Source organism: Triturus cristatus, chromosome 12 (assembly GCF_964204655.1).
Source record: "Triturus cristatus chromosome 12, aTriCri1.1, whole genome shotgun sequence".
NCBI lineage: Eukaryota > Metazoa > Chordata > Amphibia > Caudata > Salamandridae > Triturus > Triturus cristatus.
The window spans coordinates 517,509,327-518,662,759 of NC_140595.1; the positions used below are offsets into that span (position 1 = coordinate 517,509,327).

General features: G+C 44.3%; 1 protein-coding gene and 1 pseudogene across 2 annotated transcripts; both read right to left on the reverse strand.

Moving 5' to 3' along the window:
• Positions 1 to 209,086: 209,086 nt before the first annotated feature.
• ZNF423 (zinc finger protein 423) lies at positions 209,087 to 712,663 on the reverse strand. Of its 2 annotated transcripts, XM_085640111.1 has the most exons (8): positions 711,680 to 712,663; positions 641,271 to 641,327; positions 531,926 to 532,126; positions 386,246 to 389,475; positions 376,935 to 377,019; positions 269,128 to 269,259; positions 267,067 to 267,182; positions 209,087 to 209,721 (listed from the first exon to the last, which is right to left on the reverse strand). In XM_085640111.1, the coding sequence occupies exons 1-8, from the start codon at positions 711,717 to 711,719 to the stop codon at positions 209,692 to 209,694; spliced, it is 3,891 nt and encodes a 1,296-aa protein (XP_085496237.1). In that variant the 5' UTR covers positions 711,720 to 712,663; the 3' UTR covers positions 209,087 to 209,691. The 2 variants fall into 2 exon arrangements, with proteins under 2 accessions (XP_085496237.1, XP_085496238.1); XM_085640112.1 differs by lacking the exons at positions 531,926 to 532,126; positions 641,271 to 641,327; positions 711,680 to 712,663 and adding an exon at positions 391,688 to 391,999.
• Positions 712,664 to 1,126,632: 413,969 nt separating this feature from the next.
• LOC146776169 (18S ribosomal RNA) lies at positions 1,126,633 to 1,127,759 on the reverse strand (annotated as a pseudogene).
• Between the last annotated feature and the right edge of the window lie 25,674 nt (positions 1,127,760 to 1,153,433).

The window sequence follows — 1,153,433 nt, forward strand, 5'->3', positions numbered from 1 at the left end:
CAACAGAGGAACAGAAAGAGGCCTTGTTGCAAAGTCATCCTGTGCCCCCAGCTTTTTGCTGATGGGCACTGTCGGTAACTGACTGACTAACCAGGTCCGGAGCCAGTGCTATGTTGAAAGACACTTAGAATACAGTGAAAAGACCAACATACACTAGGGTACACTATGCGTTGAGGTACCCCTATGATTGGCATGACCTCCCCTGTATCGCCCTAGTAAATAATAGGGCAGGGGGATTAAAACTACCTCTAACTAAGAGGTGCAGAAGGAGGCAAGAGAAGTGTAAAAAGAAGAAACAGAGGTGCCGAAAGAGGCAAGAGAGGTGCAGAAAAAAGCAAGTGAAGTAGAGAAAGAGGCAAGTGATGTGCCGAAAGAAGCAAGAGCAGTGCAGAAAGAAGCAAGAGCAGTGCAGAAAGAACCAACAGAGGAGTAAAAGAGGCAAAAGGGGTAGGAGAGGTACACAAAGAGGCAAGAGAGGTACAGAAAGAGGCAGGAGGGGTGCAGAAAGAGGGAAGAGAAGTACAGAAAGAAGTAACAGAGGTGCTGAAAGAAGCGCAAAGGGTGCAAAAAGAGCAAGAGAAGTGCAGAAAGAGCCAACAGAGGTACAGGAAGAGGCAAGAGAGGTGCAGGAACAGGCAGGAAAGGTACAGAAAGAGGACACAGGTGTGCAGATAGAGGCAAGAGAGGTGCAGAAAGAGTCAAGAGATCTGCAGAAAAAAGCAACAGAGGTGCCGAAAGAGGCAAGTGAGGTACAGAAAGGGGCAAGAGATCTGCAAAAAAAAGCAACAACCGTGCTGAAAGAGACAATTGAGGTGCAGAAAGAAGCAAGAAAAGTACAGAAACAGGCATGAAAGGTGCAGAAAGAGCTAACAGGGGTGCAGAAAGAAGCTAGAGAGGTGTAGAAAGACAAAAGAGGGGTGCAGAAAGAGGCAAGAGATCTGCAGAAAAAAAGCAACAGATGTGCTGAAAGAGGCAAGTGAGGTGCAGAAAGAGGCAAGAGATCTGTAGAGGAAAGCAACAGAGGTGCTGAAAGAGGCGAGTGAGATGCAGAAGGTAGCAAGAGAGATGCAGAAAGAAGGTAGAGAAGATCAGAAAGAAGTAACAGAGGTGTTGAAAGCGTCAAGAGAGGTGCAGAAAAAAGCAACAGAGGTGCCAAAAGAGGCAAGTCAGCTGCAGAAAGAAGCAAGAGAGGTGCAGAAAGAGGCAATAGAAGTGCAGAAAGAAACAGAGGTGCACAAAGAGGCAGGAAATGTGCAGAAGAGGAGACAGAAGTACAGAAAGAAGCAAGAGAGGTGCACAAAGAGGCAATAGAAGTGCAGAAAGAAACAGAGGTGCACAAAGAGGCAGGAAATGTGCTGAAGAGGAGACAGAAGTACAGAAAGAAGCTAAAGAGGTGCTCAAAGAGGCAAGAGGGATACAGAAAGAAGCAAGAGAAGTGCAGAAAGAAGCAACAGAGGTGCAAAAGGAGGCACGAGGAGTGCAGAAAGAAGGAAAAGAAGTACAGAAAGAAGCAACAGAGGTGCTGAAAGAGAAACAGAGGGTGCAGATAGAGTTAAGAGAAGTGCAGTAAGAAGCAACAGAGGTACAAAAAAGGCAAGAGTGGTGCAGAAAGAGGGAAGAGAGGTGCAGAAAGAAGCTAGAGAGTTGCACAAAGTGGGAAGACGGGTACAGAAACAAGCAACAGAGGTGTAGAAAGGAGCAAAAAAAGTGCAGAAAGAAGCAAGTGAGATGCAGAAACAGGCAAGAAAGGTACAGAAAGAGGGAATACGAGAGCAGAAAGAGACAACAGGGGTGCAGAAAGAAGCAGATGAGGTGCAGAAAGAGGCAACAGACTTGCAGAAAGAGGGAAGAGAGGTGCAGATAAAGGCAAGAAAAGTGCGGAAAAAGGCAAAAGAGGTACATAAAGAGACAACAGGGGTGCAGAAAGAAGCAAGACAGGTGCTGAAAGAAGCATGTAAAGTGCAGAATGAAGCAATAGGGGTGCAGAAAGAGGCAAGAGAAGTGTTGAAAGGAGCAAGTGAGGTACAGTAAGAGCCAACAAAGGTGCAAAAAGAGGCAAGAGAGGTGCAGAAACATGCAAGAGAAGTGCACAAAGAGGCAGGAGAATTGCTGAAAGAAACAACAGAGGTGTAGAAAGAAGAAAGAAAAGTGCAGAAAGAGGCAAGTGAGATACAAAAACAGGCAGGAAAGGTACAGAAAGAGGGAAGACAAGTGCAGATAGAGACAACGGGGTACAGAAAGAAGCAAATGAGGTACAAAAAGAGGCAACAGACGTGCAGAAAGAGGGAAGAGAACTGCAGACAAAAGGCAAGAAAAGTGCAGAAAGAAGCAAAAGAGGTATATAAAGAGACAACAGGGGTGTAGAAAGAAGCAAGGCTGGTGCATAAAAAAGCACAGAAAGTGCAGAATGAAGTAACAGGGGTGCAGAAAGAGGCAAGAGAAGTGTAGAAAGGAGCAAGTGCGGTGCAGAAAGAGCCAACAGAGGTGCAAAAAGAGGCAAGAGAGGTGCAGAAACAGGCAAGAGAAGTGCACAAAGAGGCAAGAGAATTGCTGAAAGAAGCAACAGAGGTGTAGAAAGAAGCAAGAAAAGTGCATAAAGAGGCAAGTGAGATGCAAAAACAGGCAGGAAAGGTACAGAAAGAGGGAAGACGAGTGCAGAAAGAGACAACAGGGATGCAGAAATAAGCAAATGAGGTGCAGAAAGAGGCAACAGATGTGAAGAAAGAGGGAAGAGAGGTGCTGAAAAAGGCAAGAAAAGTGCAGAAAGAGGCAAAAGAGGTACATAAAGAGACAACAGGGGTGCAAAAAGAAGCAAGACAGGTGTAGAAAGAAGCATGGAAAGTACAGAATGAAGCAACAGGGGTGCAGAAAGAGGAAGCGAAGTGTAGAAAGGAGCAAGTGAGGTGCACAAAGAGCCAACAGAGGCGCAAAAGAGGCAAGAGAGGTGCAGAAACAGGCAAGAGAAGTGCACAAAGAGGCAAGAGAATTGCTGAAAGAAGCAACAGAGGTGTAGAAAGAAGCAAGAGAAGTGAATAAAGAGGCACGGGAGATGCAAAAACAGTCAGGAAAGGTACAGAAAGAGGGAAGACGAGTGCAGAAAGAGACAACAGGGGTGCAGAAAGAAGCAAATGAGGTGCAGAAAGAGGTAACAGATGTGCAGAAAGAGGGAAGAGAGGTGCAGAAAGAGGGAAGAGAGGTGCAGCAAAAGGCAAGAAAAGTGCAGAAAGAAGCAAAAGAGGTACATAAAGAGACAACAGGGGTGCAGAAAACAGCAAGACAGGTGCAGAAAGAAGCATGTAAAGTGCAGAGTGAAGCAACAGGGGTGCAGAAAGAGGCAAGAGAAGTGCAGAAACAGGCCAGAGAAGTGCAGAAACAGGCAAGAGAATTGCACAGAGGCAAGAGAATTGCTGGAAGATGCAGCACAGGTGTAGAAAGAAGCAAGAAAAGTGCAGAAAAAGGCAAGTGAGATGCAAAAACAGGCAGGAAAGGTACAGAAAGAGGGAAGACGAGTGCAGAGACAACAGGGGTGAAGAAATAAGCAAATGAGGTGCAGAAAGAGGCAACAGATGTGCAGAAAGAGGGAGGAGAGGTTCAGGTACATTAAGAGACAACAGGGAAGCAGAGAGAAGCAAGACAGGTGCAGAAAGAAGCATGGAAAGTGCAGAATGAAGCAACAGGGGCACAGAAAGAGGCAAGAGAGGTGTAGAAAGGAGCAAGTGAGGTGCAGAAAGAGCCAACAGAGGAACAAAAAGAGGCAAGAGAGGTGCAGAAACAGGCAAGACAAGTGCACAAAGAAGTAAGAGAATTGCTGAAAGAAGCAACAGAGGTGTAGAAAGAAGCAAGAAAAGTGCAGAAATAGGCAAGTGGGATGCAAAAACAGGCAGGAAAGGTACAGAAAGAGGGAAGACGAGCGCAGAAAGAGACAACAGGGTGCAGAAAGAAGCAGATGAGGTGCAGAAAGAGGCAACAGACGTGCAGAAGAGGGAAGAGAGGTGCCGAAAGTACAAGAGATTTGCAGAATTAGGTCTAGAGAAGAGTAGAAAAAGAAAGAAACGTGCAGAAAGAAGCAACAGAAATGCAGAAAGAGGCAAGAGAGGCACAGAGGAAAGCAAGAGTGGCTTGCACACCATTAGTACCAATTTAACACCCACGTTTGGCAATAAGTACCAGGTGACCATTCTAGGTTTGCAAGGGCTGTAACACTTGTCGCTGCATTTTTGGCAACATTTGACCCGTTTCAGCTAGAAAAAAGGATATTTTTGTTCATATCTGCAGATTAGGGTGCAGATGATGAATTATGTGGCTAATGCAGAAAATGTATAATTGTGCGAAAGTTGGTGCAGCCAAACAGTCACATAATTCCAGTGGCTCTGCTCATACCTCTGACTATGTCCACAAGTGCTCCTCAGTGATTCCATGTTTTTTTGTCTCACTGAGTTCATAGTTGAGCTTCTATAAAAACGAGGAAAACTAAACCTGAGGTTACCACTCCACAACACAGACTACCATACCACATAATTACTCTCCATAACACATAATCCCACTCTACATAATTCCTATACACTAAATACCACATACTTTCTATCCACATAATTTCACTGCACAACATACCACATAATTCCACTACACTCCAGTTCAAAAAATATTTTTCATAAAAAACTTTTGCATTTACAAATCCAATAGCTCTAATTCTCGCAAATGCGAAACCTATTACATTGCAAACACTTCTTTAACTAGTAGTCGAGTTTGATGAGCGGTGGAGAAAGGGTGCTGGGCCTCCGACCAGTGCTCAGGAATTCCAGTGCGTAGGGTTTCCAGGAGGTACCAGTAGGGCTTCTTGGCCCCCAAATTTCCTCAGGAGTAAATTGGACGATGCTTGTTCTTCTGTCAAGTTCCCTAAGGCCGCAGTTGTCTGACTGATCACTGCTTCCATTGTACGGGTGAGGCGACGGACCAGCTTACTGTTCTGTACTGGGCCAACAAAGAAGAAGAATCCTCTGTTAAAGTCTGTATATTGTTCCCATGTGGTCTCTGTCTGGCCCACTACAGAGACATTGATCGCACGTTTTCCCCTACTACCAGCATGGTGATCGAACAATTGCAAATCTTGGTGGTAGGTTGGGGGAGCTAAAAACACAGGTGGTAGAAGGAAGGCTATGTAACAGGTACCAGACCAGCCTGGAGGTAGGAAGCAGTATGCCTTAGTTCCACAAACAAAATAAGTGTGATGTGATGCAAGGAAGCTGCTTCGGCCTCTCGTAGACATCTGCAACACTGTAGTACAGTTACTGTGGCCCACTGGCACATCGCCTGTACTCTGTACACAAAGGGGGCCAGTGGTCATGGCAACAGAGATAACAGGGGGTCCATTTCCTTTAGCCGACTTAGAAGTTGGATACACATAGTTTGTTGCTGCACTTCCTTTACTGTATTCTTCCATTTCTAAAGCAGTCCCTTTTGCAGTGGGTCCCCATCTTCGTTGGGGTAACAGACTTTGTTCCGTTTGGCGTTGAAGTCACCCACATCCCATGTTTCTGAGAGATTAAATACTTTAGAGAAATATAGAAGTTTGAGCCAAGCTGGGCATGAGCCATTGTGAGAGAATGGCAGCGGTGACAACGGGATTCCTTTTATGTTCTGATGAGGAGGAATCTTGCCACAAACCCAACAGTTAGTAGCATTGCTTAGCTGGTGTGTCTGATGCAACATTTGAAGAAAGTATTATTGAGATATGACATTCGATGCTTCTTTTCATGATAGGGAAGAGTGAAGTAATAATGTTCTGTGGGGACAGGAGTAGAGGCAGACAGTAAGTTTTGAGCCGGAGCTACTTTCTCCACAACCCACATTATCACAGCAATGATGACAGCAGTCAAAGTTAGTCCAGTGATGAATATTGTGCATTTGCTTCAGACTTTTGCTACATCCGATTTCTTCTCCTCAAGCATGTTCATCTCGTCGGCAAAAAGCAAAACAGATGATGCCCTAAGGTCCTGGGCAGGCGTTGGTTTCTTCACGAACGTTGAGACAAGTAGTCACTAAAAGTCTAACCCCCTTTGTAGTCAGTCTTTAACCACCCAGGATAGTGGCTCAAACAGTCTCTTTCTGCGATTAAGTGTTTTTCTTCCTGGATTGAAAAAGATATCTAGATGCACCAGGGTTCGTGTGGTCCGGGAAGACTTCCTCAGGCCCTTCAGGTGACTCAGCTCGTCCTCTCTCGGTGACTAGAATGTCGCGGTGATCTGTCAGCACAGCAGGGCTCACGTCCGCACCTGCCGATAAATAGAAGACAAGCTGTCAGTTAACTGGGACAAATAGTCACTCATCTTGTGACTTAACCACATACATAGATGTGGTGCTTCGTTGCTTTGCGGTCTCACGAGCTGTGTGATTCGCAAAGGCGTTACCTGCTCCTATTTTATCAGTCACTTTCTTGTGTGCACTACACTTAACAATTGCCACTTTCTTAGGCTAGGTTAGGGCAGTAAGAAGATAATGCACTAATTCTCCATGCACTATCTGTGTCTCATGAGAGGTGAGGAAGCCCCTTTCTTTCCATAAGCGACCAAAATTGTGTGCCACCCCGAAAGCGTACTGGCGGTAGGTAAAAATGTTGACAAATAAGTCTGTACTAAGCTCACATGCTCTTGTCAATGCAATCAGTTCGGCCGCATGGGCAGACTTTTGTGAGATGCGAGTTGTCTCAACTACTGCCTTAAGTGTCGTAATAGCATAGGCAGCAGATGTAGCGCCATCAGGTAATTTTAAACATGAGCCATCAACCCATAACTCCAATCAATACTAGAGAGAGGTGTATCTTGTAGGTCAACACGGCCCTTTGTTTGCTCTTCAGTGAGGTGTATACAATCATGTAACTCTTGCGACTGAGACGGAGTAGATGGGAATGATAGTAGTGTAGAGGGTTTAGTGTCAAACATCTTTTCAATGTCATATGGGGGACCAAAAGTGTCAATTCATATCCCGTCAAGCGGTGTACCATATACTTGGGCCAACAGAACTTTTCTGTTTAAGTCTTTAACCTTCTTATCCTCCCTGCCTTTCGCTTCCTGTTCCTGTCGCTCATAATATTGGGCCATGGTCAAAAGGGAAACTGGGGAAGATGTGGTCCAAGAACTCTCACTGGCCTTAAGGCGACAAGCTATTTGCGGTAACATATTAGCGACACATTTGTCAACAAACAAATGCTTACCCATATCATCGGCCAATAACGGCCACTAAAATCATGGAATGTCTCCTCAAATCTTGAAAAGAAATCAGAAACTAACTCATCCTTTGTCTGTTTACAGGACGCTAACATAGTCCAATCTATTTTCTTTGGGGGTATGAGTGTCTTCAACTTAATCACAATAGCTTTAGGAAGGTCTAATATCTCCTTCTAAGGTTTCTGCCCAGGCTCCCTTTCCGCATCTATTTCTTCTAAATGTTCCCAGGTATCACCAAATGCCACATTATCATCTATTTTACGTATTGTTCTCCACATATCAGGGGGCAAAATAAGCCCAAAGAACATATCAATATCTGGCAAGGTCATAGTGCAGGAGCTGATGGCTCCTTCCACCTCCTCATAAAAGGCTGCAGGATTTTTCCGAGGGTCGGGCAAAGCAGCCTTAAGAGCCATAACATCAGACTACTCCAAGGAGTGTAAACCCAATTATATATAAAATATCCCTTTGCATCATCTGAAGTTGTATCATCATTTGTTCCCGCACCCTTCGGCGGAACATACAGGGGTGCAGCTTCACGCATTGGTATCATAGTAATTTCACTACTACTGGGTTAATTCTCATCCACCGAAGCATTTACTTTCTGTGCTTGGGATTGAACTGTTTCTACAACTTTATTTTTTCTAGCTAATTCTTGCTCCTTTTGTAAACCCAATGCGCCATTTCTTAGTGTAACTACTCGTCTAATCATGTCAGGTAGGTTCGAAAAAAGGAAAGTCCCATCTACTAACTGTTTATAATCAGTACTTATATCATCTGGCTCTGTTTCATTAGAAATGTGCCGCAAACCATATATTACCTCCCAAGAGAATGTTTTTACAAAGTAAAATTGGTCCAAATCTTTCCACTGTTGAACCATAGCTACGAGGATCGGTGCAGTGGTAGTCTGGCGAGCTTCCTCTCTAGCAGCGGTTTTCAATGTATCTTTTTCTGCTTTAGTCAAAGTAGAGCAAGTCTGTCGCTCAGCTTGCTTGTTTTTATCCTCTGAGTAAGAGACCTCTTCGTCAGAGGCATCCATCTCAGGAGCACTTGGAGCAGGAAATGTATACGGGGGTGGGGGTCGTTCTAATAGGATGCAATCATCCTGGGGTTTATTAAGTATGGGATAGATAGGGCGCCTAATAGGGTACTAGCCATTTACCTCTAATCGACTTTTCCTATCTTCCTTTTCTCTTCTTTCCTTCATTTCTTTGTCATTTAATTCCACCGCTTTTTGATATATCGTTTTCAGCTGCTCTTTCTCTGCTTTAGCTTCTGCTCTCTTCGCTCTCTCACACTTCTTTATCCCACATATGTACACAATCAAACATATCCTGTCTACTCTTTCTTTTAGATAAACACTGCTTTACATATTGAACCTTTTTAGAATCGAATGACCCATTCACTGGCCATTGTAAATCGGACTCTTTCTTTGTGTATTTGTTCCACAATGAACCGTACATTATGGGACAAATACCATATTTAATACACATCTCTCTATTGGACGTACCTTCTGGAGGAGCCGGCTGACTTTGCTCTAAATTTTTCTTGGTACCACAAGAGCAGCAACACCACTTACAGAGTGTGCTGAGAACAGGCAGGTTTTCACAAATATATGTAAAATATTACTACTCCAAACAAATATTCCAAAAGGAGAAAAATCTACACATTACCTGCCTTCAGTCTATGCAAAGAAAGAATACTAAAACCAAACCAAAAACCAAAACAAGCAAATCAAGAGTGCCACTTTAGCGACCTTACCAAACAGAAGTCTCCAACTCCCACCTGCCGATCTCTTGTTGACCTAATGGTCACTGAAAAAAGTATGCCAAAGAAAGCCCCATTCGAGACCGGCCACCACCTGGAGGGTCAGATCGGGAAACCGAAAAAGTCGCATTGGCCTGCAAAGACAAGGGTCTCCTCATGCAGTGCGCATCCTCAGTAATATTTAGATCCTCCGTCGAGACCACTCCTTTGGACGGCCGCGTCTCCGGTGGGGCCTCACGTGATGGGCCCCAACTGTGGAAATGTACCCAAAGTGAGCACACTGGTGCAGGGTCACCCTCTCGTCCACGGGTCCAAACACTAACAAAACAGAGATCGGCACTGGTGTAGAAATAAAATAACAAGTTTATTAATCACTCATGAGTGGGACTACGTCCACACAACACTCTCGAGTGCTGCAGGAGGAAGTACACTGGATTCACAAACCATCATCCTCTTATACAGGCTTGTTGCAATGTAGGCATGTGGACAGAAATGGAAAGAACACATTTAGAAATAGCTATCAGCAAACAAGGGCAGATAGATGACTACGTGGTCAGCAAAATAGGGAGGGGGAGCAGGAATGCTTATGGCAGCAGTAAACAGTCAACAGATAACATCTAAGACCAGGTGCACTGGCAGCTACAAACCCCAAGCACGTACATTGCTTAGCCATGTCAGGAGGTCAACTAAAATAGATGACACAAGCAGAGTGAAAAGGCAAACAGCAGGGGACGAAAGAATTACAAAGGAAACTAAATGGACACCACAGCCAAAATGGCTGTTGCTTATGCTAATGAAAATATTACACGTTTTGCCCAGTCCGAGGCCACGCCCATTTTTACACCACTCTGCAAACGCTGCTTCTGGCGTACTGCTGCTCAGAGTATATAGTCTACTTGACACAAGAGGACCTCATCAACCCACTAGCAGTGCGCTAGAAGCCATGATTGCAGAGTGGTGTAAAAAGGGGCAAGGCCTCGGACCACCTTTCTGCAACGCAGCTCTGTGGCGCTTACTAGAGGTACCTGGTGGGCTAGTTGGCCCCCAGGAACCCTCAGTATTCAAGGGGACCTATCCCCCAACTTACAACGCGTCAGGGGGAGTGTTTGCAGAGTGGTGCAGGGATGGGGCAGGGCCTCCGGCGAGATGCTGGCTTTTTTTTCTTTTTTTGTTAGAAGGGAGACTGTGTGGCCACCCTTTTTTTCATCTATTTTTGGGCCCTGGGGACCCAATCACCCAGGACCTGCCACATTTTTTAAAAAAAACTAAAAATATAATATGAAGGGGCTGCGGGGCCCCCCTTCTGAGGCCGATCTTGGCCCGGGGACCCCATCTCCCGGGGCATGGCCTTGTTTTTCTTTTATTGTTATATGGGAGGGGGGCCGTGTGACCGCCCTTCCCTGTGCCACTTTTGGCCCCGGGGACCCCATCCCCTGGGGCCTGGCCGCCTGTTTTTTAAATTTAATTATGGGAGGGGGGCTGCGGGGCACCCATTCCCTTGGTTACTTCTGGCCCCAGGGACCCCATCCCCAAAGTCTTGCCACCCTTCATTTTTAATTATAGAGGGGGGCCGCGTGACCCCACTCCTCAGGCCAGTAGTGGCCTAGGGATCCCATCCCCTGGTGCCCGGCCATTAAAAAAAAGGGGAGGGGGCCGCACGTCCCCCCTCCCAGACCACTTCTGGCCCTGGGGACCCCATCCCCGGGGCCGGCCCTTTGTGTTGGGGACCGTGGGGGAGAGCCTCAATGCCCCCACAGTCCCGATGGCTCCCTGCCTCCTGTGGGAGCCGGCATTGCTTTTGCACAAGGGGAACTGCAGAAATAAGCAAGAGAAGTGCAGAAAGAGGCAAGAGAGGTGCAGAAAGAGGAAGAAAGGTGCAGAAAGAAGCAAGATAAATGCAGAAAGAGGCAACAGAAGTCCAGAAAGAGGAAGAAAGGTGCAGAAAGAAGCGAGATGTGCAGAAAGAACCAACAGAGGTGCAGAAAGAAGCCTACTTTGACTGCACCTTACAACAGACACATACAAAGTACCCTAATCACTAATCCTTTTCTGAAGATGACTTAAACCTCACTAATCTCTTCAAGGTTCACTATTAAACGATTGCTTAGAATGTTAGGCCTACCAAATATAAAACAGCAATCCCAAGCATATCACTGTTGTAAGTCTCACCAGGTTTGTGAAGGTATACATGCATGTCTATGCTTTTACCTAGTGAAATGCTTATTGAAAATAAACAAACACTTAAATACCTGTGCTTCAAGCAGCATACTCTGTACATTTGTGTAAAAAAGGTGTATGCATTTCTTTCTGCTGACAATATAGGGCCCATGGGTATTCAATAGTATATTTGAGAGGCTCTATAACACATATATACATGAGACATGTCTGCCTATGCAACCGAATGACAGAGCAGAACTGAGAAGATTTGACCACCGATAGGAGTAGTTACTCACTTTTTAAGCTACCATCTTCAGATGCATAACACATGTAAGAATACATATACAAGTAGACATATACCTCCGTCAAAAGAGCATGCAGACCTTTAAACTTTACAGCTTGCATTTCTCATTTGAATACAGAAAGAGGCGAGAGAAGTTCAGAAAGAAGTTCAGTTGGCCCCCAGGAACCCTCAGTATTCAAGGGGACCTATCCCCCAACTTACAACGCGTCAGGGGGAGTGTTTGCAGAGTGGTGCAGGGATGGGGCAGGGCCTCCGGCGAGATGCTGGCTTTTTTTTCTTTTTTTGTTAGAAGGGAGACTGTGTGGCCACCCTTTTTTTCATCTATTTTTGGGCCCTGGGGACCCAATCACCCAGGACCTGCCACATTTTTAAAAAAAAACTAAAAATAAAATATGAAGGGGCTGCGGGGCCCCCCTTCTGAGGCCGATCTTGGCCCGGGGACCCCATCTCCCGGGGCATGGCCTTGTTTTTCTTTTATTGTTATATGGGAGGGGGGCCGTGTGACCGCCCTTCCCTGTGCCACTTTTGGCCCCGGGGACCCCATCCCCTGGGGCCTGGCCGCCTGTTTTTTAAATTTAATTATGGGAGGGGGGCTGCGGGGCACCCATTCCCTTGGTTACTTCTGGCCCCAGGGACCCCATCCCCAAAGTCTTGCCACCCTTCATTTTTAATTATAGAGGGGGGCCGCGTGACCCCACTCCTCAGGCTAGTAGTGGCCTAGGGATCCCATCCCCTGGTGCCCGGCCATTAAAAAAAAGGGGAGGGGGCCGCACGTCCCCCCTCCCAGACCACTTCTGGCCCTGGGGACCCCATCCCCGGGGCCGGCCCTTTGTGTTGGGGACCGTGGGGGAGAGCCTCAATGCCCCCACAGTCCCGATGGCTCCCTGCCTCCTGTGGGAGCCGGCATTGCTTTTGCACAAGGGGAACTGCAGAAATAAGCAAGAGAAGTGCAGAAAGAGGCAAGAGAGGTGCAGAAAGAGGAAGAAAGGTGCAGAAAGAAGCAAGATAAATGCAGAAAGAGGCAACAGAAGTCCAGAAAGAGGAAGAAAGGTGCAGAAAGAAGCGAGATGTGCAGAAAGAACCAACAGAGGTGCAGAAAGAAGCCTACTTTGACTGCACCTTACAACAGACACATACAAAGTACCCTAATCACTAATCCTTTTCTGAAGATGACTTAAACCTCACTAATCTCTTCAAGGTTCACTATTAAACGATTGCTTAGAATGTTAGGCCTACCAAATATAAAACAGCAATCCCAAGCATATCACTGTTGTAAGTCTGACCAGGTTTGTGAAGGTATACATGCATGTCTATGCTTTTACCTAGTGAAATGCTTATTGAAAATAAACAAACACTTAAATACCTGTGCTTCAAGCAGCATACTCTGTACATTTGTGTAAAAAAGGTGTATGCATTTCTTTCTGCTGACAATATAGGGCCATGGGTATTCAATAGTATATTTGAGAGGCTCTATAACACATATATACATGAGACATGTCTGCCTATGCAACCGAATGACAGAGCAGAACTGAGAAGATTTGACCACCGATAGGAGTAGTTACTCACTTTTTAAGCTACCATCTTCAGATGCATAACACATGTAAGAATACATATACAAGTAGACATATACCTCCGTCAAAAGAGCATGCAGACCTTTAAACTTTACAGCTTGCATTTCTCATTTGAATACAGAAAGAGGCGAGAGAAGTTCAGAAAGAAGCAAGAGAGTTGCAGAAACAGGCAAAAGGGGTGCAGAAAGAGGGAACAGGATGCAGACAGAGGCAAGAGAGGTACAGAAAGGGGGAAGACTGTTGCAGAAAGGGGCATGAGGATTGCAGAAAGAAGAAAGAGCGGTGCAGAAAGAAGCAAGAGAAGTGCAGAAAGAGGCAACAGATGTGCAGAAAGACGGAAGAGGGGTGGAGAAAGAGGCAAGAGAAGTGCAGAAAGAAGCAAAAGAGATAAAAAGGGGGAAGAGGGGTGGAGAAAGAGGCAAGAGGGGTGCAGAAAGAAGCAAAAGAAGTACAGAAAGAAGGAACAGAGGTGCAGAGAGAGGCAAGAGAGGTGCAGAAAGAGAGGCAAGAGAGGTGCAGAATGAGAGAAGAGGGGTGCAGAAAGAGAGAAGAGGGGTACAGAAAGAGAGAAGAGGGGTCCTGAAAGAGACACAAGGGGTGCAGAAAGAAGCAAGAAAAGTGCAGAAAGAAGCAACAGAGATGCAGAAAGGGGGTGTGGGGTGGAGAAAAAGGCAAGAGGGATACAGAAAGAAGCAAGAGAGGTGTAGAAAGAAACAAAAGAAGTGCGGAAAGAAGCAACAGAGGTGCAAAAAGAGGCAAGATGGGTGCGGCAAGAGGGGTGCAGAAAGAGGCAAGAGAAGTACAGAAAGACACAAGGGGTGCATAAAGAGAGAAGAGGAGTGCAGAAAGACACAAGGGGTGCAGAAAGAAGCAAGAGAAGTGCAGAAAGAAGCAACAGATGCAGAAAGGGGGATTGGGGTGGAGAAAGGGGCAAGGGGGTGCAGAAAGAAGCAAGAGAAGTTCATAAAGAAGCAACACAAATGCAAAAAGGGGGAAGTGGGCTGGAGAAAGAGCAAGAGGGATACAGAAAGAAACAACAGAGGTATATAAAGAGGGATGATCTGGTCAGAAATCATCCAACGTAGGAAATGGAATGGAGCTAGGCCAACTGCAGCAATTGAACTGCACAAGTGGATAATCAGTCTGACAATGCACAAATTCACAAAGCAAACTGGCTTGGTTTCATTAGACATTCCATTGAGCAGAAAACTGAACGTGGAACATTCTACCACATGGTATGTACCTCTCTGCTATTAGTATGGACATCTTCCTACTAATTACCCACAAGACATCTCTCCTTTTTCTTTGTGTTCCACTCCTACGTCAAGCCTCTCGGGACTTCCTCCAGTTTGCCAGGGCACCAGACCACTAGAAATTCCTCTTCGTTTGCCGTCTCAGGAATAATAAATCTGTTATAATAATAAAATGTCTCGTGAGTAACAGGATGGCGTTGAGAGGAAAAACGATGCATTGGGAGCCTTGATGAAGTTCAATGTAAATTGAATAAAACACATTGGCTGGAGCTTATGTACTGATACCATTAGAATAAAGGAGAAATAAACATAAAGGAACTTTTGTCCGTATATTATATCCTTTGGAAAGAAAGCTCAGTGGTGCACCATTCCAGAATAATCCATTTCTTGATCTGCGCTGCAGTTTGCACCCATCAACGGCAGGTGCAGGATTTGTTGTGCACACTCCAATTGATTACTGTAAGACACTTTCACACAAGGAACGTAGCAGTGAGGTGCGGCTATGTCCTTTTGCTGAATCCTACACCTTGTAGTTCTTTGTCTTATTTAACATTTCCTAGAGACTGATTTATGCATGTATGAATCATTGTCTAAGTATAATGTTTGTGTAATGTAAAGTGCTCCGACAACCTACACTGGTATGAGTAGCGCTATAAAACAAATGAAATGCATGCGATAGAAGGGCTATGGAGAGAAGAGAGGCACTGTTGGGGGGTAGTGAGGAAGTCGTGAAGGAGGATGTCATGGGGAGGGAATTATTGCACCAAGTGCCACCAACCTGGTGAAGATCGCCATGGTGCATTCTTCAGAAAGCATTGGTGAGGGATTACACCTAAAATAATGACTTTATATGCTGCCATGATGAGTAGGGAAACATTTGTGCTCTCGGTGACCCCAGGAGCAGGGAGGGGGATAAGGTACAGAAATACTCTGAGCTTTTGGCAGCCAAGCGTGCCTCACTGTATCATGAAAAATTAGGACTGCAGCACATCCAGAGCTCTAGAGGATAAAAGGGTGACGCTTCTATTTTTTAGGGTGAGGCAAAGCCAAAGCAGCACCGCCAATCCCCCACTCTCTGGGCTTAGCTGGGCTTAGCTAGGATCCCAGGTGGCTTTTGTTTATCTCAAATTACTTTAGCACCTTCAAGTTAACAATGGCTTGAGCGGCCTACCTTGAAGCTAGAGGACCAGGTTTGTGCTTCGGCCCAAGCCTTGCCACTCTAAAATTAACAAATAAGCAAATCTCTCCCAGTGCCTAACAAAATATAAATGTGTCCGTCTGTAATACAACAAGTGCTCCTGTAAAGTTCTCAGAGACCTTCGGGTCGAGCTTACACTTTATAAAACTGCCCAAAAAATGGGGTATTGTCGTGCCTAGTTACCGAGGCCTCACCTTGAGCATTGTGTGCAGTTCTGGGGAGAGGGGCGCATCTTGAGTGGGGCGTTCGGTTCTTTGGAGTAGCAAGGTTCGCCTCAAGACTGTGTCTGCTCGAGGGCAGATCCCCAGACAGAGAAGGACATCACATGGCAGACCTACCAACTTACAAAATATAACCTGTGACTTATTAAGTTTGAGAACATATTTTTACTTTGTAGGAGGGGGTCTATTGAATATATGTGTGTACGGGGGGCTGCAGGCGAAATGTTTTCAAGACCACTGCTGTAGGATAATGTGATGGACACGGCATGGACAGTCTTGACTCGTGAATTAATGTGTTTTGTGGGGGAAGTGAGGGGTGTTAGACAGGCACAATGAACATACCTGTTAAATCAATATAACCGTGAAACACAAACACAGTGCAGAATGTGTGACTACAGAAGCTGGCTCCAAGATGTTACAGGAGTGGAAGGAAGGCAAACTATTGTAGGGTTACATAAGTGTGGCAGAATGTGGGGTGCATAAGCTCCACAAACACACAACGATCCCCAACGCCACACCAAAGAAGCCCGAATGTCCATACTAACACGCATCTGAGCTGCCAGGCACTGGGCATCACAAAGTCTCTGTAGACTCTAATAAAACAAATACAAGAAATTAGTAACGGAACTGGCCTAAGTTCTCACCTGCAGTGGGAGCAAAGGGTATATTTCAGGCCAGGTAGCATAACAGGGGTCTACCCGGATCTGTGCCAGGCCTTCTGTGGAACACTTTGGAAAAGCCCTGTGGAGGAGTTACCCAGGACAAGGGGTGAGGTCAACAGAGGTCACTGGTGCAAAAAATATGGCTTTTAGATTCAGGCAACACCCAAGATTCCCCCCGCCCCCAACTCTAACACACACTCTCCTTACAACTAGGCCAGTTACCCCACCTCCTTCCCAAGGGAGGCCCTCAATGCAGGTCACCCATGGCTTTTACACCTCTCCTCTCGTGCTCAAAGCAATAGCATGCATCACCATTGCAGATCCATTGACCCCTCAGCAAGGCCTGTCCACCCACACTGCATGCCCACTCACCATCCCTCCTGCACCAGATAGCTCAATTTCCTTTCTGCATCATCTAAGTGGTTCATCTTAACCAAGGTATTTTATTTGTATTCAGGGACTTGTAACTGCTTTTCCAATTATAAGCCCTTGAACACAAAGAACAAGAGTGGACTGGATCAAAAAGAATAGAATTCGCTTCTCAAACAAGGACCTGGAGGCTCTCACCCCTGCCTCAGAGTATCCCTGTAAGACCAGTCACCCTGAGCTCCTTTACAGAGTGGGCCTCCACGCTGCGCATGCGCACACCACCTCTCCCACCTAAAACGTAGCAGCCCCCACTGAGACCAGCCACACACCTTGTTCTACCCACTCCAGGCATCCATGCACCAAATCCACAATCTGAGAATCACTCATGGGATGCCATCAGACCTGCTCTACACTCCTGCCCCCACAGAAGCAAACACTAACACTCCCAATAGTAACAATCCCACTCAGCCCAGGAGAGACCCTTTCATCACTTCCCGCTTTATTGCCAATACAAGGCCAGGAGGATTGGAACCTGTCAGCCCGAGGGTGGAATCACACCTCTTCAACCCTGCACGCCGGAGAGAAAGCATTCTACATGCCCACCCTACACGGTCCCTGCCTGGCCTATAGGACAATCAGGTAGTGTCTAATCGGCTGGTCTAGCATGTCAGTGGGGGCCAGTTTTTTGGGCTGTTTGTGGGCTGGATTTATAGCCTGCCGGGACAGTTTTTACAGTACCAAGCTCAAATCCACGCATTTTTCCATAGCTTGCAAAACACTTATATCGAGTCTTTAAAAGTTCAAAACTACCCTACTTTACAAACATGAGTTACTTTTTTCATATGTGATTCGCTAATGGGGGCCCCTTTTATTTTGGTGCCCGGGCCTATTTTCTATCCTAGCCCGAATCTGACCCTACAACTTCGACACCCTAATTTTTCGCGCCCTGCCATGCTTGAAGTGCTATGTAAACACACTTGCAAAACAATGCCATGCACATCCACCACCACCTTAGCCACGCCCTTGCCCATACAGGAGCACCCCAACCTGTCTCCCTAGCGACCCCCACCAATTCACCTCACAGTGAGCTGCTAATGGCCGCCCACCGACCATCCTTGAAAAGACCCTCGGGACCCCATCCCCCCAGGACACTCTCTGAGCCTTTATTGACCCCGGGGACCCAATCTCCTGAGGCCAGATCACTTCCTATGTCCCGAGGAGCTCACCCCTGGGACTAGCAGTTTCCCGGCCTGCACCAACCCCGGCTGGGAAACCTGTGTTTGCTCCAGCCTAGCTGGAGCATTTTTAAAACTACTACCAAACTGGAGCAAACACAGAGTCTACTCCTCAGCAGGCATGACTGCTGTGTCCTGAGGGTGGGTTCCCTTGGACACAGCAAGTGAGCCAGCCCACAGTAAAGGCTCAGGGGGTGGCCCGCATGCCGTCCTCCTTTTAAAAAAAAGGTTGTAGCAGTTAGGGAAAGTGTCCCCAGGGCCATTTTAAGGCTTGGAGAAGTTGGAAACATGACCCACTTCTCCTTTTGATGACATTTCTGCTCGGAGTTGGGCTCACTGCGCCTATAATGGCTGGGGGGTGCCGCACTGCTCCCTTGCCTTATTAAATGCAGCCCGGGTGTGAGCTCCTGTGGTCTATAATAGCTCAGAGAGGGGGGCTGCGTACCCCCTCACCTAATGAAAGAAAGCAATCCTGCTACCTTCAGTGCACAAACTAGGCAAAATTTGCAGTTTTTGGGAAAGTTTTGAGGATATTCATCAAATGGTGCCAAAGTCATTAGCAACACATAAAATGCACTTCCTAAGGAAATGCTTGCCTAACTAGAACTACCCAGTATATCTTTTTAAATCCAAGGGCAGGTTGAGCATCGCATCTGATGCCTCGAGAGGGGGCATGGGAAAGAGGCTAACTCCCTCTGTCATAGAGCTTATGGACATCAATTAAACCTGCCATTTTCCGGATCATGAACGTTTTACGATAAAGCCTTAAATATTTGTATCTATGTATCTGTAATAATTGGAAGTTATTTAAATGATTTGGAGTGGAGCCAAACTTATGTAACAAATAAATAAAGAAATTGATTATATAAACCAGGGAGCTCCAGCATGTTATAAAGAGGAGAATTTTTAAATAACCTCTATTCTGAGGATAACAAAATTGAAGTGCGCGTAATCAGACTAAGTCCAAGAAACATGGCAGACAGAGGGGTGAGAAGAGCCCAACGAGCCAGTGAAATCTTTAATGATGAAGGATTGTCCTGCAATCAATTTAACAGTAAACAAATGGAGGGACAAAAAAGAACCCTACTAAAAATAGTAAAAGAATTGGAAAATGCCTGTAAGATGGAAACTAATAAATGGTGGGAAATGACAACTTCACAGAAATACATCGAACATAAGAGTTCCAAGGGGACTGCGTATTTTAATAACGTCAATGAATTGGATGATGACCTGATAAAAAGTTGGCAGAATGATGCCAAGGAATGTTCTTTCAAACTAATGCATACTTTCATTAAACATGCAGAAATGAAGTTTGAGAAAATAATGGGAAAATGAAAAGACTTGGAACAGCAATTCAAAAATCCTAAAATAAATGAAGAAATAAAGAATGATGTAGAATTAATGGCGAAAAAAGTGGGCAAACGTGAGACTGAAGTGGAAGCCAGAAAATCAAAGAAATCCAACAGGGCTAGACTACACTATGCGAATGGAATGATTTATAATTTTGCAAGGAGATTTGACTCAATGAGGAACACAGAAACCATGGATATAGTCATTGGACGTAAAGAAATGCAGAAAAATACTTTACATACCTGTAAGAGAACACAAACAGGAGTATGATTCAGTGACTTCCATTTTCACAATGAAAGATACACAATGTTTAAAGTCTTTGGAAATCCTGGAATAGGAATCTCAAGAGATTTATAGTGGAGAACCCTCTCAGATGACATCGGAATTGCAATTTTGTCAAGAAATGGGTTTGTCTACTGGAAAATCTGACAAAAGTGACTGCAACCCTCTTTCTTTCCCCAAAAGCCCACAGGTAACAAAATCGATCTTTTCCAAGAAATGCTGGTAGAAGAAATTATTCAACAGCGAACAAAAGACTAATCAACAGGAAAAGCAATTTTGGCAAACAAGGACTGTCAGGCAGTAAGGGTTTTACAAGAGGATCAACAAATCATTATTAAGGCCTCTGATAAGGGAGGCAATATATTGATCCAGGATTACTCAAAGTGTCTTGGAGGCTGAAAAGCAACTCAAAATTGAACAACATTATGTCAAATTGAAAAGAAATCCAACCAATCATATTACTATTGAATACAATCAGGAACTGGATTTGATTGACCAAAAATAATGTAGGTATCTAAAGACAGATCATCCAATCACACCAACCATCTATTTTATTCCTAGAGTACATAAAAATATAAACAAAATACACCAGGTCGACGAATTGTCAGCTTTATGGTGTCCCTATAGAAAATACATCTTTCTCTTCCAGTATGTGACACTGCTTCCATCATATTTGAGGGACACAACTGACTTTCTGAATAAAATCCATGATATACCTTGGAAGGACAGCTATCTAATAGCGACTATAGACGTGGTATCATTATAGACATCAATCCAACACTCTGATGGTCTTAATGCTTGTAGAGATTTCCTTAGAGCAGATCTGGGAGGCAGTTAGTGTGAGGGCAAGATGGTGGCTGCATTGTCAGCCGAGTGAACACCCGAAGTCTGATCGACCCCCCTCCTCTTAGTTTTACGGAGCGCTATGGAGCGTTATTTCTAGCCATGAATCAAAGAACCAGCCTGTTTTGGTAAAAAGGAGGAAAGGTAAACCCCCTCCCGCACTACGAGAGATATGCTCTGGGAAATCTATTTCTTTTGGCGGTGTGTGGTCCCGCTTGCCTGACTGGCTCTGTGTCTCTCCCGCTGTCTTCACTCACTCTCTGCTGGAGCTGGGTGCAGCTCAGTCTCTCGTTTAACTGCAATGCCACCGAAGAACGCCAGAGGGGCTAAGGCGTGCGCCGCAGGAGATTCTACTGGGTCACGGAGAGCCCTGGAGAAAAAACAACAAACCAGAGCAGTGGCATTCGGGGAAGGTGCCTCGGCTTCTGAGAAGCCGTGAGCTGAGGGGTTACCTAATAAAACTACACCTGCGATGATCTTCCCCGCTAGAAAAGGTGATACCAAACATGAGGAGCAGTTACATGGAGAGGCTGCCTCGACTGGACAAAATAAGGAGCCGTGCTCTGATAAAAAGGGAGGCTTCAGTGCAAACCCTGTTTATGGCTTTGTTGTGGCTCAGGAGGAGGTATGGGGGATCTGATTTGGACACTGCAATAGCCTCATCTGTTTCTTCATCAGGGAAAACAGATCCACCTGGGGAGCAAACTGTGGGGCAAGATGATCAGATATCACCCGGAGAAAGTTGTCCTGCATTAACAGTTGCCATAATGTTATGTTATGTTATGTTAAAACGGGTCTTTTATAGCGCACAGCTACTACGAGGAGTGTCCCGGCGCTTTAGCAAAAACCCGTGAGGTAAAACAGGGTAGATGGAGCAGCCAAAGATTACTGAGAGAAAAGCCATGTTTTCAGCTCTTTTCGGAAGGTCAGCAAGTTATTGACTTTCCTCAAGGAGACGGGTAGAGCATTCCAACATTGGGGTGCCAGATGACGGAAAGAGCGACCTCCAATTCTAGCCCGTTTGATGGAAGGGACAGTGGCCATGGACAAAAAAGTAGATCTAAGAGTTCTGCTAGGAACATAGAAAGCCAAACGCTTCCTGATGTATATAGGCCCTATCAGATGGAGTGCCTTATAGGCAAGAGTTAATGCCTTAAAGGTGATCCTTTTGGACATCGGGAGCCAATGCAGCTTTCTCAGCAGCTCAGATGCCCTCGCTCTCCGCTGAAGACCATAAATGGCTCTAGCAGCGGAGTTCTGCACAATCTGCAGGCGTGAAAGAAGAAATTTAGGCAGCCCCAGATAGAGCACATTCGCATAATCAAGGCGAGAGCCTATCAGTGCCTGAACAGTTATCTTTCTGTGGTGAAAAGACAGCAGTGGTAGAAACTTGCGAAGCATCTTCAGGATACCAAAGCATTTACCCACGAGGCCAAGGATCTGAGGTCTGAAAGAGAGACCATCATCAATCTGAAAGCCTAGATTTTTTACAGTAGACGAAGCAGCTGCCGGAGGAAACATATCGGCAGGCCACCATGTCTTCCAATTGGGGTCCGGGGGGGCATCCAAAAAAGAGCAATTCCGATTTGTCGGACTTACATTTCAGACTGTGCTGCTGAAACCAGTCGAAAACGGCCCCCAGACAGTCTCTGATCCGTAAGCCGTCAAAGTCAGAGCCCTTTGCACAGGTAAAGAGGAGCTGGGTGTCGTCAGCATAAGATATAATCTGGGCACCGAAAGCCTCCGCCACTGCCGCCAGAGGAGCCATATAGACATTAAAAAGAGTGGGGCTTAAAATGGAACCCTGAGGCACTCCGACTTCCAAAGACGGCATCTCGGAGGAAAAGGGGGGTGCCCAGACTGTTTGCCGACGGCCGGTCAAAAATGATCTGAACCAATTTAGCACCGTTCCCCGAAGTCCAATCTCCCAGAGTCTTAAAAGGAGACCGTCGTGGGGAACGGTGTCAAAGGCCGCCGACAAATCCAGCAATACCAGGATGGCCTTTCCTCCAGTGTCTAATACCTCCCTAATGGCATCGGTGATTTCAAGAAGAGCGGTCTCCGTGCTCCTGTTCGCACGAAAACCCGATTGGGTATCATGCAGAATATTATTGCTCTCGATGAAGGTAGAAAGAGAGGCATGCACATGTTTCTCAACCACTTTTGCCAGAGCAGGGAGGAGGGAGATAGGCCTATAGTTGGAATGGATTAAAGGGTCCAAATTGGGCTTTTTGACTAGCGGCAGGATCAGGGCGTGCTTCCAAGCTTGGGGGACTACTCCAGTGCTCAAGGATCTATTTAGCACTGGATTGAGCAAGAAATTCAAGGCAGGCGCTACTCGTCCAAGACATTTAGCAGGACAGGGATCCTGCGGGGAGCCGGATTTCAGCTGGGAGAGGAGATCTAGAGAGGCTGCGGGTAGTAAAGGCAGGAATTCGGATAAAAAAAGACCTTCCACCCCCCCGGGTGGAGACAAAGCCGATCTAGTCTCGGGTGTAGATGCAAGGCTCACAGGGGGAAAAGTACCTTGAATGGATTTAATTTTAGTCGTAAAGAAGATTGCGAGTTGGGCAACCCAGGATTCAGTGTGAGAATGTGAGGGCAGGATAGAAGTAGGGGAGACAAACTCCTTAACGATGCGAAAGACTTCTTTACTTATGTTTTCAGCATCGTCTATCCTTTTTCCGAAATAGGCTTTTTTTTCAGCCATAATATGGCTGTGATACAGCTTGATAGCTTCCCTATATTTCATTTTGTCCCCGGGATCGTACAAGCGGCGCCATGCCCTTTCGGCTTTCTTACACTCACGTCGCATCTCACCAAGGGCCTCATGTAGGTAGCATACCAGTTACCACTTCTAAAATACCGAACGTTACCGAATCGGTATTTTAGAAGTGGTAACTCGTATGTAGGTAATGAGTCGGTATTTTTTACCGATTCGTTACAATTCGGTAATTACCGAATCGGTATTTACCGATTCGGTAATGAGGCATACCTTCCCATTGATGGGAAGGTATGCCTCATTACCGAATCGGTAAATACCGATTCGGTAATGGTGGAGAAAATGCAAGGGTGGCAGGGTGTCACATTGACACCCTGTTGCACCCCTGATTCGGCCATGTGTGCACATGTGGCACACATACATGCCCTAAGGGCATGTATGTATGCCACATTGCACACTGCTACGCGCTTCAAAATGCATACACACATACATTAATTATTTACCACCAACTATAAGTTGGTGGTAAATACCGACTCCTAAACACACCCACACACTCCCCCTACATATCATTTCTGGAATCGGAATTTACCGATTCGGTAAAATTACCGAATCGGTAAAATTACCACATCGGTAACGTTACCGATTCGGTAATTTTACCGATTCGGTAGTTTTACCGAATCGGTAAATTCCGATTCCAGAAATTGACCCCCTACATACCAATAGCCAAAATACCGGTCGGTAACGGTATAATTACCGAAAATCGGCCGTTACCGACCGGTATTTGGCTACCTACATGAGGCCCCAAGAGAGCTAGCTCCTCAAATCTGCCCACAAGCCACCTCTGTATCGAATCCAAATCTTCCTCTAAACTACCGGATGGCTGACAGGGGTGGAAAGATAGAGCGTGTGTCAGCATTTCAGAGGTCACCTGATGAAAAGGCCGTGTCATCCCTCTAGAGCATTTCAGCGGTCTTATGGAAGACGCGGTGGTAGAGGGGATATGAAAATTTATTAAATAGTGGTCAGACCACAGTACCGGGGCCAGGGGAAGCATATTAATCACACAGGTGGAAAAAACTTGATCAAGGGTATGGCCTTTGTTATGAGTTGGAACAGAGATATACGGTGACAAGCCCAGAGGGGCTGTAATATCCCACAATTTACCAACGTCTGCATTGTTGCTCGTATCCATATGAAGATTGAAGTCACCCAGCAGTATACAATGCTCAGATTTTACGCAAAGTACAGAGAGCGCAGCCTGCAATTCCTCAAAAAAAAGACCTAACGGACCCGGTGCTCTATATATTAAAAGCCCAACACAGGCTTGGTGTGGAGACAAGGAAAGAGTGAAACCAAGAGATTCACATCCCGCGATGTTATTAATCTGAAAAGTCGCACAGGCAAAACGCTTGTCGACCACCATAGCCACCCCACCACCTCTACCTGCGGCCCTGTCAGACCTGATGATGATATATTCTGCAGGAATAGCATTGACTAGATCAGGGCCGGAGTACTCTCCCAGCCAGGTCTCTGTTAGAAAGAGACAGAGCGGCTTAGACTCCGAAAGCAGATTGAAAACATCCAGAGAATGTCTGCTAAGGGATCTGGTATTGAGGAGGATGCAGGAGTGGTAAGTGGGCAGACTCGTGGGAGATGCTGCTGAGGGTTTGACCAGACGCCAGCCGCAACCTGGGCAGCTCTTCTTCAATGCCCGTCTAGCAGGGAAGACGCAGCGGCAGTGAGCCGCCTTACTTTGTAAAGAGAGAAGCTCAGCAGAGGAGTAGAGGCGCATATTGGCAGAACAATCTGAGAGCGCCGCAGGAAGGAAAGGGCTACGTCTGCCCCGTCCGCCGTCCGGGACGCGCGTCCACTGCGTGGAGAGAGAAGCCTCTAAATTTATAGTCGTGCAGGGGAGGTGTAAGGAGAGCCGCACCGCTGGTCCGCCGACCGGCGTGCTAAGACTCCTCCCAAGATGGCCGCTGTTTTTGTCCCCGAGAGCCCAACAGCACCTCATAAACCGGACAAGTGAGAGAATGGGAGAAATAGGCAGACCCCACCGTGGCGCTGTTGCCACCCAGCGACCACGGAGAAGAAACAAAAGAAAAAGCGCTTAGATAGCGAGAAGGATGCACCCGGCTTTCCGCCTCAGGTGTGGAAACAGAAAAGGACTCAGTCGGTAAGAAAACGCTGTCAAAGAGCACCAAACACCGCTAATAACAGTTGCACTTGCACACAAAAGAAACGGTGATGGCACTCACAATCAGCGCGTAAGTACACAGGCAGCGCCGAGAGAAAGATAGTGCCGCGCGCTAAGAGTCAGTGCACAATGAAATTTTTTAAAAATAGATACAGTACTCAAAACACACTGCGCTATATGCCACTGAATTAAAAATGCACAAAGTAATGGTATTTTTTTTAAAAAGTGCTAGAGCACATCTAACCCCTAGAATCTGAGGTGAATAAGACGGATGGATGTAAATATCAGATCACGGGTGGAGAGATGTTAGCCCCACAGACCAGGCAGAGATCGATATCAGTGAACACTTTTTTCATTATCAGATCCATCTAATTCATCGGGAGACAAGACATCCCAGCTGCTAGAACTGCGCTCAGGGGGAGAGTCATCAAACAATCAATGGAGCGAGCCTAGTAGTATACAATTGGAGGAAGAGGAGATGGGCAACATAAACACTGCATCCAGCACTGGCACTGTACGTAAGAAGAAAGTGATATGTAACCTCAGGGATCAGAAGGAATCGGCTGCGGTGCTCTCACAGGTTTATTCTTTCTCTTTCAATTTTGGGGCCAACCCATGGGATACAACGAGGCAGGCTGCTCTCAAGACACTGGAGAACTCGAAGGATATCTGTCTCTCTATTATATACCAAACCATAATGGCACACAGAGATGAAACTAGTACAGAAAGCTAAAAGATGCAGGGCGCCTGCCGATATGCGAAATCATGCTCGAATTCGTGGAAAGGATCACTGAAGCTGAAAATAGAATTTCCACACTAGAGGATGAGATCATAATACAAAAAGCTGTTACTGACACTTTGGAGCTTCAGAAGAATGACATGGCATGGAAACTTGGGACATGTAGAATCGTCTTCGTCATAATAACCTCAGAGTCCTCGGTCTACCTGAGAGTGTGGAAGGGTCCGCTCCCCAGAAATTCATTGTTGAACTCTTCTCAGAAGCATTCCCCGAATGTAATCAATGGGCCAGGGACTTGGAGGTCCAGTGAGCCCAACGGTTTCCTTTCAGGCAAAATATCCACTCAGGGTCAGGCCACTCAGCCATCAGACCTAGAGCAATTCTGATTTGTTTGAATAATTTTTTGTCTCAGCAGGCTTTTCACGATCTGGCACATGCAGACAGGAAAAGAAGGGGGAAAGGGAATGAGTTTTTTTCTGGCTGGACTTCTGTCACACTCCATTTCAGAACAAGGGGGCTCAAGCCTTTGTTCTCAATCCTGCCAAACTCAAAGTCATACACAAAGATCAAACTCAGTTTTTTACCTCTGAGGCAAAGGCCAAAGATTCCACAGGCCATTAAAGCCTAAAGGAACTTGATTATGTAGGGTAGAATGGGGGATCACATGAGATGCAAGGGGTTGTACTTGTTTAGATGGAAACTCCTTCTTTTTGCTCTTATTTCTTTTCTCTCTCTTTACTTTTGTATTTTTACTACACAATAGGGCTGGATGATTCAGGGGGGGGGGGGGTGATCGACCGGAGTAGAGAGGCTCTCCATCACATTAGACCTAAGGTTCTTTTTGCCTCTATGATTTGGGTGTAAGGGGGGGGGCTCTCATTTGCAGGGAAAGCTCCAGGGTGGGCCTGGGGGGCTTTCTGGGGGGATTGGGAGGTTGGAGAGCTATGTGGGGGTAAAATGAAAAATAAGCCTATTGATGAAGAAGCACGAGTAGAAACTACGGATTGTGTTTTTGTATTCATTGTTTTGAATTTGATTTAGGAGTGCTTTCATTTTGGGAAATTTGATATGGGTTGATGTTGTCTTTGTATATGTTTGTTTAATGTTTGTGGTCTTAACAGTAGGGCTAAACGACAAAGAGTTGCTCAGGAAAAAAGAGGAATGCGACCGGATGTGGTTTGCCTTCAAGAGACACACATACGCTGGGGGAAGCATAACTAAGACACACGAAGCAGAAGCACGCATATAGGTTTGCCCCAGAGTTACATCGTATCATAATCCTTTTGCTATTGGATCTCGCAGTACATGGTCTGATACAACCATGTGGGTCTTTCTCATTTGATAGGAGGCAATTGCTCAATGAGTCCTTTGTTAGTCACATTCGTCAGTGGCTAAATCAATTTTTGGCTATTAATCGGAACTTTCCCTCTCATATAGTAGTTTGGGAGTCTTTAAAGGCAGGGCTCCAGGGGGAAATCCTCAGCTTTCGTTTATATATTCAGAAACAGCAAAGGCAGTTAATGCAGGGTCTATATGAGGGTCTCCGGAAGGTAGAGCAGAGTTTTATACCATCTGTTCAAGGGAAACTAGATACTACCCAGGCGCAAACTGACGTTGTCCGCTGCAAGGCCAGAATTAACGTGCATTGGTCTAAAGAGAATGCTAATAAATATTACCTTTTTAAAAGGCAATGTTAGGAATTTGGTGAGGCAACTGGTAAATGTCTGGCAAAAAAGATTCGGTGTAAGGAGTCCAAAAGTGCAATTGCCGCTATTGAAGACTCAGCTGGGATGTTGGTTCAAACACCATCTGAGATTCTTAAAGTATTCAGGGCATTCTATGAAGATCTCTATACTGTGGGCCAGAAAGGTAATAAGAAACATGAGTCTTATTTGAAGGATCCATATAAAAGGATTCTTAGCCTAAAAGATTGTGAGTATTTGGAGGAGCCTGTTACACCAGAGGAGCTTGTGGAGGCCTTTAGCTCTCTGACAGCCGGTAAAGCTGCCGGTCCCAATAAGTTGCCTCTAGAATTTTACAAAACTTTTTTGCAAGAGCTAAAATCAGATATGCTCACAACTTTTCTGGAGGCACAAAAAGGGCAAGCTCCAGCATCATGGGACCTAGCTAATATAGTCATCTTTAAAAAGAAGGGTAAGTCTCCCATATTGCCCGGGTCGTAAAGACCAATTTTTTTATTAAATTGCGCTGGTAACATCTACGCAAAGATCATGGCCACACAGTTAGCGGGACTTATTTCTAGTTTTAGCCCATCAACATGGTTTCATCCCAGAAAGAGGCATGGTAAACCACATCAGCGGGGTTGTTACCCTGCTGGACCTGGCTAATATCCATCAAGCTCCACTTGGAATGGTGCTACTTGACGCTGAAAAGGAGTTTGACCGTGTTTGACTGTGTCTCTTGGGAATTTTCAGTGGGCAAATATGCTCTGGCAAGGTTTTGGCCCAGGTTTTATCAGTGCTCGAATCTGGGCGCTTGGGCTAGCATCTAATCCTATATTGCTATCTAGAGGGACCAGACAAGGTTGTCCCTGCCCCCCTTATTGGTTTCGCTATATATTAATCCATTTTTGAACTTGTTGGAAAATAGTCCAAATATTAAACCAGTGCAAGATGGACAGGAGCAGTTTAAGGTTCTAGCAGCTCAGTGTTTCCCAAACTGGGGTCCGAGGACCCCCAGGGGTCCGTGGCACATTCCCAGGGGGTCCGCAGGCAGCAGTTTTAAAAGCACTGCAAAGTTCCTTGTAAAATTAGCAGTTTTCGAGCAACTATAAAAGTGTCAAGAAAAGGCCAGCGATTAATGTACCTGCTGGAGAGAGATGAGAGTTTTGTCCAGTAGCAGCTTTGACTTATCTAATGTGACACAGAGGGTTAATATGCCTACTGCAAAGAACGTGTACAATGCATTTTAAAAAACAGAATTTTATGTGCATAGGTCAGTGGGTTACTGATTTTGTCACAGAGATTCTTTTGTCATTGTGCAATTCATATAAGGGACACTCGTAATCTAGCACAGTGTCCTATAAACTGTCATCAAAGAGCTGCTTGCAAACTGCATGGTAAAAATTAGCAACATATGTTTATTCCCAGTCTATCATTATCCTGATGCTGCTATGTTCCCACTTCCTGCACATGAACAATTTTGTAATGCCTTTTTGTCACTTCTATGTGTGCTGCCTAATGCAGCACACATGGAAGTTACAAAACGTTATTTTTTATTAAAGATTGTTTATGTGCAGAAAGGGTCACCTTCCTGAACATAAACAATCAAAGGCGTTTTGCTTTTTCTGTTGGAAAAAGCAAAAACGAGGAGAAATAAGGCATTCCTCCTCATTTCGCCAAGTTAAGACCAGGTTTTTCATGGTCTTAATTTCGGTGCGGTCTCCTATTTCAGCTGACCTTGTAAATAGAGGGCAGCGTCAAAATCAATGGGTGTTGAAGTGAAACGCCCACTGCAACTCCCACTGCCCACCTTTTTCACGCTAAGCATTGCGTGAAAGGGGGCCTTATATACAAGGCAGTGTTAAGTCACAATAAGTGGCTTAACGCTGCCTTGTAAATAAGGCGAAGCCCCTACTGCCACAGGAACATCACAAAAAGTGACGTACCCTTGGCGATAGGGACTTGTAAATATGCCCCTAAAATCCTTAGTAATTTGAGTATTTGTTTTGTGTGCACACGTGTGTTTCTTTTTTTCGAATTACTGTTTTAATGTTTGAAATTTAAATCCTACAAATTGCTTGGGGGTCCCCGGCTTCCAGTGGTGACTCAATGGGGGTCCTCAGGAGTCAAAAGTTTGGGAACCACTCTTCTAGCTTATGCTGATGGTATAGCTGTTGTCGCCCCTGAACCAGGCTCAGCATTATTAGAGATTGAATGGATGGCAGTTTAATTTGGGCAGGGTTAGGGCTATAAATGAAAAATAGCTAAAACTCACGTCATATGTACTAAACAAACTTATTTTAATTAACCTAGTGTCACTGAGGAAGCAGTGTATCTCGGTGTTTGAATTAAAACTTGTCTGGACAAAATGGTATCTGCTAACTGGGATTCCATGTTGTGAAAAATGTAAAGTAAGCTAGACAGAATGGAATGTTTACACCTTTCAATAGCTGGAAGATGTAATGTCCTAAAAATGAATGTACTACCTAGGGTACTTTTTGACTTTAGATCTGTACCCTTGGAGCTTAATACAAATCAACTTCAAAAACTACAGTCCATCTGTAGTAGCTTTATATGGGCAAAGGTAAACCATGCCGGGCAATGAAGTACATGAATCTACCTCAAAGCCGTGGGGGTTGGGCTGTACCTAACTTTACATTTTATTACTGGGCCTGACTTCTCCAACATATGTGAATTTTGCTTGTAGGTGAAGGAAATGCTGAGGTAGCCAAGGCTCCACCTATCTTCCAAATGCTGTTGGTCCCTGAGGCTCAGAGAAGTTTTTTTAACATCTAGAACCCAGCTACTATAAGAAAACTTGATTCAAGGTTGTCTAACCAGCCTGTAAAGCATGGCAGCAGGTTCGAAGACGTCTGCAGATTAGTCAGATTTGCCACTGTATGCCTACTTTTGCATCACTACTATTACCATCTATCTTTTTGCATACCACTATGGCCAGATGGAGACCAAAGTGTATAATTACACTGGGGAAACTTTTTGATGGAGATGGTATCCTGCCCTATTCGAACTTGGCAGTGGAATACTCTTTACCAAAAGAATTTTCAGATTCTGGACTTTCTACAGAGGAAACTAAATAAAGGAACATTAGCCCAAAAAAATAATCTGATTGAGGCAGTTAGAGGACACGGGAAGATTGTCACTCTTTATCAAGCCCTTACTGAGACGCAGCAGGATGATTTGGAGATACAAAATCACAAATGGAAGACTCGTTAATCTCAAGGAGGTGATATATTACAAGACTCCATTGCACTAGGTGAGAAGATTTTGATATACTCCAATCTTAAAGCACAGCATTATAGGACCATCTTCAATTTATATTAAACCCTGGCCAAAATCTCTCAATGGGGTGGGTCGAATGATGGCAAATGTACAGGATGTGGGGTTGATCAGGCAGATGGTCTCCATACGTTCTGCATATGTCCAAAGCTGAGACAGTTTATTGGGTGATCGAGACCTTCCGAGTGGGAATAATCGGGGTACAGATTTCTATTATACCAACGGTTATGATCTTGGGAGTGCTGGATGAGTCTATGACTAGCCGTGAGATATATCAATCCAGGTATTTAATTTTTATAGCAGTAGCAGTGGCCTGGTTATGCATAACCTCACTCCTGTGGCAGAAAGAACCCCTTCATTCGAAATATGGAGAGGAAGGTTATACGCCATATGTAATCTAGAGTACAGCCTGTATGCCATCAAAGAGTCCGATACATGTAGACTTGGTATAAAAATATGGGGAGCCATGTTAGATCATATAGCACATATCGAGGCGTGAACTTCTCCTGTGTTACTATTGGATTTCTAGATATCTTTTGTGATATTAGCCCGATCTTATGAAGTATGTGATATATGATTTTTATGTAGTAGTGATTATACACAATCCTGATCTTTTCTTCCTGTATTACTGATGTGCTTTCATTTCAAATATTTTATTTTGTATAATGGTGTTATATATTGGCTTACTAAAAAAAAAACTTAAATAAACAGGGCAGATCTGGGAGCTATATGTAACATTCAGATACGCTATTAGAAACGCTTCAATTTTCCCTAAGTCATAATGCTTTCATTTTCAATGGCACTCATTATTACCTGTAAAAACAAGAGATGGCAAAAGGGACTTCTTTTGCTATAACATAAGCAAATTTAATGATGGGTTGGTAGGAAGCAGAAGTTGTATGGACAGGGAGTAATGTAACCTCATTGGAACATGTCAAACTATGAACTTGCTCCATTGATGATTCGTTTGTCATTTGGGAAGGAGCTGTGGAAAGCTTAGATCATTTATTTTCTCCTTAAATGAAAATGATTACAACTTAAAATTCACTCATTCCATCAGTGCTGATAAAATTGACTTTTGGGACATTGAAGCGTACATTAAAAAACAATTTGCAGCAAAAATCTAGGCCGAGGAAATATTAGCAGAGAGGCTATCCATTTGATGTTCTTCAGAATGCTTTACTAGGAGCTTGATCTAAGAAGAGGAAGGAATTATTAATGATTTGAAACAAGAAATTGAATGGATCACAATGTAAAGTATTCTAAATTAAAGGCACTCACAAGGAAAAAGTGGAAAATCTTATTATTTTTTTAATTTTTTATTTTTTTAATGGATGAATATCTCAAATAAATCCTCACTGATCACCCACAAATTACCTATAGTACAGTGGCTTCTATTGGCGACATGCTAAGGCAAAGCTATAGGCCATCTTTAAAATCCACAAAATTGAATCAGCTAACTAAGGAAAAAATGGGCCTCTGGAAATGTGTAAAATGCAATGCTTGTTGCTATGAGGTAAACAAAACAACATATAAACTATGCAACAATGTAACAATAAGCAACAGAAAATCAGAAAATCAAAGAACACATTACATTTGAAACAGATCCCATTGTGTAAGTGTTGCAATGCACCTGCAATAAAAGCTATGTAGGTAGCACAACCAAGAAAGTCAAATTTAGGATTTTTCAGCACATCAGTGCAATAATGAACAGGGATTTTTTAGGCTTCGTAGCAAAGCCTTTCTGGGAGGAGCACAAAGGTAGCTCAAATGAATTAAGCTACTTTGGTTTTAAACACATCAAGTTAGAGGAATGAGGAGGCAATTGTGATTTAAAATTGAGAAGAATGGAATCAAGATTAATTATACTCCTGGAAACGGAGGCTTTTTTTAGTCACAACTTGGATGCATAACTACATGTTCATTTATAAGATAACAAAATGAGGTATATGGAATGGACACCCCTGTGCCTTCCTCTTTTGAAATGTGACTTTTGAGATTAATGGACAATGGCAAATGAAAAAACATTTTATGGTTATATCAATTGAGAATATCTGATGTATTATTATGTTTTAGGATGATTTCGTGAATTGGGATCTGATATGCACCTCATTGTCAAAAGCACTTCATTATCATATGAGATGAGATCTAACATGCACTTTGGCAACTAAGCACAGACTCCTTTAAATTATGCAAAATCATAATGCACTTTAGTGGTTCATAATACTTGTCCTTGTATGGCTTTTGCAATTGAGAATATCCGATGTATAATTGATAGATTGTAGGAGTGGGCGGAATTTGCGAAATTCACTTTCGCAAATTATCGCGAAAATGTTAAAAATCTCCGCAAACACGCGGAAATATCGCGAAGATGCGGAAGTTTTTTTCCCACCCGTTCGCGGTATTTTCTGCGCGGTCGCGGCTCGCCAACTTACCCATGCGGTTGCTCACGGGCGCGGCCATCTTGTTTTCACTTGTCTCGTGGTGCATGATCGCGAGAAGCAAGACGTGATCCACGACGAATGACGTTACTGCGGGCACGAACTGTCGCGAGACAACGCAAATGGCTACCAACAATCCAACATCTCGTGGAGAACGCGACCGGATTGGGAAAACTTGTCGCCGAACGCGGGGATTCAGGTTAGGCGATCGCACGCACGCGAGAATGTATTATTTTACAGCGCGAGCAAGCAAAAAATTTCCGGTAAAATGAGGATTGTGGAAATTTTGACATATTCACGCTCTCCACGGAACGCGAAAATGTCAAATTATTGCTATTTCCGCAAGCGGAACGGAATTTTAGCCCAGGTCTAATATATTGGATGCTTTAGGATAATTTCATGAAATGAGATTCAACATGTACTTTTTTGTTTAAATTCTTTAGCATCGTATAAGATGAGAACTAATATGCACTTTGGCAACCAAGCATTTTAACACAGGCACTTTTGAACTATGAGAAATCATAACGCACTTTAGTGCTTCATAATACTTCTGCATGGATGTGTTTAGACTAAAGCAAATAAATATTTGAAATGATACAAGTGGAACACGATGATTCCCTTAACCCCTCTGTAAAAAAGAAATTTCTCGGAAGTGCATGAAATTATAAGCATTATGTTTGCATTAGTATTTTATTAATTTCCAATACCTAAATGTATTCAATTTTAATTTCATTAGGTTCCTAATAATGAACTTTGAATAGAGATTAATGAGTGATATTAGATAACTCTATGATTCATGAACATGTACGGGGCATTTCCAAGTCAAAAAATGTTGGATATCATTATACACACTAAATGGGTCTTCTCACCTATATGTAATTAGTAGAAGAAGACATTCAGAAAATTGCTGAAGAGAATGTGAAAATAAATGGTATTGATAGACTGTCTGCCAAGTCTAAGCTACTTTCATTTGTTAATCTGTGCGGAGATGTGTAATTTTTTGGGGGTGACATATAAGGCATTCTTTGTAAATTACAGTGATCATATGAGTCTCCCTAATAGACGCTTATCTCAAACTCATTTTTGTTGGACATTTCTACATTTGTTATTGTGTTTGGGATGTCACACACAAAAATAAAAAGGAAAATGCAGGAATATTATTGTAAAAATTGTGGTACACCACAATAACAATGTGAGAGAGCAAGGTCAAACTAAATCATTGTGATGGAGCCTGAAGATGGACAATGCTCTGTATTTAGTCTAAGCATTTAGTTATTTTTAGAAATTGTGGACGAACTTTAATTCACTATGTCACTTTAAATAGAGTGTTTGTATCTAGAGACTCTGTGGTCCAGTTGAAGGTGAAATGCCTCGCCCCATCTAACGCACGCTTTGCACTTGTTGTGAAGATCCTGAAAATGAAATAAAAATTGTGGCTAACACCTATGTTAGTGCCGCCTGTCCTTTTGACAAAGACATGTAAAGGAGCTGAAGAGGGATATATATTCAACATGGTCAAATATTCACTTTTGCCAAAATATTTGATCACCTGAGAATGAAGGAGAAAGTAGAAAGACCTCGTAGAGAAAGACCAAGCGAAAGTGAAATGAGCTTGGATGCAGGCTTAAGTGCGGATGAAGTACCTGCAGAGCAACTGGATTTTAACTGGCAACTGCAAATACTACGGATGTCTGCGCATCAAGATGGGGGGAATCCCCGGAACAGGAAACCAAGAAAAAGATGGAGTAGAACAAGGAGGGGCAAGAGTCAGAGGAAAGGGCAAAGAGAGAGGGAGAACTTAACAACAGAGGAAGGAACAACTATTGAAAAGAATTATCCTTAAAGTATGAAATCTACAGTAATAAACTTATCAAAAGTCACCCTCAATCTGAACCAAGAAAGAATTCTGAACCTACTCCATACTTATTGCTGCACAGTAACTCCAGATTTTACCGTCACAAAAACTGAACTGTATAAATATATTAGGAAATTGAAATTGCAAGCGCACTTTCAATTGCAGCCGAAGAAGAACACAGGAAGATCAAGCAACAGAACCCCACATCCTTTAGAATAGAAAGCATAACCAAATTATTGGAAATCCAGGATCTAGCACATGGTCAGCTTCAGAATCAGAAAAAAAGAATTCCAATAAAAACATGATCTAGTACAAAAACAACTGAGAGAAGTAGTGAGACACATGGAGAATACATATGAAAAACAACCACTGATGTGAAGAAATTGAACCAGATGGGTTTCACCACAGATGAATAGCTCAAAGTGGATGCAAAAGAAAATTAAAATTCTGCCCACAGTTACCTCTGGGTAACAAAATCAAATTGGTTCATGAGTTAACAGTTGATGATTTGAATTAAATGAGAGGCAAGTTGTGCAACAGAAAGGACGGAAGATTTCTCCTGCAAAGATTGGCAGGATATTACAACTCTGAAAAAAGATCCATGCTTTATAAAACCTTCAGATAAGGGGGTAATACAGTTACAATGGCCAGGATTGTATTTAAAAGAGGCAAGAAGACAGCTTAATAATGCGACACATTGTCAAAGCTTCTTGTCAAATTCTTTAAAGAAAATGGAAAAAGAATTCCACATGAAGCTTCAAATTTGGAATGAAAAAACTTACTGGAATGGGAGGAATATATGTATCTAAAAATTGAACATACTAAAATGGCCACCTTTTATTTCTTACCAAAGGTCCACAAGTATGTAGAAGTTTCACCTGGCAGGCCAACACTGAGCTCAATAGGCTCACTAATGGAAAATTGCTCACAATTTCTTGATTTGCTTTTACAACCATATGTCACATCTCTACCCTCATATTTGATGGACTCAACTGACTTTCTGCAAAAGTTGGATCGAATACCATGGAGAACTGAGTATGTCATGCTAACTCTCAATGTAGTTTCTCTTTACGCATCTATTAATCACAAGGATGGCATCACAGTAATCAAACACTTTTTAAGAGCAAGACCAATTGAGCATTTGGAATTTTTTTATTTTTTTATTTAAAAACATTTGTATAGCGCATCTGTCACCTAGCAGGTATCCTGGCGCTGGGAAAGTTGCTCCTAAGGTGGAAAGTGATGGGAAACTGAGAACGGTTTGCCAGAGAAGTAGTTAAGGGAAAAGCCAGGTTTTAATCCGCTTTCTGAATGGAAGGAGTTGTGATGTTTGGCAGATGTCGACAGGCAAACTATTCCAAAGTTTTGCGGCTGACACTCTGAAGGATCTTCCCCCTGTCCTGACCTTGTTGAATCATGGTACCGTGACAAGGCAGGCTGAGGCTGAGCGGAGAGTTCTGGTAGGGGTGTACCAGGTGAACATGGTTTGCAGGGATCTAGGCCTGACTCCGTGTAGTGCTTTAAAAACAATACAGAGTGCTTTGAAAGCTACTCGCTGCTTCAGAGGGAGCCAGTGCAGCTCGGCTAAAGCTGCTGTGGCCGAGGATCTCCTGGTCCAGCCAAGGGCTAGTTTGGCGGCGGCCGTCTGGACTCTTTGGAGTCGGTCTAACAGTACAGCTGGGGACTCGAGCAGCAATGCGTTGCAATAGTGAAGGCGACTAAGAATGGTACACCTGACTATTAACGCTCGGGCCTGTGCGGGAAGAAGTGGCATGATCTTGCGTAAAGAACGCAGTAAGGCCGAGCAGATGGACACCCAAATGGTGATGAACATGTTGGAATATGGCCTTACTCATAATGTGTTCACCTTTAATGGACAGTTTTACCTCCAGTTACAGGGCACGGCCATGGGCACCTTCTTCATCCTACCTATGCAAATTAATTCATGGGCTGGTGGGAGAAGGAGTGAGGATAACAACGTCTATATGGAAAGGGTCATGCTCTGGTGTAGTTGCATAGATGTCTTATTTTTTGTGGGACAGAGAGATAACAGAAATGGAGAATTTTACTGTAACACTAAACAACAATGAGGTTAATATCAAATTCGCTTCGATCGTCAGCAAGACACATTGTGAACTTTTGGATGTAAATCTAGATGTTAAAGATGGAAGTCCACCGAAAAGCCACGATTACAAATTCGGTCTTGTAAGCCAACAGTGTGCATTCATTGGAATTAAAATGGAGTATTCCATATAGCCAAATACTATAAGCAAAAAGAATCTGCTCAACAGAAGTACAATTTGAAAAAGAATTGAAAAGGATGAGAGAAAGATTCATCCAACGAGGTTATCCGACAAGTGTATTGCACGATGTCACGATGCCAACATATTTACATTTCATTGTAAATAAACTGGAATTAAAGTAAAAATTAAGAGTTGCTGCATCATGTATCTTAATACAATTGATAATGGATTGAATGAACTCAGTGAGCTTAACCACTGGGTTTGAGTAAGCCTCGCCTCAGTTTCTCTTTCCTTCCTTTCTGTATCAACTCTTAATTTTTACTTTAATTCCAGTTTATTTACAATGAAATGTAAATATGTTGGCACTCTACCACCAGTGTTTAAATGTATTTTGCAGCAGCTACGGCAGTATTTAAGTTCCTTTAAAATTGTAAACCCCGTAGTAATGTATGCTCATAAATTTCCAACTATCTGCATACACCATAAGTAAACACGGCAGCTTCAAACCGTTTGTCGAAGCTTGACTAAATAAAGTTTGACGGCTACAGCGTCTGGTACCATGGTAACGAACGAGAACTACGTCACAAGAGAACCGCCCCTTGTCCCATCCCCAGTCTCAGAACCCGGAAATACTTAGTTGTTGGTTCTGGTGCGACCGCAAGAATGCCCTTGCTTAGAGCACAAATAAAAGAAGGGAGCATTGTAGGGCGGCACAGGACTAACTCTATGTCAGAAGCTCTAAGACTGAGACGCACCCTACCTAAAAAGAGTACGGCTTTCCTGCAGCCGGGCCGTTGGGGCTCGTCAAAAGACACCGTAGAAGCCGTTTTTCGGTAAATTAAGGTAAGGTTTGGATGCATTAACAATGGTTACCACACCTGGGTCTATATGGAAGACATGGTTTCTATCCGCATGTACACCGATTAGACGGCCGGTCCCCACACGGCTCTCGCTAATAAAAGGAAATAATAATATAGAATTACTGTGAGGCACAGATAACGAACGTTTCTCCTGTGCGCTCACATAACTAATTTTTCTGAACATCGTTCCAACATCCCTTGCCACCCCCCCCTAGCGATCTTTTTCACCCTGGGCACTCGCGGGTGTAGGATCGGGGGGTCTAACATTGGCAACACTTCTTTAACCCTTTTTTAAAAAAAAAAACATTAAAGAGACTAGCATGAAGACTTTTGATAGTAAACATGCTTTTGTCCATTTTTTTGTTATAGCCTAAAGATCCTTCCTCGACTAAGAGAGTTAAGGATTCTGAAATCCCCTAATCACAGACTAGGTACGTAATACTCTCATTTAAATTAAACTTTTCACCTGTAAATACTTCTCACATTTTCAAAAGTCCCGATTAGTAACTGTATTCTTTATATAAATAGATACCTTCAGTCCTTCGTATAAATACATCTACCCTGATGAAGACCTTTGAGATAAAAAGCGCCATGCAGAAGGTCGAAACGCGTTGGTTATTTTCGTGATGAGGCAAGCCTAAGAGAATCCAGGACAAATCGATGTCAAGTCGCTGTCACTACCTGTAAACTATACAATACGGTTTTGTAGACCTGGTTTCCAAACTCGGAGGCGACCTCGCCCTGGCATTTAAAAAGACTATTGTACCGTGAGGGCCTTACGAAAAGGAGTCCCTGTACTCTCGTTCAAAGAGCGTAGGACTTTTCTTTGTACATAAACTTCTAGAATTTGATGTTTGTAAATTGTATAAGAAGGTTTATGTGTTGACTATATTATTTATTTATATGTCAATGTGTTTACATGTAAGTTTGTTTTGTGCTTGCTCCTTATGAATGTATTGTAAAATTGCACTGAGCACTCATTTTTTGTTTAAGTGAGCGCTGCATAGGATCAACATGTCTTGATGGAATACAAAAAATAGATCTGCATTCAATTGCAAACCAGTGGAAAATAAAAATCCATCTGGTAAGCTAAAGTTTGTATTATTTATGGTGTCAGAGATAACATTTTTTTGACTATAGTATTGGGATTCCAACCTCTGTACTCCTTAATAGAATCAATCCCCTGTTTTTTATAAAGTGCTAGGTGGCTGGCACAATGTATACTACACAAATAGATGCATGTCTAGGATATTAGCTATCATTGAAGGCCAGTTGGTGGAGTTACATATATACTAGCGTGATAAAGCTCGCTAGTAAAGAAGAGCACCACTTCCATATAGGAGTGGGATATATACATACATGTATATCACAGATTCTGCCATGATGGTGTTAATACAACCTTGGATAAATAGGGGCATTTAGCACAGATCCCCAGGGAATGTTGTCATTCATGCCCTGTTTGTATGTAGAGAGGTGGTACACCCATCATTGTTCTTTTTCAAATAGTATTCTCTGTGTGTTGTCTCCTACTTGTATTTGTCCAGCGCAAATCATTTACAGTATGGTTGGCCTGCAGGAAATGCTCAGTCATCTTGGTTGGGCTTTTCTTGCACCGGATATTGCTCTGATGCTCACACAAACGCTGCTTGACTTTACGTGTGGTCATTCCTAATCCACATGGACACGTGATAAGGTATATCACATTGTTGGAATTACAGTTTGTATGTGATTTCTGTATCCATGTTTTGCCGTGTTCAAGGTTTAAGGTTTTAGTAGGTGTGGTGAGATGACAAACACTACATGTGCCACACGGAAAATGTCCCGTGACCTTCGGTAGGCCCCAGGCATTGAGTACAGACAGGTTGTCTTCGCTGTCTGTTTTCTTTGGGCGAGTATGTACCAGGGCATCCCTAAGGCTTCTCATCCTTTTAGAGGAAAATAAGGGCTTTTCCCATTTCATGTTGTTACTCGTCAGTACCTTCCAATGTTTGTTTATAGATTTCGTAATTGCATTGCTGGCGACACTGTATATCGTAACACAGGTCAAGGGGACTCCATCATTCTGCTTTGGGATGTCTGTAAAGGAGAACCTCCCTGGGTTGGTTTCTGGCCGGTTTACAACTTTTCTTAAGGATTTGATCCAGGTATCCGCGTTTGGGCACTTTCTCGGTTAACTCGACTGACTGAGTTCGGTAGTCCGTCACCTTGCTGTAATTCCGTCGGAGCCGTAAATATTGTCCATAGGAAAGGTTCTCTCGTAAAGGCCTAGGATGGAAGCTCGAAAATTCCAATAGATTATTCTTGGCTGTAGGTGTATGATATGTCTTTGTGAGTAGCTGGCCTTCAGTTTTTGAAATGACCACATCAAGAAAGACCATTTCATTGTGGTCAAAAGCTTGTGTGAACCTAAGATTAGGGTCACATGTGTTGATCCATTGAAGGAATTCTTCGAATGTTTGTTCCGGTCCTTGCCAAATTATCAAGACATCATCTATATACCTTTTACAAAAGGAAATATAGGACGAAAAAGGATTACTTGCCACCAAAATAAGTTTTTGTTCAAAATCATGTACGTAGAGGTCTGCTACGCTTGGGGCGAAGGTGCTGCCCATCCAAGTCCCTATTGTCTGCAGGAACAGGTCCTCTATGTACTTAAGAAAGTTTTGTTTTAAGGCCAGGGTCGCACAATCAATGATGAAATTTTTTGGGGTCTTGTAGTCCCTTGTGGCTTTATCCAGAGCCTCACCAAGGACCTTGATTGTATCATCCTGTAGCATACTTGTGTACAGGCTCTCGATGTCTAGTGACACCAGTGTCGTAGAGTCCTCATCCACTATTAGATTTTGTAAAAGTGCTAGGAGGCTCTTGGTGTCCTTAAGGTAAGTACATGTTTGTTTTATCAAGGGTTTAAGAAAGAAGTTGCAAAAGCGCGATAGTGGCTCCAAGAGGGAACTGATCTCCGAGACGATAGGACATCCCGGAGGAGGAGTTCTATTTTTGTGCGTTTTTGGTAAAGTGTAGAAGTATGGGATAATCTCATCACCTGTCGTCAAGAATTCAGCTTCGTGTTTAGAGATATGGCCATTTGATACTGCACCATCGACCAAGTCCTCGTGAGTTCATTCTTCATTTTTTGTAGCCCGAAAATCTGCACAGAATATATTGTGCCATTTAAATTGAGCCCATGATTTCACTATCATGAAAGTATATTGCTGGACAGACTTCTGGGAGTATTTTTACATCACTAGTATCGTCCGGTTTTAAGATCAAGAAAGATCGCTACAGTTGTCATATACTGAATTAAGTTATATCAATCTCAATACCACGCAGTGATGTCATCTGGTCCCGTGACACCGATCGTACGGCCAAACCTCCGTATAAATACGCTCAGTCCGAGGGCCCCGCTGTCGGCGGGGTCCTCGCGACAGGAGAGTCTAGGTGCCAAACGAGTGTCTGGCTTTGACGGAGTAAGTACCTGAATAGTCATTGGAACAGCTTTGGGTAATATGACAGCCATACTCATTTTAACACCGTGCCACTGATTCTCTCTGCCCGTAGTGGTGACTATAAGCCACCGCCGGACCTGTGATGTTAGGTTTGCATACATTGAAAGTAAGCGTATTCTCCATCTTGGATGTAATTTGCCGATCTTACTTTAAATATCACAAGCTTCACCATGCTTGTGTTTTAAATTAATCTATTCCATCGTTTGTTTTTTAAGTAGTCAAGTTCACCGCCTATACAGTAATATATGAATATATATATCTACTGGTAATGCCAGCATCAGCGAGCCAAAGTAAAAGCGCGCAAACGTCACAAACTATGGATGCTAATATTACATCTTAAGGGTAATCACTTAGTGCATTATCTCTGACACAAAATAATTGAGGTTCAGCATTTATGTGCCACTATCACGATTAATTACAAGTTGTGATTTGACATGGCAACACTATTATCAGCATGAGCCCAACTCTTGTGACTAGCACTATCATCAGCATGAGCCTGGTCACTCTTTGGGCGACATATGTGGTTACAGAAGTGTACGTAATGTTTATGTTTTGTCTGTCTCTCTGTCTGTTTGTTTTACAGATTGATTGGCCTTCTAACAAAGTTCCGAAGGTGGTACGAGAACCATATGTTATGCGGTACCTCTGTGTTTCTGCCTCAGGTTAGGGTGCGCATGCCACCGTGGCAGATTGGTCCTGACCAAAGCCTTGCGATTGGCACAAGGAGGCTGAAACATGTAGACCGTTGTTTTTGCTTTACCATAGGATGTAACTGGCCAATTTACCCAGTCCACAAAATCCACTATACTGCTTTTATCCTTTACCTTATTCCCCCATTATTGAACTATTATTGGGCGAATAAAGGTAATTTTAACACATAACTCTTTGCACCATCACTTTTTCACACTCAAAAAAACCCGCTTCGCTGTAACCAGGCATTGTAGCACACCAGTGGGGCACTCAGCCTCTCTGGTGGGAACCCTATGATGAAGCATGTCACCAACTAGGTTGGTGAGTGAGGGTTCTTTTACAAAATAAGAGTGACTTTTTCTATCTCGTTTATTGGCTCACGATTCCTTAGTTCCATTCCTTTGTTGTTTATGTATTGAGTATTAGGGGGACCAAGATTGGCTCCGCTTTCCCTTTCTCTCTTGTTGATTAATTACATTTTAGTATATATACACTTATATACAAGTTTTGAATTAATATATGGGATATTAGTGTGTTAGCCTGCCTCCATTGTTTTCTATTTGAACATGTTAACTGTTTTCTATTCAAGTATGTTACAGTACCATTGATTGTCCGTGTATAGCACTTGACTTACCCTAAGGCTGGCCCGAAGTACATTTAAGCCTGCTTTGTGATTAGTAGGGATTTTGTAGAATTAATAGTGTATTTTCTGGATAGCAATTGTCTTACTCTTATGTGTTTTGTGTTAGCATATTCTTCCCTTAACCTCATCCACTTGGCAGTAATTACTTCCCATTTCCCTACCACTATCTCTTGTCCCTCCCACATTTACTACTAAATCCTTTACTTACATGTGTGGAGAGCTCTGTCACCGAGGCAGAGTTCTCTGTACTGAAAAGACAAGAAGACAGAGATCTCTGACTGTATGTTTCTGAATTGCATTTAGTAGTAGGTGAAGTTGGAGTACTACTTTATGTAAATGGTTGTGAAGCAGGCCCAATGTGTTTACAGCTTTTGGTTTCTAACATTCTGGCTGATGTGCTACTGTATTACTTATATCAGTGATGCAAGGGATGTGGGTTTAAGTGACATGAGCTGTGGAGCGGATGGACAGTTTGTCAGAAGAATCAGAAGACAGAGGAAATAACAACACAGGACGCCAGTAATGATGCAACGAGCTCTGTATGAGAACAGACACACTGATCATACCTGCTTCTAGCTTGAAGGGAGGCTCTTGACTTTATCTCATACTCCCTGACACTTCTAAGCCAGGCAAAAATCTAGAGGCAGCATCCAAGATCCCGGACCTGCCATTTAACAGCGTGATGCTTCCTCGCCCGCTGAGAACAATAGTGGTAGAAAGAGTCAGTGCAGCACACAGGGTACCTTCTTTACCAAAGGTGAGAGTTTTATAGCAAATAAAAAAATGCACTAAAAAAAACAAATCGACAGAAATGTGCAATGAAAGAGGAACATTCTTGGTGAGGATCTAACAAATAGACAGTTCTGTGCAATGAAAAAGGAACATTCTGTACGATAAGCTACAAAACACAGGCCTGACAAAACCTATATCCCTTTCAATGTTTATTCTGATCCTAGGAAAAAGAGGAACTAGCATTCAATCGCATACATGTAGTATGTATGTGTGAAACACAAACAAGGCCTGGGGAATTAGGAGCTGGGTGTTATTGGGCAGTGGAGGGAAACACAAACGTATACATCGCGGACATCGAGTAAAAATGTCCATGCTTGAATTGTACAAATACACTAAATGTCACATATTTACAATTTCAGCTGCTTGCTGTGTACCAATTTTCTCCCTGTTACTACCCTACCATTAATCTTGCTAGTTACCACCAGTGTCCTTATGAAATCATCCGATTGCATTCCTAAAGTTAGTAAAAATCGCACAGAATATTTGTATGCTAATTTCCAATAGGACACTATTCTAAATATTTGGTTGTCTGGAAGAAACCGCTGGTTGCCTTCATATATAGTATTAAATATCTTCTAATAGGTATACCTCATACACAGAGCTCAATCTTGACGAAAGCAAACTAAATTATTTACATAAATGCAATAGTACCGGACAGGCGCTTCCTAGGAGGAAGGAGTGCTTCGAAAAGGTATATAAATCATTTTTAATTTTAACGCTGACCACTCCCACCCCCTTGAAAGCCCCACTATGTATGCATATTTGCAGGTATTTGTATCTCTATAATTTCACTAGATGAGGCTGGCGAGAGATCTATAACGGTCTCTAGGCTACACTTAAAAAACACTTCTTTAACAAATGTCACGGTCTCCAATATCATGTTTCTGGAGACTATATGATACATTTTTAAAACGCTTCTGTGGCGCTTATAAAAATGTAATATTTATTTGCATGACAAGCCTTTTAGCGTCTTCATTTTGGAGTTAAATTCATTGTTGAGCAGCTGTTGTGGGAGTGATGTTCATGGGAACGTTTGTTTTCTCCTAAGAGGGCAGTTTTTTAGCTGCAATGCCTGCAACAAAAGACCTGAATGCATTTCTTGCATTATCCTTTGACTGAGTAGTGGGTGTTTGGCATGTAGCAGGGAGTGATTGGCCCAGTTTGGATCAGCCAATCGGAGCCGTGGATAGGAAATGGAATAAATTGAAGATAATTAAGATCAGGGGTTGGTTATCTTAACTCTCTCTCAATCTCCCATCTGCTTGGGGCACTTGACCAACTCCCTCTTGCCCCTTCCTTCAGTACTCCACTTCAAGAAGACATTCACTACTTTAGACCGCGAATCACTCTCTCTCCAATTCTCCTACCCTGCTCCGGGGGCAGTCAAACTCATTCGCTTTCACCTGCACCCCGACAAACACTTCCTGGCATTCCTGTACATGAGTAAATGCCTTCCCTCAGTGTGGGCTCTCCCGAATAAGTCACACCTCACATGCCAGCAGTGCAGCCGGACCTTACACTTCTCTACTCTTGCTTCTTTCATTTTGAAAAGTCTCAGAACCCTGATGGATGGGCATCCCCAAGGCTTAGGGTCCTCTTTCTTGGGCGAGTCAACAAATTAACAGGGAGAGCCAAGAGTCTGTTAGACCATGCATGAGCCGAGCCCTGAAAATGTTTGCTATGTAAATCATACAGCAAGCATCACGTAAAATATGATAAAGTCTCTTCAAAATTCAATAACATAGAAACTTTGACATTACTATGTCACATTATAGCACTGCACTGAGTTCTTCTTAAAAATGATAGTTTTTAAACATGCTAAAAATCATAAAGGGGGGAATGAACCATGTGTCTTGATACCAGAGTCTCTAAAAAAACCTGGTTTTGAGACCCTCAACCACGCTGTCACGACCTGCAGTGTATGTTTATCTCTGCTTGCGTGATCTGGTGGATAGAGTCATCATCGGGTCTTTATCACTTGAGTGTCCCGTTCTCCAAGTGATACTACATCCTCCACCATGAGAGAGACTGTTTAATGACAGTGGCATATATTTAAAATGTTCTCTTGTCCAGTAAGAGACGTTTTAATAAAAACAGTATAAGGTTAACCCCTTCAGCGCTGGGCGAATTCCGCCGCGGTGCTGAAGGGTTCGAGCGCGGGCGGGCTCATGACGGAACGGTTCCGTCATGAGCACAGCTCAACCGTGGCTCATGACGGAACCGTTCCGTCATGAGCATGGAAGGGGTTAAAAGCTGTTCGGTGTTGATATGGGCAATTTATTAGTCCACAAAACCTGGTGATAAGATTGACATGTTTCTGCCAATTTAAGCCCTTGCGAGTCTCGTGGCTTTCATCAGGACCATTGTTGTTGAAGGCCTAAACCTAAGATTACTTCAATGTTGTGTATAAGTGAGAGCGAGTGTGGTCAATCACGCATCTTCTTCTTGGAGCACACTGTGCTCTGAATACGATAAAGTTACAGGTTTAACCATAGACCTACAGCTGAAAGGGAATAACAAAAGAAATTTGTGGTATTTATGGTGATCCCTTTTGCAATCGGTGTGACCCTAAAAAACGAAATTGTTATTGGGTTCTGCTTGTGATTTTTTAAATTTCTAATTTGACTCCATTTTGCAGCAGACCTCCTTGTTTACAAGGTATAAAGCAGAGGTCTTCAAACTGTGGGGTGCAACCCCCTTGGGGTCCGTGGATGGTTTCCAAGGGGGGGGCAAATGCCTCTGCAATTACATGTAAATAAAGATAGCCTGGAACTGCGGCCTTATTCATTTGCTGCATTTCTTGGCTGTCTTCATTTACACGCAGCCCAAAGTGCTGTGAAGGGAGGTCACTGAGTGTCAAGAAGTTGGCTAAAAGAAAAGAACTAACTAGTCTGAGTATTTTGTTTTTGTTGTCAGCTAACCGCATATAAAATAATGAGCAAACAGATTAACTGAATAATAAACTCTAGTTAAACTAACCCTTAGTACATGTACTCTTTTGAGTTATGAAACTTCAGTTGGCACATACCATCACTGAGAGTCTGAAACCTGAGCAACACATGATAGAACCCTAATTGACACATTGGGGAATAGTGACCTTTGTACTAATAGCGCTGTGAGGTCCCAGCGTGTGACAGAAAGCACTGTGAATATATTATGTTATTATTTTAACCTTGCATCACACAGTCTAACGTAGGCTGCTACAAAATGATGCAGTGTTTGAAATAAAAACACATTCCTAAAAAATATAGCTTTTATTAATAAGTGATCAGACTGTACCTAATGAAAGCATTTTTATAAGTATAAGATAACACCCCTACATTACCTCTAAAAAAAATCTTTGACACATTAAGCAGGGCCACTGGAATTATGTGGCAAGAGAGGACCAAATTATGCAACAAGGATGATTAAATTATGCAAGAAGAAAAGATAAATTATGCAGCATAATCTGATACATTTTGTGGCTAGCTTTATGTCATTTTTTTTTACATTTTTAGTCATGGTAATACTGTCAGGTGAAATATTATACCCAAATACATCAATAAGCAACTGCAAGATGACCAATCAACCTTTATGACGGACCTTCTACTGCTCTGGAACACTTCACCAGTCACGTTTTAAGTAACTTTCGATCCGTTTGAACTAGAATCCCATTTTTTTTGTTAAAAATTTGCAGATTATCAACAGATAATGGATTATGTAGCAAATGCGGTAAATCCATAAAAATGCAGAAAACGCTTCTGTTTCAGAAAGTCATAATTCCAGTGGCCATGGCTTTAAGTGACTAATCAATTAATGGCTGGTAAGAGTGGTAGTGTAATGGCCATAGTGTCCAACCTTGAAGATGGGGAACAAGGTTCCAGTCTTGACAGGAGGTTCAAGCATCCTGTGATTCTGGGTAAATCACTTAGGGGCATATGTATCAAACTCCCGTTTAGCGAATCATAATTTGCGATATCTTGCGATTCGCAAATTGAGATTCGCTAAACGGGATGTAACAAATTAATCGCAAATCGATTGCGATTTCTTAAAAATCGCAAATTATTCTCAGACACCCGTTTTGCGATTTCTTAATAGCGAAATTCGCTAATTAAGAAATCGCAAAAACGGGAATCTGCTATCCAGGTGCAGCCTGATGACATCACAAACAGGAAACTGGAGTGATTTCCTGCACATGCTCACCTGAGCCACACCCAGAGGCTGCTTGGGGAGTGTGAGGAGGCATCCCAGGAGAGTGCAACCAGCAATGGATTCCACCAAACAACAGCTGGGCAAGGATGCAGAGAAAACGAAGAGAAAACATAAGTTCTCTGAAAAGGAGCAGGAGGTCCTCATTGAGGAGATGGTCTGCAGCCATGAGCTCCTCTTCGGCAAGAAGGCACTGCGTGTCCCAGAGGCGAGGAAGAGGAAAATCTGACTGGAAATACAGAATAAGGTGAATGCAGTGGGAGTCACCACACGTACCATCAAAGAGCTGCACAAGCGGTGGTACGACATGCACCAGAGGTCCAAGGAGAGGGTGGCAGCCAGACTGAAGGACGCAAATCAGACTGGAGGAGGACCATCCACTGCAGAGCAGCCAACCCCCCATGAGGAGCTCGTGGAGTCTACTCTCCTGCCTGAGAGCGTTGGTGGTGTGGCTGACATAGACAGCTCCGACCCTGCATCCAGCAGTAAAGGTAAGATGCATGCAAAATCAATCTGCACTCCTCCCCATCCCATGCATACTTCCCCAAATGCGCATAGTAAACTCCCAAAATGTCAATCCAGGCCAGGTCTTACAGCACACCCAACAATGCATCATGGGACTCGTAGTACTGTGTCTGACTGTGTGTCCATGAGACTAAGGAAATTAAATGCAACATGTGGGTTGGGGATAAGTGAATGATACAGTGTCAGAGGTTAGCCAAAAAAACTGTAGGAACTTTATTAATTGCCACATGCAGACAATAACACAAACTTATGTAGTCCCCTTTACATCCGCAGCCCATGGCATGGCACAAGAAGACAGCGCAGAGGGAGAGGAGCCTACACAACCTGCAGACACCAGCGATGACACTGAGCAGCAGCCAATCCAGCGCAGGAAGCGCGCACATGTGCCCCCACTGCCTCCATTTGAAGACGAGTTACCTGCCACAGGGGATGACACCGACAGGAAAGAGGGGAGTCAGGGTGTGTCACACATGCCCATTCGTGACACACAAACGCCAATGAGTAGACCACAGGAGACATCCAGATCAAGGCCCAGGAGCAGCACTGCGACTGAAGCAGAAGGGTCCGTGTTCTCAGGCCTGGAACAGAGCATGCTGCAGGAACAGCGCCTGCAAAGCAAAGCACTGCGGTCAATTAATCGGCAGCTATGCCGCATACACAAGGACCAGAAGAACATGGGGGAGGGCTTCGTGGCCATGGCAGGGGCGATCCATGAGCTATGTGACACTTTGAGGGACACCCAAGCCGCCAATGACAGGGCTGGCCGACGTGCCAATGCACGCCTACACAATTACACAAAGGCCGTGAACCGCCTCTGCACCACCACCAGCACCCTCACACGCAGAAGCGTAACAATGCAGGTCGAGATGGCACACTGCTGCCAGGATATTGCCCGAGGACTTGCGCAGGTGACCACTGCTGTGGAGCAGCTGCAGACAGCCAAAGCTGGTGGCAGCGCACTCATGGCCTCTGCCGAGAGTGAGGACACCTCAAGTCGGAGCAGCCTCACTCCCACCTTGCTGAGGGAATGGTAGCATTTCCGATTTCTGTAGACATATTCAGTTGCTGATGGGGGTGTGATGGCCACATGGGTCCCATCGATGCAGCCAATGACGTGGGGGAAACGTGCAATATAGTAGCAGTCCAGTTTTGTTTGCTGTAATGCCTGTTGGGTGGTGGGGAAGTAAATGTGATGTGAGAGCCTCTGTAGCATTGCATCTAGGAAGGCATGGAAGAAGCGCGAAAGTGCACTCTGTGACACCCCACCAACCTCCGCTATTACCCGTTGAAAACTCCCTGACGCAAGGAGGTGCAGGGAGCACAGGACCTGCACATGTGTGGGAATTGTTTGTGTCCTGCGTGTAGGGTGTTCCAAGTACGGTTTCAGCTCCTCAATCAGGTCCATTATGGTATGTGGGTGCAGTCTGTACTTGTCATAGATGTCCTCTTCAGTGTGCTGGAACAGAGTGATGCGCAGCCTGACTATACACTCCTGTCTCATTCTCCTCAGTGCAAGAGCCCGAATACGCAGCCTCCTGGCTATCACGAACATTCCTATTATTGTGGGTGGGTTTGTTGCATTGTGGGGTGGTTTAAGTACCTTGCACCAGTTTACCACCTGCATGCAATTGGTGTTAATAGCGATTTCTTAATTTGCGAATTTTGTGAGTTCGCAATTTGCGATTTTTTCTTACATGTGTCAGCGATTTCTTATTTTGTGATATCCTTCTTGCGAATTTCACAATATTAGGAAATCGCAATTTAAGTAATAGCAAGGATAATCGCAGATTTCTTGTTTCGCAGACTAAGAAATCGCTAATTTAGCGATTTCTTAATTTTCTCTTAAAATGTGTGTCATACATGTGGTTTAGCGAAAAATCAGTCGCAAACGCTGCTTTTTGCGATTCGCAGCATTTGCGAATGATTTTTGCTTTCATACATATGGCCCTTAATCTTCCTTCACCTGAAAAATAATTATACATGTCCGTCTGTAATACAACTGGTGCTCATGTAAAGTGCTCTGATACCTTTGGGTCAAGTATGCGCTATATAAAAATGCACACACAAAAAAAGCCTTGGTTCTTCCTTAACTGTTTGCACTATTACCCCACCCTTGCTTTCAAGCAGAGGCACCTCAAAGTCAGCACTAACCATTCAGGGGCAGTCGTTTTTGGAAAAGTTGAGTCCAGGGAGTAGCAGGGAGGAAGGCAGCGGGGTTCCATTCGGATGCAGAGCTCTGGTCCTGTTGACCCCTAGGGCCTCAGAGTAATGGTCCAGGAGAAAGAGGAAAAGAGCGAAGTTCATAAATCTCCTATGAGATGGCCCAGAAGAGAAAGCACTGTGTGGGGGGCTAATATTTATGGTTACAAAAATGACCAAAGACTGCTTCCTCAGAGAGATAACCCAAGGAAGGGGCCGCTATAAGGGAGCCTTTTTTATATATAAAAAAGGGCCATTCATTAGTTCAACAGGTAATACTGCCAGGTGTGTAAGTGGCCACTGCTGCTCAATTATGGAGTGGATGCCCATTTTCCTTGCTAGTATCAGAGCCCAGGTTACCCTTTCAGCTTTTTAACATAAAGGGGCAGAAAGAATCACTGATATTGCAGGTACAGTGGCACCAGGTACCAGGGGTATGAGGAGCCAGCTAAACCTTAATTATGGCTGTTTACTATCCTTCCTTCCTTAACATTAGGGACCACTGCACACTTGCCAGTGCTGATTTGGGCCTCAGCGCAATAGCCCACGGGAGGGGGGGAATTAAAGCAGTGGAGACACCTTTGTTTGGCCTCAAAGAGGTGGCAGAGAAGGGTGTGTGGCTAGACAGGAGTCCATGTTTTTAACAAAGGGCAGAGGAGACTGCCCTCTTTGCAAGGCAGTAGCTACGATTAGTGAAGCAGTTTCAGCAGCACTGGGGCCCAGGAGTCAGAGGGACCCACTGCATCACAATTATGTTTTCTAACATTAGGACCAAGGGCACCATTGTAGATAAAGGAGGACAACATGTGGAAGCTCTTTTTTTCTGAAAGGGCCTGTTTCAAGATTAGAGTGATGGTCCGCATGGTGGCAAAGGGGTATAAGAGGCAGATGAGATAGCTTGCTACTCAGGACTTAAGTTATCATTTGTGCAACAAGTGTAGTTGCATTAAGGACCAGGAGTGTGAGGGGCTCACAACACCTCAAATATAGGGGGCAATATTTTTGGGTCAATAACTGTTTTTGTTTGATTCATTTGCTATTTTATAAGTCTCATATTTAGTGTGCTTTATGAGCTATAGACAAAGTACTCCTGAAATGATCTCATGAGCCATGCGTCTTGCGCTCAGCCCTTTCCCTCCCACTCACCCAATCCTTGCTGTAAAATTTTGGAGGGGGGCCTAACCTTAAACATTTTTGCTTAGGGGGGTCAGAGCAAAAATGTTTGAAGACCTCTGGTATAAAGTGATAGATACAATATATAAAGTAACTGCTCTCTTTTGTGCCGGTTGAAATATACGGATATTGCCATGCTTAAGATTAGATCATTTTTTTTCTTTAAATATTATGTAACGTTTAGGAGAAGAAGTTAAAAAGATTGTACCTGTTAAGGGAATTAGTATAACTCCCTGGACATGGAAAACGCTCAATACATTATTATGCAGTCTCTAAAGGTAAAAGAACCGAATGAGAAAAATGAAAAAATGAGGACGGGCTTAGAGACTCAGCAAATTGTCTGTCTGATAGACCTGGAACAGCAATCAGATGGCGGAAGCACTCTAGACATAGTAAAGATGGGACTCAACATAGACACCAGTGGATGTGCCCACTAAATATGGATTAAGTGACAATTTCAAATGGGACTACTCTGCTACACAGAAGATCTACTTGGAACCTCTAAGACAAGTGCACCCCAATATGGAAGACAGGGATACACAGGCAATTGGAAAAGACCTAGATGAACCCTCATTAATATTAATTTATAAATTAATTAAGCAGCATCAGAAGGAGACCTGTGTTGATGGTAAAAAGACCAGGCTAGCCACTAAAAAGTTGCAAGGGGTAATAAGGAAGATCGACAAACCCTGTTCTGAGATCAGGAAGAGGCTAACAGCAGTTGAAGATCAGACTGTGGCTCTGCAAACTGATATAGCTATGATTCAAATGCATAGAGGGGCACAAGGCTCTCAAATTAACGATATTCAGTGGAAGCTGGAGGACTATGAAAATAGACAGCAACACAATAATTTGTGAGTTCTTGGCATTGAAGAAGGGGTGGAAGACAACGACATTGGGGCTTTTATGGTTAATCTGATGAAGGGGGCTTTTCCCGAGCTACAAGCTTGGAACTGGGAGATGGAAATCCAGAGAGTGCACCTATTTCCACTTATGTTGAGAACACTGAAATCCTCACAGGCAGGAGACTCTTACAAAACAAGGGCTATTATTGTCTATTTTGGGAACTATTTGCTACGGCAAGCAGTTTTTGAAAAGGCTGCCCAGACGCCAAGCGTGCTTTAGAAGGACAATCCTTTTTCACCAGACCTGACTTCTGTCATGTGACAGTTGAGATGCAGTGGAGTCTGAGGCAGTAAATTTAGCCAGGTCAGGCACTAGGTGCTGAAGCTTATTTAATGAATTCTGCTCGCATCAAAATTGGTTTTAACAATAGAACCAGGGTGTTTACCACTGAGATAAAGTCTAAAGAATATATGGACGTACTGGTTAAAGGGACATAATTGGACCAAATGGTCTTTAGTTTTCACTGCTGCTTATTGTCAGTCACTAAGGAGGTTGATGTTGAATCATTATTGGGGGTTGGTTTGAATGGCGGTTTCTCTTGGAGGGGGACAGTCTTGTGTGAGAGTATCACTAGGATTTTCATTAGAGGGGGTGTTGTTTGATTGTGGGGTTTTTTGATATATGTTTATGGGTATGGTGTGGGTTGGTGGCTCGGAGCTGGGGAGGAGGGGAGCACAGTTTCCATTATTCAGGCCAGCGGTGGTCTATTTGCCTTTTGATTTTGGTGGGAGGTGATGAGGGGGGAGGCGAGGCTAGGGGAGGTGGGTTGGAGAGAAGATGACGGGGAAGAGGGGGGTGAGGGGATTATAGAGGAGGAAAGGTGCACTTTCCAAGAGGAGATTCAAACAATTTTGGTGTTTAAAGGACGGAGGTATGATCCCAATAGCTTGCCCGATTTGCAAGAGGTTTTGAATCAGGTGGATATAGGGGCATGGAGAGTGATAAGATAGCTGTTATTATGCAATTTTGGGTCGCAACTGTGAATATATGTGGCTTAAATCATGATGCCAAAAGATGGAAATTGTGCGGGCCGATATCCTCGGTCTACAAGAAACTCGTGTGGAGTGCTCTACGAAAAAATTGTTAGAGTCTCCTGGATTGACTCATAGCATACAGTACACAAGAAGAAGAGGGGTGGGTATTCTGGGGCGTGAAAACAGATGTAGTTTTTTTTAGAAGCGCTTGGTTGATAAATATGGTAGACGAGCGATCACTGAATGTCACTACGCTATGGTTTTTTTTTATGCTATGTTCGGTCTACGGGTCTACAGTGGATTTCTTGAATATTGAATTGGGTGTCTGTCCTACCCTAATAATAATATGGCGTGACCTCAATATCAATAGGATTGATGGGCTTTGGAATAATAGCATGTAAAATTACACTGGCTGCAAACCCAGAGTTTTTAAACCGCTGTTACATCTGAAAGAGGACCATGGGCTAGTGGATGTATGGCATCAGGTTAAAGCGCCCGGGGATTACATTCTTTTCAGCTGCCAATAGGTCACATGCCTGGTTGGATTTCTTTTTGGTATCCCATATCTTGCTATCAGAATGTAAAATAGAAAACATTTCCAGGATTATGTCAGATGACAATCCATTGGTTCTGGAGTTATCTATTCCAGGGGATGGAAGAATATCAAAAGTTGGTCATTCAAAAGAGGTTTGTTGGCTGACCAAGATTATATTGCTCACACGAGCAAGTGGATCTCAGATTTTTGGAGTGCAACAGAGGAAGTACAGCTATGGGTGTGGTGTTGGAAGCCTTCAAGACTGGTGTGAGGGGAGAAACACTCAGTTTTAGTTCGAATCAGCAGAAAATATAACACCATCGTTTGATTGAGCTCTATGGAGGATTGGGGGATATTGAGGAGGAGCTTATGGGCACTGTCTCCATGGGATCAACTATCGAAAACATACAATATAAACTTGCATTAGCTAAGGCAGCTATCAGTAACATTTCAATGGTAAGAGCTGCAGACAAGTTTCTTGAATGCAGTAGAGAATGTCACAAGTATAGTGCGGGAGTGAGGCACTTGCTGGTGGTTCTCGTAAGACAGAACGCGGTCTGGTGGGGATATCACGGAGGTTAGAAAGAGCAATGGAGATCTTGTTACTGATTCAGATTAGGGTTTGTGAGCAGTTTCAAGCATTTTATGAGAGACTTTATAGTGCTAAGAGGCCACATAATGAAAGTGGTGGGAACCGATAGGATCCCGCTAATTGATACTGTTAGAACTGGGGTCACCAATTCTGACACGGTAGCTTGGCGCGGCAGGAAGGCACCCGAAGGCAATGTGTAAGCAGTGGTACAGCACACACTCACACTGACTCAGCGAAGCGCACGCAAGAAAGAGAAACAACACCAGGCTGTTTTATAAAACAGACTCTTTATCTACTTTTGGTTCAGGTAGGTAGCGCTGGGCTCTCACCTAAGACAGGGTAACCCGTTCTCATAACCATAAATCAATGCAAGTACACTTCCTGGGCATAAATTCAATCCAGGTAATATTTCTTAAATGCATGGTCATAGAATGCAACACTTTGTGAGCAGGAATGCAACATCAATAACATTTCCTATGCATGTGGGTCATCCAAGAAACATTTCTTAGGCATGGGGATCATATAGGCAACAAGCACAACATTTCCTAGATTCACATTCACTAAAGTCAACGTTTCCTATGGAGGTGTCTTCTAGGAATAACAGTCCCTATGCACAGGGTAATTCAGGGGGCCTACTTCAGAGGCAATGTGAACACAACTGGGCAACACTTCCAACCCACCAGGCTCTTACTCAGGGTGGACGTGTAGACTCCTTCAGGCCCAGTTCAGCATCAATCAGGGCAGTTCTGCGCTTACTTTAGGCCCAGTTCATATCAGCTCCAAGAGGGGGTTAACCAGGGCCTTCGCTGCTCGTTTTAAGTCTCCCAGAGTGAGGGGCGGTCACGGGGCTGCCATTCCGAACTAATTGGGCTCCTCGGCAGCCCCACTATTAACACTGGAATTGCCGCCCTCCCGGGGTGATTACCTGGAGGCTTTGTACGCTCTTAGGCCCGCGCAGGCTCGGCCAGGCACCGGCTGCTCCCACGCTCCCACCTTCCGGGCCTTCACGCTACTTCAGACCCGGCCTGGGGAGGTGGGGGGGCTCCTGCTCTCCTCGGAGCCCCCGCGCAGATGCCTGGATGGGCTTCGGGCCTTCCCGCGCCTCCCCCGGCCCGGGAACCAATCAGGGCGCGGGCTTAAGGGGTGCGGCAGCCTCAACCAATAGCAGCGTGGCTCACCGGGGGCGCGGCCTATGACGCTGCCGGCGCCCCGGTTGCCCCGCAACGCTGCTCGGTCGCTCCCAAGGCCTGGCGCGGCCTACCCAGCACCCGCAGTGACCCTCCCTTCGCTTCGGGGGCCGCGGCGGGGAAGGACTGCCCGCTCTTCTCCTGTGGCGGCCCAGGGCCGCGGCGGTGATTTCTGGGCCCAAGGTGCGTTCGGCGGCAGCGCCCCAGTTGCAGGCACACACAGGCTCGAGGCGCATGCAGCGCTTTGGGGTCTTCACGGCGCCTGGGCCGCGGCTGTGATTTCTGGGCTCAAGGCGCGTTCCTTGAACACAGCGCGGGATGGCAGGTACCGGGGCATTAACAACACGCTACCACAGTGCTTAGAGAGTCACAGCACGCAGGGGGCACAGTTCTGTCAATATAGCGCTTGGTTGGCACAGCGCTTTACCTGGTGATCCCCCAGCAGCAGCGCTCACAGGGTGCCCAGCGCTTCAGTCCCAGCTCTAGTTGTTAGCAGGTCTTAGTTGCAGATTCTTGGGGGAAAGATGAGGGTTGGGTTGGCAGGCGTAAAAGGTAGGATGGTTCCCTGCAGCACACTGGAGTTGGTCTCCTGGGTTTCCCCCTCACTGGGCAAGGTCAGCAGGCTGGCAGAGCCCCTCAGCTATCTTGGGTACAGCAGGGCCTAAGCTCAATCAGTCTCAGTAGTGTAGGTTCCCCCCTAGGCCCAACCGCCTATACTCCGGCAGAGGTTCCCCCAGGTCCAGTGGTGCCCCAACTAACTAGAATCAACAAAGCCAGTGTACAGTAATTCAAAACAAGGGGCACTGTAGTCAGTACAATACTGTAATCAAAAGAGCACAGAGCCACAGATTCCATATGAACCGTTATGTTCATGGAAAGAGAGTGGGCCACTATGGAACCATACCCAATAGGTATAAAAAGCCCTCACTCGCCAACCTGGTTGGTGACATGCTTCATCATTGGGCTTCCACTGGGACGACCGAATGTCATCCCAGTGTGCTGCGACGCCAGGTTACTGCGGAGCGGGGTTTTGTTGTGTGGGGAAAGTGAATTTAAAATATCGAATTGAGTCAAAAATAAAACTTTAATGATTTTGCTTAATTGGAAAGGAGTAAAAAGGAGTGAGGGTCAAAAAAATAAAAGACCTGGTTCACTCCGCGGCGGTCAACATGTTTCTGCCTCTAAGAGTGTTAATCGGGCATTCTTCAGGACCAGAGTGGGATGTGCGGAGCCCCGGTGGTGTGAACTCACTAAGGTCCACCCTACCGTGGGCTGCTTATGTGAAAATCAAAAAAACACTAAATAGTGTAAACTCCGCCAGTTAAAGTAATTAATTAAGGGGAGAGGAACGAGTTTACTAGAGAGGCCAGTCCGTTAAATGCCTCATGGATCCCGGGAGGGGGGTGGGAGCAAATTGGCACACCGCCCTTGCTGCTCTGCACCCGTGAAAAGCCTACACAGCCTCTTGCTGCCGGGTCCGGATGGTGATGCCCCAACTAACTAGTCAGGTTTCCCTCCTTTCCTCTTATACCCCTAGGTCAGGTGACCCTCCTGAAGGGCGGCAAAGCATATCTCCTCCCTGAGCTGGAAGGTTCCAGGAGCTTCTACATGTCTGTCTATGGGACAAAAAGGCAGGACGGCAAAGATACAGTAGCACTATGTCCCAGCCTGCTCCTGACTACTGGTGCGTGTGTTTTCAATGGCCACTCCGCAGTAGCAGGGGCCTGTGGCAACCATGTTATTAGGAGAGAGCACCTGCACCTCAGCACTGTTTGGCAGTGGTAAGGCGCCCAGAGGCGTAGGTCCAACAAAAAGATGGTGGCAAAAAATGAGACGCAAAGGGGAAAAAACGGGGTAAGACCACCCTAGTGCTTACAGGTCTAACACGCGTCTCCCTAGCCGAAAGTTGGGAGAGATACCCAACCTCTAGGGAGTTCTCATCACTAAGGCAGAAGAACCGAGAGAGACCGTCAGCGTTGGCGTGGTCTACTCCGGGTCAATGTTCTACCCTAAAGTCCATACCCTGGAGGGAAATGGACCATCTCAACAATTTGGGGTTTTCGCCTCTCATCTGCATGAGCCAGCGAAGGGGTCGTCGGTCGGTCTGAATAAGGAAGTGAGAGCCAAAGAGGTATGGCCTCAGCTTCTTCAGGGCCCAAACCACGGCGAAAGCTTCGCGTTCAATAGTACTCCACTGCTGTTCCCGGGGGAGTAGCCTTCGAGAAATAAAGGCCACTGACTGGTCTTGTCCTTCCTCAGTTGAGAGAGCACAGCTCCAATGCCATGCTCAGAGGCGTCTGTCTGCACAATGAATTATTTTCCAAAGTCCGGAGTCCTAAGCACCGGAGCGGTGCACATCGCGTGCTTGAGGGTGTCGAAAGCTTCTTGACAGGCAGCAGTCCAAATGACTTTACGTGGTTGCTTCTTGGATGACAGTTCAGTCAGGGGGGCACGATGGTTCCATAGCCCTTGACAAACCGGCGGTAGTAACCTGTGAGGCCAAGGAAAGCCCTGACCTCCGTTTGGGTTTTGGGGGGCTCCCAGGCCAAGATGGTCTCGATTTTGGCCTGGAGGGGTTGCACCTTACCCCTGCCCACTAGGTGTCCCGGGTAGACGACAGATCCCTGTCCAATCTGGCACATGCTGGCCTTGACGGTTAGGCCAGCCCACTATAGAGCCTGCAGCACCTCCTGGAGATGCTCCAGATGGTCCTCCCAGCTGCTGCTGAAGACAGCTATGTCATCCAGGTAGGCAGCCGAGAAGGCCTCTAGGCCAGAAAGTACCTGGTTGACCAACCGCTGGAAAGTGTCCGGAGCATTTTTCAGCCCAAAGGGCATCACTCGGAATTGGAAGTGGCCCTCGGGGGTGAAGAATGCGGTCTTCTCCTTCGCTCCGTCTGCCATGGCAATCTCCCTATACCCTGACGTAAGGTCAATCGTACTCAAGTACCGAGCTGCTCCCAGTCGGTCAATGAGCTCATCCGCCCGAGGGATCGGATGAGCATCCGTCTTGGTCACGGAGTTCAACCCACTGTAGTCCACACAGAACCAAAGTTCTGGTGTGGTGCCCGGTGGGGCCGCTTTCGGCACCAACACCACCGGACTAGCCCAAGGGCTGCTGGAAGGCTGAATTAATTAATTGATTGATTAATTGTAAAATATTTATAGAGCACATGGTTACCAAAGGCATCCCCGCACTAGAGGCCAAGAGCTAGTGAATAGTATCGATTTATGGAAACAAGAAAGTTTTTAAACATTTCCGAAAGCCCGGATGGTTAGTTACATCGAATATCTAGGGGAAGTGAATTCCAGAGCCTGGCTGCATTATAAGAAAAGGATCGGCCCCCGGCACGTACTTTCCTAATTCTGGGAACAACTGCAAAGGAACCAATGATAGAAGGGGCAGAACCTGACAGAATCTTATGTAAAATGCAGAGAGCCTTAAACTGCACTATCTGCTGAATGGGCAACCAGTGCAAAGTGGTCAATGCTTGCCGTGCTGACTGTCGCTTGGGAGTGTTCAGAAGTTGGCGTGCCGCACAATTCTGAACAACTTGCAGTGTCTTGACCGTGGAGCAAGGTGCTCCTAGGTAAAGAAAATTGGTATAATCAAGCCTTGATAAAATAAGGGCCTGAATCACCACTTTCCTTGCACTGAGAGGGAGGAGAGAAATAATTTTCCGTGTCATCCTCAGTAATCCATAGCAGCTGCCAGCAACCTTCCTTGCTTGTTCCCCGAAATCAAGCTTGCGATCTAGCCACACCCCCAAGCTTTTAATATGATCTTTAGGAAGTGGGTGGGGGCAAAACTATTTGGCCAAAATTATATTAAATTAGGTACAGTAGAGTTACCCAAAAACATCAGCTCTGTTTTGGATCCATTCAGCTTCAGGAAAGAGCGATCCATCCACGCTGATATTCCTTCCAGACACAATGCGAAGTCCGAGGTAGAGTTATTCATCTGATTGAAGGAAACAATCAGCTGTGTATCATCGGCATAAGTGACTATTTGAATGCCAAAAGGTTCCACAACCCCTGCCAAGGGGCTCATATATACGTTAAAAAGCTTGGGGGACAGGGAAGATCCCAGAGGGACCCCACACCGAAGCGGTTGAGGATCAGAAATACAGTCTCCATAAAACACTTGAAAAGACCGGTCCTACGGGAATGAATAAATCCACTTAAGAGCCAAGTTAGTTACTCCTACCTGTTTGAGCCTGTGGATGAGCACTCAACTGGTGGTTGACTGTATCGAAGGCTGCGCTGAGATCTAAAAGAATAATAGCAGCGCAGCCTCCGTTATCTAAAAATTTTCTCGTGGCCTCAGCTACCGTGAAAAGGGCCGTCTCTGTACCCTGCAACGGTCTAAAACCGGACTGGGACGGATGAAAGCAATTATTGGTTTCCAGAAACCTAGACAAAACACAGTTTACATGTTTTTCAGCAATTTTGCTGATCCCTGGTAACGGAGATAGGGCGATAATTTCCCAGTACCTCCGGGTCCAGGTTTGCTTTTTTTAACAATGCTTTCAACATAGCTTGCTTCCAGGAAAGGGGAACTATGCCTTTCTGAAATGAAGCATTAATCATATCCAGGATAACAGTAACAACTGTGTCAAAAATTCGATTTAAAATAAGGGGCGAAACTGAATCTTTAGGGGAGCCTGATTTCAATTGGCCAAGTATAACTTGAAGTGACGAATGGTTCAGGATAGGAAAGGCGGTTAAAGTGCAATTATCAGTGCATCCTTTATTATTAAATGATGGAGCGTCAATAAAAACTGTTTGGTGAAAAGATGTGTAAATCTCTTGAATTTTATTAGAGAAAAAAGAGGCTAACTGATTACAGCGAGATAACATGTCCTCACACAAGGTGGGTGGGGGAGGGGGTTTAATAAGAGAGTTTACTATACGAAATATTTCACGGGAAGAATTAGAGGCTGACAATATTTGATTTTCATAATTAAGGGATTGAGCATGCTTAATTTCTTCCTTATACTTTCTAATGTTCTCCCTATAATTTGCTTTATGAAAAATGGAGTAATCCTTTCTCTATTTCCTTTCAGATCTCTTACAAGCCTGCTTAAGTTTACGTAGTTTAGGAGTGTACCAATCATTCTTATTCGCTCCATTTTTATCCTTGATACATTTCTTTGGGAGCACTATATCTAAAGAGGAGCTCAACCAATTTTCAAAATTGAGACTGGCAGTAGTTGGATTAGGCTCTGGTGCCGGTCTAGTATCATTAAGTATTGATACCCAACGTTCTAATGGAAGTTGTGACCATGCCCGAAGCAGTTTAGTAGATGTAGTTACTGATCTACTACTCGCCTGTTGAGTCCAGGTGAAAGAAATAAGGTAGTGGTCCGTCCAGGGTAACGGAGTGGAATTTCCAACCTGGAGATCAATGGCATTAGTAAAAATAGGGTCAAGTAAATGACCCAAAGAGTGAGTGTGGCCTTTAACCGTTTGGAATAACTGGAAAGATTCCATGCTGTTCACAAATTCCCGAATAACTGGTAGAGCATAGTCATCAAAGTGCAGGTTAAAATCTCCCAACATCGAGAAATTGGACAAGGACCGTGCTAAATCAGCTATAATCTCGGGAAGATCAGTACAAAACTTTCCCAGAGGCCCTGGGGGACGATAAATTAAAATCCCTGAGAAGGTGCAGGTATGGGAAAAACCAATAGAGAAGACTAAACTCTCGCAATCTGGTATAGTATTCTCGGATATGCGACAGTTAAATTCGGTTTTATAAACAATGACTATGCCCCCTCCTCTACTATGCTCTCTATCAAGTCTTTGAATGGTATATCCAGAGGAAAGAGCTTGCGTAAGAGTCATATCGGATTCATTTGTCAACCATGTTTCTGTTAAAAACAGCACATCTGGGCTCTCGTCCTATAATAATAATCTAATCTCAGTAGAATGTCTGGACAATGACCGACAATTAAGCAACAACATATTAAAAACCGCCGCCGGGGCCAGGGTACTTTCCCGGTTAAGAGCAGGCCAGAAGTGGAATGGACAATGCATACATTGGGTTGTTTTCACCTCTGGGTGCATACCGTGAATACATTTCCTTCCTTCCACTCTTCTATAGTGCTGAAGCTGTTCGGTGGTATACGCAATCAAGGTCCTCGTTCCACCGGCAGGGGTACTGGCACCTGGGACCGTCCGGGCGCGGACGGGCGCAGACGGGCTTGCCTTAAGCGCGCCTTTGGTGCGCCCGCTGCGCGCGTCCGCTGCGCGGTCGCGTCATAAGCCCTTTTTATAACTGGGCGTGCGCGACGACGTCAGCGTCAACACTAGACTGCTGACCTTGAAAAATTAATTTACAAAATGGCCCAGAACTTTCAGCAGCTCCTACAACTTTAAAAAGGGTTAAAATACAAAGTGCAGTGTGCGAGAAAATGTGCAAGATGATTCTTTAAAAGTCCCCCCAATTTGGTAGCATCATAATTCAATACACAGTAACAGGCAAAATCACTATTCCGGTAAGCAGCGCCTCAGCGCGGTCGCGACATAAGCCCTTTTTATAACTGGGCGTGTGCGACGACGTCAGCGTCAACACTAGACTGCTGACCTTGAAAAATTAAGTTACAAAATGATCCAGAACTTTCAGCAGCTCCTACAACTTTAAAAAGGGTTAAAATACAAAGTGCAGTGTGCGAGAAAATGTGCAAGATGATTCGTTAAAAGTCCCCCCAATTTGGCAGCATCATAATTCAATACACGGTAACAGGCAAAATCACTATTCCGGTGATTCAGACCAAGCTCCAACATCTTGGCAACCTCACTCTGAATACTGTTCTTGACTTTGTCCTACAGCCGGTAAGACTTGGTTTTTACTGGTGGGCTGTCCCCTGTGTCCACATCATGGGTACACATTTGCGTGATCCCAGGAGTGAGGGAGAACAACGAGGAGTACTGCTCCAATACCTGCCGGCAGTCCCTCTGTTGCTCAGGGTTCAAGGATGGGGAGAGGACCACTCCCTCCACTGATCCATCCTTCTCTTGGGCTGCCAGCAGGTCCAGAAGAGGCTCGCTCTCTTCCTCTTCGCTCCCATCCGTCACCATAAGGAGAGCAAGCTCCGATCGCTCATGGTGTGGCTTCAGGCGGTTGATGTGGAACACCCTGTGGGGTTGTCGGGGGTCTTCAGGTCTACTACGTAAGTGGTCTGGCCTCTTTTCTCCAAAATTTCATATGGTCCAGTCCACCTGTCCTGGAGGGCGCTAAGCTCTCCGGGCTCCATGACCCACACCTTCTGTCCAGCATCCAACTCCACCGTCCAAGCATTCAGGTCGTACCACTCCTTCATGACGGCTTGACTGGCCTCCAGATTGTCTGATGCTTCCTTCCACAGCTTGGCTATCTGGCTGCGGAATGCCAGCATGTAGCTGACCACATCATGGTGAAGCTTCTTGGAAGACTTCTCCCACCCCTCTTTCACAAGACTGAGGGGCCCCCTAACGGGGTGTCCATAGAGCAGCTGAAAGGGGCTGAAACCGACCCCCTTTTGCGGCACCTCTCGATAGGAGAACAGCAGACAGGGTAAGAGGACGTCCCACTTCCATCTCAAGTCCTCTGGCAGGCTCCGGATCATCCCCTTCAGGGTCTTGTTGAAGCGCTCTACGAACCCGTTAGTCTGGGGGTGGTAAGGAGTGAAGAACCGGTAGGTCACTCCGCACTCCTTCCACATGGCCTGCATGCAGGCCGACATGAAATTCGTGCCCCTATCTGACACCACGACCATGGGGAATCCCACTTGGGTAATAATCCCCATCAAGGCCCGCGCCACCGCAGGTGCAGTGATGGTCCTCAGAGGGATTGCCTTCGGGTACCGGGTGGCGTGGTCCACCAGAACCAAGATGAACCGGTGTCCCGAAGAAGTCGGCGGGTCCATTGGCCCGACAATATCAATGCATACCCGCTCAAAAGGGGTACCGACAACAGGGAGCGGTTCCAAGGGGACCTTCAACTTAGTCCCAGTCTTGCCACTCGCCTGACAAGTCATACAAGTCTTACAAAAGGTGTCAGAGGCAACTCGCATTCTGGGCCAGTAAAAGTGTGGGACCAAACGAGCAAATGTCTTATCCTGGCCCAGGTGTCCCGCCAGTGGTATCTCATGTGCCAATTCCAGCAGGACGGCTCTGTAGCATAGGGGGACCACTAAGGCCCTTGATGACCCATGCACCGGAGCCTTCGGCTCACTGTAGAGGAGGCCATCCTCCCAGTAAATATGATAATTGCCGGTTTCCTTACCAGTCGCTTGGGCTTCGGCCTGCTGCCGCATGCCTTCAAGCGTGGGACACTATCTGCGCCCGACAAAATTCCTCCCGGGTAGGCCCTCCTTCCCCCTGCCACTCTGCAGGGGTTGGCAAGTTCCCCACGGGAACAACATCCACCTCCGCGGACTCCGCGGTCACCTCCGCGGTCTCCCCATCCATCTAGCAGGGTGTATCCTCCAAGACGGCTTCTTGTCCAACAGTGGGCTGGGCCAATGTTCCAGGCTCCAACCCGGGTTGAGTTCCTGGCTGGGCAGCCATGGACCGCGTGACCACGCAGGTCCACCCTGGTAATCCCAGCATCTCAGCGTGGGCGTTGAACTCCACCTCCTTCCAAGCGGTATGTTCCAAGTTGTATCCGAGCAGACAATCAACTGGCATGGCAGGGCTCACCGCTACGCTCAACAGGCCTGAGACTCCTCCCCACTCAAAGGGAACTTGGGCCACGGGGTAATGACCCAGGCTGTTGTCAGCCATTACAACCGGGTGGACTACTTCAGGAATCACCTGCTCTGGGGACACCAGCTGACGTCTTACCATCGTCATGCTGGCACCCGTGTCCCTCAGAGCCTCCACCTCCTCCCCTTTAACCAGGACCCTCTGATGGTACTTGGCAGTATTCGAGGGTAACTGCATCTCTGGGACCATCTCTCTATCCCCCAGGGGAAACTATGGTCAAGCCTGTCCACTCACCCCCCTCATCTAGGGACAACTCCTCACCCAGCGCTACACTAGCCACCCCAGGGCTCTTACCTCCTGTGGGGGCTGGGGTCCTTTTGCGACACTGGGGATCCCCCTTTTAGTGTCCAACCTCCCCGCACTCGTAGCACCGGACAGCTCTGGGCTGCTGACTCTTGTCAGGGTAAGTGGGTTTCTGGAATCCAGATTGGGGTGGGGAACCTACCCCTTTCCCTTGCGGTCTATTTTGGGGGCCTTTAAAGAACTCCTTCTTTTTATCTCCCCCCTCTCTCTTCTGGGGAAAACCCTGTGCACCTTTCGGGAAGTCTCCCCTGGATCCCTTGTGGGACACCCGAGTGCTGACCCAGTTATCCGCCTCCTCTGCAAGCTCCCGAGGATCAGTCAGCTTGCGGTCCACCAGGTGTTGGAACAGCTCTGGAAAACTCTTATCAAGAAGGTGCTCCCTTAAAAACAGATTGTACAGCCCTTCATAGTCACTCACTTTGCTGCCACGCACCCAACCCTCTAATGCCTTGCGAGCAAAATCAAAAAAATCCACCCAGTTCTGTGTGGGGAGCTTATGGCTGTTGCGGAATCTCTGGCAATACTTCTCTGGAGTGAGGCCAAACTTTTTAAGTAGCACCTCCTTCATGACAGGATAATTTGTCTGATCTCCTTTGTCTAAAGTCAAGAGTGTGTCCCTTTCCACCGGAGGTATATACCTATACAGGCTACCCTCCCAGTAACTCTCAGGCACCCCCATGGGCTACCAAAGACACCTCATACGCTGCCAACCACTTATCAATGTCATTCCCTACACTGAAACTGGCCACCACCTCCTTAGGTAGGTAAAACTTAGGCTCTCGTGGAGCCTCAGCGGGTATGCTGCCACCATTCCTGTTGCCTTGCTCCCCTAGCTGCAATGCTCGGACCTCCAATTCCTTCAGGCTAAGCTCATGCGCAAACTTCCTCTCTTCCATAGCTTGTCTCTATTCTTCTCGCTCCTTCTCCATTCTAGCAAGCTCTAGCCTCAATTGCCTCTCCTCCCTCCTGTCCTCGTACTCCTCCACAGACACACTCCTCGCTGACACACTACTGCCTGCCCTGAAATGTCTCCCTGGCAACACATTCTCACTGGTGTCTACGTGCAGTAGGTCTAGCTCTCCTGGAATGTCCGGCTCCCCCTGTTCCTCATCCACTCTACCTCCCAGGTGGGCCACTACCCATGCCCTCAAGGCTTTCTGAAGCTTCTCTCTCTTGGCGCCTCACTTGACGGACACCCCCATCCCCTGACAGAACTCCCTCAGCTGCGCCACCGTATACATTTCTAGGTTGGCCAACTCGAACTCCATCCTGACAGGTGGGGCCCCAGACAACTTAAGGGAAGAACACTAGGACGTAGGCAACAGGTTTGACACAGGAGCTTGTACAATCAATCAGGCAGTAAAGGACGAATTGTTAGGCTTGCGTTACCATAGGTGTTCTGTTGCGGCACACACTGAATCACAGGAGGGTGCTGCACAACCCCAAGTCCTTATCCCACCGCTGAACACCAATGTTAGAACTGGGGTCACCAATTCCGACACGGTAGCTTGGCGCGAGGCAGGAAGGCACCCGAAGGCAATGTGTAAAGCAGTGGTACAGCACGCACTCACACTGACTCAGTGAAGCGCATGCAAGAAAGAGACACCACACCAGGCTGTTTTATAAAACAAGACTCTTTATCTACTTTTGGTTCAGGTAGGTAGCGCTGGGCTCTCACCTAAGACAGGGTAACCCGTTCTCATAACAATAAATCAATGCAAGTACACTTCCTGGGCATAAATTCAATACAGGTAACATTTCTTAAGTGCATGGTCATAGAATGCAACACTTCGTGGGCAGGAATGCAACATCAATATTATTTCCTATGCATGTGGGTCATCCAAGTAACATTTCTTAGGCATGGGGATCATAAAGGCAACGGGCACAACATTTCCTAGATTCACATTCACTAAAGTCAACGTTTCCTATGCAGGTGTCTTCTAGGAATAACAGTCCCTCTGCACAGGGTAATTCAGGGCCTACTTCGGAGGCAATGTGAACACAACTGGGCAACACTTCCAACCCACCAGGCTCTTACTCAGGGTGGGCGTGTAGACTCCTTCAGGCCCAGTTCAGCATTAATCAGGGCAGTTCTGCGCTTACTTTAGGCCCAGTTCATATCATCTCCAAGAGGGGGTTAACCAGGGCCTTCGCTGCTCGTTATAAGTCTCCCAGAATGAGGGTCGGTCACGGGGCTGCCATTCCGAACTAATTGGGCTCCTCGGCAGCCCCACTATTAACACTGGAATTGCCGCCCTCCCGGGGTGTAACCTGGAGGCTTCGTTCACTCGGCCAGGCACCGGCTGCTCCCATGCTCCCCCCCCTTTCGGGCCTTCACGCTACTTCAGACCTGGCCTGGGGAGGTAGGGGGGGCTCCCGCTCTCCTCGGAGCCCCCGTGCGGAGGCCTGGATGGGCTTCGGGCCTCCCCCGGCCCGGGAACCAATCAGGGCGCGGGCTTTAGGGACGCGGCAGCCTCAACCAATAGCAGCGCGGCTCACCGGGGGCGCAGCCTATGACGCTGCCGGCACCCCGGTTGCCCCGCAACGCTCCTCAGCTGCTCCCAAGGCCTGGCGCGGCCTACCCAGCACCCGCGGCGGCCCTCCCTTTGCTTCGGGGCCGCGGAGGTGCGAAGGACTGCCTGCTCTTCTCCTGTGGTAGCCCAGAGCCGCTGCGGTGATTTCTGGGCCCAAGGCGCGTTCGGCGGCAGCACCCCAGTTCCAGGCACACACAGGCTTGAGGCGCATGTAGCGCTTTGGGGTCTTCACTGATTTCTGGGCCCAAGGCGCGTTCCTTGAACACAGCGCGGGATGGCAGGTACCGGGGACATTAACAATGCGCTACCACCTTAGAGAGTCAGAGCGTGCAGGGGGAGCACAGTTCTGTCAATATAGCGCTTGGTTGGCACAGCGCTTTACCTGGTGATCCCCCAGCAGCAGTGCTCACAGGGTCCCCAGCGCTTCAGTCCCAGCGCTAGTTGTTAGCAGGTCTTAGCTGCAGATTCTTGGGGGAAAGATGGGGGTTGAGTTGGCAGGCGTAAAAGGTAGGATGGTTCCCTGCAGCACACTGGAGTTGGTCTCCTGGGTTTCCCCCTCACTGGGCAAGGTCAGCAGGCTGGCAGAGCCCCTCAGCTATCTTCGGTACAGCAGGGCCTAAGCTTAGTCAGTCTCAGTAGTATAGGTTCCCCCTTAGGCCCAACCGCCTATACTCTGGCAGAGGTTCCCCCAGGTCCAGTTGTGCCCCAACTAACTAGTCAGGTTTCCCTCCTTTCCTCTTATACCCCTAGGTCAGGTGACCCTCCTGAAGGGCGGCAAAGCATAACTCCTCCCTGGGCTGGAAGGTTCCAGGAGCTTCTACATGTCTGTCTATGGGACAAAAAGGCGGGACGGCAAAGATACAGTAGCACTATGTCCCAGCCTGCTCCTGACTACTGGTGCGTGTGTTTTCAATGGCCACTCCGCAGTAGCAGTGGCCTGTGGCAGCCATGTTATTAGTAGAGAACACCTGCACTTCAGCACTGTTTGGCAGTGGTAAGGCACCCAGAGGCCTAGGTCCAACAAAAAGATGTTGGCAAAAAATGAGGCGCAAAGGGAAAAAAACGGGGTATGACCACCCTAGGGCTGACAGGTCCAACAGATACAATATGACAGGTGCAGAAAGGGCAACGGGCACCAGAGTAATTGTCTACTGTCAGTATAATTGCATTTTCGAAAAATGGAAAGCCCTCGACGGATCCCGGGTCTTATAGACAAATCACACTGATTAATAGTGATCACAAAATGTATTCTAAAGTTTTAGCCACTCGGCTGAGCCAGGTTATAGGGAAGGTGATCTTCCCCAGACAGCACAATTTTTTTCAAGGAAGAGGAACCACTGACCATATTAGGAGACTTATTTTTTTTTTTAAGTTCAAAAGGTTTTTATTGGATAGGTAAAGGTGTCAATACACAAGAAAAAATAAAAACATAACTTCAGTATGAGAAAAAAGTAAAACATGGTGATGAAAATATACAATTAATCAGAGGATAACAAAGATTTGAGGTTATATAACAAAAAACAGCGCTGGCAATAATGAGCAATAAAATAGCTTATATAAAAAGAGAAATGCAAATGAAAAACAGTGTCAATCAAGGAGGCTTAGAGACCTCTTGCTGAATAGGAGACACATGAGAGGAACGTTTGGCACAGATACCTAGATACAGGGTTATAGGAAGCCATAGAGCGTGTCGTTTAGCAGCTAAGCTAAGGGGGTGCACGAAGACAGTATCTAGCCTGTGATTGTGGCAAACATTGTACCACCATGCTTTGAAAGAAATGTTCGTAAAGTTTTTCCAATTGACAGTGATTTGCTGGAATGCAACAGCTAACAACAAATCAACAATCTGCGTATTGAGATCAATGTCATCCCAGCAAGGAGAGAGGCTCCCTAAAAAAATATTGACATAAGAGAAGGGGAATGCAGTGTGGAATATGGCATTGATTTGGGCCCAAACTTGTTTCCAAAAGTTGTGCGTAAGAGTGCAAGAGAAAAGCATGTGAAAAAGAGTGGCCTTGGGAGTCGAACAGGACCAACAAAGATCCGGGATAGAAGAAAACCTCTTATTCAGCACCTGGGGAGAAAAGAGAAGTCTATTGTAAATAAAGAAAAGAGTTTGTGTGAGAGAAGCAGCCCTAGATGTCTTGCGAAGTTTGGTCCATAGTTTATCCCAAAAAGAGGCGGGCCAAGAGATGGCAAAATCAGATTCCCATTGTTCCTCAACCTTGGATTTTGGTCTAGGTGTGAGAATCGTATGAAATGAGTGGTATATTGAGGAGGCTGTAGGATGGGTACGCAGGAAGGAATGAAGCTGTAAGGTAGGATTGGGAGGGTGAGGGTGTATGGGGGAGTTAGAAAGAAGAACATAAGTGGACATAACTGCATTTTTAAGCGTAAGATATTTACAAGCAAAAGAACGAGGGAGATGGAAGTTTTGGCTAAGAACAGAGAAGGATAAGAAATCAGATTTAGAAAAGAGTTGAGAAACCCAGATCAAACCCCTTTGTCTCCAAGTTTTCCAGTAAAAGGGCTTACGGTTGATAGATATACTGTTATTGTACCAAATAGTGGAATTGAGAAACTCGGCTACAGAGGAAGGGGGACCTGGAGAAGTGGAAAGAAGCAATTTGGTTGTAAACTTGTGGATAGGAATGGAGGTAAACTGGGGCTTACGAGAAAATGAAAGGTATTCAGCGAAAGTAAAAGGGGATAAAGAAAGACGTTCAATGACAGCCCATAAGGGGGATGGCTCATCAGGGTCTTGCAACCAAAGGGAAGCTTGTCGCAAAAGGAATGCCTTGTGGTAAGCGGGAAAATCCGGAAAGTTAACATATTAGGAGACTTATCACAATATTTGATGCAGCCGTTATCTAAGGGGACCCTATGGCGTTAATTTTGCTGGTCGCAGAGAAGGAGTTTGATAGGATCTCCAGGGGTTATTTATGGGCAGTGTGGAATTGGTTTGGTGTGGATAAGGGCTTCATTAAAGCAGTAGAGGCAGTCTGTAATAGTCCTACAGCCAGGTTTCAGGTAATAGGGAGGCAAACGGATCACATACAGATTCAAAGAGGTACAAGGCTCCCCGTTATTTGCCTGTGATATTGACCCCCGATCCCCCAAAAACTTTAAGCCAGTATCAGAATCAAAGCTATGTGTTTTCACGGATGGAATACAAAAAGTTGGGGTTATGCAAACAAGTTACCAGTCATAACCCCTGATCCAAGGTTGGCTCTAGCAGAGAATGAAAGGAAAGCCCTGGTATTCGGGGAAATTTCCAGATATGCGTTAAATCGGCATAAAACACAAATAATTGTAAACTGGCAGGCACATCTAGATGATACACAGGTAGTGAACTCGGCTGTATATCTGGAGGTAAATATAGCGGCAGAGGTGGATCAAATGGTAGAATTGAATCTTGCTCCAGACTTTTGGTAAGATGGATAATTTACATTTATCTTTTGTGGGCCACTGTAATATAGTGACAATGATTTTTTTACCTAAAGTCCTGTATTTTGCTTTTAGAGTGATTCCATTGGAGTTTGAAAAGCGCTGGTTTAAACAATAGATGATATGATTCATAGGTTTATTTGGGCATATGACAAGACAAGAAGGGCATTGAAATTCATGATCCTTCCCATGGAGAGTGGGGTGTCTAAGTCAGACCCAAATCTGAAACTTTATGAATGGGTTGCAGTGCTTCAATATTATGTGCTCCTTATTGGGGGGGAGACTTGGCTGATCGATGGGATTGTGGTGGTACACCTGCCGTTTATGAGCTCCTACTTGGGAAAGAGGCTAAAATCTGCTTCCTTAGGCATTTTGAACCAAGTTACTATAAGAAGCTCCATTTTAAGACCCTTTGGGCAGCATGTGGGATTTGGTCCTCTCTGAAGAAAAATATTGAACTGGGGAGATTGAATTACTATACTCCACTGCTGAGGAACCCTGCACTTCCTGCAATTTTTAATGATCCGCTGTTGTCACGTTGGGAAGATCTAGGTGAATTTCTCCATAAGAAAGGTGGGGTGCCAAGAGGTCTTACCAAAGATGCTGTTATGGTGGTGAGTAAAGGGAGTTGCTCAATCAGTCAGATATGCAGGCACTTGAATCTGATATCGCAAGATGACCTTGAGAAACACAGTGATAAATGGCAATTGAAATTAGGCCTAACCAGCTGGAGTTTTTTTAATCTCTTGAACTGGGTTGTACTCTTTTGTGTTCGGCTGGGCTGCAGGCTCAACAGTATAAGACAATCTTTGATCTTTATTATACGTCAGCCAAAATTGCCAAATGGGGGGGCATTGTTAGTGTTCAATGTCTTCGCTGTCAAAGCCTAGAGGTGGATATTATTCATATGTTTTGCACTTGTCCAACCTTAGAAACTCCTAAGAGGGATATTACCAAGTTTGTGGAATGCTCCTTTAATTTAAATGTTACGCTGACCCCACAACAAATGTTGTTGGGTGTGTGCAGCGAAGGGACTATGAGAGCTGATCGTTATTTCTTTCTTTTGGCCATGACAGTGGCTGGAATCTGTATTTCATCATTTCATCAGCTTGGCTTGATCCGTTAGCCCCCTTATTTCAACAATAGCTTGCTCGACTAGTGTCAATATTTATTCTACAAAAAGCGATTTCTGGTTGGAGAGCCAGAAAAATGGGAAATTGTATCTGGCCACCAATTCAGTGATGGAAGGGGGATATGCAGATAGGCCACTCGGGCTGTTCATGTCCAAATATTAAGTGTGAGCATCTAGTTGCTGTGATTAAAGTGGGTGTCAGAAGGTTGTATGAAGGTTGTATGACCCTGGGGAGCATCAAGCTGTTGGTTTTTTCATAGATAAAATGTGAACCAAAGCATGGCCTGTTTGTTATCCAACTATACGTACAGAGAGGTGGAATGCACTGTTACAGCACTTTACTCAAAGGAGGGGGTTTCTATGATCTCTTTGATGTGCCATATATATGGTATTCCACTAAAGTTGGTATGGACCTTTGCAAATAAAGTTTTTGTTTTGTTTAGATGGTAAATTAGCAATAAAGATGTCTTTAAATTTAGTTTTTATTTTGTCATATTTGCTGTGTGTTCAAAAATTGAGGTCAAGTGTCAAGCTATGTCTTCTATCAAATTGCTTCTTATTCTTTTCTTTTAACATGGAGACTGGTGTTTACTTTTCTTTTTCTGACTACAAAGCTAAATGATTTTGTGAAGCCAATATCGCCGCCAACACTGCTGTTTTCCCCTTGCTGGGGGTGGAGGAAAGCCTTGCTGAACACCGGGTGACTGGGAGGAAGTGGACTACACCTCCCAGCACCCCCTATGGCCCCGCGAGCCAGCCGCCAATGCCATCAGCCCCAGAAGCACCAGGAGGCACCTACTAAAGCTCACTGGTGCTCCCGCAGCGCGGGAATCCAATATCGCCGCCAACATTGCTGTTTACCCCTTGCTGGGGTGGAGGAAAGCCTTGCTGGACACCGGGTGACTGGGAGGAAGTGGACTACACCTCCCAGCCCCCCCTGTGGCCCCGCGAGCCAGCCGCCAACGCCGTTAGCCCCTGAAGCGCCAGGAGATGCCTACAAAAGCTCACTGGTGCTCCCACAGCGCGGGAAGCCAATATCGCCCTCAACATTGCTGTGTCCCCCTTGCTGGGGGTGGAGGAAAGCCTTGCTGGGCACCAGGTGACTGGGAGGAAGTGGACTACACCTCCCAGCAATCCCTGTTTAGTTCCGTTTTTCTTTTACACCTAATTTAGTATTTTTACTTTAACGAAAGTATTCTACCAGTAGAGATAATTTTTAAGGGCTCGGTTATGTATTATATTGGTGGGATTTTTAAAAACAAAAGATACAGGTCTTTTTAATCTTTGCAATTTGCACTTTGACCATAGATTGGTGTTCCCTACGTATAGCAGATTGTATTGTGTACTTTATACCCCAAAAAAGCCCTAGCACTTAACACTTTGTATTTGCACTTGACACTTTACATTGAAATTGTGTGTGTTCCAGACCATAGACCACAGTAGATTACATCCCATACACAAAGACTGTTTAAGAAGTCACCATGACTAGGCGCAAAATCCCAAAAGCTGTAATTGATAAGCCTTGCACCACAATTGACTCTTTTCTAGTGCGAGCAGTTAGTGCAATTTCTGATGAAATTGACAGTACAGAACCCCATTTATCCCTGGGCCCTAGCATGATGGTTGGGGACATTTAGGTAACAATAGTGGGCTCCACCAGGGCGAACCTATGCAATCTGCAGTAGCTGCCCCCAATGCACCCCATGGAAATGCATCAGAATCTGAACATGACTTGCTTATCCAACCTGATTCTCCCCCCTTGCATACACCTGATAGATCGCTGTTAGAAATGGGGGTCTCTAGTTGGCCATGGCTGGTGCCAATGTCCAAATAGGGACCCTTCTTCCTAAGTCAGGGCAAGTGGGCTACCCCCTTTGATAACCCCTACTCAACCCTGTGGTAACGTAGCACGAGCAGTTAGGCCTATCTCAGAGGCAGTGTGTGAAGCGTTTATGGCCACATACAATAAAGCAGTAATGGTCACAAAAGGACACAACTCAGGTAGATATAGAAAAATAATATCTTTATCCAACAGTTTAACTCAAAGACTCTCAAAGCGTTTCAACACCTACAATTCACGTCAACCCGTAGAGACTAAAAGAGACAACAACGTATTCACCCAAAGCGGGATACAGACTGAGTTCAGGGCCGGGGCCTACACGACCCGTTGTGCACCAGGTACCTGTCATTGGAAGAGACTACAGCACGCAGCTTCTGGAAGAAGCGGAGACGGTGACAGGCGGACTCCCAGCGACCACAGGTCTTGGAGGCTGAGGTCCGCAGCGTGCACTCACAGAGGTTCAGGCACTCAGGGGCAGGCGGGCGCTCAGTGGCTGCAGCGCGCGGCTGCGGCGGCCCGTGCTGGTGGTGGCGATGACTCGCGTCGTGCAGCTCCGTGGAGGGCTCACATCGGCAGCAGCTCTCTCTTAGCTGCGGCGGCCCACAGAACAAATCCCAAGGATGCAAACTTGTCAATGGTGCGGGCGCTCAGCGGCCACAGCTCTCACTTAGCTGCGGCGGCCCACAGAACAAATCCTGAGGATGCAAAGTTGTCAATGGTGCGGGCGCTCAGCGGCCACAGCTCTCTCTTAGCTGCAGCGGCCCGTGGGGCAAATTACGAGGATGAAAAATAACACAAGGGGTGGGCACTCAGCGGCTACAGCTCTCTCCTGGCTGTGGCTGCCTGCGGGACAAATCACGATGGTGCACAGTAGCAAAGGGTGCGGGCACTCAGCGGCAGCAGCTCTCTCTAGGCTGGGGAGGCCCATGGGATGAATCACAATGGTGCACACTAGCAAAGGGTGCGGGCACTCATCGGCAGCAGCTCTCTCTTGGCTGCGGCGGCCCACGGGACTGATCACGATGGTGCACAGTAGCAAAGGGTGCAGGCTCTCAGCGGCAGCAGCTCTCTCTTGGCTGCAGCGGCCCACCGGATGGATCACGATAGTGCACAGCAGCAAAGGGTGCGGGCACTCAGAGGCAGCAGCTCTCTCTTGGCTGCGGTGGCCCCCGAGACAGATCACAATGGTGCACCGTATCAAAGGGTGTGGGCACTAAGTGGCAGCAGCTCTCTCTTAGCTGCGGCAGCCCACGGGACGAATCACGATGGTGCACAGTAGCAAAGGGTGCGGGCACTCAACGGCAGCAGCTCTCTCTTGGCTGTGGCGGCCCATGGGACAGATCACGATGGTGCACAGTAGCAAAGGGTGCGGGCACTCAGCGGCAGCAGCTCTCTTGGCTGCGGCGGCATATGGGACAGATCACGATGGTGCACCGTAGCAAAGGGTGTGGGCACTCAGCGGCAGCAGCTCTCTTAGCTGCGGCGGCCCATGGGACGAATCATGATGGTGCACAGTAGCAAAGGGTGCGGGCACTCAGCGGCAGCAGCTCTCTTAGCTGCGGCGGCCCATGGGACGAATCATGATGGTGCACAGTAGCAAAGGGTGCGGGCACTCAGCGGCAGCAGCTCTCTCTTGGCTGCGGCGGCCCACGGGACAGATCACGATGGTGCACAGTAGCAAAGGGTGCGGGCACTCAGCGGCAGCAGTTCTCTCTTGGCTGCGGCGGCCCACGGGACAGATCACAATGGTGCACCGTAGCAAAGGGTGTGGGCACTCAGCGGCAGCAGCTCTCTCTTAGCGGCGGCGGCCCGTGGGACAATTTAGGGTCTCGACCAGGTGGTCACCAAGGTGGAGGCTGAGCGGCCACAGCGCTCTCTTGACTGCAGAGGTCCAGGCAGATTCAGCAGAAGGTCCGAAGGTGACGATTCAGGCGGGCTCTCAGAGGCGGCAGCTCTCTCTTAGCTGCAGCGACCCACACGGATCCAGCAAAAGGTTGGAAGATACAGATTTAGGTAGACTCTCAGCGGCGGCAGCTCTCTCTTAGCTGCAGCGGCCCACACAGGCTTAGCAAGAAGGTTCAAAGGTTCAGAGTCAGGCGGGCACTCAGCGGCGGCAGCGCTCCCTTAGCTGCAGCGGCCCACACAGGTTTAGCAAAAGTTCAGAAGCGCCCAGTCCGTGGTCCTCACAGTAGAACTAGAGGCTCCGGATTACTCGACGGAGGCCTCACCTGCAAGCAGAACTCCTCGCACAGGACTTCCAACGGCGGACAGGGTGAAGTCTAATATCCCTGAGAATCCTGCAGGAGGCGCTCTCGATTAAGGCCCTCGGGTAGTTTCTTCGGCAAGCTTGATGTAAGTTGCAAAGTCCTTTCTTCTGTTCACTTGGACAGAGTTTCGTCTTGACATTCAGAAGGAACACACTTGGCCAAAGTTCCAGTGGAGCCATCATTCACCTTGCCAGGCACGGCCCGCTCGGATCAAAGAGTCCCCATGCTCGAACACCGATCTCTCTCTCCAGCCAGACCCAAACCAGCTGGCCCCGCTGCTCCAAAACCAGACGGCCAACACACATCTGGGCAACAGCCTACAGTAAAGCTTAGGCAAGAAACTACCACGTTTTCAGGAAAGGTATTTCAACACATGCAATATATAAACGGTCCTTGCTAAAAGATGCCCCTCAATGTCCTGAGCATATAAATATCAAACTCGAGGGTCCTATCAGGTTCCTAGGGCCCGATAGGATGATAGAAAGCAATCTTTAACCGGCCCATCCTGGCCTATGAGAATGGATCGTTTCGCAGTAGCAACAGTGAAATGGAAGGTAACTCACTATTGAAACAGGCTACGCCGATGTAGGTATTATAGTTATCCTTATTCATACAGTCATTTATATAAAGGGAGCATTTGCGCTGTGGAACTGAGTAGCAGTGGCACGGCGCCCAGAACATCTAAATCCAACCAATATAAAAGATAGGGAGAGTAGAGAGGAAGGGAGACACACACCAATGATGCCAGGTCTAACAATCGCCATCCTCGAAGAGGAAGAAAGGTTGCAAGAAGAGACAAACAGGGGTGGACAACTCCAAAGGTAAGAAATACCCTTCACAGATCTCTAAAGACCTGATATGTAATATTCAAGACGGCCGAAACAATACCACGAACTCACAAACTACATCCATTATAGCCACAATGTTATCCAAGCGAGTTATTTAAGCCGGTCCATGAGAAAATTGATAAACTATCTAGTGAGGTGACTAAGATCTGCGGCTTACTGAGGGACACTAACACCAGTGAAGGGACAAAGAGGGATGTAACTAGGGGAGAAATAGATGAGCCTGCGCTGAAGACAACTACCTCTAGTGTTCATAGAAAAAACAATGGAATAGGTAGTGGACTTCCTGGGGGCCGAAATGATATGGCAAGCGCAGGGTTCACTAGTAGAACTAATGAACTAACAACCCATAGTCCATCAAGACAGCATGCCTTGATTAACCACTCCCGATCTATCAAAGGGGCCAGGATGGGGGGGATGGATGTAGATCATCCAATTGCTACCTTAAATAAGCCAGGCTATAATTTAATCCAAGAGAGGAGAGTAGACGTCCCTATCAACCTGTTCCCAGAGTGCAGCCCGTACGTCACCATACTGGTGAATGTGCCACCCTTACAACCAGGACAAACAGAGAGTCATGATACCCTAAAGAATAGAACAGTACACTGGCTTGACAAGAATTGTGACTTTCCCATGACAGGATCTAATCAGATTCTCCTGACACGAAGAGTGGGATGGATTTGCCCCTTACAAAAGTGTCTCAAAGGAGACTGTATAATTATCAAAAACAAGGGGGCGTTAACGTCCTCATTGAGGCAATAAGAAATCTCTGGGTCGCATTTAATAACAATTTCTTTAAAACTTTTGCGGGGTCAACACCAACCCATTTGATGCGTGTCCCATTAGGCCTGATAGGGGTAATACCAGTTATATAGTCTTGACTTACTGTCATTTTTGAGACCCAGCATAATGTTGACATGGAAATACTATTATGCTCACTCGATACCTGCTCAGTGATCCATGGAGTAGAACACAAATAGCCGCTGCTAGTTGAAATAAACATATGATCCATAATAGAAGCAGCATTTCTATCAGTAAATGTGGGAATTGTGGCACCATTGGTATCCCATGCGCAATGTAACAGTTCAAGGTCATATTTGGCCATCAGTAAATTTAGGGCTCCACCATAGTTGTTATGTGTAAAATGCATACTTTTGTCTTCCTCGCCATGAATGTTCCCACATACCTTGGTCATCGACAATGGACAAGGTCGAATGTTAAAATCCCCTACCCAAATTATAATAATAGATATCCTGATAAAGCTTAACAGTTTGTCGAGCTCATTGTCCAATTCGGATACATTACTAAGGGATGAATCAAACACATTATTGTAATAATTAACCACAACCATATCTCTACCATCTTTGCAATGTAACCATAACATCTGAGAGTGTGTTCCTACAGTAATAATTATTTTGACAATAAAAACAGATAGCTTATTTGAAATAAGGGTCAGAAGCCCCCCTTTGGCTCTACCTGCTGGTGAAGGCACAGCATGGAGCCAATACGATGCAAATCCTTCTACATAAATAGGCTAAGTACACCACATCTCTTGTAGACATATGTCTTGGTCGGTAGTACTAAAATCCTGCCAAGGTGGTAAATCCTGTTTTTTCCTTAGAGCTGCGCCGTTCCAGGTGGTAATAATATAACCATTCTAAAATGTTTTCCCTGAATTGCCTCCGGTGGGCTTGCTGTTACTTTCTTTATCTGTATTTTTCAGATGAAACCTCGGAAGAGGAACACTCTGTGTCAGTAGTGTCTGTGGTGACTATAGACTCAATCTGAGGTAAATCAATTATAGAAAAGCCCCCTACGTCTTTGTCATCAACCCGATCTCCATTAGTGGGTGACTCCAGTCTAAAATGGTTAATACCCTTATGTCAATCGCTTGATTCGAGGGAACTCAGGGCTTGGTATCTGTTAGAAACTGGTAAATCTGGATGAGATGGGGTTGGTAAAATTAAATTCGTACTCAGGGGGTTTTGGTCATCATCCCTAAATTGTCTAAACCTTAGGTGCCTATAGAAGAAACCAAGTGGTAAAAGTGTCATGATCGAATCAAATTGAGGCAATGGGGGTGCTCTAACTAATGTGTTTCTAGCCCAGCTAGGGGTTTTGATAATTATACAGTCTCCTTTGAGACACTTTTGTAAGGGGCTAATCCATCCCACTCTTCGTGTCAGGAGAATCTGATTAAATCCCGTCATGGGAAAGTCACAATTCTTGTCAAGCCAGTGTACTGTTCTATTCTTTAGGGTATCATGACTCTCCGTTTGTCCTGGTTGTAAGAGTAAACTAGTGGAAAAATTGGCCAACAAACAACTTAATGATTTCCTTTTGAAGGAAAATATCCTTCACCCAAAACAATCTGGTTTGAGACCCGGCCATTTTACAGAATCAGTGCTGCTTCACACTACGGAAACGCTAAAGCTTGCCTTAGATCAGGGCAAGGATGCAGTACTGGTTCTGTTGGATTTATCGGCCGCGTTTGACACGGTCTTTAACGACATTCTACTAGATAGACTTGCGACCAGCGGCGTTGCCAATAAGGCGCTAGCCTGGTTTTCTTCTTTTTTAGAAGATAGATGCAACATAGTTACCCTCGGCCACCACAAGTCTGTAGAAAAACAGCTACTATCGGGGTTCCACAGGGCTCTTCCCTAAGCCCAACGCTTTTTAATCTCTATATGACCCCACTGCTTGTCCTGATAGACTCATTCGATGCCGAAGCTATTGAATATGCAGATGACACACAGATCATCCTCACCCTTGACAAAAACTCCACCATAGCGGAAGACAAATTCTATCACTACCTAACGGCAGTCATGAACTGGATGAAACTCAACCCTCTGAAATGTAACAGCCAAAAAACTGAAATCATGCTGTTCAGGAAAACAAATCTCTTCACGCTCAGTCAATGGTGGCCTGAAAACGTGGTTCCACCTCCAAACACTGCAGACACAGTACGGAACCTAGGGATTAAGTTTGATCCCTCCCTATCTTTCCACAGCCAAGCACTAGCTGTAGCAGGCATGTGCTTCCATACCATAAAAATCTTGAGAAAGTTTCTGGACCTACTGCCCATGAATGCTAGGAAAACAGTTGCTGTGGCACTAGTTCTTTCGCGTTTGGACTACTGTAACAGCCTGTATGCAGGAGTAAATAAAGCTGTTTTAAAAAAGTTACAGGTGGTCCAGAACGCAGCGGCCAGCTTGGTGCTTAGGCTACCCAGAGGATCCCCTTCTATAGCAGCACTTCAACGACTGCATTGGTTACCAATTGTTAGATCTGGGGGTCTCTAGTTGGCAGGGTAGGTACCACTGTCCAAGTAGGGACCCTTGCTTCTAGTCAGGGAAAGGGGGATACACTGTTAAGATAACCCCTGCTCACCCTCTAGGTAGCTTGACCTGAGCAGTCTAGGCTATCAAAGGCAATGTGTAAAGTATTTGTACCAACACTCACAGTAACACAGTGAAAACACCACAGATTTACTCCACACCAGTTTTAGAAAAATAAGATATCTTTACTAAAAACTTCACAAGTCCAAATACTTCAGAAAAACCAACATACAATTAAAAAGGTTACTTCAAAGATAGTTCAAGAGTTTGCAGAAAGTACTCCAGGATGTAAAAATCAGTGTCCTGCACAATGCGACTCTCAATGCACAAAATGCGACACTCTCGTGCCCAACAGTACCTGTAGTTGCAATAAGGTTCCCAAAAGCTATCACAAGGAAGATGGCAAAGGTGATGCGATACTCCTGAGATCTTGGGGAGGCTTTGCAGCAGCCCTGCTTCACGCAGCAGAGGTGGATGCGCCAGCTCCGATCTGTAGGGGGAGGATGCGATGACTTTGGCTTTCGTTGCGTAGGTTTCTTAGGGGGAAGCTTCACGCACAGGTACGATGCGACGATCTTCGGTGTGGCGCGATGCGCGGCGTTGACTTCTGGCGCCGCAACCCTCGATGCATCGCAGTGCGCGGCGCAGCGTTGACTTCGGGCGCCGCAACCCTCGATGCGTCACGGGACGGGACTCTGCGTCGACACACGCAGCGACTGGATACTTTCACACACCGGCAGTGGTGCGGCCCGCAAACTGGTTCTGCGACGACCCTCGCAGCGTCAGGAATCTTCTCGCACCGGGACGATGCTCGACGCACTCGGGTGCTGCGATGACGCCGCGATGAAATTCTCCTCGCACTCTCGTTCTTGCGACACGCAATCGGATGATGCGTTGGGTACCAGTTACTCTTTTTCACGCTTCTGCTTCCCAGCTCCCAAACACAGCAAAACGACCTCCTGAGGCCCCAAGACTGGGCAAGCACTCCAAGGCAGGTCAGAACTCCTTCAGCAGAGTTCCAGGGGAGCTGGTGGTGAAGTCCTTTTGTTCCTGGGACTTCTTAACAGGGAGCCAGCTCTTCTCAGGCCCTTGGAGATCAGAATCAAAAGAAGGGGACACAGCAAAGTCCTTCCCCTCTCCTTGGCAGCAAAGCAAAACAGCAAGCAGGCAGTCTTCTTCTCTTCAGTTCTTTCCAGCTTTCTCCTTGGCAGAGGTTTCTTCTTAGTTCCAAAGTGATCTAAAATTTAGGTGTCTGGGGTCCTCTTCTTATACCCCTCCAAGTCTGTGTCTCTCTTTGTTCCAGTGGGGGGATTCCCCTGCTCAAACCGGTTCCTGGGTGTGCTCTGCTCTGGATCACCTGGTTCCTTTCAGAGTGAGGGGCAGGGTCGTTAGACGCTCAGCAGGAGGTGGAGCCTTCTTTGTGCCAGCAGAGGCAGAGTCCTCAGCCTGGCCAGCAGGGGGTGGAGCCAGCATTGTGCTGGCAGGGGCAGCCCTATTCAAACCCAGGGTCTACTCCTCCCACCCATCTAAAGCAGATCTCCCTATTCACCCTGCTGCTGACTCATCCAGGCTCCTGGAGCCACCTAGCCCATCACATGACACCAGTCAGCCAACCAGCACACAGGCACACAGGAAGGTTAAACAGGAGAATAGCTACTTTCTAAAAAGTGCTATTCTCACACAGTGAATTTAAAAACCATCTTGCTAAAAAGATGTATAATTAAATTCTGAACACAAAGATACCAAACTTGGATTTTCTATCTTGCCCTTATGGGAAGATAGGCATGTAAACAGCCTTCCGCATTCTATGCTATGGGCAAGATAGCCTCTCAGCAGTGAAAAATGAAAGTGGCTGTAATTCACTACCAGGGCATGTTACACACCTCAGTACATGCCCTACCTTTCAGATACACTGCACCCAGCCCAGGGGGGTACCTAGGGCCACCATAGGGATGCCTTTCATGTACAGAAAGGGAAGGATAAGGCCTGGTCAGTGGGTGCACTGGCCAGGTCGACATGGCAGTCCTGGACTGCACATAGGCACTGCAAGCAGGCCTAAGACATTATTTTAGGGCTACTCCTGTGGGTGGCACAATCAGTGCTGCAGCCCACTAGTAGCATTTGAATCACCAGCCCTGGCACACGCAGTGCACTTTACTAGGGGCTAACAGGTGAAACAAATATACCAATCATGGATAACCAATCAATATAACAATTTACCAAGGGAGCACTTGCACTTTGACACTGATCAGCAGTGGCAAAGTGCCCAAAGCATCTAAACCAGCAAAAACGAAATCCAGCATAGCATCAAAAATACAGGAGGTAGAGGCAAAAAGTCAGGGGTAACCACGCCAAAGATGCCAGGTCTAACACCAATCCACAAAAGAATCTTGTTTAAAGTTTTAACGATCACCTATAAAGCAATAAAAGCATCAGGGCAGACATATCTCAGGTCCAGAATACGCCCTTATACCACACAACGCCTTTTGCGATCATCTTTGGGTAACTATTTAGCAGTCCCCAGCTACCGACTGAAAAAAAAAGGAGGCAAAACCATAGCCGTTCTAGGAACAAGAGCCTGGAACAGTCTGCCGCTCCAGTTGAGATTGGCTCAATCAGAATGTCTCTTCAGGAAGCTATTAAAAACATGGATTTTTTCTGCTCCCAACAGTATTGTGCTCTCCCTCATATGACACTAGGCATGAGTGCAAGCCCTCATATCTATCCTCTCATCTCACTTGCTGCTGCAATCTCGATCTACTCTCTGTTAGCGCCAAGATGCTCCTTGGAGTGAATGTAGCGCTCCTGAAATAAATGCATTCATTCATTGTTATTAGCCAACTTCCCAAAAATTAATGTCATAATTGAGGGGATATTGACTGCACCCTTTAAATAACTGTACACAGGCCATAAACCAACTTAAACAAGCCTTGGGTAGCAGACCTAGAAATATTGAGATCATTTAAAACTCACGTCATAACTACAAATTGGTTCATAAGGCCAGAAGAAACAAGCTCCAAGAGTTAGCGTGGTATAAGTTATCCATGGCAGCTGATAGAGCGAATAGTAAATTATTCTGGAAAACTGTTAACTCACCGTTCCTAAAGAATGATTCATTTCCTGAATCATTCTTGCATGTAAATTGTGACGCATGGGTAAAACACTTCTCTAGCATTTTTAATCCATCTGAGCACGATGTATTTTATTTGCCAAGTATAGTAGGAAGCCAGTGGCGCCACTAGATATCACTATTGGGGAAGTCCATGCTGGATTGACTGGCAGCAGGGGTGGTAAAGCACCAGGCGCAAATGGGGTTCCCATTGATGTTTACAAAAATGAAATAGCCCTATGGAGCCCCATTTTAACCAGAGTTTTTAACTTTGCAGCAAAGGAGTTCATACCGCCGTCATAGGGTCAATCTGTGATAATCCCCATTTTTAAAAAAGGTATTGAAACTGAAGCAAAAAATTATCGTCCTATTTCGCTCTTGGATTCTTCAGTTAAAGTGATGAGCAGAATATTATTGGTGAGACTCGAAGACTGGGTTACTGAAAATGAAATCCTATCTCCAGTTCAATATGGTTTTAGAAGAGGGCTGGGAACCCTTGAGCAATGTATTGACTTAGAACTCTTGATAGGTATACGCACGCTAAAGAGGGAAGATTATATCTGTGTTTTGCAGATCTTAGCAGTGCGTTTGACCTTGTCGACCACTCTATTTTATGGCCAACCTTGCTTAATCTAGGTGCCCCTAAAGAAATAATTTTTTTCTTAGCAAGGTTGTATGAGAAACTCTCCAGTAAGGTGCGATATGGTCAGCGGGGGGAGTGTACACCACACTTTGAGGTTAAAAGAGGCATCCGCCAGGGCTGTGTTTTGGCACCGTTACTTTTTTCCCTCTTCATAAATGAAGTAGACAAAGCCCTTAGGCCAGTACAGGCAGATGCACCACAAATAGCAGGCAACCCCATACCCATTTTACTCTATGCAGACGCTGTGGTGCTGCTCTCCAGAACCCCAGTTGGCTTACAGCGATTAATGGATAATTTTAGCCTTTTTATCAAGAATAGGAAACTGTTAATAAATAAGACCAAAACTTTTGTAATGGCTTGTGGTCAGAAAACCAAGAAATGTAAAACTTTTTATATAGAGAATTCCCCTGTGGAGCTGGTCAATGCCATTTGCTATCTGGGTGTAACGTACTCAGGAAATGGGAAATGGGTGAATGAATTTGCTAATGTACGCTCAAAGATGGTCTAGAGTGCTCATGGGATTTTTATATTTGTAGCCAAGCTAGACAACCGTCGTATCAAGGATATGGTTGACATATACAAGGCCAGATGTTTCGCCATAGCCCCTTACGGCGCAGGGGTTTGGGCCCATAGTCATATACAGGCACTCCAGCTTAAAGAAAACTCCTTTTTAAAATGCCACTGTGTTTACCCTCATCAGCATCCACAGAAATTACACACTGGAAGTAGACATTAATTACTTATTGGATCTTATTACCTTGTGGCCATTACTCCTTTGGAGATCCATTTGGGCTAAAGAGGAGACCAAATTTACCAAAACCGTCATAAAAGACTGTCTACTCTTGGATAAAAGTTACCGTATCCCCTGGCTTAAATATATTCTGGATTGGTTTAGTAATTTATTCAACCTTCCAATCCAGGGTGACCCTGGCTGTGTGACATCTATATCTAAACATAAGATTAAAAACACCTTTTTAACTCATCAAAAAGAGGTTCGCAAGAGAGTGATTGGGAAACAACCCACTCTCGTATTTTATCAACAGCTGGAGGTCAGAAGAGGTTTCCAAGATTACTTGACTATAGTCATCACTTCGCTTTCTTTTGACTCGTTTGAGATTAGGCATAGTACACCATTTAGTTGCCATCCCCATGATGAAAATGTGTCTGTCGACTTTATGTCCCTGCGATGGGATATCTAAACAAAGCATCACCCATTTTTTGCTATTTTGTAAGTTTTATTCTTTTTTAAGACGATTTTAGCTGAAGCCTATATTCTTAAACTTTAAGGTGAGAACAACCCATGCTGCTATGAACGTATTGGTTACCCTTAATGACCCCAGATTATGTTTCCATGTTGCCTCTTATATTTTAAAATCAATTGCTGCTAGGAAATCTATTATACTTGTTAATTAATTGGACTGTCTTATGCACTGGATATTTTTATAAACAAATTGCTGCTAGGAAATGTATTACGCATTACAATTATTTGGACTGTCATACGCATTGGATGTTTTATATAAGTGTGTTTTAATATTTTGTTTTTGCTTTAATGGTTGTTGCACAAACCGAATAAAGCGCTTTTTGACTTGACTTGACTTGATTTTGTTAAGCAAACTATCTGACAATCTTTCTAGGACACAGATAGTGTGAAAGGAAAATCTATAGGATGTGCTTTTTTCTTAGAACTTTTATAGCACAACATTTACCAGCATATGAACTAAGCACATATTTCAAAACATCAGCAGTTAGGAAAGCACACATGTAATTCTGTGACTTTTGTAATCTGAAGTGTGCTGAAAAGAAAGATTTAATAGGATCAAAGAAAACCAATCAATTTTATTTTGTGATGCACAAATGATAAATATTTTCTGAAACTCGATTTCCACACATTATTGTTTGTGTGCTATATACTTTTATCAGTAAAACTGCATGTCAATGCAAATGTTGTTGTCATTTCAATGGAAAAATGACTTTCTGTAAATGACAATTCACTACCACACCCAGAGGTCGAAGTGGGCAGTGGAATGCCGCTCCCAAGCTTTATCAATTTGATCAAACAGTTCCCATATTATTTATTTAACAAATAAACCCTTTGTAAATGGTTGAGTTGCTGCAGGTTGAAATGGGAGAAGAAGGGTCTCCTTCACCATGAAGTGCGAGAAAGATGAAGCAGCTAGAGAAGAAACAAGCCTGCTCTCCAGAGTCACTGCTCCTGTAAGAGATGTAAAAGTGTGTAGTTGGTTAATTTGAAAATTTGAAGGCTGCTTGTGGGCCAGTATAGGTTTTAATTGGTTGATAGAATCTGGAATTTGTCCTTGTAAAGGAAGCCTATAAAAAAGGTTTGCACTAGCTACAATTAGCATGCTGCTAAAAGCATAACTTTTGAGAACACTGTAAACATTTAAACTAAATCTTTTTGCCACATTTTGCGACAGACTGTGTGCAACCTATTTTATACTGTAATACATGTTTTAAACGAATGACACTTATTTCACTGTGCATTCTGTCATATACTTAGACCTATGAGCGCTATAAATACACATCACTATTTCCCCAGGGCACCGGCCAGTATGCAAATCAGTGACAATCAGGGTACGCCCACAGATATCTAATGTGAAAGCATCAAGTAACCAAACCGTCCTACAAGAAAAATGCATTTCCCATAGATGAACTTAAGTTGCATTTATTTTTCATTTGAGTTGTGCTCATTCTATTGTATATGCAGTTGCCTGTAGATCAAAAGCTAACAAAATATTTACAGAATATTCTGTTCTTTTAGGCACATCTCTGACCCCCCTACACTCACTTGCCACACCCTACACTCACTTGCCACACTCCCATTGAACTTAGGATCACAGTTACCATACTTTTCTTTATGCACTTTGACAACTGAGAACACTATGTTTTAGTAATATATATACAGTGCACTCCAAAATGCACCACTTGATACATACAACACCTTCACCACTCTTCTGTTGAACTGGTGCGGCTCATTTGCTATACTTGTTCTTAGCGTGACGTGGATTTTTCGCAATCCCTATAACTTCGAAGATGTAACTTTCAGGCCAGCACCCCAACTCTGAAAATCGTTCCAGCACCACTGGTGCAAGTTTCCAATTACTATAGTAACTTTAAACTAAGAGTTTAATTTTACTCCTAGTAAAATGTCTAGTGGTAAAATTTCATTCGTACTTTGTGAATACCAAAACGTTGTAAATTTACTAGAGCAAGTATAAACTTTCACAAAAACGTAAGTTTGCCTGTGTGAATAAAACCCAAACTCTTTTTTGATGTAGACAAGAGCAAATATTTCAACTGTAGCCGACAAAATGGAAAATACTTTTTTTTAACCTCTCTGCACAGTTAATTGTTTTTACCTCTAAAGTTTAATGAAAATACTGAATACATTTTCTTTGTTTCATCATTCATCAATTTTCATGTCATGAGCAAAAAACAAAGGGCCCATTGATCATGCATAGTTAGGTATATTTCCATTAGTGTTCGTCAAGATTACAAAGTTTAAAAAATAGATTAAAAAATTAGCATATTTAATCTCATGTCAGGTTCTGTATGACAGTTCCGTCACAAGAATCAGCCCAAGTGGCGGTCACCTGTAGAGTGGTTCAGATGCTGCTTCGTGACCAAGAACTAATATCAGTTCAGATTTATATAGAGCTAAAGGTCCAAAAAATGGAACTAAATTCTTGCTAGAAGGCAAACCAATTGAAAAGTGTCTAAAGCTCTCTGGCAAAGACTTCTGTAGCGAGGTCACAATCAGGGCCGGACTGACCAAAGCGGGCACCGGGCTTTCCCAGGGGGGACGCCAGGGTGGTTCTAGACCCCTGGGGGCTGTTTTTGTTACTGGGGCCAGTTTTGCAGTATAGCTGGAATATTGGGCCCCAGTACCAAAAGCAGCAGTGCTGAGACGGGAGTGGTGCTTCCAACTATCTGCCCCCGATCCCCCCCCAGACCTCCTCGGAGGCCGGCCGAGCTGTTTGCCAGGGTTGGTTTCGGTTCCCAATCCGGCCGTGATCACAATAGTCGAGAATGGTTTACACCTCTGCGACGTTTAGGTGGTGCTAACAAAATATTACCATCAGATCTCAGTGCTGTGTTGAGACATTGCTTCATATAATCAGAAGAACCAACTAGCATTCTCGTGGAGGGTTTCAACTTGATTTCTGAGGCCACTGGAAGCCAACATAGATTTCGGGCAACCCTCAGAGTTATGATCTCATTCAGACATATTTAAGATTGGTCTTTCTCTACAGTTGTGTAAGATTATTAAATTATTCACATTTGCTTGGGGGTATTCCGCTAGAAGCGCAGTGTCAAAATCAACTGTGGATCAGATAAACTCTCTGGCAATGGTTGATGGACGTTTTTGCAACAAACGTTGTTGGATTTTCTGCACAAATTTAGATGATAGTTAGATTTTCATATACCTTCATTAGCCTGGCTATCCATCCTTCCTTAAAAAAACTCCATTTGAGGAGGGTTTTATTACCTAATTTGTAACTACTTTGAAGATACTTTGTCCAACAAAGCAATATTTCAACCAGCGATAAGAACCATCAACCAAACAGTCTGATTTTGAAGCACTTAAATTCGACCATTACTGATTACTCCACTCCTGAATAATAATAAACACCAAATGTCACATTATTTGCACTCGAATGCTTGGACAGTTGAAACACCACTTGAGTGTCACTGATATTGCTACTCTGTTGTTCTCCCCTCACCGCATGCACCACGCACCAGAGCTCCCTGGTGGTCTGGTGAAAGGTGCACAATGGGGGTGGATGCAGGAGACTTCTTTGTCAGTATTCATCTCTCTCTATGTAGACGAGGGCAAGTAAAGAGGCAAAACACCATCACTCATGGTGGCCAAGCAATATCTTAAGTGAGTGACCCCTTGTAACTCTCTATGCATGTTTTCCTATGCGCTAATCCAAAATGTGAGTAAAACTTCCTGCAACCAGTGCCTGAAGTTGGCAGTCTCAAAGCCCTTCTATATGTATTACTATTTTCTTTATCACATGCGCTGTCGGACAGTTAAAGCTGTATGTACGCCAGACCAAAAAACAAGATCATTTTTACATATGTACTTTGTATTGTTAAACCTGGTCACACTGTACCTTCTTTTGGATGTTTCGTCAGGTAGGGAAATAGGCAGACTAGATGGGCCCAGTGTCCTTAATCCAGCATAATCTATAATATAAAAAGAAAATCTAGTTTAGCACAACCTGATGTCATACAAAAAGGGCTTGCCCATGTTAGCCCCACAGGTAAGCTCAAATACCTTCTTGTAATGCTACATTTTATGGGCTGAATACCTAAAAATAGCAAATGCACTTGCAACCTACAGTGGCCCTGATTGGATGAGTGGCAACACATCCCCAACTAGCTGGGACAGCTATGCCTTTTTAAAATGTTGAAGTGAACACATTTTGAATCTGACATGAGAGGATTGTTGTGCTTATTATATGGAGGCCCTCTGCCCAGAGCCACTGTAGAAAGAGCCAAACGGACTGAGTGGGGGATAGCGGGGATTTAGAGGGGACACCAGTCAGCACTGCTCTTTGTCTCCAATTTTGCTTGCTTAGACACTTAATCTATTTGTTTGTTTGACCAGGAAAAGCAGTTTAATAAAGGCGATACACCTGGGCAGGAATACTCCCTTCATCGTCCTACATGCAGATGATATATTACTAAATAATAAGAATCTTCTGTGGGCGGTGAGCTAAAAAAAAGTAGACAAAAGCTCAGCTGAACTGCTCAATGCATCAGGGACTCATGCAAATACTAGGAGGAAATTCAAGTATTCAGTTCTGAAGAACATGCAATGGGCCACAGCAAGCACATTGGAGTACTATGTGGAGATCTGGATAACATTGCATTGTCTGACAGCGGGGCGAGGATTAAATAAATGGCTGTCTTCAAAGTATGTGTCTGCTTTCAGTGTATTCCAGAGGTCTTTAATATCCTTTTCTAAGAACAGGACAAAATGCTAATAGATTATTTAGGGATGATGGTAGAAATGTGGTAATCCTAGTTAAACTGAAAAAACCCTCTGGAAAGATGGATTAAGGTATCCTTGCTGTGGAGCTTCAGGACAGGTCAGCACATCTCCAGCCTGCTGTGCACATGAGTGCATTATAAGTAACAGCTGAGAAGAGCCAGCCCACCCACAAGTTACCCCTGTTAATACTGACAATTTACAGATAGTGAAACTATGCTGTGACTTGTGTCTGCCCCTAGTGGTATTGGTGATCAAACAGGCTAATACTAATGGTTTTAACAAGTCTATGTGGACGAGGTGCTTTGTGGGTTTACAATCTCTTTGCAAGTGGCTCAAAAAACGAAAAGATGACATTGAGGGAATGCCAAGGATATAACTTTTGCAGAGATTAGGGAAGGACTGGTATTCTACCAGGCCAAATCTCAGAGTAGGGAAGATTAGCCTGAACATCAATACGCAGTTCAAATTTATACTGCAGGAAAGAGGATGCATCTTACCTTAACGCTATAAATAAAGTGCAAGTGTGTGGCTAATTTGTTACCACACTAAACCATCACTACAGTTTAGAACTATATATAATTGAACCACTCCACACTTCTTAATAAGATCAGGGACCTAGGGTGTTGGCACTTATCCATCAAGTGGATTAGGTAATTTCTCACCATTTGGGCCAGAACATTTTTCTCTCTCCGTTCAAGTCTGGCACGAAACCCATCTGCTGTGGTGTCCAGTAGGGCTCAATTTTTTATAACATTTGTTTATGATCTACATGACATCATTGGCCCAACTCTGTAATTCAACAGGATTTTATGTTACATGTATTCAGATGACACACCGATTACATTTATGCTTTTGACCATACAAAACAATGAGTTAAGCTCAGCCTGAGTTTAGACTTCCCTCTTCAGTGCTCTAATCACAGTATGTCACTGAATGCAGGCACATTTTCTAAAGCTTGATCTAGCAAAAACTGTGTTCTTTGTCACCAAAAATACTACCTACATATGGAACTTCACTCTTCGTGCAACCCTACCTCGATTAAGGCATCTCTTGCTACCTGGAACTCGTAGATAATTCATGAGACTGCTTCAACTGGTGCGAAATATGCTAGCATGGATTATTATTGGCACTCATTGCTTAGGACATATTTCACCCATTTTGAAAAACCTTCATTCACTACTTATCAGCAAAGAGTTCTGTTTAAAGCTTTAGTAATTCTCCATCGAGCTTTTAATGGAAAGGCACCCCACTTAAAAGTCTCTAAATTCCATGTTCATGAGCCGCAGTGCAGTCTACTATCCACAGCTCAGTTTCTCCTGAATATTTCTAAAATCAGACCGGTAACGTTTGATGGCAAAGCCATCCCTGTAGTTGCTGGAAGTAAATGTAACAAAGTCCGTGGCGGCTCCACCGCTAAGACAGAGGAGCATCGCCCCACTGCTCCAAAGGAAAAATACAATGATAATAATGTATCGTTATTATCATTGTATTTTTCCTATGAAAGTCAGTGGCTCATGGGGTGGGGCTGGCCAGAACAGGAGAGGAGTGGTTTGCACTCCCTAAGTGCAAATAAACTGTTTGGCCCGCCCTCCTCGGCCAGCCAAGCAGTCCTGCATACTTTGCATGTTCCCCACCAGGCTGCATTTCACAGCCTGGTGAGGAACATGCAAAGCCTCCCTGTATCCGTCTGATCGCCAAACCATGGTGCTCTGACCAATCAGAGCGCTGCATTTTAGGGTTGTGATTGGCTCAGAAGACCCTGCTGCATGGGTGCTTCCTTCTGCTGCTGCCGGCCAATACTGGGACCGGAAGATGAAGAGGACGGAGAAGAGGTGGTCGTTGTCCATTTCAAGTAAGTTATTTTTTTTGTTCTCCATTCGATCGACCCCTCCCCAACCCGCCACCCCCATCTGGTAACAGCCGCTATTGACTTCGAAAAACAATGAAGACTTTGCTTCATTACTAATCTGATTAAATGTTAATAGTTTATCTGTATATCTATGTTTTATGTTCCTCTACAGTGCCCAGAGACTTTGGTGAATGTGTGCTTGATATATATATATATATATATATATATATATATATCCTAAAATATAACATAAAGAAGACTGTCTTTGGACTTGTGCGTTGACGGCTTCTATGAGGTCTGGACCATGACACGCCCTACATGTAGCCAGGATCTAGGAATGCCACACTAAAATTGATACAATTCAGCTACCCCCTTAGGATGCATCCAATGCTGATCATGTTCCATAAAATCAGTCTAGGTGTATTTGTTAAGAAATTGTCTCTAACGATGCCATGCACCATACCTATCAGGCCAGCAATGACAAGGACCCTCTGACTCGACTGGCCAGTTATGACAATGGCCCTCACATTGCTCAATTCACTAGTTACTGCAACCAACTGGTTTGGTAATCATTTTCCCTCCTTTACTCAGTCTCGTCTCAAAGCACTCTGTGACAACCATATGGTATAGTAAATTGCTTTGAAAAAGCTCAAATACATGAAGCTAACGCATAGAAACTGTTCCTATATAGTTATGAGGCATAGTCATCGGGATCCCGAATGAGGAACTAATAGGTTCGTATACAGGTGGCCAGCCTTGACACAAGTGTGACAATAGGCGCCACCTCCCTCCGGGATCCATGTCACGAAAAATTCTGGTGATAAAGGTACAGAAACTTTGACAGTAAATCACCGTTAGTTACATCACTATGTGCACCTTAGCGTGTGCCCATAGTTCTACGTGAGCTCAGTGTTCACTCTGAGCTACGGGTCCTGAAGGAAGCCATTCTAATTGATACTTATGGCTGAAACATGTAGACCACCTCACAAAAAATTCACTTTTGCACAGTAGTTGGGGAGACTGCGAGACCAGTGGCTCATTCACGTCCATCACAAACTGTAATTTTTAATCCTACTCCAGGAACCATATATTAAAGGACCAGGTATCCTGTTGATAGTTTTACCTTACCACTATCACAAAATCCACCTTGCAAAAAAATGAAAAAAACAGCTGTGATGTAATCAGACGTCGAAGCACACCTGGTAGGCATTCGTCCTTCCGGGTGGGAACCCAATGATGAAGCATGCCACCTACTAGGTTGGTGGGTGAGTGTTCTTCTAACAAACCAAAGGGTTCCCCCACCAAGGAGACTTTAAACAAATAAATGCATAGCAAATTTGATCGTGCATCATTTCACTGAATCCTTGAAAAAATGTGTTCTAGAAACATAGCTCTGTGCTCGTTCTCTTTATTATGTACATTTCCAGGAGAGATGAACAGGCCTTCTAGTTTCCTCCTCTTTCTCCTCATTTGTTTTTGGCATAGTCCAAAACGCTTGAGAATCACCACAGAGCAGAATGCTAGATGTTGTGTGTACCTTCATTTAATCTTTAAGTATTGCAATGACCACTAGGTAGCTAAGAGTCAAGAACTTATTGAGTGCATAGTGTTCTGCACTGTCCCTCTGTGCACTTTCATCAGCCGAGCACAACAGACTGAATTTCAAACAATTACAATTTCTGTTCTTAAAGGACAAGTAAGTCAACTCACCTGATATAGCCTCAAAGTGGAAAGTCATCTGCCTTCATATTACAAAATAGAAAGTAGAGAGACAAACCTACCATAGAGAAGGAAATTAAACTCTTCTATAGTACATCACCTGAGAAGGATGTAGGCGGTTCTGCTAGCTGCACAATGAATCCAGAAGTCGACAAGGACAGTGAGGCTTTTGGATTTTCCAGGTTTTTGTAATTCTATCCAATTTGGTTTCCGAAATACTTGTTAAACATTTAATTAAAATTATAATAAATCTCCTAATATATGTAGAAAATAATTTAAAAAAAGATCTATGCCTATCCTATCAAACAGATTACAATTCCTACTGGTTAAAACCTGACTATGTGCTAAATGAATAAGATAAACACTCTCCAACTTGTGTATAAAGTATAACTGCGTTCTTTGTCTCCCAAGACTCCCAATGGAAGCACGATGCTGCATCTCAAGAGCAAATGCTCAATTAAACAACAAATCGATGGTGGTGTTAAGGTTTTATAAAAGAAACATTTTACTGTCCAGATTCTGATTAATGACGTTTTCATCCGTCTCATCTCAATATTGTTTTAATTTTACATTCTTCTCTAGGGGATGGGATTGCAGCTAATCAATAATTCATTATAATTCCTATATGACTGGTGCTTTACAGTGTGCATGCAGTCCAGTGCAATCTCTCTGAGAGTCTGCGCGCACAAAGAGACGACATTAGGAGGCCTTTTGAGGGAGGAGGCTGCCCAGCTCTAAGGGCAGAGCAAAGGCATGGGCTCTCTTCTGTGGAGGGGACAGGGCTCCAGCATCTAAATTATATGGGGCAGAATCATACAGATGCAGTTTATCAAAACATGGCAATCGGTGGTTAATTTGTAAAATGAAAATAAGTGCAGGGTCTCTAATCAGGAGGCAGCATGTACCAGCCCATTTCTCCTGTTAGTGCCACCTAACACAGAACCAACTACTAACCATGAAAGCGGGGAGAGGATATGGCGTAATGGCAACAGCTGCCGACTTCGGAGCTGGGGAGCCAGGTTCTACTGTCAATGTTCTGGGCAAATCACTCAATATCCCTGTGCCTACCATTGATGAATATCTTCTTAACTGGTGCTCATAAAAAGCACTAGTGTTGTAGATTAAGTGCCGATGCTGAGCACCGCAAAACACCAGCTCAAATTAAGCAATGATGGCAAGGCTAGACTGGGGAACCAAAAGCAGCCCTGGCACAAAGGCTCAAACAAGCCATCTTCCATATTGTATACACTCATATCTCTCTCTTTCCCCTCATCCTATGTCGCTCCGATGCTTCTTTCGCTCTCTCTGAAATCTCTATCTTGCTTGAAACCCCCTGTACCAGCTACAATTACTCTCAGGAAGCTGTGGGAAGTGACAGAGGCAACTGCAGCAGTCCTGAGCTTTCAGAGCCACCCTCCAATGGCCCCAGCCCACCATGGAAATGGGCAATGGAAACCAAGGCTAGTCTGGTCCTGTCCTGATGGGATAGGAGACGACTCTGTCATATACGTCAGGATTCTGTTTGATTGACAGCACAACACCATACTCAGGCACCTTCTCCTCCCTGTCACATTGGTCCCAGAAATTCCTCCACCAGGAAAGTAGACTTTGAGTTTGTGAGCACATCTTGTGAACTGCCCACGCGGATATTGTAGTAAGCTCTTGCATCATCGCAGCCACCGTGCTGGGGTGTTAGGGCTGGTGTGGGGTTAGGATAGTGCAAGATATTGGGTCTTTTGGGTTTGGGTGGGGATGAATGCAGCTATTAGGTCACAGTGTGGCAAGGGAAGAGTACATTTACTTTTGTGATTAAAATTGCAAATCATCAATATTTCATGCTATCCTGAAACGGGTGGTGAAGCCAACTTTACAAATGTAAATTACTACAGCCAAAAAGGAGCCGTAGTAAGTCCAGCACTACACGTGGCCAACCAATGATACTGCAACAGTACACAATCTTTCTCTCCTTCAAGTAGGCCCCTTTTTTGGTGCTTTACTTTGCGGTGCTTTAAAGGTAAGGGAGGGTACAGGTAATGAAGGTAAGGGATTTTTAGATTGAGGGGCTAGTAGTGGTAAAGGAATAGATTTTAGGGTTCAGGGGTGGGTGGAAGGTAAAGGGAGGTAAGTGGTTTTTAAGGTTAAAAAAGGATAGAGGTAAAGGGAGGTAATAGGATTTTAGGACTCAAAGCACGTAGTGGCAGAGGCATGTAAGGCCTTTTAGTGTTCTGGAGTGGGTAGAGGTAAAGGGAGGAAAGGTTTTTCTTGGTTATAGGGAAGGTAGAGGTGCAAGGAGGTAAAGGGTTTTAAAGGTTCAAGGAAAGGTAGTGGTAAAGGCCAGTAAGATGTTTTTAGGGTTCAGAGGTGAGTGGAGGTAAAAGAAGGCAATGCATTTGAAGATTCAAGGGCTAGTAGAGGTAAAATAAGACAATGAGTTTTTAAGGCTCGGGTGGGTAGAAGTAAAGGGAGGTAAGGGGTTTTAGGGTACATGGAAGGGTAGATGTAAAGGGAGAAAATATGGGTTATGGGGTGGGTAGCGGTAAAATGAGATAAGGGTTTTTTTAGGTTTTAGGGGAATGTACAGGTAAACGGGGTTTAAGGATGGGCAGAGGTTTTGGGTTTAGAGCTGGGAAGCAAGGGGATTTATATATATATTGGCACTTGCACTGTAAATGGCCAAAAAGGACCGGAATGTGTATTATTGAATGGGCAACAGATCGCAATGCACTATGAGAAAATGTTCACAATTAGGCAGTGTAATGCATGGATTGTTAATGCGACTATGGAAACATGTAAATAATGAAGTGAAAAAACTAAGAATGGAAAGAACACAAATGAGAAGAAAAACAATTTAAAATGAATATTATCTAATCATAATATAAAAAATATTTAAAAATATCTAAAATGCCTGTATGGTACACAAAGTGATGCAAATTATTGTACAGGATTGCTGTAAACAATGTGCTCCGTTTGGTAGCGAAAGAAGTATGATTCCCATGTCTCAAAGATCATGTGATCAGCCAACTTTGACAAAAACACAAGCACAAATTGCACTCAGGGTGTGAGCATGGAAGTAATACTGCCAAAATATGTTAAAACAGTGCTAACAGCTTAATAAAAAGTGTGATTTTTTACCAGCCTGCGCTGTTGGTGTCACGACAACTGGAAATCATAGTGTATGTGTGTGTGTATAAATAAGTAAGTATATATATATTAGGCTCAGATTTCACTCGCACAAAACATAGAAATTCAGCAGTTTTAGTTACCTGAGCTAACTATAATTTACGCCACCGCAATGCACTGCTTATGCCTTCACATATAACATCACTCATGACATGGTCAGTGACTTCATTGATGACATGACTGACGAGATCTCAAATTATATTTGAGGAGCCTACACGTCCCAAGATATACAAATTTGGATTTATTTTAATAACTCTAAAACTACTGAATATATTCACACCAAATAACAAAAAGAGTGATCTGCGGAACAAAATCTACCTTTCTGTCAAATTTAGAGCAATTCTATCTAGTGGTTCCAGCTGTAGTCGTGTTCAAAAAGCCTATGGGAATTAACATGGGAAATGCACTTTTATGACCCCATCTTGGTCTTGGCCCCCCTTGACGGATAGCCCCGAAACAGATTTTTGTGAAAATTCGGTGAGATTCCTCAAATGGCGCCAAAGATATATACAAGTCAAAAAGCGTTCTTCCTATGAAAACGAGATTGTAACTATAACTACCTTCTGGCGACCGTCAGTAGGTGAAATATAAATAAATATAAACATATATATATATATATATATTCACTGAAAAAACCATAGGTTTCAGGGGCGTTATAGTTAGCTGGACATTTCCCTCTTACAAAACCATTGAAATTCCCCCGTTACAGTTAGTTCAGCTAACTATAACTTGTGCGCCTGCAATCCACTGCTGATGACGTCACATATTACATCACTCATGACATGGTCAGTGACATCACTCACGCCATCACTGATGACATCTCAAATGACATCACTGATGACATCATCTAGTGAATCTGTGTTTTTCTGAAAATTAAATATGTTTTATATATGTATATCTCAAGGTCGATGGAAGAATAAATGGGTATATAAGTGTCTAAATGGATGGTTTTGTTTCTGAAAGATTGATTGTATAACTGACTGATTAAGTGTATCTTAGTGCATACATGGGTTATTAAGTAATGTTTAAATATGTAAATATCTGTAATAGTCTCTCACTTTGTGTATAAATGGTTGCATGGGTTGGTGAGTAGCTACATGAGTGTCTATATAGGTTATTAGTTGTTTTTTTAGTATTAGTGTGAGTGTCTGAGTGGTTCGGTGGGGGGTATTACGTCGTGCATAGATGCATGAATGAGTAACTCACTGTTTGTATGTGTTGAAGACAACATGTGTGCAGGACTGTATGGGTAGATGAGTGTGTGTATGGGTCTGTTAGTGAGTGAATGACTGTTTCAACAGTGTCTATATTAGTAACTACATATATTTTAAACTATTATATGTGAGTATTGATGTATATAAGTGAGTATATGTGAGAGTTAGAGATTTGAAGAGGTCCTGTATGAATAAGTATGTGTTTCTATTAGTGATTGTTTAACATAGTAAGTATGTGTACGTTTCTGTATAATTAAGTGTGGTGGTGTGTGTATAACTGTATATGCAAGTAAATAGTTGTTTGGTTCTTTGTTAGCATGAGTGACTGTGTGTGAGTAACTCTATGGATGAGTGGCGGTGTGTAACAGGATGTATAGGTGTATGAGTACATATGATGAGTGAGTACATGTATGAGTGACTATATAGGACTGTTGGTGAATGAATGCATGTGTATGTACATCTTAGATTTACTGAATTCGTTGTTGTAACTGGTTTTGGTATGTCCATTGTTTTGAAGATTTTAGTTTCTATTTCTGTATGTGTGTATCAAATGTTATATTAGGGTAAGAGGAGGTCTGCCACTCTATCACAAGGATGATGTCATCAGTGATGTCATTTGAGATGTCATCAGTGATGTCATGAGTGATGTCACTGACCATGTCATGAGTGATGTAATATGTGACGTCATCAGCAGTGGATTGCGGGCGCGCGAGTTATAATTAGCTGAACTAACTATAACAGAGGAATTTCAATGGTTTTGTACGAGGGAAATGTCCAGCTAACTATAACGCCCCTGAAATCTATGGTTTTTTCAGTGAATTTCTATGGTTTTTTAAATGCTAATTACTAACTATAACATGCCTGAAACCTATGGTTTTTTTCAGTGAATTTCAAAGGTTTTTTAAATGCTAATTCCTAACTATAACTTATCTCTAACCTATGGTTTTTTACTGAATTTCATAGGATTTCTAAATCTTTATTTTTCAGTGTATCAATTACTGTTTTTCTTCATTTTTTAAAGTTTTTTAAAGTTCTTTTTTTACATTTTTAATTTTTAAATATTATATGTTTTTAATGAAAACAATGTTGTAAAATATTGTAAACATTTTTTAACTCTATGTTTTTGTATATTTTTTAAACATAATGCTTGTTTCTACTCACCTGAGTTCAAGTATGCTAATGGAAATAAAGGAGGGAAGATACTGGAACTCGAGTGTTTGGTGATTCGTGCACTACATACCTTTGAGGAAGGGCGTAGCCCGAAACGCGTCAGGTGATGCGGTGACCACAAGATCTTCCCTGCACTGTATGTACCTCCTGCGAGTGCTTTTCAATCGAGGGGCAACTCTTTTCTTTCATATTTGACGGCCAGCCCAGGTCGTGAGAGGCACCGCCGCGTGTTGTGGTTTCATTGCTGTTGGAGAGTATTGCGGCTTATGGAGCAGGAGGAGGGGAAGATTCCATGTTTGAAAACCGTGTTTTTAAGAACTGTGGAGCCACGAGTCACCAGCAGCCCACATGGGTTATATGTAAGGACTTCCAGTCCCATAATGCTTGTTTCTACTCACCTGAGTTCAAGTATGCTAATGGAAATAAAGGAGGGAAGATACTGGAACTCGAGTGTTTTGTGATTCGTGCACTACATACCTTTGAGGAAGGGCGTAGCCCGAAACGCGTCAGGTGATGCGGTGACCACAAGATCTTCCCTGCACTGTATGTACCTCCTGCGAGTGCTTTTCAATCGAGGGGCAACTCTTTTCTTTCATATTTGACGGCCAGCCCAGGTCGTGAGAGGCACCCCCGCGTGTTGCGGTTTCATTGCTGTTGGAGAGTATTGCGGCTTATGGAGCAGGAGGAGGGGAAGATTCCATGTTTGAAAACCGTGTTTTTAAGAACTCTGGAGCCACGAGTCACCAGCAGCCCACATGGGTTATATGTAAGGACTTCCAGTTCCATAATGCTTGTTTCTACTCACCTGAGTTCAAGTATGCTAATGGAAATAAAGGAGGGAAGATACTGGAACTCGAGTGTTTGGTGATTCGTGCACTACATACCTTTGAGGAAGGGCGTAGCCCGAAACGCGTCAGGTGATGCGGTGACCACAAGATCTTCCCTGCACTGTATGTACCTCCTGCGAGTGCTTTTCAATCGAGGGGCAACTCTTTTTTTTCATATTTGACGGCCAGCCCAGGTCGTGAGAGGCACCGCCGCGTGTTGCGGTTTCATTGCTGTTGGAGAGTATTGCGGCTTATGGAGCAGGAGGAGGGGAAGATTCCATGTTTGAAAACCGTGTATATGTATATATATATATATATATATATATATTTTTGGGAAGTCACGCATCCAATACAGGGAACCTAGCCGCCAATTTACCACTATTGTTCAGGATTCGCGTAGGGTGTGCGATGAATAAGTATTTACCTGCGCGATTGCTATGCGATCCATACGCGACTTCAATCGCATACGCGACGCATACATTGTACGTTACGCGACGCTCGCGCGCTTTCGCGTTACATCATATACGTATTTGACGCGGTGGGTGAGCGATTCCCACTAAATATTTTAAATGTCAAAAAAGATATATATATGTATTTCATATAAATATTAAGTCAAGTCATAATCTAAGCTACTTATAAAATTAATATATTTTTACTTTTAATAAACCTATATTCCTTTTAAATGCAATTTTGTGAATTCGCGCTCGGTGCTTGCTGCCTATGCGCAGGGTGCGCGGATCCCATGTGACCTGAAAAAAAGAGATTTGATTGGGTCATTAGACTTCCTATTCTAACTATTGAAAGACCCCACCCATTTTAATCATTCTTCTTAGACCTTCTTTGGAGGAGCATCTCTGTGCTTAGAAGACCTTTTTTTGGCTAAGTTGACACTTCGTTCAAACTTTTTGTGACAAACAATGGCTTCAAGGCAGCAGTCATCACCACCATCTCAACATTCATCAGAAGATGAATTTTTGGCTGAACCGCCACGCCCAGAAAGATATACATCTGTTGGCTGGAAATGTTTTACTTTCCCAGAGGGACTAACGAAGACAAATGTCACCAAAGTGACATGCAAAATATATCAGAGAGTGCTCTCCCGTGGAGATCCGACAAAGAAGTACTCATGTGGTACAGCCAGTATGAAGAAGCATCTCCAAACTTTGCATCTGGTAAACCTGGCACGTGAAGAGTGCCGAAGAATGCGAGTTCTTCCAGCACCCTCAGCAGCTTCACAACCAAGTACTTCTCGGACGGATCCCTCTGAACAACACCTGGATTTACGTACTCAATTTGCAACACTAAAAGTGCACTGCTTGAAGTGCAACAAAATCCTATGCTATGGAGAACAGTCTATTGATTTAATTTGCAGGTTGCAAGAGAACCATCGTTGTTAGATTTTTTTTGTTCCCCCCTGAAGTTCATTGTTTTGTTCCTCCAGTTCTGTTTTTTTCTTTTTCAAGAAAAACAAAAATATCTAAAAATCGTTCAGAAAATCAAAAAAATATATAAAACAAAAAAGAAGAAAAAAAAAGTTCTTGTCAGAACTAACTTTTCTGGTTTAAAAAAAGAGCTATATTTGTATGTTAGTGTGTGAAAGTTTAGATGAATGCATGTGTAGTGCATAATTGACTGAACAAATGCAATAGTAGTGTATGGTGAATGTATAAGTGCAGAACTATGAGGAAGTGCTGCAGCATCACACAGTAAGCTCTTTAACTGCAGTGTGTTGTGGTACTTCCGAAGCACAAGGATGCAACATATGTATATAAATATGTTGCAAGTCTATGCTTCTCTCTGCATGGCTGCTTAAACTGCAGCCATGTGGTGACACAGGCACTCTTGCACCATGGTGCAAGGATATCTGTGTCGTGTGGAGTTTGTTTTTGTGGAGGAAGACACACGTTCCTGCAAAAAAACAATCAGTAAAGGCATTTTTCTCCTTCAATGTATGCTGAGCATTGTAGCATGTATTGAAAGATAAAAAATGAGGAGAAATGAAAACAATTCTCCTTATTGTGCCTTGCTACACCAATTGGAGGATGGTGCAGCATTCACACACATGTCCAGATTTATGATTTTTGATAAATCTGGAGATGTGTCTTGTTCTATGAGGATTCTGTGCAATCACGCACAGCAACACTTATAGAACGCCCTTTCAACGCAAAGTGGTGTGTATGATGAGGTCGTATTTACATGGAGAAGAAAAGGTACACAGAGTGCCTTTTCCTCTCTTTGTAAATATGAAAGTGTCTTGCGCTATAACTATGTTACAAAAAGTGACATATTTCTGTTTGGAAAATTGCTTGCGAATGATAGGAGGTAAGCACAGAGTTTTGTCTGCAAAGATGCTCAAAGAATGATTGAAATGAAAGAATGATTGAAATGATTGCGGTCCATCAATAGGTACAATGGGAAATATTATGAACCACTCAAATCTGTTTTTTTGAAGGTCACATGATATCCTATGACAGGGAGATTCCAAAACTACATAGGTATAAACAGGGTGTTTTGAAAAACGTATTCAAACTTTATAGCTTCTTGCAGATCTGCCCATTGTGCATATTAATAGTTAGTTAAACTTACCTTCACAATAATAGAAATAAAAAATGGTACACATTTTTTTTCAGATGTTTTTTGTAATGTAAATTGGGGTAAATCGCTTATTTTAGAATTAGGATCTGTGAAAGTAAAGAAAAAATAGTTATAACATGTAATGATACATTTTTAACAGCACAGCATAATTTAAACAAAGTAATTTGTTTGCCTTTTTTGCCGTTCTCAGAATATATTGAATTTCACTAGAAATAGTGATTTCAATCGTACTCATCACATAACAGCGGGCAAAAAAAAACAATCAAAAACATTGTTTAAAAAAAAAAACAACAATCTATTCTCAGTAAAATACCAGAAAATACAAATCACACATATATAAAATGCTTACTGCTAAGAAAATTTTAGAACTTAAATTTATAAACACTGTAAATGTTCTCGCTTTAAAACATACACTGAGTTAATGTGTAAGAAAAAGTCCATAATTCAAACATATACCTTTCCTTGAGGCCAAATGGTATTTTTGCACTGTTTTTTATGTAAATTGTCCAATGGTAATCCTATTAAATTATAATAATAAATTCCTCAGAGGCTGAATTATCTTCCTAAAACTTTGGCTTTAAAAATATTAGGTAGGAATTTGGTAATTCACTAGGCAAACGTTGTTTGAAAACCAACTGGGCATCATTACAAAGTGTCCAGCCTTTGTCACATTTTAGATAGGCAGTGTAATGTCCAGATGTTGAGGAAGGACCATCATGGAAAATTATTGCAACTGCTACAAAAGTCCTTCCTGATATTGATAGTTGAGTTGCTACAAAATGTTTTATTAAAGTGTCCAATTTTCTTCCATCAGCTGTACAACGTTGCATCATTAAAATTATATATTGTCCATATCTTTGTAAAAATAATGTTGATAACATTTCTGATTTACATTGGCTACACTCCATGTTTTGATTTGCAGCTTTAACTAATTTATTGAAAGACACTGATTTACAGTCCGGTAATGTTAAATATAGAAATCTTTCAGTGTCTACATTAGTGCTAGATGTATACATACAATTTTCACAATTATGTTACCATTTCTAACAAATGCCAAAAATATTTTCTATTTCTACACCTTCATTTTCTAAAACGGTAAGCATATACATTAGAAATTCCTGAGCATCTTGTTGGATATTTTGCGTAAATTGTGTAGAACCAGAACATACATCCAAAAGATCAGAAAAAGTTTGTATTTTACTTGTATCAGTTCTCAATTTTTCATAAACAGAATGCAACTAGGAACAAAATCTTTTTTCCCGATTCTCCATAATTTGCTGTTGCAAACCTTCAAGATAAAAAACAACATTGACCACTACATTAGCATAGCAGTTGACACCTGAAATATCTTCAAACTGATAACCAACAATCTCTTCAACAGTGTCCTTTTTCTTTTTGCTTGCAATGACAACATTATCTTGTTTTTTTCCCTTCTCTACACCTTCAGTACAGATATTCTCATACCTTCTTTTTCGACCAACCACACACTTTTCAAATACAGGCTATTGACCTAAATTGGGAGCATACGCTCTTCTTAACCTATTATACTCTTTTACACAGTTTGCATCTGCAGTAACCTTTGTGTCATCAAAATCAATCAAAAACAAACCAGATAATGATCTGACTCGCGACAAAGCAACATATGCCATACCCTCTTTACACACGGTAGATCCAATGTTCACCAATGCACTGTCTACACTTAATTCTTGAGATTTATGAATAGTCACTGCGTATGCCAGAGAAAATGGAAATTGTTTCCTACGGACATATAAATCTTTAACAAGCAAAAAACGAACTGAATAACGACCAATTACTTTAACTTCTTCAATCTGATCAAATTTAATTTTTAAAAATTCAATTCCATCTTTTTTCTGATAAATAACAAAATCCACAACTTTGCCCATTGCTCCATTAACTAAACCTTTTTCTACATCCAAATTACATCTTAAAATGACCCGACAGTTTATACATGCATATAGATTCTTTTCTAAGCCAGCCGTTTTAGATATCTTTTTTTCTAAAGAATCCAGTTTTGTTTTCAATTTTCCCGTCAAAATAATAGTGATTCCTTCATGCTCTATTTTATCAATGGCTTCCATTTGTATAATTTCTTTATTTTCCAGTTTCAATATTTCTTCGTTGAATATAGAACACTCGCGCAGTGTTGGCATTAAGCAGATTACAGATTTATTTTCTGCAATTTTCATGTATATTTTCTCAGGAACTACATTTTCATTTGGAAACAAATTGGAAAGTAATCGACTCTGCAAAGCTTGTTTGCCATGTTCTGTCAGAAGTCCAATTCTTATATCTTGAAGAATACTTCCATATTCAGCATCATTTGCCTGTCGCATATTTTTCGTCAGTTCTTTGTATTCAAAATATGACCAAATGTTCACGTTTCCAACACTACCCAGAGACTTTCTGGTGTCTTCATGCGCAAGTGTTTTAAATACTGGTTGTCCTTTTACAGAAGTCAGTTGCAGTAGATCTCCAAAAACTATGACGTGTTTTCCTCCAAATAACACGTCATACTCTGTTTTAAGAATTTGCTGCATTCTTAAATGCACAAAGGCAAGCATTAAGTTTGAGATCATCAATAATGAGAAGTTGTCAAGATCTTACCTGATAAGGTTCTGCAGGGGTGCCACCGAGTTCCCACGATGCTGTTGCTAATTCCCAACTTTCCACTCTCACGCCGTGTATCTATCAAACCCTAGAATACACAGGTAAGAAGGGAAAGAGGGGAGACAAAACAAGGAAACAGGGGTAGCATCCAGCGATCTGCAGTCTTCACCTCGTCTGTGGTCTGGGGAATGTTGAAATCTAGAAAGGCACAAAGAATCAATGAATAAGGAAGATAACTAATGACAATGTATCCTGATTCCCCCTCCCAACTGTCATGAGGGACATAATCGTAGCATGCCTACCTAGCGGAGGAACAGTGATGGTTTCAAAAGGGTATCTCAAGGAGTCTAACAGGAAAGGCACTGGTACGATGCAAGACAAACCGCTTTGTTGTACAGCGTCTTTATCTAGGTATCATTAAAGACAAACAATACAGGGATAAGTATTACTTCCCACATGTTACACTAATCCCTCTGACTACCCCTGCACAGTACCTTTGTTTCGAAGGAACCGGACCTTGAACTGAGTCGGGAACACCACTGTCAGCCGCTACGGAGGAACCTTTCCAATCCAGAACTCTACCTATGCGCGATGAATACTGCTGGTCACTGCAGGACTGGTGAAGACTTGACTGAAATGAAGGGTTCACAAGAGGCAAAGGTGGATTTGAGGGGGATTGGTAACAGGGGTAGCGGGAGCGGTTAAACCCGGCCGGCCCACAAGTCAAAATCCGGTAAGGTGGGCGGAGCACACCGCTACCCGCTACAGTCTGTCAAGACCGGGAGCAGGGAGACAAAAAGCGCCAGCGGCGCGTAAGGAACAAATGCCCCGAGCGAGAGGAGCAAGGCTCGGGTGTCAGAGCTCTGACGAAGAGGCTGGAGGTGACCGGAGGTAATAACTGAAGCCTCTTAGAAAACGGGTCACAAACTGGAAACGAGCAAGGACAAAGAAAGGCTACGGAATAGTCCAGGATGAGTCAGAACATTGGGAAGATACCGCAACAGCCTGAGGAGCAACACCTGAACGCGAATCTCCGAGCCCACCGGAAGTCAGGCTTTTCAACCTGCCTGACCACATTGCACCTGCGCAGTAGTGGGCGGCCATCTTGGTAGGGAGCGCGCTCGTCCGTGGACGGCCATCTTGGTAGGGAGCGCTCTCGTCCGTGGACTGTAATCGGCAAGCATGACAGAAGTTTCATTTTCTTCAGGACTCTTGAAACTTCACAACAAGCTTCTCCAGATAGCTTGTGGTATTCCAATTTGTTCTCATGCTCTACTGCTAGCATTAGTAAATGATGTAATGTAATTCCTTTAATGTTATGTGCTGCCAACCCAGTTGGAGCAGTGACAACACAAGACAAATGCGACTCAGTTGTTTTCTGTAGATAACTTGTAATTACTTCAATTAAGAAGCTTTTTCCTGTTCCAGCTTGTCCACTCACATACATTCGGATAGGTTGAAATGATGTGCATGAGCACCCTTTCTTTTCATGAAGTAATCCATGGTCAATCTGTTGTCTCACTTGCTGATATATTTGTTTATGTTCAACATTTAGTTGTTCTTCCAAGTTTGCTAACTCCATTACATCTTCTTGAGCTTGATGCATTGCTATTTCCACCTCATTCATGGCAATTTCTGCTTCATTTTCAACAATTGATTCTCCTAGTGGATCTTGACTCAGTGCAGCAGAATTTTGACTGTCTTGAGAACTGTCTCTAGCAATCTCAGCTGCAATTGTAGCTTCTTGATCAATTTCATCATTCAACATTTTCACATAATTTGCAAAAGCACTGCATTCTATGCTATCTTGACAAGCATTAAATGAATCTTAATAGCGCTGAAAATCTCCAAGTAATTCCAGTTCTGAAAGCCACGGTTTGAACATTTGCAAAAGGGCTAAATAGTAAAATTCCCTTTTATCAGCAGTGTCGCAACTCAGCTTCCTGTGATTAATCAAATTTCCTTTCCTTTGTTTCACCAAACATCCTTCGTAACCAATGACTCATATTTCCCATCATTGATGTTCTCTGTAGTATTCCGTTTAAAAGTGTAGTTTTGCAGCACTTCATGTTCTCGAGATGATGACTTCTGTTTGGGTAATATGTGTCCAACATATTCGTTTTCAAAATATCTGTACTTTCTGGTTCTTTTTCTGCTAAATATTCAATTTCTTGAACAGATTTCAGTACCCAATTTCGCATTGCTGCAAGACCTAGACTCACCCAAATGATTCTTCTACTTTTGGAGTATAGACTTGTAGATGATAACCGATCTGAGCATTCATAACATCTTCTAACTGAAACTGTATAATTTCTTACTTAGAGTCTTCTCGTGAGAAATCTCTTCCCACATTTCTTTCAATTCCGTCTTTTCTGATTTAGTAATGTAGGACGTTACATATCGAACAACAGCAATGAAATTGTCCGCAACATACTGAATATCCATGTTAGCGTTCCACATGAATAAAATAACTGGATTTATGTATTTTGACTCTTCGCTTCTTCTTAAAGTTGTAGGTATTTTTCGGAGACTTTCTTGTGATGGTATGTCGCATAGCTGACATAAAACTGTTCACTCTTCCTTTGGATAATACAGGACGTGGAAATGCAAAACGACATTTGGTATAGAACTTATCCTTAGACTTGTACTTTCGTCGACTGTATTTTCCACATCTATGGCTTTGGAATCGTAAGACTTGTTGTTTTAAGTTTTTATCTTCTCTGCTTTTGGGTACAACACATGTGGCAAATTCTTCAATGAAAGACAAAACAGTATCATCTGAATCTTTTCCAAATTTGGGGGCGTCCTTGATCCATAACAACATATGTATATGAGGAGCACCTCTTGTTTGATACTCCTTTCTCCAAAAGAAATCCACAACTTTTCCAAGAGGAGGATTCTTTTTATTGCAGATAAAATACATCATAGCTTCAAATTTATGATTGAAATATCTGCATACATTTACAGGATCCAAAGAGCACAATTCTCCAGGTGTCTTGTATTCAATATTTTTTATATTGGAATTTGCCTCTCGGAGAAATTCAAGTAAATCATCCCAAGCGTACTCAGCACAGCTTAGTGTAAGGAACCATGTAGGAGTTCCTAAGTTCCGTAGCATACATTTCAGTTCTCCAGGACGACGGTACCAATATTCATTAATCCCATGCTGACATGCCATCAGATTAATCAACTGAGATTCTAAAGGATCATCTCTCTGATGCACTTTATCCATAAAATTCTTTGCAGTTACATTTTGCAGATGCACACCAGTTTTTAAAATGTGATTTACTGCATATGAAAGTCCAGACAAGTCACTTTCAAACAGAAGATGAAACATTTAAGGGATACATTGTCGAAATCTTGGATCTTCTGCATATAATCTTGTTGTCCGATATTCAGATGCAGGAATCTGCACAGGACGTTCATCATATCGTCCACCTTTTCCTGTTGGAAACAGCTGCAGGAAACAACGAGCTTCCAAGCTCTCTTCCCATACACTCATCGGACTTCCTTTGGCTTTTTTCATTTGGAATAAATCAATCGTATTCCCCATCACTTCTTTGGAAGGAAGTGGATGTACTTTTTAAATATAGATTGACACTCCTAGTCTGATTTTTATAGTGAGTTCGCCGACAACAAATACAAGAAAAATTTGGTCTTTCACCTGAAATCACCTTAACCTTTGTGATTTTATCTTCAAAGTTTTTTGTAATCATGGGTTCTACATTGTCCTCAACATTTTGTTCTATTAATGTGTCAGTTTCTGCACTCTCTTGCTGAGGACCAAAGTAACAAAACTCAATATCATCACAAACCTTCTTCACATCTGATACTGACCCACGCAAAAGAGCACTGTTCAACTCATTTAACTTTAGTGCTGGACTTTTTGCATAATACAATCTTCTCACTAACTTCCGCATTTGAGTATGAGGTACTGCCAACATCCTGAAATGGTGAAAAACACTTTGACAAACTTTCCTAGAAAGACAAGCCAGAGAATGACCTTGCAAACCAGTGTTTTTTGTCACTCTGCAAGGGTCTAGTCCTTGCAACACCTTAATCTTTTGTTTAACACTTTTTTTACTATATGCTCATAAGAAATTGCATAATTTATCAGTATATTCTTGTCGTACACGACAAATACTACTGCAATCCCAAGTGTACACAGGGTCTTTAGGACGTCTCCCTAGAACTTCATCAGCTATCACTTCTTCTGCATTTCTGGGAACCATTTTCTCTTTGTCAATTGGACAACCATTTCTAACCTCATAACCTCGACCACTGGTGTCAACTGCATGCAATAAATTATTGCTCTGTATATAATTCTTCATTAAAGAAAGGCTCTGAACTTGAACTGTGTTTCCATTCATCCAAAAAAAAAATCACAAAAATGTGTTCTGTTAATTACTCCTTTCCTATGACTTTTGGCCTTCATTAAATGGCTTGGTTTATCTAGTGATCGAATTCTGTTTAATACTAAAATGAATAGTTTCCTTTTTACTTCAAAAGCCTTTTCAACAATGGTTTCAATATGCTTCTTCTTTTTATAAAATAGAGCTCTCTTTTTATATTTCTTCGTATCTTTCAGCAAATTATGTACTACTCTCTTTCTTTATACTGATTTTGTCTTCTTTTACCATACTTTGTGTCCTTTAACTGTCCATTTGCTTTTTTTCTTTTCCTATTATTTTGAGTATTTTTTCTATTTGAAGTATTCTCAGAGGTTTCAGCATTCTGTACATTCTGTCTGGTCCTACAAACATTTTTAATAAATTGCTTTGTGATCTTACTAGAAGATTTTTTCTTTTTATCCACATTATGTTGTTTAGCCAATACTTGTGGTTGATTTTTCTTCAAGTAACTGTACTTTTTCTGTTCTTTTCTTTTTCTTACTTTGTCCGGCATGATTACTTTATTTTAATAGTGATCAACAGTATCTGTAAAAATTAATCATAAATAAATGTATATTAATATCTTTATAAATTGTACTTTTCTATTACTATACAAACACATTTTATATAAATACTGACTAAGAAATTATAGGCCTGAAGCACAAGTGTAAAAGTGATTAGACCACTTCATGCATAGTGCATAGCAGTTAGAAGCACTCCATGTCCTAAAGCCTGGCTCACTGCATGAGTACATGCATACTGACTGTATGATTGCAGTGCTATAAGGAGACACACTAGGTGAATTCATAATTGGTTGAGTTTTACTTTAGTGAATATTTAACTTCATGGTACTGAAAGAGTCACTATGGGATTGCAACAGCAGCCACACTGTGTTTGCTGGAGTGTATGTATAGTAACTGGGGAATTGTAGGCCTGAAGCACAAGTGTGACATTGGTTACGTGTTTGGGTTTTGGCGCAGTGAATGGATTAGTACATGGTGCTGAATGGGTCACTAGAGGAGTGCAGGGGAAGTGACAGGATGTTTGCTGGAAGTGTATGGATACTGACTGGGGAATTGAAGGTGTGAAAGACAATTGTGTAGGCGGTTAGAGGCCTGCATGCATAGTGGATAGGCGTTTGAATCAATCCATGTGCTAAGGCCTGCCTCACTCCATTAGTACATGGGTACTGACTGAATGATTAGAGTATTGCAAGGAGAGTGCCTGGGTGAATTTATAAGTGTTTGGGTTTTGGCGCAGTATATGGAATACTACATGGTGCTGAATGAGTCACTGGAGGAGTGTAAGGGGAGTGACAGGGTGTTTGCAGGAACTGTATGAATACTGTCTGGGGTATTGAAGGTGTGAAAGACAAGTGTGTAGGTGGTTAGATGCCTGCATGCATACTGGACAGACGTTTGAAGCAGTCCATGGGCTAAGGCCTGGGTCACTGCATGAGTACCTGGGTACTGACTGAATCATTAGAGTGCTGCAAGGAGAGTGCCTGGATGAATCTTTTAAGTTTTGGGGTTTTGGCGCAGTGAATAGATTAGTACATGGTGCTGGACGAGTCACTGGAGGTGTGCAAGGGGAGTGACAGGGTGTTTATTGGAGTATATAGATACTGACTGGGCAATTGAAGGTGTGAAAGGCAATTGTGTAGGAGGTTAGAGGCCTGCATGCATAGTGGATAGACATTTGAAGTAGCCCATGTGCTAAGGCTGGGTTCACTACAAAAGTACCTGGGTACTGACTGAATCATTAGAGTACTACAAGGAGAGTGCCTTGGTGAATTTATAAGTGGTTGGGTTTTGGTGCAGTCAATGGATTAGTGCTGAATGAGTCACTGGAGGAGTGTAAGGGGAGTGACAGGGTGTTTGCGGGAACTGTATGAATACTGACTGGGGTATTGAAGGTGCGAAAGACAAGTGTGTAGGTGGTTAGAGGCCTGCATGCATAGTGGATAGGCGTTTTAATCAATCCATGTGCTAAGGCCTGGATCAGTGTATGAGTACTTGGGTACTGACTGAATGATTAGAGTTTTTTAAGCAGTTATGTGTATGCAAAGACATAAAGTACCCACAATCTTCTCTCTGAATGGTTCCTAAATGCATAGACTCTCAGTGTGATTCTAGACAACAAACACTATCCCATGAATATTACCAAATCACATTTTCTTGTCTGGAATTGGTAAACAGAGTACACACAATCCACATATTGTACTACTGCACATTATTGTAGAACCCTGACTCTTTTTACAAATACCTAACCAATGACTGGTTTCTAATTCTACCAAAGTATGAGAAACGGATAGGTTTTTAAGCAGTTATGTGTCTGCAAACACATGAAATACCCAAATCCTTCTCTCAGTACAGTTTCTAAATGCACACAGACTCACAGTGTGATTCTAGAAAACAAACAGTATCCCTTGGATTTTACAAAAACACAATTACTATTCTTGAAGAGGTAATGTGACTGCACACATCCCACATATTTTACTACTGCTCATTAGTGTATAAGCCTGACTCATTTTACAAACACAAACAATAAAGGGTTTCTATTTCTACCAAAATGTAAGGACAGGATAGGTTTTTAAGCACTTATGTGTCTGCAAAAGCATGAAACACCCAAATGCTTCTCTCACATTGGTTCCCAAATGCACACAGACTCACAGTGTGATTCTAGACAAACAACACTATTCCTTGTACTTTACCAAACCACATTCACTAGTGTGGAAGGGGAGAAGTGACTGCAGAGATTCTACATATTTCAATACTGCACACTACTGTGAAAGCCTGACTCATTTTGTGAATGCATAAGCAATGACTGGCTTCTAATACTACTAAAACTTGACAACATGACCGATTTTAGAACAGTTATCTCTCAGCAAATACCCGATGTAACCAAATGCTTCTCTCACAATGGTTGCGCAAATGCACACAGACTCACAGTGTGATTCTAGAGAAGCAACACTATCCCTTGCATTTTACCAAAACACATTTAGTAGTCTACAAGACGTAAGGTGACTGCACACATTCCACAAAAAAATTTTACTTCGCATTAGTACCAAAATGTTTCTCTCAAAATGATTTCTAAATGCACACCAACTCACTGTGTGATTCTAGACAAACAACACTCTCCCTTGCATTTTACCAAAACACATTTCATAATCTAGAAGGAGTACTGCATTTTAGTGTAGAAACTTGACTCATTTTCCAAATACATAAACAATGACTGGTTTCTAATTCTACCAAAACATGAAAACAGTGCAGTTATCTGTCTGCAAACACATGAAAAACACAAATGCTTATCACAGGATGGTTTCTAAATGCACACACACTGACAATAAGATTCTAGACAAAACAAAGTACTCCCTGCACTTTAGCAGGGGAAATACATTAGTCTGATTAAAATCAAAATGGACCACATACATCCCCATACAATTAAAATACTCACCTTTCAAGTAGTTTTGTAGATTAAGAAGTATGTCAGTCACACACCAGATTTTCTTATACTGAATCTCTGCACTGTGCACCTGTCAGTAAAACCAAAGAATGGCAATGTTTCCCTCTCATTTTGCAGACATATACATGTAAACACCAAATCCCATTCCTTCCCACATGTATTCAAAATCAAACACACATTTCTATTGGTTACACATTTCAACCGTTACCAAATGACATAAATTTGGACCCTACCCCCAATCTGCCTTCTGCCTGTTACCATAGAAACAGTTCATGGAACACTTAACTGAGCACACAGGTCACAAGTTCAGCACACAATGTTGCTAATCAAAACAGCAAGTGTGCTTGACTTTTCAACATATCAGCTTATCCTATATAATGTTCCTTTCAATCAGTTTTTGTTAACCAATAAGAATCATGCGTTTAAAAAACAGAAACATGCACCCTAGTTTTCAGTGTAGAATGTTGTCAAACAACCAATCATTTCTTTTCTTTTTTCAAAACTGCATCTTATCCACCATTTTAGAAAAATCTTACTTTTCAAACTGCCATTTCATTTACAGAGACCATCTGACTGCATCCAGACCTCCCTTCAAGATGCTTAGAGTGTGGATTGTGGGACACAGCTATATTTACTGGAGCCAAAGGTATGCGGAAAACAAAGGCATTCACAAAGAGCTAGGTTTGCCAAATGTAGACATTAAATGGATTGGACAGAGAGGGTTAAAGTGGCACCAATTGATGCCATTGGTAAAATCCTTTTTGCATCTCCAACACACTGACCTCATAATTGTGTACTGTGGTGGCCATGACCTAGGCACTTTGACTGGGGTAGGTCTGGAAATGCTTATCAAGGACACCTTTGCAGAATTTATTTCACTTTTCCCCCAAACTGCCTTTGTCTATTCTAACATATGCCAAAGGCAGAAATGGAACTGGTCCAATCATTGTTGTCCACAGATTGAGAAAGCTAGGAAACATGTGAATAAATCTGTTTCTGCTTTTCTCCGAGACTATAGAATGGGGTCCATTTACAACAACAATCTGCGTTTTAATATGCACGGCATCTATAGGAGAGATGGTGTACATTTTACTGATGAGGGTACCAGAGTATTCCTCAACAACTTTAGACTCTGTATAGGTACTTACTTATAAGTACCAAAAACTCTCAATGAACATAACGGCTCTTTTTAGAGCCACTTAAGATCGAAACACATAAGCTTGATGTTTATCTAAAAACAAATCTTTTTTTTTTTTGCTTGGAGTCGCGCACCCAACGCGTTAGGAATTGCGCACCCTACGCGAGAGGAATCGTGCACCTAACGCGTACACACCAGGAACTGCAAGCGGAATCGTGCACCCAATGTGTTCACACCAGGGGGCCGCGCTGAGAGCCGCGCTGGATGCGCGACTCCTAATTTTACTGAAAAGAAAAAATAGCCCCTAGCACTAATTTTTATTATCCCCGGGGACCCCATCCCCCGGGGCTTATAAAAAATGTTGGGGACCGTGGGGGGAGCCCCAATGCCCCCACGGTCCCAGCCGGCTCCCCGCGTCCTTCGGGAGCCGGCATTGCTTTTCCACATGAGGAGCTGCTGACATTCAGCTCCCCATGTGGAAAAGCAATATGGTTTGGATTTTGAAAGAGAGAGCACGTTTCCATGCTCTCGCTTTCAAAATTCAAACAAAGTTTGCTATGGGAGGGCGGGAGACTCCCGCCCTCTCATAGCAAACAACAGTGTCCTGGCGGTGGGCACCCCAGGACACTGCAGGAGCCAGCCCTGGGGGGTGGCGGTCCCCAGGGCCCTCGAGGGCTCCAGGAGAAGGGCCACGCAGCCCCCCTCCCTCAATCCATAAAGCCCCGGGGGTGGTGGTCCCCAGGGCTTAGGGGGGCAGTTGAGCCCCCCCACCCATTTATTTTGTAACCCCGGGGGTAGCGGTCCCCAGGGCTAGGGGGCCCATGGGCCCCCCATTAAATTTTACAGTTTTTGCCCCCGGAATATGGCCCCCCCCAGGGGCTAATTATTAAAGAAGCGCGGGAGCCTGCGCTTCGTTTTTTTTTTACGCCCGGATCCGCGCACCCAGCGCATTTTGCCGTTTTTTCAACAACAAAAAAAAGGGGCCCTGGGAGTCCTTCTGGGACCCCCTAAGCAGGTCTAGAGGGTCAGAGTATTTCTACCCTGCCCCCTTTATATGTTTTACACACTTATTCAACAGACTTCTTCAGCCTCGCTTCTACCGAGGCACAAAATGGCTGCCAACAGTTCCTGGTTTTGAATGTTGACAACCACTTGACAGCCAATTAGCATTCAGTGCGTGATCGGTAGGGTGTGCGCAGGGTGCGCAGAGGGTGCGCTCAGGGTGCGCATAGGGTGCGCGGACCCTCCGAGGCCATAAGATATAAATGTACTTTTAACTGTAATTTTCTCAGGAACTACTCAACAGATTGACACCATTTAAGCAAAAGGCATGAGTCTGAACTGAGGACTACCTCTTTGCCAAATTCGGTGTATTTCAATTCAGCAGTCCGGGCTGTAGCTTTGGCTAAAGGTCCTATTGGAAATTGCATGGGGAAAACACGTTTTGGGACCCCCCTTTTTTCTCAGCCCCCGCTTGACGAATCACCCCGAGACTTTCAGGATAGGAGCGGACCGGAGCTGGCCAAAAGTGTGGAAAATTTCGTGAAGATTCGTCAACCGGCGCCAGACTTATTGGGAATAGAATGTTGCGGATTTCCTATGGAAAATAGATCCTAACTATAACTACCTACTGGCGACCGCCAGTAGGTAATATAGACATTACGACATTACGACTTCCCATTGCAACACCCTCTCATAAAAAATAATGGAGGCAGGTACTTAAAAATACAGCCCTATGGGCTATATGGCTAAATTAGATTAACTTATTTCATTCAACTTTTCTTTTGTATATATATATATATAAATATGTATATATATAGAATCTCCCATTGAGAAATGGGAATATGCGACTGCACCATGTGCGGTCGCATTGTAATTGAAGTGTCAGGACCGCCGACCTGAGGTCTGTCGGTCCCGAGACCACGCCCGTAACATCGTAATAAGGCCCGAAGTAGTAAAATTACATTTCAAGGTTCTCCCCACTGAAAGGAAAGGAGAGGTGGAGTTGGAGATTGACACTCATAGGTATATGAACAGCATTTTGTAGCACTTTAGTAGTACTACTGAAGTACTACTAAACATACTGTAAAGTGAAGTTTGTGAAAAGGGTCCGTGGTTTCTGATAACAGTGGCATTAACACCCATTTGAAGCGCCCCACATGTTTTCATCATCACTTATGGCTTTTGTCTTCTCTTCGGATATTTTTGGACATTGTCTTAATGCAATATTATGTATCATACAGCAAAGCAATTTTAGGTATCACATATTGTCTATTTTATACATCAGAGCTCCAGCAGCACGGTCTAAGCAACTGAAACAGGCTTTTAATGGCCCACTTGTAGGCTACATCATGTTGCATGTCATGTGTGCCATTTTTTTATGAATTCTATGTTGCTGAAACCGGAGCTCTCAGAAAAGGCATGAGCCATGAAATCATAGAATATCCAGTGTCATTTGCAAGGGATGCACATGTCATCTTTGACTCAAATAAATCACATCCATGTGTTTAGGCGTATCTGATTTTATTTGGGAGGAGGGTTTTCAAGGCACAGTATAAGGGCACTTGCATTTCTTCAATAAGATACCAAGACGTCAGACACACACTTATGAAATGTACAACAATGCACTTGCAAATATTTCCTATTGCATGACATTAAGAACAAAGCATTTGCTTTCACAATAATCATTTCTGTATATAATGTAAGAGGTGTTATTTCATTCTCACTAAGTAGCCCTATCCTGTGAGTGATGTGTCTCTGTGGTGTAGAGTTTGCAGCTGTTTCTCAGGATCGGGCAGTTGTTACTGGAACCTGGGCACATGGCTCAGGAACAGGTAAAGCTTAAATCAGCATCACAGACCACATGAACATTAATCATGTGCTGCATTTATCAGTCGTGGCATTTGTAGGGCCCTGTGAGAAGTGTGAGTAATCTATTGCCCCAGCACATTTGTGAAATCAGACACATGGTGGTCTTTTTATATACACTGAGCAGGGTTGCTCATGATCTAGGTAAATATATTCGAAAAGGTGGGCTGTGCTACCTCGTGTATTGCTGTTTGGTCTCTAAGGAGTGCCTAGTCATTGTATGAACCTGAGACTGTAACATTTTCAAAGGGTTGAATCTTCTCCCAGAACTCTTGAGCGACGGATATTGACACTTCAAACAAATCCTAATGGATAAGGAAACATTTTCTCCCATCATACATTTCAGATCCTCAGACTTAAAACAGAGACCAGGAATCTGAAGCTTCTGATTAGCTGGCTGCAAATGAACATTTTCGCTTGTAGCTGCTATTACTGTATGCAGTTCATGCTACCCCCACCCTGAAAACAATTTACAAAGTCCTTGATGAGCACACCCAGGTTCCAGGCCTTAGCGTGAAGAGTACCCTCAAACGCCCATCCCCGGAGCAATTTTATTTTTAAAGTCAATGTCATTGAGATGAACAGGACTGGATCCCATAAGTCTGCGCTCAATATTGTACAGTCCAAGTACTGAGACCACAGTCTATGAAAGCAGATCCAAAAGGGATCAATCAATGACTTTCATAGTCCATGGTCCCAATACGGAGGCAATGGGCTATGGTTGCCATTTTGGGTGTGCTGAGTCCCTTCAGTCAGTACTGAGGCCATGGACTTTGAGTGCCATTTTAGGAGTGTCAAGTCTGGAGTCTCAGAAAATAGTTCTTGAACTACCAACTTTTGTAAAAACTGTGACAGCGCTAACTCATTTTGTCTGCTTTAATTACACGTTTATTGGCAGCTTCTCATTATCGTTAATATGAAGTTCCTAGCACCCACACAAAAGTCTGATTATCATGGTCCACAACTCTGTAGTTTGACATCTTTTTGTAACTAATAATGGGTGCAACCATTTAATGGGGCACCTTACAACATAAGCCTATTATTTAGAATTATGGATCCTCAATATCAGCATATATGACGAGCTGACGCATTTCGCACAATGCTAGTTTAGTCTGACAGTGCTCTTAGTGTCTCCAAAACCTGTTTTTGTTAATAAGTAATACAATCAGTGCTCTAGTGGTATAAAAACCCAGGGTTTGACCACTGATTAGGAAAAGTATTCACGCCAGTACCATTGCCAGCGGTCACTCCAGATTGCTCAGCCTCCTGCTCTCAGTCAGAGAGCTGTTTCCAGAAGCTGAGCTGAAGCTGTCCTTTTTGGGCACACATCCTGCTTCTGTGTATGAGCTCTGATAAGGAAGAACTGCAGCTGGGTATTCAAAATATATGCTGTGCTACCCATCCTTTGAAACCCGCAAAGCAGGTTTTGCTATTTAAAGCTGTAGATGAGATTTAATATAGTGTTTAAAAATATCATTAGGGTGTTAGGATATTAAAAACTCGCCAACAATCTTAGAAATTTTATCATGTTTCCATTCACCATCACGTGACTTACTACGTTTATTTTTGCATTCCCTGTGGCTACCATAGGTATGTTTTTGCACTAGACTCAGAATTTCAAAATGAAGATTTTTAACTATATGTCCCTATTTATTAATGCTATTGTGAGTGTGTTGTCCATAAAGTAAAGATTTTTGGAATGCCACTATGTCCCTGAACTTATTAGAGGGACTCATAATTACCTGAATACACTGCCTGCACAGGGCTGCAGACTTTCTAAATAATTTCCAATTCATAGAACTAACTCCGTGTATTGGTAGGTTAGAAATCCTGTTTCGTGCACCTCTTTCCCTCCATTAAGTAATCTAGTTTATTATTTTTTCACTTGGGGTGAGATTGGCACAATTACTTTTCTGTCTTTCATCTTTTTGTCTTTACAGGATTCACACCTGTATAAGAAGCTGAATTATCTTACTGGAAGTCACTGTAAGATACAACTTGAAGCGTGCATCTATGTACAGCTATCACCCTATATTCATGACACCCAGACTGTGGTTTGTGGTAGGAGATGAACAATTATATTACTTGAGAGGTTCTCCTTTGAACATATTCCTTGACTGTCATAGACTGATTTGTTGCTGTGATAAAGGCTAGTTTTATACATAATACCCACTGGGGCTGTACTATAACTATAATATATACTAGGTAAACTTTTTTAAGCTAGAACACATGCCCACTGGGGCTGAATGGACATTTATTTTGTTTTTGATTATAATCAGTCACCTATATACATTGCCCACTGGGGACTATTTGTAGCAATATTGAAAATAGGATAAACTATTTTTAGCTGTAAACATATGCCCACTTGGGCTGAATGGTAATGCGCATTTCCAACTATATTTGCCCTTGAATATTTTCTGACAATAACGTGAAATGGGAACTCAAATTTTGTCTTAATTTTGTGTCCTGCTACAATATGATAAACATAGGTGCCATTTATTTCAGGGGGTCACAAAAGATATTGTATATTGCTCACATGTTCAGAATTGGTATTCTATGAATTTGCATTGTCGATGAGTTATAACTATGATTATTATGTCTAAATCTAAAAACTTATATTGTATGTATGAGGCATGTAAAAACGTTAAAATTAGGAACAATCTTTACATTTGTCATCTATGGACTGTGTGATGCTTACACTCGTTGTAACACAGTAAGATGGCCACCATAAGTATGGGTTACATCACAAGTCTGTCAGACATTCATTCATTTCCATTTTAGTGTCTACTACTTCATTTGCACGAAAACATGAGTACATTACCCGTGAGCAAGGTATGTGTGTTACGCTGAAATGCATAGGGTTTGTCCAGAGTGTATGCTTCCTATAAGCATTTGAATGCTTTTTAATAAATCTATGTTGATTACAGAACCCATCACAAGTGCACGTCACTTTTGAAGTCTGGGCTGAGTCTAGAGGTGGATTTAAAAATATATATATATATATATATATATATATATATATATATATATATATATATATATATATATATATGTGTGTATATGTTTTTTTAAAGTTACTGGTGGGTATCAAAATAATTAATAAACGGTATTATTATAATGCCTATTTATGAATATACGGAGCTAATTACGCTACATATATTGTTATTTTCTAGTTTGCATTTAGTAGATATATTATGAAGATAGCCCATACAGGGTGTGATCGTCAATATTGTATTTGTGAAAGGGATCATAATCAGATATCTGCATTGCAATTGTGTTTTTATGTTTTGCATTTTACAACATCATATGAGTCAAATTATGCTGATGAGTGTACATCCAAAAAGAGTGTGTGTGTCTGTATATATATATATATATATTACCTACTGGCGGTCGCCAGCAGGTAGTTATAGTTAGGACCTATTATCCATAGGAAATCAGCAACATTCTATTTGGAATAACTTTGGCGCTGGTTGACGAATCTTCGCGAAATTTTCAAAACTGATGGGCACTCTGGTCCGCTCCTATCTCGGGTGATTCGTCAAGCGGGGGCCGAGAAAAAAGGGGGTTCCCAAAACATATTTTCAAATGCAATTTTCCATAGGAACTTATAATCGCAGCTACAGCCCAAACTGCTGAACGGAATTACACCAAATTTGGCAAAGAGGTAGCCCTTGGTTCACACTCATGCCTTTTGGTTAAATGGTGAAAATCCGTTCAGTAGTTGCTGAGAAGATCAAAAGTAAAATCACATATATATCTATGGCCTCGGAGGATCCGCGCACCATATGCGCACCCAGCGCGCACCCTCCCGATCACGAGCTGCATGCTAATTGGCTGTCAACTGGCTGTCAACACTCCAAACCAGGAAGTGTTGGCAGCCATTTTGTGCCTCGGTAGAAGCGAGGCTCAAGAAATCAGTGGATCAAGTGTGCAAAACGTATAAAGGGGGCAGGGTAGAAATAGCCTGACTCTCTAGACCTGCTTAGGGGGTCCCACAATGGCAAAATGCATGCAGGGTGCGCGGATCCTGCTGTAAAAAAAAAACAAAGTGCGGGCTCCCATGCTGCTTTAATAATTAGCCCCCAGGAGGCCAAATCCCAGGGGCAAAAATAATAAATCTGATGGGGGGCCCAGAGGGGCCCCCCAGCCCCGGGGACCGGCACCCCCGGGCTACAAAATAAATGGGTAGAGGGGCTCAAAGACCCCCCCAGCCCCGGGGACCGCTACCCCCGGGGCTTTAAAAAAAATGTGTGGGGGGGCTCAAAGGATTACCACCCCCGGGGCTTTTTATATTGTGGGAGGGGGCCACGTGGCTCCCCTCCTGGAGCCGTCGATGGTCCTGGGGACCGCCACCCCCCAGGGCCGGCTCTTGCAGTGTCTCGGGGTGCCCACCCCCGGGACACTGCTGTTTGCTATGGCACCCGCCTTGTCATAGCAAACTTGGTTAAAATGCAAACCATATTACTTTTCCATACGGGGAGCTGCATGTTAGCAGCTCCCCGTGTGGGAAAGCAATGCCGGCTCCCGAAGGACGCGGGGAGCCGGCTGGAACCGTGGGGGCATTGGGGCTCCCCCACAGTCCCCAACGTTGTATATAGGCCCCGGGGGATGGGGCCCCGGGGAGAATAGAAATTAGTGATAGGTGCAATTTTTTTTTTTACGGGCAAATTAGGAGTCGCGCACCCAGCGCGGCGCTCAGCGCGGCCCCCTGGTGTGCACGCGCTGGGCGCGCGACTCCTACGCGTTGGGTGCACCACTCCCAAAACAATTTGAAAAAAAAACAATACAAAAATATTATAAATATATTTTAGAAAATATACAATAAAAAAACCAATATTAGTTTCAATATTTTTTTTACATTTATTTTTACATTTTTATTAAAAATATGTAATGTAATTTAAAAAATAAAATATGTAAAAATAAATAGTTTTAAAAAATGTAGAAAAACAGTATAAAAAAACTAAATATAACAATTAATATATTTAAAAATTATCATTTAAAAAACCTTTGAAATTCAATGAAAAAACCATAGGTTTCAGATATGTTATAGTTAGGAATTAGCATTTAAAAAACCTTTGAAATTCACTGAAAAAAACATAGGTTTCAGGCACGTTATAGTTAGAAATTAGCATTTAAAAAACCTTAGAAATTCACTGAAAAAGCATAGGTTTTAGGGAAAGTTATAATTAGTTGGACATTTCACTCGTACAAAACCAGTGAAATTCCCCCGTTATAGTTAGTTCAGGTAACTATAAGTTGCTCCCCCGCAATGCACTGCTGATGACGTCACATATTACATCACTCATGACATGGTCAGTGACATCACTGATGACATCTCAAATGATATCACTGATAACATCACTGATGACAGTGAGTGTGTGTTTCGGTAAAGTTGGAATATATTTCTCATGAGAGTCTCACTGTCTGCAAACAGTGAAGTACAGAGTTAACTCTCTCCATGGAGTAAACACTGTTTAAAGTACCCACTCTTCTACTCATATCAACTGCAATTTTCAATGTAGGTTCAGTGATTGTGAAGGGTTTGATACCGATTAAAACTGTCTGTAGTAGGGCATTCATTTTGGAACAGACATTGAGTAGCTTTAGGAACTTAGCTTTCTCTTAACAGTTGTACACATATTGAACACTGTGTGCAATGAGGGTTTCCCATACATCTGTAGTTGATTGTTAGTGTGAGCCAGGCTACCCCTGGTGAAGTGTATTGTATAGGTTTAATGTTGCACATAACACATAATTGCTACACCTAGGAGAGTTGTATCTATGATGGCATTAATGATGCTTCATATTATTCTGAGCTATTTATTAATTACTTTTAGGCCTCTAATGCCATACTTGTTTATAGAGTAATATGCACAAAAGAAGCTTGGATGATGTCATCAGTGATGTAATCAATTATGTCATTTAAGATGTCATCAGTGATGTCTTAAAGAATGCCATAGAACATGTCACGAGTGATGTAATATAAGAGGTAATAAGCAGTGCATGGAGCGGCGAAAATTATAGCTGGCTCTGCTAACTTTAACTGGTGAATTTCTGTTGTTAGTTGAGTTCAATACATTAATGTTGTCACTGACACATTCACCTAATTATAACACTGCTTTAACCTTTGGTTTTTTCCAGTGGATTTCTAAGGTTTAAAAAAAAGAAAAAATATATTTTTATCACATCTAACTATATGTTACTTTAAACTTTGGTTTTGTCCAGTTCATACTCTACACTACAGTTGCATAACGGACCACGAGGTAACATCTCCAGTGTCCTTGTGTACATGTCATTTTGGCAATGTGATTGTTCCTCAAGCGTTTTCATGCAGAAATCAATTAACGCTTGTACAGAGCAGACAACAAGACAACAGACAAAGAGGTGATTGTCCACCAATCAAGGTTAATATATTTTAATTATATGAAGCAAGTACTTCTTTGTTTGGTGGAGAGGTCCTCATATTCCTCTGTATCAAGAACGCTCCATCAAAATTTGTGGGAAATGAGCTGTCCATCACCCTGGAAAACGGCAGGAACACCATTTAATACAACTAAGCTGGAAGGTGAGGGGCCAAATGGGTGGAGCTTTTAGGTTATTTTGCACATTTGCACACTCAGCAGTAACTAAAAGGCAGAACTATGGACTGTGCTCTCAGACCAGGAGCCAACAACAAAGAACCCACTTGTCTTGGTCAGTCATTACAGAAGAGATTGCACTCCAGTAAATCAACAACGCAGTCGCCTTCATCAAGGACTTCAGATCATTTTTCAACGTACAATTGTACAGAAAACACACTAGCTTTGCCCTGGCCAAGCACAATAATTTAGGATTATTTGTCCTTTACAGAAGTGGAGCTTCAACTTGGGCACCTGGGGAACATTATGTTTTTTAAAAGGAAAGGGGGCAATGAGGACCTCTCCCCGAGCCTATTTTTACCTCCATTATTTTGAGATGGGAGCCCCAGCGGTCACCTGGTGCACCCACTAAGAACAACGTTGGGGGCTGCGTGGGGAGTCCCAGGGTCTCAGCAGCCCTAGCCAGCTCCACGCATAGAGCAGGAAACAGCACTGCTCCCATGCAGAGGGAGCAGCTATTTATGCTTCTGCTTCTGGGTGGGAGCAATATCTTGTTCTGATTCCCTACCTGCATCAGTGTGACCAGCTGGTGGGAGAATTTTTAAAGCTCCTGCCTGCCGGGAGTAGACTTTGTGTTTGCTCCAGTTTGGCGGGAGATGAAAAGATTTCTCCACTAGGCAGGAGCAAACACAAGTTTCCCTGCTCACGCTTGTGTCTTAAAGTCTTGGAGAGAGGGCCTTGGGGATGTGGTCCCCAGGGCCATACTCAACTCATAGAGGGGAACTGTACTCCCCCTCCCCATATTAAATACATAGGGCCCCAGTTGGGGAGAGGGCCACATGCCTCCTTCCCCTTAATTTAACAATGTGCCCCCATTTGTTTGCCACTATCCAGTGAGATTCCAGCTGGATGGTGGCAAAATAGCATTTTTTGTATTTTGGCCCGATGGGGGATTCCTTTGGGTCCCCACCATGGGGTCTAGTGGGGCAGGGAAGCCTTAACCTGCCACCCTATATAAAATAATTAAGGTTCAGGAGAGGGGACTTAGTCCCCAAGAACTGTAATGGCTGCCAGCACTTTTTTCTTATGATGCTGGCAACCAATCAGAGAACTCACTTTTGCAGGAGTCTGACTCTACCTCCCTGGGTTAATCAGAATGCTCTATTTTTAAAAATTGTGTTCCAGGGACTCTCACAAGAGTCCCACGAACCAACAATCCAGATATACAAATATTTTGAACCTTAATTTCTCAAACACTACTGAACGGATTTATACCAAATCACAAAAAGCACAATCTGTGGACAAAGATCTAGTTTCCTGCCTAATTTGGTGTAATTCCGTTCAGCAGTTTTTGCTGATTCCCTGACTAAAGACTTCTATGGAAAATGCATGGGGACTTTGTGTTTTGGGAGCCCCTCTTTCTTTTCAGCCCCTGCTTGGCAGATCCATGCACAAGATAGCACCTTTTTGGAATGTTTTGTCACCAGGGCCAAAGATCTTAGAAAAAAAAGGCAATTCCTATGGAAATGCTGACTTAACCATAACTACTCACAGCCTGGTGCACAGAGGAACATAGTGCTCAATTCCTGTGGAGTGCAAGTTTTCTGGAGTATTAATTGATCACCCCAGTTTTGCCATTATATATATATATATATCGTGGGTGATGTATTACGTGAGGTCATAAGCAGCGTATTGCAGGGGCGTAAGTTAAAATCTGAGCTGAACTAGAATGTCCCTGCAACCTTTGGTTTTTGCAGTGTACGTGTGTGTGTGTGTGTGTGTGTGTGTGTGTGTGCGCATGTGCGTGTGTGTGTGTGTGTGTATATATATATATATATATATATATATATCCCAAAAAGTGACCTTCCCTCGGTGGTCACAGAACGAGGCGCACACTGGCGAAGTCAGTTTCTCAAATTTAATTAGCCACACGTATTTTCCTCGGACAGACGCATTTCGGCTGCATGCCTTCCTCAATGTCACTTGTTTTAGACAAACAGCGCCATATTTAAAATAAAATAACTTAATCAACATAGAGAGAGGACAAGCAGTTAATTCTAGTTAATAGAGACAGAAATAGAAAGTGGTAAACACAAATAATACTCTATGTCATCATGGCAGCCATTAAGGAAGGTTAAAATTAATTCATTCTCCTTCCTTTGTCACAATAGCTCACAACACTGTTATATCCATATCATTTCACAGTAGAGTGGCTTCACTCAATTCAATACTATTTACATTTATACATTTAGTATTTAATTCATTTATGTCTCTGTAGCCCTGTCATGTGTAACAACTCGGAATAAAGCCCTGAATGGGCTTTCAACAGAGTCATGGTACTTGGAACTCAAATTAATTTTTATTTCTTTATACCCTTAGATCCCAAATTATGTCAGCACTTATTTAGCCCTGAATGGGCTATCACTGCTGTTGGGATTTGTTCTTCACTCTGTGGGACCTCGCTGTCACATGGTTGGCTTCCTCATCTGTCTACTTTGCCTGCCTCTCATAGTTCTACTCTATTTCTAGCTGAAAGAGACCTCTTGTGCAAACTTGAATATCCTTTTCTGACAAATACGGATTTGTCAAATGAACCCCTTGATCATGTTCCTAGATTCTCCTAGTCTAAATGGACCCAGAGCTCCTCCTCATTATTAAGGCCTTGTGGGGCCTTGGTCTGTAGCTCAACAATGTAGCGCGATTCTAACTTTCTAAGTTTCCTGGTTCTGTCCCCTCCTCTTTCACTTTTAGGGACCTGGTCCAGACAGAAAAACTTAAGTAGAATTGCATTTGAGTGATGTTTGTCATCAAAATGCCGTGCTACCGGAGACGTCACATCATGGTTTTTTTATTGCAGGCATGTGCTCGAGTATCCTCTTCTTCGTGAGATGGATTGTACTCCCAACGTAATTCTTATTGCACGGACATATCAAACAATATATCATGTTATCGGAATTACAATTAATGAGTTTTCCAATTTTCCGCTTGGTTTTCCTTCCCGTAATACTGAACTCTTTCGTTTTCTGGCTGTCCCTACAGGCCTTACAACTCATACATGGATAAAATCCTGTTACTAAATCTTTCTTTTTGGGTTCTTTCGTGAAGTGGCTCCTCACTAATTGATCTTTAATTGCCGGGCCTCTTCTGTATGTGATCAGGGGACTAGAAGGAATTATAGGTCCAATTATATTATGAGCTTTTAGAACCTTCCAATTCTTTCTAAAAATCTGGGAAACCTCAGCGGACCCGGTGATGTACTCTGTGATCATTCTGACCATCCCTTATGATTCTAGCGTGCAACCTTGTGAATTACTGGTTTCTAGCAATAGATCCTTCATTTCTACATTTCTGATCTTCATTTCTGCATTAATCAAAGTTTGTTTCCTGCATCCCCGATTTTCAAACCTCTGTAATACATTCCTACTTTCTTTATGAAAATCCTCGTCTTGTGAGCAGTTATGTTTCAGACTAACTAATTCTCCATAGGGAACCCCATTTATGACGCTTTTTGGATGAAAACTATTTGCGTGCAAAGTGCTGTTGCCAGCTGTGGGTTTTTTATAGAGAGTTGTTTCGTTCTTGCTTTCTTTTATATAGACCATTAGATCTAAATATGGCACATTGGTATTGCTCATGCACTCTGTGAATCTTAATTTCAAATTGTTGTTATTCTGTATTGTTATATATGCAGTTGCTTCTTCTGCCGACCCTCTCCATAAAATGAAGAGGTCGTCGATATAACGAGACCATAGAACTATTTTTTCCAACCATATCTCATTCTCTCCTGCCCAGGCCACGTGCTTCTCCCACCAGCCTACGAACAAGTTTGCATAACTGGGGGCGAAGCACCTGCCCATCGCAGTGCCCTGCTGTTGGTGAAACAATCCTCCTGCGAGCAAAAAGCAGTTATTCTCAAGACAGTATGTTATTAATTCCATCAGCATTACATTATGTTCGTAGTACTTTAAATTCTGCTTTCTTAGGAAGAATTGTATTGCCTCTAAACCCTTCTGATGTTAAATGCTCGTGTAGAGGCTGGTTATATCTAAGGTCACCAACAACATATCTGGTTCCCATTCAACGCTCGCAATGATGCGTAAGAAGTCCTTGGTGTCTCTCACATAAGAGCTTAGGTCCATTACCAATGGTTTTAAAAAACAATCAATGTAGATTGGGCATCGCTACAACTTTGGCATAATTTATAATCTTCATGAAATTTTCCCAAAAAAAGCGTCAAGGTAGGTTCTGTGTGTCATGGAAATTTTGGCGGTGATCCATGCAGTGGGGACCGAGAAATTGGGGCACAAAATGAGTGTGCATTTGTAATGTTTATTCCCATAGTAACCTTTAGCCACAGCTACAGTTCAAACAGCTGAACTTACTTAAACAAATTCCACAGAGTGGCAGATGTTGGCACAGACACGACATGAACAACCACCACCGTCTCCCACCTTACCCTAGTAAATGCGTGTGTGCTGACCAGAATGAAGATGGGGCCGGGGAGGAAGCTAGTGGTATGAAGGATACCCTCCCGAAGACCAGAATGGTGACTTTACTATGTTCCGAGGATCCCTCGAGAAGTGTGTCTGAAAGGATACACAGGGGAAACACAATTACCACTGATTCTTAGAGTCAAGCCCATACAACATACACAACAAGGCACAGTGAATGGTGTAGTCACCTTTTATATGGCACCAATGGGGGTAAGAGAAGTCTTCAACAGGGACTGTTAAATGAAGAGATGCTCCTGCACATTTAGATGAAGAGGAAATGTCCAGCTCCCTTGTGCTTCAGAAATTAAAGAGCAGGGGGGCGTGGCTACGTCACGGAACGTGATGGCCACGTTTTGAGGGAGCTCCGCTAAAACCTCACTTTTTCCCTGTATATCCGCCCAAATCATCCTGCTCCCGGGTGCTGGGGAGGCAATAGTAGTCTCCCGCAGGCCAGCGGTGGTGAAATCCACTGTCGGAGACCCCATGAAGACCGGTGCGGGCTGCATCGCCACTGGGGCCTGGAGGACGTCTGGAGCTGGGACCTGCCATGCTGCAGGGGGGCGAGCAGCGACGCCTTGCATGCCGGCTCTGAAGATTGCAAGGCAGTGGCTGGTGGCCTGTACCGACAGACTGACTCGGAGTCAGCTGACACCTTGGCGTGGGGGCACAGCGCTGCCCCTGCTGTGCAGCTCACCAGCGGTTTTGTCCCGGATTCCGCAATCGGCTCCCGTGAGAAGGTGAGAGCTGCTGGGCCCTGAGGAACTCCAGGCCCTGACATTATTAGTTTGTAGGGGGCCCGCGAACCGCGCTGTGGTGCTGCACTGGTTCCAGAAGTGCTGCAGTGAAATGACCCACTCCTGGGCCCACAACGACGGTGGATGTGGCCCCAGCACCACGCCCACACCAATGCCAACTGGACCGAGTGGTCGCCACATTGTGCACTTGAGGGACTGGGGGCCTGCACTGAGACTGTCCTGAAGGACCCCTCTGGCTACAGTGGTGGATAAGGCCGTGTGGACTGTACCCTATCATCGCTCCTGGGGCCTGGGGGTGCAACGCAGTTCTGGCAGAATGGAACGACGCTCGGTATTGGAGCCTGGCAGCCCGCTGGGGTTCGAAGGGCAGGGCGACTACTTGAGCGTAAGTGGAACAGGCAACCACATTATCATACCTGGTGGCTCCCTCGCCCTTAGTCAAACACCCATTTCAGTTTGTAGGCCACCGCCTGGACTCCTGTTTTGCCCGCTATAGCCTGGTACTCAGGGCAGACGACCTGCCCGAGTGGTTGCGCTGCTTGGTGGCTGGTGGGGTTGATGAACTGCAGATCTGCTCTGCCTCTGATCGGAGACTACGCTGAGCCCCCGGCAGAGAAGTGGGGAGGGCCTAGGATTGGCCAGGTTTACCATCTGGTCCTGGGGAGGTGCCCGGCTCTGGTGGCTCCACTGCTAGAGACAACCGACTTGGGGTGCGGACCAACCAATGATGACGAACTGCGGCCATGTCAGGCCCCAAAGGCTTAAAGGCGACCCAACAGACCTGACTTGACAAATTCACCCTGCCTAAATCTGTGGCAGCTGAATCGCACCCGAGGGGCGGTACGGCGGCCGGGCCTGATGCTGTGCATACCGAACTGACCCTGCAGGATGTAATGGAGGCAATATCGGATGTACATACTTCGCTTGAACAGCGAATGGACACAATCTCCACTGATGTAACTCTTATATGGGCGGACATGGCAAAAATGAGCGAAAAGGTAAAACAAATGGAGATTGTCACTTCCAGCCTCCAGGGTGACACCATGCAATTGCAGCAGGATGTCAAGGAACTCCAGGGGCTTCGGAAGTATGCTGAGGATATGCTTGACAACCACGAAGGTCGCTCCAGGAGAAATAATGTCCGCATAATTGGAGTACCCGAGAAGGCGGAGCGGCCATCGGTGGACCTCTTTGTGGAGGACCTCATTCTCAACCACTTGCAGCCCAAGGGCCTGCCAAAGTTCTTTGTGGTGGAAAGGGCTCACAGAGTGTCGGGGGGTCGGCCGCGACAGGGCTCACCGCCGTGTCACATTCTGGCCAGATTGCTTTGAGGCCCAGAGTGCAGGGAAGCAGGGAGGGGGGGTTTGGGTTGGGGTGTTATTTGTTGTTAAACGTTCAGAGATGACGGCATTGACTCTTAATGGTGTAACGCCCTGAACGTCTCAGGATCGTTTAACAGACACGACAATGAGGACGCAACCACTTGTGAAGGGTTAGTTCTTTTAATGAAGGCAAATAAAATACAAAGAACAAACAAAAGTTATAGTCACTGGAATCCTCCAGGCTAAGTACGTTACCAGCCCACAGCACGGATGGTCCTAACCGTCCTCTGCATATACGCCGATCCCGGCGTATGCCAACAGAGGGCAGAAATGAAATGGCCGACAATGCCAATCGGTAGGCTGTGAGGGGCACGAAGAGTGTTGGGGAGAATCGAGGAGTCAGGGAAACACCCAGCCGGGGTCTCTACCTGAAGGGAGCAGCCGCTCAACCTCTTCCTCAGACTGCACCGGGACGCGGAGTCACCTCCTGGTGATGCGTCACCGATACCCCAATCACAAGCAAGAAGACTGAACCGAGAGCAGCCGCTCGATCGATCCTGTGGACTTCCGAGTCTGTAACGCGGCAAACACCTCCTGGTGTGCGTTACAGCTGGCAGTCCCTGTGTCTCTGGTCGGGCTGGGAGTTACGACTCCAACCAGCAAAAGCGCCACTGCGCTTGGACTCAGCCGAGTCAAAAAGCGAAGCTCAATGGTTGACCGGTAGAGCTTCCGGGTCCTTCACAGGTGACGATGGGGCAAGACACGGCCCAGGGAGTAACGACTCGACCTACCTCCGTTCTTGCCTTACTGGAGCACCACTCCGGAACACTGCTCTTCACGAAGCAGGTACGTCGGTGTAAACACAATATCCGACAGCCTTGTACCTCCCGGTTCCTCCCTTTATAGGGCGTGTTTTCCTTGAGTTATGTAACAGCTCTCCTGTTTACATAAGGGCGTGTTTCCCTTGAGTTATGTAACAGCTCTCCTGTTTACATAAGGGCGTGTTTCCCTTGAGTTATGTAACAGCTCTCCTGTTTACATAAGGGCGTGTTTCCCTTGAGTTATGTAACAGCTCTCCTGTTTACATAAGGGCGTGTTTCCCTTGTATGACAGGAATTCTTGACAAATGGACAGGGTAGGGAACTCCTACTTCACAGATATGCAACAGCCCACACACTGGGATAAGGGCCTTAGGCTTTTAAGCTGGAACGTTAATGGTCTGGGGGATAAAGTGAAGCATTGTATCGTCTTACAGCACATCGAAACGCATTCCCCAGACATAGTGTTCCTCCAAGAGACACATCTTGTGGGTAATTCCTGCCAGGCCATGAATAGGTGGGGATACAAACTGATGGCACACTCAGGGTTCACTTCAGGTGGGTGGGAATCATGCTCAAAAAGTCTTTCCCACTTTCAATACAGCACATATGGACGGACGACTTGGGTAGATATGCGGCTATCTCCAGGCAGTGGGAGGCCAGGACACTATCGCTGATGACTGTATATGTCCCACCAGGCCTACAAAGCCGTACCTACAAAGACTTAGGGGCAATAATTCTGTCAATCCCGGATGGTCATCTCATAGCTGGGGGGGACTTCAACTCAGTGGTGTCGGGCACGGCAGACCGCTATCCCCCAAGTGACATCGGCCCCTCGCAATGATGGCTCCCAGATTTTGTCGAAGCGATGGGCCTGTCGGATGTATGGAGAGGGTTTCACCCCACTGCATCCCAATATACTTTCCACTCCGGAGCTCACAACAGTCTCTCCCGTATCGACTACCTTCTTGTGCTGGCTCCCGAGATCAGCAGCATTGGGGAGGTGCGACACTTAGCAAGGGGTATATCAGATCACTCCCCCATCTGGGGTGAATTAGTCCTGAATGAGAAGCGCCCATTAACCCTTGGTATCTGTGAAATCTGACGGTCCGAGGGGCTCTCCTTTGGGTCATAGATCACTACTTTTCGGTAAAATAGAGGATCGGTCGTGTCGCATCACCCTATGTGGGAGGCCTGTAAGACGGTATTAAAGGGTCACGCCCTCTCATTAATAGCGGGTGTTCGAAAGGAAAAGGTGAAAGATCGGTCCAAGTGGAAACAGATATCCTCCGGTTGGAGGAAGAGTGGGACGAGGAAGCCACAGTAGATAAACAGCACGAACTCAAGCTAAAGAGGGAGGAATACAAGGCCATTGCCACAGACATGGCCAAAACTCTAGGCAGAGACAAGGAGGGCAGGATCTATGAATTGGGTGATGAAGCTGGTAAGCTCCTTCCCTGGCTTGATAGGAGAGAACTGGCTAGCCGCCTGGTTCCGGAGCTAGTAGACGAACAAGGGGGAGTCATAACAGAACCGCAGGCAATTGAAAATGAGTTCGGCCAACCATTACCATCGAGTGTACCACTCGAGCCCTGATTTGCCGGAAGTGGACTCGGAGGCACTGCTCGCGGACATACAACTTCCTTCCCTGTCGGCAGAAGAACGGGAGTCTTTAGACGGTGCTTTTACAAACAACGAGATCGCACAGGCGGTAAGAAACCTTCAATCCGGTAAGGCGTCAGGCCCAAATGGTTTACCGATAGAACTCTACAAGCTAAAGCCTGACTCCATTGCTCCACACCTGCCAGCAATGTTTGAGGAGGGTAGGTAGAGAGGGGGAGACTTCCTCATGATCAGAGGGTAGCCACCATAGTGACCATCTACAAGGAAGGGAAACCTACGGGCAGGTGGTCATCGTATAGACCTATCTCCCTGCTAAATGCAGAACCCAAGATCTTGGCCAAAATGTTGGCGACCCGATTAATCCCAGTTCTTAGTAAATTAGTACACCATGACCAGTCAGGCTTCATGCCTCATCTAAACACAGCCCTAAACCTACGGTGGCTCCATGGGGTGATGGGAATCAACATGAGCCAAGAAGCGGCGGCGGTTGTGTCTCTAGATGTCACTATGGCATTCGACACCATTGAATGGGCATATCTCTTCGCGGTCCTGAAAAAGCTAGGTTTCGGACCCGAATTCATTAGGTGGGTGCGGCTGTTGTATAGCGAGCCCTTGGCTCGGGTTGTGGTCAACAACAAAAAGTCTGAAGTGTTTGAGCTGAGCCGTGGGACACGTCAGGGCTGTCCATTGTCCCCACTACTATTTGCGCTCTCGGTTGAGCCATTGGCGGCATGGATCCGGCGAGATCCGACAATCCGGGGCCTTAAGTGGGCAGAGATGTGGGAGGACCATATCTCTCTGTATGCAGACGACATTCTCCTTTATCTCACCTCCCCAAAATCATCGCTTCTAAATGCCATTAACATATTCATAAACTTCGGGAAGAACTCTGGTTACAGGATCAACTGGGCCAAGTCGGTGGTCTATGTCCTCAGCGGTGAGCCCCCAATCCCCATACAGGGCTGTCCAATTCAGAAGGCCCGAGACGGCTTCCCATACTTGGGTGTTTATATCACAGACGACCCAAAGACATGATATGCACAAAACCTGCTCCCCCTCTCCAGCGCTTGAAACAGGACGTAGCTCACTGGAGGGCGCTCCCGTTATCTCTGCTGAGACGAGCAGCACTTTTTAAGATGATGTCTTTGACGCCATTTCCTGTTTGCCTTGCAGGACCACCTGGACCCAATCCCAGCTCATTACTTTAAAGAAATTGTGAGCCTTAAGTGAGAGCTGCATTGCTTTGCAGAAGCTGGTACTCTCATGGTACGATGGGGGATCGCTCTCCCTGATATAAAAAGATACTACTGGGCTACTCTCTTAGCGGCAATTAACCAATGCACGTATCACAGCTGGGATGACCCCTGATATAGGATGGACAAATGGCAACTTCCTGGGGGTAACTTTAACAGAGCCATCTACTCTTATGCTAAAAAGATCCCACTCACTGGGCCTACCCAAGTTTGGGGTGGGACCGGAGGCTCACACTGGCCACGCCATTTTGGGATGCTGAGCACTGGGAACTCTGCGGACCTCCAAAGGGTTTGGAAACTGAGATTTGATAGGGATCTCAAGGATTGGGGACCTATGGCAGAAGGGGGCAGTGCTGTCCTTTGCCGCCTTGCAAAAAGAGTATGAATTAGCTGACTCAGAATATTATTGATATTTGCAGGTGCGGCATGCACTAAAGTCAAACTTGTCCGAAGGAGAATCCCCCCTGGATTCATCGCCATTGGAAGACAGGTTGTTAGATGGCTACATGCCCACAAGCGATCTCCCTCATATACAAAAAATGAATAAACAACACTTCCGATCCACTTGTCCAAATCAGGGGGCGGTGGGAGAGAGACAGGTTAGAACTTGACGATGAAGAATGGCAGGAGACGTTATCATCTCCGAAAGAAGTCGCAATCTCCTCCAGACTCCGCCTGGTTCAGTTGAAGATCTACATAGGGTTTATGTGTCGGGGACCAGGCTTGTTAGCATAGGGAGAACGTCTGATGGGATGTGCAGGAGGCAATGTGGTCAAGAGGGTACTTTCCTACACATAATATGGGAATATGCCATTATGCAGCATTATTGGAAGGGGATACACAAGTGAATAAATGAGGTGCTCCAGTTGAGACTCCTGCCTGAGGCCAAATGATGTTTGTTAAACATCTGGGAGCCTACCGATGTGAACAATAGGGGGAAAACTTGGGTCACATTGGGTCCGAGCAATATTGCCAGACTGTGGGGGTCTGGAGTGTCGCCAACATTGGCCTCTTGGAAAGCAGACATGGACTGGTTCATGTTGAGGGAAAAACAGTGTATGTTGCACGGGGTTGCTACAAAAAGTGGACGGCAATTTGGGACAAATGGAATGTGTATAGGTGAAATATCTGCGTCCCGCCCACCACTCCTCCCCTGGAAGAACCTTTCACACCCTGAGACCCTGCCTCCTTGACCGATTGTTTTGCCTTATCACAGTAATGCTGTCTATTTATGTCTGACACAATATCTGTCTTGTACCAAAATGACATTCTTTTTGTGTTCAATGAAAAGAATTATAAAAAAAAAAAAAATTAAAGAGCAAGCGCTCCTGCGTGTATTCAAAGTATTGCAAGTGCTCCAGCGCGTGTGCCAGGAAAGAACAAGCGCTCCAGTACATGTAGAGAAACAAAGGCCAAGTGCTCCTGCGCGCGTGCAAGGAAGATTGCAAGCGCACCTGTGTTAGTCTCAAAAGCAAATAACAAGCGCTCCTGCACTATGACAAAGTAAGGTAGCAAGCCCTCCTGCGCTATGGACAAGAAATGCAAGTGCTCCTGCGCTATATCAAAGAAAGGCAACAAGCGTTCCAGCGTGATAAACAAGAAATGCCGCTCCGAACAAGTAAGGCAGAAGGAGCTCAGTAGCTCTAAGGGTCTCGTAAGCAAAAGAAATATTAGTGCGCCCGAACTAACCAAAGAGGATCAGGATTCAAACGCTCAGCACTTACTTGAACGCGGCAACCCTAGGGGAAACGCTAGCGCTCCAGCGCTCAAGATAGATACCTGCAAGAATGAGTCAGTTGAACCAGAAGGACGGACTGCCGAAGCAAAGGCAAGAATCCAAAGTGCTTTCCCGGCGGGTACCGCAGGCAGTTATGCGGTTTCCCCCGGAAGTGCTGTTAGGTGCACAGGTGTCAGCTTCCGATGGAAAAAAGCTAGACCGTCGACCTCCAACATACGTCATCACGCATTCGAGTGCACAAGGCAGTTAGAAGGCACGCACTTGCATACGCTCGTAGGACAGACATGCCCGTCAGGACCATGACAACAGGCCTATGCAGGTACTCACAGAACCACTCAAAGTCCCGCAGAGGCACTTTCACACCCACACACCCATACAGCCACACACACGTTCACTCAGAGACCCACACAGTCACTCACAGAGCCACTCACAGACCCATGCATCAACTCTCACGCCCACTCACAGACTCACACACTTATTCAGAGAGCAATGCAGGTACTCACAGAATCACTCAGAGTCCCAAAGAGGCACTTTCATACCCACTAACAGACCCACACAGACAGATACATACGCACACATACCCACCCACATAGAAACTCACTCACACACCAACTCAATTACCTGTACAACTACTCCCACTCCCACACAGGAACTCACATAGCCACTGACACACTGAGAGAAGCACTCACACACCCACAGAGCTACTTAAACACCCACATAGTTACTCATAATCCTACAACCACAACCTTACAATCAGTTATACTCCCACTAATACACCCACAGAGCTACTCACACAGTCACTCACAACATGCATACAACTGCTGACAGAATCACTCACACCCATACAACCACACACACAGCAACCCTAATACCCATATTATCACTCACACAGCGATTGACACACCCAGTCACACACCTATCTAGACTGTGACACACCTACTCACACACTCACACAGCAAGTCAAGCACCTACTCACTCTACCAAGCACACACTCACAAACTCATTCAGTGACCCATACCGCCACTCACACACCCAATTAGAGACCCATACATCCTCTTACATACTCACTCATATAACATCAAAACCACTGACATGCCTACTCACAGACCTATAGAGGTACTCTCACACTCTCTTAGATATCTATGTAGCCAGTTATATGCGTATTTTATTAAATGTGTTGTTGTTTTAAATATATGGTTTTGGTTGAGGAAAACCTGCTGTTATTATGTGTTGAATGTGTGCTTTTGGTTTGAGATCCACGATACTGAAAACACTAAACTATGACCCACAATCCGCACTATGACCATTTCGGAGGAAGTAGGAGTAGTACACAAGAGAAGGCTACAGTAGAATGAGGCAGTTTTATAGATGAAAGAGAGACAAAATGGAGGACAGCAAGTAGAATGTAAAGGAACATATTTGTTTGCATGGTGGAGATATGCATGGAACTAAAATTAGGTAGTGATTTGGAGAAAGAAGTAACTACATCTGTGATTGGTTTTGAAGAAAAAAATATGTTGACCACACTTGCTACTGTTTAATTTGAAGCTAATATTCTGCTTGCAGAAAGTAATGTGTACTTTTGACCTTTTTGTAAATAGAGAGTGCTGCTAACATGGTCACCATGGACACAGGGCTAAAAGAATATAGGGGAAGGGAACAAAACATTGACTGCACTGTGGAACTGAAAAGAATGGTGTGAAAACATTGTAATTAGTGAGTGAGTGGCTTTTAATAGAGTAGTTTTCACAAAGTAAAACATAAATGAAAAATATTAATAGCAGATTGTTTAATGCTTCTACGGGCTTCCATGTGCATCCGCGGATCCACCGAAAAGTTACACAGGTGCAGCGCTGAGCATCGCGGTCGATACGAGGATTCTTGGAAAAAAACAACCAAATTGGGATTCTTTCCACAAAACATGGAAAGGGTCAAAGAAAATACTGACCATTTAGAAGTGGTATAACAAACAAACAAAAGATGAAAGGAAGCCTGTTATTTGTTAACTACAAGAGCATGAGTGCGAGCTCATGGAGAAGGGTAACTATTTTAGCTGTTTTTGTACTAAGAGTGGAGGAGGGTTGCCATAGTTCTACCTTGAGATTTCCTATGAACACAGATGTTAACAGAAATAAAAATTAAAGCTGGAGAACAGCAAAGAGTATTTAAAGGTGTGTTAATGAGGTTGCAGTATATAGATTAAAAAAGTGTGAGTGAATATAAGATGAAAGAAAATGTGTAGCTTGTGGAAATTATACTAGACATTAAAATAGAAAGTAGCTTAGGAGAGAACATTAACTAAAAATATAGTGAGCAGGAAACGAGAAAGAGGAAATGGTATACTGAAAATATAGTAATTTTATTAAGCCAGGATAAATGAATATGTTTGAAATCAGATGTGGGTTTTTGTTTATAGTATGTTATTTAATAGTATGTAATTTTCACCAATTCACAGAGTCAGGCAGTCACTTACGCACCCAGTTAAACTCCCATGAAAGCCCTTATATATATCCATCACTCAAAAAGCCAGACAGTGACTGCCAAACGCAGTCACACACCCATAATACCATTCACACAGCCATTAAACACCTATACATATGCATACCTAAGTATTTACATACTCGTAAAGGCACTGGCACACCCACTCACACACCTGTAAAGCATTCACATACCCAGCACTCAGACCATCAGTTACACATGCACTTATACACCCAGCTATACACTAATTCACCCACCCATACAGCTACTCAGATGCTTATTTACAAAAGCATACAGCCACTCACAAGCCCAGTGATAAAGCGATAGAGGCACTTACTCATACATTCACACACCTATACAGGACTTATGTATCCAGCAGTAGCTAAGCTAGTTGCACACACTGTTACATACCCTAAAACTCAATAACACAGCCAGCAAGCAATCCATACAGCCACTTGCATACACATTTAAAGACCCATAGAGTTACTATGACAGCCAGTCATATGCTGACAAAGTTACTTACATATTCAGTGACACAACCACAGAGGGACTGAAACATCTATTCAGATGCATACTCAAGTACTGACACTCCTAGTCACCCATCCAGACAAGTAGCCCTTTAAATATGTCTCAGACCTGCCACGGCAGAACCTGTGTGTGCAAACATACTGCCATGTTCATTTGGCATTTAGCCAAGCCTTAAACTCTCCTTCTACTACATATTGGTCACCCCCAAGCTAGACCATAGGACGGCCATAGGGCAGGGTGCTGTGTGCTTAAAAGGTGATATGTTTTTGGAAGTTTCAGTCAGTTACATGCACACTTAAAGACCCATTAGCCCAGTTATACATCCAGTCTCCCACCCATACTGTAACTCTCATACCTATGTCCAAAAGCATGGGGCCACTAACACACCCAGTCAGACAGTGACAGAAGCAATTACACATTCACTCTCACATGCAAATAGCACTTATGTATCCAGCATTAATAGAGCCAGTCACACACAGTCATACACAGAGTTACATACCCCAACATTCACTAAGACAGCCAGTAAGTAATCCATACAACCACTTACATACACATTTGCGGACCCTGAGAGTTACTAAGAGAGCCAGTCCTATAGCGACAGTTACTTACACATCCAGTGATCTTATACAGTCACTCAAATATGTACTCAAGAACTGACACTCTTAGTCACTCATCCAGACAATTAGCCTTTTAAAAATGTCTCAGGACTGCTATGACAGAGCCTGTGTGTTCAGGTTTACTGCTGGGCTGGCTTGGCATTTAATACCACTTGCCAATATTTAAACTCTCAATTATTTGCACATAAGTCATTCGAAGGTATGCCCTATCTAGCCCAATGGGCAGGGTGCACTGTACTTAAAAGGTAAAACATGTTCTTTAAAGTTTCAGTCACTTACACACACACTTACAGACCCATACACCCAGTTACATAGCCAATCACCCCATTACACAGCCACAAACATACCTATTTAGAAAACCATACAGCCATTGTCACATCCAGTCAGACAGTGACAGAATCACCTACACATCACCTAACACACTCACATAATACTTATGTATTCGCTACTAATAGAACCACCTGCACGAATAGTTACAATGCCAAACACTGACCAACACAGCCACTTACTAATCCATACAGGCATTTATATGTCCATTTAGACACCTATACAGCCACTAACACTCCAAGTAAAATCAAATAGATCTTTATTCAGTCGAATATATGACCATAAAAGCTCATAAAAGATATACATTTGTCAAGCACCCAGTCACATACTGAGACACCCAGTTCACCTTTGAAATCTGAGCAGTTTACCACTGCTAAATAGCGGTAAAGTGTATGTGCTTCTCACCTTGCAGAAGTGAGATTCCTATCAGTCTCACTTGTGCAGGGACACGCTTTGTCTACGGGTTCACAAATGAGGATCAACACTGGAGTGGAAACAAAAGACAAGTTTATTTCACTCATGAGAGGAGTCCCATCAATCAGGCACTGCAAGTGCCTGAGGGAGGGGGCTGACAAGTTCAAGTTAAAACACAGTATTTATACATTTTGGTGCATCGTGAAACCCATTGGAAACTACTTCGTCATGCTGAGTTGCAAACTGCTAACTCCTGATAAACCCATACCCACATAAATAAGAAAGTATGCTGTTCCTAAAGAGAATTATTGGTGAGTAAAGAGATAAATGTGTCCCCGAAGTCAGGAGGAGAATCCTCCTTTAGGAAAAAGACCCTCACACACCCGGCAGACTAGCTGTCATATGTCGTCAGCATGTGGCCCAGATGTTAAGTGTCATCATCGGGTCTGCTCCGAATCGGGGCGGCGCTGCAATCCCCGATCGGCGACCCCAATGGCGCCTTTTAGTGGAGATCTTTATTCCATAGTTGCCGGTGGGTGAATGCAGGTGGGGGCCTTCAAGTGAAAAAGTGTGTGGTGAAGGGAGTGTATTAAAAATAAGTAGTGGGGAACCTGAATAGTGTTTATTAAATGACTGGGGTCCCACTCTTATAATAAAAACAATAAAGTGCGTAATATTACAGTTAGATTGACTGTATTACGCTGTGGTCATAGATGGTCAACATGTTTCTTGCTTAAGTAAAGTAACCGCAATTCTTCAGGACCAGGTGATTCACACACTTATTGGTAGTGGTAGTGGCTACTGTGGCACTTACCACACATACAGCACCCTAATAAGTGGTGACTAGTGCAGGTTAGGTAAAATGCCTGAAAGAGAAAAATATACAGGGACACAAACATACATGTAAATAACAATCGCATTGCGACAAACATTATAGATCTTATCTCTTAACAACTACGATAATCAGTTGTCATGCAATTTCACTACTGCCAAGTGTTCAGCTATAAGGTGGTACTAGTTGTGAACACCCTTTAGAAGTGGACTAAAACGAGAGTATTTAAAAATTGACCAATTCCCACTGTGACTGGTGCTAGGGCAGAAATTTAAGAACGCCGGATGCGGGAGGTATTTAGTGGCATCAGGGCAGAGATATCAGTTAATTTGGTTCAACCACTCACCATTAACTGCAGGGCTGCGAGATCCAACGAGCTGGCGCTGGAGGCAGACACCGGATAGTACAGTGTCCTAATGGTACAAAAAGCGGCGACCGGAGGGGAGGGTAGAAAGTGCAGCCGCAAGAAGATAGAATTGAGAGCTGTTCACTTAGTAGCTTAATCATATAGCATGGAAATCCGCACAAGATGAGGACCCAGGCACTGGGACCCACGAGAGAATACTTACAGAAGGCCGTAGTACAGGACGCCTATCCACCTACCCTTGATCCACGCCGACTCGGGGGACGAATCTCAGAACTCCCGAAGGGATTATCTAGCGTAGACCAGCCAATCTGATCCGCGTGCCAATTGGTACGTCAGAGAGGTGCTGGCGGAAAGACTAGTGCGCGAGGTTTACTTCCGGTAGAGGAAGAGAGATGGATATGGGCGTGTAGCAGGACGTGCCGCGTAAACAACAGGAAGTGATGACGCGGGGTCACATGTAACAACAACAGTGTTACGTGAGGAGCCCTTATTGGTTGCTAGAGCTGGGGTTGCTGTGGTAACCATGTGATGTCGTGTCAGTCCGGAATGCTTGGTATGGACGTAATTCCACGATACGAGCCGAGAAAACATATCTATATATATGACAAATGTGTATTGTTGGCACCTGATGTAATGTAATCATTGTGTTGCCAACTCGCATGTGTTGCGTTGCCAGCTCGAATGTTAGGGAAACTGACATGCATGTATCATAGGATATCTATAGGTATCTGATGTAGAATAATCATTGTGTTGCCAACTCGCATGTTTAGGAAACTGACATAAATGTATCAGAGGATGCCTATAGGTACATGTATTAATATGCTATGGTGTCTAAGCGTCACAGGCTCAAAAGAGGGTGGACCCAAATAGGTATAGAACGTCTATTGGAGACAGCTAGTTCTGTCACGTCAAATGTTTGTAAGGCTGCTCCACGGGATGTCCTCGTTCAATCCATCGGTATTAGAAGACAGTCTCATCACCCACCTCTGCTCCAAGGTGAATAGTTTTGTTTTGGTGACATTTTTAGGGGACTGGAGAACTACCCACTTGAAAGAGTCAGGGGAGTGGTTATTTTCACAGAAGTGCTTGGTCATCCTGGTGTTCATTTTTTTGCATCGGAAATTACTCCGATGCTCAATGATTCTCGTCTTCACTGATCTAGTTGTCATCCCTATGTAGGGTAGATTACACGGGCAGGTTATCAGATACACGCAGTAGGCAGTGTTACAGTTAGTGTGCGTTCTGCATTCCCACGTGGTCCCGTTAGGAAAGACGATGTCCTTGGTTATTTTAGTTTGAGGACACACCACACAGGAACCGCAAGGGTAGTGGCCCCTGACAGGAGGAAGGTTCCATAAAGTCGATTGAGTGGTATTCACTGGTGGTTTGGGTTTGGGTCTAGTATGTATCAATCTCTCCTTCAAATTGGTGGTGCGTTTAAAGGCAAAACGGGGGTTCGGTATTGTAAGTTCCCCGGTGTGGAGGATACCCCAATGTTTGTTAATGATTTTCTTGAGTTGTGAAGAATTAGGAGTGTAGGTAATCACACAGGTGAGGCAGTCGTCAGTTTTTTTCTCTCTTGGTTCAAGTAACCCTTCCCTGTTATTGTTACGGGCACGTTTGTAGGATCTCTGGATGTCCCGGTTCTGGTACCCCCTCTGGAGAAGATTGGTCATAAGGGTTTTGGACTCCTTTTTAAAGTCAGTAACAGCGCTACAGTTCCTCCTAATACGGAGGAATTGACCAAATGGTAAATTTTGTTTGAGTGCCCCAGGGTGGTAGCTGTTGAAATGTAGTAGACTATTTCTGTCAGTAGGTTTTCGATGTAGTGTGGTGCTCATTTGATGATCGTCTAGTATGATCAGGAGGTCCAGAAAAGGAAGCTGGTGGTCAGAGATGGTACTCGTGAATTTTAAATATGGATTTAAAGTATTTATCCATTGGCAAAATTCATTGCAGTGTGCCTGATCACCCTTCCAAAGGATCAAAATATCGTCAATGAACCTCTTCCACAATAGGATATTAGCTCTATAAGGGTTCGATTCATTATGGATGGCTCGTTCCTCAAATGCTGCCATGTAGAGGCAGGCCACACTAGGGGCAAAGGTACTCCCCATCGACGTGCCCTGTGTCTGATGGAATAATTGGCCTTCAAACTCAAAAAAGTTTTCTGTTAGAGCTAGAGTGGCACATTCAATAATGAAAGGGCGGGGGGTAGGTGATACCCATTCTAGACTACTCAGTGCATCCTCTATAACATCAAGGGTAGCCCTCTGGGGGATATTTGTATAGAGGGCCTCAACATCAAGGGTGATGAGGAAGTCAACCTCTCCCTGATGTTGGGTGTCCTCTAGAAGCCTGAGTACATCGGTGGTGTCTCTTAGGAATGAAGGGGTGCTTTGGACTAGAGGTTTGAGGAAGTAGTCTGCAAACTGGGAAAGGGGTTCCAACAGGGAACCAATCCCAGAAACAATAGGTCTCCCTGGGGTCGGATTAGTGCCCTTATGTATTTTGGGGAGACAGTAGAAGTAAGGAGTTCTAGGTTCGCCAGTGACTAAAAAGTTAGCCTCTTTTTTCGTGATCCAGCCCTGAGTTTCGGCATGGAAAACCATGCTCGTGATCAAGGTCTTGAGCCTGTTGGTGGGATCCTCTTGGATGGGAGTATAGTATTTCCTATCCCGTAGCTGGCGTTCACACTCAGTGCGGTATTCACAGGTTGACATGATTACCGTCGTGCCACCCTTATCTGCTTGTTTGATGGTGATCAGGGGGTCGTCAGTAAGTGAGCGTAGTGCTGCTTCTTCCTCATTGGTGATATTGTGGAAAGTCGCAGTAGGTTTAACTTGCTTCCAATCTTTAAGAACGGCCTGTTCATAAGTTAGCACCTCGTTAGGGACCATCCCGCTATGTGGTGTAAAGGTAGAGGGTTTATGGAGGCCAGAGTCTTCACATTGACCCTCTGGTCCATCTTGAAAGTAAGCTCTAAGACGTACTTTGCGAAAAAAGGCCTGAATTTCACACATTTCTTTAAAGTAATCGACCTTAGGTGTAGGTACGAAGCCCAGACCCTTCTCAAGTACCCGCCTTTCTGTGTCATCTAGAGTGCGGGAAGAGAGGTTAACTACTAGCGTCTCTTGTTCTGGGCTTGGCTCCTGGTCTCCATAGATGTTGAGGGTTGATCCTGCCAGTGCACTTTCTTGTCGTCTCCTCTTCTCCGCCCTCTTCCTCTGCCCCAGCCTCTGCCTAAAAAAGGGGGGCCTTGTTGGTAGAAGGGAGGAGGCGGAGGGGGACCAGATTGGAAGTTGGGAAAGTGCCAGAATGGTGGGGTCGGCTGATATTGTCCCTGGAACGGGATCATTGGGTAGTGGGAATAGTTCTGTTGTCTCTGTCTATTCCGATTGTTAGAGAAGCTGCCCCCACTAGAATCGCTACTCGTATTGGAGTTGCGTCTGGAACCACTAGACTCCTCTTCAGAAGAGTAGCTGTTAAGCGTTGATGTATAATCCGCCTTAAGGTAGGGGTAAACCTTTTCCTTATCAAACTTTTTTATATCTTTTTGTAGTTTGGTCATTTTCTGTTTCATTAGAAACTCTTTGTTCTCCGCTATTTCATTGTTGATTTCAGACAATTTAGTTTTAAAAATTGCCGTGGTTAAGGTGACTTTAACAGCCCCCTCCGCATTCTGAATTCTGATCAGTAGAGCATCAGCTAGTCTCTTGGATGTATTAATTATTAGAGTCAACCAATCCCTGGTGCATTTCCATGACACCAGGGACCATTCCCTTTTGAAGATCATATCGTCAAGAAAGAGGCGGGGAAATTTTTTTACAATTAACCCATTCGGGGCGATGTTGGCCCTCAGATATTCTGTCATCATCGCGCCATGCAATGTGATTTTAAGCCATTCCCGTTTCAGTGTGGTAAGGGTCATGAGGTCGTCTGATTGGGCTCCAGAAGTGGAGCTGTTATCAGGCCCCAAAAGAGACGGAGTTCGTAGAATTTCTGCAGCTATGTCATCGCCAAAACTCAAACCTTGGCAATCATCCATGGTTGAGTATAAGGTTAGTCTAAGATGGAGGGGCAGCCAATATACCCAAGAACAGGGGAAGGGTATGTATAACACAACAAAAATATAAGGCCGGTAGATAATCTAGTGCCTTATGTAGTGTAAATGGACCAAGGCTTCAAAATAATGAGTGTCCCTGGTATCCTATGTAGTTCCTACGAGATGACCCCGTGCAAAACATGGTACTTAAAAAGAGGAGGAACAGGGGCTGTTTATGACAGGTCCAGCATACATAGCCCAGATGTACTCGAATAAATAAGAAAGTATGCTGTTCCTAAAGAGAATTATTGGTGAGTAAAGAGATAAATGTGTCCCCGAAGTCAGGAGGAGAATCCTCCTTTAGGAAAAAGACCCTCACACACCCGGCAGACTAGCTGTCATATGTCGTCAGCATGTGGCCCAGATGTTAAGTGTCATCATCGGGTCTGCTCCGAATCGGGGCGGCGCTGCAATCCCCGATCGGCGACCCCAATGGCGCCTTTTAGTGGAGATCTTTATTCCATAGTTGCCGGTGGGTGAATGCAGGTGGGGGCCTTCAAGTGAAAAAGTGTGTGGTGAAGGGAGTGTATTAAAAATAAGTAGTGGGGAACCTGAATAGTGTTTATTAAATGACTGGGGTCCCACTCTTATAATAAAAACAATAAAGTGCGTAATATTACAGTTAGATTGACTGAATTACGCTGTGGTCATAGATGGTCAACATGTTTCTTGCTTAAGTAAAGTAACCGCAATTCTTCAGGACCAGGTGATTCACACACTTATTGGTAGTGGTAGTGGCTACTGTGGCACTTACCACACATACAGCACCCTAATAAGTGGTGACTAGTGCAGGTTAGGTAAAATGCCTGAAAGAGAAAAATATACAGGGACACAAACATACATGTAAATAACAATCGCATTGCGACAAACATTATAGATCTTATCTCTTAACAACTACGATAATCAGTTGTCATGCAATTTCACTACTGCCAAGTGTTCAGCTATAAGGTGGTACTAGTTGTGAACACCCTTTAGAAGTGGACTAAAACGAGAGTATTTAAAAATTGACCAATTCCCACTGTGACTGGTGCTAGGGCAGAAATTTAAGAACGCCGGATGCGGGAGGTATTTAGTGGCATCAGGGCAGAGATATCAGTTAATTTGGTTCAACCACTCACCATTAACTGCAGGGCTGCGAGATCCAACGAGCTGGCGCTGGAGGCAGACACCGGATAGTACAGTGTCCTAATGGTACAAAAAGCGGCGACCGGAGGGGAGGGTAGAAAGTGCAGCCGCAAGAAGATAGAATTGAGAGCTGTTCACTTAGTAGCTTAATCATATAGCATGGAAATCCGCACAAGATGAGGACCCAGGCACTGGGACCCACGAGAGAATACTTACAGAAGTCCGTAGTACAGGACGCCTATCCACCTACCCTTGATCCACGCCGACTCGGGGGACGAATCTCAGAACTCCCGAAGGGATTATCTAGCGTAGACCAGCCAATCTGATCCGCGTGCCAATTGGTACGTCAGAGAGGTGCTGGCGGAAAGACTAGTGTGCGAGGTTTACTTACGGTAGAGGAAGAGAGATGGATATGGGCGTGTAGCAGGACGTGCCGCGTAAACAACAGGAAGTGATGACGCGGGGTCACATGTAACAACAACAGTGTTACGTGAGGAGCCCTTATTGGTTGCTAGAGCTGGGGTTGCTGTGGTAACCATGTGATGTCGTGTCAGTCCGGAATGCTTTCATCATTGTGTTGCCAACTCGCATGTGTTGCGTTGCCAGCTCGAATGTTAGGGAAACTGTGACGCTTAGACACCATAGCATATTAACACATGTACCTATAGGCATCCTCTGATACATTTATGTCAGTTTCCTAAACATGCGAGTTGGCAACACAATGATTATTCTACATCAGATACCTATAGATATCCTATGATACATGCATGTCAGTTTCCCTAACATTCGAGCTGGCAACGCAACACATGCGAGTTGGCAACACACTGATTACATTACATCAGGTGCCAACAATACGCATTTGTCATATATATAGATATGTTTTCTCGGCTCGTATCGTGGAATTACGTCCATACCAAGCATTCCGGACTGACACGACATCACATGGTTACCACAGCAACCCCAGCTCTAGCAACCAATAAGGGCTCCTCACGTAACACTGTTGTTGTTACATGTGACCCCGCGTCATCACTTCCTGTAGTTTACGCGGCACGTCCTGCTACACGCCCATATCCATCTCTCTTCCTCTACCGGAAGTAAACCTCGCGCACTAGTCTTTCCGCCAGCACCTCTCTGACGTACCAATTGGCACGCGGATCAGATTGGCTGGTCTACGCTAGATAATCCCTTCGGGAGTTCTGAGATTCGTCCCCCGAGTCGGCGTGGATCAAGGGTAGGTGGATAGGCGTCCTGTACTACGGACTTCTGTAAGTATTCTCTCGTGGGTCCCAGTGCCTGGGTCCTCATCTTGTGCGGATTTCCATGCTATATGATTAAGCTACTAAGTGAACAGCTCTCAATTCTATCTTCTTGCGGCTGCACTTTCTACCCTCCCCTCCGGTCGCCGCTTTTTGTACCATTAGGACACTGTACTATCCGGTGTCTGCCTCCAGCGCCAGCTCGTTGGATCTCGCAGCCCTGCAGTTAATGGTGAGTGGTTGAACCAAATTAACTGATATCTCTGCTCTGATGCCACTAAATACCTCCCGCATCCGGCGTTCTTAAATTTCTGCCCTAGCACCAGTCACAGTGGGAATTGGTCAATTTTTAAATACTCTCGTTTTAGTCCACTTCTAAAGGGTGTTCACAACTAGTACCACCTTATAGCTGAACACTTGGCAGTAGTGAAATTGCATGACAACTGATTATCGTAGTTGTTAAGAGATAAGATCTATAATGTTTGTCGCAATGCGATTGTTATTTACATGTATGTTTGTGTCCCTGTATATTTTTCTCTTTCAGGCATTTTACCTAACCTGCACTAGTCACCACTTATTAGGGTGCTGTATGTGTGGTAAGTGCCACAGTAGCCACTACCACTACCAATAAGTGTGTGAATCACCTGGTCCTGAAGAATTGCGGTTACTTTACTTAAGCAAGAAACATGTTGACCATCTATGACCACAGCGTAATACAGTCAATCTAACTGTAATATTACGCACTTTATTGTTTTTATTATAAGAGTGGGACCCCAGTCATTTAATAAACACTATTCAGGTTCCCCACTACTTATTTTTAATACACTCCCTTCACCACACACTTTTTCACTTGAAGGCCCCCACCTGCATTCACCCACCGGCAACTATGGAATAAAGATCTCCACTAAAAGGCGCCATTGGGGTCGCCGATCGGGGATTGCAGCGCCGCCCCGATTCGGAGCAGACCCGATGATGACACTTAACATCTGGGCCACATGCTGACGACATATGACAGCTAGTCTGCCGGGTGTGTGAGGGTCTTTTTCCTAAAGGAGGATTCTCCTCCTGACTTCGGGGACACATTTATCTCTTTACTCACCAATAATTCTCTTTAGGAACAGCATACTTTCTTATTTATTCGAGTACATCTGGGCTATGTATGCTGGACCTGTCATAAACAGCCCCTGTTCCTCCTCTTTTTAAGTACCAAACCCATACCCACGTCATCTTTGTAGATAGGCAAGGGAGGTTACAGGCGTTGGTGGGCTCATAGATTAGACATCTGCTCAGACCTTTAGGCAGGGCAGGGCCTCTACTCTGGCATGCAAGCATTATCAGCATAACAAGCTTTCAGTGAACACATAACTTCCGACTTTGCAAAAAGTCCCTGCAGAAACACAAAATGGGGGCAGGTAGACAAAATGAAAGAGGAGTAGAGGCTAACTTAACACAATTAATTTTTTACCGTTTAACAACCTAAACATGGTTTCATTGACTTATCCACAATTGTTATATTTAATTAGCCTGTAAGTCCCTAGTAGTGTGTACTACCTATGCCGAGGTCCTGTAAATTAAATGTTAGTAGTGTGCCTGCAGTACTGATTGAGTCATCTATACAAGTAGCCCTTTAAACCTGACTGAGGCCTGCCCCTGCTGAGCTTGTGTGTGCACTTTGCTGACACTGCGACTTAGCATTTAATGCCCCTTGCTAATGTTTAAAATCTCCTTTTTTTATATGCAAGTCATACAAAAAGGTATGCCCTAAGTAGCCCAATGGGCATTGTGCTCCATAGTTAGATGCTCTCACATGGAATTTGTCACATAGGAATACTTTTTACCAGTCTCTCTTGATAATTGCTTGCCACAAACGTTAAACTGCACAAACTTGGCAAATAAACAACTCTATATTTAAGTTCTCTGGGTGTGTTGAATTTGTTGCCTTTAATGTTAGCATTTGATTCTCTCAAAAGGTCATTTAAGTCATCTCATGGATATTCTACACATCTAAGGTTTAGAAACCAAGTTGGTGTTCCTACATTTCGTAACATACACTTGAGCTCTTCATGACGACAATACCAGTACTCATTGGTCCCATATAGGTATACCATCAAATTGATAAAATTTTGAGATGTAAAGTAAATAGGCAGCAGCACTGCGAGTACATTGGTGATGTCCTAGTGTAGCTAATCAGAAGTTGTGGTATGGGTGTGTTCCTGTATTTCTAAATAGTTAAATGAGTTATGTTATGTGTATTTGTTAAATGTTTGGTTTAAATTATATTGTAATGCGTTAATAAAATATATTTGTAAAGTTATAAAAAATATATATTACTAATTTAACTTCTGGGTCACAAACACACCCATACAGGTACTCATACATGAACTCAAACACCTATAGTCATTCCCACACATGCACCTACTTACATACATATAGTGTGCAGTTTAACTTTCTACAATTTTTATGACTATTTTTTCCTCACTATTCATAGATTCATAGATGATTCTTTTGATAGCACATCATTTAAGGTGTGTGAGTATAGAACCTGAGAACAGTAAAAAAAAAAAGGGAAAATGCACCCACAAAAGTGATTTTTACTGCAACAAGCATGTGGCATTTCACACAGTGAGTATGTATCTCCCTTAAATATTCACATACAGCTGGTATTGTAATGACTGAAGCGGATGATGTTTCTCTGAAGAGTGCTGTAGAGATTGACTGTCCTGCTGCACCTGCTTTCTCCTGGATCATCCTGTTGTAGACCCTTTCATTAATTGTTTTTAAGTGCTTCCACATGAAACTTGTCCCATGTGAATACATCTTGGCAGTGCCCCTGGATAATTGCTTGCTGCATATACCGCACTGAACATATTTAGCTGTAACCTTGTTTTCCCTTGAAGGTATTGTAAAATGCTTCCAGGCATCACTTTGTTTTTTGGAGGTAGTGCATCTTCCTCCTCAACCTCAGCAGGCTCTGGATGTTCATCCAGGACAGAAGATGAAGGTTCAGTCATTCTATGAAAGTAGAGCACCACTGGTTCTCAATCCTCTTTCAACAGAGTTCACTAGAGAAATAACTGTTTTTGTGTGTGGTTCACATGTACATGGGTGGAGTCCTAATGTACCCAATCAAAAGGCAAGGTTTGAGTGTGTCATCAGGCAAATTCAGTCCGTAGATTCATGTAGTTGCGAAACCCGTAAAATATATACTTGTAAATATGTTCACACTGATGTCCTTAATGAAAAGAGGGAAGTATATATGTGAAATAATATTTAAAATGTTCAGCAAACACGTCTTTGCAGGTTTATTCTGATCCCATGATCGGAATTAAAAATCATAGAGTACTTGTGGCTCCATCTATGTTTTTGGACTCACAGAGGTATCGAAGAACCAAAACTTAATTTAAAATAATAAAAAACTTATATAATTACATTTGCAAAAACATAATATATTTTACATTAAGTATGTATGTAATGTTTACCTTTTAAAACATATATCAAGTATACTTTAAAAATATTTGCAGTAAAAATAAATCCTAAATTAAAAATATAAATACATTGTAGTATACTTAATATTAAAAATCAACCCTAGAAAATAACTAAAAAAAACTAAACATTACAGGGACATAATACTTAAGAAATAAAATTTGAAAAACCTCTGAAATTCACTGAAAAAAAGGTTATAGGATTGAAATTCACAAAAAATAAATAAAGGTTACAGGGATGTTATAGATTAGTTCAAATTTCAAACGTAGAAAACCATAAAACTTGAGCATAGTTACCTGAGCTAACTATAACTTATGTCCCTGCAATGCACTGCTTATGACCTCACATATTACATCACGCTTGACACAGGCGGTGACATCACTGAAAACATCGCTGATGATATCTCAAATGACTGATGTTGCCATGGCATTGGGACAACTGACCAGTGCCTGAGCTTGCACTTGCTACTTAACAAATATGTGCCTGCCAAAGAGGGGGTGCCTTTTCTTGCCATTCATGGACCTCAGCGCAGCCTTCAACAAGTAATAAGGGGAAGGCTGTGGGACATGTTGGCCAACAAGGGCTCTGACATAGGGATCAGACATCTTCTTGCTCATCTACATTTAGATGTGGAGGCAAATGTAAGGTTTGGTGTCTATGGGGAGTGTTCTTACCCCCATTAAAATCAGAAAAGGGGTCAGACAGGGTTGTGTGCTGGCCCCATTTTTTTTTAGTTTTTACATTGATGGACTGGTAGATTATTTGGTAGAGGCGGTAGCAGATCCCTCATGGGTGGGGACAACGTCACTCCCTGTGCTAGTGTACGCAATTGACTCTATCACTTCGGAAATGCAAGAACAGGGCATGGGCTCCTTTAACTTTTAGATAGGTTTGTAGCTTTTATGTCTGATCTTGGGCTTTCTACCTTTAAATTAAAATCTTTTGCCATGGTGTGCGGATGGCCACAGAGCAGGATCCCCTCTTTTTACACCTCTGGTACTGCTCTTAAGTGTTTTCTACCTTAACTTATTTAGGGGTCCGGTTTGATAATACTAGATTGTGGAAACACTTGATGGGGGTCAGGACAGCACAAATGGAGAATCCTATAGCAGCGCTTTTTTAATTTGCCATGAAATTAGGGTCAATGCCACTTGATGCCGCCATCATCTATAAAGCAAGATCAGTCTCAGTTGCTTCTTATGGCGCAGGGGTGTGGGGGTTTATTGACTGTTCCCCTTTTCAGGTTATTAAAAATTGTATTTCACTTTTGTCTCTTCCCACATGCACGTCACCACTGGTAGTACACGAGGAACTAGGCAGTAATTCCTTGAAGATACTGTCAGGATAGCCTCACTCATGTTAAGGTTGTCGGTCTGTCCAGACCAGAGGCTGTGCTGAGTCAAATAGTGATTGCTGACTGTTTTAAACTAGAACAGGTGAATAAAATAGGGTGGTTTACCCATGTTATGCACGATCTAGGGATAATTGGCAGAGATTAACTTTATGACAAACTGCAGTCCATTAACCAGACAATCAAGACTACTGTAAAATAAAATATATTAAAACAACTTACTGCTAAAAGGCTGTCTCTTGAGTCAAAGAAAAAGACAGTAGCAACTTATCTTCCATTTTGCACCACTCCTGGTATGGAACCCTATCTGACCAATGCACAGCGTGACCAAAGGTTTTATTAGGTCAGATTCAGGCTTGGCACAGTTCATTATTTGTTATCTCATCCATCTAATGTTTATAGTAGTCAGGATCTGCTACCATGCCACTGTGACTCAGATTCGCCCCAATCACAATTACATTTGTTTTTTTCTGTGATCTCTATAAAGAACCAAGGCTTCGTATTTAAAGACCGCTCTTACAAAACCACAAAATTAAAATGTGTAAAGAAGCTTTATTTTATCTGCAACTTCTCCAGACTGAGGTAATTTGTATTACTATATATAGATGTATTGCTTTAGAAATTCAATAGAGCTAAGTAGTTAGTAAGTGATTGTAGTGTTAGTAGATGTGATAGAGTTTAAAGCCACTTAAATGTTTGTTTATCTATGGTCCTATGCACTGCATTTTTAAGCCTTATCATACCAGTGGGGTTTTTAATGTGCTATTATGGCATTAAATTACAGACATGGTTTTGATTTCAAAATGGTTTTAAATATGTGCTTGGGTTTAAATGGTTTAGTTTTTTTTTAATTATATGTTTGTTTTTATACATCTGATGTGTGTCATAATGTGCTTTTTTTTAAACCAAATAAAGTTTGGTTTGACTTTGACCCACAGAATTCAAAATTTAAATTAGTGAGCACTGCAGCAATACTGACTGCCAAATGGCCTCTGCAAATTTGCCTAACCATTTTTTTTAGATAAAGGACATCATGATACTGATCCTTTTTGGAGTGTAATTGTTAAAATTACATTAAGCATTTATATGCAAAAAACTTACTGGAGCGCAAGCAGTGATGGGTTTACAGACTGGGGACACATGAAAAGGGTCTAAACGATGACATGCCTTAGAATGAGCTTAACTCCTTACGATTCCTGGTAATTCCTTCCTCCATCTTTCCACACAAGTAGTGTGTAAATACTGAAAAATACAGGTCATTTGGAACACCTTTCAATGTCTCCTTAGTGTTAATATCTTGTTATTCCGATTATTTGAAAGTGGTAACATTCTACATTTGCTGAATAAATAAAAAAAGGTTGCATTTTTATTTGCTTATCAAACGTTTGCCAATAAGATTTACAAAGATGTTTTTGACGATAAAAAGACGTTTTTGTCATTGGTGCCCGTTGAAATATTCTGAATTTCCACAATCACTGTTGTGATCAGTTGAGGATAAAAACATGTTCCTTTTCCCATAAAATCTGATTTGTTTTTCGACAATTTTTGCCACTGAGATATAAAGATTTTATTTTTGCCCACAGAATATACTCACCATTGCACGTACACTGTGGTGATTGCTTTTTTGTTAATAAAACTACATTGGTTCTTGAAGACGCACTATCCCAAGATGACACTCAAGTTGAGCCATCCCCTGCGGCACCTGCAAGAAAACGGCTTTAAGAACAGAGGGCTCCCAGCTTTCATCTGAGGCAGTGGCAACAGGAGTGATGGCTAAAACAGGTTCCTGATAACATGGCACCCTTGAGACATAAGCGAAGTGGACTAAATCCACTTTTGTTTCTATCAGTTTCGTCTTTTTCCCTTTGTGTTGATTTCACTCATTCTTTTCGTTATGCTGATATTTTATTTCCTACATGGTTATCTCTATACCATGATTACTCATCAGGAGTGTTTGACTATAGTGGCTTTTCCCCGACCTCCTCCCATGCTGCCTTAAGAGACTCCATAACAGTGTAAGAAACAATGTTTTTGGTAGCTTTGTGTGTGTCGTTCTACTAATATGTATTATATGTCTTCTTGTCTCACTTTCATAGATGTTTTGGCCTTGACTCATGTTTATGTGCCTGTTCACAGCATGGAACCACAATCTACAATTGTGAGATATGAACCTAGTATTTTTTTTCATTAATATAGGAATGAGATGTGTGTGCTTCAGCTAACAAGAATCACGTGTATCTACATGATCACAGTGTGAAAACACCAGTTTTAGAGTGGATTATATGTTCACCCGAATGTTTGTAGACTCAATACAATATGCCGTGCCTTTTATCTTACAACAATCAAGTTTGAACAGTCCTGTTGTAGCGCACGCTGGTAAGACATTACATGCTTGGATTTGTGTGTTGCATTTTTGTTGTCCCCACCCTAATTTTATTCATATTTGAACAACTGCTAATAAAGGAAATACCTTGGTTGTTTTAAGTATTTTAATTCTACTAACGGAGAATCAAATTCAGTCACAAATCCAAATTACCTTAGCGACTTGGAAAAAATATGCCTTCCCAGCTTGAACTGTATAAACATCAGTTTCATAATAAAGTCATAAAATGCTCAGTAGAAAATGTTCATCCCAATACAGATAAACAGTGTAAGATTTGGTATTATATTTCATGCAATTCGAAGTATGCTATATACATGATCTGCTGCACGTGTGACATTTGCTGAATTGTTCAGGCAACTAGAATAGCTAAATACAGATTTAATCAACATGTCAGATTAAATATGAACATTTCTCTAGTTAGGAAGCACTTAAATGAAGAGAAATATAATATAGTCAGACGTGCTATCAAGTATTTGGCCAAGACTCACAGTTGTGGAGAGAAGGTAACAGGTAGGTATTATTTGTTGGATTAATGCCCTTGACATTCTAGTCCCCATTTGTTCTTGGTTGAAATTACAGGATGAATAGGAGTAAATGAACACACATATATCATGCGAGAAAATAACTAGCTTGTCCAAGATCACAGATGAAATTAAAAGCATGGACTCGCTTTCTTTTATTTCCATTACATTTCTGATCAACACTACGGACTACTTCTAAAGAACCTATTTGCATAGGAAAGGGTAGGTTGAGAACATTAAGAAGAAAGGTGCAGTAAAGCTTACAATGGTTGACATTTTAGAGTGAAGCCACTGGCCCAGTCACTTGAGTCAAGCCAGAACTGATAAAACAACTTAACATGGCACGTCCTGTGACCACCCTCAATTATAGAGTACCTGCTGTTGCTGAAGTGGACCCTCTCAACCACAGTGAAGAAGTGACCTAAAATAAATCAAAGAACTAGCACTGGAGACATTTCCCAAACTACTGACTAAGTTGTTTGAGTTGGACCAGCGGAATCAGTGCCCAGGACCAGGGTCAAACAGTCACAACCCCATTCCCCAGCATGATTTGCCACTGATGCTCGTTAATAGATACAATTGTCTAGTGTACCACGTGGGGCCACAGATGGTCATGACTAGATTCATTGATGCATGCACTCTGAGGCCACTGATGCCTGTTAATACACCTAGAAATGCGTACATGATGTAAGGCTTCTGACACCCATTATGAACCCTTGATGATGAAGCATCTTTCACTCCAGTGCTTAAAACAAAGAACACACGTAGAAAATAAGCCAATCTTACAGTCTTTGCCAATGCTTGATTTTATGGTAACTATTGTGTGATTTCAATGTGTTGTTGTTGACTGGAGAAGGTGTGTAAATATTGCCAATCTTTTGACAAGTTTGCTAGATTAGTAACACATGCTTCAATGATATATTGAATTAGGTTAAAGCTGTTTCACGCCAAAATGCAATGTTTTACCCTGTTTAACTATGATTAGGTATTATCAATTATTTATTTTTAAAAAGCATGTGATTAGACTCACGGTTCATAATCTAGGATCTGCTCAGCTAAAAAAGTTTATGTTAATACCAATGTTCCTCTTTTGTGATGCTTCTTGTTTGTGCTGTATGGTGACACTTTTTCACTTTAATGAGCCCAATGCTCTTTTATGACATTTTTTTACAATTTTTAATGTCTTTTTTCTATTGTTTCCACAAATCATGTGTAGTATATCTTTTTGTGTGGATTAAGGTAACATTTTCTTAAATTGGAGCTGATTCATAAAAGTACATTTGCATCTGAAAATCGGGGCACATCTGGTGGTGTGCTTACTATTGTGCATACAGTTACATATGTAAACAATTGAGAAACAAAGTCCAGATTTTTCCAAACAAAAACAGGCACTACCTCTCCTGTTACCTCCAGCAAGTCCCACACAGCGCGATTGCTAAGAGGTCTTCAGAGGCCACACCCCCTTTCTCCACCACACTGCAAGCGTGGCTCCTGGCACACTACTGGTTGGGGAATAAAGTCCGCTTTACTCCTGAGGGACCTTGGGGGCCATGAAACCCTCCTGGTGCCTCCTGTAAGTCCTACACAGCGGGGTTCCTGAGAGCTGGTCAGAGGCCCGCCCTCTTTATCCATCACTCTGCAAATGCGACTACTACTTAAAAAACCACAGAAATTCACTGAAAAAAAACAAAGTTTACAGAGACGTTACAGTTTGGAATTAGCATTTAAAAAAACCTTAGAAATTCACGGAATAAATCAAAGGTTACAGGTACGTTATAGTTAGGAAAAGTAATTTAAAAAAATGTAGAAATTCACTGAAAAAAACCAAAGGTTACAAGCACGTAATAGTTAGGCCGAAACCAGATAAATTCAGCCATTATAATTAGTGAGCAACTATAACTCGTGCCCCCGCAATGCACTGCTTATGACCTCACATATTATATCACTCGTAACATGGTCAGTGACATCACTGATGGCATCAGCCACAGAATCTCAGATGTGCCCACTCATACCCCATATAAACTTTCATACACCCACTCCAACTTCCACACTACCATTCTCAACCTCATTCACACAGCCATACCAGTACTTACACAGCTACTAACTGATTCATAGATCAACACACACATCCACTCAATCATCCATGCAGCCACTCACACACCCACTCATTCAATAATACAGCTACTGACATATCCACTCATTTACCCATACAGCCAGTCACACACTGAGTCAGTCACCCATAAGATTAATTCACACACCTACTCATACACCCATCCAGTAAATCACACAGCCATTTACTCACCCATACAATTACACACACACTCACTCATACATATACTAGCATGTACTCACTCAGGTATATAGTCACGGACACAAGTGCACACTTACCCCAAACAGCCACTCTCACATTCACTCATGCACCCATACAGTCATCGCATACCCCATCATTCACCTATACTGCCTTTCACATACCCAGTTACTCACCCATATACCACTGACACAAGCAGTCACTCACCAACACAGACATACACACACTCACACACCCATAAAGCCCTCAAACATGCACTCACTAACCGATACAGCCACTGACTCACTCATCCATACAGGTAGTCACACACCCCCTCACCTACCCACACAGAAAATTGGACACCCATAGAGGTACTCAGAAAACCAATCACTCACCCATAAAGAAACTTACATACCCAGTCACACAACCATATAGCCACTTAGACAACAACTGATAGACAGATACAGACATTCACACAACCAGTCACTCACCCATACATGTACTGAGACACCTAATCACTCACTTATACAGTCATGCACCCACTGAATCATCCAAACAGGCACTCATATGCCCACTGATTCACCAATATACCTTTGTATATATATTTAACATACAAGCTTTTTTAAAATACTCACAGTCACTGGATGCTGTCATCAGTGATATCATTTGAGATGTGATCAGTGATGTCACTGACCATGTCACGAGCGATGTAATATATGAGGTCATAAGCAGTGCATTACGGGGGCACAAGTTATAGTTAGCTCACTAACTACAACGGCTGAATTTCTCTGCTTTTGTATGAATGAAATGTCAGCCTAACTATAACATCCCTGTAACCTTTTGGTTTTGCAAGCGGTGGCATCATTGACTGCACCCCCAGTGATTTGGCGCAACCCAGCAAAACAGCAACTGAAGTTTGGTCATGGCATATGAAATAGGAGTGCCCACAAAACCATTAACAATGAACAAAGGAAAAGTGAGTGGCAACAGCGTGAGAGTCAGATGGCAAGACTCTTGAGACAGGAAGGCTCTCCTGTGTAGGATCCTTTCCCAAGAACAGAGGAATTTTGGAGCTGGGTGCCGCTAAGGGCAGCTACCTAGTGGTGAGGTGAAAGTGCAAAGATTACAGCGATGTGCAGAGACTGCATGTTATTTTGAAGTAAGAGCTGCAACAAATCAAAAGAAATGTTGGTTTGCTTTTATAAAGGACACATTTATACACAGTGAGTCTGACATTATTCGTACCAGGATGTAAAAGATTGATGACACAAGTCAAATATTATGAAAATATTGTATCTGGTAATGATTGAGGAGTATTTTTACCATTATGGATTCATTGAACTCAAGTGCAGCCTATATATCAAATGACTTCTGGCTTTCTTTTTCAGTTGAAAAAGGCTGAAGCAAAAGCCGAAACACGTCCTGAGAGATGTGATCCAGTTCTGCATTAAAGGAATTGTGACATTTTTGCCCTGACTGCAGACTCTTCTCTTTAACAGGATGAATATATATATATATATTACCTACTGGCGGTCGCCAGTAGGTAGTTATAGTTAGGACCACGTTTCCATAGGAAATCCGCAACATTCTATTTTGAATAACTTTGGCGCCGGTCCACGAATCCTCGCGAAATTTTCAAAATAGGTGGGGCGCTACGCTCCGCTCCTACCCTGAAAGTCTCGGGGTGATTCGGCAAGCGGGGGCCCATGCATTTTTCCATAGGACCTTTAGACACAGCTACAGCCCGAACGGCTGAACAGAATTATGTGAAATTTGGCAGAGAGGTAGCCATAAGGTCCATGAAGTGCCTTTTGCAGGTCTGGTGTAAATCTGTTCAGTATTTCCTGAGAAAATAGTATTTAAATCAATATATATATCTGTAAGCGCGCAGAGTGCGCGCTGGGTGCGCGCACCTTGCCGTGCGCGAGCGCAATTCTGATTGGTTGTTAGATCTTAGTAAACATTCGAATCGGTGGAAGTCAGGAAGCGGCGGCCGCCATTTTGTCTATCGCATAAAGAGGGGGTCATAAACAAAGGGGGAGAACTTGAAAAGGAGGCAGAGTGGGGAGAAATTGACCCAGTAGGCATTGTAAGGGGGTCACAGTAGGACCTTGTAGGGCAAAAAAAAAAAGATTTATATTTTGTTAAAAAATATCGCCGAGTGTGCGCACCCAGCGCGCACCCGAAAAAAAACTTTATTAAAAAATTTTTAAAAAATCGCATTTAAGTGTTTAGATATAAGGTGGCTCTAAAAAGAGCCCTTGAGTTTATTGTTTGTTTTTTGGTACCTACAAGTAAGTACCGATGCAGAGTCTAAAGTTCAAGAGGAAGACTCTGTTGCCTTCATCAGTGAAGTGTACACCATCTCCTCTATAAATGTCTTGCATGTTGTAACGCAAGTTGTTGTGGTATATAAAACCCATACCATAGTCTCTGAGGAAAGCAGAAATAGATTTGTTGACGTGCTTCCTTGCTTTGTCAATCTGCGGACAAAATTGGTTGGACCAGTTCCACTTTTGCCTTTGGCATATGTTAGAATATACGAAGGCAGTTTGTGGAAAAAGCGACATCAATTGCACAAAGGTGTCCTTAATAAGCATTTCCAGACCTACCCCAGTTAAAGTGCCTAGGTCATTTCCACCACAGTGCACAATAATAAGGTTAGGCTGTGGGAGATGTAGAAAGGTTTTCACCAAAGGCATTAATTGGTGCCACTTTAACCCTCTCTGACCAATCCATTTGATGTCTACATTTGGCAAAGCAAGGTCTCTCACCATACCTCTTTTTTCTGCAAATTTTTCACTCCAGAAGACATAGCTGTGACCTACAATCCGCACTGTGAACATCTTCAAAGGAGATCTGGATGCACTCAGGAGGTGTCTTTCAGTAGAAAGGCAAAAAGAAAGGAAAGACAGTTGAAAAAAGGGGGCACACATACTTTTTTTTAAAAAAATAACTCATTGGCTATTACAAAGCATTCTACACTAAAAACTAGGCTGTATGTTTAAATTTTAAAAAGCATGTATTGCATTGGTTCAGAAAAAAGTGTGAAAAAAGAACATTAGTTTGGATTTGCTGTTAGGTTTGAAAAGTCAAGCACTCTTGTTCTTTGGAAATGAAACATTGTCTGTTGAACTTCTGACCTCTCTGCTCACACCTGTGTTCTATGACCTGTTGCTATGGTAGCAGGCAGAAGTTAAGTTGGGGGAAGGGTACATTTGGAAAGGGGTTGAAGTTTTCAACAAATAGAAATGTGTGATTTCATTTGAAAAAATGTGGGAAGTACTGAGATTGAAAATTAACATGTATATGTGTGAAAAAAGAGAGGGAAACTGTGCCATTAACTGGTTCTGCTGAGAGGAGAGAGGTGTGGAGCTCAGTGATTCTGGTCTGATAAACTGCTGTGTGACTGCCACATTTCTTTCACAACTAACTAATTTTAAAGGTGAGTTATGAGTTTGAGAAGGGGGTGTTTGTGGTTAATTTTGATATATAAAAAAAAATTATGATTATTTGTTTAAAGTTGTGATTTACATTTTCTGTTTTGCGAAATATTTAACTGTTTTGAATATGTAAAATATTATGGAGTATGTTTTCAACATAAGATAATGTGTACTGGTAACAATGAGGAATACTGTTTTGTGCCTACCATCAAACCATGAGTCTGTGTGCAGAGAAGAATTGTGGGCAGAGATTTAATTTGTGTTGCTGTTGAAAAGTAAGACTTGCAGTTGAAAGAAAAGGACAGCTTCTTTTTAATTGTGATGGTTAGCATTTAGCAGAAATCACTTTGAAAAAAAAGAGAGGAAAATGGCAGCACATTTGAAAAAAGCATTAGTTCTGTTAGAATTGATAACCCAGGAAAGGGGCAGCCTGTGTTTTGTGCCTACCAACACAGCATGAGTCTGTGTGTATATAGGAATTGTTGTCTGAGATTTAATTTGTGAAGATGTTGTTCAGTAAGAAATGCAGTCCCATGGAAGGGGCAGCCTGTTGTGTTTACACAAATTATCCCTTAGCACACATGCACTGTTACATACATCCCTGCAGTCTTCATGCAGTTCTGGAAGTCTCTTTGCTCATCTGTCAAGCACCAGACAATCCACAGTGTTCAGAAACACACTCTTGGCACACACACAGCAGCTTCTGCAACACTCTCATGTGTACTACTCAGCTCTGTGTGCTGTTTCAGATAGCACTGTGTAATGCAAACACATTCAACGTCACCATGGCCTCATTTAAATTGATCTTGTTTATTCACTCACTCTGTAACATATGGACATGGTCTTAAGGAGCTGTTAGGAAATGTGCTGTTTTCTGCTTCTGTAAATAATAAGGGAAATGTATCAGGCTGTAACAGTAATTTGGTACTATTCAGGGACACTGTTTTGTTCAAAAAAACATAGCATGAGTCTGTGTGCGCACAGGAATTGTGGGCAGAGATTTAATTTGTGAAGTTGTTGTTCTGAAAGAAATGCAGCCCATGAAAGGGGCAGCCTGTGTTATGTGTTTAAAATGGTGTATATTAATTTAAAAAAAAATAAAAAAAAAATTTAAAAAACCTTGGGTGCGCGCAGGGTGCGCGCACCTCCAAAAAATTTCAAAAAAAAATATCTCAAAAAAAAATTTGGGGGGTTTAGTTTATAAGTGGCTCTTAAAAGAGCCCTTGAGTTAATGGAGGGAAACAGGAAGAGAAAAACGAAAAAAAAGAAAAAACATCTATGGCCTAGTGCACGGATGCGCATCAAATTTTCTCTGAAGGAGATCAAGACTGGTCTCCCCCACAGAAATAAGAGAACCGCAATCAGTGCACCGTGTAGACAACCTCGCCAAACAAGGTGGACCAACAAGAGGTGTAGAAACAGGTGAAGGCACCATCGCAGCTGAAGTGCTCCCCTGAGCTGCCGAAGATGTGCTCGGCTGAGCTGCTGCAGATGTCGTCGGCTGAGCAGGTGGAGGGTTTTCTCCAGAAGCTCGACGAAAAGTTACTGGATGCATTTTGTTAACATGTCTCAACATAGTGTGAATGCTAAAAGAATATTTCTTGTTAGGATTCCCATGAGATAAGACTTTTTTACAAAGTACACATGTAACTTTCGGTGCATTTACCTTTTTCAGACCTTCTGGAAAAGTGAAAAACTGCCATATAAAGCTGTCTTTCTGCTTCCTGTTCCTCTGCCTCTCAAGAGTGTCCTGGTCACTGTCTGAAGATGGTTGCTGTTCAGCCATTGTCTCTCAACAACAGAATAGCTCCTTCTCCAAAGGAATCAGAACTAATAATGAGGGGAGTAGGTGTGGTTTGGGAAGAATCTGGAACTGAAAGTACTTCAAACAAATCAAAAGTGATGATTCTTGATCACATGACTTGCCATCAGGGGATTGGGTGTGGTATTGAAACAATTAGAAACTGAAAGTAATGAAAACCAATAAGAAGTGCTGTTTTATTATGTATAAACCCGAGGTGCGCGCACTGCGCAAGCTCCGAGCGCGCACCTCGTGATTACGTATGCACGAACGCGTAAGCGCGCATGTGCATACGTCATATGCGCGTACTTAGCGCGCATACGTTGAACACGCGTATACGCGACCGTTATTGCGCGTAATTTTAGCGTATGCGGAAGTAAACCGCGTGGAGCATGTACGACGCACGCACGCATGCGTACGTACGCATACGTACTGGGTGCGCGCTCCCAGCGCGCACTATAACGTATATTTGCGTACGTAAATAACGTACGCCGGAATTCATAAAAAACTTACGAAATAGTACTAGGAGCGCGCTCAGAGCGCGCACCCCAAGAATTTATATAAAAAAAAAAAAGTGGACAAAAGACAAAAGACAAAAAATAATTTAAAAAATTAATAAAAAAAAAAAAATTATCCAAATTGAAATTTTTTTAAAAATTTTTTTTTTAAAAGATACAGATAATATATAAATGAATATATAGTAATTTTAATTTTATTTAAAAAAAAAAATATCTTTAATTAAATAATACAAAAATTAGCATATAAAAAACCGTACAAATTCACTGAAAAAACCAAAGGTTTCAAAAACGTTATAGTTAGGAATTAGCATTTAAAAAACCTTGCAAATTCACTGAAAAAAACCAAAGGTTTCAAAAACGTAGTAGTTAGGAATTAGCATTTAAAAAACCTTGCAAATTCAATGAAAAAACCATAGGTTTCACACATGTTATAGTTAGCTGGACATTTCCCTCGTGAAAAACCATTGAAATTCCCCCGTTATAGTTAGTTCAGCTAACTATAACTCGCGCACCCGCAATCCACTGCTGATGACGTCACATATTACATCACTCATGACATGGTCAGTGACATCACTCATGACATCACTGATGACATCTCAAATGACATCACTGATGACATCACTGATGACATCATCCTTGTGATTGAGTAGCAGACCTCCTCTCACCCTAATATAACCTTTGATACACACATTCAAAAATAGAAACTACAATGTTCAAAATAATGGACATACCAATACCAGTTACAACAACCAATTCAATAATTCAAAGATCCACATACAAATCCACTCATTCACCAACAGTCCTATACAGTCACTCATACATGTACTCACTCATCATATGTACTCATACACCTATACATCCTGTTACATAATGTCACTCATCCATAGAGTTACTCACACACATAGTCACTCATGCTAATAAAGATTAAAAATACAATTTTATGCATATACAGTTATACACACACCACCACACTTACTTATACGGAAACTTACACTTACTTAGTCTTTTAAACAGTCACTTATAGAAAAACATACTTATTCATACAGGAACTCTTTCAATCTCTTACTCTCACATATACAATTAAAAACACCAATAGTCACATATACTACTATAAAATAAATGAAGTTACTCATAGAGACACTATTGACACAGTCATTCACTCACTAACACACCCATACACACACTCATCCACCCATACAGTCCTGCACACATGCTGTCTTCAACACATACAAACAGTGAGTCACTCATTCATGCACCTATGCACTACGTAATACCCCCCACCGAACCATGCAGACACTCAGACTGATACTCAAAAAACCAACTAATAACCTATATAGTCACCCATGTAGCTACTCACCAACTCATGCAGCCACCTATACACAAAGTGAGAGACTGTTACAGATATTTACATACTTAAACATTACTCACAAAGCCATGTATTCACTATGATACACTGAATCAGTCACATAATCAATTTTTCATAAAAAAAATCATCCATTTAGACATTTATATACCCATTTATTCTTCCATCGACCTTGAGATATACATATATAAAACATATTTAATTTGAAGAAAAACACACATTCACTAGATGATGTCATCAGTGATGTCATCAGTGATGTCATTTGAGATGTCATCAGTGATGTCATGAGTGATGTCACTGACCATGTCATGAGTGATGTAATATGTGACGTCATCAGCAGTGGATTGCGGGTGCGCGAGTTATAGTTAGCTGAACTAACTATAACGGGGGAATTTCAATGGTTTTTCACGAGGGAAATGTCCAGCTAACTATAACATGTGTGAAACCTATGGTTTTTTCATTGAATATATATATATATATATATGTATGTATTACCTACTGGCGGTCGCCAGTAGGTAGTTATAGTTAGGACCACGTTTCCATAGGAAAACCTCAACATTCTATTTTGAATAACTTTGGCGCCGGTCGACGAATCCTCGCGAATTTCTCAAAATAGGTGGGGCGCTACGCTCCGCTCCTACCCTGAAAGTCTCGGGGGGATCCGTCAAGCGGGGGCTGAGATAAAAGGGGGGTCCCAAAATGCGTTTTTCCCATGCATTTTTCCATAGGACCTTTAGAACGAGCTACAGCCCGAACGGCTGAACAGAATTACTCAAAATTTGGCAGAGAGGTAGTCCCTAGGTCAAGGAAGTGCCTTTTGTAGGTTTGGTGTAAATCTGTTCAGTAGATTCTGAGAAAATAGCCTTTAAATCAATATATATATCTGAGCCCGCTTACGGTACGCTTACCGTACGCTTACGGTAAGCGTACGGTGGCGTGCGCGAGCGCGATTCTGATTGGCTCTTAGATCTTAGTAAACATTCGAATCGGCCGAAACCAGGAAGCGGCGGCCGCCATTTTCTGTGTTTCACTCTGAAAAAAAAAGAGTGAAAACAAGAAAAGGGGGCAATGAGGAGAGTTACAGACCCCCTTACATTTGTGAGGGGGTCAAAGAAGGACTGTAAAGTACAAAACAAACATTTATTGATTTTTAAAAAAAATCACGGGGTACGCGTACGGTAAGCTTACGGTAAGCGTACGGAAGAAACATGGCGTGCGCGAAGGAGATTCTGATTGGCCCATAGATCTTAGTAAACATTCGAATCGGCCGAAACCAGGAAGCGGCGGCCGCCATTTTGTGTGTTTCACTCAGAAAAAAAACAGAGAAAACAAGGAAAGGGGGCAATGAGGAGAGTTACAGACCCCCTAACATTTGTAAGGGGGTCAAAGAAGGACAGAAAAGTACAAAAAAAACATTTATTGATTTTTAAAAAAATCACGGGGTACGCGTACCGTAAGCTTACGGTAAGCGTACGGTAAAAAAAATAAAAATAAATAAATGAAAAGCAGATTTAAGAGTTTAGAAATTAGGGAGCTCTAAAAAGAGCTGTTGTGTTTATGAAGTCATTTTTTTAGTGGTACCTACAAGTAAGTACCGATGCAGAGTCTAAGGTTCAAGAGGAAGACTCTGTTCCCTTCATCATTGAAGTGCACACCATCTCCTCTATAAATGTCTTGCATGTCATAACGCAAGTTGTTGTGGTAAATGGCACCCATACCATAGTCACGGAGGAAAGCAGAAACAGATTTGTTGACGTGCTTTCTTGCTTTGTCAATCTGCGGACAGAAATGATTGGACCAGTTCCATTTTTGCCTTTGGCATATGTTGGAAAACACAAAGGCAGTTTAAGGGAAAAGTGTAAACAGTTGTGCAAAGGTGTCCTTCATAAGCATTTCCAGACCTACCCCAGTCAAAGTGCCTAGGTCATTGCCACCACAGTGCACTATTATGAGGTCAGGGTGTTGGATTTGAATGAAGGATTTCACCAATGGCATCAATTGGTGCCACTTTAACCCTCTCTGACCAATCCATTTAATGTCTACATTTGGCAAAGCAAGGTCTCTCACCATACCTGTTTTCTCTGCAAACTTTTCACTCCAGAAGACATAGCTGTGCCCTACAATCCACACTGTGAACATCTTCAAAGGAGAACTGGATGCACTCAGGAGGTGTCTTTCAGTAGAATGGCAATATGAAAAGAAAGACAGTTTGGAAATGGAGGCATACATATTTTTTTCAAAACAAAAAGAACTGATTGGCTGTTTCATACCATTCTAGAATAAAAACTAGGCTGTATGTGTAAATTAATAGAAGCATGTTTTGTATTGGTACAAAAAAATGTGTAACCAAAGAACAGTACTATGGATTTGCTGTAAGGTTTGAAAAGTCAAGCACTCTTGCTCTGTGGAATTGAAACATTGTGTGGCGAACTTCTGGCCTAACTCCACACAGCAGTGTTCCATGAGCTGTTGCTATGGTAGCAGGCAGAAGTCAAGTTGGGGGAAGGGTACTAGGCAGAAGTCAAGTTGGGGGAAGGGTACTTTTGGAAAAGGGTTGGTTTTCAACCAATAGAAATGTGTGATTACATTTGAAAAAAAGGGGGAAGCACTGAGATTTGAAACTTACATGTATATGTGTGGAAAAATAGAGGGAAAGTTTGCCATTATCTGGTTCTGCTGAGAGGAGAGAGGTGAACACAACAGAGATCCTGGCTCTGATAATCTGCTGTTTGAGTGTCACATTTCTTTCACAACTAACTAATTTTAAAGGTGAGTTTACAGTTTGAGAGGGGATGTATGTGGTAACATAAGAAATGAATAATAGAAATGGGAATTGTTTTTGTTGTAGTTACACATGGTGGTTTCATAATGTGTCAGTCTGTAAAAGTGATTTACACTTGCCCCGAAAAAAAAAAGAGCAGTAAGTGTGCTTTCAAATTGGCAAAGAAATTTCGTTTTGGGACTAATGTGAAAACATGACTCTGTGTGCAGAGAGGAATTATAGGAAGAGATTTATTGCGTCTTGCTCTGGTGATTTCACAGTTGCATTAGATGGAAAGGGGGAGCGAATTTTTGGGGGAAGAAGCAGAGTCTTAGCACACACCCATGTGCTTGCCATGTATAGTCATGCACAGTATTTACAAGCGAGTGGGGTTTTCAGGTTTCAGTCTGTAATGCAAATACATTCAGCATCACTAAGGCTGGTTGCCCTTGCTGGAGTGTAGTCAGTTACCCAGGTTACACATGGTGGTGGTCTGAAAAAGCAGTCTGGACATGGGCTTTTTAAAAAAACTGTAAAGTGGTTTCATAATGTGTCAGTCTGTAAAAGTGATTTTCACTTGCCAAAAAAAAAGAGCAGTAAGTGTGCTTTCAAATTGGCAAAGAAATTTCGTTTTGGGACTAATGTGAAAACATGACTCTGTGTGCATATAGGAATTACAGGCAGAGATTTATTGCGTATTGCTCTGGTGATTTCACAGTTGCATTAGATGGAAAGGGGGAGCCATTTTTTGGTGGAGAAGCAGACTCTTAGCACACACCTAGCTGCTTACCCTATGACAAATTAGATCATGACAAGTGGCGCACCGTATTTCAACCCTCAAAAAACGAGGGTTTGTTTCCAGAGGAGAAGAAAAAGGAGATGCTCCCACCACAGATGAAGGGCTCACCTGACCTGCAGAAGAAGGACTCGGCCCTGCAGATGATGGACCAGGCTGAGCTGCTGTGGATGTGCTTGGTTGACTTACTGAAGGGTTACCTTCAGTATGTCGAGCATGTGTCCTTCTGTGTACATCTTTAAGGTGTCTCAACATGGTGTGATTCCCGAAGGAATACTTCTTGTTGGGATTCCCTCTTGAAAGTACACGGCCACACAGCTTACAAGTCACTAAGGGTGCATTTACCTTTTTCTTGTCCTCTGGAAAAGTAAAATACTCCCATATGAAAGAGGTCTTTTCTTTCCTCCTTCTCTGCCTCAAGGTAGTGCTGCTAGCCTCACTCTCAGAAGAGCTCTGCTGTTCTGCCATCGTATCACAAAAACAACCCAGCTCCTTCTCCCAAGGGATCACAAGCAGAAATGAGGGGAATGGGTGTGGTGTAGGAGAGTTCTAGAACTGAAAGTAGTTTCAACCAATCAAAAGTTGTGTTTCAAGATCACATGACCTACCGTACGCTTACGGTACGCTTACGGTACGCTTACGGCAAAAAGTACGCGTGCGCGTAAAAAAGACACGCGCTTGCGCGCATGCGCATAACAGTCACTCCCCGGCACTTCCGCGTAACGTGCGCGTGTGGCGTAAGCGCGCACGCGTCCCACGCGCAGTACGCGCGGCTACGCAAAGTGCGTAACTATACGCAAGCAGCGTAGATAGATTAAGGACGTTGCGTAAACCGTACGCTTACCGTGAGCTTACGGTACGCGTACTAAAAAAAAATAAAAAAAAAAAAAAAGAACTGGAAATAAATTTTACATGTTTATTTTAAAAAATATATTAAAAAAAATATTTAAGGATTTTAAAAATTAAAGCATAGTCTTTATAAAAGGTAAGAAAATTAAATTAAAAATATGTTTGAAAAAATTGAAGAATAAAAAAAAAAATAAGCATTTAAAAAACCTTGCAAATTCACTGAAAAAACCATGGGTTTCACACACGTTATAGTTAGGAATTAGCATTTAAAAAACCTTTGAAATTCAGTGAAAAAACCATAGGTTTCACACACGTTATAGTTAGGAATTAGCATTTAAAAAACCTTAGAAATTCAGTGAAAAAACCATAGGTTTCACACATGTTATAGTTAGCTGGACATTTTACTCGTAAAAAACCAATGAAATTGCCCCGTTATAGTTAGTTCAGCTAACTATAACTCGCGCGCCCGCAATGCACTGCTGATGACGTCACATATTACATCACTCATGACATGGTCAGTGACATCACTCATGACATCACTGATGACATCTCAAATGACATCACTGATGACATCACTGATGACATCATCCTTGTGATAGAGTGGCAGACCTCCTCTTCCCCTAATATAACCTTTGACACACACATTCAAAAATAGAAACTACAATGTTCAAAACAATGGACATACCAATACCAGTTAAAACAACCTTTTCAGTAATTCTAAGATCCACATACACATCCACTCATTCACCAACAGTCCAATTTAGTCACTCATACATGTACTCACTCATCATATGTACTCATACACCTATACATCCTGTTACACAATGCCACTCATCCATAGAGTTACTCACACACATAGTCACTCATGCTAACAAAGAATCAAACATACATTTACTTGCATATACAGTTATACACACACCACCACACTTACTTCTACGGAAACTTACACATACTTAGTCTTTTAAACAATCACTTATAGAAACACATACTTATTCATACAAGAACTCTTTCAATCTCTCACTCTCACATATACTCACATATATACACCAATAGTCACATATACTAGTTTAAAACATATGTAGTTACTCATAAAGACACTATTGAGACAGTCATTCACTCAATAACACATCCATGCACACACTCATCCACCCATACAGTCCTGCACACATGCTGTGTTCAACACATACAAACAGTGAGTCACTCATTCATACACCTATGCACTACGTAATACCCCCCACCGAACCATGCAGACACTCAGACTGATACTCAAAAAACCAACTAATAACCTATATAGACACCCATGTATCTACTCACCAACCCATGCAGCCACTTATACACAAAGTGAGAGACTGATACAGATATATACATATTTAAACATTACTCACTAAAACATGTATTCACTATGATACACTTAATCAGTCAGTTAAACAATCAATTTTTCAAAAACAAATCATCCATTTAGACACTTATATACCCATTTATTCTTCCATCGACCTTGAGATATACATATATAAAACATATTTAATTTTCAGAAAAACCCACATTCACTGGATGATGTCATCAGTGATGTCATCAGTGATGTCATTTGAGATGTCATCAGTGATGTCATGAGTGATGTCACTGACCATGTCATGAGTGATGTAATATGTGACGTCATCAGCAGTGCATTGCGGGCGCGCGAGTTATAGTTAGCTGAACTAACTATAACGGGGCAATTTCATTGGTTTTTTACGAGTAAAATGTCCAGCTAACTATAACATGTGTGAAACCTATGGTTTTTTCACTGAATATATATAAATATATGTGCTCCCACCAATGGGGATGAAGGGGAACGTTTAAAAACAGCAGTAAAAGGAAACCCCTGGTGTCAGAGGCATTTGAAAAAGGCTTACCACAGAAACGCGTCATGCCATTGTGATATTAAAATTGTGTTCTGCAGATCCCGCTGTGTCCCCTTGTCTACTTGTCAGAGGAGGAGATTGTTTTGAAATATTGTGCGTGCGGCCAGTGACACGCAGCCAAGTGTTCGGAGGCAATCAGTGGCAGGAACGAAGTGGAGTATTTCCAAGTGATTGGAAGCCTCTGGACCGCCGCAAACCAAAAGGAGCAGAGGTACTGCTGTGAATCAACAGTCCGTGACTTCACAGAGAGGCGTGTTCACTAGATCAACGTCTCCGGGTATGCTCTTCATTGGTAATTGTGGCTGGATGTAGGGAGCCAGGAGACTGTTTTGTGCCATAATCGAGGCTGGGGTAAAAAACATCATCAGAGATGACCGTGTTTGCATTAAATAGCCCATACTCACTTTGAGAAATAACAGAAATCAGTAGGCTGAAAGAGACATTATCCCAGTCACAAGAAAGATGCATCATGGGATTTGCAGTCCGTGACGAGGGCTGCAGTAAGCTCTTCAAGCGAACTTGGGTCAGCTGTGCTCCCATCAATGGGGATGAAGGGGCACGTTTAAAAACAGCAATGAAAGGAAACCTCTGGTGTCAGAGGTATTAGAAAAAGGCTTACGACCGAAACCCGTCATGCTGTTCTGATATTAAAATGGTGTTCTGGAAACCCCACTGTTTCCCCTTGTCTACTTGTTAGAGGAGGAGATTAGTTTTTTTTGTGTCCTTATTGTGCAATATTTTGGAGTTGAAGGTGTCAGGGGCCCCTTGACCCTTCTGTTACAAATAAGGGAGTTCTCCTGGGTGGGCTCATTGTATGCGTGGAAAATATCTTTGTCCCTTCCTTCAGGGCCCCTTTTTGTCCGCTTCCAGCGCAAAATCGGCACTGGGGAGAGCTAGTCACTCTGACTACTCGTTCAAGACCCTGCTTGAAATCTTTATTGCATTGCCTAATCATTGGACAGTATGGCACAAACCCTGCTCTTTAACTCATTTGATTGTATTGTTCCCAAATGTTCTAAAATGAATACCTTTTACTCATATTCCCCTTTCTATCCAATTTGTTTACTCTTTGGATAGAGGCCAGCCATTCTCTATGCTTTGGAGGTATATTTTTCACCCATCTAATGCACATTTCCCTTCTGGCTAACAATATTAGTAGAAAAAGAATATTCTCCTGATCTTTGTTCAGCTTAGTGTTATTTGATTTATGGTGACTTATCCCAAAAATAACAAGATCTATGCTTACCTCCACTGGATGTCCCAACAACTTGGATAGGGTCTTACCCGCCTCTCTCCAGAATTCATCTAGTTGGGGACACTGCCGGAACATATGTAGATCATCTGCTCCTTCTTCCCCCTGCATTTAGGGCAGCTTTTTACCTTTTGACTGTTGATGTTAGACAGCCTTTTTGGAGTCCTATATGCTCTGAGAGTGGTAAACAAGTGATTTTGTCTCAGAGGAGCAGATTTCATAATTCGCCAACAAGTAGCCATTGATACTTGCCATTTATGTTGGACATCCAGCTCTGACAGTTCTTTACCCCATATCTCGCTCAGAATTTTGTATTCTTTTTCCCCTGCTTGAATGAGGGCCCAGTTCCAGTATGAGATTTCCTTTTTGTTGAACTTGTTACCCTGCATCCTTTTTTCGATGTTGCCATGCCCAGGTTGGTCTTCTTTTTGGCTTTTAAACCAGCTGGTTAATTGATAGTACTTGAATCTCGCTAGAGTGCCCTGGGTCTTTTCGTTTAGGCCTTCCCATTCTATACCCAAATTATGTTCTATTAGTTGGCCCCATTTATTGATGTTACGTTCCCTCAGGGGGATTGCTAGCTTATCTCTGAGACATTCTGGGGTTCCAGGGGAATCCCAGATTGGTGCAAACTCACAATAGTACAGGATTTTTAAAGTTCTTCTTATTTGATACCAAGGATTTGCGTCCGACCTTAGGGTCTTCAGTTTTATCTTCTTGAAATATTTGGGGTGCCCAAATTTGTAGAGGTAGTGATTTCCTTCTGTATTGACTAATGCCTGCAAGTATAAGGGCTATAAATCAAATCTGTCCAATAATTTCCTAATATTTTTTAATTGGAAAGTTCTGCAATATTCTAAAATATCTGGGCTTGCAATTCTACCTTGTGCTTTTTTCCTTCTCAGCTTTTTCCAGGCAATCCTTACCCCAGATGAAGCTACTTAGATCTCCTTGTAGTTGTTTTAGCCATTCTATTTTGAATTCTAGCGGAATGGTGCTGAACAAATACATACATTTGATAGTACTGTCATTTTGAATATGTTTGATCTCCCCATGAAGGTCAGAGGAAGACCTCCCCATACTTTAAGTAACTTCCTTACCTCTTCATACTTGCTATTCCCTCTATATCCGTTGTGAGATCTATCCCGAGATACTTTATTTTTTCCTTCACCATTGGATTTTTGGAGTTGTTATTCCATTGTAGAATTTCAGAAATTGTTTGGTTTACCAAGTAGCCTGAGACTTTACCATATAGTTCTAAAATATCTACTATTTTGGGGAGTGAAGCTGTTAAATTGCTAGTGAACACCATCAAATCATCTGCATATAATGCTACTTTTTTCTCACAGGCTTGACATTTAAATGATATTATGTCCTCCTCCTTTCTTAGTAGACATGCTAAGGGCTCGATATATAAGTTAAAAAGTAACGGAGATAGGGGGCATCCTTGTCTTGTGCCTCTATTTATCGTTATCCTGTCTGTGAGACTGTCATTCACCAGGACCTTTGCTGAGGGTTTCTTAGAGATCTGTTTTATTTCATCCTGAAAAGTATCTCCAAGAATAAATATTGCTAGGGTTGTGTTAAAAAAAGGCCAACTAACCCCGTCAAACGCTTTTGCGACGTCTAAAGTTATAATTGATAAGGGTACAGATTGGTAAATTGCTACGTCTATTGCTCTTAAGAGTTTGTGAGTTTATTCTTGTATTTGCCTTCCTTTAACAAAACCTTTTTGGTTTGGATGCATTAAGGACCCTGCCACCTTTCCTAATCTCTTAGCTAATATTTGTGTGTATATTTTATAGTCCGCATTTAAAAGTGAGATTGGTCTATAGGACGCAAATTTGTCTGGATCGTTCCCTTGTTTTAGTAGGATACTGATGATTGCATCGTTCCAGGAGCCTGGGAGATCTTTTTTACCTAAAAAAATATCATTCAGAAGTTTGGTCAGTGGGGTGGCCAATACTTCTCTTAAATTTACATAGAGCTCATTTGGAAGTGCATTAGGACCAGCGACTTTCCCCTTTTTTAAGCCTTTGAGGACTTCTATGACTTCCTCTCTTGTAATCTCTTGATTAAGCTCTACTCTTTGTTCTTGGGATGCAGAGGGGATTATTATCTTGTCCAGTAAAACGTTAATCTGTTCTGCTGTAGCTGAGGTCTCTTAGCTATAAAGGTTGTCAAATAATTTTACGAACTCTTGTCTAATCTCGATATCCTCTGTGCTACATTCATGTTGATCTCCTTTTTGTATTTTTGCTACCGTATTGCGCGTTAATTCTGTTTTTGTTTTCCAGGCCAATATTTTGCCACATCCTTCGCCGTATTCATAATGCGAGAGTTTACTTGACTCCCATCTATCCCTAACAATTGCTTCAAGCATATCTGTCAGATCCTCCTTTTTCGTTTTTCTCATCTCTTCTATATTATACTTTTCCTGTGTGGTTTTCTTTTTACCTAAACCCACTTCTAAAGTTGCTATTTCTTTTTCCAGCTGTTTAATGTGAATCCTTTCATTCTTATTATACACTGCAAGATTGATTATTTTCCCTCTGATAAAAGCTTTGATTGCATCCCAAGCAATTTGTTTTGGGCTCCCTTCTTTATTTAACTGGAAAAACAAATCTGTATCCTTTGCTAATTGTTCTGTATGAGTTGCATCTGCGAAAATAACTCTGTCCACTGTCCACCTTGAGCAGGATGGAGTGGATTTTAATATGAAATGCAGAAGCCCTGCCGAATGGTCAGAAAGATGGGCTGGTATATGCTCTACCTTTTGTGTGCTATTTATTAAGCTTCTATCTATTACAAAAAGTCTAATCTAGAAGAATGCCCCAGTATTTTATTTTGTTATTTAAATGTTATCTCCTTTTGCTCTCCATATATCTATAATCCCTAGATCCTTAATGCACAAGTCAACCCACTCCCTCATTTTTGGTAGGTTGGGGCAGTTCTTCACCGGGAATCTGTCCTCTTTAGGATCTAGCATTATATTAAAATCCCCCCCCCATTATTATGGGTGATTTTGCAGTCAGAAGTTGAGTGTATAGCTTTTGGAGAGGCTCCGGATCGTCCATGTTAGGGCCACAGTACCCCACTATCATGTACGAATGATTGTGTATCCTAGCTCTCACTATTGCCCATCTTCCTTTCCTGTCCACCTCTGCTGATTCAATCCTTGCTTTCAGGGATTTTTTAAATAGGATTGCCACTCCTTTTACACAACACTCCTGGTTTGTGCATTCATAAGAATCCACCCACTTCTGATTTTTAGGAACTCTATCCCATTCTTCTTTCAGCAGATGCATTACTTGTAATATTATTATCTCGCAGTCAAATATTTTCAAATATTCCAGGATCTTCTGCCTTCATCTTTTTATCCTTAGGCCATTTGTGTTCCAAGACAGGATATTAACTGCCATCTATTCGGTTTCTTCTGCAATATTTAGTATAATCTTTAGGTTTCATTGGGACTTTTTCAGGGGACCCTTCCTCCTTTATATTGCTTTTTTTGGACTTCTTTTTCTTTTTTCCCCATTATGCTCCCCACCTCGTGCATCTTTTTTTAGTTTTCTAACATTTTTCTAAGAGATTTTCCTGCCCCCCCCCCTCCCTAGAGAAGCCTCATCTTTCCTTCTTCTGAGCTCCTTACCCTCATGATAAACTAGTTTTGCTGCATTTTATTCCTGTTTTTTTTTTTTTAAGAGTGTTCTTTTTATTGTGCTTTTATGCGTTGAATGAAGAATTCAACCTCTTTTGGGTACCTTATGTTATGCATCTTGTTCTCCCACATGATTTTCAAGGAGGCAGGGAAGCGCATTTGAACTGTGGCACCTAGAGTTTTTAATTGTTGCATGAGCTGAACCAATTCCCATTGCCTGTCTTGGGTTGGTTTGGAGATATCAGATCTGATTCTGCATGTCCAGTCATTTTTTGGGAAGGAACCTGCCTTGAGGCCTTCATTTAGAATTCTTTCTTTTAGTGTGTATGTCTTAAAGTTAATTAAGATTTTTCCTTGTTTTCCCTTGCCCAAATGGATCTCGATGTATTATCTGGATATCCTCAGCGAGGGTTACCTTTTTGGCCCAGGGGATTATCTCCTCCATTAGTTTAATTGTAAAACTTTTTATATCTTCCCCTTCAAGGCCTTCTGGAATGTTGAGAATTTTGAGGTTGTTCCTCCTGGCTTGGTTTTCCAAGGATTCCATTTTGTCTCTGATCTAGTTTTCTTTAGTTTTCAGTAAATTAATTTATTTTTGGTTTACCTTGTTCAGCCCCTCCACCACTTCTTCTACCAATGCAACTCTGTCTATGAGCATATTAAGCTTTTGATCAAGTGCCTCACAGTCTTCCTGTATCTTTGTCTGATTTTTCTCAAAAGTTGCGAAGTTAGCCCTCATTTCTTTCATCATCATTTCCATTATTTCCTCGGTGTTGATTGACTGTGGTTGACTCTGTTGTTTATCAGATTGTTCCTGAGTTTGTGATCTGGACTCAGTGTCTACCTGACTTGCTAATGCTGGCTCTTGTTGTTCTGTCATCGGAAGTACCCTGTACCTGTTGCTTCCCATTGTCTCAATATTTCCTTCTACTTCTCCGGTTGTTTCTGTTTGACCCCCTTTTTGTTCCATATTGTCGCCCTTCTGTTTTTCCTGAACTTTGAAATAGGATCTTAGAGAGGGTGTTATCTTCTGTTGATTACTTAAATCAGGTGCTCTTCCTTTTACCTGATTTGCTCTGGACAGCGGGGCTTGTGGTTGTCCTGAAACAAGGCCATCCTTTTTTTCTTTGTGCCCTTGGGGGCCTGTAATAAATTGCTCTTTCTGAAATATTTGAGACGCTTTGGCTATAAGGTGACTGCTTCTAAGACAGTAGCCACCTTCCACCTCACTACGTGGTCCAGGGCCTAGATTTATTATAACGGAGGGGGGGCTGCTGCAGTTTTGGACTCCCACCCCCTAAGCAGCTCACTGCTCCCACTCCTGCCAGAGTCTTAGCACATGCTGGGTGCTCCAAGTCCTTAAAGCCCCCACCACCCCTAAACTTGCAGCTGGACCCATGCCCCCTCTCACTTACCCGTTTGCAGTGCTTTCGGGGCTCCTGCTGTCTTCCTCAGTCTCCCCCAGCTGCGTATACCGCTTGCTCACCTTCCCTAATGTCTGGGCAACCGCCGGTATCTTTTCTTCTTACAGCCTGAACCGAAGTTTTCCCCAGAACGACAGCCTCGCGGCGGCCCTCCTGTTGTTGCGGCACACCATAATCGCTTCTGCCCACACTCCAGCTGTCCAGACTGCACTGCTGCGTGCCGCCCACTCAGGCTCCACTTTCTCGATTCTGCTTCTCTGTGTTCCTGCACCTCAAGCCTTAGTCTTCGGAAGGGCGTTCGCACGGCAAGATTCCTCAGGTCCTTAACACTCGCCAACACAGAGAAACTGGTAGCTCAATAACTTTTTTCCATCTCGCATATCACTATTAATTGCTCCATTTCAATTTGACACTCTTTTCCACCATTTTATCTAGATTCCTGCATCATATTGATCTTGTAGGGCTCGGAGCTCCTAACCGAGCTCTTTAGCCGGCCACCATCTTCTCCCCCGAAGAGGAGATTGTTTTGAAATATATATATCTCCCCTTGTCCATTCAGTAGTCACATCAGTGCTGATCAATGAGTAAGATTCTGGATATTGAATATTTTATAAATATGTTTATACGTGTGTGTGACCTACAGTCAAGAAGAGATGGGTCTCCAAAGAGAAAGGCCAGTCTGCAAAATGGTTAAATTAACCCACAGCTGCACATACATAACTGAAGAAAGTAAGAAAATTGAAGACTATGCAAAGAACATTTCAGATTTAGAACTGGAACTACAAGAATTGGAAACACTTATTGCCCAATTTTGATGTCCATTGGAGATGCCTCCTACAGACATCGCTGCGGATGTGGAACTGACCGACCTCAGGTTGGCGGTTCTAATACCGCAATTAGGATGGTGCGGTCGCAAACTTCCATTTCTCAATGGATGCTTGTGTGGCGGGCCAACACAGCCCGCAGCACAAGCTTCCATTGAAAAAAGGAAGTTTTTGCACATCCCTGCACTGTGTGGCAGGTACCTCATGGTACCTGCCACACAGTGCAGGGATGTGAAGGGGGGCATAAGCAGAGGGCCCAGGGGAAGGTGGCCCTGCTAGGGACCCCATAAGACACTTTCCAACAGCAGTTCCGGAAAGCCCGGTATGGAATTGCTGTAGGAAAGTGCCATCATAATCCCAATGAAGGAAACGACATCTGTTAGGGATTATGAGGTCTTTCCGATTGGCCGACAGGCAAACTGAGTCAGATTCCCCGGCCGGTTTAAACTCTGACTGCTGTCATTGTCGGAGTTTAAACCTACAATGTCTGTCGGAAGGCCACCGACAAGCGGTCAGAGGTTTTCCAACCAACATCGAAATCGGGCCCCAAGTGTTTCTGGAACTTTTGGGAAGGGAGTGCAAATGATTTCAAGAGCTGGAAAAGGGATTTTGAAGGCTATACTATTGCCAATAATAATAATAGGGGTAAGCCTAATATCTCTTTACGCTTTATTCATGAGCTATAGATGCATTTTACGCAAAGACAGGATACAAAGAAAGTTATATGAGAAGAAGGTTTGAGGGGAATAATGAATGATGATTTCATGAAATCACTGCAATTTACAAGATTGAAAAGAAAGAGCCCAGATTCAACTGATGATGAGAGTGCCCTCTAAAATGGATTCACATTGGAAACCAACTAGGGTGATGGTTAGGAGAAAACATCAGATGGAGGGATTGTTAAAGCGGGAAAATTTTGCTTAAAATATGTGTTATAACCTGTGAAAATATCAACATGAAAAAGCCTAAAAAACTGAACAAATAGAAAAGGTGTCTTTTCTTAAACATTCAATTTAACATGTAGCATGAATTTTTGTTTTTGTAGTAAGCACCCATTTCTATCGATTACACTGTCAAGCTAGACTAGGCCTAATTTATTTCTCTTGTCCCTGTATTGCCTTTACTTCAACTTTTTAAAATAAATAAATGCTTTTAGCAAGATGCTGAATGGTGCAGTATTAAATAAATATTTCTCTTTTGATTTCATTAGACTTGTCATCTTTATAGAATGTGCTTCTTTCTTTTGCAAGCTACATGTTCTCATTATTTTTGGTTACATTTTAGCTGTCATATATTCACAATTATCAATAGCATATTAAAACAATAGTGTATGGAGGAAAATGTGAAGCTCACGACTTAATGCCGAAGAAATTACAACTAGAATGTTTCTGCTTTAGACTATTCATTGTCATGCAGTGGTGCTCTGAATAGCTAATAGTGTGAACTGCAGGGTTTTCATGGGAACTCAGAGTCAATATAATGCATATGAATATTTGCAACTAAGAAGAGTATTTGCAGATATTGCTTTGCTGACTTTGGACGTTTACCGTGGGAATGAAGAAAAATGTAGAAGACCATCGGATGATCCTTGCACAACAACTAACTATTTGGCCAGTTATCAAGGATTAGACGCAATTGTTCGCATAAAGAAGATTTCGAGATTCACGCTAATATACTATGTGATCAATTATGAGACAGAGGATACCCCAAGAAATTACTGAAATACGCAAAACGGCAAGCCTGGTTCACACCAAGAGAATGTCTTTGAACAAAGATGATCAAGGAACCAGTGGAGAAATTAGTATGTGTCTCAACGTTTGGACCCCACACTCATAAATTTCGTCAAGCCATCTTAAAGAATTGGCACCTTTTGCAGAATTTGGAATGCCCTTTTGACCCTCCGCTATTTGCTATGAAAAAGGACATTAGCATTGGCCAACAGTTGGTCAGGGCAGATTTAACGCCTTTAACAAAAAAGAAGGACCTCCTCTCACAATAGAAACTAAAACCAATTGAAGGCCACCACAAATGTGGGAACTGCATTTCCTGCGAATCAACTGTAGAAGGATCTGAATTTGTGCATAAAAATATCAAATGGTCACATAAGACTTTCTCCAACTGTAGGATGAAAAATGTCGTCTACGCAATTATTTGCCCGTGTCGCAAAATTTACATTGGAAAAACCAACCAAGACGTTAGGTTACGGATTGCTCAACATCGTTCCAGAATCCGCATGAAGGTGACCAATGCCCTAATGGTCAGCCATTTTATCAAGGCTAATCATAATGAGAGTGATATCAATTGTACAGTACTGACGGTTGTTAAGCCAACCCCTAGAGGTGGAGATATGGAGGCAATGTTGCTGCAAAAAGAGGCCTATTTAATATTGAAATACAACAGCGCCATAATGGGGCTAAACGAGATGTCAGAAATAACTAGAACATGAACTTCCTAATAAATGTTGCAAAAATTTACTCCATTTTTCATAAGACACGCAACAGTGGCATACTACAACTACCAGGATGCATCATCACAATGGCCACATTCTCATTGGAAGTTTTTCAAGATCTGATCTACTCGAATGGAACGCAGGCGCAAACAGCTAATCAGACGGAGTCCTTCGCCCTCTTGTGCTGAAGGCAGCTAATCAACGGCTGCACAGACGTTTATCGAAAGTGAGTCAAGCGATTTGCTTCTATGCTGCCTTGTTACTTTGTAACATGAGAAGAATTTTTGTCACGGAAATATTAGCTGCCATTCGCGTTTATCGTTGCAGACAACAGACACGAGTCCGTGACTTTGAACACTTAACGCTCCCCAGCGGGATTGCAATAGACACGAAGACTTTCCCCAAAAAGTTTACCTTCTTAAGTAAGTGCTTTGGCCCTTGGTTACTGCAACGAGATCACATAATTCAACTTTAAGACCCTTTAACTTACGAAATATTCAAAATTTCCGAAGTAACAATCCCGTATTTATGCGTGTTTCAGATCGAAGTGCATGAGTGCTCTAAAATTTAATGCGGACACAATACAAAACACAGATTTCATGTACTATTATTTCCTAATTCAAAAGAGAAGATTAATCCTATGGAGGGCAGAGTTAAGAAAATACCAACCCCCCTTTTTTATGTTTACTTTCAGAGTTCTCCCAGTCTTAGCCCTGAAGAGAATCCCAGAAACTGAAAAGGGATTCGGAACGTGTCGACATCCTTGTGCCATTGGGGAAAGAATTGTATTGGAAAAACAACTCTAGCAACAAAGGGAACTAGGTTCTTGAAATGTTATAACCCCCTTTTGCCTTAAAAAATCCTTGTCCCCTCTGGCTTGTAACCCCAGTGTATATATTTTTCCAAAGCTCGATGAAATGAAACTTGGGTTACTTTCTTGATTTTGACTGGTATTTTCTAACTATTTGTATTCATTGTTTGCGTATTTTCAGTGTTTGTGAAATACCAAATCTGTCCGTTTTGATATTGTGTTAGTTTGTATGTTCAACAAAATTCAGTGTTGTCCAGATCGGTTGTTTGTGAATTGAAAAATTACTGTATTTGGAATTGGTCTAAAGAATTGACATATTAAATTATGTAGAACAAGACAGCTAAAAATGTTGGTCCGAGTCTGTTTAAACTAAAAACAGCTTTTGAAACAGTCAGCTAGGTTTCTCATAGTTCTTGCATTTACTGGCCCATTCTAGCTTAGTGCAAAGGGCCCCAGCTCTTAGTTGTACACAGCTTTTAGAAAGTGGACATTTCTCTACTCTTACTGTTCTGTGTGCCTTACAGCCGGTTTCTAATTCACATCTGGGCTAGCTGACAGTTCCCTTTGTGTATTCCTTCTATACAGCCACAGACACAGGAAGAGCTGGGTCTGCATTCAGATGAGTCTTCCTGGGCAGATGGGAGGAAGGGGTTCACCCTGACACTTCAAAGGATAGTAGCCCAATCCTAAAGAAAGTGCTGATAACCCCAACTGGTAGTTTAGAGCGAGGGCTGGGTTGAAATGGATTCTGGTGCACTTCAAAACCATACATTGTAGTTTCCCTCACATAAAGGCACATTTGGGTACAAGTATTGGGTCTCTGACCCCATCAAAACGGACACTTCTGGACTTGCTCTAACTCTCTGTCAAAAGAACTGTGATGCTGCTCAAAGGACTCAATTCAACTGCTTTTCTGGTGTTATGTGACTGGGTTAGGCACATGTAGCAAAGCTGCTAATTTTGTACATTGTCCTTTTTTTCACAGTAACATTTCTGCTGTGACCTTTTGCACATATTTGTGTGCATGACAATGTTGGATTAGTTTCTCTGAAACTACTTCTTTTTACACATCTGGCTTCACATAACATTATCACAGTGCCTCAAACACCAAGTACCAGGTCTCTACGCACGACTGTACAAATGTTGTTCAATCTTCATCCACAGCGCAACAGGGCTATCTACATATCCATAACATTTCTAATCTGTACTTACATCGCAAGAATGCTTTTTATTAAAAATAATCAGCATCTCATAGGATTAGTAGAGGTGGAACTTCAGCTGACATCGCGGGTCCCTGCATGCTGAGACTTCACCACGCAGTGGTCTGACATCTCTGTGAGGGGTGTCCAGTTTGTGACCAAGATGGGGTCCTATATTCCCTCCCTCAAGGTAATGGGGTTGAATCATCTCTTGAGGGGATTTTTGGCTTCACACCTACACACATTCCAAGTACACAGACAGTAGGGTTTGCATAGTAGGAGTGCACCTGATCATTGCCTTGTTTTGTATGCCTGCATATATACACTGTTTTAGCACCATGGTAGAACTATATCTACTATTTACTCTTTTGGTGCTTGTAATCATGTTAACCTTCTTCTGTCAACCTATTATCACAGCAAATGTACTTTATACAAGAATAACATTGGTTCAATACATATATTGAAAAGTTCCCACTGTGTATTCTGTGTATTTTTCTCTGAGAACAAGTAAGCACGAGTGACTGAGCGAGAAGTTCAGATCTGTTAACACGATCCCTGAGGGGTCAGGGTTGTTATGTTCAGTGGCTGTCAGAAACCATTTGTTCCCTGGCAGGGTTAGGGGGGCTTATGGTGGCACTGTGAGCTAGCTGGGGCCTAGGCCACCGTATCCTGCACCGGCAGGGGTGCCTGGAATCAGTCAGACACCTCATCCAAAGTTTGTTATCCAACAAACGTGCAAATCCTACGACATGGCGCCGCCAACCTTGGTTGGGTTCTTTTTTAACATTCTACCTGACTAGTTAAGTTGTACATTCTCAGAGACCCCTACTAACCTCCAAACTGGAGATGTCAATGGTAGTAGGAGGGAAATCTGCCTCAGATGAGTAGGTATACCCTATATTTTGGCTGTATGTTATTCAAGCTTATAGGATAAAAACTACCCACATTATGCTTACCCTATCACCATAAATTCATCTATTAAATTCTTTCTTCCCTAAAAACAATGTCTATAACCAGAGATAATGGAGAAAACAATGGAGAATTAAAAGAAATGCTAAACATTACAGAAATTGCAGACATGCTGTTACTATGAAATTACTACAATATGGTCTCCTGGCAATGGGTGGAGATGTTACCTTTGTGGTTGAGGCACATGAAACATTGAGAACAGAGCTATTCTATTCTTGTGTTAAGTTATCGGCTGCAGATGCTCGCAAACAATTCTTTCACACTTATGTTGAAGATAAAATACTAGATGAATACAGTTCTTATGTGGACATAGAAATTCCATTAACTTACCAAGAATATACAAATTGGTTTAAAGTCACCCTCCCCAACACTACACAAAATGTGAGACTCGGTCCGCTCAGTAAAGAAGGAGCGACATGGCCAGTCTTACCTGCTTATACATCACATCCTAACTTTGCTAATTTAGATGCAGCAGAATTAAGCACTGTATACAAAGATCTAATAAATATTTACAGAAATTATTACACAGTTTATAATGTGAACACGCACAATTAACCCTGCTCAGACTGCTCAGAGTGCACAACCACAATTGGCTACCACGGGTATCAGCCCACAAACACTGAATGCCGTTATGGGAAAGATTCCCACCAGTCAGGAGCAAACTCCGTTCTGGATAGCACAAAAAACTAGCCAGCTTGAAGCAATTTTCCACATACGGCCCACAGGATAAACCCAGATTACTGACTATTTGCTTTCCAATGGGGATGGCTCCCCGATGGAAGATTGTGTCACTTGGGGCTGTCGTTTACACCAGAACTCATGGTACCCCTTATCTGGCTGTCTTGTCTGAAGTATTGAAACAGGTACAGAATGAGCATGAGGAAGTACCTTCCCTGGACTTGGGGATGAAACTGATGGGCAATTTTGCTGCAGAATCAGCCATTATGTTAAGTAATAAATGGGGAGGCAGTAGCATTATCTATACACCAACGCCTGAGGGTATTCACTCCTGCACAGCAAGAGTGGGAGTTGCCAAATATTATTAAAGAAACCCATGCTAAGCTAGGTAGAGATAATTTGGGAGCCAGACCTGGGGAACCACAAGTTAAGAGCCATTCTGAAAAGGATAACTCTAAGCAAGCACCCAAATCTTCAACGAAGTGGGATAATAAACAAAAAAATTAAAACAAAACACAATCAAGGGGGTGGGTCTCCGACCACTAAAAAGAAATATAATTTGAGAAACTGTGATGATATTGGAAAGTCTGACAGGTATCAGGATACTGATACATGTTCCTCTCGTTCCTTTCAGGATTCATTCAATACATGTTCGGAGTGAGGTGGACATTCGGAGTGAGGTGGACGGTCGGAGTGCAGATCAGAAAAGCACATGAAACCAAAGAAGAATCACAACGCTCATCAGACTACATTGTTAAAAAGAAGACAAACAAAAGACTGCTAAACCTCTATTTAAAAAGAAGAAGGTAGATGGGATTAAACTAAGGCATGCCTCAGCTACTGAGGACTCTGCTTCTGAATGGGGAATGAGCAGTGAAGATGCTGGACAGCAAGGCAGAAGTCACAATAGCTTGCCAGAACCTGATGGATTATCTGGCGATAGTAGCATTGAGTAAGCATATCACGGTGGAAACACCTGATACTAGGGTAAGTGTTCCCCATTGTTTATATTAAATAATACTCCAATTGGAGGGGGACATACCCAGGAACATCAAGGCTCTCTTTTGGAAGAACCTGACATATGGTTACAACAATCATATGGCTAAAAAAACTGGGCACATGGGATCATAATGGAATGCCTAATGGGGGAAATGGTAATTGTACCTCCTTTCTCTGACCTTGTTCCATAATCTATTAAACATTCATACGCCAAAGAGTGGGCATTAGCACTAGCACCTGCACTGTACTGCAATCATGTTGGGCGGGATAATGGGTCACATCATGAGATCCCATTAAAATCAGTTCCTCAACCCAAGAGACTATACCCAATAAAACATGAAGCTAAAAACAAGTTAGGGAAATCCTAGAACAACTTGAATACCAAGGTGTAATAGAAAATTGCACATCATCAATAAATAATCCCTGGTTTCCTGTAATGAAACCAGACAATTCATATCATCTAGTCTTAGACTACCGACATTTAAACTCATCTGCTCGAACATTTGCAGCACAAAATGCACACAGTGCTGCACTAATGAATAACATTGTGCGGAAAAAATACAAAACACTAGATATCTAAAATTGATTTTTCTGCCAAAATATAGAACCTGAAAGGAGATATTTGACAGCATTTTCAGTGCTAGGCTCAAAGAGGCAATTTTGCCGTTTACCTCAGGGGTATAGCAATAGCCCTGGGCTGTTTTCAGCCAGAGTGACAGAGCTACTTTAAAATTTGGATGAGGGGACATTGTTCTATGTAGATGATATCTATCGGACGGATGATGAATTAATGGAACACTTTGACAGAGTAGCAAAAGCCTAGCGGCAAATTTTTTAGAAAAATGCCATTGCTCCAACTACTCTGAACTACAATGCATTTCAGGATTTTTTAATTTTGGCAGAACATTCATTTTGGATTACGCAAAACTACTATTTAATTAGGCCTGATTTTCCAATCAGTCATTGGATGCAGGAACATGCAAACATTTTACTTTTCGTACAAACTGATATTATAGCTTCCAAACATTTACACACAAGTTTAAACATAACTAACCTGGTGATCCGCATAGCTGCTGGACCAACTGGGTATACACATATCACCTTCAACGATAACTAGCACAGGGAAAATGCATAATTGTGGTTACCCTGGTACCAACCTTGGAGGTCGTCACCAAAGCGAGTGTTCCAAATGCCTGGGCACAACATACACAATGGATTCAATGGGCTAGCTCTCACACTGCAACACGTGTAGATTACAGATTTAATTCTACATTACAAACAAAAGCATTCCTGCAGTACGAACAAAAATATCCTCTGCCGAATAAAATAATGCCTCTAGATCGATATGATTACACCGTTTTCACAGATCGATCTGCTCAACCTGCCGTAGGAAAAATTCATCATAATTCAGTGGCATGCACTATCGTAAAGGGGCGCATGCTTGACGGAAAGTTCAGTCCTGAAAAAACCCACACAAAGTCCTGAGGGGATTGTACAGCACAGCTGGCAGAACTCAAAGCCCTAATACTGGCACTACAAAATATGGATCATGGATTCCCCACACTTGTGTGATTCATATTACTGTGTCCAGTCCTATAATGAATACCTTTCTATTGGGGCCAGATTGGATTTCTATATTCCAAGTGTTGCACAATCAAGCACAAGCTACTTTGCGAACAGGTGGCGAAGCTGAAAGAATTCTTGACATGGGCACATGTTATCTACACATCGAGTCATCAACGTGTTGGCATTCACTTTGCAGAGAATTCCATGGCTGATGAAGCCGTTAAGGCAACTGTTCGCACTGCTGCCAATTAGACAGAGACATCATACTGCTCGCAACGACACACACCTGCCATAAGGCATTCCATTCAAGTACTCCTCTAAGTTAGATGAACAAAACATTCCATATGCTCAGATTCCAGGGATGGGGTGATGCCTTACACTGATCACAGGTTTGGTTTAATACTAGCTGCACATGAGGGTATGGGTTCAGCGCTCACAGTGGTTACTGTTACAACTGCATTATTGAAGCAGCGCTATTGGTGGCCTGGTCTAACAAAACAGATCAAGGACTTTGTACTCAAATGTGACAACTGGCACCAGATGAAGAGTTCCACTATAGTACGCCCTCCACAAACACCTCTCTTGATTTCAGACAAGCCTCTACCAGTTGTTCATTTGGATCACAGCGGCCCCTTAAACTCAGATGGGGCTTACAAATACATCTTGGTGGCAGTGCATTCATGCTCCAGATTCCTGTGGGTTTACCCACAGCAGTCGGTTGACGACCGAAATGTTATAAAGGATTTGCAAGTCTTCATCGGGACATTCACAATTGGCACACTACATTCCTATCAGGGTCCGGCCTTTAGCTCTCAAGCTTACAAAGAAGCCATGGTAAGTTTGGTTGTGGCCTTGCGTTACTGCTCCCCCTATTATCCCGAGGGAAATTCGATAGTTGAGATGAAAAACTGTGGCTTAAAGCAGTCCTTAACAGCAAGGGTATTAAACTCGGGTCACAGTTGGGTCAATAACCTATATGGGGCTACAGAGGGCACACAATAACATACCAAGAAAATCTGAGTGGTCGTACGCCCTTCATATGAAATCCTGTTTGGTGTGAGAATGTGGGTACAGATCTAGATTATGTCAGCGCAATAGCGGCAGAAACACCATTTGATATCAATGAATGCTTGCCTGTTTTACAGGAACTCAATCAGTGGTGGCTCCTCCGCAATGGCCCACTGCCTGGCTCAGTGCCAGCAAATGTAAAATAAAACTATGCTCTTGCATAATTTTATTTTATATTTGCCAGCTCCTCCAGTGGTGTTGCGAGGAGCGGGGCTTAGGCATGGGAGGAGGAGTGCTATGTGCAATCCACTCCCTAAAATGCGCATATGTGTTTTGGCCAGCCGTCTCAGGCTGACCAAAACACACATGTACACTTAGGGTTTCTTCAGCCCAGCTGCATTGAGCAGCCAGGCTGGAGAGAGCCAGGCTGGAGAAACCTTACAGACCCCCTGGTCTGAGCACGGTGTCTTGCCTGCCTGCTCAGACCAATCCCAGTGCTGCTCTGCAGCATGGGGATTGGATGAGAGTCTGGGTCCCAGGGGCTAGTGGGACCCAGGAAGAGGAGAGGCGGAGAACGTGATGCTGGAGGTAGCCGACCGCGGCAGCAAAATGTACGTTTTATATTTTTTCAAATATTGTATTCCACCCGCGTGAGTCATTTCCCAGTTCAACAAAACCTGCTGAGCTGCCAAAAATAGACCGAACGGCGCCTGGCTACTTTGTGGCCTATAACGACTTCTCATCGGATTCAAGTGAACGTGAGATACTACAGCCACCGCCTCTTCACGCTGCAAATGCGTGCTTTCTTTCTTTGGTTGAGAAAGACATACTTTTTTACTCCTGGGTTACATCTCTGGATTACAATTCGATTGTTTTTCCTGGTCATTTGGATTGGTTTAGTAACTGTCTTTTTGCTACTTCTGAATGGACACTATCCCCCAGAATTGTCTGCAGTAAAACTGGTGAACTTGGTAATGAAACCACATGCATCATCACACCGTGAACTAAGTGACCTTTCCCTGGTGAACATTACAGCAGTAGCTGTTCTGGAAGGAATGGTGTGGGACAGGGTATCATATGATGTGTTTGGTCCTACTGAACGTTTACTAATACCATATTTGTTTAAAATTTCCTTAAATTATATCCTCTCTCTAATTGTCAAGGACTGTCTGGGACTATGTCAGGAACACAGTCAGGGACTTGAGCAAGGACTGGGGAGAAAACTTACCGTGCACAGAGAGAGCAGTAAAACACTGCCCAGGATCACACAGGGACTCAGAGGAGAAAAGGGATCCAAAGGAGAAGCCTGTACAGTGAACAAGATGGCTAAGACTCAGAGAGGAAGGGCACTCACCAGGCAATTTAGCATTTAGACTAGCTACACCCAGGACAGACGTGCAAGACATATATATAATACAACATTAACAATAAAGGGAATGTAGGGTAAAGCACTCAGGAGCTCCACTAAGTAAGACTGAAGCTCAGTAAGTTCCTCACCCACAATTGCTGTTACAGATCTGACTGAAAATACCCACATATAGGATATGTATGCAAAGGCAGGGTCTGTGGAGCTTATATCTATGGTGATGTTATAACTGTAACTCAAAGACAATACTCACAGTGAATAAGAAACACCACCTAGGTAGTCAGCTGTGCCCACGGATTCTGGCGATCAAACAGGAACACGCAAGGCAGTAACAGCAAAGGGGTAGAACTAAATACAAGCACAATAGACAAGGAGCTAGCAAGAAGCAGTGCTTAACAGGAAAGGAAGGAAATCATAGGGCACACTTGGCAGAAAGCAGGTAACTAACATACAAGGTAACAGAAGCAAGACAGCAGAATAGAAAGACAGAAAACTAGAACTGGAACCAAGGAAATGGGAAGAAAGGCAGGGGCTGGAAAGGGATATACAGAAGGGGAGGCTATAAGACTATACTAGAATAGTGCAGGATAAGGAATCAAGAAAACAAAGTAGCATAGAAGGCAGTGCTGGGGCAGGAACAAGAATTGAGCTAAGGCTCAAGAGTCAAGGTAGCACTGCAGGTAGTGCTGGTTCAAGAAGAGGGAATTACTAAAGCTTCAGGAGTCTAGTTCAGGGACAGGAAATTACTAAAGATTCAGGAGTCAGGGTAGCACTGCAGGCAGTGCTAGTTCAGGAACAGGAAATTAATAAAGCTTCAGGAGTCAAGGTAGCACTGCTAGTTCAGGAACAGGGAAATTACTAAAGCTTCAGGAGTCAAGGTAGCACTGCTAGTTCAGGAACAGGGAAATTACTAAAGCTTCAGGAGTCAAGGTAGCACTGCAGGCAGTACAGGTTCAAGGAAACAGGAAATAGCTACAGCTCAGGAAACAAGAAGTCAAGAGAGAACTGCAAGCAATGCAAACCAGGAACAAGAAATAGCTGAAGCCCAGGAACAAAGAATGACTATAACTCAGGAACTCAGGAAACAAGGTAGAACTGCAGACAGTGCTAATTCAGGTACAAGTAATAGCTATAGCTCAGGAACTCAGGAAACAAGGTAGTACTGCAGGCAGTGCTAATTCAGGCACAAGGAATAGCTATAGCTCAGGAATCAAGGAACAAGGATTAACTATAGCGCAGGAATCAAGGAATATCACAAGCTCAGGAAACAAAGATCAGTCCCACCGGAAAACACCTACAATGACCAACACTGGGCTGAAGGGAGCTGGGGCTTAAAAGAGCTCATAGTATTCATGCGCATCACGTGTGAGCGGATTAGCAGCAGCCAGCCACAGGTGAGCTGAATTTCTCCACCCATCCTTGGCCTGCAGGGGTGGAGAGAAAACAGTGAGCAGGGGATTATAGGTAATGGAGTTTCCAGCATGAGCAGACTAGCTTCCTCAAAACCATATGATTCATATCATATGACCATATCATATGATGTGTTTGGTCCTACTGAACGTTTACTAATACCATATTTGTTTAAAATTTCCTTAAATTATATCCTCTCTCTAATTGTCAAGGACTGTCTGGGACTATGGATTGGGAATGGATGTTCATTTCGAAATGATGTCCAAATGCCTGGAAGTCAGGATATGCATACAGGGGAGTCTCTGGAAGCATATTAGAACACTGGAAAGCTCCACAATTCGGCCCCCTGGTGGTGGACACGAGAGCACAAGGAGTGAATAGTGACACTAATACTTTCTCTGATGATTGGGACAGTGCACAATTTGCTTGCAGATTTAGAACAATCAGCTGCATTTTCTTCTGATGAATTGTATGATGGTACATCTCATTTCAGTGATATGTTTTGCTGTCAACATTATCGTCACCATTTTTTACACAAAGCTAGTATCCCACATGCAGTTTATAATTAAACTCAATGGGAACACTGCCCACAACTACCGAAACGTAGTTCAAAAACATTTGAACAAACGTTTGCTTATTTTTCTGGTTTTGACACGTCAGACCCTGCCTCTTACTACTATAGGCTTACACCTACATATGCAAAGAAAAATATGCTAACAAACACCAACCTGATATATTCTGCTTCCTTTCTTTCCCAGCTGTCTGTGAAGGGTTTTGACTTTTGGAAAGGAAACATACACACAAATTCTGCCTGGGGGACAAAAGACTGGCAAGTTCAGGGAACTGAGGCTTTGTTCAGAGCCTGCCTCATAGCACATTAAATAATGTTCCAGAATAAGACAATGCAACAAACTTCCTGTCTTGGAATAGCCAAGATGAAGGATTTGAACACACGTATTCACACATGCTCATGCTTTGAGAACTGGCAGCATTTCATACAATATAGATAATACAGTGAGAATACACTAGATGTCATGTTACGAAATGGTTCTTACAATTTATCAGACCCCAATTGAAAGGAATGGATGGTTTGGCCTGTGGACACTAATAGGTGTCAGTCTATATTCCTGGGCAATGCTGAAGGGTTTAGGATCAATAGGCCTGACAAGCGATATGTACAATCAGAACACTCAGGGGTGGAGACATCGTATTGTGTTAGGAAGTTGTGCCTTGATTGGCTAAAAACCTCAACACTTGTCCCTTGTTTCCGGTGACATGGATCTCAGGGATTTCTTGTTAGGTCCCAGGAACCCATGTCAAAAGCGCTTCGTGTATGAAATATACAATGTGCTGTGGAAAGTTTCTCAACAGGAAGCTGCTGAGAGAGTGCACACGATAGGGTTAATTTAGAAAAGGCTTTGGCTATGGTTGATAAAGGTATGACCACATTAACATTCAGAATTTCTTCACTGGGCAACATAGTATCTTCTGAAATTGACATAATACAGCAAGATATGTCTATTTTACAATATGGACCATTACAACTACAGACCATTGTATTATTAAGCTGGACGTTGCAAACATTACGTTCTGGCCACGTGCCGTGGCCTGTTATCAACAGCACGAGTCTGTTTTCTCCATACGAGCCAACTGAAAGACAGATTAATGGCACAGAGAGATGCAAAGTATACCATGCTGCACATTTAAAAGTTAGAACAATGACCTTTCACTGTGGCTGAGACACCATCCACAGACTGAATAATCGATGATTACATCACCCTACTGGTCACGACTTTCCAATTCCAATATTATCTACAATACCACCAAGTAGGCAGACATGAAGCGCTAGGGGAAGGTTATCCTGGGAATTGCTATTCAGGTTTAGATGCAGGAATGGGGACACGTAAATGTTCCTTAGAGGTTCTAACTGTGAGGATGCTTTGAGCGGGTCCTTAGTATGCAAGGACATTTCACTTCATGGGGCATGCAATGCTGCAGTTGCGAATTTGTCTGTCATTTGAAGGGTTCTCCAGCTGCTGTGATTCATCTGATGTTCAAGCTACTCTCGAATGGGAGCAATTTGATGCTGAATGATCAAGGTTCCTACAGAATAGAACCGGGCATCATTTATTTGGTAACGGTTAATTCCATAGTCACTTGTTGAACACAAGTACTGTTTCCACCTACCCGCACAGTTAGGGAGGCAATGCTATGGCCTTCGATAAATGTTTCCAACATTCACTTTGATTCTCTGAGCAAACTGAAAGCCATGCTTTTTCAATAAGATGTGGCCTTTAAATTAGCCAGAGAGGCGTTTGATCCAGGTTGCAAGGTCCTCATCTGAGATACAGATGCTACTCCATACTAACTTCCCGCGGCATCTTGGGGAGCTGGTCCACAGTATCTTTAATATGTCTGATACGAAGGGAATAGCGCAATTTTAAATGCATTGGCTCTGGACTGGTTAACACCTTTCAGACGCTTTTCAGAGTTATACCATCTTTCATACACTCTGTGTTGGGAAGCGTTTTTGTAGGTCTCCCGCTTTTCCTGCTACTTGTGGAGGGAATTCTGATTTTAATTTTTCTACTCCGCAATGGACATCACAGTTCAACAAGGAATAGAGAAAGCACTGGCTGTGCTGCAATGCTGTGAGCAAATGATACAGAGCTTCAGCACACCTTGGGTTCGAGAACTGAATGAGCACTGGTTCTTGTTTGGCTTCACTGTGCACAACCTGCATTCTGCTGCCTGCTTTGCAGCCAATGTCTCGGATCAATATCGGTTGCGCCAATGGACATTGAAATGCTGAGAGACCCCTTAAACACCCATGGGCATTGTTGTCCCCAGTGTATTCCATTGCTGATTAATGCATTCTTCAAGACACCCCAGGATGTTTTGGCTCCTAGTGAACTAAATACTGGCTCTGCGATATGCTTACAGGATATAGGCCCTCCTTCAGCGTCTGCTGTGGGAACTGGATGGAACCACCTCTACTCTATAAACCTGCTTCTAGGTGTGCCTCTGGGTACATTGTCTGCGGCTGCGAGGGACAGCAATGTTGCGTCTACTACTTGGAACACAAACAATTGGCTTTTTCCATGTGGTAGGAACAATTTGGCCTGTTTTTGAACAAAACTAATCAAAACTGTTTTTTCTTTATTATTCTAGGCACCATGGCTTTCTGAGTGCTTGGGATTTCAAATAGTACAATACATTTTAAAGGCTTTTACGAATATTTTAAAAGGAAGCTTGATTTTAAACTATTTTAAAAGTGTTTTTTGACCTTTATAGGACTAGTAGAGGAGGCACTTCAGCCGACACGGAGGGTACTTGCTTGTTGAGACTTAACCATGCAGCGATCTGACATCTCTCTCGGGGGTGTCCAGTTTGTGACCAAGATGGGGTCCTACATTATCTCCCACCAGGTAATGGGGTTGGATCGTCCCTTGGGAGGATTCTTGGCTTCACACCTACACACACTCTAGGTACACACAATAGGGTTGTAGGAGTACACCTTATTATTGCCCTGTATTATATGCCGGCATATATGAACTGTTTTAGCACCATGGTAAAACTGTATCTACTATTTACTCTTTTTGTGCTTGTAATCACTTTCATCCGCTTCCGTCTACTTATTAATCGCAGCATATGTATTTTATACAAATATAAGATTGGTTCAATAAATTTATTGAAAAGGTCCCACTGTGTATTCTCTGTATATTTCTCCGAGACAAAGTAAGCACAAGTGAATGAGCAAGAAGTTCAGATCTGTTACCACGATCCCTAAGGGGTCAAGGTTGCCATGTTCAGTGGTTGCCAGGAACCATTTGCTCCCTGGTAGGGTTAGGGTGGCTTATAGTGGCACTGTGAGCTAGCAACATACCCTGCAGGTGTGCCCGGAATTAGTCTAGGAACCTCACCCAAAGATTATATTGTCCAACAAAAGTACAGATACTACAGTTTAGGGGGAACTACACAACACTGGAAGGACTGCTTTTCTGCTTCTTGCCCTGCCGTCTATTTCTCTCTTACTCTGCTGGAAGGCGAGCTGAACTTTTTCTTTACTCCAAAGTGATCTCCAATGTCTTGTTAGCTTTCCTCCTGTTTCTGAAGTCTCAGGGGCATAAACAAACTTCTTTCTGTTCTGTTGGTGCTGCTGGACTCTGCCTTCTGCGAGTCCTACTCTTGCCTGAGGTGCCCCCTCCAAGTTCTGGGCCTCAGAAGTGAGTTCTGCCGTCGAGTTTCTGCCAAATCCGATGTGAAGCAACACAAAGTCTCGCCACACAGCTGACAGCTATCACAAACAAAGACAGAGGATGTGAAGCCTCACACAGCCTACCGGAACAGATGCCAGATAGCGCAAAGCCTCGCTGTGCAAACTGCGCCTCAGGATCCAAGGTACTGTGTTCAGCGGGCCCAAGTAGGTCCCTGTAGCCGGCCCGCGCTCCATCGTGGTAGGCCTGAACTTTGGATTTGCACCGGTCCCTTGGGACCTGAAGTAACCTTTTGAATGCTACCTGCATCTAAGCACCTCATTGCATTTATTTCTACAGAATTCCATATCTCGACTTCTACTTGATGGATTTTGATTGTGTTGGTCCTGATTTACTCAGAAAAATATTCTCAATTTTCTAAACTGTTGTGGAGCCTTTGTGGTGTATTTGCTGTGCTGCTGCATGAGTTACTGTGCAAATACTTTACACATTGCTTAAGTTGAACTTGCCATGCCAAGATACCGGAGGTTGAGTACAGGATAATTTAGGATTCTGCTGTGACTTGTGACTTATGACGAGGATTGTGGTAGGTGTGTAGATGTTTAAGTTAGTCATGTCACATTTATATGTGCAAAATGACACCTCGGTGTGATCATGTGATTACCATAAAACAATAGGTTTCTTCTATTCAAACCTGTTTGGCTGTTGCATCATGCTGTGGGCACAGAGGAGTATCAAGATGACCTTTACAGACAGTGAAACGTCCACCTTTGCTCATTGACTTAACACGGCCCTTCCATTGTGGTGCAGCAATCAAACTTAAGGTCTCAGTAAACGTGTGAGTGGTATGTTATACCTGTATTGATGGCCAGTGGTTGGATATCTAATGCGGTTGAGGAGATGTGGACAGGATCCTTACATAGTTTCACCAGCAAACCAAACAGGAGTTAAAGAGCTGCAGTTGGCACGGAAATAAAACTCTTCACAGTGCAATCCTGCATGCATCCATGGAAGTAATTAAGGGTCTACCAGTGACGTGGAGTGTTATAGCTAACATTCCCCATAATTCCATGCCTTGGTTGCACATGCAGTCCCAGTGTGGATTTGATTTACTTATCTATTTGCCACATGATCAAAATCCCAAGTAAACAACTAATTTGCAAGCCACTGGTGGAATATGAAATTGTCATTTGTTGAACTGAGAAAGGAAGTAGGCACATGCTGGCATCATCCACAGCATGAACATCAATGGAGTCAGCAGCGTCAACTGTGATAGTGGTGCATCCTTTGCTATGGTCGCTGGAGTTCACCATGTGCACAACTAACTGGACCTGGGGAAGATGGGCATTGACAAAGAAGTGACATGCTACCAAATACCTGTCTGGCAGTGACTACAGCACAATGGTGTACTGCTGCATGACACCTATAATGCATGCCAACATTTAGTTGATTGGTTTGCTCCTTAGTTGCCATCTGTAACACTACTGGTCCTCTGCAATGATCCACTGACCAGGAAGTGGACAGTAGCTGGTACCTTGACTTGGGAAGGATGGCAAAATGATGTCTCTTTTAAAACGAGTAACCCACTGACCTATTTACATTCTATGCACTTTGTAATCTGCTCGGTACTTGTTTTCTGCAACAGGCGCACTAACCCTCTGCGCTACTTTTTAGTGGTTTAAAACCCAAATTAAACAAAACTCCGACCTCTTTTCAGGAAGAACATTAATCACAGGATTTATCCTGACATATTGTTGTAGCCCGGACCGGAAATTGCTGGAGGAAACGAGCGTCACAGCAGCAGGTAATTTAAAATAACAATTAACTTGAAAACATGGTGCCCCCTAGAAGCCAGCACCCAGTGCGGTGACACCAGTCGCACCGCCCTAGAGCCGGCCCTGATTAGTACTTAAAACATGTATACCCATTAAATATAGGGCATGTTAAGAAATTGGAAATGACCTTTTTGGTTAGAGGATGTAGCCTAACAGTTAGGGTGTGGACTTCCAAATCTGGGGAACCGGGTTCGAGTCTCAGCAATCACACTCAACATCCTGTAATTCTGGGCAAATCACTTAATCTCCCAGTGCCTAACAAAAATTAATGTGTCGCAACTGGTGCTAATGGAAAGCGCTCTGATAACTGATTTTGGGTCAAGTTCGCGCTATATAAAACTTCGAGGAAAAAAAAGTATGTGTTTTACTGCCACTGATGTTTGTGAGTGTATAACTGTACCCCCGTTTACCTGTCTCTTTCTTACACTCTCCCTTTTTCAATCCCAGTTCTTTTTTAATTGTTAAACCCACACAATATATAGGGTAGCACTGTTCAGAGAGAAAATTGTGAGAAAAGAATGTCAAAACAGGGGCACAACAGAGTTGTGGACGAAAACCCTCACTCACCCGAGGGTGACATGCTTCATCATTGGGTTCCTCCAACACACAGGGACCGCAAGGTACACTGTGTGGGCTACAACTTACCCAAGAGGGAAGGAGCAGGAGTGCAAAGCACGTGTTGGATCTGCCAACTCGAAATGGGAAGGAGGGGCAGAGTGCAAATTATGAAATAAAGTGAATTAAAAACTATCTACGTAGGGGCAACAACTTTATTCTTCCTTCCTACGTGATAGTAAAATAAAAAGCAAGTGAAGAGTAGGGTTATAGATATGTACCCTATCTAGTGGTCAACATGTTTCTGCCTTAGCGACAATAAAGTTCAAGGCATTCATCAGGACCTATATCTATCAGTTACTCTGCTAGTTGAAGTGTGTAAATAATATAAATCATATAAGGGTGGTACTTAGGCCTCAATCCTTGATCAAGAATCGCATGTATCGGGGGTCGTAGCTAACCGCCAACGGGAATGGCTGCTCGGTAGTTTCACTCCGCAGCGCCACTCCCGCATTATCCGGAATTTCTTCGCCCCTACTGGCCCGATTCCTGCCCTGGTGTTGCCGGGATACTTCTGGGGAGCCTGGCTACCGCCCGTAAAATTTTCAGGTCCACCGAAAACAGCGGCCCGCAAGCGCTCCGGAGACCGCGACCTCGCGGGTGCCCCTGCCTGCGAGAGTGAGGTGCAGTGCAGATCAGGCGACACGTAAGACCGCTGCTGAGGCCTGAAGGGGCGGGGCCCCGCGGCGGTGAACTGAGGGACTCCTCCTTGAAGCTGGCACTGCCGACTCCCTGCTGTGGCCACAGTGGCCATCCCAGCTGCCGGGTGAGTGACGGGGGCCCAAGTGACTGGTGCGGCGGCCCCCGTCAGGAGAGGGAGTGTGTGCGGTTGCTGCCACGTGTGTGTGGACCTGAGGCGGCCCTGAAGATTATATGCGGTCTTGACAGCAGACCAGCAGATCAGTGACAACACCCTGGAGGTGCACGCTGGGGGGCCCCTGAACTGCCAAGTACTGTGTGCAGTGTGACCCAAAGAGAGAGGGGACTTGCAGTTGGTCAGCTAACAGAAATGGGACCTGTCTGAGGGTTGTACATAGATGTGGCCCCCCCGTCTTACCGATAGTAGTCGGCATTAACGAGCCAACATGAGAGGATTGCAGGTGGCCCTCAGACTGCGCTGCGATCCTCTGCTGCCCAGCCGCTGGGGACCTCATAGATACGCTTTCCTCAAGCCCCTATAGGTGGCAAGTTCGACTCCTGGACAGTGTGCCACCCGGCCTATGTAATTACTGGGCTAGTGTCAGGCTGGAAAGTCCTGGTGTGGTTGCCTGAATCAGACCATTCACCGTTAGAATGCTTATACCTAATGGCTACAACTAGGGGGCTCCGGTGTATGGGGAATAATTCTGACTCACACTAGGTGTGACATTTTGGCCCCCTGGAGCAGTGAGCACGGAGGTGGAGTGGCGGCTTTGGTGCGCCTGAAGTGCCTGGTGTGGAGACTCTGGCCTGAGGGGCCCCTGAGCCTGTTTTCCGCCTGAGCGACCTGCAGGCTATGCGTTATTGGTGACACGTAAGAGGACCAAGAAGTGATCCCTCCGACTGGGAGATTTTTACTGCCTGCCCTTGTGCGGCCCTAGCACGACGGCCTCGAACGGATACCCCTCTGTGTTGAGTGCCTTCTACGAAAATCAACAAGCCAGGTGAAGGATTTCACCGCAGGCGGCGGGGAGTAGTGGGGGCGCCTTGAGCAGTGGTGAGGTCGCAGTGGCAATAGACAATGGCGCCCGGCTGCAACGATAGGACAACGACCCAGACCAAGCTAGAGAAGTTCGCCTGGCAGAAACAGCAGACCGACGATCGTTCGGAGGCGGGGACACCGGCGGACGCCAAGGAACCATCAAATAAGGATTTACTTGAAGCTATAACGGCGATCAGGACCTCCCTTGAGGTGTGGCATTGATCCGAGAGACCATGAAGAAAATCACAGAAAGGGTTGGAACTGTAGAGAACACTGCCAAGGAACTGGCTACTGAACAAATTACTGACCTCTGTTCCTCCCATGAGGTGATGGCCCTACAGCTGGACGACTACGAAGGTCGGATGCGGCGGGACAATGCTCGCATTATTGGCGTGCCGGAACGCGCGGAGGGGCAAACGGCAGACCTTTTTGTGGAGGAACTGGTCCTTAAACATCTACAACCCAGAGGACTCTCCCAATCCTTTATGATTGAACGAGCTCATCGAGTGCCTGGAGGTCGCCCGAGGCCGGGTGCGCCCCCTCGACCATTGCGCGGGAGTTTAATTTTCGAGACCGCGATGTTATCTTACAGACAGCAAGAGCGGCCCTGCCACTTACCCTGGAGAACAGTAGGATCCTGTTCTTTCCAGACTTCACATTGCGTGTGCAGAAACAGCGCAGGAATTTCCTTGAGGTGAAATGGGCCCTCCGTGATCAAGAATTCAAGTATGCTATGATGTTTCCCGCCAAGCTTCGTGTGGAAGCGAACGGAAAGTCATGGTTCTTCTCTCGACCTAAAGAGGCTTGGGACTGGCTGGAGGGATGGCGCACGGTTGAAAAGAAAGGGAAAAAGACACTCTCAGCGGCTGACGACAACGCTGACTGGTGCCAGCAGAGACGATCTCCTCCACACTCCGACTCTGACTCCCAGGGACTTATGGGAGGGCACTGATTTGAAGGCTGGTAAGGCGGGGTGAGATTGTACTGTCTTCTTGACGCCCTCATGAACTCTGTAGAAAATGATCTTAGCGTCATGGACACTCTAACATGGGTTTGTATAAATCTAGTGCTGGGGGGGGGATACTGGTGCAGTTACTTGAAGCCTATGTCACGTTGGTTGTCTACTCTATGGGGATAGCCCTGGGACAGGATGGAGTTGTTTACGTTGCTGATTACTATGCTTGTTCAACATGTTGGGCTGTTATGGGATGCCTGGGTTTGCTTCTGTAATGTGTTGCTGCACTGTTATTGCCATTGTGGGTCCCACGGGTTATCCAACGGCGATCATACCGGAACTCGGTCTCAAGCATTGCTCCCGGGTGGGGATTGGGTTGGGGGGTGGAGAAAGGGCTGTACAGAGTTATGCAAATTGGGAGTGGGGTTACTTGCGTTCCCTGAAATTGTTCATGGGTGGGCGACAGGCACTCTGCATGTTGGGGTTGGCGGCTGTTCTGGTCCCGTTAAGCAGGGAGGCAGGGAGGGGGGTACGTTTACTTAGATGGGGGTGATCTGGAGTTTACTTTGTGGGGGGGTGTTCTTGGGGGGTGTTTTGCAGCAAGTTTACATGATTGTTTATGTATGCACGTTTGGGTTTATTGCTTAAAGGCAGCACGACGAATTATCATTTTATATATGAGCATCTTTCTAGGTACAGTTGGTCAAGTCAAGGGTTTCATATCCTACAGTGCCAAAGTGCGATGGAACACAGTGGGAGCTGCACAGAAAGTTATCATAGTGGGATTTATCCGACATAGACACTCCGTACAATCCATGTTATCGTTACTAGAGACATATGGTGAGAGGTCAGGGGCTTAGACTCATGACATGGAACGTCAATAGGTTAGGGGACAAAATTAAGCGAGAGATAGTGCTACAATATCTACACCGTCAGGGGCTGGATATGGTGTTGTTCCAGGAAACCCATCTGATAGGTAGCTCTTGCATGTCTCTTAACAGAAAGGGTTATCATATGGTAGTGCATTCGGGCTTCACCACGGGGTCCAGAGGGGTAGGAATCCTCCTTCGGAAGGGCTGCCCCTCTGTGATACAAAATACATGGGTTGACCCACAGGGCAGATATGCAGCTTGCACGGGCATGTGGGAGGGCAGAGTCCTCAATGTTACCTCAGTCTATGCCCCTCCGGGTCTTCAACGCATGACACTAGCAGATGTAGGAATGGTCCTACTGAACCTACCCGTGGGCACACTAGTGGTGGGGGGCGACTTTAACCTTACGATGGATGGCCAAATGGACCGATCCCCGCCCAGACATGAGTCAACACATGGCTCACAATTACATGACTTTACTAATGCACTGGGGATGGTAGTTATCTGGAGGTGGTCACATCCCCATGACACACTCTACACATTCCAATCCGGTGTCCATGGCAGCCTATCATGACTAGATTACTTGTTCACCCATGCACAACACATACAGGACTTTACTGACGCCACCTGCCTTGCGTTGAGAGTGTCGGATCATTCCCCGGTCACGGCAGTCTTCAGAGCTCATCGTGCCATACAACCAGGTGCCTTCATGATCCAGCCCTGGGTGTTTAGGATCCCGCATATCAGAGACAACTTACGGAAGGACACGGATTACTATTTTGAGGAGAACTTGGGGTCTGTTAAGTCAGCAATCACGCTCTGGGGCGGTGATAAAGGGAAGGGCGCTATCAATGATGGTTGGCCACAGGGCAGAGCGCAACCCGAAGGGTGAGCGAATTGGAAATGGAGATCCTTGATATTGAGCGGGCCGTATCGCAGTACCCTGATCAGGATACTCAACATATCCTCAGTATCAAAAGAGGCAAGATTATAGACAGTTCCTTTTGGAGGACGCCAACAGGGGTGCTCTCGCCACCCGGCAAAGAATTTACGAACAGGACGAGCGAACTAGGAAACTTTTGGCATGGCTGAAACGTAAAGAACAGTCAGCGCGATGGGTGTGCGCAATTATAGGGCCCGATGATGTCCTGATTACCGACCCCCAGGGCATTGCAGAGACGTTCGTGACGTACTATGAACGAATATATGCACTCCCACAGCACTCACAGGCAAAATGGGCAACAGGTCTCCTAGCTACTATTGAGATAACAAGTATTTCCCAACAGGACAGAGAGGTTTTAGATGCTGATATCTTGGTCGAGGAGGTCCAGAAAGCTATTCAAGACATCCGTGCAGGGAAGGCGATGGGCCCTAATGGGGTTCCGATCGAACTGCTGAAGCCCATGGCTTTGAAGCTCGCCCCCCACTTATTGAATCTATACAATGAATGTTATGAGATTGGCCTCCTACCGGCAGATATCCGCGCGGCCACCCTCGTGGTCATTCACAAGCCTGGAAAACCAGCGGACGAGTACACATCGTACCGACCCATCTCTCTGATAACTGTGGAGGCCAAAATCTTGGCCAAGCTGTTAGCTAACCATCTGCTCCCTTTTCTCACTGACTTGATTCACCCGGACCAATCGGGATTTATGCCGGGGTGGAACACGGCGCGTAATTTAAGTCAAGTTCACTGTGCACTGGGCAGGGTTGAGACAATACAGGAAGATGTGATCTTGCTCGCACGTGACGCAAAAATGGCATTTGATTCCGTGGCATGGGACTACTTGTTTGCGGTTTTGACTCGCATAGGGATCAGGCCCAAGCTAATAGGGTGGATCAGACTTTTATACACGCTTCCCACTGCCCATGTTTCAGTGAACAACCATTGCTCAGACTCTTTTGCCCTTTGTCGGTAAACGAGACAGGGCTGCCCATTGTCCCCGCTCCTCTTTGCCCTGGTCCTTGAACCTTTAGCTGTGTGGATCAGGGGGGACCCCGGTATTAGAGGCCTTAAATGGACGGACGACCATGAGGACCGCATATCTTTGTATGCAGATGACATTCTACTTTATCTTGCCTCACCGGCGCACTCACTCCACCGTGTTCTCCATATTTTTCAAATATTTGGGGCCCATTCTGGTTACAAGATAAACTGGTCCAAATCTCAGATGTCTTCCCTCTGGGGTGACCCTCCACAAAGTCCTCGTGGATATACCATTCCAGTAGCGACCCGGGGTTTCCGGTACCTTGGCAGCTTTATAACGATTGACACAGCAGTGTTCTATGAACAGAATCTACTAGGATCATTACAGAGGTTTAAATCTGATGTCATTCACTGGAAAGCATTACCCCTTACTATTCTAGGACGTGCATCTTTATTTAAGATGCTTGCTCTGCCACGTTTTCTTTACGCCCTGCAGAATTCTCCCATATCGGTCCCTGACACCTATTTTTTGCAGATTAAGGCAGCAGTTAGACACCTACTGTGGGAAAATAGGCCGCCTCGGATAGCTGTAAGTAAGCTCACTATGGGCTGGTACGATGGGGATATCGGGCTGCCGGACATGCGTCTTTATTACCAGGCGTCGCAACTAATTGCCATCAATAAATTGGTGTTTGGCCTCCACGACGACCCCAGTTTCCGCACCAACCTGTGGTTAATGGGGAAGGGAGGCTACTCCAGAGAGTTATACACAAACCTCAAGAAACTACGGTGGCCTGGCCCCATGGCCCGAACTGTTTAAGTATGGCATGATGTCCAGCGGCGGTTGGGATGGCAAGGACTCCTCACGAAGGCCACCCCCCTGTGGGATCCTGGGACGTCTGAGTGCCAGTGCAGGGTTTGACAAGTTGGACACGATCGGAATTTCCACTGTGGGGGATATGTGGATCAAGGGCAAGAAAGCGTCCTTCGCGGATCTTCAACTAAAATATCAACTGGCGTCGTCAGAGAACTTTCGCTATCTCCAAATCAGCCATGCCATAGACTGTGCTCTCCCTAAAGACACCCCACTTCCAGACTCCTCCCCTCTCGAGGATCGATTACTTCTGGATTCAATGGACCGTAAAGCCATCTCCCTCACGTATAAGAAATTGATCAACAACCGAGCCGACCCAATGCTGAGACTGCGTGCTAGTTGAGAGGCAGATCTGGGGGCAGTGGCTGATGACGACTGGGTGGAGGCACTTGCTTTCCCCCCCCCCCCCCCCCGAGAGGTGGCGATCCCGATGCGACTCAGGCTAGTCCAGCTTAAAATTCTCCATTGGGTGTACTTTGATGCTAAATTATTATTTAAACTAGGTAGGAGACCTGATGCACTCTGTCTTAGACACTGCAATAAAACGGGGACGTTCATACATATTCTGTGGGAATTCCCCCATATACACCAATACTGGACAGAAGTTACCCAACAACTGTCAAGGTCCTGTGACAAACCCATACACCCATCTCCCCTATTGCGCCTCCTCAACATCTGGGAGGCAACTGACCTTACCCAAGCTGAACAGTCGTGGGCCACCATGGGTTGGAGCATAGCGAAACGAAATATTGCTCAGAAGTGGGGGGTAGACACTGTGCCACATTTACGGGATTGGGCTAAGGACATGGACCACGCTATGGTAGTGGAGAAAACTGTATATAAGAGAAGAGGTTGCCTGCGGAAATGGGACCAAAGTGGGGACGCTGGAATAAATACAGTGGGGACATTTGTATTTCGCCCACGGGGGAACTTAGACGGGAGAGACTCGCAATACTGGAGGAGGCAAGTGCAGACATGATGTCCTGAGAATCCAAGCCACCGAGATCATTGTGTGTAAGTGGTGTTACCTGACCCGAAGGTGTAAGTGTAACCCTCATTTTACTGTTCAGCCTTTTCCTCTGCATACTTTTAGGTGCTCCCGATGGATTGCAAGTCATATTGTAATGCTAAAATGCTTCTATCTCCTGCTGAGATGTTTATGTAATGTCAGTATTGCTGCAGTTTTGTTCTTTAATAAAAACTGTTTAAAAAAGAAAATTGCATGTATCAGTCAGTTTAATTGGTCAGAAGGCTCTGTAAAACAATGAACAAGAACACATTTTATCAGTTGACGTGACCTGTCACCAATGTGTACCATTACCCTTTACTCTGTGCCCAGTACGGTTAAAACTCTTACCTAAACGTCAATATATATATTCCAACTCAACCATCTACAGAGTCTCTCACCATGTCGGTTTCTCTAGTAGGGGTTTAAGAATTGGATTGTAAGAACTCAGTTAGAGCTGTATGGTCCAGCACAAATTACAGACACCACCAATGATGAGTAATAAAGAGACAATGAAACACACAGACCTAAAGTATACGTGCCAATAACCAGTATATTGTAGTGCATCATAAGTATCTCTAGCCTGTTGTGAGGCGGTGTCGTGGGTATATCAACTCATGTTGAGCATCGATATCTTTATGAGAGAGCAGAAAATAACACTTGTCTAAAAACCGCTCCATCGGCAAACCAGCGGTGTCATAGGTATATAAACTTGTGATGAGTACTGACATCTTTATGAGAGAGCAGAAAACAAGACTTGTCTAAAAACCGTTCAATCGGCAGGCCATATGTCGCGTCCTCCATGCAAGAGTGTGCAGCTCAACAGAACTGGGTTTAAACAAAGAATGCTAAAAGGCTAAAATCAAGATCTCAGCAGGATCAGTCATGGTCTTATCTGATAGCGCTCACCTCAAATACCGCTCCGGTGCTCCATTCCGACTCTGGAGGGTGTACCTGTGCGGTGTGTCAGCTCTTCTAAATACACGGAAGTCAACGCCTCCACAACGTGACGTACAACGTGTACGTATTGCGTCATGCCAGGCGTGGGTCTTGTTACCAAGGAAACCAGATCAACATAAAAGCCTTCTATGTCGTATACTTCCGTCAGACGTATTCATGTTTACGTGATATGCCGGTGTCTACAAATAAAGTTCAAAAAACCTTGACGCTCTCTTATATGTAAAAATTTGACTCTTTTTTTACATATAAAAAAAGCAAAAAGCCCTATGGAGGACACCCTGGAATTAATACCAAAATAAAACCAAAACAAAACAAAAGGACGTGTAAACAAACTACAGTCCCGGTGTGTGTGACCACACTTATTACTACAATTATGTGCAAGATGCTGCTGTGATTTATTTGGAGAACGTAAAAAGACGCCAATATTCTTCACCATGTTGAGTGTATATAGGCAAGTTAGTATTAGGCCAAAACAGGACATGCAGCCGCAGGTCATATCATCTGTTAAGTCTTTGGAATCACACTGCGCACCATGGTATATCAGCATTCAGGCCTTTCTGGTGACTACCCAATCTGAACACCCACCGTTGTTCTCTATGGAACAGAATGGTCTCAAGTGGTCCCATATTTCTGTGGTAGTGCGGTTTGTCTAGTACCACCCACCTGAGATCTTCCTCTGTGTGTCCAGCGTCAAGAAAATGTCGAGTAAGTTTTGTATTAGATTTCTTCCGTTTGATTGAACAATCATCCTCGTTTTAACTTTCCGCGTTGTCATACCAACATAGTTTAACTTACAGGGACATTGTATCAGGTAAATAACTGCCTCAGAATTACAATTAGTGTGGCTAGTTAATAGCCAAGGAGTTTTGACCCCCAAGTCCAGTTGTAATGTCTGTGTGGTCAAATGACAAACTAGACAAGTACCGCAAGGAAAATGACCATGAACAGGTATACCAGTGTGGATTGTCCGTAACCGGCCTGTACTAGCAGAGACCCTCGGCCGGGGGTGTACCAGAATGTTGCCAGGGTTCCTGCTACATTTAAAGGCAAACAACGGTCTCTCACAAACCTTTCTTCCTTTGTTCAAGTTGGAGTTAATGGCTTTCTTGATCGTAGTACTAAGATGGCTGAATGTACTAACACACACCAAACGGTCAGAGAGGTTTCTCGTGTGCCTCTAGCAATGCTTCCCAGTTGTTATTACGGGCTCTCTTTTTTGCATTCTGTATCAAGTATGCTGGATACTGTTGTGTCAAAAGATGTTCACTCAGATTGGTTGCATGTTTGCAGTACGTGCTAAGTTCAGTACAATTTCACCTCAACCGTAGAAATTGGCCCACCGGGAGGTTATCTCGGAGAGCCCGAGGATGAAAACTCTTATAGTTTAAAAGAGCATTGCGAGACATAGATTTCTGATAAAGTTCTGTATATATCTTCCCATCTTTAGGATACAGCCTCAGATCCAGGAAAGGTAATGTCTCATTACTAGATTCACATGTAAATTTGAGATGGATGTTGAGGGAATTTAGACAATTAGAAAACTCTAGTAAGGATTCCTGGTCGCCCTCCCAGATGACCAAGATATCATTGATGTACCGCTTCCACAGCAACATTGTTACCATGTCTACATCAGTTATGCTACATTTATGTAAAAGGTGGACCTACCCAATGATGAAAAGCAGGCTACCTAATATTTGAGTTTCAAAACCCAATTACTTCAATTGGTTGTTTTAATTAATTACAACTAACCTGAGTTTGTCCAATTTTGATTAAACTGTTAACTGCATGCTCTGCCTCATCCACTAAACCCGCTGTTGGCTTAGCACTATTAGCCTCATCAACTGGCACTACTCGTCCACTGAGTACACCTGCAAAAAGGAACTTCAGTAAACTTAAACTAACCAGAGATGTTATGAAACAACAAGGTTAAAAAAATATCTTTAGCCTTTATTTAGTTAGGAATTAAAAATAATAGTCCTGTGTTATGAACCGAATGGCCCTCAGAAAAAAACGTCTGCCCTATAAGAGCTTGAATATTTACCGAGAAGTTGCTTTATTGTCTTATTTTAATTCCAACATGACAGATTGTGCACATCACTCGAGTAGCACCATCTGTCTCCATTACAATAAACGTCATGGACCGTGCTTATTAGGGAAAAAACCAAGGCCCTTTAAAAGATTGAGCAATTTTTTTTTTAAATCAATATGCTACTGCTTTTCAAGTTCTAAACATGTCTTGTTCTCTTTTTCTTCTGTGTTAACAGATTACCTTATAAAAAAAAAAGACATGACATTTCAGATCAGTATTTATGAATCAATACATTTATATTTCAATGTAAATTGTTAATCGCCACTCTCTTCCAAAATAAGCCCCCAAAACCATAACACTATGCTCTTTGGGAAGTGAATCACTTAACGATGTTGGACAACGTAATTTATATTTTTTCTTTGACATAGAAGGCATAAAAAGATGACAAATTAAAAATCAGGAAATCATTACAGGCTAAGACCATCCAACAATCCGGTTCATATATAACTAGAAGGACGACGTACTAATGCAGTTCTACATTTTATGACAAGTTAGCCAGAAAGAGTCAAAGTTCTGTCCTTTTAAAGTACTCTCAGATTCTGTAAAGTGTTAATGTTTTATCCTTTTAAAGCGGTTGCAAATTTTGGAAAATTAAGAATTAAACTTTTAGTACAAATCATTGTGAACAGACACTAAACGGAATTGTAGATTCCACCACCGCACCCGCAAAAATATTATCAAATCTCAGACACAGATTGTACATATGTATTCCCTTTATTGAATTGTACTAGTTATTGCAATCAGATGAAGTCACATTTAAAAAGCAGACCATCCAATTGCACTGAACTGATTATATTCATTACATAATTTTAATCATCTTCCTGTGAACTGGCAAATCCAATCAAAGCATTAGTCTTTAATTAAAAATTGTAGAAAGAAATATTCAGACAACTGCCAAGCAACCACATCACAAAGCACAAATACCTAAAAAAAAAAAAAAAAACGCAATAAAAGGTAGTTAACAAAAGTCACACAGTCTTCAACTATAGATATTTTACAAGAAGCAACAAAGGACGAGAGAATCGAAGCAGATCTAGCTAACACTATAAATTCAGTCAGAGGCTCTACAGTACACTAGCTGAAGCAGGACAATAAAAAATACTGAGCATGGAATACTTTTAATCTCTTCCATTAATATTCATTTCCAGCTGCTTATAATAGCAGCGCCTCATGGCCAAATCATTAGAGTTTTACATCTGGGTTGCAAATGACACTTTGATTGGATGTAATGTTCAAATGGTCCTCCCCACTGTGCCTCCGTCAAGTCTTCTGCGGAGAGGTGTCCTGCAGTGCCAGTGGCTCACTGCGCGTGCTGGCTCAATGTGTGGTTCTGCAAAGACGTAAAAAGGAGACATGCATGAGGGGCAAAATAATAGAAAGCATGCCCATACCCTCCTACTCAGTACCATTTATGCAGAGTTCTACATAAAAGCCTCTCAATTATTACAAAACAAAATGCAAAAGGAAAAAGTACTCATAAGTAATAGCTGCCAATGTGACACATTTGCTTTGTACTGATAGATCGGTAAACGGGGACTTGAACTTGGATTTTTTTTTCTAAATTCTTTACCAACCTTGTGCCACCAGGAGCTCGATACATGTAGAGCGAAAGCACAGAACAAAATATATGTACCAGTGTTCAAAAGCATTCTTTCCTGTGGGGTTCGCGAACCCCCATGGATAAAATTAAATATTACAGCTAAGCATGAGGACCCTTACCACATTTTTTATGTATGTGCTTTATTCATTCTTAAAATGGTACCAAGTCTGCAGCAACACGACACACAATTTTTCAAAAAAGAAACAGTTCTACAATTAGTACAGTTATCAGAAAAAAACTGATGGGCGTACTACCGAACACTATCGATTTGTAGGCAATGAAAGGTAGTAGGAGCTAAATGCAGTGGTGTTTCTAGAAATTATTATTTTGGGGGGCTCACTTTGGGGCACAGCTAAAACTGAAATATATATTTTGTGCACTGGGTTGCTTAAAATGTCAAAATCCCACTTTGCATCTATGTATCTATATATATGTGCGCGTGTGTGTGTGTGTGTGTATATATATATATATATATATATATATAAATAAATAAATATAAAGAGGTGTGGCGCCAAGGCAACTGACTCCGGAATCTGGGGATCACGGTTAGATCTCCAGCGCTGGCGGCAGATTATATATATGTACACATATATACATTTTAAGCAAACAACACGGTTTTGAAACGGAAGGTAGGTGGACAGATTAAAGTGCATGACAAGGATCAGTGTGTTTTCTGTGTCGCCTCCTGGCACATTTAAGAGCTGTGGTGGTGGGGCAGAAATGGGGGAAGCAGGGACAACAAACATAGCTAGGACACAGGCCCCATCTGGCCCCCTTCTAACCAGGGGCTGTATATGTCCCCTCAATGTGTGCAACTGCAACCAATGTCATCTTCCACTGAACATATTTTTTTGCAAGTGAAGGGAGTCTGTCTGAGGCTACTGGGTTGTTGGGGTTCAAAGACAAGCCTATTACAATTGGAGAACAATGAAGAATTCTTCTAAACAATGGACATAACTTCATTTAATGCTCCTACTGCCTACCAGTAATTATATTGCTCTGAGTCTTGAATCCTTGCTTCCCATCCTTACAAAATGAGGCCATTCTGCATCACATACATACACCTTGTCGAACTTCCAACACACAGGCCCCCTCCCTTCCACCTGCTTAATCAAATACCACTACGTACTCAGCTTTGGTTGGCCTGAAATGACAGGTTTGGATGTCTATACTTTCCAATGGCTCGAGGGGGGATTCAATAAGAGCTCCCAAAACCAACAAGAGATCCCAGGTAGGAAACTGTTTGCCTGGAGAAGGGAAATGTTATTCAACCTTCAAAAAGATGAGAAATTAAGCCGTCCTCATCAGAGAGATTCTTCCAAAAACTCCTGAATGCTTTAATTGCAGCCCACTAAAGTTTTCAAGTACAAACCTTCACCCCTAGTGAAGCTCCACCTGAATAAAAGGCATTACAGAAAATAATTCAGAAGTAGTTGGGTTTAACTCTTTAGACCGGCACCACCTGCTGAAAGAACACCAGTGTCTTAAGTAGGACTTATTAGTCGAAGCATGCCTAGATGCCTGAAGGGCACCTGCATGTTTTACTGGACGTAAGATCTTCAAGTGCTACCCCTACACATGAGAAGCACTGTTACACAAGCCCTCATCACTAGCCAACTGGACTATGGCAATTCACAACTGAAATTCCCTACAGAGATGTCAGAACATACAGAAAGCTGTATCCAGACTCATTCTCTGCTTCCCCAGCGAACCTACATCACACCCCATCTCAGGAATCTCCACTGGTTCCCCGGACCGAAGAGATGCCAATTCAACCTGCTGACCCATGCACACAAGGTTGTACACAACCAATGACCTGCCTACATTAACCACTGCCTGAAGTACCACCAACCGTTGAGAAGACTACACTCTGACTCCCTCTCACTTGCCCATACTCCCCACATCTACTGAAGCAGAAGTGGAGGACGCTCCTTCTCCCACACTGCAGCAAAGACCTGGAAAAGCCTCCCCAAGCACTTCTAGACCATTGCCTCATTTCCAGAATTCCAAATGGCCCTCAAGACCTGGCTATTCGAATGATCATCTGAGACCTGCAAGCGCCTGGGCACCCTATCGGGTGATTTGCTATGCTTTATAAATCCTGATTGCTTGATTGACTGGAAGCCCACTCTTAAGTAAATATAATGCACAAGGCACAATGGCATTTTTTCCAATCATGCTCAACTCAGGGTGGAAGCAGTATTACCGACCATCTAGTCAGACCAGAACGTTGTCTGCTTTGCTTTAGCGCCAACAGTCCCTAAGCCTTTAGCAAATAATACAGGGAAGATAAAAAACTGCTTGGCATGAAATAAATTCGATTAAAAAAAAGAGTTGTAGGAAAGTCTTAACAATCGCACTACCACTACTAACCGAAGACTCAAATAGAGCAGCAGTTAAATATAGAGAGTGGATATGGGTGCGGTCTTCAATCTGGGGTTGGTTAAAAACATAAAAACACTTAGATCCAATCCTATTGCAACATGGTTTTCGCCTAAATTAAGGGAAATGAAACAAATGCCGACAGCAGGAAAAAGTCTGGGGATCAAATTAGTGTGAAAATGTAAAAGTTATAAAAGCCTCATTCAGAAGTATAAGAAACTTATAATTGAGGAACTAAATTTTACACTGATCTCCAGAGCTCTTTAAAACTGTACAATTGCTCATAAACACCTACCATCCACATGGCCATCCCCTAGTCAGTTCCTTTCGGATAACCAAGCAATTTTTTTTTATAGCTATGGTAGAAGTTGTACGCAGTAATTTTGGTACTATCAGACCCTCACAAGATGGAGATGACGAGCTTAACACTTTGAATAGTAATAAGCTTGAGCTCTCTAACTTCCCCTTTCTAGCAGTTAATCAGGCAGTCAAATTAATCAGACTTACTAAATCAGGAGCTTCCTAAGAAACTAGTCCACCTAAAGTTATACATGATCTAGTCTACAAAATAGCTCCAGCTCTGATGACCCTATTTAATACCATCATTAAGAAAGGGACTTTTTCCAGTGGAATTAAAAAAAGCATGTCCTTCCACTTTTTTAAAAAAAAAGCCGCTCTAGATCCCATGATAGATAACAACTACAGACCTATCTCTCAGTTACCTTTCCCTGTGAAGCTTATAAAAAAAATCTTTATAAAACAGTGGTAGATTACCTTAAAAATTATAAAATTCGGAATAAAGCACAGTTTGGTTTTAGGCCAAATCATACTACTGAGACTGCATTGGGGAAATTTGATGTGGCAATTGATGTCTGGTGAGGCAGAATGGCCTCACTTTGTAATGAGGGAAAGCGCGAGTGAAAGACAATGAGGCAATGTCGTGTTTTGAGGAGGTTCAAAAAAGGTGCACCTCCAACTGCAGATATACCGCTACTCTACTCAGATATCTGGGGCACGGACTTTTATATTATCGCCACCAGCATTATCACCATTCCAATACCATCTACCAAACACTATTTGCCACAGATAACGAAACAGCAATATTTCCTAATTCATACTGCCAATTAGACGTGGGTGAGCCACTTAAGGCTCTAGCCAGAGGTCAGGCACAGCTCAGCTCGTGGTCCTCTTGAATCCTCGAGCCCAAAAAGAGCTGAGCTTTAAAATGGCTTCTGTCTGCCATGTTCTACCCTCATGCACCATGATTTAAAAACCAAGCATAAGATGTGAAACCAGAAATCCTAGGACTAGCCCTGGCTTCCCGACTTGACTAAATTGTGTGATCCTAGGCAAATATTGTATTTTACAAAGCCTCCTTTTTTCCTTATCACATATGAGAGCACCTTCCAATATACGAGTTTGGGTGTGATCTGCACAAAAACAATGTGATGTATTAAGGAGAAACGCTTCGGTGTTTTAAAGAAATACTTTAGTTCAATTCTAAAGAGACTACCATACTTCCAGATGTTTGTCTCATGATTTGGATTACAACTATTTTCAGGGCTTGGCATGTGCAGGGGATCTTAGAGCCCAGCCTGAACCTTGACTATTGTCTGGTGAGCTTCTCCCTCCTCTCTTGGCATTGTTGAATCTTTTCCTTACCTTTGCATTTATTCTACATTATCCTGATATTCCTGTCACCTGTATACTCTACACACACATCGTGCATCGTGGTGGTCAGGATTTTCTCCTGATGAACAATGCCACAAAGAAATAGTTTCTGAACCTTGCACCTCTGCTTCTCCAAGTAGCACTGACCCACTCATTATGAGCATGACATTTTCCTTCTTAAGCATACACCACCATCATCTTGCCTCTAGGTGTCAGGCAAACTGTTGAATTCTTAGTCAATCTAAGCAGATGTACATATTTCATTTAGCAATCTTGTTTTACACACAGGCAGTATTCAAGGGCATTAGGGAGCTTAACAGATGACACAGTGAACAAATGGGGCAATTGAAAGCTTTAGGGGGAGGGGAGTGAGATGGACACAATGAAGAGCAAAAGAGAGCAAAGTACACAGATCTGATCAGTTAAGACAGACACATAATACATGCATCTTGATTAGCTTCCGTACAGCAGTGAAGGCTGGTTGGTGCTGAAGTTGCTGTAAAGTGGGCCTAATGTTAAGGTTGCTGCACCAGAAAAGGGGATATTCTGAGCAAACAGTGGTTTTAAGTTGGGTAGCCCAGTCTTTAGGGTGAGCCAGCAAATTTCGTATGCCTCCTAACACTGGTATTAATAAAGATCAGTCAGCATTTTTCTTTGAACAATAAACAAAGTAATTTGAAAGTGATCCTGATATTAGGTAGCAGAAGGAAATGTTGTGGAATGACTTTGTAGATGTGACCAGTCAGACTGTAGAATTACTTTTAATGGGACTAGGTGTGACTGTAGTATGGAGCTCACATATGCAAGCCTGGAAACACATTGTAAGGAATTATGCATCTTTAATACTTAAAATCAGCATGAGACTTCAGAGAATAACCATTGAAGCCTGTCCTTTGTAATGCTTTTTTGTAAATATGCTAATTGGCTGTCAGATCTAAGCCTGGGCGGAGTTTGTGGAGTTCCAGAACTCCGCAAAGCTCCGCAAGCGGCAGAGTGAGTTGGATAAATGCTGTTCGCAATGGTTCAGTGCCAGATGCTTGTCCGCACTGTCCAATCATCGCGAACGGCACCATGCACAGCACAAGAGGGCGCTGCTTCCTTTTCTGCCGCTCTAGTAGATTTTTATTCAGGCGGCAGCATTCTCAACGCAAACTGACAGTTTCTCAATGCGAGAGGTCACGAGTATATGTGACCACTCACAATAAGAAATCTGACTGCCCGCTTTGAGAAATCTCGCCGGGAGGTTGATTTTCCACTCTCGCGATCGGCAACTTGATGTTGATGAATGCGAGCGAGGAAAAAAATCCGCCGCGCGAAGCAGAGTTTTTCAGAACTCCGCGAGCTCCGCGTAACGCCGAGTGCGGAAAACTCCACGAGCGGAGCAGAGTTCACCGCACTAGTCAGAGCAAACTCAATTTAAGAAGCTCTAAAGCCAAACCATTTTAGGGTGATCAATGCTGGTTTTTCTTTTGAAAAAAAACTACTGCAGAGGTCTACCACAAGAAGTGAGCTCATCATTGGAAGAGCTGAATGTGCAATACCTATTCCGAATGTACTATTAAATGCATTGAAAGAAACCTTGTTTGACTTTTCTGTATGTATGCGTATTCCCCATGTTTAACTCCAGCAATTCTTTGGCCACCTTGAAGGACTTGGCTAAATAAATTACTCTGTATGGAGGAATTTGCTCCAATATACACGTTGTTTTGCATTAAAATGTTTTACTAAAGCCTCAGTTTTCTTATTACCATAGAATTGCATGGTTTGATTGAGCTTGCACTGACAAATGACTATCAGGTCTCTTATAGGGCTACCATAAATTGATTGGTGAAAACAATTGAGGACACCAATTAGAAGTTTCCACCAACAAATAATGTGTGGACTTTAGTTTTTAAGTGCTACCTGGGAATGAGAGGTCTCAGTCTTTTTGCAGACAAAGAGAAAGAAATTTGTAGCTCGGGGCAAGTTTTTGATATGAGGTGGGACACCCAAGAGTGGAGTCGAGGGTGAAAGCAAGAGTGGGAGGGAATCCAAAAAGACTTGGCAGATCCAGAAAATGTATATTCAGTTTGAAACTGCATGAGAGGGAAAATAGGAGGAATTCAGTCTTGTAAGGGTTAAAAGGGATGTTTTCAGCTACTCAGTTTTGCAAACGGATTAAGCATCGACATAGAAAAGTGATCTCTCTGATGATTGTAGTTTTGAGATTAGTTTGTGTCATCTGCAAACTAATTGAAAGATGCTTACTTCAGGCCAAAGAGTACATTTAAACATTCAATATACCTACTAAAAAACACAGTATCGAACCTTAAGGGATACCATAGTTCATTTTTTTCTTCAGATATGTAGGCTGCACATTTTCAGTAGTTGGCATCAGTTGGAATGAAACTCTGCTAAGGACAATACTGTTTATGTCTATGCAACATTCTAGCGTATGGAGAAATCTAGTGTGGTTAGCCTTTTTGAAGGATGGGAAGTCCTTCATTGGGGACACGTTGGGCAGCGGCGGTTCCTAGGAGCTGCGAGGCTGCAAAGTGAGGTCCTGCATCATTGTCGAGGATGAGGTTGACGATAGGCTTGTGATGCAAAGTCTTGTGGTGCATAGTCCTGCGTCAAAGATGCGGCGCACACTAGTTGGTTCTGAAGAAGCTGCCGCAGCATGCCATGTAGAGGCCAGCATCGTCATTGACGATGTCGTTCATCAGAGGCTTCATGCAGCGGTCCCAATGCAGAGTTTGGAGATGCAATGCATCGTGCAGCGGCTACAGCATGGAGTTTTTCGGATGTGATGCAGTGGTTCTGCTGTCATCACATTGAGCCGGCAGAACATCTTCAGGTCAACTTCCTAGGGTCTAGGACTAGGGTGACCACTTGGGAGGGCAGGACTCACTATTGACAGAGTCCAGGTGCTGGGTTCAAGATGGAGGAAGCCTGTTCTGTCCCTGCGGCTTCTGATCAAGAGGTCAGCCAACTAGCCCTTGGAATCAGTCTGGTGGCCTTGGTTCAAGATGTAGGTCTAGTCCTTCTCAGTCAGCAGGAGGGCAACAGGCAGCACAGCAGGGCAGCAGTGACCGTCCTTGTGGCAAAGCAGCACATCAGTCCTTCCTCTGAATCTTTCACAGGTCCAGATGTTTACTGAAGAGTTGGGGTCTGAGGTTTATTTATACTTGGTGCCCACTTTGAAGTAGAAGAGGTTTTTAGAGGATTCCACCCCCCTGGGGTGTCAGACATCCCCATCCTCCCTGTCCTGGCCCCAGCGTGTCTGGGCTTACAAATGACAAGTGACAAACACTTTGTGAAAGTGCTCAGTCAGAGCCTTTGTGATGTGCAAGTGTAGTCAGTGACAGCTTCTGCCACCACCTAGCTTCTCTTTATCTCACTGTCCACGAGCAATACACAAAGTCCAGCTGCCAGCTACACCTAGTTATGTGACCCGGGGAAAGGCTGCAGGCAACAAATAGTTAGGTCATAAATATAACAACTTTCTAAAAGTGGTATTTTCAGAATTGTGACTTAAAATCAGACTTAACCATTAAAGAGGGCTTTAAATTACAATTCTTTAGACACCAAACTCTACATGCTCCCAATTAAAAGTTATCATGTAGTAAATGTAATTAGGAAACCCAATGTTATCATACAGGAGCAGTAGGTCTTACTGCAGATAGAAACAAATTCAACAGTTTTTAAAATTAAAAAGTACATGTTCATCCTTTTAAATACACTGCACCCTGCCCACTTGGCTGTTCAGGGCCTACTCTAGGAGTGACGTATGTAGTCAAAAAGAAGGTTAGGCCATGACAAAAGGCTTATCTTACCAGTTTGAAATTACAGTTTAGAACTGCACGTTGGCTACAAAGACAGGCCTGAGATGTGTTTAAAGGGGCTGCCTAAGTGGGTGGCACAATCGGGGCTGCAGGCCCACTAATAACATTTAATTTACAGGCCCTGGGTACATGTTGTACCACTTTACTAGGGGCTTAAAAGGAAATTAAAAGTTCCAATTGGGTGTAAGCCAATCTTATCAGGATTAAAGGAGAGAACACAAGCACTTTAGCACTGGGTAGCAGCACTAAAGTGACCAAAGTCCTAAAAGGCAAAGCAACTGGTTCATAAAACAGGAGAAAGAAGGCAAACAGTTTGCTGATGGCCCTGCAGAAAAGCCCAAGTCTAACACCTCCTTGATGAAATTACTATTAGCTAAACTGGTCATTTCTCAGCCTTTTAATTCAGGCTGTGCTAGGGGAAGATTCAGATTTCCACCACTCATTTTTGTAGCTTCTGTCAAGCTTTTTGGGCATGCAGAAGAGAAGAACACTTGATAACACTATTTTGTTTATGTCCATTGTATGACGTTTTCATGAAGTAGTGAATCGCAGAACTACTAAGTATTGAACAACCGGTCAACAGGCCTACTGGAGAAGAGAAGAAAAAAAAACACAAAATAAATGGTCAAGTCTCTATTTGGGATGCAAAGAAGGTTGCATGTATAACAAAGGGAAAGTACAGGCCCACTTAGTAAGGACAGACTCCAATTAAAGAAAGGCCTGCCACTTACAAAGACATACAAGGACTGTGCCTCTCTGCGCCAACACCAAGAGTGCTGATGAACTGTTAGTCACAAGACCCATCTAAGGTAACAGGGGGATCAGTGCAGAAATGGTCTATATTCTCAAGACCCCTCCATGGTGTTTAAGGACTCCCAATTATATACCATGGAACTTTTATCTGTCATGCTTAAGAACTTAGGACATATAGTAGGATTTAATGGTCACAAAATACAGCTTGCAAATTATGATAATAATTTTGCGACCACTAAAGATTTTTAAGAACCAACCCATGTACTTACAAAAAAAAATCTAATTTATTTAAGAGTAGACAGTGAATTTGATTTTTTTTCTTATCATATTCTAAATTGAACACACAGCCAACACTTCCTACGAAGTTAATTCTCGATGCTTACAGCCTTTAGCCATCCGCAGTGGGTGTTGGCCCAGGCCGGGCGTACACACAATTCCTGCTACACACAACCTTGGACCCTGCTCAGCTTGGGTTAGCCGCAAGGCCTTCCTCAGAGAAACTGCCATGGTACCGCAGTACCATGTGGTGAATGCTTGCACAGCTGAGAGTTCCTCTGGGGTTGCTCTCCGTCACAAGTAACTGGGGCTTAGGGTGTCTCTACACTGCCCTCTTAAGCCTTTGTTCTCTTTTTGAAAAGGTATTTGATCATGGGAAGAGAATCCCCATGTCCTGTAATGACAGCTGCAACATTTTTCAAGCTTTTGCAGCCGGCCAACAGATTTTGCTGGACTGTCCTGGTACCACAAAGCCCCATTGGCGGATAGGAGAAAAGGGTTCCTCAGCAAATGGGATCTGAGTATTTTTAGAATTGTTGATACAGCTCAAGTCCCATGGTACACAACGCTCCAGACAACACTAAATTTTAAAACAGATGAACCCTTTCATGACCACCCAAGCACCTCTTTAAACACAAGGTTCTGGAAATAAAAAGCATGTTTTGTGCATATAATTCTAACTTTCTGCCAAATCTGGTGTAATTCCCATCAGTTGTTTCTTCTGTATGGCACAGCAAATGTGTTTATAGCAATTAAAATGGGAAATTGATGTTAAACCCCCACCCACCGTTTTTGTTGGCTCCCGCTTGATGGTGCAACATGAAAGATTCCATGATGGTGCTTAATTGAGTGAATCTTTGTTTTTTAGAAAGTTTTGTGCAGATGCGTCAAACGGTGCCAAATATATAAAAGAAACACCAGTGTTAAATATATATATCCAATGAATAAAACAAAAGGTTATTGTGAAGTTATAGTTAGTGATGCTAATACCATCTTACTCTATGTTTAAAATGTAAAACTCACATTTACTGAAAAAAAACAATGGTGGTGGTATAGATAGGTAAGAAACTAAGAGTTTAGCTAACATTAAAAAAAACTAGAAATTCACTGGAAAACGACAAGCTTAAAGTGACATTATAGTTAGGCCCTGCAAAACCGATCATTTTAAAACAAAAAAAACACTGACATTTGCCAGTTTCTTGAGCCAACTATAACTTGCGCCCTGCCATGAACTGCTTATGACCGCACATATTGCATCGCTCATGACATTTTCAATGACATCATTGATTACTTCTTCTTACATCACTGATAACATCTCAAATGCCCTCAGTTAAGGCCTAGGGGTTAGGATACCCCATTTCTTTTTAAAACTCAGGACATGGGAACCAAATCTCCGAGTACTGAAATGGCGGCTGCAATATTTCTCATGAAGTTGCGTCCCGCCAGTCTGATTGCCCGGTGCAGTAGCACACAGATTAAAAAAAGCCCTCTAGGCAAATCAGAGTGGTTTTATTTTTTTAATTTGAGGTTCAGTGGGAGTGCCAGCCATCCAAAATTGCTATATTTTAACCTTTCATTTCTCACAAATGGCTGTGAAGATTTATCAAAAGACATCAAAATTATTAGCAACATACAAAATGCTCTTCCTATGGAAACTGCGACCTAACTATAACTTCACAGTGGCCAGATGTGCACTTTTATGTCATGGCACTTTTTCATGTACAGTTATTTTAACTAAATGTATTTAACTGAAATCAGGATTCAAAGGGTTACATTTGTGAAGCAAGGTAAAATCAGTATGCAGTGTTTTTGTCATAGTAATTTTGCTGTACTGTGGTAAGATACTCTATTTTAATCTTAGCACTGCAGTAATAAATGTGTGAATATGCATTTAATGTGTGTTTATAAGTACAGCTTCTCTAAATTATGTATTACTGGGCAACATTTATTTTCACGGATATGTGTGTATATATATCTATAGACACACATTTATTGCACAAGTTACTTAACTTCGGTAACACCTTATCTGGTAGAGACAACATCAAGACACAGATTCTTTACTTTTGTATTCTCCAGACATGAGACTGGATCTGGAAATGTTGTATTTAAGCAGTACCACTGTGCGCCAGTAGGTGGTGTCAGCCGGCTCCTCGTGGCATAGTCCTCGCCGCGATGTCCGTTACTTTCCACGACTTTCCACACCAAAAGCACTGAGCCATGAAGTGTACTGACACTGGTATGTTTGAACACTAGGGCCCTGAAAGGGTTCAGCCCTGACCCTAGAAACCTATCTGCAGTGTGGGGAGAATGGGTTGGTCGGTATGGAATCTGTGGCTAGATATTGTTTCAACCAGACAAGGCGTTACCGAAGGTAAGTAACTTGTTCATCTGACACACATCTAGTCGCAGATTCCTTACCTCTGAATAGTCACCCCAGCAATAACATACCCTAAGGAGGGCTACAGAAAAATTTAAGACTAAAAAGTCCTGCAGGACCAAACAGGCAAAATGGCCATGCCTGCAGACCTGACTATCCAGGCAGTAATGCTTGCTAAACGTGTGCAGGGAAGCCCACGTTGCTGCCTGACAGAAGTCCAGGACTGGGACTTTATGTGCTAACACAGTTGTAGCAGCCTTAGCCCTGGTGGAATGAGCTCTTTAGCCTTCAGGAGGCTGATTCTCTGCCAGAGCGTAGCAAATATTGATGCAGCGAATGACACATTGTGAGATGGTTCTTTTCTTTACCACCAGACCATGCTTTGCACCAACATCCCCCACGAAGAATTAGCCATCCACTCTGAACTCTTTTGTGTGGTCAAAGTATAACGACAATGCTGTTTTTGGGTTCAGATGGCGGAGTTTCTCCTCTTCTTTAGAGGGATGCGGAGGAGCATAGAAAGTGGTCAAGGTCACATATTCTCCCACATCAAATGGTGTTACCACTTTCGGGAGGAAAGAGGCCTTAGTACGAAGCACCAACTTGTCAGGGAAGACAGTCAAGAAAGAATGCTTGGATGATAAAGCATGCAGCCTACTCACCCTCCTGGCAGATGTAATTGCCAATAAAAAGGCAGTTTTAATGGTGAGAAGCCAGAGGGGACAATTATGCAAGGGCTTGAAGTGAGCACACATCAGGGAGATGTGAACCAAATTAAAGGTCCCAATGAGGCATAATGAAAGGGGATAGTGGGAACATATGTACAGGGCTTTTCGGGAATCTATGTACAATGGTTAACTGTAGAGGTGGGTATGGCTGATTCTGCCATCAACTGGACGCCCATGGTCTTGAAGGACGAGATTAGGAGGGCTTGGAGGCTGAAGCTGCTGGGCAATGGTGGATTGACCGGACATCTGGCTACCCGACCCACCTGCGCCCTCATCTGGGCAGGGGTTGTGGAACTTACACAGCTCTGTGGCTGGGATAGGGCTGGCATGGTTGAAAACTCCTCCTGTAGCCACGAAAGGAACGAAAGGCAGACAGGGGATGACTGGGGCAGCTGAGAGGTCCAAGGACTTGGCCGTAGCCCGCGAGTCCTTAAAGCACTCCAGTAAAGAGTCTGTCTGGTCTCCGAAGAGATGGGTGCCATCAAAGGGGATGTCCATGTGGGAAGCCTGGACATCCCCTGAAAAGCCAGATGTTCTAAGCCAGACTTGGCGTCCGACAGCCACTGTTGAAGAAATCTCTCTGTTCAGCAAGTCAGCCTTCTCTAAACCAAATCTAAACTAGAACTTTGCTGCAGCTCTTCTGTTTGATACGGCTTGGGGAGGATGGCCCAGGCCTCCTCTGGGACCTGTGACAGCACTTGTGCGACCGTTTCCCACAAAGAGTGGAAAAAATTACCCAATAAGCATGCAGTGTTCACAGACCACAATGCAAGGTTGGGGGGAAGAAAATATGTTCTTGCCCCAACTATCCAGCCGCTTGGATTCCCGGTCCAAGGGCGTGACCGGGAATGTGCCATGGGAAGAAGAGGCTTGAACTACCAAGCTCTCCGGCGTGGGGTGATTAACAAGGAAATCTGGGTCACCTGAAGCAGGGCAGTAATGGCGGGCAATCATCCTGTTCACAGAAGCCCGTGCTGGATATGGGCCATTTTCCCAGTAGGACATATGTTAATGCTTCATTAAATGGGAGCAAGGGTTCTGAGGAGGAAGCTCCCAACTGTAAGATCTCCATCAAGACATTAGTCATAACCACCACTGAGGGTAGTTGAAGGTCAAGGTCCTCAGCTGCCCTCCGCACCATCATTACATTAGATGCACCCTCCTCTGTAGCCATGGTAGTGGGGAAATCATGCAAGCATCTGGAGAAGTATCCAGTCCCCTGGCCTCACCCAATTCCTCATAACAGCCCAACTCCTGATCATAGCACTGGTATTCTGAACAGTCCAGTGACTCCTCCCATTCTTCTCACAAGCTTAGCCTCTCCAAATAAGGCTCAGGGAACGATTAGAATAGGGCTGGCATCAGGGGCAGTGTCAGGGGAGGTTGCAGTGGCATGACTGGGGCCTGCCCAGATCCATGTCCTTATCCATCGGGGTCATTGGTGCAGGGGCCAGAGCCACTGGCGCGGAACCCGGTGGGCCCCCCTCTCACTCCATGGGGCCCTAAGTCATGCCAGAAGAGTCAGGCCACTCAAAAATGAGGCGCATAGCCTCATAAAATTATTTAATTTGAGCGGAGGCTGCTTCGGCTCCCGGAAAAGCGGGAAAGTGCAGAGTTGGCCAAGGCCCAGGTTCGGAGGAAGAAGAAGGAGACCATGAACGCCGATGTTCCTCCGCTGCATCAGCCGACAGATGGGGAGAAGTCGAAGCACAATTAGACTTCTTGTGCTTTTTGTGCCTCTTACCGGAGTGTCCCGATGATCTTGAGTGGGATGAAGAGGATTTGGAACTCTGGAAGCAGTTCTGGGATCTTTCTCATGACCGGGACCTAAATCTCCGATTAGTCAGGTGTGGCGTTGCATGCCGGGCTGTGAGCAGCTCATGGACCACTCCCTCAAAGCCTTCGGTGCCATGGCTTGGCAGTCGGAGCACGACATGGAGTCGTAGTCATGCTCCAGACACCACGGGTAAACCAAACGTGGGCCCGTCACCAACATAGCACGGTGACAGGTGTTGCACGGTTTGAAACCTATTTTCCCCGATGACATGACACCTACACACCCAAACAAGGGGCCGACAAAAGTTGAAAAAAATCCTGTCGAAAAATCAATAGAGGGTAGCTCTCTTCATGGATCAGTGCTTAACTGGCCCAGAAAGAAAAGAACTACGACGGCGTGCCGAAGTGGCGCCTATATAAGTGACGCGGGTGTCACTTTCCAGACAGACAATGCCGGAAACACCACGTGGAGCCGACTACCACTACCTACCCACACGCAGGAGTACTGTTCAAAGAAAAATCTTCTGGATCCAGAATTCAGAGATAAGGAATCTGCGGCTAGGTTTCTCTATCGGATACAGTGGTTTCTGAACTTCAAAAGTTCAATTCCAGTTGAAATTTACATGAGTAAACCACGGTTCTCTGCCTCACAGATTGCATGTTACAAATACTTTATACTTAAAAACAACTCTCCTAGTAGTAAAAAATGCCTCTTCAATGTTGTAGGAAAGTAGGGTCTGCTTCTTATGGTTACCTCCACTTTTTGCTAAATGTGATACTGTTTTTGACTAGTCTGACTGGGATCCTCCTAATCAGGACCCCAGTCTATCTGCTTTCTCCTTAAACTGTTATCCTTCGTACTTTGGTACACTTGAGATTGGATACTGGGGTATCCTTGTCAGTCCCTTGTATATGGTACCCGTGTACCCATGGCATAGGTACCCCTGAGGCCTCCCATGGGCTGAAGCATGTATTATGCCACCCATGAGAGGCCATGCAAAATGGAACCTTCAGGCTCGCCATTGCAGCCTGTGTACGTTGCTGCATGCACCACTTACTCAAGATATAGGTTCACTATATATAAGGGTAACTGCACTTGAAACCTATAGGTCACTCGTCTAGCAGGCCTTTACAATCCTGAGGGCAGGGTGCTTGGTTTTAAGTAAGAGGGTGTCACTGAATGAGAAGAACACCCCTGCAGCCTACGGAGTCCATTCTCCCAGGTTGTCAGTGAGGCAGCCATTTACAACATACAGAGTGGCATTATGCAACCGCATGATGACCAACTCTAAAACGGCTGAAACTAACCCTATCGTGTTTGGTGTAAAACATGGAGGAATCATACCCCCACACCGGTAAACGGAGGTATGATTCCACCCCTCAGAAGCTAGCTTCATTGGGTCCCTGGTGGTCCCGGTACCAGCCTTCTAGTCCCGGGCAGTACAAAATGGTTGCTGCCAACCAGAGACACATTTCTGCCCTCCTGCTGCTGACCACCTCCTAGACAGGATTTAGTGTATTAGGGATGGGTGGGTGTGCTTGCCAGTGACCAAAAGTTTGCATGATGGGCACATTTTGTGTCCCTGTGCATAGTCCAGTTCAAACCAGTTCTGGGAGTCGGTGGCTTCTGCTCTGGCACGAAACTGGACAAAGGACATTAAATAACCTCCCCACTGTCCAGACCCTTCCCTGGGAGGGTCCCCTGAATCTGTCCAACCCTCTCCTGTGGGTACAAAAGGGCTTACCTGGCTGTAGGACCCTAAATTTGATGTGGACAAGATTCTGAACCACAAACCACTGAACTTCGATCGTCTGGACACTCTGGACTTCGTTTGCGCCCAAATTCGTCTCTTTCTCTCTGTCTGAAGCATCATCTGTGCCCGTGCACCAAACAGGCTCCATGCAGGACCTGTGAAGCATCAAGGACAGCTGAAGATATCTCCCTTGGAATGAAGGAGTCCCTCCCCTGCATTCGCAGGCACCGCAACACTGCTGTCCGGTCTGCTGACCCTGAGATCCTACAGTCCCGAAGGCTTCAGCAATAAAGGAGGTGGGTTTCTACGTTCCTCGAGGTCCGAGCTACCCTCTCATCAAGTTGGAGGTCAAAATCCCTTGTGGGGGCTGCAATACCCGAACCCCTGTGCACGGCGTACATTTGCAAGTGCATATGTGCTTGTTTGCATTTCCCGAACAAGTGCATTGGGCTCCAAGTAGCCCCTGCCTCTGGCACCATTTCCTACCAAGCACTCTGGCCTCCTAACACCGAGTGCTCCGTGGGCTGCTGTGCCTATGGCTCTCCAACCTCCTAACTTCCACGGTGTTTCTTCGAAGTCCACTGGGAAGGGTCCTTAAACTCTAAAACTTCACCTGCAACTTTCCCGTAGAATTGTACGGAGCACGCGGTCGTGTTCCCACACTGCACCCATCCTCTGTGGGGTCCCTACTTACTCACCTTGGGTGGTTCCTTGGGGTCCCAGCGATTCTACATCCTCTAGACACTGTCTTGACTCGAGTCGTGGTTCTTATTCCACTATTTTAGTATATGGTTTGGTCCACCCCTGGGTCCCACTGTGTATTAGTGCTATTTACTGTCATTTCTGTACTAAATAGTGTGTGCTTTGTGATTATCTCCATGTAGGAGATACTGTGTTGTACTAGAGATTGTTATATTAATAAATACATATTCCTTTAACTACTGTGTGGTTCTCCTTTCACTTAGCCAATACTATAAGGTTGCATTCTGGTAAAAGAAGCTCCTTAACATTCCTTCAAGACTAAGCCTGTAGGCTGCTCTCCACAGCTACCACTTGGATAGCTTTCTAAGGTTATCTTTGACCTCTTTGACCTCTTAAATCCCCATTAGGGTTGTTTGGACTGGTGCAAGTTGCCCTCTTTAATTAGTGGACAGCATATACTAGGCCAACTTCTCACAAATTTGATTTTACCTTATTGCACAAATATCCGTAGCATCTAGATTTTCCTGTTGTCCAGTGGATTTTTATGATTGTGTAGGTACAGCATTTACTGCATGAATATGAATTTAGGGCAGATTTCTCAAAAAAATTTGTTTGTACCTAAATGGATGAAACTGCTATTGACAGAGAATGTGCTTCATAATTTGCATTTTCACCTCATAATATAGATAACCTTGGCTGCATAATTTGGCCCTCCTTGTTGCACAATCTTAGAAGCCCTGACAATGTCACACCTCTGCAGAATGGTTTGGATGCTGTAATGATGTTTATGAAATCCATATTTCACAGGCACAATAAAATAGCTTCCATATTTCAGATTCCGGTCTAATACGGGTTTTTATTCCACTACATTTTGAGCAATAAAAACACTCAACCAAGTAATGCGTCACAACCGAGTTGTAATGCCTCATTACAGTTGAGCAGCATTGTCATTTGAAACGTCACAGCTCAACTTTAGTAAGAAAATTAGAGATAGGCTTCTATACTGGGATTGCAGTTTACTATGAATTACATAATATATAGAGATAGTAGAGGCATATTAGAAAGAGAGAGACCAATGTGGACAGCGGGAGATCTGGTTTAATCTACTAGCCCTGCCTATTAGAATATTGGAAGTTCCCCCAGCTCCATTTTGTTGCGCAATAAAAATAAATAATGGATTATAAATTACACTGTATAAAAATGATGCACCATAACTGGTCTAAATTTCATTTGTTTCAGTTGATCAGAAAAATTCTACCAGCGACCAATGCATTGCAAAGTGGCGCAGAGAAAGTGATATAGTGTGTTGTATTGTAATTGCATTTATATAGCGCTTTGCTACCCCTGCTGAGGCGTTGAAGCGCTTTTTCCGAAGAGTAGCACGCTACTCCGGAACCCATAAAGAATTAGTGGTGAACCAGTATTAGCGAAATATGAAATTAATTTGAGTGGTGGATGTGTTAGTCCTATTTGGATTGAGAAGGATAGTGGAGGGATAGAAGCGGAAAAGGGTTTACATTTATATAGCGCTTGCTACCCCAGATGAGGTGTTGAAGCATTTAATGGCAGGTAGCATGCTTCTCCAGAACCCAAACAGGATTAGTGGGGAAATAGTTAATGGAAAAATGAAATTACTGTGGCCCAGACATGCACCATTAGTGCACATATCTGCCCAGAGCCTATTAACAGGCCTCCTTGCCTTCAGCCCATTGCAAGTGGCTGTTCTGCTCACGCGCAGCTCTTCTCCAGGCCATTTTCTGTGGTCTCTCCCTCTTCCACTCCAGTACAAAGCTATTTTTAGGCCAGAGTTAACAGCGACAAAAAGAAAATGCAAGAGGTTTACCATCCGCAAATCGAAGCAGAGACTATTTGCGAGCGACAAATCCATACTCATTTAGGCGGTGTCATTTAAGAGATAATGCAAAATCAGCAGTGGAGGCAAGACGCAGCGGCTAGAGTGAGGGAACACGATTTCAGATCCGTGCGGCTGCCGCATTGATTACAGCAGGCAGGTCAATAAAGGAATGGTATGCGGCTCTAAATCTGATAATGAAGCGCTCAATGTGAGGCCACCCTCCGCAACCGTGGGTTAATCATATGTTCTGCACGCGGCCCCGACGCTGGCAGGCATCGCCTTGGCGAGCTGGAGGCGAAGCGCCGCAGACGGGCCCATCTTCAGCTCTGCTCCAAAACCACCGCTCGGAAACGTGCTCCTTTCCTGTGCAAACGTTTCATCCCCTGCAGCACCACAAACATTTTGTTAAAAAAAACATAATACCCTTTAAGGCCATCCGGCCTGTGATGTAAGCTCCGTCTGTCTTGTAAGGGACTCCTTTTTCCAAACAACGGACACATACATTAGATTTGTGTAGAGGCGCTTCTAAAACTAAAATCTGAAAAAAAACAGGTCTTAATAATAAGTGCTACGACTATAAGCGGGTTGTGCCTGCTCTTTAATTCTGCTTAATCTACTTTATTTCAGAGGTTATTTTGGTTTCCTGACATAATTTTTCCTGATTTTAAATTTGAGTGTTGTTCCCTCTGCGCCTTCTGTGTATGACAGGTGGGATCCCCTGTGCGGCAGATACAAATATGTTTTGTGATCTATTTATGTAGAATCTCATCCTTTATAAATTTAGTAAGTCCCATGGATACACAATCGCGCCCATCAGTACAGTTAATTAGGAAATCAGAGGAGCAACAGCAGTAGAGAGATAAACATTAGACTACAAAACGCAGAATACACATACAAGTGAAAAAAGTGTCAAATGTAGGTTTAAAGTAAGGTATAGTGAGATGTAATAGAAGGTGTATGGGTAGGATGAGGTAAAGATAGCTGTAAGAATTAAGGATGTGGTAAGCGACTGTGTTCGGGTTGGGTTCATTTTAAGGGCTTGGGTGAGAGTAAGGGAAGTTGTTATGGTCAGGTTTGAAGTAAAGGCTGGTGCTACTACTGGGCTAAGTGTTGGGTTAAGTGATGGAGTTAAGTTTAGGTGAGGGTTAGACTAAAGGAAGGTGTAGGAGATGGTGTAAGAGATGGAGGTGGTGAGGGCACAACTGGTGGAAAGTGGAATCTGGATTGATATGCTCCCCCACTTAAAATAATATGCCTCTAAGAGTCAATTGACTTGGGCAGCAACTGATTTACACCTTAAATTGTCTCAAAGATTAACTGAGGAATACGTTCAGGACATAATTATGGCAAGTAAATCTTCAAGGACCAAGATGTCAGATAGGTTGTAAAGCAAGGTACTGAAAACCAATGGCCTACTGGGCTATGAGTCACACACGTCTATTCAGTGCAACCACGACTTTGCACCAATTAACAATTTTTTATATGCTGTCTTGGTCCTGGGGTTTTAAATTGCAACTCTAGAAACCCTGTGATTTATTATAAATCTATTTATTTTTATTTCATTTTTAAAGTTGTATAGACCGCGAACCAGACCCGTGAGGGTATCAGAGCGCTTTACAGGATTGACGGGTGGTATGCAAAAGACTTAGGAGGGGAGGATACCATTGGGATACACAGGGATAGATATATAATACCGGAAAAACAAGCAGTCTCAAATCCTGGATACAGTTGGGATAAAAACAGGCAGATTCATTATACAAGAATATAAGCAGTCTCAACTCCCGGGTGGGATGCCCAGAAGGGCCGGGAAGGTATCTTCCGGAAAAGCCATGGATAATGCCGTAAAGGTGGGTGTAACAAGGACGTTGAGGTGACTGTAATGCGATCGTTAGGCGAGGAATTTGCCCATTAAGAATGTTTTAGTCTCCTTTTTGAAGCGTGCCAAAGACGACAGTCTTCTGATGGTGGGCGGGAGAGAGTTACATATTCTTGGAGCGGCCCCAGAGAAGGCTCGATTGTAGTTTTTTTTTTTTTTCCGGAAGCGAGCTGGTTGGAGCAAAAGATCTCTGGCAGACTGTGAGTTTCTGGCTCCTCCGGATAAATGCTATTGGATTCTCCTTTCCACACAAAAATATTGGCATAGATTTACTTAGATATGTTTAAAGGATGGCTTGAAATAAAAAAAAAGCCATTCATACCCAAGACAGACCTGATTTTGCACAGAGATGTCTGGGATGCACAATGCAACAACACTTCCCCTAATGGCCAGTAGAACTTTGAGTGTGGGTGCAGTGCTGCTGCGTTGAGTTTTTATGGACATCCCAAAAATTTGATCTAATGGCTGGACCACTATTTTGGTGAAAATCGACTGCCCTTGAAATTCCATCCACATTAATTAATATCTTGAGTAAAACAAACAGATAACTGGGGTTGCTTTTTAAACCAATGGGGTAAAGTATTACAAAGTGGAGATCCCTGTTAGATCATGGATACAGTAAAGATGCATGCTGCCAATCTCCCCTTTTCCAGATTTTAGGTGACCTGAATCTATTGATCGGGCAGTAGATGACCTCCCACCAAAATTAGGGCCAATACGTACCTGTGCCCTGCATTACGCTGATGAGCTAGTTTGCTGAGCAGCTAGCTCCTACTAGCTACAAAGTAACAGAAAGGATTCCCGCTGCACAGCATTGATTCTGATTATTACTGACGTCAGAGGCAGTGCCCAATGGCTGCTACCAAGACAGCAACTGACGCAGTGAGTCAGTGACAGTTACTTTAATAGGTGATTACGCCTGCCGCCTGCAGCGGCGCATACGGGTGGCTGCAGTTTGATACTAGTTTGTAAGGCTGTGGTAATGGCAGCGCTGCTTGTACCACCACGTGGTAAAATGTTAACAATGTCATCCCTGCAACTGCCAGACCCAACCCTATGGAACGCGGCGGTAGCTGGAGCCAGAGTGCGCACACAGTGCAGCAGCTGCTGCTCAGCCTCAGAATGCCTCAGCGGTGCGTTTGCAGAGGGAGGGAGTAGCAACCAGGATGCTGAGGAGGCGGGCGGCCCGAAAACTGAATTGCTGCCGGCTCGCAATTTAAGTGAGTGAGTGTCTCAAACGTAGTGCACCTCTGTGTTAATCTTTTACTGACTCCTCACAAATTTGCTTTATAGACGCTTCGCATCCAGCCTGCTTGCCATGTGTTAGTTGAGCTGAACTTGAAGTCTGCAGTCACATTTATGATTCTGGTCATCACTCACACTGTAGTTTTCCAGAGAGCCGCACAAGTTAAACAGCACCCTGGCTCCCTCTCAGGCTACCTCCCGGCAAATTGTGTCCCAGCCCAAGGCTTGCCCCACAATCACTACCCTGTGCTGATGCAGCGGCTGTCTGCAAGTTGTGTGTGTCATGTGTTGACTTAGCAGTTCATCTATGCCGTTTGCCGGACCACTTGTCTTATGGCAATTGTTTTGGGCGGTTAGCACCTCTGCACTGCTAGGCGCCACGGCCCTAGATTACTGCATATTTGTGGGTCAGGTGAGGACGTCACCTCTGCCCTCCTGGTAAATTGGGACGCCTTTGATAGTGGCACAAGAGGATTGGGATTGTAGTACCAGCCCCTCTCCCCTTGCAGGCCAAGAGCAGCACGTTGGTTTTCCCCAGACCACCGAGTATATAGACTTCCCAGTACTTGTACTCAAGGGCGCCACAAACCCAGTTGGCTGCTAGGGCAGGAACTGTGGCTGTGAGCTGAGCAGGAAAATCAGGACCCTCTACCTGAGCAGGCTGAGCATTGATATTACTGCACTCATATAGTGGGGGCCCGCAATCCAAGTGCTTGCTCACACGGAATAGGCCCTTCTGTAGAATATTTGGGCTGAGAGAATAGTTTTTGAATAGTTTTTTTCAAATAACACTACAGCACCCTGGCTGCTCGGCTGTGAGTGACTGTGTGTGCCTCAGCCAGCTTGAGGTTTGCCCAATGCCTGGTGCCTGCTATCCCAGGGCGCCGGTGGCTGTTGAGTCCCCGAGTCAGCTAACTCTGTTGACTCAAAAATGTAATTAGGCACCTGAGAAGTGTTGTTCGGGCCTCACATCAACTTGTGTCAGGTCCCACGTGGAACAGAGAGTGGCCTGGTGTCCACACTGATGCTCTGCATCTGACTGAGATGGATTGCTGGCAGCAGGGAGGAACCAGTAAAATAAGAGTATATTGTTTATTTTATAATGCAAATGACAAGCTGTTGCATCAAGTAAGTATTATCTTTTGTATTTAGCTGCACATCTGCACAGAACTTTAATAAAATCTCTGAAAGACTTGTTTAATGTTTATCATGGTTATACATTTATTTAACGGTACGATCAGGTTTCAAGGGCGCTAGGTTAGTGCCCTTCCATTCTGGTGCTTTGCAGCAGTTTGACAAGCATCTTAGTGTTTCACGTTGGTCAAATGGGTGTAATTTCTGATATGTATATGTTTCCCTCATCTTCATTGCTTAATTTTGCCCGTCAGAAAGTGTCACTCATGGTCATTGAAATGTCACTCATAATTACACTGAAATTATGAAAATGTCACACACAGCAATCTGAAACTTTGGCAGCTATGCTGACGTCATGGCATGTGATCAGTGATGCAAACTCTGTCTACATACATATTCCCACCCCAATCATTTTTTTATGTCTAAATCAATGATTAAATTTTTAAAATTTAGGTTGCAACAAGAATTTGCTCAAGGAAGCACCACCATCATCCTAAAGATAGAAGGCGCTATACAAACCCAGACATAATAACATAGCGCAAGGTAGGTTCGAGCCTTGCATTAATTGAATATGTGTTAAGTTATATTAAGTATGCATGATTCAGGTGTCCTTGGCTCCACAAAAAGGTCCACCACTCAGGGGATAAGGAACGCTGGTTTGAGCCGAAAACTTTGAGCGCAGTCATGGCCAAGAAGCCCATAGGCAAAAGCATGCCCTTAAAATCAGTAGTGTGATAGGAGACAGACCATCTTAATTTCGTTTTTTTTTTTTATCGCAGCCATGCTACTTTGAATAAAAGCACCTTTGCACCCCTTGCTGTTGGCATCGGTTTATTTTTAGAACTGTTTGACAAGCATCCAAGGTTGGGAGAGTAACAGATGGCCTGTCTTTAAACCTCGTATGTTCACTAGGTTGCACTTCTGACAAGCGGTAAATGCACTCAAGAGGGTGCACTTAGCAGAAAGGACGGACTACTCAAACACAGTTTAGTTGAAACACTTCGTCAAAACTGATCGCCAATGAGAATGATAGGAAAGGCCCCACAGTGCGCCGAGGGTGACCAGCATTCTTGGTTTTCACAAAAAACAAATACTTTCCATGTTATGTTTAAATGGCAGAATTTATATCAAGAAGCCTTTCAGGCTGATATGCTAGTCAGACAAAAATGGTTTAAATGATCTCTGTCCTAAATGTTAATTGCTGGATGACGTCTTCGCATGCTTAAAAAAACAGTGTCCAGACAAAGAAACGGACAGCGACTCCATTCAAGAAATCCTTGGGGTTCCTTTGCTTTCTTTAATGGTGGTGACAGTACGATGGGCAGGTCAAGCAGTAATGGCCATGCGGCTGATCATCGCTTGCCTCCGCCCCAAACGAGCATGCGGCTTTACACAAGGCAGGGATGCAGGCAGGTAACGAATGGCTGTCTGATTAACCCAAACCCCGCCCACACCTCCTGGGGCACAGTTCACCTTTAAGGGTGTGGGCAGACGGCTGCCTCCTAAGTCTGCTGCCATCTCTCCCTTGATGCTCTGCAGTAGAAGGCTGCAGAGCGTCTCATCCATGGGCACCTTGTGTTAAAAGTACTGCAGGAGCAGGGTCAGGTATGCCTTACAGACATGTCGGCGACCTCTTACTGCCCGACAGCCTGGGGGCCGGGAGGCTGAATTCCGTGCAAACAAGGCCAATTAGCACAAGATCTTCAGGAGGACCTGATGGCAGTGCTCAAGATCACAAGCAGATCCATAGCAAGCTCAGAGACATGCTGCTCCTCCCTAGGGCGTAGAGCAGACACAGAGTCCTTCGGCAACACTGAGGGTTGACAACAAGGCAGTCTTTGAGTAGAAAGAAAAACCTTTGAGACCACAAAGAATGATATTGTATTGCAGCTCCAAAGTGGTATTAAGGCAGGGGTGTCAATTAACCACTTTGGTCCTCTACGGGATCTCAATAACTGCGTGTGCGATCCACGGAGCAATCTATGCACAAATGAACCATCCATGTCTCCAGTGGCAACAGGAGAGACGAGAGCGGACTGTTTGGGCTAGTATCCACCCTTCTGCAGGAACCAGCATGAAACTAAAGAGTAGACAGAGTATGTCACATACTAGGAGCATCATTTAGGGGTTAAGTGATGTCACAACTCTAATACAGATGAACTTGCTTGCGAATTTTGGCTGCTTTGGTGAAGATATTCGGTTATATTATTCATTTTACACTTATTGTAAGATTTTTTGTCCACTTGCTCAGCCTAAAGGCAACAGTCACATGATGTCATTTCCAGTGATGGAAGGTCATGCAATGTCACTTCCGGTGACTTCACTAGAAGGAGAGATTAAGGACTTGTGAGGTCTCTTTGGTCACTCCTGATTTTCACACAAGTGAATCCATAGTTCCAATTATCCAAACTTATTATGGCACTGCAAAATCCACACTGCAGTCAAATAAAAACCCTAACAACTTATTTCAGAAGGATAACTTACAGATAGCTACCTTTACTCGTTCCAGTCATATGATTTAAGACCGGAATCAAGACTGAATGTTGCTCTGCCTCCCCCTGCTGGTCGCCACAAAGAGGGAGGCAGTCCCAGCATCTACCTGGAATTATGGGAGCCAATGAGGGTCGAGGAACTGAGAGGGAGGGTAGCAAAATAGGATTGGTTCAAGGTGTACTTGGAATACGAGCAATTATGATTACCAGTAAGAGGGGCAGAATTGGCAGATTTTGATTAAACAGAATGACATTAAAATTCCAAAGAATTTCGTGGTGGGTGGAGTGGGCAATTGGCACTATTTTCTTATCACAAAATGCACCCTTTTGTCCAACAATGGATGCGAGGATGCATTTTGCACTATGAAAATAGCAGAGCTAAACACCACTCAGCGCCCTTGCATATTCTGCAGTGATTACGGCAGAGTATGTGAGGGTGCTGCCGCCGAACGGTACACGGTGGTTTCTAAACTTTAGAAACCATTGAATATCACTCTACAGTGCATAGTCCTCGGCACCCTTACATACTCTGCAGTAATAACTGCAGAGTATGTAAGGTTGTCGAAGGGTATGCACTGCAGTTATTTTTAAACAGGGCAGGAAGAGGGAGCAGTCCCTCTATGTTTAAAAAACAATGCAGATTAAACTTTCATTTGCAGTGATTTTTAAACAGAGGGGCTGCTCTCTCTTCCAGCCCTTTTAGAAACAAATAATTATTACAGATTAATTCCACTGGCAGAGCAGCAGAATTTAAAAGTAATTCCACATTACAAGAGTAACTCCAAATTTACAAATTCCAATTAATCCACCGGCGGAGTAAACTGTAACACCCAGGCCTAAACACCAGTAAATAACCCAAGCTTTACTTCCATGTCCCTCTTCCTCAAACCAGCTACAATAATATGAGGACATGAACCCTTAAAACACTTGGTGTTTGCTTAGATAAACCTGCTGAATACACGGGTACTGCTACACCTAATATTTATTAAGGTTATTTATTCACTTCAATTCTGAAAGAACTGAAAAGAAAACCCAAACACCAAAATTCATACTCTCGCCTCCCAGACCCGTAAGGAGGCAGTGTGAATCAAATGTAGTCTGAGAAGGTCAAATGCACCCCATGGACTGCAGAAAAATGTAATTGCTATACGATGAGCTCATAATGTTGAGAACGCCGAATCCATATGAAACACCCATATAAGAACTAAAATGCAGAAAGGAGGTCACAGGATAGAGAAGAAATCTTTTTAGAAACATCAGTTCTGAAAAACTACCTAATATCTTGAATATGATGTGTGAGTAGAAAGGCATTCAGAAAGTTGAATGGCTTGGGTCGCTGGACTGAGTAGACCTTGTCCAGTCCTGGGGTCCTGAGAGTTTAGCAAATAAAATTGAAAATCTGCAGGTGAATAGACTAATCCTGATATTTGGGAAAATTTGTTTGATATTGTCTGCTAAAAAAAACTGTTCAAGAAATGAATATGAAGACCTTTCATGGAGTTTATATGTTGTTCTTCTCAACAACCCAGATGGCACACCAGAAGAGCAAGGATTGGAGATCTTGTCCCCTGTGGCCATTGATAACTGCAACTGTCACCATATTGTCAGTGTAGGAAGGTGGATATCGGACTATGGTTACCCCCAACTTTTTGCCTAGTGTCTAGCTGGTTTTTCGACTTAGTTGGCCTGAGATCCTGCCATTCAGGGTCTCAGGCTGTCTGCTCTCTCTGTAAAATGGACTCCATGTACCCTAGGTACATACACAATTGGTAAGGATCACCTTATTGGACCCTGTACAGTGTACCCTAGGTACCCAGGGCATAGGTGTACCCTAGGCCTCCCAGGGGCTGCAGCATGTATTATGCCACCCCTGGTCTGGCCTTCCAATCAGACACAACTGGCTGATCACTCAGCTGGGGCAAGGTCGTGTAATCACCCCTTGCTTAGGTGTAGTATTCCTATACTTACCTTATATATAGACACATGTGTACCTATCAGTCACTCCTATGGCAGGCCTTAACAATCCTGGAGGCAGAGTGCTTGGTAACATGTGAGATGGTGCTCTAGCATGAGCTGAGCCTGTCTGCAGCTTTCGGAACCATGTCCTTATAGCTGTTCTATGATATAGCCTACCATATACTCTTAAAGTGCCTTATAATCTTAAACGGTTATGGTAACTATGGTTTGGCTTTATCAAAACATGTCGTGTAAGGTGTCTAACACTTTGGAATAATACCCCCATACCATTTCTGGTGATGAGGATATTATCCCTCCCTTCTAGAGGGAGAGACATGTTAAAATCCTACTTTGCTGTTAGCCTCTGACCAAAGCCTCAGCATCACAAAATGGATGCTGCTGCCACAGACACAAGTCTGACCTCCTGCTGCTGGGAGTGATCCCAGCCAGGGAGGCCTGGACAATAGGTTTCCTGCTTGGGGAGGTGCTAGCCCCTCCCCAGACAGCCTTTAGTGTATTGGGGCAGGGTGGGCTGAAAGGAATGAGACATGCCTGGGGCACACAAGGTGTTCCTTGCATAGTCCAGTTCAAACCGGCGCTGGGGCACTCCAGCCCCAGCTCTGGCGCGAAACTGGACAAAGGGAAGTGGGTGTAACCACCCCCTCCCAGGTCCCACCCATAAGGCGTGACCTAGCAGGTATCCCAGCCCCCCAGATTAGTATAAGAGTGGGAGTTGGGCCTCAAGACATTAGATTATCCTGAACCTGCAAAACTGAACAGAAACTCTGGACCTTCGACATTCGACGAAAGAAGAAGACTGAAGAATCTCCCTTGTAGCCAAGGAGTGGCTACCCTGTGCAAACAGGCACCATCAAGAGACTACCCTTTGCTTTGCGACCGTTCTACGAGGAACCGACTGCAGAGCCCGACCAGAGCCTTGATTTCCAGACTTCTCCGACCCTCATCCACATCTGCAGCAGAGCTGAGATCCGTGGAGGCGACGAGCGACGTGGGACCGGCTACCTGGGAAAAGTGGCTAGTAACTTACAGCGCAGCTTCTGAGGTACCCTCGAAGTTGTGCACCGGGGATTGAGAAGCCCCAACCCCAAGCACCAACTGCACAGAAGATCAGCCCCCCACACTCCACGAGTCCTGCGTGGGGCCCTTCAGCATTTTCCTGCTTGCCGCGTCTGTCCGGTTGCTTGCCCGCTGGCTAGTGGCCTCTGTGACGACGCTCCCTGAAATCTTCTGCGCTGGTTTGGCTCCTCCAGACTGGCTCCCGCTTCTCTGCAAAGAAGAAGCACCCCAGACCTTCCTGGTCTGCACCAGAAGCAAGTCCCTTGTTCTTCGTGGGTTCCGCTTGCCAAGGCTTGGTGAGTCCTAGTCCAACTTCGACGCCGCCGACAGCAAGAGCCTTCGTGGGACAGCTCGCCTCCTGGTCCTGGTCGTCCTCGACGCTTCCTGGTCCTCCTGGCTGCAGCGACAAGCTTCACCTTCACCTGCAACTCTTCACGACATCGCCTGGTTCCTTCCTGGTTCCACGTGGTCACTGGCTAGTGACCTTGACTCTGTCCCCTCTGCTTGCAGGTTTCTTCTCTTCTTGATCCCAGGCTTGGGATCCACCGGACACTCTCCCCTGACTGCCTGTCAGCATCTTTCTTCAGGCATCCATAGGAGTCGACGACGAAAACGACGCATCTTCACCCCTATGCACCCGCAGCCTGTGGGCTAGGTAACTTGGGTACTCCGGTGCTCATCGGGATAGTGACTATCCTAGTGTCTAGTTTTCAAGTCTCAACTTCCTAGCTACTCCGGAAGTGTCCTAAATCTATCTATTTCTAAACTGTAACATTGCTATTGACTTTTACGCATTACGCGTGAGTGTTTCCACTCTGCACACGAATCCCGTGGGCCTCCCACTTCCTAACTAACGCTAGTGTAGTGTAGCCCCAGCGATTCCCTAGGCCTAGGCCTATTCTATTTCCGTGACAGTGGTTCTTATACCACTTACTTAGTATATGGTTTGCGTGGCCCCTAGGGCCTAACTGTATTACTTACCTGTGTGACTTACTGTATGCATTAATAAGACTGTGTTGTACTTACCTCTAAACTCATAAAGAGTGCTGAGGGTTTGCTTAGAATAAATACACTTTATTTTATATATATATCTGTTGTGGTGTCCTTTCATTTGGTATTCAAGGGATTATATATGGTATCACAGCTGGCTTCACATGCCATTCAGAGTTTAGCCTAAGACTGCTCTTGTCCATGCTACCACTAGGATAGCTGGTCTATAAGGTTGACTTTACAACCAATCACCATAAGGGTATTTGGACTGATATAAGGTGTACACTATAACTAGTGACATCATACATCAGGCCAACTTCTCACATTGGTGAGCAGCGGTTGGGATCTGAGCTTGCTGTTGTAATACCATTGTAATCTTGAGATACTAAATTGAAAGATCACACAGATATTGTCTAGGTACATATAACATAGTTATAATACTTAAGTCCTACTGGACTTAGTAGTTGTAGGTTGAAGGGAGTAACACACCCTGACTACAACTACTAGAGAGGTTTAGTAGATACAACTAGTGTAGGTAGGTGCACACACCACACCCTCACTAGAATCATGCCCCTGGGTGGAGATCACACTGATGCTCCCTCAGGAGAGGAGAATCCTAGACAGGTTCCCTCTAGGTATGATGCATTCACATTCCAGGAGATGAGACAATTGTGTACCTCCAGAGGAATAAAACAGGGTGCAAACCCTACCCTTAGACAGCTAGTGGAGCTTCTGGAGGCCTATGATGCTGAAAGAGCTGCCAGGGATGGTGCCATAGCTGTAGATAAGGGTCTACCCACCACAGATGAGTCAGATGGGACTTCAGATGGGGAGGTAGACAGCCAGAGCCAAGTAAGGAGACTTAGCCAGGCTAACTTAAGTTTACATGGGAGTTTGCATGGGGTCCCCCCATACAGACCCACAAGTAGACATTCACAGAGAAGCAGGAGGGACAGATCCCCTTCAAGGGAATCCATCCACTCCCATGTTTCTAGCATCTCTAATGCTTCCTCTCACAGGGGAATGACTTCACCTGAGAGAAAGGAGCATAAAGCCAGAATGAGGGAAGCTAATCTGAGGATTCAGAGGGAAGAAATTGCCCTTGCCAAAGAGAAGCTTGCTCTGGCTAGAGAGCAAAAATTGTGTGGGTCAGAACCCACTGGTGGCAGCAACATTCCTAGAGATAGGGATAGGTCTTATGACCATAGAAACCTAAGCAAGATAGTCCCCCCATATCAGAATGGGGATGACATCCACAAATGGATGACTGCTTTGGAGAGGGCCTGCAAAGTACAGCAGGTACCCCAAAGTCAGTGGGCAGCTATCTTGTGGCTCTCCTTTTCTGACAAAGGTAGAGACAAGCTCCTCACAGTCAGTGATGAGGATGCAAACAATTACAAAGTCCTGAAGAGTGCTCTGATAGATGGGTTTGGCTTAACCACTGAGCAATATAGGTTGTTGTTCAGAGACACCCAGAAGACACAGACACAGGACTGGTCTGATTTTGTGGATTGTGCCACTAAGGCTTTGGAAGGTTGGTTAACTGGCAGCAAGGTGCAGGACTATACAGGATTGTACAACTTGATTATGAGGGAGCAGATCCTTAGTAATTGTCAGAACCAGCTTCTCCATCAACACCTGGTAGACTCAGATTTGACCTCTCCCCAAGAATTGGGAAAGAGGGCAGATAAATGGGTCAGGACCAGGATTAGGCCTAAAAATCAGGGTGGTGACCAAAAGAAAGATACCACCAAGCCTCAAGAGAAGGGTGGGGATAAAACAAAAGAGAAATCTTCCTCAGGGCCCCAAAACTCCACACAGGGTGGTGGGTCCCAAGCTCCCTCCTCTACCACAGTTAAAAAGCCTTACTGCCATGTGTGTTAAACACCTGGGCATTGGAAAACTGACAGCAGTTGTCCACAGGCTAAAAACAAAACTGTTCCTCCAACTACTCCTGTCACACCACCTATTACTGTCAGCAGTAATCCCCCAGGTGGTGGGAGTGCCCCCAAAAATTTGGTTGGGTTTTCTTGGGGAACACAGGGGGATTCTGGCTTAGCCAATTCCCCTACAGCAGCTACTCTTGTCTGTGATGGTGGCATGGGGTTTGCCAACTTCACTGCCTGTCCCAACACTTTGGGCAGGTACAGACAGGAACCCTACATCAATGGTAGAAAAGCTGAGGCCTACAGAGACACTGGAGCTAGCATCACTATGGTGGCCCATAGGCTAGTTCCCTCTGAGCAGCTTTTGCCTGGTTTCTCATACCAGGTAACTAACATTGATGGCAAACAGAACAGTCATCCCATGGCAGAGGTATGTCTCAGCTGGGGAGGTGTCACTGGCCCTAAAAGGGTGGCAGTGTCTCCAACCTTGCCTGTGGACTGCTTGCTGGGGAATGACTTAGAACTCTCAGCTTGGGCTGGAGTTGAACAAGACACCCATTCTAAAATGGTAGGCCTTTCCAAAAAGGGTAGTGGGGTTGTGCCAGTCACAACCCCTGTCCAAGTAGCTTTCCTCCCTGAAAAGGTTGGAAGGGCAGTGGTAGCCACAGCCCAGGCACAGACAGACTTCCCTGTAGAAATTGGCAGAGCTGTGACAGTCACAGCTCAAACACAAACTGAGTGCCTTCCTGAAAAGGTTGGCAAGGCTGTAATGGTCTCAGCCCATACTCAGACTGATATAGGTGTAGTGAAGCCTGAAACTATGGATCACTCCACACAAACAGAGAGTAGTGGGGAGGAAGAAAAGTCTCCCTCTCCCCAGACATTAGGAAAAGGTCAGCCTCCTCAGGGATCTGACCTCACCCCTTGTGAAGGAACTGCCCCAGAGGTAGCCAGGCCTGGCCTGGCAGAGCCTCTGATGTCAGTGGCCCCTTCCAAGGTGGGACCCAGTCTGGTGCAGGTAGCCTGCCTCTCTCTACCCTGCCTCAGTCAGCCCAGGGCTGCAGAGGTCAGGGAGGCCAGTGGACCCCAAGAGGGCCCCTGTCCACAAGAGCCCCCCCTTCAAAAGAATGAGGATTGCCTGGTTAGTTGCCCTAGCCAGGTGATGGGTAAAAACATTCCTGAGGGATCCCCTTCACAGGTAGTTAGGGACCTCCCCCAGAGGGATTCTGTTGGGCACAGGCAAACATGGGACCTTAGGGCCCCAAACCTGACCTGTCCCTCCAGTAAGCCCACAAAAGGGACCCAGCCTCCAGCTTTAGGTAGCCAGAGGCTGACCCTGAGAGCACAGTGCAACTCAGTTAGAGAAAGAAAGGCATCCATGGTGGAGGATGATTGGAGGAAGCTGAGGCCTCACTCTGGGGACACTCACTTCAGTACTCCATCTCAACACCAGCCTTTTACTTTGCAAAGACACACCAAAGGTAGAGATTCCCTATGGTGGAGAACCTATGATATCTTTAAGATGAGGGATTGCTTAGTGGACCATGAGACAGGGGGTAACCATGCCAGTGCTGGTTCTTCCTTATATGGCCACTCAGGCAATAGAGGCTTGCCTTGTCAAGGCCAGCCTTATCTCCTTTCTTTTGGGGGGGGTTGTGTAGGAAGGTGGATATCTGACTATGGTTACCCCCAACTTTTTGCCTAGTGTCTAGCTGGTTTTTCGACTTAGTTGGCCTGAGATCCTGCCATTCAGGGTCTCAGGCTGTCTGCTCTCTCTGTAAAATGGACTCCATGTACCCTAGGTACATACACAATTGGTAAGGATCACCTTATTGGACCCTGTACAGTGTACCCTAGGTACCCAGGGCATAGGTGTACCCTAGGCCTCCCAGGGGCTGCAGCATGTATTATGCCACCCCTGGTCTGGCCTTCCAATCAGACACAACTGGCTGATCACTCAGCTGGGGCAAGGTCGTGTAATCACCCCTTGCTTAGGTGTAGTATTCCTATACCTACCTTATATATAGACACATGTGTACCTATCAGTCACTCCTATGGCAGGCCTTAACAATCCTGGAGGCAGAGTGCTTGGTAACATGTGAGATGGTGCTCTAGCATGAGCTGAGCCTGTCTGCAGCTTTCGGAACCATGTCCTTATAGCTGTTCTATGATATAGCCTACCATATACTCTTAAAGTGCCTTATAATCTTAAACGGTTATGGTAACTATGGTTTGGCTTTATCAAAACATGTCGTGTAAGGTGTCTAACACTTTGGAATAATACCCCCATACCATTTCTGGTGATGAGGATATTATCCCTCCCTTCTAGAGGGAGAGACATGTTAAAATCCTACTTTGCTGTTAGCCTCTGACCAAAGCCTCAGCATCACAAAATGGATGCTGCTGCCACAGACACAAGTCTGACCTCCTGCTGCTGGGAGTGATCCCAGCCAGGGAGGCCTGGACAATAGGTTTCCTGCTTGGGGAGGTGCTAGCCCCTCCCCAGACAGCCTTTAGTGTATTGGGGCAGGGTGGGCTGAAAGGAATGAGACATGCCTGGGGCACACAAGGTGTTCCTTGCATAGTCCAGTTCAAACCGGCGCTGGGGCACTCCAGCCCCAGCTCTGGCGCGAAACTGGACAAAGGGAAGTGGGTGTAACCACCCCCTCCCAGGTCCCACCCATAAGGCGTGACCTAGCAGGTATCCCAGCCCCCCAGATTAGTATAAGAGTGGGAGTTGGGCCTCAAGACATTAGATTATCCTGAACCTGCAAAACTGAACAGAAACTCTGGACCTTCGACATTCGACGAAAGAAGAAGACTGAAGAATCTCCCTTGTAGCCAAGGAGTGGCTACCCTGTGCAAACAGGCACCATCAAGAGACTACCCTTTGCTTTGCGACCGTTCTACGAGGAACCGACTGCAGAGCCCGACCAGAGCCTTGATTTCCAGACTTCTCCGACCCTCATCCACATCTGCAGCAGAGCTGAGATCCGTGGAGGCGACGAGCGACGTGGGACCGGCTACCTGGGAAAAGTGGCTAGTAACTTACAGCGCAGCTTCTGAGGTACCCTCGAAGTTGTGCACCGGGGATTGAGAAGCCCCAACCCCAAGCACCAACTGCACCGAAGATCAGCCCCCCACACTCCACGAGTCCTGCGTGGGGCCCTTCAGCATTTTCCTGCTTGCCGCGTCTGTCCGGTTGCTTGCCCGCTGGCTAGTGGCCTCTGTGACGACGCTCCCTGAAATCTTCTGCGCTGGTTTGGCTCCTCCAGACTGGCTCCCGCTTCTCTGCAAAGAAGAAGCACCCCAGACCTTCCTGGTCTGCACCAGAAGCAAGTCCCTTGTTCTTCGTGGGTTCCGCTTGCCAAGGCTTGGTGAGTCCTAGTCCAACTTCGACGCCGCCGACAGCAAGAGCCTTCGTGGGACAGCTCGCCTCCTGGTCCTGGTCGTCCTCGACGCTTCCTGGTCCTCCTGGCTGCAGCGACAAGCTTCACCTTCACCTGCAACTCTTCACGACATCGCCTGGTTCCTTCCTGGTTCCACGTGGTCACTGGCTAGTGACCTTGACTCTGTCCCCTCTGCTTGCAGGTTTCTTCTCTTCTTGATCCCAGGCTTGGGATCCACCGGACACTCTCCCCTGACTGCCTGTCAGCATCTTTCTTCAGGCATCCATAGGAGTCGACGACGAAAACGACGCATCTTCACCCCTATGCACCCGCAGCCTGTGGGCTAGGTAACTTGGGTACTCCGGTGCTCATCGGGATAGTGACTATCCTAGTGTCTAGTTTTCAAGTCTCAACTTCCTAGCTACTCCGGAAGTGTCCTAAATCTATCTATTTCTAAACTGTAACATTGCTATTGACTTTTACGCATTACGCGTGAGTGTTTCCACTCTGCACACGAATCCCGTGGGCCTCCCACTTCCTAACTAACGCTAGTGTAGTGTAGCCCCAGCGATTCCCTAGGCCTAGGCCTATTCTATTTCCGTGACAGTGGTTCTTATACCACTTACTTAGTATATGGTTTGCGTGGCCCCTAGGGCCTAACTGTATTACTTACCTGTGTGACTTACTGTATGCATTAATAAGACTGTGTTGTACTTACCTCTAAACTCATAAAGAGTGCTGAGGGTTTGCTTAGAATAAATACACTTTATTTTATATATATATCTGTTGTGGTGTCCTTTCATTTGGTATTCAAGGGATTATATATGGTATCACAGCTGGCTTCACATGCCATTCAGAGTTTAGCCTAAGACTGCTCTTGTCCATGCTACCACTAGGATAGCTGGTCTATAAGGTTGACTTTACAACCAATCACCATAAGGGTATTTGGACTGATATAAGGTGTACACTATAACTAGTGACATCATACATCAGGCCAACTTCTCACAGTCAGTGAGAACTAACACCAACTTCCCTTTGATTAGAGGCAGTAAGGACTTAAGAGCAGAGAATACTACTGTTCGTTCACTTGAGATGAAGAAGGGCCGAATGGTCTACGAAGACTCCACTGGCTCCCCGTAGAGAAAAGAATCACCTTCAAAATCTACACCCACGCCTACAAATGCCTACACAACAACGAACCCAAATACCTCAACGACAGAGTCAACTTCCACGTACCCAAAAGAAGCCTCCGTTCCTCCAACCTCGCACTAGCCGAAACCCCGCGCATCCACAGAGCCAGAGCAGGCGGAAGATCCTTCTCCCACAGCACAGCCAAGACATGGAACGAGCTACCAGCAGACCTCATATGCGCCCCCTCCCTGAACACCTTCGAAAAGACCCTCAAGACCTGGCTCTTCGGCTAAGCAAAACCAGCGGACCTCTTCCCTCCTCCCTCCCCCAGTGGCTTGAGACGCCCACGGGTGAGTAGCGCGCTTACAATTCCTCTGATTGATTGATTTGTATTGAATTTGGACCCAGAGGAAGTCCATTGAATAGTTTTGGAAGCTTTAGTGTTCCCGACAACTGAGTGCGAAGAAGTGGTACATTTAATTGTTGGGAAGCAGAATTCGAATGTGTCAACAAATGCGACAAGATAGCACGTGACTTAGGGCCCAAGAACAGTGAATGTACATGCTGCCATATCTCCTTGCATAGTTATCCTAGGACTCCGCTGCAGTGAGGGATCGGATAAGAGGTCTTGCAGAAGATGCTGAAGTTTCTCTTCTCAGTCCTCAGGAAGACAGAATAAAGTTGATCTGACCTGACCTATTGTCAGATTAGGCTTTGGTAAATTAATTAGCCAACCATGTGGTATAAGACATCATTTGACTGATCAAGCTGCATTGTTCACTGCTTCTGCTGATAAGCCCAGGAACAAACCAGTTGTCCATATATGAATGAAATGAAAAGATAATTTATAAAGCGCGATGGCTACCCTGGGGCGTCCCAGCGCTGCAGAGGTTGGGCTGGACGGAGTACGCTAGACTTAAACAATTTATTTAAATAATTTATTAAAAAAAGATGATTTATTAAAAGGATGATTTATTAAAAAGCCAGGTTTTAAGGAGCTTTCGGAAGGTGAGTAGTTTAGGTTCTGATCTGATTGAGAGGGGGAGAGTGTTCCAGATCTTGGCTAGGTTGTAGGAGAGCAACCGGCCTCCACACCTGGCTCTCTTGATTCTGGGCACTGTGGTGAGATAAGATGTCCCGGATCTGAGGAGACGATTGGGATGATAGGCATTTACCAGGAAACAGAATTATCCCTAGTCTCTATTGTAATTCTACAATTAGATCCAACACTTTCATGAGGACTCTGGGAGCCAAGCTGAGGTTGAAGGAGTGAACCTTAAAATTGAAAATTGAGGTGTTGGACTTTAAACCTGAATTAGTACTAGGAGCTCTGAGCTACTGGGATATTCAAGTAGGTATCACAAATATGGATCACTCCAATTCTGAAAATAACCCACACCTAAACTACACTTTTTAATAATGAAACCTGTGTTTTCAGTGAACTCCAATGCACAGGGCTGCACTTACACACGTCTATTTTGATGCCCTGCTAAATTATATGGTGTTACAGAATGAACACACCATGTCTGTTTTAAATAATGAAGTACATTTTACACCCAAAAACACTTTTCATCCAGTAGCTCCATGTTACATTTGTTAAGTGCTAGCTATTTGCTTAATGCAGTGGTTGTAATTACTTGGCCTTTTGGTGTGCTATACAGACTTTACCCCGAAGTTGTGAATCATCCTATGGAGATTTACTACTGGGGGGGGGGGGGGATTCATTTCTGAGCTACATTTGGAGCATATGGTTGGTTTTGTAGGGTGAGGGTGGTGTTCCATAAATGTGGGGGAATTAATCTTTTAAGCTTGTAACCTAACTCTCATTGAATATGGTTTGTCTTTGCATTGAGGTTTCAAGTTGGAGTTCAGGTCTTGTAGCCCTCCTCCTTGCCAATGTCAGCTAATGTACACCTGATGAAATGTGGTTCAGATGGACCTCTTGTGGGTAGCTGTTGTTGTTTTCATGTAATGGCTTTGTGTTACTAGAAGTCTGAAGGTTTAGGTTTGTGGTGATAATTTTGCATCTCGTAACATTCAATGGTGGTGCGAGTTCCTTGTGATGAGCAGTTACTTTGCAGCTATTCCATGGGCTTCAGTGTGCCTAATGTTACTCTAATGTGGTTGGGCCCCTTGTACCCAGTTCCTGTGTTTCTTTGTTCCCACTTTAAAACACTTATTTATCAGAGTGCCCAGTTCTGGTGAAATGAAGCCCTAATTTCTGGTTAAGATGTTTGGTGTTTTGGGTCCTGTTTGCAATTTATGTCTGGAATTCTTAACTTTAGAGGTGTAGATCATGGGATGTGTACACTCGGATGTATGGCTGGTTGGTTATCCAGGACTCAGCTTACAGCCTGTGGAGAATGTTTTCTGGTGTATTCCATCCTTGCTCGGAGTAGCAGCTATCCTAACCGAAGTAGAGGTCTTTTAAGTTGGTCAACGGTTGGCTGGGCATGTTGTAAAAACACATCTGGAGTTTTGTAGACTAAAGGTTAATAGAGAGCTGCAGTATCTGGCTTTGTGTGGTGTGCTGAGGGGAATCCCGGTAGTGTGTGTTGGTGGATATGGTGCACGCCTGGATGTATAAGTAATAAAGAGAACCATGTGCGAGTTAAGCTGTAAGTTGGTCACCAGGAGTGTTCTCAAAAGTGATAACTGGATAGGAATGAATTCAGAGCTTATGAGATCAGTGACTGCAAGAAGTGGTTAAAACTGTCCAGCAAACATACTTTAATAAACATCATCCTGTAGGAGGAATGAATATAGCTCCCCCACCACAGAACAAACCAGATCCTAAAAAACAAAACTAGAATGGCTGTCAAAATAAAAATATATAATGTCCATGACATCACATACTAGAGAGGGCGCACCCAGAGTGTGGAGTTTGTTCAAATAGTGTCTTTGGCGAAACAAAATGTGCAACGCCCCCTCCACTTCACTTCTGAGCTTTAATTGTCAGAGTGTTGGGAAAATGAAAGGGTAGCGAGACAAGAGAAAGGAGAAAACAAAATTCACAACAGTGTTTACTACACTTTTCTTTAGCACCAGGTAGGAGGAAGACTTCTAAAGGCTGCTCCTGCGTCCCTCTGAAGGTCACTGATGGTAAAGGCTGGCCCTACCACACAGTCTATAATGCATCAGCAGAAATATCACTATTAGAACGATGGGTCGATTGAGATACACAGTAATTGCATCAGAAGTCATAACCTAATTTTATTCAAGGAATTGTGTGTCCCATTTGAAGTGTTGGATCAAAAACAGTTATTTTAAAATGCAGACTATGTTTTTAAATAGATTTTAAATAGGTAAAATCTTTGACAAACAAAAACTCTATTTTTTTTTTTTTTTTTAAAGGAAGAAATTGAATAACGTCCCTCAGTTATGATACATGCTAATGCTCATCTGCCATTAAAATATACAATAAAAGCATTTTCTCTATAGACTGAAAAGGGTTTCCTTTCTTTTACACAACATACCTTATATTAAATTAATAATAGCATGTTTTTATTCAGTAACAATTCCACCGATGTATAAATATTTCAGAGATCTGATTTATAGAAAGGAAAAAGAAACAGCAGCCTCGAGGACGCTTGGAAAAATGTAAGCGCACTGAAGCCCTTGGGGAATGCCTTACCTTGGTGCTCAGGAAATACAATTCACTTGAGATTGCACCGCTAAGAGGTACCCAAAGCGCCATTCTTCTGAGGACCCATCTGTAAACATACTATGACTCACTCCTGCACCCAGCAAAACAAGGGACACAAAGCTCCCGCCGGGAAAATGTGTCCTCCTAAGGATTAATTCAGAAATGCAAAAGCTCTGTTTTTGTGACCCCTAATCCCCAGTAGAAGAAATAAGATGAGCATCTGGAGTTAAGATTTTTGAAACGTAAAAGGAGATTTACAAAGTTAAATACTGTTGTTGAAAAGCTCTTGAGATTGAATATTTATAGAACTACTACTTTTCTTCCCCCACAGTTTCCCACTGACTTAACAGATGCACATGAAGAAATGAAAAATATGATATGAACATTCCATTGTTGCTTACAGTTCTGCCAACAAGTATGGCTGCAATTTTAGTCATTTTCGATGTTTGTTTATTTTAATTTTTAATGCCAATACTTATGGCTACAAATAGAAATAAAAAAAATACATCAGATTACCACGTTTCAAAAAAATATATTTCTACTGCTTCTGCATTAGTCATCACATTTCTATATTACGCGACTAGTGGTGCAAACGACCCTAGACCCCTAGCAAGGGCTCTAGATTGGCACTGGCCCTGTAATCCCACTTGTCTGAATGATGAGTGTGCACACATTTATCCCTTTTAGGTGGCGCACAGCATATTGAGCATCTTTCTGAAGCTCATACCTGTGGGTCCATTGAAAACTAGGTCTAGGTCCATCACTGAAGTCTGTGGTTGATGGGCATACCCTTGCTTTTTCTATGGCTTTGGACTGTTGAATGAATGCCGTGTTAGAACATCGGATTATCCGTAGGACAGTGCAAGTTAGCTCCTGTCCAATATCCAGACTTTAGACCTTTATTGTTCACCACACTTGAAACCTGTGATTGGTCAAAAGCAAAAGGAATGTGGACTTGTGGCCCTGATTTAGCAGGAACACCAACGGGCGATGAGGAAGGCTCCGGCATCATGGCAGCAGTGCCCAATCGCAGCACCGCAGCTTCGTTCGTTTATATGTTTGTCCAAATCAACAGTTCAAGACGGAGTGTTTTTCAACTTTAACATTGTACTAGCACGGCAACAAACATACGCTTCAACTCCTATGTATCTTTTATTTCAAGGTGATAATCAAGGGGAAAACACTTGCCATCTAGGAAACTTTCAGAATTTCCAAGCATGCATGCAAAAACGGCGGGCATACATTCTATCGGCTTGTGACTGATAGCAGAAAAATGGTGGATCAGAGGAAACACCAACTTTTCATGGAGAAGTGGATCAGTATTTTCAACTTCAAGAAAACGTTACACCAGGCTGGTTGGGGAGTTGGTAACATCCTTTGAAATACATAATAAAGTGTTATAAAATTACAGGCATAAATATATTAACAGTTCCGAACCTCCAGTGGGGAAGGGCACACTAAACGTTTATTAAAACGGGAAGCTTGGTAGAAAGCCTTTTTTAAACAGGTGCAATCCCTTTGTGTTAAACAAGTCATAGATGTTTCTTGTTTTCTATAAATTGTTTATGGAATGTAACTATATGAATTTTCAAATTTTGAAAAATAGGTCAGTAAAATACTGGGCCTAATTTAGAGCTTGTAGGAGGGGAACTCTGAAACAAATGTGATGGATATTCTGTTAAACTTTTTACAAGTGCAATAAGATATAATACACTTCTAAGAACGTGGACGGGGTATCTGTCATGTTTGTGATAGAGTACACACCTACAAACTCTAAATCAGGCCCTACGTCGTTACAGTAAAAGTTGCTCATTTCATATGGCACAGAGAGGTGTGTTTTCCAGATCACAAAAGATCCCCATCACCTGTCAAGTCCACCAGAGTGGCACAAAGTCTTCCATCATCTTCAACCTGTACAAGGAGCTGCTTGGTGCTCTACTCACAGATAACAGCATCAAGAACAACACCTTGCACCTTGGCTGCTGCCAACCCCAACTTTTGCTGAATGCCAAGAAGTTTGCATTCACGTTGGACACCAGCCTCGTCCTCAAGAAACACATTGACCAAAAAAACAAAGGCATCTTGGTACCAGCTCTCTCTCTACTAAAGAAAGTGAAACCGCTCCATCCAGACAGTGACTTCAGAACTGTTGTTCAAGCCCTCATGCTCTTGCATCTGGAAGGTGGTAATGCCCTACTCCTTGAGAGAATGCCAAAGCTCCAGCGTGTCTTATCCAGGGGCCTGATGAAATAGTTTCACAATCAGCCCCACCCGAGAGACCTTCATTGGCTCCCCTTGCTAACCCACACCATCTTCAAATGTAGCTGCTTCATTTACAAAGCCATCATAAATATCACCCCCACTTATTTTGCAGGCAACCTCACATTCTCTGGTGGTTCTCAGCACACCGGAATCTATGACAATTCATACTGAAAACTAAAATGTGTGTAAGAGAAGAAAAAAAAAAAAGAGATCTGGCCTTTGCCAACCATGCACCCAGGGTCTGAAACAACATTCTTTTATTCATCATAACAGCCCCAAACGTTGCCCCAATTTAGGAAAGAGTTGAACACTCACATCTTTAAAGAACACTACATCACAATACATTTACTGCCCAAAACATCTGCTTTGTCTACAATGACCTGCCGACTTTGTGCTTGCTTTGACCATGTACAGTGCTCTGCTGCCTTTTGGCAGGTTTGACCCTACATAAGTACCGTATACATACAAACATATGCTTCCCCACACCCACTAAACAAATTACCAGGAAGGAGACGGTTTAAGAGCACAGGCCAGTTATACCTAGCTAACTAGGATTTTCATTCCCAGTAGGGTTTCCATTGCTCACAAGGATGTCAAGTGGCCACGTCATTTTCCCAATTTGAGCTAAACTACGCTTTATAACCAACTGCACTCTCGAATTCACTACATGTGAGCCTGTATTTATAATGAGAAAGGCAAGGTGTGCAGATCCCTGTTGGCTAAAAAGCTGTGACTGGCTGATGGTGCCACAAGTGAGGAGGATTCCACTGGCTGCATTGGAATCAATTTATGTGAGGTTATTTGGCAGAGCTCCTGATGCTTCCCAGAAGCTTCCAAGGGATGAAAGGAGCTGGAGGTGAGGGTACAATGGGGGTGGAGGATATAAAACTGCAATTACCCTGCATCCTGTAGCCATGAGATTACACTGTGACAATGTGTTTCTTGAAGAGTACACATGGGATGATGCTGGTGGATTTTGACTGCTATGTTGTAGGTGAAGGATGGCGGCACGGATGGTGGCACTGATTTGTGCTATAAAGGTCATGTCAGACTCTAAGAGAGGCACATGTTTCCTTACCTTCCTTCTAGAGCAGTGTAAAGGAAGGCTCAGTAAGGCTGGTCAGTTGACATAAAACAGGCTCTCCACCTGGATACACAGCTTAATATTGGTCGTTGGGAAATCAGGAACAAGTTAATTCTGATCTTTCAATTTCTGAACAGGTGTCAGTCAACAGCAACAAGTTCCTGAGAACCACCACCATCCTGTGGCATACGACAGATCTGGGGTTCACCGGTTTACATGTGCAAGTCATATAGTTGTGAAGAGTCGGAAAATAAATTACGAGTCAACGTAAGAGTTAAAGAGGTCCAAAGATACAACTATTCTTATGGGATTATGCAAGTAAAATTGAGTAATTTGGAGAAGAAGCCTTACATGGTGGAACTCAGTGTCTAGGAAGGACCTGCACATTCTCCTTGGCATTCTTCACAGCAAATACTTTCAAGCAATATGTGATCCATAGTGTCAGCCGCAGAAGCGTCGAGTGGTTTCAGTGTGCATGTCTTTCCTTGGTCGCCAAATAATGTTTGTGTTTGTGCTTTCAACATAGCAGAGATGCAGGTAGATGTTAGGTGCTGAAAGGCATGGCAACAGAGTTTGTTTCCAATCACCTGGTAAAATGAAGAAATGCCTGGCATTCAATTTAAGAGCATCACCTGATAAAGCAATAATGTACGAGCCACAAAACTACAGCACGTGAAGGGTGCCAGTAAAACTAGATAGTGTACAGGATCATTTATTAAAAAAATAAAATTAAAAAAAGCGATTTTGTCACCCACTCAAACAGTGCAAGTCTCTACACCGCTAAATGGTCTGTGAAATAAATCGAAGGCACGGCCAGCCTCCGTTTGTCGAGATGACTCTTGTACAGGCTTTGGCACAAACAGGCTAATATGTTCAAGCTTACGTCTCTTTTACTGCAGACAAGAAATTCACTAAAATCGATAAATAATAAATGTGACCGGGGATCTCGACTGGAACTGCAGCCGGCTCTGCGAACATGCCGAAGCAGAGAGAAAGAATGCTCCACATTTTTGTAATTAATGAACCCTTGTTCCCCTACAATAAACACAGCTTATTTTATCTGAAATTGCTTCGACGGCACAGATAACTTTCAGCTCTCCAAAAGTGCCAGTGAATTGCAGAGAGATAAGTTAGGAAGACGTACCTAATTTGCTGTGATGAATTGTGTGCATGCTCCAGTGATCAAAACTGCAGCTGAGACCCATTATATTTAATGATCTAGATGTTTCTTGTAAAAACACTCAGGCATATATTGTTAAGTCCGGACAAGCAGCCTAGACTTGCTCCAGCAGCAATCAAACAAAGAGCAGGTTTTCACCGTCCAAGTAACCAGCTGTACGCGTAGCTTAATTTGCGTTGGTGGCTGTAGATGGTTGACACAGGCTTTCATTTTTCTGATTTCAGACTTATTTTTTATCATAATCCAAAGCAGTAGAGAGAAAGGTAGGAATGGGAGAAATAAGAAGAAAGAGAAAGCCAGAGAATCACCAACAAAGGGAGAAAGCAGGGACGAAAAAGATCTTGCCAGCGGGGTCGCGAAGTAGAGGCTGGTGGAACAACGAGGCAAGAGATGGACTCAAAACTGGACATTCATGGTATACCACAGCGGGCTTCTGAGAAAAACTTTAGGCTTCGCATTTTTTAAATAAACACTGAAAAATATTATGAACGGCTTAACTGGGACTTCAAGGCCAAAATAGAAGCCCTTTAAACAGAAAAGCTTTACTGATAACAGAAAGCAAACCATAAATTAGGATCCCTGAATACACATCCGGTTCCAGTCGAGAAGTGGAAATCCCTCCAATGGACAATCAATGTGAACCGCTCCTGGGTTGCAAGTTAGCACTTCCGTCTCTCGTTGAGGTTGGAATAGCCAAGACAAACATTCATTTAGTTTGTCGGGAAGGTGGTGGCACACTGAAGACTCATTGATCATATTTTGCAGTGCAACTTTGCCTTAACTTGGCAGGACTGTTAGCTGCCCCTGGAAGAAAACTGTACGTTTATCATTCTAAATTGTATATGCCTAAAGCAATACCATTCATAAAAGGTAATATTTCTTCTTGAGGGTCAATGGCATAACACAACTTGAAGAGGTCCCCCAGCAAAGTACATGGAGGACCCCCGACCCCCACACTCTGGACCCAGTCAGGAGATCTGAGGCCAGAGACCACATGCCCATGCACAGTTCCAGAGGGGCCCTCCTGGAGGTCGGGGGTCACCCAGATTATAGTTACTCCACTGTACTGTGTGAGAGACTTAACATTGCAGCACTCTCTGAGCATTTCAGAGAGAGGCAAATGGGAAAAACTTAAGCATGGGTGACACTGCAAGGCAGCTCACTATTAACAAGCAGGCGATCAATCAACGAGAGAAGGACTTGTGACCTTACTGTTTTGCTGCTAAGGCAAGGTGGCAGAGTTAGCCAGGATCCTGGGAAGATGTAATCCCATTGCGGTTCTAGCACTGGCTCCATCTCCTTTCTTAAAGCTGGACTCCCTTTAGCAGATGTTCTGAGCTGGATATATTTTACTGGCATTAAAACAAAGGCAGCAACAGAGAGAAATAAAGGGGAAAACTGCCCTCTGAGGCTGGTTACCAAAGAAGATGTAATATGGAGGTGGTGCATGGTCATCTGGAATAGATCAAACACAAGGAGATGATGGACGGAGCGCTGAAACTTTTCAGACACTCATCCCCAGTCACAGATCTGGGTTGAATCCATCATTGTTCTTTAGCTCACTTCGCCACCCCAGTTCAGACCCAGAGCTCTAGTGTTGACTGGTGACTCTGTTTTAACAAGTACCTGTGGCTAACCTTAGCATTGATAAAGTAATGACCAAGGGACGAGGCAGCAACTAGGGCTGGCTGGATCTCACGGAGTTGCACTAAGTGGAATTCCACGGAGTTTCATAAAAAATCTGTGAAATTCAGTAGAGTTCCGCGAGCAGGCACAGTTGCTCCACTCATCACCCCTACTCTGTTCCTGCCCCCCACCACCACTGTTTCTTGAGAATTAACCTCCCTAAGGCCAACTGCCCTGCACCGCTTGGACATACCACGTTGTACTTTCCGGCTAGTGCAGTTCTTCGCAGCAGAGCTCACACGGAGCCAGAAGCTTGAGGCAGTGTGTGGTCACGCGATGAACATGGGGCAGCGTCATTGTGAAGGGCGGGTTCTCTCTGGAGCTGATCTCTGCCAGCAGAGGAATTACAGGGAGCTAAGACACTGCAGGACTGGAATGGCATCACAGCGCACACGGATATGACACAGGACAGGCATAGGACCCGCTGCTGGGAGGAGCCGGGCAAGAGGCATTTGGGAGTGCCAGAGCCCTGTCCTGGAAGTGCTGAAGCCTCAATCATTGCCAGGCAACCACTCTGCTGTTCTATATCCAGCCTACACTGGTCCAAGGGAAGGCTGTCCTGCGGTACTGTGTCCATTGCCTACGCCTCACTGTTAGGGCCTTGTCCACACTGTTGTGTGCCATGCCTGTGCCCACACTGACAGGGCTGTACCCTCACTTCTAGAGGACCTGTGGCCCCACTTTCATCAAAACTTCGATGGCCGTACCCACGCTGATAGCGATGAGTAAGCATCACTTAGAGCAACTTACACCAGGGTCATGGCCCACACTGATCCTTGACTGTGCCCCACTGCAAGATCTCTACATTCACTGGAAAAATTCCAGTGGTCCTGCTTCCTGTCCGATGCAGGTATGAACCCCGCTGCTACAGCCATGCCCGTCTGCCACAGGGGGAGCCACTCACATCACATCTGATGGCAGCCAATCGGAGAGTGTGTTAGAGGTGTCCGTCAGAGGGAGTCCTAAAAAACAGAGGCAGTGAGTGTTGAGAACAGAAGGAAAACAAGGACTCTAAAGAGGTTCACTGAGATCCCAAAAGTGTGCATGTGATTGCAAAACTGTACGGCATAAAGATAATTATACTCAAGTGGCGAGATTGGTCTCAATGTGAGTTTTTGTAAGTGAGAGCGGTGGGGGCAAACTCTGCTATGCAATGGAATTGTCGTTTTTTTTGCTGAACCCCACGTTCCGAGCGGAGCAAAATTCAGCAAACTCCATCCACAGAGCGGAGTTAACCACCCATCCCTAGCGGTAACTCGATGTGAGTCGGATGTGCCTGCTTTGGAGAGCATCCACTTTATGAGAGGAAAAACATATTGGAGCATGCAGGTAACCGGTGGCTGAAGGGAAAGTAGCACTGATTTTGGCAGCAGTTACAAGCAGTTGCAATAATGGGTGAAATATGAATGAATAGAGTAGGGAGGGGAATTATGGAGGACACCATCAGAAGATTCGAGATCTTTCATGGAATACACCAGCCCAAGAGGACTTAAATTTGTGATCTGCGGCTCCACTTTAGCAGGCTGGCTTATATTTTTTACATCTAGCTTCCAGTGCTCAGCTAAGAATCACCCACCATTTTGATTTACCTAAACCAGGAGCAAATGAGGAGGGCAATGTTGAGCTGGGGAACCATTAGAAAGAGGATGTATTATGGAAAAACGAGGATCCCCCGCCACTTTCCTTTGTTATGGAAAACACAAACCCTAGCAGGGAACATGTGAAGAGTATTGAATGAGGATTGTGCTTCTAAGTAGAGTGCTGTGGATATCTGCAATGAAGGATTCTGCAGAGATTAGGTCTTCTGGGGCCTTGGAGAAGGTTAAACAGAGAGAACAACCATAGACAGGAAAAGTGGACAACCCAACAGTGAGACCTATTGACACAACTTCGGACATATTTTAGCTTGATTTTCAAAGAACTTGTGGGTACAATAATGATGATGTATGTTTGATAGAGGGAAGAACACCTAGTCCATGAAGGGCCTGCTGTGCTCATAGCTTTGCTTGCATCAAGGATTATGCAATGAGTGCTTGCTATAATGTTTCCATTTTGCATCATTTATTGCACGCTCACTGTCAACCAGGTGACGTTACATGTTCAGATTCTTGTTTTTGCTATAAAGAGCACAAATGGCCATTGCAGATTAAGAAATAAGTAAAATTTATGTCATATAGAATTCTGGTAAAATCTGTGAAAACCTTGTATTTCTTGTGTATTCTATGGTACGTGAGCGCCAATAAATGTTTCTGAAATAAATTATGCTTCTGCTGAATGAGAATCAATAATTGACTAGATCCGATAGATTTTACAAATAAGCCCTTCCAGGGTGTTCTTACACGTTTATCATTCGCGGTAGGAGACCCAACCCTCATCCTCGCTTTCAAGTTGGACATCACGTCTTTGAGCAGTGGTAAGCCTCTTGAACATTGACTGCTTCTACGCCACATCCTTCATGGGTAAGAGTTCGATTTTTTGCCATGATATCAGTGGAAGTACATAAAACACAAAGAAATCTAACAGGTACAAAAGGCATAAATGATCCCCCATTGAGCAAAGAGAGCAGACCAACACAGACCGAGTAAAGGGAAGAGAGAAGCCCTTGTGGAACTCTACAGTTCAGTCTGGCCACGCGTGACAGAAAGGTGACCACTTTTATCTGTAATGTTGTGTCCTTGTCTCTAGGAGCCATTGCATCCACTTCTTCACTATCCCAGTTTGCCCAGTCCTGCCATCCCCACTCCCAGAAAATTGTTTGAAAGCTGATGATCAAGTGTGTCAAAGGCAGTCATTGATTCTAAAATTATAAGGGGTGCTGGCTGTCCATGGTAGTCTCCTTGAAGTATCAACAGAATTCTGAATTATGGGAACGATGAGAGCCATAACATGCAAGATGGCCGTCCGGTGCAGAGCTCCGGCCGGGAGCTCCCGGACAGGGAATGCCGCTTTCGCTCATAATCCCTCTTTATCCCCGTAATTTTCCCCGTAACTGACTGCGGACTTCGTGAGGACATGTCCGATGCCCGGTGGAGCCGCTTGGTTCGGCTAAAGAGGTGTTTGGCACAGGTTTCGCCCGCAGCCAACACCTACCAAGCCGGACATCGGAACATGGTATCCCTCGTGTCGCTGCTGTTATTTTTCTGCTACTGCCCTCGGAACGACTCCCCATGGACTGCCGATGTAAGATCAGCCTTGGCGCAGATCTTAAAACGCCGGTGGGCTCCGGATGGCAACGGATTGAACCGGGGGCGAGATCTCCACACTTCTGGGACATCGCAATGACATGGCCGATGCCCAGTGAAGCAGTCTGGTTCGGCTAATGAGGAGTCTGGCCCGGGTTTTCCCTCAGCCGTCACCTACCCTTCTGGACATCGGGACAGGCCACGTCCCACTGCATCTGTTTTCTCCCTCTGCTGCTTCCCTCGTAACAAATACCTTTCATCATCGGAATGGCTCCAGAAGGCGGCAGTCTGAACGAGAATGAGATTCCACTTTTCCGTACCGTCCCTCAACCCAACAGGTTACAAGTTACTGCTGGCCCGACGCTATATCACCTGCAGCGTTTCCTGGGTCGATGGTGAGTGCCACAGCGCTGTTTGCTCCGCAGTACCTGCTTTCCCGCCTGCAGTCTGCCAACCCGGAGAATACTCCCAGCTCATGCTGCTGCCTCGCTGGCCCCCCCCATGCTGGCCGTCCACTCTGAGGTACTCCGCCTTGATCCCATCTTCACTGACCTGAGAGCTCTTCACAGTTATTGGGGTGCGGGCGCTACGCCCGGAGGACTATCATCTCCAATGCCCCTGTGGTCTGGAGCCTCTGCACGCTTCTTCTCCCTGCCTCCTGCCATTGACTCTGGAACTGTGTATCCTCCTTTGACTTCTTCCATCTTTGCGCTTAATTCTTACTCCCGGGTTCGCATCGTGGACATTTGTCCCTCTGACTTTTGACCCGCCAGCCATTTTGTTGCGGACTGTCCCAGATCTTTCGGACTTGGACCCACCATCTTGTTCTACTCATTCCCTTCTCCCCTCCGCTCTCACTCGGACGATCATCAAAGTATTTACCCCTCCTTCTGGTCTGCCTTACTCCATCCTCCCTCTCCTGGCTCCCTCCTATCCCTGCACCCGCTTTCATAACATCACTTTCATCCCTTTCTACCTTCTCTCCCCCCTTTAAATTTTGTCCACTATCCTTGTTAATGCCACGCAAACTGTCTCTAAATTACTGTTCCCTGACCTTATACTTTCTTTTCGCTTGAGCTGAACATCTTTCTCTTTCTGCCCGCTCTGCCTATGTCCCCTCCCCCCTCTGGGTCTCTTCCCCCTCCCCCATCTACCCTTCTCCCTCTCTGCCGCCTATGTTTTGGCATTCACTTTGAAATGTTTGTGTAAAATGTTTAAATGATTATTGTTGTAACTTGTTGCTGTTCATAATGTAAAGCGCTCTGATACCTTTGGGTCCAGCCAGCGCTATATAAAACTCGATAAATACAAAAAAATACAAATGAAACCGAGAAGATCCACTCCCCTAGCCAGAAACAGTGGCACATGAGAGGATCACATAAGTATCCATGGACTCATTTAACTTAGCTTCATCGTATTTTACTAACCACTCAAAGTAGGGAGTTTCCTCACTTTTGAAATTAAGGTGGATTGATTTAGCCAGTAAGATAGTTTAAAGAGTTTTGTACTCAATGTATAGATATGCGCTCAATGTATAGGTAGCAGAGGTTTAAAATGCCAGTAGGGTGAACTTTAATCTTATCGGACTGATAAGCCTAGTACAATTGTGTTGCAGCACTATGAATTTAGAAAAGTGCAGTGTTTACCATTATTATCAAAAATAAATATCACACATACGTGTAATTTTTCACACCACATGAAAAAGTTCTGGAGGAAAGTGGCAATAGGAAAAAATGTACATAACTTCGTAGTAGCTAATGCTGTTCAAAACATAATGGAAATCTATTCTGAGCTTACAGCTTGGCCATTCATGTGTACATTGCAAGTACTCATGGAATAATACAGATATAGGACTCCTTTACATTACCCTTTAGCATCCTTTGTGTCATGTATTCCACAAACAAGAGCATTTAATTATGTCTATATGGCCCCTGTGTTATGCTAATCTCTGGTTATTCAATTTCATGCTTTTGTAACAATGCTCTGACACATTAAAAATAACTCTTCTTAGAGGTTGCGGATTCTACACTTAATATAAAAGCAGAGCATCCTAATGAAGTCATTTAACCTTCACTTTCGAGATGTCAAAACATCTGGGCAAATCACTCAATCTCGCCGTGCCCAACAAAATTAATGTGTCGTCTGTAACTCAACTGGCGTTCATGTAGAGCACTCAGATACATTCGGGTCGAGTTCGCGCTATAAAAAACTAACAAAAAAAAAAAAAAAAAAAGTTTACAGCTACATGAGCAGCTACCTAAATCCTACTTTACAATAATACCCCTTTTCTCAAATCCTCAGATGGCAGAAGGTTTGTACAGATGTATGAAAGCCCTGCATATGTCTCTGAACATTCAGAAGTCTTGAAGCCTGACTACAGTCTCCATGCTCTGCTCAGACTGGAAGAATTGCTTTTATTGCTGCTGAAACATATGAGCAGGAGAGACTCTTAATGGCCACAAATCTATTTTACAGCCTAGACATTTGGAAAGACGTGTATAGTGCGTGGAATACAAATATTCATACTGAGAAGGAAGGGAGAAAAAGCATGGAGGAAACCAATAATGTCTCTTAAAAAGAAAGGTGCAGTGAATGAGAACCCCGACACAGAGTTGGGAGAACGTATAGCCGCCATTATTTATAATACAGACCCAATTAACCCAGTCTCCCCAGATTTATTCATGATATAAACCGGTATGTTTTCCCCCTTTTAATTTCTCCTACTTCTTCTCACTGATCTAACATAATTTGAGAATGATGAAAATTATACGCTTTCTATTATGTAATAGCAACCCTTAGTTTTAAGTTAAATGTGTGGCAAATTTGATTCTGGTGTTCTGCTCGCAGTTGCTGTGAGTCCCTCCATTCGCACGTTACGCCACACAGTTTACATTGCATATAAAAAAATAGTAAGGGGTAGTGACCGTAAAACCTTTGCAATCTTAGGTCCTAGACTCCATTCTATTGCAGACAACCCTGTGGTGACCCTTCTTGCATTAACCTCAGCCCCCCTTACCACCCCCAAGGACTCTTTGTGCCTCTCCAATACTTCCTAATGTATAGTCTATGGTCATAAAGAATTTCTACAACTGAGGCGGTATTCAAAGCCGAGTGAATGATGGTAACATTAATGTGCCTATGAACTAGGGATATCAATGTTACTATGAACAGCAATGTGTTTTCTGCTCCTTTGTCCAGCTTGTATTTATCAGCAAATACTGAGAACCGATCACTAAGTCAGAAGGACTTGAAGATGCTGATGGCAGAAGCCAATTCTAGGCAAAAAGTAAAAAGGTTATGAAGAACAGACTGTTCAAACGAAATATTAGTGCTCTGAAAGGGAAACTAGACTAGTGTAAATGGCTACATGGTGAGAAGTAACTGATAAGCCTGTGCTTGTTCGTTGGCAAGGTGATTGGGAGAAGGCAATTCTGGCTAAATGTTCCAAACCAATATATATGAATTGGTCTTCTGAAAGGCAATTCACTTCAGCAGAAGAGAAAGGGCCCTTGATGCTCTTAAACTGTCAGGCTACACTGATAGTCACATTGAAGGAGAGGCCGTGTTGTAAACTATACAATGTGGCATCAACCATAGTGCAGTGTTCAAGGTATGTACATACAACTGAGAATGTGTCCAGCTACAATGAAAATGTCACGCATTTATATACTCATTGTATGCCACAAACTGATTGACTGATGGTAAATGACATTGTGTCCTCATGTGTGCCATCTCGCTAATTAGAACGTATATGTTACAGGTGACTCAGGAGTGACCAGGAGCTTTCTGGAGTGACTATACTTACTGAAGAGGATATCATGTGTGATTTGATGAGGAAGGTCACTGGTGATGTTTGACATAGTACAATATTTTAGATACCCTGAATCCATGGTATGCAAGTACTCAAGCAGGTTGTAATAAATTGAATAGCTTTCAGGCTATTCTTGGCAAATGACTATACTCCTCTGACAAGCTCAAATTTATTTGGGTTGAAACATCAGCGTTTGATAAGAGACTCAGATAAATCTTTGGATGCACGTTCACAATGGATCAAGTCCCTGATCTAAATGATTATTGCCACTTGTTTTGAGTTCCCACATTTGAGGTCCAAGGCATTTTAACGAGTAGACATTTTCCGCATCATCCTTGAAGAATTTGCAATGCACTGAGCACGGTGCCCTACTGCGCCTTCCTTTTCGCATATTGCCTTTGTGAATACAAGTGGCATAATATGAGATATACAATGTTATATTCGCAATGGGCGTCTTATGTGTCCCTTGTAGTATTTTACTGTGATTAATTGTTCAGTACAGGATTCCTTCTCCTACAGTTCCACATTGCAATTGTTCCACGTATGATTTATTCTTCTATACATTCAAGAAGGTTCTCCTTGGGGGAACCATTGTTAATTTTTTTTATTTAACATATGCATCATCATCACACTGTATTAAAAATATTTTTTTAATTTAACATTATATAAAAGTGTGGTTTTAGCCACGTGGAAACTCATCTCCCCAAAATATATGCAAACGTTCATATTATTTAAATACATTTTAATTGATCCAGTTAATGAGATAAACAATTGAACTACTTAGGTTTATGTTGGGAAAGTAGTCAGGATCGTTTTATGACACTTTCTGGGACCTTCTTTCGCTTCAAATTATAACCCTACAACATCACAGTGATTCAAAAGCAGTCAAACCCTAATTTAAAATTTCAATGGGAATTTTGCTTCGTACTCAAACAAAAGTGCCAATTTTCACAGAATTGTTGTGGTTAACACTTATACAATTAGGCAGCATGCAATTAAAAATCTTAATTGCACAAATCAGTTGGCCAGTAACACCGTAATCAGGGACAATGGCCTGTGCTGCCTATTAGAAACTGCATAATTAGAATGCACGTAAAAGTAACATGCTTGAATTTGACATGCATTTCACTGCGCGCATCTGTATTGTTTATTTCTTAGCTCCCAACTACCACTGAGCAACCAAGACTAATAACTCTGTACTCAAAGACATCCAACATAACTACATGGGATGGTTGAAAGAAACAGCTCTCTCAAAGTCAACTTCCGGTCCCACAATTACAGTGAGAGAATCGCAACCCAGACTGAATGGGGTACAGACTTGCAGGCGCAGTTTATGCTCATCTTCAGTGGCGTAACTAGACCTTTGCCCGCCCGTGGCGGTCCCTGCGTTTGCCTCCCCACAGTAGCCGCATGTAAGAGCGGGGGTGCTGGCGATTCCTGCGTTTGCTGCCCCGCGACGGCCGCAGCTAAAAGCAGGGGGGGAGGCCGCCCCCCCCCCCCCCCACCCGCTACACCACTGCTCATCCTTCCGCTACATACTATGCGCTGTGCAGTTCATGATTTCCATTTTTGGTCGTCTATATTAATACATTTAATGCAATTCTTGATTAGGGTTTGTTCTAGTTGGAGCCCGACAGAACAATGTAACAATTTAACAAGGATGGTCTGAGAGCAGTTCAATGTTTACAAAAAGCCCGCGTCTCTGCCGAATAACAGTCTGTTTACAAGGGTTCAGCTTATCCCATGCCCCTGCCCTGGGAAACAATATAAATAAGCTCTATTCAGATGCATTCAATGTAAATGTACCTTATCCGAATAAGCTGAAAGGTGGCCCTCCATGACCTACGCTGGACCCCGCTCTAATGGGATGTCTGACAGGAGTAGTAAGCGCTCCATAAATGCAACAATACAAATCTTAAGAAAGCAGTGCTCAGCGTTTAAACCTTCTCCTTAGCTGATGGAAACGATGCAGGAGGTTCTTCTTTTGCTTTAAATTTCCATTGTATTCCAAATCACATACCATATTTTCACATTGAATTTCATCGTCCAGCCATCCCACTGAATCCCCCTCCATTAACAGATTCAAATGTTACAGAGCCTCTCTGAAAGCCATTTGCGCCAGGCTGCTATTTTCCCACTGGGGGCACGCCTCGCCTCTCTTGGGCGGCGTGACAGGTTCAGCGTGAGGCAAGTCTGAATCAACTTCAGGCACCCCAAAGAAAGGGCAAGGAAAGTGAAAATAAAGGAATGTAATTAGCCCCCCACCAGCCAGGCCTGAAATGAGATATTAAGAGCACTAATGCTGCCAGAGAAGCAAGGTACCTGAGCGCCATCGCTCGGCGGCAAACACTGTGACAGGATTCCGAAGCCAGCCTCGGCAGAGTGAGCTGGAAATTAGGCCACCGGGGATTCTTCTATCTCCAATGGACCGGCCATACAACATTGTCATTAAATCATCTTAATCAACTCCTTCATTGTGTATTTTGGCTGAAGACAGCTAGTTTCATCACTGATGATAGCTTTGAGGCAGTGCTTAATTTGTAACAAAATAAGTGCCAGGGTCCTAAAAGGAGGCCACAGCAGCTTGCACCACCCATTGCTTCAACAGTGTTACTAATGACAGTACTAACACAACTACTAACTATCACACAGCTAGAAGTGACAATTCAGACTATTCCAAGCCCCAAAAGCTATAAGAAAGGTTAGGGCAGTAGGAACTAGCCATTTGAATGTATCTTGAATTTAGTAAACAACTGTTTCTGCGCTCATCTCTACATTAGACAAACACTGCCTCCATGTGGCAAACTGCCAAAAGTGCATGTGTTGACAAATAAGTGCTGGTGCCAAGCACTGGAAACCACTGGCTCAAATTAAGGACTACTTTGAGGGCATCCATTCTCTTGAGGGCTTTTGCTTCTGCAAATTTATGAATTAACTATTTGGCTCTTTGTATTTTAAAAGAATGGTTGTTCTACATATACTGGGGACCATCAAGTCCCTTAACTCCACTAGGTTAGCAGCCCACCATGAAAAAAGGAGCAGCTGTGATGTATTGGTGTTATCCTGCATGGGTGGTAGCAGATGTAACAGTTCTTCTAGTGCTAAACTTGATAAGTCAACTAAAAATTCACACGAGGAGCAGTGGAATTACAGCAGAGGATTCAAATGCACAATGGAAGCAAAGCATTGACACGTGACCTGCCATCTCTTTGGGTGTCTCTACTCAGAGTAAGGGCAATAATGAGATGAAGGATATGACATCTGAGTGCTGGACTACTATCCAGCTGCACAAAAATCCAAATCACTGAAGACAGACAACAGCATACGGGTATTGTTTCCTTTTGTTTGATATAAATGTTGAGGTCACTAAGTTGGACGAGATTCTTCTAAAAGAGTCAATAATGAGATCCGTGCATGAGGTGGTCGCCAGCTTTAAGTGGATGGCAGTATTCGGATTGGATGTCTTGGGTATTTCTATTACAAACACTGTGGAGAGCAACAAAAGCAGTTTATGGGCAGATAGTCGGCTTTAGGGGCTGCATATAAAGGTAGTGAATGACACAATCCATACATCCATGTAATAAATATTAAACAGATTTACAAGTAGTGTAGGATACACTATCAGGCAGATGGAGGCTGTAAAGGTGATATTCTTAGTTAAGTCGCACCCCAAGCTGGATCTTATGGGGGCCGAGTACAGTCTATACAAGGGTAGGAAAGAGAAAATGCATACTTCAAGAGGGGGGTGCATTCAAGTGCAAGAGTGCTTATAGACCCAGAGTGAGATGAAGTACAAAGTGATTAGGGTACCCATTGCAAGGCATGGTTGACAGAGTGCAGGTTGGCAGATGGAGTGTCCTAGATAGGGTTTTAAGAGATGCACATGACATGGATAGCTTTGAAGGTTATGAGGAACCTAAGCAGGGATCTATCATTGTGTGAAGTGGAATGTTAGTGAAGGTTGATGCCGGAGACGATAATCCGATTTCAGGAATATGATCCCAGCATCAATGAACAACACAACTCCTTTAAAAGTATTACATCAAAGTCCAAGGAGAATCCTGTATCAAAGATCTAATTTAATACGAGTCAAGGCATCTCAGGAGCAATACCGGGGATGAAGCACAATCTCGAGCAGCTGCATTGGGAGGGCAAAGGGAAGAGTGCATAAGACTGGTTGTCTCTTTGTGGGTGAGTTCACCTGGTTCTTGGTGAACAGAGATCGCATCGGAGAACTTATTGAATGCCCATACTATCTAAAGACATCAGGAAGAAGGATCTGGTGTCACTGTTCGCACTTTATTACTTGCCCAAACCTAGCCTTCAAGATGCGTGATCAAGCCTACTCATGTAACCACGATCTCAACTATTCAAGGAAACTTGTTGAGAAGCAGCGAAGAGATCTATGAATTGCAGGATATCTCCAGCCCTGCTTCTACCTGTTCCCAACGAGCCTGACTTCGGGAAATTAAAAGTGGCTCTAAGCTAATTTATCTTTTCTACTGTCAAGTAGGCCTCTTGCATATGTTTGTCATAAGCAAGAATTAACAGTTACGTTGAGCATACAGAGATTTTATGCTTTGGAAATGTAGTAAATAGGTCATGGATATGTGGTATTGGATATGGATCGCTACACAGCGAGCCATATACACACTGCCAAACTCTCTGACACGTATGTCCGCCGGTAACGCAACTGGTGTTCATGTAAAGCACGCTGATACCTTCGGGCCGAGTTTGCGCGATATAAAACTCCCTATAAATATATACATAAAAATTGATTCTTTTCACCGGATTCATTGAGGTTCATGCTATTAAAACTTGTGGCTTTGTCAACAGGAGAGGTTCCGTTGATATTGTGATTTTAAACTTTTAATGGAAACAGTGTTTCCTCAAGATTTATTTAGAATATAAAACATACTTCTCAAGGCTTATATAGAATATACACCATACCTGCAGTTCCGTTTGAAAAAAGAACTTCTGTGGGCACTGGGAGCAGTCATAGATTTTATCTTCTTGTCCATGAACTGCAAAGATATGCTGCTGCAATTTATTTGCCTGTACAAAAACTGGAAGGAAAGACAGGGTGATCAGAGGTTTCTCGTGCTGGCAGAGGTCACTAGTCCCACATCAAAGCGTGTCTATAAATAGAGGCAGACTTAAACCACAAGGGTTCCTCAGAACTTATGAATAAATCATTCTTGTGCGTGTACCAGCAGACATAAGCCCATTTATGTATGACGTTTTCAAGAGCAATAACCTTTTTGTTTATAACAAGTTCAAATAACCAACTTCTGACTAATAATTCTAGCCAACATTTGCACAGCAATAGAATAAACACAACATCAAAAACAACAATCTCCTTTACTCTATATTATTGTGGCTCAGCCCCTTGTCTGCTGGCATGCTTGGGCTGTTCATCAACACAGGGCACCCAGTTTGTTCCTTCTTTATTTTACTTAGCAGATGCTTACTGCTTTTTGAAATAGCAAATACTGCTGAACGGATGGGAAGAAGGCAAGGTCTGCCCTGGAGGTTTGGGACCATCCACAAACATGCATGTCCCAACTTTTATTGCTCACCTTTTCACCCAAAAATGCTGGACATTAACTCCAGCCAAAGACTGTGGTAGCTCCCCTTCAAAGATGTGACAGGGAACGACTCGCCCCTACATTTGGTGGGGTTGAGGGGAGGCAGGGCTTTCTCCACAGGGAAGAATATTTTTCCCACAGAGTGGTAAAAGTCTGCTTTCGCACTGGGTGCTCCATTCCCCCTATGAGTAACTGTGTTCTATGTACAATAGGAGCCTACAGGAATATTCGCAGTAGTAGGATTCGAAACTTCACTTGGAAACCTGTGCCCGATGCAGCTTTCTAGGCATATTACTGAGAACATCGGTGAATTGAAAAAAACATAAGAGTACAGTAGGTTGGCATGTTAATCTCAACCCGCACTCCCTCCCTTTTTTTTGAGTGGGGTCACACATTTTTAACTGCATAAGAACATAATGTCCCCCTCCACCCACCCGTCTCCAAATAAGGCAAACAAAAACGTCCCCTCAGAGCCTCCAAGTCCAGCTCTCCTGGAGATGTATGCAGGACGGTTTACGCACATCATGTCATCAGTCTTCCCAGTAGTAAGGCCTTAGGGTTTCAGTCCTTGCAGGGACGTCAAGACAACAGCAAATAGCCAATAGCAATGCAGTTCCACAGCCAACGGGCTGACGAATTTGCATATGTTCAATTACCCACGACAAATGGATATTTTGGTATCAACACAACGTGTTAGGAACGTTGCAGTTTTCCCAGGTCTGCAGAATGAGAGATTAGTTGGTCCCACGAGGCGCGGTAACCTTCACCTGGCCTTTTCAACTGCATCCCTGGCTTCTGCAAAATTATGAAACGTAAACCACAGTGCCATCTTGGAATCTCCTAAGCGGGCCTCTTGCGTTTTAGAGATCATTACTGGGGATAACTTCTTGCTCGCGAATGTTAGAGGGACATTATAAGAGACTAATCATTTTATGGAGTTACTTAGCATATTGCTAGATAGCCAACATTTTAGGGAGGGGAATATTTCCTTCAAGTACAACCAAATGTACTTTGTAAATGTTTTGGGGAAGGAATGGGCTTACACAAAAATGAAACGGTTCTGCTACTGCGAACCCTTTGTAAAACCAGCCTATTTTATCTTACACTGTAATCCAAGCAGAATGCCACCAAGCAAGCACAGATCAGCCAAGGGCCGCTTTCGAAACCACACATTTGAGTGTGTCATGTTTTTCCTGTCGCAATCAAAATGTACAAATTGCAGCAATTAGATGAAATCTATGCAAGCTCGCGCGGCATCTGACGGAGTCGAAAGATGAAAAGGAGCGCCGGCTCCTTGATGCGCGCTCGGCTTCGAGGAACACGTCCTGTAAGTGTTCACCGACCGGAGCTTTCGGCGCGGGGCTGGAGACTCGCAATCCCCCAGTGTGTCATTTGTGGATGGAAGCGTGCACGCGGGCCTCACCTGTAAAACAAACGGGGCATTTGAACGTGCCTCCCATCCCCTCGAAGCTGTGCTCGATCAGGTGACACAGCAGCTTTGCCGGGGAGTCGAACATCTGGTTACACAGCTTGCACTCGTGATTGATGCCTTCCTCTGCAAGGTTCAAAAGAGACGAGTTGTTAGTGACACAGCAGATTAGCATCGGAAATGCAGGAGTCATGGAAAGCAGTGGATGGGAGCCTTACACTGGTTTTCCCGCGCTTTGCAATGAACCTTACAGCCATTCGATTACTCTCTTCAGAACTTACTAGACGATGCATCTCACATGCAGCAAACACGGTGACGGTGGGCCATAATGGCGGCTTCTGTGTCCTTTGCAAGACCACTAACTAGCAAAGTAAACTAAACCTCTCAAAGTTTTCACCAACATGACACCGTGGAACACCTTAGTGCAGTTCACTTACCTCCAGCACAATCAATTTGCTATAAAGATGGCTAGCGTGTTCCTACTTACTCACTAGCCACTACAAGATGTCAAACACAACCAAACATGCCACACAGACCACCATAACTGCAGAATGCAGCTACGGTGATAACACTAATCACGAGAGACATCTGCATCGCAAACAGAGAACGCATTAGACAAAACATAGAAACGTACAACAGAGCTCAGACAGGCCACAAGGCCTACGACATCAGCTCAGCCTACCTTTAACAGGTGTGCAACTGCCCTGGTATAGATCCAAATGGTGCGTTATCAAATAGTAATGCCAACCACCCATGCCACACCAAAAGTAAACACCCACAACTCATTGACATTCAGTTTGATTATCTAACATAACCATATCCCTTTGCATGTGAATGCTGGGGTCAAAGATACAACACACAACTTACGCTACAGTCGGAGACAGAGCAGAACAAAGTACCCCAGCTGTGGAACAAGCGGACTCACACATCCCTCTGCAACGAAAACTTTAAAGTAGCGAGGAATGGTTCCCCAGACACCTGACAGTTCTGAGGCATTCTAGTTGAAGGCTGTGAGACAAGAAACTGGTCATAACAATACATCACATCATAGAACATATGGGTCTTGTACTTAAATGTTTTTGCAATCACAGAGCCCATGAACCAGGCTTTGAGATGGCAAAACACCTTTTCACAATGTACAAAGTCCTTTTTTAGATTCTGAAAAGTCTTTCTGACCCCTATAAGGGGGCTTGCCACCCCTTCTGAATAATAAAGGGAGCGAGTGTGAAAGAGACATTATCCTTTGTATCAATGGTTTGTTGCCTTAATTGTAGTTGCAAACCATTGGATTACCTCTCAAGATGGTAAGATAACGTATTCACAAAGGGCAAGCTGTCCCTGTAGGACAGCTTTCCTTTTGGGAATCCTGCTGGATGGCCTTGAGGTCCAGCGGACCACTCTCTGCTCCGTCAATGCCTTTACAAACAGGAAATTGTTTCTGGAAGCTGCATCTAGCTCTTTACTGGGCCAGGGCTCCATTAGAAAATATTTCCCACTTGGGAAAGCAAAGGCAGTGAGGATGGTCTTCGGTCCCTTGCCATGGCAGCCATTGCTGAGGGTTGCAAAATAGGAACTGTGTAAGTAGTATTTGAAAAGCAGGTTATTTAGTGACCCTCTGAGAATGTGCAACTTGCTATGGAGCATATTAGTACATAGTTTGCATAGTAAATGACACACCCATTCGGAAACCAGACGGAGTGCAATTTGCACATTCCAGGTTTATGAATAGTATGAGAACATCAGGCCCATTATGCCTTGCAAGGGAACATAAGGCATTATCGTGTAAACGTCGAGCCTTAAAGATCAAAACTACCATTCCCACAGTGTATTTGAGGAGTAGATCCCCAATGTTATATGAATGCGGTTGATGTGACCTTGGTGACCTTGGTGATGCAAGCATGACCTCTGAGGGTAGTGCAGTAGTCATCAGCTCACTACAACGCCTATTGCGCTACAATGGTTTTTGTGGAAGGATAGAAGCAATGTAACTACAAACTACCTACTATTGATGAATATGATCTTATGCAACCACATGCACACACATAAAACCATGTTAAACGAATTTCTGTCAAATACAAAGAACACTTTCAGCAAGACTAAAATTGAATGAGTTCTGTACGTGGCAAGACCCTTGAAGCAGGGTGGTCTAATTGGCGCATAGGGAGTCCATGAGGCTCGGAGGCTTGATATTCACATCTAAAGATTTTTTTATAAGATTACTTTGTGACAAAGAAATAGAACCTTCATCCAAATAAAGGGTAACCGAAATCAGGAGACAAAAAGATGCAGTGAACATGTCGTATAGCACATATGTTCAACGTGCTCTTACCAGAACTTTATTTCCAAACTTTGCATCCTGTTTATTAAATCCCTCTTAAAGATTTCACAATCCTAGAATTGGAACATTTTCAGAAACAATGCAGGGAGCTACCAAGTTCCCTGATAATGCTCTAGAATACAGGAGTTTACCAGTTTATAACCTAGAGGTTGTACTGGTCATCTCACCCCAAAGAGGTGGCAGCTGGAGGGATTTAATTTCTCTTCCTTGAATATGTTTTAATATTGTATGGTTCTATTTGCAAAAAAAAAAAAAGAAGAAAAAAAAATAACGTGGAGGAACGGGGGTGTAATCTGCCCACAAGGGGCTCCACATCACATATGCTTAAACACAAAATTCAACTAAAATTTGAATTATACGTGCCTCCAGATAAGCCCCTTTATGCCCTAAATGAGTGGAAATGTTGAACTGTTCAAGAACTCATCCACTCATCACTTGGAAAGACCTACTGCTATTCACTGTGTCCTTGCGGATTCATCTTTCTTCTTGTTACACTTTATTTGCTCCACCCCTTTCTCGGACACCCTAAAGTTCACACTATTGAATTATTTGTTCTACCCCTGGTAATAATGGGTCTACACTGTACCAAGAGCATCTGCTCTCTCTGGATCCCAGAAAATGTATTGTTTTCCCTTATAGGACACTCACAGCTTTGCAGGCTGTAGAAGAACGCCTTGACGCCCTTGCTGATGAGCTACTTGTAATATAATTCAACCTTTGTCTTTTCTCTTGTGTTTTTAGGGGCTAGATCAAAGAAGATACGCACTCCCAGTTTCACAGCTTCAAATTGCCCTTGCTGCCTCAATATTCTGCTCAAATGCACTCATTGTAGACACTAAATATTACCTTTTTTAACTGTCATAAAAATGTAAACCGTTTAGCCAATAGGAGCAAAATACCCTATCAAAATGAAAAAAGAAAAGCACTTAATTGATGTTTGATTAGGTCAAATAGTCCAGTTCATAAAAAATGAAAATCAGGTGTAGCCACTGCCCACTAATCCTTACTACAGCAGAGCTGAGCTCGTTTCAATGCAAACCCTGCTGATGGAGCCAGGGCAATTCTCTCCTGATGGGCAGGAGTGGAAGAATACATACAGCTGCTCATTCCATGACCTGAACTGCCTGCCCAAGGGCTCTTCTCAACTTTGGTTCTCACACAGTGACCCTAAATAACTGGAAAAAGTCCACACCAAAAATGGTCTGGTAGGGTCCTGTATGATGCGCCATTTACCAGCTTTGTGGTGCCAAGAACTAGCAGGATGGGTCAATTTAACCCCCTAAAGGAAACAACTGAGGTTCCCAGAGAATCTTAATGCCATCCCCTTCTGTATGGTGCTAAAAGCTGCAACGCAACAAAACAAAATGAGAACTAGTAAATGGTCTTTGAACCTTTAGAAATGCATTCACTCTCATCTCCCCCGACTCACAACTCACAAGGCCTTTATTGATCTGAAATTCCACCGATTTGTAGACACGGGCAAAGGTGAATGCTTTAGTCGTCTCCGAAATGTCACTTAGTACTAGGCTGGATGGCTTGCGGAATTGAGGGGAGTGTGACCTGCAGCTCATGAGCTCGAATCCGGACACAGTCAGCCCAGCCTTGCACCCTTTCAAAGTCTCTACATTAGATGACATTGGATTATAGTCACATCTGTCATTTACAACATCTAGAAACCAAAACTGTAGGGGAAACACTATATAAAATAAGTAGTTATTATTATTGCATTGTCATACTCAACTGTTTATCAGTTATCATAAAATCAGTATTATAAACTGCTGAATGACTTTGCATGTCCTAGTTAACTTTGAGTGGTGCCCATTTTACAGTAGAGAATAAAGATGTCCGGCAAACAAGCATATAGAATAAAAACATACTGAAACAAAATTCACTCCACATCAGATGCAAATGCATCAAATACGTCATAACAATAAACACCATGTAGAAGAAATTAAAAGATGTCAACTACGATTTTTTTCTGTGATACAGTAAATTGTCATCAATGATCTCTAACCAGCAGACCTGTCGATTCGCACAGTGTCACCGTGTGTCACAGACAGCAGCTCGCTTGACATGGTCACCGGTTGAGGAGTCAAAGCTACCCGGACGAAGTAAATGAGGACTGGAATCCCCTGCACTGAGCGGGTTTTCAGCTCATCTTCCGAGTCTCAAAGCGTCTGATGTCCATTACGGGTCTTAGACACCCCAGGACATAGGCAGCAGCCTCAGCACACTTTTGGGTCAGAAGTTGGTGCTGGGAAGAGGGCAGAAGTGTCATTTCAGGCAGTTGCCCCCCCTCCACCCATCTCCAAGGCGCTGACCCCATTGTTTTTTAAGTGGGCAGGTCTGGATTGGAGACGGCATTTTATGAACAATCGTTATTGAAAAAAGAATTGGCCACATTGTAAGGGGAGAAGGGATTTATGATTAAAACATCGGAATCAAACAGTACCGCATTTGGAGCGAAAGGAAATATGCTTGCGGTAAAGGGGTAACATTTATTAAAGGAAGATGTATACTAGTTTATATGCTATAAATAGCTAGATAAGACCTTTTTGTACCAGGGTTGCATATATACTCCCAATTCAGCTCTATCATTTTTGGGGGAAATAAATCATTTTTCAAAATGTTGAACCTTTAGTGACAAATAGTGAGCTGCTTTCAGACAATCGTTTGGTCTTGTGTTCCACAACCTGTTTACGAACAGCTAACTCACTAAAGCAAAACTCTGTCCATCACTTCCCCAGGGTGTCCCTATAAGAGACTCCCTAAATTCTCTCGGTTTTGTATTAATGAGAGAATTATACTGGATAAGTGGATGGTTGTCTGCGGTGAAAATATGGAGGGCTCAATTCAAATAAGCTTTTGAACAACAAATTGAACTTTAATGTCCGAAATGTACACTTATGGGGTCAAATATTCAATTTTGATTGAAAGAATAGGGACTGGTCAAATTTTACGTGCTCTCAATGCATTTGCAAATGGATAAATTCCACAAGTATGATGGAATTTTCGAATTCGCAAGTGTTGGATTAAAGGTGGGAAAGTGGGCCTGCATGCAAAAATAGGTGACCGACTTGCACAGTCTGAGTTTTTACTTCTTGCGCGAGTTTCCAACGCTAGAGGAGTGATATATTTGCTTATGTCACAAGCAGGAGAGAAAAGTGTAAGGGATTTTTCTGGGTGGGAATGGAGAGGGAACACACATAAATGTAATGGGGGCGGAGAAGAAGGGGTTTCATAAAGGGTTAACATTTTCTTACTACAGAGAGAAAAACAATTACAGATTAACACGTGCAATTTTCCACCTTGCAGAAATTCTGCATGCAGAATTGTGTTATATACTCTCTCCGAAAATAAGAGACTTCCTGCAGGAACACATTTCATTCAAAGCTAGGGCTCTGGACCAATCCTAGAGTATTTATGTCACATTGAATACCATTGGTCTAGGCACACGTGAGACAGTTTATCTGGCCGTTTGCACTTCAAACTGATATTTAGGCCAGCCTTTAGCATGTGCGAGCTGGGATCAGGCCCAGGGCGCCGTCCTCTAGAGGAGCGCCGGAGCTTCCTGAAGCAGTCTACCTATGGTTTAGGTTCAAAGAAGAGTGTGTTTAAACACTTTCTGAAGGCTGCTAGCGCCCTTGTCTGCTTTGTTTATCTTTTCATGGCGCTCTTAATCCTGCTGCCTCACCTTCCCTGCTCCCCCTCAATTGTCAATAGATAGACCATTAAAGAAGACAAGCGGGAGGGGGCGCTAAATTTGATTTTGCCCACGGCCCTCTCTGAGCAAATGCCAGCTTTGCTGATACCGTACAATGTTTTGTAGGGATTTTCCCCCAAAACATTAAAGCATGCTAGATGGAGATTGAGAAATTGAAAGGATTTAGTGTCTAGCGCAATGCTAAGAAAATGCATCTATTTACGTAAAACTCAGAAGGGTAAAATCTAATTTTCCAGGGACAGTTTTAGATTTCTTTTTAGAATGTAGCTTACTTGGATAGATACGGTGTAGAGCCTAGCCCAGTAGAAGGATCTGAACTGGAATATCTCAATGACATTTAAGATCACACGTTGTCAGTGGACAGACATTTTGGTGTGGGGGTGATGACCGTGCAGCGACTGACATCAGGTTCCCATTTGTAAATGCAATGTTGGCTTTTGTGGAAGAATGTGTTGATTCTTCTAACTTTGCTTCTGTTTGCATCACGATCGGCATTCATGGAAGAACATCTCATTACTCAAGGAAATTATGCAGCCCTCCGCCCTCATTTGTGAGATAAAATGCAGATTTTGACAGCTCGCTGCGCTAGATCCATTTCAACGCAGATGAGAAGAGCTGTATTTATTACAACCTTAACCAGATGATGCGACGCAAACAAGGATCTTGGGCGTTAGCGGGGCAAAAAAGCGAAAAAAAGCATCAATTTTACACTCCATTTCCCCAAAAAATAATAGGATGTGTGCTTGTTTAAAACAAGCAAGACTGCTGGAGCCTGTCAGCCTGAAACTGTGTCAGGCCAAAAAGAGGAACAGAGCGCTTTGTGTAAAAGTGTCGTGGGGAGATGATAGTATCCTGTAATGTTCGCACTACCTACTTTTGTCTCCAAACGCGTTTGATCCCTGACAGACACATACTTATTTCCATACTGGTCTTGAGGGAGGCGAGCAGAATGAGAGCTGATTATCCGCATCCTGAAGGTGAAACCTGGGTGGTACCCACTGATGTCAAAGGCAGGCATTTGTATAAATTTTGAGGCACATAATTTACTGCCTGTTAGTGGGGATTAGTGGGTTGCACTGACCCAGCTGAACTGCAGCAGTGAAGCTGGCAGCTCATTGTTCTCGGGTTCAGCCGCAGTGATTGGACGGAAGAGCTGGGATTACATGAACCCCACTCTAAGGCCGAGTCCTGCATCGTCATCGCTTCAGTGTACGTGCAAAGAGGAGTCCGACAAACAGTAATATCCGGCTAAGAGAGAAGTGTTCAATCTCCCATCGGTCTGTAGCACCACAATAGATGTGGTCAAAATTATTACAAATATGAGATGTGCAGAGCAGTGGGTGGTTCGAGTCAAGTCAATCATAAATTAAAAGCGCTTAAAAAAATATATATATCTTCTTTATTCGGTTTTTTACAATTTTAAAAACCATAAAAGAACATTTTTAAGCGATAAAATACAAAGTAGGAGCACATATTTAAAACAGGAAAATGGTAATTGAGCTAGATACGTATCAAATAACCTTCAACCGAGGATTCACATAATTTCGCATCGTCAACAGGGAAAAATTCAAAATCCATTTTACAGGTTGTTCCTATGTTTTACAATGCATCTTAAAAAGTTAAGGACATGATAACAGATCAATTCAGAGTCTAGCATTTGAAGACGTAGCAAGTAAATCGATGAAACACAACCAAACCTGGTAAAGTTAAATTCGGCATGAAGAAAAAGAATGGCCCTTGTGTTCGGGCTTCACTGTCTATCAAGCATGCTTTTCAAATAGGCATTTGAACACTTTTTCTTAACCCTCTCAATCAAGTACTTTTCAGTCATAGTGATGTCCTGCATACTCAGAGGGCAGAAGGTTATCGGGCAGCAAGAGCAATAATAATATGGCATATTTACATCTATCATGTCATACACCAAAGTTCTGATGAGCGAAATAAGGCTCTCATACAAGAAAAGCACCCTGTAACAGTAAATTGTGTCCTACAAGTGAGTGTAGATGAGAGACCTTTCTAGTCAGAAGCCACATTTTAGACTTCCTAAAACCACTCAACCGCTATTCATAATTTACATGGGTGCGCTTTACAACTGGATAGTAGCTAATGCTACTGTCTCTTGCAGACGGATCCACCACAAGGGCCTCTTCATTTGGCCACTTTGGGAAGGAGAGTGAGAGATAACATGCAACATAAAATGTGCTTACACATTGGAATGACTGATCGCATATATAAACAAACGTAATATCCTATTTGTATTTCTGGAACAATTGATACTATGATCTAAACTCGCATGGTCCATAAATGGTGGGGTCCTTCTTATGTCAAAAACTTGAATTATCAGTGGGAACATGTTGATGTACTTAAAATAGTGATGTGTCTAAAATGATAAGAGTCAAGGGATTTACAGTTTTTTAGGGCACTATACCATCCTTGAGGTCATGCGCCTATTTATGAAGACCAAACATGCCACATTTGTTTGGCCGACCTTAAACTGGCAGGGAGTTCATTATCTGTGGGGGAGAAAAGCACCAAATATCCTAATAAGGGCTTATAAATGGAAGGGCTGTCCTTAGGCGGGCAGTAAGCTAAATTCTATTAGCCCATGACCACGGACCAGATTTAATCCAGAAACCACAGCTAGAGAAGACAGATTATGTATCACAAACTGATCACTGTCAATTTACAGAAAAAAAAACAGACTTATCAGATGCCTTTCCTTTCATGCATTGTTGCACTAACCTCATTATTACAAATGCAATTTCTCGTACATAAAAGCACCCAGTCCAAAAAAAAGATTTATGGCAAGGCACGGAAGCATCCATACATTTCAAACTTCGAGAATGCATTTGATCAGCCAATGCAAGATATCAAGAATAAAATTACACTGCAAAAACTGCAAAAAGTAAATCTTTAATAGCCAGTTGTTGTCCAGCCCCACGAGTGGAGACCCAGCAAAAGAACTGTAGCCCAGGTTTCAATGCTGCACACAACCTCCACAAAAAAGCAGCATTATTTATTTAAGTACAAAACCATATACCGAACAAGCAACAAGGGCTAAGTACGCTTTTTTACATGAGAAGGACAATAGACTCAACCACAAAAACACCAGCAGCAACTAATTTTAACAGAGGGCAAGATGTAAACACTGCTTCCCTGGCTACAACTTGACTGCCATAAGAAACAAGCACTGGCAAAGACTTTAGGTCAGGGTTTAATGTGCTAACGCATGCAGCATCGGAACATGAGAGGAAGAAATACCACATACACACATACCTACAAGAAGCCAGCCGGATTGGACAAAGAAAACTATAATTGTAAAGTAGTCCCTCGTGTAGTTCAATGCAAGCACATAAGGGGAGGTGGAAGTCGCAGCCAAACGGATTATGGGAGAGATGGATCCACCACTGGGGTGAGCCAAGACGAGATTGACAAAGTTTCATGCCAATGACTGAAAGATGCCCATCAATGAAAGCCAATGGTTGAAAATCGTAGACCCAGAGTCCATTCTGAGTATACTACTACCAATAGGTCTGCTTTACAGCTAGGCGGTCAACCCTCAGACTTAAGAATTATGTGCTTTCATTACATTTGCCTGATGCCAATTTTCCTTACTTTACGGTGGGGCTCCATGATGTTCACCGGACTGCAGTGAACCGTTACCCAGGAGGTACTTTAATTGCCTATTGTGCTACAGCCAGTGGCTGCATGTAACTGGACACCATGGCCCACATTAAGGAAAGGTTACCTTCACCAAAGCAGGCAGGAATGTAAACTACTGGAGGGGAAACAAAGATAGAGCGGGATTAAGCAAGGAAATTCCTCTTCATTACAAAGAGGTAAATGGTTGGTTTTTCATTGACCTTGGACATTTCCAGCTTGTTGGCCAATGCACTTAGCAAAAGAAAAATATACCTCCCACTGTGGGGTGTGGGGGGAGGGGGGGTTGTGTTCCTCCTCCTCCATCTACAGTAAGGGCAGCTGTGTAGACCCCTTCCTAGGTATAAAGGTGTTGCCACTGTCCCAAACATGCTGGTGGACCGCTGGGGAACCTGGCAATATCAGCTACTCCAATGCAAACAACTAATATTTTGGTCTATATTTGGATTTTATTTGCACTGTATTTGTCCGTTTCGTAATGCCCATTATGCATCGGAAGTACGGGGGCATGATTTTATTAGCATGCGATGAACCCCTAGGCTAACACAACCCTGCTCACAATTGAGTGAAAAACTCACACGCCAGAGACACCACCCATTGTTTCTAATCCTTGTGTAATGTGTGGCCCTTAACACATGATGGGAGGAGGGATTACTACAGGGCAACACAGGATGATGTCCTTTTACATTTTATAGGCCCAAGTGTCACTCAAATCAGTATTTACCCTTTCTGGCAAGATATCCTGCATGCAAGCAGCCCAAGACCCCCCACTTCAATGTTCAAAGCATTTCAATCCAAATGAGCTGCATGTGAATGGCTGCCTTTTTCAACCGGATGGTTCAAATGCTGGCAAGCTCTGTCGCAAGTAAAATCGCATCCTCTCAGCAGAGAACATTACCGAGTCAAGGGACAACAACCCATCCTGTAGTGTAGCACAGATATGCCTCAGCAAGGTCAGTAACACTACGCAACATTATCACAGGGAGGCTATTTTCACCCTACGATGCAGTCATCTCGAGGAGAGTCAGACTCATCTGCCTTGTTGGATCACCTGTTTACCACTTCTCCCACTACTGCTGAGGACAGCTGCCCTGCTCGATACCAAAGAACAATAATTACATTTATTTTAAAGCCACTCTGGATAGAGTGCAAGAGCCTGGGTCATAACTATACTACTCATTCAAACATATATACATGTTTATTTAGAGGTAATGGACATACATTTGTCCAACAACATATACTTTCTGTGAAACAGTTTTACAATGCCTACAATAAAATGGGACTAATTATGTAACAAAAAACAAATTAGGATGCTAACATATGAGCTTGAATTACAATACACTGTTAAGAGCGGACAGAAATGCATGCGCATGATGGGAAAAGGCAGTGGTAAAGGAATGCATTTGCCTTCTTTTCCATGTAGGTGAGATAACACTCTGTAAATCAGTAGTCTTCATTAACTACAGAATTAAATCATTGCATGCGGGAAAGGTACTTATAAACCCAAATATCTTCATAAAGACACATGGTTTCCCTGACAACTCTAAAAAGTCTCTGATGAGGAAATGCTCGCCATACATTAAAATGACAACTTTTCACAAATGTAGTTGACATTACCAGGAGAGAGATGCCTTTCTGGCTAATGGACATACATTTGTCCAACATATAATTTCTGTGAAACAGAATGGAAATGTTTTAGAAATTGCATGCAATAAAATAGGATAAGCTATGCTACGGGGAAAAAAACACAATGATATTGACATGTGGGCTTGTATTGCCATACACTGATATCTAAGAGCGGAGACGTGTGTGCATGATGGGGGAAAAGCATGCAAAAGCAGTGATAAAGGAAAGTATGTAGATGAGATCACTCTATGGGATGTAGATCAGAAGGGTAAATTGACTACAGATTTAAATTATTACAAGCGATAAAGGTACTCATAAGGTATAATATCTTCACAGAGACTCTTGGCTTCCCCTACAGCCCGAGTCTCAGCTAAAAAGTCTCTGATGAGCAAATGCTCGCCATACATTAAAATGACAACTTTTTCCAAATTTAGTTGACGTTACCGGAGGAGAGATGCCTTTCTGGCTTGTTACTGTTTGTTAGTTCACCCTGTCTCACTTTACCAACACATATGTGCTGTATATCTTGCCTATATTGTCCTAATTAATCCAGGAGGAGCGAGATGGGTCCTACTTGGAGGCCCTAGAGGCTTCTTTCCAATATCTGTATGGAGAGATGGGACCCGTCTCTCCTCCCCTGCGGCTCCCAGAGACACAAATGAGCCGTGCTCGCCTTAACTTGGCAGCAGTGGGACAGAGGTACTCTTCTCAACAGTACCCTGACAATTATGTAGTAGAGCTTGAAAGGCGTGGGATTGATGGCATGGACAGTGAAACTATTGCCCAGGGAACTTGGCACAGCCCTCGGAGGGATGCAGGAGGTCAGTTGCTATGGCAACACAGAATGAGCTCAACCTTGTAACTGACCCTTATCTTTTTTTGATCTCGGGACCGCTTGGGGCCATAGCTTGAAATCAACTGGAAAATAATCTGCCCACATATCACAAAGAAAACTGTTTATGCCTCGATATTCACGCTATGGCGCGTGGCTTCCTCTGCCGGCACGTCCACATTAACATCCATAATTAAATCCAGCATGCAACGAGCATTTACAGGCTGAAGAACAGCGAAACCTCGAGGCGCAGCATCCTTCATAAGTTGCCTGTGAGGAGGTAAACCCCGGACACACGGCATGCCTTACTTCATGCTAACGCCATCCGACGCCGCTCAGGGTGAATCGGAGACTCTATCAGCTGTGCGCCACCACAGACCAGAGGTGTGTGCATGAACAGGGAGACCATGAACTGAATTAACACAATAGGCAAACAGAATTGGTCAACCCAAGACCACAATGATTAGGAATACCCCCTAGATAGTCAAGTTATGCGGTTTCCCTTCACATTCAGTTTCATGTATCCAGGATTACATGTATACAAAATGGCTGCCCACAAATGGTTTACTTCTGCGGGATACCAGACATCATTCTATAACTCACCTAAATCAGACAGATGAATGGATCACAGAATGTATTTATGCATGGATCTTACAGACTGCATACCTGGCTACTGGAGGTGAACAGGGACCTAAGAGCAGTCGTGGAAGAGGTGCTCAACTGATCCGCTCTAGAGTACCGAGTGGCTGTAGCAAATTAGTTTGACTACTTGTTTTTTTTTTGGGGGGGGGGGGGGGGGGGGATGGGGTATGAGGGATCAACTTATACACAGGTCTACAATAAAATTGTGGCTGTTGCCCCAGAGCAGATTGCCAGGCTGGATAGCTGATGACCTTTCTGCCTATGTGCCCCTAATAGAACCACTGGTACTTACCTTACTATGGGTTCCCCTCCTGGGTCCCATATAGCCATTCCTGCCCATCTGTGTACAAAGCAATGTAGTGCTGGCCAAAGGTCAGAGCACCAAGTGAGTGGAAGGAAGTAGGGAGCAACGGGCTACAAGACTGAGTGGTGAATGGAAAGAATGAATGTGAGCTGTTTCAATTGGAGGAGGTTCCGTAAGCTCATGGTTACCCAGGGGCGAGGTGTTGCATTAGGAAGGGGGTCTCCCGCTCTTTTTGGCACAGAAAGACAAAAGCTGTCTGCAGTTTTTAAGTGGAGACTAAGTTCTACATCCTTAAGGAAAATCGGGAGAAGGCTGTTGTCTTGACTTTCCAGTCTCCGACTCGGTAGAGCTGCTCCTGCAGCACGAAACATAATATGCAAGTTCATGTGCACCTCATTAAAAGTGAGGTGCCCATTCCATTGCAGACACCCTGCACACCTCTGAAAAAGCTTTCACTGCTGCTGCCGTCCAGTCAGCCGCATGGCATGCCCCTCTGCTCTTGGTGGGGTAGATCTAGGCATAGACCAGTGCATAAAGCTAGTGTCCACATTAAGGCATCTTGGAGTGACTATCTGTACCAAAAAGCAACCGATACAAGCTTCTCGAGAGTATGGGCCAAGTTTCTTTATTGTACCTAGCTTCCCAGGCCTACCGCCTCAAGCAAAGATGTACATCCAGAGATGTTTCCTCATAACTAGATTGGAACTGGAGATTCACCAAAGAGGCGTAAATATACAATATATTAATGGCGTCTTAACAAAATCTAAGCATGATAATGGCACAAGTAGCTGCTTGTTACTGAATAGGACAAAGAGTAATTACATACACATATTTCAATTATAAAAACTTTGCTACATTCCTGTCTGCCAGGGGTTGTTTAAAGTTCTGAAAATACAAGCCAGAGAGGCACTCCAAAAAGGGCAGATTAACCAAATGGAGGCTGGTATTCTGTTCACGACAGTACGGCCGTCCAAGCTACAACACTGCACTTAGTGCGCTCAACCAACAATACACAGGCAGCAAGATAAAGGGATATTATGTACCCTAACACATACATAAATGGGTGCAAAAGAAAACCCCAAAACGCAGCACAAACCTCATTTGTGTCTGAGAGTGTTTGGACTTGATATTATTACATTGGTCTAAATGCCTCTATTACTGCTTCAACTATTGACTCATTTCCCTTATGAATGCCTTGCCAATTTGTGAACTTTCTTTAGCTCCCAAAAACAGGAAGTGTCAAAGGAAGAATGGAAGTGAGCTTGCAGATTTCTTAGGGCAGCAAAGGAACAAGGTAAAAAGATTGCATTATCTTTTGCAGTACTTTCCACCAACTTCTCACGCGCCACATGTAATTTAGATCCTAGCCTGATCTTCACTTATCAAGCAGATTTTCTGCACGTTTACCTGCAAGCAGCATGACCCCTGCCCACCGCCCATCCCCTATACGAATGCAATTGCAAGCTATTGCAAAATAGAAACAAACCAGTCCTGAATTTCAAAAACAGAGCAACCGATTTCAATAACCAATCGCATTTTTAGCAAATAAAAACAAAAACGCTTGGCATCTCATTTCAAGTGAGTTTGAAAAACTGCCTGACTGGCATTCCAGGTTGTACTCCCTCATTCTTATAAGTTTCCCATGCATAAAATCCTCTAGTAATTTGCAAAGGGAAAATAGGTGGTAATAGGGAAAATATGAGGATTCTTGGCATGATAAAACTGCATCCAGGTGTAATTCCCATTACGACCTGCTTAACTCAGAATGGGGGACTAAAATCAGCCAAGGATACAACCACAACGTGGCTAGTGAATTTACCAAGGACAAATTAACCAGGCAGTAATTTCAGGCTGCTTGTAATAAGGGCCTTTGTCCATACTACTCCCTTATTCCGAACTGTAACTTGGTACACATAAGAGTGTAAGAGTGTATAGGCATTGGATCAACATATTTGCATTCGTATCACTGCCAATCAATAATTTGTTAATGGCAAGAATATGTCAATGTTACCGCCCAACAGACCACTTCTAGGAGCTTCCAATATTTATTGTGCCTTGGATTTTTGGTGCAAAGCGCCCAATTCTATCCAGGGCAAAAGCTGGCATAATATTGGGAGGCACGGGACTAAGAAAAGGCCTCTCTGAATGTATATTTCAGTGCAATCTGCTGTAATATGTGTCTTAAGGCAGCACTGAATCGGTTAACGTGTATGTAGTTCACTGCGGGGTTCGCTCTGTCTGAGTGGTTTAACAGCAGCTAATTGCCAATGTGCTCAGCTTTAGGCATCTGGAGATGAGCTGCTACGGATACTGTGTAAGGGATGACTGGAGCCAACCTCCCATCAGTATCCGAACAGCGGGTGGCGAGATCCCAGCAGTCCCCTGAGGCAATGTCACCGGCACTTCCGGCACAGCCAGCCATGTGAGCCTGCACTACCCAGACTACACTACCCAGACTCTGTTGTCCCCGCGAGGTGCTCGACCTGAAACCTGAGACTTTAATGAGAATCCGAAATATCTATGCATCTCATAAACCTTCTGCACAATATCTGGGGAGGTCGTATTCTTCATCAACGCAAGTACAGGACGTCAGGAAGAGCAGACACCACTGAAAGGAGAACATACGAAGTGCAAAGGTCTGAGACGTCATGCTTTACGTGCACGGATGTCATTAGCGCCTGTCAGCCAACCACAAAACTAACAGACCGGAAAGGCATACATGCTGCCTGCCTCAAATATGGCTGGTACTACTCTTGAGATGTTATAGTGCTTCTGCCAGCCATGTAGAGTTGATGGTTTTGGTGGGAGACATATAAATGGAGTTAATGAGCTATTGTGAACGCAAATACTCGCCTATTTACCAATATTCCTAGTATTTTCCACCCTGCTGTCACATTTATTTCTAGTCAAATGGCTAATCTTGATGTAAATTCCATACTTATATATACATTTATCTAACATCTCTCGATTACTTCACATACAGTACTGGCGCCCAGGCAGGCCTTCTCTACTTAATATAAAATAGACTAATAAATCAATCTCCTGTGTTTCTCAGTACATCACTTTTGTTTTATTAATACCTTTTTGTTTGCCTCTATTCAAGTGAAATACTCTCGTTGTTTTTAAAAAACATTTGCACATTTTGTCAAGGGCATTGGCAGTTCTCTAAATTTACTAAACTCTAAAGTCCATTATTCTCTGTAACTTCCTTTTCGTAAACCTCTTTACACCATTAAAAGTACCAGTTATAAACATATCAACTCTAATCTACTGGTACAGGTTTGTATCTGTGATGATGCTGATAGAGGTTCTACTATCACAAGCGGAGATATGGAGGCTTCACTCACCACACTGCCCCCCAAAATTCATAACTACCAAAGTACGCATCAAGGTTTCTTGTGAAGGAGAGGGATTCCTTTACTTCTCTCTATCTACTTGAGTGATATTTATCTGAGGTGATCACCTAATCCTTAGAATTTTAAGATATTGGATGAAGTGGTCTGACCCACATAATGTGGTATACTTCATCATTGGCCAGCTCATCCAACGCTGGTAAGATGGTACTAGCAGGGCGGACTCAACCTCACGGTGCTTGAAGGAGTTCTTAAGTTACAGTAATCTTCTCGATAATACTTTGGGGGTTCGGTTATAATCTTAAAATACCTTAAGGTATACCACAAGGATTACCTTTATTGGGTGGTGCATTAGGTATAGATAAAAATACACCAATTAAATAGGACCATCTAAAGTAAGATGCTCTTTAAGAAAGGACTGAGACATTTAAAAAATGGTTGGTGTTTTGATCACTGATTTGCTTGATACCTTCCCCTTTGGATTCTACTGTGCTTTGAAGCTTCACATAGTTTACACATAGGCCTTGAAAAATGTACAGAGTATTTTATTTACCGGTTTTGTTTTATGTCCAGTTAACACTGCTCTGATACCTTTCTTGAAGGAATGTGTAAAGGGGGCACCGACAGAGGAACACAGGACCGCTGGTCACGAGTTTGTTGCCCCCTCGCAAGGGATTTGGTAGAGCCTCCTAGGACAGCACAACATGAAGTACTCAAAAAGCGTCTTGGAACGGTGCATTTTAAACTATCTACTAAATTATATAAAATCTGTCTGAAATTGAAGAGGGGAGTAGTTGCGAGTTCCAGGTGGATAGGAAATGTTTTTAGGGTGAATGACCATATGCTCTTGGTTGGCCAATATGGCATCTTTTTGGAGAGGTCACCTGGAGCTCACAATGAGAGGTCGTGAACTTGACCGGTGGTTTTGTAGAGAGGCACTGGAGAGAGAGAGAGTAGGCAACAATTGTCAATTGTTAGGTGTACTTTAGGCCAAGGTGAGGCAAGCGGCAGGATCTTTACACTTGGATATCATCTTTTCCAATTAATTGGGTTTCACCAATTGATTCTGTTGAGGGCTACTGCTTGAACAAGCATGATCATTTAAGAAGCATTAGAGGGGGAGTTCGGAGGAGAGCACAGATTGGGCAGAAACGTTTATGGTGATGTTATTCACCCATGGTATCAATGGCAGGCTTGCATCCAGCATGATTCCAAAGTATGACAAAATGTATTTAAAAAAATAAATAAATTTCTGGTGCCTCTAATGAACTCCTAGTACTGTCTTAACACAAGCACTTCTGAGGTGTTAATATTATCAGCTGTATGAAGGACCAGGATACTGCATTTCTATTTCTAAAAAACTGAAAAAATAGGATACGAGAACACAATATTTTCATTCGACTCCCTTGGGTGACATAAGCCAAGTCACACACCAGGAGACCCTGCCACCCTGATCTCGTGACATAGTGTGTACCAAATCAGGTACACACCTCGCGGTCAGTATCTGTAGGCACCGCATGCCTGATTAACATGGCTAAGCAATTACCAAGCGCAGAGATGGTTCAGATGAGCAAGACTGTAAAATGCGCAGGGACAAATTACATTCATCTCCCCTCTGGGACAACTGGGATGGCACAAGCACAGAAAACAACATTACAATGCGCCGGACTTTAAACCCTTCAAAAACAATATCAAAATGGGGAAAGGCATTTGTATTTTGAATGTTAATTTAACATACAGTAGTGTGCATGGGGGAATCTTTATAATCAGCACTCCAATAAACTCACAAATGACTCTAGTATTTTATAAGCTTGTTAGGAACAAATCACTCCCTCAGCTTGTATTTACTTACTGATGAAGCATAAAAAGCCTCCATACACGAGGAGTGTTTCCAAAAACACTTTCCTCTCTCTCGCTCATCAGCGGTTTTAACAAGCTCCCCCCCTTCCGCCCTGTGGCATCGGGCCCAGAGACAACGAGGCACTTAGGGCGCCTCATCTTTTGTCAGGGATCGAAGACACGAAGACACCTCATTTTTCACCACTCCAGCCTGTGGGTGCCCTGCGCCCCCGTGGAATGCCCCTACTCGCACAACAAACTCATTCCACCAAGCTCCAGATGCCAACTGCCCTTATGCTGCGGGGAGCGGCATCTGTGGGAGCACATGCTCATTTGCATAATGATGGAACTCCTGCACAAGTGTTCGCCATAATGAGTGGGGGGGGGGGGGAGCGAAAATAAGGACAGCACTTTAGAGTCTGAGCAAACGGCACCAATTGGGGGTTCAAACACACGCGTCACAGATTTATACACTACCGAGAGCTACACTGTCACTGTTCGTCGCAGAGCAAGTGCACCATCTCTTGTCATGTGGACTTTGGGGTGGAGTACTGTTACTAAGCAGCTGTAGAGGCACAGTCACAGAAATCTACCTTTAGGTCTGAGCATGACGGTGCAGCTGTCTGCAAGACCTACTGTCACAAATTCTGTACAATATACAGAGTGCACTTTGGCTCCGCCCAAAGGAGATTTTCTCCCTCTCATCTCGTTCTACTGACTGTGTGGTGCATCATTGTGCACCCTCTGGAGTGAGTGACGTTAGGGACACTTTTAGATCACGAAAGTACAATGAATCCTGACATATGTTACCTAATAAATGCATTGTCAATAGGAAACAATTGCTTTTGTTTCATTTTTTTCCCGCAGAATCAGGCAGGATTTAAAAATATTTATTTTAGACGGCATTCAAAATGCAACCCAAACCTAATGGCTTTGCCAATGCTTGTTTTCTTAGACATGAGAGGCTAGCTGTGCTATTTTATGGTGTAAAAATATAATCATAAACCATATATAGAAACTTTGTGGAATGTGCTGCCCAGTTGCATAAGATCTCTGCTCTGGGGTACAGCATACCACCTTTTGCTGTGGCAGAGTGATTACTTAAAGTAACCTCATAACTTCAGTAAAACTGAGCCACAAACATTGTATACCACCACAGTAATGTGACTTTCAAGTGGACAGGGGCTGGTATTGTCCAGCTTTGAGGGCCACCTCTAAGAGGGTGACACTGCACAACTGCCTTCTCTGTCTAACCATGTAGCATGTCTGAACTGGCTAGCACGTGCCCTACTCCTGGTGGTGCGCCCATCCCCGCACACTGGTGCAATCTGGCAAAAGACTGCAGATCACCTGTGCAGATGGAGTTTATCATCTTACGGCAAGTACTCTCATTAGAAGTGAGGCTGCCACAGCAGGACACACACCAACGCTAGGAGTGTAGTACAAGTCGGTGCACCATCCTCCCCGCCACTCACTTCTGTAGGGAACAGTGAACCGCAAGGGTTCAGTCTTTCTACTTGCAGCCCGCCCTCACAACCATGAACATAATGGACTCTGCTGTTCTCTCATTCCTGCTGCAACACAATGAATGCATGTTTCTGACGAGTAGAGAGAATGACACACAAATAAATCGTCTGCTTTCTTTTATGGTCAGAACTTAAATATGCTCTTTATTTCTCACTATGCATTTGCTGGCTGTACTTGCATTAAGAAGGCCTCACCATTTGGCAATCGCTCTATGCACAAGCACCATTACCTGCACTGCCAAGTCTCACACTCTCTGCAACACATCCAGGGCCCGACTGGCCGTAGCGGGCACCCGGCAATCCCCCGATGCGCCGCACGGGTGGGGGCCAGTTTTGGGCTCCTGGGGGCCGTTTTTGTTACAGGGCCGTTTTTGCAGCATAGCTGCAAAATCGCCCCTGTAACAAAATCGCCCGAAAACCGGCCCTGGGCTCGGCATCACCCCCCTCCACCTCCTACCTCCCGGGGATGGGGGGGAGGGAGGCCGAGCACTTTGCCAGGGCCGGTTGGGGTTCCCAGTCCGGCCCTGAACACATCATACATATGCAGTGCTTAATTTGAGACGGTGCTTTCCGGTGCTGAGCACCAGCACTTATTTGGTTTCCGGTGCTTGGCACCGGCATCTAATTGTCAACACCACACTTAGGGCAGTCTGCCACATTGTAGCGCTGCTCATGTAATTTAGAGATGAGCAGTATAAAAGTTGTTTAGGAAAACAATATACATTAAAGAAATTGCTAATACCTGCCTCCCCAGCAATTCCTTTAGCTTTGGGGACCTGGAATAATCTGAACTGTCGCATTTACATGCAAGAGAGATGGTTAGTAGTTGTTTTGGCAGCGATGATAAGGGCGATGGGTGGTGCTATCTGCAGTGGCCCCGTGGTCAGAGCCCTGGCACTTAATATTTTACAAATTAAGCAGTGGACGAAGCACGATGCATCATGTGTGGAGCAGGTCTTCGAACTTCACAGACCTCAACGAAGATGTCTCAAGTGCATCTCTGCATCCAACACCCTTCCATCCGCACACCTCCGAAAAGGAAACCATGGTACTGAAGAAAATCACAGTGCTTGGTAGTCTTGTCAGAGATATGAAGCGCCACACACATGCTTCCATACGATACAGTTAGTACAATAGAGCTCAGTCAGCGAATGATAAAACAAACCTGCAGAGAGAGCAAAAGGAAATGCTGCATTGTGATTGGCTGCTGAAGTGTTCACCGGCAACCAGTAAGACTGACACATAATCTGAATGAATTTAGAAGAGAACCTGCTGCGGGCACGTTGAAACAGGCAGCACAAATAGTGTTCTTGAGCTACATTCAGCTTGTCCATGGTCGTGATATGTTGTGATATGACGGGGCAACAATATACAGAAAATGAGTCACTAGAACAGGCTGCACACCTGTGTATGACGCCCCATTTTTAATGATATCAAACCAGTGGTGTTGCCCAAAATGATGGGGCCCCTACAGAATGTGAAGAGAGGCCTCTTAGTCTCACATATACTCGTTGGCCTGGAGCTAAATGGGGCCCCCTGAAGGGTTGGGGGCCCTCTGCGCCTCAAAAGGCATTACGCCTCTGTGTTAAATCGTACAACCTGCACAGCAGGGGAGGGTCTGACTGCATCATCAGTACTATATGGTAAGTGTTTTAGGCGTGTCAAATGACTTGTGGGTCACTGCACATCCCTGCATTCATAGCCACACCTGTGACAGGTACAGTATAAATCTTCTAGATTTGCCTTTATGCCCACGTTCCATTTAGAATCACAATATGAAATGTGTGGGAATATTTCGTGACTATTTGCAAAGAATAACCGTTCAATTTCTGTGGGCTATAGGGTCCATTACTTACGGATTTCAAAACAGAAGCGCGTATTTGATGGCCATATTTAACCCTGCATCAACAGACCTCGTCCTTTGTCGTCGACTACTATTTAAATTCTAAAATGTTAATAAAAGGTGCTCACCTTTTATTCCGCCCATGCCCCCGTACTTTGAAGAGCTCGTCTCAGAGGACAGTTCTCAGGCACGCATGATTTATTCACACAATGGATGTGTCAGGCTGTGCACGCAGAACGCCCCCTCAGGGTAAGTCGCAGCAGCCCCCGGCTGTACCCAGATGGAGGGCTTAAATTAGGGGCGCCTTTTGGAGACAGGCGGGTTCTCCTCTGCAGAGCAATTACGTTCCATATTCCCATCTATTCCAAGTACATACTCGGGTGTCGCAAAATATTTGCTGGTTGCACAACAGCCAAAACAGCTGCTCGAGGAACCGGGCCGCCGCTGGGTGACGGACTGGACACCTATGCACGGCCAGCGGTGTTTGCAGTTCATTGGTCAATACGAGGCACAGCAAGTCCTCACTTTTAAAGCGACGTTTCAAATTAAAAATGAGAAAAACACGCTTTGGCAGGCTTTATTTGTGTAGCAGAAATTCTCCGCGAGGACGAGCTGTCCAATAGCCTGTCGACGGAGCCTCATCTTTAAGTCACTGAACTTGCGCGTGGACTCCAAATAATGGCATTAAATTGTATTTTACTGGCGTCAAACCTCTGGCCGCGCTCGCCGCCGCCATTGCGGAAGTTGCGTTCGCCAGATTTCGATTAATGTCACCACGCGACACCTTCCCAGAGCAAAATTTATCAACATTATTATATCACGCAGAAACTGCCACCACAGACAAATGGACCGCATTAAAATTTTGTCTGAAGCTCCCTAGAGGGGACATCCTCTGCAATTTGTGTAAATGTTTTTATATTTACTCTATTTAAGGAGCAAAGCCACAAGCATGACGCCAGTGTATGAGTGACAAACAACATTCCATAAGGCTGTGAGATTTACACAGTACCAGCTTTATGGCTGGCCTACTACTTATAAATTATGTTGCACTTAACAAAAAAAAACAAGCAAATAGGAGTTAGCAGCAGGAAGCTAATAATGCACCTCCAGCTGTTCCAGTTAACCTGCAAATGTGGCCATCTGCACCTCAGGAGAAAAGGGAATGGAAAGACAGGCTGGAGAGTCGCCGCCAAGGCAGGCACGGATCCTGGGCCCTGAGCAGTAGGGGTCACCTTGCTCCTCCTGGCCAGACAGGCAGATATTAAAGGAGAAATGAAGGCCTTCCTCCAAATCTGTCCACCCTAAAGCTCCTTCTAGAAGCCTTCCTTCTTAGGCCTTATGCGAAGCGAGGGGCCGCGCGTTACCCTTAACCCATGCCCTAACTACTCTGTGTGACACAATCTTGTGTTGTGAGCAGGGTTTTTATGCCCTCTAGTTTCAGCTTTCCAGTATCTCTTCATAAAACAGCCTGGTATTTAATTCTGTGCACATGGTCTTGGTGATTCTTTGGGACTCGTTTTGTTGCGCAATTGACCTGAAGGCCACAAACGTTCAAAACAAGACCAGACTAATCTACTGCTGAAGTGCTGCCCAGCTTTCTCGAGGTGCAGCACAACCAGCCCTGCCTTTGGAACCACGTGACGATGTGGTTCGTTAGGACACTGATGCGACTCATAAGCGTGTTAAATCTGGGTCAGATGGACCTGCCGTGCTATTTCCAATAGTAATCATTCACACAGCGTACCACTGGGATAAGGAAGCACCCTCGCGTAACCAGTGACTTTTTGGAGCAATTTAGGATCTCTAAGCGTAAAAGTACCAGAATCATGTGGATTTTTCTTGGTTTTTTTTGGACACACAGAAGATTTACTTTTGGGAGACTAATGTAGGCTGTGCATACACCAGGGCAGGCCTAGAAATAAAAATGTTAATATTCAGAGACATACCATTCTATTATTGTAGGGTAGCTCTTATGGACACAGTAGTACTGTGTTTGTGATAATTTAGTCATCTTTAATTTACAAATGCTCAGAAGAGCACTAGAAGGCAACATCCGTTAGTAATCCATCCAGGGGTTCTTTAAATCAAAAGCATGTAAACAATCGTCCTTTAAACACCAATGAATGAAGAATGAATGGTGAAGAGCTCCTTACAAAAATTCTTATCTTTCCCGTACCAAAGTCGGATATTTTTCAAGTCTAGGAGAAAAGCGCTAATATGAATATCACAGTGTCAAGGATTTGAGATATTAAGAATGACAATGTATTATTAGAACAGCAGGGAAATCTCAGGAGAAACAGTGGTAGGATTTTGAAAGCCTCTGTCAAAAATCAATAGTAATACACAGGGATTCATAAAAGAAAGATGTCAGGGCTTATTTCAGAAGACGTCTTTTAAAGTGAATTTAAGCAAATTGAACAAGTACAAGCAATTACAAAAAAGAGGACCCAAATCGAAAATGCCGCCCTTCTCGTCCTCATTTGTATTCACGGACAGTAAATGTTGCCGCTTGGTTTTCTGAAATTGCAGATTGTCTCGAAGACAGTTATGTATACCAGGCCTACAGCCGGAAGCTGCTCCTTAACAGAAGATAAATAGTCTTGCTCTATCCACATCACTTGTAAACACAACCATGGTACCACCAAGAGGCAGCCACTCCACTCAAACTTTTCCACAAATAAATGGGTTTCTTCTGACTCGGCTTGTTTCCACCTGTCTTGGATTGTAGCTAATAATACTGGTCACACTTACTCATTGTTTCCAAATGTTACCTTGTTCATCACTTGATGCAAGTATTGCAAATTCTAGAAGTACTCTCCTATTAATTCCGTCTGAGCGTAGAATTTGAAATTTTGGTCGATAAGTGACGTCAGAGCTCACCCACACTCCCCAGCAGATGAATAAATCCTAATTTTACGAATGCTCTCTACCACGCCAGTTGCTCCAGCTCAACAATTGTGATAGCAGTATATCTAATCGGAAGAGCACTCATTCCACTGCCATTGGTCTGCCACAGCCTTAGTGTGCATTCATGCTGCTGTTGGTTCTGCATCATATCAACTAAGGCTGTTCACATTTGTTGAACCAGCCTTTCTAAAGTACATCAACTTTTTTTCAGCACCCCGGGACCTTCTCTGTTTCAAGTGAAGGACTAATTCTACCACCAATTTCTCATCTAAACCAGATCTTCTCACCTGTGTCTAGGCTGACTCAGCTCATACTTGGGAAGAATACAAGATTGAAAGTGCTGTGCATTGGCCCATCCATGACAACAGTCCTTCATTTTTGAAGGACAAATCTGCCATCAACAAAACCTGAGTGTGTTATCTGCCACGGAGGCAACAGTACCTCTAATTCACCGCATCCAAATGGACAACTGCATTTGGAATTACCTTGTCATTCAATTGTGGCCCATATGTTTATCCCTTTTTTCTTCAACTTCACTATAGCACCTTTCCCTTGTATTAACATACTTAAATGTAGTTAATCTCCTTAACTTAGTCGTTTTACGAAGGTTTTCCAGGAGTGTGCCGTATCACCAGAAAGGCACATCCAAGTCCTTAGTAAGTCAGACTCATTGCAAACCTTTGTGACTCATGCCCTGAGAGTTTGCTCCGAGGCTTCAGGGTTTTATTGTACATTGTTTTCCTCTCCGTGTTGTACATCACCTAGTAGGCAAGGGCCATACTTTATCAAATATTTAAACAGAACAAATGCAAATATAAAACGTATTTGAACATTCTATTAAATGCTTTCCATAACCCCACTGCGATCATGACAAGGGGTTTAAGGCGGCCTGGTTTATGGTCCCATAATGCTTTCATTCTGCTGTCTTCCATTTTTATGTTAAGCTTTAGGGAGAAGTTTCATTTATTAGCAGGTCAGCCTTAGTGGCACCAAGAAGTCTGCAAACTTTAGAGTGCTGAAGCAGTTAGTTACTTTTGCTAAATAGACTACAAAAGGCAGATAACTCACAATCCACAGGTGCAAATAGGGCACTCAAAATACATTTTCAAAATTGTATTATTTGGATGGGGTGAGCCAGTGCTTTAAATGGGCCGGTACTGTCTGGTACGGAGTACCAGCACTTTTTTATTTTGAGAGGATGGGCACCTGCACTTCTCAAGAGAGACATAATACCTTTAATTGGAGAGTACCGGCACTTCCCACCACTAATCGAGGATGCCAAAGTCGTAAGGCGCTGCTGAATGTTACAAACCACTGTGTGCCCTTTAGGATCCTGGCACATTTGAACACTGGTGCATTTATAGACTTGTGCACGTTTGTACACATGTAAGCGTTCACCCAGAGTCACCAGGTTAAACACTTCTTATAAGATGGGCTAATTATTTGCGGCCAAATGAGCAAGAGATGTTGCAAACTCCTGAGATATCTTAACACAAAGAATATGTAGATGCTACTGCTTCTACTGTTTTTGGCATTAACCAACTACTCAGCCCAAGTTATGGAAACTTACAGAATATATTTTAAATGTCAATGGTTAATGTGATGAACCACACTGTGCTGTAAAGTCAGTGATCAAACATAGCAGTGCTTTTAGCAACTCAACACATAAAGGAGATGTGTGAAGCACGTGGGGAGGAGAGCAGAGAGCATCAAGGCGGCTTTAAATAGCTCTTCCATCTGCCCTGGAAAAAGACTTATTTCAGTTCGGACAGAAAAAGAGAGTGATTTATCACGAGCAATAGACAACTTCTTTAAGTTACTCATCTTTTTTTATAATGTGTCAAATGCATCAACATACAATTAAAGAAGAATTGCAATTTACTTAAATATATGCACTGAAAAGGCAAAATCTAGATTAGCTTCTGCCAGAACCAGGAGAAGGTGAAAGAAGTGTAACCAATGCCTAACCGGAAATAGACATTTTGACAAAATAAAGGCTCATTTGTGCACAGAACGTCAAATATTTGAATACAAGTTAGCAGTGACAAATCCACATATATGGGTCAAATTCTGAATTAAGTACTTTTTTCTTTTTTTTTGCAGAGTTTTATATAGCGCAAACTTGACCTGAATCGGGTATCAGAGCGCTTTACATAGCACAAGTTGCATTACATGAGGACACATTCATTTCTTTTTTTTGTCAGGCACGGGGAGATTAAGTGATTTGCCCAGAATCACAGATGTTCAGCGTCATTGCCAAGACTGGAACCCAGTTCGCCAGATTCGAGGTCGACCGCCCTAGCCGTTAGGCCAACTATATTCTCTAGGCTTGTGCAAGTGTTTGAAAAATGAATTACATATGTAAAGTAAGCAGGTAAGATTACAAAACAAACAAAAAAAATTACATACGAGAATACCTGCCTTCTCTCCAGTGTGATATTGCCAAACACAGAGCCTTCGGTGGAGTGCCAACAAAGTACTTCATACTTCAATTTCCAGTTGGGGAAAGAAGACTTCTTCCAGGGCAATAGGCCTTGCTCAACCAATGCTCTCACCAGGATTTTATGCAAAGGTGTTTGTTGTTTCCTTCACGGAAGGATCCGGAAATGCCACGTTAGCCTAGTTTCATCTAAAATCTACTATCTCAGAAATTTCTGGCAAAGGTAATGGACATTTTAAGCTGCTTCAAAATGTGTGCCATGTATCCTAAAGCACGGCTCTTGTCTCATTGATGAAGAGGTATAAAGAGAATACACTGAATGTGTTCCCTTTCCTTTTTAGGTCTCGCCTGACCCAGCGCATGCGCTGCTCTGGCGAGACTTATTGAGAGGGCTCCAAAAAGTGCTACCAGGCCAGCCTAGAGCTACAGTGCATGTGCGCAGGGGCACGCGCCGCGCTTTACCGCAATTACTTTCACTTTTGCCGCTTTGATGTTTGATCGCGATCACCTTCGCGGCCGCAGGGCCGCTTGGCATAGCCAATAGGTCTCGCTTTTGGGACCTTATAAGTATTTAGTTATGCAACTGTTGCATGGCTAAACACTTATAAGGTCCCAAAGGCGAGACTTATTGGCTATGCCAATGCTTGTTCTATTTTTGACAACATTTGTTATCGACTAAATTGTGCTTCTACGAGGTTAAAGTTTAGTCACTAACCAAGTCACAGAAATGAGATAATGACTCTATAAACTTTATTAAGCTTTAGAGAACAGCTTCCATTATTTACTGAAACCATCGAATTAGTTTCTTAAATTTCACATCAAAGAAAAGGTGTAGGTTTGGGCTTTGATGATATGTGCTGAAAAAATGTACTGGCCAAGGTCATTTCCACATGCTGGACCACGTACAACATCGGGAAAAGTGTAAAATCCTCTGGAAAAATATTGGTGGTATACATACTAAACACATCAGAAAAATAAGCAGGCAAAGCTATCTTCTTACTCACCTAGTCTGGGCAAGCTGGTGAAAGTCAAGTCTGTGGTTCTATTTAAAAGTGGATTGAACACTCTAGCAAACTAAAGGAAGTGTTAGAAAACCTCAAAGTAACTATACAATGTCAATACTCAAATATTTTTGCCTACAGAGTATGGTTGTTATCCCAAAAAATAGAATAGGGAGAGCTACCAAAATTACACTGGGCCACTTTTGGTAGCGCTCCCTATTCTATTTTTTGGATTACAAGTTGAGGCCCGAGAGCAGTAGGTCTATTAGGGAGGTGTAGCGCTGAACAGGCAAGATACAGTTACCAACACTTGTGCGGTAGTAGAAAGCCTACTACTGCTCTGTTTGGATTTGTGGACAGTAGCCTGTATACATCTATACACAACAGCAACTTTAATTACGTGTTTGGACAAGTGCATAATGCAGTATTTTCCTTGAAATCTGCTGCATGGCAGAAGGGTCTTGTTAACTTCCATTTCGTACCTCAGCACATGAGCTTCCGAACCAACCATCTGGTGTGTGGATGAGCTACAGAACAAATCCCCGATTTGTACATGGTATGATGGGACATGTTTCACTTTTTTTTGCACAGCTCAGATAATGGTTCCATGGCCTCTTGACACAGTTGGGAGCCCAATATGTAGACCTCTGCATCAGGGACGGCCGGCATGGCTCGTGCGTTGGGGGGCGGGCTCGCTGGGCCTGCATAAAAAATAAAAAATAAACAAAACTTACTTTGCCGCCGCTGCCGGGTCCTGCGTCTTCTTTCCTGCTCACCTGCCTCCGACTCCAGGTCAGAACAGGAAGCAGGCAGCCACGCTTCCACCCCTAAGCCAATCACAACGCTCCTATGGAACGCTGTGATTGGTCTGAGCGCCGTGACATGGCGCTCAGCCAGGGGCTGGAGGGGTAGACATGTTCTCCATGCAGGAGAACAGGGGAGTGCGCATGACTGGTTTGGGCGGCCCGAGAGGGCCAAACAGTCATTTCACACTCAGTAATGGGCAAACCACTCCTCCCTTCCCTGCTCCGTGAGCAGAGCAGCCCCGCCCACCCGCCGGCAAAAAAAATCTTAAAATAGTAATATCTAAAAGTTATTACCATTTTATGTTTTTGCTTCTCGCACTGTGAGAAAGCAGGGGGACGCCGCTGCTCTGCATGCAGGATTGTGAATTCTTCCGATAAAGGAGTCCCCATACGGGGTACAAGTCTTCCATGAAACCTTTATAAACCGGAACAGTGGAGTGGGTCTGCTGTTTTTACCACAATATACATCTGAAAGCCTTCAGTTTTTATTATTTTTAAACTGTTCTTTTTTCAGTACTTACATTGTGCTAACTTCTATTCTGTGCGCAGGGGAGAGAGACATCTACTGAGTGTGTGAAGCATGAGTGTCTTCTTTCCAATGTCAGTTGGTGTCTGTTCTATTACTGGTGTGATCCCAGTGTGGGGGCAATGCATTTTCTTAGTTTTTGTTTCAGTGTCGTCACTGTTGAGGTGTTGAAGGTTTCCCAGTGTGGGAGGCATTTGTGTGAAGCCAATGTCTTCTAGGTCAGTGAAGTCTGTGACCCATTTTTGAAGAGTTCTTAGAACAATGCCTGAGAACAGTTCCGGCTCCTACCTGGAAGCAGCAGCGGGGCGGGTGGGGGCTAAGGAGCAAGGGGTGGGGGGGGGGTGAAATTGGGTTTAAAAAAAAAAATCACATCTCCTGGCCGGCTGCCACCTCTGCTGCGTCCTCCGGCTGTCTTCTTGGGATAAACAGGAAGCACCAGGGCTCACACGCTCCCCACAGCCAATCACAACGCTGCAATGCAGCATTATGCTTGGTCTGAGCAGTGTGTCACAGTGCTCAGTCAGGGGCTGGAGGGGTGGGGATGCTCTCCACACAGGCTGTAAGGCAGCCGGCATGGAGAACAGGGAAAGTGTGCATGAGTGTTTTGGGCTGCCTTAGAGGGCTGACCAAACAGTCATTGCCCACTTAGGAGGGTTGACCACTCCTCCCCTGCACTGCAGCCCCGTCCCGCCCCTCACGCAAGCTGCCACAGCAGGAGGACAAAATAAAATGATAATAACATTAGTAATTATTTTATTTTTTCCTTTTTTTTGCTGCTTCAAGGCCGTGGGGCGCAAGGCGGAGGAGCCGCCACTGCCCGAGAACATTACAAGGACAGACACTATCTATCTTACATCCCAAACGAATGCACCGACCTGAATAGTCCAACATTTGAGAGAGAGCAGAGGGAAGGGAGTGGCTGTTGCATGCTCCACTCCCTCTTTTCCATAAGATATTGGGGCTTGGAGGTAAACAGAAGCATTCGAGTTTGAGGCTTCGTCCCTTCCAAGGGAGTGAAGGTCAGACCCTGGTACTCAAGGCTCACGAGGGCAGCCTGAGCCTGACCGCTGGTGCTTTTTTCTGACCCAAGGCTGCCAGGGCTGAGGTCCCAGCTGACTTGTCTACAACAAACCAGGGTTAGGTACTGCTTTCAGGAACATGGCAGAGGATGTAGAACACAGAATTCTGCTAATTTGATCGCAGCACATTTGGAGAAGGAAAGAGATGAAAAAGTCAACAAGTATCAAGGGATAGCCCAAACTCACCAAACACTTTCACTGTCTGATGTCAGAACATCGACACAGTGGCGAGGTTCTCAAGCAACTGAGATCAGTGGACCTGTGTCCACCCTGTGAGGAACCTGCCAAGGTTAAGAGCAGGACCTGGGAGGAAGGGAGAAGCTCGGATGACTTACAACTTTTAATGACATTGTGTCACTGGCATGAGAAACAGGTAGAACCAGAAGGCAGTCAGTCGGTCAAGGGAGGTTTTAGTTGAAGCGTGTCATTGTCCTTCACCATAAACTAGGTAGCTAGGCCGGGTAGTACGGATCGAGAAGGCGGGCAGCATGGGTCTGGAAGGGCAGTATGAACGGTGCAGTAAGGGAGGGGATTGGGAGTGTGGGGTATGTCAGGGAGACATAGGGTACTTTCTGTTCTTTGGCTGCGTAGGCACAGGGTATCAGCAGTCTAAGAGACTAGGTATGTGCTGCAGAATGAATGCCGCTAGCCTGTGGCCATGAGCTGTAGACATGACCTGTACCGTTAAAGCAATATGTTGTATGTTTGTGAATGATATAATCTTCCATTAAGGTACATATATATCTTACAGTACAGTGCATGTGCATTTTAGTAATATCAGGTAATTTAAAAGGCATTGCATTAAAAAATGACGGGGGGGGGGGGGGGGGAGAATTATCTAGCGCTCATTAAAGGTGTGATTAAGAAGAATGGATGGAAGCTTGTGAACGGAAAGAACATCTTGCAGCCCGAGCACATATCACACCTCTGGCCTGGTGTGGTTATGTCAATGGAATGTTCTCACACCTGAAGTAAAGCGTCTTTAGCACAAGGTACTAATTGTATATAAACATATTAAAAACACATTGTGTTTGGGTACCGGTGCCTGCAGGACGCGCTGCTTGTAATTACCGTCTTACCCACCAGAGAGCAAAGCAATTCAAATACGCAGACCCTTCAGTGAGCGCGTGGTGCACTGGCAGTGCGCGGCGTACCTCAAAAATTATAATTACAGCGTATTTCCTCTGTATTTATAGAAACATTTAAACTACTGTGCTTTCTTGGAGCCGGAGCCATTTCGTGGCGAGCAGCACACTTTATGGCGAACAGATCTTTGAAATGATACCACTGGGATATGGCACAGCCACGTGTAACTCAATATATGTCAACAGCTGTAAAAATATTGGTGGGAGGAAGGGAAGGCCGATCCATGAGCACAGATCAAGTGCTCCGTCGCTCGCATCTGACTGGTTTCAAATGCGTGCCCACCTCCCCTAAATAATTGGCCAATTTTGGTGCAAGCTGTCATGAAAGGCAGGCCCGCTTTGAGGCAGCCTGATCAAAAAGGTTATAAATGGAAATGATTTCAGTGTTGGAGGCCTAGCGAGTGACCGAGGCGCGCTCTGTAGCAGAAGGGTTTGTTCTAATCTTACCAACTGCACGCTTTCGTCAGAGCAGATTCCTAGGGAGTTCACAGCTCCCCAGGGCGAAGCTACACGGAGCTACAGCAAATTCTGGCTAATCCCCTCTGCATACAAATGAGCCCCTGGTAAGACCAACTGCGGGGCCGGGGCCGCGTCTGCACCGAGCCGGGCTCCCCAGGTTTGTGCCTTTGCAGAATCAACAAAAGAGGATTGCAATATTTTAGAAATGTTGGGCGAAAAATGTAATTAAGGCTGCGCGTAAGAATCTAAAAGAACAGAAATGAGCAGGGGCGAAGAGCGGCAAAGAAAACTATAGCCTGGCCGCGAGAGAAGGCGTAATGGCGCTGACGTTCGACGACATGTGCCCCAGCTTAATTCCGTCACGTTCTAGGACGTCGTCAAGGAGAGCAACCTTCAATGTGTGTGGTAACGACAGGGTTAACAGTTTATAAATTGTCTACGATACACGCGCCTTGGCGGGAGGGGGGGGGGGGGGGCTTGGGGGGGCGTGCGTGTGTAACAAACACGTTTTTTTTGTTTTTTTTTAAAATAATAATGCATTTTTTGCATTTATATGTTACAACGTGGCTTGTTCGAACCCTGTGCATTTTTGCTGACTGAGCAAGCGCCCTGACAAAATTCATCTTCGGCAAAACTGGACACAGTTATGAAGTGTGGCTTTTTGTTTATTTGGGCAGCGTAAAAGTGCCGGATGCAAATGTTGGAATGCACCTGAAGCCCTGGTAGCGACAATGATTCCGTTCCATTCAATATGTTGCCTCGTAGGTACCTACCGAACCGAGCTGTACAGGAAACACTGAACAACTGAGCAAACCGGCACTGTTAGCAATCCATGCCATTCATTCACTTGTATTCGCCACGTGCACGTGGAACCCTCATTCCAACGGTTTTGGAAGGTGCACAACCTGAGCCGGCACGAGCACAGGACACCTGAATCGTACCTCGATTACATGGGTCAAGTTTTATAAATAACTAAAAGAGGCGCGGCATAACTACAATGTGTAAAGTCTCACATTTTGAGATAGTCCCGACGTCTGGCAGGGTTAAATCAAAATCCGTAATTTCAGCTGGACCTTCTAGATGTGTAAATGAACGTTTTGTATTTGAAAGCCTGCTCACCCCCAGTGTGCAAAAAATACAAACGTACTCGTGCTATTCCTATCAAAGAAGAAATTGAGTTTAATTTTTCGCGATTTCATACCTGAAATGCTTAGAATAATCGCTGTCCTTCCTAACCAAAAAAGTACCCCAGTTTCTGAATGTTTAAAACAATTTACGGTAGACCAGCTGTGCATGCAAATGACTCTACAAGACAAATGCCACATATGAAAGATCTCGTTTTGTGCCAACATTAGATGCACAAATCATAGTGACATTTCCACTGACTTGGAGGAATGCTTTCAGCAGCACTCGGTGCGCCCTCTTCTGGCTGCTGCACAAGTTACACCGGCACACAGTATAAGGCGCTGTTCAGCTATATAAATACATACACCATGTCCCTGCCAGAGTTTTCCGGGAGCGTCTCAAAGGCACGACCACCATGATGGGACAGGTGACCGCGAACGGTCAAGACAATCAAACCAGTTAAAATTCATAACATGGCAGACACGGTATTAAAATACTGCTCATTTCTAACTGGGAGGAAAAACACCACAACCCCATTTTATATGGAAAACAAGTAAAGGTAGTTCGGCTACAGAGTGTAAACCGGGAATCGCAATGTACAATGATTCCAAATAATGCTGCTCACATCCAAAAGAAAAGTCAGCCTCAGAGTCATTATTCACACCTTTAGGTGGCACGACAAGACGTTTAGGTTTCGTTTTCACTTTGCTTATGCATGTGATCCCGATGAGACACAAGTATGTACGACACTATTTCATTTCTAAAACCAGTAATACTAATCGGAGAGCAGAGAGTGAGTGACATGCACAGAGCTCTAAGCAAGCCTACTCTCGACCATGCCCCACTGCGGTCACTACTCTCATTTGTAAAACCCTCCTGTTGTACAGCGCTCCGCTACTTTGTACCTAGTTCCATACAATAGGAAGTTACAGACATAGATGGAAGATGGCCTGGGATGGTAGGCCTATATTTGTATACTTTGCTCTACTACACACTTTTAGAACCACCCTCTGAACAGTTTGTACAGAAGGCTGATCATCCAGAGGAGCGCACAGACTGACCCATCTACCTCAGCAATGTATCTGCTATAGAAAGTATATGTACGTGGAGTTTGTCATCATCAGGGCTTCTCCGTCAAAAGTCAAAGACTGATGCAATAAATGCTTTGAACACTGACAAAATGGACGAATGCTAGGTATGGATAATTTGCATCTAAAGGGGCACAGAGGTCTGGGTTAAACCTTGATGAAACAGGGTCAATGTTCAAGAATCCCCATGTACAGGGAGTCAGCACGGAATACACTGTAAAACACACATGCAAAAGTACCTTGGCCTGAGTTTGGTCCGCATAAAATAAGGCAAAATTACCAGGATGCCTAGGTATGGACACAGAGTCATCATTGCAAATCAAAAAAAACAGTGAAGGTAAAGAGGGATTCTCCAAGCCCTGACAACAAGTGGTTAATGCTTTATAATAATAGCCGGTGTGTAGCTGGGACTCTAGATGTCAAATGGAACACCAACAAATGTACAAAGGCTGTGGTAGGTCCTAACAAAGCAGGATTGAGGTCTGAAAGGTTCAGAGCATCAACACTGGGTGCTGATTTACATAACAGCACAACAAATGTAAAATATTTCCAATCATAATACTTATGAGACAAAGGACTCCTAAGAAATTGATATATATATCCATTCGCAACCACACACTGCCTTTAAGCCTTCCTAAAGTACACCTGTCATCACTGAAGATAGCTCGGCATGAATTACCCACTTTGTAAGCAGCAGCAACACATTTTAATCACATTACCACCATCTTACAAACTTTTTGATGAATATACATAGCAGCTAGACTGATGTAAAAGGTGACCGGCAATACTCAAAATCATACATGCATACATTAAAAAAACAAAACTCTGCAGGTCAATGCTGTATGTCAATGCTCTCTCTGTACTGCCAAATTCCTTCTTTTGGAAGCCCTGGTTTTCACAGAACAAGGCACCATAGTGCAATTCTACTATGGCTATGTACTAGAATCTTGAATGAAACTATCACAAACGCTCCTCACACATTCAACAAAAAATATAAAACCACAGTGTATGAGCAAAGGTAAGCTAATGTGAATACTAAACATCAAGAACAATAATAATTTTATTCGCTTTAAAAATATTTGTTACACAACATAAATTTCCACCCTCCTCAGGACAAAAACAATTACTTCTCTTCTTTTAGTTAAAACTAGATTTTGTTAAATAAAACCTCTCTTATAAGCCCAATGGTGACATTAAATGGTACTTGCAGAAATTCAGACACGATTAAAGCCTCATAGGGCTCCCAGATGTAAAAACAGTTAAAACCGTTTAAAAATCCTGTCCTCCTCTACATATTCACTAGCCAAAAATTTCCAACAAGATTTGTTTAAGACTAATTAGAAGGGTTTTTCCAATAAATTATAGTGTTTGGACGCATGTCAAGGTAAATGCTTTACCCCAAGCTCAGCAGCCTTCGACTGTTCAGGAACCATTCTAATTTCTGGAAATCATGTAAGTTTCTTTGGAGTCCTTTAGTTGTACAATGTCTCTGCAGTCTTCGTCTGGTGCTGCTGCTTGCCATCAGATTGAGTGACATGAGAATACCTTCCATTCGTTATCAATACGTCACGTGCTGTTATTCTATTACCCCAGTCCTATTTAGGTTGGGATGGAGTTTTTAATCGTTTCTTCAGGGGCAGATTCTCTAACCTTTTCCGTTATTTTTCCCTTCAGGGTAATATTGGCCAGTTTGAGTCCCAGTTGTCTCTGGGGGAGGGGATGCCACTAAAGGTAAGGTGCACTTTGCTTCTTCTGCCTTCCCATTACCCACTGGAATATGAGCAAAGCTCATGTACTTTCTATCCAAACATCTAGAGCAGGTGTGTGAAAATCTAAGCAGAACCAATAATGGACTGTTCAGCACTGAGGTTGCTTCAGGATGATGAGGGAGAACATATGTGATTAAAAGTAAAGTTGGAAATGGAGGCCTGCTTTGCCAGCAAAGATGGCAGACGCAACTCCCTAGTGCTCCAGCAGCTCGCCTGACAATCACTCCCTATCCTGGCCGGTAGTATGACGCGGGAGACACTGAAACACATGGGCAACTCCCTGCATCTCGCCGCCCATAAGTGTGATTAGATTGTTTCCTCTGCTCTGCCGCTCTCATACCCTTGCTTCAACACATACTTCTTGGGACTCCGGAATCTGGCCATGATGCACATGCCATGGAACTCAAGTGGAAACCTCCGCCCACCCCCACTCCAAAGTGGAAATTAGCATGCAATAATTTAGAAGACCCGATGTTCTGGCAGGAGCAGGTGCACCACATCGGTCAGTATTTCTCTACGAATCACAACACGGCCACCTCGTGAACACAAGAATGGGACGCTTTTAAAGTTGTAATGCCTGGAACTTGCATCCAGCAGATTTCTGGAGTCCGCAGAACCCTAGAGTGGGACTTTGCCTCGGCTGAACACTCCCTGGCGGAGCTGAGAAAAGCGGCGGATACTGACCCCGCAGTACCCATGCGGCTCACAGATGCGAAAAATGCCTATAAGGCCCTTTTAGGGGACCTACAGCATTATAACTTCACAGCTCACGCAGCAAAAGTCCATCGTGAGGGAGACTAATCTGGCAGACTTCTGGCCTAGCTCTGCCGTCAGGAGTCTGAGACCTGTCCCATTACCGAAGCGGCCTGCAGTCGGTTCACAGGCTGACATCTTGCAAGCCTTCTATGACTATTATTTATCCGTCTATTGGGTCCCATCTGACTCATCACTGGATCTTGATACAGCATTCCTTGAGGGGATGGGTTTTCCACGGATTCCAGCCGGGTATCCCTAGAGGTGGAGATCACACCTACGGATGTGAAGCTGGCAGCCAACGAGTGGCCCAAAACAAAGCACTGGGACTAGATGAACTGCCCATGGACTATTATGGCAGCTTTTCCTCACTTCTGGCGCCTCACCTGGCAGAAATGTATAATGCAACCTTAAACGCCGGTGAGCTCCCTCACACCCTCCGAGAGTCCGTTCTGGTTGCCCTTTCTAAGCCAGGTAGAGACCCCCCCAACTGCTAGCCTCATACAGACCCATCACCATCCTTGGACCCACTGATAAAATTCTAGTGTTACAGCAAACAAATGATGGACGGAATTCTGACAATGCAAACATTCTCCCCCAGTCAAAAGATCTGGGTTAAATCTATTGTTCTTTTACCCAATACGCCACCCCAGTTTGGACCCAGCGATATGCAAATCAGTCTTGACACTGTGCCCCATGGGAACAGTCCAGACTGAACTGCCAGGCCAGGTCATCCCTGGACCGGAAACAAGCACCCTGGGACCGGTTTCAGGGTATGTCACCTTTCTTCAGCCAGGCTAGCTTGAATCCAGTGGCACAGTGAGCAAGGGACCTACACAGGCGCGCAACACCCATTGGACTCAAAGGGCTTCAGCCCCCCCCGTCGTGTGCGGCAGCCCGGGATGAGACACCTTCCCGGGCAAAAAAGCAGCCGCACCCGAGCACTTCACAGGTCTTTAAAAGACCATTTGCATGTTAATGAGGCCTTGCTGTTGTTTCACCCCTTCTAAGAGCCCCTGCAGCTCCACTCTGCCAATTGCTTAAAGTTCAGCCCCCCCCTGAAATTTATACTCAGCCCCCCCCCCCCGAAATGTGGCTCTAGTTGCGCCCCTGGACCTACGTCTGGGCATACCCATCCCACTTAGGGCAAAAAGTGTTACAGCAAACAAACTGGGATGGCATGGTGAGCAAAAGAATGATGGATTTAACCCAGATCTCTTGACTGGGGGTGAATGTTTTGATTTGTTCTGCATTCCGTCCATCAATTGTGTGTCTTTTGCTTTCTGCCCTAAGTGCACCAGGTATGCCCAGACGTGGGTCCTGGGCTCACTGTGCTACTGGAATCAAGCTATCCTGGCTGAAGAGGGGTGAAACTCCGACACCGGTCCTAGGATATTTGTTTCTGGTTCAGAGAGGACCTGGCTTGGCAGTTCGGGCTCGACTGTTCACATGAGGCACAGGGTCAAGACGGATTTGCATATGGCGAGGTCTAAACTGTGGTGGCATGGTGAGCAAAAGAATGATGGATTTAACACAGATCTCTTGACTGGGGTGAATGTTTTGATTTGTTCTGCATTCCGTCCATCAATTGTGTGTCTTTTACTTCTAAAATTCTAGGCAAAATCCTAGCAGTTCAGTATGCCCAGATCCTCCCAGAGCTGGTGCACGCAGATCAAAATGGCTTTGTCCTCAGATGCAGCACCTGACGGAATATTTGTTGCCTCTTTCATGTTCAGGATCAAGTCCAAGGGTGCTTCCCACAAGCAGCTCATCTTATCCTTGATCTGGAGAAGGCGTTCAACACCCAGTCATGGCCCTACTTATTTGCGGTACTCGCCCGCATGGGGATTGGTACCAGGCTAATGGCCTACATCAGATAACCTCACTCCAAGCCAACCTCCTGGGTTCGCCTGGCCAGCCTCGCACCACTACGAGAAATCTTCACAGAGCATGCTCCAGTTACTGATCTTCGTGTTAACTGACCAAAGTCAGCCATATACTAACTATGTCCTAACCAACAGCCGCGTGATATTTATCTCGGAGGCACCCTTCTTAATTGGCATGCACAGGCGACTCGCTACTTGGGGAGTGGGGGGGTTATCTAGATCATAGCCAACAGGACCTTTATGAGGGGAACCTTGCAAGGCCCTGACTTGAATCTGAACGCAAGTACATTTCTGGTGATCTCTCCCAATGTCACTCATGGGTAAGATTGCTTTGATGGTAATCCTGCCTCGCCTTCTATATTATTTTGCAAATCTTTCAGTTATACCACCCTCCTCCTTTTTCAGGGACTTAGACTCTCCATAATGCACACTCATATGGGGTTCAGGGTGCAGACGCATTGCCCCAGCTAAATTACAGTTGCCGCTATCCCAGGAGGGCATGGAGGCCCGAGCTTTGAGGCGTACATCCTTGCAGCACAATTACTGTGGTTATCCCACTGGACAGTGGGGTGCTATTTAAACTAAGACAGCAGCGACGCTGGATCCCTCCCAATCCCCACGATCCAATGCCTGCTCCTACCAAATGCACAACACACAGCTACTTGGCCTCTTCAGACGACTGTAGCAAAGGTTTTCATGGACAGAATACACCGACTATACGAACCAATACCATTGTATGCTCCAAATCTGCCACTCATAGGCCTCCCTCGCAACCCAGGTTACTATACTGCGGGAGAGTTGAGGGCCTGGACTGACCACTTGTTGCTTACGGCAGGTGACCTTTTTCTAGAGGGTAATTTTCTCCCCTTCGGCCAACTGGCCGAGCAGAATGATGTTCCCCTTGGGCAGTTTCTTCTACACTGGAGACTCATCCATTCCCCTGGGACCTTTCGAGGGGGTGGAATCCGCAGACAAACCCAGTTCTCCAGACCGTTCTGACAATGGGCTCCAGTCAGCACTTGATTACCTGGCTTTAGAAAGCTATACAAAACCTGATGGCCAGTCCCCTCACAATGCAACACCAAAAGTGGGAAGATGATTTTGGTAGGGTGCTACACGAACACAGCACGCCCCCCAATGCGCAGACCCATCCGTCTGCAAGCCCCCTGCCTCACTTACGCACACAGATCCACACACGTCATGTCATTGAAACCAACCTGCCCGCCACACCTCACCACAAACTCCTAGTTCCTCCCCAAACACACTACGATGACGCTTACTGCAGCAGACCAACCGAACGCAACGTTTTGAGCTCAATGCACTCGAAAGCATTCATGAATATTACGCACACCTGTTTATCAAATATATGTCTGTTCAGATGCTTTCCCCATTAAATGCATGTTGAACCAATTTGATGTAAGACTTTGTGCAATATTGTTGTTTATGTTGCAAAACTCAAAAAAAGATATAAAAAAAATGAAGTTGGAAATGACAATTAGGTGAGTATTACTAAGTATTAAATAACCTAATCATGGCTACCACGTGGATGAAGAACTATGTTAGGACTCTCACGAGCTATGAATGGTCTTGTTAGTATTGTAGTTTTTACAGAAAAAGTACAACCTGGAAAGGAAAGAAATTGAACATCTATGTTCTTGTTTAATTTTTACTAAATCCAGACTTTTCCTAACTAAGTCTATTCTCGGTGAATAGGGAAAACAACGACGTCTGCTCAGGTATCCTTCATACACGTTTGGTAATGTCCTCGCCTAAAGGCATTCTTTGTCTGTTCTTGGGTCTCCTCACACACAGCAAGCTTCATACTGATGCAGTTTTCCAAATCAGTAGCTTTGCAGCCCTGCCTAGAGTCCCAGTTTAACACGGGCCAATTTAAAGGAACTTCCAGAAAAAACTGAATGACTTTTGTCACCCAAAAAACGAGAGCAATTTTAGAAACATTGTGTGCCAATTCCTCAGTTAGGTCTTGCTTTCTTACTCAAAGTTGGATTTGAAAGAGGCTGAAAAATGATTAGAAAACAAAACAAATATACTTTTTTCGTACGAAAAGCATTACAGAAAATGAAGTCAACAAGAACCGAGAAAGAAGTGCATTTATTAAAAGTAAACAAGGAAATATATATGGAATAACCAATTGCTTGGTATTTAACAGTGCTTGAGTTACTGGGCGCCTGCTTCCGAAGCCACATTCCCAAAGACTTCTTGTAAGTGTTCCAATCAGTGGTCTCTGTGGTTGCGCTGGGAGTTGAAGTTGCCACAGTATGAAGCCAAGTTTGGGTTGTATTCCCTTCCATCGCTCAGCTGGATGTAGGCTCCCCGCAAAATCAAAGCCTCTCTGTCAAGTTTTCGATTGGTCTGGGCTCAGCGCTATGGTGTGCGGTGATGGCATGGAATATGAATGCCGCGCCAGCTCCACCATGGGGCCTGGAGGTTTCGTCCAAGTCGCCCAGGGATCTTGAGAAAGTCGAGCGGGTCTCTTCATGTACATGCCAACTGCTGCAATCCCCTAGGTGCTCCGCGGTGTGCAAACGGAGTGGAAAGCAGAACAATAGCGGATAACAGCCAAGACATGTCAACTGGGTACGCTTAAGGAGAGATCAGCCTTGGTAATGGAAAAGAAATGCACCCAAAGCATTCTTTTCGCAGAGAGATTCTTTTTCATATAAATCATTCTTTTGCAAACAAAGGACTCTGCAAAACAGCAAACAGGAGTGGGCGCAGGACACCATTTGCATTGCCTGACAGACCAATGCACTGTATTCAAGTGATGCAGGCGGCGTTTGGATGGCTCAAACGTGCCAGTCCAAAAAATATTCACTTCAGTTGCATAAACTGTGTTTCAATCATGTGTGGCATGAACGGCAACAACGTACAAAGCTTCCCGAAATGATATATTTCTGTTATGTGGGATTTGATAAATAGGATGTTCTCCCTGTGTGGGAGTATCTGTAGTAAGCAATCTATGCAGACCCTAAATCAGCATACAAATAAATGAAGTTGGCCAGAGGAGATACGCATTTTAAAGTTTTCCTACATGTTAGGTAATAACAAATGCATCTGATATTGCATACATTAAATAAGACAGTTGATGGAAGAAATTTGAAAATATATTACCCTCGAGTAAGAGCACGTTGAACTGAATAAATAAACAATTATTAGGTTTTACCAGGAGTAAAATAATAGTGCTAAGGTTGACCAATTGTAAATTGACAAATCTTGATCGAGGCATCTCAGTTCTTTCTAAGAGGATGGACATGAACCAAAGAGAACAGAATCCTGGTCCGACGCAATAACTACATGAACACCATTTGATTGGAGGGGGGAAAGTGGGGAGCAGTGAGGGAAAACGCACATACAATACTTTAAAAAAAAATGAAAACTCCATTGCGAATGTTCGCCATGATGGCTCAAATTCCAAGGCTGGATGAAGTGATCTAAACTAAACTTGCCCTGGCCAATGGTTACCATCCATTTTATATGGCCCCTTGTTATACAGATACCAAAACTAAGTCCTTTGGGTCACTTGTGCTAATTATCTCCTGGTTTACACTTGCATATCATTTTATTTTTCCCAATTTACATCATCTACCTGTAGTCCATGAATATTTGGCAAAACAACTCTGCACCACCCTCACTTGTAAACAGCAACACTGAGTTGCTCTGTGTACTTGCGTCATCCAACCCACACCTCACCAACATTTTGTGTTTATTCCATGGGTCAAATTAAAACCTTTCGAGGATTTATTCATAATGACAACGAACCCCATGCAAATTAGGGATTGCTTCACAACTTCACCAGAGGCATAAAGCACTATACAACTATTTCAGCAGGACCACCCAAGAAAGCACTTTAGGGGTATGGTAAGCACTACCTAAATCATTAGAATACATTTACATTCTTACCTTGGACTGTTATGTTATGTTAAAAGTGATTTGTTAAGCGCACGTACACCAGGCGGTTTCTTAGCTCTGAAGAGTGAACGGTTGCAGTCGTAAACTAGTGAGTTCAGTTGTATGCCTGGGAGAATAGCCAAGTTTTAAGTAATTTCCTGAATTGGGTGTAAGAGCTTGCCATACGCAGTGAGGGAGAAAGAAGGTTTCAGAATTGAGGAGCCAAGGTCGTAAATCTAAGGCCCCCATGTTTCTTCCGTTTGAAGAGATTGAGGGATAACAGGTTCTTATTAGACGAGCGTAGGTCACGCGAAGGAGTGCACCACTGTAAGTTTGAGGCGATGAAGACAGGACCACGTCCTGAGAGAGATTTATAGATGGTACAGCCTAGCTTAAATCGACAGTGTTGGGACACAGGGAGCCAATGGAGGCTTTTCAGCAGTGGTTTCACGTGTTGGTGTTTCGGCTGACCAAAGATCAGCATAGCCGCTTGATTCTGGACCAGTTGCAGCGTACAAAGAATTTGCGTAGTCAATACGCGAGATAACCAGGGCAACGGCGACTCAGGGCCTCTGTGGACAAGAATCTACTGATTTTTCAAATTTGTCGCATATGGAAAAAACATCCGGAGACCACTGAGCAGATCTGAGCCTTCATGGTTAGGTCATTACTAATCACAATTCCCAGACTTTTAACAGAACTCGCTGGGAGTGGGGGGCTCCCCAGTAACGGAGGCCAGAAGTTCCAAGGGTTGGCCGACCCGCCAGTAAGGATCAGCTCGGTTTTGTCAGGATTTAATTTGAGCTGATTTATATTCATCCAATCAATGATGAAATTCATTGTAGATTGGAAACTCACAGCAGATGATGCAGACGAATCAATGTTAAACACCAGGATCAGAGGTAAAATATACAGGTTAAAAAGAAGGGGTGAGAGGGAAAAACCCTGTGGGACCCCGCAGGTCAGTTTTCTTTGTTCTGCACAGAAATTAGTGAGGCGAACTGATTGGGAGCGGTTGGACTGCACAGGTAAAAAGGCACACCAAAGACCCATTTTCTGCTCTGCTTAAAGTCCCTGCACTGAGAGGTATTTGAGGAAACACCGCTTTAAGTGCTAAGCTTTCAGTGAATAAGGGTGGTAGAAAAAAAAGAATAAAGCCACTGGACTAGCAGCCTTTGGTTACCAAGAGTACAAGAAGAACTTTCCACATTAGGTAAGAAAGTCACTTTTCCCTGGGTTTGTGTCAGAAATGGGCTTATAAGGGGGAGCGGGGCAACCCTACCAAGTCAATAAATCCACTCCGGCTAGGTCAAAACACAAAACACAATTCTGAGAGTACAGGTGGTCAAATCTTGGTATCTTAAACACAAGTATCAGGCAATCCCCAGAGAAGTGTATGCAAATTTTAAGCAGTACCAACAATTGTGAAGTAAAGACCATGCTACAATAAAACGCCCAAACAATTAAGAAAAATCGAGCACATTTTAATAAGCATAAGGTACAACAATCATCAAAATGGGATAGAGGGAACCAGAGCTATGCACTTTTAAAATGTTAAGGCAAAAGCACCTGGAAAGAAGTCAAGAACTATGAAAAAACAACAGTTTGCAGTGTACTGGGACCTAGGTGTAATTGTAGGCTGACAGTTCTGAAGCAGAGGTCAGATCACATAAGCAGGGGATCTCGGTCAAAGGTTGTACCTTCAGATTTAGTCCCCAACTGCTGGGCCTTCCTAGATTCAGGAGTCAGTAAACAGGAAAACAACCACTTGACTTTGGAAAACAGTTCCAAGTGCCTGGATGCCAGCAAGATTCAGGGGCCCTTGAGTTCTTTCGTGAGTCCTCTTCTTTCAGCAGGAGCCAGAAGTCAAGATTCTTCCTACAGCAAGGCCTCCCTCTTCAGATTGAGTCTTCGCAGGCCCAGGAATGTTCTGAGGAGGTGGAGGTGCCATATATATCCTGTGCACTAGCCAATGATTGGAGGAATTCTGCCTCCCAACACTAACAATTTTCTCACAGTTCCCCATCTCGGTTTGAATTACTTCCTCTTCTCCTTACCATAAAATTACCCAAGAGTCCCTGTTTGAAGATGCCAGGACCCAGCTGCCACCAAGCAGGCCTTTCTTCAGCCACTTAACTTCTCCACTACCTGACAGGGTAAAAACTGTTTTTCACTTCTACTGTGGCTAAAGTCTAACTATCTAAGGCCAGTTCTTGGAATCAATAAAGGAAGCTCTCCTTGGCATATTCAAATCAAAGAGGTAGTGCTAAAGCTACCATTTGTTCTGCTAACTGTTCCTGTCCACTCACAGGATAGCCAACCATACTAAGCGGTCAGCAGTTAACACTCATTGGCCTTTCATTGGCTCAGAGGCAAGCCATAGTCTTCTGAGCCAGAGTTATTACTTCTCCCATGTAAAGATGAGTATTTTCACTCTGAAAGTATGTTGGGTGGCAAACTTGGTTTTCCCTCGTCCTGTGACTGGGGATGGGCTGCCTTGAAGGGTCCTGGAAATGAATAGTAGAAGCCCTAACTGGCATGTCCACATCAAAAGAGGTAGTGCTAAAGTGGCCCTTTGTTTTGCCAACTGCTTTAATCGACCACCGGTTAGCTAATCCCTGCTAAGTGGTCACCGGTAATCACCCATTGGCCTTTCCTGGGTTAGCATTTACCTCCCATTGTCCTCTGAGTAGGGCTGTTAAATCTCCCAGCCAAAGTTGAGCATTCCAGCTTTGGGCGTATGCATGATGTGCAGAACTGGTTCCGGTTCAAGCAGCCTTTAATACACGTTTACAAAGTAACTTTTTTGTATTTAAGTATCAAAATCTGAATTCACCATTAAGTCAAAAACTAAGCAGGGAATGCAGCTGAAGCTCCTTTCTAGCCGTTTCCTTCGCAGAGGTGGAAAATAAATATTTTAATCAGGCCTAACCCTATTAGGGAAAGATCGGGACAGACCTACAAAGTGAAATAGCTTTTGGCTTTGACTTCACTGCAAGGGCAAACTAACAGTATTATGTAGTGTTACCTGTTTTCATATATTAGCACCCTGCAGGCTTACAAGGCACACTTGAGGCCTGAATTAGAATACAGAATAATATCCTTTTTCCACATGGGAAAGGGAGTTTCACCTGCCATGTGTCACTGCAGTGCATTTAAAACCGCAGCCTAGCCAGAGTATAGTGCTCATGGCAGAAATATATTTTTGTCATATATGTGGGTGGTGTACATATACAGTGCTGACTGAATATGACATTTAACTTTCTATGTAACAGGTGCACTTGAGGGACTCATAGGAAAGTTAAATAGGAGTTCCAATGGACAACATATGATTTAGAGGGGAAGCACAGGCACTTTCCTACCGTTTAATAGTTTCAAAGTGCACAACGGCACCACTATACAGTAGTAAAGTGCACAAAGTCTTAAAGCTAGCAGAAATAGGGTTCCAGAAAAACACACAAAATCTGGAGTGGGCATGCTGAAAAGGGCAAATTTGCAACTGTTTGTCTCAGAAAATGAGATTAAGATAGAGATTGCGTCATGATGTTATTAATGGCACGGAAGGAAAATAACAAAAAAATTAAATAAACAAAGAGTTAGGGAGTATGACAGACCAAACAAACAGTGGCGTAACAAAGGCCCACGCAGTGTAGGGGGGCCCAGAGCCCCGGGGGGGGCCTCATTACAGTACCCTGACCTGAGCACTTCTGAGTGAATCCGGGAGGGGGGGGGGGGGGACAGTGGTGGGGGGGGGGGTCATTAGATGCTTCACATAGGATTCTTACAGAGTTGCCATTCCTGATAATAAGTCTTCAGCAATGCTCACATGTTCTATATTCCAAATCTTCCGAAATATCAAAATGTTTATGCTTTCATGCTAAATAAACCCCGTTTCCACTATTCGACAGTCTAACATTCTCCCCCTTTCCTTCATAATTGAGTCCTACAATGTCCCTTCTAAAGCCCTGGTAGCCACTTAACCCTGATGATGCCAGTAGTTTCCGGTCCCACTGGAATAATCAGATGTTTACATTCATGCTGAGTTTGCGGCTACTAAATGCAGGCTAAAACTCCAGGATGAGAGTGTGTGCCAAAAATGAGGAATAACTGGGTGAAACAGACTTCCAATTACCCCAGTAACTTGTCATTCCTTAGTGAACCTCCATGGCCCCACATTTTCATGGGCCAGAGTTCCCCGCCCCAGTTTTACCAGTACCCCTGGGCATTGGGAACTCTAGGAGTAGGGACATAAGGGCCCAAATACCGAGCCGCCCGTGATGAGGACCTAAGCATGCTTTGGAGAGCCATGCTGGCTACAAGGAGATGAATGACCAGCATCGAATTACTGGACCCTTTCTCGCCTGCTGCAACATCATGACCTTGCGTCAACCTGTAATATTTTTCGGTGTACGTACACACACCAACAATGCAGTGCGAATTCGATCCTGTTCTTTAGTGTCAGTTGAAAACTTGGCGTAAATGACAGCTGTGTAGGTCTGTCCCCAGCTCAACTCAGCAGGCCCCCCAATGTACTTCATTTGGGGGCTGGGAGCGGCTTTTAATCTAGCAGCACGGCGCCACAGCTGCTGGAAACTAGCTGAAAATTGTCTGCAAAGAGGTTTAACTTTCCTAACCCCTCTCGAAAAACGTGTATTTAAGGACGAATCCGGACGATCCTGTGATGTGTAACACCGGATTTAAAGAAGCCGACAAACAAATTGTCCACGGCCAGAAAACTGGATGTGTGCTAGAAAAGATCCTGACATTTGAATTCGACCCAGCGATTTAGAAAGAGTCTGTTTTTCATGTCTCTTAGCGGCTTAATGGTCACTTTTGCATTCCAGAGGCTTTTCTGTATTAACCATAACACTAAAACAAACCGTAATAATAGGCAAGATTGTAAATCATGTTTCTTATCTAGCTTTGAGTAGGACGGACACTCCTATGTCATGGCCACTGTTGCATTGGCTTCAGGAATATTTAAAATGCCGATATAAAAAACATAAATGCTCCAGTGAAACCAAACGCAACTGGAGCAAATAGCCGAACATACAGTGGTGGTGCGCGTGCTCCCAGCAACCCTTGCGGCCTGCAATACCCAGAGCTCATTCAGTTTTTAGTAGAGGAGGGATCTCTTCTGAGTCATTTTACAGCTCCTAGGGCACAAAGCACTCCGCAGCCACCAGACGTTCATTCATCATTATTCGAAGAGACAGTCCCAGCCCTGCTCTCCACTGGCTTCTAAAATAGGGGAGCAGACATGATAAACATACCTGGGAGTGCGCGCGTACCAGCTGCGCCATGTTGAGGCATTCCAATATCCCAATTGGCAACGGTTCAAGAGTAAGCAGGGGCCCTGGCTTTAGAGCCTTTGTCTCTTCCCATTGCCTTTAATGAATATAAACCGCGCGGAGCCCTAAAAACAGCCAGTGCAGTGGTCAGTCCCCTAGCTGCCAAGAGGTTTATATCCTCACACAAAGAAGCAGCCTTAGAAGCCATAGCAGAAATTCATCATTGTCATATGCACTTACGAGAATTACCTTGAAGTTCCCACCACCTACGGGGAGGGGTGAAGGCAACCGTACCAGCGAGCAGCTCAAGCCCGCCCATTCCACGAAGAATAGCTACAGCAGCAGCTGTATCTCTTTCATTTGAGTAATTATCATATAATTAAGTGCATGAATTACAAGAGAGCCAAAGCATTAAATTAAAATATTTAATGCTTGTAAATCTGAAAATGATTGCAGCGTGGATGAGCTACTCGTCAGAAGCAGTGAAGTTAACCGCTACCGAAAGCAGCAACAGACGACATTCCGTTGTGCCTTTAAGGAGGATTTGCCCACAAAAGACTCTCCACGTGAGGTGCAACACAGGAGCCTCGTTTATACAGTCAGTCAATCAACCACCCAACCCCTAAATTCAATTGCTTCAAAATGATTCAGGCACATCAACACAAACAAACGTGCATGAGAGCTGCATCAACCTCTGGTAATTCTGACAAGGTAATGTTAGGCCACCAGGAAGGAAACTATTGCGGAGCCAATGCGTATCCTCGACAGTACTGATGCGTATGAACCTTGTCTACTAATGTCAAAAGACTCTTATTTACAAATTGATGTTAAGTGAGTGTCAATAATACGCTGCCTTTTTCCTAGATCAACGCTACACCTAGTGGTGTGGAGAAGACTGTGCCTAAAGACACAGTTTACTACCTGTACGTTACAACTGTCCCTCAGTAGTCTTTCTTCATGCTCCCCTGAAACAGATGATCTAACGGCCCATGCGCCATCCCGGTTAAGTACCTCTATTCTCCAAATGTCCTCTCGGACTGCTGCTCCGCGGTGCTGTTCACTTTATTGCCATCAAACAATTGGTCTTCATTTATTATTTCTTTATATCACCCAATTACAATGTAATGTTTAGTCCACCGAAACCTATTAGGACCTGGACCGTGCCATAATAAAACCTTACAGCGCCTGCCTGTGGGGGTGTGGTATAAACCACAGAAGGGAGGAGACGTGATCTGGAGATGTTCCCAAACTCAGAGTGAAACTCGTGTTATACCCTTCAATATTTTTAAATTCTGGACATTAAAAAAAAGACTCTAACAAAGGGTAAGCAGTGCAGCTTTGATTGGTGTGCTGAACGGAGTCTGATCGCCGATGTAAAATTGGAGTGCTGGCCATTGGCGGCAGCCCTTTCCCCACTTCCAGCAGAAGCGTTGAAGGCAGCTAACTGGATTCTACTGGAGGGCTATGGTTACTAACAATCTGCGAGGGGCGGCTGCAGAAGGAGTGGAATACAGCACTTTAAGACCCTGTTGACCTGCAAAACTGTTACATTTCCGTTAAAAAAAAACGTTGCATATTGTGCCCTGCCTTGGTTGTAACCGCAGACAAAGACTGGCAGTGGTTGGAGAATGATGGTCTCTGGGATGCAGAATGTGCGGGTGCAGCTACAGGTTTAAGGCAGGAGAGAGAGACTGTATCAACAACGCCATCACTGAAGTAGTTTTGTAATAAAAGGAGCCCGCTCTCCTCCTCCATCTTGATGGTCAGTGTAGTGGTTGCACGGTAAACGTGATCCACCTCCACTAATACATACTCTCTGTAGTTATGAAAATATACAGCATATCCGAGGCCCAAGGCATGCCCGGGTCCTCCTCACACTGCATAGCACAAGCCTTTAAATGTGGGAGGCTAAGCTGTGTAAATTTGCTATTAGCTCTGAGTGGTTCAGGACCCACTAGTTTTAGCTCCATGTTATGAAAACCATTAAACATCACATTTGGAGCTTGCCCGTGCATTGAGGGATGAGGTGAATAGGACTGTGCAGCTGCATATGGCCATGGCATGATTAGGTCATTCATGTTGCTCTTGTGGATACCAAAAAGAAGGATACACTCCTTGATATATTGAAGATGGAATACCCAGGCATATCCACTTGCAACTCAAGTGTCCCAAACGTGTTAGAACCCACTATGATATTCCAAGCAACTATGTACTGTAGTGTACCCATACCGGTCACCAAAGTGCATTTTGAGACAGGTAGCATGTTACATCATAGAGGAGAGCCTGGTTGGCAGAGTTTTGTATTTGTTGTGATTCTCTGTGAGATGCATTTTGTGGTCATGCATGTGGGACCAGAGTTGTGCCTAAACCTGAGGCGCAGTGCCTAGCATTGTGAAGGACGAGATGTGAGAGACAGGTGCACACATATTTAGAATATAGCTATAAGTTTGAAGACATGCACCCTTTTAAAGGCAGAGACAAGGTCTACTGGAGGATAACTACACCCGATGAGCAAGGAAAGACAGAGAAACTGTTAAGGTTGACAATCTGAGCAGAAAGCACACTATCTTGAAACACTGAAATTTCACTTACTTCTGCTAGAGCAAAAAAGGACAAAAGTGTGAGCATTGATTTGCTCCAAGCCCCTTTCATGGTCCCAAAGGCGGAGGAACAGGTGCACCATTTACATGCCCTTGGAATTTCTTGGAAACAAGGGTTGCTATATTTAGTGAAAATTGCTGGACATAGCAGCTCACATCTGCCCATTAGCAGAGCCTTTCACTCACTAGTATGGTTGCAATGCAGAATTTATATAGCACTTGAAACAAAGATGGCCACTGCAAATCACATTTAGACGGAGTAGGAGGCAGGTGTTTGTGGCAGCAATATGACAGTAAGTACAAAAGGGAACAACATGTAAAAGAAGAGGTTTAAACCCATAACGTGAACACGTTGAGATAGAAAGTATGGAACATGCATGAAAGAGCAAAGAAAGCAGAAAGTAGGGAAGCTGTATGAAAGAGCAAAGAAAGCAGGGAAGCTGTATGAAAGAGCAAAGGAAGCAGGGAAGCTGTATGAAAGAGCAAAGAAAACAGGGAAGCTGTATGAAAGAGCAAAGAAAGCAGAAAAGGGAACATCAGTGGCGGATGACAAAAATTCATGTCAGACTTTCACAAACACTTGCTCAACATATCATGAGCCTTAATGAAATGGAGGGCAAGACTAGGGCAATAATGTGCACGTGACAGGTCTGATGGAAAGCTTGAACATGGCCCAGTACAACAGTACACAGCAGCCGGTGAAGATAGGGACACAGCACACAGAATACCTAGTACCAGCCTCTTCCTTTTCAGTGCTCGGGCTTGCCAGATAATGTACAGTTAGACTGTTAGTGGCAACATGGAAAGCTAGGGAGCCATTCCATGAAGGAATAAGTAGCAATTTGCCATGGTTTTTATCCTCGAGACCCAGAAAGACAGAATAATACAACAGGATTAAACGCCAACTTGGAGACAGTAGTACCCATAATCCATTAATTGAGCAGGTTTGAATGAGATGGCATTTCAAAATAGTAAAAAGGTCATTTGAAACCTACTGCAGTAAAACGCCTCAGACTGAGCAGCATACCAAATAAATATGCACCATCTTAATATTGATACCTTATATTTGATATTTGAGCCTATAATAGGAAATGCATGATTGACAGAAGATTAAATACTCAATTCTGGTGAGGATTTTAATTGTCTAAAGGTACCGCCCTCAACAGACCAGAAAGACTCAAAATGCTTTAAGTACATTCAGTGGTTGTGCCAACGGCATTCGCCCTACTCACCTGTTCATGGCTCTTTTATCAGATTAGAAGGCATGTTAATAAGAAGCAGGGGCTTGGGCTACTTTGGGCAAGCCGCATATGGGCTCCAGTCGTTTTCAGAGCATTCACCTTTGCTGTGGTGTATTATAGGAAAGGGACTTAGCAGCATATAGCGATAGTACAGTTTACAGGAATATATAATGGAGTAAATACTCAGTACCCGGGATTCAGAGGTGCAACAAGCGAAAAAGACTGAGGAATGGTTTTTTGAACAAACTCAATTAAGTTCAAAATGGGAGCCTATTAACCTATTCATTAAAGGGATAGGAATTGCCAATGACATTGGCATTACCAGTCCTCTAGTTAGAACACCAAAACAAAAAAAATTTAGGATGTTATCTGCAAGTTAGAAAATAACCAACACATAGACCTGAATGTGGGGAAGATGGATTGGCGAGAAAGCTTGGAAGAGACTGCCTAAAAATTTCCAATCTATGAGCAAGATACTAAATAGATACCATTACAGTTAATACAAGACCAACATCTAAAAATAGCAGGAGAAGTCAGGTTGCATCTTCCCCTAGCTGGCTAATAAATGAATGGGCCCTTAAAGAGAACACAAAATAAATGATGGGAAGGGAACTGGTCACACCAGGCAGTATCAGCAGGACGTTGTAGAGAGATTATGACAAGTTCTAGGACAAAGCCACTTAAGGAGCCATGCACAGGCTGCTAGGGGAATGGTTCACCCAGAACCCTATCATGGGAGAGCTATAACCGAACAGGAAATGTGAGCCCTAGTATCTGATTTTGAAATGGCTAAACACAGTGCCAGAACAGATGGGTGAGCACGTGATAAAAATTGTTAGGGTGCTGTATAGTGAAAAGGTGCTGCACTATGCACAAATGGCAGGATATAGCACATTTATGTTTTTACAGCGTGGGACAAGGTGCCCAATATCAATCACTTTGAACTGAGTATTTAGCTTCTGACATTGCTTGTATTGTTGGAATGATCGCCGCCTATGGAACGTGGGATTATGGAGGCTCAAAGAAATCTCATTGCTCTGTCCCCTGTCCTCCTCATGTCAGAAACTCAGGAGAGTTGTACCAACGATATTACAGATTTCCCCAGAGATCCAGCCCATAGCTGAATTCAAAGAACTAACTGGGAGCAAGTCTGAAGTGTTTCTGAAGTGGGACTGGACTTGCAAGGATATTCATTGCGGATCTTGATTGGGCACCTGAGAGACTCACCTGCTTGAAGATATACATTAGAAGCACGGGGAAAGCATTTCAGATCCAGAATATAATGGAAGTGCGTAATGTCCTGATAGACAGACCAGGTGGCCTTAGTGCCCATCGCCTATCATGGAGCGAGTAGCATTACTAAGAATGATAACTGTGACAACAAGTGTTTATATAGTTGCAAACAAACTAGGTTTACTGTACAGAATGCTCTGTCTGGAAATGGGCAGATTTAAGGATTTTTTGTGGGCTCCACAGACTCCGCGAGTCAGTTGGAAGGTTACACAGCAGATATGAAGGACGAGGATTAACAGTTCTGAACAGGGTTGAACACCACAGTGCATCCCAATGATGGATTATGGAGCTCAGGTTTGGCACTCTGAAAACAAACCTGCATGGGGCCAGTTGGGAGAAGCACTGATCCCCTTAAAGATGATGTTGAAGTGGTGATAGACCCTAGGTGTCCACATGAGATAGCCGGGTCTAGTCTATTGGCCCTCACACTTCAGAGGCAGGGCACTAAGCAGATTTCTCGCTGTATGAATGGTTGAAAATATAGAACTTGTTTGACAATGAAGTGTTTATCACATTTAAAACCCTGAAGCAGAGATAGGACTTTGAAAACACACCTACGGGCACCGTGACCTCAAAGTATGAGGACTCCTGACAATTTTGCTTCTGGACTTGGATCCCAAGCACCATACTTGTATTAATGAACGGGCAGATGCCAGAGGCAGATTACTGCTCTAGTTAGCAAAATAATGGTAATGCACTATCCTAAACATAACATGTTGTCAATTGACAAAGTGTCCATTATTGGCGATTTTAAACATATGCAAGTTAAATTTCGCTACCCAAGTAGATAGGAGAAGTGAGTCCACTGCTCGCATTCACTAGGGTCTCACAGACACATGCCGTGGGAATGCCCAGCTGTCAACTCCTGCTCACAAACAGTAGTGAAACACGTCACTGTCTGTACCAAATCCAAGTTGGCGCACATTATGAAAGTATATAGTTTGTTTACAATTAGAAAATAGAATTGTAAGACACATAGAAATGTACTGATATTCCCATTCTTACTTGCCAAGACGAGATTAACAATAGTACAGATATTATACCCTTGTCTATGAAAAACAGTTGTAAGATATGAAGATACATTTACGCTAAAGGGCAGGATCTAATCAATGTTATGCATGGCAAGAACACCTGGACTGGGGAGAGGTCAGTAGAAGTAATAATGTAATAAGGTCAACACAGAAAGAGAGGAACCAAAGGAATATTTCAAAAGGAATACAGCGATGTGGGTGTAGTTCACCCAAGGGGATTTTTGTTGTTGTAAGTAATTACGTATAGTGAATGGTGTGCATCAAGTTGGATTCAGAAAGGATACTGGTTTAAAAAAATACCCGACTGTCTGACATTTATTCACGGATGGTTATTAGCTTGTTACATCTCAACAGAAGCAAAGCTTCTCTATGGTGTCTCAACATCCAAACCAGCACAATATTTCACTGGTTCAAACTCTGGACGCGTCCTTGGTCAATCACCCCCAATACCAAGCTCAAAGACCTTAGAGTCACATAGACAAAATGACAAGCCCAGATCAATCAGTGGGCAGCACATGTCCTTACTATGCCTATTTAATCCCAACTCCTCCCCCTCACCTCCCACATACAACAATTCTTCCTTGCCAGAAATGCCTAGACGCATTCATGACTGAGCTATCACAAACTTCTGACTCAACAAGGTAAATGTTTCGCAAAGCCATGATTACTGTGGTAAATTGATGGTTTCCTTTACGGATGAACTATACAGAATAACCCATATTTCTGCTGTTTGACATTGGATTTAATTTTCGTATTTTTATTCTGAACGCTCCACATTCTACAAACGCAGGAGGCATGCAACAGAAAAAGAGAAGCAATGGAATGGAGGTGTTTCTGGAACGATGGTACTGCATCTGAAGAGATGGGCACTAGAAAGGAGGAGGCAGCCTGAAAATAAGCGGGGCACTGAAAATGGAGATGAACAAAGGGGCGGGCGAGAGTGCAAAACAGAAACAGTGTGTCAACAGAAGGATCACGGGGAGAACTGAAGTGACACTTAGAGGTCAACATTACAATAGAAAGGTCAAAACTAATCAGAGCGTGAGGGAAAAACGTGACCAAAAGAAAGGCATTGGAGGGGGAGAGAGACAGAGAAAGAATCACAATCTATTTTTTCTCAATTCCAATCCCAGTTCCAAGTAGGACCTTACATCTAAACGAATCGTTCTGTGGTGGGTGGGGAGTATGTCGACTATCAAAGGCCCCATATTGTGACAGAAGCATTACGACTCAAATTAGGCTCAAATCTTAAAATGTAGTTACCAACAGAAAGACAATTAGTCCTAACAGATTTAAAATCGCCACAATCCATCGTCAACAGACCTCCTTGGCATCTCTGGCCCCTACGCACTCTGGATCCTTTGAACGCACCGATCTTCTGTACGGCGGTCTGAAATACAGTCGAGTAGTCTTTAGGTTTAAAAGCAATAATAAAAATAATAATCGCCTTTAATATATGACCTGGCACCCCTATTTTGCTGGATCCACCTTCTCCCGCTCCGCAGAAAAAATGATCTGGAAAAGGCAGAACGTGTTGACAAATTGTATTGTTCAGTTTGCAACTGGCTCGTCGAGTTGTGGAACCCGCTTCTGACTGCAGAGTAGTTGCTTCTAAATTCCATGGAAGTTTTGCAGGATTTTCTTCCTCTCCCTCCACAATCCCTTTGTGCAGACACCTATTCTGCTCCTCTTGGCCATTACCAGCTTCCTTCCACCTGTCATAAAATGCGAGTTGTTTCCTCCAGCTGCGAGTTCCCTGCATAGCCAGGGAGGCCTCCTTAATGATGTATTCTCTTGATTATGGGAATACGCTCACTGTGATTAATGTCCCAAGACTCTGCAGAATAAAAGCAGCTTTCTAAAGGGGAAAGAAAAAAGACCTCATTGCTCAATTTAAATTCCTTTCTACCAGGTGTGTAAGGGCTCTGCACTCTCTGAGCACACCTAATATTTTCCTAAGGGATCTCGAGGAATCCAACCTGCAGCATTTATGCTTCTGGACAAGCTCTACAATGAGCAAGTGAGGTCTCCCGGCGCTGCCGGCAGGAGATAGATACCGCACTTCTGCAAGGGAAGGGGAGTGGTGCGCGGGGGTTGGATGGAAAAGCGAATACAAGAAGTAAAGAATGGGACCCCAAATTGCACCATATGAGGCACAAATAGTGGATCCAGTCCTGGATATTAATTACAGCAGTGGATATTTGCAGTCTTGTTTTTTTTTTCTTTTAATAGGGTTAAATAAAGCTACAACTACCAGAATGCAAAGCAGGAAAAAATAGGACTGGGTAGTTTTATCAGTGCATGCTTGAGGGCAATTTGAGGTCCCAGCGAAATAAATAATTTTATGAAACACTGATTTGACTCATTACCCAAAAGCATAGCACCCTTTAGACTACTCAAGCTGTACAGGGCGGCTCAGGGGAGTTATACAAGCACACCTCTCTTCTGTCACTGGATAGATGAAAGGACACACCGCTCACCCATGCATAATGGACAGGAGCAAGCTCCCAGCAGGAGCACTATTCCAGCTTGTCCAAGTATGCTCTCTGTTCTTTAATAGAATGTGTTTTGAAAAAGCAGACCCTCCTGGGCTTGAGTGATGCTTGTGTATGTATGTGTGTAAAATGTACACCTTCGGTGAATGCCTTATGTTGCCATTTCATTACCTATTCACCCCTTTGGAATTCTGCCCTCTGGCCAAACTTACATGGGTGGCTTAGGTCCTCAGAAAATGTGCCCAAAATGGCTGACAAAGGATGAAACGGCACAGGAGCTGAGTGGGTGGTGCAAGTAAAACATGGTAGCTGGAGCACCTGATGCACTACGCCTGTCAATTTTGACACGAATATTACATAGATTGGGGAAGATTATTGGACATTTTGGTGTGCACATAACCCGTATCAACTAAAAACAATAGTCGCACTGCTGCCTGCATATTACTTTCAGATTTAGGTGGCATTCTTGCAGCAACGAATGACATTACACAATTAGAATCTTCACAATATCGAAAACACACTGGTGGTGGACTTGAGCTAAGAGCCACTGAGAAACATAGCATTGTATTTGGTGCTGTGTACAAAGTGTATAAGGGAAAATAACTATTCTTCGGGCGCTAATGAAGATTAACTAAACGGGCAGTGGCAATTTGAAATAAAACAGAATGGCTAATTAACACAAATTCGGGCCATTCCATACGACATAATTGAATCTGGATGCCCGCGTGGAGTTATATGTAATCGTGTACAGGGTGGATATCATCGGGGAATGTATTGATTGAGAGGAACACGAAGTCGCTACTGAATATGTCTCCGAGAACTGGGACTTTGGGAAGAGATGGAAAAATTGAACAATTAATGCAAGCGTGAGGGTTGGCTAACAATGGGCAGAGGCACTGCTTGGACTCCACCACGCTTTTCATCAAAAAGCTAATTTCTGCTGCTTCACGTTCTCTTTGTCTGGCTCATTCACTCAAATCCCATGAAACACAATTTGCTTTTCCATTTTAGTGAGCAGAAGTGTCTAAGTCAGCACATTCCGACAAAAATAACCTAAAAAGGTACCCAGTGGAACATAAAAGTTCTAAGGAAGTTGCTGGTGCATTGACAAGGGGTGTTTGGAATTAAAATCCTGCCAGTGATAATGTAACTTCGATGTTGAAAAGTGAACTTGTATGATTAACAAAATGCTGCATAATAAAGAGTTTTTATTTGTCTTCTGTGGAAAAACCTACTTTTGTGGGGGTTCTTTCGATAGTTTTTTTTAAAAAACCATGCCAACTTTATGAAATTTCTACACTTGTCACAGTTTGTGAAACCAAAGTTTGCCAACTATATTCAGCCAAATGGGGATTGAGCAACTTCATTTTATGGGATCTTGCCCATTAACCCATTACCAACTCAAAAGAACCTGCTCCACCTACTGTTGATTCTAGAAAGTGCAAAAATGGTGCTTAAAAAAAAAATATATATATATATTTTTAAAAATCAAGGCATGTTTGAGCTCAGCCGTCCTGCCCTTTTTGACCCGAGAATAACAGCTAGTTACCAAAAACTTTGCAGGCCAGAGGATGGGATTTGCCTGATGAAACCTAATTATCCTTTTTGGGAGAATAGGAAGAACATTGGTTTGCCCCAGATTGCTAAGAGGCACTTGACTCTTTAAACAATTATCCCCTATTGCAAGGGCCATACCAGCACTAGCAGGTGAAAACAAGCCATTTGGTCCCCACTGATTTAATGTCGTTTGACCAAGTGGTTTGGCAGTCTGGACAGACTCTTATATCCCTTAGAATCTGTGACAAACTTAATAATAGGAATGCCATGCAATGCAGGAAAAACTTTGCTTCTGGCACCTGTTTTCAATCTACGAACCATACCTAGCTCAGTGGTATTTTGATCTCCGACACCCTGTGACAAAGTCAACAGTCCTTAAGCAACAAGTAATTTGGTTGACATTTGTAGGGCATCTGTTGAAAAAGTCTTTAGAGAAACTTCTGCCTGATTCCAGCTCAAAATGAGAAGGAAGCCATTGACTGTTCTCAACATATACTGGAGGCATGGCTCTACTAGACATTACATTCTGGCTTTTCCCAGTGCACTGCAAGCTGTGGGTGGAGGTTGCCGTTGGGGCTTATGTGCTACCATAATATGTCTCTAGAAGCATTTGACCAATATATTTGGAAAATTGGACTTTAAGTTTTGCTTTTTACATCTATTTTCTTTAGGTTGGAAGAACTTAATCTTCTCAAACCCAATATAGAGGTTGAGACCATCTCGCAGGAGGGGAGCTGCATTTAAAGCTGGGTGGGCTGCCATAAAATGGCCTTACAGCCCTTTGACAATATTTTTGAAAACTGTGCTATACGCTTTGCTATTTGGATCTATTTTTTCTAACAATTTCCTTTGGGCGTTGGACGAACCTCATCCCCCAAACCCAGTGGAGACTGTGAGGCTCTCCATCTACATTCACAAGCCAGGCCCACTGTTGGGCTGATTTTAGCATTTTTGCTAGAGCTGATTTTATCTCTTCATTCGTCGCCGGGCGGAGGCGATGTGCTGATCAGATACAGACATCTGCTGCATATCACATATTGGCTAAAAGCCAGACAGGAGTTGCGTGTTTCTTCCCCTACAGGAAGGGCTTCTGCATTGACATATTCCAATAAAAACCCTTCTATAAGAACTGGTCCAAGAGCAAGTAAAGGTGGCTGTAAAACTAGGTTGGGATCTTAACCACATGGCAGACTGTAAGGAAATAAGAGGATAACACAGTAGTAGGCCAGGGCGGGGGCAGGTACGCCTGTGCAGTCGAAGAGCATGTACAATATGTAATGTGAAAAAATGAACAGTTCTTTAAAAGGGGACTAGGGATATAGTTAAATAAATTATTTTTCACAGTGCCTTTGTTTCACGCTCCACTGTGTAATCTTTCATGTTTTTGAGGATGGGGAGGTTAGGAAAACATCAACTATGGTAGCAGCTGTCAAACATTAAACTTCCACCTCTAGAGTTAAACTTGTCCACTTATCTTGAATAAAGAAGTGTACCTGGAAGGTTGGGAGAGAATTTGCGAATTAGAAGCGGCAAGCAGCAGTCCTAGTTTAGTGGCAATTTTAAGGTGCGGGGCTTCAAGGCACTTAACCGGCTACTGTGATAGTATCTCTTCCTCCAGAAGGTGTGGGCAAGCGGTGTATGGGATTTCACCTTCAAGAAAACAGGATCCAACTATTGATATTTGAGAAACTGGCCAATATGGAAAAGAGAACTTTATATCAAGAAACAAGCTCTACTTTTGCGACAGTGACAAAACATCATTGCCCAAAACTACGTGAAACACTACTTGCATTCTATTGAAAGATTGAAGTGCATTAACTCAATATCTCTGTGTGTATATTTATGGATACTATATTGCTATTCCAGCTAATTCAAGCCCTCTACTCAAAACCTCAATAAATCTAGAATATGATACCAAGTGTCCAAGCCCAACGGTGACTGGCTTGATAAAGCGTTCATGAAGTGGGCAGGGGAGAAAGCCATGGATTATCATCACACTGTTAACTAGTAAAAAAGTTATAATTAAGGAATTTGAGGCTGCGAGCATTTGATCGCAGAAATGTGACAACCACTACCGTCTCACGCTGATGGGGCAATCTAGATCGGCTCTGCAAAAACCACAATGCTAAACTGCCTTTCACATCAAAACGTTCTACAGATGGAGGTCATTTTTTTGGGTAAATAAAATCCAGGAATTTACACTGACTGCATAAGAAGAAGAATGGATTCTGTTAATTCATAGCCTTAGCAGCAAAAATCATGTTTAGTAGACAACAGAACATCTATCAAAAGAGAACAAAACATTTTACAGGTGAACTACTCATGAAATGCTTAGAAAAAACTCTAATACAGGGAAAATGCCAGTTTTCAGTTCCAGGTCCCCATAGACTGGACAGTGAGATACAGTAAAGATCAAGCCTCACATACAGTTTTAAATATGTTTAAGCCCACATACTACAATGTTAGAAGATTGATAAATATAACATTTAATTATGCACCGCTTCAGCCGACCTATGATGACGACCTTTTATTAATGTTTCACACAAATTTGTTTCCACATCCTTTCCCTTCACTGCTACTGTTTTCATGTAGCTATTGTCATACACACTTGAAACCAAACAGCAGACATTCCCCACATGCACACTAAAAGTGACTGCACTGAAACAAGCATATTCTGATCAGTGCCAAACTTTTTACATCAAAGACGTGAATATACTCCAGCCGACACCTTTGCAAGGCCATGCTAATGGCAATATAGTGCTATGCTAATGGCAATATAGTGCTATAAGAATGGCTATAAACACATAGCGTTCCTTGATAGAACGGCAGGCTTTGCTAGGATTGAACCAAAAGTCTCAATGGTAGACCGTTCTTTGAAAATTAAAAGCTACAGAGATGTTATGGCAAACGTTGACTGAACTGATTTGAGGACCAGCAAGGTCCCAACCTCAGGAAGCCATATTTTTTTAAGGTTGCCAAAAAACAAACATTTTATATGCAGAGCGAGTTTCATCACCATGCAAAACTCAATCTTTTTTTCCCTCAATATTTTTCCCCGTATTTAGCTGGTGCAGTGTGCAGTCTGCCGCTTCATCAGCTCCTGCCCTCGACGCCCTCACAACAGCTGTGGGCTTAATTATCAAAATAACATTTTAATAGTCTCATAACCGAACTCCCTTCAAAACATGCCAATAGAGAGAGGCAGTGATGGTTCTTTTAACACCTTTTTGCTAAACTTACTAATAGGATGCATTTAAGTGATTAGGCGGCCCTAATGCCTGCCATTTACTGATGGAGACGTTCCTCCCACCTCCATTACTGGGCTGCGCTTTCATTTCCAGCATGCCTTTCTACTCTGTAGGCGAGTGCAGAGGTGGCCCGGCCTCCCACACACTGGACCTCAGAGAGACGCAGAGCATTATGAAGGTATCATTCTTGCCTCTCTTTATTAAAGGCAAAACTCCTTCGCATGCCGGATCATGGCTCCAAGGAATACATATGGGTTAGGGGCACTCCGCCGCATCATTTGTGATCTTCATGTGTTATCGTCGTTCACACATTTTAACACATTTTTTCAAAAATATAATTTGCCATCACAAGCCTCAACCACGTTTAAATTTCTTTTCCATTTCACGTAATTATTTAATAAAAAAATAATTTTCAAACAAATGCGCCAACTTCACTTTCAAACTACTGACGCCAAGGCAACCGTGGAACCCCCAAATATTCCTAAGCGAGCCGTTCTGCTACATTTTATTCACTTGTTTTTGATGCACCATTGTTTCCATTGTTAAAAAGAAAGATATATTTCTTTAACCCCTTCAGCGCTGCGCGGATTCCCCCGCGGTGCTGAAGGGTTCGAGCGCGGGCGGGGCCATGACGGAACGGTTCCGTCATGAGCACAGCTCAACCGATGCTCATGACGGAATCGTTCCGTCATGAGCATGGAAGGGGTTAAAACAACCATGCTTGTGCAACAAATGGAACTATGAAAACTGCCAAATATGCAGGACCATTCATTCTTATTCTAAACAAAACAAATTTTAATCGAAGATGGCAAACCTTTGGAAGCAAAAAGGTAGGTAGCCTTCTGAATAGTAACTATCAACAGGAGAACCCGTTTACCACTATAATAGTCCACCTCGCTACCCATTTCTCAAAATGTGAAACATTTAAGATAATTATGAGACAAGAATATGTTCTTACTGCTCAACAGTAACATTTCTACTTATCTTAGTTATAATCTAGGGGTACCTGCTAAAACCAGAGAGGTAGACCCTTTTAAAAAACAAATTGACAGTACAGAGTATTAGTCCAGAAAAAGATGGTAAAATGAAAATAAGATCAAAGCAACCCCCATTTCCTCAGCTAACCCCTTCAAAAACGTATATTAAAAATAGTTTATGGATACAGTTTGAAACATTAAAAATTCGTCACTTTTGTTGAGTAATACAACAATTTTAAGACCTGTTTTTTGTTGTACAATACTGCTCCAAGTATATACCCATAATTCCCTGCAACAAATTATCTTAATTTTTATTGGAACTTTTCTAATGATATGTTTGAACTCGTTGCTAGAATTTGATTGCATGGCCACAAACCGCACACAGCGTCCCTGCCCCAGCACGATCCAAACAAGGAATCTAGCCAGGCCTCAAAGCTGCTAGGCGACAGATCATGTCACATGCGTCACAGGCCCAGTATATGGCATCAAGACCCACCTGGTTGTACATAACAGGCACTGGATACAGGTTGTGGCCTTGCACCAGTACCTATGCACTCAAAACCTATTGGCTAGGGTGCTTCTCATGCATTTTTATGTTCTAGCTCATTAAGAATTCCCTCTGGAAAAATCAATGGAAAATGCTAAATGTGAGACATCTTATGGCTTCAACTTGTTGTGACCAATATGCAAACAGCTTTCTAGGATCGAACTCCGAATGATTCATGGAGATTCCGCATACTGGGTCAAACTAATCACCAATTGTAAACAATATGTCCTGTAAGTGAACACAGTATTGGTATATATCAATATGAAAAGGGACTGAGCTCAGTCAGGGTTATACAGTAGAGCTATCATAATGCCATCTCACACTAAATTTACTTTCAAAGAAAATAAGTACGTATTGTTGGAGTACCATTAACTGCATATGAACGCATAAGGTATTTGTTTAAAGAAAAGGGTATTTACACCCCATTAGAAATCACCCCAGCACTCTTTGAAGATGTGGCGTGTGCCCGTATTGCCCCACTTCCTATGTCCGAGGAAAAAGTCTTAGAATGGGTTTGTGAACTGAGGTGCTGCATTCATTTCATAATGGCAGCTGGAGCAAAAATTCGATATATATCCATCTACTGCTACACACACTGAGATGGCTAATGGTAGAAAGCAGATAGGAAAACTGGATTCAGTTTTACAGTCAAAATTGTGGTTCACAAAGTAATTGCTCACAAGTCACTAAATGTAATTTGTTTTGGATTTTCAAAAAAAACTACTGCTCAATTTGGGAAACAACCTTTACAAGGCAGTCATTACATCGCACTACCTTTACAATGCAGTCATTACAACGCAACATCCTTTACATTGCATGTCACTACAACGCAGGTCATTACAACACATGTCACTACAACGCATAACATTACAACGCTTACCATTACAATGCATAGTTTTTACCCTTACACTATCCAACACTTATCCTACTGTTGCACTCACTGGAGTGGGAATAGTAATTTTTACCCCTACACTATCCAACACTTACCTTAAATGCAATGTAATGGTATGCATTGTAATGGTATAATGTGATGTAAAGAAATGCGTTGTGAATGTAGTTTCTAAAAATGCGTTGTGATGGCATGCAATGTAAAATCAAGCGTTGTAATGGAAGTTGCGATGTAAAAACTTTGTTGTAAAGGCATGCGTTGTAAATGTTCGCGTTGTAACGTCATACATTCCTCGATTTATGCCATATCAGGCAAAGAGGCTTAGTAGGGAAAAGTTCGGTCAACTCGCCAGGTTTGGTGTACTTCTGTCCAGCAGTTTTTACAGTAGCGAGTGTGAACAACTGAATATAAATATATGAAATGCATCATAGGTAATCATGTTGTCGTTCAATACGATAGCGGTGTTCTTGTTCATGAAACATAATGGGCAAGGCAGAATAGTTTGTAAGTACCACCAAAACCCTTAGATGAAATCCCTGAACAATAAGACATGGCAATAGCTATGTGTATTGTACATTACATATAATACAACTGCATGCGATATCACCAGAGCCAACGTTACGTCTGGTATCAGGAAGAACTGGCCCATTGACACTGATGTAGTCTCAAATTATGAGAAAGATGTAAACCTCCAGAAAGGTGACTAGGGCCTGTTTGTGTGAACTGAATTGGACGTTCATCCATCCAGGTGGGCAGCAGTTTATATAATATTATGCCTACTAAAAAGGATTCAAAGCTATCTTACGTTTGGCAGAAACATATTCAGGATTTGCTAGGCGCTAATGAAAATAAAAACTGCCCTAAATCACCCTGAGCTGTTATTTGCTGGAAAGAAATGTATTTACAGCAATAAATTCTTTGCAGCTGGAAAAGGCTGGTTGAGTTTTATCTAGTAGGTTTAGCAATAATTATGTTAATTGGGCTGAGTAAATTAGCTTTACATGTTTTGTTACAAGTAATATCATCCTTGCTGTGTTTGCCCAGATTATGGGTGTGCCGGGCATATGTGGTAGCTAAAATCTATTTTTAGAAACTGAAACATGTCAGCTATGGTAGACGACTGCCTCCCAGAAAATGAAGGGATAAAAGTTAGTAGAGCATACGCAAAGGACACGTATAAGGAGATTTGTAGACAAGCTAAATGATTTATATGTTTAATTTTTCCCCTTTCTGCCATTTTTGTGACCAGTCTACACATGCATATAACACTTTTAAGGTAGTCTAATCTAGTGGTCTTTTCTGAGATGTTTTGTGTTCATATTTTGGGGGAATTGGCAGTTTTGTAATAAACACCGCTTGGTTGTGTAGTTTAATTACCTGCATGTTTATGGTTAGGTATTGTACGTTTGTGAATGGCTAATATTTTGATCTCATCAGCTTATACAAATCAATGTAAAAATTCAGTACCAAACGTTATTTCTAGCTTCTTGTTGTTTGACACATGCAACTCACAGAAGCATTTTTCTCATGAATAAAACCATAGGCATTAAAAACAAAAAAAGACTACACATGAAGCCATGTAGAATTCTGTATACATCTTAGAACAAGGAATATTTTAATCAAATAAAAAGGGCGTTCTTATACGTTGCCCTAATTCCTGTGCATGTATTGGTGATGTAGATCATTATTGAAAAAAGGGAAGTCTAGGCTTGTGACTCTTGCAGTTGTGAAGTTTTATTTGATTGCTAGTTATGTTATGGCTCCATGTTAAAGTGGCAGGAAGAACTATGGGGCTCATTGGGACGGCGTAACGATCGCCGGGCCGGCGGTGGCGATTGTTACGCCATCCTATTGTGAGATATCCCCGCCATATTATGATGGCGGTGGGTATCGCAGCGGACGCAAAGTCCATCCGCCACTTTTCTGCCGGTCGGCAATTGTTATGATTGCCGGCTCGGCGGAGCTGGGCCAGTAATATGGTGGCGGTGCCTAGCAGGCACCGCCAGCCATATTATGTTGTGGGTTGTTTAAAGGCCTTTCCATGGCTGCGATGCCACCATAGAAAGGCTGGCGGGGAGTGGCTTTGGGGGCCTGTTGCGGGCCCCCAGGGGGGTGCACCTGGGGGTACCCACGGTACCCTCTGCAGTTCCCTGCACCAAGTGGCAGGCACCACGTGGTGTCTGCCACGTGGTGCAGGGAAATGCAGTGTATACCCTTTTACTATTGCGGACGGTGCTGCAGCCAGCAGCACCATCCGCAATGGTAGAAGGCCAGGATGCGCCCGCCAGTATGGTGGGCGCATCCAAATTTGGGCCGGTGGGACCGCCGCACGTCTGGCAGTCGGTCCCATCAACGCTATAGTGGCAGTGGACTGATGTCCGCCCATCATAATGAGCCCCTATGTTTGTGCCTGATGGGTCTAAAATAGCATGCAGATATGAGCTCTGTGTGTAATCCCTGATCCTATTTTTCCACATGAGCTGGGCAACCTTTATGAATAGCAAAAAAGATGACCTTGGACCAGATGTACTAACATACTGGTTGAAAAAAGTGATCACACATTGCAACCAGTGCCTAATTTTTCAAACCGACCAGTGTATCAATAGGGCTGTTCATAAAAAAGGGAATCATGGGAGTCAACCGAACAACCTGCCTAATGAATATTATTTAGGCATTTCGCAATGTTTGCCCCCTTGTGATTGACTATAATCACAGGCCTGTTGCTTTGCAATGAACAGCAGCTCATTTCAGGCTAAGACTTCCCATCTAAAGCTGGATGAAATGCTGCGCTTTCATTTTTAGTTAAAAAGGAAACAACCATACGCCATGTCAGCTCAAATCTCAGATGCTGAGCATTCATTACAATTTTAGTAGTAAAATCAATCTGGAAGGGTAGTAGGCAGCAAAAGAAACAATTGGCTGCTTTCATAAAACTAGAGTGCTACTTCTAGCATATCTTCTCAAGGCAAACGAAGAGCATATCATTGAAAACAAGAGATACCTCAGTTGGCCACAAACAGACAAACAAAGTGATCTTTAAGCTATCAGCTTCAACTGGAAAACAATCAAAAGTATCCCTCTCCACTTGAAAGGCAGTTTCCAGCCTTATGTTCTCACTAGAATCCCCTGTTCCTTTACTGAAGCCGCTTACGCACCTACACGGATTAGGAAGGCAAAAACAATAGTCTGTATTGGATGGGTTTGTGGCTTTCTATTCCTAGAATGAGTGAGGTGAATATTCAGATTCATGTGGAAATGGTGTTTCCATCCAAATCTGGAAGTGTAAGAAATGTGGGAATTCTACAATCCAAATCTTTCTCTACAATTTCCCAATTCTCCCACTAATTCCCCATTTCTGAGGAAATTTTCAGGGACAAAGTCAGAGTTGCCCAGTATTCCAGACTTCAGAAATGACTGACACCTGAGTGATGGGTACTTTGGGGAGAGGGAATACCAGCAATGTGTCTGACGACCTCACAAGGGCTCCAATCCTAGCATTGCTTGCTAACTATTAAAGGACTGTCTCATAATAGCAAAGACACTTCTAAACGTTTGCCTTTTTAAATTTCCATTAATTTCCAATTCTATGAGTTTCAGGCTTTAAATCTAGTGGGCAGAATTCAATCTTTGCTCCTGCTACAGCCGCTTTTCATTTAACCCCTTCGGTGCTCATGACGGAACGGTTCTGTCATGAGCCACGGTTGAGCTGTGCTCATGACGGAACCGTTCCGTCATGACCACGCCCGCGCAAGAAACCGTCAGCACAGCGGCGGAATTCGCGCAGCATGGAAGGGGTTAACAAGTATATTAACTTCACGTTCAATGTTTGGCTAGCTTAGCAAAGCATGTGGACAATTGCCTCAAATGAAATTACATCTCTGCAATTTCTCCATCCATCCCAAACCTTGCCAATTCAATCCTCCTCCAACCGTTAATTCAGTCTCCACCTGCTTCAGAGCACCGGTGCTGCCCACTTTCACAATTCAGCTTCCACGGCAACTGGTTTTGGACTGAAACCAGATGCAGAAAATAGAAGAGTCAACATGAATGGCTAACAAAGTGCAGCGTACATTCTAAACTCTACAATAACAATAATGCTAGCCACCTATGCTCTCTAAAACTCGCCTAAGATTTCTAAAACTAGAGCCAACAACGTTCAGAAAGAGACACTCTGGCCATTATTATGAGTGGCACAGTGTTGGGACCAATACTTATCGGAATCGACAAAATCTGACTCTACTGAATTTATGGGACCTGATAAGTAACTCCCGATTACGATTTTATCGCTGAAAAAGGAGAACAACATACCAAAACCTGAATGCCCTAAAAATAACAGGCATTTTGCACCCAATAAATATAGTCAGGTTTGTCCCACCTAAATTTTTCAGGAGCAAAACAAAGGAAGGGGTGTTGTTACCCGCTAAACTCCTAATTGTAATATGTGTGGTAGCAGGAGTTAACGCAATTAGTCGAGCCATTCGCAACGAGGGCCTTCGTCGAAGCTCTAAGGGAATATGGTACAGAGAGGCTTTTATTGGCACCCATTCCTTACCAACAGCCAGCTGAGGAAACTCGACTAAGCACTGCACATATTTCTAATTAGCCTCGAATGGTACCTCCGCTCAGGCTTCTTTGCACTTTATTACAGTGCGCCTCCCATCACCAGCAATCAAGGTGCAATAGCGGTCTAATAGCTCACGCTATTAGTCATGCAAGATGAGAGCTCATTTCATTCAGAGGTAATGGAAGCTTACTCCAGACCATGTGAAACAGCGCTGTCTGAGAGGCGGTTATCTTCAATTTTACAGGAGGCGGGTTATTACAGGACTCGCTTGAATTGGACATCTAGCAGTGGCTTCAGCGTCGCGAGGAAAATGCCTGTTCTCGTGATTTACAATGCAGAACTGCTGAAGATGGCTAAGCGTCCTTATACCATATCCATCAGAAGTTATGATACCCATTCGTAAGTGATGGAGTCATCCACCAAAATTCACTACAAAAGGTTTCCTACAAACATCTTGGTAAAGGACACTTGTTCAATCAGATAAGGGTAGACATTAGGTTAATGTATCTAAAAAAATAAAATCACCATTTAAATGTGTGTATACCAATGCTGTTAAACGTTTTTCTCCAGATTTTGCAACTATACCATTTCCCCCTTTCATTTTTAGTTTTACACTTCACCCCCTCTCCCCCCCCCCCGCCCCTATCTGAATTTGAGCATTATGTATCCTCCTCTCCACATTCAAGGTTAACGCAGTTGAATGCTCATTACATAGTGCATGCAGTGCCTTTCTTTCGCTTTTTGGTATCAAATAAAATAGTAATAGCTTGACTTCTGTTGTCATTTATTGTAAAATTCCCAACAAAGTATTGAAGAAAAAAATGGTAGAGTGATCATTAACGAACCCGTTTATTCTCAAATACTTTTCTAAAATGGACCTTTCAGGGGAAGTACAGTCTCAGGAGATGCCCAATTAATCTGTACACATTTCTTAATAATACTAGTCCAGTAATCAAAAACATAAGTTTCACATTTCGCAATTGCGTCACACTTAAATCTCCATAGAATGGCCAACATTTTTTTAAAGGGTCCCTTAATCAAACTGAGCTCTTACAACACAAATATACCCAGTAAATGCCACAACCAACGGTCAAATCACTAAAAACAAATCCCTTCAATCTCACACAAAGCAGAACCTGGAAGGAGACGCCTGCCTGCTTAGCACAGTGATACCTTACTTTCAAGAAAAGAAAAAAAAACACTCAGTGCGCGCAGAGCGAGGGTATGTTAAGATTTTGCCGCCAGTGCTCCAGGGGATTGCAAGCACTCAGCTATGACTGAAATTGCCTCACAATGTGTGTTTTTGCGCCTGTTATTCTTTCTCTAAAGAACAAGAGCAATCTTTTTGTCTTGGTGCCTCTGGCTTGCCTAATCCTCCAGAAATCTGCAATGTCTCTGTGTAAAATAGACATGTTGACAATTTTTATAAAACATGACAGATAGACAGATAGACAGATAGATAGATAGATAGATAGATAGATAGATAGATAGATAGATAAGCAACTGTGTAGTATCAAGGGATTGTGGTGACTTCTTAAACCACACGACCAAAGGCAGAGTTGTCTCTACATATCACAAGAGCCCGAAAGATGACTATATTGGAACATATGACACCTTAGCAGTTAGTTTTTTTTTATATGACATGTTCATTTTGAGATAGTACACATTAAAAAGCTATTTTCTTCAAAGTGCGGCTAACAATTGCCATTGACTGGAATTCAAATGTTTATTATTATTTTACTTTTTTACGTGTCATGGATAAATTGTTGATAAAACAATGGCCGGTGGTGGCGACCTGTGGATTTAAGAAATACTGTGGGTGCAGCATTTATTGCACAATCCTAGCAGCCCTGACAATTGTAATGGTCTGCAGAGTGGTCTGGAGGGTTGTCTTTATTGTGATGAAATCCGTATTTGACAAGGAACTGTGGTTTTTCTTTTTTTTAACTGTGTACTAAATATCCATCAAATGAATACCTGACAATAAGACCAGAAAATAATAAAAAATTATTGTAAACATTACTAAGCAGAGTTAAAAACCCTTCATTTAGGGCTTAAACATGGCACAGCATTCTACCAAAGGTCATCTCACACCCTCCCGCGTGATGCTTGGAATGGGCTCAACCATGAATAATGTTGCCTCATTGAAAATATTGACATTAAAATGTTTTATTCATTAATGTGGTTAAATAATGTGCAAGCAAAGTCACCTTTCAATAAAATTTTATTTCGATCAGCCATTCGAACATTTTTTGGAAAAAGAGACTGGAATCTCTTTCGCTATTTTAATTCATTGAATACTCCGTCGACAGGGAAAGCTGCCAGCCCAAGTAATGACCAACCATCTTACCTGATAATGACTTATTAAACAATAACCTTTTGGGGGAACTATGTGGGGAGAAAGCGAAACTGTGTTAGTCCTAAACATTTAATGGCCAGTACGGTCTTGTTCATCTGACCAATATATGTTAGGTCTACTCAATATACAAGCAAATATTCCCAGTGCCAAAAATCAAACTGCTAAACAGGTTTTAGATCCCTTTGCCATTAAGAAAGTATGTAAGTGCAGAGCAGATCAAAATCCTTTTTGTTTACCAACCATATGCCAGCCACGGCTTGAACTGTTTAGAGTTGCAGTTGAAATTTGAACATCTAATGACCCAAAGTAAGGCAACACACGGTGACCAAGAATTTCTCCCTTACTCATTGTTAAGACCAGGATCTCAAAGTCTCTTCTCTATACTCAGTCTCTCTTCAGTGGAGTGTGTGATTTCTCTTAGACTTGATCGCTCATTGAGAAACAGGTCTATAACTTCCAAGACTTTGACTACACATATACAATTTTTTCTAGCTAAAAAAAAATGGGTTTTTTGCTAAAATTTTAACACCTGTTTAAAACCCTTCATGGTGATTTGGTCCGTTTAGAGGTTTACAGGAAAGAACAGTTCCCAACCACATACCTTGCTGGTGGTGTTTCAACAGACCCTGATCCTTGGAGGACTTATCACATCATGTTACATGAAGAGCATTGTTGTGTGTGGTGCTGGTCAGTGTGGGTTTTGTACAATGTTATCCAGGGGTAGCCCTTTATACATATAATGTTGCAATGAATAAAAAAGTCTGCATGTGCTTTCAAACTGTTGATTTTTTAAGCATTGCAGATGTGTGATATCAGTAGGTCAATACAACATTTCAAGACACCACCATAGATTTATCCTCCACTGCTACATATTTGAGGTAAGATGGCACCATATGGGCAAGAGCCTTTGATCCCGATTTTGGACTGTGGTTCTACATTGGCAGGAAGAGCCAGTGGGATCATACGTCCAAGCATGGTTTATTAAAATAGGCAAGTACCAAGGAAGTTGCAGCACCCAACGCCTTTAAAGTCTCTGCAACCTCTTAGGCCACCATCTCATATTCTTCCAACAACAAAGTTATGCATCTTGTCCGAGTCACCATTTTAAGTAGGAAAAGTCATGTGGAATTTTTATACATATAGGCTTGAGGGAATCACAGAATAGGAATTTAACTTGAAGGTGTCTATCAGTTTAGGGAGAAACAAATCACTCCCCCTAGTCCTGCATCTCGAACAACCACCTACGAAATGCTTTGTAGACTGTTCCTTTGTGTGATGTCAGCGGAGATTTTGAGCTCTATTGTTACATCATACACCAAACGGCGCCTTTAACGTTCACTGACAATCCCATTGGTGAAGGATGGATGCTGCAGATTTTATGTGCCAAGAAGCATGGTTGGCCCAGCATAGGGCCCTTTCAAACTAGACTGATAGTAAGCAATGGGACAAAAAGGATACGATGCATCATCCTGCATTCAAATCAGAACATTATCTTTGTGCTGCCTTTTTTTAGTGGACATTATTATGCAGTTGGGAAAAAGGAGTATCTAGTGGAAAAAGTAAACAATTGAATGTTATTAAAAGTAAACATTATCTAAATTACAGTGGATATTCTTCACAACCTCCAATTGCAAGAGGGATTATCATTATAGTGCTTGAAATAATATTTAGAACACTTATGAAAATTATAAGGACTAAGTCTGCTGAGACACAGGAAAGAAATCTACTCGATGATTTGTCGGAGAGACAACTCAAAGGTAAATCCCTAGGAAGAATGCTGTGGACATTAGCAGTTTTCACAAGCTTCCATTAGCCGCTCACATTTGAATATTGTTTCTTAGGTGAGCTCTAATCCTTTTTGAATGCTCCCAGCACACTTTATCTGTGAAAAACTGTAGTTAAAAATTTAGTTTGATGGAATGATATTTAAGTGTTTTTCCTAATCTAGCCCTTTGTAGTCACTAGAGAGCTACTGTAATTTATCGAAATGAAATAATATTTTCTGTTTCTGGGCTTTCTTTGTTGTCTAGCGTGATGAGAAGTAACATTTATTTTCCTTGAATCATATTAAAAGCGGCTCTTGGAATGCTCAAGTGAAATAAAATCAGACATACCCCCCCTCCAACACACACACATAAAAACAAAATCCCAGTGTTTGATTTAAATAGGACATGCCACTTGGAGAAGGCTCATCTATGGCTTCCTGAGCATGAAGGAACCATTTTTACAAATGTTTAATTTTGACAAAACATTCACTGTCTTTCTCTTTAATTCTGAACAGTAGTTGTTTTTCTGTGGATATTGTGTCTCTAAGGAAACCCTTTAAACAGGACATGCAAGTTGCAGACACTATTTTATGGAAAATAGTTGACCTATAAAAACTTGGAGCATGTCTATGTTGAGAAAGGAATTACGCACATCGGTGGGTTTGAAATTTCAGTTTTTACATGTTGGAAACCTATTAAGAAATCATACAGAGGCCAGAAGCCAAATTTCTAAAAGTGAAAATGTGTAGTGTTTCCCATGTGATCAAAGAATAGAAAAAGAGGATGCAGTCTCACAAAAAGTCCCACTCCAGTGATGTTCTTGATAAAACCCATCTCAACAACCCTGTCTGTGCAATATAGTAAACAATGCCATTGGTTGGCCCACCTCTGCTTATGTTGCGAAAGTGTTCTTAAGTATTTCAATTAGTTATTGAGAGGGTTAAACCTTGAAGGAGCATAGGGGCGCTTGACACAAGGAAAGGTGCCTGATTTGACTTACTCATATCCTTAGATGAACCAACATTACTTAAATGAATAAACTCTATGTAAGTACAAACATTAGACGGTTTCTTTGATCTTCACTGGAACAGAAAACAGTTATTTTACGGATGTATGCAAAGTGTCAGCTTGGAGTACTGTAGAACATGGGAATCACAAGTCAAGTCCAATTCTGTTTTATGTTTAGCCTGATGCAAACTCCTGTTTGAGCCAGACAGGGATAACAACCTAGACACTTCAGGGTGTTATGCCCAGAGGATTTTCAACATGTCAATCAATGGCATTGACCAACAAGCACATATAGCTTACACAGGCTATTTGCGCGCCACATCACGGCGACTCAATTGCTCTATGTATTAATTCTCATTTCTATATATGCAAAGGGCAATTGTATGCACACTGCACACCAAGCATGTACCAAAGCGTAGTTATTGAATGTCAAATTTGTGTTCAGAACGCTATGCTAATTGCACAGGCTTTTGTGTGTACAAAAATTATATTTTGGTGGAAGATGGGTAAATTTAGCATCAAGAAGCAGCACAGTATACAAAAAGGCCTTTCACCTTCATGCAGCCAGTTACATTTTCCCCAACGCTCCAACTGGCCGAGGGGAAATTACTTTTCATAAAGTGGAGACACTACATTGTATTTTTTAATTCATAAAGTACACATGCTGTGTGAAAATTTTGCACATGAGGAACAAGCACTGAAAGCCAATCATTCTGTGTTGCCAAGATGTGTTTATCAAACTTCACTCAAATGTACACACATACCACACACGCCCCAAGATGCAGCATACAAAGGAATGCCAGGGTGCAGAGGGAGTACTATGGACCGACAATAGGAAGATATGAGTAAATGGTTAGGTGTCATCTGGAATATTGTGTTCGGCTCTTGACATCTTGAGATCTGGAGTGTTTCTCGTTCTGTATGTGAACTCCTATTTTGCTTCGACTTCTAAAGGAATCATCCAGAGAGGAGTGTGTTGAATGCTTGAAGTACTCACTGTACCTGCTCATTGTCCCGCCCTTGAATGTCAACGGTCATTCTCCATTCCTGCAGCAAGCACCAGCATGACAAATATTCCTTTGTGGGGCCTGCAACTGGGGATGGTGTTGCATTCCTTCAGGTTTCAGGAGCTGCCCCAGCACTACCCACTCACCAGCCATCTGCAGGACCTGCTGCCCACTTCTGCTAAGCACCTCTCCGTCAGTGAATACAAGGTGTGAGGCTCAAAGAAGATGGTTTTGGAACAGAGACCAGATGTCCAGTGTCTCCATGGCCATGAATCCCTGCCTCAACATAGGGAGCATAGTGGTCTACAAAAATAAAGGCTAAAGTGGGACATGCTCTTGGCCTCTTGTAGATGAGAACTGAGTGACTCCCATCCGCAGATGCCGAAAGATATATTTGATTTAAAAGGATCACTGCATTATGCTTGCACTGGCCATGCTCTCAAGGAATGGAAGTATTCCTTTGGCAAAGCGAGCATATGAGAAACTTACCATTTATCCAACTTTTTGTAGTAATACAGCAATTGGTTCTCCAAGTGCAATCCAAGTGCCCAAGTACCAAATCACAATAAGAATGCTATATGAATATAAAAGGGCTTTTAAGAATAGAAAACTCAAACTGAAGGAGGACAAATTAGAGCTCCTGGTCTCTATGTATAGAGCTAAGGATACCAGGGGGTTGCGGGAGATTGTCAATGGTAACCAGACCTTTCTTCATCTATCTAATGCCATATGGTCTAATATCAACTTAGAGAAATGGGCGGCTCACTTAAGCATATTCTCTAACTTATGTCCCTTCCGTTGAGCCCAATGAGGCTCACTCCTAGCTCCCCCTGCATATTTCTTTTGAGTATTCAGAGGTTATTAGTGCAATTATAGCAAGCTCTGCTAATATGGCCCCACGGCCAGACGGTATCCTAATGGATTTGTTCAAAGACCATGTCGAGTTATGGTCAACCATTTTAACTGATGTTTTAAGTCCTGCTGCCAGAGATAAAATCCCGAAGTCATGGAAATGTGTTATAATTGTCCCTATTTTTAAAAAGGATAATAGGCAGGAACCCTGCTGATACGGGCCCATACCGCTTTTGGATTCCGCAGTTAAAATTGTGGAAGGTTATCCTTAACCAAATAGAGGCCTGGGTGCAGGATAACAATTGTCTCTGTCTGGTCAAATATAGCTCCAGGGAAGGTTTGGGGACTTTAGAACAATGCCTAAACCTTACCCTCATCTTAAGGAAGTATGCTGTAGCCAAGTAAGGAGCACTCTACATGGAAGTAATAGATTTAAGCAGCGCTTTTGACTGGGTCAACCATTTTAACTCTTATTGGTATGCCCACAGGCCCCTCTGGTCATATTTTTACAAGCACTGCATATGTGGGCCTGAGCCTGTTAGATTGGTGATGAGGGGAAACATATTGAAGTCTTTGAACTTTCGTGAGGCCTCTAGCAAGGATGTGTCTTGACCCTCATCCTACTTTTATTGTATACCAATTATCTTAATTCTATTTTAATCACCAATGGCAAGGATATGCGTAAAAGTAAAGTCTGTGTTTATTCCAGCCCTTATGTATGCAGAAGATGTTTTTCTGCTTTTCCATTCTTCTAATGGTCTTAAGGAGTTGTCGATTCCTTGGTCAGGTTTATGGATGATCTAGACCTCAACACAAACATTTCTAAGACTATGTGGTATGTGGCAAGCATATCAGTAAAATGAGGCCAGCATACATTAAAGGTAAGGTTATCGGCAAGGTTACAGAGTTTCCCTATTTAGAAAAAACACTTGACGCAAAGAACAATTGGGCACCTTGCTATTTTAATTGCAGTTCGCATTTTAACCAATCTTGTGGTGCCCTAATCAAATTTGCTTCCAATGTGGGATGTAAACCTATTCTGTGTTGGAAGTGAATAAGTTGAAATGCCTTCCTGTTTTGACCTATGGGGCTGGGTTATAGGGCTACCGGGATTGCAGTAAGTTGCAGCAAGAAGAGAATCGCTTTTGTAGAAGGCTATTAGGATTGGCCCCTGGTAATTCTAATTTGTTTATGCACGAAGAACTGAATGCTATCAGATTTGCCACTATGCTCTTATGGATGGTGGTATGGAGCAACCAGTTTACTGCCCTTAATTATGATGTGATAATAGAGGATTGTTTAAATTGTTAGCCTGGCCACAGGATTCCTTGGCCGGGTCACATTAAGCATCTGGCGGACCTAATGGGCAGACCCAAACTGTGTTCGTCCCCCCAAGCATTGAACAAGAGAGAGCCTGTTAAAGTAAGGCGCAAGAGAATCCCGAGAAAGGGATGCTCTGGGTTAAGGTACCTTGAGAAATTGTTTGATTATTAAAAATAGTGTTGGGCAAGAGTCTTACCTGACACTGGTGAGAAACACTTGGGAAAGTTCCTCATAGGTGAAATACCTAATAGGCTCTATTAGAAATTATCTTTGTTTTCCAATCGGCCAATATGATCTGTCCCATTGGCAGCCCTGTCCATGTGACAGTGTCTCCCTTCAGTCGCTTGAGCAGTTTAACTTTTTGTGTGTATATTATGCGCCGTTCCGTCATAGGCATTTGATACCTATTCTGCGAAACTCAGCCAATCAATTTTTTTTTCTTTTCACAAACATTATCTGAACTGGCCGTGTATGTTTCTGTAGGTGCATTCCTAAAAAGTGCCCTCTATTGGAAAAACTCAGCGAATATTGAGTATAACTTGATTGTATCGTGAAGAGTACCTATGAATTAATTGATTTTACATGTTTTAATTACCCAGCTCTATCTGATTAGGTCATTATGAGTTTTATCTGTGCTTTCTTTATTGCTACGATTGATATTTTTTGATGAATGTATTTTTCACTCATGATTATTTGATAATAATTGAATAACGATTTTACAACAACTCTTTCAGCCTTTTTTTAATATTCTAGTTAAAAGTTAATAAAACAAACCCAATACAAAAAATATCAAATTCATCCAATTACTTTCAGTAACAATTGCAGTGATAATTTAACTATAAGGAATGCCAATCTGAGTATCTCTCACCATTGTGAGATACCTAACAAAGAAATCCCTCCAGCCTCCCTTAAATAGTATCTCTTGTTCCGAGTATTCAAATGTAGGAAAAAGAACACTAAAGGAATGCTTGCAGGGATTGCCTGAAACAAGAATGCCGTCTTCTGCAAGTGTTATGCTGTTAGAACATCATGCTTAAATTTGAATTATTTAGTGAAATGATGGCCACAACTTACTTCCCCTCTAAAAATTCACCCAAATATCAAATACAACACAAGTAATTGCTGTTCAACGACTTATCATAAGATGAATGTGGAATCTATGTGGTTTTGGCTTCAGATGCCTTAGTTTTATTGTAGAAGCTGGGGCATACTACTAAACACACTATTCCAGCTCTCACCCATGGCTTGACTGTAGTGGTTGTTACAATTAATTTCACATGCTTTCATTTGGTCTTCGCAACATAAGTTCAATACATTTAATTTGTCTGTCAAGTACTGTAAGATGGTCTCCAATAGTGTTTAGCACTAAAGAAATCAGGCGTGCAGCAAACATGGCTGCGAGGAAGTCGTATGCTCTCATGGTAAATGACCTATGTCATGATATTATGATTCTATTCAATGCAGTAGACAGGACATCGCATTTTGGGGGATATGTAGCCTTCGATCACTGGTGTTAGTCCATGACCAACACCAGTATGGATCGTTCTAGGTGTAAGTTTTTCTGTAATAGAGCCCGACGCCCCCCTCCTGCCCCCCACCCCTGAGATTATCCTAAGTGGTGCCGACTGCACCACAACCTCCAACTGCTGATCACTGTAATCTCCCTAACACAGTATATTAGTTGTAGACTTTAGATGACTACATAGAAGGCCTGTTCAAAATTCCTTTCATTTCATTTTTTTAAATTAGAGAAAATTCAAAAACAATTAGGAAAAATGACACAGTGAGCATGTGACTCACAACTGGGAATACCCATGCCACTTGGGGTGGTACATGAAACAACCAAAAGGTGATGTCAGACTGCTTGAAATAGGTCTAACCGCTAGCAATAGCTCAGGGTAGCACTCCAAACCATTGTTCTTTTGCTCACCATACCACCTTAGTTTGGACCCAACCATATGCAAAACAGTCTTGGCCCTTCTCCTCGTGGGAACAGTCCAACTCGAACTACCAAGCCAGGTCCTCCATGAACCGGAACACAAGCACCCCAGGACTGGTTTTGTCCTATTTATTGGCTCATCAGCTAGAAAAGCTATACTTTTCGTCAGCATAGGAACGATTTAAGGAAAACGTTCTGAATGTGTTTGACATTCTGGAACAGTACTGTCCATATATGTTCAGTACATGTTTTAGAATACTGGAGAACTCTTACTTTATTATGTGTGAAGGGACGTATTTCAGAACTATTGTCAGGTAAACCAAGGACATGTGGCCCCTCTAATGCAGTATGAATAACCAAGCTGTTTAGGTTTTGCTTAGTGACACTGTTCATAGGCAGGATACCTATTGTAGACACAACCAATACTTACAGTGGACTTTGGGTCAACCCACTGTTTTTTATTGGCTGACTTTCTCGTTCATCTCGTTTGTTTGCTTCACGTTTTAATGCCTTTCCTTCTTGTGTTTTACCGTTCCCTGGAGCACAGCTTATTTATTAACCTTTTAAGTGGAAGACTTATATCCTCCAGGGCTTACATTCAGGAACCTACTTTTGTTTTCAACACGTAATGTAAGGGCATTTTGTTTTCTTGTTCTCTTGCTCTCTCCCCTGTGTGCTGTTTCTCTATTCACATCCCTTCCCCCCACGCTCTATTTTGCTCTCCCACCCTAGCTTCCAAATATGGCGGCTCTCTCCAGAACTGGCCATCTACATGCACAGTGTGGCTATTTCACATTTAAATTCCAAACTTCCACATTGTGAAATAATTTAGAACCTCTTAAATCTCTCCTGAGTCTTTTAAGGTCAAGCCTATGACAGTAATTGTGCTGCAAGCACTCTAGCTTGCGAGACATATTGTTTACAATGAAGGGATGGGAGCCCGCCCATTGCTTATCATATGTTGGCTTTTGTGTCACTCTTTATTGCTATCTCTTAATTGGCCAGCACAGACCAAGCACCACTTCACTTCCTTTCTGTGGAGTATGGACCAGGCACACAGACTCAACATAATCAGTGCCTGTCTGCTGATTGTGCTGTGATTGAGGTATTATTTCTTCTTTCCCCTCCCACCCACCCCTTCACCATGTGGCTGTCCCATCTGTTGCTCCCTCTACCTCCCCTCCCTTGCACCTTCCTCATGTTACTTTTTCCCACTCCTGTTGGAGTAGTTCCTAACCTCCTTCCCTGTGCTTCCCTCGTGTTGCTCACCCACCCTGTTTTGTTTTTAAAATATTGCACAGCAGTTTGGGTTGCTGTGCACCATGGCTTAAAAAAGTGCTCAAAACAGGTTATGTCATAGCACTTCTTTGCTCAACTTTTAATTCTATTGACTTCAAGCCATGTTTCACAGCAGCTCGCCCATATGCGAGACCAATTGCGTTTGCAAATGCTTGTTTCCATTTTATTTTTCAGTCATTAAATGAACACCAAAAAGAACCCTTCTCTACATAATCCTCCCATGACATTTTACGACCCAAACGTGGTGTATGTTGAACTTTTCCCAAAACACAAAAGTGCTGTAATCAAGTTCAGTGTTTTACCATTTAAAATGTATTCTTCTGAATCCTGTTGTGCACACAGTGTATCGCCGATCTAAATTTCTCAATTCACTCAGTCTTCCCACCAAGTTTTGCTACTCAGAGGACCCAAAGCTTTCCATCTCGTTGTTATCTGCATTTTTGCATCAATGAATAAGTACTATAGTTACACCATGAAAGTGGCTAAAAGTCCCCAATGTTATCTTTAATAAGTAAAGTCGAATCTTTTTAGATAAAACAATATGGTACACATGAAAAAACTGAAAAAATGTAGGGTCCCAATTGAGATATCAATGAGAAAACATCCAGTACAGTAGTTGCAGCCAATGAAATAATACCATACTAAAACACTTTTGGGCAAGGCTACCTTATCCATGAAATGTTAACCGGACTGAAAATGATGAACCGATGTTAGAGAGAGAACTCTGAACAACTTCCCAAAAGCCACTTACTTTCCCAGGCCCACGTATAGCACACAACAAATTTCCATATTATTATTTAGACCAGGGTTGCGGAGTTTAATTTTGGTCTACGTGGACTAATAATACAAGCACCATTCTCAAACACTATACTTCTAGAACAGCCCATCAGAAGGTTTTAAGATGTTGGAGTACCACCTGCCTGATCTGTACACCGCACTGGAAAGGAGGCAAGCACACAAAGGGAACTAGTGGTTTGGAGTACATATTGGTACCCCAGGAAAAGAGTGAAGGATACGTCTGTCCCCCACTCACTGTTTGGATTTCAAGGTGGTTGTTGGTAGATATGGGAATGAATTGTACTTGTTCCCTCAAGTCTGAACCCCTCTTACTCAGCCAGAGCCGCGTAGGCCACCATAGTGATTTAGCTCAATGGTCCAGAGATTTTTAAGGCATAAACAAAGTGGGCAATTGCCCAGGCACCTGACCTTCCAAGGGGATCCCCAGAAAAGTAATTTATTTCTTTATTTCACCAGTTTCCCTATCCAAACCTCTTTCTTTTTGCTCGGTCTAGCTCCGCTTCTGCCTCTGTTGCAGTCTACCCAGTGTCAGATTAAGGATTTTTGAGCCTGGACAACATGTAGGCAACTGTTTTTGTGTGACCCTTTTACTGAAAGTTTAACATATGAATGAATATTGTTTGGCATTGAGTGGGCTTGAGTTAGCAGAGAATGGGTAATACAATTCAAAAGCTGCTCTGGATAAGGCCCCCCAAAATATGCCTCGACCTAGGCCCCTAAAATCCATTAAATGACTTTACAGTGGTCCTTCTGGCCAATGTCTAGAACTGTCCTGCACAACAATCAAGGCTGACATGTGAAACCGGACGCACAAGGGGTTTGTTAGCATTTGCTAACTGAGTATTAACTATGTTATTGAACATGAGGCATCTGCATTGGCATGCTATCCTTGCGTCTTTAACAGTAGCAATCACACAGCCTGAAACACTGTTGGTCCTCACACTCAGCCTCACTCCATGCACTTATATGCATTGTGTTACATTCGATGCTCCACGCCCTCATTTATTTATAAAATGTTATTTTCTGTCCACATTCCTTGTCATGTAATGGATAAAAGCAAAAGGACTGTTTATGTGTCTAAGTAGGCCGGTTTGTTAGCCCACTCTTGGGCCTAAAGGTATGCTACTAGTTTGTCTCGTTAGTAAAACAAATTACTGGCAATTAGCTGGCTGAATGTTCAAAGGAAACTCGACTTTGCGTACAAAGAACTGTATGCTGCTACTGTATCTAACAAGTGCCATAATCTGTGAAAAATGAATCTTCTGAATACAAGAAGGGCTTTACATGGTCTAAACGTAAGGTGTCTGCCCGCTGAAAAGATTGCCATGTAACAAGAGACGCACTTGAGATGAACATTTAGAAAACACCGAGTTGGGCATATAATGTGATGTCTTCACAAAGCTCTGGCATGGATATTTTAAAACCCTTACATTTGGTGATTTCATTTCAAGAGCAATAACCGCGCATTTTAAAGCTATATTGCAGCAAAACAGAAATGACAGTGCAACTTAATTACCTCTTTTTACTGCTGTAACTAAACACTCTCCCAAGCTCAGTTTCCCTGGAATAGCAGGGCCATTCCCAGTGTATTACTTGCATATCTATAATTAAATAATTAAGAATTGTTCAAGCCCTTCCAAACACAACAAAAGGCAATGATTATTTCAAACTCAGTTTAGTGAAAAAGTCAAGCCCCTATCAGCTCCATTTTCCGCTAATAGTTATGCAAGACTACACAGCCAGCATTCCCCCTTGCATGCCAGCACACCAATAAATTAAGATATTCCTGGCCGCATCTGCACAGGGGAAATTAGAGCATTACCTGTTCTCCGCCCGCGTGCCAGCTTCCTAGCTGCACGCGCAGCCCATGCTGCGCGACCAGCTGTCTGGGAATGTGCCACTGCGAGCAGTGCGGAGGAGCCAGGGGATCTCTTAGGAGAGCTGCTCTAATACCACAACTGCTTCACGGCAGGACTGTTCCCTTCATAGCACAATATTCAAACACTTCCGCCACTCGCGACTCACAGCCCTAAACTCCAAAATAGAAAGCGGGGGGACATTTGAGCCGGTTCCCACGAGGCAGCCATTATTATATCTGCGTGGAAGAGTGAGGGCTGCCGCCTCTCTAGCCTTAAAGCCCTTAATAGCCCAGTTTAGCTGAAGCACTTTGTTTTTGTAAAAGGCTAGACTTGGCGGTGAGCTAGGAGCGGGGATTGGGAAAATGCTCCTGTCCAGACGACAAAGCATTCCTGCTTTCCACTACTTGTTCTACGTGCATTCTCAAAAGCTTGCTGTCAAATGAACATAGTGAACTGAGACGTCGAGTGGTGCAAAGTCTTTCGGGGTTAACGGCAGATTCTGAATCACCCGCTTTTAAATGAATGATTTTAATCACTGGCAGCGTTGGCTCAAACGTTGAAAGATCCCCCAACCTGGGCAATTTGTAAAGGAATAGAAAAAATACAAAGAGTGGCCAGTGAATGCTCCATATTCTGTACAGTGTGAGCCATTTTGTCTCAGTCTCATGACTTAAGGTTCAGTTGCTCAGTTTGTATTACTTTCCTACTTCTGGATGCATTGCCCCTAGTGAAAGTTGAACTTCAGGATAAGCTTGACTTAACTGGGGTTATCTCATGTATCACTCAAAGGCCATCTTCAGGGGCGCCCCTTATGTCAGTCAAACAAACCTGACCAGGCATTTAAAACTCTCAGCCAAGATCCCATGACCCCATGATACCACTTTGCAAATAGAAATAAATTGAATTCAGTGCACTTCTCTGCAAGTAAATGTTGGTATCACAAGAGCACCCACTAGACATGGAGCAAGCACAACTGAAAAACTGCTGTTCACTGGACTGCACCATCCCCAAATTCATTGCTTAACTACCTTCCACTTTCATGAACCTCAGGGAAAGTACAGTTTTCGATTCTAACACCTTGAATCAGGTGTAAGTTGTGGTATAACAAAAACCACAATTAGAAGTGGGGATGGCTTACCATCAACAATGGGGTTCTAAGCATCTCAAAGATAACAAGAGTGAACTGCAACTTTCAGAGCCAAAGTGATCTACAGCAGTCAGAGACCAGAGAGCGAAAACACTTAGGCAGTGAGGTGAAGCCAGGTACAGTTTTCCATGGATATGATGACCCTTGCATTCCTACAAAAAAACAGCCTAATGAATTCAGAACTGCAATGGAGTGATGGGAACAACACTTAAAACGCTTACATTGTGCCTTGTGTAATCCACCCTCACTGTTCTCTTGATCACTGGCTACTCTCCCTCAACACACAGGCATTTTGCTTTCAGCTATTGGCTCACAGTCGAGGCCCAGCTAAACAGCTCGCCATGTCACACTGGCCACAAACACAGAAAATAAACAGTACAAGTGGAGTGAGTCCAACGGGATGCATTGACACGAAAGGACAGCAGGTATAAAGTCAATAGAAGACTCAAAGCCACCTGGGACACAGTGCTCCAGTTCAGGATTTCAATTTAGGAACATATTCCATTCAGGAAATGGTACCTGGTTGACTTCAGCTGATTAACTTTAATTCACAAAGGTGGAAACAATTGCTAAAAGCAAAGCCCAAGACTAAAGCATATTGGTGACCTTGGTAGCACAGAGTCATCTGGTATCCCTAACCAGGTACCCCAGAAGAAAGCGGGCCTCCTACTCTACTGCAGATGTCTTCATGATCATATCACCCATACAAAAAACAACTAATATAGGACTCAAATTCCCCTAAGGGGTCTTAACTTTTAAATTTGGATACAGGGTGTAAAGTCATCAGTGATACTTTGTCCCCATAAATATTAGTTTACGGCATCTACACAATTTATTTCGCCTACATAAGCACCACTCATCTCTTTGTGCAGACAAAGACATGTAATGGAATTCTATTTTAACCACAATGGTAATTACCTTTTTGTCCTTTTGCACCTCCATTTAGGGTAACGCAACAAAATTTAAATAAATATTGGCAAAGCCCATCGGTTTCGCCAATGCTTTTTTTCAGATGCTGCTCAGCAACCACCAAAAGAAAGAAATATGGTTATTGCTGATGCTTTTCAACAATGGCAAAAATAAATATATGCATAAGTGTGATGAGGCATTTTCTAGAGAGTCCTCAGGGTGATGACACATAAGCTTGCAGTTGTCGCAACGCAACAGCAATTTTGTGTTATAATTTATCATTCCAAGATTGCACATGTCGAACTTGGAGTAAAAATTTGTGTAAATTGTGCATTTATCAAAAGAAGTGGCCCGGTTGCAAATTACAGTGGCCAGGCCCTCCTAATTAGTAAAAAAAAAAAAAAATAGGATGAGGCAGGACAGGAAAGCACCGGAGGGGTAGAGGAGTGGAGCGTTTATTATAATAAACGCTCCACCAATGGGCAGCAGTGAGAAAGTAGGGGAGCATGAGCAAAAAGGGACAACGTTTTTATTTAAAATAATCCTGAGCAGGGTGGGCCGGGCTAGGGAGAAGCACAGAAAAACTTAGGGATGGGAAATTAACACAGAGTATGGGAGGAGAGGTGTAAAGGAGGGAGCATTGCACACAAGAGAGGGGGAGACAGTAAGAAAACACATGAAGTACTAAAAGAAAGAGGAAAAAAGTCCCTACCTGAAAGCAATGAAGAACACAAGTGATCCAATCAAAAGATAGAAAAGAAGAAATGCTTCAGAGGGCGGGAGAAACAAACAATAGGGAGGAAAGCCATAAAAAACAAAAGCAAGAAAATCAGACCTATAAAGTCATCCAATCAAGAGCAATGGGCAGACTCAAAGCCCACTAAGTGCATATATTTGAATATATTAGAGCAATATGTGTTTAGCCATAGACATCTAAAGTGGTCTATAGGCGAGACCTATATATTTATAAAATATTGCAACCAATAGAGCCATGCCTGAAAAATGTATATTACATTTTGCTCTCTGTATTCACTGTAAAGAATCCACATACTAACTTCATAAAATACATGCTTTTTATTTGTAGAATAGTTTGAGGCTTGCAATGAACATGCTTCGGCCTCTACCAAGTTTAATTACGTTTTCAATGGTCCTCTTCCCTCCAACAAACACAAAGTTCCTGCTGCTCAGGTTTTAGTCAGGAATGTAGCATCCTGTCAGATAATTGAGATAGTAAGAGTAGTTACTGCTGAAGAGGTTTCCTCCTAAATCCTTTGTTATCACTGTGGGATAGAAAATGTGACAGCAATGACTCATACTTTACTTACTATACCAAGACTCTGTACTCAGGCCAAACTAATACAAGCCTGTCCACGCTGACATTTGAGGGTTTTCCCATGATGTTAGACCTGCGAGATGACCAACTCTCCTTTACCATCCCATACATGCTTCTGCATTCTACCAATTCCCCATAATGAGGACATCTCTAATGTAAAGATACTGGCACACTAGGAGTTTAATACTTTGACTTGTAGAACGCCGAACTCCAACAACATGCAGTCTCGGTTGGCCAACATCATCGACCTGCCTCAAAACCATGCATTGGAGGCTTAGTAAATATTGCATTTTAAGCACAATGACTACGCCTAAAGCCAAGCATTGTTAAAGCCAATAGGTTTGACCTTGAAAGGTTGGTGCCAAATTTGATTGGAAGAAAACAAATGCAACAATTTGCCACACAAATAATAATACAGTTTTATGCTGTTGACCAAACACTGCACTTTTATTCTACCAACAAAATACTTACATTTAGAAAAAAGCATATCATTTTAATAGAACAGTAAAAGTACTTCTTAGCAGGCTGTGTACTTGGATACAGGAAGCTCTGGTAAGGAACCTTTTTTTTTTTAGTTTTACTGCACCTTGTAGGAAAATATCATTCATAGTGTCACGATGACAATGCAATATTGATGTTAAATGACTGTAACCTGAACACATGCTTTAAACAAGGGACAACAATGACTACAAAGGAAAAAACCATTGGCAAGGTAAAGGTTTGCACCGACCAGCCCTGGCACTGAAGTGTACTTCTTTTTATGTGGATGCGCTTGTGAAAAAAATGTTGCCACTCACAATGCAAGAGAGACAGTGGCTAAAGTGGTCAGACCGACTGTGCCATGCTGTATGCTGTGGTGGGTGAAAGAAACATTTTAATGACAGTTGGATAAACAGAACTGATGCATAGCCCTTCTATGTATGTATAGCTGTGTTTTCTACTGTATGGGACTAGCAAAACAGTAAAAGCAGTTTCTAGGCCAGACCTAAAAAACAAAGATGACACTACATTAAATTCACAAACTAGTGTGAAATTCAAAATCCCAGAAGTGACTTTAACCACAGACAGTCCTCTTCCAGTCTATACAACGTGAGGAGAAAAGGATAAGAGTTCTTTGCTTATCAAGTCATTCGAATACACATTGACAGAGTACCTGGTAACATCAAAGGTTGCACATTGATTTCATGAATACAACTTTCCAAAACTTTGCCACGTTAGTGGAATGGCAATCCAGTTTCAGCTGCCATTCAAGAACCTTCACAAACAGTCCGATGCATGTAAATTCAAGGGCTAGATACACCAGATACTTAATAGGCCGAGGAAAACAAATTGCGCCAGCATAATCTCACATAAGTTATGCACTTTGCATTACACTTGCTATGCAAAATGACAAAGATTCTGTCATTACACCACGTCTTGTAGATGAGATGTCGTTTGGGTAAAAATCAGATATCATTGGCATGCAAAGAATGAGAATGAATGGAACACGAGTGGCCCTTTTTTTCACCTCACATTTGCACTATTTTATAGCACAATATGCCTCCTCGCATCCAAAATGTACACGGGAATACATTTCACGCTAATAAAAAATGGCCAAATGCTGAATCAACATTTCCCATAATTTATCTCCTTAGCGGAAATTATGTAGATTTCACACAGCCCTATTTATGAATGGAATCCTGCCACACAGGCACATACATGTTTCAGTCTCTACCTGGCACTAAACAAGTCAGCTTGGTAAAACAGATTTCATCCAAGTAGGCTTACGATGTAGCCCGGTCCACGGATTAGATTTTTTCTTCCTTTAAAGTTACATAGGCTTTTAAGGTCTGGTTTGACAGCACAGTTTGTCTGGAAGCCAATGCTTAAAAAAAGGTAGAGGGAGCTTTGGTTTTCCACAGAAGGGTATCACTCTCTCACCTCAAATGATTGGCTGTTTGTTGCATCATCCCTCGTCCTATGGAGTGATTTCCTTACACTTCACAAGGAAGTATTTTACGTCTCAGAAGTACGCTAAATCATCAGACGTTGCATTATTTGTCACATAGATGCACTGTATACAGAAAACAAATGCTTGTTTGTCACTGCAGACTTTTTTTTTTTACCTTGTTTAATGTTTTAGTCATGACTTAAATGAAAGCCAGCTCTACTGGCTTTGCCAATGCTTGCATAGTCAAGCCTCTACTTTATCAGTGCATGCTCTAGGGGTTCTCGTGTACTCCTGGTTAACACATCCGAAAATGCGTTGTCGACCAAACCCAGAAAAAGAAGTGGAGAGAATAAGGAGGGCTGTACACTTAACATTCATTTTAATAGCATATTATTTTAGCATTGTTGCTTCCATTCATGCTAAGGGAAGCAAAGCTGGGCTGCCTGGAGTATACCTTTCCAGGCATCTACATCCCTGTTAGGGTTTAGTGCCTGACTGTGTGCATTTTGCTCAGTATTAATGTGTTCAATTGCATACTTTGATTTTTTTTTTTTATCTCGACGCCAGAAGCTGGTGTATGTATGCTTCATGGCTTCAGATAAACCTTTTGTTCTTCTGGGGTTGATCAGCTGGTGCAGCCGTGAGAGGGAGAGAAGGCAGGAAATTCACAGGGGCCCCGTGGTTTCAAAAAGTCAAATTACCTCTGAGCCAAGGCATGGCTGATAATTTAAATGAAAAAATATATATACAGGCTGCAGCACACAACATCTCCACTGTTAGGGCTTTTAATGAAGCCCCAGTTGTGATGACACTGAAGCAGAGAGCGCTACGGCGGGATAATTACTTGACTCCCTCACAGCTGAGTTTCACAGACCTTCCATGCCGTAACGAGCACCGATTGGAGGTGGGACTCGCAAACACCGCCGTCCGCCATTAGCAGCCTGGCGCAAACACAAACGAGGGTTTTCAAAAAAGCACGCAAAGGTTGTGAAATTCCAATGCATCCTTCCACTGGAGCAGGGTAAGTTCAGCCTGTTCAGAAGGTCACTTCTCGGAGCGCATCATGCTCCACGCGATGCACCCTGGGAAATCACCAAATCAGAATGCAGCGATTTTCCTGTACAGAATACTGACTGCAATGCGATGACGAATTAAGGAGGAAATGTGCCCACCTAATCTGCCACAACCTTCTTCCCCTCAGCTTTCTACTACAATTACCTGAAAGCAGTTAGGTTGTCCAGTGTTCATGGCACATTTCAAGGAGGCAGCACATCTTGGCTGCCACGCATCTCTTGGTGGAGAAAGAAGAATTTGTCAGAAATGTAGGCCTAGCTGCCATCCACTCCACATCACATCTCATGGCATTGCATAGGCTCACCTTCTGCTCTTTTATGACACAGGTCTATCTGTCTTCCAATGGCTTTACATCTCACAATGTAGGCTTTTCTGCACAACTTTCACCTCCCATCTCATGATGTACACACACCTGCTCGCCCCTTGCCTCCCATGTCACGATGTTAGTCTTTCGATACTCCCCCCAGTTTGCCATTGCATCATATAGACCTCCTTCCTCTGCCCCATCCCCATCTGATAATGTATGCAAACATGCCATCACACTGCCTCCAATCGTGTGAGACTGGGCCATATGTTCAATCCCAAGGTGTGGACCCACATTGTATCCCACTCCTTTTGCTGCTCATTACCTAGCCTGCCTACCCATCATTGCCTCCTGTAGGATATCAGACCCTTCTGTATGGTCGCCCTGAATTTTGTATCTCTTAATAGACCCTGACTTTTTGCTGGCATTAGAATTTTGTGCACTTTAACCCGGTTAACCAGCAGTCAAGTGCCTGTGCTCCCACTCTATAGATGGTCGATTTGGCATATTCCTCATTGGTATATTAAACTATAAGTCCCTAGTATACATAACGTGTAGCCAGGAAGTTAAATGCCATAAGTAGACTGCAGCATTTATTGTGCCATCCACTACAGTGGTAGTGGAAACAGGGCTTCAGACCTACTATTGCAGCCTGACTATAGCAGGGTAAAAACTGCAATTTAAACAGGCAATATAAACCCATTGGACAGGTGAAACCCTCTTTTTTAAATATTAAGAAGTCACCCTTTTGTATGTCTAGTTGCCTAGAAGCCAGGGTGCATGGTATTTAAAAGTAGGGCATGCAGAAATGTAATATTAAGATTTCCTTACAGTGATTAGCACCTCAAAGCTGAAGGAAGGCTGGCTTGCCCATGAAGAAAACCAGAGTGCAGATTAAATTACTAATACTCTATATCGGAAATGAGACTAACTAGACAAAATATTAAACCACTATTTGCACTCATCGTTTAAAATTAAATCAAATGCTGAAGTCAGATTTTTAAGGAAAAATAACTTTTAGAAAATTACTTTTTCCATCCCTGAAGCTCCCAGAGGCTAATTTGCATTTATTCTCCAGTTTCCCCAGCTTGTACTTTGCCTGAATATGATGTAAATGAGTGACATTCCTCCCAGGAGCTACACAATTAGTCACTGTTTGGTACATCTGACCAGCATTCTTGGCGCATTGTGCTTTTCAGCACTATTTCTACCTAAAATCTTACAAATTCATATCTACGTTTCTCCTTATTGGATTTGTGTAATTTTGGTGGGGGTTTATTTATTCGATTTTGCTCTAGTTTTCTAATTCAGTTTGGGACTTTTATTGTTTTGCATTTTTGAATTTATTACTGTTTTGGCTAAAGCATAAATTCTTTACACATTACCCTAAGTTAAGCGGTCTACTCAGGGCCATAGCTACTAGAGGGCTGAACTCAGGTAATTTAGTGACTTTAAGGATTCAGTCTGACAAGAGTTATGATTATTCCTTGACATGGGTAGCCACCTATTCCCCCTTTACCTTCCACTGCATTGAAAAGAAGCCATGTCTGCTGCATCAATAAATTGTCTATTGCTTTCAGTCAGAAGAAAACATCACAATAATATTGGACTCTTCCCCCTAACTGCCAGCAATGCCAAAATATTTATATCTCTGTAGCCACCTTTTAGAATCCCATCAGAAAAGATATGATTACAAATAAGGTTTGAAAATTTAAGAAACAGTATTTGTGGGAAAGAAGAAGGACAGGTAACAGAATACCTGTCACAGCCATCTTTAGCAAAAAGAACTATTGATGGACAGAATGCAGAACAATGTCATACATTCACCCCAGTAGAGAGATCTGGGCCTAAATCCATCGTTTTTTTGCTCACCGTGCTCTTTAGGGCATTTTTTTGTTCCTATTATTCTTTAGAAGATTTTATTTGAAGGAGACCAATTTCTAGGTACTCAGTTTAACACTTTATGTGTACACGGCATACACTGACAGGCATCATTAAGTAAACACTTAACAGCAAGCAATGCTTCCCTTTTCTGTAGAACGATATCCTCTATTTTTACACAATAGCCCTGGTTATAATAAAAACTCTTACGGCATGAATATCAGTAAGAAACGGCTGACACCAACTACACAAGTAATCGGGTGTGACCACAAAAAAGCATTTGTTAAACTAATACCATGTGTGCCAGCACTATTCCTGATTCAGAATGCTTACGTAGACAGAGTAAGTATCCAACCTAATTGTAAGTCTGAAAGGTTACTCCCAATATCCAGCAAGACATGCACTAATTTAGCTTGGCTGCCAGTACGCATGCCAGTGAGAACAAGCATTGTCATAGCCAATAGGTCTCGCTTTTGGGACCTTATAAGTGTTTAGCCATGCAACAGTTGCATAACTAAATACTTATAAGGTCCCAAAAGCGAGACCTATTGGCTATGCCAATGCTTGTTTCTGTTTATTACTGCTCTGCAGTAATGGCGGCGCACGGGTGCCACCATTACTACATAGAAGTAATAAACAGGCTCACGGAGAACATCAAAGCGGCCGCAAAAGTGAAAGTGATCGCGTTCAAACATCAAAGTGGCCGTGCGGCCGCGAAAGTGAGGCGCGCGCACCCGCGCACATGCACTGTAGCTCTAGGCTACAGTGGTAGCACTTTTTTGAGCCCTCACAAAATGTCTCGCCAGACCAGCGCATGCGCTGGTTCAGGCGAGACCTAAAAAGGAGATCAAGAGGAAGCATTCTTGATGACACTTTGCAGGAAGGTTGTACTACATACTTCTCTCATACCTTCATTACTCCAATTGGTTGTGAACGGACACTGCAACGGTGAGCATGCACTCCTACCAGTGAGCATGTACTCCTACTGCCGACTCCACATCTTGATACAAACCATGCGACTTTAAAACCTTGCTCAGAGGAATACCATGAGATTTTCTACAGTTACCTTTCTAAAAGCAGGACAGTACCCTCACACTCCAGGGATAAGCTTTTATCCTTTACTTGTTTTCATCATTATGAATTCTTGAGTATAGACAGCTTTTAGGTGCCTATTCTCGAAGACCGATAGTGGGCAATACAAATGATTACAGTGGCCTTGAGCCAGCCAAGTGCTTACCACTGATTGGGGTTCACTTTAATCTAATTTGCTTGTTTCTTATTCAGTGGCTTTCTTTCATCTTGGTTGTCTCTCTCATTGAGCATTTGTTAACATATCACTACACTGCTCACATTCAAGGATCTACTTTTTCTTTTTATTCCTGCACTTCAAAGGAATGCGTGTATTTCTGTCTGTCTCTCATGTGCTGTGCCCCACCTCACATTGATGTACCTTGCGTGTGCTGTGCTGCTCCCACCATCCCCATCCCATCCCATTCCGTACTTTCCTCACCACTTACTACCAAGCCTTTAATTTATCTATATTACTCAATCTTAAGCTCCTTCCTTGCTCCACTGGCCCCGCATCACTCTGTTTTAAAAAAAAATAAAAAAAGATTGCTCTCTTAATACCCCACTCCATGTTGTTTATTTTACATTTTTTGATGGGACCAACAGCTGAACTTTGCTGCCAGGCAGGTCATTTCCAATCTGCACTTTCTCACACATTTAAATAATGTTTTATTTACTGCTCCAAGACTGGTGTCTGCCATTTAGGAGAACTAAATAGACAACAAGCATTTCCAAAGCCAATTGTTCCCACCTTGCAGACCTATTAACAATGACCAAGGTGCCTGAAACAGCAGCTGTTTCCAGTCACTTCATTCTGTAGGCACATGCATGCGCTATGATGTATGACCGTGCATCTGTCAAAATGCATACACCCACACCTACATGATAACATGGGCTCCATTTTCATTTCTTTTTATTGGGCTTTATTAGACGGTGGATGAAACTTAGATAGTTAAATCAAGAAATGAAATTGTGAACATAACTGGTTCACAAAATATTTTTTGTGGTGAACAGCAAAGCAGAAGGTAATTTCACTTGATTCCTGCACCATCCACATTTTAAAAAAGCCACAAAATGTTTAACATATGTGGGCCACGTACAGTACAAAAACAAACATTTGTATGATACAGCATGAAACCCTCATATGCAAGCAGATCACCGACTAATGTGCTTAATAACGGTACAATCGAGTACCAAAATGCAGCACTACTTCACAATGAAGTGTAGTATCTGGAATTTATATTAAAAATGAATAACGGCAAATTCATCATTAATGTGACCTTTCAGCCAGCTCATAATGTAGACAGATTCCATTTTTTAAAGGTAGCTTTTATTATTTAACACTCCCAGGGTTGGATTAGACATGGCACTAATGTGCTCAGAGCCTTCAGTCTTTTGTTTTATAACATTAGCATGCATGTACAATAACACAACCTGGTAAGATTTATAGACAACCCGATATTTATTTTGCAGCTCAACATAAGCAATCAAAATATTATATTTTATCAACACAAACCCTTTGAAAGAAAAGAGTTTCCTGCTATTAAGACAGCTCTGTTATGATTGGAGACAAAAATACAAATTGTCTTACAGTCCATACAACATTTTGGCAATATGTATTTATTGTATTTGTATTAGCGGTGTGTGCATAAATATTTTATTGCACTCTAATGGCTTAAAACAACCCGTTTTGTAAACAGACATCACATTAAAAGAAGGATAATCCATAGAAAAGATTTCCCATTTTATTATTCTGGCTACTTGGCATTAGCGCTCAAAGTGATGTTCTTGGAAATGCACTTTTACTTCTTCCAAACCTTCTTTCTTCTTGTTGTTAAAATCTTTAAAATGTGCCAATTGGTAAATGAAGACAAATATGATTCACTAGAAATTATTCATATCACAGCGAGCCACTGCTAAACCTGGCAGGGGTGCTATATTGTAGGTGGAATTAACATAAAATACATAACTGCAAATTATCCAGGAAATAGCTATGTTCCTTACAGCACAAATTTACATTTGAGAAAAAAAAATCCTACCTGTCTAGGGCTACACTAGAGGATTTAAAGGGGAAGTACCAGAGTAGAATAAGGCGCCCGGGCCTTAAAAGACAGTGTAACATGTGGCTGATGCAGATATGGTCACAAGCAATTGCCAGAGACAGCAGCCAATATTATACCCTCACAGGCTAAATATTATCGCAGTCAAGTATTGCATTAGTTTTCACTCTCTATAAAAAAAAATGACTTCATCTACTCTATTAGGCAGCTGACCTTCCTCTTGAATGCAGCCATAAAGTGTGATACCTAGTAAAATGCAAATGCAGCTGTAAATATTTTATAAAACCATTGCATACATCTCTCAAGCTAGAGGTCTTAATTGAGAGTAAGCTATTTTTTCCAGTCAATATATGGAAATGGAAAATGCTAATTTGTGTTTTATACTTCTAAAAAGCCCTGGAGGACAGCAAACCGCAAATGCACTCACTCTAATATTATAAATATAATTTGGTTCCCTCTGTATAATCCCTAGGGCTCTCACTTGTATCTCCCAATTGCTGCCGAAGAAGAATTGCAGATTCACTCCTGTAGCATCGGTGCAGAGTCCTGACCCCTGAGGGAGGCTGGCTTGGAAAAGCGGAGAGCGGCCGAGCTACTAAAAGCTGCCCATACAGGAACCGAATTGGAGATGTGGAATTCTTGCACACTAATAGTGGAAACTACCACTAAACTCTGTTTAGCAGGCTATGGATGAGCAGCATGAGAAGTCCACCATACTTTAAATATGATTTAACTAGAAAGCGTGTCTACAAATGCAAGGGAAAGGGCGGATTTCAATATCAGATGTCTGTACTCATTAAAGACCATGTTTTGATGTCAGGACCACAAACGCACATGGATTTGTTGTTCGCTGAAAACTCTATAACGGAAATAAAAAATAAAAAATGAAGGTGGAGTCTTTTTAAGGTTCTCAACTTTCTTTGATATATTCAATTGTCATAATAGATTAGCCACTAACCCTGTAATGGTAGTCCCGGAAACGATCTTTTTAAAGGACTTGCCTGGGAGGAGTTGGCCTAGTAATGGATTGGTTGGAGACACAATGTAGTGAGAAGGCAGAAGGTTTAAAATGGGATAGCAGGCAAGTTTGCCAATTTCAGAAGGAGATCTCTTATTTTGGGTTGAAACGCTTTATTGCATAAATCTTAAAAATGTTGTATTACTTGTAACATGTCTTAAACATTCCCAGACTCCACTAGAAGTTAATGGAAGGCTGAAAAGATTCCATATTTTCAATGATGATACAGCTACCCGTCTATCTCTGGACATTTTCACAACTCACCCAGCCACACAAAGAGGAGACAGATAGCTATCAAGCATTTGTGTATTAAGGCTGCATTAGACATGAATACAAGTATGAAAAAAGGACTAGCTGCACATCGGTGGAGGTAGCATGGTACCACTGAGGCGGTGCACCAACTGCTATGGCCTTGCTTTCAACCAGAGAGTCTTAATCACTCCTTTGTATGTACAGCAAATGTCTGGGGTGGTACAACAGTTTTGATAGACAAGGGATCTTGCTTTACTGCTCAGTCTCCCATCAAAGATGGAGCATCTCACTGTAGAGCTTTGCCCTTCATGTAGGCAGATGTTCCACGCAACAGAGCTCAGTTCTTCAGTTTGGCAGATGCAACCTATGGCAGAGTTCAGTCCTTAAGGTTGGCTGAAGCTCTTTACAGCAGAGCTCACTCCTTCAGAATGGCAGAACCGCCTTATGGAGCAGCTTGTTCCTTCAGGCTGATAGAAACATGCTTACAGCAGAGCTTAATCTCCAGGTTGGCTGGAGATTTTAGGGCCCACCCTTACATGATTCAGATGATTAGGAAAGGATGACGGATCGGTATGGAATGGCTACTTTTTTATTGTATTTTACTTCATCCAGGTGTTTTTTCTCTTCCCTTCTCCGTTTAGGTTGTTGAGTATTGATTCCAGTACCTGGCCCGAACAAGGGAATAGCTGAATGACGGGCCAAATTTCCTCTACACTTTTATTTAGCTAAATAATGCTTGATACTTGAACTAAGTACCTAATCCTGCCCCCATTACTGAAGAACCTGCAAAGCAGGGTATGCCTTCTGGTGCAGAACCTTACACCTTTAGAAAGCTGCCGAAGATGCATGAAACAGACTTGGCATGGTGATGGTGATGCAATGAAGACTAGAAAGCAACTCCAGCTGTGGGTGCACTCAAGAATGGTTTCATAACTAAAAGGCATTGTGAGGGAATGACTAGCATTCCTTCAGGATGTTCTCATTTTCAACATCCAAGTGGACTACAGGAGACGTTCAGAATGTATTTTTCTTATGGATCCCTCTATGTGCACTATTATAGACTGAAAAGACTCATTGTGTTGCGGAGTAGTTTAATTTCTGATCTGTAGAGTGTTCTAAAAGCCGATGGGCATTTAAGACTCCACATTCATCTCTGCAGAGAGGCATGCCACGAACCATGGCTTCTCTGTAAAGCTGAGAATGGGTTACGAGCCTCTAGTTATACTTGTGTAGGTAGAGTGTGGCTGCATTACCTGAGAAAGCCACATAGGAAGCTTCTTGTTCTGGGAATGCTCTCCTCCTACTACAAAGCAGATGCGATTGCCATAGGCCTGCAGTACTGGAGTGAGGGAGCATGCCATTTGCAAAACCACTGAGCAAAGTGACAGCCTCTGGTCCGAGAGGAAGGTGACGTGCCAGAGTCTCCCTGAACATGCACAGAAGAGAATTGTTTCAGTTCGTGCAATTCAGCAGCTTGAGTCTTAATGAAGTGAGCATGCTATAAACACACAAATATATAAAAACGGCTTTTTTGTTTTTAGTCTAATTGTATTCAAACTTTTTTGCTGATGTTTGATATGATTAGAAAATAAGGATCCTGTGTTGTCTTCAATATTGAACATCTTGAGAGCTTGTTTCTAATATCATTATAGAAAATGAGCGTTAAAGGCAATGCAATCAAACACAGAAAGAGGACTGTCGCATCACATGACAATATTTTGCCATTTAAGAGGCCCCAGCATTCCATATACTAAGAACCCCTGTTTAACAAATGTTTTCCTGTTCCAAAAAGAATAAAAAATTGAAATTGGCATCTACTAAGGAGTAAAAAAAAAAACATCTTTGCATGGATAACAAACTATCTGCATTCAACGCATCAGAGCAACTTCCTCCAGCTGTAGTAACCCTCGACTTAGCGTGAGTCTCAAGAGCATGTTAACCAGTGCCGAAGAGGACACCAGAACTGTTCCTGCCCATCGAAATGTTATAACAATGAAGGTTTCAGTGCAGGTGGCAGGAAGAGGCGGTACGCCCCGTGCCCTACACTTACCAGGGCCAAACCCTACTTAAGTAACATTTCTTTATATAACTGAATAGCAAGTAAGCTTGTGGTTTTCAATAATAATGAGGCAGATGATGTCAGCAAAAGACTTAGAAACTGGCGCTTGGAGCACCTGACCGAAGCGGAAGAAGCATCCAGAGGATCCTGCATTACGTTTTAGCCCCAAACTTCGTAAAAATGTCTGGGAAGCCTGGAAGGAGAAGTACAGTCCGTGTCAGGAACGTAAAAGGAAAAGTGGACATTATGCAAGGTATGTGCAGACCAACCTAAAGATCTTACTGGACCGGGCCGCTTAGGGGCACAGAGAACTGTAGGCCCATATCCATAATGAGGCAAGAAAAGGTCCCAAGATGGCAAGTCCCATGGACCCACCAGATAATTGAGTCACCAGAGATAGATTCCAATAAGGACAAGAGTTCAAATATATATACGTGTTTTAGAGAAAATATAGCAGCCCACACCTTTTTTGTGGTGCGTGGATGACCAAGGTGAAAACGGATTTTCGATTTACAAATATCACTCCCACAGCTCGCCACACTCTGCCCTACAAGGGCCGCACTATCTTCACCGATGAGACCGAGTGAAGCAGCTTGGGCAGAAACCCCAGTACTGCCTAACAGTTTATAAAAGGATCAATTATCTCTTTTTTTCCAGGTTAATAATGTCACAGAGATAAGTTGGATCCCCTCAGCTGACAGAACAGGGAGCACCAAAGGTTACTGGCAAGTGTCACCACTGACACCCTCGTTAGCAGGTGTTGGGAGGCTGAGAATCGATTGTGGGGCGTGCTAATGACTCCTCTAAAAAGAATCATCACACTTCGCTCAGAGCAGAATTACAGAAAAGGTGTCTTGTAAACTGCTCTGACACAGGAATGAAGAGGGTAGTGCAAGGGAAAAGGTTCAAACTAGTGTGATCGCAGCGGCACACAACGAGGGGCTGAAAGACGTTTTATCGGCGCTAAAAACCAGGAAAACGTTGCAAAGCTGTGATCGTGACGAATAATTAATACATTATGCAAATTAGGAATGTTGTCATTGCAGTTAGGAAAATGTCAGCCAAAGCCACAGACTGTAATTCGAACTGTAAATAGAAAATGTAAATTGTAACAGAAAACAAAGAGAAGCAGGAGGAATATGTTAAAGATAACCTATTTCCTTCCAGCGAAACGAATGAGAATAGGAAATGAGACCATGGGAAATTGGTGATTGTGTCCCTTTTCTGCTAGTGGTATACATAATAGAAAAAGAACATTTACATAATAGAGAAATAACATTTGCATTGTTAAGATTTAGTTCTTGGCATATAAACCAGCTTAGACTCAATATGCATTTCAGTGATGGAAACATGCTTAAAAAGAGTTCTACAAATGTGGGATGCTATTTGCAAAAGTTTAACAGGAAAAGAAATTTGCTCATTTGTGGTTGTTCCTAGGTTTAGATCGAATTAACGAATTCACAAAGAACCACTGGATTACCACTAGAAAGCACAAGTCAAAGATTACTAGGAGTACACGTGTGACTAGTTTTCCCTATCAAAATGTAAAAAAAAAACGTACGTTTTCATCTAGGCAAATTTGAAACTAAAGTGCATTTGCACTCAAAAACCATTTTTGTTCCTCCATAGGCAAAACATTTTTCTGTATCATGAAACTTCATTCCCTACATATCCCATCAATTTTGTGGGTGTAGACTAGGAGTATTAATTTACGTCTAGCCTTGACAAAGTTTCTCCCTTCCTATAAATGAGGTGCAAGATGGACTTGCGCCATGTGTGGGACTTGTGCATGCTGGAATCAAGCACAATCTAGAGGATACAACCAGCGGGTAGAGTAACCAGTTTATAAATTAAAGGAACAGCCAGAAACACCATTAAGACCTAGAGCGCCACGGCCCGATTCGTTGCAGCACTCTTCTAGTGCGGCTCAGTGTAACCGCTCCTTAAGGGCTCCCCAGAGTAGCCAGGTGAAGTCCATTTGCCAATGTTCTTGCTGTCGAACCTGATCAGTTGTTGTACAGAAGTGATACTCAACATATGGCCCAGAGGGTCGCATGCTGCCCTCCTGACCTTTACATAGCCCCCCCCCCCTGGTCAAGAGCAGCACTGGGCTAATATTTACGTGACTCAGCACCAACATAAAAATTAGGTTAAACTGGCAAGCATTCATTTAACGGTTAATTACAATTAAATAAAGTAAGTAACTAGGGTATCCTGAACCACTTAACTTTAGGAACGCATTCATTTATAAAAAAACATCTTGCAGTAAAAGTAAGATAATTCATTAACATGCAGAACCGTTTCACTTTAGTATATAAGATTATCAGTGGATTGAGAATTATTATTTTTTTAATGATAGTTTTCAAACATGAATTGAGAAATATGAATTCTTCCCTACACCCTCATTACAATGCCAATAGTGCATGAAGAGGCAAGTCAGTTGTCATGTGCACCTTTTGGCGGCTGGGGTTTTTATTATATATGAGCAACATATAGTTTATTAAATCTAACAATGAAGAAGGCTTTGTCCAGCACACATCCTGAAGTCATATATTTCGAGTTCCTTGTGTGCCAATGAATAAAAAGGAGAGAAAGTGAAATAAAATAATTACCAAGGATCACACAGTTTGGTTAAGAGGAGAAGCCGGAATTAACCCCAAGTTTTTGGTTTCACATTGTGCAACGTCATACACTAGATGTATATGCCTGGCATCCTTTACACCCACCTTACCACAAACCCCTCCCGAAACCTTGACCTCCACTTTGCTGGTATCAATACGGCCCTCGGTCACTTCACAGACCAAATTTGTGGCCCCTGGGAAAATGTTTTTGAGTACCCATGATGTAGAGTTTTCTTATACTTAAGCCGTCTTAGATAGGCACCCCACTCTCGCTAATGCCACTCCTATCATCTGATCTGTTAACGAATTGCCAGAATTTAAATTGATCATTTTGTCTTATTAGTTTATAAATTAGCAACTTATTGACCCTCACAGATTCTTTTCTTCCCATAAAGTTGTTCAATGTGATCTCCTTCGACTGTTCGGATTGAAAGTCTCTTCTAAATTACGTCTATCCTTTTTGCTTATTTTGGGGGCTCGCTTAAATTCTGAGTTACATATCTTTAGGCATAGTCTTAGAATATTTTATTGTCAAACTGTTAGTTTGGTTATACTTACTTTGTTTTTCAGGGTATTAGGGGGTCAAGTATTCTGAGTCAACTAAGCAATGCCTGGCCTGCTTCGTATGTATATTTAATACAATAATATTGTATGCAAGGTTTCAAAAGTGTATACAAAGAGCTTACTGGCAGTGACCAATAGATTTCTTTGGTTTATGCAGTGTATTTATCAACAGACAGTAAATGGCTCAGGCTACAATATTTTGTGGCTAATTGAGGAGCAATTAAAAATCTTCTTCTATGGCAGCTACAGGTGGCTGAATTAAACAAGCATCTGCAATGCAATAGGTCTCGCATTTACGCGAGTTTGAGCTATTTGCAATGTAAATTACAATGTCTTTTATTTATGTTTTGGTTTTTAAAACAAATAAAAGGCAGTGTCATTTGCAATACTAGTAGCTTAAACTCTCGCAAATGCAAGAACTATTGCATTGCTCTCTTTTTTTAGATATGTAGTGCTGCTACCTGTGTAGCGTAAAACTAGCCAGAGAGCAAGAGAGCTCTGATAAGTGGGGGAGAGACCCGACGGGTGGCTTGGGTTGTTCCAAAGAGGCAGGTAGTGTATGGGTCCCATCCTGTAGGATGATGTCATCTTCGAAGAATGAGTCACGTTTCTTTCTCAGCTGCAGGAGAGTAGGACCCATTATCATAATGTTGATGGGGATGTTGCTCCAGATCCTAGGGGTGCAGCTGGACAAGGCAGGTGGGGGTGAGATGGACTGAGGAGACTGGTAAGTGGTAAAAGAGGTGGAGAGTAAAATGGGATGTGGAGAGAGTAATTGGAGGTGAGGGATGGGAGGTGGGAAATGAGAAGTGGTGAATAAAGTCGAGGTGGTAGGTAAAGTTAGATGAAGCGGGAGGCTAGAAGAAGGGTATTTGAAAGAGAAAAGGTGGAGGTGAGATACAGGAAGTAGGGAGATAAAAAGGGCAGAGATATGGAGCAGGTGATAGGTGGAGAAAGAAGGGAGCTGGAGAGTGAGGAGGTGGGAAGAGTGAAGAACTGGGGAGGGTGCAGATGGGTGATTGGGAAGTGGGAAGAGAGGTGAGAAAGAAAAATAGCAGGTGGTGAGACAGATGGGATGAGGGAGCTGGGGGGGCTGGAAGAGGGACAGAGGGTTTGGGCCAGAGAAGTGGAGGTGTTGGAAGAGATGTAATGAGACAGAGAGGGTGTAGGTGACTGGTGGGAGGTTAGAGATTGTTGAAGGAAGTGAAAGATGGGTGAAATGTGGAGATGGGTGAAAGTTGGAGAGGTGAGAGATGGGAGGTGAGAGATAGGTGAAAAGTGGAGATGGATGAAAGGTGGAGAGGTGAGAGATAGGTGAAAGGGGGAGATGGGGGGGTCGAGTGATAACTTAAAGTTGGAGCGAGATGGGTGGTGAGGAGAAAGCGTGAGATGTAAAGCAGAGAGCAGAACAGACACAGAGGGGGGCAGCCAAGCAGCCACAGAGGCGAGTCATGGGCGGTCGAGGTCTCTGCTACAAACTCAAGATATTTACAGCAGGAGGCTAAAAAAATAAATAAATAAATAAAGAGGCGAGGCGCCCTTCAGCGGCAGAAAGGAGATAAAGCCGAGGCTAACATTAAATATGGCATCTTGCTCTGGGCCTGTCTTCTGTCAGACAAGATCACTGCCCGGAGAGAGGCTGGAAGGAGGGGGCCTGGCAGGGAGCCCCGAGACCAGGCACCCTCCTCCATACTGTCAGTCACCCTTACCCCGCCCATGTTGACCCTACAGCCATCGCGCCAAGAAACTCTTCAGAGCGCCCACTGATGTCAGAGGGTCATTGACCACTGTCGGCACAGTGCCACCGCTCACTGCAGACGCACCACTGCAGACAGTGCCACCGCTCACTGCAGACAGTGCCACCACTGCACTGAATGTTTTTTAATACAATGAAGCACTGTGCTTATGACGATATGCACAATAACTTTTTGAAAACTTGTACAGTGCTCAGACGCTTGAAATGTCCCGGTCTGCGCTAGGGAAAACTACAAATGAATTATTTTTTAGGCAGGGGAGTGAACGACTTATTCTCTCCCTCAAAGGGCAACTCAACAAAGTTCTGTCCTCAGACCGTACCCTCTGTTTTCCCAGAGACTGCACATGTTCACACACCCACTGCCCCCCCCTCGTCGCAGCATCACACTAGACCCCCCTTCATTCCTTAAAACTAATCGCATTTCTGCCTCGGGAAGAAAAGTGAGCGATTCACATAAAAAGAAAAGAAGAAACTAAAACAAGCACTGGCCATCTGTTTTCACTCAGCTGCGTGTTTATATTTGCATGGTGCTTTCACTTTAAGTGAAAGCGCCATGCAAAAATAAACACGGAGCTGAGTTTAAACAGATGGCTGGCCCCCATAAAGATAAGAAATTGCTTTGCGACAGCAGCAAAGCAGGCGACCCAGTCCGGATCGGAGGCGAAAAGGCGTCAACAAAAAAACATTATTTCCAATGGCAGGCCACCGTTTAGCATAAACGGTGACGCAAGCCAATGGAAATGAGGGGCGGGGCTTCGAGTCCCTTTCTGAAATCCTCTCATCCACAAAATCCCTCGCCCAGCAAGCAGCGCTTTGTGCTGCAACACCAGGTGAGACCTAAAAAGCACAGAATGTATGACCTAATTGACAAGTGTAAGCCTGCACTCTCTGAGATATGATATTGCACAGAACTATCTATTAATATTTAATCATGAAAACGAATAGCAATATACTTAACGTGACAAAAATAGGCTTGGGCCCCAAAATAAAAGTGGCCCCCATTAGCAATCCAGATAGCTAAAATTGTTGCCCACATTTGCAAGTCAGGTCCGTTTTGACCTTCTAAAGACACGCTGTAAGGGTATTTTGCAAGGTATGAGAGACTGTGTGTATTTTTGTTTGCTGCAGGCAATGTTTGAGGTAACATAAGAGAAATCAACAGTAAAAACTAGGCCACCTGGCCATACAATAGACCCAGAAACTGTCCAAATAATAAAGGCCCACACATGGACATGTCAGACCAGCCCATTGGGCACTGCCTGGTTGCCCTATAGACAAGTACAACCAGGGCCGGACTGGAAACTGAAACCGACCCTGGCAAACTGCTTGGCCGCCCCCCCTGGGGGGGCTGAGGGGGTGCGGCCGAGCTGTTTGCAAGGACCGGTTTCGGCCGATTTTGTTACCAGGTGCCGATATTGCAGGACCCCGGTAACAAAAACGGCCACCATGGGCCCAAAACCGGCACCCACCCTGGCAGCCCACCGGCCAGTCCGGCCTTGAGCCCAACCCTGTTCAGTGGCTGGAAAGTAATAAGCAGCTTCCCGAATATGCAATACTGGCTGGTTTCAGAATATCAAGAGGCATTTGGCTACCCAGCCTTGCATTCGGCAGCCTAACGATATTGTATGCACAATATTTGTGCAATAACCTCAATGCTTGTTGCCTGCTTTAGGTAGCCAGGACAACGTTAAGTGCGCTGCTTCGCTCAATTAGGAAGACGCACGCCAACCTCTACAGAATTATGTTCCTGCTTAAGTGAACAATTCTGGCAACAAGCATGCGCTACGATGAGAAGCCGAAGAAGAAATTGATGAATTCTACTAAAAAATACCACCACAAATGGAACCCATAGAAACGCCTGCCTGTCCAGACGTGTCTAAAGGAAACTGATAAGATGTTCATGCTGAATTCAATTTTCAGCCAGTTTTTAATTTTAAGTGGTTCCTTAAATCTTAATTAGCCCACTCACCAGTAAGAACGCAAAATGAATCAGAACCAAAGGGATGCAGCCGAGTTCAGAGGTGCATTTTAAAGGGGAAAAAATAGCAAAATGAAGATAGTGTTGTATATTGGAAAGAGGTTGGGGACAATGTGAGAAGGGCAGGCATCATTCAATAATCCTTACACATGGAGAAAAACCATAGTTATTATTTAAATACAATAAAAAGCATGAAAACAAGCCATCTATTCATAAAACACATACTGCAATCCACACTGCTAAATTGAATTTGGCTCTGGCGTCCACGTACCTCTTTGATTGAGGAACCTGCAATAGACAAGCAAATCACCTTACATCAAACCATCCAAAGATTAAACATATGTGTGTGGCAAAGGACCCCACTCATTCCTTCAGGATGATAAAGTGCAAGAGAAATGCCCCAGTTATTTGTGTGTACTTGATGTCTCGGAGGTATAAATGTAATATTTCATGGCTTATATGAAATTATATGGAGTACACTGCAACCAGAATTAGTTCTACTTATTCAGTGAAACCCAGAAGAATAAAGCCTAGCCAGATGATATTCAAACCAGCAATCTACTGAGAATACAATGAGCAAAAAGGTTAAAAGCGAAACATTATTAATGTGCACACCACAATACAATAAACAATATGCCACTCATGGCATTCTCTAAATGCACCACGGGTCGCAGGCCAGAATGCAGACCCTCAAACGAAGAAGTCATTAAGCACAGATAAGTCAACGCAGTGGCATTCATTTAGCTTTTAGAACTACCCCCTACCCTGAATTGAAGGAGTAGTTATCACCCCAATTTGCAAATACAAGCAATAGTAATCTAACAGTAAGGTAACTAAAAACAGTGTAGGGTGAGGAGTTATCCTTTTGGGTCAAAGAAATGGAGCGTCACCACATTTCTAAATCACATTTGATACCGAATCTTTGGTTGGACACACAATGGTGTGTGCGGTTCTCAAGAACCTGACCGTTGGATGCTGTAACAGTAATAGATTTGGCTGGCTTGAACAGGGAAACCACTGTGTACATGTCAATGTTTTAAATGTGGAAAGTGGAAGATTTTGACAACAACAACAAAATAATCGGGGGAATGTGTTTTCCTCATTGACCTATGTTGAAGCAAAGGTAATTCTAGGTGGGAGGCAGCTAAAATAAAGCCATTTTTGCCTTAAAAAATAGTGAGTCAGGTCTGTTGGCATGAATGCCAATGGGTGTCGATGGACTGCCAGGAACATAACACATAAATAAATAGGACATTGTTTTCCTCAAGGTCTTAGAAATATCTATTCAATTGTATTTTTAACCAAGCCGGTGTATATGGGGGAATATGCTAGATGATGTCGGCGATCCTGTTCTCAGAGGGGTGTGGAGCTATCTTTTGGCCTACCATAATGCCATTCTCTGCACTCTCGATTAATATGACCATGTCTAGGAGCTTGAACAAAGACCTAGTTAGTATGAATAGCTACTGTTCTGGCCAAGGTAACTTTAGTTATTTGCTTCCTTGGCAGATGCGAGATTCTTGAGCAGCCTAAGACAGACAAACAAGAGAGATCCAAAAAACCGTGGAAAGGCAATGGTGCAGTAAATTGAAGCAGGATGGACTAGAGGGCAGGAAAACAACAGGTGCTTTGCTCCAGTTACAAATGTTTTATACATTTTACTATAGCCATAAATCTCCAAGAACATGAGACTCATATGCATGTGTTCCAGCTGTATCACAAATGCATGCTTCTGCAGGACTTTCAAAGGAGAGAAACAATCACAGATTACTGGCAGGATTACACTGGCTAAGTAAGGAGAACTCAATCAATCAAACAGACTTTATTCGGTTAAATAGTAACCATAAAAGCACATAAAAAATGATTGTTTTTCTTTTAAAATCATTAGTACAATAGATAAAACGAATAAGATGCACAATGCGGCACAAGATTGGAACGCACAGGGTAAAATACTCTTGGAACAGCTACAAATTGTAAAAGAGGAGCCAATATGGTTATTAATCAAACATGGAATCTCGTACTCTTATTACAGCTCTGAGAAAACCACACACTTGAAAAGTAATACGAGTAACCGATAAAAGCTGCAGGAAAAAAACAGGACTGGACATGCTTGTCTAAGATTAAAAGATATCAATAAAGGTTTGATACATATATTCCTCGGGCCAGAGAAATACTGGCAAATAATATGAAGTGAAGAGTATCCTTTGGAGACTGTAGGTCACAACCACAGAGACCCAAAGTGCCCGGGGGATACCAACCCTTTGGTGAAGCCAGGAGAGGGTGTATCATATTGAGTCTGAATCTAGTCAGTAAAAGGGGAACTCATCTAGAGGTTACTAAGGAAGTTACGAAGAGGGTAAGCACGAAGATTGTGCAAATGCAATGTATATAATTGGAGAACACAAAATGTACCGTCTTTAAAGAACATTTAGAAGAGTTTAAATCGAGTTCAGCTGCAACACCATCACTGTTCCTCATCATATTACACTTGTGTGACTCTGTGAAAAAGGCAGATATCCAACCAAACATGCGTTTCTGCAGGAACAAAGATTATACCCCCAACCATTAACACGTCACAATGTGATCTCTTGAAAAACATGGCTAAAGGAAACCACAAATTTGAGTGCTCTATCGCACCACCAATCCTACGCAACATCATGAGACAGTCCACATAGGACCAGAGCGGTTGATACTTTAACTCTATGTAGCCAATCTCATTACACATCTCAACATCAACTGCACCTATAAAGAAGACTGAACCTCTCTGTCTAGATCAACAGTTAAATCTAAAGTACTTACTAGATCTCAACTGGACACTCATGTATTCTTCATTGTGCAGAGAGTCCGATACATAATTTATTTTTATTTTTTAATTCTAAACTGCTGCAAAACTGCATTTTCAAAAACACACACACACAAAAGTGTACAGCTTCAGCATTTGCGTTTGACAAATATGTACCTGAAAAAATCATTAAACAGTCAATGACAATAAATAAAGTAGTTACCTCTTTTCAATGCCGCGCACAATAAAAGCACAATTGCTCTTAAGTGGCTGACAGCTAGCACACATCATTTTGTTGTTTGTACAGTGGGGAATAAGTTCTTGAAAATAGAAGACGCATTGCATTTGGTTGTCGTGTGAATAAAATGATGCATTGAAGTTCAGAAGGGTGGAAAATCTGTACAACAATGCTTAGAATGAAGTAAGTGCATTGACAATACAATCAACCAAGTACATTTAAGGTTGCAATAAAATGGACAGTGATAAGTCTAGAACAGACATGGAAGTGCATAATACTGTAATCAACTGAAATAAATTCTCACCAATCATGTGGTTGGCAACATGGATTTGTATTTCTCGTTCATTTTCAAACGTCATCTGGCACTTGATACACTGATAGGTCTTTTTCTGTTCAACAGCAAAGAAAAAACACATGAGTTTCGAGGATGCAGATAAAACAGTGCTACTGTCTGTGGCAACAAGTCTAGTCGCAGACACATTTTATGACAGATTCATTATAGACCTATGAGATGGCCAGCTCCCCCTTGTAAAACTTCGAAAAATATAAATTAAAAAAAACAATCAAAAGATTTCTAGGGGATCTCAACAGGTAGCTACAGTTATCAAGGAATAGATAACTGCTATGCATGGCTTTATTGTGTAAGTCCAGGAAGAACATTGGCATGGCTTAATTCTGCAGCACTTCTCCACCAAAAACTACATTGACCACTCTGATGCCACCAAGCACACAAAGGCACAAGAGTCCCTTTTGTCAACTCACTATAATGACTGGATTTCTGTATGGAGTGACATTCGAAAGGAAGGAACATCAAGCCTTCAAAGAATAGTAATTCTGCCTTGGGGTCAAGTGTTTGGAGTACTTTAGACATCACCTTTTGGGGGCTGGAATTAAATTATTTGCGACAAGGAACCCAGCAAACAACAGTGAAGGCAGAAAACTTTCAGGCAATAACATGACGGCATACGTCAAAAAGAAAGCGCTGAACTGACGATTGTTATGGTTAGAGAATACAGATCCTTGCCTGTGGCTAGGTAAAACTGTGGTGTTACTTTCAAAAGATGCCAGGTACAACTGAATGAACCGCTTATTTATTCATTGGGCATTATCACGTAATTGTTTCAATATATCCCATGGATGTTTGTTTTACAATTTCATTTTATTGGCTTTGGAGCCTGAATTAGCTTATTGAACCTGCATTTGTTGAGGTATACATATCGAGATTGTACTATTTAATAGATTAATTCTGGGAGTTCTAACACGACTCCAAATACATAGATTTAAACACATAGGAAAGCACTAAGAGTTATTTAAAATTTAAGCTGAATTTCCAAATTTCAATTTTGATGAGTCGTAAAAAAGTAGAACAACCTATGAAGACATTTTGTGGTGCAGAAGAAAAAAAAACTGTAAGACCAATGGCAAGTTCAACGCATTGTTAGCTTGGCTATCCTGTGGCCTATTTGCATACCTGCTGCTAATATAGGCTCACCAGCTACCCCGTGACACTGACCTAGTAGAGATAAAAGTAACTCTAGAGAAGACAGAAATTTGAGTAGTTTGTATATCACCTTCTTCAGGAGTGTTGGGGAATATTCATGTACACAAACTGCCTTGAGCTCTAAAAAATGATTTAAGGGATAAAGTATCCCCTGCCATACATGCACGTCACAGAAGAGTTTCATAACCAAATAGGGGAATGAGGCCTAAGGCTGAGTTCGTTGATAAGGTTCGGGAACTCCGAGGTGACTTTCAATATCGTTATGTACAGCAAGTGGTACTTTATCCCATATATAATACAAGGGATTCTGTCATCCCTGTATATTTGCCTGTCTCGAATTTCTTTACAATTAGTGACTTGTGATGCGATGCACCCAGTCGCCGATTCTAAAGAATATGCGTCAGAGATCGACTTTTGTAAGTTATTAATGTCGAGTTCTGACATCACAATGGCTGCTGCCAGCAGCAGAGGTGAAAGGCAGGTCAGTTCACGGAGCATAATACAAGCGGCTGTTACAAGCAATGGAAACGGAATGTTGCTTTTCTTTTTTCTGCTCTATTTTAATAGCTTACAATGACACTTGGAGACAAAAGGCTTCATTTTTTGCAATCCTTGGATCAGAGTTCTTTAAACTGAAAGGCAGCCCTCCCTGGGAGTCTGTGGTGGCGTTTAGGAAGAGGCCTCGTTCCACTATGTGGTTATGGAACTTCTCTGTGACTTGCAATATCCTTATAATGTAAGGCAGGGGGTATTTTAGCCATTATAATATATGGTCACATCATCACCATCCCCACAAACCATTGGTGCGTTGCTCTTTCATATGAAGGAGAGTGTTTGAAAACATGAAGGATAAAATTAAAACTTCTAGTGCAAAATTAAACAGATCAAAAACCTGTTAGATAATTGTTGTAAAACGATAGTATAAACAGTTCAATAGAATCTCCAACTGGGTGTGTTACAAGTGGACGATTATAAAGAAATTAGAAATGGGTGTTCATAGAGGGACTGCAGGATTCCATGTATTATAGGGGTTTATCTTCTGGTCTTCCTCTGACCAGAAGTTTGGGATTTTTAAAAATCAATGACAGAGCCCTCAATCACACAAGTGCAGTTTTAGCACAGAAAGGAACCCCTCTTAGATTACAATATTAAATCCATCACAACACAGCAGAAAGTGTATTTACTAAAGAGGTAACTTCTTTGACTGGGCATTACAAATCTCCTTCCATTAGAATGCATCTCTCCCTCTCTGAAACTGGTCAACTCGGTCACAGGATTCTTCAGCCAACACTCTGCAATCACACAGCACAATTGACTATTGTCTTGGTAGCTGTGAACATTTCTGGAGGCAGAAAAAATGTGCCTAAAGCAATACCCACAAAGTCCTGATCAGCTATAAAGAAGCTTTGAAGGAGGTGTGGAAGATGACTAAACAATCAAAGATTACGATGGGCATCTAAATCAATCAGAAGAATAGAAGGTGGACACGGGTATGGTACACATTGATTTCCTAGGTCGTGGTGATTTGTGAAGTCAAGGGTGCCAAAGCTGGAAAAGACTTTTTTTCATCATTGTTTTCTCTGGTGCCTACTGTTTTACAGTCATAAAGCACCAAATAGAATGTGGCCATCCGTAAGCTACTCAACTAAGTCATTAAAAGGTGCACCACATAAATGAAACCAAACGATACCAAAAAGTATCCAGTTCTAAAATGAGCTGAAAAACATCTGGTATGTAACCAATGAAGTTGCATGAAAAAAGTTGCCAAAAAGCCTTATTCCTATGGGGAACCTCAAACTACATAAGAAAAAAGAAACAGTGGTTTCGGAGGATGAAATCAATCAAGCTGTTAAAACCAAAGACTCCGAAGAATTAATTAGTTATATACTTATTTGCGGGTCATGGCCATAAAATTGAGGTTTCATCCTAGTCAGCCAAGTCCATGGGTCTCATCACGGCATGGAGTATGCCTGTCGGTCTAAGTAAGCCGTTTAATGTCCTGTTGTAGGGAAGGTGTATACGGTGTCCTATACCAGGAAAAGCTAACATGTAACCGGGTGGTAAAAGGCATTTACATGATTATCAAGCTGAAAGTGGATCAAAAATCAATCAATGGAGCTGAGGCAGGATGACTGTCCATTAAATATCAACTCAGAGTGCACAAATAGACTAACTGTTGCTCTCACCTCCTGATTCAAAAGCAGACTGTTCATGGAACTGGGGGGGTGGGGGCTACAGATCTGTCGCAAAACATGAAGGTCTTCTCATATGAATATGAGTGAAAATATATTTGTCGTAGGCACACCAGCTATGTCTTTGAGTCAGTCTTTAGATGCCAGTGGAATATGTAGTATGCTTGAATGTTCAGCTCAGATAACTAAGGCAATCAAACTACTGACAATATGACTAATAAGTGGAATCCCTGTGTATTCTTTTTTTTGTTTCAACAGTTTGATTGAATAAATCCTCTGGAACCAATGCTTGCAAGATTCACATCATGGCAGATCATAGGAGGCACTCAAGTAGCACACATGTATCTCTGAAAGTGTGGAGAGCAAAACAAGTAGGGACAGCTGTGGGAATGATTCATAGATCTTGCAGAAAGCCTAGATGTGGGAGGGAGGATCTTTTCTCAGTGAGGGATGCATTGTGGTTTCAGTAACGTATGCCAATAGGCAGAGACATTTCACACTTTTGTACGCTCATTACACAAACCTGATCAAACCAAGGTATCTAACTTTTAAGAAATCAATTTCTAAGATCTTTGTTACAATCTTGCATGCGAAATCAGAATATTTTTTGTTAAAAACTTGCTGTATAGCACAAGTGTGCTTTTGCCAGGAAAATCATCATAACTTTGCACAAAATAAAACAAATATGTATTTTTTTAAAACTGCCTGCATTTCTTTTACATTTTGGGTGTCAGTAGTCCACTAATCAAGAAACTAAAAAACTATTTCAAGAAGTCATCATTTTATTAATCGTGCTGCATGGTGATCGTCTGGAATCATTTTCATCCATAGACTATTCCGCAAGACCAACACATTAGGTTTGTTTTTCAAGGAGTGGAAGAAACATGGGCTTATTACTTTGTGACAAAAGTTAAGAGATGTTCAGAATCACTCCTGTATAATCACATACTCTTCCAAAAAAGAACCATACTACACAATGGCAGGCGAGGGAAAAATACACATGAGCAGTAAATTAAAAAGTAGTGGCCTAAGACAGGATTGTGGGAGGTTAATTGCAGGAGGGCATCCATACTTAATTAACATACCCTTAATGCAAGTAAATATTCATTTGGAAGATCTATCTACCTTTAGACTGCAAAGCAGCAGCAAATCTGGGCAATTGAACATAAACTAGGAATTGGATATCAAGATTGTGAAGTCAGCCTAGCTCATGGGAAGTAGTGACTGTTCTTGGCCAAAGAGGTCAATGGCGCCAACATGGTTTGAAAGGGCCTGGAGTTCTTGTTGGCTTATCCAAATGCAATGTAAGGCTCTTAGTTGATGCTATATTTGAGGCTTGCAACAGGTACAATCAGTGATGTTCCAACTGCTCCTTAATCATGGAAAGTAAAGGCCGCTGATGAAGAATGATTAATGGTGTCAAGCAGTGGCGGCTGCCAGCAGGGGACAATAAAAAATATATTAAAATGAAAACCTACCTGCTGCCTAGCTCTGGCGGTGCTCTTCAGCTCCTGATCACAGGCTCCCAGACTCCCCTGCGCCAATCCAGACACTGCTCTCACGCTGGTAATACTATTACCCAGCATGAGAGCAGCAGTGGGATTGGACGAAGCTGGCTGGTTACACGCTCCCAGATGAACTGGGAGCTTGTGCCTGCTGTTCTCCATGCTATAGCCTGGAGATATATAAGTGCGCATGACGGTTTGGCAGTCCTAAGACAGCCGGCCAAACCGTCATGTGCACTTGCAGTGCCCTGTGCCTACCACTCTTCCTGCTGCTGTCAGAGAACGGCCCCGCCTTCAAGACTCAGCTTCGGCTCCATCATGTAAAATAAATGATAATAAAATTGCTTTATTATCTTTTTATTTGACATGTTTTAATCTGCTGCCAGAGGGTAGTCGCTCCTCCACCACACCGGAGTAGCCGCCGCTGGTGTCAAGTAGAGGTAACTAGGGTGTGGTCGCTATAAGAAGATAACGTTAGACCATCAGGATTTGTATACGGTCATGGAAAAAAGGAACAGGGGATTTTATATACGGATTGATGTAGAAATTGGGTATTATTTTTGGGACTAGTGCTGGCAACTGCTATGGTCTGCCCTTATAAAAAAAACACATCATAAAGCCCAGGAGGAAAATGGATGCAGAGTTTCTGCTGAAGAAATAGTAACTAGTGGAGCTATCCATTCTAGACCATAAAGGACCCTTGCAAATACCCAGGGTTACAACTTGCATGCTTACAGGAGTTTTCCCAGTTGCCTCTGACAATTGTGGACATGCACTGGGAGCAATAAGAAAGTATTACTTTACAAGGCTATGCCTCCACCCAATAACAATGAAACAATCGCTTATAATGCCATAAAGTATTACAATTACCTATAAAATCACTAACATGAAATCAGGCCACCACTCAGTTGAAATTAATAAACCACACATGTTGCCCAACTGAGAAAGTTCTCTAGCCTATGGAGTGTTTGCAGTGCTTTTCCTCCTGTGCTACCCCTGGGTTCTTGCTGGTGCTATATTATGTATTCTGTGGTTGAAGGTCCCATCAAATACATTATCACTTACACCTCACATTCTGGCTGAATTCTCTAGCAGTGAAAGATCTTTTGTTGTAGGTAACCACTGTCAGGGAGTTGGTCAAAGACCAGGCTAGTAGTACTGCCCAAGCATTGTACACCGCTCTACAGCATCTTTACAAATGTCAATTAGCCTAATTTATTGCACCATTTTCCTTCCTGTTCACAGAATCTACCTAGTCGATCTAAGGGAACATTGGTGCTTTTATACAGAGGCACGCATAAGCATCCTTCTTCCACAGCAAGAGTACAAATGTTGGGATAATTTTTGGCAACAGTACCTGTTTCGCTCAAATAAGTATTGTTATGGTGCTACAGTCCTCTGTCCTCTACATTAAATATTCTATGTATGACGTTACAGACTAGCAGTGCTACAGATGAATATGAACTCTCAATTATTTGAAAGGCTGTGCGAATGTCTAACTTGGTAGACCCCAAACAATGTACCATTCATGCCAGTACCCACACTGGTCATTCTCTAAGTTTTCCTCGTGCCACCTAGCATCACGTGCCACCTAGCATCATAAAAGGAAACTAAATACATAAACACTGACAAATCAGACACAGTGCCATCTTAAATCTTAGCCATGAATCGAATGGAAAACTATACTTTTTCCAAAATAAAATAGCCTATCCCTTAATATTAATGTAATAGGCAGTTCTAAAAAAAAAAACTAATAATTACTTTCATCTCATCTAGACCTTTGAGATTCTCCATTTCTGAATGTTTTGACCCTCAACTGCAATCCATGTAATTGATTTAGGTCAAATATGGGTGCAGTTATCAGAAAGGAAGACATTTCCATTGGAATGCTTTAACACAATTGTTAACTCATCATTATATGAGGGTCTTGTCCCACCATCGCTGAAAACGGCTATGATTATCCAACTCCTAAAGTAATCGAACCAGGACGGTCCACAACCAAGAAGCAATTGTCCTATAGTGGACTAACCATAAATGAGTACTACATTTGTAGATACAATGTTCAGTTGCAATAAGTAATTGACACTGCTCAGATGTTAAACCCCGATCAACCAGGATTTAGAATAGGACACAGCAATAAAACAACTTTTTTTTAGCTAACAGACAACATACCAGCAAATTTGATTGATAAAAACTCCCAGTTTAGTTGCTACTCCTCACTCTCTTTGGGGTATTTACCGCAACTAGCCATTCTCTGACTAAACATTATACTGGAAGTTGGTCGGATGGCAGGTATCTCATTAAATTGCCTGGAATATTTCCTATTGGACCACCCTGCATCAGATTAGGACCTTTTGATTCCTCTGCCTCCAACCTCATATGTGTGGGATTCATCACCATGTCTCTTCAGCCCCTACATCTCGTCAACTTTGATCCAAGATGGAGATTTAATGCATCATGGTATCTTGCGATGGAAATCCCATTCAATAAGATAAAAGAACCAATTGTCTGGAGCACCTTAAACTCGAGATGAAAATCGAGATTATTCTATTCAGAACATAAGGTCTAATGCAGAATGTGGGGGTCATATGAACCTTTGCACCCATTTTTGGACAAAATATCTACCACAGAGGAGAGGTCAAACAAATGTAGGGATATTCACTGGTTAGCATTTAGGCGTGGGTAATTATCTCAAAGAATATTTTTTTCTCTCTCAGGAGAGCCTGAATCCACCCTCCTCTAGTCAGTTGGCGGTGAATGCCTTAATTAACTCCCAGCTTGAAAACAATAATTCCCTATGATTGGGCGTGTCCAATGCCCTGCACCAGAAACGTAGACTGCCCAATATATTGGGGTCTGACTATTCTTGGGACCTTGTAGGCAAGATATTGTCTTTCATACCAGAATGAACTATACTATCTAGAAGTGTAAGATTAAGTTGTGTCAATACGGGAGTGCTAGTCTGCAAATGCCTACATCATTTTGTCTTCTACAGTCTGTCTAAATTAGGGCACTAAAATCTTCAAACAAGGGCCTGCTAACGCCTTATCCCAGCAACCTTATCAGCAGGAAATGTCAGAACACGCTTCAAAACCAGCCTTGAAGCTATGGCGATTTGATGCGCTATAAAAATGTAATCTTTCTGCCTACATGAGTGAGCGCTCACATTATGGTATCTAGCCATTTCTTTGCAAAGCATTGTGTTTGACACAATGTGAAGAACAAATAAGCACACCTTTCACTTCTAGATGCAAATAACCTTGTTCAATGCTGATAACTCTATGCAGCCTCCAGGCAGTCTTCTATAAAAGGACCACAAGTATGAACACAAAGGAAAAGTATACCTATGTAATTAAAAGTGGTACAGAGTGCAGCTTTACTTCAACTGTAAATAAGAGGGTTTTTTTCAGCTTTTAAAGGCTTTGATGTGTCTCAACCCAGCCTATGAACACATTGCTCTTTGAAATACTAGCAAATATAAGGTGACTTTTAATGGGGCTCTCTTTAGCATTGTAGGTTTACCTAGCAAGCCGTGTGAAATGTCTCTAGAAATAGCAGTTTTCAATTAATTAAACTGACCAAAAGGGAAGAGGTCCCATACAAAAGCTTGCAGACAAGAAGGCCCTCGATTTAATGGGAACTCAGAGTCGGAATTCAAAATTAGCCAGCTCTTAATATTTCATAATAAACATGATCCTGTCATGTTAGGTTGCATCTAGTGGCTATAACTTACAGACCAAAATGATGTTTCTTGGAGGGGAGGGGTGGAGAATCCAACCAAGTGTGTATTGTTTGGTAAACGCTGCAAACTCCTGGCCATGGAGACATGGCTTAATGCCGACAAATGCTTATTAGGAAGAGTGACAGGTTTCACGTTATATCTTCATTGGCATTATGTATACAGTAGTCAAAAAGTATTTATCTGAAAACATACCACAGTACTTAGAATGACCTCCTGAAAACCAAGAGAATGCTCATAACTTTTCCAGGTGACGATTTCTCGTGTTCCTCATTAGTCACCGGAGCATGATCCACATTCACAATAAAGTCCAGGAACACTTGAAGTGCTAAGTTTGGATCCTCAACTGATTGCACGCTTAAGGGTATAGAATATTAAAGGAGCTAACAACCATGTCCTGCTTTGGAGCCAGGCCACTTGTTAAATCATAATTGTTCTATTTTGGATTCCACCCACATGAGATCAGATGATCAAATGAACATTGGGGGTGTCTAGAGCACACTGAATCATAGCAGAATAAAACATTTATGCATAAAACAGAACAGAGTAAAAACACATCCTTCAACAACAAACCAGAACATTTAATAAAAAGAAGCAGCACTGGGCCCCAATAAATCTATCATAAGCTTGTTCCAGAAAGCGCATGTTCAAGAGAGCACAAGGTCACAATAAGCTTACCCTGGGAACTGGAGATGTTTGGGAACATTTCCTTTGGCCACTTGTCTCTGGAGTAAGGTCCCTGTGATCCATTTGAATGTGATTTTCAAGATCTTCCAAGCTTTCAAATTTGACACTACACTCTGAGCACCTAAGACTACCACATGGCCTCTCATTAAATTCCTGTGGGACCATACCTGAGGACTGTCCATTGGTTGTCCTACTCATGCACCCAGCACAAAGTCCATATGGCAGTCCATTAACATCGAGTTTTACCAAGTCCTGCTTGTTTCTGAATTCTTTCAAACACAAAGCACACTTGTACATTTTCTGCAGTGATTGGCTATTGGGAGAAGAAGCTGCAGAGTTACCTGCCAATTTTTGCATGTGGAATGTTCCATGAATTTTCAGCTCCAGAGTCGATGTGACAGTTTGCATGCAAACAACACAGCGAAAACCAGTAAGGGAGTTTCGGAGATCTGGGTGCATTTGACAATGCTCAATGAATTCTTCTTCACTCTGCAAGGGCATTTTACAGATCCTACACGTTCCAGTGTCCAAGCTCTTGCTGTGAGTAACTTTGTGCTCCGTGAGTGTCAGAAGTGAAGGAAACCGTTCACCACAAATGGGGCACATGTAGTGCTTAGCTGGTCCACGGTGAGTCTGCATGTGCTCTCGTAGGCCGTTTTCTGAGAAGAAAGTCCTTGAACAGACATTGCACTTATGACTCCCTTTGATCAATTCAGCCTTTTTCCTAGAGCAGTCATCCTCACCAGGTCTGATATTATGATCTCTTAATCGATGGTTTTGCAAAAGCGCTTCCATAGTGTAGGCTGCTCCACAGATGTCACAGCCGTACATGGGCTCGGATGCATCCACATCATCTTCACTAGCTTCATGACTGTTGGAAACATCTGGATTTTTCATCAATACAGTAGGTAGTTCGCCACTTTCCAACTTCTTGTTTGTCGGAGTGAGACCATTGGGTGTACCATTCTGGTTGTTTGCGTCAAAAACACAATGCTTTTCACGCAAATGTTTCTCTAGCAAAATGATAGCATGGAACGCTTTGCTACAAAACTTACAGTTGTACTTCTTGCTGTGAGTTGTGATATGGCACTGCAGTTCTACCTCAGTACTGAAAGTCTCACCACAGAAGATGCACTTGTGGGACTTTGTTGGATTGCCCAAATGGCTGTGCTTCACGTGCACCTGAAGATCCACCTCCTTCCTGAAATCCCAGTTGCATGCTGTGCAGCGGTACATTTTGTTTTCATTGCTGTGCTTCACTGCAAGATGAACCTGGATAGATACCTTGGAGTCGAATACCTCTTGACAAAGGGTGCAGTGATACAAGACAAAAGTATGCATATCCAGTAAGTGCTTCTGCAGATCATCCACAGAGGAAAACTGCTTGTCACAACTTTCACAGACATAATGGGTTGAGGTTGTCATGTAGTGCACAGTGAGATGCTGCAGGAGTGACTCCTGAGAATCGAAGTCCTCCTTACACTGGGGGCATGACTGTTTCCTTAAAAGCAGCTCCAGGTGGGACTTCAAATGAGTTTGGAAAGTTTCAAAGTTCGAAAATTTTAGATCACACTGATTGCACGGATACTCGCCATTAGAAACAGAATTTGAATTTGAGTTCACAGAAAGCTTTTGCCTTTTGGGGGAAGAAACCTCAACATCAGAAGATGCTGGGCTATGCTCCACTTTCGCCTTCTTGTTATTTGCCAACGGAATGTTTTTGTGGTTTTCTTTAATATGCTTGGTAAGCTTCAGAATGGAACCAAAAATAGGAGAGTTTGTACAGTAAGGGCATGAGTAAACTTCCATAAAAGATTGTGAGGGCTGGATAACAGGAGACTCTAGTTTTGAGCTTCCTACATTGCAATGGGTTTGCTGGATATGCTCGGTCAGGGTGGCTTCAGTGAGGAAGCCCATAGAACACTGATTGCAGAAGAAGGCATGGTTACCATCTTGCGTGGTAGCATTTGGGCCACAGTGACTGATGCGGATGTGCTCTTGTAGACTATTGATATCCGCAAACATCTCGGGGCAATAATTACAATGGAATGCGGAAATGCTGCTGAACTGCATCATTGGATATGCGTGGTTTTTGTGAGCTTTTCGAACGTGCTCATTCAGGTTGTATAGAGTTGGCATTGAATCGAGGCAGATCTGGCAGGTGTGGCTTTGCTGAGGCTTGTCAGGATGGATAGTCTTTAAGTGAATCTCCAAAACAGCGAGGCTGTTGAAATCTCGCTTGGAGCAGTAGGGGCAGCTGTAATTGATTTTAGACCAACCTTGGCCTTCCTCTCGGTCTAGCAATCCCAGTTTCTTATGCCCTCTTGATGGCTTTAATGTAGAGTCTGGGGTGGACCCTCGCTCAAGTGAGGCACTAGAGTCGGGGGTGGCACTGCTCATAGAGGCAACACTACCCAAGACGGGGTCCGGGCTGATGCTGTGGTTGCTAGAGTCGGGCTGCCTGTGGCTATCCAAATGGCAATAGACTTCTTCCACAGAGCAAAACTGTTCTGGGCACATAGGGCACTTGTGTTTTTTGTTGGCGTGGATCTGATCAATGTGAGTTAGCAGATTGTTTTCATCAGAAAATATCTCAGGACAATGAATACACTGCAAATCTGCCTTCTCCGAAAGCTGAGGGTGTCGCGACAGCACGTGTTTCTCTAAATCGTCAGTTAGGCTGAATGTATCTTCGCAATAATCGCACATAAAGTCCTCTTTTTTCAAATCTTTGTCAGCCTTTGACATAGTTTCTTTGTTCCTTTTGTGCGCTTGCATGTGGCTTTGCAGAGAGCTTGTGGAGGAAAACCCCCGCTTGCAGACTGTGCACTTGAACGGTTTAGTGGAGCTGTGGGTCTTCAAGTGAATTTTGAGGTGGTCGCTTCGAGAGAATGCCGCCTCGCACTCGTGGCAGTGGTACTTCTTGTCCCCTGTGTGCAGCTTGATGTGGCGGTCCCTGCTCCTTTTGTGCTTGAAAAGCCTGCTGCAGTAGGTGCATTTGAAGGGCAGCTTGTCGCTGTGGATCTGCTCGTGCCTTTTCAGGTAGCTCAGGCGGCTGAAGGACTTGTCGCAGAATTGGCAAGGATATGGCAGGCCGGTGCCTCCTTCCTCCTCCCCGATGCCGAGCTCACACCCATCGCCGATCATATGAGAGGGTGATGCAACATCTTTGCTTGAGGGAGACGAAGCCACCCAGGAGAGATGTGGGTCGTCATCACCATCTGTAATGGGAAAGCAGAAAGGAGATTAAAACCAATTCCCAGTGCATCTGCGAAATAAGGACAAAGCCACTCAAGAACATCATGGGCCCTGCAATAGCACTCTCAAAAACAACCGCTCAGAGGGCACGCAAGCATCTTGAATTGAAAAGGCGATCTGAGCTTAAAGAACAGAAATGCATATATACTCTCATTGCACTCAGATTATTTAATGAATCTAATGCCACCAGTCATACAAACACAATTCACTGCCGTCTCCCTGTGGCAGGTTTAACACCTGTTCTCCGTTTTCTGACAAACGAGCACGGAGATTACAAATGAAATGTATATTGCAGCAGTGCGCGCTGAAGTAGAAAAAAAGGATGTGGCATCAACATATCCAGAAAGTTAATCGCACCCAATTCTAACTAAATCACACAGAAAAAGCTACATGCCTGTATGAGGAGCTGCATAGCCAAAAAGGAGAAAAGTAACTGTCATGGGATGCCACCGCAGATTGAAAACACGAAAAGAAAACACACCAAGTAAAGGGATAGAAAAGAATATGAGCAACTCTGGTTTCACGAATTCTGGGCAATTTTAACAAGTCTGGTTTCGATAAGCCTGGATTTGCACTAAATAGTTGGGAGTACTCAAGCAACAAGGAAAATAAAGCTGACATTCACTATGGCAGCCGCCTGGCCAGATCCAGCTTCAAACAAAACAAACTTGCCCATCCCCTTTCATAAAGAAATGATTTTGTTTTTACCCATACTGCTGCAGCAGCAGGGTGTTGCACTCTGATAGGTTACTGGGCCATGTTTAGTATGCAAGTATCCATTAGAAAAAGCTCATGGCCAGATTGTATGGATACACACATTGAGCGACGTCCAGTATTGACAACTTGCGTGCGTGTGATTCAAAACTAAATCCACAATTGTGTGTGCATGGTTCTGCAGAGGTTATTACAATGGAAGACACAGCGCTGCATTATCCGTCTGCCAATCCCGGTATAGTGAGAGGAGTCTAGACCATGATGTCATCAACACAGCAAGGCTGCAAAATGATGAAGGCCTTACAGACATGCAGCTAGTACAACAGATGTAAAAACGTCTTATACACTTTATACAAAGTTTTTTTTAAAAAACAAGTGGAACTTAGCAAGGCAGGTTATCTATTTATATAGAAAAATAAATACGTAAATAAAGTTAATCTATATGGACTGTTCTCTTTAGACATATATTGCACAAATGTCACTGTCTGTCTGAAGTGGCCATTTTTCAACAGTCCTAAACATAAGCAAACAGCAAAGTCATCAGATCTTTGGTTCTCAGAGCAGAGAAACCGACACATTTGCCCTCACTTTAGCAGTCCTCAGAGATCAGAAACTGCAACAAACAGCATCTTCTCCATCAAAACAAAGCTCTAGCAGAAACATCTCTTCCTTCAGCAACTCAGAACACACAGACACAGCAACAAACAGCAACATTTCCTCCTCCATCTGCTCTCAACATAAAGAAATATCAACAATATATCTTCCTTCCTCAGCAGTCAATACAAAGCAGAAGCAACTCCATCTATCCCATCTCTTAATAATGCAGCAGCAACAAGCAACGTATCCTGAACAAACAGCAACAAACAATATACTTTCTTGATCCAACGATCAAGACAAACAGCAAAAAAACAGCATCTCCTCCATACACTGGTAGGAAAACAACCTCCCTTCATTACACTCAATGTTAAGAAACACCCAGAAACAGCATCCCATCCCCAATCATCTCAATGTAAAGCAACAGTAACAAACAAAGTCTCCTCCTCCCTCAGCACTTAAGGAAAGGAACAGCAACAAACAGAGCCCCCTTCATCACTCGCTAGAAAGAAACAGAAACCCCTTCACTTCATTATTTCACAGGCAAGAAACAAAAACAACTGCACATCCTTCTTCGTCATCTCCACGTAAAGCAACAGCAACACACAGTCTGTCCTTCCTCCACTACTGCAACGCAAAGAAACAGCAACAGGGAGCATCCCCTCATCCACTCAATGTGAGGAAACAGCACCAGACAGCACTCCCTCCTCCTCGGCTTTCTTAGCGCAAGGAAGCAGTGAACAGCGACTCTTTCACGATTTCCCAGCGCCAACAAACACTGCCCTTCCAACACCACGCCATAAACGGGCAGCATAAAGTAACTCCAGCCCTGGGCAGACGAATGCGAGCGGAGGACGCGGCCGTTACCTCATCCCGTGCAGCCCGCCTCTCTGACTTCAGCCATATTAACAAGGCTTCCCTCCCTAGCCAAGGCGAGGCCTGGCGTCCCCCGGGGGCCGCTCGGAAGGCCCCTCCGCGCCGGGGTGACGCAGCTGCCTCCTGGGCCTCTCCCAGCAGCTTCCTGGATTAGGTTCAGCGGGGAGGAGGTGCGCTGCAATCTAATGCTCCACTCAGGCCGGCGGGGCTCCTCCAGGGACAAGGAGACAAAGGGGACCGAGCAGGAAACGAGGGCCTGAACTAGGGCAGCACATGGCGAATGTTCTGCTGCTCGTGTGCTCTGCCAAATGAAAAACCCACTATTATTAGCCATGGATGTGCTGCGGTCTGAGCTGGTGGGGAATGCGAGCCTCTTCCAATCTGGAGACCGCTTGGATAAACGAAGCCACGCGTGTAAACATGCATGAAACTTGGAACCCACGACGGGGTAATGCAACTCGCCAGAAGATCGCTTTTAGCATCGAAGTCGCGATTAACTTCTCTTAAACGTGCTCAGAAAAATCAGCAAGAAGAAAGCACAACATCTGGGGGGAGGTGCCTATAAACGAATATGTACGTACACCTAAAAGGCACTGACTCGGAACGAGAAATGGAAGAGGGACAACGATGACTGCACCAAACAAAAGCAATGCCCCCTGCTCTCGGCTCACCCTTCCCCCTTCGTCTGCTCTCTTGTGAACTAAACTGTGGACATTGTATTTGAGCGTTCCGTTTTGCGAATGATACCCCCTAGCAGCTACTACCATCTCTACCACTAGTAATCACTACGTTGCGGGTAAAGCTGATTTGGAGCAAGATGTGCAATTTTCTGCCCAAAAAAGAACGCAGACCATTCTGCATTCGTTTTATTTAAGGAAAACACGGGGGTTATGTTTTGCCCCGTTCATGTAGGCTTTTGAAATTAGTTATATTCTGCCGAGCTTTAGCCCATTCACCAGGTCAGCATGGTGAGTTCTGGCTCTGGTGTGCAGGGTGAAGCGAGTTGCTTTTAGTGCATAAATATTCACTCCCAAAACAAGCCTGTTATTATCCGATCTGTAACAAACTGTCAGGAACAAGTCTTCTAAACTCGATGTCAACATCCCTCCTTGCATCGACCTTTTTTGAACAATTATGCTTTTTCTAATGCAATCGAAGGCATTTACCAGAACAAGAGAAATCACTTTTAGAAAAGAGATTAAAGTCATTAGAAACGGCTAATCCTGCAGAGCGGGACTGCCTGAAAACGGGGAATCACAGGACGGATCCCATCCTTTGTCATCAGCGCATAGAGCATTAAACCATCTATTAGAAGGGGAAGAAAACTCAATAAGGGTTTAATGAGAGGGAAAGGAAAGCTTTAAATTGGCTGCACAGAGCAAGAAGTCTTAAGGAGGAGAGCACGTGTGTGTTATTGTGCATTCAAGGCAAACCTTGAGAATGAATTACAGAGTAGTAGAGCACTCAGTTGACAATTTAAGGCTCGAAGTGCTCGGGAAGCATCTGCCAGGAGTTAACAGAAAGTTGTGAAAGAAAAGTCATAAGCAAAAAAATCACAAAGCTAAGGCCGGCCTGGGGTAAGATATTGGGGTGGCTTTAATCTTGAGGAACCCGCAGGCTCACTGCCGCAGGTGCATGCCTGCCCCCACCGGCCGCTGATCAGAGGCCTTTGTGACACTGACACGCAGGCCTAACTGGCCTATCAGATCACTGGAGGATCAGCCAGTGTGGACCCACTAGGACATTCGTGCACACAGAGACATGCCTGGGGTGCACAGAGAAATCTGGCCCTATTTAGACACAGGTGAGGGATGCTGGCACATAGCGAGGGGCCACTGGCCTATACAATGGAGATGGCTGGACAGCGGCACAACATGCTTGAGGCTTATATGTGGGCAGACACCTCTTGCAGTCACAGAGCAGCGTTCATGCCATTACAATGTAGAACACCAGTGATCATTGCCCACTGGATTGACCCTCTCAGAAGAGGACTTCTGGGCATTCTTTGTGTTTTTTAAATGCCTGGCGAAGGAGTGCATCTAGGACATATTTTAACTGAAGCATTAATAGTGGCATGTCTTATGATGGCACTTCCTAAGACTAAGAAACACAGTTTGATCACCATCCATGATGGGATGGTAAGGGTGCATGTGCTTTTATGAATTTAATGTGGACTCTCTCCAGTATCGACAGAGTCTCTTTGAGTGATCGTCTTCCAGATGGTTACTGTGGGTTGCATAATTTAGAAGATGTCCTAACCGCTGTTTTCCACGCTATCCCCAGATGCTCCTACATAGAACGGGAGATCCGGATTGCCTCTTCATTTATTTCTTATAGCAGTAATACTCAAATTGCGGCCCTCTTGACCTTTGCATGCGGTCCCCCCTGGTGAACAGTAACACGGCCTGCTGTTTACTTGCTGAAGGCTAATATTCATAATTTATTTTAAATAAACGGGCAAGCATTTGTTTGCAGGTTAAATGAAGTAACTCCCGTGTTGTCCTGCACCACTTAACTTTAGTTAACCTGTAAATAAATGTTTGCTCGTTTATTTACAATTTTTTAGACCTCCTTACACAATCCCTGACCCACCCAGGACCCCTACCGCCACAGTGTGGCCTCAGTCACATCACAGACTTTACTTTGTACCCAAGGGCAAATGTTTACAAATACCCATGCCTTACAGGGTTGCATTATAAAAAGGTACCACGTGTGAAATAGTCCTGTAGATACAGAAGTCTTTGCACTATCTAAGTATGTTTAGTACTTTTGTGCTAGCTTTGATAAACCTATATTACAGAATACCCCATAAAACAATTTTTAGACAATGGTAGGACTGCCACATTTTTTCCAATACATATGACAATTTGCATTACAATACATTTAGTATAGGTAATGTATGTATGGTATTGGTATTTTATATAGCACAAAACTAGCTGAGAAGCAATGAAGCACTGCACGCTACATGAGGGGTTGGGAGGCAATCTACAAGATCGTGTGCATCAAGTGGGAATTACACAAATTCATTTTACACACATTATAGGTCACATTTCTAGGCACATGAAAAAGATGTGATTTGCCTAGAATCACATGATGCTTTAAAATAAATGAAAGGCATGCAAGGGAGGGACTAGGGCGGGTTGAGGGGCACTTTTTCCGGGTGGTAACAAGGGAATCTGAGGAGGAGACCATGGGGTGGGGGGGGGGTGCTTAAAAAGATTGCCACGCCTGGCGCCACCAGTGCTAAAGCTGGCATTGTGTTTACCAAAACATTTCAGTGCCATCCATGGTTTACTTTATGATTTTATAGAAACATTAGCCACAGACAAAACCACGAAAATCTCTTTATTGTATTTGTACAGACCAAAAGAATCTGTGACCTGGTGAGAGTTATGGTGCTGCTCAAATGGATACTCTCATTTTCACTCCAGTTTTAAGGAGACTTTGAGATGGGTCAAATCTGCTAATATGTCACATCGTGCAAGAATGGAATACATTCCTCTTTTAATTACTGTGTTCAAGACGTGTATCTTTTCTCTAGGTTGTACCATCCCTCACACCACCATTCATCTGCTCATTTTCTGCTTGCCCATACCACCAGTCTTGATGTCATCCTTACTGTTCTTAGGCATGATATAATCTTCTGTAAAGGGGCGTGGCCAGCTGGCAATGGAGGGAGTCGCACTCCTTCGGGACCTCCCACTGGAAGACCCCCATTCATCATTATCCTGCTGATCAAGTGGGACAGGGAGGGGGGTCTCTACTACTACCTGCATACTCTCGCCACCTTCCTCGAGCATGAGCTAACCACGATAGGGGCCATATGAGTCCTGTGACGACCCTCTGAACATCGAGCCAACAGTGTGGCCTGCTCTCAAGATGGTGGCTGTGAGAACCCGGTGTGGTGTGCTGCTTTCCTTTAGCCCCTCAGGGAGGGCCTCAGGCGGACTCTTTTTTGCTTGAAGGACTTGCACGGATTCGCGTCTGGAGGATGAAGAGCCACAGAGTTGAGAGGACGGCCTACACGCTGTGGCCTTAGCCAGGGCCTGAGACCGGCGGGCTTGGTAGCAGGGGGCACCCCATCTAAATATCCACCCCCATGCGGCTGATGGCTTGTGCTCTGAAGGCGCGGACGCACTGGAGGGCCCCTGGAGCAGACATTGGGGACATTGCTCCAGCTGAGAGAGTGCCAATTTGAACTTTCCTGCCATAGTTGATTGGGCCCAGGCTAGGGAAGTTCCTGCCATAGAGCGGGGGGCCTGCTGGTGGAGCGCTCAGGCTGGTGCCCTTCAAGACAGTGTGTGACTGGAGCAGTACAAGTTCTTGTGTGCCCTGAGAATGGACCCTGGTATTTTACTCGAAGTGGGCCCGGAAGGGAGCACCCTCAGCACTGAACTGGGCATACAGCACCCTTTGATGCACCTTGTGGGGGAGAGAGCCCAGCTGGAGGTGGATGGTGAGAAGCAGTTGTTTGACTTGCTGAGGAGCACTGCTCATGAGGACATTTGCAGGTTTGAAGGTGTAGTCCCCATCTAATGGACGCTACTGGGCGAGTGCCTGCTATATTGTCAGGAGATTGCCAAAGCCTGCCAAAATAAATTTACCCCAAAGTGTAATAGCTCACCCCAACACCCACTGAGCACTGTTGAACCATGCGGAGGAGGTGGCCATCACCTCGCCGCCCCTGCATGTAGTGAAGATCAGACAGGGCCCCTCAGAAGACCTGAGATACCTGATTTCTGTGGGGCCACCATGGGCAAGGCGATGAGGCAGTAGGACCCAGAGGTGGGAGGATCAATGACAGCGGAGGAAGCCGCCGATGGAGGGGCAGAAGCACCCCTGCCATACCAGGAGGAACTCCAGAAAGAGGGGTTTATGCTCCAAGAAGTTATGCAGGCCATCATCACCTTCAGAAAAGCACTGGAAACAAATTTCGATATTCCTGCAGGATGACCATCGGTGCCTAGAGGAACAAGTCACCACTATGGAGCGTACTATAGCAGATGTGCCGTCGGATATTTCAACGCTAAGGACCAGACTCTCTACCATGGAAGAGAAGGTCCACACACTGGAGGCCAGAACTGATGACAGCAAAAATAGGTCACAGAGGAACAACATTCGGACCATAGGCCTCCCAGAGCACACAGAAGTGTCAAACATGGTGGCCTATCTGGAGCTGCGTGAAGAGGTAGCACCAGAGGGACTCCTCTTTTTATGCATTGGAGGGGGCGTACAGTGTTCCGGCACGGCCACCCCTGCCAGGGGCACCACCACGACCGGTGGTGGCTAGACTTCTATACTATAGAGATTGCGACCATCTTCTTGCACAGGCCAGGCTCTGAGCAGACATTCACGTCGCTAACAGCAAGGTCATGATCTTTACAGACTTTACTAAAGAGGTAAAAAAGCAACGCTCCACATTTATAGAAGCTAAACACGGTCTTCGCCAGTTGGGCCTGCCCTATGCTATGATGTTTCTGGCCTGTCCCAGAGTGGTGACTCCGGAGGGGGTGCAGTTCTTTTGAACCCCACAGGAGGCGTTGAATTTGGTCAAGGCATACCCGCAGGCTGACCCCAGCCAGAGGTCCCATGAGCGCAAACCTAGGCGCATAAGAGTGAGGAAGCGCAGTGGACGGGCTTCCTTTGGGGGCAGAAGTCCAATGAGAGCAGCGGAGGGCAGTCAAGGTGGTGGCTGCAATGAGAGGAAACAGACCAAGCCCACCGCCATAGCAGAGTGACAAAGACACCCAGGACTCTGATCACATAGGAGACACTGTATCGGCAGAGAACTTGGAGGTTTAGCTGCTCAGGGTCACACCAGGGATAGCAGACAAACTTATTTGATGCTGTCGGTGGGATAGGTAGATGTGCGATTAGATGTGGGACGAGGAGGGATGATATTTTTTGATTCTGTGAAATGAATGCGGTGGAGTGTCCTGGGACTCACACTCTTTTTACAACTGCTAATTGGATGGGGGGGAAGTTGGGAGACGTAGTAACGTCACTGCTGCTCTCTCGTTGAGGTCTCTGTGGGTACACCCATTTATGTTTGCCTGTTGGCAGAATGTTTGGAAGGGGGGGTTGACCTTGTCCTGGGGTGTGGGAGTTGGGTTGTTTGCTGTTTGTTTGCTGGGAAAAGGGAGATGGTGTGTGCCTCATGTGAGCATTTCTTTCTGTGCGAAGTTGAGCAGTGCGGATACAGTTGGGGAGCTTTTATCAGACTGGGGTATCTGATGTATCCTTCCTATGCTCAATGGTGCCCTCCATGACATATAAAGTATTAACATGGAATGTCAGGGGGATGCACACTATGGCTAAACAGCACAAGATCTTCTCATATCTCAAAAGGCATGGGGTGCAGAAAGGGCTGCTTCAGGAAACACACCTTCCAGCTAAAGAAGAGGCTGTGCTACAGCATCGGTAGAGAGGGCAGGTCTACTTCACAGATTACTCTGCCTTTGCAAGGGTAGTGCTAGTATGGGTGAATCCTGGGATCCCCTTCCAGCATACTGGACACCTGGTAGATCCGGCAGGCCATCTATGTAGTGGTCACCGGATGGTTGAATGGCCAAGACATTACTATAGATAGCATTTATCACCCAAATGTGGAGTAAGTGGCCTTTTTGGCTGAGCTTTCAAGAGTACTAGTCCCTCATCTGGTGTGACAGGTCCTCTTGGGAGGAGACTATAATTCTGTGGCTCCCCAATACACAGGGTGGCCAGAGCATTCACGCAATGGCAGACACAATGGGGTCTGGTGGATTCCTAGAGGTCCTACCACCTGGGGGAAACATGATTTCTCCTTTTTCTCTCATATGCATGATCTTCATGTGCAGTTAGATGCAATATTGTGCACACCTGCTGTACAGGAGATGGACAAAACCATGAAGTATCTTTCTAGGATGCTTTCTGATCATAATCCAAAGTTGCTTCACCTAGGCTGGGGGAAGAGAGACCTTGCATACCGATGTGGAGACTAAAGACTGAGGCACTGGAAGACCCAGTCTACCATGATACAATCGGAGAGGCTGTCAAATGTCCTTTTGCTGAAAATGGTGGTTCCGCCTCGAACCCCAGGAGAAATGGGACGCATTTAAGACTGTGATTAGGGGTAGATGTATCTCTGAGTCAGTGGGGGTCCAGAGAACCTTACTGGCTGAGGTGACTGTGGCTGAGGAAGCATTGAAGGACACAGAGGACCAGGCCTGGACATCCAGAGGTTCAGGCGGAACATTTGGCAGCTAAAGAAAAGGTAGTGGAACAAGTAGAATGGTTGCAGTGTTTTGACTACAGGAATTACATGGTATGGGCCCAGGCAGAGACGGGCCGGACTGGCTCGCTATTACCGTGGCTTGCAAATCCATCTAAAAGGGGGTTGGTGGTGGAGGAGCTCGCCAAGGACCGGGGCTGCAAGCTGTATCACGAGGCAGACATGAACCATGAGTTTCAGGACTATTACGCTGACTTTTACAGTAGCGCAGCTGATTGCTTACTTGCAGATATTGAGTCATTTCTAGCACCATTTGACCTGCTGACTGTCACACAGACGGGCACACACGCACTGGGAGGAGACATTACACTCCTTAAGATTAGAGCAGCCATATAAACCCTGGCCTGGGATAAAACACTTGGCTCGGATGGTCTGCCGGTGTAGTTTTACTCTGCCTATGTAGAAGGCTTAAGCCCCTAACTGGGGGAGGTCTATAAAGCGTCAAGAGACACGAGATTGCTGCCCATCTCTACACGAGAGGCCCTGATTGTGCTCCTCCAGAAACCTGGCAAACCGGCTAATGAAACAAACATTGGAAATGCAATAGGTCTCGCCTTTGTTTAAGTTAAAGCTATTTGCTTTGCTAATGGTATTGTATTTTAGCTATGTGTTATTGAGTGTTTGTATGTGATCTGTTGTGCCTTTATGTTTGTTGAATTGTAATTGTTGTGTGTAGTAGTTTAACGCATAACGTTAGAAGGAGAAGAGCAGTGTTACAGATTTGGGACAGAGAGTGAGTAGAAGAATAGCATGAGGGTTAATGAAGTATAGTGAGGAGGAGAGTAGCATGAGGCAGAAGAAAGGGGAGTGTAGTATGAGGCATAAGGAAGAAAGCATGGAGGAGATTAGCGTGATTTTGAAGTAAGGAAAGTGTGGAGAGCAATACGAGGCATAAGGAAGGAGAGAGGAGTAGAAGAGTAGTAGGAGGGATATGAAAGGAGTGTGAGAAGTAGAAGAGTAGTGTGAGGTAGCAGGACGGTAAGATTATTTGCTTAGTATTAGGCATAAGGAAGTAGATGGGTGTAGAAGAGCAGTGTGAGTGAGATTGTAGAAGAAGGAGGAGGAGAAGAGCAGTGTGATGCAGAAGGACTGAGAGTGATGAGGATAAGAGCAGTGTTTGTGAGAAGGATGGAGAGTGTTGCGGAGAAGAGCAGTGTGTGCTAGAAGGTTTGCTAGTGTGGATGGGTGCGCCGCCATCTCCTCAACCCCATTACACTATTTTTATATCTGTAAAAACCTTTATTGCAGAATAAATCCCTTCCTTACTATTATATTGTGGATTTACAGAGCACAAACTTTGTTTCAAGGCTACAGAGAGTTGTACAGGAGCAAGGAATGGTGCACTGCACCCTCTGTATAGCGCAAGAGGCCACTTTGATGTTGAGGGCTAGTACTTAAAAAATACCTTACAATAGCATCAAGTGACCTCGGATGTGACCTGGACGTGCCCTTGCCTCAGTTTAGCTACAGCAACCCAAATGGCTAGGACTGGAAATCGAAAACTAAACACACCCAGTTGCACTATTGAGAAGTCAAAAACTAGTCACTGATGTGGGTCGGGGGGGATGTAATGACCTTTCAGGCTCCTGTGAGGTCACGGTCAGAGCGTACGTGTCAGGCAATAGCCCTAACTAACACAGTACAGTGTGGCCTGGAGTCTGCGTAGGGCACGTGTTCAAGAACATCCCCCAAACAGAAAGGCAACTCTCTTCTATAGAACGTGTAATTGCAGTCACAGCATAGCTGCTTTATAGAAGCTCCCTAACTTAATTTGTTTCAGTAACACTGACTGCACTAATGAGGGCCAGGCCTGCGATGACATCACCACCAAGCTGCAATTGGAAAAGTTACTTACTGTCCAAACCAGGAAGCCTTATTTATAAAATAACAACTTCCAAAAGGACCATCTGAAACACAAACTAAAAGCGCAGGTTCAAAACAGAGGCGACTAGGAAAACGTGCCAAAGATTAGAGGGTCCAGGTTTTAGTTTAAGGCCACGGATTTTAGTATTAATAAAATAAACTGGTAATTGGCACCTAATCCAAAAAGCGGATTTATTAAAAGTACCGAAACGCTGCGGCAATTAAAAAAACCGCCTTGTACTGAAATAATGTTTTAAATAAAACGCTATCAACTTATTAAAAGTACCAACACATGCTTTCATAGTTGTACTATTTGCCCGCTCTGCTGCCTTCCTTTTCTTTCCCAGTAATAGGCATGCAGGGCAGTCATTCAGTGCCCTCATGCGCTCGGAGCGCCGTGGAGGATGGGTCAGTCGGGGCTGCCGAGGGGAAGCACGTGAAGTGGTGCAGGCTGCTGCTGCTGGGCCAGACAAGTGTGGCTGCCATGCCGCCCCTGCATCCCTCCCTCACTTTTTGGCCAGGCCGCAGTGGAATGGTGTCTGCTGCCGGCTGAGAGGCTCCTGTCACTTTAAGAGCACTTAGGCTGGGGTGGTGCTTCCTCTGCTAAAGGCTTCTTTGATAGAGAAGCGTCTCTCTGGCGGCGGAGCGGACCTCCTCACCGCACGCACATTAGCCTGAGTTTTGGAAAGAAGCGGCAGACGCTGGAACTCCTCACTCATGGAAGGTGGTGGGGGAGGAACGGGCGAGCTCCCGACTGTGGGAGTGAGCACGACTAGGCACACTGTGCCTGCTTCGGCCCCACTGGGTGTGAGCAGCAGCCTTTTTCTCGCCTCATCTTTCTCGGGAGCTGCGATTTGTCTCCATGCTGGAAGCGCCCAGCAGCGAGACACTGGCGGCCCCTCCGGGTGCGCACAGATGAATTATTTATCTGAAGTAATGGCAACACATTGGACGGCCCGGCGGTGTACGAGGGAGATGGCAACAGGAGGACACGGCGCCGCCTGGGGTCTGAAGACGAGGTAGAGAGCCCGCCCGCCCTAGGCGCATTTTCCAAAAGGCTGTCGGCATTGTGAAAAGAAATAGTGCGTGTTGACTTATGAAGGAGACTGTCACGCCGCCCGTAAAAGATCCAGTCCACGTGGGTGGGGGGAAAAAGTGTACAGGGTGGTAACCAGGAGGGACTAAAAAGCCTCTGGGACAATCATAACACCCCTTTTAGCATAATTGGTGACGCAAAATGACGCACACCAATGGAAAACACGAGCGGAGCAAAAAGCGAACTTCTGGAACCGTTTTAATTCCAAGAAGCCCTCACATGGCGTGTGCAGCGCATGCGCGCTGCTAACGCCAGGCGAGACCTAAAATGAGCCTATCGCCCGTTCTCGATACTGAACATCGATTAAAAAATATTAAGCAGTATATTGGCCACCCACCTATTGCCTAACATGCCAGCACGTACACATTGGGATCACGTAGGGTATTTTCCAGGCCGCAACACAGCACTGAATATTCGGAGACTTCTCAGATTGCCGGAGGCAGATACATACGTCAAAGAGGAAGCCTTAATTTTTGCGGTTGAAATTGAGAAGGCATTTGATAGCCTTGAATGAACTTTCCTCTATCAGGTGATGTTGCATGTTGATCAAGGTTTGTGGACTGGACCTGCCTATTGTACACAGATCCATTGGCAAGGGTTAAAACGGACTGTATCATTTCCGCCAGTTACCGCGTAGAACGCAGCACCCAGAAGAGGTGCCCTTAATCCCCTCTGCTCTTTGCCCTGGCCTACTGCGCCAGGACGGGGACCACCTACTGGAGCATCATGCTGGGTGACCAGACCTAAAACATTGTGCTTTATGCTCACAATCTATTGATGTTCCTCCAGAACCCAGGGACAGCCAGTGACCCGCTGAGGCAGTTCGGGCGGTGTAGGGTTTCAGGCCAATTGGCAGACATCTTGTCTGTTTCCCAGAGCTAATAGAGCCTCGAATGGGAGTTTGGAGGAGGTCACCTGGGACCTCAATGTCTACCTTACTTGAGGGTGCGGATTTATCACGACCCCACGGACCTCCTGGAGGACAATGTGGGAAAGGCGGCTTGTGCGCTTTGGTCTAGTGCCTATTTTTGTGCCACGCTCCCTCTTTCTGTTGCAGAAGGGTGGCTGTACTGAAAATGGTAGTCCTCCCCCAGTTGTTATATTACTTTGTGGTTCTGCCAGTGTGGATCCTCAGGGTGTCTTTTGGGACCTTACCATGCTTATGACGAGTGTAGGAAAGTAGGATCTGCTTCTTATGGTTACCCACACTTTTTGCTAAATGTTATATTGTTTTTGACTAGTCTGGCTGGGATCCTGCTAATTAGGACCCCAGTCTATCTGCTTTCTCCCTAGACTGTGATGTTATGTACTTTGGTAAACTCCAGATTGGATACTGGGGTACCCTTGTCAATCCCTAGTATATGGTGCCCATGTACTCAAGGCATAGGTAACCCAGAGGCCTCCCATGGGCTGAAGCATGTATTATGCCACCCATGAGAGGCCATGCAAAATGGAACCTACAGGCCTGCCATGGCAGCCTGTGTAAGTTGGTGCATGCACCACTTATTTAAGATAAAGGTTTTCTATATTTAAGGGCCACTGCACGTTCAACCTATAGGCCACCCCTATAGCAGACATTAACAGTCCTGAAGGCAGAGTGCTGGGTTCTAAGTGAGAGGGTGCCATTGCATGAGCAGGACACCCCTGCAGCCAACGGAGTCCATTCTCCAGGTTGTCAGTGCATCAGCTATTTATTACATATAGAGTGGCATTATGCGACCACGTGATGACCAACTCTAAAACTGATTAAAGTAACCCTATTGTGTTTGGTGTCAAACATAGTGGAATCATACCCCCATACAGGTGACCGGTGTGGGAGGTATGATAACAGATGTGGGAGGTATGATGCCACTCCTCAGAAACGAGCTTTGTGAGGTCCCTGGTGTTCCGGTACCAGCCTTCTAGTCCCGGGCAGCACAAAATGGTTGATGCCAACCAGAGACAAATTTCTGCTATCCTGCTGCTGAGCCAAGCTCGAGCAGAGGAAGGCAGAACAATAGGCATCCTGTCACAGGGAGGTGTGACCACCTCCCAGACAGGATTTAGTGTATTAGGTCTGGGTGGGTGCGCTTGCCAGCGAACGAAAGTCTGCATGAGGGGCCCATTTGGTGACCCTGTGCATAGTCCAGTTCAAACTAGTCCTGGGAGCCGTTGGCTCCTGCTCTGGAGCGAAACTGGACAAAGGACATGGGAGTAACCTCTCCACTGTCCAGACCCTCCCCTGGGAGGGTCCCCTGAATCTGTCCAACCCTCTCCTGTGGGTACAAAAGGGCCTACCTGGCTGTAGGACCTTAGATTCGACGTGGGCAAGATTCTGAACCAGAAACCACTGAACTTCCACCGTCTGGACACTCTGGACTAAGTTTGGGCCTGACTTTGTCTCCCTTTCAGTGTGAAGCATTGTCTGTGCATCATACAGGCTCCGTGCAGGACCTGTGGAGCATCAAGGACAAATGAAGATATCTCCCTTGGAGTGAAGGAGTCAATACCCTGCAACCGCAGGCACCACATCACAACTGACCGGTCTGCTGATCCTAAGCTACTACGGAGTCCAAAGGCTCCAGCAACACAGGAGGTGGGTTTCTACGTCCCCCGAGGTCTGAGCTGCCCCCTTACCAAGTTTGAGACCGTACCCCTGTGCACCACGATCATTTGTAAGTACATATGCTTGTTGGCATTTCCCGAGCATGTGCATTGGGCTCCGAGTAGCCCCAACCTCTGGCGCCATTTCCTACAATGAACTCTGGCCTCCTCGCACCGAGTGCTCCGTGGTCTGCTGCTTTGTAAAATCGCTTGAAGTCCTCTCGTGGCTCCTGTGCCGCTGGCCAGTGGGTCCAATTGAGAGTCAACTTTTCTTTCCTTGGGCTCTCCTGGTTGCTCCAGGCCTGCCCTGACTCCCCTGTATTTGGTGAGTCTACTGGACCTTGCTGGTCCGAACCGTAACCTTCTTTGACCTTCTGTATGGGTTGCCGTTGCCAAGGCTTGTTGGTGCTCCAGCTGGACACCAACCCCTCAGTACTTGACATCCTTCGTGGGACAGCTTATATTTGGCTCCTGGTTGCCCTCAACGTCTCCTGGTCCCAGTGGCTGCAGAGTCAAGAACCCCCTCATCGCATCTGAAGCACCAGACATCGGTGGGCATTCATCTACCAAGCCCCTGGTCACTCCTGAGTGACCCAGACTCTGTCCCCTCTGCTTTCAGGTACTATCAAACAAGAATCCACCTTTGGATTCAATCAGACACTTATCTTCCTTCCAGTTAACGGCTCTTCTTCAAAGTCCTCCATTGGGTTAGACAGCAGTTTCCAACGCCAATTCAGACCTATGCACCCGGCTTCCCTGGGATACGCAACTCTGGTACTTCGGTATCCACGAGTGGGGTGGCTCTCCAGCCTCCTAACTTCCATTGGGGTTTCTTCAAAGTCCACTGGGAAGGGTCATTAAACTTCAAAACTCAAACTGCGATCTCCCATAGAATTGTACGGAGCATGCGGTGGTGTTCCTGAACTGCACCCGTCCTCCGGGGGTCCCTACTTACTCACCTTGGGTGGTTCCTTTGGGCCCCAGTGATTCTCCATCCTCTAGACACTGTCTTGACTCGAGTCGTGGTTCGTATACCACTCTTTCAGTATATGGTTTGGTCTCCCCCTGGAGCCTACTGTGTATCAGTGCTATTTACTATTGTTTCTGTGCTACAGGATTGTGTGCTTTGTGATTATCTTCGTGTAGAGGATACTTTGTCATACTAGAGAGTGTTATATTAATAAATACATGTTTTTATAATTACTTTCATTTAACCAATACTATACGGTTGCCTTCTGGTAAAACAAGCTGCTTACCATTCCTTCAAGACTAAGCCTGAAGGATGCTCTCCACAGCTACCACTTGGATAGCTATCTAAGGTTATTTTTGACCTCTTAATCACCATAAGGGTTGTTTGGACTGGTACAGGGTGCCCACTTTGATTAGTGGACAGCATATACCAGGCCAACGTCTCACAACAAATTTCATCTGGGGGTCTGGCACAGGATAGTATCACTGGCCATGCTCCAGAGCCCAGCAGAGGAGGAGGGTCTGGCGCTTTCAAACGTACTATATGGCCGCACAGCTTCAATGGTTGATGCAATGGGCAATGATCATGCTTACACCTGGGAGAGAGCTGGACCTTTATGTCCCGGCTATTCTCAGACTATCAAGGGCGCTGCTGAGTCTCAGCATGCATGGCGCTGGAGACTCCAAGGAGTTTCAGGTAATGTGCCGCTGTAGCACCAGGGCCCTGCAGAGGACGAGGGTGCAAGCGCACTACTCCTCGGACATTCCTCTGGGGTTCCTGATGGAGCTCCGACATGGAGGTGATTGGAGAGAACTAGTGGATTGGGTGGGGGCAGGTGCGATGACAATTGGGGTCCTATTTGACACAGTTGCTACTACCATTTGGCGCCTTTAGAGAGCAGTTTGACCTCCCTCGCGGTCACTTTTTATTGCACGGTGCGGTCACAGCAGCAGAGCCCCATCAGACCGGGAGATGTCAATATGTGGTCACCTCTTTGGGAACATACATGGCAGTCACTTGCCTCTATCGGTGGCTGCGTGGTGACATGATGCTACTGCTAGACAGCCGGCAAACCCACTTGGAGAGAGACCTTGGGGATCTCCATTACAGAGAAGGATTGTGAGACTATTGTGGCCCGCGTGCCCAAACTCTCCAGGAATACTTGATTTAAGCTTATTCATTTCTGTGTGTTTTATAGGGCATACCTCATGCCCGAAGGATTGATAGTTATTTTGCAATATATAACGCAAAGTGTCCCTGATTTGAGGAGGTTGGAGCAGAGTTTCTCCACATGTTCTGGGGATGGCCAAAGCTGTTGAATTACTGGGAGGCTACTTCAGGGGTCCTGGCCGAGGTTAACGAACGTGAAGTTAAATGCATCCCTGGGTACTGTCTCTTACATTGATTACCACACACAACAAAGTCTAAGACCACAAGCAAGTTTCAGGATCTAGCCCTGCTTCTAGTGAGGAAAGATAGCTAGGAATTGGAAGACCAGGTGGCAAAAAGGAGAACGTTTAAAGGAAGGAATTGATAAAGTGAGCAGGTATGAGGCGGCATTGCGCCTCCAAGACGTCAGAAGTGTAAAGGGATTACTAGACATAGACAGAGCATGGGAGTCCTTAGTAGAGGCGTTACAACACCCAGACACTTCATCACCAGACGAGGTGCCGAGCACCCCCTGAACAAGTGCAGTTTTGCAGCTGTGAGCATGGCCAGGCTCCTACACTCAAATATCTGCGGAGGGGGTTCCAGTAGCTAGCCGTCTTGAGGCCCGAGATAACACACAGACTACTCTTACAATATAAGCACAGGAATGGTGAAGCACACCATAAGCTTAGATGAGGCACCACACAAGAAGGGTGGGGTAGGATATCGGAGGGGGGGGGGTGGATGGAGAAGAACCGTTTGAGTTGGGGGATGTTCGTGATCACCAGCCATTGAGGGCATTGTCCCTATGATATCACAGGTGTATTATGTCTTGTTCTTTTTTAGTGTATATGTGTGATATGTATGTATTTTCACATGTCAATAATATCTGTATATGCTAACCTTGATCATGAACGTAAGACCTCGGAAATGCTGCATAATAAAATATGCATATGGCTGCATAAAAATCGGTTTACAAAAAAAAAAAAAGATACAATCTTCTGTATTTTTTCCTACAATGCGATCTTTCTCTGGCTGTCGCACTTAATCAAAACCCTCCTATTTATCTGCCTCTTTTCCATTGTCCACTTCCAATCATGCTTTCTACATTCTGCTTTCTAGGGAAACACCCATTCGTCTACACTTCTTTTGAATGACTACATCACCATTACAGTGGTTTCTTCACATGGATACTCCCCATTCCCACTACACGTGCGTGCTACAATGTCTTTGTTTCCTTCATCCCTCTGTGCAGTATAATTTGCCATCATGCCCAACCTCAGTACACTGGGGTTTATACCTCCGATTCAAACTCAGGCAGACCTCAATTCTGTCTTTGTCTACCTTTATTGCACCACAATGTTTGTTTGTGACTTTTCCCTGTTAATTACTAAACCTTCTGATTTCAGTGTCAACTTGGAGCGAGCACATCGACTTGAGCCTGTAAAACTGCCTAGTGGCGCAGTATATTTCTAAATATAATCAGATATTTACCTATTGATAGTAGAAGCAGAAAAGGTACTCGGATGGTTCACGTCTTATCAAATGGGAGTGAGGATTTAAATTTTGAAAGCAACTGATAGTATGTATATAGAGTGGATGTAAGAGGTTATTCTAGAAAACATAATCATGTGATTAAGATACAATAAAATAGTCTAGGTGGGTTTCATTTAGCAGATGTTGATGCTGTAGAGCATTTGAAAATTAACTGAGGACACTAGACTTTCTTGGGTGCACCTCTATATTGCTAATCATATTATTGAGTAACTCAACACTTAGCTAGCAATATATTTCACCACAGGGAAAGAATTCTAGTCAACTGTGGATATTCAATACAAATTGCCAAATTATCTCTTTCCAAGACTCCTGGATATACAAAAAACTCCACAGTTTGCACATAAACCGACATTTTTTGACTGTCATTAATGGATACTTTCTGTTTCGGCCTCAGAGGCTTAGAAGCCCAGTCATAAAATACCATGAAGGCAGTGTGGGACCCTAATGATCTACCATCCTGATTCATGCGTTGAGAGTAAAGGACAGCCAAATATGAGGGCCCATGTTGCCTATTGTGTAATGGGAGGACCACTGGCAGTGCCCAACATCCCTTCATGTACTGAAGGGTCACCATCCTCTATATCAATCAATTGTATGGTGGGTGCTGGGATTATGCTAAATTCACGGATCTAAATCCTGAATGTACTCAACTCCAGCTATACGACTGTTCTCCTTTTTGATAGTCAGAACCTGCTTAACTATAATTAAACATGGGTGTTCCAGGAACATCTCTGTTTTGCAAGTGCTAGGTCTACCTCAATATAGATTCCAAGGACGCACATGTAGAACACAACAGAATAACACGTATCCTGTACAGACAGAAGGAAAAGGTTGTCAGTAGGTTGAGTGCATAATGTCATTAGGTTTGAATTCATCCCAGTAAGATAATATTCAATTAATTTTTAAAATCCAATGCCTACTTGAAAATATGCACAGAAAGAGTAAACATGTCTTTCGCGTTAACTCCACCACCTAAAAATAGCTGCATCATGAGTATTTTCATTGCCTACAAATATACCATGGGGCTGATTCACAAAAGTATTTAGGAGTATGGCAAGCAGTACTACAAGAATATTCCTATGTACTATTACAAGCCTTTGTGAGTCTTCTTCAAAATCTTTGACTCCTATTTGTATAAATGTAAAAAGGGAAATGTCCTTCCTATTTGTACTAGCTGAATATGAATATTCCCATTTGCCCACATGTCAGATGCTTTTGGGCTGACGACTAAAGGCATGTTACTGTATGCTAAACCGTAGTACAGGAGCAGTAACTTACATACCTCAAAACGCCTTTGTGAAGAGGCGCCCTTATGTTTAAAAGGAACCATCAGCGACGAGGTAATGACAGGGTGAGGGACACCTTAGGTTCAAGCCAAGCACAATCCATAAATGTTTCTGGGGCTGAATCACTGTTTTCCTTTACTCCCTTCGGAAAAGCAGCAGATACTATAGTCTGCTCGGCTTCATGGACTTGGGACTGAAAACAGCTGCACTCTAATTACATGTAAAGTGTACCCAAACATTCCTTTTATCACAGACTGTAAATCTGTTAGCATCTGTCTCGCCTTTGTTTCTTCCACAAGATACAAGCTTGTTTCTACATTTCTCTCACCTGTAGCGGTGATTAAAATTCATTATAAATGAAAGGAGCGCACACTAAAACAAGTTCCTCTGTGTACAGTTCTAAACTCAAATTAGAAACAGCTGTTTGCTAATTCATGCAGTGATGCTTGGTCGTGCTCTGTAAAATCGATAACAAGTCGCCCCGGTTCTCCAGACATTTTAGGGGAATCCATCTGGTTTTCCCTTTACTGGAATCCCAGGCTAGAAGGCGTTTCATTTCTGGGTGGAATAAAGGCGAACTGGGGTGGATGTTCGCTCCGGAAGTGCAAAGCACCCCAACGCGCACCTACGACACAAGGGGATGTGTTATTTCTGGGCCCCGGGCAGACTCCGCGCCGAGGCTCGCTGAACCAAAAAGGTCAATCAAATGAGCGGGGGGAAGAGTTCACCAAGGAGTCAATTAGCAAAGGCGAGGAGTCGTAAATCAAAATGAGGCGGATTTCTAAATTAACATTTTAACAAGCAGACACGTGAATATATATATATATATTTTAAATGGAGGAAGAAGACTGTGTCGAAAACGAGGTTTCTTCTTTGATGCAACAGTCAATGGGTATCTATATAGTCTCCACAATATTGTCCGAACATGAAATGTTTGTGAAGTAGCTGCTAAACTCGATTATTCTCCTCTGTACAAACATTGTAATTCAGTGCTGCCTGGACGCAAGCCATGTTTCTAATCATTAATAGTTGGCCATGGATTGAGTTGTGTTCCTTGCATTGCGTCATTTTAAAAGAGATATGCAATGCCATCATTACATAAAGGGAGTTTGTTTTAAAGCCACAAAAGTCAGACCATGTTGTCGGTCACCAATGACATTCTTTAATGACAACATAGTGTTCTGTGTCAATATTGCTACTCCACACTCGGCTTCACCGCTGCAAACACAGGATTCTCTAGCAACCCACAGATTCAGCTCTGCCTTCATGAGGAAAGTTAAAAAAAAGTTAAAATCCTTAGAACCCGCCTCCTTGCGATGAGGCATCTTCAATGCTGAGGTGATACAGCTGGGATTGGTCCTCTGATCAGACCGCTCACAAATGCATTAGAATGCCCATTGGTGTCCGTCATGAATCATTATTAACCCTCCATTGCAAATAAAATGATACCTACCCAGCAGTCTTAGCTTCTTGCAAACCCATTCCAGAGTTACCTTGTGCGGACTGTAATCACACTCCAAAAATAACTGTTCAGCAGCAGAAACCAAACAAGAGATAGAACCACAATCTGGTTAGACCTCTCTGCAGCCTTCAACATCCTCATCCACAACCTTCTCCTCCACAAATTACAAACAGCCTGTATACTCCCTGCTTTTTCATCGTAGGATCAATAGAACCCAGATTTTCCTCACCTTAATTTGTAACCAAGTGCAATATGAATGTTGTGATGTTTGCCACAGTCTGCCTGCCAGGGCTTGCTTAAGATCATTGCAACCATGGTAAGGTGTCTGGCTCTTCATTTGGAAATCTGCTCTGCTGAAGTACAAGGAAGGCACTTGGTGTTCAGTGTGTGCTTCAAACTGTCAAAAAAGCATAAATGAAGATGGCTGTTGTGGCTCCAACTCTTGTTGATGTGATCTACTATCTTTCTGTCGGATCCCACCAACATGGGCCAAAATATTAAATCCAAAATGGTCGCACACTGCTGACCTACCTGCGTGTTACCCCAAAGAACTGTGGTCCCTGTAGTCAGCGTCGGCGAGTACACCTATGCTCGTGTCGTGAGTGCAAGTGTGAATAGCGTTAGCCATCCCTGCGTTGCTACGAGAGGTACCAGACCTGATATGATTTTAGCAGCCTACACATGCAACCCCACACTCTTCCTACTCCCTGCTGACGAGCGGCAACTACCGCGAAACACGTGTCCAGGGAAGGCTAACGCTACTCTGACTTGCACGCACCACTGAGCATAGGCGTACCCGCCGACGCGGACTACAGGGACCACAGTTCTTCGGGGTAACACGCTAGTGGGTGGAGCAGTGTGCGACCATTTTGTTTAGTTATTTAGTGGCTCCCTGAGCCCCGACAGCCGACGGGCTGTAGGTTACGCACCTGCGTTGCTACGAGAGGTACCAGACCTGATATGATTTTAGCAGCCTACACATGCAACCCCACACTCTTCCTACTCCCTGCTGACGAGCGGCAACTACCGCGAAACACGTGTCCAGGGATGGCTAACGCTACTCTGACTTGCACGCACCACTGAGCATAGGCGTACCCGCCGACGCGGACTACAGGGACCACAGTTCTTCGGGGTAACACGCTAGTGGGAGGAGCAGTGTGCGACCATTTTGTTTAGTTATTTAGTGGCTCCCTGAGCCCCGACAGCCGACGGGCTGTAGGTTACGCACCTGCGTTGCTACGAGAGGTACCAGACCTGATATGATTTTAGCAGCCTACACATGCAACCCCACACTCTTCCTACTCCCTGCTGACGAGCGGCAACTACCGCGAAACACGTGTCCAGGGATGGCTAACGCTACTCTGACTTGCACGCACCACTGAGCATAGGCGTACCCGCCGACGCTGACTACAGGGACCACAGTTCTTCGGGGTAACACGCTAGTGGGTGGAGCAGTGTGCGACCATTTTGTTTAGTTATTTAGTGGCTCCCTGAGCCCCGACAGCCGACGGGCTGTAGGTTACGCACCTGCGTTGCTACGAGAGGTACCAGACCGGATATGATTTTAGCAGCCTACACATGCAACCCCACACTCTTCCTACTCCCTGCTGACGAGCGGCAACTACCGTGAAACACGTGTCCAGGGATGGCTAACGCTACTCTGACTTGCACGCACCACTGAGCATAGGCGTACCCGCCGACGCGGACTACAGGGACCACAGTTCTTCGGGGTAACACGCTAGTGGGTGGAGCAGTGTGCGACCATTTTGTTTAGTTATGGGCCAAAATATTCTTTGCATCTGAATTCATGTTTTTCTTTGGGGAGAATCAAGGTTCGACCTTTCCTGTGACCTTCGATCTGATTCCTAAGTTGAGGATGCAAAACTGATAGAACATAGCCTGTCACACACAAAGATGACGGGCACATCCACCTCGAACATGAAAACGCAAGTAGTAACGACTATCAAACTGTTGCAGGCCTAATCTAAAGACGAAGCTGAATGAATCATCACATAGGCAGTCATTAGGAGTGGCCCGGTATGAGGTGCAGAATTTAACAAACCCAGAAAAAACAATATCCTGTGGCACATAATCGGCTGCGAAAGATAGCATCTATTTCAAATGTAGCCACTAAAAAGGGAAATAACATGCATAATTTGGTGCAGATAGCACCAATTGTAAATTTACGATATATAATTGGTAACAGATGTTACTGTACACATAATTCAATGGGTCACTCATAATGAGGGCCTGGGTTTAGCTAGATGCCTCCCACATTAAAACCATTCTGATCAATCCACGAAATCCTTTCACTATTTCTTTCAATTGTCCACCAGCCTTGAAAACCTTTAACAACCAAGACACATTTTTGCAACTTGGAGGCAGTATTTAAAGCCACGCTTTCCTCAAGTCATTATCCCAATGACTAATCAAAGAACGCATTTGATCAACCACACCTACTGGTGGTGATCCTACACCTACTCTGCGGGTACACAAAATTAAGCTAGTTCGTGATGTTCTCAAACATTAAATCAACTACTGTAATTCTGGCACTGTCTGCCTCCAAGTGTATGGAAAAACTACTGAGAGTACACATGCATGGTCTTGACTCCTGTTCTACCTGAAGTGATCTGGCACATCACTTCTCATGATTACACTCCACTGACTGTCAATGAAGGTTTTGTCAAACTTTTATTACTACAACTAGTACACAAAGCAATTCACAATTGTGCTTCTGAGCACTTGACCAAGCTGTACTGTCTCTACTAACCAATTAGACTCAAAGTCTACCTTCTCAAGCAAACTGTGACTTCCCTCAGCATGCTTTGGATGTAGAATTGGCATACAAAAGGCTCTGCCAAGGAACATCCAGAAATGAATGAAATAAGACCGCATGAAGTTCGAACTAGAAATAAAAACAGTCCAGCTATAGTTAACCTATGACTTCATCTTAACTGTCCTGTACATTGTTATCAAAGTCAGCCAATGAATCATGTACTTTGGGAAATAGATCTGCAATACAACCCCCCTCCCCACAACTCACAACAGACTACAATCCTCACCTACCTTTTTCCCTCCCTAAATGTACTTGGAAAAGGTGTAACATAAAAATACTAACAGATTAATACTTAAGAGCTGGTAGGGTGGGAGGGGAGTAAGAGGGATAAAAACAGGCGTTGGTGTTGAGTGAATGTGGAATAACTATTTACCAGTATTTGCAAAACAGCCCCAAGCAGAACTTACTTTGTATAAATAATGCAAAGGCCCAACAAGCTCGCCAAACGCCAAGGTTTGTGAACACAAATGCTGCAAATTTTAATTCCTCATTATGCCCCTTTCTTCCACCATCCTACACTTCGTGTCTCTTTATCTCACTCTTGTGGGTTCATTTTTCACTGCTTTCTCCCTTTGGCACCTTTTCCCTACTTTACTCTACATATTCCTTTCTCCCTTATCTGCCCCGTGGTAAATAGCTTATGTACCTTCAGCAATAGGGTTAGGTGAAATGTATAGCTATGCATTAAAAAAAAAAAAAAATCATGAATCTACTACAAAATGTGCAGATTTCGTTTTTCAGTATGGGGTGAGTGTAGTGATTCGTCGATTTCGAACTGAGAGTTTGGAAACACCAAAGATGTACTTGTGTTAAAACAAAAAGGGTATTCTCTTATCCAGGATGAACAGGTCACTCAATCCAGGTGCAAATCTAAGACTGTCTATACCTGAACCCACAGATCATTTTCAGGTAAAACATTTTCACCAACCACAGAAAATGTGATCAACCAAGATCAAGGACAGCCTCCAAACCCAACAAATACAGCACCACAACATCACATTGCTTACCGAGTGATGTAAAAATGGTTGCTTTTCACAAACGGATTCATGGCAAATCTATCGAGAGCAGAATCGTGGTTACAAGAAATTCTTTCACTAGCCATATGCGGTTTTCCTTTGCTTGTTTAAAGAATTCTGACCAACAACACTCAAAAGTGGACATTTTATTCAATGTTAACATGATGACGCTCAGAGTAAGGAGGGATGGCACAAAGGTATTTGCATACCGCCATATAATTGGAGCATACGGCGAGGAAAGAAAAAGGACTAATTATTTCCCAACAGTTCTTTTAATTGCTACACTCGAAATCTCAGAGGCCTTCTATGGCCTGAGGATTGGGGCAGTGGGAAGGTCACCAAACTCTGCCGGGAATAGGATTAACATTTGGGAGACAGGCAGGGAAAACACATACTGAGCTAAGAATGATGCTTGCTAGCAAAAATGTTAGAGCACTAAAAAGCACAAGACACCAGATTTGTGGTCGGAGTACGGAGGGGATTTGTAGTTAATTTTACACAAATAAAAACCTTAGACAAAGGACAGTATTTGGACGCCTTGTTCAGGAAGATAAAAGACAGAAATTAGGAAAAAGTAAGAACACGAAAATATGTTAATAGAAGGAATCCCAAGTCCCGGAATTAAGTCATAATATATACTGTGGTAATTCAAATATTCAGTTAAATCTGAGGCAACAAATTCCGAGAGTACATAATAAGACATTTTTATCAAGAATCAATACAGAGGGCATGCTGTCAACCCAGCATGTAAGAAGTCCAATTAATCTCTTCCTCTACTCCTTTTATATATGGTCTGGAATCTCAATATTTAAGATCCAATAAACAGGGGCAAATTCCTATTTAACAACATTTCATTATGTAGTACCACAGAAAACAGGCAACCCTCTGTTTTTTGCTTGGTGGTTATCTGCACAATGCGACCCTGGACCACAACATCCCATGCGGTTTCCATCAGACAGTCGCAGAGTTCAAAGCAAACCTGGCCTGCTCAGCACAGCGCATATCACTTGATCTGCCCCTGCCACCCCATCTGTTCTAGGAGGTTGTGGTAGCTTCCCAACCCTTCTGATGCAGAACAGACTAAAAGATCTCTGCCAAAGAGCCCCTCATAGGGAGCCTGTCAGGTATTGCAGCGCCGACCTGACGAGGAGCACGCCCTATGATGAAGCATAACACCCAGCCGGGTGTGTGAGGGCCCTGATTCCAACAGGAAGAACCCCCCCGTCCCCCCTGTAACCCATGACCACAAAAAGCTTCCTGGCTTCCCACTATCATTCAGGAACTGCATACCCTTTGTATTTACTACAGGCTGATCATGCACATACAGGCTCCGAGATGTGACTGGAGGAAAGAGGTGGAGTATCTTCTTTGAGCAATGAAGCTAAAAACTCCATGACACCCTCTACATCATGTGGATCTCAAAGCTTCGGGATAATAGTAAGTCAGCACGAGATACAATGAAAAGTTGCAACTCTAAGTCACAATGCTGACACGGCACAAATGATATTGTTATTCACAATTCCAATATGAAGTCACGATGGCACTGGCCACAATGCACATTTTTGGCGGCCGTTTAGTTCGAAATAGAAAGTGGATACGACAACCTCCTTGTGAGCAAATGGTAATATTTGTGACCACACAAAAGACCTCAAAACACTGGCTCATTAACATCTACTTAGAGCAGGTGTTAATCATACACAAACTGAAAGCTGCGGGCAGCTTTTGCTTCAGTGGCCTTATGCACCCCTCTGAATGGCTCTTATGCCACACATGCAAATGGTTTGCATTTGTGCCACTTTCCCTTCATATGAAAGAAGACAAAATGCAAGCACCACAGTACAAGCAAAACAAAGGTGTGCACTCCCTTGAAGGCTCCTGTCCCTGTTGATGCAAGTGTGCACAGTGAGGCGCACATGCTAAATCTGCCCCATTAATATTCATGAGGCAGGGAGGGGTAATCCAATACTATATAAATCCTTGGCCCTGTGCAGGGTATAACACATCCAGCACTGTACCTGGTGGTGGTGCAGTGCTGCACATTCACAACTCTGTGGTGTGCCCACATAGGTTGACACATCAGGTCTGAGTCGGATATCACTAAAGAAAATGTAGAGAAGTACAACAAAGCATGACTGTAGGCAAAAACAGAGAGATAAATAAAAATACCGGGCAGGTACAAACTCTAATTTTCCAGCTGCAGATTCCTGATTACTATCCTGTGCAAATGTGTGATGGGGATATACCCTGAGCCTCGGGATTAAAGGGAATGAAGAGAGCCTAATTAACACAGAACCCAACTCCACCAAAGACACAAACGGCAATGAAGTAACATCTTCCGAAATCAAATCCCTTTGCAGTATCAGTTCGGCAATGATTTGCTCTGTACTGACATAGGTTACACACGCGACATCCACTGGTTTCTTTTTCCCTGCACTGAGATTGCACTAGGACTGTGGTAACTGTTTCTCAAGGTAACTAAGTTCTTTAAACTCATACCATTTCCCTTTAGGGTTGTTAGTCTGGTTGTCCCTTGCACAGACATTTTCTGGGTGGTATCTGCTTGCGAATTACCCTGATTTGCAACTACCAGTGGCAGGGTGCAACCTCAATTCAGAGAAAGAGATGAACCGCGTGAGTGTAACCATGTTGCTGTGTTGGGATTCAGTGCTGAAATGACTTCTCAACGTGATTCGATTTGAGAAAATTTGACCTCGCACAAGATTCAGCATATCAAATCCACATATAAATCAGATGCAAACTGATTTAAAGACAATAGCATTGATTCAAAAAAATGACAAAGGATATATTCAAAATGGCTTCCTCCAGCAAACCCATGAAACAAACAATAATTCCACTTATTTCCACTTTGGTGAGTGTGCCGGACACAAAAACTTCCTCTGGTGAGGAGGAAGTTAAATAAATGCTAGAGAGCATGTACATTATTTCACATTTACCTTTCTATAAAAATAAGACAATTAATCAATGACACATTTATTGGCAATAGTTCTGTAAGAATCCTAAAGTTACCGATCAGAATTTCTCAAAATGGTGTAAAAAGAATTGGACTTCTACATAATCATGACAAAACCTACAGTTTCCTCCAGGATTTACGATTTGAACCTTAGAGTTTAGAATTATTTGATTGCTGTCCACCTTCAGGAGATGATGGTATTTTGCTGTCAGAGTCATATTTAAAGGGACGGTGCCTGTAAACTATGATATGCATACCCACATCCGCTAGTGTATCTGCAAGGACTCCCTCGATAAAAATCTGCAAACCAAAATGTAAGCACACTTCTAGCCACTGCATCAGTCTTTTCCCTCTGGCGTTTAGTCTAATTACCCAAACATGTGTGTCTTTTAGTTATCAAGTTATTTTTCTCAAAGCGTTTGGGGAATTCTACGAAACATCAGATGCTGTCCACGTCAGTTTTTTTTTAGTTTATTGTATTTTTTTTTTATATAGTTACCATCTTTTTCCACTTATTAATTCAGAAATGCACGGCTGGTCCAGACACTCCAGGGAGCAGAGGTCTCTTCTCTGGGGAAAGGATACCATGGTGAGCGCAACAAATATTTTGAGACATTTGCCAATGCTGGGGAATATGATTTCCCCGGGGCCAGGTTTAGGACGCGGTCTACCACCTGGGTTAGACCATTACTGCGAACAAAAAGGACAAAAAACAGAAAAACCAAAAAGTACTAATGCAAGCACCATTAAAGCTCATCAAAACAACATTAGGAAGCACCTGACAATATATGAGAGGCATTAATGACGCTAACTGCACACACACTGCATTTATGCTGATGTCTAAGTTTTGGGAAAACGGTATTTACAAAAATATAATGCTATTTAAAAAATTCAGATTTATATTGTTAGTAGGATTACAAGACTGTAAAGTGCACGAGCACAACCAAATGAATACATTACAACATAAATCAATATGCGCGTCAAAGTAAAGGCACACATTTGTATCATTAGTAGGAGTTATCCGCAAAATAAAATATCATTGGACAACACTTGAGTTTTAAAGGTAATGTTTTGCATAGAAAACATTTAGAGATATTCTAATAAAGAAAAGGAAACAAATTCATAATCCCGTAACTAAATATTCAATAAGAAACACATATCCAAAAAGGGAGGAATCGGCGAATATATGAAGCAGTATTCCCAGAATAGGGATTCCATCAACATAACATTAAACTCAAGATTGGCATTAGCTATACTGCTTCTGCTAATGCTCCTTTAGCTTATCTTTCAGTATCTAAAGATTAAATCGATCAGATGAATAAAGCCAGACGGGTTGAACAACAGCCGGAAGGGTATGTGTCAGAGTATATCAGAGATGGTAAGAACAGCATTTTTATTATTGGCTTGACAGTGCAGCTGTCTGTAAAGCCCATTGTCACCAGTGCTACGACATATAGGTTGAGTTGACATTTAGTCCACCCCAATGGAGTATTATCCTTTCACCTAATGGTATTGGTGGATTGGTATATCCTTCTGCCTCCTATGAAATGCTTGCATTGCAAATGCAAAAGGAAATGTATACATATCAACAATACACTGAATCGTTGGACATTAATTTTTCTCATTGACATACTGCATAGAGAAACAAATTGTCAAAGTTTTTTTTTACTGCAGCCAGCTTAAAAAAAATCGATGATCTATAATCCTTGTCATTCTAGTTAACAACTCTGAAGTGGGCAGCAATGCATAATCTCTAAAATTATAATAAGACTGAGTTCGACACGTTCAATGCTAATTAAAACCTTTGAAATGTAAAAATAAACATAACTTGAAATTAGATAGGCATTACCTAGCCTCCCACAGTTACCCTTTTTTCCTGATAAACGTACTGAATTTACCGTGTTTATTCAATAGCAATGTATGCACCCAGGTTAATCCATCAAGACTTTTTGAATACATATTTTTTGACCTGACAACTTTCGTCCATTAGTGCTTCCACACATCCCTACAATCAAAGCATCTGCGAGTTGTACGCAGAAGTACCCCAGAGTATCTCGGCACACCATTGCAGTTTTTTTTTAAACAATACCTGTTGTATTATATGGAGGAATATGAATGTTCCCCTCTTATGCTTCTTCCTTCCCATTAGCAAATATAGTTTTGTGTTTTCAAACCTCATTTCAGAGTAATCATGCTTTAAAACATTTGTTATATCACCAAACTGTCAATAATCTATCTTTAAACCTCTAGAGTAGTGATCAGAATAACTGATTGCATTCTAAGTGAGACCTTACTGGTGGTTTTTTTCCTGATTAGAACTCTTTCTGCACCACAATATTCCCATTTCTCTCCCCACAGTCTGGTTACATTATTTAGCCAACTAGAGGTCATAACCAAACCCCTCTCTTGTGAGGTTCCATGTAATATATGAACACCAATCCGTTTCTTATATTAAGGACAGTGCTTTGCACTCACCTACATTAGTTTTAAAGCTATCCGCCTTAATTTTCCAATCCACATCTTTGCGATGTGGATTATGTCTGCGCAGAGGTTCACGAAAACACCGATCTTTTTCATACATGCTACTCATCTCCTTTCTCTAAGAGTGGGCTCCAAGCACCAGTATTCTTGCAGCCTATCACGAAGAAATGGCCAATCTAGTTGGAAAAACTGCTTTTCAACACCCTGGAATGCACCTTGCATGGGCAGGATTAATATTGGACTTTTGGGTCGGGGGAGGGGCTCCATAGGAGATTGTGCAACCGCACGAGTACCATGAAGCTCCAGTTCCATCAATATGGTCCAGGAAGACCCTAGATAGAGCAGATTCACCTAAAAAATCAAGTATTTGCTAATGGTTTGTCACCCTTCTCGTGCACTCTGGTTTTGGAATCCTCCTTGACTTCTGTTCTGTGGCAGAAGCACCTCTTTGTAGCACCTTGATGCTTGAAAAAAGTCATCTGATACCGCAGGACCAACTGTTTTTCAATTAACTGTCATGAGTGTTTTGATTCTGTAGCCTACAACAATATATTTTGCGCTCAATGACTACACCCAACACTGAACCCATTTAATGTAAATGAGATAGACTATGTCCCACAACAAAATCAAGAGCCTCCTTTGATACTGAATCTTTCTTCATCAACAATAGGAACAGTTTTTAGCAATCGCAGATGAATTACAGAACAAAACTCCAGGATCTCACTGAAAGGATAGTCCCCAGACAAGGTATGCAGTCTTCGTCTGGCTTTGCGGCCATGAGCTACTTGCAGTATTCTAAACTGCTAGAAGCCCTTCCGGAGTGTGGCAGAAGCCAACAAAAGTACATTTTTAATTAGCTATTTAAATCCAAGGAAATGTTGAACTTTGTGCCATCTATAAAGGGGAGCAGGCAAAAGAAAGCAACACAACTCTAATTGTAGAAAGGGCAGAGAAGGCAGCCATTACATCACGACCAGCAGCTGAAACTAACAGGAACTGAGTGGGGACAGCTCTTGAAGACAGGATGTTGCAAAGATAGATTTGACTGTGGAAGAGTGCAATGCTAGGATGCCAATCAAAAATCTAAGCGTGACACCATCATTTGGGGTCCGTTTTTAAAGTCCTCACTGTGGCTGCATTTAATTCCCAAGCAGAAGGGTAGGAAAGAGAGCAAGACACAAGGACAACTATCGGAAGGTTCCATTTCATTGGAACATCTTTGGACCATGTGAAGCAGGCCTACCAACTCACATGCTGCTACCAATATCGACTACCTTCACAACGTCACCCGGTAAGGAGACAATATCACACGGTGACAGAGAAAACCACTGAGACAAGTGTGTTACTGGCTCGTCTTTGCAGGCTTTGAGCAGCCGATGTCCAATAAGTGGTGTGAAAATATAGCAGGACATTAACCCCAGCCTCAGCATGGTTTTTTTTTTTTTAGGAGGAGGGGGGTTTTGGTGGTGGGAGCGGGCAGACGTGCCACTTAGGTAGTTCTCAGCATGAGGCCCTGGTTCAACTAAGTCCACACCCCCTTCTCATACAGTGAAATATTTTGTTTTAGTTGGCAGGCCTGTTGAAGGTTGTAGTCAACTCATTTAGAAACAAGCATTGGCATAGCCAATAGGTCTCGCCTTTGGGACCTTATAAGTGCATAACTAAATACTTATAAGGTCCCAAAAGCGAGACCTATTGGCTATGCCAAGCGGCCGCGAAAGTGAAAGTGATCGCGATCACGCTCAAACATCAAAGCGGCCGTGCGGCCGCTAAAGTGAAAGTAATCGCGGTAAAGCGCGGCGCGCGCGCCCGCGCACATGCACTGTGGCTCTAGGCTGGCCTGGTAGCACTTTTTAGAGCCCTCTCAATAAGTCTCGCCAGAACAGCGCATGCGCTGGGTCAGGCGAGACCTAAAAAGGAACGCATGTTTAAAATCATAGTCTGTTTTACAGCTACACAGCCCTCTATACAACCTACAACTTTACAACAAGACCCATTTGCTGAAGTGTTCATTTAGAGAGATGCTACAATAAGTTTTCTGGCACCAACATCAATCTATTGTCGTGCACAGTAAAACTGATCAGTGCAAGATATGAAATGAAATGTACTTGCCATATAAGTCCACTTGTTTTTCATCAAGTCATTTACACTTTGAAACATGCGACTTTAATGTGCGAAGGCACTTTCCGTTTTAGGACTTCTCTAGTATTCATGAGATGGGCTTGGTAGTTATTCCTTTTTGAAGCAGATGGAGTCATACGCCTCAAACGTCCTAGCCGAGATGATGAGGAATCCATACACGTGGGAGAACAGCAGCAACTGCACGGAAACCTAATGGGCGGCCTTCGACTCCAAGAGGAGAGCATCCCGCTCAAAAACAGGTACTTCACCTCTGATGCAATTCCAGCAAAACAAACCAGCACAACTACGAAGGGAAAATCAAAACGGGACATTTTGCACCTGAACTAGTGATCTCCAAGTCAAGTGCAAACCTTCTGACATGCACTTGTAGCATCTCTTATTGTCAGCACGTGGAAACAGCAGGCTACATAGAAAACAAATGTCAAAATACATTAATGGGAGATCCGGCTTTTCACTTTTGTAGATTTCTGCACGTGATAAAAACCAAAAAGTAATTGACTTACATTTTCAAGTACATGCTTTCTTCATTTCCCATGATCCTGCTGCGCCTGTCAATTCTCAAACGCCCTTTAGCTCTGCCAGGGCAAGTGGAAGACATAAGTTTCGCACTAACTCCTAAATGAACGCCGAGCATTATTTCCTACCTTGAATATGACATGGGTTGCGATTTTGCATAAATACGATTATGGCTAGGTGAACTATAACTCGAATTTTAGGCTACAGCTTGCATTCTGCAAGTCCAGGTTGGCCTATCATTTAGTGCCAAATGGCAAGTCTACACATCTAAGAAAATATACAGGTAGGTATTAAAACTTGCTTATACAATCGTTATCCCGAAAACCTGGTATGGATCCCTAAGAAAAATTAGCATTTTGTGAATTTAAACTTGTTCACAGCCAGTAGTTATTCTGAAAACCTGACTTGGATGTGGCCCATCAGGATCTTCAGTCCACATACCTGCCTTAGACCCATCATTTCGGCTGCAAATTACATTTTTAACTTAGTTGAAAAATCCACAAATCAAAAACTCATTGTAGGTGCTTTAATGGAAGCAACCTGTATTCAGTAATTTATTATTTAACACTTGGACTCCACTTCTTTAACAATGATTGAGAAAAGCCAACAGTGCAAACAGCAGAGATTGCGCTATAGGCTGTGCTCATCAGTGTACCCGAAGCAGAGCTCCTCTGGAATGCACCTAAATAAATCCAGCAGGAACAAAAATACAAGGGTGAAAAATAAGATTACAGAGTGCATAAAGAAGAAAGGTCGGGGAAAAAACTCAGCCACCAGTGCAACGGTGGAATTACCCGGCAATGTTAGAGGAGCGTCAGGAGTTACTCTTCAAAACCACCTCTCCCCCAACCCTGAATACTAGACATACCCTTCTACTTTCTCCCCAGTCTTTTCTTTGAAGCTCGAAGCAATTGTCCTGTGCATTGTGAAACGTTGAGGCACATAAAATGCGTCCTCCACTTAGCGACAGACAGAATCTTCCCATTTGGCTGCCAGGGCCACCGCTGACCTGATGATGCATTTTTCTTTAGCAGTCCTGGTGTTCCTTATGTTTAAATGTTTTTGCAAGTGACCGGGTCCAATTTCCAAGTGGTCTAGCTAAAACAGAATATCTCAACATTTTTCAAAACAATGGTCTCACAAGGGATGGGAGTGTTTGATTTGAGTAGCATTTAGGCACTTAGGCTTGGATTAGCAGGGAATGGATGACAAGAAAGAGAAATTTCCGAAACGGGGAGGCAAGCAGGCATACATGCGCACTTCTTATGGACTGTTGTAGGTGTGATAAGATAGCTAGCACATTTATGGCCATACACTACAATAACAATTCATTTTAGAAGCGAAAGCCATACTTGTGACTGTAAATATACTCACTTTAGGTATTGTTAAATTTGTATTTGATTTATTGATAAAGTACCACAAAAGCGTTCACTTGCTCGCTATTCACAAAATGCAATTAGAAGTCTACAAATACACGGCATGCTAGGATATTAATCAATATGCAAAAGGGTACACAATTTGTTACTAAAAAGTTGGGACAAAACCATCCTCATTACATTGGAAATTTTCATCTTGCACTAATGTAAATTAGTGCCTTAAGACTACAGTCTGCTCAGTTGGTCTTAATCACCCTAGAATCTCTTGCACTTGGCTGATATTGATTGCAGATTACTAAATTCCCCAATATCCTCTTGTTGGATACATTATTTATGCTTCCTTCTCCTTTCAATCAAATGTATCTGGTCGCTATGTGGTTTGTTTCCACGTTTTCCTCTTAAGTTTAATACAATTAAAAAGTATCAAGCAAGAATTTTCCCATTATAGACCAGTGGACACTCAATGTTCACTATGAAACACGGCTTTAATGGACAGTCTTTCTTTTACCGCAACTCTAACGTATATTTATGCCCCCATGTAAGATGAATCTAAATGCCTACATCTTTCTCTGACAACAGGCTTCATTTTCTTTACGCTGCAGTCTCAGCTTCCATTCTTCTAGTCATTACTCTCACACGATATGTTGCACTCTGTGCTTTTGGAAGGGTTCGGCAGGGATGAATGGATTGGTCAATACAAACTGTATTTAGTATTTTCCATAGAAAGACAGTCTTTAAGGTTTCAGCAGTTATTGCCCACTCACTCGTTGGGGAACATAGCTACCACCTGCAGCATGCCTTCATGGAAATGCCTAGAATTGAGGAGCATCAGGCATTTACTGACCATAGAAAGTAACCAAAACTAGTGTTGCTAAACAAGGTAAAGTGCCTAAGCGCAGGAACATGGTATCATAAGATTGGTGACTGTTTGGGGAGCAAAAAAGAAGCTTCTAAAAGCTGCAGGAAACTATGATTTTGAGATAGCTCAGAGAGTTACGTATCAACTTCACAGTTTGTGCTTTGCAGATCGCTCCAGTGAGTAACTGATCGCCTTCAGGACCTGTGGATACAACTGTGCACAAACAGAAGTGTTACCTCATAGTTCCTCAGAGTGCTTCATCACATCTGTTCCTTGGGGGTATATTTTGCACAACATAGAACTGCCTTATAATAAGTTAACTCCAGGGAATTCGGAAACAATCCCAGTGAAGCTGGGATGCCACTGGGGACTTTCTGGAGAAAATAAAACTTCAGTGTGCTGCTATTGTAAAGATACAGGAATTAAATCAAAGCAGAATGATTTATGGTTTCCTTTATATGTTGTTTTTTGTGCCATCATGTATTAAAGCGGCTGTTAATTACTTAACTAAATCATGGAACATAGGAATGAAGTACTAGGATCATTGTGGCTGCCATTTCGTGAGTGCTGACCAACAGAATGGATTATTTAAGATCAAAGAACAACATCACCTTCTCTAATATGTTGACAAACTTTCAAGACAATTCTTCTAACAACCTCTGCTGCCACTCCAGTACGAAGAATCATCAACGATTCCTGAACTACCAGAATATTACCAGAGGAACTCAAAAACGTATACATACACCCATTACTGAAGAAAACAAACTTGGACCTGCTGAACTCTGACAACTACCGACCCATTACAAATGCACCTTTCCTTGGCAAACCGATAGAAAGAGCAGCGTTCGCCCAGATGTCACAATTCCTTGAAGACAGTGCCATACTTTGAGACTTCCAAACGGGATACCATCCAGGAAGAGGCACATAATCTGCCCTTCTTGCCATCTGGGATGACCTGAAGAACACAGTTGACTGTAGCGGGGTTGCTGCGCTACTTCTCTTGGACCTCTCAGCTGCCTTTGACACGGTTGCCCATAACACTCTGATACAAAGACTCTATGACGCCAGCATAAAGGGGACTGCTCTAGACTGGATCGCATCCTACCTTCGCAACAGAACTAATGTCATCCATACCCCACCTTTCTCATCCCAACCGTACTCCACAAAAGCAGGGGGTCCCTCAAGGCTCAATCAGATCACCTATGCTTTTCAACATCTACATGAAGTAATTACCGGTACTGATCAATCAATTTCACCTCACGGCCTATAACTATGCACAGTACATGCAAATACTCCTTCAACTGGAATGCCCCAAAGACATTGCAAACTCGCCAATTTTCAGTTGTCTCAGAGGCGTAGCTCAATGCATGACGTGGAGCCATCTCAAACTGAATGCTTCCAAAACCAAAATACTTACATGTGGCAATTGGAAAAATTATGAGCCGCTCGCCACCTGGCGTAATGAAATAGGATCACAGCCCAAAGTATCAAAGGAAGTTAAAAATCTTTGGAATGACCATGGACTCCAAGCTATCGTTGAATGCCCAAATAGACAAACTAGAAAGATCAAGCTTTGTTATTATAAAAACTCTGATGAATTTTCCCTCATTTGGGATTTCCACCCAAGGTCCAAGCTACCATCTCCCTTGTTCTGTCCAAACTCGATTATGCCAATAGCCTCTACCACGGAACCCCATTAAAGACCATGAAAAGACTACAACGGATTCATAACTCAGCTGCCAGACTACACCTACATATCAAACCACAAGACCACATCTACCCTGCCTTGAAAGCCATGCATTGGTTACCGGTTGGCAGAAGATCCGCCTTCAAGCTGTTTTGTATCACCCACAAAGTAATACATGGAACATGACCGCTCTTCATCAGGAATAAAGTCACCAAACACATTCAACAAAGGAACCTCTGCTCTAGAGTGATACCTCACCTCAAAATCCCAAGATACAAGAAAAAAAACATGGGTGGCACATCCTTCTCTATTCAAGCAGCCAAATGATGAAGCTATTTACTCCCCAACATAAGATCCACAGACAACCACATTATCTTCAGTAAACTACTCAAGAATTCCTTCCCCCCATAGGCACCATACGCAAACAGAAATATACAGCATATCCCTCTGTATGTAAGCATTTATTTGTACTATAGATATGTACCTATATATGTGTATTGCTTTGTGTAAAGATGTAGAATAATTATGTTTTAAAACAAATTCATAAAATGAATTTTTAAGTACAACAACAATTGAAAGCCGTAATTTATTCAATGCCTCTTTAATCTACATATACTTCCTTCCTTTATGCATCTATATACCTTCCATGTACTTGGATCTATATATTTATTAATTTTCTTCTAATTCAGCATATCCAATGCACTACCATATACCTCTCTCAATACATCTTCTACCTCAACGCCGACTCATCTCAAACCTCTTTCTACTACTCCTTCCAATGCACTACTCTATTTCTCACCCTATACCTCTATCAATATATCTCCCACCTCCACTCTCTCATTCATCCCAAACCCCATACCACTACTATGATGCTGAAAATATCCCTTTCTAGATTCTTCCCTACTCTACCCCTCCTTGCATCATCTCATACCTTTTACTATACCGATCCCCCAAAACAAGCCTTTCTAAACCCTTCCCTCTGGCTCATCCCCTCCACATCCCTTTTACTCATACTAAGCCTCCTCCTACTGCTATGACCTCCGAAACAAACAAAACATGTCTAAATCCTTCCCTCCACTATCCTTTTCAATCCAAATAACAGACTAACATGTCCACTCATATTTCACTATACTAATCCTTTATAGGTTCCAGAGTAGCGTGCTGCTCGCCAAAAAAGCACTTCAACACCTCATTAGGGGTAGCAAGCACTATATAACTGCAAACCTTTTCTCTCTTCTATCCCTTCGCTACCCTTCTCAATCCAAATAACTGACTAACATATCCACCACTCAAATTACTTTTATATTTCAATATACTAATTCAACACTAATCCTTTATGGGTTCCGGAGTAGCGTGCTACTCGCTGAAAAGGAGCTTCAACGCCTCATCAGGGGTAGTAAGCGCTATATAAATGCACATACAATACATTTTCAACTGAAGGAGATCAGGAACGCAATTTTGCAACTGCTGACTAGACGTCAGTGAAACCTTGACAGAGGTCAACATATATGTGTGGAAGTTCATGTGCTGCTCAAAAAGCCAGTTTCTGTATTTACAATAAATTTAATATTGCAGGGATGTGGGAAAAATGAAAAAGCAACAGTGACTCGGAAACATCAAGTAGGAAAGTGCACCTCGTCACAGGACGTCAAACTAAAAACAAGCAATGCAAAGCCTATAGGTCTGAGTTTAATGTGTTCATGAATAGTACATTAGCATATTAGAGTGAGACATGGGAGAGATCGTGCAAGAGCAGACGGAGAGGGCTTCGGTTAAAAAGTAGTCACAATATAATGCAAGCACTTGAGTTGAGGTAAAAGGACAGACTCAAACAGCGAATAACATTAAATGAGAGATGAATATGCCACTCAAGCCAGTGACTAAGAGAGACTGGTTTAAGAAAGAGTGTGTGCACGCATGTAAATTTGTTTACAATGGCAAACAATTCCAACAGAAAGGGATTAACCCTCATAAATTTTGCTTGTTACAGCTGGTAAGCAAATATGGGAATCTGGGCCTTATATCTGTAATTGTAATGCTATTGCGCCAAACCCTTACATATTTAACAACTGTGCCAAATAAAGGTAGATTAAAATTTTATCCTTATATCTAATTGACTGTCTGTAAGATACCGTGCCTGGAAAGGAAGTGCGCAGCAATATTGGTTATTAATTTGATGGCCATCAGAGATTGAATTTACTTTTCAGTGCATTCTTCCATAAGAGCCTTTATTCCGGTTTCCATCAGGGACATTCATGCCTGAATCTTCCTCAGGCATCTATCTACCTTTGCTCCAGAAAGTAAAGAGTAAATGGCCCAAGGTTTCCATCCATCTAGTATTACAGGTTCAGAGGCTGCCGCGCAGTGTGATTTCTATCTAATAATCTGTCCCCATAACAAACTGAACACATAGATGATACTTACCTAGGTATGCTCAGTATGAACATTTGTTTAACGAGGTATGGCCTACAACTCACATTAATATTTTTTGTGCAAACGCCAGAAAAATAAATGTATCCACTTCTCTCTAAAAACTATGTGGCAGACGTACACAGAGACTGGGCACAAATAGTGGCTGAAAATTACACACCAATTATTTAAAACCCTTCTCGGATTTTGCATGCAACTTGTGTAATATAAGGTCAAGTTGCAAAACATCCAGTTCCAGTAGTCACAGAACGACCTGCCTAATGAATATTAAATAGACAAGTCACTAATACTAATGTATTACTCTCTGTGATTGGCTACAAAATTGGGATGGGGATGCAGGGAACATAAAATCAGAAGGACTTGTATTTACGAATTGGACACTTTATTTTAAAAAAATAATATAAATGCATGTTCTTTTATGAACCAGTGCTGCTTCAATAACAGAAAAGTTTCCCATTAATGAACATATTGAAGTGGAGAATTGTTGGTCCCCTGCATCACTGCCTGCAAATGGGCTACCTTCTTCCTTGAGTAGTCAGTAACCTTTTAATGGTTTGCAACTGTGGTTGCAAACTATCGATACATCTCATTGCAATTAGAAGGTGGTAGGGGGGGGGGGGGGGGGCACATTCACGCCTCATCAGAATGAGTCAAAATCCATTTTGCAATTTGAACAGACTTTACCTTACTGCTAAATGAGTTTAGGAGACAGCAAAAAAGCCATTCTGTAGCTACAAACCCTGAGATTTTCTGAATTGCAGAGTTTGCAACTGTGAGGTGGCTTTGTACATCAGCCAGCTCATTGTTGAACTGGACTTTGGAGGCTGCATCTTTGTTGGCCCAGTGGCAGTCAACCTGTGCAATCTACAGTTGCCAGTCTGTTCACCTCAGAACTTTCACAAAATCACTTTGACCAACATGGAATGAGTACTTCAATCAAAAAAAGATTGCTGATCAGCCTGCCATGCCTTGCATGCAAGGGAGATCAGTTGGATTTCTTTTATATTCGAGGACAAAATCCCAAAATGGGGGTGGTCATTGGATAACATAATTCACTCTCTCGGTTGTGCCGGATTTCTTACCTGGCACCTGCTAGACATGAGAAATTTTATAAAGGCTGATGGCATGATGTCAAAGGAATTGGAATTAAGAAGTGCATTGAAAAGGCATAAGGTGGTGCGGAGGCAAGATGGCGGCTGAGTGAGAAGGGTCAGCCGTAGGTGCTCTCCCGATCTGATGCAGTATTGAGGAAATACATACATTAAAAGACCCCCAAAACCGAAGAATGTGGAGCCCCCCGTTAGCAATCTAAAGGGAAGCGGCAGCGCGGCAACTGAAACTGATCGAGACCTGTGTAACTTACAGTGCTGGGTCACGGCGCTGGTTCGGAGTTTGGAGCAACTGATTATCGGCTGTAAGCGCTTCGAACAGGTCTTGCTCCTGGCATCTTCTGCTCCAGCTCGGGGAAGTATGGGTCCCAAAGTGGCTTCGAGGGGGAGAGGTGCGGGAGAACGTAACGGCCCCCCGGCGCCCCCTTTGGAGATCGAGCCGGTCCCAGCAACCGTTCGTGGTCGCAAGCAGAGACTTGGAGGTCGAACTGAGAGCTCGGCTGACAGTAAAGGGAGGGGTGTGGGCGTTCAGCCCCAGCCACACCGGCCCTCCGTCTCGGTGATCGAGATGCTCAGAGGATTGGGGGCTGGCTCCACCGGAGCTCAGGAGGGAGACCAGATTGGAACTGCCGGAGGAGTTAACATCCCAATGCTGACGGGTAAGGAGCTCAGTGGGGCCGGAGAGGGGCTTGAAGAGCTCGCAATCCAGTGTAATCTCCAGGAGCAGTCGGCTGAGGAGAATGATTGTCATGGCTGCGATCTATTGCAACAGGTGGCTGGGGGCTGTGGAACGGTAGAAAATGCTCGGTTTACGGTCCCCCCGGGCAGTGCAGCCATCTCTGGTAATAGCCATGAATCTGAAGTTGGAGTCGTGATCAACACACAGGAACATTTCCAGGAACAGGAAAACGGGCAGAAAATATTGATGGTTCCTCAAAAGGGAGGGTTAAAACCCAGTGCAAAATTAAAGTCCTACGAAGGTAAAGTAGGGCTTAAAGGGGCCCAGAATGATTTAATCGGAGGAGAGGATGGGAACTAACCCTGCCAGGTGCCTGGGGGGAACCAAAAACATAAGGGGGGTTCTAGGGCTCTTAGAACCCCGCATAGGAAAGAGATATAGATTCAGAGGCAAATGACTTTTTTTTTCTCTGACACAACATGGTCAGGTTTCGGTTCAGAGTCGGGGGGTGATACGGAGTCAAGTGAAGAAAGGGACATACAAGACAAGGGCACGGCAGCAACTGTTCGATCGATGTATCTCAGTACGGGGAGACCTGAGAGGCAAAAACAGGGGGCCCTGAGATGGAATTATTCACTCGGAGAACAACTGATGGGTGATGCCAACATAACCCTGGGTGAAGGGCTCACCCCAGACCCTCTGACTTTAGCATCAATCCTGCAGTGCGTGGTTGCACACCGAGAGGAATCCCGGATGGAAAGTAAAAGATCGCAGAATGCCTCTCGTAAATTGCAAGGGGCAATTAGGAAAGAAGCAAGAACTTGTAAAGACATAAGTGACCGGATGACTGAGACTGAGATCGAGTCTAGGACGGATTTGTTGGAGGTCGCTGGCTCAAAGGGGCAAGTGGAAGCCCATGATGCTCGAATTTTGGATATTCAGTGGAAGCTGGAGGAGAGTGAGAACTACCAGCGAAGGACTAACTTTAGATTCCTGGGTATCCCGGAGGGAAAGGAGGGGCCCGATGCCCGTACTTACATGGTTCAATTGTTGCAGAACTCCTTCCCCGAACTGGAAGGCTGGAACTGGCAACAGTAGATAGAAAGGGCACACCGTGTCCCTTTCACAATTCGACAACCAACCCACCCTGATCCCAAACCTAGGGCATTTCTGGTCTATTTTGGGAATTATTTATTGAGACAAAATGTTTTTGAAAGGGCAAGACCAGAAGCACAAAGTAGTGTAGATGGGTTTTCGTATTTCACTAGACCAGATTACTGCCATGTCACTGTGGAACGTCGTTGGCGCTTGCGCCAGATGATTAAGCCCTTCCAAGATAAGGGAGCGCAGGCTTTTCTTTTAAATCCTGCCCGAGTAAACAATTCAGGAAAATTTGAGGGGAATCGAGTTTAGAATGACACGGAGATGAGGGAATGTTTTAAGGTACAATTGAGGTATCAAACAAATTATAGGGATGGGTAGGCTGAGTATTTGCTCAGTAAATATAGGGGGTTCAATGATGGTGGCAAGAGAAATAGATCTGCAGAAGTGGTACGGTCGTGGGGGGCAGATATTATCTGCCAACAAGAGACTCACATCCCATGGCAAAAGAGAGGGATTAATATTATTCCTGGAAATATGCAGGCAATTAGTTCACGGCAGACAACCACAACGAGAGGTGTTGCCATACACACTTCCAAACGGATGCCTCTGAATGAGCAAACTCTAGCGGATAAAGGGGGAAGGTGGGCAATAGTTTTATTATCTAGCAGGGTCACACTATGCACGATCTATGGCTCCAACCTTGACGACCCGGAGATATGGGCAAAATTAGAGCTCGAATTAGCTTCTTGGCCATCCCCACTTATAATCTGTGGAGATTTTAATGTCCACTTAGGTACACTGGATACACCCTGGGGAGAGTATCTGGGGAAAAAACCACAAGTATTTAAGGCTCTTAAAGCCTTGGTGGGTAGCCACGGCCTAGTGGACGTCTGGGCTCATAAAAAAGCTGGGTATGCCGGGTATACATATTTTTCTTGCCTTCATCGGAAATATTTTAGGCTTGACTATTTTTTTATCTCTCCCTCGCTTATAGAGGGAGCTACCATACGGAAATTACCAAAGGTTTTATCAGACCATAACCCTCTGATATTGGAAATCGAGGTTCAGGAACATGAGAACCTTCCCTCAAAATGGTCCTTTGACAGAAAACTTTTTTTTTTTTTTTTTTTTTAAACCTTTATTGACATTTCAACCAAAGACAAGTATGGGCCTACAACCCCCGGGGCCGGCCGCTAAGCAGTTAGAATAACAGCAAGCAAATTTTAATCACATGCAGCACCTCGGGGAGCAGATTCTCCATGCTAGTACACTCTTGTCCACTGAACAGCCCAAGTGGGAAACCAGGATATAAAAGGTTTTCATTTTATAATAAAGGATAGAAGGATCAGGTGCCAAACAAGTTCCCAGCAGCGAAAAATGGCAGGCAGAATAGTGAACGTCAACAATAAACAGCAATCTATCAAGTCAGTGGCGCTGAAGCAAGAGGTTCAGGATGTGGAGGAATATCACGAGCCGTTTGCGCCTGCAGTCCCCTGCCCTAAGACCCAGAAAACACCACGGAAATTGAGGCACAGGTGAAAAAGCAGTGATTGACAACGAAGGAAACCCACCGTACTGACCCCAGAAAAGAAAGACAAAGAAGGGTAAGAGAAGAAAAAGGAGGCCATAGAAACAAAGTAAAAAACTAAAAAAAAAAAAAAAAACCCTCCCCCAACCCCCCACCCTGCACCTCTGCAGATGACTACGGCCCCCCCCCAGCAGTGTGCCTGTCGCCCCAGAACCAGACCCGAAATATAGAAGAAACAGGGAAAAAGGAGAAAGAAAGGAAACCCCACCTGACGGGGAAAGGGAGAGAGTATTAATAAACTGGAGGAGGGCCTTCAAACATGCCCCCGGCTTCTCCCTCCCGCACAATATATTCCTCCCCAAGCAAACAGTAAACAACAAAGAATCGACCATGTCAAAGAGAAATGGGGAGCATTATTCACCTACTACGCTATTAGTTATGCCGTGAGAGCACGCAACCCCCGAGCCCGCCCGCCTATTAAATGACAACCTCTGAAGGATCAGCCTTATCCTTGGCCACTCTTTGCGAATCCACCAATGCATACCCATCGACCCATTGTCATGTCCAATGTTACGAGGAAGAGGAACGTCCAAAAAAGACCAGGAAGCGACACACACATGTAGGGTGGACGTCTCTGAATACCGACACAGTCATCATCATGGAGGATCATCTTTCCCAGTACTGCCCCAGGACATGCGCCGCACACAAGGTCCAAGAAGGAGGAATCAACCAGAGCAGGCGACCGTTGCGTGAATATTGCCTGGGTCGCCGGAGGCCGCGCGTGGGACAAAGTCACCACCTTCTGCTCAAATCTAAAACCTCCGGAACAGACCAAACCCACGGCCAGCCGACCACACGCTGCCACATTGTCCGAAGTTTCCAGCTTTCCCCTATTCACAGAGGCGGCCACGACACTTTCCTCCGGTGTGAAATGAAACAAATCCTTGTGTATTTGGGGACGGGCAGATCGCAACTGTCCCAACGCTGGCGCAATACCATCAAGCTTTCTCCCCAATACCCGGGCGCCGTGAACCAGGGTGGAATGAAGGGCACCGAGAGCTTCGAGAAGGTCACCGTACCCCAGCACAGCCCCCTGCGCCCGCTCCGCTACACTCCTCTTAGGCACACACTCCCGATCTTGCTGAGACCCAGCGCACAGGATGATAGACTCCATCCTATCAAGATGGCCGCAGGGTAGTTCCACCCCAGATTGGGACCGGGACTCAAGCACAAGCGCATCAAGTTCCATGTCACTGCAAACAGGGTTCCGGGGGCAGGCAAAATATGTATCCAGCGTGTGGTCACGGGCAACAGTCATCCTCCCCCTGGACCAGTGCCCGCGAAAACCCGGGGGCAGCCCGCGCCAATCGGGACGAGTTACAGGCCGCGTCCGAGCAGTTCCCTGGCGAGGGCTCAGGCAATCACCGAAGAATCCTGGAATTGCCACCTGGGGCATGCACTCGTTCCGCTACGCTCAGTGGTAGGTACGACCACAGCGAAATTCAGGCCAATATTCGCGCCGCTCCGATATTCCGACTCCACCCAGTCACCAATGGCCGCTGTTGTTGAACTGTCGCCCGGCCATGTTGTCCACCCGAGGTCCCGGTTCCAGGGTTGCACAGGCCGCAAACTTCAAATGAACATTTCTCCGGCGGTACCGCCGCCAGAAACTCCAGAATCACACGATCGGTTGCCGCTCTCAACCACCAACACGGGCATGTAGCGCAGGCTAAGGATCTCATGCAGGATATCTGTGCGGGATGTGGAGGCTCACGGAGCCGGGAGCCTACGCTGCCGTCCCGGTCGCCATCTTGGCTCCTCCCCCCGACAGAAAACTTTTGGCTACCGAGGGCTTCATAGATCACATCAGGGGGTGGACTAGACAATTTTATGAGGCAAATAGATGTAGCGCATCAAGAGAAACCGTGTGGGATGCATTTAAGGCTTGCCTTAGGGGGGAGATTATTAGTTATGCCGGGCACCTCAGGAAAAAACAGAGAGTGGTTATACAACAGCTTATGGTTGAGCTCTCTAAATATGAGGAACAGCACATGGGAGCTATTGCAAGAAAACAGATGGAATTACTGAGCCAATTAGAATTAAAAGTAATTAGCACCAAAGCAAAACTAAACGGAATATATAATAAAAGAATTGCCGAAATATATCAAACTCGGGCCAGGGACAATTATGAATATGGGGAGATGACAGGGAGACACCTTGCACTTAGGCTGAAACAGAGGGCGGCGGTAAACAACATCTTGAAGCTAAAGAGGAAGGATGGGAATATGGTGACCAAACCTCAGGACCTAGTTCAGGTCTTCGCTGAATTTTACGGTGACTTACATAGCTCCGAGGTTGATCCGCAAACATCAGTAGGGGTGGGAACGGATATCTTCCCCCCTGTAATACAGGAACTAGAAGAAGACATTTTACTAAATGAAGTCACCGAGGCACTCCAGGCTATGTCATCTGGTAAGGCCGCCGGCCCAGACGGGATCCCGATGGAAATATACAAAGTTTTGCTGCCGGAACTTGCACCCCTTTTGTTGGATCTGTTTTTGGCAGTACAACATAAGGGTAGTCCGCCTCATTCTTGGAAGGAAACCAATATGGTTATCTTTCTGAAAAAGGGAAAACCATCAGAAGATCCCGCTTCGTATAGGCCCATCTCCTTTATAAATGCGGATGAGAAATTATATTCTAAAACTATAGCGCTCAGACTGGCAAAAATAATTGTCTCCCTGGTTAGTCCGTGGCAGCACGGATTTATTCCAGGTCGAGGAACGACTGATCACGTCCGACTTGTAATTTCATTATTCGATATAAGGGAACGGACAGGGGAGCAAATGTCCCTCATATTATTGGATGCCCAAAAAGCTTTTGATCAGGTTGAGTGGGCATACCTTTGGCAGAATTTAAAAACTAATGGTTTCGGCCCCCGTATACTGACTGCTATTAGGGCTATGTATGTACAACCCCATGCAAAAATTCAACTGATAGGGATGGAGTCGGGAAGAATTAAGATCTCACGCGGTACTAGACAAGGATGCCCGTGTTCCCCAATTCTTTTTGCTCTTTATATCGACCCATTAATTAGAACAATGTTTATCAGGCTATCAAACCGATAGTGGTCAGGGGATATAACACCAAAGTACTAGCTTATGCTGATGACATCGCAATAGTAACCCCTGACCGAAAGGAAGCTTTGGATTGGATCGAAGTCCTGGCATCTGAATTTGGGAACCAGTCGGGCTATAGACTTAATACAGGTAAAACCAAGATTGTTTGTTCCAAAAATATCCAGTTTCAAGATTCACGAAGGTCTACTGAGGCCACATATTTAGGGATAAATATAAGTGCAGAGGTAGGGACGGTTTGGGACATCAATTCGGCACAGCTTTTTAAAAAGATAAGTAATGACTTAAAACAAATGGATAATTTACATCTCTCCATTATACGACGTGGAAATGTTATAAAAACGACTATGTTGCCCAATTTTTATTTATTTATTTAGATGCATACCGTTGGAACCACCAAAGGGATTATTTTTTTTAAATCGAAGGAATATTTTCACAGTTTATCTGGGGATATAAAAAGATCAGAAGGTCAATGAAACTGATGACTTTACCACAAAGTCGTGGGGGTCTGGCAATCCCCCATATGTTATATTATTACTGGGCTGTAACTCTGCAGCAAATGACTAGTCTTTTTCGGCCTAAAAACTGTCCACAAACTACCCTGGGAGATCAAAGTAGGGAGATCCCCCCCTCTATCTATGAATTAGCCCTAGGGGATGTAGCATCAGGTATTTTATTGAGGCAGCTTGAGGGGAGCTATTACAAAAAAAGTGGTTTAAATTAGTAAGAACTGCTTGGAATGTTTGGAATAAGGTAAGGAAGCTTGTGAGAGTTCCTAAGGTTCAGAGATATCTATTTTTATGGCGTTTGTCAATGTTCCCTTCCTTATCTAATAACAGGTTAGGCAGGAATTGGGAGCAGGCTGGAATAAACACTCTAGGTGATATGTTTGATCAATCAGAGGTAATGTCATTCAGAGAACTTCAGACACAATATGGCGTAGATGCTAAGACATTTTTTAAGTACTTACAAATTAGGGAGATAATTAAACCAGTATTGGCTCAACTTAGTAGTTCGGACAGAATCCCTATGCTGGAGTGGCTGGGGCATAGGCAGCCCCGGGTTAAAGATCTGTACTCAATCCTCTTGAATGCTAATCAAGATGACATAGCTAGATCAGAAAGTGTATGGGCAGGGAAGTAGGGGGATCAGGATGTTGATATGTTTAGATCTTTATATCTGTCTAAAAAAATCTTTTTGGCTGCAAATGTCAAAGCTCAGCATTTTAAGACTCTGTTTAGGCTATATTATACGCCAGCAAAATTGTTCACTTGGGGGAAAAGGGAAAGTGACAGGTGTCCAAGATGCAGCCAGGGCCCGGCTGATATAGTCCACATGTTTTGTGGATGTAGTAAACTGTGTATCTTGAAGCAAAGAATAGAACATTTTATGAATCAAACTATAGGGTGTTTAGTCCGATTAACCTCTAAATTGATTATATTTGGTGTTGATGACAGTTTACAGTTGGACTTATCCCAAACTTATTTTTTTTTTATGGCAACAGCTATTTTTCGTATAATTATTGCAACAAGATGGAAAGATGTAGCTCCACCGACATTTCAGGAATGGTATGCCAGGCTCTTTCATGTCATTAACTTAGAGAAAGCATTGTATAAATGCAAAGGAAGAAGGGCTAAAAAAAAAGAGGTTCCCAAGTGTGGGGCCCGTTGTGGGAAGCAGAGAATAATTAAGTACATAGTTTTAATTTTAAGGAAAGAGGGAGAAAAGCTTTTTTTAAACTTTTTTACGGCCTTCTCATTTTTCTTTGTACCCACCCTTATGAGTAGGATATATATAATTATACATGACTATTTCTATTGATCAATCGATGAATCTGATTTGTGTCAATCTCAAAATATTTGTATTTATTGATTTTCCTGAATTTGAAAATTTAAAAAAAAAAAGCCCAAAAAAAAAAAAAGCATTGAAAAGGCATGAGTTATAGTTAATGTAGTGTGGCAAGTGAGGCAACAAGACTGTGTTTGGTGGTCTGCAACTTATAGTAATTTGAAGGTGTGGCGTAATTTATAAATTGAAGTAATAATCCTAACAAAAAACGCTTGTGTATTTATGGTTGGATTTGTATAGAAATAATACACAAGATATTTCTAACTATAAATTATCCTTAACCTTTGATTGTGTTTTTTCACTGTATGTTCATGGTTTCTATATTTTAATAAAAATGCTTTAAAAAAAAAAAAAGGAATTGTAATTAAGATGGTGGTTCCTTCAACCCCATTTTCACCATTGCATGGGAGGGAGTATGTGTCAGACAATGGAGCCAGTTGGGGTGCTGTATCACGAACAGAGATTGTCTCTCCTATAAATGAGATGGAGAAAGGTTGGAGAAATGGAACAGCTACAGATTTTTGATGAATGCCCAGTTACCAATAAACTCTGAATGAGGCATTAAGTTATATTGCATACTAATGCACACATGGATATAAAATATCTATATTTTTTGGATACTTAGAATAATATTCATTTGTATAACTCATGCCACGGCATTCTTTGCACATATCCACCGACATGGAGTGATGTGAAAAGAAAAGTGCACTATGATATAGTAGAGTAAAGCCCTAAAATTCAAAGCAGTATTGAGTAATTTTACAGTTGAACTATTTCTTAATCTTGTTCAATATGTTCATGTTACCAACACCATATACACTGTAACCAACTGTGCATATATATTAGATACACAAGATTACATTGTTTTGAAAACTGTATATGATATGTAAAAGAACATGGGGCCGATTCACAAAAGGCCTTTGCATTTATGGCAGAGGCCCCACAGTCGTGGTGGGAGGCCACACTTGTGGCATGGCTTCCACACCTGTCGTGGGAGCTTTGCAATGAGTAACTGCAGTGCGGAGGCCCCTCCGTAAGTGCAGAGCCCCTGCCACGAGTGCAGAGGCCCTTTGTAAATCAGGCCCCATGGGTCTGGTTGTTCCATGCACCATCAAATTATTAATATTGATGTCAATGTACGCAATGATACATCTGTGCATAAAAATTACATGTGTGCATAAAAATTAAATCGAATCACTGTTGCCGAAATCATCCGATATGACCTCTCCATCAACCCCAAGTCAGAAATACATGGTCAGGCAGGCCCTGCGACCTAGTCCTGAGGCAACTGATTGACAAATCACCGATGTGGTGACATGTAACCAGCAGAACAAACGCGCAACCAGGAAAATTCCATATTAATCCCACAGATAGGCACAATGGTCTGAGGAGATTGGCCCAGATAAAGCACACATGGCTAGAGGGGTGCGTGCTCCCAAAACACCATAAAGTTAGATGACACGAAGTTAGGAACACTCAGCCAATCAGGACACAGCACACACAGTGATCACGCACTCCCCAAGAATGACATCTGGACACGTTACCCACTGGCCTTCATTGTGCCCACACAAGGACGAGACCTACCTGCATTTGTTATCAGGTGGGAGTAATTTATGACTCCATGACTAGGCCCCCATTCCTCTTTCTAAAATGGCTTTATGAATTGTTTTATGATGCTCTAAGAAATGTATATAATGGAACTCAAAACAATTGCATTTTCCAGTCAGTTCTCAGACCAGTTTCTGTATGCTGCACTTCTAGCTGCAGTGTTTTGCTAAACACCTCTGGTCTTTGATTTTTCAAGGTAAATTCATATTCAAGCAACAAAGTTATCACCTGGCTAGGGTCAACCCTTGCTTTGCGGGTCTAGTCCCAGCTTAATTTTGCTAAATAAATATTTTCACACATAAGAACAAAGAAAAAGAAGTAGAACTAGCCCTTGTTTACCAGATTGTTTATTGCTAGTCTCCTGAGTAATCTGACCACTTTGCATTACATACTGAATCTCCTTCCTCCATAACTTATAAGAACTTCTTGGGCTATGAGACTTCTGTCATGAAAATTCATCCAAATATAAAACTATATTCCAGAAAACAGTCTAATTTTACTTCGCACACACCAGTTGAACATACCTCTTGCATACAAATAATCAGTTGAATCTTACCTCAAAGAGAAATAATTATTTTTGGGGTCAAAATGTAGCATTTAGAAAAATCTATTTCCATATGTATGCCATCTTGTTCTATGACTCCTAGTCCAGAGTCTTATGTTTCTTATAGGTACCCTAATATAGGCCTGGGTAACATCATACCCCTTCACCTACATTACCTCCCCTATACTACATAGTAGCAAGCCTTTTAGGATTGAACCTTTACCTAGTTCTAGTCCTGGGCGTAGAAGGAGGGTTTCCCTGAACAATAGCGTTCTATGACTTCATCTGTAGACTGACACAGTATGAATGTTCACAAGGGTTCTTGGAAATCAGGGTTGTCATGGTCTAAGGCTGCCAGAAACTATTCTCTCCCCGATAAGAGGAGATAGTAGTGGCACTGCAAGCTAGCTAATGAAAACAGGCTAACATACGCGGTGGGTGTGCTCAGAGTTAGTCGGCCACCAATCCTACAGTTTAGGCTATCCAAACGCGCTGGTCCTGCATGGGTACTGGAGGAACTACACGACAAGTCTTCTAGTCATCAAAATGTAATGAACTATCCATAGGGAAAGTCTATGAAATAGCACTAACTTCATGGTTCCATGAAGCATGCCAAAGAGATTTTACAGTTTAAGACATAGCATCCTTTCTCAACATTTAAATTCCAGCTCAGAGATCACAGCAGCATCCTTGGAATGGTATGCTCTTTTTTTAAAACACTTGTTCAACTATCAGTTATCCATGCATGAGGTTTCCCAAGTCTCATTCTCTTACTCCCTTTCCTCAGTATATAGGCACTTTTAGAATTTTGCTTAGGGGGTAGAGTGGGAATCCGATTAACCCCACATTTATTCTGCTAGCTTCATTGGTTTGGCTGCAGCTTTGGATGCAATGGCTTAATTGCAAGCATTGAGTCACTGGTCCTGAGTAGTAACACTAAAACACCAAGCTAATGGAACACTGGGCACGGTGGGTGAAGCATTGCTTCAAGGAAGGCTCTGGGGTTTATGAAAACATTTCAGGTATACCTTTCATTTAGCCCATAATCCGCAGTAAGTGCTAAAGTCCTAGAAAAGCAAATGCAACAAATAAATCATGTCCTATGCCCCAGTGTGTGAAGATATTCTGAAGAGCTGCTCTGAGGGCCAACTCTATCTGCCAACCCCTGCGAGACTGCCACTGCCTTTTTAGAGAGAAAACACAAACCGATTGACGGTCCTTCAAGGCCCAACTCGACTAGATCCTTCGAGAACGTCATCTGGCCCATCCAACGTTTCATCTATTCTCATCGCCATTAGATTATTGCTGTATTGTTATCAATATTTGGTGTTTTATGTTGTAATACTTTAGTGAGATATTTTAAACAAATTTATGACTTTTTATATATAGCGCAAACTCGACCCAAAGGTATCAGAGCGCTTTACATGAGCACCAGTTGCATTACCGATGGAAACATTCATTTAGTTAGGCATGGGGAGATTAAGTGATTTGCCCACAATCACAGGATGTTGAGCGTCCCTGCTGAGACTCAAATCCGGTTCCCCAGATTCGAGGTCGACCGCTCTAGCCGTTAGGCCACATCCACATCCTTTTAATGACTATTGCAACCCTCACGAACCCCCACATGTAATCAATGTTAAACATCCTCTCATAACACGTAAAGTGCTCGGATACCTTCGGATCTAGCTATCACTATATAAAACTTTAAAAATATATTTTGTTTTATAGAAAAACACCCATATCTTGCCCCGTTTGCAGCCAGGGTGCCCGTGGTCTGAAAGTTAGCAAGGAAAATGAGCCCCCTTCACCCCCCTTTGTGTAGTAAGACATAATTGGTGTGCGGTTGGCCCTCTTAGTCCTCTGTAGCCGCAACACCTCTGGAGGACAGGGCCCAAAATGTTAAGCGTATGTTGTAAAGGGAGTCATAAGGTATGGGAAAGACATTGCAGACTACACCAAGTGTCTTTTAATAAATGACAAGTACACAACATGTCCACTAGCCCTCAAGCAAGTATAGGTAATATTTAGTCTTCACATAAATGGGAATTCTACTTCGTTTCAACTACATGTAATATTTTCAATTTCCTATACTGCACACCACTCACGCAATTGAACCTACCACAAACCCAGAACAAGTTCACCACCTGCATGATTGAAGTAGCTGATTGAATGAGGACCAACTTGTAGGAGAGTAGGATCTGCTTCTTATAGTTACCCCCACTTTTTGCTGATGTTTCTCGACTTAGTCGGACTGGGATCCTGCTAATCAGGACCCCCAGTCTATCTGCTTTCTCTCTAAATTGATTACCAGTACCTTAAGTACACTCCAGATTGGATTCTAGGGTACCCTTATAAGTCCCTAGTATATGGTATACTATATACCCAGGGCATAGGTACCCCAGAGTCCTCTCAGGGGCTGCAGTATGTATTATGCCACCTCTGGGAGATCATTCAAAATGACACAACAGGTCTGCTACTGCAGCCTGTGTAAGGTGGTGCATGTACCCCGTACTTAGATATAGGTTCACTATATCTATCCATATCACTGCACATATTTACCAGTCACCCCTATGGCAGGCCTTATAAATCCTGAAGGTAGGGTGCTGGGTTTTATGTGAGAGGGTGCCCATGCATAAGCAGAGCCCCTCTGCAGCCTTCGGAACCTCTATTCCGGGGTGGTTTGTGATGCAGCCATACCATATATTCTAAAGTGCATTATAACCTCGAGGTAAATTTTAACTTGAAAACGGCTGCATGGAAACATGTCATGTTTGGTGTCAAACACCTTGGAATCATACCTCCACACCAATAACTAATGTGGGAGGTATGATTCTACCCTACTAGAGGGAGAAAAATGACAGCACCTGACACCCGGTACCAGCTTTACAAACCCTGGCATCACAAAATGGATGCTGCCAGCCACAGACACGAGTCTGCCCTCCTGCTGCTGGCCGAAACTCTGGCAGGGGATGGCTGGACAATAGGTTTCCAGTCACAGGGAGGTGTGACCACCTCCCAGACAAGCTTTAGTGTATTGGGGTTGGGTGTGTGCACTCTGAGTGCTTTGATGTCTGCACTGGGGGCACATTTGGTGTCCCTGTGCATAGTTCAGCTCAAACCGGTTGCAGGGGCTACTAGACCCTGCTCTGGTACAAAACTGGACAAAGAGCATGGGTGTAGCCACCCCTCTGTCCTGACCCTCCCATAGGTGGGTCTCCAGAGTTTGTCCCACCCCTTCCTTTGGTATAAAGTAGGAACCCCTGGTTACAGGACTTTAGATATACCTGGCCGAAACTCTGCTGCAGAAACCAAGTACTTCAACTATCTACACTAAGCTGGATGACCGAAGAATCTCCCTTGGAGTAAAGGAGATACTCCCCTGCAAGGCAGGCACCTAAAACACATCTGACCAGTTTGCATCTACGCAGCTCCAGACAGACTCGGAAGATTTTGCAACTCAGGAGGTGGGTTCCTAAGCTTCTCCGGCGCCAACCAGTGCTCTCAGCAAACCAGAGATCCGCAGCCCTCGTGGTGACCGTGCAACCCGAACCCCTGGACACCATGCCCATTTGCAGCAGCACATGCTTTTTAGCGATCCCTGAGGCTGTGCTTTGAGCTACTTATAGTCCAGACCCCGAGCAGTGATTCCACTGAAGATTACTGGCCTTTACTCCACGAATGTTCCGTGGGCTGGTATTTAGTGATTCCTCTCAAGGTCCCTTCGCGATCCCTGGTCTGTCGACCTGTGGGTCCCTGAGGAGGGAACTGTAACTTTAAGTGGGCTTACCTGGTTGCTGAAGATGTGCCCTGACTCTCCAATGCTTGGGTAGTCCCCAAGGCCTTGCTGGTCCACACCGAAGCATCTTTACTCTGATCGCATGGGTTGCAGTTGCCAAGGCTTGTTGGTCTCCAATCTGAACACTGACCCGCCCCAGCACTCGACACCCTTTGTGGGACAGATTGCCTGTGGACTCTGGTCACCGTCGACGTCTCCTGGTCCCCGTGGCTGAAGAGTCAAGCTTCACCTCATCGCACCTGATACACCTGACATCGGTGGGCATTCGTCTATCGTGCCCCTGGTCACTGGCAAGTGACCCAGACTCTGTCCCCTCTGCTTTCAGGTTCGCCTCATCTTCGATCCAGGCTTGGTACACCCCGGACACTTCTCATCTTCCCGGCAGCAGCAGTTTGCAGCATCTCGCCATTGAAAACAACAAAGATTCCCGACACCATTAGGCACCTATGCACCCGGCTTCCCTGGGTTAGGTAACACGAGTACTCCGGTGCTCACATGGGTGCTGGTCTTAGAACTTCCTAAGTTTGAAAGGGTTTGCTCAAATTTCTCTCCCAAGTGTCCTGATTCTTTAAAATGCCAACCGCGACTTTCCCATAGGATTCTAAGGAGCTTGCGGCTGTGTTCTCACACGGCACGCGACCCCCGTGGGTCCCCTGTGTCACTACCTTGGGTGGTTCCTTGGAGTCCCAGCGATTCTACGTACTCTAGGCACTGTGTCTAGTCAAGTTGTGGTTCTTATACCACTTTCTTAATATATGGTTTGGTCTCCCCCTGGGACCCACTGTGTATTGTGCTATTTACTGTCATTTTAGAATTGTAGTATTGGGTGCCTTGCTCTCTAATCTCATAAAGAGGTTAGTAGAGAGTGATTAGAAATAAATACATATAATTTATATATATATATATACCGTGTGTGGTTCTCCTTTCATTTGGTCAATCAGGAGGTTATAATCTGGTAAACCCAGCTGCTTTACATTCCTTCGAGACTTAGCCTGAAGGCTGCTCTTCATAGCTACCACTAGGATAGCTTTCAATAAAGGTTGTCTTTAACCTAATCATCAAAAAGGGTTGTTTGGACTGGTACAAGGTGTCCACTATAACTAGTGGACAGCATATACCAGGCCAAATTCTCACACAACTGCCTCAAACTTAGCACCCAAAAAAAATAAGAAGTAATCAACTTTGGCTGGAACTCTTTGCCGTAGGACTTCACCAGGTGGCCAGCTGAGCTGGTCACACACCCACCCCTATGTACCACCCCAAGAACCTTGGGATCGTTATTGATAGCAACGTCAACATGACCACCCAAGTCAAAGCTGTGACAGCCTCGTACTTCCACACCCTGAAATGCGGAGGAAAATCTACAAATGGTTTCCTACCAGCACAGTCAAAACAGTCACTCACGCACTCCTCACCAGCAAGTTGGACTACGGAATAAGCTGGGACCAGCAAACAACTCACCAGACAAATATAAATCATTCAGAACTCGGCTGCAAGAATCACTCATAACCTTCCACACCGCACACACGTCGCACTGCTCTTCAAGGACCTCTACTAGCTTCCAATATACAAATAAGCACAGTTATCCTCCTCACTCCTTCAAAGCACTACACAACATTGACCCAGCCTGCCTCAACACCTACATTGATTTTCATAAACCATCCAGACACCTCAGCTCTGCCGGATTCCTACTTGCACACATTACAAGCAAACACAGGACCAGAGCAAGAGGTCAGGTGATCTTCTCCATCACCCCAAAGACTGGAGCAACCTTCTGCTACACATCAAAGCCTCCTCTTCAAATCTTGAATTCAGGAAGAAACTAAAGACCTGGCTCTTCGAATAGCCCCTCCAGCCACCCTAAGCGAGACTAGAATCACACCTGCTCAGCACCAGTATACCCCCTGGGTAATAGCACACTCTGCAAATTAACATAACACAATGTGGGAGAGGATGTATCCTTACGGCTAAAGCGGTCGACCTCGAAGCTGGGGAACCGGGTTCGAGTCGCAGCAGGGACACTCAACTTCCTGTGATTCTGGGCAAATCACTCAATCTCCCTCATGTAACGCGCTCGAATACCTGATATCTTCGGGTCGAGTTTGCGCTATATAAAACTCTAAAGTAAAAAATAAAAATAAAAATGTAGAACAACATACCATAACACGTAGTACCTATGGACCCAATTCACAAACTACCCAGGGCAAAAGCAAGAAATTAACAACTGCAGGCTTGGTAGAATGCTTGAATTACATATCTAACTTTTTAGGAATTTACAAAGAATTCCTGGAGTACTCTTGGGATAAAGTGACTGCCATAGATTATCAAGGGTACCCATCAGTGGCGGCTCCTCGGGGGGAGTGCTACTGGGCGGTTGGGGGGGCGGGGGAGGGGCAGGGTGGGGGATAGTAAACTCCAGCATAGGGCCGAACGGAGTTAAGTAAATCAATAAAACGAATTACATTGCGCGCGCTGCAACGCCAAATGGCATGCAGCGCTCACAATGTAATTCATTTTATTTATTTATTTACTTACCTCCGTTCTGCCGTATGCCGGAGTTTACTACCCCCCACCCTGCCCCTCCCCCGCCCAACCCCACCGCCCTCCCTCGAGGAGCCGCCACTGGTACCCATATAGTAAACTTTTATACGTAGCGAAGTGTAACCATAGACATTGTCAAATGTGTAAAATGAATGCAAAAGCGCATTGGCAGCTGATATTTTGTTCTTTGTTTTTTTCTCCTGAACAAGGGAAAAACGTCTTCTATATGGAGAAAAACCTTTTCTAACAACCCCATTAAATTTGGGAATGTGTATCCCAATTCCCAACCTATAAAGCTAAATTAGTCTTTCTATTAAAATATATTTGCGTATGTACTTGGAGAGTTGGTAAATATTCTTGCATGTCCCTAAACCTGCCCAAAGGACCGCCCAAAAAACGCTCAGCTAGTTATAAATTTGCTCATACAGAAATTCCACTCTGCAGTATTTCATGGAATTTTCATGCGAGTAGATCTCACCTGTGAAGGCAACATTTTTTCCTCGGATTCACGAAAGGGATTTCGTGCTTTTAGATGACGTGCATGAGGCAAGCTCAGGTGCACAAAAAGGCTGAAGAATGGTGCTTTAGAACACTCTAACGCTCAATAATATCACTCCACAGTTCAATGCCAAGCCGAAGCCAGCAGTGCAGCTTCATTCTGGTTATGTCAACCGAGCAAATTATCTAAACCATAAAAAAATGTGGCAAATCAATACTTTTGACGTAGAAAAAAAGCATACTTTATACATACACTATTTAATTACAAACATGTGCACTTAAAACATTCCCTCGTACCAAAAAGGTGCAATGGAGGCGGTACTACAAAGTCGGATTAAAATAGAATCTGAAAAAATGTATTCCGTGAGTCCAGTAACGCTACCCCACGCAGCCTTTGCTTGGGAATTAAATATAATCATGGCACACATCAAAGCAGCTAGGCCAGAAAAAAACACATACGCACGGGAACAATGAATACCGCTACCCGACACGAGGTAGATCAAAGAAGCCAACAAAGAAAACGAGGAGCTAGGGGGTCCATTAATTACTGTCCACTTCCTCCGAGTCGAGCCGCGACATAGGAAGCTAGAAAGTTTGGAAGGCCAGTGGGTTTTGTCTTGGTTGTGACTGGTTTCCAGAACCGGTGCCAGTTGTCTACAAGCCGCGCCGCGGTTCTCTCTTTCCAAACGCGGCTCCCGGCGGAGGACGCTCCGCCCTCCTGCCAGGGGGGAGAGCGCTCGCGGCGGCTGTCTGAAACTGTTTCAGCCGGACTGCCCCGGGCAGCGCCCCGGGAGCTGCTTTGGGAAGGAGAAATATGGCGACCCGAGGCTACTCTTTATTTGGAGGCCTCCCCAGCTGGAGAAAAAAACTTCACATTCACGAAGGGCCTGCACCATGGGGCAGCAGATCAAACCGGGCTGCTGACGGTTTCAGCTCAGCAGCAGAAAAAGGGATTGCTCAGGGACTCGATTTAAGCAGGCGCATGATGAAACTACAAACACAGCCACCCCTTTAAAATGCGGCGGGCATGCGTGGCCAGGATTTCACTATTAGCTTAAAACATATTCTGCAAATAAATTCGACATGAACATTTAACGATCCATTTATTTAAATAAATAAAAAAATGTTTGTGCAGATCTGGGCAATGAGCAATGAATTCCCTTCTCGGGGAAAGGATGTGCTTCCTGGACTAAGGGTGGCTCCAATCTGCTTCCTCTTCCTTGGTATTCTGGCAGGTGGCCCTACCGCTGGTCTTACATTGCAGGGAGTACCAGGCCCCAGGACACCACATAACAGAAATGCAAACAACTAATGCTCCTAAAACTTACAATCAAATCCCTGCTTGGAGAAAACACAGGATTAATCTATTTCATAATAATCAAAATATTGTCTACTTCCAATTAGCGACCCAAAAGATATCAAATTACCCCAAAACAATGTAATTTATGAGGAGAATAATCTGAAGCACTGCTGATAATTCCAACAAAAACAATACAATTGCTGCATCTCTCTCCGAGCTCATCCGCCGTGGGCAGAGGCTGCTACACTTGGGCTGCAGGGAACCTTTTCCATAGCAGAATTATACAATGTATTTTTGGTGGCAGTGACTGACCTCCATCTCAATGGTTAGCGTGTGGCGATGCATCCTTTCTGTGGCTCTGTGATTCAACATGTCTGCTATCAAGTACTTCAGAATCCATTTATTTGGATCTGTCAGCAACCGGTCGCATACATCAGGCCACCCTAATAAGCAAAAAATCCAAATCCTATCCAAGTCTCTTTTTCTGTGACAAAACAAGCATATCTTTATAGGCTTCTGAAGTAATGTGTTCTATATAGATTTGCTAGTAGTAGCCACCCAGGGATAATTACTGGGTCTGATTAGCGCTATACCAGTTTCAAGTTCTCAATGGTGGTCGGCTTGTACCAAACACTAAATGAGGCTAGCCCAATTCCAATTTCACCTGCTCAGTGGCAGCCATCTGAATACAAGTAGTGTATTGTATTGCTTTGTATAGGAGCACTTGTGTAGGACTCTTTTGGAAGTAGAGTAAAATAGAAGTCTTTTTATTTACTATTTTCTTATTCCCATCAGATCATTTCTATATGTTGGCTGGAAGTCTGAATTTACCAATTCTGTAATAGTACATTAAATTGATAGTCTTAACCTGAGTTTTGATCATGGAATTAAAATTCCTGCAAAAATAAGGGTTCCCTGTTAAAAACTCAGTTCAAAGATTAGAAGTCGGAGACCCCGAGATATTCTATTTTAGGTCTATAGTAAAAGGACCAAAGTCTAAATGCCCCCGAAGCTGAAGCAAGTCTCATTTACTGTCCATTTGAAAAGGTTTAAAGGCTTGTCTCTTCAATCAATAAGACCTGTTTAGCTTGTCTTATTGTTCTGAGGGCTTATCAAAGCACCATTAAGCATTGTTGTACGAGTGATTTATAAATTCTATATAGTAAAAGATAACTGAACAGACAATAGCCTACTCCTCTTACATCTCATATAATATACATATAATTTGAGGAGTTAATAAGCAGAAAATTTTATTGTAACATTTTATTACTTCCAGGTGAAAAGATTTTTATGTGGATATTTTAAAGTAATGTACATTTCTACTATACATCAAACTATTTTTTATATTTTTTGAAGAATAGCTAATAATAAACTGTCATAACATTCTCTGCGTTCGCCCTTAGGGAGATCACAGGCACTCGTAGTAAATTTACACTTGGAAATCCTGTTGTGAGAGGCACCACCCGCTAATTTGAGGGGACATGGACATGCAGGTCCGCACCTACATGTAACTTGGAAATGGTGAATAGCAAAGAAGTGTAGAAATATATCTAGGTGTCATAGAAGATACATACACCAAATATGTGTGTGTATGTATGTATGTATGTATATATATATATATATATATCCTCGAAATCCAACTAATTCGGAAGAATCGTGCTGCTGGACCTTCCGAAAGCAGGAAACGGACACCAACTTGTGCTTAATTACTTTTATTACCCGCAGTAGATGCCGCCATGACGCGTTTCGGGCCCGTAAGCCCTTGATCACATGACATGCCTGTGGCTTTTTTTCTTTTTTTTTTATACAGTGTTAGTGAACCATAGAGCATGAAGACAGACTATGCGATGATGTTGCCACCAAAATCATGACATAAGCATAATGCTTGCAAAACATGCGAACAAAAGGGCCAGTTATATGTTTAAATTCCAACACAATACTGCATGTCCGACATACTTGTTGAGTATAACATGATCCATTATTTGATGCTCAATACGTGCACATAATCAAACGTGACTTTACAAAGAATGCCTAATATGCATCTTGAATGTACCCAACTACCGACTTAAATGCCGTAGAACAGCCTGGGTCACTATTGTGTTACGTATATTAGTCAACTTAATGGTGATCAGTTCCTGTATCAATACAGTAAAAACACTTAAAAAGCAATGTGCCTATATGTCGGATAATTGGAATTTCCAATAGATAAGACCCTGTAGTCTAACATTTCCGCACGTACTAAAATTAGGAGAGAATACATCAAAACATTGTGTTAAAAAAGTTCCAAATATCCTTAATTAAAAAAACATTTAAAACAATATAAAAACACATTGTGAGATGTAACTTTGAACCCTTCCACAGATCCAGAGAGATTAAGTTATTTGGCTCAATGTTGGTGGTAAATTCATGCTTAATTAGGTCCACAAGATAAAGTGCTCAGTATAAGTATAAAACCCCGAATAAAGTGCACATGTGCTTACAAGTGTTATGACAAACCATTAACATCAATAATGATGATTAGAATAATGGTAAAATCTTACAAAAAGAGGGGAAGAAAAAGAATAAAAAGTCTTAAATGTTTAAAAGAGTTCATTTGTCTTGAAGGGAGTTCAGCTGGTGGAATTGAGGCAAGAAACGAAGGTCTATATATTAAAATATTATAAAAACATAAATACGTTGATATAATAAAATAATATAATAATCCAATATGATAAAATCATGAAATTATGGAATGCCTATACCCAGCTTCAATGAATATGCTAGGAGCTGGATAAATGGATTAAAGCAGTGAGTTCAACTTTTATAATATATATGTTAGGACTCATGTTGCTAAAATCACAGCCAAGTATATAAATCTTCGGTCGTATTAAGACCGTTAGGAGACTTGCTGTCACATTCCAAAATGTATTTGGTTTCTAATTTTCTCAATTGTGCCTCTCTGTTGCCCCCTCTCCTAGGTACAGGTATTGCGTCCACAACGTAGTATTTAAGATCCTGTAATGAATTGTTGTGGACTTCTTTCATATGGCGAGCTACAGGGTATGTGGGATCTGCGTTAGTGACAGCTCTGGTATGTTGTAGGATGCGCTTGTGGACTTGTAGCTTTGTGCTACCAATGTATTTTAGGCCACAAGTGCATTCCAACACGTATATAGCATACTCCGATTTGCAGTTTAAGGTTTTTGATATAGTGGATGGCACCTGTCTAAAGGGGGTTGTAAGGGAAGTTTTGTTCAATCCTAGCTTACAGGCTTTGCATGAGGGGCATTTCTTAAACCCTCTCGCATTTAGTAGCCAATTTTTATTTGCTGAAATTTCTGGGCTACTTTTGACAAGGAAATCACTGAAAGATGGAGCTTTCCTGTAAGTAATAATTGGATTTGCTAAGAGATGTTCTCCAATTATGGGATCTGTCCTTACAATATGCCAGTTTTTCCTCAACACTCTGCCAATTACATCCCTTTGTTTGTTGAAGGTCATAATTAACCTAGGATTGGAGGGTTCCTTGATTGTATGAGAAACCGTCAAAACTGGGTCGGATCTGGGCAGGGGGAAGAGTAGCTCCAATCTGTTTCGTCGGTTAGTTTTGTTTATGGCCGATGAGATTGTGTGCAATGGGTACCCCCTTGCTAAAAAGCGATCTTTGCACTCTTCTTGGGCCTGTTTCAGATCCTGATCTCTGCTGCAAATCCTGCGTATTCTTAGCATCTCCCCAAAAGGTATGCTATGTAGTGTATGTTTAGGGTGAAAGCTAGAAGCGTGGAGAATGGTGTTTCCTGCCGTTGGTTTGCGGTGCAGCTTGGTTTCCAATTTATCATTATGGATAAACACCTCTACATCAAGGAAGCAAACCGAACTGTTGCTGATATTATGTGTGAGCTGAAGATTAATATCATTCTCATTGAGACTGCTGATGAATATTTCTACGCTTTCCCTATTCCCACGCCAGACTAAAAAAATGTCATCAATATATCTGACCCATTTAATAACATGATTTTCAAAGATGTTCTTATATTTGCTGTACACTACTACCTCCTCCCACCAGCCCATATGGAGGCAAGCGTAACTCGGTGAGAAGCTTGCCCCCATAGCCACACCTTGAATTTGCTGGTAGAATTGGTTCTGGAAGAGGAAGTAGTTGTTATTTAAACAGAAATCAGTCAAAGTTATTAACATTTTGTTGTGGTTGCAAAATTGGATAGGTCGTCTATCCAAAAAATGTTTTAGAGCTCGTAAACCATCCTTGTGTTGTATGCTGGTGTATAAACTGGACACATCTATAGTTACTAATAAATAGTCTTTACACCATTGGAGATCATATATTTTTGTTAAAAAGTCTGTGGTGTCTTTTATGTAGGATGGTAGAGCTTTGACATGATCCTGTAAAAACGAGTCAATGTAGATAGAGACATTTTCCAAAAGACTTTGCTTGGCCGAAATGATAGGTCTTCCTGGTGGGCGCTCAATATCTTTATGGATCTTCGGGATAAAGTAAATGACAGGCGTGACTGGGTAATCCTTTTTCATAAACTTGTATTCGTCATCACTTATCAAACCTGCACTTTTCCATGCTAGTAGTCTTTTAAAGAGCTCATTTTGTGCTGCTACTGAGGTCAACTTGTTGCTGAGTTTGTAGCAGGCTCTGTCACTTAATTGGCGTAGAGCTTCTGCCAGATAGAGTTGCTTTGGCCAGAGGACTACATTACCTCCCTTATCAGAGTTTCTTATGACCAGGGAGTCATTTTTTTGCAGTTTGTTGATTAGTTGAAAATACTGATACTGACGTTTTTGTTGAAATTTTTGTTGTTTCTGGACTTTATGATTGAGCTGCTTGATTTCATTCTGTACTATTTCATGGAAGATGTCAATAGAGTCCCGTGGCATGATGGGGACAAAGGTCGACTTTGGTTTGAGACCCGAATTGATGGTAGCATTTATTGAAATTTCTTGCTCCTCCATTAAGCGGTTAGTATTTTGTGAGTCTAAAGTTGGAGAAATGTTAGACTCAAGGGCTTGCATATCACACAGTACATTGATGTCGGATACCACTAATCCTTGTGGTGACTCATTGGATGCTGTGGATGAAATTGGAAGACATATTTTGTTTTTTTGCTGTAATTTGTGAAACTTTATCAGTTTTAGTTTACGGATAAATTTGTAAACATCAACTCTAGTTTGTACATATTGAAAGTATGACTCCGGACAGAATGATAATCCTAGAGTGAGCAGTTGTTGTTCAGCTTCATTGAGATTGATATTGGAGAGATTGATAACTGATCTTTCATTTTCAGTCGGTCGATTTATTTTTTCTTCCAATTCTTTCTGGCTGGTTTCTTGTTGTATGCCTGATGCGCTGGTTCGCTTGCGCCTTGCTCTGCGTCTTTCCTTACGTTTGGCGTTTCTCCTCTTCCTCCTCTCATGTTTGTATTCCTTGGGCGTAGGTTGAATCGCCGCTCCTCCTGTAAAAAACTAATTTCATCACTTAGTGAGTGTTTAGTAATGTTAATGGAGGGTCCCGCCCTGCTTTGTTCTACATCAGAGCCACTGTCCACGGCTGAGCTGATGTCTGAGATAGAGGATGCCGTAGCTATATATATATATATATATATATATATTCACTGAAAAAACCATAGGTTTCACACATGTTATAGTTAGCGGAAATTTTACTGATAAAAAACCAATGAAATTCCCCCGTTATAGTTAGTGCAGGCAACTATAACTCACGCGACCGCAATCCTCTGCTGATGCTAATACTGTATTTAGACACTTATTTGCCCATGTCTTCTTCCATACATTTTTAGCTATACATATATTACAAATATTTTTTTTTCATAAAGACACATATGTCATCAGCAGAAGATTGCGGTCGCGTGAGTTATAGTTGCCTGCACTAACTATAACGGGGGAATTTCATTGGTTTTTTATCAGTAAAATTTCCGCTAACTATAACATGTGTGAAACCTATGGTTTTTTCAGTGAATTTGCAAGGTTTTTTAAATGCTAATTCCTAACTATAACGTGTGTGAAACCTATGGTTTTTTCAGTGAATTTGTACGGTTTTTTAAATGCTAAGTTACTTTACGCCATTCGTGGCGTGCGCGCCCACTTAACGCAGTTCGTTCCGTGCGCGCACGGTGCGCTTCGCGCACCGTGCGCACACAGTGAGCACGCGGTGCGCTTCGCGCACCGCGCGCCCACTTTACGCAGTTAGTGCCGTGCACGCACGGTGGGCGCGCGGTGCGATGACAAAGCAAGAAAGCACGTCAACAAATCTGTTTCTGCTTTCCTCCGTGACTATGGTATGGGTGCCATTTACCACAACAACTTGCGTTATGACATGCAAGACATTTATAGAGGAGATGGTGTGCACTTCAATGATGAAGGGAACAGAGTCTTCCTCTTGAACCTTAGACTCTGCATCGGTACTTACTTGTAGGTACCACTAAAAAATCATTTCATAAACACAACGGCTCTTTTTAGAGCCCCCTAATATCTAAACACTTAAATCTGATTTTCATTTTTTTTTTTTTTTTTTTCTACCGTACGCTTACCGTAAGCTTACCGTACGCGTACCCCGTGATTTTTTTTAAAATCAATAAATGTTTTCTTTGTACTTTTCTGTCCTTCTTTGACCCCCTTACAAATGTTAGGGGGTCTGTAACTCTCCTCATTGCCCCCTTTCCTTGTTTTCACTCTTTTTTTTCAGAGTGAAATACACAAAATGGCGGCCGCCGCTTCCTGGTTTCGACCGATTCGAATGTTTACTAAGATCTAAGAGCCAATCAGAATCGCGCTCGCGCACGCCACCGTACGCTTACCGTAAGCGTACGGTAAGCGTACCGTAAGCGAGCTCAGATATATATATTGATTTAAAGGCTATTTTCTCAGAATCTACTGAACAGATTTACACCAAACCTACAAAAGGCACTTCCTTGACCTGAGGACTACCTCTCTGCCAAATTTCTAGTAATTCTGTTCAGCCGTTCGGGCTGTAGCTCGTTCTAAAGGTCCTATGGAAAAATGCATGGGAAAAACGCGTTTTGGGACCCCCCTTTTATCTCAGCCCCCGCTTGACGGATCCCCCCGAGACTTTCAGGGTAGGAGCGGAGCGTAGCGCCCCACCTATTTTGAGAAATTCGCGAGGATTCGTCGACCGGCGCCAAAGTTATTCAAAATAGAATGTTGAGGTTTTCCTATGGAAACGTGGTCCTAACTATAACTACCTACTGGCGACCGCCAGTAGGTAATATATATATATATATATATATATATATATATATATATATATATATATATATATATATATATATAAAGTGCAAACCTAGTTAAGAGGCAGGGTAGCACTGTGCAGGGTCAAAGGAGATAGGACAGTTAATGAACTGTGATGTAGTGATCGTTAAAGAGTTGAGTCTTGAACTGTTTTCTAAATTGGAGCAGTTTTGGAGCTGAAGGATAGTGGGATGTTGTTTGGAGACCAGGGGTGCATCGATGGAAAAGACCTGCTGTCTTGTTTTTTCTTTTTCACACTTCTTAATAGCAGTCTGATGGTGTCCTGGCTAAAGGTGTGCTGAAAACCACCAGGGATGGTGAGCTGGTCTGCAAGATAAGCAGGGGTGCTGGTCGTGATGGCTTTGTAAATGATGCCGCTGGTTTTTAAACTGGTGCGGGTTGGCAGGGGAGCCAATGGAGTTCCATCAGAATGAGGGTGATCATAATTCTTCAGGAATGTGGATGTGTCATGTTGCAGCATGTAGATTGCCCTTAAGGGGTTCCAGTGGGAAGTCTGAACAGTCGTGGAACAGGACATTGCCGCCATTCAGGTACAAGAGTAGGAAGGCTTAAGCAGCAGTTCTAAAATCACTTTCTGGAAGAAACTACTTCATTTAGTTTAGAAGAAAGAGCTGGTACCAGTCCATCATGGTTTTCTGCCAATGTGTTCCTTGAGGGTAAGGTCGATGTATAGGATGAACCAAAGTGACTTCGTATTCCGTGAAAGTTGGCGTTCAAAACTATCAAGGTTCATATCTTTTTTAAAGTGTATTTTATTAGAGAAAGAAGAAAATAAATAAGAACATGGATCGTACACAGATTTAATCATTACATCAATCCATTATCCTATACCTCATCAAAAGATGAGAAAAGAAAAGGAAAAAAAGATAGGAAAAAAATATACGGCTATAACTGACAGATTTCATCCTATTCATGCTAGGCACTCTAATTTGCTGTTATTGTTTTCTATCTGGATTACATTTCATAAGGGACATTTCCAGCCCACGCATTTCAGAAAACGGATTACACCATGAAGTATTTTTAATTGGGGGTCAGGTGTACCTTCATCTGAATTACTCTGTAGATTTCTTTTAAACACCTGCACCCAGTATGCGGCTATGTCGCCACATGTGGCACAGATATGAATAGTGTCAGCCATGAGTTCCCCAACCCGAAAGCATTCTGAATTAGGGCAGCAACACTATTTATATAACCTTTTAGGGTTATAATAGAAATCCTGTAAACCTGTAGTAGTGTAACTGTAATCTAGATACATTGACACACTGGTTATTGAACCTAATAGATTCTTCAATATAAGCAGTATCAACCATTGTAGATGTTTTGCTGGACCATTTGTGTGCTACAATAGATGCCTGGTTGGTCTTGGCTAAACATCTAGTATAAATTACCCATCAACACGTTCTGTAGATTACTATATAGTAATTCTATAATGATATCTTGAGCAGGCACAATTTCTTTCTCATTTTATTTAAGAAAGTTTCATATCATTAATCTAGGTTTGTATTGATTTTTGTTTGTTGTTTTAGGCAAATAACCCGAGTTCTGTCTTGATTGGGTTGAGTTTCAGGTAGGCACAGGACATCCAGCTCTGGATCACATGAGGCAGTGTTTGAGGCATTGGATGTTTGAAGTAGACAAGACCTTCAAGTAGAGTTTGTATTATCAGCATACAAGTGAATCTTGATGGTGTTATCTGTGATTAGGTGCAACAATAACAAGGAGATAGATGGAATGCTTGAATTAATCTCAGCCACTAGTAATCACTCGTGCTGCATTAGAGTCCATCGTTCTTCGGTATTCCTAGTTTTTCGCCTTGAGCTGCACACTCAAGACAGCACTTTCAGCAATTAAAACTTACTGCCTTTCAACCCTTAATAAATGGGGAATTTATAACCTTCCCCAAAATATTCCAAGACTGAAGATAGCCTAGTAAATAAGACTCTTGGAGTAATTGGGAAAATTTGCTTTCTCCCCAAATATTCCAAAACTGGTGTTAGAACACTAAATTTGGCCTCCCAGTGTCCCCCATGCCCACTGCTGCCCTGAAGGCTCAGTTCAGAGCAAGAAACAAATATGCAATTTTTCACCCACCATGCCACTCTAGACAAAGGCCTGGCTTATGCAAATCTGTCCCGACCCAACTCATAGGAACAATCTGTATCAAATTGCCAGGCCAGACCAGGACTGATTTGCCTGACTGATAAGGTCTAAGTAGGCAAAAAATGTCTGGGGTTGCTTGTGTTCCCATCTTGAGGGGACCTTGCCGGCCAGTTCCGGCTGGACTGTTTCTATTGGAGCCGGACCAAGATTGATTTGCATAGTGTGGGTCTAGAATAGCACAGTGGGCGAAAACAATGATCTGGGATGGCACCCACAGCAATTTGCCAGTGGCTGAGATTAAAGCATTCCTTCCATCACCTCGCTGATTTTGCAGTTATCTGTGAGTAGAGTACAAATCAGCTCCATATAGAGATTGACGATGAAAGGAGACAGTACAGAATCCTGTGACACCCTATAGGTGATGGGGATCTTTTGTGACCTGGAGGTGTCCATGTGAACAAACTAGTAAATATATGTGTGCACATTTACCTTTGTGAATGGGACCCGAAGACGGTATTGTATCCTGAGATTAATTCTGGATTCTAAAAAACTAATACCAATTTCCTGTTGGCATCCATGCAGACAGGTAAAATCCTCCCCTGGCCAAGCTAACAAACAGTGAGTATAGAAACACTCAGTTGATTGATAGATGTGTCCATGTGCTCTCTCAGCTCAGCAAAGCTACTCTTTTCTATGTGTGGCTTAAAATAGGTAAAAGTATAGGCTGTCACTTCTTATAATGTTGACTTGGTACACAGACAAAGAAGTACATAAATTTGCTAAAGTACAATAAATAGGCTAAGTTGCAGGCACCCCTTTGTGCCAAATAGATTACAACAATGGTTAATTGACACCAAGATAGCTCTTGGCCCCAAATGCGAGAACAGTGCTTATCCTACTATCCTTTTCAGCTGGTCATTGAAGGTTTCAGCATAATGTATTTTGTCACACACACACCAACACTATATGTGAATGTCAGACCCCTTCATAAATGGAATTTGAACCTTCACACCTGGGACATTATGTAAAGGAGGAAATTATAATTTTCTGTAAGGATTTCCAGTGTCATCTGTTTCCATAGTATATCATGCAATCAGTAATATAATCAGTCTTTAGAAATGAAAAATATCCAAAAATGTAAAATGCCTAATATATACAGACATTATCCAAATCCACATTTCTGGAAACAATGGATTTGAGAACAAGCAGACTTATAGAGAATCAATTAAGGACTATAAGAAATATGACAATGGATGCAAAAAAAATCCTCTGGGGCTTTAACACAGAAAACATGTGATTCAACCCTGCGCAACTGCATTAAATAGAAAACCATTTTATTGAGAGCGAGAATGGTGAGGTGTCTCCAGCAACCCTCTAATAAATGGCCAACATGCAGCTAAACTCCGCAAACAGGAACTTGAGGACCAGATCTCTCAAGTTGAGATGCAACACAAGCAGGGCGGTTCTCACAGGATGCTTTGAGAGCTAAGCAGGCTAAAGGAAGAGCTTGAATGGGTCCTGATGAAGGAAGCAGCCAAGAGGTTGCTATATGTTAATCAAACCTACTAGGAGAGAGTAGACAAAGCAGACCGGCTCCTGGCCCATAAGCTGCACATACTACAGACATGCAATCACATCAGAGGGATTGCAGATGAAGAAAGTCAACTACACCAGGAGATGGCAAAGATTCCTGCCGTTTTTCAGCAATATTATTCTGCACTGTTTCAAGCCCAAACCACAGATGAGCAGCTTCAAGATATGTATTGGAGAGACTTTACGCCCCCAGACCGAACTGTTGAATTGTGCTTGCTCGAGGAGAAAATCACCCCAGAGGAGGTCCGATCTGCCATAGATAAACTCACCTCCCAGAAGGCTTTGTGTTCCAAGACACCTTCTACGAGGTCTCTGTGTCTTTACTAGTGGAACCTCTCACAAGTCTTCCTTACCCCATCCCATGTCCAAGGGGTCTGAGTTTCCCAGACATTGCAAAATGTGTTCTGGCAGCTTAAATAAGGCCTTCCCATCGATTGGAACCAAGATCCAGAGGGCAAACCTTGGGCTCAGGTGGAACAAGCCTTCTCACCGGTCCCCCTTGGTGAACTCCTATGGTTCCCAGCATCAGTCAGGATAGGCAGCTCCTCCCTTACCATGGACAACCATGCTACTGACACACTGGTGCAGCATACATGCAAACATGCATTCCCCACCTACCCATTCCACTTGAATCCTTTGGCCTATAACCCTAAATTCCCTCTGGGCGAATCAGATCCTGACCCCTTTTGCTGGGACCAGGGCCGGTCACCAGTTTTGAAAGACTTCTACAATGGAAGAGACTTACGGACAAGGGAGGAGCTCACGGAGAAATGTGCCCTGACCCAGCAAGCTACCTTTAAAGTTATGCAGGCACTACACTGGGCACAGAGGGATCTAGCCCACAGAAAGTCTCAGAGGGAGAAAACGCCAATAGAGTCTCTGTATACCGATTACATTCACCACAGGGGAATCTCTTGACTGAATCATTACATTCTGGTCCTTGACACGGTCTGGAAACATGCCTATGTGACGCAGTGGGAGAGGACATCACCGAGGAAACCTGGGGAGCTTTCTGGCAGCGAGTTTCTAAATCCTCCATTTGTCTACGGTATAAAGAAGATGCTTATGAAATACTGACACGCTGGTACCTCATGCCTGTTGCCTTCACAAGATGCTTGGAGGTTCCGAGCTCTGCTGGAAAGGCTTTGGAGATGGGGGTGCCTTCTCAAATACATGGTGGGCTTGCACAAGAATTCAAACATTTTGGAATTAGGTCCTCCTCACTGATATACCTCAGCCCCTAGACCCACTTATAGCAATCCTAAGAGACCCTAGAGGACCTCAGCTATACCACACGACAATCCCAATTGGCAAGCTATTCTCTCACCTCCTACTGGCTGGCAGCCTGCATGTGGCCCAACTATGGAAGCAGCCCCAGGTACCTTCGCTAAATATGTGGTGAAGAAAGTTTTAGTCGATTTATGTCATGGAAAAATGTACAGCTATTGTATGAAATAGAGTGGCAATATTTGATGCTATTAGGCACCTCTTACTACATATATGAAGTGCCACCAAGACTCCCGAGGTGTACCTATAACATTGTCTAAGACTCTACGAGCCTCAGAAATATGCGAGATGCCTCCCTCCGAGGCAGAGAGCCAATCTCCCCCACGATAGTTGGACAGTGGGTTACCATATCCTTCAGCAAGATGCTTCTTGTTTTGTACCACTGGGAGGGAGGGAGAATGCCTTGGATGGTGACTATGGAGGTTGGTGGGTAAAGTGGTCTATATAAGTGAAACACCACATTCTTGAAATGTCCGCTGCCAAAAGTTGATACTCACCGTGCATTTCACTGCTAAAATGTGAGTCTCTAAACTTTTAAAACTTAAAATAAAGTTGTTGAAAAAATGTAATTCTTGTCATAAGACCTCTGTCCTGCAGCCTAGTCCTTTTGTGTGGACACCTTTACTCAGTTACGCATCCAGCCACGTATAAAATAAGTCACAAAATGGTGGGAGACGCGTAGTGCTTCAACTAAAAATAGCAATACTATCCTTCCTGTCAAAAAATGCAAACATAGTTAGGGGCCATAGTATAATGTAAACTGCATTACTATGATGTGGTTGTTAGGAAGGGCTGCGACGTCTGGGGCCCACCCTCATCTTGCCTAGGTATATGGCGCTTAACTTCAGAGTAGTGTAATAGAGGATGCTAGAATGGTCACACTAGGTATGCCCTTAGTCCTCTAGTATGAGTATAACATGTGGAAGAAAGGGGTACCCAGGCACAGTATCATTCACATTTAAACAATTGTGGTATACATCAGTTAGGTCATTATGCAAACCATAAAATGTTGTAGAAGTAGCACTGGATTAAATATTAGTTATGTCAAGAAATAAATTTGACGATTTCAGTTGCTTTTCATGCGCTGTCGGCAGGTGAGACCTAAAAAGGTCTACTTTTGAGATGATCAGAACCCAGGCAGGTTTGGACATACAATATGGTAGATCAATGGTTCATAGGGTTACAGTGAAGTGGTCATATGATGTGTTGTACAGCTGGATTTGGGGCATAATTCTTCTCTGTCACTAACTTGAATCTTCAATTATCTAGCCAGCCATGATTACAATAGCCTATCAATAATGGAAAGACCAAGGATTTGTAATAAATAATCTGTGGAGTAACATTAGAATAATAATATTTATCAACTGTGCTTATCTTTTAGTTTGAATATAACAGCTATAAATTGTCCAGAGTAGTAATTACTTTTGACTTCTAAAGTATATCATCAGGATTTTGCCTTCATGGGCTACGAAAGGTCACAGTAAAATTCACACAATTGATTCAAGTCTTCATGACAGGCCTTGATGAAATTGATTCATAGAAGGTTTTGGCGGGTAAAATTAAAGTAATAATTGATAACAACCATGGTTATCTTGTGGTTTAAATATAACAACAATATATTCTCCAGAAAAATTATTTTTGATGACTTACAAGATTCATGAATTATGGAAAGTATTGAAAGATCACAGTAAGGCTCCTAAATGTGAACCAGGTAGTCGAGACAGTCCATGCTGAAGATTGATTTATCATGGTCTCTGGCCCCTGAACTACAGATCTAAGGCAATAACGGATAAGTATATGGCATGGAATAAATTGCGGTATTAACATTGTTTAACTCTTGTGGAGGTGTACTAAGGGTGAGGGTAGCATATGGGATAGAAGGTCAACATTTGTAAAGGGCCTCTCCTTCACTACAATTAGCTAATCGTAAAGAAAGGTTGTGTACTCCATGGGAGGGAGTAGAAGATGGAGTATGGAGGACCTAAAGAGTAACATGCAGTCATTACTGTAGTTCAGTTTCTCTATTTAGAGCAGGTTTGATTCTTTCCATTCTTAAAATCCTGGTACTCTGTCTTTGTCATGAGGATTAGTTCCCAATTGTCTCCCCACATTTTCCTGGGAATATGATCAATTGAACAAAATGTCAATTCTTTGCGATATTCGTGGTGGGTTGAGAGGTGTTCCTTAAGTGGTAGTCTGGAATCATTTTATGGCTGTTCCTATAATGTTCCTGTATCAGTGTCTTCAATGGTCTTATGGTACTGCTTACATATGCTTGGTGACAAAAGCAGATAATTATGTATACCACGTACGTTACAAGTATGTTTTGCCGAAGACTAACCTGTGGTTGTTTTTATGTACAACCTTTTCTGCATGTGCAGTGTTGTTTTTTGTTAGCCAAACGTGTATGTTGAACATTACTGGGCTTTGAAATGCCTGACCATTTTGGTGAATATTGGATCAACTTTCAGTCCCTTATTGTTAAATCCAGATTAGCATAGCAGCTTTTTTTTTTTAGCTTATCTTTTCAAAAGGATATTTGTTGGTACTGTTGTTATAATATCCAACAATGATGAGTTCTTGCACAGAAGACACCATTGGTTTTTCAATATATTGTGAATAGTGATGAACTTTGTGAAAGCTTGTAGTTGGTTGTATGTTAATGTTTTTAACTTTTTTTTAAGGCTCATCTACCAGGTGTGGCACTCTCCTTCAAGTGCTGTTATTCCCCTCCTCCCACCCGCCAGCTCCTCTATTGCCCCCAAAGCCCTGTGGTCTTTTTGTTTTGTGTTTTCATGTTAAATATAGCTTCTTTTTTTTTTACGGACACAAGTGGTATTCACCATATTGGATCGTAAATAAAGTGAAGCAAATGCTGCCTGCGTTATTTCGGTGGTGCATGGATGTGTTAGGGACGCATCCAAAATTAATTATGCATGCATGCATGCACCAGTGGAATGGCATGACCACAAGCAGAGGTCAAGTGTTTGGCCCTTTTATCTTTTTTGGATATGCTTTTGCCGATGCTGCACAGTATCAGGAAAAATAATTTTGCTTTTTCTCTGATGCTAAACAGCATCGCCAAAAGGCTCTGACAAAACCAGCAGATCCCAAATGGGGAGACCTGGTGACTTTGCTTGTCCTTATGTGTTAGTAGTGTGTTTAAGTCGCTTTCTTTGTCATCCAAGTGTGCCGACTACCGCCCTATTTCACTCATAAATACAGAGGTTAAAATATTTGCCGCCATTCTCGGTCAACGGTTGAAGCCTTACCTCACCGTCTTAATCCACCCTGACCAATGTGGATTCATGCCGCTGCGGGGGACTAGGCACTGTCTCCAGCATCTCCATCTGACCGTGGCAAACCGCCAGTTGCTTACTCCCTACCTGGTGCTCCTTCTTATTGACTTTGATAAGTCCTTTGACTTGGTGGACTGGCGGTATCTGGACGACGTGCTGGTCGAGATGGGCTTCGGTCTGCGATTTCGCAATGTGGTGAGGGTCCTTTACTCTCGTCCTCAAGCAAGAGTGCTTGTCAATGGGGTACTGTCTGAGGCATTCCCTATTAGATGGGGAACAAGGCAGGGGTGCCCCCTCTCCCCTCTTCTTTTCGCTCTAACAATGGAACCCCTAGGGAGCCTCATTCGGTCGGATGACCGAATTCAGGGTTGGAAATGGCCCAACTCGGAAGAAGACAAAATTGCCTTGTTCGCAGAGGACATCTTACTTTTCCTCACGAAGTCGACCCAATCTGTCTCCGGGTGTTGCATGCCTTTGGGTGGGCTTCGGGGTTGAGCCTCAACCCTAACAAATCAGTTCTAGTCCCTCTGCACTTAACCAGAGACTGCTTTGATTGGCAATCCCCAATACCCATTAGGCGGCAGTCCTTTAAGTATTTGGGGATCTGGGTCACATTGCTTCCTGATCTCGTTTGTTCCCCGCTAATGAAGAGAGCTAGGGAGGACCTTCGCAAGTGGCAGACGCTCCCGCTGAATCCCCTGGAGAGGGTCGCCCTGTTTAAAATAATGATTCTCCCTAGATTCCTATACGTCATTCAAAATACCCCCTTCCCCTTTCCGCGAGCTTGGTTCAGGTAGCTGGTAGCCTCACAAATAAATTCCTCTGGAGCGGTCGGAGATACCGCATAGCCGTGGCTCGCTGCCGAATCCCGCCCTTTGACGGGGGCATAGGAATGACCAACTTACACCTATACTATCTGGTGACCTGCCTACTCACCTTACAGGACTGGTTTAATGGGGGTGGTCCGACCTGGCATACAGACTCGAGCTGAGTGAATTTGGGTTATCTAACATCCAATCCATGATGTACGGGGGGCCCATACCCAGAACTTTGCCTACGATGACTTAAGCTGTTCTCCTGGCCTGGCGAGCATCCCTGCGTCACACCCACTGGACAGGCAGACTGACCCAATACACACCACTCTAGCAAGGCACGTGGCTTGGAGAGGTTAGCGTGCTGAAAGGATTCCGGGCATGGAATCTTATTGTGATTTCCCATCTTGGGGACGTGTGGGCTGGTGAGCACATACGCACCTTTCACGATCTGCAGGCCAGACACTCCCTACATCCATTACAATTTTATAGATATTTGCAGATGCATCGCCCCCTCTGCTCACACCTATTAGAAGGCACACAGATACCAGAGTACAGCCCTCCGAAAGAGCAAATTTTGACCGGGAATCTGGGACGGGGGGGCATCTCGTGTATCTACCGCTCTCTCACCAACAATACCCCAACCACACTAGATCAGCATAGGGATCACTGGGAGGTTTGGGTGGGACCACTTGAGGAAGAAGACTGGAGGGATGTGCTGATGGCGCCCAAGACGATCACTGCCTCAGCCAGGCTCTGTCTGACCCAACTATACTATTTACACACTGCATATTTAACTCCTGCGCGCCTCCACAGTGCTGGCTTGAGCCCAACTGCATGCTGCGTGCGCTGCGACCAAGACCGAGCAGACTTCTTCCACACGGTCTGGACCTGTCCCCTCCTAGGGCAGTACTAGGAGCACATAGAGCAGGAACTCACATTGGTCTTGGGTTGGAAGGTTCTGCACAACCCGAGGCACATGCTCCTAGGGATTACGGACGGCTTGGACGGATCCAGGAACGATAAATTGCTCTTTAACACGGCTATGATTGTAGCCAAGTGAGGCATAGCTGCTACATGGAAGCGCTTCACTCCGCCTAGTGTAGCGAAGTGGCGCAAGGGGGTGGACTGGTGCGCAACACAAGAGAAGCCCTTATACGAAGCCCGGGGATGTCTGAATAATCATCATAAGGTTTGGGGCAAATGGCTGGGTCAGATAGACTAGATGAACATCCCTCAATTGTTAGTCTGTATCATAGGGGAACCCAAGGTGTCATGCATTGTCATGGTTTGGTGTCCAAGCAAATGTGGTGCTTCTTATCAATGCAGAAATGTACTGTACTGCTGGTCTGCTTACCTTTACCTAAAACCAATAAAATTGTTTATCAAAAAAAAGTCTCTTTGTGTAAGTGGTGTGTGGATGTCTATGCATGCTTTTTACCATTGCCTTATTGCCACAGTTTGATGTTTGAATTTGAGTTTAAAGACCTTATATTCACTTCAGTGTTGCCTCATCCGTGGCAACTGTCCTTCGGATATGCTGTTGGCAACATATTTGGGTGTTTTTCCATTGCACTTATACATAGGTGCTTGGTGGCTTTAATATTGGACTTTGTTTCTGCAGATGTGGTGCATCAGTTTGTTATAGGATGCTCCGGTTCATCTTAGTGATATATTCTAATTTGTCCACTTGTTCATGCTACATCAGTAGAGTAATCAGTTTATCTATCCCAGTATATCACGGAGGCCAAATTCACATCATTATTTGATCCGTAGCCAGTGTCGCTCTACTTGCACAATGAAAAGACAAATTATACGGTGGCGCATATTTGGCTACCATTGCAGTCCATTGTAATGGAAAAAAAAATCTTCACTGGATTACTATGCTGAACACTAAGCAGGCCTCCAGAAACAAAAACAATTAGGTTTAGAAAAGGAAAGTAAAACTTATCCTTGGTGTTTAAAAAAGAACAGATCATGTGAAGTCCTTTGTGCAGACCCTCCACTGGCCCTTAAACAGAGCAATCTGCTTTATCCTCAAGGCCACATGGCATGCAGGACAAACATAACTCCACAACCTAATCCAATATAATGCACCGTATTGAGATGCTGACATTGGGGATAGCAAGACAGGCAAGTGAAGAACTGTGCTGCACTTGTGAGGAAGGCTCCTCCAAGTCAGAAATCCAGTGTGGAACCTCCTCAAGTCAGATAGATGAGACCGCTCAGCACTTGGTGGGATTTCAGTATGGGCTTCAAAGCACATCTCTTCCAAAAGCGACATTGGCATCTGAACGTCTGAAAATGAAAAGCTAGCTCACCCGTGCCTGCTCCTGATCCAGAATCTTAGCTGCTTTGAACCAACATCCCGAGATCTGCTGCATCCATGGAAGAGAGACGGGTCCTTGATTGAGGGAATGCCCTTCAATGACCAAATACTTAGCACACTCTCCAGCCTATATTCTATCATCCTACCTCATACCCGGCAGAATTCTACAGTCTATTTTACCTTTGACCTACCATTTTGCTCAATCTTCCTCCTTTATCTTCCCATCCACATCTTCATATTGTGCTTTTACTCTAGGTCTAAATTCTATTCCATTTATGTATCCCTCCCTGTGGCTTGTTTTTTGTTTTCCTCATCACATCTGGTTCTCCACTAAGCTTCAACTTTTATCTCTTCACCTTCCTCATCGCCCCACTTGTCTCTCTCCTCTCCAATATCCTCTACTTTAAGTCTTCTAAAGAATTTTATCCATGTTACTTTGATAATTATGTAAGCACTTTAGACAGAAGCACTATAAAAATGCAATCACTACATAAACAAGTTTAAGACCAGAAGTAACGATTGTGAACAAAAACCTGCTGTGGCAGTTGTAAGCAAGGATGTGGAAGATACGATGCTATGTTCCTTGTCGCTCCATGCAAACATCTTAACCAGTTATTACTGTCGATTTTAATCAAACAACTAAAAAAAGGTAAACAAGAAAACCTTGAAAAGCACATGAGATAATGGCTTCCTTTGGAAAGGAGGGTCACTGGGGAATGTATTTAACTGCTAATTACCTACGAGGTAGGATGCGGCACTACAAGTTCAGTATCATGTCTGATCGAGCAGAAAACGCACGAAGCATGGTTGTTCTACGTTACTAGATATTCCTGAAGCTGTGTTGACATAACATGTTGTAGCTCAGCCAAAAGTCTCAAAAGACTTAACAGCGAAACAGTTAATTAAATCTGAGAAATATGCATGTCATTTTCTAGGAACTCCCTGTAAAGGTATGCTTCACATGATAGCGGTGTAAAGGCAAAACACGTACAATGGAGCCCACCCATAACAGTACTGAGAAATGATACAGAACCAAAAAGAATACACCAGAAATGAGATACAACCAGTTACAATACTAGCCATATCTACATAAGGAACAGGAGCCAAGGTACTCTGAAAGAAGTCATCCAAAAACCTGACCTTGAAATAGCATACAGCTGTAGTTGGATAGCCCGCCGGTCTTAAATAGCCTCTTCCTCTAGAGGCGCGGAAATGTGGGTTTTTTTGGGAGGTAGGGAGGAGTTTATATATTTTGCATCCAATACCACCGGGTCGTATAGAACAAGTGTAACTTTTCATAAAGATTTTTCTTCTTGTTATTGTGCAGTAAGTAAGGTCTTACAGCGCCCCACGATGTTACTAACTTTTCTGCGCTCCTATCAATTGTGTGCTATTAGAGTGAATTCCCACCCAAAAAGCGTATGAGGGCATGTGTCCATTATCTTCTACCGCAGCCTGAGCAATGGCACTACCATCACTCCTTTGATACCGACGTTGGAAATTAAAAAAATTAATTGCAAATGAATGGGAAAAAAACACACAAGCATGCCCTGCTGCTGTGATTCAATCAATTACCATTATCTTTCCGAGCAGCTTCTCACCCACCAATCCCCCCCTGAACCAGTTGTGTTTAACTTTCTCTGCCAGTGGTGCTATCCTGTCAGATTTCTGGCGGTGCAGCACTGCTGGTTCTCTCTCCTTGCTGGGCCCTTATCAGGCGCTCCCAGTCAGCCCTGGCCCAGCACAGCTGTCAGGGTCCCTTGGCCCCTCTACTTTATCTGCTCGCGCAGACCTCTGCCTGGCATGGAGCGGGCCGAGCGGCTGCTCAGAGGTCCCTGGGAACCAGGCATGGAAACAGCGCGGCATTACTCCCAGAGCCCAATGGGAGTTCATTACCCAGTCAGGGCTCTCCCACTAGCAGGCCCAAGCGCCGGGCCTACACATGCCAGGCCCGCTCCATCATTAAAACTCCAACCTTCTGCCGAGAATAGAGAACAAAACCACAAATTTAGATTAATAAAGCATTTGTTGGTTCTACAGAAACTTAGCAGGCCCTGAAGAATTCCACCAGAGACCTGCACGGCTGCAGTAATTTTCTTTTATATTATCTTTCTTGTAAAATAACTTCCCCAGGCAACATCCCCAATGGGTCTCAAATATCACCACCACTAGCTGAAATCAATGTGCACTCACCTATTGACATTTTTACATAGTTTTTGAATTTAGTATTAGGCCCAAAACACAATTAAATCTTCTGCCAGGGAACTAACAGACACTTAGCTAGTCAGCCATTAGAGTTACGGAGGGGGGGAAATGCGACCACCCAAGGGGGGGACAGGGGAGACAGCATTGACGTCAGGGGTAATTGGGTGTCTGAGAGAAATTGCCAACGGCTGGCCCAAATCCCCAGGGCCCCTGCAAAGTAGAGCTGAAATTCTAATAACGGAAAGCACCTTCTAGAAAGGGGGGGGGGAGGGGTATTTGGAGCAAAATAATAAAGCTTTTGTAGGGACAGAAATATCTCACAGAAAAAAAAATATATATTGGAAAGCGGTTCAGCTCACATCTGTTTTGCATGTGAGGTTTGTTTCCCAAGCTCTCTAGCACATTCTACTTAAACTACATGTTGAAGTGTATTTAAACGTCCGAAATTCAGCGAAAAGCGTTTTAATATCAGAGCATTCGCACCCCTTCGAACGTGCTTATGTAGCTTGTGCAAATAAAACAAGGATTAGCAAGAGATGCTATTTGTAGTAGCAAGTTCTGCCACCAGGGGACGGGCTTTTCAAACAGGGTGAGTCCTTTAAATTAAAAATTAGGGGCGCCATACATTTTTAAGGCGGATAGTAGAAAAATGCTACCCCAAAACACAATGGCACCCCTTTGTTTTGAATCCAGTGCTGCTGCACATTCTACAGTAAATACAATTGGCCTCTATTTCCACCATAAACAATGACGTTTCGTATACATATGGAAAGGCATTGAATGGGTTGTGTAACTGAACTGAGTCCAAAGACATGGGAGGGGGGGGGGGGGATAACAAGGCGAATTACTGACCCCGCCTCCTTCTATGCTCACGACACACTGCCCTCTGCCTCCATTCAGGATACTACCCACCCCCCCAAAAAAATCGGATTTAGTCTTCTGTCCCTCTGACTAAGTAAACATCCTCGCGTGCACGTTGTAAGCACAGTCTGCGTGGCTCGTGGTACGTTAAGAGCTCAGTGGCCTCGGTCCGTGGATAAAAACATACCCACGGCTGTTGACGTCCCTTAAAATTATGACAGTTGAACACGAGCATTTGTACTTTATTTAACGCATAAAAAGCATTTAGGAAGGAAATGCTTTTTTAAATTAATACGCAGCCACGATTGTCTTTGTGTGCACAGGCGCCGTGCTCCAGCCTCGAAAATATCAAAAGCGCCATTTAAAAATAGAGAAGTCATTTTCTTCTCCCTGTAACAGATTTTTTACTGCGGTGTGCTCGGAGGAGGATTAAATGAACGAAGCTCAAACACACTCAATTTTGTCCTTTGGCAAATTCTTCTCTTTCACTCTTGCATGAAGGGAAAGAAAATCTCCCCACAGAGTTTTTCTCCTCTTCCTGGTGTGGATCTAGGCCCCCGCAGTGCCCTGTGTAATTTCCAGTTCCTCAGAATTCAGGTATTAATAAAGACCCCATGGGGACCGCCAACAATATAACCCTACATTTTCAGGCATTATGAAAGAAAGCCCCCAGGGGTCTCTGGCTCAAATTTCTGAAATGTAGGCATTGTAAAAGGCGCCCCAGGGGAGGCCCGCAATAGAAATCTGCTGAATTCAAAGCATTTTCGGAGCCCTGGTGGGAGCCATTACTCCCACTGGAAGCTTTTTACAAAACATGTGTTGCTGACATGTTGACAGATTGCTCAGTGAAGTGTTTAGGTGCATGCACAAGGCGGGTCTGTGGAGACGCTCGCCTCTGCCAGTTAGTCTCCAAACGCTGAAACTGGTACCATCCATATTTCATAAACAGGGGAAGCGAAAGAGACGGCAGAGGGGCTCCTGCCTTAAAAAAAAATAACATGTATATCGCCCCCCTCAGCCGGAGCACGCACTTCCATATCGTGCAAACGCCTCTCGCGCGGGCAGCGCCGCTGTTGCCTTTAGAAGCAGGTTTTTGCAGCAGCTGTGACGGCATTTGCATCTCTGCCAAGGGGTTTACTGGAGGAATCTGTAGGCGACCCTGCGAGCTTCGCTGCTACGAGTTGAGGAGATCAAAACAGGGGGGGGGAGGGCACCCCCTAATGAAAGCTCGGATTGTGGCGCGGCGGCCTGAACTCCTGCTCTGCTGGCCCTGACAGCATTAAGCTTGGTAAAGTGATCTGTGCCTTTAATAAGGCAGAGGGGGGCTCAGAGGAATTAGCTGCCTAGGTGATGGGGGCTGGAGATGGATGGAAATGTATTCATGGCATGGCGAGCCAGGGGCCAGACGGGGGACCCCCCTGGGAGGTCAAATCACCCAGAGCTCTGCAAGCTCGGATGCTCTCATTTCCAGCAGAGTTTCTCAGCTAAATACTTAAAGCTGTGTGTGCTCGTGGAGTGCCAAACCAGTCAGGCTGTGCAGACGAAAAGAAAAAAACATCACAAGAAAAATGTACCACAGGCCTGTGTTCATAAAAAATCTAAGGCAAAAGCATTTGTAAACTCAAATTCATGCGTGTATGCGTTAATAGGCTCTTAAACGCATACGCACACTCTATATTGTTATGAATAAAAAAAAACATTGCGGGTCATTTCTTTTAATTTTCGGGCAAACAAAAATACACAACTGAAATCCTCCCTCAACACAAATGAAACAAAAGCGGAAATGACACAAATCAGTTTGAGAATGATAGTCCTGTAAGAGCATCGAGTCACAATGTGTTTTCAAAAATGTGTCTATACTGTTTCCCAAACCGAATAATCTCATTTAAAATAAACAAAATGCACAAGTGGGAACAAGGATAACGTACCCCATACCGAGGTCGATTACCTATTAGGATAGATGACAACATTCATAGACAGAATTGTCTGATGAAAAAGACAGTGTTTGTTCATCATAATTTCCTTTCGCCAAAATTAACATGATCATGTCTTCTAAAATCTAATGTTAGAGGTTTGTAAAAGAAGTAAACTGTCAATAGGATGGCAACACCAAAGATTTAAAAGGCCAAATGCAAACCCGAGAACCTTTGAACTGCCTTAAGGACCGGATCCCCTCCACCCATTTCCCTCCTTGTTGTTGAGTAGCCATTTTGTGTTGAGCAATGGCTGGGAAAGAGTCAAGGAGATTCAACTTGATAAAACACACAAAAAAACAACATGCTGTAACCTGGAGAAGAGCACCACAACCAAAACAAGTCCTGTAGGTTTGACCACACTCAAAATAATATCTCAGCAGGAGGCATAAATGAACAGACAAGGGAAAATCAATGGATTAAGATGGGGGAACAGACCATTCTACAATTAGGCCGGCTCATGTTTGGCCCATATAAACAGGTACCCATAGATTGTTTACAGAAATGTTCCAAAAGGGTTTGGATTCAGAGTTCATGATCTCCTAAAAAACCTCAGTGGCAGCTAGAAGGTCATGCAAACAGATGTTGCCACTTCAATGCTCAACAGTGGTATGATTACATTTACAAATAGCCGTACTCAAGCCACCGAAAAGGCCTTTCTCAATCTTCACACAGGTAATTATGTATTTTCTTCCTTAGGGTTCATATCTAAAAATACAAATTCTAGTTCCACCATGCCAGCACCTTTAACTTCACAATAAATGGCTGTAATTTAGGCTGAGAGGGATGAAGAACTATTGATTAGATAAGAATGGAGACTGTACTATTGCTACATGGACAGAGTAACTGAAATATTAAGTTTCCTGTGATGGGATGGCCCAGAACAGCGAAGCAAATGTGCAATTGATATTCTGACTCTTGCCCGGTTCAGTGAACAGTAGTGATTAACAATGAACAGAAGTCTAAATACGTCCAATATTGGCTGAACAGCATAGTGTGGTCAGAGGTAGTTCTAAGAAAGAAGTGCTAGTTATAGGCTGAACCGCACACCAGTATTTAAGATCGGAATCAATTTTGAATGTTATAGGTTAATACAGCACATAAAAAAGATCCAATCACTACCCTTCTTTAAGAGAATGAACTGCTAAAATACAGTGACCAGAAAATGAAACAAGGTCCAATAGATAGGATGCTGTCGCATTTCATCCGGTTTTTGAGGCTTTCAAAAGTTTTAAGCACAATCAAATCACCATATCTGTTTTATATATAAATTGACCAAGAATGAGTATATACAGTTTTTTTGATGCAAAAGGCACACTGTCCCTTTTATAGAAAAAATTGCAGTAGAAAGTCATCTATTTTGTTGAAATTTCCACAAATCCGTTTGAATTAGAATTCCTTTCCATCATGATTTATCGCACAGACACAGATAAATTAGACTTCTATAGTAGTATTCAATTCTAGATCTATGAATGCTCATAACCTTCTTTAGTGACTGGATGTCAAAATTTCATTAACAAAAACATCATGTGGCATCAACAGTGTCCTAAACATAGTTTACAAAACTATTTTTTGTCAGGGTCCAGATTTGCCCTTATTAAATCCAACAGGGAGATATTTTAGTAAAAAATAATTCGGAAGCATTTTTTTGACAAACTAGATTTAATCAGTTGTATGCTGGATCCATAAACCTCAGAGCCCAGGATTCCAGGTTCCTTATCTGTTAAGAGAGGAAATTATTTCTAGAGGCATTTGTCAAATCTCTATTCTTTTTAATTGATTACAACAGCAATATTAAAGGGCAAAAACAAATAATCAAAGTCATCCTAACAGATGAATAATCATATTATAAGGAAAAGTTATTTTAGTGTGTAACTGTAGGGCTTACACTTTATTTTACACAGAACGTGACAATTTCTCTGGCATAGGCACTTCAACGGAACCCTAAATTAAATGTACATTAATACATGGTTTACATTGATGTCTGGGAAATATTCCCTCATACCATTCACCACCACTCCTCAGGTTGTCTACTAAGTAAGATTTAATATGCTATCTTGTGCACCCTTAATTTACCATTAGTAGTATGATTATTATTTAACCAAGAAATAGCCTCCACTATTTTGCAGACTGGACCAGGACCACCACCACTACCCCCTTTGCTGGGGGACCAGATCCACAAGTCCAAGAACACTCCACCTGCTTCATCAGTTCCTCCATCTGCTCATTGTTTGTCTAGCGCTATGATGTGGCTGGAAGGTGTTACAGAGACGTCTCTACAAAATACTAATATGAATGCATAGATGAAAACATTTAAATCAATTCAGAAAATCTTGTTGAAAAGTTTAAGAATGTCAGCTCCTTCTTCCAACTTAGTGGTATGCGGCAAAAAAAAGACATTCCTCAGACCTTAAGAGCATAGGCTCTAGTTGGCAGAGCAAGATTAAACTTCTTAACATTGGGAGTATCTCAATGAAATGTCATTTATTGAGGGGTGATTGAAAGACCCCTTCTAATTTAGAAATCATCAAGGCAATACTTTTTTCTCAAATAGCTTAACACTTTATAATAAAGAATTGATGTTTTGAAAGACCAGATTAATGTTTAAATAATAGTTGATAAGGTTAAAGTGGAGCTTAGATATCCAGGATGTGAAAGTTAAGGTATAGTAGGAGCAAGCAACAGATTTAATATGTATTTGCATTAGAAAAAATCAAAAAAAGATCTAGATGAGGCAACCTTATCGGGTGAGTTGGGAAAAAAGTGTGAAGCTGGTCACAATATTTATCTAACATATGCTACCTATGATGCACAAATATTGTTTATATGATTAAAAAGCCTCAGTGTCTGAGTTTAAGACACCACAGAAAATTTAAATTTCAATAAAAACATACATTTATTTAAAATGTGCATATTATATCAAATGTATTTAAACCTTTTTGGAAGCACAATACCAGGTTTCTGAGTTAAAGTTTGTATCAAAATAAATGAGAGGAGGTTATAATACAGAACAATTACTTGGAAGGGAAAGTTGGTGGATCAAAATCTATAATAAAGATAATCTGAATCAGGTAAATGACAATGCTGATCTGAGTTGTATTCTCCAAGTTGTATTTGAATACATTCCAAGATTGTTATTTATTTTTAATTTTATTAGGAGTATTATTTGAAATTTGAAGCTATGAGTTTCAAGACAGTGCTGAAAATGTGTGAAAATTACTTTGGTGACGGAGGCAATTGCTAATGTATTGGAAACAAAAAACAAGCTTGTGATGGCATCAAAAGACGAGACATTGGGACATCCTTAGGTAGGCCAAAATGACAGTTGTAAAATAAGGAAGGTGGAATGCTAAAAAATGCAGAGGAATGGCAAGCCAGCATGGCGTTAAAATACATGCTGTAGTAAAGTTTATTCGGTGTTACTGAACAATAGCTTTGGTAGCCCAGTCAAATTGATTTAATAGGATGCTGAAGCATATAGAAAGGGTATTAAAAAAGAGGTGTAGTATATGATTTGATGATCATAACACTAGTTGTCTTTTAGAAAGAAAAGTACATGCAATTAAATGTTACTCTTGATGAACAGGGAGGAATCCCACTAAAATGTGTTCAGTTCAAATAAATGAAATGATAATTCATGGATTTGAAAGTAGATTGAACAAAGATATGTCTCTTTCCTAAAGATGATCGTTTTAGGATTACATTTGGAAGAAGACACTTAAAAGTATTTTGGAAGATGTTTCCAGAATGAGTGCACTTGTTGTGATCTGGCGTTCAGTCAAGTGCAAAGTAATAGTTCATACTATTTCTTGAATTCTTCCCTAGTCTACCCAAAATAAACATTTACATCAGTATATGTTAATTGGAAATACATGTTATTGAAGGGCCAGATGACAGGGCATGTAATTTCAAAAGCATTATGGATAGAGAGACTTGCTTTGGCATGCCCAACAGAACACTAATTAGAATAAAACTTTAGGTGGTTGGTTAAATAAAGTCAAGTGAGGGTGGATAAAAGCGTGCCTTTTTTAAAGTAAAACTTGAACAATTTGCCAGGACTGGAAAACAGAAACAGAAGAATTGATCAAACAAATCCAAAATACTTTCACCACATCTCATGTTCAAATCATGTCAAGAAGTTGGATTTTATCTGTTGGGTTCAATTTTAAAACTATTAGGACTTATGGGCCTGGAGTAAGATTAACTTTATTGACTTGCATGTAACCATTCATTGAGCCATTTGTTTGCCTTGAATGCTGGGCAGATACATCAACAAATACATTTATAAAATCTTTATTATTATAAACATTCAAATTTGTAGGCAGTGGTTTTGAGTTGTAATAGATGAAAATGATGAAGGGGCGTGTTGTCAGCCAATGTGTGTTTTTGATTATGATAACAAAGATGGTAAACAATGAATATATGTCTAAGTATTAAGGCTTGCCAATTTAAAATTCATCACATTTCAGATAAATACGTAGCTCTACTGAATTAACATTATTGGCCCGAGCAGGCCAAGGCACAGCAAAAAAAATCTTGGGAAAATTTTGAAATTGAATGTTTAGGAACTCATGAGCATAGTCATAAATGTAAAACTGTGACACATTATTTGTTGTTGCAAATAAATGCTCAATAAGTGCTCAAAGCTAACCCCACACATTTCCCCTAATTCCCCTACATTACCCCTAAAGTTACTCATCCCTTCCACAACCATTCTGGATAGCACACCTCTACACTCCCCATCAGGCAGCTTTTACTGGTCCACACTAAATATCCATAATAAACATATTTACCATTGCCAGCTCTCTAATTGACCAAAGAACACATCACTCCCAGTTATCGCAGGTGACTCAATCACCTATCCTTACGTTTGCTATAGTTTAGTCTTTTCACATAGAACAGTTACATTTTTACACGTCACATATCCACAGTTACCAGCACTCATCCACACTCACCAATGCTTGATATCAATCACCCACAATCCAACCATTAAGCATGCTCTTTCACTATAGCCCATGCAGGATCTCAACTTCTTTAGGCATCTCATTCAACATCACTACTTCAGACTCTAAGCATTGCTCCTCCACTGAGACCTCTCCTATTCTCAATGAAGATAGTGCCTGGTGGTAGTCTTTTTTTCTACAATATAGTTTAATCTGTTTTCCGCCATGTATAACCTTGCGCTCAATGAACAATTTACTTTGGCTCATTGTTGTCCCTGTCCTTCAGAACAACTAATCCACCATTTTTCATTGCTCACTTTGTACATTTTCATAGGTTATTTTTTCATTCCTGTGAAGCGGGTGGTGATGAAACCCAGCCTCATTTAAATCCCCTTTCTTGCAGTAATTGTTCGTAGTGGACACTTTTTTTTGCTAGAGTCTTCTCTTCTGCCTGAGCTAGGACTAGCCATAGGCTGCTAAAAATGTGAACTGATGGATCAAATTGTTCTACTTTGGTGTCACACACACTTAAGCACTGTATTAATTCACTTTGATCAGTAAAAACACTTCTTTAATAAACCAAATGAAGGCCGTTTTGAATTGGCTTTCCATTAATTACCTAATTAAATACAATGTGAATAGTTACACTGCAGAAAATCCATATATTAATTAATTCTTGTAGGAAGATTTGTCATGACCTTTGAGCTAGGAGTAGGAGGTCTTTTTACACTGGTCTTCAAAGTTTGTAGGCATAGTCCATCTGCATAGCATTTGTGTGTCTGGTCCCCCCTAAGTTTTGGCCGCTGTGATGTCCAAGTGATAATGTGATGAGGAAAGCATGTTAAAACGCAGGCCCCCTGAAGATTGTACAGAAGATCTGTGAATAAATGGTTGTGCCTTTTCCCTTGTCTTGTCTTTTCTAAATTACCCTTTGCTTTCTTATTCAACGCCCTCATGACCTCCATCCTCTACGGTGACAATCTCCATTGTAAATCATACTATCCTGTCACTGCCTAAATAACCACCTAGATATAACACAGTGTACATCTCTCCCATCACTGATAACTTGTCTCATAAGAATCCACCTCGCACGCCAGTGTACAACATTTCCGTCACTGCATACCTCTTCGATCACTGTCTGGATCTCTTGTTGGTCCACCTCTTGCCTCAGTGGCACCTTTCCCCATCAGTGTCTTCCTTTCTCACCACTGCCCCTCCATTCAATCTGGATCTACCACTCCTTTCGTCGACCAATTAACTGTCTACCTCTATTCTCACTGCTATTCGCGCTGTAACTGGCCCGTTTTCTAGATAATGGCCATTTCTCTCACACATGTCTACCTCTTCTGTCAATCTCTACTTTTCCTGTCACTGCAAACCTCTCCTTGACTGCCAGCTTCCCTTATCAATACTATTCTCTTCCATCAATGCCCACCTCAAATCATGGTCCGCCTTTCCTGTCGCTGGCAACCTAATGCATCACAGTTCACCTCCTCCATCACTTCCCATGTCTCCTGTCAATATCAACCTCATCTACCCAAGTTCTACTGCCAAAACTCACCTTTTCTAGCACACCTTATTTTCAACCCTCTCTCCATCATTTCACTTAACCTCTCCTATCACAGTACATAATTCCTGCCTTTTCCACATCTGTCACAGCTCAATGTCATCACTGCCCCTCTCACATGCTAATGCCACACTCATATTGCCATCACCACTTCCGGCTCTTCCTCTTCCCTATTAGAACCCCCCCCCCCTCTTCCAATCCCTACCCACCAGCTGGTGCCTCTAACAGTTCTGGAGGAGAGGTGGCCTAGCAAGAGACTGACACTTCCTTAACACCATCAACCTTCCAGAGGGTGGACTGCCCTCTCAGCATTCAATGTTTTTAACTAAATAAACTCACTATACATTTCTTTCGAGCTGCTCCACGTCTCCTAAACCATTTTCATTGATGGCAATTAGGGAAATGAGATGATTTGCTTTTTGTGGTCCATTTCAATCTGAAACTGGAAAGAACTAAATTATTTTGGAGAACAAGGTTCATGTCGGAATTATCAATGCCAACATAGGGAACAAAGTAGTCAGTGAGCTTGTACTAGTATCACCTCAGGGAATGGATTTCTATACCCATACTTTTAGAAACATGAAGGATCACTACATATTCATTAAACAGGATGCTTTCATCCTGTTGAGCTTCATTCATTTTTCCAAGCCTAGAACCTTTAATTATTCATTTGTAAAAACTTGCTATTTGTAGAACCATGTCCAATCATAAGCTAACCCATAGTCTGACTCCTAGTAGAATAAGAGTGTAGTAACTTAGCCCCGTTTGTAGCATCAGTAACAAAACAGGGTTGTCTTCTGGCACCACTACTGTTCTCCCTGTATGTTGCTGAGCTTCCAGCTTCGCTTGCATCTTGTGTTGGCATAGCCCCGGTAGTGGGGGGCTCTTCTATTTCCTGCCTTTTATATGCAGACGATATTCTTATCCTAGATTTAACTCCTAAAGGTTTAGCTAATCGTCTGCAGGCTTTACATCATTTTGCAGAGACCCACTTCATAAGGATAAATGCCACAAAAAGTAAAATTATGTGCATTACAGGGAGGAAAAAATCTAAATCTGAGAATTTTGGCTGGTCAGTCGGTGGTCAGAAATTGGAGGTGGTTAAAACATATACCTTTTTAGGAAAAATAATTTCTGCAAACCGGAGTGAGAAACCTCATATCGATAACAATTCTCGTAAAGCCCTGTCCCAAGGTAAAAGTTTGAGTGCTCTTTATTCCGCCACAGGGAGAAGACACTTTGCTTGTTTACTGGAGGTTTATAGGGCAAAAATTCCATCAACCCTCCTGTATGGAATAGAAGTGGTCGATCTAAAGCATTGGGGTTTTCTACAGACGGTCGAAGGAAAATTATTAAGGTCTATAACCTCTCTTAATTCTGCTTGTTCTGTAGCTTCCTGCAGACTTGAGTTTGGTCTCCGTAGCAGTTGGGTGCAGGGCCTATCTGCCTTAGTACGATGGGTTGCCAGCCTCGCTAGAGGTGAAATGGGGATTCTGAGATCCCTTCTCAAGGGGGAATTGTTGGGAAGTTTTAGAGAGTACTCCCAAATTGTTAAAAACTTCAGAAAAGCTGTGGCTCTTCTTGAATTAGATGAGCACTATTTTTATTATCTCTCCCTCCCAGCTAAAATCTCTTCTGAAACAGGCTTCCTGGACTCTTTGTTTTATGTTGGACAAAAAGTCCATGGTAGCTAAGAAGGGAGGTGTTCTTCTGACTAATACATACCTAAGGAAGTTTGTCCAACCTTATGTCATTTGGAATTTACCTCATGGTATTCGAAGATTTTGGTTCCTCTTGAGGCAGGATCTATTGCCACTTAACACTCTTTTGGCAAAATGGTATGGGTCCTCTCCTTTATGCAACTTATGTAATATGTCTGCACAGGATCGTAATCATGTATTGTTTATATGTCCGGTATTGCGTCCACTTCGCTTAAGGTGGTTAAGATCAACATGTTTGCAATTGGGTATCCTGGATATGAACTCTTTTCTGCAGGCTTTATATACTCCTCCAAATGAAATGTTTTGCTTCAATATTTTTAACTTTTTTAAAGGTTTTTTAGCTATTTATTGATGAAATAGGGAGGTCTGTGTCGTAGTCTGTCTTTTTCAGCGGAGAGTGTCGCAAGTGTTATTTTATTCTTTGGGAATATGTATTTGTATTTGTGTATTTTGTTTATGTGGCCCTCTTCGGAGTGCCAAAACATAATAAATAAAATTGAAATTGTGTCCTCAACCACCAATAGTTCTAGAGGACCTGTACCATCAGTTGCAAGGTGAAGTTATATCTTTTTTTGAATGACTAAATTAATAGACAAAAATACGAAGCCTTCCACAAGAAAACATTTGCATAATATTAGTGCCTTTTCCAGAACATTGATTACATAGAAAGAAGATTGTGTTTTGAAATGAGAGAAGAGGCTTGTGCAGGAGGATACATTTGATTAAAGCAAATTTATTTGAATAAATAATAATAATACATTCAAATCAAAGGTGGTGTGGCCAGGCAGATGTAATGAGAGAGAAAGGTTAGGGTGGTCAACTTGACACATTTCTAGATTCTTGAAGGTAGGTTAGATTTTTAGAGCTAAGAAAGGGATTGACGTCTTAGGACCAATGAGGACGGTAATTCTTCGAAGGACCTTACCTTGAAGTGGCTCATTGTTGCTTAAGAATGGGAAGAAGGTTTCTGTAGGCAGAGCGAAGAATGAAAGCCAGAACTTGATATGATGTGTGAGAAACCAGAGTGATACGAGGCTGATAGGAGGTTTGAATGTGGTTCTGTACTTGCTCGGAAGCTGGCTTATTTGGGGTCTACACATTTAAGAGGATGTATGCCTGAGAAGACTGAACAGAGTTCTTGTCATGAAATTAACTATTTAGAGTAGGAGTACTACAAATGTTCAACAAGTAAACAGTTGGAGAACTACAACACACTCATTGCTGAAGATTGTAAAGCGATTCAGCAGTGTGGGATGGAAAGTGGAAAAAATCCTAGTAGTTGGCAGCTGAGAGAGTAGAGGGGATAAAGGACCCAAGTATTGTGTTGGCAGTTAAGGTATAAGCAGCAGCGGCCCGTCCCCTGTCACAATGGCGTGGCGGGCTGGAGGAGGTAGGGAGTTGGTGACGGGAGATGAGGGGGATGTTCGGGGGAAAAAAATGAAAATTTTTAAAAAACATACCTGAACGCCACCACCAACGCGCTGTCTCTCACCACATCGTGCTTTTCCTGCTTCTGGGATCAGGCTCCCAGACTGCACTGCAGCCAATCCTGATGCTGCATGAAAGCAGCATCGGGATTGGCCTGAGCGCTGGCAACTTGCTCTCCCAGTCAGACTGGGAACCTGTGCCTGCTCTCACCAGCCCCAGCAATGCAGCTGGGCTGGAGAGAGCTTCACTGCGAATGAGGGTTTGGCTGGCCTAAGACGGCCGACCAAACCCTCATGTGCAGTGAAGGGTGTGCACTAGCACTCCCCCACCAGCAGTATCATCCTCTGGACCAACTGTTTTATTATCGTTTTATTTGAGGGGGTAGCGCTCCTCTACCCTAATGGAGGGGGTCGCTGTTGGGCATCAGCCAAGGTTTTTTAGTTGAGTGGGGAGAAATTAAGGAAGCTGGGGGAAAACATTGGAGATAAGCAGACTGTAGAAGTCCAAGGGAACAACAGCAATTGATTTTGTTTTGGAAGAAATGAGCATATGGTATAAATGAAAAATAGAAGATAGCCATTAGTTACAAGGTCAAGGTGAGGCTTGCAAAACCAGTACCCCAGACGGACATCCAAGACCGGATTGCTAGTCAATATCAGCTTTGTAGCACCTATATAGTCATCAACTTCTTATGTACCACATGTCCATCAGAGCATGTGTCACATAAGAATCAAAGGCAACAAGGGGCAATTGATTCAAGGTCCATCCCCCAAAAGATATTTTGTACCCATTTCGTTGTCATTCCACAGTACTTGTGACCCTCATTATTTGGATGCCATGTTCATTAGTAGCAGATTCCCCTCTTTACCAAAAAGTGTCAGTGTTTTAACACCCTAGGATCCTACATGCAAGTGTCCATAGCAGCCTTCAATAGCACTGCCCCTGCAGTTCTAATTCTGCCAGTGCCCCCCAGGATAGTGTGCTTACCATCACAATCGTTTAGTGCCAGTCTTCCTTTAGAACTAGTGTCCTCATGACTAATATTTTTCAGTTCTGCAGTGTCATGTGACCTATTATCATTCAGTGCTAGTGTATGTGTATGCCCTGAGAGTTAGGTCTAACTCCTTCAGTGTTACCCTCAAGAGCCCCCTGGTCCCATTATTTGCAACAGGCAGAGTGCTTTTCGGTGCTTCTGTCCTCTTCTTTGTGTATCCCTACAAAAGTGCCCTAAGAGCGCACTGTTCTTCAGTGCATTCTTCATCTGTATTCAGTCCCAGTATCCATGCCGGTGCCATCAAAGAACACTAGTCCATTATTCCGGGCCCTTAGACTTTAAGTGTCCTATTTGAAGTCCATTGGTGGTGTCATCCAGCAGTGTTTCTGTGAACTAATGTTAAAAAACTAACATGCAAGCAGCAGCGGCTCCTCCGCTACGGCGGAGGGGCGTCGCTCCCTTTCCCCCCCAGCAGCAACAAAGAAAACAATAGTAAACCATGGTTTATTATCATTTTATTTTGTGTCCCGGGGTCTTGGACGGGGCCGGGGGAATAATAAGCACCCACGGGGAGTCGTATGCACTGTTATAAGTGTACATGACAGTTTGGCCGGCAGTCTCAGGCCAGCCAAACAGTCATGCGCACTTTGCATGTTCTCCACCCAGGCTGCATTACAGGCTGGGTAGAGAACATGCCCAGACCCCCAGGCCTTGACTGAGCGCTGAACCACGGCACTCAGACCAATCACAACGCTGCATTGCAGCACTGTGATTGGCTCAGGGGACCTGGGTGTTTACCAATCACAAGGCTGCATTGCAGCATTGTGATTGGCTATGGGGAGCCTGGGTGCATCCTGACAGAGCAGAGTGACGACGACGAGGGATGGCGATAGATGCAGCGTTAAAGGATAAAGACTTGGAATCTTTTATGCTGGGAGATATTCATATTAAGTGGGTTGAAGGTAATGACAGTCCTAGACCCACATACACGTTAGTCATGGAAAAGAAGCATCACTGCAAAAGCATTGGAACAACTAAAAAATGCCTCCTACCTTCTTCTAATGTAGCGATCAGAGGACGATAAAAGCAGGGATAGACGGATAGAGCGATAGATCAATAGATAGAGAAATAGACATACATAGGTGGGCCTTGGGTCATGTCTCTTCATCCATTTGTCTATTGAAAAGTCATTGGCATTTTTCTTTCACTCAATGGAGCATACTGCATTGGGAAGGGGGTAAGCCCCCTTCATCCATTGGATAACTTCACTATGAGTGATGGTATTCTGTTCTTTCAAAAGGAACACATCCACATACAAAGTACTTCGATTCAGTGTCAGAGACTACTGTGGCATTGCATGCTTTTGAGACCAAAAAATAATTTTGCTTTTAGCCAATGTTTTGCTTTTGATTGGCTAGGGTCTGGCAGCTTCCCCCACATTAATTTTCCACATAAACCATGACAAAACAAACATTGAAAAAACTAAAAGGCTGGCAGTCAACGCTAGACCTATTGGCTTTGCCAATGCTTTTTTGTACATGTTTTTCCAGACAGTGGGCCATCTCCATTTGCCATTCCAGATTTATGCGCCCTACACTGATTTATCTATAGAGCAAAAGTACTTGCCAACCAGCAAAAAAGAAGACCTTTGTTTAAAGTCTTTGAAGTGAAGATGGAAAGGGATGCATTTTGTAAATACCAAAAACACGATAGATGAGGAAATATGCCACCTTTGAGTTACTGGAAATATATGTAATCAGTAAATGTTCTCAATCTACTCCGCATATATTCTTATTGCCAGGCTTTGTAACAATCACAGAACAAAGAGAGCCATAGTCACAAATAATTTGTTGTGACTTGGTCTTGCAGTACGTCTGGCTTCCACGTGAGCACCAGCAATAAGTCCTCGGTACTACAAAAAAATACCTGCAATTTTATTTAGATTATCACAATTAAACTAAAAAAAACTGTGCCTAATGTTCTTAAAGTCAGAGCCCGGACCCATATCAGCTCAGTTATCTGCCTCTGAAATGGAGGGAAAAAAATTATATATTATATATATATATATATATATATATATATATATATATATATCCAAAACCATGCTCCCTTCCACTGAAAAGAGCGAGCCCACGCGGGTGCATCAGGAAAGCACGCTTTATTTGAACAGTGCGGCATGACGCGTTTCGTCTAATGACTTTCTCAAATGCCATGAAAATAAATGTTCAAATTGTTGTCCACTTAAAAAATATATAATATATATATACACATACACATTTAACAAAGCTCCAAAATGCAGCAAAAGTCTCAAATCAATGCAGATATTTAACTGTATAGCATTTGGGCGTAAGTGCCAAACTCTTGTTCAACACATTTGTGGTTGATCTTCCTTAGCAGAGAAGGAGAAACTTGTAAAAGATCATCTCAGTCGCACTGTTTGAAGGGAATTGGAAGCCTAAATGGAAGGCTGTACATGTCTGGGATCTTTCCCATGGCTATTGTTTAATATGCTGATATATAAAGCAGTGCTGAGTACCACCCATGTACAGTCAGCAATAGATATTGCCCTCCTGGAGAATTTACCATCACTAGACATAATTAACCAAGCAAAAGTCAAAGGTCCAACTATTAAACAGAAGTTTACTGCAGTCTGTTTGCATCACTGCTGGGAACCATACATCACAACCAATGCACCATGCTAATGGTATGCCTTTCCGTCTGCTGTCAAATCAAGAGGCACATATTTGCCTTGACTGATGAATATTAAGTGAAAACAGACAGCACAGCGAGGATTTCAATTACTCTTGAGCAAACATCCAAGTTCTTAAAAAAAAAAAAAAAAAAATACGCAGCCTCCAGAACCTCAAAGACGGCATGAAGCGCCTGCAATTCTTTTGCTTCCCACACTTTAGAACAGTGCTTAATTTGAGACAGTGGTTGCCAGTGCTCAGTACTGGCACGTAATCATCAACACTGGCACTTGAGCACCAGTTAGACACATTCATTTTTGATGTGCACAGGGAGATTAAGTGATTCGCCCAGGATCAAGGGATGTTGAGCCAACGCAGAGACTGAAACCTGGTCCCCCAGCTCCGCGGTCAGCAGCTCTGGCCATTACACCACATCCTCTCCTCACTTGTAGTGTTTGTTGGTTCTGTGTTAGACAGCGCTAACAGTAGAAATTAGCTTGCCGAAGTTGCCTCTTGACGAGATCCCCGGCACTTATTTTTTTCCCAATTTTAAGCACTGCTTTAGAACCGATGGAGGTCATCATCGCTTTTGCAAACAAAGTCCGAGAAATTGCCTGGTGAGGTGGCCTAGTTGTCCAGCAGCACAAGTGCACGGAGACGCAGTCTGGACATCTGGATGGACTCGCACCGCTGAATGGCCCAGGAGGGCAGGGCTGGAACAGGGATTCCAATGTAAAGGTCTCTGTTTATTACAGTTTTTTTTGTTGTTTTTTTTACAACTGGTTCCAAAGGAAAATGTTGGTCGTCGGGAAGGTTTGACTATGCAGGGAAAGAGGATAGTTATTGCCAAAGCAGGTATTTGAACTTGGTGAGAGCTGGCTGCACTTTACATTCAATCAATATGTAGTTGAAAAAGTCAAATAAAAATGTTTTATATGAAACTTCGGGACACAGGCAACAAGTGTTACAGGCAGCGTGTCAAAATGAGGAATTATGATTGCAAACTATGCAATTAGCTATGCTCTGGCATGAAATTTATCCAAATACATGGAGCTTTTCACCTTTTGTCTGCAATTAACATTAATTTTAATAAGAGTAAATGGATGAAACCAATAGATTATAAATTCTGATGAATACCTGAACCAGCCAGTGCAAGCTAGTAGGTCAGCTGCATGTCTACTCTCTTGATCTTCTCCTATGGGTTAAAATGTCCAAGAATAACATTGTGTCACGATTCCGATGACGAGCTGCGGACCTTGTTATGCTTTGATACTGGCCAAACATTGACCGACGTCATTTCGCCCTCTGTGCAGGCAGGTCTGGTGCCCTTTAAGGGGAAAAACCAGTTAGAGTCCTTGGGGGCGTGGCCCATAACGCTGCCAGAAGCCGGCCTATCGGGGAAGCAGGCGGGTGACACAAGAGGGCCGGGCCTCTTTTCGAGGACGGAAGCTGGAGGAGGAGAGTTTGTGGCATGGACAGTGAACACAGACGGAAGCGGGATGCCTCACGAGACCGGTGGAGCTGCCGTAGAGGCAGACGCTACGTCGGGAGGCAGTGCCGCAGATGAGGACGTCAAGCCGGGAGGCCAAACGAACCGTATCTCGCCCAGCCACCCTTCAGGAGGGGGGTGGCTTGCCAAGGTACGGGCGAAAATCCAGGGGTTCACGGGGCACGGGAGAGGGAAGGCTGCGGTATAGAGGGAGGTCACGACAGGGTCCACTTGGTGTTGGAGTAGCGGTGACTACTTCCCTCACTCCTTTTTCCCTGAGTCAGGAAGTATCTACTTCCTATCCACTGACCCCGACATTGTTTTTTTTTTTCTGCATATCCGGAGTACTCCTCAACCAACAACAACTCCACGGAAGAGGGTGGAACCAGTATCGAACCCCTACGCCCAAGAAGAGTCCTGGTGAAGACGGGAGCAACCCAACCAGGACACTTGATGAATGGACATTGTGACATGAATAGAGTCAATAAACGTCTGGAACCCTATCACTCCTCTCCTTGTGCATTTTGTTTGCCTTCCATACTGGTAGCGATCCTGATATCCGACACATGCCTTTTCGCCATTTGACACAGAGTCATGATGGTGCGAGTGTGCACTTTATTTGCTTTGCACTTTCCTCAGAACACCTGCGTCAGCTTCAAACAGTGGCGGCTCCTCCACTAAGACGGAGGAGCGTTGCCCCACTGCTGTTGTGCAGCAGTAAAAGAAAGGAAAATTAAAATGATAATAAAACAATGTTTTTATCATTTCATTCTTCCCTGCTGTGGCAGCATGAGGGTGGGGCCGCTCTGCTGACAGAGCAGGGGAGGAGTGGTGGGTACACTAGAGTGCGCATGATGCTTCGACCGGCCCTCTCGGGCCAGCCAAGCAGTCATGAGTACTTTAGCATGTTCTGCATGCAGGCTGCATTACAGCCTGCAGGGAGAACATACCCAAGCCCCCAGTCCCTATCTGAGCAGTGAACCAGGGTGCTCAGACCAATTGCAGCATTGTGAATGGCTTAGGGGAGCCATTCACAATGCTGAATTGCAGCGCTCTGATTGGCTCATGGGAACATGGCTGCTTCCTGTTCTGAGGAGAGATGACTAGGGACAGACCAGCAAGGGGATATCCGCCATTGGCTTGAAACCCCTTACTGGGAACCCACATAATTTACATGTACATTGTTGCATTTACCCACACAGATATGATATCTGTAAAATGTTATTTACTCAGTTTTTGGTTTTGAAAAAGAGCAGCAAATTCTGCATTCAGATTTCTGGCAGTAAATTTCCGGCTATGAAAATAACAGAGAAATTGGCATAGAATGTTTGGGACAAAATTACTTAGGAAATGTAGGCTGAATGATGATGCTTTTTCTGGTCAGTAAGTTGTTGAAATATTTTGGCTGTTATCCATAAACATAGTTGTGACAACTACAGCCCCTAAAGCTACCCCAAATTGTCTACTTTAAGTGACTTCTCTTGTGCCACACTGGTTTTGTTATGTTTGTTGCTTCATTTAATTCATATTCCACTGAGAGTATACACAAACTGTGTTAGTCAATAATGAAGCTTCCATAAAACAAAATAGGACTCCTGATTTAGGAGTAAATGCCTATTAGATTGAAATGTAACAAGTCAGACATTTCTATCAAAAGATTCAGATCATTTACAGTGAGACAATCAGCAGGTAGGTATTATTGTGTTTGAATATGGGGCGTGCTCCCTGCAGAGATGGGTCTTCCGTTTTATTCTCCAATGCAGGAAAGTTAGAACATTTCTGATATCGGGGAGGGTATTGGTAAATATCCTCAGTGTGTGGGCGGGCAAGGTCCGATTTGAGATTCTTCTTGCGTTTCATGGTTTCTAGTCTGGGAATGATCTGGCTCCTGGTGTGGCACTGTCCATCTCAGATGATTGGCCTCTTGACCAGGAAATGGAGATTGTTCTTTAGGACAGCCTTGTGTGTAATGCAGCTGGTTGTGATCATAGTGGTCTGAAGGGGAAGCCAATGTTGTGGAGCATGCCTTACTGGGATGATAGAGTGGCATCTCAGCGGCTGTTAAGCACAGCTTTCCCTTCTTCCAAGTGGGATGCACTGTTACTCTGAAGTTGGCTTCAGGAAGCAAGGGTTTCACTTTCTTTAGGAGGTAGAGCTTGTACCTGGCTGTCTTTAATCTGGTCTTGCCGGTTTCTACTTTGAATGCGAGGTCTGAAAAGAGATCTGCTAGTTCCAATGAAGACCCTTTTGCAAAATAGGATGCAGCTTCAGGAGGCTCTGTCAAAGCAAATCCGGTATTTTAAAACATTACTGTACTAGGTCAACACATGGATCAATAATTGGAAAAGAGTCAATAGCCTAGGTCTAGATGGTGAAATGGATTTCTGATATAGCACACAGTTCTTCCATATAGATGTGTAGAAATGTAAATGTTTAAATGACAGGCGGTTTCTCACCTTTTAACAGTTACAGCTAAATGTGAAGTGTGCGGATGTCAAATACAAATATTTTACAGTGTTCCTGTGAGCGGTCAGTGACTATTAATGGTGTATCTGTGTATATAATGACTGAATTTAGAAGTATATTGTGCTACTTTTGTTTGTTGCCTTAATAATGTGAACTCAGGCAGGAATTAATTGTATAGGGTGGGTAATCATGCGGCAATGAGGCAGCAGTCATGACAGGAGACAAAACCCAATTGGAGGGCTAAAAAACATGTATTCTAATCTAATGTAAATTGTACCATTTAAAACAAATCGTTAATTAAATGAAATGTACATCCCTACTCAAGGGCAGTAAAAGTGTCATTACTCAACCACCAGAGATGTTCCTAATTGTGACAGCTAGCGAGTGATAGGACAGCTAGACAATAACAGAGCACAAACACAGTAATCAAGATCACATTCAGTTGCCCAACGAAGCTACTTGAGCACTTAGATATGTCTCATGAATAAATATTGCATCAGTTACTTTTCTAACAAGGAGGCTAGTAAACAGGGCTATAACCTTGCTATTAACATTAAGTGTTGTATGTAAAGGCATATCTGTGTCAATGTGTGGTTATTGACCCTCTTGCCATCTGCTTCTACAATATAATTCCAAAATTGAAGTTAAATAAATTCTAAAATTTACATAAAAAACACAAGATCGCTAAAACACATGGGGATAATGCAACACAATGTGCAATAACTAGGAGCATCACAGACTCCCCGTATAACTCATCTCAAGAAAAGAAAAAGGGACCATATATCTGGACCCAGCAGGGCACATGAAACTTTATTAGAGCTTGACATAAGCAGAGGTACGGACCAGGACTTAGTAGCGGATGTAAAGTTCTGTAGAGGTAAGCGTACCTCAAGAGGAGTATTCTCTTCAGAGCAGCAATGGCCAAATTGAGCGCGTGGTCCTGTCAAAGTGGCAAAAAGAGGACAGTCTTGGGAAGTTTGCGGTACTTGATATTAAACCCAATCTCCAAAAGACACTGGCCTTAAACATCCCCCTTCCTGTAAGTCAGAATGAGATGCAAATTGTGTGCAACAGATGGTAGATAACTCTTTCCATAATTACCTAGTACTTTGAGAGGGGTTGTCCAGAATGTTCATCAATGTCTCTTCATTGAGAAAAGAGTCTATGTACCCTCCAACCTCACTTAGCAGTAGACTTCCGATTAGAGGCTCTAGACAACCCATCTCTGTAAAATTAGATCATCGGACTCTATCTCCGCATCCTGGAAAAGAGCACTGTAGATAATCCAAGAAACCTGTTTCAGACACCATCTCCGACTCTATGAAGTAGCAGCGTGAAATGGGTGTAGCCTTTAACACTGAAATATACTGAGATGGATGCGCCACCATTGCTGCACAGCTCCCTTAAAGTACAGTTGTGGGTGCAGCAGGACAAAGCTGGAGCCTGGATGAAATACTGTGAGGAAAGAGTTGAGGGAAGGAGGAATCCATGTGTCATCCAAGGATGTAAGCATGTATGTGGCGGGGGCTGAAGAAAGGTGGAACTGAGGTGGGAAACTCCTGAGAGCGCTGCATTCCTCGGATCCCCTGTGCTGAAACACATCACTTCTACCCACAGAGCGCTGGGACTCATGCAGCACATTCAAAGCTGGGTGCTAATCCCCATGCTATGCCACAACAGTTTGACTAAATACCAACTATAAATGCTCATGAACCTGAAAATCAGAACCCACACATTCCTCAAATAGTGACTGGCTAGACAATGTAGGTCCATTCAACAAAAACTGGGCGCATGGCCATAATTCACAATAGTAATTAATCTCTCACTAGATTAAAAAGCATTTGAAATAATTTCACAATCTTCTGTATTACAGTGGAAAGAAGTCAGCAGGGAGTTTGGGGGACCACAAGTATAATCCTTGCGCTAATTAAAACAAATACTTAATCCTCCTTTCCCTCTCCGCACCCATTTTCACTCACTGTGTTTGATTTTTCCTTCTTAAGCATCTAACCAACGGTAAATGCAAACAGTCATATCCTTTTAAAAGTGAGGATTAAATGATAGCGGCAAATTACAGCTCCTATAAAAACATTAAGGTGATAAATAATATTGTTCACACAAAAACCACCAAAAAACAATGTTGGATACCGCTAGATAGGGCTGCTATTCCTTAGTTCCTTAGTAAATACATTAAGAAATGAACGTTTTTTTTCTCTGAATACTGTAGTCATGCCTGAATTCTAATAAAATAACCTGAATTTCTTCAAAGTGAGTTGGGAAACTATTGAAGACGTTTGCATATCAGTGGCAGGAGGCTTGCAGGCTTTTACAAATAACGTGGAAGTAGGTCATTTTGAGATGTCATGACTGATGCAAACAGTAATGTCATTTAACATGTCATGACTGATGGCACGTACGAGACCATCAGCAGTGCATGAAAGGGGTGCGAATTATGGTTAAGTTACCGAACCACAACCAACGAATTTCAGAGGTGTTTAGGTGTTGTAACCATAAATGTACTTTATGTGGGTTTTTTCAGTGAATTTCTGAGGTTTAAAAAAAAAACTAGTTTAAGAATTTAGACCCAAAGCAATCTAAATTTTGCATTAACCTTTAGTTATATGAGTGAATTTCAGAGGTTTATTGATCATATACCACACCCAACTGTTCCTTGCACCAAACAACCTATTTACAGTCAATGCTGGCAGCACACAGCCAATGGCCAGGCTCAGTCATACAAGCCTTTGGATATGCAGAGTGGGGGTTAGCTTTAGGGCCAGACCTACAGTCTGGTCCTGCACCCAACCCGCCATGGGTGGCCAACCTCTGAGGTGGAAAGCCTTTGGCCATGTGCAGCAATGCTTGGCCACAGGGCTTGGCATTTGTTCAGGCATGGCACCCAACCCACTACAGACAGTCAACCTCCCCAGAGCACACAGCCTAAAGCCATGCGCAATGCAGGTTGGCCGAGTACAGCTGAAGGGCACCAAATCTTTTTTTAAGCATTGTTTTCCAGGATTCATGAATTCTGAGACTCTATGAATGTCTCCAGAATGCAGTGAGGGTCTCAAATCCATGAATGCAGCCAACGTAGATGAGGCTTATATTCTTTTGCCAACTCTAATTTTGTACAAATTTGGAATGGAATGCTCTATTATGATGGTTACCTTGTGGGAAAGCTCAAGAGCGGAACTGTAGGCCCGAGTTGAATATGGTGAAAAACCAAAACCAGTGACAAAAGGCTATAAGCCGGATTGGTTCATTTGGAAAGCGTGGAGCCAGATGCCATAGGTTTAGACTGTTAATTGTGAAACATTATTGTAAAAGCAGTAGCCCTAACCTATTTAATATGACAAGCAATTTAATGTTATCCATTCTTAGAAGCTGCATCTTGTTTTGCCAAATATAAATTCGTACATATTTGAAGTTTTAAGGCTGAATGCCTGATGGCTGCATTGTGAGAAAGCATACACTCAATCAAGTAGGCATGAATTGATTATGCTGACTAACTTGTAATAAAGGCCATGGGTCTGATTGGTTCCCTGGGAAACAGTATATTGCATGCCCTAGGCATGATCGGCTTATTATGAAATTTTATTAAGGAGGCAGTAGGCTTATTGAATTTATTATGAAAACATATAATAAAGCCAAATGCATTTGAGAGTGGATTGTTATTACATGGGGTTAAAGTCTATAGATATGGAAATGTCACAGAATACCATAGTAGGCAAGGGGTAGATTAACCATTTCTTGTTGGTAAAGGCGTTTCCTCATAGTAATCATTGTCAGGCGCTTTTACAGGGAATAATAGATTGTTTTACCAAATTTAATTTTGTATATTTGCATTTTTTTGACTGATGATTGCCTTGTGAGAAAGCTTATGGTCAATCCAGTGGGTGCGAGTTGGCTATGGGGACAAGCCAGTGACAAAGACTATTTGCCTACTTGATTTATTGAGAAAAGTTATGTTGGATGCCATAGGTCTAATATGTTTTTTTCCAGAGGTTATGAAAAAAGCAACAGCCCTTACTTATTTATTGTGGTAATCTTATGTCAAAGCCAGTAAGCGCTTAAGGGTGGATTGTCATTACACTGTGTTAAAGCTTGTGGACAGGTATAGTGTTCCATGAAGTCTCCAAAATGTAGGTAGTATGCAAGGCTGTTTGTGTTGTACAACCCTCTCTGACAAACCCTGGGCTCGAATATTTTGCTCTTAATACCCCTTGTTACCCACTCTTAGGAAAGGTGAATACTGTCTTGTAAACTTCAATTCTGGAACACTTGCCATTTTATGACTATATGCCTGATGGTTGACTTGTGGGCAGGCTTAAGAGCTATACAGTCAGTCTGAGCTTGTCATCATGACAAACCAATGATAAAGGCTAGATGCCGATTGGTTCATTTTGAAAAGTCATGTCTGATGCCAATGGTCAAATCTGATTATTAGGAAAAGTTATAACAATGGTAGTAGGCATCCCGTATTTTTGTGCAAATCATATGTGAAAGCCAGAGGCCTTTAGGGATGCATTGTTATTACACTATATCACAGCAGAGAGACATATATTTTGTTACATGAAATCTCATTATTTACCTTAGTAGGCAAGGGTTTTCTGTTGGATACCTTCTCTAACAAATCCTGGTGCTAGAAGAGTATTGGATCCCCTATTGGATCCCTGTAAGAAGGGCTAGATATTGTTTTCTGCAATTATATACATAAATATAAATTGATGGTTGCTTTGAGTAAGCATATGCTCAGTATAGCAGGGCTGAGCTGCTTTTGGTTACAAGCCAATCTTAAAAACTGTATGCCTAAATTTCTCCTTGAGAAAGGCTATATAAGATGATATTGGTTTGATCTCTTTATTAGGAAAAGTTAAGAAACGCAGTAGGGCTGTCTTGCTTAGTATAAAAAGCATGTATTAAAACCAACAGGCATTGTACAGTGGATTGTTATTTAACTTTGTTATAGCATGTAAATGGCAGACGAGCGTCGCCCCACTGGTCAGAGTCAGTCACAGAAACATAAAATGATGATAAAACAAGAATATCGTTTGTTTCTGTGACCGGCTCTGGCTGAGGCATGTGTGCATGCGGGAAGGGGCCGGGCCATGACAGTGAGGAGTGGTGGGCACTTAGAAGTGCGCACGTCACTTTGGCTGGCCGTCTTAGGCCAGCCAAATAGACATGCGCACTTCTATTTCCACCAACACAGCTATGTTGCACACCCGGGTTGGAGAAAAGCAGCAGGTTCCCAGGCACTGTCTGATCGGCAGACCAGGCCGCTCAGACCAATCCCGGCACTGCTCTCATAGCATCAGAGCAGCGTCTTGATTGGGTGAGGAGCCTGTGCTTTCCCAGTGACTGCTGGGACAGAAGCACCAAGGCGGCTGTCGGCGTAGCAACAGGTACGTTTTTTTAATTATTATTATTTTTTACCCTAAATTCCTACCCCGCCCCCCTTTCATTTTGCAGCGGCCGCCACAGTAGATGGGTATATTGTTACATGGAATGTCGCACATTACCTCAGTGGGCAAGGGTTTTGATGTTGATTACACCCTTTGACAAACTCTGGGGTATATGATTTGCACTGCTATAACCTTTGCAGGGTCCTCAGGCAGGGCCTGGCAGGTTTAATGGTCTGCCACTCATTGTATAATAAAAAAAGTCATAAAAATACATACATGTGCACATATACAAAGAGGGGCTTTGGATCAGCCCTCTGCTATTTGTCTGTTCAAGTTTCATTCAAATTATGCTTCTGTCCACAACAGCATACAGAGTGGGGCAGTGGGCCAGTAATCTTCAGTCGCTGGCTCTACTGCACTAGGAATGACGGCATTTTGTTAAACAGCATGAGCACATCACCTAAAAGTGAGTGCACTTCAGTGACAGTGATGGTGGGCCACTCCATTTTTCCACTTCTTTTATAGCTCGCTTTTAATTTATTTTCCTTCATTTTTTGCTTGTAGAGGGTCCTGCTGCTCCCCAGACAGTGGTACCATTGACTTGCCATTTCAGCTGCCTTGTGGCGCATACTGTGTGGCCAATGCTTCTTAACCGAACGGCCATCTTCGGATGTATTGCCCACAGGGTATCACTGTTTTACCCTTGCAAGATGGCCGCCTACTTTAGAAGTATTATGTCCACCATCTTAATTCCGAACAACAGTGGTAGATTATGCACAATACTATTCCAAGCTGGCTACCCAGAGTAACGTTTACTGGGTAGTCATCTTCAATTGGAATTGTGACTAGTACATCGTTGTTTTACTGCTCCATGACACTCAAATATATTGCTTCTAAACTTGGCCATGTTTAATCCTTAATGAAATGATATACTGTGTGCAATACTGTTGGAAGATGGCCACCTGCGCTATACTTAATTGTATTTCTTATTGCAAGTGTTTGGCCACAATGTTTAGGTAATGGCATGTCTTCCTTTTTCTACTTTTATTTTAACTTACATATGTTTGTTGAGTTTTTGTGTGTTTATAGTGGGTGGGCAAGTGGGTGAGTGCAAGAATGTCTGTGGTGAATGAATGACTACATGACACCAAGAAAAATTGTTGGTGAATCTACGATTATTTCTTATTGAGTGCTGAACACATTAGTCACTGAAGGGGAAGTTTCAACAACAGACCTATTTGCATTGCCAATGGAAGGCTTGCATTTTGCTGCTCTGGGACAGGGAAGGCTTTTAGAGAACTGCTGTACAGTTGTCCGCTCTATGCCCTCCCAGCTCTGTTTGCATGAGGGTAATAGGACCTAGCTGCCAACATTTTTAAAACCCATTCTCTCCCATGCCTTCAGAAGCAGTAGAGGAGAAAGTGAGAGGAGGCTTTGGCTGGAAGGGTTTGTGAATGCCTGGCCAGGTAACTGTATCAGGGACTGCAGCAATTGACTTACTCAGGCAGGCAGGGGGGAAGTAAACCCACCTTCACATGACCTTCGAATCATTCACCACACTCAGATTTCCATTCAATATTTGAGACTCATTCCTATTCACCACCAATTACCCAACACATTGCTTTTTACAAAATATTGGGGGCATATCATGGGTTGGCAGACTAGACTCCTCTGTTGCGCAATTAAATTTACACTTTAATGGGTGGTGCCTTTTCTTCCCATAGTGGTTTCCCGGCTGAGTCACTGATATTTTGATTTTTCGGAAGGGTGTAGCAAATATTTAGGAAAACACAGGGCGGCTACTCCGTTGAAGCAGAGGAGCGTCGCCCCACTGAAATGCCCCCAGAGAGGAAAATAAAATTGTAATGAAGTTAATTCATTATCATTTTATTTTTCTTCACCCCGGCCCGAATGGAGCGTCAGGACAGGGGCAGGGCTGATGCTGACTGGCAGCAGGAGCGAGAGCATGGCACTTTCAGTTTAAAGTGTGCATGTCTTTTTGGACGGCCATCTTGCGACACCCAGCCACACATGCGTACTTTAAACCTCTCTAACCCAGCTATCTTCAAACAGCTAGGTTAGAGAAAGTTAAAGCCTCCAGAGCACTGTGGAGTGCTGAGAGAGGCCTCTCCCACCAATGCTAGCACTGTTCTCATACTGGTGAGAGCAGCACTAGGATTGGTTTGGGAGTTTGGAGCCAGCAAGCCAGCCTGCCTCGAGGAGAGAAGACCATCGAGGAGGACGTCATACTCACAGGTAAGTGCTTTTAATTTATTTTATTTTTTTGTCCTACCCACCCTTCCATCCTTAGTCCATGCCAGCCGCCACTGGGAAAACAATTCACCAAACTGATACTCGTGTCACTTATTATTTTCTTTCTTTTACAGTCCTTCCAGACTGGTGGTGCACGGTCTCTTCCAGGCTTGCTCTATTCTCTTGCCGCTGACCAGTTAATGAGTCGAGACAGTGAAGCGACTGTCTTAGCAGACACTGTGGGTGTACCCTGCAAGTTACCTTTGGGTGTGATTCCTACGTTTGAGACACTTACTCTAGTGAAGTGCTCAATTATACTTTCTGTATACTAATAAGGATTTCTTTCAAATTCTGCCCTGCTTCCATTGCTGTGACTAGGAGGCATATTTTCTTCATTTCCTCATTCATGGATGTGTTCTCGGCTACTGACCCAGAGCATCACATTTTTGCACATGTTCTCTTTGCCATTGCCACCTAATAGGCCTGCCCTTGCAGTGAGCCGGGCACCCATCAGGCAGCGCCCGTCTCCTTGCTCCCATCTTTTCCGTTTACACCGAATGCCACTGAAGAGAGGGGGAATAATGACGTGAAGCAGACACAGAGGCGCAGTCCCAGAAAGGCCTACACAGGCTGAAGCCTCCCTGACCTTTGCTGCCCTTTACATCTCAGCGTTCCCATTCGGCAGTGCCAGTGACAGCAATCACATGCTCCCAAAAACGTCATATGCTTCAGTGGTCCATGTTGCTCCAGAGAAAGGTAAGAAAAAAAAAAAAATCAGAGCGATGAGGTATTTAAATGAAATCCTAAGCAAATAATAGAGCTTGTCGAAAAATAAACTTAGCTGCTGCCGAGATCGGAGGTCACAGTTTCGTCAGTAACTGGAGCATCTTCAATTAGGCAATTGTGACATCTGTTATTTACAATGCTTAGAACGTCAGAAGAGCAGCATGCAGCGCTATTTAAGAGCATTGTAGATGACACACACCCTTCGGAATCATCTGATACCACTGCAGTGGCCTCAGCGCGGGGAACAACTCGTTTTATGAGGTCCCTCGACCCCTCTAGTGTGGCTACAAACCGATCACTCCCGTCTGAGGGAGCTCTGAAAACACGTGGTGAATTCCACATCGAGGTCATGGCGGAACCTTTGTTGTTTGCCCAAGCCGTCCTGTCCAGACGGCGCTCCCACAACACCCAGTGGAGAGACCAGCAAAGACAGCGCTCTGCAGCCGACAGCCAAAGGCCGCATTTGTGAAATGAAGGCGTTTGACACTGCCGAGCAGTGAAGGGAAGCAGAACCGCGCGCGGCCGTGCACGTTTCCTGACAGACCTGCGTGCCTGGCCCCGGGCCGGTGCCAAGATTCCTCAGCAGGCCCGACACTGGGACGGAGCCATTTCCATGCTACGGCAGCCCCTGCGAAACGCAAAGCAGAGCCTGCACGCCTCACGGAATAATGACTTTATTCATAGACTGACTATCATCAAACGGAGCGCTCCGCGTCCGGGTGGAAGAGCTTCTAGGAGGCGCTCCTTCCCTAAAGAATAAAATAAAAAACGAACTACTTTGAATAACATAAATCCTCCAATTTGCAAAACATTTTTTTCCCCTTTGAGTCTATTTTTTTTCTTTGCAGAGACTAGAGTTTTAAGTGATATTTTTTTATTGGAAATCGATGTATATGTCCACCACCTCGTATTTAAGAGCACAAAATATTTGTCTCGCTGTAGCTCTCCATTCATATATATTTTTGGCAGTTTTATATAGCGCAAACTCGACCCAAAGGTATTAGAGCGCTTTACATGAGCACCAGTTGCATTACAGATGGACACATTCATTTTTCAAGCAAGAAGAGATTAAGTGATTTGCCCAAAATCACAGGATGCTTGAGCCTCACAACAAGACTCATCAAACCTAGTTCCCCAGCTACACGGTCGGCCCTCTGGCCATTTCGCCACATCCTCAATTCCCCTCATCATATAAAATGATTGCTCCATAGCATCACCACTGCGGTGGAACACACTAATACACACCTCTCCTGAGCCAGTGTTGATCTGTGCTGATGACTCTGTGTTGATGTTGGGTTTCTTTCTTCCTTTCTGCTGCTGCAGCTCTTTTGAAGGGTTTCCTGAAAAGAAAGATAATCTGATGTTCTAACTTCTGGATGCTCTCCTTTATGTGTGTGCCCCCGGAAAGTATTTTTATTTATGTAATTTTATATAGCGCGTACATTTCCAGAGGTGTCAGAGCACTTTACATTAGAGAGAGGGATGTTACATGAGAAGCTTGAGAGTAACAAGGTAGTAGGGGACCAAACGTATGGCCACTATGGTTACTCCGAGTGAGTTACGTATTTACAAGATTGCATATTGCCGGTAATATGTTTAGCAGGTTACACAGAGAAATAACACATATTTACAGAGATAAATATTTTATATATGGCATAGTTTACAAAGTTAGATATAAGAAGCCTTATGTTCCGTTAGGTTATACAGTAATGGTTCATTCAAGTGTTTTGAAACAGTTCGGGTCGTACCATTAAGGCAGGGGCGTATGCCTGGCGGGGAGCTTGGAGGAGAGTGTTACTTTGAAAAATTTCTTTGGAAGAGATGAGTTTTGAGGTCTGATATGAAGATCTGGAAAGAGGTGGTGGTGCGTAGGTCAGGAGACAGCGAGTTCAAAATTCTAGTTGCAGTCCCTTAGAACGATTGCGCCATTAATCTTTCTCTTTTGAAGGTTGGAAGTTCATGCAGCAGATTCTCAGCATTTCGTGAGGGTCTAGAGCCACCTGATAACTTGAGTTTGTTTCCTAGGTAGCGAGGGGTAGAGGTGTGAATGGTTTTATAAGGAATACAAGCAGTTTTAATATATGGTCCTCGCTTCAATAGGAACCCAGCGAAGAGTTGTCAACAAAGGAGTGATAGGGTCATTTCTTCTGGCCCCATAGACAAGCGCGCAGCTGAGTGGAGAATGGATTTTAAAGGGGATAAGTGGATCATAGGGAGGCCTGCAAGAAGAGAATTGCAGTTATCCAGTCTGGAGAGTACCAAAGATTGGACAAGAGTTTTCAGATCTTGTTCAGGAATGTAACGTTGAGTACCCCAGAGAAATCATAGTTGGAAAAGTTCATTCTTGGCAATGGTGTTGATTTGGGAATTGAGGTTGAGTCTTTTGTCCAGGATGCCACCTTGGATTTGGCAAGGTGAACAATGGTGGGTTTGCTGTTGAGGATGTTTAGATTATTCATCCAAGAATAAATAGGAGTATGAGAGTTTGATGTAGAGATAAGAAGGAATTTCATTTTGGAGGGATTAAGTTTTAGGTGATGTGATGACATCACTTCTTAGATGGAGTTAAGGGTGGTGGCAAAAAACGAGATGTCATGTGTGGAGGACACCTTGAGATAGTTGGCAAAGGATCCCAGCTTCTTTTAATAGGACTCCAAGTGGTTCACTATAAAGATTAAATAGAATAGAGCCTTGAGGGACACCTTGATCTACAGCCCTTGGAGAGGTCTGACAGTTCTCAATTTTAACCATCTGAGATCCCCCCATAAGGTAAGATTCAAACCATTTGAGAACTACTCCTTCAATTCCCATTCTATGTTTTAATGTGTTCAGAAGTATGTGATGAACAGTGTCGAAGGCTGAAGAGAGGTTGGAAAGAATCAGGAGGCAGGGACTGCCTGAGTCTAGTACACGTACATTCTGTAACAATGTGGTTTCATTGCTGCAGCCTTGACTGAAGCAGGATTGCAATTCATCAAGAAGATTATTGACCTTTACGTGTTTTGAGAGTTGTTCTGCTACACATCTTTCAGTGATTTTGGAGAGGAAAGGGACGTTGGGGATAGGGCAGAAGTTGTTGAGGTCACCCATGTCAACGGAGGGTTTCTTTGGTAGTAGGGTCACCTGACCAGATTTGAGGAAATCAGGAAAGGACCCTTAGCTGAGAAAGAGGTTAATTAGATTTGTCTAGTAGGAGAGCATGTGTGTAAATAGGTCTATTACAATGTCGCTGGGGAAGGTTTGGCTTTCATTATGTTTTTGATGAGAACAGCTTCAGTGATTATATCATAACTATGCCAAGAGGATTTGGATTTGCACACCTCATGTGGGGTTGGATGTGTATTGTGATCAAGGAGCGATTTTACTTTAGTATCAAAGAATTGTACAAATTCTTCTGCTTTCTTGAGTGGGTCATCAAATTGGTGGTTGGGGAGGTCAAGGGGTTGCTGGTGGTTTTGATTAGGTCAAAGCATTTCTTTGGCCTGTTCTTAGTGGAATCGAAGAGGGTTCTAAAATTATTAGATTTTTCGTTAAAGATATGTTTGTGGTAGTGTGATCTTGCAGTTCGCAGATGGGAAAGATTAAGAACAGATGATGACTGTTTTCATTTTATCTCCTGGATTCTTAGCGTTTTCCTTTCTTCACAGAGGGATTTGTTGAACCAGGGGGCAGAGGCTGTGGGTCTTTTCTTCTTGCTTTGTGGAGGTAAAAGAGCAAGTGGTCAGATTGTGATTTCAGAGTTGGGGCTGATGTCAGGCAAATCTTCTTTTGTGGTGTTGCTGAGATGGTTGAAGTTGATGACCTTAGAGTTGCGAAACAAGGTAGTTGTCCTTTTTGGTTGGCCTAGGTTTGCCACATGAGAGAGGTGAAGTGAGAAAGGGGTGAGTGAGGGGATGGTCAGACCACTCTGCTGGAATAGGATCAGCTGCTGTGAGCAGGTAGTCTTTGGAAATAATAAGGTCAAGCGCGGAGCCTCTGGAGTGTATTGGTTTAGAGTTGTGTTGTGTGAGATCATTAGAAGAGAGAAATATGGCAAGCTAGTTGGCAGCTGAGTCTTCCAAGGAACCCCAGTGAAGGTTAAAGTCTCCTAGAAGAATCAGTTTATCACTTTGTGAAGATTGGTCACTTCCAAAGTCAGGGGATTCCTGTCACCAGGTGGGTGATTGATGGTATTAATCCTGATGGAGGAGTTGTGCTGGACATGGAAATCCAGAGTCAGGCATTCAAATGTGGAGAAGGAGCTACTAGGAAGTTTCCTGAAATGAAGTGAGTTTCTGAAGATGGCCATAATGCCTCCCCCCAACTCTACCTAGCGAATCCTTCTTGATAATGGAATAATTAGGGGGAACAGAAGATCAAAAATTGTGTGAGAAATGTCATTAAACCAGGTTTCAGTGAGGGTTAGGTTGTGGCAAGTGATTATATCAGCAATTTCTAGCTTGGGTTTAGTTGCAGATTTGCAGTTGTGAAGCATACAGCATAGCGCTGAGGTGATTAAAGTGGTGCAAGGGATGTCAGCGCATCTGGTGTTGAAAGATTCTGTAAGTCAAAGCCTGATTTGTAGGTGTCTGGCATTTCAACATTGTGATGTCTCCAGAACGGCCAAGATGACAAGCCGAGTATGGACTAGGTTTTTATTCCAGGTAGCAAGGGGCAGATCGGGGCCCACCATCCGGAGCAGTTGCAGCCAGAGTCCTCTGAACTGACCAGACAGAGGTGCGACTACCTTCAATATCCTCGAGTCCTGCATGTAAGTAGAGATAGGATTGTTCAAAGTGTTCCGGTGCAGATTCTTGTTGCAGTGAGGTTCGGCAAGAGGGCGGATGGCAGGGCAAGCAGAGGTATTGGTCGATAAATGATTCCAAACCCAGGAGCTTCCTTAACCAAGCTCCTGCAGGGCGGCCATCATGCAGTTATTTGCAAGTGATTGCTTTCGATGCTTCTCCTAAAACAATTTATTAAAAAAAGACTGCAAAGCAATACCAATACGCAAAAAATGTTGCAGACAGGATAACATTTATCTAACTCAAGCCTTTGAATATTTGGAAAAGGACTGTTTTTGGGTGTCTTTAATAGAAGTGGTAGAGCACCGAATGACTGGAAGCTTCAACCTACAGCACATGCATGGAAGAACCGATTTGCATTAATCTCATACATCAGGACTCAATATCTAGCATTTATTTTGCCTTCCATAGAAACAGGCTTGTAGACCAAATGGCAAGTACAAAGCTCCAGTGATGGACTACATGTGCGTTGCGAAGAGAACCATTAACGTCTCGGATCATTTTTAGCACAAAACCGTATTAATCCCATAATTAAGAAATCAGTAGATTAGATCTGCACGTATGTGTCGTAAACTAAAGCAACACACAGGAATTGTTTGTCTTCACAGTTTTTGATGGTTGCTTGTTAAAACTCTGGACTTTAGAAGAGTGAAGTCACCTTTGACATTAGAGACTTAGTGCTCCCAGTCACAGAGTTGATAGTCGTAGAGGAGACGGATAATGGGAGGTAAAGCAAGGAGAATTTTGAATGAATGCCTCATTCTTTACCTGGGGCTAACTCCTATTCATGTTTTAGATGTACGCCTATCATGCTTCCTCTAGATAACACAACACTTAGCAATAACCATTGAAAATAATATATTTTGCTAAGGAATTATTAGTAAAGCCTGCTGACAATACCCTTAAACACAGTATGCAAACATTAATATTTATAAGCTGATCTCTCTCTAAACTTTTGTGCAAGAATCACTTTATCTTTACGGAGCTTGACAATGAGACAGGAAACCCTTCAAAAGAGTCGCAGCAGCAGAAAGGAAGACAGTAACACAACATCAACACAGAGTCATCAGCAAAGATCAACACTGGCTCAGGAGAGGTGTGTATCAGTGTGTACCACCGCAGTGGTGATCCTATGGAGCAAATAAGGGTTTCCCGCGCCAATGTCAGCCTATGATCATCTCTTGAAAAACAGTGACTGCACAACTCAGTCTGTGTCCTCTGAAAACAAACATTTGTAAGATGTGAAGAGGAAAGAATCAAGGATCCAGGGTCCGCAATATGAAACGGGATGACAGCGGAAGCAGGGCAAGCAAAATGCTATAGAACTCATTTGACTCCTTGAAGTATCCATACGTCCTTCTTCAATACAGTCTAGAAAACATATTTTAGGACACAAAATGGTGCAAATACATATGGTTGTTTGGCAGACCAGCAATCCAGTTTCTACCTTGCCAGCTAGATAAATGGCTGTCATAACCTTGCACACATTTAAAGATCTTAGCATCTCCCAGTTACTACTTGCTTGCACCTCTAAGACTTACACAGTCAAAGCTTAAGCTGTAAAACGTGTCTTGCTGCATTTGTTTCTGGTAGGCTGCCAATACTACAACCCCAGACCTATAAACAAGGCATCTGACTGATATCTTGCAATTATGTTAAATCATGAAGCTAGCTGTACATCTGCTGTATAAAATCAGATTAATTCTATATCGTTGAAAGGTTGCTTTTAGTTGGTGTATTCCTTCAGTGCTTGTCGAATAATAGTGGGTGTTCCTGCAGTATACAGAAGCGTAGCACAGCTGAGTGCTGTAGGGCTCATGAGGAACCTATGGAAGTACAATGTGTGGAGAGATGTAGGTCATGATACTGCAGTAGAAAATATGGACCTATAGAGATATACTGTGACCAAACATTTTTCTCCAAACTTTTGTCAATTTAAGTTTATTATTAACTTTATTGTGGAGTCAATATTACAGTCATATCTGCAGCCAATATTTCTACTGCAATATTGTGGAACCACAATGTCTGTAGAAGGAGTAAAGGACAGGTGTTCACATGCCTACAAATACATTTATGTCCAAGTTTGCTCAGCATTCCAGCATCAAAGGTGGAGGTTTGGAGGGAAAGTAGATAATGTGTTTGTATTGGCTACATCTGCATGCAATTCAGTTTGAATGTGGGTAGCAGTGGGTAAGATGCAGTGCCATGACTAACTCCAGCAACTAAAGCGGACCCGTTGAGTCACATTCAGGTCATAACATGCCTACTGGAAAATCTCAAAGTAAATCTACATTTTACTATTAAAATACCTGAAAAGTATTTTTTTCAAATGTCTGTGATAGCCCTGTTACCTTTTTATTGATACTCTTAAAATCTTGCTTCTAGAATCTTTTCTGCTGAAGGTCATGCTCACTAAATAGCTGAAGCATGCAGAGTAGCTGGTTCCTCATGTAGAAAAATAACAGAATACATTATTTCTCATTTAGCAGCAGTCAGGTGGTGCGGAGCATTGGATTAAAGAGATTGGTGTGTGGGTAACATGTGTGGATGTGTTATCCATGTGTATTGTGCTTGTGTGCACAGGTGTACAGAGTGATGGAAAATGGAGGTTGGCGTGGAAGGGTATTACTGAGTCTAAGGTGTGTGTGAAGTGGTATTTAGATAAGGAGGAAGAGGAATGGTGTATATGTGAAATCTGGTACATTGCAGAGATACTGGAGTGAGTGTGATTGGTGCAGGTGCTGGCTATGGAGTGGTGTCACTTGGGACTGGGTTTTGTCGGGTGGAGGCTAGTGTTTTGGGATTGGTGTTCAAGTATGTCTCTGTTATGAAAAGTAAGGAGGTAATGAGAGATCTCTATAAAATGCACTTAGATTCGTTTTTGTGCATGTATATATAGAATTGGTGAGAGAAGAGTTGGTTGTTAGTAGAGAAAAGAAATCTGTATCTAAAAAAGATTAAGGATGTCACTGAGCATGTTCACACCATATTTGTTCAAAATTCACCATGCATTGCATTGCCGGCTCTTGTACTTGTCAGAGGTCTCTACAGCTATGTTTGCAACAGCAGGACGTCTACAGTGGGGCTGCTGGCTGCCAAGAAATCATCTTGGTCGCAAATGTCAAAATGTTCAGACTCTAAAAAGAAATGAGGTCCCAAATGTACTTCCAATTGTATTCCAACTATAGTCCTCAAATGGCAATCAATCTTCTATTCCTCCTTAGTTCAAGGGCTATTCTAAACTCAAACATTTCTCATTTTAGGAAGGTAAGCTTTGCATCCACAGAGGTTCAAGGCCATCTGTACAATACTGCTGCAGGTACAAAGCCACTCTAGGGTTATGTATATTGTTCCACAGATTCTGTGATTATCAACAATACATGTATTACTTTGAAAACCACCAAAAAGTTTGGAAAAACAACTTTGAGAAAGCGATCCCATCGTTATTAACCGAAAACCAGTGCACTAAAAATGCAGGAGTTTACAATAAAAAAGATTTATTTTCTAATCGAGGTCAATTTTCAACTCGATACTTTGTAAGATGTTAATGTTAGACCAATAATGATTTCAGATCGTTTCTTATAATAAAGTAACATCTATGTGTAGCTTGTTCAAAATGGACGTGTGTGAAAGGGCACATCCGAATTTGAATGAACGTGAATCTGGTGACCTCAGTCTGGTTCTCCCCAGACCATCTCTGCTACATTCAGGAAGTTTAAACTCAATCAGCCGCGGAACCCCTGCACAGCCGGTAAAGTAGTTTGGATTGGTAGGATAGGCAGTCACCCTTTTTCATTTCAGTTTCATGAAGGGAAAATCCCGCAAATCATTTTTTCCCCTACACTGACCTCAGGAGCAATGGGTCTTGAGTATCCCAGCTCCCAAGGTTACTGGTATAGTAGTTAAACAATGGCAAAGACATGGAAGGAGATAGGAGTTGGGACCTACACCTCGAATTGAAACACAAGGAAGATCGTAAATATGCGTGGCACACAGGACCACATTCACCCAGCGGCGTCACTATGGGGGTCCGCACCGGGTGACACCCTCACATGGGGTGACACCAACAGGGCCGGTGTGCGCAGAGCAACCTAACCTTTTAAGAGGAGGAGGTGCCTGTGCGCAGTGCACACCTTTCTTTTATTTGCTTCCCTGTGAAATGGATCCAAAAAAGAAAATCACTTTTGCTGGAATCAATGTCGTATTTTTCTGACATTTAATTCCAAAATGCAGCATCGGGAATAAAAGTTTAAAAATAAGAAAAATAAATAACTAAATAAAGTAAGACAGAGTGGTAGCAAACTGTCCAGATTGATTTTATTCACACCCAAACACATTAGCGCCACTTTTACAGAGTTTGCCAGTGAAGCGCTATTTTTGTTGTCTTGGCTTTGTTTTCCCTGGGCTTGGAACTAGTGCACCAACCCTGGAGGTACTGCAATGTGAGGATTGAAAAACAAAATTTGTACTGCTGCTCCGTATCTAGGGATGTTGTCTTTTTTTACCATACTGCTTACGTTTTGTAAGGATATAAGCAATGGCCATTGAAATGGGTCCATTCAGGGCCCTGTTGTCATGTCCTTAACTTTTCAGGCAAAAGCACTCACTGATTTCTGAACAGCGAGTGTAAAAGCGTTAAGGTAACCATGTTGTTCCTGCTTACATTTCACATGGTTTGCAAAATTTTGCATTCCCTATGATTGTTTGCTTTTTCCAGGATGCTGTCACTTTTTTTTGTAGGACACATATTGCTCTTGCCCAGTGCGTAATTTAAATTGAGCCGCATCCAGGTGTTTATAGCTGGCAACAATTGGGTTGTAGTTGAAGGCAGTCTGAGTTTTTCTCAGTGGGGCAGTATGGTGTTCAGTGGGGGAGAGGATGTGGCACTATGGCCAGAGCTCCTGAATTTGGAACTGGGGAACCAGGTTCAGCCTTAATAACTAGTCCACCAGACCACTCTCCTGAGAGAGCACTATCTCATGCTAGACCTTAGAAGGCTTCGCAAGACATTAGAATCCCTGGTGTCTTAGCACGAGCAGGTGGACCCTAGCATGACAAGTGTAGGTTAACCTTCAAGGCTTGTCCACCACTATTCATACTGAAGTTCACCTCCAGTCTTGCGGGTAGGCCTATGAAGCAGTACACCCTAGAACAGTGACCCTGTCACTGAGATCACAGGACCCTTGAGAAGGGCCAGCTCTAGGGCGGTGCAACCTGTGTGACCGCACCAGGTGTTCACTTTAGGTGGAAGCATCATTTTTGCAAGTATATTATGGTTTTAAAAGCGCTTGTTGCCTCCTTCCTGGCCCCCAGTAATTTTCGGTAACAATAAAAATGTCATGATGACTCTGGTGATTAATGTTCTTCCTAGAGAGAGATCGGAATTTTGTCTAATGGAAGATTTGACTCATGGAAAGGTAGCTCAGAGGGTTAATGTACCTGCTGCAAAGAACATGTACCATGCAGATCACAAAGTGCACATAATGTAAATAGGCCAGTGGACTACTGCTTGTGTCAGAGAGATCCTTTTGTTACTTGCAGTTTATAGGTTAAAATCCTAACATAGAACAGTGAGCTATTAACTGTCATCTACTCCGCAGCAACAAAAGTCACATTGTTTATTAACTTTTGATACGTTTGAGCTACAAACAATTTATTAGTTTCAATGGTCAGATCATGCTGCAGATCTTGCATTATGAGGCAAATATGGCAGAGCCATTATTATTTAGAAAACATTTGCAAACTAGGATTTTTAGCCATTCATGTTTGAACTGCTGTTTTGGAAAAGGGAGCAGTGCTGGTGACAGAAACTCCATGGCTCGGAGACAAATGGCTTGTGCTTTTTATCGTATTTGGGGACATTCCGTGATTAGTATATCCCACTTTGTGAACACATTTTACTGTCAATAACTCATTATAACCTTAAATATTCATGTGTATCCATTGGTTGATAAAACTGGGCAGTGAAACCAAACAAATACAAAAAATTGGGATGTTTGCGCATTCTGCCCACTGATCCAATCCTTGGGTTATTCCCGCCCTCTGATTCTCCGCCCACAGTTCCCCTACTTTTTTCCCCCACTTCGACCACTGATATATCGTGTTGCTGGATAGTGGGAACACCACACCAGTAAAAAGTACCATACCTATGATATTATAAATTCCAATAAACTGTTGACTAGCAGGTAGCCCACTGTACAACATGATTAATGAATCATTATCACACTGTTAACAGGCACATTTTGTAAATATAGGACCTACATTTACAAACGTTACTAAGGATTCTGTATGGTGCCGTTATTTGCCAACTGTGTCCACTGGCGGACTCGGGGCAGAGGAGGTCCATGCGGTAAGTCGTGAGGGGGTGACACCATGATTTACCCGCACCGGGTGACACCAACCCTAGTGACGCCACTGCATTCACCTGGAGCCTACCAGCAAATACAGTGTATTGGTTCACACAGGAGGCAGAAATTACCTATTAAGGGATGGAGAGGCACTACACACAAACCCGACTACAATCAGGCAAGGCACGCCTTGGGCAGGGTCTAGTCCTTATCCACCTATCCACAGTCCCCAAACCAAAAAGCATAAGGCGAGTCAAGCTTGGGGTAGGGGATGATGCAGTGGACCAGGATGCCAGCGCGATGAATCCTCCTGTCTCCTCTTTAAAGGCACAGGACTGGGAACACATTAAGTCTATTGGGACACTGAGGAGTGATGTGTGTGGAGGGGTCAGGAAGAAGAAAGGATATTGGAACAGACTCTTCAGAGAAACCCTTATGAAGTAGTTTTCTACACAATACTTCAGCACCTGTAGTTTCATTTGCTGTAAATCCGCGAGTTAAAAACAGGTCGATCTCTTTGTAAAAAGTGCATACTTGCAGTTCTAGGTGTCCCTGCATTGTGTGGAAGAAACTCACAGTTTAGGATTTAAGAGGGCATGTGCTGTTTTGATGAGTGGGGACAAGGAGTTCTTTCCACATTATACTTCAGACAAGATAAAGGCTACATTAATTTGCATATTTCTGTAGCAAAAATTCCTAGGTCATGTGTACAGTAAATTACTTCTAAGCGCATTCCAAACACAGGGTGCAGCATGTGAACCATACATTTATGCAGACACGCCTATTATGGCTGCTCTACAAAGGCAGGATAGTTAGAAATCGTTCTAAAATTCAAAGGGAGCTTATTACAAAGTATGTGGCCTCTTAGAAACTATCAAGTAAATGCTTGTGCAAGGGTTTTGGTACTGTAGGTTTGGAAAATAACTTCCTCCATCCGCTTACCATAGAGTGAATCTTTGCAGCCTGTGTGAATACTTCAACGCATCCCTGCTATTGCCACACTTCGCAGTTTCCAGCTCTTCATTTTCTCTAGACCTGTCCCTGCCTCAGGTCCTCATTACCCTTCCAATAAACCTAGTGGCAACTGCTAGACTCAAATTGACAAAGCATGAAGATCTTCTACAGGTATAGCAAGAGATTCAATACAGAAGCAAATTAGGACACAAACCATACAACTACCCATGAATCCAGAAGACCTCAAAAATAGGACTTCTACAGAAGAGCGATTAGCCCACTAAGGCAATCTTCCGACAAGTAGCATTTTATAGTTTCGGAATTGTGTGCACCTTGAAAGGTATAGAATCAAAGCCTTTTTCAATCTGGTGTTCCTGAACAGCATGCCCAATGAACACATGGTTAAAAGAAGAAGCAGATAAATTAGATAAAGATTCAGGAGCGGAAGATGAATGGGTTTTATCAAGACTGTTAAAGTAGAAAATAATACCAACTTTGAACAAACGATCACTGTCCGATTCTGAGCAGTGGTCAAAGAAACATGGTGGTTGTAGCAAAACCAAGATGTTCACAGTAAAAAAAAAAAAAATACCAAGAACCAGGCAGTCTATTTTTAAACAATTTGTACAAAGTCTTTTAAGATTGTAAAGCAGACTCAACATTGGCATAATTGTACTAGCAGGAGCATCAGCAAAAGGTGTGAGAATGAAAAAGGCATGGTAGTAGAAGATATCTATGAATAGGGGTGATTCATATGTAGGTAGCTCTACACGCAACCAGAGAGAAGGGGATCATGGTTAACTTGGGGTACATACAATTTTCTACACAAATATGGTCCTAAGGGACACTTAACCATCATCCATAGCAAACACTGACTACTATATGATCAAGTATGATAACATTTTATGTACTAAAATGAGAGATCCTTGTTCCTGTGTTCCACATATCAAAAGGAAGCATGTAGGCAACAAATCAGTAGAGAGATTCTTCTAGAACCGGAGTTGCATTGCTAAAGATTAGAGAGAGACCTTCACCACAGCTTGCTATTACCAAACAAAGTACTAATGGACTTAGTGCATTTAAACAGCTGGCACAAACTTGGTTTGACATTAAGACATTACATATCTTTAAAAAAAAAAATATAGTGTGTATAACAGTGTGCCTGGAATCTACGACTCAAGCCTGCTGCTCAGCTATGAATTTCCGATCTCAGTTAGTATTTCAGGACATATTAGCTGCTTGCACTTAGAGCCAATAGACATTTGCATAAGGGGCCAGAATCTATTGACGTTATTTCATGACTTGATGGTGAGTTAATACAGTGCTTGCTCTCAACACCTTTCCCCCCTGTATTGTGAAACTTGGATTATGAAGGTAGCAATGTGTGACAAGACCATGTGTGCATATACGTTCTGTTGTAAAATGTGTTGTTATGCTGCTTTGTAGATGGTGGTGGGTCATGTTCTGTTTACTTTAGGCAGGTCAACAAATGCTGGTACATTTCCAGCCAAAAGCAGAGCATTACTTTACAGTTCTCATGGCAAGCAACCACTTACCACTGTAAGAGCAGCTCCTGTTCTTCAACTATTCAAGACATCAGTTTGCCCAAAACCATGGCAGAGACTGAGAGCTAACTTTAGGCTCAGAGTCCTCATTTTTGTGATACAGTCCAAGATAGCTTGTCCAAAGCCAACCTGTATCCTCATACATTCCACTAGTTCATGGACATTTAGATGATCAAAATGCTCACTTGTTCAGCCCACTGCAAGTTCTCTTGAAGAAAAAAAGGGATATGAAAATCATATAAACGGAAATACAACCAGCGTTCATCTCCGCAACTTTAACTGCACTCGGGAGGAAATAATGCATCAAAATGCAAATATGGAGAAAAATAAGAGGCGTGTTAGCAGCAACTGTAGAAAAGTTATGCGTACATTTTTAAAGCAACCCCAACAGTAAAAATGCAAATGCTCTCAGTGCACTGCCGAACAAAATCTAGGTCTCTCAGAACAAATTCACTTGTTTAGGTGTGTTCTTCGGAAATGGCCATTCTAATCTTAAAATAACTCAAGTATTGGTGGATTCATCTCCTCAGATCGTGTTGGAGTGGACTGGCAGAGTGAAATGGTGACACTAGATGTTCAGCATGATCTTAAGATACATGCAGATAATTTGAAAATCAAACCGCAGCAGTAATAGTTGTCTCAGTAGAGTGTATATTTGACATCTGCCTGCCCGATCACGGGACATTCTGCCTGTCAACCTTTGTGTAGTGTCATCCTATTAACATTTCCTTATTTTCCCTCATTCCTTTTAATTTCATGTCTTGTTACACCGCATTGAAGTACTTTACCAGATGAGCGTTGTGCCTCAAAGTGTGAGCAAAGAAATACCTGAAAATGAAGGCTAACTGATTGGGTATGGCGGGGAAACAAAAAGTAATGGTAGTCCAACTATATTGTGTGGTACACATATTGTGAAAGTCCCATTTCAATGGAATTAGGATTTGCTGCTACCTCATGCTGTAGTAGTTCTTTTAATAACTAAGGACTGCAGCGTTAAGGTGCAATACCAGATGCTCTATTCGGCAGCCGCGGTCCGTGCAGGTCAGAGCGGTGGGCCGGGTTGGCGGGGATTTGACAGACGTCCACGAGGGAAAATTAAATAAATAATTTTCCGTCGTCTGCCGAATTCTCCCCTCAACCCGGCTCCACCGCCCCCGCTCCTACCTGGACGGGCACTGCTGCTCTTTGGTTTTACATACAGCCTGAGTGGCCTTGAACCGGTGGCGCTGCATGGGTGCTAGCATTAAAATAATGAGCCTTGCATGCATATCACAGGGGAAAACAACTTATAGTTCAACCCAGTGCTTTAAATGGGCTGGTACTGTCCGGTACTGAGTACCAGCACTTTTTTATTTTGAGGGGTAGAGTACCAGCACTTCTAAAGAGAAATGTAATACTTTTAATTGGAGAAGTACCGCCACTTCTCAGAAGTACTGGTTCAACCCTTTATTCAGAAGGGTTCTGATGTTCGTCAGCATGCACAGAATGGATTGCAGATCACAACTCAAAATTGATAATTCTAAAAATACATAACAAATGTAAAGGAGGGCTCCTAACTATTTAATCATAAAATGCGCAAACAACACCAAATAAGGCTGAGTACATATGGGAACAAAGATTTGTTTGAATATTAAATATCATTGCAGATCCCAGATCGGCCTCAGGAAAATAAGGAGCATCCATAGAACAGAAGACCTGATCATAGAATGCAAATTCTCCAAGTAAGTGAACCAGACAAGTTGTTGCATAAAACATAATATGAAACCGTCCATCTCACCAAAAATGGAGGAACTAAAGCCATCAGTAGATGAAAAAAAATATCTAGAGAGAGGTATGATTATTGCAATTTACTTACTAGACTTTAGCTGTAATTATAGGCAAAATAATGACCAGCGAAGACTTCTGCCTGGCACTGGCAGGCCTGACTGTTTTTCAATGTTGTTTTCGGTTTTAAAATTACATTTACCAAGCCAATTCATTGTTTCCATCTATCACGTTTAATGAGGCAATTTCGTTCTGTGTACTGTTAAACCAACATCCAATTAACTGCATGCTCTTTTCAACATAGTGATGGGCTCTGTGCCCTGCGCTTCGTGTTAAGCAAAATCACAGAAAATTCACACTTTACAGATGCTACAGAAACGTAGTTTTTCTATAAAAATTAAAAGTGTACATATGTTCTTGTAAGTATGCTTCCACTGAAATCGTTTCCCCTCATTGGCTTAGAATAATAAACCTGCATCCAATGAAAGCTACCCAGGCACGAATATTAATGATGAAATGATCTATATGCAAATTCAGAGTTTTTATATGAAGGAAATTTTAGCAGAGTACATTGATATCCGATCTCTAGTTGTTGCTATTGACTGAGCTCGGTACCATTCAGCCATTTTCAAACCCTTGATAAGGGTCTTCCTGCATAGGTGGCACAAGAAGCTATTTCTATCCCCTGTTTCTTCCTTTATCTGTTATCCGGGTAGTGCACAATTATGCAATATGACTTTGTCTCAGCAACTTATTCACCATCTTTTATTGTTGTGCTCTTTTGCTGTAATCATAATCCGTAATTTAACATGGAGGAGTCCATTAAACCCCGCCCATCACAAGGGACCGGTGTTTAAAAAATGTACAGTTCGATCCAGTATGCATGCTTCAGGTGTGTGGAAGGCCCCTATATTACTCAAAGCAGGGCTGGACCAAAATTTCAGCGATAAATGATACAAAGATTTAGAGTGGAACAAAAGGATCTACGGGAAAGGTGAAGAGGGGCGGCAAAGGCCATAAAAAAGGAGAATCTCAGAAAGAAAAGAGGGAGGGCTGATGAATGGGGCATGCTGATCTAAAAGCAATTAGGGGGATAAACTGGGCAAGAGGGAAATGAGAAAAGGATCAGTCATGTGACAAACCGGGCAAAACGGAATTAGCATTTCATGTCTTGTGACATGCCTAAGCCATTATTTTCTTCAAGTGGTATCTTTTGGTCCCTGTACGGTTACTTCCATGTTCATCTGCCTTTTTTTATTCTAATGAAAAGAAACAGGAGAGGGGATGGGAAGCTGCTGAGTAAATTAATTCTCTAGCCCTTCACCTCAAGAGGGACCCATAATGAGTTTTTTTTCACCAAGGGAAAGCCTTGAAACCTGTCTGACTTTGTTAGCTTGACCTTTTACAAATTTCAGTTAATAATGTATAAATACAAAAATAAAGACTTTTCTTTAAAATCTTTTAAAAGCCGAAATTATATTTTTAGATATGGAAAAGCAAACCTTAGCACACCTTCTCTCAAAACTGCCAGTAAAACTTGCACCATAAATAAAAGTGAAAGTAGCACAATCTGTGGTACCAGGGATATAATGTTTCAAATTAAAAGTTCACTTTGCATAGTGGAAAAGTGTTAGAATAGAAGATCAATAAATAAAAGAGAATGCACAACATGGCACCCCTTTTGTTCTTTCACACCTGGAAATTAAATGCTACTAGTGGACCTGCAGCACGGATTGTGCCACCCACACAAGCAGCCCTTTAAACATGTCTCAGCCCTGCCACTACAGAGCCTGTGTGTGGTGTTTTACTGCCACCTTGACTTTGCATTTAAAACCCTTTGCCAAGCCCTAAACTCCCATTGTTGCACCTAAGCTATCGCTAAGGTAGGCCCTAGGTAGCCCATAGGGCAGGGTGCTGTGAAAGTAAAAGGCATGACTTTTAAGTTTTGCATGTCCGAGTAGTAAAAAACACGTACATTAGTTTTTCACTGCTGTGAGGCCTACTCCTCTTATAGATTAACATTGGAAATTCCTTAATGCATGTTCAAGCTGTAATTCCTGATTAGAAAGGAGTAGATGTGTCATGTTTTATATCTTTGGAATGGTAATGATAAATCCTCTTTAGAGGTAAAGTTGAATTTAACATTACTATTTTAGAAATACCACATTTCTTTGCTCTTACAGCTCTGTGTGACTGCAGCCTGTCTGGATTGGGAAATAGATACACTTTATGCATTCCGTCTAGAGAGGCACAAACACAGGAAGGTTAGGTGTGTCTGAGTACCCATCTGCATTCTGATTCCTGGGCAAGAAGGGAGGGAGGAAGTGACACCTCAATAGGCAGTGTCCTGTCCCCACACAAAGGACCGATTATCACCTACAGCTAGTCTGGAGCCGGGCTGGGAAATAAAGGGCTTCTGTGGACTTCAAAACCCTTCTTTGAAGTCACCTCCACTTCAAGGACACAACTGGGTATAAGTACTGGATCTCTGACCCCACCAAATCAGAAACCTCTGGACCTGTAAAGAACCTCTGTCAGAAGAGCGTCTGTGCTGCTGCAAGGACTGACATTCTGCTGGACTACTGATCTACAAGACCTGCTTTTCTACTCTGCTGCTTGCTGCTCTCTGACCCTGCTGAGGGAGAGCTGGACTCTGCCTTGCAACTGAAGTGATCTCCAAGGGCTTGTTGGTTTGCCTCCTGTTGCTCGACACTTGTGGATATAAAAGTATCGGCACCTGCTCCTAGTTCACTGGAAGAAGTGGGCCCATATACTTGCACCAGAGAAAACGACGCATCCCCAATGTGCTTGCAGCATAACTGATGCATTGGCCTTTTTGCTGGAGTAGGACCAGCATATCACACTTGGAACTAGCACATCACCTCCAGAACCCGATACACCAGAACCCTTGCATTACAGCTGCAGCAGTGTGGAGAGATCCACGCATCCCCTCGACGGAACTGAGAAACCCGGTGCATCGCAGTGGAACCAATGCCTCTCGGCTTCGACACTTCGCCTTCAGAACCAACTCATCGCCACGACTGCGGGCTCAACATATCACCGGACTGCGGCCCGCATCTCACTCGTGACCGGGATCAAGATACTCTGTTCCCCAGGCCTGCGTGGCTCCTGTATCCGACCAGTGCTCCATTACGGTCAGCTTGAACTGTTCACTTTGCCCCAGTCTAGCACCACCAGGTTACCCCCATTAGCGTTTATTGCTTCTAAGTGCTAGAATTCTTTTTATTCTTTCAAAATTAATTTCTCTGGGAATGGCTTGGACAGCACAGCTTATGGTAACCTAACTGCGCTGCTTCCGCCGCTGCGGATCTCTACAGGGAGCTGCCTCACTTCAGAGACCAGATTCCGTAACATGGCCCACCAGATACAAGATTCAGAACACCAGGAGTGTTGAAATGTAACCTCAGATAACATATCCCCAGTGCATTTTGGTGGTTTTTCGACCACAGACTGCGGAGGTTCAGACGTGTGCATCAAGGAATCTGCAAAATGGCCACCGTCACAACCTAAGGCAGACATTTAAAGTGGGACACAGTGATCTATAATCAGCAAGTAAGGTTTCCTTTCGGACACTAGGTCCCACCAGGAATTCAACTGCTACTGCCCAACCTCCGAATTGTTTGTGCGCACCGCGGGGCTGTAGCAGCTCAGGTGATTCCACCAAGCCTGCAAGCCATCCTGCCTGACCGCAAAATGGCACCAGATCACAACGTGCACTGAACAGAGCTCTCTACAACCAGACACATAGGTGCTGTAACACTAAGAAACCACTTCTGTCATCCAGGCGACAGCGACTATCGTCTACAAAGGAGTTGCCTCAGTACTGAGGTTTAACGACTACAGATCTTGACAGAACATACAGATCTGCTACATAATAGAAATATAGCAGAACTGTGCTCCAGGGCTGGTGACTCTAAAAACCGCACTGCACAAGTCTGGTTTCCACCTCTCACCATCCCACCATTCTCCTTGCTGTTAAAATCATGGCAAAGTAGCCAACACAAATAACAAGTACACCAACCTGGAACCACCTCTGCCTGACTCACCCATAAAAGGAAAATCAGAGATAAATAATACCATGCACATGATCCTTAAAAATTTTTCAGAAGGGTATGACCTCGCAAAATCCACACAGACATGATACAGCAGGAACTATGCTCTATCAAATCGGATATAAACACCATTAATGCCAGAATGACAGAGGCAGAGACTTGAATCAGTGCCTTGGAGGCTAAATCTTCCATCTGAACTAAAGAGATACAGAATCTACCCTTCAGAGCTCCCCCTGAAAACCACATAGCACAAATGTCTGGAAGTCACTCGACAACTACTTTGCAGCTTCCAAACCCCCATAAGTTCCCTGGAATCTGTGCAAATACATAGTCAGAAGGTCAACCCCCCAAACATGTGTAACAAATTGTGTATGTTATATCAACCATGGGCTTCAGATTAATTTACTTTGCCGAATATGTATTTTCTTCCTGCTCCATGTGCTTCTTTAGCTAGGTTATGTTGTGTCACTGCAGGCCTACCATGCTTTGGGGTACAATAGGCTGTGATATCAACATGTAACATGTGATATATTTTCCGGTACAATATTATCTCCAGGATATATACTTGCTCATTGTATCTCATCGAATACACTGCTGTACCTGTTCTGCTGAGATAGTTGTGTACTGTACCTGTATTGTAGTTGGCCATGTCAGCCATAGTAACCCTTTTGTGACTCCTTTCTAAATTTCACGTTGCTTCTTCTTGCTCTGGATATTGCTTTTCCATTTGTAGCAGTTATCTTTTGGTTTCCGTATTGCCCACAGGCCATCGCCTAATCCTACACATGGAATCTGTTTATGGTACTTACGTACCTAGGTATGTAGTCACATCATTGTTTCTTTTGTTTTGTTTGAAAACCCCAATAAAACTCTTTGAAATTAGTTTTCTTTTAAATCATCTCGGCCTCTACTAATTGGATTTTTGTTGTTTTAGTCTTGATTTATTATAAAAAGATTCTATTTATCTAAACCAATATGGAGTCTTTTTTGTGGTGTTTTCATGGAGTTACTGTGCGAGGGTGGCATGAATACTTTACACATTGCCTCTTTAGATAAACCTGACTGCTCTTTGCCACACTACAAGAGGGTGAGCACGAGTTATCTTTTAGTGTGCATCAAGCTTACCCCGACTAGGATTGTGGTTCCTGCTTGGACAGAGTGCATACCTTTGCCAACCACAAAAACAAATTCAATAAACACAATAAACTGGAAATGTAATAAAACTAAAGACAAGTGTGGAAGAGTGAAAAAGAAGCCTACAAGAAAAAAAACAACTTGAAGGGTGGTGGTTGAAGCATAGATGGGAGAGAAAAACAGGGTTGAGTGGAGAAGCCCAGGTGACAGAGAGCAAAATGTAGCGTGAGGTGGGAAAAGAAAAGTACATGCGGTAGACTATTTGAGAACACATGGAGTGCTTAAGAAAAAAGTAGTTTGCCAAAAGTGAACAGTGGTAGGCTAGAAGCCAGCCAGTCCGAGAGATGCAAAAGAGGTTAGGCTCAAGGGGAGGGACAAACAAAAGAGGGGCAAACTAGGACAAGGAAAGTTGTTGAATAAGAAACAAGCAAATAAGAGCAACAATAAAGTAAACCAATGGTAAGCAATGGGGGGGGGGGGCTATAAGCCCCTGCACTTTCTTCGTCAGTCCACAATAGGTGTTCTGCAACCCGAAAGCTGTGAGGTCTGCTAGGTTTGACCTTAAAAATGCCACCTTGACCCAAAGTCTTGCACATGTTCCATTACTTAGGATTCTGTTGCTAGAAAAGCTACCAAATTTTTTAGGCTGCTGAACAATTAACATATTGCTCACCTGTAGCGGAAAATAAGTAAAATTTGATTCTCTACAATTGCTGGAATCTCTCTGGGTTCCTGCTTGCATTCGCATCTATGCTTGCAAATTCATAAGAAGTTTGTATTGTTCTCAAACCACATGCAATAGCTTAAGGAAAACACACAAAAATATAGATCAGTGGTTGCTGGTGGATTTTGCAAGTGCTGAGGCCGCTCTCCAGCATTCTCCAGCACTCAGCCTTACTAACCCCTTCACAGGCTTTCAAATCACACATTGACGCTTAAAAACTAAATCAAGCATACAAGCAAACATATACACACACAGTTGCAGGCACGCATACAGAGTCACACAGACATATAAATGCAATCCCCAGCACACAGACAAACTCACACTCAGGCTGCTAAACACAAACGGCTACCTGGGCAGACCCATGATTCCTGACTCACCCATCCCTCTAAAGGCAGGCCCATTAACTTACACCCAATCAGAAGCCAGAATAGGGTTAAAAGTACTGAAGAATGCTTTTTTCTTTATTTCAGCTTCTGATTGGGCAAGATTGTCAAAATTGACAAGGCGTGAAACTCCCGTATTTGACATGCTGCCCTGCCTGGCGCTAGTGCAGAACATGCAGTACAATAATGGCAGAGCGAGGTAGGGGGTCAGTGACCTGTTGTCCCCTAGGGGGAGCCTCCACTGCTATATAAGTAAATGGAATATACTTAAGTGGTCCTTTCTCATTAAGAGCATGCAACATTTTCCACTTAGGTTTCTACATAAATTAATCCATTTCTGTACCGTCTCTTCTATAGCAACCTGAAGAAGTCACAATATGAAGCTTGAGGACAAACGTATTTGCTTTTTTAACTGATAAATTACATATTTTAACTTGAAAGTAGTTTATAAACATTTGCGGCTTTTAACCAGTGAAATGAGTACTTCAGCCTCCAGAGAAAGATATGTCGTTGCATCAATCTCTTCCGGGTTCTTTCAAACAGAAAATATCTTCCTTTATGAAAACGGTTGAATGCTCTATCTGCCATGGCTATCTATGGCTTCTGTCCCTTCTTTGTTATGTCGAATTGATTTCTCGCTTAATAAATAAATTACATTTGAACTGAAAAGAAGGCAGTGAGTAAGTGCGGCCAGGGGAATGGGATGGGCTTAGTTTTAACCTTTAACCAGAAATTGAAACAGAACTAAAACAATGGATCTATATTATTTTGAGTGCAGTCTGAAATTAATGCAGCGTCCACTTTTTGTGGTGCAAAGTGAATTTTTACAGTCTTGTTCCACCAACATATGGGAAATGTGATATCGTAACAGAATGGCTGTTACTGAGAGAAGAGGGCCACCCCGAATTTACAAGAATTGGAAGGAGCAGTAACGTATAGAAAGATTAGAGACAAAAAAATCAATTCATTAAGGGCTGCAGAGACTACAATACCGTGCATGACCCCGGTACTCGGAATTTAAACGTGCAAGTTGCCTCTGGCACAAATAAACAGCGCCATGTGGGCAGGAAAGTACACCACCCAGATCAGTGCACACCAAACACACGACTGGAATAAAGGGAGGCAATGCTGTTTCACTGCTTAGCGACATTAGCCAGGCCTTCTTTAATAAGCTCCTCAATGACCTGTGGCCACAGGAAAAAGCATTTCATCAGCGGCAGACCAGGAAATTTGTTGCTTTTTACACTCCGGTCTATAGGCAAGGAACTGGGTTCTGGCAAAGAAAAACACATTCAAGCAGCACTGGGCGGCAATAATTGCGACCAGCAGGTCATAAGAACCACAGCTGTAAAAGCTAGGTGTGTAATTAACTTTCTGCCTGTGCAGCGTTTCGGCTCTTTCGGAACAGGCATTGGAGCACTTCTGTCCAGTCGAGGAGGGGCAGCAAATCTTTGCAGAAGGATGCGGGCACCAGATGCAAATGTGATGTGCAGTCACTGGTTTCAAGCCAGAAGGAAGCATGTTGCAAAAACATTTGTACGCGCAGCAATAAAGATCGCGTCTGGGCAAACACTCACCGGATGATCACCAAGCTTCACACACGTCAACAAATTTGTGAATAGTTACCACAAAATGGCTTCCATCATGATTCTGCATGCTACCCAAGGACATTTATACACCTTTCCACTGATGCATTGTCATGATTTCAGATTGGCCAGATCTCAACTGAGGCTCACCTCCAAATATCAACAATTCCCCAAGTAATTTTTAAGAGGCAAATGTTGCAGACTACACATAAAGTATGTATATACGTATCTATTTGAATTAATTGGTTAGTCATTCAATGTGTCTATTTAAGTATAGTATCACAGTAATGTTATTTAAAGTTTAATTCTACTTACAGTTTTTAAATGGGAAGTTAGCTTTGGTAGAGCATTTTTGTAACTCCGTGCAAAAACTTCACATTGATTTCCAAGCTCAAGAACCATTTAGAAGCTATGTTTGTCAGCTTTCACAATACCAGGTTTGTTCAATAAGTACAGATGACGCACGGCTAAGATAACGTTGTTAATATTTTTTAGCCATCGGCGTTTGCTTCAATTTTCTAGTGAAGGGCAGTTTGATAAAATCTCACTATTTAAATGTGCAGCTAGATTGCTCAATGCTGCTATCTACAGGAGGAGGTGGGGCAGTTTTATATGATGCTCCAGATGCTTCCAGCCTACCTTGTCATGCAGAATGAAAAATGTGACATCTGTAACAGCCACATTAAAAAGGTCTTTTATTCAACCTGAATAGACGAAACATTGGCTATTGTCCAGATTTCTGCCCGCAGGTCACTTAGAGGCTTTATAGACAGTCAACATTTCAGCCAATGGTCTTTTCCTGTGGCCTAATCTTATGGCAAACCTGAAAATCACTCCATGGGTGTGCTGAAAGTGAATCCTGCTAGAAGATCTTTCCATGTGAACATGGAAATAAAAGTAATGGCGAGGTAGTGAATGTCCTTACAGAGCCTCATAAGGCTCAAGGGTCATAATGAAAGATCTAACTATGTTTACTTTTGAAACCTGATTCTTTACACATGACACTTAACTTTGCCCGGGTGGAAAATGTCATCCCACTTGCAGACTTCGGCAACTCCGAGTTACTCCTGCAATGAGAGCTCCAATCAAATGCTGCCAATCACAGTGTAACAGAATTTTTTTTCTCTTGCGAGGCTCCAGAAATGCAAGCTGGCGAGTGAGATTGGGCATCCCCTAGCACGATGTCTGGTGGCTAGGAGGTCTTCCAGCAAGATGTTCTAACATGGGTGGCTGTAGGCGCAGTCAGAGGGCTGCTTTGAATAGATTTTCTACTCCAGGGGCTGCAAAATCAACTCAAAAGGCCGCATGCTCTGAAGCACATGGCACCATGTGCGCTGATTTTTCAGGGCAGAATGGTGCTAAATCGCAGCATTATGTGCATATTTACACCCGTTGCTGAAACCTAGTGGAATCCCAAGGAGTTTTTATGTAACTCCGTGGAATTCCAAGGAGTGAAATTATGAGTTTCACCCACCCTACATATTGCATCCAACATAAAATGAAAGAAACTCCTTCAGCCTGATAGAAGTTCTAGACAGAAGGACAGTATAGTTCACTTTGTTTTAAAAAGGTACAATTTCTTTTGCCCAGCCTCGGTATTCCCCGACTAAATATTATCAGCTAAACCTCTACAGTATTTATATAGTGTTTGAATAGAAAAGTGGCCAGGATAACCCTGGCATACACCTTTCCTGGAGTAAAAGAATTTGGTAATTTCCCCCCTGGGATGCCGTGAAATCTGGTGGTGAAATGTCCTGGGGTAGGGCTCAATCTTGTTCTAACAAAAGCCCTTGAACTATCATTGGCATTTTATAGGCTAAAACATGTTGGGATTACTAAGGATGAACAGGTAATTATACTCAAATTTATCCATACTCTCATTTTTGTTTAAATCAGTCGTGGTACCTACCAATAAAAGTATTATCATATAATAACCTGGATCTTCCAAATATCCAGCATGTCTTTTCAATAACCACCATGTACTGGGGTTAAGGCATTCAGATAGTTCAGGTTATCAGGGCGGAATGAATTTGTCTATGATGAAGCATGCCACAAAAGTACAGGTGAGACTTCCGCACTTCCTCACCCACTACATATTGTGTCGTTCAGATCACCAGGCTTTTGCTGAATTGTGGAATACCCATGACAAACCTTGACATATTTCATTGCCATTAGCTAAAGGTTTAAGCATTGTTCAGTAGTGCCATGAACAGGACTAAGACCATACTGAGAATCAGACAGAGTCCCTATCTCTTCTGCCTAAGATTGAAGGCACAACATGACAAACAAACGTATCAAGGAGACTGACCAATAACCAGTTGAAATTTTCCTACCACCTTTTTATAGATTGGAATAATAGATTCTTGCCCAGCAGCAGGGTTGGATTAAGATTACATTTATATAAACCCACAGGAACTAAGGCAATAAATAGTTTTATGTACATTGTGTGTAAACCCGAGTCAGAATGATAAAAAAAACTTGGTATTTAGGGTAATTTTAACTTTTTAGCTAAATACATGCAGGGTCAAAATATTAATTTCAGATCTCCCAGTAATCTGTACTAGCCACACCAATCTTCTTTAAAAACAAGGCTGCCAATTTAAAATTGCATTGAATGACAAACACATAAGTAGGTGTTTTTTTTATATATATCAAGCATTGTAGCAAAAGCACACCAGAAAAACAAGAACCCAAGCCCTCAAATATGGATTATTGTCATGAAAAAGTGATGTTTGAATAGTAAGAACTAGAATCAGTTATCAATAACGACTTGTGAGTATCTCTAATAACAATCACCTTTTCTACGATCACAAATAAAACTAGGTGGGTGTTCTCATACATTTTGAAGTCTGTGCACTTTTGGTTTGATACTAGCAACTCACATACTTTCTCACTTGTAACCAAGAAAACAGAAAAAGTGTTTGCACACAAGCAAAGCGAACCAGTTAGATGGGAGCAGTGCAGTTTGTATTCAGTACTGGGAGAGCTGAGGGCATAGGATTCTTAAGCATCTTGAAGAAGACATTGAGTTTTCAATACCCAAAAGTATGGATTAGTCGCTCTTGCTAGACCGTTCATTGGCATCTCAGACCTCACACAAACTAGCAAAAGATATGAGGCAGGTGAAGCTGGCAGGATTATGACAGAGCGGACTGTATGCAGTTGAAGCTTTAAAATATTACCTTTCAATAGTAAAAAAATCACTCTAGTTTCAATCCCTCAGCAGACATAACATCTTAACGGTTTGGTGGAAGTAAGCATGAACACATCTGTATGAATGAACTACCAATGGATGTATAAACGGGCAGACAACAGCTAAACAATCTCAAATGGACCGAGAGTAACTCTTGGAAAAGAATTATGCCCCCTCTTCCTTTAAGTCCTCACCCCAAAGAGCACTTCAAGAAAGGGAAAAACCTAAATCATTTCCAAGTTAAAAATATTCTTGTTTGTCCTACTGATGAGTTATGTGACTTTGTGGACATGATTGAAGAGATTAAACCTGCTACCTATCCAACATGTACTTCCAAACTCAGCTTTGCCACAGAAGTACATTTGTTTAAGGACACCTTTGGACTGGTTACCCCTAATGAAATTATACAGCTCACTGCTACAAGGAATTGATCACCTGTGATGCAATATATTTGACATATTTGGGGGTTTTCTAGGGGGGGGGGGGGGTGGGTCATTGATGTGTCCATGTCCGAGCCCAATGTTTGCACATTCCTGAAGAAAAAAAAAGGTTCTAATTGTGAATATTGCAAACTACTCTCTAATCTCCCTTTTCATGCAATATGTTGTAGGGAGTTGTTTCAGCCTGTGGGCAAACTTTTCATAGAAAGTCAGAAATATCAAGTTTTCACCTTCCAAAGCTAGGTGATAACACACCTTTATGTATACAGTTATTTTAAAAAAACACATCAGAATGAGCAATATGGATAAAACCAACAAAGAAAAAAACAATATATAAAATCTCCTATTTTCTCAATAACACACCTAACACTGAAGAGATTTCAAAAATATGTTAAACAGGTATTCTTTGTTAAAGGGTCTGCTCAGTCTATCTGGTAGATGATCTTTTAATGTCTAAGAGTTAAGGATGTTTATCAGTCAAGTTGGATCTATCAACAGCAAGTAACATGATGGATTACAGGGTATTGCTGGGGTTGATGAGAGGCCGTGCTAGAATCCGAGGAGCAGACTTACAGCAACAATGGTTGTTCCTACAATGGAGATCCTAGCAGGTAGCCATGACATTCATAATTTAGGTCTCTGTCTGTATTTGACTAGCCATGGAGCTTTGCTCTTCCACTTGCCATTTAATGTTTAAGACCCTTAGGGAATAGCATGCAAAGGCCATCCTCTATTAGCATGCTACATTTGGACCACCAGAGGGGACTAGGTGGTTGGAGATTAATTGGCACAAGGATAACCCAGAGTAAACAATTTGGAAGGAGGTAGGTATGGCATATACATTCAGAGGAGGATTGGGTATTTGCATGTTCTCATTAACTTCATCAGACTCTGATCTCCAATAAAAATAAAGAAAAACAATACAAAATCTCCATCCACTGGTTTACTATCTTGTATTTGTGAAGTTTGTCTATCATTAACACTCAAAAATGTTTTGAAAAGTACTCTTAGAAACTGGTTACTGTAGGTTTTAAGGAGTGCTCCTGAAATCCTTATGAGAATTCTATTTTTACATTAGCAAATGTACTCATTTATATTTTATTAAGCAACAATCATCTTATCTTGGTAAGGAAAACGTTTTTCCCTTAAGAGGATGCTTCTCGCTTATGCAACCACTGATTTATTGGCTGTTCCTTACCACAATGGAAAGGGATTTAAACCATCAGTTAAAAAGTGAATCCTGGACTGTTTACAGGGTGGAAATGGATCAGGAACGGTTGTATAAATTAAAAAACAGGAATGTTTGTCATTGTGCATAACATTAAGGGTCTCCTGCCTGGGGGATACCTCTGGTACAGATATACAACAACAACAAAATCTTTGTGTGAGCACACCTTTTAGCTCACAAATAGGGAAGAGAACATGGTTATTCCTATAGGAGAGGGGGCAATTGGACAGCAAGTGAACATACTCTGAAAATCTATAACTTTGTGAGTATTCACAAACCTTCTTAATGGGGTTTTAGACCCCCTTTACAAACCTTCAATTACTGCCTTAAAATATGGTGTAAATGTGGAAATTGGTTGTGAAAAACTCTCAGATTACTTGGCCATGCACGCACAGAAAGCGATTTCTCCAGGAAGAAAAATCGATTTCCAGAGGAGTAATCATAGTACAGAAGGAAGTGTAAGGTAGCAGGAATTTCCAGGAACATACATGAGTTGTGTACATTTCCGTTAGTATTCCATGCATACTTTGGCAATAGTCAGAATGTTAATCAAATAGTAGGGGAAAATCTAATTGCTTTAGCGAATTGCCACTCTGCCTCTTTCAACAAATCCTTCATATGGCAGCCATAGATGCTTTTACTGCCAAGTATAGGTTTGACTACTATGCTAAAATTGCGGACTCAAGCCTTCAGATGGAAGAGTTGCGATTACAGAAATTAGTTATAAGTATGACTACTTTGTTGTCAAACTAGGAGGAACCAAAGTGGTAGCAAATGGCCCATTGAATGCACAGAGGTCTCATTCCAACAAGCATTGGCATAGCCAATAGGTCTCGCTTTTGGGACATTATAGGTGTTTAGCCATGCAACAGTTGATGTTGCACCAGGGATATTGTGCTACAGAATTAAATACTTATAAGGTCCCAAAGGCGAGACCTATTGGCTATGCCAACGCTTGTTGTCACAAGTGGTCGGGGTACTCTTATTCTCTGTGCAACTGTATTGCCTCTAACTCTTGTCCAGCGGCCTTCCAAAAACACACAACCTGCCATTTTTGCAAAAAGAGTACACTTTGGCTCACTACAAAATACTTAGCAGAGCAGTCAAGCTGTGCATCGTTTCCTCTTATTCACATCAGTATTTTCTCCTTCTCCAAGATGGATGCTGGAATGGAAGAAAGTATTCCCTGTTCAATCTAGAACTGAGAAACACATCACCAACATAACCAAATCACAAAAAGATCTTCGACTGTGGAGTTTCTGCAGCAGTGCGGTGTATGGCTCACACTGTTAAAACGCCTCCGCTGTATCTTTGTGTGTCAGGTCTGACACTGCATTTGATGAGGATCTTGCTGCCCGTATCAGCAAAGGCATGGGAAGTGGGGCTTAAGCTTCCGGTTTATTAGTAGCTGCCAGCAGTGAATCTCATGTCGGAAAGCATTTGCTTGGCGAGGGTTGCATCAGAGACGTATATAGAGGACCACATCCGGAAGTCAACAAAGTGGTGAAACACTTGATCTGATCCATTTGATGTGTAAAGGTGTCCACAAAATGCCAGAAAATTATTCACACCAGCCAGGGTAGAGTTTACTGTAGTTTATCTTGATGCCAGAGGTAGTCATCCGCTTGCAGCAACAAAAGAGGCAGAGACCCTGATCAATAAAGGCCACTTGCTGGAATCAGGCCCAATGTGTGGATTCCAAAGTGTCCCTGTGTTCCCCTCCCTGGCCCTGTCAACCCTTCTGTGCCAGTGCACAATGAAGGATCCGAATCCATACCAAAAAAACTTGGTTTGAGGTCACAGAGCAGAGTAGTGGATTGATTCCAGTCTCAGAAAAATCACAAGTAGATTACTAGCTAAACTTCGTCTCTGTGGTGTTTTGGGAGCAGAGAATGCAGGGAGATGGAGGATGAGGGGGAAAATGTACCTTACATGAGTCGTGTTACATGGTAAAGCTGTAATTGCAGACCAAGTAATAAGACTGTTTCGGCTTAAAACCATATGCCTTGATTTGGAACGGGAGGGGTGGACAATGTCAAATACAACATATACTGTTATTCAATAACTTTTTTCAGTTTAGGAAGACTGGGTGCTTTATTTTCATCAAATGTCCCCAAACATTTCCTACTCAGTCCCTTGTCATGCCAAGTAAAAACTGCCTTGAAAGCACAGGAAATACTCGAAGCATAAATGCACAAAGTCTTGCGTTCTCAAGTTTTCTGGATACATGCGTAAGTAGCTCATCCAGCGAAGGTTTTTTGCAGTGTATTCTGAGCCTATTGTTCTATTTGGACCATTATAAAACCAGGACTACAATTCACAGAATGCAAAGCACTGTCCTGGATGACCCACACACCCATGGGCCTTGGAAAATTGAGAGCCCCGAGTAATTCTTCCTTGGGAAGAGAGATTTGAAGATACCAATGAACTGCAAAATAATAAAACAGCTTTAAATGCTCAGAAGTAAGAGCATAAATGAGGATTTGAGTGATGCCAATATGAAACGCTAAAGATGTTGGTGTTTTTATTTGCATTTAGTTTCCGTTAGTACGTAATAATATCAGATCATTGCACTTTTGAATACCTTTTACATGTTAATTTGTAACGTGTGGCTCCAAACTTTGCAACATATATTCATCATTCAAATTGTGCACTATCAATAATTCAAGGACAAGAATTTATTTAAAATGCCTGGCAATGTTCAGGTCTCTCTCGTTCCTTTGAGAGTTGCAGCTTGTGGGATTGTCAGACATCCCCACACACGCTGTACAATAACATTGCGCCAGCCACACAACACTGGCGTCTGAGAGTGCATGTCTGAAGCATGAGAATGTAAACACGCCCCAGTCACTGGAGTTTAAAGGAGCATGGTGCACCCATGCCAGGGATCTGCAAGCTCTGAAAAGCCACTACGGCAAGATCACCCAACAGCCACCACCAAATATTGACTTTTTTCTTAGCGTTTCGGGGATGTGAAGACCAGCGTTTTAAAATAAAGTAATTCAGAGTTTTTTTCCAAGCATAGTACAAAAATAGAGACACTTCCTGAATCTCGAAATCAGTGCAAATGTTGTGTGATTATATGAGGACAGTGCCTGGCGAGTAACCACAACCCCGGGCTGCTTTTATTTTAGTGCAAGGATTCAATGGTAAACACGCACAAAACCTCCCGGACATATGTTTTATGCGAATGAAGCCTGACGGCGGCGGTAGCACCTCCCGGGAGGAGTGACATACTGCCTGGTCTCCCACTAACCGGGTGCAAGCAGTTCAAAAAACAAAATGTAAACAAGTCAGAGCGATACTTATCTCTGAATATGGAATATAATGTGGAAGGGGGGGCAGGAGCTCTGCCAGAATACAGGCAAAGGAACGTCTGCTTCCCTCACTCCAAAGGGGCGTGGGGGAGAGAGTGGGGAATGAGAGGAGGGAGAACGAGTGAAGGGAGAGGTGGAGGTTGTGGGGAGAGAGAACAGAAAAACGGCAAGAAGAGAGAACGCGAAGAGGGGATATGGGAGAAGAAAGGACGAGGTAGAAGAAAGACAGGCGAGAGTGCTGAAAACTGGAGAAAAGGAGCGGGGATAGAAGAATAAAGTAAAGATGAAAGGTGAGGGGAGAAAGGTAATATTTGTAAGGGGAAGAGGAGAGGACGAAATGTAATATGTAGAAAGGAAACACAATAAATTATAATAATAGAGAAAATATACAAGAAACAGGTTGGAGAAAGAGTGCTGGTGACAGAAGGAATAAACGACAGAAGGCAGAAAAAGAGGGATGGAAACAGAAACAAAGATGTATAAAACAGAAATTAAAGGGAATTGAAAAAAAGGAGTAGTGAAAGAGAGAGGCCAAGAAGAAAGAAAATGGCGAAGAAAGGAGGATAAGAGGCAAAGAGTAGTTCGCGCGGCCGCGAAAGTGATCGCGATCAAGCGTGGCGAGCGATGCGCTTAATGAGCATGACGAGGAAAGCCATAGTACGCCTCTGCTCGTAAGCGCGCGCCCGCGCACATGCACGCAAGCTGTAGGCCGGCTATGGTAGCATTTTTTGATGGCCTTACTAAAAGTCTCGCCTGACCAGCGCATGCGCTGGGTCAGGCGAGACCTTACAAGATCACTCCCAGTCCCCATGAAATGCATGTGCTCTCTGTGGGTTTCATAGCCAGACACAAGATAATCATTATGGTCTAAAAAAGACCCTCCTTGGATCTTGGCCACAACATGTACAACTATGGGTGAAAGACTATATCATGAGTATCTGCCTAGTCTGTGTGGAGAATCTAGATCCTGGCTTTGGGAATTCTCTCACGGAGGGCTTCCTGCAAGCAAAGCCAGCCCTATAACCTGGCAAACCCAGACATTTGCCTGGGATGACAATAAAAAAAGAGATGAAAAACTACTTCATCCAAGGAAACTATTTCATCCCTGCTTGATTGCTTTATTGAGTGTCTGCTTTTCCATGAACCTGTAAAATTAATCAGTACAGTTGGAGGGTACTAAAGAGAAGCATAATAGCATCCTTCAGTGTCAAGCTAACAAAATGAATTAATGGTTCTATGTACCATCCCTCACTCTCAATTTGAAAAACCATCAACGTAAAAAAAATATGTGTAAGCAGTGTCATTGTAAAGGGCAAATTGTTCAATGTGCTACCTATGGCAACTTGTCATTTGTTGTAAATATTTTCCCTTTCAATAAGTTCAAAAGATACATATGATTTACCATAGGTGAAAATGGCATAGGATCTGCTCATGCGTCATGTATGTAGGTGAGTATGTACACGCATGCTGGAAAGGGCATGTTGGGGGCAGTACTTAGGCATTTTGCCTTGGGTATTCAAATGTTTGGGCTAGCCCTACTCACAAGAGGTGGTGTACTTCCGTTTTAAAAATGAACAAATCAAATTGGAAATGTGAAGCACTTGGATGCAACAGTTAAGTGCGGATGAAACAAACATTTAGAGCTAGAAGCACTACCAGGCAAACTGAAGAGAGTGATAGATTTTAGTGTAAGACCGGTGTTATAAATATAAAATCAGGTAACCATGCTTATAAGAGTTTTCCGAGTTTCACTAGATTAATGGTATATGAAAGATAAAATACTAAAGAAAGAAGCCTGACTTTGACAGAACTCAATTCAAATCCCAGATAGGCCCTTATTAAAAAAGAAAGTGAATAAAAGCTACCCATGGCACCACAATAAAATTACATGAAGTTTAAATGACATTATTAATTCTTTAATCTCACTTGAGGCCCCACGCTGTTGCTATGTCCAATTACCCAGCTAACCACCTGTTAGAACTGTAAAGCTAGTTTTAACATTACCTCCAGGACAGTTCTGCGCCCTGTGTTCCGTCAGGTCCGCGAGCGAATCAAAGTCCTGCTGACAGCTATCGCAGGTGTAAATTGAGTCGTCCTCCAGGTCTTCATCTTCCTCAAGCCGCTCTTCCTGACTCGTCACGCTGTTCCTGTCTTCCAGGGCACGGCTGTCCACAGTATCATCCTCCCGCTCTCTTCCGAGACCTCCTGCCAACAGGAAGAATACACTCTGCGATAAGTTACAGTGATCTTTGGGAAAAAGACTAAGTATCTGCCGTGAATTTATTAAGATACATTTAATTACTTTCTCTCTCAACTTGCATTAGCCCCGACACCTCCCAGTCTATTAAGAGTATGATTTTGGATCTCACACAGTGCAATGAATCTAAACAGCGTTCTATCATTTGCAGTGTGAGAGCTCCAAAGATGCAGACTCCTAATTATCAATACAGTGTTTGCATGCAGGATACAAATATTAACGTTTAATCAAGAACTCTTCCCTTCACCACCTGGAGAAACGTATTCAAGACCAATTAGTGTTAGTAAAGAAATTAGGCCCTCCCATCAAATGACTCTTCAAAACTACTGAAATCAAACTAAAGTGTAAAGAGAAACGCGCCCCTTTGGATGCTTTCAATTATTTTCCAAGAAGATCACCTTTATTTTTGTTTGATAGAGATACTTCCACAAAGGTGACTTAGAGGCTGCACAATGTTTTACATATGCGGCTGGTGGATATTGGCTTAAAGGATGAACCTTGTGATCAATGTGTACATGTGTTCAGGGAAGAAGGTTGTAGGCACAGCATTTCAGATTTGTTGGGATGGCGAAGCAGGTGGCTTTTAGGGACAAGTAGTGTCAGTTTTAAGGAAAAGCACAACTGTTTGCAAACATCACAGCAGCCAGAACACAATAGTACTTACCTGTAGCAATAGTGGGCCTACAAATGTGCTCTTCTAGATTCATATTTCAGAAATCTTAACTTCCCTCTGGTATTTGGAAAATAATTGACTTACTACCCAAGAGGATTTATGTAACACACTCATAGCCTAGGAAGGAAGCACAGTGGGATACGTGCAGCTCCCTTAGAGCAGCAGTCTCCTAGGAAAAATCTAACCAAAATACACTCTACTTAAAGGAGACGTCAGTCACCTGTAGTAACCAGACTTAAAAATCATGCCTAAAGAAGAGGTCGCCTTGTACTATCATTTCTTTACATATTGTATGGAGTTAAAATAAGTTAATCAAATTCCATGCAAACATTTACTTATTGTGGCTACTCTGCATACCACACTACTGATGGAATTAAGTGTCTTAGAGGACACGTGTTTTGGAGTTACGTTTCTTCAGTTAAACACTCAGGGAAAGAAAGTGGACCAAATATAGCATGGATATAATTCAAGCCAAATTCTACACCCAGATTTTGAGATCTTATAACCAACACAGCTACACGTTCCCAGGGCTAAGCAGAATTATTTCCTTATCAACATGGATGTATTTTGATAGTGGCAAGCAGAAATTACCTCCTGCATATAATTTCATTGACAGACGCAAACGTGTGCAACAGGATATCAAATTTCCATGAGGAAAGTTGCAGTACTTTAGCGTATTCTCCAAATAGGTAGACACCCCACCCAATGATCATTTGTACAGGATTTTCACCTGGATCAGAATATCTAAGTAACAGATAGATAAATAAATTAACAAATAAACCTAAGTAATAGAAACCACCTTGGTCAAGAATACTACTAGAAAACAAAACGGAACTATTCATCAGGAAATGCTATACAGGTTTTTGTCCACATACAAGATACAGCAAGTAGGAAACACAAATCAAACTCGTACAGAAATTAAAAATCAAACTTTTTAAAAATATGATTAAGACCATTGGTCATTTGCCTGAACGATCTGTACTTTTAGACCAACTGATATTTGTGCCTTTTCAGGAACGTATCCAACCAATACATGTCTGACCAGTGACGCTTTGACTTGGGAGAGCAACAAAACTCACAATTCGGTACTATAGGAAAGTGCCACAGCACCATCACTGCTGTGTGTTTGGGCTGGACAATAACATTTTGGTGAAGATTCCCACGTGGTCCAATTTCCCACAGCGCAAACCAACTTAAAATTGAATGTTTAAAAGAGACAATGCTATGCTCATCTAAAACATGACTATAAATTAAGCCATCTTTACATTTTAAGGGTATACTGACAGTGTGCACCTTCCAGTCAAAGGCCTACACTTACACTTTATTTGGAATATCCCCTGTGCATGTTTTAGACTGGAGATTAACTCACTGCAACTGTGGACTTCATAGGACAAATTGGATTAGTTGATGACAAGAAAAGTCCTGTTGGGCCAACCACCGCATTTTTGAACAGGTCTTATATTTGGTTTGACTGTGCAATCATACTGGGAAATTAAACTGCAAGTCAGAGAAACGTTTGCATCCACAGGGAGAGGTATCCACTCAGTCATATTCTTTTAACAAATGTACCACACAATATTGCAAGGTGCCAGGTTTCATTAGGAAGCACATGATCAAATGGTTTACGGTGAATTTGAAAATATGGAATAAGAAAAGGTAAGGTACCACACTAAATTATCACTCATCCACATGATGTGCGATATACATTAAGCATTTTAACATTTTCCTATAGCGCTGCAGCACCAAAAGGTGGCAGTATGCTTTCTGCAAACATACAAAAACACAACTATTGGTAATAGAAAACATGTAGAATTAGAGTATACAAGCATCAATTTGCACGATTCACGGTTTAGTTCAAGTGTAGACAGAAGAGATGAGTTTTTAGGCATTTTCTGAAGGAGAGGTTTGGTTGGTTCCTCAGCTCCAAAAGGTAGGAAATATTGGTATGTGTTATTTGTGAATCACAGTGACAGGAATGGTTATGCCCATGGTGTGTGTCAGTGTTTACATCTCAGAGCCAATGTCCTTTGAGCACGTTACAGAACTCAATTAGGTAAAGGCAGAATAAAATACTTTTTTAGGCTATGCATCTGTTACACTGTATCCACAGCAACTTCCTAGTTCACGCTAAATCGTCATGAGATTTCCAGACCTTGTTCTATCTTCACCCGTTAGCATGCAAATTAGGATGTCAACTGAGCAATGATCTCCAACAACCCGTGTCCTGGCATGAGCGTGTGCGCTGAGTTTACCAAACAGGCAGCAATTTGTAAACCCTTTGCCAGCGCATACCTTGGGCAAGGTCCGATAGGAACAAGCTGCTCACGCCAAGAAAAGGATGCGATAGCGTGCCTGATCCAAGGTGAAGCCGCCTTTCTGCCAATCATTTTAGAAGACAGTTGAGGAAGAGGGCAGGAGCGCCATCTGCTTTTAAAGCACTAGTACAACCAAAGCATGCTTCCAAAGGCTTGATCAAACCAGAACTAGTTAAAACACTGGAATAATGCAGCAAATGAGAAGCTTGATGCGTCTGCTTAGTCCACAGTTACATACACGTTTTGCAAGGAAACTCCCATCAACCATAGCATGTGTGAGTTTCATATTATTTTATTTGAAGGATGAAATCAAAATACTAGGTTACCGAGCACAAATAGATTGTTGAATTATGGTAAATACATGGTAAATACTTTAAGAACTAGAAATTTAACAAGAATGTAATTTAATTTTGTATGCAACCTGGTTTCATATCCAACACACAAGACTGAATTTACGAATCTTCGTCATGTAACTCAAGAAGTCTCCGGTTAAACAAATCAACAACCGCATTAAAGCTACAGAGTGGAACAATCAAGGATTAAGATGCTTGGTGGGTAAAAAGAACATTTTGGGATTGCTAAATGTCAAATAGGCATAGCGTAGGTAATGGGGCTTCACAACAGCATTCCAGAGCTCAGGAGCCACTTCAGCGAAGGTCCTCCTGTGTGAGTACACTAATAATTTTCCTTTCTAAGACCTCGATATGGTAGTGCGCATGAAATGCCAATGATGGAAAAAGGGCCTGCTCCCAAAGCAACTTGGTCAAGGATGGCGATTTAGCTTACCTTCACCACTGAGCACAACATATTTGCTAGGTATTCGGATCAGGTAAAGTGGCGTTTCATTCAAGCCGTCTTTGATACACAATTAGTTATTTACGGAAGTTGTTTTGTAAATGTTTGTTAGTTTATAGGAAGACATTTATACAGGATATAACTGCAAACCTGGTGAGGCTCAAACTACATCCACAGTAGTGATTTGATGGTAAATTACATTGGAACCACTGCGACTGTGAAAATGGAGGTAGAATGGTAAACCTGGTCTTTAACAGATGAGAGTGAAAGTAGGCATAAACCCAAGGAGAGCTGTCAGAAATTTAGACTACAAATCTGTATTTCTTCTGCTTTGGAAAATATGGACCATTTTGATAATGCAACAATAGTTAGATATCATTTGTAAGCAGTTCTGCAGGAAGACATGCTACCTTCACTCATTAGGAAATCCTGGTATTCCAAAAATAGGTTTGATTTACTTTCCGGAAGCTAGCATTCTATGAATGTAGAATGTATTCTTCAGTAAGGTGAAACAGTTTCAGGAATCTGTGGAAACCTAGTGAAATCATTTTCACAAGCATCCAAAACAATGACTTATCTTCTTTGCCTGTGTGGAGAGTCTCACAATTCTTTTATTTACTCCTGCAATAACTAAAGGTATTCATGTGAGCATCCATCATTCACTCGGTCCCAGCACCTTCCACCTGCTATGAAGATATCACAGCAGAGTTCGTGGAGTTCCGCGTAGTGACAAAACAACTCCGCCTAGCTGCGTGGAGTTCTGCGAGCGGCAGGGTGCGTTACCTTGCGCTGTTCTCACTGATTTTTAGCACCAGGTGTTTGTCCTGTGCTGCTAAATCAGGGCAAATGTCATCACGTGCAGTGCAAGAGGGTGCAGCTTCTTTCTGCCGCTCGAGTAGAATTTCTACTTGAGCAGCAGCTTCCTCAACACAAACGGAAGGTTTCGCGACGTGAGCGGTAGCGACTACCCACGTTAAAAAATCTCGCTGGGAAGCAATCTAGCGTTGGATTTTCCTCGCTCACTCCTATCAACTTACCATTGGCAAACAGGAACTCCTCGAGCTGCGCAGAGTACAAAAAGCTCTGCAACTCCAAGAACGGAGCAGAATTCACCGCCCAGGCCAACTAATGTACAAAGCTACCTCTTGGCCCCAGTGGCACTTAATCTACTGTACTTTAGATCAACTTCTACCCTTGCCTTTCCCTCCTTCTGCTTAGCCTAAGAGGAAGCAATTTTACTGCATGAAGCAATTCTACAGCCCAAGAAATACATCTCGAAACAGTTCGATTTCCAGGATTTGGTTTTTATTCACAGCATGATGCAACCGATTTCTAGGGAAACATTTAAACTGATGTTGCATTGTTTCTTATTCTTTTGTAAATACTGCGATGTACTAGTTTATGACCATATATTGGTCAAATAAATACTACATCTAGAAACAACTACTGCTCCCATAGTTCTCATGAAGTTTTAAATAATTAAACTGACACAGAAGGAATTCATGTAACATGGAAGAACAACAGTTAAAGATGGGCCAAAGGAAAGCTCTGGGGAGTGTCAGTATTATGGCATGAAGGAAGAAGGAAGGAAGGAAGATCGAGAGAACTGAGGTTAGCTGAAGGACTGAGAAGGGAGGAGCAGAAAGTCCAAAAAGATATAATCGTGTAACACCTAAGGTGACTAATGTTAGAGGTGGGTGGGCCAACAAATTAGTCTTGAAAATATTTGGCATGTAAATCAAGCAACACAAATGATATTGGAATATGATATGTTGTCTTCAAAATAAAGATAAAAAGGTGTATTTCTGTAGCTCGTGGAAGTGTTTCACCTCAGTAGATTAGATTTGAGAAGCATTTATTAAAAGTGAGTTTTCAAACATGAACTCTGAAGCATTCCTGCCTCTGCCTTGATAACAATGCTATTAGCAAACGTAGAAGCAAGTCATTTGTCATGTGTAACCTATACATGGCCTAGATTCTTATTAAGGATGGAGCAACATTACAGTCTATTAAATGAAAAGCAAGGCAGGTTGTTGTATAGCAGACATTCTGAATGCATGTATTTGAAGGTTCTCCTATATGTGACACCGAACTAAAGGGAGACTTAATGAAATAAACTATTTGCTTAGGATCACACAATTTGGTCAAACAGGGAAGCCATGATTGATCCCAGATTTTCCACTTTCAAACTGTGCAATCCACCCCTAAATGGGTATCTCTTTCTCACATCAAATGTTAATGTGTCGTCTTTAATTGTTCGCATTTGATATTAGGGCTTAGTTGATAGCACAGTTTTTAGTTGTGCAAACTTTGCATAATGACATAAGAGCACTTCTTTTGCAGATTACGTTACTTTTTTTCAGCCAAGGAAGATTTACAGGGACTCATAAGATGCTGAGCTGAGGCCGGGTTCCTAACCTGGTTCGCCACTAAGCAACATCAGCTCCAGTGAAATCTGTGCTCGCTTTCAGCTCTAGGTTTCAAGAGGACCTCGAGCTGAGGTCAGGTTGTCAGCGGTTCATCCACCTCTAACTAATGTGAAGGGTGTTGGCGGACAGCAAAACCCAACTGACACATGCAGAGTGGTATTTATATAGGGTGCAGGAGAGAATGACTATAGGACCATCAACATAGAAATGGGAACTTTATCCACCTAAGATGATGATTTAAAGATGGAAAGGGTGTTGGTACAGTAGAAACGAAACAGGCAACCAAAGAAGAGAATACTATGGACAGAACTAGCCTTGCCTGTGTGACAAAATCTGCAGTTACACATCTAGAGGATAACCAAATGGAAGCAGGGCTCGCAAATGCCTAAAGACCAGAGGTTTCCAAGAAGGCTCTGATGGGCCACTGTGTCAAAACAAAGGAAAGGTCAACGGGGAGAAGAATAAAGTAGATGTTAAAGGGCTGGGCAGAAGGGAGGTGGGTATGGAAAAACAGTTACTGGCAAACTTATTTTCCCAATATGTCAACACTGTTTCTGTTTGTAATCATTGTGCTGTGTTTCTCGTCTTACTTTGAAATTTATATTTTTCATCTTAAGCACTGGTAAAAATAGCATGCCATTCACAAAGGATGCTGCAGGTTGCCAAAATGGAGGAAATAAGCAACACTAAGAGCCAGCCAGGACTGCTGCTGTGATGAATTGAATAACCGAAAAATAGATTACTGTGCAAGTGACACGGGAGGTAACTGATTAGAGAAATATTAAATAGGACAATTTGCTCTCAAATAGTAATTTTCTATATGCTGTAAAAACGTCCTCACAGGTGTATCCAGGAATTAGAAGAGGGGCACTCTATTCAGAGTGACATATTAGCATCAGCATATTGTTGCCAAGCAACCTAAGAAATGACACAGAGCACTACAGCAAGGTACCGCACAAACAAGAAAAAAAGCATTGGCAAAGCCAATAGGTCTCACTAGTGCCAGATCTACTGCCTTTGTCAATGGTAAAAAAAAATCGCCATTCTGTACAGCAGAGTAATAACATGGTCAAAGGTAGGCCCATATTTATTTATTTTGCTTTCAACCATGCTGCTATAGAAAATGGCTACAAAAAAAGAAAAGAAGATTAACAAAGTCAAATAGATCTCACGCTTGCAAGAGCTATTTGTCTTTGGTAATGTTTTTGGGGTTTTGTTTGTGGTGGGACAGAAGTGCAAGCAATGCGGTAGATTGTGGGAGGTAGCAAGCAAAAACACAGCAGGACGCCACAGGTTAATGAAAATAAAACAAAAAAATAAGAGTTAGAAGAAAAAACTATGACGTGGCCAGCATTGGCTGCATCATAGTGCCTTTTTGCTGTGGTGGTGTGGGGCCAGGCTACCACTGGGGGTCTCCAGACACCTCTACCAGCTCCTGCATCTCCAACGCCATAGTGGACAACAGGAGGCAACAACTGTGTGGATGACATCTGTTCTTGTGCCTCAAAGCACTGTCATAAGGGAAGCCCCACAGACAGTCCACCAGAGTGAATTGGCCTCGGGGGCAGCAGCACAAAGCTCAGCAAAGCCGGGGATCAAAACATATGGGGGGATGTGGTGCCAAGATCCATCAATCCATTTTCAACTGTGTTGATACCTATGGTTGCTCCTCGAAGGTTGCCAGTTTTCTCGCACCCCTCGTTCAAGCGTTTAAGTGGCCAATCATGGGTCAAAGGCCTTGACACAGCTGGCTATAATGGACAGCAGGGTGAGAGGAGGCAAGCCACACAAGGGACTGTAGGAACACCACAAACAGCGGGAGGAAGGAGGGTGCAACAAACACCGTGGACAGAGGGAGTTTAGAGGGAGAAACAGAAAAAAACAACAACACAGGAGGGTGGGGCGTGGACAACAGCAACAATTCAAAGGCAAGCAAGGAGAATGGGTCAAGCAACAATGACAGCAAGCAAGAAAAAGAAAAAATGTAAGTACTTCCAAAGTGCGCGCAGTGGAGGGACACAAAGTCTGACAAGGATGCAGTCTAAGGGAGGAATAGATACACTATCAGTAAGTGAAGCCATCAGCTGCTGACTAAAGAGAAAAAAGGAAATGGTAGAGAAGATGAAGCCAACCAATTGTAAGCAATGGGATCCTAAGACCCCTGTAAGCTAACAAAAAATCTTGCAAGTGACCGCGCACGCGCTGTCTCAGAGAAGGACTCAAATCGCTGCTCTGTAAATGGCAAGAGCATCAGAAAGGGTGGTTTTGCATCGTGTTATGAGACGTCTGTTACAATAGAAGAAAAGCAAGAGAGATCGATTACAGAATGTAAACTCATCTCCACATTTAAACATTAATAGGAAAAGACTCCTATGTAATCAATAATCAAATATTGCAGAGTTTCTGGTTATATCTCATTACTTTTTATTCAAGGCCTACATTCACACGTTTGACCACATTCATGCTGATAGCATGAGTAGCAAATTTAAAATGAATTATGCTGTATTCCAGTTTTTTAAATGAAAACTTTACAATATATTTCAGTTAATCCACTTCCAATACAAAAACATGATTTAAGACAGTTGCATGCTTCTCTAACACCAATTTCCTTACAGACTTGTTAAATTACCAATCAAATGTCCATGCAACATCCATCCAGTAGTTCTCCCTGGTTAATTTATGTGCACGATTTCTCAAATATAAAATGCCACTTCCTGCAAAGCTGTGTAAGGATGACAAACTTTGCAAATTAAGTAACAACGTTTGGTGCTTTCCCCCAAACCTCACCAACTGGCAAAATGTCCCCAAGGTAGAGAATTGCTGCAATAATTTTCTTACAATAAGCATTTCAGGAATAGGAGCAGGTTTTGAGTTTTCCAAATAAATTACTTTTTGTAGCATTTTACCTCCTGCTTTTACCTTCACAAAATTGCAGAGGTTTGCAAAGTTTTACAGAAATGTCCCAATTTAAAGCAATTTTCTCACACTTCAAACCTGAGATACCCGTTTTTTGTTCACTCACAGCTCTATTATTTTCGAAGTTCAAGGGAGCAATGGCACAATAGCCCCCTGTGCTTCAGGGGGTCCCCTCCGGTAGTGTGCACAGCAGGCCTGAGAGCAAATGACTGGTTCCGGACCATGGAGGGCTCCCTGCATACACTTTGTATGTGGTTGATGGATGGGCTGTACGTAATCTGGAAATTTCGTCATCCATAATCCCCCACTTTTTCGTCCTATTCCTCGACGAAATCTTTCGATTTGATATTTGAATGCACACCAGGTTTAGTTCAGTGGTTGTTGTTAAAATGTCCAGTGAAGCATGTACTGTACGCCATGCAACCGTGGGCTCCTTTGTTTCCTCATCAACAGCACTTTAAAGCAGGAAAGGGCATGCTACATGCTAAATAAAATGGCAAAGTGAATATTCCAAAACTCCATGCACAGCATTCATATTAGGGAGCAATTTGCCTTCAAAACTACTTTTTAAATGTTATAAACGTATACTCTAGGATGATCAACATCGACTAAATGGGTGGATAGAGTTTCAAACTCTAAAAACCCCAGCCACTGCACTGGGATTACACCCACCCATGTTCTGAATAATTTCGAGACTATGAAATTTTCTTTCATAAAAAAGGATCCTTCCTCATAGGCAGGCAATACAATGAAAATAACCCCAGTCAAATGTCTTGGCCAAGTCACGCTTGTAGTGATCTTAAAGTCACAAGCTCGAATTTACACAAGGTAGACTCACCCTTCAATCTTTCGGAGGTCGGTAAATTGAGTACCATTACAAGGGCCAAGACTAAAATATTTTATTTAGAGTACTCACAAATTGCAGAGTCGTGTGTTTCTGAAACCATTCAACCATACTTCAAATCCTCTGCAACACACAAACAGCTATTGACATCAAATAACACAATGGGTTACTAGAGGGTGGAGCGATTGGTTGAAGAGGTCAGGTTAATCATTTAGAGTCGGGGTTGTCTTTTTTCTGTACCTTCAGGCAAGGTGTGCCCATTCCCCAGTTTATATTCAGGTACACCTCACCACAAGGCCTATGCCATGTCTTAGTGTACTAGAGTGATAGGAGAAAAATGCATAAACTATGCAGCTTCCATATTATGTCTAATCTTGAACTAGAAGCAGTGAAATCCCTGGCTAATTGCACCCAGATTACAATAAAACGGAAAGATAAAGGGGGTGCAATTGTGATCATATCAACCACAGACTAAGATGCGGAATGTCTCTGCCAACTGGCCGACTGGAAATACTATACCACTATCAATCAGGATCCCACTGGGCACCTCAGTACACAGATCACCTCTGTTGTATCCACTACAGACGCACATTGTGGATCCGTAAAAATGAAGTAGAGTTTTTGGTGAACATGCAGTCAAGATCCCCTACTTTCACACTTGCCCCAAAATTCATAATAGGGTGCAGCATCCACTAGGAAGACCAATTGTTTCAGGGATTGGTTAACTTCTGGAACCATTTTCAACATTTTGTGACCACATCTTACAACCTTTGGTTAAAATAACACCCTCATTTGTGTAGACACCAGAAATGTCTTGCAATCTCATTGCGGAGACAAATTATACACATCAGATCGGTCTATTGGATACCCTCAATGTAGTGGCCCTCATTATCCCTTAGGGTGCCACCCCGGAGGTGATAAAGAGGACCCCACTGTCAGAGGAGTGGACGTCACCTACCTCTGTTAGCTTAATTATTGAGTGTGTGACCCTGGCCCCTACAGAGAACTTTTTTCAATATGGTGATCAATTTTGCCACCAGACCCAGGGGACCTCTATGGGGAGCAGCTTAGCCCCTAGTTTGGCATGCCTCTACATGGCAAAATTTGAGAAGGAAAAGATTTCTGTACCACCAATCCTTACAGCGCCAATATCCTTCTTTGGCACCGATATACTGATGATATCCTTAAATTCGGGAAGGAGATAGGATGGCCTGCGAGAACATTTGGGATTGGATGGACACCCTGAATCCCTACTTACGACTACAGACTTCCACTTCCAAGAAACCTACAGGCAGCCACGGTCTTCTCCGGTATTAGAGTCACCATCCTTAATCACTCAGGGATAATCTCCCCTATGGGCAGTTTCAGGACTGCACAGAAACTGCAGTACAACACAAGAATTTGTTACACAAGCACAAATACTATCTGCTAATCTGGAGGCGCAACAATACCCTCTTCATTGTGTGAGAACAGCACGTAAACGTGCAAAAAACAATAACATGAAAGCCTTGTTAGACCCATGCACTATGCCACATGAGAGGATGCACTGACTTCCGTCACCACTTTTACACCCAACTAACAAATTACTGAACATTATCAGAAAACATTGGGCAATCTTACAAACAGTCAGTCTTTCATTTCTATTACCTTGCTTAGCCTTCAAACGCACTTCCAACTTGAAAGACATGATCATGCATACCATACTACTAAAACCCATGGGATCAAAAAAAGGATTATTATGAGATCTACCCCCCATGAGAGGTCACTTCCCCTGTGGATCGTGTGCAGTCTGTGCCTTAACTGAAACTACCAAAGAGGTCAAAATGGACACCACTCGCACTTTGATACAGAATACACACACCAACTGTAACTTCAAAAACTACATTTAAATGGTGACATGCCCGTGCAACAAAAGATACATACGTATGACCACCAGACCAGTCAAAGTGAGAATTATGGAACATCATAGCAGCTTACGCTGCATGAAAACCAGAACCAAAATGAGCAAACATTATTTGGCTGAGGGATAATCACCTAATTATATACGTTGGACAGCCTTGGGAGCACACCAACACATGAACAAAAGCACCTTGTTCAGATGGGAACAGTGTAGGAAGCTGGGTCTGTATATGCTATATCAAAATGAGGTATAATGTGCACAGAGTCTAGTGAAACCCTAAAGGTAGGCTGAGGTTAAAAGTAGATAGCACCTTGCTCCCTATTTGTGGTAGTGCGGGTGAGCAGTAAGGCTTTATCAGAGGGTAGTGTTAAGCATTTGTTGTACACCCTCAGGGAGCAAATGATGACACACACTCAAAGACTGAACTCCAGACCAATTTGTTTGTATTAAAAATATTAAGTTATTTTATTTCCTGAACCAAACCAAGCGTTGTGCAGGTAAGTGAAATAATAATTTGCAAACTCTTAGGCAATATTTTACAGTGGAATGCAGGTTTAAATGCGGTTGATTGAATTACAGGTAAGAATGTTTCGTAATTACTGTTCATTTACTTTTCAGATTACATTGTACATTACTTATTGGATTACTTTTCAGATTACGTTTGCTAATCAGTTTGATATGCCCAGATATCACACTGAGACATTTCTTAGACAAAAGGTAAGTACATTTGCAGTTTTCTCAACGTTCCATACAAACCAACTCAAAACTTAAAACAATTTTCAAGAAAACCAGTCAATGCAATCCTATGGAAAGAAATTAAGTTAATGGTTTGCAGGTAAGTACTTATTTGTGGGAGATAGTATTCTGAGGTTAGAGCCAGGGTCCCCCCAGGGTTAAGGATGCACTCTTGATACACCCTCAGGGGCACTAGGGCGGCCGGGGGCAGAGTGCTGAGGTCCAATGTTATCCAATGGGGGATAGGGGGCCTATGGTTTGTGGCTGCCCACAAGCAGGTCACAGGGTTGTAGGAGCAAAGCTCCTGGTGTTAGGTTCAGGGCAAAGGAGGATCCGAGTTAGCACCCAAGGTACACCTGCAGGGGTGGCTGGGTGCAGGGTGGATCCTCCAGAATGAGACTGAAGGTGTCGTTTGGAGAATCGAGGCAGGTCAGAGATCACCAGATCCCAGGTCAGGATCGCCGGGGGAGACCTTCTCATGGTGTTGGCCACTCAAACTCGGGCCGTGGGCGTCGGGTGTAGAGTGGTGCAGAATCGCGGCTTTGGCCAGAGTCAGTAGATGAGCAAATCCAGTGCTCACAGGAGACAAAGTCTTTCTTTTGGAAGGCAGGGCAGGTCCTAGACGTTCTTGAGGTTTCTGGCTGCAGGACAAACTGGGATTACACTGGAGCAGGTTTGAGGTGCAGACTGGCCGGTAGGGCTGGCGCCAAGTCAGTGGGCTTCCTCCTCTCATTAGTTCAGCACAGCTTCTTCGGCTCTTCTTCTCTTCCCATTTCTTGTCTGAGGAGGCAAGGCTCAGGGTTGCCTCTAAATACTAGATTTAGGGGTGTTACAGGTAAATAAAGGTTGGGACTAATGAGTACCTTCCTTGGGGTGGGTACACCCCCTATTATGCCACCCTCCAGTGGGAGGGGTGGGATATGCCTCTCTATGGTTGGCTGTGTCCCCCCATCTGCAAGATGGCGGGGACTGAGAGTTATGCTTCACCTCCCCTCCCCCACCTGAGGGGTGGGGTTGGCAGACGTGGGCACACCTCTCTTCCTCACTTGTTTTTCCCGTCGGTTCTCCCACCCAAAGTGGGGTCTGAACCAGTGGGGACCAGTTGCTGAAAGCAGCAAGTGGCCTGGGAAAGCTCACAAAGGCGGCAATCCTTTGAAGCTTCTCCTTCGTGGGCCCTGCCCATCCTGGGGGAGGAGGCTTGGCACCTCGTCCCAGGAAGTGCATTGTTTCAGAATGCCGAGAGCAGCAGGCTGTTGACTCAGGAGTCCAGAAACATTTCTGGTGGTGGCAGCTGGCGAGCGGCCACTCAGCCAGGACACTAGAGTTAGGTTGTTTTTCAGAAGAAATCTCTAACGTGCCCTCTGAGAGCATTGTTTATAAAATCCCACACTGGCATCAGTGTAGGTTTATTGTGCTGAGAAGTTTGATACCAAACTTCTCAGTTTTCAGTAAAGCCATTATGATGCTGTGGAGTTCGTAATGACAAACTCCCAGCACCATATACTCTAAGTGGCATTACTGCACTTACAATATCTAAGAAATGGCTTAGACACTGTAGGGGTACAGGGCTCATGCACCTGTACCCTCACCACTGGTATAGTGCATCCAGCTAGAGGGATGGCTGACCTATGCCAGAGCAGTGGGTTGTAGGCATGGCACACAGGAATGTGTGCCATGTCGACTCTTCACTTTGCTCTGCACCAAAACACTCATCCTGCAGAGAGTGAGTGAATATATATATATATATATATATATATATATATATATATATATATATATATGTTTATTATCTACTGGCGGTCGCCAGTAGATAGTTATAGTTAGGACCGTGTTTCCATAGGAAATCTGAAAATTCTATTTTGAATAACTTTGGCGCCGGTTGACGAATCCTCGCGAAATTTTCAAAACTAATGGGGCGCTCCGCTCAGCTCCTACCCTGAAAGTCTCGGGGGGATTCGTCAAGCGGGGGCCGAGAAAAAAGGGGGGTCCCAAAACACGTTTTCCCCATGCATTTTCCCATAGGACCTTTAGTCGAAGGTACAGCCCGAACGGCTGAACAGAATTACTTGAAATTTGGCAGAGAGGTAGTCCTCAGGTCAGGGAAGTGCCTTTTGTATATATGGAGTCAATCTGTTCAGTAGTTCCTGAGAAAATTGCATTTAAAAGCACATACATATCTATGGCCGCGCACCCTAACGTGCGCGAGCATAATTCTGATTGGTGGTTACATGTCAGTCAACGTTCGAATCGGTCGAAATCAGGAAGTGTCGGCCGCCATTTTGTTTGTTGTGGGTGCGAGAGTGAAAAAGAGAGGTGGCGAACGTGAAAAGGGGGCAGGATAGAGAGTTCCTGACCCCCTAGCCTTTGTCAGGGGGTTCCTAAAGGACCCCGAAGGGTGAAATAACTTTTTTTTTGGTAAAATCGCGGGGTGCCATAGGTTTCAAACTACAATAAGGAGCTGAAGGGGCAGAGAACAGGTCATCCCCCACTCAATGAACTGTGTACAAAAAGGACCTGTTCACACTGTGAGCAAATAGTTCATATATCCATAACGGTTGTCATACATTTTAGACAATCTTTAAAGCAAGTGATTGTATCATCTATGCTACTTATTGGTGTGGCTCACTAAGAAAAGAAAAGACAAGTATTTTTCATACGAGGTAAGACAAGAAAACTATCTATATGTCTAAAAACTTATGTCTCCAACACCCAAACGTGGTGAAAAAAGTGTGAGAGGGAGTGTTGGTGCCTCACGGTAGCAACACCAAGGAGGATTAAGCAGGATGGTACTCGCCTGCTACCTCAAGATCTCATCATCAGCTACCAACACTCCAAAAACAGGGAATATGTGTAGGAAGAAATGAATAACTGTTGACCCAAAACAAAACAAGTGCTAGGGTGTGTGGTAAAAGAGGAAAGAACTGTGCAGTGATATGTGCACCACGGTAAGCCCCACAATGATATACTAATTTGAGCTAAATCACACTGGCTTGCGTTTTTTATTCTATGCTGTGTGATTGCTCATATTTAAAATGCCGACATGTTTCATTGCCTTCTGGGTAAACTCACGGCAACTTCTTCAGGGCGTGGGGTATTTTCATTCCACCCTGCACCACTGTTTTGTCAATTAAAAACAATTCTGTTGGAGACAAAGAATAGACAAAACAACACAGGACAACCTTGGTTGGCAACCGGTTTACAAAGGGACTAATACCCTATGTGTTGCATTCCGAATCACACCATATTTACCGGGATATAGGCCAACAGACTCACAGAACTGCAGATCAAAGGGGGACCAATTCCAGAGGCCGGGGAAGGGGTCAACAGTTATGCCTAGGGATGTTACTTTTCAGATTTGGATTTGCTGCTTATGCCACATAACCCATGATCTGCTCCATGATCTTCAGATTTAGCAAACAATATGTTTCTACCTCAAACAGATCAAAAGTCACTAGAAATGCAGCAACGTGTGTGTAGCGACAAAAGTTTATTGGTCACCTATCAGTTGCTTGCTGCTGTATTTTGGTGCTAAATTAGGGTGAAACCTTTGTACACACTGTGTTAAAATGTGCAAAAAGAAATTTGTATAAAATAACGAAGCAATTATTTGCTAAAAATGGGCTGCTTATGCCACATAATTTGTCTTTTCTTGCTGCATAATTTAGTCCACCCTGCTGTATTATTTAGTCCAACTTGCTGCATAATTTGGTCCTCTCCTGCTGCATATTTCCAGTGGTCCTAGGTATAATGTTCTTAAGCTGGCAGAAAGATACAGAAATACAATTATTGGAATGTTGGAGCTGGTTGTAACATTATGGGTGCCTTAATAATAAAGGTTCCAATTTTCTTAAAATAATGGTCGTTAGCTCCCAACATTTCAATGTTCTAATATATTATGCAGAGCATAAGAATATGTAAAGGCATTAAATAGAGGGCATAATATTCTTGTGAAATCTGAAATAAATGTACATTTTTTATGACTAATTAAACCTCCACACACCCCAAAGAAAAAATAATAATATGAAACAGATGTATTATCCTAGCATTTCCCAACTGAAAGTGAGACAACTCGCCAAGAACCCATTAAAAACAACTTATCCGATACAGTCTATCTGTTGCAGCCTTTGATCTTTTCGAATGACATTACAAAGATATGCAAGACTGAAAATGAGTGCATACTCTAGCACTTGCCCTCTCTCACTGAGTATTTGTGTGGTGAAAAGACAGCCACCCTACCCATTGCAAATTTCAAAGAACACTATTTAGAATACATTGGCTGGACGGCCTGCATCTGTTACATACACTTCAATTTTTTTTGCATAGAAACAGGCGACACCAGGGTACGTTATTGGGAAATAGCAACATGAAGGTGTGAATGTCAGGAGCAAAAATATCAATTTAAGCAATTTAGGGAAATGCAAATCCTCTTCCTATAAGGAGAACAGAATGCAAAGCACAGTTCTTTCAGTCTTGCCAAACATTCACAACACATGGTTCTTTCTGCACCAAAAAGGCAAAGAAAAACAATCATAATGGCACAAAAAGGACTTGGTCCAGCATGAAGCTAATGTGGTTGGCCACCCTAGACTTACAGCACAACTTAATAAAATTGATCTCGCTGCAGAACTGTAATGAAAACAGTAGGAAAAGGCTACTCTGTAACCATGAAAATTATATATTGTTACCTCTCTCTGACCTCCCAGAGCTATGACCTTTCTTACCGTTCCAATCGGTCATTTGTCTGATTCTGACAGTCAGCTGTACAAGTAAGGGAGAACAGCGCTCATATGAGTGGACTTGCCGGGAAAATAAACTAATTTCAAAGTTTCGGACCATGCTTGCAGATGGCAATGCACTACACTTACACTAGGTTAACAATTTATGGTATATCTCAAACTATTTAAGATAACAAACATACTTCCGAGTACATCAATGAAATTATTTCAGTGAGTTAAACAACATCTGGCCACCCAATGTTTTGTAATTTCCAAAATATTGGCATGAATTATTTCAGAAAAGTTAAACACAAAATTTCCCTTTGGAGCAACCGGAGTATTCTTATTAAGAACTATTGCGGCTCTTTTTACCCAAATCAATCATACACCTTCATACCCGGGCAACAACTCACATTTACCCACACAATTAAAGCGCTCTACTCAGGAGGTGAAAATACTTATGCAAAAGTTTAATAATTCAAATCACTGTGAATGCCATTTAAAATACAATAATTAATATATGACATCATAAAAAATATACAAAAAACATTTTGAAAACTGAAAAGGTAGCATTGACTACATTGAAATCGGACTCCACTATAACGATAAAACCAGCTGACAAAGGTGGGTCGATAGTTGTGATGAACACCTCAAACTATCAGACAGAGATTTTAAGACAACTTCAGGATTCACAGTTTTACCGAAAAACTGACGGTCATTCTAAAAAATGCTTTGGATTTAGGAATTATTGGAAACAAGGAATTTGGCTTTCTAAATAGAAAACATCCAAGGATTCCACTATTATACATACTTCCAAAAATCCACAAAAATTCAACACACCCTCCAGGACGCCCAATCGTATCCGGTTGTGGCTCAATACTCGAGCCGATATCCAAGTATGTCGATTTTTTCTTAAAATCTTTCCTACTTGATGTTCCATCCCATCTGCAGGATACCATCATTTTTTTTTAACAGAATACAAGATCTGGAATTTTCACCCACTAACCAACTGTTGGTGACCCTGGATGTGGTGTCTCTTTACACTCAGATACCCCAGGAAGAAGGATTAAGTGCAATTAACATTTTCCTTGAAAAGAGACCTAGACCTGTAAGAGTCCCAAGCAAATTCATAATTGAATTAGCAAAGTTTGCTTTAAAGAAGAACTACTTCAAATTTGAGCAGAGTTACTATTTCCAAACCAAAGGGACCGCCATGGGCTATCCCTTTGCGCCGGAATTGGCCGTATTGTTTCTGGCACAAGATGAAGAACATTTTGTCTATAACAATAACCCATTTTGGACACAAATATCAACCTATGTTCGTTACATTGATGACATATTCCTGATTTGGAACGGCACCCTGACTGAGTTGACAGCTCTCCATAATTGGTTGAACCAGCGGACACCTGATATTCAATTTAGCCTGAACTCTAGCCCCAATGTCATAACATTCTTGGATGTAGAGGTATATAGTGTGCAAGGAACTTTGTATACCTCATTGCATGTCAAATCGACTGACCACAATAAAGCTCTCCACTACACAAGCCATCATCCGCGTAGTCTGCATGATAATCTTCCAGTGGGACAATTTCTCAGAGTGAAACGTAATTGCTCTACTAAAGACGAATATATGTTCCATGCGAACAATCTTCTTGAAAAATTGAAACAGCGAGGATACCCTAAAAAGCTATTAAAACAAGCATTTAAACAGGCGTGGTGGACACCTAGAGAAGTCTTACTACAAAAGATCACATTTTGTTCACGTACCAATTTTCCTAAAAAGGTGATTAACCAAAATTGACACTTAATACAAAAGTGTGGGAAATCTACTTGTCCGTGCTGCGGTACAGAGACCATTAAACACAAACATATTGAGGACACAACTAAATCTACCACCGATTACTGGGCATCACAAGTGTGGGACTTGCTCAAGCTGTCCATACACGATGGAAGGCGCTCTTTTTTGTTTTAATGACATCAAATGGAAGCACGATCGCTTTACCAATTGCAAAAGCAAAAATGTAATATATGGCATTATGTGCCCATGCCCAAAATTATACATTGGGAAAACAAATCAGGAAGTCCGCCAACGCATGACACAACATATGTCTAGAATCCGAAGACAAGTGACAAATGCGCCGCTTGTACACCACTGGTCCACAAAGAACCATAGTCTCAATGATTTAAAATGGACTGTTCTCTTTAAAGTAGAGAAAAATTCACGAGGAGGCGATATAGAAAGGGCTTTGCTCCAGGAAGAAGTGATGCTTATCGTCAAATATAACACCACAACAGACGGATTGAATGAACTTTCAGAAATTTATAAACTGTAAATGAACAAACTGTATGGCTTTTTTGAGTAGGACAACTTTTGGTGGACAGATATCATATGAGCCAGATTGTTATGTTGAAGCGAATCCATTTAAATCACAGTGTAATCTCAAACTTTGATTATGCGGCTTAAGAAACCAGTGGACAAAATATCTGTCTGCCTTTGCGCCATATGCACCAGATGTACTTAATGAGATACATTTATTGCCTGTTGTGATATCGTCCAACAGACTGAATGACAAAGGTTTAATACATTAAGTACACAGAGAGAGACGCACTTCATGGAATGCGCCCGATATCTATATGGTTTTATTGTGAAATACAGTATAACTTAGGATTCGAATATCAAAGACAACATCTTTGTGGCATACCGTTAGCCTCCCTTTTACTCTTACTTTCTCTTAAAGTTTTCATATTTTTTATGGAACAGATTACAAGACACGGACAATTCTGTCATTGTCGAGAAAGTTCAAATCGAAATTCCCACAAGTCACATGACATGGACCTGAAGATGACGTTCTATTAAACGCGCCCAGGTCTGTCTCAATCTCGTTCGCCTTAGTTGGATTGCGGTGAGTGGACGCGGATTCGTTCATGCTGGATGTGGGAGGGCAGGCTTGATAAACAGGCGAGGAGGCTGTATGTATTTGCCAAAAGAAGGAGTTTTATTTTGATTCTTGGACAAGACAGTTCGGGATGGTATTGCCTCTTGTGGTTCTCCTCCTGCGAGTGTTGCAGCCGAGCCTGATGGATCTGTAGAGCGTGACGTGCCAGGTGTTCCTTCGTCAGTGTCGCGGCGGTCTTCACGGAGGCTCATAGGAGGGAAAAGAGGGAGCCGTCAGTTAGGTAGTTATTGGTATTTCGTTTGTTAGTAGTACCGTCACCACACCACGGAGTGTTTGTTTGTTCGGGGTCTATCAGTGGAAGGGTTGTGAAGGGAAATGGGATATTTAACAAAAGTACGTTCACTATCAGGGGTCTTCTTACTATTTCTCTTCCTGTTTCTAATGGGCAAGGCGCAATGACTAGGTGCACAGGGTGAGGAGTCAGCAATGCACGGGGTCGTTAGCTAGGTATAGAGCGTAAGAAGGCAAACACAGGGCCACTTAGGTACAGGATATCAGACTCCGTACGTTCCCTCCCGCCTCAGACTTAGCCCCTCAATCCCTTAACCCTTAAACTCTTGTGACGCTTTCACTCACCGGCCCCGCCGCAACTCTCCCTGAGTTGCGGCCGCTCCCCAGCATCCTCCGGAGGGCACCACCAATCTTCGCACCACCGGTCCTCCGGCTCTGCGTCGGCTCCGTCTTCCTCCCGGATGTCCTCGTTTGCGGTCGCTCTTCCTGCCTTCTTTGCTTCGAAGTCGTTCTCTTCGTTCTGCTCGTCCCGAGTTCCGTCTACACTCCCGCCTCTGGTCCGTGACGACGGCGTCTCTTCCTCTTCAGCTTTCATTGGGTGTTGATTTACCCTTCCGGGGTTAACACCGCCCTCTTCCGGGTCCTTACCTCCCGTCTGTGGATAAACATGAGAGGAGTATGGGTATCGTAGTCCGGTATTATCTGCGCCTCTTTTATGACTGGAATTCTGTCGCAAGTTCTGCCCAGTGTACTTCCATGGCGTCCTAGTCGTGATATCGTCCCGCAATCCCTCACACTGGACTAAAGGTAATTTGAGTTAGAATGCAGCAACCGCACTGGTGCGCTTTATTACTTCGCAATGCGCACACTTAAAGTTGTTTGTTCTTGGCAGACTGAATCCACAGTCCGTCAAATAACTGCCCGCTGCGAGATGAAAGTTTTGACACATTGCGACGAATGGACGCAGACTCCTCAATGCTGGACTAAAGGTAATTTGAGTTATAATGCAGCAACCGCACAGTTGCGTTTTATTAGTTCGCAATGCGCATACTTAGAGCTCTTTGTTCTTGGCAGACTGAATCCACGGTCCGTCATATAACCGCCCGCTGCGAGGTGAAATTGTTTTGATGCTTTCACGGGACAAATTAAGGTACGCCGAGTGGCTTTCACTGTGGATTTCTGATTCTAAATGTAACAACATTTTAAAATGAGTGTTGCCTCAAATTAGTTTCACTTTGGTTTTTGTAGTTGGCGTCTTCTGTGCAACCTGGCTGTCCTTTCTAAAAACGATGATTCAAGTAAAGGCTGGTGTTAGCAAGGTAACATATTGATGGCAGAAACCATTGCTAATAGATGCCTGACACGTAGTGGAGTCTGTTAGTTAAACGGTCTTTTTTAAAGATAATAAAATTATTGCGCTAACAGGCAGTTGGGTACAACAAGTGGCAATAACAAGATAACACGAGGTAATGTTGTTGCCAACATACTGATAAGGTTATAGGTTAGCTGGAGTGGTTGAAAGTGTGATGTGATGTTAAACACTGCACTTTTTTGTTTTCTTTTCACAGCTCTCATTCCAGGTCCTGAGGAAAACCCTTAAAATAACACATTGGGTTTGAAACGCGTAGACCTTCTTTTTGTGTCTAAACAAGTTTTGTTTGTTTATAAAAAAGTATCAGGTCGCTAGCAATGTATGAGAATTGTTGAAATTTCATTTTTCTATGACCTGAATACAAAAACTGTTTAGCCAAAATCCCCCTTGGTTTTGTGTTACTTCTCTAACTGGTAATTGTGGTGTTTTCTATTTTAACCTTTCCCTTGGGCTTTTCACTCTTTAGGTCTCGCCTGACCCAGCGCATGCGCTGGTCTGGCGAGACTTATTGAGAGGGCTCCAAAAAGTGCTACCAGACCAGCCTAGAGGTACAGTGCATGTGCGCGGGCGCGCGCCGCACTTTACTACGATTACTTTCACTTTCTCGGCCGCACGGCCGCTTTGATGTTTAATCGCGATCACTTTCGCGGCCGCGCGGCCGCTTTGCATAGCCAATAGGTCTCGCTTTTGGGACCTTATAAGTATTTAGTTAACACTTATAAGGTCCCAAAGGCGAGACCTATTGGCTATGCCAATGCTTGTTTTTCTAATGCTGCGGAATTTGAGCTCATTCTAATTCATGTATTTTATTGTTATTAATTTTTATTATGAATGTAAAATATTGTCTTATGGTTGTATTAGTTATCGTGGTTCGGTAAATGAATAATATGGACAATGCTCATGAAAATAATAACATGAACTAGAAAGTCCCTTTGTTAAAATAATGAACTTCATCAAAAAAGAAAAAGAAAATAAAACTTTGTATTAATTTTTTCAATCACTTTGAGTGACACGGGTGATTGTTTTCTGAATGAAATGGTAAATAAGTTATCAGTACTGGCGATGTGTTGGTTGTTTCGCGTATAGTTTGGTCCAGCCTTACTGATTAAGGGCCAGAACCCTTTATTGATTGTAGATTTAAAAAAATTAAGCACCTGTGATGTAATGGAAAAAGATAGGCAGCTTAAATTGAATAACTGTTGCACCTTATCCAACATCAAAATATATTCTTGGGCTGCTAGTCTTAAAACCATGTGAGATTAATCAACCTTCTCTTCGAACCAGCAAGTAACATCCATATGCATGGAGCCATGCTTGCCTGATAGAAATATGTGAATTCTTGGTTTTCATTTCCTAGGTCTTCAAGAAAATTGATTTTAATAGTTTATATTGGCATCTGGTCTGAGTTAACTTTTAAATACCCTGTATGGGATTTGATTTGTTTTTAACCCTATAGGGAATAAGGCTTAATTTCAAGACTGCATTACTAATCTTAACCAATTAGATCAACATAAAAAAGAAACCCTATCAATAGATGTTTCGATAAAGGAGCCTTGCAATTGTTAGGCCTAGCAACCATAACACAATATCAACTTGCTCTATATAACGTTCTCACTATTAATTGCTTAGAAGAATTTATCAGGGGTATAAGCTATAAATATTTTATTAGCATGGGCTATTTGGCATTTGAAAGACTACTTTGCATTTGGATAAAAGTGCAATTATCAGGGTCTTCCCAGATTGTATTGCATGATTCCTAAAACTATAAGGTACAATTCAACTAAGTTTCCAAATGAAAGTGGGGCAAAACACATATTAACACGTTCCAGGTTCTTTCGGTAATTGCAAATGGGCACAATATTCAACATTAACAGGTTATATCTGATGCAGATATGTTTCTATGCAAATATATACATATATATTGAATATTAAATATATGTGTGTGTATAATACATGTGTCAAAGCAAGTTGCCTGCTGAGATTGGTGGTCAGGATCTAGCGAAAAATAAAATATTTGAAATAATTATTTTGCTCCACTAAAGAAATTTGTAACCACTTCACTTGATGTAAATGTAGAATTCTTTATTATTCTTCGGCACACATTTAACAAAAATTACATGTCGGCATGATAATAGGTCTTTGTCAAGACAGGAAATTGTTAGTCATGAGTTCCAAACTTCTTTTTTTATAAATCATCTGACAAGCACAAAAAAGACATTAGAAAGTCTATCAACGATGAAGATACGGTAACAATTAGCATGCAGGTGGTGACATATTATTAAACCTAATTATTGTTTGGAGTAGAGATTCAAACCAAGATCCTTGGCAATAGATTTCAAGCCATATTGTCACTATGCTATCGAGAATAGCTATATAAACATGAACCAAACTAAGGTGTTACGGTGAATTGCAAACCATGTACCAATGTATTGATGATGAAGACAGATTTATAAAGCGCACAGATGCTCCTGGGAGCGTCCTGGCGCTCGTTTAATAGTAGTGGTATACTTATATTGCTGTGTAGTACTAACTAATAATGCACAGAATTTTCTTCTTAATTTCACAAAACTGGAGCCGTTTTATGAGCAATCTGCATTCCTCTCACCATATATACACCAACAATCTGAATGGGGGACGAGTATGTATTTTCCATTTGATGGTGAGGACAATATTACTCGTCTGCCATAGGTTGAGGTGATCATGTGATTCCTGATCACTGGGAGACTGGGTTTCAATTGGAGTGAACAGACACATCTACTCTAAAATCAATTTGTTTATTAAAGAAAATGTTTGAACTGTAAACGAGGCACCAAGGGGAATGCAGTAATTGCAACCCCTTTAATCAGCACAAAATCTTCTTTTTCGCTCCACAAATCCTCAAACCTCCCAAAATAATTCAGGTTGGAACTAGTTACCCATTAGATATTTGACATGGTTTCTGAATGCATGTAGATCTCATTGTACTTAACACTGATCCACAGATATGAACTATTCCAATTCTTTTGAATCGATACGTTGGAGTCCTATTGCGTGGCAATCACCCTGTAAGAATGTAATGGGGAAGCTAGAGACTTTTCTCATTTTTGAGAGACAATAGTTATCATTTGAGGTACATTGTTCATGTTCTAGGCAGATGCTTGCCCCCTTGGATCAATAACTGATACAATATATTCAATTGAGATTAAAGTACGGATCCATTTAGTAATGTGGAATTAGAATAGAACATCCATAAAGATTTGTCAAACTAGACAAAATTTGCACAAATGATTTCCAAACACACTAGCAATTATTTAGCTGCCTAAAAAGTTGCAATTAGTGCCCAACAGACACCTCGCTGTAAAAGGGGAAAACAGAAAAGTCTGGGTATGCACATTTCAAAAGGGATATCTAGATGAGTGGTAGACTAATGTGAGAGAGGGGTGGGAATAAATAAAAAGAGACCAATCAAAGCACCATAATCCTGCATTCACATCCACCAAACCATAGTTTCAAGTCCAGGGCGAACATCCAATTTTTGACCAGAGCAGAAGTTAAATGGCTATGACAGGTTCTATTTTTTCATGAAACTGATTTTACTTTTTTCCATAGGCATTGATAGTAGCACCTTACTGTATTTGACCCGTTTTTTTAGTCATACAAAAGAAATCTAATCACAACACTTGTTATTGAAAGTATTTTACACATAGGGCTATATAGAAGCTGAAATTGACGTAACATGGTTTATTTCAATGTATTATTCAACTTTTAAAACCAGTCTTAGCCTCTAGCCATACAAGTTTTGTATTTTATATACTTGATCTAAGCTTTATTTTTTGATCTCTGTAAAAGTTGACATTTTTTCACGTTTGAAAATGAATATTTATGGGGAAAAATACAACCCCTCCCCGCTATAGGATTATCAAATTAGCAATTTACTTGCGGGGAAAAAGACAGGAATAAATAGGTAGCAAACCGCTTCAGAGCCCTGATACCTTAACTTTTCACAGATAATTATTAAAGGTTTGATTAAGGGCATATCTGCAAATTAGGAATACAAAACTGCAGCTCTCTAGTGCACAGATTGATAGACCGCATGTTATCACACAGTAAATATTAACTGCAGTCTTTTGTCTGGCTACATTCTGGTGGGTTCTAGGACAATCCCCGACTGGTAGTTCAACACTGCACACACTACGCCAGTGTACTTGCCACAGTGCATTGCTCATCTCTCTGGCCCTTACCACCCCTCATACCTTTATGGTTTTTAAACCTGTAGTCCTTTCCCAATTCCATTGTTGTTTTCAGGGGCAGAGAACCAAACTCATAATTTAGAAATAATGATACAGTGCTCATTCATGTGCTCTGGACTTTATTCCAAAACTTCTTACAATTGCTAAGTATTCAGAGTGAGGCTAGTCCAGTTTCACCAAACCTGAAATGAAATATGCAGGTCAAAATATACATAACAGACGTTTTCACACTCTTCATATGGTTATCGGACACCTCATTTCTTGTGGTTATTAGCAACCCGAGCTTCAAAGTCAATCCGCGACTTACCTACAGGTCTCCCCTTCGCAAAACAAAACTACAAACAGCTAGGCAAATCCACTGTGGGCACCTGATAAGGTATGAGGTCTTCAGACCAAAACCAGATGAGTTCTTCTGGGCTAAAAATATGGGTTTAATAAACTAGTTATAGACTGCACATTGTGTGTGCCTGTTCTTGCTACAGAATCAATTGGGAAGATGCACAAATGTCCTTTTTTACACCTCATCAACCAGTATTTTGTTTTGCTTTTGCTTAGGTTTTTTTACTGCTTCTTAGACTTCGAAAAAACACAAATATGGAATACAATGATCACTTGGCATCTATAACCAATTTAATCATCGGGTCCTGCCACCTTCTCAGGTAGGATATTACAGAAACAAGCCCCATTACTTCTCTACTCTCCTGGAACATATGTGTAACTAAAATGAGACATATTCTACCAAAAAAAAGGCAGATCTCTGGCAAGTAATTACTAAAAGGTATTATCGGGAATAATGTTGTATTAACTTTCTGAAAGCTGCTTCTTCTGAAAAAGGCACTTGTGAAAGAATCATTTGTGTTTCAGGTGCAGACATTCATCGAAGAAAAACTTTGGAGCCGATGACAATTGAAACACAAGGTCCCTTGGCAAGGCGGCTCTTATTTAAAAATTGCCACATTACAAATCAAGAAGTCACTTGCTGGATGTCATGTTAAAGCTATTTTAATGAAATTTCACGTAGAATGCCATTCAAACTCCTCTCTGAACTTTCAGGCTTCTTTCCATGCATACAAATTAGCGCATTCTTTAGCAGTAGGTATATAATGCGTGCATGTGAAAGGTCTCCGTTTGAGATCAATGAAACCTGAAGATCAGCACTAAAAAAGAGCTACAGGAAAGTAGATTGTTGCTTATGTCATTTTACTGATACATTAGCAGGACATGCGGCCTAAATCTAACATAGCTGTGCTTAAACCTAACAGACCTGAATGCAAACTATACATGTAGAGAGACAAACAAGAATGCGAGCGATCATCATTTGAATATCTGTGAGCCAACCTAAATCTGCATTTTATAAAACTTCCAGCATAAAATGTATTTTACTGTTCATTACCTATTCTTTAAAGGAGCCATCTTCGTAAGAATGAAATGCGAGACAAGTAGTAAACATTCTGTGAAACTGCACATGGGGAAAGTTTTTTTAATATGTGGAAAACTGGCCACTCTTTGGAAGCCAAATGATCAGTTAATGATCTATTCAAAAACATCACCAAGTAGGTGTAGCTCTGAGTTGCTGGTCTTTTGTAGACAACACACCGATTTATCAGCCTCTTTGCATGATAGCTATAAAAACATCCTACCAATCCACGCACATCTGATATTTCAACAGGGGTCAACAACCTATTCTGTTGTTTGGAACCAAATAGTATGGTGACCAGTCTTACGCTCATGTGGTCCTCTTACAACCAGATACCATTTTAGAAGCAATTTTGGAATAGGAAATACATGGCAAAGAAAAGTATGACAAGCATGGAAGCAGCAAGTGTGAATTCACAGCTATGCAAAGACTAAAGTATCATTGTAACTGGAAGTAGTTTTTTTTCCCCCCAGCTCCCGATGAGTAGTAGACATGAATGTGGAGGTCAACAGAATATCAAGCAACTCAAATCCTTAGAGAGGGTGGCAGTGACAAACCAGACCATACAGTTGATTCTTGAGACCTGGAGAGCCTTACTGAGAATATAGCTTTCCATTGACATAAATACAATTATCCTTGCAGGAAAGAACAGGCGCATTTCAAAATTAAATTAGCAAACTTTTCCACATTTGTATCAATTTACGTCCCAGACACAATATACGTTCAGACACATTCAAAGATTTGGGCACAACTCTTCTATCATTCCCGGACTTTAAGTCCATGGGGTTGGTGGACAGTTGGAGGACGCATAATCCGGAAAGGTTTCAGTTCACTCATGTATCGGGAGCTCACCGTAGCCTATCGCGCATTGATCACATCTTGGTCCCCGCGGCGCAGGTACACAATATCCGAGAGGTTCGTCACCTGGGATGGGGCATTTCAGATCACTCCCAGGTCTGGATGAAAGTAGTACTGGGTCAAGCGAACGTGGGGAGGGTGGCCCCTATTAACTCATGGTACCTGAAAGACCCGGGCATCCAGAAAAATATTGCCAGTGTCACGGACAATTACTTTCAGGAAAAATGAGGGTTCGGTTGATTCCGCACAGATGCTCTGGGAAGCTTACAAAATGGTCATCTGGGGAGAAGTCCTCTTCCCTTACAGCCGGAAAGAAAAAGGAGAGGCAGGCAGACCTTGTTCAGGCAGAGGAAGAAGTGTTGAAGGCGGAAGAGGTCTTAGCCCAAGCAGTGACCCCCGAAAGACTTCACCTACTGAAGTTGAAACAAGATGAGTTTAATAGCATAGCGGAAGACAGAGCTCGGGCGCAGAGCAGAGAGGTCCAGAACAGACTTTACGAGCAAGGGGATAAGGCAGGAAGGCTGATAGCATGGTTGGACAGAAGGGAGTGGGTGGCTCGCCTGGTACCTGAGTTGATTGGAGAGGACTCCAGCCCCATAACAGACCCACAGATAATAGCGGATACATTTGCAGATTACTACCGTACGGTATATAGCACCGCCGGTCGGCTCTTGGAGGATCAGAAATGCGCATTGCTTCGGGATATCAGGCTACCCACACTCTCAGACGAACATAAAACATATCTTGAATCCCCGATAACGGATGATGAAGTGGTGCAAGCGATCAGGGGAGTACACTCAGAAAAGCTTCGGGTCCAAATGGCAACCCCATTGAATTGTATAAGCTGAGACCAGACAAAATCGCCCCCTATATCCATTCTATGTTGGCGGAGAGTAGAGTCAAAGGAGTACTACCATATGATCAGCGGGTCGCCAACATAGTCATCATACACAAAGAGGTCAAACCCAGAACCAGCTGTGCGTCCTACAGGCCAATATCATTATTAAATGCGGAGCCTAAAGTTCTCTCTAAGTTGCTTGCTACACGCCTAATTAAAGTTATCACCACCTTGGTTCACCCTGACCAATCGGGCTTTATGCCTCATCGCAACACTGCCCTCAATCTGCGCCGTCTGCATGGGGTGCTCGGCAGAGTATCAACCATACTGGAACCTGCTATGTTGGTATCACTGGATGCCACCATGGCATTTGACATGTTCGAGTGGCCCTACTTGTTCACTGTGTTGAATAAGCTGGGGGTTTGGACCAGAATTTATAAGCTGGATCCGTCTCTTATACTCCGGCCCTATGGCCCAACTAGTGGTGAACAACCACAAATCCTTAGACTTTCAGCTGAGCCGGGGCACACGCCAAGGTTGTCCTTTGTCCCCGCTTCTCTTTGCGTTGGCACTGGAGCCCCTGGTGGCCTGGATCAGGCAAGATCAAGTGATCCGCGGAATGCGGAGGACCTTAGATTGGGAAGACAAGATATCATTGTATGCTTATGATATTCTTCTCTATATGACCTCCCCAAGAGCCTCACTGATTGGTCTCCTCGATATCCTTGAAATATTCGGGAGACATTCCGGATTCACTGTAAACTGGTCCAAGTCCTCCAAGGTGATCCACCCACCATACCGCAGAACTGCCCAGTTCAGATAGCGAACAATGGCTTCCAATACCTCGGCATCTACGTGACACTGAGCTCAAAGCTTCGTTTTGCCCGCAATTTAGATCCTCCCATACAGAAGCTGAAAAATGATGTCAAACATTGGAAGACCCTCCCCCTCTCTTTGCTAGGCAGAGCAGTCCTTTTCAAAATGATGGCCCTGCCTCGGTTTTTATACGCTCTCCAGAATGCAATGGACCCAGTCCCATCTTCTTATTGTAAAGACATAGAAAACCTTCTAAGACAGCTCCTCTGGAACGGCAGGCCCCGAATTGCATTTTCCAAGCTAACTCTCAACTGGTATGATGGGGGCATTAGTCTTCCAGATATCCTGAAGTATTATTGGGCATTCCAGATCGCAGCCATCAATCACGGGATTTATGGCCGCCCAGATGATCCTGGGTACACTATGGATAGGTGGCTGCTCCCAGGGGCAACAGACTTACTTTGGCTACCCCATTATGGAATTCCGAGAGGCTGGGGAGCCTTTGGAAATCCAAGGGCTTTAACAATGGGGACTTCATCGGAATTTCATAATTAAAAGATGTCTGGTGTGAGGGGACGGTTCTATCTTTCAATTCACTTAAACAGAAAAACAGCTAGGCAGACACCGAGCATGACCGGTATCTCCAAATGCGGCACGCGTTGCTCAACCAGGTGCCTGGGAATACATCACTCCCGAAAGCCTCCCCTCTGGAGGAGAGATTGCTAGACGGACACCTCCCGGAAAAGACCATTTCCCTTATCTATAGAAAACTGATTAACAACATGGACGATCCACTACAAGCTTTAAAGGAGAAATGGGTCAGTGACGGCATAGAGCTCAATGATTATGACTGGCAAGAGGCTGTTTCCTCCCCGCGGGTGGTTGCCATCCAGGCCAGACTGAGGTTGGTGCAACTCAAAATATTACACAGGATCTACACCACAGGGCCCTGCTTGGTAAGGATGGGGAAAGTAGAACAGTGGAGACTGTAGAAGAGGGTGTGGAGACATAGGGACGTTCATTCACATCCTGTGGAACTGCCCATACATACAATCATATTGGCAAGGCATACACTGCACACTGTGAGAAGTCCTAAGTGTAAACATGCAGCCCGAGGCTCGAAGGTGTATACTAAATGTTTGGGAACCTACAGATCTCAACACGTACACTACCCTAGCTTACATGATAGCGAAAAGAAACATAGCACCGTTGTGGGGAGGAAGCCAGCCGCCTCAAATGAAACGATGGGAAGAGGACTTAGACTGGTGCATGTTTAGGGAAAAGTCTGTTTACGTGGCCAGAGGGTGCCCGGGGAAGTGGAATAAGGTGTGGGGTGCTTGGAATCACTACAGAGGAGATATCTGTGTTCCGCCTTCTCGGCAGACCAATGCTGAGACTCGCAATACCCCCTGATTTAGCCGATACGGTAAATGTGACCTGTACTTTGACGTTATTGATGATACTATGGACGGGTGAAGTCGCTTGCTTGTAATTTTGTGATGTGATTCATGTCGAAACTGTTTAATAAAAGTAATTATTTAAAACAAAACCACTTTTTTGTTTTTTTAATTTCACCTGCAGAGCAGATGACAGAAAAACCACACTCAATCAGCTTTGCTTTACTTGGAGACCAGGAACATAAACAAATTAATTCCTATGAAAGAGGAAGTTTACTTGTGTTTGGGTGGTCTGTATCACCCCACACCCCGGGGAGGCAAGGGATGCCACAGTTCTATTGAACGAAGTATCAACAGCAATCAGAAGTCTCTAACCACATAGTCCGATGCAGATTGGATGGGAGCAGCCAATGAGAATCAGTAAAAGGCTGTCCAGCAATTCAGATTGACTACTGTCAACTAATAAGAAAAGATTTCTGAGGGTGTACCATTTTAATTGGCTACAGACAACCCTTACAAAAGATATGGTCTTGTCAACATTAGTCTAATGAGTTCTGTTGGGTCAAACAATTGCTTAGTATCCAGGATATTAATCACAATTAAACACTTAAATTTTATAAAATCATCGGAGCAGTCAAAACACACCAAACAAGAACTCAAAGTTAATGTGCTGGAATTTATATATCCATTCTTAAATTATGCATGGACTAGAAGGCTGTTGTACAGTTAAATCACAGGACAAGAATCAGAAAGAAATAATACAACATATAGTGTGGCAGTGTAATATAATATGTGAATATATATATATATATATATATATATATATATATATATATACATACACATACACATTACCTACTGGCGTTTGCCATTAGGTAGTTATAGTTAGGACCTATTACCCATAGGAAATCCGCAACATTCTATTTGGAATAACCTTGGCGCCAGTTGACAAATCTTCGGTCCGCTCCTATCCTGAAAGTCTCGGGGTGATTTGTCAAGTGGGGGCCGAGAAAAAGGGGGGTCCCAAAACGTGTTTTTCCCCATGCAATTTTCCATAGGGACCGTTAGTCGCAGCTACAGCCCGAACTGCTGAACGGAATTACACCAAATTTGGCAGAAAGGTAGACCTTGGTTCACACTCGTGCCTTTTGCTTACATGGTGTAAATCCGTTCAGTAGTTCCTGAGAAAATCAAAAGTAAAATCACGTATCTATGGGCGCGGTGGATCCGCGCACCCTGCCGAGCATGAGCTGTATGCTAATTGGCTGTCAACACTCCAAACCAGGAAGTGTTGGCAGCCATCTTGTGACTCGGTAGAACAGAGGCACAAGAAACATAAGAAAAAAACACGCAGAACGCAAAAAGGGGGCGGGGTAGAAACACCCTGACCCCCTAGGCCTGCTCAGGGGTCCCACAAGGACCACCAGGCCCCAAAAAAATATATATATATATATTTTTTTTTTTAATCTGCAAAATCCGCGCTGGGTGTGCGGAACCTGCCGATAAATAAAATAAAAACACAAGCACGGACTCCCGCTCTTCGTTGCTAATTTGCCCCCGGGGGGGCCAAATCCCAGGGTCTATGTATGTATTGGGTTGGGGGCCCAAAGGGGCCCCCCCGCCCCAGGGACCACTACCCCCGGGGCTTCAAAAATTAATGGCTGGGGGGGCTCAAAGGCCCCCCCCCAAGCCCCGGGGACCGCTACCCCCCAGGGCTTTATGAAAATATTTGCGGGGGGCTCATGGCCCCCCCGCAGGCCTAGGGACCGTCACCCACCGGGGCTTGTGTATTTAAAAAAATATATAAAAAATACCCTGTGTGGGGGGACCGCCACCCCCCCCCCCCGGCTCTAAATATGTAAATTGGGGGGTCCATGACGGACCCCCCAGCCCCGGGGACCACCAACACACAGGGCTTTTGAAATTGGTGGGAGGGGGGCCGTGCGGCCCCCCTGGAGCCAATGATGGCCCTGGGGACTGCCACCCCCCGGGCCGGCTCCTGCAGTGTCCCAGGGTGCCCACCCCTGGACACTGTAGTTTGCTATGGCAGGGCGGGAGCCTCGCGGCTCCCGCCCTGCCATAGCAAACTTGTTTTGAATTTTGAAAGAGAGAGCCGGGAAACCTGCTCACTCTTTCAAAATTCAAACCAAATTGCTTTTCCACACGGGGAGCTGCATCTTAGCAGCTCCCCATGTGGAAAAGCAATGACGGCTCCCGCAGGAGGCGGGGAGCCGGCGGGACCGTGGGGGGATTGGGGATTTCCCCACGGTCCCCAACGGAAAGGGCCAGCCCCGGGGGATGGGGTCCCCGGGGTTCCCGGGGCTATTAGTGGCCCGGGAGAGGGGCCACACGGCCCCCCTCTCCCCCCCAAAAAAAAAAATTAAAAAGGCGGTGCCCCGGGGGATGGGGTCCCTGGGGCCTTTAGTAGCCAGCGGATGGGGGCAACGCAGCCCCCATCCACACAAATAAAAATTTAAAAAAGGCCATTCCCCGGGGGATGGGGTCCCCGGGGCGGATTAAGGCCTCAGGAGGGGGGCCACGTGGCCCCCTTCCCAATAATTTTTTTTGTTTGTTTTTAATTAGGGGCAGGCCCTGGGGGATGGGGTCCCACAGGGCCAAAAATATGAAGAGCAAAAAAAAAAAAGAAATACCGGCATCGCGCCAGAGGCTCGCCTCCTCCTTTCAGCACTCTGCAAACGTGCCCCCTGCAGATGGGGAACGAATTCCCCTTGAATACTGGGGGTCCCTGGGGGCCAAATAGCCCAACAGGAACCTCCAGTATGCGCCAAGGGGCTGCATTGCAGAGAGGTGTTCTGAGGCCACGACCCTTTTTACCCCTCTCTGCAACGCAGCTCTTTGGAGCTTAATGGAGGTAGCTGGTGGGGTAGTTGCACCCCAGGGACCCTCAGGATTCAAGGGGGGGTAATCCCCCAACTTAAAAATTGCCACAGGTGCGTTTGCACAGTGGTGAAGGGAGGGGGTGGGGCCTGAGGTGATATGTGTGCAAACACGCCCTGTGGCACGTTTTAAGTACAGGAATTAATTCCTCTTCAATCTGGAGGGTCCCTGGGGGCCAACTAGCCCATCAGGTACCTCCAGTAAGCACCACGGAGCTGTATTGCAGAGTGTTGTAAAAAGGGGCATGGCCTCTGAACACCTCTCTGCAAGGCAGCTCTCTGGCGCATACTGGAGGTACCTGGTGGGCTAGTTGGCCCCCAGGGACCCTCAGGATTGAGGAGGAATTAATTCCCCAACTTGAACCGCGCCACAGAGTGTGTTTGCAGACATGTCACTTTAGGCCATGCCTCTTTCCATCACCACTTTGCAAACGCACCCCTTGGCGCGTTTTAATTTGGGGGATTAACTCTTTAAATACTGAGGGTCCCTAAGGGCTAACTAGCCCAACAGGTATCTCCAGTGTGCACCAGGGAGCTACATTACAGACAGATGTTCAGAGGCCACGCCCCTTTTTACACCTCTCTGGAACGCAGCTCTGTGGCGCTTACTGGAGGTACCTAGTGGGGTAGCTTGACCCTGGGGACACTTAGGATTCAAGGGGACTTAATCTCTCAACTTAGAATGGCCACAGGGCGGGTTTACACAGTGGTGAAGGGAGGGGACGGGGCCTGAGGTGACGTGTGCAAACACGCCCTGTGGCGCATTTTAAGTTGGGGAAATAATTTCCCTTCAATCATGAGGGCCCATGGGGGCCAACTAGTCCACCAGGTGCTTCCAGTAAGCAGCACTGTGCTGCATTGCAGAGAGGTGGTCCAGGCCGTGCCCATTTTCTCTGTAAGGCAGCTCTGTGGTGCTAACTAGAGATACCTGATGCGCTAGTTGTTGCCAAGGGACACTCAGGATTCAAGGGGAATTTATCCCCCAAATTAAAACAGCCATAGGGCGAGTTTGCAGACGTCAGCTCAGCCCCACCTCCCTTCACCAGTGTGCAAGCGCGCTCTGTGGCACGTTTTAAGAGGTAGCTTTAATCCCCCTGCCCTATTATATACTAGGAGCTTATAGAGGTAATGCTAATAACAAGGGTACCCCAACGCATAGTGTTCCCTAGTATATGTAGGTGTTTTAACTATATTCTAAGTGTCTTTTAGCATAGCGCTGGCTCTAGGACTGGTTAGTCAGAGTCTGTTACCACCAGTACCCATCTGAAAAAGTTGAGGTTACAGGATGATTTTGCATCAAAGACTCTTTCTCCTCCTCTGTTTGTTCTTTCTGCACGTCTTCCTTCTTCCGGCATTTTTCTTTGTCGACTTCTGTAGCTTCTTTCTGAATTTCATTTTCTTCTTTCTGTGTATTTTTTCTTCTTTCTTCACATGTCCTATTTCTGTAGGCATAGTTAGAAATTAGCATTTAAAAAACCTTGGAAATTCACAGAAAAAAACATAGGTTTCAGGCACGTTATAGTTAGAAATTAGCATTTAAAAAACCTTAGAAATTCACAGAAAAAACGATAGGTTTCAGAGGTGTTCTAGTTAGCTGGACATTTCACTCGTACAAAACCATAGAAATTCCCCCGTTATAGTTAGTTCAGCTAACTATAACTCGCACCCCCGCAATGCACTGCTGATGAAGTCACATATTACATCACTCATGACATGGTCAGTGACATCACTGATGACATCACTGGAAACGAAATGGAAACCACAGTCAAAATGGCTGTTGCTTATGCTAAGTAAAATATTACATGTTTCCATAGACGACCCTTTTAGCATAAGCTAAGACATTTTCTTATGCTTTAAAAGGAGTACGATAAACAGCATGGATGTCAATTAACATTATATCACAGATTTCTCGTTCCATTGCTGAACGGGCATTTACATTTTGAACATTTGTTTTAGATGGTAGACAAGTAGTACAAGTGAAAATACAGAGGGAACAAAACATTGGCCCACATTGAATACATAAGCAACAAGAGAATAGAATTGCAATAATTATGAACAAGCCCGACAATATTTTCAGGCCCCATACAGAAAATATGTTCCAGAACCATCCCGTCCAGGTCCATGTTCCGGAGTCTTGATGTATCTCGGTGTCTATTTTATGCATTTTGGAAATGGCATCATAAACAGAAGGTGAATTGTCTGGTATGAAGACACAACAGCTGGATCCGATGATACGGCATGCTCCACCTCGATCAGCCACAATAACATCTAAAACCATTCTATTTTGAAAAGTCACAATTCTCGTAATTTGGAGTTGTTCTGTAATATTTCCAAGAGCCTTTGCTGTTTGATTAGTCACTGCCTCTACCCCTCAGGTCAAGCGTCGTATTTTCCTGCTATTTAAAGCTGCACCAACGAAGAAAAATAGTCCCAAATTAAAGTCAACATATTGTTGTAACACAGTGTCAGTTTGATCCACTTCATCATTATTTATAGTTCTTTTGAATCGGTTCAAAGAAATGTCATTAAACAATTTTTGATCTTTATGATAAGATGCAGGTGCTAAGAACACAGGAGGAAGCAAGAAGGACACATAGCATATTGCAGACCATCCAATTGTTAGATGATAGTAACCTTTACTTCCACAAATGAAATAAGTGTTATGTGAGGATAGAAAACTGCTATTGTCCTTTCCAGAGATATTCAATACTGTAGTACAGTCACTTTTTCCCACTGGGATACTGCCAAAGCTGCTCACACAAAGATTTCCTTGGGCTCTAGTAACAGCGATAACAGGAGGCCCGTTACCCTTGGCCATTCGAGTGTTGGGGAAAACAGTTTGTGGAGAAATATCCTTTGCGATACTCCTCCATTTCCCATACAGTTCCTTTGGCTTGTGGGTCCCCTTCCTCATCGGGGTAACAAACCTTATTTAGTTTCGCATTAAGTTTTCCTACATCAGCTAGAGTAATATTACTGATTTCAGAGGCCCACAACAGTGCGAACTGGCAAGGGAATGAAAGGCGTTCCTCCCTTCTTCTGATGGGCTGGCATCATTCCACATACCCAGCAGTTGGTAGTGTTCGTAGCATTAGGAGTATGATGCAACATTTGTATGAAAGTGTTATTGAGGTATGAAATTCGGTGCTTTTCATGATAGAGAAGACTGAAATAATAATGTTCGGTGGGGACAGGAGTAGTAGCAGTCAGTAAGTTTTGTGCCGGAGTTACTTCCTCCACAACCCACATTATCACAGCAATGATGACAGAAGTCAAAGTTAGTCCAGTGATAAACATTGTGTAGCCGCTACAAATCTTTGCAGCATTTGATTTCTTTTCCTCAGGTATGTTCCTCTCGTCGACAAGCAACAAAATAGATGAGGCCCTTATGTCCTGGTCAGGCATTGGATTCTTCACTAACATTGAGACGAGTAGTCACTAAAAGGCTACCCTCCCTTTGTAGTCAGTCTTTAACCACCCAGGACAGTGGCTCAAACAGTCTCTTTTTGCATTGAAGTGTCTTTCTTCCTGGATCGAAGCAGATATCTAGATGCACCAGGGATCGTGTGGCTGGGAAGACTTCCTCAGGTCCTTTGGGTGATGCAGCTCGTCCTTTCTCGGTGACCAGGATGTTGCGGTGATCTGTCAGCACAGCTGGGCTTACGAGGGCATGCAGAACCTTTTGACAATGGGTGGCATGTACCCAGTTCTTCCGGTTGGTCACTCGCACTGCAGTTCTGGTAGCCAGGAGGACCTGCTTTGGGCCACGCCACCGAGATGCCAAGGAACTTGTCCGTTGAAACAATTTCGTTAGCACGAAATCGCCAGGCCACAGATCGTGGCCCTCACCCTGCGACCTGTCTGGAAGAGCTTCCTGCACCTGCTGATAAATAGAAGACAAGCTGTTAGTTAACTAGGACAAATAGTCGCTCATCAATATGTGGGGAACATCATTTATAGGGCGAGGTGTAGGGATCCGCCAAATATTCATGGGCCTGCCAAAGACGATCTCATATGGCGTAAGGACAGATCGTGGGAGGAGCCTAGCGCGCATCCAAGATGGCCGCGTGAGCACAGGGCTCCCCGGACCCTCTCTGCTCCTCGGAATCTATCCTGAGAATATCCTGACGTGGCTTATGGAATCTGGGAGATAAAGACCAGCTGAGCATATATCTCTTTTCAAAACTCAAATCGGACCTGGGAATCCTGAGTTGTCGCCGTCGGAACTTTTGGGACCCACCCGACGGAGGTGACCGGGGTGAAGGTGACCCGAGGGGCCGGGCTGCAATTGAACAACAGCGGCTTCAGCGCGGTGCCAGTTGCCGATCCACCACTTTCGGTTTCGGTTTTGCACTTCAGGAGACCGGCAGGGGGGTGCGCTCGGGGTGGCGAGGTGCTTCCTGGGCCTCTTAATGAGGTTTTCTTTCACCTGCTACTAGAGTGCCTATCGCCTCGGACCCCCTCTACCGACATTTTGTGGTCTTCTTGCTGGTGCCCTTACACCTCGTGATTGGGTGTCCCCTTGAGTGACCGTGTTCACATGGGGGGCAAAGGGGGTCCCGAGGGCCGCAAGACCAAGGCTTCCCTCCGCGGGGGAGCAGTCCAGAGCAATAACATGGACCGATACACCCAGGGCAGGGGGCCCTCTGGCGCTGCTGGCCCCCCCTCGGATACTGCGGAGGGAGGCGCGACCGTCTCTACGGAACTATCCCTGCAGGACATTATGGGCGCTATTGAGGGCATTAGGGAAACCATCGCGACGCAATATGAGGCCCTGGCCCGTAAGATTGACACTGTCGCGATTGATGTCACCCTGATCCGGGCCGACCTCTCCAAAACTAACGAGAGGGTCCAGGCTCTCGACACACGGACCTCCACCCTCGGTGCGGAGGTGTCGGATCTGCGGGCCGCGCTTGGAGACATCGGGGTGGTCAACGATCATATGGCCCGGCGGCTTGAGGACTTCGAGGGACGGGCCCGACGCAACAACATCCGCGTCATAGGTGTACCGGAGTCCTCTGACGGCCGCCCGGTTGACCTCGTGGTCGAGGAACTTATCCTGAAACAGTTGTCCCCGGCTGGCCTAAGTAAGTTCTTTGCCGTGGAGCGGGCCCATCGAGTTCCGGGCGGTCGGCCACGGCCGGGGGCCCCCCCGAGGCCTATCGTGGCCAAACTGTTCTACTACAGGGACCGCGACGCTATTCTGCAGGCCTCACGGACCCACGGCCCGGTTCGTCATGAGAACTCGACCATCAATTTTTATCCGGACTTCACGCAACTGGTCCAGAAACAACGGATGGGATTCCAAGGGGTGAAGCGTCGTCTCCGCGAGCTGGGCCTAAAGTATTCGATGCTCTACCCTGCAAAACTCCGAGTGGAACATGGGGATCGGACAGCCTTTTTTGACTCTCCCGTGGCTGCAAGTGACTGGCTGGACTCTCTGCCGGACGGAGGTGGCCGTCCCGGACCCTCTGCGGGCACCGCGGGTGACGGGTCCCCTTTAGAATGACTTTTGGTCCTTGATTTTGCCGTTTTGCACTGTACAGTCGGGTCTTATTTCACTTGCATATTGTGTTTAACCAGGACCAGTGAGGGGGGCGGGCGGGGACGGGTCCCTTACCTCCTCTGGGGTCTTTTCGTAGAATGGGGTTAGAGGGGCGACAGGCACACTGCAAGTTGGGGGGGTTTTTTGGCCCGCAGGGGTGCAGGGTGGGGGGAGTTGGTCCTGGGGTGGGGTTGGGGGGGAGGTGGGGTTGTTTTGCTGTGTGTTTTTTGTTTACAGGGCGAGGTACTGATTTTTGTCCACATTTGGGAACTGTGCTGCAGGCTGGGGGACCCTTGATCTATTGGGGGGGATGGGGGGGGGACGGGTTGAGGCTTATGTCATGGAACGTCAATGGGTTGGGGGACCGTATCAAGCGGGGTGTAGTACTGCAATATTTGCGTCGTTTGACTCCTGATGTGGTGTTTCTCCAGGAGACGCATCTGGTTGGTAATGTTTGTCATGCAATGAACAGGGGGGGATACCGCCTCGTGGCCCATTCTGGCTTCACAACTGGTTCCAGGGGGGTGGGCATTCTCTTGCGAACCTCACTTCCGGTGGAGATCACTAAGATAGTCTCGGATGACAGAGGGCGCTATGTGTGCTTGATTGGGAGGTGGGAGGGGCAGCCCCTTGCCCTGGTTTCAGTTTACGTCCCCCCGGGCCTCCAGAACTCCACCTTCACTGACTTGGGTCGAATGCTGCTTGACCTTCCGGACAGCCTCCTGCTCATGGGCGGGGACTTGAATTCTGTGGTTTCGGGTGAACTGGATCGTCACCCACCAAGGACCCTCCCCGCTGCCCAGGCATGGCTGGGTGGGATGCTGGATACCTTCGGCCTGGTGGATAGTTGGAGATTAATGCATCCGACCCAATGTCAATTCACCTTTCACTCGGGGGCGCATGGGAGTCTCTCTAGGTTAGACTACTTCCTTATGCCCGCGGCGCAGACTGGTCGGATTCGTGAGGTCAGGCACCTGGCGCGGGGTATCTCCGACCATTCTCCGCTGTGGCTTCTTTTCGACACCGGGCCGCGGTCTGCAGGGCGGATCGCTCCCATTAACCCATGGTACCTGCGAGACCCTACGACTCGTGACAGCCTGGTCAAGGCTATGGACCAATACTTCCTGGATAACGAGGGGTCGGTGTCGTCTGCAATGTCCCTGTGGGAAGCCTTTAAAACCGTGATCCGCGGACACGCCCTTTCCCAGATAGTGGTGGCTAAGAGGGTCAAGAGTGAGGCAGTGGTGAGGCTGGAGACTGACATAGTGGGGCTGGAGTCGGCCTTGGAGGCGAATGTCACTCCGGACGGGCTCCATGCCCTCAGCCTGAAACAGTTTGAGTATAGGTCCCTGGTCACTGACGCGGCCAAAACTATGTATAGGGAGCAGCAGGGTCGACTGTACGATGCCGGGGACAAGGCGGGAAAGTTGATCGCGTGGCTGGACAGGAAGGAGAGAGTGAATCGTGTGGTCCCGGAGTTGCGTGCTGCGGATGGTGTGTGTGTGACGGAGCCTGACGAGATTGTGGAATGTTTTGCCGACCACCTCCGGGCTGTGTACTCCCCAGTGACTGACAGGGATGAGGACGACTCTCGCCTTCTTTTGAGGGATATCGCCTTGCCCGGCCTGTCCGTTGAAGACCGTGAGCGGCTGGACGCCCCCTTGTCGGCGGATGAAATAGCGACCGCGATCCGCTCCCTTCGCTCGGGCAAGGCTATGGGTCCCAACGGTCTGCCCATTGAGCTATATAAATTGCGCCCTGACAAGCTTGCGCCCTTCCTCAGTCGCATGTTCCGTGAGTCTCTGGCGGCGGGTTCCCTCCCGGCCGACCAGCGTTTGGCCACGATAGTCGTTATCCCCAAGGAGGACAAGCCGCGAGACCGCTGTACTTCTTACCGGCCTATTTCACTGCTAAATGCGGAGCCTAAGGTCCTGGCGAAAGTCCTTGCCAATCGTCTGTTGAGCGTCGTGTGCGATCTTATTCATCCGGACCAATGCGGATTCATCCCGCATCGTAACACCGCTCTTAACTTGCGGCGTCTTCACGGCGCCCTTGCCAGGGCGGAGCTCCTCTCCGAACCGGCCGTGCTGGTTTCTTTGGATGCCACGATGGCTTTTGACACCATCGAGTGGCCATTCCTCTGGGCTGTCTTGGCTAAGTTTGGCTTTGGGGAAGGATTTATTGGCTGGGTGAAGCTTCTTTACACGGGACCCATGGCTCAGGTGGTGGTGAATGGGCGGGTCTCTCGGCCCTTTGCCCTCGGCAGGGGCACGAGGCAGGGATGCCCTTTGTCCCCTTTGCTCTTTGCTCTCGCCCTGGAGCCACTCGCGGCTTGGCTCCGCTGGGAGCCCTCGCTTAGAGGGATCCGGTGGGCCCCGGGCTTTGAGGATCGGGTTTCGCTGTATGCGGACGATATTCTCCTATATCTCACCTCACCGCGGCAGTCGCTCAACGTCCTCTTTGACGTTTTGACTTCCTTTGGGAATAATTCGGGCCTCACGATCAATTGGTCTAAATCCTGCGTCTATCCGATCTCCGGTGGTCCTCCTCTCCTGCCGCCTCGGCTTCCGATCCAGGTATCTCTGAGCGGCTTTAAGTACCTGGGGATATACGTTTCGCTGGACCCGGTGGCTCGCTATGAGCAGAATCTCCTGCGTCCGCTTCGGCGATTGCGAGAGGACACGGCCCGGTGGTGCAGGCTGCCCCTGTCCCCGCTGGGTCGGGCCGCGCTGTTCAAAATGATGTCCCTTCCCAGGTTCCTCTATGCACTCCAGAATTCCTTCGACGTCATCCCAGTGGCCTACTTTCGGGAGGTGGAGAGCCTGCAGAGGAGATTGGTGTGGGACGGGCGGGCGCGTATTGCTCTTGCTAAGCTTACTCTCCCCTGGTACGACGGGGGCATCGCGCTTCCCGACATTCGCAGGTATTATTGGGCCGCGCAGCTTTCGGCCATCAACCATGCCACGTATGCGCCTGGCCTGAATCCGGCGTATGAGATGGACAAGTTCCTGCTTCCCGGCGGGGACTATAACAGGGCGCTTTACTCCCGCTCGGCTGGCCGGACCCTTACGGGTCCTACCAAGATTGCGGTGCGGACCTGGAGGGCTGCCACTGCGGCCACGGGCTGGAGTGAGCGACTGACATGTGCTACTCCTTTGTTTGCCTCCGATCGCCTGGGGAGCCTCTGGACTACGAAGGGGTTTGACCAGTGGGATACGATTGGTATCAGCAAAGTGGGAGACCTGTGGCATAAGGGCGCGGTTAAGACTTTCGCGGCTCTTCAGGCCGAATATGAGCTTACGGACAGGGAGTTCTTCCGCTATGCCCAAGTTCGACACGCCCTGCTTTCAGTCTTTGGAGAGGGGACCAAGATCCCGGTTTCTTCGCCCCTCGAGGACCGCATACTTGACGGACATGTCCCTGACAGTACTATTTCTTTAATTTATAAGAAACTGATTAATCATCGGGCTGACCTCTTGGTGCGCCTTCGGGAGGCTTGGACGGGGGATGGGGTGGAATTGGACGACGAGGACTGGCAGTCTGCACTGTCGTCCCCCAAGGAGGTCGCCATTCCGGCCCGTCTCCGGTTGGTACAGCTTAAGATTCTTCACCGGGTGTATGTGACGGGTCCTCGCTTAGTCTCGATGGGATATTCCGATGATGGGCTCTGTAAGCGGGGTTGTGGGCTCAGCGCCACCTTTCTCCATATCCTGTGGGAGTGCCGCGAGGTGGCGGACTACTGGCGCCGGGTACATACGGTTATGGGACAGGTCACTGGGGTTGTGCTGCTGCCGGAGGTGCGTCGCTGTGTCCTGAATGTGTGGGAGCCCAATGATTATAGCGCAGCTCAGACTCGGTGGGCGGCCCTGGGGAACATGATTGCCAAGAGAGATATAGCGCAGCTTTGGGGTGCCCAGCGGCCGCCCACCGTGTCAGTATGGAAGGAGAATATGGACTGGTGTATGTTCAGGGAGAAGACTGTGTATGTTGCCCGTGGTAAGCCGGGGGCATGGGGCAGAATCTGGGGGCAATGGAATGCATATCGCGGGGGTATCTGTACGCCCCCCCTGGTGGACACCGATATCGCCATGTCCCCCTGACCCTTGACGGTTCCGGGCACCTTTTGGAATGACTACATATGGACGTTCGTTTCCCTTGGCCCCCCCCCCCCGTCCCCAGCCTCCCGGTACTCCTTCCTTTCGCGTGCTGCTTAATGGTCTGAACTGGAGTTCCCCGGAGGAAGCCTGACCTGCACTGTTTGTCTTTATGCCTCGCCTTTTGTTTTTCTTTTAGTTTTTTGTGTTTGTTGGACTTAAGTCTCCTGTTCCTTTAGAACTATCCGGAGTCACTACGGGGCCGAGCCCCGGGAACCGACTGCAGCTTTGATAAATGTTTATTTTATTCTGTACTTAGCGGCCGGCCCTGGTGGTTGTAGGCCCGTGCTTGTAATCGAATTATTGTTCAATAAAAACTTTAAAAAAAAAAAAAAAGGACAGATCGTGTAGGTGGTATTGATCTAATAGAAAGCAAGGCTAGGGGCAGTGCATCAGGCCATTTCAAAGACGTGGAAGCCTGTATTTTAGCCAATTTCAATTTCAGGGTGGAGTTGTAACGCTCCACCAGGCCTGCTGATTGTGGGTGAAAAGCAGCATGAAATTTCTGCTTAATCCCCAACCCTTTCATAACATATTCTACAACTTGTCCAATGAAATGAGGTCCGTTGTCGCTCCATAGGACCCGACAAATGCCGAATCAAGGAAAGAACTCCTTTAGGAGAACTTTCGCTGTCGTGAGAGCTGTATTGTCTTTAGTAGCATATGCCTCCACCCATTTACTGAAGGCACAAACCACTACGAGAACATATTTTAGATTATTCCAGCGTTCAAACTGAATGTAGTCCATTTGCAGGACCTCGAAAGGTGCAGTTGGTGTTGCAAACCCTCCTGTTGGAATTCGCGTTCCCTTTCCAGGATTATACTGGAGACAGACCAGACAAGACTGGACTATCTTTTTAGCAGTGCCAGCAATATCAGGATGATCCCAAACTTGCATAAATTGTTTTGCCATTGAGGATGCACCAACATGTGCCAGCCCATGTGCCCTCATCATCCAGTGTTCCCTCCTTAGACCATTGGTCCAGCTCGTCAGCGAAGGCAGATTGTTGCATGTCTAGCACCTCTTGCCTGACCTCATGCCAACGTTTAGCTTGTGACTTCACCACATACATAGATGTGGTACTTCGCTGCATCACGGTCTTTCGGGCTGTGTGATCTGCAAAGGCATTACCTGCTCCTATTTTATCAGTCACTTTCTTGTGTGCACTACATTTAACAATTGCCACTTTCTTAGGATGGGTTAGGGCAGTAAGAACATTATGCACTTATTCTCCATGTACTCTCTCTGTCCCATGTGAGGTGAGGAAGCCCCTTTCTTTTCAGAAGTGACCAAAATTGTGTGCCACCCCGAAAGCGTACAGGCGGTTGGTAAAAATTTTAAGTAAGTCTGTACTAAGCTCACATGCTCTCGTCAGTGCAATCAGTTCGGCCGCTTGGGCCGACTTCTGTGGGATGCGAGCTGTCTCAACTACTATCTGAAGTGTCGTGATAGCATAGGCAGCAGATGCAGTGTCATCAGGTAATTTTAAAATTCAAATTTCAAACCATAACTCCCCATCAACACTAGAGAGCGGAGTATCTTGTAGGTCAACACAACCCTTTGTTTGCTCTTCAGTGAGGAATATACAATCATGTGACTCTTGTGACTGTGGCTGAGTAGAGGGAAATGGCAACAATGTGGCAGGGTGTAGTGTCAAACATCTTTTCAATGTGATATGAGGGGCCAAAAGTGTCGATTCATATCCTGTCAAACGTGCATTAGTCAAATGTTGTGTTTTCGTTTGAGTTAGTAAAGCATCAACTGAATGGGGTACTAACACAAGCAGTTTGTGTGATAAAAACTATTCCTCCACTCTGACGTATAGATACAGCCGTTGCTGCCACTGCTCGGAAACATCCAGGCACCACGCAAGCAACTGGGTCAAGGACAGCTGAGAAATATGCACAAGGACGTTGTTTATCACCGTATATCTGTGTTAAAACCCAGAGGCCACAACCTTCCCTCTCGTGTACATAGATTGTGAAAGTCTTAGTGTAGTCTGGAGTTCCTAATACTAGTGCAGAGCAAAGAGCTTGGCGTAACTGTTGGAAGGCATTCTGACATTCAGTAGTCCATGCGAGGGGCATCGGAGTGTCTTTAGTCAAAGGGCCAACAAAGGTTTAATAATGTGCGAAAAACTGGGGATCCACTGTCTACAAAAAGTAGTAAGGTCAATCAGTGCACGGACATCCTTCGGAGTATGGGGCACAGGTGTATCTAAAATGGTCTGAATATGATCTGGTGTGAGTGCACACCCCTCCTTAGACAGGAGGTGACCTAAATAGGAAACCTGCTGGCTACAAAATTGCAATTTCTTTCTAGAGACTTTGTGATTATGTGATGCAAGTAATGATAACAATAACAGTGCTCCTTCCTCACACTGCTCAGGGGTATCTGCAGCTAACAAGATGTCATCGACATATTGGACAAGGGCCACCCCTTTTGGTACAGGAAAGGAATCAAGCTGTCTTTTTAATGACAGACTGTAAATACTAGGACTCTGTCTAGCCCTGTGAAGCTCTACAGAATCGGAATGATCTATTTTTCAATGTAAATCCGAATCTAGAACGGCTGTCTGGGTATTGAGAAAAATGCGTTCTTTAAGACGATCACCAAAAATGTAGTGGCAGTTGGAGGGACCATAGTGAGAAGGGTTGTGATATAAGAAACTACCGGATATTGGGGCCCTACAATTTTATTAACCTCTCGCAAATCAATAATGAATCTATACATTTTAGTGTCAGTGTCTTTTTTCAAAGTAGGAAGGATAGGGCTATTGCAAATATTATAGGGAACTTCTTCCACTAACCCACTTTGATCAAATCCTGAACAATACCTGCTAGTGCTTCTTCACCTTCTCGGGATATTTTGCACTGGGGCAAATGAGGCAATGAAACACCTTCCTTTATTTGGATATGCACAGGTGGAATTAGCATTTGACCCACATCAGTATCTGATCTAGCCCACAAAGTACAAGGTAGAGACACCAGAGTGGCATCCTCATTGATAAGACAGGATCTCTCAACCATTGAATAATTGTCATTTAAAATTACATGCACACCTTCCAGAGAACAACGTATTGTAGTACAAAAATATTTAAGCATATCGATACCCACAAGGTTATCTGCCGTGTTAGGGGAAAGCAAAAATGGACATGCTGCAGTGAATTTGTCAAGTCCGAATTCAAGTGGCTGAGAAAGCAGGCTAGGTGTAGGTGTTCCATCGAACCCTATCGATGTTATCATTGTGCCGGACAGGGGAGCCCTAGGAACCAATCTTTTAGACAGAACAATATGGGTAGCCCCTGTATCAACCAGAAACCGATCAGTAGATCAAAACATTTGCGTCAACATAAGGACCCATTTGATCTACTGGCACCTCAACCGGTTCCTTACCCCATCCTAGGCGTAATCGGAATCTACAAGTGCATCAGCAGAATAATCAGACATTTGGTATTGATTTTGTCTATCAAAAGTATTAGAGTAATTTGGTCCTTGTTCAACTGCCTCAAACCTAGGATGAGCTCCAGTACCTCCCCCGTTTCCTGAATTCCCTGGGCGTCCTCACATACTTCCCCTTCCCCGCTGGTACTGTTGACCTCTCAAAAGGGGGCATTCAGAACGCCAATTCCCAGTCTCTTTACAATAAGCACACTGATCAGGGGACAAATGTGCTCGAGGAAGGGGGGGGGGCACTTCAGGTGTATACATTGCACGTCCGCCTCTTCCACATCCCCCAAATGGTGGACCATATACTTGAGCCAACATAACATTAGTCTTGAAGTCTTTAACCTTCTCATCCTCCCTGCCTTTCGCTTCCTGTTCCTGTCGCTCATAATATTGGGCCATGGTCAAAAGGGAAACTGGGGAAGACGTGGTCCAAGAACTCTCACTAGCCTTTAAGCGACTAGCTATTTCCGGTAACATATTAGCAGCAAATTTGTCGACAAACAAATGTTTACCCGTATCATCGGCCAATGACTGGCCACTAAAATCATGGAATGTCTCCTCAAATCTTAAAAAGAAATCAAAAACCAACTCATCCTTTCTCTGTTCACAGGACGCGAACGTAGTCCAGTCTATTTTCGTAGGGGGTATGAGAGTCTTCAACTTTGTCACAATAGCTTTAGCAAGATCTAATATCTCCTTCTGAGATTTCTGCACAGGCTCCCTTTCCGCATCCATTTCTTCTAAATGTTCCCAGGTATCACCATATGCCACATTATCATCTATTTTATGTATTGTTCTCCACATATCAGGGGGCAAAATAAGCCCAAAGAACATATCAATATCTGGCAAGGTCATAGTGCAGGAGCTGATGGCTCCTTCCACCTCCTAATAAAAGCCGGTGGGATTTTTCCAGGGGTCAGCCAAAGCAGCTTTAAGAGCCATTACATCTGCTCTACTCCAAGGAGTGTAAACCCAATTATATATAAAATATCCCCTTTGCATCATCTGACGTTTTATCATCATTTGTTCCCGCACCCTTCGGGGGAACATCTACTTTCTTTGCCTGAGACTGAACTGTTTCTACAACTTTAATTTTTCTAGCTAATTCTTGCTCCTTTCGTAAACACAATGTTTCATCTCGTAATTTGACTATTGGTCTAATCGTATCAGGTATATCTGAAAAAAGGTAAGTCTCATCTACTAACCGCTTAAATCAACGTTTAGATCAGCTGGTTCTGTTTCGTCAGAAATATGCCGCCAACAATATATCACCTCACAACTGAATTTTTCTACGAAAAATAACTGGTCTATATCTTTCCAAGGTTGAACCATATTTATGAGGATCATCGCTGTGGTACTACGACAAGCTTCCTCTCTAGCAGCGGTTTTTAAGGTATCCTGTTCTGCCTTAGTCAAAGTAGAGCGAGTCTGCTGCCCACTTTGCTTATCTGTATCCTCTGAAGAAGAATGCTCCTTGTCAGAAGCCTCATCCTCGGGGACACTTGGAGTGTGGAATTTATAAGGCGGTGGGGGGTCGTTCTAATAGGATGCAATCATCCTGAGGCGTATTAAGTAGTGGATAGATAGGGCGCCTGATAGGAAACTGGCCATTTACCTCTAATCAACGTTCTCTATCTTCCTTTTCTATTTTTTCCTTCATTTCTTTGTCTTTTAATTCCACCGCTTTTTGATAGATCGTTTTTCGCTGCTCTTTCTCTGCTATAGCTTCCGCTCTCTTCCGCACTTCTTTATCCCACATACGTACACAAGCAAACATATCCGGTCTACTTTTTCTTTTAAATAAACACTGTTCTATATATTGAACACTTTTATAATCGAATGAACCATTCACTGGCCATTGTAAATCAGACTCTTTCTTTGTGTATTTGTTCCACAATGAACCATAAATTATGGGACAAATACCATATTTGACATACACGTCTCTATTGGGCGTCCCTTCTGGAGGAGCTGGTTGACTTTGTTCCAAACTAGTCTTGTTACCACAGGAGCAGTAACACCACTTGCAGAGTGTGCTGAGAACAGGCATGTTTTCACAAGTATATGTATAATATTACTACTCCAAACAAATATTCCAAAAGGAGAAAAATCTCCACATTACCTGCCTTCAGTCTTTGCAAAGAATTAATACTAAATCTGAAACATAGCGGCCTTACCAGACAGAAGTCTCCAACTCCCACCTGCCGATCTCTGGTCGACCTAATGGTCACTGCAGAATGCGCCAAAGAAAGCCCCAGTCGAGACCGGCCACCACCCAGAGGGTCAAATCAGGAAAATCAAAAAATTCACGTTGGCCTGCAAAGACAAAGGTCTCCTCATGCAGTGCGCATCCTCAGTAATATTTCGATCCTCCGTCGAGATCACTCCTTCGGACGGCCACGTCTCCGCCGATGGGGCACTACTTTGGGTGCCAACTGTGGAAATGTACCCAACAAAATAGAGATCGGCACTGGAGTTGAAATAAAATAACAAGTTTATTAATCACTTATGAGTGGGACCACATCCACATCCACACAACACTACTCAAGTGCTGCAGGAGGTAGTACCCTGAACTCACAAACCATCGTTCTTATATACTGGTTTTCTGCAATGTAAGCATGTGGACAGAAATGGAAAGAACAAGTTTAGAAATAGCTCTTAGCAAACAAGGCAGATGGATAACCACTTGGTCAGCAAATAGAGAGGGGGAACAGAAATGCTTATGGCAGCAGTTAACAGTCAACAGATAACATCTAAGACCAGGTGCAACGGCAGCTACAAACCCTCAGCACTTACATTGCTTAGCCATGTCAGGAGGTCAACTAAAATAGATGACACAAGCAGAGTGAAAAGGCGAACAGCAGAGTACTCAAGATTTACGAAGGAAACAAAATGGACACCACAGTCAAAATGGCTGTTGCTTACGCTAAGTAAAATGCTACATGTTTCCACAGTATGTGCTTTCCGAAATTAAATTGAGGCCACTCATCTATACTATATTCTACTTGATGCACTTAATTCTTAACATCAGATTTCAAATTCTTTCACTTTTACCAATTTTTTGACATTTTCCATTTTGCTTTTTTCCTTTATATACACTTTACTAATCTGTTAATATTATTTAATTTTCTAAGCAGTTGCGGACCCCTAGTAGCCTTCGTGGACTCCCAGGGCTCCCCAGACCATAGGTTAAGATACAATGTTAAAACAATAAGAGTTCAGACCCTTGCTAATGCCTTAGAGACTCTTGGTAAAAAAAAAGACCTAGCCTCCTTTGCAGACATGGACATGACGCTGCAATAATACACCTGAAAGAGGTGGCTATATGAGCCAGTCTGTAACTAACCCTGGGCGGAGCTGGCAGAGTGGGACTACGCAGAGGTCCACGGAGTTGGGAACAAACTCCATGGAACTCCGTTCCGTCACCCACCTCCACCCCCTATTAAGAAGTATTTAAAAATACATTAAAGGTAAAAGAAAAAAGACTAACCTTGACTGCGGCGTCCCCGGGCTGCCGTCCGCCTCTTCCTCGCTGTCTCAGGGTGATCTGCACATGCGCGTGCACCCGCGCATGTGCATTTCTCGGAAGGAATGCGCCTGCGCGGGCGCATATCACCCTGAGACAGTGAGGAAGAGGAGGAGGGCAGCCGGGGGATGCCGCAGTCCAGGTACGTTTTTTTCTTTTACCTTTAATGTATTTTTAATTAATTCTTAATAGGGGGAGAGGAGGCGGGGGCTGGTCAACTCCACTCTGCTGCGGAGTGTACGGTGATTTGCTTACTCCACATTCTCTGTGGAACACGAAATAGGCAAATCTCTGCACACTACGCGGGCAGAGCAGAGCTCTTCGCCGACGCCTATCTGTAACACATCCAACTTAAGTTCCTAAAAAGGGCCTACTATCACAGGAGCAGGCTTTTTAAGTTTACTAAAAGGCACCACCTGCCTGAAATAAAAGTAGGGAGAAGGAACTTTTATACAAAATATTTGGGGGTGCAAGATTATTCAGGTCTTTTGGAGTGAAGTAGTTGACAGCCTTTCAGATATGGTCAGTATTGTGGTCCCAATGTCACATATAGTATTAGTAATGCAGGTTGATGTAAACCTGAATAGCGCCAACCTTATCCTTTGTTCCTTTGGCTTTATGATAGCAAAGATTGTTGTGAGAGAATGGGGCAATTCACTATGACTAACAAGATTAAAGTAGTGCTTTTGGATCAAAGAATGGAGGGGCATAAGGTAACTGATAGGAGCAGGGAATGTTTGATAAAGTTTGAGAACATATGGGGGCTGTGAAAGAACCACTTTGGAATAGAAGGGGGACACAGCGACACAGTGCATCCCTCCAGACGAATGACTACACACACATTACCCCGTTCCCTGTGGTCAGGAGACCAGAGGACAAATTATTAGGTAGCAGGGTGTGATGCACACCGAAATGTCCACTGCTCTGTATCTAGGGAGATTGAAGCATCCAGCCTGAAACATACTTTAAAATCTTCACACTGTTGGTGGTGTGTTGGTTTGCCTCTACTAGATAAACTAATTTTCAAACATGCCAGCAGCAGGAACAGAAAGTAAACAGGGCTTCCAGTGCCCGGTTTACTTTCTGTATTTTCCGCTCCTTGCCCTTCTCCTAGTCTCTAAAGCAGTAAGCCGGAGACAGTTCAGGAGTCCAGACTAAGACAAAAGGTCAACCTGTGATGTTTTCTGGGGTTATAGGGTGTGTAATGTCACTTTTGTACCTCTATCATTTTGTTAAACCCACATTCCCTGCAGGTGAGAGGTGTCTCTTTGCTGACTAACTTTTTCAAAGAGTGTTTTCTAGCCTCCTCTTTGTTCATCGCCATAGTCCTCCAGTGTGGTGATCTCTTCCGCACTGGTCTAACACTTTCTCTCTGAACAGGGCGAGGAGTCCTTTTTCCTCATAGTAGGTGGCATGGCAAGTGTGAAAATATTTTTTAAGAGCTAACTGAGAGGAACAATAGTGCTGTTTCCCATAAACTCCCTTCCTAATTTTCGTGTCTCGAGTGTCACGAGAGTGGCATCGAGCCCAAGAGACAATGTGCTGCAGGAGAATATGGCTTTCCAAAATTACAGTTTTTTAAAGTGGCTTAGCAGAGAGAGTCACGAACATGAGGCAGCGACGTAGAGCATCTGAACGCAATTAAAGGGGACGTTTTAGCCAAAATATTTTTAGGGTATAGAATGGCCTACACTACAAAATCCCAGACATTTCATTGTTCCACTCCAACTTCTGTTACTTTTTTCAACTTTAAAAGCTGAAAGTTACTTAGCAGCTATCACCCATCTCCCTCTTTGCTATTCGACAACACCTTTCATTTGAAGAGAGGCACATGATTCTTTACTATGTTTTCTGCCGCATTCCTACCAATGCATCTACATAAAGTCATAAAGTAACATGTACCTCTCTACTTGAAACATGTCAGCATTGCAAGGAAGGGTGAAGAGAGTTACCACAGGGTGTTATCTTTCAAATTGGAAAACTGGAAAATAGAGATAGAAAGGACATCAACATTCTAATTAATAGATTGTCAAAAAAAAATCGTGGAACAATCCAAGCCCAAAAACAAATGCTATATGGGACTTCCCCTATATCTGTAGCTTCACAACTGATCATGTCTTTAAAATAACTAACTTAATTTCCCTTTTGCACTGAAGGCTCCTTCTGGTGCCGCTCACAAAGCTCTTTAATTGGGCTCCTAAGTTGATGCTGAAGTTCCTCAAGCTCCTCTTCGCTCCCAGAGGACGACCGTGAACGGTGGGACCAAGCTGCTCAGAAGACACCACCACTACCAGCCAGAGCCAATAATGACCCTTCTTGCTAATGAATAAAAGGCATTGTTGATGCGGTAATTAAGCTTTCAAAGAGTTGAGTTGGTGGGAAATTAGATGTATTTACACTGCTGTGCTGTTGCTGATGCAGCATCATCTATTTGGGAGGCCTTCTAATTAACCCTCATTTAGTAGATGCGCTCTCTAGTTGCCCCATTCCCTGTATACTTTGGCCGTAAATTGCACAAGGTAAAAAAAATAATTAGTAACACTTAAATATGTATTTCCTTACAGTGTACTAGCACACTAGTCAGTCCTTATTAATCGTGCAGGTTATCACGCTAGACAGAGATAATAAACACATTAAACCACACATCAGTGCACGGTGCTTGCGACCATATACAAAGGTGATCACATAAAGCAGGCTATGCATATTTTAATTGGTTCATTTTTCAGTGCTATAGGAAGACTCAATGGTAACAGCTTGTTTTTGATTTTCTTTTTTTAAATGCTCTGCTATTTATCCACCCGCCTTCTCCGTCTCTCGCTGATACACACAAAGATGGTCACTGCTGCGCATGACTGCGTGCTCGCCTGTGAGCACGATGCCGGTGCCGTTCCAGGTCAGCAGGGGGTGGCTATTCGCGGGCTGCTGATACCACCCACCTACTTCCTTCCGCTCAGAGAGTATGTAGATCAGGTCCCCCACGGGGTGACCTCCCATCAGCCCACTGGCTGGAACCTACAGATGCTTCCTTGTAATGCAGCCTTCACTTACGGCCTTGGTGCTTCTTGCAAAGCACCAAAAAGAAAAGATCTTTTTAGCGGGCCCATTTAACGTCAGATGAACAAGAAGGAAGGGGAGAAACCTCATCCACTTCAAAGTGCAGTAAAAAATAAATTTTTGATGAAAATTTGCACCTACGCAACTCCCCGGCAGCTCTTCAAGGGGTGATGTTTACCTCTAGAATCAAGGCCACAGCTTTGAAATAAGGATGCAAGAACACAAGAGCAGGGGGGCACCAGAGAAAATTTCCAAAACAACCGTAACACCAAAGAGGGGGATCTTTATAATAGGCTTTTTTGGCAAAGAGTTTTTATTTCTCAAATGTTATTGCTTACCTTGGTCTTCCAAAACGTATGGGTAATCCTCAAGATTGGGCATGTAACATTCTCACTATTTCTACAACAAGAAAACCTGAAGGGCTAATAGAGGGCGTGCGATGAAAGCGCCCTGAGCTATGCGCAGGGAGGTTCGAGATATCGATAATATAAGAGCACCGCTCGCCAGGAGCCCTGGAGGCCTGTGCGCGGGCCCGCCAGGAGCCCTGGAGGCCTGTGGCAGCAGGGGAGGGAGCGGGTCCGGTGTTCACTGCCCGAGGTGGAAGCCAGCAGGGAGCAGCAGCCTGCCCCCTCCCCCACCCAGCATCTGTCCTTCCTCTGGTTGCCGTCGGAGGCTGGGCTTCGCCCCTCGCAGGGCGCAGGCCGAGGGGCAGGAGGAATGTGTGAGGGCGGCTGGGAACACCAGCTGCACCGCCAAGTCTGGGTTTACAAAAAAACCACACCGCGTCGGCCTTTATTCGGTGTGTTACTTTGTGAAAACTCTAGGCGCCACGCGAGCAATACTTTGTACCGATTACAATCTTAAACCTATTGCATCCAGTTACTCTGTATCGACAGACGAGGAAAAAGGCATCGATATGTTTCTTTGGACACTTATGTTGCTCACACATGCTACAATGTATGTATATGTTGACCTCGCCAGAAAGCTGCTTAATACAAGGGGGAAGATGCCACAATCTATCCTTTACAGTTGGACGGGGGTCGGATGCTTCTGGACTCAAACAAACAATCTTCCACAAAAAGACACATTGTAGTAAAAAAAAAAAAAATTCTAGTAAACTTTGAGGAAAGAATGAAATCGCGGAGAAAAACATTCCCAGCTGGTAACTGGCCCCCACCAAGTGCAACATATTCAGCCAGACTTTTTAGCCACCGAATTGTCAATTGCCAGACTAACATTTCACATTTCCTGTATTCGGCTGGCTATTTTACCGAGAAAGGAGTTGCTGTTTCATACACTGGAAACCTAGGCAGCTGGAGAGGGCACACACTACCAGCAGTGCTTTAAATGGAAAAAAAATAAGTGTGGGTACTCATTAAATTGAGCTAGGGGCGTAGTAGGAGGCGGGATTAGAGGCAGGGTTAGACATGATGATACAAAAACACTTCTGTTGAGTATTCAGTTTTCTCTTGATAGTGGTATCAAACTTTTCATATGGGCAGAGAAGGGCATTTGCACCAGTTGCAGGACATACCAAAACATGTGAGAAATGTATCAATATAAACTAAATGTGCTAACTCGTTACACAAAATGAATGTCATACGCCACATGTTAATGCTTCCTTATTTTGTAATATTTGCAGCTTCTTAATGTCATACTGTTCCAACTTACTTGCATTTGGAGCAATACTTTTATATTCAAGAGTGCACACACATACACACAAAACAAGTATTCCACGCATTTCTTTTCAAATACCTCCTGAGTGCCCCGATTCTCTTCCGCTCTGATTTCATTTCTCTCTCACCCACAGACATACACACAGACAAGCAGATAAACACTCTCTATCAGTCTTCACATCTCTAACCTCTCTATCCCTCCCCTCACTTTTCTCCCATTTGTATCTAACTCTGTACCACTCTCTTTGCCCCAGTCATTCTCTACCATCAATCTCTCTATTTCTCCCTACCTCTCTTACTCTTTCCATAGCTGTCTTGATCGCTTCCCCATCTCTACCTGCGCCTCCCCATCTGTCTATCTTTTTCCCCTTTAAACTCTTTTCTACTTTTTCTATCTCTGTCCCTTCAGTCTTCACGTTCTCTCGCCCCATTCTCCACCCTCTCCCCTCGGCAGAAGACCCCACAGCCGGTAAGCTTTCAGTAGCAGACAGTGACCATTGCAGGGTTGTGAGCATCTGCAGTGTCCAGCAGGGTAGAGGTCAGGGGCAAAACACTGGCCTCTGATGGTAAGGTCAGTAAACCGTGTCTCACCTCACCTGGGCATGAGGGAGTCCACCTAGGTAATCCCCACCACCTCATCGCCGCCCATCATGGACTCAATGTCACAGCAGGCGGGTATGGGGTGGGGGTTGATATGCAGGGGCAAGTGAGTCAGGGGAAAGACAGCCAGAACCCAGTGAGAGGCCAAGGGGTGAAAATGGCCCTTGTTACATGGGTTCCTAAGTGGCCACTCCTGGGCAGGCTCTCCCCCCTCCCACTCATGCAATCTGCACACATCACTGTGCCCCAAGCAGCCAATGTCCCATACACTATCTAACAAGACGACCCGGCAGGGGGCTGTTGAGGACAATGAGAGATTCCATCTTGGTGGGGAGGGAGCAGAGGCCCACTTGCTGCAGCAGCAGACCGTTCAGGTCCCATCGTGCCGCTTGCCACAGCTAAATGACACAGGCAAAAGGGCAAACATGCTGCTAAAAACAGGAACACAGCTGGCCCTCGGCACCGGCCCAGTGCCCACCTTATCAATTTGACCCTGAGTACCGTTACACTCCATGGCACCGGCAAAGTGCCGGTACTCAGCTTGGTAAAAATAAAGAAGTGCCGGTATTCAGTACCTGTGAGTAGCAGCTCATATAAAGCACGGACTACCAGGGTCACTATACAAATGCATTGCAAGCAAACAACCGATGCAGAGCTTCCGCTAGTTCCCGCACAGACATGATTCGTTGGTTCCAAACCCACAATGCCTGCCAGGGAAAATGAACTCTCCAAGGAAGTCTCTGGTTGTTACCTTCCTGCCTCTTCTCTATATCTTCCCTTCATACTCCAGTACCAAAAGTGCTTTGCTTATTCTCTTCTGTCTTCACCATCACCTTTGACCTGTTCCTTTCTCAGCTGTCCACATCACTGCTTTAAACACCATGTCATCCACTGCTTTTATTTACTATGCAGTCTACTATCTTCTGCACACAATTGTCCCCTCTACTCCATACACTCTTCCAGGCCCTATGTAAAGCATAGCTTACCTAACTTGTCAAGAAGTACTCAAAGCCTAGACAATAGGAAGCTACGTAGAAAACAAACCAACATGTTTAGATCTGATTGATAAAATGTACCCAGACTCAACCCTGAGTATAGGTACAACATACACACCTATTTGGCTAGAAATTCCTGAAACATTTTTCATACCCTCCCGATTTTCAGGGAAGTATTTTGGAAAATGTCAGCTTTATTTGCAGCAGTTGCAAATTTTAAGTCATGCAATTGAAGTCTATGGAAATGCAAGCCCTTTTACACTACTCAAATACTGTAGCGCTCACAAAAACAAAGGTTTCATCGTTTTTTTTGTGCGACTAATATTCTCATTCCGAGTTCCACACATTATTTGTCAGCACATCGGGTACAAAACTATAGACCTGCCAAAATGTTGTTGCAAAAACACGGAGTCCAAAAATATCATGAAGGGAATCTATATAGCTTACTTCTACAATTCTTTAATATGAAAATTGTCAAGGTACGTATAGAAAAACAATATTTGTGATCCTATATATACTCAAGATGTTTTGGTAGTCAATAGGTCCTGCCACAATATTTTGGCAGGTCCATAGTAAAATAGGATATTGTGATTATAAACCAATAGCTCTTGAGTGGTAATACCACACACAACAGATAACATAGAGTGGCGAATTTCTTTCCGGTTACAAGATATTCTGATCAGAATGAGGAATAACTTGTGGCATTGCAGTTTTGTGCATCCAAGACCACAGATTTTACCTCTTTTTAGGCAGTTTCTCCTATTCACATTTATCCAGACTTTTTGTCTGGTGAAAAATCAAGGGTGAAGGGGGGAAAAAAAGTCACATACGAAATAAATTCTGTAAAACTAGTAATCCTGATCGGAGATTTACACAGGGCTTGAAAGTAGGGCTTAAGTGTCTCTTTCTGCAGCTGCAGACACTCGCGTGTGATTTGCAACATAGAGGTTTGAGCCAATAAGATCACCCTGTATCCGTGTGTTTCCAAGGTGGATCACATTAACATAATTTAGTTGCATTTTTGTAAAATCTGACGTGCTATAGAGAAATATCATGTTAAGAGGTGCTTTGGATTTGAGTTCCATACACTTACAAGTTACTGGATGAAGGAATTTGAGACTGGCCGAAAGACATCTTATTAAGGTAATTTTGCCTCCCAGGGCCTCGATTAAGCTGTAATCTGTTTAGTAATAATAGAGAAAATCTTGAGGCAAAAGCATTACACATTCATTCCTTTGTGTCGAGTCTTTGCACCATGTGTCTTATTAATACAACACAAAATATTATTATTAATTAGGACCGCCGAGGGCTTTATCTTTGGCTGCTTGGTGGTGTGAACTTGCCAACACTGGCTCCAGGAATTATTTATAGATATTCCATTTTGCTGGGTGCTGTGCTGGGCCAAAATGGCAGCGATTGAAAGCGCGAGCGACTTCTGCTCCCACAGAGGCCTCGGGAAATTGTGAGGGAAAACAAATCAAAATGTAGCAGGGACTGCTTCTCTAGAGATGCCACCCCATTTCCTACATTTAATAGGTCTATTGCTGTCCACCCGAAACTGGTTAGAGATGAATAGCAAGCCTGAGACTGCATATCTATCATGCGATCTTTCAGAATACCCACACAGAAGGCATGGTGCCAAGTGGTTTTTAAGCAGAGGACATGCCAGCCTTCTTACTACTTACTATAAATCTGGTACTTTTTTTTTAAATTTATTTTTTTTACGTAGTTTCATATAGTGCGAACTTGACCCAAAGGTATTGGGTATCAAAGCGCTTTACATAGCACCAGTTGTGTTACATGAGGACACATTCATTTTTTGCTAGGCACGGGGAGATTAAGTGATTTGCCCAGAATCACAGGATGTTCAGCGTCGTTGCCGAGACTCAAACCCAGTTCCCCAGATTCAAGGTCGACCGCCCTAGCTGTTAGGCCAACTCCTCTCCTGTAAACGAAGTATTAGGTGTTAAAAGAAAATAATTACTTCCCCCTCCTCAAATTCTGAGTAAACTTCGGTGTGTGATAGCAGCAGCCATTTACAGCAATGTCTGTCTCAAATGTGAGTGAGGCAAGAGGACTTAAGTGTTTATGGAATATTTTTTGCAAGCTAAATGCATTAATTTGTTAACATAAAACTTTGATGTCAAAGAAAAAGCTAAAAAAAAAAGTTCTGGCCTGCATGTTAAAAACAAGCATTGGCATAGCCAATAGGTCTCGCCTTTGAGACCCTATCAGTATTTTGCCATGTAGCACGCAGTTTCACTTTCGTTTGTCAGCCGCTTGTGTGTGCTCGGAAAACAAGAAGGATTTGTGCACTGAAAGTTCTAGGTAGCGCATTTCTTAAAAGTTAGTACTGTATCTCACCTCAGAGTAGACTGTTGGGCTAAGAGGGCTTTCACCACACCTCCGTCAGGTTTCCTTGGCTAGGCTGGCTGGTTTGGGGCTGCTAGCCTGACCTTCGATCATGATGACAACAAAGTATTCATGCGAGGAAAAATACATTACACAAGGACACAGTAATTTTCATTTGTAGGCGGGGAAACTAAATGATTTTTATGAGACTGACACAAGACTGGGGGCGGGCACAGGGAGACAAGGGGGAGTGGTGCAGGGGAGACAAGGAGGCACTGCAGCTGCCGCTCTGCGTGCCGCTTCTCGCTCTCGCAGGCAAAACGCCATGGGAGTGAACCTTTTCAGAAGAGGTGGGACATTCACCCACCTTTAGCCATTTGCGTGCTTTCATTCTTGAAAGACACACGCAAAAGCCAATCTAATGTGTAGGAGGAGTCAGACTAACTCGGAGTAGCTACAAGAAGCCTTGCAGAGCAGCGCATGCACGCTGCTAGGCTCAACCTAACAAAAACAGCCACTTTGGGAGTGGAAGTTTCATGCATAGGACTTTCACAAGTTAATCTTTGTGGGCCTATGAACATGGAATACTCAGACACCTACAAAATACCTACTTGACCATGCATGGCATGCACACTTTGTGCCATGTTTTTATTGCAGATGGACATTTTGCTACTTGCACTGCAGCACCTAATTAAATAGCTCTGCAGTCGGAGATGGTGAAATGGCTGTGGTCAGAGTGGGCAGGGGAGCCAAGGTAAGGGGGGATGGGAGCCAAGGTACAGGAGGGGAGGGTGGATACCCCCTCTCCCGTAAAAATGAAAGAAAAAAATAAGCAATCATCGCACGTCAAACAACAGCATTGAGAGTGTGTCGATGTTAACCCCATGGTTAAATGTCCGTAGATCGTCCAAGCACACTCGTATTCTTCAACAAGTGTTCCGGTGGATTATCCATAAACTGGACAATCCATGGGGGTAACTATCAAAATTGCATGGTTATGCAACACTGTTATAAAGTGCGTGTGAAAAACAATGTGAACATTTGGGACTACCTCAAAGTTATTGCTTTGGTGACATTCCCAATTTCCGTTTGCTGACCCTCTCCATGGATTGCCTATGTTCCCACCTACAGCACAAACATATGCAACTACAGAAAATCTGCAATACTGATGGTATTGTCATAATCAGCAGATTTGTGCTCAGCCAGTTATGCAATTATAGTCTTCTAAACATGGTTGGATTGGGATCATAAATCGGCCCAGGCGCACCAAATAAATGTGGCCAACATTGGAGTATTGCCTTTCCGTAAAACACTGCTTCAGCAACGTTTTATGAAAACAAAGGGGGTGGGGCATGTTTTATTAACTTCACTTAGATAAACAAAAAAGCACACATTAGTTCACACTGCTGAGCCACACATGAATGCAAGTGAGACCACTTCTGCTCAGGCTCCCTGGTCCCGCTCAATCAGCATATATTAATGGGCCGGCCCAGCAAGAGAAAGGGAGCGATACCTCCGCCCATCTGCCTCTGGAAAGGCCACTCATGCACCCAATAGGCCGCTGGCGGCATCCTAACAGCACAGACAGCCCCCAGCATGCCCCAAAATGCAGCCCACAACTGGAACTCAGCTACCGGCCCTTTGGCCATTTCCCGAGTTCCCGCCTTCCAAATCCGACCCTGCTTATGGATGCCACTGAGGTAGAAAGATTAAATAAGAACCAAGGCTAAAGCTAAAGAGCCCCATTTAGTGTACTGTAAAGACAGGAGAGTGGCTCAAAGTATTTTTCAAATCACGAATGTTATTTGAATTCCTTGTGCTAGAGAACCAGGAAAAGGACGTAAGAGGTATAACACGCCAGTGCATTGTTAGAGGGTTGGACCACTCTAAGCAACTTTCACAAATACCCACTTGCACCCATCCTATCAGCACATATAGGCTGCGGAAGGTAGCCCACTCCTGTTATGAATGCAAGTCAGTACCCATATTGCACTGTGCACAGACACTTACCACAATGGTGTGCATGCCAGGCACGAGGGAGGAAATGTGGCTAATAATGACAAAACTTAGAATATGTTGCCAGCAATTCTCTGCAGTTCTTATAATCATGTTACATTTCTTCAATAAATGAAGAACCTATATAAGGTGAATCAGCTAGTCACACAATTCCAATGTTTCATTCAAGATCACAATCTTTGTAATTCCCATTGTTCAGTATTAATACTTCACTCACCCACGTATGCCCCAATCTCATTCTCCACTACAGAGGCAATGTTCTATCTCCATTTGGTAATTGGAAGGACTTTTTAAAATGAGAATCCATGCCCTGTGGCTCTGTTTGTGGTGAAGTCTAAGTGTAGTTGAGGATTACAATGTAAACGGCGCCATTTGCAACATATGTCCCTACTATACCAGGTCAGAGACATCCCCTGTGAGTCAGGCCCAGGCCTGATGCAGCATCTTCCGCGTTAGCAGACCAGTTCATCTGTCTGGCTATGGATCGGTGTTTATGCTGAAGTGTGATGTAATGGTCTTTCTGAATACTTGCTGAGCTAAAAGCAGGAACTGCCTTCATCTAAAACACACTATTCCTTAGAGGTGCCGCTTTAATATAGGTTTAAGTAAGCAAAAACACATAAAATCAGAGCGGAGATCAAGAAGAAATAATTAAGCTGTAAGTCTGGTTCCAAATCCTGAGCTGCATAATCAACTTCTTCTACCCGTTTCAATAACACCATAATCTTCCTTTGTCTTTTGAACGACGTCCTAAAAGATGCATTACCTAGACTGGTTTTTTTCTGAATGAAATCCTGTGCAGATCTCAATTATCATTGTTTCAATATTTTCCAGAGTGCCCTGCTTTTCCTACATTTATGACCGGATATAATTTTTCCTGGACCATCTTTCCCCACGAGTACTAGCTGGCACTGAAAATGGATGTACTATTTTGTCGAGTTTCCTTGCAAATGTGACTCTGGAGAGATACTGATATTTTTTCTCAAAACAACTTAAAAAGACCCTAAAAGTCTTGATTTTTACATAAAATCCCATTGCAGAAAACGTTGCGATCTATGGGTAGAAATCAAATTATAAGTAAAAAATAACTACATTTCTTGGAAAAGGAAAAAAAATTGCACATCTCTAGTAATAAGCTACAAAATGAAATAATCTAAGAAGGGTAGTAGATTTCCAAATGCTGTTGCATTAATAGCAAATTCCATACTGTGAGCATACAGTCTTGGCCATGCCAGATCCCACTCATCAAGCAATCAATGAAGATTTCTGGAAGATATGTGATGATTATAGTGCTAAATACTTTAAACGATCTAAATGGGTTGAGACTATAGTACATGTAGTTTTAAAGTATACCCTTACTTTTTACAGGTCCCCTGATACACAGCACGCTATCTTTATCCAATCAAAAATTCCTCTAATTCACCACTAATGGCAATTCTTTTTTAGAAGACGCGTTTAGATGCTATACATTTGTACAAGCATAACTATTTCAATGTATAGTTAAATGGACCTGCAAAATAACATTTAACAAATGGACACAATATGATTTGTAATTTAGGGAGCTAGTAATTTCTAGTAGCTCGCCCTGGAAGGCATATTAAAAAAGCTAATTATATAATTAACACTTGTGCTCTTTACTCCAAGAGGAATCACTTTAATCCCTTCGAGAAATGTGCCTGGCCCACTTCAGGAAAATGTTGGTTGGAAAGGCAAACAGTTGAAAAGCTGGAGACCCATCACAGTTGGGCCTCTCCTTCTGATAGGTCAAATTCCCAGCATTTTGCTTTAATATGAAGCAGACTACGCTACCGTGCTGGGTAAGGTTATAAAGAGGGGTCACTGCATGAGGACAAAACATGATTAATTCCAGACTGACGTGCAGTCACAGGGGGTTGGAGGGTCCCTACCCTGACTGCCAATCACACAAATCGTGTCCTTTCAATAAATGCACCAGACTGTTTTGAGGTAGTCTGCCTCAACACCGTTGTGCTTTGAAAAAGAATGTTGGCCAACACTTGAATACAGTAAGATGTTGAGTGTATGATCAACCAAGATTTTAAATCAATAATACATCTATATGCACTCGGACCTTGTCAGACAGGAATTCTTTGGTTATGAAGGAACCAGACTGTTAAGAACTTGTGAAAAGTCTAGTTCACCGGGGTTAGAAGACTATGCGTGAGAGAACAAATAAATAAATGGAAGCCTGCTTCATCATTAATAATCTCACAGTAAAAAAATAAAAATAAATTAAAAAAAAAAACAAGCACTATTTTCTTTGTTCATTACTGTCCTAGAAATACACCTAGAAAAATTCATAAAAACATGGCTTTTAGAAATGCAACCATGAAATAAATGAACCACAACGCAAAACTAGCTGATACACCAGAATGCAGCAAGTTTCAGGTAAAATTAAAGTTGCATGCAGCCCTATAGATCTCTCACAAAATATTTCACCAAGAGCATTGTGAGGTTCACAAGGACATGGCCAAACCACGTCATGACCTTCACCAACTATCCAACTATTCCCTCATAAGTTCTACTACAACCACACACTTCTGCCAAACATGCCGATTGCTCAATTAGAGTAACACAAAAGAGTGTCAAAAGGAAATATTTAAGAACCTGTTGTGCATTCCCTCCAAATTCCCAAGTTCATAAACAAGGATGCACAAGGTCTCCCGACCCAGTCACACTAGAAGGTTACTGATCAGATTGCCTGGATGATTTGAGGGGGAATCCCTTTGTTTATGAAGGAAACCCCCACCCCACCCTTAGGTGGCATGCTTCATCACAGGATTTCTCCTCACGCCACTCACCATGGTAAGCAGTGTGGACAACACCTACCCGAAAATGGGAGGCACACTTAGGGGCCTAATAGGATGGCGGGCGGCTCACCCCCACCGGGCCGGTGGTAGTCACCGCCAGCCTGGCGGGGGTGATCTGCCTGTCATCCACACAGCAAACACCCCCCGCCATATTATAATGGCTGGGGGGTCCGCAGCGGATGGAAAGACCATCCACCGCTTTTCCGCCGGTCGACTCGTCGGCCTGCTTATGGTGGCGGTGTCTGAAAGACACAGCCATCCATATTACAATGCTGGCAGTCGTATGCCTTTCTACGATGGCGTTGCTGCCGTGGAAAGGCTTACGGTCTTTGCTTTGGGGGCCCGTTGTGGACCCCCAGGATGAAGGGGGGTGCACATGGGGGGTACCTATGGTACCCGTCTCATTGCCATGCACTGCGTGGCAGGCACCACATGGTGCCTGCCATGTAGTGCATGGCAATGATGTGCACATTCCTTTTCCATTGCGGGTGGGTCTGCAGCCAGCAGATCCACCCGCAATGGAAAAGGCACAGGATACGCCCGCCAGTGTGGCGGGCGCATCATTATGTGCATGGCGGGACCGCCGCAGCTTCGGTGGGCGGTCCCGCGCTCCGTTACGGTGGCGGGGTAATAGGCCCCTTAGTTCTTTTCCTAGGAGTGGGAAAAAAAACTATGTGAGCGATCGGTGTGTGAGTGAGTTGCAGAATGTTTAGGTGCTAAGTGTAGGGATTAAAACCTGCTCTTGGTGGGTAAAATTCAGAAATGTACTGTGTCCCCAAGGGATGGACTAAAACTAAGAGGAGAAAGAACTTCAACTTAATAATGATGCATGGGCCCTGTTTCTGCCAGTCTAAATACTCTATAATTAAGTGTTCGGGCATGCTTCAGTACCAAATATGTAGTCACCCAGTAGCTCAGTTAGAGTGTCACGATGCCACACAAGTGTCAATTGCATGCTTTATAAGGGCCAGATACCATAACAGTTCTCAAAATATAGTGCTCACGCTGGATGGACTTTGAGCAAAGCTTAGACAATGCTGAATATACTATAATGTTAGACATTTGCATAAAACTATTTTCACATCCAACTTAGCACACAATGACTCTTCTCAGTTGCAATTAATTCGCGTTGGGCCCATTTACCAAACCCGTGGAAGCTGCCTTCTGGCACTCCAGTGACCTACTTCCCTCCGCAGGAGGGTCTTCCCGCCCACCTCATGCTAAGCTACTGCCTTCTGGCACCCCTGCGGCCTGCTTCCCACAGCAAGAGCTTCCCTCCTGTTCAACTACCTTCTGGCACCCCTGTGAGTGTTTCCACCAGGGGCCCTCTTCACCTTCTCCCTGCACAGCCACCTTCTGGCATCCTGCAGTATCCTTAGCACAGAACCCTCCCCGCCCTGATCCTCAGAGTTCCCTCTGCCTTCTGTCTCCCTGCTGCATTGCTTTTGATCTCACATTTTACAGTTCATTAGTAGCTTTGGAGTTTTAGTAAAGAGAAAACATTTAATGGCATGTGCTGGGGCAGGGGAATAGGGTCTCAAGGTAATGGAAAGAAATAGAAAAATGAATAGGCCTTTATTTAAATGTCTAACCCGCTTTTTTAATGACTAAGACAGTCAACTGTTAAATTAATAAAGCTTTTCAGGTTTATGTTTTCACAGACCATAAATCAGAATTTCAGTGACTAATTATGTGTCAATTTAAGCTTCCACCATTATAATCTACACACAGAACATTCCTATGTCACACTTCAGTGGTAATAAATACAGATGAAACTTAAATGTCAAATGCGTTATAAAATATATTCAAAATGTTCTCTGCAAAGAAGCATCAATGCGCTTCTAACATTAAAAAAAATGTACGCCCTCTAACTAAACTCCTCTTTACTTCCAAACCCTCAAAGATGTTTTTTTTCAACAACAAAAATAAATTGTCGGTAAGGATATGTCTATGTTCCACCATCATTCTGAACTGCCTCTCTAAAGGGTAGCAGGTTTAGTGCACCAAAACCCACCCGTGATCACAAAGCATAAATAGCCTCAGAACAAAACCACCCAGAAGCAAAACGTAGTGTGAAGAAACAACAATAAATACATAATAGGTATGGGGACCAATCCTTTGTTTAGTAGGACTCAGCCGCCAGCACTGTGGAATACCACAGCTGCCAAATACCAAGGCTACCTAGTCTTGATACCGCCTCATGTCTCTTTCTTCCAGCTCCCTACACTTTCTACCTCTTTATATCACTCTTAGGTTCGGTTTTATCCCTAATTTTCCCTTTTCGGCCTGTTACTCTTTTGCTCAGTTTCCAAGTCTTAGAAGAAAAAATAAGTCTTTTTCCCCAAAAATAAATATCGGTACTACGACTTGCAATAACACTGAGTAAGCACTGACCACAACATTCGCATTTTGTGAGTGTTTGCTATTTATTCTGGAAGCCACTATAATTCTGACTCTGCTGTCAGACTTTGCAATTGTAAAATCACGCGTACAAGAAAATCCTGGGATTCTGACACTCTATAACAGACAAGGAATGGCCAAAGAGTACCAACTTTATCCATCCAGCACAGAATGTTTCAAAACACTAGGAGTTGTATTTACTATCCCTCATAACATAAGAACAAGTGCAAATACTTACAAGTGGCCTCTTGCATATACGAATGTAGAGAAATTTGAATAAATCAAAGATCAAGAACATCATCCATTCTAAATGGTAGTTTTGAGAACATATTATTGTGCAAGAGAAAGTTAAAAGCCTGGATCTTGAGTTAAATAAAATCCACAAGCTGATTGAACAAAAATGTTTTCCTGCTGTTTGCAAACGCAGGCTTGTCATTCCTGGTTGGTAAAAACAATATTTGCGGCAATGATTAACGCTCAGCTTTATAACTGCAATGCACAACTTGGTGGGTTCCAAAAAAACACCTGACCTCCATTGTATAAGTCTGAGGTCTAAAGACTTTTTAACATGCTTCACACACCATGTACAGACCAAACGTTGCTGTCGGTAAAGCATCAGATGATCTCTAATGGATCGCATTGGGTGTACAGCTACCTGGTGTGAGAACCCTAATGCAAGCCTTTAATGGTCTGCTCTGCCTAAGGATTTGAAATCCAGTCGCTTATTGTTCTCAAGATTAAATGTGTGAAATAAGGGGCAAGTGACTCTTGGTTAGAGTGAAATAGCCTTGCATAGGGTGTAGCTTGACTTGAGAAGGGCAAGTCTCATTCTCTGTGTTATGAATACATTAACCAATATCTCAATGAGCAACAGGGATTAAAAGGACAGGGGATAGGCAACTACGGTTGAAGAATGAAGCAACACCACTCAACCCAGATGACCAGTGCACAGAAGTAATTTGTTGTGTACAGGCACTTAATACTGACCGAGGACACTTTGAAAATGGGCCCCAAGCACATGAAGCCACTGCAAGGTACTCAAGTCTACTTTAAGAAATCACATTTTGATCAGTCAATAAATGACATGTCAGTTTACACATAAATGTACTCTGCATCTAAGACAAAATGTCACTACATAAGATAGAATTTGATTGAAGCAGGACCGTGTGCTTATTTTGATTTGAGACTTCATGCAGGAGAAGCCGGAGATCCCTGAAATAAAGTCAGTTGTTCAGCAAATCCATCAAGATCTATAAACTGGACAACTGATAGACGTGTAATTTGGCTACACATAGAAGTAGAATGTCCGATTGGGGCCAGTGTTTCGGATGGCTGCACTCAGCGTGCAGGCTGACAATACTTACTTAATACATGGGAAATTAAAACCGAGGTTGTCCTTTTAAAGACACACAGAACATCTAGGAATTGAAAGATGGATTAAGTGGTATGGTTCTTTTGTGGTTAACAAGCAATCTCATGGGTCACAATTATGGTTCTGGATGTAACCATCACTCTCGTTCTTAAGGGCTAAACTCTTTTATAGGTTTCTAATGTTGTCCTGATACTGGTGCCTCTGAAAATGCTGATCAGTATTTTATGTTAGATTCTCTGAGGCAATAGGAGGCAAGCAAGATATCAAAGATTGGTGTGGAATTGACCCAAAGATTGTAATAATTAAAAGCACTTGTTTTAGACTAGCCTGCAATAAATCAAACACTTGACCACAATTTGGAAGCCACAAGCACTGCCCAGTCACTTATTGCCATTGTTTCAGTTTTTTCCATTTGCAATACATAAAAGAAACTCGATTCAGGCTAGGTTATATTTAATTTAAAAAAACGGTGATAAGTTAATGAACCTTGCCATATTGATTTTCAGGATTCCTTTGACAATGTCAAATCAATTGGTGGTTTTCTGAAAACAGTAAACTACAACATATTTTTTCATGCTGATTTTTTTTAACATTGCATTATTTTGCCTTGTTCCAAATTCACAATATAGTTCAGGAATCGGCAGTTCGGAACTAATCTACAAGAAAGTTCAACCAGACAGTATATACAATATTAGGCTAGACTAATCAACAGCAGAATTGTACAAAAAGAGCACACTCGCAATTATAAAATATGAATTGTAAGATGTGTTACCTTCACCAGTTAGAATTAGCGGAGATAGAGATGCGAGTACATTTTAACTAAATATGTGTTTGCAGAGGATGTTCTTGCTATGGTGGTAATTTTAACACTGGAACATATTGGAACAAGTTTCCACATCTACATTTTCCAGCACTATTATATCATTGCCTTTCAAAATGTACCACATCCCATTTCTGAATCCTATACACAACTAAATTAAATTGATTTAAGAAAATGTACATGGGTTAGCCAGGATGATATCATTATTGGGCAAACAAAGCCTTTGATTGGGGAATTGTGGCCACATTTACCTTTTATTCTGGCAGGGTTCCTACTAAAGAAATAAAAATCCTTTATACAGGCAAATGGAACAGAACCAGATAAGATATAAGAAACACCTAGTCCCCTCGATGCGGAACCAGCTCATGACTATGTGATCGCTGCCAATCAGACTTCAACTAAACAAACCAGCATGTCATTATTGGCAGGATGGAAGGTAGTCCGAGTTGGAAATATCTACTCTGTTGAGAGGTAAGAAAAAAAAGAAAGGAAATTATTTCGTAAAACTGTGGGTTTTGAAGGTAATCTAATGGAAGCCAGATGTGTGCTGGTGGACCAATAATAAACAGGTATTTCCAACTGTTATGATGGAGAATGTGGGGCTGGTCAAAAAGCACAAGTCAGTTCATTCTCGTAGCTTTTCAACTCCAGAATTCATTGTCCTATAGGGTGAACCAGGTCAATAAAACAAATCTGAATCTGCACGTGATCTTCCAGGATCACTCTCCCCCATCTCAATCAGGAAAAGTATAACATTTCTTTTGAGTTAACTCTGCTAATGGTCCTCCCTACTTGGCATGCTCATTAATGTTAGGCTAGAAAGAGATTAGTTCAGATCAAATAACTAGAAATGCCATGAGGTCAAATCAGTTAATTCTAAAATATATTTTCTTTGAATAGTAATTTCATGGAAACCCAAGTAATTTGAGGTAAGGAGGATTGGAATTGGCATGTCAAAGTGGGAAGAATAGATCACATGTGCAGGTGTTTGCAAGGAGTTCTACAGCTCCCTTTTAAAAAGATAAGGAATGCAGACTTAAGCGGATACTAAGTGTACTGCTAACGTGAAACACAATCGGAAACTAAAAGTAGAGGATCAGATTGAAGTTCTAACAACAATTAAATGAATTTTTAACATAGAGTCATCAGTCATGAAAAAGAATGATCCAGGACACTGGACAATTGTTTGCAGTGCTTAATTTGTAAAATAAAATAAAAAAGTGCCAGGGCTCTCGTTAGGAGGCCACCACTGCAGCTTGCACCACGCATTGTCTCGCCATGCTGCCTATGATCGTAACACACCTACTAACCATCACACTCCTACAAGTGTGATAATTTGTACTAATTCAGGGCCCAGAATGGCTTGGGCAGCAGTTAATAGTAATTTTTAATGTATATTGAATTAATATTTCACTGTTGTTGTGGTAGTTTCTAAATTAGCCAGAGAGCGCCACCTTGTCTCACACTGTCATAAGCACAGTGTTGACAATTAAGTGCTGGTAACGGAAACCACCAGCTCAAATTTAGCACTGACTGACTGGTAAAAAAAGAGTTTATGTAGGTCATCAATATAATGGTGTATTACTGTACACACCGAGCGCATTTCCAAGCGATCTATTAATATTTTTGACAAAACGTCTGTGCCGAGTTTTGCCACTGAACTGGTTTGCACTACACCAACAATAAATTACTGAATGTCACACAATTATTTCTAAAAGCAGTGCAACTACTACTAGCCCTAAGTACGATAGCACCAGTTTTTCCCTAGGTTTCTTTTGTGGCATTGACATTTTCAATGAGGCTACCATTAGGTTAGTTTTAAGATCCTGTGATGGCAGCTAGCCAACATCATCATCTCTAGCTTCATAAGCAAAGTCAACAAATCTATAGTTTAAATTAGAGCTTCCACCATGCCCATTGTAGAATGTAAAATAGCCAATAGAATAAGGGGAGCTTGCTCTGAGGGGCTGCTCTGAAATAAAACGACCCACTGGCTGAAAACGCTTTAAAACTTCAGTGGACACCGAGAGGTAAGGTATGAGGGATGTCCTTGCTTGTAATTGTAACATTTTGACAGACAGTTTGGGGACTGAAACATAGCTTTTCTATTTTTGAGTAATATAAAGAAAATAATTTATCAAGTTGGCAAGACTGTGCAGAACGGGAAATCACCACCACCACCCCTATTCACAGAGCAAACCCTTGCTACAAACCGGCCCGAGAAACCAGAAGAAAGCAGCACCTCCTTGAGGATATTTGGGCCCTGGGCAAGGCATATTTTGAAGTCTCCTGCTTCAAATCATTTTGCATTTATTACCCATTTGCAGGTAATATAAGCCCTTCTGAAGCAAAAATAATGAATTGTACGTTAAATCTTCAGAAATGGGGGAAGCAAAACCTGCTGAAAGCCCAAGCACCCTGGCCTCTACCAGTCTAATAGTACCAAAAGAGAGCTTGAAGAGCATTGATAAAGCCATGGCTCTTTTTTACACTTGAATCGGTACATCTATGAAAATAAAAGCACCAATCGGAGGATGTTCTTGATCCCATTTTGTGAAATCTTTTAGTTTCATCCTCAATTCCCCAACCGTGTTCCCTCTTTTACCCTCTTTCCTTGTGTACACTTCTAGACACTGACCTCTCTTCTGCTGAATATGACAAGCATTTGCAATGCAGCAGGTCTCGCATCAGTTAGAGTTATTGGCATGGTAATTACAATCTTGCTTGACGTTTTTGTTTGGAGTGTAGTGAATGTATTTCACAGATAAGGAGTGGTATATATGTGTGTAGTAAGTATGTGAATGTATAACGTATGTTCCAACTAGTGATGGTGGCAGTAGTGTGCAGTGTTTGAGTATTGCAATGAATAGTTGCTGGGATGATAAAAGCATTTGTAGGATTAACAAGTCTCACACCTCTTCAAGGTCAAAAAGGCAGACAAACTTAGTTGGACAAAAGAAGTCATAATAATATTGCGTACTTCTATTATTAATATTGATATGGATACTGCTGGGCGACTGTGGCAGGTCACTAACATCAAATCAGCATTACAGGAGGCAGTGTGTAATAAAGGCCTTTATTTTCGCACGTATATATGAACTGTTGTGTGAGTTAACCTGAAAGATCGGGCTAATGTTGCAACAGCGAAAGCGCAAGGAAAATTTAAGAAGCTACAAACTCAAAATAAAAGACTGAGATATGGGCAAGTAAAAGCGCCAAGAAGATCTGAAAAGGCACTCAAAAAAGAATGAACCGCCACGATGTGCTGAAAGGGAACGAGATGAAGATGGAAGCAAGCAGATTGCAGACAGCGAATGCAAAACAATTTAACTAAACGTTTCACGTCAAGGAGTGATAGGAGAGGTAGCTAGTTTATGAACTAAAAACATTTGAGATGTAGTGTTCTTTAAAGAAGTGCAGCTTCAGCTCTCTGTAATGCAACTGGTGCTCATGGAAAGCACTCTGATACCTTTGAGTCGAGTTTGCGCTATATAAAAGTGCAAAAGAAAAAAAAAAAAAAAAGACGTGTATGCCCTGGTGGTTATTGGCAGTGTTCATTACTGCCTTAAATCGGAGAGCTAAATAAAATCAAATTTGGCGCCCTATCCCACTCATCTTTATTTGTCAATATATTTAACATTTGGAATGAGCAGGAGGAAAGTGAGGGAGCAAGATTAAGGAATGCCACGACGAGAAAAATACAATTCAGAAAGTGTTTAAACACTTCGCTTTTGATCGAAGTTGTAGGGAGACTGCTGGAGGTCGATATCCTGGACCCAGTTCGCACATGCCTAAGGCTGGCCCTGGGTGCAATCTAGATTAATCTGAAACAGTACCCTCTTCGCAATGACTTGTGAGTCCTGTATACGTAGTATGACTCATTTTGTGGAGAAGACCTTTTTAAGAGAATGATCTGTAAAGTAAGACTGCATGACCTATTCATGCAGTTTAAAGCCCAATTTTTAAGTACTGTGCCCAAAACCAATGTTTATGAAGCTCTGTGGATTACCTAGATATGACATTTTAACCGTAGTAGTGACAGCATGGGAGCCATTAAGACAACATTTACATGGTGGTTGTAGTGAAACAGCATCTGATTTCCATTACTTTCGTGATGCCCACCTGCCAAAATTAAGCTTTTGTAATACTACATTTGACAAGGCGCCAGCTTTGTGCACCATCATTTACTCTGAGAAACAGATCAGACATTGTGTGAAACTAGAGGGCTTGTGATTTACGATATAAACTGCTGTACCCCATTGTGCAACTCACCAAGGGAGCAATTCAAATTTAGTGGCTCGTCAGCCCACACCCTTTACAGTAATGTTCTGGCTCCTCTTTCCTTCCCGAGGGCCATGGATACGGAGTCCCAACCTTTTATCTAAGTTCCCTTATTTAGACTGTCTTGATTCTGAATGAATGTCGCCACAGTGCACCCTGGTGTGTTTCACGGTACAATTGACTACACCCACACCAATGAGACGAGATCGTATTGAATTCCCATAGTGTCGGCAAAGTCCCGCAGCTCCCGCCCAGAAATCCCCAGGACATAATTCACATAACCCTAAAGTCCGAAGTGCAGGCAGGATCAGCTTGCTGTGGCTTCTATGTACACAACCCTACCCCCAATAACCTTCACATGACTTTGGGGTGACGTGTCTGACTCAACCCGGGCTGATGAATGATATTTAGCATGTAAAGATTGCATTTTGAATAGAAAAAGCACCAGAATGCACAACAGGCCCAAACTGTTGCAGTCAGCAGGAGAGTAAGGGAAGTGTCTTTACCTTCATCGGCTGCGGCTTTCTCCCACGCAGACAGGATCGGACCAGGAACCGGGCAGAGGTTGGTCATGGCTTGTCCGGGAAAGCAAACCTTGGGGTGGGGGCTGCACTGGACCTGCCCGGGGCAGCACAGAGCTCTCCCCTCCACATCCCAGATGTCTGCTGGAAGTCGGTTCAGCTCACAGAAGGCCCTCCGTGGGGCTCTGTCCGAAAATATCTCCCTGTGAATCAGCCTCTCTCTGTGCCTAAGCGCTGGCTGCAGTTCCTGCCGAGCCCTTGTCACCAGTCGGGATTAATGCCCTCCGCTGTCCCAGTAGGCTGTTAATGGCCCGCCACTGCTGCGCTCAAGATTTGAATTCCTTCTGCTGTCCATTGCACAAAGCATTGGGCAAGCGATTCCAAACTCCTAACACGAGGCCCTTGATTACTGAAAGTGAAACTGAAACATATGACACCTAATTAACAAAGCCCTGGCGAGTCCACCTTGAGCAAAAGAGACGCCGTGCGCGTGCACAATCTCCTCTCCGGGCAGCCATGGCAAACAGGAGACAGGGAGGGAACAAACATGCCTCCTTTGCAATCAAAAGCGAGCATTTTTGACGAGTGCCAATGAAAAGCATGGGTGGAGATTCCACCCCGCTTCCGAAGCAAGACCTACGACAATAGATCTCGTAAGTGAGCAGCGCATGAGCTGCAACGCTAGGCGAGACCTAAAAAATTAGGCAGAGAGGCAAAGTAAACAGTGTAGAAAGTGAAGTGAAAAAGGGAGAGATGAGGCCCAGTGATAGGTGGGGTGAGGTACAAGAGAAGCAAGGTAAAGAGAGAAAGGGGAGGAAGCCAGAAATTAATAAGATTTAGGAATGGATAGAGCAAAAGGTAGGTATACAAGGGTTAGGTAAGATTTTAGAGTGAGGTAGAAAGGTCGAGGGAGCTAGGGATAAGCAAATGTACAGAGGTGGTGGGTACAGAGGGATAAGATATAGAGAGAGAGCTTGAGATAGACAGATAAAAGGATGATGTGATGAACAAAGAATAGAAGGATGCAAAGTAAATAGAACAAGCATTGGCATAGCCAATAGGTCTCGCCTTTGGGACCTTATAAGTGTTTTGCCATGCAACAGTTGTTGTTGCACCAAGGATATTGTGCTGCATAACTAAATACTTATAAAGGTCCCAAAAGCAAGACCTATCGGCTATGCCAATGCTTGTTTGTTGTGGATAATTAGCCAAGCTCACCATCAGTTGTAATCTCTTGGGGAATCGCTGTGAGAGGGAAACTTCCGGCATCAACGGTACAGCCCAGGGCATCTGCATTAGGAGCAAAGCCTATGATATGTACATGAAACAGAGCAGCAGGTATAGTGGGAGGCTAAAGAGATACAAAACTGTACCAGTGGAAATTCAGGATTGTAGGTAGCCTTTTGGCGAACTTCTATACTATAACTCTGGAAATGTTAGAGCGCGAAGGTGAGAGTCCACAAATAACAGAAGAACCCAGGCTGCAGTGATATTAAAGCGAGTGCCTAACAAGAGCTACTAAATGTTGCCAGATGAGAGGCGCACAGACGCTGCACTCACGCAATCTGTACAGAGCCCCCTGCTGGTGAAGTGGAGTGAGTGCAGCATCTCACACTGCTCTCGAAGATGTCATCAGCTGGGAAGAAAGTCTTGTTTGGAATAATGTCCGTGACAACTCCTGCAGGAAAGGACACACAAAGCACGCTCCATTCTTTTTAAATGCATACATACTTGTTCTTGACAGCACAAGGTAGTCTGTTGGCTTTGCAAATGCGAGCGGACTTGGACTGCATTATTTATTATGCATCGCATATGCAGCATACAAGCACATAGCAGTGCAAGAATCAAAGGGTTCTGCAATCCATACATTAATACAATTTATTATGTTTGCATTCTGCGTGGGTACTCAATTCCATCCACTTATTCTGTGTAGAATGAAGCCATGTATGACAATCAGTGAGGGGAAGCCTTTGATAAATCCACGGCACTGTATTTCTTTTGAAGCGCTTCTAGCTTATGTAAACAGTACTGCAAATATCTTAAACAAATTGACTCAAGGAGGCTATTTACTGCTGCCTTCCCGCCGCCATCACTGCAAGGGTCTGCTGTGTTGCTGGCTTTGATGCGATTTGATCAAATCTTCACAGTAAGAAAATCGAGAAACAAATTCTGGGGAGTCAAAGAGACAGGTCACTGACTTTTGTTTCTAAAAAGAAAAAAACACGTATGGACCATTGGCTCATTATTGACATCTATAAAAACATTTTGATCAAGTATAATTTGACGTTCTGCGAGCCTTTTCTTTTTTTTTTTTAAATGTAATTTTCAAAGCTACAGGTCGTTTTGTTGGCAGAAAACATGAAGTTGACCTGTACCCCTACATAAATTACACATCACTTTCAAAAATAAATAGGTGTGCTACTAGTGCACCTGAGTTTGATACGTGCACACAATAAAATGAAACAAGGGACATTGACGGCGGAGCCATCTGCGGCCTGTGTCTGTGGCCTACGCCCACTACGGAGTGCTTGTTTCAGCCGCGGGGTTCTCCGAGAGCTGTGGGGCCGTTTACGAAAGACAGATGGTGCTGAAGGCTGGCGGTTCACGCGTGAACGCTCACGTGAACGCAAGCTTGTCGCCAGCCAGCAGCAAACTCACCTACTAAAGTCTCTCTGAGCAGCGCATGCGCGCTGACTCAGCGAAACCTAAAAACTGTAGAAAGAGGAGGTATGGCAAGAAAAGAGCTGAAGTAGAGATTCAGAGAGGAGGTTGATACAGAGATGGAGAGAGGGTAAGGCACAGAGAGGGAAGAGAGGTAGAGAAGAAAGTGACAGAGAAATGTATAAAGCGGGATAGAGATACTGTGATATTGATAGGGTAGCTTGAACTGGGAATCGAAAATAATTGCTGTTAGCATGAGCTGAAGCTATCTTGTTAGCAGCATCCATTTGGTTAGCCTTGTGATTCTTCCGTCTTCACTGTTGCTTGCTTCTCTATTCTGCTTGAGTCATCAGCTTTAGTTAACTCCTTCTGTACTGAGCCAAAGCAAGACGTGCTGAGAAAAGGCATGTAGCTGCTAGAATGCACCTGGCTAAAAAAGTAACTGTCTACCATTTCCTACTGATGTAGGCAGTTCTGTTCCCCCTCCCACTTTGCTGACTAACTGATATCCATCTGCCCATGTTTGTTGATAGTTATTCCTGTGTATGCTTGTACCTTCTATTTGTAACTACATGCTTACTCTGCAACAAAGGGTGTATAAAAACACCATGGTCTGTGACTTCAATGTACTACCTCCTGCAGCACTTGATGGTGCTGTATTGATGTAGTCCCACTCATGAGTGATTAATAAACTTGTTATTTGAATTCCAGCTTCAGTGCCAATCTCTTCTTTGTTGGTCTAATGACCCATGGAGAAAGATAAGGGCGAACCCTGCACCGGTGTGCCCCTAAAAAAGGCACATTTCCACAGAACTAGAGAAGGAAGTGAATAGACATAAATGGCAGAGAGGATATGTTAGAAAAAAAAGATAAAGGTAAAGACCAAGATTGCGAAAAAAGAGTAAGGTTGAGAGAGATGAGGTAGAAAGAGTGTAAAGTGAGTGGAGAAGTGAGGCATCGAAAAAATGGGGAGGTAAATTGACAGGTTAATTAGTGAGCCTTAAAGAGATTAAGGTCGGTGAAGAGGCAAGGTATCGAAGGAATGGGAAGGTAAATTGAAAGGTTAAGTAGTGAGCCTTAGAGGTGGGGCATATGGTGGTGAGGTAGTGAGGGAAGTGTGGTAGAGAGTAGTGCAGCTGATAGAGGTGATCTATAGGGAAAACAAAGGTTAAGAGGTACATGAGGTTGAAATGGACGTGAAGTACATGAGAGAAACAGGGAGGTGATATGGAAACAGCTGTGAGCTACAGAGTGATAAATGTGGTAAAAGGAGAGTTGAGGTAGGGAAGGGCAGTGCTTAATTTGAACCAGTGGTTTCTGGTGCTCGGCACTGGCATTTAATTCTCAGCACCAGCTCTAGTGACAAGTTGCCACATGGTGGCGTTGTGGTCTAATTTTGAGATTAGCACAATAGTGGTTTAATCATTCAATATAATTAAAAATGAATATTGGCTGCTGCTGACACCATTCTTATACTATGGATGGCTGGATAGTCTGAATGTGCACACTTGTAGGAGTGTGGTGGTTAGTAGCTGTCATTGGCAGTGCTGGCAGGTGCAAGATGCAGTGGGGTAGGCACAATGTGAAATAGCGAAACAGAGGAAAAGGTAAGCAAGAATTGCACAAGAAGGTTTCAGAGTTATTGCATGCAAAAGCTAAGGACAATAACTCACAAAATGCTTGCGAGTACTGGCTCCTATCAATATTTTTATGAGAAAACTAGGAGAGTGTAGGAATAGCTCATAACCATACAACCACGAGTAGGCTAATAACTCAGAATATAGTGTGCAATATATGTCCAACACAAATATATTGCAATGCATGTTAAAATAACTATTTTATGACTCATCACCAACTTCGGGAGCTGCATATTCCTAGTTGCAGAAGGTTATGAAATCAGGCCCTCCTGCAATCTAAGGAGAAACGACGAATTCCAGAGCAGAAAATCCTCACAATTTTGTACAGGTACATTTTGTTTTTAAAAATACAGAATATGCAGTCTTTAAATATTCTGGCTACCTTTTATTCTTTCCCGGCCAGATAACATTTTCTCAGCAAGGTAGTCTGGCTTTCTAAAATGTATAGTTAATTTAAGCAGGAGGATGTTAAAGAAATATGTACCCCGATGGCAGCCAGTGTATAAATCACAACACTGGAGTGATCTGACTGAAACAGCAAGAACTGTTGAATAATATGATTGCCTTGTGCTACATCCCCACCAACTGACCTCCCTCAAGTGCACCAGAGTCCAGTTTGGAAGGTCCACAATACTGCACTCTTAGTCCACTGAAGGAACATGCCTTTTATAGTGCAGTTATGAAATGAAGGGCTTCTAGAAGGGCCAGTGCAGTGCATGACAATGAAAAAGTATAGTTTTGTATCATCGAGGAGTAATCTTCACAAAGCCTTCCAGTCAGAAATAAACCATGGCATGCTGCTTTGACTAAAGAGATCATGAGGGTTCTTGAGATGAAATAAACATAGCAACTTAAGCCTTCTTGGTAGGGGTGGGCAGAACTCTCAGAGGTATACTCTGCGGAATTCTGCAGAGTTACATAAAAACTTTGCGGAGCTCCACCCACCCCTAAACAAAACTAACTGAAATCAATCCTCTCACCTACCTGCTATATGCCAGTGGATGGAACTGCTGGCTGGGCACCAAGCCACAAGTGGTAGCGTTCACTGTTGCTGCCTCCTCATAAATAAATCAGGAGGTGGGCGGTCACTCCCCTACAGTTTATTAGTGAGCTCACAACAGAAGCAAGCTACTCATCCCACTCACAACACCTAGTCAAGTGATATGCATAAGACGGCTTTGCACCAGAGTCTTCAGAGTGGTCAGTAAAGCAGACGAGATGGTGCTTCACATCAGCGGTTCCCTGGGGAGATAATTGATGCTATGAGACTTCCTTGGACGGGAGGGAACAAGCAAACTATGCACTGTAATTCACACAGCCTATATCCCGCTTCTTGATCTCCGCCCCACCCCCTCAGCCCAAGATCCTCACTGTCTACACTTCAGATAATGTTATACTAATCCAGTCCAATAACTAACTTTATCCGGCCAAAGGCCATAAAAGTATAAAACAGCAAGTAGTCTGTCTACATAATTCATCAAAAATACTTTAAATTTGGCAAAATACTTTCCATCTATAAAACATTTAAAAAATGGTCTGGATAACATTTGAATTCCATTACATTAGTACATGCATCTATCCAGGATATTAGAGTTAGATAGCATATAAGAGTTGGGCTCAAAGATAAAATAAAAAACAAAACAAGGTACAGGAGGACAAAAACCTTATTTCCGTTCCCCTATGTGCTCATAACAGTGCATTAACTAAGTCTAGACATCTCGGCCTCCCCTAGGCAGACCCTATTCTCTAGGTTAAATTTAGTCAGTGCAATAGCCAAAGGATATAAAACTAGAATAAGACGCAAGATGATCCAGATACAGTACTCATAAGAGATCAATCCGAGGTATAAGGCCAGTGTGACACAAAGACATCAATGTCCATGCTTAACCAAGCCTCATCTCCCAGTCTTCCCTTCCCAGATGTGTGGTCCCACTCTCTGCAGTTCCCGCTCGCACAAAACCACTCAGCACGTCGACCAAGAGGACAGACAGTGGTGCTGGCGGTATCAGAGAAGACGGACTAGGCATCTAGTCCAGTTTGGGTACCTCAAAAAGGAACAAAGGACTAAGCGCCAAGTCTTAGAGAGAACAGCCCCCGTGCCGTAGTCACGTACAGATCATTGAGAAAGAGAACAGATCACAAGATTGTGATAAAAAACTAGAACTCACGTTGAGTGCTATGTTGATAGAAATATGAGCCACATGTAGTCGGGATTTAAGCTGATTAACTCCACCTGTGGAGCAGAGATGCAGAATTTATTTGTAATTCCACATTACAAGTGTACATAATTACTAAATTCTTCCAATACCCCCGGCTGAATAATAAATGTCCCCCACCCCTACTTATTGGTAAACCACACACCAATATGGTGCTGACAAAGAAAACATTTGTGTATAGAGTGTGAGGCCATACTGCTGAACATTTAAGGAGCTAGTTTTATTTTTAAAAATTACAGAAGATTACAATTTTAGGTAGGCACTGTTTCCCTTCCCGTCCCCCAGTATCCAGTAAGATCACATAAATTCTCTCACTTTGAAGTCATAGAAAGCAAAGTAAACCCCAATTTCTCTGTAAAATGGAGCCTGACATTTGACCTCTTTCTTTGAATGCACAGCAAGCATGACAAGATAGCATGATTTACAGGCCTGTTTACAGAAAGGAGCACTCATAGAAGAATGTAAGGGGATTTGGTGTGAAAAGGCTTTGCTCCTTGGAAAGGACAAGCTCACACCGGACAGTCTAAAACAAGCATTGACATAACCAATAGGTCTCGCCTTTGTTTAGTTATCCAGCACAATATCCTTGGTGCAACAACATCAAGTGTTGCTTATAAGGTTCCAAAGGCGAGACCTATTGGCTATGCCAGTGCTTGTTCTATTAATGACTGAAAGCGTTGACATGTGGGGGGGGGGGGGAAGAGTGCATAAGAAACTTGGCAGCCCCAGTAAAACACAGCACAGTACATCTTCTACAGTAGTAAAGAAGGTAAGGCACACACAGTTTCAATTAAAAAACTAGCCCAAATTTCTATCAAGCTTGAAAAATAACAAGCCGATTGGGCGGTATCTCCATTTGCACCCATCCTGAACCTGCTGAGAAATCTAGAGTTGGCTGTATTTTTTATTTTAAGATGTAGCGCAAACTTGACCCTAAGGTATCAGACTCTTTACATGAGCACCAGTTAAGTTACACAAGGTCACATTTATTTTTGCTGGGCACGGGGAGATTGAGGAATTTGCCCTGAATCACAGGATATTGAGCATCATTGCCGAAACTCGAACCCGGTTCCTCAGATGTGAGATCGACAGCCCTAGCCGTTAGACCACATCTTGTACTGTTGGAGTTTATGCACCTTAAATCGTAAAGATCATATGCTACTTGGGTTAAAACTACTTTTGAATAGGTAAGGGGCGTGTTCTTGGGGGAGAAGAGGTTATGCCTCTGAGTGTGTGAGGTTGTCTGTTGCTCATCTGCTACAAATAATGGAAAACTCCACGTCGTGGAGGGGTGAGAGAGAGGTCGGAGGGTGACGTATAATAGCTTAGGATAACCGTATAGATAAGTGCCAAACGACATTATCCGAAGCAAACCTGGAAACCATATTTACGGTATGTACTGAATTTGGATGTTTCGAGCGATTGCGCTTTTGAATGCAGCAGTTGTCCTGTACCTGGACACAATGATATCGGAGTATAAACAAACTTATGTACTGTTAGAGACTTATTGCCGAGCACAATGCGGTGCATTCTTCCGCCGGAGGGGCTCATGGGGCCCAATTATCACATCGGCCTTATCCTGCGGGAGGGGCTCTCTGCAGACTCGTGTCTGACACGGTGTACTCCGCAGATGGGGAGGGGGGAGCATGAGACATTAGTGTCCATGTTCCTGGGGAGGAGACGGGAGGATGGTGGTGGGGTGAACCAAAAACAACAAAATTCTTTTTTCTGTGTTTTTTTAAAGCACTCGAGATGTCCCGTGGTCCGTGGGAGGAGACAGTTCAGTTATTATTGTTTCTTTGCATTATGGTGCTTTCGTTTTGCTTTGACACGTCCTAGCCAGTGAAAGTATTTGGGAGGGCTCGTGCGCCAGCTTCATTTGCCCCGCCCAACCTAAGTGCAGAATTTACCGAGAGGTAACGCAGAATAAAACAGACATTGCATTGCGCCTTACTACGCACATGTATTTGTTCATCTCCCAGTCACTAGGCGCTGAACGGCAGTACTTGAGACAATTCACAAGCCTACATGTTTGTTTATAATCTGAACTTGTACGTATTTACATGCGCTTGAATACTGCTAAATTTCAAAATACAAATGAGCAAAACCGAGACCGCATTTGCTGTTTTTTTTCAAGCGGGATGCAGATTCTTTAATAAGAATTCTGGGGAATCCGCTCTAGAGAAGACTTTTGTGGCAAAATCCACTTGACAGACTGCAATGAAGTATTCCATCCAGATGTAGGGACGCATATGGGCTTTAGACAATAAACTATGTGAGTCAGGCAGAAAACAACACGTGGGTAGCTACAGGGGTTAATAAAACAAGCGCTCACCATTGCCTTGTCCTCCCCATGACCCCGTGCGCCTCTGAGCTACGTGCCTGCTTCACAGCTGTCGTGAAGCCTTTTCTTATCTGCTTGTTAAATAAACAAGCAGATAAGAAAAATCTTCACCACAGCCGTGAATCAGGCGAGCCAGTCTGCCAAAAAGCGAAAGGGAGGCAACGAAAAACCCTCCTTTCCAATGGGAAGCCAACGTTTACCATAAACGCTGACGCTACCCAATGGAAATGAGGGGCGGGGCTTGAGTCCCCTTCTTAAAAGTAACTTGTTTACTATAGCTCTCGCAGGCGAGAAGCGCATGCGCCCCAACGCCAGGCGAGACCTAAAAGTTAATGGCAGTAAAAAGAAAGCCAGAAAATGTGAGTTCCAAACCACAAAGCCAATGGTAAGCAATGGGCAGAATGCATTCCTAAGGAAACTTTCCGAATGTCCCCAAGATGTTTTTAGCAAAATAGACAGCTGTGCTGTCTAGTAGGCATCAAACTAAAAAGGAACACAGGACTCCAAGTTCAGTTCAATAAGCGGTAGAGCACAGCAGCCAGAAAAGATGTACTGGGTGAGCGGCCGTAAATAGCCAATGGCACCAGATTTCATTATGTTATCCTGTGACTAAGTCCGCACCCTCACCGACAGATGATTACTGCTTTCACATTGGACAGTCCGATAGAAATACATGCAGTTAACAGGACTGTCAACTACAAGTGAAATTAGAGGGAGCTGTAACTCAATATTTTTCACAATTCTGCCAAAGCTGCCTTCATTAACAAGCACACAAGGGTACATATTCTAAGTATTCCTCACAAGGCTTCAGAAGTCGACATGTTAGCAGATATGAGCACCAGTATAAGACAGGAGATGATTCTGCTATGCAAGCAAAGGAACATGCAATCAAACAGGAGGCCATACAATGAATGGCAGTCGGTGACATACGAAAACGGTGGGGCAGAATACGAGCAAATTTGTTTTTATATAGCACACTGCGAACTCGACCAGAAGGTATTTTAGAGCTAAACGTGAGCGCCAGTTACATTACATTATTTACATAGCATTTTATAAAGAAAAAGAAAATGTTTAACTTAGCTATTAGCAGCCTGCAGCATGTCCTCAATGTTGTCCAACCCGTGGCTCCGAGCAAAAGGTCCCACATCCAATTCCCTCAACCAATCCAGAAGCTTCTCTCATGCTGTTAATAATGTTAAGTAGCATGAGAGAAGCATCTGGATTGGTTGAAGCGGACTTGCTCAGCACTTTACAGGTACTGGAGGCCTGTGCCTGCTCTCCACACAGCTGTCTGAAATCACTTGGGTTGGAGAGGTTTGAATTGCGCATATCGGGCTGGCTGTCGCAAGGCAGCTGGCCGAACCAACATACACACTTTAATGTGAAGTGGTCACCCTGCTGCCAATCAACAGTAATGACCCATTGGCCCCCTCAGGGTCTGCGCAAACTGGCAGTGTAAAAATTTCCATCCTATTTTTCATACTTTTTGCGCAGCAGTGGGGGGAGCACTCCCCCCGCTCTTCTGGAGGAACCACCACTGCATATAGTAGCTTTAGTGGCAACTCATGTGAAAGCCAGAACACAATCACAGACACATGCAGAGGTTTCAAAGTAGAAAATGAGAACTTTCAAAGTGTGAGTCCATTAAAAGGGAGTAAGAGCATAGCATTGCTACCATTTGCTTTGTGAGGATTAGGACAACCACCATATTACACAGTATTCTAACTTTAATAACTGGCACAAACATATTTTAGGTGGAAAATATATGTGTTGCACGTTTATTAGACAAGCTGAGCTAACTTAAGCGCGATTAGGTTGTCAGAGGCTAGTTCTAGTAATACAGTTGACGCCCATCGGTAGAAAGCATGAGCTGTTCCGTTGGCAATGTGTTACAATTTTTTAATTTAAAGCACATTAAATGTAAGAAGTTCCAATCTTTCCAAAAATCATAATTGTAAAAATGCTTTTGAGCAGTAAGGGCAAACTAAGGTTGATCTACACAGTTGTTCAGGATTTCAATTGTCCTTGAAAAGAAAGAAATGCTGACTGCATAAAGCAAGGGTCCTCCGTGGTGGCTCCTTTTCATATCCTCTGCCTTGAACCCTCCCCCCCCCCCCCCCCCCCGGTGATTTCATCTAATGGGAGAGTGCATTCTGCTTGGTGCTATTATAGCCCCTACGGAGGAACATAATTCTTCTTAAGGCTAACTTCATTAGAACACATGCTGGTCTCTGGTTGGCTGTCGACGTTTACGGTCTGTAGATTTATCAATGCAACTTATGCTCGATACTTCAACACCGTCATCTAATTTATCAAAAGTACTTCGTCCAACATGTTTTTCTTAAGTTACAGCAGAACTTTCCCTCAGGTTATACTAGTTTATAGCCATGACCAATATCACCTCTGCTTAGGCTACCAGACATAGATGAAGAAGTTCAAACTCAGTTTTCTAGTACTCCCAGTGACAAGCCAGAAGAGTTTAAGAGTCTATGGAGGAATTCTCACTCAGAAACAAAGAGGTTCAAGTAGCGTAAGAAGAAAAGTGTTTTTTTGTACTGCTTTAGATTTACTGTGTGGTCAAGTGCAATAAAGGATTACTTCATGATACTCAAATTTGTTCCAAAAGAAGTATAAGCAACATTTAGCATTTCTCTAATTAATATGCATAAGAAAGATGATCAAATATTGTTCTTTTGCGCACCTTCGGCAAAGCACAAAATAGTACTATTGGATTAGATGAGATGAAATGAAATAAAGCCACTTCTTAAAACTGTGCATAATAAACGCAAAGTTCCTGATTCTCAAATTCCGTGGGACATTCAAGTTTAATTAGGTAGGAAAATGACCTGTTTAGAAGTTCAAAATCATGTTTTCTACTTACAAAATGTAAATTCATAGTTTCAAAGCGGTTTCCTCTCACTTTGGGAAAAATCTACTTAGTACAGGTGGAAGTGGTTGTTTTAGGGAGGCCATGCCTTGGAAAGTAAGTGAACAGCTACACACCTGTAGGTTTGTGGATACTTACAAACATCTGAAAGGCATTTTTCCACTCTGGATGCAGCTGGACATTTAACTTTAGAACCTGCACCAATGCTCTATACATATGTTAATTATTAGTAGCGCCTTGGAATTATGCAGCAGTGGATGACAAAGTTATGCATTACCAGGGGGCAGATAATGAACAAAGCACGGGAGCCTGCACTTTTTCTTCTGGGCAAATCCGAGGATCTCACCGAAATATTTTTTTTAATGCTTTTTTTGGCCCTGGAGGGTCCCAGTGGGACCTCCCCCAAGAGGCCTAGGGAGTCAGGATGTTTCTACTCTGCATCCTTTTCTTTTCTTAAAATGTTTGTGGGACTCAGTTCAACTGAGTCCCAAGATGGCTGTCAACCTTCCTGGTTGAAGGGTTGGCAGCAGATAAAATTACAGTGGGGTTTGAGTAGGCTGTTGGGCTCCCATATATCAATATTTTTTATTTTAAATATCTCTAAAACTACTGAATGGATTTACATCAAATCACAATAAGCTTGCTGTCTGGACCAACATCTAGCTTTCTGCCACATTTGGTGCATTTCCATTCAGGGGTTCGGGCTATAGTCATGTTCAAAAGTGAAAAATCCCCATAGACTTAGCATGGGGGAAAACTCATGTTGGGAGCCCCCTTTTTTCTCGGCCCCACTTGACAGATCACCCTGAATCATCAACACAGCAGCTGAATCAAAAAAGTGGTAAGTTTTGTGAACATTTAGTAAAGATTCATCAAGTGGCACCAAAGTTATTGGAAAAATTAAAAAAAGCTTTTCCTATGAAAACTGTTGGCAGCCAACCAGATTTCAGCACTCGCCCGGTTGGATCCTCAGAGGATCCGTGTCCCTATATTTACCAATTTATTTTTTTTATATCTAAAAAACTACTGAATGGAATTGCACCAAATAACAAAAACTGTTGTTTCTGGACCAAGAGCTACCTGTCTGCCAAGTGTGGTGTAATTCCATCCAGCTTATTTGGGTTGTAGTCGTGACTAAAATCTCTATGGGAATTAACATTTGAGAAACACTTTTTTTACCCTCCCTTTTTCTCTTGACTGATTGCCTGGAAAGTTTCCATGTACAACAAAAATCGCAGGGGGGCTTTTTTGTGGATATTTTCATGAAGATTCGTCGACCGGTGTCAAAGATATAGGCAAGTCCAATATATACATACATCCTACTGGCAGTAGGTAGTTATAGTAAGGACCATGTTTCCATAGAAAAAGTGTTTTTTGACTTGCCTATATCTTTGACACCGATATATATATATATATATATATATATATATATATTCCAAAACTCCTCGTACTTCCTTTCGGCGAACAGAGAGAGACGGACCCAAACAGGTAAGGCAGTTGATGTACTTTATTAACTCCCTCTGCGACGCGTTTCGAGCACCCTGTGCCCTTGATCACACAAGAAAGCAAATGTCTGCCAATGTTTTCAAATGCTAGGTGTCCACCCATTGGTCAATCACATTTTCATAGACATAGAAGAATTCTTTGAAAAACAACCGGTATCTTTGTTTTGTACCTTATGGACATACATCGCATTTCTGGAAACATGTAGAGATGCAAATATATTGCCTATTTTGGTCTGCATAATGCTTTAAAAATAGATAGGCATTTTTTGTTATTTTCAAATGTCTCTATGTATATATATTTTTATGAAATGACCAACGGAATCATAAATGATAATACATATACATCAATAAATATATATTCTCAATAAATATAACATTTCAATAATTGTGCAAAAATTAGCTTTTTGTGCAAATGTGCAAATTAGAACATATAAATATAGCAGCAAAAAAGGGGGTGGCACACAGCCCCCCTCCATCCTTGACTAGGGGCCTGCACCCGGGGAGGTGGCAGTCGAGAACTCCAAGGTAGGGAGCCACGCGCCCCCCTCCAATTTCCTTATAATACGGTTTGGCCCCAGGGAGGTGGTTGTCCCTAGGGAAAGGTGGTTCCTTAAGGACCCCCATTACATTAGTCTGCAGGGGAGGCCATAGGGTCCTCCCCACACTTCTTTAATAGTTAGCCCGGGGAGGTGGCTTGCCCCCGCATCACTTTCAATTGGTTTGTCACGAGGGGGTGTTGGTCCCCGAGGTGCGGGAGTGCCGCATAGGTGCCCGCCATATTACTACATAAGCTGCCCCCGGGACCTGGCCCAGCCTGGGGCCTTTATTCAAGTAAGCGCAGGAGACCGAGCTTCATTTGAAAAAAAATATTCAACGGGAGTCACAAATCCAGCACGAGACTGGGAGGGGTCGCGGATCCACTGCGTCCCTTTATCCCCACAACTGGAAATGTCATTACATTTCTCAGCATCTACTCAGATTTACACCATTTAATAAAAAGAGTGCTTTCTGGACCAAGAGCGACATTTCTGCCAAATTTAGTGTAATTCCATTTAGTTGTTCGGGCTGTAACCGTGACTAAAGTTTCCTATAGAAATTAACAGAGAAAACGAGTTTTGGGACCCTACCTTTTTTCCTCGGCCCCTGCTTGATGGAACTAGTTTTGAAAATTTCACGAAGATTCATCAAACAAAGCCAGAGTGATTGGCAAATGAGAAAACGTTCTTCCTATGGAAACTACATCCTAACTATAATGACTTAATGGCGACCCCCGGAGGAGAGGGAGAGGGGGAAGGGGAACGGGGGAGAGGGGGACGGGGGAGAGGGAGAGGGTGCGGGGGAGAGGGAGAGGGGGACGGGGAGAGGGAGAGGGACTTTGTCAAAGTATATTCCACTGCTTAGCACCAAGACTTCTATTTTTTATTTTAAGTCTGCAAAATGTGTAGCAGATGGTGGATTATGTGGCAAATGATAGCATTCCATTATCCTGTCACAGAATCGCATAATTACAGCAGCATTTCAAGATTATACACCATTTCAAGATTCAACAAAAATGTAGATGAACTAAATATGCACCCTCAGAGCAACGCCTGAAAAAAACAGAGTGATTAGCAGAAAACTCACCTTTTAAGCCATTCCCGAAAGCAGCTACAGAGTGATTTTCCATCACTGGAACGAGTGACATTTCCAGTGTCTAGAGTGTAGCACAGAAAATCTCAATTGAACCTTTCCCTTCTTTTTTTTTTTTTTTTTTTTTTGAAACCGTTTATTACAAGACTCAAAAATATACAAATATGGGCCTACAACCTTCCGGCCGGCAGCTAGCAGTGAAAGGAGCATACGATATACATTTATAAAACACATGGTGCTGCGGCCGAGCATGCACAGGAGGTAACATCGTTGCGAGCCACACTGTCCTGACCCCACTATACGGTTCCATTTTAAACTTAAAGAACAACAACTACAAACAAACCCACAAGGCAATCCTCAATTGGAAATAGCAGCACGTGCTCCCCTGGAGGGGGGGGATCCTAGCCATCCATAGGAATCTCACGAGGGGGGAGAGATCAGAACTAGGGCTGGGTACACCCAATGCCCAGGTACCGGGGGGATGAGTTGGCTAAGGGGACGGGGCCGGCGACGGATCGGGCAATAACGGTGGAGCACAGATTCCCCCGCGGTAGGCGTTCCAGGGGCCCCACACTTTCACCCATGTCGCAGGCTTACCTCTCGCCACATACACCACCTTTTCCCGAAACATGCACCAATCCATATATTCCTTCCAGGCCGAGACAGTCGGGGGCCTCTGGGATCCCCACAGCCGGGCAATATCACGCTTGGCAACCATATACCCCAGAGTCGCCCACCACGTCTGCGGCACCGAGTAATCGGTAGGCTCCCACACATTCAACAGGCATCTCCTCGCTTCGGGCAACAGCGCCACATGCGTGACCACTCGCAGCACCGCATGCACACCACGCCAGAACCCCGCCACCTCCGGGCACTCCCACAAGATATGCAGAAAAGTCCCCAGCGCACCACACCCGCGCTTACACAAACCGTCCTCAGCGTAGCCCATACGCAGGAGCTTTGGCCCCGTCATGTAGACCCTGTGGAGTATCTTGAGCTGGACGAAGCGAAGGCGAGCCGGTATGGCCACCTCTTTCGGGGAGGCCACCGCGGAGATCCAGTCCTCGTCGTCCAGCTCCAGCCCATCGGCTACCCAAGCCTCACGAAGGGCAATCAACAAGTCTGAACGGTCGTTGATCAGTTTTTTGTAGATCAGTGAGATCGTGCTGTCAGGGACGTGTCCGTCCAGCACTCTATCCTCCAGGGGGAACACTCCGGGATGGAGGCAACGTCCGAAAAGACGGAGCCCAGCGCATGTCGGACCTGCAAATACCGAAAGTATTCACTGCCCTGCAACTGAAATTCCGTCTGCAGCATTTCAAACGTTTTAAATCCTCCCCTCGTCCAGAGATCCCCCACTTTGCTAATGCCTATTAAGTCCCACTGCTCAAAGCCCTTCGAGGTCCACAAGGAGCCCAACCGCTCAGACGCATATAGTGGTGACGCCCGGGTCAGACGGTCCTTCCACCCCATAGCTGCATTGGCCGCGTGCCACACTCGCACCATGACACGCGTGGGCCCCGTTAGGCGAGCGTCGGGCGCGCTAGAATAGAGCGCTCGATAATGGTCACCACCCGGAAGTAGCATCCTATCCATTTCAAACGCCGGGTTTAAGGCTGGCCCATATAGGCCCTGATTAATCGCAGCTAGCTGGGAGGCCCAATAATACCGTTTAATATCCGGGAGGGCTATCCCCCCATCATACCATGGGAGCGTCAGCTTAGCCAGGGCAATACGTGGCCTCCCGTCCCAGAACAGACGGCGCTGCAAACTCTCCACTTCGCGGAAGTAGCGCGCCGGGACGAGGTCCATAGTGTTCTGCAACGCGTACAGGAAACGCGGCAGCGACATCATTTTAAACAATGCCGCCCGGCCGAGCGGCGAAAGCGGCAAACGCCGCCAGCGCGCGACATCCTCTTTCAGACGCTGGAGGGGGGGAAGCAAGTTCCGATCATACCGAGCCTCCGGGTCCAGAGTGATGAAGACACCCAGGTACCTAAATCCCTGTGGGGCGACCTGGATCGGACAGCCCCGCGGGAGGATAGGAGCCTCCCCGGAGAGAACATACACACACGATTTAGCCCAGTTGATGACCAGACCGGAGTTACGACCGAATGAATGCAAAACATCAACCAGTACTATGAGTGATTTACGTGGGGAAGCTAGGTACAAGAGGATGTCATCAGCGTATAGGGATACGCGGTCCTCATACTCAGGGGTCCAGCGGAGACCACGGATGGAAGGCTCCCACCGCAGCCACTCCGCCAGGGGCTCCAAGGCAAGCGCAAAGAGGAGCGGCGATAAGGGGCAGCCCTGCCGCGTGCCCCGGCCCAGCTCGAACGGAGCTGACACTCTTCCGTTCACCACCACCTGCGCCAATGGGACCGAATACAGCAATTTGACCCAACTGATGAACCCTGGGCCGAATCCAAACTTCGCAAGCATCGCCCAGATATACGGCCACTCAAGCGTGTCAAACGCCATGGTGGCGTCTAAGGACGCCAAAATGGCCGGCTCCCGTATGAACGGGGCACGTGCAAGCACACCGTGCAAACGCCGCAGATTAAGGGCTGTGTTGCGATGGGGAATAAAGCCCGATTGGTCCTGATGAACCAAATCGCCCACCACACCGACCAGCCGATTGGCCAGTACCTTGGCGAGAATCTTGGGCTCCGCGTTCAGTAGCGAAATGGGCCGATAGGATGTAACCCTGTCCCGAGGTCTCCCTTCCTTGTGGATGACCACGATTGTAGCCAGATGCTGGTCCAGTGGGAGGGAGCCCACCGAGTGTGCCGCCAGGAACATAGCCCGGAGGTGGGGTGCCAGCGTATCCGGTCGCAACTTGTACAACTCGATAGGGAGACCATTCGGACCCATGGCCTTGCCGGAAGCGACCGAGCGTATGGCGAGGGCGATCTCGTCGGAGGTGGGAGCGGCGTCCAACGACACCCTGTCATCCCCGGAAAGGGACGGCAGCGCGATATCACTGAGCAGGGCACGGGAATCCTCTTCCGAGCAGGGAGACACCGGGGAATACACCCCACGGAAATAATCCGCGAAGCAGGAGACAATTTCTTCTGGCTCAGTTACACACACACCATCCGTTTTCTCAATCAGCGGGACCACACGATTCGCTCTCTCTTTTTTGTCCAACCACGCTAGAAGTTTACCAGCCTTATCACCCACATCATACAGTCGCCCCTGTTGCTCTCTACTGAGGCCCCTGGCCGCCTCCGTGACGAGGGCCCTATAGGCCGCTTGCTTGAGTTGGAGGACATGCAATGCGGCATCCGTCACCCCACCTTCTAAATTACCCTCCAACTCGGCTATTTCAGCCTCCATCCGGGTCACCTCCTCCCGCTCGCGCCTCCGGGCGTGGGAAATAAGGGATAGGGCCTCCCCTCGGAGTACTGTCTTGAAGGCCTCCCATAGCAGTACAGCCGAAGGCACAGACCCCACATTCTCATCAAAATATCGCTGAAGGGATTTAATCAATTCAGCGCGAATGGTGGGGTCGCGCAGGTACCAAGGATTGATTGGGACCACCCTACCCTCACCCCTCGTAAAGACATCAAAGTGCAGTAGGAGTAGGGAGTGGTCCGAAATACCCCGTGGCAAATGGCGCACCTCTCCCACCCTCCCAACATAAGCCGCCGGGACAAGGACATAGTCTAGTCGTGAGAGACTACCATGGGCTCCCGAGTGGAAAGTGTACTGCAGCTGCGTGGGGTGTTTTAAACGCCAGCAGTCCACTAATCCAAATGTATCCAAGAGGACGGGTAGCCACGCCTGTGCCCGGGGGAGGTCCCTAGGGGGGTGACGATCCACAGCCCCAGATACCACTGCGTTAAAATCCCCCCCCACAACTAAAAGCCCCCCCGGAAGGCCAAGGAGAAGGCGCCCAAGGTCCGCAAAGGTGGTCGACTGCAGCCCCGGTGGGATGTATACTGACACAAAGACAATCACTTTGCCCTCCAATCTTCCCACCAAGACCGTGTAACGTCCCCTGTCATCGTGGAGCACCTCATCAAGCTCCAACGGGAGCGAGTTCTTCACCATGATGCCCACACCCCTTGAGCCGGACGTGAAGCCCGAGTGAGCCACTAGGCGATAGCCACGCCGATTCATGGCGCAGAAGGAGTTGCCAATAAGGTGTGTCGCCTGCAGAAAGACCACATCGGGCGAGATGCGCTTCAAAAACTGCAGGACCACACCCCGTTTGATCCTGTCCCCCAGTCCATTCACATTCCAAGACAACAAAGTGAGTTCCCTACCCCCCATCATGTACAGAAGCCATCATTCGTCCCCCGGAGAGCACTTTAGAACTAACACAGAAATACGTTTGCCTTGTGATAAAAACGAACAACACCCCATCCCCACCCACCCACCCCAACAGAACTCCCCCCTCCCTGCACCCCTGCATGAGCCCAAACAGCCCCCCCAATGTGCAGTGTGCCTGTCGCCCCATATATAGTTAGACTAACTAAACCCCCTAGAGGAGGAGGGAGAACCCCCAATAGACCCAACACAACCTCCATAGGAGGGGAACTTACAAAAACTGACGCAGAATCAAAAGTGGCAACATTTTCGTCCAGAGTGAGGCCCAATATTAGATCCTCCGTCCCGATCCAGCGTGCCGTCTCCCCCCGCCGCCCCCCCCCCCACCCCCCCGATCACGATCCCCGGGCAGAGTATCCAGCCAGTCCCCGGCCGCTTCAGGACGATCAAAGAAGTGAGTGCGACCATCCACCTCCACCCGCAGCTTGGCCGGGAAAAGCATGGCGTATTTGAGGTTTAGGTCCCGAAGACGGCGTTTGACGCCTAGAAAGCTCAGTCTTTGCTTCTGGACCGCTGGGGTGAAATCAGGATAAAAATTAACCTCCATATTGTCGAGCTTGACCGGTCCATGCAGTCTGGAGGCTTGCAGGATAGCGTCTCTATCCCGAAAATTGAAAATCCAGGCGATGAGAGGTCTCGGAGGGGCTCCGACCTTCGGCCTTCCCCCGGGAACCCTGTGGGCCCTTTCCACAGCGAAGAATTTGCTCAGCCCCCGTGGCTGGAGATGGGTAGCAATCAGGTCCTCCACAAAGAGATCCGCCGCCGCCTCCTCGCGTCCCTCGGGCACCCCAATAATGCGGACGTTGTTCCTCCGTGCCCGACTCTCGGAGTCCTCCAGGCGTCGATCCATCAGCGCACTCGCCTGACTAAGCCGGCGCACCTCTGTTTGCAAGGCCGCCACATCTGTCGTTAGGCCCGATGCGGTGTGGGCCAAAGAATCTACTCGGTCGTTGGTTTTGGAAAGATCGGCCCTCACCAGGCCAACATCCACAAGGACCGAGTCAATCTTCTGCGCCAATGTATCAAACCGCTGGCCCACCGAGGCCTTCATCTCGGCAATGGCGCCCATGACATCCCGCAGAGTCAGATCTGCGGGCAGGTCTGGGGCATCAGGAGGGCTCTCAGGGGACTTACGCGGTCCATCGGGAGATCCCTTCTGGAGGGTATAGCGGTCCATACTGTTGGCCTGATGGACGGCGCCACGCCGGGTCGATTTGGTCTTTGCCCGGTCTCCATCTTGTTTCGTGGCCATGGCCACCAGTCTCCCAGTCGCACCAGCCACGTCGTGTAGGGCAGGAAAGCAGGGCCACGAGCTCCGGGGGGGCCCCCTCAGAGCAGTGGGGTGGATCACAGCCGGCAGGCAGGCAGAATCTCCCAGCAAGGCCACACCACACCAACACCAAGGGCTCCGCGACCCAACCTCGCAGAAACGACAAGGTGGTGCGAAAGCGAAAGTGCGGGGTACGCGAGTCACCAGGCCCTGCCTGCCGCTGTTGTTCACTTTGTCACTGGATCACCCCACAGCGCAAATCCGGGGTCTGGCGAGGGGAAGGCCGCAAACCTCAATCGGTGCTCACTCCGGTGTCCGAGGTCCGATTCGGAAGCGGAAAACGGGTGCCACCTCAGCTCGGGTTCACCAACATAGTCCCCTCATCCAGGACAGGATAATTTCAGGATAATCGTAGGAGGTTGCGGAGGTCCTCGGGAGCCTCGCACCTACGCGGCCATCTTGGTTGCGCGCTAGGCTCCTCCTCCCAACCTTTCCCTTCTTGACATATACTGTTAGCCCATGGACCATCAACCAAAAAAGGTCTTCAAAATAGAGCAAATAATTGAAGTAGTGCAGGGAATTCCTGCGGGCTGTGTATATTGTTTTGTGGAAATCCATATAAACAATTTTAGGTGAGAGTACGAGTCCTACATTTCCCCGTTACCTTCATCAGTGACAAGTGTACAGTCTTTCTGCAGTGGGAAACTCTGTCTCAAAGTCAGAATCCTAATATTAGCCAAGTGGCAGTGCTTGGGATACATTGAAGCTATGCCAGCTGCAAAATTGGGGGCTTGAGGGGGAACGATTAATTGACTGTTTGATGGTGGCATAAAGAACGAAGCACAAAGACAATAATTGGGTAGGTATCTATGCTATTAATTGCGACTCAATTGCCACTTGACACTGCTTACATCACTGTTTCAAAGGACACAGTTTAAATCCAAGAGATATAATACAGATATATTTTTGCAGCTAATATTATACCCATTCCCCCCATGTCTCGCCACACATTCCACTTGGTAGCACTAGAGGTGATGGTGGTTATAATGAAGACGTAGGACTTGAACGCCTGGCCTGAAATCCCAACTTCGACACTTGGCCAAACATGGTAGAATTCTAAATGAACCCTTTCATCTCCCTGTGCCAGAAACTCCCATAGTGTGAAATAACATTTGTGAATAGGTGTCCTAGACCATATTTGCTTTGTCCCATTCCTTACCAATTACCTCTACCATTATGTAATCATCTTCCTGCTTAAGCTATAATACACTGCGTTGTTACTAGGGACAGCATTTTGGATTCATAAAAATTGTGTTGTGGACCATGTAACATCATAAATGAATTAATTGACCAAATACTACCCATTTATGAAACATCAATTTGAATGCAGGCAACTGCTCTAGTAACATTCTTTAAAATTGCGTGTTTCATACTGGCTGTTGGTTGCATCCATCACGGCTTGTTCTTTTGTAGGACAGTATTCGATTTATAAGAGGCAAACACTTTCATTGTGTCTATGATGTTCAAGGGTTGCAAGCCAGTTTTGTTCTGCATTCCTAGGTTGGATTCATCAAACTAGGTAAGCGCAGTTTTATTTATAGCAAACAAAAACGAAAACTCAATGCTCCCTTCCCACAATGAAATAAACACATGTACAAACAACACAAGCGATTACGTATGAGGGGGTCTATTGTTGCTTCCTCGCCCCCTACACCACTACTTTAGGTAGTGGTAATAGTCCTGTTCTGACCAGTTCTCGAGCCTTGCTTTATACAACACTGTACAACCGGAGTGATTAATTGCACTTATCTAGATATGCCTATAAAATAGCTTCATTGGTGATTTTCACAAACTGTTACAATCACTGAACTAGCACACTGAGATTAACAAGGTGTGGATATGTAACATAACTGCATGCTTGTCTGTAGTAACATCCAGCAATTATCAAGACATAATTGGCGGGTCCAATCCTCCTTTAACATCCAAGCCAAGGGAAAACATTTCTGAATATTATTACCCTTTCATCCTGGAGAATTCTACAATAAATAGCTGATCACAGCTGAAAAGGTCACTGTTCTTACAAAATTGAGACCAATGCGTAACACTTTGAAAAATGCTTTTCTATTTGGTCGAAGTACTGTTTTTACCTCAGTGGCTGCACCTATATTAAAAAGTTTCATCCTTTTAGATAAGACTGTGTACCTTTATTTTTAGAACTTCTTAAGAACTTTAGACATTTGCATGTTCTAAAAAACATATACATATAATATAAATAGTAACCTTGGAGCTTATCCCTCTTACTGTCACCTGATGGGACACATATACCACATACTATTTTTTTGAGAAATATTAGTATCCATCTCATAGAGCAGAGCTTCTAGGTTGAATTATTAATTTTCATCACAGTTCTTGTAATGCTGGTAACAATGTGTTGTTTCTTTCTACTAATAAATGCAGCTCATGTATTGTATACAAGAATCCAATTGCTGCATCAAATGTTTCAAATGCCAATTTGCACATTTCTTGTGTCTCCCTTTGAGCATGCCTAAGGTAACTACGAAAGAGTAGATCTGTTTCCACAATTTCCTTCAGGGGGTCAGAGTGTTCATGTTCTAAGGTTGCAGACACCATCCACTACCCTGTCAGGTTTAGAGGTCTAGATGGCACCCTCTGAGCCATCCAAGAATTGGGCCAACATATTCTAATTATATGCGTGCCCATATTTTGACACATATGTTGTCCAAACGCACAGTCTTGCTTGATTAGTAGGAAACGTACGACACAGGCAGATCACTGATGCCACAAACCTAATGTTTAGGGAAATTCTATGTTTAGGATTTATCTTGAGAACGGTTACTATATGACCACACCCCTAATGTAACACTCAACAAGTACCAAAAGGGAAATATCAGTTCTCCGGTGAGGCATATGCATACATTTGAATGACCAGGGCCAACCGATTTCTCGTCTGTATGGGATCTTAGCAAGACACTTGTGTAAAGTGGCCTTGGAGAGGGACTTAGTTATGTGGTCCCGAGGAATTTTCCAGTTGATCTACGTGCACTTGTAGCGTAGATAGAAGCCTCATAATGAGTTAATCACCTCAGGCTTTCCTGGTTTCAAGCATTTCCCTGACTCATGTGGACACGGCTCCACATTCTATTCTGTCACTAGTCCTAGTGACTGGCTGTTCGATCAGTAGCGCGCCCCCCCCCCCCCAGCTACTTGAGACCCTCGCGGGTATGTAGTGCGCCTTACAAATGATTGATTGATTGATTCACTAATGAGGCTTTAACTGCCCTATTTATCCGTAAAATGGGCAAGTATGAGTGAGACAATTACCCTTATTCAAGTATATCACATTTATGCTGTACAATAAATGTAACGGACAGGCTTCGCTGTAATGATTATGATATATGTATGAGGTCTATTTCCGCCTTTCGTTCATCATTTGAAAATTCAAACACGGGCACTCTTTGTGAGAAAGGTATGGTGGAGTGGTGATTTTTAGCAGTACCACAATTAACGTGCCGGGTTTGATTGCTGTTTATGTGTGATAAGAATTGATATTACTGTATACACTCTTACGGATTGATAGAAGCAATATCTTACCCTCTACCTCAAGGTTAAGGAGGCTGGTTTGGACAAATGAAATTAGGATAAGCTAATTAGTTTAGTTTCGTCCATCCTGTTGCTCTCTCCGACTGGACCACTCGAGTTGCATATTACAATTTACCCTGGTCCTTGGGGTATTGTTGGGTTACCCCATTGATTTGTAATGGTTTCTTTAAAGCAAGAGGCAAGTTTACAGTAGAAACAAGGCTGGTATATTATAGCCTGTACACTTTAAGTAAAAGTGGTAAAAAGGATGAAGCTAGGGACTCAACTGGGTATCTGAAAAAGGAGGACTATCGCAAAGGCCTTTAAAGAATTTTATGCTGACCTATACAAGGCAGAAGACGTTCCCTCATCCGAGTCAGTCATTGCATATCTGATAATCATACAAATGCAGCATCCTTGTTTGACCAAGAGCAAGTTTTCTTGGTGTAGCCAGACTCAAGGCAGGCAATTCACTGGGACTGGACAGATATATAAAACATTCCATCATAGTCTAGCTCCTATTCTGACATGGCTATTTAATTCCCTTTCAAAGAATGGGCCCATTACAATCTCAATGGTGAGACCCATGATAATGTTAATCCCAAGTCTAGCAAGGACCTCTTCCTGTAACGCCCTTACAGGTTCATATATCCTTGTTAAATGTGGATAAGTTAAGATATTCACTGGCATTTTGTGGCTTGGCCGGGGATGGTAGTGCCAGGATTGGTTCACCTAGATGAATCTGGTTTTGTCTTTGAGGGAAATGTAGGAGAGAATACACAGAAAATACTGCAGAAAGTCAAAAGCTATTGACACTGGATGGACAGAAAGCTTGCGATCTTCTACACTAGCAATTCTTAAGCAAAACACTTGACTAATTTGGCTTTGTGCTCATATTCTGGGAATGGGTTCTATGAAGGTGCAAGAGACCTGTTGCCTCAGTCAGAAATAACAGGGGCTCCTCTCCATCACTAGAGAAGTAGAGGTGAACCAGGCTGGGTGACCATTCCCCACACTCTTATTTGTGCTTACTATGGAATCACTAGTGGATGAAGTACATAAAAGACGCTCATAGAAGGGGCAAGATAGGGAGGAAAGCACACTGCCACTATGTCCACTGATGACATAATGGTGTCTTTAATAGATTCTCCTCATTTCATCCCTGCCTTGATTGAATGCAGCAGGGTCTCTAGATACAAAATGAATGTACATAAATGCCAGGTCCTGAATATTTCTATCCCACATGTTCAGGTGGGCTTACTGACAGTGCAATTTCTCTTTACAGTGGTCCACATGAACTATAACATACCTGGAGATCTATATTGCCCCTTCTAGTGACCAGATACTACAGGTCAACCATGCCCCACTTCTACAGGTGCTGCAGGTCTAGAAAATGTGAGGTCTCTCTTGGTTTGGCAGGCTTTGACAATCTAGCTTAGAATCCTCTTTGAAACTCTTCCATTTCTGGTTCCCAATATAACTCTGAACAATGTTCAAGGAACCATAGATCACTTTATATGGGAAAGGAAAACACCCGGAATGGACAACACGTATACCAAAGAATATACGTTTGGGATTTCCCAATGATGCAAGGGACTAGCAAGTGACTCAACTTTGATATACAGTGGAGTAGGCAAGCATGGACCTGAAAGTTCTCTTTGTGGACCAGCCGGTCACAAGGAATAATATTTTTAAAGTTCCGTGGATCATTAAGAAACACCCACTACAAGGGCTATCATAGCAGTGTGAGATTGGAATATGAAGAGGTTGGTCCTCTGTACATTGCTCTCCTAGTTTCCTATAACAACACTGCAGAACTCCGGGCTTTACTTCTGCAGCAGAAAAACATCTGGAAGCCCAAAAGTTGTCAGAGTGGGTAATCTTTTTGAGGAGTTTTGTATCAGTGAATCTGAATATTTTAAAAGAGAATATGGTATACCAACTACAGAAATAAACTATTACTGGAAGGTTTGTCAGTGTGTCTTGCACAATTCCACTATACCCCAAGCCAGTCAGGCTCTTGACACACTTGAGAGGAGGCTTATCATTAAAGACTGTGATAAGAAACGGATCTCGGACTTATAGAACATTTATCATGAATACAACAGTCACAGAGAAAACTCCGACACAGAAAGTGTCAAAAACGGGGCTGGATCAAACACCTTAAAGGAATGGGAAGAGATTTACTACAGAGCCTACACTATGCCTGGTAGCACAAAGGGAGGTGATGCTAAATGTAGTGACATACTGGTACTACACCAACCAAGTTACACAACCTGAATCCTCATAGATAGATCAATTGACTGTTTCTGGGGCAGTGAGGTAGTCCTCAAAGCATCATACGTTTAGGACCAATGCCCTCAATATGATCAACACTATGGGGCTGATTAGAGTGGCAGCATCTCCGCTATGGCGTGGGAGCGTCGCCTCACTGCTTTTAAGCTGTGCAAAGTATGAAACATAAAAAGATAATAACTTTGAGTTATGATTATTTTATGCTTCATGCAGTTGTACGGGTGGGGCTGCTCTGCTCTCGGAGCAGGGTAGGGGAGGAGTGGTTTGCCCACTCCTAAGTGCACAATGACTATTTGGTCAGCCCTCCCGGGCTTCAAAAACTAGTCATGCGCACTCTCCCTGTTCTCCCTGCAGGCTGCATCACAGCCTGCATGGATAAAATGCCCACCGCTCAAGCCCCTGGCTCAGCACCATTTCACGGCACTCAGACCAATCACAACATTGCATTTCAGCATTGTGATTGGTCAGAGGAGCCTGGGTGCTTACCAATCACAATGCTGCATGGCAGCATTGGGATTGGTCAGTGGGGCCTGGTTGTGCTTCCTGTTCCAAAATGAGGAGAGCAGGAGCAGAGAAGAGGGACCCAGCAGAAAGGTAAGTGTATTATTTTTTTATGTGCACCCCAACTCCCCCAGCATGGCCTCCCCCCCCCCCTCGCAAGCCCTGCCACCCGTGAGCCCTGCCAGTCGCTATTGTTCGATTACGATGTCGGTGGATGCGACACAGACTGTGTCGGACCCACCGACATCTGCCCTTGCGGTCCACCTACCACATTGCGGTGCAGCAGGCAGAGGCATCGGGCGAAGGGACTGTCCGCGGTGCTTCCGATGAGCTCAAGGAGCCCGTTGGTGCATCGGGAAGACACAATAATCCCCTAATGACGGCGGCTCCACAGTCTGAATTTATGGTGTAATTTTGCGACAACCTTTCCAGGTCGGCCTTCCGGACATAGAAAGGCTGTTGGAAAATGACTTTGGGGACCCCTAGCAGGGCCCCCTGGCATCCCTGGTGCCCTCCTTAACATCCCTGCACTGTGTGGCAGGCACCATGAGCAGGGATGTTTACAATCACTCATTTCACTATGACAGCTTGTGCTGAGAGCCATTCCATCAACCGCACATGCTGCCATAAGGCAATGGATGTTTCTGACCACCCTAGGGGCGGTCATATTCAAAATTGCGAGGTCGGAAGCGCTGACCTGTGCTCGGGCGGTTCCAGACCAAAACAGTGTCGGGCGGACGCAAGTCCACCCAACATAGTAAGCAGCCCCTATGTCTAAAACCGCACTACCATGATTCTCCATGTACAAATTGCTAGGCTTAACAAAAAAAAGGGTAAAAAAGATGTAAGTATTGTTATGTACTGCCGGACAGGTCATCATGACCTTATGGGGAAGAGAAAGGTCACCAGATTCTACCAAATACAATCGTAGGTTGTGGGGTATACTGGGGAGGCAGTAAATGTCATTTTCACTAGAACAGGGATGTGACATGCTTTAGCTGATATGAACATTCTTTCTTAATTACTATTTTTCAGAGTAAAGAGAGGTGACTTCCCACTAATACCTCAGAGTCTTTCATAGGACCCCAAATGAAAGTTGCGCCTGAGGCATCAACAATCAGAACCGGGTGAGGAAGCACCAAATAATGTATGAGATTGTAGCCATTGGGGTTCATGCCTTGAGGCCTGGACCTTGCTTTGTTGGGGCCTTTACATATGTTGGTGACCGTGAAAGAGAGGGTGCATACGGTAGAAGTACTTCAACTGGATCAGTGTCATTTACATCCGGCCGGCCACTGGTTTTGACAAGGTATCTCTTATCTTGAAATACCAATAAAGAGATCTCAACCATAAAAGAGAGAAATGCACACTATCTTTTGGTTTAACATCTGGAAGCTCCCTTGCCTTCAAAAGGTAGAATTATTCAGCAAAAAGGACAACAGAACATGTGAGAAAATTGGACAGAAGTAAACATTTATGAAACGTTGCATTTGTTTTATGAGGCCATACAGAGGTGTCACCCACTTCAGTGGTGAAGCTTGCGAAAAATACGTTCAGTGATGGAAAATGTATAAAATCACAGAGACGTTCCCAAAGAAATAACTGATTTAAATGTGGGTTATTGTGGAAAGTGAGAATGATTGATTGAAGGATATTATCAGAATTATAGCTTCTAAAGGGCTAAATAAAAGACTCACAACTGGCAGAAGGTCATGAAATATACTGTTTTTTAGATGCATAATAATGATACAGCAATTTCAGATTACCCAAACGAAATGAGCCATACTAGAGTGTCTGGGTAACTCCAGGTTAGTTTTTTTTAAAACACAGGTTTCTAACTTTGCCACTGTCCATTTCATTCTCTTCACATTTCACAGCAGGTGGGGTTGTTTGTTGCATGTGATCAACATTCAGAAAAATTCCCAACACAAGAAATACACTTTGTGCATGTTCATAGTGCAAGGTTTATGTAAGGCATAGAAATGCTTAGATATAAATGATAGAGCCTAATGTATAAACAATGTATTTATATTTTGTTTATCATTTGTCGACCGGAAATCATGTTGGACCAGTTTATCTATAGTCCCAGTTTATCTCTATTACCAATGTAAGTTGTTTTTTTTTTTTTTTTTTTTTTTTTTTTTTTTGGAAAAAGTTTTTATTGAACAATAATTCGGTTACAAGTATGGGCCTACAACCACCCGGGCCGGCCGCTAGGTACATAAGGAAGTATACACATATCAAGGCTGCAATCCGTTCCCAGGGCACTGCCCCGCAGTGGCTCAAGATAGTCCTCGAAGAACAGCAAGCGTCAGTCCAACAATAACAGAAACAAAAAGAAAAACAATAAAAACAAAAGGCGAGTTACAAGGGATACCAGTGCGGTTCAGGCTCCCCCCGGGAAACTCCAGTCAGAACATTTGAGCAATCCGCTAAAGAGAGGAGTACCGGGAGGCCGGGGACGGAGGGGGGGGGGGAAGGGGGTCAAGGGAGATGAACGTCCATATGTGGTTGTTACAAAAAGCGCTAGGAGCCGTCAAGGGTCAGGGGGACATGGCGATATCAGTGTCTACCAGGGGGGGCGTACAGATGCCTCCGCGATACGCATTCCATTGACCCCAAATTCTACCCCATGCCCCCGGCTTGCCACGGGCCACATACACTGTCTTCTCCCGAAACATACACCAGTCCATATTCTCCTTCCATACTGACACGGTGGGCGGCCGTTGAGCGCCCCAAAGTTGCGCTATATCCCTCTTGGCAATCATGTTCCCTAGGGCCGCCCATCGAGTCTGAGCCGCGTTGTAGTCATTGGGCTCCCACACATTCAGGACACAGCGACGCACCTCCGGCAGCAGCACAACCCCGGTGACCTGTCCCATAACCGTGTGGACCCGGCGCCAGTAGTCCGCCACCTCGCGACACTCCCAAAGGATATGAAGAAAGGTGGCGCTGAGCCCGCAGCCTCGTTTACAGAGTCCGTCGTCGGAGAATCCCATCGCGACCAAGCGCGGACCCGTGACATACACCCGGTGGAGAATCTTGAGCTGTACCAACCGGAGACGAGCCGGAATGGCAACCTCCTTGGGGGACGACAGTGCAGACTGCCAGTCTTCGTCGTCCAATTCAACCCCATCCCCAGTCCAAGCCCCCCGAAGGCGCACCAGGAGATCCGCCCGGTGATTAATCAATTTTTTATAAATTAAAGAAATAGTACTATCAGGGACATGTCCGTCAAGTACGCGGTCCTCGAGGGGCGAGGAAACAGGGATCTTGGTCCCCTCCCCGAAGACCGAGAGCAGGGCGTGTCGGACCTGGGCGTAGCGGAAGAACTCCCTGTCGGTCAGCTCGTATTCGGCCTGGAGCACCGCGAAAGTCTTGACCGCGCCCTTGTGCCACAGGTCTCCCACTTTGCTGATACCAATCGTGTCCCACTGGTCAAACCCCTTGGTGGTCCACAAGCTGCCCAGGCGGTCGGAGGCAAACAAGGGAGTAGCACCTGTCATTCGCTCACTCCAGCCCGTGGCCGCAGTGGCAGCCCTCCAGGTCCGCACAGCAATCTTAGTAGGACCCGTAAGGGTCCGGTCAGCCAGGCGGGAATAAAGTGCCCTGTTGTAGTTCCCGCCGGGAAGCAGGAACTTGTCCATCTCATACGCCGGATTCAAGCCGGGCGCATACGTGGCGTGGTTAATGGCAGTTAGCTGCGAGGCCCAATAGTACCTGCGAATGTCAGGAAGCGCGATGCCCCCGTCATACCAGGGGAGAGTGAGCTTGGCAAGAGCAATACGCGCCCGGCCGTTCCACACCAGTCTCCTCTGCAGGCTCTCCACCTCCCGAAAGTAGGCCACTGGGATAACGTCAAAGGAGTTCTGGAGTGCATAGAGGAACCTGGGAAGGGACATCATTTTAAACAGCGCGGCCCGACCCAGCGGGGACAGGGGCAGCCTGCACCACCGGGCCGTGTCCTCCCGCAGCCGCAGAAGTGGACGCAGAAGATTCTGCTCGTAGCGAGCCACCGGGTCCAGCGAAACGTATATCCCCAGGTACTTAAAGCCGCTCAGAGATATTTGAATCGGGAGCCGAGGCGGCAGGAGAGGAGGACCACCAGCGATGGGATAAACGCAGGATTTAGACCAATTGATCGTGAGACCCGAATTGTTCCCAAAGGAGGTCAGAACGTCAAAGAGGACGTTGAGTGACTGCCGCGGTGAGGTGAGGTACAGGAGAATGTCGTCCGCATACAGCGAGACCCGATCTTCAAAGCCCGGGCCCCACCGGATCCCTCTAAGCGAGGGCTCCCAACGGAGCCAGGCAGCGAGTGGCTCCAGGGCGAGAGCAAAAAGCAACGGGGACAACGGGCAACCCTGCCTCGTGCCCCTGCCAAGGGCAAAGGGCCGAGAGACCCGCCCATTCACCACCACTTGAGCCATGGGTCCCGTGTAAAGGAGCCTCACCCAGCCAATAAATCCCTCTCCAAAGCCGAATTTATCCAAGACGGCCCAGAGGAATGGCCACTCAATAGTGTCAAATGCCATCGTGGCATCCAAAGAAACCAGCACGGCCGGTTCGGGGAGGAACTCCGCCCTGGCGAGGACCCCGTGCAGACGCCGCAAGTTAAGAGCGGTGTTGCGGTGCGGGATAAAGCCGCATTGGTCCGGATGAATAAGGTCGCACACTACACTCAACAATCGATTGGCCAGGACTTTCGCCAGGATTTTAGGCTCCGCATTGAGCAGTGAAATAGGCCGGTAAGAGGTACAGCGGTCACGGGGCTTGCCCTCCTTGGGAATAACGACTATAGTGGCCAAGCGCTGGTCGGCAGGAAGGGAACCCGCCGCAAGAGAGTCGCGGAACATGCGGCCGAGGAAGGGCGCAAGCTTATCAGGACGCAATTTGTATAGTTCAATGGGCAGACCGTTAGGACCCATAGCCTTGCCCGAGCGAAGGGAACGAATCGCGGTCGCTATTTCATCCGACGATAAGGGGGCGTCCAACCGCTCCCGGTCCTCAACGGACAGGCCGGGCAGAGCAATATCTCTCAGTAGGAGGCGAGAGTCATCCTCGTCCCTGTCAGGCACCGGGGAGTACACCGCCCGGAGGTGATCAGCGAAGCATTCCACAATCTCATCCGGCTCAGTCACACACACACCATCCGCAGCACGCAACTCGGGGACCACACGATTCACTCTCTCTTTTTTGTCCAGCCACGCAATCAACTTACCCGCCTTGTCCCCCGCGTCATACAATCGGCCCTGCCGCTCCCTATACATAGTTTTGGCCGCGTCAGTGACCAGGGACCTATATTCGAACTGTTTCAGGCTAAGGGCATGTAGTCCGTCCGGAGTAACATTCGCCTCCAGGGCCGACTCCAGCCCCGAGATGTCAGTCTCCAGCTTTACCACCGCCTCGCTCCTAACCTTCTTGGCCACCACTATCTGGGCGAGGGCGTGTCCGCGTAGCACAGTTTTAAAGGCTTCCCAAAGGGACAACGCAGACGACACCGACCCCTCGTTTTCACTGAAGTATTGGTCCATGGCCTTAACCAGGCTGTCACGAGTCACAGGGTCCCGCAGGTACCAGGGGTTAATGGGAGCTATCCGACCTGCGGACCGCGACCCGGTGTCAAAGAGAAGCCACAGCGGAGAATGGTCGGAGATACCACGCGCCAGGTGTCTGACCTCTCGAATCCGACCAGTCTGCGCCGCGGGCATAAGAAAGTAGTCTAACCTGGAGAGACTCCCATGCGCCCCCGAATGAAAGGTGAACTGACACTGGGTCGGATGCAATAGTCTCCAACTATCCACCAAGCCGAAGGTCTCCAACATCCCACCCAGCCATGACTGGGCAGCGGGGAGGGTCCTAGGTGGGTGACGATCCAGTTCACCCGAAACCACAGAATTAAAGTCCCCGCCCATGAGCAGGAGGCCGTCCGGAAGGTCAAGCAGCATTCGACCCAAGTCAGTGAAGGTGGAGTTCTGGAGGCCCGGGGGGACGTAGACTGAAACCAGGGTAAGGGGCTGCCCCTCCCAGTCAAACACACATAGCGCCCCCTGTCATCCGAGACTATCCTCGTGATCTCCACCGGAAGGGAGGTTCGCAGGAGAATGCCCACCCCCCTGGAGCCAGTTGTGAAACCAGAATGGGCTACGAGGCGGTATCCCCCCCTGTTCATCGCATGGCAGACATTTCCGACCAAATGCGTCTCCTGGAGAAACACCACATCAGGAGTCAAACGACGCAAATATTGCAGTACAACACCCCGCTTAATACGGTCCCCCAACCCATTGACGTTCCATGACATAAGCCTCAACCCGTCTCCCCCCATCCCATCCAATAGCTCAAGAGGCCCCCAGCCCGCAGCACCGCTCCCAAATATGGATAAAAATCAATACCTCGCCTTGTAAACAAAAAACACACAACTAAACAACCCCTCTTCCCCCCCAACCCCACCCCAAGTCCAACGCCCCCCACCCTGCACCCCTGCGGGCCAAAGACCCCCCCCAACTTGCAGTGTGCCTGTCGCCCCATTAACCCCATTCTACAAAAAGACCCCGGAGGAGGAAAGGGACCCGTACCCGCCCGCACCCCTCACGGGTCCTGGTAAAGCACAGTATGCAAAAGAAGTAAGACCCAACTGTACAGTGCCAAGCCGCAAAAAGTAAGGACCAAAGGTCAGTCTAAGGGGACCCGTCACCTGCGGTGCCCCCAGAGGGCCCGGGCCGGCCACCCCCGTCCGGCAGCGAGTCCAGCCAGTCACTTGCGGCCACAGGAGAGTCAAAAAAGGCTGTCCGCTCTCCATGCTCCACTCGAAGTTTCGCCGGGTAGATCATTGAGTACTTCAGGCCTAGCTCGCGGAGACGGCGCTTCACCCCTTGGAATCCCATCCGCTGTTTCTGGACCAGTTGCGTGAAGTCCGGATAAAAATTGATGGTCGAGTTCTCGTAGCGGACCGGGCCACGGGTCCGTGAAGCCTGCAGAATAGCGTCGCGGTCCCTGTAGTGGAACAGTTTAGCCACGATAGGCCTCGGGGGGGCCCCCGGCCGCGGCCGGCCGCCCGGAACTCGATGGGCCCGCTCCACAGCGAAGAATTTGCTTAGGCCAACCGGGGACAGCTGTTGCAGGATAAGTTCCTCGACCACGAGGTCCACCGGGCGGCTGTCGGAGGACTCCGGTACCCCAATGATGCGGATATTGTTGCGTCGGGCCCGTCCCTCGAAGTCCTCAAGCCGCCGGGCCATATGGTCGTTGACCACTCTAATGTCCCCAAGCGCGGCCCGCAGATCCGACACCTCCGCACCCAGGGTGGAGGTCCGTGCATCAAGGGCCTGGACCTTCTCGTTGGTTTTAGAGAGGTCGGCCCGAATCAGGGTGACGTCGATCGCGACAGTGTCGATCTTACGGGCCAGGGCCTCATATTGCGTCGCGATAGTTTCCCTGATGCCCTCGATGGCGCCCATAATGTCCTGCAGGGAAGGTTCCGCAGCGACGGTCGTGCCTCCCCCTGCAGCATCCGGGGAGAGGCCAGCAGCGCCAGGGGACCTCCTGCCCTGGGTATAGCGGTCCATGTTGTTGCTCTGGACCGCTCCCCCGCGCAGTGAGGCCTTGGTCTTGCGCCCCTCCGGACCCCCTTTGCCCGCCATGTGAGCGCAGTCACTCAATGGGACCTCCGATCAAGGGGTGCGCGGGTGCCAGCAAAAGGACCACAAACCGTCGGTGTAGGGGCCGGAGGCGTCAGACCCGCCAGTAGCAGATGAAAGCAAACCTCGGGCAGAGGCCCGGGAGGCACCTCGCCACCTTGAGCACGCACGCCAGCTGATCTCCTGAAGGCCAAAACCGAAACCGAAAGTGCTGAATCGGTAACTGGCACCGCGCTGAGGCCGCTGTTGTTCAATTGCAGCCCGGCCCCACGGGTCACCTTCACCCCGGCCACCTCCGTCGGGTGGGTCCCAAAAGTTCCGGCGACGATAACTCAGGATTCCCAGGTCCGATTAGAGTTTTGAAAAGAGCTATATGATCAGCTGGTCTTCATCTCCCAGATTCCATACACCAAATCAGGATAGTCTCAGGATATATTCCGAGGAGCAGAAAGGGTCCGGGGAGCCCTGTGCTCACGCGACCATCTTGGATGCGCGCTAGGCTCCTCCACCAATGTAAGTTGTTGATTACCATCAGGAACTGTTAGTTCAGCCTACTTGTGGTGGTCATACTATTAACACAACAATGCAACTGAATAAAACTAGGGAGCATTTTTAAAGGATCACACATAGAAATATTACTAAAGCATTTACCTGAATGAGTCAAGGAGTCCCAGTTCAATGGGAATTCGGAGGATTCACCCTCTTCAACTGAAAAAGAAAATGTAGCATTTTAGACTTTAATAAAACAGAGCAGCCTTTCAAAAAGTGACTTAACAAGTCAGTCAGTCAAAGTTCTTTATTCGATCAATACAAATGACCATTAAAGATATAATAACATACATTCTTACATTCCATCAAATATATTCAATCATAACAAAATAACAAATACAAAAAATAAGACATTTTAAATATATATTTGAATAGAAGATTAAAAAGAGAAATTCATACTAGTTCATAACAGACTTCTAATGCATAGCTCATACATGCAACTGCAAAGCACTAGCTGGGCGATAAAAGTGCTTGTACAAAGAACATAGCAGCCCTGAATTGGCCAAAGTTTGCTTGTAAAATGGTAAAATAAAGAGCTTCCTCGATGCAGACTAAAATTTACAAAATATCGTACAGTGCAACGTTCTTTGTACAGAAGAGCAGTCACATGGGCAAACTGCACGTTGTTAGGTCCAGCCTAGTGCAGCACGCATGCGCTGCTCTAGGGGAAGACCTTTAGAAATCGATCAGCTCTTTTCAAGCACTCGTGCTTGGGCTGGCATCCACCTTGCGGGAGCGGGCAGCAGGGCGCAGGGGCCATCTGTTTGAAATTAGCGCAGTTGCGCGCGCCTGCACTTTTTAAGCACTCGCTCCCCTGCCTGGTTTAGATAGCATCATATTTTCAACCAGAAGGTGGCACTGTTGCACTTCGCATGGCACTTGTGACATGCAGACAACATTCTTTGCGAGCCAAAATTGCAGGAACATAATCGGCATAATCTCACATTTTGCAGTTTTTTGCATGAGGGCACAGAAAATGTCCTCTGTAAGAACAAAAATGTCCACTTAATGTGCAGATATTACTTTTAAATCATATAGGACCGTTAATGACATGTGTAGAGCGTAACGAAGCGCCACAAACTACTGTCAAACTCGGTACACAAGTAAGGTTACCAGAAGGTTCTATTTCACAGAGAAGGCTCTTGTCCAGTCCTGGAATTTCGTTAAACAACCTAAGCATTCTGGGAATTGTAGTCTTAAATCACTTCAGATGCTTCAATTGAACTGCTCCACCTGAAACAATGACATATGGCCGGATCTATAAGTCATGTTTTCTTTCTGTAGTGTTTTCTTCACTTTTTCCATTACTCCTTGGCAACAAACTAGAGGCTGTTGAAGTCACTCGCCCTCGTTTGGAGGGTATCGCGCTCCTTGTCCTGCCGTCCAAACAATCAAAATGTTTCTCATTCTTATGAAAAACAACTCCCTGACCCTCCCCCCCCAAAAAAACACCCAGTCTCTCCCACGTTAGGAAAACAAAAAGCTGATAGGTGGAGCTTACAGTCAGACAAAGGGTCAACACTGGGAGGTTATCGAGGGTCAAAGTGTGCATCATTTTATTCCACTGCAACTAGTGTTGGGGTGCATCGCAGACTTGTCTGTGGAGGCCAGAGAGGGCTCCTTCATGACAATACCCTAGACTTGGAAAGCACGTATTTTCATTCCGGGCAGGGGGCGGAAGAGGCTCAGATGAGCCATGGAGACGTGGATTACACAACCGGCATCTGCATGAAATCTGTCTGGAATGCCCTCTCAAGGACGCTCTCTTCTCCGGGGGCAGGTGCACAAGTTTCAGGGCGCTTTGAAGTGCTGCTCTTCAGAATCTCACAGTGCCCTGACACACACAGATCCAGAAACGGGAGCTATGAGAAGTGAGGGGGCTCTGTTCACGGCCCGCTTCCAGGCACGGACGCACGCTGAGCTCAGCCGGACCAGCTCATTTATACAAGGGCCTACGCTCCCCCATATTAACTCACAAAGTCAAAATGTACTGTGGAAAAAGTATCACACCAGATTCAGAGCTGCAGGGACCGGGGAAGCAAACATGCAGGGTCACAAGGCAGAATGTGGGATTCACAAGACGGATTCTGAAGGTGTGATGACAGCCCAGAGTCAGCAATAAAAACCAAACGTCACGGAGGCCGCAGCTTCCTATATATATATATATTTATATATTATAGTTTGGGCTATTGTTAATCAGCATATAGCAGTGCTTTTATAAACCCAGGCCCATTTTCTACAGATTTAGAAATAGGGATCTAAAAATATTTCATATAGGTAATATTAAAATATATATTTCAGGTAGTCATATATTATGGTCCTCCAAAGACGGTGTATAGTTCTTGGGGGCATCAACAACACACTCAATATTTGCTCTTATGAATAATGATGTCATCAAAACTTTCAGTATGATGTTGATAAAGCGTCTCTCACCATGCACTATAGGCGCTTTAATTCATTTTTATAGTCCTGACTTGGGATATGGAGGTGCTTAACAGCTCTAGGTCTTTCATAGTCATAACTTATGTTTGTCAAGTTATCTCCCATGGGTTATTCAGTTATTGATGGCCTTGTGAGCAGCTTAGATGTATCTTCATTGCAGTGCTACAGAGTAGAATGCATTGCTTTTAGTGGACCAGATTCACTATGGGGGGTGGTCAGGGGCGTAACACAGGCCCCCGCTGTCCCTGCTGTGCGGGGGCCCCCCCCAAGTTCAAGGAGGCCCCCTCAGCACAGTACTCTGCCCGGAGAGCTCCTTCATGAGTCCAGAGGGGGCCCCTCCATGTACCTTGCAGGGGGGCTCCCTCACATTTCGTTACGCCAGTGGGGCGGTTGGGTCCTTGTGGTATAGGAGAAGAGAAATGAGCCTCTCTAAAGAGGCTCATTTCATAATTATTTTCTTTTTTTTTTAATGAAATTTTTGGTTGGCTTCTCAGGTCTTGCCACTGCAACTTATTGTCATCCACATGGGACCCAGATTGCTTGTTCTCGGGGTATCTTTCAAATACCTCTGATTTAAGCAATGGATTTGGTTTTCTTTGTCTCACGTTGAAGCTGGAAATGTAATAGGCCTCAACATTTGCAAATGATTTGAAAACATACTCATGCAAAGTGCTCAGAACGTTTTTTGCGTATTCTCTTATTGAAAGTCACTTCAGAAATCATGACTGAAAGATGGATTAATTTCTGTAGAAACCGAGTTCTGAGGCAATTTGCAATGTTCTGCTTAAAACAACATTGTGCAGTTTACTGAATCTCCCGCTCTGTCTTTACTCTTGTACAATGATTAAGCACACACATAAATTAGGTAAATGTTATAGAATACATTCATGTGAATGTCAAAGTCCACATACCAATAAAAGGAGAAAAGATTACATCTGCCTTGAAACAGAAATAATTGTCTGCAACTTGAACACCTGGCTTGTCAATACCCCGCTGGTAATTTGGGTTGATCTCCTATGGTGATAGGAGTCTTTTAATACAACCAGAGGAGATGACCATGTGAAAGAATTTGATAGCATTCACAACGTCATGATAGTTTTTGCATAACACTTTGACAAACCTTTAAAAGATTTGAGCAACTAAGGCTTAAATTATACCATACCAATCATTGCCCTCAGTCAATTTCACTTAAACTTTTCTCATGGAAAAAAAGATATATATATTTTTTTACTTTTCCCACGTTTTAAACATAATGCATGGAGTGAGTAGCTATTTTTCTTAAGATATGGGTAGTTATTATTCATCCTGGGAAGTGTTTTTCCAAGAAATGTTGGTGATTGCTTTTAATAAAATAAATGAGCAGATAATTCCACCCTGGCCACCTAATTACTCCTATAACGTATGTGCAGAGCTCAACATTGCTGTTGAGTAACAGCAGGGTTCAGTCACTAACAAATCAGAGACAGCAGCCACAAAAGCTGCACTCCAAGAATGAACAGCATGCAGCTAAAATGGACCACCGATGCATCCGAGGAAGATGCGTGAATATTTCTAAGGCACCAGGTGACCTGAAAGCTAATCAAGGAACTCTTCATTACTCAGCAAGACTTTACCAAATTTTTACCCTCTGAACTCCTTTAACGGGTACTCCAGTGTGAGACAAGTGTGAATCTCTTTCACCTGCATCTAGCTCAATTTCTACGCAAACTGCGTGGAAGAATAATAGGAAGAGTCTCTTTTGAAAGGTCATTCGTTCGATATATAATTCTTCACATTGCTCTGAAATCATGCCTGGCTATGACAAAGTTCTAATAACTGGTGATTTATTGGAGAGGATTCCTCTTGATCAACAAGGAGCCGCCACTGCAAAGCAGCAAACCAATTCTCCAGTTACTGAAGCAGACAGAAACAAACTTGGCTTGTTGTCTTGCCTCACTGATTTACTAACACGGTTGTGCATTCAGAGTCTTTAAGTGGTGGCATTCGACCTTGGTGAACCCAATTCCCGGTCTTAAGTGGCAGCCATTAAAGGAAGACCCTCTGGTCTCAACAGAAAGGAAGATGTACAGGACAGGAAGCCTACCAGTCGTGGTCGCCACTAAGTGTGACCTTGCTAGACCAAATAATTACCTGCCTCCAGGATATTCACCCTTCATGAACATTTAGAGAATAAAAAGTAAACAGACCTCCGTGGAAATTGGCACAATAGTTAATGCAATTTATACAACGAAGGGTGATGTGTTTCAATGGTCAAAGAATGGAGTGAGCCACATCTGCAGCATGGTTCAGCCATCCCACATAATGATCGCCTTGAAGCACCACAACACAGGAGCAGAAACTCGAACCGATCACAGCATCAGAACCAATCCATAGGGTCAAAATGAGTATGTGGCTATTTTGCTGCTGCATTTTCATTACCAGTGAAAATGCCAGCTGCATCAAACTCCTGCAGCCTTAGTGCAGATTAAGGAGAAAAGGCGGGCCCATCCAATTAAAAACAAGCATTGGCATAGCCAATAGGTCTCGCCTTTGGGACCTTATAAGTGTTTAGCCATGCAACAGTTGCATAACTAAATACTTATAAGGTCCCAAAGGCGAGACCTATTGGCTATGCAAAGCGGCCATGCGGCCGCGAAAGTATAAGTGATTGCGATCGCAATCACGATCAAACATCAAAGCAGCCGCGAAAGTGAAAGTAATAGCGGTAAAGCGCAACGCGCGCGCCCGCGCACATGCACTGTAGCTCTAGGCTGGCCTGGGAGCACTTTTTGGAGCCCTCTCAATAACTCTCGCCAGACCAGCGCATGCGCTGGGTCAGGCGAGACCTAAAAATACTTAGGAGAAAGAAGCCCCCAGCACAAAATAACTCAACAATCCAGGGAGCTATCATATTTTAAACATCGCTATTTTGGAGAATTATTACATGAAATCCTGCCCACCATTTTGGCCCAGTCTTCCAACTAATTGCTGCTGAAATGCTCCATTAATCTTGGCTTCAGGCAAGCCCTGGGAATGGCAATGTTCGATCTGGAAAGCATAAACCTTTCTAATGTTCATCACTTAGCTTGAAACCCAAATCCAGATTTTCTCACCAATACATAATGCAGGACTACAGATGCAGCTGATCTTATGACCAAGTATTACATAGTTCCCCCCACACCCTGGCTACAGCAAAAAGAATAACAGTCCTATTTGCCTCATTGTCATAGTTTGAGACTACTTGCATACAAAATGGTGTATTCGTGCATGTTGTTGGTATGGAAGTTATTAACCATGTACCAAGGTACAAAGCAAAGAAATTGCTGTGTAGCGGTTATGCTTTGCATAGGCAGACAGGATTGTAGGAAGCTGTGGCAGAAAATAAGGTACATAAAGGAGGAATTCCTGTAGCCCAGGACAAAGGTAGTAGTATGGAATGGGGGTCAAGAAGTCCTTGGATTTGGAAAATTGCAACATTAGCAGTGAGGTCAACTTCAGAGAAACTGTTGCTTGAAGTTGAGTCTTCAATTTTTTCCAAAATGGGAAAATTGGTGTCTCTGTTGCATCTGGACTGGTATGGAGATCCAAATCCTGGGTGTATGGCAAGATAGGTCTTGGCATATAAATCTAGTGATTTCCTTTAAACATTTTCTATTTCTTTAGAGCTCGTTGAAGCTTTAAGTTGGGAACCAGTGGATTCACAAAGTATGGGAAATTCTATCATATCTAAAAACACCTGTGATGAGATCAGCTTCTACATTCACAAGACTTTTCAGTGTATGTTTACTGAACCCCAGTTTCACTCCAAGGTTCAACATCATTTACAACAAGCATTGGCATAGCCAATAGGTCTCGCTTTTGGGACCTTATAAGTGTTTAGCCATGCAACAAACAGTTGCATAACTAAATTCTTATAAGGTCCCAAAAGCGAGACCTATTGGCTATGCCAATGCTTGTTGTAACACGAAAGTGAAAGTAATGGCGGTAAAGCGCGGCGCGCGCGCCCGCCCACATGCACTGTAGCTCTAGGCTGGCCTGGTAGCACTTTTTGGAGCCCTCTCAATAAGTCTCGCCAGAACAGTGCATGCGCTGGGTCAGGCGAGACCTAAAAAAACCATCAGAACAGAACTCATACTTCTTGGCCTTTTGATATATTTCAGAACACGCAGGAGGTAATGTAAAGTACATCTACTCATCAGGCTTTCTGCAAAACTCTTTCAGTGCTGAGCAGAGTTGAAGACACATCTCTTCATGAAACACCACATAATTCTTCAGTGTGGAACCTTCCACCTCTCACCCTTCATCCAGTCCCAAACAGAAGAGACTCCTTAACCAGCACCCCTTTCATCACTTGGTGTGCATAAACATGAATCATCTACTAATGTCACTGTATGAAAAGTGCTTCAGCGTTATCGATTTTGCTTTACCTAAACCAAATATCTTTACATTTAGGTCCTGCTTGGAACCTTTTCTGTCAATCCAACCCTGTAAATTGGGAGATGAACATTGACTCCGGGTTTATAGAATTAAAAGCACCATGGATCTTACAACAAAAAGACACTAGACGCTAGTTCAAAATAAAACTTCCTCAGCCATATGAAAATCAGGCTTCCACATAAAGAAACTGAAGACAGAAAAAAAAGAAATCTAAATTACTTACATTATAATATATTTATAGCACTGCGTGGGTGATTCAAATATACAACAGCATTATCGCCTAACAATTTTATACACCTCTCTCCCACGCAGCACTTTTAACCTGTGCTTCTTTCAGGACTATTTTTGTCCTTTCCTAGTTCTTAATTTGAAGAAGCTACTAGGATATGGCAATCAATACTGCATTTTGTGTTAGCTAAGGTGGACGGAAAAGCAGTGTGGCTTCATCCGGGGCATCTTTTAACATGCCTTATGGCATTTTTGTCATGCAGGCAGGAATTAAAACAAAACTGAAATTAAACAATTGAAAAGGCATTATTCTTCTTTGCTCACACGTCAGAAGTATGCAAGAATGACTTTAGGGCAAACATGTAGCATATAAGATTGAAGGATCCACCACTTATTTTGTGTATTTAAATTTATTAGTACCAAAGTATTTATAGAGAACAATGCAGAATTCAGGTCGCAATTCACAAACAATATATTACATGTTAATGAGGAGAGAAACGACTATGCCAGTTCTACATTAAGCAGAATCATTATGTTACATTATAAAAGGCGCTCACTGTTAATCCTCCACCCAGCCCTCAAAACCTATTCTCACACTGAGACCTGACAGTACTCCAAAGATGGACAACTATGCGCAGTTCAGAACATTCCAAGGTAGAATACACTCCCCAGTAACTTCTAAATAAAACTCAAACTCTCTCACTTATCTTCAACTCCCTTTCTCCGCTCTCACTGCTGTCCCTTCCATTTCCTCACCCTCTAACCCCGTCTCTCCCCCAGTCCCCCCATCTTTCTCACTCTATTCCATTGGTCCTCTTCTGGTTCCTCTAATAATCCTCACTACTTGCTCCTGCTCCTCCTTTTACTCAAGATCATTCAATTTCTGTCCCAGGTTTCCTTCCTCCTGGTAAACGGAAGTACCCTGCACAGCCAGGTGTACCTCTAGTCCGGCTCCTGGTGCAAAAGCGAATCACTGGTGACAACGAAGCAGCACTGGCACCAACTTCATTCATAGCTCCCAAGTGTCCATCACTTAGGGCCTTATGCTGTTTCACTCCAACTATTACCCAGAAAAGAGACTACTTAATTCCAACCCGTCAGTCAAAGAGAACACTATATTTTAATAGAAGGCAGACGTTGGGCCAGCATTTCGTTATCAAGTGACTCGCACAGCTCTTAGTGTGGGAGACCTAATGTGCTTAAAACTCCTGGCCTATTTGCACATGGTTGATGTTCCCAGTCTAAGGCATCGCTAGTGCAACACAAAAAAACTGTATCAACAAAAGCCAACACTTTTTCCTTGGTCAGTGATTGCTTACATGGGTGGTGCTTGGATGCCTTGTTCACTCGTGCGCCTATGGGAAAGTCTTTAATGATCAATACGCTTGCTGCTATAAGGACAGCAGATGAAGCCAAGATACCCAGCGAGGATTTTGATTTCCTTGTGTGTCGCATACTGGAGTCCTCCGGAATTGCTCCAAAAGTGCACATTGGGTTGACTGAGGAGAACACAGAAGTCAACCATGTGTGCAATATTCCTCATTCCTGGCATCACCTACCATTTCACTGTTTGGTTCAACAAGTTGTTGTTCTTCCAAGCGTGCATTTTCGCAGTTGGCTGCAAGCTGGGGGCTGCTTTCATAGCAGGATAGGCTACCACGACTGAGTCATGCCACATTTTCCCTTTTATAGTCACTGTCCTCTGTAGTGTGTGGCTGGGTGGAATATTTGTTTACAGGGCTGATTTTGGTTTTCAGGCCTGCCAATGTATTTAAATCCTAATATGCTGTGGTATGTTCTACTCCAGCTCTATGAACAGCGTGTTTGCCATGCTATGCAGCCCTGACTTGAAGTAACACCATGCAACCACCATACTGGGCCCAACAAACAGTTCTGCTAATGACCTTTGAAGACGAGCCTGCCCCAGAAATATGCATGTTTGGAATACTTTATGTAGTTCAGCGTGCTTGGAATAATTATTAAGAGTTTTACATGCTTGGTGTGCACTTGTGGGTGCCTGTGGATCATTTTGATTTTACATCTGGTAGCAGAGAATTATTTGAGAGGTCTTTAAGTCTTTGCTGAAGGCCAGGCGATTTCCAGTATATATACATTGGCATTCGCATTACTGGAGGGGCAGTTTCCTTGCCGGTTTATATCTTCCACACAAGTTGCAACGCCAAATAAATGTATTTCACTTGAATATTTGATCATTTTCATGAGAATGGGGTCTAGAGACTCGTAGCCTTAGCGGTTGAGAGTTTGCATGTGTGTGGCGGTGGGGAGTTGTGGCCTGACTAGCTTAGCGTTTTCATATAGATGGTATACAGTGACTGGTGGAGGCTGTATGGTGAGGTTTGTGCATATGTGGATTACATGGACAATGTTTCCACTATATGAGTCAGCAGCTCATGAGCAATTGAGTTTTAATTCTTAAATGTTTTTCCATACTCTCCTTCTAATGTCTTTGAGGGAGGTGTGTTTTATTTGCTCATTTGTGTGTACTGGCATATTTTTGTCTTAGTTTTATTCCTTAACCGAGATTTAGGTGTTGTATTGTGAAGATTAGTGGGAGAGGACCTGGCTGTGACGGCAGATACCTGCTCCCCATGGGGTGCTCTCCTTAGGACACATCCAGTTACAAATAAAGTTTTGGACTTGGAGGATTCTTAACAGGTCATGCCTTGTACTCAAGGAGAGGTTAACTGCCATGTAACACTGAGCATCGAACTACACCTCCCCACCTGCATAACTAATTCTAAAACCTGATAGAGAAGCGAGAGTTGGGGCCATTTTCACCTTAATTTCAATCAAGTGTAACTCAACCGGATACTAGAAACCATTGTCACTTTAAAGCATAAAGTATCTGTGAGGAAGATCACTCCCTTTATTTCTAGTTTCAAATGTAATCATGGCTTATTAACTGGCAACCCAGACCATGAATTGATAACACATGATGAATAGAGAGCGATCGCAGTCCACACCATGTCATGAGCAATAACAAAGACTTCTTTGAAGTAACATAGAACAGTGTTTTGTGAAATGCTATGCATACTATCACACGATTCACAAAACGGGAGTTAATCAGGGAAAATTGGGTGGAAAAAGGGATTTTCACGGATGAAGCAAAAACAAACCTACAAGGGGGAAGGAAACATCCATCGTGCATGGCTTACCTTCAGCATGCTATGTAAAAAAAAATGCTCCCTTTTACTAAAAAAAAAATGCATTGAAATGGCTCTACGCAAACTCATTGGTGCATGCCGCTGGAATGGCAATTGCATCAGGTGCATTTTCCCAGTAGGCTGCAAGCTAGGAGGCTGCTTTCAGAGCTGGATGGGCCATATGACCCAAACATGCCACCTTGGCCCCATCCGAGTTGCGGCCTGCTGTACTATGGGGCTAGTTTGAACATTTTTGTCAGGTTGAATTTGGTTTCATGATGGTGTGTACATAGACATCAGAATGTGCATTTGATCGTGCCTCCATTTAGACACAACCATGTGGCTGCTGGAAGGCGGCAGCAGAGAAATGTTTTAAAACCCTTCGCTCACAACTCATTTGTTGATCTATATTCGATTTTCTACTTGGAAAGACTCAGCACCTGTGATGTCCTTTGGAGTCTTCAAACAGTTTGTGGCAGACACCTAGCACTTGTTAATCCAACATTAAGATTTGAGAATTAAAAAAAAAAAAGATACAAAATGTGTTTAAGGCAGGTAGTTACTACACACAACAATGTTTTCCCATTTAGAGCATCAGGAACCTGTATTTCCATTAAGGTTTAGAAGTTCTGCTACTTTAAGGACAACATTTATGTTAGATCCGTTTTGAAAGCCGTGGTAAGGCCTGAATCAAATCTGGTTTATAAATCAAGACGTTACTCTTCATTACAGTGAACTATTTTTTAGAACGGATTTCCCCAGTGCAGCAGTGAGGATATTCTTACAGTTAAAAGATCAACTGCTTTAATAATCATGCTTTGGGTATTCACTCATTAAAGCAGGCGTCTTCATTCTTAAAGGCGCTTCACCCCTCTCTGCTCTACAAACTTTGGTTGCAGCACTTCAAAGGAACACGTGTAGCTTCTCGGCTTTAGTAACAGATTAATGCCACCTAAATTAATAAAGGAATGCAAATTGCCAACTCCCAGATCTACTGCCTCATCTCTTTCTGGGAGGTTCATCTCATGTACTGCACAGTTTAGCTTGTGGTTTTTTAATTCCAAATCTGAAGTACTGTTGCTTCATCTTCCTGCTGCCCGGATTTAAGAATTTGTACACATTTCATAACTTTTGATTCGCATCTTCAAAAAAACACTAGAGTTTAGTAGTTTGACATCGGAGGCTGTGGAAGCCCCTGTAAAACCAAAGTTTTGCAACTTTTTAAGAAGAAGACAGTCTCATTGGCGCATACCTCTACTAAAACCAAACTGACTAATGTTTCCCCGTTTGCCGTCTTAAAGTGTTCATCTCACAGCTGGAAGTTAATGTCCAGATTTTTCAAACAAAGTGCAAATATATGCTTCGTGGGGTTTACGGATTGTAATTTATTAGAATGGCACCTTGTTTGATATAGTGCTCCATACTACAGTTCTGATCATCTTTCCATTTGAGATAAGAGTATTCAGCTCACACAAAGAGCCACAGAAGTAGAATCTATTCAGGGTCTAATACATTTGTATAAGTAGCATGTAGCCAATTCCCCTACGAGTGGTCCTTAATTTAAAAAGGGGGTTGCATTTGTGTGGCCATGACTTATTTTTTTATCACTAGACTTTGGCCAAGAGTAGGAGGTAGGGAGAAATAAGGAAAAGAAAAATAGGAAAACAGAAACAATGGGAGAATGCAGAGTTGAAAAAGATTACACGAGAATGAGAGACAGGCAAAAGAAGTGAAGGAAGTGAAAGAAAGGCAAGAGATGAATTAGGACTAGACAGCCTTGGAGTTCAGCAACCCTGGAATGCGGTAGTGCTAGTGCAGGCTCCTAAGAAAAACATTGCACCTGTGCACCTATTTATTTTTACAAATTAAGCAGTGACATAGAGAGAAGAAGCAAGAGATGCTGGAGAAACAGCAAAGGGACTACCAGCTACACACTCTGCAAGCCTGTTCCAAGATTTGTACATAGTTATGCGTATAGATGAGTTAGTTAGTTGTGAAAGTGAATGGTGGTGAAGATATGCAATGAAGTAAATGCAGGAGAGAGTGAGAAAGGGCTGTTGAAGAGGAAACAAATTATGTGTCAGATGTGCAGATGGAGGATTTCAGAAAGCTATCTGAAGAAAAAGGTTATAAGTTTCTAACAGAGAGAGCAGAAGGGAGTGATGTGAACGGAAGAACGAGCATAATTGAGTCACTTGGAAGACTACAACACCTTCTACAGATCTTATAATGTTTAGATCACAGACTCCTATTTAATAAGTTGCACATTTTGTTTTTTTAGTTATTCACAACAAAATCATTGTTGTTACTAATTTGTCTGTTACTTCTGATACAAGCAGTAGCAAAGGCAATACGTTTGGCCTACAATCAGTGCAGGTCCTTTTCAGTGTGATATGTCTGGATGCAATAACAGAAAGACACCAAAATACTGATCACGTGGTAGCCAATGGGAAGCAGAAGATTTTTGTATACATGTTTTTACATCACATTCTTAATTACACAGGCCATGCCTTTTGGAAAGGATTCTTAGTTAGTTTACTAGGCTACATCTCTTTTAGAGACCCCCCCCCTCCCCATTGACATTGTTTATCCCACTTAACACCCTGCTTATAACTCTCAACTTTGAAGAGACCATTGTTCCAAATAGACTTGTGCTTTCTCTGGCTGTTCCCGGAAACAACTGATGCCAACCATACATAGCACCCTAACTGAACAATAACCCTAGGAGGGCAGTCAGGCTACAATGGTAGAGCCTGCACTCTTTTCACAGCTGAGAGTGGAGTTGGAACATCTGTCACCACTTACACTTGCCCTTACTGATTAGCAATACACACTCTCAAAGGGGCATTTTCCTGTTGCGTTAGAGCATTGGTTTGGAACACCAGGTCCAAGTAATGTATGATCGCATGAAATGGGTGGAAGGAACCACAAAGTTGGTTTTAAACTGCGGCAGAAGATGGGTAGCTTTGGTACAGTTCAGAAAATATTGGTGTGACTTCTCCTTCATTTGGTCATTTACCAAAGATTAATCGAATCACGAAGAGGAGGTTTGAACCCAAGCACACAAATCAAATTGTTACCACCAAACATTGTATAGTTCGTCTTTACGCCACAGGTCTGGTGCAGCAGCAGGTATAGGAGGGAGCTCAACATCACCACATACAACTTCGAAGGGGGTCTTTCCTTAGCAGATATTCATAAAAGTCTAACATCAGTCCCATGTGAAGAATTCCTGCACTCCACAGGGTTTTGAACAGAAATGCTTTCTTGCATATAGAGTATCATGCACCGTGAAAAATACAGAGACAGCTCAAATAAAAGAAAGGTTTTGGAAAATATAGAAAAGATGGATGAAAATCCAGAGAAAAGACATGCAAGGAGGAAACAGAAGTCGATGCTGAGCATCAAGGCAGCATGAAAGTCAGGATAGCTTCACCAATTAGCAGATAAAAATTAAACACAGAAACACTATGGCAAATGACAAGTGTTTGCAATTAAATATTACCCTTAAATATTTCACTCTGCATTATTTAATCACATAAATGGACTACTTGCCTGGCTAGAAGTAAAGGCTAATAGAAATGTTTTTGTTTCGCTGGAGAGATATTACTATGGTTAATACAGTTTCTATTTGTGGTGTGCTTGCTTTTCTTTGCCCTTTGAAGTCCAACAATGAACATCTCTCAGTGGCAAAGGTTACAACCTTGAACAGCTCAGGGAGCAATAACATCTCCAATTCGTGTGCCCCCATGACAGAAACGTATGTCAATACTCCCTCTGCATTCATCCTGTATCCTTCATTAACCTGTATCCTCTCTTCCTTCTCGCGTCTCGGAAACAGTCCAGGTGCCATCATATACAAGTAAATCAATATTTCTGTCTCAATTGTGACTATAATCTCTCTCAGCTACTCATCAGAATGGGTCTTCTCTCCCTACTTCTCAATCAGCTGATTTGCTAGTCCACTCAACCTCCATTTGCTAGTGTCTCCTCTTAATATGAACCATTATTATTCACTGTCTTCTACAATAACTTCAACTCCTCTCTGTATCAGTTGAGTTCCCCTTCTTCTGGGGTTTTTGTTGCCACTTGTAAGCTTTGGTCCAGCATGCCTCTGGTTCTGCATCAGCTAACATACACCATAACATTGCATGCATTCAACATTTATTTTTGCCTCATGCCAACTTTCGGTCCATGTTTTGCAGGCTGCCCCTCTGTTTTAAAACTCACGTGCTGTAACTTGCAAGACATTTCATTTTCCTACAGGGGGCCTAGAGCCCACCCACTGCTTACTATTGGTTGGCTTCATTGCCACTTTCATTTCCTTTCTTCGCTTTGGTTAGCTCCTGTCAAATTATCTTCCTCTTTGTGTGTTTGCCCCACCTCTGAAGCACGGCCCAAGTACTGCTTCATGCCCAGTGTCCTTCCATTGCTCACGCTTTTAGAGCTACTATTTGCTTTTAGTTGTAGCCCTCCATAAGAGCGCATGTGTTTACAGGCTGTCTTCACTCATCCAGCTCTGCGTTGTTGCTTGCCCCATCATTGTTGCTTGCCCAGTCTCTCCAGCAGCATTGCTTGCCCAGTCTTTCTAGCAGCATTGCTTGCCCACCCCCTCTCGCATTGTTTCCTGCCTGTCATTGCATTTCCCCATCCCATCAGCCACTCCAGGATTGTTGAATGCCCCGTCCTCTTTTACCCAGTCATTTCCCCCACCATGTCATTATTTGCTCCATTGCTGCTTTCTCCTCTCACCCGCCCACATTATTTTCTTGCCCTGTTCCACTCCTATGTTGTTGCTTTGTCCATTCATCCCACTCCTTCCCACACTTTTGCTTTGCCACATCCCCCCCCCATCAGAAAAAAAGTGAAATGAGGCACCCAGTGCGGGCAGCATCACAGTTCTTTTTCTAACTTGCAGCCATGCTGCACAGCAACCGTGCTGCAGTGCAACATTGCTAAAAGACATTAACAAAGCCAATACCTCAGGCATAGGTGAGACCGATTGAAATTGCCAATGCTGGCTCGCTCTCCATTTTCCCATACTCTCCTTCTGTTCCCAGTTTTTCTTCGTCATCCATAATTGCTCGCACTCACACATTATGAATGGCAACATTCTGGAATTCAGGTTCCTGTTCTTACTATCACACCAGAGCCAGGATCTGGGCAGTACCCATTGAGCCATTCCAGATGGGAATGGATGCCGAATGATCCAGCACTAGGAAACATGCTGCTGCACCGCAGAACGTTAAACGGATGTTGTGCTGTGCAGAGCAGCAGCCTGAAGGTGGGCTGGGGAAACTGGAGCTCATCCTGCTTCCATCTAAGGCACCTACCTCCAAATTGTTCAATAGGCGCTGGACAATAATTCCTTTGGTCCAAGTTTTACCTTGCTAAGCGAGCCCAGCTGGACACTACCACACCACTCTGCAGACATATAGCAGAGAAACAAGGTTTGTCTATGCATGTCAGTTTTGCAGTAAATTTTCAAGCTTTGCATGGATAAAAGATATGTGGTCTATATACACCTTATATAATTTCACTCATTGCGACCAGTTATATACCACACAAGATAAAATTTGGCACTTTATAATAGGTACTCATCAGTCTTAGAAGAGCAAAAGATTGGTGTTTAAAACATTCAAGCATACAAAAATGCATACAAAAAAACGTCTTGATAGTTGCATGTGCCACCACGGAGCGGTTTGCGATCTTCCACAAAGGTCTCTCCGAAGGTCTGACCCACTGAAATATCCTATAAGGATACCAAAGTGTAGCCTGCAGTTGAGGATTAACTGAGTCGAGTGATTAAACACACACACACACACACACACATAAACACAATAACACACTCCTTATATGAGAAGCATTAACCAACTTAGCTATTTTACCAATACTGTGAGCTGAGACTTTATAGATACACAAATGAAGCTTAATCCTCTAATCCTTATAAAAACGTACACTCTTTGAAAACAATGAAGTAGGACAGAAAAACATTACAACAGCATTTCTCCCAGTCAATTTCGTAAGCACAATTTGTGAAAAACTATATACCTACTGGCAAATCAAAACTTATCAGTTATTCTGCTCTGCACGATGCCTTTCCTCATGGCTCTACCTTGTTGGCACCATTTTTCCCTCCTGCACCCAGTTCACAAGTATTATCAAGGGCCAGATTAATTCATTTCCAACACTGAACCTTCCTTTTCACACCCCGTGTTAGTGGCGCACAGAAATACCCGTTATAGCTTCTGACTGCTAGTGTACCCATGACCTTCTCCCCTTTACATACCACATGAGGACCTGAACCTCTGTAGTCCATGCCAGCAAATTCACAAGTCAATAGGCCCTTCCTGTTTTAGAACATCAGTAACCCCCCCCCCCACCCCAAGGTTTCATCCATCGAAAAAATTAGCAAATGACCACAAAGAACAACATTTCCAAATACTATCCTTTCTAGTACTGAAATATGGAGCGTGGGTGGGAAACACAGACCTACCACATGCACACTGATGCAATGCAACAGCAACGTAGAGGCTTAAAAAAACAGAAGGCATAACACTACTTCTACACATGACTTGGTGTGCTTAATTAAAGACGTCTAACCGATCAAGCATCAAATTAAACCCATGTACAGATTTCCCATGTTTGCTTTATTACTGCAAATGGTATCAGGAAGAGATGCTACTCTCTGCATTGCTAGCATCTGCTGCAAGTCTGTATCATAATGCGGAAATGGGTATTCAGTAGGGCAAGTAACCACCTCCAACCCGCCGCCCTTCGAGCACAGGCACTGCAATCAATTCCGTTTCTTTTTATAGTTATTGGCAGAGGGAGCCGATGTTAAAAGGCCATTGTCCTCCGTTCTCCTTCCGCACAGTTTGGAGGTGAGCCGGTCTGTCTCCCCGCGGAATCATACTCGTAACCAATCCGAAACGTTCTGCGTGTGGGGGGGGAGGGGTCGCAGGAGTCCAAACTTAATCCCACTGCAGTCAACAAGATCTTTCCAACAGCTAGAAACGAATATTTCAAAATCAGGAGAAGAGTTCTTTGGGGTACATTTCTAACTTTGATCAATCAAGATCTGATTATGTTGCATAATTAAAACATAGGATCAGCGCAATTCTTGTCTAATTGTATTTAAGCAGAGCATGTGAATGTACTTGAGCATCAAACCCCATATCTACATTATGAAAGGAGCATGGTTTGACAAATGCTTTTCACATAGGTCATGGATGTAACAACAAGTATTGTCAAAGGCATCCATTTGGGTGTTTGCATAATTAAAAGTGGTCCCGCAAGCTCCACTAACACACAACACAGGTGGAATCCAAACCTCACTGACACAAATACCGGGTACAGGACAGGTGACAGCAGCAATGGAAGGTTTCCTCACAAACAAAGAACTGGAACACTGTACCTATCGCATACTCAGTAGTGAAAGCTTCCTTCACATAGAAAGGAGAAACATCAGAAGAGGTAAAATATTTGGTGCCTGCCCCACGAACACTTAGAATATTGGCAACAAGAGCACAAGAGTTCCCCCACACTTAGGCAGAAAGTAACAAGACAAAGCACACCAGTACAATCTGTTTTGAGGGTTCTGCACTAGAAGATGTGGTTCAGACACAATTTCTGGTGAGCACCCCTGGAATCATAGGTGTTGGGCCCCATCCTGAATATTTCATTAGACTCGATTTTAATTCTGGTAGGATTTCCAGGCACATCTGACAGATTAAAAAGGTGGCGTGAATAGGAACCAAAACAGTATAGTGTAGTCCTTTCAAACAGTGTTTGACAGCACAAAGGCCCTATTTACGCACTGAGTCCCTTCAAAGCTGCGTAGGGCTGTTCCACGAGAATCGGGTAGCTCGCTGGCTTCTCTTTTTTCTCTGGCAATCAGTGGCGCAGCTAGGCCTTTTGCCACCCGTGGCAGTCCCAACCTTGGCCACCCTGCAGAAGCTGTAAGAGCAGGGGCGCTTGTGCTGTCAAACAAATCCTGCGTTTGCTACCCTGGACGGACCCAGGTAAGAGCGAGGGGGGCGCAATATACATGCCAACAAAAGAACGGGACTGGCAAATACTATTGGCAGATATGAGCAGTAGTTGCAATTCAGTATATGGGGATTAGCAGGTGGGCATGTTGAATAACCAAAATTAACTTCCTATGCATAGTTGTGCCAGAAGTTTGCTTCTGCTTTCAAAGTCTTGAGTGTCTGTTTAGAGCTAAGTCTTAGCATGAAGGGACAAGTGAATGACTAAGAATTTCAGTTTCTGTCTTAAAGTACTTGTGAAGCTCTTTTGCTTGATGGAGGAAAAGTAGAAGGCCGCGATTTTGAAAGCCATCATTGGATCATGTTTGGACTCTAGTAGTTCTATTTTTGTTGAAACCTGTAAAAAGATTGGAGCAAAACAAAAGCAAAAACAAATTCGTAACTACACTGGCTGGGTAGGGGCAGGCACTGCCTACCATATTCACTGCTAGGGCTGCAGTCGCAGCTTATGGTCGCTTGAAAGAACGTCGAAGCTTTTTGGGCCAGGTATATAGCCATTCATTAAGATTGTCCAGGACATTGAAGATCGCAGGGATCCAATACGAAGAAACTTTAATCTATTCCTCATGTTTGCAGAAGCAGTGTGGGGACAAAAATTAGCAGATAGCAAGGACACGAGTTTCCAGTTACTTTCCTCTGGAAATAAAAATCAGCTTCAAATGCTGCTTCGAGAAAAGTGTGGAAATCATCCTGTTTTGCACAGTGTAATGGTAAAAATGTCAAGATCAGGAACTTTGCAAATGGCTCAATGTCACTTGCGTCATGTGCAGTATAAATGGAAATGACCAGACTTTACCGATCAGCACGCCCTATAGTCCACCTGCCCGTAATTTGCACGTGTGTTGTTCATTGAAAGTAGGTGCAGCGCTAGCTGTCATTGTTTGGGCAGGGCTTAACTAATGGAAGCCGAAGACAGGCATCAAAAAGCTTTGCTTGCTCCTCTGGAGGAGGGCAGGGTCCTCCAGCTGGGTGCCACAGTAGAACCCTAGATGGATTCAATAGTTATTCAGAGCTATATACCATGACTGTGGTGCTACTGATGACCATCTTCTTTCACTAATGGTGAACATTGCAGTTAGATCCCTATTAATGTGGAGATGCTGCTGGTGGCCTGAAAGGATACTCTGGCGTGCACGGCAGCTCGCTCCACCCAGCCTGCATTTTGTACCTCCGAAAGTCACGTCCAAGCATAGCACTCCGCAGCATCTCGCATGCTACATGGCAGTCCTGCTGCAGGGTGGATAAGCAGCTTTGGACATAAAGAGCATGTGTGCACCACCCTGGGCACCTCACTGAGCATTCATTCCATAGAGGCACTCATTTGTCAAGATAAAGATTAGGTGTGTCCAGTTACTTCCTGCCTTGTTCATGTCTTCTTGGATGAAACTACTCAAATACTTTGAATTTAGTGGTGGTAAAGTGCCATTACACCAGCATATAAACAAACACCACCATTTATTTGAGAAAGTGCACAACGTACATAATGAAATAACATTTTTCAAGCCTTCCCTTATAGCATTATGGAAATTAAATATCCTTACCCCCGTATTAATCTTCAAATCCGATTTATTTAAACGAAGAATCCTGATTTAAGACCAGGCCCATTGCACATCCTATTTACGAACGTATTTGCAGTTTTTTAGGCATATAAATAATGGGGATAGCTAAACTGCAGTCATTTACCACTCCGAGGAATGCCAACTCGTGCACGTTTTTAAAATCCGAATGGTGTTTGCCCCGTTTAATAAATGTAATTGCACATGTGGCAAACATTTCTAATACTGGCCTGTAGTGATTCCAGTGGCATCTGTGGAGGAGGAAGGCATTTGGAGAAAAAAAAAAGCATTTATTTTCAGACCGATAATGTTCCTCTGTTCCACACCTAAATGTTGCAAAGATCACTTAAGATGAAACTTTTGTTTAGACCAGATAAAGTTATCAGATTCAAATCAAATGCATTTATTTTATAGGTCCTAAGAAATCATCTCTTTTCATTAAATGTTTTTTCTGCGAAATTCTTTGAAATCACGGCAACGCCTGCTAGAAAAGGATGGCACCTGCTGCAACTGTTTATTCCAAATGCATGAAAACTAATGCAGCGAAACAAATTGTGAGTTCGACTGTGCCAAATTAGTTTTTTTTAATGGGGGTATGGAGTGGCGAAGATATCCAGGCTGGTAAAGATGTCAGGAGGGTGGAAGTACACCAGTGCAATTGACGCTTTTAAATCAATTGCTTGAATGTTCATGATCCAATACATATGAATCAAACGTTGGGATAGAGGAAAAACAAGGCCAGCTCTACACATCGATGCATCTGTAGTTCGCAAACAATTTAAAATTGCATAATATATATATATATATATATATATATATATATATATATATACACACACATACACACACACATACATACACACAGAGATCATACATGCTCTCAGCCAAATTAGGTGCATTTAATACATTAAAGTACATACAAAGGAAACGACTATGCAAGTAATAAATGCATTAAGATGGAAGTCACTGGGTGCTGCACTGCCACAGACCTGCTTCCAAATAGATGCTGGTCTACTGGTTCATTATCTCACCTGGATCAACAGAGGATTCTTAAGAAAATGTCAGGTTCAAAATGAGAACATAGATCAAAGCTACAAAAGAATTCACCTAGTTGAGATAGTTTGTAGAATCATTAGCTAAGATTGTACCCATTATTTATATTAGTACAACTCTGTCACCCAAGTTAGCGGCATCACATTTGTAGCTTTCTCCTTTACTTCTCTGCATAAAGGTATTGAACATGTGCTCAGTACACACTTAGCTCACATTTCTTTTGATTAATCGCAAGCTTACCCACTATGATTACAGCATTGCTCCAAGTCTGTAAGACACTAAGTTTCCTATTAATGCCTTTTATTTGACAACCTATCTCTTGTTTTAAAAATGGTTGTACTTTTTTCTCTCGAACCCTATGGAGAAATGAATCAGATCATGAGGATTTTTAGCAAGAAAGCCACGCAGGTCTTTGCCAACAGCTGTCACAATCACAACATTGTGGCTAACCTATTCCTAAAGAGATAGAATCTGTGCTGTATGCGATTCATGCTGTCAGCAGTATTTCTGTGTCAGCTTGCGTGCAAAGACAATTAAGGCCTTATTGCGACCTTACAGCAGAACGGTGGCACGACGGTGCAAACCGCCGCGCCACCACTCTGCCGAAGGTCACCGCCGCCTGCCCGATTACTACTTTTCAGTGGTCTGGTGGGCAGGCGGGCAGTTCCCCCTGAAGTGCCCTTTAAAAGGCAGCAGTGCCTTTTAAAAGGGCACCGCAATGGGAACACCTCACAAAGTTCCTGCACAGCATGGGCTCAAAAGTCCATGCTGTGCAGGAACCTATGTGCATGCACACAGGGGGCACAGTTTATGCCCCCCTATGTGTATCCACATATGCCTAGGGCCCTTGGTTTCATGTCTGCCAGGCTTTTCATGGCTGTTCCACCACCATGAAAAGCCTGCCTGAGAGGAAACTCTTAATATGCTTGGGGGACCGTGACAGTCCCATCAAGCATATTGCGGCTTCTGACAACCACTCCTATGACAGGGAACGGTGGTTCCCTGGCAGAGCTAGCAGTCTGACTACATGTGTCGTAATCAGGAGGTTGGATCGCCAGTGTGACGGTGGTTGAGCCGCCACCGCCGCATCACCACGAGTCTGGAGGTCTGAGTACTGCCAGACTTGTAATCTGGCCCTAAGTGTTTTGGCCTTACAATCTCTTCCAATGCATGCCAAACTTGCTGGCCCTTCAAGAGACTTGCAACAAAACACCTCTACCAACACCTCTCTCGTCAGTGCTGCTCTTAACCAACATTCCTCTAAAATATTCTCAACACAGAGATTTATAAACAATGATTTTGTTAAAGGTGATAACATGTATGAGCATGACCAGAGTTCCAGTCCCACACAAATTACTATTTATGTTGTATTTGTGGTAATGCTTTTCGTGCTTAACAGTCTCATTATCTAATGGATTTGCAACATAAGTAACAATAAAATAACAATGGCGATTTACCTTTCAAACTCTATAGAGAGATGATATGGCTAGTCTGCCATTCACTGTATAATGACAAAAACGTATATACCATTTTTGTTTAAAAAATTATGTCGCTCAATATGTCTGTAGCCTGTAACAGCAGTGAACAAATATGAATGACTGATCAATGCAGAATATGGCAGATGTTGTAAATTGTAATTGTATAGCGCTTACTACCATTGACGAGGCGTTGAAGAGCTTTTCAGCGAGTAGCATGCTACTCCGGAATCCAAAAAGGATTAGTGGTGGATTATTATCGGGAAATATAAATTGTTAATTTGGCAGAGAACATAGGAGTCTGCTAGTTTGATAGGAGAGGAAAATGGAGGGAAAACTCAAGAAAGTGATATTTGGGTGATCATAGTAGTAAAATGAGATTTGGGATGAGTCGAGGTGGAGGATATACTGAGAGGGGTATAGGATGAGACAGAGTAATGCATTTGAGACAGTCAAAGGCTTTAGTTTTTTATTTTATTTTATTTTGGGGGGGCTTTCCATAGTAGGAGTAAAGTAATAAATATATGGATACATATAAAGTGTATACATATATAAGGAAGATTATATCTGGAGATGTAAAGTCGTATTGTATAAAGTGCCACATGTGCATGTGTGGATAGACAGAGACTCAGACTTTCAAATGTTGCTGTACATGAAGCTAATTTGTGTTTTTATTAGATTTATCTCAATATTTCAATAGTGAAGCAATTGCAGATAATTATTATGATCATATTTACATACTGTGATAGGTAAAATAAAAAATAGACCGATAAGCATCCAATAAAATAACTTGTATGAAAACTATGCAGTGACTTATATACATATTAAGCATAACATTATATATATATTAATCATAAGTAATAAATACATCTGTTAAGGGGACCTAAAGAATATCTATATATTTTTAAACCAAAGGTGGTATGTATACACTTGTACAAAAAAGTGCACATACCTAAATACATGGATATAATCAAAATATACATGTTTACATATTTAAATATATGTCAAAGAATTGGCTGCATAATCATCCTGAACCTTACAGAACAGATCACGTGTTCCCTGTGACATTGCACTCATTCTTATGTACTGCTCTACTTATACATCATACCATTCATTTACTTCGTGGACTCTTTGCTTTAGGTTCTTAAGAACAGACTGATGTCTGTCTTTATGGTTTTACCCTACTGAGTGACCGTGGGTGGGGGGGAGGGGGTAATTCAACCCTCCAGTTGACAGATTAAGAGTGGGTGATGCGATTTATAGTGCAATGATTTTCTATGCAACCTTTCAACCTAACCTGCTATGAGCTATTAGCAGCTATGCATCGGGAATGTATCTTGTGCCCTTGCGAATGGCACAAGAGGTAGTATGCTAGAGTCTTCATAGTGCAGTTTTATCATTTTGTTCCATGTTTGGTGTGCAGTTTTCTGTTCCAGCTTCTAATGGACTCAACATTGTGTTTCTATTTTTCTTGAGTCTTGTGTCCATTTCCTTATGTCCATTTTTCTCCAAACTAATGTTAGTCTGTCCACACACCACAATGCCATGTCATGAGGATTCAGTTTTTTTCCCTGTACCACCACATTCATCTTTCCCCAAATCTACCTGCTCCCTTGCCTCATTTCCCTGATACACGAGAGCCTATGTGCCAGGAAAAAAGACAATTGCGCGGTTATCTATTTATAGTTTTCATAGTGCTAGGATGGAAGTTCGAAAATCAAACAGAATGGATCGATAGACAGCTAGACAGACAAGTATGCAACTAAGAAATAGACAGGTAGGTACCTAGGAGCAAGGAAGAGAGCTACTGCTTGTGGAAGGTAAAAGGATGGATAGTGTCAAGAATTCCTGTCATGTGAGGGGAGGAAAACGGTAACCAGCGTAAACGGACTACATCTCCCAGGATGCTTAGCGGTTGAGAGGTTATGTAAACAGGAGAGCTGTTACATAACTCAAGGAAAACACGCCCTTATGTAAACAGGAGAGCTGTTACATAACTCAAGGGAAAACACGCCCTTATGTAAACAGGAGAGCTGTTACATAACTCAAGGGAAAACTCGCCCTTATGTAAACAGGAGAGCTGTTACATAACTCAAGGAAAACACGCCCTATAAAGGGAGGAACCGGGAGGTACAAGGCTGTCGGATATTGTGTTTACACCGACGTACCTGCTTCGTGAAGAGCAGTGTTCCGGAGTGGTGCTCCAGTAAGGCAAGAACGGAGGTAGGTCGAGTCGTTACTCCCTGGGCCGTGTCTTGCCCCATCGTCACCTGTGAAGGACCCGGAAGCTCTACCGGTCAACCATTGAGCTTCGCTTTTTGACTCGGCTGAGTCAAAGCGCAGTGGCGCTTTTGCTGGTTGGAGTCGTAACTCCCAGCCCGACCAGAGATACAGGGACTGCCAGCTGTAACGCACACCAGGAGGTGTTTGCCGCGTTACAGACTCGGAAGTCCACAGGATCGATCGAGCGGCTGCTCTCGGTTCAGTCTTCTTGCTTTTGATTGGGGTATCGGTGACGCATCACCAGGAGGTGACTCCGCGTCCCGGTGCAGTCTGAGGAAGAGGTTGAGCGGCTGCTCCCTTCAGGTAGAGACCCCGGCTGGGTGTTTCCCTGACTCCTCGATTCTCCCCAACACTCGTCGTGCCCCTCACAGCCTACCGATTGGCATTGTTGGCCATTTCATTTCTGCCCTCTGTTGGCATACGCCGGGATCGGCGTATATGCAGAGGACGGGTAGGACCATCCGTGCTGTGGGCTGGTAACGTACTTAGCCTGGAGGATTCCAGTGACTATAACTTTTGTTTATTCGTTGTATTGTTTTGCCTTCATTAACATAACTAACCCTTCACAAGTGGTTGCGTCCTCATTATCGTGTCTGTTAAATGATCCTGGGACGTTCAGGGCGTTACAAAATATCTGACCTTAATAACAACGCCACTCACAGCTCCACACAGTCATCTCCGTTCTATAGCAACTATGGCCAACATCCCAGGTTCTTGCCATTTCTACATCCGTTCAGAGAGGACAGGATTCCCGCCACAGCGGACAGGGTGGCACACATAAAAGACACGTTGATGCGCTCAAGGGCTGTCCTAATAGAGGCCAAGAGACGATACAAGGCTGCGGCCGACAGGAAGAGAAGGCCCGGGCCACTGTACCGCACTGGAGACTACGTCTGGATATCCACAAGAAACATGAGGTTTCGAAAGAACAGTGTGTTCCATCCCAAGTACATGGGCCCCTATCGAATTACCAAGTGTATGGGTCCCGTGAACGTGAAGGTGTGCTTGCCCCAGTCATTGCGGATACACCCTGTCTTTCATGTATCATTGCTCAAACCAGCACCCTCCAAGCCGTCTGGGACACCTAGGCCGGTATGCGTGGAGTCGGAGGTGGAGTATGAAGTGTCGGGCATACGGGCGTCCAAATGGCGCAGGGGGAAGCTGTGGTACCTGGTTGCGTGGAAAGGCTATGGCCCGGAGGAGCAATCATGGGAACCGGCTGAAGGGGTTCATGCTCCGCGCTTGGTCTCCTTGTTCCATCGGCGTTTTCCTGCCAGCGCTGGACCCGTGGGGAGCCGCTGAGAGGGAGGATGTACTGTCAAGAATTCCTGTCATGTGAGGGGAGGAAAACGGTAACCAGCGTAAACGGACTACATCTCCCAGGATGCTTAGCGGTTGAGAGGTTATGTAAACAGGAGAGCTGTTACATAACTCAAGGAAAACACGCCCTTATGTAAACAGGAGAGCTGTTACATAACTCAAGGGAAAACACGCCCTTATGTAAACAGGAGAGCTGTTACATAACTCAAGGGAAAACTCGCCCTTATGTAAACAGGAGAGCTGTTACATAACTCAAGGAAAACACGCCCTATAAAGGGAGGAACCGGGAGGTACAAGGCTGTCGGATATTGTGTTTACACCGACGTACCTGCTTCGTGAAGAGCAGTGTTCCGGAGTGGTGCTCCAGTAAGGCAAGAACGGAGGTAGGTCGAGTCGTTACTCCCTGGGCCGTGTCTTGCCCCATCGTCACCTGTGAAGGACCCGGAAGCTCTACCGGTCAACCATTGAGCTTCGCTTTTTGACTCGGCTGAGTCAAAGCGCAGTGGCGCTTTTGCTGGTTGGAGTCGTAACTCCCAGCCCGACCAGAGATACAGGGACTGCCAGCTGTAACGCACACCAGGAGGTGTTTGCCGCGTTACAGACTCGGAAGTCCACAGGATCGATCGAGCGGCTGCTCTCGGTTCAGTCTTCTTGCTTTTGATTGGGGTATCGGTGACGCATCACCAGGAGGTGACTCCGCGTCCCGGTGCAGTCTGAGGAAGAGGTTGAGCGGCTGCTCCCTTCAGGTAGAGACCCCGGCTGGGTGTTTCCCTGACTCCTCGATTCTCCCCAACACTCGTCGTGCCCCTCACAGCCTACCGATTGGCATTGTCGGCCATTTCATTTCTGCCCTCTGTTGGCATACGCCGGGATCGGCGTATATGCAGAGGACGGGTAGGACCATCCGTGCTGTGGGCTGGTAACGTACTTAGCCTGGAGGATTCCAGTGACTATAACTTTTGTTTATTCGTTGTATTGTTTTGCCTTCATTAACATAACTAACCCTTCACAAGTGGTTGCGTCCTCATTATCGTGTCTGTTAAACGATCCTGGGACGTTCAGGGCGTTACAGATAGCTTGGATGTCATTGAGAGATTAAAAATGTAGCAAGGAATAGTTATGCCACAGGTCATAAGGGAGTCATAGCTCTGCCATCTGGGGCAAGTGAGCAGTAGCTCTGCTGGAAACGGCAAATGGAGGATAGCTCTTCTGTTGACTATGATTACCCTGCAGAGCCCAGAAACAGAAGGGGTTAAAAGCAGGGAGAGCTAGGAGAGTGCTGGGGGCTTATTTCTTTAATGCGGCTAGACTTTAAGGAAGACAGGAACATTTGGATTTAAGAAATAGGTTGTTGAGGTGTTGAAAGACAAACCCCGTCACGCTCTAGTCCCTGAAAACAGGACTTGGGTTGTTTTGGCTCTAATCCTAAACCTGTGTTGCCAGCAGGCACGGCCAGTCCATTGAGGCCGAGGGGCCCCTCCAACTTTTGCCGCTCACGAACAGTGTCCGACAGGCTGCACAAAGGTCAGCCTGACAGACACTGTTCACTTTCAGTTCAAGCAGCCAGGAGCCACACATGCGCAAAATGCCCAGGCTCCTGGCTGCCTGAGCTGAACTTTGCTGGGTTGAGGAAGTCACAGCTCCTGTGGGCGTGACCTCCTCAGCTTAGCAAAGGTTCCAGAGGCCCTCCCCTCAGTGACGAGGGGTAGCGTCACTGATCACTGCGTACCTGGGTGCTTCAGTTTTAAGCCCTGAAGCGGCCAGGGTCGAGTGTCAATAAGTGACACTTCATCACAGAGTGGGGTGGGGGTCAGCAGTCTCACTGACCCCATCCCACTCTGTGATGACATTGGGACTGCTGCATTAAGCCTCCTGGAACCTCCGAGGCAGAGCTGGCTGCATGTAAGTGTGTTTTGTTTTCTTTTAAATGAATGTTTCGTGTGTGCGTGTGTATGAATGTTTGGTGCGTGTGTGTATGTATGAATGTTTGGTGCGTGTGTGTATGTATGAATGTTTGGTGCGTGTGTGTATGAATGTTTGGTGCGTGTGTGTATGAATGTATCAATGTTTGGTGTCTGCGTGTGTGTACGAATGTATCAATGTTTGGTGCGTGGGTGCCTGCGTGTATGTATGAATGAATGTTTGGTGCGTGGGTGCCTGCGTGTATGTATGAATGAATGAATGAATGTTTGGTGCGTGGGTGCCTGCGTGTATGTATGAATGAATGAATGAATGTTTGGTGCGTGGGTGCCTGCGTGTATGTATGAATGAATGAATATTTGGTGCGTGGGTGCCTGCGTGTATGTATGAATGTTTGGAAAAGAGAGGTGTGTGTGTGCGCGTGTGTGTGTGTGTGTGTGTGTGTGTGTGTGTGTGTGTGTGTGTGTGTGTGTGTGTGTGTGTGTGTGTGTGTGTGCCACCACGGATTGCCAGGGTGGCTGCTCTGCTGAGTCATAAGATGTCAATGCATTTCAACAATTATTACAAAAGATGTTCCTATAGTTCCTCAGAAATGGAGTTGAGTCAACACGAAGGTTAATTCCAGTTTAGTACACCATGTGGAAATGATTGGAAATCCATATGTTGGATTTGAATGCCCTCACACACCCTTGCAGGTGTCATGCTTCATCATTTGGGCTGCTCCTCGTCGGGCCAGCAGTGCAATGCCCAACGGGCTCCCTCAAAAGGGGCACTTTAGCGGAGATCTTTTATCCAACTGCCGTATGGTGAAGTGCGGGTGTGGGGCCTGGTTAATGTAGATATATAAAATAGTGTGATTAAAATAAGGTCATGAGTGCCTGGTGAAGATTAATTTTATTCGGATGGCCTCCTACCCTAAATTAAAAGCGTGTAGACATTGCACTTATTTGAGTATAATGTCTCGTATTGAGGTGTCATGTGGTTATAGGAAGTCGGTCAACATGTTTCTCGCCTTGAGCAAATATACTCGCGATTCGTCAGGACCGATCGGAAAAACTATCTACATTTGACAAACTAATCAAGTTTGGGTTAGTTACAACCTCAGTGTTATGGTGATGGATTTTGTGACACATCACCACTTGTAATTAAGTTAAAGAGTGTGAGTCACACTGAAGGTTTGCCCACCAACTGCTCCATACAATATGTCCCCATGTATATGTTTGACCATACCTCTTTCTCTTTTCAGGTAGCTCCTGACATAAAACAGGTATTGTGTTTAAACATAACACTGAGGTTGTAACTAACCCAAACTTGATTAGTTTGTAAAATGTAGATAGTTTTTCCGATAGGTCCTGACGAATCGCGAGTATATTTGCTCAAGGCGAGAAACATGTTGACCGACTTCCTATAACGTCCAAAAACGAGTTTTGGGTTGTGCACAAACCGCCATAGCAATGCACTTTCTTGACAATCAGCATAACATTGCACAGCTGAAATTCATGATACTCGAGACTGTGGTGAAAAGGGACGGCAGAGACAATAACTCTTTCTTGTTGAAACGTGAAAATCATTGGATTTACAAATTGGAATCTTTGAAACCAAAGGGTCTCAATAACCGCTTGGAATTTGCTTGTTATCTTTGATGATATCATCAAACAACGCACAGTTGTTAAAAGTTTTCATCATCTACGTATGATCACAACACAGTTTTTCTCGGTTTTCACCCATGTTTGATTTCCTCTTTTTATTGGTTCTTATTAACCTGGGCACTCTTTACTCTTCCCTTTTCATACTTTTTCACTACTTGTAAGATGGCGCCCACTTTCTGCTATCACGACAATGCACACTCGCGGTTTAACATTCCTTTGTTTCACTTCCGGTCCTTGCGGATATCCTCTTTAAGAGCACGCCCCTTGGAGCACCAACAAACCCGATACAGGATTGTTTGACGCCGTTGTATACAACAGATTTCCCTGACGAAGGGCCAGAGGGGCCCGAAATGCATTGGGATCAAGTTTAACATTGGGGATGAGGCTCAACACAACAATGTTATTTCATGGAATAGTCTCCAGTATATGACTACATGGAATTAACCTTTGAGTTTTGTGAATAAATTTTGGAATCAAGCATCAACCTTAGTTTTGTTTCAACGTTTCATCACAAACATTTCATTCGCTTTCAGCGAAGCTTCCATGGTGCGCCCAGAGGGACGTTGTCTGTTGTCAGCCAACGCATGGGACTTTTCGACTTCCTATAACCACATGACACCTCAATACGAGACATTATACTCAAATAAGTGCCATGTCTACACGCTTTTAATTCAGGGTAGGAGGCCATCCGAATAAAATTAATCTTCACCAGGCACTCCTGACCTTATTTTAATCACACTATTATACATCTACATTAACCAGGCCCCACACCCGCGCTTCACCATACGGCAGTTGGATAAAAGATCTCCGCTAAAGTGCCCCTTTTGAGGGAGCCCGTTGGGCATTGCTCCGCCGGCCCGACGAGGAGCAGCCCAAATGATGAAGCATGACACCTGCAAGGGTGTGTGAGGGCATTCAAATCCAACATATGGATTTCCAATCTTTTCCACATGGTGTACTAAACTGGAATTAACCTTCGTGTTGACTCAACTCCATTTCTGAGGAACTATAGGAACATCTTTTGTAATCATTGTACTAGGGGCCCCTGTTCCTACTGGACCTCCCATTCCTGTGTGAATGGAAAAGGCCTCTCTTGTCCCTCCTTTTGTATTCTAATGCATTTCAACAGTCATTAAAGGCAAGGGTGCTTACATTTTAGGAGCAAGTCAGAAAAGTGGCAGAGGACACAGAACTCCTGCCATTTTACCCCAGTTTTATTCTGAAAGAACAATTGCCTATTTGAACAAGCTGCCACCAGAAGGCCGGGTGCCACAAACACATACAGGTATGCAACATACAACCACCTGTGCCTTGCCTAATGATCAGGGCCACTGGAATTATGCGATTGTGCGGCCACGCCGATTTTCGCTTCAGTATAGATTTGCTGCATTTGCCACATAATCCACTATCTGCCACATAATCTCCAGATTTTAACAAAAACAAAAAGTTTGTTTCTCGCTCAAACGGTTCAAAAGTTACTAAGAAAGTGCACGTTGCATGTCTTGCCGTGCATTGGAAGAAGCTTTGCAACGGTTGACTGTTCATCTTTGTTGTTTATTGCAATATTTGGGTGTTAAACTGGAACTAATTGGGTGCAACCAATGCCCAGACGGTGTTAGAAAGTGTAAAAATAACAAAATAATACTATCACAAATTGTGCCGCATTGCTTTTTTGATGCATAAATTAAATAAATCCTGCCGCATGATTTGGCCCTCCCCCGGCGCATAATTCCAGTGGTCCTACTCACGCTTTAGTCTCCGCACAGTGGATCCACAGATTCTCAAAACTCTAAACCTGTTGTGCTTGGCCCTGGTCAGTGAGGCTGGAGCAGAGAGAAGAAGAGCAGGGCCTAGTCAAAGAAAGCGTTAACAGAGAGAGGCAGCACCTGGCTTTGAAGCCACACATGAGAGCTAGAGAAAATTGTTTTCACCATGTTTTATAGAATTTGCATGGAGGTGTGGGCCATCGTTCAGATTATTGAGAGTCAAGGACCTGAAGGCAGTTTTAGAGAAGAGGCCTAAGAAGGCAGAAGCGAGGTGAAAACTTATGGGACGGCACTAAGAACAGGATGATGGATGGATGGTGAGCTGCACCACGTTATTCTATGCTAGGATATGGAAGGGTGAGAGAAATCAAGTGACAGAAGCCTAGGTTATATGATACAATTATTACACAGCACGTGCATATTGTGCGTTGCTGCAGAACGCAGAAATCACGTGGTGCGCCATTGCACAGAGTTCGTGTGCTGCACGGGTCATTATGGTACAGGATGTTATTTCGCACGTTTGTTATACTATACTGCAGCCTTCGTACAGGAAGGTATGTTAAGTTATGTGATTCAATTATATATATATATATATTTTTTTTAAGCAGTCTTTGCACAAACTGTACATCGAAGGTGTACAAAAGAAATACTCTTCTTAACGCTGCTCATAGAGAAACAAAGAACCAGAACACACTTTGTGCATACTTGCGATACAAAGGGAAGTTCCCAGGCAGCAGTGCTTCCTCTAGACGGAGAGAAGCCATCCGTCTCCCTGCTCTGAAGTCTTGCACAGAGACATCATTCATCTGGCAGTTACTACCAACGTGACTCCTGGCCCACAACATCTTTTCCCCATTGACCCCTCTCCCGACGAAAGAGAAAATGGGCGGCATAATCGCGCCCCGCGCGCACCGTGATTCACTGCGGACAAAAGCCCAAAATTCATTCCAGGCCTCAGTCTGAAGGGAAGCCGAGCGCTGCGCGCGAGATCTGGCTCATTAATATTCATAGATCCGAGACGCAAGCCCCGCCCACTGAAGGGAAGCTTTACAGGCACTGGGCGCCAGCACGAGGGACACCACGCCGAGGTCCCAATGCTTGCATACATTTACCTGCTGGGCTAGAACTAACTATGAGCTTCCTCGCAGAGCTCACTCCAACCCACCCCCGCATCCGGGGGTCATTATAACTGCTCGTGCCAACTAGCAATCACTAACCCACCCTATCCCATCTCTTGCCTTGGCTCTAATTTGCTCATGTTTCACGCACACTAATATCATTGGTAGAGTGAGGCTATAGAAAACGGTTACATAATTAATGTATTGAAATATTAGAACTATATTGCAGCTAAACAGAGATGTTCTATATGCTATGAAAATATCTTTGAAAGACAAGTAATTTACCATGATAGAAAGTGGACTCATAGTCCGTTTTAGTTTACATTTCAACATTCAAATGACAAAATACATATTAAAGACTTAATTTAATGAAATGTTTTGATGTGTTCGCAACATTACCGACTATAGAATATAAAGATTGTGAGAAGAAGCCCTCTATTTTATTATTGTCTTTATTAACAGGCGGAGGCCTATCCAATGGACATCAGCTTATGCGATAGAAAGTATTCAAATACATTTAAATATTGGTCGAGCCCTCCAAACCGATTTTGACTGGTGTTGAGAATTTTTTCAATGACAGAAATGTTTTTAAAAAGAAAGTTTTAAAACAACTTATTTAACTGAAATACACTGAAATTTTGAGGCTAAAATACATAGAATGCTTAGCTTTTATTATAAAGATAGATCGATCATCAATAAATCAAACATGAATTGTTGCAACGCGAATCAACATGGATAGACTGTGGACTCAGAGAGGATGTAAATCCCCTCTCCCCCCACCACACAAAAAAAATGCAGATGGCTCATATCTTGATGTTCACCAGGGCCTGTATTACCAGTGTTATACACTGCCCCAATCTGCAACGCAGCACAACATTGAGTGTGCCGGGTGCATGTTGGGACAGAGCCTGCTATTACAGTAAATGCACTGTCCCCAGCACAGAAGTGAATTCACACCTGCCCTGGGATGATACATCAGTGAAAGCTGGACCAGCTGTTTAAAAGTACCAGTCAGCCTTCACTGCGCAGACGGCAACCTGGCCGGCATTTGAAAAGAGGTAGAGCTTCCCCTGCAGGGAGTGGTTGCACCAGCCTGCAGGGGGAGGCTCGTGGGTCCATAGGACAACTATTTACCCTTTCCTACAGGTGCAATGACTGTACACCACTATGTGCAGCTCCTTTACCTCTGCGCAACTCTGTAATATGGCACGGACGCAATAGCGATGGATATAGAAACAAATCCCTCATGCAAATGAAGGAACACCCCCTACATCATTGCGAATGCACAAATGAGTCTCTAACGAACCGTATTATAGATGGGGCTGCACATGCGCCTTTGGCACAATTAGTGCTCTGGTGTGCAAGAAGTGGGTGCAAATGTGCGCTGCACCCCCAGGGCACGTACCGCAATACAGCCCCGTGTCTTATTTGTTACATGAAAATTTGGATACAGAAATTGAGAACATTATAGCACTGAAATTAAGGAAATAAGCCATACGCCAGAAGTAAACCATACGCTATCAGCTATTAGAGACAAGCATTGGCATAGCCAATAGCTCTCGCCTTTGGTACCTTAAAAGAGTTTAGCCATGCAACAGTTGATGTTGTTGCACCAAGGATATTGTGCTGGATAACTAAACACTTTTAAAGACCCAAAGGCGAGACCTATTGGCTATGCCAAAGCTTGTTGAGAAAGGTAGTGCCCAACCAAAAGGCGTTAATACCTTATCACGGGGCAAATCTAAGTAATATACAGGTTTATAAGTATAACATGTACATTTAATACTTTGTTGGGACCTCGTTCTTGTTTGCAAAAATGCATGTACTGGACGTTCACCGAATACTGCTTCACTTTTAGAGAATGTTAATTGTAGGAAAATGTAGATTTGTGCACAGTTCCTCACAAAACATTTGGAAGATTTAAGGACTTGAAACAAATGATTTAATGGATATTATTTTGGGTCATTGGTAAATGTTTTCCCCTAAATGGTTGTGGCATTTGGCTTGTGGGCCGTGAACTTATCTGTGTCGGCAGAAAAAATATCGGAACACAAACTGGATTAAAATGCGCCAATTAAAACCAACCACCACCATTTAACTCCAGCAACCAGCCCTGTGATGCATCATGAATTGCCCAGAATTATCTTTATAACAGTTCTTATGTCTAAATTCCAACAGGCTACCAGTTGAGTCAAGAAGACACACTTGAAACTTGTGAAGTTGCATATAAACCTGGACATTTCCTGCTGTTTATCGCAATGTAAATAGAGTAAATCACTGGTACTATTTTCAGTGTCTCTGTTTATTAGAAAAGGCCCAGCCATTGCTCTAACAGCTCTTTTCGTATGTGCCAGAAATGTCTGCTTGGATAAACCGTAAGAGTAATGCTGACACATGTAAACACAGAACACGGTTATGATAAGTTATCAAAGGGCTGATATGATAAACCCTCAGGTGTCAGTGTTGTTAGTTGGTATTTCCTCAAGTGCGATTGATTTGGATTTGTTAGAAAGGATTTCCTCACCTCAAGCACGACTTTAAGATGGTAAAAATTAAAACAAAAAGGGCAATGGAATTATTGCGAATTCTTCCAAAATTAGCAGCCTGGGAATATGGAGTGTTAATACCTGTCTGTTATAATCGCCTCCTTTTTTTCGCGTAATTGAACAATGCATATTTGGATAATTTGTAACCATTACCCATGTTGCAAGATGCCAGATGGAGCGAAGCTAGAAAAACAAGCAGGAAGTGGGATAAAGTAGGGGGTAGGGCACGTCGCGCGCACTAAGACCTAAAAAGGGCTGCATTTCTCATCACAAATGGACAACTAGAGCCAGAAATCACGATTTCAAACTAAATGGTGCAGGAGCTAAGTAGTATCACGAGAAAACAATGTAGAGATTTTCAAATGCGCTGGAACAAATATAGGGGCGCAGCTGTATTCAGAAGGCTGGTTAAACCTGAAAATCGTGTTGGGTCTGTCCTAAGAGTACACTTACTGGCCACATATAAGAGCGGGCAGCCATTACTGCCTATTACATTTTCCATGAATCAACACTTTTTATACTAAATATCTAGAACAGTTTATCTTGGAAACGCACTCAATGCCCAGTCCGTTTACGTTTTAACATGCGACAATGTTACAATGAAATAGAGGCACATCCTTAATAATAAGGCAGTCATTCAATCCTAAACTTCCACAGAAAATTCTCAGAAACTGTATTGTAAACCTACATGCGGCTTGCCATAAGTTTATTGTGTATAAATCTTCCTTTTCAAGTGTGAGATTTCCCACTTATGTCTTTAGATACGAAAAGACACGCCAAAGCCTATTCGCCTGCCATGAGCTGACCCAGACCTGCAGAGAATGGGCAATACTCTTAGTGCTGGAGCCGACCCCCGCAGGGATCACTCTGCTGACACGAACCGGAATGTAATCAGCTGCAGAAATCTACATCACACACCCCGCTCTCCACACAATGACCACGCTTGGCTATCTTCGACACTGCAATGACTCCATTCATGATAGCAACTGCCAGTGACGCGAACCTTACACAAGACTGTACACTGCGCAGCATAAATCCAAGAGATGACGCGCCTCGGGGCGCACGTTCCACCTTCATTGGCAGCTCGCGCATGCAGCCATACACAGAGGCATGGCACGCAGAAATTTAAACATTAAGAACGAGTATACACACGACCAGAAAAGAAAAGGCCACAAAGTGACAAGGAACATCCCAGAAAGAAGAAAATAGCCCCAGAAGGTAAGGGTAACTCTGGCAGACGGCACAATATCATAACATGATAATACATGCTAGAAAGTAATTACAGCGATGGGTAGTGTACTCACTCAGAAACTAAGGGGAGAGAGGCACGCAGGCTGGCAAATGGTGATCACTTTCGCGACCGCTTTGATGTTCTCAGTGGCCGCGCGGCTCACTGAGAACATCAAAGCGGCCGCGAAAGTGATCACACAGGCTGACAAATGGTGCGCGCGCCCGGCTGCACACATGCACTGTAGCTGGAGGCCTGAAAAGCCACTAGTTTGCACTTGTAAATCCCGCTTACAAAAACTCTCGCCAGAGCAGCGCTAAAGCGCTAGCTCAGGCGAGACCTAAAAAACCACAGCATTTGGAAGCGCTAGAGGCAGACTCCTAAGACAAACTTTGTGCCCCTGCATTTTTTTAAACACCCCCCATTTTAAGCACTGTATTAGTTCTTTGTTCTTACTGTGCATGATGCAAGCATGTGTGATAGCACCTCGTGGGAAGATCAAAGAGCTACTACATCATCTTAGGAATGGACAAGTCTCCTTCAGTCCTCTTAGTGCTCATCAACTGTGATAATGTGGACTTCACTACACAACTGTTGCAGGAATACATTTGTGCCTCGCCCACTAGGTGCACACTTGCAGAATATGTTCAAAGCATGAAAACACAGCGTAAAACATGTTTCTAGTACTAGTTATTTTAGATTCTCGCCCCATGTTTATATATGACCCTGAGTACCTACTCATTGCACAAAGTTCTGTCACCCTTTGAAGCGGCCTCCGTCCGCATGCAGAGCACACAATAAAACAAACTTTGGGTTTGCAGGACTCCTCAGTGTCAGTGGGGCACTTTCGAGACACATCATACAGCAGTCACACTGATGCCGTTTGTGTGGGCTGATAGCAGACAAGAGGAAATTAAATTAGTGTCACACCAACAATCATCAAATCCGTGCAGTTGCAAAAAAAAAAAAGTAATAATACTAGACAAAGAGAATTGGGGAAGGGGTCTTTTGTCCCTCACACCAAGGTACCATTATTGTATATTATAAGACACAAAGAACGAAAAATCACACACGAATAGTAACTGGTCGAACGGGAAAACAGGCAAATATCTGTGCTCATCCCAAAATGATTTGCACACAGCGGGCAAAAGAAGGTCTCCAGATTCTTATCTCCAATAGGCTTCCTGCACTTGTTAAAAATATATCAACGCTAGGACCCCATTGTCAGTTGCTATGGCTCTCGATCAAGGGGGTTGCAAGTAGGTATTGATCAATTTTTATAATAATGTGTTTAGTTCTACATGTATCAAGGTGGTCTATGCTCTTGACCTTTGTCTGGAAGCATTCCTCCGTCCTATCCGCTCTAATTTTGCAATGCTTTGGCCAGGAGATTTTAATATACAGGCTTGCACACTTGAGGCAACTTCTGTGTGTGGACACTCTGATCAGGACGGGGTGGTTTCCACAAACTTCTATCATGAGTACGGGGATGCTGTTAATTGAATAATTGCCAAATATGACTTGCAGCTATTGCCTTGTAAATTTAGAGATAATGGGGAACAAATCCCTACCTTTAGGGTAAGAAATGCTGCCACGATTATTGATCACATATTGATATCTGCCTCTGTAAGTTATAAGTGTGGTACCTCTAGTGTGGTTCAGTCTTCAATTAGTGATTACACAACACAGTTATGCGGTCTTTTTATTCTGGGGTAAGAAAACGAAATTTCTTCTGTAGCTAGTAATATTATTCTCATGAGGTCCAATGGGATGGGAATTAAATGGGCAGGAATTGACCCCCAATACTTTATTTCAAAACATTTTAATTAGTAATCCTATGGAATTCAAATATCGCCTAAACAATGATGTGACCCTCAATATGCTATTGGACAATATTAATGGTAATGTATGGTCCATTCACACACTTTTGAGTCGTAAAGCGTACCCACCTCAAACTAAAAATAAGGGATGGTTTGACCATTCATACACACTGGCATTCCAGCGCTTGAAGGTGGCACTACATACTTCCCCCGGGATAATATGTCGATTAAATTCCTTTGCTTTGCAAATAAACAGGCCTTTGCTGTAAGGAAAAAGTCTCTCCAGGATGAGACATGGTACAGGTTGACTCTAGCTGCAGAATTTAATGATAGCAAACTATTTCAGGACACAGTTAATGCCCCTTTTAAAAAAAAAAGGATGATACCCCGGAGTTTAACTCCTTTGTGACTTGTGAAGTATGGGTGGATTACTTCCCAAATATTTTTCAATGTAAACATGTGGAAGGTGGTGTTGATGTACATGTGGTGATGTATAAGCAGAACTTCCTTCCATTAGATATTTCTAATGAAGAAGTGATCTTAGCCCTGCATGATAGGCCTGGATGAAGGGCTCAGGCCCGATGGGTTGCGAGTAGATGTATGTAAAAGTATTAAAGAATTATAGGAACCTATTTTGACTAGGGTGTTCATCTGGCAGCTAACTGCATGATCCTACCTTCATGGGGCATCTCAATTGTGGTACAGATTTTTAAGAAGGGCGATAGGTCAGACCCAAAATCTAATAGCCCTATCTCGATCCTGTACTCCTCAGTAAAAGTGATGACCAGGATTCTATTGAGGAGACAGCGGAGTGGGTACAGGAAAATTTTGTCTTATGTCCAGCACAGTTTGGCTTCAGAAAAGATCTAGGGACAAGAGAGCAATGGGTTAAGTTGGATCTGCTGATAGGGAAATATACCTCGGCTAGACCTGGTTCCTTTATCTTTGTTTTGAGGATCCATGTAGTGCTTCTGATTTAGTGGCCCACTCTATTTTATGGTCAAAGTTGCTGTCCTTTGGTGCTCAAATAGCAATTGTTAGCTTTCTTGCACACCTGTAAATGATCTATCTACTAAAGTCTGTTACGGACCCCAGGGAGAATGCTCACAGACTGTTAAAGTAGAGAGAGGCACTCAACAGGGCTGTCTTGGGCCCCATTATTGTCTCTTTTTATCAATAGGGTAGATCATTTTCTGCAGGCCCTACAAGCCGATGCCCCTTTTGTTGCCTGGCGTCCTATATCGGTGTTATTATATGCCGATGACACGGTTTTGTTATCCAGGACCCCGGTGGGCCTACAGAAATTGCGGAGTGCCTTTGGAGAGTTTATGGTTTTAAAGAATATGGAGATTAATAACTCTAAAACTCTTACAATGATCTGTGGGCGCAAACCTAAAAGATGTAGGTCTTTTTTATTACAGAACATCAATGGGGGGGAGGGAAAAAGAAGCAGTGGTCTATTCAGCTTCCAATGGTTAGTACAAAAATCAACAATGAGGGGGGGAATAGACCACTTGTCCTGTGTACCAGGGTCTCATTTAACGTGGATGCTTGTCGTTAAAAAACCCTCATATACGTACACAAGTCTGGGGCGGTATATGTTGGTTCTCCACCTTCGTGTATCGTAATAGCATGATCATTGGGCTTATTGTGTACTCACCACCCTCGGTGTAAGGAGTCAGATCTCTTAGTACCTGTTCCTGTGAAAAAGAAATAGTGTGTGTTATCACATACTAACAACACATTAATTGCTAGTGTTTTCTCTCTAATAATGCTAGAACGAATATTTTTTAACAGACAGTCTTAGTATACTGGATTAATTGCGCTTTCCTGGCGCTTTTAATACACAGACCAGGCTGAAAATAGATTTAGGGTCGAGTTAAAAACAGAGGTAAAGTAAACACCACATCGCTTTTCATTGCTTGTTTCTGTTTGTTAAAATGTGTGCAGAATAACTGTTGACTTAAAAAGTCAAAAAACTCTTAGTTTGCTGCCTAGGTGACCTGTTATGTGTCGGTGTGAGTCTATGTGTTCGTATTATGACTAAAGACACTATACGTAGGTTAAGGAGATCACGGGTGTCTTTCAGATAAGTAGGGGTCTTTTGTACCAATGGTTTCAAGAATTGGTCAGCAAATTGGGAAAGTGGTTCTAATACAGACCCAATTCCTGACACTATGGGGCGTCCCGGTGGCGGTGTTTTGTTCTTATGAATCTTTGGCAGAGAGTAGAAATAAGGGACTTACTTGAAGGTCAGACCTACAACGAAAACACCATGCTCCTAGTAGGTCTAGATGTTGAGAGTCTCTATACCAGCTTACCCCAAGAGAAGACTCTTAACACTCTTGAAAACATCTTATTCTCTTGTGATTGGACCTACAAAACACCTAGACATTTCATGTTGGAATGCTGTAGATTAGCCCTCACAGAGAATTACTTTGAATTCGAAGGGACCTTGTTTGGACAATGCCACGGAACTTCAATGGGCAGTACATTTGCTCCGAGTGTAGCAGGGCTATATGTGAGCAACTTTGAACATGAACACGTACAAACCCCCAACAACCCCTTCTACAGAAAAATCAAGTTCTGGCGACGTTACGTAGACGACGTGTTCATGATATGGGAAGACAGCCAAGAAGCTTTAAACAACTTTCTGACTTGGATCAATACAAGGGACGACTGCCTCAAATTTACATTGACAGCAGATAAACAACAACTGGACTTTCTTGATGTAACTATCTTTTCCATGAACGAGTCACTACATACCAGGACTTTCTATAAACCGACGGCGAGAAACAGCATTCTCTCTTACAAAAGTTTTCATCCTCGACCTCTAAGAGACAATCTCCCCTACAGTCAGTTCCTCCGTTTGAAACGAAACTGTAGTAATTTGGAGGATTACAGGCAGCAAGCAAGAGATTTAGAACATCAACTCACCAAAAGAGACTATCCCATCAAAACGATAAAGAAATGCCAAAAGAGAGCTCGCAACCAACCTAGAGAAAGTCTATTATCCACAGTACACCGAGAAGAACCCAAGGATTTATTGACATGTGTAACAACATACAACACTGAATCAAACACAGTCAAGAAAATCATCAATAAGAACTGGAGAATTTTAACCTCTAACACACTGAAATGGCCAAAACCAAGATTTGCCAATAAGAGAACAAAAAACATTAAAGACATTTTGGTCCACACAAGACCAAGGATCACGACTACAAGAGAAACTATAACAACAGCGTGGAACTTAAGTCCGATAGTGGGTCACTACCCTTGTGGCTCCTGCTCAGTCTGTAAGTTAACCAAGATGACAAAAACTCTGCAACTTCTTCCCAACCTCAAATGGGAATTACGTAACCACACAAACTGCAACACCACACATGTGGTGTACATGATTGTCTGTCCTTGTAACCTTAGATACATAGGAATGACTTGCCGGAAAGCCAAACAACGGATCATTGAACATCGCAGCAACATCTCATGCAGAAGAGCAACAACAAAAATGAGCAAACACTTTATTGATACTAATCACACCCCGGAAGATCTAAATTGGGTAATCCTAGAGACCATAGTGTTCAAAACCCACAATGTGGAACATATACTTTTCGAAAAGGAACAACGCTGGGTCTATCGTCTGAAGACAGATAAAGAGGGACTGAATGATACCATACCCTGGTCCACTCTCTGTAAGTGACTACTATCTATCTTGAATATATGAAGACCCGTCACTTTCAGAAAGAGTCATGAGAGAAAAAATACAACATCAAGAATACCAATTTTCATATTATTATGAACCTAAAGATGATAAATATTATCAACCTAATCGGGGCACGCCCCCGTTTTTTGCTGTAAATAACATTACCAACCAGAAGTGCCCACCGGAATGACCCATTAACCTACTTTCATTCCTATAACATACTGATCTTTACAGCGGCATAACAACATCTGTACAACCATGGTAATATTGCACACATGAATCTCCAATAACCCCAAGGGTCCTTTCCCTTTTTCCACCATTACTGGCTATTTGCGTGTTACCTTGACAACCAAATGCAATAATGCCAACCATTTCACATAACCTAATGCCAACCAAACCGAGAAGTCCTTCTTTGATTTTACTAGCGGCGGCCTATGTAACGCGAGTCCACCGGAACGTACGTTATCCCAGGATAACGTCAGAGTCAGAACAAGTGGGTCTGCCGGAGGAACCGGTAAGCGACGCTGAAGCTGTCTCCAAAAAAGCGCCAAACAGTGAGTAAGGTAACTAACTCTTTCCCCCTCTCCAACAGCAAGAGGTTTACTACCATCTGACTGACATCCTGAAGAAAGATGTCCTAATCAAAAAAAAGGTAATTGCCTTGCTTTCTTGAACTACTCCTAATAGACTAAATAGAGACATTATGTCTGTAAAGGCAGCAGTAGCCGAGTGTTTCTACCTACAGTCTTTTGTCTTTATGCCATAATTCACATGAGTGACGAACGGAGAGAAGCCATCTACGTATAGTGTCTTTAGTCATAATACGAACACATAGACTCACACCGACACATAACAGGTCACCTAGGCAGCAAACGAAGAGTTTTTTGACTTTTTAAGTCAACAGTTATTCTGCACACATTTTAACAAACAGAAACAAGCAATGAAAAGCGATGTGGTGTTTACTTTACCTCTGTTTTTAACTCGACCCTAAATCTATTTTCAGCCTGGTCTGTGTATTAAAAGCGCAATGAATCCAGTATACTAAGACTGTTAAAAAATATTCGTTCTAGCATTATTAGAGAGAAAACACTAGCAATTAATGTGTTGTTAGTATGTGATAACACACACTATTTCTTTTTCACAGGAACAGGTACTAAGAGATCTGACTCCTTACACCGAGGGTGGTGAGTACACAATAACCGCCCCCAGAATTCACTAGGTGAGCCCAGTAAAGCTCCCCTAAATTTACTTTGGTCCTGACGAAAGCCTCTAGACTTTGCACGAGGCTGAAACATGTAGACCAGACCTCATAAGATTATTGACAGTGCATTAGACCAATAACTAGGTCTTCATATGCACGTTCACGATTTTAATTTCCCAAAGTCAAATATCTCAAGAATAAAGGAAACGAGTTTTGACAACCGGGTATTTTATCTTCAAAATCACTTTTCACTGAGCACGAGCACACCCTCTTTTTATCTCTCTGACCACTACTGTAGAACCAGTTGGTCTTCCTCCATGGGGAGGCAAGCATTTGGACAAAAAAAAGCCCAATGATCATGCTATTACGATACACGAAGGCGGAGAACCAACATATACCGCCCCAGACTTGTGTACGTATATGAGGGTTTTTTAACGACAAGCATCCACGTTAAATGAGACCCTGGTACACAGGACAAGTGGTCTATTCCCCCCCTCATTGTTGGTCTTTTTTATTGACAATAGGCTTATTGATAGTATAAACTTTGTTATTTGGGAATTTTATTCACGAGTAACAGCTGTTGGGCTCAACACATTCTTGATGCCAAATCCAAATTGGCCAGAAATACAAATTGAGTTTTTAGTCAGTTAATAGGGTTCTACCCTCAGTAAGCAATTGCAACTTGAGGAAAATAGTTTTATAAAACGCTTTCTCTGCTTACCCTCGTTTGCTTCTAATATTATTGCCCATCAAGAACTTGGATTAAAATGTTTAGAGGATCTGCTTTTAATTAAACCACTGCTCCTTTGGTTTTCTATCTAGTCAAAACAAGAGACCAGTTTTACTAAATCAATTATTCGGACTGACCTACCTGGGATAATGTTTCTCGTATTCTATGGTTAGTGTACAGAAATTCTTCCATCAGCACCATATTTAACTTGCCAGTGTGGGATGGTCATGTCACTCACAAGGAAACTGACTAAGGTTATTTTTCTTAGGCACAGGGAGGAACATCAAACGAGTTCATAGATGATGAAATCAACAGTTGACATGTATCTGTCCCTTTCCTTGGAGGAGGGTTACCAACACCATTTGCTTTGAGTTACTAATAATCAAAGCTAATATGTGCCGACAAGGTTTCGGCTTGGTATTATGCACCACCTGGTAGCCTTTTCTACAATGAAATTGTGTCAGAGCACCTCAATCCCTTGCCCATGTAATGGTGTAAGTAGCAGAGCACGATGCACTTTATATTGTTCTGTAGCTTTTACTCAAGTTATAGGCATTCTCTTAAACCTATTTTTGTTGCACTGAATATTAAAAACTACAAAGTGGCTTTGCATTTTTTGTTATTTTTAGATGATCATCTAGTGTGTTTTAATGTTGCTCTTTTTATTTCGAAGGGAATCAATTTAAGGAAAAGCATCATGTTTAAGATTCAATTGGCTTTGGAAAGTAGTAAATTATGTGTCAATGCTGGATCATTAATCATATGCGTTATCAGGAATCATGCACTTCAGCTTTATTCCGCCATAGGGAAATGTTATTTATGTTTTGCTCTTTTATTATCAATGGTTTATCATTAATGTTTTATGTACTTTTATGGTTGTTTTTAACTTGCCGAATAAAGTTTTGAACTGACTGATTTTCACTTAGAAATGGTTTACTGCAAAACATATTTACAAAGAGTTTTGTTTATTACTGTGAACCTTTCTACCGGATAGTAGACTTGCACCGGTGATATTTAACCATGTTAATTTTGGGAAATCTGCTGACTGCTCATTCAGCAAAGTAGTCCCACAGCTACATGCATCCAGAGTGCATAGTGCAAAACTGTCGCTTATGAGCAGTGCTTTATGTGGCACAAGGAAATCTGACAGCAGCTAGGGTTGGACAGATAAAAATAAGCATTAGCAAAGCCAAAAGGACTCGCCAATGCAAGAACTCTAGGCTTTGCTAATGTGTTTTAGACATGTTGTACACCTGCGTGGCTGCTGTGCAGCATGGTTAGAAGTTCATTGTGTAAAGGAGAGTGTCATGGAGTGTCAGAGTGGAATGGTGACGAGTGGATTTGAGTGGAGTGGCGGAGAGTGTCATGTAATGGAGTGGCATAGAGTGGCGTGGCGTAGAGTGGAGTGGTGTAGAGTGCATTGGGCAGAGTATAATGTCGGAGCGCAGTGACGTAGAGTGCAAGAGCCAAGAAGACAGCGGCGTACAATGCAGCGTCATAGAATGCAGTGGCATAGATTAGAGTGTTGCACAGTATAGTGCAGTGACAGAGTGCACTGGTGCAGAGTGGAATAGTGCAGAGTGGTGGAGAATGCAGAGGTGCAGATTAAAGGGGCACAGAGTGCAGTAGCGTAGAGTGGTGCAGAGTAGAGTGGCATAGAGTGGGGCAGAGTAGAATATAGCACCGGAGAGTGCAGTGGCATAGAGTAGAGTGATGCAGAGTTGAGTGGCATAGACTGCAGTGGCGTAGAAGGCAATGACATAGAATGCAATAGTGCAGAGTAGAGTGTCGTAGAGTTCAGTGTCGTAGAGTTCAGTGGTGTGGAGTGGCGTCGAGTGGAGTGGCGTCGAGTGGAGTGGCGTCGAGTGGAGTGGCGTCGAGTGGAGTGGCGTCGAGTGGAGTGGCGTCGAGTGGAGCGGCACAGAGTGGAGCGGCACAGAGTGGAGCGGCACAGAGTGGAGCGGCACAGAGTGGAGCGGCACAGAGTGGAGTACATTGCTGCAGAATAGAGTGCAGTGGCATAGAGAAGAGTGCTGTAAAGGAGAGTGAAGTGGTGTAGAGTAGACTGGTATTCAGTGCATTGGTGCAGAATATAGGGTCGTAGAGTGCAGCAGCATAGAATTCAGTGTCGTAGAATGCAGCGGCATAAATTAGACTGGTGCATAGTAGAGTAAAGTGCAGTGATGCAGAGTAGGGTGGAGTAGAGTGCATTGGCATAGAGTGCAGTACTGCAAAGTGGAGTAGAGTGGCGTAAAGTTCGGTGACAGAATACAGTGTTGCAGGGTAGAGTGTTGTAGCGTGAAAGAGTGCATTTACGTAGATTGAAGTGGTTTAGAGTAGAGTGGCATAGAGTGGTATAAAGTGGTGTAGAGTGCAGTGGAATAGGGAAGATTGTTTCAGAGTAGAGTGGAGTGGAGCAGGGTAGAGTGCAATGGTGTAGAGTAGATTAGAGTGGTTTACAGTGGATTGGTGTAGAGTGTAGAGTTGAGTGTTAAAGAGTAAAGTGCATTGGCATAGTGTATTGGCGTAGAATGCAGTGTTGTAGAGTGGCGTACAGTGGAGCTGTGCAGAGTAGACTGGAGTGGCCGAGACTGGAGTGGGGAAGAGTGCAGTGAAGTAGAATAGAGTGGTGTGAAGAGCATTGGCCTATAGCAGAGTGGTGCAGAGTAGAGAGGTGTAGAGTAAAATGGCATACAGTGGAGTGGCATAGAGTGGAGTGGTGCAGAGGCGCAGAATGCAGTGGCATGGAATGATGTAAAGTGGAGTTATGCACAGTATAGTGCAATGGTACAAAGTACAGTGGAGTAGCATAGAGTGGAGTATGCATGGAGTGGTAGCACACTGCCATTACAAACAACACCTTTTCAATTTAAATGACCATTTCACTTGCACAGTCATACAAGCTTACTAATAAAACTACATAGCACACAAGTGATGCATGGAAATGGCATCACTTAGTGCATGGATTTGTTTTGATCATATTTAAGTATTTGTTTCCAACACACTTCAGAAATAACAAAAATATGCTTTATTTTGAGTTCCTAATTTGGATATATTCTGAAATACTTGTACAGTTAATTTATATTTTTGTGCTGGACAAAGAAAACCTTTCCTACCCCCTGCATTCAGCAAGATTGTCGCATAAAACCTTTCAATTTGAAATCAAAATAAACACCAAGCTCCCATGGAAGACAGATTCTGACATTTGATCTCTGTCTTTGCATGCACAGCAATTCTGACAGGATAAGAACAAGATTTACAGGCCTGTTTACAGAAAAGATCACTTTTAGTGTTGGTTGGTGTGAAAAGACTTTGCTCCTTGTGAAGGATGATCTCACCCTGGACTGTCTAAAACAAATACAGCGAGCAAATAGAAAGCCAGAAAATGTGAGTTACAAAGCCAATGGTAAGCAACCGGAGGAATGCATTCCCAAAGAAGCTTCCGGAATGTCCCCAAGAGGTCTTTGGCAAACCACACCATTGCACCATCTAGTAGGCTTCGACCTAAAAATTAACGCAGGACTCCAACTTTAGTGCAGTAAGCGACAGAGTACAGCAGACAGAAAAGATCTACTGGGTGGGCGGCCATAAATAGCCCATATAACCAGTCTTAACTGACAGACGACTACTGCTTTCAGATCAGACAGTCCGATAGAAATGCATGCATTTAACAGGACTGACAACTACCAGTAAAATGAAAAGGAAGCTGTAACTCAATACTTTTCACCAGTCTGCCAATGCTGCCTTCACTAAGCATACAAGGGTACATATTCCAAGTATTCCTCACAAGGCTTCAGAAATCTAAATGTTGGCAGATATGATCACTAGTATAAGGCAGGAGATGATTCTGCTATGCACGAAAAGGGACATTCAAACAATCAAGGGGGCTTTGCTGTCTGGTAGGCTTTGATCTATCACATTTTTGTAACTTTCATTGTTTCACAACCAACCAATGAGAACAGGAACCAGTGCCCATCTCCCCCACCCCCTCCTCGGAGCAAAACGCACACTTTAAAGTGGAAAAATAAATTGAGTAAAGAGGAGTAAAAACTTGGACTCTAATTATTCAATACATATTGTCTTTACTAAACTGAAAACAGCGTGCTTAAAGCACTGTATGGTTATTTTGCCACAGGTAAAACAGCAGTAGAAGCTTTTAAGAGATATGAGACCTAGCAGCAGTCAGTACAAGACAGCAACATCACAAAATAAAATGATGAATCGAGAGTTGCAACCTTTGAAAAACTCATTCTCAGATCTGGATTTCATCCATCATTATTTTGCTTGCCACAACACCCCAGTTTGGATCTACCAATATGCAAATCAGTCTTCACACTGCTCCCCATTAGAGCAGTCCAGCCTGAACTGCCAGGTCAGATCCTCCCTGGACCGGAAACAAACATCCTGAGACCGGTTTCCGGAAACAAGCATCCTGGGACCGGTTTCAGGGTATCGCCATTTGTAAGTGGGTGGATGGGTGTGCCACAGGACTTTACTGTTCTTTAATTTTGATTGTGTTCAGTTGTCTATTGCACAGCAGAAGCAAAGTGCTTGAGATATTTACTTATTTATACACTTTCTATTGCACAGTGTTGCCTCTCAGTACCTTCAGAGTTCTGACAGGTAAGGTAATACTGCATGAATATTGGATGGGAGTTACCAATAATCTAGTGTTGTAAGTACCCACGTCCAATATGCTTTAATACCATCCTTTCCATGTTGAGATATGCATCACTATCAAGGTAGGTAGTGTATGGTGCAATGTGCACATGAGTTTGTGGTATATTTAGGTTAGTCAACCCGGAGTGCTTCAACAATGTATGTTGGTGCGATGCATGAAAGTGCTGTTGGCTTCACAATGCTTTGCTAATTATGTAACTTTGGTACCATATTGCATGTATGGTAGCGTACACGGTCTTTGACATGCAGAGGATGGCAAATTCTATTCATTTCTGTTGATTTTTCATCCACACTCCCATCATGTTTTAGATTGTCCCCAACTGTGGAATTAACTTTGACATTCCCCTTTTTTCATCAAAAAATCACTAACTAAATAAACACAACTCCAAAAAGACATTTACTCCAACCATGGGTCTGTTAAAATATCTTATCACTTGCAATATAGCAAAAGAGGGAGAGCGATAAGGAGTTGCCTAATTCAGCTCAGAATGAGTTCATTAGGGGTTTACAAGTTATGATGAGACTGCTGGGGGAAGGCAAGTATAAACAAGCCTTGGCAAATCCAATATATGTCAACTTTTGGCTTTGCCAATGATTTTGAATGCCTTGTAAATTTGTACAAGGGCACAACTTTTTTTGTGTAGAAGTGCACATTGTGCAAGAGTGATAATGCTGTCATTCACAGAGAGGTAAGCCAATTATTGAAGCAGACTGAGCCTGTGCCCTATGCTGTGGTGAGTAGAGAAAACACATTAATATCACCTGCAGATCAAAGGATAAAAAGAAATAGCTAAATGTCCCAATAAAGAAGTATAATATATACATTTTTATTATAAACAATTGTTATTAAGACTCCACGAGAAACACGCCAACATTTTAAAAGAAAATCAACACAGGCAGCAAGTAAACGGTTTCGAGAAAGATCCTACACTGTTTATAGAAATACTATAAAAATCAATTTAGGACAAACATGTCTGGATGAAATATTTTATTGAAATCAGAAAAGATAAAAACTTAAAAGTGAAATATTTCAATTGCAAGTACTCTACCAACAACCATTTTTTTTTTTAAACAGAGTTTTATATACTATACGAATCGGGTATCTGAGAGCTTTACATAGCACCAGTTGCGTTACATGAGGACACATTCATTTTTTTACTAGGCATGGGCAGATTAAGTGATTTGCCCAGAATCACAGGATGTTCAGCTTCGAGACTCGAACCCAGTCCCCCAAATTCAAGGTCGACCACCCTAGCCATTAGACCAACTCCTCACCCTAGGCTACATCGTACTGTATGGACAATGAATTCCTCTAAATTACTGTTAGGCCCTTCTAAGAAATTATGCCTTCAGTCATGAATCGCGCAATGCTTTAATACTTAGTTGCTTAAGTTATTGCTCGAGCAAAATTAATATTAAGTTAACTCTTGGAAGCATATTTTCCTGTCAATTAATGAAGCAGATCGTCAAGTGCTCCCTTTTGAAATTTCCACTAAGCAGTAAATCTAAAAATGAAGAGAAAAGAACTGCAGAACATTTTATATATACAAATACAATTATGAAAACTCAAAAGGAAAATAAAGCAGATGGGTAAAAAAAATATATATCTTCCGCAAACAAAATATACTATTTTTCAAATGTAGAATTTTATTAGAAGTTCAAGAGGTGCACGACTTATAGAAGTCCTCTGCATAAATTGTACAACTGCACCTGTAGTGCAAGGAGAAATGAGCATTTTGGTATATTTGAAAACCAACAATTCAAAGTAATTTGCAGATGTCCGAGGTGCCACCCAGTCTGCTTTAACAGTGTTCATGTCCAGAAACTAACAGCACAGACTACAAGAGATATTCACTACACAGTTCCTGGAACTAAACTATACCGCATAACGTAGATTAATATATTAATTGCCAGTACAGAATGAGCACTGACAAACTCACTGAGCGGCCAGGCACCTAATTCAGTTCAACAGGAGACTGATTAATAGCACATTTAATTTAATTAGGATCAACATAACAGATAAACCTGACAGTAGGACTCGTAATAACATCTATTTTATGAAATAGTTCAAGAGCAAGTCAGAAATGTCTGAGCGGGAACTTAGAGCAGGAAGACACCCTAACTGTCTGTGAAAGGGGAACAGCTTAGTAAGAAGTAGAGCCCAAGTGCATCACTTAGAGAAGATGATTTAGGCGCATTAATTTATAACAGAAATTGTTGTCATCGTGGCCCAGTTAAGATATCATTTGAAAGTGACTTTCCTAAATAGACAAACACAATAAGCCCCTCCTTTTCCATATGCCACAAGTAGCGGCTGCTACTGAAACCAAGTGGTGAGCAACGCAGTGGGGGTGATAATCTATCATATATAAAAACGGGCTCACATGGCCCTGCCGCTGCCGGAGTCCACCCTCTTCCTCATGCGCGTGGAACAAAGCTTCCAGACTCTCAACCCAATTGGTGCTGCTCTCATGCTATACCTAGCATGAGAGCAGCACCAGGATTGGTCTCAGCATCCTGGTTTGCCGCTCAGACAGTGACTGGAAGCTTGTGCCGTTTCTCCAACCCAGCTGTGTAATATAGCTGAGTTGGAGAAGCCAAGTGCACATATCTGTTTGGACAGCCAAAGACAGACAGCCAAACCGACATGTACGCTGACAGTGTGGAACTCTCCTTCTCCCTGCTCAGCCTGCTATCATCAAAGACGATGGCCCAGCCCTGCCCTAGACTTGGGCCACTCCGCAGTGCCAGCGAAAAATAAAATGATAAATAGTTTTTTGTTGTTGTTTTTTTATCTCCTGGCACTGACCAGTGGAGCGACGCCCCTCCGCTATACTGGAGGAGCCACCCCTGTATGCGTCACTATCGGCAGCACAACTGCACATTTTGGTGAAGGCTCAGGCTTAACAATATCCTCACACTCAATACACTTTGCATATTTCCTCAAACTTAATCAAGCATCAACAGAAGTACAAGTTCCGTGCAGTACGCAGGGTTCTCCATACAGGAAAGTAAACATCATTAGTGCAGCAGGTGCAGTGGCACGAGGGTGCAAGGTGGCAAGGGGCCACTGCACTCCAATTACAACAGTGTTCTACTACCCAAGTGAGTGACAGGGGCCATTCTCATAGCTTTTATGAGGACTCAGTGCGCTGGTGCTGCTCCACTGCCTTCTTGGTTGAACTTGGAGAACTGTGGGAACCCCACTCTCCAAACAGCTCACTGGCTTTGTTTCTACACTGCTCAATGCATCCGTTTCCCATTTACATGCACTGGGATATTGTTCCCCACATCTATCCAGTTTTCATCTTGGGTCTAACTCCTCTTCATCCATCAATCGCACACCCCATCAATCAAGTTCATTCTTTTCTCCGACATCCCTCTATATTTAGAATGTGCCGGAGTTTCAAGTGCCTGTCCTCTTTGCTATTCTGCAGTGCTGTTTTCCAGATGAACCAGCAACAATAGGAGGCATGCATAATGCCAGGTCTGAGAGTGCAAGAGTGTCCCGTCTCCTCTGCCCAGTTACCCATTAGTGATACAGCTCTCTCTATATGAGCAGAAATCATGCTAATATAATTCAAAGTGATAATCACTGATGTGAACTGCGGGTGAAGGGCCCGTTTCCCTGTGATGCCCAAGGGTTGATCCATTCATTTTTTAAATTTGTCTTTCATTGGCCAGATCCCCGAGCAGGCAGAAAACACCACTCTGCCTCAGTGTTGATATTGTCATTGTATACATGGCCTTAGAGAAGTCAACAGGCTGTACCTTGGTCGTTCAGTCCTTCAAATAGGAGAAAATTATCTTGTGAAGAATACTATGATGCACTTGTCAATTGACAGGGCAACTAGTCACTCCAACCCCCTGTAACTGATGAAAAAGTGCCAGATTCTAAACAAAACAGATTTCAGAGATGATGCTGTATTGAGAAAGCTATTTTGAATCAGCTAAGGTAGTTAAAAACACAAGTAAAGATCAAAACAGGAGAGCGTTGACCATATATTCCTAAAAAATATGGATGGTTGTAAATTCTTGTTTGGAAGGACAAACCTGTTCCCACTCGCCTACACTCATTTCCTTCTGCGTGTTACCAGGCATTTCCAAAGGACAAATGATGCCAATTCATAATTTAATCACGTTATTAATACAGATCCAACTAAATCAGAGTGATTTTTAAATCAGTACTTCACTTTTACAAGATTGAGACATGGTCCTAGATTCCAAGGATAAACCGGTTTGTACTTAAATGTACAAAATCTGTAAAAAGAATATGGAACTGATACTATAGACTACATAGATCTACTGAAGGATAGTACAGCCCTAAAATGTTCGGATGCCACTCTACGTTCTGCATTGCGTGCCCCATCAGAATCCGGACAGCATCACAATTAGCGGAGATTATTAATGTAATCCTCATTTAATGAGTTCTTGTCTGTTTCACTACTACATTTAGATCCAAACAAACGATAAAATTAGGGGGCTGATCACAGAGCTAACAATTCCTTTGCTAATTATTGCATTCCAAATTTAATTTACAGTGTGCCCCGTTCCCGCAATGCCAGCCTCCTCGATACCAAGAGCAAAGAAAAGAAAATTACATCTTTAGGACAAAGTATGAAAGACACCGTTACTTCTCAAGTCAACTCAGTAACTGATCTCCGACGTTGTATAATTGACTTTGCAAGCAGAACAACAGCAAGACAACAAAGAAAATGTCAGTGTTTTCAGAGCGTTAATCTATAGCACTAGGAGGGCCTCCTACTGTCAGACTGAGCCCGCGATACAATGGCTTCCGCCAAGATCTTACCATCGCGCTTTTATTCTCAACATCAATCAAGACACAGAGTCCTTTCCACATGATATTAAAATTCAGATCTTTGCATGGAGCGGACAGTTAAAACAGCATTCCTTTCAATGAGACCATTCAAAGTAATCAACTAATTGGAACCCAATAAACCAGTGAAATATTTCACATTTACGCTCCACGTTAACGAAAGCGGAGCACATCCTTTTTATGCTTTTGACTGACACAAATGAGGCAGGCAGGTTATGAATCAAAGTGCTTCTCCATTAGGATTGCTCTCCCAGACTGCATGCTCGACATATGACAGCAAGGCTGCAACTTCAAGCAGGATAACAAATCTTGACTTAATTAGCGCGTTTCTAAGCAAATCAGCTTGAGCACAAGCTAGCAAGGTTAGGCACACAAGATCAGTGCTATGTGACAACACCTTGCAGATCTGTCAAACTCTGCAAATGTATACCCAAGCACAACCCCTAAATTAAAAGCTGTGGCTACCCAGCAAATGATATACAACCAAATATTTGAGTACCAGTAATCAAAAGCTTAAACGCTCGTCAGCGTACATACATTTATTTTAGATGGGCCATAATACAATTTTTTTTTATAACTAAGGCCATCTCTTTCTGATGGTTCTGGTCATTTCAGGTTTCAAATCTTCACCCAATTAAATGCCACAGTTCGCTCATAAAAAGTCCCCAACCCATTTTAACCAGATGTGATCAGACCGTAAGCAGAGGCTTCTGATCACAATTTGTTTTTCAGGGAGTCACTGTATGGGGGAAAAGTGAAATCAGCGGCCCTTATCATTAACATATTTTTTAAAAAACTGTCATATGGAAAAATAAATTAATTTATGATAACAGCTGCCAAAAACGTTGAGTCACCACAATTGCTCTTTTTAGTTGCTACTCAAAGCATCTTTAACAGTGACATTGTATATGAGTTGAGCCTACACAACACTGGAATGCACCATTTAATCGGATCACTTTACACATTCAAAAAGAAAGGACTTACAAGTCAACTTACTTAATGGAAAGAGTGACAAGTCCCACGTCAGCAGCCGCCCTGGTCTGCATGCAGAGTAAGTGGTAATATAGATATTCCAACAAGCTCCACTATTACACACCTCTAGTTGTACACGTTTGTCACCTCGTTAATGATAAATGCTGGTGAATCAAGTCAATCAGAATTTGAGGGTTCCATTCAGTGGCACAAAACTTTACGAGATCTGTCCTCCTATTTAAAATTGGTCTCTTGTTCAAAGACAGGAGCTGCTTCTAGATGATCTAAATCTGGTATTTTACTAGAAAACCTAAATATAATCAATACAGATGATTGGCAAATGGAAAAAAACAATGCAGGGCTACCTAGTTAGTGAGTGACCAATAGTGTAAAAATCAGGTTTGAAATTTTTCATCGGGATGCTCTTCTTGGAATATGTACTAAAGTAATCCATGCAAGCATTATTCCAATCTGTGAATTTCATTGTACTGGTCTACACCATGTTTGTGAATAAAGGTTTATGGTGTGATTAATAAATACCATTATAATAAAAGCAGGTAAAACATACCACACATAAAATATACCTGAAACCTTTTGTTCACACCAACTTAAACAGTCATTAAAAAATGTATATACCTTTTCCCATCATCTACATAGCAGCTTATACACAAACTACAGATTCGCCGTCAGGCTTTTATGAATAAAGCACACAATTTGCATAACAAAGAAAATAAAATCATTCGATTTGCATTAAGATTGATTTACAGCAAGTAAACCTTGGAGAAAGAATGCAAAAAGTTACGCCTTCCGAAAGACCGATTCTTAAGCTGGTCTTAGAATTTAACAACTTCAAGGGTTACCAAAATCCACAAATGACGACGGGCCACAGGTACACATTGTACTGCTCTGTGTTACAAATGTTCCAAACATGTATGGAAAGTGCATGCCTTAACCCCCCCCCCCCCCCCCCTTCTTTCTAAACAGTGGTCAAAACCAATAGTTGGCAATAGCTTTAGAAGATCAACACAAATTAAATGTTTGGGGGCTAATAGATTCCAACTAAGAGCCCTTACACACCCGTGATATCAGGCAGGGGAAAGCAATCCCCAAATATCAGACGATTATTAACTAGTTATAATCAAAACAGTTTAAAATCACGAATTGGTGGGAATTCAATTTATTTGAGTAATTGAACTGCTTTACTTCTATCACTACCTTTTCACCATTTCCCCAGAAGACCACCCACCCTTTGGGATCACTAGTTGTACTATGCAACCAGACATTTTGGGGTGGTCAATTTTCTTGCTCTAGTCACCCAGGTAATTTAGCATATTGCTCAAAAGAAGTCTCAATAATCATTAGGTGCTACAGCTCCTCAAAAACCTTAGAATTGGGAAAATGTTATCTACATGAATATGGACACAGGACAGTGTTAATCACCTATGTCTGCAAAGATGTTTTGTGTCTTCTTATCAAACTGGGCTGTGTAATTTTAAGTCATTGTCACATGATCAAACATGTAATATGGAAGCAGCGGTAATGCAGAACCATATAAAGATAGGGTGGTAGAATGAAGAACAAGGGCTTCAGGCCCTAAAAATCTACGTTAAAGTCATCACCAAGGTACAGGAAGAAGCAGAGTCAGCATCGATCTGTTCAGGGTTTGAGAAGAGTGTAGTATACTCCTATTCGAAAGAAATATGCGATGTTACATTGCATGCGGTACATCGCATGCCATTACAAGCGGTTGTTATAACGACTTGCTTTAGGGGGCGCTGGATGTTGGAATAGTATAATTTACTATTCCAACTCCAGTGTGTGCAACAGTAGGGTGGGAATTGGATTTTAAATCCAACAGCTTGTGCCCCCTATAGCAAGTCGTTGTAACGACTTGCGTTGTAATGGTTTGCGATGTAACAACGCGGTCGTTGTAACGACTGCGTTGTAATGGCATGCGATGTTTCGAATGCGATGTAAAGGATGTCTCCCATTCAAAAGCCATGATGATCTGCTCTTCAATGCGCAGATCAGCTGTAGCCAGGTAGTCTGAACAGGCAAAGTTGCCATTCAAAATATTGGATGTTGTACTGTGTATAGAGGCTCAGGGAACACCACAAAGGACAGAAGCTATTGATGGATATAGAAGGAATTTATCATCAACTACATCTGGCACGGATGGGCAGTTACTGTATGATCAAGTGGGTTTATTGAGGAAGGTATATGGCACAGATTGATGCCAGTACTTGCTGAAAGTATCACAAGTTAATGCAGACTACCTACAACCCAGTGAGATGTAGGTGATTAATGAGGCTAAGGGTATGTAATACAAAAGGTCCTCGAGACAGGGTCTAGCCTCTCTTGATTAATCGCCTGGAAGGGCGTACCTCTACTTACTCATTTATACCTTGTTCGCTGCATGTATCATGTACACAGCTACTAATTGAACTAATTAATGAACCATACTTTAAAACAAAGCTCAGGCAACAGCAAGTGAACATCTGCAAGTATGGTATACAGTCAATTTAGGCTGCAACTGGTAAACAGACTGACAATGAGCTAACGTTTACATGCACTAGCAAACTTGCTTAATTTAAAAATGCATTTCTTCACCAGGGGTACACTTTAACTGGAGAGTGGTAAGATCGCAGCAGGATGTCGAAAGGAGAAACATGAATTGTTCCAGATGTAAGACAAAGAAGCCAGCAGTTCAGGAACCATGCATCAGATTTGTAAAAGAGGCAAACAAATTCATTATAATAGCAAGACTGGTTTTAACCTATGAAAAAAAAGCCGGTGAACCCTAAATTCAAGGTCGCTCATTGCCAACAATAGTTGCTATAAGCCTACAAAATGTACAGACACACAAGCTCAAACAGATGCGGTAGAAGTATACTAAAAAGAAAAGCTTGGATGTGCATAACTATCGGCCATAGCAGCATCCTACAAAGCCATTTGCATCAGACACTGTTGCCTACATAGAGGAGCACATTGGTCAGCCACCCATCATGCTATGAAACCTTTCCAGAGACAAACACAAGCAGCCCTGGACCAGTTTCGCCCTAGTTATAAAGAGTGTACATTTCAGAACCTGAAATTAAAACTGCTGAACTTGAGGAAGAACATTATACTCCGTGACTTCGAAGTCTGGATGAAAAGGAATAAAAATGCTCTTGCTGCTGACCTAAACCCCTCCACCATAAAATAATTCCAGTGGTTGTGCACCAGTCTATCACCACAGGTGACAATATTTTGGACCACATATAAGTAACGTTTCCAATGTTTATCCGGCTTCTTCGTCCTCCATGGCCAAGTACAAATCAAGATTCTTAAGCCTACTACCTTTCTCAAATGTGTCGGATACAAAAGTGCCCAGGGCAGCCCAATGCTCAAACTGGAGTCGATGTCCAATGGGGCTTCCATGGACTGATCTCATGTCAAATATCTGTTGAGCAAACATGATCCAGATGAGAGGAGCACCAGACAACCTAGCTCCATTGCAAATGCAAACAACAACAAAAAACACCAGCTAATTTTCGGCAGACATAAGAGTCGGAAAAAAGAAGAAACTGTGAAATATAGTCATTGGAATCCCATAGAATCAAGAGAAACACAATGACAGCAACATAAGGCATGATAAAAAAAAGCAACAAATAATCCAAACCGGGTCTTCTTCAAAGCCAACTTTAATCGAGCCTATCCACATATGCTGAACTACACTGACCATACACCAGAGTGGAGAGCTGCAACCCAGCCATCTCTTTTTCAATAGCGTGTGTTCAGTACACGTGATGTTTAGCAATAATGGTCTTATCATTTCTTAGCACTTTTAGTAACAGATGTTACTGGAACACAATCGAACAGCATACATTTTATCAACCTGAAAATGCATCCCAGTAGATTATTGAAAATCCCCATGCTTGGTTTTGCCTGAGTCACAGCATTCATGGAAACTTCGGCATCCTAAGATTACTACTGAAGCTGTTTAACCCAATCACCTTGACTGGGATGGATTGCTGGAGATCATCCACTAACTTAAACCACCATTGGCCATGCAGCAGGTTTCTTCGGGTCTCCACTCTGTTCTTGGATCACAAACTATGTGTGACATGGCCATTGAGGGATCTCAGATGATAACCATCAGACAAGCAGCCTCTACTGCTATTCAAATATTGTGTGAAAGCCCCCACCCCCTATTGAGATCAAGGTCCATCTCAATTCATAACGGACCTCACTGGGTAAGCATCAATTTACACACTTCAATACATAGATGCATGTATATGCTAGAATGGATTAACCCCTTCAGTGCCCATGACGAGCTGGACTCGTCATGGGCCGCGGTGGCGCTGTGCCCATGACGAGTCCAGCTCGTCATAGACCCCGCCCGCTAATGCAACGGCCGGCACTGGGCGGGGAAAGGGGCGGGCACTGAAGGGGTTAAAGAAAGATGGCAAATATGTCCAATGAGACAAGCGAGTGGGAAAGAATTTCGGCGGCTGAATAAAGCAGCAAACAGAAAATGGGTATGGATGACTCCATATCATCCCGGACATAAGCCCCTAAATTATCTCTCTTTTTCCACAATCATTGTTTTTTCAGGTGTGGAAGTTCAATTAGCTCAACAGAACTGAATTTACACTTCAACTCTCATAATGCATTAGGTTCAACTAAACGCCAAGAGCACTGAGTCAACTGTATATAATTATGCAGTTGAGAGCTGTGAGCAACCTGAAAACCCAAGAAGATGTCCATTGTTCCACAGACCACTTGACAGACCAAACGCTGACCATTAAGTGCACCTGGTAGGGGGATGAGAACCGGGGAAACAGAGTTACAGCCTAAAAATCAGGTTAGTTTATGGCAGTAGCCCTGTATTCAAGGCTCCTGTCTCTGCTGCATGTCCACTGGTCTGTCACAAAAAATGGTATCTCTACCAAGACTCTAACATGACAGGGAAAATGGATGCCCCGAGGGAACACCAGCACATACATCAGCAGATGCGCAAGCTCCTATACCACTTCCAGTACTCCCACTGTACCTGGTTGCGTACCGTGTAAATGCAAGGTACAAGTTATATATTCAAATGCTCCTTTCACTCTAACAAATGTATGTATATAGGTACATTAATCTGTATTGCCCGGGATCAACTTCAACCAATGGTTGACTCTTGAACTCAATAAGTTCCAGAATCCTTTTCACTTCTAACACACAAGCTACTCAAAGGAAACTTTCACTTTTACGGTAGCCTATTGGATGTCATGATATGTTAAAGGTTCATCACAATGTGACTTGGAATCATATTAGAACAGTTTGGTTCCAAGTAGTGTTAGAGACAGGAAAAGTAACTCGAAACAGGAATGTGATTTTTCAAAAAGATACTACTCAATGACATAAGAACCTTAGTAGAGTCTATCAGATATCTAACCTGAACTGATCCTTTGGGTAATAGTATTAACAGAGCACTGATACAACCTGTATTTATAAACAGTATTTTGTTAAATATTCTGAATGCTAAAAGTCAGTGAATGTTTAATTAAAAAACGACCTGGTGTGAGGATTTAAAACCAGCATTTATCTATGAAGTGAGATACAAACCTTTAAAACTGGAGAAGTACTAATATAATTTTTGAAAAAGTAACTGTTTATGTTTGTGTGCATCAATTGGATATTAAAAGGTTTCACAAAACCATCCGTTGCAGTTAAAATTGCCTTTTTGGCACCAATTTTAGATCGCAAAGCAAACTCAAGCTATTCAATGAGGTTAAGAGATGAAGCCTAGAATTTGTGAACTGCAATGGAGCAACCTCACCAATGCCTCTCAGCATATCCCCAATGCTCTCAATGCCATAGACAGTCTAACATTAAGCAATTCAACGCCTGCCATGAGTCTCGCACAGATAACTAGACCAATCGCTCATATTACTGCGCATCTTACGAAAGGCAATAAGAACATCTAAAATACTAATGGGAACTTCATAATCTGAAAAACACCGAGAGGAAATGAAAATTTACCTGTTCGCCGAAGCAGCTGCTAGTTGTAAACGTAATAGACAAATTTGACTAGAAAGGAGGTCTTTACAATTGAAATGGCTATCAGAGCATGCCACCAATTCTCAAATACTGAATTGTATTCATATTTTTACAAGAAAAGATAGAAATCAGCATTTTTCCAACTGATGCTTTCCTTACAAAATTCTGAAAATAGCTTAATTCTGCAGCACAACGAACGAACCCGACTTTTTTCTTAACATTTGTGCTTCGAATAGATGGGTTGAGGGCAGATATTTCCTCCACCAGATACCCAATTCTGCATTGAAAGCAGTGCTCTCGCGGTGTTTAACCTCGCCACCAGTAGGGTTTTTTAGTGAGAGACTAAGACTGGCTCCCACTAAGGTGGGTAGCCTCGCAGACCCACAAGGCGCAGCATGAGAAGGCACACACTTGCCAATCAGTAAATGACACTTTTATTCGGTTAAGCTAGATAACCACAAAACACCACATAAATATACAAAAGAATGAAATTCATAAAAAAGACAAGTTTAAAATACATTAACAAGAAGGGAATGCAGGTGAATAATGCATTTGATTAGGTGTGCAGTGTAAGCTGCAGTCCTGCAACACGGGCTTTTCCCCAGAGTGCATAAAAAGCACTCTTGCATATAGTAAAAAGACTTGACACTCAAAAGAACTAATTGAATGGTCTTGGTCATTCTGCATTACTAACATTTGAATGCTGGCAAGAATGATTCGAATTAAATAAATATTGTTTTTACAAACAGTACATACCGCCATTCAATTAAATAAGGGCATGTGTAGGTAACGCAATAAAAGGGGTGGGGTACAGAATCAAGTTCAAATTAGTGAACTGTGACTGCTCAGGAGGGTAAGCAGGGCCATGCTTAGAAGCAGGGGACTGATGAAAATGTATGGCCTAAGTCATATACTTTTAGTGAATTTAAGAGGACTTTAAGTACTTGAAAAAAGAAATTGCCCTAGTAAACTCTAATGCTGTTTCCCAGTTATTATTTTAAATTGCACTTACAATGGATGAAAAAGAGCAAGACAACTAATTTTCAACCATTTCATATGTAAGGCTATGGGCAGGAAATGAGTTGTTCTGGTGGGTGACCTTACAAATTGTAGGGATTAACCCATAAATCATACCTTTATGGATAATAGCAAACGTTTAGCAGGTATTTTCCCAGAAGACACATATAAAACCACTCCTGTTAACAGTAGCAACAAATGTATTTCCCAGCCTAAGGGAAAGGGTAAGATCACCCCACTACATTTAATGGGAATCTGAAGGAATAGGATTGGCTCTTTTCCCTGTAGAAAAAAATGCAAATGTGGAATTGCATACCTCTGTGCAGAGTATCCACCAACTGAAGTATTCACACATAAGTATATGTTGTACATGAGGCGTGCTCCAAGGAAATCTGAGATCATCATAGATTTTTAAAAGTGCTTTTAAGATTCTATGTAAATCTCCCTTAAAGGTCAAAACCTATTTCAAAATGTGGGATTAGTCCAACAAGAGTACATTTTTGCAGCCGGTCTAAGTGAATTGAGTCACTATAGAGGTGCACATCAGTGTCTTATTGTTGGGGACGTTGGTGAGGAGCATGGAAAGGACCCTTTGCATGATCTTATCAAATATTAGGATAGTAGTTCAAGTGGTTTTTCTGAAAGATGGATCCAAAATATCATCTATTTTGGAAAAAACAAAAAAGGCTCATTGGTGTTCCATTAACATTCATCAGAATAATGTATCGCCAGGTCAAACCTCTATGCCTAGGTTATAGGTGAATGGGCACACACCAAGTGTCTGAATCACAAAACCCAAGTCCATAAGTTCGTCTTATTCCTTCAACTGCGGCTGTAAGTTGAGTGTAAGAGAACAATGCTATCACTCACAGAACAAGTTTGTGGATCAAGGCCTAAAAAAATGCAACAGTATACATATTGTGTGGATATAAAACCTCATGATGCAGGATGCCATACAGATTTGTTATTCTACCTCCACCCAGCTGTTAGAGGGATTGGATCATGCAAAAGTGTTTTGGCCATTCTCAGCTTTGCACTGTTGCCGGAGTTGGACAATCCTTGATCTTGCAAATGTAGTGTTATTTCTCAATATCAACATTTCTCCTTTACCCAAAAAATAAATTGATACATGGTCATTAGACTACCATGCCCATCAAGGAAAACAATTGTATTTGTTCACAAATCACGAGAACCAAGAGATCCGTGCTTTTAGCAAATTACTACTCAAATTTAATTTAAATGTTTATATTTGCTGATCACAACAAACTTCTGAACAGGGAGATTTGGAACGTCCAATCAGATAAGCTTTAATGGAAGACATGTTCTTTTATAAGCGTCCTCTGGCTCTGCTTCGTGAACTTTGACACCTTCACAAAATGCTCTTTGATTGTGGCCTTGAAGATATTACTACAAACTCTACTACACAATCAGCATTTAGATGAGCAATGATGTAATTGCATCTTGAAAATATACTCCCATTTGTCTCTTTTAAATGGTTAGAAAGGCAAGCCATGCAAACATATGGACTGCGCTCCGGTTTAAAAACTCAAACTTAGGTCTAAGAAAAGCAAAGCATTCGTTTATAATAATATGGTAAGGGAAAAAAAATGTTTAGATGTGTCTTCCTGCTGTAATATACTGCTTCATGTTTCCACCAAAGAACCCACATGAGCTAAACCAAAAACAAGTATGTAGTGAGATATGGTTTACACTCTTACTGGTCACTCAGAGCCTCGAGAACTCATGAGGTTTTGCACTGAGGGTCAGTCAATCTGGGAAAGGCATCTTAGCCAATGAGGTATCTCAACAAAGTAATAATACTACTAGTGTGAGAAGAAAAGCCCATGGATGAAAAGGAGTATGCAGCTCAAAAATCGCAAAGCCATGCAACAACAAACACAGCCTCCTTGAGGTCTCTTATTTATGCACTTGGGTCTGGTGTAAGGTGCTTCATACATGTGCTACAAACCAATACATAGGTTTCTCTGGAAATCCATTCCAGACTGACGCTCTCGGAGTCTCTTACCAATTCAGGAGCAAGCCAAATACTGGAGATTCCACATGAGGCCCTGGGGGAACCAGGAGTGAGCTAGGAGTGGGCCAGGTGAGGATTGAAAACTCAGATATCCTCTGCATGGTACGCATGCCCACAATCAAAAACAATAATCAAGAGAATTGTGGCATACTAACTACAATGTTAACGAATCGGCCCAACAGAAAGCAAACAAATAGTCTACTTTGAGTTATTCAGTATGGGAATTTAATATTTGAGAGATGGAAATAGCGCTGTTGTAAAAGTATAATAGGAGTGCTGTGTTGCTCTGCCCAAAGAGACAAGCCAATGGGGAGTATTATGACAAGGGTAAATTGTACCTGTCAAATCATAGGTTGACAGTAGGACATACAAATTCCTCCTCATTTCATGTGGTAAATCCATCATTCAAGAGGTTTCCTCTGAGTGACTCAGTGCTACGACTTCAGCTCTGTTCGGCTGCTGCCAGGACCCCATGTGGGCGCCGCTGAATGCTAGAAGGCAGCCCTGGCAGCCATTATGGACACAGAGCAGCAGACAGCTAACTGGTGACACCAAGATTTCTTCCACCATACAACCGTTTAATGGTAGGTAGCAGCATCAGTTACTATTTTACGCAATTTTGTAAGGTCCCAAAGAAAAGCTAATTTGAAGAAATTACATATATTGCCTTCCATTTTCAGACAGCTCACGGAGAAGAATTCCTGCCAGAAAATGCATTTACATGGTGACACCCTTCGGCCACCTTTTCAGGGACTTGCACACGCAGTACAGAGATCTGAATGCAAGGTGCGGAAAGGGCATTATAAGGAAAAAATTCCTCCCTTCCCCTGGAGATCACCGGGTGACAAAGCAAGCTGCTCCTATTCACAGGACAAGCTGTTCACCCCGCCTGTCTCTAAAACAATGATTGACTGATATGAACTGAAATTTTACCTCAGACATTTTAAACTAGTTAATAAATGACAAGAAATTACTATCTCAGCCATAAATCTGAAGTGGTTAATACTACATCCACTTTTGGGCAGGAGGTGCTCTTCCATTCATGCATCAGGTAAAAGAGGGTGACAAAAAAGTTATTAATTTAAAATATTGCAGTCCGTTTCAGCTTTTACTTAGGTGCACAGATGTCTATTAATTGTGTATAAAAAAGAAAGCCAGTCTGTCCTAAACGTTTCCATCATCAAGCACTTTAATCGGGCTTTTCGCCCATAAAAGTACGCAAACAATACAGTACGTACATAAAGTTAAGAGCAGAGAAAGATAAAAACACACTGCGCTACAACATACCATTAAAATACCCAATGATCAATACAATAAAAGAATGCCCATGGGCTACAATTAATCACATTATATGGGTATCCCCTATAAATTGGTAGATGAATAGATTTAAAATGGATATAAAAATATACATCAATTAGAATCCTCAAGTTGTAAACATCATATCTTGAGAATTCCAAAATCGGGGAACTTGGATTAAGAGCAGCAATGTAAACAGATCAGCCTTGTTATTCACTCCAGCGCCTTACTTCTGATGGAAGAGGTCTAGTGAAGAAACGTGGATACCACACAGGCAACTGTCTAAATAGATTCTGTGCAGAGGAGCCGTATGGCAACCTCAGGTTTACGGCAGCCAAGTTGCTTACACAAAGGAATAATCCATGTTTTTCTGGGGTGAATATATCCCAGACAGAAAAAAACAAAGTGTACTGTTGATTTTTCTGAATACTGGCAAACATGGCATACAGTACGTATTGGGCTCGATTGGTTTCATTTTAGTAAGAAGGAAAAGCGCTATAGCGGAATTTAAGAAAAATAGACTTTGCAGCTAAAGGAATAATAAAATAAAAAAAAAGACTCCCATTGAAAGTTAGGTTTAAAATCTAAAAAGAGGGAAGTGAGTGACCCCTCAGTCACATTCTGGAACTCGCTATAATGAACATGGGTCCAGTAAGCGTGCTTAAGTATGGTCCTAGATAAAGGAGTCATGGAGGAAGACCATTTTGAATTTGTTTTAAAAGTACTGCTTGTGGCTTAACTATTTGTTTTCAATTGAACAAAATTGTATGCAGTGCCATGATAAGACTTGAGGGTAATAAACAAGGTAAGAGCGTGTAGGTTGGGGAAGATTTTTATAGGACAATGGTTCATCTGCTGCCAAAACGCAGAGAGCAGACAAGAAGTGTCCATTGGTGGGTGGGGAAAAAGACTGAACACTGGCATTTTAGAAGGAAAAGAAAAACCAGGAGGAGAATATGACCAGAACAAGAGTGTGTATCCATGTTTTAAACACCAATAAAGGGAATCGAAAGAGGGGCTATCAGGAAAATATCTATGCAAACAGGATTGGGCGAAAACAAGAACTCAAGTTGGATGGTCTACCAGCCAAAGTGAAATAAGCACTGTAAAAGCCAGTAAGCCTGACATTGGCTGCCAGGCATTTGGCTTTGTCAATGCTGGTTTAGAAACACAATATCATTGGGGAAGCTGCTGGACCCTCATCAAGCATAAAAAAATTAATTTAAATAAAAACACCACACACTAAAAGCAACAAAATAAATGGTGGTCTCGAAAGGCACATGTTGGCATAGTAGTCCCTCGCACTGAAGGAACTACTTTGTGTGCTGATGTGCTCCTTGCAAAAGGGCTAAAGGCAATCACACAGTGAAGTTAGCCAACAGCAGAAGTGGGCTTGCCCACTGCCCCATGCTCAAATCTGCAGAAGAAAAATGTGAATGATGATACAACAACAGACCAATTGATGAAGAGGGCTGTCTGAAAGCCCCTATAAGTATATTACACATATAATTTTACTAAAATAAAAGGGTTTTGGCTAACTCTAGGCCTAAACACAAGCCATGGCAAAAACCAACAGCTCTGCCATTGGTTGCCTGCTTTTTGGCTTTAACAGTGCTTTTTTTGTTTTGCCATTTTTTGTGTGAAAACCTTTATGCTGGGTAAGTTTACATGCCCTTGATAATATATATTGTTTTAATGGCTAAAAGCAAAAAGGGTTTTGGTCACAACAAGCACATATTCCTGCAATAGTCCCAAGAAAAAAAAGAGACAACTACTTTGTCCGCTGATGAAAGAACAGAATGCCATCATGCACTGTGAAGTAAGCCAGTGTCTGAAGTGGGTAAGCCACTGTTGCAATGTGTAGTGAGCAGAAGAAAAATGTGTGAACGACACAGCAAAAGACCAATGGATAAAGAGGGATGGCTGAAAGCCCGCTAACATGCACATGTGTATATAATTTTAGTAAGATCAAAAGGACTTATCGAACAACAACAAAAAGAAGTCAATAAAATGGCAGAACTGTTAAAAACCCAAAGGAGCCTCAAATGGCTGAGCACGATATGTACAGAAAATGTGTGGGGTAGAGACTTTGAGTGCGCTATCAGCTATCATCAGACACAAAGACATCCACGAGAGTCAACCTCAACATCCCCAAGAGGAACTGCTGCTCTGACAAACTTGCCCTTGCAGACTCGACCGGGATCGGTAAATCACAAGGCAGAGGGAGAGCTGCCACCTACGCCGCAAGCAAAGCCATGGACGAGATGAAAGTCAACTTCCAACAATCTCACACCCAGCATGCTTACATGCGGAACAACAAGACATGTCTATTTGGCTGAGGTGGAGCTGCACTCCCAGTCCCCCACAGCGCTTTGGGAGCCGCATGTGAGTAGGGCACATCAAGCCCACCCTTATTGTCGGATTGATATGCACACATGCTCATCACCTACAGACCACCCCAGGGGAGTAGTACCCTTACAATTCACATCTCTTTTTTGAATGAATGTCTGTGAAATAACACAAAGATGTGGGGATGAGTAATGTCACATGCCATTTTGGGTGTCGACTGTCTTGGAACATAAAAGGTAGTCTGTGTATACCCCTGAGGAAGTGTTGGCCATGGAACAACAATTCCCATTCTGTTGGGTGCAGGGGGATACACTGTACCTGGGCCTACAACGTGCTCCGACTCTTGCCTGTACAGCGAAGCTTAATTATCCAACACTGGCACGGTACATGTCTCCGGCCTCACTGAATGAGCTGTATAAACCTATGACCACTCAAAAAGCTTCATCTGGATCTGGAATGCACCGAGCCCTATTACTCATCTCTGGCAGCTGTAATTGTGTCTGGTGAAGTATAAATCTATGACCTAACCCCATGAGCAAGGACAGTCTATGAACCATCTCTACCAGCTGTGTCCCTATAAAAAGGATATGTTCCCATAATAATAATGTATCATTGTGTAACTTTATAAACCGATCCCATAAGCTCAAAGATTCTTTGATATATCTATGGCAGTCAAAGATATGCCCCTATAGGTCTGAGTGTCTCTGACGAGTGTCTGCCAGTGTACAAGTCTATAACCTGGTGTTAAGCAGTTGTACAGTTTTCTGACTGTGTATGCATTGCAGAAGTCATCTCCAGAGATATCTGAGAAATTACCCCACTCTAGCTGTTGAACGGGCCTGATAATGAACTGGTCTATTTCCTGATTCTATGAGATGAAAACCCCTCTCTGAGAGTTGCATTTTAATGTGATCATGCAGCGAGCATCGTTAAGTGAACTGATTCACAGTGCATGACCTTATCAAGATGTTAGCACACAAGCTATTAATAGAGAAAACAATGGACAGGCATCAATTAGTTGGCCTACCATCAACATTAACTCAAAATGTCCACTTATTCTACTTACACAATCCGCAGCATTCCAATCCCATCCTCATATGGAATTTTGGTTTTAGCTCTGCTGGACTCTGGCCTGCAACACCACCACGCTCACTCTTAGGACAATCACTTCCGGTTTTAACGAAGAACTTCCCTCTAGATCTGATCTCTTTATTTCACCATCTAGCTCTCATTTTTCCAGTCCTTGCATCGCGAGTGGTTTATGGCCATATGTATGTTGTGGGCAATGTTACTAAACCGCACTTGCAAGGCTCATCAATTCCATTCTTACAGTTTGGGTAGTGCTTTTTGATACATTCGTCCCTCTTCCCCATTTGCGAATGTGCTTCAAATCTTAAGAGTTTATTCCATTAGAAAATGTCTGACCGAAAGGCTTGTCTTGAGAGATCAATGGTTTCTCTGTTAGACTGGATCCTCCTACCCATAGTGATGTCACTATAGCGAATATTAACGCAGGTAAAAAAAACTGCTCTCTTATCAAGTCACTGAGGGATAGAAAAGAATTTCATGTCATTTACAAAAATATTCAAATACAAGGAAGACGATATCCTTGAGGGAAAAAGGATTTTTTTGTTCTTTCTAAAAGTACAAACATTAGAGGCAGTGTCTACACCCCTGCCCATGGCCTTCACTGCATACCCCATACCTATGGCATTTGTCAGAGGACATGAATCCTCATGTGAGTTCACATGTCCATTCCTGCTATCTGTTTGTCCAATGATATGTATGTGTACAACCTAAATTAGAATAAGTATCTTACGATGGTAATACTATTTGCAATGTAACCGTGTATGGTGCATATCTGGCAGAATACAACAATTCCTTCCCAGATTACAAAATATAGGTTATAGAGTGGGATTCATCCCTCAGTTACACTTTCCACAACATGCCATGACTGTTGCAGACACATTATAACTGGTCTAAAATGTGTATTTGGCAGTGGTGGGTGTCAAAAGGGTCTGAGAATGGTTCATATGTGACAGGTATGATGTCCGTTTGTACACATTTATTATGAACCCACGTGTCCGGTGAATCTGGTAGAGTGTGACAAGCCAGTGGCAATAGAACACGTCTTACATCAAGTCTGAAGTGTCTACCCAAGTTGCAAGCAGATATAGCAATGAGGACCAGTGGCGGCTGGACCTCTCTTGTCTAAAAAGAACATGTTGAGTAGTGTACGACTTGTAAATGGCAAAGTGCATACATTTTTCTACAAATATGTATGGGTACAACATATTATGGCAGGAGGAAAAGATTGTACACTAGCTAGCTGCCTATGAGAGTGTTCCAGCAGAATGTTCCTAGCCGTGTTTGAGATTTCTGGCAAGATAGGTCATATCTTGTTTGGCAGGGTACAAGCCAACTGTTATTGGGTTAGTAACATGTTACTGACTGGGTAATTCATTTGATATATAGGACTTCAAATGACGTCCTGATGCGAATACGTCAAGACAGGTAACTGTCTCACCGATAGTATGTGATGCTTTTCATACTGGATCACAAGCATGTACTCCTATGGCAATGTAGACAGTCTTCCTCTATGGCATGTCTCTAGGAGAGTGGGCCTTGTCTAGGATGTCTCTTGCTATGACATGATTCACATAGTGTGATGAGTGCCAGGCAGGGTGTAATGAATCCCTGCCAGAGATATCAATATAAGATAACTCTGATGTGGGAGAGGACACACATTTGTTGTGTAACACACTCTTACTATAACAATTCTGGCAGTGTAGGACAGATCAATGAAGATCGTGTGACGAGATGTGACATGACCTGGGTACAGCAAATTCTTGGCATGGTGTGTCTTTCTATGAAATGTCTTTATGACAAATCCGTAATGAGGTCTGAAACATCCCTGGCAGTCTGAGATGGTGTGATAGGTACTTGGCATGATGGGTACTAGGCAAAGTCTAACATAGTTCCAGCAGTAGCTGGGAACATGAGCTGTATATGTTGAGGGGTATGACATTTCTCTTAAAATGTGTGCCATATCTGTGTCCCTGGTGTGATACCTTACTGAAAGCGATCTTTAGAAATGTATTTGTATCCCTGAAATGGTGAGGGTCTGGTGCCTATGATGGAATGGTAATGTAGTGTGCCATCAGCCAGAACCGAAAATAAATTGTTGACGAAATGGTTTGCAATGACAGGCCCCTAGTAAAGTGCAATATGTGTCTGGTTCAGTGTGATGTGAATCTGGCCCTTCGAGACATCTCTGGCATGACTGTCCAAGTCTATGGTCGGTCCTTTCCAGCGTGACATCCTCTCTATAGGTGTGAGGTGGTACCTGCAGGTTATGTCAATATGCCTGGAAGACTCATTATTTACTGCCGCAGTCACGTACCTTCGTGTGACGTCTCTACGGCAGTTGCAGGGGGCCGTTGAGCACACTATATGTGTCCTCGTGTGCAGGCTTCGGATTTTGGCGCCATTGCCCAAAAGCTGGAGCTGATTGGTCGCGAGGCAGCACCGGCTGCTCGTTCGCCGCCTCGGACCGCGAGAGGAGGGGAGTTAGGGGAAAACCAAACACAACAAACAGCGCAGCGGCGACGGGCGCAGAGACTGCCCCTTACCTTTCACCGAGCGCGGCTTGGCCTGCTTCCGCCTGGACATGTCCAGGGCTCTCTTCGCCGCCCTCTTCGCCTGCTCAAACTTTCTCCGTGGACCGGCGGCCGTTGCTTCCCTGCTATGGATGAAGTGAGCTGCTTCTTTCCGCCAGAGGGAAAGGGGGCGACGTGTCGTCTGCCCCCAAGCACTGATGCGGCTGGAGGCGCCTCGGGATCCACCGTGGACCCCCGTTGACAAGGTGTAAAAAATAAACCGGACCCGGCGGACCGGGTGGTGGGGGTGTGCCGGTGCCCGTTCTCGGCCGCGTCCCCAGGCTCGCGGGCACTGTTACACTCACTCTCAGGAAGTGTTCGTTGCAGAGGCAGCGGCGCGGCTCAAGAAACCGCAGCACTCAATGCGATAACCGCCCGAGGGTGCTCGGGGAGGGCGCTTCCTCCGCCTCTGTGGGTGCTTGGGGAGTGCTCTCGCCCTGTGGGTGTCCAGAAAGAGCTGGTACCCCACCCGTGGGTGACCGTAAATCGCCCGTGGGGGATTTGGGGGGGGTGGCTCTCTGGGATGGTCTAACCCCCTTCTGTAAGTGGCACTGGACCGGGAGGGGAGGCTCAGAGCCGAGGGGTGCTCCCTGAGGAGTCTCCGGACTGAGAGGTGCCGACAGAGAGGGGTGCTCTGTGTCGGGGGGCTAGCCCCGGTTAGGCTGTAGCTCTCCCACCCTATGTCGGGGTCCGGGGGTGCTGGCGGCGTTAGCTGCCCTTGCTTCCATGGGGCGGAGGGCTGCTTGTGGGTGCCCGGGTCCAGCCGCAGCCCGCTCTCGTCCTGCTCTTTGTCCTGGCTCTGCGCTGCCCTCCTCCTTCTCCTCCTCCTCCTGCTGCCGCTGCCGGGGCTGCAGTGCTGCAGACACACATAATAAAGCCAGGCTTGGCTGGAAGCAGAGTCCCAGCAGGAGGATGTGAGGAGTGGAGTCCCGGCGGGGGAGCGCTCTCATCCCGTAGGGAGCCCCGCACAGCCTGGGCTTCATCATCAGCCACAGAGAGAGCCAACAGCACCGAGCCATGGACAGCCGAGGAAATACAGCCCCGGCCGAGAAGAGGGAGGCGGCAAAAGGCGGAGCCGGCTCCGGGCCTGGGACTGGAGTGCGCGGTGCTATAGTACAAGGAGAGAATACTCCGCTTTAGAGAAATGCCACAAGCCCGGAGTCGCAAACACAGCAATGACAAGACTTAAATGTACAACTCTGGGTAGCAAAATAAACAGTTATCCCAAACGGAGGAGGCTCAATTTATACAGAGACTTAGAGCAAACTTCAAAAAGAATCTTCATATTACTTTACCACAGAGAAAAAAGGTGTATTGTGCTGCTCTTTAGCTGAATAGCAGGTACACCAAATTGAATCCTCACCAAGGGAACGTGCAAAACACATGGTAAATTAAGTCAAAGACTGGGCATGGTGTGTGTGACACCTAGTATAGCAGACACACAATGTGCACAGCCCCTGGAAATGCAACAAGCCCAGAGTGAGACACACCATAGGTAAAGTTGAGTTCTGTACTGCACCCAGACTAGCCTAGAGAAATTCCACAAGGCCCATTACACGCTCTGATTCACATGGTAGAAACAAAGCCTGCCACTCAAGTGTGTGACATTTTACTACAGGGAGAAAGAATGTGTTGCACGTAAAAATTCTATATTCCAAAATAAGCAGTAAATATAAAACCTGGAACGAGGGTGCGTCACCCGGCGCAAATCTAGAAGTAATGACGTGAAGCATGAAATACAGCCAGCCGGTCACTACGTTGTGCAATACTTTATAGCTGCGAATGAAAAGCAGCATGTGCCTTTTGTAATGACGTTTTTTCACCTTCAGTACGGGATGGACAGATGGGGAGGAGGATATTCGCTGAACCACACATTTTGCAACGGGCAGACATCAAAAGTGTGCACGAAAGAATAAGAACTTCTTAAAAGTACCATGGATCGCTCTTCTGTAGCCTTTCTATATGAGTTGTGTTTAAATTAAGGACACCATTATACAGATCCTAAATTAACCCCTTATCTGCTGCCCCACCCCCTCTGCTGGACCCTTTTTTGGGTATTTTGGGTAATTTGCGTTTAGGACAAAACACATTTTTTCCCTACATAAGGTATCCCGCCAAATTTGAGTCCTTTTTCCCCCCAGCATATTGGGGATTCTAAAGGAACCCAAGGTTTGTGGATGCCCCTGGAGGGGACTAAGAAAATAGGCAAAATATAGCTACATTTTGAGTTTATTGGTAAAAATAGGAAAAAGTGTTAAGGGTAAAGGTTTCTGTTTCTTTTCCTAAAAATGGTATCAACAAATAGTCTTTTGCTAAAGTCACCATCATTGGAACAATGTTGCCAGTGGGCACTAGTTACTTGGTTGTTTCAGCTAATGTTAATGAGAATAAACACACTATGGTCTGCATCCATGCCTGGTGCCTAGTCCGAAGGCAACCAATACTGAATGTATACAAGTCTGTGAGAGGAGCACCTTCTCACTGGCGGGAGCACAACGTCAATGACTGTAGAAATAATTGTCAAGTTAATTCAAATTGTAATCCAATGATTCCAATATAATTCGGCACTTTTTTCGAATTTCAAAAGTTTTTTTTATTCTCAGTAATGCATTCATAAACAATGAGAGATGTTCCATTCAATTAATGATTTTCCATGGTCAAATAAACTACCCAATGCATTTCGGGTCAATGACGCAACCCTTCATCAGGGGTCATCATTCAAGATTCAAACTAGCTTCAGTCAGCAGCGCAGGCCGCGGTTACAAAGTATCCAGAGGAAGTGACGTATTGTGCATGGCCCTTCTGGTTGCTAGGATATATAGGGTTTGTAGGTTCTCCAAGAAACCAAGGTACACAGAGCCACCAACTGAGCTGCACCATACAATGTTATTTCCTTTGTGCATTGAGCATAGACCAACTCATATGGTGAAATATGTAGGGTGAAAAATGTGTATCAAGGAAACAGAGTAGTTCTGAAATGGGCATAAGATCTGGCTATGTCCTGCCCCCCACCTTGTTTCACTATATTTGAATGATGTGATCCATTTTTTGTCAGCATGTACGTATGATGCTCCTTCCATTGCCAGCCTGAGAACACCTACATTACTTTTTGCTGATTCCACTGTACTAGTGTCGCAGATGCTGAGTGGAATTGCTTAGATGAATTCTACACTACGCATGGATTGGTAGTCAACTCACTTAAAACAAGGTACGTGGCCATAAATCAGCACAAGTCATTTAGAAGAAAGCCATACTTTGGGGGCTGTGAAATTGAGAAGGTTGGTGAATTCCATTACCTTGTAATAAGATTGTCCCCTAAGATTTCTCTGGGTTTACTCGACTTGTGGGACTTCTCCCCGGCAGTCAGTATCCCTCCCAAAGAGACCCTCAAAGACATCTATTGTTCTTGGGTAGCCCATACTGATGCTAACGTTTCCAAGAGGGGTACACTTATGGATGAATTTGTCATGTTCAAGCCATACAGAGCCTTACTTGGATTTCATTTAGACTCCTACTGATAGGAAGCATTATATTCAGATTAAGTTTGGCAACTTGCCACTCAATACATTCACAGCCAAATGGTTGGTGTCCTCCACACAACATCCATTGTGGCCAGCCTGCAATACCTTTAACTAATTTATTACATACACCATGTTTGCTTGCCCTGCTTATATTCACCAAAGACTGTCCTGGATCAAACCAGTTTGCCTGCAGATAAGCACTATCATCCATATTGTGGCCCTGAGGATTTTAAGATCAGACACTAGTCCTCTTCTTACTTGTGATGTACCTAAAAACTTGGGGAGAGCCTGGCTCCTAAGACGCAAAGCAATGGCACTGAACTCATTATGCCCATAGTTATACAGTTTACTTTTTGTTTTGAAGTAAGCCACATGCACTGTACACTACATTTACGCTCCTATCTGTATTAGTTGGCTTATCATCCTCAGTTCCCATAGCGGCAGGCTGGACTGGTCATATCAGGCATTGGGTGTCTCCCAGGGAGGCTGGAGGGTGGCGGGCCGGTTTTGTTGGGGTCAATTTTGTAGCAGTGCAGCAGTTTTAAAAGCAATGCAAAGTTCCTTGTATATTCAGCAGTTTTCAGGTAACAATAAAAGTGTCACAATAACTCTGGCGATTAATGTACCTGCTGGAGAGAGATGGGAGTTTTCTTTAATGGCAGTTTTCACTCATCTAAGGTAGTGCACAGGGGTTAATATGCCTGCTGCAAAGAACGTGTACCATGCATATCAAAGAATAGTATTTTATGTGCATAGCTCAGTGGGTTACTGCTTTTGTCACAGAGATTCTTTGGTTAGTGTGCAGTTCATAAGTTGCTATCGTAATCTAGCACAGTGACCTATACACTGCCATCAAAGAGCTCAATTCAAACTGCATGGTATAGGTTTAAACACTGTTTTGTTCCCAGTCTTTCGTTATCCTGATGTTGCCAGAAAAGGTTTGTTAGGGTAGAGAGAAATTCTTATTATGAAAGTCAATCCTAACCACTGTGTTGTGTTCTGAATCCGGAGTTTGAGCTTCTCCAGACCAAGCACTCTTACAAAATGCCTACCAGTTTTGATGACATGAATTCTACACCTCGTAGTCCCATTTGCTTTATGTACATTTTTCTATACCCCGATTTAAACACATATGATTCATTGTCTCTGTATGCATGTATGTGTGTGTGTGTGTGTTTGTGATGTAAAGTGCTCCAATACCCTACACGGATATGAGATGTGCTATAAACAAATGAAATACATGTGGGAGAGGGGCTATAGAGAAATGAGAGGCACTATTGGAGGGTGTTAATGAGGGAATCATTGAAGAGCCCTAACAAAGATTCTTGTATCCTGGTGCACAGTAAGGTCATTTACCATACTTTAAAAGCTAATACAACTGAACATATTATGACAGATGTGTTGTAGAATGTACCGTTTGTTTTCAACATTTCCTTGGGGAGAAGAAACCCCCATAACCCCCATTTGTAGTGGTCAGGCTGGCTCACTGCACTTGCTATGCACCGTACGGGGGCTGGTCTGACAAAATGTACCAGAGCTGTTTTGGGTTCCCAGTCGGCCCTGCATAGCCGACCCTTGAGATTTTTGTAGAAAGAGTTTGTACCCAATATTTTTCCAGCCCCTTACCTGTTTTTTCAGTCAGATTATTTTGCCTGGACCAATTTGCTACGGCAATGCTTTCCTATTGCACTTTAAACTACGCTCTCTTTGCATTGCACTTTAGGTTAGCCTCCATCTTATCGCCTCCCAAATTTCAAGTGTACGTATGATGCACTCACTTCAAGCTGCCCACATACTACCTTTGGGATTGTTTTATATTAATTTGATTAACCGCAATGGTTGTTTAAGGTCCGTAGATCATTTTATCCTTTGTGTGAGAATCATGTTAAATGTATGTTCTACACAATGTCTGTGCTTAGTAGACGCACTATGCTGGTTGTGCCCTTTTAATTTTGTCTTTTAATGCATTTTATTGTTGCTGTGTGGTAACTTTAATGGCATGCCGCCGAATAAAGTTTGAAAATATGGAGTTTAGGGGCAGTGGTTATTTGTTCCTCTCTGAATTTGTGGGTACCCATGCTAGCATATGATTAAGAGGGTATTTTTCAAAACATCTTCTTTCTTACATACCCGTTTACATTTGGAAGGCACAAGTGCAATGAAATACAACTGGTAATAATAAATGTTCTACCATTCTATGCGCCCCCAAGTCTGTCGATAAAAATGGTACCTCACTTGTGTGGGTAGGCCTAGTACCTGCAGCAGGAAACTCCCCAAAACTCAACGTGAATACGTCACATTTTTCCACTCAAAACTGGTAATTTTTTCACAAAGTGGGTAGCTGTCGATTTTGGGCCCTAGCTCATCCGGCCCCCAAGGAAATGTTAGAGCTGGCATCTTTTTTCCGTGTTTTCCCAGGCTTTCTGACATCCCAGTTTTGACTCTGTTTTTGCTGGTTTTATGTCTCTGTGCACTTTCTCCCTGCTTAGTGTTAAAGTGCAAGTGCTCCTGTTGTAAATTGTGTTATGGATTGATGTTTCCATAAATGGCATATTTGGTTTGCTAGTAAGTTCCTAGTAGAGTTCACTGAGAGTGCCAGGGCCTGTAAATCAAATGCTGCTAGTGGGCCTGCAGCACTGATTGTGCCACCCACCCAAGCAGCCCTGAAAAGGGGTCTCAGACCTGCCACTGCAGTGTCTACGTGCAGTTTGTTACTGCCATGTCGACCTGGCAAGTGCACCCAGTTGCCAGGCCCTAATCCTACCTTGTCTTACATGTAAGTCACCCCTAAGGTAGGCCTAAGGTACCCCTGTGGGCAGGGTGCTCAGTATGGTAAAGGAAGGACATATACTGGTGTGTGTGACATGTCCTGATGGTGACTTACAGTGTATTTTAATTTTCAACACTACAAGGCTATCTGTCCCGTAGTAAAGAATGGGAGTTTTACTCAAAACATCTTATAAGCACAACTTCCCATGGGGACAAGATAGGGAAATGGAGTTTAGTATGCCTGGACTCAGAATGTAAAAATGCATCTTTTAATAAAGATGATTTTCATGTTCTGTGTTTGAAAATATCACTTTTAGAAAGTAGGTATCTTCCTGCCTAACCATCCTATGGGCCTCTGCTGGGTTTATGGATTGACCGACTGGCTTTGGAGTGACAGAGGCTGGGGATAGGTATTCTCTTCAGACAACCACTGGTGAGGGCGGGGGGCGGGGGGGGGGGCAAGGTGTGTCCTGCCTTTCTGGGACTAGTCAGGACTGGGCTGAATAGACCTGGGCTGCATTTAGAGTAGTGGGAGGTGATTCCCTTGCACCTGAACGGGACTGGTCTGCTTTAGACAATGCTGTCTCCACCTCCTGCTGGGAAGCTGGGCCAGAGAGAACCAAATAGGTTTGAACTAAGGACAGATACTCTCTGCCTGAGGGAACAAAGGAATTTTGAGTATAAATATTGGGGCCCAGAACCTAGGATTTTAGAACTTGCTGGAATCCAGGAACCTGCCAAGAAGAAGAAGAGCTAGAAGAGCTGCCAGGAGGAGTCCTGACCCTTTGCTGTGTTGTCGCTTTGTTGGGTTGGCTTGCAGTTGCTGCTTCTGCCTTGGGCAGTGATAGGACTGGACTTTCTATTCTTGTGCTAAGTATCTCCAAGGGCTTGAAATAGAGCTTGCCTCCTGTTCTGAAGTCTCAGTGACTGCAAAGACTTCACCAACCTCTGGGTACCGCTGCTGAAACCGTTGTTTCAGTTGCCACAGGGAAATGAAAAGCAACCGACTCCATCGCTGGCTTCATATCCTGAAGACACCGCAGAAGGCACCACCGCATCCTGCACCGCAACCCTGCTCTCACCGACGAAGACGTCACCGAGCTGCTGCTTGCACTGGGACCTGTGGGCACCGCACTCTGCACCGTCTCGCTTTACTTCACTGCCCTGGTCTCACTGACACCGTCTCTGCCTGCTGACTTTGACACCTGTGACAACATCGTGGCTGGGGGCACCGCTCGTAAGTTTCACGATGCACCGCCTCATCCCACACAGCCATCTGGGCCAACCAACAGATCTTTCAGCACCGCCTTCACCCCGCATCGCAGCCCTGGTCTCACCGATACCGATAGACGACCGTCACCGAGCTGCTGCCTCCACCCCGCCTTGAGGGCACCACACGCTACACCGCTTCATTTCTCACGCGACGGTTGCCACGACCAGCCCGCACCAACGTGTCGGTCGCAACACAAAAGGTACTGTTTACGAGTCTGCCGACATCCCCGACCGATGCAGTCAGACGAAACTTTGGGTTCTGTTGTTTTCAGTGCCGTGGTAGCCCTGGACAGAGCTACAGACTTGGAAGAACTATGTTTTTAAGATATTTCTGCAATTTTCAAGAATATCTTGCAACGTATATATTTTTAAGTACTGTATATTGGTTTTCTATCTTTTTTGTCTTGTTTTGGAGATAGAAAAATATTGGATATATTTCTAAAGTGATGTTGTGTCCTTTTATAGTGTTTACACTGTATTACTGCTGGTTATGTGCAAATGCTTTTCATACTGCATCTGAGATAAGCCTGACTGCTCGTGCCAAGCTACCAAGGGAGCTAGCAGGGATTATTTCAGGAGTGTAACTCCCTTACCCTGAGTAGGAAGAATGGTCCCTACTTGGACAACGGTACCTATCTCTGCCAACTAGAGACCCCCATTTCTAACATTGGTTGTTAGCGGTGAGAATAGGACTTGTGTTTGCACCTGACCTACAGTGATTGGTGTTCACTACTACCATATTGGAGACCATTACTTGCCACATAGTGGTTCTTTTTCTTTTTGGCCTATTTTTGATATTGCCAGTTTGTTGAGAACTTGAACGTGCTACTTCATCATGCCTGAATCAAGAGCATCATCTGTTGCATCCTTGGAAGTAGCCTTTGAGGAGGATAGGTTGAAATCCTACAACGTGAAGGAGTTGAAGGCTATTTGTAAAAACCTAAAGGTCCAAGTCAGGGGCCTCACCAGGAAGGAGGAGCTACAAAAGGTGCCGAGGATCTGGGTAGCAGCCAGACATGCAAGTGGGCAATCTGGAGATCTCAGTGGGGAGGCGGAGGAGCCTCTTCCTAGGGTGGATGTGCTTTTGGGACAGGAGGGAACCCTCCAGGCCAGGCAGCAGTGGAGCTGGAAGACAGAGGGGAAGCAAGGAAGTTTGAACTAGAAAAACTCTGGATGGATAATGAAAAGGAAGACAAAAGAATAGCCATGAACGAAACAAAGATGATCTTAGATCATGAACGTAGTCTTAAGAAGCTGGAGCTAAGGAGTAGGCCCAGCACAGATGGTGGCAGCAACTAATCAGTGCAGGCAGATAGAATTGTGCACCTTCCTGAGAAAGGTAGGCAAGGAATTAAAGAAGGGGGATGACATACAAAGGTGGTTTCAGGGGTATGAGGCATCTATCCACATGAATGGGGTCTCTGAGAAGAATTGGGGGGCAGGATTGTGGCCTCTTTTCCCAGAAGAAACGAGGGACGCTTTAGTGGCTTTAAGGGGTGTAACCTCACCGATGCTGACATGAAGGAGGCCCTTCTCACCAGGTATGATCTCAATACTGAAAAATACTAGGATCAGTTTAGGTCCAGTAAGAAAATCGATGCAAACACTTGGTTGAAAAGTGTGGATTCATTTTGCAAGTCACTGGATGGCAGGGTGAAGTGCAGTAATATGACAGATTTTCAGTGCTCTACAATTTAATTGCATGGGAGCACTTGTCTAGTCCATGTTTGGCAGAGCTGCACCAGCACTTGGTTGATGTAAGCTGACTGACCCCAGGAAGCTTGCTATGGAGACGAACCGCTGGGTGAGTACCAGGGTCCACAAGAAAGCATTTGGGGGAGACTCAGCCAAAGGTATGCAGGGTCCCCAGCAGAAGAGGGGGGGGGCAAGGCTAAAGCACAGGAGTTCTCTAAAGGGCCCCAAACTAATACCCAGGGTAAAGGTTCCCATCCCCCAGGAGACAAGAAAGCAGTGGTCTTTTCAGGAAAGCCTGCAGAAACTGGCCCCGCAAGTGCTATGCCTGTGAGCAGGTGGGTCACTTGAAGGGGGTCCCAAGTGTCCCAAGAGGGCACAGCCACCCACCAGTGGGCAGACGAAGGTGTTGGCCAGTGTAGCGCTTGGGGAGAAGGGGTATCCACAGGAGGGTGGGGATCCCCCAGAAATTACTCTTATGTCACTAGGGGACAGTGAGATGGTCTCAGGAAACCAAGTGCCTGCTAACACTAAAAAATACAGCGCCTGGGTGACCATCAATGGGAAAAGGGTAGAGGATCTCAGACATACTGGAGCCAGTGTGACATCAGTCCAGTGTCAAATGTTCTCTAAGGAGCAAGTAGTCCCCGGGGCATTCCACCAAGTAGTTGCCATGGAAAACTCTGAGCGCCAGTGTATGGTGGCTCAGGTTCCCTTTGAGTGAGGGGGTCTCGGCTCCCTTGAGGGTGGTTGTGAGCCCTACCATGCCTGTAGATTGTCTGCTAGGAAATGACATGGAGCAGTCCTCGTGGAAGGATGTGGAGCTCACTTGGAGATACTTGGGTTGCCAGAGTGGGCATGTGTGACCACTTGGTCAATGATGGGCGGAAAGGGTGATCAGAAGGAACTGGAGCCTGAAACAGTGGCCCAGGTACCTGCCAAGGGAAAGTGCAGGGGGTGTGGGAAACCTGCCCTTGAGGTTCACACGGTCCGGGAGGAGGATGACCCTGAGGGGGACGCCCCAGTACCTACAGGGGAGAAGGTAGCTGAACTGGGGGACTTATCTGAGCTGACCCATTAGCAGCAAGAAGGTGGTCACACCAGAGAAGATTTCTGCAGGGAGCAGAAAGAGTGCCCTTCTCTGGAAGGTTCGCGGTAGCAGGCTGCAAACCAGGCAGCTGGTGATCAGGCTGGATTCCACTGGATCTCTGGGAGAATGGTCTCCTGTACAGCGGGCCTAAGGTCGCTGGGCCTGGGTCAGCCCATTTGCTGGTGGTACCCCAGCGCTGCAGGACCTTCCTACTGGGTCTGGCTCATGACGTGCCTTTGGCAGGACATTTGGGACGGGACAAGACCTTTGACAACCTTGTCACCCACTTCTTTTGGCCCCAAATGCAAAGGCAGTCAGATGGACATCGAAGGTCTTGCCAAACTTGCCAGGCAAGTGGTAAAAGTGGGAGGAAATGTAAGGCTCCTCTTGAACCTTTTCCAGTTGTTGGAACTCCTTTCGAAAGGGTTGGTATGGACATTGTGGGGCCAGTGCATCCCAAGGCAGCCATGGGCAACAGGTACATCCTGGTCTTGGTGGACCATGCCACCTGGTACCCGGAGGCAATCCCTCTCAGAAGAACGACGGCGCCAGTGGTGGGCCGGGCATTAATGAGGATCTTTTCCCTCATGTGTTTCCCCGGAGAGGTGGTTTCTGATTGTGAAACCAATTTCATATCCAAGTATATGACATCCCTGTGAAAGGAGGGCAGTGTAACCTATAAGTTAACCACTTCTTATCACCCACTAGGAAACATTTTGGTGGAAAAGTTCAACCAAACCTTATAGGGCATGATCAGGGGTTAACAGTACTCATGAGGCATGCATGGGACGTCCTCTTGCCATGCTTCCTCTTTGCCTACAGGGAGGTACCACAGAAGCCTCTAAGGTTCAGTCCCTTTGAGCTTCTGTATGGGCACCCTGTGAGAGGACCTCTTAGTTTGTTCAAGGAAGGCTGGAAGACGGCTCCCAGGAAAACGCACAGGATGTATTTAGCTACATGCGGGCCTTCAGGAATGAAACTCCTCACTTCAGGAAACTCGCTCAGACGAACCTGGAAGCAAGCCAGGAGGAGGTGAAACGCTGGTATGACCAGAATGCCACTCTGGTAGAGTTTCAACCTGGCCAGAAACCATGGGGCATGTCCCCAGTGGAACCTTGTGCCTTGCAGGACAAGTGGACTGGGCCTTTTGAGGTGATAGAGCGCAAAAGTGATGTTGCGTACCTGCTGAATTTGCAGACTCCCAGGAACCCTTTGAAGGTCCTCCGTGTGAACCGCCTCAAGCCTCACTTTGAGAGGTCCGAAGTGAGCATGCTCTTGGCGACAGATGATGGGGTGGAAGAGGAGAGTGCACCTCTCCCTGAACTCCTGTCTACCAAGGAGCATGATGGGTCAGTGGAAGGTGTGATGCTCTCCTCTACACTGACCCCCAAGCAGCAGGCTGACTGTCACCAGTTGTTGGGACAGTTCACCAAACTATACTCTCTGACCCCAGGTGTTACTCACTGGTGTACCCATGATGTGGACACAGCTGACAGCCCTCCTGTAAAACAAAAGATGTACAGGTTGACTGACCGGGTCAGGTCCAACATCCAAGAGGAGGTCTCTACGATGTTGGCATTAGGGGTGATAGAGCCCTCCAACAGTCCTTGGACCAGTCCAGTGGTCTTGGTCCCAAAGGCTGCTGCACCCGGTGCCACTCCAGAACTGTGGTTCTTTGTGGACTACCAGGAGCTCAATGCCATCACCAAGACTGACACGCACTGCGAGAAAGTGGGTTTCTGTTGCAGTAAACCCCCCCCCCTTTTTTTTTTGTTGCCATACTACTGATGCTCTTTGACTTGATGTGCTCTGGGGCCCTGCCAATCAGGATCCCAGGGCCTGTGTTCTTTCCCCAAAACAAAACCCAATTGGCAACTCTGGCCACAGGTAGGTCCCTGGTAAATGGTACCCCATGTACCCAGGGCACGATGACCAGAGAAGGCTCCTAAAGGCTGCAGCACCAATTGCGCCACCCTTAGGGGCCCTGTACCTTTTCACAAACACACTGCCTTGCAGGCTGCATGTCTTGGTGCACATCCCAGTGTGCCATGCCTACCAACCACTGCCCTGGCCTAGGTCTGTCACCCCTCTAGCTGGGTGCACTATGCCAGTGTTGAGGGCACAGAGGCATGAGCCCTGTGCCCCTACAGTGTCTGAGTCCATTCTCAGACATTGTAAGTGCAGTGTACCATTAAAGAGCATATGGTGCTGGGAGATTATTACGAACTCCACAGTACCATGATGGATACACTAAAGTCTGGGAAGTTTGGTATCAAACTTCTCAGCACATTGTACCCACACTGATCCCAGTGTGGGTTTCAATGTAAAATGCATGACAGAGGGAATTTTAGAAATGCCCCCTGAACTCAACCCACAACCAGTGTCTCGACTGAGTGGCTGCTTAGGCTGCCACCCACCAGACATGTTGCTGGACCCCTGGGTCGAGAGCCATCCGCTCTCGATGGCCTGTAACAATGCACATCCTGGGACGAGGTGCTAGGTCCCGCCCCCCCCCCCAAGGATGGGCAAGGGAAGCTTCAAAGGCCTACCGCCTTTGTGAGCTTCTCCAGACCACTTGCTGTACTCAGCAACTGGTCCCCACTGGTTCTACCCCCTCTTTGGGTGGGAGAACCGGCGGGAAAAACAAGTGAGGAAGAGAGGTGTGCCCACCTCTGCCAACTCCACCCCTAAGGTGGGGGAGGCGAGGTGAAGCACAACCTCAAGTACCCGCCATTTTGAGGATGGGGGGACCCAGCCAACCAGGGACAGGCTCCTGCCCCCCCCTCCCACTGGAGAGTGGCAGAATAGGGGGTGTACCTACCCCAGGGAAGGGACCCATTGGTCCCTGCCCTTTGCCTACCTGTAACACCCCTACATTTAGTATTTAGGGGCACCCTGAACCTTCCTTCCTCAGATCCAGCAACCACAAGAAAAAGGAGAGAAGAAGGCCGAGAAGCCGTGCAGAGCTAACAAGAGGGCGACGCCCACTGACTTGGCCCCAGCCCTACAGGCCTGTCTCCCCCTCGAACCTGCTCCTGCAAAACCCCGGCGTGTCCAGCGGACAGCAACCTCAAAAACCCCGGAAGACATGCCGGCCTTCACTTTCCAAGCTGTTTCTCCCATGAACACCGGACGTGTTTAAACTGCAGCTTCTGGTGCCAGCCAGGACCCGCAAATCCAGACCACTCTGCACCCGCCGAACCCGAGCTCGAGTGGAAAAATACCACGACGAGGTCCTCCCGGCAATCCTGACCCGAGATCCTGCGACCCCCTGACCTGCCTCAAGCCTCCTGATGACGCCTGCAGCCTCAATCGAGAGGACCCCCCCTACCACGACAAGAGCGGGTAAGAAAATCTGACATCCCAAGGCACCCCTGCACCCGACGCCCCATGGCCTTGTGAGCCCAACCCAGCGATGCCTAACCAACCCTCAACTTACCCCTCGAAGTGGTGGTCACTCCTGGAAGATCCTCGTCACGAGCCTGCAGTGTTTCTTTATCCCAGAGAATCTCCATTGAAATCAACAGGGCACCCGACCTCAAAACAGCACCCTGCACCCAGCCGCCCTAGTGCCACTGAGGGTGCCCCTTTGGTGCTAACTTGGTCCCCAACTTGCCCTGAGCTGAACCCTAGGAGCTTTGCTCCCACAACCCCGTGGCCTGCTTGCCAGCAGCCATCAACCGGAGTCCCCCTATCCTCCATAGGATAACATTGTGCCTCAAAACTCTGCACCCGGCCGCACTAGTGCCACTGGGGATGCAACAACAGTGCATCACTGATCCTGGGAGGCCCCTGAGTCTTGCCCCAGAACCCTAACTTCAAAGACCGAATACTTACCTTGAAACCGATAACCTGTTTTTTCTCATAGGATAACATTGACACTTTTTCTCCCAAAAAGTTTCTAAGTGTCGACTTTGAAAACTAAGAATATTCCTTAAAAATCGCACAAATAACCTAACCGAATTTTCTCAGCTGTTTGCAGGAAAGGTCCCAGTGCTGAACCCAGGTGTCCAGCACTGAGTAAGAAAAGTAACTAAAAAGTAACTTACCTGTGAATTGAATTTCCTTCGATAGGATAACATTGGGGGTTCTTTGTGTAAAAGTTTTTTAAGTGTCAACTTTTTAAATACAAGAATATTCTTTAAAAATCGTACAAACTACAAAAACGTAATTACATACCTGTTTTAAGTAGATGTCCCAGTGCTGAATCTAGGAGTCCAGCCCTGGATTACAAAAGTAACGCAATAGTAACTTACCTGCAATTTACAGGAAAAGCCTATGTATTTCAATGTACTGGTCCAAAAAGTTTCTAAGTATGGACTTTTGAAATCTGAAAATATTCTTTAAAAATGTACAAACTACGAATATGTAATTACTTAGATGTTTTATGTAAATGTCCCAGTGCTGAACCTAGGAGTCCAGCATTGGATTACAAAAGTAACGCAAAAGTAGTTTTACATGCATTTACTTTAAAAAGCCATTCATTTCAATATACTGCATTTACTAAGTAATGCAACCTACTGCATCCCCTGTAAATCAAATCAAGTACAATCTTCCTTACTTTTTAAAACTGTTGACAACAAGTAACTTATTACTGAGAAGAATTGAATGCTTACCTGTATCAGGCTTGCTTGGTTCTAATGAAATAACAGTATATCTTTTTATACAAAAACAATTGGCCTAGAGTCCAGTCCTTGAGTGTGTGAATTCATTTGCTGACTGTGTACATCAAATGCTTAACACTGTGCTCTGATACTGCCTTACTGCTCGAGCAAGCTACCACTTTAGAGAGTAAGGTTCACTTTAACTTTAATCTCTGCCAAACCTCTGGAGACCCTTGGACCCTATACACACTGTACCACACTATGGTGCAGTATATATAGAGCCAGTTTCTTACACGTCCCCCATCCCCAGGGCTGATGAGCTCATTAATCGGTTAGGAGCTGCCAAATTCCTCAGCACGTTTGATTTGACGTCTGGACACTGGCAGATTACCTTATCCGAGGGGACCAAGGAGAGGTCAGCATTTTCAACCCCAGAGGGGGACTACCAGTTTCAGGTAAGGCCCTTTGAGTTGAAGAATGCCCCTGCCACCTTTCAGAGATTGGTGAACCAGGTGTTGGCTGGGCTGGAGGATTTCAGTGCTGCCTACCTGGACGACATTTCAGTGTTCAGTTCCAGCTGGGAAAAATACTTGCAACACCTCTGGGCAGTGTTGAAGGTTCTAGAGAGGGCAGGCCTCATGGTAAAGGACAGCAAGTGCCAGATCGGGCAGGGCTCTGTGGTGTACTTGGGGCACCAGGTAGGAAGCGGCCAGGTGGCACCCATGCAGCCCAAGATTGACACCATTCTGGCTTGGGAGCCCCCCAAGACCCAGATAGAGGTGAGATCCTTCTTTAGGTCTCATCGGCTACTACAGGAGATTTGTTAAGGTCTATGGTACCATTGTTGCCCCCTTGACAGAGCTGACTTCCAGGAAGCAGCACAGGAAAGTGATCTGGACGGATGCCTGCCAGAAAGCTTTTGATGCCCTGAAGGCAGCCATGTGTACGGCGCCCATGCTCAAGGCACTTGACTTCTCCAATGAGTTTGTAGTGCAGACTGATGCTTCAGAGCATGGTGTGGGAGTGGATTTCTCACAACTGAACGATGAAGGCCTAGACCAGCCTGTAGGCTTCCTTTGCAGGAGGCTATTCCCCAGGGAACAGAGGCGGAATGCCATAGAAAGCTTTTCCTGTGGTGTGGGCACTGAAGAGGCTAAGACCCTACCTGTTTGGGACTCACTTCCGAGTTCAGACAGACCACCGTCCCCTCAGATGGTTAATGCAGATGAGGGTTGAGAACCGAAAAGAGCTGAGGTGGTCCATCTCCCTATAGGGAATGGACTTTACGGTGGAACACCGCCCTGGCAGAGAACATGCCAATGCTGATGGTCTGTCCAGGTTCTTTCCCCTTAGTGAAGAGAACTCCCAAGAGTGTGGGTAGTTCTCCCTACTTTCAGCTGGAGGGGACATGTGTTAGACCTGGCATCTTTTCGCATGTTTCCCCTGGCTTTTTACTTTCTGACCTCCCGGTTTTTCTGGTTTTTATGTCTCTGCACACTTTCTCATTGCTGTAAAGTAAAAGTGCTCCTGTTGTATTATGGATTGGTGTTCCCATAATTGGCATATTTGGTTTACTAGTAAGTCCCTAGTAATGTGCACTGAGAGTGCCATGGCCTGTAAATCAAATGCTGCTAGTGGGCCTACAGCACTGATTGAGCCACCCACCCAAGCAGCCCCGAAAAGGGGTCTCAGACCTGCCACTGCAGTGTCTGCACACAGTTTGTAACTGCCATGTCGACTTGGCAAGTGCACCCAGTTGCTAGGCCCTAATCTTACCTTTTCTTACATGTAAGTCACCCCCAAGGTAGGCTCAAGGTACCCCTGTGGGCAGGGTGATGTGTATCGTAAAGGTAGGACATGTACTGGTGTGTGTGAGACATGTCCTGGTGGTGAATTACAGTGTACTTTGTTTTTCACCACTGCAAGGCTATCTGTCCCATAGGAATGAATGGAAGTTTTACTTATAACATCTTATAAGCATAACTTCCCATGGGGAAAAGATAGGAAAATTGAGTTTAATATGCCTGGACTCAGAATGTAAAAATGCATCTTTTGGTAAAGATGATTTTTATGTCCTGTGTTTGAAAATACCACTTTCAGAAAGTATGTTTTTTATTTCTTAGCCATCTTGTGTGCCTGTGCTGGGTTTGTGGATTGACTGTCTGGCGTTGGAGTGACAGGGGCTGGGGATGGGCATCCTCTTCATACAGCCACTGGGGGGCTCGATGTGTGTCCTGCCTTTCCTGGATGAGTCAGGACTGAGCTGAATAGACCCGGGCTGCATTTAGAGTAGTGGGAAGAGATTCCCTTGAACCTGAAAGGTCCTGGTGTGCTTTAGACAATGCTGTCTCCACATCCTGCTGGGAAGCTGGGCCAGAGAGAACCAAAATGGTTTGTACTAAGCACAGACATCTCTGCCTGAGAGAACAAAGGAATTTTGAGTATAAATATTGGGGCCCAGACCCAAGGATTTTCGAACTGGCTGGAATCAAGGAACCTGCCAAGAAGAAGAGTTGGAAGAGGTGGCAGGAGGCATACTGCCCCGTGTGGTGTCGTTGCTTTGGCCTGCAGTTGTTGTTTCTCTCTTGGGCAGTAAAAGGACTGGACTGAACTTTCTTTACTTGTGCTGAGTATCTCCAAAGCCTTGAAATAGAGCTTGCCTCCTGTTCTGAAGTCTCAGGGACTGCAAAGACTTCATCAACCTCTGGGTACCACTGCTGGAACCGTTGTTTCAGTTGCCACAGAGAAGGAAAAAGCAACCGACTCCGTCTCAGGCTCTGTGTCCTGAAGACACCACAGAAGGCACCTCCGCATCTCACACGCAACCCTGGTCTCACCGACGACTGCCGCCACCGAGCTGCTGCTTGCATCGTGACCTGTGGGCACTGCACTCTGCACTTTCTCGCTTCACTTCACCGCTCTGGTCTCACCAAGGCTGTCGCTGCCTGCTGACTTTGACACCCGTGACCGCATCATGGCTGTGGGCAGTGCTCGTAAGTTTCACGAAGCACCGCCTCATTCCACACAGCCGTCTGGCCAACCGATGCCAGCTCCTGCTAACCGGCTCTGTTGCCTACACCGGGATATGTCAGCACCTCATTGAGCACCGCCTTCACCCCGCATCACAGCCCTGATGTCCCCGACGCCGCTACATGACCATCACCAAGCCACTGCCTGCACCGCACCTCGAGGGCACCGCACGCGGCACCACTTCACTTCACATTGCAATCCTGACGGTTGCCACGACCGGCCTGCAGCAACGTGTCAGCTGCAACACAAAAGGTACTGTTTACGAGTCTGCTGACACCCCCCGACCGACGTGGACAGACGGAACTATTGGATTCTGTTGTTTTCAGTGCCGCGGTAGCCCCGGGCGGAGCTACCAACTCAGAAGAACTGTTTTTTTTATTCAATATTTCTGCAATTATAAAGGATTTCTTGCAAGTATATATTTTTAAGTACTGTATGTTGGATTTCTATTGATTTGGTCTTGTTTTGGATATATAAAAATATTGAATATTATTCTAAACTGGTGTGGTGTAATTTTGTAATGTTTCACTGTATTACTGTTGGTTATGTGCAAAATGCTTTACAAGCTGCATCTGAGATCAGCCTGACTGTTTGTGTGAAGCTACCAAGGGGGTGAGCAGGCGTCATTTTAGGAGTGTAACTCCCTTACCCTGACTAGGAAGAAGGGTTGCTACTTGGACAAAGGTACCTACCTCTGCCAACTAAAAACCCCCCTTTCTAAAAGGATCCTAGAAAACCTGAACACTTAAAAAAAAAAAAAAACAGACACCTGAAGGAATCCAGGGTGGGTGACGTGTGTGGCTCTCACCATGTTTTTCTACCCAGAATCCCCTTAAAACTCAAACTGTGACTAAAAAACTCATTTTCCTCACATTTCCGTGATGGAAAGTTCTGAATCTGCGGGGAGCCACAAACGTCCCTCCACTCAGCATTCCCTCAAGTCTCCTCATCAAAATGGTACCTCGCTTGTGTGTGCAGGCCTACTGCCCGTGGCAGGAAACGGCCCAAAAGGCAACATGGATAAATCACATTTTTCCACTCAAAACTGACCCTTTTTTCCCCAACGTGGGTAGCTGTGGATTTTGGGCTCTACCTCAGCCGGCACCTAGAGAAACCTAGTAAACCTGAAATTATTTTAAAACTTGACACCAGGGGGAATCAAGGGTGGGGTGACTTATGTGGCTCTCACCAGGTGTTTCTACCCAGAATCCCCTGCAAACCTCAAACTTTGACTAAAAAACTCATTTTTCTCACTTTTGTGTGATAGAAAGTTCTGGAATCTGCAGGGAGCCCCAAACGTCCCTCCACTCAATATTCGCCCAAGTTGACCCGTCAACATGTCACCTCACTGGTATGTTTAGGCCTAGTGCCTATGGTAGGAAATGGTCCAAAACACAACATGGACACATCACATTTTTCCACTCAAAACTGACCCTTTTTTGCACAGTGGGTAGCTATAGATTTTGGGCCACAGCTCAGCTGGCACAAAGGGAAACCTAACAAACCTGGACATTTGTAAAAAGTGGAGACCTGGGAGAATATAGGGTGGGGTGACTGGTGTGGCTCTCAATAGTTTTTTTTTTTTTTTACCCCGAATCCATTGCAAACCTGAAACTTTGACTAAAAAACAGATTTTTGCTCAGCATTGTGTGATAGAAACTTCTGGAATCTGCAGGGAGCCTCAAGCTTCCTCTCACCCAGCAGCCCCCCAAGTCTCCCGGTTAAAATGATACCTCACTTGTGTGGGTAGGCCTAGTGGCTGTGGCTGGAATAAGCTCAAACTACTACATGAATGAATCACATTTTTCCGCTTAAACTGACCCTTTATTGCAAAGTGGGTAGCTGTGGATTTTAGTCCATAGGTCAGTCAGTACCTTGGGAAACCTTGCCAACATCTACATTTTTTAAATGTAGACAACTGGGGGAATGATGATTCTCCAATTAACATGCAAAGAGTCTCTTGATTTCATTAAAGACTACGGAGGCTATCATATTGCAATAACCATTTATTGCTGCTCCAACATCCAGTCCTTTAAAGAACAAGGTATACATCATAAACAAAAATGTTCGGTTCTGGAACCAATGCACAACATATATGTCCATAGCCACAATTCTCGTCCTATTTTAGGCTGTGACTTGAAGAACATGGCGTAATACAAAAAAAACAGACAACAGGAACAATTCTAACGACCCACAGAGGTGTGATCCATTTAAGAAATATTTCCTATAAAAAAGAGGAAATGTTAAAAAAAACTATATTCAGAATAGAACATGTCGCAAAAAAAGACATACACTACAACGTAATACAATACAACTTCATATTATTTAACTTATTTTTAAAACTCTGCAAAGCAGTTTAAACTGTCATTTCCTTTTACCTAACCCAACCCTATCGGCTCAACCACAGGTGGGTGAGGAGGGTGGGATAGTGGTAGCCTCAGTAGGCTTTAATGAAATCAAGATTCTATTTGCATGTTAATTAGAGAATCATTGTTTAATTAAAAGATGGGAGGCTATCATTATGCATGTTTAAAGCTGTCAACTACTAAATTGCTCACTTGTTTGACTGGTCGCAAATAAAAATTTGCAAACATACTGGCATTCCACCAGTCTGCCGCTTTGAAGACCTCAGAAAGGGTGCCACCCGCCTAGAATCCCTTACTGGCCATTGCACTCCTAGCTGAATTGGCACCAAAAAAAGATACTTTTATAACTGCCTCACTCATAGGTGTCCTGACTCATCTAGCTAGCATAGCTGTAGATACTACCTTGCGTGGTTCCACATACGAAATCAATAATTGATACTCACTATCATATCTAAATTCAAGCATCCTATGCTCATAAACACTCATGCAGTCTACCACACAACATTTGGGACAATCTTGGAAACTGCAATAGAAAATATGATCGGACATGTGTTTTGTCCTCCTCCAGTTATGAAAATAAACACCATCTGCTAAATAAACCCTGTTGCAAATCTCCAACACTTTGACACCCAAAACCCTTCTAAGTGACACCAAACAAAGAAGAGCAGCCAATTTCTAGAAAATCTGTCTCAAGGAAATATACCAGTTATTTGACCATTCATCAAAAAGTTTTAAAAACAAATTTACATCTTAAAGTTGATGTAACGTGGTCTAGGGGGTCGATTGATCCTAATGTCCTTCATTAATCTATAAAAAGTGGGTTGTTGCCAACTGTGGTGTCCCCCAACAGAGACTGACCAGCCAAGATTCCTGATCTTTGGCAGTTAATAGCCCTGTAAGACAAACCAGACTGGTACAATTCAGCTAAATAATTAACTAAATTGGTTACAGGAGTATCAACAGGATCCAGACCCCGCTCCATGCACCAACAACACAATCTGCACCAAACACCTTTGTTTCCTTTCTTAGTTCCTAGTGCCCAAGACTCATCCAGTAAATCCTTAGCCTTTCCAAAAAGTCCTGAAAATCTTGTGGAACCCCTGATCTCTTCCAAACAAGAAGGTCCAACTTCCCTTCTACCACTAATGGATGTTCTTCCCCATCTAGGCCTATCAGCAAAATCTGATGAACTGGAATTAGGAAGGGCTTGTGCACTGCGAATTCCATCACCCCTGGGAATCAAACCTGGGAAGTCCAAAAGGAGGTGACTAGTATCTGATTGCACCTCTCCTTTCGCACTTTGAAATGAACCCTTTGAACCATGGCCAAAGGTGAAAAGGCACAAGTTCCTTGTAGAGTCCAATCCTGATCAAAAGCATCTACTGCTAGAGCCTCTGGGTCTGGTCTCCAACTGAAGAACCTCAGCACCTGACGGATGAGCCTGCTGGCAAAAAGATCTCAATCTAACAGGCTCCAAACCCTCTGAATCCACTGGGTTCATCTTCCAATCGCTGTAATCTCTGAGATGGTGAGAGTTCCAATCTGCCCTCGGCTTCTAGGTGCCTGGAATATGACCTGCTGTCAGAGTAATTTTGGGTTCCCAGCAAAAATACCATATGTCTTTTGCCAGATACGTCAATTGTTTTGACTTTGAACCAAGCAGACAATTTATGTAAGACACTGCTGAGACGTTGTACAAATGAATCAGTACCACACTGTTTGCCAGTAAGTGTCTGAAACTCTTTAGACCATTCAGCCCAGCCATTAACTCTAGACAATTTCTATGAAGAGAGCTCTTTTGACCTGACCAGCGTGCCGGGTCATTCATACGAGATCCCCAGCATAGAGTGCTGCCATCTGTTTCTAAGGTAAACTCTGGCACATTTCCAAAAATTGCTTTGCCGTTCCAAGAATCTAGGCTGTCAAGCCACCACAGGAGGTCCGAATGAGCCTCTCGGGATAAGTTTATAGAATCTGCATACCAAAAACCTCTGCTTAAGAAAACTGTCTTTAGCCACTTGAGGGCCCTGTAATGTAGGGGACCTGGTGAAATAGCCTGCATTGAAGAGGATAGTAGACCAATAGTCCTTGCTAAGTCTCTCAGAGTCACAACCTCATTCCCTAAGATATAACTCACCTCTTTTCTTAGTCTCTTTACCTTTTTGGAGGAAAAAGAAACTGGGCTTGTAGGAAAACCTAGAAACTCCAAGGATTGGCCGGGTCTCAAGACTAACTTCTCCACATTCACAATGAAATCTGGACTCTCCAAAAGATCTTTTGTCACACCTAGCTGAACTAACAGCACTGATTTGTCCTGGCTCATCAACAAAATATCGTCCAGATACATTATCAACCAGATTCTGCTCTCCGTCAAGAAGGCTATCACTGGTCTGAGAACCTTGGTAAAGCACCATGGTGCAGAAGACAGCCCAAAGGGAAGACAACAAAACTGATATGTTACTCCTTTCCACCTGAAACTGAGATACTCCTGGGAAATTTCTGCCATGGGAATCGTGAAATCTGCATCCTTCAGATCTAGTTTCACCAACCAGTCCCCCTCCTGAAGGATATCATGAATAAGATGGATTGCCTCCATCTTGAAATGGCGATAGACCAAGAACCTGTTGAGGTCCCTCAAATGTATTACTGGGAGCCTTCCCTTGTCCTTTTTCTGTACTAGAAGAATTGCTCTCATAAGACCATCTTGAGTGTCCACCACCTCTATTATTGCTCCTTTTTGTAACATTTGTACTACTTCCATATCTACTAAAGCCATTCTCTCCTTGTCGAAAATAATCTTTCTGGGATGAGAAGTCTGAATTGGGTTCTCTTAAAAGTCTATTTTGAAACCTGAGATCGCCTCTAAAACTCAAGGGTCACTTGTTATCTCCTTCTATCTGTGAGTAAAAAGTCTCAACCTTCCAGCTACTTTTACAAAGGAAGAAACAGCAAAAATTGTTCCACCTACCTTCAGAGGTTGTCGATTTAGCTCTTCCCCCTTTCGGTCTCAATCTACCCCTTTGTGGGTAGAATCCTGGCGATGTTTGGTAACCTCAACTGTAGCCTCTGGTTCCTTGACCGTACTGGCTCTACACATGAAACTGAGACCTTTTTGCTCCACCTCAGCTGACAGCCAGTCCCCTCCTGTCGCCTTCCAAAACATGTGACCCAAACACATGTCGTAGGTTATACTGAGCTTTGCTCAAAGTAGTGAAGGTTGACACATATATTCTGAGTAATTTTATGAAATTCTGATCAAAGAGGTGGCCTCCTAGTTTACTTTCAGCTTCCCTATTAGCTAGCTCGGCGAGCTTTGGGCTGATCCTAACGATGACCTTTTTAATCTTTTTATTAAAGACATCAAGGTAAATACAATCACATTTTCGAGCATTGGTAACACCATAATTAAACATATACATGTTGGTATGTTTGGGTGATATGGGTGTGGCTCGTATCTATGTAAACATTTGAAGCATTACTCAAGGATGACCGTCTTCCTTTCAGCTACAAACCCAGCGTTTGCATTTCCCAGCATGCAGACTGCCCTCTGGCTCCAACATTTAAGAAGGTCTTGGTCTATATCGGAGTCATTAATATAAGATTCCTCAACCATATACAAAATAGAGGACCCAACACATCAAGTAATCAGTCCTGGCATTGCTTCAGGCACCGTTTCAGACCCTTCTGTGGGTCTTTACCCAACTTAAATAAAAACGCCATTAGTTCTGGGTCCAAGTTAGGTGTTTGTCCTGCCTTACCATCCAGCAGTGGTTGGGGCACTCGGTCAGCATCAGATTGCAGTGTCGTCTTCCTAGGGGGCCCCATATCCACTGCAATATGTATTTTGCCTCATGGCTGAGCAGTCACCACTCTATGCTACAAGGGTGTTTGAATCAGGGCTAAACCTGCCCAGGCCCAAAGGGGCCTTTACCGGCCTGGTAGAAGAAGTCCCCTGCAAGTCATCGTCTAAACCATCAAGGGCATCCGGGGCCTCATCAGGAGCGAAAACAAATTCGTCCAACCCTGTGTCATTATCCTCATTGATGTCGAACACATCCAGGCATTTGAGTCTTTATCTCCTCTTGTGATGTGATGGACACCATAGTCTTTTGTAGTGCTGTGGCTACCATGTTCTCTTGTAGCAATTCAGCTACCACATATAGAGGACTAGGTGTCATCCCTAAACGTCCATGACCCTGTGTTTTTCGTGGTCTAATTAAATGCCCTGATTTGAATGGGGCCTTACCGCCCCTTATGGGGTTCAAGGGTCTCTCATAATCTGATATTTAAAAATATTCCTCCTCACAAGGTGCACCTCTTTTTTTCTTTTGGACATTGCTACCGTCTCCTTAATGGAAGTTTTTAAGCCTTTCTCAAAGTATTTCTATGGAACCAATCTTTCATTCATTTTAAACGGCAGTCCTGCCGCATGCGTATAACACAGCTGTATGCCTACAACCATAGTGGCCGGCAGCAAAGTCACGGACGCAAAGGAGATGCACGGCTTTTGCCTACAATCCAGGGGCCAGCAGTGTAGTAGTGTACACGTACCAACTGGGCAACAAGAACAAAAAGGATATATAGCTGCCTACCAACAAAGGGAAAAGTCCCTCTCCCCACCCAAAATAAAAGAAAAGGGGGCATCTGCACCGGCACGCATTCTACGTAATGCAGAAGCAAATCTCTACTCTACTAAACTGTGATTCACTTCCCAGCCCCTTCCTTGTGGAATTTTACTGCGTCTCCCTTTGTAGGAAGCAAGTGTAGTATTTGGAGCATGTAACTGCTATGAATTCTTCGGACAAGATGCATATGCAGGGGGTCCATAACTCCAGTGTATTAATCCCCTTTATGTTCCTGAATCAACAAAAGGCGTTCCATGGCCAGGGATAACCAAAGTCGATGAAGTCATGCCGTATGGTCAGGAACATTTGCTATGCCCCACTGTGCCAAAAACGTCTGTCGAACCGCCAGTAACGCCAGCGCTAACTGCCTACCCTGCAGGGGAAATGTCAGCGCATTGGAAAGACCCAGCAAAGTATACGCCGGGAATCGTGGAATCTCTGTGTCAAAGGCCTTGTCTATGTCATGTCATTCAACACTCCCTCCCAAAAGCGTTCTAGATGTGTGCAATGCCAAAGCAGATGCGCAAGTTAGCCAGTGAGACCGCATCCACACCAACACATTTTGGTGTTATTTTTGTCCCAGCTATGTATACGAGCCGGTGTGAGATACCAATATGAAGTGACTTTGAAAGCCGATTCGGTGCCAGCAGTGTTGTGCGCTGTGTGGTGGGCCCTATAATGGATATTTTCCCATTCTTTGTCCGTCAAGGTCTGGCCCAATTCCTTCTCCCATCTAAGTTGTCCTTTCGTCCGCCCCCCTCCCTGTCCCGCTGCCAACATGGTGTACATTTTGCTAACCAGCCATTTCTCGAACGGGGTAAGCCGTCTGGAGGCTTGGTCTATTTATATGGGGAGGTTGCACAATGAGTTGGAGATAGTGGAATTCATCGGCTTTAGACAAGTCGTAATCGCGTCTTAGCTGTTTGTACGGTATGACACCCTGGCTATCAAACAGCGAACCAATTCGCTTACACCCCGCCTCCCTCCATCTCTCAAACACCTCGGATTTGCAACCCAGTGGGAAGTCCAGGTTGTCAACAATGGGGGACATTTGAGAAGGAAACTCGTCAGCCCGTGTTTGAGCACCACTGCGTCCCATACTTTCATCGTGGCTACAGTGACTGGTGACGAGTAGAGACCCCAGGCCCTCAGTTTGCGCAGTCGCCAGGCCTCTCTCCAAATATTAATCCCGGCGACTGCCTGATCCATGAAGGTCCAGTGCTTTTCGGAGAGTGGTCGGTTCCACTCCACAATATATCTAAGGTGAGAGGCCTGTAGGTATCTCAGTAAATCAGGGAGATCTGCGACTCCCTCGGGCTTGGCATTCGACATTTGCGAAAAAAGCAGCGTGCCTTCTTCCCTCCACAAACAAATTTGTTGATAGCCAACTAGAGGGAGGGCAGTACCTTCAGAGGGGGATCCAGCCGAAGTAGCTGGAAAATATATAGGATTCGCGGTAACACTGTAATTTTAACCGCCGCAAAGCATCCAAATCAGGCCAGTTTTAGTCTCTGCCATCCAGCTAGAGCTTTAGCCGTCTGCTCCACCAGTGCGGAATGGTTTAGCTCCAGCGTCCGTGAAATTGTTGGGGCTAGAAGAATACCCAGATATGTTATTGGCTGTGAAGCCCATTGTAGGGGGAATCGCTCCCGCAGCGCCTCCACTTGTTCTGGCGGAGTAGCAAGGTTGAGCACCTGAGATGTGCTTAGGATAACCTTAAAACCTGAAAGGGTCCCGAAACGTTCTAGCTCGTCCAGGAGGGCTGGAAGGGAGGTGAGAGGGTCCGTTAAGAACAAAATCACATTGTCTGCATAAAGGCCTACTTTATGAACATCTCCCCCAAAACGCAGCCCTTTTTGATTTGAGGGTGGTCTCTGATCCTCTGGGCCAAGGGCTCCATATATAGGGCAAAGAGGAGGGGTGAAAGCAGACACCACTGTCTCGTGCCTCGTGCTATTGGGAGGGATGAAGAGGACGTCCCATTAACTCTAACAAAAGCACAAGGTGTCTGATATATACACCGAATCCACTTCATGAATCGCTCCCCAAATCCAAAGCGATGCAAAGTATCAAATAGGTACCTCCACCGCACCCTGTCAAATGCCTTTTCTGCGTCTATTGACAGGAATAGAGCTACTCTCCCTGAGCAGCGCACGCTGTCTATAAGATGGAGGAGTCACTTCGTATTATCCCCCCCTTGCCTGGTGGGGATAAACCCTGCCTGGTCCGGGTCTATCAACCCCTCCATCATCGGGCCCAAACGGGCAGCCAATACCCCCATAAATAGCTTCACGTCTAGGTTAAGTAGTGAGATTGGGCGATATGACCCGCTTAGACTGGGGTCTTTTTGAGGCTTGGGGATCACGTAGATCGCTGATTCCGCCATGGAGTCAGAGATTGTGCCACTATCTACAAAGAAGTTAAACAGCCTTGTGAGGAGAGAGGCCAGTTCAACACAGAAGGTTTTATAAAATACCGCCGGGTATCCGTCAGGGCCCGGGGCCTTGTTTAACTTCAGCCGAGCAATGGCCGATATGACTTCTCCAGGGCGGATGGGCTCGAATAATTGACTCGCCTGATTTTTGGGAAGAGGAGAGAGATTGCACGTTTCAAGGTATTCACTCATGTCCGGCTGTTCGGTATCGTCTTCAGTGTATAAAGCTTGATAGAACCATTTAAATGTGTCAGACTATCTGCGTAGACCTCCTCCCCAATCGATGTCTTTATCTTGGGTATCGCCCCCGCCAGCGTTCGAGCTCTCAGCCGATGAGCCAGCATCCTCCCACATTTGTCGCTGCTTAAGTAAACCTTATGCCTTAACCTCAGGAGCGTGTATTCCGCCCTGTCCAAGTCAAGACGTTTTAATATGAGCCTTTTCTTTTCTAGCTCCCGCCACACCCTCTGTACACCTGCACGTTTATGTGCTGCTTCCAACTCCCTCACTTCCTGTTTGATGCCCTGTCTCGTTTCCCTGCGCTTCCTATTCTCTGCAGAGGAGATAGTCATGAACTCCCCCGTACCATTTGTTTCAGGGCCTCCCAAATTGCAGTCAACGAGGTATCTGCTCTATCGTTATGTTGTATATATTCCACAATTTTCCCTCTGATCTCTGTCACAATATGCTGTGCTTGTAACAGTCCCTCACGCAAGTGCCACCGTGTCAGAGTGATAGTGTTCCCCCATGCGCAGTGTGACTGTAATTAAAGCATGATCTGATAATGAGCGAGGCTCAATTGAAGACTCCTGTATGCTAGTCAGGAGTGTCATCGACGCTAGGAAATGGTCTAGGTGCGCGTACGACTTATGGGCAGCAAACTAATATGTGTAATCGTAATCTTGCGTGTCTGGGTGGTGAAGGTGCCAAATGTTGTGCAGCCTGAATTCCGCCAGCTATTCTTTACCCTCAGTGGAGATCGCACCCGTCTGAGCTTGTCGCTGACAGGAACGATCCCAATCATTATCCATCACCAAGTTAAAATCGCCGCCTATTAAAATCGGTGCGTCAGCGGATGCCGGCCCATCCCTGAGAGTCTTAATGAGAAAAGGTTCTTGGTTTGTGTTAGGAGAGTAGAGATTGAGGAGAGTGAGGAGTGTGGGGGCCCCATTGTACCCAAAGAGCAGGAACCCGCCCCAGTACCTCATAAAGTTTGGAAAGGACCTTGCCCTCAAACTTTGCACTAAACAGTATAGCTACCCCACATGATTTAGAAGTGCTAGCGGACCAGTATTGACGTTGAAATCTCCGTGTACACATGTGTGGCGTGTTTTTGGAAAGTACGTAGGTTTCTTGAAGCATGCAAATGTCCCTTTCCGCATTCTCTAACAACGAGAGAACAGCTGAGCGTTTCACGGGATGATTAACCCTCTGAACATTAAGAGAGATGACCTTAAGATCTCTACCCATCACAAACACCTATTGGGGGGAATAAGCAGAAAGTCACAAATGGCTGGGGGTGATCGGTGTAAAACATCTCGAAGGATATACATCCGCCTTTGCTTACGGCGGAGGACCTTGGTACTGGTGCAGAATACCCAAAGAAAAATAAACGCAAAAAAGTAAACAATAAGTTCTCACCCATCCAACAGGATGGCGTAACCAATAGTCTGAGTTGACCAAAGTTTGTCAGCAGAACAACAAAAAAAGGGGTGGTGGACCAAGCAACTTCACTGGAAAAGGAGAGCTCGGCCTCCGGCTCTGGGATGGGCTCTGTGCCGCTTACCGGCATTGTCTCTCAGCAGGGAGCTGGTTGATTAGGGCCATTGGAAAGGGAGGATATGACTGCTTCTCGTTCTTTGAGAATAATGGCTGTGTCAGGTTTATGTGGTGACGAGAGTTTCCCAACCCTGTGCCACCAGAGGCGTGCTTGGCTCAACCCTGCGGTAGCGTTGCATTGCGCCTCAGGGGATTGTGACCGTGCTATTCTCAACACCTCCTTGGCTTCCTGAAGAGAACGATTTTGCTGCAGCTTGCCCTCATACTTAAAGATGTTGTGGAAGGTGTGGTCCTAAGAGTAGGCAATCCCCAGTTCTTTCAAGTGCAATGTGATCTGCCTGAAGTCCCTGCGCTTACTTAAGGTGATAGCAGACAGATCTTGGTAAAGAGTGGGGCAGGTGCCATGGAATTGCAACGGGTGCGCCACTCTAGCTTTCTTTATAATCAGCTCTTTTAGTTGAAAATCATGAATGCAGATGAGAATGTCCGGTGGTGGCGCCAATCAATCTGGATGTCCGCCGCACGTTCGTCCCCCAACACTTGTCTACAGAGGGCCGACACAAACTCCCTGATGTTTTCTCTTTCCGTGCCGGATGGCACACCTCTGATGCGTACGCTATTGCGGCGGGAGCAGTTTTCTAAATCTTCTGCTTGACCTTGTAGTATGATGTGTTGCTCTTTAAGGCGGAGGAGCTCTAGCTGCATCATCTCGATTTCCTCACCCCGTCCAGTTTCGTGCTCCTCAAGGGTTGCAACTCGCTCCCCGATGTCTTCCACGTCGCACTTCACCTCCCTGAGGTCGGCAGCTATTTGCCCCTTGAGCTCCTGGAGATCCGTTTTCAGTGACGCAAATAGCTGCCTCATAAAGGCTTTCGTGGCCGGAGCATCCGCTCCTTCTTGGGCCCCTGATGACCCTTCCGGCTCCAGTCTTGTATTGTCCGATGCGCCCTGGGTGGGCTGCTTTAAGAGCATTTCTTTTTCGGAGCGCTCTTTCTTCAGCAGTGCACTAGCCATTCTCTGTGCTCGGTGGGGTCTATGAGGGTGCTATGTCATCAGGATGCTAGTTTTGTTTTTTCTACGTGATCTAGGGACCAGGGCCTCACTGTCTGTCGCGATCACAATCCCCGGATCCCGTCGTTCCTGCGGCAGGGACCCCAGGGCAGCACTCCTCGCCACCAGCGTCGGGCTATGGGAGGTGCCTGTCCCCCCTCCCTGTAGGGAGTCAAGCGGTTCAGTGGCTATCACTCCCTGCCCCTGCATGCATATCGAGTGCTCTGGCCTCGGACACCCCAGGCCGCAGTGCCCACACAGCGGAGAAGTACCCTGCGCTTATCCAAAAGCCGTGTAGCAGTCCTAGGAGTGTTGGCAGAAGTCTGGTGAGCCTGTCACTCCTTTCATCTACCATGGCTCCACAGCATTGCTCATGTGCCAGCTAGGGTGCCACTGCCCCTTATGTCAATCACTGCTTCCAGTCGTTGCAGGGCCTCCCGGGTGGGTCCATGCTGCACCCTTGCTCTCTGAGGTATACTGACCCCTGTCAGGCCGCCTCCTGGCTGGACGCGTGGATACCCCAAGCGTTGGCTCTGGTATGGCAGGGGGCCAATTTCAGGCCTCTTTTCGGGTTCCCGGGGGCCCTCTGCGGCTCAGTGTCGGGGACCTCTCGAAGTACCTGCCGTGCTGCTAAGCCGCTCCCTCTTCGCAGCAGGCCACTCACACTGCGGCACCCTCTCACCTGGTTGCTTGGGGGGCAGAGTATTGGCCGCCACCCGCCACGTGCCGCCACAGCCTCCTGATCAGGTGCTTTGCGTGCCCGGCACAACAGCTCGCTCTCTCCAGGTCTGGAGGCCCTCACCGCATCTCTTCGCTCCCACTCTCTCCTCAGTTCCCGTCTTCATCGCGTGGGCGGGCAGGCAGCCTAACTCGAGGGGTGGCCAAACAAGCGAGCCAGCCTCACTCTCGCCAATCAGCACGGCAGTCCTCTCGGAGGCGGCAGGGACCCACGTCACTCCTGTCGCTGCTGTTCCGCACACGAGGCAGGCCTGTCCCCATTGCACTGCCTCTACATCCGGCCGCCCGGTCTCGGCCAGCCGTGCAGAGATCTAAGTGCCTCACTCTGCCATGGCAGCCGATGTGGGGGCCAGTGCCCTGGATGAATCACCAGCAGGCCCCTACCGGGACTCCGAAAGCCGCCCACCACAGGGCCCACCACGCATTCTACAATGTGACGGCCGCCGCTGGTGCTCCGGTCGTGATCTCGTGATGATAAGTACCTCCACAGACTCCGGGTGTGCCCAGGAGGCCAGTTTTGGTGAACCCTGCCAAGGATGCAGTCCCAGAGCAGGCGACTGCTGCTCCGCCACAAATAACGCTTTGCAAATCATGTTCTTCCTGGCCGCCATCTTGGACACGGCCCCCTCAAAGTATTTTTAAACATGTCTTCATGTACTTCCAGCTGAGGTAAACTCTTGTCATCAGACAAGTTAGAACGTGCACTGCTGACATTCAAATTGCCAAAACATACTAATATAGCCCTAAGACCTTAAGCACCCAGTAAAAAATTAGCTTGTGCAAATTAATACGACAAAAAAGAGCTAACAGCCTTACTAAATTGATAATATTAATACTAAAAACGAATAATATCAGAACGAATAAAATACTATTGCCACCATTTAGAAATTATGGGCGAGTGGGCATGCCAAACATAGGCCTGTAGGCCAATTAGCAACAGTACCACACTTTTTTTTTCTTCTTAAAATTGGCCCCGATGTGTCAAAAAATAGCTGATCATGACAGAAACCCCCGCTGGAAACAGTTACAATAACCGGCACTTGGCGCTGAAAAAGACGTTGCCATGGCAATGATGTATACAGCTTATTCCCCAATTCAAAATGGTGGCTAAAACAGAAGTCAGTTTCTTACTTCTATGAAGGCGCGTCCACTCTTTGGGAGCCTCTGTAATACTGGAGAAGGCTCCAGTCACCGCTGCTGCCTGTGAAAAGGACTTACATTTGCCCTCAGACTGTGCCTGTCACCGCTGCGGTCGGAAGTGTGACGACCGCTTCCCAGCACATCAAAGCAACATGAGAAGCAGCTGATGGGGCTGGCGTGGTCAATTACTAATTGGGCAGATGCAGCACAACCTCATTTGAAGGATGTGGCCAATGGTACGTGAAGCTGTGTGTAACGCGACTCACACTCTAAATATTTTTACTTTTTCCCTCTCCCAGCCGAGCCGTTTCACAATCCCAACATACACTAGAGTCGGCTGGGATTGGGATGGGATGTTTTTGAATGTGTGGGGAGCCACAAACCTTCTTCAACCCAGCATTTCCCCTAAGTCTCCCGATACAAAATGGTGACTCACTTGTATGGGTAGGCTTAGTGCCCACTTCAGGAAATGGCCCAAAATGCAATATACAAACATCACATTTCTCCACTCAAACTGACCCTTTTTTTGGAAAGCGGGAAGCTCTATATGTTGGGCCAAAGCTCAGCTGGAACCTAGGGAAAACTAGCAAACTTGCACGTTTAAACAACTAGAATCCTGGGGTGTGTCACTTGCATGGCTCTCACTAGTTAATTTTACCCAGAAGCCCTTGTGAACGACAAACTTAAAAAAAAAAAACACACACGTTTTCCTCACAATTCCGTTATGGAAAGTTCTGGAATCTGTGAGGAATCACAAACTTCTTTCCACTCAGCATACCCCCAAGGCTCCTGAGAAAATGGTGCCTGACTTGTGCGGGTAGGACTAGTACCTGCGGCAGGAAACAGCCCAAAAGGCAACATGGATATATCACATTGTTCCACTCAAATCTAACCCCTCTTTCGCAAAGTGTGTAGCTCTAGATTTCCGGCCCTAACTCAGCCCACACCTGGGGAAACCAGGAAAATGTGAACAGTTTTGAAAACTAGACACCTGACGGAATCCAGGGTGGGTGGCATGTGTGGCTCTCACCAGGTTTTTCTACCCAGAAGGCCTTACAAACCTCAAACATTGACTAAAAAAACACTGCCTCATGCTTCTGTGATAGAAAGTTTGTAATATGCTAGGAGCCACAAACTTCTTTCCACCTGGCATTCCACTAAGGCTCTTGGAAAAAATGGTACCTCGCATCTGTGGGTAGGCCTAGGACCCGCAGCAGGACATGGCCTAAAAGGCAACATGGACACATCTAATTTTTCCACTCAAAACTGACCCCTTTTTTGAAAAGTGAGTAGTTGTGTATTTTGGGCCATAGATTAGCCAGCACCTAGGGAAACTCAGCAAATGAGCACCTTTAAAAAAAACTAGGCACTTGGGGGAATATAGGATGGGGTGACTTGCATGGCTCACACCAGCTTTCATTTTACCTAGTTTGTAAAGTGTATCCACACATCAAACCCGTTACACTAAAGCTAGAAGGACAGGAAGTGGCCTGAAAACTAGTAGTCAAAAAAGGTGTGACGCGCGTTGTGCGAGTCACCTAGGGTTGCACAGCCTTATGCACCTTTGTGATCAATATTATCCACGTACTCAAAAGTATTATAAAAAGTTCAGTCTGTTTATTTCTATTAATTTTTCAACGTTTGTCCATCACATCAAAGGTACGAAATTCCAAGGTTTTCTTCCATTTTATTTGCACAGGACTTGCCCATCCGGGCCTAATCACAGCCATGTTATGAAACTCGAATCCTCCATTAAAACTTAACATCACCCAATGCATTTTGGTCCTTATCACCTTCCTCAGAGGTATCTACAATAGTAAATGAATATCTGTCAGACAAACGAAATAATTCTTGTGCAGCAACTGTAAATTAACCAACTTTTTCAAACCCTGCCCCTTCAATATAAATTTCAATATTGTTAAAAATAATACTCGATTCCATCTCCTACTTGCGTGTTCAATACCATTCACCCCCTATCCTCCAGTGATTACCAGCCCCCACCCACCAAACAGTGCTCCATCATCCTACATACAAACATAAATCACAATGATTCCACTAATGCAACTAATCATTAACCCATGATATCTCCTACAAGAATCCTCCCCGGTTTACATCTTTCCAAATCATGATAATTTAAATGGTTCAATCCCCGGTTCCTACCTACAGTAATCCTGCCACGTCCGAACAGCGTGCCTCTACTCTCTTGCGTTCGAAGCATAATCAAATTTAAATCACCCCACTCAACTGCTTCAAAAACTGTACGGGGCTTCCCCAGCTGTAAACCATTCATATCACCTGACCATACTCTCCACCCTCCATGATTCTCCTACAACCCAACTACAATACCCACAATCCATCTAACGTGAACTCCACATAATCATACACCCGCATTTCTCAACTTGTGCCAAAAGACCCCATAACCTCCCCCATTAATAAACCAAAATTCATAGTGCTCTCCCCTGCTACTGTCCAAAAATTCCTTAAAAGAAACATTTTGAGTGCCAAATTAAAAGTTGCCCCGAAATCTTTCACTTATTAAGGAATGCTCTTTAAATGTCAGAGGGCGACCAAACTAATGTTTGTTTTACAGGTGGGGGAGATAGATACTGGTAACGGAGCAACTTTTAATTTGGCACTCAAAATGTTTCTTTTAAGGAATTTTTTGGACAGACCCTTTAACACTCTACTCTGCACCAATCCACACTATGCCATTGCACTCTGCAGCCTGCACTCTTTGACACTCTAGTCTACACCACTGCACTCTATGCCATGGCACTCTACTCTTCTCTATGCCACTCTACTGCACTCCATGCCAATGCACTGAACGCCACTTCACTCTACATCGCTCCACTCTATGCCACTGCACTCTACGACAATCCAGTCTAAACAATTCTAGTCTACTCTGTACTACTGCACTCCATGACACTGCAGTCTATGCCACTGCACTCTGTCACTCTATTTCACTCTGCACCATTCCACTCTCCGCCACTTTATTCTACTCCACTGCACTCTATCCCAATGCACTCTACACCACTTTAATCAAAACCAATGCTCTTTACGCCTGTACTGTCAACGTTTAAGCACTAGCCATTTGTGCTTTATCAAAGCATAGAACAGCATTTTCCTCCCTTACTTTCTTCCATTCTGTGGTCAAGAGACAGGACCATGTCTGTTAGATGTTACATGTCTGTGGGTGTACTCTGTGTGTGCAAGTGCATCCTTCAACTCATGACCTATAAAACAGACAATCTCGATTTTCCTCTGAGCATTTTTACTCCCAAATGTTTACTGAACTGAGCTAGGTATAAAGTTAAATCCCTTTTTACTTACTTCAAACAAAAACACTTATTCATGGGGCATTGCATCTCTCTTTTTGTACCAAAAATTATTTGGAATACTTCCATAACATGATTTATTGGCATTGACCACGCTGTACTTCCCTGCTTAAGTATGACAATATTACGGCTATTCAGGATTGCGGGTCAGGAAAGCCAGCCTGTATGCATTTTGTTGAAAAGATCTGCACATCAATAAATCCCTGTTGAATCATCCAGGTTTTGCTAAAGGAATGGTTTTAGATGTTGTCCTTTTTTAGGTTTTGCCTTGCACAGGGCTTGCGCTGTGCTTCGAAATCTCTTGAAATTAGAAAAATATCTTTAAAGTGGCTTTGAGACTCATTACTTACCTTTACTTAACATTGGTTAGCTTCCACGTCACTCTTGTTTACTTTCTTCCTGTTGGTCAGTGCCTCCTCCTGCCTCCAGCTTCCTGCTCAGCTTTACATCATCGTCCTTGTTGTGGAGTTTGGAAAAAGTGTCCTTCCACTGGTCGCGCACATTTTTACTTTCCAGGGTCAGCATTCTGTTGGTTGCTTGCCCGTCCTCACCACCACCTCGCTTCAGTTGCTGCATGCCCCTTCCCCATTTGTTTCTGGCCTGTCCCTCCCACTACCTCGCTCCTGTCACTGGATACCTCTCCCCACCCCATCACTAGTTGCCTCCCTACTATCTCCATCATGGCTTGTTTTATATAGCGTGAATTTCACTGGAAAGGCTTGAAGCACTTTACATGAGCACCAGTTACATTACACAAGGACACATACATTTTTACAGGCACTGGGAGACTAAGGGGGTTATTATGATGGCAGAAGGCCCGCCACCGGACCGTGATTTCCCCCCCACCAAATTAGGATGGTGGGGGGTAACATGACCCTGACCGCGGCGGGCGCAAAGACAGCCCGCCACGGATCTGCCACAAGCAATCGGTCCGATTGCCTAGCAGGGTGGTCAGCATCCATAAAATGGTGCCGGTGCCTAGCAGGCACTGTCCGCCAAATTACAATGCTGCATCCCCGCCAGCCGGTGTATGGCGATGGAACCGCTATTCACAGGCTGGCGGGGATTGGTTTGGGGGCCTGTTGCGGGCCCCCCTTGTGTTGGGGGAGTTGTGGGTGAACTGGGGAGTACCCATTGTACCCCCTACATTTCACTGCACTAAGTGGCAGGCATTGTGTGGTGCCTGCCAAGTAGTTCAGTGAAATGCACAACCTGCATTTTAACATCGCGGCAGGTGCTGCAGTCAGCAGCACCGACTGCAATGTTAAATTGCAAGATGAGACCGTCATAGGGGTCGTCGCATCCTAATTTGGAGTGGGGTACCGCAGACTTTGGTCCGCCCGCCATCATAATGACCCCCTAAGTAATTTGCCCAGAATCACAGGATGTTGAGCAAGCACCGAGACTCGAACCTGGTTCCCCAGCTCCAAAGTCAGTAGCTCTGGCCATAACAACACAGCCTCTCCATGCTCAGTGTTCCAGCTAGCTACACTTTCACATGCTGTTAACTACAATGGACATTCGTTCTAGAAACTGAATTGCATATTCAGTATAGAGAAAATAACAATTCTACCTTCTTTATAAGTGCATAGCTTAAAGTTAATAAAAAATCACTATGATGCGGTCTGGCCATGTGATATTGCATTTTGCTATGTAGCACAGCAGCTCACACTGCTGTGCAACATTAAAAAAAAAAACCTTGACAAAGCCAACAGATCTTGTGGTGAAACCCATTGGTGTTGCCAATGCTTGTTTTATTTGTTCACTGAGTTGTCACCAAACTACAGGTTAAGATTAATTCATTTCAAGTTTCTGCACAGATTTTATAGAACACCTATTGGTCTTCATAGGATGGGGCTACGTGCAGACAATAAATGCTGGAGATGCGGTTTCTCCCCTGACACTTTTTTGCACATGGCATGGGAATGCCCGAAAGTAACAGATTATTGGACAAAGATATTTGCCTCAGTGAATCAAATAATTGGAAGGTCCGATTTGCCATCTCCCATAATAGGACTATTGGGATTTGTTAAAGACACCCTGCCAAAAACGCGTAAATTACATGCTCTGCTATTATTATTTGCTAAAAGACAGGTGGTGGTGTGCTGGGGTGGGAGAAGACTGCCATCGATTAAGGGCTGGCTTGCTGCGGTAACATTTGGGCACACTCAGCTATCTACTTTTTGGGGGCTCATGCCGCCCACCTCTAGGCCTCGTGACATCTGGGAGCTCTTTCTGCAATGGGCACAAAATCAGAAAGACGCGGCTGAGTAAATATGCGGGAGCTCTTGTTTCGCGGTGGCACTGGGGGATGGGGGTGTTGGGAGTCAGGTGGGATCCTTTGGTTCCTCACATGCCTTAACAAATGGTACGCATGAATGTACAGGTATAAATGACCAGATTGTATAACTGCTGTAATCCTGCTGGACTGTCTTGATGTAGAACTGCAGAAGAGTGACTACACACCATTGTTGACCCTCGTAGGAAAAACAGATGCAGGTTTCATCAAAGTGTTATGCACGGGGTACTCAGACAAATATGTTATTAGATGATGCATTTCTTTTCTCTATTTTTTGTCCCACGATTGCACAGATGGTTGTGGAAAGATGTACTGTTCAACTGGCTTGTTTTGTTGTTAGAATGTGTTCTATGTTAACGAAACTGTCAATACAATTTTTTTTTAAATTGCTTGTTTTATTTGTGATTTTCTTTTTTTTACCCAATCAAAATGTATCCTGGTTTGGGGTTTCGGCCCAGTTTCTAGTCCATCTATTTTTGTTGCCAATGTGGTTATGTCAGGTCGGGGCTCCACAATGCCTTTGTATCAGCACTATATTTTCTATCCTTTCAGAGGCTACCTCCCATTTGGTATTTCCCAATGTATGGTTCTTTAGACTACACCCCTCACCCATTTATCCACTCTCAGCCCACCCTGAAACAACACAAAGTAAGTAGAGAAGATCAATGTAAATGGGAAGAAAGAAAGAGGATGCCTCAATTATGCCCCTAGGCAAGCCCCACACAGATGCTGTGAAGCCTACAGGAAAAAGCACATGTATATTTCTTAGGTGCTGACCACCTTTGTTCTTCTAAACCTCAGATTATACCTCCTTATCTGTATTAGAGCAATAGTTGTTCTGGATCCAATTGAGCTTCTTATCTTTACGTGTCACATGCCCCTTCATAGAACCTCTCTACAATACAAACTTTGAAGGATTAGTCTCTGCATCTCTGATTATTTGACAACGCAGTTGTTTCTTGACAACTGCCTCTTAATGATTATCTAGCAAGCCTTTTTTTATCCACTGTTTCACATTGTGTTCTTTTCTGAGCATAACTTTGCTTTCATATTAGTGGCTTTTGTGGACTCCTTTAGAGTTTCCTTGTTGTCTTTCTTTTCAAAATAATCTCCTGACCTCTTACTTTCTTGGGAGTGTTTTTTTATGCCCATGAAAAGTTTCTGAGGTTGTGTTCTAGTCAATTCACTCTGCCATAGTTTATTTCTCATACTGAGATTCTTTTCAGGTAGCTGCTATTGTTATGTGAGAGCACGGTGCAACAAGGCTTGGTCTGAGGACAAATGGAAGGGATCTTTGTTGACAGATTGTGAGCATAAGATGATGAGGAATCCTGCTCACTTAGACTGTACTGTTGTCTTTCTATCAAGAGCTCGGGGACAAATTAAAGGAGCTTGTTTCTTTCCAGGGAGTTTCTCTGCAGTGTAAGGACTTGAAGTCCTTTATTTTGGAGCCCAACCTACAGAAGAAGAAAAACCTGCATTGCCTCAAGGGCGTGCATGGATGGGCTTTTTTTTTTTTTTTTTTTTTTTAAAAAAACCTTTATTCAGTAAATCCAGAACACAGCTATTCAGCCGACAGCCCGGAGGTTCGGCAGCTTAAGTTAAGCAACACAGAAAAGCGTTCGCACTGCACTGAAAGGAGAATCAGAAAAGGTTCAGTTTTAAATAAACACAAACACAAACCAAACACTAGCAAGGCGATAAGCTTCGAATGCACATGATGGGTGCCCATCAGGGGGAGCTAGTCCCATTTCCTCCACCAGAAACAACGCTATAATGAGAGGAGGGAGGGGGAAAGCAGAGACTCATAAAAGGCAATCAGTCATCAACAATAAATACATAGCCGGAAAGAATGTCAAGGGGAAAGTTGCTCCTCAGGTGGATCCGGATCAGGGGGCAGACATATGTCCCCCCTGTAGTGGTTCCATCGCCCCCATACTGCATGCCATTTCCGCGGGCGCCCTCTAGCACAATACACTGTCTTTTCCCTGAGCATGCTCCAATCCATATTTTCCTTCCACGCTGCCAGCGCAGGAGGCCCAGCAGAGCCCCACAGGCGCGCGATGTCCCGCTTAGCCACCATGTTCCCCAGGGTCACCCACTGAGTCTGTGCGTCATCAAGATCGGTAGGACCCCAGACATTCAAGAGACAACACCGCGCCTCCGGCTGCATGACAATGCCCGTCACCTCCCCCATCACTGCATGAACTTGCCTCCAAAACTCCACAATCACGCCGCATTCCCAGATGATATGTAAGAAGGTACCCACCATGCCGCAGCCTCGCCTACATAAACCCTCCTCAGAGAAACCCATACGGACCAACCTAGGACCTGTCACGTAGACTCGATGGAGTATTTTAAGCTGCACCAGCCGCAGACGTGACGGAATCGCAACCTCCCTAGGAGAAGAAACTGCATATTGCCAATCTTCGTCATCCAGTTCGAGGCCATCCCTAGTCCATTGATCCCGCAACCCCCGAAGAAGGTCGGCCCGGACGTTAATCAGCTTCTTATAGATGAGAGAGATCGCGCTCTCCGGCATATGGCCATCCAGAATTCTGTCCTCCAACGGAGAGGACGCAGGCACCTTCTCACCTTCCACGAGGACCGACCGCAAGGCGTGACGCACCTGGGCATAGCGGAAAAACTCAGTGCTCCCCAGCTCATACTCCTTCTGCAGCTCCTCAAAGGACTTCACCCTGCCCTGAGCCAGCAAGTCTCCGACCCTGGAGATACCGATCAAATCCCATTTCTCGAACCCTTTTGTATGCCAAAGCTTCCCCAGGATATCAGAATCAAACAACGGGGTAGCGAGGGTAAGCCTGCCCCCCAACCCAGGGAGTCCGTCGCCAACTTCCACACCCGCACCGCCACTCCAGTGGGCCCCGTAAGGGACGAGTCCAACGACTTCGAGTACAAAGCCCTGTGGTAATTACCGCCACGCAGTAACCACCGATCCATGGCATAGCCGGGGCTCAACGCCGAGCCATAGACACCATGATTAATCGCGCACAACTGGGTGGCCCAGTAGTATCTTCGAATGTCCGGAAGCGCAATACCACCGTCGTACCACGGGAGCGTCAGCTTAGCGATCGCTATGCGCGGCCGCCCGTCCCACAATAGTGAACGCTGGAGGCTCTCGACCTCTCGAAAGTAACTAGTCGGGACCCATTCAAGCGTATTCTGCAAGGCATAGAGGAAACGGGGAAGAGACATCATTTTAAACAACGCGGCACGCCCGAGGAGGGAGAGCGGCAACCGCCGCCAGCCCGCCGCATCCCGCCGCAGGCGCGCCAGGGGGGGGAGCAGATTCTTCTCATATCGCAAGATGGAGTCAGTGGAGATGTAAATCCCTAGATACCGGAAGCCCTGCTGGGCGATCTGAATCGAACAGTTTCGGGGGACAGGCTGAACATCGCCACACAAAACATATAGATATGACTTTCCCCAATTGATAACAAGGCCCGAGTTCCTACCAAAAGAAGTCAAGACGTCGCAAACCACTATGAGAGACTTCTGGGGCGAGGCGAGGTATAATAGGATATCATCGGCGTAAAGTGAGATACGGTCCTCGTGGTCGGGCGACCATCGAAGCCCACGTATACTCGGATGCCATCGTATCCACGCCGCCAGCGGTTCAAGAGCAAGGGCGAACAACAAAGGCGACAGGGGGCAACCCTGCCGGGTGCCCCTCCCAAGCTTGAAAGGCCTGGACGCCCTCCCGTTTACCACAACACTAGCAAGGGGATCCTCGTAAAGCAACCTCACCCAGTCCACAAAACCAGGCCCGAAGCCGAACTTGGCTAGCACAGCCCACAGGTATGCCCACTCCACCGAATCAAACACCATTGTGGCGTCAAGAGACGCCACAATAGCCGGCTCCCGCAACGTGCCCGCCCTAGCAATCACCCCATGGAGACGCCTAAGGTTTAATGCAGTGTTACGATGCGGGATGAAGCCCGATTGGTCCGGGTGGATCAAGTCCTCAAGCACCCGGACCAAGCGGTTCGCCAGGATCTTAGCAAGGATTTTCGGCTCAGCGTTAAGAAGCGATATCGGCCGATAGGAACTACACTTGTCCCGAGGCTTACCGTCCTTATGTATCACCACTATGGTTGCCAGTCGTTGATCAAGCGGCAAAGACCCATTCACCCGCGCCTCCACGAACATGGCGCGCAGGTGAGGAGCGACCTTATCCGGACAAAGCTTGTACAATTCAATAGGCAAACCATTCGGACCGGAGGCCTTACCCGAGTTCAACGCCCGAATAGCACCCGCCACTTCATCAACCGTTATATCACCATCTAGGTCGTCCCTATCTACGTCAGAGAGGCAGGGCAGAGCTATATCACGCAAAAGGTCACACGAGTCCGCAGTCGGCCTATCCGAAACCGAGGTGTATACTACGCGGAAATAATCCGAGAAACGCTGGACTATACCTTCGGGGTCAGTAACAACCTCTCCCTCCTCCATCGTTAACTCCGGCACCACTCTATTGACCCGCTCTTTTTTGTCCAACCAAGCTAGCAGTTTCCCGGCCTTATCCCCAACATCATACAGACGGCCCTGCTGCTCCCTGCTAAGGGTCTTGGCAGCATTCTCCGCCAGATCCCTGTACTCCGATTGCTTCAAACTCAGATTATGCAGAGTGTCCGCTGTAACCTCCTCCTCCAGGGTTACCTCTAAAGCCGCGATCTCATCCTCGATCTGTATCACCTCGGCGTCTTTCCGTCGCTTGGCGGCCACCACCAATGAGAGGGCCTCCCCTCTCAATACGGTCTTAAACGCCTCCCACAGAGACACCACTGAATCAACCGAATCCTGATTGTCCTGAAAATAGTGATCAACTGCCTTCAGCAATGCCCTGCGCGTCTTGGGGTCACGGAAGTACCAGGGGTTAATGGGAGCCACCCTACCTCCTCCTACCCGGCCAATGTCGAAACGGACCCACACCGGCGAGTGGTCAAATATGCCACGTTCCATATGCCTAGCCTCAGAAACTAGCGAGGCATGCGCAGCCAGGGTGAGCAAGTAATCAATCCGGGAGAGACTACCATGCGCCCCGGAGTGAAAGGTATATTGACTCTGGGTGGGGTGCCGGAGTCACCAGCAGTCCACCAAACCAAAAGTGTCTATGAAGTCAGGAAGCCACTTCTGAGCCCCCCCGGTATCCCTGGGCGGGTGCCGATCGAGCAGCCCAGAACCAACAGCATTGAAGTCTCCCCCCACCACTAGCAGCCCCTCAGGGAGTTCCAGCAAGGCCCTGCCCAGATCGGCAAACGTGGAGGCATGCAGGGCCGGAGGAACGTACACAGAAACCAATACCAACGTTCTACCCTCCCATCTCCCCGCCACAGCTACGAACCGCCCCTTATCGTCAACAATGGTGGAGTCAACCTCGAGTGGCAGCGAGGCTCGAACAAGTATGCCCGCCCCCCTGGAGCCCGATGAAAAGCCAGAGTGGGCAATGAATTTGTAACCCTTTCTATTAAGTGCATAACACATATTCCCTATAAGATGTGTCTCCTGCAAAAGGGCAACATCAGGCGAGGTCCGCTTCAGGAATTGTAAGACGATCCCTCTCTTAATACGATCACCCAAGCCATTAACATTCCAGCTAATAATATTTAGGCCCCTACCCCCCATCCCCAAACACCAAGAGACCTCCACCCCCCCCGAAAAGCCACCACCAAACCAACCTGACAACCATTACGACGCCTTGCAAGAAAAACCCCCCCAACAACCATCCCAACATCCCAAATCCTCCCCCCTCCCTGCACCCCTGCGTCAGCTTACAAAGCCCCCCCAACTTGCAGTGTGCCTGTCGCCCTATCCAAAACAAATCTACAAAAAGAACCCCGAGGGAGGAAAGAGCTCCGAACGGCCCTCCGCCACCCCCCCCCCATTACTGCAGTTAGCCACAAGTCATTGTCCGGGGCAAAATCAAAACAACCTGACACCCGGGGCATCACTCTTGCTCAGCCCGGCCACTGTCCACTCCCGTGACACAGTCCCCGCCGGTCCGTCTCCGTGGCAGAGCGTCCAACCAATCTCCGGCCATTTCAGGCGAGTCGAAGAAGAAAGTCTGATCCTCATACACCACACGCAGTCTGGCAGGGAAAAGCATAGCGTACTTCAAATCCATCTCCCTAAGGCGTTTCTTAACCCCCAGGAAACACTGCCTTTGCTTCTGCACCATCTGGGTGAAGTCAGGATAGAAGCTCACAGAGGCATTCTGAAAAGGAACCGGGCCCGTCACCCGCGACGCTTGCAGGATAGCGTCCCGATCTCGAAAATGGAAGATCCGGGCGACAATCGGTCTCGGGGGAGCTCCTGCCTTAGGCCTCCCGCCAGGCACCCTGTGAGCCCGTTCTACGGCAAAAAACTTTCCAAGGCCCTTAGGCGCAAGATGGTTCACCACCAAGTCTTCAACGAGTAGGTCCACTAAGCGCTCTTCCGAGGATTCCGGGACTCCAGTAATGCGCACATTGTTGCGCCTGGCACGACCTTCAAATTCCTCCAGCCGACGGGCGGAGAGGTCACTAGCAGTCCGCAGCTTCTCTACCTCCGCCTGCAGTCCCAAAACATCATCCGCAAGGCCAGTAGTCTTGAGGTCCAGGGACTTGACCCGCTCATTGGTTTTGGCCAAATCCGCGCGTATCAAGTTAACATCGAACAAAATCGTGTCCACTTTTTGTGCCAAGGCATCAAACTGTCGCCCGATCGATGTTTGCATCCCCTCAATAGCCCCCATGACATCCTGCAACGACAGCTCCGAGGTCGGGGACGAGTCAGCTTTCTGTACTTCCAGAGACTGTCCCGATTCACCAGGCGACCCCTTCTGCTGGGCATATCGATCCATATTGTTGGATTGGGTATAGCCTCCCCGCCTGGTAGCCTTGAACTTCGGCTTGTCAGCCTCTGCTTTGGCCGACATTGCATACTCGACGTAGGCAATTACGGAGAAACGTCCCTCACCCAGCTAAATGAGACAGGCCGGACCGTCACTCAACGACCAGGGTCGGGCGCAAGTCCTCCAGATGTCCGTGGATCCTCAGGAAGCACTCTCAGGCCGTAGCCAACAAAGGGCGAGAAAGTGAAAGTGAAAGTGCGGTGGTCTCCATCCGCCCGTTCACACCCCACAGGCCTGCTGTTGTTCAATTAGTGGCCGGGCATCTTGCCAACTCGAGCTCCTGGCATCCCTCGGAGGTAGGCCGCAATCTGCCGTCGTCCACAACTCCGGTCCCCGGCGGGCAATTTTAGCCCGGGCAGCGTCAATCGCCCCCACGATGACTCATCTGCAGGATACCGTGCATAAGAAACAGGATAAAGAACAGGATAGGTGACGGAGGGCGCGAGGGTCTCGGGAGCTCAAAGCTCACGCAGCCATCTTGGTCAAGCGCTAGGCTCCTCCTCCATGGATGGGCTTTTAAGTTTTACATGCCCTGCTTGTGAAAAACACCTAGATTCGTTTTTCACTGCTGCAAGGCCTACCTCTCCCATAGGATTACATTGGAGTTACCTTATTATATTTAATGAGCTGTAACTTCCAAGTGAGAGTTGGTCAACAGGTTGCGTTTGGTGTCTAAAGAATTGTAATGAAAAGCCCTCTTCAAAAGTGAAATCACATTTTTTATCACAATCCTGGAAATGGTATTCAGAGAAAATATTGAAGTTAAAATATCGCCATACCAAAATATCATGTCCAAAATATTGTCATATGGAAATATCATCAGCAAGAATATCGTTGACAAGAATTTTGATTTTAAGGTAAGTAATACCGATTTTTTAAATATTGAAGTCATTAATATTGATTGCAAAAATATATATTTTAAATTATTGTTATGTATTTTAGTATATATTTTATATGTATATGATGTATATTTTTTGTACAATCATTGTTTATGTTTTTTAATATATTTGTTTACATTTTTAATCATTATTAAATTGAATTTAATTATTTTTGGTGATTTTTAGTGCCGTAGCAGGTTGTGGGTTTATAGAGGTATATGGTGGGAAGCAATTTAATTATAATAGATGAATGATTACTTTTTATTTATTATTTATTTAATTATGTTAATTGTGGTATTAATTTTTGTAATGTAAATTTTATGTGCAGGTTTTGGGTTTATGGAGTAAAGGATGGGAAGTATTTTATTTGCAATAAATTAATCTTTAGATTTTAATTAATATTAATTGATAATTGTGTTAAATGTGTAATTTTTCTTAGGTGTGGGTTGTGGGGCTTATAGGGGTAAAGGGTGGGAAGCAATGTATTTGTAATTAATAATTTGTTGTTGATTAATATTAATTAATCATTAATTATATTAATTATTAAAAATATATATTTTTAGGTGGGGTCTGTGGCGTTTATAGGGGTAAAGGGTGGGGAGAAAATTAATTTGAATGAATTAATAATTTGTTGTAAATATATTAAATATTTAAAAGACAATTATTTTAATTGTGTAATAATTTGTTTAAGTGAAATTTTAGGTGTAGTTTGTGGGGTTTATAGGGGTAATGGGTAGGAGATTAATGAACTTTTGTGAAATAATATTGAGTTTTTTATTAATAATTTGGGATAGATTACGATACGGCCCGTAAAGGCTCTACCTTTGGTTGAAGCCTTTAGGGCTGCATCATAATGGGCGTTTTCCTTTCCGACCGCCTCTTTATGATGGAGGCGGTAGGAAAGGAAACCGGTTGGTCATTTCGGCTGGCTTCCGGGGGACTCGGAGAGCCCGTCCTCCATTCGGAATGCGGCCTGTAATCTAAAGTGCGGGTCTTTTCGCCTTTGAGAATACAATCACGCTTTTCTATGTTTGACTGTTCGACATGGAAACCATGTCAGAAAGCATGTTAGGGGGCCTCCAGCAGGGCCCCCTTTGGTGCACGGCCTCCGGTTGGAGGCCGAGGGGGCACCCTGTTGATCCCTGCACCTGTGGCAGGCACCTTGTGGTGCCTGCCACGGGGTGCACGCATGAACCGCATCTCCCATTTTACTATTGGAGCATGCATTATGGCTGGTTTAAGTCCGTAATGCATGCTCCTATAGTGAAATATAGGAATGCGACTGAACAGTGTTGGGTCGCATCCTAATGGGACGGTCGGTACCGCCGACCGGGTGTCCGAGCCCATGACCGAGTCGGCACTTCCGCCCGACATCCTAATGAGTCCCGATTTGTTTAATTGATTATTAATTATGCAATTCATTTTTCATTTGAGGGTTTTAAATGTGGGTTGTGGGCTTTTTAGGAGCATGGGGTGGGAAGTAGATTAATTTTATGTAATTGCTAATAATTTGTTTAATATTAATTATGTTAATTGTTTAAATTTCATGTGTGTTGTGTGTTTTGTGGGGATATATTGTTGGAAGTGAATTAATTAATACATAATATTTAATTAATGATAATTAGTTTGTTGATAAATATTTATATTGATAGTGTAAATATTTAGTTTTTTAAAGTAAAATTTTAGGGGCAGTTTGTGAGTTTTGTGGGATTATAGGGTGTGAAGTAACTAAATTGAATTTATGTATTAAATATTTTTTGTTAATAAATAATTTCTAAATAAAAATATTGATTTGTATAAAAATTGTTTTTGTATTTTATTTATAATAATATTTGTAGTTATTGGTGATATGTAATCAACATTGTAATATCTTTTCATTTTTTATTTTTTATATTAAATGTATTTCTATTTTTTGTACACTGTTATATTTTTCCTTATTTACTTTGTTTTGTAAATATTTTATTTTGTTCAAGATATTTTTTTCTTTTTAATGTTGCCCTGACTGGAGGGGGAATAGTACATTTCACCTCTCGGCAATCCAACACTTTCCCTACTGTTGTACTGACTGGAGTGAGAATAGTACATTTTACCCCTCCGCAATCCAACACTTTACCTACTGTTGTACTGACTGGAGTGGGAATAGTAAATCTTACCCCTCGGCAATCCAACACTTTCCCTACTGTTATACTATTTATTTATTTATTTAATGCATTTTTATAAAGCGCGGACTTTACCCGAAGGTGTCAGAGTGCTGTACAATAGAACCAGTTACGTTACATGAGAGAAATGTTACAAAATAGAACGTTAAAAAATAGCAGGACACAGTATCAAACACAGCAAGCAAAAGGAGGTAGGGAAAACATAGAAGGCAAGAACGCAATATCAAACACAGCAAGAAAGGAATGTATAAAAAATATTACAAATTTACAATGACTATCAAACTTCCTGGCGGGGTCTGAGAATGAAGGTATTAGTTCTGAAAGTGTCTTTGGAATAGAAGAGATTTGAGGTCAGGTTTGAAGATCCGGATGGAGGTGATGGCACGGAGCAATGGAGAAAGCAGATTCTCACCACGTTACCCGAGAACGATTGAGCCATCGATTTTTCCCATTTGAAGGAGGGGGGTCAACCAGAAACTTTTCCGCATTCCGAGAAGGTCTCAAGCTCCAGACACTTTCAGTTTATTCACCAGATAGCGAGGGGAGGAAGTGTGCAGGGCTTTGTGGGTGATGCAGGCTGTTTTGTAAATAGCTCTTGCTCGATGGTAAGCTATCGAAGAGAAAACAGTATAGGAGTGATGTGGTCACTTCGTTTGGACCCTGAAATGAGGCGAGCTGCTGAATGGAGGATGGATTTGAGGGGGGAGAGGTGAGATTTTGGTAGGCCAGTCAGAAGAAAATTACAATAATCCAGTCTAGAGAGAACTAGCAATTGGACCAAGGTTTTTAGGTCTTTCTCCGGGAAGAACCGACGAATCCCCCACAGAAGGCGCAGCTGATAACGTGCGTTCTTGGCAATGGAGTTGATGTGTGAGATTAGGTTGAGTATTTTGTCAAGTATGACACCTAGGGATTTAGCGCTGTCGACAATGATGGGTTTATTGTTGAGTAAATTCAGCTGATCCATCCAGGATTGAACAGGAGGCGGGGAGAGAGAGGTAGATAGGAGGAGGAATTCAGTTTTGGAGGGATTGAGAATGAGTTGGTGAACTAACATCCAGTTGTGAATAGAGTTGAGAGTAGAGTTGAGTAGTGAGAGATCTTGTGAGGAGGACACCTTGAGGTAGATTTGAGTGTCATCCGCATAGAGATGGTAAAGGATCCCTGATTTGCTTAGGAGGTTCCCTAATGGTTCCAGATAGAGATTAAACAGAGTGGGTGCAAGGATAGAACCTTGGGGGATGCCTATACTGACTGGAGTGGGAATAGTACATTTTACACCTCCGCTATCCAACACTTTCCCTACTGTTGTACTGACTGGAGTGGGAATAGTAAATTGTACCCCTCCGCAATCCAACACTTTCCCTACTGTTGCATTGACTGGAGTGGGAATAGTAAGTTTTGCCCCTCCGCTATCCAACACTTTCCCTATTTTTGCACTTATTGGAATGGAAATAGTAAATTTTACCCCTCTCCTTTCCAACACTTTCCCTACTATTGTATTGACTGGAGTGGGAATAGTACATCTTACCCCCCGCAATTCCACACTTTCACTACTGTTGTATTGGCTGGAGAGGGAATAGTAAATGTTACCCCTCCGCTGTCCAACACTTGTCCTCCTGTTTTACTGACGGAAGTGGGAATAGTAAATGTTACCCCTCTGCAATCCAACACTTTCCCTACTGTTGTACTGATTGGGGTGGGAATAGTAAATTTTACCCCGCCACTATCCAATAGTTTCCCTACTGTTGCACTCATTGGAGTGGGAATAGTGAATTTTACCCTCTCCAATCTAACACTTTCCCTACCGTTGTACTGACTGTAATGGAAAAAGTAAATTTAACCACACCGCTATCTAACACTTTCCCATCTGTTGTATTGACTGGAGTGGGAATAGTAAATTTTACCCTCTGCAATCCAATACTTTCCCTACTGTTATACTGACTGGAGTGGGAATAGTAAATGTTAGACCTCTGCAATCCAACACTTTCCCTACTGTTGCACTAATTGGAGTGGGTATAGTAAACTTTACCCCTCCACAATCCAACACTTTCCCTACTGTTGCACTCATTGGAGTGGGTATAGTACATTTTACCCCTCTGCAGTCCAACACTTTTCCTACTGTTGCACTAATTGGAGTGGGTATAGTAAACTTTACCCCTCCGCAATCCAACACTTTCCCTACTGTTGCACTCATTGGAGTGGGTATAGTACATTTTACCCCTCTGCAGTCCAACACTTTTCCTACTGTTGTATTGACTGGAGTGGGAATAGTACATTTTACTCCTCCACAATCCAACACTTTCACTACTGTTGTACTAACTGGAGTGGGAATGGTAAATTTTAGCTATCCGCAATCCAACACTTTCCCTAATGTTGCATTTACTGTAGGAAGATTTGAAAATTTGACCCAATTTTATTATTTTTATGTTGCTTGAAGTGTGAATAGTAAATTCTTTAAGTATATTTAACATAATAGTTTGCATAGTTTTGTATGAATTGTAGTGGAAATAGTATATGAATGTAATTTTATATTTAATATTATAATTTGCATTATGATTTTCTTTATTTAAAATTATAATATTTGTAATCATTAAGGGTTGTAATGACTAAATTGTAAATTGTTTACTTTTTTTAATTCAATTAGAATGTTTTTTATTTATTTGATGTTATTGGTGTGTGTATATATATATATTATCTACTGGCGGTCGCCAGTAGATAGTTATAGTTACAACCTAGTTTCCATAGGAAATCTCAAAATTCTATTTTGAATAACTTTGGCGTCGGTTGACGAATCCTCGCGAAATTTTCAAAACTAATGGGGCGCTCCGTTCAGCTCCTACCCTGAAAGTCTCGGGGTGATTCGTCAAGAAGGGGCCGAGAAAAAAGGGGGGTCCCAAAACGCGTTTTCCCCATGCATTTTTCCATAGGACCTTTAGACACAGCTACAGCCCGAACGGCTGAACAGAATTACTTGAGATTTGGCAGAGAGGTAGCCATAAGGTCAAGGAAGTGCCTTTTGCAGGTCTGGTGTAAATCTGTTCAGTATTTCCTGAGAAAATAGCATTTAAAAGCATATATATATGTGGGCGGAGCCTAACCACACATCTCATCCTGAGATCTGATTGGCTGTCAGCACTTCATCCAAGAAGTGTTGACAGCCATCTTGGGACCAATATACATGATAACACCTCATTAAAAAGCATTGCAGTTAATAGAAGGTTTTAAGACTTTAGTTACATTATAAATCATTTGTTGATGGTACCATACTCATTATAGGAATTGTGGTATGTTCTAAGGTGATTTCACCATGTGAAAAAGCCTTCTGCTGGGATATCATGATTGAGAGAAAAATATTTTCTCATGCTTTTACCACAGAGGTTTGGAAGGTGATCTATAAGCTAAACTGAGAGCTTATTTTCTGTAAATTCACATTATCTTTCTCAGTCATGTGAGAATGAAGTCTGACATTCTCAGTAAAACATGTACATCCAACAAGGGCAGAGACTGTCAGTTGATTCCTTTGTGTTCTACTGCAGCTTCCCAGAGTGTTCCAAAGAACTACTAGAGCGCTAACAGTCCTACTTATGATAAACGTATGGCACACCTGTATCCATCTTGCTTGGATTAAAGTGGTAACTCTTAAAACATTTAATTTAAAAAGGAACAAAATGAGGGGGTTCATTTTTCCATAAAAAGTATGATTAGTGCTGCACAAAGAAAAATTAGGGCACATTTTGAGTGACTTCTCAAATCCTCTTCTATTTCATAAAAAAATTCTGACATGCAGACTGAAACATGCACTTTCAATACCAGCAGCAGTTTTCCCTGGTGAGCAGTAGCTTTACTACAGTGATCTAATGAGCAAAAAGAGTGCTAACATTCTGAATTTATGGCAAATGTGTGACACATCTGAATGCCTTCTTGATGGAATCAAAGTAAAAAACTGAAAGTATTTCCTACTGAGGAGACTGCAGTAAATGAGGAAATTAGGAAACTTCATAACAAATAAGTCTCCCAAGATGGCCACCAGAGACAAAAGAGCCCAAATGTAGCCCAAATATCACCCAGATGTAGCCCAAGTATAGCCCAATGACAGAATGTCCCAGAATGTTCTTAAAAACAACTAGAGCGCTTACTGTCTTCATTATGACAAAAGTATGGCACACCTGAAGCCATCTTGATTGGAATAAACTGGTAACACTTAAAACATTTAATTTAAAAAGGAACACAATGAGGGGGTTCATTTTGCCATAGAAATTATGATTAATGCTGAAGAAAGAAAATGAGGGCACATTTTGAGTGACTTCTCAAATCCTCTTCTATTTCATTAAAATATTCTGACATGCAGACTGAAACATGCACTTTTATTACCAGGAGCAGACTTCCATGGTGAACAGTAGTTTTACTACAGTGATCTAATGAGCAACTAGAGTGCTAACATTCAGAATTTATGGCAAATGTGTGACATATCTGAATACCTTCATGATGGAATCAAAGTAAAAAACTGAAAACATTTCCTACTGAGGAGACTGCAGTACATGAGGAAATTAGGAAACTTCATAACAAATAAATCTCCCAAGATGGCCACCGGAGACAAAAGAGCCCAAATGTAGCCCAAAATCACCCAGATGTAGCCCAAATATAGCCCAATGACAGAAGTGTGCAAAACACTTATTATTTTGTGTTTTTGCAGTGTTATATAGTGCAGACTTGTCAGGTATTGGAGTGCTTTACATGAGCATTGGTTACATCACACAAGAACAAATTCATTTTGGTTGTAGACATGGGGAGACTAAGTGATTTGACCAGAATCACAGAATGTCGAGCTGAAGCAGAAACTTCAACCTGGTTCCCCAGTTGCAAAGTCTGCAGTTCTGGAAGTAACACCACATCCTCTCCCCTAAGTGCAACATTTAATCATGTGGTCAACTGGATAAAAAAACATAAAGATAACAAATAATTTAAAAGTGATTTGTCGCTATTTGAAAACTCAGAAAATATGTCCTTATTTTAGTCTTTTAGAGCACTAACCATAATTTTGATGCCAATAAGACCCTCTCATATATGTAATTTCCAAAGGAAATGCTCTAGGTATTACAGTTTTGATTACATCAAGATGATGTCAGGCGTTCCACACTTTTGTAATAAATATAGAATGTTAGCAATCTAGTTGTTCATTAGGATACTGTTGAGAGGCAGAGGCCAGGGGCACGGACTCTGAAAATTGAAGGCAGGTAGGAGGGTGCAAAGGCAACAATTTAACCACACTGAGCAGGCAGGAAGGGCCGTGGAAGCACAACAGACTATGGAGGGCAGTGGAAAGGGGGGCAGGGGCAACAAACCAACAATACAGGACTTGCAAGAGAGGCTGTGGCAATGTAATAGACCATTGTGGGCAGAAGGAAGAGGCAATGGTAGTACAACCATACATGCCAACAGACCCGATTCAGCCAGGAAACGTCCAATGTTTTTAAGCTCAAATGGGCTTTATTTGATCTGTCTCCTGTCTATAATCTCCTCTTTTTCAATGTAACTCAAAGGGGAAAATCAATACCCCAGTTTTTTTTTTCAAAATCACCCTCTTACCAAGTTCAAAATGTTCGCAAGTATGGTACATTGGATCATGGAAGGAAATGGGATAGGGACATGGACTTGGATAACAGAGGACAGGAGGGACATGGAGAGGTGCACCAAACTGACCCTGCAGGGCAGGCATCAGGGTTTGCAGCAGCACCATACACCACACAGGGCATGCAGGACGGGAGTGCAGCACAACAATCCATAGAAAGCAAGAGGGAGGGGACAGGACCATACACATGGACAACAGAGAACAGAGGGGCAAGAGGCAATGGTAGCTAGCTGACCATAATGGACAGACAGGAGAGAAAGCTGCAGCATAACAGACCATAAAGGGCAGGAGGGACGGATCAGGGGCATTACAATGGAACAGACAAGCCAGAAGGGAGGGAGTAGGGGTCTGCACATGTAAACAGAGGGCTGGGGGCAAGGGGGCAGGGCAGGAGCAGCAAGATAGCCATGGAGGTCAGGAAGGATGGGCACTAAAAGCAAGACACACCATGAAGAGCAACAGTGAGACTGACTGTGATGGCATACACACAGACCATGGAGGGAAGGTGGGAGGGGGTCAGGGGCAGCTAACTTACCACACAGGGAAGGTGGGAGGGGCCATGGCAGCACAGAAGACCATGCATGGCAAGTGGGAGGGTTAGTGGCAGCACAATGGCTATGATGGGCAAGAAGGAGGGTGCAGGGGCATGCACCAAGGACGATGGAGGATAGAAGGGAGGGTCAGGACCTGTGCACAGACAAGAAAGTTCAGGGGAAGGGGCCTCACAACAGACCACACGGGGCAGACAGGAGGAGCAGTTGCAGCACAACAGACAAGGGAGGGCAGAAGGGTGTGGCAGTACAATGGACCATGTAGGACAGGAGGAAGGGGATAGAGACATGGCATGTGGACAGGCAGGGTGGAGGTGGCAGGGACAGGTTACAGTCATCTGACAATGCTAGGCAGGTGGGAGGGGAGTGGCAGCTCAACAGAACACTCAGAGTAGATAGGAGTGGCAGGTCCATGGGACATGGTGGGCAAAAAGGATGGAGCAGGGGCATGCACAAAGACATCGGAGGGCAGGGGGAAGGAGAATAGGGGCAGCAAGCTAAGCACAGAGTTTAAGCAGGAGGTCAATAATGGGGCATAGAATTGGGCAATGGAGGGCAGGAGGAGTGGACTGGTACATCATACTAAATTGAGGGCAGTGGCAGCACATCAGACCATGCATGGCAGGAGGGAGGAGGCTAGTCCATGGATTCACACAACAGAGGATAGGGAGGAGGGGGATGGGGCAGCAAGCTAACTGTTCAGAGAAGGCGGGTATTAGGAACTTTATTGTTTTTAAAACATTGTGTCTGTGCGAACTACTTAAAATATGAACAAGTATGCAGCATAATCTCACTTTTATTCAGGAAGAAGAGGACGTTTGTGACTGTGACTCCAGGCTCACTTGGCAGAAACACCACCTGACCCTCCACCCCCTATCGCAAAATGTAATGCCCGTGAAAAGGGTAGGTGAACACAGTGTTATATAGAACATAGTCCTGAGAGCACGATTGAAAATGAAAACTAGATATAGTGTATGGTATAAACTATGCACCAAAAAGTGTGACATAAGATGAACCGGGCGTGAAATATAATATGCAATACATTGTGCGCAATGACAGATTCATTGGAGAGCGCGAGATAGCACAGGCACTAGCGCGTGCTATGCGATATGCGCCTTGGAGTGTAATATGCACAGGGCAGTGTTGTGTAACCTAACTAGTCTCTAAAGTTGCAATATAAAATATGTGCTGGGGAGTGTAACGTTGCATATGCACTGTGACAAAGATATGGATCCCAGATTGTAATATGTATGGCATAGCACTGTGCCTTATAACATAGGCATCGAGGAAGGCACGTTAGATGGGGCAATATAACCCGTGCGTAGACAAGTGTGGCATCACATATTCACGGGGTGGTGTTACAGTGCACATGGGCTAGAGAGTGTCATAGCATATGCACTAGCTAGTGGAATACAACACAGAGGTGTGTGGCACTCGGCAGGCAATGGTGGGTGTAACACAGCATTGGGCTCTGTCAGGAGTGCGCTGTGACTCTCAAGTGATGTTCGTCCCCTTTCCAGAGAGTAAAATAAAAAGTATTACACATCCGGCAGTGGATGTGTGTTTTATTAACCGTGAGGGGGGTTTCTTGCATAGTTGGCTTGGTGTGCATGTGTATTAAATGTGCCCGTCAATAGCTACCCATGTTTGTATAAATAAACGACAAGGGTGTCTACCGGGATTAGGCACGGTAGGGCATCAGACATGTCAGAGCTTCACTAGTGGTGTAAATACATTCCACGTGGATTCATTGCATGCATAGTCGCCTTTTAATGAATATCACGCAAATCGTCATGGTGATAGGTACGTACGGTTTGTCCAGCATGTCCTAGGTGTGTCTATAAATATATATTTTTTAAAAATAATAAAAAACAGTGGCCGGCCCTGGGGATTGGGGTCAAAAAAATATAATTAGGAGACAGGCCCTGGGGGATGGGGTCATCAGGGCCAATAAATTAGAATAAGAAGGGGAACCACACAGCCCCCCTTCTTAAAAAATTAAAATAAATAAAAGACTGGCATCGTGCCGGAGGCCATGCCCCCTCCGTGCAGCACTCTGCAAACGCGCCCCCAACAGGCATCTCCAGTATGCGCCAGGGAGCTGCGCTGCAGACAGGTGTTCTGAGGCCAAGCCCCTTTTTACACCTCTCTGCAACGCAGCTCTGTGGCGCTTACTGGAGGTACCTAGTGGTCTAGTTTGACCCTAGGGACCCTTAGGATTCAAGGGGACTTAATCTCTCAACTTAGAACAGCCACAGGGTGCGTTTACACAGTGGTGAAGGGAGGGGACGGGGCCTGGGGTGACGTGTGCAAACACGCACTATGGCACGTTTTAAATTGGGGATATAATTTCCCTTCAATACTGAGGGCCCCTGGGGGCTAACTAGCCCACCAAGTGCTTCCAGTAAGCGCCACTGAGCTGCATTGCAGAGAGGTGGTCCAGGCCGTGCCACTTTTTACACCTCTCTGCAACGCAGCTCTGTGGCACTTACTGGAGGTACCTAGTGGGCTAGTTGGACCCTAGGGACTCTCAGGATTCAAATGAACTTAATCTCCCAACTAAAAACGGACACAGGGCGTGTTTACACAGTGGTGAAGGGAGGGGACGGGGCCTGAGTTAACGTGTGCAAAAACGCCCTGTGGCCTGTTTTAAGAGGTAGTTTTAATCCCCATGCCCTATTATATACTAGGGGCTTACAGAGGAGGTCATGCTAATCACAGGGGGACCCCAACGCATAATGTTCCCTAGTGTATGTAGGTGTTTTCACTGTATTCTAAGTATCTTTTAACATAGCACTGGCTCTAGGACTGGTTAGTCAGACTCAGTTACCACCAGTATCCGTCTGAAAAAGTTGAGGGTACAGGATGATTTTGCAACAAGGCTTCTTTCTGCTCTTCTTTTTGTTCTTTCTGCACGTTATCCTTCTTCCTGCACTTATCTTCGTATTTGAGGACTTCTGTTGCTTCTTTCTGCACTTCTTTTGTTTCTTTCTGTGCATTTTTTCTTCTTTCTTCACATGTCCTATCTCTGTAGGCATAGTTAGAAATTAACATTTAAAAAACCTTTGAAATTCACAGAAAAAACCATAGGTTTCAGGCACGTTATAGTTAGGAATTAGCATTCAAAAAACCTCAGAAATTCACTGAAAAAACCATAGGTTTCAGGGGTGTTATAGTTAGCTGGACTTTTCACTTGTACAAAACCATTGAAATTCCCCCGTTATAGTTAGTTCAGCTAACTATAACTCGCGCGCCCGCAATGCACTGCTGATGACGTCACATATTACATCACTCATGACATGGTCAGTGACATCACTGATGACATCTCAAATGACATCACTGATGACATCATCCTTGTGATAGAGTGGCAGACCTCCTCTCACCCTCATATAACCTTTGATACACACATTCAAAAATAGAGACTAAAATTTTCAAAACAATGGACATACCAATACCAGTTACAACAACGTCTTCAGTAATTCTAAGATCCACATACACATCCACTCATTCACCAACAGTCCTATACAGTCACTCATACATGTACTCACTCATCATATGTACTCATACACCTATACATCCTGTTACACAATGCCACTCATCCATAGAGTTACTCACACACATAGTTACTCATGCTAATAAAGAATCAAACATACATTTACTTGCATATACAGTTATACACACACCACCACACTTACTTCTACGGAAACTTACACATACTTAGTCTTTTAAACAATCACTTATAGAAACACATACTTATTCATACAGGAACTCTTTCAATCTCTCACTCTCACATATACTCACATATATACACCAATAGTCACATATGCTAGTTTAAAACATATGTAGTTACTCATAAAGACACTATTGAGACAGTCATTCACTCACTAACACACCCATACACACACTCATCCACCCATACAGTCCTGCACACATGCTGTGTTCAACACATACAAACAGTGAGTCACTCATTCATGCACCTATGCACTACGTAATACCCCCCACCGAACCATGCAGACACTCAGACTGATACTCAAAAAACCAACTAATAACCTATATAGACACCCATGTAGCTACTCACCAACCCATGCAGCCACTTATACACAAAGTGAGAGACTGATACAGATATTTACATATTTAAACATTACTCACTAAGTCATGTATTCACTATGATACACTTAATCAGTCAGTTACACAATCAATTTTTCAAAAACAAATCATCCATTTAGACACTTATATACCCATTTATTCTTCCATCGACCTTGAGATATACATATATAAAACATATTTAATTTTCAGAAAAACACACATTCACTGGATGATGTCATCAGTGATGTCATCAGTGATGTCATTTGAGATGTCATCAGTGATGTCATGAGTGATGTCACTGACCATGTCATGAGTGATGTAATATGTGACGTCATCAGCAGTGCATTGCGGGCGCGCGAGTTATAGTTAGCTGAACTAACTATAACGGGGGAATTTCAATGGTTTTGTACAAGTGAAAAGTCCAGCTAACTATAACACCCCTGAAACCTATGGTTTTTTCAGTGAATTTCTGAGGTTTTTTAAATGCTAATTCCTAACTATAACGTGCCTGAAACCTATGGTTTTTTCTGTGAATATATATATATATCACAAATCAGCAAATTAATGCACGCTCTCAGAAAATGCTGGAAATGAGCGAATGTGCTCACGTGATGGTATTTAATTGGGAAAATATTGCAAGTAAAGATCACCATTTGCACCGTTCGCTTTTGAGGAAGGGCGTCTGGCCCGAAACACGTCAAGCGAAGAACTGTAACTTTTGTGTTTCACTGGAGCAAGTTTCTTTGAAAATAAAACTACCTGAGAGTGCATCTTACCATGTGGTAACTCTTTTTTTGTCATATACATATATATATATATATTTATATATATATATTATCTACTGGCGGTCGCCAGTAGATAGTTATAGTTACAACCTAGTTTCCATAGGAAATCTCAAAATTCTATTTTGAATAACTTTGGCGCCGGTTGACGAATCCTCGCGAAATTTTCAAAACTAATGGGGCGCTCCATTCAGCTCCTACCCTGAAAGTCTCGGGGTGATTCGTCAAGAAGGGGCCGAGAAAAAAGGGGGGTCCCAAAACGCATTTTCCCCATGCATTTTTCCATAGGACCTTTAGACACAGCTACAGCCCGAACGGCTGAACAGAATTACTTGAAATTTGGCAGAGAGGTAGCCATAAGGTCAAGGAAGTGCCTTTTGCAGGTCTGGTGTAAATCTGTTCACTATTTCCTGAGAAAATAGCATTTAAAAGCATATATATATGTGGGCGGAGCCTAACCACACATCTCATCCTGAGATCTGATTGGCTGTCAGCACTTCATCCAAGAAGTGTTGGCAGCCATCTTGGGACCAATATACATGATAACACCTCATTAAAAAGCATTGCAGTTAATAGAAGGTTTTAAGACTTTAGTTACATTATAAATCATTTGTTGATGGTACCATACTCATTTTAGGAATTGTGGTATGTTCTAAGGTGATTTCACCATGTGAAAAAGCCTTCTGCTGGGATATCATGATTGAGAGAAAAATATTTTCTCATGCTTTTACCACAGAGGTTTGGAAGGTGATCTATAAGCTAAACTGAGAGCTTATTTTCTGTAAATTCACATTATCTTTCTCAGTCATGTGAGAATGAAGTCTGACATTCTCAGTAAAACATGTACATCCAACAAGGGCAGAGACTGTCAGTTGATTCCTTTGTGTTCTACTGCAGCTTCCCAGAGTGTTCCAAAGAACTACTAGAGCGCTAACAGTCCTACTTATGATAAACGTATGGCACACCTGAAGCCATCTTGCTTGGATTAAAGTGGTAACTCTTAAAACATTTAATTTAAAAAGGAACAAAATGAGGGGGTTCATTTTTCCATAAAAAGTATGATTAGTGCTGCACAAAGAAAAATTAGGGCACATTTTGAGTGACTTCTCAAATCCTCTTCTATTTCATAAAAAAATTCTGACATGCAGACTGAAACATGCACTTTCAATACCAGCAGCAGTTTTCCCTGGTGAGCAGTAGCTTTACTACAGTGATCTAATGAGCAAAAAGAGTGCTAACATTCTGAATTTATGGCAAATGTGTGACACATCTGAATGCCTTCTTGATGGAATCAAAGTAAAAAACTGAAAGTATTTCCTACTGAGGAGACTGCAGTAAATGAGGAAATTAGGAAACTTCATAACAAATAAGTCTTCCAAGATGGCCACCAGAGACAAAAGAGCCCAAATGTAGCCCAAATATCACCCAGATGTAGCCCATGTATAGCCCAATGACAGAATGTCCCAGAATGTTCTTAAAAACAACTAGAGCGCTTACTGTCTTCATTATGACAAAAGTATGGCACACCTGAAGCCATCTTGATTGGAATAAACTGGTAACACTTAAAACATTTAATTTAAAAAGGAACACAATGAGGGGGTTCATTTTGCCATGGAAATTATGATTAATGCTGAAGAAAGAAAATGAGGGCACATTTTGAGTGACTTCTCAAATCCTCTTCTATTTCATTAAAATATTCTGACATGCAGACTGAAACATGCACTTTTAATACCAGGAACAGACTTCCATGGTGAACAGTAGTTTTACTACAGTGATCTAATGAGCAACTAGAGTGCTAACATTCAGAATTTATGGCAAATGTGTGACATATCTGAATACCTTCATGATGGAATCAAAGTAAAAAACTGAAAGCATTTCCTACTGAGGAGACTGCAGTACATGAGGAAATTAGGGAACTTCATAACAAATAAATCTCCCAAGATGGCCACCGGAGACAAAAGAGCCCAAATGTAGCCCAAAATCACCCAGATGTAGCCCAAATATAGCCCAATGACAGAAGTGTGCAAAACACTTATTATTTTGTGTTTTTGCAGTGTTATATAGTGCAGACTTGTCAGGTATTGGAGTGCTTTACATGAGCATTGGTTACATCACACAAGAACAAATTCATTTTGGTTGTAGACATGGGGAGACTAAGTGATTTGACCAGAATCACAGAATGTCGAGCTGAAGCAGAAACTTCAACCTGGTTCCCCAGTTGCAAAGTCTGCAGTTCTGGAAGTAACACCACATCCTCTCCCATAAGTGCAACATTTAATCATGTGGTCAACTGGATAAAAAAACATAAAGATAACAAATAATTTAAAAGTGCTTTGTCGCTATTTGAAAACTCAGAAAATATGTCCTTATTTTAGTCTTTTAGAGCACTAACCATAATTTTGATGCCAATAAGACCCTCTCATATATGTAATTTCTAAAGGAAATGCTCTAGGTATTACAGTTTTGATTACATCAAGATGATGTCAGGCGTTCCACACTTTTGTAATAAATATAGAATGTTAGCAATCTAGTTGTTCATTAGGATACTGTTGAGAGGCAGAGGCCAGGGGCACGGACTCTGAAAATTGAAGGCAGGTAGGAGGGTGCAAAGGCAACAATTTAACCACACTGAGCAGGCAGGAAGGGCCGTGGAAGCACAACAGACTATGGAGGGCAGTGGAAAGGGGGGCAGGGGCAACAAACCAACAATACAGGACTTGCAAGAGAGGCTGTGGCAATGTAATAGACCATTGTGGGCAGAAGGAAGAGGCAATGGTAGTACAACCATACATGCCAACAGACCCGATTCAGCCAGGAAATGTCCAATGTTTTTAAGCTCAAATGGGCTTTATTTGATCTGTCTCCTGTCTATAATCTCCTCTTTTTCAATGTAACTCAAAGGGGAAAATCAATACCCCAGTTTTTTTTCAAAATCTCCCTCTTACCAAGTTCAAAATGTTCGCAAGTATGGTACATTGGATCATGGAAGGAAATGGGATAGGGACATGGACTTGGATAACAGAGGACAGGAGGGACATGGAGAGGTGCACCAAACTGACCCTGCAGGGCAGGTATCAGGGTTTGCAGCAGCACCATACACCACACAGGGCATGCAGGACGGGAGTGCAGCACAACAATCCATAGAAAGCAAGAGGGAGGGGACAGGACCATACACATGGATAACAGAGAACAGAGGGGCAAGAGGCAATGGTAGCTAGCTGACCATAATGGACAGACAGGAGAGAAAGCTGCAGCATAACAGACCATAAAGGGCAGGAGGGACGGATCAGGGGCATTACAATGGAACAGACAAGCCAGGAGGGAGGGAGTAGGGGTCTGCACATGTAAACAGAGGGCTGGGGGCAAGGGGGCATGGCAGGAGCAGCAAGTAAGCCATGGAGGTCAGGCAGGATGGGCACTAAAAGCAAGACACACCATGAAGAGCAACAGTGAGACTGACTGTGATGGCATACACACAGACCATGGAGGGAAGGTGGGAGGGGGTCAGGGGCAGCTAACTTACCACACAGGGAAGGTGGGAGGGGCCATCGCAGCACAGAAGACCATGCATGGCAAGTGGGAGGGTTAGTGGCAGCACAATGGCTATGATGGGCAAGAAGGAGGGTGCAGGGGCATGCAAAAAGGACGATGGAGGATAGAAGGGAGGGTCAGGACCTGTGCACAGACAAGAAAGTTCAGGGGAAGGGGCCTCACAACAGACCACACGGGGCAGGCAGGAGGAGCAGTTGCACCACAACAGACCAGGGAGGGCAGAAGGGTGTGGCAGTACAATGGACCATGTAGGACAGGAGGAAGAGGATAGGGACATGGCATGTGGACAGGCAGGGTGGAGGTGGCAGGGACAGGTTACAGTCATCTGACAATGCTAGGCAGGTGGGAGGGGAGTGGCAGCTCAACAGAACACTCAGAGTAGATAGGAGTGGCAGGTCCATGGGACATGGTGGGCAAAAAGGATGGAGCAGGGGCATGCACAAAGACATCGGAGGGCAGGGGGAAGGAGAATAGGGGCAGCAAGCTAAGCACAGAGTTTAAGCAGGAGGTCAATAATGGGGCATAGAATTGGGCAATGGAGGGCAGGAGGAGTGGACTGGTACATCATACTAAATTGAGGGCAGTGGCAGCACATCAGACCATGCATGGCAGGAGGGAGGAGGCTAGTCCATGGATTCACACAACAGAGGATAGGGAGGAGGGGGATGGGGCAGCAAGCTAACTGTTCAGAGAAGGCGGGTATTAGGAACTTTATTGTTTTTAAAACATTGTGTCTGTGCGAACTACCTAAAATATGAACAAGTATGCAGCATAATCTCACTTTTATTCAGGAAGAAGAGGACGTTTGTAACTGTGACTCCAGGCTCACTTGGCAGAAACACCACCTGACCCTCCACCCCCTATCGCAAAATGTAATGCCCGTGAAAAGGGTAGGTGAACACAGTGTTATATAGAACATAGTCCTGAGAGCACGATTGAAAATGAAAACTAGATATAGTGTATGGTATAAACTATGCACCAAAAAGTGTGACATAAGATGAACCGGGCGTGAAATATAATATGCAATACATTGTGCGCAATGACAGATTCATTGGAGAGCGCGAGATAGCACAGGCACTAGCGCGTGCTATGCGATATGCGCCTTGGAGTGTAATATGCACAGGGCAGTGTTGTGTAACCTAACTAGTCTCTAAAGTTGCAATATAAAATATGTGCTGGGGAGTGTAACGTTGCATATGCACTGTGACAAAGATATGGATCCCAGATTGTAATATGTATGGCATAGCACTGTGCGTTATAACATAGGCATCGAGGAAGGCACTTTAGATGGGGCAATATAACCCGTGCGTAGACAAGTGTGGCATGACATATTCACGGGGTGGTGTTACAGTGCACATGGGCTAGAGAGTGTCATAGCATATGCACTAGCTAGTGGAATACAACACAGAGGTGTGTGGCACTCGGCAGGCAATGGTGGGTGTAACACAGCATTGGGCTCTGTCAGGAGCGCGCTGTGACTCTCAAGTGATGTTCGTCCCCTTTCCAGAGAGTAAAATAAAAAGTATTACACATCCGGCAGTGGATGTGTGTTTTATTAACCGTGAGGGGGGTTTCTTGCATAGTTGGCTTGGTGTGCATGTGTATTAAATGTGCCCGTCAATAGCTACCCATGTTTGTATAAATAAACGACAAGGGTGTCTACCGGGATTAGGCACGGTAGGGCATCAGACATGTCAGAGCTTCACTAGTGGTGTAAATACATTCCACGTGGATTCATTGCATGCATAGTCGCCTTTTAATGAATATCACGCAAATCGTCATGGTGATAGGTACGTACTGTTTGTCCAGCATGTCCTAGGTGTGTCTATAAATATATATTTTTTAAAAATAATAAAAAACAGTGGCCGGCCCTGGGGATTGGGGTCAAAAAAATAAAATTAGGAAACAGGCCCTGGGGGATGGGGTCATCAGGGCCAATAAATTAGAATAAGAAGGGGAACCACACAGCCCCCCTTCTTAAAAAATTAAAATAAATAAAAGACTGGCATTGTGCCGGAGGCCATGCCCCCTCCGTGCAGCACTCTGCAAACGCGCCCCCAACAGGCATCTCCAGTATGCGCTAGGGAGCTGCGCTGCAGACAGGTGTTCTGAGGCCAAGCCCCTTTTTACACCTCTCTGCAACGCAGCTCTGTGGCACTTACTGGAGGTACCTAGTGGTCTAGTTTGACCCTAGGGACCCTTAGGATTCAAGGGGACTTAATCTCTCAACTTAGAACAGCCACAGGGCGCGCTTACACAGTGGTGAAGGGAGGGGACGGGGCCTGAGGTGACGTGTGCAAACACGCACTATGGCACGTTTTAAATTGGGGATATAATTTCCCTTCAATACTGAGGGCCCCTGGGGGCTAACTAGCCCACCAAGTGCTTCCAGTAAGCGCCACTGAGCTGCATTGCAGAGAGGTGGTCCAGGCCGTGCCACATTTTACACCTCTCTGCAACGCAGCTCTGTGGCACTTACTGGAGGTACCTAGTGGGCTAGTTGGACCCTAGGGACCCTCAGGATTCAAATGAACTTAATCTCCCAACTAAAAACGGACACAGGGCGTGTTTACACAGTGGTGAAGGGAGGGGACGGGGCCTGAGTTAACGTGTGCAAAAACGCCCTGTGGCCTGTTTTAAGAGGTAGTTTTAATCCCCATGCCCTATTATATACTAGGGGCTTACAGAGGAGGTCATGCTAATCACAGGGGGACCCCAACGCATAATGTTCCCTAGTGTATGTAGGTGTTTTCACTGTATTCTAAGTGTCTTTTAACATAGTACTGGCTCTAGGACTGGTTAGTCAGACTCAGTTACCACCAGTATCCGTCTGAAAAAGTTGAGGGTACAGGATGATTTTGCAACAAGGCTTCTTTCTGCTCTTCTTTTTGTTCTTTCTGCACGTTATCCTTCTTCCTGCACTTATCTTCGTATTTGAGGACTTCTGTTGCTTCTTTCTGCACTTCTTTTGTTTCTTTCTGTGCATTTTTTCTTCTTTCTTCACATGTCCTATCTCTGTAGGCATAGTTAGAAATTAGCATTAAAAAAACCTTTGAAATTCACAGAAAAAACCATAGGTTTCAGGCACGTTATAGTTAGGAATTAGCATTCAAAAAACCTCAGAAATTCACTGAAAAAACCATAGGTTTCAGGGGTGTTATAGTTAGCTGGACTTTTCACTTGTACAAAACCATTGAAATTCCCCCGTTATAGTTAGTTCAGCTAACTATAACTCGCGCGCCCGCAATGCACTGCTGATGACGTCACATATTACATCACTCATGACATGGTCAGTGACATCACTGATGACATCTCAAATGACATCACTGATGACATCATCCTTGTGATAGAGTGGCAGACCTCCTCTCACCCTAATATAACCTTTGATACACACATTCAAAAATAGAGACTAAAATTTTCAAAACAATGGACATACCAATACCAGTTACAACAACGTCTTCAGTAATTCTAAGATCCACATACACATCCACTCATTCACCAACAGTCCTATACAGTCACTCATACATGTACTCACTCATCATATGTACTCATACACCTATACATCCTGTTACACAATGCCACTCATCCATAGAGTTACTCACACACATAGTCACTCATGCTAATAAAGAATCAAACATACATTTACTTGCATATACAGTTATACACACACCACCACACTTACTTCTACGGAAACTTACACATACTTAGTCTTTTAAACAATCACTTATAGAAACACATACTTATTCATACAGGAACTCTTTCAATCTCTCACTCTCACATATACTCACATATATACACCAATAGTCACATATACTAGTTTAAAACATATGTAGTTACTCATAAAGACACTATTGAGACAGTCATTCACTCACTAACATTCATTTCATTTCATTCATTTAAGGTTTTGTAGAGCGCGTAGTAACCCTAGAGCATCCCAGCGCTAGAACCTGAACTCAAGGGGGGTCAGCGGTGGAGGGGGTTAAGGGTCAGGGAAGAGAAGAGTCTTCAGTGCCTTCCTAAACTGAAGGAGATTGGGTTCAGTTCTCAGTCTCCGGGGGAGGTTGTTCCAATGTTTGGCCGTGTGAACCGAGAAGCGGCGGCCTCCGGACCTGGCTTTATTAACTCTGGGGACTGTGATGAGGTTCTCTCCGCTGGAACGGAGGGCCCTTTTCGTTTTGTAGGGGATGATGAATTCCTTGAGGAGGGGAGGGCCGTTGTTATAAAGAGTTTTGTGGGCCAGACAGAGGGCCTTGAAAGCAACCCTTTCTCTGACTGGGAGCCAATGGAGAAGCTTGAGGGCTGGCTTTGCCGATGATCTGGCGGGGGTGTCAGTGAGTAGGCGGGCCGCGGCGTTTTGAATTTTCTGCAGGGTGTTGAGAGTGGCTTCCGGAGCTCCCAGATAGATTGAATTGCAGTAGTCAAGCCTTGCCAGGATAAGGCCCTGAATCAAAAGTTTCTTGGCGGTCGTGGGGAGCAGGGGGAAGATCTTTCTACAGGCCCTGAGAAGTCCGAAGCAGATTCCTGCCGTCTTTTTTGCCTGTGTTCTAAAGCTCAGGTCGTTTTCGAGCCATACGCCCAGGCTCTTGACCTCTTCCTTGGGTGCAGGGGGGTCACCCAAGCAGTCAGGCCAGAGGTGAGGCGGCAGGGAGGGCCCTTTGTGTCCAAGCAGCAAGATCTCGGTCTTGGAACCGTTTAATTTTAATGCTGAGGAGTTCATCCAGCTGTGGATTTCAGTGAGACAGCTGTGGAGGTCAGAGGGAGATTGGTGCGGGTGTGAGAGGGTTACCACCAGCTGGGTATCGTCGGCGTAATTGATGATCAATACGCCGAACGGAATGACCAGTTTCTCCAGCGGGGACATATACACGTTGAATAACGTCGGGCTAAGAGATGAGCCCTGCGGTACTCCACAGCGGAGAGGGATTGTGGGTGAGTGGCTGCCGTTCCCCCAGACTTGAAAGGAGCGGTCATCAAGGAAAGATTTTAGCCACTTCAGGGCCGTGCCCCTTACTCCGATTTCTCCCAGTCGTTGGATTAGGGTATGATGGTTCACAGTGTCGAAGGCCGCACTGAAGTCCAGGAGGATCACTGCCACTGATCCTCCTGTATCCAGAATGCTTCTGGCCTTCTCCACAGCCGCCAGGAGGGCGATGTCGGTGCCCTGGCCTGGACGGAACCCTGTCTGGGAGACCCCGAGTAAGTTGTTGCTCTCCAGGAATAGTGAAAGTTGTTTGTTCACTAGCTTCTCCGTGATCTTACTGTTTCCTGGGAGAATGGAAATAGGTCTGTAGTTGGAAAGGTCCTGGGGGTCTAAAGAAGGTTTCTTTAGTAGGCCTTTGACCACTGCCGCTTTCCAGCTATGGGGGACTAGGCCCTGCGAGAGGGAGGAGTTGATAAGCGACGTGAGGGGGGGGATGATGGTGCTGGAAACTTTTTTCAGGAAACGGAGAGGGGTGGGATCGCGGGGGGACCCACTTTTGATTGAAGCCAATGTTGCGGCTACCTCTTCCGTGGACACTGGGCCAAAGGTGTCCGGGGAGGGTGAGGGGCCGTCAGGGAAATGGGAGAGGAGGGTAGGATAGTTGGCAGGATCCCCGTCCATGTGGCTAGTTACGATAGGGGGAAGGGCCGAGAGAATTTTTTGTATTTTCTCATCAAAGAAGGTGGCGAGTTTAATGCATTTGCTTTCCGCTGCTTTGGGGTCCAATGGTTTAACAGGGGGGTCTGGGGCATGAAGGAGTTCTTTAAGAATGGCGAAGGTTTCGTGGGCCGAACAGGAGGCGTTTTTGATTCTATCTTCGTAGAAGGCGCGTTTGGTATTGCGTAGTTCCATTTTATAAGATTTTACGGAGGCACAAAATATGTCTTTCTTGTCTGCCGTTTTATCTTTCCTCAAAAGGCATTCGTTCCTCATGCATTCCTTTCGTAATAGGTTAAGTTCGGGAGTGTACCATGCGGACGGATTGACTCTCTTGGTACGTTTAAGGGTGCTAGATTTCGGGAGGATGTCATCCAGAGATTGGGTGACCCAAGTATTGAATTCGTTGTCAGCGGCGATGGTGTCTTGAGAGGGGAGAGGGGTGTTTTCATTTAATTTAGCTGCCCATTCGTCTGGGACCAGTTTATGCCAGCGTCTAATCAGGGTTCTGATTTTGGGGGGTTGAGGAGGGGGAATGTTGATAGGCCATTCAAAGGGGACCAGGAAGTGGTCGGTCCAAGGGAGGGGGACGTGAGCACGGGTGTTCAGATCTTGGATGTTAGTGAATATGGGGTCGAGTAGCTGCCCTCTGTCATGAGTGGCCTGTGGGTTTTTTAGGCCGAGGCCAGTGGAGGTGATATCCTGTAGAAGTTCTGTCGCCTGCTTGTCAACCGGGTCCAGAAAGTGGATATTGAGGTCCCCCAATAAGAGATAATTGGAGGAAGTCGTACACTTAATGGTGATCTGGTCGATGAGTTTGCTAGGAAATTCGGCGAGTTGGCTGGGGGGGCGATATACAAGCATTCCCGACAGCGATGTCACTGGGGAGATTTGGATGGCGAAGTGGCAGCTTTCACATCCATTGATCTTGCCATCCGAGGTTCTGCAGGTGAAAACGTCCTTGTATATTATGGCTAGTCCACCTCCTCTACCCTCTGGTCTATTCAACAAGCATATTAGGTAGCCAGGAGGGAGTGCGAGGACTATGTCAGGGCCATGGTTGGGAGTGAGCCATGTTTCAGTGAGAAACAGGATATCCGTGGCGGGGTTTGAGATCAGGAGGTTAATTTCATGCGCGTGTTTAATGAGCGACCTGCAGTTAAGTAGGCCTAGTTGGAGTCCACCGTGTACCGGGTCAGGGCCAGGGGGGTTACAGAGGCTGCAGCTGGTGAAAGGGTTGTCGCCCGTATTGGTATAAATGCAGGAGGGGTGTTTCTGGGTGTTTAGGGCCAGAAGCTTATCCCGGGAGTAAGTCGGGCATTTCTTGGCAGAAATGGGCAGAGTAACTGGGCCTGGGTCCGGCTGGGCCCGGACGGGCCCAGACGGGCTTGCCTTTGGCGCGCCTTCGGCGCGCTGACGGCGCGCCCGCTGCGCCCGTCCGCTGCGCTGCCTGAACTGCACATAATTTATGGAGGGAAATCGGGCTTTGGAGGGGTGGGCGTGGCCACGAGAGGTGGGCGTGTCCGTGGCTCCTCGCGGCCGGTGATGGCGGGGTGCGAGTAACACACCCATACACACACTCATCCACCCATACAGTCCTGCACACATGCTGTGTTCAACACATACAAACAGTGAGTCACTCATTCATGCACCTATGCACTACGTAATACCCCCCACCGAACCATGCAGACACTCAGACTGATACTCAAAAAACCAACTAATAACCTATATAGACACCCATGTAGCTACTCACCAACCCATGCAGCCACTTATACACAAAGTGAGAGACTGATACAGATATTTACATATTTAAACATTACTCACTAAGCCATGTATTCACTATGATACACTTAATCAGTCAGTTACACAATCAATTTTTCAAAAACAAATCATCCATTTAGACACTTATATACCCATTTATTCTTCCATCGACCTTGAGATATACATATATAAAACATATTTAATTTTCAGAAAAACACACATTCACTGGATGATGTCATCAGTGATGTCATCAGTGATGTCATTTGAGATGTCATCAGTGATGTCATGAGTGATGTCACTGACCATGTCATGAGTGATGTAATATGTGACGTCATCAGCAGTGCATTGTGGGCGCGCGAGTTATAGTTAGCTGAACTAACTATAACGGGGGAATTTCAATGGTTTTGTACAAGTGAAAAGTCCAGCTAACTATAACACCCCTGAAACCTATGGTTTTTTCAGTGAATTTCTGAGGTTTTTTAAATGCTAATTCCTAACTATAACGTGCCTGAAACCTATGGTTTTTTCTGTGAATATATATATATATCACAAATCAGCAAATTAATGCACGCTCTCAGAAAATGCTGGAAATGAGTGAATGTGCTCACGTGATGGTATTTAATTGGGAAAATATTGCAAGTAAAGATCACCATTTGCACCGTTCGCTTTTGAGGAAGGGCGTCTGGCCCGAAACACGTCAAGCGAAGAACTGTAACTTTTGTGTTTCACTGGAGCAAGTTTCTTTGAAAATAAAACTACCTGAGAGTGCATCTTACCATGTGGTAACTCTTTTTTTGTCATATATATATATATATATATATATATATATATATATATATATATATATATATATATATATATATAGATATAAATATATATATATATATATGTATAATGTGTTATATTTTTATTTTAGTTAAAAAATTTGAAATTATAATCTAAATTAAAATTATTATTTTATTACTTGTTTTTTAAGTAGTTATATGTAATTATATATCTTAATTATTGTATTTGCGCTTACCTTATTTTTTAAACGTTCTTTGTTTAACTTTTTTAATTAAGTTTATTTGTTATATTTGTTAAAATATATATTAAATCTATTTTGTTAACATTTATAATTTTAATCTACAGATATTTAAAAAACTATATTCATTACAAGATTGTTTTTTCCAGATATGTTTGTACTTACAATAATAAGTATAGTATGACGATATTTGGGGGGGTCGATATTTTGTCACTGAACCCCGCTCAGAAAGCACCCCGAACCGTCTGTGTTACTGGCTACCTTGTGTTCTTTCCACCATGCACACCACCCGTCCTCAAACAGCTTTAGCAAATTCAGTACAAAAGATGAGACCCCACTGGCTTTGCCAGTGCTTGTTTTTCATTGGAGGGTATGCCTTGCATATAACAAGCGAATGAGTCTTATAAATGGCTAAGATCTTATTCATGGGTAGGTCACTACACACTGGGAATAAGGATCTCTTCAGATTTAAAGACAGGTTGTTTTCTTCTTGTAAAATTTTGCAGCAAGATTATGCATTTCTTTGTTCCCAGAGTTGTATGAGTTTTTTTGGGAACTGTTCTGCTTTAGGCACAGTTGTAGAAGGCCCTTATTTAATGTATAGCCTAAAATGAAGCATCTAATCTGTTAGACCTGACGTCCTTGGTGTGATTTCCCAGACTTTTTTGCTGCCTGACCTCCTGATAAACTGACTTCATTTTTGCTGGCTTTAGGATTCTAGGCACTTCACCACTGCTGCCCAATGGTAAGGTACAGGTGCTCTTTCTCTAAAACAAGATAGCATTGGCTTATACTTAATTGGCATATTTAATTTACTTATAAGTCCCTAGTAAAGTGCACTACTTGTGCCCCAGGCCTGTAAATTAAATGCTACTAGTGGACCTGCAGCACGGATTGTGCCACCCACTTCAGTAACATTTTAAACTATGTCTCAGGCCTGACATTGCAGAGCTAGTGTGAGCAGTTTAAACTGCCATATCGAACCGTCAAGGTAACCCAGTTGCCAGGCCTAACCCTTCCTTATTAATACATATGAGTCACCCCTAAGGTAGGCTATGGATAGCCCCAAATGTAGGGTGCAGTGTAGATTTAAGTTTACATGTGTCCAGATATTAACCAACTCTTAAAGTCCTTTTTCTCTACTACAAGGCTTATCATGCCCATAGGTTAACATTGAGATTGCCTTATTGCATCTTATAAGTGTAATTCCCAATTGGGGCAAGATAGAAATTTCGAGTTTGGTGTCTCTAGACCAGGGGTCTCCAACCTTTTCTGTAGTGAGAGCTACTTTGGACCAGTGAAAATTGTTGTGAGCTACTAACTAAAGGCCAAGCAACTCGTGCATTTTTCCAAGAGTCCCCCACACCCAGCTTCCTTTACTTTAAGCCTAATTTCATAGGTTCACCGGGCAAAACAAGGACTGGACCTGAATCTCAACATCCTCAGAACCGAGTGACTCCAAGGGCTTCCTGGCTTGTCTGAATTCTCAGGGTCATCAAACTTCATTGAACCCTGCTGCAGCCTCCTGGGACTCCTTCCTTGCCAAGTGGTGCCAATCCATTTCTGGGCCCTTGGAGGTGGGTTCTTTGGCTGCTTCTGCACAACTCCACCGATTGCCTTATTTGCGTTGGACAGAACCAATGCTTTTGCCATCGACAGCAAAGTATCGCCGCTTCAAGGATTCCACAGCAGTGACCGAGCGGCTCGATGATAATGCATTGCCTTCCCCGCCTGGAGCTCGTCGACTACACAAGACCCGACTGCCCCACTTGGAACTGATGCATCTCCTACAGTACCTCAGATTGACAATGACGCATGACCTCCTCTGCTCCTTGCAGCTGCTCCTCGACGTCGATGCTTTTCTCCGTGAAGGTAATGTTTCAGCGGGGGCTGCGTGGCTTCTGTATCCAACCTGCCCTCCATCACGGTCAGCTTGAATTTTCAGATTTGACTTGGTCCAGCATGACCAGATAGCCCCCATTAGTGCTTTATGGCTCTAAGCATTATAATTCAAGATAATCTTTACAAATCCATAACTCCAGTTTACCTTATTCTGTTTTTGTCATTTTCATCTTGTTTTGTTCATTAAATTAAGCTCTATTTTTCTAACCTGGATTATTCTTGTGCAGTGTTTTTCACATTCTACTGTATTAGGTGTTACACAATACTTTACTATTGCTTCTAAAGTTAAGCCTGCGGGCATGGCCAAGATGGCGGCAAAGTAGAACGCGTAGTTTGGCACTCCTACCTGCCGCCCACCGCAAATAGCATCATCGGACCCTGACGGGGCACAAAATCAGCCGGAGGGACTGCCGGAGGGTCTCCCTGTTGGGAGTCTTCCTGTGTAGTCCTCGTAGCCTCACTGCGGACACCGAGGGCTGCGAGGCCATTGAGGCCTCTCGTAAGATCCTGCGGCCCTCTCCCTGGGCATGGCAGTGGACGGCTTCGACAAGGCGGTGGTCTGGAGCACCGGACAATCGGGGCCAGCCGCTCACCACACAGTCGTCCCGTCAACAACCCGGAGGGTTGCTCACATCGCTGCCCAGCCGCTTGAGGAGCTGATCCAGGCCAGGGGGATCCGGGCCTGGGATCAGGGCGTGGGCTCCATCCGAGCGACGGCCGGGACTGCGGATGTGACCAATGTTTGGTGGGGCTGCCCGCAACTGCTTCGGAGCGCCCCCTGGATGTGGTGGGTGCCCCCGCCGTCCAGCAGAGGGGGATCGCCGGGCCTGCAAGACCCAGCGAGACAGGGGCCCGCAGCCTCCTAGGCCTCAGTATCCCCGGCATCTGATTTAGAGCTGCCCGCAGGGGAGGTGGAGCTTCGGGCGAGGCTAGCGCAGAGCCCCGAGAAATCGAGCGGGCTGGAGGAGCGCGATTGAACTTGCCTGTGTTTCCGGCAGAGCAGTGGTGACCAGCGAAGATCTTTGGACGGCCCCGCATGCGCCTTGCGAGTGAGGAGAAGGCAGTGGAGGGCAGTGCGGGGCCCGAAGGGGAGAAGACACTGGCGACGCTACCCCGCTCCATAGCCCTGACCTGAGGCCCGGGGAGGTGATTGGGAGCATATTGGAGTAGACCGGACATCGGCTCTAGGGAGAGTCCCGACTTGGCAGGGCCCAATGGCAGGCAACTTCAGCACTCCAGTCCGAGGCCACGGAGCGCTTCCCCGATTGTCGACGGGGGGGCCTGGCTTCCGGGGGTCGCGCTGGACACCCGCGGCTGCTGCTTGTGCTCCCTTGGGCCCGGCTTTTAGTTTTCATTAGGACTGGGTACAGGCACACCCTGCGAATCTACTGAGGTCCCACTTGCACTGGGCCCTGAGGACCCCCGGCTTGGTTTTCAAGAGCGACCGTTGGAGGGCGCAGGGTCACCTGGACACTTCCCCGATTTCCAAGACGGGGCTCTACCTGGCTATGAGGCGCTGAGCTCTGGGCCGGCTCAGGGACATTCCACTCGCTATACGGGTCTGTTAGAAATGAGGGGGCTCTGGTTGACGCAGGTGTGTACCCACAACAAGCAGGGACCCTTTACTTCTTGTCGGGGCGAAGGATGACTCCCCAGAATAACCCCTGCTCACCCTCTAGGTGCGTGGCGCGAGCAGTCTAGGCTAAGTATCAGGCGTACACGGTTAAGCAAATGCAATTACACATACAGTAAACCCCTTGCATGCACCACAAACGGACACCAATCAGGAAGTATATAAAAATAAGCTTTTATGTAGATTCAGCAGATTCAAATACAAGGCCCAGTAACGTTGAACTGATGGGGCCACAACTCTTGGAAATACGGTAAAGTCTCTTTGTTACGGAAAGTTCTTTAGGCGGGCACAAGGTAACTGTGGGCCTCAGCGCACTTCGTGCTGAGGCGGCGCCCGGGAGCACACGGCAGATGACAGGGAAATCAGAACGTTGCGGACCCTGGATCCGATGCGAGCTCGCGGTCGAGTTCGTAAGTACAGTACCTTGTTTCTTGACGCGAAGGCGGTGCGGGATTTCAGCGGCTCTTCGACAGAAGGGCGAGGCGGCGTGCGGGGCTCCCACACTTCACGATGGGGGTCTGATCTTCAGGCTCACGGCAAGAGCGGGGTGTTTGCAGGTGGCGGGTGAACAAAGCGGGGCAGCCGGGCACGCAGGTTACGTCCGGGCCGTCCGAGGCTTGGAGATGCTCACAACGCCGATTCCGGCGGGAGGGTGAAGGTGCGCAGCGAGCCTCCGGCGAGCGAGGTGACAGGGGCAGCCCAGCACAGCGTAGGGGGAGCAGCTCCGATCGAGCGAGGCTCTTCCCAAGGCGGGGGCGGCTAAGCAGTACTGGTCACGGCTCAGGGAGGGACTGGGGCACGGGGGTCACAGCTCCGGCGAGGGAAAGGACACCACAGTCCAGCGGCAGGCGAGTGAAGATCAGGTAGAGCCCAATGGTCCTGGGGCTCAGTTCAGGGGGCAAGCTCAGTTCCAAGCCCTTGGAGATCGTTTTGGAAAGCACAAGTCTTGAAAGTAAAAATAAAGCAAAGTCTTCAGCAACAGTTTCTCTTCTCCCCTTTGGTAGCAAGGTCACCACTGCAGGCCAATCCCCCAGGACAGGGACAGTCTTCCTCCTACAGCTTTCCCGGTGCCTCCTCCTCAGGCAGAGATTCTTCTTGGTCAAAAGCGGATCTAGTTTCTTAGGAGCAGGGCTCCTACATTTATACAGCAAATCTTTTGTTCTCCCAGGCCAGGGGGGCCCTTGCCTAGTCCAGTCCGGTTTCTGAGCACTTTGTTTACGTGAGGCGGGCTTCTTCTTTCAGAGTGCAGGGCAGAGTCCTCAGACGCTCCACAGGGGGCAGAGCCGGCATTGAGGTGGCAGAGCACTGTCCTATTCAGAGCCTAGGAGTACTCCTCCCCCCCATCTACCTGTCAATCGTCCTATTCACCACCAGGCTACCTAGCCCTGCCCATCTGGGTTCCCCCAGCCCTGTCACTCACACCAGCCAGACATCAGATACACATCACGCAGAGGCGGGCTGAAATGTTTAGGCAAGCAAAGGCCAGCTTTCTAAAAGCGGCTTTTGCAAACACGGAATATTAAAATAAACCTTGGAACAAGATGTACCTTATTATTCTGAGTTCAGGCATACTAAACTCGATCTTCTACCATGTTCCCTGGGTCGGCTAGGATCATAGGATGTAACAATCCCAGCCGCCCATACTGGCCTATGAGAACAGGGTAGCCTTGCAGTAGTGAACAACAAGATGGCGGTAATTCACTACTAGGACATGCCACGCATCTCGGCTTGTCCTACCTTATGCTCACAACGCACCCTGCCCGTGGGCCTACCAGAGGGGTGACTAACATGCAGCTAAGGGAAGGTTTTAGGGACCGGCAAGTGTGGGCACTTGCCAGTCAGCATGTCAGTACCAGACTGCACGCAGGTTCTGCGATGGCAGACCTTAGACATATTTTACCGGCCGCCTCTGTGGGTGGCACAACCCGTGCTGCAAGCCCACCAGCGGTGTTTGCATTTACATGCCCTGGCGCTCCTGGCGCACTTTACTGGGGCCTGACAGTAAACCAAACAATCCAATCATGGAATCCAACCAACATATACAATTTACATAGGGAGCACTCGCACCGTGACACTGGTTGGCAGTGGCACAGCGCGCTGAGCGGCCAACACCATAAAAACACATGAGGCACAGCGACAAAAAGAGGAAGGGAGACTCACGCCAAGGTGCCAGGTCTAACAGGGTCCCATCGCCTACCTGTCTAGCCGACCTAGCCCACTACTGGGATCCACGGGAGCTCTCCCCCAGGTGACCTCGAAGTGGGGGGGCCCACTGATGATCAGGAGACAAATGGCCATCTGTCTTGCGTAGAGGCATCCCCTGCATACTGGAATCTATCACACACACGGTTTGAAGAACCCACAAACACCAAGAGGATCGGGGGGAACCTCTCTACCCAGTCTGCATTGCTCCTAACTCCCTTCTGGTTAAGGCTTGCCGCCTGTTCGCCTGGGCCTCACCTCCTGTCACAGTCGTATGATCGCTCCCCCCGGAGAGAGCCACACAGGGCCCTGGAGCTCTGAGGAAGCGACGCAGGGGACAGTGCTTTTTGCCCCCACTTGGGAACATATCTTCTACAGCGGAGGCAAGAGAGCGGGGTCCACCTGGGGGGATAGCCGCGACCCGCACCTCGCAACTGACAGGCCATCCGCTTGCCGCCCTGCTGGACAAGTTGGGGCTCCTCTAGCGCCCGCCTCTCCCTGCTCTGGGCTGTGAGTCGACGAAAGGGCATGTCCACGTCCAGGACAAGAAAGGGGAAACCTCTAAAGGATATCTTTGGCTGCTCGCTGTCTAACCCCAACATGGCGGCCGCAGCTCCTGAGAATGTGGCCACTAGACCCTCCGCGTCAGCTGGAGATGAACCGATAACAAAAGCATTTCTGGAGTCGCTGTCCCTCACCCTCCGGGAAGCCATACAGTCAGTCAAAACTGAATTCGCTGCAGAGATCAAGGAGATACAGAGGGATGTGGATGCTGTGGGAGAGCGAGTAGCTACTTTGAAGGAGAAGAGTGACTCTGTTGCAACCGAGATGTCAATGCTTCAGCAGGAAGTAATCAGAGTGCAGGACCAGCAGATGGACGTCCAATCACATCTGGAGGACTTGGAAAATAGGTCCCGCAGACACATCATCAGGATCCGGGGAGTGAAAACTGCAGAGGCTACCAAAGATCTGTTCGCATTTTCCAACAGCCTCTTCCGACATATTCTTGGCGACTCCCACTAGTCTGACATTATCCTAGACAGAGCGCACAGAGTTGGGCCGCCTCGGGCTCCCTGTGCCCCTACTTTGGGCCTGGGCGGCGGGTGGAGTGGTACTCTTCCCCTTGGTCAGGAAATGGAGCCCCCTCTCTTTCCTGACCGGTCATCTCGAGATGACTGACACTGTTACATGACTTTGACTGTTCGAACTGTCCCCAACTGGATGTTGCATTGGGGCTTGTTTTCAGGTTTTTATTTTTTATTTTTTGGGGTTGGGTCCCCTCGTCCACCTCTTCCCTTTGCGCTACGCGGACCGGCTGTTAAATGGTATGGGTTGCCTTCTCATAGCTCCCCATTCCCTTGTCCGCACGACTGCCCACGATGTGATACAGCTTATGTTTTTGGTTAACCTCGATGCCACACAAACCACTTAGTATTTTGACACTTAACGTGCGCGGCTTAAACAATCCCATTAAGCGCAGGGCAATCCTCCACTACTTGGAGCAATCCAAAGTCGACATATGCCTCCTACAGGAGACGCACCTTATCCCCAAGGACCATCACAGGATGAAATCACGCGCCTTTCCCACTCAGATGTTCTCCTCCAATCCTACTAAATCTGCCGGGGTGGCCATTCTTGTTTCCCACTCATTTCAGGGTAATATGCTCTAGAAAGAGGCTGAGATCAGGGGTCGCCTGCTCACATATCAGTCACAGGTGGCTGGAGTTTCTTTCATAGTGGGATCCTTCTATGCTCCTAATGAAGGACAGGAAACATTTTTTCATAAAGCACTTACTGAGGCAACGGCTAACTCAGAGAGGCACCTATTGCTGGGGGGGATTTGAATATGGTCTTTGACAACATTCACGACCACTCGTGTCAGCGAACGAGCCAAGTTGGCGCTCTTTCTCCAGCAGGGTCGGCTCGTCTCCAAGAACTGAGTATTGTTGATTTGTGGCGCCACTTCCACCTACACAGCCGAGCCTATACCTTTTACTCGGGAGCACACAAAACATACACCAGACTAGATTATTTCCTTAGCTCCGCTACACTACAAGCACTTGTGACTGACTCCGAGATTCTAACGGCGTCTCTTTCAGACTACTCCCCATTCATTGCCTCCTTCCAGTTCCCCCCTGCACGACAACCGCTGAGACACTGGCGGCTTCGCGACACTTTGCTGCACCGGGTCTCCACTGTTGACCAAGTTAGGGCTGCTATCACGAATTACCTTGCCCTCAATAGCACTCCAGACACCTCCCTGGCGACACAATGGGCGGCTCTCAAGGCGGTGTTACGGGGGGAATTTATAGCCATATCTGCAGCCAAAAACGTAGAGCGTAGTGGCAAAAGAGCGGAGCTTACTCAACGTGTAGGTGAACTTGAGCAGATGCACCAGCGCACTGGAGCGGCCAGGGCCTGGCATCAACTTTGCGTGGAACGGAAACAGCTTGCGGCACTCGACCAGGATTGGGCCGAATATGCAGCTCTCCGACTCCGCCATTCCTACTACACCGGGGGCGATAAATGTGGTCGCCTCCTAGCACACAAACTACGCGAAACCAGGCAGCTACAGGGAGTGCAGACTATCCGCACCACTGGGGGGGAACTCACCACAGATGACACAGCAATTGCGGAAGCCTTCAGAGACTTCTATGCGACACTGTACTCAGGTGACACTGTAGATGCACGACATTGCAGTAACTACTTAGAGACGGCAGCAGTACCCGCCCTCAACAAAGCACAGGCCGACCACTTGGATAGGGATATAGGCACGGAGGAGGTTATCGCAGCAATCTCTCGCCTTAAGCTGGGCAAATCACCTGGGCCGGACGGCTACACGGCGGCCTTTTATAAAACCTTCTGCACCCAAATAGCTCCCATACTGCGCAACACCTTCGCACAAGTCGGGGCCGTACCGGAGGAGACGTTGGAAGCATCTCTAGTGGTTATACCGAAACCCGGGAAAGATAGAACACAATGCAGTGCGTATAGGCCGATTTCCCTCTTGAACGTTGATATTAAACTGTATACTAGTATCCTCGCCACTCGTCTTGCACCATACATGACCCAATTGATACAGCCGGACCAGTCCGGCTTTATTCCACAACGGCAAACGAGCGATAACACCAATGGAGTCCTTCACCTGACAGAGAATGCTTCCCACACAATGGGGGAGTATATGTTGCTGGCCATCAACGCTGAAAAAGCCTTCGATAGGGTACACTGGCTCTGTCTGGAGCAAATTCGGCTTCGGTTTGGCCTTGGTGAAAAATTACGCACACGAATTCTCAAGTGTTATCGTTTACCCAAAGCGACTGTTTGGGTAAATGGCCAGATGTCCTCACGCTTTTCTATTGGCAGAGACACAAGGCAGGGGTGTCCTCTCTCGCCCCTCCTATTCGTGGTCTATATGGAGCCTCTTTCTCTAAGGGTTAGAAGCCACCCCCTTATCACAGGCATCAAATTTGGAGGGGATACCCTCACTATCAGCCTTTACGCTGATGATATTTTGCTCTCCCTGTCTAGCCCAATCCCCGCGATGCGTGCCCTTTTCATAGAGTTGTACTGCTTTGCACAGGCCTCCGGCTTTAAGGTTAACATCGATAAATCCATTGCCCTGGACATTTCTCTCTCCCCTGCTACGTTAGCTCATTTGTAAGAGGAACACACTCTCCAGTGGTCAACCTCTTCGATCTCCTATCTGGGAATTCAGCTGGGGCCTACCATACCTGCCACTATTGCCATTAACTACTCCAACCTCCGCGCGCACATCCGCAAGGAGCTGGGGCAATGGAAACACCACACTCTATCATGGTTAGGCAGAATAGCAGCCACTAAAATGACCATTCTTCCCCAGATCCTGTACCTCTTTCAGACCCTTCCCCTCTGGCCCCCCCGGGCTGGCTCCAACAAACACAAGCAGACCTAGCGAAATTCATTTGACAGGGCCGTAAACCCCGGTTCAAGCACGCGGTCGCAGTTCTCCCACCGGAGAAGGGGGGAGTTGGGATTCCGGACCTACAGCTTTACTTTTATGCTTCACAACTTCGATACCTGGTAGAATGGCATCGCCTTGAGTCGGAGAAACACTGGTTGTTGTTTTAAAGACCAGGCGGTGGCTGCTATGCCCCTACAGGGCATCCCCTTTCTCCGCAAAACAGATAGGCCACCCAATCTCCATGCGTCATACATCACGGGCACAAACATGGAAGTTTGGGATCGCACTAACACCGCCCACGACCTGACCTCCTTTCCCTCTCCCCTGATGCCCCTCTTTAATAAGTGTTGCAGAAAGGACCGTCCCTAGTTGTGTCTTAAGAGATGCCCAATTTAGTGGGGGCAAATCACAAAAATTGAGGGACTGTCATCACACACCACCAGGTGTCATGCTTCATCATCTGCCAGTCCTCGCCCCCTAAAAAACCGCATTTGATAGAGGGCGGGCATACACATGAAGACAGTGATGCACTTCTAGACTAAGTGGGGGCCCAAACAAAAAAAGGAGTGAGTGAATTTAAAAACCATCATAGTATACCTGAACAATTTTTATTCTATGGGGTTACTATGTGGGATTCAAATATATAAGTGCGGTGAGTGGGGACCTTATCATCCCGTCGCCGCTGTGAATCAGTGATTGTTAATAGGGGGTCAACATGTTTCTGCCTGTATTGTCCACTGGGGTACGTGGCATTCGTCAGGACCTTAAAAATTGGGCTCCAATCTTACCACTGGGGGCGTAGGCCTATAGCCAGCTGCCACCTGTTTAGAGAAACCTGTAAGAGAGAGGGGGTGAGACAAACATAAAATACTCAAAATGGTTGTAATTCGGTAGACCTTGATGTGTCACAGTCACGCTCCATACTTACTGCTCTCTCCTAAAGTGAAAATGTGAAAAATGTATATGAGTGTCAGGCATCTGTGTTCACTCTGACATTCATGTGAAACAAATATAGAAGTCTTACCCTATGGGAAAAACCTATTTGCCCCATGGGAGGGGTAGGGGGGAAATCCTTGTGGCCACATTCTGGTGGGAGACGATAAAGGATGAAGACAAAAGGGTTAAAAACCAGACTGGTTGGGAAGGTATATCAAAGATACTGAATTAGTTAGCAGAAAAAACCGTCAGGGCGTGCTTGGTCTACTATAGTTTCAACCTGTTGGAAGAAGAAATCAGAACAATGACTTACAGTGCCCTTGCCAACTCATGTATGTTGGCATGACTACTAGGCGTGTAAAGATCAGAATTAGTGAGCACCGGAGCACTATCAGAAGGAAGAAAGATAACACCAAATTAACAAAACACTTCCTTGAGAAAGAACACTCTGATAAAGATCTAAGATGGACGGTACTGGAAGTAGTACAGAAGCGCAATGGCTGCCTCTCACATGTCTTACATGTTAGAGAACAGCGTTGGGTGTTTCGCCTTGGGACATGGAAAAACGGATTGAACGATGATATCCCATGGCTACAAATGAAGTAACTTCCCTTAGCGCTCACTAAAACATACACTTTAACAGTACCCATTATAAAGACAAAAACACAAACAATAGACACAGTAATACATGTGAATAGAGCGACACGCAATTTACCTTACTCCCTAAAACTAGAATCATCTTGATCAGCAATCATGCGGTAGCTGTAAAATCAACTTGTGCACTAATTGTAGGTTTAACCACACCGCCACCCTGACTGTAAACAATCTGGGTTTGTTTTCTCTTCCTTTCTTCTGTGTAAATACTCGTAACTGCTCCCGTCATGAAATAATACTCATGAGCAGGGCACATGTTCCCCATATTTCTATATAACTTGTCTACACACGTTAAATATCTCCAGAAACTATGGCAGGCGCTCTCATTGGACCACAGCTGGTCCCGCCCCACCCCAGGCAATCATCTGAGGTAATGACGGGACACAGGAAGCTACAAACCAAAACTGGGCTTTGGCTCAAATGACCAGCAGAACTGAGCCGAAAACACTAAGAAACAAAACACCTTGTCCTAACTGGATTTAGTTTAACCAACAGAATGTTTTCACACACTTTTGTGAATTGAAACAACAAAAATGGGGCTTTACAAATTGCCTAATATTCAAAAAAACTTTTTGTTTATTTCACATTCTTTTTTTGTGTGATAAAGACAGAGCAACTGTACATAATACAAACATATATATTCAATATAAATGACAATACATTAAATAGCACCCTAGCAAATTTAAACATTCAATCATCTAACACACTTGGCCAATCCATTCATACCAAAAGTTGACTCATACTAAACTAAACTAAATGGTCCTTACACCACTACTCCCTTTTGGGCGTAGATTGTTGTTCGTGTTTCAAACGTATTAAGACATTTACTTTCTTAATAAACACTTCAAATCCCACATAAACATCAAGGGCAAGACTTTTGTGTGGAGTGTGTGAAGGACCGACTGGTCTACGCATTTCAAACCTCTATCATTGTGAGGTTCTCATCAGGACCAATATATTCTGAAAAGAAAATCAATAGAAAAAGATCAATCTAAAGCCCAGTGAGCAGTTTAAGAACTTAAGCCAGCCCCCATTCCCGGCCTGGCATACCCACCTCAAGAATAAACGTTATCGTGTGAAATTGACCAGCTTTATGTCCAAGGACGATTCAATCAGCTAATGCCGGAGCTGTAAATGACCAAATGTGAAATTAACACACTCTTCAAATCATTCTCGCCACACGAGGACAGACGAACAAATATGAGGCAACAGGTAAGGGAGTTTGTCACTCACTTTACGATTTCAAATCCGCTTCGTTCCAAAGAGTTGGTTTGACAAACGTTCAAGTGTTCTGTTTGTTTTAAGCTCTCAGTCAACTGCTCTCATCAGAGACTAAAAATAGAAGGAAGGGCAGTATAAATTGCGTATATTCGTTCACTGCCGCTCACCCTTAAACAGCTTATTTCCTCTTCGTTAAGTGGAGTTGTTATATCGTCGCTTACCTGGTGCCTTCTCATTCCACGGCGTTCAGCGAACTCGTACAGTTGAAACGGGGACTTCTTGTGTAAACAGGAAGTGAATCCGATGCATAAAGTCGAATCGAAGTCATGCCATAGACTCATGGGAATTGTAGTTCTATGGCGAGAGGAGTGGGAAATGTAGTTTCGCGTCGGACCAATGCCGATCAAAACTTTATTGAAAAATACATACAAACGAACAATTTGGTGAAGCAAAGTGGTACGGAATCGTACAGTATGTAATCATACTTGGAGAGATAAACAGATCATGCTCAAGTCGTAATCGGTCTGTATATTTCAGCTATTTCATTGAGGCCGTTGGTCGTTGTGTTAAATTTCATAATGAGGAATGACTCTCTTTGACTCAAGAGCCCCTCCAGGTCACCACCGCGCGGGTCTTTCTCAATTTTGGACAAAACTGTCCACTTAAAATCTTCCTCACGATGTTTCAATAAGCTCCAATGGCTCACTAGTGGAGCATTTTCAACTTTCCGTCGAATCCTCGACTTGTGTTGAGTGATGCGCTGTCGTACTTCCTGGGTGGTCTTGCCTATATACAATTTCGGGCATGGGCATGTGACTGCGTACACGACATTCTTAGTCCTACAGTTAGTGAAGGTATCGTGTTTCCAATAGATGTTGCTAAAGGTGAATATATCACCTTCTAAAGTTTGTTCACAGCAAATACAAGACCCGCATCTGTGATGTCCAACAATTGGAGGTAGGGCCAATAGTCCTCTCAACGTGGGAGGCTGTTGTTTAGGCAAAGCTGCTCTTACGATGAAGTTAGCTATGCTTTTTTCTTTTTTGAACGCGAAGAGGGGTGGTGTGGAAAAGTCATTATGTAGATCTTTAATCAGGTGCCAATTGGAAAACACCAGTTTACGAAGTTGATGTGAATTGGGACAGAACGTTGTCACACAAACTGGTCTGTTAGCCATCTTCTTCTCTTTGCTCACCAACAAAGTTTCCCTTGGTGTCCAACAGGCTCTTTTTAGGGAATGTTTAAGTAATTTTTTTGGGTATCCTCTCTCCAGTAGTCGGTCTTTGAGTTTATTGGCATGAAAAAAGTATTCCTCTTTTTGTGAACAATTCCTACGAATCCGTAGGAACTGCCCGTAAGGTAAATTCTGTTTTAAGCTCCGTGGAGCTTCCCACGTTGATAGGACTATTGGCCCTACCTCCAATTGTTGGACATCACAGATGCGGGTCTTGTATTTGCTGTGAACAAACTGTAGAAGGTGATATATTCACCTTTAGCAACATCTATTGGAAACACGATACCTTCACTAACTGTAGGACTAAGAATGTCGTGTACGCAGTCACATGCCCATGCCCGAAATTGTATATAGGCAAGACCACCCAGGAAGTACGACAGCGCATCACTCAACACAAGTCGAGGATTCGACGGAAAGTTGAAAATGCTCCACTAGTGAGCCATTGGAGCTTATTGAAACATCGTGAGGAAGATTTTAAGTGGACAGTTTTGTCCAAAATTGAGAAAGACCCGCGCGGTGGTGACCTGGAGGGGCTCTTGAGTCAAAGAGAGTCATTCCTCATTATGAAATTTAACACAACGACCAACGGCCTCAATGAAATAGCTGAAATATACAGACCGATTACGACTTGAGCATGATCTGTTTATCTCTCCAAGTATGATTACATACTGTACGATTCCGTACCACTTTGCTTCACCAAATTGTTCGTTTGTATGTATTTTTCAATAAAGTTTTGATCGGCATTGGTCCGACGCGAAACTACATTTCCCACTCCTCTCGCCATAGAACTACAATTCCCATGAGTCTATGGCATGACTTCGATTCGACTTTATGCATCGTATTCACTTCCTGTTTACACAAGAAGTCCCCGTTTCAACTGTACGAGTTCGCTGAACGCCGTGGAATGAGAAGGCACCAGGTAAGCGACGATATAACAACTCCACTTAACGAAGAGGAAATAAGCTGTTTAAGGGTGAGCGGCAGTGAACGAATATACGCAATTTATACTGCCCTTCCTTCTATTTTTAGTCTCTGATGAGAGCAGTTGACTGAGAGCTTAAAACAAACAGAACACTTGAACGTTTGTCAAACCAACTCTTTGGAACGAAGCGGATTTGAAATCGTAAAGTGAGTGACAAACTCCCTTACCTGTTGCCTCATATTTGTTCGTCTGTCCTCGTGTGGCGAGAATGATTTGAAGAGTGTGTTAATTTCACATTTGGTCATTTACAGCTCCGGCATTAGCTGATTGAATCGTCCTTGGACATAAAGCTGGTCAATTTCACACGATAACGTTTATTCTTGAGGTGGGTATGCCAGGCCGGGAATGGGGGCTGGCTTAAGTTCTTAAACTGCTCACTGGGCTTTAGATTGATCTTTTTCTATTGATTTTCTTTTCAGAATATATTGGTCCTGATGAGAACCTCACAATGATAGAGGTTTGAAACGCGTAGACCAGTCGGTCCTTCACACACTCCACACAAAAGTCTTGCCCTTGATGTTTATGTGGGATTTGAAGTGTTTATTAAGAAAGTAAATGTCTTAATACGTTTGAAACACGAACAACAATCTACGCCCAAAAGGGAGTAGTGGTGTAAGGACCATTTAGTTTAGTTTAGTATGAGTCAGCCTTTGGTATGAATGGATTGGCCAAGTGTGTTAGATGATTGAATGTTTAAATTTGCTAGGGTGCTATTTAATGTATTGTCATTTATATTGAATATATATGTTTGTATTATGTACAGTTGCTCTGTCTTTATCACACAAAAAAAGAATGTGAAATAAACAAAACGTTTTTTTGAATAATAGGCAATTTGTAAAGCCCCATTTTTGTTGTTTCAATTCACAAAAGTGTGTGAAAATATTCTGTTGGTTAAACTAAATCCAGTTAGGACAAGGTGTTTTGTTTCTTAGGGACACAGGAAGCGGCGTGTCATAGAGCAGCGCGATGTGCTGACACACCCCAACGAGGCTCAGGCAACAAACAGGCAACGTGCAGTCCTTTCTGCATGCTTCGCTCAGGACACAGGAAATGCAGCATCATCACTGTGCGCCACGCTCACCTGAAACCCATATCGCATGCCACGACCCCACCCAACAGTATAAAAGCTTGCTGCGCACTACACTTAATGTCACCGGGAAGGAGGCTGGACGCATGCAGCACTAGGTTTTCTAGCGGGGAGTACGCCTTGAACTGTAAGTCATTGTTCTGATTTCTTCTTCCAACAGGTTGAAACTATAGTAGACCAAGCACGCCCTGACGGTTTTTTCTGCTAAATAATTCAGTATCTTTGATATACCTTCCCAACCAGTCTGGTTTTTAACCCTTTTGTCTTCATCCTTTATCGTCTCCCACCAGAATGTGGCCACAAGGATTTCCCCCCTACCCCTCCCATGGGGCAAATAGGTTTTTCCAATAGGGTAAGACTTCTATATTTGTTTCACATGAATGTCAGAGTGAACACAGATGCCTGACACTCATATACATTTTTCACCTTTTCACTTTAGGAGAGAGCAGTAAGTATGGAGCGTGACTGTGACACATCAAGGTCTACCGAATGACAACCATTTTGAGTATTTTATGTTTGTCTCACCCCCTCTCTCTTACAGGTTTCTCTAAACAGGTGGCAGCTGGCTATAGGCCTACGCCCCCAGTGATAAGATTGGAGCCCAATATTTAAGGTCCTGACGAATGCCACTTACCCCAGTGGACAATACAGGCAGAAACATGTTGACCCCCTATTAACAATCACTGATTCACAGCGGCGACGGGATGATAAGGTCCCCACTCACCGCACTTATATATTTTAATCCCACATAGTAACCCCATAGAATAAAAATTGTTCAGGTATACTATGATGGTTTTTAAATTCACTCACTCCTTATTTTGTTTGGGCCCCCACTTAGTCTAGAAGTGCATCCCTGTCTTCAGGTGTATGCCCGCCCTCTATCAAACGCGGTTTTTAGAGGGCGAGGACTGGCAGATGATGACGCATGACACCTGGTGGTGTGTGATGCCAGTCCGTCATTTTTTGTGATTTGCCCCCACTAAATTGGGCATCTCTTAAGACACAACTAGGGACGGTCCTTTCTGTGGTTCATAGCTTTGGTTGGAGGCTGACCGTTCTCTAGTGCCCTAACGCCTCTAGTTCCCTCCCCGGGCCAGACCCTGGGTGTAACTGTGGTTCTTTGCTTTGTACAGCCTCTTGGCTGTGGGAACATTAACTAGGGCCTACTCCACAACTGGGAGTCTTTCGAGGACTGTATTGGATAAAAGCCAAACGTCCCATATACTATAATTACATTGGAAGTCCGTGGTGTAGCCACAATCCACCTCCTTAATAATGGAGACGGAAGTCATGTTTGACGAAGACACCTTTACAGAAATACTGAGAACCCCCTCACTACTGGCAGAAACAGTAGTAGCATGCACCGTAAAAAACTCTGACGAATGGGAAGCTCTAACAACCAAGAAGAAAGAACAGATAAGAACAGCTCTTCATGGAGCTTTTATGACAGAATACCTGAAGAAGAACACCGCTCCCAGGGGCCTGATAGTCACCAACGAACCCAGACTCTTTCTGAACAATAAAGAATTCAGGATCAACTGGTCCGGTATAGCCTGGAAATGTACCAAGGACTGGCTGGCGCTCATTATTAACACGGCAAGACAACTGGCGGATGCCCTTCTTGTTGAGATCCAGCAGAGCGAGAGTCGACTTAAAACGACTATTGATATCAAAATCTTTAAGAAAAAATTAGACGATATCAATAACGACCATCAAGAATACCGGAAATTCCTCACCCAGTCAAAGATTACCAAACTTCAAAAGGATGTCTTGAAATTCAATAGGGATACAGTCTACCCCTATACGACTGATGAGTACTACGACAAGGCTCCAGAACCCCAACCTACAAGGAGACGACAGCAGCAACAACGCCCCCGTCCAACTCCCCTGAACTGGACTTTCAGTTCAGGAGATGAGCGCAGTACATCAGAAAGCGGCGAAGAAGACAATGGAGGTACTACCAACCAAGGTCAACAACAAAGACCGCACCATAACCAACAGATGTATGCCCCTCCAATGAATCCGTATGGATTTTGGCAGCAACCACCGTTCTATCCGCCGAACTTTGGCTATTATCCCGGCCCACAACCTTTTTTATCCAGGGGCAGGGGACGAGGCAGAGGAAAACAGAAACAATGGAGAGGACCAAGAGTACACTGGGAGGAAACCGCGGAAGACCAACTAGGCGCAGTAACAAGGAGCAGGGGCAAAGGCACCACAGCCTCAACGAGCAAACAGACACGAACATAGTGAACCTGAGTAATTACCAACTATCAGGACCTGAACAATCAGTACTACAGAAAGGTTTAGGCTTTGTACCCACTCCCCAAAATGATCCATTTACCCTACATACCGAAATGGCACATTTTTTTCGGAAAATCAGACTCAGGGCCTTCTTTGGAGACTCTGAAATAAACAAACCGAAGGACGATGGACATACTGATCTAAGAAATAAATCTACCTTTTGCCCACCTATACAATCCATTCCATGCCAGGTTCTGGCTTTTGAACAGGCAGTATTGGCAGAAATTGAAAAGATCGATTTTCACAATCTAAAAGGCTTCCAAAACCTAACCCGGGAAGAAAAATCCACGATGTCAAATCTCAAAACCAACAGAGACATCACGATTAAGCCAGCGGATAAAGGTGGGGCCACAGTGATCCTGGACACAAACGCATACGATCAAGAGTGCCTGAGACTATTAGCCGATGCAACCAGCTATGAGGTTTATCAGACGGACCCTACTGGACGCCTAATGACCAAAATAAAGTCCATCGTGGTAGAAGCCACCGCCAACAACTGGATTACACAACATGAAGCAGACTTCCTCATTAATGAGAACCCTAGGATGCCCAGGTTCTATACCCTGCCGAAGATACATAAAAACAGGGTCCCACCACCAGGAAGACCCATAGTCTCAGGGATCGGTTCCATATTAGAACCCCTATCCCAGTTCTGTGACTGGTTCCTGAGACCTATTGTCCAAAATTCAAGAACCTACCTACGGGACCCCAAGGATGTTCTCTGTCTCCTACGTGACATGCCTATCAATCATATGGAAGACACCCTGGTCACCATGGATATTGAAGCGCTATACACCAGTATACCACAGGAGCGCACTTTACAAGTGGTAGAGCAAATAATTCTAAACCAAGATTGGAACTATGTCACACCACAACACTTCATAATGGAATGCGCAGAACTGGCACTATGTGAGAACTTTTTTGAATTCAAGGACGTGATATACCACCAGATCAAAGGTACTTCAATGGGGAGCACATTCGCTCCCAGTCTGGCATGCCTCTACGTACACCAATTTGAGGAGGACCATATCTTTAAGGAAACCAACCCCTACCTTGATCAAATCAAAATGTGGAAGAGGTACATCGACGACGTTCTGATCGTCTGGAGGGGTACCAATGAAGAAGCACAATCATTCGTGGAATGGGTAAACAGCATTGATCCACATTTGAGATTCACACATACCATCGACAAAGAAAGAGCAATATTCCTGGACCTTGAAATCAACCTATCTTCAGAAGGCCTACGCACAAGAGTTCACAACAAAGCAACCGACAAAAACAGCCTTCTGCTTTTTGAAAGCTTCCATCCCAAAGCCCTAAGACAAAACCTCCCGGTAGGGCAATTTCTGCGCATCCGCAGAAATTGTTCAGAAATTTTAGACTTTCATGAACAAGCAGACACCCTGGAAATGAAACTCAGAGCAAGAAATTACCCCAAAACATTGGTCAAGAATGCCAAAAAAAGAGCTCGAAACAACAACCGGGCAGCTCTTTTAGAAAATACGCCAAAGGAGCCGGCGAACCGGATGGTGTGTGTCACCACCTTTACCCCAGCGTCCAACAAAATTCAGAACATTATTCAAAAGAAATGGCGCATATTAAACACCAGCGACAAAGTCTGGACCCAACCCCTATTTGCGTACAAACGCAGTAGGAACATCAAGGATGAACTAGTCCATACAAAACCACCAGCCGCTACAGATGACAACCAACTGACACTATGGGGCCACCAACGACCAACTGGACATTACCCCTGTGGCGATTGCGTATCATGCCAATTCACGGCCACCACAAAAGAAGTGGACATAGGTACTGAGCGGCCATGGACTCAGAAGAACTTCTCTAACTGCAACACAGAAAATGTAGTGTACCTACTCAAATGCCCTTGCCAACTCATGTATGTTGGCATGACTACTAGGCGTGTAAAGATCAGAATTAGTGAGCACCGGAGCACTATCAGAAGGAAGAAAGATAACACCAAATTAACAAAACACTTCCTTGAGAAAGAACACTCTGATAAAGATCTAAGATGGACGGTACTGGAAGTAGTACAGAAGCGCAATGGCTGCCTCTCACATGTCTTACATGTTAGAGAACAGCGTTGGGTGTTTCGCCTTGGGACATGGAAAAACGGATTGAACGATGATATCCCATGGCTACAAATGAAGTAACTTCCCTTAGCGCTCACTAAAACATACACTTTAACAGTACCCATTATAAAGACAAAAACACAAACAATAGACACAGTAATACATGTGAATAGAGCTACACGCAGTTTTCCTTACTCCCTAAAACTAGAATCATCTTGATCAGCAATCATGCGGTAGCTGTAAAATCAACTTGTGCACCAATTGTAGGTTTAACCACACCGCCACCCTGACTGTAAACAATCTGGGTTTGTTTTCTCTTCCTTTCTTCTGTGTAAATACTCGTAACTGCTCCCGTCATGAAATAATACTCATGAGCAGGGCACATGTTCCCCATATTTCTATATAACTCGTCTACACACGTTAAATATCTCCAGAAACTATGGCAGGCGCTCTCATTGGACCACAGCTGGTCCCGCCCCACCCCAGGCAATCATCTGAGGTAATGACGGGACACAGGAAGCGGCGTGTCATAGAGCAGCGCCATGTGCTGACACACCCCAACGAGGGTCAGGCAACAAACAGGCAACGTGCAGTCCTTTCTGCATGCTTCGCTCAGGACACAGGAAATGCAGCATCATCACTGTGCGCCACGCTCACCTGAAACCCATATCGCATGCCACGACCCCACCCAACAGTATAAAAGCTTGCTGCGCACTACACTTAATGTCACCGGGGAGGAGGCTGGACGCATGCAGCACTAGGTTTTCTAGCGGGGAGTACGCCTTGAACTGTAAGTCATTGTTCTGATTTCTTCTTCCAACAGGTTGAAACTATAGTAGACCAAGCACGCCCTGACGGTTTTTTCTGCTAACTAATTCAGTATCTTTGATATACCTTCCCAACCAGTCTGGTTTTTAACCCTTTTGTCTTCATCCTTTATCGTCTCCCACCAGAATGTGGCCACAAGGATTTCCCCCCTACCCCTCCCATGGGGCAAATAGGTTTTTCCAATAGGGTAAGACTTCTATATTTGTTTCACATGAATGTCAGAGTGAACACAGATGCCTGACACTCATATACATTTTTCACCTTTTCACTTTAGGAGAGAGCAGTAAGTATGGAGCGTGACTGTGACACATCAAGGTCTACCGAATGACAACCATTTTGAGTATTTTATGTTTGTCTCACCCCCTCTCTCTTACAGGTTTCTCTAAACAGGTGGCAGCTGGCTATAGGCCTACGCCCCCAGTGGTAAGATTGGAGCCCAATATTTAAGGTCCTGACGAATGCCACGTACCCCAGTGGACAATACAGGCAGAAACATGTTGACCCCCTATTAACAATCACTGATTCACAGCGGCGACGGGATGATAAGGTCCCCACTCACCGCACTTATATATTTTAATCCCACATAGTAACCCCATAGAATAAAAATTGTTCAGGTATACTATGATGGTTTTTAAATTCACTCACTCCTTTTTTTGTTTGGGCCCCCACTTAGTCTAGAAGTGCATCCCTGTCTTCAGGTGTATGCCCGCCCTCTATCAAACGCGGTTTTTAGAGGGCGAGGACTGGCAGATGATGAAGCATGACACCTGGTGGTGTGTGATGCCAGTCCGTCAATTTTTGTGATTTGCCCCCACTAAATTGGGCATCTCTTAAGACACAACTAGGGACGGTCCTTTCTGTGGTTCATAGCTTTGGTTGGAGGCTGACCGTTCTCTAGTGCCCTAACGCCTCTAGTTCCCTCCACGGGCCAGACCCTGGGTGTAACTGTGGTTCTTTGCCCCTCTTTAATAACCCAGAATTTCACCCTGGCACTGACCCTAAGGCCTTCGCAGCATGGCGTCCCACCGAGTGTCGATCCCTCTGTCATCTTTTTGACTTAGATGGGATCATTCCATTCCCACAACTTAAGACACACTATGGCATCCCTGAATCAGAACGCCTACCCTACCTCCAAATCAGGCATTGGGCACTCCACCCGCATATCAAACTTGGCGCTCAATGCCTACTAACCCCCTATGAAAAATGGCTCATCACCCGCAACTCCGATAAATAACTCATTTCCGACCAATACAAACAGTTGTTAATGACTTCTACCCTCAGCTACAACGCTGGCCGAATGCGCTGGGAGCGGGAACTAGGACATATTCTTAGCCATAAAGAGTGGGATGGCATCTACCACTGGGCACGGCACTCAGCATACCACATGGGACTCACAGAAACACTGACTAAGGTAGCCACCTACTGGTACTACACACCAGAGTGCCTCCATCGCTTCGACACACGACAGAGTGCCTTGTGCTGGAGAGGATGTGGGGAAGTGGGCACCCTCACGCACCTTCTATGGAGCTGCGACCGCATCCAATCATATTGGTCTTACATACTGGATGAGATAGATAGCCACTTTGATACACAGATCCCGCGATTCCCCGCATATGTTCTCCTGGGCCTACCCAATCCTATTACATATCTCCTAAAATCTAGGAGGGGTCGGTTGATAGCTATCGCACTGGGGACAGCCACTCAGAATATTCTTGCGCACTGGCGCTCCACCCAGCCACCAACACACTCCGGATGCTACAAAGGCTTTGGCGGGTACTGGGAATGGAAAAGCTCGCCCTCACTTTAGCTGGCAGAGAGTCTGAATTTCCAAAGCTGTGGCAACCTTTCTTGACTTTGCTCACAGTTGAATTCCGAGAATTGACATGTCCCCGATACCTCAGACTCCTCCGCCTGGCTGATACACAAATCCCGCAAGCAGGCTCCTCACGTAATTCCAAGCAGACACGCTGATTGCCTGAGTACTCTTCTTCCCTTTCTTTTTTTTCCTTTTACCCGTTCGTGGACGAGGGGGAGGGAGGCGGGGAGGGAGGTAGAGTTGGGTTCTATTGTTTGTCCTGTTTTCCCTACCCCTACTTATTGTTTTTCCCGGTAGACCCGCTCCACACATCTTACTTTTGTAATGTTACCTCTTGCGACACTGGGTGTCTTCATTGCACTGTCCTTAGGGAGCTGGGGTCTTATTGTCTTTTATCTGGAAAATTAATAAAAGATTTAAACCATAAAGTTAAGCCTGACTGCTCTGTGCTAAGCTACCAGAGGGTGAGCACAGGTTAATTTAGGGTGTGTATCTGACTTACCCTGACTAGGATTGTAGTCCATACTTGGACAGGGTGCATACCCCTGCCAACTAGAGAGCCCATTTCTAACATTGGTGATCAGCGGTGAGGATAGGACTTGTGTTTATGCAGTGCTTTACAGTAATTTGGTGTACACTAACATCCACATATAAGACTAACTCGAATCAATTCTCTGATCCTCATTGCCATTTTTAATTTTTGAATTCTCTGTGACCGGCATTTTGGCTTTTTTCTAAAATCTTGTCTCTAACTGGAGGTTCTACATCTGCAAAAATGGAGTTAGAGCTGGCCAAACATGAGGGTTCGACTTTGGCCCAGGTCAAGTATTTCTGCAAGGACTTTGGGATTCCTGTTGTTATGTGCCGGGTTAGGCCCAAGTACCGAAGCTGCACATTTTCTTACATTATATTTCTGCTGTGACCTTTTGCACATATTCACGTGTGTGACAATGTTGGATTAGATTCTTTGAAACTACTTCCCTTTACACATCTAGCTTTGCATAACATTGTTATGATGCATCGAACACCATGTACTAGCCCTTTTTATGAACAATGTACAAATGTCATTCTATCTTCATCCACGTGGCGACAGGGCTATCTACATATTCATAGCATTCCTAATCTATAAGTACATCTCAAGGATGCTTCCTATTGTAATATTGAGCATCCCAATAGATTAGCAGAGGAGGCACTTCAGCTGACACCGAAGTTCCCTGCATGCTGAGACTTCACACCACAGCGGTCTGACATCTCGTGAGGTGCGTCCAGTTCGTGACCAAGATGGGGTCCTACATTCTCTCCCACTAGATAATGGAGTTGGATCATCCCTTGGGGGGATTCTTGTCTTTGCACCTACACATACTCTATGTACACGCAGAGTAAGGTTCGCATAGTAGAAGTATGCCTCATTACTGCCTTGTATCATATGCCTGCATACATACAGTTTTAGCACCATGGTTGAACTGTATCTTCTATTTACTCTTTTGGTGCTTGTAATCACTTTCATCTGCTTCTGTCTACTGATTATCGCAGCATATGTATTCTATTCAAGACTAACGTTGGTTCAATAAATATATCGAAAACAACCCATTGTGTATTCTCTGTGTATTTCTCTGAGCACAAGTAAGCATGAGTGACTGAGCGAAAGGTCCTGAACTGTTACCACAATCTCTGAGGGGTCAGGGTTGTCATGTTCAGTGGTTGCCAGAAACTATTTGCTCCCTGGTTGGTTAGGGGGGCTTATGGGGGCACTGTGAGCTAGCTGTTCTCTAGGCCAACATATCCTCCAGGGGTGCTTGGAATCAGTCGAAGCACCTCACCCAAAGTTTATGTTGTCCAATAAACACGCAGATCCTACGGATTAGTGGGGACTACATGACATGGTACCACCAACGTTGGTTGGGCTCTTATTTAATGATCTGTCTGAGTAGTTCAGTTGTGCTTTTCTCAGAGTCCCCTACTCATCTCCAAAGAGGAGGCGTCCATGGTGGTAGGGAAATCTGCCTCAGCTGAGTAGGTATACCCTATGTATTGGTTGTAGGTTATTCAAGCTTGTAGGATAAAATGTTTCCCACATTGTGCATCTCTAAAAACGATGTCAGAGCATGGAGATAATTGGGATAACAATGGAGTCAAAGTAGTCACTCTAAATATTACAGAAAATTCCAGACATGCAGTTACTATGAAATTTCTACAATATGGTCTCCCGGCAACGGGTGGAGACATTCCCTTCATGGATGAGGCATACAAACCATTTAGAATAGAGGTCTTTTATTCTTGGGTTTCATTTCCGACTGTAGATGCTCGCACATAATTGTTTTATACATACATTGAAGATGGAACACCAAAGGAATACTTATCATATGTGGACATAGAAATTTGATTAACCCCTTTGGTGCTCATGACGGAATGGTTCCGTCATGAGCAGCGGTGCTCCTGTGCTCATGATGAAACCATTCCGTCATGTGGACAGGGGCACAAAATCCCTCTGCTACAAACAGCAGAGGGATTTCCATTTTCTTTTTGGGCCTCGGGAGGTGGGGAAGAGCTTCCCCAACCTGCCGAGGCCCTTCACAGGTTTCAGTCTAGTGACGATCGCGCACATGGTGCGCTGTCATCATTAGACTGAAAACGAAACTGAAACTTAGTTTCAGTTTGAGTGTTTCAGTGCTTGTGGGGCTATCTCACCCCGAGCACTGAAACACTTGGGAAAGGTATCGTTTGAAAGGGGAGGATCACCCCTTTCCAATGGTACCCTTCCCTAGTGGATCCCTGCTTGGGAATTGCCCCAGGCAGGTATCCACCCACTAGCCACCAGGGAGGGGGGAGCGGCCCCTTGGGCAAGGGCCTTTGCTCCCCGCCATTTAATTTACACAGAGAGCCTTTCTGTCGCCCCTTGGGGGGCAGATGGGGGCCGTAGCACCCTAGATGCCAGGGATTTTTTTTTATGCACCAGGGGTGGGGGCTGCCCAGAATGGGCATGCCAAAGCCCCTGATCTGCCCCTCGGGGGGCAGAAATCCCAGTAGGCCACAGGGATTTCTTTTATATATACGTAGGGGTGGGGGCTGGCCAGAATAGCCATGCAAATACCCCCACCCAAAATAAAAAAATTCTACTACATTTCTGCCCCCCGAGGGGGCATAAAGTACCCTAGACGCCAGGGATGTTTTTTATGCACCAGGGGTGGGGCTGGCCCCCACCCTGCCCCCCCAAAGTAAGAATAAGACCAGGAGGCAGATGGGGCAATAACCCCATATCTGCCCCATGGGGGGGCAGAAAGCCCACTAGGCCCCTGGGATTTTTTTTATATATATACGTAGTGGAGGGGGCTGCCCAGAATGGGTATGCAAATTCTCCCACCCAAAATAAAAAATAAATCTACAGCCTTTCTGCCCCCCCCGCAGTGCAGATGAGGGCAGTAGGTAGCACCCAATCTGCCGCCGGGTGGGGTAGAAAGCACCCTAGACGCCAGGGATTTTCTTTCATGCGCCAGTGAGGGGACTGCCCAGAATGGGCATGCCAAAGCCCCCACCTTACCCCCCAAAGTAACAATAGGACTTTCTGCCCTCCCCAGGAGGCAGATGGGGCAATAGCCCCTGATCTGCCCCCCGGTGAGGCAGAAAGCCTACTAGGCCCCAGGGATTTGTTTTTTATATATACGTAGGGGTGGGGTCTGCCCATAATAGGCATTCAAATACCCCCATCTAAAAGAAAAAATGCTACAGTCTTTTCGCCCCTCCTGGAAGGCAGATGAGGCAATAGTCCCTTATCTGCCCCTCGGGGGGGAAGAAAGCCCACAAGGAACATGAGATTTTTATTTTTCCAAAGTTCAGAGTGGGGGCTTCCAAGCCCAGAATGGGCATGCCAATGCCCTGGCCCCCACAAAAAATGCCACAGTCTTTCTTCCCCCCCCCCCCTCAGGAGGCAGATAGGGGCAGTAGCCTCTGATCTGCCCCCCCAGGCGGGCAGAGAGCCCACAAGACGGCAGCGATTATGCTGGCTTTTTTTATATGTGGAGGTGGGGGCTGCCCAGAATAGCCATCCTAATGTCCCCACCCACCCAAACAAAATATCCAGTCATTCGGCCCATCTTGGGGGCATATCGGGGCATTAGCCCCTGATTTCACCCCTCCCCAGGGCCCTTGCCTGTCGCGGGTACTTGGGCCTCCCCCACGAGTGAGGCACCATTTGTATCGGGAGACCTGGGGAAACACTAGGTGGTAGGAAATTTGTGTCAGCCCAGTGATGCCACAACTTTCCCACACAAAAATGTGTGGAAAAAGTGATTTTTTTCAGCTAAATTTGAGGTTTGCAGGCGATTCTGGGTAAGAAAACGTTGGGGGATCCATGCAAGCCATACCTCCCATTAATCCCCTGGGTGTCTAGTTATCAGATATGTGTGCGTTTGGTAGGTTTCCCTAGCTGGCCTCCAAGCACGGGTCAAAAAACCCAGGTGACCCCTTACAAAACCAGGTTGTTTTGTGATAGGCAATTTTGATGTTGTCTCAATACGTTTTGGGCCCTTGCCTGTCACAGGTACTAACCTCCCTGGCATCCCCCGGGTGTCTAGTTTTCAAAAATGTATATGTTTGCTAGGGTTCCCTAGGTGCTGGCAGAGCAAGGGTTAAAAAACGACAGCTAGGCACTTCGCAAAAAAAGGGTAATTTTTCACTGTGAAAATGTGGTGTGTCCACCTTGCGTTTTGGGCCGTTTCTGGTCGCAGGCACTAGGCCTACCCACAAAAGTGAGGTACCATTTTTCTTGGAAGACTTTGGGAAATGCGGGGTGGGTGGAATTTTGTGGATCCATGCAGATTCCAGAACTTTCCACCACAGAAATGTGAGGAAAATGTGGGTTTTTTTGGACAATCTTTTAGGTTTGCAAGTGATTCTGGGTAAGAGAACCTGATGAGAGCCAGTCAAGTCACCCCATCCTGGATTCCCCTTGGTGTCGAGTTTTTAAAAATGTATAGGTTTGCTAGGTTTCCCTAGGTGCCGGCAGAGCTAGGGTTAAAAAACTACAGCTAGGCACTGTGGGAAAAAAAGGATAATTTTTCACTGGGAAAATGTGGTGTGTCCACCTTGCGTTTTGGGCCGTTTCCTGCTGCGGGCACTAGGCCTACCCACACAAGTAAGTTACCATTTTTCTTGGAAGACTTTGGGGAATGCGGAGTGGGTGGAATTTTGTGGATCCATGCAGATTCCAGAACTTTCTACCACAGAAATGTGAGGAAAATGTGTTCTTTTTGACAGTTTTTTAGGTTTGCAAGGGATTCTGGGTAACAGAACCTGGTGAGAGCCAGTCAAGCCACCCCATCCTGGATTCCCCTAGGTGTCTAGTTTTCTAAAATAGATAGGTTTGCTAGGTTTCCCCAGGTGCCGGCAGAGCTAGGGTTAAAAAACTACAGCTAGGCACTTTGCGAAAAATGGGTAATTTTTCACTGTGAAAATGTGGTGTGTCCACGTTCCGTTTTGGGCCGTCTCCTGCTGCGGGCACTAGGCCTACCCACACAAGTGCGGTACCATTTTTCTCTGAAGACTTTGGGGAAAGTGAGGTGGATAGAATTTTGTGGATCCACGGATATTCCAGAACTTTCCAGCACAGAAATTTGAGGAATATGTTTTTTAAATTTTATTTTAGGTTTGCAAGGGATTCTGGGTAACAGAACCCGGCGAGAGCCAGACAAGTCACCCCATCCTGGATTTCCCTGGGTGTCTAGTTTAAAAAAATGTATAGGTTTGTTAGGTTTTCCTAGGTGCAGGCAGAGCTGGGGTTCAAAAACTACAGCTAGGCACTTTGCAAAAAAAGGGTCATTTTTCATTGTGAAAATGTGGTGTGTCCACGTTCTGTTTTGAGCTGTTTCCTGTCGTGGGCACAAAGCCTACCCACACAAGTGAGGTACCATTTTTATCGGGAGACTTAAGGTAACACAGGATTGTAGAGCAACTGTTATTACCTATTGACTTTTGATGCTTTTCTGCATTCCAAATGAAAGACAATGTGTAAAAAAGAAGTCATTTTGAAAAATGACCTATAATTCTCATGCTAGTATGGGTACTCCCAATTTCAGAAATGTGCAAATATCTACTGTTTCTAAACTCTATATTTTGTTCCCATTTCAGAAATACATAGGTGTCTTTCACACCGATTTTTCCATGTATACATTTTCCCAAAATAATTGCCATATACCCGGTACATAATAAAAAACCATTGCAAGACGCTGCTCAGTTATTGGCTCTGGGTTCGTCGGGTTTTTGGTGAACCTACAAGTCCTATATATCCCCACAACCAGAAAGGTCCAGAAAATGTAACGGTATATTGCTTTCAAACAGCTGTCATAATTAGAAGAAGTTACAGGTGAAAACATTGACACAAATGGCTGTTTTTTTCAAATAATTTGGAATTTTTCCTATATTTAACTGTTAGGTTCTATGAAGAAACCTTGAAGGATCTACACAAATGACCCCTTGCTGAATTCAGAATTGTGTCTACTTCTCTAAAATGTATAGCTGTCCAGGATCCATTATTGTTTTCATACCCATTTCTACCATTAACTGGAAGGAGGTTGAAAGTACATAAAATAGCAAAAATAGGCTATCTCCTAGAAAAATGTCAAAACTGTGTAAAAGTTTTTGGTTTTCTGACAAAAGTCTGCTTGTTCCTGAAAGCTGGGAAGATGGTGATTTCAGCACCACAACCCCTTTTTTGATACCATTTGCAGGGAAAAAAACAGACGCTTTCATCTGGAGCCCTTTTTTCCCCAAAATAAATTTTGCTGTATTTTGCCTAATTTCTGGGTCCCCTCCAAGGGGATCCACAAACCCTGGGTACCTTTAGAATCCCCATGGTGAGGGGAAAAAAAACGCAAATTTGACATGGATACCTTGTGTGATCAAAAAGTTAAAGGGGCCTAAGCGCGAACTACCCCAATTAGCCAAAAAAAGGCTTAGAATGGGGGGGGGGGGGGGGATAGCAGCGAAGGGTTTTACTTGCCAAGGAGACATAAATTGGTTTAAAGGGGCCCACCCACACATCATAGAAAATGTGAGACTCGGTCTGCTCAGTAAAGAAGGAGGGACTTGGCCGGTCTTAGGTGCTTATACACAGGATCCTAATATTGCTAATTTAGATGCAGTAGAAATAACAACACTGTACGAAGACCTAGTAAAAATTTACAGAAACCTTACACTATTCATAATGCAAACATTCACAATTAACCCTGTGTGGGCTGCTCAGGCTGCACAACCACAATTGGCTACCAAGGGTATCAGCCCGCAAACACTGAATGCAGTAATGGGAAAGATTCCCACCAGTCGGGAGCAAATTCTGTTCTGGAGAGCACAAAAAACAAGCCAGCTTGAAGCAGTTTTCCCCATACGGGCCCACAGGAAAAACACAGAATATTGACAATTTGCTTGATAATGGGGATGGCTCTCCTGGTGAAAGATTGTGCCACTTGGGGTACAGTCTTCGCTGCCGTTTACACCAGAAATCATGGTACCCCATCACTAGCTGTTTTACCGTACTTATTGAAACAGCTTATGAATGAGTATGGTGCAGCACCAGCCCTGGACTTAGGGATGAAACTGGTGGCCAATTTTGCCGCAGTATGCACCATTATGTTGAGTAACATAAAATGGGAGGCAGCTGTATTAGCTATACACCAACGCCTGAGGGACTTCACTCCTGCCCAACAGGAGCGTGAATTGTCTAAAATTATCAAGGATACCTATACTATGCTAGTTAGAGATCATTTGGGAGCCAAACCTGGGAAACCACATGTTAAGAGTAATTTTGAAGAAGTTAACTCTAAGCAAGCACCCAATTCTTCTAAAAAGAAATGGGACAATAAACACAAAAATAAACAAAACAAGACACAATCACGGGATGGGTCTGCTCAACAGGAAACCTCTCTCGCCCACGTCGTCCGCCAGCACCATCTCAACATCATATCATACGCCGACGACACCCCGCTGATCCTCTGCCTCACCAAAGACCCACACACCGCCAAAACCAACCTCCATGAGGGAATAAAGGCCGTCGCCGAATGGATGAAGAACAGCCGACTGAAGCTGAATTCAGACAAAACGGAGGTCCTCATCCTCGGATCCACCCCCTCAGCCTGGGACGACTCCTGGTGGCCAACCGCGCTGGGAACAGCACCGACACCCACCGACCACACACGCAACCTGGGAATCATCCTCGACTCCTCCCTCTCCATGTCGAAGCAGGTCAACGCTGTCTCCTCCTCCTGCTACATCTGAGTATCAAGGACCCCCTGTAGAACAATGTAGTTCCTGGGACAGGGCAAAACACAATGGAAGGTATAGTTCCCAGGCAACCTAAATTCACATAAGTACAATATCATACAAGAAATGAGTACAATAAATTTATAAAAAACAATAATATTTAATCGAAAAGCAAATGCATAAAAAATACATCAAATTCATAATATCATTCAGTTCATATTGTACAAAATATCTGTAATGATTAAAAACAGTGAATGGCAAAGATGAATTCTTCAACAATGAGTGGCAGAGATAAATTCTTCGACGCGCGTTTCGGCACAATGGGTGCCTTTGTCAGGAAATGCCACCAATAACCCTAAAATTAATTAAAAGAGGGGGCATTTAAAACTCATTCTTGTAATGATTACATTCTTGTACTTAGTATTGTCGTTTATCAGGCTGTGTTACAATCTGCTAATATCTATTAAATGTGCAATTACAAATAACATGTTCTTCATGCAAATCATGTAATAACATATTAGAAGGAGAAAATGTGATTTTGAATAACTTCAAGATAAAAGCACAAGGATTATTGAACTGTAAAACCCAGAATGTCATCTATCTTCTTCTTTGTCCGTGTAATTTAGGTTATGTAGGCGAGACATCTAGCGGTACAAAAGGGGGTGGTGATGGACGGAGCATCAGAACCAATCAAATACTCACACCCAGTCAACAGATCTGGGTTTGATCCATCACCGTTCTTTAGCCCACTCTGCCACCTCAGTTCAGACGTGGCCATATGCAAATCAGTGACACTGTGCCTCATGGGAACAGTCCAGCCCGAACTGCCAAGCCATGCCTTCCCTGGACCGGAAACAAGCTTCCTAGGACCGGTTTCTGGCATTTCAGCCGTCTTCAGCCAGGCTTGCACGAATCCAGTGGCAAAGTGAGCAAGGGACTCACGTCTGAGCATACCCTGCCAACTTATGGCGAGCAAAGCGGTACAAAAGGGGGTGGTGATGGACGGAGCATCAGAACCAATCAAACACTCACACCCAGTCAACAGATCTGGGTTTGATCCATCACCGTTTTTTAGCCCACTCTGCCACCCCAGTTCAGACATGGCCATATGCAAATCAGTGACACTGTGCCTCATGGGAACAGTCCAGCCCGAACTGCCAAGCCATGCCTTCCCTGGACCGGAAACAAGCTTCCTAGGACCTGTTTCTGGCATTTCAGCCGTCTTCAGCCAGGCTTGCATGAATCCAGTGGCAAAGTGAGCAAGGGACTCACGTCTGAGCATACCCTGCCAAATTATGGCGAACAAAGCGGTACAAAAGGGGGTGGTGATGGACGGAGCATCAGAACCAATCAAACACTCACACCCAGTCATCAGATCTGGGTTTGATCCATCACCGTTCTTTAGCCCACTCTGCCACCCCAGTTCAGACATGGCCATATGCAAATCAGTGACACTGTGCCTCATGGGAACAGTCCAGCCCGAACTGCCAAGCCATGCCTTCCCTGGACCGGAAACAAGCTTCCTAGGACCGGTTTCTGGCATTTCAGCCGTCTTCAGCCAGGCTTGCATGAATCCAGTGGCAAAGTGAGCAAGGGACTCACGTCTGAACATACCCTGCCAACTTATGGTGAACAAAGCGGTACAAAAGGGGGTGGTGATGGACGGAGCATCAGAACCAATCAAACACTCACACCCAGTCAACAGATCTGGGTTTGATCCATCACCGTTCTTTAGCCCACTCTGCCACCCCAGTTCAGACATGGCCATATGCAAATCAGTGACACTGTGCCTCATGGGAACAGTCCAGCCCGAACTGCCAAGCCATGCCTTCCCTGGACCGGAAACAAGCTTCCTAGGACCGGTTTATGGCATTTCAGCCGTCTTCAGCCAGGCTTGCATGAATCCAGTGGCAAAGTGAGCAAGGGACTCACGTCTGAGCATACCCTGCCAAATTATGGCGAACAAAGCGGTACAAAAGGGGGTGGTGATGGACGGAGCATCAGAACCAATCAAACAGTCACACCCAGTCAACAGATCTGGGTTTGATCCATCCCTGTTCTTTAGCCCACTCTGCCACCCCAGTTCAGACATGGCCATATGCATATCAGTGACACTGTGCCTCATGTGAACAGTCCAGCCCGAACTGCCAAGCCATGCCTTCCCTGGACCGGAAACAAGCTTCCTAGGACCGGTTTCTGGCATTTCAGCCGTCTTCAGCCAGGCTTGCATGAATCCAGTGGCAAAGTGAGCAAGGGACTCACGTCTGAGCATACCCTGCCAACTTATGGTGAACAAAGCGGTACAAAAGGGAGTGGTGATGGACGGGGCATCAGAACCAATCAAACACTCACACCCAGTCAACAGATCTGGGTTTGATCCATCACTGTTCTTTAGCCCACTCTGCCACCCCAGTTCAGACATGGCCATATGCAAATCAGTGACACTGTGCCTCATGGGAACAGTCCAGCCCGAACTGCCAAGCCATGCCTTCCCTGGACCGGAAACAAGCTTCCTATGACCGGTTTCTGGCATTTCAGCCGTCTTCAGCCAGGCTTGCATGAATCCAGTGGCAAAGTGAGCAAGGGACTCACGTCTGAGCATACCCTGCCAACTTATGGCGAGCAAAGCGGTACAAAAGGGGGTGGTGATGGACGGAGCATCAGAACCAATCAAACACTCACACCCAGTCAACAGATCTGGGTTTGATCCATCACCGTTCTTTAGCCCACTCTGCCACCCCAGTTCAGACATGGCCATATGCAAATCAATGACACTGTGCCTCATGGGAACAGTCCAGCCCGAACTGCCAAGCCATGCCTTCCCTGGACCGGAAACAAGCTTCCTATAACCGGTTTCTGGCATTTCAGCCGTCTTCAGCCAGGCTTGCATGAATCCAGTGGCAAAGTGAGCAAGGGACTCACGTCTGAGCATACCCTGCCAACTTATGGCGAACAAATCGGAACAAAAGGGGGTGGTGATGGACGGAGCATCAGAACCAATCAAACACTCACACCCAGTCAACAGATCTGGGTTTGATCCATCACCGTTCTTTAGCCCAATCTGCCACCCCAGTTCAGACATGGCCATATGCAAATCAGTGACACTGTGCCTCATGAGAACAGTCCAGCCCAAACTGCCAAGCCATGCCTTCCCTGGACCGGAAACAAGCTTCCTAGGACCGGTTTCTGGCATTTCAGCCGTCTTCAGCCACGCTTGCATGAATCCAGTGGCAAAGTGAGCAAGGGACTCACGTCTGAGCATACCCTGCCAACTTATGGCGAACAAAGCGGTACAAAAGGGGGTGGTGATGGACGGAGCATCAGAACCAATCAAACACTCACACCCAGTCAACAGATCTGGGTTTGATCCATCACCGTTCTTTAGCCCACTCTGCCACCCCAGTTCAGACATGGCCATATGCAAATCAGTGACACTGTGCCTCATGGGAACAGACCAGCCCGAACTGCCAAGCCATGCCTTCCCTGGACCGGAAACAAGCTTCCTAGGACCGGTTTCTGGCATTGCAGCCATCTTCAGCCAGGCTTGCATGAATCCAGTGGCAAAGTGAGCAAGGGGCTCACGTCTGAGCATACCATGCCAACTTATGGCGAACAAAGCGGTACAAAAGAGGGTGGTGATGGACGGAGCATCAGAACCAATCAAACACTCACACCCAGTCAACAGATCTGGGTTTGATCCATCACCGTTCTTTAGCCCACTCTGCCACCCCAGTTCAGACATGGCCATATGCAAATCAGTGACACTGTGCCTCATGGAATCAGTCCAGCCCGAACTGCCAAGCCATGCCTTCCCTGGACCGGAAACAAGCTTCCTAGGACCGGTTTCTGGCATTTCAGCCGTCTTCAGCCAGGCTTGCACGAATCCAGTGGCAAAGTGAGCAAGGGACTCACGTCTGAGCATACCCTGCCAACTTATGGCGAGCAAAGCGGTACAAAAGGGGGTGGTGATGGACGGAGCATCAGAACCAATCAAACACTCACACCCAGTCAACAGATCTGGGTTTGATCCATCACCGTTTTTTAGCCCACTCTGCCACCCCAGTTCAGACATGGCCATATGCAAATCAGTGACACTGTGCCTCATGGGAACAGTCCAGCCCGAACTGCCAAGCCATGCCTTCCCTGGACCGGAAACAAGCTTCCTAGGACCTGTTTCTGGCATTTCAGCCGTCTTCAGCCAGGCTTGCATGAATCCAGTGGCAAAGTGAGCAAGGGACTCACGTCTGAGCATACCCTGCCAAATTATGGCGAACAAAGCGGTACAAAAGGGGGTGGTGATGGACGGAGCATCAGAACCAATCAAACACTCACACCCAGTCATCAGATCTGGGTTTGATCCATCACCGTTCTTTAGCCCACTCTGCCACCCCAGTTCAGACATGGCCATATGCAAATCAGTGACACTGTGCCTCATGGGAACAGTCCAGCCCGAACTGCCAAGCCATGCCTTCCCTGGACCGGAAACAAGCTTCCTAGGACCGGTTTCTGGCATTTCAGCCGTCTTCAGCCAGGCTTGCATGAATCCAGTGGCAAAGTGAGCAAGGGACTCACGTCTGAACATACCCTGCCAACTTATGGTGAACAAAGCGGTACAAAAGGGGGTGGTGATGGACGGAGCATCAGAACCAATCAAACACTCACACCCAGTCAACAGATCTGGGTTTGATCCATCACCGTTCTTTAGCCCACTCTGCCACCCCAGTTCAGACATGGCCATATGCAAATCAGTGACACTGTGCCTCATGGGAACAGTCCAGCCCGAACTGCCAAGCCATGCCTTCCCTGGACCGGAAACAAGCTTCCTAGGACCGGTTTATGGCATTTCAGCCGTCTTCAGCCAGGCTTGCATGAATCCAGTGGCAAAGTGAGCAAGGGACTCACGTCTGAGCATACCCTGCCAAATTATGGCGAACAAAGCGGTACAAAAGGGGGTGGTGATGGACGGAGCATCAGAACCAATCAAACAGTCACACCCAGTCAACAGATCTGGGTTTGATCCATCCCTGTTCTTTAGCCCACTCTGCCACCCCAGTTCAGACATGGCCATATGCATATCAGTGACACTGTGCCTCATGTGAACAGTCCAGCCCGAACTGCCAAGCCATGCCTTCCCTGGACCGGAAACAAGCTTCCTAGGACCGGTTTCTGGCATTTCAGCCGTCTTCAGCCAGGCTTGCATGAATCCAGTGGCAAAGTGAGCAAGGGACTCATGTCTGAGCATACCCTGCCAACTTATGGTGAACAAAGCGGTACAAAAGGGGGTGGTGATGGACGGGGCATCAGAACCAATCAAACACTCACACCCAGTCAACAGATCTGGGTTTGATCCATCACCGTTCTTTAGCCCACTCTGCCACCCCAGTTCAGACATGGCCATATGCAAATCAGTGACACTGTGCCTCATGGGAACAGACCAGCCCGAACTGCCAAGCCATGCCTTCCCTGGACCGGAAACAAGCTTCCTAGGACCGGTTTCTGGCATTGCAGCCATCTTCAGCCAGGCTTGCATGAATCCAGTGGCAAAGTGAGCAAGGGGCTCACGTCTGAGCATACCATGCCAACTTATGGCGAACAAAGCGGTACAAAAGAGGGTGGTGATGGACGGAGCATCAGAACCAATCAAACACTCACACCCAGTCAACAGATCTGGGTTTGATCCATCACCGTTCTTTAGCCCACTCTGCCACCCCAGTTCAGACATGGCCATATGCAAATCAGTGACACTGTGCCTCATGGAATCAGTCCAGCCCGAACTGCCAAGCCATGCCTTCCCTGGACCGGAAACAAGCTTCCTAGGACCGGTTTCTGGCATTTCAGCCGTCTTCAGCCAGGCTTGCATGAATCCAGTGGCAAAGTGAGCAAGGGACTCACGTCTGAACATACCCTGCCAACTTATGGTGAACAAAGTGGTACAAAAGGGGGTGGTGATGGACGGAGCATCAGAACCAATCAAACACTCACACCCAGTCAACAGATCTGGGTTTGATCCATCACCGTTCTTTAGCCCACTCTGCCACCCCAGTTCAGACATGGCCATATGCAAATCAGTGACACTGTGCCTCATGGGAACAGTCCAGCCCGAACTGCCAAGCCATGCCTTCCCTGGACTGGAAACAAGCTTCCTAGGACCGGTTTCTGGCATTTCAGCCGTCTTCAGCCAGGTTTGCATGAATCCAGTGGCAAAGTGAGCAAGGGACTCACGTCTGGGCATACCCTGCCAACTTATGGCGAACAAAGCGGTACAAAAGGGGGTGGTGATGGACGGAGCATCAGAACCAATCAAACACTCACACCCAGTCAACAGATCTGGGTTTGATCCATCACCGTTCTTTAGCCCACTCTGCCACCCCAGTTCAGACATGGCCATATGCAAATCAGTGACACTGTGCCTCATGGGAACAGTCCAGCCCGAACTGCCAAGCCATGCCTTCCCTGGACCGGAAACAAGCTTCCTATAACCGGTTTCTGGCATTTCAGCCGTCTTCAGCCAGGCTTGCATGAATCCAGTGGCAAAGTGAGCAAGGGACTCACGTCTGAGCATACCCTGCCAACTTATGGCGAACAAATCGGTACAAAAGGGGGTGGTGATGGACGGAGCATCAGAACCAATCAAACACTCACACCCAGTCAACAGATCTGGGTTTGATCCATCACCGTTCTTTAGCCCACTCTGCCACCCCAGTTCAGACATGGCCATATGCAAATCAGTGACACTGTGCCTCATGGGAACAGTCCAGCCCGAACTGCCAAGCCATGCCTTCCCTGGACCGGAAACAAGCTTCCTAGGACCGGTTTCTGGCATTTCAGCCGTCTTCAGCCAGGCTTGCATGAATCCAGTGGCAAAGTGAGCAAGGGACTCACGTCTGAGCATACCCTGCCAACTTATGGCGAACAAAGCGGTACAAAAGGGGGTGGTGATGGACGGAGCATCAGAACCAATCAAACACTCACACCCAGTCAACAGATCTGGGTTTGATCCATCACCGTTCTTTAGCCCACTCTGCCACCCCAGTTCAGACATGGCCATATGCAAATCAGTGACACTGTGCCTCATGGGAACAGTCCAGCCCGAACTGCCAAGCCATGCCTTCCCTGGACCGGAAACAAGCTTCCTAGGACCGGTTTCTGGCATTGCAGCCGTCTTCAGCCAGGCTTGCATGAATCCAGTGGCAAAGTGAGCAAGGGACTCACGTCTGAGCATACCATGCCAACTTATGGCGAACAAAGCGGTACAAAAGAGGGTGGTGATGGACGGAGCATCAGAACCAATCAAACACTCACACCCAGTCAACAGATCTGGGTTTGATCCATCACCGTTCTTTAGCCCACTCTGCCACCCCAGTTCAGACATGGCCATATGCAAATCAGTGACACTGTGCCTCATGGGAACAGTCCAGCCCGAACTGCCAAGCCATGCCTTCCCTGGACCGGAAACAAGCTTCCTAGGACCGGTTTCTGGCATTTCAGCTGTCTTCAGCCAGGCTTGCATGAATCCAGTGGCAAAGTGAGCAAGGAACTCACGTCTGAGCATACCCTGCCAACTTATGGCGAACAAAGCAGTACAAAAGGGGGTGGTGATGGACGGAGCATCAGAACCAATCAAACACTCACACCCAGTCAACAGATCTGGGTTTGATCCATCACCGTTCTTTAGCCCACTCTGCCACCCCAGTTCAGACATGGCCATATGCAAATCAGTGACACTGTGCCTCATGGGAACAGTCCAACCCGAACTGCCAAGCCATGCCTTCCCTGGACCGGAAACAAGCTTCCTAGGACCGGTTTCTGGCATTTCAGCCGTCTTCAGCCAGGCTTGCATGAATCCAGTGGCAAAGTGAGCAAGGGACTCACGTCTGAGCATACCCTGCCAACTTATGGCGAACAAAGCGGTACAAAAGGGGGTAGTGATGGACGGAGCATCAGAACCAATCAAACACTCACACCCAGTCAACAGATCTGGGTTTGATCCATCACCGTTCTTTAGCCCACTCTGCCACCCCAGTTCAGACATGGCCATATGCAAATCAGTGACACTGTGCCTCGTGGGAACAGTCCAGCCCGAACTGCCAAGCCATGCCTTCCCTGGACCGGAAACAAGCTACCTAGGACCGGTTTCTGGCATTTCAGCCGTCTTCAGCCAGGCTTGCATGAAGCCAGTGGCAAAGTGAGCAAGGGACTCACGTCTGAGCATACCCTGCCAACTTATGGCGAACAAAGCGGTACAAAAGGGGGTGGTGATGGACGGAGCATCAGAACCAATCAAACACTCACACCCAGTCAACAGATCTGGGTTTGATCCATCACCGTTCTTTAGCCCACTCTGCCACCCCAGTTCAGACATGGCCATATGCAAATCAGTGACACTGTGCCTCATGGGAACAGTCCAGCCCGAACTGCCAAGCCATGCCTTCCCTGGACCGGAAACAAGCTTCCTAGGACCGGTTTCTGGCATTTCAGCCGTCTTCAGCCAGGCTTGCATGAATCCAGTGGCAAAGTGAGCAAGGGACTCACGTCTGAGCATACCCTGCCAACTTATGGCGAACAAAGCGGTACGAAAGGGGGTGGTGATGGACGGAGCATCAGAACCAATCAAACACTCACACCCAGTCAACAGATCTGGGTTTGATCCATCACCGTTCTTTAGCCCACTCTGCCACCCCAGTTCAGACATGGCCATATGCAAATCAGTGACACTGTGCCTCATGGGAACAGTCCAGCCCGAACTGCCAAGCCATGCCTTCCCTGGACCGGAAACAAGCTTCCTAGGACCGGTTTCTGGCATTTCAGCCGTCTTCAGCTAGGCTTGCATGAATCCAGTGGCAAAGTGAGCAAGGGACTCACGTCTGAGCATACCCTGCCAACTTATGGCGAACAAAGCGGTACAAAAGGGGGTGGTGATGGACGGAGCATCAGAACCAATCAAACACTCACACCCAGTCAACAGATCTGGGTTTGATCCATCACCGTTCTTTAGCCCACTCTGCCACCCCAGTTCAGACATGGCCATATGCAAATCAGTGACACTGTGCCTCATGGGAACAGTCCAGCCCGAACTGCCAAGCCATGCCTTCCCTGGACCGGAAACAAGCTTCCTAGGACCGGTTTCTGGCATTTCAGCCGTCTTCAGCCAGGCTTGCATGAATCCAGTGGCAAAGTGAGCAAGGGACTCACGTCTGAGCATACCCTGCCAACTTATGGCGAACAAAGCGGCGAGACATCTAGGGCAATTCAAACAAGATTAACAGAACACCGTTCAGCCATTAGAACAGTAAAATTGACAGCACCCCTTGTAAAACATTACATAGATTTTAAACATAAACCAGATGGCATTCGGTGGAGAATATTAGAAAAAATTAAAACATCAGATGAAAAAGGTGGACTACCTATCCGCAAAAAAAGAGAAGTGTTTTGGATTTTCTCATTAAACACATTTAAATATGGTTTGAACAATGATTTACCCTGGGAAAATGCTATTATTTAAACAATATACACCTTTATCATTTTTCGTCAGTTAAAAGTTGATATTAACAACCATAATATGTATTGACAGTATGATAACATAAATATAGACCTGTTACTTTTGCTGTCTGGATACAGCATAGATATATTGATGTAATAAATTACAATATAGTAGATACAGAAAATTCACTTGCTACAATTATAGCTTTTCTTATCAGTTATAGATATTTTAACCGATGTTTTACTATTAAAGAAAATGACTTTTTATATAAATAGTTGTCATTTACAGAAAGATCGCATAGTAACAAATATTTAGCAATTATAGTGATTTGAAATTATACACATGATAGCCAAAATTCTTGTTATATTTTTAAATATCTGTATAATATCAAAGTGAAGCCGAATCTAGGTCTGCCTATGTATTTTCATTAATACACACGGACACATGTATCACATGATCAGTTTATCAATAAAGCTAGCCACGTAGCAGTCTAGTTTAGCAGACTGAAAGTAACAACGCGAAGCTGCACTGCACATGCCCACGTATATGTAACACTATTCAGACGCTGTTACGCTCAGCACGTGACTTGCGAGACCAATTAGAGGTCCGTATTTAACAAGGATCACATCACTTCCGGGTTTACTGAGCGATATTCGTGCCAGCACGAACCCAGGATTCCTATACGCCAGAAGCTAAGAACTCCACAGGTATGAACTATAGACATAACACATCACACAGTTCCTTTACAGCTATGTGAGAAGATATATTTTTAAAGTAGCTTTTTGCTTATGTTTTCTTTATTAGATAAATACTTTTGAATATACTTTTGAATATACCTGATATGAAGATCCTAACAGTAGCGTCACCGAATATACGCATTGACGCTCACTCTCTATTTTAAAAGGTAAGCCTCACTTAAATGATACTCCATTAAACCCAACAACGTTAGCTTAATTCCAACTAGAATAGAGCAATCATCAGACAAGTAACATTGTAGACAAGTTAAAAAGATAGAAAGACTCCTTTGTTATCCCCATACCATGCTAAATCTTCTATATTCAACATTCATAGATTTTAAATACAGAACATTCGATTGAGAAGTTTTCTTCCTTCGGATCATCTTTTATTAGCATCAGCGCTTTCTCTGATAAAAGTAAGTTACTGTTATACATATCACAGAAATCAATTATAGAATAGATTAAAAAAACGTTATAAAATAACTCTCTCTTTATCATGAAATATTTTCTAACATTTTCAGAGTGAGATTGTTCCTCAACATCCTGGGGATACCCACATTTTATTTTGACCCAAGCTTCATATATTCTCAAAAAAGTAAGCATTAGATTAGGTCTACATATATCCTTTTATCATCACAATGGTGACTCTTTAAGAAATAGACGTAGATAAAGGCAATACTATGGGAGTCTGGTCGATCCTATCTTGTCCCTATTTACTTTGATCTTCACTTATTCTGATCTTCTTTATCTGCTCCTTCTCTTCTACCCGTTTTTTATGCTGTTATTTGTAATTGCACATTTAATAGATATTAGCAGATTGTAACACAGCCTGATAAACGACAATACTAAGTACAAGAATGTAATCATTACAAGAATGAGTTTTAAATGCCCCCTCTTTTAATTAATTTTAGGGTTATTGGTGGCATTTCCTGACGAAGGCATCCATTGTGCCGAAACGCGCGAAGAATTTATCTCTGCCACTCATTGTTGAAGAATTCATCTTTGCCATTCACTGTTTTTAATCATTACAGATATTTTGTACAATATGAACTGAATGATGTTATGAATTTGATGTATTTTTTATGCATTTGCTTTTCGATTAAATATTATTGTTTTTTATAAATTTATTGTACTCATTTCTTGTATGATATTGTACTTATTTGAATGTAGGTTGCCTGGGAACTATACCTTCCATCGTGTCCTCCTCCTGCTACAACACCCTCCGCATGCTCTGCAGAATCTACAAGTGGATCCCCACCGAAACATGACAAATGGTAACCCAGGCCCTCGTCAGCAGCAGGCTGGACTACGGCAACGCACTCTACGCAGGTATCCCGGCCAAACACTTACGACGATTGCAACGCATTCAAAACGCATCAGCCCTCCTGATCCTCAATGTCCCTCGCCACAGCCACATCACCCCCACCTGAAAAACCTACACTGGCTCCCCATCGAAAAGAGGATCACCTTCAAGCTACTCAGCCACGCACACAAAGCCCTCCACAACACCGGACCAGCCTACCTCAACGGCCGACTCAGTTTCTACACCCCCACCCGACAGCTCCACTCCGCCAGCCTCGCCCTCGCTGCTGTCCCCCGCATCCAGCATCCAACGTAAACCTCCGGTGGCAGATCCTTCTCCTTCCTCGCCCCCAAGACCTGGAACACCCTCCCCACCCACCTACGACTGACCCAGGGCCTGCTCATCTTCAGAATACTCCTCAAGATCTGGCTCTTCGAGCAGTAGCAGCACCCCCCCACAGCGCCTTGAGACCCTCACGGGTAAGTAGTGCGCTCTATAAGTACTATGATTGATTGATTGATTGAAAAGAATACAATCTGAGAAACCTTGATAATATTGAAAAAGCCTGACAGGTATCAGGATACTGATACATGTTCCTCTTGTTCTTTTCAGGATCCATCCGATGCACGTTCGGAGAGAGGAGGATGGTCAGAGCACAGATCGGAAGAGCTTGTGAAGACAAAAAGGGAATAACATCACACTTTAGACTACATCCTTAAAAAAGAAAAGAAACATAAAACTCTTAAACCTCAATTCAAAAATAAGAAGGTAGCTGAAATAAAAATAAGACATGCCCAAACTGCTGAGGACTCTGCTTCTGAATGGGTAATCAGCAGTAACGATGCTAGTTAGCGAGGCAGAAGTCACAATAGCTCACCGGAACCTGATGGATTATCTGGCGGTAGTAGCGCTGAGTAAGCATATAATGGTGAAACACAAGGGTAAGTGCCCCCATCGTTTATTCACAATTATACTCCAATTGGAGGGGGACATACCCTGGAACATCAAGGCACTCTTCTAGGAGAACCTGACATATGGTTACGATATTATTTTGGCTGAAAAGGATTGGCCCCCTGAGTTCATAATGGAGTGCCCAATGGGGGAAATGGTAATTTTACCTGCTTTCTCTAACCTTCTTCCAGAATCTATTAAACATTCTTATGCCAATGAGTGAGCATTAGTGCTATCTCCTGCTGTATACCTCAATCATGTTGGGTGGGACAATGAGTCTCCTCATCACGAAATCCCATTAAAAACAACTCCTCAATGCCAGAGACAGTACCCAATACAACATGAGGCTAAAAAGCAGGTTAGAGAAACCCTAGAACAACTTGAATACCAAGGTGTAATAGAGAATTGCACCTCCTCAATGACCAAGGCCTTGTTTCCTGCAATAAAACCAGATAATTCATAGAGCCTAGTTTTAGACTACCACCATTTAAGCACATCTACTCACACATTTACAGTACAAAATACACACAGTGTCGCATTAATGAACAACACTGTCCAGAAGAAATACAAAGCAACACTAAATATCTCAAATGAATTCTTCTGCCAGATATAGCTTCTGAAAGCAGATATTTGACAGCGTTTTCAGCGCTAGTTACGGAACAGCAATTTTGTCGCTTACCTCAGGAGTATAAGAATAGCCTGGGCTGTTTTCAGCCAGAGTGACACAGTTACATCAATATTTTGATGAGGAGGCATTGTCCTTTGTAGATGATATTAATCTGACAGGCGATAAATTCTTGGAACACTTGGACAGAGTAGACCGTATAATTCTAGGATTTCCTCACCTGGGCTAAAAATGTAATTTTAAAAAAAATCACAAATTGGCCATCTCAATGTCCTGTTTCTGGGATACGAGTTGTCAAGTGAAGGCAACAGCTTGGTGGCACATTTTTTTTAGAAAAATGCACATTGCTTCAAGCTCCAACGACTCTGAAAAGGGTTACAGTTCATTTTAGAATTTTTTAAATTTTGGCAGAACATACATTTTGGATTACACAGAACGAATAAAACCATTCTACAATTTAATCCGACCTGAGTTTTCAATCAAACATTGGACACAGGAACATACAACATTTTACGTTCCGTACAAGCTGACATGATAATGTCAAAACATTTGTACACACGTGTAAATGCAACTAACCTGGTAATCCGTTTAGTTGCTGGACCTGCCGGGTACACCTATATCACTTTCAATGAAGGTGATACAGTACCCATTGCATACAAATTTGTACACATACGCTGAAATGCATTTTGCACCCACTGAGAAAATTCTCACAGCAGTACGTGTGAGAGAGAGCACTAGCAAAGGGGAAAAAAGTAATTGTCATTACCCCGGTACCGACCTTAGAGGCTGACACCAAAGCGAGCATTCCAAATGCCAAAACATTACATCCACAATGGATACAATGGGCTAACTCTCTCACTGCAACAGATGTAGATTACAGATTTGATTCTACATTACAAACACAAGCATTCCTGCAGTAAGAGCAAGAAGATCCTATGGAAAACTATATAATGCCTCTAAATCGATATGACTACATCATCTACACTGATGGATCTGCTTAGCCTGTCGTAGGGACATGACAGTAATATTCCATGGTGTGCGCAATAGTAAAAGGGCACATGCATGACGGAAAGTTCCGTCCTGAAAAAACACACGCACAGTCCCTAGGTGATTGTACAGCGCAGCCGGCAGAGCTCAAAGCCCTAATTCTGGCACTAAAAAGTATGGATCATGGATTCCCCACACTTATGTGTGATTCATATTACTGTGTCCAGGCCTATAATGAATATCTTCATTATTGGGGCCAAAATGAATTTCGAGATTCCAAGGGTTGCACAATAAAGCAGAATCTGCTTTGGGAACAGGTGGCAAAACTGAAAAAATGCTTGCTTTTGGCTCATGTTATCCACACATTGAGTAATCAACGAGTTGGCATTCATGTTGAAGGGAATTCCATGGCTGATATAGTTGCTAAGGCAACAGTTCGCACTGCTGCTGTTGCTGCAATCACTCGTTCTAGCACGAGATTAGACAGAGACATCATGGTGCCTGTCAATGCTGCACATAATGACACACACCTGCCGAAAGGCTTTCCACTCAAGTACTCCTACAACTTAGATGCACAAAAAATTCTGAATGCTCAGACTCCAGGAGTGGGGAAAAGAGTAATACCAAACACAGATCACAGATTGGAATTAATACTAGCTGCACACGAGGTTCAGGTGTCAGCACACACAAGGGTTACTGCTACAGTCTTGCTACTAAAACAGCACTATTGGTTGCCAGGTCTAACTAAACAGACCAAGGACTTTGTCCTCAAATGTGACATCTGCCAGCAGATGAAAGGCTCAACCATAGCACGTCCACCACAGACACCTCTATTGATCTCAGACAAACCTCTAGCAGTTGTTTATTTGGAGCACTGTTGCCCCTTACACTCAGATGGTGCTTGCAAGTGCATCTTAGTGGCAGTGGATTCATGCTCCAGATTTCTGTGGTTTTGGCCACAGCAGTCGGCTGACACTTGAACTGTTATAAAGGATTTGCAAAACTTCATCGGTACATATGCAATCGCCACACTACATTCCGACCAGTTCCCGGCATTTGGCTCTCAGGCTTACAAAGAAGTCATGGGATGTTTGGGTGTGGCCTTGGGGTACTCCTCCCCTTTTCATCCTGGGGAAATTCAATAGTTTAGAGGAAAAACTGTGACTTAAAGCAGTCCTTAACAGCAAGGGTATTAGCCTTGGGTCGCAGTTGGGTCAATCACATATATGGGGTCCAGAGGGGACACAATAACATGGCAAGAAAATCCCTGGGGTATTGTACTTCATATGAAATCTCTTTTGATGTGAGAATGTAGGTACCAGACCTCAATAATGTCGGCACAGTGGCAGCGGAAACACCGTTTGACAACAATGAACGTTTGGCTATTTTACAGGAACTCAATGAATTCCGGGGCGCACGAAGCAACATCCAAGTAAAACGGACTGCCACTGGAGAAGTGAAGGTTGTACCGGCTAGAACTGGTTGGGTCCAGAAGACTAGGGCCCTTGTCAGGGAAAAGTTTGTGGACAATAAAGAATTTGGGCCATGCTACAGAGCACCTGTACCTGTCCTGGCTGTTGAGGGTGCCAGAACTGTACTTCTTCTGTCTTTTGCCGGCCGCCAAGACAAGAGGTTTGTTTCCATTGATCTGATTAAACCTCACTAAGTGGCGATTCTCAACAATAGGCTGCGTGGGCTTCTGGGTAGCCGACATACTCCTGTCGTTACCGTTCAGGAAGTTCAGATGGAAGCTTTAATAACTACAGAAGATTCCACTCTCCAAAGAGAAACTAGTATTATTTCTTCCTGTCGAAACAACTGCAAGTGTACAGTCAATGAGTACAGAAACACAAATCTCAATTCAGAAAATTTACGGCCATTACGTGAATATGCCACAGATTTAGTCAACTCCCAGTTCTACAAAACCTGCTGAGCTGCCACAAATAGGATACTCCCTCCCAGAATGCTGTGCAGTTCAACTTGTGAACATGCATCATCGCACCGTGAACTAAGGGACCTTACATTACATTTCAGCGGTTCCAGTTCCAGAAGGAATAGTGTGGGACAGGGTATTCTATGATGTGTATGGTCCTACTGAACTTTTACAAATACTATATTTGTTTACATTTTCCTTAAATTATATCATCACCTCTAGTACTTTTCTGATGATTGGGGCATTGAAACTGTGCACAATTTGCTTGCAGATCAAGTGCAATCAGCTGCATTTTCTTCAGATGCATTGTATGATGGTATATCTAATTTCGCAAACATGTTCTGCTATCAACATTATGGTCACCACTTCTTATATAAAGCTAGTATGCCACGTGCTGTCTATAATTATACCCAACGGGAACACTGCCCAACACTGCTGAAAGGTAATTCAAAACATTTGCACAAAAGTTTTCTTATTTTTCTGGCTTTGATACATAAGACCCATCCTCTTGCTACTATAGGCTTGCACCTACACCTGCAAAGAAAAATATGCTTACAAACACCAAGCTAATATAATCTGCTTCCTTTATTTACCAACTGTCTGTACAGGGTTTTGACTTTTGGAACAACGACATGGACACTAAATCTGTCTGAGGGACAAAATATTGGCAGGTTCAGGGAACAGAGGCCTTGTTCAGAGCAAAACAGTGCAACAAACTTCCTGTCTTGGAATAGCCAAGATGAAGGATATGAACACACCTCGTATTCTTGCATTCTCACGTTTTGAGAACTGGCAGCATTTCACACAATACAATGAGGATACACTAGATACCATGACACATAATGGATCTTACAATATATCAGATCCCATTTGGAATGGATGGTTGGTTTGGCCTGTGGACGCAAATGAGTGTCAATATAGATTCCTGGGAAACACCGAAGGTTTTAGGATTAATAGGCCTGATCAGCAATATGTACAGTCAGAACACTTGGGGTGGTGACATCATACAGTGTTGGGAAGTTCTGCCTTGATTGGCTACAAATCTCAACACTCTCTCAGGGGAAGAAACACTTGTCCCTTCTTTCTGGTGATATGGATTTCAGGGATTTCTTGTTAGGTCCCTGGAACCCAAGTCAAAAGCGCTTCTTGCATGCAGTACACAATGAGCTATGGAAAGCTTCTCAACAGGAGGCTGCTGAGAGACTGCACACGATTGATAGTGTTAATTTAGAAAAGGCTTTGGTTGAGGTTGACAATGGTATGACCACATTATCATCCAGAATGTTTTCACTGAGCAACACAGAATCTTCTACAATTGACATACTACAACAAGATATGTCTATTTTACAACATGGACAATCACAACTACGGTAAATTGTAATATAGAGCTAGATGTTGCAAACTTTACGTTCTGGCCACGTGCCGTGGTGTTATATCAATAGCACAAGTCTGTTTTCCTCATATGATCTAACGGAAAGGCAGATAGTAATGGCACGAAGAGATGTGAAATATACCATGTTGCACATTGAAAAGTTAGACCAATTACCTTTTACCGTCGCTGAGACCCCATCCACAGACTGATAATCAATGTTTATATCACCCTACCAGTCAAGACTTTCTAATTCCAATATTGTCTACAATATCACCAAGTAGGCAGATATGAAGTACTAGGGGAAGGCTATGTGCACGAATACTGGGAATTACCATTCAGGTTTAGATGTAGGAATGGGGACACAGAAGTTTTTCTTAGCTGTTCCGACTGAGAATGCTCTGAGCAGATCCTTAGCATGCAAGGACATTTCACTTTCTAGTGTAGTTCCAATAGTGCACTTCATGCAGGACCTACGCATTTGCGGATAACATAAACTGTGGGTCTGGTGGCAGATTGACTCTGTACACCCCGCCAAATATTTTAGCCTGTTTTTGCATTAGCTAGCCCGTAGTGCTACTAGAATCTCCTGTTATCAGAGAGATTAGTTTTTGCAACCTCAGAACACAATAACCTCAGACTCGTGGAAACAATATACTACTTTTCACCTAGTCACTCGTGCTTGCTTGTTTTGCTCTCAGAGAGATGCAGAAGAAACAGTCGGGCGTGTTTGCAATAAGAATTTATTTTACCATTGTTCTTCTCATGTAAAACAAATGTGCAGCTACAACTGTAACACAGTAGCAGATATATAGAACCAGCAGTACAGTGAATAAAAAGAAATAGTATTGTACTACCATTTTGCAATAGTCATGAACTCATACATGAATATAAAATGCATTTATAAAATAAAGTGTGTACTCCTAAGATGCCTGTCTAGATGTACCTGAGTGTACCTAGCATGTAAGTAGGTGCAAAAGAGCTATTAAGCCTAAGAGCCTAGAATCTAAGAGCCAAGAATCCAGCTAGGATTTAGTCGAACCTCCATACCTGAATAGTGAGTGTGTGGGACTTCGTCCTGGACTTGAGTTGGACACCCCGTCAGGGATAGTTAGATCACTGTCAGCTGGAGCGATGGCATGCCGGAGCCGCAGCGCCTCTGGTCAGTGTGTCGGCCTTGAAGTCTCGGTTCCCTCCTGACTACTGATAGCAAGAGGTGCTGTATTTATACAGTCTATGTGCGTATGTTAAACATTGTTCAGTATGAGGATGACGTTGGGGATTAAACCTTTGTGTGTAGATAGGAGAGGTGTAGTATGCCCCCCTGGAGAGTGTACTCATACATTTTTCATATGAGCTAAGGATGGCATCTTAGCAATATCGATCGGGCAGAACCCACCCTTGTCATAGAACTAGGTGAAAGGTTTAGTCCTTAAAAGGTGTCAGTCCTTATAAGGCATTCAGAAGGAGAGATGATGTAGGGAAAGAGTACGATGTTCTCTAAACCTATACTAGGGTACCGATATGAAATATAACAACTTCATGGGGCATCCTATGCTTCAGTCATGAACTTGTTTAGCTAAAGGGTGCACCGGTTGTCTTGATTCATCCGGTTTTCAAGCTGCTCTCAAATGGGAGCTATTTGATGCTAAATTATCAAGGTTGCTGCAGAATGGAACCAGGCATCGCTGATCTGGTAATGTTTAATTCCATAGTCACTTGTTGCACACAAGTGGTGTTTCCACCTACCCGCACAGTTAGGGGGGCAACACTATGACCTTCGATAAATATGTCCAATATACTCTTTAAATCTCTGAGCAAAATGAAAGCCATGCTTTTTCAAAAAGATGTGACCTTAACATCAGCCAGAAAGACATTTGATCTCCAGGCTGCAAACTCTACTCCATACTAACTTCCAGCTGCATTTTGGTGAGCTGGTCCACCGTATCTTTAATATGGCTGATAAGAAGGGAAAGGTGCACTTTTTTAAATGTTTTGGCTCTGACTGGTTAGCACCTTTCAGACAATTTTCAGAGTTACACCATCATTCATGCACTCATCTTGGGAAGCATTTTTGGAAGTCTCCCGCTTGTCTTGCTACCTGTGGCGGAATCCTCATTTAATTTTTCTGCTCTGCAATGGACGTCCCAGTTCAACCCCGAATGGAGGCAGCACTGGCTGTGCTACAATGCCGTGAGATCATGATACACTTCTTCGGCAGGCACACCTCTGCTCCGAGAAATGAATGACCACTAGTTCTAGTCTTTCAGGCCTGTTTGGCTTCACTGCTTACAACCTGTATTCTGCTGCTTGCTTTGCAGCTATGCATGCGTATTGGATCTATGCCTCAGATTACAATCGGTTGCGCCAATGGACATTGAAGTACTGATGGACCCCTTAAGGGCCCATGGGTATTGTTGTCCCCAGCGTATTCCATTGCTGATGAATGCATTCTTCGAGCCACCCTGGGATGTTTTGGCGCCTTGTGAACTGGATACCAGCTCTCCGATACGCTTACAGGATGCAGTCCCTGCCTCAGCAGCTGCTGTAGGAACTGGATGAAATCACCTTTGCTTCATAAACATGGTTTGAGGTGCTCCTCTGGGAATGTCGTCTGCGGTTGCCTCCACCCGCAATGTTATGACTACCACTGGGAGCACATAAACAATTGGCTTTTTCCATATGGTGGGAACTATTTGACCCATTATTTAAACAAAATGATTCAAAACAATATTTTTTCTGGTTTTCTAGGCACCATGGCTTTCTGAGTGCTTGGAGTTTTAAACAGTATAATGACTTTTAATGGCTTTTATGAATATATTAAAGGGAAGCTTGCTTTTATATGATTTTAAACAGTGGTTTTGTTTGCATTTTATAATGGCATGCTGCCTTTTTTAGAAAGCTTTTATATAGCGACCCTTAGTATGAGGAGTGGGTGTAATGTGCTTGCATGACAATGTTGGATTAGTTTCTCTGAAACTACTTCTGTTTACACATCTAGCTTCGCATAACATTATTATGATGCCTTGAACACCATGAACAAGGCCTTTTTACACACAATGTACAAATGTCGTTCTATCTTCATCCATGGGGCGACAGGGCTATCTATATATCCATAACACTGCTAATCTATAAGTACATCACAAGGATGCTTTCTATTATAAATAGTGAGCATCCCAAAAGATTAGCAGAGGAGGCACTTCAGCTGCTACCGAGGGTCCCTGCATATTGAGACTTCACCACACAGCGGTCTGACAGCTCATGAGGGGTGTCCAGTTCATGACCAATGAGGCGTCCTACATTCTCTCCTGCCAGGTAATGGGATTTGGCCATCCCATGGGGGGATACTTGGGGTTTTGCACCTACACACACTCTGGGTACATGCAGAGTAGGGTTTGCATAGCAGGAGTACACCTGATTAGTGCCTTGTATAATATGCCTGCATATATACACTGTTTTAGCACCTTGATAGAACTGTATCTACTATTTACTCTTTTGGTGCTTGAAATCACTTTCATCTGCTTCTGTCTTCTGATTATCACAGCACATGTATTCAATACAAGAATAACGGTTCAATAAATATATTGAAAATGCCCCACTATGTATTCTCTGTATATTTCTCTGAGCACAAGTAAGCACGAGCGAATGAGCGAAAGGCCCTGATCTGTTACCACGACCCCTGATGGGTCAGGGTTGTCATGTTCCGTGATTGCCAGAAACTATTTGCTCCATGGTAAGGTTAGGGGGTCCTATGGTGGCACTGTGAGCTAGCTTGTCTCTAGGTCAACATATACTGCGGGGGTGCTTAGAGTCAGTCTATGAAACTCACCCAAAGTTTATGTTGTCCAACAAATGCGCAGATCCTGCAGATTAGTGGTAACTACATGACACTGTAAAGAGCACCACCCAGAAGGTGGAGCTGCAAAAGGCACTGGTAGCCTGGTCTAAAGCCCATGCTGCTTTGACATTGAATGATACCCCAGAGGAGGAGGAGGATGAAGATGAAGAGGAGCAGGATGAGGAGGATTATTTGGACCAGGGCCCAGGAGAGGAACTTGGACTGCTGACCATGGAAGGGGGGGGCAACATCCTTCTCGGATTGGTGATTCCACCCCGGGCAAGGAATAGTGTTTCACCTAGGGACAGGAGGGAGGAGAGAATGCTGAAATTGGAACTGGCTAAGCTCAACCTGGAGAAGGAGAGAGCATTAGAGGAGAGAAGATTGACTATTGAGGAGAATAAAATGATTTTGGATAAGGGACTGAGCTTGAGGAAGCTGGACATCAGATCCAAGAGGGCTGAGTCCAGGCAAGATAGTGGCAGCGTTTCTTCAGTGTCCTCTGACAGGAGGCTTCACATTCCCAAGGATTTGGCATCTGTTTTGTGGTGGGAGACGACATAGACAGATGGTTTGAGGCCTATGAGATTGCTCTGCAGATGCACAAGTTCCCTGAGGAGGATTGAGGAGTTAGTCTGTGGAGGCATATTCCTACTGAGGGTAGGGACATCCTTCTGACTCTAGAGGGGGGGATGACAGAATGAGGCCTCCCATCATGAAGGATGCCCTAGCCCTAATCAGGAAGTTTGGTCTGACCCCAGAAAATTACAGACAGAAATTCAGGGATAGTCAGAAGTTTTCCCACAGACCCGGCAGGATTGTGTAAATTCCTTTTGCAAGGCACTGGATGGTTGGGTGAAGGGGAGTGAGGTTAAAGATTACCAGGGGTTGTACAATTTGATTGCACAAGAGCAGCTGTTCAGTCTTTGTTTTCCAGATCTATACTATCACCTAGTTTACAGTAGGCTCTCTGATCCCAGGGAGCTTGCTAAGGAGACTGACTGCTGGGTCAGCACCAGGGTCCTTAAGAAGGTATCTAGCGGGATCACCACAAGGGTGGGCAGGGTCCTCACCAGAAGAAGGGGTAAGCAAAAATAAAGACAAGGAATTCTCCAATGGGCGTGTGGCCCATTTCCCTACTGAAAAGAAGAATAAGTGGTTTCCTGACAAAATCGGCAGGGAAGGGGCCCTGAAGTGCTTTGGGTGTCAACAGGAAAGGCATTTCAAGGGGGATCCCAAGTGTCTCAAGCGGGCACAGCCCCCCACCGGTGGGCAGTCGCTGGGGTTGGCTAGTGTAATTCTTGGGTGGGAGATGGTCCCAGATAGTTTGGGGGACAGTGCAGAGGTTACCCTATTGTCCCTGGGTGACAGAGAAATGATGCCAAGAACCCACATGCCTGACAATACTAGGAAATGATGGATGGAATGCGGAGCAAATCAAACATTCACTCCCAGTCAAGAGATCTGGGTTAAATCCATTGTTCTTTTGCTCACCATGCCACCCCACTTTAGACCCAGCCATATGCAAATCAGTCTTGACCCTGTGCCTCATGGGAACAGTCCAGCCCACACTGCCAAGCCAGGTCCTCCCTGGACTGGAAACAAACATCCGGTCTATGGCAGCCCGTTAGTGTAGTCAAGAGGACCTGGAGCCTGGAAGAATGGCCCAGGCACCTGCCAAAAAGAGAAAGGGCAAGGCGCACAAGAAACCTGCTCCTGGCTGAACCTGAGTGGAAACCCCAGTACCTACAGGAAAGAAAGTGTCCAAATTTGGGAACGTGCCTGAGCGGACCAATTGGCAGCAGGACGGGGGCCTCACTAAGGAGGAGTTCTGCAGAAGGTCTGAGGCAGCAGTTTAAGACCCAGACAGCTGGTCATACCTCTGGCAAGCAACTGATATACTGGGAGATTTGTCTCCTGTATAGTGAGCCTACGTTCCTGATCCTGTTGCAACATGTGTATTGATGGTTCCCCAGTGCTGCAGGACCTTCATACTTGGTCTGGCTCATGATGTTCCACTTGCAGCTCATTTGGGGGCAAGACAAGACCTTTGACAGGCTTGTCACCCACTTTTATTGGCCTCAAATGAGGAAGGTCTCAGATGCATACTGTAGGTCCTGTCCCACCTGCCAGGCAAGAGGCAAGAGAGGGAAAAAGTGCAAGGCTCCCCTGAAACCTTTTCCTGTCATAAGCAACCCCTTTGGACCTGAGGACACTCTGCCAGGAAGAACTGCTGTGCTACTGAAAGGATGGACACTCTGCTGGACTATGCTGGATTTGGTGGACTATTGCTCTGCTGTGCCTGCCCTGCTGCACCTTGCCTGGTGGCGTGAAGGACTGGACCTGAATCTCTACATCCTCAGAACCAAGTGACTGCAAGGGCTTGCTGGATTGCTTTCTGTTCTGAAGTCTCAGGGTCATCAAATACTTCATTCAACCATGCTGCAGCCTCTGGACTCTGCCACCTGTGAGTCCTGCCCAGCCAAGTGGTGACAATCCAGTCCTGGGCCCTTGGAGGTGAGTTTTCTGGCTGCTCTGCAAAAATTCATGCATCGCCTGCTTTGCATCAGACAGAACCGATGCATTCACCTTAAAAGCTGACTCATCCCCACATCGAGGATTCTGCAGCGGCGACAGCATGGTTCGACAATGATGCATTGCCTTCATCGCCCAGAGCTTGACGATGATGCAGGACCCGATTGAGCTACTCAGAACTGACGCATCACTTACAATCCTTCAAATCGACAATGAAGCATCATCTCCTCCGCTCTTCTCAGCTGCTCCTTGATGTCGACTTTTTTCTCCGTGAGGGAACTGTTTCAGCAGGGCCTGCATGGCTTCTGTATCGGACCCACACTCCATCGGGGTCAGCTTAACTGGTCAGATTTGACCCGGTCCAGCACAACCAGCTAGCGTTTTATGACTCTAAGCACTATAATTCAAAATATTCTTCATAAATTCATAGCTCCGGATCTACTTATTGGATTTCTGTTGTTTTAATCTTGTTTTGTTAATTAAATTAGGCTCTATTGTTCTTTGGATTATTTATGTGTGGCATTTTTCAATGTTTTACTGAAATAGTGTTGCACAAATCCTTTACACATTGCCTTCTAAGTTAAGCCTGACTGCTCTGTGCCAAGCGACCAGAGGCTCTGCACAGGTTAATTTATGGTGTGTATCTGACTTATCCTGACTAGAGTGGTGGTCCCTACTTGGAAAGGGTGTATACCTCTGCCAACTAGAGACCACATTTATCACAAAATCTAACACAGGATTCTTTTAGAACAAGATTCTCCAGTTCTTTCTCTACGTTAGACAGGTTTGGTGTTTTTATTGCACAAAATGCAGTGGTATTAAAACCTTATATTATATGGATTTCATCATCATAATGGCAGCCTCCAAACGACTCTGCAAAGTTTTATGATTTTTGGGGCTATTAGGATTATGCAGAAAAAAATGCAAATTATGTGACACACCTTTGACAGTATTATGTTTATGAATTTGAGATAGAAACAACAGTTTTGGTTCAATCTGCACATTTTGCAAATTATGTAGCAAATGCAGTAAATCTATACTACAGAGAGAAATAGGGGATGAGTAGATTATTTTGGTCTGTCACACTTACTCCTAAGTCAATATCAATTCAACTTCTGTTGTGAATGACAATTGCAGTAAATCAATAATTATGCAGTAAACGTTGCAGCAGAAAAATCACTCAAATCCACTGATCCTCACCATTTCATGTTGTTATAATTTATTAAGGATAGGTAAACAAGGATTAAGTATTCTAATTCCAGTCAGAGCACGTTGTTAGCTGAACTTTGAAGAAAACAGCTTTTTCAAGCTATTAGCCCCAAAATAAACATTTAATATGACAAAATACATAACTGGTACTGCATATCTTGGGTTTCTGGTGACATTTAGTAATGACTCAGCCTTCTGCCTAATGATGTGTGATGCCACTAGACCTCCTCAATGGCAACATTGGACCTTGCTACTCAATTTTGGCAGTTACCACTGGGTTGTTTTCTAGGGCAACTTTTTCACATGAAATTGATTTTTGTGTTTGATAATAACTTTGGAGCCATTTAATCAATCTTCACAAACCTTTCCAAAGAAAAGCCTCATGCACCTCAGCTCCTTAATGGAAAGTTTTGGGGTGATCCATCAAGGAGGGACTGAGAAAAAGGGTGTTCCCTAAAAACTTTATCACCATGCAATTTTCCATGGGAAAATTGAACAGCTATTCTGAATAAAACAGCTGAACGTAATTACATCAAATTTGATAGAAAGCTAGATCTTTACCCAGAGAGCATGCTTTTGTGATTTGGTGTAAATCCGTTCGATAGTTTTTGAGAAATGAGGGAGCAAAATGTATTTATATTTCACACTGCAGTACCACCACAGATCCACTACAGAAATCCACAGTGTCACATGCTCCAACCACGCAATCTGATTGGCAGGTCACAACCTGAACACAAGTGATTGGTACCCGTATCATAAAAAAAAGGCCCTGCACCCCTACCCCCGCGCATGGTCAAAGTCTGTGCCTGGCTTGGGGCTGGTTGTCCATGGGCCCAACCCATCATGCACCCACCACAGGCCCAAACCCACAGCACACATGGCATGGGGTTGGCATTGTAATTATGGTAAAAAAAATACTTTCCATTAAAAAGAAAACTAGAAATTCATATAAAAAAAATAAAGGTTAAAAGTTACATTATAGTTAGCTATGGTCATAATTTCTGACATCTTACATCACTCATGAAATTTTAAATGACAGCATTGATAACATCACTCATGCCATCTTAAATTACATAATTTATGGTAAGACTGGCTATGGCACCAGTTACTTCAGTTAACTATAGCTGGTGAATTTCAGTGTTTTTTAAGTCTGAAATGTTATGTTGTAAGTAGCATTTTCACCTACGTACAACTTAACTTTAACCTTTCTTTTTTCTCCCTGCGAATTAATATATATATATATATATTACCTACTGGCGATCGCCAGTAGGTAGTTATAGTTAGGACCACGTTTCCATAGGAAATCCGCAACATTCTATTTTGAATAACTTTGGCGCCGGTCAACGAATCCTCGCGAATTTTTCAAAATAGGTGGGGCGCTCCTTCCCTGAAAGTCTCGGGGGGATTCGTCAAGCGGGGGCTGAGATAAAAGGGGGGTCCCAAAACGCGTTTTTCCCATGCATTTTTCCATAGGACCTTTAGACAGGGCTACAGCCCGAACGGCTGAACAGAATTACTAGAAATTTGGCAGAGAGGTAGTCCTCAGGTCAAGCAAGTGCCTTTTGTAGGTTTGGTGTAAATCTGTTCAGTAGATTCTGAGAAAATAGCCTTTAAATCAATATATATATCTGAGCCAGCTTACGGTGCGCTTACGGTACGCTTACCGTACGCGTACGGTGGCGTGCGCGAGCGCTATTCTGATTGGCTCTTAGATCTTAGTAAACATTCGAATCGGCCGAAACCAGGAAGCGGCGGCCGCCATTTTGTGTGTTTCACTTAGAAAAAAAAGAGTGATAACAAGAAAAGGGGGCAAGGAGGAGAGTTACAGACCCCCTAACATTTGTAAGGGGGTCAAAGAAGGACAGAAAAGTACAAAGAAAACATTTATTGATTTTAAAAAAAATCGTGGGGTACGCGTACGGTAAGCGTTCGGTAAAAAAAAAAAAAAAAAAAAATGAAATGCAGATTTAAGTGTTTAGATATTAGGGGGCTCTAAAAAGAGCCGTTGTGTTTATGAAGTGATTTTTAAGTGGTACCTACAAGTAAGTACCGATGCAGAGTCTAAGGTTCAAGAGGAAGACTCTGTTCCCTTCATCATTGAAGTGCACACCATCTCCTCTATAAATGTCTTGCATGTCGTAACGCAAGTTGTTGTGGTAAATGGAACCCATACCATAGTCACGGAGGAAAGCAGAAACAGATTTGTTGACGTGCTTTCTTGCTTTGTCAATCTGTGGACAGAAATGATTGGACCAGTTCCATTTTTGCCTTTGGCATATGTTAGAAAACACAAAGGCAGTTTTAGGGAAAAGTGAAAACAGTTGTGCAAAGGTGTCCTTCATAAGCATTTCCAGACCTACCCCAGTCAAAGTGCCTAGGTCATTGCCACCGCAGTGCACTATTATGAGGTCAGGGTGTTGGTTTTGCATGAAGGATTTCACCAATGGCATCAATTGGTGCCACTTTAACCCTCTCTGACCAATCCATTTAATGTCTACATTTGGCAAAGCAAGGTCTCTCACCATACCTGTTTTCTCTGCAAACTTTTCACTCCAGAAGACATAGCTGTGTCCTACAATCCACACTGTGAACATCTTCAAAGGAGATCTGGATGCACTCAGGAGGTGTATTTCAGTAGAATGGTAAAAAGAAATGAAAGACAGTTTGGAAATGGAGGCATACATATTTTTTTTTTAAAAAAAAGAACTGATTGGCTGTTTCATACCATTCTACACTAAAAACTAGGCTGTATGTGTAAATTTATAGAAGCATGTTTTGTATTGGTACAGAAAAATGTGTTACCAAAGAACAGTACTATGGATTTGCTGTTAGGTTAGAAAAGTCAAGCACTCTTGCTCTGTGGAATTGAAACATTGTTTGGCGAACTTCTGACCTAACTCCACACAGCAGTGTTCCATGAGCTGTTGCTATGGTAGCAGGCAGAAGTCAAGTTGGGGGAAGGGTACTAGGCAGAAGTCAAGTTGGGGGAAGGGTACTTTTGGAAAAGGGTTGGTTTTCAACCAATAGAAATGTGTGATTACATTTGAAAAAAAGGGGGAAGCACTGAGATTTGAAATTAACATGTATATATGTGGAAAAAGAGAGGGAAAGTTTGCCACTATCTGGTTCTGCTGAGAGGAGAGAGGTGTAAAGAACAGAGATCCTGGCTCTGATAATCTGCTGTTTGAGTGCCACATTTCTTTCACAACTAACTAATTTTAAAGGTGAGTTTAGAGTTTGAGAGGGGATGTATATGGTAAATTAAGAAATGAATAATAGAAATGCAATTCTTTTTGTTGACGTTGTGTTTATTATTTTCTGTTTTGGGAGAAATTTAAATGTGAGGAACATGTAAAATAATATGGACTATGTTTTCACAATAAATTAAGGTGTACTGGTATAAAAAAAGAATAGTTTAAGGGTTTGAGGTTGGACTCAGTAATGCAAATACATTCGGCATCACTAAGGCTGGTTGCCCTTGCTGGAGTGTAGGCAGTCACCCAGGTTACAAATGGTGCTGGTCTGAAAAAGCAGTTTGGACATGTGCTTTTTAAAAAATCTGAAAAGTGGATTCATAATGTGTCAGTCTGTAAAAGTGATTATCACTTGCCAAAAAAAAGAGCAGTAAGTGTGCTTTCAAATTGGCAAAGAAATTTCGTTTTGTGACTAATGTGAAAACATGACTCTGTGTGCAAATAGGAATTACAGGCAGAGATTTATTGCGTATTGCTCTGGTGATTTCACAGTTGCATTAGATGGAAAGGGGGAGCCATTTTTTGGTGCAGAAGCAGACTCTTAGCACACACCCAGCTGCTTACCATGTGGAATCATGCACAGTATTCACAAGCGAGTGGGGTTTGAGGTTTCAGACAGTAATGCAAATACATTCAGCATCACTAAGGCTGGTTGCCCTTGCTGGAGTGTAGGCAGTCACCCAGGTTACAAATGGTGCTGGTCTGAAAAAGCAGTTTGGACATGTGCTTTTTAAAAAATCTGAAAAGTGGATTCATAATGTGTCAGTCTGTAAAAGTGTTTATCACTTGCCAAAAAAAAGAGCAGTAAGTGTGCTTTCAAATTGGCAAAGAAATTTCGTTTTGTGACTAATGTGAAAACATGACTCTGTGTGCAAATAGGAATTACAGGCAGAGATTTATTGCGTATTGCTCTGGTGATTTCACAGTTGCATTAGATGGAAAGGGGGAGCCATTTTTTGGTGCAGAAGCAGACTCTTAGCACACACCCAGCTGCTTACCATGTGGAATCATGCACAGTATTCACAAGCGAGTGGGGTTTGAGGTTTCAGTCAGTAATGCAAATACATTCAGCATCACTAAGGCTGGTTGCCCTTGCTGGAGTGTAGGCAGTCACCCAGGTTACAAATGGTGCTGGTCTGAAAAAGCAGTTTGGACATGTGCTTTTTAAAAAATCTGAAAAGTGGATTCATAATGTGTCAGTCTGTAAAAGTGTTTATCACTTGCCAAAAAAAAGAGTAGTAAGTGTGCTTTCAAATTGGCAAAGAAATTTCGTTTAAGGGCCTAATGTGAAAACATGACTCTGTGTGCAAATAGGAATTACAGGCAGAGATTTATTGCGTATTGCTCTGGTGATTTCACAGTTGCATTAGATGGAAAGGGGGAGCCATTTTTTGGTGCAGAAGCAGACTCTTAGCACACACCCAGCTGCTTACCATGTGGAATCATGCACAGTATTCACAAGCGAGTGGGGTTTGAGGTTTCAGTCAGTAATGCAAATACATTCAGCATCACTAAGGCTGGTTGCCCTTGCTGGAGTGTAGGCAGTCACCCAGGTTACAAATGGTGCTGGTCTGAAAAAGCAGTTTGGACATGTGCTTTTTAAAAAATCTGAAAAGTGGATTCATAATGTGTCAGTCTGTAAAAGTGATTATCACTTGCCAAAAAAAAGAGTAGTAAGTGTGCTTTCAAATTGGCAAAGAAATTTCGTTTAAGGGCCTAATGTGAAAACATGACTCTGTGTGCAAATAGGAATTACAGGCAGAGATTTATTGCGTATTGCTCTGGTGATTTCACAGTTGCATTAGATGGAAAGGGGGAGCCATTTTTTGGTGCAGAAGCAGACTCTTAGCACACACCCAGCTGCTTACCATGTGGAATCATGCACAGTATTCACAAGCGAGTGGGGTTTGAGGTTTCAGTCAGTAATGCAAATACATTCAGCATCACTAAGGCTGGTTGCCCTTGCTGGAGTGTAGGCAGTCACCCAGGTTACAAATGGTGCTGGTCTGAAAAAGCAGTTTGGACATGTGCTTTTTAAAAAATCTGAAAAGTGGATTCATAATGTGTCAGTCTGTAAAAGTGTTTATCACTTGCCAAAAAAAAGAGCAGTAAGTGTGCTTTCAAATTGGCAAAGAAATTTCGTTTTGTGACTAATGTGAAAACATGACTCTGTGTGCAAATAGGAATTAGAGGCAGAGATTTATTGCGTATTGCTCTGGTGATTTCACAGTTGCATTAGATGGAAAGGGGGAGCCATTTTTTGGTGCAGAAGCAGACTCTTAGCACACACCCAGCTGCTTACCATGTGGAATCATGCACAGTATTCACAAGCGAGTGGGGTTTGAGGTTTCAGTCAGTAATGCAAATACATTCAGCATCACTAAGGCTGGTTGCCCTTGCTGGAGTGTAGGCAGTCACCCAGGTTACAAATGGTGCTGGTCTGAAAAAGCAGTTTGGACATGTGCTTTTTAAAAAATCTGAAAAGTGGATTCATAATGTGTCAGTCTGTAAAAGTGATTATCACTTGCCAAAAAAAAGAGCAGTAAGTGTGCTTTCAAATTGGCAAAGAAATTTCGTTTTGTGACTAATGTGAAAACATGACTCTGTGTGCAAAGAGAAATTACAGGCAGAGATTTATTGCGTATTGCTCTGGTGATTTCACAGTTGCATTAGAAGGAAAGGGGGAGCCATTTTTTGGTGCAGAAGCAGACTCTTAGCACACACCCAGCTGCTTACCATGTGGAATCATGCACAGTATTCACAAGCGAGTGGGGTTTGAGGTTTCAGTCAGTAATGCAAATACATTCAGCATCACTAAGGCTGGTTGCCCTTGCTGGAGTGTAGGCAGTCACCCAGGTTACAAATGGTGCTGGTCTGAAAAAGCAGTTTGGACATGTGCTTTTTAAAAAATCTGAAAAGTGGATTCATAATGTGTCAGTCTGTAAAAGTGATTATCACTTGCCAAAAAAAAGAGTAGTAAGTGTGCTTTCAAATTGGCAAAGAAATTTCGTTTTGTGACTAATGTGAAAACATGACTCTGTGTGCAAAGAGAAATTACAGGCAGAGATTTATTGCGTATTGCTCTGGTGATTTCACAGTTGCATTAGAAGGAAAGGGGGAGCCATTTTTTGGTGCAGAAGCAGACTCTTAGCACACACCCAGCTGCTTACCATGTGGAATCATGCACAGTATTCACAAGCGAGTGGGGTTTGAGGTTTCAGTCAGTAATGCAAATACATTCAGCATCACTAAGGCTGGTTGCCCTTGCTGGAGTGTAGGGAGTCACCCAGCTTACAAATGGTGCTGGTCTGAAAAAGCAGTTTGGACATGTGCTTTTTAAAAAATCTGAAAAGTGGATTCATAATGTGTCAGTCTGTAAAAGTGATTATCACTTGCCAAAAAAAAGAGTAGTAAGTGTGCTTTCAAATTGGCAAAGAAATTTCGTTTTGTGACTAATGTGAAAACAAATGTAGTAATATATTTAAATAAAATAAAGGATTTTTTTTTTAGTTTTTTTTCAGGTATTGCTGAAGAGCAGTGAACAAAATTTAAGATGCCTACAAAATCCAGAGTAAAAAAAGACCACAAAAAAAACCTATATTTGAAGACAACTGGAGGACCTAAGTTAGTTGAAGATGCTCATGTTGGGAAAAAGAAAAAATCTTCTGGTAAGCAGACAACATTTTTTCTAAAGAACATATTCAAAAAAAGGAAAAATGTACAAAATGTCTGTACTGGAAAGAATGATTTCAATCGAAAAGGACAGGAAAAAATTGAGAATTTAGTTAATGCAAATATACCTTCTGCAACTAAAAAGATTAACTTAAACAGAAAAACAGCGTTTAAAGAGATACGTAGAAAAATGTTTCAGAGAAGAGTTATGTCCAATTTGATAAAGGATGTGAAGAAATATAAGCAAAAGGCTAAGTTTTATAAGAGAAAAAAAGAAATTGAAGCCATTGCAGCAAAGGCATTAGAATTAAAAAGGAAACTATTCATTTTAATTTTGAATAGGATGCGTACATTAGACAAAATGGTTAATGTACTGAAATCACATAGCAAAAGGAAAAGAGTAGTGAACAGAACAAACTTTTCTAAAGTGTTTTTAGGAAAATGGATGCATAGTTCAAGTAGTGAACCTTTTTTTAATGAAGAGAGTTATTTTCAAAGTAATAGTTTGCTGCATGCAGTTGACACCAGAGGTCGTGCTTATGAAGTGAAAAATGGTTGCATAATGGAGAAGGAGATAATGGTTCCAAGAGATGAGGTACAAGTGATGGCGGATGAGGCTATGGGGAGACGTCCTAAAGCCCCAGTGTACACTTGGAATTGTAGTAGTATTTGCACTGTGCGTCAGGAATCTATTGATAAATTTCGTGAGTTTCTAAGAGAATATAGTAAAAAAAAGTGTAAAACAGAAGATTAAGGTGCTTCAAAGTCTGGATCCATGCAGAGTGAGAGAGAATACTGGTTTGCAGGGTCATTCTCTGGCTTGTCTATCTAGAAAAGTGTGTAATAGTGTTTTCCATCATTTTAGGATGCTGGCTGTTCATCATACTGAAATGAGAAAGTTTGTGAGACGGTTGTATTTTGCTAAAAGTCCAGCAATAAAGTTAGATGAATTGAATAGGGCTCTGTTCCGTGGAACGGTATCAGATGTAGAGAAGGTTGTTGATGAAATTCAGTTTTGTTACTTTGGTCCTGAACAAAACAGTGCAGAGAAGGACACAGTAAATGAGGAAGAAGTGGAAGAGAATGTAGAACCCTCTGTAAGTAAGACATTTAATGATCACATAACAAAATTTGCAATAATCTCTAATGAAAGACCAAATATTACTTGTATTTGTTGCCGCAGAACTCATTATAGAAAACAAACTAGGAATGTTGATCTCTACAGAAAGAGTGAAAATGAAGATAATTATAAGTGGAAGGATTTTGCCACATATATATTTCTTGAAAATTGTTTTGAATTGGGTGAAGATCAGCGTATTTGTAAATACTGTTACAACAAGTTAGAGGAAAATAGAATGCCGACCAGAGCTGTACATAATAATTTAGAATTGGATGCTATTCCTGCTGAACTTTCTGAATTAAATACATATGAGTCTATACTCATTCAATGTGTTCATCCGTTCCAGACCATAGTACGTATGGAGCCCAAAACTGGTAAATTACCTCCTTCAGATTTACTGAGAGGTTTAAAAGGTAGAGTGGTGTATTTGCCCTTGGATTTGAAAAAAAATATGGAAACTATTGATGCGGATACTTTGGAAACTGAACCATTAATTATTCTGGTTAATGGTGTACCTACAAAGAATAAGAAGATTTGGCAGGAGCTGGTAGATGTACGGAAAGTACAAAGAGCAAATTTGTATTTGAAAAGGAATAACAAATGGTATGAATCAATTTATATAGAAGAAGAAGAAGAAGAAGATTTACAAGAAGACACAGAAACACCAACTGGACAAATTGAAAAAGTGGACAAGTCAAAGGAAGAAGAAATTTATGAACATTTTAGCATACATCCTCTTCATTCAAAAGAAGTTATGGGAGACAATATTGATCTATTTCAGATGAAGAAAGCAAAAGGAACTCCCGTGAGTGTATGGGAGGAGAGCTTGGAAGCTCGATGTTTTCCCCAGCTGTTTCCTAAAGGAAAAGGAGGACGATACGATGAACGTCCGGAACAGATTCCAGCTTCTGAGTATCGGACTACAAGACTATATGCTGAAGATCCCAGATTTCGACAAAGTATTCCTTATTTGTTCCATCTTTTATTTGAAAGCGACTTGTCTGCATTGTCTTATGCAGTAAATCACATTTTAAAAAGTGGAGTACATTTGCAAAATGTGTCTGCTAAGGATTTTATGGAGAAAGTGCAGCACCGAGATGATCATTTGGAAACACAACTGATCAATCTGATGGCAGCGTGGGACAAATGAATATTGGTACCGACGCCATGGTGAATTAAAATGCATGTTACGGAATTTAGGAACACCAACATGGTTCGTTACCCTAAGCTGTGCCGAGTACGCTTGGGATGATTTACTGGATTTTCTACGAGAGGCAAATTCAAACATTAAAAACATCGAATACAAGACAGCAGGAGAACTGTGCTCATTGGATCCGGTTAATGTTTGCAGATATTTCAATCATAGATTTGAGGCTATGATGTCCTTCATCTGCAATAAAAAAAATCCACCTCTAGGAGAAGTAGTGGATTTCTTTTGGAGAAAAGAGTACCAGGCAAGAGGTGCTCCTCATATTCATATGCTGTTGTGGATCAAGGATGCCCCAAAGTTTGGAACAGATACTGATGAAGCAGTGTTATCTTACATTGAAGAATATGCAACATGTGCTATACCAAAAAGCACAGAAGAGAAAAAGTTAAAGGAGCAAGTTTTACGTTTCCAAAGTCATCGGTGTGGAAAATACTGTCGACGGAAATACAAGAGCAAAGATAAATACTACACTAAATGTCGATTTGGATTTCCTAGACCTGTTCTTTCAAATGGAAGAGTTAACAGTTTTATGTCATCTGTGAGACATACAATCACAAGAAAATCACATAAGAATACCTACAACCTTAAAAGAAAAGAAGAATCAAAAAATATAAATGACTACAACCCAGTGATTTTATCCATGTGGAACGCTAACATGGATATACAGTATGTAGCTGACAATTCCATTGCTGTTGCTCGATATGTAACGTCTTACATTACGAAATCAGAAGAAACAGAATTGAAGGAAATGTGGGAAGAGATTTCTCACGAGAAAACTGTCAGTAAGAAGCTGAACAGTTTCAGTTTGAAGATGTTATCGCATCGAGAAATTGGATCCTACGAATGTTCAGATAGGTTATCTTCTGCAAGTCTCTACTCGAAATCAAGAAGAATAATTTGGGCAAGTTTAGGCCTTGCAGCAATGAGAAATCGGGTACTGAAATCTGTTGGAGAAATTGAATATTTGGCCGAGAATGACCCAGAAAGTACAGATATTTTGAAATCAAACATGTTGGACACATATTATCCCAAGAGAAGTCATCATCTGGAGAACATGTGTCTCTATGAAGTGCTGCAGAACTACATTTATTCACGGAAAGCCACAGAAGACATCAACAATGGAAAATATAAAGTCATTGGTGAGGAAGGATGTTTGGTGAAGCAAACAAAAGGAAGTTTGATAAATCACAGGAAGCTGAGTTGCGACACTACTGACAAAAAGGAATTTTACTACTTGGCTCTTTTACAGCTGTTTAAACCATGGCGTACAGAGGATGAACTACTGGGAGAATTTCAAAGCTATGAAGATTCTTTTAATGCTTGCAAAGACAGCATACAATGCAGTACATTCTCAACTTATTTGCAAATGTTAAATGAAGAAATTGAACAGGAAACTACAATTGCAGCAGAAATAGCTAGAGACAGTTCTCAGGACAGCCAAAGTTCAGGAACACTCAGTCAAGATCCCCTAGGACAACCAATCGTTGAAAATGAAGCATCAATAGCCATGAATGAAGTGGAAACGGCTATGAATCAAGCTCAAGAAGAATTTATAGACTTACAAAATTTGGAAAGACAACTGAACGAAGAGCAACAACAAATTTATGAAGAGATCAGAAACAAAATTGATCACGGATTTCTACATGAAAAAAAAGAGTGCTCATGCACATCATTTCATCCAATCAGGATGTATGTAAGCGGACAAGCTGGAACTGGAAAAAGTTTCCTAATAAAAGTCATCAGAAGCTACCTACAGCAAAAAACGGATTCTACTTTGTCTTGTGTGGTTACTGCTCCAACTGGGTTAGCAGCATATAACATAAAAGGAATCACTTTACATCGTTTGCTAATGTTACCAGTGGAGCATGAGAACAAAATACAATACAACAAGCTAACTGGAGAAGCATGCTTGGAAGTTTCAAGAGTATTGAAGAAGATGCAAGTTCTCATTATTGATGAGGTGAGCATGGTATCAAACTTAATGCTTGCCTTTGTGCATTTAAGAATGCAGCAAATTCTGAAGACAGACTATGACGTGTTATTTGGAGGAAAACACGTCATAGTTTTTGGAGATCTTTTGCAACTTACTCCAGTTAAAGGACAACCAGTGTTTAATACTGTGACACATGAAGACACGAAGAAGTCATTGGGAAGCATCGGTAATACAAATATTTGGTCCTTCTTTGAGTACAAGGAACTTACTACTAATATGAGGCAAGCAAACGATGAAGAATATGGAAGTATTCTGAAAGATATCAGAATTGGACTACTCACTGAAGCTGGCAAAAAAGCATTACAGAGTCGGCTGCTACATAATTTATTTCCAAAGGAAGAAATAGTTGCAGAGAAGATATACAAGAACATTGCAGAAAACAAAAGTGTCATCTGCTTAATGCCAACTCTACGTGAATGCTCAATATTCAATGAGGAGCTTTTGAAATTGGAAAAGGAAGATATCAGGAAATTGGAAGCAGTGGACAAAATTGAGGGTGGAAGAATTACTGTCACATTAACAGGCACACTGAAAAATAAATTGGATTCACTAGAGAAGAACATTTCCAAAACAGCTGGATTAGAAAAAAATCTATATGTTTGCATGAACTGTAGAGTATTTTTAAGGAGAAATTTGGATGTTGAAAAAGGTTTAGTTAATGGAGCTATGGGTAGAGTTGTGGGTTTTATTAATTATCAGAAAAAAGATGGAATTGAATGTTTAAAAATAAAATTTGATCAGATAGAAGAAGTTAAAGACATTTGTCGTTGTTCAGTTCGTTTCATGCTTGTGAAAGACTTATATGTACGTAGGAAGCAGTTTCCGTTTTCGCTAGCATATGCTGTAACTATTCACAAGTCTCAAGGATTGACTGTAGATTGTGCATTTGTGAACATTGGTTCAACTGTGTTCAAAGAAGGTATGGCATATGTTGCTTTGTCACGAGTGAAAACATTATCAGGTTTATTCATGATAGACTTTGATGATTCAAAAGTTAGTGCTGATACAAATTGTGTAAAGGAGTATAATAGATTAAGAAGAAGCTATGCTCCTCATTTAGGTCAGTATCCTGTGTTGGAGAAACGTGTAGTTTCTCGTAAAAGGAGAAATGAGAATATCTGTAATGAAGATGTAGAGAGGAGGAAAAAAAAGAGGAGTGATGTAATTGCAAGCAAAAAGAATAAGGAAAATGAAGAACAGGTTGTTGTAGGATGTCATTTTGAAAATAGCTCTGGTGTCAACTGCTACGCTAATGTAGTGCTGAATGTTGAATTTTATCTGGAAAGTTTGCAAGAGCAGATAATAGTAAATCAGGGAAAAAGATTCTGTTCTGTGCTGAGTCTCCTTTTTGAAAAGCTGAGTAATGATAAAACTCAAATAGAAAGTGCTACTGAAATTAGAAAACTTTTAGATGTATGTTCAGGACGAACACAGTTTTCTCAAAATGTACAGCAAGACGCACAGGAATTCTTGATGTATTTTCTTCAGGTACTGGAAGAAGAAGGGGTTCCCATTGAAAATTTATTTGGTCTCTCTTATAAATGGGAACATAGTTGTGAAAACTGTTATAATATATGTGGCTCTAATGTTGATAATGAAAGGTTTATTTATTTAACATTGCCAGAGAGTAAAACAGTCACTTTTGCTAAATTAGTTAAAGATGCTAATCATAGCATGCAATGCGGTGAGTGTAAATCTGACATGTTTTCAACGTTAATTTTAAAGGAAAACGGACAGTATGTAATTTTAATGATGCAACGATGTAGAGCTGATGGTTCAAAATTGGATACTTTAATAAAGAAGTTTACAGGACAGCAATTATCAATTTCAGGAAAAACTTTTGTAACAGTTGCAATAATTTTCCATGCTGGACCTACTGTAACTTCTGGTCATTACACAGTTTATCTTAAATGTGAAAAAGGCTGGACACTGTGTAATGATTCCCAATTGATTTTTAAGCAACGTTTGCCTTTTGATTTAGCAAATTCCTATCTAATCTTCCTGAAACCTAAATTTTAGAGAGATTTGGCAACATCTGGACAAAACAATTTTACCATTTTATTGGATTACCATTTGGAATTTACAAATAAAAAGATTTAACAAATTATCATTTGGCCTAATGGAAAGGTAACCAATTGTAATGTGGAATTTTTCCATTTTTTAAGGAAACTTTGGAAAACCAAAAATTTAGAAAAAATCGGTAACATCTGCACAATTTAAATTTTGGAATGTTATTGGATTGCCATTGGAAATTTTTTCTAAAAAGATTTTTAAAATTACTATTTGGCCATGCGGAAAGGTAAACAATTCTATTGTGGACTTATTTAATTATTAATAAATCTTTCGAAAACCAAAATGTTACAGAGAATCGGTGAGATCTGTACAATTTAAACTTTAGATTTTTATTGGATTACCATTGGAAATTTAACCAAAAAAGAATTTTAAAATTACTATTTGGCCTAAAGGAAATGGAACCCGATGTATTGTGGAGTTATTTGAGATATATTATTGTGATTATACTTCTGAAACAAAAATATCAGACGGTATTTTAAAGAAATAAGTATTGATATTAGATGATATTTTTTAAGAATATTATGCATTTCTATAAAGTTATGTTTATGCAAAAAGAGATTGTGGGCTTTTTTAAAACAATCTTTGAGATTGTTAATTTTTTTTGCCTGCTGTTAAATGATGAATGCAATTGCTTTCACAATTTATAGTGAAATGCAATATATTCTGAAAACAGCAAAAAAAAGGCAAAAATATTTTGGGAAAAATATGTAAATATGTGTACTGTATTATAAAATGTTTTATTAAATATTAATACTTTTTTCTTTTTTTTCAGATTGAGATAGAAAATTTTCGAAAACTAGAACCATTTTTAAAGCAATTAAAAAAAAATTTAAATGAATAAATATTTTTTTGAGTTGGTATGGTAAGTCAATAATATCATGGTCCCTTTTTTCCACTTCTCTACAATCACATTTTCAGTTTTTAATTGTAGTCTCTCAAGGACCTTGTAATGTGATAATTGATTTTTAGAGTTTTTTAAAAAAAAAATAATAAATTACGCGTACCGTACGCGTACGGTAAAAAAAAATTAAAAAAAGTTTTTAAAAACATATATAAAAAATAGATGAAAGGTAAGGTTGGCTCTTAAAAGAGCCGTTGTGTTCATGCAGGGACAGAGGAAAGAAAGATTGGGAATATTAGATGGTACGACAAGTGTGCTGATCTATTTTACTGTTCACTAGGGAAATACTGGTCTCCCTATAACTAATTAGATCATGACAAGTGGCGCACCGTACTTCAACCCTCGCAAACCGAGGGTTAATTTCCAGAGGACCAGAAAAAGGAGATGCTCCCCCCACAGATGAAGGGCTCACCTGACCTGCAGAAGAAGGACTCGGCACTGCAGATGATGGTCCAGGCTGAGCTGCTGTGGATGTGCTTGGTTGATTTACTGAAGGGTTACCTTCAGTAAGTCGAGCATGTGTCCTTCTGTGTACATCCTTAAGGTGTCTCATCATGGTGTGATTCCCAAAGGAATACTTCCTGTCAGGATTCCCTCTTGAAAGTACACGCTTACACAGCTTACAAGTCACTAAGGGTGCATTTACCTTTTGCTGGCCTTCTGGAAAAGAAAAATACTCCCATACGTAAGAGGTCTTTTGTTTCCTCGCTCTCTGCCTCAAGGTAGTGCTGCTAGCCTCACTCTCAGAAGAGCTCTGCTGTTCTGCCATCGTATCACAAAGACAACCCAGCTCCTTCTCCTAAGGGATCACAAGCAGAAATGAGGGGAATGGGTGTGGTGTAGGAGAGTTCTAGAACTGAAAGTAGTTTCAACCAATCAAAAGTTATGTTTCATGATCACATGACCTACCGTACGCTTACGGTACGCTTACGGTGCGCTTACGGCAAAAGTACGCATGCGCGTAAAAAAGACACGCCCTCGCGCGCATGCGCAAAACAGGCACGCCCCTTCACTTCCGCGTAACGTGCGCGTGCAGCGTACGTTTTACGCGCTATGCGCGCGTGACGTGCGTCTACGCAAATTGCGTAAATGAACGCAAACAGCGTAGAAATCTAACGTAATTACAGCAAGACGTGCGCTTACCGTACGCGCACGGTAAAAAAAAAAAAAAGGAAAAAATGGATTGCTAATAAATTTTACCTGTTTATTTTTAAAAAAAATGTAAAATAAAAACATATTGTATAATTTTTAAAATTTAACCATAGTCTTTAAAAAAGGATAGAAAATTAAAATAAAAATATGTAAAAAAAAAAAAGAAGAAAAAAAAAAAAATTAGCATTTAAAAAACCTTGCAAATTCACTGAAAAAACCATGGGTTTCACACACGTTATAGTTAGGAATTAGCATTTAAAAAACCTTTGAAATTCACTGAAAAAACCATGGGTTTCACAGACGTTATAGTTAGGAATTAGCATTTAAAAAACCTTAGAAATTCAATGAAAAAACCAAAGGTTTCACACATGTTATAGTTAGCTGGACATTTCACTCGTAAAAAACCATTGAAATTCCCCCGTTATAGTTAGTTCAGCTAACTATAACTCGCGCGCCCGCAATGCACTACTGATGACGTCACATATTACATCACTCATGACATGGTCAGTGACATCACTCATGACATCACTGATGACATCTCAAATGACATCATCCTTGTGATAGAGTGGTAGACCTCCTCTCACCCTAATATAACCTTTGATACACACATTTAAAAATAGAGACTGACATTTTCAAAAAAATGGACATACCAATAACAGTTACAACAACCTATTCAGTAATTCTAAGATCCACATACACATCCACTCATCCACCAACAATCCTATACAGTCACTCATACATGTACTCACACATCATATGTACTCATACACCTAAACATCCTGTAACACAATGCCACTCATTCATAGAGTTACTCACACATAGTCACTCATGCTAATAAAGAATCAAACATCCATTTCCCTGCATATACAGTTATACACACACCACCACACTTACTTTTACAGAAACTTACACATACTTAGTCTTTTAAATAATCACTTATAGAAACACATACTTATTCATACAGGCACTCTTCCAATCTCTCACTCGCACATATACTTACTTATATACACCAATAGTCATATATACTAGTTTAAAACATATGTAGTTACTCATAAAGACACTATTGAGACAGTCATTCACTCACTAACACACCCATACACACACTCATCCACCCATACGGTCCTACACACATGCTGTCTTCAACACATACAAACAGTGAGTCACTCATTCATGCACCTATGCACTACATAATAACCCCCACCGAACCATGAAGACACTCAGACACTCATACTGATACTCAAAAAACCAACTAATAACCTATATAGACACTCATGTAGCTACTCACCAACCCATGCAGCCACTTATATACAAAGTGAGAGACTGATACAGGTATTTACACATTTAAACATTACTCACTTAGCCATGTATTCATAAAGATACACTTAATCAGTCAGTTACACAATCAATTTTTCAAAAACAAATCATCAATTTAGACACTTATATACTCATTTATTCTTCCATCGACCTTGAGATATACATATATTAAACATATTTAATTTTCAGAAAAAAACACATTCACTGGATGATGTCATCAGTGATGTCATTTGAGATGTCATCAGTGATGTCATGAGTGATGTCACTGACCATGTCATGAGTGATGTAATATGTGACGTCATCAGTAGTGCATTGCGGGCGCGCGAGTTATAGTTAGCTGAACTAACTATAACGGGGGAATTTCAATGCTTTTTTACGAGTGAAATGTCCAGCTAACTATAACATGTGTGAAACCTTTGGTTTTTTCATTGAATTTCTAAGGTTTTTTAAATGCTAATTCCTAACTATAACGTGTGTGAAACCCATGGTTTTTTCAGTGAATATATATATATATATATATATATATATTACCTACGTGCGGTTGCCAGTAGGTAGTTATAGTTAAGACCTATTATCCATAGGAAATTCGCAACATTCTATTTGGAATAACTTTGGCGCCGGTTGACGAATCTTCATAAAATTTTCTAAGCTGGTGAGGCGCTCCGGTACACTCCTATCCCGAAAGTTTCATAGTGATTCGTCAAGCGGGGGCCGAGAAAAAAGGGGGGTCCCAAAACATGTTTTCCCCATGCAATTTTCCATAGGAACCTTTAATCGCAGCTGCAGCCCGAACTGCTAAATTGAATTACACCAAATTTGGCAAAAACCAAGGCACAAGAAAACATAAAAAAGGCGCAAAAAGCAAAAAGGGGGCAGGGTAGAAACACCCTGACCCCCTAGGCCTGCTCAGGGGGTCCCACAAGGACCCCCAAGGGAAAACGGGAGGATGCGCGCTGGATGTGCGCATCCTGCCGATACAAAAAAAAATCAGTGCGGGCTCCCGCGCTACATATGGTAATTTGCCCCCGGGGGGGCCAAATCCCAGGGGCATATTTAAAAATTAAGTGTTGGGGGTCCCAATCCCCCCACACTGCCCCGGGGGCCGCCATCACCAGGAAACTAACATAAAATAGGAGGGGGGCTCACAGCCCCCCCACAGCCCTGGGGACCGCCACCCCCGGGGCTTCTTAAAAATGGGTGGGGGGGGCTCTCAGGGCCCCCCAGCCCCAGGGACCACCACCCGCCGGGGCAACTTTAAAACAGGTGGGGGGACTCTCAGGGCCCCCCAGCCCCAGGGACAGCCACCCCCGGGGCTTGTTTGAAATGGGTGGGGGGCTCTCAGGCCCCCGAGCCCCGGGGACCACCACCTCCGGGGCAACTTTAAAATAGGTGGGGGGGCTCTGAGGCCCCCTGCAGCCCCGGGGCCCGCCACCCCCGGGCAACTTTAAAATAGGTGGGGGGGCTCTCAGGCACCCCCAGCCCTGGGGACCGCCACCCCTGGGGCTTGTTTAAAATGGGTGGGGGGCTCTCAGGCCCCCCCAGCCCCGGGGACCGCCACCCCCCGGGGCAACTTTAAAATGGGTGGGGGGCTCTCAGGCCCCCCCAGCCCCGGGGACCGCCACCCCCCGGGGCAACTTTAAAATGTGGGAGGAGGGCCGCGCAGCCCCCCTCCTGGAGCCTTGTACAGGCCCTGGGGACCGCCTCCCCCCAGGGCCGGCTCCTGCAGTGTCCCGGGATGCCCACCCCCGGGACACTGCTGTTTGCAATGGCAGAGCGGGAGCCTCACGGCTCCCACCCTGCCATTGCAAACTGCTTTGCTTCAATGAAGCGAGAGCAGGGAAACCTGCTCTTGCTTCAATGAAGCAAAGCAGATTGCTTTTCCACATGGGGAGCAGCATGTTAGCTGCTCCCCATGTGGAAAAGCAATGCCGGCTCCCGCAGGAGGCGGGGAGCCGGCTGGGACCATGGGGGGATTGGGACCCCCCACGGTCCCCAACGAGGTGGCCAGGCCCCGGGGGATGGGTTCCCCGGGGCCATAAGTGGCCCGGGAGGGGGGCCACGCGGCACCCCTCCCCATTGATGAAAAAATTAAAATTTAATGGCCGGCCCCGGGGGATGGGGTCCCCGGGGCCTTAAGTGGCTGGAGGAGGGGGGCTATGCAGCCTTCCTCCATAAAAAGATTTTAAAAGTTGGCCATGCCCCAGGGGATGGGGTCCCCAGGGCCCGTAATTGGCCACGGGAGGGGGGCCACGCGGCCCTCTTCCCGTAAATATTTTGGAAAATTGGAATTTGGGGGTGAGGCCCTGGGGCATGGGGTCCCCAGGGCCACAAAAAGTCAAAGGAAGGGGGGCCACACAGCCTCCCTTTAAAAAAAAAAAAAGACGCGATCGTCCCTAGGCCCCGCCCCTCACAAGCACACTCTGCAAACGCACCCTGTCGTTTTTTGAGATGTCATCAGTGATGTCACTGACCATGTCATGAATGATGCAATATGTGACATCATCAGCAGTGGATTGCGGGCGCGCGAGATGTAGTTAGTACAACTAACTATATCGGAGGAATTTCAATGGTTTTGTTCGAGTGAAACAACAAAACCAAACAACTATAACACCCCTAAAACCTATTGTTTTTTCAGTGAATTTCTAAGGTTTTTTAAATGCTAATTCCTAAATATATCAGGCCTGAAACCTATGGTTTTTTCAGTGAATATATATAAAAATACATATATATACATGCATATGCATATATATGCATATCTATATGTGCATATGTGTGCATGTAGAGAGAGGTAGAGGTGGAGAGGTAGAGGTGTAGAGGTGTAGAGGTAGAGAGGTAGAGGTAGAGAGGTAGAGAGTAGTAGAGCGAGAGGTAGAGTAGAGGATGAGTAATAGAGAGTAGAGAGTGAGTAGTAGAGAGTAGTAGAGAGAGTAGCAGAGAGTGAGTAGTAGAGAGTAGTAGAGTGAGTAGTAGAGAGTGAGTAGTAGAGAGTGAGTAGGAGAGAGAAGTAGAGAGTGTGTAGTAGAGAGTGGGAAGTAGAGAGTTTGTAGTAGAGAGTGAGTAGTAGAGAGTAGTATAGAGTGAGTAGTAGAGAGTAGTAGAGAGTGAGTAGTAGAGAGTAGTAGAGAGTGAGTAGTAGAAAGTGAGTAGTAGAGTGAGTAGTAGAGTGAGTAGTAGAGAGTAGTATAGAGTAGTAGAGAGTGAGTAATTGAGAGTGTTAGAGAGTGAGTAGAAGAGAGTAGTAGAGAGTGAGTAGTAGAGAGTGAGTAGTAGACAGAGAGTAGCAGCGAGTGAGTAGTAGAGACTAGTAGAGAGTGAGTAGTAGAGTGTGAGTAGTAGAGAGAGAGTAGTAGGGCATAGTGAAGAGAGTGAGTAGTAGAGAGTGAGTACTAGAGAGTAGTGGAGTAGTAGAGAGTGAGTAGTAGAGAGTAGTAGAGAGTGAGTAGTAGAGTGAGTAGTAGGGAGTAGTAGAGAGTGAGTATTAGAGTGAGTAGTAGAGAGTAGTAGAGAGCGAGTAGTAGAGAGCAAGTAGTAGAGTGTGTACTAGAGAGTGAGTAGTAGAGAGTGAGTAGTAGAGAGAGTGTAGAGAGTAGTAGAGTAGTAGAGAGTGAGTAGTAGAGTGAGTAGTAGAGAGTAGTAGAGAGTGAGTAGTGGAGAGTGAGTAGTAGATAGTAGAGAGCGAGTAGTAGAGAGTGAGTAGTAGAGAGTGAGTAGTAGATAGTAGTAGAGAGTGAGCAGTAGAGAGAGAGTAGTAGAGAGTAGTAGAGTGAGGAGTAGAGAGTGAGTAGTAGAGAGAGAGTAGTAGAGAGTAGTAGAGAGTGAGTAGTAGAGTAGTAGAGAGTGAGTGGTAGAGAGTAGTAGAGTGAGTAGTAGAGAGTAGTAGAGAGTGACATGCAGACTGAAAAATGCACTTTGAATACTAACAGCAGAATTCCCTGGTGAGCAGTAGCTTTACTACAGTGATCTAATGAGCAACTAGAGTGCTAACATTCAGAATTTATGGCAAATGTGTGACACATCTGAATGCCTTCTTGATGGAATCAAAGTAAACAAGCATTGAAAATGCAATAGGTCTCGCCCTCGTTTAAGTTAAAGCAATTCTGTTTGTAATTAGGTGGCTTTTTAGCTTTGCTTGTATTAGTGTTTTTCAAACTTTTATGTACATAACATGCATATGTATGCATATATGTATATATATTTGTATTTATATAGATATGCAGATTATATATATGTTTGTATATGTATGTATATATATATATATATTCACTGTAAGGCTTTGTTTGAACATTTTTTGCGTGGTCCCTAACCACGATGAGGAGCACCATCACGCTATGGGAGAGACTACGGTGAGGCTGCGGATAGAAACCATTTTTGTCCATCATGCAGCACAGCGAGCCCACAGGAAAAACCTGCCCCTCAATGCCTTGTTCCTACAACAGGAGTATAATTGGATTCACTGACATACAGCAAGTCACCCACTCAGGGATAATTGAACTTCAACACAATCACGCAATCCAGACCACTGGACTACGTTTCCCAGAATGCCATGGAATCAAGTGCGTCTGGGAGCCGCCCACTAGAGGACGACGTAGCAAATAAAGATGCCTGGGAGTTAGAAGTGCGAAGTGCTGTATGTTTTCCCTGCCCAGAAGAAGAAGCGTCACAGCTTCGAAACGCGTCGGCAAGTTGCAAATACGAGGGTTGGGGGCAGGTTGTGAGGAGGATTGTTGGAGGACTGGCGAGCTGTTGTGTGCCCTCGGAATCTGCTTTAGGGCTTTGTTTGAACATTTTTTGCGTGGTCCCTAACCACGATGAGGAGCACCATCACGCTATGGGAGAGACCACGGTGAGGCTGCGGATAGAAACCATTTTTGTCCATCATGCAGCACAGCGAGCCCACAGGAAAAACCTGTCCCTCAATGCCTTGTTCCTACAACAGGAGTATAATTGGATTCACTGACATACAGCAAGTCACCCACTCAGGGATAATTGAACTTCAACACAATCACGCAATCCAGACCACTGGACTACGTTTCCCAGAATGCCATGGAATCAAGTGCGTCTGGGAGCCGCCCACTAGAGGACGACGTAGCAAATAAAGATGCCTGGGAGTTAGAAGTGCGAAGTGCTGTATTTTTCCCTGCCCAGAAGAAGAAGCGTCACAGCTTCGAAACGCGTCGGCAAGTTGCAAATACGAGGGTTGGGGGCAGGTTGTGAGGAGGATTGTTGGAGGACTGGCGAGCTGTTGTGTGCCCTCGGAATCTGCTTTAGGGCTTTGTTTGAACATTTTTTGCGTGGTCCCTAACCACGATGAGGAGCACCATCACGCTATGGTAGAGACTACGGTGAGGCTGCGGATAGAAACCATTTTTGTCCATCATGCAGCACAGCGAGCCCACAGGAAAAACCTGCCCCTCAATGCCTTGTTCCTACAACAAGAGTATAATTGGATTCACTGACATACAGCAAGTCACCCACTCAGGGATAATTGAACTTCAACACAATCATGCAATCCAGACCACTGGACTACGTTTCCCAGAATGCCATGGAATCAAGTGCGTCTGGGAGCCGCCCACTAGAGGACGACGTAGCAAATAAAGATGCCTGGGAGTTAGAAGTGCGAAGTTGCCGTATGTTTTCCCTGCCCAGAAGAAGAAGCGTCACAGCTTCGAAACGCGTCGGCAAGTTGCAAATACGAGGGTTGGGGGCAGGTTGTGAGGAGGATTGTTGGAGGACTGGCGAGCTGTTGTGTGCCCTCGGAATCTGCTTTAGGGCTTTGTTTGAACATTTTTTGCGTGGTCCCTAACCACGATGAGGAGCACCATCACGCTATGGGAGAGACTACGGTGAGGCTGCGGATAGAAACCATTTTTGTCCATCATGCAGCACAGCGAGCCCACAGGAAAAACCTGCCCCTCAATGCCTTGTTCCTACAACAGGAGTATAATTGGATATACTGACATACAGCAAGTCACCCACTCAGGGATAATTGAACTTCAACACAATCACGCAATCCAGACCACTGGACTACGTTTCCCAGAATGCCATGGAATCAAGTGCGTCTGGGAGCCGCCCCCTAGAGGACGACGTAGCAAATAAAGATGCCTGGGAGTTAGAAGTGCGAAGTGCTGTATGTTTCCCTGCCCAGAAGAAGAAGCGTCACAGCTTCGAAACGTGTCGGCAAGTTGCAAATACGAGGGTTGGGGGCAGGTTGTGAGGAGGATTGTTGGAGGACTGGCAAGCTGTTGTGTGCCCTCGGAATCTGCTTTAGGGCTTTATTTGAACATTTTTTGCGTGGTCCCTAACCACGATGAGGAGCACCATCACGCTATGGGAGAGACTACGGTGAGGCTGCGGATAGAAACCATTTTTGTCCATCATGCAGCACAGCGAGCCCACAGGAAAAACCTGCCCCTCAATGCCTTGTTCCTACAACAGGAGTATAATTGTATTCACTGACATACAGCAAGTCACCCACTCAGGGATAATTGAACTTCAACACAATCACGCAATCCAGACCACTGGACTACGTTTCCCAGAATGCCATGGAATCAAGTGCGTCTGGGAGCCGCCCACTAGAGGACGACGTAGCAAATAAAGATGCCTGGGAGTTAGAAGTGCGAAGTGCTGTATGTTTTCCCTGCCCAGAAGAAGAAGCGTCACAGCTTCGAAACGCGTCAGCAAGTTGCAAATACGAGGGTTGGGGGCAGGTTGTGAGGAGGATTGTTGGAGGACTGGCGAGCTGTTGTGTGCCCTCGGAATCTGCTTTAGGGCTTTGTTTGAACATTTTTTGCGTGGTCCCTAACCACGATGAGGAGCACCATCACGCTATGGGAGAGACCACGGTGAGGCTGCGGATAGAAACCATTTTTGTCCATCATGCAGCACAGCGAGCCCACAGGAAAAACCTGCCCCTCAATGCCTTGTTCCTACAACAGGAGTATAATTGGATTCACTGACATACAGCAAGTCACCCACTCAGGGATAATTGAACTTCAACACAATCACGCAATCCAGACCACTGGACAACGTTTCCCAGAATGCCATGGAATCAAGTGCGTCTGGGAGCCGCCCACTAGAGGACGACGTAGCAAATAAAGATGCCTGGGAGTTAGAAGTGCGAAGTGCTGTATGTTTTCCCTGCCCAGAAGAAGAAGCGTCACAGCTTCGAAACGCGTCGGCAAGTTGCAAATACGAGGGTTGGGGGCAGGTTGTGAGGAGGATTGTTGGAGGACTGGCGAGCTGTTGTGTGCCCTCGGAATCTGCTTTAGGGCTTTATTTGAACATTTTTTGCGTGGTCCCTAACCACGATGAGGAGCACCATCACGCTATGGTAGAGACTACGGTGAGGCTGCGGATAGAAACCATTTTTGTCCATCATGCAGCACAGCGAGCCCACAGGAAAAACCTGCCCCTCAATGCCTTGTTCCTACAACAAGAGTATAATTGGATTCACTGACATACAGCAAGTCACCCACTCAGGGATAATTGAACTTCAACACAATCATGCAATCCAGACCACTGGACTACGTTTCCCAGAATGCCATGGAATCAAGTGCGTCTGGGAGCCGCCCACTAGAGGACGACGTAGCAAATAAAGATGCCTGGGAGTTAGAAGTGCGAAGTTGCCGTATGTTTTCCCTGCCCAGAAGAAGAAGCGTCACAGCTTCGAAACGCGTCGGCAAGTTGCAAATACGAGGGTTGGGGGCAGGTTGTGAGGAGGATTGTTGGAGGACTGGCGAGCTGTTGTGTGCCCTCGGAATCTGCTTTAGGGCTTTGTTTGAACATTTTTTGCGTGGTCCCTAACCACGATGAGGAGCACCATCACGCTATGGGAGAGACTACGGTGAGGCTGCGGATAGAAACCATTTTTGTCCATCATGCAGCACAGCGAGCCCACAGGAAAAACCTGCCCCTCAATGCCTTGTTCCTACAACAGGAGTATAATTGGATATACTGACATACAGCAAGTCACCCACTCAGGGATAATTGAACTTCAACACAATCACGCAATCCAGACCACTGGACTACGTTTCCCAGAATGCCATGGAATCAAGTGCGTCTGGGAGCCGCCCCCTAGAGGACGACGTAGCAAATAAAGATGCCTGGGAGTTAGAAGTGCGAAGTGCTGTATGTTTCCCTGCCCAGAAGAAGAAGCGTCACAGCTTCGAAACGTGTCGGCAAGTTGCAAATACGAGGGTTGGGGGCAGGTTGTGAGGAGGATTGTTGGAGGACTGGCAAGCTGTTGTGTGCCCTCGGAATCTGCTTTAGGGCTTTATTTGAACATTTTTTGCGTGGTCCCTAACCACGATGAGGAGCACCATCACGCTATGGGAGAGACTACGGTGAGGCTGCGGATAGAAACCATTTTTGTCCATCATGCAGCACAGCGAGCCCACAGGAAAAACCTGCCCCTCAATGCCTTGTTCCTACAACAGGAGTATAATTGTATTCACTGACATACAGCAAGTCACCCACTCAGGGATAATTGAACTTCAACACAATCACGCAATCCAGACCACTGGACTACGTTTCCCAGAATGCCATGGAATCAAGTGCGTCTGGGAGCCGCCCACTAGAGGACGACGTAGCAAATAAAGATGCCTGGGAGTTAGAAGTGCGAAGTGCTGTATGTTTTCCCTGCCCAGAAGAAGAAGCGTCACAGCTTCGAAACGCGTCAGCAAGTTGCAAATACGAGGGTTGGGGGCAGGTTGTGAGGAGGATTGTTGGAGGACTGGCGAGCTGTTGTGTGCCCTCGGAATCTGCTTTAGGGCTTTGTTTGAACATTTTTTGCGTGGTCCCTAACCACGATGAGGAGCACCATCACGCTATGGGAGAGACCACGGTGAGGCTGCGGATAGAAACCATTTTTGTCCATCATGCAGCACAGCGAGCCCACAGGAAAAACCTGCCCCTCAATGCCTTGTTCCTACAACAGGAGTATAATTGGATTCACTGACATACAGCAAGTCACCCACTCAGGGATAATTGAACTTCAACACAATCACGCAATCCAGACCACTGGACAACGTTTCCCAGAATGCCATGGAATCAAGTGCGTCTGGGAGCCGCCCACTAGAGGACGACGTAGCAAATAAAGATGCCTGGGAGTTAGAAGTGCGAAGTGCTGTATGTTTTCCCTGCCCAGAAGAAGAAGCGTCACAGCTTCGAAACGCGTCGGCAAGTTGCAAATACGAGGGTTGGGGGCAGGTTGTGAGGAGGATTGTTGGAGGACTGGCGAGCTGTTGTGTGCCCTCGGAATCTGCTTTAGGGCTTTATTTGAACATTTTTTGCGTGGTCCCTAACCACGATGAGGAGCACCATCACGCTATGGGAGAGACTACGGTGAGGCTGCGGATAGAAACCATTTTTGTCCATCATGCAGCACAGCGAGCCCACAGGAAAAACCTGCCCCTCAATGCCTTGTTCCTACAACAGGAGTATAATTGGATTCACTGACATACAGCAAGTCACCCACTCAGGGATAATTGAACTTCAACACAATCACGCAATCCAGACCACTGGACTACGTTTCCCAGAATGCCATGGAATCAAGTGCGTCTGGGAGCCGCCCACTAGAGGACGACGTAGCAAATAAAGATGCCTGGGAGTTAGAAGTGCGAAGTGCTGTATGTTTTCCCTGCCCAGAAGAAGAAGCGTCACAGCTTCGAAACGCGTCGGCAAGTTGCAAATACGAGGGTTGGGGGCAGGTTGTGAGGAGGATTGTTGGAGGACTGGCGAGCTGTTGTGTGCCCTCGGAATCTGCTTTAGGGCTTTGTTTGAACATGTTTGTATATGTATGTATATATATATATCATGGCGTGCTGTGTGGGTGCTGAACAACATTAAATACCTTTGAAGCACGATCTGGTGTCCGTGTGCTTCTTCCTCGCCGGCTGGAGGTGGGAGATAGCTGTTTGGATTCTTATATGTATATATATATATATTCACTGTAAAAACCATAGGTTTCAGAGACGTTATAGTTAAAAATTAGCATTTAAAAAAGCTTTGAAATTTGCTGAAAAAAACATAGGTTTCAGAGATGTTATAGTTAGAAATTAGCATTTAAAAAACCTTAGAAATTCACAGAAAAAAACATAGGTTTCAGGGGTGTTCTAGTTAGCGGGACATTTCACTCGTACAAAACCATAGAAATTCCTCCGTTATAGTTAATTCTGCTAACTATAACTCGCGCGCCCGCAATGCACTGCTGATGATGTCACATATTACATCATTCATGACATGGTCAGTAACATCACTGATGACATCACTGATGACATCTTAAATGACATGACTGATGACATCACTGATGACATCATCCATTGAATGTGGTTTAGTTTGAAATTTAAATATGTATTATTATCTACTGGCGGTCGCCAGTAGATAGTTATAGTTAGGACCGAGTTCCCATAGGAAATCTGAAAATTCTATTTTTAATAACTTTGGCGCCGGTTGACGAATCCTCACGAAATTTTCAAAACTAATGGGGCGCTCTGCTCAGCGGGGGCTGAGAAAAAAGGGGGGGTCCCAAAACGCGTTTTCCCCATGCATTTTCCTATAGGACCTTTAGTCGAAGGTACAGCCCGAACGGCTGAACAGAATTACTTGAAATTTGGCAAAGAGGTAGTCCTCAGGTCAGGCATGTGCCTTTTGCATATATGGTGTCAATCTGTTCAGTAGTTCCTGAGAAAATTGCAGTTAAAAGTACATAAATATCTATAAGCGCGCACTGTGCGCGCACGGTGCGCGCACCCTAACTTGCGTGAGCGTAATTCTGATTGGTGGTTACATGTCAGTCAACATTCGAATCGGTCAAAATCAGGAAGTGTCGGCCGCCATTTTGTGTGTGACAGTGAAAAAGAAAGTTGGAGAACGTGAAAAGGGGGCAGGGTAGAGAGTTTCTGATCCCCTAGCCTTTGTCAGGGGGTCCCTGAAGGACCCCGAAGGGTGAAAAAAAACATTTTTTTTTTTCAAAAATTCGCGGGGGCGCGCACAGTGCGCGCACGGTGAAAAATCCTAAAAAAACAAAAAAAAAACATTTTAAACGAGCCATTCCATATTACAGGATACAGTCAATCTATAACTATATGCATAGGTAGTTTATTGTAAAATAAATATATAAAAAATATAATAATACATACATAAATTAGCATTTAAAAAACCTTACAAATTCACTTAAAAAACCATAGGTTTCACACACGTTATAGTTAGGAATTAGCATTTAAAAAACCTTGCAAATTCACTTAAAAAACCATAGGTTTCACACATGTTATAGTTAGCTGGACATTTCACTTGTAAAAAACCATTGAAATTCCCCCATTATAGTTAGTTCAGATAACTATAACTCGCGCGACCGCCACTGTATCACAAGGATGATGTCATCAGTGATGTTATGAGTGATGTCTCTGACCATGTCAAGAGTGATGTAATATGTGACATCATCAGCAGTGGATTGCGGGCGCGCAAGTTATAGTTATCTGAACTAACTATAACGGGGGAATTTCAATGGTTTTGTACGATTGAAATGTCCAGCTAACTATAACATGTGTGAAACCTATGGTTTTTTAAGTGAATTTTATATATATATATATATACCAATCTGTATTAAAGATTGAGTGGATATATAACTGTCTGGATGGAGGATTTAGTAGCTGTCTGACTGTCTGTTTAAGTGAGTAATTAAATGTGTCTCACTTAATACATGGATTAGTAACTAAACTATGTGAATATGTGCATCACTGTCTCTGTTGTTGCATAACATGCTGCATCAGTTGGTCACTAACTACATGTGTGTGTATATTAGTTATTGATTAGTTGGGTGAGTATTTGTATGGGACACTGAGTTTGTGTGTGGTTGGATTGGGTGTGTGTAACTCTATGCATAGATGTGTGAATGGTTGATTGACTAGGTGTATAGGTTTAAGAGTGCATGTGGAAACAGTTGTTTGCGTGACTGAGTGTATTTATTTGTGTGTTGGTGAGCGAATATATGTTTTAGTTGTACATCTTCAAGAAAGTAAAAAAATAAAAGGCATTGTATGTGAGAGTTGGTGTATATAAATAAGTATATATAAAAGGCAGTGATTGTGAGAGTAACTATATGAATGAGTGTATAATTGTAATGGTGATTTTTTAACATATTAACTATGAGTTACTATGTGTTTGAATAAATGAGGGGCGTCTTTGCTGGTTTCCTGTGCTGTCCTGCTTCACCCTTGTCCTGCCTGCATTTTCCTCCGGAGCAGCACTGGGGCACTCACCTCTCCCTCCTACCGCCGCCGCAGCAGCCATATCCCATCGGCCGCAGTGTGTAGGGGGGACTACAGCCCCCAAGCTCCTTAGCGGCAGAAGCTCGCCACCGTCAGCATCCCGCCCGGAGGCGCTTAAAACTGCGGACATCCCCGGCAGAGCGGGCGTCTTTGCTGGTTTCCTGTGCTGTCCTGCTTCACCCTTGTCCTGCCTGCATTTTCCTCCGGAGCAGCACTGGGGCACTCACCTCTCCCTCCTACCGCCACCGTAGCGGCTGTGTCCCATCGGCCGCGGTGTGTGGGGGGGACTGCAGCCCCCGGGCTCCTTGGCGGCGAAAGCCCACCACCGTCAGCATCCCGCCCGGAGGCGCTTAAAACTGCGGACATCACCCGCGACGCGGGACGCGCGCGGGCGGCGCCGGGCTAAGCCCGGGCAAAGGGCGGGCCCTCTGTGGCCCTCAGAGGCCCGAGGAGCCTGGCCTGGGCCGGAGACCCTGTCGGTGCATGACTTGTACTTCTGATGCTGACAGTGAGTTCATGTCTCCATACCTATAGGGGTTTATTTGTGTCGACTTTTCGGGACTAGTGTACGTGCCACTATCTCGTACTCATTTGGCACCCACATTGTATTAGTCTTAGTGGCTAGCAACAATAGTGGCCTGATGACTAAAGGAAAGAATGATAAGTTATTGCACGGGATGGGCTCAATGGATAATTACCTAATTAAGAAGGTGAACCAGATTAATAATGACAGGAGGGCTTCTTTGGGTAAGGTGAGCCCCATTATGCTACTTGAAGAGGCGTCCCCCCCTGTCGGTGGATACACATGCAACCAGTAATTCCATCACTACTGTAAGAAAAGTTGTTGTGGCCTCAGCCCAGGTGCATGATGAGAGGCTTGTAGGTTCCCCAGGTAATCTTAGGGCTGAATTAAAGCATGCCCCGTCACCCGTTAGACTGGCTAGAAAATATAAAAAAGCAAAACGGAGACACAGGGGGAAGCATGACCAAAAAAGACTAGCAACTTCCAATTATAGAAGTGGCCCCTTAACGCAGTTATCATTGGGAAAAAGCCCCGTCTTGGGGCAATTAGGGACTGTGTCATTATCTATGTTTAATTCATCTAACTCCTCATCAGTCCCTATTGTTCCACATAATTCTGAAGTTGAGGAGGTTACCGGGGAAGCTCCGGGCAATCTTTTTACTGTTGAATTCCCCTCTAGTACGCCTGACAATGCTAGTGAGTCTTTGTTATGCTTCCATGTTAATAGCGATGACGAAGGATCACCATATTCCCCTAGATTTTCCCCCGCCTCTCCCTCAATCTCAAATATCGAGAAATCCATAGGGGTTGAATGTAAGAAAAGCGGGGGAGGTCTATCATTAAAATGGCTAACTGAGAACCTGCAGAGGATTACAACCTCTATTTTGAGGGAAGCAATGTATCAACTGACCCCTCCCATGATACCCTTAGAGGCTACCCATCGCTCTACTAGTGAGAGTGATATTCTGGATAAAATTGAGTATGTGGTAAAACCCTTAATGCAGCCCCTGCTGGAAAATATTATGACGACTAACAGGCATCTGGATTTAATTGAGAAAAAGTGTGCAGAAAATTCACTTGCTCTTTCTGGTCTGATGACAGGTTTAAATAATATTAGTTTCAGTAACTTACCCGTTAAAGCAGCGATAGTTACAATTCCTGCTCCATCAAGTCCCCCCATTTCCCTACCATCTAACCAGATTAGACAATTGCCATCTTGTCTATCACCAACTAAAGTGCTAAAACCGTCTTTGCTGAAGAATAAATTTGCCGAGAGGACACAATCACAAAGTAAAACAGGTGAAAACTTGGCAGATAATTTGACTTCAGATATAATATCAGCACCACTACAAAATAAGGCTAATAAGGCTAGCAAGGATAGTGAGCTTAGGAATACTACCTATAAAAACTGGCAATCCCACAATATAGTAGACTTACCGCCAGAAGCTGCCCCCTACGCAATTGTTTTGGCGGGTGTCCCTGAGCTCTCCCCTGAGAACAGGGAAGACTATCAAGGCCTTCGGAACAAAGTTATCCACTGGTTGTGTAAAAATAGACCTTTGCCTGCCTATATAAATGGGGAAATTTTACATGTTAGGCGTTGTGACTGGGTGGGGTTGCGTCCCAAAGACAAAAAGGGGGACGGGATTATCGTAAATTTCAAAGATCACAGAGCTGTTAGACATATTGGGGATTGGTACGAACTAAGTAGCAGTGATTCCATCTCTACACACTACCTCAACTATTTCTATCCATACTCATCAGCTCAACATTGTTTAAATCAGGAGGAAAGATGGCAGACTGTTAATAGGCCTGCTTTTAATCATCACGGCTGCAGTCGGACCCCTTTTGCACAATCATGTAGTCCACCTAATCACCATCCTAGGCAGTTTTACCCTTCCACCAGAGGCATGATTTGTGGTAATAATTATCCGTGGGATAATAGAGGCTCCGCCTTGCCTGTTTACAATCTATCAACCCACAATCGGTTTGATGTTTTCTCTGGCCTTGAATGTGTGGATTGACGCAAGAAAGCCACCTGTAACAATCAATCTGCCAGTTTAGGGGCACATACTGATAAAATTCAGGAGAAAATCAACGTACAGGGCCCACTGGATGGCACTGGGGATAATATGCATGTACAATCCGCCCATAGTATGTCTTACGGTAATACGAGGACGGATAGATATAAGGCTTTAAATATATCTGACCTGAATGATGGGGGATTCAATGGAGGACCTTGTTATAAGCTATTTGAGGAGGCAAGGGCCCAAGGTTTTTCAAGTAACCTTGGAACTAACGTAATAAGGAAAACCTGCACATTCGTATTTTGGAATGTGGCAGGATTAAGGGAGAAAATTAATAATCCATCCTGGGGTACCGTTATTGATGGTCATGACATCCTGGCTCTCCAAGAAACCTGGTCATTAGATCCAGTGTATATTAATGGTTACAGAAGTTTCTTTACCCCAGCTGTGGGTGGAAACCATGGAAGAGCTAAGGGCGGCTTACTAATCCTTGTCTCAAACCAGTTTAAATGTGATAAAATCTGGTTTACTCCAAAATCAAGTTTTTATCAATTAATCATCCTAAGAAACATGAAGGGACTTAATGTTGTTATTATTAATTTTTACAATAATATTTCAAGGAAAGAAATCCCTAGCGTCCTAACAATGCTGAGAGAGGATATACACCATGAAATAGACAAAACCGATAGAGAAGCTATGTTCCTTTGGGGGGGAGATTTTAATTGTAAACTCTGTATTAAAGGCAAACAGGGTTTGTGTGGTTTAGCGATTGAGCAGGAGTTAAATTTAACTCATTTTGACCATTCTCTGATTGGGGATCTATTAAATGATATATTGTTTATGTATGATTTGGGATTTGTAAATGAAATCGCCCAAAAACCCACCATTTTCGTGCCCACATTTATCGGTAGCGGTGCATTATCTACCATAGATTTTATCATTGCTTCAAACAGCTGCAGCCATAAACTTATCAAGTCTAGTATTTTGGAGTTGCCAGTAAGTGACCATTTGCCCCAGATTATGGAGGCTGAAAATCCTTTCTCTGACTGGCATGAGCCTGCGTCCTCCTTGTGCTCAGCCCCTGATGTGGTCCTTGGCAGACAAAATGGGTACAACTTAAAACGGGGCAAGGTTGTCCCGGAAAGGTTTTTAGGTAAGTTACTGAATGCTTGCCCTAGCAGTTTTGACATCTGTTTAGATGAAAAGTCCAGCAGTGACCTGAAAATTGAGCATTTTAATATAATAGCCTCCACAATCAAGAAAAACTTGTGGGTGGAGGTTTATAATAGGGTAAAGGGTAAGAGAAGTTGGTTTGATAATGTTTGTACCAGATCTTTAACCAACTTGAAAAGTGCCATTCATAGAATACCACGTAATCCTATTGAAATAAGAGACTGCAGGAAAACAGATAATGAAGCTTTAAAAAACAGGAAAATGGTGATAAAAAAGGAGGCCCTGGAAGTGTTATGCGAAGCATCACAATCGAAGGATATGTCTGCATTCTGGAGGGCCGTTAATACCCCTTTCCTCTACGATAATACCAAAGCGCGAATAGAGATTGCTATCGCTGAGGAGGATTGCGTGGTTCACTTCTCAAATCTTTACAGTCCTCAAGATAAACCCCTTACCAACGATCCTGCCATTAGGGACTATACAGGTGTTGGGGCTGAAAAATTGGTAATTACCCTGGAGGAAGTTAACATGGGTCTGAAAGCAATGAAGGGTGGCAAGGCTGCAGGGTCTGATGGGATCCCTGTTGACTTGTACAAAGGAAATATTGAGCTTTGGGGTCCCATGCTGGTGCAACTTTTTAATGCAGCACTGGCAAGAGGCTTAAATCCGTCTTGGTTCACCTCGGTCATTGTGCCTATCTATAAGAAGGGAGATAGACAATGTTGTGCCTGTTATAGACCAATCTCCCTTCTGGACTCTTCTGTTAAAATCCTTGGGAGAATTATCCTGGCAAGATTACAAAGCTGGGCAGTGGAGAATGAAATAATGAGTGACCTACAATATGGATTTCAAAAGGGCGTTGGCACTATCGAACAATGCTTAAACTTAATGATGATACAATTAAGGGTGGGTGTAGTTCGCGAAGTAGCACTTCGCGAAGCTACGCAAAGTGAAGTTCGCACTACGCGAGCTACGCGTAGCACTTTGCGAACTGCGTAGTAACATGTTCGCACTGTGCAAGATGTTGTTTTCAATGATTGCACAGTGCGGACAAGCAACCGGCACTGTGCAATCATTGAAAATGGCATCTTGCACAGTGCGAGCTGTAGTTTTCTGCTGCTCGAGTAGATTTTTACTCGAGCGGCAGCTTTCTCAACGCGAACTGGTAGTTTCTCATCGCGAGCGGTCGCGAGCATACGCGACCCCTCGCAATGAGAAACCTGACCTCCTCGCGTTGGGAATCTCGCCGGGAGGTTTATTTTCCATGCTCGCGATCGCGAACAAGGAAAAAGTCTCGCCAGGATGTCATTTTGCTTGCTCGCGGTCGCCAACTTGACGTTGAGGACCGCGAGCAAGCAAAAAATGACCGCAGCACTACGCAACACTACGCTACGCGTGTTCGCACTGTGCTACGTGCAGTTCGCGTAGTGCGAAGTAGCGCGAACTTCGCAAACTACGCGAGCGTAGCGTAGTGCTTCGCCCAGGCCTAGATACAATCTAAGTACTTGAGGATAAAGGGGGAACGTTTGTATCTCACGTTCGTCGACCTTTCGTCGGCGTTCGATTGTGTATCCCATGTCAAATTCTGGGCAATTTTAAAAGAGATAGGTGTGGAAGATTCTATTGTTTGCTTTTTGAAAGACTTATATTCAGGGGCCACAGCTTCGGTTCGCTATGGTAGTGGGGGCCAATGTACCAGAAGGTTTGAGGTGGGCCGGGGAGTGTGCCAGGGGTGCGTCTTGGCCCCCTTCTTATTCCTGGTGTACATTAATGGTCTTGAACGTCGCCTTCTGCGGGAGTGCAGGGACATGCCTAAAGTTGGGAGGAGGTCTGTCCCTGCGCTCCTGTATGCGGACGACGCAGTTTTAATGGCCCGTACCCCGGTGGCACTACAAAACTTGATACAATCTTTTGAGATCTTTATGTCTAGCTTATATTTAAAAGTTAATTGTAGTAAAACCTTTTCAATGAATTGTGGTAATAGGCCTGGTAAGCAGACTAAAAGAATGTTTTTGAATAATGTTCCCTTGGAATTTACCCCCACTTTCCCCTATCTCGGTGTTTTGTTCCATGAAACTGGGGCATGGACTTATGCGGTAAAGGCCAGAACTCTTTTGTTCCAAAAACTATAATGGCCTTAAAGAATTTTATTAAAAAACTGGGTAAGAAACCTATTAAAGAAATCTTAATAATTTACAAAGCTACGTGCACATCTGTTGCCATGTATGGCTCGGGCCTCTGGGGGTATTCCAACATTGACTCAATCCAGAAAGCCGAGAATAGGTTCTTGAGGTACGTCCTGACAGTACCTCAAAGCGTTGCGACTTACATTTGCCACATTGAACTTGGTTTAACCTATATATCTGATTTAATCAGAATTCAACCTACCCTTCTGTGGCATAGGGTATGGACAACTAATGACTGTACTATGAATCGGGCTATTTTTCAGGATGTTTTAAAACTGGAAAACGTGGGTCGATTAGATTGGCTAAATTATGTCAAATCCTTCTTTGGTAAAATTGGCTCCCAACAATATTTTGAAGACCCACTTTCAATGGTTGGTATATCCAGGAACCTATTGTCTAGGCTATGTATGGAATATCTTGCAGTAAATAGAAGGCAAGAGGAAATGAAGAAAAAGACTGTATCCCTGCATTTTCCTTTGCTATCTAGTACTAATGTACAGCCATACTTAACCCTGCCGTTGTCAAATTATGATCGATTTCTTTTGACTCGATTTAGACTGAATATTGTTTTTAGACTTCTGTCCTTCCCAGTAATGAATTCATGGTTACCTAATTTGTCTTTGTGCCCGTGCGATGATTCTTCGTCCCAATCCGATATCCATATTCTATTTTTTTGTAAATTTTATACTATACCACGTAGGATATATATTACTCCACTTCTTAAAGATTTGAAAATTAATAAATGTCGCCCAGCTTTTCTAGAATTACAGAGAATGGACACTGTTCTAACTGTTACTGCAGTTTTAAGCTTTTTTAAAAATGTTTTTAAACTTAGGAAAACATTGGGTCTTGACGAAATTTAATTTAATTAGACCCCTTTCTTTCCTATATTTTATGTGCACAATTTGTTATTGTATTTTTATGTTGTAGCTTTCATGGTTTTTGTCTTTTAAACCGAATAAAGTCTTTTTGAATCTTGAATCTTTGAGGTGTTGTGTGTATAATTGTGTAAGTGAGTAAATGTAAGTGTGATTAATGTTTTTCATGAGTGAGTAGGATGACTGCATAACCAACTAAGATGACTGCTGATGTGTCAATGTCTATATACGTGTATAAGTGCATTTGATAGTGTTCTATTAATTAGTGACTGCATGTATAAGTGATTCTGTTGTTGAATGGCTAGTTGTGTGTGTAGACTTAGGAATCAGTGAGTGGGTACGTAGTAACTGGTATTGGTGTGTCAATGGTTTCAAATATGGTACTCTGTATTTTACAGTTAGTGATGAAAGGTTATACTAGTGCATGATGAGGTGTATCAGATTGTCACATGGATGATGTAATCAGTGATGTCATCAGTGATGTCATTTGAGATGTCATCAGTGATGTCACTGACCATGTCATGAATGATGTAATATGTGACATCATCAGCAGTTCATTGCGGGCGCGCGAGTTATAGTTAGCAGAACTAACTATAATAAAGGAATTTCTTGGTTTTGTACGAGTGAAATGTCCAGCTAACTATAACACCCCTGAAACCTATGGTTTTTTCTCTGAATATATATATATATATAACCTAGTAGCAGTAGCCAATGGGTAGTTATTGTTAGGTCTGCGTTTCCATAGGAAAAGCATTTTTTGTTTCCTAATAACTTTGGTCCCATTTGACGAATCTTCACCAAAATGTCCTCAAAAAAGACTCATCCACCCCAGTTCCTTCCTGGAAGGCTTCCGGGTGATTCGTGTGGTATGGGCCAAGAAAAAGGGTGAGTCGCAAAACACATTTTCCCCATTCATTTTTCCATCGGAAAACTTAACAGCGATACAGGAATGTCTGCTAAATGGAATTGCACCAGGTCTGGCAGAAAGCTAGCTCTTGGTAAGAAGGGTTAACGGGATCAACAGATCTAAAACTGAGATCTGATTGGCTGCTATCCCATCAACAAGGATGTGGCGAAGCTATCTTAAGTCCCAAGTCCTACAAAAGGTAGTGGTTACCTGCCCGGGGTAAAAAAAAAAATTATTTTACATTTTGCTAGAAATTCATAGGGGATACGTTAATCCGCTGCAATTTTCTTTCAGGCAAAGGCTCCCATGCAAGTGAAAAAATACTCTCCAGGGTGGGCCAGGGCCCGGGAGGGGGGGGTGACAGAAAACCTATTTAGGGGAGAGAGGCATGCTGCTTCTCAGAGTCTGAAGGGCCACAAGGACCCCATCCATCGAAACCGTAGAGAAAATAAAGGGGAGAGAGCTGCGCAGCCCCTCATCTCAAGTCTTCATAGGATCCAGAAACTCACCTCTGGGACTGAATGCCACAAATAAAGGGCCCTGGGAACCCCATTTCCCGGGTCCAGCTCAGTTACTGTGAACTTACTACCGCTTGGGAGCAGACTTCTGTTTCCTTGTCCGTGCTCTTGCAGGCAGAGAAACTCAAATTGCTTCTGCCAAGTGGGAGCAGGCAAAAATAGCTGCTCCTCCAGGCGGGAGAAAAGCCAGCTCCTGATGCACCCAGTATGGGTGCATGCCGGGAGCCGGGGCTCCCCCGCAAACCCCAACAAAGTGGTTTGTGGGTGCCATGGGTGGGCCGCGGCTCAACTACCTAAGGCCCTGGGGGATGTGCAAGGCCCTCTTGTGGTTGTTTTATGATTACATTTTGTGAGTTACCACATAAACATGTTGCTATTATTGAAAAAAATTCTAAGGTGCCGATTACGATCCGGTAAAAAAAATTCCCGTACGACTCGCATCCGGTCTTTTTACCGTACGAATCGTACAAGTGCCGTACAAACTGGCAAGTACGATTCGCATGGGAAAAAGTCCATGCGAATCGCATTGGGAATTATTCCCCACTCGTCCTCGGGTCGGAAAAAGTGTCCGACACGTCCTCGGACGATTTACCGTACAAACGTGATAAGCGAAGTCCGACCGTGCAAGTACGATCCGTTCCGGGCGTCCGATTTTACAACCGTATGGTAAAAAGACCGTCCGCACCGAACTCCCATAGCAAACATGGAGACATCCAAACAGGTGCCCGGTACGCGCCGAACCCCCCCAGCCCCCGTACGTTCGAGTCGACCCCCCCCAGCCCTCGTACGTTCGAGTCGTACCCCCCGTGTATGTACACCTGTGTACGTTCGAGTCGTACCCCCCATGTATGTACACCCGTGTACGTGTCGAACTGTACGTGTCGTACCCCCCGTGTATGTACACCCGTGTACGTTCGAGTCATACCCCCCGTGTATGTACACCCGTGTACGTGTCAAACTGTACGTGTCGTACCCCCGTGTATGTACCCCCATGTACGTTTGAGTCGTACCCCCGTGTATGTACACCCGTGTACGTGTCGAACTGTACGTGTTGTACCCCCTGTGTATGTACACCCATGTACGTGTCGAACAGTACGTGTCGTACCCCCCCGTGTATGTACACCCATGTACGTTCGAGTCGTACCCCCACCCGTGTATGTATGGTGCGTACCCCCAGCGCGTACGACTCGAACGTACACGGGTGTACATACACGGGGGGGTTTGACATGTACAGTTCGACACGTACACGGGTGTACATACACAGGGGGTAGGACACGTACAGTTCGACACGTACACGGGTGTACATACACGGGGGGTACGACACGTACAGTTCGACACGTACACGGGTGTACATACACGGGGGTACGACACGTACAGTTCGACACGTACACGGGTGTACATACACGGGGGGTACGACACGTACAATTCGACACGTACACGGGTGTACATACACGGGGGGTACGACTCGAACGTACGGGGGCTGGGGGGGTCGACTTGAACGTACGGGGGCTGGGGGGGGGGTTCGGTGCTTACCGGGCCACCTACTCTGGTCGTTTCGCGCCGTACTTCGCTTTTCCGGCACTTTTTGGGTGCCGTGAAAATATTGCCGTCCGGACTGCTGTCGGTTCGAATCGTACTTCCTGGGTCGTGAAACGCTGCCTGGAAGCGTCCCGACGTCACGTCGCAGCATTCCCGGATCACATTCGTATGCATATTTTCGTCGGTCGGTGTTTTTTACGATTCGTACGGAAATGGTGTTTCCGTGCGAATCGTAATTCCATGTTTGTAAAGTTTTACTACCGTGTACGAGTCGGACGGAGAATTCGCTCCGACCGACGGTTCGTACCCGGTTTTTACCGGATCGTAATCGGCACCTAAGTCTTTCTTTGAACATTTTTTATCTAAAAAAATGCAGTATTAAAAACTGTTAAAAGAAAGATTGACAAACATGTATTTTTATTATAAGTTTCTCAAACATTTTTAAAATAGTCACATTTATTAAAGATTGAATTGTGTGAATTACTGAAATGTACATCTGATAAAAAAAACGATGTCAGTTGAGATGTTATGAGTGATGTCACTGACCATGTCATGAGTGATATAATATGCAAAGCCATATGCAGTGCATTTCAGGGTCATAAGTAATAGTTAGCTCAGCTAACTATAGCTGCTGAATTTATTTGGTTTTGTATGAGTGAAATGTTAGCATATCTATAAAATCCCTGTAACCTTTGTTTTTTTCAGTGAATTTCTAAGGTTCTTTAAATTCTATTTTCTAACTATAACGTCCTTGTAACCTTTGTTTTTTTCAGTGAATTTCTATGTTTTTTTTAAAGTCTATTTCCTAACTATAATATCCCTGTAATCTTTATTTTTTAAAGTGAATTTCTATGGTTTTTAAAAAAGGTATCGCAATTGCAGAGGGGTGGAGAAAGGGGGCAGGCCTCCAACCGCCTGTCAGGAAACCCCCAACCAGTAGTGCACCAGGAGGCACATTTGCAGAGTGGTGGAGAAAGGGGGAATGGCTTATGACGACTTCTCAGCAATCCTGCTGTTTGGAACTAACGAGTAGTTGCATTTGCAGAGTGGTGGAGAAAGGAGGCATAGCCTACGATGACTTCTAAGCAATCCTGCTGTTTGGGACTAACAAGTAGTCGCGTTTGTAGAGGGGTGGAAAAAAGGGGGCAGGCCTCAATCCATCTGTCAGGAATCCGGAATCCTACTGTGTCAGATTTACTGGAGGTAACGCAAGGGCATGTTGGATCCTGAGGACCGTCAGCATCCAAGTAGTGTGCCAGGGGGTGCATTTGCAGAGTAGTGGAGAAAGGGGGTGTGAGGAGGTCGAAGGCACACCAGACCGGAAATGGGATAAGATGGACTTGGACGCCGGAAAAACCCCGGAAGAACACAACGGTCTAGTGGCGCTGGGATGCGACGTCAGGAGGTCAGCACGGGTGGCCAAAAATAAAGACGGAGATTCACACCCGGAAGAGGTCGTCAGCGGCGTGAGAGCGAGAAACCACGGAGAAGAAGAAGAGGAGGAACCGAAGAGAGGAGAGCGTGACGGAGAGAGAGAGAAGCCCAGCGGAGGAGACGACGGAGATCCGAACACCCCTGGGATAACATACAACACGGACAAACCCGGCAGCCCAGAGAAGGGAGAGGATGCCCCGGGTCCCAACGCCACAACCCTACTCCCGGGTCGTGGCCCAAGGCAAGTAGCACTAAAGGGGTCGTTCTGGTGGGGGTGGTGGGGTGGTATGGGGAGATAGAACAACTGTGGTTTTCTCCCGCCATTCCCTTCACAGTACCTGCACACTCTACCAACCCGTTCCCTTTTGCCCTACACAACTTTTGGTGGTGGTAGCACAATAAACCCAGAACAGGAGACAGTAAGCTAATCCCAGGGTTTGTTCTTCCTTTTTCCCTTCTTTCTGGAGCACACTGGAGGAAACAAGAGCCACAGAAAAGCCTGAACGCAAGCATTAAGGACGGTCCTGAGAAGGGAGAAGAGGATCCCCAGTCATTGTTTAGCCACTGTGTTTCATTTGACTTAGTCCGCTTCTTTTTGTTACTTGTGCAAATCCCATCCGGTCTATGGGACTTCTAAAGCATAATTCATACAAGAAACGTCTCTACAATAAAAGTAAGTGGTTTAAAACCCTATATTGCGTGCGTCCACTATTAACCTACACCCGCCAGGCCCTCGAGCCACCTATAGGGGGTGTGACCTCCAATGCTCTCTTAGTAATTCCGCTGTGTGGTACTTAAGGGAAGTAACAGGAGGGGTAGTTGGCCCCCACGGACCCTTGGGACACAAGGGGACTTCCTCCCCCAACTAGTAGTGGTCCAGGGGGGTGAAAGGGGGTGGTGCCTCTGGCAACTTGCCGGGCCGCTTTTAAAAAAAACTGTTTTTTAGGGACGCGGCTTTTATGGCCCTCTTCCCTGGGCCGATTTTGGTGCCCAGGACCCCATCCCCCGGGGCCAGGCCTTTTTGAAATGAGGGAGGGGGGCTATGTGGCCACCCTCCCCAGGCCAATTTTGGCCCTGGGGACCCCATCCCGGGACCTGGCCTACTTATAATAGGGGAGGGGGCTTCACAGCCTGTCTCCCAGGGCCGATTGAGACCATGGGCACCCCATCCCCTGGGGCTCAGCTATTTAGAGATAGGCGAGGGGGCTGCATGGTCCCCTCCCTGGCCAAATTTAGCCTTAAACACCCCATCCCCTGGGGCTTGGCCAGCTTGGCCTGAAAGGTTGCTCTGCTAATTTGCACTCTCTACTCTTTTGTCAGATAACTTGATATTTCTATGTGTTGTAGGGAACGGGGGGGATATTTGCACTGATTTTTAAAATTGTACTGATTCTTAATATTGTATTGTTTATGTGCAATTCTGGAGTGTGTTAAACTCCTTTTTAACTTCTAAAACATTTTTCACTGTGCCTTGCGGCCATTTTTGAGCCACGCGTAGGGGCGGTTAGCGCTCTAATCTTTTTGCCGCCCTGCCATTTCAGTATTTTATGGCCACGGGACGGACGCGCAGCAGATGCACGCCAAAGGCGCACCTAAGGCAAGCCCTTTTTCTATATAAATTGTCGCTCACTTGCAAAGCATAAGCTAGATTTTCTGGATCTCTTGTTTAATGAGAAACCAGATGCCATTTTCCTTACCGAAACTTGGCTTCATGGTAGCTCTGGCCCCGACATAGCAATTGCTGTGCCCCCAAACTATGCTATTGTTAGACGTGATAGAGGAATTAAAATTGTAGGAGGTATAGCCATAATTTTTTTTTAATTCTTATATTTGCAAATTTGATGCTTTACCCTTCCAGGGTTGTGAGGCCGCCCTCTTCAGGCTTATTTTAACCCCCCAATTCACCTTTTCGGGAATTTTACTCTATCGGCTACCTAGGCCTGCAGGGGCCTGGGTCGCGTCTTTTACGGATCAAGTTATACCGTATCTCATAGATGCTACCAATTTTACTATATTGGGCGATTTAAATCTTCATTTCGAAGAGAGTTCCTGCGTAACCAGTACTGCACTTACCTCTGACTTTGCTGCGGTGAATTTGCTGCTTTGTAACTCGGGGCCTACCCATGGGGCTGGCCATCTATTTGACCCCATCTTCTCTAATATGCATACTATGTGTTGCTCCCCAGCTTTGCCTGTTTTGTGGTCCGATCACTTCCTAGTTGACTTCTTAATCTCAGATGACTTACTTGATCCGTCCCCTATGGTCTCAGGCTTCAGAGCGGGTTTTTCAACCGAAACCTCTTTGCTTGGGGTTACAGATATGGTACGTCAGCAAGTAGACGCGGGCGGCTCTTATACTTCTAGATTTAAGTCCCGCTTTTGACAGCGTTTCGCATACCGTGCTACTGCAGGCCTTGCAATCACTGGGGGTGACCAGTGGAGCACTCAAATGGCTTGCTGACTTCTTGACGAATCGCACGTTTCAGGTTTTTTCACCACTAGCATGCTCTGAGACTCACAATTCACAGTATCGGGTTCCTCAAGGCTCTATTCTCAGCCCTCTATTATTTAACATCTATGTTAGGCCGATGGCGCTGATTGCAGAGGAAGCTGGGTTGTCTCTTTTTTCATACGCCGACGACACCCAGATTGTCTTCTCCCTCTCTGCTGATGGGGCGTTTAAACCCTCTACTTCAGGCCAGTTTGAGGAATATTGCAGGCTGGATGCATACCAACCTGTTAAAACTCAACAGCAAGAAAACTGAAGTGCTGAATGTGGGCAAAAATAAAGATCTGTGGGGTCCACAACACTGGCCCACTGAAATGGGTCCAGTGCCTCAACCTAAGTCCAAAATGTGGGCGTCTCAATTGATGACCAATTGTCCATGAAGCAGCAATCAGTGAGAGTAGCCTCTACCTGCTTTACAATCTTTAGATGGCTAAAAAAAATCTCTTGGATGTTGCCTCCTTCCGCCCAACGTACTGTGATCCAGGCGCTCATCACCTCTAGGCTGGACTACAGTAACATTTTGTATTTGGGTGCCTCTAAGGAAGTGTTACGCAAGCTGCAGTTAGTACAGAATGCTGCGGCGAGGCTGCTGTGTAAGATCCCCAAAACTGCTTCTATTTCGGGATCACTTCAAGACCTCCATTGGCTCAGGATTGAGTGCCGCATTAAGTTTAAGGCTTTAAATCTTATGTTTAAGATCAAATCTGGGAAGGCACCTCCCAACCTGATGACTCTTGTTCACCCCTATGTACCTTCCCATGCACTCCGATCAGCCACTCAGGCTAAGTTTATTATTCCTAGGACGAGACTAGTGCATATGGGTGATCGCTCTTTTTCCCACCTGGGTCCTTCCTTATGGAACTCCCTTCCGGCAGGACTCCGAAGTGTATCCTCTTATGAAATTTTCTGGAGGGGAATAAAAACTTTGCTATTTAACATGTAGATTCCTTTTCTTCTCTTTTGGCTCTTTTCAGGTGGCGCTGGGAAACCCTAGGGTAGCTGTGCGCCTTATAAAATTAAAATAACAATAACAAAGTAGGGCACCCATTCTCCACTGGGACCGCGGTGGGAGCCTGAAGGCCCACGTTGTCTCTGCCGGCTTCCTGCTTCCTGCGGGAGCCGGCATTGCTTTCACAGACAGGGAGCTGCTGGAGAGGAAGCTCCCTGTCTGTGAAAGCAATTATGCTCCACTTCCAGCAAGCAAGAGCATATTTAATGCCCTCACTTGCTGGAAGTGGAGCATTTTCTATGGCTTGGTGGGAGCGGTAAAGGACCCGCAAAGCCACAGCAAACAGCTAAGTCCCGGGGGACGGCACCCCGGGACATAGCAGGAGCCGTTCCTGGAGGGTGGCGGTCCCCAGGGCCAGTATTGGCTCTAGGAGGGAGGCTTCACTTCCCCCCTTCTTTTATGTATGAGGGTCTGCCCCGGAGAGGTGACAGACCCTGAGGCCAAGCACGGCCCGGTTGGGGGGCTGTGAAGAGGGTGCTGGTCCCCGTTAAAAAAAACTTTTAGACCAGTCGTGGTGGCGGAGCCTGGGGCTGGCCTCCCCCGCATTAACTTTATAAATAGCGGGGGGTGGCGTTTTCCGGGACACGGGGTGCCATAATTAAAAACAAGTGCTTAAGGGAGGTGGTGGCCGTGGGGCTTTTACAAAGCCCTGGAGGGGGCCCTATGCATACCCATCCTATTATTTTCTAATGCATGCATGCCCACAGGATGTGCGCGACCCAGGGGCTTCCTTGCAAATACACAGATCCACCCGCAAAATTTCTTCAAAATTGATATAAATAAATGGTTTCAACCCTATTGTAAATTGATGTAATGGATTAGTGGCTCCATGATTGGCTTATTTGGTTTACTTGTCAGACCCTAGTCCAGTGCACCATGTGCGCCCAGGGCCTGTAAATCAAATACTGCTGGTGGGCTTGCATTACTGGTTGTACAACCCACAGAAGCAACTTGTAAAATGTGTCTCAGGCCTGCCATTGTAGAGCCTGTGTGCAGTCCAGTACTGCCATGTTGACTGGTAAGTGTACCCACCTACCAGTCCCTAAACCTTCCCTTTTCTACATGTTAGCCACCCGTAAGTTAGGCCCAAGGGCAGGGTGTATTGTATGGGAAAGGTAGGACATGCCCTGATGTGTGTGGCATGTCCTGATAGTGAATTACAGCTATTTTCGTTTTTCACTATTGCAAGGCTACCTGTCCCCATAGGCCAGAATGGGCAGTTTGATTATAACATTTTATAATCCTAACTGACCTAGGGAACATGGTAGAAAAACGAATTTAGTATGCCTGAACTCAGAATGATAAAATACATCTTTTAGTAAAGTTGGTTTTAACATTCTGTGTTTGAAAATACCACTTTTAGAAAGTAGGTATTTTTTAGTCACTCCTATCGGGTACCTAATATCAACAATATTGATTGTCTAGTATCAGCTTTTTCATTAGTTAAACTATGAAATCTGTACCAGGAAACTTATATACATCAACAGATTAGGTATGGACTGTTCAAGAATACTTAGTTAGGCATGGCTGTTTCGTTTTTTGTGAGGCCTTTTTTATTATTTTTTTAGGTGAAGATAAGAAGGCATGCATTGAATTACCCGCTCCAACATGGCGACCCACTATGATATTTATTAATTACGAGGTCATCTTATCATTGTGCAGCACATTAGTGTAGGTTAAGATAACTTTATTCATTTTCATGCCACTTTGTTACACAATATTTACAATTTGTTTGATCCATTTGCGGCAATAATATTTCTCTAGTGGACCATTCATTGTTATCCCTATGTCATCCCTTCATTAATTCAGTCATTCCAACATGGCGCCCCCGGATCGGCAACAACGGCTGTTCAACATTAGTTACCGCCTATGACGTGGCGGGTGATGCGACGCTGTCGCGTCCAACATCTACATAAATCAGAGCAAAATAGTCCGTACATTTTGTGGCGACCCACAATTATATTTATTAATTACGAGGTCATCTTATCATTGTGCAGCGCATTAGTGTAGGTTAAGGTAACTTTATTCATTTTCATGCCACTTTGTTAGACAATATTTACAATTTGTGAGATCCAATTGCGGCAATAATATTTTTCTAGTGGACTATTCACTGTTATCTCCATGTCATCCCTTCATTAATTCAGTCATTCCAACATGTCCCCAGATCGGCAACAACGGCTGTTCAACATTAGTTTCAGCCTATGACGTAGTGGGTGATGCGACGCTGTCGCGTCTAACATATACATAAATCAGAGCAAAACAGTCCGTACATTTTGATACGAACAAACAGGAGACGCGACTGCTTTACGTATACTGGTAGGGGGAATTTTTTGACAATGAGACACGGCCGGGTATTATGCTTCAGGTTACCACCTCAGTCAATTAACACGATATGCTTGCAGCCCTTGGGTAGGGTGTTAGCTCTTTTTAATCACTTGCAGTATATCTTTGGGAATAGCTTAATCAAATATCGTATTGTGTCATCGTCGACACCGATACCCATGCAACTCTCTTATTATTAGCCTTTCTATATGTTTACGCTACGGTTACACGGAAATTTCAAATCAGCGCTTGCCGATACAATTATGAATAAATATCGCACACCAATGTTTTAGATTCTAGTCCACCAAAAAGCTTTTTGATTAGACACAAACCATGTATGTAGATCTTAACATGAGGTAGGATACATAACATGGACAGAAAGTAATACAGACACATAAGCGCACAACTCACTTATTTAAACAATATCAGTGAGTACGAGTAGTTGATTACCTATATTAAAATATGAATATTTTGGGGCACTTATTTATACCATACTATGCACCTAGGTACACGACATTATGATTTCTTTGTCGTCGATTCATATATAAGTAATTGCATTCTACGTAAGTCGTTTTGTAGTGCAAGCACGTGTGTAGTTTATTCATTTAGCTTACTTCTATAAGGTGCTTCGCCATTCTAAAATATCGTCTACCTAACATTAACTTTTGTTAGGTTTGCAGCTTTAGACACAGCTGCATAAAAATAATGTTGTTTTCCTTCAGCTACAATCTAAGTGGAAGTTAGACATATCACACTGTGGGCAGGATGTACACATAAACTATTTAACTTCATGCTTCTCAGCATAGCATAGAGAAATATCTTTTAATTTTTTTTACATATATTATTTTTTGTTTTTCTTAATAGAGTAAAGAGATTTGTTTCTATCATACATCAAAGTCAGCCGTATAACAGCAAAGATCGTTTCAAAATACTGGAAGTGCAAACGTTTTTACGTAAAAGTTTAGTATATAATATATAAGTGACTAGGATCTCTAAAGACACAGATATCTATAATGTAGTTTTAACATCACTCTCATTATAGATATATGAATCTTCGTACAGCCTTAATCATTCGAGCCCTTCAAAAGGAGATATAGTCCTCTTGCGTGATATTTCAACGTTGAGGCACTACATAATAGGAAGCACGACTAGAATAGGAACGGTAAGGTTAACACCAGTATCTCTCTTAACATTCTTATAGATTAGGAACTATCATAGTTGGATTTTCACCATATATTTTTGATTAATTTAATTATATATCACTCTGCAGGTTACCATCTTGCAGCATGGTCTTCCTAACATGACATGTAGAGGTTCCATCATATTCCTTTTATAATCAAGGTACCCATCTTCTTATTACCTTCTTTAAATAAATTCATATAGATCAAATAAAGTTGGTATTTCATTGACTCTTTAACGATTTAGGGACATCGGATTTTTATAATTGTTGTTTACACTTTAATATTATTTTTCCTTCATGTAGCTTTCAGTTTTTTTGAGGTACAAGTCCTTACTGATGCTGACGATTTGATAAGATCGTATCTTCGCCACAGTAGCGACTAGCAGAGGTAATATTCTGCAATATGCATATATTCAGAATTTTATATTCACAGTTTTAGTATTCACATATCTGTTTTTTTGTATTAGTAGTATCACTAATCACATAGTAGGTTCTCCTTTTTCTCGCCATTGGCTCATATAATTGAAATTCTAGATCAGCTACTTGTGTATCATATAGACTATAGATATCAATAAAAAATGTTGTTAATACAGGTATTGTGTAAACACATGAAAGGGCATATTTGTACTTTAGTAAAAAAAAAATTTATTTTTTTTCCCTTGCTCAGTTAACCACAGTGATGGAGTCCTGATGAAGGCATTGCCGAAACGCGTTGTTTTTTTTCATCATGTGTCATCAATCTCTGCACTATGTATTTCAGTAGTTTAGACTGTACAAGCAAGCCATTGAAATGTTGGCAATGGATTTATCATGAATGTTGTAATACTATACTTTGCCAACTGATTATACTATGATGTCTAATGAATTGGTTGTCTAAAATCATTGTTCAGATTAGATGCAACTAAATATGCGTTTTTGATTATTATCATTGGTTATATGTATCTATCAATTCTATTTATGTAATCCTCACAAATGAATGTTTTTCTATTTTTTATATGATAAATAATTTTTATACATTCAATAAAGAATAAATATAAATAGAATGATCTAATGATTAATCCTTTTTTTAGAATATTGATTAACAGTTTGAATAACTGGATATCTAGATTACGCATGCCCTTCTATGTATAACATACAACTATGCCTGTTGTTTTTCTTTTCAAAAATTAGTTATTTCCTTAGTAGGTTTGTATCCTATTTCCAGGGGCCCCGTTTGTTTTTCAGAAAAGGTATTTTCTTACCTAACCATCCCACCTGCCTCTGCTAGGTTGTGTATTGCATATCTGGTTTGTCAATGACAGGGGTTAGGGTGGCTCCAGGAGACAGGGTGGGTTAGCACCAGGCTGAATAGACCTATCTGCATTGGGAGTGGTGGGAGGAGTAGCACCTGGGCCTGAATAGGGCTGTGCCTGCCTTCCACAATGCTGGCTCCACCTCCTGTGGTGCGTCTGATGACCCTGGTCCACACTGACAAAGGAAGACGTTGTGCACTGGCAGAATGCACCCAGAACTGGTTTGGACTAGGTACAGAAACTCTCTGCCTTCATAGACAAAGGATTTGTGTGTATAAAAAGGGGGACCCAGACCCCAGAACTTTAGATCACTTCTGGGAATCAAGACAACCCTTTGCCAAGGAGAAGAACCAAAGAAAGGAGGAGACTGCCCCTGTGCTGTGCTGTTGGGGTTGGCCTGCAGTGGTTACTTTATTGCCAAGGAAAGGCAAAAAGGAACTTTGTGTGTACTTTTGCAATCTTGAAGAAGAATCTCCAAGGGCTTGAACTGTGCTTGCCTCCTGCCTGAAGCCTCAGGGATACAAGACTTCACCACCAGCTCCCCTGAATTCTTTTGCTGGGAATTCTACCTGCAGAGAGGTGCCTACTGTTGTTTGGGCCCACAGAGAAGACTGTGTGTCGCTGGGAGCTGGAAGCTGGAAGCGCAACGCAACGAGGAGAAGCGTGTCACCGCCGCAGCAGTTGCCGTTGCATCGCCGAAGAAGCATGCAGCTGTTCGCCATCGCATCACCGACGAAGCGTGTCACATCACCGTCACTGTCGCATCACCGGAGAAGCGTGTCGCAGGGCCTGTCGCAGCTCAGAAGTTACCCAGTTCGCTGCACGGCTGTCGCACATGCACACATCGCATCCAACGTCATCGCATCAAGATGCCATTTTCTCACATCACACCGGATTGTCCCGTCGCATCGAGGCGCCATCTTGTCGCATCGTCATCGGGCCGCAGTAAGAAACGACGCATCAACTCCCCACACAGTAAAGAAGCGAGCCTCAACTCCCCTGCGCAGCAGTAAGGAACCAACGCATCCACTCCCCTGAGTGTAAGGAACGGCGCATCAACTTCACTGCGACCCTTTTGTTTGTTTGCGTGACGCATCTAAGGTACTTTGAGAGTAAAGTGTGCATTTACCATCTACATTGAACTAAGCTATTTTCTACCATTTTAAAGTCTATTTTTGAATACAGAATTGTGGATTTTTGTTGTTTGGTCTTGTGTTAAGTCCAGTAAAGATTACTTATTTTTCTAAACTGGTGTGGTGTACATTTGTAGTGTTTTCACTGTATTACTGCATGTGTTCACAAATGCTTTACACACTGCCTCTGAGATAAGCCTGTCTGCTCGTGCCAAGCTACCAAGGGGGTGAGCAGGGATTATTTTAAAAGTGTAGCCCCTTACCCTGACTAGAACCAAGGGTCCCTATTTGGTCAAAGGTACCTACCTCTGCCAACTAAAGACCCCCAGTTCTAACAAAGATCTATTTATGTTCACATGATAATGAAAACCTATAAACAAATTCATAACAAATAGTATACATCTTAATCTATATACGTTTTCTATACATGCTCTCTGGCTGACCAAAATTAAACTGTGCTCAACAAGCCAAACAAAAAACATCTTCTTTATGTACTCCTGTGCAACAAAATGAAAAATTGACCTAGCAGTGAGCTACAAAATCCACTATATGGAGGACATGAGAATTGGCCATTAGGAAAAAAAATAATACTCTTAATTTTTATAACAACAATGATTGGCTTTCATTCTCTTTGGTCTTCATATGTAGCACATTCCTACTAAAAGTAGCAAGGGAGCCCAAAAAATAATCTAGACTCCACGTGTAAAGTTTCAGAATTACTACATGAACAATTAAAAGACACATTTATGGTCACATGATTATGTAAACCAATAAAAAAAACATAAACAATACAATAGATAAAAAGAAAGAAATGTCATTAAATGTGATTGACACTCTATAGCTATAGTTAGGATTCCCAAAGATAAGAATTCCTCGAATATTAGCTCCCTGATAACTTTCTACCCATTTGACGAATCACCACAAAACTTTCCAGACCTATGGCATTTTCTACATTTTGAACTGATGTACATTTTTGTGGTGAATCGTTAAGGGGGTGCAAAGATAAAAGGGGGTGCCAAAACACGGTTTTCCACCAATGTAATTTCCTTAGACTACTGCATTTGCCATAGCACTTAAACGGCTGAATGGATTTACATGAAATTTGGCAGGATTATACATTATGGTGCAGAGATTATGCTTTTTGGGTACTGCAGTTAAGTAGGGTGAGTGTTTTGTAGGTTATAAGGTACTTAAACTTAGTGATATCTGTCACCTCTGTACTTTCGTGGAATTTCACAAAATATTCTGAATCTACCATTGTTGCAAACTCATTTAGAAATATATATAAATGCATTTTCCTACCTATTGCCACTTTAATAAAGTGTTACTAGGTATGGATCTAATACGTGCCTATATCTAAGGCTCTAACACTGAACACCGCCAAAGTATAGTCAAACAATAAGACTGCAGTTTTATTCTCTAAAAATATCCATTAACTAATTATATACTGGCTTGTCATCGCCATGTACCATGGCATACTGCAAAGTTATCACAGTATACCATGGCCCAAAATATAACTAAGGTGTAATTGTATTATTGAATTGTGGTACCCTTGAGTCACTCATGGTGTTGCATGGGCAATGCAATACATAAGTCACATTTACAAAGAAACGCAAGGCCAACATGTATGACCCTGTATTCATTGGTCAATCTGTAGAAATGCAAGGCAGCACAATTGGCTGTTTTGTGTTACTCTGCATGCCATAATCTACATTGCTGCTAAAGTTCACATACCTCTGTATGCCATGGCACTGTAGCCACTCCCCTATACTCTATTCCACTCTATGCCACTCCACTCTATGCATCTCCAGTCTATGCCTCTCCACTGTGTGAGACTCCACTCTACGCCACTCTACTCTATGCTATTACACTGTACACCATTCCAGTCTACATCACTCCTCTGTACACCGCTCCACTGGTTGCTACTCCACTATACAATATTCCACTCTGTGCCATTCTACTGACACCACTCCACTCTACTCTATTCCACTGTATGCCACTCTACTCTACAACACTCCATTGTATACTATTCAACTGATTGCCACTCCACAGTATGCTACTCCACGCTGTGCCACTTCAGTGTATGGCACTTCACCCTGCACCACTTCATTCTACGCTATTCTATTGGACCCCACTCCAATACATACCACTCCACTGTATGCTATTACACTTTACCCCATGCCAATATATGCCACTCCATACTACACCACTACATTATACTTCACTCCACTGTACACTAGCCCACTATACACTTTACACTAGACCACTCCACTCTACCCTATTACACTATACACGACTCCACTCTACACCAGTTCAATCTACACTATTACACTGTATGCAACTCCATTCTACGCCTCTTCTGTATACACCACTCCACTGTATGCCACTCCACTACACGCTACTCCATATATGCTATTCCACTCTAACCATTCCACTGTATGACACCCCACTCTATGCTATTCCACTGTATGCCACTCCACTCCACTCCAGTGCATGGCATAGCACTCTATGCCACTTCATTCTACGCTATTTGATTGGACCTCACTCCAATGTATGGCACTCCACTGTATGCTTTTAAACTCTACACCATTCCAGTGTATGCCACTCTAGTCTACACCACTTCACGGTATGCCACTACACTTTATGCTATTCCACTATACGCTTTTCCAGTCTACACCTCCCCACTATTCCACTGTATGACACTCCGCTATATGCTACTCCATTCTATGCCACTCTAGTGTACACCACTCCACTCAACGCAACTTCATTCTACCCTAGTCCATTGGAAGCTACTCCACTCTACACCACTCGACTATATGCTATTTCACTCTATCCCACTCCACCGTACACTACTCCAGTCTACACTACTCCACTCTACATTATTTTACTCTAAGCTATTCCCCTCTATACTGTTCTACTCTACACCACTCCACTGTACTCCACGCTATTTCACTGTATGCCACTCCATTTTACCCAATTACACTGTACGCAACTTCAATCTTTTCTCCTCTACAGTATGATATTCCACCTTAGCCCACTCCACTGTATCCTATTACACTCTACCCCATCCCACAACACACCACTCCAGTCTAAAACACTTCACTGTATGTCCCTCTAGTGTACACTTCTACACAATACACTGTTAAACTTTACACCACTCCACTGTATGCTACTGCACTATACTCTATTACACTCTACTCCACAGTTCGCCACTCCAGGCTATTCTACTCCAATCCTCGCTATTCCACTTTATGCCACTACACTGTACGCTACTTCACCCTCCTGCTCTCCACACCACTATAGTCTGTAACACGCCACTCCGTTCTATGACACATTACTCTACTCTACCCCACTCCAGTGAACTCCACTCCACTATACTCCAATCTACTACACTTTATCCCACGCCACTGTAGTATACTCCGGTCTATGCTGCTCCACTGTCTGACACTCCACTATATGCAACTCCACTCTACAATACTGTACTGCACTCTACTCCACTCTATGTCATCCACTCTACGCAACTGCACTAAACTGTGTGATATGCCCCTCCACTAAAGGACACGGCACTCCAATCTACAACACTCTCCTCCACTGTACTCTACAACACTCCACTTGAAACACTCTACTCTATGACAATCTACTTCATCCTACTCCACTCTAAAACACTCTACTCCACTCTGTGACAGTCTATGCCACCCTACTCCACTGTTCGAGATGCTATTCGACTGTACAACTTGCTGCTCCAGTCTAAGATACTTGACTCCACTGTACGGGACACTATGCCACTGCACCTATAACACTTTACAACACTGTATGATACGCTACTACACTCTACTCTCCTCCACTCGATTCCAATCTACCATATTCCAGTCTATGACAATAGACTTTACAACACTCTCCTCCACAGTACTGTACGACAATCCACAGAACAACTCTCCAGGTGCAATACTGGACTCCACAATTTGAAACACATTTTTATTTAAAAAAATGTAAAAACTATTGAAATTATTTTCCCTATACAAACCAAGTTTAAAACTTGCCAAATTCCACCAGTTCGACAGGAACATTGGCCTTACCCATATGGTGTTATCAAAAATCTGATTCCACCATTAAGTCGGAATGTAAAAACTAAGCAGGGAATACATTTGAAGCATTTTTCTACCGCTTTCCGAAGCAGAAGTGTAAAATAAAGATTTTAATCCAACCTAGGCCTATTAGGGAAAGTCAAGCCACACCTATAAAGTGAAATACCTTTTGGGTTTTATTTCACTGTGAAAGCAAACAAACTTGAAAATGTAGTGTGCTCTATTTTTATATATTGGCATCCTGTGAGGTTACAATTCAATTGTAGGGGTGATTTATGACTATATAAAATAGGGCTTTTCCTGCATGGCGAAGGCATTTTTCCTGGCCATGTGTCACTGCAGTACATTCAAACCACAGCCTAGCCAGAGCACGAAGGTACTCAAGGCAGAAATATTTTTTGTCATATATGTGGGTGGTGTAATTCCACACTGAAGCCTACATATGGCATTAGACTTTCCATGCCAGAGGTGCAATACCAGTATATATAAATATCCAGTCTTAATAAGAAAAAACTAGATGCTTTCATAACACAAAAGGTGTATGATAAGTCCCATATTAAGGTCAAAGTTCATAGATCACAAACCCTGCTCCTAAAAATAAATCAACCATATCTACCCGATGAGAGTTTATCATCTTGAGAGATGTAGAGTGTAATGGTAAAGCGTCAATGATAAACGAATATTGTAGAACTGAATATCAATGCTCCCTATGGTGGTATGGAAAAGTTGAAAGGACATGATATAGGCGAATTTGTTGATAGCCATAAGAACATATATAATATGTAAAAATACACAGGGCAAATAAAAGATTAGTGGGTATCTAAAACAGTGTTGTGCAATAAGCATTAATCAGCATGTGAAGAGTGTGCGCATAAAATCCACAACACCAATCTGCTGAATTGTAAACGGCATCAAGGAAAGATGGGAAAGAAGAAACAGTTAAAGGGTGAGACAAAATTGAGGAGTCATATTTCCAGTCAGGAAGGATGTAAATTACATTATCCTTTGCAGGCAAAATACAGGCTGGAGGCAGCAATAAAGAACCATCAGCAAAAGGGTAACCAATACTAGGGTTGTTGGAGCACTTGAGGGAGTCCCTTGATGTGTGTGATATGGAATAGGCCCAGGCGAAATTTCTGTTGTGCTGGCATAATCCTGCATAATGTTAGTAATTTCATGTTATACTTGTTGCTTGAAATTCCCCAAATTCTGCTATTAAGTCACTGCAAATGTTTAGCACAAGCATTAGTGAACAACGGAAACGATGCCTCCTCGCTTAGAAAATGGATGTGAGGGTGCTTTTTGCGCTAAAAGATAGCACCAACAGTCAGTTTTGCATTTTGCATAATTACATGCAATTTAGCTTCGTTTTTCAGAAAACTCACGTAATTACACAAAAGCAAACAGTGGCGTCCAGCATGGCTCACGGGAGGCGGGGCAGGTGGGGGATGGGCTACGCGGGGTGGCGTGGGGGGCGCAATATAAAAAGAAATCAAAAAAATAAACGTACCTTGCAGCCATCTACCTTGTCTCTGCTTTTGCTCTCCTCGTCAATCTCGAGGAACAGGAAGCATAGCCAGGCCCCACTGACCAATCACAACGCTGCAATGCAGCATTGTGATTGGTCTGAGTATCCTGGTTCAACTCTCAGCAAGGGATTGGGGGACTGGGTATGTTCTCCACGCAGGCTGTAATGCAGCCTGCATGGAGAACAGGGAAAGTGCACACAACTGTTTTAAGCGGCTCGAGTGAGCCGGTCAAACAGTCATGTGCACTTAGGAGCGGGCAAACCACTCCTCCCCTGCCCTGCTCCGAGAGCAGAGTAGCCCTGCCCACCCAGCAGCTTCAAAGAAGCACAAGCATAACATTATAGTAGCTCAAAGGTATTATCATTTTATGTTTCTTTTTTTTTTTAAGTTCAAAATGTTTTATTGAATTTTCATAATAATGACATATACAGACAATACAGAAAAAATTGACCGTAAGCGAAAATACTTATATAAAATAAGAGATTTTCAAAAGCAACAATAAATTACAATAGGTAAAGATGTATAAATAATCAATTAAAGGAGGGTAGATAAACTAAACAGGAAGGGAAGGGAGGGAGCCATGAATAATTACAATGTCAACTATTAGAAAATAGAGCTACTTTCATCATATAAGGAATTAAGTATAATGACTGTAAAACGGTATATCAAGTATAAATATGCAATTATAGAGATAAATATACATCTATAGGTAACCAAAAAGAGTGAAACAAATTAGAGTTATGATTAATCCCATTCAGGGATAATTGAGCACCTCTTCTTGTAAAAATGACCCATGACCACCAAGCATGAACTGATAATGACGAAATATCCTTCCAGCAAAATGTAATGGACTTTAAAGCAGCTGATAGTAGGAAATTAAACAGTTTACCTTCTAATTCAGTTAAGTTACGCAAAAGACCAACAGATTTACATATTAACATTTTGTAAGAAATAACATCATGGATATGAAATATTTGTTGAACAATATCCCACACATCAGACCAAAATTAAAAAATTAGTGGACAATCAAAAAGCATATGTTGTAATGATCCAGGAAGTAATTTACAATGCCAACAAATGTCGTCTTGCATCAGTTTAGCACGAAATAAACGTACTGGGGTCCATAAACAATTGAATAAAATATAAGAATTGGTTTGGTAAAGCGAAACAGGCAGCCAGCCTGAAATACTATTAAGCCAAACAATCTTCCAAGTATCGTTGGACAAAGAGAGTGAAAGCTCAGCATTCCAAAATGTTGAAATTATATTTAAATTGTTTCCTATAGAATTAGATAATTTTTTATATAAAATAGAGACAGTATGTGAGGACGTAGAGATAGTTCGAATATATATTGCTAAATCTGCTTTAACATTAAACGGAATACCATGAGGGGAGGAATCTAAAATTGAATTACATAAAGACTCATATTTAATAAAATCAGATTGAGGTAAACTAAATTTCGTTTGTAAAGCTTCAAAAGAAATAAAAACATTGTCAAAATAGATATCTTTAAGATAAAAGATACCAGCTTTAATCCAAGAATTCCAAAAATTAACATTTCTATTTAATTTAATAACATTACTATGCCATAATGACATATCTTCAGTATAACCCATAGGGGATAAAAAATTTGAGTCCAGGTCATTAAAAATGAGTTTAGTGGATTTGAGAATAACCGATTTTTGCAAATATGTTGACCTGTTAGACATTGTTAGCAAGGTGGTCAATGGAAAAGGATCCACAAGAGACTGCTCTATATGAAGCCAAGTAGGGTGGTTATTTAAAGAGGAAGGAGTAAACCATATGGAACTTTGTTTCAGTATAAATGCTTTGTGATAGAGAAAAAAGTCAGGCAAGCCAAATCCAGCATTGCATTTGGGTATTTTTAATTTTTTATAACCAATACGAGTTGATTTATTGTTCCAGAGAAATTTGGAGAGAAGTCTATCAATATCTTTATAGAATTGTAATGGAAATTGAATAGGAATCATAGCAAGTGTATAAATTTTTTTAGGAGCAATAGTCATTTTAATGGAGTCCATTCTACCCCACCAAGAGAGGTGAAGTGAAGACCATTTAGATGTTTTATCTTTGATATAATTCAGAATAAAGTTACTATTTAATGTTAATGTTGCTTTTATGGAGGACGCAAATAAAATCCCAAGATATTTTAATTTATCTTTTTGCCAAATAATATCAGTCATGGGTAACATATCAGGAGTACAAAAGATGTTTAAGGGGAAAAATTCCGTTTCAATAATGTTAAATTTATAACAAGAAACCATGGAGTATTTTGCAATATTTTCTAATAAGGAAGGCATTGAGGATATAGGTTCACTAATAAATAACAGCACATCATCAGCATATTTTGATATTAACATCCTTAATTTTAATATCTTTAATATTAACACATTTTCTTATATGAGTAAGGAAAGGTTCAATTCCAATGAGAAATAAAAGTGGAGAGAGGGGACATCCTTGTCTGGTGCCTCTAAAAAGAGAAAACTGACTAGATACTTGGCCATTGATAAATAAACGAGCAGTAGGGGCATAATACAGAGCAGAAATCATGCATATAAACGAAGTACCAAAATTAAATGATAATAAGGTTTGAAATAAAAATTGCCAATGGATTTTGTCGAAAGCTTTCTCTGCATCCAAAGCCAAAATTCCTGCGGGGGAAATTAAAGTGGAACTCTGTTCAATAACGTGTAATAAGGTTCTTGTGTTATTTTTAGAATATCTGTTCTTCATAAAACCGGATTGATCAAGATGTATAATAGAATCTAATACAGGGGCCAATCTAGAAGCAAGTATTTTAGCATACAATTTACAGTCTTGATTAATTAAAGAAATAGGACGGTAATTTGAAACAAGAGTGGGGTCTTTATCTGGCTTAGGAAGTACAATAATTAAAGCATCAGTAAAAGAACCTGAGATCGTTCCTGAAGAACCAAAAAAAGTAAAAAGTTGAAATAAATAAGGCAGAAGTTGGGACTGGAACTCTTTATAAAACTCAGCTGGGATACCATCCGGGCCAGGGGATTTTTTTTTTTTATGGATTTAATGGCAGTTAAAATTTCATCTGCAGTAATGGGTAAATCTAGCCCAAGCCTATCCGAGTGTGAAATTTTGGGCAAATCACATGTATTTAAAAAAGAGTCCAGTAGGGAGGGATCATGAGGATCAGGCTTATTATATAAAGTAGAGTAAAAATCCAAAAATTCCTTAACAATATCATTATGCTGACCGCCTGGCATGACCCGGACTAGAATATTTGTCTATGTATCTGATGTGCCGCATGCGTGTAATTTGCTATTGTTGATTGCGGGGGTGGATCTGTGGGGCCACTTAGGATCGGGCCAGGGCTGGGCGATTTCCTTTAGTTTGCTGTACGTATTGGCGGGCGGGGACTAGGATGGGACTGCTAATTATCTGATTTATTCGCACATTTGGAATGGAGTCTCCCCACCTGCTGCTTTGCTTGCTACTTCAGTTGTGCTGATGATACTCAGGGTGGGGGATGCTTATGGGGCTGGTGGTGACCGGGAGTATGTAAAATTTCCTCCTCCTGCCTTCTCTGGGAGTCGGAGACTGGGATGTTCTTTCCCACTCTCCGGACTCTCTTTCCCACTTGGGGTTCTTTTGGGGCGACGGGCATGCCTATTGGGGGGGGGTGGGCCGTGGCCTTCCGCTGGTATGCAGGGTGGGGGGATGGGATGTGTTTTATGTCTTTTCTTTGTCTCTATGGCCCTCTTTCTCCTTCTTTCTCTCTTCTTCTTCGGTTTCTTTCTCTTCTATGTTTCTTTGTTTCTTCGGGGTCGGGGTTCAGTGTTAGTAGGGAGTTTATTGTGTTCTATCATTCTGTGGTATAGCGTTTGCTCTTAGTTCCTGGATGGTGGCCACCTGTTTCCTTACAAATGCCTTCCTATATAACGCCTCCTTCTGGGTGCTCCGTGAACGGTGATGTCTCTCCTGGTCAGTGATCAGCTTCGACTCTTTTCGTAGTTCACTACATTGTACTCGACAAAATCATAAAATTAAACCTTTTCTTATCCTGACATTATTGTTCTATGTTCTACACGGTACTTTTCACTCAGAGATTGCTTTAACGGCGCTCTGCCCAATTGGTTTTTTTTCTTCTTTTTTCTTTTTCTTTTATCCTTTTCTGATATGTCATAGCGGCCGGCCCCGAGGGGTTGTAGGCAGACGCTGTGTATTGTGCATTTACCAAAATAAAGGTTTTTAAAAAAAAATAAAAAAAAAAAAAAAAAAAACCAATATCATTATGAGATATTGCAATTTTACCATTAGGGTCATGAATTGAGGTAATTTGCGTTCTATCTTTTTTTATACGTAAATAATTAGCTAAAAGTTTCCCAGATCTGTTGGCATTAAAACGGAATTTAGCCTTAGAATTAGAAATGTGGATGCCAGCTCTTGTACTAAGGATTGAGTTAAATTCATATCGAAGTTTTTGTAGCTTGACTTTGAATTGGGGATCATTTGACGAAATAAAAAGCCTTTCAAATTTCGCAATTTGTTTTTCCAAACATCTGATATGTGCATTGAATGTTTTATTTTCATAGGCCATAATAGAAATAGTTACACCCCTAATGTAAGCTTTAAAGGCGTCCCATCTATTGACCATAGAAGTGGATCCTTCAGGGTTGAGTAAAAAATAATCTTGAATGGCATTTAAGATTTTAGGCTTATTATGTTCATTAAGAGCAATTCCAGTAGTCATACGCCATCTAGTTTGGTTTGTAAAAGTTGAGGTTAAATTCAGAACAAGAGAAATCAAGGCATGATCTGAGATATCAATATTACCAATCTTAGGAGTTTTTACAGATTGCACTAGTTGCGTGGAGATTAAAAAATAATCAATTCTAGAATGCAAATTATGTGGATTAGAGAAAAATGTAAAACATTTTTCTGTAGGAAAGTGCAAACGCCAAATGTCAACTAACTTGGTGGTATGAATAAATGATTTAAAAGCATGAAAAACCTTAGGAGGGCGAAATTTAGCACTAGATATTCTATCCAATAATGGGTCAGCAATAACATTAAAGTCACCTCCAACAATTAAAGGGACTTTACCCAACTTTAGAACCTCAGTGGTAATATTAGACCAAAAAAGAGGGTCATCCGCAGTAGGACCATACATATTGAGTAAAAATATGACTGAATCATGAATTTTAATTTTAATTTTAGCTATAATATATCTTCCATCCGCATCCGAAATTTTACTTAAGACTTGGCAATGCAATTTTTTTGCAACAAAAATAGCCACACCATTTTTTTTACCAATAGCAGGTGATGAAAAAATAGTATCTACCCATTTCTTCTTCATATAATTTAAGATGTTGTCATCTATATGAGTCTCTTGAACAAAACAAATGTCTGCCTTACAACTACCTAAATAGTCTAAAATTTTTGTACGCTTAACTGGATGACGTAAACCTTTAACATTAAGTGAAACAACTTTAATATTGTGGATAATAGCCATAATGAAAAGAGAAAGAATAAAAAATCAAGAAGAGGAAAAAAAGAAAAGAAAAAGAACAATAATAAGAGAAAATAGTAGCTCCAGAACTAGTAAAAGGACAGGAAAAAATTAAAAGAAGGAGAGAACGACAAACAGGGTACAAAAATATCAAGGATGAAACGCACATACGCTTTACAAGCATGACCAAGCCGTTAATGCCCAATGTAGTAATAAACCATTAATCTGTCAGAAAATACGTAAATTAGCTATAATCAAGTATTAGAGTCATGAGTATCCATGGAATGCTGTGAACGCTGATCCAAAAACTGACGCAAGTCATCAGGACGCTGAAAAGATTTTGAAAGATTGTCCTTCCAGATACGCATTGTTGAAGGGTCAAAAAGACCATATTTGAACCCAAGACTTCGCAGTTGAGGCCGGAGAGCAGTAAATTCCTTGCGAATTGAGATGAATAAAAATTTCATTCCCATTGACCATCAAGGAAGGAATCTCTCGTGCTGCCTTTCGAATCAAAACCAAATGATGATGCCTGAGGACTTTGAAAATCATATGACGAGGTTTGGTATGTTGAGGATTGCGATGTGAAGGAATTCTATGGGCCTTGTCAATCTCAAATCTTTCTGGAAATTTAATTTGCAGAAGTCCAGGAATCAGATTTTCCAAATACGATCTACAGTTGCCACCCTCCACATCCTCTGGTAAATTAAAAATGCGTAAATTGTATTGTATGTTACGATTTTCCATCTCTAGAAGTCGGGTAGACAAAGGTGATATTTTCGCCACAAGTGGAGTGAAAGTCTCAAGCTTAGCCTTATTATCTTGTATTTTAATTGCATTATCAGAGATTTTCATTGACAGACTCGCCATTTCCTTTCGAACATTTTTAATCTCTGAGGCAATAGAATCTGTGTTGAGACGAAGCGCTTGGATTTCCTCTAAAATTAAGGATAATGAAGGTTCTGCTGACTCTGCCGCCTTTGATTTAATTGGCGGAGGTGAAACCTTCTGCTTCCTTTTAGGATGAATATTTTTATTATCCATGTTGTTTTAATATCAGAAGTAGAATAATAATAATAAAAAATAAAATAAAATAAAGAAATTGCAAAAATAACAGCAACAACGCAAGAAAATGAAAGAAAAAATACTGCAGCAGTGAGAAAATCCTTATTAGAGCTGGTGCAGCAGCTATAACAGGCTATGGGAGTGGCTAGGCCCAAGCCAGGCCCTTTCCTGAAGGATTGCTCCGCCCCCTGACAGACAAAGCTGGGAATACCTGCAGGCAGAGCTGGAAGCAGAGGCTGGATACCGAGAAACGCCTCCAACACCGTCCAAATCCTCAAGAAAATCACAGCATTCCACAGGTATGAATCCTACAAGTCAAGCGACCTCATTTGCGCCGCAAACCTGACAGGAATCGTCGTTTTAAAACGAAAAACGGGCGAAAAAGCACCGGAGCTCTCTATGCGGCGGCCATCTTGTTTCGCGCGCTCGCGCGTCTCCCATCATTTTATGTTTCTACTTCGCACTGCTTAAAAGCAGTGGGGCGACGCTCCCCCGCCATAGCGGAGGAGCCGCCACTGAAAGCAAATTATATGAATTTCACGCTCTCCTAATGGGGAACAGTTGAAGAAACTGGAAAGACAAAAAAATACATTCTTGCAAAGCTGTCCAAGGCCCAAGACAGTGATGTAGGTGCTGAAGTGACAGCCTCCTATTCTATAGCTAGAACATCAGAAATTTGGAAGATTTCTCACTCTTCAGTATGTATGACAAGGAGTGCCACCAGGAGACGACGGTGGAACTTCATTGTCACTCAAAGAAATACCGAGCATCGTTTATGACGTACAATAGCAACAGTTAAAGAGATACGCCTGGCTCTAAATATAAGGCCTTTATATTTAGAGCCAGGTGTATCTGATGGGCGAGGGTATGTCATATTTCAGAATGTCTCCGAGTAACTCCATTCCAACGAATAAAGATTACCACCAGCATAGCACCTTGAATTAGCAGTGTGCCAATCCTAAAAAACAGATGTGATATTGTAATTAAAAAAATAAAATATGAACCACTAAAAACTGTCTTGAATGTTAATTTTTTTGTAACTATCCAAGCAATTCTACTTTATAGCAGCATTTTAATTTTAAAGCACACTCAAATAATTATATGATGCCACTTAGAAGCCTCGCAGTTAGTGGTTGCTCTCTAGGCATATATAAATCAAAATCTGCTTTGCCGATGAGAGTGTATAATGGGCAACAGGATAAGTTGCTTCTCCCTGATTTAAATTTAAGGTATACAGTACAAATAACTTCGAGCCATTGGTGTCCAAGGAATTCTGTGTGAGTGCAATGCTCATTTTAGATCTGTGATGCACAGCTTTGTGACTACCTTGCTCTCAGAGTATGCAATTCTTCACTTATAACATTAAGTCGAGAATGTGCAATCCGAAACAGAGTATATCTTCTTAGCATATTCATCTCGATGGCACTAACAGTCAATATTTGATATACAATATTCCTTTATATTTCTGGCATACTTTAAACGGCTTCCTTTTGTGAATCAGCGGATTCTGCAGACAGCAATGTAAGTAATATAGCAATAACCAGCTCTCGTCATGAGATCTGAGAGAGGTGATCAAATGCATTTAAACCCACAGCTGGGCAAATATTTCTATACTATGGTTAGTGACTCCAACAGGGTTGCAGTCTTATTTGATTAAATAGGCCAAAGGGATGTACATTTTTAGGCACAAACTATTGTAATAAAAGCCCCATTGTCCACTAGCTCTTTATGTATTTATTTTATTTGAACTGAAATAGCCGTACCTCAGGATTAATAATGGAAGCATGAAAGTTTTTTGGGAGGTGCCAAAGGAGTGTGCATGTCTGAGAGAGAAGGAAAGCCTAAGCACATACTGCATTTATTTAGAGTTTGGCAGATGTGGGTAATCTGCCAACAAATGATGTATGCTATGTACTTTCTAATCTATTTAGAATAAGTGGCTATGCACTCTTAATAGGGTGGATGGGACAGCCACATGTTTTAGTGGCTGTGTCAAACTCTAAATAACCCCCATGGTCTGTTGCATCGCATAATTTAAGAATATGGAATCTCGTGGGTGCCAGCATGCAGGAAAGAGTGTTTTTCACCCTACTCAAGTACAAACCACAATCCTTGTCAGGGTGAAGTCCCAAGCAAACCCTAAATTAACCGGTGCTCAACCCTTTGGTAAAATGGCAAAGAGCAGTCACACTTGAGAGGCAATGTGTAAAGCATTTATGCAGCACTTCAAACAGTAAGAAAGTGAAAACACAATAGAAAAAGGATCCCACACCAGAGTAGAAAAATAAATAGAGTAAATGTTAATAAATAAAACAAGACCAAAACAACAAAAATCCAACCAGTAGGACTGATGATACACAGGTTTAAAGATTTCACCTGTAAAATAGTGTCAAAATGCCAACTGTGGATATCTGGTTGCGCCTGACCAGGACAGAGTCACAAGTTGCGGCCGACCGCGATAGAGCATGAGCCGGCTACAGGGTCCCAGTTAGGCTGCTAAAAGAGAGTAGCTTAAAACCTAGTTATGGAGCGTTGCTAGGTCCCACTTCAAGGATACGTCACACAGCTAAGGCAACCCGAGGTCTGGCTTCAAGATGCGTCGCACAGCGTCGGTTCTGGAGAGCTGCAATGCTGGGATGCGAAGTCCAGTGTCATCGTCAAGGATGCCATGGACGAGGGGGGCTTGCAATGCAAAGTCCTACTTCGAGGATGCGTCATGAACTGGCTGGCTCCGAAGAAGGTGCTGGTTTGCGATGTGGGGCCTGCATGGTCGTCGAGGATGCAGTTGATGAGTCGAGGATCTGTCGCACAGCGGCAGTTCCAATGAGGTTGCAGTAGCTATGCAAAGTCCTTGCGACAGGAAAGACTGCTTAGCAGAGGCGATGGGTTGGTTCTGCTCCGGGTTGCGCCATGCAGCAGAGGAGACACATTGGATCTGCTGGGTCCAGAGGTGGACTGGCAAGCTCCGTCAGGCCCACTTCAAAGATCCAGGACTAGTGTGGCACTACTTGGCAGGGTAGGACTCACAGTTGTAGAGTCCAGGTGAAGGTTACAAGAGTCTAATCTTTGGAGTCACATCTCTGGTGGTCCAGGGCACAAGCTGCAGGCCCAGTCCTTCTCACTCAGGCAAGAGGGCAGCAGGGCAGCAGGTCAGCACAGCAGGGCAGCAGTCCTTTGGGTCAGCAGTCCAGCAGAGTGACAGTCCTTTCAGCAGCACAGCAGTACTTCTTCCCGGCAGAGACTTTCTCAGGTCCACAAGTGTACTGAAGAGTTGGGATCTGAGACCCAAAATGTATAACTGGTGTCCCCTTTGAAGCGGAGGAAGCTTCTAGAGGTTTGCAGCCCCCTGGGGTGTCAGGCATTCCCTTCCTCCCTGTCCTGGCCCCAGCTTGTCTGGCGTCACAAAAGACCAGTGACAACTCCTTTGTGAGAGTGCTCAGGCAGATTCTTTGTGATGTGCAAGTATAGTAAGTAACAGCTCCTCCACCTTGCGGCCCATCCTACCAACATCTATCTTCCCCTTGTCTCACTGTCTGGGAGCACTAAACAAACACCATCTGCTAGATACACCAAGTTATGTGACCCAGGATCAGGATACAGGCACCAAATGGTTATGTCAAGAAAAGACCAAATATCTATAATAATAATAATAATAATCTTTATTCGACAGAAGTCACAGCCAGAAAAGAAACCACATATACAATCGACATCAAATTCATTTGATAACTACAAATCACAAGATGCACAAAATCACAAATATCATTCGTCAGTCACATCTAAAATTTCTTGACCTCAATGCAGCATTTAAAAAAATTAATAACACTAAAAGCTCAAACGTGCATTAAGCAAAAACTAAGAATACAAAAAAGCGACATGGACGTGCAATAGTCAGAGTCATATGGGAAGCCACCACTGGAATCAACAGAATATCTGAAGAGTTGGCACAATCACCAATGTCCTTGTAAACATTAATCACATCTAGAGTTTCTTGACCTTAAAACAGCTCTTAAAAAGTTAGTAACACAAAAAAGCGTGCAAGTATTGGGCAGAAGTTGCAGATACAATATAGCTACTCGGGCATGCCTAAATTTCAGTTCTTTTAAAAGCTGTTTAAGAAACAATCGTCCAGAGCGCGCAACCAAGATGGCCGCGTAGGTGCGAGGCTCCCGAGGACCTCCGCAACCTCCTACGATTATCCTGAAAATTATCCTGCCCTGGATGAGGGGACTATGTTGGTGAACCTGAGCTGAGGTGGCACCCGTTTCCCGCTTCCGAATCGGACCTCGGACACCGGAGTGAGCACCGATTGAGGTTTGCGGCCTTCCCCTCGCCGGACCCCGGATTTGCGCTGTGGGGTGATCCAGTGACAAAGTGAACAACAGCGGCAGGCAGGGCCTGGCGACTCGCGTACCCCGCACTTTCGCTTTCGCTTTCGCACCCCCTTGCCGTCTCTGCGAGGTTGGGTCGCGGAGCTCTTGGTGTTGGTGTGGCCTTGCTGGGAGACCCTGCCTGCCTGCAAGCTGTGATCCACCCCGCTGCTCTGAGGTGGCCCCCCCGGAGCTCGTGGCCCTGCTTTCCTGCCCTACACGACGTGGCTGGTGCGACTGGGAGACTGGTGGCCATGGCCACGAAACAAGATGGAGACCGGGCAAAGATCAAATCGACCCGGCGTGGTGCCGTCCATCAGGCCAACAGTATGGACCGCTATACCCTCCAGAAGGGATCTCCCGATGGACCGCGCACGTCCCCTGAGAGCCCTCCTGATGCCCCAGACCTGCCCGCAGATCTGACTCTGCGAGATGTCATGGGCGCCATTGCCGAGATGAAGGCCTCGGTGGGCCAGCGGTTCGATACACTGGCGCAGAAGATCGACTCGGTACTCGTGGATGTTGGCCTGGTGAGGGCCGATCTTTCCAAAACCAACGACCGAGTAGATTCTTTGGCCCACACCGCATCGGGCCTTACGACAGATGTGGCGGCCTTACAAACCTAGGTGCGCCGGCTTAGTCAGGCGAGTGCGCTTATGGATCGACGCCTGGAGGACTCCGAGAGTCGGGCACGGAGGAACAACAGGAGGCGGCGGCGGATCTCTTTGTGGAGGACCTGATTGCTACCCATCTCCAGCCACGGAGGCTGAGTAAACTCTTCGCTGTGGAGAGGGCCCACAGGGTTCCCGGGGGAAGGCCGAAGTTCGGAGCACCTCCGAGACCTCTCATTGCCCGGATTTTCAATTTTCGGGACAGAGACGCTATCCTGCAAACCTCCAGACTGCATGGACCGGTCAAGTTTGACAATATGGAGGTAAATTTTTACCCTGATTTCACCCCAGCGGTCCAGAAGCAGAGACTGAGCTTCCTAGGCGTCAAACGCCGTCTTCGGGACCTAAACCTCAAATACGCCATGCTTTTCCCAGCCAAGCTGCGAGTGGAGGTGGATGGTCGCACGCACTTCTTTGATCGTCCCGAAGCGGCCGGGGACTGGCTGGATACTCTGTCCGGGGATCGTGATCGGGTGGGCGGGGGGGGGGGGGGGAGACGGCACGCTGGATCGGGACTGAGGGTTTAATATTGGGCCTCACTCTGGACGAAAATGATGCCACTTTCGATTCTGCGTCAGTCTTTGTAAGTTCCCCTCCTATGGAGGTTGTGTTGGGTCTATTGGGGGTTCTCCCTCCTCCTCTAGGGGGTCTAGTTAGTTTAACTATATATGGGGCGACAGGCACACTGCACGTTGGGGGGGCTGTTCGGGCTCATGCAGGGGTGCAGGGAGGGGGGAGTTCTGTTGGGGTGGGTGGGTAGGGATGGGGTGTTGTTCGTTGTTATCACAAGGCAAACGTATTTTTGTGTTAGTTCTAAAGTGCTCTCCGGGGGACGAATGATGGCTTCTGTATATGATGGGGGGTAGGGAATTAACTTTGTTGTCTTGGAATGTGAATGGACTGGGGGACAGGATCAAACGAGGTGTGGTCCTGCAGTTTTTGAAGCGAATCTCGCCCGATGTAGTCTTTCTGCAGGAGACACACCTCATTGGCAACTCCTTCTGGCCATGAATCGGCGTGGCTATCGCCTAGTGGCCCACTCGGGCTTCACGTCTGGCTCAAGGGGTGTGGGCATCATGGTGAAGAACTCGCTCCCGTTGGAGATTGATGAGGTGCTCCACGATGACAGGGGGCGTTACACGGTCTTGGTGGGAAGACTGGAGGGCAAAGTGGTTGTCTTTGTGTCAGTATACATCCCACCGGGGCTGCAGTCGACCACCTTTGCAGACCTGGGGCGCCTTCTCCTTGGCCTTCCGGGGGGGCTTTTAGTTGTGGGGGGGGATTTCAATGCGGTGGTATCTGGGACTGTGGATCGTCACCCCCCTAGGGACCTCCCCCGGGCACAGGCGTGGCTATCCGGCCTCTTGGATACATTTGGATTAGTGGACTGCTGGCGTTTAAAGCACCCCACGCAGCTGCAGTACACTTTCCACTCGGGAGCCCATGGTAGTCTCTCACGACTAGACTATGTCCTTGTCCCGGCGGCCTATGTTGGGAGGGTGGGAGAGGTGCGCCATTTGCCACGGGGTATTTCAGACCACTCCCCGCTCCTACTACACTTTGATGTCTTTCCGAGGGGTGAGGGTAGGGTGGTCCCAATCAATCCTTGGTACCTGCGCGACCCCACCATTCGCGCTGAATTGATTAAATCCCTTCAGCGATATTTTGATGAGAATGTGGGGTCCGTGCCTTCGGCTGTACCACTGTGGGAGGCCTTCAAGACAGTACTCCGAGGGGAGGCCCTATCCCTTATTTCCCACGCCCGGAGGCGCGAGCGGGAGGAGGTGACCCGGATGGAGGCTGAAATAGCCGAGTTGGAGGGTAATCTAGAAGGTGGGGTGACGGATGCCGCATTACATGTCCTCCAACTCAAGCAAGCGGCCTATAGGGCCCTCGTCACGGAGGCGGCCAGGGGCCTCAGTAGAGAGCAACAGGGGCGACTGTATGATGTGGGTGATAAGGCTGGTAAACTGATAGCGTGGTTGGACAAAAAAGAGAGAGCGAATCGTGTGGTCCCGCTGATTGAGAAAACGGATGGTGTGTGTGTAACTGAGCCAGAAGAAATCGTCTCCTGTTTCGCTGATTATTTCCGTGGGGTGTATTCCCCGGTGTCTCCCTGCTCGGAAGAGGATTCCCGTGCCCTGCTCAGGGATATCGCGCTGCCGTCCCTTTCCGGGGATGACAGGGTGTCGCTGGACGCCGCTCCCACCTCCGACGAAATCGCCCTCGCCATACGCTCGGTCGCTTCCGGCAAGGCCATGGGTCCGAATGGTTTCCCTATCGAGTTGTACAAGTTGCGACTGGATACACTGGCACCCCACCTCCGGGCTATGTTCCTGGCGGCACACTCGGTGGGCTCCCTCCCGCTGGACCAGCATCTGGCTACCATCGTGGTCATCCACAAGGAGGGGAGACCTCGGGACCGGGTTACATCCTATCGGCCCATTTCGCTACTGAATGCGGAGCCCAAGATTCTCACCAAGGTACTGGCCAATCGGCTGGTCGGCGTGGTGGGCGATTTGGTTCATCAGGACCAGTCCGGCTTTATTCCCCATCGCAACACAGCCCTTAATCTGCGGCGTTTGCACGGTGTGCTCGCACGTGTCCCGTTCATACGGGAGCCGGCCATTTTGGCGTCCTTAGACGCCACCATGGCGTTTGACACGCTTGAATGGCCATACATCTGGGCGATGCTTGCGAAGTTTGGATTTGGCCCAGGGTTCATCAGTTGGGTCAAATTGCTGTATTCGGGCCCATTGGCGCAGGTGGTGGTGAACGGAAGAGTATCGGCTCCGTTCGAGCTCGGCCGGGGCACACGGCAGGGCTGCCCCTTATCGCCGCTCCTCTTTGCACTTGCCTTGGAGCCCCTGGCGGAGTGGCTGCGGTGGGAGCCTTCCATCCGTGGTCTCCGCTGGACCCCCGAGTATGAGGACCGCGTATCCCTATACGCTGATGACATCCTCTTGTACCTAGCTTCCCCACGTAAATCACTCATAGTACTGGTTGATGTTTTGCATTCATTCGGTCGTAACTCCGGTCTTGTCATCAACTGGGCTAAATCGTGTGTGTATGTTCTCTCCGGGGAGGCTCCTATCCTCCCGCGGGGCTGTCCGATCCAGGTCGCCTCGCAGGGATTTAGGTACCTGGGTGTCTTCATTATTCTGGACCCGGAGGCCCGGTATGATCGGAACTTGCTTCCCCCCCTCCAGCGTCTGAAAGAGGATGTCGCGCGCTGGCGGCGCTTGCCGCTTTCGCCGCTCGGCCGGGCGGCATTGTTTAAAATGATGTCGCTGCCGCGTTTCCTGTACGCGTTGCAGAACACTATGGACCTCGTCCCAGCGCGCTACTTCCGCGAGGTGGAGAGTTTGCAGCGCCGCCTGTTCTGGGACGGGAGGCCACGTATTGCCCTGGCGAAGCTGACGCTCCCATGGTATGACGGGGGGATTGCCCTCCCGGATATTAAACGGTACTATTGGGCCTCCCAGCTAGCTGCGATTAATCAGGGCCTATATGGGCCCGCCTTAAACCCGGCATTTGAAATGGATAGGATGCTACTTCCAGGTGGTGACCATAATCGAGCGCTCTACTCTAGCGTGCCCGACGCTCGCCTAACGGGCCCCACGCGTGTCATGGTGCGAGTGTGGCACGCGGCCAATGCAGCTATGGGGTGGAAGGACCGTTTGACCCGGGCGTCACCACTATACGCGTCTGAGCGGTTGGGCTCCTTGTGGACCTCGAAGGGCTTTGAGAAGTGGGACATAATAGGCATTAGCAAAGTGGGGGATCTCTGGACGAGGGGAGGATTTAAAACGTTCGAGATGCTGCAGACGGAATTTCAGTTACAGGGCAGCGAGTACTTTCGGTATTTGCAGGTCCGTCATGCACTGGGCTCCGTCTTTCCGGACGTTGCCTCCATCCCGGAGTATTCCCCCCTGGAGGATAGAGTGCTGGATGGACACGTCCCTGACAGCACGATCTCACTGATCTACAAAAAACTGATCAACGACCGCTCAGGCTTGTTGACTGCCCTTCGTGAGGCTTGGGTAGCCGATGGGCTGGAGCTGGACGACGAGGACTGGATCTCCGCGGTGGCCTCCCCGAAAGAGGTGGCCATACCGGCTCGCCTTCGTTTCGTCCAGCTCAAGATACTCCACAGGGTCTACATGACGGGGCCAAAGCTCCTGCGTATGGGCTATGCTAAGGACGGTTTGTGTAAGCGTGGGTGTGGTGCGTTGGGGACTTTTCTGCATATCTTGTGGGAGTGCCTGGAGGTGGAGGGGTTCTGGCGTGGTGTGCATGAGGTGCTGCGAGTGGTTACGCATGTGGCGCTGTTGCCCGAAGCGAGGAGATGCCTGTTGAATGTGTGGGAACCTACCGATTACTCGGTGCCGCAGATGTGGTGGGTGACTCTGGGGTATATGGTTGCCAAGCGTGATATTGCTCAACTGTGGGGATCCCAGAGGCCCCCGACTGTCTCGGCCTGGAAGGAACATATGGATTGGTGCATGTTTCGGGAAAAGGTGGTGTATGTGGCGAGAGGTAAGCCTGGGACATGGGTGAAAGTATGGGGCCCCTGGAACGCCTACCGCGGGGGAATCTGTGCTCCACCGTTATTGCCCGATCCGTCGCCGGCCCCGTCCCCTTAGCCAACTCATCCCCCCGGTACCGGGCATTGGGTTTACCCAGCCCTAGTTTTGATCTCTCCCCCCTCTTGAGATTCCTATGGATGGCTAGGATTCCCCCTCTAGGGGAGCACGTGTTGCTATTTCCGATTGAGGATTGCCTTGTGGGTTTGTTTGTACTTGTTGTTCTTTAAGTTTAAAATGGAACCGTATAGTGGGGTCTGGATGGTGTGGCTCTCAACGATGTTAACTCCTGTGCATGCTCATCCGCAGCACCATGTGTTTTATAAACGTATATCGTATGCTCCTTTCATTGCTAGCGGCCGGCCGGAAGGTTGTAGGCCCATATTTGTATATTTTTGAGTCTTGTAATAAACGGTTTCAAAAAAAAAAAAAAAAAAAGAAACAATCGTCTGGGATACATAAAATATTTACAAAGAAAAACAAAGTGTAGGGTATCCTGTGGAGACCTATTGTCGCAGTCACAGGGACCTCTATCTTCTACATGTAAGACAAACCCAGAAGGAGATGCCAATACATGGTGAAACAGGTTCAAATTAAAACAAGTAATTACAAATCTATCATGGGCATGTGTTAAAATAGATAAGTGGAACTCCATGCTCTGCCCAGACTTAGCTAGGACATGACCACTTACCATAGGTTTCCTAAGCTCCTTTTCCTCCTGGGAAGCCATGGCATATTTAAAAAACAAATCTTTAACGATATTCTTATCCTGTTGCTTCACTGTGTTGTGTCTCATAAAAATGTCTGCTCTACCTAAGGCCGTGAGGGTCTCCTTGACATATCTTACCCATAGGATTTTTAGTGCACAGTCAAGTGAGAGGCAGTCCTGAATTACTAATCGGTTAAAGTGTCCCTCCCCGCTAGACCAAATCTTCACCCAGCACAACAGGAGTTTAACAGCCACCAGATCTGTTATGTACCTGGTGCTTAATTGGTCGTGTGCAGAATACGAGGGGGTAACCGGTGGTACTTTCAAAATTCATCTAAAATATTTTTTTTGTGAGGTCTGTAATTTGTTAATCGCTGTGTACCCCCATACCTCACTTCCATAGGTAGCCTTAAGAATACAGAAGGAGTTATATAACTTTAAAACTACCCCCAGTGACCATGTGCCTAATCTATGGGCGTAGTTTACAATAGCTGCCATTGATTTTTTCATGTCTAAATGTTTCCCCTCCTGCATGTGTTTGCAGTTGAGTTTCACATCAAATAAAATGCCGGGGAGAGGAGCCAAGATGGCGACCGGAACGGCAGCGTAGGCTCCCGGCTCCGTGAACCTCCACATCCCGCACAGATATCCTGCATGAGATCCTTAGCCTGCGCTATATCCCCGTGTTGGTGAATGAGAGCGGCAACCGATCGTGTGACTCCGAAGTTTCTGGCGGCGGTACCGCCGGAGAAATGTCCATTTGAAGTTTGCGGCCTGTGCAGCCCTGGAACCGGGACCTCGAGTGGACAACATGGCCGGGTGGCAGTTCAACAACAGCGGCCTTTGGTGACTGGGTGGAGTCGGACTACCGGAGCGGTGCGAATTTCGGCCTACATTTCGCCGTGGTCGTTCCTACCACTAAGCGTAGTGGAACGAGTGCATGCCCGAGGTGGCAATTTCAAGATTCTCCGGTGATTGCCTCAGCCTTCGCCGGTGAGCTGCCCGGACGCCGCCCGTAACTCGCCCTGATTCTTGCGGGCTGCTCCCGGATTTTCGCGGGCGCTGGTCCGTGGTGGGGATGACTGTTGCCCGTGACCACACACCGGATAAATTTTTGCCTGCCCCCGGAACCCTGTTCCCAGTGACATGGAACTTTGAGGCGCTTGTCCCTGAGTCCTGGTCCCACTCTGGGTTGGACCTACCCGGCGGCCATCTTGATAGGACGAGGTCTACCATCCTGTCCACTAGGTCGCAGCAAGATTGGGAGTGTGCAACTATGAGGAGCGTAGCGGAGCGAGCGCCGGGAGCTGTGCTGGGGTACGGTGACCTTCTCGAAGCTCTCGGTGCCCTTCATTCCACCTTGGTTCACGGCGCCTGGGTATTAGGGAGTAAGCTTGATGGGGTGGCATCAGCGTCGGAACAGTTGCGGCCTGCCTGTCCCCAGGTACACAGGGACTTCCTACACTGCACACAGGAGGATAGTGTCGTGGCCGCCCCTGTGAATAGCGAACAGCTGGAAACTCCGGACAGTGAACTAACGTGTGATCGGCCGGCTGTGGGTCTGGTCTGTTCCGGAGGTCTTGGACCTGAATGGGGGGTGGTGGCCTTGTCCCGTGCGCGGCCTCCGGCGACCCAGGCAATATACAAGCAACGGTCGCCTGCCCTGGCTGATTCCGCCTTCCTGGACCTTGTGTGCAGTTCAGATCCTGGGGCAGCACTGGGAAAGACGACCCTCCATAATGCTGACTCTGTTGGCATTCAGAGACTTCCACCCTACCTGTGTGTGTCGCTTCCTGGTCTTTTTTGGACGCTCCTCTTCCTTGTAACATTGTACATGGCACTGGGTCGATTGGTATGCATGGGTGGATTCGCAAAGAGTGGCCAAGGATGAGGCTAATCCTTCAGAGGTGGTCATTCAATAGGCGGGCGGGCTCAGGGGTTGCGTGCTCTCACGGCATAACTGTTAGTGTAATAGGTGCATAATGCTCCCCATTTTTCTTTGACATGAGCGATTTTGTGTTGTTTATTGTTTGCTTTGGGGGAAAACATATTGTGCGGGAGGGAGAAGCCGGGGGCAGGTTTTGAAGGCCCTCCTCCAGTTTATTAATACTCTCTCTACCCCCCCGTCTGGTGGGGTTTCTTTTCTTACTCCTTTTTCTCTGTTTCTTCTATATTTCGGGTCTGGTTCCGGGGCGACAGGCACACTGCTGGGGGGGGGGGGCCGTACTCATCTGCAGAGGTGCAGGGTGGGGGGTTGGGGGAGGGGATTCTTTAGTCTTTACTCCCTTTTTTTTTTTTCTCATGGCCTCCTTTTTCTTCTCTTATTCTTCTTGGTCTTTCTTCTCTGGGATCAGCATGGTAGAACTCCTTCGTTGTTAATCACCGCATTTTCGTGTGTGCCACAATTTCCGTGGTGTTTTCTGGGTTTTAGGGCAGGGGACTGCAGGCACAAATGGCCGTGATATTCCTCCACATCCTGAACTTCCTGTTTCAACGCCATTGATTAGATAGATTGCTGTTTATTGTTGACGTTTATTATTCTGCCTGTCATTTTTCGCTGCTGGGAAACTGTTTGGCACCTGATCCTTCCATCCTCCCTTATTATAAAATGAAAACCATTTGTATCCTGGTCTCCTACTTGGGCTGTTCAGTGGCCGAGAGTGTACTAGCATGGAGATTCTGCTCCCCGAGGTGCTGCCTGTGATAAAATTTGATTTCTGTTACTCTGACTGCTTAGCGGCCGGCCCCGGGGGTTGTAGGCCCATACTTGTTATTGGTTGAAATGTCAATAAAGGTTTTTCAAAAAAAAAAAAAAAATGCCGGGACCTTTGCTAAACTATGTGTGACTACCTTGTAAGAAGTCGGTCTAGTGGCCTGTTTACCGAATTCCTTAATACGCGATTTGGTCAGATTCAGTGACCGGCCCATCCCGTTCATAAAGGACACAAACCCATCTAGTAAAACATGAAGACCTCTTGGTGTTCATGCTAGTAGTACTGTGTCGTCCGCGTACAGCAGAACAGGGACCAGTCTCCTACCTATCCTAGGGGTATAAGCCTGTAAAGATATCAGGGATGCTTCTTGTCCATTAATATATAACGTAAATAAAAAGGACCTAGAATACATCCTTGTCTGACCCCTCAATAGCATTTAAAATTATCAGTGATGCTCTAACTAGAGCAGTAGTGTTAGTGTGTATGGTCATCAAAACATATATAATCGCCTGGTCAACCCCTAAGTCACCAAGTAAAATCCATTTTTACTGCGATTCACCCAGTCGATTGGCGAGGTGAGGGCCATAAAACCCAGGAAGAGACCTCCAGGTTTGGCTATCGTATATTTAGAGATTAATAGCTAAAGATTTAGACACTGGTCTGTTGTTGACTTTCCTATGCGAAACTCATATTGCACCTCCGAAATGATTTGGTTGGTGTCAGCCAAATCAGAAATCCTATTTAATAAGACCCGGCCAAGGACTTTGACGGTAGCATCAATAAGAGATATAAGACGGTAACAATGAGGATTTTCCCTATCACCTTTCTTAAAAATCGGGACAATGGTGGCAGTAGACCACAAGGGCGGCATTACTGTCATTACTGCGGCGTTAATTACCCTGCTTAAAACCGGGGCCCAAACATCTATGTGGTCACGAAAAAGGTCCGGGGAATACCATCTGCTCCGGGAGCCTTATACTGGGACAATCCCTCAATACCCAACCTAACCTCCTCAAGAGTGAAGGTAATAGATCCATCTCTAATAGAGCAATTTGCATCCTTACTGAGTTCCTCACTGTTTCGACGATTGTAAACTTTCTCAAAATGAGTCTTCCATTCAACCGAGGTAGTATTATGACCTAGTCTGGATTTTCCCGGTTCTAAAAAACAGGGGCTGTTAATAAGCCTCCAAAATAGGGAACAGTCTCTTTGTTCACTAGCTTCTATTAGCTCCTCCCAGGCTTGTCTTTGTAGCAAGCGCTTACGGCCCTTAATGGCCCTCTTATAGTTGCTGCGCCAATATGCTACCCATGATCTGTCACGTGGGATCTGTTTCATGGCCATCTTAAGTTGCCGCAAAGCCTGGGAGCACTCGCTATCAAACCATCTTGCGTAATCTGACCGTGAGGTGACTGCCTGCACTGTTAATAGGCTGGCAAATGAATGCGCAATTGCAATAAATGCATGCATGGTTTCTTCTCCAGGGGCTGACAAATCTAAACACTTTAAAATCTCCTGTTGTCTTATTCTGAAAAGAGAATGGTTAAAAACAATAGTGTCCAGTTGTGACCACCGTAAGCGCCTTCCTTGATCAGTTACAGAAATGATGCCCACATTTACCCTGCCTGACCCAGTCTGGTTGCCCGGCACTTAGAGCACTAAAGTCAAAGAATTATGATCACTAAAAGGACTGTGTCAAATATTAAATGAAGATATAAGCCGACCCAAGGGAAAAGAAACAAAGACAAAATCAATGATTGTTGCTCATACCCTGCCTTTGTAGGTCGGAGGCACAGGAGAATCAGAGGAATTAGCAATCAAATCTAGGGTACATATTAAATCGTAAGTATTTAGGAGAGCATTCAATTCACGCCCTTCTACAGAATGCTCCATATGCCATCCCATTCCTCCCTAGTCGGACATGTGGGCCAGTCTCGTGAGTCCTGTGCTAGGGCTGGACATAAATGACAGTTAAAATCTCCTAATAAAATTAAATTCTCCTGTGGTAAGCCTTCGCACTGTATTAACTCGAGGTGACCACTAAGTTTCACAAGGCTTGAGGGCCCATGTTTCTTCCATTTTGCATTATAAAAATTAATCAATGCAAATCTAAGTGATTTCCCAACCACAATTCTGAGGCCTTGTGCAACTTTAGAATCCCAATTCAAGTGCTTCACGGATTCACCAATCCCAAGGGCTATAAAGATAATTAACTCCCCCCCCCCCCCCTGATCTAACTGTTCTTGAGCCCTCTGCCGGACAAAAAACATTTTATAACCCTTGAGAAAAAAATTATTTTCAATCTCCCAAGACTCCTGCATACAAATAATATTAAAGGATCTAATAAATTGAAGCCAACTGTCATCAGCAAATTTTGCGGCTAATCCTGCCACATTCCAGGATAAATTTAGTTTTTCCCCCATACCCTGGGTATGACTTAAAAGTGGCACAATGGAACCAGCCATTGTGCTATTAGGCTCGGTTCTGTTTGAGCAGCTAAAATTATGTCTTGCATTTACACTAGACAGTGTCTCCCTATTATCCCTATTCACCAGTCTCTGTGCCAGTGATTCCACAGGCATGACAATGGATTTGCTTTTGCTTTCACACTCTCGCTGTCAATCTGGGTCATTAAGTTCCCTCAAGGGGGCATAGGGTTTAACGGTTGTCTGTACTCCCCCTGTGAAGAGAGAGCCCCCGTCCTGGGTTAAAAGATGGCTACTACTTATGGTGTTGGGGGTGGGTCTATAAATGAAACCCAGTGGTAATGGCTTAATACCAGATTCAAGGTAAGAGGGTTGTGGGATCTGTCGTAAAATATTTCCTGCTAGTTCTGGGAATCTAAATGTAACTATTACACTATTGCCCTCGAATGTTTTCCTGGACCTTCCTATCCATGAGACCCTCCTGGCCTTCAGAATATGCCTGTGATCTTCCACTTTAAATCTGGTGTGTCGGCCTAACCAATGAGTTACTTTGTTAATCAGTGAGTTCCTCCCTATGAGCTCCCAGACCTGGTACCCCTACCAAAACCACAGTGAAGGGGCTGCAGGCTGGGGGAAGATCAATTACTGCTAAACCAGGACTGTTAGTTACTGATAGGCTGTCTGTTACTACTTCTCATAGTGGTGTTTCGATGGGCATTTATAGATCGTTTCCGGACATGAGCCAGGATTAACCCCTTCGCCGCGTGGCAAATTCTGCCATGGTACGAGGGGGGCAGGGCTGGGCGTGGCACTCAGGTACCCAGGACGGCTCCCGGCCGTCATAAATCACGTTGGGTGTGTGCTCATGACGGCCGGAAGCCGTCCGAACTCCGCCCACTAATTAATTCGCCCGCACAGGCGGGGAATTAGCCGCGCGTGGACGGAGCGGCAACGGTCGGACGGCTCCCAGCCATCATGAGCACACGACTACCGTGACTCATGACGGCCGGGAGCTGTCCTGAGCACCCATGTGGTTAAAGGGTCGAGGTCGGGTGCCCAAAAAAAACAGCTCACTGTTCGTAACTACCTTTGCCCTAGGGTTATCAATCAGGGGCTGGCTAATACTCAGGATATCTGAAGGGGGAGTTCCGGTTCGTACTGTCTGTGGCTGCGAGATACCAAGCGGGGGTACTTGACTAATAGAGGCCAATACGTTTTCAACTTTGCCTAGTGTATCTCTATGTTATGTTAGTTATAGCAATTTGTAATGCGCACAGCTACTCAAAGAGTGTCCCGGCGCGAACCCAGTGTGGAGAGAGAGAAAAAAAGGGAAGACAGCTTAATTAAAGAGAAAAGTCTTAAGTCTCTTCCTAAAATTCTTAGGATCCTGAAGGCGGCGTAAGTCAAGAGGGAGTTGGTTCCAGGCCACCGCTGCCATGCAAGCAAGGGAGCTGCCACCTACCCCTTTTAGGCAGAAGCTGGGAGTGCAGGCCATCAGCATTGTGGAAGAGCGAATCTGCCTAGTAGGAGCACAGAACTAAAAACACTTCCTTAGGTACACCAGGCCAAGCCCATGAAGGGCAGCATGTGCCATTATCAGGAACTTAAATTTCACCCGTACTTTCACCGGTAACCAGTGCAGGTTACGAAGGTGCAGCTTGACGCCCATCCTCTTAGGGAGGTTAAGCAGGGTTCTAGCCGTGGCATTTTGAACTACCTGAAGCTGGTCCAGTAGATAGCTGGGCAGATCAATATACAATGCATTGGCATAGTCAATGTGTGAGGTAATGAGTGCTTGAGTGACCATTTCCCTTGCGGAAAGAGGGAGACATAACAGAGTCATGACATAACTTTGGTAAGTTCACCACAAAGCTTGTTCAGTAGATCGGCCAGTACTTCCGTGATTTTTTGCTTAAGAGATGCCCAGAGATCTTCTACGTCCATCAAATTGATATTTGCAGTGTCCACCCCTCTCTCTTTACAGTCTCATTCTTCTTGATAACTCGCCGCCACCTCTTAGGTGCTGGGGGGCCCCCCAGGTCCACTCCCTGATTAGAAGCAATAAACACCTTGCTATTGTTGTTGGTTCCAGGAGGGTTGGTAGGGCTAATAGTAGAGGCATCTGAAGCCACCATGATCGCCCCCGATGCTCCTTCCGGGGGTATTTGATTGGCCAAGTTTGAAAGTTCACAGAGTTAAGGGAGAGACAGACCGCCTGGGTTCAAAGGGAGCCTCCTCTCTGCCCTATCTATTTCTTTTGAGATGGGGGTGTTTTTCCCGCCATAGATCCACCAGTCCCATGGGCTGAAGCCAGCGGACCCTTCTCGTGACAGCTCACCAGTTTGCGTATATCGGCTACCTGATCTATCCTTAGCTGCATCCATGACTATATTGAAGTCTCCCGCCACCACGGTCAAGCGTGCCTGTCCATTGATGACCTCTGAAAAGGCTGACTTCAGAAAGCTCACCTGTCCTAAATTGGGGGCATATACCGAGCCTATCAGCAGTGTGTGTCCCCCCCACCTGTAGTGCATAAGCTAAGAGCCTCCTTTTAATTTCCGCTACCTTATCTCTCACTTCCCCTCTAAAGCGTTTAGTGTAACGCCCTGAACGTCTCAGGATCGTTTAACAGACACGATAATGAGAACGCAACCACTTGTGAAGGTTTAGTTATTTTAATGAAGGCAAAAATAATACAAGGAATAAACAAAGGTTATAGTCACTGGAATCCTCCAGGCTAAGTACGTTACCAGCCCACAGCACGGATGGTCCTAACCGTCCTCTGCATATACGCCGATCCCGGCGTATGCCAACAGAGGGCAGAAATGAAATGGCCGCCAATGCCAATCGGTAGGCTGTGAGGGGCACGAAGAGTGTTGGGGAGAATCGAGGAGTCAGGGAAACACCCAGCCGGGGTCTCTACCTGAAGGGAGCAGCCGCTCAACCTCTTCCTCAGACTGCACCGGGACGCGGAGTCACCTCCTGGTGATGCGTCCCCGATACCCCAATCACAAGCAAAGAAGACTGAACCGAGAGCAGCCGCTCGATCGATCCTGTGGACTTCCGAGTCTGTAACGCGGCAAACACCTCCTGGTGTGCGTTACAGCTGGCAGTCCCTGTATCTCTGGTCGGGCTGGGAGTTACGACTCCAACCAGCAAAAGCGCCACTGCGCTTTGACTCAGCCGAGTCAAAAAGCGAAGCTCAATGGTTATACGGTAGAGCTTCCGGGTCCTTCACAGGTGACGATGGGGCAAGACACAGCCCAGGGAGTAACAACTCGACCTACCTCCGTTCTTGCCTTACTGGAGCACCACTCCGGAACACTGCTCTTCACTAAGCAGGTACGTCGGTGTAAACACAATATCCGACAGCGTTGTACCTCCCGGTTCCTCCCTTTATAGGGCGTGTTTTCCTTGAGTTATGTAACAGCTCTCCTGTTTACATAAGGGCGTGTTTTCCTTGAGTTATGTAACAGCTCTCCTGTTTACATAAGGGCGTGTTTTCCTTGAGTTATGTAACAGCTCTCCTGTTTACATAACCTCTCAACCGCTAAGCATCCTGGGAGATGTAGTCCGTTTTCGCTGGGTACCGTTTTCCTCCCCTCGCATGACAGGAATTCTTGACAGTACATCCTCCCTCTCAGCGGCTCCCCACGGGTCCAGCGCTGGCAGGAAAACGCCGATGGAACAAGGAGACCAAGCGCGGAGCATGAACCCCTTCAGCCGGTTCCCATGACTGCTCCTCCGGGCCATAGCCTTTCCACGCAACCAGGTACCACAGCTTCCCCCTGCGCCATTTGGACGCCCGTATGCCCGACACTTCATACTCCACCTCCGACTCCACGCATACCGGCCTCGGTGTCCCAGACGGCTTGGAGGGTGCTGGTTTGAGCAATGATACATGAAAGACAGGGTGTATCCGCAATGACTGGGGCAAGCACACCTTCACGTTCACGGGACCCATACACTTGGTAATTCGATAGGGGCCCATGTACTTGGGATGGAACACACTGTTCTTTCGAATCCTCATGCTTCTTGTGGATATCCAGACGTAGTCTCCAGTGCGGTACAGTGGCCCGGGCCTTCTCTTCCTGTCTGCCGCAGCCTTGTATCTTCTCTTGGCCTCTATTAGGACAGCCCTTGAGCGCATCAACGTGTCTTTTATGTGTGCCACCCTGTCCGCTGTGGCGGGAATCCTGTCCTCTCTGAACGGATGTAAAAATGGCAAGAACCTGGGATGTTGGCCATAGTTGCTATAGAACGGAGATGACTGTGTGGAGCTGTGAGTGGCGTTGTTATAGGCTATCTCTGCAACCCATAGCAAGTCGACCCATTCTTCCCTGCCCTGGTCCACAAAACATCGCAGATACTGTTTGAGCGTTTGGTTCAGGCGCTCGGTTTGGCCGTCCGTTTGAGGGTGGTAGCTGGTGGACAGGGCGGTCTTAACATGCAGCGCAGTGCACCAAGTCTTCCAGAATTGCGCAGTAAACTGCGACCCCCGGTCCGACACGATCACCCCAGGTAATCCATGCAGTCGTACCACATTCTTTAGGAGTAGTGACGCCAATTCCCCGGCCGTAGGGACTCTCTTGCAGGGGATGAAGTGCCCCATTTTCGTCAAGTAATCCACCACCACCAGTATTGCCGTCATCCCCTGGTCTACCGGTAGGCCCACCACGAAGTCCAGTGATATGCTATCCCATGGTCTATCCGGGGTCGGAAGTGGATGTAAGAGCCCTTGGGTTCGGCCATGGTCGGCCTTCATGGTAGCACACGTAGGACACTCCTGTCCCCACCTCCTGACATCCACTCTCATGGTTGGCCACCAGAAATGCCGTCCCATGCTAGCCACCGTTTTTTCAAAGCCCAAATGACCTGCGCATGGAGAGTCATGGCACCAGATGAATGCTTGTTTCCTTAGCCTAGGCGTGGGTATCAATAGGCACCTGCCCTTCAGGGGTATCCCGTCCTTCAGCTGCCATTCTCTGTGACTGAGGAGCCACCTCCGCCATGCGAATGACCTGATCCCTCTCTTTATTCCCCTCAGGAAAGTATCCGGTTGGATAACCCCCAATACCATCCTCGGGGAAATGATGGAATGCTCGGTCGCAGGCAATGGTTCCTTAACTGCAGATTGACGGGACAGGGCGTCCGCCTTCCGGTTTTCCGTCCCCGGCCGATATGTGATGCGGAAGTTGAACCCCGCAAAGAAGATCATCCACCGCAGCTGTCTGGGAGAAAGGTGTCTTGTGGCCGTCATGAACTGTAGGTTCCGATGGTCCGTGTACACCGATACCACATGTCTTGCCCCCATCAACCAATGCCTCCATTCGGTGAAGGCGTCCTTGATTGCGAGAAGCTCCTTCTCCGCAATATGGTAGTTGCGTTCGGCGTCGTTGAGTTTGCGGGACATGTACGCAACGGGATGAAGCACCCCTGTGTCTTGGTTGCGTTGGGACAAGATAGCCCCCAGCGCCACATCCGATGCGTCCGCTTCCACCACGTAGGGGAGATCCGGATCGGGGTGAGCCAACACCGGCGCCTTACCAAAGGCGCTTTTCAGGGCCTCAAAGGCTTTGTTCGCTTCAGGGGACCAGACAAACTCCTTGGACTTCCTCAGTAGCTGTGTGATTGGGGCCACCAATCCTGAAAATCCATCTATAAACCGCCTGTAAAAGTTGGCGAAGCCAATGAAACTTTGGACGTCCTTCACGCTTTGGGGCACCGGCCATTCTTTCACCGCCTTGATCTTTCGTTCTGCCATCTCCTGTCCCTCTGGACTCAGCATCACTCCGAGGAATTCCACGGATGTGACGTGGAAGTCACACTTGCTGAGTTTACAAAACAGCATGTTTTCCCTCAGCTTTTGGAGCACAGCTTTGACGTGGTGTACGTGCTCCTCCACACTGGACGAATAGATGAGGATGTCGTCGATATATACGACCACGTAGATATCCAACTCCTCTCTGAATACCTCATTCAAAAAGTACTGAAAGGCTGCCGGGGCGTTGCACAGACCGAACGGCATGACGAGGTACTCAAAAAGGCCGAACCTGGTCTTAAAGGCGGTCTTCCACTCGTCTCCGTCCCTCATGCGCACCAGATGGTATGCCCCTTTCAAATCCAACTTGGTGTAGATACGTGCTTTCTTGACCTGTTCCAGAAGTACACTGATGAGAGGCAAGGGGTACCGATTCTTTACGGTTATCGCATTCAATGCCCTAAAGTCCACACAGGCTCTCAGCTCCCCATTAGCCTTCGGGATGAAGAAGAGTGGCGAGGCGGCCGGAGACTTGGACGGGTGGATGAATCCTAGCTTGAGGAGTTTATCCAGGTACCCCCGGAGATGCACGTTTTCAGGCTCCGTCAGGGCATACAGCCTGCCGCTGGGAACGCTGGCCCCTGGCACCAGGTCGATCTGGCAGTCAAACTGTCTATGTGGTGGTAGCACTTCCGCCTTCACCTCATCAAATACATCCTCAAACCTGTGATAAGCCTGGGGGAGAGCCACATCTTTTTCTGCCGCTGTAGCCACCGTCTGACTCCCGCTCTCATCTGCGTCAAGGGATTCCGTTCTTATTCCACAATGCAGGATGCAATACGGTGACGTCAGTTCGATGCGATGTGTTGGCCAATCCACAGAGGGGTTGTGTTTCTGTAGCCACGGCAATCCCAATATGACGCCATATTGGGGCGCTCGGATGATGTTAAAATCGATTTGTTCCAAATGGTTCCTCCCACATCTCATCGGAAGGACCCCCGTGTGCTGCCCGATGGGCCTTGTCACCAATCGCCTTCCGTCTACAGCATAGACGTCTTTGGGTACAGCCTTGGGAAGAAGCACTAGCCCTAGCCTGCATGCCTCGTTGTGGTCCATAAACATGCCAGTGGCCCCTGAATCCACCATGGCCACAACGGGTATCCACTGGTCATGCACTCCCACGTGCACCGTGAGAAACAGGTGTCGTTGTCCCTTAGTGACCGAGTTGGAAAGTGAAGGGATGGATGAGTGACTCCGAGATGCCCCTTCTTTGGTCTGGGAGTCCTCTAGTTTTCCGCCGGTACGTCCACCACGGCTGTTACCGACCGGTTGGCCCGATAACGTGACGTCTTCGGTTTGGCAGGGCATTCACGTACGTAGTGGCCTTTTTTGCCACAATATAGGCACAATCCTTGTTTACGGCGTGACTCTTTCTCCGTGGCTGTGAGGCTCGCTCGTATTGCGCCGATGTCCATGGGTTCTCCCTTGGATGCGGTGGAAGTTTCAGGACTTCCCACTGTCACATAGGATGGAAGGGAGTTTCCTTTTCTCCCATGATCCCCCTTTCTTTCACTTAGCCTATGTTCCAGCCGTAATACCAGGTTGATAAGGCCCTCACATGTCTTGGGTTGTGGGTCAATATGAGCCACGGCGTCCTTGAGCTCATCGCACAGCCCGTGATGGAAGAGCGCCGTCTGTTTAGCAACAGGCCACTTGGTTTCCGCAACCAGCCTTCGGAACGCGTTGAGATACTGCACCAGGTCGTTGGATCCCTGTCTCAACTCAAGCATTTCACGGTCCGCCGTGTACGAGTCAGCCCTTCTGTCAAAGACTTTCAGGAATTCCTCGCGAAAAGCACCCCAATCACATAAGATGGGGTCGTCCCTGCTCACCAGAGGTACGGCCCATTGTGCCGCGTTTCCAGCCAAATAGGATATAAGGAAAGCCGCACGAGCCTGACTCGTGGGGAACGCCCTTGGTTTGCACGATAAATGTAGCGCCACTTGTGTGAGGAATACCTGCACTGTGTTAGGATCCCCACTGTACCTCTCTGGTGTTACCAAGGGGACGGCTACCGGCATTTCCACTACTACCGCAGGGGTCTGGTTCGTGAGGGAGGTGCTGGGCGTGAGCGGGTCCAATTGGATAGCATCCAGTCTGGCTTTTACATCGGCTGTTTCTTGCCTGGAGGCAGCCAATTCAATTTGCACGGTCGCTAAAGCAGCCAGCACATCATCAAGTGTTGCCATGTCTGTTATCGACCGGGAGACAGTTAGTGTTATTAAGGTCGGATATTTTGTAACGCCCTGAACGTCTCAGGATCGTTTAACAGACACGATAATGAGAACGCAACCACTTGTGAAGGTTTAGTTATTTTAATGAAGGCAAAAATAATACAAGGAATAAACAAAGGTTATAGTCACTGGAATCCTCCAGGCTAAGTACGTTACCAGCCCACAGCACGGATGGTCCTAACCGTCCTCTGCATATACGCCGATCCCGGCGTATGCCAACAGAGGGCAGAAATGAAATGGCCGCCAATGCCAATCGGTAGGCTGTGAGGGGCACGAAGAGTGTTGGGGAGAATCGAGGAGTCAGGGAAACACCCAGCCGGGGTCTCTACCTGAAGGGAGCAGCCGCTCAACCTCTTCCTCAGACTGCACCGGGACGCGGAGTCACCTCCTGGTGATGCGTCACCGATACCCCAATCACAAGCAAAGAAGACTGAACCGAGAGCAGCCGCTCGATCGATCCTGTGGACTTCCGAGTCTGTAACGCGGCAAACACCTCCTGGTGTGCGTTACAGCTGGCAGTCCCTGTATCTCTGGTCGGGCTGGGAGTTACGACTCCAACCAGCAAAAGCGCCACTGCGCTTTGACTCAGCCGAGTCAAAAAGCGAAGCTCAATGGTTATACGGTAGAGCTTCCGGGTCCTTCACAGGTGACGATGGGGCAAGACACGGCCCAGGGAGTAACGACTCGACCTACCTCCGTTCTTGCCTTACTGGAGCACCACTCCGGAACACTGCTCTTCACTAAGAAGGTACGTCGGTGTAAACACAATATCCGACAGCGTTGTACCTCCCAGTTCCTCCCTTTATAGGGCGTGTTTTCCTTGAGTTATGTAACAGCTCTCCTGTTTACATAAGGGCGTGTTTTCCTTGAGTTCTGTAACAGCTCTCCTGTTTACATAAGGGCGTGTTTTCCTTGAGTTATGTAACAGCTCTCCTGTTTACATAACCTCTCAACCGCTAAGCATCCTGGGAGATGTAGTCCGTTTTCGCTGGGTACCGTTTTCCTCCCCTCGCATGACAGGAATTCTTGACATTTAGTGATCACGATAGCCACTCCTGCCTTTATGTCCGAAGAGGAAGAAAAGAATTGTTGGGGGAAGATTCGCGACCGAAGCCGGTGCCAATCCGATACAAGCTGGGTCTCCTGAAGGAGGCACACATCTGCTCCGGAATTTTCCAAATATGATAGTATAGCCTTTCTCTTAATGGGGTTATTGAGGCCCTTCACTTTGAGTGTAAGAACCTTCAATGAATTATGCAACTACCTCTGAATCCCTGTATCTCTTTCTCCACCCCTCTCTCCATGGTGTGCCCTAGCCTCCAAAAAGTACCTTTTACCTCTGTGGCCCCTTTGCCATAAGCACCAGTTCCCATGCACCCCTCCCTAACCCCAACTGTAACCTCAAATATTCCCCATATTGTCCAGGACCCGCAGTTCGTGTTTGCGTGTCCTTGGTATACAGAAGAGTTGGGTGCCTAGTGTGGTCAAAACAAGACAGCCCCCCCACTCCCAATGGGTGCTCCTGTCACCCGCCCAGCCATTCTCTGTTCACTTATCTTTCCATCAGCTTTTCAATTGCCCTCTGGGGATGTCTTCTCCTTGGACAGCGATTCTAGAACTGCTTGTCTCTCCTGGGCTATTGTGGCGGGCTTCGGTTTTGCTGCATGGTCGGTGGTGCGTCCCCCTCTGACCCGTGGCCATCGATCTGGGGTGCTGTGTATCCATTTCTCTCCTCCTCTTCCTGGTGTGGATGTTCAATGCCCAGAACTCGACACGTTTCCTGCAGTGATCTGAGTTGGTATAGTTTGTCCTGCCATTTGAAGATGAATCTGAAGGGATGTCCCCATGAATACACCACCCCTTGGTTCCGTAAATGCATTGTTGCCGGTCACAATTCCCTACGTTTCTGTAAAGTTATCATGGCTAGATCTTGATACAGGGCATTGGGATGTTCCTGGTAGTTGAGTGGTTGCTTATCCCTAGCTTTCCGTAGTATCAATTCTTTCAACTGAAAGTCCAGAAGGTAAGCCAGGATATCTGGCGGGGGCGCATGCGCTCGTCTTTGCGCACCCACCCTGTGCGCTTGATCTATCTTAATTTCAAAGTCCGGCGGGGCCTCCAATATGCTTCAAAATAGCCCCTGTATTTAATGTGTGATGTCCGAGCCTTCTTCCTTCAATGGAACTCCCTGAATTTGGATATTATTCTGGCGAGATCGGCTCTCCATATCCTCAGTGTGTGCTTGGAGATAGATCTGCTGTGCCCGAAGTCGAATCGCCTCCTGCTGTAATTGTTCCACTTCCTCATCTCGGGCTTGATCATGTTCCTCAAAGCTAGCCACTCTCTCCCCCACAGCACATACGTCCCGCCAGACCTCCGTCATTTCTGACGCTATATTACCCTTCAGAGTCTGTAAATCCTCCTGTAGTGTGTTGGATAGCATCTCTTAAAAAAGAGCGAGTACCCGGTACTTCGGTGGAATCCGGATCTTGTCCTGCTTGTGAGGGGGGCGATGTATGCCCTTCTCTGCCACTTGTCGGGAGCTTGGTCAGCATATCTTTTAGATTTGGATCCTTCTTTCCTCTCACTGAGGACATGTTTACTGCTAGCTCAGTTTGCCGCCCGCCTCGCCCTGCTCCTCTTTCTTACGGCTTCACTATAACCCTAGGGAGGCCCCTTCCTCGTCTTTGTATTCAGTTCTACTCTTTATGAGGTTGGGCAGCTCACACCGATCTCAATGACCCAGCCTTTGTCCCTAGACTTTGCCAAGAAAGTGGCAGATTGTCTTCTCTTCTGAGTATACAGTCTGGGGAGCCTCTCCTGCGCACTTCCGAGCCCTTTGTCCCGTGCTATATTGCCTCCTTCACTGGTCTTCCCATCTTCCTAGGGCTCGCCAAGCTCGAGTACAAATGTACTGTGGGGCCATCACCTCTACTGATTCTAAGTGGAGGCTCTCTGTCCCGTAGGCTGTCTAGTGTACTAATCTTTTGGAATTGGCCACGGTCTCCACCTTCCGACTACTGGCACCTTCAGTCGCTTCATGCCCAAGCAGCAGGTGGCCGGCTCTCAGTCCTTGCTCCCTGGGCTCTGCCTTGATCTGTCTTTGCCCGCTATCGCTTTTGCCTTTTATCCCCTCTCAGCCATCCACTCCTCTGAACTTGCGGTGATTGCAGGGCCGCCCTATCGCTCTTCGCCTCTAGTGCCCCCCCGCCTCCCTTCCTACTGTGGGTTTCTTGAGTGATATGGGGTGTTGCTTTAGAGGGCCTAGCCCCTCAGTACTTGGGCCTCTCTTGCGTTGCTTGCCGGGGGTAGGTAGACTCCAGGCGTGTCCCTGTGCTCGCTCTCCTCGCGGTCACCCCGGCTGCCCTGGGATCTTCCGCCTCAGTCCGGTTCACCTGCTCTCTGCGGGGCTCTGTGTCCCTCAGGACATCCCATATCGTGCCCCGCGTATGCTTGTGGCCCAGTAGCTTTCCTTACTGTGTCTCCAATGTGCCTATCCTCGCTAGTCCCGCTCCGGGTCTTTCGATGTTACTGTCCCACATTAGGGTGCGGCCGTCATTTTGCTAGTTTGCAGCAGCCATTTTCCGGACAAACAGCAGCCAACCTGCGGGTCCATTTCCCTGCACTAGGTTCCCGGTGGGGTTCGTGCTGAATTCATCCGGCGTTATGGGACTCTCACTTCGCCGTAGACAGCGGCTGGTGGCCCGGCAGCTAGATGGGAGCTGGGAGATGAACGAGACACGTCTTATACGATCGCCATCTTGACCACGCCCCTTACCCTCATCTTTAACAAGATGTTTGCCACCGGGCTCTTCCCTACTAAATGGAAAATTGCTTCTGTCTTAACGCTTATGAAAAAACTCAATTTAGACAGTGCAGAGCCCAATAACTATCATCCCATTTCACGTATGCCGTACCCTGCTAAAATTGTCGAAAAAGCCATGAATTCAGAACTTTCCCTGTTTTTTGAGAATCATGGCCTATTTGACCATTCACAGTTTGGGTTCAGAAACCAGCACAGCACAAAATCTGCACTGATCGCTGCATCTGAGCAAATCAGACAAACTGTTGACACTGGAGGTAATGCAGCCATAATCCTGCTAGACCTCTCAGCAGGGTTTAATACTATCAATCACAACATTCTCCTGGACTGTCTTTCAACAATAAGGATGGATCAAGGGAGCAGCACTTTCTTTGCTGAAATCCTTCCTTACAGATCATGAACAATTTTTTGCCTTGGAAGACTTCAACTCCCCCCATCTTCACTCTCCCCTGTGGGGTCCCACAGGGCTCATCTTTGAGTCCCACCCTCTTTAATGTCAATGTCACTCCTCTTTCCAATTTGATCAGATCTTTTTGGTTCTCAGTGGTTTCCTACGCTGACGACACCCAAATTGTTATTGGTCTATTTGGGAGACCCAAATTGTTACTGGTTGATTTGGGAGAGATTGTAGAACCACTAATACGTCAAGTAAGGGTATGATGGTGGAATAATTTGCATGGTGTCATGATATGGTTGAAACACCACATAGGAATCACGGGTGAACACAGATAATGGCATGCTTGTGGTTCTCAATTCACACACATGTCCCTGTGGAACCGGAATTCTCCCTTCAGATAGTTTGGATAATGTGTACTTCCTCAATATTTCAGTGTCTTTAGAGCAGCATGAGATACCAGTATGTTTCACTTTCTATAATTGGGATGAGTTACTATGCGCCAAATGTGGGCTCATGAGGTACTTGACATATATGGGTAGCATGACTCTACATAGGATAATGACATATGATGTCTGTTTCTTGCTGGTACCCCTGTCTTGCTTGCACCTATCAGATAATACAGCTCCCACACGATGGCTCAACACCCGGCGAAGCAAAAGACTTTAACACAAAACAAACAACACCTTTAGAAAAGGGTTTTATTTTACAAAATGCAAGGACTCTCTCTTTTAGAATAAGGCTTGGGGTTTTATTTTACACGATGCTCTCTAACAGAAAGGCTTTCCCAGATGTCTAATGCACAACATTAAAATATATGTAGAGATATATATGTTTATATGCAAGCAATAATAACACACTTGGTAAATTAAATGCATGAATAATACTGATGAATAAACAAGCAGCAAATAATATGAAATAAGACTCAAGCAAATATACTGGACGTCCTGCAAGAGAAAAGAAAGATATATATACATCAAATGATCTCTTTGGAGGTGCACCGTGACTCACTCACACATCACAAAGTAAACACATCAAATGATCAAAGCCACTGGCCAAAAATCACAATGGCAATAACCAAAACTCAATACTTCGCCTGGTGCAAACACCGCATCTCAGCCCACTCCTGACTAGGGAAGTTAAACAGCCGTGGTTGAGAGCCTCAACAACCGCGCACCGAGGTAGACGCGTCCGTTCCCGCTCAGGTTACAAACTCCCGGTATCTGAGTCAACAACCCTGAGCTTTACGATCTGAAAGCACACTAGAAAGTTCGGGAAAGACCTCCAGGCCAGAGGAATCTTACCAGAACTGGCCAGGTTCCAAGCAAGCATTCCCATGGCAGGAAGGAGTTCTCACGTCCCCTTCTCTAAATCTCGCATGTTCCAGCCTTTATCTTGACGAAGCTCACGAAAGTACATTAAACACAAAAACAATCCTTGAACGTGAATAACCCAAACAACTTACAAGCACTGCTGTGCACGCAGAAAAGCTGAAGTAAGGCAGAGTCAGGAAAAAGGATGACATGAGGCCATGTCAAAGCCAATAGTAAGAACCTCATAATTCTCATCAATGTACACCACAATGCACAATTGTGCACAACTGCTTATAGATTTATATTCTTCATCTCTCAATGTCCAACACCGAGCACATGTGTGCATCACTGCCCACAACACTGCACTTCGAGACCAAAAAGTACATTCCACCCCTCTGTTCTTGGCAAGGCTGTCCTACTCCGTGACAGCTCCTACTGAAAGACAGAAAGATTACAAGAAAGAAATTTGTAGGAGAAGCAAGGCATATGCAGGACCATCGTACATTCAGACTAGGATAAAATCACACACTAAAGTCAGTTAAAATAATGGTAGTCAAAGGTCATCACGGGGTTTCAGACCACAAGAGTGCCTCTAGCACTACAACCCCTTAGGTAGTCGGTGGGCAAATGCCACACCGACGAAACACGTGTTGGCTACATCTAAATATGTGAAGAAATGGTTTGGAACTGAACAAAAGGCACACATAATAACAATAGTGTTTTGTGGATAAATTACACTACTGGACAATATTGATTTTAGGGTGCTCATGAAAACTGTATACATTGCTCTCAGGACTTCCTAATAAAAGGAGGGTGGTGGCTACCCTATTTCCTGTGTAGCACCAAGGGCACAACTGTTGAACCTCATATTGGACACACACTTGAACTGCACAAGCATACAACCAGCCACAGCTCTGTATATTTTGAAAAATGTTATGCATCCGAGAAGCCATCACATAGCACACTATGTTACTGCAGGAGGAACACACTGTTCTAGTTCAGGTTTAATGATGCCAACAATCTTGTGGACAAGCTAACAGTGGTAAAGTGTCTGCACATGCCCCAACCATTCCTCACACAAGAACACATCTTTCACTCAATCTTGAAACCCTGGGGCAAGGCAACTACCCCATCTCATGGCCACCCTGCATTTCGACAAATGCAAACCAATGGAAGTAAACTTTCTATTTGGTTTAGGAATCTCCTTGACATATCCCAACATTACTATAATGGGAGTAAGGCAATAGGCATGGCCTATCATTTCGTGGAGCGCCAAGATGAGTTGAGTCCAGAAAGTGGCCACATCTGGGCAGGTACATGCAATATGAAAAAAGTCAGCTCCCATAATGCCACAACACTTGCATCTAGAATCAACATCCGGATAATACCATGCAAGAGTCAGCGGTGAAAGGTATGTAAAAACTTATAATGAACCAATCTAACCTGCTATTAGAATATACCTCCCTGATTTGTTGGCAGCATTATTGCCATTGTTCATCTGATATTTCCTGTCCCTAATCGCCCACCTATTCCTAGCAAGCCTTGGGAGTTCCGTAGTCAAGCAATGCATAACCGCAGTATATAAACATGAAATAAGTCTATACGGTTGTGGGTTAGTCAGTAGCATGTACAGCACTAGCCGTTCATGGGGCTCTTCTGAGAGCATGTCAAAGAGGCGCCAAGGCTCATGTGAAAGTTTGCCATAGGTAAGGACTTTTAACATAGTTGTCCGTGAGTCACCCACATATTCACTATGTTTTGAACTTGTGTGCTAGAAATAAACCACCGAGTGTTGTGATGTGTGTCTTCCCTACTACCTATACAATACCAGGTTTGTGATCCAGTCAAAGCATATGATAGTGCTTAATGGGTGTGTGCAGAGAGTATGGGATGGATACGTTACTCAAAGTAACTAGTCTGTTCCAAGCCCAAATGGTGCAATGAACTTTGTGTATTTCTTGGGTACGTCGCAAGAGCTGAGTAAAAGGGGGCACCGGGAGGAGGGCCGGGGACACCAGGCCGTCTCAATCACAACATGAGGGGCATATCTACTGTTATGGAACCAGTGGTTAATAAATTGCAATTGCACCCCTACATTTTAGGCTTCAAAGTAGGTGGCCAAAAACCCACCTTTGCGATATGGAAAGCTGCAATGTGTGCCAGCCGATCTTGGGCTGCCTGCCTGCTAATGCCAACCTATTGATGAGAGAGCGCAGTTGAGCAAAAAATGTGTTCTTCAAAGCCACTGGGTTATTTTGAAATAAATATAGTAGTTTTGGCAGGATTATCATTTTCATTAAAGCAACCCTACCTGCTAGCGACAGTAGGAGCATAATCCACTTGTCTACATTGAATTGAAGGGTTTCCATATAGCGCCCATAGTTCTCCCTGATTAAAGTCACAATGTCTGTATGATGCATAATACCCAGATATCTGATCAGTTCAGTTTGCCATTGTAACTGATAAGGCATGTCTGGTCTAGTAGTGATTCCAGGCAGGGGAACCATAATTGATTTAGTTGAATTAATTCTGAGTACAGACCATTGGTCAAACTCAATTATTTCCTGTATAATGGGAGTCAGATTTACTGAGGGGTCCTTGACAACCAACATCACGCCATCAGCATACATAGATAATAATGTGTAACAGAACCCCTTATTTACACCCCTATTGTACTGAAAATCACGTAGGGCACATGCCATAGGTTCTACCGTAAGGGCAAAGAGAAGGGCCAACAGGGGGCAACCCTGTTGCGTACCCTGACCTATCCAAAAGGGCTCTGACAAGCCACCATTTAAACGCAGCCTAGCTGAAGGGGCTGTATATAATAACTGCACCCACTTTACAAATGTTCCATCCAGTCCCATTCAGGTAAAAATGGTGAGCAAGAAAGGCTATTCAACTGTGTCAAATGCCTTAGCGGCATCTAAAAATGCCACAACTACTGGCCCATCAGGATTTAACTGGTGTGTAAGGGCAAAAAATGAACAAAGATTATCTGGCCTGGAGTGACCTGGGATTAAACCAGATTTATTCAGACGGATTAGCCTAGACATTAATGGAATCAGTCAATTTGCCAGCAATTTAGCCAGAATTTTACTGTCGACATTAATAAGTGATGACTAAATTCACATTTATTCGGAGGTTTGTCTGGCTTGAGCAGTGTAATAAATATGGATTACCTTATAGATAATGGTAGGGTGCCCAGTTGAAATGCCTCTTCATATACATCTAGTAATATGGGTGTCAGCTCATCGGCGTACGTTTTGAAGTGAGGCCATCACTTCCTGGTGCCTTTCTGTTTTTAATTGCCTAATGACCTGTTTAATCTTCATAGCTGTTGGGGGCTGATAGAGGATTTCACATTCCGTCCGCTCCAACCACCCCAAGGTAGGGTGCTTTAAGTAATCTGTCCGTGGAGATAGCCTAAGTGTGGGAGATATATAGTCGTTTGTAAAATGCAACAAATGTGTTTAAAATCTCCCCAGATTCATGCAAAGGGTGCCCATCAGAGTTATGCACAGTGTAAATATGGTTGGTAGTCCATATGGGTTGAAGCAGCATGGCCAGTGTGTGTCCCGGCCTATCATCCTCTCCATATTTTCGAGTTAGGGAGAGTTGGCTAAAAAATTTGACTTCCCTGCCAGCCTCATCCCGGAACTACAGCAGGAGGGTACGCATAGGGTCCAAGAGGCTCTGATCTTTAGATTCCTTATACCGGAGTTCCAAGGCACGAAGCTCTGTTTCTATTTGCAAAAGTCTGTCTCTAATAAGCTTGAGAATGCCATGCCCTTTGGCTATGCACTCCCATCGGATGACCACCTTCAGGGGCCTCCCAGAAAGTGGCAATCGTTGATACAGAACCCTTGTTTACTGTGACTTATTCCGCAATTGCAGTACAGATTTCCCCTCTAAACACCACATCTAATAAGGATTTGGGTTGAAGTCTCCATAGCGACACTTGTGCTGAGTCAGTAGGGACGGTGAGCTCTAACACTACTGGGTAATGGTCCGATAGGGTTCTAGGTAAATGTCTAATTTCTTGTGTGCAGCTCACCACATCTTTCGACCTCACCCAAAAGTCAAGCCTCGAAGACGTTTCATGAACTGAAGAGTGAAAGATGTATTCACGAATCTTACCATGTAGTGTGTGCCAGATGTCTAACATGTCAAACTGTGTCATTATATCCAGGAATGCATCGCAAGCCCTAGTGGTGACCTGAGCAGTCTAAATCAGTGCCATTCACAGATATTGTAAGTGCAGTGGAGTCATATTGAGTACATGGGCTGGGAAATTTTCATTACGAGCTCCACAGCACCCTGATGGCTTTACTGAATGCTAAGGAGTTTGGTATCAACCTCTTCAGCGTAATAAACCCACACTGATGCCAGTGCTGGATTTATTACAAAATGCACTCAGAGGGCATCTTAGAGATGCCCCCTGAAAAACTACCAATTCCCTCGTATCCAGCTGACTGGTCTGCACCAGCCTGCCACACACAGACATATTTAAGACCCCCTGAGGTGGGAGCCCTTGTGCTCTCGTGGGACTTAGACAAAGGCTGCTTGGTGTGGAGGTGCTTCATGCCTACCCCAAAGCAGGTACAACATTCAGGACGGTGAGCCTCAAAGGCTTCCTGCCCTTTGATATGTTAGCCAGAGCCTCTCCAGCTAATGGATATAGCCACACACTTGTTCAAGCTCCACTTTTGCCAGTAAGGTTGGTGGGAAAATTAGTAGTCAGGAGAGGTGTGTCCCCTTTCTGCCAGGACCACCCCTAAGGTGCCTAGGACTGAGGTGACCCCCTCCTTGGGAATTCCTCTATCTTGAATAGAAGAATTCTACCCAATCAGGTGGGGGAATGCCCCCTACCCAAAGGGACGGGGACAATCTAAGGGTGTAGTCACCCTAAAGGCAAGTAGCCCATTGGCTATCTTCTGCCAGTACCTGTAACACCCCTAAATTCAGTAGTTAGGGGCACCCCTAAACCTTGATCCTTGGATTCCTGTGACCCAAGAAGAAGAGGACGAAGAAGATGCTGAGCCTGGAAGATGACTACTGATTTGGCCCCAGCCCTATCGGCCTGTCTCTTGCTCAAAGACCCTGCGAAGAAGACAATGCCTGTCCCATGGCCAGTGAATTTCAAGAACACCAGGAAGACTGCCACATTTCAGCCAAGACCAGATCTCCTGAGGACAGCAGCCTTGTCCAGAAAAACTCCATCTTCATGGACTCGGGATTCAGGTGGATCCGCGACCCCTGCCCACTCTGCACCCGATGCCCACGGCCCGAGTTTGAGTGGCTCACCGGTCCTGTGAAGTCTCCCCAGCAATCCTGACCTCATCTCCATTGGTGGCTAACCTCTCCTGGACCCCATGAAGTCGACTGCAACCTCAACCCGAAGGCTCCCCCCAACTGCGACCGGCTCCGGTAAAGTAAATCCGACACCAAAAGGCACCACTGCATCCTCCGCCCTGACCTTGGGGATCCCAGTTGACTGTGCCCAGGTGTCCCTCAACTCTCCATCTTACCTGCCCAGCCGGTGGTCACCTTCATCCAGCTTCCTGGCCCGGCCCTGCAGCCTTTTTGTGTGACCAAAATTCCCCATTGAAAGCATTGGGCGCCCAATGCTGATTTTGCACCCTGCACCCAGATGCCCCTGTTCCGCTGGTGGTGTGGCTTTGGTGCTGCTTTGTGGCCCCCCCTGTGCTGAACTTAAACCCCGGGGCCTGTGCCCTGTTACCACAGGTACCTACCTGCAAACCGTGTCTCTTCGAGGTACCCCCGGACCCCATTGACTAACATTGGGCTCAGTGACATCTGCACCCTGCTGCCCAAGCACAGCTGATGGTGCAGTACCTACCTTGAACTGACCCTTGCCCAGTGTTAGACCAAACCCTTGAAGACTGGGATTGTAAGTTGAGTACTTGCCTGCTAATGCATAACACTGTTTTCCTTCCATAGGGTTGCATTGCATTCTAGCTATTGCATATAACTGTCTATCTTTTTCAAGTAGAGTCTATTCGTTCTTCCATTTCTGAGGTTATTTCTCCCAATCATTTCCTGGCTAATTTGTTTCCGGTTGACCTATCCTGTACGATGAGGATTCTGAAGGGACTGAAGTCTGGCTCACCTGCGGACCCCTACTCTGCAAGATTATTGGCTTCAGTGGCAGATGTGGTGAATTCTGAGGTCAATAGTATCATTAACCGTTCCTTGCTAGATGCTAGGGTCCCAAGTGTTTGGAAGCAGGCCAAAATCCTCCCCCTACTGAAGAAACCCACCCTTAATCCCTTGATTCCGGGGAACTATAGGCCCATCTCCCTTCTTCCCAGCCTTGCTAAGGTGTGTGAGAAGATAGTGAACAGACAACTGTCTGAGTTCGTGGAGAGGGAGGGGCTCCTGCATCCAGCTCAGTCGGGCTTCCGCTCCTCCTATAGTACGGAAGGAGCTTTGGTGGAAGTGACAGAAGCGATTCGGGAGTGTCTCGATGCCGGCGGGAGAGCAGCCTTAGTGCTGCTCGACCTGTCGGCTGCTTTTGATACGGTCCCCCATCCATTACTGCTAGACAGATTGGCTGAGATTGGTGTTGTTGGTTCAGCCTGAGGTTGGATTAAGTCCTTTTTGGAGGGCCGGGTTCAGCAAGTATGGCTGCCTCCGGCTGCTTCCTCAACTCAGCGGGTCTCCACAGGGGTTCCTCAGGGATCATCTTTTATCCCCCTTTTGTTTAACATCTATCTTACTCCTTTCGTCACATTAGCGAAGGGCTTGGGGGCTAAGGTGATCGCCTATGCTGACGATACCCAGCTATTGTTTACTTGGGATAAGAATGAGGATACCGTTGCCCCTGTCCAGTCCTGTTTATCTTTGGTTTTTAAGTGGCTGGCGAAGGCCCAATTAAAATGCAACGAAGATAAGTCTGAGGTTCTTTTGTTTGGTAACTTCCCTCCTGGGTTTAGAGACACGATCTGGCCAGCTGAGTTTCCACCTCCATTGTCCAATAGCTGTGTTGCAAAGAATCTTGGAGTGTGGTTTGAAGATAATCTTTCCTTCTCTAGTCAAGTTAAGAGACTCGCGGGATGCTGTTTTGGCCTCCTTAGAGTCCTGAGAAGATTCTTCCCACTGCTCCCTCAGGCGGCGAGACAATCAGTGGTACGTGCGCTCATGCTCTCCCGCTTGGTTTACGCTAATGTGCTGTATATGGGTATTCCGACCTACTCCCTTAACAAACTCCAAGTGGTGCAAAATGCGGCGGCCCGCCTTCTGGGTGAGATCCCGCCTAAGAATAGTGTGCAAGGTTATCTTCGCTCCCTTCACTGGCTCCCGGTGATGGCGCGAGTGATTTTTAAATCTCTCACTATTGCCCATTGTGCACTGCATGGTTTAGGGCCTTTTTATCTGCAGAAACGGTTCTCCTTTTACGTCCCAGGGAGGATATTGCGCTCTTCGGCCCTTAGGCTGGCTAAGGTTCCTTGCTTCAATCGACACCGATTAGGGGGTGCTTCCCTGGCCGTTCTTGCGGCCCGAGCGTGGAATGCGCTACCACTGGCACTTCGCTGTGTGGAAGATCCAGCAGTTTTAAAAAAATTGTTAAAAACTCATCTTTTTGTGTAAAGTTCAGGTTATGCTTTGTTGATTCCCTATGCTCGCGCCGGGACACTCCTTGGAGTAGCTGTGCGCGTTAGAAGTTCAGATAACATAACATAACATAACATAACAAGTACTAATGGCTACTGTTTCTGATTGACAACACAAAAGTATTTCTAATACTGTGAAGCATTTCTACTTCCTTGCAAAATTATTCCTACTGCAATTTGAAAAGTGTTACTACTTTGAAAACTGTTATTTCCCTGCACTGAGTACTTCTTGTTTCTAGAAAAATAATAACCAAATAATAACTTTTTATACAAACACAATTGGTCTGGTTTCAGTCTTTGAGGGTGTGCTATCATTTCTTGTCTGAGTGTGTACAATAAATGCTTAACACAGCCCTTTGATAAGCCTAACTGCTCGACCACACTAGTCCAAATAGAGCTTTTAGTATTATCTACTTAAGCTTCTGTAATCCCCTGGGGATACATTGGACTCTGTGCATACTACACCTTACTTTGGTATAATATATACAGAGCCAGCTTCCTATACAACTTTTAAGTATTTTTGTTATTTTGTTATATATTGCTGTAGTTTTAATTAACTAATTTATTAAAGTCTTCTATGGCCACTGTCCATGGTGATCGTATGGCTGATATTTTATGATTCATATGGAGACATAAAATTAACAAAGTACATTACTGAAGCCAGGAGGTACTTTTCTTTCAAAATCCATATGAGAACTGCTTGAGTGAAAAGATAATGAACTGCACAAGTGCTAAAATCTCTATGGCCAGGAGTTCATTTTGAAAGAATTTTGATTGAATGGGAGAAGAGGGACATTGTGAGCAGGGCCGGACTGTGAACCAAAACCGGCCCTGGCAAAGTGCACGGCCGCCCCCTCTACCCCCGTGGGGGGTTGGGGGTGCCGCCGAGCTCTTTGCCAGGGCCGGTTTTCAGCCGATTTTGTTACAAGACCGATTTTGTAGCTAGGCTGCAAAAACGGCGCTGTAACAAAAACGGACCCCAGGGGCCCAAAACCATCCACCACCCGTGCGGCGCACCGGGGGATTGCCCTGTGCCTGCTGCGGCCAGTCCGGCCCTGATTGTGAGGCTAGGTTTGAGGGGTCACTGTGCAGTCAACATCTACTGGACCCTATTTTCCCCTTTGTCCAGGGGTCCAATGTCGTATGGTTCTGCAAAGTTGATGAAGTACAACTTCTTCTGCACTTGACTCTCAGGGTATCAAGGGTGAGTAGTCACATGCTTCTCAGGGAGGGAGTGTGGGGAGCTCAATCTCAGCACACATTAATCAACAGCACAATAACCCAAATGTCCAGCTGGGTGTTTTTCTTTTCAAAGAAGAAAAGTGCTATTAATCATACAGGTGTACTAAATACTACAGAATGTGTAATACGCATTAGTGCCTGTGGGTGTCAGCCATCTGCGTGGCACTGCATTCTTTCTGTGTTCTCTCTGCTAATCCTTTCCTTGATAGCCCTATTAAAGCTGAATCCCTTCTCTGAAAAAGCAGTATAGTGAGTCAATCAAGTGCAGGTGCGGTGTGTGACCATTACTACGCAGGCATTACTTCGATATGCATTTTCTACGCATTTTTTACAACGCGTTAACCATTTCTACGCATGCTGCTACTTAGCATGCTTTTACTACGCGTTTATCATTACTACGAATGCTGTAACATAGCATGATTTTATGTATTGGCATGTCTTTTCTGTGTTTACATTTGTGGATAACTTAGTCCTTTATTTATTTTTGGGATAGAAGAAATCCGTGACTCAAAGAGGTTTTGACGTCATAAAGAGGATAGAAGGTGATGGGAGAGGAAGCATGCAACTTCGATGAAAAGGTAAGATCAATTTGCATTAATATTAAATGAAATTAAAGTATTTTCAAGTATGGCATCACAGTTTAAAAAAATATTGGCATGTATTTTCTTTGTTTGCACTTGTGACATCGTTTTTTAAAGAAATGTATAATTTAATACTATTATAGCATCTATGAAATACTTTATAATACGTTATTACATTTTAAATTATTAATACATTATTTACAATAGTAAATTTATTGTTATTTACTTTTTGAAAAATTGACTAATTAGAATGAATAAAGTAATTGATTATTGTAATTACTTATATATATATATTTTTTTTTAAATGCATGATTTATTATAAATAATTAAATAATATGTAATAGAGTTACATTATTTTAAATATATTTTTAATAATTAAGAATGTTATTGCTGTATAAACTTTCATTGAATTCCCACGGTTTACTATTGGATCCTACGGTTAACTTAGTCCTTTTTTTTATTTTAGCGAAAAATGAAGTCAGTGACGCAAAGACGCCTATACGTCATACGGCGCTTTGAAGGTGAGAGGAGAAGAAGCATGTACCTTCGTTGAACAGGTAAGATCATTTTTAATTACTATCAAATGAAATTAAAGTATTTAATGTATGATTAAGAGTATATTTAAGATATATAATCTTATTTTGTATTTAAAAGTAAACGTAAAAATGTCAAAACTATTTACTTGTTAGCCGGAGATATGTGCAAAACGTTGCAAAGTTGCAATTCGTAAAGAAAAAAATTTAAAATTTATGATTTGGATTAATGTTGATAGGTTTTATTAAGAGGATTTCTTTGTTTGGAAATAACGTAAAAATTATACTTGTAAAAAAGTTTGTACCACATAATGAGGATCGACGGGGAGAGGAGTCAAACGTTTTTACTTGGCTGTACTTGGGAGCACCGTTCCCTTTAAGGCGCGCGCGCGCGCACCTTACCTGACGTCAGCGCGCACTGCCGGATGTGGAGCGCGCACAACGCAACCAGGACGTCCCGTAGGAGAGAGGCACCGCCATTTTAAGAAGCGGGCGGCGCGAAAAGCAGGCACTTTTGCACTTGTGCCGGAGAGGAGTCGTCAAGAGTAATGGTAAGGGGGCTTGTGGGGGCTTGGGGGCTTGTGGGGGCTTGTGGGGGCTTGAGGGCTTGTGGGCTTGTGGCGGCTTGGGGGGGCATGGGGGGGCTTGGGGGGCTTGGGGGGGCTCGTGGCTGCAGAGCGCGGGGCTGATTGTGGCCTTTTGTTTACGTATTGATGGTATTCACAGCCCGTGAAGGGGCTCTGATTATCATCAATACTTAAACAAAGGGCCACAATCGTCCCCGCCCCGCGCTTTACTAACAAAAGAGTAAAGCCAGTTTAAAAACACAGCGTGTACTTTCAGAAAGTACACGCTGTATTTTGAAACTGGCTCTACTCTTTTTGTTAGTAAAGCATGGTGCGGGGACTATTTCAGGCATGAACTTTGGGCTGAACTTTGGGGCCAGAGTTCGAGCCTCGAGGTCGCGTCCACATCCTGGGATTGTGGGCAAATCACTTAATCTCCCTGTGCCTGAATATGTAATGTAAAGACGGTGCTCATTTAAAGCGCTCCAATACCTTCGGTTCGAGTTCGCGCTATCTAAAAGATGCAACAAAAAAAAGCAGTGGGACAGTAACAGAAAGTATGTGGGGGCGGAGGGGTAGACGGACAAATGGGGAGGTATAGGGCAGGTTTCAATTATCTAATGTAGCACAGAGGGTTAATATGCCTGCTGCAAAGAACGCATACCATGTATTTTACAAAAACAGTACTTTATGTGGATAGGTCAGTTGGTTACTGCTTTTGTCACATAGATTCTTTTGTTACTCTGCAGCTCATAAGAGACAATCATAATCTAGCACACTGACCTATAAGCTGTCATCAAAGATCTGCTTACACATTGCATGGTACAAATTAGTAACTTATGTTTTTCCCTGTCTTTCATTATCCTGATGCTGCTAAAGGGGTTTATTTGGGTGGAAATACATTTTTATTGTTAAAGTCAATGCTAACCACTGTGTTATGTTCCGAATCCTGAATTTGTGCTTTTCCAGACAAGCACTCTTTAAAAATGCCTACCAGTATGAATGACATGTGACTCCTACACCTTGTAGTCCCCTTTGTATGTAGCATTTTCTCTACACTGATTTACACACATGCTTCATTGTCTCTGTGTGTGTGATGTAAACTGCTCTGACATCCTACAATGGTATGAGACAGTGGTTCCCAAACTGGGGTCCACGGACCCCCAGGGGTCCGTGACACATTCCCGGGGGGTCTGCAAGCAGCAGTTTTAAAAGCAATGCAAAGTTCCTTGTATAAACAGCAGTTTTTGGGCAGCAATAAAAGGGTCAAGATAACTCCAGTGATTAATGTACCTGCTGCAGAGAGATAGGGGGTTTGTCCAGTGGCAGCTTTGAGTCATCTCAGGAAGCCAAGATGGTTAATATGCCTGCTGCAAAAAATGTCTACCACGCATTTAAAAAAAAAAAGTATTTTGTTTTGTGCATAGCTCAGTCAGTTCCTGTTTGTGCTACAGAGAGTCTTTTGTTATTATGCAGTTCACAAGTTCCAATCGCATTTAGCACAGTGAGCTATGAACTGACATCAAAGAGCAGCAAGCAAACTGCATGGTACAAGTTAGTAAGTTATGCTTTTTCCCAGTCTTCATTAACCCAATGCCGCTAAAAAGGTTTGTTTGGGTAGAAATAAATCCTTATTACTAAAGTCAATGCTAAACCCTGTGTTATGTTCTGATTCCTGAGTTTGTGCTCTCCAGACCAGTATGGATGACTTGTGAATCCTACACCTTGTAGTCCCCTTTGCCTTATGTAACATTTTCTAGTCACTGATTTAACAGACGTATGAGTCATTGTCTCTGTATGTGTGTGATGTAAAGTGCTCTGACACCCTACAGTGGTATGAAAGGTGCTATAAAACAAATTAAATACATGTGACAGTGGGGCTTTGGAGAGATGAGAGGCACTGTGAGGGAATCAATGAAGATTGACGAAAGATTGTTGTATGCTGGTGCATAGTAAGGTCATTATTTCAATTCAATATATAATGACAAATGTGTTGTAAAATGCACAATTTCCCCCCAAATTTTCTTGGGGGAGAGGCCTCCAATGCCCCCTTTGTAGTGGTCAGACTCACTTGCTGCACTTGGAGCACACTGTATAGGGACTAGTCTGCCAACATTTGCCAGAGCAGCTTTAAGTTTCCAGTCCAGCCTTGGCAGGAGCAGGAGCCCCAGGCTGTGAAATAAAACCAAACAATGGAAAGTAAGTCGCGAGATGCAGCACCAACCTTCCCATTAGGATTTTTCTATTTTTGCAAATATTTTAATATAAAAATACTAAAATCTTTAGTAATTTAAGTCTAGTCTTTGTTTGATGCAGACACGTGTGTGTTTTTTTTTCTTCTTCGAATTAGTTTTAATGTTTGACATTTAAATCATACAAATTGCCTGGGTATCCTCGGCTGCCAGTAGTGACTCAATAGGGGTCCTCAGGAGTGAAAAGTTTGGGAACCACTGGTATGGGAGATGCTATAAAACAAATGAAATACATGTGGCAGAGGAATGAGAGGCACCGTTGAAGGGTGATATTAAGGGAATCCCCAATTTGGAAACTGCCCTTAAGACACTTATTGTGGCACTGTATGTGTGAAAATGCACCATCTTTTCACTTTTTAAAGTAAACGTTCTGAGTGACATTTGGCGCCGCGCACACGCGTGGTCTGGTTCCTGGCACACATAGCCATGGTTGCAGCGCACAGAGACTCTCCACTGCCGCACACAGAGGAAAGAAATTAGAGGGAACATTGCTTGGGAGTACTTTTATTTTTTTTAAAAGACAATAGGATTTTAATTTGAGGATACTGTTTGTGATGATGAAGTTTTCAATCTTGCCCCCTTATGATACTAGAAGGGCACGTTCAAGTCTTTGATAATCCCTTGCAGGCACTGGTGGTTCTCCTGCATGTCTACTGTGGGGGCCACACTGAGCAACAAGGTCACTGACCTGCAGGGTTAAACCAGGTGCAGGAGAGGTCTGCTGAGTACGCTCCCAGCCTCTGCCATCTGGGTCCGCGATGCCAGGACAAGTTCTGACTTTGTGGCCCCGATCTCGAAAGGATGTGGCGAAGAGGCCCGCTGGGCAGATGGCTGTCCCAGCTCGGAACAGGCCAATAGTAGTGATGGCAGTTACTGTCCCGACTGGATTGAAGGAGGGTAGATACCAACTGGGCCTAAGATGTTCACAGTATTTGCAGTCGCTACCTCGACCTACAATGACTGAGGTCCCTATCAGGGCCTATGATAATCATGCAATTGCAGTTCCTACCCAGATTCATGATGATCAGGGCAGTTACAACCAATGTCAGGACACATGATGATCATGCAGTTGCAGCCTCTTCTGGGTCTCTGATGATCTCACAGTTGCAGCCCCCATCTGAACCTATAATGATACACAGGTGTAGCCATGCTTGAGCATACAACAATCATGCAGTTGCAGCCCTGACTTTGCTTACGATGATCATAGCAGTTTGATTCCTACAAGGAAAAAAGGTTAGAGACAAGGGGATACTACGTACCTCACTTTTATGTAGTGTGTTCGCGCTATTAAAGAGACACTCAACCATGTCTTCTGTGTGTTGGAGGGTTTAATAAAGTTGGTTTTAGTTCAGGAAAAATAAAAGAAATGAACAAAGAAAGTAAATATTCGAAATCTGAAGGGTCTGGCAGGTTCCTTTCTCGTATCTCCTTCAGGTTCACTTCTCTCCCCTCCGTTGGAGTTCCCCTCCTCCTCTCTCTCCTTGCCCTGGTATAAAGAGGAAGACGTCAGGTTAAACAGCCGTGTCTTGACAGCGTTTCCCATCACCACACCCACATGCTCAGTGTAGGCTAGCCTGCTGTCTCTGCAGGAGTGAGGGTGCTCTTTTACCCCTGGGGGCCGTGAGGTACCCGGGTGTCCTGGGGTCTTCCCTCCCACCACTGCCTGAAGAGATATTGGAATATCGCCACTTGCCTAAAGCCACGGCCCTTTGGGGTCGTGGCAAGGGTTCTCTCGGCATTCTTTGCCTCTCCTGGGCATCCAGGTGCTTCTCCTTGGTCTTCCTTCACTCTCAGTCGGTGGTCCTCAGGGTCTCGGGGTTCCCGCAGCGCTCCTCCATCACCGCAGCACTTGTGCTCCACACTCTCTTCTTTCTTAATAAAGTTGGTTTTAGTTCAGGAAAAACAAAAGAAATGAACAAAGAAAGTAAATATTCGAAGTCTGAAGGTTCTGGCAGGATCCTTTCTCCGGGTCTCCATCAGGCCCACTTCTCTCCCCTCCGTTAAGAGTTCCCCTCCTCTTCTCTCTCCTTGCCCTCGGTATAAAGAAGAGGACGTCAGGTTAAACAGCTGTGTCTTGACAGTGTTTCCCATCACCACACCCACGCGCTCCGTGTAGGCTAGCCATCCTGCTGTCTCTGCAGGAGTGAGTGTGCTCTTTTACCCCTGGGGGCCGTGAGGTACCCGGGTGTCCTGGGTGCTTCCCTCCCACCACTGACTGAAGAGATATTGGAATATCGGCACTTGCCTGAAGCCACGACGCCCCGGGGTCATGGCAAAGGTCCTCTCTGCGTTCTTTGCCTCTCCTGGGTGTCCAGGTGCTTCTCCGTGGTCTTCCTCTACTCTCTGCTGGTGGTCCTCAGGGTCTCGGGGTTCCCGCAGTGCTCCTTCGTCACCGCAGCACTCGTGCTCCACGCTCTCTCTCTCCTGCACGCTGGCGTCATCTTCTTCCTGGTTCCCCCTAGGTGTCCACCCCTCGGAGTTTCTTATTGGATGGGACTCCGGTGTCCTCGTGATGTGCACGTCAGCCACTAGACCGTTCTCGTCGGGTCTAGGCTGTAGGGAAGGCGCGGCCTTTAAAAAGTCCCCGGGAGTCCACGATACCAGACCACATGCAGTCAGCTCTTTCTCCATGTACCAAAGCCACTAGTGAGAGTGTTTCCTCCTGCAGTGCCAAGCAGACTCCTTCTCTCTCTCAGCAGGCAATAATGCGTTTAGCTGCTTCAAAGTAGATCCATAGCTCCTCCTGCTGAAAGTGCAGATTTGAGTTAATGTTATGCTCGACTCTGGGATATTGGCTGTAAGGGAGACAACAGCCCTAGTTACACAACAGTCCTTTGAGTACTCTGTGCAGTGCTCCCTTCTTTGGTCATGAAGGACTTGAAACTGGTACAAGATGAGGTGGATTGGATCCCACATATATCTGGGCGAAACACTTCCACCAACCAGGAGCACAGTCCTCACCCTCCATCTTGCACTATGACAGGTCAGGGGCAAAACAGATCCCAATGACCTTCATTACTCAGGCTCATTCACTCACAGTTCATGGCCACACATGTGCTACATGCACTATACATGCACATGCACTTGATACACACATAGGATGACAGCGCAAAGGTCTGGGCATGCACACAATAGTCAAACTTCACTCAAGTGGGCCAGCATGCCTCACTCCCATTGACAGAGATAAAATGATCTGGTCATAAAGCTGACTGCTTCTAAAAACACAGTATGCTGCCACCATCACTTTATGTGTTATACCCAGCACAAGGTCAGAAGTCAACGCTTTACAGTTAGGGCACATTTGGTACACCCTTCCACAGGTCACAGGACAGGTCCAGTTCATTACACAATCAGGAACAGGCTTAGCCCATGGTGATGCCATTGCCAAAATAAAAGTCAGAATACCAGATACCCATGCAGTTGGGCTTCAGGGCAGGGGAACACACCCATATACCAAGCAGGGGACATTATCATCCCAACAGGCCCTTTTCCTAGACTTTCTTTCCACTGACCAGCAGGTTTCTCTCAACATGGAAACACACACCATTACTCAAGAAACATAAATAAATTGGGGCTGGAAACAATTAGAAAAATAAGTCACTGCTGTTTTGGTTATTGCAAATTGGTTTGGGGAATCTTTCTAATGAGATAATATTATGCAGTTAAGTCACAGTGTTGCATTCCACCTAATTATGGTTACTTCCAATGATCAAACTGGGCTGGATGGTGGGGGCAAGTGTTCTGGTGATGTTAACAGTCAACATGATGATTTTAAAGAGTGTGTGGTCATCTAGGTTTCACCAACTACCCTCCTTTTTCTGTGTAACACTAGCTTCCTACTGCAAGAAACCCATACAATAACTGCCAACTCATACCCTGAAGTGTGGACCTGAGCTTCTACTTCTACCTGTCCAAGGCCCTCCCATGTGCATGTGGTACTCCCAGCATTCATCTTGATGTTAGTGTTACCACTAGCACTGGCCACGCTGATGCTTATATCCGCAGAGCAAGTGCAACGCAGATTCCCACTCAATTCATATTGATGTGATTCATATCATGAGGTGGGAAAACAGCCCACGTCCCTCCACAGAGGCCCCTGTCCCTATGTCTTTACAAAACCCACTGACGGTAGATTCCAACTCCATGGGACGCAACACGCAAGTATCTTTTCGATTAGAAGTGCATGATCATGCAGACGCAAAGACTGAGGAAGAAGTACAAAACTGCTGGAAATGTTGTGCATCACTCAGCAGCCAGAACAGATCATGTTGTGGTCCAAATAAAGAACATTGTTGAGAATTGATAGATCTCTGAACTGTGTCTCAGCAAGACCAACTAAGGGACAGATTCTGAGAGAGGGTTATGAATATCATGAATGTGTTTAAGGGCAAAACAAGTAATAACAGGTTTTTTTTTATTGTGGTTTAGGGCATCTTAGGTCAAGAGCAACTACCTGTAGCAGGTCCACTGTTCAGGCTTGAAAGGACTGTGGGACATTATATTATAAAAATATAGTTCCTCTATTGCTTTTGGTTGCCCCCAATGCCCATTCATCTGGATGCCTGTAACCTATGCACACCAGGAGCTGTACGTCTGTTGCTCCTGGAGACTGTATTTGTCATTCATCCTGGCTGCATGTAATTTGTGAATGCCACAGGCAACTACTCTGGTGCTCCTGTGTGAACCCTAGCAAGCAAGTCTGAAATCTGCTTCACATTGCCAACACTTGATTACAAAGATGCGAATATCATTTGCAAGCTGGCCATGAGGGTGCAGCCACAACTCCCCTGTTCACTACCACCAGGGGCTAGAATTCTGTCAGTTCTGGAATGATTGCACATAGTATTTGACTAGTACTTCTATTGCCAGATGGTAATCATGCACATGAATGACTAAACACATGTTTACTGCATGACCTCATGTACAATCACCTGAATGACTCCTACATGACAACCTCTCAAGGATATATGGCATGACAGAATGCATGTCAGTCTGTGATACCTTTATTTAACATACCAAACTACTTAAGAATTGTGGGCAAATGTGTAATGCGCATTTTAAACTGTAACTCAATATACATGATAAATGTCTTTAATGTAGGTTTGTCATAGAGAAGTAAGCTACCTATTCCACCTAATGCTTCATCACCTCGTCACGGGGAGAAAACGCTCTATCAGTGCCATACAACAAAGCACAATGTCGGGCATTCTAGTGGTGCCTACGAGCTTTACCCATATAAAGAAAAAAGTAAATAAAGATAAAAAGGTGAAAGGAAGTAAATAAAAGGCTAAAAGAAAAAATGTAGAACAAGAAAATGAAATGGGAAAAGACAGAATGAATGGATAATGAAAAAGAAGGGAATGAAGAAAGATAACAAGAAAGGACAGATATAAATAAACAAGGATCGAAGACGGGGTGAAGGAAAGAACGAAATATGTGAACAACAAATGAGTGAAGGAAACAGTACATCCATGCAACAGGAATAATGTCAAAGGGATGAAATTGCAATTCTATTTCTTGGTCTGTCTGACATTTTCTCTTGTAGGACTACTCCTATCTTTGGAGAAAATGTCTAGTCTTCGTGGGATTTTCAAAAAATCCTAGAAGTATTTGAATGGAATCTACACCAAAGGAACATTTTCAGGAGTCAAATGTTCAAAATATATTTTTGTTGAATTTCCACCAGGGTGAAAATTCAGCATGCAGAGGTATGACACACATACGCATTTGCATATTTCACTTTTATGTTGTTTCTTCAAGAGGAAATACATTATCCATGAAAAAAACGACTACTCATAATACCCCTTCCATTCGGGTTTGACTCTTTCCCCTAACATCTTGAAAGAGTGAACTTATTGCTTGCCTTAACAGTTGTGCATCTGTGTGCATTGCCATGATAAGGAATTCCTTCAAGGGGTTCATGAACACCTACAAACCTGCAGGATTGACGGTGTTCATCTACTTTTTCTGGCATACCTCCAGAAAACAACAAACAATACAGTTCAAAAAAGGGGGGGTCTAAGGGAAAATTTAATGACCACCACAAGATTTATTCCCCATAATATATATCAAAAAACAGTGCGAAATCTTGGGGTCAATGAACAAACTATTCAGCAATGTGTGTAGGTATTATTCAAAATGTAACAGCCTTACAGATATAAACCACTGACTACACCTCACAGTCTAAAACTGTGGGCATATCCCTTTAAAGGACGAATTCCCTCACTCACCATAGGTGACATGCTTCATCATTTGGGAATCTCCTCCCAGAGGAAAAACCTAGTTCCTCCGGGGGCTACAACCTCCTATCTGAGAGGAGGGAGCTCAGGGATGTTTTCTGCTTCATGTATAGGTGGAATAGACTAAATCCACAAATGATGAGCCTAGTGTATGTGAGGATGGACGCAGCGCAAAATATAACGAAATGTGCAGGAAAAGTGATTTAAAACTAGTTAGAGAATGTAAAACGGAAACTTTATTTTAATACATCCCTACTAGGATTAAGAAAAACAGTGCACCAACAGTGTAATTTTAAACTGTTTTGGTGGAATGGAAAATAATGGTCGACATGTTGAAGCCTAAACACCCTATGGTGGGCAAAGCTTTCATCAGGACCTATTAATGGTGCTGCTGCATGAATGTGTACGTGACAACAACTGAAAAGGATATACGAACAGGAGCTTGGAGCAGTCTGTCTGAGAGGAGGTTGTAGCCTTTAAAGGGATATGCCCACAGTTTTAGACTGTGAGGTGTAGTCAGTGGTTTATATCTGTAAGGCTGTTACATTTTGAATAATACCTACACACATTGCTGAATAGTTTGTTCATTGACCCCAAGATTTTGCACTGTTTTTGATACCTCCAGAAAAGCCCATAAACCTCGCACTATCTCTACATTTGTAAGCGTGTAAATTCTACCATAGTGGAACTTCTGCATTTGTCTATCCCATTTATACGAATTGAGATTGTTAATTTATCCGAAGGTGAAAAATTTGCATTATTCGGTTCAATTTAAGGATACAAATTGCTATGTGATTTAACTAAGTGAAAAACCTTTATACAAAGAGACAGTGACAAACATATTACCCGTTTTATATTTGCGTTTGAAGTTCACAATGTCTCTGTTGATTCGAAATCCGAAAATATCAAAATGCCACTGACATTAACATAACTGCTTTTAATCCAAGGGAAGTGACGCTGATTGTAATTGTAGTTTTAAGAAGACCTTTTACATTCACGAATGTGTGCAAAATCAGCATCTAGGCAAATGTACAACAATAACTATGCCTAAACAGCAGGCCAAAGGAGAAAATAGTTTTTGTTAAAAAGTTTATCTTGTATGAACCACAAAGAGTTCACAAAGTAAGGACTGTATTCTCAATTTTTTTTTAAATTAAATAGGTGAACAAGACATTTCATGATTAGTTTTGCAGCTATAGAAATTGGATTTTTATACTGAATTAATATCTGCAGTTGGGGGTCCACAGGAACAGTCAAGAGTGACATCTCATTCGCACCTGAGGTGGGAGAATGTTTCTGTTTTCTCACCTGCGCTGCTCATGTGTCAACGAGTAGCTAATAAAAGGCCGCCTCCGACTGTTGCTTGACATCAGAAGGTGCGAATATAATTTACACAAGGATACTGTATGCAGAGGATATGTTGCCATCTCATAATCAATCAAATCTCAACACACGCCCTCGACAAGGCCATCTCCTCACATACATTTGCTGGCCTTGCTTCTTTATGTTGACTCTTTTATCTCGGTCTCTTGAACCCTTTCCTCAGAGGAGTCTTGGAAGCTCTCATTTCCTCAAAGTGCCTCAAACTCTGCTTGTTGATTGGAGACAGCACACCCTCAGCAGTCCCTTTTTGTTGTGATAACTTGACACTGTTTTCAGTTCTTCCCGACATACCAGCAGCCAGCAGGAAGAGCCAATGACATCAGTATCACGTGCTTGAAATGGAAGCAGAAAGGTGTAGGTTCAAACAAATACTTGTGATGCAGTAGTCCACATGAACTCGTTGTTTTATTCATTTACATGTTTAGTTCCTAATCAAACAACAAATTATACCCGGCGTGTATCTCTCTTGAAAAGAAGAGTTTGTTCAGAGATGTAAATCACAGAAGGACAATTGCACACAGCATTAGATTTCTCAATAAAAATCACATATATATTTTTAGACAAAACAAACAATAAAAAAGGCACACAACTAGAGTGTCCATTATACACATTCAACTGTGTGGTCAAAATGAGTGTCGCAGAAAACATATATATCAGAAGTCTAAAAAACAAGGTTAGAGTGCAAAAAGTGCACAACAATAGACTTTCATTTCCACAAGGGACAAAAAAAGAGAATATATAACCACACATGTTAACATGTAGTATTTTTTACAAATGGAGTTAAGGGATCAATTCAGCCACCTATCCTTCCTTGACATTCCCTAATAAGTGTAAATGTACTCTGTATACCTAAGCACATTACAGGCTTATAAAAATATATATCAACGTTATACTTTATTAGGTTCTCTGCTAGTGATTGAACCTACATTAGTAATATATAAGCCATGCACACCCAGTGACTCGCAGCAGCTATGCTTGCCGGTTCCTGGAGAAGCATCCTTCCAGCTGTGGTCCACGCGCTGGAGTTCTTCCAAACCTTGATCAGCTGTCTGATTCTACACAAGCCGAGGACCGGTACCCAAATAGGTGTGAGGAGCGGGGCGAGATTTTTAATTGAAGACCGCCCACAGTATCCTACCGGTCCTGTGTGACACTCGCACCCTCCACCAGCAGGATGGACGCTTACAGCTAACAGACACATTCACTGTTACACAATAAAAAGTATAGTTCCCAGGCAAACTAAATTCACATAAGTACAATATCGTGCAAGAAATGAGTTCAATAAATTTATAAAAAACAATAATATTTAATCAGAAAGCAAATGCATAAAATATACACATTCACTGTTACATACATACGAGGAATAGCTACTCTGCCCTCGCATCATTGATAGGATAAGGACTCCCTTTCCTATCTAATCTCTCAGAGGGGGTAACCCTTTGCCCTGAAGAAAGTCCAGGACCTATATGGCCACCCAGGACTGAAACATGTTGGCACCAGGGTCCTAGGACCATAAAACTCCTACAGACCCGTTTTTTACAATTTTTAATAACCCAGACAGACCCAAGAATAAAGGGACACCAGGGGTCTGCCTGAGGTTTCTTAACCCTTTCGATGCGCATGACGGAGCGGTTCCGTCATGCGCATCGGTCGCGCTGTGCATATGACGGAACCGCTCCGTCACGGCCCCGCCCACGCAACGAACCTTCAGCACGGCGCGGTAATTCGCGCCGCGCTGAAGGGGTTAATCTTTAAACCCCCCTGACCTTCATTTATCCAAAGAGCTCCCAACACTGTGGTCGAGCCCACCCCGACTTGTAGGAGTCGGGGTGATCCGATGATGAAGCATGACACCACTAGGGTCTGTGAGGGTAATTAAATAAATGTTGAGGTTTCCCTCCCCACATTTATGGTTGAGTTAGGTACAACCTTTCACTAGAGAGGCCCCCTATTTCCTCTTCCTTCCCCTATTTTTGCCTAGTTATCTTCCTTGTTTCCCCGGTGTAGTTAGTTAACTAACACCACTGACCACTAGTTGGTCTAATGGAGTATTTTTTGTGATTAAAACTCTACTCAGGGAGGACATACTCCTTTTGAACAAACCTCTCTAACCCTTCTGGCACGGGGATAATACCCAAAACCTTTTTGTGCAGATATATGATTCTACACAGCGCCTGGTGTTCTTCATGGCAAGTCCAGACTTCAGAACCTGATTAGACAAAGAAAGATTACTGGGAATCAATGCACGAGTACTGAGATTGAACCTTGTATCTGCTAGCCTGTTCTTCCCTTTCCAGTAAGAGACACACAAACAAAACAATTGTGGTAATTAAGAGGACAAACAAACACCAAATGAGAAACATTGCATACACAAAGGACAGATCAGTCAAGTCAGATGAATAGAAAACCAAAGACATCGCCTGGCTCTCGCCACATCCCATTCCCCTTTCCCCTGTGGGCTGGCTTGGTTCCAAGTTCTGACAAGGCTTTGGGGTGGAGGAGCTGGGAGCCACCTACTATGACTTTGAATTACTCCCACAGGATCGTACACCCCAAAAGGTTAGTGCTCAGACTTCATAGAATAGCAGGTCCATGTTTAACATTTGAGCAATATGGAGTAACAGAGCATGTCACGGTCTGAATTAGTTAGTTTACTACTCATACTACAGAATGACACCAAGGACTTACGTCAGGCCCTTCGACATTCACAGGAGGAATCATTACAACTGACTACAAGACTGGATAGCTTCATGCTACGCAATGCCCTGCTGCTCTTTATTGGATGCTGAATTTGCGCACATGGTGTGACGTTGTCCAACTATAGAGCGTTTCTGGGCTATGGTGGTGGAGAATATGGAGCACACACTAAACAGACATGATCTAACTATGAAAATATGCTTCCTGGGACTATATCCGCGAAGGCCAGAGAAGAAGAAACAAATTCCTGGACCTGTCTCTTGTGGGGGCTCGTAGGGACATAGCTCTACATTGGAGATCAACTGACGACCTACCACACTGTAGATGGAAGAGGGCAGTAGAGAGTTGGGCAGTAGCAGACGGAACCACCTTGTGAATAGAGGAGCAGAGGCAGCCCTTAAAAGTTTATAGCAGACTTATGGATGGAAATATTGTCAGCCTTTGTGGAAGGGGACAAGAGGGTAGGGACATGAACTCACTGAAAGCGTTACAGGGCGGGCCAGTGAGTGCACCTAGGCCCCCAATCTTGAACACTTCAGGTAATGTAAGTGACATGCACTGCAGTGTTAGCCACAAATAAGGACATTGGATAATGTTGGGGAGTATGGAGTGGGAGGATAATAGAACATGTATGCAGTTAATAACAAGTGGATGAAGGGGGCATGTGTATCTGCTTGGAAAACATAAGCCAGGAACTCAGCTGTTGTTAATGTAGCTTCATTGAATATTTGGGAAAATACACGATGGACAAATGATGCAAATCATATACACTTGGAACACAATTCTGTAGTCTATAATGTAATTGTATACTATACTAGAGACGCTTCCTCAGTACTGATAACAGGTTTCTAATGTTTCTGGAAAATGTTAATAAAACCAGCTTAAAAAAAGAAAAGGCTCGATAGCCTCCAGCCTCAATCTGGTGACACCTCTCAGGGTTGGAAGCAAACTTCTTTTGGAGATACAAGACCCACACATGGACAACAATTCACTAATATACCAGGGGTAGTGGAAGTGACATCACATGCCCTTTGACCTATGGATGGCATCACAGGAAGTAACATCACATGGTCTGTGACCCAACAGCATCACAGAAATTAACATCAGGTGACTTTTGAAATGTGGACTGTGTGTCCCGGACCAGTGCATTTTAATGCAGTCTGGCTGTATAGTACCGTAACATCATAAACTAATTGTAATCTGACAAAAATACTGTTTTATATATATACATTTACAACAATCCCAACCTATTGAAGTTAACTAAATACAGTCTACACCTAATGGGATGATATTTCAGTAAACAATATTCAGGACACAATATGTAGATCAGATAAAATATTTGTCAATTATATTTTTACATGCAGCCAAATCTGGCCAACTGTAAAGGTTGTAGAATATCCCTTGCACATGGCATTCTCGCTCAGGTTACCCTTAGTGGGAAGGTATAGTCATAATTTTGCCCATATTCAGTATCAGAAAGACCCTTATTATTGCTGACATACAGAGTGATGCACACTAGCCAGTTACAGAACTAAACATTGCAACACACCAAGTACTTGACACCTGTGTATTTATGTATGTCCGCAATCAAATTTGCATAACACAATGATTCATCTTAAGGCAAAATCATTGGGGCTTTAGATTGGGCCTTATAAGTAGCTACACTGCTATCATGATCAAATATATGACATTTTCAGCATGTAAGAAAGGCACAAGAGACCACCTCAAACATAACATAATACCTGGTTAAAATGCATTTATGGTGAAAGTACTTAAACATGATGGTGATTGACAAGCACTGTTCGATAATTATGACATCAATTGCCTTATGCCTTAAAACCTTTTTAATAGACATACATTACAATGCCCATGCATACAAGTCATGCTGCACATTTGAAATAATTGCACAATTAAACTTCCATATACTTTCCATATTAGGCCTCAGGTGGCCATCATTTAAAAAGGCTAACCCTTATTTTAGCAATGTTTAAACATATTTGATAGTCTTGAGTACACCACCAATTTAAAACTAGAATAATGCAATGCCTCAAGCACAGGATCACATGCTTGGGACCAGGGCCGGCTTTAGCGCTGGTGGCGCCCCGTGTGGCAATCTTTTTCGGCACCCCCTCGACCTCCTTTTCATTTTCCCTCACTGCCACCCGTCAACAGTGCTCCTCTTCTCTCCATAGCCCCTCTCTCACATACATTTCATTTATTTTAAAGCATTGGTTAAGGCTGGCTTTACTAATTAGAATGTATATCTACCTAAACGAACATTTTTGGCAACATTGGAATAGATAATGAAGGGATTGGGGAAAAAAACATAACATCCTAATCTATTTCAGCAGTTTGAATGCAGTTCTTTGATGACAGTTCGTACCAGTCACTATTCTATTTTAGGGTTGTATCTTATGAACTGTGGTAAAAAAGAATTTCTGCGATAAAAGCTGTAATTCACTCAGCTATCCAAATAAAATGCAGGAGGCATACTCACCCGCTGTGCTACTTTATGGCAAGTGAAACCTGCCACTACATAAAACTCCGATCTCTCTCTCCAGCAGGAACATTAATCACAAGAGTTACCTTTACATTTTTATTGGTGCTTGAAAGCTGGAAGCACAAGGAACTTTGCAGGAAGTGTTTTTGAACCCTACATTATTGCTAAACACAGCGCTCCCCTGCGGTTAGTGCCCTCCTCACCAGGCCACAGCCCCGTGCGGCCGCACCAGTCACACGGCCCTAAAGCCGACCCTGCTGATGACACTGCACAATACATTTTTAGTGTTGGCAATTATTTTTCTTTAGAAATGTATTCTCTGTCAAAGTATTTGGCAGATAAAAAATGCATCCAAAATAATTGCAAAAATAAATGCTTCATTTTGATCCCTCTACCTTTCTGATTAATGGAAAAGCATACGAATGGCAAGCAGGTGCACTTTTTCAGAAAAGTGCAAGCGTCTGTGGCAAGGGCTCCCTCCCACATTCTGAATGGCCTTTCCCAGTTCTTGAAAGAAAGTAGCTTTTTTTTGGCAGGAACTGGGACAATACCATGTCTGCGTGCACACAGCAGCTGCAGAGTTTGAGTGGATACAAACATCAGAAAGCATCATAGCCCTGTTTCTGTTTTGTCCCAGGCAGTGTGATCTCTGTATCTCAGAGGTGGTAAGGGCAGTGCCAGGGCCACAAAGGAAAATCCAGGGGTCACAGTTACCACCTTCAGACCCACGGCCACGCGGAAAGTGTCAACAAATGTCCTGAACAATTTTTACGTTGTCAAACCTTGAAAGATGGGTAAAGTTGGGGAGACTCCATTTGGAACACCAAATTTGCATATGAGCATCCATCTAACAAGTCATTAGGGTATTCCTCTTTTTACTGAACATACAGTTTACATCTCCGAATGACGACTTCTGAAAGCCAAACACCTGAATTAGTTCCAGCTGCACATGACTTCTAGAAACACTTAATACATATTCAAAAGAAAGTCCAATAAAATCTATCAGGAGCAAAACAATCATGCAAGTCTTACACAGACAAACATAGTTAAACTGGACACATATATAATGCTAGACACTATGGGGTTGATTCTGATCTCACTTGGAAGGCCTACGAATCGGATTTGGCTTTAACAGATCCGATCAGTTGCCCTACGGATCCGAGTCGTACGGAGGGCTTTACTTGCGAGATCGGAATCGGGCCCTAAGTGTGCTGATTCACAAAATATTTTACCTAAAAGGTAGCGACAAGTTTCAAACCAAGATTGTAGGACCTTTTAGGATTAAAAGTAAGTAATAAGCCCAGTCGCTGTAAAGCTAGAGTTACCAGCTACCTTATTTGTACATCTGGTGTCCCATGTGTTCCTGGTGAAACCAGTGAACGTTGAACCCACCTATCCTCTCCACCTGTCCAAGTAGGTGACCATGCACAATATGAGGTAAGGGAAATTCAAGACTCTAAAAGGGTAAACTGACCCCCTTTACTACCTCATTGATTGGAAAGGATATGGAGCCAAAAATAGGTTCGAGGAACCAAAAGGTCATATGCATACCTCACGTCTGCAAGGACAATTAAAATTTGTGATACCCAACTAAACCCAAACCGGTGGGGATGGCTCTGGGTGGGGTGTACTGTCATGGGTGCCCAACAGGCAGAAAGAAGAAGGCAGGCAGACCGCCAGGAAACACAGCAGACAAGAAAAAAGCTTGAACTAGCGTGATAGAGTGCCCCACAGAAGGTGCACACAAGAAGTTAGGCAGGGTGTCTGAGAGCATTTATTGTTGAGAACAGCCCTTGGGCGCTTGCACATGGAAACCCACCCAGAAGTTTCTGGAAATTTTTCAAAGGCCAAGTTCTTGTGAGATTTCCAACTCTCATGAGAACAGTAGCCCTTTTGGGTGCTACTGGCTATATAAGCCACATTCACCCAATGAGTCACAGCTATTATCTTACCTGTTCCTGGAAAAGCATCCTGCCGACTCCAGTCCTTGTGCTGAAGTTCTTCATATCTTTTGACCCTTTGTCCAATTTTGCAAAACACCTGGTGTTTCTCCATGGCGGCTCCAGGTGTCAGAACCAGAAAAGGCAAAGAAAGGTTACTGGGAATAATTGAGAGAGAATTGAGATTGCCCTTACATTTGCTAACCTGTCCTTCCCTTTCCAGTAAAGGAGACACAAACACAAAGAACTGTGGCCATTACAATGGATGACTAAACACTGAATAAGAGAAAAAGCAAACAGAGGACAGACCAGTCAAGTCAGACAACTAGAAAACTAAAGATATTCTCTCTTCCGTTCTCAACAAACTATTCCCCTTTCCCCTGTAGGTCGACTTGGTTCCAAGTGCTAACAAGGCTTTGGGGCATAGGCAGTCGAAGGAGTTGGGAGTCAGCTAATGTGAATCTGCTTCACTCCTACAGGATTGCACACTCCAAAAGGTTACCCTAGTGAGTCGTTAGCTGTGTTATTAGATGCAAATTCAGTGTTCCAAAGGGAGACTCCCCAACTAGACCCATCTTGCAAGATTTGACCATGTAGAAATTGTTCCAGGCATTGGTTGACCCTTTCTAATTAGCTGTCTGCCTGTGGGTCGTGACTAGACAATACTTTCACTTCTATATCCACTAAATGACACAGAGCCCTCCAGACATAAAAAATAAATTGCAATCCCAAGTCAGAAATCAGACACTCTTGCTGTGCTGCTTTTTTAGGTCTCGCCTGAGCCAGCGCATGCGCTGCACTGCGAGACATTTAGTAAGTGGCTTTTAAAAGTGCTGCCACACGCTTTTTCTGGCCTAGTGCTTGCTGATGAGCGCGCACGCAGCCACCAGCTTTCAGCATCCGATCAGGCGCCATCTGTCTTTCCTTTATGGCTTTCCTTTGCCGCGCGCACCACTCGCAGGCACCCTTACAGCGCGTGATATTACTTTCACGGCCGCGCAGCCAATGCTTGTTTACAGAGCTCTCTTGCACGTTTTGTCCTTCGTAGATCTGTAAGTAACTCATGTTGCTATTACCCAACTCATTGGAACTTGTTTTATCGACCTCGGAAGGATGAGCGGGCAAGTCGATGCCTGGGTTTCATGGATCTGTGTTGGGGAACTATAAATTATTTTTGTTCCTTGAGTCTTAAGTGCTGGTGCTGCTGCGGCAACGCATGGGTAGGCGCTCTCTCTCCCCTCAGCCCCCCCACTCCTTTCTCAGTCTACCGTGTCCGCACGTCTGTTGTCATTTCTGTTAAACGTAAAATGTTCTTATAAATAAGCGGGTTTGAGCTTAATCGCTCCATTACGCTGAAAATGTTTGTTTTGTGTGGGATGGCCTTGCTGGCTATGATTAGCTTTTGAAATCACATGGAAAAATATTTTCTCATCTAGTGGTTAATAGGTTTTGGATGCCTGTAAGCAAATACTTAAAAGTGGCCTATGCTACACTCACACTATGGCCATGTTATTTTGCTACTAACTTCAGTTACCCTGTACAAGCGTGCCTTGATTTTCTAAACAGGCTTTCTGTGGACATCTAGCCTGCTGTATTGGGCATGCCTTTTGACTTCAAGAGGCTTTTCAGGGAGAAAACTACAGTGTGCTTGCTGGAAAATGCATCCTCAACCAAGCAGTTCCACCAACAATATTGTTGCTTTTCTGGGGACAAGCGCTCTCGGCAGGGTCAGTCTCCCCAGTTGGTTCAGACCCTGCAACATACCCACGGCTCCTTTAATGGGATGGGTGGACCGAAGGGTAAAGAGTAGCAGCTCCAGTCTCGCCAGTCTTTCTCTGGCACTGCTTCTTTTAAACAGCTCTGCATTAGACTATTTTCTCTATGGTGATCCACTGGCTTTTAACCTGCATGTGAAGGGAAATGCCCTTCATCGCCTGTCTCTGGAGAATCACAAATGAGAGCTTTAAGTCAGTGTGACTGACATCTTGCCAGGCTTGAATATCTACACATAGGTCTCTCTGCCATGGTTCTGAACAGGAAATGCCCTCTGTCCTACACTCTGTCCTTCCCCCTGTTGTTCCCTGGGGAACATCTTTTAGTTCTGCTGGCGACAGTACCGGATGTATGTGTTTTCTCTACCTTTTGTTTTATGTGTCTTGCAGAAGGTGCAAGGCCATCAAGCACAATCGATTCCCATCATCCCAGATCGAATGAGGAGTGACAGGATTTGTTACACCTATCTTTTGGAACTCCATGTTCCACACTGTGTTAGTTTCCCACCTATAACAGATTTGTTTTTTGCAGCAGGATGCTTCCTCTACGTGCTTGGAGGTTGAACTGTGTGAATTCGAGGCCATAAGACGTGGATGTATTTTTATCTGCTTGCAAGTCAGTTAGAAATGTAGTCTATGTGGGCCTGCTGGATTAAGTTTGTTCTTTTCTTGTGAGTTGTCATACTTTAACTCCTTTCATGCTTGCCTTGCTGGCGTTCTGTGCTTCAAGTTGCTCAGCAACATTTTGCAGTCTCTACTCTGCAAGGATGTTTAGCTGGCCTATCTGCATTTGTTTTCTCTACTAGCCTTCTTTAGGTCGTCTTTAGTTGCTTGGGTCTCAAGGTGTCACCATTTCACCTAACGCACCTTTGTTTTCACCTGCTGATGCCGAAAACCTTTTTGCTAGTAGTAATTATCTCAGCCTGCAGGATTTGCAAGTTATAGGCCCTTTTAGTTTATATAAGGTGGACCCTAAAGCTTGCTGTAAAAAGGTGCTGCAAAAAGTGCCTCTCGTCTTACTTGAATCAGGCAGCAACACAGGGTCATCTATGTTTACTTGACCTGTTGCTGTTTTGTCATTCACGAGGAATAAGTATGCACAAAGTATGAGTATATAAAGTGGTAAAAAGTTTAAGAGCATATTTAGATTTTGACTGGGAACATGGACTTAATTGACCAACACAGTAAATGTACAGTACAACTTCTAATAAATGGTCTTATTGGCCAAATAACCCAGTAGACTGTTAACACTCTCATCACAGCCCTTATGTATACCAGCATGACATCGTGATAGATGAACTCTGCAGACTTTTATCACCTCATCCTACAATGAAAAACATTCAACCATGTCAACCAGCTCTAAACAACTTCACTGTCTAACCTCTTGATTACCTTTGATCGCATCAAATTAAAATCATTATTGGTGATCTTCAGTCATCTAGCATTTCAGTGACTGTATTAGTGTTTTCCAAGGAATCTGTGCTACATGCTTTTTTTCATTAACAATGAAATAACAAGCATTGGCATAGCCAATAGGTCTTGCCATTGGGACCTTATAAGTGTTTAGCCATGCAACGGTTGGTGTTGTTGCACCAAGGCTATTGTGCTGCATAACTAAATACTTATAAGGTCCCAAAAGCCAGACCTATTGGCTATGCCAATGCTTGTTTAATGTTTGTTTTGTCTAAAATATATATGTCATGTTATGTTATGTCATGTCAATCGGTTTTATAGAGCACAACAGCTGCCTCAGCTAAGAGGCCGTCCCGGCGCTAAGCAACGGCAGAGCAAAACGAAAAAACGATCAAGGCCTACGAAGAAGGAAACAGAAAGGTCTTAATTGCTTTCCTGAACTGGAGATAATTAGTAAGCTCCCGAATGTGAGCCGGCAGAGAGTTCCACAGCAGGTCCGCTCTATGCCGGAAGGAGCGTCCGCCGGTTCGGGCTTTCCTAACCCGGGGAACCATTACTAAGCATTGTCCCATAGAGCGAAGAGGTCGTCTAGGGATATAAGGCGAAAGGAGATCAGACAAAATGTAAGGAGATGCCAACTTCAGAATTTTAAAGGCAAAGCAGAGTGTCTTAAACTCAATGCGCCTGGCCACCGGCAGCCAATGAAGGCGACGAATGGCACTGTTCTTCGCAAGCCCAGGAGGGATCTAACGGCCGCGTTCTGGACTCTCTGAAGCCTCTGTATTTCAGATGTGTTTACTCCTAAATACAACGAGCAGGCGTAATCTAGCCTTGACAAAATCAGGGCCTGAATAACGGTCTGCCTAGTTGAGGCATCAAAAAAGGCCAGAATGGATTTCAGCCCACGAAGAAGACCAAAGCAAGTGCCAGCCACCTTCTTCGTCTGGACCGAAAAATTGAGTCAGCTGTCCATCCAAACCGCCAAGTTCTTTACTACCGGCTTTGGGGTCGGTGCCGCGCCCAGACTAGCAGGCCACCACAGGTCACTCCAGTGCTCATGGTTCCCCTCCACCAACAACACCTCAGACTTGTTAGAATTCAGTTGTGAACAGTTGGCGGTCATCCACTCGGCAACAGCAGAGAGGCCGCCCTGAAATTTCCTGGCGTCCTGCTCATGGTCACTCGAGAGGGCCACCACCAGCTGCGTGTCGTCAGCGTAGGAAACCATGGTCAACCCCCTGCTCCTGGCAACTTCCGCCAGAGGATGAACATAAAGATTAAAGAGCAGGGGGCTCAGGGACGAGCCCTGTGGGACCCCCTGACCAATAGGAAAAATGCCAGAGGCAAAAGGGGGGGCGGCTACCTGAAAGGTGCTGCCAGCCAAGAAGGAGGACAGCCATCTAAGAGCTGGCCCAGAGACCCCAGCCTCAGAAAGGCGTTTCAGCAAGATGACATGAGATACAGTATCGAATGCGGCACTAAGATCCAAAAGGATCAGTGCCGACATCTGCCCTGCGTCTAAGGCCGCCCAGAGGTGTTCAGTGACGGCCAAAAGTGCTGATTCGGTACTATGGCCGGGTCGAAAGCCATTTTGAAACACATCGAACCTCTGATGAGCCGTAAGAAAATCTGTGAGGAGAGAGGTAATATATGCCTCAGTGATTTTAGCAACCCAGGGTAACAGGGAGATGGGGCGGAAGCTTTCTAGTTTCCGGGGGTCTAAAGAGGGTTTTTTGAGTAATGTGTGGTAAATTTAATTACCTAGACTTAATTTATGCGATAAAATTAAATAAGAATAACTCAGTAAAAATAAGAGGCAGAATCCGTGGTATTTGAGGTTTTAAAATGGGTTTATTCAAGATGGCGACCGGAGCAGACGCTTGAGCGCCCGGCTCCGTCGGTCCGTGGCCTCGGACTACTATCCTGATGCCCATCCTCGCCGATTCTCGAGGTGCACCGTGTGCGAAGACGCGCTGACCGCGCTGCTGCTTTCCCGGAGTCTCAACCCGCCCGGATGCCCGAGTTCTGGGTGCTTTTGTCCTCGGCACTGAAACCCTGCGCCCTTACGGCCTTTGCCGGCCTCCTGGAAGCTCCGCAGTTACCGGACCAGCTAGCGCTAACCTGAGCCCCGCGGTCCCGATCTCGCCTCGCACCATGGATCGTTGCCGGATGAGCCCGGGGAGAGACGGCCGGACACCTTCTGCACCCTGTGCCTGACGGGCTGGAGCTGTGGGGTGGGCCCCGGTGCGGTGAGTCTCCTGCCCCGCTCTGAGGACCGAGCTGTGGGGGGCTGCTGCCCCCTTTGCCTATTGCCTAGCCAGCGGCGAGGGGGACCGGCGAGAAGATAAGCGACTGTCGGCCGTTCCTGCTGCGGCGTAGACCTGAGGGGAATTGACCACTTGCCACGACCCCCCCCCCCTGGCCATTGCATTGTATAGCGGCAAAACATGGCGTTGAGTGCCTGCTCGCGGCTGGGGGGTGATACTCCGGTCTCGCCCGCTGCCCACTTCGCCCTCCCTCTTCCGGACACCAGCTCCACAGTGCCGTCCCGGATTGCTGCCGATGTTGGGGCCCAGCTTCCGCTGACATGCGGCTCCGTTCTGGCTGTCCTGCGGGACTTGCAACTACAGATGTGCGCTGGCCTGCAGGCGCTGAGTGAGAGGTTTGACCCCGTACTGTCGGCTGCGGGCCGTGAGCGCACTGTTTGTCATCCACAGGGCGTGGGTCCTCCGGTGCTCTTGTCCTCTTGCGGGGACGCAGCGGCGGTGTATGATTGTGCTACACTGGTGCCTTCATCTAGCGCTCCCGGCGCCCAGGGTCCACCGCTCTCCACCTCAACTGCGGATACTTTGTCCCCCTGGTCATGGCTGCCTGCTTCATTGTGCCCTGCCTCATCGCGTCCGCGAGGCTATCCTGCTGAGCGATACCTAACGGCTTCGAGGGTCCGTCCGCGGTGGCCCACTGCTGCCTTTTTGTGGAACTCCTGTACCTTACTTGCCAGGTTTGGATTTTATGTGGTGCAACAAGGGACCTCAATCGATGGTCGGCGGCCATTTCGTGATCCTGCTTCCCCATCCTCTCACAAGCGGCCATCTTGTCTTTGTCTGCTCGGGACACGGGGCCTTCACGCAGGAGCTGGTTTAATCCCAAGCCCGCGATCGGGCCAGGGCTAGTCTGACTTCTATCGCTATGGTTTATGGACGGGCTGGCCTGGGACTGGGACTGTATGTATGTTTTGCGCGTACTTGTCGCGACTTGTATCCCTTGTTTAAACTTTGGTGCCATGGTATCTTTGCATGCCGTTTTTGGCGTAGAGGGCTCTCAGTGTGTGGGGGCCATAACTGGCTGATGGTTCGGGGCGCTCTGGTGTCTAGTGGGCTCCTCCCCACCTTCTTTTCTGTTTTCTTCCCTTCTTTACTCTGTTCCTACTTTCTCTCTTCTCTATATTTCGGGTTCCTTGGGCGACAGGCACTATGCTGGGGGGGGGGTAGGCCGTAGCCTCCGCATTGGTGTAGGGTGGGGGGGTAATACTCTGTTCTCAATTAGTTCTATGGGCCTTTCTTCTTTTATGTCTCTGTGCTCTACTTTCTTCGATTCGGGGTCCGGGTGTGGGGTGGATCGAGTGGGGGCGGCTCTGGAGGGGCGCGTACTTGCTCATGTGACTATCCTGATATATCTCTGCACCGCCTCCCTGATTGAGATTTTACTCCCATTGTTGTTCTTACTGATGTTGCTGCTCGCCCGTGTGGTGAAGCTATCTTGCGGACTCGAATCTACTTTACTCTTATCCTTCATTGACTTTTTTCTCTGATAAAATTATCAAAAACTTAAAATTAACCTTCACTTCTCCTTCCCCGGGTTTCAAAGATATCTCCAGTATGTGACTCATAACCTGTTGTTAATCCTGACCGTTGATGCACGGGGGCTGTAATGTGGGTATCAGTGCTTTACTGTATCGTGGCCGGCCTGACGGTTGTAGGCCCGTATTTGTTCTTTTAAGATGCACGAATAAAGGTTTTTAAAAAAAATAAATAAATAAATAAATAAATAAATAAATAAAATGGGTTTATTCCTTACAAAGGAATTGGTTCGAACCAGGCAATCGTATTCCGTCACCACTAAGGTTCGGGAAGGGATAGAAGCCATACTTTATTAACAGGTTGTCATATTTATAGTAAATTCATTACAGTGAAGACATATGCAGAAGGCGTTACAGCTGAGAAGAGAGATAAGAATACACATACGTAATGAAAAGGCGTTACAATAGGCGTGCATGAGGGCATGTACTAGAAACGTCATTATGATGATGACACAAGTGGGTGGATCCATAAGAGAATCCTGCAAAGTCAGCAGAAATACTTGCCAAATATGCGCACACAGTAGCATGACGTGTGATTGACGTGTAACTGGAGGGTGAAGGGGACTTGACATTTAGCCCTACATGAGGAGACAGAAGTCTGGGATGTCAGAACAACCTAATCCCAAATCGTATCTAATATCTTGTGTTTAAGGAACTGTATTATCTGGAAGGAGAGGTCTCTCAGGCAGAGGCTATCCTATACTGACTACCAGTGCGTGTATAAGCGTCTACGTGTCTGCATGAGATGCGAGGGGCATGGGCCTACCATGGAAACAGAAACCATGAATTACTTGCACGGAGACAGTAAGGCCGGGCCCTTTGCTCTGTAGCTGGAAGGATGTTTACCTAAACTACTAGACAGGAATGCATTTCTCGAGGAGCGGAGCAGATAACTTGAAGGCTGAATACAGTCTTGGCAGGCAACAGGCCGGGCCAGGCACCGTTAGCCGCGCAGGAAGTAAGACAAAGGTCATGGATACAGATACAGGTCCAGGCTGGAGCATTCAGAGGCAGAAGCAGGAAAAGCTCGATGGCAGAATTCAGGGCCTACCTTGCCAGAGCTGGAAACGTGAAAAGTATACCATATAAAGACGGTGGCAAGGCATACTTAGGAACGGAATATCTGACCCATTCATGGCAGATCTGAAAGAGGACATGTTAACGTTGGACACATATGTATTTGCGTCTTCATAGCTTGAAGTGGAGGGAACATACATGTACTTGTAGCATGTACATGGAGCCGTTGGGGTCTAAGATCGGGGACATAATTGACCATAAAAATTCATATTTCCTCATTCCCTCCTTGTCCCCTACGGACCCTTCATGAGATATCGATCCTCAGGAATCCATCAATCTGTTCATGTAACATCATTTGCTCTTCTTTCTTCTTCCGGGATTTTGAACGAGAACTTGAACGTGGAATACATGATGTGGCGCACAGGCCGCAAATCGCTGGTCCACATTGTAGACACAGGCAACAACTGAATACTATGAGAAGGCCAATACCTAGGAAGGATAGGACTTTCCATCCCCAGGCTGACAACACGCTCCAGAACCAACCGGACCATGTCCAGGTGCCTGGATTCTGATGTATCTGGCTTGCAATCTTATGAAGACGAGTTATGGCTTTATATACGGATGGCGCGTTTTCTGGAATGAAAATACAACAACTTGATCCGATGACTCTACAGGCTCCGCCCCTATCGGCCAGGATGACGTCAAGGACAAGACGATTTTGGAGAACAACAATCCGCATCGCAGACTGCTCCTCTGTTAAGTTGCCTAGGGCAGAGGTAGTTTCATTCACTACTGCTTCAAGGGTTCTTGTTAATCTACGTATCATTTTACTATTAGAGACAACACCTATGTAAGGAAAGAGACCTTTATTGAAGTCTGTATATTGTTCCCATGCTGTTTCAGTGTAGTCAACAATCGGGATATCTCTCTGGAGTCTATTGTGTACTAGATGGGTATTTCTATGATAATCAGGAGGGGCTAGGAAAACAGGTGGCAGAAGGAATGCAATGTAACAGGTACCATCCCAATCTAGAGGTAAGCGTATATATGCGGTATGACCACAAATGAAGTAGGAATGACGGGAAGCTCTAAATGTAGACTTGCCTTTATCACTGAATTCGATCACAGTGGTGCATTTACTATGACCCAGGTATACTGAACCATTCTTTCTTACACATAATTCACCTTTGACTGGTAATACTGACATAGCAGGTAAGACTAGTGCAGCTTCGGATTCAACATTCAGAATCATGAGGTTGAGTGTAAAATTACCTAATCCATAGACTTCATTTTCTAGGTCAGTTCCTGTCCTTTTGGGAAGTCCCTCCTTGTTAGGGTAACAGGCTTTAAGCAAAACTAAGTTCAGGTTTCCCCATACCCAGTTGCTCTGGTAAACTACAGTATTTGAACCTAAAGAATTAATCAAACTAAACCATGCGCCACAGGAACCATTATGTGTGAATGGATACGGAAAGAGAGGCAGAACTCCTTTGTATTTCTGATAGGGAGGGAGTCGGCCACATATCCAACAATTTGTAGCATTGCTGGCCTGATGGGAGTGATGTAACATACTAATGAATGTGTTGTTGCGCAGCGCAAGTCTATAGGGCAACTCATGTGAAGGTAATTCGCTAAAAGAATGTTCGGCAGTATCATTGTAAGCAGAATGAGCACGCTTGAAAATAGGATAGTATATGTGCAACAGTATACTTGCAGCAATAATCAACAAATTTAGAAAAAACATAATCAACAATGTCACTATACAGTGACTATGAAGTGATTTACAATATGCACGTTTCTTGAGCTGTTTCTGTCTATCTCTCTCTCGATTTCGGTCTAGAGGATACATGTCAGAGACTAATTCAACCGATTCACCTAGGAGAGGACTTAAACAATCAAATTGTCTGACTTGCTAGACCTTAGTTTCAGTTTATAGTTTTGGGAAGCAGTGTTCTCGACCAGGGGGAGTTTTGAATCAGTTTGTGGAAGGGGGCAGGGCTGAGAGTTCAAATCAGACGGTAGTCCATGAAATTTCTTGATATGGCTCGAGTGTAGCCAACCCTTGCGACCCTCGACCTTCACTGCTGTCCTCGTGGTCAGGAGTACTAGTCTCGGCGTTTGCCAGCGAGGCTCCAACGGGCTCCTCCTGTCGAAATTTCTTATGAAGACAAAATCTCCGGGAACCACTTCATGGGGCTTCACCTCGGTGTTGTCGGGAAAGGCTGCAGCTACCTGTGAACGGCAAGATTGTAGTGCAGACATCAAGGAAGCAAGGTAATCTGTCAGCATATTACAATCAACATCAGTGATTTTACGAGGTATAGGCGTCCCCCACATATTTGGTGGCCTACCGAAGACCACCTCGTACGGGGATAGCCCTGTGCGAGAATGTGCTACCATTCTCATGTAAAAGAGTGCAACTGGTAAGGCTACTATCCAGTCGACGCCTTTCTCTCTACAGATTTTTTAAAGTCGAATTTTCAGAGTTTGATTATGACGTTCCACGAGACCTGCTGCCTCGGGATGCCGGACACAGTGAAATTTCCATTGATAACCTAACAGGAGTGAAATGTGTTTCATCAGCTCGGATGAGAACGGTTGGCCATTATCTGAGTACACGATACGGGGCAAACCATACCGTGGGAAGAATTCACGAACCAGCTGCTTGGCCGTGGTCGGGGCAGTGTAATCTGAGACTGGATATGCTTCTGTCCAACGGGAAAGAGCGCATACAACTACGAGGACGTATTTGAATCCTCAACATCGTTCCATCTGGATATAATCCATCTGGAGGACTTCAAAAGGGTGATCAGGGGGTTGAAATCCACCCTGCTCTACAGGAACACCTTTACCTGGGTTGAACTGACAACAAATCATACAAGTACGGACTTTCTGTTTGGCTGCAGCTCGTAAGTGTTTATTAAACCAAATGTTTTGAATACTATCTAACATAGCTTTTTCTCCTAGATGTGCTGGACTATGTATTGTGTTAATGATAACTTGAATCATTGAGTCGGGGAGAAACCATGTAGATTTTCCCTTCGTTATCCATCCCTGATCTGTTTGGATCCCTCCTAGTTCAGTCCATTTCTTTATTTCCTCTGGCGTAGCATGTGTCTGTATGTCAATTACATCAAGGGCGGGATCCCTAACTGTCATGCAGTGTGTCGGTGTCGGAACTATTGTCTTTGTCAAGTCAGTTGCATGAGTTCTATTCTGTACTGTTTGCTTAGCTGTTCGGTCTGCTAGGTCGTTACCCTGGGAAATGATATCGGTGACTTTTGTATGGGCCTTGCACTTCATGATAGATATCGAAGTAGGCAGATGTATTGCATCTAACAGAGCTTGAATGAGGGGACCGTGTTGAATGTTGGCACCGTGAGAAGTCAAATAACCTCTCTCTCGCCAAAGGACTCCGAAGTCGTGTACAACTCCGAATGCATAACGTGAATCTGTGTATATGTTAACTCTCTTATTTGTGGCTTGGATACAGGCTTGTGTCAGAGCGATGAGCTCTGCTGCTTGAGCTGATAATGTGTCAATACAATTTGTTTCAATGACTTCGGTGTCTGTCGTGACTGCGTAAGCGCCACTAATTCTCCTGTACTTGTTCTCATGCATGACCCATCCACATAAAGTGTCAGGTCTGGATCTGGTAATGGGACATCTGTCAAGTCTTGTCTGGGTTTTGTCGTAATAGTAATGACTTCAATGCAATCATGTGCCAGTGGGTCTGTTCCACTTAATGGCAAAAGTGTGGCAGGATTTAATGTACTGCAGCGTCTGATTTCTATGTGTGGCTGAAACAATGTTAATTCGTAACCTGTCAGTCGTGCTATAGTCAAGTGCTGAGTCTGAGTTCGGTTTAAAAGAACTTCCACGGAGTGTGGAACTTGCACTGTCAATTGATGTCCTAATACTATGGAATCGCTTTGTCTGATCGCTAAAGCTGTCGCTGCGACTGATTTCAGGCATGTAGGCAGAGCCTGAGCTACTGGATCTAATGTGCTGGAAAAGTAAGCACACGGCTTGTGTGAACCTGCTTGTTCCTGAGTGAGTACTGACAAGGCAGTACCTTCGCGTTCTGTAACGAAGAGTGTAAAAGGCTTACTGTAACATGGTGTCGCTAAAACAGGTGCTTGACATAAGGCTTTCTTTAAGTCTTCAAAAGCTTGTGTATGTGCCTGAGTCCACGGGAGGACAGTCGAAGTCGCTGCCTCCTGGGTTGTCAACTGAATGAGTGGCTTTACTAAAAATGCATACTGGGGAATCCATTGTCTACAGTACGAAGTGAGACCTATGAAGGCCCGCACCTCCTTTTGTGTCTTGGGTGGTGGCATGTTTACAATTAACTGGATGCGATCAGGTGTGAGCTGTCTTCCCCCCTTGGACAGCAAGTGCCCAAGGTACACAACTTGCTGAACACAGAATTGCAGCTTCGAAGGGGACACCTTGTGCCCCTTGTCGGCCAGAAAATGTAGAACCGTCAGTGATGCTTTTACACATTCGGGTTCGCTTTGGGCGGTGATCAGCAGATCATCGACATACTGAAGCAGTGCAGTGTTAACAGGCATGTGGATACTGTCAAGTTGTCTTTTCAGTGCTTGGCTGTAGATGCTGGGGCTTTCTGTGAATCCTTGAGGTGCGCGTGCAAATTTAAAGCTTCGTCCATTTAAACTAAATCCGAACAAATATTGGCTTTCCGGATCGATTGGGACGCTAAAGAAGGCGTTCTTGAGGTCAATTACAGTAAAGAACGTTGCTTCTGAATCAATAGCTGTCAATAATGAAGAGATATCTGGAACCACGGGATATTGTGGTACAATGCATTTATTCAATTCGCGCAGATCAATAATTAATCGATAAACTGGTGGTGCTTTTGGATCAGTTCGTTTAAGAACCGGAATTATAGGAGAATTACACACATTGGAGTCGGTTTCCACAACCACTCCTTGTGCAATGAGCTCGTCAATGATTTGCAGCAAAGCCACTACAGCATCTGGGGGTAACTTATATTGTCGAATTCGTGGTAATACCACTCCTGTTTTGAGTGTGACTCGATATGGTGTAATGTGCATACAACCTACATCAGTAGGGCCTTGTGCCCATAGATGTGCAGGGACATTCTGTAACCTGTGGTCCATGTCTCTAAATACATAGTGACCTTTAAAGTCACGCAAAAATAGTCGTACCCCCTCCGGGGAACAACATATTACAGCTCCTAGAGCTTTCAGTGTCTTTATACCTAACAAGTTTTCTGGGCATGATTTTGTAAGCAATAGATCTGTAGTCCGTGTCAATGGACCAACTATAAGAGGCAGAGGTTGCGATACTTCATTAACAATAGGTTGTCCTGAAAATCCAAGGGAAACATTTTGTGAGCCTGAGAGGAGTGCCCCTGGAACCTCGTCGTGACTTATAGTTGTTCTGCTTGCCCCTGTATCAATTAAAAACTTTCTGTCTTTCCCTAATACTTGACTCTGTACATAAGGACCCTCTTGATCTACGGGAACCTCAATAAGGGGTAAGCCAACTTCCCTCTCTAGGCTATTTCATGTGTATCGCTGATAATCTGGATAGTCATTTTGTGCATACTGGTACATCTGTTGTGTGGTGTTTTGTGTTGCGGCAATAGGCTGTGACTGTGGTACCGCTACGGTCTGTTGTGCAGCTTGCACAGGCTGTACATTCTGAGGTACTTGTTGTTGGATCTGATCCTGTCTAGGCGGACGTGGTCTCTCCTTGGTTTTACCCGTAGAGATATTATGTTTCAGAACTGCACAATCGTTTATATAATGACCTGGCTGTTTACAATAGTTGCATGTCCCTTTAACGGGAACCGCTGAATTACTGGACTGTGTTACACCCTTTTTATGACTGTCAGCCGGAACTGACTGGGCGACGAGCATTTTCATCTTCGTGTCTTTCATACGTCTTTGTTCGTGTTCTTGTTCTTCTCTAATTCTATTCTGGTGATACTGTAACATTTGTAACATTTGTGACGGGGTGTTAGCTTGCCAAGAGCTCTCTACTTTCAATACTCTGTTCTTAACCTGAGGCAAGGAATTTTCAACTAATTTTGTTACAAAAAGATGTGGATATGAATCGCTACTTGCTTTCAGGCTGCTATTAATACCAAAACATTTTTCAAATCGGGAATAAAAATCACTAGTGTCTTCATCAGGTTTCTGTTTGCAAGCTGAGATTGCTCCCCAGTCTTCCTTTTTCGTAGTTAATAAACGTGGCAATACTTGTACTAATAATCCTGGTAATGCTTTAGTTTTGTCTCCAAGCCCTACGCCTGCAGTTCGGGCATTTTCTTCGTTTTCTAATGCTGTCCAATCAATCTTTTGTTCTCCCACCTCCCACTCTTTTTCTTTGAGTTTCTCGTAAATACAGGCAGGCAATAATACTTTCAATATTTTCATAATGTCAGGATAGGTATAATCACCCATGAGTAACATGTCTTTTATTTCACGGTGAAAACCAGCTGGATCTCTGTCATGGCTGGGCACTAATTTTTTCATTTCCAATAGTTCTATTTTAGTTATAGGCGTGTACACAAACACACGTCTAAAAGTATTATCATAATTTCTAACTGGGTGTACTTCGCGTAAGGGATTCTGTCTGTCTATGTAATACGTTTTTCTTTCCATGGAGGGAGCTGGATCATGCTCTGGACACAAAAAGGCACTATATCTGTGTCGACATTCTAGAATTACTTTAATTAGGTCGGTACCTAGACCTCTCCATTTATTCATGAGTAGTTCTATCAGTATATCAGATAGGGGACCAGGATCGGAGTATTGGCCTTTATATAATATAAGGAGATGTTGTATCATGTATATACCAGCTAAGCGCTGTTCGTCTGGTGAGAGATTCAAAAACGTATGTACTAGCGCGTCATCACTATATTTATCAGAACTGTCAGCCCATTGTACTGCTGACCTGGCTAATTCTTGTTCATCCATAGAATCGAGTACATGGTACCCCATTCGTTCTTGAAGTATTTTATCAGTAGCCTGAAACAAATGTTCAGGGGTCCTTGGGTTTGACATAGCTGCTTGAAAGATTCTCTTACTTTCTGGACGTATCGGACGTATTGAATTATTGAAGGATCTTCCTTTTCCTACATAAGCTATCGTTTCTCTAGCTGGTAATTGTAATTGCCCTGTTGTCATTTCTAGTTGTTCCTCATCCCCTGAGGACTCGGTTTTATCTGCATCTGTTTCTCTTTCAGGCTGTTCTCTTTCACATATTTGTTCTACCTTTTTCCTAATCCTTCTGTACATACTTTCTATACTATTCTGTTTATCATGTTTTCCGTCTGCTATATTCTGGCCCCATTTGTTAAGGGCTCTCATTTCTTCCGCGTCTACACCTGGCCTATCTCTGTGTCTTATCAGGCAGTTTATGAAGAAGCGTAACAGCAGTTTCTGCGTGTCCACTTTCTGGTATGCCATGGCCTCGCCAATACTTTCAGAACCTTGCCCTGTTTAGACAAAGCGATATATTTTGTCTAGATGTTCAATCATTCCTGGTAATATCATTAAATAGTTCGCAACTCGTCGTAGACGTACTGATGATAGCATCATTCTGTCGTCTTTACCTGGTACTGGATCATATCTACAATCTGTAAGAGGCTCTTTAAGTATGTCATAATTCGCTGTTTGAGGTGTACGTTGGTGCGCTAGATCCCTATAAGTCAATCGACGCACTGATGGCGGCGTATGAAAACTTCCTGTCGCACCTCCTGAGGTGCTAGGTCCAAAAGGATTCGTTGGGTGTAAGGTAGGAAGAATAGATGCAGGAAGAAGTGGAGGAACGGGCGGAAGGTTTTGGACGGACGGAGGAGTATGTTGCTGCAGAAGCGGGGACAGATTTTCTCGGGGTCGAGCACCATTTGCAGGTGGTGTACGTGGCGGCGGAGCATTAACATATTCGGGGGCTACATCGTCTAAATAGGAAGAAAGGAAAATGTCCTTTGCAGTCTTGGGGTGTACTTTAGTCGGAAGCAATGGGGGTGGCAGATCTTTCGGTACTTCCAGGGTGGCCTTAGGTAAGCCCTCGGCCAGAAGAGGATACATACCATTCATAAGAGTGTTTCGTTGTCTGTCTACTTGTTCGGCTTTTGCTCGGATACCTTCCTCAATTAATATATTTTCTCGGGCTTTTTCTGAATCCTCCCTACTTTTCTCTTCTTTTCTGAGCGCTTTCTCTGTGCGTCTGTGCGATTCTTTACGCCATAATTCAATGGCATCTTTCTGTGACTGTCTGGCTTTCTTTTTCCATAATGCTTCTTCTACTCTCATGATGCAATCTGCATCCCATGTCCCAGTAGTGGGCCATCTCTGATTCTCTGCTAAATCCTTGGTGTAGTCTACCCACAATTCGAGATATAACACGGCATCTAGGCCATGCTTATGATACATAAAGTACCCTGGAGTGTCCCTAGGTGGAATGGGAACAGCTTCCTCGAGTATCCCTTTTCTAGTTTTTATCTGTCTTAATTTCGAGAATAACGGCATCTTGAACCTTGCTACTTGGTTCTTACTCGGACTTGAACACAATTAATACAATAAACACAGTAATGAAGATCGAACAATCACTCATACCACGACATTTAAAACATATTAAAACATTTTAGAACGAACAATAATAATTAGAATAAAACTAGTCAACTGCATAATACTAGATGTACTGCTAAACAGCACAGATACACTGCTGAAACAGTGCAGACCAGGTCTGTGTACCCAAACCTGTCTTGACCGGCACAAACCAATGTGCACGTCTAGATGCTTCCCCAGCAACGGTACTCACCGGGAAGCACGGAACGGAACAGAAGGCCTCGGAAGTCTGGACTGGACTAGACCAAACTGGACTGGACTCGACTCGTGACTTAGATACTTCGGAACTTCGGAATCTGGTGGGCCTCTATATACCTCGGATCTTGCTCTCTCAGCTAGGCTCTGGTCGGGATCCTCCGCACTCCTCACCGCCTCGTCTGGGTGTTGATCGCAGCCTCAGTCACCCCCGTTGGCCTGAGGGAGATACAGGAAATCCTGCGGGTACGCGTAGTTGTCCGTCCGGCTGTGGCAGGAGACCGGGTCTGCAACGCACCTCCGGCGCGTGGGGTGTGAGAGGTGTCCCTGTTCGGGCGCCAATTATGTGGTAAATTTAATTACCTAGACTTAATTTATGCGGTAAAATTAAATAAGAATAACTCAGTAAAAATAAGAGGCAGAATCCGTGGTATTTGAGGTTTTAAAATGGGTTTATTCCTTACAAAGGAATTGGTTCGAACCAGGCAATCGTATTCCATCACCACTAAGGTTCGGGAAGGGATAGAAGCCATACTTTATTAACAGGTTGTCATATTTATAGTAAATGCATTACAGTGAAGACATATGCAGAAGGCGTTACAGCTGAGAGGAGAGATAAGAATACACATACGTAATGAAAAGGCGTTACAATAGGCGTGCATGAGGGCATGTACTAGAAACGTCATTATGATGATGACACAAGTGGGTGGATCCATAAGAGAATCCTGCAAAGTCAGCAGAAATACTTGCCAAATATGCGCACACAGTAGCATGACGTGTGATTGACGTGTAACTGGAGGGTGAAGGGGACTTGACATTTAGCCCTACATGAGGAGACAGAAGTCTGGGATGTCAGAACAACCTAATCCCAAATCGTATCTAATATCTTGTGTTTAAGGAACTGTATTATCTGGAAGGAGAGGTCTCTCAGGCAGAGGCTATCCTATACTGACTACCAGTGCGTGTATAAGCGTCTACGTGTCTGCATGAGATGCGAGGGGCATGGGCCTACCATGGAAACAGAAACCATGAATTACTTGCACGGAGACAGTAAGGCCGGGCCCTTTGCTCTGTAGCTGGAAGGATGTTTACCTAAACTACTAGACAGGAATGCATTTCTCGAGGAGCGGAGCAGATAACTTGAAGGCTGAATACAGTCTTGGCAGGCAACAGGCCGGGCCAGGCACCGTTAGCCGCGCAGGAAGTAAGACAAAGGTCATGGATACAGATACAGGTCCAGGCTGGAGCATTCAGAGGCAGAAGCAGGAAAAGCTCGATGGCAGAATTCAGGGCCTACCTTGCCAGAGCTGGAAACGTGAAAAGTATACCATATAAAGACGGTGGCAAGGCATACTTAGGAACGGAATATCTGACCCATTCATGGCAGATCTGAAAGAGGACATGTTAACGTTGGACACATATGTATTTGCGTCTTCATAGCTTGAAGTGGAGGGAACATACATGTACTTGTAGCATGTACATGGAGCCGTTGGGGTCTGAGATAGGGGACATAATTGACCATAAAAATTCATATTTCCTCAAATGGAAGGACCTTTGCCTGTTTCCAGGCCCTGGGCACAACTGCCTCCCGCAAAGATCCATTAATCACTTCTTCCAAAGGATGGATAATAGTGGATAGTATTCTTTTAAATTGTTCAGGCTTCAGAGGATCAGCCGGAGAGCCTGATTTGACCTTGGCGCAGAGTGTCAATAGCACTTCTCAAGTAATGGGAGGAAAAATTTCAAGAGCCCCGTGAAGGGAATTACTAGAGGTCTCAGAAAGGCCTAAAGGGACCATAGGAAAATGTTGATAAATATCCTTGACTTTCTTAATGAAGAAATTGGCCAAATCTTCACACTGTGAGTCAGAAGAGATCCCTGCACCTACAACATTCTTCTGAGTCTTGAGCCCCGTCACTATGGATAAGATGGTCTTAGCTGGGTTAGAACTGACCCGGATCTGCTCAGCATAGAAGGCGGCCCGCTCGGCATGGAGAGCCCTATGATAGCACTTTATAGCCGCGCGATATTGCGCCTTAGAGGCTGGATCAAAATCCCGTCGCCAAACTCTCTCCAGCTTCTTACACAACTTACGCAGGACAGCCAGTTTTGCATTGTACTAAGGGTTGGACTTCTTGACCCGATTCCTAGAGAGCCTAGCAGGTATAAAAGCATTCAATGGTTGCAGAATCCATTCAATAAAGATAGAGTAAGCCTCATTAGGATCAACCAGAATGACCGGAGAAGTGGCTGCGAGATGATTTTGAAAATGCTCCCAGCACAGTTTATGCCAAGGGCGCTTGATAGACGAAGTGCTGACTGATTTACGTATTGGCAGAATGTCATAGATCACCATAGTGACTAAATAATGGTCCGACAAATCTATAGAGTATGGAGCAAGAACCTCAGAAGATAATATGTTTGTAAAAAGGGGATCGAATAGGTGTCCGGCCACATGAGTGGGGCCGGGAACCCGTTGCACAAGCTGACAGGCCATAAGGTCCGCCAAAAAAGATGCTACCATAGGGTCGGAATCATTTTCTAGATGTAATTAAGGTAGCCTATGATAGAAAAATTAGAGGCATTGACTGCTAAGGTGCTAAGTATCTCTGGTAGGGCAGCTCGGAACTCTGTGGACGGACCTGGGGGGCGGTAAATCAATAATCCTGACATCGTATAATTACAGTTAAAAGCTATTTTGAAAGAAGCGCACTCACAGTCAGCAACAGTCTGTTTAATAAAGGTGCAAGAAAACTTAGTTTTAAAAATAGCTGCAAGGCCGCCTCCTCTCCTAGGTCTGTTAAGAGTATACATCGTGTAGTCTTCCAGGAGAGCAAGTACCTGCTCCGTCACTGTATCCTCCGAGAGCCAAGTCTCAGTGAGAAACAGAACATCAGGTGACCTGTCCTCCAAGAGGCAGTAGACATCAGTAAAGTGTTTGACAAGCGACCGACAGTTAAGCAAGCAGACCAACACCGAGGAACGGGGAGTGGAGTTGCTAGGTTTACCCAGAGCTAAGGGCGGAAAACCGCAGTGCATACACCCAAATGGGCCTTGAAGGCCAACCGGCCGAGGCTGAAAGCACTTTACCGCATGCTTCCCCATTACGCACAGCTCAGACCGAGAGTATACATACCTGGGTCTTAGCAAACTAGTAGCATGTTCCGCGTCCGGCGCCAAACCGGCGCGGATGGGCGCAGACGGGCTTGCCTTTGGCGTGCCTTTGGCGTGCCGTCGGCACGCGGCCGGGCACCTATCGTGATTTTAAAGACAGCCCCCAGGAAGCGGAAGTGCGGTGGTGGGGAGGAGCCACGTCTCTGTACCGGGATCGGCAACCCGCCGAACCCGGAACTGGAGTACCGGGCAAAGGAGCAACGCGGTAAATCGGAGGAAAAGTGCGTGCAGGTAAGCCTCTTTTCAATAGTGTGCAAGTGCGCAATAGACAAACAAGATGCTACACAAAATAAAAGCAATTTAAACAGTTTCCTGTAGCAGCTTCAGTTAAAACCTTAACGACAGTTTTAAAAAAATGAAAAGCCTACGATTTAGCGTAGCACTCTCCGTGTGACTTTAATTCAGAAATAGAATGCTTTGTACAATTATATTTTTGTGATCCTCTTTGCTGAAGAACCTCTTCTTTACAAGAGTGAAACATGTTGGCTATAATTTGTTGTCTGATCAGGATCTTAACATGTAAATGAAGGAAAAGTTTGTACGGACTACTGCATCACAAGCATTTCTTTGAGACTTCATAAGATTGTCATAAAGAGAAACGGAAGGTTTAAGGGTTTTGGTATATAGGAACTAATGGCACACAGCAAATTTACGTCAGTGTATATGGGTCGCAATAGTGCGTATGGTGCTACCTAGGAAGAGGAGAACCTCGTAACCCCTTAGTGTGTGTAGGTAAACACTACAGCAAACAAGTACAGCAAAATCCTGTGCACACATACATATTTTCAACATGCAATGCAAATATCATTTGAAGCAATTTGTACAGAATTCTTGGATGATGTCGTAATTTCTTTATTCTGAGGAAAAAGCGCAACCAGTCGACACGTTTTTTGTCGAGGAGAAGTGATCCCACGACTCTTTAGGGTGGAATGCTGGTGATAATTCCAACCCGGCAGAACTCGATCCGGGTCAAAAAGCACAAATCAAATGTCCTGTGAACATCTGTAATGAGTTAGTAAACGGCTTGAACCGCCAGTAGAATATACGTGCAAGTCAATCAAGTATCCCTATCGTCTGAGTACAAGGAATATTCTCCTATTCGTCGAGTTTAAGTACATTCAAGGTGGAACACGAGTGAGTGTTCAACGTATCCGTTTGGATACAGAGCAATGCGAACGTCCTGGCGGGGCCGGTTCTCTCAATGTACTTAAACTCGATGAATTGCCAATCTAAAATTTTTGGCTTTGCCAATGCTTTTTGCTGATGGTGCCCCACATTGGCAAAAAGAAAATGCTTGTTTTCCAATGCTAGACAACATAGAGGTAAAAAAAAGAAAAAAGGGTGGTCATGTGTGCGTGTGCATGAGGCATCACACATGTACACACATGCATCATGATGCCATCATGGCACAGTGGGGCGACGTGCATGTGCATGCATCCCCATGGCATGACGTGGCCACAATTTTGGGTTCCTTTATCTTGGCTTCCTTTCTTACTTACAGTTCCAAGATGCAGGACACCACCTCAGAACTGTAAATTAAAAAAATAAGGTCAAACATGTGCAAAAGCACCTTTTAAGAAAAGAGCAGCCCGGCAGTATTCTATAGAACTCTCCAAAAATGAATGTAAAAAGAGAAGAAATTGGGGGGGAGTGGTAATGTAGGAGAGGGTAATACATGGAGGGAAAGTCAATGCCAGAGCAAGAGGCTGAGCAATGGGTAGTGGTTGTCGATGGAGCAATGGAGGAACTTTAAAGGGTTGAGGGCTGAAAACCTAAATAAAAAAGTGGGATTAGTAGGGGTAGTGAAAGGAATAGTAGTTGAGGGGACTTCAATGAAATCATAAAGTCAAAAGACAAAAGTAGCTTGCTCTATGTAAGCAATAGAAGGATAAAAGTTAGCTAATCAAAAGGATGGCAATGAAGTTACTCTCTCTGGGAGGGAGGGACACATACATGAAAAACAGAAGCTGTTAAATAATGAGCAACCAAATTAAATGATTAGAAAGCTAACCAATGGTAAGCAATAGGCTGACTCAAAAACCACTGTAAGTTTTGGTGTTGTCCACAAAATATCTTTGACAAAAGACGGCTAAAAGCTGTTTGTTTAGAGAGCTTAAAGCATTAGTAAAGCTAATAGAACTCATTTTTGGCTTTGTCAATACTTTCTGCCAAAGCTATTCCACACTAATAAAAAGAAAAATAAGTTTGATGAGGAGTAAAAACATTGGCAAAAAATCCCCCCAAAAAGTGTTTACAATGTGTACATGTACATACGTCATCAGGATCACTGACTTAATATCGATGCATACAATATCAAAACACAAAAATATTGGAAATTAAATATCATTAACAGGAATATTGACTTCCTATACTTAAATATTACAGCCACAAATAGTGAAAACTCAAATATCATTGTTAAAAATATTGATTTTTACCTATAGCGAAAGCAAACATATCAGGAACAAAAAGATCGTTACCTTTAAATAAACATATAATATGTAAAAAAATATTGATTCCTACAATATCACCTACAGTATTATTGACAAAATAATTAAATAATCATTAATGAATATATAAAAATCCTTTTTACAATTACTTCAAATAAACCCAAAATATTTCATATACATATTTAAATTAAAGTAAAATGTATTACAACAACAAAATAGGTACCGTTCACCCCAATAAATTAATTAACTAAAATACTACTAATACAACCCCAAAAAATGTGCATTAGCTACAAACATTTAAACACCAACCTAAATATTAATAAATATAAATACATGTTATTCAAAACTATCAAACTATATAACATACATCAAAAATAAACCCTAAATTAGCATTTAACATAGAAGAACTCAACTGCTAAAAAAAATTCAAACAAATACTCAACCAACCAGTGAAATAAAGCTATAAACAACTGTAACCAATAAAATCAACCAAACACTTAAATCAACAATATAAAAGGCACACTAATTTAAACAGCTAAATACTTCAAAAATGAGAAACGTAGCAGGACGGGGAAACTCTGATAGATTCTCTCAACAGACCATTAAAGAAGAAATATATACATCTAAACAACTATCTAAGTCAAACTTATATTTAAATTCAAACGTAATTCTTATTACACTTAAAAACTTAAAATAGCAAAAACACTCTCCATCTTCTCTTTACTTAGACTTCCTAAAAGAAAAAACTACAATGTGAAAAACTGATAAACTGCCAGAAAATAACAACTGTCACAAACCAACAAAAAGATATCAGAAAGTAAGTATGCATAAATTAATAAAAGAAACTCTAAAGTCACCCAAACAGCAAGCAAAAATAAACCTAACAAACTCATAATTTAAAAAGTACCAACAAATTAGCATTTAAAATGAAGCTTGTTTTTTTCCAACCAACAGAAAAGAAAGCACCTGCTCCACATTAGAACACACCCAACAGAAAAGCTATTAAACCACGAGGAACGTCTAAACAGAACATACATGTAAGTATTAAAAAAAGAAGCAGTTGCATATTTTTACATTCAAAATAACAAACGTACATACTGTATATTATATATATATTTATACTATTACATTACTTTGAGAAAAAATCACAAAAGCTGAAAAGTGTATCACTTCACAGAAAGGAAAGCAGTTACTAAATCACATGGGCTACACATACAACCAAGAAGATGCATCAAGAAAATATAAAGTGGAAATATACTAAATATTATTCTAATGCATGCTACGGGAGGGCAACTACAGAAAATGATGTTGTAATCTATCTAAGAGAGCACAACCACCTCCCAAATGTGACAGAAATAGAAGTAAGGCAGATATTGCAAGATAAAAGAGAGGCAAGCACTAGCTCCCAGGAACCCACAACCATAATCCTTACAGATATACTACGTAAAGTCCCCAAACACATAAGAGGCCAGCCACCACCTATACCCACTTTAAAACATTTAATTGAACGAGCTAAAAAAGACACCAGCAATACCCCACCTGCCACTAAGAGATGCCAAGTTATACATACCTGAACATTTAACAATTACACATAATGAGGAACCTTTCCTTTTACATGACAACCTAAATAATGAGAAACAAATCCTAATATTCTCTACAGTAGATAACTTAGTGAACCATAGCCAATGTCAAACATGGATGATGGATGGGACCTTCAAAATGTTTCCCAAACCATTCACTCAATCAATCAATCAATATTTACTTTATTCTATTAGCATCAGAAATCATAAAAGTGCAATGAAATCATCAATTAATATAATTCCAAAAAATGAATTCCATACAGGTTCAGTCTCAAACATGAGCATAATACACAGCTAATAAAAATCTCAGTAAATTCCAACAAACAGTAAAATTGTCTAAAAATTGCAAGTATAAGAGAGCTGGTCTTGCTTGATTAAAATCCAAAGGTGCAAGTAATCGGCGGATATACTTATGTCATAAATTGGCCCATTTGGGGCAAATTAAAACAATATGTAAAGTGTCCAGTGCAGAGAATGCATCACATGGGCAAATTGGAGGGTCTTGTGGCTTATGTCAACCTGCTCCTAACATATTTAAACGAAAATATGTTAAAAATCTTCTGTGGGTAACTGGCATATCCAATGGTAAATAAAATTCCAATGTATCTATAGATTTCACCATGGCATAATGTGTACAGCAAAATTATGCTGTGAATCTAGGGTTCTAGCTTCTTGGGTAAACTCCTCGAATGCTTTCTTAACTCCCACAATATCTGATTTGGAAATTAGCTCTGGTGAATTAAAAAGATGTGATAAGCCCAAATTTGTCAGTGTAGTTATTATGTATCTCAGCCAGGGTATACGCAAGTTATAGTCCATATTCATACAATCTCTCAATATTAATCTATGAAAATCGAATTCTTTTTCGGTCCATATTGAACATCATAAAAGTATTGGGCGTAGTCAAATATAGTCAGCTATAAAACCTGCCAATAACTTCTTATGTACTATTTTTGAAGGGACATTCTGCGGGATTCGTACTGGTGTACCGAAGAGATCCGGCATAGTAGCTTAAAATGGGCAAAGGAAGCGAGAAGGAAAATCCAGGTAATAACAGGTAGTTTAAATGTGAGCCCTATACAGCACCCCCTGGATGTAGAATTTACAAAGACGTCACTCATGTACCAAGGCATGGAGCAGTCCAGGAATAATGACTTAGAGTACCTGAGGAAGAAAAAATCGGTCCAATGTATAATAAACTCCTGGGTAAACGCTGCATGATATCCAGATCTAGAAACTCTGCCAAACCATGGGCTTAGGTGCGAAATCCTAAGGATACGAATTGGCATTAACCCATGGTTAATGGAGGGAATAATAAAGTCAGAGATGTTACACCCAGATGGAACATGCAAATGTGGCCTTGGGACCAAATCTTGAATCCAGCATATATTGCTGGATTGCCTTACAGTTTTAGAATTGAGAAAATTGTTTTTACGCCCAGTATTTTTAAAATATGGACTAAGGTCACGAGCCCAAGCCATTATGTTACTGACAGAAATGATAAGTCTTGACATTGCTATTGCACTAGAAAGCTACATGAAAGGCATACATCGGTTTGTATGGGATAAACTTAAGCAAGGGTAGAAATTTTTATCTATTCTTCAAATCCCTTATTCTGAGTATATAAGCAACGATGCTTAAAGAACAGTTATAGATCCAACGGTTTTAAGCAACTGCTGCTAATGAGAAAGGATGTGGATAATGAATCCCCTTTTAATGAGAGTATCAACGATACGGCCGATTAATAATTTTTAATGTCATTTAAATATTTAATTGTGTATTTAATATTGAAAATGTTGATGCTACCAGGGAAGAAGGTGGTTACCGGTCCCCTTTTAACAAAGTATTAAGCTAAATTAGTTCTAAGGAATCAGGTGGTTTTATCTGTTCATGTGATCTTTTTTTGTATGGTTTTACTGTTTATGAGATCTTACTTGTGTTTCAAGACTATGGTCTAAATAAACAGAGTTCTCTCTCTCTCTCACTCCAAAGGTTACAGTTGGAACACACTTAGCACTATAGAGATATAATATAGACTTTATATGATTGTAGCCTAAACGCCTGGAAAAAGTATCAATGCTAAAGGCAAACCTATTAAAAGATTGAGTATGTTATTTCAGTAATGGCTCCCAGGACAATTTATCATCCAGCAGTATGCCTAAACAGCTCAACTTGTCCACCTTACCTATACTATTATCCTTTATTACATAGTGTTTAGTCTTGGTACTACCTCTGGGTCCTATGGTCATGGAATACTATTTAGAATAGTTAATTTTTAGAGTTCATAAAATCATAGTAATGATATAATAAAAGTTGCAGGCCATTTGATGTACGGGAGATAAGAATGGAATCATCCACGTACAACAAAGCGGAAACCATTCGATCTCCTATCCTCGGGACATCTTTACAATGTTCCCTTAAAAACGGGTCTAATTAATTTATATATAAGATAAAAAGTTATGGAGCTAAAATACAACCTTGCCGGACCCCTTTCCCTAGCTGGAAGTGCTTAGTGCATTCCCTTGAAGGACCGTATCTTACCACTGCTTCAAGCCCTGTGTGCAAATTGTGCAAACACACAACTAGGGCCTCATCCACCCCATGTTCCTAAGGATAGCCCAAAACTTAGATCTCACCACAGTGTCAAAGGCTGTGCTGAGGTCAGTAAAGGCTAAATGTATGCTTTCTTTTTTAGCCACAGTATATTCATTCACTAAAAGATATAAATTCAAATTCTGTTCTATCACGCCTCGTCCTGACCCCAAATTAAATTTCTGACAGGGTATTGTAATTATTGGCCCAGTCTATTAGACGCTTCAGCAAGACCCTAGCCAGCTCTTTTACTTCTGCATCTATCAAAGAAATCAGACGTTAGCATGCTGGATCAACACAATTCCCTTTTTTGAAAATGGGTATTATGACCGATTGCTTCCAGGAAAAGGGAATGTGACCACGAGCTGCTACATTCAGATGTTGGGTGATCAATGAGACCCACAAATCTATACATGATTTTAAAAGGTCACCTGGATCCCCATTTGGGCCTGACACCTTCCCCACTGACAATTCCATTATGCTTACCCACACCTCTACCATTTCAAAATGGACAACATTTCCTTTAACTGGACAGGCAATATTAATATGATCACTGTCTCCTGCATATATGCGACCAAAATGCTCTTCCCATTTTTGCGCAGGTATAGTAACACTTAAGTCTGGTACTGTGCCCTCATTAAAAAGTGTCTGGTTAACTACTCTCCAGAAGTCTGTACTATTCCTTGTATCGCAGGCCTCCTTAAGCTTATCCCAGGCTTCCCTCTTCAGGGCGCTTAGCCTGTTCCTGCGAGCTAACCCATACGCCCTTCTGGCCAATTTAACAGCGCATATCTGCCTAGGTTTTGTCTTGAGGGCTAAATTTAGATCTTTATGGGCCTTTGAACAATTCTTGTAGAACCATTTAGGACCTGGGCTCATAATCTTGATGTTATGTCTAGTCACAGCTCGCTGGATCTCATTGTAAATAATAAAAAAAAAGTCTAAAATGGACTGATCATGCGGGTCAATATTCAAACACACTTCAAATTCACAGCTGCACTTCTGAACCAAATTCCTTAAAAAGTCCTCCAGGATGACTTTACCCTAGCTAATACCCCTCCCTTGAGTTTTAAGTATTAAAGGGTCTTTATAAATGACAGGTGGCGTGGCTACAGGCTCACTCCAACCAAAATTTGCAGTTATCAGATTATGATCGCTAAAAATACTCCATACTATTTGAAATCTACTAAATACTGAAACAGGCATGCAGACACCAAAATATAATCAATAGTAGTGTTATTATTTCTTCCCTTATAAGTTGGGATGGCCGTGGGAGAGTCAAAATCTTCTTTAGATAAAAGATTAAAAAGGTTTAATTCTGAGACCAAAAGTTAAAATTGTCACCCTGGCCTGAATGCTTAAAGTGAACATGCTCTGTCCCCTCTAGGTGTTCCTGATCCCTTTCCTCAACACAGGTCCAACAGGGATGTAAATTTAAAACTTCAGCTAGCAGGACTATTGGTGAGAAGGACCACTCTGACAATATTTTTTCACAGAATCTTCTAAGCTCCATGTCCAGTGCTGTCTTGGAAGAATGTGAATTATAAATCTTAAGGGGTCTCTATTAGGATGGCGGGCGGTGGCACCACCGCGGTGCTGGCGGTGCGGAAAAATGCATTTTTCCACCCGTGAGCAGCGGTACTCACGGCCGCCATATTAGTATGGCCAAACATAGCCCATTTCCCGTCTGCCGCAGTGCGCCCCCACCGCGGCGGTGGGAGCCAATGGAGACTCACCACCGTGCGGAATGACGTCCGCCCCGCTCCACAAATTAGGATGCCCCAAACAAGCAGACGCACCGCAGCGGAGAAACCGCCCAAACAGAGACGGCGGAAGCTCGACAGCGGAGCGCGAAAGCAGAGTCCCGGTCCCGACCGCCATGGATCCAGCTCTACATGTTTTTCCGGTGCTGTACCTGCTACATCACCAGCAACTCATGGACTGCCGCGGACGCCGCCGCAGGTACGCAATAACACAAACACAACACACAACACATGGGCTGACACAGGGTCCAAATCCACATCAGACACCCTGGTGGGGACAGGAACACATACACAAGGGCACCCACACATGACCCACCTGCCACCAAGTCACCCCTCGGCATCCTGGACACACATTTTCCACGATCATGCAGCAATGTCCCAGTCACGTCACCGCAGCGGTGAACACAAGGGAATACATGCGCACAATGCAGAAGGCAGGGCCAGCACCAGACATGGGCAGGGTACAAAGAGCACAAAGCCCCACCTCTATCCACCACACACTAGCACACACCCTGAAGGCACATGCCATGTGCCCCTCCTGTGCACCCCATGCACAACAACAAGCCAGGTGAAGCCACACCCTGCACCACACAACAAACAACCAGGGAGACAGCCACTGCAGGAGTGGCTGCACAGGAACACACAACACAGTAGCACAGGGCCAGGGAAACACACACACTACAACACCACAACACTCAGGGCTAGAAACATGAGTACAAGCACCAAATGAACACACACACATACAAGGAACAAACATCCCACTGGACACACAGCCTGCCAAGTCACACAGACATACCTCATACTGACACACAGACACATACACGCACCACATGCCAACAGCAATGGAGCACAACAAATAGGAAACCAAAGTGGGGTGCACACAAATGGAAGGTCATGGAGACAAACAACAAGCATGTGTACATCACATGAAGACAAGGAACATAGTACAAAACCCTCAGACCATCAAAACACACATGTCTGGCACAGTGAGTGAAGTCAAACCACAGACAGCTCAGTGCAACAACACAGGGAGACATCAAGGCAAACCATGTATAGGCACAAGGATGAAAGGAAGGCCCTGAAGTCAAACTGTGAACAGCCACACACATATACAACTACTCCACAGGAGTAAACCAGCAGCACAACCCACAGGGCCCATTGACACACTCCATGACTGCCAAACACCAGTAGGAATCTACACACATACTCCCCTCACACCAGCAGCACACAACACCAGTGTCAAACACACTGAAGGCTGGCAATACTTGCCAGTCAATACACAGACAAACAATCACACACCTTGAGGGTAGCCACAAACATCAAACACACACAGGGATGCCAGAACAAATGTCTGCACAAAAACAACAGACAAACACATAACCCAACAGAAACACACACAGAACCACAACAAGAACAGACATGCCCTGTGCAGCTAAACTGTGGAAAGGCAATGGGAGCACAGACACAACAGGAGTGCACGGCCTCATCACTCAGGAGCAATGCACAGAAAACATACCACAACACAGACAAGAAGTGCACCATCACAGAACAACACAGCCACATCAAACAACCAACAGATGCACAGGCAAAAATATAACATAGCAAACACAGCAGGACATCAGGGGATGCACACCAGGCAATGACAAGGCAACATACACACATAGCACTACATGCACAACAAGCAGTGTGTGCACACCAAGCATACCAGCCACACACAGACATAACATCAACCCACACAACACCAATCAGCACAGCACAAAGACAGTAGCACACCCAGGAAGTGAAGCAATACCACAGCCAACACACATACATCCAACACAACACCAACAGATGCACAAGTCTGGGACAGAAAGGTGGAAACAACTTGACCAGAGGACTGGGCAGCACACACAGTTGAAGTGCTTATGAGCAACCATGACTGCCAAACAGCACAAAAACATCACATACAGCCCATTGGTGAAATGCCCTGAGTAACACATTGATCCTGGCCAAAGAACTGCACCACAAAGCACAGTGTCACAAATAAAGTGATGGGGAGGCACACACACATGTAAACCAAGAGGACAGCTAACATCAAAGTGAAGTGTACTGCATGTCAGTAGGGGACATGGCAGGAGGCTACCATACACAAAGAGAGGGAGCGCAGACTCACAATGGGTAGGCATCTGAAGCACAGATAGGGGATGGTATGACAACACATACAACATGCCATACTGGTGGCAAAAAGGCACCATGTGACAGCAATGCATGAGAAAACACAACCACAATGGCAGTGTGGAGCAGCAGGTCTGCACAGTGAGTACAAACAGTATCAAGACACATGGATGATCAACAAAACACAACACTGACTTGCCAGTCACACACTCTGCATACTCACAAGTGACAAAAACAACAAGTAGGAGTCAGCCAGAACCTCAAGGACACACCAACACACTGCACAGTGCACAACATACAACTCACACATGTGCATACAACCACATTCACAGGGCTAAACAATCAAAACAACAGGCATGCAACTCCTGGGTGACACATGTGTGTAGTTGACAATGCAGGGGCATCAACACTCCTGACAAAATCACCCCCTTCACACTGCCCACTTCCTAACCATCCAACAGCATACATTGAAAGTAAGCCATGGGACTTGGATGACTGGCCATCACAAGATGACCACACACATACACCACTGGGCACACATAAAGGAAGAATACACATACATGATGACCCTGTCCAGCCTGCCTGCAATACTGTGGATAGAATCCCACTCTGTGCTGGCAGTGCCCCCCCAACCTGACATGTGTACAATATAGCCAACATGAACAAATAAAGAAAATGACAAATGCTCTCCATTTAAAACTGACATCATTGCCCTCACAAGTATCTGGGTCAGGAAGAACTGAAGTCCCTGTCACCCCTATAAGAAACAGAGTAAGTGTGCCAAGACATTGGCTATGTTGAAGTGGCACACAGACCATGTGGCACAGTAAACCATATACACACAGCAAAAAAACTTTATTCTGTAAGGACACTGACAAAACAGACAACAGGAACAACCGTCTTTATTCACATATTGCACAGATAGGCACCATGAGATGAGAAGAGCAAGGCACAAAATGCAGAGTATGTCCATGAGAAGCTGCACAGGCAAGGGCAAAACAGCAGTGAACAACAAGGCCAGGGCAAAGGGCAGAGTATGTCCATGAGAAGCTGCAAGGGCAAATCAGCAGTGAACAACAAGGCCAGTGTCCAGTCCAGGGTGCAGAGTATGTCCATGAGAGGCTGCACAGGCAAGGGCAAAACAGCAGTGAACAACAAGGCCAGTGGCCAGGGCAAAGGGCAGAGTATGTCCATGAGAAGCTGCACAGGCAAGGGCAAAACAGCCAGGCTAGTGGCCAGTCCAGGGTGCAGAGTATGTCCATGAGAAGCTGCACAGGCAAGGGCAAAACAGCAGTGAACAACAAGGCCAGTGGCCAGGGCAAAGGGCAGAGTATGTCCATGAGAAGCTGCACAGGCAAGGGCAAAACAGCCAGGCTAGTGGCCAGTCCAGGGTGCAGAGTATGTCCATGAGAAGCTGCACAGGCAAGGGCAAAACAGCAGTGAAAAACAAGGCCAGTGGCCAGGGCAAAGGGCAGAGTATGTCCATGAGAAGCTGCACAGACAAGGGCAAAACAGCAAGGCCAGTGGCCAGTCCAGGGTGCAGAGTATGTCCATGAGAAGCTGCACAGGGAATACTTGAACACAGCAAAGAGCAACAAGGCCAGTGGCAACAACGAAGTGCAGGGTATGTCCAGGAGAGGCTGCACAGGGAATGTGTGCAACTGTACCTTTCCATGGTCAGCAACACAGTCAGGGGGTAACAATGTGCAGTACAGGCCCACCTGTGTGAGAGACAGGTGTGTGAGGGTGACTACCACTCAGACTTGGCTCTTGGCTGTCAGGCGGACTGGGAGCTGGTTGTGTCTCGGGGACTGTCGGGGCACTTCACCGGGGAGAGAGCTGACCAGCTGAGGTCGAGCTATCAGTGGTTTGGCAAGCCGGAGGGCTGCTTGCATCAGGTGGTGTAGTGGCACGTGGAGGCAGAGTCATGCAGACGAGAGACACCGTGTGGCTGGGAGACTGTGGAGGGGTGCCTTTCCACTTCTTGGGGATCCTAACTGGCTTGACTGACATTGGATCAATGGGAAGTGATGTGGACACAACAGCACATTCACCACCAAAGCTGCATCAGGTGCAGACGCTGGCACTCCCTCTGGTGATGTGCTGGATCCAGCGAGACGCTTTGCCTGGCTTCGCCTTTGCCCCTCCTTCCCCTGTTTACTAGGTGTTACCCCTTTAGTGCCCTCCATTCCCTGCTTCACTGGGCTTGGAATGGGAGTCGAGGTGGTGGGTGAATCTGCCTTGGAGCCCTTCCTAGGTGTACCCTTGGCATGAACCACCTTCTCGGTGGGCACAGACACTGTATGCTTCTCTTTGCGAGATGCTTTAGAGACAGGAGAGTCCTTGGATGGGGATGCCTCTGAGGCATGTGTGCCTGAGGTCTGCTTCTTTGCATGTTGGCCCCTGGTGTCGCATGACAGGCTTTTCTCTCTGTGCTCTGGGGTGGCTTTGGTCTTCTGTGGGGATGATGTCTGCGCCCGGGACCGCTTGGGTTGCTGCTGCTATGTGCTTCGTGTACTGTATCGTGACTTTGATGTATGTGGATCGTAGTCACTATCGTCAGACGTGGCTAATGCCAGGGGGTGGACAAAGGGACTGGAGCTGGACTGTGAGTATGTGCCTGTTGAAGGGCAGACGTCACTGTGGATGACAAAGCCTGGACAGTCCGGTGCAGCCCACCCACGTCTGACTGTATGCCCTCCATGAAAGCAACCACCTGTGCCAACTTTTTGTCGTGGTCAATGACGGCATTGAGGAGAGCTTTCTGGCCTACACACAGCTGGCGCAAAAGGTCCACAGACTCAGCACTGATGGCAGCAGGGGGGACAGGGGCAGGGGCAGCAGTGCCAGGGGTATAGGACACTCTTCCCCTCTTACTGAGGTGGACACGGGTAGCACCAGAGGAAGTGGCTGGGAGGGTGGGCACTGGCCGCTGTGTGGTGGAAGATGATGCAGAGTCCCCGTTTCCTGTGCCTGCCAACATGGATGCATCCCCGCTGGCATCAGATGATGTGGTACTTTGCGTCTCAGGCTGGGATTCCTCCAGCAGACTCCTGTCCCCCTCTGAGGTGCTGGTGACATCTGCGTCACTGGGCTCCTGTGAAGCTGTTGTGCTTGTATCACCCCCACTGGTGTTCGTCTCCTGTCCCTCCGTGACCACAGGAGATGCTGCATGAGAGAGAGAGATGTAGGGTCAGGTCAGTGGCAGCAACAGAACAAACATATGCAAGCAATGCATAACAAAAGATGACCAAATCTACATATTGCACACCAGCCTGTGCAATCACATCGTGTCAACTCACTATATTGACTCAAACAGTGCGTGGAAAATGGAAGTTCAGGCATAAGTGAGCCATGTGATGACCACACAGCACAACACCCTGCTAGTGGCCCCATTCAACCAGACCCACAACTACTTGTTGCCACTGACATATCTGGATGGAACAGGAGTGGACAACACAGACACAGGCTACAACATGACATTCCACAATGGCCATGAGCCCATGCCACCCACCATGTTGTACTTTGGGGCCCAAAGACTAGTGCACATTGTTGTCAGATGTCTAGGCCTCCCAAATCTGAGTGCATGCAATGCATGCATTGATGAAGGCACTCTCAGATCGGGCACACTGCCGTTCCCTCCCATGGGATTCCCCAGACTACCCCAATGCAGACGATACCTGAAGACCACGACTCAGAATGCAATGGGAATGCACAGCATTCCAATTACCTTTGTAAGTACAGGTAGGGCAAATGCGTAACACCGGGACCCAGCTCAGCAGGCACTTACATGCCACTGCATCACACTACCAACATCACATAGGCCAGCGCTGGCACAGGCTCTGTACACATGCAGCCACTCCCAGCCAAAGTCACCCTCCCCGAATGCTCACCCCTGGCTTGCTGCTGATGCTCCTTCAAACGTGCATCCAGCTCAGGCTGTGTCACCGCCAAGATGCGGCCCATTAGTCGTGTCATGCTGCGCCGTGCCAAACGCCCAGTGCGAGGAAGCAGCCCCAAGGTCATCTCTGCCACATTCTTTGCCAGCCGGCTGATGTCGTCCCACCTCTTGTGGCAGTGGGTGCACCGTCGGTTTGAGACACCCAGAGCACACACCTTGCCCTCAATGGCCATCCACACGGCCTTACGCTGGTGTACCTTGAGCTGCAGGCATGGGAGACAAGAGGGGGAAATGATCAGTGACGCAGTGTTATGTACCTACATCTCTCAGTTCAGCAGCAAGATACAAACTCATCACAAATCCAAAGATATGTCTAACAGGGACAAGAATACATCTCACATGGTACATCTGCATGGGAAAAGCTGATGTAAATGCATGCAGGTGTGAGGGGGAACACATTCCCTGCACATCTCACACACGTGCAGGATGCCAGCACTGAAAACCCTATGTAGCCTGCCCATATCTCCAGTCCATTTTAAGGTTGAGCAACACATACATCACATATCAACCTGTGTGTGGGGGTAGACTCACGGTGTCCATGACTGCGCAACCCTCAATGTCCCTGCCCTGTGAATAGATAACTGTGTCATGGATGTCACATTGAGGAACATGATCTCATAAATCAAAAATCTGCATCACAAGGCCAGTTGTGTGCAATCTACAGTGCTGAGATGGTTCATAGCTGGAGTGCAATGAGAAAAGACTGATGTAATACTCTGTAAGTGAAGTGATGGGTCCTTGTCTTATTGGGAGGGGACTGTGCAGGCCAGCTGGTCTCACACTGAGATGGACAACAGGGGCACACACAGCCATTCAGCCAAGCAATCACTGTCCTGACTCCTGCATGAACAACTTTCTGCGTCACTGTATGGCTGACAACACAACACAGGTCACTCATACATATATGTGCAGGCAGGGAAACCTGTGGCATTGGGTACACACACCTTCCCCCTGGAGACAGCATGTTAGGCAGTGCATGACACAACCCCACACTCTCAGGCACATACTGCATCAGTCCAACTACATGTTTGCCCCCCCTGCCCTCCCCCCCCCCACTGTTGAGGACTTACCACGACATTTGGGGCACCATATAGCCTTGGGTACTGTGTGAGCACCTCGTCCACCAGGACCTTCAGCTCCTCGCTCGTGAAGGGACTGGCACGGATCTTCTCTGTACTTGCCATCACTGTGGACATGAGACAACAGCGGCGGAATTGGGTGGTGAGGGGTCTCTGGCAGCAGTCCCTGGAGGCAGCAGCAGGCGAGGGGTCTCTGGCAGCAGTCCCTGGAGGCAGCAGCAGGCGAGGGGTCTCTGGCAGCAGTCCCTGGAGGCAGCAGCAGGTGAGGGGTCTCTGGCAGCAGTCCCTGGAGGCAGCAGCAGGTGAGGGGTCTCTGGCAGCAGTCCCTGGAGGCAGCAGCAGGTGAGGGGTCTCTGGGAGCAGTAGAAATGTGAGGCTCCCTCCCACACATATATAGCCCCCTGAGGTCATTTCAAAGGTGCCAAGCTGCACCAATTGGTGGTCCAGGTCTGCCTCTTTCAAATGCATCCAATGACCGCCTCCGCGGTGGCGCAGCACGCCTACCGCGATTTTCAAAATTGCATCATGACACCGCAATCAAGGTTTCCATTGGCTGTAAGGGCATGCTCCATGGCTGTGACACACCTCTGGGGCCCGGTGTGCGCTACCGCGATGGTGCATCTTTCAAATGCATCCAATGACCGCCTCTGTGGTGGCGGAGCACGCCTACCGCGATTTTCAAGATTGCATCATGCCACCGCAATCAAGGTTCCCATTGGCTGTAAGGGCATGCTCCATGGCGGTGACACACCGCAGGGGCCAGATGGTAGGTACCGCAATTTGGGTGCCATACATTCACATGAGGCACCGCAATATGGGCAAACAATAACAGTGCACAGTGCCCACATGGTCAATGGCACATCATTGTGCACACAATGCCAATGTTCCATTTACTCCACTGGTGACTACACATGCCATGTTTGTGTATGTGATTTCATTGATTGGCCTGTACTCTCTCACATGTCACTTATGATATTGATTGTCGTGTACGCAGGACAGTGTTGTTCTGGACTCTACAATGTGTACACATGTCAATTGGTTGAGGTGCAGTGACAATCACAGCAATGTTCGTCTCAATGAATGATGATCTTTTTTGCATGTCCTCTTATGTCTGATCATGCATACAATCGTCATTTCTGCTCCGACTGTGGTCATTGTGTTGTGGATGTGTGCCAGGTTCAAATGACGCATGATGGTGTGTCAGGTACAGCAGCCAGGTATGAGACAGTGGGGTTGATTTGTTACACATATGCTGTATGCTATACTCCCAGGCGTGCCCATGGTAAATATGGCCATATCCCTATGTGCATTCACATTGACCGAGGTGGTGTTTGAGGTACTTGTTTTGTGTAAGTTGACAGGTGTGCCATTTGTGTAGCTGAAGGTGTCCTACATGTAAGCTGGTCTATAACTCAACTTTGATGAAAGTCATTGTTGGCGTTGTGTCATCCTGAACGTGAGATGCTGTGCCCATATCATGATGTATTGCATTGACATGTGTCCACTTTCATCTCAACTAGGAGGAGACCAAATCTGCATTGTCACTTGACAGTGCTGGAGGACATGGAGGATGTGGCGATCATCCGGAAATACGTCTGGATAGAGCCACCCTGAAAACCCTTTGTGATATGTTGGAGCCCTACCTGCAGCCTCGCAGGACATATCCCACAGCTTTAACCCCAACTTATAAGGTGATGGCGGCCCTGCATTTTTTGCCACAGGATCGTTCCAGCACACGGTGGCCAGCGCAGGTGGGTTGTCACAACCGATGTTCAGCATGGTGCTGCATGATGTTCTGTCCACCATGATGGTATACACGGACAGATATATCCATTTCCCCAGGGGTCCGGAATTGGCAGCTGTGAAAGGAGATTTCTATCCCCTTGGACAAATCCCCCATGTTGTTGGTGCCATTGATTGCACTCATGTTGGGCTTGTGCCACCACAGGCACGTGAGCACATTTACAGGAATCGTAAACATTACCACTCCATAAATGTGCAAGTGGTGTGCCTGACAGATATGATCATCTCCCACATGTGTGCCAAATTCCCAGGCTCAGCCCATGACTCCTACATCCTGCGGAACAGCATTGTACCCCAGCTGATGGCTAATCTGCTTCCCGAGCGTCCATGGATTGTGGGTGAGTATGCCTAGTCGTATGGCGTGCTGGATGTGTGACCTGCTGCCCTCTGCCTCAGCGATATTGCAATGTTTATTTGTGTTTGTCATACCTAGGTGACTCTGCATATCCCAACCGTCTCTGGTTGCTGAGCCCAGTGCAGAACCGCAGGACCCCAGCTGAAGTCCACTACGATGATGCCCATGGGAGGACACGTCGTGTGGCGGAGCGTACTCTTGGTCTGCTTAAGTCACGTTTCCGCTGCCTGGACAAGACCAGAAGTGCACTGGTGTACTCGCCCGGGAAGGTGTGTCAGATTGTAGTGGCATGCTGCATGCTCCACAACCTAACCACTCGCAAGGAGATGCCCCTGCTCCTGGATGATGATGAGGACCCAAGGCCCCCGCCTGCAAACCAACCCTTGTCCAGTGATGAGGACAGTGGAGAGGAGGAAGGTGTTGACCTGCGTCAACAGCTCATCACCCACTACTTCACTTGAAGGTGGGTGACAATGTACAACCTACCCATTGTCTGATGATGTTGCTGTTGTCGTGAAGGGGTATGTGAGAATTGTGATAGCAGCCAGTTGAGACTCAGTGATGGTTGGCAATGTTTCTGGGACAGGTCATTTAGGAACATCTACAGGATGTGTATGTTGACACTTGTTGCCCATTGTGATGTGTGCATGTTGGATTGTCTTGATGGTAGGTGTTGTGTGATGTCTGTGATGCCACACCCAGACCAGGGAATGTTGTTCTGTTGTGTTTTCCTAGGTGCCTTCAACTTATCCTTGCCTACATACAGTCCATACTCCTGGTACATTGTGATCATGTTAAAGACTGTACATCCTGCAATAAAGACGGAGCAGACACAACATGTGTGTAAGGATTTTTTATTTACAATGGTGACATGTGAGGGGGGATGTACATTTACATTGAGGTGGTGGTGGAGCAGTGAGTTGACAGTTATGGTAAATGAGATAATCGAGTAGTCACCACATTGATGTGGTGAGCCAGTCCGACAGACAGATGCCATTCACAAGGCAGTGTGGGGAAGGACAGTCCAAAAAGTCAATACAGTGGTGAAGAGGGTTGCCCTCAGGGCTGGCTCCGTGACTGGCGTTTGGCAGGTGCTTTGCCTCCAGATACTCCCAGGGTTTTCTTAGGACGGCCCCTTCGTCGCTTGGCAGGGGGGGCCCTGCTGCAGGGCCAGTGGGGTCTGAGGACTCACCCCTCTCTGTGGGCACAGGGGAGGATGTTGAACTGTCATCCTGCATCCCACCAGAGGGAGGTGGAGGTGTTGGTTGTGGTGCAGGCCTGTCCCTCAGTACTGCCACTTGCTGGCCCAAGAGGTCCACAATGTGTCCCATGCGGGTGTCAATGAACCTCATCAGCAGGATGAGCTCGCGTAACAGTGCGTCCGACCAGCCCGTTCGTCCCTGGGCTTGTTCATACGCCCCAAGGACTCTAGTGATGTGGTCCAGGGATTGGATCCCAGCCTCTTGGTGTCTGTGGGTGACCTGCCCCTCCCACCTACCCTGCTGCCACGGGCCTGTTGCCTCACCACTGTGGGCACCCACATCCTCTCCCTGCCCTCCTCAGTCAGTGGTGTGGGGTGGTCATCCTTTGGGACAGGGAGGGTGTTGCAGGCAGCACTGGTGGTGGTGGAGGGGGATGCACAGGCAGTAACAGCAGGGGTCTGCAGTGACGTTGTTATAGCAGAAGATGTGGTGGGGGAACGATGGGGTCCTGGGACCTGTTGCTCCCTGGCACACCAGATGGGCCGGCTTCGAGCTCATCGTCCAGAGAATCCTGGGAGTCAACATCCGAGAGTCCATGTACCGGGGGGGAGACTGGCTCTGCAGGTTGCTGGTGTTGTCCTCTGCAGTGAGTTCTCGGTCACCTGTGGGTCAGATGGGAAATGGTCATTGTAGTGCACCCCGCAAGCTTTGTGTTAGCTGTGTGTCATTCATTGTTTGTACACTAAACAATTGACTGATCATCACATTGTTTTCTATGTGCACTACTGTGCCTCCTGACATGATGCAGTGGTACATTCATTACTTGTCCATGGTGTGAGGTGTCAATACATACCATGCGCCACGTGCATCATTTATGATTACAGGGACCTGTTGACATCTAGGGACTGGCACAACATGTTATTTCATTGAGGACTCTTTGTTGATTTGTCTGACCTGGCAGATGGCACATCTGGCCATGGACTGGCCATTGTCATCTCCTGCATACCTTTTTCCTGTCATGTGCATATCTTGAATTGTACCACCAAACATGCTTTCTTATTTTTCGAATGGTCCTTGTTGCTCTGGCCCCATGGCACTGCACATGTCAATAGGTGCTGTGCATGATTGTGCCCAGACTTTCTTCTACATGTGCATTGGTGTGTCACACTTTGGTAGCTGTGACAGTTTCCTTTACTTACCTGTGTGCACACTGTGCGTGGCAATGGGTTTGGTGTGCATATTTGTGCAATGAGAGGGCTGGTGTTGTCATATGGCACCATTTCTTTGTGACGAATGTGTGGGTGCACGTACTGGCTACTTACCTGTTATGTGCTCACATTTGGCTTTGTTATTTGACAAATCTGTGTGTGCGTGGGGGAGGCTTACATCCTGCTCAGTGGTGTCACAAGATAGAATAATATGTCTACCTACCTGTTAGTTTGTTTGAGGTGAGCCATTATATGCCACATGCATGTGGGTGGTATGGAGAGCTCCATCTTGCTGTATTGGGGACAAGGGTGCATGGTGGGAGTTGTGGTACAGTCCTCCCACCCCCAGACACCCTCCCAGAGAAGATGGCTACCTACCTGTTGGGTGGAGGTGAACAATGCAATGGCTTCCAGCTGCTTCGGGGTGGGGGGAGGGATCCATCTTGCTAGGCTGTGGGACAGGGTGCATGGTGGGAGTAGTGGTACAGGCCTCCCAACCCCAAACACCCTCACTGTGAAGATGGCTACCTACCTGTAAGTTTGTTTGGTGAACTGCAATGGCTTCCAACTGCTTCTGGGTGGGGTAGTGCTCCATCCTGCTGAGGTGTGGGACAGGGGGCATGGTGGGAGTAGTAGGGCAGGCCTCCCACCCCCAAACACCCTCACTGTGAAGATGGCTACCTACCTGTAAGTTTGTTTGGTGTACTGCAATGGCTTCCAACTGCTTTTGGGTGGGGTGGGGGAGGGATTCATCTTGCTAGGCTGTGGGACAGGGTGCATGGTGGGAATAGTGGTACAGGCCTCCCACCCCCAAACACCCTCACTGTGAAGATGGCTACCTACCTGTACGTTTGTTTAGTGTACTGCAATGGCTTCCAACTGCTTCTGGGTGGGGTGGGGGAGGGATCCATCTTGCTAGGCTGTGGGACAGGGTGCATGGTGGTAGAAGTGGTACAGGCCTCCCACCCCCAGACACCCTCCCAAGGAAGATGGCTACCTACCTGTTGGGTGGAGGTGAACAATGCAGTGGCTTCCAACTGCTTCTGGGTGGGGTGGGGGTGGGATCCATCTTGCTAGGCTGTGGGACATGGCGTATGGTGGGAGTAGTGCTACAGGCCTCCCCCCCCAAACACCCTCCCAGGGAAGATGGCTACCTACCTGTTGGGTGGAGGTGAACAATGCAATGGATGCCACATGCTTCTGGGTGGGAGTGAGTGCTCCATCTTGCTGAGGTGTGGGACAGGGGGCATGGTGGGAGTTGTAGTGCTAGCCTCCAACCCCCCAACACCCTCCCAGGGAAGATGGCTACCTACTTGTAAGTTTGTTTGTTGCACTGCAATTGCTTCCAACTGCTTCTGGGTGGGATGGGTGGAGGGATCCATCTTGCTAGGCTGTGGGACAGGGTGTATGGTGGGAGTAGTAGGGCAGGCCTCCCAACCCCAACCACCCTCACTGTGAAGATGGCTACCTACCTGTATGTTTGTTTGGTGTACTGCAATGGCTTCCAACTGCTTCTGGGTGGGGGAATGCTCCATCCTGCTGAGGTGTGGGAAAGGGACATGGTGGGAGCAGTGGTACAGGCCTCCCACCCCCAAACACCCTCCCAAGGAAGATGGCTACCTAACTGTTGGGTGGAGGTGAATAATGCAATGGATGCCACATGCATCTGGGTGGGAGTGAGTGCTCCATCTTGCTGAGGTGTGGGACAGGGGGCATGGTGGGAGTTGTAGTGCTGACCTCCCACCCCCAAACACCCTCCCAGGGAAGATGGCTACCTACCTGTAAGTTTGATGTGGGTTGTGTAATAGCTGACACATGCTTCTGGGTGGGATGGGGGAGGGATCCATCTTGCTGAGCTGTGGGATAGGGGGGCCTGGTAGAAGTTGTGCTGGCTGCCTGTGCACATGCCCCCCATGGTAATGTTGCTAGCTACGTTTGAGGTGGATGTGAGTGAGTGAATGTTGGATCTGTGAGACATGTGTTGGGGAGTGTATGGTGCATATGAATGTACTTGGGTCTAGGAGGTGTAGCTTTGTAGTTGTGCAATACAGTACATAGCAGTGTGGTGGTAGTCATTTGTTTGTACTTACCAACCTCCACTCCCCCGGCTACTCCTGTGAGACCCTCTGGATGCAGTATGGCAAGCACCTTCTCCTCCCATGGTGTGAATGCATTTGGTGGAATGGGAGGGCCACCGCCAGTCCTCCCAGCCAGCTCACGGTTCTTGCTTCTCCTCTCTTCAGATCATGCCACCGCTTCATGATCTCCTTTTTGGATCGCGGGGTGGTCCCTACTGCATTGACCCTTTCGACTATCCTTGCCCACATTTGTGTCCTTGTGGCTAATGGTGTGTGTTGGACCAGGCTACAAAACAGTTGTGGTTCCACTCTGACTATCTCATTAACCATGACTGTCAACTCACTCTCTGTGAATTTGGGCATTTTATGTGCTGACATGGTGTGTGGTGTGCAAAGTGGTTGTGGATGCAGGGATGTGAGTGGTGGGTGTGGTTGTGATGTATATGGTGTGTGATGTGCATGGGGGTTAGTAGTGCAGGTGTGGCAGTGATGGTGGTGGTGGTGGTGGTGATGTGTGTGTGCTGTATTATTTTGCCTCTCCTCTCTGATCTGGTGAATGCCCTTCTCTTCTGGAGTGTTGCAAAGGATTGTGGTCAGGGAAGGGGCTGGTTTTATACTCAGCTATGTGGGTGTGTCCAAATGGGGTATTGCTGCCAGTTGTGTTGTCCTGGGAATTGTATTTTTCTTTTTGCCATGTGGTTGTGTCATTGGGGTGTGTTTTGTGTTTTTGGGGGGCATGGCTAGTTTGCTGTGTGCACTTTTTGACCTTATTGTGGGTTTTTTCATTTGTCTGCCATATTTTTCACGGATCGTCCGCAGCGGTGGCTATGTTGCAGCTCTTCCGCTGCCTCTCCCATTCATCCCTGTGTGCGACCGCAGCGGTCAGAAAACAGTGTTATGTACTGCAGGACCATCGGGGATATCCTAATTTCCCATGCGGTGTCTCCACTATACTTGCGGCTGGTTGGTGTTTTTCCGCTGCGGTTCCGACCGCCGCGGACGGATTTAGGCCATCTCCGCCCGCTACGGGCGGTTTTTCTTGGCCCCGTTCCACTGTGGTCAGTGTTTTTTGGTGGTTGATCCTAATTTGGCCGCCAGTTTTTCCACGCTACAGGCGGGCGGTGGTTTTCCGCTTCCATGGCGGTCGGGGTGGTTTTCCGACCGCCTTCCTAATAGGCACCTAAGTGTCAACAGCTTAATATGATGAGCAAACGATAATAATACTCCCAAGAAAATTCTAGAATCAAATGTTATTAGTTCTTTGGTGCAATCTAAACTTAGGCATATAAACGTTGCCAGGCCCCCTTTTGCTTTGCCAAAATGGGAGGCTTCTGCTTTCACCTGAAAAGCAATAAATCCATCCATAAATAGATTCCCCTCTATATCCCAGGTTTCTTGAAAGCCCACTTTCCCAAATGTTTTGCATTGATCCACCCCTCGTTTATCTGCTAAAAGTGTGCGTAGCCCCGCAATGTTCCAGAATAATATGGAGATTTATGGTATCCGCTACAGGACTGAGTCGTAAGGTCCCATGGGGTTGCTTCTCAAGCCTGCATAACGCAGCTTTTGTGCAAGTTCCATCTTTATCTATATTGTCACAATTAGTACATGCTTGTTCCCTGTTACCCACCATCCTCCTAACGTCTTCAATGGCATTATTTAAAACATCCAGCTTAGCAAATATCGGTGATAATTCAACCCGTAGAAGCAATATAATTTTAGCCAAAGTCTCCCCTTCAACCGTCCAATGAACTTTCTGATTTAGTCCTCCCTTCTCCCTGGCTTAATCCGGGTATGATGGGTGTAATGGAGGTATTGGCGAAGTTTCATCTTCTATTGAGACTAGGGCAACATCAGGGGAATTTGAAAGTAAAGAGCTTCGGGACACTTTTTTCGAGCCATAAACTTTGGAATTCGCTTCTGGCGTTTCGTCTGCTTACATTGGGATGGACTGCCAGGCAAGCTTTCTCTCAGTGGCAATGAAATAGCAATTGGACCTTGTACCACTGTGTCTGTGGAAAATTTCCCTTGATCATTTGATGGAGATGTTACAGGGCCAGGTGAGACACTACAGCTATTAGAAGCACCGACCATGGCAGCAGTAAGGGATAACCTTCTCTCTGTATGATTAATCTCTTTGTTAATTGCCGTCATGGCCCTCTGAAGCATTCTATCCAAAGAGGTGGGCGTTGAAGGTGTTTGTGTTGTATTCAGGCCCCCTCCTAATTTGCCTTTACCCATTTTGGTGCCTCTGGTCATTCGAATAAGGCACCACAAACCAAAAAGGTGATCCAGTAGCAGAACAAAGGGGGGTAGACCGGCTCAGCCTAGACTCTTCTGGGCTCTGACGGGCCCCCCTTGACCTGGGCTTCGTTGCGCTGCAGGAAGACTGGAGTGCCTTTACGGCCGATGGAAGACTGGCCCGCCTCACGCACTGTGTAGAGTCCTGGGGGACCGAATCCCACCCCAGCAAGCCACCAGAAAGCAGGTAGGATTGTTACAGGCCTCAGATGGCCTGAAGTGCACGACTCACACTATGGGACGATTGAGGTGCCTTTATGGCCACGGGAGGACTTGTCCCACCCCCCCTGTGCTGTGCAGAATGCTGGGGGACTGAGTCCCACCCCAGCTAGCCACCAGAAAGCAGGTAGGATTGTTGCAGGCCTCAGGCGGCCTGAATTGCGCAGCTGTCGTTGTGTATTGTTTTCTTATTTACTCTGGTGACTGCGGTCGTGTGCCCTACTGTGACCGGCGGAGTCAGATGTATCCACCTACTCTGCAGCACCGTATGGTGAGGGAAAGCAGAATTAATAGCCGGTGGCCCCACAATGCCCTCTCTGGCACCTCTGATCACTCCTAGACGCAGACCCCCGAACGCCCCACTGTGGGTCAAAGTCCAAAACCTCGTGCTCTCCCACAACCGGAGTGTCACACACCCCCCAGGCCTAGCACGAGTTGCAGAGATCCGGCCGCTACTCCCTTACTGCCTCACCCAAGGCCACAGTCTTTCGCCCTCTCCACCATGGGCCCAAGTTACAATTTGTACTGGATTTAGATTAGATCAAAGCAAAGTTGCTCTCCTCTTTCTTATTCTATTAAGCTGCTGTCATAAAAGTTCCTTAATGCTTAAAACAGTTCAGCCAGCAGCTGAAACAATCTTAATTTGCAGCCTTGATACGCAATTACAGGCCTCAGTATGTAGTCTTAGATAGCGTTAATCAGCAAGAGCAAGCTCATTTTATACTTTTAGCCTTTTTTCGAGAAGCAGCCACGATGCTTTAAAATACAGATTTAAATGTGTAGTATGGGCCCTAGTATGCAGCTTGATCAGCAGGTACAGGGCCATCAAGGAAAGCGACCACCCTCTGAGGTGGTGAGTCCTGACCCATGTCGGCTCCCCGTGGCAGTACGCTCTCACCACTCCACCGGGACACTCAGATGGACACCATACCTGGAGACTATCAAAGCACAAATATAAGTTTTATACATGCCCTTATACCAAATAAACAAAGCAGCACTTACTATGGCCTCTTAAACCATGTAAAACATAAAACTAAAACAAATAACTACTACCCCCAAAAAATAATCATAGACTTTGAGCAAGCCATGATTCAAACCATTCTCAAAATGTACCCCGCCCAGCCATCCAATGCCGTTACTATCATTTCAAAGTATGTAGAGACACCTCCAAAAATCTACACAAAGAGGGTTATTACGATGGCAGGCGGACCGCCACCGACAGGCCGTCGGTGGCGGTCTACCCGACATCCTGGGCATCGGTCAGACAGCCGGATTACAATACTGGTGTTCGGAGTGCAGACGTCAGGGTAGGACCGCCGCCTCCGACAAGATCCAAGCTCCCGTCCGGGCAGTGGTCAGACTCTTATCCCTACGATGGAGGCATCGTCAAAGGGAATAGGATGTCCCTTTCCAACTGCCATTTCATAGTGGTCCCACCACCTTATAAAGGCAGATGGAAAGGGACTTTGGGGGCCCCTGTAGGCCATTTTTCAGTGGCCCTGAACACACTTGCAGTGCCCCCCACACATCCAAACACCGTGTGCCAGGCACCACATGCTGCCTGGCACACGATGAATGGATGTGCACAAAGTGGGTTTTTCTTCTGTGTCTCGTGCTTCTGCCCTTTTCCTAGGCCACAGCACAAGCTGCAGTAGAAAAAAGCAGTTTACAACCACCTGCACGGTGTTCTTATCCTAATAGGCCATGTGGGACCACCGAATCATTGTCAGACGGTCACTTGCCTGATACGAAAGCAGTCAGCGGTTCAACCAATTGCCATCGTAATGAGGGCCTAAGTGTAGAATATTCTACAAACAGACAATTTGCCTTTGAAATAAAAAACAATAGCACTAACCTGTGGCCCTGTCATAGAGGTAGCCACCAAGTACAATTTAATAATAGAAAGCTCTTTCTACGAACAAAATGAGACAAACGTAGTCCTCTAATGGACTATTTCGAAGACACTTAGGTTGGCAGACTACATCGCTCCAGACACAGACTCCAACCCAAATTCCAAATATTATGGTGAAATGTCAATGAGAGCACCAAAACAAACAATGCAGTGGAAGGGTGGCACAATGCCTTTGAATCCACAGTATCTATTACAAAGAGGGGAATGCCCAAAATTCACTGCAGCTCTGGGGCTAACAAAATATCCGCAAAAAAGAGTGTGACCACAGGAGAACCTTCTCAGTAACACTAGTTGTCCCAAACAAAACAAATGTGTTTGGGGTACCTACTCAATGAATTATGGTGACATCAGTTCAAAGCAATAGTCAAACCATATATTTTCAGACCCAATTGTTGGCATTGTTTAATTTTTTCCATTTTTTAAAACAATTATATGATACAATGAAAAGTTATCAACATCACAAATATACATAGACATTCTTATCCAACAGAAAACAAATTACAGGTCGTTCTTGGCCTCTCCCGACCACATCTTTCAAACCAATATTAGCTAATACATTGGTGGCACTACTTGTCCTTTCCAAAGGTTTGTGATCCAACCAACCAATAATATCTAGGGAAACACAATTTATCTTTATCTCTCTTCATGCACTTCCCCATACAAGAATGATTAATTCCTGATTTCCAACCATAGATTTACTTCTCCAAGAAGGTAAGTGGTTGATGCTTTTTTTGCCTTCGAGATGTTTAAGTTCTCATCAGGACCAGAGGTAAAGGAATGACCAAATAATTCTATCGACAGAACACATAAATAAATATCTCTCAGAAATATACCTGATAAACACAGTAACTTGTGAAAACCATGAGACCACCTTACTCGTGGTGGCGGTCAGGCTGCCTCCATACAGTGGACCCGCCTGCACTATTAGGAGTATGACGGTCTGACTGCCACAGGACTGCTATGACCACAGTGGCTCATGGATACTGCGGTGGTCTTGCAGCGCTCCAAGGCAAAATATGCTGGTAGTGTTGCAGTGGCACCGCAGAGCATATTTCGAGTTGCCTCACGCCACCCTTTTCATGGTGGTGTTACCGCTATGAAACGGGTGGTGGTGAGGCAACAAATGGGGCCAACTGGTTCCCCTTGTGCCTCTGGGCCTGGGGGTGCAGGCAGGGGGGGCACATGTAGTGTCCCCTGTAAATATGCACCCCCAGTTCCTGCACAATGTGGAATGTAAACCACACCATGCAGGAAGGTGCAGGCGGCACTCTGAGAGTGGCGGTCTGCCTGTGAGCCTGACAGACCACTACTCTCAGACCGCCACAGGACCACCTGCCAGAGCAGGAAAAAAAGACCTGATATGGCAGGCGGTCGCACCAAGGGTTTGGCGGTTCGACAGCAGACGGCACATTGCACTATCCGCTGTGTGACCACCAAACTCGTAATAAGGTCCTTAGTCTTCAAAATATATGCAACCTAGCACAATTTAACACAACAAAGTGATTCATTACTAAAAATAGTGTACAAAAAGTCAAATCTAGTAAAAACAGTAACACTAATACATTTAAATATAGACAAACAACATTATAACTAACTTGTAGATCTCCCCCAACCCCTCCCACCCTCAAAACCCTTTAAAAATCCTTATAAAAGGACTTACCTGTTCCAACAAATAGCAGCACCTTACCCCGCCCTGGTCCCAGGAAAATAGACTAAAAATAACCCAAATAGGGTGCAAGGTAAAAGGTAGTGGTAAAAAAAATTACTGCTAAATGAAACTAAAAAAGTACTATCTCCCCATAGAAATGAATGTGAAATGTTGAGTAAATGTTTACAAAAAGTAAAAAAAAATATTAAACATGTCAAACAAGTCAAAAAACGTTGTGATAAAATGTAAAAAAAATTGCATAGTATAAACTAATTAATATTATAAAATATATAGATTTATTAAATGTATACTGAAAAAAGGTATGTTAAAATAATGTTGAAATGTTCAAAATGTGTTAAACAATGGAAAGTAAAAGTTGAAAATATACAACATATAATAGTATTGAAATATAATTTACATGTCTTTTTTATCAATAACAAAATTATTTACACTTAACTTTATGTAAATATGTATTTTTAACATGAAGTATATATGATTGAATGTAAAACTAAACAATAAATAACATTAGAAAAATGTCTCACATGTCTTTATTGTAAATTTGTTAATTAATAATATCATTAGTTATAAACATACAACCAACTTTTTTATTATATTTCAAACACCAGCAATATTACTAAAATAGCACAAAGTATTTCTACTACATACAATAAAAGTAAAATATACTATTTCAGGTTAAGATTCTAAACGTAAAGAATCACACTCTAACATGAATCATTAAAAAAAAATACTAGACACTTTAAGGGTGACATTTACTATTCCCTTTCTAATTTAACCATATTGGGGGAAGACGTTTAGACATTGAATGGGTGACATTTACTATTCCCACTCCAATCTGTCCATATTGTGGGAAGGTATTGGTGAATAGAGGGGTTACTTTTATTACTCCCACTCCGATCTAAACCAGGTGCCAGACTCTAAAGCATTGGCATTTACTATTCCCACTCCAATGTAAACCAAATTGGGGAAGTTGTTGGAAACTAAAGGAGTGGCATTTACTATTCCCTCTCAAATAACAAACAATTTAAAGAAGATGTTGGGCACTGAAGGGGTGACATTTACTATTTCCACTTCAATCTTAAGCAAGTAGGGAAAGGCTGTGGATACTAAGGGTTTGGCATTTACTAGTCGCACTCCAATCTAAACCAATTTGGGGAAGGTATTTGACACTAAAGGGTTGACATTAACTATTTCCAATCCAATCGAAACAAATTTGGGAAGGTACTGGACACTGGTGGGGTGACATTTACTATTCCCACCCCATTCTAAACCAATATGGAAAAGGTATTGAACACTAAAGGGCTGGCATTTACTATTACCACCCCATTCTAAACCAATTTGGGGAAGGCGTTGGACACGAAAGAGATGTATTTACTATTCTCACATCAATATTTTGGGGAAGGAGTTGGAGATTAAATGGGTGACATTCACTATTTCCACTCCAATCTAAGGCTATGTTAAGAAGGTGTTGGACACTAAAGAGGTGAAATGTACAATATTCACTTCAAAATATAAACTTTTACACAAGGTAATACAAATTAAACATCTTAAAACCACAATCAGTGCTCCATGCTCACACACATTTTTTAAAATGAACTAAAATGTAATCTAAAAACACACTAACCAAAACTACAAACCTATATATACATATTTAGATATTAAAATATAAACGCATAATTACTATTAATAATTAATATATATGTTAAATAATTTACTACATTCATATAGTTAAAGCCATACAATAAAAAATAAAATCATAATACATAATTAACAATCATAACAAAAAGATTAAATATATTTTATAAATAAAAAATAAAGAATATTTTTTAAATAAAATGAAAATGTTAAAACAAACAAAATGTAAAATATTTCTTAAATTGTATCAAATGTGTTTTTCTTTTTTTTGTCCTCATTCTTCGAAAGATGCTCTGAATTCAAGAAAGTGGAGCCGGTCAAATCAGTGAAAGAAGAAAGCCTAAGAATAACCCCGGTCTCTTCTCACTGAAGGGTGGGTTGGTTTAACCCCCGGGAGCTGTTATCAAAGAGGCTTATCAGTGGTGACATGGGCTTCTCTTCTTCTACGGGCCTTAACATCTAGCCTTAGCTAGCTTCCCATCAAATCGGCCAAAAGAGCAGATTCATAATCATTGGACTAATGGGAGTATACATTATATTTCTTAAAGTTAGTAAATCCAATAAAAAGATAAACAACAAAAAACTCGGGAAAGAAGGTGAAGTGAAACAAGAATAAAGCTCAATATTGTATTAAGAAATGATATGGGTAGATTTGTGCACATTAAATTAAAACAAAAGATTAGAGGTGTATAGTGAAAACCAACTATCCCATAAGTCCCAAAATTTAGCTTTTTTACCCCTTTTACATGCATGATCAAGATTGGAAATACGTTGAACTGAGCCTATCCATTCAATATTGGTGGGGGGGATGGGTAAGATCCATTTTATACAAATCTCCCTTAGTGCCAGAAGTATCAAAACAAAAAAGACCCGACTCATCTACAATCTTCGTTCCTCCACTCCAGAGGAAGGTCTCCTAGACATATGGAGGGCAAAGAGACACACCTCAGTGACAGAAGGGGGACATTTTACTTTCCACAATAAGAAATGTGGCCATCGTTCGAGGATTGATTGCTTCCTGGTAGACCATATCACTAGTAAGGACACGCTCAAACTCACTCAATTTCCAGAAGATCTGTCTGACCATTCGGCTGTCCTCTTGGAAACTGCACTACCAAAGTGTCCCTCCTCGCGTAGGTGGACTCTAAATCGTGTAACACTTCTTGAACCGTCAATTATCGATAGGTTAAAAAAAATACAAACAAGTTTTTTTATTCAATACAAACTCAACAGCTCTCCACATTGTCTGGGAACCATATAAAGCCTTTTTGAGAGGCTTATTAACCTCTCTCTCTATAGCCCAAAATAAGAAGGCGAGGGAGGAAATTAAAGCATTAGAAGCAACAATATCTCAAACACAGGCAGCACTAGAACAGGCCCCAAATGACCCGAATAGTATACAACAACTGTCCATAGCCAAGAATGTGCTAACAGACCACCTAGAGGCAATAAATAAAAGGAAATGGGAAGCAAGTAGACTCGCCCATCATGAGTACGGAGAGGGATGCAGCAAATTCCTCGCGTGGAAAACTAAAGCAGACCACGTCAGGAATCTGATGAAGAGTCTTAAATGCTCAAGCACCAGTAGAATTATAGAAGAAGAGCCAGAAATCGAGGAGGCTTTTGCCCGCTTTTTCCTAAACCTTCACTCGGAATATTTAATTCCGAGTGAAGAATTGATGGAAGCATTCTTTTCTGGCCTACAACTTCCCACACTTTCAGTCTCTGATAGAGCTAACGTGAGCAATCAAATTAATAAATAGAAGTCTTACAAACCATCAAAACTTTAAAAAAATGGGAAAGCAGCGGGCCCTGACGCTATCCTGAATGAAATATACATCATTCTTAAAGAAGAACTAGCACCATTCCTGATTCAACTTTTTAACTTTGCTTTTATTTCGGCTCAGGAGTTACCGGTATCCTGGAATGAGGCCACTATTACAATTATTCTGAAACCTAACAAAAATCCACAACATTGCGCATCATATAGACCTATTTCCCTCTTAAACTGCGACCATAAAATATACACTCAAATTCTTACTAAGTGGCAGGTTCTATAATACATCCCGACCAAAAGGGATTCATGAAGGGGAGGCAACTACATGAATTAACCCACGATCTTATCAGAGCGATTGATTTGGCGAATTTATACGAGATCCCACTGGCAGTCCTGACTTTCTACGCTGCAAAAGCGTTCGATAGGGTCAGTTGGCCCTTTCTAATTAAAGTAATCCAACGCTTTAATTTAGGAGATGTCTTTACAGCAGCAGTAAGGGCCCTTTATAAAAATCCATTGGCCAGGGTACTCGTCAATGGAAATCTAACAAAACAATTTAAAATCTCTTGAGGAACCAGACAGGGTTGCCCCCTTTCGCCTCTCCTTTTTAACATGTATATTGAACCCCTGGCAGGCAAATTAAGATCGTGCCTTACCATCTCCCCCTTTAGTTGCAAGGGATGGGAAAAGAAAATAGGCCTACATGCTGATGACCTCATGATACAGACAGGAGAATTAGAACAATCACTACCTGAGATTTGGGACCATCTGGAGAATTTTGGGAAAGTATCTGGATACTCCATAAATCAGCAGAAACTGAGCTTATGATATGGAATTCCCCCTACAAGAGCGATCTTATAAAACATCAAGTAAGATATCTTGGGGTTCAAATTATAAAGAACATAGATAAGATAGCTCAGGTAAACTTCGATAAAACCATGATCAGTGTGAGACAACAGCTACAGGCATGGGAGAATCTCCCTCTTTCCATTATTGGTAGGTCCAACCTGCTAAAAATGTAAATCCTACCCAAATTTACTTTTTTATTTGACACAATTCCATTAGAATTTTTAAAAGTCTGGTTTAGGAAAGCACAAGGGCTATTTTCCTCCTTCATCTGGGGTAGAAAAAATCCTAGAATCTCCCAGAAGAAGCTTAGGAGGAAGAAGGCAAATGGTGGTATAGCCACCCCGGACTTATACTTATATTATTGCGCTTTTCACTTGAAAAACTCATGCCAACTATTGAATAACAGCTCGACCTACTCACCGCTTTTTAAAGATTTAACTTCTATTTATAAGACACGAGCAGATTCCTTTCTCCTAAAGTTCGGCCATTCCAAATTTTTTAAGAAGGTTAGACTGAAGATTCTCATAGCCGCAGTAAGAGTGTGGGTCCAGGTGAGAACACTGCTACATATACCTTACTATAACGAAGAAACCCCGATTTGGGACTCCCCTGGTACTCCGGCATGCTTACAGGATGCACTTTCCCTCCCTCTACGTAAAGCCGGGATACTAAAGTGGGGAGATTTAATAGTAGAAAGCGAGTTAATCCCATGGCAGTGTCTCTCTGATTTATCAAACAACTTGGACTCAAAGTTCAAATACCTCCAAATCCTAAGATGGATAAAGTCAATAAGTAAAGACATTGCCGGGAACCGTGACCTGGTGAAAGGGATCTGTATAAGATCAACTCGAAAAGAAGTAGCAGCATGGTACTGGCTAACAGTTGACACTGGAGAGGAAAAGCTGAACCCATTCATAGAGAGCTGGAAGAAGGACCTGCCGGGTGAAGACCTCGAAACTCTCTGGCAAGTATCTTTGTCTACCCTTTGGTCATATGTGAAAGCTGTTCCTTTAAAAAGAAACCATATTTTCACTATCCATGAGGCATACTGGACGCCACTGAAATAGTCCAAGTTGGGAAATGGAGCAACAAAGAAGTGCCCGAAGTGTGAAGAAATCAACGTAAACGAGGTACATATGTTCTGGCAGTGTCCCTCGATTGAGCTCTTTTGGGATCATGTGAGTAAGATCATCTCTGAAATTATGGGTAGAGAGGTTGGGCTTTCTGCATCCTCAGTTATCTTCGAGGTAACGTCGAGTGGGGCAGAAAATCTTACTTTTTCATCAAATGTGTTACATAATATTTAAAAAGTAAAAAATTTACATAAAAATAATTCTAAATATTTAACTTTATTAAAAGTTTTGTTTTATATTTTTAAATGTTCTACTATTTTTGCATTTCTTATTTAATACCTTGTATATAGATCTTCATTAATATGAAATTAAAATTGATTACAAATATTAATATAACAACATACATTTAAAAACTGTAAATTATTAATTTGCATATCTTTAAAATTATTCATTTGTAATTTATTTTTCCCTTATCCCCTAAAATCCCAATATATGCATTAATACAACAAAAAAGTTAAAATGTCAACAATTTCATTACTAAAAATTATATTTCTAAAAACACAAATAATAGCCATATACAATCAAACATACTACAGTAAATTGCATACTAATTAACACTTACAAACAATATTACATGCAACAATATTTTCTTCATCGATATTTATTACAATATTCAAACCAGCACAAAAATGATATTGTTACTTTCAATATTCCTGTCAATGATAGTTTTGATATCCCGATATTTTGGGCTCAATATTTTGTATCACAATATTTTTTCCGATATTTTATCCAAATACCGCGTCATCACACTTGTGCATGTATGCTCCATGGCACTACAGAAGAACAGCATGTTAAAATATATGCGTGCATGTGTCACAACACAAGTATGCACTTCCGGCATGACATGGCCATTATTTCCTTTTTATTTACTGTCAATCAAGGTAGACACTCATCTTGGACTTGAATATTAAAAAAAGGAGTAAAATGTATGTGAAAGCACCCTTGAAGAAAAAAGTGGCCTTGCAGCAAACTGAAACTGACAGGCCCTCAAAATAAAAATGTTTTCTTTTAAACTTGACAGGAAGGGGCAGGGAAGCAATGGAGGGGCGAGTTGAGGGTAAGTCATTATCGAAGCAAGGGCACAGATCAACGGAGGAACTTGGGGGACGGGTTGAAAAACAAAATAAAAAAAGCCAGACTGAGAGGGGTGGCGGAAGCAGCAGATGAGTTGGGAGGTCGAGGGGATCAACACATGAATAGTACAGAATGTGAAGGGAAAGCAGCACACAAAGAAGACTAAAGGAAAACATATGCACGCCCATGAAGTGCTTAAATCAAAATGTGTAAATTTCTTGAGTGTTAGTAGAAGAAAGGATACAAGTCATTTAATCAAAAGGATGGTAAAGTAGCTATAACTCAGGGAAGCAACAAACACCTGAAGAGAAAGGAAAGCCATTGAATAAGAAGCAATCAAATCAAAATGACAAGTGACCCAACAAATGGTAAGCAACTGGCTTATAGCCAATGTAAATATTGGCAGTGTCCAAAATAGGTCTTCATCATCGACAGCTAAGAGTGTATCCAGGCAAGCTCTTTTTAGCAATACCTAGAAAGTGCTAATACACTCTCCAGCAGAACACATAAGACTGCTGGCCAATCTCTGCCTACTTTAAAAGATAAAAGAGCATACGTCATTGACTGACCATTTTTTTTGCTGAAGAGGGGTGACCCAAAACCCCTCTCTGCACCTATTCTGTATTTTTATTTTTTGTGTTTTTGAAAGTTAAGGTATACAGAAAAAGCTGTTTGTTGCCAGACCTAATAACAGCAGGCACGATGACTTTCTAATGTGTAAATTGGAATTTGCTTTGTGAAGAGTCTTATTGAGCAATATTATCCAAATTAACTGATCGTTTAAAAATCAATTTTTCTAAGATAATTGTGTTCGCATTTGATATGTCAATTTTTGAGAAAGTAGAAGGTATCTATTCCCACCCTTCAAGAAATTCTCTATTTGTCTTTTAATAACAGAAACACATTCTCTGTAGGTAAACACGTGTGTTCCATCAGGCTACAACTTAAGGACTTAATTCACAAAGGGCCTCTGCACTTGTGGCAAAGGCTCCGCAATGGGTGTGGGGGGAGGGTCTCTTCACTCGGGGTGGAATCTCCACAATGAGAATTCTTATTGTGAAGATTCTGCCACAAGTGTAGAGATTTCCCCACAACTGCGGGGTCTCTGCCATGAGTGCCGGGCCCTTTGTGAATCAGGCAGCAGCGGCCTGTGCACAGGTGATGACACGGGAAAATTAAATAAAGAAATACATTTTCCCTCGTCGTCGTCTGTCGAAATTCCCCCCCCCCCCCCAAACCGGCCCCACCACCCCCACCACTCTTACCTGCATGGGCCACGGCTGGAACCAGGCCCTCAGTGAACAAGCGAGACTTCAAAACAGCTGTGTGTTTTTTTATGCACAATTGACGAATTTCACATAAAAAAGCACCCCTACTTCAGAGAATAGGAAAATGCACTTTTTACGAGTCTGAGGTGTGTGCCACAAAATAAAACTTCGCCTGGATGGGCTACTCAAGCATGGATATTGAAACTTGAAAGTTCTGTAGAATCTTTGTACATAAATGCAGCTTACATGGATATCTTAAAAGCCTGCCATGGATTTAGCCCATCTTAACTCAAATTTTGCACCATTGAGAGTTGATAAAATGTGCCCTCATAGCAGGAGCAGTATCACAGGCACTGCTGTTTTGGTCACTAGCCTGTTGGCAAATCACAGCAACACAATCAAGTAATACATAAACAAAAAATCAATGATATATGTGGCAGGGGAGGACATTTTTTGCATTTGTGGATTTAGTTTGAAAGGTCCTATTGCCCCAAACTTGCCGGTGTTTCAACCCATAATTAATCAAGGGTCGTCATCAGGACAGAAATACTTTGAGCAGAAGCAATAAGGGCCATTTGTCACAAAGGTCAAGAAGGGCTTATTGCTCGCTTTAATTTAGTTACTTATAAATACATATGATTGCCTTAATTTAGTTACTTCTAAATGAATACTGCTGTGCCCGGCAGTATTCATTTAGAAGTAACTAAATTAAGGCGCTCGATGGGGTGTAGTTTCATTCCTATATTCAGCTCTATCCAGCCCTTTGGTGACCCTTGACCGATTATGGGTTGAAATGCTGTTGATGTTGCGCCAATTGGACCTTTTTCTGATTAAATCCACAAATATTTTGATACTGAGATTCTATACAACCAAGTTGTCCATTGCTTCCCTCTATTTTTGTTTCACACTTCTGTATGTTTCCCCTCTGTGCACTATGTAATTACTTGAGCACCGAGCACAGCTATGAACAATTAAATTATGTCTATTTTTTTACTTAAATAATGAGTATTGTAACATTTCATTTATTGGATCAAAAAACGTTCTCATTTATTGTTCACACCTTTTGGAAATGAATTAAATTATCCCGCTGTGCATTGTGTTGCATTGAGTATGACTGTAAACAATTTATTGCTGATACAAGTTACTTATTCCGCTAGGGACCATCCTTCTTTTGCGGATCCGAAATGAATGGCATGTTTAAAATGTGTCTGGCCTGCTCTGGCTCATCTGTGTCTATGGTGTGTCTCTAAGAGGTCCATGTACCTACTTTATGACATATCTGTAGTGATGCATTTTCTCTGGTGGTGTGGGCTGCTTCAGTGACATGTCCCTGTCTGTTAGAAATCTGTCGGTGGTCTACAACATGTCTCTGGCAGAATGTGGCACTTCCCTAACTGGGTCGAAGGCACCAATAATTGGGTGTAACATATCCTTGGCTTGATGAGACCCAATCATGGTATGGAACAACAGTGTGCGAAATGTGAGATTCCTCTTGACCTGTGTGATGTATTTATGTTCTTGACAAGTTCTTGGTAGCATATGATGCATGTGTGTCTATGATAAGCTTGGCAGAGTGTGCCATGCTCCTACCCGGGTGTGATCTATTTGTCTCTGATGTCTATTTGCCAGACGTTATAATGTATGACTGCCGCGTGTGTCATGCTGTGATTGGAACTGGGGGGAGACGTCAGCACCCAGTCCTCCATATCTCATCGCTGAGGCACAGGTACCCACTTCCTGCCCTTGGAGTGGTCCAGGGGTGGGAAGGATGTAAGGAAATCTATCTTTGGTAATTTTACGGAAAGCATGATGGGACAAACATCAACCCGGACCTCCGAGAAATAAAGGAGTTGCAGCTACTAATGGTCTACTAAACGAATTCTGAACACAGGTGTACGTTTTGATATTTTTCTTCATTTTCAGTTTTCACGCAGTCACAAAGAGCTAATTTACTTTGTTTTCCAAATAAGTATTTCTGCAAGCTGGTTGCACGTTTAAAGATGTCAATTAATGTTATTTTCTGCATGGGATATAAGCATCTGATGGTGATTTTACGCTTATGCTGAAATAATATTTGAAGACCCTATGTGAAGATTTGGCTCTCAACAGACTCACTGAATAATTGAAAATTGTATTTTTTTTTGTCAGCCTGTACATACACTGTTGATGGCGCATAGAGAAAGATGCATTGCAATATGTCTTTAAAAAAGATCAAGAAAGCATATCCCAGCAACACGGTGTTGGCACCGCTGATTTGTCTGCACGATGGAAGCTCAAAGGTGTGCGATTAACATCTTATTTTTAAGAGTGTCACACTTGCCGCATTACTGTATTTTTTATTCTGCCAGTAGCTAGGGGGTGGCCTGGGGGCTGAACCCTTATTCCCATATATTGTCGGTCCCTCTCGAAACAAAGCTGCACAGACCTCGAGGCATTTCTTCAAGATTGACAAAAACAATTAGAAGATCAAATGAGAAGCTTTGTCAGCCTACATGTAAATAGCAATAACACGAGACCGAACTGCAAAAGAGACAGGATGCCACCTTTTTAGAGAGTTTGCAGTGTGGTAAAGTATTAGTAAGAGGTTATTTGGGAAGATACTAAACATAGTTAACCAGTTTTTTAATTGGAACAGAGACATCTTTATATGTTTTGCAATCAAGTCGCCATTTAACTTGTAGAATTGTCCCAGGCATGATTTTAAGGAGATCAGGTAGTTTTATGTAAATTTAGTAGTTGTGCATTAGGAATCTTATGTATTGTTCTTGTTGATATAAGCGTATTTTCTATAGCCTGCTTTGCCCACACCTTTTTCTCACTGAGCTGACTCTCTCACTAAACTCTTTTGAAATCGACCGAGGTCATTACATTATAAAGCTGTGTAAATACCACGCCCACCTTTGACTTGTGAATCTCTCATTACAGTTTTGAGTGTTATCCGCAAATCACAGTAGTTAGCAACTGTTATCTCGTTCTAATTAACAATCTTTATATCCACATGCTGATTCACTTGATAAATATTCAAAATCCGTGGTACTGTTTTTTACTTTAAGGTACAGTTGATGTATCCGTACTGTCGGAAACTGGATTTTTGATTGAGAGGGGTGAATCTCAAGCAAAAACTGCAATGCTTGTCAGAGTGAACAACAAAAGTCACAAAATTAACCTGGTCATGTTCTACCTTTTGCAACTGGGGACTACTTACCCCTAAGGCCATATTTGCAATCTCTGTAGAGTTACCACCAGTGGGTGGTTTCTTGGAACTGACAGAGTCATCCAACTTATGTCCTAACTGGGAACCCTCAAAGCAACAGGGTTGGAAATAGGGTGCCCTGGGCTACCGCCCACAAGAACCTCCCCCCGTTTCTCAGAAGCGGCATGAGAACCCTTTCCCTCCACCTTACTCAGGAGCCTGTCTATGTCTCCCTGGACCTCACCCTCACTCTGCTGGGGGGAACCTGAACAACCCTCTTTGGGGTCACTCCCAGTTATTTCTTCTGGACCCTTGCGCAGAGCCAGTGGTCTGCTTCCTTATCAAGCTTCCTGGGGTCAGTAAGTTTACTATCCACTAGATGACCATGTGCTCCCTCAAAATCAGGTCATACAGCCCATTGAAATCATTGACCTTACTACCTCTCACCTAACCACTCAGTTCCTTCCTGGCGTAACCAAGGAAATCCACCCAAGACTGGTTTGGCAACTTCTTGCTATCCCTTAATATTATGTGGTATTTCTCTGGGTGAGACCAAATTGGTGACTAGAGTGGCTTTAATGGGAGTATAACTCATCTGGTCCTCTACCACTAGTGTAAGAAGAATATCCCTCCCCACTGGATACATGTGTTTCCAAAGGCTGTGCATCCTCAGGGCTGCCTCAGAGACAGAAAACCATTTATCAATATCACCCCTACCACATAGCTTGGTACCAGGTCTCGGTTATGCAGACTCTCACCTCTCTACTGGGTACTAAACGTATACTTCCAACATTACTGCTAGACTTTGAGTCTTGCTTTTCTTTAAGGTCCAGCTCTAAGGCTCAATTCATGAGCCAAGACCCATTTTCTTTCAGCTAAGGCCCTCTCAGCCTCAGCCTTTTCGTCGGCTCTCTGGGCAGCGGCCTCCTCTGCAGCCCTCTTTGCACCAGCCTCCTCCTTGGCTGCTTCCATCTTCAGCTTGGCTAGCTGTAGCCTGAACTGCCTTTCAACCTTCTTGTCCTCTAGCTCCTCAGGGAATAGATTGAGGGGAGAAATGCTGCTGTCTGCTCAGCATCTGCACGGGGCGTCACTCCTGTGGGTCCTCCTCTCTCCTCTGAAGTCATAGTCAGGAGGCTTTCTGTCTTCCTCCTCACCACTTCCTCCTCCTGCTCTTCTTCACTTCATCCTCCTTCTGAGCTGTGCCTTGTAACTGGCCCTGAGGACCTTCTGGAGCCCCTTCTCATTGCAGCTCATATTTGCTGGAAGCCCCCTCTCCCAGCAGAATCCCTTGAGCTTAACCACAGTGTATCTCTACCACTGTTTAAAAAAAAACATTTTATTTCGAACAAGAGAAAAAGGCAGACAGTGCAATAAATTCAAACATTCATACTAAATAGTCAAGTATAGGGCAGCTAAAACATATATATGCTCATCTAATTCATCAATTTACAAATACAATATAGCACCTCTTCCACACAGCAGCAATAACCACATGTTTTTGTCTGCACTGAATATGCATAAATCCAACTCTAAGCCCCAAACAGGAAGTGCAATAAATTCATACATTCATATTAGTCATGTATAGGGTAGCTAAAAAAAAGATATACAATTGAGACAGGCCCTTTGTTCAGCACCAGTGTTAGGGACCCCTGATTATGCAAAACCCTTTTCGTTGTATGTGCATGAGAAAGATGGATGTGCATTATCAGTCTTGGCCCAGATGCATGGCGATAAGCAGCGCCCTTGTGCATATTTTTCGGCTGTACTTGATCCTGTCGCCCGAGCATTGCCGGGGTGTTTTCGCTCGGTTGCGGCGACAGCTGTGTCAATACGGCAGAGTGAAGGAATTGTATTGTCCCATAAACTGTTGGTGTTAGTTCCCCACGCTGTTGATGCCCTGCTTAATCAAACAAAGACGCAGCATTTGACCAGTGCCCGTTTAACGGGATATGAGTTGACGCTTTTAGCTCCTCACATTACGTTAAAAAGGTGCGTGACATTAAACCCGGCCACATTGTTGCCATACCCCGAGACCCAGCCTGAGGCACAGAAAGCGCATGATTGTATTCTTGTGACTGAGGAACAAACAAAGGGTCGTATTGATCTCCAGGATACGCCCTTTTCAGATGTAGATGGAGAGCTGTGGGTGGATGGATCATGCCTGAAGCTACCAGATGGTACGACTTCAGCAGCGTATGCAATTACCACGTTACAGACGATAGTGGAGACAGCACGCATACCACAGAAATCAGCTCAAGCGGCGGAACTGATAGCGTTAACACGAGCGTGTGAGCTCAGTACAGGATTGTGTGTGAATGTTTACACAGACAGCCGCTATGCCTTCGGAGTAGCGCACGATTTCGGCCTACTCTGGAAGGAGAGAGGGTTTCTAACGTCACATGGGGTACAGATAATGCATGGGGAGTTAGTCCACAATCTTTTAACTGCATTGACATACCCAAAGAAAATTGCCATTGTTAAGTGTAGTGCCCATAGGAAAGTAGTTGATAAGGTTGGAGAAGGGAATGCGTTAGCGGATCGAGTAGCACGGGAGACTGCGATGCAGCCCGGTACTACTGCCATGTATGTAGTGAAGTCACAGGTGGAGAGATGGCATGATGCGAAGGAGGAAGTGCGAGAAATACAAAAGACCGCTTCTGACAAAGAGCGGGAACAATGGGCTAGCGAAGGAGAATTGGATGACGAGGGTTGCTGGAGAAATAAGCAGATGGATAGATGGAAATTACCCACGGCTTTTGTACAACCTATGGTCCAGATGGCACATGGGCTAGCACATGTTGGAGCTTCCGCAATTGTGAAATTGCTTACCCAAGTCTGGGAGCATCCAGAGATTGCTAGCACGGCAAAGAGGGTGGTGCAGACCTGTATGATCTGTCTGAAGTATAACCCAGGGAAAGGCACGCGAACTCCAGCAGGAGGATTTGCGACACCCACTGCACCCTTTGAGGTTCTGCAGATGGATTACATCCAGCTTGAGCGCTGTAACAATTTGAAGTATGTTCTAGTAGTGGTTTGCGCCTTCAGTAAGTGGGTTGAGGCGTACCCTGCGAAAGACAATACTGCAATGACTACAGCGAAGCTATTGCTGAAAGAGTTTTTTCCCCGATACGGCGTCTGTAGACTTCTGTGGAGTGATAATGGCCCTCACTTTGTAGCAGATGTTATAAAGTATGTCTTGAAGGGCCTAGGCATCACCCAGAAGTTCCACGCCGTGTTCCACCCTCAGTCTGCAGGACTAGTCGAGAAATATAATGGCACACTGAAGCTTAAGATCGCCAAAATCCAAGCTTCAACATCTTTGACTTGGCCAGACGCCTTGCCACTGGCGTTATTGTCAATTAGGTCGGTGCCACACTCTCGAACCGGCCTTACACCCTATGAGATTGTATTTGGACGCCCAATGAATATTTGGGGTCCACCAAGGCCTAAGGCCGTGTATGATGTACCTTGTGTGATGATGAGTGATTATCTGGCACAGTTAACGGATAACTTGGTTTCTATTCATCAACAGGTCCGAGAGGCGCTCCCTGATCGGTCTACCGGTGAAGGACATGGTCTCCGGCCTGGGGATCATGTCATGCTGAAGGTTTTCGACAGAACGAACAGTTTGGAGCCGAGATGGGTCGGACCTGAGCAAGTTCTTCTTGCAACGAGGACGGCAGTGCGAGTCTCGAACAGGAAGAATTGGAGCCATTCCTTGCACTGTCGAAAGGTACCGCCCGGATTGGTGGAATCTGCTGTGCTGACCGATCAACGAGACATCCTAGCAGCAGAGACAGGCCGTGCTGCAGAGCCAAACGACACTGAGGAGCTCTTTCCGGACCATACGACTTCTGGAGGAAGGCGATATCATCTGCGACCAAGGAAGTGAGGTTTCCAGTACCGGGACATACTGTCAGAACGGCCCTTGGGTTAGTGAAACGGAGAGCCGATGAGGCAAGGGGGGGGGATCAGCCTTGCATTAGTGTAGCGACACCCGTCTTGGCCCGCTGGTGAAGAAATCAACCGCTGCCCAAGGGGAAGAGTTCTGACAGACTTTTAGTTTCAGGAAGATATCAGGGTATTGTTTCCTTTGACATGGAGAAGAAGAAAATTCTTTGTGCGTTGGGGTTCATGCTAACAGTAGCTATCGTTGGTATAACCACATGGTTTGTGGAGGAGGCAACTCCTGCCCGAGAGACACTTGTGTTGACGACTCCAGTGCCTGCGGAGCACTACTTTTATACATTGCCATATCAAGAGTTGAAGCATCGACAATCCTATTTGAATAACACTTTCATTCAGATGCTGCATCACACCCATGTTGCTACGAATGCTACGAACTGTTGGATATGTGGGATGATGCCAGCCCATCAGAAGAAAGGAGGTACGCCATTCATACCACTTCCTTTCTCTCACAATGGCTCTTGTAGAGCATGGTACACTCTGTTGTTTGCCACTCGAAAACCGACAGTGGGACGATTGCTTTTCAGACTTAATAAAGAATGCCATCAGGACAAGAATGGATATCCACAAGCGAATGGGACAATTTGGGAATGGGAAGAGTACCGACCGGACAATGAATCCATCCCCTATATCTTCACGAACACCAGAGACACTGTGGGAAAGGACAAATTTGTCATTCAAGTAGCACAAGCCCAAGCGGACCTGTGTGTCCAGAGTGTGGGTTTTATCCCTGTTGGTGTCAGTGATTGTATAACTGTGTTAAACATTGATGGGTTAAATAATAGCACCTTCCTAGCATCCCATAATACCTACTTTGTATGTGGAAATAAAGGTTATTACCGTTTGCCGGCTGGGTGGTCTGGGGTATGCTATGTATCATTCCTATTACCTCCTGTATTTCTAGCACCCGCGTCATATCATAAGGATTTGAAGTTGTTGAATAATGTGACTGTAAATAGATATAAACGAACTTTATCGGTTGATGATGTGGATCAAACTGATACTAGCTTGCAACAGTATATTGATTTCAACTTAGGATTGTTTTTCTTTGTTGGAGCCGCTCTGAATAGTAGGAAGATCCGAAGATTAACAAGAGTGGTAGAAGCTGTGACTAATCAGACTGCTGCTGCTCTTGGGAATCTTACGGAAGAATTACAGATTACCAGAATTGTTGCATTGCAGAACCGTATGGTATTGGATGTAATGCTAGCAGATCGAGGAGGAGCCTGTAAAATTATTGGAAGTAGCTGCTGTGTGTTCATCCCTGATCATACGCCATCCGTTTATAACGCCATTAATAAGCTGCACAAAATAGCAGCTGAAATCCACACAGAAAACGGCACTTGGTCCTTTTCTGGTTGGTTTTGGGCGTTGGTTACTGCCTGGGGATGGAAGGTCTTAACTGGTCTCTGCATTATTACAGCAATTCTGTTCTTTCTTTGTATGTGTATTCAATGTGGACCATCGTGCTGTTCCGTATGCATTTCATTCTGCATTCCAGATAAGACAGTTATTGCTGATGTTGCCCGCCAGAAGGGTCTAGCTAAAGAAGTTAAAGGAATGATGATAATTGACATATACGATGATTATTCTTGGAAGCCAGATGTCTTCAGTAAATGCTGAAAGGGTCGTCTGTTGTAAATTAAGGCAGAATGTGATTAAGCATTTACTGAAAACATTAGTGTTTCCCTTTATCGTGTTTTCCTCATTATGTTGGCCGAAGTCCGGACTCCATTTTGTATTGACATGCTGCCACGTGTCCACCACGAGGAGAGTCCGACCTCTGTGTTAGTTGCTCTTGTAATCTGCCTAGCAACAGGTTATAAATAGCTCTCCCTTGTCCGTCTGGCGCATGCCCAGACTTGACCACATCTGTTATAATTAGCTTTGCTTGACCATGTGTTTTCGCGGGCCCAAGAAGTGTGTTAGCTCCGCCCATGTATTGATTCAGTATCAAGAATGACCATAAATGGTAATGTTCTTCAACTTTGTGGTATCCACCCACTCATGAGCCCCTCTGTTGTGTATAAAAGGGGACTGTGTATGCAAGTTCTTTGTGCTACTCCTTGCAATACTGAAGAGTGTTGTGTGGATTGTAGGACCACCCTTAAGGGTTAATAAACGTTGTTTTTGTACTTTGCAGTTTCCGTGCCAACTTCCTTATAGATTTCGTTACAGAAGAGCGAACCCTTGTCTCTTGCGAGCCTAGCTGGGGCTTGTATTCATCAATGTCATCTAATTAATCAATTCACAAATACTATATAGCAACTCTTCCACATAGCAGCAATAACCAACCAAAGATGTTTTTGTCTGCAATGAATATGCATAAATCCAACATTAAACTCTAACAAGGCGCATTGCCTTCTTGCACCTAAAGCAACAATTTGCCTTACCCTATGGCACATATCTCTTTTATCTAATGTACCTAATACTCTATACTTTACATTGAGAGAGAGTTGGACGCATAATCCATCCACATAGCCTTAAATCTGCGAAGCGCCCCACCCTCTTTGCATATGCCTCCTCAAACTGGTAGGTCCGAGCCAACTTAGTAAGCCACTGACCTATTGTCAGCACCTTTGACGACTTCCAGTTCTGCAGTACTAAAGACCTGGCTACCGCTATTGCAATACAGATAAAGTACTGCCGATATTTTGATAGCTGGGGCCCTATATGCAAACAGACAAATACAACCAAGTATGTTGATGGAAGGATAGGTAATGACATGTAGTGGCTAATACTCTTAAAAATCTCCTCCCAAAAATGCTGTAAGCTACAGCATGAAAAAAATATATGTATGCATCCACCCGCTCCATATGCCTTGCATCGAAAACATTGATGAATAATATGCCAACCATCTAGATAAAAATGCCATTCTTTTAAAGTTGGCTGCTCCTAGGGCTTTGTGCCCAAACTCACACACTAGCTGTCATTCTTTAAGATTAGACCTGCAGCCCATATCTTGGAAAACCTTAGGAAGCAACACCTCCAAACATTTAATATTCATACTTTGACATAGGAAGCAGTGCCAGTTTTCCTATACCACACACTGCCTTATCATTGATACACCTTAATATGGTTCCCACTGTATCATTAATCATCGAAAATTATTTTTAAGGAAACTGATTCTTTGGATAAAACTTAGCCATAGTGCTTGTATTTGGCTCCCAAAGTGCTGCAGTACCCATGTTATCAAGTTATTAAGATTATAAAAGTCCCCTAGCTTCCGAAAGCATAAATCGCTCCAGGACTGCAGGATCCCTTGAGAGAGCTGCAAACCCTAGGCCTGACAGTCTTGGAAAGAAGTAAGTGCATGGCTTACTGGTATATGCCTTGAAAAATAATTGGGTGCGTGAAACTATTGTCGTTAAAACCTTATATCTCATTTTCTTGGGCAGTTTTATTGTCCGAAGAAAAACAGATAATTTAATTGTGCTTTCTTTTAGCATATGGTATAAAAGAAAATTATTATACTTTGAAGGTGTTGCTGCTAATTGTATTGACTGATTAACCAGAGCCGCCTGATAATATGTTGGAAAATGTGGTACTGCTAACCCCCACTGCTCTGTGTCTAATTGAAGGGTGGAAAGTTTTATCGAGCTTATTTTTTGGCCTATATAAACTCGCAAATAATTTGATCTAGTTCCCTAAAGTATACATTTCTGCACTCTAAGAGGAAGATTCAGAAACAAAAATACAAATTGGGGGAGTATTGACATTTCCCGAGGGCAGGAGCCACCAGGTGTCACTCCAGGCGTCTAGGTGTGGACCCATGATGAGAACTCGGTTCTGTCCATGTTGAGTTGTGGGCAGCTGTTCTTCATCCACCTGGCGACTGCTTCCAGTCCTTCTTGAAAGTTGTGTTTGGAAATGTTGGCTTCGTTGGAGAGGGATAGGATCAGCTGGGTGTTGTCTGCGTACGATATGATGTTGAGTCTGTGTGATCTGACGATGGATGCGAGCGGGGCCATGAAAGACGTTGAACAGAGTAGGGCTCGGGGAGGAAACTTGGGGGACTCCACAGGTGGTTGATGTGGGTTCCAAGAGGAAAAGAGGGAGTCTGACCCATTGGGTTCTGCCGAAGAGGAATGAGTGGATCCAGTTGAGGGCTTTGTTCCGGATTCCTGTGTTGTGGAGTCTGCATGCTAGGGTACGATGTGAGACTGTGTCAAAGGCCGCGGAAAGGTCCAGGAGGATGAGGGCCACAGTCTCTCCTCTGTCAAGGAGGGAGTGGATGTTGTCTGTCTGCACCAGCGAGAAGGGAGATTTCAGTGCTGTGGTTCTTCCTGAAGCCTGATTGGGAGGAGTTGAGGATGTTGTTTCCTTCTATGAAGGAGGCGGGTTGACTGTTTGTTGACTGCTTTTTCCATGACTTTCGCTGGATACGGGAATAAGGAGATGGGTCTGAAATTCTTGAGGTCTGTGGGGTCCGCCGAGGACTTTTTCAAGAGAGGGTTGGTCTTGGTGTGTTTCCAGTCATCGGTGAAGGAGGTGGTCTCAAAGGAGCGGTTGATTATTCGTTGAAGCTTGGGGCGATGATGTCTGCAGCTCTGTGTTAAATGTGGTGGGGGCAGGAGTCCGTGGGGGGCAAGGAGTGCGTGGTCTTCATAGTCTCTAGGGTGTCTTCAATGTTGATGGCGGCCTGGGGCAGGGAGCGGTTGGTGTGGATTCCTTGCGAAGGTTGTTGTCATCGAAGTTGAGTCTTTTGCAGAGGTTCTGGGAGGGTGGGATGTCGGTGGTCACTGTTCTGTTGGGTTGGGTGAACTCCTTGATGATGCCGAAATGTTCCTTGCTGTTGTGTGCGTGGGTGGAGATTCTGTCCTGGAGTGCTTTCTTCCTTGAGTACCTGAGGAGTTTATGGTGGGTGGTGGTGGCTGCTTTGAAGTTGTCCGGTTTGATGGGGTTTTAGAGTTTCTCAATAGCTTTTCAGGAATCTGCAGGTTTGTCTATATTCCCGGAGATCGCTGGCAAACCAGCTGGCTTTCTTGGTGTGTGTGTTGGAAGTCTTCTTGAGGGAGGCGATGGTGTTTGCCCAGTCGGTGAGCCAGTTGTGTAGTGTATGGGCAGCATTGGTAGGGTCATCATCAGAAGTGGTGGGGTGGAGCTGCTGAGGAAGGCAGCAAGCTGGTCGTTGGACATCAAGTTCCAATTCCTGCCCTGGAGCTGGTGTGGACATCTGCGGAAGATGTTTGTTTTGATGGTGAAGTGAACGCAGCGATGGTCCGTCCAAGGGAGTTCGGAGGTGTGGCTGAGGGTGATGAAGTTTCCTTCTGTGAAAATGGGATCATGGGTGTGTCCTGCTTAGTGCGTTGGTTCTGGTACAATCTGTATGAGTCAGATGTTGTGGAGGTTGTCCACGAGGGAGGTGGAGTTGGCTCTTGGTGGTTGTCGAGGTGGAAGTTGAGGTCTCCCAGCAAGGTGTAGTTGGTGGAGGTGATGACATGCGGGGTGATGATGTCGGTGATGGAGTCGGAGAATGGTGTGCAGGGTCCAGGGGGTCTGTAGATGAGGGTGCCTTGAAGGATGCGGGACGGGTTGGTCTGTATCTTCAAATGGTTCCATCAGATATGTGGGCCTGTTAGACGGACCGGGAGGGTCGGCCGAGGACAAGGGGAGAGGTCTCCGGGGAGAGCCGTCTCCAGTGATCGTACAGACAAATAACTTCCCCCCCACAGACAGATACCACACAAGGAGATGAGTTAGCGTTCTTTATAAGCACTTCTTAAGGTACGTTGAAGAGGTACAAGGAGGTCTGGACTCAGGGGTCCCCTCGATTCAAGTCTCTCAAGATGGGAAAAGGGGGTAGCGGGATAGTCTGGTTACCAGTCTGGTAGTTGAGGTGGTATGGTGGGTAGCTCACAATCCTCGAGCTTGGTGGTCTAGCTGGTACGGGCCGCGGCAGCGCCAGCAGGTCCCAGTGAAGATGGTCGATACACGGTCCGCGGCAGCGCCAGCAGGTCCCAGTGAAGACGGTCGATGTACGGTCCGCGGCAGCGCCAGCAGGTCCCGGTGAAGATGGCCGTTACAACGGGCCGCGGCAGCGGCAGCGCCAGCAGGTCCCGACGAGGATGGATGTTGCAGAAGGCCGCGGCAGCGCCAGCAGGCAGGACGATAGTTCACAAGATAGGGCTACGGCAGCGCCAGTAGTCCGTCAAGGCTGAGTTCTCTCGGTGTCTCTCGACTCCAGGATACAACTGCCTTCCTGCTCCGGAGCTGCTCCAGTTATAGGGCAGGCGCCCTTTGATGTCCGGATCCTCGCACTTGGAGGTCGGAGGGTCCGGGATGAAGGTGTCCAGACACCCAGCGGGGGGTGGAGCTGGTGCCTGGGGGAGCTGGAGGCGATCGTCACCTGGCGGGGGAGAGTCCTTGGCGCTTCGTTCTCCCATTGACCTGCCAAGTGGTCCGCTCACCTCCTGGGTGGATGGTGGTGCCGGGATGTCGGGGCCGGCCAGGCCCAGGGTTAGGGTCGGGGGGAGGCCACGCGGCCTCGTGGCGCAGGGCCCAAGATGGCGGCTTGACCCGGCCGAGGGAGCCGGTGGTGGCTTGGGCCCGTGATACATGGAGGTCCGAGGGCAGGAGTTCCGTCGGGAGACGGGGTGCGGGTGATTCTCGTGGGTCACGCCTGGTGGGCCGGGGCTTGGGCCCTGTCATGCGGGGAGGGAGCAAGCCCTTCGTGTGGCCTGTCCAACAGGGCCCATCAGTAAAGGGGCTCAGACAGAGGTTGGCCTTGTGGGCGATGGCAATGCCCCCCTGGGTGGTTGGGGCAGTCCTTCTAGGTGATTTTGTATCCTTCAGTGATATCTGGTCCCGAAGCAGCGTTCATCCAGGTTTCAGTAAGGAAGGCGACTTCAGGGGTGGTGGTTTCTAGGAGGCCCAATATTTCTGCAGCGTGGCTGTGGAGGGAGCGGACTTTGAGGAGAATGCATTGCAGGGTTTGGGGTGCAATGGAGGGAGGAGGTGGGTCTTGGGTCTTGGTGAAGGTAAAGGAGTGGCAGCGGTGTTGGCAGGTGAAGGGTCCGTGGGTGTCAAGAGGTGGAGAGAGCATGCAGTTGATGTTCCTGCCAATGCTGAGTGCGTGGTAAGCCAAGGATCTGTAGTGCTGGTGGATCCGAGGGCCAGGGGTCCTGGAGACGGGCTTGCCTCTGGCACACCTGCTACGCACGTTCCTGCTCGGCCGCACAGTGGCTGCCATTAAGTAGGGGGAGGGGAGAGGGCAGGACAGCTGGGAGGCGGGAGCGGGATAACGGGAGGGACCACGGGGCAGCAGCAGTGGGAAACGGCTGAAGAGGGCAGAAGAAAGGGAAGTGAAATATAAAGGACAGAAGAGGAAAAAGAGTCCAGAAAAGGAAAATAAAGTGAAAAGTCCAGTAAAGGAAAGTAGAATAAAAATAAGGCAGAGAATTAAAGAGAGAGAAACAAACAGGTGAAGGCACAAGTCCTCGAACTGCGGTCAGCAGCGGTGTAAAGGCAGAGCCACTGCCTGGGAGCGCTGTGGTGGAACTACACGCTGGGAGAGCAGAAACCCGGGGGGTCTTCCTATAGTTTAGGTGGAACAATTTCATATAATCACTTGTTACATATAACCCTAGATATCTTATGGACCATTGTGATTAAATCTGCAGCCCTATTGGGAGCTGGGAATCTGTAGCGTTAAACAGAAGTAGACTGGTTGACTTTATGCCCACCTAGGTATGTGAAGGCCTGAATTTCCTCCAGCGCTGTCTGTATGTTTGTACCCTCAGCTCTAAGGTATAAGATTATATCATCTGTAAAAAGTTTAATATTTGTGAACCCCCTTACAAAGGCTAAGATTGAAGTGTTAGAATGGATTTTAATCGCAAGTGGCTCAATAAAAAGAGAGAACAGGAGTGGGGATAACGGGCATCCCTGGCAGGTGCCCCATCTAATCTCAACCTCACCCACCTGCTCCGCATTAATAATTATCTTTGCTTCGGCCCTTTTGTATACTTCCTTTAACTTTGTTATCAATTGGGATGGGAAACCAAACTTCCGTAAAATATAAAATAGTGCCTGCCTGTCGACAAGGTCGAACATCTTTTCTGCGTCCATCAGTATAATTACAGCCTTGTCCTTGTTGACTGAAAAATAATCAATAGCCTGCATCAAAAATAGGGTATTGGTGGCCATTGACCTACCGGCCAGGAATCCTGTTTGATCAGCATGGGCCACTTGTTGAGCACTTGGAGCAATCCTATTTGCCCAAACTTTCATAAAAAGCTTATAATCTGAATTTAGTAAGCCTATTGGGCGATATGAATTAGGGTCACATGGATCTTTATTGTTTTTAAGAATACTAATCACCACTGCCTCATTAAATCTTTTGGAGATAGGGATCCCATCCCTGATTTGGTTGAACAGCAGTGTTGAAAACAGGGAAAGCTCTGCAAAAAACACTATATATTTCCACAGGAATACCATCGCCCCCACTAGCCTTCGCACTAGCCATACCCTTTAATGTTTCAGTGAGGTCCGCAGGCTCTATGGGTTTATTCAAGGCTATACTGTTGTCCCTAGTGATCTGTGGTAGGTGGCATGTGCTGAAGCAGCCTTCTAAATGCTGTGGGTCAATTACCTGAACTTCAGCATAGATTTGTTGCAAATGACGAAGAAATATTTCTGCAATCCTAGCCTTATCTTCCAGTATGTTTGCAGAAATAGGGTCTCTTATTTGTGTAATTATTTGACTGTTCTGTTGTGTTATGGTAGACCATGCTAAAAGTTTACCTATAAATTGGCTTTTTTCATACATTGTCTGATGATATGCCCTACTCCCTGCAATATCTTCTAAAATAAAAGTTTCTTAATTAGTCCTTTGCTCTCACCAATTATTGCTTCAATGACTTATCATCATAGTCTCTTGAAATTGCCAAATCACATTTATTCCTAGCCCATTCTACAGTGTTTTGTAAAATTTCTATCTTCTGTGCCCTCTGCTTATGCAGCTAAGTTTTATAAGCGATAACCTGACCTCGAAAAGAGGCCTTAAAAGCTTCCCACACCATAAAACTTGGTGCAGTATTAATGTTATCCTAAAAAAACAGCTGTATAAATTTATGCATTTATGAAATCCATATTTGGTCCATAAGCAGAGATTTATTGAACTGCCATCTGGGATTTTTATTTCGAGGTGTTGCTACTATTATGACTAAGGAGACTAAAGAGTGGTCGGAGAACCAATTGGTAATAATCTCCGAACCTCCTCTTGTAAGAGCTTATCCCCCAAATATAATTCAAGCGTGAAGCTGTTTTAAACCTTGCAGAATCGCATGCGAACTTGGAGAGACCCGGGTAAATGATCGCCATGGATCCAGCATGGCAAAAACTTCCTTCATAGGTTTAATCAATCTCGAGGCCTTTGGTTTTAATTGTTGCTCAGTCTTATTTGACGTATCTTCTCTTAGATCTTGAATAACATTGAAGTCCCCTCCCATAACTATAATACAATGAACATTTATTAACAGATCATAGATCTGCTCTAAGGCTTTCTTATCGTCATAAACTGAGCTATAGTAGTTCAAAAACATGAAGAGGGCCCCAGCAACCTTAACCTCAGTCCAGATCCATCTCACTTCCTCATCATGAATCACCTTCTTCACCTCCCAGTCCAGTGTATTTGAAAACAGAATACCTACTCCCCGGACTACCACCTTGGCCAAAGCAAAGTATGTTTGAGAAAATTTCCTTGGCAAAGACAATTTGGGAGTGGTAGACTTCAAATGAGTTTCCTGTAAAAATATTGCCTCAGGAGAGAAAGATCCCAGCCATTTTAACAGGGCCCCACTTTTACGCGCATTTAAAAGACCATTTACATTTCATGAAATTATCTTTATCCTTTGTGACATTTCTTTGAGCCTATTACCACTAGTTATAAATAAAGCAGTTGTTTCCCACTTCTTTATTGCCCTTGATATAACCTTCCAATAATTTGATAGCTGAGCTTGACCTGAACCCCCACTTTCAATCATTGCCACACTTAGCACTTCCCCCTCACTTCTCCTCATACCTTTATAGCGTCCCACTTTGTTACCTGCTTCTATCTTGCTCTTTTTTATCTGCATACCTTTACTACCCACCCCTTCCCTTCCTGCCCCCCACTCTTGCCACATCTAAAGAGGGGAATGGTTCTTAACTCCCCTCTGCAGCCCACCCAGAATAATGGCGCCTTGGCCTGGCACCTGGCCACACACTTTTACTCTGACCCCCTCTGTAAAGGTAATTATCTCATTTCAACATCACCAAAACCAGACATAAAGTGCATAACAGATTGAAACCAAAGTATTTGACAGCTAGGTTGACTCACAGTCCCCCCCGACTGCTAGATACTATCCCTCATTGCATTGGCTTATACCGAATCTATTAACCCTTGCTGTTTAACTGCTTAACTGAACTAAAACATTCTACATATGTTACAACATTCTTAACATCAGTTTAGCACTTCACCTTACTCTAAAAACGACCTATTATAAATTGAGTGATGTCTGAGAAATTCTGATAGCAGCTATAATAGCTATAATAGCTAAACAACAGCAGGAGTGTTCCTATATGTAAAAGTGCCAAGTGCAAGGTGTTTGGAGCTAGCTCTACCAACATACGGACTTTAAACATAAAACAAATTTTCAGTCTGTAAGCTGGTGCTAAAGTGCAACAATCACATAGTGGTCTAATTCGGGTCTGTAGAAAACGTGCTGATCTCTAGAAGTGCAAAATGTATAAAGTGCATAAAAGGCAAAGTGCTGACAGTTTAAGAAAGTGCGTGTGTGAGAACAATGGGTCATAGTTTGCGCCTGCCGTCTTGATCATACCTATGAGTGCATTGACTTATGCCTAAGTCATTCCACTTTTTACTGATTAAAAACAATATAGACATGCTGCCGGTGGCCGTATCGTACATTCTTAATAACATTCTACAGCTTCACCTTATACACCATACCAAGTGCTTGGAGACATTCCTGCCCCCCCCCCCCAAAAAAGGCCACTGAAAGAAAAAGGTACTAATCTGTAAAAAGTGCCAAATGTCCGAAGCGTAGAAAGTCTCGAACTGACAGATTGCAGGAGTTTGTTGCCGGAGTAGTCTTCATAATCCAAAGCCATATCTACTCTTAATAAGACATTTACTTCACTGCTTGTCTAACCCCTGGTTAACACTAGCTTTAATTGCTCAGATCACTTTATGTAGTAGATCATGAGCTTCCTTGAGAGTAACACATATGTGGAATTGACCTTTGATTAACATTTCCAATTTAGACTGCTGGATGATGGAGGCTTGTGCTCCTGCAGTTTTAAACTGGACAATCAGTACTACAAATTCCCTTCGGCGACATTCTACAAGTGCCGACATATCCGAGAATACTCTTACTCTTGATCCATCAGCTAGAAAAAATATTTTTTCTGAATTGCCTTACTTAGAATGGCTTCTCTTATACGAAAATCTGCAAAATTTACAATCATTGTCCTTGCATATTTGGCCCCTGCTGACCGTTGTGCTGGGACCCTATGAGCCCTTGTTATTGTGAGTTCTTCTGGAGGTTTCTGAAGTATATGATCTCTAATCATTGTTTCCATATATAGTAGTGGGTTAGACTGGCCGTTTAAATGTTCATTATCCTCTGGAATCCCCGTAAAACGAAGATTAGACCGTATCGCATAGTTCTCCATTTCATCAATTCTCACCTGTGAGTCCTGTAGTTTCTTTCGAAGAGCAGTAATATCGCTATCCCAGGTCAAATAATGTTACTCTATATCTGACAATCACTGCTCATGTTCTTTAATTCATTTCAGAATTTGTTGTACCATACCCTCGATTTCCTGTGCCTGTGAGCTTTAACATTCTCTAATCTCAGCCAGAATAGTTTCAAAGAATTTCTAGAACTGATGTAACGAGGGTTGGCTATAACTGGGTGGCTCAGCTTCCCTGATTTCCTGTTGCTTTTGACTAATTTCACTAGCCTTCTCCGCCTCCTGAAGGTTTAGAACTGGGTCTAGCTAGACAAAAGCTATGGGATCTAGTGTGTCTGAAGCTTGGGGGAGTGCCCCTGGAACTTTTGCCAGTCCCATTTCCATGTTTGGTCCAACACTCCATGCTGCTACTTTCATTACAGAAGCCATTGCTGAGTTTGCAGTGGGGTCACTTACTAGTTCTCTACCTGGACCCTGGCTCTCTGACAAAACAATTGGGTCTTCCAATAATGGTTTCCAACTTTTTGCAAATAATGGATAGTTCTTGTGAGTCTTATCAGCCAATCTCTCCTCTGAACCAGCACTAGCTGTGCCTCTCAATGTCTTTGCACTACCGCTGGTATGGTTTCGCTTGGTGTTGGCCTCAAGATTCTCTGATCTCAGCGTATTCAGACTATTATCAGGCACAGGAGTTGAGACAAATTCAATCACCAAATCTATCCTAAAGGTTGCTAGATCGAAGGAGGACCCCAAAAAAAAACCAGAACAGTAGGAGAGGACATACTAGTTGACAGGACTGGAGGGATTTGCCCCATTAGTTTATTTGCTACTCCCCCCTTTCTTGCAGGATTCTTCTCCCTACTTCCTGAAGGGATGCATGTTTGCGAAGCTTTCCTCTTTGCACTCTGATTTACTGATAATGAACTCAGCGCTTGGGGCCCAACTCCTGCTCGTACTCATTCTCCCCTCAGAACCATTTGCAGCCTGCTTTTGTCCATCCAGCTTAATGGGGTTGTACCTTGATTCTACCACAAAGAAAGAATTTAGGGGTCATACGGGTTAAATCAGAGATCTTTGTACAGAAAGACCATTAGCTTCTGCAGCATATGGGTTCACTTAAAAAGACTAAATGGCCACTGTCAATTGGGGAAAAATTAATAATAAATTTAAAAAAGGCGGGATAAAGCAGAATGTCTAGCGGGTAAATGCCTGCTCAGGGAACCTCAGCAAGGCAGGGTTGATCAACCGGGGGCGACTCCTCGACCACCGAAGACCTCCTTACCTCAGCGAGGCACATAACAGCTTCCTCCACTTCCTCTAGTCCCCTCACAATCCATCCTTCTAGCGTGACGATGCAACGCCTAGCCTCATGAGCCCTGTCACATCACGTCTCCAATTCTGTTTTCAGCGATTCCGTGGCGCTGCTCTGGTGTTCCTGACCCTGGAAGCTGTTTCCTGCCGCTTTGCTGTGCACGCGACCTGTAGCGAGAGGGTGGATCTCTAGCGTACTAGTATCAAGGTGTTGGGCACACCTTTGCCGCTCTCCTCCACAGCTTTAGGTCTCCCGCTGTTATTGAGCTCAAACTCCATGCTTGCATGCAGAGTCACAGGAGGACAAAGGCAGATAGAATGGAAATACATTTGGAAAAAGAAGCCAATCGAGGAGAATTGAAAAAGTGTTAAATCTGGTATCAAGTTATTTATATGGGTTTTTAGTGTTACACAACATCTCTGAGTAGTTCTGCACAAACACAAGCACTAGAGCCCACCGCTAAACACTAATGTAAGACATTGGATTTTGCTGAACCAAAAAAAACGCTAAATTAACTTGTGCTTAATCCTCTCGTAGGTTGGCACAAAAGCAGTCAGGCATAACTTATGCAGCACACAAACAGTAATAACTTGAAAACATAACACAACAGCTTTCCCACACCAAGTTAGAAAAATAGAGTAACATTTTATAAAAAAACAAAAGGGCAAACATCCAATCAGGAGAACTGGAGACATGCAATTTTAAAAGGTTAAGTAAAAGAAGCTCCAAGAAGAAGAAAGCACTAACTGTGGACATCTGGTCGGGCTAGACCAGGACAAAGTCACAAATGCAGGCTGGAGACAGTTGCCAGGTTACTCTAGCTGAAAAAGTTACCTTCTCAAAGTCCAACGCGCAGACTTCAAATTTAAGGATCTCACAGGGGGAGTTCAAGTGGCAGTACCAGTAGCAGCAGGTCAGCTTGGCAGTTGCAGGGAGGCCTCTAGAGCTTGTTGTGCCCCTGTAGCTCAGAACAGGAGGTCAGACAACAGACCCTTGGAGTCACTCAGGATAGCCTGAGAAGAAGGGAGCAGGCCCAGTCTTCCTTCTCAGAGAGAAGGGCAGGACTCAAGCAGTAGGGCAGTCCTCTGAAAAACAAGGCAGGACTCAAGCAGCACTGCAGTGCTCTGGGGAATAAGTCAGGCCTCAAGCAGCAGAGTAGTCCTCTAGGAAACAAGTCAGCCCTTCTTCTGTAATATCCACAAGTCCAGGAGTGTACTGATGAGTTGGTCTGAGGGCCTAATAGTCAGACCTAGTGCCAGCCTTTGAATTGGGGGGAAACATCTAGGCGAGCCCCTTAACTAGTTATGGAAATGTCCTTCTTTCTCCTGCCCAGGCTCTAAGTGGTCTTGGGTGAAAACAGGCTAGTATCAAGATCCTTTGTGAGTGTTGTGGAGGCAGCTCGTTGAAATGTAAGTGGGGTGGGTAACAGCTCCTCCCCTCTAATCCTGGCAGAATGGCCCTCTTCCAGCTACACCCAGGTCCTATTGTTCACTCTCTGGGCCCACTATGCATTACTGATGGGCAAAAATTAGCGGAGGCGTATAAGGCCTCAGAAAGGTTAGGGCAGGAAAATGCCAACTTTTTAAAAGTGCAAAAAAGAACAGATGATGGACGGAATGCTGACCAAATAAAATATTCACCCCCAGTCACAGATCTGGGCTGAATCCATTGTTTTTTTGCACACCCCACCATTCCAGTTTAGACCCAGCCATATGGAAATCAGTCTTGACCCTGCTCCCCATGGAAACAGTCCAGCCCGTACTGTCAGGCCAGGTACTCCCTGTACCAGAAACAAGCATCCTGGGACTGGTTTCAGGGTATCACCCCTCATCAGCCAGGCTAGCTTGAATATGGTGGTGTAGCAAGCACAGGATCCAAACTAAAAGTGGCATTTTCTGAGTTGTATTCTACAATTCAACTTTAGCATTAATGAGGATTTTAAATTACAATTCATTTGAGTCCAAACATAACATTTCTACCTGTTCCCAATAAAACATAGCACTTACTAAATGTAATAAAGTAACCCAATGTTATTGTATGGGAGAGGTATGCCTTACAGTAGTGAAAAACTAATTTAGGAGCTTTCCACTACCAGGACATTTACAACCTAAAAGTGCATGTCCTATTTTTTAAATACAATGCACCCTACCCTATGGGCAGTTTAGGGCATACATTGGGGGGGGGGGGGATCTTAAATGTATTGAAAAGGCATATATTTATTAAAAAGGAAGGTGTGGGCTTAACAAGCACATGTCCTACTTTTTAAATACAAAACACCCTACCCTATGGGCAGTTTAGGACCTTCATTAGGTGTGCCTTATATGAATTAAAAAGAAAGGTTTAGGCTTAGGAAAAGGTTTATTTCACCAGGTCGAATTGGCAGTTTAAAACTGCACTACAGGATGCGTTGGAAGGCACAAGACATGTTCTTAAAGGGCTACTTAAATGGGAGGCACAATAAGTGCTGTAGGCCCACTCATAGCATTATATTTACAGGCCCTGGGTACATATAGTACCATGTAATAGTGACTTCTAAGTCAATTAAATATGCCAATCAGGTGCAGGCCAAATTTACCATGTTTTATGGAGAGATCACAAGCACATTAGCACTAGTTAAGTGCACAGAGTCCTAAAAGCCAACTAAAACAGGTTCAGAAAACAGGAAGGGTTAAGGCAAAAACCTTGGGGTGACCCAACTGAGAGGGTCAAGTCCAGCACCTATATTCTCTCTGAAATACTGCTAAAATATGAATGGTTTCAGAAGTACGCATGTTTGTCAATGGGACTTCACCACAATATGGCAGAATTCTCATCACCGCACCTCTCTGTTTTCCATCTTAAGTTAAAGAGGGTGGGAAGGGTGCCTTTTCCTTGTCTGCCATTGGGACAGTCAATGGTGGCAAATACGTTGTTTAATTTAGAGTTGCTCTCCACCACCATTTCTAGCCATGACAGTCTGTCTTGGAATGGCATGGAAGGCTAGTCAAATTGTTAGAAGAAAACTCCCAGACCATGAGAGAAAAATTGCAATTTGGGTACTGGAAAGGAACTCCCATTCTGGGGGTACATTTCCAGCAGAAATTCCACCATATCAAACAGGCTTGATGGCATTACATATTACTCCCATCACCCTAGGATAAAACATCCTATCACATTTGCAGCCGTTCCTTAAAAATCATCCACTGCTAATATATCGGGATGGAACCTACCAGGCTTGTAGGAAGATTTTGAGGCCAGGGGCAAAAACCTTGTGCGGGCCCAATGCCGCGATCTCGTGATGATTCCTCCATTTTTACCACAAGCAAAAAGCTCCTGTTTTCAAATATTACAATAAATGCAGCCCAGGGGAAAAATGCATAGTATCTGGCGCCATTTAGTGGTGTAGCCACAAGATCTGCCTCATTATTATTATTATTATTGTTATTATTTTTAAAGGAGCGTTTTATTGAATTTGTGCAATATGGAAATAATATATGAGGCTTCAGTTTGTCGAACTGCCTTATTACTACTGACGACAGCAGATTTCCTTTTGTTTTCTAATCTATAAATACATTTTTCTGAATGGGGCACTAGAAAGGGTGGGGGCCTGTGACATAGTGTCACATCTGCCCCCCCACCTCCCACTATGATGGCCGTGAGATCTACACTACATTGGCAATAGGACAGCCCATTCATGAACATTTAAAATAGCCCCTATGTGCTTTAGCAATTCAGCGCTTGTATTCCCCTTTTTAAAATGGCATCATGATCTTTTAGCATGTCTGCACGTAGGGGCTGAATTTATAATTTTTGCCGAGATGTTTTAGGTTCCCACTCCGGCCCTGTGTGTACTTTCTTTAGGAGGATGAGTTCCCAGCAATCAGCAGAAATATTTGGCAAGCATGGTTCAATTTGCCAAAAATGGGACATTGATGGAGCAAGGACTCGTAGAAAAGAGACTTGCTCGGAAGCAATCCGCTCCTTTAACTCACTAACAGATTATTAAATTTGTTTTGTGTAAAATTAATGCGCACCACACAAACACGTAGGATAGTGAAGCTTGCTTATGTGTCTACTAACGCGAATAATATGAACGAAGGACTAAAACTGCTTTAATGGGGCAATCTTTACTGCGCATGCGTCAACTGCATCTGTGCAATATGACAAACTAATGCTTGGAGGAAAATTCTTGCGCATGAGCAGAAGGCCCTAAAATGGAGTCTTAAAGACTCGCCTGCATGGCACCTGCTTAGCTGAACAAAAACAAGCTATTTTACTAATACTAATGCGGGGAAAGTATTAATAAGTAAAGGGGAATAGAGTCGAGATTGGTGGTAAACAGTGCAATCATTTATTTGTGAAAGTAACATTTGTCTTTTTGGCTTTATTACTAGTGCGCATTTAGGCTTCTCATGTATAACTGAAGTAAGCTGAGTCATGTGACAGCTGCGCATGTCTACTGAAAGTGAACCCGGAATGATGAGTCGGAGTTTGAATAAAAGCCAAGGTTGCAAAGCGTCCTAGCCTGAGAACGGGCGGTGAAAAGTCAACGGAATGGACCTACATGTTAGATTTTTAACAAATGTTGCAAATGAAACATGAATGTGAGTGAGAAATAAAAAATCCTGAATAAAAATTAAGGGGATGCGTTTTTGAACAATGGTTTAACTGAATTAGATGACATGTAAGCATGGTGTGATGATCTTCCCCCCTTGCCTGACCAACTATATTTCATATTTTTACGATATTGAAACTAGTGGGTGGAACATGAAGAACGAAAGGTATAATTGAGATAGCTTTAGTTAGTTAGTCAGACGGACATTTGCTGGATGCTGCAGAGCTCGGAATGCTGTCTGGGAGTCGGGAGATACTGATGGGAGAGATGCTGTGAGAGGCTGATGAAGAAGCCGAATGCAGAACTTTCTATTCTAATTGAATTGGGTTAGATAAGAAGATCGCAGAAGAATCTCGAGGAGGAAGAGAGTGTCAGAGAGGGGTGCGACGCAGTCGTCAGTATTCTAGAGAGGTCTACTATCCTGTCCTGAATCCTGTCCTGAAGTCTTTGTCACCTGACCTATCCCAGGGGTCCTTTACCAGCTCCTTGGCCAGGGGGTTGGTCTTCACACCATTCTTGGTAATTATATTTTCTTGTTATTTGCGAATGATCTTTCCTCTCTGTCCTCTCCTTTCGGAGCATTGATCATTGCATGAGTCCAAAGTAAGTGTTTGATGAATAATTAATTTAATTTTCTCTCCTAAGAATGATGGTGAATGCACTGTGTATTTGAGATGGTTCACATGAGTTTGAAATTTAGATAAAGATGTAATACTTTCCCGAGTCTGTGGTTATTTACTTTAAATGAATAAGACAGAGTTAGTGTTAATCTTCACCATCAAATAGTTCAACTAATGGTCCATCGACCAGAAGAAATAACTTTTTGATCAGTGAAAGGTTGGTTAAGAGTAAGAAAACTAATCTTGCATTGTGGAAAATCATAAACTTTGACTCCAGCGGTTTACTCAATTGTGTGTGTGTTTATGGGCCCAGGTGAGTATATGTTATTGGAGTATCTGTTGTTGGTACGCCGCTGGATCAACATGACCCTGTGCATTTGGCACATGCAGGTGTGGGCAGTTCAGGTAAGAGCGGTGGGACAGGGCAGGGGGGTCAGGGGAAGTCGACAGGCAACGGAATAGGTCAAATAAAATAAAAGAATTAATAAAACTACTTACCTTGCGCTCGGCGATGCATGGGTTTATCTATTTTTTAATTTTATTTGACCTATTTCTTCGTCTGTCAACTCCACAGCGCCCCGCCTCACCACTCTTACCTGAACTGGGCATGTGTCTTAGCATACATGCACGTTTAATCACCACTAAGTGTATGATATTTAGTACTTGTTTAAAGTGTTTAACAAATTCGGCAGGATAGCGATGTCATGCAGAAGAGACAAAACTTGCTCTTTATGCTTCTGCAAAGTCCCACTTTTCCCCTGTACAGTGTAAGATGTCGTTGCACCCTTTGGACACTGCAGAGAAGCTACAAATATGCTGAAAATTTTCAGTAGTGATTGTGTTTTTTGTGTTCGGAAATGAAAACACACCAAGACCTGAAACGAAATAGATAAGTGGCACTAGAGGGCTAAACAGTTTCTATGATTTGGACTTCAAAACAACGCACAAAGATGTAGAAACAGTTACACATCAAACAAATACACAAATTATAAAATATTTTATTTAAATCGCAATCAAAAAAATTACAGTTTCCTTTATTTATGGAAGATAAAGTGATATGTTAGGCCAGTGCTTCCCAAACTGTGGCTTAGCTGATAAATGGTGGGTCGCGAAAGTCCTGGTCTACATGAAATATTTAAAGTGATTAGCCCTGTCTGTGCACCAGAGCAAAGATGTCAAACAATATCCCTAAGTGCAGTTTTAAAACAAGCCCTGCAAGTAAGTATTCCCAAGCAAGACACTGGGAGAACCTAACAATATTCACTGCAGATGTTTTTTTTTTACTTCACAAAGTTCACTACACGTGATCATTCACACCATATCACTTGTGTATGACTTTGACTCATAAACTGAGAAATATAGATGCAGCCTAAAGGCCGGAGCTGCCGACTTTCAATCTGGGAAAATCACACAACCTCCCTTGTTTAAAACAAAATGAATCTGACCTTGTGTAACATAATCTGGTGCTCATGTAAAGTGTGCCAATGCCCTTGGGCTGTGTTCATGCTATATAAAACTGCAAAATATATAAATATATAGAGTGCAAATGGCAACACTAGGCCTCAGAGTAAATCAAAAATGAATGTGAGACTTTACCCCATATTCTGCTCCAGAAGGGGTTTTTCAGTTTTACTAAAATCACTGCTATCAACTCCAAGATTTCTCAAAAGACTTGTGATTTTAGTGAACGCATGCCACAGGTCAGCACAGCTCCACACTCTAGTACAGCTCACCATCTGCCAAGGACCAGACATTTAGAAACAAATGTTGGTAGTGCATTTTAAAAATCGGCCCTGCCACTTGTCTATTAAACTTAGGTGAGTCCCCAAAGTTTTTAGGTCTAAAAATTGGGTTGTGGTTATAAAACGTTTTAGAAGCACTGGGTTAGACTCTACATGACACTTTTATTGCTGCAAATGCTTGCTCTCTTTCTGTCAATGCATATCAGTGCTTCAATGAAGACCAGCCGATGTCCATTCTGGATTCTTTTTCCTGTACTTGTGTTGGACTCTCGAATCAAGCTAAGGATACTTGGGTGTGGGCGTGGCTCAGCAGTCGACTGTAATGGCTGCACGGCCTTGAAGCTCAGGAGTTGACTGACTGCATTCTAGTGGCCACGGCTTCCTTCACCACTTCTTCCACGTTGCTCTGGGGGGAAATGTTTGCCCCCCATGGCTCCAGCGATCCAATGACCCCTTCCTAGTTCTCCAGGACCCTCGACCACCGCCCACCAGCACTGCTGTGAGAGTGCAGCCTGGCCCAGCCCGCCTCTGAGGCCCCCCTGCAAAAGGGCCAGCGGGTGAGCCTGAGGCCGCAGCTGAGGTGTCCCATTGGGCCACTCTTGACCGTATCCTGCTGTGCTAGGGACACCTGCAGATCCGACGACGACAGGCGCAGAGAAGAGATTGGCATGCGATGCCTCGGGCCCGCGGGGCACTTATTGTGGACGGCCCGGAATAGAGACAGGTGTGCTCCACTGGAATCCGAGACTGCTTGCTGGGCTGACGCTGTCTGCTGACGGGCCTCATGTCTTGGGCCCATCCTCATTACATGCCTCTGCGGGGGCTGGGATAACTGCAAGAACTTGGCGCTCCTGGCCATTGTGGTTGGGAGCACGGGAGTCTGGGACGACTCTGCGCGGCCTGCAATGTGGGCCAGGACATTTCTCTGGTCGCTAACTTGCCTGGCTCGGAGGCTCACCATGCACGGAAGGGTCAGCGGCCTGTGACCTGGACACCATCTGCTGCATTTGCGGTGAGTGTTTGCTTCTGGCCCCGCACTCCTGCTGCCCCTAAATTTGCTATTGCCTACTAGGCTCATCAGAACTGGGACATAGTTGGTTTTACTGGCCCCATCATCACTACAGCTAGGTATCAGCCTCCTGGACGGCGCTTCCCTTTGGTTCACTTCACAGGTGCTAACTAGTGTGCTGCGACCTGTACAGACCTCCTCTGACTGGCCTTTGTCTGACTGTGGGGCGCTCTCCGCTGCAGTGATTCAGACCTCCCTTGCTCTTGCTGCATTGTTGTTCTATCCAGGCGCCCCTCACTTACTTCCCTCAGTTCATCCCTGAGTGATCGCTGACCATGATGCGGGGGGACCTGAAGCAGCACCGGCTCACGTTTGACAACCACTCAGTACTGCTCTCCCCCAGATGCCAATGTCTCAGCCAGCAACTAATTGAACTATCCCAGTTGTAGGTGGTGACATTTTGCTACTGTAGCACCACATGGTGCTGTATTCCTTTCACTACACTATGTTTAAACCTATCCTTGCAGGTTGCCGACTGCCGCTTTTCATTGCATGGTTCATACACATTGTTAACAAATGGGCACCAAGTTCCGCTGCATTGCCCCATCCCCGCGGATGATTTCAAATTCTACCCAATGTTTTTTTTTTGTGTGTGTAGGATGGGGTTGTATTGGTATTTACTAGGTTCTCTTTGCCTGGTCTGGGTGGGGTGTGGGCTACTTTAGGTATGTTCAGTGTTGTTTTTGCTCAAATTCTTTTTCTCTCCCTCCTCTTTCCCGCCCCTTTTTCCCTTCATCTGACGAGACAGAACTACATACCACATTTCATATTACACCCTACGCCACAGTTATAACTCCAGGATACACAGATGGAGGACTCCAGAAGCTCCTTTGATCTTACTCTCCTCACATAAAATGTCCTCAGGTTGAATGACCCTCGGAACGGCAAGAATGCGACAAGATGTCAAAGTCGCATTCCTACAGGAGACTCATCTACCTCCACAATCCTCCCCTGTTTTTGCCACATCCTGGGGTCCGCATCGATATTTTGCTAGTTACGGCTCCTATTCAAGAGGGGTCTGCATACTCATCAACAAAATACTCCCTTTTCAGCATCAAACCACTAGTGCAGATGGCAGTGCAGATCCCTGTCACAATAACTATTTGATCGTGAGCATGCACAGTTCGAACATATATGAGTGTGCAGTGAGTGCAATCAAGCACCAGCAACCATGGAATTCCCCAAATGAGTTACATTACCTCAAATGTTCCACAGGAAAGGCTTACTCACAGTCACAATCAACAACATGGTGAGTGCTGGCAACTTCACATTATTAGAAAGGGGCATTGTACCTGGAGTCCGAGGCATTCGGATTCAGCTTCCTGTGGTTGATGCCTTTGCTAACTTCAAACTTATCAGCAAACGGTAGTGAAGCCTTCAACATAGAGAAGGAAACAAAAAGATTCATTGTACCTCCAGGAACAAACAATTGTAAGCCACAGACCAGTTATAGAACTCCAACTTTCAAAGAATGCCAAGGAGTTCTAAACTCCACATTGCCACACAGCAAAAGTGCTCTGGGAAAAGGGTAGAACAAAGACCATGCAACAAAGGTAGTGTGGTACAGAGATCTTACATGTCTGAATTGACGGTGTTGAGGTGATAATACAGAGGTTCTCAACTCTTAAGGTCATTTGTGGTACAATTTCAGTAGTGCAATCTGGGTGCTAGATTCAGTGACTGCAGTTAACCTTAACATAGAAGAAAATGGAAATATATCTTGCATCCCATCAGTGAACGGCGATGATGATTTTCTCATTCCAGAAGGTTCAAAGGTGAATACTAGTATTGCACCACAACCGTTATCGGCTTACCTAAGCAATTACAATGTTGAAGTAGCCCAACATGAACATTATTTATTGGCCATTGTGCCAAACATGTTGTGCATTTCAGCCTGTAATACTCCAATTGTAAAGTCATAGGTCCTGTCTTGTGTTGTCTTGCGTCTTGTGTTACTCATTGAGTAGTCTTCAGTCTGTTTAAGAAATTGGAAGTATAGTGGCAGGGAGTGGGTATTTTGCTTTGGCTAGAAGCCTCATACCTCAAAACATCTTAACTTAAACTAGTATTCCTGGGAAAAAAAGCTCACAGAGCCAACGTAGAGGGTTAATTTCTTTCATTAGTTCAGGTCAGTAAGGCATTAGACTGACTGAAATATGCCATAATCGGGTCACCATGGCATTCATACCTGTGGCACCTCATGGTATGACTAGCAGTGATTTTGAGAAGCATTAGTCTGTAGGGAAAGGTCCTCTCCCAAAGATAAGGGATTAGTGTAGGAACCAGGTTTTTGTTGTAGTACCCCCCACTTTTTGCCTAGAATATGATGCAACTTTGACTGAAAGTTTCCTGGGTTCCTGCTAACCAGGTCCCCAGTACCAGTGTTCTTTATCTACTATTGTTTCACAGTTGGCACCCCTTTAGGACACCTGAAGGTCCCTAGTAAGTGGTACCTCTGGTACCTAGGGCCTTGGAACTATAGAGCCTGCTGCACCACAAACTGTGCCACCCTAAGGGGTCCCTTACCAAGCTCTTGCAAACTGACATTACGCCTGCATGTCTTTGTGCGGAGAAAAATTATGAGTCGACATAGCACACACCCTTGTGTACCATGCCTGCAAAACACTGCGTGTGGTATAGGTAAGTCACCCCTACAGCAGGCCTTACAGCCCTAAGGCAAGGTGCACTTTACCCATGTGTGGGCTTATCTGCGGGAGGGGATGTGTCCCTGTAATATCTAAGTTCACCCGTTAGATTTCACAAGTGCACAGGGAAGCCATACACATTACATGGACTGGTTACTCACAATTACGAGTTTCCCAGCTACATGATGGCTTCACTGTACCCCAAGGTGTTTGGTACCAAACACCTCGTCTTGATAAACCAAGTGCAGGATTATTAATAAAAACACCCAGAGGGCACTTTAGAGGTGTCCCCTTAAAACCTACTGATCCCTAGTGTGTTCACTGACTGGTCTCGACCAGCCAGCCACCCTAGACAAGTTTCTGACCCCCTGAGCCTTCGCTCTTGAAGGTCAGGAGCAAAGTCTGCTCTGGGCAGGTGTCCACACCTCCCCAAGCAGGAACTGCATTCTAGGGTGGGAAGCTTAAAAGGCCCTGCTGCCTTTCTTATGCGACCCAGGTCTCCGCAGATAGTGGAGATGCCCACCCCCCTGTCCAAGAAAGGCGGGAAAATTAGTAAGATTATGAGGTGTGCCCACATCAAGCCAGCACCACCCCTAAAGGTAGACAGCCCGTTGATCCGGAACAGAGATCGCACCTGTCACCACCGCAGACCTCAGCACACTCGCTGAAGATCAAGGGGACTACGTAGAGGTACTCTTCCCCGACAGTCGGCACGGTCGACGCAGGATCACCTATATTGAGGTGCTTCCTTGATGCTATCCACTTTATGTAAACACTGAGCCACTGAGTTTTCACTCATTTGACCAGCCGGGTCGGAATTATAACCGGTGAAGTGATTTATAACAATCTACACACACTACAGAATCAACCTTATATAGGTGCTTCCTTGCTATACACCATTTGAACTCAACTGCGGAGCTACTAAGCCTTTATTTCATTTGACCAGCCGGGTCGGAATTATCACCGGCGGAGTGATCTGTAAAAATCTACACACACGAAGTACATCCCTGAAGAAATCACTGGATATCTCCCATTGTGACGAAACACGTGTTGGCTGGTTGCTTTTGATGTTACATGGAATAAAAGACTAAGGACAGATCGTTTGGAAGTTTAATGACTTTGATGTTCACATGATTAGATGAACTATCATTAAGAACTCTTATACGTGTGCACAGGACTTGGTTCACTCCTTTGTGCGGGGTTTCTCCTTCACACACATAGGGGTTATAGGGTGTTTCCCCTACCTGTTGACACCGTACTTACAGGCATGTAGCATACTACACGCAATTGCAGCAGGGTGGCACCACTTTCTAGACCACCAACACTGTGTAGATATAGCCCATTGACTACTACCGGTCACTCTGCTTAAGGCCCCTAAATTGAGTATTTAGGTAGCACGCCTGAACCCAAGAACTCAGATTCGACTGATTCTAGAGAAGAAGAATGAAGAAGAGTCACTGTGTGGTGAGAACAGCAGAAGAGCTGAGAACTTTTGATGGGAAACCCAGCCTGCTCGCAACTCTCTCAACAGTCATGACAGAGTGACTCATCCTGCAAGCTGGAGAACTATCAAAGCCTTGGGTAGCCTACCAGCACTTCGAAAACCACCTACAGTCTCTCTTGGAGTAGAGGAGCTACTCCCCTGCAGTCCACAGGCACCTACAAGCAGAGTCCGGTCCACATCCGGTTCACCGCCTTGCAGCTCCTTGGCGCAATCAATGCCGCAGATGACTAGGAGAAGACGCTCATACTCTGGGAGGTCAGATCTGTCTCCCCACTGAGTGTGAAGAGACCAGGACCAACTGGCGCCATGCAGCACTAACCCCCGGGGTACCGGATGCCCTACACCAAACACTAACAGTGAGAGTCCAGTCCGGATTCCCACTGCACCACAACCGAGCAGCCAACGAGGGATGTCAGCAGCACTGAGACCCACTTCATGAGTGGCCCAGCTGTCCTGATTTTGCTCCTGCCAGCTGTTCGCCTTAAACCACAAGGAGCATCTTTGCGCACCGGCCCAGCCACCCTAGCCACTTAGCACCTGAGCCGCCCGGCCCGGGTACCAAGGAACCGGCTGTGCCTCCATGCTCCAAGACCCCTTGCGACCTAAGCCCCTATTTCGGAGCTCTCCTACTTGTCCCCAAGTCTCCCTGTGCAGCCTATTTCCAGGTGGCACCCCCTTCACTGTAGAACACCCAGCTACAACCTCACCAGACCCCGCTTCGGCAAAACCCGGGCATTTCGTGATGAACTGCTGATAGTACTTTGGATCTTGCCCCACAACAACTCTGAACCCTGAAGGTGAACCCTTGAAACCGACTGTACCTACCTTTATGCATCTCTGACTTTTACTTCCATAGGATTGCATTGTATGTAAAAGTGCACAGGTTTGAACGTTTTACTATCCTGTGAAGATTTCTAACAAAAATAGTACTTACCTTTGAACGAAGGTCTTGGTTTTGAAACATATAAAAAAGGATGTGTTATTTTTCTAATTTGGTCTTGGATGCATTCTTTTTGAGTGTGTGTCTCATTTATTGCCTCAGTGAGTACAACAAATGCTTAGCACTACCCTCTGACAAGCCTAACTGCTCGCCGACGCTACTACAATAAAAAGCGTTAGTATTATCTACTTTAGCCTCTGTAAGCCAACTGGGGACCCACTGAACTCTTTATGCAGCGTACTTCACTTTAGTGATCTATATAAAGAGCCAGCTTCCTACAATTAGCCTGTAGCAACTTTTTCTTTTAATACATTTGTTTTATTGTTGGAGGGGGAGGTGGTGAATGTAAAGATCCCGGGCTGCGCTTAGCATTAAGCCCCGCCCCTTTAAGGATCCACTTCCTTCCTCTCATGCTGAAAAATGTTCATAAGTTGACAGGTCTGCAAATGGTTAATATGATGCTGCACTAATTTCTGAAGTTCACACCAGCAAGCTGATTTGTTCCCAGGATTCCATTATGCAAATCTTAAGAGGCCAGTGTCTTGGTTTGCAGGCTAGACCATGGCAGTGTTTGCACCCTGTGGCCCCATTTAATAAATCCTGCGCTGTGTGAGAAAAAAGTAACCCTGCCTCCTGATTGAATTATTTTCCTCAAATACAGAGATGGTTTTAGAAGAATATTTTTGAGAGCATTGACACAGCACTGGCCATTGACCTACAGATATGAAAGTGATTTATAAGAAAGGTTAAAAGAAAGAACACACACTACAAAGAGAAAGCGCTCATTAAAATGACATCTCTACGTCTGCCTTTTCATTATGGAAAAAGCCCTGATACTTCTTTATTAGAGTTCAAAGCTCCAAATCAAAGTCTATTGACATGTATTCAACAAAGAAGTACAGTTCATTTTACAAGGTTAACTTTGGACGAAACATAACCTTGTCTGGTGCTGTCACCGCAGTACAAATGATTGTTTCGAATATCTCATTGATTCCATCCTAAGGATGTTCGTGTTTCTGAAACCGGAGTCAGCCGGACAATTCTTCAGAGAGCATGATAAGGGTCAGTGCTTGAAATGGAAAAATAGAAGTGCAGGTACTCTGAGCCAGAGTACCCACTTGTTTCTGAGAAGTGCCGGTACTCTCCAACTAAACGTATTACGTCACTCTTGAAAAGTGCTGATATTCTCCCTCTCAAAATAAAAAAGTGCCTATTTAAAGCACTGATAGGGGTTCAGATATAGTAGCAGATTGGAAATGGACAGGCAAAGTTATCTCGAGCTCAACTCGCAAAACGCTTTGAACACCTAAGGACGTGTTATAACAAGCCTTTGCAATGCAATTGGTCTCGCCTTTGGGACCCTATATGTATTTAGCTATGCAGCACGTTAGCCTGGGTGCTGAAACATCTACTGTTCTTTAACATAGAGGGAAAGTAAGCACCAAACTGCGTGACATGCCAGGTATGGGAACACATGGAGAGAAATATTGCCTTTCAGCGGGAAATGGTATAGTCCAAAGCTCTGTTTTTATTGTAAAATCAGGGCCTTCGTTGGTCATATCACTGAAAATACAAGATTTGAAAAAAATATTTTCTACAGATGCTCGTGGAAGACAATTTCTATGGAATCTAGAGAATGCTAAAGTGAGTTCTGCTGGTCGTTTTCTATCAAGAAAGCTAAATAGAGGCAGTTGCCAGAAAAATTTAAAAAGAAAGTCCCTAAGCAGAGAGTAATTCTGGTATTTTACTGACCTCTACTGGTCGTTTTCTATCAAGACAGTTAAATAGAGGCAGTTGAACAGAAAAAAAATCCCTAAGCGAAAACATGCAAGTCCTAGGGCTGATCTCCAGAGCCCACAAAGTACATACACATATAAGAATGATCCAGAGGTGCACCAACAACAGATACTCCAATACCATATAATCAACTGGGCCCATCAATCACACCCATACTCAAATTCATCTGGTTAGCCACTGGGGGGGAAATGTTGTTTGTTTATTATTTCATGAATTGATCAGTACGTCAATAATTTGTCTTTCACCCTAATTATTATTACTGATCAATAAGTTCTTTCTATTTGGTCGATGAACCAAATTAGTTGGAACTAGTTGATGGTGACGATGCACATAACCCATCTGGTAAATAATTCATCTATAATAATAAACACAGACTCAGGAAGTTTAAAGGTGAGTGAACCATTCAAATACACCATGGGCACCATCAATCATTAGGGAGGAAGAATCAATCAATCCAAAACCTCTCACGCTTCAATAGATTGACGTTGCTCAGAAAGGAGAGGATAGAGACAGCAGTACATCAGGAAAATAATACAAATTTTTATAGTTACCACAGATGGTGTAAAGACCAACCTCCTGGCCAAAGGGCTGGTAAGGGTCCCTGGGAAAAGATCAGGGACAAAGACTTCAGGACAGGAATCAGGACAGGATAGTGAACCTCTCTAGAACACCAAACACGTCGCACCCCTCTCTAACACTCTCTTCCTCCTCGAGATTCTTCCGCGATCTTCTTTCTAATCAATTGCTTGTAATCGGTAATTCTCTATTGAACCTTCTTCAGCATATCAGCACCATCAATAACTCTGACAGCATCTTCCCTCTCAGCATTCTCTCAGGATCACGCACACCCAACTAACTAAACTACCTTAGTTATACCTTTTGGGATTCATGTACCACCGCCGAAAGTTTCAATATCGTAAAAATATGAACTGTGATTGGACAGGCAAGGGGTGTCTTGGTCATCACACCATGATGGCATAGCACTTTCTTTGTACCCAAACCCATCCCCTTAATAATATGCATTTTATTTTATTTCCCACCTGAGTTTACTCATAGTTGATACCATTTTATCAATAATGTTCATATGACTTTAGCCACTGCAATTCTGACATCCGAGTTTCCCAGAGTTTAGCAGTTGATGGCCTTGGATGTGGTCCAATCATGGCATAATTCTTCCAGGGGAAATAGCGGTCACACATGCGCAGAAAGCTGTCTTTCAATCACTCGGGTTGTGGCAAGAAGGCCCAAAATACGAGCTAATAAAAGGTGAAGAGAGAAAATATTATTTCAAGAAATAAATGATTTCACTGTATACCACCTACATCTACTCTATTCCCCTTTATTTATTTAATACTTTCCCTGCATAAGCTCTTAGTAAATAAAGCGTTTTCTAAATAGCAAAGCGGGTGCCATGCATGTGGGTCTTGAAGACGCCATGTTAGTGCATTTTGCTCATGCGCGAGAAATTCCCTCCAGAGCTTGTTAAACGTCACATTACGCAGATGTCATTGACGCATGCGCAGAAAAGTTCTCCCTGTTAGAGCCGCGCCTTTAGTCCGCTATCCGTATTAATGGTTAGAAAACACATAGGCAAGCTTCTCTGTCTTATTTATGTAGCTGTAAGGTGCAAGGATTAATCACGAAACATAATTAATTATTCATGTTTATAAGTTACACGAGTGACTTGAATTCGAGCAAGTCTCACATAAACGAGTCCTTGCTCTATCAAGTATATACAAGAGGTCTCGAATGCTCATCCTAAAAAGTACCCTGGGGTGCAACGTGTGCACGCGCCTGCTTTTTGCACTCCCGGAGCACTCTGGTATTACAGAAGGGTCTACTTAAGATGTTTGCACACCCTTTTGTTATACAGAACATGCCACACTGGATGTCCACTGGCAAGATCACAAGGGAGTTCATTCTCATTTTCATTAGCTATGGCCACAGGCCAACGAGGGGATCAGTTGCCTTTGCGTCTGCGTGGTACTACAGATTTGAATGCAGAGGTGAGGAGACTGTGAGGTGGTGCACAGACAGTGCATCTGCAGTCCCTGCCAGTGTCCTTTGAAGAGGATTCGAGGTACTGCTCTGGTACCCCCCTACAAATGGGTGCAGTCACTCAATGGAGCTACGTGCAGGGCGATCTCTGCTTCCTTAACAACCAGTCCACCTTCCACTACTGTGCCCTTCCCAGTGCATTGTGGACATTTTACATGTGATCTTTCGATTTTGAAGTATTCAATTATGTTTTAGATTCAGTCCAATGAATACATAAATGTAGACGTCAGGCACAGACCTTTAGGCCTTGGCGTCTCCATCATTCTTTTTCTCTTGTAAGAAAGAGGATCATACCCTTTTTCAAGTTCTCACTTTTCTCCCACACAAAGGGCCTGATTTAGAAGTCTGCAGAGGGATTACTCCATCACAAACGTGACAGACATCCTGTTCGCAGTATTACAACCCCATTGGTAATAGAATGCGATCATAATACAGGGGAATGTTTGTGACAAAGTGCTCCCCCTCCACCGACATTTAAATACGTCCCAAAGACGTCTCCACTGAGTCATTCCAAGCTTCTTAAATCCTGTAAATTGCTTTTACTCCACCCAGCCCAGCTCCTTATGGGCAGGAGAAGGTCCTAATATCGCCCCAGCATGTCCTGCAACAAGTCCTAAATCATGACCTGCTGAACTAGAACACTTGTTCTAGAACCACTAGCATCAAGACATGACTTAGAGCTACTGTGAAGTCCCTGATTCAAATCAGTAATTTGGAGATCATGTGGAAATGAAAATAAACAGCTTGCACGCTCTGCTGCAAATGAATTCAGAGCTGACTCAACACAACTGGCTGCAGATGAGTTGCCTCTGTGTATATTTTGCATTCATTGTATTCATGATTAAAGTCCGTTATTCTGTGCCCGGCCATTTAATCAGAAGAGGGTCTTGATCAGCAGCTTCAATAATAATAATAAGCGAAAATAACGTCTGTAGACTGATTACCAGAAAGCCTTTTTAGAATGCAAATTACACGATAATATCTCCAGGCGTCCCTGGAGCCATGTCCTTGGTAGAAAGGATTAGAAAATCTATTAGCGCTCTTTTCTGAATTCAGATGTAAACATAAGGAAAGCACAACCAAACGCACGTTTGAAAAGAATTCCTCTGAAATCCACCTGCGGCGGAGCGCCTTTGGTCTGCAGAGGCGATGCACAATAGGGCAAGGTTAGTGAAAGGGAGGGGATGTGCAGAAGGAATGGCTATGCACAATAAAACCACCAAGGTTCTCCTACAAGTCTTTTACTCCTCTTGATTCTCCCAGTAGATGGTCCAGCACTTCTCCTGCAGAATACAGATACAGATTTTCAGTCCATAAAAGCTTGTAGTTGAAAGTTAATATATAGCACACACCACCAACTGGTCTTCTAGGTACTTTCATTACCCAGTTTGGTGACAATCATTTCTGGAATGAAAGGTTGAATTGGACTTGCCACTGGGCCAATGGACCAGTATTCAGCTGAAGGTAGGCTACAACTGGGCCAGTTTCACCACTGCCGAGATAGCCAGCTCAGTCCATGTTAACAGGGACTCCATGTTGGAGCCAGAAGGCTTCGTTTACTTGTATGTTTTGTGATACACTGGTCTGAGGTGGAAGCCACTTTGTGGAGCTGATGAAAACATGGTATGTCAGCCACTGAATAATCCAATCCCACTACTAGGAGTGGGGGCTTCCATGTCTAGGGAGGGCGGGAGATGAGGAGGCTTCTGAGATGTACTCAATGACATATTCATAAAGGACTGCTCTGCACTCCTCAAGATCCTGTCTCTACTGGGAGGGGGCGTGGCCTTGGAAGCATCAATAGAGTTTGGCAAGGCTTCCTTCAACTTCTTTTTCAGCTTTTTTCTTGAACTGAGCCAGATTAGGGAGACTCCTGTGGGTCGCGCACAATGAGCTGCAGACTTGAGCTCCCAGCATTCCGATTAACCTGCTTCCATGCTTGTCGAATCTGATTCTACTTCCATGATTGTTGAATCTGATTCTCCTTCCATGCTTGTTGAATCTGATTCTGCTTCCATGATTGTCGAATCTGATTCTCCTTCCATGATTGTCGAATCTGATTCTCCTTCCATGATTGTCGAATCTGATTCTCCTTCCATGATTGTCGAATCTGATTCTCCTTCCATGATTGTCGAATCTGATTCTCCTTCCATGATTGTCGAATCTGATTCTCCTTCCATGATTGTTGAATCTGATTCTCCTTCCATGATTGTCGAATCTGATTCTACTTCCATGCTTGTTGGATCCGATTCTCCTTCCATGCTTGTTGGATCTGATTCTCCTTCCATGCTAGTTGAATTTGGCCTTTTGGTTGTTCCCCAAGTTTGATCGCAGGCTATGAATAGGAATGTAGGGCGCAAATAAAGTTCAAAAGTAAATAATGCTTTGTCACTGCAGTGTTAAGATCCGAGCCAGCGGTCTCTTGTAGATATTGATTAGAAGCGGGGACAGAGTGATCCCTATGAGACAATGCACGAGATGTGCTTCACTGTCAAAGCAGATATGCTAATTTGGACCACAGTGTTACAAGGGTCAATAAGCTGAGGAGAATGAAGGCTGCCACTTGCCTGTATCAAGAAGGGTGATCAAGTCGTCTCTCTAAAATGCGCTGCTGCCATTTAGTCTCTCTCTCTCCAGTGTAAAGTCTAACTGTATGTTATAAAGAATAATGATTGATTCTACAAATTCTTTCAGATGGGACTGTGCTTTCCCTTCAATAACAAAGAGGTTTGCATATGACTCAATGGATTTGAGATCCTGCAAACTGTCGAGCAGTTTCTTTAGAAAGGGAGTGGCTATTGTGTTTTTTAAGAAGTGGGGCACTATTCCTTGTTGAAGAAAACATTAATAATTTCCTTGGGTCCAGCCTAGGCCCACGGTCTTTGCTCTAGCAGTCAATTATGATTAAACAGGTCTAGGTTATCAGATTGACAACTTTGAGGACTTGTTACTAGATAAAGAGATGCAGGATGAAACTGAGGTTTGGGTGTTGGGGGTGATCAATCAGGTCACCACATCAAATCTCTAAAGTCGCTAATGTATGTTACCGTATCTTTATAGTCTTGTATTTAGAATGTAACAAATCAGTGCATTCCATGAGCAGTGCTCCTGTTGGGTGGTGGGCCATATTAGGCACCCAGAGGACCTGGGGGGTCGGTTCCGAGTTGGCGTCTTTTGTCCTGTGTGCTGCTGCGGGTACCCCTGAGGGATGACTTGCTGCCACCAGATTTACGCCCGATACGGCAGTGCTGGGCACGCCTGGCCAGGAGGACACATGTCAAGACTCCTTATGCGCCCGAGAGCCCGCTGAGGATGTGTGAGGCGTTGCCTCGCTGGGGTGATTGGAGCAAATTGCTGACCTGGGAGGAGGCGGGAGTTACCGCAGTAGGTGACCTATACGAAGATGGCAACCTCCTCCCTTTTAATGATCTCAGGGAGCGACATGACCTTCCGTGGGGGGACTTTCTCCTACATATGGCCCTGACAGCAGCTATCAGAAAGCACTGGCGTAAGGGATTGCTGGAGCCTGACACGTCTCTCGCCTATCAATATATAGTGATGGCGGCGGGAACTTTCACAGCGGTAACTTGCCTTTACAGGGGAATCACCCGGGATGTGCGTCACCCCTTGACGGCGTTGCGGCTCAAGTGGCAGGAGGATCTGGGGGAGCCCATTGCAGAAAAACCCTGGGAGGCGATTGTTGAAAGGGCGTGGAAAAGCTCTTGGAATGCGCGCTTTCAGCTCATTCAATTTTATGTCTTACATAGGGCCTACCTCACGCCCGGCAAAATTAATGAATATTTTGGGATGTTCACCACTTCTCCCCGTTGTAATCAGGAAGGGGCGAATTTTTTCCATATGTTCTGGGACTGTCCACAGTTGGGAAGACTACTGGAGAGGGGTGACAACTGCTTTGGCGACTGTGATGGATAGAGAGGTAGCCATGACACCAGGGGTTTGCTTGTTACACTGGTTTCCGCACACTGCCAAGACTAAGATTACCAGCAAGTTCATTGATTTGGGGTTGGTCCTGGCTAAGAGAGAACTTACTTCCCACTGGAAGGTGAGGGGACCTATTCTAGCGTGCTGGCATAGGGAGCTGGTGAAATGGGCAGAAAGTGAAGGGAACTATAGATTATGTATGGCTCGGCGCAGTGGAAGCGAAAAGACATTGGAAATGGCTCGAGCATGGGTGGCACTCATGGAACTGGCTAAACACCCGATTGTAGAGGACGGGAACGCACTTGATGAGGAAGAGGATGCCCGGGCCCTCTGAGCGCCCCCCCCCCGCCTGCCGGAGTAAAAAGCATGATGGGATCAATGAGATATGATTGGGGTAGGGGGGCTTTGTTGGGATGTTTAGGAAGCGGGAGGGGGGTTAGGGTTCGGGAGTTCTTTAGGTTGATTCGCAGTATTGGACTGGCCCACGCATAGAGACAAATAGAACTGTATATCGGGTTCTCTGTGGGGAGATGGCTGAGAGTCAGTACGGTGCTGCTGAGATCCCTGGTAGAGCTCTTTTGATTGTAGTCAATCTTGAGAGGTTGCTAAGACTGCTACTGTATACAATTGTCCTGCATACTGAATTCCCATCTAGTTCATTATGACGCCCACAGGGCTGTATGTATGTTTTTTTTTTTTTTTAAATCAATAAAAGTCTGTTTAAAAAAAAAATGAGTAGTGCTCCTGGTTCACCCTAGTGATGATTTGTCCAATTAAAAATTATATGGAACCATGGTGCTATGATGTCATAGAAATATCTGGTAACCTAAGGAGCTCTATCTAGATAAGGCTACATACAATGGGAAAACTGTGAGTGCATTCATCTGATGCTTTCAAATTATAAATCTCTTCAACATCCTATTATGGGATGAATAAACATTTAAGGCAGAGTCAGGCAGGTGGTACACATAAAAACTCCAGTACATTTTTTTTGCAGTTTTATATAGCGGGAACTCGACCGGAAGGTATTGGAGCGCTTTACATGAGCACCAGTTACATTACACAAGGACCTATTCATTTTTGGTAGGCACGGGGAGATTAAATAATTGCCTGGAATCACAGGATGTTGAGCCAACGTCGAGACTCAAACCTGTTTCCCCAGTTCCAAAGTTGGGTGCTCTGACCATTAGGGCACATCCTCACCCCCTGAAGCCAGACACTTTGAGAGCCCTTAACTGTTACTACTACCTGATAACCCTTCGTTTATTGATTTAAAAAAAACACAGAGGAGAGAGTTTTAGTAAAAGCTGACTGAAAACCAGACAAAGCTCAGAGGTGAGAGAAACTGAGGATATCTGCAAGTGAAAACAAAATGAGTGTTCAGAAGAAATGAGAATAAATAGACAATAATAAGAAACAAGTTCATCTCCTCAGTGAAGCAAGCTTTGGAAAATCCAGTATGTCTTGCTTTCATGGTGAGTCATAACTAAAACATTTTAAAAAGACTACAGTAGGCTACTCTGGAGGCAAGATGGCACCTCTGTGAGAGACGGCTGCTGGTCACTATCCCATTCCCCCGCTGCTCGGGGCTATTGTCAGGTAGCATAGTGAAGTAAAGTGATGGTGCCTCCTCTAATGGAACTGGCTGGGGCATGCTGATTCCTCACCTTGCATTCGAGACCAGCTCCCTTGTCTGTGCTGTTACCAGAGCATGGGTGATTCTGACGGTGCTGGGTGCCTCACTGACAACGCTCTCTCTTCGAACTGCTGCCGGTTTCCTGGTTGTATGCATGGTTGGCTAAGGCGGCTCTTGGCCGTGAAGCGCACCAAATTGGAAATGCCACCTAAGACGGACCGCCCAGCCCAAGATTGGAGCCTGGAAGCTGGGAAGGCTGGGCTGGCAGTAGCAACCACTGGAACACTCCCCCCCCCAATGCACCAAAGGGACAAAAATGGCCCCTAATGGCGGAAATAAGACTGCCCAGAAAGGAAAGAAAGATTTAGAGGCCAACCTAAGTGAAAACATTGGAAATGTGGACATAGAAGTGTTGGGGCAAAAAACAGATTCACCTCAAAAGCAGTCGATCACGGAATTGTTCCCCCCACGACGGCAACACCTGTTGGAATGCTGCTGATCCTTACCAAGGAGGCAGGAAGAGACGGGGTGTGACCAACAAACTGAAAATCAATGTGAGGAAATTATTTCTGATAACTTTGTGAATCTTTTGGGGGGCGGCCCTGGGTCAGACCAAGTGAGATACAGACTGCCCGAGGAGTCTCTACCGAAGGTCTTAGCCCATGACGACTTAAGGGTTGGGCAGGAGCAGGGAGCCACATACACAGAGGCAGGGGGGCGGCTCATAGACTACAAAAAAAACACTCCAGAGGCACGGGATCCCCCACACTGTAATGAGGCAAACCTCAAAACAAAGGCTCTAATAGAGGGGGCTGTAGGCCGCAGGACTCTAGAGGATTCTCTGGATCTAGGAGATACATTTTTTTCCTTGACCGATGGCTCCAACACGAGTGCTGCAGGATCTGAAAAGGAGAGCATGTCGCTGTCCTCCAGCGCTGACCCCAGCAGTCAGTATGATGCTACCAACATGGTGGTCCGTAGGAAGAAGAGCCTCAGGCAAAGCAAAGAAGACACTTCCCAGGGCCAGGTCAAGGATGGTTCGAGTAAGCAAGCAAGGGCGGCTCTAAAATGGGATTATTCAGCCACGCAAAAATCATATGGAGAGCCCAATATGGAGGATAAAAAGGGTCAAAATTATCAAAACCCGGAGGAACCAACGCAGAAATTGATATATGACTCGATCAAACAGCTTCAGGAGGAGACGCAACTAGATGGCAAAAAGACCCGCCGGGCCACAAAAAAGCTTCAAGAGGTTGACAGAATGGTTGCAAAAGCTTTTACCTAAATTGATGAGAGAATAACTGTAGCAGAAGAATGTACGGCAGGCCTGGAGAACAAGGTGTGAAGAGGTCAAAGCCAGGCGGAGGCCCAAGGCGCACAAATAGTGGACATGCAGTGGAAACTTGAAGACTATGAAAACCATCTAAGGAGCAATAATCTAAGGATTTTAGGTATAGAGGAAGGCTTAGAGCACGGGTACTCATAGTACGGCCCGCGGGCCGTCAGCGGCCCGGCAAGCCTTCCTTGGCGGCCCGCGGACCTTGCAGACATAGTGCCTGTGCCCTGTGCTTGTCAGCGAACACCGCCGGTTACAGCAGCGCGGAGCTGTGAGGCCGGGCGATTCTTTTAAAGGCCATTTACTTGTTAATGAGGCTTTGTTGTATTTCACCTCTTCTTAGCACCCCTGCATCTCCCCTCTGATTGAGAGGAGATGCAGGGGCGCTAAGAAGAGGTGAAATACAACAAAGTCTCATTAACAAGTGAATGGTCTTTAAAAGACCTGTGAAGTACTTGGGTGTGGCGGCCGTGTGCGTTCCCTGGAAGCCGTCTCAGCGCGGGGTGAGGTGACAGAGGACAGCAGGGTGAGGTGATGGAGGGCAGCAGGGAGTGAGAGCAGGGGGTGAGGTGACAGCGGGAGGAAGACAGAGTGCGACAGAGGGAGGAAGAGGGAGGGAGAGAGAGGGAGAGGAGGAAGACAGGGAGAGGAGGAAGACAGGGAGAGGAGGAAGACAGGGAGAGGGGGGAAGACAGGGAGAAAGAGAGGGAGACAGAGGGAGGGGGAGGGAGGGAGGGAGAGGGAGGGAGACGGAGGGAGAACGGAGGAGGGAGGGAGGGAGACAGAGTGAGGGAGACAGAGGGAAAGAGAGAGCAATAGAGAGAGGGAGGGAGACGGAGAGAGGGAGGGAGAGGGAGAGAGAGAGGGAGGGAGGGGGACAGAAAGAAAGGGAGACAAACAGTGAGTGAGACAGAGGGAGGGAGAGAGAGGGAGGGAGACGGAGAGGAAGGAAGGGAGAGAGGGAGACAGAGAGAGGGAGGGAGAGAGAGGCAGGGAGACAGAGGGAGGAAGGGAGGACAAAGGGAGGGAGGGAGGGAGGCAGACAGAGGGAGGGAGGGAGACAGAGGGAGACAGAGGGAGGGAGACTGAGGGAGGGAGACAGAGACAGAGGGATAGAGGGAGAGGGAGGGAGACAGAGGGAGAGAGAGAGAGGGAGGGGACAGAGTGAAAGGGAGACAAACCGTTAGTGAGACAGAGGGAGCGAGAGGGAGACAAACAGTGAGTGAGACAAAGGGAGCGAGAGGGAGACAAACAGGGAGGGAGACAAAGGGAGCGAGAGGGAGACAAACAGCGAGGGAGACAAAGGGAGCGAGAGGGAGACAAACAGGGAGGGAGACAGAGAGAAAGGGAGACAAACAGAGTGATGGACGGAGAGAGAGATAGAGAGATAGAGAGAAAGGGAGACAAACAGAGTGATGGACGGAGAGAGAGATAGATAGAGAGGGCGGGAGACAGAGTGAGAGATAGATAGATAGATAGATAGATAGATAGATAGATAGATAGATAGATAGATAGATAGATAGATAGATAGATAGATAGATAGATAGATAGATAGATAGATAGATAGATAGATAGATAGATAGATAGATAGATAGATAGGGCGGGAGACAGAGTGAGAGATAGATAGATAGATAGATAGATAGATAGATAGATAGATAGATAGATAGATAGATAGATAGATAGATAGATAGATAGATAGATAGATAGATAGATAGATAGATAGATAGATAGATAGATAGATAGATAGATAGATAGATAGATAGATAGATGTGTGCATACCGGGTCTGGTGGCTCAGTGGATGAAGGCGTCCGCTGCAGTGGCCTGTGTTCAACCTCATGGTCATAGTTTTTTTTTGCTCTAGCCCCGCCCCCTCCCCCACTGGCCCCGCCCCCACCGGTGCGGCCCTCAGCCAGAAACCACACTGTAAATTTGGCCCCCGAGAGAAAGTTTGTGAGTACCCATGGCTTAGAGGATGGTGACATCAGAGCTTATGTTTTAAAGCTATTGAAAGGAACTTTTCCAGAGCTCCAGCAGTGGAATTGATTAAGGAGATCCAGCGGGTCCATCATCACCCTTTTATGCTTAAAAATCCCAAACAGATCCAACCAGAGGGCACTCAACAGCCAAGAGCCATCATAGTTTACTTCGGGAACTTTTTACTGCGTGACGTTGTGTTTCATAAAGCTCATCCTGACTCCAAGCGCTCTTTTGAGGGACAATCTTTCTTCACTCAGCCTGATTTCTGCCACGTAACGCTGGAAAGACAATGGCGCCTAAGGCAATTGATTCAGCCATGTCAAGCTCAAGAAACAGAAGCATATTTACTAAATCCAGCCCACCCGAAAATTATTTATAATAATAAAGTGAGAGTTTTCACATCAGAAATAAAGGCAAAGGAATACTTGGATGAGATACGGAACTAGAGATGGACACAGAATAATGTACTGAATCTGCTTCATGATGATGATAGGGAAACAGATTGGGGGTGGAAAAGTATTACATAGCTAGATGCTCCTCAACATATGGATTAGTTAACATAAGTATGGACACTGAGTGGTGGGGGAGCAAAGGCTCCATCACCCAGACCTCACTTGGTCTGTTTGTCTCAATGTTTGAGAGGGGGGGTGGGAGGGATGGGGGTGATAGGAAGGGCAGTGGGCTCAGTGGGGGATGAGGTGAGAACAGAGGGAGGACATGGGGCACAACAAGAACTAAGATATTTCATGATAGAGGAGTTGTCAAATGTTGGGAGAGGAAGAACAGAGCATACAGTAAAGTGGGAAGGTATGACCGGAATGCAGAAATTAGACTATTATAAGTAACCTACGAATAGCATCGGTAAATATTTGTGGCCTAAATGACCCTGGCAGGTGATGTAGGATTGCGGAGGATTTATAGATGCTGCGCTCCAAGATTGTTTGCCTTCAGGAAACACACATTATGGGTACAGTCAAAAGAAAATTAGAGTAACTGAGGTATAACCTCATAGCCCACACCACACAAGGTACTAGAACAAGGGGGGGGGGGGCATTTTAACCCGGAAGAAGGAGGTTGTATGCAAAAAACAAGTGACCAACAAATATGGGCGCTGAGCTATCGCAGAGTTACATATTGCCACATTTTCCTGTACCCTATGTTCAGTTTATGGGGCAAAGGGGGATGACCCAGAGGTATTCGATTTCCTGAATTTAGAACTAGAAGATTGGGCAACCCCTATTATTATGTGTGGGGACCTAAATATTAACGGGATCGGTGTGTCATGAGTAATTTAGGATCATACTCAGGGCGCAAGCCTAGGGTTCATAAGCCTCTCACTCATTTGATTGAGGGTAATGGACTTTTAGATGCATGGCCGCAACAAAAGTTGACATACCCGACTCAGGAAGCACCTATTTTTCAGCCTGCATAAAACAATTGCCCAATTGGATAATTGTTTTGTGTCTCAAGGTATAATGTGGAATAGTTGTATTGATAAATATTCCCATGTAATGTCAGATCACAATCCCCTTCTACGAGGAATAACACATATGGGGGGAGAAAGTACACAACAGAATTGGACTTTCGAAAGGGGTTTGTTGGTGGACGAGGGGTATATTACCCATATGAAGGAATGGATAGAGGACTTTTTGGGGAGGAATAGAGGCAGTACACAAATTGGTATGGTTTGGGATGCCTTCAAGGCAGGCATTCGCAGGGAGACACTGAGCTTTAGTTGGTACTGAAATACAAAGCAGCGACCGCAGTTAGAAGATTTGTGCCAAAAACTAAGGGCAGTGGAAGATGAATTTCCTGGGGCAATAGGGGCCGGGAAGGCTATAGAGAGTATAACAAGGAGGCTTGCCTTAGCCAAAGCAGCAATAGGAGATGTAACCATAACAAAGGTGACAGAGAAATATATGCTCAGGCGTGCAAAATGTTGTGAGTATAGCGAACGGGTAGGGCATACATTAGTAGTAGGTACCAGGAAGAACAATGTACGCAGTGAGATAACAGAGATACAAAATGAAGGAGGGAATCTGGTAACCACAGCTTCAGGAATCCAAGAGGAATTTGGAGGGTTTTATAGGAAATTATATGACTCTGAGGGAGATGTGGAGGAAAATGCAATCAGGGATATTAAGCCTTTGACAGTGAGGAGAAATTTTCCATGGAGGATGCGGTAGCCATGGATGCTCCTTTTACATCTGATTAGATATTCAGGGCACTTAGTGAGCTTTCAGCAGGCAAGGCGGCAGGACTGGATCAAATACCGCTTTAATTCTACAAGGTCTTTTGGTCATCCCTCGGGGTAGATTTAATTAGTACCCTCTGCCAGGTTCAGATGAGGGAGCTTCCCCCAGAGTACTGGGCATGGGCTAGCATTCTGGTATTCTTGAAGAAAGTTAAGCCAGGCACAGATCCAGGGTCATACCGGCCAATCACCCTTATAAATACAGATGCAAAAATATATTCCAAGGTCTTGGCGAACCGCCTGAGTCCGGTTATTGGACGAGCCGTTTCACCAAGGCAGCACAGTTGTATACCTGGCAGGGGAACTACAGACCATGTAAGGAGGGTTATTATGCTCTTCGATGCTGCTTCGGGTACAGGAGACCCTATGGCACTTATACTCTTGGACGCAGAAAAATCGTTCATTAGGGTCTCCTGGGACTTCCTGTGGAATCTGCTTGAATGGCTTGGGGCTAGAATGGGTTTCATCAATGCCCTGCGCATACTGTATGTGTCACCCACAGCTAGAATGATAATAATGTGAGGGCAAACTGAGAAATTCAAGATTAAAAGAGGGACTAGGAAGGATTGTCCTTGCTCTCCATTATTGTTTGCCAGCTAAATTGACCCTCTAATATGCAGAATTGATGCGAATCCAGGTATAACGCCCATAAGATATCACGGATATGAAACCAAGATTTTAGGGTATTCAGATGACTTTGCAGTCGTTATATCATTCCCGGAGGTGGCATTGGTAGAAATAGTAAAAGAAACTGCGGCCTTCAGGAAGATTTCGGGGTATCTACTTAATCAGCATGAAACCCAAATTCTAATTAATGAACATCTTGGGCTAGTGGGCCCTTGGGTCGTCCAATCTGCAACCTATTTAGGGGCAAATATATCCCCAAATCGTCAAACAGAACTTAGCCCACGCCATACAGAAAGGGTCAAAGGATTTGGATAGACTGAATAATCTCCATTTGTCATTAGTTGGCTGCTCCAATGTTGTGAAAATTATTTTTCTTCCCAAAGTTCTCTTTTTGTTTAGATCAATACCGTTGGTATTTGAAAAATCATGGTTTAAGAAGTTAGAGGGGATGGTCAATAGATTTAAATGGGAATACGGGAAGACAAGGTGGACCCTGAAATTTATGTCTCTCCCCAGGGAGAGAGCAGGGTGGGCTGTCCCTGATTGTAGACTATATAACCTGGCATCGGCACTACAGTACATGTGTGGACTAGTTGGGGAAATCTCCTGGATCTCTGGAATTAAGGGAGGGTCCCAGATATTTATGAGTTATTGGTAGGGAAAGGCGCTAAAAACCTTTTTTTAAGATTTGCCGAGCTATTACAAGAAAGTAAGGTTTAAGACTCCCTTGTCGGCATGGCGGGTATGGGGGATGCTGAAAAGAAAGACAGGAATAGGAAGAATAAATTATTACACCCCGCTTTTCATGAACCCATCCCTCCCGGTGGTCTTTCACAATAGTACAATGAGATGGTGGAAGGATTTAGGGGTGGAAACGATCGGGAGTCAAGTCATTCACTGAGATTCAAGATAGGATTGGGGTCGTAAGAAAAGACTTCTTTAAATACTTAGATACACAGCTTTCTGATGAAGAAAACAGGAGGCCCCAAAGGGATAGCTGAAGATACCATTATGGATAAGTTGAGGGATGAAGAAGGGTGCACTATCAGCTGGATCCATAGTGAGTTGATCACCATGCAACCAGACGATCTCGGAAAGCAGGCAGACAAGTGGGGTCAAGGGCTCGGGTTAAAGGGATCGAGCTTTCTTAATTCCTTAAATAAGGGGCAGATCATATTCTGTTCATCAAAGCTCCAGGCACAGTATTTTAAGACAATTTTAGATCTTTATTATATGCAGGGGAAAATAGAAAAAATGGGGAGGTCTATTGGGCATCAGTTGCCCTTGCTGCCAAGCCCTAAGTGCAGACGTGGTTCACATAGTCTCGACTTGTCCATGGCTGAACAATTTGAAGAGAGGGATAGAGATATTCTTAGAGCTCTCATTGAAGGTGAAAGTAGTCTTAACGCCTGAATTAATGCTGCTGGGGGTGAGTAGTTCAGGATTAGATGGTGCACAACCATATTTTATGTTTTTGGCCATGGCAGTGATTAGAATCTGTCTCTCTACTGCCCGGCTAGACCCTGTACTCCCTTCTTTCTCTCAATGGCTCACTCAACTCCTCTCTACTTTTAACTTGGATAAAGGAATTTATGAGTAGAAAGGCCAAAAGGCCCAAAAACTGGGGAAAACTATTTGGGCACTAATTTATCAGTGGAAGGCCGAGGTCAGTGGATTTTGAGTTAATATCGAATTGAATTGTTTTACTGTATACATAATTATTGCTGGTTTTATAATGTGTAAATGCTTTTCTCCCATTGCTTCAACCTCTATGAAATAGCTTTCTGAAATTGTTTATGTATGAATTTATTTATGTGCCCCTCTCAAAAAAATCTCAATAAAAATATTTAAAAAAAGACTACAGCAGTGAATAAAACTAAACTAAAATAATGTTTTTTATATTCAGTGCATCTATGGATTAACTAATACAACATGTGATGTTCCAGCACTCTGTGGGGGATGGAATAATACACCAAAAAACAATACCATGTGGTGAAAGAGTATTACTCCTCTGGGTGCAGCCAAATCCCGTTCCATGAGTATTTTGAAGAACCCGTAACATTAGGCCAGAGAGACTGCTGAACTGTCTAGCCAGACCTAAAACAATAATCACAAGTAGAAAGTGCAGAAGTGACATGGGGAAAAGAGTAATATTGATTAAGAGGAATTGAGGTCATTATTTGTAAGATGCCCACTTAGAGGATGGATATTTCCTGAACTGGAGCATGTCATTAAAAATCACTAAGGTATAAGGGTTCAGAGCGGGTGTATAGGCACTACCTCAGCGATGTAAAATAAAAATGAAAACACATCCAATAGTCAAAGAGCTCTCTTGGTCAGTGGTAGCATCATGGAAGGTCATGGAATTAAATTGTTTATTTATTTGCTGAGAACCCCATCTCCAATTCTGATGTGATTTTTAAACCCCTTACATTTACATCATAATCTGGTTATAGTTTGTAGTAGATGTAGAGAAGCAAAATGAAGTTTGCCAGAACACAAGCAGATTCACAACTAACTACCTGACAGGTTAATCAAATTTGAATACTCCTTTCTAATGTGTTGCAGTCTTGTCTTTTATCCTCCGTCATTTAAATGACTTTCACGCACCTTGAACCTTCACCTTTGATTGGAAAAGTTGGAGAGAACTGATTAGAAATCAAAGAAAAATGCATTTAATGGAATTGACTCAGAGCTCACTTCAATTTCTCTGGTTGCAACTGTGGTCAAGACAATGTGCTTTCAGTTACAATTATGCAAGACTCAAATTATTATTATAATTGTTTGTTTGTTTTTTAAACAAAAACATTTAATCATAATACATTCATCAAATTGCATGGGCCATGTTACCGTAGTAATCATCGAGTAATAGTGCGATTAACCATTTGCATTGCTCATGTATCTTCAGTGACTGCAATAGTGTCTTCCTTAGTAACTGTGTTAACTAGTTCTGGATGCATTACCAGACTGGACGAAAAGGCATACAAAAAGGAGACAAGTATACTCAAACTGCACAACCAAAATCAGGTACAATATCCCACCACATATGTGACTCCCTTCCCCCATCACTCTTCACCTGCAGAAATGATCCAAAAACCCATTTCTTCCAGGGAACACCTTCTCTACTTTTGATAAATCCAACTTTAACTAGGACAGCACAAGAGAGTGTCTCCTACCCCCTCAGTTAACAAAGAATCAGTCTCCTAACTTAGGACCTGAGAAGGAGTTCGGTGGTCTGACCACCGTACCACCGCAGCGGCAGTCGGAAGAAGACAGCTGTGGCAGTGGTCTCCCTCCAACTGTATTACGATGTCTCCAATGGGCCGGCGGCGGTCTTTCTGGCTGCGATAAATATTTTTTCATATTTGTCGATGCATGTGTGTATATTATGACTGCACAAATGTTGAATGTACACATATGCATGACAGATATGAAATAATACCAACTACCCTTTGCTGGAATCTGGACCACATGTGCCCAGTCCAGTCAATGGGTAAATAGTACAAAATGGACTTACCTGGATTTCAATGCCAAAAGGGTCATTTTGTTTAGGGTCAATATGCTGCTGTGAAGGGGGAACCCGGAGGAAGGGATCCACATTGGGAACTGAAGGGGAAAAAAGGAAATGGGTGAGTATGCACTCCAAAATCTTCATTTCCATCGACTCGAATCAGGCTGTCCCACTGCCACAGTCGCTGGTCGGAAAGCCAACTCATAATTTGGACGGCAGAGAAACTTCTCTGTACTGCCCTATGGCAGTTGCCACGATGGTCGGGGGATGGCTGACAGTGTTGCTCCGGCAGTCTTACATTCTGAACTACGACAACATTGTAATACAGCAGGTAGACCACTTAGTCGGTGAATCTGACACCGTCGTGACTGCAGCAGTCAGACCACCGAACTCATAATCAGGCCCTTATTTCTTCATCACTCGATTACTTTCCAGTTACGTTTGCTCTATACATGTACCACTATTCATGCATATACATGCACACAGCTTAGAAAAGACAGCTTTCAAGTTCTGTCTATCATGTTGAATTCAAATCCTGGTCCATTCAGTACTGCATTAAGTAACTGCAACATTATTAGTGGGAAAGTTTTGACCAACTGGTACGAAATACAATACTTGACATGGTTGTGAATAAGCTCAGTTGCAGCAACATACTATTATTCAGTAAGGGGATAGATAAACATAGTACTATATATGCAAGAGCACAACTAGCAGTGATGATGATATCTTCATTTTGATCTGCACAGCGTGTGACTACAGGGAGCTGTCCCTGCGCCATGGCCATGACACCTCATTAACCCACACAGGGGGTAAGTTAGATGTGAGGATGAGTCTGATTTTTCAGAAGTATAAACACCAGTCTTGGATAAACAACATTTTGCCGTGGGTTATGCTCATAATATCAGCATATGTGGCACTTGTACATTTGTGATGCAACTTCTGTGGTGTCTACAAGTATATCGGTTGCTGTCCTTGTTTACATATATCTTTCAGTGATCATAAGTATTCCTTTTACAAGTTTCAAACTTTGAAAGATGACAAAGGTATGAGTGTTGTTGCCTCAAATAGCAGCATGGTCTGAATGTGGTAGACAGGGTGCACACATCAAAGCCCTGACAAAGCATGTTGTGCCCATAGGGGCATGTACAAGGCTGAAACATGTTGGCTAAATATATGCAACAGAAACATAAATAGAGAATTAATAGAGATTATATATCATTTACTATCCATTTTCTTTGTCTTTTAATCATACCTGGGTTTCCCAATCAATTAAGAAAAAATCCATGGGATTACCCAAGGTATTTTAGATCTGGACCCTTGTCTATTTCCTGTACCACCTTATCAAGCACTCCCAGGACACAGTTGACTCCAAAGTGGTGGTACTATTATTACCATTGTGTGGATAGGTCACCCATGATGAAGCATGCCACAATATAAGTGGGTGAGGTGGCCCATCCAAATATCCTTGATACCTATAGAGTGCTGGATAGGGCCCAAGAAGACTTGCCCATTCCAGTCTCCAGCTTTTATGGTGGTGTTTCTGTTTAGTATGAAACATGTCTGCACTGGTGTGCCATGTTTTGCATAACCTTTTCCAATCTGCTAAACAGTTCCCTCACCAGAATGTTCATGTCACAATTCAGGATCAATAGCAAACTACACGAGTAATGCTTTGTTCTGCCTTTAGCTGATGTTGGTTAGGCTGGGTTCCTTTACCTTTTATACAATCATCAGGACCAGACTGGTATCAAAATCAGTTCAGGACAAAATGTTCAAACCATCCCAGCTTCTTTTCTCCCTTCCCATTTTGTCTCTCTTTCCATCCATTCATTCTGGCTCTCTCCATCTATCCTCTCTGACTCTTCTCCCTCTCTAATATGGCTTCCCTTGCTCTCTGGAAGACCCTGCTGTCTGCTGGAGTGAGAAACAGAGGTGCCAGCTGTGGCCATGGCCTTCATAAACCAGCCTCTAAGGGCTTCAGCCGCTGTGAAAAAGTCAGATGGGATAATGGCGAGGCCAGTCCTGGCAATCATCACTGCACCCAATGCATCCACTGCTTTGGAGGTTCTTCTTACAGCTGAATCTGCACAGCTCTAAGTCCTTATTACAATGACATACCTTCTAGTAACACTGATGGAATGTGCAATTGATGCCCTGTTGGGCAGTCAGAAGTCTTCCCTTTTCAGCTTCTAGTTCTACTATAGGAAAACCTCATTGCTTCATCATCATTCATGCTAGTGTTCGAGAGATTAATCACCAGCAGCACACATCTATTGCTTGAAATTGAGATATCAATGGGTGCTGAGTGCTACTGCACTTTCCTTTACTGAGTGCCACTGCACTCTCCTTTGCTGAGTGCCTCTGCACTCTCATTTGCTGAGTGCCACTGCACTCTCATTTGCTGAGTGCCACTGCACTTTCATTTGCTGAGTGCCACTGCACTCTCATTTGCTGAGTGCCGATGCACTCTCATTTGCTGAGTGCTACTGCACTCTCCTTTGCTGAGCGCCACTGCATTCTCATTTGCTGAGTGCTACTGCACTCTCCTTAGCTGAGTGCTACTGCACTCTCCTTTGCTGAGTGCTAATGCACTCTCCTTTGCTGAGTGCTACGGCATTCTCATTTGCTGAGTGCTACTGCACTCTCCTTTGCTGAGTGCTACTGCATTCTCATTTGCTGAGTGCTACTGCACTCTCCTTAGCTGAGTGCCACTGCACTCTCATTTGCTGAGTGCCGCTGCACTCTCCTTTGCTGAGTGCCACTGCACTCTCCTTTGCTGAGTGCCACTGCATTCTCATTTGCTGAGTGCTACTGCACTCTCCTTAGCTGAGTGTCACTGCACTCTCATTTGCTGAGTGCTACTGCACTCTCCTTTGCTGAGTGCCACTGCACTCTCCTTTGCTGAGTGAGTGCTACTGCATTCTCATTTGCTGAGTGCTACTGCACTCTCCGTAGCTGAGGGCCACTGCACTCTCATTTGCTGACTGCTACTGTACTCTTCTGTGCTGAGTGCCTCTGCACTCTCATTTGCTGAGTGCCACTGCACTCTCCTGAGCTGAGTGCCACTGCACTCTTATTTGCTGAGTGCTACTGCACACTCCTTTGCTGAGTGCTACTGCACTCTCCTTTGCTGAGTGCCTCTGCATTCTCATTTTCTGAGTGCTACTGCACTCTCATTTGCTGAGTGCTACTGCACTCTCATTTGCTGAGTGCTACTGCACTCTCCTTTGCTGAGTGCCACTGCACTCTTCTTTGCTGAGTGCTACTGCATTCTCATTTGCTGAGTGCTACTGCACTCTCCTTAGTTGAGTGCCACTGCACTCTCATTTGGTGACTGCTACTGCACTCTCCTATGCTGAGTGCTACTGCACTCTCATTGCATCACCGCAGAATGCCCACTTCTTGCCAACACTAAAGGATTCTGGTTTTAATTTCCTACTGCAGTAACCCCTTACCAATAATGACTATCGCCTGAATTCTGCATCGCCTGAAATTGAGGGTCGCAGCAAAAAATCGACTCAATTTCGCAGGCCCAGTGTGCTCATGGTAGATTATTGAACTCATGTATTGTTCACTAAACTGTTTTTCCTTATCTTTAAGTTCTCAAAACGTATTCTCTGCATGACTTGTCACTTTGTTGATTTGTGCAGAGCCTTAAATGGAGGGTATACCACAGATCCTTAATTTTGGATATTCAAATTAATAATGCAGAATTATCCCTTTGTGATATGTGGCCCTGTTCAGGCGAATCCCAATTGTTGGAACGTAATTAAATTAAAATTAGCTTATTAAAAAGCACCATGATATTGGCTTTTGACTGTAGTTCCGTTTTTACGTTCATTGATAAAAAGTTTCAATGCAAATATATTCCATATAAGACTTGAACGGTTTTTCTAAAGAACACTGCACAAATGGATTCTTTGATATTAATAAACATTGAAGATGCACCAGTTTTTTATAATTGGAATGAGTTTAAAGCTGCTCCTAGAGCTTTTGCTATCTCCTGCATAGCACATATATATCCAAAATAATTCAATTCTAAATTAATTTCTGGGTCTTTAAAAAAGACTAACTGGTGACTCCATTGTACAATGTTGAGAACATAAGTAGGTCAACCTTTACCCAGAAAGGATTTCTAATGACTGTTTTTCGCTCCTTAGACAGAACCTTTGGCACTCACTCCCTTCTTCCAGCCACTTCTTATCTAGTCTTCAGTTACTCATTCACAGCTGATTTATTCCAAGGTTGTTTTCGGTGGTACCTAGTGACATTATGGTTGAGTGTAACAGAGCTATGGAAGCACTAAAAGAGCACGCCCCCTGTTTTTAGTGCTTCCATAGCTCTGTTACACTGAACCATAATGTCACTGAAGCAGTCCTGTTTCAGACGGTGATGGAACATCACACTGTCTACAGATCATGGCCGCCATTTTGTCATATTCACCTGGAAATGTGTACTGCTGTTCTCTTCCCTGGGCCTCAAACCTTGCAGCCAAGGATCCTCAAAGGTTGGGAGAGTAAACCAGTGAGTCTGCTTTTCAATAGGTGGTGCTCTTTAATTTTATCATTAACTAACTGCAAAGGTTTAAAGTTGGTTTCGCTTATCTTTATCCCAAAAGCCTTATTTTCTCTGACAAAAAAACAATGATAAAAAAAGCTGGTAAGTGATTCTAGCACAGGTCAAGCATAGCCCTTTCTTCGTTAAAATGTTTTACATATTTCTCACAGTTTCACAAGAATCCGTGTTAATTTATTCCCAGATAGTCTGGCTGCAGGACCGGAACACATCCATGGCATGATTGCTCATTTTCAATGTCAGCCTCAATTATTAAAAGCTGAGAAAGATGTAATTTGCAGCTATAATTTTAAACCAATACCTAAGAAGGTGTGTGCACCCAATATGCAAAGTGATATGCCTTCTTGTTTCTGTCGCATCAAATTACTTATTAGACAATTACCATAAGGTTGGTTATGAAGACTGCTAGCTTCATGTAGCCCTCCATTACCCAGACTGTTCATGTTCTCTTTTGGGTCATATTTGGGCACTCTTTGAGACTTTGGGATTGATTCACCAAATTATGACTACATCGACACATTGTAGATCCACGCCTTTGACTTATGAAGTTTTATTCATGTTTTGGGGGGTATTTATACATTCTCAAGGAGTATGCAATAGTCATATGACTTCTTGTCATACTCCTGTATCCTGCCTACTGTGTGGACAATCTGCTGGTTTAGTGTTGAGGAGACAGGGCACCTGCAAGCAATCTTTTTTCCGCACACAAAAACATTTATGTAAAGAAATACCGGAAACACGTTGGGGTCTTTGGGACCCTTTCGGGAACCAGTGGGCGCGCTGCTTTGAGATAGCTTTTTTTCTTAGCAACGTTTGGTAGACATTTTTAGCTGAAAATCATAATAATGCCACTAAAGTACACACTTTGTGGGTCTTTCCAGAATTCCCAATGGCCTTCCCAGAAAGCATAATTTACCCCTCTGCATTACTATATATATATATAGAGCTGTGGAAAATTCAGCAACCAGCAGATTTTCTAGCATGTGGGGTTGCAGGTAGGGCCCACCACCACTAAGTTTTGGGGGCCAGCACTCATTGTTTCTCAGCACACTTTCACCTAGAGCAAGAGAAAGGAAAACACAAAGGAGGAAAGAATGAGGAAAAGAAGGACTGTAAAATATTGAGAAAGGTAGAAAGCAGGAATGAAAAAGAAAACACAAGAGTGAGAAAAAGAGGTAGTAAGTGTCTGTTGGTGGAGGACAGAAGAATGAACTGAACTCAAGACTATATAGGCTTGACATTTGGGTTCAGAGCAATGCTTTGGGACCCGCTACATAGGGGCCAATTATGAGTACGCCAGTTTGAGGACCACCAGACTTGTGGTTGCGCAGCATTGGTGGTCCATCCACCCCATAATGACTTGTGTGGTCGGACCGCCATGGGACCGCCAAAGACAACAGGGAAACCCCATTCCGCCGTTTTGACTGCCATAGTCCCGCCAAGCTTTTTACAAGTTTCCTCTCTGCCACGGTTTTCACAGCAGTTTCACCGCCATGGAAAATGTGGTGGAGAGGAAACAAAGGGGCTCTACAGAGCCACCTCTGCCTCCTCCAAATGTGGATGCACTCAGGGGGGCATAACGTGCCCACCTGTGTGCATGCACACCAGTTCCTGCATGGCATGGACTTTTGAGTTCATGCAGTGCAGGATCCTAGTGTGCCATTCCCATTGTGGTGCCTTTTTCAAAGGCACAGCTGCCTTTGAATGAGCCACTGCCGCAGGTCCGACACACCGCCCGACCACCTTTAAGTTGTAATCTGGAAGGCGGCAGCGACTCAAGGCGGTGTGGGGACACATCGGTGGCATGCAACCGGTACTGCCAAAAGTCATAATTAGGCCCTTATTGTTTTTCAAATTAAGTACTGCATGGACACCAAAAGAAAAAAAACAAAGCAGCAGGCCACTTCCATTTTTCCAGCTCTGCACCCAGGATCTGGAACAACATACCCAGTCCCATCAGGATCGCCCAACGCTGCTCCTGTTTTGGAAAGAGTTGAAGACACACCTCTCTAAAGAACACCACATCACAATTACCATCCCACAAAGCAGCTACCTCACAATCACACTTTATGATTGTCTTGGACCCCGTACAGCGCTCTGCTACCTTTTGCCTAGGTTCGCACTGTAGAAATACTACATGCAGATATACATACAGGATGAACATCAAAACATTGCTTTGGCTTTTCGGAATGCCATAACGCTCAGTATGTTCAACTCACACAAGCCTAATGACTAATGAAGGACCTGTTGGGGGTAGGTAAAGGCAGATGGGGAAATTGTAGTGCTCTGGTGACCGTGGAGGGAACAAACACCGTTGTACTTAAACCACCATATATGACTGCTTTGGAAGTCCTGCATGTGCTCCCCAATTTCTCATTCTAATCTTAAAGGATCTGTGGTAATGTTTCCAAAAAACATTCTGAGCAAAGTTACCTTAACAAGTAAAAAACATGCTGCCATTTCTGTAGCTCCTGTTGCAGGGTTTGCTTTTTTCCCTACCTGTTTCCCTTGTAACTTAGCAGCCTGGAGTGATGGTAACGTCTTTTGTATAGACTTGCAGTCAGAGACTGTGTGAGAAGGGGTGGAGACATCGATTGCTACAGTAGAGTATGCTGCTACTTTCAGAAACTGCTTCATGTTAAAGGTACGCTCATTACTTGCAGTGTGTAGTATCACTGTGGCATTTCTCACATTTCCCTATGCTCTTCACCTGTATTCCTCCAGTGTGAAGACTTTAGAGTATCCCCTGTGATATTTTGAACTAGTAATGCTTGTGGCTGCTCTTGAATGTCTGCGCTGACCAATAATTTTAGTAGAATTGATTATTGAAATGTATATACGAAAGCGTCCTTATTGCACGCTGCCTCTCTCCATTTCCATCTTGCTCTGTATTGTTTCCTCATACAGATTGTTTCCTCATACTCATTTCCAGCAAATGTATCGGGATAGGTATTTGATGACTTGTTTCCTCTTATTGTTACCTTGTTCGCACTTGTTTTCTCTTATTGTTACCTTGTTCACACTTGTTTTCTCTTATTGTTACCTTGTTCACACGTGTTTCCTCTTATTGCTCCCTTGTTCGCACTTGTTTTCTCTTATTGTTACCTTGTTCACACTTGTTTCCTCTTATTGCTCCCTTGTTCACACTTGTTTTCACTTATTGTTCCCTTGTTTGCACTTGTTTTCACTTATTGTTACCTTGTTTGCACTTGTTTACTCTTATTGTTACCCTGTTCGCACTTGTTTCCTCTTATTGTTACCTTGTTCGCACTTGTTTCCTCTTATTGCTACCTTGTTCGCAGTACAATAATGAATGACTTACTAAAGCTTGACTTATATCGCATATCTTCCTGTATATTAATCACCACAGCCTCTACAACAAACCCCACTCGTGTTTTCACTCATATTTTTTCAATAACATTTCATCACAATTTAGGTGCTTCGCAAGGTGCCTATGGATTAGTCACCCCCTGGCCACCCTGTGGACATTTAAGTCCTAGCTATGTCTATGGTGTCTCAAAATGTTCATGAAGGTTTTCTCCACGTCTGCCAGGGCAGACATGTTTTCAGTCAGTCAATAATCTTTATTCGGCTAAAAAGCCGTAAAAGTTAAAACATTGTTTACACAATCAGTAAGCCCAAATGACCCCAATCAGATTTTAAACACCATATGGCAATACACTGTAGCATTTTACAAAAATCCTATGAATAACATCCTGAAACCATGTCTCGCCTATATTACAATATAAGAAATTCATAATTTCATAAAACATCTAGTGCAACATAACGTTTCCTAAATTTAAGAGCACTTGTAATAAAATGTATAATTGCATAGCAAATATCTGGAGAGCCTAATTGCCGTAAACACTCCAAACAAGTTTTATAATGTTTAATGTTGGCTTGATGTAATACCAGGGCCAAGAAGGAGGTCCGTGGAGCGGAATATAAAGTGCCAACAAAAAAAGTGAATCATGGTTTGGGTAGAGGCATCATCACATGGACAAATGGGCAAGTTCAGGAACCATGGCCCTTATTATGATGTTGGTGGACCGTCACTGACAGGCAATCGGTGGCAGCCAGCCCAATATACAGGGCATCAGTACGACCATCACATTACAATGCAGGCGGTGGGAGCGCAGCGGTCGGGAGAAAAGATCGACCGCCTGTGACAGGATCTACAATCCCATCAGGGCAGTGGTCGGGCTCGTACAATGGAGGCGTTGCCTGCGCTGGCACCGCTGTAGGGATTACGATGTCTGACCGCCATGAAAAGGCCGTTGGAAACAGACTTTAGGGGGCCCCAAGCAGGGCCCCGTTCCTCATGGGCCACTGTAAAGTGGCCTTGGGGACACATGTAGTGCCCCCATGCACATTCATGCACCGTGTGCCAGGCACCGCACTGTGTCGGGAGAAAAGATCGACCACCTGCGACAGGATCTACAATCCTATCAGGGCAGTGGTCGGGCTCGTATCCCTGCAATGGAGGCGATGCCTGCGCTGGCACCGCTGTAGGGATTTCGATGTCCGACCGCCATGAAAAGGCTGTCGGAAACAGACTTTGGGGGGCCCCAAGCAGGGCCCCGTCCCTCATGGACCACGGTAAAGTGGCCTTGGGGGCACATGTAGTGCCCCCATGCACATTCATGCACCGTGTGCCAGGCACCACACTGTGCCTGGCACAAGGTGCATGAATGTGCACAAAGTGCTCTATAACACTGCAGCTTGTGCTGCGGCCCTTTTCCAGGGCCACAGCATAAGCCACAGTGTTATAGAGCACTTTTCCGCCCACCATCCAAGCTGGCACATTGTAATTGGCTGGTCGGACCGCCGCCTGCCCGTCAGGCTGTGTCAGACCGCCGTGGTGTCTGTCATCGGTCCGACCGTCCAGCATCAAAATGATGCCCTATGTTCCCTGAAACGGAAAATCAACCATAAAGTGCATTGTGCTCAATCATAAATGAGTCAAATTAAATTTGTAGGTAGAATGTTTTATAAAAGTTAAGTAAGCTTCCAGCCGCAGTGGGGTAGATACAGAGGAATACTTTAACCACAGTCTCAATAGATTGAGCCATTTCCAGCCACAACATCATACGATAATTCTGATATGACTGTTTAAACCATATCATTGTAGCTAAAAGCTATAGTTTGTGAATTCGTAAAAAATTCTGGAATGCCCATCATCTGAAAAGTTTTCCCCACATAAACAAGCCAGGGGATCCGGTCTCCGTTATCAAGGACTAGTCAGTCTTTAAGAAAAGTCCTAACCAAACTCCGCCTCAGGTTCACCCCAACAGTTGAGCCACAAGGTCAGAGGTACTGAGCCAATAATATCCTCCAAGTAAGTTGACCCTAGCTCAGCATGACAAATAAAAATGGCAGTGCTCCGGGGTACAGATAGTAATCTACAAGTAAAACCATTTTCAGCTAGTTGGAGAATTTCTGGGTTACTCTACCCCCATACATCCACCTCATAGGGTCCTACCAGTATTGTAAGGAAACAGGCTTTTTGCAGGTTTCTCCCTCCTTTGTTGTCCCCGTTTGAACTACTAGACGATGCTTTTTCGACTCTGAGAGTGCACTGAGGCCTGCTAGCCAAAACCCAGTTCCAGTGTTCTGACCCATTACAAAAGATAGGTAAAGTTGGATGTCCCCAATTGGCAAGTACTGACTTACTTATAAGTCCATAGTATATGGTACCCCAGGTAGCAAGGGCATGTAAGGCAGAGTGTCCACCCAAGGCTGCAGCACTGTTTGTGCCACCCTGAGTGTGACAAAGTACAAAATGGCTACCAACCTGCCACTGCATTGTGTACACAGCTAATTCAACTTTGCCATTACCATTAATGGCAAACCCACCCCCTCCCTTAATAATATATGTAAGTCTCCTCTATCGAGCCCTATGACAGGGAGCTGTATATTGTTAAGCAAGACATGTAGGTTTATATGTCTTAGCTGCAATACCCTTAAAGTTATTGTTTTGAAGAGGAAAAGTTAGTAGCCCTATTGGCTAACAAAGGGTTACTGGATGGCATCCCAGCCTGATTAACTGCTGAATGGCACTGCCTATCTGGGTACTGTAAGGTAGGAAATTCATTGTGGCATTAAATCTGACTTGATGTCCAAGTCGAGATTAATGTAACTATTAAAGTTAATCAGGTGGTGCAGGGACTGTGAACACGCCCTGTCCAACAGACAGCTTTCTGCCTGCCTGAGGAAATGTGTGAATGACTCCCAGGCAAGGCAGTTGCTGCATAGTGAGGTGTGGCCTACTCTCCCAGGAAGGCCACTCTGGAAAGTTAGTCCAAAAGGCGAGCTTCAGAGAGGAATCCGCCTTTGAAGAGCCACCTGTGACAACACACCTGAGCAGGATTCGTTCTGTTCCTGCAGACAAGTTGGAGACAGGAACAAAGAGGGAAAACCTGTCCCCAAACCATGGGCATGTAGCCCTTTGTTAGCCACACCTCTGGGGTGGGCTACCTAGATCCTCGCGTTCAAGGCAAGTTTCAGATATCTTGAGAGTGGCAAGAATATTGCACTCTGGTATTACCAAATGCCATACATTACAGGAAATTTGTCACCAAAGAGGAGGGGACCTATTTGCCCATTAGTTAGTGACCACTTTGTCCCCTCAGATGATGTTACCGGAATGAGAGGGACACCCCTGCACCCTGAACCTCAGTACACTTTGGATTTGGAGAGAGGACCTAAAGAGGACTGCCCTGCTGCCTTTGAATCTGTAAGAAGAAAGGCTACACTGTTTGAAGCACTGCACCTGCTGCAGTTTCGGGTAGTGAGTTTGGACTGTGCCTGTGGCTGCTGATTCAAGGAAAAGCTGATCCCCAGGTCAAAGCAGTGACTCCAATTGTTGGTCGGCTGGCCTCCTGGAACAGCACCAGGGACATCAAAGCTGAGGAAGCCCACACCGGAAAAGCAGTAGCCACTTCGGAGGAATCGCCATTGACCGCCATCGATCACTCCGAGAGACAAATCCAAGATAGCCAAAAGTTGCACCTATGTCTGCTGGACCCAGAAGTGCTATCAGGGACCAATTTGTCCCCCAAGAGGGACAGTAGCCCCCACCAAGTATATTTACTGTGACTGCTGTGTCGCAAGATCAGTAGTCCAGCCACAGCTGGCCTTCTACTGTCGCAAACTGGATGTTGTGGGACCACAAGTGCTGTGGTCAAAATTGCCTCACCACCCCCAATGACCAGGGGATCAACCACACTTAACCGCCGTCAACCACATAGCTCCAGGCGCATCATTGAGAATCTTTTCTGCCTGCATCCCAAGCATCAGGACCATTTCATTGTTGTCCATTGTGGTCGGTTCCTAAAAGCTAGAACTGGGCTGGAAAAGGCTCTGGTGGCCAGGTAACTGTCAAAGATAAGACTCCTAGACCTCTGACCTATCGGATTTGGTCTTGGGCCAGAGTCGCCGGACTAACTGTTTCAAACTATTCAAAAGTTTGCAAAGTTTTTGTACCAATGATTGTTTGCGGTTGACTTTAAAAGTATTTATATCTTTAAAAATCTGTATCTCTGGACCCCTCCAGTGGAGTTTAATGATCAGGGACTCTAAAAATATATTAAAACATGCTCTATTTTTATAGATTGTTGTCCTGTCTATTTCTTGTTGTATGACTTTCTTATTTTATTTGTTGGTGCTGTTAAATGGCTTGCTGCTCAAAGCCACAGCTACCCAGGGATGAGCTTAGGATCTGCAAACAAGCCTGAGTAGACCCAAGACAGTTTTTGCAAGTGTATTCCACGATAAGGCTCCACTACTGTTTCATATAATACACCCAAATCCTTATAGGCATACATTTACTCCTATAGATTTTTAGTCATTCATTTACTGGTTTATGTCATAGCCTATGTGTGAACCAAAAAACGACCCCATAGCTCTGCTGAATTGCTATAATCTCAAAGTTAAAAATAACTGAAGGTGTTAACCTTTTCTAACTGAACACCCCCCCCCCCCCCCCACCACCATTCGGTAGGATTTACACTTGGTATTAGTACAGCCCCACAAGTAATAATGAATGATTTTGAGACATGTACCTTTAGATCCAAGTCCTCCATAAAAAAACAAAAATGAGTGCAACAGAAGTTGGAGGCCATTTGGGGTTCATGCATTAAGGACTGCATCATCCACATATAATACAATTGGGATGAGGCAATTCACCCTCTGGGATATATCTTTTCCCTTGAGTGAGAAATAGCAGTCCACATCATTTATATGTGGTAAAATATGATATAGTCCTTTTTATCTCTCTTGCTTTACAGTTAAACCCAAAGGCAGGTCTCTTCCTTTGAGGCTCCAAAAAAGCTCAGAGAAAATAGAACAGAAAATGAATGGGAGAACAAATGGATATTTCAAAAGCTCAAATTCTGTAACATTTTTAGTGCTTCCTTCATCAAGTTGATGAAGTTGTTTGTTTATACCTGTTAGCCTTCTACATTGTGTCAACATGTGCCATAAATCTTTTTTATTATTCTGGGTTCTGTTCTTTCAGTTGCTACTCTTTATTCAGTTTTCTTTTTTCCTGTTTCCTTTGTTCTATTTTTGGGATACTGTTCTCCACATTTTTCAGTGTCACTCTTTATGGGACTTTTATAATTTCTGATAACCCATTTATTAAATTCTTACCATATTTTCATTTATTAGTACTGAAATATTCAATGTGACAATGTTTTTATTGATATTCTCAGCATTCTCGATATAATATAATAGAATGTGATGGGATACAGTATTGCTTTTAAAAGATAAAATAGTATTACCACTTCTAAATGTAGTTGCTCTATTGCCTTTCTCCAAGAAACACATTGGGGCTGATTACGATTTCGGTCGGAGAGCCTCGGACCTTAGGTCGGAGGCTTTCTGACCGAGATCATTGGGTTCACTTCTGACTGCCTAATTACAATTTAGACAGTCAGAAGTAAAATCGGCTGGTCATTCCGGATGGATTCATACGGGTTCAAGGAGCCCGTCGGCCAGTCGGAAACTGGCCTGTAATCCATATGGACGGCGTTTTACGCCATCTGGATTATGATGCATGGTTTCCGGCAGGCTTTCCATGCCGGGCTTGCCGACATGGAAAGTCTCTTGGAAAGTGTGTTTAGGAGCCCCTAGCAGGGTCCCTTCTGTTTACCGCCTCCGGTTGGGGGCTGAGAGGGCACCTATGGTGCCCCCTTGTTAATCCCTGCACCATATGTCAGGCACCCTGAGGTGCCTGCCACGCAGTGCAGGGATGAACACAACCTCCCATATCCCTATGGGAGCTTGCGCTACAGCCGGTTTACGACCGTAACACATGCTGCCATAGGGAAATGTGAGTATGCAACTACACCATGTGCGGTCGTAACGTAATTGGGCAGTCGGGACCGCAGACCGGAGATCAGTCAGTCCCGTTGCCACCCGACATCGTAATAAGCCCCATTGTAATGAATTCATGAAATTAAAGATAAAGGACTGAATGGGTTGGAAACGTTTATTATTCCCCACCTGTTGCTTTTAAAGGTTGTGTTGCTGGGACGGGATGAGGGGGAGAGCCCGCGCTGAAACACTGTACGCCCCCTCAATACCCTTGGCTAGGAACCCACAAATGCCCCTGTTAAATGATAAAGGCGCCATAGAGAGAGCACGGAGGTTGGGTTTTGCTAAATACGCAGATTTATACCAGGAGAGAGAGTTTATTGAGCCGCAATCGCCCACTGATATGCCACCCCCCAATTTTTCGGACATGTTACTGTATCACCGGATACGTGCCACCTGCCGCCAGAGACACAGCACATTTCCCAACCTCCCCCAGTCTTGCAAGCTCTAGAACACACACTCACCTCTCCCTCAACGCGCTAACTCATTACAAGACTCTACATATCTATGCAAACACACTGCCCAGTGCATAAACCAAAACGAAGTGAACAGTGGAATGTTGCGATACAGCCACCGATCACGGGAGAGCAATGGCAATTCTGTTGTGCGCAGCTTGAGCAATTGTCCCCAAACTATAAACTCAGATTAAAGCATTAAAAATGTTGAAATCAATACTACAGAACACCTCTACCGCTGTTTCGGATGGGCATTCGGCCAAATGCGGAGTGCTGGAGACGCCATACAGACCAGGCAACCTTTTTACATCTGGCCTGGGAATGCCCTCAGATAGCCTCCTATTGGAAAGAGATCTTTCAAAAAAACTGTGAATTACTCATGACACGTATAGAGCCCAGGGCTATAGTGGGACTCCTGGGGTATGTCAGAGATGACCCGGTGGAGGACCGTAAACTCTTAGCTATGCTGCTTCTGCTGGCCAAGCGTAGAGTCGCTATGCGGTGTGGCAGGCCGAATCCCCCCTGATTAAAGACTGGATTCTTGATGTCACATTCTGTCAGGAACAACTCACTGCCTTCTGGGAAATAATGCCCATCGCATCCAGACCCATAGACATATGCGATCCTTTCCTTGCATGGTTGAGGGCATCTCGTCAGGACACTCTAGTTCCTTCTGTATCACTCACCACTTCATAACCGCCTCCATGGGTCAGGATGCTGCCTTTCTGCACTTGTACCAATGATGCCCACTGCGATTGTACATCAAGGTTAATGTCGATGTCACTGGAATATGGAATATGTGATGTTGTATTTCTTGTGCCTACCGACTTCTCAATGCATAATTTGATACCGCATGTTATGCGAAAGTCCTTTAACATTTATGTCAAATGTACGCTGATTGAAATGCCAATAATTTGTTTTAAAAAAAGGTTGTGTTGCTATTTTATGTCACAAGACATTAGAGGTTGATGAATTGTTACTACAGGAGCATGGCAAAGTGGGTGGATCATTACTTTTGGATATTCCAATTAGTAACACTCAAATATCCCTTTTTAATATGTGGCCCTCTTCAGGTGAAGCCCATTGTTTTTATTGTAAAAAAAGTAAATACATTAAAATTAGTTCTTAAAAAAGATATTGGCTGTGATTGTAGTCAAGTTTCAACTTTCCTTTGTGAAAATTGTAAATGCAAATATATTCCGGATAAGATTGGACAATGGTACAAAATTACGCCAGAGGCTTTTAAGAAAAGGTTTTGTGCGCCTTTGAGAGCAGAGCAAGGGGGTATTAATTTAAGTCTGAGCATTACCAAGGAGCTTTAAAAACTGCTATTAATTGTATCGCTCCAAAAGTATAATCTGATTCAGAAACATATGAGACCTTGGTATTTCCTGGAGGTATGTGAAGAGAAATCAGCATGTAAATGGTTAGAAAGATGTTGGCATTCATCTCAGAATCAGATGTAGAGAGAAATCTATAAAGAAGCATTATCACTCAATCACAAAAACATAAAAAAGCGCGTAAAGCGCATATCGCCTCCCAACTTAGTCAAGCAGGAAACTCCTCCTAAGAGTTGTACAAAATTCTCAATCCTTTACAAATCCCAAGGTAGCTAATGATACTACCACTCCCTCTCAAGTATTATGCCATGATATCGCTAACCACTTAGAAGATAAAATAAATTCTATTTTTGCCTCATTCTCTGGAACCACTGATAGCCTTATTGAATCTCCCTCTCACCCCCCTTTAATAGTTAACATGGTGCTCCTCGTAGACAGCTTTACCACTCTACAAGTACACACAGTGGAGAAAATGCTAAAATCTGCCGAGTCTGGGTCTCCCACAGACATCATACCAGCAAAGATTGCTGCCCTACTATCTGTTCAGCTTGCCCCATCCGTGTGCACATTATTTAATCTCTCAATGAGTGAGGGCATACGTCCCTGGGAATGGAAGGCAGTGCAAGTAATTCCGATTTGCAAAAAAGCAATTGAACTATTGCCCCTTCTCCCTCTGATAAGCAAACTATTGGAAGGATACATTAATAAAAAGCTTACCGAACACACAGGGCATCATTAGGATGGCGGGCGGACTTTGCCCGCCCGCCATCCTGACGGAAAACGGGACCGCCCGCCATATGTGCGGCAGTCCCATGGGGGATATTAGGATGCGCCCACCACACTGGCGGGCGCGTCACTCATTTTTAACATTGCGGCGGGCGGTGCTTTCAGCAGCATCCACCGCAATGTCAAAAGTGCATGTTGTGCATATGCATGCACAACGTGGCAGGCACCACGTGGTGCCTGCCATGTTATGCATGCACATGCAGGGGGGTACCATAGGTACCCCCCATGTGCCCCCCCAACATCCTGGGGGCCCGCAACGGGCCCCCAACTTGAAAATCCGCATGCCTTTCCATGGCGGCAACGCCGCTACGGAAAGGCTGCCTCCCGCCTGCATCCTGATATGGATGGCGGTGTCTAGAAGACACCGCCACCATATTAAACCCTTTTCCGCCCGGTCGACTTGTCGACTGGGCGGAAAAGCGTCAGACGGTCTTCCCGTCCGCCGCGGTCCCCCACCATACTAATAGGGCGGAGGGGAAATGGGTGGCGGGCGGGGGAAGGATGTAGGGCGGATCGCCACCGCCATGCAGGCGGTGGCAGTCCGCCCTACATCCTAATGGGCCCCACAGAGTCTACTGGTTGTCTAGCCCTTTCTCACTTAGATTTTAGACCTATGCACAGCACGGAGTCGGCCCTGATTGCAGTATCTGATCACATCAGATGCTCTCTGGACAACAATCAAGCTGTGTTACTAGTGTTGTTGGATTTACCTGCAGCTTGTGACACTGTGTGTCATCACATTTTATTGCGAAGACTGGAGGAGATTAGAATTTGTGGTTGTGCTCTTCAATGGTTTAAGTGCTTTTTGATGGACCGTACGCAGGTCATTAATGTAGGTTACTTCTGGTCCTGTCTGATGGACCTCTCTAAGGGAGTACCCCAAGGCTCCTGTTTAAGCCCCTCCTTGTTCAATATACACGTGGCTCCCCTTGCTAGTATTGTGAGGGAATTTGGTTACATCCACATTTCCTATGTGGATGATACCCAACTGCTTTTATCTTTCAATATAAATTCCTCAACCACAAAATCTAATTTTCAGAGTGCATGAAAACTATCTCCACATGGATGACGGACAATTACCTCCAGCTAAATGCTGGTAAGATGGAGATTATTTTATTCGGTAATGCCAAAACACTATGATCCCTGGATTGGACTTGGGTACTTCCCCCTTCCCTAAAACGGTAGTTAAAAATGTAGGTGTGTCCTTAGATCAGACACTGTATCTGCAGGACCAAGTTGGGGCTAACTCTGGGACCTGCTTTTACATGTTGCGCTTGTTGCACAGAGTCTTCTCCCTCCTTCCTCTAGCTGTACATAAAACATTAGTTTAGGCACTGGTTATTAGTCACCTGGACTATTGCAATGCACTTCTGGCCGCAGCCATCGAATCACTGTTGAATAGATTACAGGTTGTACAGAATACAGAGGTGCAGTTGGTCACTAATATGCCTCCCAGAACAGCTTCCCTTCCCCTCTTACAACAACTTCACTGCCTGCCCATCCGCCAGAGAATTATATTCAAAGTGTGCTGTATTGTCCATAAAGCCTCAAATGGCAAAGGACCTAGCTACTTAGCACAGAAACCCATTCCCTACCAGCTGAGCAGAGTACTACGCTCTGGTATGAAAGATCTCCCTACTATTCCCTGTGTGCAGAAATCTCGCTCAGGAGGCAAAGCCTTTTCTTATATGGCCCCATGGCTTTGGAACTCACTATCCCATACTCTGCGAAGCTGTGATGATCATTTGCACTTCAGGAAACTCCTGAAAATTGAACTCTTTGTGGTTTAACTGTCTGTAGCCCTGGCATTGCACTACTGCAGCGTGGAGATACCCCTCTGGGGTGATTCCTGTGCTGTATCAGATATTAAACAAACTAAACATACATGTAATTATACAAAATAGAAGCAGATGCATGATTATACATGTAAATAATAAATGTGCAAACTTTAAAATATTGCATATATTTATACTATTGCACTACTTTCAGATACAATGACAGAGGTAGCAAAATACATAACCTCGCAGAAAGGAAAGCAGTTACTAAATTACATGGGCTACACCTACAGCCAAGAAAGTGCATCAACAGAAAATATAAATTGGAAATGGAAGAGAGCACAACCACCCCACAAATGTGACAGAAATAGAAGTAAGGGAGGTTTTGCAGGATATAAGAAAGGCAAGCACTAGCTCCTATGAACCCACAACCAAAATCCTTAAATATATAGGGCCTTATGAGGAGTTTGGAGGAACGAGCACTGGAGAACCACATCGCCCCCTGCCAGTAGCCCACTGCGCTGGTGGTCCAAAGACCGCCATATTACTAGCTGACCACAGTGCCTGCGGTGTGGATGCGGAGATCTTGAGGTGATGGTGAGTACGTTTACCAAATATATGAATGCGTGTGCGCAATTTGACTGCATATATGTCGGATGCCCACACATGTAAAAAAAATACCATTTTCCCATTGCCACCAGAGTCCGGCCCATATGTGGGCAGTCCTGGCAATGGTTATATGGTACGAAAAGGACTCACCTGTAGATCATCGCACACAGGGTCTTAATCCTCTGGGTGAAGATCCTGCTGTGAAGGGGGGACCTGAAGAAAGGGATCCATGTTGGATTCTTCCTGGAAGAACAAGAAAGGGGTGAGTATGCACCACAAATCACTACCACTTTGAAGCAGGCGATCGGACCGCCGCGGTCAGATTGTGGACAAAGCAACTCATAATACAGATGGTGGTGCAGCTCCCCTGTACCACCCTATGGTGGTTGCCTATCCCCGTCCCCGCACCCAGCTGTCGGTGGTCTGCTGGTGGTCTTGGCGGTTCAGCCATGGTTTTCGTAAAGGCCATCCGCCCAAATCGTAATACGCCGGTCGGACCACCGAATTCTCTACATTCGGACTGCCAAACTCGTATTAAGGCTCATACTGTCTAAAATCCCTGAACTACCACATATACCCACTTTAAAACATTTAATTGCATGATACCAAGACATAAAAGTATCTGAAAATGTAACAATCACACATAATGAGGAAGCTTTCCTGTTACATGATAGCTTAAACAATGAGAAGCAAATCCTAATATTCTCTACAGCAAATAACTTACTAAAACTAAGCCAATGTCAAACTTTGATGATCGATGGGACGTTCATAATGTGTCCAAAATCATTCTCTCAGACATGCCCTATACATGGTGAATATCAAAACACAAATATCCCTTTTATATATGCCCTCCTACCAAATAAACAGAGCAGCTTTTACCAAAACCTCTTAAACAACATTAACCATAACAAAATAATTACCACCCCCCCAAAAGTAATCATAGACTTTGAGCAAGCCATGAATCAAACTATTTTAAAAATGTACCCTTACAGCTATACAAGACTGTTACTATCATTCAATCAAAGCATATGTGGACACCTCCACAAATCTGCACTAAGAATATTCTACAAACAGTAAATTTGCCTTTAAAACAAATAATAAAAAACAATTATAGCACCAGCCTAGGTCCTTATCACAGAGGTAGCTAACCACTACAAGTAACTAATAGAAAGCCCATTCTACCAACAAAATGAAGACCAATAAAGCCCCCTAATGGATTATTGGGGAGACTTGTACACACCTACCTTGGGGCTGACAACTTCTCTGCTGGGGCACGGACGCTGTTTTGGTCTCCCCCGCCGCCGTAGCTTCTTGCCACGCACGGCCGCCGCGGGGGGGTGACTACAGCTCCCAGCTGGCTTAGCGGCCTCACGCACCACCCACTTCCCGCCTGGTCGCGCCCGGAGGCGCATAAACGAGAGCAGCTCCCTCGGTGGAGCGGGAGACTTGCACACACCTACCTTGGGGCTGACAACTTCTCCGCTGGGGCACGGACTCTGTTTTGGTCTCCCCCGCCGCCGTAGCTTCTTGCCACGCACGGCCGCCGCGGGGGGAGACTACAGCTCCCAGCTGGCTTAGCGGCCTCACGCACCGCCCACTTCCCGCCTGGTCGCGCCCGGAGGCGCATAAACGAGAGCAGCTCCCTCGGTGGAGTGGGAGACTTGCACACACCTACCTTGGGGCTGACAACTTCTCCGCTGGGGCACGGACGTTGTTTTGTTCTCCCCCGCCGCCGTAGCTTCTTGCCACACACGGCCGCCGCGGGGGAAGACTACAGCTCCCAGCTGGCTTAGCGGCCTCACGCACCGCCCACTTCCCGCCTGGTCGCGCCCGGAGGCGCATAAATGAGAGCAGCTCCCTCGGTGGAGCGGGAGACTTGCACACACCTACCTTGGGGCTGACAACTTCTCCGCTGGGGCACGGACGCTGTTTTGGTCTCCCCCGCCGCCGTAGCTTCTTGCCACGCACAGCCGCCGTGGGGGGAGACTACAGCTCCCAGCTGGCTTAGCGGCCTCACGCACCGCCCACTTCCCGCCTGGTCGCGCCCGGAGGCGCATAAACGAGAGCAGCTCCCTCGGTGGAGCGGGAGACTTGCACACACCTACCTTGGGGCTGACAACTTCTCCGCTGGGGCACGGATGCTGTTTTGGTCTCCCCCGCCACCGTAGCTTCTTGCCACGCACGGCCGCCGCGGGAGGAGACTACAGCTCCCAGCTGGCTTAGCGGCCTCACGCACCGCCAACACCCCACCTGGTCGCGCCCGGAGGCGCATAAACGAGAGCAGCTCCCTCCGCGTCGCGGACGCGCGCGGGTGGCGCCGGGCGAAGCCCGGGCAAAGGGCGGGCCGTCAGGGGCCAGAAGAGGCCGGGCTGAGCTGCAAACATGGGTAAGCGCAAAAAGCAGGGAGCTGAGGGGGATGGGGCCAAAAACGCCAAAGTGCCACGCAAGACAGATACCATTATCTCCTATCTGACTTCTGCTGTGGGGGCGATTGACTTGAAAATTGCTACTGCTGAAAAAGTACTTGAACTTGAAAGGGTTTCTGAAATTGTGGACAAAATACCCTCTATTATATCTTCATCTGGGCCCATAGAGGGTGAATGTCTTAATCCCGCAGTGAATTCAACTGTGGCTAACGTCCCCAGCTCTTCCCTGTCCCTAGCAATGGGTGGAAGGCTTGGGAGTGTGACATCTCCACCCAGAGAAAAAGCTAAGAAATGTGTGCGTAAAGCCAAGCATCTGCAGGGAGAACAGGATTATGTCACCGGTACGAATTTGGGAGATAAGATGGAAGAACTGTTTGAATCACGTATTGAACCTTTGTTGGTGGGCATCGTTAAAGACATCTTAGACTCTATGAACACTTGCGTTGCTGGCCTCTTATCTAGATGCGAAAAAATCGACTCTTTTATTAGGAATTATCATCACGATGTTTTGCAATTGGCAAATACCAAACAATCTGTCAGTAACGCAGGTTCTGGGCCTATGGTTTGTCTGGAGTCACAGGTGCCCCCAGGTAGTTCGCAACCTCATACGTCCCATACACAACAGTCAGTGGTCCAAAATCTGGATAATGAAACAAATGAGGTGGAGGTCCACCCGATTCCCCCCAGAGCACAATCTTCTAAATCGAATGTACTCAAGAACCCAGCAATGCATCCCAAACCCTGTAGTCATAGGTTGCACCTCCCGCCAGACGCTGCGCCGTTTGTGGCAGTCTTAACGGGGGTCCCGCCTCTTGAATCTAATATGAGCGAATCCACGGAGGACCTCCTAAGCAAATCTAGGGATTGGTGTAGACATTATTCCTCTGGGGGGGGGGGTGATATATCATCTTCTATTATCATGGCCAGAAGAGTGGGGTGGGTGGGACGGGGCCCAAGGTCAATCAAAGGGGACTGTATTGTTGTTAATTTTCGCGGGAGAGATGACGTCGAAAATTTATTCTGGGATGGGTCTGATTTGTTTAATGCCAACTGTATAAGACCGCTACCACTTGGCTTTTTCTATCCTCCCCGGGGCATTCGGAAAATTTGCCCTCCTGACTCAGGCTCATATCTCAACAGAGATACTACCACCTTGAGACCGCATTTCACCACTAGGTCCCCCATGTTCTCCTTGGGTCCTGTTATTCATTCACAACACTCTTACACGCTCCCCACATTCCCTCGAGCTTCTGATAATATTCACAGTGGGGAACTGGCCCTGTCTAATCGCTTTTCCCCCCTGCATTACGTACAGGATTCTGAATGACTAGATAATACACGTCGCGCAAATGACACAACTGCGCACAAGCCACGCACGAAGACTACATGCAAAATTCTAAGTTGGAATATTGCGGGTATCAGAACCAAAAGTCAGGATGAGATATGGGTTGGATATGTTAAATCCCACGACATTATTGCATTACAAGAAACTTGGGATACAACGAATAGTTTCTTTCTGGATGGTTATGCCCATTTTTTTATCCCAGCTAAACCTAGCTTGGCGGGCAGACCAAAGGGGGGCCTTGCACTCTTAGTCTCTTTGAATTTTAAAGGATCTGTTAGTCAGCTAGATTCAGGCTCCCAAAATTGCCTAGTCGTAGAACTGGCGGTAGCAAATTCTCCCTCTTTGTTACTTATTAATTTTTATAACTCACCAGATAGCGTCAGTCCAAATCAGCATCTAGAATCTCTAGGGGAGGTTTTGGATAAAATCAGAGTGTCACACAATAGTCCCGAGGTCATCCTGATGGGTGACTTTAATATACACCCATGCAGTTTGGAGTGCATTGTGGAAGATGCTGGGGGATCTCCTTATTCATCATCCACACACTTCGAACATACCAATCAAGGTGAGGGCTTTGGAGAGCCTTTTGGCCTCCTCAAACCTCTCTGAATCAGGCTGTTGCATGGACGGGCAGAGGACTTTTACATTTAAAGGAAAAGACTCAGGAACAGTCATTGATTACATATTTTTATCTTCTTTGATTTTGTCTTTGGTTTTAAATTATAGGGTAGAAGACTCCGTTTTCAGTGACCATAATCCCGTGATAGTAGAGGCTGTCCCGGGGGGGGGGGGGTCACTGGTTTTTAAAGATATAAAAATCTTAGGAGCTACAGACCTTTTTTTAAAGGATCAGGGTAGGAGATTGAAATTGGCTAAAGTGACCCCGATCACCTTCTTACAAGAGGTCCTAGCCAAGGTTGAACCTGAGGTGGGTATATGTTTAGATCACGCCAATACCAACTCAAGGATAGTCGAGGCTTTTAATACTATTTGTTTACAAGTAAATAATGCCCTTTTGGTAAAGACCAGCTCAGGCGGGCAATTAGGCAAAAAATGGTTTGATACAAACTGTACAAAGTCTCACTCCGCTCTATTAAAAGCATTAAAAGATATACCTAGAAACAGAGCACTGATAGTATCCTTGAGGAAACAATATAAACAGGCCATCATAGCTCGTAAAAATCAGATCAAGGAAGATGCATGGAACGATCTACAGTCAGCCGAAACCTTGCGGGATAGTTCCAAATTTTGGGGGGTGATAAATCATCCATACTTTTCTGGCAGTGAGAACCAGGCCATGGAATGTAGCATCCCAGACGAGCGGTGGCTAGCTCATTTTGAAAATATTTATAGCCAGCACTCTCATGGGTGCTCAGATGAGTTGTTAACCTTAAACCAGGATGGTTTAGTCTTGGCTTTTAGGGAGGAGGATGTGGAAAAAGCTATTAATGAGACAATTAAAAACAAGGCCCCGGGCCCAGACGGCGTCCCTGCAGACCTATACAAGTCCGCTCCTACATTTTGGGCCAAAATACTGACTAATGTCTTTAATGCTGCTAGAGATAACAACGTCCCTGAGTCCTGGGCCATGTCCATCATTATCCCAATCTTCAAAAAAGGACAGAGGGGTGACCCGGCCTGTTATAGGCCTATTTCTTTAATTGACTCGGCTGTTAAAATTCTAGGCAGAGTCATTTTGGGTAGGCTGACCACGTGGCTTGAGGGCAGCGCCATACTGTCTAATGCCCAGTATGGCTTTAGGGCTAATAGGAGTACGCTGGATCAATGCCTAAACCCCAACCTACTCATCTGCAAATATACTATCGCGAAGGAGGGGTCCCTGTATATGGCCTTTATGGACCTCTCATCAGCTTTTGACCTGGTCAATAGGTCAAAGCTGTGGAGGATCCTCCTGGACATGGGGGTTGATCCCCCCTGGTTGGCTTTTTGGCGGACCTGCATTGTGGCTTATTAGCCTCAGTGAGAGTCAACCAGGGAGGACGGTGTACCAGTTGCTTTAAGTCGGAGAGGGGTGTCAGGCAGGGGTGCATTTTGGCACCCCTCTTTTTTACATTATACATAAACGCACTGGACCCAGCTTTGGCCAACTTAGCGGTGGACGTCCCGCGTGTAGGAGAGACTAAGATCCCAGTTCTCCTATACGCTGACGACGCCGTTCTTTTGGCCCGTTCAGGCATGGCCCTCGACAGACTACTGGCCACATTTGGCGACTTCATGACCTCTTTAGATCTGAAAATTACCACCCAAAAGTCTCAGGTCATGATTACTGGCCTGGCCAGTAGGAAAAAGAAATCTAAAATATTTTTTTGCCTAGGTAGCGAGGTAAAAAGGGTCCCCATCTTTACCTACCTGGGGGTCGTTTTTGATGAAAAGGGAACGTGGGGTCCCCAACAAAAACTAAAAGGCAACTCTGCGGCAAGATCTGCCGTAGCTATACTAGGTTTTGCCAAACGATTGGGTGCTCGCCCTATGGAGGCTATTCTAAAGGTTTATAAAGCCAAATCTTTGGCCATAGCCTCCTATGGCTCTGCCATTTGGGGTTACACAAACACTAATACCATCCAGAGGGCGGAGAACATGTTTTTAAGAGCTCTGTTGTCCGTCCCTCAGTCCACACCCACCTTTACGATACACTCAGAGTTGGGTATGGGGTATGTTGCAGACCTAATAAAAGTGGCCCCCGTTATTTGTTGGATAAAAACCTGGCTTAACCAGGAAATTTCCTTGACCCACATGATTCTCAAAGATTGCCTTGCACTGGATAGAGCCCATAGAATCCCTTGGCTGGCCTACGTCAAACGGTTGCTTGCATTAGTGGGTCGTCCAGAGCTATTCTACTCCCCCGATAGTATTAACAAAAAGGATGTTTCGGTGATTAAATCCGCATTAGTAACGCTATTTACGGTAGAGAGGGAGGATTTAGAACATTAGTTAGAAGGAACTATGCGCTTATAACCGTTCCTGGCCTTGAACCATATTTGGCCTTTGTAACCAAATCATTTCATCGATTTCTCCTATTCAAATTTCGTTTTGATCTAATACATTTTGTGCTTGGTTTTTATCCTACATGGGCTACCCCAGATAACGCAATCCCATGTGATTGCGATAACTTTTCCACCCAAGACACACTTAATTTTATCATGTTTTGTGAACACTATGCTCAGATGAGGAGAAAATACTTGTTACCTATTTTGAAGGAGGCTGGTTTTTTACAAGTGAGGCCAGCGCTCCTGTTTCTGCAACTTCTACCCAGCATTAATATTGCATTTTCTGTAGCAAGCTTTTTAGTTGCAGCTGCTCGCATAAACAAGAAGCGTGTCAACATACGGCTAAACCCCATTATGATTTGAATTGGTGTGAAAGGTTGGGGGCTCCCTTTTTTTGGAGTTAATTTTTATCCCTATCAGATTTTATTATATTGTAAATATATCAATGTATTTATTTTTTTAACTTTGAACTGAACTTATGACATTTGTTCATTTTAATTTTTTACCATGATAATGTCACTTATAATTATTAGTGTAATTGATGAACTTTTGTTCTGTATTCTATGTGGCTATCTGTTTGTTATGTATTTTCTTGATTTTTATTAATCGAATAAAAGTATTTGACTGACTGACTGACTACAATGCTCTGGACTCAGATGCCAACCCAAATTCCAAATACCATGGTGGAATGTCTATGATAGCACATTGGCACAGGAAACCAAAACAAACATCGCAGTGGAAGGATGGTACAATGCCTTCCAGTCCACAGTAGGCAGAACCCAACCTATACTCTATAATTTATATAGAAGCATTACAAAAAGAGCAAAGCTATCAACAACTACAAATGGAGCAATATGTTAGCCAAATTTCCCCTAAACTTTGCAACCAAACCAAGAATGTATGATATGCTACAATTTAAAGTCAAACTCATCATTAAAAACAAAGCAGTATATTACTCAGAAATGATAGCCAAAAGCATAATAAAGTAAACAGTAACCTACCAAAGTCTCAAAAAACAAACCCAATATAATCAGTATAATATTTTAGTACATCAGTCTAAAAATTAAATAAATGTCTAACGTTAATAAAGACAAATAATAAAATGATAAATAAATTACTTAAACTCAATGTATCATATAAAAAAATTACAATACATTTGATCCAGCAGAAGGCCAAGGTTGGGAAATTCACTAAACTAAATATTTCAATGGGCCCATACTCATTTATCCGCATGTTTCATTCAAACTCCCTGGCCAATCCGCTGTGGGTCAAGTTTTATATTTCACTTCAGTTCTGATTAGTTAGTTATCTGAGAAACATACTAATTTAAAAATAAAACTCAATGCCTAACTAATCTTCACGAATCAACACTCTTTCCTCTGGCCGATGGACCATTAGTTGAGTTAGTTGATGGTGATGTTAATAACTATTGAACTAATCCAGAGATCTCAGTGAAATAACCACAGACTCGGGGTAAGATTCATAAGCTTTATCTAGGATTCAGTCATAAATTTGAACGCTCATTTACAGATTCACAGTGCAAGCACCATCATTCTTATCATGGGAGAGAAAAATGTATTTAGCAAGAACATTCATTAACACAGAATTCATTCAACAAATCAAAATTCAAAAAGAGTGGATAGATGTAGAGACAAAATGCATATAGATAATATACATTTGCAAAGAAATAATCAAGTTTGAGACAAAATGATAATTACCTAAAGAAATACTGAAAACCACCCCTCTGACCAAAGAACTGGTGGGGGTCCCCTGAATTAGGATCAGGAGACAAAGACCATAGGACAGGATCAGGACAGGACAGATACTTACTAGACTTCTCTATAAACCAGACACACCAGGGCGCATCCTTCTCTTACACTCTTTCCCTCCTCGATGTTCTTCCGGAATCTTTTAATCTAATCAAGCTGTCATTTGGATCTAAATCTTCCCAGTCTGCTCTCTCTTCTTTTCTTCTAGCAGCTCTCGTCTCTCTCTCTCTCTCTCTCTCTCTCTCTCTCTCTCTCTCCCCCTCAGCATCGATGTCTACCTTGCTAACTTAAGTCACTCCAGTTATAATCTTTATTTCTACATGTCCCACCCTCAAAAGTTGCAAATATTGATGAAATACTGAATATGATTGGACAGGACAGGGGAGGTTTCATCACACCATGCTGACATATTCATTTTTATTAATATTCTTATTGTTCCGCAAACCCTTCCCCTTAGCTCATTCATTGCTCTTAATTCCCATACATGTATCGGTGCAATATTTTTACATTTTATACAAGCTCCATTGACAAAGAATTCTCATCTCCTTTTTCCCATGTCTTCTGTTCTTGCTCTTTAGCAGTCATTCAGCTCTTACGGTCATCGGGTCACATCATGAATTCACTGAGCATGCACAACTTCTAGTTTTCCGTCGCCATTTTCTTTTGGTCATGTGCAACAGCAGGCCCAAATGCACACTATTAATAAAGAAAACATAAACAGATGTTAATGTCTCAAATATATAGTTCTCGCTGTTCACCACCCACTTCTACTCTGTCCCATGTTGTTATTATTCTCTTGAGCAAAAGCATTAATAATAGCAGCTTTCTTTTTAGTTCAAACAAGCAGATGCTGGGCATGTGGTACCTCACAACCACATTTTAGTCCTCCTTGCGCATGCATGAGAGTTTTTCCCTCTCAAAGCGGGTTAGTCACGTTACTTCTACGTAATTCTGGGTTGCACATGCGCAAAGCATTTTTCTAAGTTAAAGCGAATTTTAGTCGCGTTGCATTTATTCCATGTTAATTCTTGCGTAAAGCTTGTCTGCCGTGTGTCTGTGTCTGGTATATATTAGTTTTGTCTCATTCTACAGCTTTTAACTGTTAGTAAAAGTTAATGAGGGATTTCTCCGAGCAAGTTTAGTTTTCTTGAATCCTTGCTCCATCACATTAACCACACAATTCCAAATAATAATTGTGTAATATTTACACAAACAATAAAATAGAACATTTCCTACCCAAAAGAAATTAAATAAATAAGACTAAGGGACTGATTCTGAGTTTGGCAGTCCAACTGCCAGACCACCGTTGTGGCAGTCGGGAGAATGCCGGCAAGCCGGTGGCATCCCGACCGTCGTTTTATTACTCATGCACTGGGCTGGCGGTGCCAAGGCGGCAGCATCTTTTTGGCTGATAGAAAGAGCCTGAAGCATATGCCCGCACCGTGGCAGCGACACTTGTACATCAGTGCACTGTGCCCCATGCACCATGTTGTGCATGGCATACAGTGCATGCACGACAGTGCAAGCACAGGGGGACACAACATGTGCCCTCATGCACAACCCCCATGTGCAAATTCACCCTGGGGACCGGTTTGGGGCCCCTTCCCTTCCGCCAAACTTTTTTTTTCCAGAGTCCCCACCATGAACAGGTCGGTGGAAAGGCAGGTCGGCATTGCTGCCATTGATCACTGCTTTCCCCACTGCCGCCCCGTTGGGATCCAGGATCCTGGCGGTGGTCTTGCATCAGACTTGTGGCAGTCTGACCCCTAACCTTGTAATCGGGAGGTCCGACCACCAACGCGGGTATGGAGGTCTTGGGACCGCCGTACTCATAACTGGGCCCATACTGAGGTGTAGCTGCAGAATGCAGCACACATAGAAAGAGGAAGTAACAAGGAGAAAGAAAGATATTTCTCTTCCACAAGCCTCTCCTGGGAAGGGGTATCTTTTTGGCACAGTGCCAGGTTTACCAGTTCTGGTAAACCTAGGAATGCATAAAAAACACTCACACAACGCCTATGGAACACCTCCCTAGCTCAGACTAAGGTATCGCAGCGATTTGCGCTACGTTGCTTTGCTTGAGATTTATGAAGCCTCTCAGGGCCTTGCAAGAGGGCCTTGAGTGGCTTCATAAATATCATTTTTAAGTTGCGTCGCTCTTGCACCACATTGTGTAGTGCAAGAGCAACACAACAGGACTCATAAATATGCCTCTCATTATACACATTAAACATTACATTCTCACACAATGTTTTGAATATAAAATAAACTAAAATGTAATATAAAAATACACTAATCAAAACTACAAACCTACATATTCATATTTAAACAGTAACGTATAACAAAATGTAGATTTCTATAAATAATGAATATAATTTTTAAAAAAATTGCTACCATTCCTAAACTTTAAACCAATTTTTAAATGTAAAACATTAAAAATATATTGTAATACTAATTTATAATAAAAGTTTTTAGAATACTGTAATATGTAAATGTATTTCTCTTTCAAATTATACAATTACACTTTTTTATATGAAAGATGTCAACTTATTTTACTTTGTTAAAATAATTTTGAATATAGTTTTATTTTCTTAAATATCATAGTTTTTTCATGTCGACATTTTTTTATTGAACATGATTAATATATATTTTATTTTTAATTTAAAATGTATTAACATCATTAATGTAACAAAATCAATGTAAAACCTGTAAAACATTAAGTTGCATATCATCAAAATAATTAACATACAATGTACTTTCAAATATACACTTTTTAAAAATACCCTCACTCTTTTCCCCTAAGAAAACAATATTCCACTATTAAAAAAGATATAAAACCATTATTAATAAACATTAATACAACTAAAAATAGCAATTTCACCATTTCCAGAACTAAAAACTTATCTTACTAAAATCACAATTAAACATTTTAATAAACATATAGTATCTAACACACTACAATAAATTAGATTCTAATTAACAGTTACACATGATATTAAATACAACGATATTTTCTACATCAATATTATTTACAATATTAAAAATGACACTTAAAACAATATTTGTACCTTCGATATTCCTGTTGATTATATTTTTTACATCCCGATATTCTTGACACAATATTTTGTATCACAGTATTCTTTTTCTGATATTTTGTCCAAACACATTAGAACTTCTTTACACTTTTGGTCTAAATCTGCAATGAAAGGATCATACCTTGAAGGCTGAATTATACCTAAATTATTTCTCAACCTTGATAAGATGGTAGACTTGTAAAAGCTATACACCCATATCATGTTACCTTGCAGTGGCAAAATTGTTGCTAAAATATTAACAGACTATAATCTTTAAATCCTGTTTTATTAGGGGTTCACTAACATTAAATAATTCCAGAATGTTTAGTAGCATTATGCGAAAAGCTACTTCTATCAGCTCACCCTTAGCATTCCTTTGCCTTGGCGCCAAAAACTATTTTGTTGGAATAATTAAATTTTTCACCTACTTTGATTTCCATTGTGGAGCAATCAAAGGTTGAACCTTGCCCCCATGGTATTTAGGTTATGTAACAACCATTCTTGGAAATCCTCAACTGTAATCAAGCCACTGAGGAGTTAAAATATGTTAATGTGTTGGTTATGATTACAGTCTATGAAAAACTAGTAATACTAAAAAATGAATTATATTATATGATCTTCGAAAGACAATATAAATATAATTACTAATAACCTGCTATCCCTTAGAGCTGAATGGCTTGTTTGGATGTTGTCACCAATCCCGGTCAAGTCAATTGTATATAACTATAGGTTGCTTTCCCCAACTATCAATATATATGATTTCAACATTTACATTTTAACTTCCTGTTGGGATGGAATAGTCCCCTACATGGTAAGGGATGTGCATTCCTGTCCTCAGTGCCCCAACTGCATGAAATATGGATCCCTGGTATGGGACATGCTAATCTCTCTGTGCCAGCCCGGCACAGAGATGCACTACTCCGAATCTCCTGAACACGCTTTATGTCTTCAGGAGAAGGAGAGAATGGAAGAGTGCACAGAGTGTAGGTGCCATCTGGGCAGAAGCCCCATGTCTCAGAGGGAGGCACTAAATTAAATGCCTGAGTGAAGGCAAGCAGGACTTCATGTCTTGTGGACCCACTTTGAATGCTTAAAGTGTAATTTCCTTCTAGCCCACAGTCTCCTCGCTAGTCAAGCAGGATACGGGCTGATTATGAAGAGTGTCAGAAAGCCTCTGACCTCAGTTCAGAGGCTTTTCGACAATCATCGTCGGTTTAAATTCGGACTGCCTAATTACGATCCAGGCAGTCGAAATTGAAACTGGCTGGTCATTCTGGCTGGATTCTGACATGCTTAAGGAGCCAGTCAGCCAGTTGGAAAACATCCCGTAATCCCAATGGACGGCATTTCTGCCGTTGAGATTATGATGCACTGTTTCCGACAGGCTTTCCATGCTGGACTTTCGGACATGGAAAGTGTGTCAGAAGGCATGTTTGGGGGCCCCTAGCAAGGCCCACCTTACCCTGCGGTCTGTGGTTGGGGGCCGGGGGGGGGCACTTTTTTGATCCCTGCACTGTGTGGCTGGCACCCTGAGGTTCCTGCTACACGGTGCAGGGATGAACACAACCTCTCATTTCCCTATGGGAGCTTGTGCTATGGCCGGTTTATGGCATAAGACAAGCTCCCATAGGGAAATGTGGGAATGCGACCGCATATTGTGCGTTGACATCATAATTAGGCAGGCGGGACCGCTGACCAGAGGTCGGTCGGGATCGCTAACCAGAGGTCAGTCAGTCCCGTTTCCGCCACGATGTTGATCGGAGGAAACTGCAGCCGACATCGTCATAAGGCCCATAGTTGCTTGTGTCAGGACTTGATGTTTAGAAGTTTGGAAGCATCATAACCTGTCAGAGAAATATCCTAGTGCAACTTTCCAAAAGGATATAGACATGCACTGATTTGTTTTTTCACAAGGAGTCCTTCATTTGGATTGCAAACTCCGATTTTACATTTTGTTTATTTCCACAAAGTGTCTTCTGTTTGGACTAAAAAATCAAGTGTGTACTTGTACTGTTTCTACAAGAGGAGTCATTGAAATGTTGTCTCGAACAGACTTTCTTATTGTTATTGCAACACTAGTATTAAAGTTTTAATATGAATGAGTTTACTACTGTTGATTGTGTTGGCAAACTATCTGGTATTAATGAATGCTTTTCATATTACAGTTATCAACCACATGTTGGCAGAGATGACTCCTCTGAGCTCAACTGGACATTCAAGGTAGGGGCTGCTGCCCCTCCTGTTGGCATAGCAATGTCAAATCCTGCCTGAAAGTATTCAGAGATGGTCAGTTGTACCAAATAATAGGTAATGAAGGTAGTTCTCTTTAACCAACAATGTATAATAACTTAGAATGTCAACTTCCATTTTAATCCAGAACAGAGAGTTGGAAATACAGAGTGTCACCAGGTGTGTCGAATATACAATATCAGATATTAAATGCCAAAGACAGTATCACAGCCATATTAAAAATCTTCTCATGAATTTAGATATCAATGCTCCTGCAGTGTAGCTGAAGCCCAACTGTGCAACCAGGCATGTGATGATGTACAGGGTTTCTGTATTGTCCTACTCCAATTTCCCCAGGCCTAATCCCAACCTACATGTTGCTAGTTTAACATTTCTAGTGGGTTTGAAGAAGTGTGGAAGCTCACAGCCTTCCCCTGGGATTAGGTCTGCAATATCAGTGCATCTCAGCAGGCCTCCACATTAGCTTGACATTGAAAAAAACATGTTTCACTCTTTCTCTTTCAAAGTGTTCACAGGTTCAGTTGGGCTTTAATGTGAAATTGCAAATTTCTTTTCACGTCTTTTTGTTAAAAGATTTGCTATTTGCCAAACAATGTTTATGGCATTTTTTTCATTGATCCTTATTATGGTATACCAAACATTTAAACATTAGTAAAATATATTTTTCTGACAAAAGTTGAGAAAAAGGGAAATTTCATAGATGTCGCAATTGTTGATTGTGAAAAAGTTGATCTACCTATGATAAGAAAGTGTATAAATGTTTGGGCTAGGAGTCTATTTAGCTCAAGGTATAATAACACTTCTTGCCATGGTAAACCCTCAAAGTCACAAAATGTGCTTGGGATCAAACCCCTGCAGCTATGGCACAAAGCAGACAGGTTTAAATTAGGGCAAAGATTAAAATATTAATGCAGTACCAACACAGCAATACATTCAAAACACCAAACATTAATATCCTAAACCAAATTTAAAAAATAGGGTGAAACATGACACCAAAAAAAATTCAACAAGGGGAGATATGGGTTTTTAAAGAATTTAGGTGAAAAATAGCAGCAAAAAGAAAAATGCGCCAACTGTAGTCAACAATCATGGCACTTACGCTAGATTTGAAGCAGGCTCTGATGAAGCGTGGATCTGATACACCAAGTGGATTGGTGCCAATGAAAGTCTGGAAGATGAAAAGTTTGATAAAGTTTCCAAGTTCCACTTCAGAGAGGAATTTTTTGAAAGAAAATTCCTCTACGAGCAGGATGTTGTTGAATCTGTGTCTGCACACATGGAACTGAGAGCCAGACACCTGAATCAGGTTTTTCTCACTGATGCTCTGAAACTTTTGAGATTACTTGCTGAAAGTCTTCTAAGTCTTAACTCAGAATAGGACTTTGTGCAGGGATCTCTGTGTGAGACGAAGCTGAAATTCAATCCAACGGTTTGAAACTGCTAATCAGATACTTTTCCCCGTGGGTCCTGCGGAAGGTCTGGAAGAAAAGTCTTCAAAAGTTTACAAACTTTCTTATGGTGCCCAATCAACTACAGGTGTACATTTCTAAGGCCTGCAGTACCTTGGGGAAAGGCCCTCAGAGGCTCTCAGGATGGCAGAGGCCAGCAGCAAAGTCGATTCCAGGTCCAGTTGCCATTGGTCAGCTCCCCACTTCAGGAAAAGGGCCTCTTACTGCTTGTTGTGTCCCTGCAGCTACACGGACATTCAGCCAACTGCCCTTTGGAGTCCACTTCTTTGTCTGGGATACAGGAGGGAGTAGGACATTTCCTTCAGGTCTTCTCTCGAATCACAGGCAGATCATCCACGCAACGTGGCTAAGATGGAGATGCAAGCTATTACCTCTCAGTGAAGCTCCACTTCCAACCAGGCCCATCACTCAACATCCTTCACAATTATGCCCCAAATGACCCCCTAAGATCTAGATCGTGACCCCCCCCACACTTCTGCAACCTGAAGTGGAGAAGAGGAGTCATGCTATCACGTGGTTGCCAGCCCGACAGCACCGGGAGGCAAGCACCAGATAGCGCAGCTCGCTTACAGTATCGAGAGGCTCACACTTGGCTCAGCCCTGGGAGGCCGTGGCCCTCCCCTTGCCTGCAGGTACAAAACACTCTGTGCCTGTGGCCCACATTGCCTTCCCCCGCCAAAGACTGCAGGTACCTCTGGGACAAGGGCGGGTGGAAGAGAGGGATGCCGAGGAGCCTATGTCTGCAGTGTACTACTGTTCACGCGGCTAGACTGAGATCAGTGATGCAGGATCGTGGAGGATCTTTAATCCCTGCTATAGGTGTGCACTCGTGACTGCTGGAGCCCCATGCGGGTGAGTGCCCCAAAGAGTGCGCTGTGCCCTGCCATGTCCGTATTCATCGAGGGCTGCGGTGGTGAAGTGGGGCTGAGGCGTGACCTGGTGCTGCTGAGAAGTGCGGGAGATGCACAGCCTCATCTGTTGATGCTGCACTGGGATTTCTCCTCCCCCAGGAGGGTGTATAGCTGTGGGGAACACCATTGAACCTGTCATTGGCCCAGACCCAGCAGCGGTCAATTTGACCATTGGTCCCAGAAAAGGGGCCTAAATTGACATTACCTAGCATCCTCCTGGTAGCTGAGAGGTTCTCTCCTCTGCCCACAAACATTTTGAAGAGATGGTGCTCCTGTTGAACAATATCATCCATTGGGAATCAAGCAAAACGTAGTAAGTGCCCCAGGGAGCAGGTGACCTGTCCCCTGGGTCTTACTTACTCCCCCACCAAAGACTTATTATCTCTCCAACATAAGGAAGGGAGGACTGGAGCCACACAAACTGGAAGACTTCTTGGCCTGGGTAGCGGCAGAGGGCCTCATATTCTCACAGTGTGTGTATGGTCCCATGGCTAAACGCAGGAGTTTTTCGAATACCCATGATCTGGGAAAGCAGTGCTATACTGCAAATTTCCTCCATCTCGCTCACCTGTATCTCCTCTGCGTAACCCTGGCATTGTACCTAATATCTGGCCCCTGATTGCCGAGGATGGCAGCTAGTGGGGCATGGATGAACAAAAACCTCCAAACCTCTGCCCCCAAAAAAGATGATCATGGCTATGCTGGTGGCCTCTCCCTTACCGGGTTGACCCAATCTGCCAACTTGAAATTAGTCTTGAGAAGTACACTGGGATGTTTGATTGAGTGTTGCAGGCCAACCAAGACTCTAAAACTGCCATGGAGGCCCAACTTGGGGCTAACCATATGGACACGCGGCTATTGAGGGCAGATCATGCAAAGCTCACAGAGAGGGTGGACGATGTGGAGTCTTCCATGGCTGCTACGCAGCCCTCCTTGATATAAATGCATTAAAATCGTTAAAATCATTTCATGTACTAAGTCTGTGTAATTGTATTATTATTTAGCGATCTCACTGGTCTGTACACCATCCCCTTCCTCATGCAGGCCCATAAGAATGATGCTACTGAATAGCAAACCAAAGGGTCAGATCATGATTTTGAAAATATAGTGCCACCTGGCACTGCTTAAAATTCCCTTTCTTTAAAATTGGCTTAAGGTGATCATTCCTTTCATTCTCATATAGCATGCAAAATAAAACTAGGTGCAATTCAGTTTGGAGTGATGAGTTATCACATGGACACACACTTAAGTCAGAATGATGATATGTTTTTTCCGGATAACCTAGCATGAGAGGGATCAAGTTAGTGCGAAACCTCAATAATATAAATCTGTGTTGCGACCTATTTACATTCGCTAGGTAAGAAAACCCCTCCTCTGTTAATGGTGGGTTAAGGCAGTATGTACGGACCGCGTATTTCTCTTTCTAATGTTCCTTACGCTTGTACTCAGACATCAGCAAGAACATATTGGTAACCTTCTTTTTAGAAACCTTCTTGCAAGCCAGTGGATCTTTAAAAAGTTTGAGGAGACCGATCTCCCTTAATACTGACTCTACATAGCTAAGCCACCTAGACCTCTTCCACTTATCCACGGTTATGCAACTCCTTATTATTGATTGGGTGAGTGGCACTGTGTCTCTCCTCCAAATTGAATGCCAGAGAAGGAGTGGAGCTAGTTGTATATAATCTGAGATATAGGGCAGACCCAATTCCATATGTAGGATGCAGTTTGTAAAGGAGGGAGGGGGACCCACTACAGATTTAAAAAATGTATTCTCAATAGTTTGCAGTGGTGTCGGTGCTACCACACCCCAAACGCCAGCACCATAAGTCGCTGCTGCTTTTACTCTAACCTGATAGATATATTTTATACGTAATAAGGGTTTGGTACCGAGATTTCTAGCAAAGGATTTTACAGCAATAATACCCCTCTCCATCACCATCTTTCTTCCTTCCATCAGTTTTGCCCATGAGAGATCTTTATCAAAAAGGATCCCCAGATAGGTGGAAGAATCCACTACCTCTATTCTTTCTGCATCCGCGTGGAAATATGGCATTTTTTCTCTTTTTGTTACCCCGGCTACTATTACAAAATACTTAGTTTGGTTCACTTTCAATTGTAGTGAATCCATGAATGAGACGTACGCGGATATCAGCCTTTGCAACCCAAGCCCTGTTCTGGCAATTAGCACCGCGTCGTCCGCATAAGCCAATATTGGTAGCATTTGATTTTCAAAGAGGGGGACTTCCCGAGTGGCCACGGTGAGTGCTTTCTCGACTCCATTTGTGTATATGGAGAAGAGAAATGGGGTCAATACACAGCCCTGCCTTACTCCCCTGTAGATTTTAAAAGAACGCGTACAATCTCCAGTTTTGGTATAGCGCACTGATGCCTTTTGCGTACGACTGCCTGATCAAATTTAGTATAACTGGGTCGACCCCCATCGTCTCCATTATATTCCATAGCTTATCATGGACCACGCAGTCAAACGCAGCGTTCAGGTCCATTAATGCCATGTATATTTTCCCGTCCTTCATTCTAGTATACTTTTCTATGGTCAATGTTAAATTCAGGCATTGATCCACAGTACCCCTTCCCTGCTGGAAACCATACTGGGCCTGGATTAAGATGTTATTCTCCTTTGCCCATCCCTCTAACCTAGAAAGGAGGAGGTTGGCCCATAAGCTTTGATGTTGTATCCAGCAGGGAAATTGGTCTGTAATTCTTTGGGTTGGCCCTATCTCCTTGTTTGTAAATGGGTACAATGACCCCCGATGACCATGAAGGGGGAGGGCCTACCAAAGATATACTATTCAGGACGTTCGTTAGAAGTGGTATCCATGAATCTGGGTTGTCTTGAAAAAGAGTCATTGGGACACCAGCCGGTTCTGGTGCCTTTCCCAGGCTACATTAATCCAGCCCTACTTAAACTTCAATAAAAGAAAACGATAGAGGCACATAGCGCATTTCCTGCGCTGCCACATGGTGGGATGAGGTATTAGGGTTTGAGGCAAAAATATTCTCAAAGTGGGAAACCCATGCCTCCTCATCGACATTTATGTCTATTGTTGGATCACTAGAACTTTTAAAATATGGTGCATTTACTAACTTCCAGAAATCACTGCTGTTTCCCGAATTTTGCTTCCTTATCAAGGTCGGTCCATAAGTCCTCCCTGATTTCCTTTTCTCTGGTTTTCCGTGCTAGTTTATATGAGGCCCGCAATGTTCTTATTTGTTCCTGGATTCTAGGCCTAGCCTTTAGAGCATACAACAGAGCCTTCCTCGCTTTTGTGCATGGTGAATCAAACCAGCCCCTGCCTTTTACTTTATTTGGCGCTTTTGTTCTTGTAAGGGCCGATTTTATATTTCCTAAGATATCACAAAAAGCTAGCACAACTTCCCCTGCATCAGCTTCTGGGTCTAGACACAATTGTATATTATCTTGTGTGTTTAGTATAAAATCTGGAATCAACTTGATTTTGTCTATGTGTGCCAATTTTAGCTGAATCCCATTTTTCCTTGCCACAATTGGTGTTTCAACATTGCTGCGCTTTTGTCTCTCCCGTGTTGATATCTTCAGCTCTATTGAAACAATAGCATGATCGCTAAAAGTCGTAAAGGAATTGCCTACCTTAACAACCCTTGCATTTAGGGGGAGGGTTAAAAGTATGTAGTCAATCGTTGACTGCACCCCTTTTCGGTAAAATGTTTTCGGCAATGTATTTGTTACGGGGTCTGGGTCACAAATTATTTCCATATTTAGGGAGGCTAGTAGCTTATTTAAGCCATTTCCATACTCACTGTGTGTGAAATGATATATTGGATTTCCCCCATGTCCTCTAATCCACAGACAGGCAGTGTTTTGTAGTTACAGGGGTGTATATTAAAATCCCCTAACCATATGACATTTATGTTCGCATTCTAAGTGTTGCGTACAATATCAGCAATTGCTTTATCAATCTCCCCCACAATTGAGTGCATGTTTGAACCAAATCTGTTATTATAAAAATGTATTAGTAACCACATCCCTTCCTGTTGTACCTCCAGTGTCAGGATGTGAAAGTTTAAATTTGATTGGGCATAATTCTTTTTTTTTTTTTTTTAACAGACTTTTATTGAGTTTCACAGGGTAACATATTCAAACTCCCTGCCCATTGCCGGGCCGCCCAAGTGAACCAGAATGCAGTAAATTGACCAATCCGCTGTTCAGAGCCCAGCAACATATCCCTCTTCTCATAAGGCATCTGCGTCGTAATACAGTTCGTCCACAAAGGTGGTCCATTACCATAATGCAACACAATCCAAAGACCCCCCACCCCTCCTTGGGCATTCATCTTTACTTTTACAGGTAGAGAGTTTTGGATTAGGGTCAAGATGCCCCCCTTTGCCCTCCCTGAGGTAGATGGGTTTGCTTGGGTCTGAAAAGATCGATAACCATTAATAAATACTGGCTCTGTGGCCCATGTTTCCTGGAAACATATTATTGAGTGCTCCTGCCATGACTTTAACCAGTTAGTGTCACTCACTTTGGGGGCGATACCGGACACATTCCATGAGGCTATTTTTAATACCATTCTTTGTGTCTCCTGATGTGTTAAAGGTGACTGTACACTCTCACTAGTGGCCATAGTCAGGGTGGATTGCCTTTCACAGTTCATTTGAGAGCTTGTTTGCACTGGCCGTAGTCAATCACAAGCTTCTAGATCGGACAAAGCCGCAAATCTGTTCTCAAGCCTCCAATCAGATAGCCCAGAGTTACCCCAAGATGGTCCCCCTGACTGTCCCTCCTTAAGCTGTGAATAGTCCTCTGTTCTAAAAAAGGGGCGGGAGGTCTATAGAAGAAACCCAGTGGTAGGACGGTAATATGAGAACTTCTGATAGGAACATTGCCTAATTGTGTCAGGAGAAAACCAACAACAAATTCACTTTTAAAGTTCAGGACCACACAATCTTCTGCCATTTGTTTCCTAGCTGAACCCACCCATGATACTCTTCTTGCCATGATCATCTGACTTGAGACATTTCTACCTATAGCCCCCACCTAATTCAGATTTTGAGTTAGCCAATGAAGAGCTTTGGACATTGATTGGGATGTCGGTTCCACTTGTACCTCCCGCAATGGTGGTACATTTCCCAACACTAGAACCAGAGGGGCGGCTGCTGGAGGGAGGTGTAGGGTCTGAGCTCCATTCATCGGAGTACCCGAGACCGATCTTACTTCCCTCTGAAAGTTGTCTTGACTGCCCCGTCCTATCGGTATTCTTTTTTGGCCTTTACATGCTGTATTAGAGTTAGCCATTTCCTGATTTATTTTGTCCCCCGTTTCGTTTGGGTTAGTGGAGCTGAGATACCTTAGGTTACTACAAGCAGAGTTGCTGAGTATACCTGGTGTTGCATTAGAAGTTGTTCCCTCCAGGTTATCACTTGGGTGATGGGCCATATTTGAGGTAGCGGGAAACGTAGCGGGAAACGTATTTGGGGCCATTATACTAAGATCTGTTCTGGGACTCTCCTGGTGAATTTGAGGCTTTGGAGCCACCATTGGGCCAATCTTTGTTAGTATTGCCTCTAAAACACAAGAGTTATCTTTAGCCTGGGATTCTAGACCGATTAATTTCTCCTCTATCTGGCTTAATCTTAATGATATGGGGTTAAGCATGGTGGAAATGAGTGTTTCGAATCTCTGCCACATAGCCTTGTTCATCAGAGGGCATGGGGCCATATTTGATGTTTCCAAACCACTTGGGTCACACTGTGCTGATTCTATTTTCACCTCCCCCTCATTTACATTTGATCTCGGGGCTTTTGCTGGTTTCAGTCTTTGTGGGCCCCCACCCCTCTTTTTCTTTACCGCAGTGTCAGTACTATTTCCCGGACGTTTTTTCATGGCTGCCGCCCCAGTGGAAGCTCTTTGTGAGATGCCAGGCAATTTCGGTTCATGGTGTGGGTCCCGTAGTTTTGTCTCTTTCCGTGACCATTTCAATTAACAAAGGTTCGTCTAAGGTGTTATGGGACAATATTCCCCCCAATGAAGATCTTTTATGGTTGAAAGGCTCCAATGATAGGCGACGTTCCGTCAGTTCAATTTCATGCGCCAGAACTGATGTTGCCCTAGTTAGAAAAGAGTCAAGTGTCCCGGCAATACATCCGCCCACTTGGGCACTCTGGCCCTCTCGATTACTAATCTTGTTGGTGGGCCTCAATACAGTCTGTGGTGTCAGAGAGTAATGTCAATAGCGTGAAACCGTAGTAATAAGAGTAATAGCAGGTAAACACAGGACAGAACACTTTACCTTAGGGAATCTTGAATGTCAGAGGGGGGGCCAGCCCAACCTCTTCCGGGCTCCGACGGGCGTGGACGGGCCCGCCCTTGGCCCAGGCACGTCCCGCGCTGCGGGAGCCCTCTCCTCGATTTAAACGCCTCCCGGCGCGTTTGCAGTGTTGTCGGCGGCGTGTGCGCTGCTTGGGCATCCCGGAAATGGAGTCCCAGACTCTCTAGTCGCTCTCGCCCCTCTCACGGGCCCGGAATCACTTGTGGCAATATGCAAGGTCTCTGAAAATCACCTCAAGAGAGACTTCAGAACAGTGATTCTTGTCAGGCCAGAGAGTGAACCACATTGGGCTTGAGATGAAGGGTGGGGGACGGAGGGGTATTCACTCTGTGGGCACCTGGAGTATCTACTTGGAGTAGATTCCAGGGCTTACATGTTCCATATGGGGGCCTGGACTCCTCAGGGCCAGATCAGACCTCTACTTTCCTCACCTTTTGACCCGACCCTCAAAGACTTCTGCAAAGAACTATAATCGGGGTGATTCACACGCCTGCAGGCGATGTTGTAAATTCTCAGGCAGATATGTAAGGTCTTTGCCCAGTACTATGAGACTCTGCCATTCTCCCCCCCAACCCTCCCCGGACTGCCTCCGGAACAACATTACTACATTGCTGGATCTGCCCTCCCCCGCATTAACCCCCTACAGCTTCAGAAGCTTGAGCAAACCATACAGCTCGAGGAAATAAAGTGAGTAATACACCAGATGGCTTGCAATAAAGTTCCGGGAATGGGTGGGTTTCCTGTAGAATATATTGCACTGTAAAGAGCCACCCTCATGCCCATATTGCTCATGATGTATCATGAGGTAGGCTCCCTGACACTTTGCATGTGGCACTTGTAGTGATGTTACCTAAATCTGGAAGGGACCCCCTGGAGGGAAGTTCCTATCACCCCTTGTCAATGTTAAATATTGACTATAAAATCCTGAGCAAAATGCTGGCAAATCACTTGCTCCTGACCCTCTAGACGCTGGTCCACCCAGATTAATGCAGGTTCATCCCTCATAAAACCACCTCCTACAACACACGACGACTTTGCCTCATTATGGGTGCTTGTTAGTCACCTCCCACCCATTCTCTGGGAACTTGGATTCGTACCAGGCCCTCAGCGCCTTTGTGTACTGCTCCTTGTTTCTCAATCCAGTTTGGTTGATTCTGTACTTGGAGAGGTATCCTTTCAAGACTTCACCGGTGCACTTCATCAGTGCCTCCTGTTCCCAGTCTATGTCTTCCACTCCAGAGACTGTAGAGGACGCCCTGCCTCCACTGACTGAGCTAGGCATGGTTTCTTAAAGTGGAGATTCTTCAGCAAAATAAAAATCAATACTGTGTGGCTGCGTTATTGGTCTGAACTCACTACGTGGCGTTCACTCAATCACTGTACATGAATCACAAATGCAAATTCAAATCCTCACCGCTGACCACCAATGTTAGAAATGGGGGTCTCTAGTTGGCACAGGTATGCACTTGCGACAAGCAGAGACTCTCAATTCTAAGTCAGGATAAGGGGATCACCCTTTTAAATAACCCCTGCTCACCCTTTAGGTAGTGTGGCGCAAGCAGTCAAGACTATTCTCAGGGAGTCATAGGTTGAGCATTTGTGAACACATACAGTAATACAATGACACACCACAAATGGACACCAGTCAAGGTTGGATCAAAAATAGGTTTCTTTATATAAGGCTTAGCACAAGACCAGAATAACGTTTAAAATGACCACAGTATTATTTTAAAGTTCAATGTTCTTGCAAAAAGGCTTAAAATGAAAAAATAGGCTTCTTTTACTCAATTCTGCTTCTTTTCAGGTTTTGTACGGTTCATACCTGGGTGTACGACTCGTCCGCATTAAAAACAAAGAAAGTACGAGTCAACCAATCGGTGCGGACTCCGGGGTCCGGGACGTGCACCCGGCGGTGCGAACAGAACAAAGTACCTTAAGTTCGTGGGTTCCGCGACGGACAGTGCGGGACAAGTTGATGGGTCCGGGTCGTAGTTCGGCAGCGTATTCGGTCTGGTCCGGTCGCGGCGTCGGGAAGCGGCATTGGTACGGGACCTTCAGGGATACGTGCGGATGGCCCGGATCAGCTTGCAGAGTCCGTGGCGTCGGCGTTCGAGCCATACCTTCGGTGCGGATAGGCGGCGACACTTCTCGGCGCCGTACAGCGTACGGGGAGGATCAGCGTACTGCGGCTTCTCGGCTCTGAGTACGGCACGGTGCAGTACGTTAGCAGCGTACGGACCGTACCTGCGGGATGATGGAGCTCGGGTCCGGCGTAGAGGGTTCGGCAGCCAGTGTTGTACGTCTCCAATAGGCGGGGAAGGTTAGGTGCAATGCGGCCGGGAGGGATACGGCGCGTACTAACGCTTTTGGATCAGCGTAGACGCACGGTGCCGGGCGGCAAAGACACGGCTTCGCGGCGGATGTGGTACAAGGCGTACTGGGGCCAAATCCAGTGGGAAACAAGCACAAATCGTCCAGGCAACTTAATTTTGGAAGGCAGAGGAGTCCAATGGTCCTGGGACTCAGTTCAGGGGGCAAGCTCTTCTTCCAAGCCCTTGGAGATAGTTGAAAAACAAAATGCAAAGTCTCTTTCAGTCTTTTCCTCTCCTTTCTCAGCAAGGCACCAACTGCAGGCCAATCTCCCAGGTCAGGGAAAGTTACTTCTCCTTCAGCTTCTTCCAGGTCCTTCTGGTCAGGCAGAGTTCCTTCGTGGTTCAATCAGGATCTGATTTCTTAGGAGCAGGGCTCCTACATTTATACTCAGTTTCTTTTGTCTTTACAGGCCAGGGGGGCCTTTGCATAATCCCAGTCCAGTTCTTTTCAGTGAGGAGAACTTTGTTGTTGAGACTCTGGCTTCTTCTTTCAGCAGGCAGGGCAGAGACATCAGACGCTCCCCAGGGGGTGGAGCCAGCATTGTGGAGGCAGAGCACTGCCCTATTCAGAGTCAAGGTGCACTCCTCCCACCCATCTTGGTGTAATTTTTCTATTCACCACCTGGCAGCCCCAGCCTGTCTCCTGGAACTTCCCAGCCCTGTCACTCAAGCTACACACAAAGAAGATAGCCCTCCCTCCAGAGGCGGACTGAAATGGTTAGGCACGCAAAGGCTAACTTTCTAAAAGTAGCATTTGCAAACCCAGGATATTAAAATAACCTTTACTAAAAGATGTATTTTATTATTCTGAGTTCAGGCATACTAAACATGAATTTCTACCATGCTTCCTGAGCCTGTTAGGATTATAGAGTGTTAAAATCTAGCAGCCCATTCTGGCCTATGGAGAGCAGGTAGCCTTACAATAGTGAAAAACGAAAATGGCTGTAATTCACTATTAGGACATGCCACACACCTCAGGGCATGTCCTACCTTATCCTTACAATGCACCCTGCCCTAGGGCCTACCATAGGGGTGACTAATATGAAGGTAAGGGAAGGTTTAGGGACTGGCAAGTGGGGACACTTGCCCAGTCAGCATGACAGTACCAGACTGCATGCAGGTTCTGCAATGGCAGACCTTAGACACATTTTACCAGGCTGCTTCTGTGGGTGGCACAACCAGTGCTGCAAGCCCACTAGCAGCATTTGGATATACAAGCCCTTGGCACCCCTGGTGCACTCCACTAGGGACTGATAGTAAACCAAATAGCCAAACATGGAAGTCAATTCACATAATACATTTTACCATAGGGAGAGCATATGCACCTTAGAACTGGTCAGCAGTGGTAAGGTGCCCAGAGTCATACAACAGCCAACACCAGGTCAGAAAAAATACAGGAGGAAGGCAAAAAGTTTAGGGATGACCCTGCAAAACGGGCCAAGTCCAACACAACCCCCTTCCAGCCAAAACGCAGGGTAGACCAATCACCACCGTGATGGTCTTCCCTGCTTGGGGCGATAGACCAAGGACCTGGCCCGCAACTGCAGGGGCAGACTCCAGTTCTATGCCAATCTGAACCTATTGGACTCCCTCTGTCCATACTCTCAGGGCCCACCAAGCCAATCCATGGGGAACCCTTCTCCTCACCTGTGGACACCACCTGTGCAACACCTAACCTTAACCGGCCCACAGGTGTGTCCCAACAGACAGACAGCAAAATGCAACAGTGGCCACTGACAGTAGTCAGGGATGAGACCCAGGCCGTATGCCTCTCAGGGCTCTCAAACCTCTGTGGCGCCATGGAGCGGGGGGCAGTAGCCCCAGGTGCTTGGCACCCTTTGTCCATTCTCCCTCCTGTCAGGTCAGGTATGACATCCTGGCACTGACCCACCAGCCCCAGGTCTGTACCCGGCGGCTGGACCAAAGACTGGGGTGGCCTCTCCCACACCCGGTCTTCCTCCTTGGGGCTCTGTACCCTCCCACCTGGAGTGGTACCCCCTTCCAGAATTGCCAGGGCACCTGGGGCAGGTGTCCTGCGCAATTCGCCCACCAGTTCAGGGGTTCTATCCTGCAACTGGGCGTCCAGGTCAGGGGGGACACCCTGAACCTGGCCCTCCAACCTAGGGTCTAAACCCTTCAGTTGAGCCGGGGTCAGAGGCGAGGACTCCCTCCCTCTGCACCCCCTTCCAGAGTACTGCCCACCCCCAACTGGCGTGGCACCCCTAGAAACAACATGGGTCAGGACACTGATTACAGTTGTCCCACCCTCCAGGTCAGACAACACCTGAACCTGGCTTCCCAACCCTGGGACCAACCAATGCGGTTGAACGCTTGCCTGGCACACCAGGACTTCCCGGGGAGCACGCATGCCCCCCCTGAGGGTGACACATAACTCATGTGTCGTGTGACAGTCTGCCTGGCGCTGATCTCCCGACCCCTGTCCATCTGACAGTGCCTGAAGATCCCCCAGGACAGAAGTGGGGTCACCATGGTCATTCACTGGTGACGCAGCCCTTCTGGCTGGCCCCTGACCCACTGGTTCCTCCACTGGGGACTCTTTCCCCCTCTCACCCCGGACTTCTGCACCCTCCCAATTGGAGCGGTACTGCCAGACACCAGAACCGAGGGAGGCCTGCTTACAGACACTCCCCGTCCACTAGACACTAGGGGATCCCTCTCAACGGGGAACAACCTTTACAACGCAACTTTTACAACGCACTACCATTACAACGCATTTTTTACAACGCATAATCCATTACAACGCATGATATTACAACGCATGACACTACAACGCATTTTTAAAAACTACCTTTACAACGCATTCCATTACAACGCATACTACCATTACAACGCATACCATTACAACGCATAATATTACACTATACTATCCAACACTTACCCTACTGATGCACCCCCTGGAGTTAGAATAGTAATTTTTACCCCTATACTATCCAACACTTACCCTACTGATGCACCCCCTGGAGTTAGAATAGTAATTTTTACCCCTATACTATCCAACACTTACCCTACTGATGCACCCCTTGGAGTTAGAATAGTAATTTTTACCCCTATACTATCCAACACTTACCCTACTGATGCACCCCCTGGAGTTAGAATAGTAATTTTTACCCCTATACTATCCAACACTTACCCTACTGATGCACCCCCTGGAGTTAGAATAGTAATTTTTACCCCTATACTATCCAACACTTACCCTACTGATGCACCCCCTGGAGTTAGAATAGTAATTTTTACCCCTATACTATCCAACACTTACCCTACTGATGCACCCCCTGGAGTTAGAATAGTAATTTTTACCCCTATACTATCCAACACTTACCCTACTGTTGCACCCCCTGGAGTTAGAATAGTAATTTTTACCCCTATACTATCCAACACTTACCCTACTGATGCACCCCCTGGAGTTAGAATAGTAATTTTTACCCCTATACTATCCAACACTTACCCTACTGTTGCACCCCCTGGAGTTAGAATAGTAATTTTTACCCCTATACTATCCAACACTTACCCTACTGATGCACCCCCTGGAGTTAGAATAGTAATTTTTACCCCTATACTATCCAACACTTACCCTACTGTTGCACCCCCTGGAGTTAGAATAGTAATTTTTACCCCTACACTATCCAACACTTACCCTACTGTTGCACCCCCTGGAGTTAGAATAGTAATTTTTACCCCTATACTATCTAATACTTACCTTAAATGTAATTTAATATTATGCGTTGTAATGGTATGCGTTGTAAAGGTAGTATGCGTTGTAATGGTAGTGCGTTGTAAAGGTATTTTTTAAAAATGCGTTGTAGTGTCATGCGTTGTAATGTCATGCGTTGTAATGGATTATGCATTGTAAAAAATGCGTTGTAAGTGCATGCGTTGTAAAAGTGTGCGTTGTAACGTCATACATCCCTCTCAACGGGCGGACCATCAGGACAGCCTAGGCTCCCCGCCTGGTGTTCCCTTAAAGAACCATCCAGGCTCTGAGACTGGGTTTCGGGCACCTGGGGGCACGCAGCCCCACACTCACTTCTTTTCCACTGAGACAGGACGTGAGCCCCTACACCCCTCCCACTACCAGGGGACCTAGCTGGGCTACTCTGCACCACTTCCACCACTCTGGGTTGGAAGATACCTGAGCCACTCCCCACGGGGTCACACCCCAATGCCTCTCCAGACCCTCTGGAATCCACCAAAAGGTCTGCCTCCAATGTGGGCTCTTTGCGGTCAGAGAACTCACCCTCACACAGGTGTTGGCATAGCTCTGGAAAACAGGGACTTACAATATGCTCTCCCACAATTGGATCACACAGCACCCTAGCAGGGTTAACCAAACTATCCTTCACCTTACCATCCAGTGCCTCACACACGTACTCCACACCACTCTCCTGAGACTGGCAAGACAGTATCTGACTGTCTCTGTCACACAACCCACACTCTTCTGGGCGGTCTTCACACTCACCCACCAGGACTTCAATTTTGGGGGAACCCCTCTCCCTGCACCTCTCAGCTAGAGTCAGTAGAGTGTCCCTCTCACCACTAGGACCATGAACCCCTGCGCCAGTTACCCTATTCCCTTCAGGGATACTGCGCACTACTGGAGCTACCTCATGCCCTTGAACCTCCTGGTGTATGTTAACCCCCTCCTTCAAGTCAGGCGCCACATCTCTGGGTGTGCGTACTACTCTCTCAGCACTAGAAAATTGAATATTGCTGCCACCAGAGGGAGAGCGGTCTAAACTCTTGACCTTAAGATCCAACTCCCTCATTTTTACCTCATGTTCCATGGCCAGCCTTTTTCTTTCCATTTCCATTCGCAGTTTTGCCATCTCCACTTCATGTGCTCTTGCAGCCCTCCTGTCGGCCATCTCCTCTGGCGACAGGCCTCTGCCAGGCTTAGAAGCACCTTCTGGGGGTGTCACCTCCCACCCATTCTCTGGGAATTTGGATTCGTACCAGGCCCTCAGTGCCTTTGTGTACTGCTCCTTGTTTCTCAATCCAGTTTGGTTGATTCTGTACTTGGAGAGGTATCCTTTCAAGACTTCACCGGTGCACTTCATCAGTGCCTCCTGTTCCCAGTCTATGTCTTCCACTCCAGAGACTGTAGAGGACGCCCTGCCTCCACTGACTGAGCTAGGCATGGTTTCTTAAAGTGGAGATTCTTCAGCAAAACAAAAATCAATACTGTGTGGCTGCGTTATTGGTCTGAACTCACTACGTGGCGTTCACTCAATCACTGTACATGAATCACAAATGCAAATTCAAATCCTCACCGCTGACCACCAATGTTAGAAATGGGGGTCTCTAGTTGGCATAGGTATGCACTTGCGACAAGCAGAGACTCTCAATTCTAAGTCAGGATAAGGGGATCACCCTTTTAAATAACCCCTGCTCACCCTTTAGGTAGTGTGGCGCAAGCAGTCAAGACTATTCTCAGGAAGTCATAGGTTGAGCATTTGTGAACACATACAGTAATACAATGACACACCACAAATGGACACCAGTCAAGGTTGGATCAAAAATAGGTTTCTTTATATAAGGCTTAGCACAAGACCAGAATAACGTTTAAAATGACCACAGTATTATTTTAAAGTTCAATGTTCTTGCTAAAAGGCTTAAAATGCAAAAATAGGCTTCTTTTACTCAATTCTGCTTCTTTTCAGGTTTTGTACGGTTCGTACCTGGGTGTACGACTCGTCCGCATTAAAAACAAAGAAAGTACGAGTCAAACGATCGGTGCGGACTCCGGGGTTCGGGACGTGCACCCGGCGGTGCGAACAGAACAAAGTACCTTAAGTTCGTGGGGTCCGCGACGGACAGTGCGGGACAAGTTGATGGGTCCGGGTCGTAGTTCAGCAGCGTATTCGGTCTGGTCCGGTCGCGGCGTCGGGACGCGGCGTTGGTACGGGACCTTCAGGGATACGTGCGGATGGCCCGGATCAGCTTACAGAGTCCGTGGCGTCGGCGTTCGAGCCGTACCTTCGGTGCGGATAGGCGGCGACACTTCTCGGCGCCGTACAGCGTACGGGGAGGATCAGCGTACTGCGGCTTCTCGGCTCTGAGTACGGCACGGTGCAGTACGTTAGCAGCGTACGGACCGTACCTGCGGGACGATGGAGCTCGGGTCCGGCGTACAGGGTTCGGCAGCCAGTGTTGTACGTCTCGAATCGGCGGGGAAGGTTAGGTGCAATGCGGCCGGGAGGGATACGGCGCGTACTAACGCTTTTGGATCAGCGTAGACGCACGGTGCCGGGCGGCAAAGACGCGGCTTCGCGGCGGATGTGGTACGAGGCGTACTGGGGCCAAATCCAGCGGGAAACAAGCACAAATCGTCCAGGCAACTCAATTTTGGAAGGCAGATGAGTCCAATGGTCCTGGGACTCAGTTCAGGGGGCAAGCTCTTCTTCCAAGCCCTTGGAGATAGTTGAAAAACAAAATGCAAAGTCTCTTTCAGTCTTTTCCTCTCCTTTCTCAGCAAGGCACCAACTGCAGGCCAATCCCCCAGGTCAGGGAAAGCTACTCCTCCTTCAGCTTCTTCCAGGTCCTTCTGGTCAGGCAGAGTTCCTTCGTGGTTCAATCATGATCTGATTTCTTAGGAGCAGGGCTTCTACATTTATACTCAGTTTCTTTTGTCTTTACAGGCCAGGGGGGCCTTTGCATAATCCCAGTCCAGGTCTTTTCAGTGAGGAGAACTTTGTTGTTGAGACTCTGGCTTCTTCTTTCAGCAGGCAGGGCAGAGACATCAGACGCTCCCCAGGGGGTGGAGCCAGCATTGTGGAGGCAGAGCACTGCCCTATTCAGAGTCAAGGTGCACTCCTCCCACCCATCTTGGTGTAATTTTTCTATTCACCACCTGGCAGCCCCAGCCTGTCTCCTGGAACTTCCCAGCCCTGTCACTCATGCTACACACAAAGAAGATAGCCCTCCCTCCAGAGGCGGACTGAAATGGTTAGGCACGCAAAGGCTAACTTTCTAAAAGTAGCATTTGCAAACCCAGGATATTAAAATAACCTTTACTAAAAGATGTATTTTATTATTCTGAGTTCAGGCATACTAAACATGAATTTCTACCATGCTTCCTGAGCCTGTTACGATTATAGAGTGTTATAATCTAGCAGCCCATTCTGGCCTATGGAGAGCAGGTAGCCTTACAATAGTCAAAAACGAAAATGGCTGTAATTCACTATTAGGACATGCCACACACCTCAGGGCATGTCCTACCTTATCCTTACAATGCACCCTGCCCTAGGGCCTACCATAGGGGTGACTAATATGAAGGTAAGGGAAGGTTTAGGGACTGGCAAGTGGGGACACTTGCCCAGTCAGCATGACAGTACCAGACTGCATGCAGGTTCTGCAATGGCAGACCCTAGACACATTTTACCAGGCTGCTTCTGTGGGTGGCACAACCAGTGCTGCAAGCCCACTAGCAGCATTTGGATATACAAGCCCTTGGCACCCCTGGTGCACTCTACTATGGACTGATAGTAAACCAAATAGCCAAACATGGAAGTCAATTCACATAATACATTTTACCATAGGGAGAGCATATGCACCTTAGCACTGGTCAGCAGTGGTAAGGTGCCCAGAGTCATAAAACAGCCAACACCAGGTCAGAAAAAATACAGGATGAAGGCAAAAAGTTTAGGGATGACCCTGCAAAAAGGGCCAAGCCCAACAGTGCTGTTGTGGGGTCTGTAGATATCCCGGTAGCAGTCTCCTCGGACTTTAAGAAGGCCTTCGGCATCCTTGAGTAGTTATATTTGCTATTGGTCCTGGCGTCCTTCAGGATGGGCCTGAGTTTTTTAGATGGGTTAAACTACTTTATACGACCCCACAGGTATGGACGGAATGCCACATATCTCGTCAATTTGACATTGGTAGGGGCACGCGACAGCATTGCTCCCTCTCTCCTGTAATCTTTGCACTGGCTATGGAGCCCCTGGCTGCCCTGCTGTAGGCGCGAGGCCCTGTCTGAGGCGTAACAGTGGAGCCCCAGTGGCACACAGTCTTGTACACGGATGATGTCCTAGTGTACTTACGAACCCTAGATGGGAGCTCCCCACTCTTTTTGTTCTTCTAGATCTCTTCTGAACCATGATGTGCCTCCGGGTGAACTGAGGAAAGTGGTGTATCTTCCCCTTGAGGAGGGAGGAACATTCAAACACAGAGAAACTGGAATTTGACGGCTCACCATGACAGTTTGAAACGTTTTGCTACCTTGGGATGAGCATATACCACACTGACAAAGACCTCCTCAATGGGAACCAGGGCAGAGCCCAGACTTTGCTGAGTCAGTCCTTGGGCTTCTGGACACACCTGACCCTCTCACCTATGGGCTGAGTATCGATACCAAATTCTCACGCAGCTCCTCTATTCCTTTGCGGCAGTCCCTGGAAGCCCCACTAGGGCCTTCTTCATGGATCTTGACCCGGTACCAGGCAGGTCGCTCCCCACGCCGCACAGCACCACCTATTGTGCCTGTATCCCTGAGCTCACTGCTGCCGCTTCTGCTGGAAGTTCGAGGCCCTCCTCCACCCACAGGCTACCACCTGCCCCTCATCCCTGGTGGCCAGTGGTAGGCCGTAGGTTTCTGTGCACTCGCTCTGCCCTTTATTTTTCCTGTCTGCCCCGCTGTGTTTTTGCTTCTGTTCTGCGCTGTAATTCTGTTTTTATTCCCTGCCCTTTATTTTTCCTGTCTGCCCGCTGTGTTTTCGCTTCTGCTCTGCGCTGTAATTCTGTTTTATTCCTCTTGTATTCCTTTGTACCATTTTATGCCCCTCTGCTAATTCCACCCGCTCGGCTCTCCTGTTCCCGCCGCTGCATCCCCTGCGGCCTGCCCCCCGATCCCCCATCCGTCCTCCAGCTGCTCCTCCCTCCCACCTTCCCTTCTTATGGCAGCCGAAGCAGTGTCGGGTGTCGTGGCAAGCCCGCCTGCGCCCGTCCGTGCCTGGACCGCGCCCAGCGCCAGACCCTCTGGCCCCCGCGAACTCCACAACACCCGACACCACTTCGATGCCAGCACACTCCACGCACTCAACGCCGGCCGATCACACACCTGCTTCTGGGCCACCCCGAAGCGCACCCAAGGACCCTTCTCCTGCCGGAACTGCAGCTACACCAGCCTCCAAGTCACCACTACGTCCACCGGGGTTGGACGCAACAACCTCTGATGCATACTACTCAACACTTGCTCCGCCCGCATGCATGCCATCGAACTCTGGGACCTACGTGACTCCTCCTCCCCGGACGTCGCCTTCTTGCCAGAGACCTGGATGAACCCCTTCCCGGCACCCGACATCGCCATAGCCATTCCTGACGGTTACAAGATCACCCGCAGGGACCGCACCAACGGAGCAGGAGGTGGAATTGCCATCGTCCACAGAAAACACCCTCAGAATCTCGAGCCAGCACCGACGACACCCTCAGTGCCGCCGAACACCTGCACTTCCAGATCCACATCGACCCCAACACCACCCTCAGAGGAACCCTCATCTACAGACCCCCCCGGCCCCCGGCCACAGTTCAGCGATTCCATCGCCGACTTCATTAACACGCACGCCCTTGCGTCCACAGACTACATCCTCCTCGGAGACCTGAATTTCTACCTCGAGAACACCGACAGCAACTCCACCCCCCTGCTCAACAACCTCGCCAACCTTGGACTCAAACAGCTCGTCACGGCTCCCACCCACTCCACCGGACACACGCTCGACCCCATCTTCTCCGCTAGCAACCACGTCACCTTCAGCCACACCACCGAACTCCACTGGACCGACCACTGCTGCATCCACTTCACCTTCGAGAAGCCCACCAGGCATCACCGTTCACAACGGGCCCCCCACCGTAGCTGTAGCAAAGTCACCGAAGACCAGCTAGTCACCACCCTCGCCCGAAACCCACCAACGGACACTGCCGACACCAACTCCGCCGCCCGTAACCTAAGGCAATGGATGGACGACTATACCAACACTCTCACCACAACCAAGAAACCCTCGAACAGACGCACCGAGAGAAAAGCCATCTGGTTCACCGCCAACCTCCAGGCATCCAAGGAGGCCTGCCGTAGGCTCGAGAGGAAGTGGCACCACGAACAGACACCAGACAGCAACACAGCCTACAAGAGTGCCATCCGCAGACACCACCAACTCAGACCCTCGTCAGCAGCAGGCTGGACTACGGCAACGCTGTCTATGCAGGAATCTCAGCCAAACTTCAGAAACGACTACAACACATACAGAACGCCTCTGCACGCCTCACCCTCGACATCCCCCGCCACAGACACATCACAGCCCACCTGAAAGACCTGCACTGGCTCCCCGTCAACAAGAGGATAACCTTCAAGCTAGTCCACCCACTCTCTCAAAGCACTCCACAACACCGGACCAGCGTACCTCAACGAACGACTCACCTTCTACACCCCAAATCGCCAGCTTCGCTCCGCTGACCTCACCCTTGCCACCGTCCCCCGCATCCAACGAGCGACCGCCGATGGCAGATCATTATCCCACCTCGCCGTTAAAACCTGGAACACCCTCCTCATCCGCCTGCGACAGACCCAGAACCTGCTGGCCTTCAGGAGACTCCTCAAGACCTGACTGTTCGAGCAGTAGCAGCACCCCCACCGCCCAGCACCTTGAGACCCTCACGGGTGAGTAGTGCGCTCTACAAATGGATTGAAAAAAAGATCTACTGAGCTTGCTTTCCGACCTAATCTGCGGCGGAGCTCGAAAGTGAGTGTCTATTCCAACACTCCAGCGACCATTAACGGAAGGTGGCCTGGGAGTATCCAACCTCGAGCGATAATTCACGGTGGCACAGCTACAGTGACCCATGCGCTAGCTGGCATGGAACTGGTCAGAGAAGAACTAGGTGGTTTAGGATTGTTGTAATGGCTGTTGTTGCTGAGTGGCCCACCCCACGGAACGAGCAGGCTGGTGAGCATTGCGAAACACTGCTGGAACAGATATATCCAGGCGCAGCACGCTATTCCACCCCACACCCCACAATTGACACTCTAGAGCAGGGGTCCTCATAGTACGGCCCGCGGGCCGCCAGCGGCCCGGCAAACCTTCCCTGGCGGCCCGCGGACCTTCCAGACATCGTACCTGTGCAAGCACCGCCGATGGGGGCCGGGCGATTCTTTTAAAAGCCAAGTCACTTGTAAATGAGGCTTTGTTGTATTTCACCTCTTTTTAGCGCCCCTGCATCTCCCCTCTGAATGAGTGGAGATGCAGGGGCGCTAAGAGGAGATGAAATACAACAAAGCCTCATTAACATCAGTGTTAAAGGCAGTGCCCCGACACTGCGATCAAAGAACAACAGACACTGCTGCTACGTGCGCCATCATGAAAGAACAGACGGCAACAGTTTTCCTCTCCTCACGTCTGCTCCACATTAAGACTGAAATGCGAACAAAGTCCAAGATTTATTGCATTGTATTAGTTCAAATTAGAAAGCACATTCTTATGGAAAGTGAGGTTTCAGATCCGGCTACTTTGGTATTAAAATGCAACATATTTGCCAAATTGATTTCAGCACGTACACGAAATAACCGAAAATGCCCTGCAAAAAGTGGAGAGAATAGCAAGTCAAAAGACAAGTCATGCAAAATTGTACTTTATGTTGACAAATATGATAATTTGCTCTCAGAAATGTCCGCAAGTTCCATTTGCCCTTTTGATTTAAATAGGATTCATATTTTTCAAATTTCGAGGGTTTATATATTATTGAAAATCCTCACTGAATGCTTCGGTAGAAGAAGAAGATTGTTTGGAAGCATATGGACCTTTAGAAATTATAAACATGTCACCAATTAATATTTTCACTGTTGCTTGCTGACGTAAAGGTCACGCCAGGAATGTTTAGGTTTCCAGTTTGAAAGGCAAAACGTGCCACTCCCTCGTTAGATGAAAAGCTAGAAATGTACATAAATTGCCTCATTACCAAGTGAATGGTCTTTAAAAGACCCGTGAAGTACTTGGGTGCGACGGCTGTGTGCGCTCTGTCCACTCTGTGCCCCGCCCCGCCTCCCCTCTCATCGTGTGCAGTTCAGGAGAGAAATTGTTTGTAGAGAGGCAGATGTAAGGGAATATCGCAAGGACGCCTTTTAGGGCTGAATCGAGGTACTGAATCACTAAAAAAGCAGAGGGGGAAGACAGAGGAAGACAGAGGGAGACAGAGAGAGGGAGACACAGAGAGAGAGGGAGGGAGAGGGAGGGAGACAGAGTGAGAGGGAGGGAGGGAGACAGAGGGAGAACAGAGGAGGAGGGAGGGAGACAGAGAGAGGGAGACACAGAGTGAGTGAGACAGTGAGTGAGACAGGGAGGGAGACAGAGAGAAAGGGAGAAAAACAGAGTGATGGAGACAGAGGGAGAGAGAGAGATAGAGAGAGGGAGGGAGACGGAGAGAGAGAGAGGGAGAGTGATAGAGAGAAGGAGAGCGAGAGAGAGAAGGAGAGAGAGAGAGGGAGGGAGGGAGACAGAGAGAGGGAGGGAGACAGAGCGATAGATAGATAGATAGATAGATAGATAGATAGATAGATAGATAGATAGATAGATAGATAGATAGATAGATAGATAGATAGATAGATAGATAGATAGATAGATAGATAGATAGATAGATAGATATGTGTGAATGCCTGGTCTGGTGGCTCAGTGGACGAAGGCGTCCGCTGCAGGGGCCTGTGTTCAACCTCATGGTCATAGTTTTTTTTTTTGGTCTAGCCCCGCCCCCTCCCCCACTGGCCCCGCCCCCACCGGTGCGGCCCTCAGCCAGAAACCACACTGTAAATTTGGCCCCCGAGAGAAAGTTTGTGAGTACCCCTGCTCTAGAGTATGCCTGGGATGAAGGCTCTGCTGGCAGCCCATGAACCGTTGCCCTGGCAGGAGGCCAGGTAACATGCATGGGAGACCTATAAAAAGATGGAGACATGCCCCTTCCAAGATCTGCAGGATGTCAATGACCTTGGAGCTGATCAATTCCTAACTTACAATGCTATCGTACTGGAGATCAGAAACATCTGGATGGCGAAACAAGAGACCCCAACACTACATCATAGGCAACAGTCCATGCTGACGCATGGACTGGGACATAAGGCTGTTACGCCATTAAATGTAGTGCTGCAAGGCACAGATGCGGTTCTAGCGCTGCTCGGTAAACCAAGCTGGGACATATGCCTGGGGACAGCCTTGCCCCAAACAGTGGGAAATGGCACTTGAACAGGTAAAACTAGTGTCCCACAATGCTCATCTGAAGTTCACTCAATTAAATTACCTGCATCACACTTACCTCACTCCGTGCAAGCTACATAGGATGTTTCCGGAGGTAACCCCAGTGTGCCCACGCTGTGGGCATCATGATTCGACCTTACTCCACATGGTCTGGGAATGCCCTTTGTTGGCACAGATATGTGTGCAAGTCATGGAACACATGTCGGGGGGGATCGATGCTCAGTTCCCACCTGACCACCTGCCCTGCCTACTCGGAATCACTAAGCGCACAAAATTCACTAAACATGACTTTAAATTAGCCATTCTGGCAATGGTCCTCTTCAAGCGACTGATAGCTTTGGCATGGAAGGCAGAGCAACCACCCTCGATTAACTTTTGGCTCCGAGTGCTGCTTAAGTGGGTGACTGCTGAGGCTGACGTCATGGCTCATGACACACACGCACAGGGAACGGAAGGCACGGCCACCCTGTGGGACACATATGTACTCAAGTTGTGAGAAAAAGTGGATGCCCTTATTTGGCCATTGACACAGCTGAGGTGCCTCTGGGTACCTATACCGCACAGTTCGGCTACTACACAATCATCCCGGGGAGTCCCTACACTGACATTACGCGGCCCCCCAAACGTGGTGATAGGCCTCACCAGCGTGGGTCCAGGCAGCTGACGACATGGAGAGTGTTCTCACACATATATGCACACACAGAAGCTTCCCTGACTCTTCTCCCTTTATACCTCTCTTCTTCTCGCTTTCATATAGTTTGCATATGTGGGCTTCCCTGGCCGTCCTCCGGTTCCCATTTTCACAGCTCCTTGACTGTTCAAACATGTTGGAATTTGTATGAAATTATTCACTGTTTCAAAAGAGATCATCTCTCTTGGTGTTAATTTGGGGTCTGTGTTGACCCACCCTCCTTCCTAGTTTGGGGTGCCAAAGTTTAAACACTAGAACTTTGATCTGCATGTGCACTATGAACTTTGCCATTTTGCCATACATTTCAAGGCAATTACTTAGTGATTTTGTGTATATGGCAATTTCTACAATTATCTGTGCTGACAAGATTGTTATTATTTGCTGATGTTTTGATCACTGATATTTTGATTTGAAAAAATGCAAAAATAGAAATATAAAACAAACAGACAGCTAGTCCAGCCCTCTTCTGTTATCCCACAGGTCCAGAAAGTATTCTTAGGAGGGTGTCACATTTATGGTTGGCACTAATCGGTTGGTAGAGGTGACTCCAGGCCACTCCCTAACCAATAGTGTAAATGTTTCCGGGCCCTGGCCTATTTACATTTTCAATAGTTCATGGTTGCCTTATTGCAAACAGGCCCAAAATGCAATGTATCTGATGGTCAAAGTCTTCAGCCACACGAAACGTGGACTCTTAAGAGATGAAGGTGTGTGGCGAAGTATACAATTGAAATTACTATTGTCCTCCCACATTTAACATTGAAGGAGGCCCTGGACTCACACAAAAATGAGAAAAATGTCTCGGAAGACAAAGCAGGGTGCTTCAGTAAACAGACAGGGTATACGCAAGAACTATGATCTGGTCCTCTTTGATCCTTCTCAAAGGTGTAAACTTTTTTACATGTGCCTCAGACAGGCCTTTCAGGCAGGATTTGACACCATTTTCTTTTGGGAACTTGTCACAGTAGAGTGCAATTAATTTTCTACATGTCCCACTTGTAAACATCATGCGCCCTACCCTAAAAGGCCTATATAGGGGTGACTTATTATTATTTAAAAGGCAGATCTTTGGCTGTCAAAAGCGCTATTTTGACAAGTCTCGCTGCAGGCTTTACACAGAAAAAGTGGATTTCCTTCTTTTACTAAAAGTGAAAAGCTGCTATTGAACATCAAATTATGTATTTTTATATGATAAGGTGGGGTTTAGGGACAAATTACAACATTGCCAGAATATATTTAAAGTTGATATTTGAGCCATAATTAATACTGTGATGGGGATAACATTGCTGATGTTAAAGCAGAATTTTCATGGCGCCACTGACAGCTTACTTGCTAATTTGACATTTATTTCCTAAATACTATGAAGGCATATGAAAAGGTTTAATGTTGGTTTTTCATAATATTATTTTTACTATTTATTATGCCTGGGTGAAGTTCACAGAGCTTTACTCCACGGAACTCCGTGAAGTGACAGAAAACCTCCGCCACGCTCCGCGGAGCTCTGCCAGTGGTGGAGTCTGTTAAGTCGTGCTGCTCGCACTGATTTTTAGCGGCAGGAGATTGTCCTGTGTTATAAAATCAGCACGAACAGCACTACGTGTCACGCCAGAGGGCGCTGCTGCTTTCTGCCGTCAAGTAGACTTTCTACTCGAGCGGTAGCTTCCTCAACACGAATGGCAGATTTCTTAACGCGAGAAATCGCGCCAGGAGGACGTCTAGCACTGTTTTCTCGCAAGCGTTTGCCAATATACCCGTTGGTGAGCCGCTAAAAAAAAACCTCCGCTACGTGTCACTTCAAGTGTTTCGGAACTCAGCAAACTCTACCAGCGGAGCGGAATTCTTCGCCCACCCCTACTATTTATATAACTGTGATATCTGGGGCCAAAGACTATATATTAGCTTTTAACTAACACACATGGCTGGTGTCTCAATCTAAAGGGTATACGTACCATAAACAGTAGCTCAGCTGTGTGAACTTGTAAGTTCTGTCAAGCCTGGTCATGTAAGTCTGAAAGCTTTAAAGTTCTCTTTCTGATGCTTAAACATTTTTATCAGCAGAATTTTATGAACAACATTCTTCATATTGTTCATGTTCATATTGTTCATATTGTCCTTTATGGCAATTATGCGAGACTCTTACCTATCTGGTTTCTAAATTTGTCTATTTTAGACCGATTTTTTGAATGATAGCCCTTGATTGGGCCATTAAGTTTTCCTTAAGATGGACTTTAACTAAGTGGATACAGATATTTTCTCTATCAATCTTTTACTTTCTCACTGATGCTGAATGTTTATTTTCCCCCTCACACAAACTGTTATTATCTCTCAGTTAGCCAGTGTGTGACCTTTACAACTGTGAGCAATGTAGAGTATGGATATTAATGCTATTTCTAAATGAGTTTGAAAACTGTGGAAACTAAATGTTTTAACTGCATCACATAGAAGGCATTTCTCAAATGTCCAGCATCTCTTCGGCTCATGAAAGGTCAAAAACTAATTTAGAAAAACATGGTCATAGTGCTAAGAAGTCAGTGTGGTACATGAAGCATATCTACCCGCTAGTTTCAGATGGTGCTCCACATTTTCTTTACTGGTGTGGTGGTAGGACTTTTTCAAACAAGTGCACACCAAGACTACAGCAGAATCAAACTCAGAGAAAGATAACCCTCTGTGGAGGCTCTTCTAGACTTGTCACATAAATATTATCTTCGAAAGTTATGCTCCTGCACACCTCCCCATCATAACTTGCCCCAGTTAATCTACCCAATGATCCACTCTTCATGGCTCCAACCCTTGTATCTCTGCCCTCTTCTGTCCCAGTTCCACTGTCTAAATCCCAGCCCTGGACATGTACCAAATGAAAGAATATTTATTTTCTGCACTCCTCCTTTAAATTATTTACATTGTCCTTCTTGAAGTGTTTATTATATGTCTTCATTTATTCATGCATGCCCCCAAAAATGTTCTATTCATAAGAATGTCAGGCCTTTAGTACAAGGTGTAACTATCATAGCACACCAAATGGGTGCAAAAGAACACTAGAGTATGTTGCCATTAGCTCGCACTCTTTGTCCTGCATTGTCTATACCACACAGTCTTTACTCAACAGGTAAGTATATATATTAAGTTAAATCTAAGGGCATCACAGACCTACTATTGATTGATCTTGTTTCACTGAATACCACTAGTTAGAATGGAGGAGTCTCACCTCGTTATCGGAATTAAACAGACAAATCACTCGAGCAACTAAGAACAGCCATGCACCACCACATGTAGAATCGAGACAGAGCTATGAATCAGTCAATGTTTACGTATCCGGGCTGTGTGAGGTTTCCCATATTAAGCCACAGGATCCACTCCTAGTGGTACCCTTCCATCAATTCATTTAAATTTCAGCTTTGCAACCATACTCCCCCAGAACCCAAAGACTTTGGTTTCCCGGAAGCTGCTCAGTGAGTCATGGCAATAACACAGCTGAATTGTTAGTCAGCATCATGTTTTGTCAGAACTACAGTAGTATTTGATCCTCTGACTTTTGTTCTTCGTTAATGAAAACATTCTTGGCAAATGCTTTCACTTTGGTTCATCTTACAACAGTCCAGCAATTTCATCTCTAGTGGAACAAAACAAATGCCCCCAAGAATTGCATCTCCAGCGGGACAATACAAATGGCCAATGTGAATGCCCCCTCTCAATCATGGCCCCAGTTCCAAAAACCAACAAACCAGTCTCCTATTCAATTATGCCTAGATGAAGCAGTCAGGCATCTGGTCAACTTGAATACTCAAATATTTTCAGAGTAAACACTTTGGACCCTCAGGACACTCAGTCAAGAGCATCAAGGGGGCACCAAGAGGCAGGGGCAGAAACAGCAATAGCTTGGCTCGAACTGGGTTTCCATTTCAATCCCAAGATCTAACTATGAGCTTCTTAACTGCAGCAGTTTTGATATACGTTATTGGAGCTGGAATTACCGCAGCTGCTGGCACTAGACTTGCCCTCCAATGGATCCTCATTAAAGGATTTAAAGTATACTAATTCCAAATACAGGGCCTCAAAAGAGTCTTGTCTTCTTATTTTTCATCACTACCTCCCAGAGTCTGAGTGGGTAGTTTGCTCACCTGATGCTTTTCTTAGATCTGGTAGCTGTTTCTCAGCCTCCCTCCCGGAATTGAGCCCTGATTCACCCTTACCCGGAGTCACCATGGTAGGCACAGAAAGTACCATCAAAAGTTGATAGAGCAGACATTCATATGTACCATCACTGTCACAGGGGTGTGCGATTGGCCCAAGGTTATCTAGATTCGCCAAAGAGGTTTGGTGAGCCCAGATTGGCCTTCATGTGATCCATACATACATTGCAGGGGTGAGTGGTCTTCAGCATGTATTAGCCAACAGTTCTCCTAGTATCAGATGGAACGATCAAAGGAACCATAACTGATTTAATGAGCCATTCGCGGTTTCACCGTACAGGTCATGTGTAATGACACATGCATGGCTTCATCTTTGAGACAATCATATGCTACTGGCAGAATCAACCAGGTAACTGCACATGTTGTACGGGTGGAGGAGCCTCATGCCCATCCTAAACCAACCTTAACTCCCCCACAGAGCCTAATTTGGGAGCCGGCTGTTTGTCTGCAGGGAGCTGAATGTACAGGGTAGTCACATGGACACATGCAGTCTGAGTAAGAAACAGGAAAGCCCACATAATGGAATGTTATTTTATGTTATGTTATCTTATCTTATTTTATCTGATCTTATCTTATGTTATCTTATGTTAGCATCATTTGTAAAGTGCACATACACCTGTTGGTTTAATGGTGCTGGGGACACAATAGTCAATCCGAGCTGCTGCCAAACAGTGTTGGGTGGAGTAGGGCAACAGACTGCCAAGCGGTATCAATGACTAGCACCACATGATCTCATTGACTCTGTTCAGACCACTGAGTGGGCACACACTGCTAGGCTTCTTAGCCTTCTCTCTGCTGGGTGACTTCCAGAAAAGGCAGATCCTCAAGTCGGACAGTTCAGGCTGGTTGGAAGTTCTTTGCCTGAATCTACAGCCAAGGCTGGGCAAGCAGTCCATCCCTAAATTGACCAAGTGTGCCCAATCATTTAGAGTACAGTGCTGGCATGGCTGGAAGACAGCCAGGGCAGGCATCCCCTGGGAAGAATGACCGAACATCAAGAGGTCCCAAGTACCCTGTCCCTACTAATCCAGAGGAAGTCTACTCCCCTTTCTTGTAATCTGTGGACACTAAGTAACAGAGCAAATACACTCAACCTCATTGAGCCTTGGCTGGTCTCAAAGAGTCAAATGAACCCTTATTGATACCGCCATTGCAGGCCGTCAATCTAGGCATGCCATAGGAACGTATTATGTGCGACCAGATGCTCGGGCTGAAAGGATTGCGACCTCGTCACATTGTGTCTTATAAAAAGCGATTCTGCTCGTCCCAGCCACTTTGCAACAAGGTGAGCTGGAGAAAGAAGGCCAGGGCTGCAGGAATTCCACCCCAGGACCCTGCAGAGCTCTGACCCGTAGCCCGGTCAGAGCTTCTTCAACCAGGCAGGTAGGGGTGACCTTCCCAGGCCTGTAAGACCATGTCCAAGGCACTTAGGGACACAATGGGGTTTCAAACAAGTCCCATGTCCCAGGGTCTTCACCCTTCATCTGCCAGAGCACAGTCTATTCTGTTAACCCATGCACGCCGACTGATAGATGGAGATATTCAAGAGAATATATCTGGCCTACCTGGAGCACTAACTGGACTTGAAGCTTCAAATGAGCCCTTGTTGAGACTTCCATGGCAGAAAGAAGTTCTGGAGTCATGTGAAGGGAGTAATATGTTTTGTTGATTTATTTTAAGTACAAAACATCATCAGTGAATTGGAATGGCACATTTTGGACCACCCCTGTAGGCATGGTAGATAACCCCTAATTATAAATTTGCACAGCTCTAGTAAAGGCCCACATGGTAACGTCTGATATTCCAACTCTTGTCATCTCCTGCAATCAAACTCAAATTCTATTTTTGAACTTTGATATTAAAATACTTTTCCATCATTTCTTCAAAAACAGATTACAATCCCTTAATGTGTTCCCTTTATTATACTTTTATTCCATGTAATGTATTATTCAGGTGGAACCTGTCAATTCAAAGCATTTTGGAGATTTTCCTTTCTCCTTCATCAGGAAATAATTCCCCTCTACTGTAGAAATATCTACAAAAGATTAGAGAGATGCAAAATTATTAGTTCTTAGTTCATTGTAAATTTGTCAAGAAATACCATTTCAATAAACAAACCAACAATCAAGTTTATGTTTGTCCCTTCAAATACCTGGTAAGAGCTCTACAGAGCTCCAACTCTGCACATTCGATATACCAATAACATCAAAAATTCTCCTTCACTGGCGTCCTACTCCAGCATCAGTACCAACTTGAATTCATATGTCTCCAATAATGAGAACGTACATTTTTTGTTTTAAAAAAAAAGTGTTTTTGGCCCAACGAACATGGCAGCCATCTTAGGACCGTGATATCGAGACCAGAGGCTCTGCTATATGAGCAATTTAAACCATACACTGAAAACACTAGCGCTATGTTACTTTAAATATATATAAGTGCAGTCATACTTTTCTTTATTTCTTGTTATGGTTGGTTTTAATTGATTGGAATATGATTACGTTCTATAAAGCCTGAATTTTGCTCTAGAAGTATGAACCTCAGGCAAATATGCGATACATGTACCATGTTAATTTTTATAAACATGAACGTCTTTTTAGAATCTTTTGCATTTATAGAGGATTAGTTTTGAGAGAGGCACGCATTGTTTCCAATTAGGCAGATACGAAAGGTATGCTTTAGTTTAGGATTAACATGTTACTATGGCCTTCTTGTTATATAGGTGGGCTAGTGGAGGCTTTGAAAGTATCATTGATGAAGTGCCACCTCATTTAAGAAACCCTTATCCACTCTTTGAAATACCTGTACGATTTAAGGCCATAGCTCCGGTGGTCAGGATAGTTTGGACCAAGAATAAAGGTACAATATGTTTGATGCTTATTTTCCCTTTAAAGAAAACATTGGTGCTTATGAAAATTTAAATATAATAATATCGGATTTAATGTTATTTTATCTTTTAGTTTTAACCAATGAGGCTGTGGTCCCTGGTTATTGCTTCATTTCTGCTGGTCTAAGAATCAAGCAACACCATAAAAGCAGTTGCTGAGGTAGAATTGTTAATAAATTCAAACTTATTTTTGTAAATTAATAAGAAGCAAGAGGAAAATATAGAGAGCCAATTTTTGGACATCAATACATCTTATGGCTCACGATTATGTAGTTTTATTTTCTAGGGAGGATACATTGTGCCCCCATATTGAGCAGCAAGATTGTGGTTTACCATTGAAAGAAATCTTTTTCGCGAAAGGAGGGATATACTGTCCTCCAATTTTTCAAAATATCGTGTGGGCAATTACCTTGAGAACATTTGTATGGTGAATGTATGGATGAGGATGTGAGTTAGCCTGGTGGATATGTGGTATGAAGCAATATGGAAAGCACCATTTGTGAAACTTAGACCCTAATGTAGTAAACATTTATTTTGAATGTTTTCTTGAAAAGAAAGCTGTTTCTTTTGTATTTTATGTAATGGAATGCGTAGGTAATATGAATTGTATGTAATGTTTATAAATTAAGTCTTATGTAAAAAATACCTCAAACATGTTTTTTGTGTTATTGTTTTTTTAGATAAATGATCTGGGAGATGTGTTAAAAACAATTGTTAGCCTGAAGAAGGTGGTGAACAATACGATACCACCGAAACGCGGCGCTCTTTTAGAAGTACTCAAACAACACCTGGCTCCAATAGAACAGTTTTTGATCAAAGAAAGCACTTAAAAACAACTTCTGGTTTAAGTAGAAGAAACGGAATGGTATCAATACATTTAATTGGGAACAGCAATATCTAATTCAATGTATTTGTAGTGCCTTTGATATATAGCAGGTTGTTGCTTGTTTGGCTTCCCTGTATATTATAAGGTTCTCCCTTTGCAACATGAATGATACGTTTTTAATATATGTGTACTAATGAGATACATGTGTTATATATTTTTATATATTTTATTCTGTTTATTAATAAAAAGATACAGGATATTTTTTTATATTATGCTCTTTGTTTCTATTTTGTGCTGGTGAGTGTTCTCTGATTGGATGTGAGTTGGTTTGAGCTGGTTTGTATTGTATGCTATATAAGGAACCCAAAGGGATCTTTTTGTTTGACATAAGCCATCTTAGTACTCAAGGACTAGAGGACCCAGTTCTCTGTCCTTTATAAAATATTTTCAAAAACTATATAAGTGGAGGAGCCTAGCGCGCATCCAAGATGGTCGCGTGAGCACAGGGCTCCCCGGACCCTCGCTGCTCCTCGGAATTTATCCTGACAATATCCTGCTTTGGTTTATGGAATCTGGGAGATGACGACCGGCTGAGCACGTATCTCTTTTCAGGAATTGAATCGGACCCGGGAATCCTGAAATATCGTTGTTTGAACTTTTGGGACCCACCCGACGGAGGTGCCCGGGGCGAAGGTGAGCCGTGGGGCCGTGTCGCAGTTGAACAACAACGGCTGTGGCGCGGTGCCAGGGGCCGCTTGGCCACTTTCGGTTTCACTTTCAGACCTCAGGGGGCTGGCCGGTGGAGCGATTGAGGTGGCGGGGTGTTTCCCTGAGCTCTGCACAAAGCTTTGTCTCCACCTGCCACTAGAGTGCCTATCGCCTTGGGTCCCCCCGCACCGCCATATTGTGGCCTCGGGTGAGGCGCTGGTTTCCAGGGCCGGTATCCCAACTACTTTTGATCGGCGGTCCCCCTCGGAGTCCGTGGCCGCATGGGGGGCAAGGGGGGCCCCGAGGGGCGTAAGACTAAATCCTCCCTCCGTGGAGGATCGGTCCAGACCAACAACATGGACCGCTACACTCAGGGCAGAGGCTCTCCTGGAACGGCCGGTCCCCCCTCAGACGTCGCCGGTGGTGGCACATCCGTCTCTTCGGAACTTTCCCTACAGGACATCATGGGCGCCATTGATGGCATCAGGGAGACCATCGCCACGCAATACGAGGCCCTGGCCCGCAAGATCGATACGGTGGCGATTGATGTCACCTTAATACGGGCGGACCTCTCCAAAACAAACGAGAGGGTTCAAACTCTCGATGCGCGGACCTCCACCCTGGGTGCGGATGTGTCGGACCTGCAGGCCGCGCTTGGCGACATCAAGGTGGTCAATGAGCAGATGGCCAGGCGGCTGGAGGACTTCGAGGGACGGGCCCGACGCAACAACATCCGTGTCATCGGCGTACCGGAGTCCTCCGACGACCGCCCGGTTGACCTCCTGGTCGAGGAACTCATCCTCCAACAGCTGACCCCTGCGGGCTTGAGTAAATTTTTTGCCGTTGAACGGGCACATCGAGTTCCGGGCGGGCGGCCGCGGGCGGCCACGGCCGGGGGCCCCCCCGAGGCCTATCGTGGCCAAACTGTTTTACTACAGAGACCGGGATGCGATTCTGCAGGCCTCGCGGGTCCATGGCCCGGTTCGACATGAGAACTCATCCATTAACTTTTATCCGGACTTTACTCAACTTGTCCAGAAGCAGCGGATGGGATTCCAGGGGGTGAAACGTCGTCTTCGTGAGCGGGGCCTAAAATACTCTATGCTCTACCCTGCCAAACTCCGAGTGGAACATGAGGATCGGACTGCCTTCTTTGACTCTCCTGTGGCCGTGAGTGACTGGTTGGACTCGCTGCCGGACAGAGGTGGCCGTCCCGGGCCCTCTGCGGGTGCCAACGGTGACGGGTCCCCTTTGGGGTGACTTTTGGTCCTTGATTTTGCCAATTTGCACTGCTCAGCTGGGTTGTACTTCTTTGGTTCAGTGTGTTTTGCTAGTACCTGTATGGGGGGCGGGCGGGGACGGGTCCCTTTCCTCCTCCGGGGTCTTTTTGTAGACTGGGGTTAGTTGGGCGACAGGCACACTGCAATTTGGGGGGGTTTTTTGGCCCGCAGGGGTGCAGGGTGGGGGGAGTTGGGTGTTGGGGGGGGTGGGGGGGAAGGAGGGGTTGTTTTGTAGTGTGGTTTTTGTTTGCAGGGCGAGGTATTGATTTTCTTCCACTTTTGGGACTTGTGCTATTTGCGGGGGGACCTCTGATCTATTGGAGGGGATGGGGGGGGACGGGTTGAAGCTGATGTCATGGAACGTCAATGGGTTGGGGGACCGTATCAAACGGGGTGTAGTTCTGCAGTATCTGCGTCGTCTGACTCCTGATGTGGTGTTTCTCCAGGAGACGCATTTGGTTGGCAATGTCTGCCATGCAATGAACAGGGGGGGATACCGCCTCGTGGCTCACTCTGGTTACACAACTGGCTCCAGGGGGGTGGGCATTCTCCTGCGATCCTCACTTCTGTTGGAGATCACGAGGGTGGTCTCAGATGACAGAGGGCGTTATGTTTGCCTGACTGGGAGGTGGGAGGGGCATCCCCTTGCCCTGGTCTCAATTTACGTCCCACCGGGCCTCCAGAACTCCACCTTCGCGGACTTGGGTCGAATGCTGCTTGAACTTCCGGATGGCCTTTTGCTTATGGGCGGGGATTTTAATTCGGTGGTCTCGGGCGACCTGGATCGTCACCCACCCAGGGCCCTCCCCGCTGCCCAGGCTTGGCTAGGTGGTCTGTTGGAGACCTTCGGCCTGGTGGATAGTTGGCGATTAATGCATCCGACCCAATGTCAATACACCTTTCACTCTGGGGCACATGGGAGTCTTTCTAGGTTAGACTATTTCCTTATGCCCGCGGCGCAGACGGGTCAAATTCGAGAGGTCAGGCACCTGGCGAGGGGTATCTCCGATCATTCCCCGCTGTGGCTTCTCTTTGACACCGAGTCGCGGTCTGCAGGGCGGATCGCTCCCATTAACCCGTGGTACCTGCGAGACCCTACGACCCGCGAGAGTCTGGTTAAGGCTATGGACCAATACTTTCTTGAAAACGAGGGGTCTGTGTTGTCTGCAATGTCCCTGTGGGAAGCCTTTAAAACCGTAATCCGCGGACACGCCCTCTCCCAGATAGTGGTGGCTAAGAAGCTCAGGAGTGAGGCGGTGGTGAGGCTGGAGACTGACATCTCGGGGCTGGAGTCGGCCTTGGAGGCGGGTGTCACTCCGGACGGGCTCCATGCCCTCAACCTGAAACAGTTTGAATACAGAGCTCTTGTCACCGACGCTGCCAAAACTATGTATAGGGAGCAGCAGGGTCGGTTGTATGATGCCGGGGACAAGGCGGGAAAGCTGATTGCGTGGCTGGATAAGAAGGAGAGAGTGAATCGTGTGGTCCCGGAGTTGCGTGTCTCGGATGGAGTGTGTGTGACTGAGCCTGGTGAGATTGTGGAATGTTTTGCCGACCACCTCCGGACTGTGTACTCCCCGGTGACTGATAGGGATGAGGAAGATTCTCGCCTTCTCCTGAGGGACATTGCTTTGCCTGGCCTTTCTGCCGAGGACCGTGAGCAGCTGGACGCTCCCTTGTCGGTAGATGAAATCGCGACTGCGATTCGGTCCCTTCGCTCGGGCAAGGCCATGGGTCCCAACGGTCTACCTATCGAATTATATAAGTTGCGCCCGGATAAACTAGCGCCCTTCCTCCGTCGTATGTTTCAGGAGTCCCTCGAGGCCGGTTCCCTTCCGGTCGACCAGCGACTGGCCACGATAGTCGTGATCCCCAAGGACGGTAAGCCACGGGACCGCTGTGCCTCTTACAGGCCTATCTCACTGCTAAATGCGGAGCCTAAAATCCTGGCTAAAGTCCTTGCCAATCGTTTGTTGAGCGTCATCTGCGATCTGATTCATCCTGATCAATGCGGCTTCATCCCACACCGCAACACCGCCCTCAACTTGCGGCGTCTCCATGGCGCCCTCGCCAGGGCAGAGTACCTCTCCGAACCGGCCGTGCTGGTTTCTTTAGATGCCACGATGGCCTTTGACACCATCGAGTGGCCATTCCTCTGGGCTGTTTTGACCAAATTCGGCTTTGGGGAGGGATTTCTTGGCTGGGTGAAGCTTCTCTACACGGGACCCATGGCTCAGGTGGTGGTTAATGGGCGGGTCTCTCGGCCCTTCGCTCTTGGTAGGGGTACGAGGCAGGGGTGCCCGTTGTCCCCTCTGCTCTTTGCTCTCGCCCTGGAGCCACTCGCCGCTTGGCTCCGCTGGGAGCCCTCGATCAGGGGGATCCGGTGGGCCCCGGGCTTTGAGGATCGGGTCTCGTTATATGCTGACGATATCCTCCTGTATCTTACCTCGCCGCGGCAGTCGCTTAACGTTCTCTTCGATGTTCTGACTTCCTACGGGAGAAATTCGGGTCTCTCGATTAACTGGTCTAAATCCTGTGTCTATCCTATCTCCGGTGGCCCCCCTCTCCTGCCGCCTCGGCTTCCGATCCAAATATCTCTGTCCGGCTTTAAATACCTGGGGATACACATCTCGTTGGACCCGGTAGCTCGCTATGAGCACAATCTCCTGCTTCCGCTTCGGCGTTTGAGGGAAGACACGGCTCGGTGGTGTAGGCTGCCCCTGTCCCCACTGGGTCGGGCCGCATTGTTTAAAATGATGTCCCTTCCCAGGTTCCTCTATGCACTTCAGAACTCCTTCGACATCATTCCAGTGGCCTACTTTCGGGAAGTAGAGAGCCTGCAGAGGAGACTGGTGTGGGACGGACGGGCGCGTATCGCCCTGGCCAAACTCACTCTCCCCTGGTACGACGGGGGCATCGCGCTTCCCGACATTCGCAGGTATTATTGGGCCTCACAGCTATCAGCCATTAACCACGCCACGTATGCGCCTGGCTTGAACCCGGCGTATGAGATGGATAAATTCCTGCTTCCCGGCGGTAACTATAACAGGGCGCTTTACTCCCGCTCGGCTGGACGGACCCTGACGGGCCCCACTAAGATCGCGGTACGGATTTAGAAGGCGGCCAATGTAGCCATGGGCTGGAGTGAGCGACTAACATGCGCTACTCCTTTATTTGCCTCCGACCGACTGGGAAGCCTCTGGACAACGAAGGGGTTTGACCGTTGGGACACGATTGGCATCAGTAGAGTGGGAGACTTATGGATGAAGGGCGCGGTTAAGACCTTCGCGGCGCTCCAGAGCGAATACGAACTCACGGAAAAGGAGTTCTTCCGATACGCCCAGGTTCGGCACGCCCTGCTCTCTGTCTTTGGGGAGGGGACCAAGATCCCGGCCTCTTCGCCCCTCGAGGACCGCATCCTTGATGGTCATGTTCCCGACAGTACTATCTCCTTAATCTACAAAAAACTCATTAATAATCGGGCTGACCTATTGGTGCGCCTTCGGGAGACGTGGACGGGGGACGGGGTGGAATTAGACGACGAGGACTGGCAGTCCGCACTATCATCCCCCCAAGGAAGTTGCCATTCCAGCCCGCCTCCGCCTGGTCCAGCTAAAGATTCTCCACCGGGTGTATGTTACGGGCCCCCGTCTGGTCTCGATGGGATTCTCGGAGGATGGGCTCTGCAGGCGGGGGTGTGGGCTCAGTGCCACCTTTCTCCATATCCTTTGGGAGTGCCGGGAGGTGGCGGAATACTGGCGTCGGGTTCATGGGGTCATGGGACAAGTCACCGGGGTGGCGCTGCTGCCGGAGGTGCGTCGCTGTGTCTTGAATGTGTGGGAGCCCAATGATTATAACGCGGCGCAGACTCGGTGGGCGGCCCTGGGCTACATGATTGCCAAGAGGGATATAGCGCAGCTTTGGGGCGCCCAGCGGCCACCCACCGTGTCAGTATGGAAGGAAAACATGGACTGGTGTATGTTCAGGGAGAAGACTGTATATGTGGCCCGCGGTAAACCCGGGGCATGGGGTAGAATTTGGGGGCAATGGAACGTATATCGTGGGGGTATCTGTACGCCCCCCCTAGTGGACACCGATATTGCTTTGTCCCCCTGACCCTTGATGGTTCCTCGCAACTGATTGTGATAATCGAATATAGATGTTCCTTTCCCGTTACCCCCCCCCGATCTTTCAGTACTCCCTCCTGTTGATAGCTAATTGAAGTCTTGGAGTAAAAATCCCCCGGATGTAGCCTGACCCACGTTTTTTGCCCGTATGCCTCGCCTTTTGTTTTTTGTTGTTATTTATGTTAAATGTATGTCTCCTGCCTCTCTCGAGCTATCCTGAGCCATTTACGGGGCTGGGCCCCAGGTGTCGCCTACTGCCTTGACTAATGTACGATCCTTTCTGTATCTAGCGGCCGGCCCTGGTGGTTGTAGGCCCATGCTTGTAACTGATTTATTGTTTCAATAAAATTTTTGGAAAAAAAAAAAAAAAAAAAAAAAAAAAACTATATAAGTGGGGCAGGGTAGGGATACCCTGCCCCCTCCTAGGCATTGTGGGGGTTCCTGAGGAACACCCACCCCTCCCCCAGGCCAAAAACACTTTTTATTTTTTATAATTCAAATGCATCCGTTGGATCCATTAATAAGCAGTACAAAATGTTAAAAGGCTGAGCTATAAAATAACAACCACCCAGGGTTGGTGAGGGTCCAAGGGAGGCGTATATTTATTAACAACGGGAGGGGGCATGTGCCCCACCTCCCTGAGACTTTTACAGGTTGCAGGGACCCCCTTCCCTAGAGCTGCATTGATGCCTAAAGGGAGGGGGCCATGCGGACCCTTCCCTCAGCCTTACACAGGCCCCAGGGACCGAATACCCCATCGCTAGTAATTTAGAAAAGGGTAGGAGGGTACACTGGCCCCCTCCCCTAGCCTTTTACAGGCCTCAGAGACCTCATCCCCCAGGGCTGCATTGTTTTTTAAGGGGAGGGGGGCATGTGGACCCCCTCACCGAACCTTAAACAGGCCCCAGGGACCCCATCCCCGAGGCCAATAATTTACAAAAGGGGAGAGGCATGCATGGTACCCCTGATGTTTAAACCCAGGGGCCAAATCCCCATGGCTTGATACAGCTTTATTGTCCTGGGGACCCCATCCCTCATCCCCCAGGACACTGCTGTTTTCTACCCTGGAGAGTGTGGGCATATCCTGCCTGCACTCTCCCAGGCAGAAAACAGAACTTTGTACTCGCTCAACAGGACCAGTGTAAAATGCTGGCCCCCCCTCCCCCCCCCCCCCGGGGCAGGGGTCAATGAATGGTTCTGGCTCCTGTCAGCACCCTGCAGGTTGCTGGCCAGGTAGCTGCATGGGGCCGCAAGGATCCTGGAGCTCTCCTCAAGGCCCCTAATATAGTGAGGATTATGGGTGCCCAGTTGGGCACTTGGACACCCACCAAAAATGAAAAAACTAAATCCGGCTCCCTCCAGAGGAGCTGGCAAAGGACACGGGGTCCCTAGGACTCCTCAATCGACCCCCAACAAAAACAAGCTTGTGGGTGTCCTGGGTAGGCACTGGGACCCCCACAAAAAAACCGCAAAATAGCTGTCTCCTGCCCCAGCGGTGGCTGGGGAGCAGGAGGGGGCCCTGGGACTCCCCCGTAGCCTCCAACATAAAACGATAGGTATGAGTGCCCCGGTTGGGCACCCACATTTTCTTTTAAACCTAAACAAGGAGGGCCCCATAATGCCCTGCAAGGGTTATTTGTTCACATTTTTGGATGCTGATGGAGCCCCTGTACGGCACAGTGACACAACCAATTTTTTTTTAACATTGTTGGGGGCTGGAGTACAGCAGTGCCCCAGCAAAAGTTTGAATCACATCTAGCTGGGGCTCAATGCTCTGCAGCTTGAGTTTTGAGCCGTTTGTGATTGGTTCCAGGGCTGCACTTTGTAGCCAGATTTTTTTTTTTAAAAAGACTCAAAGACATGTTGTTGCTTTCATTTTTGATAAGCAAAAGACACACAATTGATGGACGGAATGCAGAACAATTCAAAACATTTACCCCCAGTCAAGAGATCTGGGTTAAATCCATCATTCTCTTACTCACCATACTTACCCATGCCCAGACGTAGATCCCTTGCTCACTTTGCCACTGGATTCAAGCTAGCCTGGCTGATGAGGGGTGTTACCCCGAAACCGGTCCCAGGATGCTTGTTTCCGGTTCAGGGAAGACCTGGCTTGGCAGTTGGGGCTGGACTGTTCCCATGAGGCACAGGGTCAAGACTGATTTGCATATAGCTGGGTCTGAACTGAGGTGGCGAAAGTGAGCTAAAGAACGATGATGGATTCAACCCAGATCTGTGACTGGGGGTGAGTGTCTGAAAAGTGTCAGCGCTCCATCTATCATCTCCTTGTGTTTGCTTTATTTTTAATAAAACATTATTATTGTTTATGACAATCAATTTTAATAAACGTGTGTAAATTACTGAAATAAATATGTTATTATCATTATTGGTGATTAAATAACAAAGAATATATATATATGCCTTATATATGTTGATATCCTGACACCTTCACAAAGCCAATAGCTCCACTTTATTTATCTTAGTACTTTGATCCTTTGACAAAGACAGTAGGTCTGCCATACTTAAAATTGTACCTTTTATATTCAGCAGTGCGTGCCCAGCTAGGATTTCAATGGCAGGCCCTACGACCAACCCCACGCTGTGCACGGCCGAAGACTGTGCGCTGCGTGGGGTTGCTCCCTGCGAGGGGTTGTTGTCAGGACTCGGCTGCAGGTCAGAGCCTGTGTTGAACCTCATGCTACGCATCATCTTTGGCCATGGACCACATTGGGTTGGCATTACATACGGCCAGGAAATATTACTTTATGTTAAAGAACCCTAGAAATTCACAGAAAAAAAAGATTGAAGTGACTTTATAGTTAGGTATGGTAATAATATCTTGTTTTGCCTTTAAAAAAACATAGAAATTCACTGAAAATAATGAAGCTTGAAGGGACGTTATAGTTAGGTGAATAAGTCAGTTAAAACATACAGTTTAAAACAAATGAAACCATGGAAATACACCAATTATATTTCTCTCAAGTAACTATAACGTGTGCCCTAATGTAACTATAACTCAGGCCCTCGCCATGCACTGCTTATGACCTCACATATTGCATCACTCATTTCATGTTCTATGACACCACTGATAAAACCGCTGCTACAACTGAAATTACATAATTGGCGACAAGAGTGTGCATGGAGGGGGGTATGAACTCTACTTTCTTTAGGACCAGTTTTGGGTTTGGCTGCCTTTAATGGCCATGTGGCAATCCGGCTCCGTCCAGAGGAGCTGGCAAAGGCCACGGGGACCCTAGGGCTCCTCAAGCGACCCCCAACAAAAACAAGCTTGTGGGTGTCCTGGGTAGGCACTGGGACCCCCACAAAAAAAACACAAAATAGCAGTCTCCTGCCCCAGCGGTGGCTGGGGAGCAGGAGGGGGCCCTGGGACTCCCCCGTAGCCTCCAACATAAAACGATAGGTATGAGTGCCCCGGTTGGGCACCCACATTTTCTTTTAAACCCAAACAAGGAGTGCCCCATAATGCCCTGCAAGGGTTATTTGTTCACATTTTTGGATGCTGATGGAGCCCCTGTACGGCACAGTGACGCAACCAAACATTTTTTTAACATTGTTGGGGGCTGGAGTGCAGCAGTGCCCCAGCAAAAGTTTGAATCACATCTAGCTGGGGCTCAATGCTCTGCAGCTGGAGTTTTGAGCCCCCTTGTGATTGGTTCTAGGGCTGCACTTTGAAGCCAGAATTATTTTTTTTTTTTTAAAAGACTCAAAGACATGTTGTTGCTTTCATTTTTGATAAGCAAAAGACACACAATTGATGGACGGAATGCAGAACAATTCAAAACATTTACCCCCAGTCAAGAGATCTGGGTTAAATCCATCATTCTCTTGCTCACCATACTTACCCATGCCCAGACGTAGACCCCTTGCTCACTTTGCCACTGGATTCAAGCTAGCCTGGCTGACGAGGGATGTTACCCCGAAACCGGTCCCAGGATGCTTGTTTCCGGTTCACGGAAGACCTGGCTTGGCAGTTGGGGCTGGACTGTTCCCATAAGGCACAGGGTCAAGACTGATTTGCATATAGCTGGGTATGAACTGAGGTGGCGAAGTGAGCTAAAGAATGATGATGGATTCAACCAGATCTGTGACTGGGGGTGAGTGTCTGAAATGTGTCAGCGCTCCATCCATCATCTCCTTGTGTTTGCTTTGTTTGCCCTAAGTTGGCAGGGTATGCCCAGACGTGGGTCCTTTGCTCACTTTGCCACTGGATTCAAGCTAGCCTGGCCGATGAGGGGTGTTACCCCAAAACCAGTCCCAAGATGCTTGTTTCCGGTTCAGGGAAGACCTGGCTTGGCAGTTTGGGCTGAACTGTTCCCATGAGGCACAGGGTCAAGACTGATTTGCATATAGCTGGGTCTGAACTGAGGTGGCGAAAGTGAGCTAAAGAACGATGATGGATTCAACCCAGATCTGTGACTGGGGGTGAGTGTCTGAAAAGTGTCAGCGCTGCATCTATCATCTCCTTGTGTTTGCTTTATTTTTAATAAAACATTATTATTGTTTATGACAATCAATTTTAATAAACATGTGTGTGAATTACTGAAATAAATATGTTATTATCATTATTGGTGATTAAATAACAAAGAATATATATATATATGCCTTATATATGTTGATATCCTGACACCTTCACAAAGCCAATAGCTCCACTTTATTTATCTTAGTACTTTGACCCTTTGACAAAGACAGTAGGTCTGCCATACTTAAAATTGTACCTTTTATATTTAGCAGTGCGTGCCAGCTAGGATTTCAATGGCAGGCCCTGCGACCAACCCCACGCTGTGCACGGCTGAAGACTGTGCGCTGCGTGGGGTTGGCTCCCTGCGAGGGGTTGTTGTCAGGACTCGGCTGCAGGTCAGAGCCTGTGGTGAACCTCATGCTACGCATCATCTTTGGCCATGGACCACATTGGGTTGGCATTACATACGGCCAGGAAATATTACTTTATGTTAAAGAACCCTAGAAATTCACAGAAAAAAAAGATTGAAGTGACTTTATAGTTAGGTATGGTAATAATATCTTGTTTTGCATTAAAAAAAACATAGAAATTCACTGAAAATAATGAAGCTTGAAGGGACGTTATAGTTAGGTGAATAAGTCAGTTAAAACATACAGTTTAAAACAAATGAAACCATGGAAATTCACCAATTATATTTCTCTCAAGTAACTATAACGTGTGCCCTAATGTAACTATAACTCAGGCCCTCGCCTTGCACTGCTTATGACCTCACATATTACATCACTCATTTCATGTTCTATGACACCACTGATAAAACCGCAGCTACAACTGAAATTACATAATTGGCGACAAGAGTGTGCATGGAGGGGGTATGAGCTCTACTTACTTTAGGACCAGTTTTGGGTTTGGCTGCCTTTAACGGCCATGTGGCCATGCGCAGCGTGGGGTTGGCTGCATGTAGGGGGTAGGCCATGCATGGCAGGGGGTTGGATTTATGTATGATAATTAAATATCACTTTACATTTTTTTTAAAACCTAGAAATTCACTGAAAGAAATAAAGGTTAAGATAACATTATAGTTGAGTGAAATGTTCAGTAACAATGCAACGCTTTAAACTCTAAAAACCTCAGAAATTCACAAATGATAGTTATCTCAAGTGACTATAACTCATTCCCTAAGGTAACTATAAATGAAGCCCTCACCATTCACTGCTAATTACCCCACATATCACATCCATCATGACATCTTCTGTGACATCATTGATAATATCACTGCAATGTTTGCAGTGAAATTATTCATGAGAAAACTTGTATGGTGGGGTGCGAGTATTAGTTGCTTTAGTGCACGAGTTAGAGTTACTTGATATAACTAAAACTGGTGAATTTCTGAGGTTTTTCAAAGTTTAAAACATTATGTTGTTACTGAACATTTCGCCAAACTGTAACAGTACTTTGACCTTTGTTTTTTTCATGGAATATATGTACCAGCAGGCAGTTATAGTTAGGGCCTCGTTTCTATAGGAAATGCATTTTTTTGTCTTGCCAATAACTTTTGGCGCACCTTGACGAATCTTCACTTTTCAAAACGTTACCTTTTTTTGGTTCAGCTGCTGTGTTGAAAGTTTTGGGGTGATTCATCTAGTGGGAGCCTAGAAAAAAGGATGGTCCTAAAATGCATTTTTCCCATGCATTTTCCCATAGGGATTTTGAACACAACTACAACCCAAACCGCTGAACGGAATTACACCAAATATGGCAGAGAGCTAGATGATGGTCCAGAAAGTGTGCTTTTTGTAATTTGGTGCAAATCCATTTAGTAGTTTTAGAGATATTCAAGGTTAAAAAATATAGATATCTGGGGACGCAGGTCCCTGCAGTGGGCTCACGGGTCCACAGTCCCTGTGCTGAAATTTGATTGGCTGCCAACACTTCAACCAGGAAGTGTTGGCAGCTATCTTGGGACTCGGCTTGAAGCTGAGTCTCACAAAAACTGTAAAAAATAGAGAAAAGGGGGCAGGGTACGAATACTCTGATGCCGCAGATCTGGTGAGAGGATCCCACAAGGACCACGCCAGGGATTAAAAGCATTTTTGTTAATTCATTTTTGCCACAAATTCATGGATGGATCTGTGCGTCTTATATAGGAAACCACCAGGTGGGGCAATTCTTGGGGCAGTGTTTTAAAATGATGCAGGTGGTGCCATGCGGCCAGGGGACTGCTATCTCCCTAGGGCTATTGTTAGACCTGGCATCTTTGGCGTGGTTTCCCCTGACTTTTTTTGCCTCTACCTCCTGTATTTTTGATGCTGTGCTGGTTTTCGTTTTTGCTGGTTTAGATGCTTTGGGCACTTTGCCACTGCTGATCAGTGTCAAAGTGGAAGTGCTCCCTAGGTAAATTGTTATATTGATTGGTTATCCATGATTGGTATATTTGTTTCACCTGTTAGCCCCTAGTAAAGTGCACTGAGTGTGCCAGGGCTGGTGATTCAAATGCTACTAGTGGGCCTGCAGCACTGATTTTGCCACCCACAGGAGTTGCCCTAAAATGGTGTCACAGGCCTGCCACCGCAGTGCCTGGGTGCAGTTGCTAACTGCCATGCTGACCTGACCAGTCTCCATACTGGCCAGGCCTAACCCTTCCCTTTCGGTACACATTGGACACCCCTATGGAAGGCCCTAGGTACCCCCCTGGGCAGGGTGCAGTGTATGTGAAAGGTAGAGCATATATTGGTGTAGGTGACATGCTCTGGTAGTGAATTACAGCCATTTTCGTTTTTCACTATTGAAAGGCTATCTTGAACATAGGCTATCATGGGGAATGCTGAGTATAGTGTTTACCTGCATATCTTCCCATAGGAGCAAGATAGAAAATTAAAGTCTGGTATCCCTGAACTCAGAAATTAATAACACATCTTTTAGGAAAGATGCTTTTTAAATCCTGTGTGTGAAAACAGCGCTTTTAGAAAGTGGCTGTTTCCTTTTCTACCCTTTCTGTGTGCCTTGGCCTGTTTGTTAATTAACTGTCTGGTTTGTGAGTGACAGGGACAAGGGTGGCTCCCAGAGGCTGAATGAGTCAGCCCAGGGCTGAATAGGGAAATTCCCCTGTAGATGGGTGGGAGGAGTAGCACCTGGGCCTGAATAGGGCTGTGCCTGCCTTCGACAATGCTGGCTCCACCCCCTGCTGGGCGGCTGACGACCCTGCCCCTCTCTCTCAAAGGAAAGAAGAAACCAAGTAAACAGAGTGCTCCAGGACTGGCCAGAACTGGTTCTGACTAGGCCAAGGCCCCTCTGCCTTCAGAGGACAAAGGATTTTGGGGTATAAGTATTGGGACCCAGACTACAGAAAAGTAGATCATCCTGGAATCAAGAAGGAACCTCTGCCAAGGAGAAAGCTGGAAGACTGAAGAAGAAGGACTGACCTGCTGTAAGGCTGACCTGCAGTTGCTTTGCTGCCAAGGAGAGGGGAAGGACTTTGCTGTGTACTGTGTCCCCTGGCTTGAAGGAATCTCCAAGGGCCTGAGTAAAGCTGGCCTCCTGTTAAGAAGTCCCAGCAACAAAAGGACTTCACCCCCAGCTTCCCCCCTGAACTCTGCTGTGTGAGTTCTGCCCTTCCTAGAGTGCTTGATCCAATTGTGGGGCCTCTGGAAGTGGTGCCTGCTGTTGGGAAGCTGACCAAGAGAAAAGAAGTAAAAGATCTGCAACTTTTTCACGCACCGCCGGCTTAGCGAGAAACTTTCCGTTGCAGCGAAGATCATCGAAGCACCTGTCGCCGCTGCAACGTCAACACTGCGTTCATCTTCGGAGCGCATCGCCCCCGGAGCGGGAAGATTCCCCTCGCTGCGAGTATCGTCGCAGAGCCTGCCGCCGCTGAGTGAGATCGTCGCACCGCTTATTAGCAGGCCGCATTTCGTCGCGGCGAACATTGTCGCAGAGCCATCGAAGATCGTCGCACCGCTCGTTAGCGGGCCGTATTTAATCGCTGCGAACATCGTCGCAGAAACATCGAAGATCGTCGCATCGTGCCTTTGCGAGTAAATTTCTACTGGAGAAGCTACGCCTTGGAATCCATACAAGTATCGCCTCACTCCCCATACAGGCCGGATTCGTCGCACACACCTGCTGCATTCAACGGGGTTGTCGCAGTGCCTCCCCAGGGTCTCAGGACTGACGCTGTTGCTTGTTTTTCAACACCTGAGCGCCGCTAGGAACTTCACCAGGTACTGTTGGCTAAAATCGACGCAAATTTGGATTATTATTTCGCTATGCTAAGAACTCCTTTGAAACCATATTCTTGAACTGTGTATGTTGGATTTTTGTCGTTTTGGTCTTGTGTAGTTTATATAAAAGTACTTTATTTATCTACACTGGTGTGGGGTCTATTTGTGGTGTTTTCACTGTGTTACTGTGAGTGTTGGTACAAATACTTTACACATTGCCTTTGATAAGCCTGTCTGCTCGTGCCAAGCTACCAAGGGGGTGAGCAGGGGTTATCTAAAGAGTGTATCCCCCTTACCCTGACTAGAAGTAAGGGTCTCTATTTGGACAGTGGTACCTACCTCTGCCAACTAGAGACCCCAGATCTAACAGCTATCTATTAAATGAGTGCAGGGGAGGCTTGTATGGCCCCCCTTACAGCCCTGGGAAGTGCCTCCTCAAGGGGCTAATGAAATGGGAGGCTTTGCGGACACCCCAGCCCCGGGGACCACCACCTCCCCAGGGCTTTTTATTTTTGATATGGGAGGTTCTCACAGACCCCCCGGACCCCCACCTCACTAGGGCCAAACTCCTTTTTTTGAAATTGGAAGGGGGCCACGTGGCCCCCTCCTAGGTCATTCTGGGCCCCGCGGACTGCCACTTCCATGGGGAAGGTCCCCTCCCAATATTTATTTATTAATAAAAGGAATTAAATGAATTAGGTAGGAGATGGGGTCCCCAGGGCCAAAATAAGCCTGGGAGGGGGGCTTCTCGTCCCCCCTCCCTTTAAGTTTGTAAAAATATATATTTTTTAAAAGGCTGGGCCCCAGGAAATGGGACCCCGGGGCCAAAATGAGCCTGGGGAGAGGGGCCGCATAGCTCCTCTACCCTAATCAAAATAGGCCTGGCCGCAAAGGTTGGGATCCCCGGGGCCGAAATTGGCCCAGGGTAGCTGGGACCACCCCGAATAATACCAAAAAAAACAGAAAGTCACCAGAGGCCCGCTCCCTTTCACCACCACTCTACAAACGCGCCTACTGTATCAATACTGGTTGGAGGATGAAGACCCCTTGGATGCTGGAGGTCCTTGGGGACCAACAAGCCCACCTGATACCTCCAGTAAGTCCCATACAGCACCATTGCTGAGAGGACTTCGGAGGCCAAGCCCCCTTTCTCCACCACTCTGCAAACGCACCTCCTGGCGCACTGCTGGTTGTGGAATGAAGTCCTCTTGGATGCTGGGGGATCTTGAGGGCCCAGAAGCCTTCTGTTACCTCAAGTAAGTCTGACAGAGCAGGTTTCCTGAGAGCTAGTCGGAGGCCCTCCCCTTTTCTCCACCACTCTGCAAATGTGACTACCAGTTAAAAAAACATAGAAATTCACTATAAAAACCAAAGTTTACAGGGACGTTATAGTTAGGGTGTAGAATTTGAAAAACCTTAGAAATGCACATAAAAAATCAAAAGTTACAGAGTTGTTTTAAGTAGGAAATAGAATTTAAAAAACCTTAGAAATTCACAGAAAAAAAAACAAAGGTTACAGGGACATTATAGTTTGGCTGAGATTGAAATTCAGCAGTTATAGTTACCTGAGCTAACTATAACTTACACCCCCCACAATGCACTGCTTATGACTTCACATATTACACATATTACATCACTGATGACATGATCAGTGACATCACTGATGACATCTCAAATGACATTACTGATGACATCATCCATAGAACCACTCACATACCCACTCACACCCCATACCTCTCGTATGCCTACTCACACACCCACACAACCACTCACATACCCATTCATAGACCCATACCAGTACTCACACACCCACTCTCTTCTCCATAGAGCCACTCACACACCCACTCATTCACTCATACAGCCACTCACACAACCATTCACTCACCCATACAGCTACTCATATAACCAGTCACTCACCCATACAGCCACTCACACAGCCTCACTCTCAGCCATACAGTTACTCACACACCTACGTATTCACCTACACAGTCACTCATTCACACACCCACTCGCTCACCCATATAGCCTCTCAACACAGCCACTCTCTCAACCATACAAGTATTCACACACTCACTCACACATGCAATCACTTACATACCCATTCACACATCCATACAAGCACTCACACATCTGCTCACTCACCTACACAGCAATTTACACAGATACTCACTCTCCAATACAGCCACTCGCACAACAACTCCCTTAACCAAACATCCACTCACTCACCCATACAACCACTTATATACCCAGTCACTCACTCATACAGCCATTCAGACACCCACTCACTCACCCATACAGTCCTTACACACCTAGTTACCCACCCATAGAGCCACTCACACCGCCACTCACTCACCCATACAGCCACTCACTCACCAAATACAGCCACACACTCAGCATCTCACTCACCCACACAGCTTCTCACACACCCACTTATACACCAATACAGCGACTCACACACCCATACACACAAGAATACATACAATCTCACAGCCAATCACACAATATATGTGAGAAGCAGAATCACTCCATAGTAGTGCACCTAGTATACTAATTTAACTTTTCTAGTAGGTTAGTATATATGTTTAACACCCATAAACTCTTAAAGACACTTACAATATCTTGATGATGTCATCAGTGATGTCATCTGGAATGTCATTTGAGATGTCATCAGTGATGTCACTGACCATGTTATGAGTGATGTAATATGTGAGGTCATAAGCAGTGCATTGCAGGGGTGTAAGTTATAGTTAGTATAGGTTTCTATAAGTGCTGAATTTCACTGGTTTTATACAAGTAAAAACTAAGCCGAACTCTAACGTACCGGTAACCTTTGTTTTTTTCCGTGAATTTCTACGTTTTTAAAATTCTATTTCCTAACTATAACTACTCTGTAATCTTTGATTTTTTTAAGTGAACATATATAAGCATAACAAAATGAAAATAATTGTAAACCAAGTTGAAAATTTCAGAGTGTTTAAAAACGTCAAAAGATTGTAGTGGCTCCTTAAATTGTTTTTAAATCACATGTGTGGTAATGGTGGTGGTTCCCTTTAAAAGAGACAATTTATACACATACTCTCTATGAATGAATACAATACATTTTATTGTCTCAATTAATTAAAATTGTTACAATGGAGATCAAGCAGAGATATTCCAGCACTTAATTACTTCAGTTATAATAGGTACGTATTTAAACGTTAAAGTATGCCGTTCTAATACATGAATAAAATAGATCTAAAATATTGCATTTGAAGATAAAATGAATAAAAGCAGTGCAAATAGTCAACTGTCAAAGCCTTCCATTAGTTCTAAACCCTGATTAAGGCATTGACTTAGAATCTTTTCACTAAAGTGCAGATTTTCGCTCATCTATACGGGTCTAAGAAAGGTTTCGTGGCGACTATGCAGGTACATGTTTGATACATTAGCCACAGAGATTTCAATAAAGTGCGATTTGTGAAGCATTGCCTAAAAGTTATTTTACCTTGTGTGCAAATTTCGCAAATCTCTATGACCCTGTAGAAAGCTACAGCAGAGACGCGTAGGTCTACTTTTATCCTGTGATGGGTAAATAAATAAAAAGTCATTTACTCGATCAGAACTGTGCCGCTTGTTTTCTTTGGCCCCTATTCTTGAATGCTGCAAGGCGGGACTCAGAGCACAACTTGTGACAGATATATATAGTATCTATGGTGATATAGTGGTTCATGATGTAGTGTAGTGACCCTCAATGATGTAGTGGTCACCTCTTAGCACCGCATTCAACATAGTGACCCAAAGATATAGTAGGGTCAATGTAGTAGTGATGGTAGACTCTCTCAATACCTAAAGCACAGTTACATATTGCCAAAAATGTGTCATATGGCATAGAGATGGCGAGCTGGCTGCATGCTGGGGGAAAATACACCAACTATGCCTTGCAATTATGCTGTACATCCGGAGGACCAAATTAGTAACCAGCACCGGACCAATCACTCCATATGGCCCAAGAATGACTCCTTGCTGTGCCGTCTTTCCCTGTTCTGCCATCAACCGCACCCTACTGTTCATCCTTATCAGGTATGTTTTTTACAGTCATCATTGTTTTGGCATGTACTGTTTCTTTTTTCTGGATTTTCACGTGCATTCATTTATTTCTTTTAGAAGACTGCTTCTTCATGCATATATTCTTATGTGTTTTATCATTCAGGGTTATCACTTGGAAGGTCAAAGGTTTTAATAATCCAATAAAAAAGCAGAGAATGTTATCACACTTAGCTAAATATAATCCAGATTTTGTACTCCTCCAGGAGACCCACTTTTTTGACTCTGAAGCTCGAAACTTAAGCGTGGTTGGGTGGGTTCTTTTTTTGTTTCTCCAGCCTCTGGCAAAAAAATTGTGTCATACTCCTTTGTCATAAGAAATTAAAGTTGGTCAATATTTCACAGGAATCTGACACCGAAGGAAGTTGGTCAGTTGTTAAACTTATTGTTAATGATATCCCACTTACTGTGGGTAACATTTATGGTCCTACTCAGAAATGATTATGCGTTTTGGCCCTAGATTACTGCAAAATGTTTGCACTATGTTAATGATTTATTTATTTTGTGAGGCGATTGTAATCAAATAACTGACCCCTTTATTGATTGTCAATCCCCAGTTAAATTGATATCCCATAAGATGCATAAGCAATTCCATTCTTTAATTACCCAAAATCTCCTTGTGGATTCATGAAGACTATGTAACCCATCTAGTAGAGAATACTATTTTTTCTCCCTTTCTACATTTGATCATATTTTTGTTTTTAAATTACTTTTCCAAAAACGTATTAGTTTCACTATTTAACCTATAGTAATTTCTGACCATGCACCAATTATTACACATTTGCACTTGGTCCTGGTACATTCTAAATCTGAAAGATGGAGGTTTAATAACTAACTTTTACTTGACCCTGATTTTTCTTCTCCTTTCAGTAATTTTACTGCACAATTTTTTTATAGTAATTAAACCTCTGATATTTCCCCTCAACTATTATGGGATACCTTCAAATGTGCTGCCCGTGGTCATATTATTGATTTTGTATCCAAGAAGAAAAGATCACTTCTTAAGCAACATCAATCCCTGTTGCCACAAATGAAACGCCTAGAGCATCAATACTACTCTTCCTCTTCTGCTCCTCATCTACAAGAACTTATTCATGCAAAATTGCAATTCAATAAGATTTCTACGGATAAAGCTTCTACTATTTTACTTCACAGTAGTGCCCGATATTATGGTGGATGTAATAAAATGGGGAAACTTCTAGCCAATTATTTAAAGATACAGAAACAATGTCACATATTTAAGGCTATTAAAACAGATGAAGGTACTACCGTCTTCAAAGACATTGATATTTTAGCCGAGTTTATATATATTTATATTCTCCAGAATCTTCTCCCCATTTTTCTCAGATTGAGGCTTATCTCCAAAACTTTAAAAATCCCAGTAGTGGTTTTGTTGACTTCTCCCACTTTGAATCTAACCTATCCATTTCAGAACTTCTCAGAGTTCTCCGATCACTTAAAACAGGTAAAATTCCAGAACCGGGTGGTTTTACCGTTGAATTCTTTCTAAATTTTTCTAATATTTTGATTCTTAAGTTGTTAAATCTTTTTCAAATTTTCTCTACATCTGGTTTCACTGGTGGCACCTTTCAGGAAGCCACTATATATGTCTCATTCATAAAGATTGCAAAGATCCGTGCTACTGTAAAAATTATAGACCAATTTCCTTAGTTAATGTGGATTATACAATTTTTGTCAAATTGATAGCATTACGTCTTGACCCTTTTCTGCCTTTGATAATTGGTATGGGGCAGACAGGTTTTGTGAAAGGCAGACTTGCTTCCGATAACGCTAGGTTATTTTTTAATGTATATAATAAAGCTCCCTCATTATTATATTCCTTGGCGGCTATTTCTATCGATGGATAAAAAGCGCTTGACTATATAGAGTGGTCCCTTTTGCTTAAATCCTTGTCTTGGCATGGCTTAGAGCCCCATTTCATTTCATTAGTTTCTCTACTCTATAAATCCCCTCTGGCTTCGTTTTTGTTAATGGAAAGGTTTTTAACTACTTTCCCCTAAAAAGGGGAGTTCGCCAAGGTTGTCCATTATCCCCCTTTTTATGTATTTTAGCACTGGAGCCGGTTCTGTCAATTGGCATTAGAAGTAACACAAAAATGTAAGGCTTTCGTTATGGCGATAGGCACTTGAAACTTCCTGCAAATGCATATTTTTCTTTCTAATCCTGATTCTTCCATGCCTGCCTTGCTTCATGAAATAGATCAATTTCTTTTAGTTTCCAATTACAAAATAAATTTGGATAAAACTGAACTCCTTTAACTTACAAAATATTTGCTATAAACATCCGTTTTTAGCTCAGGTTTTCACTGGAATACAACTAAAATCAAATATTTAGGTGTTTGGTTTACTACTTCTTTTAAGGACTCCATCACTGTAAAGGATTGTCTCAATAAGGTTGATAACCTTCTTTCATTATGGAATCCCCTATTTCATGCCTGGTGGGACCATTTGGACTCCATTACAATGATGATTTCACCCATTATCTTACATAACCTATCCATGTACCACTCATGTATATATTCTAGTTTCTTTCTTTAAATAATTGGACTCAAAATTGTCCAAATTTCTTTGGAACAATAAGAAGTCAAAAATGTCTTTAGCTCACCTTCGGAAACCTAAGCAAGAAGCAGGAGTTATCTTTCCAAATTACCGCATCTATCATAAAGCTTTTTGCTTAAAACCAACATCTCGATGGCTTTCTTCTACTTGTTCTCAGTTTCCGCCTTTGTGGCTCGACATCGAGTGCCACTTCCTGAATCCTTTTTCTACTATAAAAATCTTATCCTTCTCCTCCAGTACTTCTATCATAGCTTCTCCACTTTTTAAACATACTTTTAACCTACTAAAACCTTATTGCCAGTCTCCTACTGTAACTCGTGACTCTTTCCTACATTGCTCTCTTTGGTATAACAATCTTATTACTATCAATAATAAATCATTGTTCTGGAGGTCTTGGAGACAAAGGGGTATAATATGGTTCAATGATTTATTTACAGATGATGCTCCTCTTCCCTTTTCTCAATACCAACTAATATTTAATTGCCCTCGCTCCTTTTTACCTAAGTACCTCCTCCTCATCAATATTCTTTTGGATGTTCTTATTTCATTGCCGACTTCTTCATTATAACCTTCTCCGCAATCCTCCCTTTTCTCTATTTTAAATCTTTTCCAAGGAATCATTTCTTTACAAACTTTGATACTCTTCTACACTTTCTAGACTTAAATCTAAGGTGGAAGTTCAATGGGAATATGATTTGGGATGTACCATTCTGGGACAAGATTTTGGATAGAATCCACAATATTTTCAGAATGGCTTCTACTTCACAATACTTGTTCTTTTTTTATCACAGGCTCTACCTTACCCCATCTACCATAGTTAAATATTCTACTGATGCCTC

Coding starts and splice junctions, on each gene's coding strand:
- ZNF423 (XM_085640111.1), bottom strand. CDS start 711,719: ATGTCCAGGCGGAAGCAGGCCAAGCCGCGCTCGGTGAAAG. Junction 377,020..386,245: donor AAACATCTCCAGTTCCCAGG/GTAAGCTTATTG, acceptor GCTGTTGAACAG/AAAAAGACCTATCAGTGTAT. Junction 269,260..376,934: donor TGTTGCCAACCACATGATTG/GTGAGAATTTAT, acceptor TGAACCTTGCAG/AGGAAGGCATCAATCACGAG.